This window comes from Tauraco erythrolophus, chromosome 9, assembly GCF_009769465.1.
Source record: "Tauraco erythrolophus isolate bTauEry1 chromosome 9, bTauEry1.pri, whole genome shotgun sequence".
Classification (NCBI taxonomy): domain Eukaryota; kingdom Metazoa; phylum Chordata; class Aves; order Musophagiformes; family Musophagidae; genus Tauraco; species Tauraco erythrolophus.
In genome coordinates, this window is record NC_141473.1 from 26,288,866 (window position 1) to 27,442,298 (window position 1,153,433).

General features: G+C 37.4%; 4 protein-coding genes across 8 annotated transcripts; 1 reads left to right on the plus strand and 3 right to left on the minus strand.

Moving 5' to 3' along the window:
- Positions 1-9,296: 9,296 nt before the first annotated feature.
- On the minus strand, positions 9,297-527,664 carry KCNMA1 (potassium calcium-activated channel subfamily M alpha 1). The gene is given in 41 exon segments (XM_086616846.1): positions 9,297-9,321; positions 17,208-17,432; positions 19,174-19,292; positions 20,855-21,049; positions 29,820-29,950; positions 32,385-32,468; positions 33,174-33,287; positions 57,377-57,569; positions 60,845-61,069; positions 64,029-64,152; positions 76,497-76,557; positions 76,560-76,589; positions 111,090-111,098; positions 114,563-114,585; positions 114,587-114,637; positions 118,528-118,614; positions 127,266-127,277; positions 131,404-131,472; positions 137,340-137,449; positions 152,786-152,941; positions 154,730-154,799; positions 157,111-157,182; positions 158,570-158,604; positions 158,606-158,687; positions 160,598-160,634; positions 160,637-160,706; positions 161,216-161,223; positions 176,150-176,215; positions 176,218-176,240; positions 176,341-176,354; positions 176,356-176,433; positions 178,058-178,170; positions 178,173-178,242; positions 179,960-180,035; positions 185,543-185,618; positions 213,384-213,495; positions 217,237-217,330; positions 286,730-286,791; positions 388,136-388,300; positions 526,740-527,044; positions 527,649-527,664. Coding segments are annotated over 40 exon segments (3,618 nt in total). The 5' UTR covers positions 526,992-527,044; positions 527,649-527,664.
- Positions 527,665-600,762: 73,098 nt separating this feature from the next.
- DLG5 (discs large MAGUK scaffold protein 5) lies at positions 600,763-714,137 on the minus strand. Of its 4 annotated transcripts, none has more exons than XM_086616584.1 (34): positions 713,843-714,137; positions 670,942-671,010; positions 657,801-657,966; positions 652,626-652,769; positions 649,947-650,130; positions 646,159-646,418; positions 642,193-642,505; positions 637,524-637,754; positions 635,298-635,482; positions 634,481-634,606; positions 633,615-633,747; positions 630,609-630,736; positions 629,745-629,920; positions 629,118-629,221; positions 628,301-628,393; positions 626,392-627,411; positions 623,343-623,481; positions 619,807-619,951; positions 619,181-619,302; positions 618,040-618,129; positions 616,620-616,788; positions 613,371-613,448; positions 612,552-612,714; positions 611,481-611,614; positions 610,729-610,893; positions 610,164-610,347; positions 609,121-609,269; positions 608,640-608,810; positions 607,297-607,493; positions 606,418-606,561; positions 606,105-606,232; positions 605,198-605,307; positions 603,244-603,353; positions 600,763-600,866 (listed from the first exon to the last, which is right to left on the minus strand). In XM_086616584.1, exons 1-34 carry the CDS (start codon positions 714,135-714,137, stop codon positions 600,763-600,765), a joined length of 6,129 nt encoding a protein of 2,042 aa, XP_086472710.1. The 4 variants fall into 4 exon arrangements, with proteins under 4 accessions (XP_086472710.1, XP_086472709.1, XP_086472711.1 ...); XM_086616583.1 differs by having other exon boundaries at positions 619,807-619,954; XM_086616585.1 differs by lacking the exon at positions 613,371-613,448 and having other exon boundaries at positions 619,807-619,954.
- Positions 714,138-730,727: 16,590 nt separating this feature from the next.
- On the minus strand, positions 730,728-770,911 carry POLR3A (RNA polymerase III subunit A). 2 transcript variants are annotated; one of them, XM_086616393.1, is made up of 32 exons: positions 770,810-770,911; positions 770,156-770,291; positions 769,487-769,624; positions 768,768-768,939; positions 767,462-767,616; positions 766,301-766,540; positions 764,230-764,392; positions 763,912-764,048; positions 763,271-763,374; positions 762,430-762,571; positions 761,781-761,921; positions 760,442-760,511; positions 758,997-759,124; positions 757,363-757,501; positions 755,233-755,397; positions 754,768-754,940; positions 753,430-753,541; positions 752,207-752,325; positions 750,626-750,763; positions 748,827-748,997; positions 748,253-748,366; positions 746,986-747,021; positions 743,451-743,537; positions 743,283-743,365; positions 740,903-741,073; positions 739,615-739,708; positions 739,406-739,498; positions 738,799-738,963; positions 737,993-738,157; positions 737,538-737,669; positions 736,031-736,163; positions 730,728-732,333 (listed from the first exon to the last, which is right to left on the minus strand). In XM_086616393.1, the coding sequence occupies exons 1-32, from the start codon at positions 770,851-770,853 to the stop codon at positions 732,185-732,187; spliced, it is 4,209 nt and encodes a 1,402-aa protein (XP_086472519.1). In that variant the 5' UTR covers positions 770,854-770,911; the 3' UTR covers positions 730,728-732,184. The 2 variants fall into 2 exon arrangements, with proteins under 2 accessions (XP_086472519.1, XP_086472518.1); XM_086616392.1 differs by lacking the exon at positions 746,986-747,021.
- A 588-nt stretch (positions 770,912-771,499) lies between these two features.
- RPS24 (ribosomal protein S24) lies at positions 771,500-777,577 on the plus strand. The gene is made up of 6 exons (XM_086616725.1): positions 771,500-771,556; positions 772,317-772,382; positions 772,739-772,948; positions 773,444-773,554; positions 776,609-776,644; positions 777,485-777,577. The coding sequence occupies exons 1-5, from the start codon at positions 771,554-771,556 to the stop codon at positions 776,609-776,611; spliced, it is 393 nt and encodes a 130-aa protein (XP_086472851.1). The 5' UTR covers positions 771,500-771,553; the 3' UTR covers positions 776,612-776,644; positions 777,485-777,577.
- Positions 777,578-1,153,433: the final 375,856 nt, after the last annotated feature.

Sequence of the window (1,153,433 nt, forward strand, 5' to 3'; positions counted from 1 at the left end):
TGGTGTAACTGCATTGTGATTGGCTCTGGTTTAGTGCTGTTTAGCAAGCTGTACTATAATGGCAGGATGTGCTGTCTGCTAATCCCTGCAGCTGCATGGTCATGCATGACGAAAGGGGAGGTTAAAGGCTATAATCCAGTACGTACACTGCCCACACCAGTTTGATTGTCATGTTTAGAAAATATTGTACAATCACAGAAAGGTGACAAGAGACACATTTTTCTATTTTAAATGTTAGCCATGTCTAAAGATTGTTAAGGTTCGGGGGGCGAGAGAGAGAGAGAGAGAATCAAATGTTAGCCTTCATGGTTTTGCCTTTAAACCATAAGATCTAGGAAGAAAGCAGAGTTCTTCCATGGTCTAGGAAAAAAAAAAAGTTGGTAACTTTTTGAAAGCAGTGCATCATGTCACAAAATTTTCATCTCTACTTCCGTCATTAACAGTACTATTTGTTGCTGGCAAAACTTGGGACCTTGCAAAGACAAAAGCTGGAATAGCCATAATGCACAATAACTCTTAACTGGCTAAGGACTCAATAAGGTCTTTGATTGCCTTTCTCTTAATACTGATAAACAGACGTGAACATCCTCTACTTTTTAAGCGAGAGAAGATTTACAGTTTTTGTTAAAAATAGCTTTTTTTTTTTTTCTAGGGACTGCAGGTGAGGCAAAGGATGGGATGGTGGTAAATGAGAAAGGACTGGGAAGGGGGGGGTGGGGTGGGGTGTGTGTGTGGGGAGGGTGTGCGTGGGGGGATGTGTGTGTGTGTTTGTTTGTTTGTTTGTTTTCAGGGTTTGTATGGCTAGAGATGATTATGGCAAATGTTTGACCTTGCCTTTGGGCTGCCAGACTGAGGTCTGTCTCACAGTTCCGCTGCCCCTCAATGGCAGTCCTTCAATACACAAAGCTATGCTTAGAAAATTACCTTCCTAGCTTGAACTGTATTTTTACAATTAAAATAAATAACAAAAAATATATTTATCATTATATATAGCAAAAGGCAATTGCTTCCTAATTAAAGTATTGTAAGAAGGGTTGGAGGACTGTCTCATAGTTTAGAAAAGGTGTGAGCAGCCTGTTAATCCATTGCACACACTTGCTGACTAGGACTATTATATCATTTCAGGGAAACTGCATAGGGTGCTGCTCAATCTAACCTTTGTACCAATGAGTAACTGGACTGCAGATACACAACAAAACAGCTTCTTACTTTAGATATTCTATGGCCAGGCTTGATTTAAGTGTTTTCAACAGCAAGCTGTGTCTCCTAGGAGTCAAGATCCTAAAAAAATTAGTATGTAGTATATGTCACTAACATATACATGTCCAAATACACACATCTATTCATGGATGACTATGTATGGATAAATACCTCTTTTGTGATACGGATGCTTATGTGGGAAGGAGACACTTGATTAAACCTGTGATGAAAATGTTATCTTCGTATCTTAAAAGGGGTACCTGATCATGCTGACTTTTATGGCTGTCCCTTACTTTCTTGTTATCATTCTCCTTCAGTAACTAGAAGTCAAGCTTACTGGTTAGTGCCTGAAACCATGAAGGGATGAGGTTGAGGGATAATGTCTAAAGTAGACCTAGTATATGTCTTTGTGCAGATTTACCAAGTGGGCTTTCATTGAACTGTTCTAGACAGACACCAAGGTTTTTATAGCACATAGACTCTTTTCCCCAGTGAGAGTAATCTAGGATGGTTTCGACAGGTGTACTCAGTGAGAGTTGGACCAATTTGCTTCACTTAACAGTGATGCTGAGCCAGTTTGTTACACAGTTGTCCGTAGTTCTGCACAAATACTGTTGTGCATCAATTTTTTCTGCCCTGAAACACTCTATTTGCATAGAAAATACTAGTGTAGCCATTTTATACCAGCTTCTTTATGTTATTTACCTCCAAGTTAGGACTAAATTAACTGTATGTACTTTTTTGGTTTTCTGTATGCTTAAGTGCCTTTTGCAGTGCTCTGCTCTTCTTTCCTCTCCATGATTCAGAATCAAATAAGATTTATCATACTGTGATTGATTACATAGCACTGTGGTATGCTGCTGAACAGAAGATTAATAATGTAAACTTTAATGACAAGGTTATTTTAAATACCAGAATACCAGGCACATGTACACAATCTTAGAGACACCAAAAGGAGACTTTTTCTTAAACTTAAAAACATAGTTGCATGTAGGATTATGCCTAGTTCCTGCACTGCAATAGAAGAGGCATAGTCCAAATCTTATAAATAACTTCCAAAAGTATTCATCATGCGGGATTAGAAAATCTTTGCACTGCTTATCAAAATTATCATTCCATTATAACCTGACCTATCAGAGGTAAAGGTGCCATGGGCTGCTCTGTTCAACAGTGTAAAGTGGTTAAATTATGCCAGATTATAATTGTGTTTGACTACATAACTGGTGTTAGGGTGATTGTAGTTACTGCAGAATTAGCCACTTGCAGTCCTCACAGTATCTGCCACAGCAGCTGATATCAGTTATTATTAGGAAGGGGCTGATTCTGGAGAGTGAGTAAGAGAGCCGGGTTAGTCGTAGTTCAACGAATTAATAGCATTTGTTTTGTGAATAAAATGTTATTCATGACTTGGTGATACATGTTGCATACATGTATGGGGGACAGCCTGTCTTGAAGAGAAAAAAGAAAACACAGCAAGCTCTCCTTCTTTTAGAACACAACTACATAAATTTTAATCTGAGAAAAATACAAATGAAACCATGTACAAGTTATGTACAAACCCTTTTTACAGGGACAATATATTTACCACTGGATATTACATATGACAAAGTCAGGTAGATCATCTCTGAGCACCAGCATTTGTTCTCTCTCACCAATCCATAATGGTTAAAAGTAAAATGATGAAGTCAAACTCCTTTTTCTTTATGAACTTTTAAGTCAAGATGATATCTGGTTTCAGTGTACCCCCCCCCCCATCCCCACTCCCAAATTATAACTAAACAGGCACATGTAGTCATCAAAATATATTCTACATATATGTTTGCATTTGTGTGGGTTTTTTTTCTGAAAGAAGAAAAAATCCATTAGCCTTGAATTTTACAAAAAAACAGAAGTTAAAAGTTGTATCAACTTTTTTTTTTTTTTTTTTGACAGACGTTAGATTAATTGCATTGGCTAAGCGTGTGTGTCCCAAGCTATACCATGGCAGAAGCGGCATTTTTAAACTGCGACTTAAGGAAAACTTGAGCTAACTTCTGCTGACTTTCTTGTGTGGTTCCTGTTAGTTATTGTCCAGTCAACAAGGTACTCATATGCCAAATTTGTGAGTTTGAAAAATCCATGTTTTCTATTACATGTATTCAACTGCTTATATGTTGTGTTTTGGGTTTGGTGGTGTTTTTTTTGTGTTATCAAGTTCTCCTCTAAAATGCACGGACTGAAGCAGTAAGAAGCTTTCTCTCAACCTCACTAAGGTTCTAATTAGATGCAGCTTTACTGTTTAGCTTAAGTTTTGGGTTTTTTTCTTACTTAGACACAAAGTAGTAAAAAAGTATGTTATATTTTCTTCTTTCCCCCACCCTTTCTCATTTTGACAGTTAACAGTAGTACACCATTATATAAAACAGATACACTAGACCAGTAGTCCTACCTATTAACTTGAGTGGCATTTACTTGATTATATAGACTACTGCACATTATAGGCTATAGTTTCAAAGTGGCTGCATGTTCTATAGCAGAGAATGTCTGTGCAGAATAGATACATTATTTATATAAATATAGCTTTGATAAATGCTGGGGCAGAGCTGTCAATACTATAGGCCTATTTACCATCCTAGGCAGTGGCCACAGCTGAACAGCTACTCTGTTCCTTTCATTATTTCAGATGAGGACTGTATCCACACCTACTAGTATTGCTCAGCACAAAAGTACTAAAAATATTATGCCTGCTGACTGAATATTAGGAGACCTGGTGTGCATATATAATGAATTTAAAAAAAAACAAAAAAACTATATCTCCTATAGATTGGGATTGTTCAAAAACTGTTAGAATTTAAAAATAAAATTAAAAAAAAAGTGCAAATGTTGGGGATATTGGTGGTTCAGATGGCAGGGAGAGAAAAACAAAATAAAAGGAATACAAAAAGAACCTTCTTTTCCCCTGAATTTTTCTAAGCATCTGCCATTGACTTTGATAGATATTCCCAGGGCAATCACAGGGAAAGGATTTCTGTTTTCACATTGTCCTGTTCATCACCTTTCACACACTTGGTTATTTTGTTTAAACACATTTAAAACTAGAAATGAAAGGTGAGACACACACTTCTTTTGGTGCTAAAGAAACTCACAATGATAACAGCTTGAAAAACAAAATGCTACACACCCCCCCAGATGCCAATATGTGTTCATTTCAAATACATTGGGGTCTAGAAGCCCTTACGAGCATGCTTCATAAAACATTTAAGCACCTGCTCTGTGTTTAACTTTGAGGCCATGTGAGTCAGCCTAGCTGACTTCCCTGAACAGGGAAGTTCTTAACATGGTTATGGATTTGCAGGTGAGTGTCCGAGCAGTGAAAACATGCATGATTACCCATTTGTAAATTATTGCTTTTTTGTCATGCATTAGTTTATGCATCCAATTATTGCAGTAGTTGTTAGATGTCGTTTACAGACACTCACACACACAAAAAACCCCAACAAAAAACAGTCTTCTCGGCATGAGAACATGCTATTACACTTTCCCCTTCTTCTCCTACTCTGTGAAGTGTTCAAGAAATACAAATATGTTCCTTACATTGGCCAAAAAAATCCCACTTCACCCGCTACCACCCAACAACTTCTAATAAAAGGCTATAGACAATACTTTTGTAGTGCATCTTGCATATTACATGTAAATTACCTTTCCCCTTTTCCACATTTGACTGAGGCCAATAAAGTCTTTTCACACCCATGCTGCCTGAGTCATTAGTCATTAGATGGCCTTTTTCTTTAAAATGCAAAACTTTGGGGGGGCGGGGCAGAATTTTAGTGTGGCCAAATCTGGCTTCCTGTACAGCCCCAGCTGCTACAGCAACTTGTAAGCTGCTGAAGACTCATTAGCTCTTTTTAGACGTGTTGCTTTAATAAGGTTACAGGGGATCCTCATTATCCTGAAGCTCATGGTTCACCTTGTATAAGCAGCATGGGCTTTCGCTTCAAAAATGAATTGGAAATAGCCCCGTGCTTAAATTGACTTGAGGACCTCTCACCGCGTGCTTTCTCTGTCTCTACACTCCTGGCTGTGGGGCTAGCAGGATTTGCAGGGTCCCTTTGGGTTATAAGTGGAATAACAGCATTGTCCATGAACCTGTATAACTGATCATGCCCCAGATCAAGGGGTTTGTACTTTTCACCACATACACTTCCTACTGTTTAGCCATTGATGCTGATTTGAAAGAGGAAGAGTTGTTAAGACGGAGGTGACAGCTTCAGAAAGTTTTTGAAAAGTACCAGGGAATGTTTGCAGCTTTTTTCCTTTTAATAAATACATCGTACACTTGTCATCTTACAAGTAACAGTGAGACAGTCATGTTGAGGCCTTAAAAAATTGCATTTAGACTCTGAACATCTTTTTTTCTTTACACCTTAACTTTTGCTATGCTTGGCCCTTGCTACTGAAACAACAACCCTGGAGACCAGTTTTAGTTTTTCAGCTTAATGCTCATGGGCTTCAGGGGGCAAAATAAAATAATAGCCACAAGACAGCAGCCTTTCTGACAATGTGGGAAGGGATGTGAGGAGGGTCCAGGAGCACATGCTGGCTTCAGCAGCAAGGAAGGTTTCTGCAGAGCACTGTCAGTGCACCGCTAATATAACTGACAGGAACAGCTACTTTTTGGTCAAACCAGGAGGAAACAGTAGGAACAATTCTTCCATGTGCTAGCCTTTAAGTCATAAATCTTTTTCTTTGTGTCTTTCTTCACTCTATCCTCTCCAAAAAAAAAAAAAAGACCACTTTCTTGTGATTATTCTCTGTCAAATACATAGACATCCCCATAAATATGTGTGTGGACATGCGTATATGTGGACATATATACACACAGACAGACACACTCTCTATTCAATTCATTAGTTTAGCCTGTATTAATTGTGCATGCAATTAATGAAAAAGCTGAAATGCCTTTTTTTATTTTTCCCCTTTTGTTGTGTTTTGAGAAAGGAGTATGAATTATTAATAAAGATCAAAAACTTATTTCTACATCAGTCATCGTGATCCATCAGCTGTCACTTAGGCCACTTGCTTTGAAGTAACTTCATATAGCCAAATATTGGTGCTGGCCTTGTTGTAGTCTTTAATAGCTCAACGTCAAAGATCTCCAACAGGTTTTTCTACATTTTCCTCCATCTAATTGCCAAAATTCAATCCTGCATCTTTGGTCATCAAAGAGAAGAGGAAGAAAAGATTATTGATTGCTCTTAGCTTTTCTATAAATGGGAAACACAAAACCATAACTATACCTGTTTCTCTTCATCTCGCTCTCTGCAGGTGGTGTTCTGTCTCTCTATCCTTACATAGGGAACTATCTGTGCTGGGAAAGTGTGTGAGTGTATTCAGATCTTGTCCTTTATTTATGTGCAGTTGGAGGCATGATATTTTTGGGTGTGACAGTTAGACTGGACAGAGACACACACAAACCTCAGCTATGTAGAAGTGTTGTATTTGATTCATTAGTATGTTTTTTCCAGTGAATGATCACTTCTGAAGGAAGGACACTCAGAAATGGCACTGTATATGATGAAGTATAAGATATAATGTTCTATGCCCTTACAGTGAACACCAGTCTTCTAAGAAAAAAAAAAATTAATCACATGGGTGAAGTTGAACACAAATTAAAAAAATTCTCCTGTACTCAGGACCAGCTTTTTTCACTCATATTATAAATGAATGTAGTTCATAAATGAAAAAGGAGCACTGACTTCAAAGTAAAGGCTTAACACGACCCAATGCAGAAACTGGATGTAGATTATAACATGTCACTAGCTGAAGCAGCATAGATTGGAAGAACTCACCAGAATCATCTTCTGTTTTCGGGACTGTGAAATGGGTTAAACATAGTCTAATGGTAATGAAAAACTGCTTAAATTGTTTTGTTACTTTGTAGGAGAGTGAAATATTTTAAACAATCGAATTTTACAGATACTGTAGTAACAAATCTTGTTATTGTCTTTAAATAGCTATTCTACAAAATGCAACAACAAAGTAGTCACAGTCCAAGAAGTCACTCCAGAATAAAGCCTATTAGGTGTTAGAATGGTTATATTTGTACTGCAGCCAGTGGACAAACATTAAAGCTGAGATAGTTTATCTTAAATGTTGGATTATATAGTGGACATCATTGTTTTCACAATAAATTCATCTGCTTTGCTTTGTATTTGTTTGATTCACTGATATTTCTCTAATGATAAAAGTACCACAGTATGTTTTATTGTGGTGTTTAACAATTCCGCAAAATTACAAAGCCTAAAGTTAACTTGCACAATGAAAATCTGCCTTTCCTGATGATTGGGTCCTATGTTTTTGTTTTAATCCTTATTAACACAGCCTTTTCATTACTATATTTTTTTTTTCTTTACACAGTTGTGTCAGATGTCGCTAATTTGAGATCGAGAGAGTTACTAGATCATTTAAAATATCAAATGCTTGGGTGGATAGATACTGCAGCACAGATATGAAACATCACATTTTTCTCTGATGGCTATAAAGCTTGTTGGCAACTTTGTGAAACAACTGACACAAAAGGCACCCATCAAAGGCCTTTTGTAAGTTATCATAATAAATACATTCATTACTTTCATTTTGATTTGGTTATTACTGTACTTTTATGTGTGGTGTCCCAGCAAAGTGAAAATACATTAAAGAGAAAAAAAAAAAAAAGCAATTCCTAAAATAGGATGTTGCTCAGTGCAGGAATTAACTGAGAAAAGCATGTTGTGGGATTATAAAGCTGAGGCTAAACCAGTTTTTCTCCTGATCTGATCTCATGAAAAGGAGATTCAGTGTGCCTTTCACCAAGGTATGAGCTGTCATCAAAGTGCAAAGATCTGGAGCTAAACCGCTATACATATCAGGAAGAGTTTGAACCAAATAAACAAGACCGATGCCAGGCCATCAGCACTTTTAAGTAAGGAACCCACCAACAAAATATGGTAGATGAGAAGGTTTATAACTGATCATTTCATGCACTATTTATGCATTCTGGATTAAAACACTGTAATGTGTGGCAAAAGAAGAGGAATTGCCAAACTTGCCTTCCTGAAGTTGGCAACTGTTGGGGTGGTATTTCCAGATTTGCCATTAACAAGTGCTGCCTATGAGCACCTTATCTACATGGCCCTCTGTTCAGGGTAGTGATGTTCACTACGCTAGCATCACAGAAAGTTATTGAGGATGCTGGGCTTCTCTGGGGGTGTGTGTGTGTGTGGCTGGGGGGACAGTGTGTGTGTGTGGGGGGGGGGGGGTGGTTGGACCATAACATAACTGGCAATTAAGATGAGCTGTATATGGTAATAAAACAAAGAATATTTCAGAAGAATGTTACATGTATAAAAATATGACTTTCAACTTTGAAAATAAATAAGTTCCATTTATTAAGAGCTGGTGTCAATGCTGAACAAAATACACATCCTTCAGTAAAGAAACATTTTGGTGAACTGTTTTTTTTTCTTTTTTTTGATTTATTAAAATACAAGTTGGACCTTTTTTCCTTTTTGTAAATATGTCATTTGTCTCCCTTAATTACATGTCCTTATAACTGTGACCATCATTCTCCTTTAAGCCAAAGACTGAGGTTTGTTTTTTTAAAATTCTTAGGAGTCTGGCCACATATGCATTTTTTTTTTAAGGGAAAATACTTGACAATGAAAAAAAAAAAAGAAAAATATATTTTTTCTAATAAATAAAAATAATTTAAAACGCTAGAGGCTATACATGACTAGTTTTGATTATGTTCATTTATAAATGAAATAGTTTCCAAAATACGTGGAAGCAATATTAAAGGCAGACAAACAAAGATGTCTACTTTATTTTCCATTAAGCTTGCCCTTCTTAACTTCTCCATCAGTGGTTCAGCATGTAAGAGGAATAAATGTCACATCACCATTCATGAAGTTTGTCAGGCTTTAAAAAAATAGTTCTGGTCTCGAAGGAGTCAACATTCATCTTCGACTTCTCTGATTGGTGGTATCAAGCTGCTTGTCGATTTATATTGATTGATCTGATTGGCCATGTGAGTGCTCATGGGCTTGATTTGAATGTTTCTGGGATAGGCATTATCCGGCTCATCTGTAAACCATTTCTTTTCTGCTAAGGAGCAAAATGGGTAGAGACAGAATAAGGAGGGAAAATAAGAGTTTTAATTAGTGAAGCACATATACACATAAACAGTAAAAAAAAAAAAAAAAAGGAGAGGGGAAGCAGTCAGTAAAGTATATAGAGAAAAAGCAATCAATAGAAGGTGACTTTGACTAATTACTAGCAGTACAGTGCGTTAGATTAATACCTCTGAAAATACTCTTCATGAAAGCAGGATGACATGTTTGCAGATTTGATAGTAGAAGCTAAAGAAAATTGTCAATATGCTAGTTTGCTTGTTGAATGTAAGAGAGATCTTTTTTTTTCATGCTCAAGTGAGCACCTTCTGATTCATTTCTTGAAAAAATGATACAAACAAAAGGCTAACCCGAGAAGCCAGGGAGAGCAGATGAGATAAGGATAATGTGGAAAAGAGCATGTGAGTCCATACACAGAGGAGCGCCTAGAGAATCAGAGTCTTCTCTGAACCAGTTCAGCCTTGAGGTGTTTGCTACCGCTGGCTTGGAAATCATGTAGGAGAACGTACAGATGAACTTTCTGTCATTGGTGCTAAAATAATTGGGCTTGCATTCATGCTGCCAGTTGGCTGTGTTCCTGCAAGGGACAGCCACTATATTGCTACTCAGCAACCTGGCTGCTTGGGCACCACTGAACTCCCCAGTTTGAGAAGTGGTGTGGAACATACCTGATGATGCAGATGACTGTAGTAGGGGCTCAAGTTAATCCTGAATGGATCGGTAGCGCCACGTGGCAGCAAGACAAAGGAAGCAAGACTTAAAGGAAGAGGGGAAGCTGTTCCTTTTATATCTTTGGCCAGTGTCTGTTTCCATGAACATAGGAAGAATTCTATGGTATGGATTTAGGGTGGGCTGCGAGCAATGTGGGGGGGAGTGAGGATGCTGAGAGGCTGCAGCACTGCAGCCTTTCCCTAGGTGCTTATGATTGTAACCACTTCATTGTATTGTTCATATGCAGATGTGGGTAAAAACTTCTTAAAATTCACAAAAGAAAGGAAAATTAAAAGCATTTTCTTAAGCCTTTAGAGAGCAATAACTGCTGTCATTTCTTCATTACAGGTGTGCAACTTTACAAGATAGCTCTATTCAAAGAATTAGAAACTCCTGGTCTTTTAGTGGCTTATGGCCATTAGGTGCTTGTGCTTTGACAAGCATTTGTGAACAGGGGTCTCCATTCTCACTCTCCTTCCCCAAATTCCAGAGGTGGTTGTACAGAGCAGTGGGCTCAAATGGTTCTGGGGATGGGTTTCCACGACTAGGACATTTTCATTATTACATGTGAAGTTTAACGTGTGCCACGTCAGAACTGCTGCTCTTACATGTATGTACTAATTCTCATTCCAATGGGGAACCCAAAACACTTCAGAAGCTTTAGTGTCTCCCTGCATTATACAAACTGTCACTTTTGCTTACCACTGAAATGCTGCTGTATGTGGGCTGGAATCAGGGCTGGAGTGGAAGGAGTGCTCATTTTAAATAAATAAAAATAAGCAAAACAAAATCTGCCTCAGAAACTCAAGGACTGAGCACAAAAGCTTAGGAGGTGAAGTAGAAAATTGAAACTGGAAGACCAGAAAGAATAAAGGACAAATATCTGGGCATAAATATATGAAAAATAAGCAACTAGCTTTGAAGTTAGGTCCTTTAAAGCAGTGGATTGATTTCGAGAATTACTTCTCAGCCATTTTTATGAATATGAAATTTAAAGACTTTTACTTGATATGGATCATGAGCATCTACATGCAATACCCCCACCCTCCAACAACAAATCCCAAATTCATGAGGGTTTAACCCATCTTTTTTTTTTTTTTTGAGGGGGGGGGCTGTTTCAGATATATTTCTTACCTATGCTTATGCTTTTCAAAAAATTTAAATTGAAGAAAAGGAATTGTATTAATCATTAGTGGCTTATTCCTGAAGGTAACAGAACTACTGTATTGCTTTTCTTGCCATTTTCTAAAAGGTATTTTTCTTCTTTTTAAAATATCCTACTCATTTGAGATCAGGGTAACTAGTTCCCTGCCCCCTTTAAAGTTGCCTGAGTCTGAACAATGTTCAATCTCCCATCTCTCTCTCTCTCTCTTACCTATTATAATTAAGTTCCCTTTGATTTGAACAGATTGGACGATAGGAATTCATAATGTTACATCCTGCACACTGAAGCTAACTGATTAAGTGCTTTAAATTATTCTTCCTGACAGAATGATAAAGTTACAATCTGTTCAGAGATGATCTACAGCTTGCCAGACTCCTACTGCTTCTTTCTACATTCATTTATCTTTTTGTCAAGCAGTTAAAAAAAAAAAAAAAAGCCTCAATTCCATAGATCTTTTAAAGTCATCAGAACATCTGAATTATTAATGAGACTTTAAGGGAATGGTTCCTGATGGGGGCTGGTTTAAGAAAGGTTGTAGGAAAAAAAATCTGGAAATGTGTACACATCAAAATAATTTCAGCTCCATTTAAAAAACCATTTAGTTCAAGTGTGACACATGAACCATTATGCATTTGTGGAAACCAATTTTATGTGATCTACGATTAAACTAACCTTTCAGAGAGGTGTAAAGTGTGATGGTTATCATGTTTAAAAGCCTTGCAAGATCACATAAACAATTTCAAACTAACAGTTTTCTAATGGTTTGTGTTTAAGATGATTTTGAGGCAAGTTAAGCACTGTGAACTTTTATCTCTACCTTCTTTCTTAACATATGGTGCACAAACTTTCCTTACAAACAGAACTTGGTGCAAGTTAATGCAATCTCGTAGTAAGAAAAGGGAGAACTACGTGAGTGCTAAGGATCAGGGATGAACTGCACTGTGTTTCTCAGCAGCCAGTGAAAGCACTTTCATCTCCCCTGCTTTCCCTGGAATTTTCAAAACAAGGCAATATGTTAATCTTTACAATAAAACTCATATCCAGAGAGCTGTTCTTTAAAAAGACACCATCAAGTCTCTTTTTGCCTTTACCTGGCAAGTAATAAATACAGAAAATAAATAATAAATGCAGAAACTGGTAGATTCTAATTTCTTTTGCTGTTTAAATTTCTTTTGCCAGAGCTGAAACCTTGATCTAAGCATTATTATCTCTAGCATCAAATGCTTGGACCCAGCTTTATACCTTTCCTGTTCCTTTTCTGCTGTTAAAATTGTCTTTGATCACATAATGATGAATCTCCTGTGAAAGTCCATCAACCTCTACACTTACCTTTGAAATGTGAGCTTGACACTCCTCATCTTTACTCTTGGCCTCTAAGATATTCTGCTCCTAGTTACTAAATGTCCTTCTTGAATCCCTTATATACTTTTCAATAGTTTTTGTTATGCTCACAATCTGACTTTGATATGTCTTCCAAAGTCTTAGTACAGATTTTTACGTATCTCAAACAAACTACTTACTCTTTCCTTTAAATCAGTCCCGAAAACTCTTTTTTAAGTCTTTATACATTTTTATATTCACCAACTTTTTTCTATTCTCTGTCATGTTCTGTCTGTTTCTCTCCCTTTTGGCATATGCATGTTGATCCTTACCATATGTGTTTCTATGTTACAAACATAGAACAGGTATAGTTTTCTATTTATTTAAGAGCTGTAAGAGCTGTTCAAGAGAGTCCCCGATTTTTCTATGCTATTTGACAGGTTTGTTTTTGACAGCATCACCTGAGAGATGTTGGAACACTTAAGTAACTTCATGCATGGGAAAGAAGAAAACATTTACTTTCCTCTCAAACACCTGTCTTTGCAATGGGCTATCAGCATCCCAGTGTGTCTGTGAAGGTTCTAAAGGCTTCATGCTCTTATTACCAACAAATAAAAATTAACACCTTGTGTAAGACTGTTCCCAGAAGCATAAAAAGATATAAATAATTAATTTAAAATTATCAAAATACTGATTTCTTCAACTTGTGTAAGACTTGTAGAGAATTGTGTAAGCAATTCTCTTTAACAGATTTATTGTTCTGGTGCTTTAAAATTTGTATCATTAATTGTGGACTGAGTAATCACATTTGAATAAATGTGTCTGTGAAATACCCTCTCTTCTGAGCAGAGGCAAAGAAAGTACTAGCTAAACATGAGAAAAAGATTCACTAAATCTGTATGCTCATCATAATCCCAGGTTACTTTACAATTGTTTTAAACATGCTTTTTTTTTTTCTTTGCGACACTTGCAGTTCCAACTGGTCTGTATGTATGTGTGTGTGTGTCTCCCCCCCACCCCACACAGGCAGCTTGTTCATAGCTAAGTTGAAAATTCTCCCATGCAGTTTCTTCTTGTATGAAAAAAAAAGTCATGAATGTTTCTCCACCCACCTGCTCAGCAATTCTTTGTTTGGTAGATGAATATTTTGCATGTAGCAGGCAGTAAGTATTTTGCAGGAAGAGAGAGAAGAACTATTCTTACTTTCTGTGAAGGTCTTTATTTTGCTCCAAGGCAATTAAAGTTTTGGGGCAAAATGCTATTCTGAACTCGCTCTTGTTGATTTTTTATTTTTTAAACCAGCAAAATTATTTCTTTGGACAATGGGAATTTCACTGGAAAATGCCTGAGTCTGCCAGTTTAGGTCAGTGGGAACCCGTGGCAAGAACCTGCAGGTTTGCTAGATGTGATTTTATGTCAACACTCAGATCAACAAAGTTACTGAGAACCTAGTTTCCATTGTCGAAATCATGCTGAGACTGATAGAAGTGGCAGGACCCCCATTTAAGGCTCTAAAATGTCATCTCTTGACATTGGTGCTGCTTTTCCACTATCAAAAACTAACAAGCATAGTTACTAAGAATATTTGACTTGGGATAGGTTTCTGAACAAACAGGAGATTTCCTTTTACTTTTCAATACAGAAAAAAAATTGTCAATACAATACAGCTGATTTAAAGATTCCTCTGCTTGTAATGACTAACCTCTCAATTTCATTAGTATATCCATTTCAGAAAATCTTCACCACTGTAATAAACTATTTGATCAATTTGACTATAGTTAGCAGTGAAAATTGCACATGATATAACTGAAAGTCAAAACTTTAAGACTTCCAACTTCAGGACACAAGATGGAGCAGAATTAGACTTCGATATGATTTGAAGAATTCAGATTTGCATCCATATTAGATATTCCTCTTCCGTTGCTCACAAAGTAGACAAGTTGCTTCTCTAATGTACACTGTATTTTTTCTATTTGAGCTGCACAGGTATACAAACACTATTTTTTTTGGATAAAATCAATATGTAGTATGTGACAAGTGGCTTCATATTAACACCCTTCCTTCCTCTGCTAAATGGAAAACAGATAAAACATTAATGGAAAAGCATTTTGGTGTCAAAGCCATTAACATTCTTCCAAAATGCATAACTTCTCTCAACTATCTTCAGTCAATATTGCCAACATAAAAAGATGCTTGTGAACATACACGGGGGACAAGGGAGTAGGGAGGGGAAGGAAGGAATTGGAATTGGAATGAGGAATGGGAAATTAAAGTAATGTCTGCACCAGGGTAGGTATCTTCATTGAGCAGGAACCTGGGTGTTTACAAAAGAACACGTGCAATTAGAAAGGCAAGCAGATGAGAGGATAAAAAATAAAGCAGGGTTGAGCAACAGCAGCAGCAGCAGCAGCCAGTTTTACTTCTGGTTTGGAGGGAAAAAAAAGGCAAAAGAAAACCAACAAAACAACCAACCAAACAAACAAACCAATAACTGAATAAAGTTTGTAACTATTGCTTTTTTTAATTTCACAAATTTTCACAAGGACAAAGTTATAGAAGGAAACCCACAGCAGTTGCTAGGTCATGCAGAACCATTAATTGTCATACCTTGGCCCATTCTATTCATCCTTGTTGCACTTTAGAAAAAGAAGTAAGCTATGTAAGTTTTACAATGCTTTTAAACTGTCATTTTTCCTGTTGAGCACTTTAACTGGCACATCCTTGTAGTAATAAATATTCTTAGGGCAAAACATGGTAACTTTCTTTGCAAAAAGAAACATATGAATTTGTCTTTATGATGAAGAGCAACTGTAATCCACTCATTTGTAGAGCAGCATCCATAATTTGCAATGTATTTCACTGATAGGACTTACAGCTGCATTTGAATGCACACACATATATATATATACTGTATTCCAATCGTTATGCTTAACACTGCACAGTGGTACTCTCTGTAGCCCACTTAGATGGTTCCAGGTTTTGTCAGTAAAAGTGCTTGGCTTCATTGTCAATTCACACAGCAAGCAACTCTTCAAAATTATCATGCTTGGGGAAGGGGAAGGTAGAAAACAACACTAACCATAAAAGCACCTTGTCTGGGTTGGCAGTTACAATGCTAATCACTTCCACATCCAAATATTTATTTTCTGTCTGCATATCTTCTTGCTGGGTAGCCAGGAACCTACCCTGGGACACTCTTCATACCACCTAGAACTTGTTCTATATTTCAAAAGGTTGGCATTTGAAATTAAAAAAAAAAAACTCACAAGCTTGAAGAATAATTTCTATGACTGTCTAGGATAGGTTCCTTTCCACTAGTTTATTTAATTCCCTGTCACAATTTCTGTTTGGCTAGGTGTGTTATCGGTGAGAGTCTGCAAGTACCTAGAACATGATGCTTGAATACAATGAGTATTTCCACCCCAGCCCTCTTGTTCTGCTCATTAGCTGTCTAGGGCACAGCACCTTTTCCTCCCAAATGGGAAAGACCTTAAAGGCACTCAGCTGTCTTCCTCTATATTCCTGCATACTGCAGAATGGCATGTATCTGTTGAAAAGAACGAGCTAGAACATGGAAATTTCTGGAGGATCTTCACATACTAGGACTCTTGTTAGAAGATTTATACCACCACTCTAACTTGGAAAAGTTAAACTACCATTTGGGGAAAGGAAAAAAGTCCCTCGAGATCTGATACTTAAGCATAGAAAAATGCTTGCTCTTTTCTGAACATTATTTATTCTGTACATAAGGTGACTAATTCACCTTTTAAAGACGTAAAAGTCCCAGGAAGGCAGTTTTTAATGACTTACATCCAATATTTATGATACATATGGCTTTTTATCCCAAATGTCAAAAGTGAAAGAAAATATAGCTATTCATGTGGCAGTATAAATAGACAGAATAATAATTTAATATGCAATTAGACTTTTTCTAAACTTAAATTCAACCATTGGAGTTTTACAACTCCATGCCCAGACAATTTCAGTGTTAAAGGGAAAAGACAGTATCTCCAAAAGGCTAGTATTTTAGAGAAAGTCCTTAAACAAGCAGGAAAGTCCCTGATGTTGCTTTGGTATAAAGCAGGTGCGTAGCAATAATCTATACAAAGAGTGTAAGCCCTATACAATATAAGCTTTGAGAGTGAAAAATCAGTAGAGATGTTTTTTCCCAATGAGTTAGTTTTATAAGCTTCAAATAAATGTAGCAACTCCTGTAAATATGAATACAAAAATACCTACTGCAACATACATCAACTCTTCTGCACTAAATGACTTTCTTTGTGTAACTCTGACATCAAGAGCAAGTGTTCATGTTAAATATACTCTGTTTTCTGATATGTAGAATAACTGCAGTGAGTTATTTATGTTTTCAGTGTGCCTATGGATTTAGAATTTTTTTTTCTCCCCTAACATCATAAATAACTTTTGGTCCGTCTGCTTTGTTGCTGTTGTGCTTAAGGGTTTTATGGTGGTGAAATAAAAATGACAATCACATGCACACTGTCATACATATGCAAAATATGTGTACAAAAAGGGAGAACTCCATGGGAAAACAGGGAACATTACTTCTGGAAACATTAACCAGGGGAAAATGGGTGGTGAATGCAAGTTTCACACACAGTGGGAGCAGGTACACATATCAAAGTCTATCTTCCTGCACATACTTCTGTTTTTCCCGGGAGTCCCTGGTCTTGGTGCGGTTCGGTCGGTTTGCTGTTGATGGGATGGAGTGAACTGATGAGCTCTTCTTGCTGGAAGAATAGGAGGAATGGGAGGAATGAGAAAGACTGGCCCGTGACTGGCCAGCATTGTGGTCAAATTGCATCAAACAGAAGATCAAGTCTGTCGGCACAAGCTCAAATTCATATGGTGGGTTTGTGATAACATAACTGGAAAGAAAGGAAGAAAGAAAAGAAAGAAAGAAAATAGGTTTAGATTTGTATAAAAAAAAAAAATCTTCTAGAGTTGTTATGAACGTTTACCCAGATTTTTGCATTTCTGTTTCCTTCAGTGTGTACCTAATTCTAGCTCACATAATACCCAGTATGATTTAGGATCTTCTTATGTCAGATATTACTTTTTGTATGTTTTCTGTTGCACAGACATACTGTCTGAGTAAGATGTTATGCAAGTGAATCACATAATGATTTTTCATAAAAGACACCATACAAATCACCCTCCTTTCTTTTGCTACACCGTAATGCAATGACTCTAGCAAACATTTACATATTGACAAAACCCAGTAACATACCCACCAGCAATGGTATTTAAAAGAAGGGCTGTAAAGCAGGGAGAGGAGGATTTTGGGTGCAGTTTTAATTAAATACATATTTACTATACATTTATTAAATATTTAAATACTGTCAATAGACCAAGGGATATAATTATTTTTTTGGATTGTGACTGTATATGAAACAAGTTAAGGAAAATAAGTCAGCAAATTTGCAGTGAGGTTATTTTTTTTTTATTCGTTCTTTCCACATGTACATTCATGGCCTCAAAGAGTATTTCTAAAGAGAAATCTGCATATCCGAGAATCCAGTATCGCTAAGTATACATCCCAGTCCTGAAATAAAAACTCTATTACATGAATCCCCATTCTTCAACTAACCCCCTTTAAGGGTAGGAAGGGCTTCTAGACCCTGCTGCTAAATTTTTTCGTGCATATGAAAAACATATTTGAGCAAGGCAATGGGCATTTTCTGTACAAGCAACAAATGAGTAAAAATTGATCACGAAGCTCACAACTTCATTTCCAATTAATTCAGTGCTCATAAGAAATCTGGCTTAGCCGTCTCAGGGACAGTCACTTATTAATCCAATGAATAATCCCAAGTATAGTAAGTATAGTTTAAATCTAAACTTAAAATCATTTTTTCTACCCAATTTGTCCAAATCCTTACAGAAGAAACCACTTTGGTGGGCTGCAGGGTTGTTTATCACCCTGTTCACCCAATAATGATGCTTTTTGTAGAAAATGAGACAGTAACAGATGGTAGATTTGTGATAGTTCTGGTATGGGTCTGTGTGTAGGCACTTAATTAAGACACATTTAAAGTAAGCTGCTAAATGGCTTTCAGTTTGCAAAAATGGAAATGTGTCTGCTCTATTTAAAGCACTGAGGTCAGTCTTGGTGCTACTGAAGTAAAAATGCAGCCTATCAAGAGAAGGGTTTCCATTTACTGGAAGAAATGATGATTAGATACAAATAGTACCAACAGGAAGCCCACAGTAGTATTTTTTGAGCATTCAGAAAAAAAGAAAGTCTAGCTACTATGATCTAAATTATCATCCAGTAACTTACAGATGATTAATATAAGAAGACTGAATTCCTTTCCTTGTATGCAAGCAGTGCATCATCATAAATCAAACAAGATAAAGATGTGTTCTGAAAATTTGCTTTAAAATTTTTTTATTAAAATTAGCAGAAAACTTATGCTATAATGTCCAGCCTATGATTTAAACTCAGCTAAAGAGTCATCATGAAGTCCTCAAAGAGTTAGCTTTGGTGGCAAAGTTGTGTGAGAAACGAAGACAGCTCTTTTTTAGATTTATTACAGGCATTGGATCTTCCTCACGGAGAAGACTGAAGAACAGTGACACAGAGATATTCTAAACGATTGGACTTACCGTTTAGTGCATTGACTGGGGGTACTTAGGTGTGCATCTCTTAATCGATAAATTCCAAAACAAAGCATATTGTATGTTTTCAGTGCTTTACAAAATAGATCTCCGTAACAACCTCCATCCTAGGAGAAAGAAGGGGGAGGGGGCGGGGAGGGAAGAGAGAGAACAGCACTTTTTTTTCCTTTCTTTTCTGTTAACACAACAGAGAACAGGATTTTCAAACAGACAATGTATAGACAGTCTGTTGTTTGTCACAACTGAGAATCTTTTACCCAAGGAAATTCATAATCTAAATGTTTTATTTCAAATAAGTAATTATGTAAAATGATCATTATTTTGGAAAGCCTTGGTCCATGAAATGATGGTAAATTGGAAAGAGTGAGTGATTTGCTTTAAGCTGGAAATATAAATTTTAGTATCAAACAATGCCTATTCCACAGATTACATTGCCTGCGGTATTGAAACTGTTAGTATTTTTGATCCTTTTTTTGGCAGTAGCCATACTGTCATCTAGATGAATAAATTCACTGGGGAGCACAACAAAAATTAGAGTTCTGAGGGGTTAAAAGGATGATAAAATATCTCCCACTTTAAAATAATGATGAAATGTATGCCATTTTTCATAAATAACATAAAATGTTTTGATAATCAAAAAAAGTTTAGATTTGATAATTTGTATATCTAAAATATTGATTCTGAAGTAATGCTGACTGTCAATGCATTCTGCCTTCACTGATGTAGTGCAATTGAGGCTCTGGGGAAATAGCATTCGAAGGATTGGCATTTCTTGTTTTATTTGTGAAAATGTTACTCCGCGTGCCCAAGTGCTCTGATGAGTTGTTAGTCTCAGCTATGAATGGACTTCTATGTGAATTGATAGGCTGTTTATTTCTCTCTGTGTACTCTCATCACCCTTAATCCTTAACCTGGGATTCTCTGTCACTTTTGTGAAGAAGGTCACTCTATTCTCTTTGAACAGAGGTGGTGAACACAAGGTTAATTTAAGAAATATCAAATCCTACATCATCATCAAAGCGAAGTGGGAGCTTTGGGATACACCCCAAGAAGATTACAAGATTTGGTCCAGAAAACATTTCTAGATACTTCTTTATCCAAATGCACAATTTTCCAAAGATGGTTTATTTGGTTTTGGTTTTGTGGAGTTTTTTACTTCATTCTTAGGACAGTGGAGTCAAATGTTAGAAAATTAGGATTTCACATGAATTTTAGTTCATCCAGAAACAGCAGAAACCAAACCTTATAGCTTTGTTTTCAAGCTAATAAGCATATTTTAACCAAGAACTGGGAGCTCCGTGGAAAGACTAAATAAGCTTATCAAAACCCAACAAAGGTATAGATATTGCTGGTGTTCACAATGGATTATTGTTAGAATCATTGTATCATCCAAGTCAGCTCATCCTTCTCTTTAGGTGACAACTAAGAAGAGCCACAGGATTTTCTGTATGAAATATCCAGGCAAGGAGTATGGGAAGTCATATAGCTTCTTAAAAAAGGTAAGAGCAAACCTGGCACCCCGTGCTGTAAATTTTCAAGTGATCCAAAAGCTCTATTAAATTAAATAATAGAATTTATATGCTAATTAGGATTGATTTTTACTTCAATCTGAGAGAAAACAAATAAATTGCAGACCAGCCTTGGTCCTACGTTTCCCTTATGATCTTACCCCTAGGTCTGCAAACGGCCCATCATACAAAGCCAACTGAGCAACTCGACACCTGTCCCTGTTTGCAAGTGTCTGGGGCGTGCTGTAACCTCCTCTCAACGCGTTTTCCTCAGCAATCAGTGCTTCCAGCTCTGGTGTGGCTCCTCCTGTTACCAATGTCCGTATCAGTGTGAGGATATTGTCATTGAAGTATGTCTGCAGAGATAAAAGAAAGCTCTTTAAGCAAACACCATTAAAGTCACAACTGAAGACATCCAAATTACAACTTTTCTGGGTTTCTGCTGTTTAAAGTTCTTGGCTGTCTCTTCAAATAATTTTATATAGAAAGTGAAAAGACAGCAGCCTCCAATTACTCTATTTTCTTCTATCCCATTAGGCTCCTATACTAGATCCTTCCTCTCAAACACCGATTCAGGCTGATTTTTATTAAAGTACAAAAATTTGAATGATTTATGTTTCCTATAATTGGTGTTAGTAGTGATGCAATGACTGCTTTCCTTCTCATTGCCTTCATGTCTAATAATGGGCTTTAGGACATGTAATTGTAAAATTCAGACCACATTTAAAGCTTACACAGGCTAGATTGCCTTTTTACTCTTGTCACCAACTCGTTGGGGAGCTGCCTTTGTGCTGCAAATGTCATTACTTATTACTGTGGCTGGACTCTAGCAGTCTAACCGATGTATTGTACTAAACATCTTATTACGAGACTTGACAGTGTTCAGACATAAGCATGTATCAATTAAACATCTTGAGTTCATTCCAGATAAATGTATGATGAGTTTGGGATCCTGGTGGTCCTTTTAAAAAACTCTAGGGTATAGGGTAAGTGTGGTTTATTAGGGAAGATTTACTCCGCACTGACGTTTTGCCAGCATCTGTAGCAGCGCTGGTCTGTCAGGCAAACAATGGGTACTTTAAATATTAATTTAATGCCAGCTGAATGACTTTCAAGTTCACTTAAAAGTATACCGGTATAGTTCAGAGATACTCAGTTAAATATCTGCAATGTAACGTACTGGCAAAAAATAATGTACAACAGAAGAAGGAGACACCATCACTTACAATGTCACTAATGTCTGTGTTTTCGAAAGCCCTGCAAGTGTGGGGGACATAGAAAAAGAGAACGAGCTCACTGTAGAGTACACAGGATTGACATTACAGGATTTGTGGATTCACATTACTAGATTTGTGACTTGTTGAACTTAGGACTTGGAACAAATGTCTGAAATCCAACCTAGTAAAAATGAACGCTGAATTCTGAAACAGTGCTTGTGGTCCAAAAATAATACTTTTTTCTACAATACTTTTTGATTAAATTCATTACTCTATCCATATAATGTAATTGTACTTAATACATGGGTAAACTGAGGTACAGGTTGAAATATTTTATCCTGAGATCAAAAAGCAGAACTGGCTTCCTATCCATGTTACTTTGATATTCTTTCTTTGTAGAACGAAACTTTGGTTTCATTGTTCACTTGACATGTCAGATAAAACAGGAGAAAATGAATTCTATGTGGCAATGTTTTTCACTGTTACACTGAAGTTTCATAACTTCAAGCTTCTCTGCTTATCTACATAGGCATATATGCCATTCACCTGTTGACTAAATTAAAATGAGAGGAACATATTGTTATTGTTATACATGCCCTAAAGCAAATATTTGCATCTCATCAATTCCAATTATTTTAAATCAGCCCGGGTATGGCACTACGTATTTTAAATACAAAGCGTACAGTAAAGAGTTGTCTGACATTCGCAGGGGTTCAGGAAGATTCAGGTAGTCTAAACCAACAGCTAATCTCGTATGTGTATGCACTGTGCGACAATTCAAGTGTGATACTCAAACCTTTCTTAACATATAGAAAAATTAGTGACCCCTTGAAGAAATGTAAGTCTGGAGTGATTACATGATGTTTAATAAGAATTGCAGTGGTGAGAGAGAGAAGACATTGAGGCATGATTGTTTATTCTTCAATTACTTCTTCCTTGTCCCTGAGGTGAGAATCGCAGTTGCCCTCTTTGGTAACTCTTCTCATTATGCTATATTTTTCCAACATGGAAGTACTCTGAATAAAAAAATCAGTATTAGGTTTAGTCTCTTTTCTTGGCCTTTGTCAGTGTATATACTAAAGTAATTAGCATAATTCCTTTGCTTTTGCAGTTAGGCAACGATGTTACTTGACACCAGTTCCATGGATATAAAGACAAATTCTTCTAGATCTAGAGGTTGGAGGCACTGCAGTTGTAGAAGCTGGAAAAGCCCTTTCAGTAAAAACATGCTTCAGCATATTCTATATGGCACTTTAAGCACATGTCTTCACCAAAGCATACCATTTTCCGCAATAGTATCTTTTCTCATGCCTTCCCCACTATTTTATTCAGTATTTTTGATTCCTTTCCTTCTCTAAGTAGTGATATTTAATATTCAAAAAATGCTATTCTCAGTTTTACATCTATAAATCAAGAGAAGAACATGAAACAAAAGTAAAGCATATCTTTACTGGTAGATTTTTCCAGTCTGGTTTACAATAAGGATAACCATGGTAAGAAATTTTCAGTTGCTCTAAGCCTGATAGATGTTGGTTTGTGTAAAATAGCTTGGTTTTATAGACTGCTGTGATTGGTAAAACATGCAAAAGTCTAAAATTGTACTAATAACTTTATTCTGTAATTCAAATTATAGCAACTATAGCCAGAATCCAAGATTTAAACACATATACTCTTAGCTCATCTGAACTTTGCATTGTGCAAGTACACAATTACTCCTTACTGTAAATTCAGTTGTAGCTCACTACAACATGATCTACTAAGAAAGTATATTCTGGCCATACTGATCATTTTACTACAGATCTCATATTAAGCCAAGAAATGAAAGCAGTAATAAAATAATGTATCAAGTCAGGCACTTGTCACAAATTTATTAATACAAATAAAATAAAATAAAATAAAATAAAATAAAATAAAATAAAATAAAATAAAATAAAAAAAATACACCACTCCACCCCAATTAAGACATAATGGTCCCGATTCTGACTTATGTCATATGCCAAACAGGAGTAACTCTGAGAGCCATACACTGCTATGAAACTGATGCAAATGGGAAAAGAAACAGGTCTATTGTTGACAGCACAGAATGCTGTCACCGGAGAAAGGCCTCCCACTGCTAGACAAATGTTAAGGCAAAGCTAAGACACTTATTGGCAAAGAAGCCAACATTTATCTTGGAACAATGGCTTAATTTGGGTTTCACACCATGACTGATGTGGATGTCACCATTTACTCAGATGGATGAGTGCAGCCAAATGATGGGTTTTGTTTATTTGCCATCAATGAGTGAAAAGATTCCAACTTTCAGGACAGGCTGCTCTGGCATTTCAACTGATCAGAAAATGCCCAACCACAAGCAAGAAAGGATGGGTGAACAGGAAGCTGTAACTTGTCACCTTCTGCTAAATAGAGTTGCTTCCTCCTTTACTAATATATTTAATGCTCCTCAGGAAAGACTCATCTGTTCATGCTTTCAATTGTCACAAAAATCAGACTCATCTCATTACCTCTTGCCAGTTTGGAACTGGGGGACACTGAAAAGCTGAATTAGCTGATATCCATTTCCTTTGGAATAATAATACACTGAAATCAATCTGAGAGTGATCTTCTACTTGCTCTGTGGGAGGGTACATGGCCTGGATATGCCAGTACTTATAAGAAACTGATCTACAGAATGTCTTTGGAAAGGTGCTGCTGCACTTAAAGTAACAAGACACTTTCCAGTGATGGTAGTGAATTCCTTTTGTTGGCTGTAAAATCATAACTGAAGAAATAGTTGTTTGCTGCTGCCATTAACTGAACCCCACACTGGATATCTGTACAACATTGCTATAATCGGCATCTGGAATAAGAATAGGAAATAGGTGTAATCTAAATACAGAAAAAAAGGAAATGCATCATAGACACCGAAACTGGGTTAATAGCAAGGAAATTCTGACACAGATATCTGAGCTAGCAGTGCCACCTAGCCTACGCTCCGGAATCATAGTGCAGCTCAAACGTTTCGGGGACACTTTCCCATTTGTTCAATCATTTTTTAAAGTATAATTACTGAAGTGCTTATGTTTTGCAGTTAATGCTGTCAAGCCTTTTAAACTAATTGGTCTTTTACAGAAAATTTAACTGAAAATTAGCACATCTTTTAATAACATTGCTTTAACTTTAATAGCACTTTGCCTTACATTTATAATTACTCTAAAATTGTCATTTTCCAAGTCATATCTGCCATTTTGTGTGTTTCCTAGTGGTTTTTTATGGATTTCTTTTAAGACTCCTCCTCCACTGCATGCAGTTTCTATCACTTTCAAACAAGTATTTTAACTTGTTTTTTTTTTTTTCATTTGGAGGAATTCTGTTGAATGAATCGTGTATCTGAACCTGGGGAATGTCTGAGCTAACATCAGTTACTTATAGCAATAACAAAAAGGCCTTTGAGAGAGAATCAACAGCAGAAAAGGAACAACAGGGTTTTGCAGTGTTTGAAAAATCTATTGATTCTCAAAATATTGTCCAGACTTTAAAGAAGCTTGCGACAATTTAGGTTAAAAGATGCTGCTTGCTAATCCTCTGAACAGATTTGCACAAAAAAATAGTCTTGTGTTTCAAAATGTCCATATTATAGATTAGAACAGTTTCTTTTCTGTATGAATAAGACTGTGAGGATCACTGAGGGAGAACTCTTGAGTAAGGGATGTACTAAAAAGTTGGTTTTAACTGTTTTGACTATTGTATTCCATTCTGTGCTTTCACTTATATGAAGAAGTAGAATTTAGTATTATAGAACAAAAATCAAGACTTAAAGTTCTGGCACAAGGAAATAAATTCTAGGACATCGAATGTTAAATTGTATATTCTGTTTCTGTGTGTCTTTGCTTCTAACAGCACCACCCAGACAGTTTACCAAGTCTATTGTCAGGGGTATGTATGGGAGGGATGCCAACCTGCCAGAACTTCTGTGGTTCTCGTAGCTTTGGAAAAAAAGCCTAGGTTCGGGGGATGTATCCAGTGGCTGTCAGACAGTGCTGCAGCTACCCAATTTCCATACTGGTTTGGATCATCACAGAGACCTTTGGCAATCTGCACACTCCCAACTGGGAGAGCTTAATTGTATCTGTGATTTTTAGCAGCTGAGTTACAACTGGTTTTGATCATCTGATCCCAAGATTCAGTCTATCAAGCAGTCCTAGAATAGTGTTAGGGATATCTTGTATTAAAGGTTGTCTCTGAGGAAGTGGAGAATAACAGCCATTTCACGGGAGCCATTTTACAAGGACAGTTGTGGTAAGACAGTTTCAAATAGTCATTCCTAAAAAAGCAATTCTCAATATAGTGAATTATTTTTTTTTCCGAAAGGAATAACAGAGAAGCTTTGGCTCTCAGGCCAACTTTTCAAACCTTTGGAAGTACTGTGTGTTGATAAAACTGGTTTCCTCACATGCACAGGATTTTCTGGAATAATTAACAAGATCCAGAAAAGGAAAAAGTACTTCTCCTCAAAAAAATTTGTTTCTCTTAAGTTACCCTATGTCAAGTAACTTTTTTATAGCTGAAGATAATCTTTTTACAAAAACATTCACACTATCTAAAAGATGCTTCCAATCCCATGTTTTTTAATCGTGTTCAATTTGGTGATGAGAATGTGCTTTGCTTTTCAGGAGCGGTACCACCTTGAGACTGACAGACTACGTATATTTTTTCCCTGGGTTTGCATATGTTATGACAAAACAAATATTAATATATCATTCAAGTCTCTGATGACAGTAGATGCCTCTTCAAAGACATAGTAATGATTAGCTGGTGCGATTTAACAATAGCCACTGCCACACTTAAAACATGAACTACGCCTACAGTCTTCACACCAAGTACAACAATGCACTATCACCAAAGCCTGGAGAGACCACTATTACCAACTCATCAAAAAGACAATGCAGTTTTTGAGCTCCTTAAACTCGCTAAGCAATGATCCTCAAACTACCACAGTGTGAATCATAGGCTCGTGGAATTTATCCTCTTCGCTGTAGAGGACAAACTGTGTGTAGATAGCCTGTAGATAGCATTTTGAAAAGTAAATGTCATTAAGCCTTTTATCTTTGAAATAAGAAAATAACAATTTCAAATTTGAAATATCTAATACTGTCGTCTTAAATTTAGGAAATAAGATTAACTAGCAGAAAGTAATGATCTTCAGAATTCAGATTTGAATCAGAAAATGACAACACATTTTCTAATCTGAGATTCATGAGTAGGGTTTAGTCCACTACCTCTAAATTAATAAAATTATTTAAAATAAAATAATATTTCAACACTGATTAATACTGTTATTATTATTATTCAATAACTGAATACTTCAGCAAATTATTTTAAATATTTTTTTTACATCTTTTTCTATATATACATCTATATGCATGTTTCAAATTACCTGCATGTCGGAAAGAATATTACATTTATGGGAGTTATTCTACTTTCTAATCTTTCTTACACCTGTTTTACTAGAAAACCTCACTGATGTGAGAAGAGAATCATCCTTAATGGAGAGGTTCATGCATTGTACATTTGTATTGCAGCCCACATGAGGAATTTGCATTCCAAAGATTTCAACAAAGACCATAAGTTGGAATTTTTCTATAAAAAATAAGCGAAAAAAACCCTGAATTACTAACAAGATTGAATAATGAACTATATCTTTGTCTCAAAATGAACTGACACAGGCCAGCACAGCGTGAATTATTTCCTTCTTATAGAATTCCTGTGCATTTAATAGGATGAAAGCATGACTGCAGATCTCACAATTTAGTTAGGATTTGGGGTTCAGTTTGCCAGCAGTGGGTTGTAGTTAGGCAGAATAAATAGAAGCTGGTCCCTGAAAACAAGTTTACTCAAGAAAAAAAAAGAAGAGATAACAGAGCACAAATAGATTAGTTTGTGTGAGAAACGCTCTGCTCTTCGGAGAAGTGAAAGGATCATGCATCCATCCCATGAGAATAGGGATAGTAAAGGGAAAACATCTCACACATCTTACACTTTCTGAAGGGTCAAGAAGAATTGTACTTTTCCAACTCTTTACTAGGCCTTTGAGGAATAAAAGAGAAAATAACACTGCCACTGATCAGCAAAGTAGTGAAAGAAAAGACAGGATGGCGAACAATTCTAACTGACTGAACCCTTGGCTTGTCTTTTTGATTAGTACTTTTTCTAAGTTAGAATTTTCTACTCTTGTTATCACATTTACTTCTCTGGCTTCAGGCTGCACTGTCCCTGACATATAATATGACCACTTAGATGTGAAAATGTTTGAAAAAAAGACTCTGATGAAGAAAGGAATTGCAGAAATGGAGGGGCAAGTTGTCAAAAACTGAAAGTCACTAAAAGCTAGCGATAACTAAAAATAGTGCGAGGATTATATGAGTTCCAAGCAAAAATTTCTCAATAGTCATGTTCCACATGTATCTTATTGCCTCACTATTATCTATGTCATGTAACTTTGCACTAGAAAGCAATGGTGTCTACAGTATATCACTCTCTTTTTGTGGCAATGCCAGTGGCAATCAGAAGGATTAACCCTACTTTTCCCAAGATTCTGGAAGTGCCCTACTGAACAATTCATTCTGGGACATTGATTTAGATAATAATGTGAGTAGATAAACAGCTCTCCGTATAACAATTTGGAACCTTCATGTTAAATTATTCCCATTTACAATGTGAATATGCTAAATATTTTATACATAGAAATTTTAATTAGAGAAGGTACAGAATTTAAGTGTGCTTGCTTAGGTTTTCTGAATTTGTCACATCCGCAAAATATGGCAAATAACTTTCAAAAAAAGTGTTTTCTGAGTTTATTGCAAACCCCTAGGCTGCATCAGAATAAAATTCTATCAGTGTAGACTGATATTATTCATCTGTGGATGGAGCGTATGAGGAATACAGCAGGGAAAAAAAGTATGAAATACAGGTACATAAATATGAAATATGAATAAAATATTAAATAATAAATATCACTGTGAATTTTTCTTAAAAGCAAAAAGCTTCATTCTGAATTTCAGTGAAGGTCATACTTGGCTCCTTTAAGGAAATTTGTTTGCTCGTTTCTAGAATTATGTGCAGTTTACAACAGATGATTCCCATGGAACTATGGAACTTTATTCAATGGGGAGCTCAAAAAGCCTACGCTCAGAGTTTAAAAAGACTATGTCCTTGCAACACCTAGCAGAGCTTAAGGTCCCTCTGAAAGAAGTGTAGCTCACACAGAGTAAGACTGGTCTGAAAATCCAGCCAATATGAAGCAAGGGAGGATGAAAAGGACTATAACTGAGGTGTTTGCTCCAAAATTGTACTAAGGCTGCGAACAAAAAAAACCTAATGTAAACATAACTAAAGGCTAAAATTTCTGGCATGCACTTACGTTTTGATTCACAAGACAACTCGTGAAAAAGAGATCATCTCTCTTCATACAAGTAGAGTTCACTTGATGAGTACAATGGCTTTCGCATAGTTCTACCAGCATTCCTCAGCGCTCATAGTCAGAGAATTGTTCAAGGCTGCAGCAAGTTAAAAGCTTAAAACACAGTTGATGCTCTCTGGCGGGAATGGTGAGCATAGGGATTGACACACTGATTTTGTGTCTGGGTTTCAGGAGGCAGATACAATTTTTTTTTTTTTTAAATATTATCCTTAAAATCTGACATGATAGTCTTTGCTTTTAAAATTGTGGACTCATGGTAGTCCTAGACATCTCAGTTGTTTTAAGGTCTCTGTGTCAGACTGAAGAATAACCTAGTTTAGGCTCTGAAATTCTCTTGACATCTGAGACATAAGTGTCTTCTCCTGACTACCTGTGGAAAAGGGACTATGCTTTCATACTCTTTCACAGTAAGTCTGGTGGAAGGGAATGAAAAAGGTTTTGTTTGCTTACTGCGCTCATGAGAGAGTCCAGCACGCTGACAGCAAATGCGGTTCCACATGCAAAGGGCTGTGTGAGATACAGTTCTGTGTCTGGATCATCATCATCATCTTGGTCCAAGAACTGAACATTTGAATCATTTACTGAAAACAATAATAATAATAAAATCATAAGGTGTTTTTGGGTCACCAGCAAGTGACTTTACACATTACACAATCAGAAAGAAAAAAGAAACGGCATATGTCTGGAAACACAGACTTGTCTTTGACGTCACTGAAAATGAAATCAAGATGGATGTGAAAATGTGCATTTAAAAATCTGTTGATCATTATCTTGCTCGTAAGAGGTGACTCTCTTGCTCTTGCGTGACTATCTCTTTGCTGTAAAAGTAGCTTCGTGGCACCAGCTGCCTGTGCTCAAAATGAGATGCATGAAGCTCTTTTATATATTGAGACAATCTTGGTATTGGTCAAGTACAGTGGCTAAGGCTGTATGCATGTACAGTGAAATGCTACCACAAGACACCAAGTCAAAATCCCATTGTAAAATAAAGACTGTCCACAAAAATCTGATATAGCCCACAGGCATCTGTTAGATGTGCTGCTGTGATTCTTACTGGAGTGGTGTTAATGCACTTACAGCTCAGAAGAGGATAAACTATCCCTTTAACATGCATCTATCTGAATGAATGAGCAACACTCTAGCTACCCTCTTACAGCACTACCTTTTGTTCAAATATTTGTCTCCATAACTTCACTTCCTTAGCCACAAATTCTATATTAGCCAGTGTGAAAAAGAACCTCCATCAAGCTGTTTTAAAGAAAAAGCCCCAATAAAGTAATATTTGTCATTTAGACTTTCTCTAGCATTTCATTGTCACAGTTAAGCTCTCTGCCTCCACCTCATTCTACCAAAACCAGTTGTTTCCTTGAGATCAGCACATCAAGTGGATCATATTTCATGAAATATTTCATTTCCATATTAGCCCTCCTCAAGCATGAAAGCAGACTGCTTAGTTATGCCACTGAAACACTCTAACCTACTAAATGACAAATTAATTTCAGTTCCTATGCATGGAAGGGAAATTAAAAATTTTTTCAGCATTTGAAACTGCACATATTGACTATGTCCCTGTTCCGTATGGTATGACATCTCCTGAGCTAACCCAGTAAGACTGGAAACCAACTGCTGTTAACTTGATCAGGTTTTGGCTCTGGACTTTTTAGGTTAGAAAGTTCCGTTCTATATAATTTCATTTTCTATTCACTCCTTTTCCAACCCGTATATACTACTGTGCTTGCCATGCTTAGCTTATAAAACATGAATAACTACAGATAAAGCCTCAAAATAGCTGTCTAAAAGAGATGAGAATAGTTATCCTCCTTTCAGAGAGCCTTGTTGAGCCAGTTCTTGGCCGTGACCATTCAGTCTGGACCTGAGCTGAAGTGGACTGAAAATTCCTGCCTTCCCACTCCCTGATGCAACCACGAAAACATAACACCTCAGCGTTGTAAAAAGAAGAGTTCTGCCCTGGGAGGAAGGAGAATTTCATGCTAGCAAACACCAATATCCAAAATACTCCTCTCTTTGTACAATCGCTATCAATTTATTCTCCAGATTCTTGAGCAAAACATTTGAAAGCCTGACGTATCATTTCAAAATGTACCTTTTGAAGAGCTTGTGCCTTAGTTTAATTTGCTAGTTGAGAGTAGGCACTATTGACAGCAGCATTCTTTTTCCACTTACATCTGGCAGACTAATACCTGACTTTGACACCAGCGTGCTAGCCGTGTGCGGTGTCAGTTTTCACGGTACTACAAATCTAACGTGAATCCTGCAAGTGCGGTTTTATCCTCAATATCTTCATCTTCCTGATGCAAGCTAGCACACTAGGATTTCTACGAAAGGTCTCCGGGCTAGGTGAGGTAGGCTCAAACACGTAGTGCTGCTGCACCATAGGAAACACTCATCAAACACTGCTCGCAGAAGCTGGCAAGAGCTCTCTTTATCGAGAGGGACCAACACAGAAGCTTGGCTGTGTTTTTACCACTTCAAAACCCAAGCTTCTGAGAAAAGGCGTACTTCCTAAAATAAACAAACAAATAGCTTAAGGGAAAGTATGATGCTGAGGTTTCTTTTTTGATATCTTTTACTTCTTCTTGGACTTCCTGTGAGCACTGCTAAGGCATGTCCACCAAATTGACAATAGGCTGAAATAACAAAAAGAGAAAGAGAGAGAGAAGGAGAGAAAAATTGGTGGGGGGGAAGGAGGGCCCGGGAGGTGGGGACCCAGGCCAAAGAAAATGAATTGGTGAGAAGGTGCTATGAAAACAGCCGGCAGGTCAGACGAGTGTGATCAAAGGTTTACTGATGCTGCGTGAAAAAAAAATCATTAAGAAAGGCCAGAACAAGACAGTCAATTTCAACCAGAACCACAAATAAAACACATTCAAAGCAGTGCCATGAGGGTAGCCCCTCTGATACAGCCAGATAAATAAAGGAAAAGCTGATGACAGTAAGAAAAACAACAACAACAGAAAATAAGACAGTGATGTGAAGGAAAAAGGCACTTCTTACCCAGTTCAGTTATCATTAGAATGTGGGTTCCACTGTTTTTTTCCTGACTGATTGAAACCAAAGGCAGAAGTTTGCCAGGCTTAGCTAATAAGTAAAGTATTTAGGGGGAAAAGAAAGTACAGAAAGAGAATAAAGTAAGGGAAAAAGACAGGTAAGGCTCTAAAAAATAAAACTGAAAAGGAAAATAAGAGGACAAAGGACCACAAATCAAGTTTGTATTTGCCATGAAAAAAACAGAACAGCTTCTGCACTTCACATCACACCACTTGACAACATAAATACCCACAGCTAGAGTGGAAATCAGAGCCTGGTTACCTACCATCATTGTATTCTCAGGAGTAAAATGTCTCATACTATTATACAGAGTTTGGTTACACATGATTAAACGGTTCTGGACCATGAAGAAATAAACAAATGGCCTCTTACTATTGATTAAATGCACAGGAAATGTCTGCTCATACTTACTGTGTTTTTTTCTTTTCTAACCTTAGCCCAAAGACCCCTGCTTATTTGTTACACTATGTAAAAAGCATCTTGTCTGATAGAGTGTTTATTTAAGAAAATGGAGAAAGCCCAAAGGAAAGAGAGAAATATATTTCAGTTATTCAAATAAAGAGAAACAACTGTTACTAATCTTTCTTTAGAGACAGTAATGCAGAACAGTTTTCAGAAGAGAAAACATAGCTGTGTAAGATACAGTACAGGTAATTTTCCTGAGACTGCATAACAAGGGAAGAGAGAAAAAGATATGGGAATGTACATGGAAGGATAAATGTTATCTTTTCTTACCTAGCTCTGTTATAATAGGGATGTTGGCTCCTGTTGTAATGGAGGGTTGACGCAACAGGCCATGGACTGGACTATTGTCCGGAGATGACCTATCCATCCCAGGGGGTGTAAAGCCTAAAAGAAAAAAAAAGGGAAAAAAAGAGAAAGTTTACACAGGACAAACTATATAATGAAAAATTCCCCACCGACTACTTTATTTTTTTCACCAGAAAAGTACAGTAAAATAATTGTCATTTTTTTTAAAAAAAATTACTTAATTTTCAACAGTTATTTCTTAAAAGCATAATCCTTCACAAATATTCAGGTCATTTCTACTGTAATACATTTGGTAGCTAATACAGAAGCAGAATTTTATTTTGTTATCCTAGGTAGTCTTTGCATCAAAACGTGCAAAATGGAAAAAGTAATGCTTACTTAAATATAAATAAAAAAATAAAGACTTCAGTGTTGGAGGAGTTTAATTTTGTCCTATTAGTATTTCAAATAATCCAGAAACGAACACCTTTTGTTAAACCTTTTAAAGAGTATTGTTTGTAAACAGTAGTACAACCTTGAGGAACAAATTGCTTCCGTTAGCAGGTTTTAGGTTTGATCAACATGAAAGACAAAATTTTCTGTTTTCCAGGAGCAACACAACCCACACAATTTTTTTTTTATCTTTTCAGGTGTAGCATTCATAATATGTATTTTTATGAGGATTACAATAATAGGAAAATTAGGATGGAAGGGCCCATTCTAATGGAAAAAAAAAGATAGGATGGAAGGAAAAAGACACAGGTTTTCAAACCATATGTAAGAGGAGTGCTTGAAAAGAAACTAGAAAGAGTTTTATGCCTTTGGGGATGTAAAGGAAACAAAGGTGGGAGAAGAAACATATTGGCAGGCACTCAAAGAAAAAAAAATATCTGGAGAGCAGCAAAGTTCACCTCTAAAAAAGATTGTGTTTTCAGCCTGATTCTCTACACAGTTTGAAATGGAGCTCTTGACACTGAACATTTTTTAATTTTTTTTTTTTTTTAAATAAAAATACCAGGCAAAGCCTCTTAGGGATTGATTGTAAGTACTGAAAATAGGCAGTTAGAGAAAAGCCCATGCAACGGTTGGACTGGAAATTCACAGCTGAGACTAATGCATTCCATCTCCCTTGTCCATTAAAGCTGTGGAAAGCATGGGAATGTTCCTTTAATGTCATTATGACAGAAGCGACGGTGAAGTCAGAGTTTGACTTTCGGGTTTCTTGTAGACCAATGTCAAGGCAGCACTTTTAAGCAAATATTTTTCTGCTAGGAATAGGACTGAGCCAAGCTTACTTTAATACACACATTTCTGAGAAAACATTCTTTTTTTTTTGCCACATTACGCCCAAGTTCTTTGACTTCACACCTGACATCCAGGAACGGACTTTTGATCTTCTGTCATTACAGGTCTAAATTAGTTTTGGAATCTCCATATACCAATTCTAAATTAATCACAGTCAAATCTTCTTGCAGTGTGGAAACTGTTTCACCGCATTAAATTCACGGATACATTCATCTGTTACTGAATTCAGAAGAAGACGATATGATATTATGTACTTTATCTTTCTTCAGTTTGAGAACTAATTTACAAACCAGGAAATCTCTAAACTAAACTGTAGTTGTTAACACGTGGTACTGGTTTTACATTGTCTTTCTGAGGGATTTATTGTTCCTTTCCAGCGATAATTACCATCACTCTTAAACTGTCTCTAAACAAGGCAAACTACAAAGACCACCAGATCTGGATGTCTTGATTTAATGAGATTTAAATTTTTATTTGATATTGTTAATTTTTCCCTATGTTTTGTCTATATCACATACAGAATATACAAGTAATAAAACTAGAATCACTGAGAAGAGAGACTTAGCCCTCCAGAAGATACCAGTATGAATTTCCTTCTGACTATCATATGAAAGTTAGAGATAACATGAGGATTGTAAGGACAGGATAAGTAAAAAGGGAGTGAAAAGCCTGTGAAAAAATTCCTTAGGAGTAAAAGAAGTGATGTGGTGGTATCTTCAACAGGCTTGCAAGACAAAAATACCGCCATAGGCAAACCTAAGACAGCAAAGCAATTCTATTTAATATTACCAGTGCATGGAAAATCTTTAGAAAGTAGATTTCTTAGAGACAATCGGAAATGTTGGCAATGCTAACAGTTGGTCATTTAATACTACTTGTTGTGCTGAAACTAATTCAATAAGACCAGCACAGTGACAGTGACAACTGGGACCGGTTTGCAGGTGTTTCCTTGTGTCTGGCACTGTGACTGATAGCCATATTGGCTCTTTGAATGCTTACTTCTGCATGGCAGAGCCTAGGATTTCTCAAACTCACAAAGTGAGCCTAATGGAGTTCCTCATGAGTCAGAGGTAACCCTGACACTCTTACAACTGCAGGAAAATTAAAGTGGGACTCCAAAGGGATGGCATGCCATCTGAGGTTAAGTGAGTATCAGTGTGACACCTCCTCCTGCAGCAAGCTCCAGTGTTTAAGTTTTTCATTCTGTTACGCTACAAGAAAGGCAAGACACGGCTTCTGTCACACTACATTAAAAAAAAAGCTCAAGTAGCTGTAGAGTTCTTGAGCAGTTAAAGTGGCAGGCCCAGTTGAGTCCTCTGCAGAATTACAAGTCGAAATGGCAACAGCAAGACTTTTTACACTCGCTTATGTGAGATCAGAGAAAACGAATCTTGTTCCCATGCACTCTAGGGGTTGTACTGCTGGGAGTATTCCTAGATGCTCTGGTTCTCCCTTTTCCTGAAGGCTTTTCTCTTCCCATTTCAGGATGCACTCCCTAAAACATCTTTCAGTGAATCAGGATCTTCAGATGGTAAGAGCACATCAGTATCTCCCTACCAGCTAAAAGCAAATTGAAGAAGGTTGGCATAACTGTGTCTAAACATGTAAGTCCTTCTTGCCCTCCCTCTAGTGCAATGTGCACACGCACAGAGGCACGCACACCCACACTCTCCATTGAAAGTTATTTGTAGCCACCTCTCTAACCCTTCAAATAGTTGTTTTCCTAGCATGGTGTTAGAAGATTGAAGTAAATGTGTCATTTCTTTTAGACATGGACTGTCAAGAGCTCTGTAATTGCACACTGCACACATAGTGCATTCAGTCTGAAATGCAGGAAGCATGTTAAAGGGATTTTGTTTTCTCCTTGAATGAAAAATACATTCATGCCTTAATATTTTTCATCCTATGGTCTTAGAAGATGTGAGAAATATCTGCTATCTTAATTTAATTTCCTTGTTTGTGCTTAATTCAGACACTTCTAAAAATCGACTTTTTAAGAATACAAAAATATTGGAATATTTTCAGGAAAGGAAAATTGGAGTACTTGGGGATTTTTGGAGTCACAAGGCATTGTACACCTTCAGGCCACATTCCTGCTCTCAAGTCACAAGGTAAATTCTATAGATAGGCTCTCTATTTTTTACCTCCAGAAGAGACAAAAAAAAAAAAAAAAAGCGCAGGAAAACTAACCTGCTTTATCAGAACTTTCATTTAAAGGCATGAAAAACTACAAGTGACAGCTGTGCAGATTCAGTGAATGTGACATTTCTGAATTTCTTCAACTTGACAAGTAAACACCTTAAATCGGTAATGCTATATGCATAATACATGACCTGTATTTTGACATCCATCATCAAATGCTGACTTGAGAAAATACAGGTTTGTACGTCAAGGAATAGCACCCATAAAGCAGGGAGAAATTCAGGTCACAGGGTATTAGGAAAATTCTATTTCATTGCAGAAGCTGAAACAAGCTAAGGCATCAGATTTAAGATCCATTTTCAGCTGTGAAAAGATTCAATTCCTCTGCACAGAGCATTCATTTAGAAATGACATGCTTTCCTCACAGCCTCTTTTCATTTTCCTTTTCATATTCCATTTTCTCCTTCAGTCCCTAAACCTTGTTCCATTAATGCTCATAAAAATCGTAAAACAAGGCTGATAGTTGCGATCTTCTTATAACCACAGTGTCCTCTTGTTCAACAAACAACTGAGGGACTTGTGGCTACAATTGCTTAACAGGATCAAACTCTACAGCAAAATTTGTAAGACCGGTGCAAGCCTGAGCACAGTCCCTGCATAAGAAACACAGGTACGGTGGAGGACTTCTGGAGAAGGAAATTCTCTTTGCCCAACAATTAGGAGGTAAGGTGCAGCACAGTCATCCACTGCATCTGACACTAAATTGCTGTACTGGGTGAATGATTGCATCACTCCGGTTTTGGTTTTTTTTTGTGGTTTGTTTGGTCTGGGTTTTTTCTCCTCTCTAATTAAACTGTCTTTACCTCAACTCATGAGGTTTTTTTCTCACTTTCATCCTTCTCCTTCTCTCTCCCATTCCACTGGGGGGAAGCAAGCAAGAAACTGAGTAGAGGCTTAGCTGCCAGCCAGGTCCAACCCACCACCGTTGGTGATAGTGATAACCACCACAACATGAGTGGCTTTGACTTCAACAGGAGGTAGCAAGCCCTTGTCCCTCTCTGAAACAAGATGCTGCCAAACAGTGGATTAAATATATCATGCCTCTGAGAGGAACAAAGGCTCTGGGCTCCTGACATGCTCAAAATCAGTGAGGACTGGCAGCTGGGACTCACTGTGTCCCTCCCAGCAGGAGGAAGGGACAGGTGAAAGAAAAAAAAAGATTGTATTAGAGGCGAGATCCTACCTCTTTAAGATATTCTCATCTCTGTGGAAGGAAAATCTTTGGGAAAACTACGTCCCCAGAAGAAGGCGAGCACTTTTTCCTAAGAGCTACTGGGGGTCCAGGTTCTGCTCAGCTCAGAGCTCAGCAGGGCTGGTTGGCTGCAAGCCCCCCTTGTCTCTTACAGAACACCACCTACACAGCGATGAGCAGTACTGGGCTTCTGTGAGAGCTGTGCCTCCTGAGCCAGGCTCATCCATGGTCATCTCAGGAACTCGGAGGCACTGACTGCAGCTCAGCAGTAACATGCAGATGTTCTGGGAGCCACAGTGGCACCACGATGAAATTCAAAGTAAAGGAACGCTGGCATTGTTTAACAGTGGCTTCTGCCCACTGAAAGCACCAGCAATAATTAGTGTTTGACCTGCTTACGTGTTGTTTGGAGCAATTGGCCTGATGGCCAAGTGATCTGCTGATTGTGCTGGCCATACACTGCTGGTTTTTGTTCCTGTGCTGTTCACTTGACTGAGTGATGCCTCATGAAATGCAGGCCATCGATGCTCTTTACATAGCAGTAAATATATACTTTTAGCTTTCTGATGAGCCAGTAAAGGTTTACTGGGGTTTTAATGTAGAAGCACATTTGGCTCTTCGATGTGTGCTGCTTTGTGTCCACTGACTTCACTGAGACCCAGATGGCCGTATTCTCAAACTGTTACATTTATAAAATATCTTTCATTCTAAAGGATCATAATAGATCTTTTCTGATCCTCTTCCCCTTTACCTCTGCTCCTTTCCTCTTTGCCTTCCTTCCCTTTCAAAGATGTATTTTTTACTAAACTGGAACTCTATGCAGGCAGAATGCAGCTTCCCAAACTGAAATTCCACTTGGCAGACCTAAAGGTTGTAGCCTTGTCGTTAAAGAGCCATGAAAATTGATAATGCCCTTTAAATAACACTATTCTAGGGAGAGGTGCTGTGGCGTTGACTAGGTAACATATGCACTAAAGTTCTCAAAAATATAATTTTAAAAGCATACACATTATTAACTCACTCTGGCTCATCTAAGAAGCATGAAACAACCGTCATATTTTGAGCATATATGAATAACACACAGATGGTGAAATGCCAAACACGCCCCTGACAAGTTATCATGCAGGAATATGGGACAAGGATTTTCATTAAGCAGAGCCAGTCAAAAAGAAATAATTCTTTTACAAAAGGATCTCACAGCTTTGCTACTGTTTGCTGACAATGTCCATTAATATTCCAATGAATTCAATTGAATGATAGACTATACCTGTTATTCTCCAAAGTACAGCCATTTGGGTATACCTGGAAAGTTCAGCAGCAGTCATGCAGCTAAAGAGCTGCTGACATTCATGGGAATCTGTTACCGCCATTCAAATTAGAAACAATTTTAGCTTCAATGTCCCATGTGGTCCGAGACAGAGAGTTGTAGTTTGGCCTCAGAACCTAGAAATCCTAAATTCTGGTTTCAGCTCTGACTTTTACTGTAATTTGTGCCTGAAGATCTAACAATCTCTTGGAGATTATCTCTAAAGCTCTGGAAAAGGAGAGGAATGTGGGAGAGCAGATGTCACTGTGTAGGTTCTCAGCTCTCTCAGAGACTGCAGCATCTTCAGAGATGCTCCAGGCCCAAACATAGACCAAGCTATATCTACAGAGAGTGGAGGGTGAAGAAGGATACCCTTTTCAATTCTAACAATCCCCCAGTGCTCTGGAACTGGAACAACCACTGGAGCACTGAGCTGAGAAACTGAGAACAAGATGCCATCTTCCTCCCAAGTAAGCTCTCTTCTCTACCATATGTTCGTTTCAATACTGTTGAATTACAGAAACTTATAGTGAAAATGTCCAAATCAAAGCTCTAATGAAAGCACGAGGCAGTGGGATCAATGCTAATTTCCACTCCCCAAAGTGTGAGAATCGTTCCTGGGTGAATTAGCAGTCCTACATGCTGAAAATGTAAAAGATTCATAGGTCTACTCATTCTCGTGCTGCTGTAAAAATAAAGATCAAGAGAAGGATCGGAGTTACATCATTTTGAGGTCTAGCATTGAATGATACCACTTTGTTTTCATTTTCAATTGTGAACAGCATCATACGTTAGAAATAGTGTTACGTTTTAAGAATAGTGCAGAATCATATATAACTTAGTTTATTCACAGGTACTTAGATGAGTCTTTTCCCGGTTTAAGCCTTATGTTGAGTTTCACTATTGAACGCACACAAAAAAGTCAAGAGGAAGTTCATCTGAAACTGCCTGATTTTTTCACAAAATCTCATGTAGTAATTACCCAAACCATAGCTCTGCTAAGGTTCACAACAAGCTTACACAACCTAAATCTAACAAAACAAATGGGGTTTCTTTACTAATGCTTTCAAGAGGATAGCCCTGATATTCTCTCCTTGCTGTTTTCCTCACTTTTAAGTGAGACAATATGTAGTTACTAGTCGTAGCACTTGTCTTATGTCTGCTAGAATGGAAACTAGATTTCTATATACAGTAAATATTCCTAGCCAGTATTCCTTTTATAAGAACTTCTTGCTCGCAATGGAATCAAGCACAATTTTAATGAATTTATTTTTATATTGGGTAAAAGGAAAACAAAGTGAAATTTTCTTTTTTTGAGTCTCCATCCTTATGTTTTCAGTGCTATAGCAGTTTTATAAAGCTCTAAGCGATTTTTTGTCTAGGTTACTGATTTCTTTGGCCTGACATATCCTATCTGGGTTTTTTCAGCCAATAAAGCCAAGGTTGAACTAAAACTCCTGTTATGCAATGCAGCCATCTTGTTTTATACATATATGTCTCATAAGCATAAAACGTACTCCAGGAGTACATCAGTGACTTCTTATTCAGTCTTTAGAGCATAAGCAAACAATTCTGGAAGTGTAAAACTTAAGAAAATAATTTCTTATTTTTCAAAGCATTGCGTGGCACAGAGAAGAGCAAATCACAGAAACCTATAAGGGCCATGAAGACAGGTATAATGGTTACAGTCAAGCAAACTAGGATAATTGCTCTGGACTTTTAGGCTATGAAGGGATATTAAATATTAAACTGAAACATTGCAGGTTCTCTATTGTGCAACAGGAAAAAGAGACAGCCCATCAGGAGTTTATTGCCTCATACTTGGCACCATCTTGCAGCTGTCTAAGCACTTATTTTCTAGCCACCTCCAGAAAGAGAGAAATGACTGGGTAATTCTCTAATAGAAAACACCCAGGACAACACACAGCAAAATACAAAAGACATCTAGAATGCAGAGTATAATGGTTTCCAAACTACTTTGCACTTACCCTATTGTTTGGGATGTATTCACATTAATTTATGCTATGTTTTTACAGCTAACTGGTCAGAGACTATTTTAACTCTTCGCACTATACTATGTGCTTTGGATTTGTTAATTTCTCATTTTGTTTTGTAATATCATCTTTGGTTTTCCATTTACCTTTCCCCTCTTTTCTCTGTTGTCACGAACCTGCTTTTCCAAAGCCTACCCCTGTTGGGAAATAATTTAGTTCTCTCACATTGTTCATCTAGTGGAAATTTATCTCTTGGTGGCAAGCGACTATTCATTCTTTCTGGTGGATTGCACCTTTAGGTATAGCACCTACTCCTAATGCTACTGTCTTGGTGCTAGAGAGTAGTTTGGCTACTTCTCACAGACATTTTTTTCTTTGCTTTTTCTTATGTTGTTCAGAAAGAACCACAAGAACTACAGAAATATTTGGAAAGAGAGCAAATAAATAGTAGCACGTGTTCATTCAGCCATTTGTGGATCAGCAACTCTCCAAGACACTCCAGATTTATAGAATACATTTAAATCCATAACAACATCAGAAATTATAATTCCTGTGCTTTTTAGCCATTTTCATTCCAAATTTAATTTTTGAATTGTCCATCTCTCCATTCACTATTTAATAGTTTTCTACACTAGGTACTTCTAGGGCACAAAGTTGGTAGCATCTAAGTGTAGCACAGGTTTGCAGATAAAACAATTTAGGATAAAATGATGCAAAATTCAGTTTAATCATTAATCAACCTTGCATATTAGACTTCAGGCAAAAAAAAAAATGCTGAATAAAACTTCTCAAATAAATTAAGCTACATTATCTAGTTCACAGAGACAGGTATTCAATAACTACAAATAAAATGTAAAGCTCACTGTTAAAAATGCTATATAGGCACGCTAGGCAAGACTCTATATTATGTCATTATATCCTACATTATATTTAATAAAGTAAATTTTTCCTTTGTTAAAAAGGAAGAGCAAAGCCAGATGTTATAGCAAGTAATCAATAAAAATATTTTATAAATAAAAGTAACAATGCAGTCCAACACATGATTGGCAACTATTGAAATATAAATTAAACAAATTTCCCATTGCTGCTTATGGGAAAATTATGCAGATTAGAATTTGATTAGGTTTATATCATGAGACTCAATTTGGACTTTTAATCTATTAAGCTCCAATAAATGAGGTATCTGAATAGCTCCCCTGAGCAGCAACAGTAATAACCACAGCAGTCATTTTTTGCAATATGTATTCCGACAATTTCTTCAGCAGATGATTCCACATTTTGAGTACAATTACTTTGTAACTTCTGCAAAAATTTCAGGTGTATGCAGTAAGGAAATGGAGCTATACAAAACGCTTAAACAGACATTTTGTGATAATCAACATCTGTCACTCTGTTCTAGCAATATTGTTTTTCCATCAACTTGGACTTACTTACGGTCGACTTCATGGTCTGTGTGGGCTAAATAGTGCCAGCAGACTTGTAAATTACTCAAGCTGGAACTAAGCTGGAAACCTATGGTAAAATGTCGTTAAATTCTCTATAAGGCTAGGTCAAAACTAAAATCCCACATTCAAGGCTGTCTTGGGGATCAAAGATTTAACTGTGAAGGCTAAGGTCTCATTTTATCAAAGAAATCTGAGTTGGATTCCCAGAGCTGAGCTCTGAGACAGGTTGGATTCAGATCAAGACCACCTCTAATTTATCTGGCAGGTATGCTCCATAGGCCTCCTGCACATTTCCTGCAGTCTAATCTATTTGCAAGTATCCAAAAATCTCTTCTCCTCTCTTACTCCTATTGTAAAAAAGCAACTCTCGGCAAAGCCTGTCGACTAGAGAGGATGTTGGGCCCATGGCCATCCTGCCAGATTTCACCAAATCCTGTCACAACATTTTAGTGGACAGGTTGTCATAAAAGCACGTAGTCAAGTGACAATATGCAGGTGATTCTCAAAGACTAAATTTGTAGTTTGAAAACTTCAGGGTTTGATTAAATGCTCAGAGTAAAGGAACATGGATTTTGTGTTCATGTGTGAATATATTTTTGAGAGAGAGGCTTAACAGATAATTTCCTCTGGCATTCCTGCTTTCATCATACTACTACAAAGGTTTTCTGCAAGCCATAATTTTTTACCAGACCTCCAAACTGAACACCACAGATAAGGGGAAAAAAAAAAATCATTCATGCTCTTTGTTACTCAAATACTACCTTCTGTAACACACACAATTGAGTAGCACATCTGTTAAAGACATTTTAGTAGCTATCGTGTGAAAATGAGTATCAAGTTGTTTTGAACTGTGCCAGTCTGCATAACACTAACTCAACCAACTTTCCCATAGAAAGCACAACAAATCATTCGCCCCCAGGTGCAGTTACTAATGTGGGGAATAATAATTGCCTAAGGAATATCTGTATATTTCTTCTAACAAAACCCTCTTGATCCAAAAACGTAGCTTAATACACCTCTGCTGCAGTTTAATCTGAACCTCGCAAACAACACATGGTGCCCAATTTGAAATAGGAACAAGGAAACACCATCCTTGGGTTTGGAGTATAATTTCAAAACACATACGTCAATTCCATCAGCACAATTACTTGCACTTTAGAATTATTGGTATTACTGGCCAGTATGAAAACCATCCCATCACACACGATAAAATAACAGGAAGGTAAGTACCTCAGGCAAGTACTTCCATGAAAAGAAATGCCAACCCTCTGATACGGAAGTTCACAGAATGGCTAACACATCAAACCACCCTTATACTCTGTACAGCTCAGTATATTATCCCTGTTTTATATGTCACATATATATTATGCCACTTTCTATTCCAGTTTCAGTATAGGTCTACAAAATACTAAAATTGGCTAATTTATTGCAATTACTTTTGACTCTGACTGAAAAAAAAAAAACAGGACAATGAGATTTCCTTTTGTTTCTACTCCTCTGTTTTCACATTAAAAAAAAAAAATAGAAATTGCAGTTACTGAATCAGGATGAATCTGAAGTAGCTCTCTAATTGGGTATTCTTGAATGATGTACCAGTAGCTATATATTAGCTACTAATAATATTTAAGGTTGTGTAGACACAACTGCCTGAAGAACAGCAGTGATACTACTGGTAGTACTCAATTTGTAAAATTTGGGAACCTCTGCTTCAGTCAGTACAGGACCCAGAATCAAGAAGCCGGAAAAAAACTTGTCTCTGATTGCCATTTTAGAGGGAAGAATATCCAAGGCATACAGTCACCAGTGTAAATAAACAGATAATGTTCTCAAATTATGAAGATAAAAGGAAAACTATACACAAAACAGTGAGGTATTGCCTGCTCTTAAGATGAACTTTCCATTGCTAAGTTTGCGCAATTTTGGCTCACAGTTTTTCCCCTCTTAATGAATATTAATCTTAGAAAGGAAAGTAACTCATAAACATGATACAATGACTCATATTATTTTATTAGAGTTTTTGCTAAAATCTTTAAGAGTTTTGTCTGCCTCTCACAGTTCAAATGTCTTTTTATATTTAAAGAAGTACCAGCAGAAGTGTCTCTACACCAGCTCTGTATTTATTTTATTTATATGGGATCCAAAACCCATTACACTAGCAACCAAGCTGGTAAAGACAATGATAAGAGTAAAATGTAATGTGGTATGCTTTAAGTAGTGAAAATTAAGTGGCAACCATAAAATATATGCATGGTATCCAGTGCACCGTACTGAAAACTTCCAGCAAGCAGGTGTGGGGTTTTTTTTTATTTTTCAGCATTATATTGACTATTTACTGTCATTCATGGATCTAAATACTACTGTTGGATTTAAAACCAGCATAATCTCTATAAACAATTAAACAACACATTAACTTCCTATCCATTATTATTTACCAGAGAGTTAAGTGGGTTCATAAAAAATAAAATGTTTACTTTCTTGTTTGAATTTTGTTAGTACCAATACCAGTGGAAATAGCTGTGTTTTTAACTAGGGGTTTTCAATATTTCTGAGTCTTCAGTCTATTTCCTGTTATTTGATAGGATTCTAAGAATAAATATTCAAGTTGCAATGTGGATTTTTGTAGCTAGTGAGGTAGTTTAAGAAGTTTGAATCTGTTGTTTTGGGCAGGGCCAATCTGAAATATAAATCTGCAGATAAATTTTAAGGCCTGTTTTCATTTGGCACCACAAAGCACATTGCTATAAAATAAAACAAACAAACAAACAAAATCTATTCCAAATTTTAAGAATCACCCTCTTTGTCTATCTAATTTAGTCTACAGCTCTCTCACTCAAAATGGAAAACCTGTCCAGACAGACAGAGCTTATATTGCCACTCAAGAACTGAATTGAAGATTTAATTGAAGAGCTAATAATCAAATTCTCAAAAGTTGAGAAGCCTGGGAGACACAAAGGTAAGGCTGCACTTCTTGAGCAAGTACGTGGAATCACTTCCCTCTCTTGCAGGTTGAATATTTTGAAATGTGCATCACAAGATACTTGGCTTACACACTTCCCCACCTTTTTCTCCGAGAGAGTTCCCATTGCTTATCAAAGGTTAACTCCTGTTTTGACTCACATGAAGGAAGTCCTATGGAGAAACGAGTCAAGAGAGTACTAGTCTTGGAGGAACAGCTCAGGAAGGCACTGCTGTCCCCTGCCTCCCTTCACTCAGGAGCAAGTGAGAGCAGAGAGATCTTCAATCTTCAGTCCATCTTCTCGTGAACACCTGGAAGGGAACACTCTAGGTCCTTTCTACTTTTTGTCAAGAAAAAAGATGAGGACGTTTTTTTTCCTTTCATGAACTTTAGGACTCACACTAGGCCCATCAACACCTAATAATGAAATTGAAAAACAAAAAGCCTGCAATTTTCATTACTTTGTAGTAAAATTACCGTAGGTCCTAGACACTAAAATTAACAAGCCGAGTTGAGAATGGAAACATTACTTTACATGTCACATGTCTAGCTAAGAAAATGTTGGAAATAAGACTTCAAATCTGTCTTTAAAAACTCCAAGAATGTCACACTTCAAGGCATCCTTTTCCAAGATTTGTGGCAAAATACCTTTTTTATGAACTCTTAAAAGAGTGTTTGGTAGTAAGGGGCAAGCGATGAAATCAATTAGGATATGAGATTTATCTGTTTGCTTAGGCATATTTATTAAACTAGAAATAGCAAGGTTACTAAGTTGGAGTTATAAGGAAAAATCTTTTTGATATTTGTCCTCTAAGAAAGAGTTCACCAAAACATTATTTTAAGCAGCTTGTGAAACACTAATTTCTAGTCAGGGTAGATTGGATAAATCGATTCAATAGGGATTTCTTTATATAGCTGAACTTACTTCTGAAAAGTTTGAAGTTACTGTTCTAGGAAGACATCTTGTTCATACATGAAAGGTTAGAATGAGAACAACTCATAAATTACTGAGGATTTACAATAGATATAGTTCCTAAAATACACAACTTAATATGCTAAACAAAATGGTTCAAGTACCTTTTCTGAATTTAATTTTGATTACAGCATAAACTGTTTTTAAGCAAGCTCATGTTTGTGACTAATGAAACATTTGTTCTTAAGAGTATCTCCTATAACTGTAACTTTAATAATCCTATCCATCTGTCCTCAAACAAACAAGAAACAATTCCACCAATGTTTTCTCAGTCCCCGTATAACACTTCGGGTTTCAGTGAAATGTCTCTTCCTTTTTTTTTAGAGAAGGAGTTATTTTGAAAATGTCTGGCTATCTTTGCCCTCACTTGGAGACTCATTTCTAAGTCACAGAACAAGCAGACTGACATGAATTTAGCAGAAATAGGAAATCCTGCGAGTACAGCCAATCACATTATATCCGGCCTATGTATTTAAACAAAAAGCATTTAAAATTTAAACAAACTTAAACCAGCACCCAAACCTCAAATCAATATGAAAGGTCCATCTCAATTATACTTTCATAGGATCTACTTTTAAAGCTCTAAGGACACTTTGCGAAAGATCAGGTCTTCCTGTGACATTACAGAAATTTTATATAATCTTAATCTTGCACCCCGATAAGTCAGTTATGAAAATTCCCAGCAACCATAATCTTACTGGGGCGTGTTGATAAAAATAAATTCACTAGCTAGTCAAAACCAAAGTTTAGCCTCCTTCCTTCAATAAAATTCCTAACATACACATTCCCAAATTCATAGATTTACTTTTTCAGGTTTCATTTGTTCAGATGTTGAAAAGAAAAGCTGCAAAAATACATTATTAGGAGCATAGCAATATTGATTCTGAAATGAAGGCCATGCCTCAGTTCAGCCTGCATATCCAACTCTGCAGATGCTGAAAGGTTTGGAAGGTTCTTAAATACCAGAATCCAGCAAGTTTCTCGAAACTGCCTGTTATGAAAGTCTGGGTTGCCTCAAATCTAACCATGTCCAACTTAAAAATCAACAGGTCTGTCTTGACAAAAGAATGCCAAGCATTTTGTAAGTTTTACCCTAAAGCTGTTGAAGTTCTGCAACTCACCAGCGGTGTTAGATTCTGCTCTTCTACAATGGATAGAGACTAGCATTTAAATGGAAAGAACAAAGAACTGAAATCCAGCTTTCTCCTGTAATGTTATTAAACTGGTGGTATCTGCTGGATTTTGATGCTTTGTACCTCTTCCACACTAAAGCAAAACCAGTGACATTGATCTCTGAATTCATGTATGTTCTTTAAAAAAAAAACACCATTACGCATATAAATAACTATTTATTAAACAAACAATATGTACTGAAGCAAAGAAAGATACCAGAATTACGCTCATGAGGCTGCCTGCTATGGTATATAACTTTCGAACTATCTTGTAATCCTGTAATATGTTTTCTATATGTTCCATTTCCTTGAAGTTATCTTCATAATCAAGATGCTATCACAAGTATCATGGGCATTGGAACTATTTTTAATTTTCATTTAAAGAGCAATTAAAGAAAGACAATGGATACACAAGATAATAAAGTAAGTGATTAGCAGCATGCAAATGACATAGACTTAATGATAATACCCTGTTCTATTCTCCAAAGGGCCTGTCAGAGAAACCCTTCCTACACGTGGTTGTGCAGCTAATGTGCCTCAGCCTACAATTACAACATTGCTGACACCATTAACCACTGAAACAACATCACTTCACGAAATCCTTGTTGTCTCATTAAAATGCAAAGGGTCAGGTAATTTACCAGCATTGTATGTCTACTTTTGTTGTGGGTAATTAGCAAGCATTAACCAGCACAGACTCCTACTGGGAAATAGTGAAAGTGTGAAATATTAAAAAGATTATTTTTTTATTTTTTTTTTATTTGATGGGAATTTGAAAGATTCACAGTTATAATCTCAACACACCACTGTATTCAAGGGGCCAGGAAATACAGATCTTTTATACATCAAGATTTTATGGTTGGTGATTTTGGAAACTAAATTCAAATTTAAAAAAATGTACTCTTGTATAATCAGATCTAGATATGTATGTCCTTCTGCAATTAGGAACTTTTAAAAAATGCAGAGACAGAAGAAAAACACCTTACAGTTTCTTAAAAACTCAAAACTCAAATGGTTTCTTCAAAAGGACTTTTTTTAAAGTTAAAACACAGAGATTGGGTGTAGTACACTCTAATACCCATGTTCCCTTTCTGCTTGCTAATTGAAGTCCCACATCATCATTTAAGAAACTTTGATAACATTCACTCTTGGCTCACATCTTGTCAGGGAGCAGAACGGTCTCTTATTCTTTAAATGGAAGTTTTGGAACATAAAACACATTCCAATAAAAGTGAACAGAAAATTATGAATTCATTAAACTACTTTGGTATCTTTGTGCTATATATAATATTTATATTCCAACTACTGTAAAATATGCTTTAATATCTTTAGGCAACTATAAGGACTTAAATATTTATAAAGGGCTAAAGATAAAGTATAGCTCTCTTATTCCTACATACAGATGATGTAAGGCATGCAATCAAAGACAATAACACTTTCAACCCATTTGTCATCTTAAAGGAGCCTTTCAACTTCAGATCCCTTGTGTGCAATCTACATAAGAGTTGTTGCCTACATAGGCAACTCCAGAGGAGTTTGCTCCTTAAAAACTACCAAGAGTGCTATACTTCACGTAAACAGGGTTTTCTGAAAATGGAGACAAAACACTCAAATTTGCAGACAAAACAGCTCCAGTGGGGCTTCAAATACTGCTGTATTTATCTCTGGGACATCTGGGAACAGGAAGCATTTTGATTAATATTTCATAACATAGAGGCAATTGCTTCCTTGCCTGGTGTATATTAATGCTCATACAAAGAGCAAGTTTTTTTTTACTCCTCAGCATCAGAAACACACAAAATAGTACACCTTCATAATAGCGGGTTTGCTTTCAAGATGTTGAACAGCAAATAGTAATAAAATAGAGTCACCATGAATTTATACCAGTCTTGGGATGGTTAAACATATTTATACTTTAAGTGTGAAATCACGTGCTTGATGTACTGTACTATCTACCTCTTATGCTCAGTTTTAGCTTTCTTTAGTGAAGCAGAAGGTATCTTGAAAGCAGAGGAGAAAGAGGCAGTTATGAATGCTTGAAGGTATTTGGGCTAGGACCTTACACCATTTTTCAAATACAGGGAAACTGTGTCAAAGAAACGTGTTTCTCCAGCCATTTCCCAATACATTTTTAGTTTATGAGCAACAGAACTGAAAACATCTTTTCTTAATATTTTTTCTCTCTTCCTAGGAAAACTGAGAGGGACAGGAATCTGTTCGTGTGTGTAAGTTCCCGCAGCTAATGGTAGTGTCCAGCTGCAAGAAAAATCCAGGAAATGCAAAGGGTGTTGGGTGGGAACTTTTCTGTCAAGGGTTTCTTGTGAAGGTTGGAAGGATAGCAAGGTCCTAACATAGATGGCTTCTCTAGCACAGGAAACATAGTTAGGTGAACAGCCTCTCTCCCATCCAGCCTCTTTAGTTTATTTAAGTCCAAATCTTGCAAAGACTTGCACATAATCTAACTTTACACAGGTGGATAGTTTCAATGAAGTCAGAAAGATTTATTAACCTGTATAACATCGAGCACATAACTTAAGTTTTGGAACAAGCAAGGCATCAGATTGTAAACTTGCCAGGGCAAAGGCCATATTTTATTCTTGTATATATCAGGACTATGACAACAAGCTCTTAATCCCGTCTAGAGCTGCAGTGTGCTACCATAAAATAAATAACAGCTATCAGCTTATCCATCTAGTTCAGCAGGATAAGAAATTATGTGCATGCTGCAAAAAGGTAATACTGAGTTATTTATCACAGTGACCTAATCTTCAAAAATTGGATTTTTTTTTGCGAGCAAATGGTGATGTGGGACATGTGCTGGGAAGTTAGGATACCCTTATCTCTTTTTTCACTTATTAACTTCATTACTTAGGATAGTCAGCCTTTGTTTTGAAAATCAATAACGAAACTGAACTACAACAAACATTTCAAAATTCAGTTAGTTAAATGACAATCAACCAACTAGAAAATTTTGTTAACTGGATTATTATTTTTGGTCACTTACAACAACTGATACTAGCAAAAATACAAGGAGCATTCAGAAACAGACAGCATAGAAACATCCTTAATCACAGGTAACCCTTACACTAAACTATCAAACCAATAACCCTGACAATTCAATAACCCTGATGTCAACGCAAAATACTTGCCATTTTTGCAAATATGACTGGTAGGATTGATATTGTCTAAGAGAAAATTTTTTAGAAATCTGTGTGATTTAGAAAATTATGAGCTATCTTTAGGTAAAACAAGCATTCTGCAGCCTAAATTGCATTGACTTGCAAAGACACAGAGGAATCTAAGTGCTGAAAAAATTAAAGTTAATGTCATAGCTCACATTGACGCCTAAAAAAATTACCCCAAATATTTCACTTTTTGACAGCATTATTCATTATTATTTTTAATATAAAATCTACATTTAATATTCTACATTTACTTACATGCTTTCCTAAGGATGTTAAGTAACTCCTCAAACTCTGAAATTATTTAGCTGGCTTAAATAGAGTTTGATTTTTTGTATTTCAAAGTAAGGCTCTTTATTTCTACATTTTCATGTAACATAACAAATGAAATGTAAGAAACAGTGCTGGAGTTGCCACAGAATATTGAATTCTATAACAGCCTGAAAAGTAACTGCATCTATGATTATCAAACCCTATATTCTGAAATCTTCATTTAAAAACTTTATCTTATGACTAGAAAATAAGAGAAATAAGATTCAACCTTCACCAAAGAACCGTCATTCAGAAATAAAACTATTGTTTTGAACTTATAACAAACATCTCTAACTGCATTACAATACAGCTGTCTCTGAAAGTGACACAAAATCTTTGCTAACCAAGCATTTCGGACAGTGTTTACCCTTTCCCCTTGTTCAAGAATTTTCTCTCATTTCCAATCCTGATAATACTATTGTGATTCTCTCTCTTTTGCTAACATTTTAGAGATAAAACAATCAAGAATTATTATCTGTAGAGGTGAAAAATAATGTATTACCTGCAAACACATTGGAATGTAGATCTCTAATTTTAATAGGAAATTTCTTGCAGCAGATTGTGAGATGAAGTCCATCAAAAATTGCAATAATTTAAGAATTAATCAACAGAGTGAGAAATAAAGCTAATGAAACTCAGTGACTAACTGGTTTTGTCCTTTCAATCAAAGTTTAAGTGAGCTCCAGCAAAAAACAATGATGCAGCCAAAAGTGATTTTTAAGGGAACTGGATCAAATGAAACTAAACTGTACAAGGTTATTTCAGTTTGTGCAATCTGTTACACTTGAAAGTCAGTGTGTAAAATTCTGAGTATGTTTACTTGATTTTATAGGATTTTCCCCAGAAGAATCCTGCCACAATGCATGAGATGTATTACCCAGGAGTTCATCCCCTTTTTATTTTTCTCTCTTCATTCTTTCTTGTTGGAGGATCTATTACAAGAACTGTAAATGAAGGCCCTAAAAAGATCTCTCGTGTTGAAATAGTGTTCCTAGGGAAAACTCTCATAAGTTGAAGTCATTCAGAAAACAGCTGCAATTGTTACTACACTGAAATATATCTACTCTGATGTACTGCAGTCTGTCTTGTAATGTCCATAGAAAAAATGTTAGTATACAGTCTCCCGTTTCTGTAGTTTAGACCTGCTTAGAGCCATAAGATCACTTTTCTTTATTGTTTAGTAAGTGTTTTTTAATGAAATGTACTGCTCTTGTTATATAGGACTCAAAATAAAATCTAAATCACTGTCCAATAAAAGAAAATTATTGAGTTGGATATCTAAAGTTACTACCCAGAGGCTACTCTGGTACAGTATTTATAAATCTCTAAACAGTTAAGTATAATTGTCTTTCTGGTTTTGGGGAAGAAAGCCAAATAGCAGTTTTAGTTACAACTGAAGAAAAATATTTTGTGATGTTCCCGTTCATCTAGTGGGTAAAACAACAAGTAAAATTCCCACAACCTAAGACTCTGAAAGAGAAACAAGAAAAACTAAAGGGGAACAGTCAATAGACGCTACCCAAAGAAGAAAGGATGGAAAGGTTAACAGGACGAATGAAAGGAGAATTACTGGAGCTCTCCCAACATAACTCCCACGGCAGAGTCCATCTTGGACTCAATCTCCCCAGGTGCTTTTGAAAAACATTATGGCTAGGAAGCACAAATGCTTAACATGGATCTAATATTCTTTGGCCTTCTCTCCAAAATACTTCTTGATAAAATAATCTCACTTTGTATTTGAGGGGACAGAATGAGAATCAGGAAGGATCAAGGGACAATAAAAGAATCTCCAGTACCTAAGAGTGATCTTTTTTCTCCACCACAAACATACCACTTTACAAACCTTTCTAGGAAGACAATCAGTCCACATCTATAAGAGGAACTGCAAGATAAAACAGGACTTGGCTTGTCACAAATAAGACATCTGACTGAGTTTATGAGTCATTTTGTGAAGAGGTGGGCCAAACTCCAAATTTGCAGCATTTTGTATCTCAGAAGCTGAGATACCTCAATGAAAGTGAGTGAATGCTTTCAACATGAGAACTTTCAACAATAGAGTTCCAATTTGAAAGAATTTGTTATTTTTGAGCAGAATTACGCATTCTATGGGAAGGAGACTAGCAAATCCATCCAGAACAGTTAGTAAGCTTTTACTTCTACAGAAGGCACCTTGTTTCCATTCACAGTTCTGTGTAGTCATGCATTTGGTCATATGTTTATAGACAGCTGATGATGAACATAGATTTTGCAACTTAGATAGTTTACTGTCATCAACTCTGGGTACTTCACGGTCCTTCGAAGCTCTGTCCAGAATATTTTTTTTTGTTTCTGTGCCTTGGAACTGTGAGCTATTTTTTCTTCTTCAGGAGGTCAAGCCAGAGCACTCTGCTTGGTTAAGATGCAATTATGGCAAGATCAGCTGGGACTCAATGCAGGCAGACCAGAGGATAAAAGTATTGTCTAACTACTTATAGAAGGTCCAGATAATTAACGCTACCCAGTCCAAAAGCCTGGGAATATTTTAACACTAGAAGGAGACATTAGCAAGTCTTTATTCCTGCATGAGAACGGCTGTGTGCGTATTAAGTTCATTTTGAACTAATAATGAGAAAATCCTTTGTTGATATAAACCAGATTAATTCAGTAGACTTTCATTCAGCAGTTTATCCATTGGGAACTGGTGGCCTTATTACAGAAGTTTCCCTATCAGGGAGCCTTTCTGTCATAGTACATCCTCCTTCTGTAAGGCCTTTCCTCTCAGATTGCATCTGGGTTCAGTTGTTGGTGCAATGCAATGTCCCTGGTTGGAAAGGGCATTATTGGATGGATATAGAAGGTTGGCTAGTGATTAATGTTCATATGCCTAGGACCGGAAGTGACTTTGCTGTTAAAGTAGATGATGAAGGTGAGCCTCTGGGGAAAAGAGAATGAAATCCCCAAATTTGTGGGTTCTTTTTCTGCTACCAACTTAGAACAAAGGAGTTACAGATATGGCCCTGCGCTTCAGCACTAGCCAATGATTATGGCTTATCTGATGGTTAAATAAATTTGCATCTTGCTTTTTAAGCCAGACTTGTTGTACTGGTGTCATCTTTTGTCTGACGCTGGAGTGAAATAATCACAGATGAAAACTGAAAAGATCCTTATGCATTCAATAAATTATCAATTAAATGACTGTATTTTTTTTCTTTTTCAGAGGCATAAACATAAATTACGTATCAGGTGTTCATATGAGATTCCACTGCTTAGTGACTACAAAATTAAACAAGCTTATTACTTAGAATAGCAAGAGCATGGTTACACTATATATGGTTACCCTCACCAAAAATCTCACAGCTTAGCCCATAAGTTTCTTGGGCTGCTCACATATTTTGTTTTGTTTCTTCTCTTTTTAGCACCCTGTCACAGGTCAACAGACATTCTTGCACACATCCAGATATTCTAATGTCAGTGTTTCCTATGATCATTAATAGAAGTCTCATAAAAGAACAGCACACAACACACTTTCAAAGGTGTTGGTGAGAAATGTCTTAATTCAAAATCATACATTCAGATCTAGAAAAATTCAGACTGTCAATACTTAAGGTTTGTACTAGCTAATGTGTTTAAGATAAGTAAGCATGTCAAACAATACACAAATGTTTAAACCAAAGTAATATGACAACTCGCTCTGTAAATAAAGGTATGCAATTGTTAGTAAGGAGTTGTGAGGTGGTTCCAGTATGCTGCTTGTTGGCCAGCAAAAGTTGAATCACCTGGTTTATATAACTGTCATGATAGTTGTGTCCACCATACGTTAAAGTCACATTTCATAGACAAAAATGTCACATTGGATATAATTTCCAGTAAAGTTTGTGCTATCTACAGATCTAATTGCTTCTGACAGTCTAACCATTGTATTTAAGGTCTTTCAAGAAAATGTACTGTACTGAAAGCAATGCAACCCATTCAGGAGTTATGACTAGCATAAGCAGAGAATTTCCTGGGAAGATAATTATTTTCTGAAGCAACTGGTTTTAGAAGAACCCCACCCTAGTCAGTGCTCCCAACTAAAACAGGGTGCTGGTTACCTGCCTAATGTTATGCCCCGTTTCCCCAGAAAAGCTACAGAAAGTGTCACCTTAATTTTTTTACAGGCAGACTGATATTTACCTGAAGAAATGTCCAGAATTTCTAAGTATGTGCTAATCTATTGTGCTCCTGCTTCTCTGCATTAGCACCATTGAATAGGGGCTGAAGGGATTTGGACCATGGCCCTAGTCTACATCTCCTGACAGAAGCTATGCAGCAACCTGGATATTATTGAATCATAGAACAATTCAGGCTGGAAGGGCCATCAGAGGGTCTCCAGGGTCAGCTATGAGGTCAGATCAGGTTCTTCAAGGCTTTATGCAGTCAGGTCTTGAATGCCTCCAAGGATGGAGAGTAAAAAATGACAGGTGTTCATGTGGTGCACAAGACTGTTATATTGCTAGGTTTTTCCATCCTCATTGAGGGACGGTCTAAGATCCAGTGTACTGCCAGAGGTAAAATACAAGAGCCAAGCATTGTATTTTAACTAACCTCTGAGCAAAGGCAGAAGAAGGACATTCTCTCAGACTGTCCGTGCTCAAGAACAGGAAGGAAAGGAGGAAAGGCATGAGACAAACAAATTCTATTTCTTGATGATTTTAACTATGCGTGTAATAGGAGTCTTAGAGAGACCCACTAAAGAATAGCCAATAGCCTGGTAGCAAAAATACACATCTGGTTTTGAGATACAAAATTTCAAATCCCAGCTCTAAATCAGCAAAACAAGGAAACTCCATGCCTGTCTTCCACTTCTTCAATGAGTTTCCTAATCATGACTATAAGTTATCATAGTGTGAGAAAGTCAATCTCACAAATTTTTAAGGGAAGACCTATGAAATATTTGGAGTTGTATTGCTTCCGGGCCACAGATTTGAAACTTCAAACACCCATGGGACTGAAAAAAACACTTCCTCTTCTTCTCTAAATCTACTTGTTATCCAGAGAGCTATCCAAAGTGACCTTGAAAATTTCAAACTTTTAGTCTTCCAGTACAATTTAATTCCAGTTTTATTGCCAATTCTAAGGAAGAATTTTCCACGTTCAAGAAGTTTTTGTATTTAAGAAGTTACATTGCTGCCTCTGATTTTTGGCTCATAATTCCGATTTCCTGATCAGAGAGTAAAGAGGAAAAACTGAACTTAATCTTAGTTCTCACAGTCCTTGAGGGAAAACTATCTCTAGGTCAGGCTCACGGGGAAATTGCAGAACAAAGCACTATTCTTTCTACACCTACATTATAGCAGGGCTAGATGCAAAGGGAGTATTTACTGTTTACTGCAGCACTTAAGAGGTTTATCAAAGGTTGGACTTCAGCTGCATAAGCTGGAAGACCCTTCAGGGATGGGAAGATGATTGTTTTCACACTGATGGTCTTTGCCAGGGTGCTTATGACTGCTTTGCAGCTGCTTTGCACAGGCACAGTTGGTGTAAAATAGCCTTTGGCTACCTATGAATCAGTCCCCTGCTCTCAGTAAAGACTGAAAGATTTTGTTGAATGTCCTTAAATGGGATGAGTACATGTCAAACCACGTGAAGTAATCAGCTTTGAGTTAATTCTAAGTGGCTTTTTGAGCAAGAAGGCACAGGAACTGTAAAGAGAGCCTAAAATTCTCCTTTTTATTTTACTTTTTGGCTTGTATTGCTCAGCTCTTTTTCTCTGTGGTTGCAATGTGCTTTACATAAAAAAGAAATCTTGTTAGACAGAAGCTTCAGGTATTCCGAAGTGAGTATGAGTTAGCTTTGGCTATATAACCGCAGCTGCCCTGGTAAGAAAGCCACAGAGCCACAGGGCAGGGCCGGGTGAAAAAGCAATAATTTTATATATTTTTTTTGGAAATTTTTTAAATGAGAAAAAACATCAGTTTCACGTTCATTCATTTTATCTCTGCAAGATGTGCTTTGTGATGTAGCAGAGAAACTACGTGACTGTCCCTTTAAAAGCCATCATACCAATCAGCAGGTTTAACTGTCAAGCAAGCTGATGTAGGGCTCTTTGAATTACTGAGTGAGGGATATTCTTCCTGCCAGGTCCTGTCCCCTGTAGGCACTGCAGAGAAGTATTATAGGGCAGTCCTTACCTTGGGAATTAGCCTGCAAGACCCCAATGCTGTCATCAAACTGCATAGATTTGATGTTGAGTGACGCCAAGATGCATTCCTTGTCCTGCAGCGAAGCATCATCAATATTATTCTGATTGGCTGACAGGATAACGCACATGTCGCAGAGGTTGATGTTGACAGCCCTTAAATCAGCCCGACTTAATGGCGTACCCTTCGGCACAGGGAAAAAAAGGGCGGGGGGGGCAGGAGAGGAAAAAAAGAAAAACAAATTAAAGATTGAGAAGGAGCTTTGGGAAATTATTTAACAAGTATCTTTTTTATGCTCTGACATTAAGCTGGTCTAACTATGTGCCAGGGAATAGGAGATGTGTGCTAATCTAAAGGGTAGTTGGTGCTGATGGCAGCATTTTAGGTTCAGTCTCAATACTCAGTCAAGCTATTACTAACAAACAAGAAACAGGAATAATGCCAGCATTCTACATCTCATCGGTGACTTGAAATTGTCTTGATTTAAGTTGCTATCATGTGGCAACCTCTGGCTCTCCAAATATAACAAGGAGTGTGTTTTAAATGTCTATTTATCTACCACCAAGTCGCAATGGTCTTGGGCAAAAGAACAGCAATTTAAACAGGAAAGCATTATGTGTCCTACACATTTGAAATGCAATCAGGATAAAGCTATTTTTTTTACTACCTGGAGCAATGCACAAAAAAGGTTAATCCTTTTCAATGCATGTTTTTAGTCCTTCTAGAAGGAAAAGACACTGATCTTCAAAGTTCTGTGATAAAACCCTTTGAAACAGAAACAAGACTTTATCTTAATGGGCACAACTCATGCAACATTCCCTGCTTCCACAATTTGCAATCAGAGAACAAATGCAATAACTAAAATGAAATGTTATGGTAGTCCATGGGGTTTTTTTTCATAGTCAACACAACCGAGACATGACACTTAACCCATTATGTTTTGTTTAAAGGTAACACTTGCCTTTCACATCCAACAGTCCACATCTCTAGTTACAGAATATTAAGTCTATGTCACAGGGGCTGCAAGGTCCAGGAAAAAAAAAAAAAAAAGTTTTTTTTTGTGGAAACTAGATTCTGCTCTGCTGCCTGACATGGTTTGGTACCCAAAGACCCTAATGATGATGAGGAAACTAAGATGTCCCCTTGTCACACAGCGACTTTCATAAAACCAAGTCAAAACCCTACTCTTCCACCTCCTGATGACTCATGGTGAATGTCTCCTGAACTCCACTGGGAATATTCGATACAAAATTGAATTTAAAAAGCACAAAGTGGAGGCAGAGCTCAATTCTTATGCAGTGATTGCCATCTAGTTTCAGATAACCAGCCTGACTATTCCACGTTACTTTCAATAATTTGAGGCATGAAGCCTTGTGGAAAACAGTATATATTAAACAGATATGATTTAGTTATAAAGTACTCAAAAGTTAGGATATGATTATTCCTGCCACCTTAATTTAGCCCTTTGTGTCTGTACTGTGCATCAAGTGAAGCAGGATTCCTGTGGGGAAAAATAATATGCAATCATGTGATTAATTAAAGGCTTACTCCTAATGATTTTATGCAAAGGGACAGAATTAAGGCTGCCTGAGGATATTTAAAATTGGCATTTGCCTACTTTTTAAGAGTTTACTTAGCAGCTTAACTGCCTCCTTTAATACAGATTTTAAATTAAATTTCCACTTTAAAAAAAAAACACAAACAAAACCAAAACCAGAATAAATGTTTTCACATCCAGCTGTAACCACATCCCCATCAGACAACAGCAGCAAGTTTTACCTCGTGAACCAAAGCACAGAGAAGTAGGAAATGAGTTTGAGTGGCCTCCCTTTAACACATGATTCCTACTGGTATGATTTCAGAAACTTTAGTAGACTTTTAAATTAGTATAATTAGATCAGAATAATGCTAATATTTTTAACTTTATATCACCATTTTGAACCAGATATGCTAAGAAGAAAAAAAAAAGAAAAAGCAGCAATGAAGTCTGTGAGGGTCTTCAGCACCCCTGATGTAAGCACTATGTAAGAAACAATTCCTTTACATATTCTGTATTTTTAAAGGTGCATTAACTAACTACTTAAGCTGTTTTAATTAGTCCAAAACTACTCTAACGTTGGGTGCATACTGACTGGGGAATATAAAGGTGGTGTACATTTCCTTAATGCCTCTTCAGAATTCAGAATCGAAACTTTACAAATATGCATTATAATAATGGATACACTTTACATACTTGATAGTTTAGAAGTAGGAGCTGGATTCTATTCTGCTCCACACTTCAACAGTATTATTAATTTAATTCTGATTCCTTAGTCTTTAGCCTTCACAGTGACTGGAGTTAAAAGGGATTGGCAGGAAGAGGAGGATATTAACTGACCAAATCTGATATTGACACCATTTTCGTGACAGCAGAGAATCTTGTGACACTGCCTGTTGGATCAGTTTACAAAAAAAGCCAAGGGCTAACACTAAAACTGCATTTACAGTAACAAAGATCTACAGCCTGAATTAATCAAAAAGTGAAGGCAGTCTTTCCATTCTATAGACTTATTCAGTTGAGGTTACATCCATCATTGATTTATTTATTTTTAACTGCTGAAATGTAATTATTAAGAACTGGTAAACTCATAATTTTTCATTCTGATAAAAACATCCAAACTAACTTTACTCTGTACCGTACAGAGCATTCTCTTTCATACTAACACCATGGGCTCATTTCCTTCCTGCCTACATTTCTGTGGGTCATTTACAGCTATGATCACCTAAGATCACTAGCTTGGAGGGCTTCATTTGTTTGTCCTGGAGCTCATGTTTCCACATTTTGGGCACATGAGTGAATGATAATGATTTATAAGAGAAAAAGGACCTCTGAATTGTGGTTTTAGTGGTTGTCTCTACTAAAATCAATAGGAGCTTTTCATTGATTTCAAAAGGGTCAGGGTTTTGCCATACTTCAATACAAGAGGATGGCAGGACTCTTGTTGAACTGAAATGCTATGGCAATGTTCCTTATAAAGTAGGCCAGCCTACAGAAAGGTTTTATGAATACCGATGGATATTATGTAGACAGATTAACAATAATTTGTTTTCAAAGATTTTATGGGTATAAATATATAAAAAACGTCATAAATAACTACTGTCATTCTGTCAGGGAAATCACAACATCAGAACTGGCTACATGCAGTGCACTACAGTGAATGCTCGATATATAACACAGCTAATACATTTGATAGCAGCTGAAATTCATCCGATGAGGATGACGAGGAACCAAACACAGCGGCAAATATCTTCTAATAAGGTCTCACAGGGCTCTGTTTTCATACAGACAGTAAAGGGAAAATCTAAGTCCTCAGGCCTATAAGTAGACAAAAGTAAAAAAGCCTAAGATCAAAGACAATATGAATCTGTCCAGTTGGTGTCCTAAATAACAAAGTATCAATAATATGGCTTTGGACTTACAGGCAAGATTGAAACCTTGGGGAAGTTATGCAGTGTCTCCCATTCCCTTCTCAGGTATTCAAGTGAACCCACAAACACAATATGCTTGAGTTCATGGTAGTGAAAGTTGCTGGCTCGTAATGGCATCACTAAATTTCTTAATCCAATCAAAGCAGATTTAACATCCCCAAATATGCAAACGACTACATGCCCACTTAAAACTGTCATCGCTGCTTCACTTCGAGTCTAAAAAAAAAAAAAAACAAAAACAAAAAGACAAGGGAGAAATGAAACAAAGGGAAGCTTAAATCATATATTGAGTTTTAAACCAGGAAAAACACAACTGTCAATATTTTTCATGCACAAAGACGCAGTTTGATAATAGCTGTTCATTTTACCCTTATTTATTCTTCATTAAACGTGCTCAGCAGAAGAAAATTTCATTCTTGTTTGTAAATCCTTCAGCATTCGGGAAGACATTGTACTGGACCAAATTCTGGTCCTGTATATGTTTCTACACATGTGGATTAAGACTGGTTACAACCAAAGTACTGTGGGTTTAGCTAAGAACAGAATTTGACCTACGATGCATTAAGCCATTAGAAGGATTACAGAAAAGAGATGCAAAACCAGTCTTAGCTGACAATTCACTAGTGGGTTTTTTCCAGGACCAATTTGAAAAGGAAAATGTGAGTGCCCAATGGTTTTAGTAGGGCTTTGCGGTATTACACATATCTTGTGAATTGAGGACCAAATTCTCTTAGAGTCAAAATTCTTATTTTAGGACAAGCTGCCACTACCCTGAGAAGCAAACAAAGAATGCTCTGCACTGTGCTGCTTTACAATGGATACCCACAATACTCCTCAGAGCTTCTGTCAGTAAGGAAAAACTAGTGGGCAAGATCATGACTGATACTAACTTTTCAGATCCACTGGACTTCATGAGTTGTTGAATAGATAGAAGGAAAAAAAGTTTCATGGAGAACATTTGAATGATATTCAGAATTATCTTCTTGTCTCAGTGACAAGAATAAATTTTTGCACTAATTTCATCTGTGGTAATGTCAGTTGAACAGGCAATTCAAACACCAAGATGAATAAATAAAGTCATTACCAAAAAATGACCGTAATTTCTGGAGCCAGTCTTAGCATTATTGCACTCCATCAAGTAGCTGCAGATCCACTGATATCATATTGCCAACAAGTTGTACGCTCAGTACCATTACACAGAAGTTTTGCCCATGAATAAAACTAAGACAACGGTGAACTGCAAAATTTCCCCCTTGCTTATCCATAGCATATGCCCTTTTTCTAAATTATGGAAGCACGTTATTGTGCAATGCAGACTGGAATACGCAGCAGAGGTGTTCACTATGTAAGAAGAACAGGAACTCTGATTAGAAGTTTTCTCATCTGTTAAAAAATACACAAGCTTTCAACTTCTCTGGGGCAATTACGCTGATTTTAATACAACTCTACTAAGAGAGTGGTCTCGGCCTTTCAAACAGCAGAAGGCATAAGTGAATGCTCAAATGAAGCATGCAAGCTGTCCCATGCCTCTGCCTACGGGTCTGGAATACTCAGACTTTACAAGACAGAGACTAAGTCTTGAAAGAAATTATGTAAAAAATGTCACTCTATAATAGTCATTGATCTGTACATAGTCATGTAAATTTGACTGCATGTCAAATTAAGTTCTTACTACCTGATACTGCTAGAATCTCGCAGAGCCAAAACAGACCTTGGGCAGAAAAATTAATTCTTTTCTGATTGAGGCATCATCAAGTATCAATTAGAAGACAACCTGGGAAATCCTATCATCTTCAAATTATGTACTAATTTGTACTTGTGTGGTCTCTAAGGACAGCGTTAATTTTGCATGGATATGAATGCAGACACAAATCATGGACTGTGAGGTTGAAAAGGTGCAGGGAAGCATTTTGCTGGCAGTGTCTTTTTTGGTGATGATGCATGAAGTAGAAACAACCTGGCCAGACTTGCAGATTCACAGGCTAGTAGAGGAAAAAACTGACACGGTGTCAGCAAGAGATGAAAAAAGAGGCACTCCACAGCACCATTTTTGAAGAAACACTTTACAAAGTGGGATAATATGTAAAGGTTGTCAGCTAAAATGCATTTAGAGCATGAGGGCATGTTTCTATCTCTGTCTATTACAAAGTATTGTACAGTAGGGCTGCCCCTCCTTGACGGCTGAATACATATAAATGCATATTATTTAAAGCTGTTCAGCCAAACTCCATCTCACGGCTCAGTCTCTAGAATTTGGAATTTACTTGCTTGACTGTTTAAACACCAATATTGCAATTCCAGGCAACGTCACGGTTATTACTGAAACCCCTGAGGAGAAGTCGAGACAAGCTTTTAACCCCTGACTGCTAGAATAAACCGGGGCTGTCACCATCGTCGCCTACACTGTGCCACAGTGCAGGAAAATCTAAGAGAGCAGGTTCAGGAAAACCTTTATGAAGTGCGACAAAGTGAAGATCCACCAGGGACTTCATTTCAAATATCATCAGTTTTGTGTATGAGATCTGGAGTTAGTAACTTGTTACTCTTAGGTATGAGTACATGAGCACAAGTGGCACAAACTTTCATCGAGCAAAATAGACTGTGATAGGCCTTCTAATTATTTTTAATGACTTGAGTCAGTTTGATGGTTTCCCCAGTTAAACAAATGAAACAAACATAGACTAGGCTCACTGCAACATGCTAGAGAGGCAGAGTAGTAGTACTACTTACTCTGGCCTATTTGGGCATCTCGAGATGTTGGAAATTGAAAGAGAAGTTCTAAGAGAGCAAAATTCACATCAATAAGTAAGAGATAATGCAAAGCAACACTTGCCTGTATTAGAATCATTACTGCTTTGTGTAAAGAGATAAATGGGATGTGTAAACATTTAAGTATTTCCAATCTTAATTCTCTAAAGACTTAAAGCAAATTTGCAAATTTCAGCTTATGAAAGAAACTCTCTATTGTGGACCAATTTTTATTGTTGCATGTGGCATACAGATTCATGTAATCAAAACTCTTTAACCAAAATGCCAGCTTCGATTTCACCACGCTGCATTTCCGATTTTGATTCATTGGATTTAATGATAGTAGAGATTTATTTATTTATCCATTAGACACCAGTTCACGGTTCAAATAACCTCTTTTCAAACACAGCTTATCATCAATACCTACCAAAATAACCTTTTCAATGTCCTTGGCTGGACACCAATGAAACATCCCTGTAGAGTCATATTTTTTCACATTGGCATCCATATTGTCAATCTGTTCGTTGCCAGGAATTAACAAGGGGTCATGCCTGGGGAAAAACAAGTTGAGGACAACATAAGTGGAAAATATTATGAATTATGGATGGAAAGATATCCCAAGAGCTGTGTTCAAAGAGGGATACAAGTAAAAAAATGAAATGTATTTACACTTTAACATGCTTTCAATGCTCGCACTTTTAAACAAAAGCTGAAAAGAAAAAAAAGTTAATTTTTAAATTTTGGGTGTAGTTTCGAAGATTTTCTATACTCTTTCTGCACCAATTACCATTTACTTTTAAACAAGGCTTTCTAACACCATCATATCCATAAAAGTTTTTTCTTTCCAGTCTCACCCCTCCAAAATAAATATTGGAGTTGCTATTAAGCATCTGCGATGAAGTAGAAGGGATAGGAGCAAAGCCCCATGCTGACTGACTGGCATAAGTATGGAAAGCCAATTACTTGCTTTTACCACATACAACTTCTGACGTGATGCTCTTCGCAGTAAAAGCTTTAACAGGCTGCACTTTAAATATTTTAGCAATTTGCCCAATCATATTTTGCTTTCCCAAACTGAAGCCCTTTAAAGATTCAACAGTATGTCATTTTAGAGCAGCCTGACTAACAAATGCCCACATCTGGAATACATGATTTTAATACCAAACAACAATGTCCATTTTCTCTGACAACTCTACCTGTGATAACCTTCTAAGTGTTTTTGCAGCAAGATTTTAAAGCACAAGGCTTCTCAAAGGAGAAGCAAATAAAAGACATTTTTGTAAACTTGCTCTCCAGCTATATAGTTGCATCTAAGCACAGACACATACAGTTCTTTAATTTATGTGCTAAAATCAAACATTAAGCTAAGTACTAAGTGACTCCAACACTCTCAGATGCTAGTGAGGACCCCTAAGTGATTGCATTGTACAATAGCATTAGAAGGAGGACCATGTTTACCAGGCATAGGGTAAACTGACCCTAAAATCTTAAATTCAAGGAGGGAACAGAGCTTTCTCTGGCAAAACTAGAAGTCTTTACTTCAGGTTTTTGTCATGAATGCTTGAAATATCCTGATATAGAATTGTAACATTTCAAAGATGAAAATATTTGCAATGTGGGAATATGCTAAGTACTCTCAGACAGGTAGCAAAATTTTAAAGCAGTTTGCCTTTTGAAGCCTGTTAAAGAAATGCTCATATTGGGTGAACCCTTAAAACTGGAAAGTTTACTGCTTTTAAAGCACATGAGCCAGCACACTGCAGTAAGAATCTCTCTTCTGAATTGTCTACTAAAGCGGACTTTGAACACTGTGTATGACATAGGTTCTAACATAGGAATATAGGATAAGTTACCATGCTTAAAATAGTTATGCTCGCAGGTCTAAGAAAGGTATAATCTCTAATTCCATCAGGGTGATTAATTTGTATAATTTTATAGCCACTGATTAGATATCAGTTGAAATGAGTGGAAAATTCTCATTCATTTCACTTAAACAGGGTTAACTCTATAGAAAGCGACTTAAAAGAACTTGAGAAGCTGTTCCATTTAAACCAGAATCTTTTGATGCTTTAAGAAAAAGCAATGCACTACATAGCAAGGCATAAATCAGACTCATCTGGAAAACCAAATACTACATTTTGAAGTTTTTTACATTCACTCAACAGAGATACAGCTCGGTGCATTTCACTATCAACCCTCCTTGGCAGCACAGGAATCTCTAGGGGACTTTGACTCTACTTCAGGTTGAATAGTGTAAAATAGTGTAAGGCCTTGCACAAGTGTGCATTTTATGGGAAGCAGAAGTGACTTCTTGATGCAAAAGCTGTACCAAGTAATTTATTGTTTTTTTAATTTCTAGAAAAATATCTAGACTCTGCGTTCTCTTACTCCAGCCATTAGCAAGTTGCAGCCATGGTAGTTTTGGCTGAGAGCTAACTATGATGCTGTTCATGGGGCATCCCTTGCTGCTCATGGCTGCATGTGGCACAGTATGGTCTGCAAGCATGGATTCCATTTGAAGGGTGCACACATGTTCAGACATTTAGTGGTGCTCTGTCCTAGCTAATTTTTCTGATGGAAATTGTTAGCCATGTGTTTCAAAGTAAGCACGTTTGCCAAAAGGTTGGGAATCTTCAGGAGATTCACTCAGAAATGTTTTTCTTTCAGTTGTTTTTGTGTTTTTGTTTTTTTCTCAGTCACAGAAATTATAAAAATTGAAAGGAATCTTACAACTAAGCAGGTGATAACAGATATCTGACATCAAACTATGGACAACTGCCTTGAGGTCTGAGGCAACTGGTGTTCCTCAGGGGTTGGTGCTGTTTAACATCTTTGTCAGTGACATGGACAGTGGGATCGAGTGCACCCTTAGCAAGTTTGCAGATGACACCAAGCTGTGTGGTGGTGTGGACACGCTGGCGAGAAGGGATGCCATCCAGAGGAACCTTGTCAGGCTGGAGAGGTGGGTCTGTGAGAACCTAATGAAGTTCAACAATGCCAACGCAAGGTCCTGCACATGGGTCAGGGCAATCCCAAGCACGAGTACAGGCTGGGTGGAGAATGGATTGAGAGCAGCCCTGAGGAGAAGCACTTGCGGGTGCTTGCTGAGAGAGTCGGGTTGTTCAGCCCGGGTAAGAGAAGGCTCCAGAGAGGTCTTGTAGCAGCCTTCCAGTACCTAAAGGGGGCCTACAGGAAAGCTAGAGAGGGACTTTTTATAAGGGCATGGAGTGATAGGACGAGGCAATGGCTTTAAACTGAAAGAGGGTAGATTTCAATTAGAGATAAAGAAGAAATTTTTTACAGTGAGAGTGGTGAAACACTGGAACAGTTTGTCCAGAGAAGGTGTGGATGCCCCATCCCAGAGGTGTTCAAGGCCAGGTTGGATGACGCTTTGAGCAACCTGATCTAGTGGAAGGTGCTCCTGCCCATGGCAGAGGGGTTGGAACTAGACGATATTTAAGGTCCCTTCCAATCCAAACCATTCTATGACTCTATGGTTGTTTAACTCCCTATTGACGTTTGAGGTAACAAATGTGATTTTTTTTTTGGTTTAAATTTTAAATTTTTTTAATATCAATACATGCACTTATTTGCAATATGATAAATTGTTTGGATCCTCTGCTTGACTGCTTGGAGTACAGCAAGTGGGATCCTTAAAAGAAGCAAACAGAATGGGACGCACAAGAAAGGATGCTAATAGATATTACTGTACTGCTTTTGCTCTAGGAGAATGGATTATTGCCTGAGCAGGAAACTATGATAAGACTACCACACGTTGTGTTTTAGACTATGTGGGTACTACTTTAAGTGTGTTTATTAAATTTAAATCTTCTGGGCTAAGCTATTATTTTAATCTGTCTTTAATTAATGATTTTTCATTCTCAGTAAAGCGATTCCTGAAGACATCTATGGAGGTTGAAAACTGTTTACTACTATGGTCCAACTTAGTCCTCACATGTTAGAAGATATGCTGGTTTATGTATTTAAAAACTGAATTGATCTTTGCATTTTATATTTTTTTTTAAGCCATGGTCATTTTATGAAGCAATACAGTAATAAAATAGTATTACTACTTGGACATATACATCTTGTTAATCTGATGATCTAAACCTGTTTGCAAATACTAAAAATTAATTAAGACAGACATACAGAGGCCGAGGCTGTCAAATTGCCTAAGGGGTTTGGACACCCCTCTTCCCATTTAAATTTGTATTACACAAGCATTACAGTTGTTACCCTTACAGCAAATCATGGACTGAATGGTTTTCTAGAGCCTCTCTGCCCCCTCACCCTTGAAGATGGCCCTGTCAAGCCATGCTTGAGTCACATTGGCAGGTTACTGTGGAAACGCCTGTGTAAGCGCTACAGCTATTACGTTCTCTAGGGCTGTAAAGTCATCTGCTTTGAAAAATTGAAATTATAGGAAGAACTACCTTCTGTAGATTAAAATCCATAGTGTTTGGTTTTAATTGAGATGTTGGATTTTACGACTTGCAGCAACGAAAGCATTTGGTTATTCCGGTAGGAAAAGATAGGCATATATAGCATGCATGGGAGAAAAAGGAGCAAAAGTTAAATTTCCCTCATCCATAACTCTAGTTTAAAAATAGCTTCTCTGGTTCTTATGGCAGATATTACATACGCATGACTTAAAACAAAGAGCAAAATATCATCTTTTCAAGGTTTTGAAGAGCATATAATGCCACTTATGATCAATTAAACTTGAAAACGATGCTAAATGCCATGCTACAGCTGCAACCCCAAAAGTCTGCCTGGAAGACAACAGCCTAAAGCAAAACCATAAATCTCCACTTCAGCAAACCTACTGCGAGGAAGTCAACATTATATTTTAAAGAGCACTGCTTTCCTAGCTACATTTATAAATACCTGCAAACTTACCTACTTGGAGTTTTTTGAGTCTGGAACTTCTGAGTAATGACTGGCAATGGACAGAACTGAAAAGACCATTGGGGAGAATGGCTGCCTCTTAAATGACGATTGTTTAGCACACTCTGTATTCTGTCACCTTTATCTTAACCCTCTTACTGTCATTCATATGCAACTGAGCATTAGAGCAACATACAATCATTGATCTGCAGTGGAATTGCTCCATATGTTGAGCACTGGGAACCAGATACTGTATGACCAGTAGGGACCCTGGTGTTGTCTGAAAAACTGTAATCTGTTAGTCTTTGCACATCAGTAAAACAATGACTTGGCTACTTTTCTTCTGCCCTCCAATAATTCTTCTTATATAAATCAATGGCAAAATACACCTGGGAACAACACAACTCCTCTTCAACCTGTGTTTGACAAAGTCTGCAATATGCCTTTCTCAGGTAGATTAAACATACCTTGATTTTGCCCACAAAAAGATGTTAGCAGTCTCCTGCTCAAGATTCAGGGCCTGAAACTCATCTTGTGTGTGGTCCAGGAATTTGAGTTTTCCTACCTGACTTTGTATATGGATGTATGTTTGTGAGCGTATGCACACACATTTTAGGAGGAGGAGTGGGTTTGCTGAAGGTAAGATAGAATTGAAGACACACTAGAGACTGTCTCATGCCTCTGAAATTTCTCCTACAACTACCTTAACAAATTGTGCCAATTAACATGCTGTTAGCATTAGACCATATGCAGCCAGTGCAGGTGCTAATAATTGAAAAAGCATTTAGAGCTTTTACACCTGGCTGAATATTTCATGATGTGCTGCATGTTTCACTATTTACTCAGTGGGCCTCTGTCACTTCAATCTTCTCTGACTGCTTTGACTGGTGCTATAAAGCTCAACCAAGATAGAGTGACGGCTTGTCACAGGCAAACTCCAATGACTCCAGCAGCTCGCTGGGACTAGCTGTGAAGGTTGTCCGACATTCTGATGGAATTCAGCAAATGTTTTGTGACTAATACACCCAACATTTGTCGGCTACCATTAGCCATTCCCTGTGACCCTCTGCAGTCTGTGTGGATGGTATTAAGTTGTAATGAGAATTTGTTGCCTATGTGTGTTACACTAATGACACTCCTCTTACTGATCCTTTCTTTCACAGGGTTAATCAGCAATGAAATTTGCAAGGATTCAGTGCCCAAGTGCACTGGGCTTTAAAGAAGAAACTCAATGCGACAAGAGAAAGAAATCTGCAGTTTACTTTTAAAGGTTTTCTTGTCATACTCAGAAGCTATCCTAATATTGGCTACAATCTTACGCTGTCCTGACTTTTTCCCTAAATCTACCAAGACGAATATATCTAATACATGCTTGGTACCTAGTGCCCTGTGTAAGCTTATGGCTGAATTACAGTGCTAAGAATACTAACATTCTCCTTCCTTCCCTCTTGCTCTGCCCAGATGTCGCTGAAGGGTTTTTTTATCCTCGGAAGCCTTACTGAAGACTTCACATTAATTTATCAAGACTACTAAGGACACTGATATAGAGCTGTTTACTGTAAGAATCTTGCTCATTAAAGCATCTTGATATCTCAGGATATGCTCAGAATATGCTCTGAAGTATGAATCCTCTCACATAGAAAAGTCAAAAAGTAGTTAACTTTTAGACTTTATATGAGCAATTTAATGAGGGGGAGACAAGGCACACAGCCAACGTGTCTTCTGGTTTTATATTTCCTACTTATACCTACTCAAGCTGTAGAACTAGCAATCTTTGAGAGGTAGGAGAATGTACCTGAAAAAATAATTTTTCATTTGTAAAAAAATAAACCCATAGTTCAGTGGCATCATAAAACATAGGAGTGTTTTTTGCCACTTAAATGAGTGGGTAGTCTTTATACCTTACAATAAAAGCTACTACTTTCGCAGTCAAAGTTTATAAGAATACATTATTGTCCTTAAATCTGGTGTCATGGTTTAACCCCAGCCAGTAGCTCAGCCCCACTCAGCTGCGCACTCCCTGCCCCTGGTGAGATGGGGGGAGAGAAATCAGAAGGGTAAAAGTGAGAAAACTCATGAGATGAGATAAAGACAGTTTAACAGGGAAAGTAAAAGCTGCGCACACCTGCAAAGCAGAACAAGGAATTCATTCCCTACTTCCCATCAGCAGGCAGGTGTTCAGCCATCTCCAGGAAAGCAGGGCTCCATCACGTCTAACAGATACTTGAGACAAATGCTATCACTCTGAACACTCCCCTCTTCCTTCATGTTCCCCCAGCTTTATATGCTGAACATGATGTCATATGACATGGAATATCCCTTTGGTCAGTCGGAGTCAGCTGTCCTGGCTGTGTCCCCTCCCAACTTCTTGTGCCCCCCCAGCCTACTCACTGGTGGGGCGGGGTGAGAAGCAGAGAAGACCTTAACTGTGTGAGCACTGCTCAGCAGTAACTAAAACATCCCTGTGTTATCAACACTGTTTCCAGCATAAATCCAAAACATAGGTCCCATACTAGCTGCTGTGAATAAAACTATCCCAGCAAAACCAGCACACCTGGTTTAATCTAAAGAGTTTTTCTTTCCATTGCCTTTATCCAAGTGGATCTTCTGTTACTTTGGAGCTTTACAAAAAAGTCTGCTGAGTTTTCCACTGTAAAATTATTTTCTTTTTCCTGACACTGCTCTCTCATCTCAAAAACACTTGTACAAGATTTCACAGTATTCTCAAAAAAAATCTGATACTCTTCTTATTCCCATGGTTTATACACAATTACTAATGTAGCAACAGTCAGAGGGCTAATGTATAGTACCCCTATCATTCAAACATTTCATTCTATAGCCTTGTTAAAACAGTCTAAGGTAACAGTGATTACTGAGCTACTCCTGTTGCTCATGTTGATTGTCGTGAACTTGTAAAACAGAATCAGGAAGTGAAATGTGCTATTAATACCTGCTGTGTTGCAGCTTAGTTATCATTGCATATTAGCACTGCATAAGTTAGCCTTGTAAATTGCTAACAAAGGATGTATATTTTAGAGTACAGGATGGAATTCTCCAAGACCGACATAAATATAAACCATTATTATGGTTAATCAGTGAGCTTTCACCTCATCAAACCTTGTCTTCGTGCCTGGTTTAGGGGAGTCATGGACAATGACCATATTTAAGTCTTTACCAGTTTTTGCTTGAGAAATGTTCCTTCTAGACCTCCCATCACTTTTTTTTGGCTTCTATGAGAAAGCTCACAGTTTCAGCTCATGGAAAGGCAGCACTACAACAGCAGGGGCAATACAAAATTCATCCTGAGTGGCACTAGAAGTGTGTGTGTACGTTGGAGTGTACATAGTGGGTGGGCAGATGAGGAAATAAATGTGCACATCCATTGTTCATGTATTTAGAATACTATATCCAACTTCAGGAAAAAAGACAGGAGGTTTTCCCCCCTCCACTTCAGATAAATAATCTCATTACATTTCCAGAAATGTACGCCAAAAAGCTCACTTTTTTCCGTGTCACTTAGCTGGGTCTTGACAGTCTCTGAGTAAGTTTTATGGTTTGGTTGGGAATTATTTAGATCCTTGACCAAGAAAAATCCTCAGGCTTATGAAATCTCCTTGGCAACACACTGAAAATCCAGCGTCCTCTGATGCCTCTGATTCTTATGTGATCAGGGACACTAATGATAATGACCCTTTGCTGAGTATGCTACTTGTCTAGAGGCCTATGTCAACTACACCACTACATTCAGAGTGGACAGGGACAAACTATTTGTTTGCTCTTCAGGCCCCTTGGGCCCTGTCATATGCTATTTGTTCTTGCATAAGAGGTAGTTGACTCAGCTGGGCTGACATTTCCTTCAAGTCAGTGTATTCCACTCATGCCGTAGCAGCTACCAAAGCATTAAGTGCAGACTTGAGCCTCAGCAACAATCCTTTTAAGTGGCTTTTTGATTCATATCCAGGGCTTGTTCACATTTACTGGTCATTCCGGAATCCAAAATAACACAATTTTTTTAAAACTAGATTTGATAATTTGTTATTCAGGTGACATTGACTCCTCATGTTTAATATGGCTGTTCATCAACAATATGCCTAAGATCTGTGACTGTGAGATGATGAACAGGTGACCTGATATCACTGCATGACATCAGAGGCATCAAATGTTCTACTTTACTTCTCCATCTCATGAAGGAGACTTGATATGTGATTACTGTGCTACTCACAGCTTTCCTTCCTTTTTCCTTCCACTTCATGTTTAAATTTTACTTTTCATTGTATCAGGATGTCCTTGCGTTCACATCTCCACAGAAGTATCCATCTTTTTCCTGTTGGAGTTATTTTAAATAATACTCATGTCTTGTGGGTTAGTGGGACAGACGTCTGTTTATGTAAACAGATAGAAATAACCATGACAATGTATTTTTCTAGTAATTTGCATTTTGAGATATGGTTGGAATTTGAAGGATTGTTTCTGATGGATTGCATCATTGTGATTTGCTCATGTCATTGATGCAATGCTGGACTCAGTTAGAACACTGACTTGCTAAATGTGAATCTAGACCATTTGTGATGTATACAAAGAACATTTGTATGCCTACCATCTATTTATTTCATTTACTGGCATTTAGAGACAACAACATCAAAAAGATGACATTGAAAAGATGTCTCCAATCTATCTATCCAGATCATATTTGGTAATACAGCTTTCTACTTATGTGTAAGTAAATCTGAAAAAATTCCCACTCTGACCAGGTCTAAATAAGCACCTGTCAGACCTCTTGTCACGATATCCCAGGGAATCCCTATGATATAGCTTCTGCCCTCTGCACTACTCCAGTGATAGCAGAAGTCATAAAGTTTTATCTCATGGAACAATACCCTTTTCCCTGATTTGCCATAGCCACTGCGGAAATCTAAAATCTAGGCAGCATTTTCAACATTGTATTAACTGTAGGACTGCTGAAAAAAAGTGATTCTGAAGACACAACTCTGATCACAATTTATAAATGAACTTTTCACATATTCCTCCTTTACGTGCTCTAGACGACTTGTCCTCCAGGCTCACTCTAGATCCAGGACCATATCTGAGGAAAAGTCTGCAAAGTAGCCAGCTGTTTCTGTGGGAGGGACAGGGGTGAAGCTGGTTTTGAAAAGGAGCTTTTAAAGTAAATTTAGGAAAAATATTGCAGAGATAAATATCAGCTACAGACATGACAGTGCTTTAGCTGATTTACCTCTTGTGTACTTTTAGCTGACATACACTAAAGATTTCTGGGCAGGAAAGCAAGTACCTGTCACTTTAGGCAATTTACAAGGGTACAAAACAGCAGATAATACAGCCCACCTTTGTTTATCAGAAAGGAGAAAAGCGTTTGGCCATTACACACAAAGCTGAACAGAGCTCTCTTCTGATTCAATCCACTTTGTCTTATTTAGCACCTTGAACCAAAATTAAGTCAGTGTAGATAAAGGGCGAGACAAAGAGATGGCTGGGTCTGGGGAGAGGCTGAGGGTGCCAACACTGCCCTGGTGAATAAATTTAGCAGCGAGGGAGAAGAGGAAGAAAACAATGTCTGGATTTGGAAGCCTGGCAAGTTCTCCACTGGCTGCTCGACCTGCGTTTAGCAATTCTGATGTGCTACTGAGCAGACAGCTCAGGCTCAGGACGACTACTCTCCCTCAGTCCCTCTTCAGCAGGCAATGAAAGTAGGCTCCACTTTGAAAATCTTCCCCCATCATGCAAACTGACACAGGCATGCTTTTCAAAAACCCACAGCCAATCTGTTGATCATTACTTATTTACAAAGGCCTTCGGGCAGAAAGTCCTGTAAAAACCATACTTGATACGGTATACACTAGCTTTTCTGCTTGTGGAAAAAAGTACCCTAAGGCTACCTCAAACCATCACTTTCTATTGCACATAAAATGTACCGTGTAACACTAAAGTATTTAATATATATGGTATAATATATCTACAGGAAAGGCATTTGTGTAGAAGTATGTTACCCTGTATTTGGTAATTTGATGTTTTGCTGAAGGCTATGACTTGAAAAAGCCTGCACCTAGTACAGAGGACCTGTCATCTCAGTACCCAGAGCCAATAGAATAAAGAAGTACCCTTAAGCAGCAAACTTGACACAGCTTTGAAGCATATGAAAACAGTATAACTTCCCCAGAATTATTATTACTCAAGATCAAAAGAATGAGGCATACTTTACATAGCAAACAGGGACAGTGTGCTCAGCTCCAAGTGTTGCAGCTTTCTCTCTCCCCCGCCGCCCCCCGCCCCTTCTTTTACTTCTACTTGCCCAAATTAGGATTTGGTGAGGGGCAGAATCTCCACACATTTAAAACTTCAAGTGGTTAAAACTATTAGGACCAGATAAGAAGACTGTCCAAAGGTAAGCAAATTGAAAACGATCCTAGCACGACAACTGGCACTATAAAAGAGAAGCTTGCCAGTATGTTCATTTTATTCTTCCTCATAAAACTGTAAACAAGCAGGTAAATCAGTGTCATATGGGCAAGGCTGAGCTAACAAGGAAGGCAGAGAACTTCTAATGATACATTTAACAGAAATAGATGGTCAATAGAAAAAAAAAAAAGCCACAGCTGGCGTGCATTTCCCTCTGTGAATCAATCCTCACTTTTGTTTCTGTAGTCTAAACAGAGATGAAGACGACTTGTAGATGTTATGTCCTTGAATATGCCCTATATTGCAGTAACAATAAACAAATATGGATTCTTCTGTAACTGACCAAAGAAAATTCCTGTCTACTGACTGAAATATAAAAGGAATATTATCTAGCTGTATCTAAAATCATTAAAGGAACAAAATCATTGTCAACAATAGAAGTAATGAGTGATTTTATATACGGAAAAAACTATATATTCATATTAATTTTTTCACTTATCCTCTGCAATTGCAGAGCAGTTACAGTTATACATACACACAAATCCCAAACTGCACAAATGCGTTTGTTTATATATGAAAATAAGTTTACATTTTTCTGTGTGTGTATATATATGCAGTGGAAAATCTCTGCTATGGTATTTAGTTCTGGACCCAATTATGGACTGAGGTTCTAGCTTGGCTGCTTTAGATATGCAAAACCAGAGCAGAAGCAGCTTCTATGTAGAAAACTTCATGTCTGCTATCTGATTCTCTTCTGACTGACTTGAGTCGGCACAAGGTGAAACACAGTGAGACAGAACACAACTGCCTTGTTATTTTAACAGATTCCAATTTCTTGTTGCAGTTCTAGTTTTAACAAATCTCTTAGAGGTAATTCGTCCTATGGAAGGAAACTACATAGTTATACAAAGGCGTACTGGTGTAAAATAATGTACACATAGCAACAGGGGAAAAATATCCTCAACATGACGATGTTTTCATCACCCACTTTCAGAGTATATACTCCAAAAAATCCCTGTATTTCATAATTAATGTGCTTTTAGCCTGAGTAAAACTGCATTAGTTTTGAACTTTGCTTTGGCAAGTACATAGATTATTAGGCTTTTTTATCAGTCTAAATCAATTAACAGAAATTTGATTTCAATCGACAGGATAAAAGGAAGGTAATATTCAGGTTCATTTTTGATTGTGATGATACATCTCACATATGGCCTTAAGTACAGAAAACGTACTCAGAGGGATCCAACAAAAGAGAATCGCTGAGGCAAACTAACCACATGAGTTCCCCTGATTGGTTAGTGCTATCATTAGTGCCACTGCTGTTTAAGAACTACACACGGACAGGACAGGGTGACAGCTAAGACTTTAAAGCCTATGTATTTTTCAAACAGCTTTTCAAACTGTTTTTCATGACAGAATTTTTTTCAGCTCTATCATTAACTGCTGACAAGCTGACAGAATAAATACTTCAGCCTTTCAGAAACCATCTAACAATCTTTTTTTTCCATCCCGTCCCCTTATTTTTGATGTGGGGGGAGGAGAAGAGGAAGGAAGGAAGAAAGGAGATGAAGATATGAGTTTCTTACAGTCTTACCTCATCAGCTTGGGTGAGGAGTTGGGTGAATTTCGCATGCCTCCGTTTCGCTGCTTTTTTTGGGTGATAGTGTCGACGGCTGCTCATCTTCGACTGGAAATACAAGGAACTCATGAGAATCAGTACTGCTCTAAGTGCAATATGAAATACAAGTGAAGTAGCAAAGAACACACACTATGTCCATTCACGCACTGATACTTCATTGCTAACATAGGCCCAACAGTAATAAAAATGAAATACATGTTAGTCAAAGAGATTTGTTTGAAGAAGAAGCAGGGAAGAATACCAGGATTTTGAACACAGGCGTTCAAATTGGTTTCATACTTCAAAAAAAAAAGGGGGGGAACCACATTCGGGTTATTCTTAGAGTTATTTTCAGTTAATCTGTGCTACAGAAAAGTAGAATTAGTGCTCTGCTATATTCCCAGAAAGACAAAGTACTATTTGCGATACCAACATAACAGCTGCCAGCCTGCTTTTGCTAATGAACTAGACACCAGTTGGTTCTTGCTCCTCACATGCCAAACAACAGAGTCTTCATGAAGAGATGTAAAATATTCAAGCCTTGATGTTCAATGATTCAGTTAGTCGGGGAATGTGAACGCAGCCTGCCATTGTGCACAGATCTGCAGCCACGAGTCAGACCTCATCGCTCTACTCTTCTCACAAAAGGGAGTTTTTAACAGGAGCGAACAGAATGAGGTTGAATGGAAGGGGGGAGACAATACCTGGATAACAGAGGATGCATGTGTTATGCAATCTTTTAATGAGGAGGAGGTGTGTTTTTCAATGACAGATCAATTCCAGGTGTAAAATCACTTGCAGTTTTGCCAATCATAAACTACTCTTGGATAACCTATGTCACAATATGTATTGCTTAACCAGTGAAGCTTCCTAATAACTCATCTATAAAACTAACCATCATCTTTATGGTTTCAAGATTGTTACTGCACTTGATAATTTGTGCATAAGGTTTCCACATGCTATCAAAAAGAGTTATCTTATGCCTGCTTTCTCAAATTCACACTAATTATGAATATTCTAATATAAAGAAGGGAAAATACACTTTTTTCCCCCACCCCTATTGTTAACTGAAAAAATGAACTAAAGATAATATAACTGATGCCTAAGAAGCTGCTGCTGTTAAAGCTAAAAGGAAAGAGATTAGTGGTAGTAGTAGCTATATTACACATTAGCAGTGCAACAAGCAGAGGCTGGAAAGAAAATTCTATTTGCAACAAGCTATGGAGAAAACAAAGCAAAACCTATACATCACCCGCCCCAGACTTATCTGGGAAGAATTAAGCAATATCCTTCTGCTATAACCCTCTTCTGATACTATTTTATTACAGATTGCATTCTAGCCTGTCATGTCTGCCTGTCTGCCCAAGTCTGCTATGGTACTTCATTTTGCCTTGGTCGAGGCTGAAGGACTGGGCCCTGAAAAGACAGATGTGCTGTCTTTTTACATGACCTGGCATCACTAATTCAGCAAGGGAATCAAAACAAAAGAAAGGATTGCAAAAGAAAAACAAAACAAAATAAAAGCTCACCCCACAATAAATGCGCCCACATGTGGTGCAAAAGGTAATACTTAGAATCAGAGCAACGATGTATAATAATGATTTATTTCACTAACTTAACTTTCTTTTCCTCTTGGGTGGCGTCCCCAAAGACAAAGCTGTTTCCTTCTCATTTGACTGCTTTTTTCCCCCCAAGTCTGAGTCCTATAGTGGAAATGCTCACTGATGATTTGTCAAGTACCATTCTTTGTTTGGCTGACAGATAAATAACCCCACAGAAAAAGTCTCAAAAATATACTATTGAAATTTTCTTTCCTGTGACAGTTTGTTTGAACTAAACTAGATACTTCAGTAGTTAACTATTTGTAACCTGAAGTGAATATGCATAGAACTATTTTGTTAGTGCTGTATTTCTATTTCTGATTATAACAAGCGCAAGTATTTGTGCAATTTCAGAACACCCTCTGCAAATTATTCTCTTGGAAATGACCTAGTCTGTTTTAAAACTTGTCTATCAAAAAGTTTATTGCATGCTATTCCACATAGAGAATAATTGCTTTCAAGATACACACTGTGCTCTCTTGTTCTTTATAGGATATATTCAGTTCCATTCTGATGAATCCACCACTTAAAAGATCAAAGGAAGAAGAACCATGCAAAATGTTCTTTCCAGAAACTATCTACAACTGCTGTGTTTTGCTCTCTTGGTAGTAAAAATTCTAAATTTAACTTAATTTAATGTGCTACCATGGTGTTACAGACTGTTTGTCAAGATTCAGTACCTCACCAGAAGTGTATTGTTAGACTATTTTAACAGTTTAAGGAAGATATATAGCCATCAAGACCATGTGCAAACTTTTACATTAACACAAGTCAACTGTAGATGACATTAGAGCCAGAAATATTTCTATGAACAACAGAAAACACTGTTAAAAAAGAGCACTTTTCCAAGTTTTCAGCTAGCTAATAAGACTGCTGTCTGATCTTTTCAAATACTGACAGTTAGTACAATAAGGACCATTTGTACTATATGTTCCAACACTTGTGTTCTCCAGTGCTGCCAGGTGATGCTACTCTGCCATCCAATTAAAAATCAGTCTACTTATCATCCAGAATAACCATTTCTAGACTAGATTTCTAGAAATCTGCACATATTTTTGGTACAGCATCTACAGTGAATAAGCTCCTTCTTTTGATTTGTGCTTGTCATGTTCAAACTATGTTACTGTCACCAATTGCCTGGAAAGTCCAAGGTTAATGCAGCTCACTAGTTAACACCTTTTAGCAGAGTCTTCTGAGGGATTTCAATTTGTTGCTAAAGTAATGCTTTGCTTAAGCAAGGAAGCCATTTATTCTCATTGCAGCAATGAAAGCTGATCTATCTTAATCATATCACATCCAAACAAGATTTTGTTTTTCAAACAAAATCTGTGTGCAAAGTTGACAGGGCGTCTGCAGTTTAGAAACAGCTCCATAAGAATGAGAGAAGGGAATTCATGAAGCTGAAATATGTGAATGGTATATAATGGACACCATCACCTATGGCTTGGTTCCTAAAAGTGTTGCAATGATAACTCACAAGTGGCTTCTTAGTAGTAAGTAGGATATAAAACATATGTAATTACTTCAGATACTCTTATCAATTTCCTGCATATTTAAAGAAATAGATCTAGCAAAATTTTTAGTAAAGTCATAAAAATATCATTTTAGTTTCATGGTTCCTGTGTCTGCATTAATTTAGAAGGGAGTCTTAAATTGGCTTGTTCTTATGAAAGACCATATTTGAATAATGGCCTGTGATATATGACAACTCAACTCTGATGTTGTAAGTTTGACCTAGTGTTTTTGTTGAGAATGAGTTCCCATTTTTAGTATTTTTTATGTCTTTATGCTATGGGGTTTGTACTAAAATACAGTAAGATAACATTATGCAGATTTTCTTGACCAGCTTTTATGAAAGTTGCAAATAAATTCAAGAATTGAACACAGACTTTTATAGAATTGGAACTCAATCCAGCCTCTGAGTTCTAATAAAACTCAAGAGCTTGCTTCCACATCCCTAAGTATAATACTTACTGGACTATTGTAACAACCCAGTGCTCACTTGTCTAACAGGCAGAGAATCTGTTTTGCAGTACTGGAAGACTCAATGCTAGAAAAGTGTCAGGCGAGTCTAATGAGGCTTCTGATGCTCCAGTTTATGGTGGAGTTTAATTTAAAGTTCCACTGATGTTTTAGCATATTTGCTTATTCTTGAGCAAAGAGGATTCATTATTTCAATGACATAACCTCCAGACAATGTTCCATGAATTGATTTAAGATGTGCTGGTAATTTTAACAGCCTTAATGTGGAGCTGAACATCTGTAACAACATATTACTTGACTTTTATCCTCATTTCATTTTTTAAGCAAAATAAAGGGAATGTCTTTCAGAAACAGCAGACAAGTTCGCAACTTTTTTTCTTTCTTATTTTTTTGTTGCTATTTTTTAAATAAATCTGTCTTCTTCACTGCCTCTCCCAGATCACTAGCAGAATAGTTTACAGACACTGTTTTTCAGACCCCAAAAAGAGCTGGAAATTGAAATAACATCTATGTTACTGAACATCACACAAACTGGAATATCCGGTAAACTTGTTCTGCCCAGCATGTAAATGCTTCAGAGCAAATAAACCATATGAAAGGTAAAGCACAAACCACCCAGAAACATTAGTTGACTAGCTATCTCAATTAACTTATTAATCACCACATCTGGAGAAACTCACATCTGTAAGCACTTAACAGAGCATTAGTAATGTCATAGGCACACCGAAAACAGATTGAAAAACCATGCACAAACCAATCTGTATTGCTTTATGCATCCAACTACAGGGCTACCTACGGAGATCTTGGTTCAACCCAGGCTTTTGGGAGTGGTAGCGATATTTTACAGGCAAGCTGAGTGCCCGTTGCAATCTACAGTACGTAGATTTTCCTTGTTCAACAGAACTCAATAAGTTAAGGTGCAGCAGCGAGGGGTTGTTGGGTAGGAAGAGGCTCCCTTTACGGTTATTAACAAGTGGAACAGGTTCCGGGATTCCTTCAGTGGACTTGGCACCAACCAATGCATTAGTAGTTGCATTCTTGAATTGATATGAACATTTTGGGTAACTTGATCTAGCTGCATTCTTTACTTCTAAATAATAAGAAAAAATGTAAATTAATGTCTTTGTATTAAAAATTATTTCAAACCACAGGCATGAATCCATTTTGATATTATGTGGAATTACAGACTTTAAAGCTTAAAGTATCAGTTTCTACAGCTGAAATAAAGGTTTATACTTGCAGCTTTCTTAAGTGTTTTTTTTTCTAAAAATGGCTTTTTATAAAAGAATACTTACAAAAGGATTATTCCACAATATTATAATCTTTAAGCAATAATCCCATCCTAGGGTAAGTGTGTCTGAGGCAACAGTTATTTCCCACATGTTGATAAAGGCTTTCAGATTTACTAGCTGTGGAAGATGTTTATTCCTTTGAATCTACTGAAAATGACAGGGGAGGTAAAGCACTCTGCTGCTATTAAAATAAATAAGGCATAATAGAAAAAAGTAAGGTCAACACTTCTAAATTGTGCAAGCATACTTATGGAATCAAACTGATGTTTAGGAACCTACATAAAAGTCATTGGGTATTCGGAAGTGCTGAATACTGTAAATTTCAGAAGGTCATACATAGCACCTCTGAAAAGAAAGCTAATTAATTTAATTTCCTAAATATGAATTTATCTTGAAATTGTGATTTTTAGTCTTCCTTTTCTAATATATCACAGATAATTAAACAAAAAATCTATACTAATATCTCCAATAAATGCCATTCTCTGTAAAAGACAATAATAAAATACTATTCTGGTAAAAATACACAGTAATGATCTCCTCCTAATTCTTGTTTCATTCTGAATGAGTATATTATAGAGAAGACGGTATATTACTGAGCCACTAAGATCTTATAGAATCATAGAATCGTTAGGGCTGGAAGGGACCTTCAAAGGCCATTTAGTCCAACCCCCCTGCAAGGAACAGGGATATCTCCAACTAGATCAGGTTGCTCAGGGCCCCATCCAACCGGGCCTTGAACGTCTCCAGGGATGGAGCATCCACCACCTCTCTGGGCAACCTGTTCCAGTGTTCTACAACTCTCATGGTAGAAAATTTTTTCCTAATATCCAACCTGAATCTACCTCCCTCTATTTTAAAACCATTACCCCTTGTCCTATCACAACTGGTCCTCCTGAACAGCCTCTCCCCATCTTTCTTGTAGGCCCCCTTGAGGTACTGGAAGACCGCTATAAGGTCACCCCGGAGCCTCCTCTTCTCCAGGCTGAACAGCCCCAACTCTTTCAGCCTGTCCTCATAGGAAAGGTGCTCCAGCCCTCTTATCATCTTCGTGGCCCTCCTCTGGACCCTCTCCAACTGGTCCATGTCCTTCTTATGCTGGGGACTCCAGAACTGGATGCAGTACTCCAAGTGAGGTCTCACGAGGGCAGAGTAGAGGAGGAGAATCACCTCCCTCGACCTGCTGGCCACGCTCCTCTTGATGCAGCCCAGGACGCGGTTGGCCTTCTGGGCCGCAAGAGCACATTGCCGGCTCATATTGAGCTTCTCGTCCACCAGTACTCCCAAGTATTCTGTTATGTATTATGAGGTGAGGAGGTTAGGTAGGGAGTAGTTTATGGACTGATAATCCTGCAGCATTATTTCTGTATGTTTCAATTGCCTGAAAGTTTCCATGGAGAACTTCAAGCAGACAGCACCTCCGAATTATTTGAGGAGGTCAGCATGTCTTTTGGCATCTTTGTCTAGATTACCATCAGATAGAAACACTATCTGGCAACAGGAAAGCTAAGTAAATAGCATCCACGTTTGCCATTTTTGTTCAAGCACAAAATCTGTCTCTCACAAAAAGGTGATTATATGTGAATTACAATGTCACTTGAATGCACTTTTTAACAAGGTTCAACTATTTGGTGACAAAGTATTCATTTCCATTCAACAATCTCTGAATTGATGGCTTGCGACTACTCTGACTGAGGTGGATAGAAAAATCAGGGAAAACAGAACTAGAGTCTAACTCACAATGTTGTTCTCTCTTCTAATAGTAGTAACATTTAAAGTATAATGATAATAATGCATACTCATGAGACTTCACATAGATTTTAAATCACTGGAGGATGGCATATATCTTTGATTAGCAATACTGCCACAAAAAATGCTGGTCAAGCATATATTTGAATACTTTGAAATGTATCAATTCAGTTCTATTTTTAAACTACCAAGAGTAATATTGGAAATAATGTTTATAAATCTACATGCTTGCATCAAAGTATCTTCACATGCAATGGAAGAAGACCAAAATCTATTAATAATGCTTATCCACCCTCCAATCAAGTTGTTTAAGAAACATGACAATCTTTTTACAGCCTCTTCTGGAGTTCAATAAGCGATGGTTTCAGATACCAGACCTGACAATTAATCCCTAAACTTTCATAACAGTGTATGTCTCATGGCATATTGCATGCAGACATAAGCACGCTTCCCCAAGATTTTGTGCTTGCAGTGGCACAGCATGAGCCAGAACTAAAATACCTTGGTTTTTTGGTACAGCTTAATAGCTTGAGCTTGGCATCATATTTAATAGCATCACATGATTTTGTTCAGCATGAAGGCAGACTGAGCTGCTTAAAACATATCCTACACCTCCCCTTATTTCTAACAGTGGGGATACGTAGTACCACTGAAAAGCAAAACATTAGACAATGGGGATAACAGAGTTGCCATTTTTTGTCAAATTACTCCAGATTTAAAAGTCCTAACTATCAGTTTCATCCCATGACATCTAACCTGCTGCCTCTGACAAGAGCTCAGCTGCTTCAGCTGAAAATGGAAAAAGCCCTATAGTGGATGACTATGAAATACCTTGTTCATAGGACAAGCTTCTTTCTGACTCCAAGAGTTTATGGCTCATGTCTTTTTACCCAATCTTGAAAAGCAAAGATTACAGTATAATATCTGAACGACCTATCTTTGGTAGAGACAATTATCTCTTTCTCCATTCCTCTAAAAACAATTACTTATTTTTTACACTAGAAGAGTAAAACTGGTTATTTTTAGTCTCAATAGCCTGTCAAGTTCTACATGCACCCTGTGCCACTAAGACAAGCATGTCAGAATATACATGGAACTACAGGTGAAAGCACAGAGGTGCAACTTTGAACACAAGACACTACTGTGGTTTCTAATTAAGCAGAGAAATACAGGCCAACACTGTCACTTCTGCAGATACATACTACAGTGTGCAGAACCTAAACACTTCTGGTTTTTATAGCACCCTGTTGTTCAGCAAAGGCAGTTTCTTTTTATTAATAATTTCTTTAAAATCTGAATGGGTGCTTGCACCACCATGTGGGCTGATTTACATAGAAAATACATTTGGGAAACAAAGACTGCTGTAATTATATGGAACTAAATACATTCTTACATATTGTCAGTGCCTGACTAGGTTTGGCAACCACAATGTCTGGACTGGGGTAATTTGTTTTACCACTCTGCAATGTCAAACTGCAACCTCCAAATCCCCAAGAGTTCTCTTTTAAGTATGTGATGAGTTTAGCACCAGTGAGTCTACTAAGAGAGAACTGTTTTCTAGTCATAGTTTGACTCGCTTCTCTTTAACTAATATGACATATGCCTTTATTTTCAACGCAAATGGTCACAGGATGGGTGTGCGGCCTGCATTGTTTATTCTGCCAGAGATTATTAGAACTATTCAGGATACTTGTCATCTATCCATAAGGCATTACTATGGTTAACTAAGAACAGAAACACTTACGGGTCATTTTGAGAGCAAATTTTGAATAGCTTTTTGAGAATGGCAAACCACAAGGAAGCAGATAAGAGGAGAGTATATGTAAGAAATCCCATGTTTTCTGTATTATTTCCTAATTGTTCCCTGGGTGTAGACTACCTACTTTTGGTAAATGCTGTACAGAACTTGCCCAAGAAACCTGTCAACACTAGACAGAAAAAAAATAATGTCTACAAAATGTGAGATATTAATGCAATTTATGTAAAGGTATTTTGAAGCTGCATACATTCCCATTCCTTTCCCCACCCTCAAGAAATCCTTTTAAAGCTCAATGAATATACACTTGCCTACAGACTGCATTAGAGAATCATGCCTGTTTCTGGTTTTATACATTTTATTTATTATAATGAAGATAATTTGAAATGCAATCGGCAATTCCCTGAACATTTTTAAAACAACCAATGTAGTTACTCTAATGCCTATGGCAATCTGTTTGTTCTTTGTGAGCGTGCGCTTGCCATAACTTAAAACTGGGCTGAGCTTTAATTTAAATGTAACAAGGCAGAATACCAGTACAGTGCTTTCAACAAAATGGCTGAAACTGGCTTCAGCATGATTTGCCTGGAAGGGAAGATGAAAATGTGTTTTAAAGGAGAAAAAATATCCTGACCAAAACCAGACATTCTAAACAACCACCACCGATACCCACTGCTCCTTTCCTCCCCCATCTCTATCAGCTGCCAGGCTTTCAGCACCGTTTTTCGCCAGACACTAGCGCAGTGTTTTCCTTCATAGTCAGCCATCAGCCAGAGCTGTCACTTGCAGATACTTCATTTTTGTTTCAGTCTAATTCATACTGCACCCCCTTAATCTCTGCAGTGAGTAATGCCATGTCACTGTGCAGACACGCCAGCTCCAGCACTGGAACTATAGAGAGTGTTTTCAACAGTTAAACTACCTTGGTTTGAAAAAATATTTTATTTCTCCCTCCAACTAAACTGTTCTCATTCTCCTAAGCATCTTCCCAGCTGACCTCCAAAGGAGCAATCACCATTCTGCAATCTGGCATGTCTTCCATAAAGCTCAGCTTTCACATGGTGGGTGAAGACAAGCTGCAGCTCTGAATTACTAAATGCAAATAATCAATATGTTGATCGAGCTTTTGACTATCGGAGTTCTTTTGATGGGAGTGACAGTGAGCATGACTTCCCTCTTTCAATGATAAGCCTGTTTAGACTTTGCTACCTACCACTTTGTGAATCAGGCAACTGAAAATACCCACAGCAATTCCTCCAAACTGTCAGCTATTGCTGTGATTCCACCCCGCACCCCCTGTACAAGACAACAGATTAACCATTAGGCTAGATATGTTGAAAATATACAGCTTCAACCTTTCCCCAGTTAGCTCAGAGCGATGTATAGATGATTATTTCAACCGTCAGCTGCCGCATAGACTTAAACCCCTGCACAATAACTCCTGGATTCATCTGCCCCTTGTCAAACTCGCACAGCTTTAGTTTGAGCATACATAGTGTGGCAGTTTCACTGCGGATCTAGAATAATCCAGACGGCTGCTGTCTCTTTGTTAACAGGAAGCTAAACTGATGAGTTTGTAACGTATTTCTTATCAAAGGTAGTTTCAGAAAAGAAAATGTGCCCAATGAGTCGGGGTTGGAATTTAGCATTGTATCGAAAATGGTTTTATCAGAACATTTGTTGTTTTCTGGGGAAAAAAAAAAATTATTCATCTCCTTTAAAAATCACTTTATGACAATGAACTATTTATTTTACAAATTTACTTTATTTTTTGGTAGTAACAGATGTAATGAAATCATTGACTACAAACTATAACACAATGGTGCTTGATGAGATAGAAGAATGTTAATTTTAGAAACCGCAGAGCGGTGTGTGTTTGGTATGTGTAACGATAATTCAAATGAAACAGGACTGCTGTTTTGGTTTATACGTGCATTACAAACTCAGGGAAATGCACTTCATCACTCTTTATTTTTGTACAAACAGATACACTATGTATCTCTACATACTACCACCTTAGAAAAGCAGATGAGTCTCACTGGCTTTTAGTTGCATGTGTGCCATCTGAAGCAGATAAGAAAACATCAAGATCCAAGAATGTCAAGAACACATCATCTCAGAACATTTTACAAATACTGAATGGTGCTTACACGAGACATTCTCTTTGAAACAGTGCAGCCCAAGAAATATCTTTTTTTTTCTATTTTTTTTTTCTATTTTTGTCTCAGGCTTGCATCTTTTGGCTAAAGGTACATAAAATAGAAAGATGCATTGCTCTTTTTTTTTTTTTTTTCTATTGGCAGCCAATGCTTAAATTTTATATTAATGATACATGGTCTTTCAGTCTTAATTCTCCTCACACATAAAGGATTGAAACTCAGCTACAGATATATTCCTTATCTTTGTTTTTCTCTGAATGTTGTAAAAAGACAGTTAATAGAAAATGTAGAATGTTGTTAGGCTGGATCCTGTTACATATTCTAGATGGCTGCTTTGATATTCTGTGTAACCACGATAAACTTTAAGTTCCTGAGCTTTTAGGGTTACATGTGTATATGGAATGAAAGACAGAAAGGTGTTTGGAAACCCAGCAAACTTTTAACTTGAATCATTTGGTGAAAAAGGTCCAGGGTATGATTTTATGCTAGTTTAATTTATTTTCAGGGATACAATAACCCCCTAAGGTTACTGTAGAACTTGGATATTTTTCTTTGCTCCTCCAGTTTAATTCAGGAGCATAATTATTACAAATGCTTTACAGAGATACCAGTTGTTATCACTTCTCTTACTACGATTTCAGCAAGAAAAGAAGTGGTTTAAGGCTGTTCAAATTGTGGTTGATCTAACTTTAGATCAAGAGCTGTTCATATCTCATGCTTCAGGGTGTGAACTGATAAAATGGGACAGGAAGAAAGCCTTTCCCATATATACAGCATTTTACAATTGGCTTCAGCAATTTAGAGTAGAAAGGCTCCAGATTTCATGGACCTGGTTTCTTGTTCCTATATAGATGTATATACACAATGTGACACTATTTGTACATAACAATCATCTTCCCTTTCCCCTGAAAAATGTGCACAGTAGGAAAAAAGAGACTTCATTTAATTCCTAATCAAATTCTAATTTATATTTAGACTCATAGGTCCATTGAACCTTGAACATCTTTTCTGATTCAGAATTTAGCATTCCCTCATGCATTTTTCTTCATTTTTAGCGTCCATTCTCCATTGCCTTTTCAATTTATGATTCACTCTGTAATTGTTTATTCAAGTCATTATACTGTTATTGGAAAACTGTCAAATGAAAATTTACAAAAAAAAGCATCAGTGGGCTTTTTTTACCCTGTCTATGTAACTGTCCCATTAACTTCTCCACATGTTGCACACATAGAGAATACTATTTGGGTAGAGTTAAGTTTATTTTGGGAAGGAGTGAAGAAAGGGAGATGTGTCTAAATTGTAGAACTTAAAACAGAGCATGGTCTATGTTCACGGGGGTCTGTTCCCCAGACAAACATCAAAGTGAAGGGAATTGACTTTGTCTTTTGAGAGTGCACTTTGGAGAATAAGGAAACTCAAAGTCTCTCATCGTATATGGCAAGTGTAAATATTCTCTGAGTTAAATTTTAAATTCTGTTATTTCATTATGACAAGCTGTTCTGCTATCTGAACACTGAGGGGGAGCAACAACAACATGTTACCCCTGTGTGTCAGAAAAGAGCTGTTCAGACCCTGTGTGTCCTACTGTGTCTCAAGCAGCTACGAACTCCAATTTTAGAGCTCCAGCTGCTGTCTGGAAGAACCAAAGTACAAAAGGATTGCTCAAAGCCACATGTTAACTTTTTAATAGAGTACCTGATGATCCCATGGCTACAAACAGTGGAATGAGAATCTCTTGACTGGGATTTAGTTCAACCACTGATCTGTTACACAGCTTTGGGTTGCTCTCTTGCAGTCAATTCCCTTTTAATGGAGTTCCTCACTTACGGCTCTTGCTAAGACTCGAGTGACCAAATTATCTGAAAATGTGGCTGCTAATCACTAATTTTCTCAGATCTACTAGGTATAAGATGGTGAGGCTGCTCTTGCTGTTTGGAAAGTACATTTGGAATACATTCCATAAAAGCATACCACATGTATATGTGATAAAAGTAAATTGTTATTACAGCGTTTTGTGTTTGTTTTCGTTTTTTTTTTTCTTTGTTTGTCTGGGTTTTTTTTACTAACATCAAATAACTGTAACATCTTTTTTATTTCTATGCTTTTTTTTTCTTTCTGTAAAAAAAAAATACAGTATCAATTAAAGGATACTGATTTCCTTATGAGTGGTCCTCTGACAGTTCCCCGAGGCATGTTACGTAAAGCCAAAAGGCATGTCTTTGGGAGGTTCTTTAAAAGTAGCAACACACAGCAATCTGTAGTATCTCCACACCCACAGTTCTAAATTCAGTGCATTGTCATAGACTATCCTTGTCTCAATACATAGCAATCCAAAGCCTATTGTCCTTTGTCCTATTGCCTCAGAGAGGATTTTGACACCAACTGTAAGGGACACGGAGGGACAAGTTGCAGCACTAGTGAGGGTAGACTGCAGTTATGTAGTTCTGCCAAACCATAGGCGAAATCTGTCTTGTTTTTACAAAGCAAAGGAAGTTTCTCCTCTGTGACTGAATACAGTCACAATGTGATCAGTTGCTGCTAAAACCAGTGACATTCTCTATGTGGACAAAAAAAAAGCTCCTATTAAAGAAAAAACAAAACAAAACCCTGAAAGGCCACTCACCATTGTGCCTATGAACACTTTGCTTTTTACACCACCTCAGTTCCACTAAATTCAGTGGGAAAATACACAATGCCTAGAAGCAACTAAGGCAAAAAATAAGCACACGAGTCCTTGGTGATTGCTCTGCTCCTTGGGATTAGAAATCTTGTATTTACTGCATACATTGTGTTCCTCAGCAAGAGAGAGTATTTCAGTGCATAGGAAAGGGATAGTTACATGCTGACTGCTTTGGAGCAAGAGTCCACAAATTTCAACTAGGTCTGCTGCAACTGTTTCCTTCCTGCGAACACTGGGAAGTATAGATTTTGTCCTGCAGAAATCTAATTAGAATTATTACTTTGTTTTCCAATTTAAAGTTGGAAGCATCTTTTGATGTCCAATTTAAAGTTATCTCAACATCTTAAAAATACATATTTCCAGTGTAAATCCAACTTGCATATCCTGAAATTCTAAACTGAAATAACTTTTCTCTACTCTGCTCATGACAAGTCTAAAAATAAATTTGTGATGAAGGTGTTCTCATTAACACATTTCCTGAAGACTAGGTCCCCGTGCCCATTTCCCTGCCAATAAAGCATTGTTGATTAAAAAAGAGATTTTCATAAACTTTTTATAAATTTAGGGAACTATATTCTTAACTTATAAGATTTTTTTTTTTTAATTCTTCCTCTGCTTCCCAGTGAATTGTCTTACTTCTGAAAGACACAATTTAGAGGACATTGCTCAGGTTTGTTTTTTTTTTTTTAATTAGGTGGTTAATATGCCACCAATAAAGTGGAAATTTTTTTATTTTTTTTTACTTTTTAAACTTTGCTGCCATTGAATTTATTTTCCCTTTTGGCTGTTGTCTACCCTTGTACAAAAGGGTGCAGAAGTGTCTGCGTCTCTGAACAGGAGGAACTGAAATCTTGACATTTAACTCTGGCTTTCTTATCATCAGTCTTATCTGGCTTTCATCCACATCAGTGGAAAAACTTCCATTTATTAAATGTTAATAGGATCAGGCTCGGTGATCCCCAACATTTTTCAGGTTCAGCTATAATATTCCTCTGGGATGGAGGTCTTCACACAACTGTTACCTGTGAGGTCATAATATCATTTTCATATGTAAACTAACTAAAAAATGCTGCGCATGCTTACTTACACACTGGTTTTATATATAAGCACTTATACTGTATATACGTATTTGGAAACACGTCTATAGAATTAAAACGAGCCACCTGAAATATTAGAAATACACAGGTTTTTTTAAAAAAAACTGTTTCATTGGAGGCTTTTCAGTCACTACTTATTTCTAAGCCAGCACCACCACCTGCTGGTTACATGGAGTTTCAAACCCCAGTGCTGTTACTTCTGTCTTCTACACATAAGCATAGAACAATATTTCTAAGCTGCTCTCATACATAGTAATGTTATTGCCAGAAGACAGACTTTTAGTACATTGGTTGCAGTCTAACAATACTCTATTACCTGAAGTACACCTTTCATAAAAGGGGTGAACGTTAATTTTTGACAAACTAATTCTCTTATGCAAAGTACTGTAAGTCACAGGGTAAACATCCAAATTAATCAAATAGATGGAACTTGTTGTATTAAAAAGCCTATTGTTACATATACTGGTTTTACCACTTACAGATATACCGTTAAATACCCTTCCTGACACTTAAGAATCAGTATATATTTTTCTAAGTGCTTCCTACTTGAGTGAGTTCTACAATGTACTCCATTCTTTTAAAGATCCGTTTTTCTCTGAACAAATGTATCAAAAAAACCCCAGTATCACATATATTAATATAAAAAACAACCAAGATATAAATAACTAAGATTAAATCTATAAAATAATAGCAAAAATGGCGATAGCAAAGTGAAGATAGAGTATAATTCATTGCTATGTAAAACCAGGAAAGTATAGCACATAATTTCTAGGCAAACAGTAGCAAAACAAAGGAAGTAAACCAACACAATTATAATAATAATTAATAAAAAATGAAATGTGATGTCTACCTCTGACTGTATCTGCAAAAGAACCCACAAAAGAATTAATACTCACATCTCTGCCAAAGCATACAGTAGTTTGGCCAAAATCAATGGCTATAGGGAAGCAAGGGCTGGCACTTTCATAACGATTGAAAATAAAGCACAAGCTAAGAAATTCAGTGGTGATAACTAATAACAATGCTACTTACAACAATGTTTTGGTCTCTAACAGAGACAGTACTCAAAAGGATGGATATATTTAGCAAGGATCATATTTTTCAAATAAAACCTAAATAGGATCAAAATACCTCCATACAAAGTAAAAAAAAAAAAAAAAAAGACTAACAAATTCCCTCAGATTATTTCTCTAATACTCAGAATTACTGCACTGAGAACACTGAAACACATGCAGAAGTTAGGGTTGAACTATTCAGAATTATTGTAAGAGGGAAATTTATGCCATCTCACATTTGCTTCATGTAGGACAAACTATAATGGTATAAAAGTATGCAGACTAACAATCGAGAAAGCAAGCAAATAATACTGAATCTACCAAACTACGCTGATACTTAGCTTAAAAAAAAAAAAATTAAATGCGTTTTGTCCTTTTCACTTTTTTACTAAAGCTACACAGAGACATCAAGCTTGCTTAGTTCGCAACAAGGACCAGGCAGCTCATGCAAAGAGATCACACCCATGACGAGGAACGGCTTTAGAAAGAAAACTTCATCAAGGTAAGCAGATTGTGCTACGTACTTCTGGTTTCATTAACCAAACCCTGATGAGCATATGGGCATTTCAGAGAAAACGAAGGTAGCTTAATGGCTGCACTTTCACTGTCAGTACACAATGCACTGATAAAAGAGGAGAGGAAAGAAGGCAATGGAGAATTTTTGAGAGAGGATTGTCAAAGTGTTGAATTAGCCACTCAGGTTGCTTAGCTATGTCCTGCAGAACACTTGCTGTGGTCAGTGTTATACCAGGGATATCACTTATACTCTGTGAGAGTAAAATTAAATACAGATGATGCTCATTTTCAAAGCAGGTAGCATAAAGAGGAAAGATGACCGATAAAAGAAAAAAAAAAAGAAAATTCTGCAGGAAACCACTGAACTGCCAGCATTTCTGTTATAATTATCACACTAGTTTCACAATAAAGTCCACAACCACCTGGAGGAGGATGAACTCTCTCCAATAAAGAGAAAATTGATATATAAGATTTCATGTGATTTACAGGTCAGTTACTGCCCTGAAGGTAACTACATCAACCACAAATGCCACAGGATGTCAATATATTTGGAAATAGTGTTGCTGCCAGATGTTTTGAGAGTCAGATACTGAAAGCATCCAGAAATCCAGTGCTCAGGGGACACTGACAGCTGTCAAGAAAGTCATCTTCCACAAGCGAATTGCTTGGAGCTCTACCTCTAAGGATTTTATTTTGTCCTGCTTGAGGAGAAAGAAGAGGGCAGACAAAAGACTCATATGCTAAAGGCAGATTAAAAACAAATGCATATTTTGACATATTTTATATTCCTCATGAGTAGAACTCAAGGATACTGCTGAGGAAATCTGTGGGACCCAAGGGACAACTTCAGGATATTTCTTGAGGAGTATGTCGGGCTTGAATGTTGAGGCTGAATATATAAGCCTAACTATATAATTCTTGCATTCCCTCAAGCTACAATTTTAGATGCAAAACAAGACCTTAGCTATCCATTTAGCAGGAGAAATCCCGTAAACTGTGGTTCAATGAGTTGCATCACTGAAAGATTCAATCAGTCAGTCAAAAAGACCATTAAAGCTTGGTCAGCTACTAGATATGATAACACTAGAAATCCTGAATCCCACAACAGAGTACGCATTTTTGTTCAAGCAGAAGATAGTATTTCCAAGCGATTATTCAGAAAAGAAAGAAATAAAAATTTAGACAGATCATCCTATAATAAAAAATAACAAGTGCTAGTGAGCACAGGGGAGATCTGAAACAAAAATTAAAATAATCCCATGCTTGAAAAGAGGTCAATTTAGGTGTAGGGAGTTCTAAAAACCAGCAGAATTATACAATAATGGTGCACTGAAGTGCACAGATCTGGCATACTACATAAATCAACGCGTAGAAGGATCTAGTGCCAACGGGTTAAAAGAATGCCAGTTTCTGCTCTTACAGAATTTCAGACTGATGTAATATCAGACAAATCTAGGCTACGCAATCACAGATCCTTGGCTTGAGTCTTCCCTGACACTGCAAATTGTGTGTTCATTTACTTCTCTTCCAAACGTAATCAAAGGTTTTTACTGAGTCATGTAACTCTCCAAAGTGTAAGATGCGTGTAAATTGGGCTCCTTGTATGGAACAATCTTCTCAAATAGCTAGAATTACATTACTGATTTCGTTCTTTGCAGATCCTTGCATTATGATTATATCACAGAATCTGTGCTGAGACTGACATCTGTCCCAGGTCTACTGTTCTCTCATCTTTTCTCCTTTGTCTGAACTAAGAAATCAATAAGGAATATCTTGTTACCCAGGTCAGTGAGATTCTTGACTAGAAACAATCAAAATACATACAATGAAATGCTTTCTTATATATATATACATATACATACACACACATTCATTTTTCCTGGACAATTCTCCTATGGAACACAAGCTCTTGGTGCAAAAGTCCAGCTTTTAGGAACTATGGAAAAATTTAGATCTTTACCAAATGAAAACTAATTTAATTTTGAGTAGATTTTTTTTACGTAAAATTTTAAAAAAAATTACTTTGTCATATAATTCATATAATTTCCATTTATGCAAAATGTAATTTGTTAACAATTAAAATTTAATTTGAATAGCACTGAAAACGTGCAACCTCACGAAATAGGATATTTTTCTGTGGAAAAGCAGTTCTTAGCATGCAAGAGTTGGTAAAACATATTTTGCTATTTTGTTGCTTGCCCTGACATTGGAAAGCTCATTGGCTTTGTTCAGAACCAAGTAAAAAAAGCAGTATTTCACGTCAAAAACAAGACAAGAGACAAGAATGGCTATGAGTCCAACTCCATTATTAGTGAGAAATATTAGCACATCATCTGAGAATTTGGGATATGTTTCTCATATCTTGTAAAGGACAGTATGTAGTGGAAGCCAGAAAAGTACATTCTGCCCTATTCAGCGGTGCGTATCACTTCTTTTCACCCTTCTGCTGCCTCATCATGTGAATTACATTCATTTTCACACCCTGCAATTCTAAATAAATACTGTATCACTTCTTTGCTGCCAGCCATCTTGTGATTGACTGATCACAGAGAACTTGACAGTCCTTACATGTTTTGATAGAACAGGAATAATTTTAATAGAGATAAAGCATGGAAAAAAAACCCAACACTGGACAAAAGTCTGTTAATGAACTGTTAACGAAACTGTTAATGAAACATGCTATCAGCTTGCAACCATGGATTTTACCTCATGTTACTCATGGAACAGGAATAAGCATCATTTCTACATTAGGCTCACAACTTGTAATTTTTATTCTTTGCTAGAAGAATCTTAGTTTTATTAGCTGATTCAACATTATCAGCAAGGCAAATGTTTATCTTGACTTCTAAGTTGTTGTCTGTATGTCACAACTTCTATTTTTACTATAAGTCCGAGCAATATGTCTCACACAGGTTCATGTAAATACTATAGAAGAGGGGCTAGTTGAAGAATAAACCATCTACACTGCTAGATGGCACACCTGCTAGTCCATTCTGGCAAGAGTTTGCTCAAGAACAGAACCTGCACTTCTTGTTGCCAGTTTTCCTTCACAGCATAGCTATGGCAATGCAAAATCTCTCTCTATAGCATAGTGCCATGTCAGACAAGATGTAACACCACTGAGTTAGAGGGTGAAGATAATAACGTCAGGAACATGGGAATAGAGAAAGCAACATGCTTAGTGCAAGAAAAATCTTTTACGTAAGAACAAACAAAGGAAATTGCACAACAAAGATCAAAGACGCTATAATGATTTTTTGCATTTCCTTTAGCAGTTCTTCACAGTAAATAAGTTCTGCATTCCAATTAAAGTTCAGAAGCAGCTAAAAACTACAGATAATGTCTTTTTTTTTTTTCCCAGAAATCTAAAAAGAGATTCTTCTCTGTTGATGCAGATAAACAGAAGCTATTCAAGCCCTCTTAGACAGTATCTCCTTTCAAAACCTCCCTAAATTAAGACAGCAGCAAGGCAGTACTGATAATTTCCCCACTCCTCCTTTCTGTCATGTACCCCATTTCACTTCCCTCTCCTCCTTGCCTTGTATCTATGACCTCCTTCAGCAAAGATCAGATGACATGAAAATTGGCCTCTGCAGAGGAATCACTATGTCAGAAGGACATCCAGGCTTATAGTCAGTACTTCAAAACATAAGAATCTCAAAGCACTTCTCAGCACAAAATGTAATTTAATATATTGAGAATACAATATTCTCAGTCTCTGGGGGGAAAAAGAACTACAGTCATGTAATAAGTCAGTGGCATGGGTAAGACTGGGATCTTTGCCTTGTGTCATTTTTGTTTCACATTTGCCTAGGTAGAATTTCCTATCAAACTAAAACGTCCACATGAATGTTTAACCAGATGACACTGGCCACATCTTACACAGTAATCAGGCTTTTTCCACTCTTCTTTTTCAGAATAATTGCACTGTGCTAACAAGATATGATCAGTATTAGTGAAGCATACATTTGTGTGAGGTAGCACACAGTATGTTTCCTGAAAAAGTGAATCACAGAATTATAGCATTAAGTAATATGTAAAACATCACAAGGAAAGCTACATCATTGTATTATCAAAAGGCATGCTAACAAAAGCTGGTGAATAGTCTCAAACAGTAAAAGTACACTGAACTTTAACCTATTTTAAAGTATATTATCAATATATTGAAGAACTTACATACTAAAATAAATATATCTATGATTTCTTAAAAAGAAATCAAAACTTTTCCTCATCTGTTCAACTACCTCCTGCCTGTTATAGCCTCAATCAAAGCAATGATAACAGGATGAGTGCTTGTTTTGTGGCACTTCAAGAACCACATATGGAGTTATGTGACAACGATCTCTTTTCATATAGCACATGAAAAAATCATGAGGTTATGTAGACTGGCATATACAAATACCTGGAAAGGTTCTAGGTACTCAGTAGAAAATATGATGATCCAGAAAAAATTGTCTTGCAAGTTGCTTTTGGCTTCCAGGCTGAGGGCTTGACCACACTGCTGCACCCACACTGAACTGGATAAATTCTGAAGATCTTTGATTCTAATTCAATGGACTCGCCTAGCTTAGGTAAGCAGTAGGTTGGTTCCCTCTGGCTGTAGTTCTAGAAGTATGAATCATGTAGTATCTAAATTAGTGCTCACACTATAGCTAATGTAACTACTTACTTAATTAAAGTTTGCATTTATTAAATAAGTTAGGGGTGTCAATAGAATAATCAGATGGTGGAAACCCTGTGCTTGATTTTTTCCTTCTTTCTCCTCTTTTAACACCAAAATTCACCAAAAGCAGTAACACTCCCACACATAATGCAAGCCAAGCACATCTTAACTTGGTTTGGAGGGCTTTTATTCTAGTTTTTTTTATAATAAACTGTATTCCACTTTATATGTTGCTACTATATCGTGGTCTGTTTTATATTTCAATGGGCACCTGCTGTATGTTATGATAACTTCAGATCACATGAAATGTAGAAAGCCTAGGCCAGAGGATGGACTGACTTTTTCTATGAATCTGAAGGAAAATATTCCAAGTCAGTGAACATATTTTTTCCCTGAATTGTAAAAGAAGCCAACCAATAAGGATATCAAATGAAAAAAGATATTATAATACAAGAGTACGAGAAGTATACAGGCTTTATGAATCGACTATTCATTTTAGTTTGGAAGCAATTTGAATAGAACACGAATTACACATCAAAGTATATCTGTGATTAGCATGAGCTGATAGCTTTCTGATGTTATTGGTTCAATATTAATTTGAGACCTTGCCCAATAACATCAACACAAATTAGCTAAGACTCAAAGTGGCAATCAACTTGGGGGACCTATCCTGAAAAGTGGTACTAACAACTTCCCAGCATCAATGAGCTTCTCAATCCTGCAGCTGTTTTTAAAAGCTTCCTCCCAAAGGCACATTTAGAACTGAATTAAATGCAACTTTGACTTAATTAACGTTTTAAATGATAATGAATACAATGTAGATTCATAGAAGGCATTTACATTGTGTTGTAAAACTGATAAAAATTTAATAACTCTTTGTTAATAAGTTATGTCTCTCTAGACCCATAAAGCCTAAGGCAGTTGGTGCTGTAGTCTAGGGTCTAATCCAGGTTCCTAATGCAGGTGGCATAAGGAGGCATGAGACTGACTTGACATTTGACATTTGCTCTAAGCCTGCTCTGGATCAAGCCACTGCTTGTTCATAAATACTTTATTTCATACAGTAAAGGTCAGAATTTGGGCTCAAGGCAGGGCTATGACAGAAATGCTCAAGCTGAAACCAAGCCAGCTCTGGCATCTGTCGCTTGAAATAGCTTGGAAACAGTAGAGAAGGAGACCTAACTGGCTAGCATCTGTCCCACACCAAGGAGGTAACAGGAAGAATCTGCTGCCTGGTGGTAAGAAACTGTCATGGTGAGTTTCATGACAACCAGCCACACTCAGGAACTAAAAATGCAAACATAATTTCCATGTCACCTTGCATAAGACCCTCTGCTAAATTCACTCCACAGGATGCAGACAGCATCTTTTCTAGCTTGTCCACATCAAAACACGCAACCCACTACTCTCTTCCCTGTGACCCTGGTAAGAATCACTACTCAACATAAAGGCCTAAAGGAATTAAATACAGACTTCTTGATCTCTCCCTCCCCCTGCTTCCCAATTCTTCAAAAGATTTGCTGCTAAAATTAGCAGTGCCTCCATCCCATGGTGATGTGAGTTCATCTCCTTGTTACAGACATCACGAATTGGGCAGAGCTCCTTCTCATCAGCCTAGTGTATACGCTGCATCACAAAACTCACCTGAAAAGACATGTGGTCTGTTATTTATATTTTCTGGTCATAAGTAATGAGTCAGATTGCCTCACTTCTACCACTCTACCGTCTGAAAAGGAACAGCTTGATTTGGGAGGGTTGCTTTGGGTTTTTTCTACTTTTGTATTTCGACATCTCAGTATTCATCTGTATGCTTGTATTATGTCCAAAAGAACGTTAAGTAATTTGGCAGCACTCAGGTTCTATTAAAAAATAGAACAAAATAGATTAATTTTTTGAGTGTTAGAGTCAAACTACATACTAGAAGTCACCTACTGTAAAATACCTATTCTTTCATGTTACTTTTTCCCCCTCTCTGTAACTAATGTCGTCTATTCAGTGTTTGAAAAGGAAATACAAAAGTCCCAGTGCATTCATACACATTAAAAAAAATTGACAGAATAGATACCTGGAGTCGCAGGAGGGCATATACCAGCCCATTCTGATCACTAATTCTATCTCTATGTTAGCAATGCAGAAAAACATACACTTGGATCAAGAAGATCACTTGAAGGTCTGCACATCAACAGTGATGGTGAGGCAGACAAATCAAAGGGTTGGTTCAGCGAAACCACTGTTCCAGTAAGCACTTCTTGAATGCTAGTTAAGACTGTGACTGCATATATTGAGTGAATTCATCCTATCTTCTTTAGTGGAAACACCCGCATGCATCTTAGTATGAGAGCTACAAGGAGAAGATGGAAAGAAAGTAGGTAAGGCAGAATTGCAAATATAAACTAAGTTTGAAAGCAGAAGAGTAATTAGGAGGTTTTCATCTCCACAAAGTAGATCTCATGGTGTTTGGCTTCTGATTTGCCAGTACCAGAGGCTATGAGCTGGCTGCAAATATGGCAAATCACTAGCATGTACAAGCATTGACTTCATGTCAGCGGCTACACCATAAGAACCTCTACAGAACAGCACAGGAAACTCCCACATTGGTACTTTTTCAATTGTTCCATTGTCTGGTTTTATATGCCTCAAAACCCCATTTACCAGTTTTGGTAACAGAAGCTTTCTTGACAGTAGTACATTCTGAGAAGGTGTCTAAGGAAGGTAAGTTGGTTTTCTTCATTACCCAGTAGCAACACAGACTACATTAAGATGCGTATGTCTGATTTTTTTTCCAGCTGTATTGAACTTGTGTCTTAACTATCTAAAAGAGTATTTTCTCTGCAAAATTGAACACTAAAATACACACAGGTGTCCATTTTTACATTATTTCCAGTATTTAAAAGAGGACACTTGCAATCTTGTAGAGGTATTTAGAAGAAACCTCATAGCCATTTCAGGGCTCAGGAACTCAACCCTGAATACATGGGAACTGATGTAACTGAAGTAAAAATGTGTCACCCTAAAAGAGAACAATATTTGCAAATAGTTTTACATAAATCAGTATATCACCCACAGTGTTTCACAGGCTTATTATTTAAATTCTCTGTGGCTTTGAATTAACAGGAATTTATCTGGCACTATGTCTCATTCTAATGTCCCATTTTCATTAACTTCATTTAAAAAAAAACAAACAAACAAAAAAAAAAAAACAACAACAGGCTACACAACATAATGCTATATCATTCTCCAGTATACAGAGGTAGGGTCATTCCATAGAAGTGAGCTGTAAAAAACCATAACAATCTGATTATAATCACTTGCTTATGACCTTATGCCACCCCGGAGGGGCAACATCTGTCTGTCTTTTCCAAGCAGATCTGATCACTTATATACTCCTTCAATTTCTTCCTCCTAGAAACATTAAAGGTGTGCTATTGGCTTTTTTGTGCAGGACAAAGATGAGACTGTATGACCACAAAGGGATCAGAGGGTTATATTAAGGAGAAAGGTGCTGTGTAGCATATATAAAAGGAAGAATTTCAGAGCAAATGAGTCTCCATCCCTCCTGTGGCCACAACAGAATTCTCACAACTCAGAAAAGGTATGTAGTGTGAGAGAGCAGTGGTAGCACCCCACCTTTGCCTATTCATATTTATAGCTAGTTTGAGAATCCCAAAGTCTCTAGCTACCACGAGGTGGTATACACATCCTGTAAAAGGGAAACCATTATTGCTAAAGGGTGAAAAGAAAATTCTAGCACTGGAAGTTGTCCTTTGACAGGGCACATATAGGCGCTTCCTATATCTTAGCTCATGCTTATATCAAGTATTTCTCATTGTCTTCCTGTCCTACTTCAGCAGGACTAGAGAAATGGTAGGTTAGTTTCGTTCTGTAGAAAAGCTCTTGCATTCTAGGAGAAATGAAGACCATGCTGTCTTTTCAGCCAGTAATTTAGAAATCCAGGACTTAATAGCCAACTCATTTAGAAAAGCCCAAGCATAGTTATATAATGGACAAGTTTTAGATATACTGACTGATGTGTGTGTGTTATGCATTCTTCTCTCTGGCTAAATCAGTGACATATCATTTTAACTCTCATTATTGAATTTGGTTTTTTAAGTTGTAAAGACATACAGGCAGCATCTACATTGTCCTAAGTAGCACACGTCAGTAACAAAGCTAGAGTTTTCTTTGACCTAACTTGTTAAACCCCATTGCCAGAACATAGCTTCAGCACAGTGTACCAATCTTGGTTCAAACAGCCACCCTTATTCAAGCTACCCAAAATGTTCAGCTAATCTTGCAGAAGTCAATTTAGGTCCTTTGAGAAGGGACTCCAGCAGCTTAACTTGTCGGTTCAGCATAAACCACGTGATGGCACTAGAAGACCAGATGAAATATATAGTTCTAAACTGGCTTGGCCACAGGTAGGTACATGCTTTGGCTACTTTCAAAATTTAAGCTTTCTCCGGCTTGTCTATTATGGCCTTTCTTTCCACATAAGATGGCTAGGAGTTTGGGCTGAACCCGGAATTCAAAATACCGTGATAATCAGTCTTGTCTTTTGTCTCCAGAGATCCCTGGTATTCACTGAAGGCAAAGTCTTCACACAAGCTTCTCAGAACTATCAGAGCATGCCAAAGCATGTTTTATCACAAGCTGAATTAGATATGCCTAAGCCTAGTTTCAAGAATGTCCTTGGAAATTTAGATTCCCATGGCAGTGGGCAACAGCAACAAGTTTAGAAAAGGTTTCCTCTTGGAACATGAACTTTTGAAGTTCTTAAAAAGCACAGCCATACGGTGACACAGAAACACAGAAATTAAACAATTCAGGTTAAGATTCTGTCTGTATCAACCATATGAATGGCACTCCTCAAGACTTGGCACAGACCTAAGTGGAAACATCACACTTATTAGTGACATAATTGCATTGTATAAAACACTCTAGTTTTCCAGTAGCTAAGTGCCTCTCTTCACTCCAATTCACTTGAGTCTCCACTGTAAAAAATGCTTGGACCATTTGACTGCTGTTCATGTAACAATCTACCAAAAGCAGCTAACCTGAAAAAATGGAGACACAAAAAAAAATCTAAAATTCTATTTCCTTATGTTTAGAAAGATAATATCAATTTTTTTTCCAGACAACTGCCTATAAAAACAAAAGCTATTTAATGTAATTATATTTAATCAAAACATGATTTTCTTTTGCTGGAAGTCCAGGCAACAAAATAATAACAGAGAAATCCATTCACAGTGGAAAATGCACTGCAAGTGTTACTTTCTCTACATATTATACAATAAGTACACTAAATTCTGTGTACATCATTGAATACATAAATCTATATCTTCTACAAAAAGCTACTCATTGTTTCAAGAAGTTTCATACAATGGTATGTGGTTTATTTACCTTAGAAAAAAAGCCTGCTTTTATACTCAAAGGTGAGGGAAACAAAAAAAAAAAAAGGAAAGAAAGAAAGAAAAAAATGCATTAAGCAATTGTAGAAGCCAACCAACCCAACTGGGGCACCACGACCAAAGCAAGCCCTGTAATAGTATAATGACCTTTAATGAGTGTCTGGGAAACAATACAGTCCTAGCATAAAAGACAAAGGGCAAAACCCATCATGGCTCCACTGACACTAATTCAAAATGATTTTCAGAACAACTAAAGAATGTAAGAGAGGTAATCTGATCCACCAATCTGACCTCACTTTGATTCTGGGGCCCTGCTGCTGCCATTTCTAATTGTCAAACACTCTACATTTCACATCTGCTCATATTTAATGAAAGCTGACTCTCACCACCATTCTTCGAGTTAACTAGCTCTGTCAAGATGGGCATCATTCGACCCCTGTGCACTGCAAAGAAAACACACTGATTTCTATTGAAGCCTGCCAGTGAAACGTTGCATGTGTACATATATATATTTTAATGGAAAAGAAAGGCTTATGCCACTTTGCAAAGAGTGTGAATTGGTATTGATTTTTGTACTTATTATTAACAGTCAAAGGTGACTAGTCTCACAAGGGGAAGAGTGAAATCTCTTTTGATTTGATGGAGTGATGAAGGGGGAAAAGGCCCTTGAAAGATAGGATGCTAAAAAACCTCAGAGCTGTCAATACCACTTATCCTTCAAATACAAGACAGATCTAAAGTGTTTCCCAAAAGCATTGTTTTTTTGGTGGAAATAATACCATCATTGTGGAGGTTTTGGCTCAGCAGACAACTCAATCAAAAATGTTTACTTTATCTGCCTCTGTACAGTCTTAAGTGAACTTGAAGCTATGGTAAACCTACAAATTATGGTTTTTCTTCCCTGCCAAACAGTGCTAATGGCAGAAATTTTACCTATTGTAGGGACATATTCATTTAGGCTAGTCTGGTTGCTGTTACACCAGTGCTGGGACCCAACGACATACTCTCTGCACTAGTCTGTACCAGGCACTGTGTTACTGAGGCTGTTAGGCTGTGTAAGTAACACTGCCTGCAGTAATTCTCAATCCAGGAAGGTTTCTTGTTCACTTTTCTTAGAAAATCTGCTTTGCTATGTTTTACTCTGATAAAGGTCTCTCTAAAGGATAAAAAACTCCTGTAACTTAGAATAGGAATTAAAAATGGGAACCATCTCCCCTGAGGTGATGCATGAAATTGCAACCAAGTAGATAAAAAGGACATTCAGAATGCTTATACACTATACAGAGAGATTATTTCTGTTAAAATCTCTAAAAAATCTTATTAGAATCAGTTTAATTGACAAAAATCTTCAGAGAAAAAATGCTAATGAAATTGTAGTATTGTTATATGCTCCACATTTGTGTCTGGAAGAATAGTTCAAATGTCAAAATAGTTAAAGGAAAGGTATTCACCACTTGGACTATATACTGCATATACCTGTGGTATGAAAAAGCAACCAAATGCATATCTACTACATTATACTCTTAGTAGTGGAAGGCATTTATATCCTTGATGACTTACAATGTAAAGCGGACATGCTTCCTGATCAAAACTCCTAATACTCCTTATAGTATGTATCTGAATAATTTTATAGTTTTTATTTGCCATTTGGGTAGGGAAAGGAAAATAGTTCCTGTCTTAAGACTAGTTTTGCCTGTTATGAATGTCTAAAGAGATATGAAAAAAAATTACCATTTTATTTAAGAAACTTCCTCAATTTTTAACATCACACTGATTAAAGCAAGCTTGGAATCTTTACTCTTTGCCCAAAGAATTAATGGCTACACAGAATTGTTCTAAGTTCTCTGTCTTCTCCCACTCAACTCTAATCTTTCAAAAAACAGCTTTAGGAGCATATTCCAGAATGGTTCTGTCCTATGGGACAGATTCTACAGTTAATTTCCAAAAGCTTGCATCCGGAAGTTTGCATCAAGCTAGCCCTTCTAAAAGGCACTACAAAAAGTACAACCATTTTTACTATGATTTTTGCAGTTTCAGCAATTAGATGGAAGGTCCTACCTTTTTGAGAATGAAGAGTTACAAACAAAATTAAAGATAATGGTAGCAGTATAGAATAGAATTCCAGCTACTCGGTTCAGCTACTAAGTTGTATCCTGTATATTTATTCACTGCCTATTGAAAGATGCTCTAGTACCAGCATATTAAAGCTGTCCACTTAGCACTAGTCATAGATTTAAACACAGGCTTATTGCTCCACTGAAGCACTTATTGCTTAATTAATGACTGGTTATATTGTATGAATTAAATAAAAAAGATGTCACCAAACTGCACTACTAAGGTCCTGCATGCTATTGCACGAGCATGCTTCATAAAGAGCACATAAAGCAAAATAACAAAATACATTTTTCATATTAAAAATAAATTGAAACAGAAATATAAATACAGAGCTGTATTAAATTTGGGTTGATTTTTTTGAAAAGCATCAGCCCAGTAAAACTCACAGAACTACAATGTACGACACAAGACGGGGATGATACCACAGACACCACAGACATGGAAACAGCATGTGTTGGCGTTAAAACTTACAGGCACGTAAACTGGTGGAGCAATCATTAACAGAGACAGAAGAAAGTGGGAAGGCTCTCTCAAGGGTGTCCATGTACTATGTACACTGCCTGACATGCAAGAGCAGTCACGCTCAGAGCGTCCGCAATCAAACAACATGCCAGTTTCATTCTCTTGTAGATGGACATCTTGGCTATAACCATGTGTTGGATGGGAGGAGAGGAAGAGCAGCAGGTTAATGGCAAGGTTATATATAACAAGGCAGCTGGAGGTAATTTAAGGGATTTAATACAGGCCTTAGTTTATGTTAACAGTCTTGACCCAGGGGAAAAAAATGCAATAAGATTATTGATAACACTTTGGCTGTACATTAAAGTAGGGCAAAAGATAAATTGCTTTTTATTTCTGTTCAGTCTTATAGGGTGACCGCAGACATGGGGAAGAATCACTGTTTACAGTCAAGTGTAAGAACAGTAAAAGCAAAGAATCCTAAGAATATATTTTTCCCATGGCACAATTAATACTGCTGGGCTAAAACGAAATATCTAAGTTGTTATCCTTTAGATATTTTTGGCCTATCCTGCTTCCTGTAAAAATCGAAGACATATATCTATATATATGTATGTATACACACACAAAACCACACATACACGTATATTCTTACATACACACACACGTATACATTATACAAATACATATATACATATATAAATATACTTAACATATGCTAATCATTTCTCTGTATTAAACTGTGCCAGGGAACTCCTTATTGCAACAAATTACACATTACTAAAGAGTTACAAGATGTTAATAAAATTTTCTGAAAAATTTACTTCGTTTACATTGTATCTTCAGGAATTCAAATTAACTCTTGACAATACCAAAATTTGCCCATATAAAAGACACAACTAATAATGATAAATATGCTGACATTAAAATCAGTTCACAAATAAGGCATCACCAAAAGCACACAGAGCCTTGGTCCTTTGAAACATGCTGAACCAATCATTGGCACGTTTTCTGCTCTAGATTCAAAGGCAGATCAAGAACCAAATAACTGATTGTAGAATTAGAGGCTAATTCCAAAAGGAGGTGCCAGATTAGAACAGAATGTTTATATCCTTCAGTCATCCAAATGTCTTTGTTATATATTTCTAGAAAACTACAGCATCTGATTTTACAAATGCATGTGTAATTACTATCGTGCAATTTAGTATGTTACCTGAATCGCAGGATATGTTTAAGTCTGAAGCAATGCAAAGGCCACTTAGATTGTTTCACATGTTGCACTGAACCAACACTTTTGGTAATGGTTTAGATTGAACTGACTCAATTATACTAAAAACAAACAGAACACTGACAGGCAAAAACAAAACCTTGAAAGCAAATGCAGAAAAAAGGTAATGTTTCTCTGGCCTGTACCTTCAGTTTAGGATGTCTTTTTTGCCTTATGGTGATGACATTAAATTTAAAATAATTCTTTTTTTTTCTTTTTTTTCTTTTTTTTCCCAGTTTTTTAATGCCACAGTCACCAGGGAAGAGGGATTGAAATCGCTCAAATGGGTCAAGTCCTGTTCTAAGGCCTTGATGACTTGCCATACAGTATACTTGTCAAGCAAGGGTAACATGATTGTGGAAAACAGGCATTGAGGGAGATGAATGAGTGATCTCTTCAGCAGCGACTCCATTCCTCTAAACTTTGCTCACATGACTAATGCCATGTTCTTTTAGCATCCTAGTAGAGTTATCTTACAGCTGTTCAGAAAGTCATCATGCAGCATCAGGCTTGTTCATTGCACGGTACATCATTCCTCAGAGCTTGGCTTTTAGTAAGAAGTTACCACTGCAGCTTTTGATGCACACACATTCAAACTACACAGAAAATTCAAAACAGCGTTTGTTTTCCCATGGTTTCCCTCTGTCTAACTCTTCCCAACACATTCTTTAAAATTGAAAAGTTGGGCAGAAAAAGAGAAGTGAAATATGTTACCAAAAATGTGGAAGTCTTTCCATTGTGCCTAGTTTATTATTTTCACTTCAAGGAAATGAAAGAAAAATAAGGGGCATTTGTGAGACACACTAACAGTAGGTGAGGTAAAAGGCAGGCCCATTTTGTTTTAATTATAGCTGTTTTGAAGGACTTTTTCTAATCAAATGCTGTAGCAAAACACATCGCTCAGAAATTCTCAACTGCTATGTCATTGGTTAGTAACAGTCCCTGGTTTTCATTTACTTGTAGCCATATCTTGTCAACAGTCAATAATAAGATAGGACACATTTATGGAAATTAAAAGAAATCATCCTTAAGGGCAAAGAGGTTTGGGAAGGAAAACTTTTTGTACCATTTTCATTAGACTTAAACCAATGAAGTGGGAAATTTAAGCCCTTCTGTTCAATAGAGGAAGGACTCCACGGCGCTTCTCAAAAGCAATACCCTTTCAGGGACTGTTTTTAACTACTATTATCAATGTTCTGGAGATCATGCATCATTTTAATATTTCACATCATTAACATGCAGGAAACAGGCTTGGACTGAAATACAATTAGCAGAAAGGACTTGCTATAAGGGTTTCAACCAGTATATAAGCAACTGCATATCAGAGCAATACATTTCAAAAATAAAACATGCTTGTTACTCTCATTCCTTTGTATACAGTCATTGTTACATTCATACCAAATACAATAATTATTTTCTTTTCAATAAAACAAAATATGGATTATTAGTAGAGAGATGGCCAGTGACAAGATCAAGACAAGACAGAAATGATTTTAAATGGTTCAGCCACACACATACCATTTCCTATAAAACTTCCATAAACATTAACAAAAAATGGGAATCATCAGAGAGACAGGGGACCTTAAGAACAGCCTCTGGGTGGGTGTTAAATTCATTTGACACCTTTGGCACCTGCATAAGAATCAACTCATTTCTATTAATAGAAATGTTATGGATGTTGAATAGAAACTGTTATTTGCAAGTAGTGAAAATTTAAGTTGGGATATAAAGGAAATTACTTCCCTATTTTCAATTGAATAATAAATAGACAAAAAGGAAGAACAGATCCTTCTACTTAGTATGATGACAATCCCACAGTATTTTTAAAAATGAATTAGCAAAAATATCAGGGACATGGAAATCAGACTACTTAAATAATTTACTGCAAAACAAGGCATATGTGAACTAGTCATTTTCTGATTTACTAAGAGAAAAGGAAAGCAAAATTTCTGTCAATTATTTATAAAGTAAATAAATACTTTCAAAAACTTTTTTTGTTGCAATTTTTCTCAAAAGGCAATAGCTTTCTATTGCGATAAGGAAGGAATGTGCCTTAGATGTCTAAGCTTCTAGCAGTACCTTGCTTTTTTATCTCAAAACCCAAAAAGTCCCGTTAAAACTTCTAGATTGTCTGGATCTGAGATGTTACTTAGAGTTCACAAACAGTAATGGGAAATATCTCAGCTGCAAAAATAAGCAAAGGAAACTGCAGATTATTCTCTATCTAAGATGTCAAGGAACAGCTCCTTTTTTTTTTTTTTAAGCAAGTAGAACAAAGTATCCCTTCATCTTTGCAGATTTTTTTTTATTTTCTATATTTTTTTAAAACCATACAGTCTACCGAGTCCTCGTGTTCCACCCATGACTACAAGCAGTTTTCCTTGTGACTGCCACTGTAACAAAAAGTGGTCTACGAGGACATCTAGTGGGTCTCTATGAGATAACGCTGGTTAAGATGAACTGGAGGTTTCTTGACCGGCAAATGGTAAAAAAGGTCTCACTACACTTAAGAATTGAAATGCATACGGTGTCATTTCAATTCATCAAGTTCTCATGATCCACACTATGAGTAAATAACGGCAAGCATTAAAGGACGACCGGGTTGATTTGATCGTCATTTAGCAATGCTGGTTATAGCATCATGAGACTGAAATATTGAAAGGACTTCCTCCAGCACAATTTCAGTTTCCTGAAAAATACAGCAGTATATCTTAAACTGTTTGTTTATTTCTCTTAACACAACAGGCAAAGCTATCTCTTCATTATTTAATTTTACAGAACAACTTCAAGACCATCAAGTCAGCTTGTCTCTATCTTGCAATTTTTGCAATCAAAGGGAATTGGTTAGTTGTTCACTACAATTCATATGGTGCTGTTCTTTGTCAAAACTGTAGAAACAGCAGGTGACCTGAGTGGACATTTTTGTCCTATTTTAGTAGCTACAAGAATAACTCACAGGTTCTGAAATAATGGCACATTTATAGACCAATTCATTTTAATTTTCAAATCTGATTAGGACCTTTCCTTCATTACCTTAAGAAGACTCTCAGCCAGTGTACTCTCAAAGCTAACTGAATTTCTGAATGCACTGAAGCTACTGGGGAAATGGAAAAAAAAAAAAAAAACAAGTCGAAAAACATGACTCTTCTTTTTTAATACTCTCTTAGCATGAATGAGCTCTTTTATTTGTTTATTTATTACTATTGAAACAAATTTCTCTGGTCCAGAAAGACCTCAACATATAAACATATTTTAATTAAATACATTGCTTCAGATTTTTCCTCAAAGTCAATAGGATTCATCATTTTATCCATAGAAATTAGTTTCTTTCTGGTTATTATTGATTCTATCATGCTGACCTGTTTCACAATCTGCTTTTCTGTATGCCCCATCTTTCTGCTCTGTCATTCTATTGGCTGAAAATAGATCTTTGGAGAAATTTCTGATCTCTATTTGAATGCTTTCTACCACAACAGGATCTCAATCCCTTAATGTAGCTTGCAGGCATCACAATGAGATAAATAGTAGAAAATCATAATCATAATGAAGGCCATCACAATTCCAAATGGCTAGCACTTTATCATGCAATCCAGGAGCGCCAACTCTTCCTTGATTCTTTGCAAGATGCTATGGTGTGTACAACCAAGAGGGGAAAAAATATCTCAGTCCTGATTAACACCTGAAGTGTTAACACACAATAAATTTAAAGTATCTGGTGAAATGTTGAAAACTTTCATAGCCTCACTTATTTAGAATAGCTGCAGTTCTATGTTATGATTAGATGCCTCAATCTGGTACAGTAATGCCTCATTGCAGCTATGAAATATTTGATCCCTCTTGCTGTTCGAGAGAACAAGCCAATGTAATCCCAACTCTGCTTTATAACCAGTACATTTCTTTGCAATGCTTGCATTTCCAAGCAGCATATTCTTCTATGTCCCAAATACTGTGTTTACTTAAACTATCATGACGTACACACTAAGAGTGGCTGTCAAGAGCCTTCATAGATTTTGTACACTTCAAAGTAGTATGACTTTGATTGAAATGAAGTGGTCTATAAAGTTCATATTCGATATATAATAATAATAATATAAAATTTCTCAGCTTAGGTCCTGAAAAGTCAGTGTACCTCCTACTCATGTAATTTATTTCAAAACAAGCAAGCTGGGGAAATAATCACTGTAGCTTGTTTCCTGTTGAAGATATCTGTAGGTTTTTACATTGTTAGCCACATATTTAATTCATTGTCTGGCTTTCCCCCCATCTCCTTTTTTCTTTTTTTTGGCTGATGGGAAAAAAAGAGTTAGATAAGGACAGTAAAAGACTGCTGTGTTGCTCTTTGTGTCAGCTACGAAATGGAAAATACAAAGTACAAAGAAATTGAGCATGCGTCTGACAATGAATTGCACTTAACCAGGCAACAGTGCTATAGTGGTAATTACCCCAGCCTAACAATGTCCCTAAAAATTCATGAGATATCTCTGGAATCACTTGAAGGAATACTATTGCCAAGATCTCATTTTCAAATAGGAATAAAAGATAAGGTGTGGAAAAAAAAGGGGCAAAAAATGTAGGAGAGGGAAAAACTGCGGTATTTTCTTCAACGTCACCCTAATCTCCATGGGTGTAAACGATGAGAAACTTGTGGGTATGACGTCACTGCTACATGCAACATAAATAAGAAAAGAACCAAATACTGAACAAAAATACTCTCTGCTAGAGAAAGACAGGTTGGACGCACTCTGGGCTACAGGGAACCCATTTTTACTCACAATAGATCACTATCAGTGTGCAGTTAAAATATAGTAGGGGCCGTGTTCCAAGGCAGCAAGAGGAAAATAATCAAAAGTTTGTCAATTGTCATAGAGTACAAGAAATTCCTTCAAACACATCAACGTACACATGATATGTCCCCTCTGGGGTTCAACCCCCACCGTTCACAGCAGGCACTGTCACTGGAAAAAATATATAGAGAATTAGACCATAGCTGTTGCACAAAATGAAAGAAACAGGAGGAGTAGGTCATCCAGTTTAGAGATTTCATTCCAACGTGGCTGCATTTATATAATATACACATGTATTTGGCCTCTTGCTGAAAAAACTACATTTAAATGGAATAGGAAAGAGATTGAAAACATTTAAAAAATATAAACAATCTGTGAATAAAATTTCCACACAAGCATTTCTCTGGACAATGTGACATCAGCATTCATATGTATTCAGGGAGTGGGATGGGTAAGGAGAAAGGGATGGCAAGAAACTGCGAAAGGAAGCGAGGTACTTTAATTATCCCTGATCTTGTGGAAAGTACTGATCTGCCCTGAATTATTAATATTAGGCCTAACAAGTTTGGACAATGGCTATGTAGGTCAGACTCACGTTTAGACCCCAACAATACCACAAGCTAATGTTCAGACCGTATCCAAATTGATGTGCAACCCTAGATGCATTATTAAAGAATGGGTTTCCAGTGTCACAGGAAGCTGCATTAATTAATGCCACCATAATTAAGTTTCCATGTAAAGATATTTTCACATTTACTTCACCTGAATAAGTCAAACATTTTACATTCAGCCTTCATTTCATCTTACAACACTTTTCCACATTCAGTTGCTCTAATCGCTATATTACTCACTAATTAAAATATATATTTAAATATAGGACTACTATACGCATGTGTGACTATTTGCAGTGTCTTTGAAAACCAAATTGACATATTAGCTGTTGACAGATCAGTTGACAGTTTCCTAATTCAACAGGGAGTTTCTTAATTTACGCTTTGTTTTGGTTAGACCGCATTTTTAAGACCAATGCTTTGTGTAGTTTACAGATGGATAACACAGTTAAGATTTTTCAAAGTGATTAGTGATTTGAAAGCTAAAGATAAGACATTTTATGTGAATAATAGACTGTGCAAAAGACTTACCTTTAAAAAAAAAAAAAAACAATCAGGTCCCAATAAAGGGATCTCAAGATTGTCATCAAAATTTGAGAGACCAAAAAATCACTAATTACTGTTGAAATTTTTCTTCTTTTTTTTCTGATTGACAGAACTTTTAAAAGCAAAGCAATTGTATTATTCCTAATAGTTGTGAGCATGCTTCTAAGTGGAAGCTGTTCTTAGGTGTACTGAGATCTGCCAGCTATCATGGTATCTGTAACCATATGTGGGTATGCAGGAAAGGAGCAGGGAGAGGGAGAGGGGAGACAATGACAGGGAAATTGAAAGATTTACTCTTACTGACGACTTTTTTTTTTTTTTACTTGACTCAGAGGATTCCCTCATTGTTCAGTGCTCCACTGCAGCAGCTTGCTAGTCACCTCCTCCTTCTGCCTCACTAACTCCATCGTTTTGTTTCTTGATCTGTCCAACATCCTTTTATTTACCAGACTGATATGTGGACCATGCCATTTCCAACATTTCTAGTACTACACACAGAAGTTGTCACTCTGACCTCTCCATGGCCCTACTGCTGCTAATACATTCATTGGGTTGGCTGGGTCACAGGATACTCTGTTTTCTCCCTAGTTTCCTAGAACTTAGGAACCTGCTATGTTGATTTTCATTAAGGTACACTAAAGGGCTCTTGCCCTTTATGCTGTGATTTCCCAATTCTATCTTCTAGCAGATTTCAATGAAAAGCGTAGATCTTACATTAAAATGACAGATCTTTGGGAACTATTTTTTTTCATCAGCACATGTGTAAAAAAGCATACACTACGTGGAAGAGGAGTAGAGAAGAAAACACAAATAAAAAGGTCTTTTTTGACAGAATCAGATAAAATTAAACAGGTAACATATTTCTCTTTTACTGTTGGGTAATTTGGAAAAAGATTGGGTTCCAGAGTTACAGGCACCTCGAGGCATCTGTAACTGGCTTTACCAGAACTTACTCAGCAGCCTCATTGGCTTTGGCAGCAGTTCAAAGGTCACATTCTCACATGGATAAACTGTTCTTGAACAATTTTTTTCCAATATGTTAGGCAATGCTAACATTCCTTCCACATCAGACACGCATTCCATGTGCTTTGCCCTCCTTGTGGCTACTGGGAGGGTAAATACCATCTTCTGTCAGTGTTTCATCTGCTTTCTCTCAATTCTACTACTTTGTGCCACACTCCTGTTTTCTGAGGGAGAGGAGTTTCTTCAAAAACTCCAGTGATTTTTTTTTTTTTTCCTTTTTAAAATCTTCTTCAAGAACTCATAAATTCAGGCACCCCTTAAAGGCAGAGAATGTCCAGTTTAGGCTTTCTTCCATCCTCTAAGACAGTGCAGTGGTAACACTATGACTGGACCTACAAGTTTTTTTCCCTTTTAAAAGTAATGGTGAAATAGACATGATCAACTCATCTGAGATCTTTCAGTTTACCTAATCAGTACTTTTGCACTGAATGGTCTTTTTCATGGCAGAATACCATGGAATCCACATAAATATATTCAGATATCATTGAGGAATGGATCCCCAAATCCTTTTGATATCAGTATTACAAATATGCATGGACCAAACACATCTTTGGCCAAACGTGGTTGTCATAGTTCCTGCAAAAAGTCCTTTCAAAGTATATATAGACAAATGCTAATTTCTCTATGTTTATAAAATACAAGTGCAAAGTCTGATCTCAATTCCAAAACTCAATCATTTCTTCATGCAAAATTTTCCAAACAATTTAAAGATCAGGACCTAAGAACCTAAACTAACCAAATATCAGCATTACAGCTATGGAATCTTCTAAAAGGATATGTGTAAGAGGCACCAATATTTAATGTATTCCAGACACAGTAAAACTCATTGTTTATTTCCATAACAATTTACTTCAATAATTATATGATGGATATTATTCCCTAGTTTCTTCTTTACAGAGTCATGCTCGGCAAGATAGACGAAAGTTCTTTACTTAACAGAAAACTATTGAAATTACTGGATTTCTGCATGGTATGAATGAGAGCAGAATTTCACTGTTAGTTTCACATCTTAACTCAGAGACTTCCACAATTGGATCTAGCTTGATTTAATTCTTCAGGTTTTGTTAATTTTGGACCCTAATGAACTTTTTAATGAAGAACAGGTGTGAGTGGTGCAAAATGTAATAAAATAAACGGACTTCAGAAATGCAAATGACACTTACTATGTTGCTGGGCGTTTATTTCTTAGCTTTTCAGTACTACTGTGTAACATTTAAACGCATGTACAAGGCTGAACAGTTCATGAAAAGGAGAGGAAGGGAATGATAGAATATTACTTACGCCGTTTGCAGCCACATTTTTTATCCTTTGGGATCTGTGATGTCATCATGACAGGCCTTGCAGTAAAAAAATGCCCTAGAGAGACAGAATGGAAAAACTGACACATTCTTAAGCTATATAAATGAAATTAATCCTACATTTCCTCTCGTTGCAGTGTCAAATTAATGAAACATGCCAGCACTATTTCCTTTAATCTTTGAACAGGTTGGACACTTAAAGTAGGAATATTTGCTGCAAGACCATTAATGTCAAACATAAGTTTTGAACATTCCAAATTAGTGTTTCTTTTAATATACTTTTATTTCAAAAGTAATTGGGGGAAAGGATGATAATTATGACAGGTATATCAGTTCACTTATTTTTTATCTTAGAAAAAAGAGCATCTAATGAATTTGTCATTAAACATATCTATAACGAATCTCTGTTCTTATATATATATTGTTTTAAAGACCGTCTAGCACTCTGGGCCAATCTTTCAGCCTAGTCACAAGTAGGACATCATTTTGGATATAATGAGAGACTGCACTGAGATCAATGCGACAGTAACATCAGATACGCCATTTACAAAAAAAAACCCAACAAAACCAGAAAGGGAAAATCCACATCAAAATAATCCTAAAGGAACATATAAGTGAAAGAACTGAAATAATCTTGATTCGAACTCTTTTTTTTGGTCCTCCATATCTGAATAAAGCAGGAACCATTTTGTTTTTGAACAGACAAAAGCCAAAATTTCAAACAAAAATACGCAATTAACAAGGTGAACCATCTAGGGTTCATTTAATATTTTTACTTATAAACTCTATTCCTGCATCAAATGGCTCACCACTAGGTGAAGCAGGAGAACTAAAGAATTGAGAAAGGGTAAACATTTAACTTTATATAAGATTGAAAAAAAATCAGTTTAATAATATGCATCAGACTGCCACAGGAGAGTTTAATCATGCGTGTCAAGTCAGCATGTCAGTAAGGCTGCTGTGACACATTTCATGAGGATCATGCAGTTGGCCTCTCACTGGACAGTTACAGTTACCAGGATTTTTTGCTGGTATCACAATTAAACACACTTTTAACCTGCTGAATTTCCCTGTACTTATCCATATTCAGGATATTCAGCTCCATGCCTATCTTCCCAAACCCTTCTCATTTCATACTCCTCAATACAAATTGGCAGAAAGAACCAAAGCTGCTGTTTTTGCAACCCACACCCATGGATTTTGTCGACAGTACTGTTCATAGATTTAGGATGGTGGATTGCTACAACAGTAGGGAGGTCACTGGAACAGAACAATCTACAGTCCAAATATAAAAGAAAAATAAACAATATTAATACACAGCCTCTGAATAAGCATAGCCTTGGCAGTTCAGCTAGGATGATCACAATCAATTCTTTTCAGCTTAATTAGACAGTTTCCACCACAGGTGGAACCTATATTAAAGGAATTGTTCAGAAATATGAACTAGATACTCAATTCAAATAGTTATGCATCTGTCTAAGTTTATTTTACACCTCTGAATAATGGCGCTGGTAGTTCAGTGGCCCATCAGAAGAAAGTTAGCAGGTCTAGAATATGAGATATGGACTAGAGAATACAAATTTAAATTTGTAGTAATTAAATGTTATTAAATTTCTAAGATCAAGATAGCATGCAAGCTACTGATGGAAGATGTAAGTCCTAAATGTAGCAGATTTAATATCTTTAAGAAACTTCCAGGATGTTTACTCTTTCAGACTGTGAAATTGTCTTACTATTTCCAAGAAGCAAAATGTAAACTGAAAAAGCCTTCTTTGAGCATTTGTATACTTTGCTGCAGAAAGCTTCTGGTCTTTCAAAATATTCACCTTCCGCCAAAAAGAAACAAACTGCCTCCAAGGAGATGAGAATAAAGTATTTTCAATCCTTGAGTCAAGACATAAGCAAGGAGAAAACTGCCTCCAATTTTTACAATTTCTCCCCCAATCCAGCCATAAGCCCCTGTATTTAAATAGAAGCCACTATCACAACATTCCTCACAAAACTTCATGACATGAATTGGACATAGGTCATTTCTACAGATCATGTTTCTAAAGCCCACTGCAGGACAGCCCATCCTATAGAGTACCTTCCATCCTATATGCAAAGTCAAGAGCAACACCTGAAGTGTTCCTGTAATAAACTACTATTCTTCCATATAATTGGGTTGAATTAAGTGGATTTGAAGCATTGATTTCTGATGTTAACATGTAAATGAAAAGAATAATAAAGATGCAATTCACAAGTTGCATTATATTAAAACACTCACATTTTAATGAAGGTATTACCTAAGCATAATTGTTCCTAGGTATAATGTTTCTAATGTGAAACTATTGTTCTAAAAATGCAAAAGTAATTCTAGCAAGAAGACTAATTGAACATTGCATGTTATATTTCTTTGTGGAATATATATTGATAAATATGAATAGCTTTAATATGAATAGCTTTTGCTTAAAGGAGCACAAATTAATTAGCATGCAACATAAAACTAGAAAACTTTAATCTGAATTTCAGGTATATAATGTAATATATAATATATAATATAATAATAATAAAAAATTCTCCTCTCCAAAAGACCTCAATCTAGAATATTTTTCTGACACTGATTCATAGCTTAAAAGGGTGAAATCAACATTTTACATTGGCTTTGTTAGTTGAAACACATCTGATAATCATTTGCTTTGCACAGAACAGCTAAGAAATGTGGTAAGGCAGGGATAGTATGGTTCTAAATAAAGCCTTCTGCAAAAAGCAAGACAGAATTGCGAAATTTGTTTCAGCTTGCTACTAGATAAAACATGCTAGATGAATGATGTGTAAATTTCTCTAAACACATTAATAAGAGTCAACTTCTCCCTGTTAAAAAATCCTATGCCAGGTGATTTTTACTTACAGTCTGAAATAATTTCATACGAGAGTGTAACATGCCTTACAAACGAAAAAAAGCTAGCACCTCAGTAAAGAATGTGACGATAGTTCTGTATATTCAACTGGAGAGAAGCACCAGGCAGGAGAAGAACTATACACTGAAAGACAGCATACCTGAGGCAGTGCTGGAAGCAAATACTCCAAAGATGGTGCTAGAAATATGAGAGGACAGGAGCGCTGCTGCACTGTTCTGAATGCTTCACCTAGCCAAAAACTATCATAGCTCTTCAACGAAAACAGATTTCAAGGTCTCGGGGATTTCACTGGTTTTATGTTTTGACCTCGCTTAAATATTGGTGGCAAACATGCATTGCATAAATATTATTTTCACTGTAATTTAATCATAAAAAATTATTTATTTTAAAAATTATTTTCACACATTGCTCTTTTATACCTTCCAAGCATATTATAATCCTAACAACAAGAGTACACATGTTTGGTCCTAAATGCAATACCATAAACCCTTTTCATTCAACCCAAATCTAATACAGCCAAGTACAACGAACCCATGAAGTTGTCTACAATGGTTACGATATACTGCACTGCTGTAGTTTGATCTATTATTGTGAAGCCATAGAGTATGTAGTTCCAGTAAAGAAGAACGAAAAGAACATAAATATTATTCTGCTAATGCAATTACTGAATGACTACAGTAGCTTACTCACATCAAATATTTGCTAAAGTCTACGTAAATACGAATTACTCTAAACCTGAAACTCGGACAAAACTGTAATCCTAATTATTGAGAAATCAGATCAAAATATTTTACATTTTCTACTATGACTTAGAAGAAAATCCTCTTCTTTTCACATCTGCTGTAAAATTATTTCATTTTCTTGATATTTAGGACTGTAGTTAAGAAAATGGTACACACACATGGTTGGGTCACTAGAGTACCAACTCAATTTCCCCTGAGAATCTTTAAACAGATAATAAGGAAAATTAGGTGAGCTGTTTACATGTGAAGAAAAAAAAAGAAATTAATGTATATGCTTAAATTTAAGATAAAAATATGTGAATTACCTTTTTACTTCTTTGGCATCACTTGCAATGAAAAATCCTAAAGTACCTTCTTGAATCTTGACATGGTTTCCAGGATTGATTAATATACTGCTCAATGAAATGAGAAAAAAAAAAAAAACATAAGTTAAATTACTTTTAACTGAATGTTCCAAAACAGCTTTATTTGGTTCTGTTATAGGGGACCCACTAGTTAGGAAAGGCTGCAAGGAAATTTTAAGCCATTCTTCCTTGTAATTTCCAATCAAATAACAGTTTTCACATGCTTTTTACAAACACTTAAGTTTGAGACAGTCACATGCCTCTGCCTATAATCACATCATTTAAGTGTTTACATGTTTTCTTATGTTCTGCATTAAATACAGACTATATAAAATAACAAGCCTCTCAGAAATGTGATGTATTAAGCTGAGCATTTCAGCTTTCTTGAAATATCATGCAAAGTGATGAAAAATTCACAATATGGTGAAAAAGGGAAGAACCAGCAACCATCACTCAATAACAATACAAAGTACCATTTATGAAGCTAAACCCTTATATGCAAATTTTTGCCAATTTCTACCAAAATAGAATGTTAATGGGACCCCTATCTAGACATATAATGTTAATTTTTAAAATAATAAATACACACATACACTTAAGGGGAATGGTACAAGACAACCAGTCACGACAGCTGAAAAAAACATAAAATGAACAGAAAATTTTTAAAACACTGCTATGCAGCCATGGAAGAACAAAATAACCCAACCACACTGACAGAATAGCCTCAGCTAAATTTGATGAAGAAAATTATTACTGCTATCAAGAAGTGAGGTACTTCACGTCTCTCTACAATTTTTTTTTTTTTATTTTCATAATAATTTAACACTAGATTTTAGATAAGGAAATTTGCAAAGTACCAAGGTAAATATGAACATACAGGTAGAGACAGATGTAATATATTCTCCAGTAAGTTTCATTAATGTGCGATACAACTAAAATTTGACTTGCAGCTTAATAAAGCTTGTCAAAAGTCCCTCTCTTTTTTGTCTTTTATTAAAGCCTAGCCTTTAAAGTTAAAATGTAGTAATGGCATATATATGCACTTCACAGTAAACAAAGATTACCAGCAATTTAAACGCTTGTGGATTTAGCAAAAAAAATATTTTTGTAAGTATACATATATATATATGTGTGTGTATATATGCAAAAATAAATAAAGCACATTTCTGAACAGACATATGTTACAAAAAACCTGAAGACCAAGAATCTTTCATGTTATTTTTAGGAGGAAAACGGGTCTCAGCAGATCTCTTATTCAAGTTGTTATTTATTATCTATCCATTAGTAATATTTAGTGTGAAAAAAAATACACCTGAAAGCTTTATAATGAGCACATTGTTTTGTGTGATTACACATGCCCACAAGGCCCTACAAAAAGAATATGCAGGCTGCAAAATAAAGTGCTCATGAGTTAAGAATTAAAAGGTTGGTCATGCAACCATAACTCAGCTCCATTATGTAGATGTTATGAGACAATTCTTAATTGAATAGCCACAAAACTACTTTTTTCTCACAATCTGGAACTTCATTCAATGGTCATTTACTGCCATTGCTCCAGGCATGGCTTCATGTAGTTTATTTTTAAAATCAGCATCATATTTTCTTCTGTGTTTTTCTGCAGCATTCATTGCTATAGCATGCAAAAGATTCACAAATACATGACTTATTTTACAAGAAGAATGAAGATATAGTATTATCTCATTTTACGATGAGAGATTAAGTCATTATGAGATACAGTAGCTATTAATTTGGGATACTACAGGCCATTTTTTCCTAAGTATTTAGCATTGCATATCTCCATATAAACCTTCTAGGGACTCTTGCTGTAAGAATGCTCAGCATTTCCAAAAGCCCAACCTCTGGTTCCCAAAATAATAAAACACTTATCAGAGGTCATCTGTAAAAGGTTTGGTTTAAATTATTAGCTCACTCTCACACAGACATTCTGTGGCAGAGGCTGCAACAGAAATTAAATCTCAAAGAAAGCATTTACCCAGATATCCCTCCTTTTCCTTCATTCACAGTTTCAAGCTTTGCAACAAAAAGGAGATGAGAACTACAGAAAATGGAAGTCATCACCACAGAAAGCAGGTTCATCTCCACAGCACACTTCAGTAGTATTGCAAAAAAACGAAATGTGATGGTGTAAATAATGCCTACATTATGCACGTAGATAAATGGGATGAATTAAAGTTGCACAGCTAAACTTCACATCTGGTATTTCTTTCGTTAGTGTATCAGGCTTAATGCTTATGCTTGCAATGAAGACATTTACCTAATGCAGGTTTTAAAATGGAATAAAAACAGACAGCAAAAAAATCCAAACAACCCACAAGATTTCTTCATGTGAAACCAGTCACTCAAGTCACAAACAGGTTGGAAAATTAGATTCCCTGCACAAACTTTTGTCGCTTGAGCCAACAAAGCACTTAGTAGCTGTACCATAGATACCTTACAGACCATCACTAAGGGAGATGAGACATGCACTTTACCAGCACACTTACACAAAAAGTTGAGAAAGGCCTATCTTGAGCCTGTGAGCCTAAGTGAGTCTAGATACGTCACTTCTAAAGAATCAGGAGAGAATCTTTCTGCTACTAACTCTCCAGAGTCTTTCTGTCAAAACTATCATGTCTATAACTGCGCCCAAGTTTCAGTCTCCACCTCTCTTCTTCCCTGTCTGCTAGTCCTTAATCTGTCATTATGCTGAAAATTTAGCTGTTAAACTTAAAATCTTATACAGATGCTAGTCTCATTTATTTCTACTATATTGCTCCTTCTAAAATACCCAGACTTCTAATATGGTTAGGGTTGGCTATTTTTCTTAGGTACAAATGGATACTGCTCTGTCAGACAAATACTTTTCTTGCCCTTATTTCATTCTTTGCCTTAATCACAGAAGTATTACAGCTTTTCAGTGAAAACAGATGAATACATTCCTTTACATAGACCCACCTTTTTTTTTTTCCTCATCCCATTCTTGGTGAGATAAACCATACTTGAAACAGTAAAAAATCCTACCAAAGCTCAACAACCTGAATTTCCTAAGCTGAGGTAACAACTAGATATGTAAATATTCACTTCACCTCAATGAACTCAAGATTTGACAAAGGAATAAGAAAATGAAGCAGTTCTTTTAAGAGGCAGTGAACTTATACTGAAATAAGAAGTAACTGTCGTCATTTAGGATGTAATATATTGTGAGTGTGATTTTTGTATTTTTGGGTCAGTGTATAGACTTTATTTTTGTCAAATCTTATATCTCATTCACATAAACTTATGTTCACAAATATCATGTATTTAATAGCCCAAAATATAGATGTGATCACAGTTAATGCAGTATAATCCCAGCAAAAAAAAACTGCAGCTGGGAATAAAGCTAATTTGCCACATCACTGCTATTGGCAAAGAATTACAGCAAAGGCTGATAAAGTTTTGGGTTTATGTACACACTGAAATCTAACCAGAGCAAAATCATGACCAATTTCTACTGAGTCTATATGGATTTATTAAATATGCTGCTTATTAAAGCACAAATTGAATTATTTCTTGTGAGACCTTTAGTGTCATTAGCTAAAGTTATGCTTTGATAAGCACTACACTCTAGTATGTACAGCAAGGGAAATGAAAGAAGAGAATATAGGGAAAAAAAGAGGATAGAGAAAAATAAAACAGGTTTATGAGCATACCAAGAACAATGCATCCATCAGTTATTAGAGATGCGTGTATCTGTCTAAGCAGTCTATGAAAAATATGCATATATATGTCCCCACAGTTGAGAAGATAAGTACATGGCAAAGTAAATTGGAGTTTTAAGAGAAAAAGTTTCAGCTAATGTCTCATTTTTATGTATATCCAAGGCTGGGGAGTTTTGCAGATATAGGAAGACGTAGGAAAAGGGAAAATAGGACCGAAACTCATTATGTTTAATATCAATATATACAGCTAATCCATATGCATTGTGCCACACATTGAAAAAAATGCTGTTGAAAATTACATCCTTGGTTTTTCCAAATATATGTTTTTATCTTAAAATATAATTTGATTTTTAATCTCTTAAATCAGCTCATGAAATCAAGCAAGGAACGTCAAAACATTTAAAAGCTTCTAAAATCTTGATCAAATTTTGTAATTTTGTAACATTTCTAGTTAGGCTACCTCAGAACTAATCAAGCATAGAAAGCTCAAAAAACTTCTAGTCATTATTTCCTTGACAATTCCAGTTCCAGAAATACATTCTTCAAGACAAAGCTTATAATGACAGGGGTCACATGTCACAGGAAAAAGAAAAATAAACTCTTTTGACTTCCTGCTCCTTCACCATGAACATTTAGAACACATGGCAATTACAGCCGTGTAAATTGAATATGTGTAAATTAAATATGATTCAATGTGTTTAAAGGGAATTGAATGTACTTTACCAGCATAAACTTAGGAGAAACCAGTTCCATTTACTCTATGATAACACAACAATTGTCAGCCACTTATGGAACAGAGTATGCAGTGTGGAAATCTCTGTGTTACACTTACAGACACCTAGCAAAAGTTAGTCCATTTGTCAAACAAGATTCACTTGGTGACTAGATGTAAGATCATTCATCTAAGAGCAATGGATATGTCACACACATCGAAAATGGCAGAAAACACCCTTGAATTTAGTTGTACTCTCAGCAATCATAGAATGAAACCTAGGTGGTTTGGGTTGGAAGAGACCTTTAAAGATAATCTAGTTCCAATCCCCTTGTCATGGTCAGGGATATTTGTCACTAGAATAGATTGCTCAAAGCCCCATCCAACCTGACATTGCACACTTAAACCTCAGAAAAGAATCAGGAACACTATTACCTATACAGTTGAAACTGAGTTCTCAGACTGACTGGAATATAGCAGGTGAAGCACAATGGGAATTAGTGCACATTTGATATGCACAGTTATAAAAAAAATGAAAAATTCAAATGTGGTCAGAAAAATTCTAGACGAACGCTTATGGATCTCTCTACATAGATTGTTCAATGAAAGTTAAGATTGGACATGATGACTTTTTCATGTCAGTGGAGGACAGATATCTGTTAGTAAATCTGACACTGTGTTAATTTTGATCAACTCACTTGGTGGATTATATATTTCTGATGTTTTAAGTATACATGCTACCTTCAGTAAAATACAGATACATGTAAATATCTGTTCATCCATTCTTGTTCACCTGAAACTATAATATGAGCATTGCTCAATACCTTTTTGGCAGTGCATGGATGATTAGCTGCACAATACAACACTGTGTATTGATCTAGATACAGAATACCATATTACGTCTTCCCTTAAAGCATTAAAAGTGAGCTAAGGTTTTGATTACTAATTGCAGGTCTTCCATGTTTGCTGAACTTAAAGATATTTGATGGAGAGCCTGATATTTGGAGGTTTGAACTGTAGGACAATTTGTGAACTGACACTAATTCCCTCCAACTACTTATTTTTTACTCATTTCTGCTGTTCAGCAATTTTATTTCTCTCCCGCTTTCAAGGATCATACATGTTGGACCCAAATTATGTTTCTTGGGTTGAAACAGCATTAGAAAGTTTAATGACTGTTATGTTTTAATGTTATTAGAATATATAAAACATTATTTTTAATAAATTTTCAGTATATAAAAATTCCAGTAGGAGATGAAAATATTCATGTAGCTTTCTATAATATTCAGCTATCTTCTATGTGAACCACATGGAAAAAAACAATCAGCTTTAGAGTCTAAACATCATTACACTGTATGAATTTATTGGTAGGCCACTTGCTAAGTGGCATGGCTTCACAATTTGCTTTGCACAGTTTGAAACTGAGTAGGCTTCCATTACCACTGAAGTAGTAAATGTATATAACTTTGAACTCTTAATCTAGACATAGCACTTATACAGTAGATGACTCTCAGATTTGTGTAGCTGTCGGTCTTCTTTGAGAAAAAAAGAGCGATCTTATAAGATGGAAGAGGTGCAGTAAAGGTCTTAAAACCGAGCTGAAAAAGGCATGTGCAGATGCCCAGCAAGTGCAGCACAGAAATAGGCAAGGGTAACAACATTTAGCACACTATATGAAGACTAAAAAACTGGAAGATAAAGGTCAATCAAAAGAGACATACACAGGAAGTGTTCTTTTAAGAATTTCCTTGTCGGCAGCCTCAGTTATGTACTATTCTTGTTTGTTCTTACTTTCATGGTTATGTTTTAGACAGCCCTAAAGGTGGGATTCATCTCATCTGTCTTAGAATGGAAGTTGCTTTCAAGAAACTGTCTCTCTCTTCCCTTGTAATCATAGACTAAGTCTGGATAAATACAAAAAGGACATTAGACATCTAACATTTAGATTGACGAAGTTAGGTGAGATGAATCCCATTATCAGTGATCAATTGAACAGTTCCTCCCTGCATTCACGGAAACTTGTTTGATTCAGTAACACTGTTATTTTTTTTTCAGATTTATGGCTACCCTTGTAACTGCCATCATCCTTGTCTAAAAAAGAAAAGATCAATTGTTGAATTAAATGAAACACAAACAGTAAAATTTGACTAAACAAATGACAAAAGCTGTAACACTCTGTTTAAACCTTGTGGTAGATGTACTGTACCATTCCCCATGAGACTGAAACAGTAGTAATATCATCTAGCAATCAGGAAGATTAATATTGTTTATGTACTATTAATACATCATCTAAAACAAGACTATGTGGTATTACTGACTATAGCTACCACATTTTTAAATAAAATCAGCTGTTTTTCTTGATTGTTTCATGCCATGCCCAGATGAAATGCACTACTATTAGCACAACGATCTTTCAAAATGTGCCATGTCATTCATATAACTATAGAATTACAAAAATAGTTTGAGACAATATTTTTTGTTTCAGGGTATGTTTTGAAGTGGAGTGTGAGGGTAGGTTCACAAATCCCACAGTGGAGTTGCATGCATACCAGCTTCACACTGATTGTAACTCTTAAGTATTGCTTCTTTCTTCTGGGCTCTATCATTGACATTAATTCAGATCCATATTACTCTACACAGAAAAAGTCAGTAAGACACTAAAAGAATACAAGGCAAAAGACACAGTGCACATTACATGCTACAGTATAATAAAGCTTAATTACTACAAGCATATAAAAGGTTGCTCCCAGGAGTTAAGTTCTTACAATAGCCACTACTAAGTCATGGTCTACAGAATATGCATGAGGTATTTTATTGGGGCACTAGTTCAACAGTGCTGGTGAATTCAATACACTTTATAAACAATTAAATTATTCCTTCTGATTCCAGAAGTGATTGATTATCAGTACAATGAAGCAGCACAATATACTTTATTCTGGGAGCAAGCAACTTCACTTGATACAACACTTCTTCATATTGCTTATCATGCCAGCATTAACATGCCTTCACCACAAGATAATATATACTTAAAAGCAAGAAGCGAAGTAGAGGTGCAACAACTGCAGATCCTTGAAGATGCTAAGTGTTGCAGTAACTTCTCTGCAGTTGGATCATATCAATAATGCCAAACTGACAGGAAGCCACCTCTCTTTTCACACATCTACTCAGAAACCACAGGAGAATAAGACTAAAAATTAAATAATATAACACATACAATACACGCAACAGAACAAGACATGGAAAGCAAAGTTTGTAAAGTATGAAGAAGGGAATTGACATGTCTGGACAATGAGAATGGGTATCCAAAGAACACCACTGAGAGTCAGACAGACTGCTATAAGCAATTAGAAAAATGAAGCTGGAGGGGGAAAAGAGATGAGGAGAGGAGATGATATGGAAGAGCATGCCTTATTCATCCAAATCAATAGCAGCAAGACAGAATGTAGACTAGAGAGGGGCTCACAGCATGGTATACCAAAAGAAAATGCAAAACATGCCATCCCAAGAAAAACAAAACTGAGAAACAAATACATTCTGTAACATCTTCATACATGAGCTTAATAAATGTCATTAAGATGAATGCGACATATAGCAAACTATCCATGGCACTTTCACTGGAACAGTACAACAGTTTTAATGAGTACTGTATTATGAATAACTGGGCTCAAAACAGGACCAGCAATGCAAAGAATCAGGTATTTGGTTGTTGTTAATGGAAGATGAGACTACAAGGGAACATGAACTACGGTATTGTAAGACGTGTTTTGAAGGAAGACTCCGGGGAAAGAAGGACATCAATGAAGGTGTGAATATGGAGACAATATGGCAGCACAAAGGCTGGTAAAGACGAAATACATCGTCACGATACAGTACAAATGAAAAAAAGAGGAGGGGAGATATTAACAGTAAAGTCTGCTTTTCAAATGCAACAATCTGATATATCAATGACTCCACAAGGGGAAAAAAAAAAAAAAAAGCCTAAAACACTTACCTGTTTATTTTGTATTTCCTGCAAAGAAGTTAGTGCATGAGTTACAAGAACCAGTGAGAGACAAAATGCTATTCTCTCTCCTCTTTGAGACTGGGGCTCATATATAAATATACACAGAGATATATATATACACACACACATAGACAGATTAATATATATATGTATATATGTGTGTGTATATACAGAGAAGATAGACAAAGATGTTATCTTCCTGTGTTCTTGGCAAGGAATTAGTCCTGAAGTTAGAAGAGTGGAGGTAGGATTGAGGTTGGAAGGAAAGGTAACGAAGAGGGCATACCGCTTTCGGCTTCTGCAAACGACAAGAAAAAAATTGCAAATCAACACTTGATAAGAAATTCAACTGACACCAAGCAAAAGCCAAAAAACCCTTTATTTAAAAGTGTTCAAGGCTCAAAGGTTTTTCTGCTGAGAATGAGAACAAATATATGGATAGACAAAGAGAAAATTTAACAAGAGGAGTAAACATGGGGTGCAGGAGGGAAGAATCCTGGTTAGGCTATCGTTCTTGCTTACTCATGTAGAAAAAACAAAAACAAACAACAAATACAACGGGAAAAGAAAGGCAAAAATATCTCTAAAAGGGATTTTCAGATGAGGAGTTTTGAATGTCTACATTCTGAACTGGTATTTTTTGCTATCTATTCAGCAAGCTCTGCTGGGATATTTTCAAGTTGACGTTCTCCATGTTCCTTTAGCATTTTTTCTACAGAAGAAACAAAATCTCTCTACAAATGAAATACGAAAGACCATTTTTTAAGCTAAAATATTTGGCTTGCATCAGGGACACAAAAACTTATTTAAAGAAGTGCTTCCTGCTCTTAATAACAGATTGTAATATTCCAAGATACTAATTAGAGATGAGGGAATGGATCATACTGTGTCTTGGAACTACTAAATTGCATACCTTAGTAGCTGTTCAGAACCCACTAAATTCAATCATGTTTTGTAAATTTACAGGTTTCTTTGATAACTGAGCAGTAATTTAAACATTATTAAAACATAAAAAATGTAGAGGTAAAAGAGTCTAATCATGGCTATTTTGATAATCTTCAAGATACCTTGATCAGAAACAGTTGCCTAAAAGATTAACATACTATAGATACTTTATCCACTGTTTGAAAATGAGTTTGTATTATATCTATGACTATTTACCTATATTTAGGCTTGTAAACTTTTAACCTCTACTTTCAAGCCATCTTGCAAAATCATAGATTGTTTATAATTAACAATCTAATACTGTCAAAACTTGTTATCAAGGTGTGCTTACTCTTTTGTGTAACTTTATTAGGAGTCAGGAGAAAGGAGAAAAACCCAACTTCAAGCAGGAAGCTTTAGCTGAGGTCGAGCTTGTACATAAATATTTGCTTAGTTAGAGTTCTCATGATTTATAATTACTATTGATCTCGAATTCCCTATGGTAGAGTTAACAGAATTTGGCTGTAAATCAGAAAAGTTTAGAAAACGGCATCTAGGAGAATGCCTGGGGAAAAAAAAAAGGTGCATAGGTAAATGAGCATTTATGTCATTCTATATGTAACAAAGGCATTAACAAAGTCAATGAAAATTCTGTCATTGACTAAAATGGTACTAGGATTTATCCTTAACACTGAAGTGAACATTTAGAGGGGAGATTAGGAAAACCAGAATGCCCTCACATTACAACTTTTGAGAGCTGCACATGCTTCTCAATCCTCTTTGCGCTGCTTTAGCTCTGAGTGATGAAGGCAGATGAAACTAATCTTAAAAGGAAACTTCCTGCCTAAGTAAAAAAATCAGACATGTAATTTACTTATATTGATATTCTATTATGACTAGTAATAAAAATTAAACTGTTGAGTAAGATCTTCTCATTCCTTAGGCAGAGAAAATGCTTTGAAAATTTCCTCTGCTCCTGAAAATACTGGTCCTAGACCTGTCTCAGCTATGGCAGGAAATATTAGCTCTTAATAAAAGGGTGCCGTCCAGATAATATTCTATTTTTTAATTTATATTTACCATTGTTGCTCTAAAATCTGGACTATGTAAAACACCTCAACAGTTTCACAAAAATATGAATCTAAACTATAATCATAAAATAAATCAGCACATATCTACTGTTGTTCACTCTCATAAAGAGCAAAAGCTAAAAGGGTACCAAAATCAGTTCCCCCTTCACTTTTACAAAGAATTACCGATGAAGAACTTAAGATATGAAGTAGAACAAAACATTTCCAAAGTCAACATCAAGAAATTCAATTGGCAAATTTTTCTTGTTGAAAGACAGCCTGCACATGTAAACCACGTTAGTCTAATTTTTATCTTAATTTTTCATCTTTTCATTTAATAAGATGCAAGGAAATGTAAGTACACCTAAGAAGGGAGAAACTGAAGTTTTGTTCCATTACCTTTCTGATTAGACTAAAAGGTTCCAGCTTAGAAAACCACAAATATGTACTTAACATATTTGGGTTGAAAAGCACAGGAACAAGTAGAACAGTAAAGATATGCTCCATGTAGCTCTGTGATTCACTGCACAGCGACTATAAAATTATCATTGGTGAATAACGTCAGCAGATATTACCGTGGATCAGGTTATAAGAAAATGTGAACATCTAGCTTACATGCTGTCCTCTTTCACATTTGTATTCAGAACATCTAGTTGCATAATATCCCTTTATGAGTATTGCATCCTGCAATTTTTTGGCTCTTTTTTCCTACCAAAGTAATTAATTGTGAACTGTTACCTGCGTGGCTTTAAATAAGAAGGAATATATTATTTTATCACATTGTGTTACTTTTTGAGGGATCCTCTGCATCACCTTGTGATTAAGAACTCAATCCAACTCCCACTGAAGTTAGTGCAAAGAACGATATGGAAGCCATGAATTATCTGTTATTACTGAAAAAGACTGTAATATTAGCATTTACGTAAGTAAATGATAACTGAAGTAATGACAACTTAAAGTTGGGCAATAATTCTTAGGAGAACCAACAGAAACCAAATATTGCCTAATATTGGAAATACAAAATCTGGTAAATAGTTCCACTGCTGTTACTAAAGTATTTTTCTTTTTTTTCTAGGAAGATATTAAACTGTTCAGAGACAAAAGAATAATAAATCATTTGCTTTACATCGGCTAGTGCAGAATGAGATCATTCGGTGGAAAAGTATTTTAAAAGCCCATGGAAGCTAGAAACATTTAAAAAATCTCAGATATTTCAATTTCTTAATCAGCATAGTGCGGACAAAAATAATACCCAACAGCACATACACCACTTCACATATCAATTTATAACATAGGAAAGAGTCAAGCAAAACCAACTGTAGGGCACGGAAATATTCTTATAAACAGTTGTAACATTGCATTTTCTATGTCAAATGTCCCACGTAAGTTTTATAGAAATTTTTCATAAAGAAATATGACAACATTTAATAATAAACATTAAAATGAACTTTCAAAACCTCAGAAACTGTGGTATGACCTCAAATGGCAGAACTGGTTCTCCTGTGAGGAGAAACAATCACCCTTAAAAGTTTTAGGTAATTAGTGGCCAAAAATAAGATGAACTAATATGTATCATTCCAGATTTACTACAGTAATATAGAGGAAAATAAAATTCAGCTCAGAGTCAGTATTGTCATATTTTTATCATATGTCTCCCCACATGTTGCAGAATAGATTTATAACATTTTTGTTATACAAAAATGAACGTTGTGTAAAGCACTGATGGATAAGTTGATAGATTGACCCCAATATTCACTCAGATTTTTACAAATTTTTGTACCAAAAAAATGCATGAAACAGTTTTCTTGTCTGTGAATCTATACTACTAATAATGATTTTTTTTTTTCTTTTTGATCATCCAGTTGGCTATTTTAAGACTAAATTAACCTTTTCCAGTTTTATGATGCTATTTGTATATGCAAGTTTTGTCAGAACAGACACCACATGAATACTATGTTTATCCTGTATCATATCTAAATTGGTTCTTCCAAACTCATTTAAATGAAATTATTATTTTGAGAACAGACATAGCCATAATGAGTTTTGGTACCACATCTGTTTTCCACTTTTCCATTTTCAGTAAAATAAGTTGGACCTCCAATTAAAACATATAGACTATGAACAAAACCAATGTAAGTTTTTTTTTAAGTAAAAATGAATTGCACTTCTAAATACGGGATATACGTATCACTGCCCCCCAACTTCCACTAAACGTTCTGACTTGAATTCATTTCAGGGAAGAAGAATAGAGGAGAAATAAAAGCCTTCTAGCACTATGTGAAATGGTGTAATGTGATGGCATGCTAATTATACTTCGAAATTTCAGTTTCAAAATTATAAGAACAGCTATGTTCATTCTGAAAAAAAAAAAGAGGCAAAATTCTTGACAGTGCTTTCCAGAACTTCAAAATTTGTAGGCATTGGACATACCTGCTTTCTCGTTTTTCCGACTTGTATTCTATGGCTATCATCAAGAGCTTTAGTTTCGCAAACACCAGTCTGCAGGAAAAGAAGAGGCCAAGAGTCAGTCCTTTTTCACAACTGAAATCACATATGTAGAGATGGCTATGGGGTATTTTCTTTGAGAACTTACACTAAGATCTTTTCCATTTTTTTTTCAGTTAGGTATACATAGAACATGCATTAACATCTTTCTATTTTGAAGAAAATGAACACATATTTTCCTAAAAATATAAACAAGTTGAGAACAGTGGCATAAGCACCAACACACTATGTTACTCAGTCTACTTAAGAAAAAACAGCAAAGGTTGCATTTGTCTACGGTTGTGGATGTCTTGAGGAAATCTTTCAAATCTGTGCTTGAATTCAGCCATGTATTGATTGTAGTGTGCATTCCTTAGAAAATATGTATGTACTAAACTAAAATGACAATAATGACGCTTATTAATAAGTCAGTATTTGCCAACTACTGTCACAGAGGAACAGCAGGACTGGAAGCAATTTCTGATCAATATATGGGAAGTACATTTTTATACTGTAATACAGATTTTTTTCACTTTGAAAACTCTGTACAAGTGGCTATTTATTAAAACAACTCAAGGGTGATATTCCTAGACTTGCAGAACTGTGAATTAGCATACCATCATTTGCTTCAAGCAATAGGCTCCGTGAAAATAAACCAAGAAACAGCATTTTTTTTTTAAAAAAAACAAACTAGAAAGCATTTTCCACTTTTGTCATTGAAGTATATGCAAATTCAATGCTACCTGCTTCCTGTTCTAAGAATTCGTCACAAATTATTCTAGGGTTCTCCTTTCAATTAGATGGCTGCCATATACTAACTTTTCCAGTGCTCAGTGCTTCTCTACAAACTTGCTTACTTCTGTGTTACTAATATTTTTGTATATCTTTCAATAATATTGAAACAATAAAAAATATTGAAACAGACAAACAGATGGGGCAAGATTTTTTTCAGAATCCATTAAAAGTCTTATTTGACCTGCAGAACTCCAACCAGTGTCAGAAACAGGCAGACAAAATCCTGATAGTTACTGAATTCTCAAATAGCCCATCACCTCCCACAATATTAACAGATAAATGAAGACTATCAGCGTCAAAAAGGAAAAATTTTAAAAAATAGATTTTCAAACATATCAACACTAGAGTACCCTCTATGTTATATTAAGGCTGTTATGCATCTATTTTACAAAAGATGATACAAAATACAACTTTATGAGCCATACATGTCAAAATCACTAAACCTATGGGTTTTTTTATTTTGATCATCTACATTCCTACATATTTAATTGGTTTCCTTTGTTTCAGTTTTGTGCAGTACTTGATAATCTATGTCTATATATATCTGCTTAAAAGACAAAAAGAAAACAAAACCAACATAAAAAGATAATTCTAATGCTACCCTAATATTTGGCATCAGTATCTCATTCTTATCTACGCATTTACTAAAATTATTTAAGTGGTAAAATAAATAGGTTTACATGCACATGGCCATGCAATTAAACATTAGGATTAGTAAGTCTCATGATTTAACTGTATTGTGCAAATATAAGTTTGATATGATTATAATAAGAAAGATCTTATACCTGCTTTTTTTCCCCAGATACATAAGGAACCTTGCAATTAGAAGTTACAAAACTTTTTGATCTCTTTTCTTTTGCTTTGTTAAATCATGATATGAGGCTATTTTATCTTTGAAGGCTCATCATGGGAAGTATCTGGAAAAGGTTCTTACCCCTCAGTCTTTAAATGATCCTCCGGTTGAAGGTTACAATAGACCAGCTTCCTGTCTCCAAGAGGGTAACAGACAGGGACAGGGGATACCTATCAGCCCCATCTTGTGAAGAAGCTGAGCATTTGTTATGAGTCTTTTATGCATCTATTCTATAGGCCTAACAAAGTTTTTACCAATAATTTTGTTGAATATCACTCATGTATGGCTGTGAGCAAGGCCTTTTTTCTTTTCTTTAGGAGATCAAGAACTTATGGGGTCATTCAAAGACCAAAAGAAAAAACCTTCCATTAAATTCTATAAGATTGAATTGTAAACTATCAATGTAAGTTAAAATAATAAAAATCACACTGAAGTTCACCAAGGTTTGCATAAATCAATTGAAAAAGCCAAAGTACTCTTTAAATCTAGCACAGTGGAAAAAGACCTCCAAGACCAGAACACCACTAGGATAATGAGGAATTCATGGTGGCAGGAAAAGTAGACATCCAGTGGGGGAACAGAATACCAAATGTACATTTTAATACAAAAGTACATAGAGAATATGGGTGAACCTTGACAAAGATCAGGCTCTTTTCTAGTGGGTTCTTGAGTCATTACATAAATAATAGGGTGTGTGTAGAGTGACTTATGTCACTCATGATAACATGGCATACATCACTCCTAATGACATACATTACTCTCTCTATATATGCATATATACACACAGAAACACTTAATACAAACCAAATTTTTGTATCAGTTCCAGCCATCAGGTGCTGACAACACCAAGAGCAGGTGAGAAAATAAATTTGCTGCTTATAGCAGAGGATACCACTATCATTGTCAGGATGGTAGTGAATGCATGAGCTGAATATTTAACAGTTCTGATTGCTGACCTGTCAGTTTATGAAAAAATGGAATGTAAGAAACATCAATACAGAACTCTACATCGATTTTTCTCTGTATTTCCCACATCAAATATTATCTCAGTTCCTGATTTGAAATGCAATGGAAGTGCTGAGAAGTGTTGTGGAATACATCCTACTCCAATTCACACGTGGCTAAGGAGTTTCATAAATATTTATCTTTCATTAATCTGGTGTACTCTTATCCTACTAAACTATAATTCCACTGTTCTTTCTTGGTCCCATTAAAGCTGATCATGTTGGAATAAGATTGCTAAGTAAGGATATTGTTCCTGTAAGAGCTCTACTTAAGGTTTTAAGTACAAAGAAACCAAGCTTGCTTTATAAAAGCGGGTATTAGTTTTCTAGGTATTAGCAGGAAACCCACATATAGAGTTTTGAATTAATAAACCAAAATTTGTCCAGCAATTACTAACCCACTCATTATTGCTTGTACCAAGTGTAGTAAAATCCAGGTTATCCAAAATCATGGTAAAGGCAATACAGGCCTCCATAACTTTAAATGCATTAAATAAGAAAGAATTGTGGGAAGCTGTAAGGCCTCTGTGATGATCTATGGATACTTTTCTATTGAAGAAGCCTTTTTATACTTGTGAAAAGGTTGCTGGACATTGAGATGAAATTAGAGAGCACAACGGGACCTTAAAACATCTGTTTTAATGTGTCTAAGATTTACCTCATCCTTTGAGTCAAGTCAGAAATCTAGCTGAAGAGAACGATTCAAAGATAAAAGGAAGAACTTAACAGTTACACGTAGCCCATGCTGTCCTTGCTCTGTGAAGGACTGGCTTAATTTTGAGTCACTCTCAGACTACAAAGTGGTACTACTATGAATATATCCAGAAGAGAAATAATCTGTTGTGGAGTTGAGAGAGAATGCAGACCAGCGCTGGGTGTCACCTGTTCACCTAACTCAGTTCTCTTTTGTCAAGACAGTGACAGGTGAAGGTTAGCCTTGCATTAGTAAATATTAGAAGGCCCTCTAGAAGACACTGCACTAGTAGGGGACAGTTTGGTTAGTTTATTCTTCAATTAGCATTATCCACACCTGGTCCAACAATATCCAAGAGCACAGAATGACAGGAATTACATTCACGTACTGAAAATATATTGGTAGGAATATGTTCACACAGTACATAAACATATACTCAAGAGTTATAAATAAAACTTGCAGACTGATATTAACTTCTATTTCCATCTAATTCTTCATCCTGTTGTTGACATAAAAAGCTCGAAATTTGTCAGTATTAAGCGTCTTGTCCCCATTGAAAGAGGAGATGTTTCTGTACTTCCTGTTATCCAAACTGTATGGCAGCCTATTTACCAAAGAATCACATTCCTAGACTGGCAATCAAGACCAATAACCTAAGGAAGCAGTATACATCCTTTAGTTTCAGGGTTTTAAAATGTCATTGACTGCACACATTTTAAAAGCTAAATTACAAAAACTATTCTCAAAGGCTGTATATTTTGTGAGTGGTTGACCACCCTAAGCCTGTTCTCTGATTTTATTTCCTCTTCACAAACCAATGCAACGGACGTTTTGCTGTCCTTCAGTTCTTCTGGAAATTAAATAGCCAACTCTTACAGTAATACAAATACCCATGCACCAAACTCATTAATATGTAAAACTACATCTTAATTTTCAAGATGCTTTAGTTAACCTGAATTTAATAGAGTTACTAAACTGTTGGAAAATTTGAGATAAATCTTTGTCTTTAATTTAAACTAGGAAACACAGTTAATTAAGCCTCCAGATAATCAAATGCTTGAGAGAGCTCCAAAATTTAGACATGTTTCTAAATTTCAATACATGCCCTTTCTTTATTGATTATTTTAGATCACCTCTACCAGCACAGTAAAATGAATGTCAGCTTTATGTCAAATACAGTATCAGTCACATGTTTCTAAACTCATACAGAAACTCAACTATTTGACAATCGTTTGGTGTGGAGATTTAGTTTTCATTATTGTAGTTAGGGTAAACAGCACGAATTACTATTCATTCTGAATATAATCCAGATTTCTAGAATATGTTATGAGATTTTCTATTTCAAGATATCCAGGCAAAGTTTTGTGCTTATAGTAATACACATTTTCCCTCAATAACCTAGTCACGGTCTGGTTAACACTGTGGAGCGGTGGATTGTGAGCCCCTTCATTTTACTAGAAAATTGAAGACTAGGCTCTGTCACAGCTACATCACAGAAAAAGACAGATTTTTAATTAGATAACATCTATCTAACAGTTGTTTCTCTCTCATTCTTATGCCATTACCTATGTCTCCACTACTGTAGAAATCAGAAAAGGTGGGAAAACAGAGAGTTTAAAGAAAATCATTCTCCTTTACATAAAAGATGATATCCTCTATTTCCTCCTCTAAGAATGGGGTCTGCAGAAGTTTTTCTGTGTTATGTAGTTAGACCTCAAACTCTTCAGTTTCTGTTTCTTTTCAAGCATTTGAACTGTGCCTAGCAAAAGCTACCCACAGTCTTTGTTGTGACGTTTTAGTACAGCTGTAAAGAAGAACAATGCCAACAGAAGAGGAAATATGACTTCTAAACTATCCTGACTATGTTTGTGGCCACAGTATTTATCATAGAAACCTTGTGCATACAAATCTCTCATTCACAGAAACATTCCAGGACAAATATAAGGATTTCCAGTCTCTAGAAATAAAGCTGTAGCATGGCTTATGCTATGGTTATATGCTATATGTTTCAGACAGTCCTTTCTCAATACAGAAGATTTTTCTGACGTATTTCACTTGTTGAAAGTGGTTTGCAACCAGTTCCACAGAATTCTGGATGCCACATTGCTTATGTGACTCCACTACATCTGTTTCAATTAATTAATAGTTTCCCTGGAATGGGACAGAAGCCAAGACGGTGACAATGACAATCACTATTCAAAGAATGGAAATCACTAGGAGAAACAATAGGACAGCACTTACAAGTAAATAACTCAATTTAAATGGATTGCTGATGAATTTGTTCAACACTGAAAACATTTATGTTTTCATTTACAATCACTTCATTCCAATTCTCTGTGAAAACAGGCATCACAATGTTTGGAATACTTCCATGCACTGATTGCTTTAATGTTTATGTTGTTGGATCCCATCTGATGTGGCAACGTTAGGACTGTAGCAGAGTAAAATGGTCTTCTGCAGAAACCTTAGATTTTTGCAGCAATATTTCTTTAGAAAAGGCAAATACTTATGTATATTAGTGCGTATTTCTACTTACTCACAAACTGCAGGGAAGGACAAACCCACAAAGGCACTAGACAGATATTCTGTATACATTTCATTTGCAACTCCTTCCAGGTAGTATTTCTGCCACGTATCCTCCTCAATCTATAACAAAGAAGTACAGATGAAGAGTTCTGAGTATAACCAAAAGCTTCCCTTAAAATTCACAAACTGCTTAAACTTGAATCAGATTTTAAAAAATAAGTCAGTAGACATTTATGGCAATTAATACTGCTTATTTTTACAGATTCACTGGAACGCTGAAAAAAAAGTCCATACAGTCAGTAAATCGAATAACCTATGTAAAAATAGTACACTCAATTCTTGGCAAGCATGTTCAGCATGTGGTGAAATAAGGCTGTAGAGAGCTTGAGGAAAAAAACTTTCTCAATTTTCTCTTTCTGAAAATTTTCTAGTGAAATAGTTGTATTATATTGTTATTTGAGTCACTCTAACAATGTTTCAATTATTTTCACCTTTTTTAGAAGCTGATCAGCAGTCAAAACTCATTGTTTAATTTTTTTTTCTTCTCTGCATCTATAACTAACAAGGGAATATGAGAATCATATATTGAAGCAATTTCTTCAATGGTCATCATTGCCTTAAGACAAAACTGAAGAAAATCTTTACTGCTAAATTCAGAGATCTTTTACTGTTGAAGGTATGAAGGAAAACAAGTCAGAGGAGCTACAGGACTGCTCTCAAAAGCTCCATATATTTGCCTAGGCAGAGGTTTCTAGTGATATTTGAGATGCGTGTGCAATCTCACTTAGGTTCCAGCTGCTGCTCTGAGGTCCACGGATGCCATGTCATGTATATAAAGCTCATGTCTCAGATTACATGTCTCAACTACATCAGACTAGCAAAAATAATGTAATATATTTATTTTTTTTACTTTTTACATTACCACATTTTCATTAACCAAAGTCTATCTGACTAGATAGCAAACAGGAAACAAGCAAAAGAGAGAGACTGAAAGATCAGATATTTTAATTTTCTAAAATAAGACACATGATTTTACAGATCATGGAAACACTTATCTTGTAATTTATTTCAAGTGTAAAAGTTATATTTTATTCTTTGCAAAAAAATAAAGAAACTCTCAGTTCCACTTTTTAGGCAGCCCCACTGTGGTCTTCACCTTACAGAGCAGAAACTATTGAGTTTAGATGTGAATGCCAAAAAACTGACACAATGAAAAATTATTTTTTTCAAAACTGTTGCTAGAGATTTGCAAAGCTACCTGAAAGGTTGAGGTACTAAATACCAACTGATTTGAGAAAGACTTGGATAACTATATACCTCTTAAACATTTCACAGTTTGTCTCTTTCGGATATCCCCAGCTTTTCCCAAAGCTCAGTCTACATTGTGTAAATGATACTAATCCTGCAGGAAACAGAGCTGTAGCCAGGCCCAATGAAGTGGTAAAAGGGATGCTTCAGGAACATCCATCCTCATAAATGACTGCACGTAAGGCTCAAGTACTTTAATCTACACTGCTGATCTTGCTTGCCTAAAGTCCCAGAGTCAATTTAACAGCAACCAGCTACGTATGAGCCAGATCTTTTTTTTCCCCATTACATAAAGAACTGTCAGCATTTCAGAAATTCTTTCAGAATTCATTCAGAAACTCAGAATCAAAGAATTCAGTCCAATATGATAAACATCTTATTGCTGATTTAAAATTTTGCACAGCTACATTACTGCTCACTACATCAAATGCCTTGGATAATATCCAGTCAATTATTTTAATGGTATGAAATGCCTTATGGCAGCAAAACATCGACCTGTATATTCTTTATTGTGAAAGCATTATGGTATGTTAGGAGGAATGTGAGGTTTTTATGAACGTATATTTCCAACAGCAATATGAATGTACATCTCTGTCAGTATTCAAGAAAAGAAATTAATACATGGGATGTGACTTAGGTAAAGATGTCTAAATTAATTTTTCAGCTATTCAATAATAAATCAAATTGAGAAAAGTATCTTTAAGCAACAATTTATCTTTGTCCGTTGTGTCAAACTACAGCAGGTTTAAAACAGCATTAAAGCAAGAGGTTCTTGCACAACATACGAGGCGCTTAAAGGAAATCTCACCATGTAAATTCAAAAAAGGAAAAAAAATTTAAGATGTGAAAATTAAAGCACATACTCTAATCACCAGACAGTTCAGGTCTGTGACCAGCAACATACCCTATGCATTTATAATGCATCCAGCAACGGGCTTTCTGCCTCTTAAACTTAAAAACGAACTCATGCCTACATAGATATAATTCAAGACTTTTTTCTGGATATTAATTCGATTTTTCATTAACTGGTTTGTTTATATTGTTGTTTTATTAGCTGTACTACTTATTTTTCTACTTTAAATTATGCTTCTAAACAAGATATAATCAGATAAAAATGTTAAGTATTTAACAAAATGTTTAAGCTAAGTAATTGATATTTTTAAATTTTAAATTAAAACTTTAGGAACTTTAAAAATCTTATATGCTTTAGAAAATAAAATTATATGCGCACAAGCTGCAAAAGTAAACTATTTTAAAAACAAAAGCTATAATGGTTAAGGAGTTCTATTCATTCCCCAAGAGTCTAGAGCAGATTTTTCTTGTTCCTTGTTAGTCATTTTTATTAAACACTTTATATTTCTAAAAGTTTTAAGTTATAGCTCTGTATTCCATATTCTTACTCCAGGTACAAATCATGAAGCTCACAAAAGCCCATAAAATAAGAATTCTGTAGAAATGCAGTGATGTTCCTCTTCCTACTTCTTTTTTTGCTCTTTTGCAACAAATCCTTTCAATGCCCTGCCTGCAGTTCCATAAGTCTCTGTCCTTGATTCTGTCTCTTTGTTTCTCTTCTCTACCATATCATCACCTAACATCACCCACCATACCAACAGAACTGTTTCTGTAGGCTAATGTGTATATTTTGCTTTGCCTTTCCTTCTTTTCCTTCTTAACTCCTTTATCCAAATGAAAACACCAGCCTGCCTAACTGACATGTACTAGAGGATACAGAGGCAACTGACTGCTTTCACTGATAGAGTTCTTTATCTTACTTCCCCGTCAACAGTGTTTCCACGTACTCTTTCAAATTCCTCTTTTATGCTCATAATACAGTTAACTTCGTCTGCTTCAACCCAGTCACTTATTCTTATGCCTACATCATACAGACCTCTTGTTTTTCCATTAATCAGGATAATCTGTGAAAAAATGTCTAAATTATGCTACAAAAAAAATTTCACCTTTAAAAGCTTAAGAATCAGCAAGACCCATTCCATGCCAAACTAGCACTTATGGATAGCTGGTACCAAAAAAGCAAGGGATTGCAAGTACTGTCATACATACTAATTTCAGTGATCAAAACAAGTATTATATTATTCACTACCAGGAAATAATGCAACAGACACATTAAAGGGCTTCAGAAAGGGAATTACAGCTGAGCCTCTATGGTTGCAGCAAGCACATGTCAGGAGTACAGTGTCCTAGCAGCATATATAAGAGCTACAGCTCTGCTATTGTGTAATTTAAAGAAACATTTTCATACCATTTCCACACATGGCTTGCATTGAAATGCTATAATCTAAACAATACTGAGCTGTTTCAAACTCGTTTCCGATTTAAAAGCACCTCTTCCCTGTAACAGCCTGATCCACAGCTCGTTTCAATCACTCATATTTCTCTGATTCTGATCATCATCTAACACCACAAAGCAGAAACAACAGTGTGTTTTTGACATGCTTTGATTTAGTTAGAAAAAAAAATTCAGATTATAACATTATGATATTATGTCGTTAATAAAATGTATTATATTGTTACGTTACATTATTAAAGATTAGTTTTATATTATATTCTTATATATTATTTTATAATACAACATAACTTTCATTGCAATTGTTGTGACACAAATCCTTCTTGGACAGTTTTCCAATATTTTAAAAAATCTGAATTCCACAGCTATTTGGACAGGACTTGTACGTATTTCATATAAGTTCGCATTTTTATCCTACAAGCTGAGTACTAATTTGGGATTCACCAACTTTTTTCCCGATGTTAAACTAGTCAAAAGCACTCTTTCAAAAAGAACGTTCTAAAGAACCAAAGTATTGGAAACTTTTTGAAAAACCAGTGAAATAGAAATTACAATTAAGTTATTTCATTTAAATTTTCTTCTCCTGTTGATAGGCTGCCAGGTAAACAGTTACTTTAGTTCTGAGAAGCAAACAACTGCAAAAATGAATTGCAACATGGAGATGTTCCAAATCATACACTTCCCGACAAGTGGGCTGCAAACAATAAAGAGAAATTATCTTCCATAGAAATTGTTTCACCATTCAGAGACCATGTGGGATGCTAAAAGGGATTTGTGTTGTGTTATTCTCTACCACAAACACAGAAGTCATATCACGTTTTTTTATAAACTTTTATATATATGAAGCTTGCAAATGCTGGTCAGCACTCATTATATACAGAAAACAGATAAAGTGCAGGCTTGGTAAAAAATAAGAGTAATGATAGCAAAGACATATTTGTTAACTTATGGTTTATTTGTGGCTTTTTATAGATTGACACCACCTGGGGTTGGAAAAAATATGCAAATACATTATGCGTTTCTACTTTCTTCCCTTGCTTTTTTTTTTTAGGCAGATGGTTTTGATTTGGAGGAAGGAACTTCAGATCAAGCCTATAGTTAAGCACTCAACCTTAGTCAAGGGGCCAAAGAAAGACTGGAAAAAATCAACCTCATTCAAAAAGCAGTTATCAAGCTCCATAGATAACTGGTTAGTGTTAAATTAACCTTCATGAACTGATTTGAATGTTTAAGATTTGTTCTGTTAGGATACCATGAAATGTTAATTAATGAAGTTAAAGATTGCTGATATTTGGCATGCTATAAAAGTTATATAATAATGGACTAAAGATAATCTTTGCATTTTATGTTCTCCTGAACCATGATGTTTTCCCTGTCATTTCAAAGACAGAGATGGTCACCTGGCCTAGTATTTTTTGAAAGGCAGTACCTGCTGGTCTGCTAGAAACAAAATGATTATTAAGAACCTCCAGTGTTCAATATTTCTTTCCTAATTCCTTGAGTCTTGCAGTTACCCTGAATTCTGATACAGTTAGGTTTCACAGATAAACATAATCAGTTTCTCACATAATCCATGTCTGTAAGGTACTAGTTTAAAAATCAAAGTGAGAAAAAATACTTTAGGACTCAATGCGTTAATTAACTGATTTAAGCCTTAGTGATGATATTTTAAAGTCTGCTGCTGCAGTCAACCTCAAAAACTGAATTCCTGAACAAATCTGATTCTTTATAACGTGTGTTTCTTTTCCTTTAAAATTCTTAACCATAACTTGAGTGATTGTCACCCAGTCTATCTATACTTACCCATACTTATCTATACACTAAGAGTAAGTTGACACAACCTAACCACTCATGTAGAGATGAAATAATCCGTCCCATATGCACTTACAAAATGGTTGTTTCACAGGTCAGTTGCCTAAAAACAATGGGGAATAGTTAAATGTTATGTTAAATTCATAGAAGCAAAAAGAGCTGGATTTGGGCTGAGTTTGGTTCAAGATGCTACTAAATCAAGGTTTCCACAAATATCCTTTAGTAAAACTATGAAAGTTATTTATCTGGCTAGTGAAATTTATACCTTGATTTTAGCCTACCTGAAAACATTATGGTGCTTACAAAGGCAAAACCAACCTTGATTTTAACTTGAAAAACAGAGAAAAACCTACAGTACTTTCAATTTTATGGTTATAATTTTGTTACAGCAAATAATTACTGGTCTCTCCTATTTCAGCTCCTGACAGCAGAATCTGGATAGATATATTTTCTGCCTTTGTACAGTACGGACTAATACAGTTGAGACAAAGAGAACAGATTTCATTTCCATGAAAACTTTTCTGTGGTAAAGCTTTGCTTGTTGTCCAAACAAACAGATTCCAGCAGAAAGCATAAATCTATCTTTATTAAGTATTGTGGGTTCCAGGAAGTAAAATGCGCAAGTTTAGTTCTAGTATTAGAAAGTGACACCAGGCTTTATCTCCTGTTCACTGTTATCTCTGTGGAAAAGCGCCAGTTTGAGAAGCTAGGAATTTAGCTCATAGAATCACAGAATGGCTGCCATGGGCAGGGACACCTTCCACTAGATCAGGTTGCTCAAAGCCTCATCCAACCTGACCTTGAACACTTCCAGGGATAGGGCTTGCCATCCTCAAATAAAAACTTCAGTACTTACTGGAAAGTACTTCGTAACAAAACTGTGAATAATTAAGCAGACAAATATTGCTTTGGAATGAGAAGATGTGTCTTTGCTGGCAGAGTAATTAAAGCAGATGTTAACGTCACCCAATAGAATAGAATAAAATGTAGCAGAAAAGCTGCAGTAAGGAAAACACGAGAACTCCAGAAGGCATGAAGTACACAAACACAACTGCAGTGAATCACTTCAGTGCAGGAAAAATAACCAACAAAAACCTTGATATTATTTGGTCCTTCTATCATTTATTCTTTTCCCTTTTACCTCCTTGCATTTCTTGCATGTTATTTCTGTTTTCATTTAGCCTCATAAATAGGCCTCTACGGATCTTATATCAGGTATAACTTACCTTATATATAATGAAGACAGAATAATAGATCAAGGACAATTCTATTCTTTTTTTTTTTTTTTTATAATTTGGACCTCCTCTACTCATCAAATATTGCACACTTCAAGCATATCACCAAGCAATGACAAAAGGCACTTCTACATGCCTTTCCTTAAAAAAAAATGAGCATATGTCTTTACGAAACGTCTTTCCTTGCATGATCTTAAGGTGAAGGCTTTGCAGGTCATTCTGTTATTTTTATCCTTGAAGTTAAATATCTAACATACTTCAAGCTGATGCTGCAGCAATATGAATAAATGTAACATTCTAGAAAGATAACAAGCCAGTACAATTAGAGATTGATGCAGCAACAAGGAATCATTCACTATCTTCTACTAGTGACCATATAATAAATTATTAAGAATAGTATTTTCTTCTGGCCTCAATGTTAAATCACAGCCAAATATTATCACAGTATGCTGTGTTAGTAAAAACAGTAAGAAGTCTTTTTCTTCCTCAGAGATCTTACAAACTCAGGAGGAAATTTTAACGAATAGCAAAAAAATTTTAAATTATTCTAGTCAAAGCCAGGAAGAAAGGTAAAGAGAGTTTAGGTAACTGTTGGATCTCACACAGAACGTGCCATAACACCACAGTGACTTGAAACTGTATCTTTCAAGTTCCTCTCTAGGACTGTAAGCACGATTTACTTTCCCTGATTACGTTGCACTCCAATTCTGTCTCCTCTATAATCATAAAACAAACTACCCACTGATTCAACAGCCTGTATGAGGAATAGCTGGAAAAGACATATTCTATCCCAAGAGAAGAAATCTAATTTTCATCTGTATCTTTTAAGTTGCAATGCTCTCCTCTATCTGTATATAGATACAATGTTGTTATCAGAATATATATTTACATAATACAGCCGTTTCCTAGAGAGATATAGTGACAGAGATATGAAAAAAACGATGCACATCTTGCAAGCACAACCATTAGTATTGTCAGGAAAAAGTATAAATCCTTAATACACCTAGTCCTACCCCCTGCAGTGTAATTATCAGGAGCTCCCAAATGATCTATCTTGTTCATAGCATTTGCTTCTCAGTGTAATGACATAACTAGTTACATGAAAGTGATTGAGCATATCTAAACCTGATAACGCTACATAATCTCTTCGGTCAAGATCTGAGTCTCACTATCAAGACAGAACTTATGCGAGACTTGTAGTGTGACCTAGGATCTTTTCTTGCATTTTGCAAGGAAAAACAGGGAAAGGATGATGGAGTATCTTTATAAATATTAAGGAAGTGACAAAATAAAAATTCCTTTATAGCACAATGATATCAGCTGCAAAGTCTGCTCCTGAGGATTGAATAAGTTCAGCTCACTACCACCAAGGAAAGGGCACAAACCAGTACAAAGTCTTTGAGAACAGTTTCTAATGTTTGGAAGAAGATAATCCATTTGATATTTTAGACATATACTTAATTTGATAAATAACCATATCTAAATAATAAAAAAATCCACAAAAAGTACAGTAAATTAATAAGTTGATTATATTCATTAACTCTCTAAAATAGAATCATAGAATGGTTAGGGCTGGAAGGGACCTCAAAGATCATCTAGTTCCAACCCCCCGCCATGGGCAGGGAAAACTTCCACTACACCAGGTTGCCCAAAGCCTCATCCAGCCTGGCCTTGAACAGGGATGGGGCATCTACAACTTCTCTGGGCAACCTGTTCCAGTGCCCCACCACCCTCAGAGCGAAGAATTTCTTCCTTAGGTCTAATCTAAATCTGACCTCTTTCAGTTTAAAGCCATTGCCCCTTGTCCTATCACTATATACCCTTGTAAAAAGTCCCTCTCCAGCTTTCTTGTAGGCCCCCTTTAGGTCCTGGAAGGCTACTAGAATGTCTCCCCAGAGCCTTCTCTTCTCCAGACTGAACAATCCCAACTCTCTCAGCCTGTCTTCAGAGGACAGAGGTGCTCCAGCCCTCGGAGCATCTTTCTGGCCCTCCTCCAGACCTGCTCTAACAGCTCCATGTCCTCCTTATATTGGGGACTTCAGAACTGAATGCAGTACTCCAGATAGGGCCTCATAAGAGCAGAGTAGAGGGGCAGAATCCCCTCCCTTGACCTTCTGGCCATGCTTCTTTGGATGCAGCCCAGGATACAGTTGGCTTTCTGGGCTGCCAGTGCATATTGCCAGCTCACGTCGAGCTTCTTTCTTATCAACTAACACCCCCATGTCCTTCTTCTCAGGGCTGCTCTCAATCCATTCTCTGCCCAGTCTGTACTTGTGCTTGGGATTGTCCCGACCCACGTGCAGGACCTTGCACTTGGCCTTGTTGAACTTCATTAGGTTCTCACAGGCCCACCCTTGGGATGGCATCCCTTCTCTCCAGCATGTTAACATCATCACACAGCTTGGTGTCATCAGCAAACTTGCTGAGGGTGCACTCAATTCTACTGTCCATGTCACAGACAAAGACGTTAAACAGTGCTGGTGCCAATACTGACCCTCATGGAACACCACTCTTGACTGCTCTCTACGTGGGCATCAAGTCGTTGACCACAACTCTTTGAGCGCAACCATACAGCCAATTCCTTATCCACCGAGTGGTCCATCCGTCAAATCCATGTCTCTCCAATTTTGAGACAAGAATGTCACGCAGGACAGTGTCAAATGCTTTGGTGGATTATGGATTAAGTCCAGGTGGATTATGTCAGTTGCTCATCCCTTATTCACCAATGCTGTGACCACATCATAAGAAGCCACCAAATTTGTCAGGCACAATTTGCCCTTAGTGAAGTCATGTTGGCTGTCAACAATCACCTCCTTTTTTTCCCCCACGTGCCTTAGCATAGTTTCCAGGAGCATCTGTTCCATGATCTTGCCAGGCACAGTGATGAGACTGACTGCCCTGTAGTTCCCTGACTCTTCCTTTTTTCCCTTTTTAAAAAGGGAGGTTATGTCTTCCCTTTTCCTGTCAGTAGGAACTTCACCAGACTGTCATGACTTCTCAAATATGATAGATAAGTGGCTTAGCAACTCCATCTGCCAGTTCCCTCAGGACCCACAGATACATCACATCAGGTCCCATAGACTTGTGCACCTTTGGGTTACTTAGATGATCTTCAATTTGATCTTCTCCTACAGTAGATGATTCTTAATTTTCCCACTCCCTGTCTTTGCCTTCTACGACTTGGGCAGTCTGGATAGAGCATTTGCCAGTGAAGACTGAGGCAAAAATGTCATTGAGCACCTCAACCTTCTCCATATCCCATGTAGCCAGGTCTCCCGTTTCCTTCTGGAGAGGGACCACATTTTCCCTAGTCCTCTTTTTATCACTTACATACCTATAGAAGCTTTTCTTGTCATCCTTGATGTCCTTGGCCAGATTTAATTCTATCAGGGCTTTAGCTTTTCTAACTTGATCGCTGGCTGCTCAGACAATTTCTCTGTATTACTCCCAGGCTACCTGTGCTTGTTTCCACCCACTGTAGGCTTCCTTTTTGTGCTTGAGTTTGTCCAGGAGTAACTTATTCATCCATGCAGGTCTCCTGGAGTTTTTGCCCAGCTTCCTCTTTTTTGGGATGATTCAAGGCAATCCTTGAATATTAAACCAGTTTTCTTGGGCCCCTCTTCCCTCAAGGGCTTCATTCCATGGTACTCTACCAAGCATATCCCTGAAGAGGTCAAAGTCTGCTCTCCTGAAGTGCAGGGTAGTGAGCTTGCTGTGATCCCTCCTGGCCACCCTAAGGATCTTGAACTCCACCATTTCAAGGTCACTACTGCCAAGGCTGCCCTTGAGCTCCACATTCCCCACCAGCTCCTCCCTTGTTGGTGAGATCAAGGTCTAGCACAGCACCTGTCCTCATTGGTTGCTCTATCACTTGGAGAAGGAAGTTATCATCAATGCGTTCCAGGAACCTCCTGCATTGCTTATGCCCTGCTGTGTTGTCCCTCCAACAGATATCAGGATGGCTGAAGTCCTCTATGAGGCCCAGGGCTCGGTGAATGTGAGGCTGCTCTTATCTGTCTATAGAGGGTCTCATCTGCTCAGTCTTCCAAGTCAGGTGGCCTGTAGCAGACCTCCACTATAATATAACCTGTTCCTAACCTCCCTTTAATCCTGACCCATAAGTTCTCAGTTGGCTCCTCATCCATCCCCATGCAGAGCTCCATGCACTCCAGCTGGTCTTTGACATAGAGGGTGACACCACCTCCTTGTTGTGGAAAAGAAGTTTTCCATTGAAAATAATATATTTCAAACATTTTCTCACATTCACCTATAATGCCCTTTCAGTCCACTCAAATTGCTTGTGTGAATGTCTGGTTTTATTATGCCTTTAGATATGGCTATCAAAATCTGACAGAGAAGTAATTGGCTGAAAGCAGTTCATACATTCCTAGCATAGAGTGAAGCTTCTCAGATTTACAGTCTCATAATTGAATTTCCTGAAGTATTATAAATTACCAACTACCTCTTTACTCAAGTCCATTGTCTGCTTAAATCAAAGCTAACAAGTATCCTTAGTGGTATAAAAATTTCACAATCTCAGTCAACTATTCCCGCAGTTCTTTCTGTATGCGACAATGTGTTTTTTTAAACTGGAATTTAAAAGAGTATGCTTTATAAAACATCAAATATGCTACTTAAGATTAGCTCTAATTTCAAATGAGAGATATATGCACTTTTTCACTATTCATACTAATGTAGAGTCTTGTAGTAGGCTCTACTTTTTATAGTTCCAAAATTACAAAACAGGGCAGTATTTCTATCCAATCATAATGCAAAAGATAGATTGGTGTTGATCTATTCAAATGATTGACTGAAAAATGCAGTAGAGTTCAGTCCAGGACAAATATACTCTTATCACAATTTGTAAATAGCAAACAGTTTTTGTCATAGTAGTTTTTAATTTCTAGACTCGATGATTAAAAATACTACATTCAGGCACATCTTTTAGACAGTAAATGTCTTTGGTAACAGGCTACATTAATATTTGGTCTAAATCCTGTGAGGAGGATCAGGTAATCAGTTTATTATGCAGCCTCCTGAAGAACCTCACAATACATTGAGAAGTTGCATTTCCTCCCCACGCCGCTTTTAAAGTTCTCCTTCATTTGAAAGATTCACTGTGCATACCCTAGTTTCATACTTTAAAACTGTCCAAGGCTGCCAAGGTGGTCAAAAATAAGTAACAAACCAGTTGATATGTTCCATTCGCGTAGGTAAGCACCTGACTGATGTAAATCTGTGCGGCTTTATTAAGTCTCTCTTTCAGCCTGGACTAGAAAGGAATGTAGAAGAAGGCATTGCATATGTGTGGGTGTGAGCAACAGCTGCCAAAAGAGCCCACAGAACATCCTGCTCTCAAAACAGTTTAGAGGAGAATTGAGACTGCTCTAGATCATTTTTCATATCTGGAATGAGGTTTACCATCTTACCAATGACAAAACTTAAAAAACAAAAACATACAAAGACAAAACTAATTCTTTTGTGGACTTGTGTTTACAGTCAAAGGCCACATTTCACATTTTACTAATTTACACAACAATACTAACTCAGATTGGTTTGCATAGTTGTACACAGGAACAAAATTTGACCACCTCTGACTTTTATTCCATTTACTTACTTTTTTGCAATGTTTTTCATATGGGTAGACTTCTGGTATACATTTGCTAGTCCAAACAACACAGAAATTGCAGTACAGTATAGTATTTCCATCTTTTTCTGAGACTGTGCAAGTAGTAAAGAGTCCCAATTCCTCTATTAATACAACAATAACAGTCTGTGCTATAAAAAGACTGGACTATTGAAATATAGTTTACAGGTGTAAAGTGTGGGTTTTTTTTCCTTAACATATCATTTGTTGTGCAATCTATCTTTCTTCCTTTAAGTGTTTAGAGAACCTTAATCTTTTTGAACTGATTTCCTTTTTGTTCAGTTTGGTGCCAAAGAGAACATAAAAGATTCCAGATGAGACTACATCTCTAAAGCCAAAAGGAAAATATTAGGAACAAAAATAATATTTTGAGGTTTCTTAGTTTGTTTTACTGCTAAAACTGGGCAGACTGTTTACACAAATCATTTTGCTGTAAAGTAACACGTAATGAGTTAAATGTGTGCAATGTCACCATCAATCATGTTCATTTGTGTTTGACAGACCAAACATTTATGGCACATTAAATCACTTTCTAATCACGTTATGAAGGAGGAGGAACAAACATACGTTTCAAGCTTTCTTTAAAAAATACAGAAGTTTCAGTACATTTTCCTGGCAATCTCCTAACTTGTGGAAGACTCCATTAATAACATTTGCCCAAGCAACTTATGAAGGTCTGGCAGTACTTAAATTCAGTGCTCTAAATGAAAAGGGGTTGAGATTCTTTTAGGGAATGGACATATTACTTTTCAATAGAGTTGTCTTTAACAATTCCAAGCAATGTAGCTGCTCTTCTACAATACAATGTTGATTCACAGCCACCACTCAGTAATGGTTTTCTCTTTCAAACACAGTTTTTAAAGTGAGACAGCTTGGAGAAAAAACATTCTTTCAGCTAAACAAAGAAATCTTTTGTTGTGGCCAATAGAGTTAGATTCTCAAGGGGAAACACCTATCAGTTCTTGTATGTTTATTTTGCTTTAGATTTTAATATAGTCAGAGATCTTTGGAAATAATGATAAGCATTTTACTTGCCTTGAAAATTCATTCTATTTAAGTGGCATCTTTTTAACCAGTACTAACAGAGTCTTGTAGCCTCTAAATGCACTATTTTATGGCATTTTTTTCTCTCAGTGCCGTCAGAAGATGACATCTGAAATAACACAAGCTAAGGTATGTCTGCACACTATTCTGTTTATAACTGTATATAATCACAGATATAAGAGCAAACCTGACATTGATAGCTTCCTCCAAATCAAATTCATTGCTATTTTTATGCTTATTCTGTGTATATACTCAGATGTAATCTGAGTAGTGCCTAGCAAAGCTGAGTCTTCAGCTTAAAACTGTTCATCAGTGAGATAGTCCAATCTGTCACTGTACTGAAATGCTTGTAAGAATATCTTACAAAATAAGAAAATATAGAATTGAAGGTGGGTCAGATACTGCCATAAGTGGTTGGATATATTTTTTGGAAAGATGTTACCTTTACATTCGCAGTTTTCAACTTGTCTAAATGTTTTAACTACAAATCCAGGCCATAAACGTATGTCTAGTACAGTTCCTCCATAGTCAGAAATTTGAATGTTTCATCACTTTCTGAATCTCTCCTTTTTCTCACTGCAAGTTTAAATTCAGTATTAAAACAACTTCAATTAAGACTGGGGCTTCTGAAGATACCCATATATTTGGATCTCCTTGAAAGAAAACTGATCCCTTCTGATTTTGCAAAGGCGGAAGTTGAGCAAAAGTTTCGTGCCCACTTCTGAAGTCAAGAGCAAGTTTACAGAACTGGTTGTCTCAGTAATTTGGATACCTTAGTGTGACTGTTACAAATGTTTGAGACTCCTGAGAATCTTGGGTTACCACACCAGGCAAGAGTGAGGGAGACCAAAATGACTGGCAAGAAGAATGAAGTTCATAAAAGATATAGTTTTCTTTTGGGAATATAAGTCGAAGAATTAATATTGAAGTGACCATATGTAGATGAGTCTTAGACAGTTCCAGAGTTTGGATTTACTGAAGTAAAACAGCTTGTTCTTTTCTGTTTGTTTTTTTTTGTTTGTTTGGTGTTTGGTTTTTTTTTGTTTTTTTGTTTTTTTTTAATATGAATAAAGATGCAAACATCATAACTGCAGACAGTAAAGTTCAGAGCCCAGGCTTGTTTCCATATTGAGAACTGGACTTTTTGACTACATGTAATAGTCTGGAATATTTTGACACACAGGAGTCCACTGTCTCCAAAGGATACCTTAATCAGAATTTCAGGGCTTCGTAAGAAGTAAATAGAGACTACTGTCCTGCACTTACATGTGTACCTCTATGAGAATAGTCCTGCTTTCTCGTCTGAGGACATTAGACTTTTGAGGTTTCTTTGCTTACTTGCACAATGGACTTGAAGGGACCATGGCCTACCTTGTACTCCAGTGTTTCTCATCCCGTCAATAACACTTATGGGATTGGAAACTGACCATCCTCTATGATTGGAATCAGTGTCCCAGAAAGGTATAAGGAAGGAAGCACTGATTGCTGCCATCAAGGCTTTGGTCTTGGTGAACTAGTATAGCTGTCATAGAAGTCTAGGAATAATCAGGTTAAAATTTCGTCATCTAAGTACAAAAGAGCTCTTTGAGGAGAAAAGTACACAAAAGATGTTGTAGGAAGTTCAGGCTTCAGTTCCAACACATGTTCCTTATTTATTCTCACAGTCAGAGGTCCACTAGCCACTCGATGTAAAAGATCAAAATGATCAGTCCTTTTTTCTGGGCACTTTGTTGGTATATGGGACATAGATAAATCATATTTTGTTTTAGCAGCAGGGGCTTTTTCTCATAGATAAACATGTGGTTTGTCTAAAACAAAGCAAAACACAAAACATGAGAAATACCTCCCTAGAAACGGATGATGCTTTGAAAAATCATTTAAAGGCCAAACACTTGCTGAAGAAAAATAAAAACATAACTTGACAGAACCTGGCTCATTGCCTAATTTGCAGAGGAGAATTTCTGTATGGAAGTGCGCGCAGGTTTTTTTTGTCTTACAAAATCTGTTAATGTGTTCCTATCTGTTTCACATTTGAGTCATGTTCTCTACTCAACTCTGACAAAATGAATTGCAGAATAATACATTCTAATGAGACAAGACACTACCTTTATGAATGACCTCATAGAGAAGAGGTTAGCTAACATTGTTGAAAGGCCCGGTGCCAGGCAGCTCTGGGCTATGAAACCCAGCTTGAGCTCAGCAAGACAGATTGCATCATCCCCTTCTTTCCAGTTCCAACTTGGGATATTTAGCAGATGGGCCTGAAAAACAAACGAACAAAATACCCCATAGGTGAAGAACCAGAAATACTTCCTCATATACAGTAGAGTATTGAAGAAGATAGCAGTGAATTATTTGCTTCATACTGGCTTGACTTTTTCTGAGTAGGCAGAAGCACTTCAAGTATTTTAGAGTTTAATTCTATGCTAAGAAACTTTCTGATCTTACTTATTATAGACAAAATCTTACAGTTCTCAAGCCATATTCTGGCTGTGACACTCTGCCAGGCTCATCCTCACACCTTAATAAACCACAGAATGTTGTCAAGTTTTCCTTCACTTCTGTATATTCCTTTTAAAGCTACTCTTTGACTGATAAGGCATATATATAATATACAAGAATCTACTGTGACTTAGATTACAACTAAGTGAAGCTGCAACGTTTATAGGACATTGTCATTTAATAAGGTACACAATATCTTCTATCTTTTCTATTTCATTCCTTCCACCCTGAAGGATAGCACTTGACTTGCGAAAATACAAACTTTTCCCTAAGACTGCTATTTATATGGGTAAAGAAAATAGCTGATCAAGATACACCTCCGGTATTGACACTGGTCGGTTAGGTATTAAAGTCGTTCTATTATTGGCATAACTCTATTGGATTCTCTCTTGCATCTACCTCGTACATTTGCATAAACATAATGAAACACAGAGGGCTTCATGCCTGTTTCCCTTCATAAGTTAATATGACAGTTTAGTGCTTTGATAACGGCTATTCTTGAAGACACATTCATTGGAAATAAAAGGAAAAACACATTATTTAAAAGATCTTTCCCTTGAACCTATTTAAAGCAGAGAACACCTTGCTTTTATTCTACAAAAGACAGGCTCCTTCCACTCACATACAGGATGAGGACATGATAAGCAACAGTAATTGCTCTTGTTTCAGGCAAAGGGCTACAGGTATAAGGAGCTGTTAGCAATCAGACCTTCTAAGTCTCAGGATTATTATTTATTTCATTGAACAAAGATCTACCAGTTGAGCTTTTTCTCCAAAGCAGGGCAAGTGGTTGATGCTTTCAGATTTAATTAAAGAAGCAAGTCACGTATGAGTAGCCTGTCCTCTAATATGTTCTTTCCTAGCCCTGTTAATCAGCAGTTTCATTGGACTTCCATATCTCAGGATTGAATGAATTGACTTCATTGTGTTTAAAGGCCACAGAATTTACCATCAAAAATTTTGCAAATACCGTTCCGAAGTAGATTATAATTTTGATCTCACAATATTTTAGCAACAAATTCCATGACTGAAGTATGTTTTATATGGAAACAAATTTAATTTTATTTATTTTGTACCTGCTACTTGGCAATTTCAGGTCTATATTGTCATGTAAGAAACAACAAAAAAAGATCACAACAAATCTCCAATAAGACAATAATTCTATGAATTGTTTTTCATGTATCCACAAGAACTGACTTCAGATGAATAGTTTAGAGGCCACCAATTGATCTTAGGTAGCTCTAGAGTAATAAGCTGAGCAAAACTTTGAGCAGTTAAAAGTTCATCTGGAATCAATAGCAACTATGGGACACTGTGGCTTTGAGAATTAGACTCTAGGCGATTAATAAATGTCGAGAAGTTGATAAAGTCTCTTGCATATATAATAAAACTGAATTACCTTGTAACTGGATTACATGACTAGGCTTATAGGATGTTTTTGTTTGGAAAGAAAATGCTTACTATTAGTGGACCTGGAAAAATTGTGTATGAGTGAATGCAACATAGCAAAAAACTTTGGGGAGAGACACTGTTGGTCGTTATGTTACCTTATTGTGATACTGCAACATCTGAGTGATAATTCTTATCTTCGGATGATAATTCTTTATTGAAATAACTCTAAAAAGAAAAGAAAAACAATGACAATAACTTTAGCTGGTGGGATATTTGGCTAATGTATCCCATACCTCTACTTTACTGTGCTGTCAAGTCCCACAATTAAAAACTGTACCCTCTTATCATCTGGCTGTAAAGCATACTGATTGAAGTCAGATCTATGCAATATTACACCTAGTCTAATTCACTTAATAAACATCAGTTAATACTAGGAGAACATCAGGTTTCAGGAATTATTCAGTTTAATGGTTTGGTCTTATAGAATTTGAGAGAGACTTTTTTTTAGCAGCTCTGTTCAGATACTGCACTTTTCTGTTAAGTAAATAATACACTTCGTATGTCATCTTCAGTGATTATCTTCCATGTCTTTGAATCAATGTAATTGATCAAGTTTTCCAATTATAAATGTCTGAAAGAGTCCCTTTTCTTTTTGCCCCACCCCATTATTTTTTACTTACAGTTGCCAGGCATTCATCATATTTAAATACCTTGAATAATTATTTTGTTCGACATAAATCCACATGAAATTCATCTTAATTTTTACAGATTATTCCAAAACTCAATATTGAAGCTGATATCTGAACGGTGAATTTACAAAATATGGCCTACTTCCATAATCTGCAGCTTGCCTGCATAATTATTAATGAGCCTAAGATATACTCAACTGTATACAGATTAAAGTAGCTGAAGAGAAAAATGCTTGAGAAATGAGTGTATTAATAACATGTTATGAAGAGAGGAATACACAATTTTAAATGAAAAGAGCATTGAGCAAATTAAAGAAGAGAAACAGTCAAAAATTCAGTTCTCCATATACAAACTAAAGGTAGAAAAACAAGATAAACCATCAAAATGAAAAATAATCTGAATTATTATGGAATCATCAGTCTCATAAGACTGTTTACAGTCTCATAACTGTTTACACTGGTGTTTGTAGGAAGCATCTTGCACACTGCTAGTCTGGCTTGCGCTTTGAAGCACATCAAACTAGAGGATGAAAACAGATAAAAAAAGTATGCATGATTTTAATTTATGTTATCTTTTGGAAGGAGAAAACAAGTCTTCCCTTTAATTTTCCATTTCTTGCTGAATTATTTAATTAAACATTCAATTTTGTTGAATTAAATTAACTTAAATGTGAGAAAACACAAGAGAATTCCACTCTCAAAATAACACTTTAGAATTTTATTATATTAAATGTATAATATCTATTAAGAATATACTAATCTACAACTGGAATATTTTAATGTATTTATGCAATTAATGTCAAAATAAATTTCTCACATTGCAACTCAAAAGCATGTTCAGAAAATGTAATTAGGCATATTTAAGCCCTGCACCTTCCAGACAGCCAGATGTCTTACGCACAGTTAACTTTTTCCAGAGGAGCAATTTATTTAATTAATTAATTAATTAATTAATTTCTCCCCTTCTTTCAATTCACAGCATGTAAACACCGGACAGGCCAGTAAAATTGCTTTGTAACACTGGCCTATTCTATATTAAAGAATTTTTAACAAATCATTGACATTTTAATTTTAAAAGGAGAGACTGGTCTCATTGAAACTAGGTTGTATGAAAAAAAAACAGAAAAAGAATGGTTTAGGTTTGTTGTAACTCTAGCTACCATCTACTAATTGACTTGTTCATCTCCTTCCTTCAGAGGATATAAGGAGGAAAGCAGGACAAAAATCTCATGGTCCCTAATGCAGAAGTGCCTTATCAATCAAAATAAGCAATGTTTGTTCTTCAGCATAAAAAAAGGAGGATGGAACTATAAGACCACTGTGTCGTTACCATCATGAAGTGTATACCTTGCTTTCCCCGAGTAGGGCAACTGCTTGTAGGAGCAGGTATTGCCAAGGAGTAGCGAGGTATGAAGTGATTAAGGGTCCTTCTGTCCCATCATTAACAGCAGCCCACGCAGTACATGCACTCATGTAAAATACTGTTGCAACAACACAACTGCATTCCCTTTCCCCTCGTTTCTACTGGGACTGTGTTCAGCTGTGAATATTTAAACCCTAAGTCCTGCAAAATGACTAAGAGTACCAAAGCTTGTGCTCCAAGTGTCTCTTCTGACTCACTCTTTCTAAAGCAGCTAAATTAAAACAGTTTAGGTAGGAATTTAGGGTAACCTCATCTCGAACTTCTGAAACAATCTTGTCATTTGTCCCCTAAAAAGTATCCTGCAACGTTCTTCAAGTGCAACAGATGACCAGCAAAGCCGTGTGTGGCTATAGCCTATCTGGACACCAGAAGTTACCTAATCAGAGTTAAGAACCAAAAACCTATTAAAAACTAATGATTTTACCTCATAATATTGGAGGCATCTTCAGCATCTGGGTCAGCGCAGTATTTATTGGCAAGGATTTAGGCACGCTGTCTGCTGACTCTATCTGAGACACCAAAGAAAAGCAAACATAAATAGCAATATCTCTTTCCAGATCTTCTTTCATCATAAAGCATTAGTGAATCCAACACTGCCATCATGAGTGTGAATGTCAGTTCTTAATACTGCTAATCAAAAATATACAAGGCTAATGTGACAATGTGAGTGATTATAACAGCTCTCATATACACAGCAATTTCTTGAAACTTGCTTATGATGCGCAGACCATGACGGTAGTTCAATTATTGACTCTCACTTTGTATCAACTGAGGCATGACTGGTGTTAATGGACATATCTTTTGTAACCAGATACTGAAATTTAGACCCCTGAATTCATAGGAAGATCCTATTACATCACAAGTCCTGAAGTTTTGTTGGGGAATTAAAGTCCTTCTTATAGAGACAGGAAGAGACAGCTCAACTAATGCTTTAGAATCTGAGCACCAGTTTCAGAAAGCATGAGGAGAACTGATCTGCTCACAGGAACTCTATGTTCACACAAACCTAAGCTCTACTTAAATCAAAGCAGATGACAAAGTATTTTTCAGTGTATAAAACCAAATACCAACACAAAGAGGGGTGGAATACAGAACAAAAATACCAACACACAACTTTATGATCATAATTAGAACATTTTGTTCTGATGAACTAAACCAGTGTTTTGGGCTACAAAAGATTAAGAATTTTCTGCTGCCAAAATCGACAAAAGACATGATTAGTACTCCAGAAAATGTTAACATTGCACTAAAATATTTTTGGCTTAATTAGTCATTTTACATTCCATTCAAAAACCAAAACAAAACAAAATCAAAACCCAAAACCATAAAGAGTTAATGCTGTATCTGGACAGCTTGCCATCTTTTTTTAGTTAAGATTTATGCTTTGCTCTAAGAGTACAAAATAATTTACTATAGAGAATTCTAGACAATAAAATCATCTCGTTTTTTACCTACAAAAAATCTTAAATTTTAATTTTTTTTTCTACGATTCCAGACAATAGAAAAAGGGTCTGACAGATGAAAAATTATTTTCTAATAGCTCTGATGAACGTAAGACAATAGTATTTTAAGCAATTACTGTAGACAATGTTCTATTATATCAAACATAATGTAAAATAGACTCTTGAACTAGACCCAATGAAAAATTCATAAAGAGTTCAACGGAATGGCAGACAATGTATCTTAAGTCATAGTGTTACTGTAGCTTTGAAGATCTAAAGATACAGGGAAACAAGTTAATAAGGACAAATATTACAATTTATTAGGCAAGTTAATAGAGATGGAGAACAACCTTTTGAGATTATAGGAAGAGAATTACTGTTTTTTTCCAAGATTGTAAGATGCACTTTAAAAAAAGTCAATTAGCAGGAGAACAGAACAACAGAGCAGTTACCTTCACTCTCGCCAGGTCATGGGGGATTAAGGACTGAACCCTGATAAAATTCCACCTGAGTGAAGTGTCGTTTAAAAAGAGCTTCCAGCTCAAGGTTAGGGGAGATACTGGATTGGGAAGAGGAAGAAAACACAAGAGGTAAATGACAAGTCAGTTTCCATACCTGCCCCACTTCCTTCATTTATAAACCATCTCATTTATTTATTTTAGGTATTCAGACTTCTGCTGATGCGGATGCTCCATGGTGTGGAAACAGTGTGCAGTACTTAAAAGATAAATACTATACTGCTTTCACTTCTGTACTTCTGTCTACAACACTTCTGGCCCATTTAATTTTGCATCTCTGCATGTTCATCATTTGCCAGTTTCTCACAAATGTGAATTCAGATGATTGGTGTAAACATTTGAAACACCCGCGTACAGCATTCTCCACAGAAATTGTCTAGTGAGACAATCATCCTCAGCACATCCCATCATTCTCAAAAGAGCCAATTGCATCACATAAGAAAGCTCAAAGCAAAATCACAAAAAGCCAGAAATTGAACCCTACAGGGATCCTGCCGTCTCTATGAGCTACAATTAAACCAAACATAATTATGCTGTGACTTTCTGTCTCATTTCATTGTGCCATAAACAAAGAAAAAGTAATGGATCCCAATCTATATATAATGTGGCACCAATCTCATAATACCTTTTCTGATGACACTCATTAAAACAGAAGGGATTTAATAGCTACATAGTAAGTGCATGAGATCTTTGTCAAGCCAGATGCTAAATTTCATAAGAAATAAAACAGATACATGCAAATATTTGTCTGTGAAGGTACAGAAGAAAGCAGGCACAAACAAGTAGCCAGGTGCTAAACACCCTTCATGTGCAACACGCAGTTTCCTAATTCCTATCACCATGTATTTTCACTGTGGAAATCTGCATCTCTGCTTTCTTCTCACAGTCAATTCTTGGTATTACTTACAGAGGGGAAACCAGCAATGTAGTTACTTGAGGATATCATTGCTAGTTCAATTTGAAAGGACTAGACAAAAAAAAATGTGCAATTGCTGATGATTCTTAGTTTTTCAGCTTTCTTTGTTGAATCATCACAAACGATTCTTTAACTTTTAATAATTTTCTTTTATGAGGAGAAAAGGGCAGAACTTGCTGCTACAGGAAAACATTACTCATTCATAGCTTGCAACACTTCAAAACAGATGCCATTCCAGAGCAGAAAGACTTTTCCTCCTGTCTCTCTCTCTCTACCACATGGCTATTTCTAGCAGCTTCTCCCATAGGCACGCCACTTTGCTGCTGTATTACATGTAATGCAGAGCCTGCAACAAACAGCAACGACCTTAAGGCACCTTTCCAAATCCCACATCAGAAAAATGCAAAAAACCCACGTGTGTGTAGGCATGTATATATGGGTAAAAGAGCAGTACTAATTATCGTGAAAAGAATTTCTCTTCTACTATATCTGTAACGTATCTCATTTTCATTAAAACTAAATCTGTACTTAGTTTTTTCTTTTTATAAATGTTTGGCAATATGAAATAGGCATTTTTTCCTAGCAAAATCAAAGGTGAAATGTGTTTTTAGATAGCATAAGCTCCTATGACATACAGTATTTTTCACTATTTTTACTGATTTTACCCATTTTGGTAGTTTCATTAGAAATATTTGCCACTAAGAAAATTCTCACATCTATTTATTAGTATTTTAATATTTTTTATTTCATAATTCCATTCCCACTTCAGCTATGCATTTAGCTATGTACCTCACAACTGACACGATTGGGTCTAAAGTCTGTCTGCTTGAAACATCTGTACTTAGCAATGGGTTATAAAAAAAACTGCAGAAAACAACACTTTTTCAAAATACATTGTTGACAAAAAGTAATTGCAAACATCAATAATATCGTTATTTAGAGCTTGAAAGATCTTCTGTCTTCCCCAAAAAAGATATAGCTTAGTTAATGAGTTTTAGTAACAGATGAGAAGACTAATCTTGAAAGATTACTCACTTATGCAGAAAGACGATTTCTACGTTGACATCGTCCTATCCTTGTGCAGGAAGTCCTTCAGGAAGTTGGACACGCTTTCTAGTGTTATGTGACCACAGACACTATGTGCCTGTTACAGAAAAAACAGAGTTAATCTTTCAAAGGTCAAACAAGAAAGCAAGAAAGCAGAGAAGGAAATGGTAATTTATAGTCTCTTCTTGATGTTTCTCTAGATCCTATTCATGAAGTCAGAGAAGGAAAACATCAGTTCCAAAAGGTGCTTTGTAACTGCAAATACATACACACTCACCTGCAAAGACTACTATTAACAAACCATTTGGCCAAGTTGTATTACATATTTAACAGTAAGTGGCATTAATTATATATATGTTATACACTGTATTAACTCGTCCCTTTCAAAGTCATATTTATTATATTACACATCTTTTCCACATCTTTACCTCCTCTACTGAGATTTACTGCTTAAATATGGTGTTTTTTTAATGACATAATGAGACAGCAAAATCTCCCTAAAATGATTCAATATTTTACCATGGTTGAAAGCAAACACGCCAATGAAGGCAGTGCAAAGCTTGCCAATTATAGGCCATAAGCAATAAAAAGAAATCTTTTGCCTACCGTAACTCCTATAAGGAGAGTACTTTACAATAAGAAATCATTATTTATTGCACCATTGCAACAGATTGCTTAGAAAATCAAAGTTTGCACAGACTGTGACATCACAAGGTTTCTACTGTTTAACGTTTCCATTAATAGATGTATCCGAGCACAATATATACATACGTACACGTTCTTGAACTCTACATCTAACCTCTGAGAGGCTGAAGAAAAGGCCTAGGAATGGCACTCTTCCTGACTTAAGGGATCTTTGATCCTTTAATATTGTGAAGCAAGTCCAAAAATTTGTGATTAGGACTATCCTACATTGATTCACAATTTCCTTCATGGAACAAACTCAGTGCCAGCTTCCATTATTGTCATGGGTTTCAGAGAGATGGTGATTTTCATATGCCTGTTGCTAACACTTCCAATAAACACATTGCTCACAGAAGTCAGGATGAGGGACAAGGGGGTATAGATTCAATTCCTGAACTAACAGAAAGCCAACTTCATTACAGTCACATAGTCTATGAACAAACGCTACAAACACAATTTCACAAACTTATTTAGCACTTTAACTGCCAAATGTGAAGCAAGTAATTCCAAGGGTAAGAAGTAGACCATCCAAGCCTCACCTACTTCATAACTGTTCTGTGGAAAACTCAGTAAGGCAGAAATCTCATTGGCTGGATAAAACAAAAAATAGGTGGCAGCAATGATTACTTATGTAATGGGCATAATAGGAGTCTGCTCTTGCTCCATAATTTGATGCTTGATGAACGTGTGTGAAAAGTGCATAGAACTCCTTGGAAAAGGGATAATTATGCAGAACAAAGAATAAATCAGCAATATGCATCATGAATAATATCACCATCATGTACCGTTAATTTTGCAACTGGTTCAGATGGTGACTAGAAAAGCAAAACACAACACATTATTACACCAGTCCAGCACACCTTATGATACTGTTCTACTATTACCACTTCTATAAACAGTTGTCTGGTTTCAGCTGGGACAGAGTCAGTTTTTCTTTTTAGCAACTAGAAGAGCTCTATGTTTTGGTTTTTAGTCTGGGACTTGCTCTGAGAAGAACGCTGATAGCACACTGATGTTTATAGTTGGCACTGAGGTCTCAAGGACTTTTCGGCTGCCATGTTCTTGCCAGCGTGCAGGAGCACAACAGGATAGGGGGAGCACAGCTGGGACAAAAGGTCCCATGACTCCCCTTATGGTTTGATTTTAAGTTAGACTTAGGATTGAGGGCCAAACTGGCCAATAAGTATTCCATATCATGCAGCGTCATGCCCAGTATAAAACGAGCGTCAGCCAGAAAGAAGGGTCTTTGCTCTTCCAGGGCTCTCACTCTCGGAGTGCTCTGTCTCGCTCTGTTTTCGGGCCTCTCACTTGTCCGGGATTGCGGTGTTGGGACTTATCTGTTCGGGATTGTTAGTTCGGGACAGGAAGGGCTTTTATCAAGGGGTGGTGAGCAATTACACTGTACATCACTTTTTTGTATATATATTTATCATTATACATATATATATGTATATATTCATATATTAGTAGTAGTAGGATTAAATTGTTCTTATCTCAACCCCCAGGTCTCATTCCGAATCTCCTCTGCCAGCTTCTTGTCATCCGTGATGAGGAAATTATCAAAGATGGTGTCAGGACTTCACCTGCCAGAGGTCCAGGCCGATGACAATAGCATAGATAGAGTTATAAAGCTTTATTTAGAGATGTGATGAACTGTCACACTCCTTTTGCATGAGTGCTTAGTGACATCAACAGGACTCAGATGTAATTTTAGAAATAGCAGCAGTCAAAAACTTCATTAGTTCCATTCTTTTTAAACAGACAAGGAATATATGTTTATATGAGACTCTGATTATGCTGTTTTGTAGTTAACATCGGACTCAGTACTCAAACTTTTGTTGCTAAACTAGCTATCCAGAGTGTCTGCTTTGACTTCAGTATGATTTGCTCAATTTACCTTAAGTTTTTGGTGCCGTAAGTGTACAGAGCACTGAGTTCTCAGACTGTAAACACTTAAACCCACAAAAATTCCCAAGTTAAAGCTTTCCTGTTGTATGAGGTAGTAAGCACATATCAAAAAAAAAAAAAAAAAATTAGCTCATCCTTTTTTGGTGCAAGGCGTCCTTAAGAGGTTTCCTCTGGGATCTTTGCAGCTTGGCAGAGTTGCAGCAGCCTCTGTACTGGATAAAACCATGCCTATATCCCTTCTCAGAAACCACTCTCCTCAGTTTTCCCTAGCAGTCAATTTCCTGAGCTGCCAGCACCGTGTGCGCGTGTGTTATTGCACTCACAGTTAGGTCAGGATACACAGAAGGGTAAAGTATGATCTCAAGCACTAAGATTCACTCCCACTAAACGGATGAATCTGCATCCAATATATCAATGTAAATGGAAAACCTCAAGAAAATTCAGACTCCAAAGAGATGTTTAAAACCTTAGTAGTTGACTACATCTAAATCTGAACAGACTGTGATACATTACATTACACTAACATATTGGGAAATTCCAGGTGTCTAGTGGTATTCAGCACTTTTCCTAAGTGTAAATCCATCTAGCATCAAAACCAAAAAGGCCCAAGAAAATTAAAAATAGCATGGAAAAATATTCATTTGTATTCCTTATACTGTCTGCACACATTTTCTAAGATAACTAATTTTAAATCATGGGTATTATTTTCTTCAAATGTTTCCATTACTGATCAAGAAACTGAACTTTCCGTTTGCATAGATGAATGCATTATTTCTAGTAATAGAAATAATTTCTTCTTGTAAGCAACTGCTGTGTACAGATCCTGTGCTGTTAGCTTTAGCAGGGTCTCTTCCTCAACACTCCTGTGCTACACTGCACACCTGGGACATTTTCATTCCATATGGGTTCTTTTATGTCATTAATTAGAGTCTACATTTAAAAAATATGAGTAAACTGAAGAGAAAAACTGCAAGTCAGGTAGTGTGCACAATCCAAATCACTCTATTGCAGAAGAAATTTGCATAGGATCATAAGATTAGAAGATAATTCAAGTTGGAAAAGACCTCCAGAGGTATCTACTCCAAAAACCTCCTGCTAAAAGCAGATGTATTTGGTACAATAATTCAATCCTGTTATGATTCTCATTCAGTAGGGGTTACCTAGCAATCTGCTCTAGTGAAAATAAAACATTTGGCTGTCAAATACTTTTGCATTTGAGTGTCAGGACTGATTCTTTTGAAACTGTCAGAAAGCATCTGCACCATGGTTTCACATTAGCACTCTGATTTGGGGCTGGACATGGTCTATTATTCTCTTCTTTGCTGTTCTTACATAGCGCAAGTCAGTGTTCTAAGAAGTGAATGCAACAAAACCACCTGGTTTCAAACAATGTTTTCTGATGAGATACTTGCATTATTTTTTGGTTGAAAACTCCCACAGAAAATCTCTGTTTAACATAAATTATATTTTTGCTTAGAGAAATAGAAAACAGATTTCCTACTTGCCCAGAGAGAGTTATTATGTACATTATTTAAGAAAAATTGGAGAGCTTATATTGTTCCAATTAATTCTGTATATGATTTGAAGATTTATAACTTCCTCTGTTTCAATACCATTCCCTTCCCATATACCATTCATTTTTTTTCCATGCATGAAAAGTTAAGTAAAAGCCACCATACTGGATATCTTTTGCTTTCAGCTAGAGTTGGTTGGTAGGAAAATATTGTATTAATAATTTTGTGTCAACAGAAATGTCTAATCTCTGCATTAAGCTTTTGTTTATGAAAAACCTCAAAAGTAATACAGCTAAATTACTATGATTTCCATTTATTATTTTTTTATTATTTAAAAATAAAATTTAGAACTTCTCTTACATACTGAAAACATGATTCAGGAATCTAGATATTTTTACTGCTGATAAGTATTCAGGAGGGACTAAGATTTCTTGTTAAGTAATAGTTGTCATTGGTATCACTCATGAGAGGTGAAACTGGCTAAGATACAATGAGAATCCACATGACACAACTTTGATGCTGCAAAAAGAATCTTTTACAGAGAATCTAAAGCTTTTCAGGAGCCATATCCTGTCAATCAATAAAGCCATACTAATCCATTCTCTCCTATGTACTTCTCATTCTCAAAACATATTACAGTGACTAAATATGTAAAATGACTGCAGTTCTATGCAGTGATTTCAACTGTGATTCTACCACAGTTGAAATTCTCTACAGTACCTAATTTTTTCCACTCAAGTATTGACATAATGATATAAGAAGCTAGTGTATTTCTAGCAAATGTAAACAAAATGGTGATAAAAGGTCCAAAGCTACCACAGATACAGTTTCAGGAAAGAAAAAACAAACAACAAAAAACCCCAACAAAATAAAAGTTAAAATATCTAGAGGTCTGACATGAGACATGAGAACTACACTTAATCCATGTAAATAGCACTGCAAATGGAAACAGATCCACTGAGAACAGGATTCTTCAAAAAGGATCTTTGCATGGTTCTTCCTCAGAGGACACAATACAAAAGGCAAAACTTTTGCCTTTTTTTTTTTTTTTAACTATATCCATTTTATTGAACAAGTATAAAGAACCTGAAAAACTCTAACTAGTCTGTCATAATAAATCAAAGATAATAAATACAAAATTCTGTTCAGCATTCAGTTAAATACTGGTGTTCACCTTGTCAAGTAACTAATGAAGTGTGGCGCATATTGATCTAGATGTCTCTATAAAATTGTAATATTTATATCAAATACATATGCTCAAATCTCTTCATAGTCTTTCTGCCTAGTGTTCTGATCATGCTTTCCTCTTTCAATCATCTAAATTATTTCCTTGTATATCAGTAGCAGGCTGCTGTGGTGTATTGGGTCTTGCTGAGATGGAGTTTCCCCATAGCAGCCCTCCTAGTGCTGTGCTTTGCACTGGAAGTTAGAAAGGTGTTGATAACACACCAATGTTTTGGCTACTGATGAGCAGTGCTTGCACAGCAACAAGGCCGTCTCTCCAATGTTACCCCCTCACCAGTAGGCTGGGGGGTGGGCTAGATCTTGGGAGGCGAGAGGACAGTTGACTCAAACTGACCAAAGGGATATTCCATATCATAATGAGGTCTGCTTAGAGAAGCTAAGACAAAGGAGGAGGAGAAGGGGGCATTAGTTATTACAAAGTTGTCTTCCAGAGCAACCGCTATGTATACTGAAGCCCTACTTCCAGGAAGTGGCTGGGACATCATCTGCTGATGGTAAATAGAGGAAAAAAAAAAAAATCTCTTATTTTCCTTTGCTTCCGCACACGGTCTTTGCTTTTGCTTTATTAAACTGCTTTTATCTTGACACATGAGGATTTTTTTTCCATCTTTTTTTATCCCTCCCTGTCTCGCTGAGGAAAGGAGTGATAGAGTGGCTTGATGAGCACCTGGCATCCAGCCAAGGTCAACCTACCACATGTGGCTGAAGTAAAGAGGTTCTTTTAAGACTAACTGGTTTTCCTCAATAAAGGATGGGTCTCAGTCACTTTTTTCTTATTAAGAAAAGTCAGTAAATGTCAATAGAGACTGTATGTATGGCCGCCTTGTTTAGCTATTAGTGATATGCATCCTTTAAATATACCAGTTTACAATACATTTCTACCTGCTTGTGCTTTTCGTGATTTACCTAACATTACTCAAGATTCTATTAATTCAGTACAATTAAGTGAAACTTTATGCATGTGCTTATGTGGTGGTCTCCCTCAGTTAAACACAGGCCTTATTTTGATATAAACTCCCTTCTAGAATTAACACAGATAGAGTAATAGGTGCTATACAGTTGTGATTTCATGTTTTTCTCTTTTTTCACAGAAGACTTGAACCCAAGGATGGTCCTCTAAGGACCACTCATTTAGCCAATGTGTATAGTGAGCCAGAACAATATGCTATAATATTTAACCATTAAAAAAAGCTTGCCTATGTATGCATACACAACAAAAGCAAAGAATGAGAATTGCTCATGTAGAACAGACACTTCCGGACCAAAAGACGACACACCAGGTTGGTTTCTAAAACAAACTCTAGCAGGTACAAAACTAAAAAGCATTGCTCCCAAACCTGCCTTTTTACATTAGTTATTCCTATCTGTGAAGACAGAGCATAAAACACTCTGAAATCAAGACATGATATTTTAAAAAAAAAATTAACTGTAAGCTATTTTCTCACTCTGATACTCAAATTAGGCTCTAGGAATCTTCTAGGACAAAGAAGACAAGTCAAAAATATTCAAAAGATATAGTAAATAGTCTGTCAAGTGTGTAATATCTCAGCAACTTTATTTAACACTCATTCTCCTTCAGCTGTTTGTTAGAAAGTAGATTTTCATTATTCTTTTTACTCCTGAAGGATTAAAAATTTCAAAAGTGTTGAAGTTACTGAGAAGCCAAAAGCACTGACTTTCAAATATGCATCAAAATTAAATGTATAAAGAATATGACAAAGAATATGGCTGCATATTGTGATTGGAGATGAGATTGCAGTATCTGAGAACATGTCTGAGGTACCTTTAATTTCTGTAAATTGGACCTGATAGCTTCAGCTGCCAACCATTTAGGAACCAGAGCGACTCATACAACTTGTCTGAAGCTGCAGTGATTAATTCTGACAAATATCTATTCTTTCCGACAGGTTCTATGTCCTTTGAAATCTCTCTTATATTGTGAATAAAACAAAGGAATAGTTAATACCAGAAAACACTCAAAGAACTACATTCATTATATGGTATACAGTACAGATCAGTGTAACAGCACTGCATCATGCATCAGATTAACAGAAATAGGAAATCATTAATGTCAGACATTTGAAAGTTACCTCCGATGCAAATATGAACTTACTTTGTGACTAATATAAGCATGCAAAATTAAGAATCAAGAAGGAATAATTTCAAACTCTCTTAAACAATAAATTGTTAATGTGTGAAAAACATACAGTCACACACAATACCCTAATTAGGGGTGAATTATTACAGCTACGAAACTATATCAAGTGCACTTATATAGACACAGGTTCCAGTCTTGCTTAGTGAATATTGGTGGTGTGTCACTGGCAACCTTTAAATATTAGAATTTTTTTTCTGATTCACATAGAAATAGTACAGAAGAATTCCCTTACACAGGTCCTCAAATATTTTATGCTTGTCTAAGTGAGATTCTACTAGAGACAGGCCAACAGAATGCATTTCAACGCTTTAATCCTGAATAAACAGCATACTCCTTTGTTTAAACTTCTTACTAGAGCTTGCATCTAAGACTGTTTGCGAGAGCATGCTATTGTAAGTGATTCACTGTGAGCTGCTTTATTTCAACTTCCTGGCTCAGTTACAGCTAAATGAGTCTATCTTACATTTTTATGATCTAAGGAACTGCACAAAGACGTCTATAAAGTAAGTTAAGAAATAAAACTCAGTATTCTTGGCTTGATGCATACCTCTGAAACTGCAATAATAATAAGCAAGCACAGTGATTTGTTTCTTCCACAGTCAGGATTAGTTAGAGGCTTTCACTGTAGCTTAAAGTAAAGGATTCATCCTTTCATTCGCTCTTCATGGTATCTAGAGTATTTCTGCTTTCATAAAACATACCACAACATTTAGACACAACACACCTGTATCACCATAAGAAATAAGAGAATAATTTAGTATAAATAGAAGTATAAAGTGTGAAATGCCTATGGTATGCACAAGGAGTCCATACTACAAAGTTTTGCAGTAAAATGCAGGAGTAAACCACACCTCCAGTTGTTAGCATATCAGTTGCAAACCAGACCTTAATCTACTGTTCGAATCCCTCCAAATCGTGGGCTTCCTTCTTGTAATGTTGTGCAGCAGAAATCACACACACAAGACATCCTGTTATTACTTTTGATGTCAATTGAAAATATTTTCCCTTAAATAAATTGCTTTCTATCTTCCCACCATTACTCATTTTCAAATGGCCTTGGGCATTTTTTTAAATGCTCAATGAGTCCAAAAATAACAATTGTAAGCAATGCAGGGGTTAGCAAAGGATTTTGGAGCATTTCATTCATGACCAGAGCCAATGCATTTCTTTCCATAGAAATCACCCCCAAAACGTCATGACTAATTTTCTGCAACAGAATCCACGTGAAAACAAAAAGTCGTAGTTCCACTAAACTTGATGATCAATTCAGCACTGCTGCCACCTCACATTGCACTCCCTGGAATGCCCACACTTAAAGTTATGGCCTCTATATTTTGTAGAATATGGTAGATCAGCAGTTTTATAAACCAGGTTCAGTCTCTCTAGGGTCAAAATCAGACAGCAACAACTGCTATTTTGATGTCAAATGCAAAAAGCTTTTTTTTAAAGTTTAGGCAGAGAGAAGGAAAAGTTGAAATTTTTACAATTTTTAACTAGAAATATAAAATTAGTGCCATTAGTGGATGCTCCATCCCTGGAAGTGTCAAGGCCAAGTTAGATGAGGCTTTAGGCAACCTGTGTAGTGGAGGATTTCTCTGCCCATGGCAGGGGGGTTGGAACTAGATGATCTTTTAAGGTCCCTTCCCACCCTAACCATTCTATGATCTCATGATTATTGTAGGAATGGAACATGATTTGAGACCTAGAATACTCTTTTTTTTTAAGTCTTAATATTGTTATATATGATTTCTCACACTTTCCTTTCTTGCTTTTTGTAAGAGTGGATATAGTTAAATAAGCATGCAAAATTGAAAAAAAAAGTTTGTCCTATTAGTTCTATCTGTCAGTCTATTTAACACTCATCAGATTTTCTTATCACTAAGTAAGACTTCATTTGCAACAGTAGGATTACAAGCAATGGCTTGCAGATGGGAAATAGAGACACCCTTGGGGATCATAATGCAATTCATGTCACATTCTCTTATTACATTCTCATCTCACTGGAAAATAATATCTTACATATTGTATCAAATTATTTAATATATTAATCGAATGCCACTTTCTTTGGAGCTATGCCTCTCATTACTGCCGCAATGGACCTTTGCAAAGTATTCGGATAAGCCTTAATTATTTTTTTTTTTTAATTTTTTAATCAAATTCAAATGTCTAATGAGTCCAAGATGGCCTGTCAACTTAAATTATCTGTTTGTCTTTCTGTTTACCATATCATCTGTCTACAGTTTTTATTTTTCTCTATGAAGTTTAGCTATTGAATCGTATGGTTCCTCTGGAAGGAATCTCAAACAGATGATTACTCTCGTTGATATGTTGATGATTTGCTAATTTATGGCTTGTAAATTTAAGAAATCTGAAGAAATCTCTGGGAAGCAAAGCAGATCATGAGAGAAGAGGAACTAGAGGTTTTAATAGCTTAAACAGTGAAGAAACTCTGATTTCATTAAAATACAATTTTAAATCTTATATGTTAACTATGTTAATGCCTCTGGATCTTTTTTTAAAAATCTTTTGAAAATTTAATAATATTTTAGCATAAATATTTACTATAGGGACAAGATAAGCAGTTACATATACACATACATGTATATAAAATAATCCCTTTCTCTGCCAATATTTATTCATGTGAAGTTATGTACTGCTTGCTGCTCTCATAAAGACTTTCCATTGGATTTTATAGCAATTTTGCATGAAAAAGGCAAAAAGAATTTAGTCCATGGAATTAAATGTCAATATTCCATGCAAAGACTGAAGAAAAATCATTACGTTATCCAGTCTCCCTTTCAGTCCATCAGTTTACAAATGTTCTTTCCATATGCGCTCTAAAGCTTTGTGCAGGCTGATTTTCAATAAGCTAATGTCTTCAACTGGAAATATTTCACAGAATTAAAATCCAGTCTGATCATATGAACATATGAATACAGAAATTAAACTAAATAAGAACAATCTCGATTCTCAAGAAAGTTAGTAAATGCAGAACAAAAGATTAATTATAAATTAGTAGAGGTCAAACAAATCTGAATCTTTAACCAAATCTCAGAACAGACCTGAGTAACATGAATATTATAAATAAATAAACAAACTTTGATTTTTTTTTTTTTTGTCTTAAATAACACAGATAATCTTGTAAATCTTATTTTGGCTAGGGCTGAATGTGTAAGTTCCAAGTATCACAAAGAGAGTGCAACAGCAGAATTCTAGTTATCCTAATCAAGAATTTCGTGAAGAAAACCCTGTCTCATAAGATTTACAGCCTGAACTGTATAGTTAAGAGGTTAGTTGGAGCACTTCAGGAAAATCTTCCAAGGCCAGTGATCACTGCTCCTTCCAGCCTTCCAAAGGTATGCATGCATGAACTAAACTGTAGGCTTATTGCTACATTCTAAAAACATTAGTCTATCAGCTATGGTGATAGAGTGGCAGATACCTTTTCATTCTTCTACGGTACTTCACTTAAAAATGTCACTTAAAACGAGTCCCTGAATATTAACTCAAGAGTTCCACAGAGAGGTTACAGAAAGAGCCTAAACACAGTAAATCAAATCAAAAGCCTTAAAAAGAAAGAGCCTATATAAATAGGGTGCAGGGAACCAGCTGCTGGTCTCAAAATTATTAAGAAAAATGGCTAAGAGTTAATATCATTAATACTCAAGCTATATATATCATTTCGGTTTGTAACTGATGAAAAACGTTCAAACGAACAAAGTAAGTATAAAAATTTCCCTGCTTTTACATAAAAAATTATATATTATTTTCCTAAAATGAAGTCCTAATCTAATATTTTTTATAATACTGTTATTAATAGGTCAGACATTTTCCCTTCTCCAGTCAACTACATGTTAATCTAGCTGTTATCTCCAGTATTTGTATCCAGTATTTTGTATGACAAATACTTTACCTGTTCAGAATGATACTAGTTTGTCACTAATTACTTTATGAAATGACCCGAACATAACTTCTGTCAAGCATACGCTTTCATTACTTATTCGAGATCTAGTAAGTTTAACAATGTTTTAGTGAGATATGTCCTATCAATATTGCAGATGTTTTTTCAGTGTGATGACATAATGCTTGGTGATGAAGCCATAACAATTAACTTTCATTATAAATTTGTCTACTTGCATTTTAAAAGCATTTCTCATCTTCAGAAAGGATAAACTTGACTCCATTAAACCTCATAAAATCTCTGTCAGGTAGATACTAGTCTACTAATAACAAAAATATGGCAACTGTTGGAAAGAAAATTACGTTGTCATCTACTTCTATAGAAATCAGCAGAATGTGCTTTGCAAAAAGTACTTCTCAAAACATCAAATCATCTACTACAGAATTCATTCAGGGAAATGCACAGGAAGGAGAAACAGGAGTGGCTGGATTGCTCATGTGAAAGAACAGAAAAACTATGTACGACTCGATGCGGAAAATATCGGAAGCCACATCACTGTTATCCTAAGATACTTCTTTGCGGTATTAGGAAAATCATATTTTTTTTCAGTTCTGATTGCTTCTCATGTCTGATTTCCCCGTTACATCTTCGTTTATATATGTATTTAATATCAACTATCTTCTTTGTAACTGCTATATTATCTGTATTAGTGGTGACTATAGCAAGGAGCAATTGTTGTCTGTTCTAAGTATAACTAAAGTAAGGTCAGTTTTCTTGTCTAATAACCATCTGGTGTATCTGGTGTATCAAGCACATAGTAAAAACATCACAGAGTCTTCTCATGAGCTGATATGTAACAATTGCAAAACAGTTGTTTAGCAGTAATCTCATTACCTATAGAGCAGATCCCAGTGCTTACAAATATGAAATTCAAGACAAGGATTGTTACATTTTTCGGTAACTACTTAATTTTTTTCACACTAGGTTGTAATTGTGCCAAAGTCAGTACCCTACTCGTCATTAAATGTGTATGTTTAGCCTTGGTCATGTTTGTATAGATTATATTGGTATGCATTTTGCTATACATGCAACAGTAAGTACTGTTGTTTATTTACCAGGTGAAATCAATGAAAGATTATAATAAATTCCTGCTTTGTGTTCTATGAGATCTTAGAAGTCTCATTACAGGAATATATTACAAGCAGAGATTATAATTAAATTTAAAATTCCCTATGGACTTTTGTAAAAAAACTACCTAGTATCTAGTAAATTGAACCCAGTGATAATTGCATACTGCCTACAAACTACTTCTGTTTCCAAATTCTGTATGTATATGTCTAATCTAAGAGAGAAGTAAGCCTCTTTATTGCGTAAAATGATTGCTATTATAGTTTATGAGTCCTTTGAGGACTTTATTGGCTAAAAAGCAAATTGAAATGTGAGAGCAAACTTGCTGGTGTGTTGGTTGTTTCTCTTTTCAGTAAGTGGAGTTGCAGAAATAATTTTTATGCATACATTCTTAGCTGCTTCAATAGTTACAATTCTATAGCAAGGCTTTCCTTAGCATTAAGGCAATGTAGCGCAATCCTCAAAAAATACATAATCATATGTTAATTTTAACTTCCCACTTAAATGTTTAATAATAATATAGAAGCATGTTATTCCACAGACATAGTTCATGAGGCAACATGTATAAACATATATATAAATGCTACAAACCGGATTCCGTGTATTTATGTATTTGGAGAAAGTTAAAAAGTATACACATTTGCTATTTTAAAAACTGAAACTACATCTTTCAACAAAATTTAGCTGCTTTCATTTTATACATGTATGTAATTTTATCTGGAATCTTTCTGACATTAGGAATAGAACAACTGTAGTTTCTCATTATGTTTGCTGCCAGAATCTATGCTTGGTTGCTCAACTAAAGACCTTATACTGCTAATTACTCCCACATGCCCATATCCCAAGAAAGGAAAACTTATTGGTTCTGACAACCCATTCTCTCAACACTGAATTCCAAATAAAAGCTTAAATTTTGGCCAAACATAACATTTCATCAATCTTGTTCTACTGACTGCAAAGCAACATCAAACAAGGAGTGCTAATGGCTTTTTACTGTGCAGTTCCCAAGCTTAGATTCTCTGATGAAAGACCCATGTAAGCAAAGGACATCTTTAAACTACTTTGTAATTAATAATTGAACCAGAAAACAATGCATAAAGTAAATCAAACACTTTGTACGCTGATGACAGAGCTGAGTTTCAAACAGCAAGTTATATGGGCAGCAGAGATCAGCAGAGAAAGCACTGACAACAGTGTGAGCTAAAAACAAACAAATAGTGCATATAAAGAAAGGCAAAAAGAAAAGATGAAAAAAAAAATTAAGCACGCCCCAAAGCTAGCAGAAGCCAGTAATCTGGAGTTCAGCTTTTCAGGATGTGGGGTTCTGACTGAAGATCAGGTCTAAGCTTAGAGATATCTGAGCAATGCTGGGTACTAGTGACAATGTAGAAGGAGATAGACTAAAACTCTGTATGTAAACCAGTTTTTAACCATATTCGCCTTTGCTATAACTCCTTTGGAGCCTCAAACCAGAGTGTAAGTTCTGTGCTTGAAAAACATCTCTCTTTAGAAACCAAGTATGAATACAAATATGTAACTGAGTGGTCCTCTGTAACAAATAACATTTTGAGAAATTAATGATACTACTCTATCTCACAAGTAAATTAAGGCATTCTGTTCATCTGGATAAGCGAATTATGATGCAAATTTCCAACATCAGTGTTTACAGAAAAAAACCCCACAATTTTAGACATTTGAGAGTATCTCAAAAAATGAATGTATTGGAGTTTCAATTGTGTCATCTAATTGCTTGAGTATTATTCAACATTGAATAGTATAAGCTATAACTAAAGAAAAAACTTTGATGTATTTATCCAGTGATGTAAAACAGTCCTCTAGAATTAGCTCTATGGGACATTTACAGTCTTCTTGCTCCACAGAGAGGAGAAATAACTTGATAAAATCATAATCTGCATTTATAAAATGATACATGGGTGATGATTTGAAAGGAATAAAGAAAAAACAATCTTCTTATAATTAGATGCATTAGATGCAATTAATTAGACGCATTGCTTGCAGTACCTTCTTTATGTTGTATTGAAAGGATTCTATATGACTAGTCTTTTAGGGTAAATATATCTCTACCAGTGAATGTCACAAGGATATGTAATGAAATAAAAGATGGCAGCACTAAAGGTGATATAGAGGAGAAACTACTAAAACACCAAGTACATCAGTTAATGAAAAGCTATATCCAGCAGGTCTAGATACTGGGAACGCCAGAAAGAGCCGAGTTTAACTTATCAAGAAAACAAGCAGGCTTCAATAGAAATGTAATGAGTTAATATGGTCCAATAAAATTTAACTCTTGCTATCAGTAAAACCAGTATTTTAATGGATTTGGTTTTTTCCCTATACTATATTGATAATAAGGCAAACCGTTTGCTTTTCTTAGGATAGGCTTTATACCGTGTGTGGAAGAGAATCACTTTAAAATCCCTGGTCATAGATCCTAAATTGTGATTGCTTGCAATATTCATATGAATTCAAAAGGAGCTGCATGAGACCTGAATCTGCTGTTTGAAAAATGAGAAACAGCCACTATCAGACTTCTGACATAGTCAATCTAATAGAATAACCCAATCAACATAAATCTCCTATTTTGCACTCAGTAAACTCGTTTTTTAAAGAATGAGTTGTTTGAAAATCATGTGAAGCTACATTGTCACTTTAGTTCAGAGATACCACATGAAAATCTGATGCTCCAAACTGCGAAGTGACAAGCCAACCTTGTTCCAGAAGCCAACTGCGTATGCAATAGTAGTATTTTTTAAAAAGATATTGCCACTGTAGCCTTAGTGGTATCCAGGTTCTCTAGAAGTAGAGACAAAATGCTGTGACTTGTACCATAGCATAGCCCAGGTCTCTAATTATAGTGTGACAACTCTCCAGTGGTAACATCTGATGTCAAGGAATACAGCCTTATAAGCTGTGAGTCAGTGATTACCACCTTCAGGGGCTCTTTAAAGTCACACAACCACACCTGGTCTTTTTTGACTTACTTTCTGCCTCGGGTTGAGTTAAAAGTCCCGCCGTATTTCTTCCGATTAAGGATGAGAGCAGCAATTCTGGCACGTAGCGAGCAAACATTGCCTACATGCATGAAACAAAAACACAAAAAAAAAAAAAAAGAAATGGCATGCAGAGAGTGTTCTACTGCAGCAGAGGCAGCAGAGCCTCTTGGGATACTTACTTTCTTCCACTAACCCGCACTATAGGAACCACCATATTTCTTGCGGTTTCCTATTAACTCTATGATTTCAGGGACGTAGCTGGCAAACATGGCCTAAGAAGAAGATAGGAGACAGAAGAAAAGACTAAAAGAGAGGCCAAAGAAAGGGGGATGATGAATATTTTCAGAAGATATATATCTTTAAGATCTGAAAATGCAAAAGAATTAGATCTATGAAGTTGTTCAAAAAGAAAATTTAAAAAATGTAAAAGTTCTTATCAAACAAAACAAGAAGGCGCAATGTAAAAGCTGGTCTTGGAAAAGGTTCACACTTTGTAAATTAAGAAAATTGGTCAAAAGAGGAAAAATAGGCACACAAAACAAAACAAGAACAAAATTAATTCAAAATTATATGTTATCATAAAATACAGTTATGTCTAATTCTTCCTGAAGAGTGGGAGGGGAAAAAAACCCAAAACTATCCAAGCTCCACTGCAAAAAACCACAACAAGTAGTATTACTGTTACATTTCTATTTTAAAAGACAGACTTTCCCCCCCCCCCCCATTATTAGGATTCAAAGAACACAAAATGAAGACAGAATCAGGGATTATTCCCCCGGTCAAGAAACAAAAAGCTCACCCCCCCCGCCCCAAAAAAAGAAAAAAAAAGTTCAAAAGTTTATGTTTTTAAAAGGATTAGAATAATGTGACAGAAAAAAGGGTTTGAGGAGAAAATAAAAATTATTCTGCCATGTTTTGTCCAACAAACATCCTCCTTGTGGCTGGATACTTCGAAGAGCTACTGCCAGTGACATGGTCTTTGTCTTCATATGCCAATAAACATAGATGAGAATATATATATTTATGCTCATATATATACTCATATATATGTATCTGTGTGTGTCTCAGGGCATTCATAAGATTAGTTATATACATATCACCTCTAAGATGTATGTATATGTGAAATCAATACATGAGAGTAAAGTAACAATATACATATGTATGTACGCAATATATATTGTGAATCATCCACAAATCACTTACCTTGCACAGTGTGAATATTAAAATAAACCTTGTTGTTTCAGAGAATAACATTGCAACAGTTCCTATAATATTACTACCACTGATAAAAGTAGGAAAGTTGACATAAGACAATGAGTAACTTTGGTGCTATGTACATACAGGACAAAGAAATAAAAGGATGTGGTTATGGCCATGTGCTAAATTGTGAGTTAAAATTGGGCTATGTGACATGAAAGAAATGCTTGAAATTAAAGAGAATGTGGTTTGCTATCATCTGGATCAGGCAAGCTGCTCTTTAAGGCAGTCCAAAGCCACAGTGTTTGTTGGAATTCTGGGAAGGAAACACAGAAGGGTGGGTAGGACTTCTGAAACCGCAAAGTGCCTTTAAGTATCAATAGCAGCCTTAAACAAATGCACTACAGTCAGTCACTAAAAGTAAAGGACTACAATTAACATTTTAAGTTGAAATATTAAGGCACTTTATGTATTCACATGCATTATCTATTTAAATGGATTAGAAAAATTCTGACTACTAAACTAATTTGACAAGCTCAGTCAAAATATGTATCTATAGAAAAAAAAGGGCTGTATTAAACACATTTAAAAGTTTTACAACTAATTTTAATTCGCTAAATCAGATATTATAATTTCTTTAATTACAGCATTGAGATATACAGGATCAAGCATTAAGGTAGCTGGAATAATAATATTAACAAAAAAGAGTTTTTACCAATCCCCAAGGATGAAGAAGACCATGAAAAGGCGACCAAGGGTTGTTTTTGCATAAACATCTCCATAGCCAACAGTGGACATTGTAACCATCAGTAATAAACACATTCCCAATATGTTAGCGGTTGATTATTTTGGAAATTTTCCCATGGATCCCCTGAGTTCTCCACCTAAAATGTACAAGACAACATATAATGCATTAATAGAGTTGTACCACAAACTACTGATAGATGTGTGTGCATGCGTGTGTGTGTATATATGTAATTTGGCATATAATATAAAACTCTGGCTCCTTACCTGTGATTTATTTTGAACAAATACAGAATCTAACCCCGCCCCAATTATAGGGTTACAGTTCTTTTGCCAATATGTAGAGCCTCGTCACTCATACTGCTTATGGAAAGTATTGTTTTCATTCACCACGAAATAATATAACATTAATGCAGGTAGGTAAGTTCATTTTATAGCAATTTGTTCAGAACTTTTTCAGAGTGAATTGTTCTTGTAATGCAATTATACTTCTCAATGTTTTTGTTTTAAAGCATTACATAGCTATTAAAGGCACTAGTGACATGTTTAGTGATACGTTATTTCTTTTCCATAAGCCAGCTACTGTGTGTGAAAAAATTTTAAGTTTAGCAGTAGGAAAGGCACATGCTCTCTAAATTGTTCTCCAGTAAAAAGTTTGAAGTTCAAGGATTCCTACACTAAAATAGAGAAACTTATGCTGAAAAACAACCCAAATCCAAGCCCTATAAAATAGCATTCCTTCCTTCCTGATGTAATTTTTAAAAGTTTTATTGTTTTTTGTTGTTGTTCTAAAGTAGAAAAAGCTAATGTTTCTATGACAGGAATGCTATATTTGTTCAGAGGAGTGTAAAAATATGGTCATCTGCAAATGAGAAGCATATCAGAAACAAAAACATCCAAAACTTTGATGCATCTTTATACGAGTGAAAATTAAATTACTATCTAGTATATCAAGAACGCAAACATTCTGGACTTAATTTATATAGCTGGTTGCAGCTCAAGGTAATTTGAGTGAAGTCAACTAAATTCCTCTGGACTAACATCAATATCATTAAATTATAAATTTAGTCCAAAATCATCCCTGAAAAACTTACTACAACTAGCACCTTGAAATTTTCCTGATTCTAAGTTGATTATAAAATGTATTTAAAGGACAAATACTTGACCATATTTGATTATATTTACCAAACAAATAAGTAAAAGCTATTAGTTTAAAATGCTTAAAATACTCTAATTGATATATACCTATATACATATATGCGCATATTCACAGTTATGAACTCATACATACTTCTATACTATCTTTCATTTTTCAGGCATCAAGTGCAGAATACAACAACAACAAAAAAATGTATTACAAAAATCTACATTATCAGTGACCGAAAACTGCACCAAAAAATTTTAAATTTGAAAGATGAGGAAATAATCTCTTAAAATTGCTACTCCGAACGTTAGCAATCCCATTACTTCTCATGGAAACACAGAACAGCTCCTTTCTGGCAAAACTTTGATTTCGCGGGACCTCAGTACCATTTAATCTCTGTCAAACCCTTCCAGAAGGCACTCCGGGGAGTTCTTTAGGAAACACTGCCACCTACTGCTAATTGTAATAATTCAGAAAGTTGCATCAGTTCAAATCTCCTATTTTATTCTTGAGGTTAATGATGTATTACTTAACTATTCAGAATTAGTTTTGAGTAGAAGCCTAAAGTTTGGGAAGCTGTGATGGCTTTTTTTTATTCTACCCTATAGATGTGTTAAGGGATTATCCAGAGCAAGGCAATTTCAGGTAATAAGTAGCTCAGAGAGCAGATGATCCATAGAAAAAGTCAACGAAGTATTTTCAAATATACTTACCAAATGTATGAACCCAGCTGCTGTCAGCCACGTGCTGATAAATATAGAGCAGAGATTCACTAGCTTGATGGAATTACTGAAAATAAAAAAAAAAAAAAACAACAAAAACCACAACAACAAATAGGAACTTAGACTGGATTTTATCACGTATTTTTAAGACGTACTTGTATACAATGGCATACTTCAGACTGAAGAGTCTGGTGATGATTTCTGAAGAGAAGTAAGCTCCATAAAAACTTAATCGACAGCCTATGCAAATACATATTATTTTGTCTTTGCAGAGTTCACATTTGCATAATTTAGATAGCTTGAAAGAAAAATTTCAATGCATTTGAGAGCAGTAGATAAATAGAAATCTTAGCTACGTCTTCACTCATAATCAAACAAATAGAAATAAATAATGCTTTTTCATAAGTAATTTGGTTGCCTCTCAGTAGAGTTACCTTCTCATTTTTCATTGCTATACACCTCAGCAAATACCCTGAGTACATGTAAATGTTCTGGTACGCTGGAATACACCCATGAAGGTCCAATTAAATAAACTGTGCAATGTCAATTAACATGAGCTGTTGAACTGGCATTTATACAGACAATTGACTGATTTTTCTGAATTATTTCATTTTTCGTATGCCTTCCTCTATATTCATTGTGCTTTTGACCCCAACCCATGGAGGTTTAAAAATTAACAGTAAGAGCATGTTTTTGTGCATATTCATCACATGTTAACATTTGCATACATGACCACAGGACAAGACTATTTTCCTAAGCTATGGCAAAGAATTAATGAACTATTGCAGCCAATCCATAAATGTCATGCTGCTTTTGTGAGGAAAAAAAAAAAAAAAAGGAAAGTTTCCCAAATTAAAAAACTTCGGTATTTTACAGTTCCTGTGTAAAGTCCTAAGTAATTTTCATATTACTCTGCTTGTATGAATTCCTACAGACCTTGCTCCTAAGGAGCAAGTTCAGCTCTAAGGAGCTCAGTACAGCAGGAATATATCATACTTAAAAGCTTGTGGAAGAAATATAAGTAAAGCTCGTTCCTCTCTTCTTACAAAAATCACTATGATTTCAAAAGCTAAGAAGGATATTCAACAAACACACAAGGAACTGAAGTCCATGTATTACTATGCCTAAATAATCTTACTCATTCACAGAACTGTATTGAAAATAGCTCTCCTTGGTTTTGAAAAAGTTTATTAGAAAGAACAATGCCTCAAAAAAATCACTATTATTCCTAAAGGAATACATTCCAAAAGAATAAAAATTAGGAAAAATTCACTATCAGTGTTCGCAGTAGTAGTTTTGCAGCAGAATTAATTAATATTTCTAACTACTTTAAGGACAATAGAAATGTATTATTTCTAAACAAAGTTGAGAAATGAACCTGGAAATAGATCAGACCAGCTCCACTAAAATATTTGAGAGTTACAGTTAGCAAAGTGGTCATCTGTGGGTACTAGGAAATACAAATGGGTAATATGACAGATGCTATAAGGGACACTGTACTCAAAAATAAGATACATACCAGCAGTTCTGCAAAGAATTAGTGTCCACCTACATCAACACATATTCCCCATTTCTCCTCTTTCTTAAGACATAGAATCATAGAATGGTTAGGGTTGGAAGGGACCTCAAAGATCATCTAGTTCCAACCCCCCTGCCATGGGCAGAGAAATCCTCCACTACACCAAGTTGGCCCAAAGCCTCATCCAACCTGACCTTGAAACACTGCCAGGGATGGGGCATCCACAACTTCTCTGGGCAACCTGTTCCAGTGCCTCACCACCCTCCATGTAAAAATTTCTTCCTTATCTAATCAAAATCTGCCCTCTTTCAGTTTAAATCCATTGCCCCTTGTCCTATCACTACACGCCCTTGTCAAAAGTCCCTCTCCAGCTTTCCTGTAGGCCCCCTTTAGGTACTGGAAGCTGCTATAAGATCACCCCGGAGCCTTCTCTTCTCCAGGCTGAACAGCCCCAACTCTCTCAGCCTGTCATCAGCAAACTCGCAGAGGGTGCACTTGATCTCACTGTCCATGTCGTTAACAAGGATGTTAAACATATGGTTGATTAAGGTTCATATTTTGTTGGTGATAACATTCAATCATACCACAGGACCTTAATCAATAGGTTCCTAGATTAAACAAATCATAGAAATCATCCTGATGCAAAGCTCCATTATGAAATGCTAAATATCATCCTTCACCTGAACTTAGAATAGGAGAGGGTCAGGTGGTCTCTACATTTTATTGTAATAGAAGTAAATGACAGGAGCCATTAAGAGTAACTATTTACATGACTTTTTTTTGTACGTTTTACTTTGCAAATTATTAAACATTGTACCTTACCTCTCCTCTATAAAGTACTCCCTGTGTTTCTGCAGTCTAAATATAGACAAAGGATTAGTCATAAACATTTTCCTCCTCTTTAAGCTCCTTCCAACATCTGTGCAAAATCCCTTACTGTGAGCCCTGCCTAAGCCTCTGTAGTTTTGTTGAAAAATATTAGAAAATAAGGGAGAGAAATTTTCAGCTGAACATCACACAATTCATTCTATTTCATAAAACACAGCAACAAAAAATATGAAGTAAAATACTTTCAAATTTTACTTTCAAATTAGGGAAACAATAGATTCTTAGCAGAGTCCATATGGTCTTTAATACTGCTGGTAAATCTTGCTTTGCCTTGCTGATTCTTTTCAAATATAATTAAAATATTTTTCTGATATTCTAATAATTATTGAACACTTACACGACTTTGCTAGTCTTCTCACTGCCTCTATTTTTACATTGTTTAGCTTCTTCCTTTGGATTCCAGTGTTTGGAATGGCTCTTCTGCCCATTGTGTAAATAATATATGCTCCTTTAATCCTCATATCTCAGTCACTAATTCCAGGAGTAATTTTAATTTGAGGTTACAGTAACGTTTTTTCTTTACTGGGAGAAAGGGGAAAAGGACAGAATCTCTCCTCTAATTGCACCAAATATTAAAAACACAGCAGTACCCTTTATACCCTATCAGGTTTCATCTTGTCCATAGTTACTTGTTATGAATGATAAGCACACTGAATGTCTCTAGTCAAATTAGTTCCTTTTTTTTCATATAAACACATATCACCTCAAACAGAGAGCACTTTTATCATTTGCAGAATTTTTAAATAATAAAAAATGTTAGTGCTTTTTTTTCCTATACTATCATTTCAGAGCTAATAATGATATACTGAATTTGCTATCTTTCTTCAACATTCACATTCTGTCATTAATCCTCGGTCTTTACATTCACAAACAAACAACTATGTTGAAAATTCATTAAAAGCAGACTACAAGAAATACTACAAATATCTTAATTCTACAAGTAATTTTTAACAATCCCTGAGCACAACATTGTTGCAGTAGCTGGTCAAAAGCACACAATACAGCTTAGAGTTTAAGGTAATAATAACAGTTTAAAGGCCACTGTACGTAATTGAAATCACTGCTTGAATTTAGGAAAGTAAATTTTATTTAATTAAAAATAGATTTATTAAGACTACTACTTTAACTGCTCTAACTCTTGCAAAATTACTAAAGATTGTTCATTAACCACAAGTGCTGAGCATGCTGCTTTTTTTTTTTTCTGAGAAAGATTGATAATGCAGAAATAGAAACTTTCAATTACAAAGTATTGCGGTACTATAACAGAAAAAGCATACCCACCACATAGAATCATAGTCCTTATTTGTGATGGTACTTAACAACACGCTGAAAATACGAACATTTCTCATTGACTTAGCAGTAACAGTAATAAATGAATTTTCTAAATTTTTGCTTTTTAAATGCTAAATTCATGTACGACAATAAATAAAACCCAAGGCACTCACATGGTCAAATTTATGTTGGGTGTAACTAAAAACTTTTCTAAATAAACTACATTCTCTTCATTTGTTTTAATTTGATTCATTCATTTACAAAATGATGTTTTGTGAACAATGACAGTATTCCAAATTATTTAGTTAATTTCAGGTTATTTTAGTAAGATACAAAAGAGAGCAGACTTGTCTGTCTCTTGAAGAAACCAGGAACAGGGAGAGACAAAAAATTGTTTTGAGGCACTGACAATTTTAAGTTAAATAAATGTGCTAGTGATGAACTGCTGGGGATTAGTCAACTGAGTAAACTGAAACAGTCATACAAGGAAGCTTTGGTTTACAAACGTTCTAATAATCAGCACTTGAGGTGTAGAGATATTTAGATATTTGTATAAACAATGACAGAGATTACAATATCTAATCTAAGAGTAAATTTTGCATCAGAGGAATGCTATTTAAATGAACAGGTCAATATTGAATAAGCCAGCTCTGAATACACTGAATGTGATTATGCAGTATCCCTTCATTTATAGATCTGGAGGTTTACAAATCCACCACTCCTGAAGGAGCTTTTAGCCTTTATTCAAAATCCTTTGAGATTATGGGGCTTCTCCATTGACTGCCATTTCTCTTGGTGAGGTTGTTCTGTGTGTTAACTGCAAAACTCACTGGATATTCTGAGCTCCTGCACAAATTATTCTCCTCTACCACAATGGTCATATGCTAAGCTACTGGACTACATCTTCACTATGCATTCTTTGATTTCTTTACAATTACACAGTTAAAGACAGACAAGACAGCAAATAGTTTTACAGCAAAGAGAGTAGTTTCAAGGTTAAGGGTGGAACAACAGTTGTTTACTATGAGTGTGTACAAATCTTGAAGCTCTATTTCCCCATCTCTACTAATTAACACAGCAAGTAAATCGAGTTATACTTGCATATAAAGCCCTCACACATGCACCATCAACTGGTGGAGACAGCACAGGATTTCAGAATGAAACTGAGTTACAGTAATTATTGGAAGCTGGGTTCAATATTTCATCTGCGGTATTTTAGGGAATGATGAAAAGAAGTATGTCTTTAACCAGGAGGAATGGGAAGGTTCCTTTTTATTTCCTTCAAAGTGATCTTTTATTCAAAGCTGTGCTTCTTCCATACGACTTTGATGTATTAATAGCCCAAAGAATCAGTGAAATACAGAAGGTTACCTGGAGTATTTTAATTATTCTTTGAACAAATGCTAATGACAGTGAATATAATCTAAAGAAAGCTCAGTGTAAAATTATTTTTTAATATGTTTTTGATGTGAAGAAGGATGCTCAGTTCAAAAAAACTGAAATAGAGTCACAATGATTATTTCTCAAAATACTTTTTAACTGTATTCTTTTGAATGAATTTTGATTCCACTTTTCTGAGGCAGCAGAATATGAACTGATTACATGGAAAAGCAGCAATGTTTAGTCAGTAGAAAACTCTGTAATTCATTCTACTTTTAATTTATCACCACAGTCTTGCTCAGATATTTCAAAAGTAACAATACATCAAGTAAAAATCTACTGATCACATAGCAAAGATGCTGATGCTGATAAATCACTCATCAGCAGAAAAAGGTTTAAAGAACAGATAAGTAGTTTTTTCCAGAAAAGAAAATCATATTACTAGGACCACAAACCTAAGCCATTTATGTTCTGTCACCAACACAACTAACTCAGTACGTAAGAAAAGGTCTTACCTTGTTTTAAGGATATTCAGAAACTGCAAAAATTTCTGAAACTGTATCAGTCTAAGAGCTCTTAAAAATCTTAAACCTGCAGTAAAGAAAAAAAAACACACCTCTAATAAGATAATTCAAATGATAACATTTCACTTACAACAACAGTGATCAATTAAATCAACATAGGTAGCATACAAATATGTCAAATACCTTTGAAGTGTTCTTCCATGTTAATGGTTCCAAGATCCTTACAGGTCTTTTTCAAATTGTTTTAAACTTATTTCCTTAATAGCTGAAGTATCCTACCAGAAAAACCTTAGTTTATGTAGGGAAGCCATGGAGGAGACATACAGGCTGAAAGCTAAGGGGAAAAAACCTCACTGAGGTTCTGTTGATAATTCTAGTGCACATGTCCTCTTCCAGGCAAGACACACACAGATCTGAAACTCCTCAGTCCTCAAGCTCCCACGTTGCTTAGTGAAAAATACGAGATTATGGACAAGAGATCTGATAACCTGGATAAAGTAGACTGTGTATATGCCTGATTAAATTGGTAAATCTTAATGACGTAAAATCTTTATTATAATAATGCTCCCTATCTCCACCCTAATTTCAAAAATCTCAGGCAGACGAACAGAGAATCGACAGATTCTCTTTCAAAAATGACAAATTCTTTCAATCAGACAGTAACTATAGGAATAGATTACAATTTGGGCCATTAAAGAAGTAACTATTTTACAAAGAAATAGCATTTTTGCGGTGAAATCAGATTGTTTGAATAGCAATTCCCAGACAACTACAAAGCCAGCGAGACATACACAAAGAGAGTGTGAGCAAGATAAAATACTATAGAAGATTAAGAGCTTAAATTATTAAGAGACTTATTGCTGATAGTAAATAATGTGACTGCAGATCTTTGGCATATGAAGAACAGTACATTGTGCATTATACATATGCACAGCTTATAAAATTAAAATAAAGCTTTGAGGATAATTTTTAATAGACAGTACAGCCAGGAGTTATATAAAAGTTGTGTAACACGGTATTGCAACTGCTAGAGTTAACGTCCAGAACAGCTTCTTCTCATACATCCTCTTTTCTGGCATTTATTTTATAAATAACATAAATGCCAGTAAAGTGCCCATTTCAGTGCTATAAATCACTTTTTTTTTCTAGCAGCTTAAGGAAAGACTGGTCCTAGAGAATACATAAACCTGGTCACAACTTTCATCATCTCAGTGGAGTCGAGAGTTCCCCTCAGGCCCAAAGATGTATGTGGCGAGATGCGTTTAAATCAAGGCTTTATTTCTGCAATATTCTTGGAGTGTTTGTTAAATAATATTCTTACTCTTGCTAAGGCTCATAAGTAGTCTTATAAGGCTCATAAGTAACCTTAAAGTAGAAAATCACTCCTGTCTATTACATGGATATAAAATTTCTTTTGAAAACTGGACTAGAAGAAAAGCAATAAAATGATGGTTTAATAATTATAAATTTCAGTTCAATTTACAATTAGAGGATGATCATTTGGATCATAGTGCTGAACTGAGGACAGACATGTCCCTCTACTCCACTTGCAGTGGTTACCACAGTTGCTTCTCTTATCCAAAGAGATGTGGCTGGTCAGGGATGGAGACGACCTTTACTAGCAACCCCTAAACTTTCTCAGCTCTGTTCCTTCCAGCTACCTCCCTCACTCTGCTCCCCAGGACCTTTCTGGAAAACGGCTGGTGGGAGAAAAATCCTTCCTTTCAAATGCTTTGCATTGCATCCGAAGTTAATGATATAGCCAAGTTACCCACTGCAATGTTTTAAAAAGAAGCCTGAGAAACATCAAAATTAGCAATAACCCTCTATCTCCAAACCCTTACAACGCTTCAGATATATTTTAGTTGCTGAGATATCCAATGATAAAACAAAAGACTATGCTTAGAAAGTATTTTTTGTGAAAGAAGAATATCATTATGGATTAAGTTCTGCATTTGCTACAGCCTGCATTATTTTAAAGAATTCCCTTCAGATAATAGAATAAAAAAAAAAAAAAAAGAGTGGAGAGTGCTTGAACAGCTTACATGAAATACAAATTACAACTGACTCGTAATAGTGGAAGTTTACAATCACCTTGTAACTTCTGTATCTTGTCTAGGACATTACTGGTGGGGCTGTGTTTTATAGCTAAAGGAATTATTATATAGAAAAGATCAAATTTTGATCTCCAGAAACCTCAGTGCAATACCTGCTATGTGTGGTTCAAATATGAAGAACAAAAATGAAATGAGAATCAGTTTTGCTTACCATGATGGGCAAATAATTTTTTCGAGTATTCTACACTTCTGAAGAACCAAACAGACCTGTTATTAGATTCCTATATACATATAATTTGATATGATTTTCATAGAATCACAGAATAGCATCGGTTGGGAATGGAACTTTAAAGATCACCTAGTTCAACGCCTCTGCAATGAGCAGGGACACCTTCCCCTAAATCAGGTTACTCAAAGCCCCGTTCAACCTAGCCTTGACACTTCCAGGGATGAGGTACCCACAGCTTCTCTGGGAAACCTGTTCCAGTGCCTCACCACCCTCTGAGTGAAGAACTTCTTCCTTAGTCAGTTTAAAGCCATTTCCCCTTGTCCTATCACTACATGCCCTTGTAAAAAAGTCCCTCTCCAGTTTTCCTGTAGGGCCCCTTTAGGTACTGGAAGGCTGCTATAAGATCACCCCGGAGCCTTCTCTTCTCCAGCTGAACAGCCCCAACTCTCTCAGCCTGTTTTCATAGCAGAGGTGCTCCATCCCTCAGATCATCTTCGTGGCCCTCCTCTGGACTTGGTCCAGCAGCTCCATGTCCTTCTTGTGTTGGGGACTCCAGAGCTGAATGCAGTATTCCAGGTGGGGTTTCACAAGAATAGAATAAAGGGGAAGAATCACCTCCCTCGACATGCTGGCCACGCTTCTTTGGATGCAGCCCAGGATGCGGTTGGCTTTCTGGGCTGCAAGCGCACATTGCCGGCTCATGTTCCCCTTTTAATCCACCATAGCCCCAAATCCTCCTCAGGGTTGCTCTCAATCCTTTCACCTCCCCATTTGCATTGGGACTGCTTCGACCCAGGTGCAGGACCTTGCACTTGCATTTTCTGTACTTCCTGTCTTGCAAATAATCTGTGAGTTCCATCATCCCAGCAAGAAAGTGGCATTTAAGAAGCATTTTTTCCTATGTTCCTAGTATCAGGATATAATAAGGCATAAGCCTTATTAAAAGGCACCAAGAAAAGGTAAGTTTTCCAGATCAAATATTGAAAACCTCATAGACAAAGTACTGTGATCCTGTATGATGCTATCTCTTCATAATTTATAGACAAATTGTTTATATTTATTTAGCTTTTGTAGAAACATCAGTCATATTAGAAAATTGAATTTTTGTATTTATTATAAAATATATTCTATATTAGTAAAAAAAAAGTCCTCTGGTAATCAATAGGAATAGGAAATAGAGAACAGGAAAACCCTTCATGACAATACACCTTTTTAAAGCCCATACAAATTATGTATTTCAAATATTTTCAATGCCTATTAAAATTATATTCTCAGTTTTGCTTCAAAGGACCTCTAAAAGTCTTTTTTATGAAAACCTAATTGCAATATAATATTCTTTCCAGCTATTTAGAGACATCATCTCATACAAATTTCATCAGCAGAATGAACATTGCAGGAAAACACTTTTGTTCGCCCTGACAGTCACTGTTTCTGACCAGGTGCTGAACAAGGAGTACAATCTGTCTCAGTGGGTACTGCATTTAGTAATGAATCTACTGGTTCACTTCTGAGTTTTATAATCCCCTTCAGCAGAAAATCTAGCCAACTGAGGGCTTTAAAATCCATTTGACATTAACTGTCAGAGTCAAGGAGAACCCGGCTCAGGAGGAATTAATAATAAATTATTCAGTAGCTACCTTATGAGTCCACATAAGATTAAATTAAAACAAGTTCAATAGAAAATATTTTGCTGGGTCTAACTCGAGTAATTATTGAGAAAACATCTGTAAAAAATAGCCTGTCTGAAAAATAATTGCATGTGATCAGTAACACAATGCCCTATGCTGTGCTCTCTCACTGTTTTCAAACCAAATTTGACTTACAAGTAAGAAGATGGTCACTCTTTCGGTCCACCAACTCATGAAAGAATGGACATTTTTGATGTTTGTTTATGCATCGAGAATAGTAAGCAAAATTCTGTAATAGGAGCACTAACAAAAATTCCCATTTTCTCAAAGCTGACTCAGCTACATATACAAATGAGTACACGTCTCTTTCCTTAGCAATATTTGGTAATGTATTTTATTCATGAGGAAGAATAATTTCTTTTAATATGAAATAACTACAAAACTGTTTTACATTTAAATGGTATAATCAATAGTTCAAATAGGGTAAGTTTCTAATGAATTACAGTAAAGTACATTCTAATTTTGCACATTTTCATAGGATCTTGGCTGCTAAAGTTAACTGTAAAATACTGAATGGAATGGTCAGAAAGTACTTGCTGGTTTTTCTCCATCATGTCACCCACCTTTCTCTTGACTAGAGGTTTTGTATCAGAATTTTCTTACAGGATCTTACTGGAATAGGATATAATATTCTATACAACTTATACCAAAAAAAAGTAAGTATCAAAAGATTTAATTCACCTAGAAAATCTCTCTAATCACGGGAAAAATATACAGATAAAACGAAGGGCCTCTTCAGTTTGTCAGTCTTCTGCTTCTAAATGGATGACTAAAGTATGCTTCTGAGCTGAAGTTTATTTCAGCTGCAATACCCAGGATAAAGCTAAGAGATTCATAGATTTCTAGCCCAGAAAAAACCTTAATGATTATCAAACCAGATTCTTTTAACAGCATGAGACAAAGAATTTTAGTTAATAGTTTCTGTCTCTAGTACAATAATTTTAGTTGTAGATATGACGATTCAAATGAACGTCCAAGAATACCACAGGATTATTTTCTTAGTGCGAAAATATTTGTTTAGCTGTGTTGCCTGTACAGCTAACAGACCATTTTCAAAGTACACTGAAAATGTAAAATATGTGTGTAATATGTTCTATTATTTCTACTAGGTAATTTCCTGGATAATGTGTGGTGCAATTTTATTTCCAATTTTGAGTGTTCAACCTGGAAACCGTTAAAACGAAACTAACATACAAAAAAATCCAAACAAACAAAAAAATCAAAATAAAACTGTCACACCACCACCAAAAAAACCCCAGGAACCACACCTGTCTCCCAGAGATCAAATGCCTACCTCCTCAAATTTTAGACACTGAATTTAGATATGAAAATTTGACACATCCGCATCTTTCAGGCTGAATTTGAAGAGTCGCTAAGAGAGGCCAAATATCACCCCAAAAACTGCAATCAGTCTTAAATATTACAGAAATCAATGATCTGTACAATAAGAAACAATACAGTATGTTGAAATACTGGGCTAGATCTAGAATACGACAGGAATAATTTTATTCATTTCACTACATACTTGTTCAGTTCTGTGAGGTGAGGTGCAAATACTTTCCAGCTATTGCTTTCTGACACTTTACTAAGGACCCAGGTAAAATGGATGCTTTAGACTAGAATAGTGATATAAACATGACCAATAAACTATGTGCCAGTAGCAATGCAATTACAGTAGAAAATTATTTTCTCTATAAAGTTTACAGCAAAACAAACATCATTATTTTAAGCTCTATTTGAATTTACAGTCTTAAAGGTGCTGAAATATGGTATTTTCCTGTCTAATGTTAGACAGTTTTGCAGTCTCACTGCTTAACTGATGCTTTCCACTAGATTAATATGCAGCAGCAATCAGGATTACCCATAGGTCACAAACCCCTCAAAAAAAGGAAATTTATGATTCTACACCAATAAACGGGAAAAGGAAGCAATAACAAGTAAACTTATTTGTCTTTTATGAGATTTAAAAAACAAAAAAGAATTGGGATACTTCTTCAGTCAACATGAGAGGTCAATCTACCAGAACAGCATCAAGCATTACATTATTTCTCATCAATGAGATACATAATTCCATTTCTTATTGCCATATGTTGCTTTTTCCTCCTTTTTGACAATAGCATATCCAAAATATTGGTATAAGGATCCAATACACAGAGATTCCATATACCATTTCTATCCCTGACGAACCATTTACCCATTCATCAGAATGGTATCTTCATCAAATCTATCAATGGCTACTTCTATCCTATGTATCATTAAGACCATATGGTTCACTGAAGACTGAACAAACAAGAATCTATATTTAGGAAATCAGAACCTTTTATGAGACAGATGTAATAGAGGGGTAATTTTTAGGATGCAAAATAATCCAATCCTGAATGTCTTCACACAGTGCAGCAGAACAACCTCAAATTCCAATCCCTGTAGACAGGCTTGAAAATGAAAGTTCAAAGAACAAGAAGAAATAACATGGGAGGAAAAGAATCTGCTATTCCATGGAAGCAACACAGACAAAAACATTTTTATACATTTCCCTACCTCTGTTATGCAAGTGTAAAAGCAGGGAAAACAGCCTACAGCATGAAAAAATGAACACTCTATGAATCAGGACAGTAAAACTGCTTCAAGTTCAGAATCTAACACAGGTTGGATATTAATTGCTTTCAAACAATGCAGTATCAAAGACTTGTTAATAAACTTCTCTGCTGCACATCTCTTTAATTTGCTTTTACATCTGTTAAAATAACGACAGCAGTTTTAAAAATAATTTTTTATTAACTCCACCATTGCAGAACATTACATTCCATCCTACAGTAAAGACTGAATTACTTGATTCTAGGTGAACACAGAACTCCTTTGATGAGGGAGACACGGGCACATTACAGCATGAGAGTTTGGAAAGGAATTTTTCCTATAAAGCACTGAATACTGTAGCATTATTTTCAAGTTGAAAATTAAATGTAATATCTTTTTAGAAGAGAATAACACTAGCACCAAAGACAGAATCACAAACTATAGTTCTGAAGGAAAAGTTTAGAGTTGGACCTTACCCCAGTACGAGCCGACCCTATAACAAGACACCAAGGAGTTTCGAAAAGTATGTTGTTCTTCCTTTTCAGGGACATTATGTCCAGCTTTGACACGATATCCATTTTGGAACAATTCTCCAAGAGATTTTTACGCCTTCTAGTACTTTTATAAGTTTCTGTACGCGTGCCCCCAGAAGGGTTGTGGTAGACTAAAATCTTGCTGGAAATCATGGCTATGTATCTTCAGCTTCAGGAGCACTGCACATAAGTATTGTGGTCCAGTCTTCAAACACAGCATCCACTAACAGCGAAGATAGTCACATATTTATCCTTCTTTTTGCTAATTCAGTATCAACATGGAGAGACAGCTCAGAGTTCTTTCTTTAACGGAACTTCTTTGGAAGCAGATTTATTTAACTGGACACAGGATAATGGCAAGTTCACCTTTACATGTTGTACCAAAAGATAATTCAGTATAATCTAGTCCATTTCTGTTAGCATGAAACAAGTAGAATTAATTCAAATACAAAACTCAGCCTCACAAAACAGAATAAGAGTATCACAAACTGGATGGACAAAACAAATCACAGAAGCAGGCAGGCAGTGCAGATGCTCCTCTGATCCGTGATGTATTAGAGCTTAAAAGCCATCTTCTATCCGGATATTACCACATAAGCTTCTTTCAGATACACCAAAGAACCACACCCATTGATCCAAAACCCACAAATGTGATGCTGTTCACTTGAAATGAACAGGTATTCTCATAAAGAATATAGGTTTTGCAGTTCATGTACATAAAGGGAATTGTTTACTGTGTATTATTTTCTTTGGTAACTTTACATATCTATTTTCCAGTTAAAGTTAGTATGCAGAAGGCAGAGGTCGCATAATCAGCCAACTCTGACAGGATTTATCCCAGATGAAATAAAAAAAATCCAAAAAACAACAAATAAACACAACAATCCTTCATCTAATCCCAGTTAATGACAGTTATATTACTGAAGGGAAAAAAAACCCAAACAAATAAAGTTAGCCATTAAGCAAGAGCACAAGGAACAGAGCGCATTAGTTTCTCTCAAGCAGACTCACTCTGTGAACATGCATGAAACTGGATTTTGATCAGTCAGCTATCATTTCATTTGATTAGAAAAAGGTCTTTAAAATAAAATGTAGATGCGAGATATTGACATGCTTTCTTAGTCAACTTTCCTACTTTGAGCATAACATACAAACTTCATCTTGAAAAGCTATCTTCATTTCGAGGAATATGCTTATCATTCCTATTTTTTGTTCCAGAGGAGCCGCTAAGATATATATGCCAAAAATATATCAATGCCATCTGGAGTACAATGCAAAGCGGACACAAAAATAGACTGCACCATGTGCTTATAGGAAATGCACAGGATCTCAAAGCATTTGGAAATGTTATTGAAGAGTGACAAAGCCAAATATAGACATGGAGAGAACAGTATACACAAATTTCAAGTAATACGCAGGGAGTGACTCAGAAGCAAACCCCTTCTGTGACTCTTTTACATTGTAACCTTTACACTACGTTCTTACAAATAACCTGGTCATGTTCCCACTGGTCACAATAGTAAAGTTCCACTGAGTCTAGTGGGAATAGTTTATGATTCTTTCCATATGCATGCATGCATATATGTAATATCTCTGTGAGCACTTGAATCATTCCTCTCAAATCGGAAAGATTTAAACAAGGTAGTACTTATCTGTGTTACTAATCACATTTTGCACAGCTCAAACGAAAAAACATCCCACTTCTTACCACATAAGGTAAATTATTTTTCTTTATTTTTGTATTTCATCTTGAATAGTATTATAATCGTGTTATTATCCAATTTTAAACCTATCATTAGTGTACTTTGTGCTCAGTACAGCCAACGTTTGGGTATAGAAGCTATTTACCTTGTGAGCCTAGAACACCTCTAAAGGAAAAAAGTAGCCAAGTAATAAATAGTAAGAATCAGGCTGTTTAGTTTATATAATCTATATTTTTGTTTTAGTAATTTGACAGTGTTCCTTTAACTCTCTCAGCTCCTTGGCATAGCCAAATTTTTAACAATTTTCTCCCTTCTTCTGTCAGTGCACTGCTAAATCCATTGTTTACATCAAAATCTGAAAGAATGAATTAAATGACAGAAACGGGAAATAAATCTAAAATACACCTGTTCCACAAGTTAAAAAAATATGAACCTAAATTTTAGCAACAGCAGGATGATGAAATATTGTGCTGAGAAGCACTATTCGGCATCACAGACAATGCCACACAAACATGTTTGTATTATTTTCCTGCGCAGACATTTCCGCTTTCCAATGGAATGTTTTTTAGTATTTTGTTCTACAGTCTGATTAGAATCACAGAATGGTCAGGGTTGGAAGGGACCTCAAAGATCATCTAGTTCCAACCTCCCTGCCATTACATAAGACAGCTGATTGTTTTCAGTGAGGGTACAGTTCTCTACCATCTATATTGTCTATCTATTACTTGGCCACATTTTTCATACTAAATGTAAAATTAGATTACAGAAAACTTTTCTCTGTAGGCTAAATCACTTTTTTCTTCAGTTGTCAGGAAAACTACCTTTTAGATATCCCATTATCTAGGTCAGATGAGCATCTGAGTGACAGTCTGAAGTCAAATTAAGCAGACAAACTGGAAAAATAGCACTGTTTCCAGTGTTTCTGTACCTTTTCCTACCCCTGTGAAGGGGACAGTTGACAGTCTCCTTGTCTGAGGTACACTTAAAACTCCTAAACTCTGTGTTACAAGAAACGCTGGTGATGGTTGGATGAGGCTTTGAGCAATCTGCTGTAGTGGAGGGTGTCCCTGCCCATGGCAGGGGGGTTGGAACTAGATGATCTTTGAGGTACCTTCCAACCCAAACCATTCTGTGATTCTATGTGTGCAGTCTGCTCTGAAGTATTTAATCCAAACTAATCAACATTCATTCTGTTCTAAAGAGCTCTAGGATGACTTGTTAAAAAAAACTGTACTTTCAATGAGCCCAAGCTATTTAAAGTATGTTATGAGTGAAGTTTTCCGTATTTTCAACAGAAGCATGTTCTTAGAGCGCATCACTCCATTACCCTCCCTGAACTTGCCATAAAAATGGATTGATATGAAGCATTGCTACAATTAAGTGACAACTTGCTTTCAAAGTCCATCCGAATGTGAAACTATTAATCTCAATTATGCAGGAGAAGAAAGCAAGACTTCTCAGTAGCTGAGCTCCACTTTACCTTTGGAAATACAGGAACTAGGTGCTTGCTATACCATCTTGCAAAAGGGCAAGGGTAGAATCGATTGTTGGCATAGACAATCAATGCATTGGATAGAAACAGGTGTCAAATTACTGTCCTCTAAAGCACAAGTTAGACAGGGATGACTGACTAGCTGTGCTTTTGCAGGATACTCTCTGCTTACAGTTGTGCCCTGTACAAAAGGGCCCTAGAAAAAAACATGAAGCATGAGGAAACTTGCCATTGAGAAAAATAACTTTGTTATATCCAGTGACCATTCTCTCCTTGAAAATTACTTTTTAATTTATTTTACAGTAAGGCAACACAGAATGTTCCACATATTATTTTTCCTCTCTTTCAGGTTGCTACTTCTGAAATTACAGTGTAAAAGTCATTGTTCTATAGAAACGGCCCATAAAATTTTCATTGGTCCTATTTCAAAAAGGGTGAAAGTATTCCTCATTAAAAAACAAAACACAAAAAAAACCCAACAAAAACAACTGGTGTGTTTGAATATAAAAATTACACAGGTTGTCCAACAACTATTTTTTGGCGCAGCTTTGTAGCATTGTCTATAGGCTATAACAAAACTAGAACAATCTAACGTCCATTCTGCCAAGCACTCACTGCTCATTAATCTCACGAAATGATTTAGACGGTAAATTTACAGTCCAACCTTGAGTTCTGGAAGAAATGCATGTAGTTGCATTATTTATTTTTTTAATCTCTCAGTCTAAAAGTCTTAAGATTATTAAAACATTTTCAGAAAGCTTGGGACCAGCAATAAGAAAAACAGTCACTAGATACATAAACAGTAACTTTGATGCTTTATACCACTTCAGGCAATGACTATGTTGTATTGCATAAGACAAGCAAAGATGTACTCAGCAGTGAATGAATAGCAAATCTTTACATAAAATCAGAGTGTATTATCTTGTAAGCATCATATTTTATAGAGGAAGTATTATGTCACCAAACTGATGGTGGTGCCATTTTTAATGAAAGGCTGAAAGCAGGAAGGGATAGATAAATACTCATCTCGTGGAAAATAAGAGGCTAGGGAAAAAAAGGAATTTTCATTCTCTTGGGTGTTTGTGGGTTTTTTGGGTTTTTTTTTTTTTTTTATAATCTTGTAGTTGTGTAATCCTTTCTCGCTACTGAAGTCCATATTCAAAAAGAATGCAAAATATACTTTTAATTCTTTGATTTTCAAAAAATAAATTAATGAGACACTTTACTGATGATACTATTAAAATCAAGATGATCCTTGAAATAAGATGTTACACCTCAGCAAGCTAACCTTGCAGAGAGGTGGCACTGAAGGTTGGAAACTTGGTTTTTTTTTTAAAGTGCCCATTACAACTCAATATAAAGTAGTTTCACTTTCTGAAGAATGACAAGCTAGCATCTTGCATAATTTTCCCTGGCATTCATCAGGAACAAATTGCACTAAAATCAGGAATAGCAATTCTGGGAGGCTGTAACCATGGGGCAGGACAAGCGATAAGAACAAAGGCAAAGGAAGGACAAAGGCCAGATCTAAAACCTGACTCATGCTGCAGGACGTTGGTTTAAAAAAAGACTTGCAATTCTGCCTGTATGAGTCACAAGGCACGGGCCATAACTGCCAAAGAAACAATGAGCATACTATGAAATAAGACTTGAAAAGGAGTCAAATGTTTCAGTTCCAATCAACTGGTACGACATAATGCATTCCAGTCATTGAACCTTCTTTAGCCTTTGAATTGCACGAAGAATTTAAATAATAGATATGAGCAGAAACATACAGATATATTAATTACCAAAATAGCTTTTAAATGATACACCAAAAAAATTATATATGTGATTGTGGTCCAAGTGCAAAAAAAAAAATTAAAAATTACATTTTCTGACGAGACGGTGCCAAACTGCATAAAATATTTATGCCTGTCCAAGAGAAGTGATGCCCTTTTACTCAGTGTAGAGAATGATTCCTTGCACATGGTATAAATTTATATTGTAATAACAACAAACAGATTTTTTTCGTACCAGTTGTGAGATTAAGAATTTAGGCATAAAATTTCATAGAAATCAAAGATTATGGTGTTTTAACTGCTTTTTGGAAATACAGCTGTCATGTAGACCCATACACAACTTATTAGTATCTCGTATTTAACCCTGTGCCATTACTAAAAGAATAGTTTTCATTATTCAGTCTTGTATCACATTTAAATACAAAGTCTGAGAACTGCAAGCATCAATTCAGCACTAAGGCTGAATCAAGAATAAATCCAGTAAAGGAAGCAGCATTTAAAACTCCTCTAATTCATGTCAGACAGAAAACCTCTCTGTGACCTGCCTACTGAGAACCAAATTCTCGTGGAGTTTCAAGCACACACAAATGCGTGCGCAATGTTGCCAAATCACAGGCCAGTGTTACCAAATCACTAAGAACAGATAGGGAAAATTTCTATGCGCTATCAGAATAGATTAGAACTAGTGCCTAGAAAAGTAGGTGTCTGATATTTTCCTAGAAGATGCCGTTTCCTCCAAATCTATGTATTATTTCCTATTTTCCACTGAATGCAATGTATTTCTTATACAATTGCATGCATGGTGGATCATATATAATTTTCTTTAGATGAATTTCCAAAGTAAGAGCGAGCGTTACAGAATCCAGATGAACCTATCTTGGTTTGGTTTTATTTTCTAGATGTCTCTGCTTTTACCGTGTTGATATCTACACTTTGCCCACAACAGGAAGTAAAGTGAAAAAATGCAGAAGAATCCAAACTCAGTATTAATATGGAATTTAATAGAAAATAAAAGCTCAGATCACACTATTTTCTTTACAAACTTATCCCATCTCATTTGAATTATAATGCAATATTGACATATCGACACTCAGATGTTCATTGACTGCCACATCATCGTGATATATTGCCTGCCAACTAACCACTATAAAAATAACTTTTTTACGGGTAGCGCTGTCCTAACCACATATCTAACCATTACTAAACACTTCATTAACTATGCTTTAGTAATAAATATCTAAATTTTATAAAATTAAATTATATAGAATTATATAACTTGTATATCTACAATATACATTTTAATACTTAATAACAATTACCTTATTTTATTAACTGCATAATTAATCTCTTAAGTACATAATTAAAAAGTGAACTTCTAAATATCATATCTATTACCTACAGCAGCCTTTACCTAATAGAACATTGGTAAGAACCCCTAAAAGATTTAGAATTTCAATAATAGCTATGGAAGTCAGATGCTGAATAGAAAAGCGTCACAAAGGTTGAATTTTGAAAAAAATAATAAATATGAAGGTTGTGAAAGGCATTCAAATCTATTAGGATTTTATATTTATCCCACTGTGATTATTTCTTCTTCTGTCACAAGGCTGAAGAGACATTACATCCTTGAACTTCACTGACTCACTTGACTTACCTCAGATTAAAGCATCCCAGATCAGAATTAAGTAAAAGTGAGTGAACTGATATAATGTGAAAATAATATTCACTCCGACAGCACAGTGTCAATCCCATACTTGGCCACTAACATTATAGTTAACTCATAGCAATAAAAGATCTTTCCGCTAGGCTACCAAGGTATGTATCCACAACCTCTAAGTCTAGCATCAGCTGAAATTACTCTACATCTTAAAGCACATGACACTTTGAACGACTGAGGGGCTGCAGTGTGGATGAATGAGATTGGCACTAACTGCTGGATGTACAGTGGTTGGAAAGGAATCACTGTCTCTCTGTAGTACAGCATGAGCACACTCCTACACAAAAACTACAGTTCTGAAGGAAAATGTTCCACGCAGTAAGGCAAATAAAGAAAAACACAACCAACAATTAGAAAGACAATAAAGCTGATAGGTAATATACACTGAGCAGCAGAGTAACTAGGTGATAATGGGGAAATAACCACTGGAGAGTTTTGAGTACCTCGGAAATCTCATAATGCCGTAGACTAAACCGTTTTGCTCTTGGTCATTGTTTATGAGGGACTATAACATTTTCCTTTTGATTATGCAGATTATAGTCTCCAGATATTTTGACTTGAATGCAAAACCTCTTGAAATTGAACTTGAGATATAAGATATTTCATGGCCAGTTCTTTTCAGCTAAACGTCCACATTGATGCTACAGTATTATTATTTTTAATAAAAACAGCACTTCTTACAGGATAATGCTGAATAAAATGTGGTGTACTAGACCTGCCTCTGTACAGCACACTTCTATCTACCTTACTTTATAGAAGCCGATTTAAAAAAAAGGAAAAATTATTTCCCTGTATAAATCACCTATAACTGAAACAAGAAAATCGCTTTAGAAAAAAAAGCTATATACTAGAAGTTTTGCTTATGTAGAAAAAAACATTTTTTGAAGTTTAAATGCTATTTTTATATTAAAAGATGCATTATTATGGTTTTGATCTTTATCTACCATCTGCTAAATATTTTTATTAGCAACAAACAAAAGAGCTGATAAGGTCAAATAGGCTGCTTTTTCAATATTTCAGCTTATGACCTGAAGTAGCAGCCAGGGAGATTTCATAAGAAAGCCTACTTCTGGCAAATGTCTGTGCAATTTTGAAGACAAGATAAGCTTAGATATTTGGAACATAAAATACCAAGAAAATTCAAACTCTTTAGCTTCATATCCCTTTATACATATCAGATCAGAGAAGTCAGATTGGCAGAGGATTTAGAGCAAAATGTTTCATAACTAACATAAGCCTATATAAAATTTGCTAACACAATGCACTGTTTTTTTTCAAAAATAATTAAAAACTAAATGCTTGAATAAAAAAAGTGCACTCTAAAGTTTAGTAGCAGCTTATTTAACACTGCTCCATATTACAAAGCTCCCTGAATAGAAGAAACCGGGAAAAGCAGTAGAAAGATCCAAAAGCATGTACTTATGGAGAACAAGCAAATATTGCCCTCTGAGCATCACTAGCTTTATGGGCAAAGACTTTCCGTCAATCCATCAGGTACACCACTGCAGTGCAAGTAGTTATGGAGGAGTCGATAACTTCAGAGATGCTTTTGTGATGCAGAGAAATTTCCTTCCATTTATGGACTGGATTTTCTCTGCTGTGTTTCTATTTTTATTTTATTATTTAGAAATTGAGATAGTATAATACTAAACACTGCTGAAGGTGACAACAAGGTCAATGAATGCTAAACGTTTGGGCGTCAGCAGTGAATCAAGAATAAACTGCATAATGTAAGCATGGACACTATAAATACAGAAGTACTAGAGAACCTTAGGCATTCAGAAAATTGATGTGAAGCAAGTGGCAAACTAAGAAAGACACTGTTTTCTTGACTTAAGTCAACATTGTATGAAATTCTGCAAGATGGTATAAGTATCCTGCTGTCCAAAACCTCAGAAAAAGTCTTAAATACCTTAGCTGGAAGAAAACTTATCTCTATATCCCAAATTTTCCTTCTCTACATGTCACTTGACTTTGTATGGCAAATGATTGCAATTGCAAAAAGTGAATAGTGGATCAAGGAACATATTGAGGAAGAATGTAGCATTGTTACAAACTGTCCCTTCTGAAACGTCACATAAGCAGGAAGGTCAGAATTCTGCTCATTGATATCTGAAGCACGAGAAGTAATCTTACCTAATCCCAATGGGTTTTTGGTCTATCAGGTGATGGCCAAGCAGTGCATCTAAACAAACATATTAATGAAATTTCCACTTCTGAGTTTGGAATTATAAGAGTGAAAATCTTAATCAAATCCTCTCTTGACATTTCTTAGATTCATATATATAAAGTTGAGTGAAGAAATAGCCAAAAATGATTGTTGAAAGGATATGAATGATCTGGTTTATATAACCCTCCAGTCTTAGTCAAGTACAGAAGTTAATTCAGAGCTCTCTGATATTCAGTAAGAACAGCCACTGTTATGAACTTTCTAAAGTACTGTACGGAATTTCTAACTTCTAATCTTTCTAGTGAGATCTCAACTATCTTTGCATCAGTTTATATTAATTCCCTTCTCAGCAGGATTTGCTTCTGACTAATTCAGTCTTGCAAAAAGGTCAGGAGGAACATGGCTAGGTTGTGGGGGTTTTTAAAATTACTTAAACTGCATAATGCATCTTTTCTTAATTCCACATAAATCAAGCCTCATGCACCGCAGAGCAGAGTAGAAAACTGGTGCTGAGTTAATGAGAGCTATATGGACATCTCAATACATTCAGTCAGGGCTCAGAAGATGAAAGACATTCTTTAAGCAGTGTTACTGAAGTTAGACGTTAAGAAATAAAAAAATTAGCTGAAGCTCAAAAATGGTCAGCAGAAATCATAAGATTTATGTTTAAAATTACCAGAATATAAACTCTCATGTTCCAGATATAAGGACTTTCTGGTTTGAGACTTATGCAGAGACTAATTGCATTACTTTTAAAGTGAAAAATAGTGTGAACAATAAGCATTGAAAATTAACAGTTGAGATGACCACACTCTGTACCAACATTACTCGGATTCAATGTATTAAAAAAACAAAACAAAAAAAAAACAGTTACCAAGAAATCGGCAAAAGAAGATATCAGAGGGAAAAATGACTGGATAATGTATAATGAATAGATTGAATGCCAAAACCAGAAGATACTGTATAAGTTAACACACTATCCTAGAGCCAAGCCATGAAATTTTATTTTCAACTTGTCTTTCATCTGACTTTTAAAGATAGGAAACAATTGGTCAAATAAAAAAAAAATTAATCTTATCTCTCATATTACCATTCAGGAAAGTGTGCAGGTTAGTTACATGTTGTAGGTAGCTCAAGAAAATTTGGAAAACAACTAATTAATGATAATGCAATGATCTTTTTTGACACTACAGGTAACATTTTTAAATGCCCTTCATGCAAAGGAATACAAATTTCAGAAGACAGCATAAGTGAATTATGGGTTTTCTAAGCAGTTTGAGGAAAAGGGTTTTCTTCTTTTAGCACATTATTTCACATTCTATTAAAGATAAACTGTATGATTTGGGTAGCCTTCATTTGAGCAGAAGGGACTTAATCACAGAGTCTGAAAGACCATTGAAACCATTAGAGAATACAACAGCAGTCAAAGTAATTAAACTGATAATAAAGAGTAGGATAAAAAGAACATTAGAGTATTTTTTCACATAATATCTGGATGTTGAGAATATATTTTGATTAGATATGAATGGATATGAAGAGAAGAAAATTGCATAATATCTTACCAAAAAATGAAAAATGTGTGGCTATTAAGAGGAATTGTAGTGATTTATTTTTCAGCATAAATCCCATATACTTGATATTATCATCCTATTACTATTCCACAGCAAATGACTGAATGAAATATGAGTGAAAAAGGTAAAATCATTATTTATAAACTACTTGGAATTTACCAGTCCATCTATAACAACATGGACATTCCGTGTTTCTAAAACACTAAATTTGGCAGGACTATGATCATGAATGTTATGGACTGATGTCCAGAAAAAACATGAAATAAAACAGTAAGTAATGATGACAATGGACAATTTGAGTATATAGGATAATGTAAAGTCTAGCTGCTTATGGTTGCTTGTATAATACATGTGGGGGGTAAAAATAAAGTTTAGTTTACACCACAGAAATGTCTATCTGAAGAACAGATGCTGAAGAATATTAATATACTTTGAGAAGTTCTAAATATTTTAAACACAAAAGAATACTAAGTGTTGCATTGAAGGGAGGGTTGCCTATATGACTTCATCTTGAAAGACAAGGAAAAACTGATTATGGAATTCAAATTTAGGCTGTTTAAATGAAAATACTGATTATATTTACAGTTCATGAAAAAAACACCAACAAACATAAGTCCAAAATAGTAATATATATTTTGTATTTTAAAACATCTGATTTTGAAAATTATAGTTTATGAACTATATTAACCAACCTTGCACTTACTGCATTGCAATTAAAAGACATTTTAAACATAGCATTATATTATTAGCAGCAGTATGGTGGACTTTTCGGTAAAGATGGAGAAAAGGCGGAAGCATCCCATATATATTTTATTTTATTTTATAACTGAGAAAAAAACCAAGGATGTAATGATGCCTTCCTAATCATAGAATGGTTAGGGTTGGAAGGGACCTCAAAGATCATCTAGTTCCAACCCCCCTGCCATGGGCAGAGAAATCCTCCACTACACCAAGTTGGCCCAAAGCCTCATCCAACCTGACCTTGAAACACTGCCAGGGATGGGGCATCCACAACTTCTCTGGGCAACCTGTTCCAGTGCCTCACCACCCTCAAGGTAAAAAATTTCTTCCTTATATCTAATCTAAATCTGCCCTCTTTCAGTTTAAATCCATTGCCCCTTGTCCTATCACTACACGCCCTTGTCAGAAGTCCCTCTCCAGCTTTCCTGTAGGGCCCCTTTAGGTACTGGAAGGCTGCTATAAGATCACCCCGGAGCCTTCTCTTCTCCAGGCTGAACAGTCCCAACTCTCTCAGCCTGTCTTCATAGCAGAAGTGCTCCATCCCTCAGATCATCTTCGTGGCCCTCCTCTGGACTTGGTCCAGTAGGTCCATGTCCTCCTTATGTCCAGACTCCAGACACAGTATTCTAGGTGGGGTCTCACGAGAGCAGAGTAGAGGGGCAGAATCACTTCCCTCGACCTGCTGGCCACACTTCTTTTGATACAGCCCAGGATACAATTTGCTTTCTGGGCTGCCAGCGCACATTGCCGGCTCATGTTGAGCTTCTCATCCACCAGCACTCCCAAGTCCTTTTCCTCAGACCTGCTCTCAATCCGTTCTCCGCCCAGCCTGTACTTGTGCTTGGGATTGCCCCGACCCACGTGCAGGACCTTGCACTTGGCCTTGTTGAACTTCATGAGGTTCACACAGGCCCATCTCTCAAGCCTGTCAAGGTCCCTCTGGATGGCATCCCTTCCCTCCAGCGTGTCCACACCACCACACAACTTGGTGTCATCTGCAAACTTGCTGAGGGTGCACTCGATCCCACTGTCCATGACTCCAACAAAGATGTTAAATAGCACTGGTCCCAGTACCGACTCCTGAGGAACGCCACTCGTCACTGGCCTCCACGTGGACATTGAACCGTTGACCGCAACTCTTTGAGTGCGACCATCCTTATCCACCGAGTGGTCCATCCATCAAAACCATGTCTTTCCAGTTTAAAGACAAGGATGTCGTGTGGGACAGTATCAAATGCTTTGGATAAGTCCAGGTAGATGATGTCACTTGCTCTTCCCCTATCCACCAACACTGTAACCCCATCATAGAAAGCCACCAAATTAGTCAGGCAGGATTCGCCCTTAGTGAAGCCATGTTGGCTGTCACCAATCACCTCCTTATTTTCTATGTGCCTTAGCACAGTCACTTTAATGTGACTAAAGAGAATGCTAATAGACACATTTGTTAAAGCAGACATTTTTAAGTCATCATGTCTAGGTAATTTGCATCCAACAGTTTTAAAAACTCACTCTGGACTACTTAATGTTGATTTTCAATGAGTCTGGCACATATTCATAGATTCATACATTTCTAGGTTGGAAAAGACCTTAGAGATCATCAAGTCCAACCATCCCTAATCCCCATTAAACCATATCGCTAAGTAGATCATCCACCCTATTCTTAAACACATCCAGGGATGGGGACTCAACCACCTCCCTGGGCAGCCTATTCCAGTGGCTGACAACCCTTTCAGAGAAGAAATACTTCCTAACATCCAGCCTGAATCTCCCCTGACTAAGCTTATACCCATTTCCTCTTGTTCTATCACCCAACACTAATGTAAAGAGCCCTTCCCCTACCTCCCCACCATCCTTTCTCAAGTATTTGTAGGCTGTAATCAGATCTCCCCTCAGCCTGCTCTTCTCCAGGCTAAACAGCCCAACTCCCTCAGCCACTCCTCATAAGTTTTATTTTCCAGCCCCTTGACCAGTTTAGTCGCCCTTCTTTGGACTCGCTCCAGGAGCTCAATATCTCTCTTAAAGCGAGGGGCCCAAAACTGGACACAATATTCCAGGTGCGGCCTCACCAGTGCCGAGTACAGGGGCAGGATCACTTCCCTATTCCTGCTGGTTACACTATTCTTGATACACGCCAGTATCCCATTGGCCTTTTTGGCCACCTGGGCACACTGCTGGCTCATATCAAGCCGGTAGTCAACCAACACTCCCAGGTCCTTCTCCGCCAGGCAGCTCTCCAGCCACTCTTCCCCGAGCCTATAGTGATGCTTGGGGTTTTTATACCCCAAGTGAAGGACTCTGCACTTGGCCTTATTAAAGCTCATGCCATTGGCCTCAGCCCAACGATCCAGTCTGTTCAAATCCCTCTGAAGGGCCTCCCTACCCTCGAGCAGATCGACACAGCCTCCCAGCTTGGTGTCGTATGTTATGTCAACTATATTGTCTATAGGAGTGTCAGAAATATCCAAGAAAGTTCATGTTACGTTATTTCCATATGTTTAAAAGAACTAATAATCAATCTCAGACAAAGCAAAGAATTCTACTGCAAAGTGATTAAGTGGTCAAGATAAAGAATTCTATTTACGTATACATTTAGAAAAGCATCCTATCTCATTAGCTTTTCCATTAAATGTCATGTTTGAGTGATAAAGCTATAAATACTAATGTAATTTACTCAGCATTGCCATGGCACTCATTAAATACACCCAGAATCAAGCCTTGAAATGAATTTGGCATGTCTTCCCTGAAAGTTTTATCAGGGAATGACCTGAAGTCATTTAATACTTCTCCTTATACTCCGGACAAAAAGTAAAATCCACGCTAATGAAGATAACCAATGATACTAGAGGATGTAATGCTTGATAACCAACAGAACAAGCTAGTGACAAGCAGGACTTGGGATCACATGTAAAGCAGGATGGCAACAAACTATATGCATTTGTTTATAGGTAACTTAAGTCTGGAATTTTTTTTCCATTAAAGATGCATTCCTTCTCAAGTTTTTCATCTGAGAAGGAGACAGGGCAGAAAAGATATAAGAGGTCAAAGTAGGCCAGTCAGCCAGATAAAGTAGGAAGCACTTTTATTTAAAGCAACATAACTTGTATCAGCTATGATATTAACTTGCAATAGCTCCTCAGCATTCAGAGTACAATTACTTTTGGACCAAGCCTGCCACTAATTCATATAGGAGAAAATCAAGGTGCCCCCCTACCTATGGCCCCCCCCCAATCACAGCAGAATAGAAATAAAATTAATTTAGGGTCAATTTTCTATGCAGTATTACATACCATTCGCAGACAGTGATAGACTGGGAACAGGAGATTATTTAAATTATCCAGTTTACTTTGAATTCACAGTTGTAGGGAAGCAAGCACACAGTTTCTATGAGTGTCAGCTAGATGACGACAGGAACTAATGACACTTGAGACTAAAACTGTCCTTGTGTTTCTCCTCTTTTCCAATATCTTCTAACTTGTTTGACTTCTCATCAATGGAAGGGAGAGAGAGAAGCATATTTTCACAATTGCATGCAAAAATATTCATAAGAATTCATCATGAATGTTATGACAAATACATATTTGTCAAAAGATTACCTTTTGCTATTAATATTGTAACAACTCAGAAGCTCGTTGTTAAGTATCACTTTAACTGGTACCCTGTATATACCAAAATGTACATGCCCTGTGAAAACTAATCTGATCAAGGTATCTAGAAGAAAGCAAAACATTGTTGTCTTCAATACAACACAAATGTGATACAGACCATTTAATGATATATTATTGACAAATCACCAAGCAGATTGAGTATTCAGAATTATTTTCATCAAATTCATTCTGATACCTGTTCAAAGGCACTTGAAGTGTATAAAGAAATGTTGTAGCACAGAAAAGTAGCACATATACATAAAATAAAATTCTCCTAGGAAATTTTACAGAATTTAGCTTTTTTTATATATAGAAAAACTTAAAATATATGTAAAATCATAGAATCATAGAATGGCATAGGCTGGAAGGGACCTTAGAGATCATCTAATCCAACCTCCCTGTCATGGGCAGGGACGCCTCTCAACTAGACCAGGCTACTCAAGGCTCCGTCCAACCGGGCCTTGAACACCTGCAGGGAGGGGGCATCCACAACTTCTCTGGGCAATTTATTCCAAAGTCTTACCACCCTCGTACTGAAGAATTTCTTCCTAAGATCTAATTTAAATTTGTTCTCCTTCAACTTAAACCCATTTCAAAATGACACAAAATGCTTTAAAGCTGTATAAAATACATCAGCTTTGTAAGAAATATTGTAGAATTTGGATGTGTATTCAAATCTTTTGCCAATAGATGGCAGAAATGTACAATCCTTAACCAACAAAATCATTGCAAATGATTGCAAATTTAGAGTGCTAAGAAAGGGACACTCTTGACACCTGTGGATGCATCAGAAGACAGTAAACTATTACAAAGTTTTGGAGCTCATAATTCCTCTCTCACACTGGTATCCCTATAATTTAGTTACCAGAGCACTCATTTATGTCAGTATAACTAAGGTACAGCTCTAAGTTCCATGAAAATATATATGTTTTCCAAAAGGAATAAGCGTTTTGCAGATTCGAATATGATTTCAGACTGAGCTGTCTTGTAGAGGTTATGTCAAAAAATTCTACAGGGTATTAAAACAAATGTTTTCATGTCACAGATCTTTAACTAAAACTTCGTGTTGAAGCACACTTGCTGGATGGCCAGGAGGTGTTCAGCTTAACTATCTTAATAAGACACACTGCTTTTTCTTCAAAACCATCTATCTCTTTCCACAGAGGGAAATTAATTCTATTTTCCAACTCACAAAATAACTGAATGTCTACCAGAGATGCTGGAAACAGTCTTCTCAGACCAGGAATTGATACTGAGACTACAAGCCTCAAAGAAAATTGAGATGTCTGTAACAGGGCAGAATTTGAGCAAGGACTGGAAAATCACCACACAAAGAGATTTGTTCTCTATGCTGTGCATGTGTTCACATTTGCATCTGTTGTCTGTCTTCTTTTCCTCATTGTAAATCACGAATTATTTTCTGAAAAGCATGGCATCAGCAGCAGCCTAGACTCAAAGCGATGTCAGGGAGGAAGGATGATGAAAAAATATTCCTGATATTATAATCTGTTAGAAATTAAAGAATTTTCTATGGCTTGAAATCTTGTACAGTAAAATAGATGAAGCACATGGTCAGGGAAAGGAAATAGATGGTTTAATAGATCTTTTCTATCTTTAAATTCTGTGATTCAATAATATGAGACACTATCAAATCCATATATTAGGCTTTCTTTAAATTGCCATAGTTCTAAGGTTGATTGTTACTCATTCACATGCCCTTGTAAATGTGAACCTAAGACCGTATTTTACATGTTTAATCTTCCTCTAACAATACCATCCTGTCAAGGCAATCTACTACAATACAGTCTGCTCATAAAATCAATATTTCTTTTTCATAAGCATACAAGTACATGATAAAAGGCATTTCAGTTACTTGAAGTGCCTTTGCTATTATAGAAGATAGAATAGCAGTTCTAAGTGGTGTGGAGAGCGTTTGTAAGTCACTACTGAATACAACTGGAAGATGTTCATTTGCTGCAGGGCTCTCCAACTTGGCAGACTGCAAGCTAGCCAAAGAAACGAAGAACTGAATCTGAAATTTAGCTATGATACTCAGATCATGATGACTTTCTGTTAAAAAAAAAGTTTTAAAACAGTATTACTTCTCCCGTTGCAATTTCTTTATTTTCATCCAACAGCCCAGCCCATCCAGTCTGCTTTCACTTAGACTGTAAAGACAGTATCTAGCCTACACAATGCACTGAAATCATTCGGTTGAAATTAACTGTCAAAATTACCTGTAAAATCTCAAGAGCCAGAAATTCCACCCTTTCTGTTATCATTCTTCCCTTGGGAAGATTCTCTCCAGCCCACAGATACCTGGACTTGAAGTGGAGAACTGTCCTTCTAATAACTATCAGGAAGTTTCTTATGCAGTATTGTGCAAGAAATATTTATGATTTTATAAAGCCTAGCTTTAGTTTATGTGTATCTACACAAATGTTTTTGTTTGCAAAATAGCGTTGGAGAAATGTCAAGGGGATCTAGATGCAAATGAACATCAGGAAACACACTGATGTTTGTATTTACATAGTTTGAAATCAGAGCATAAGAAATTTTTATACCAACTCTCAAAGCAATGTATATTACTGAATTACAGATTCATTAAAATTTTCTTCCTTTTCTCTACTGTCCCTTCTATTCTTTCAATAATATGCAGATCATTCCATTTGCCAGCTGTATTCTGCTCATGTATTTCCTTTTCTTATGCTACCCTATGCTAGCAAAAATGATACCCTAGGAATCCTTTCTAAAGGATTTATCGAATCTAAAAATTTGACATTTTGCAGGTTTAAAATGCTGTTGTGCCTTCAGCTGTATATTAAACAGTGAACAGTCTACCATTCCTAGAAATCTTTTAATGGAAAAGCATAATCTGATTTGTCTTGCATATTGAATTTTGTCTGCATACTGGAAACCAGGTAGAAGATTTGAAACAACATCCTTTATGAATACTGATTCAAAATTTCATTCACATACAGCATTTTGAGATACAAAAATATATTTTATGAACAACTGAACACAAAAGAGTAGTGGGGAAAGTGGAAAGCTTCACATACTAAGAATTACATAATAGGTGAATGGTGGCATTTCTGAACTAGCATAAGAAAAGGAAAAAAAACCACTGGCTTTCCAATAGTATACATTAAAAGATGATACACTCAGACCACATGTCCTCTGCTATACTTCACATCCTTCTAGGAGCATTTAGTGCTCCGAAGGTAAAGTTTACTTTTGATTTAGGATGGTCTGGGGTTTTTACATTCTGTTTAAACTGTGTGTTCATACTTTACTGTCAGTTAGCTATACCAGGATAGTTCTTATGAAATCAGGAATTCGAGGAGCCGCGTTCTCGTGACTTCCATTCTGTATACTACTTCGATGAACTCATCACATCTGACTGACATCAATCAATAGGGAAATAACTGGAAAGACCCTGAGGTACAGTACATTCCAGACAATATATTGTATTTGGGCTCCTAAATGATCTTGAAATTTAAGGCACATAAAGGAATCCTGCTTATTCAGTAACCAGTTTTTAAAACATGAGAAGAATTATAAGGATACACTGAAATTTGAATGTTAAATGATTTTCACATTGCCTAACATTAAACACTAGCTATTTATTTGCCTTGCTAAAAGGCTAACCTCCCTGCAATTCCTATTTCCACAGGGATGCTTGGTGCAGAAACCAGAATTTACATGTTCTGAATCACCCTCTGCACAAGGATATCTCTCTCATTTACTAAAATTATATAAAAGGAAAAGGAAAAGCAGGCATCTAACCTGAAACTGTAAATAATATGGTCCAAACACCCTCCCTTCCCCTCCACTCATATGCCCAGTCCTGCCACTGTATTATGTACAAGAATGTCTGAAGCATTTGAGCTCTGTCGGTAGAGTAAATTTTGCCATCTCTTTAAAAGGTGTAAAGGAATAGACAATCTTCATTAATATACTTCAGTGTATTTGCATAAAAACTCTTTCATCACAGCATCTCAAAATAGTAACTTGCTGATCTAAATTACAGCTATGTCAGGGACCCCAGTAATTCACATTTTTGAATTATTTCACTAAAGTGAAAATCCCTTTGGAATAAACACAGTGGAAGCAGGTGCAAAGCTCAAACATTGTACATATGTCACTCCTAAGATGACTACATTAATAACAGTAAAATTAAAAAAAAATAAATCTGTCTCAGCAGGTGATAAATGTTTCAGGAGGATTCTGTGAGAAAACAGGCAAAATGGGACTATAAACAAGAAACCAAGAAAAAATTACATTGGTGTAAAGAAGAGAGATAGAAATCCTTTCAATCCTATGAGTAAATAGAAGCACAATGCTTTACTCCGCCTGCAAAGTGACATAAATCATGTAAAAACTATCCACCAGAAACTGCTAAATGGGCAAACTCTCTCATTATTCCTGTTGGTGCTGTTAGATTGCTATGTCATCATGAGTCAGTCAATTACGCAGTCACTTTCACAAAGGGTATTAATCTTAAATAATTATCTCCCTGCCTTGTTTCTCAAATTTTGTGGTTTTGCTATTTTCTTATTTCATATTCCTTTTCTATGGATCTTGTGATTCTAGGTTTTGCTCTTAGATTGAAATGATTGGTGATGAAGGCTATCTCAAAGTTCTGAGAAACTTTGACATGCCACATTCAAGTGCAAAAACACATCCCTTTAATTCACATAATGCAAAGAATCTGGAATTGAGTTATAGTGAGTCAAATCAGCAATTTTCTTTTAAGTATAAGCTTCATTTTTGTTTATATACCTTCTTTTTTATTTGATTTCCTATCATGATATGGAACTGTATGATATTTTCTTCTTCAAAAAGCATTACTTAGTTTTACATACATGACAGAAGTGTGTGATGAGGACATCAATCATACGAGATCTTTAGTGATCTTTTCTAGCTGTTTTACTGCTTTCTTCTTTGGCGTACTAATAACCACTGAGGTATACAGTATGAACTTTAATGTGGTTATATATTTATTAATCTCTTTTCATACAAGAGTAATTCATCAATGATTTTTGCATCTTCGTACTTCTGTATCAAGTTGAAAATATTATAATACTATAAAATGTACTCTGGTTTATTTTCCTTTCCATGTGAAACATTTAAGATTACCACTCTCTTCAGTTTTCAGGTACAATTAGTACCTGTCTTTCTGGAGAAATGGATTGTCAAATTGTGGTGTTTCATGCACTGTCTAATGACATGGTATTCACAAACTACACCATTTTTAAGAAGATTTCTCTGAATAAAAACTCTGAATTTTAACCTTCATTTTACTTAACTAGAAAGAATATGCAATTTGTACACGAACCTTCATATGCCACATTATGGGTGTTCTTTAATTGATTTATTTTGCCTGCTCTGCTTCATTTTGTATTCTTTTTCACATGTGGCATGTTCTTTTCTAATGCATTCATAGCAGTCCTACACAAATGTTCAGGCCAGAAAGTGTCTAAAACAATCTTCTATATCTGTTGTTTCTATGAATTTAAAATTTAGCTATATTGGCTCAAAACGTGAAGAAAATTTGTAGATTTCATTGTTGACAACAATTCATGGCAATCCAGTTCAGTGAATGAATTGTCTGGATTCAACTGTACAGGTTGTATGTAAACTGAGACAATTACATCAAATTCAATGGCCTCATGTTACACAGTACTTCCAAGCTGGAGTTCACCACCACTTAGAGTAGGAAATTAATGAATCAAGAATAAAATGGACTTAGTAAGTGCTTTTTCTGACATAACTCACTTGTCTGCTGAAATGGTAAATTCACTGCAAAAACAACTTTGGTAACATTCTTCTGCTTACACGATGCCAAAAGATAAAGAAATTCTCCATCAAAATGTGCAAAGTTTAAGTATTTTCTATAACAGCTATTAAAAGGAAAAACTATTTTACTTACCAAGCCAACTTCTGTTTAAATACACTGACACAAACACTGGAGGGACCGTGAAGAAATCTACTACTGAGTTAACTTCTAGCCAAAACCATAGCTTGTCGTTGGCTGCTATGAACTGAAAAAAAAGAGAGGGAGGGATGAAAGAATCAGACTACACTCATGGTGGTTGCAAGTATGTGCAATATTTTCCATTCTAAAATATTAAACTTCAAAGTTAGGAGGAGAAGTAACTGATATTTTAGGTCAGTACAGACAAAACAACATGTCTCACTGGAAAGAAGCCTGTATTGTGCATTGCTTCATAACCACACAGATTAAAACGAAAGGTCTAACTAAAGAGACATTATTTATATAATGAATTGCAAAATGTGTACTAAAAACCACTTTCTCCACATTTATTAAGAATGTAGAAGTAATATTAGAAAAGTGTAGGTACGTATAAAATATTCCAAAGTATATCTTCCTGGTAGTAGTCGCATCACGTATTTGCATTTCACGGATTTCTAAATACATGATAGCTTACAAAGAGTCCCATTATGATCCTATCCAAAGGTAACCACCAGGACGAGTCCTACAAAGCATAATTCAGGACTGCAGCAGGACTTCAGTCCTTCGAATTGTGCCATGGATGAGGTAATTTCTCTCTCTCCTGACTACAAAATCAGCCTAGGGAAAATGGGAAATTTAGATGCCAAGGACATCACAGTTTGATCTTCTTTAAACACACAGGTGAATAGGCAAGTTCAAACTACTATTGATATTCAAGAGGTAATTAAAACATATACTTTATATAAATATGAATTAAAATATACAAATAAATATACAATTTTAGTGCATTACGAAGGTATTTAATGGAGTAGTTACTTACTCATGTAAGTCTTAAAACCTGGACTAGTATATTTCAAAACAGTGCTTGTATTTGTTGAATTACAGACAATATCCATTGTCTTTCTTCCAAAGCAAATACTGGCATTGTCTAACTACTTCAGCCACTTAATGTTTTAGAATTACTTTATAACTTCAACAGAAAACGTTTATGGTGCATACCAACTTTTCTGGGATCCTAGAAAAGAATATTAGAAAGTGGACTATACTGATGCCAAGAATTTTGAAATCATACTTGAAAAAAAGACAGAGAACATGAGCAGCATTTGCCCTAGAGAAGAGTCAAAACCAAAATAAATTGACATTTTGTTACTCTGTATCAATATCAATGCTCCAGCATGAAAACTGAAAAAAAATAACCAGTTTCATTAGAAGCTTTTGATTCCCTTCAGTTGAATTTAGAAGTAGTGAGAATATTTGGAACTAAAAGCTTTTTATTATATCAATCAATATTTTCATAACCTGAAATATATGTTCTAATCAGCCTTTTTTCTTTCCATAAGGCATAACCTTTAGGCATTCAAAAACATTAAAGTGTGTTATTCAAAAATTAAAACAAAGTCTGTTGTCTATAAAGGTGTCTCATACTTTTCTATGGAAGTATGTCAACAGTTATTCACTTAAGTGATTAGTGACTAATAAAAGCCCATTCATCACAGAAGCAGTCCTACCATGCTTGAAGAGATATCATGTTCTCCTAGAAGCACTAGCAGAATTCTGTTGCTTCCAAAGAAGGATTACTTCCATACTTGCCATATGTCTCCCAGACCCTATCGCTTGATTACGGGCTAACCCCTGTAATTTGGACTTAGTCTTCATCAGCAGTTTGCAGACTTCACTTCTGAGCTCTCACATAGTTGAATACTAGCCAACAAAGATTTTAAAATGGATATATGTGTGTTTGAACACAAACCTCTTCTAGAAATGAAAATATGGCAATATTTAAAAGATTTTGAGTTGCAACATCATTTTGGAGAGAACAGATGGAGAAGGATGAGATTTTAAAATACTTCTTCAAATACTTTAATTTACCAGTAAGTCCTCACAGGACATATTTATCAGAAAAAAAACCAAAACACAAACAAACAAAACAAACAAATAAACAAAAAAAACCCACAACACAAAAAAAACCAAACAAACAAAAAAAAACAAACAACAAACAACAAACCACAACCAAAACCAAGCAAACAAAAATACCCAAACCCCAAAACTAAAATAACTAAAGTTACGGGATGCTTGTTACATAACTAGCAAATTCATTATTGATCCAACTCTTGCATCCACACAAACCAGTATCACCTTTTCCTTAGGAATTCCTGTTTAGTTCAGCAGGGCTTCTTGGAGAACTGAAGTAACACTTACATTAGCGTTTTAACTTAAATAAGGAGTACTAATCTGAAGTGAATCCTTATCATCTCCACTTATCATACCTGAGTTTGCATCACAAAGCAGTTTTGGGTAACAGATTTGTTTTGGTTGAAACTAAAAGTGAAAAAGGTGTTTTAGCAGTGCATCTTACATACAGTAACTGCTAAAGTGCATTCAGTCCACAGGACTAGAGTAGACTCTACAGTACTCACTATCCCTTTCAAAAAACAGAGTGTAGATATGAAAGTATTAGCATCAACTCTCAATATATTCTCTCTTATTGCGCTCTGCTTCTTGACAACATAGTCTAAGTTATTGCTTTCAGTAAGTAAGAGCAGCAAATACATAATTTTAATTCTCTTGGTAAGACCATACAACTTCATCATTAGCACAAAATTTACAAAGCATTTGCATACTTCTAAAAAAAATGGTTCTTGGAAGTTCGCAAGTAACATGCATTGAATCTGTTATTATAAAGTTAACATATAATGCATGCCTGGTGGACATCTACAAAAGCCCCTCAAATCCTTAAGAATGAGAGACTTTTACACTATGTGCTTTAAAAATATATCTTAGAAGGCATACACAGTAGTGTAAATACTGAAGGATTTTATCTGTTTAGCTAAAGTATAGCCACTGCACCTATATTAGGTAATGAAATAATCTAGATTTGCAACAAAATTCCGTATTGGATCATCAGAAGAAGTTGGCTTACGTCAGTTGCGAGTGAAATAGGAGGAACTCAAGTACCATTGTGACACAGGAGCTCCTGTGATTTGGGAGAAAAATGGACAAAGGAAGAGCAGGAGGTAATACTTGTATGAAATTTAAAGACCAATGTGGCAGGCTTTCTGCTTACAGGAGGTTTTCCTTGTAGCTCTGCTTGAGGTGTTTTTACCCTGATTTTCCAATTAACATGAAGTAAAGTTAGTTTTCAAAGCATATTTTTAAAAAAAAAAACCCAAACAACAAAACAAACCAAAAAACTCCAACAGTTTGAACTGCAAGCACTACTGTCTCAAACTTTTAAAAGTGTCTTCCTGGTTCAGATGTCTCAACTTTCAGATCCTGAAACAGCATTACTGAATTATCACAAAGTGATAAGAATATTCTAAGGTTATACATTTCAGCATGTTCAATTGTATTTACAGCTTCTGTAAAGCATTCATTAGCAGTCTAGGAAAGTGGATGTGCATAAAACTGAATACAGCAGCTCTACCAGCTGTTATCTCAACCTTCAACTGCCAAAGACATATCTAGAAGCAGAGGAACAAATCAAGTATCTGCTAGCCTTTCTGAGGTAGTTACCACTCCACTGAGAACACTGAAACTAGACTCAATGTCACTGACTGGCACTGAACTACAATCATTTTCACTTTCTACCAGACGAGAACATTCTGGAACAGATGGCTTCGCTTATAAACTATTAGTCTCCTTAGTGATTTATTACCTAAATGTTCTCAATCAAATGCTTTTCTCATGTATTTTAGAAATTAGTTTAATTTCATCCAGCCATTGTAAAATCAGGCTATATCCAAAGACCCTCCCTACCTAATAGCTATATTCCCTCCCTAACTCCTGCTATCAAAGACACACTACTTACACGCAAGCCGAAGTAGAGTAGGAAGAACACATTGAAAGCCATGTCGATCTGTAATGTGAAATCTTTGTAGAAATTCTGGCAGGATTCTATTGGGCTATTTGAAAGAAAAAAAAAAATCAGAGTAAATTGTCAGCATATGAGTTTCTATTCTGGTTAGATTTTTATGCATTTCATTAAAGACCTTGACTCAGAAATCCCATTTCTGTTTTCCAGTCGTTTACAAGATACAAGCAAGCATTTCAAATGAATTATTTCATTCATTCAGTTAGTCATTCATACAGTCTTTATATTCACCTGTTCAGGTAATATCTGAGAATTAACATGCAGGTACCTTTAAGAGAGGACAAGCAGGAGAATACCTCAGGATTCCTTAACCCCACATTAACCCTTAAAGAACTGACTTCTTTCTATAGGAGACATACCTATGATACTTTAGGAACAAACCTAACAAGCACACAGCTACATGAAACAGTACATGTTTTTAATTCATGTCATAATATAAAACCTTAAAAAAAAAAGTAGTTGCTTAGGAATACATTACCCATTAGCAACCTGGGGTACTTAGTCTTGTAGAATCCTTTGTTTATAAGAAATTGGTTTTGGTTTGTGTTTGGTTTTGGTGTTTTTTTTTTCTTTTTCTCACTTCTTTTTAGTGTATAGCTATTTAATGTACTTTATGTACAGTACTATGAGCTGAGTAGAAAAGCAGCATAGCCCACTGGTAAAATTAAATAACAAAACAAATTAAGGAACTTGAAGCAGTACTCTAAGGGTTAATTTCTGCATGCAGGTTAATTAAAATACCTTTGTGTGTGTCAGGCAGCCATTGCAAGTTCTAGCTTATTATATTATGCTTTATTTAACAGAGGGACAGATCCAAAGCATACTCTATACAAACTGGTACTTCATAGATACACTTTTATCTAAGGAAGGAGATAACTTCCACGAGTACGAGTAGTGATTTATTTGTGAAGTTTCTAAACTAGGTTGGTGAAGCCACAGAAAACGTTGAAGTCACAGACCAAAGTGAAAGTCAGTCCCAATATATGCTGATGTATATACTATATATACATAATATTCCACCATATATACATATATATACATACATATATTGCAAATGATCATGTATTCATCACAAATGTAATAAAGTGGAAAATTAGAACGTAGATCATTTGATCATTTGGAACCCTAGAAAACATTGTTTTAGGAAAAAAGAAATTATTTGGCTTCCCAGGTCAAATAAATCACTGAATGTGAACATAATACCAGTTAGTATAGCTGTAGCTCTGCAAATATAATGCTAGACTGCTCAACAAGCAAGATTCTATGCATTATGAATGTCAGTTATCTAATTTGAGGCATAAAGGAAATTACCTGGGCTACCAGGTCATTACACATGCAGCCATATTTTCCATTCCTTGTATACATTACAGGTCAAACAAGTTAAGTACAGCATGCCCTCTCCTGTCTTTAGATGCATGAATGTATACAGTAAAGTTCTCCTTGATGTACAATAGCTTTATATTTTAAGAAGCTTCAGTGCTATAGGAAATCATATTAAATGTTTTTAAAAAAAAACTATTTGCAAAGACATTGACGTTATTAAACATTTCTGTTATAGTTCAAATAAAACTGATTTACAAAAGCAGGCAGAAGGGAAGAGAAGCCAAATGTTGCATATAGGACAGAAGACAGCGCCTCATATTTCACAAATATAGCTTTAGCTACAAAACAGTGGGTGTAATCTGAGAATCCAACAGGATCATTTCCTGTATGGCATTATTGAGAGCAAAGGATTTTGTCAAAAAAGGTAGGCTACACACGGAGTCACTGTGCACCCTACCAACAGAAATCACAGGAAGAACAGCAGAAGCAGAATGAACAACCCTGCAAAAACGGAGAGGCTTAGACCCTTAATTCCATGTTAGGCTCCTGTAAAAGCTACAGAAATTCACTGAAGCTAATGGAATTGCACAGATTTATAACTAGGATAGAGAGAGCTTCATTATCTTCCTTTCCACAGTTATGTGGTAGCTGATTGTTAGATAAGGTCAGCTAAGGCTGCAGCTAACAGCTGTACTTTCGTACCATTGTCCTTTACAAAAACCTGCAAGATCTGACAAATTAGCTAAAGCATAATACATCCTCTTTTTTTTTTTTTGCAAAACACTTAGCAAAGTGGACTACAATCCTCATTTAAGACTTTTGTTTACCTAATACCAGAACTACTACTTCTGCTAGTCATATCCCTAATGCATCCTTCCTTTCAGAGATGTCTCTCTCTTTCAATTTCAAAGTTATCCATTTAACAGACAAACACAGTGACCTTTCCTTTTTATTTTAAACAATGATTTTGTCAGAAAGGCACACCAGTATGGCTAAAGAAATTATTATTTATACTCATAGGATAGATTATACAACACTACATTTTCCAAATTAAATTTTGGTGATATTCTTCAGTTTGGATTTTTTGTTTTCATCAGTAGCTCACATTTTAGCTGAGAGAAAAATAGAGCCACTAATTTTTATCGTTGCCCTATTCAGTCTGCTGCAGAAAGGAAGTCAATTTGAAACTCCTCTTTACATCAAGATTCCTAAAATCAGAAGTGCTTTAGTTAGAGTTCGAGACAGTAGTATGCCAGGGTCTCCAGGACTAATAATATACTCCCTGTTTCAAGATAAAATCAGATAGCATCTCCTATGGGATTTCACCCCTTTAGGTCAGCAAAGGTTTCACCTTTGAAGGAGGCAACAGACCATTAGAAATGTTTTTATTACTCTTCCATGTAACCATGCTTCATTGTAAGTGTGGTTTAATGCATTTATAACACTAAAAACCAGGAGAAACTACACTGAAATCAAAGGAATAACATTAAACTAACAATGATATAAAAGTTTTAACATAACTGGATAAAAACTACAATAATGGTGTAACTCTAAATGCAGCATTTATGTGTACTTTGAAAAAGCCTCTTTAATTTACCGCACAAAAACTGAAAAACATCCACTGTAGCCATGATTTCCTGTGTTTTGAAAAGAAAAAAATCAATAACATCAATTTTATTTAACTTAACATAGGGATATCCTGCTGATGATCTATCAAAGACTACAATTCCCCTTTCCCCTGTCATCTTTTTATGTAACAAAATAACTGCCACACGAGTAAGATTTGAGAGACTGACAGTTTTCTTCAGGTCAATGTTTATATCAAGTTACCATTTGCTGCAACTGCATGCTCTGTGCTACAATTTAATATAAAATCGTATCTAGAGAAATAACAGTAGGTTCAGTTTGTCTAATCTGCAGTAAAGACAGAACCTGATTTGATTTTTCAGGTATGGACTACACTCTGTTAAGCTTCTTCTTTCCTCTCTTCCTCTTTAAACATTGCTATTGATTTCAGTTTCACATTACCTCTGTTTACTTGTTTTGTTTATTATTACAGCATAAAGCTCAGTTATATAGGTATCATAGGCACAAACTAGGTTCAGTGCGCAAGAGTGACTACAAAAGTAAAAAAATACTCTAGTTTAACTGTATAGATATGGGACAAAATTCTGACAAGGTGTTCCCAGCATCCTTGAATTGCAATCAACACTGAAGCCAACACTTTACATGACACTTTTACCACTGCTGAACAAACGAACTTCATCATCACTTCAATTCAAAAGAAGTGACTGCTGTTGAAATAACTACTTTTGTCACAAGTTTATTTCATGTATTTACTATTCTCACTTACTTCTGGTTCATTTGAAATACTTCTAATGATTTTGAAATGGTTCTACTAGGATTATTCCTTGAATAGTCATAGAACAAGTGGGAGAGGGCAAAAAATAGTATGTATTTAACATTTTCTGAAATAATTTGTTTCTGTGAGTTATTCTGTTTATTCATATAAAACTCCCCACAGAAGAAGTCTTCATATAATATTTCCAGGATTCTGCAATTGCAAGAGTTGAAAATAATCTTGAGTGTTTTTTCCTGTATCATTTCATCTCTTCGTAGGAGCTGTAAAGCCCATTTCCAACTTCAGATCAAAGCCTTGGCATGATATGTCAATCTATGTCACAGTGCAATCACTACCATTATGACCACAGAGAAGTAAGGGGAAGAAATTCTACATTAATTCAGACTTTAGGCCAGCTTTGCAATCATAGTGATATCTATCTGGATGATTTTACATAAAACGTTCCCTATGATAAAGGGAAAAGTTGTGCACACCCAATATGGTACTTGAAACAACTATCCAGTATGCTATTTACAGTTCTCCGTTCTTTCTGTGTAAGGAAGCGTATTGTATTTTTGGCACGTGTCACGTCAGTCTGCTCCTAATGTTCTTTGCATATTTTTTTTTTCTTTTTAATGACAAGGTCTATCAAAGACTAAGATGGATGCCAATTTTTATCTATGTATAATTTTATAACAAAATGCAAAATGTTAATTTTAAGACATATTAATCTAGCTATATTTTGCCAAGTGTTTTGAAGATAAGATCTATATAAAACATTCATAAACCACTACAAAAGAAAATTACTTCTACTGTAACTTCAGGAAAGTACTGATGTTAATATTGTACTACAGCTGCTACATCTTTGGAACTTTAAGTTATTAGAAACTTTCAGAAATTCAGAGCATTGTCTTAATTTACAATTTTAATTTTTGGAAATAAAGTTGGCTTCTGAATGGTGGAGGAAAAGCTAAATCCATTATGGAAATTAGATTAAATATATTTTAATTCTCAATTAAATACAATGTAAAATTGAAAAAGTTGGAACTAAAAAATATTATTACAAACTTACTGTGCCTGAGAAAGAAATATAACAACCTGAGAATATGAAAATTAGGAAGTTTTTCATTTTCGTTGTGAATGACAATTTTTAGATTGCACAATAGTATATTATATGAAAAAAAAAAAAACCCACAGTAAAATGTGCAGTTTCTATCAGAAGAAATGTCCACTGATGAAAATGAATTTTAAAATCAAATTATAACTACATAAATATTGGTAGAGGCTGCTAAAACATAACCAACACAAATGAATAATGACTGAGAGAAATCAAGCTCTTTAGTATCTCATAATTTGAAGACATTTCATTCACTTCTCACTTTCAAAAGGTATTTGAATGCAATATGTATTAATTTGGGCATGTAAATTTTCTTTGTTCATAAAACTGTCTATAATGGTCTTTTTTTCAAACCATTTTGGATTACTGGATTCTCTGTAATACTGAATTCCCGCAAATTTATTTATAGAACAAACCCAATTTTACAAAGTTTAGAGTAAAATAAGTTTAGCACAAATTCGGTATGACAGTGTCCATTTATACTCCTGTAATACACATTTTACAGAGAGAAGAAAAAGGAGGGGTTATGGTTAGGCTTTTTAGCTGTGTTTCAGTGACACAGTAATAAAGTGAAACTAAGGGAAAAGCTTATTTGGTAAAAGCAACTTTCATTCAATGCAGAATAGTTTTTGTTCCTTTAACTCTAGTTTAGTTGCACAGATCAGAAGGTAATAAGCAATTAAAATCATCGTTACTGAAACAGACATGAACATATAGCAAAATTATAAACACGGATGCCTATCAAGTGCCAACCTAAAGAAACAAATACCACAATTAAAATAAAACAGCAAGACTAAATAAGAATCAAAGGTGTCCAACATCTCTCTGAGTGATAGAGAGTATAACATTTCTTTCTTACTTGAAATGGTTTTCATTTATTAACCAAGTCAGTCCCACAGTAAGACAACAAAATAAATTTTATTGCAGTATGTGTACTGGTCTTCTAAATGCATGATGGCTTGGTAAATGACTCAATTTAGAAGGCCTGCCTTTGAGTCATAACATCAATAAGCTCATTAATTTTTTGATGGCAAATGTCTTCTAAATTACTTCACCCTCCCTTGATGCGATATGGTTTGCCACTGAGGAAGTTTTGCTACTGGAATTCTCAGTTAGCACTGCAGGATATGCAGGAAGAGTTAAGTTAGCTTCCTTCTGAAAAAGGAAGAGCAGCCAGCTGGATCAAAACAATGCTTTAGTGAAGACAAGGGGAAGACTAACTTTGCCCATAGCAGAAGTGCAGTGTAATCTGCTGTCACAGGCCTATGTCTTGGGACTCATAAAATTTGAAGGGATCATTACATCCCTGGTTACAGATATTTTCTAAGAGGTTTTGTGAACCTGGAGCTAGTGACTGAAGAGGAATAATCCCTTTCCTACTAAATTTTGCAGATAGTTATGACTGGATAGCCAAGGATGATGCTGTGATCACTTCCTGTATCTTCGTATCATTAATAAAAGATACATTTAAATCCTTTTTGACCACTCAACCCCCGCTATGTCTAAATCCTTAGCTAACTGTTTCTCTTATGCACACACACATACACACCCAGAGAATCCTGCTCCCAACATGTTTCAGTGTCAAATCCTGGAGCTTCTTTTTTATACTCATAGCTAAGATGCTGACACCACGCTTGGTTGTCTCTCTCACCTTTTTTTACTGTATCTTCTTCCTGTCTGGACTCCATATCGCCTATTACTTTATCCTCATCTCCCTTCAGAAAGCTTCAGATAAATATTTCTGTATAACTCCTTGGAACTTTGCCAAGTACCTTTTTAAAATTCTCTATTCTGACTCTCCTTTGCTTAATGAATTAAACTGTATTTATCTTTCCAGTCACTAAAAATCCCCAACTTCATCATGTGATGAATTTATTTTTGATTACTCTATCTTACTGTTTTTGTTTCCATCTCCATTCCTGCCTTGTCTACATGCGGAGTGGCCTCCCTTCTTTGCCTTGATATGCATCTTTCTCTTTCATATTGCTTCTGAAAATGCATTGCTGACCTTAGGCTCATATATACTAAGCCATCTTTGAATTACATCAACAATCAGTGTTCTCTTTGTTTAATTTTAAAGTAAATAAGCAAAATATAAATCTGATCAATATAAAAGATGAACTGCCAAATAATGTGAAATAAATCTATCTTCCAAGATTTCTTAGACTACTGCTTAATCTACACCTTATAAATAGCAAGCACCTTAAGGGAGCTGCTCTTCAGAAAAAAAGCAGGAACAATGCAAGTGCTTGTCCTTATTTCCATTTCCTAATTTCCATCACAACATCTTCTGTTATTGTTTAAAGTCTGACGGATCACAAGATGGCACTAGAATATTACCCTTCTATTTCTAACCTAATTAAAAAATGCATCATGACTCATCTGTTCTGCAGATGCTTTCTGCAACTAAGTATTTCTATATTATCTCCCTAGCACACTGGGGAAACTCGATAATCTTTTAGATTAATTTGGGGTAAAATTAACAGGTTTCCTCATCCTCCTTCAGAAAAAAATCCATTATAAGAAGAAATAAGCAACAACAAAATCAGATCAATCAGTAATAAATTGGTACGACAGCAGTAAAGATCTTTCTAAGAATCGGATCCAGAGAGATATTGTTTTTCCTTATGATTCTTTCACTTTTCTGGATCATGTGATAGAGAATGAAGCATAAAATTGGTGTTTTCCCTTTTTTTTTTTATTTGAATGTTAACTTATTTTAAATTTAAAGATATATTTAAAAGCTGTGACTTGACAGTTTTTAATGCAAAATTAATGCAGTTTAGAAACTGAGATAGAGAAGGACTTCCAGTGAGGAAAGAAAGAGAGGTTCTTAGTTTTAATTTCTGTCACATCCATGTACAAAATTAAGAGCCAAATTAAGTTGCTACAACCGCGGAACAAAAGCATACTTTCCTGATGTCCACCTCAGATGCACAAGATGTTGCTTGGCATAACTCTACTGACTTTTACAGAGTTATTGGCGACTGACAACATACCATGTGACAGAGTCAAGTAACATTGCTAGTACTTATTTTACCTAATACGACCAAGTAATACAACTTGGTAAAACTCAGTATAATGTTGCCAGCTTACATCTTTCTTTTTCAAGTTTTCCATGTATTTTAAGTACATCTTGCTTCTTCATAGACTGCCCTAGTAAAACATGAGCCAACTTTCAACAGAACTCAAGCAAAACTAAATTCTTATCTTCCTCAGCCCAAACATACAATTGTATACAAGTATGATAAAAAGAAACTTTTACTTACACTTTTTACATTAAATTGCTGAGATATACAGAAAATCTGCACATTAAAATTGCTCACTTTAAAACCAGCATATTTCTTAATTTCATCAGGATGCATGTACATTCACTACTGCCTGAAGCATATGTCTTCTCCAATTACTGACTTTCACAAACAAAAGTTAAAGATTCCTGCAGAACAGTGAAACAACCAGGAACTGAGCGCTAAAACAGGCATAAGTAAACAGCCCAGAGTCAATCTCCACGACTCTTTTAAATTCTTTCAGTAGTGTACAGAAGACCGATCGCGTGCTTTCTTGCAAAATACACCATTAAGAACTTCATCCTACCTAAGATAACTGCATTTGAAAAGGTTTGCTGAAGTAAGTAGAAAGAGATTATTCTTTTATTTTGCATTAGATTTGTTAATCGCTTACCATAAACTGAGAACACTGGCAACTGCAAATAGTATTACATTACCTTGACAAAACAATCTCCCTGATGACAAGCCAATTCTAAGAGAACAATAGAGCAACAGTACCAGGGATCACATTTTTAATCAAAGATTATTATGTGAGACTAATAACATATTAAAGAGAAATACATCGGTATGCTCTTTCAACTAACATTATATTACCTTTTTTGGCAAAATTTAATGTGACTTCAGTTATATCTATTATGCTGGCTGCATTACAGAAAGATTCTGTTAAACTGCATACTTTATTTACTAAAATTGACAATCTTGCATGTTTCTACTTTGTATAAGAACCCTTTCTATTACTTCTTGTCTGTTATTAAATACAATTGTTCTTTAAAATTCTTTATCAAAATGTATCAAAGAGTAATAAGTTGTTGTAGATGTTTACTCCAGAAAACTGAAAATAATTGGTGCCAAGAAAATGCAAACGTGTCATAAGATGCTGCAAAAAGAATGCTAATCCCTTTTCCATGTTCACATTGAATTGAACAAACGGAAATGGACGCAGTTAGTGAGAAGCAAATCAGAAGCATAAAACTTTTCCAATTAAAGCATATAGTTAAACTCTGGAATAGGTTCTTTGGGAGAATGGTGAATCTCAGATTTTTTTTTTAAATAGTGGTAAATATTCTTCAGCCTGGAATATATGGATCACTTACAGTCCTTGAATTTGCATATGTCAATAGAATGATCTATACATGCGATATTTCTAAAATTTCCTCCTTCTTTAGGAGAGGGCCTACAAATCATTGATACCTTAAGATAAGCGTCAGTTTGAATAAATGTATGTATAGCCGCTCTCATCTTGCAACAGAAAGAAGAGTGATATCCCGAGATTCCTTCTTGCTTTATTTTATGTGATTCTATTTTGAAGCTGCTGTCTTTTAAAATTACCCAAAGGTGCTTTTCACATTTGCTATCCACTTTACTCGAACTCAAAGTTTTCAACAGCCCACCATCATCAATGGTTTCCATCTCCAACTAGTCCTCCAGTTCAGTGCCTTTTATTATCCTTCTATTTTGTTGATACTGTCGTCTAACTTTTAAAAGTCTCCCTCATCTGACTGCACTCTGAAAAAAACACGTACAATCTTCAAAAATAAGAATGTCCTCTATCTATCCTATTTGACTCCAAATTAAGATTATTTGTAATTTTTCTTTTGCATATCATCATAAAACTGCACTCTGATTTTCTGCTTGATACGTGTAACAGATTCCTCCAGATGATCTGCTGTATTCTTTCCATATGTTTCTTGCTTGCCTACACACTGTAATTAAAAAAAAAAACCCACCTTCATCTTGTCTTATGGAAGTTAGTCTAAATTATCCTAACTGAAAAATGACAAGAGTACCAGACAAATTGGAGAGTTAAAATATTTCCAGTTCATTCAGCTCACCGTCTTTTCTGAAATTCCATCCTGTAATACTTTAATGAAAATATCTGGCTACTATCTAGTTTTTATTGAGCAGTAATAAACTTGAACCTAAGGTATATTATCTGAATTTAATGTCAGTGAATAATGTAATTGATCAATGAAAGTCAGTATTGCAAAGTGGTAGAAACTTGACAATGCGTTACTGGATCAGCTTTTTTGACCATGCTTTTTAGTGCATGTACCCAAATCTATTATTATCCATAAAAAGCTATCCATATTGTATTAATGATAATTCTAAAGCAGTCTATTAGGACTGCTAATGTCCATTAGGACACAGTTACATCAGGCAGGATATACTGTTTCATATTTCAAAAGAATGCATAACTGTAAACATGAGCCACGTACATTTCTTCAAAAAAATCTGCATAAAACTAGAAAATATATTAGACCCAAACAAATTTTCATAATTTCAGATTCTCTCTCTCACTCCTCATGAGGACCTTTTTAACCTTATCTATCCCATCAGCATAATGGTCCTTTTAATCACCTATAGTCTTTTAATCCCTAAAATACACTTAGGATGCCATAGGTCATGCAACTCAACACATGTACACAGTCTCTCGATCCTTATGCTCCTCCGCTGTGGTTTACTTTCCATATGCATATAACTGCAATCCAGTAAGTTCACAAATTTTCACATCACAGCAGCTCCAGCTGTGGGACCTGATTATTTACCAGGACTGTCTTAATAGCAAATTACCATCATTCTAAGGCTGATTCTATCAAAGACTCACTAAATAGCCACATTTATTTTGCAAAAGCACAGAAACAGTTTAAATGAACAAAGACGACTGAAAAAAAAAAAAATACTTCAACTCTTTCCTAGTTCAACTTTTCAGACAAGAAAACTAGCCTGCAGCCTGAGTGATGGTCTCAATCAGAGCAGCTTTTCTAAATAGGAAAGGCAAAGTTCTTTTTAGGCAGATTAGTAAAACAATGCCTTTCTTTTTTAGCAGTCACTTTACTTCCATTAACAAATGGAATAAAGTATTGCCAACACCTGTTAGCAGTTGCTCAAATCAATTATCACAAGTCTGATATAAAATTACTTTACATCAATGTCAAAAGAAGATTATAATGATATTAAAAATTACTACATAGCAGCCCTTTTTTCTAATATCATCTCAAAATGGCTTGCACTGTATCATCCAACATCTTTTTATCCTGGCTGCTGTGCATGGTAAAACAGATGTGTAGCTAGTCTTACAGACTGAGCTACTGGAAAGTCAAAATGACTGGTGTAATAATCTGTTTTGCACAAATTTCAGGATGAAGAACTTCATGTTGCCATATAGATATATGTCTGATCAGTTTTACAGTCTTAAAATCATTTTCCTTCATTATAAGAAAAAAATAGCAACTGCTATTATGTGGAATATAGGAATAACATTTAAAAAAAATCCTAAGTAATCTTAAATAATAAAGACTCTCAAAGCAGCATAGTATCAGCATGTGAGTGAGATGACAATAGTTTCAAAAATTACTTCCCTTTTTTATTGTTTTGAAAATATTGCATGTTTTCAGTTACCTGCTTAACAATACACACTAAGAGATATATATCTGTTCACAATTACCATTTTTCAAACATTGTAACATTTTATATTATAGGTCCTAAAAGTTAAATGTATGGGATAATGTTTATTCACCAAGCTGAATACTAATTTGCAATTTGCGAATTAATTTTGAACCCAAAAAAGCACAAAATATAACCTGTGAATACATACATTCATTCGCACTGATTGACTGCGCTACAAAATTGTGTCCAGCCACAATGTCTCAAGTCACTTTCCAAAATGCTGTTTATCAGGAAATAACGGGATTGACATCAAATCATATGCTCTACTGTGCTGATGAAATATTTATTTGCATACATTTAAGAACATAAGAATAACAGGTTGTTTAGGATGGTCACAATGTTGTTTGTAAAAGAAACTTAGAGCAGTGTTACAATTCTTCATGTGAAATTTCATTTTAGTGGTATCTTGTAAATCAATACATTTTAAATTAGTTTTCAGGCTACTTTATATTACAGAAAAAAAATCCTCACTATTGTACTTCAAAATTCTTCCCAAATTCTAACTTTTAATAAATTATGTATAATCTTACCTCTTTTCACTGTCACCTGCTGCTAAAGTTGACAGCAGGGAAAGGTTTATCTTTCTCAACACTACTGGCATCGTTCAGCCGTTGTCACAACAGAACAGTTAGTACACTCTTTCTTTCCCACATCTTGACCACACTGCAATTGTCTATCTAGTCAATAAACTACTGTAATATGTTGAAAATTTGAAATATATAGACTTGATACATATTATGTCCTATTAATTCTATAGAAGTGTAACTAAAGATATTAATAAGAATAATTTACATTTGCTCAAACTTTCTAATTTTATAGGTTTTTTTTAATTCCAGTTCATGCACTTAATGCTCTAGACTGCATTCAGTGTATACACCATTATGGTAAGCACATTGGCATGCACAGGCAATACAAGAATAGATTATAATTAATCCCATAGACAACCAAAAAAGATGAAGTTGCATCATGCAATGAAACCACAGCTTGGCCTGGGCTGCCATGCAGAAAAAAACCTACATCAATGAGTCTGCTGTACGGCTCCTAGGTAAGAGTTGATATGAGAGAGGTGAAGTTATTTCAGCAATGAAGTCACAGGCTGAAAATGTTTATACTACTGTAAACAAAATACTGTACATAGCACCAGTATTACTCTGGGGGGGGGGGAAAGATGCTTGTAGAGGAGGACAAAAAGGATGAGAAAGAAGAAGGGAGAGGAGAAATTATAAATTACAGTAACAAGTCTGAAATCCAATCGGTCCTTTTTAACAAGCATTTTGTTATTTAGTTCAAAATAATCTCATTTGAGCTTTCAAAGCAAACCTGAATTTTCAATGTATTTTGCAAAAAAACAGTGGATGAAATAACGAAATACAGAGTAAAACATCCATAGTGTTTATCAACTGATGAATAACTGAAGATAATGAACACACAGATATGTAGAGGTGAATTTTTCAATACAGTGCACAGGATCTAAACCATACAACTTCCACTGATTTGAACGTAGAATGTATTAGACTGAATGAATATGGGTAATATAAGGGATGCACTCATATGCATTATGAGTGATTTATTCAGTCACCTTCTGCAGCTTTTCTAATAAAAGACATCTTTCTGCTGAATAAAGCAGTTTTGTTTTTGTTTTCAGAAATTGTGGTAATTTTGAACTGCCTTTACCTTACTCACCTTCATAGTTGTTCTGAATGTAAAAATGTGACCTGAATAATAGGATGACTACTGAGCCTGTTTTAAGGCATGCACATTAGGCCCAGTACTTCATAGCCTGATTCCGGTAAGCTTTGAAAGAAATACTTGACCATGTAATTTATTTTAATGCGACATTCACATAAGGGATCCTACCCTGTGATGAAAAAAGTATGATTCTGTAACACTATAACATGTTATTATGTGTGTTCCATTACAAAAAGATTTGTTTCATGTTTTTCAATAGGTATGCTGTTTTCAAGCAATTTTTCTTAATTTCCCTTAATTGTAGGTGGTCACTCTATTTTTATCACAATTCTCAGATATATGATCTAATTATATAGGGCAGCGATTCAGGGAATGCCAAAAATAGTTTTATCAAGAAAACTAAAATTTCACTTACTTCATAAAGTTTTTAACAGAATCTACTGTTGTTGCAGTTACAATTGCTTTTGGTATCTCTTTTTATATGCTGATGAATTTTTCAAATATTAATCTTTTTATCTAGCAAAATGCCACGAAATTTAGATCAAAATAAAATTGACAATAGAAGTTATTTTCTGTCCTCCTGAAATTGCTGAGAAGATTTGCAGAAAAACCTGCTGAGAAGATTTGCAGAAAAATCTTTTCAATTTGACAGGTAAAAAAATTACATATTCTAGTTACAAAACCTGCAATTGTGCTATTCTTCAATAGTGAAATACATGTTCTTTTTCCAGCCAAACACTTTCATCCTTTTCACAGGGACAGCACTTACAGTCATGACTCATATCACTTCTGGTCACTATGTTCTATTTAACAAGGCTAGTAGGATGTTTCATTAATTGTATATTAAAGATGTGAGCATTTTCCTAGGTGTACAGGTATGCACTTACAAACTGTTGCACTGTGCATGCAAATGTTATCAACTAGGAAAAAGGTTATAGAGTCAAGATAAATGTAAGCACTGCTGACAAAGCCAGCAAACTAGTAAATTGTTTAAGGCAAGCAGATGAAGAGCCCAAAACTTTAGAAACTGAACTTGCAGACTTCCAAAGTGTATCATCCAAATAGGTAATGTACAGTCAGTAACAGGAATTATGGCATACACAGCATGTACTATAACATATATGTATGCATCACAACATAAATGACACATATTATGTATGCATACTTTCCCATTGTTGTGGAAATAAAATAATCTATCTTTCCTTACTTGACAAACATTGATTAAGCAAAAGATGAAAAACAGTCCTTACATTTTCTTAATAAAAATAATACGCAGATAATTTTTCATCTAGTCATGATAGAAAAGTCCTCAAAATGCAGACAGAAGACAGAGCTGGCCTTCATTCTGCAATCTCATTAGTCTGAATAGGAACACAACAATGTAAAAACGAAATGAGAAGAATCATATCCTTGGTATCTGCTACTAAGGCAGTAGAGGATGATATAAGGCACAAATGTAAGGATCTCTGAGAATCAGGTTAAATTACAGTTTACCATACATCTTCACAACAGTTTATTGTCCGATGAACAGTGATTTTTGCTATAAAAACAGCTAGTGTTCAGAGATCAAATTATTAGCTTCAAGAAGAGAGTCAGTCTTCTATTTTCAGATTGTTGCTATGAACCAATCTCACATTAGAAAAGTTTCTCTGCTTCAGCTAGAGACAAGCTATCAAACTCATTAATTTCCAAAAAAGCTAAAACGGCAGGAGTTTCACCCTTTTGGTATAGCCAAAAACCATAGCAAACTTTATGTAGTTCATAAAAGTCTGTTGCAAATTATAAACTCTAACCACTATACAGTTATATACATACTGTTGAAACTACACTGTGCTGTTGAAACTAAATGACTAGAGAGATTAAATTTAACTAAATTGCTGGGATATTTTGCCCTGGAGTTCAATTCTTTCCTATCCCTGAATATGAAATTCCTTTTAATAAACCAACTACTGGCAAAACAGGGCATCTGATACCAGATTTCTGTTTTCTCCTAGGCATACTATGATGCACAGCAAAGAAATCAGATGGGTCAAACTACAGTCTCAACATTCTAAATATTTCTGCTTATATACTGCATGGATTTCACCTAGATTATCCACCTACAGAGTTAAGCACATTGGATGGAGCCTTGCATAAATGGTGACCAAAGATACCATAAATGTCTTCAACCAGTAGGAATATCATAAAATTAACTGATAAAACCCACTCACTAAAGCAAGCTCTGATGTATTCAGATCCTTTTTGTCTAACCTATTGTGAATACTTGCATGAATAGAGATTTCAAATCTCTAGATAGCTTGTTTTAATGCTTCACAGCTCTCACAAATACAGAAAAATCTCATCATTATTAGCATCAATAATTAATAGCAAGCTTTATTCTTTATTATTCTTATTGCTTGTCTGTATCGAAGAAAACATTTACAGCAACAAGAATTTTTTCCTCTGACTTCAGAGAGACTTTCTAACATGTTGTGTCCTGGCCTTCACTTAATTTCAGTACATTTAAGCTTCCAGATTTTAAAGAGAACACTGCATTAACAAGCTGTTGTCATTTTTTTTGCTTAAGTTTACTAAAACTAAAAGTTGATATTTTTAAAAAATCTAATGATTGAAGCTCCTGAGTGTTTTTGAAAAATTTAATTCATTACATATCTCATACTCTAGGGAACATATATGAATATGTTCATTTTTCTATCTATTGCCTTTTCCTTTGTACATTGTATTGATGTTTCATAAATTCAGTTGCTTGTTCTCAGTCCAATATGCTCTTAAAGTGAAATCACAATTCAAAAAAAGGTACAATAAAGACATAATTAAACATTCATCTTTGTTTTTCTAAACCTAAAAAAACCACAAAGACAAAATATTAAAGTTCCCTGCATTTAAAATTAAAGACTTACATTGATGAGATAGATAAATATTTACTATGTAAGGTGGCACCTACTGCTTCAAGAAAGAATTATTGCTTCAAGAAAGAATTCAACAACACACCCCTATACTTTTAATAAAAAGTATAACTTGCTAGGAAAAATAGTCAAGAGAATTTCGTTGATATTTCACTAGTATTCACTGAAAATTAACTTTGTCATAAAATGATGCTGGGAAAAATATCAGACTATGGATAATCTATTTTCCCTATGGTAGAAGCACTTAAGCCTGACAATTAAACTGAAGATTTGCAACAATGGTGAAATAAGCAAACTGTACTCTTAACATCCATCAACCACTATTATTGCATTTTCATTATATCATGTGGTGTAATAGAAATAAAATGACTGTAAAACATCATTGTCACAGGAGATTTTGCTTTGGAAAATAAGAAGCCAGCAAAGGAGGTCATTATCTGTTATCTCTATATTACATAACACAGAATTATGCTTACTCTTCAATTAGAATCTACCAAATTATTTTAACTGTTTAATGGAAAGCTAAAATGATTTAAAAATTATTATTATTTGCTCCATCCCTGGAGACGTTCAAGGCCAGGTTGGACGAGGCCCTGAGCAACCTGATCTAGTTGGAGATATCCCTGTTCCTTGCAGGGGGGTTGGACTAGATGACCTTTGAAGGTCCCTTCCAGCCCTAACCATTCTATGATTCTATGATTCTAACATAAAACAACTGAGACTTACTCCCTAGTTCCTTTTCCAAAACATGAAGATACAATTTTTATCTTATATTGTATACTATCAGAATAAAATTCTATATTATAGAACTCTGTATCTGTTATAAATCTCTATATCTCTATAATCCAGTTCTGAGGCTGTAGAAATCATAATATGAAATTAATAAAAGAATTTACCCTTCAACCATATAGGAACTACTATTTAACAGTAGAGCCAGAGGAATTAGTTACAATTATATACACTAGGCTGAAGCTGGGAATGAAGTAAAATGAAAAAAGAGCAGATATGAACCTACAGATGTAGAAATTCCACATCACAGATCATGCACTAAAAAGATTACTGAGAACAATCAAATCTCTACCTCTCCAGATAGAAAAATGATGGCAAATACCACAAAATTAAAAAGAAATCAAGTGTAAAAACAAAGAGGCTGATTTAAGTTGAAATGCTTAGTTATCTAACTTTGAAGCACAATGTACACTGAAGAGAATAATTGCAAAAAATGAGAATAAACTACCTAAGAAGCCTTGATGACATGTATTTAATGTAATAAATATCACATTGCAAAAATGTTATGTCAAATCAGTAAATAAAAGTGACACGAAAAATATTCTGCAAAGCTGTGTGCTAACATAACTGTTACTGTCTGTATGACCCCTTTAAGTCTTCGGACTTGGTTTCCCTTAGCCAGGCAGCTGAGTTAAGTTTCCGAATTACTTGACTGAAGGTGGCCATAAGCAAGTCACTGCAACTACAGGATGACTGGATTCATATTCATATCCATTAAACCATGGTGATTCGAACAATGACATTACCACTGCATTCTAGCTACAAAAATTCAAATGCACTGGAGTTTCAAATTCTCCCTAGGCAGCCAAGCTTATTCAATAGACATCAGGCATCCATGTTTACCACAGAGAGCTGTTCTAGACAAAAAGCCAGTCTCACACACAGTGGAGGGTGGGGGGGAATGCGGCGGGAATCAAAAAATGTCTCCCTAATTCTCCCTATAAACATAATTTAAGGTCTGCCCAGAATTCTCTCTGTAACGTGCTTCTACAGTCTTTTGTAATTGTTTCTGACAGGGCTTGCTTTTCCTCACAACAGTAGAAGGCGAAAGGATTGACAGGTAGGTTAATTAATGACAGACATTGAGAGCAGGCACAACCTAGCTGTCTTCTGACCAGGAAGCTGCAGTTGCCTCTGATCTACTAAAATGAGTTACACCTGGTAAAGAGCACAGGTCTCTGATGAAAAGGCAGACTGTTCATCTTTGCTTCCTACAGGACAACTTAGTCTTTCTTCCCTGCATTCAATACTTAGCCTCATTCCTGCTCCTGTTGCCAAGTCAAACTGGAGGGAAAAATACATTATGTTTTTTCTTGTACTAAAAATTGGAAAAAAACTTTAACTCCCAATTTGTAACACTTGCATCAGTGTTTCCATGTAAGTGAATTAGCACAACAAACATTATCAGCTGTTAAGTTAAAGCAAGGGCAGAAACCTCTGGCTCTGCGGAATGTGTGTTTGGAACAATATGCATAACCACTGCACAGGTGTTCAATTTTTAATTTATGAAAGACGATAGAGAAAGAAATAAAGGTGAATAATTTTCTCAAAGTCACCGTTGCAAAAGAGAATTTAAAAAATAAGTAAAATTATTTTACATCCTCTTGAAGGAGCATATCTGCATAAACACACTTGGCAAGGTAGAGCACTGATGTAACCTGGAAGCTCAGGGATACCAAGGGGAAGAGAATGACACAGCAAGTGACATCAGAACCTAACGGCTGAGCTTCCAAATTCTTTTCTAGTCAAGGTCTTAGGGTCAGGAAAAAGAACAGATGAGAACTGTAAAGTACAACTTACTCATAGAAATAACGTTAGTTTCTATTAGAATGTGTTTTACTAGGGTTATACATTCCTGACTGGAAATAACATAAAGACTATTTCTACAATAACCAAAACATCTTTAATCTCAAAGGACTTTTTAGACAGAAACAAGAATAAACTAAGCCAAATCTATCGGAGAACTAGAAGGAGCAGTGTTCCAGGACTTCTGGGAAAAGCAAGTGTAACATAGTAGTAGATAATGAAGCAAGGACCAAAACAGACACTAAACTACCTCTGATGATGGCTGTAAAGAATATGTTTCTATTCAATAACTACTTATCTACAAAAATGCACTGTAATGATCATTAGCTATTAAATGGACTATTATGATGGAAGATTTATCAGGAATCTGCTTTTTGGAAGAGTTGGATCCTTGAACATTCTTTCTAATATAAGGCATTTGGTCACAGACTAAGTTACAAACTATGTATGACAAACTTTTGAGCAGTATTATCGATTATCACATTAGCACACCCACCATTCCATCACTATTGCAAAATCCTAGACTGACTGGTCTATGTGTAAAGCAGCTTTATAAAAATTTGTGTGAGTACATGTATTTTCCTGATGACACTGCCCAAGGGTGCTTTTTAACAAATGCATCAGACTGACAGACCTAAAATTCTGAGTTAAATAAGAGCTAGGGAGGAGTTGCAGCTAATTGAAAAACATTTTCACAATAGTTTTATTAAGAAAAAAATATGCCTGACAGACATGCTTTTACGCTCACACTAAGTCTGATTGTGAATTATGGCCTTAGGAAAAACAAGGAGTTGAAAGACATATTCCCGACTGATTGTGACACCACTTCAGCTCCATACTTGTAAATAAACATATACAAATGGAATAACCTCTGTGCTTCCATAAGTATCAAAGTTTGGAGTTTCATACACTTTGAAAAGCTATACTAGCTCTATTCAAGCAATGTTTTCGTTTTACGCATATTTCTTCCCTTTCCCAAAATGCCTTAGTATTACTAACGTAGTTATGGACCAAAAAAGGTAAAAAAAAAAAGTGTCTTAAACTCCCTCCCTCTGATCGATTTTTGAAAAAAACTGAGAAAAGTTTTCATGCCAGCATTACTATTTGGTATGTGCATCAAGGAATGCTGCAGTTAAAAACATCTAAGAATTTAATACTATGGAAATGCATAACTGAAGAGTGACAGATACTGAAATACATGCACAACTAAAACAATCTGTGCACCTGCAAAGTATGAAAATTTTTTCGTTTACTAGAGTGGCATAATGATTTTGTTTATATAAAGACTGGCCATATGCCATAATTGTTTATGCCTTTCTCTCTTACTGATAACATAAGCAGTTATAACGAGCAGCATAACAATTTTGTTATGTTAAAGTGTATACTGTACAGTAATTAAGAATCAAAATATTTTTGAGTTTTCATACAAATGTGTTACACTACTTTCATTCTGGATGAACAGGAAAGACTAAATACTCCATAAGAAAGAAATCACTATTTTTTCACTGTAAAAGGGTCTGTGTCTAGGCTCATGCATATTTAAAAATCTAATCCTTTTCTGTCATTTTTCACTGCATATTGTGACTGTAAAGGGACAGATATAAACTTCATTTTAAGAGAAACAAATGGAAGACTTAAAGCCAATGTAGTTGGCAGGAAAATAAAAGAGCATATGAAGTACTTAAAATTACTTAAAATATATTTCAACTTTTTTTTTACATTAACTACATTTCAAGTTCATTATGTTCCTATAAATCACATTATAGAGATGTACATCACTCATGCTCTAAATCCCGTGTTGCTTTCCAACTTATTGTAAGAAACTCTACAAAATGTTTCTGATGTACTAATGGACTATTATTTTTGCTACTATGTTAATATAACATTATGAGATTATTAGTCAACATGACTGACAACATTCATGGTCAGTAATTTCTATGAGCGTTTTCTCTTATTAATTTCTTCAATTCACTTGACAAAGTTCAAATCTGTTGAGCTGAAGGTACACACTGCCACTCATTTTCCTCATTTCTATTTCCTTTGTGAGGAGGCAGATGGAAGTGTATAAAAGGTGGCATGACAGTCTGTTGCAGTTTTTAGTGATGAGTACACTCCATCTAGATTGACTTGCATGGAAATTTCACACATGTTAATAAGATAGTAAATATAGATGTTAGTATTTCTGAAAACAGAAATGTATGAACAGTAAACACTTTATGCATCTGAAGACATGGATGTAAAATAAAAATTCTACACATGATTAAAAATGGTCATTGTTTTAACCTGAAATACATACTGAAATAAATTTAAGCTACATTAGAACAGTGCCTATATGCACCATCCTTGCACGATAGATACTTGCCATACCACTTGAGAGACTAAACAAGAGGAAAAGCATTTTAGAAGCTAAATCAAAACAAGAAACAAAACATTATTTTTATTCTAGCTCTACACTTATTAGGTTACCCTAGATACGCAAATGAGCAGGGCAGATTGGGAGGCAGTGTTCCCAATTTTTACTAGTGGAGTAAAAAAAAAAATCTTTTTTAGAAGGTACAAGATCCACTTGTGTACAGTTCCTCCCTTAAATACTCTATCCTAAGAAGGAATGGATCTTAGGTATTTAAGTTCCGCAGAGATTTTTCCATGACATACAGATTATCATTATTCTTTACACAGGTACATCAAGAAAAGATAGTAGGATCTCAAGATAAACATTCATAGGACTTAAGACTGGAAACTCTTAATGAATTTAGCTGGATGTCTTATACACCACAAGTCATCCAGTTTCATGAGCTTACTTCTGAAGAGAGTAAAGTATTGGCATTATAACTGAAGTATAATTTATGTTTAGATAAAGCGTATACTTCAGGGAAAAAAAAAAATATCATTCCCAACATGAACAAACACAGAGATGAAAAGTCCTTATTTTCTCGTGACAGAATTTTTCAGTGGGCAGGCACTCACACTATTAATATTTCATGCCTTATTTTTCATTTGAGTTTGTCCAGTACTAGCTTCAACACATTGATTTTTGTCAAGCCTTTATTAAAAAAGCCTTTTACTTTCTTCCACAAAGATACCTACTACAGTAACACTAAATCACACATCAATTCTCTTCTCAGTAAACCAAAGTGATTATGCTCTTTAAATCAGTTACTCTAAGGAATTTTCTCCATGCAACAAATTTCCTATGGTCTCCACTGCTCACTTTTTATGTCCCTACAGAGTATTTGCAAGCTCCAGTATATGCTTCCACAGAATGGAGATAATAAACTGAGCCTCACAGAGCTTTGGGTATTTAGAAGTAGAAAGCACTACAAACCCTCCTCTTTGGAAGTTACTTTTTCAGTGGAAGACTGCTATAAACACTGATGCCAACAGCATGCTTCGGCAGTGTGCATTTCATCTTCTCATACAGTTCAGGAAGCTCTAAACATTAGCAAACACTGTTGCAGAACCTCAGACATACATTTTGAATCACATGCTCCCAAATCTTTTAAAAAGCCTTCCAGATACCTATGAAGCTTGAAGCATTGCAAATTTCACACCCTGAACCTTTCCTTTTCTTAAAGAAAGGAAGATAGGCTTTAAAAAAAGAATGCACACATTCAATTATCTAGTATAGATGTACTCAGGATCATGACAGCTTCACATTTGATAGAATCCTGCACACAATAAATCTTTTACAATTAGACTGCTTACCTGGCAGACCTACATTAATCTCTGAGGTACAAATTAGACTGAAACCATTCTCTGCATTTTCTCCTTTTATGTCAGTAATGATATAACTAACTACAAATACCATAATTTGATCTGAGAAAAAGCCTTATCTTTTCCCTGTTCAGATCAACTGTTCTTTTCCATAATAAAGTATAGGTGAAAAACTGCCTTTAATACTTTGTTATATGCAGGCAGCACTTCCTTTTAGAGGCGTATGAAAGTCCTCTGTGGGAGCATGACTAGCACCTCAGTAGCAGAATAGAGCTTATTCTATTTTAGTCCTTGATTCCATAAACCTGACTGTCGTGTTTTCTTTTAGAGTTAATTCTAAGCTTACAGGTAAATAATACCCACATGGTACCAAGACTTAAAAATATAGGAAGGCGCTTAATCACTTGTCTTGCAATAAGAAATTTGTATCTGATATTGTACTTTCTGAACTTTGAAACTAATAATAAAGGTTTTCCTCCTTCCTCAATAAAGCTAAATAAAGGAATAATAAATAAAGGAAGACCGAATGGGTTTTATAACTGGTAACTGATTTGAAAACAGTTATCCTGGCAAATTGTAGTCAATACAACTTCAGAAAGGAAAAAAAAAAGTCAAGAGGAGAATCAGTGATGTAGATCAGGATGTTGCAGTAGTTTGCTGCCATGATCATGCCGTCTTAACCTAGAACTTATTATATAAAGGCTGATTCCCAGCATGAACTAGGCACCTACAAGTTGACTCTAACTTTTACCTGGTTGTCAATTTCTCAGAAACTTAATATCCACAAGAAAATCTGATAACAAGTTGCCATGTTTCATTTCTGAATACAACACTGGTATAAAAACTAATATGGAAATTCCATCACCCACATTTGCTTTTCTGCTTTCTCTGAGCAATCTAAATGATGCAAAGGAACAGAAATGGATAGAGTTCATCAAGAGATAGTCTGCATTCACTGAATAATATTTAAAACCTTTGAAAAACACATGAGTAAAACATACCAAAAATTTATTTACTTTTATATATTTTTATAATGAAGAGACTCTTTGGTCATTTTTTCTGAAAAGGTAGAAAGCTTTCATCACAGGCTAATGCTCCTCCCTTATTTTCCCATCATCATGTCAATTTGTTACAGTTGCAACAACTTCAGTTGAAGATTAGGTCTTTCGTTTCTAAGCTGTCTCTCTTCACTTCGAGTTCCTTCTTTATGGAGTTAAGGGACACAATTTTGTCAATCATTCACACGTTGCAAATCACTAGTAGATTTATTTCATTCTAAGCTAGATTATGTGACTCCTTGGAGGGAAAATGAGTGGCAAGAATTTAGAGAGAAAATTAGGCTGTACAAAAAGTCCAGATAGCTTTAAGGTCCTTAAAGATGTACTTATTAAAGTTAGTAAAAACCTAGAGATTGTTGAAACCAATATTAAATCTTGTAATATCTGAAGATTTAGATGCCTTTTTTTTTTTTCCATTTGCCATTGAAGATAGCATGAAGAAATTTGCTTGAACCGTCTTTCCAGATGGTTTAAACATTTCCTGTGAACCTTAAATTCTTTTCTCTGATTTTTTGCTCTGCCAGTTACAAATAGATAAGGCTGGCTGATAGTCACAAGAAGTCCTATAGAGGCCCAAACATAAAGCAGACTTTAATCTTAGATGACTCTTCAATTTAACATGAACCTCATTTCCAAGAACAGAAATGAAAGTGAACAAGAAAGTTTAGAAAGACTTATAACAAAGGTACTAAGGACACCCTCAAATCCTATACTTTCATTGCCACAATCCCCACACTCTTTGCTTCCTTCCCTTCACATATGCGTGTTTCAGCCAGCAAACGGTTTGACAAATTCTCAGCTGGAGTGCCACTTGCCTTCTATCTGTTGAGAATTGAGACCTAGCTGCTTGTGAACTTCATATAACTACTAGCTGTATTCAGATGGCAGTGCAGACAGTGAGAAAAATTAGAGTTCTGTGTTCTCTTCAGCAGAAAGCTGCTTTCCTCATCACTCAAACCAAATTTCTGGAAAATGCCTAAGTTATCTTAAGTCAGAAGAGGTAGAAGATGAACCCAAGTAAATGAGAGAAGTACTACAGATCTCTTCCTACTTTGAAAAATGTTTTCAAGGAATGATAAGAGTAGAGGGTAGACTGGCTGCATAGCTCTCCCTAAATGCAAGAGCACCCAACTCCGTTCCCCATTTTGTCAGACAAGATCCTACTCAGAACCTGTGTCATGCTCTCCACAGTGACAGCATGCTACTGCAAGGATAACCTTTCCCTTACTCCCCTCAGCAGAGCAATAACTCTTTAGAAAGTGAGGAGCTGCAGAGAGGGGAAAGTCTGTCTATTAATAGTTCTGGTTGAGCTAGGATGACACTGGGTTTTCAAAACTTGCCATGTGAAACTGATACCCTGATCAAGGATAAGAAGGACATGGACCAGTTGGAGAGGGTCCAGAGGAGGGCCACGAAGATGATAAGAGGGCTGGAGCACCTTTCCTATGAGGACAGGCTGAAAGAGTTGGGGCTGTTCAGCCTGGAGAAGAGGAGGCTCCGGGGTGACCTTATAGCGGTCTTCCAGTACCTCAAGGGGGCCTACAGGAAAGATGGGGAGAGGCTGTTCAGGAGGGCCAGTTATGATAGGACAAGGGGTAACGGTTTTAAAATAGAGGGAGGTAGATTCAGGTTGGATATTAGGAAAAAATTTTTTACCATGAGAGTGGTAGAACACTGGAACAGGTTGCCCAGAGAGGTGGTGGATGCTCCATCCCTGGAGACGTTCAAGGCCAGGTTGGACAAGGCCCTGAGCAACCTGATCTAGTTGGAGATATCCCTGTTCCTTGCAGGGGGGTTGGACTAGATGACCTTTGAAGGTCCCTTCCAGCCCTAACCATTCTATGATTCTATGATTCTATGATCAATGTATCAGGGCATTGGTGCCAGCAATTAGTATTTCCCAACGCCAGGTTCCCACTTGCTGTTTTTTATTTGGTTATGAGCTTCAGTTCTTTGCCCAAATCAGTAGTTTGACAAAGGAATAAAGTTTATTTTATTTATTTTTACAAACCACCATTGAACCTCTCTCTTCCTCTACTAAAATATCTTTTCAATAATTTATTATGGTCATGACAAACATTTATATAAATAGCTATGCACGTGCATGGAATTTTACTAGTCACATGCTGTGAAGCTAATGCTCAGAATATTAATTTGCTTAGCAGGTCTGCTGTCATGCTAAGCTCTGTTTTCATTGTGTGTTTCCACATTTTGTTGCATGGAAACATTTCCTTGAATAATTTTGTTTCCATGCAAGTAACTGTTCCTTTGGGAAAAGCTTTTTTAAGTACTATACATGCATTTGTATGTACTTCAAACTTTTCTTCATACTGTATCACCTACGTGCTACCCTCTGTGAATGCCAAAAAGAATTTAACTCCAAAGACTGCTTTTCAAAATGTTGAGAAAAAGCAATCTTCAGTGCAATGTCTGCCAATTTTAAGACCTAAAACTCAGAGAATGAAAAATCTGTCAGCCTGTCAAATACATTATAATATTTTTTCCTATTCTTCTGCTATTTCTTTACCACTAACCTGTAGCTGTCTGCTTGTTTACTAAAATTTTAGACTTAATTTTCTGTTCTCTTATCTCTGTCCTGGAGGCATTCAACCTTGGGATTTTTGGATTTTTTTGTTTGCACATGGAGAAAGGAAAGCTCCAAATGTTCGTTGGGTCCAGCCTTTGAGTGAGACACTTATGATATTAGACTAGTCTCAACAGTCTTTGTTCTTGAGCAGGCAAGTAATTTATTTTCATTTATCTCTTGCCTCAGAGGTATTCCACTGATTAATCTACACAGGCAGGTTCATTCCCATCTCTCCAAACCTGATAAAACTGTTGGTGACACTCCTAATCAATACAAAAATTCTGGTTTACTTTTCACTGTTAGTCACTTACATGCAAAAACTCCCTTTCTCCATAAACTCAAGTTTTATCTGTGTAGCAACCAGAGTCAGAAAACTTTTCTGGAGTATTAAAATCAAGTTCACCCACATATCAACCATTATTGAGCTTTGGCACAAAACTCGCAGAAGGCTACCAGTATCCTGGTCACTTTGTACTCCGTTGTGTGGCATCTTTGCCCACAACTGGAGGGATAGAGGAGAACACGACCTGTGCTCCTGATCCCTTGACCAGGCGCCCCAAGGCTCTGAAGTCCTTCTTCATTGTCCTTGGAGTGGTTCTTCCTAATTCCTCACTGCCTACCTGAAACAACAAAAGGGGGTAATAGTCTGAGGGCCGTACTGGGGAAGGAAGCTTCTTCCTGACATCTTTAACTCTGACCCCTGGGAGGCAACAGACCTCCCTGTGCAGCAGGTCCGGTCTGCATATCGGGCCTTCTGTTCCCTTAAGCAGCGAGTCACCAATGACAATGATCCGTCTTTTATTCCTTACTGATGAGGTTTTAATGCCGACGGCAGTCCCACTAGGCTTTGGTGACACCTCCAAGCAGGGAGAACCATCATCCTCACTGTTATCCAGTTCCCCTTGCAGAGCACTGTACCTGTTATGCAAGGACAGCTGGGGGGGCGGGGGAATTACCAGGCAGTTGCACTTGCCACGCCGAGCAGGGACCTTGTGCCATTGCCCCCTGTTCCCTAATTCCTCACTTTCCCTGATCCCCTTTATCGTCTCCACTTCTTTCAGCTCTGCCACAAGCAGATTATGAAAGCTGTCAATTTCCTTCTCACTTTCCCTAATTTTTCTTAACCTACTCACCTCCTCCCTGAGCTCCAACACTTCATCCTGGAGCTTCGCCACCCGGCTTAGCAGGTCCTCAACCTGCTCCCACCTCACACAGCCATCCTCAGGATTGCTCCCAGCTACCAGGGAAAAGCTATGACATTCCTCACAGCCTGTGACCTGAACACCAATATCCCTTTGAGTGGGTGCTGAAAGCACAATTCTCCTTCTCCGAGACACCATCATGACTCCTTGATAAGGTGAAGCACTTCAAATCCTGTCCAACGAGCTGTAAGCAGCAGCAGTTGCCTCCTCGTTAGGCAGGAACAATAGGCTTGCTCGTCTCCTTCTCGGTGGGCAATGACTAGTCCGCAACGACTCCCTGAGGCTGTTTATGTCAGTTACAAGGTACTAACATCTAAGAGTTAGGAGGGGCTTAGCCAAGTTAAACATAAAAATTTTCTTTAAATATACTATAAACATGTTTAAATGCCATTTATGGAACCAATTACAAATTTTTTGAGGGAACATGTCTATGTGGTGAAACAACCTGTTGACCAGTCAGCTGTCAAATTTGTTCATATTTCTATCCCACAACATCACTCCTTCTCCTCCCCAAATAATAGAAGATTATTGTTTTCACTGAGTACCACACAGCCATGATAGTGCTCTATTGGCAGAGAAAAATCACTGTTCTTGTGACAGCTCCCAGAACAGCATGCTCATTAGTGATGGCTTTGTAAACTCTCTCACATACAATATCTAAACAACTTGAGAAGAAATTCCCAGATTTCTCACTGCAAGCATCCACTACAAGCTGCACTTTAAAATACTAACACTTAATACACAGATAAAAAAATATAATCTCCTAATGGTACACGAAAAAAGCAAGCTACAGATTCTTGCAAAAGTAATATTCCTAATGTCATAAACTATAAACTCACAGGGATTCAGTTCTGCCTACATTTCCACCTGTCAAGATCCAAAATCTTGGAGAAGTCTGATGTTGAGTACACAGAAAACATACTCTAAGAACATTTAATCTTCATACTTTTGCACTTACAAGAACCCAGAGAATTTTATCCTTCACTGATTAACTAGCAGGTACTATTAACATACCTCTTAAAAACTGAACTGTAAACTGGGGTGTTATAGCTATAACTGCCTACCGAGAAATGCACACCAAGTTAGTGGACACCATAACTATCCTATCTTTCAGATATAACTCCCATTGTATTCATCATTTCCCTATCATTCCCCTGCATCACAGAAATTTTTCACTTTTGTTGCTGAAAGGTGATCTTTGGGAAGTTATCAGTCACATGGCCACAGACATGCCCAACTGGCACAGTTTCTTCATAGTCAAGACTCACAGATCACATCTTGCTGTCTAATGGGCTTACCTTCTGAGCAAGACTCTTAAGCTCATATGGACCAATGAAAATAACATTTTTTCTTGCATATCCAAAATATTAATATGAATGTGAAGGAATAATTTTCTATCATCATCTAAAGTAATTAATGTATCACTATTTCTTTATACTGATTTTCAGCTAGGTATGAAGAACATCAGAAGGAAAAGCAAAAGCAGAACAAGAGCACCACCAGAGGATGCCCTTAAAAATCAAAGGGTGATCCTCCTCAGTCTGTTTACAAACTTCTCATTCAAAAACTGACACTCATACCTTTGTCAACATAAGTCATGCATACTATCTTCTTCTACCCTGTTCATCTGTCCTTCCCAACTCTACTATTGGCAGAAGTAGATGAAAAGAGTAAAGAGAAGAATGAACCAAGAACTCCTCAATTTTGGGGAAAGATGACCAGTGATATCACTCCATTGTTTGATGGTCCCTTCTGCCTTTGCTAGTAATAACTCTAATTTGTTCTCTTGGCGAACTCCAGTTTGCCTTTCCTTTCTGCACAAAAACAGGAAACTGAGTGAGTTTCCATCAGAAAATATACAATCTGAGAACAGAAGCTTCTGTTGGTGGTAGGTGAAGCCTGCAACCCACAATTACCAGCTGGAGCTGCAACTGCAATCTCCCAAGAAAATCAGCCAGAAATTCCTGAGCTAACAGCAGCTGTTGAAGAGATTGTGAGCAGCTGCCAAAAAGTGACAGAAAGTCATGGGAGTCCCAAATATTTTGAGAGATCTGGCAAGTAAGACAATAATCATTACATGTTAAGCCAGAGCACTTGATCCAAAAAGAAGGTGTGGCATATTGCCCAGAATGAATAAACTTAGTGATCTTAATTTATTTTGTGTATGTCACATGATCACATTATTCAGGGAAGTGGTGAAGAGACATATTTCTTTCAACTTTTTTTCTTTCCCTTTTCTGCTTCTCTTTCTGTCTGATCAGTACACCCATATTATTTGACTCTACTTCGGCTTACCACTAACAATAACAACAGCAACTTAAAAAAAATCCATTCAATACATTTTTTTTATTCTCACCAACTGTTGCTGGAATGATCAACATGCTGCACGGACACTGAAAATTTACTGTCTTTTCTAAGAAGAGATTGTTTTTCCAAATATCACTAGGAAAAATTAGCTTGCAGTACTGCTGCTCTATTGCTATTATCTTACAAAAGATTACATTTCTTATGTTTGTCATTCAAAAGCCTAACACATACATAATCAAAATTTGAACTATGAAGAATTATCTGATCTACAATATTCAACCAAAACTGTAGTTTTGCTATAAGACAGATCAAACCACCAGGGATAATCCACTTGAGTTTGCCTAGTATTAAACAAACGAACAAAAAGATTGAGGATAAGAAATCCTAAAATGGAGCACTGATTCTGTAGGTAAGGCAAATGACTAGAATGCAGATGAATATATTGGGTTCTCCTCTGCTCAAATCATTCTGCCTGCACCTCTTCCTCCAACTGTAAAATTGGGTTTATAGGTTTGTGGCTGTTATTTTTTTTTCCCCCCTTCCATTTGTTATTCATCTTCCCCTATGCTCATATCATATTCTGTATTTTACCTTGCATTTTCTCAAAAGCCAATCAATTAAAACCTTGATCTTGTGGACTACAGTAACATAAACAAGGCACAGCAGGAAAACTACCAGTCTCCCTGGATGCCCTAGAAAACTTTGGGGTTACATGAAATCCCTGCTGTGTTTTGGAGTACAAGCTCACAATTTCCCGAGTTCAGAATCTCAGCTTTTCCAATATAAACACTGCCTCAGTGCTGAAGTAAACTGTAAATAACTACAGTTACAATTAATTGTAACTGAACCACATCTGTGAAAGTCTGTGTTATTATACATTAGCAGGTACTCTACTTGCCAGAAATCACATTATTACGACATAGAAAAGTACAACTATGTAATAATGTGGTAAAAAAATGACTTGAGAGATTTGTGGGTGATAAAAAAAAAAACCAACCAAAGAAACAAACAGTATTCTGTGTCTGCTTGGTAGCCCACATAAGACACTGCCCAGGAAACTTAACATTTTTACCTACATCTTAAAAGTATGCTTAAAAGAAGAACTAGAAGAGCAAACTGGAGAGGAAGAAAGACTATAGAATTTAATACAAAGTTTAGATTAACTATTTCAAAGAAAGTAAGCAATTATTTTAAGATCTCCTTCACTTACGAATACTCTGAAAATTAATTTTTAACTGCTTTCAGCAACCAAGGCTCCATAGATTCTCTAGCAAATTTCAGGCAGAGCACTCTGGTACCTCTTTGCATGCTCAGCTTTAAACTGATCACCAGATTTTGAAACAGAAGGCTTTTTTTTTTCCCTCTTCTCTCAGCTAAAATGACTCGGAATTGCTGCCAAGCTCTCCAGTTATCTCCTGGGATTAGCTGGGAACTTAATCTAATTTTTATTTTATTTATTTTAATTATCCTTGAAAAGTGTCTAAACATTCAAAGAGAATGTTTGTGTCACTGCCACGTCTCACAAAAGTGGATGAATGGCTTATCTTAATAGTGTTGTGTGAAACACCAGGGCGCTGAGGGCAAGAGTAGGAGCTCATGGCCTGGGCCAGCCTCCAGGGACCACTTGCCCGGGTGCCCCAGGAGCCAGTGTGGACCAAGGACCAGGCCAGTGCAGCAAGCTGCTGCCAGAAATGGGTCCTGCCAAGGGTCTTAATCCTCAGGGGAAGGGCAAGGCCAGGGAGGAGGTCTGGGCGGACCCAGGAAATCCCAGCTAAAGCTGGGGAACCGGGCTGGGGCAGCACCCCTACAGCCTGGCCAGGGATGAGAGAGTAAGTGGTCTCCTGGCCACGTGCTGGGGGAAGGTCCCTGGGCAGCTTGTCAGGGCCATTAAGATCTATTGATGCCAGAAAGACATTTCCTCTAGGCCAAAATCTAACAAGTGAATATTTAACCCAGTGGAAAATGTTAATGATTGAGATGCAAAGGAATTTTTTTGATGGAAATATTATCACAGGCTTATGTATAGGAGGCTGGCCAGAAGCTGCAAGATTATAAATTGCTGCTTTTACTTCTAAGTAAAAGCTGCAAAGTCTTTTTTGTGAAATTGATATCTTAATCTGTCTTCCCCAGTAAGTGCTCTCATAATTGACTTCTGCACTAAAAATTAATTTACAGTGCTTTAAGCAGTAGAAAAAAAAAATGAAAAATACAATCTTATGGCTGTTGTGCTAAGGACATAAATGAGATGGAAGAAACTCAAAATGTGCATTTATCTGCACTATTTTGTAATCACTACCTAGTGTTATTTTCCATTAAAGGAAAAAAGTAATTACAAAAATGTTTATCATTAAGAAAATGCCATTCCTACAATATATCAAATGCATTCTGAAGGCACTGGCAAAGATACAGCTGTACTTTGATCACACATAAAAACAAATAGAAAAGAGGGATTGCATTTTCCTGCTCCATTTTGTAATATAAAACTATCTTGCTCTGTTTCAGACGAAGTTCATGAATAAAGCAATGCAATTCTCCTGTGGTTTAGATATGAGTTCATTTTTTGCAAAACATATTTGTACAAATATTAGTAAAAGTTATTCTAATATTAAAAGACAACAATAATATGAAAGAAAGGAAAGTCAAGGGGAAGTGCTAAATTGTACCTTGATAACAGAGAAAAGCAAAAGCAACATGAATACACATAGGAATAAAATATTCTTATCTCAGTTTACAAAAGTCCTGGAATGACTACTAGGCTGCAGAAATTATGTTATAGTTTTCTTGGGAAAATACTGACAAAAGGTCATAGGTCTACTGTTTGCTACACAGAAAAGAATGATATTTCATAGCACTGCTGGCTCTACACTAGAGTTAAACTTAAGAAAATTAAAATTTAACAGCAATATTAACATAGATGAAGAAGAACATACAGATTTTTAGCTTTTTATTTTTAAACATCTTAATTTATGTATCTTGGTAGAATCTTATCTAGGTTTAACCTGCAAATGTCAAGCACTGAAATGAAACCTACAGAAACCAACTCCTTGGTGGTGTTTCCTGAAGCACCTACAGCTTTCAGCCTCCCAAGCAGTCTGTCTTTTAACTACCAATTTTTAGTAGTATACTCCTACTTTTAGGGTCAAACACATCATTATTAACATACTTTAACAGAAATCAATTACAAAGAGATTAGCTGATAGTTGAGGAATCTTTCCTTTTCTGTCAACTTTTTCCCTTATTAACATTTTACACATTGGGATTGCTTGAAAGCACAGAGAATGATACACCATCACAGTGACAGCTTAGTGAAGTTGGGGAATAACTGACTTCTCTTGACAACAATGTTCTTCGTGCCAGCCAGTGAGCTAATGGAAGCCTGAAAGGTTCCCTGAGAACAAAAGAATGCACGTCACCATTATTACAGTAGACAGCTTTGCTGTAAGTCCGTAGCTTTCAAGTTCTCACTGTAAAACATCCACCCTTAATTCAGCAGTCAAAAATCCTTCAGCTTTCTACCCACAAACTCCTCAGTCAGCCTTGTCAAGTTACCTATATTTTGACACCCTAGAGTCTAATGGAGATATCCAAGCCTGCCGTGTAATACAATCTGAGTGCTGGCAGCCACAACTGCCTTCACATGCTATGTCTTTCTGATTTCTGATGTTAACAATATTTTAAGTGTCAACAGATGTCATCACGTGTAACGTGTCATGAAGAGCCAACACGTGTTCCACAGCTGACAGATTTCCTTCCAAAGATACATAGCATGTATATTATGCAGGTGGGTCCACTACAGCCATTCTGACACTTAAGTGCACTAGCTGCTTCAGAGGTAAACTGATCCAATTTGCTTTTTGAAAGAGGTTTGATTGGGGGGGGGGGGGGGGGGGGGGGAGGGGGAAGAAAAAGAGAAAGAAAAAAAAAAGCTCTTTAAACAGATCACTGACAGTTCCTTCCTATCTGCCCGTGAATATATCACAGTTCTTTGGCAGCTGGAGATGGTGACCTCTCACATCCCTGGCTAAACTCTTTGGCAGTTTAACTGCAGCATTAATGTTAAACCACCAAAGCTCATGGCAAACTGTGAAATCTATCATGTGCTAAACTACAGCACTTGCACACATATAAGAAAATGTTCCAGTATGACTTCCAGACCACATACATTGAGCTTCAAAAGATAGTGGGTGCTGGCAGATTAGAAACATCTGTGTGCCCTATCCATACATCTATCAAATCCCTGGAAACTCTGTTTCATTTAAACCAATGTGTTCATCTAATCCTGTTATGAACAGAATCCGTAATTCCTAATCTATTTAATAATTTTCTGAATATACTTAGTACTAAATTTGCATATATGTCAGACCACAAGTGATCAACAAAACACTAACAGAAGTGATCACAGCCTGAGACACTCAAGTCAGGAAGCTAGTACGTTGAAAAAAATCAAAAAATTATAAGAGGCCTTAGCCAGTATTGTTTTGAAATGTACACACCTATTTGGTCAGCTGCATTCAGATCATTTAATATGGTCAGCTCTTTTTTCTTTTCTTTTCAGAAAGTAGTAGCTCTCTGAAAACATTCTATTCACATAAAAGATATTCCCGCCAGAGCAGAATTATTCAGTATTCTCTTAGTTTAGAATGATTCCACTCCCCAATACAATTAAGTTTTTAGAGGCTACATCATCCAAAAAGAACAGTTCACAAATAAACTCTAGCCTACAGTGTGATACATAATCAATTACTTGCCAGTTCTCTGATGTAATTTGTCAAAGGCTAACAGTTTTGAGAAACTGAAAAATGGTGCTTAGTTTAAAATGGTAACCTTTTGACAAGTACTTACATGAGCAAAGAGTTTTCAGTCTTGACGTTACTGATCAATATTTTTATGATTATTTAACAATAGATGTTGATCTTATTTAAATTATATGCACTTTACATACAAAGAATGGCACTGCGCCACACTCAAATAAGTAGACTTACGGAAATTATTAGCATGTTAATGCTAATCATGATGATTAGCACACATGATTGTTTATGTAATAAATCACAATGATTTATTAGTGCAGTTTAAGGGATTCATGTTTCCACTAGCGTTGCTTAAAGCAGTGAAGCAAGCATGAAAACTCTAAGAAAATACAGATTTTTTTTTTTTTTAACATACTGGAATAAATTGTAAAACTTTACAGTTCAATCAACCTGTAAGGTACTTCAAGGGATAAAACATATTCTTCACTGAAAATAATTATTACAAATTAACATTACCCAAAAAAGAGTCATAATAAACATATGGAGCACCACTGTGAATGAAAAATATGAAAGAACATGCACTTGACTGAACATATAGGAGATCAGCATTTGGCCAAATGCTGTTAACATTTGGACGCCACTTCTTGATCTCTTTGAAGATAATCAAGAAACACCAGTGATTCTAAGGAAAATAAACCCAGCAAGTTTGCAGTCCCTTTGGCAGTGTTGTAAATAAAATAAATGACTGGCTAGGTCATTATGATGCTTCTACCTTACACTAGAGAGAGTCCATTAAGGTATGCATAGAAACAGGTGGATCTGCCTATATAAGCTGGAATGCATAATGCACATCTGTAATATTAATTCTGGTACTTTTCATAAGCGACAAACAGACCCAAGTATTTTCAATGACTAAAATTACTACACAATAACTGGATAAATGCACAGATATAATTCAATCTCTCTTTGAAGGATTAAACACAGAAAATTGAAACATTTAGACAAAGTCCTATAAAAATGAGATTTAGTTGCCAAATATGTATGAGAATTCTTATTTCATGCATTCATAAAATTAATGTCATTCCAATACTTTTGAAAAAAGGCACATTTAGCTGAGTCAGACAGCTACCATCTCAGAAAGAATAAGAAAGAGGCATTATAATTAGAAGAACACTTGAAAATACATAGCCTGTAAAACAACATAAAAAAATAAAAAAAACTCACATAATTATTTCAGCCAGCAAACAAATCTGCAGTACAATGTTCTCAGTATGAATCCGTTCATTGATTACATACATATAATTCCCCATGCTGACAGCCGCTATAAAAATTCTCATAAAAAAGCACCTAATTATAGCGGATTTAACTTCCAACTATATTGTTACACTGCTTATATTAGGAAGGGAGAGATAGACAGTACTGCCGTGAACTTTGAGGTCTTACAGCTCTGAAGAATTTAGTTTCTATTCTTGCTACGCATGGCTTCACTTAAATCGTAACTGCCAAAGTGATTACATGTTTTTACTGAATTACTTTAAAGCAGGAATCATAGAAAAATCTTACACAGGTGCCACAGTCCCCTTGAGGTTCCCATCCTTTTTGCAAGTGACCACTTCGAAGCTTTTGTCTAAAACCAGGTTTTGATACTCTGAAATAGTAAATGTTCTTCAATATTAAAATGAGCTTTACAGAACTGATTTGATTACTGATACATGTATATATTCCAGTCACTAATTAAGTATCTTTCTACCACTTCATACTTTTCTTTGCAAAGCTCCAGTCAACTTCAAATTAAACTCAACTGGGAGAAATGGATCACTTTCTTCAGTTGGGAAGCAGTTGAGAATGGTAGGAAACGTTGGGAAAACCAAAAGAAAAGTCAGAGCATAAGATCAGCGCAGTGGTCTGGGAAAGACAGTTCGGGAATGGGAACACTGTATTGGAAAACACTGGGAGATGCTGGACATTTTGGGCCATTTAACATCCAACCTTGGCCACTACAGCCTGCTTTTCTTATAAAGTAGTCTGACTGGAGCTCAACAACAAGGATTTTATCTGATTTCTCCACTCTTTTTTTTCCCCCACTTTTTCCTGTTAAAAAAGATGTAGCCCTAGATAACAAGATACAACTGAAAGGTAAAAATCCAGAAGAAAAATAGCGCATTTCTGCTAAAGCCCTTTTTACCTCGCTCACACCCTGACAGCAAATCTTTCATAGCTTTAATAAAGTCAGTGAACATTATGTATCATTTAGTATGTTTTTTTGAAGGTAACAAGGCCTACCACATCAAAGAGAGGAAAAAAGATCATCTTTAGGTAAGAAACAGGTCAAGTTTATTGAAATGTGAGAGTTAAACTTAATAATTTGAATTGGCAAACACCTGCAAATCCTCGTTAACAGCCTAACAGCTAAGCAAAAATAATATCACATGCTTCAACTGTTTTTTGCTATAAAGCCTCAAAGGAAATCGAAGGTTAAGTACCGTCAATCTCACGTAAGACCAGAACAAAATCAAATTTTTTAATAACTCTCCATTCTCGTCACAAACTGCCAGTTAATTCTTTTTCTATACCATGTTTTGAAAGGTCTAACCTAACCTTGTATTTAATGGCGGCTACCAACTAAGCTATCGATCAAGCACTTCTGCAAATTTTGTGCAAAGATCTTGTGAAAAACAAAGGAATCAATTAATTAAATCATGAAGCAAAACAGTTTATAACAAACATCTTTAGAAATTCTAGTCTGTATTATACCTATACAGGCTAAGCTTTCCAGTAAGGAGAGAAATCTCTGCATTTTGGGAGGTTTTCAACCATATCATGTATCATCTAGGAAAACCAACCAACCAAAAAAAAAAAAACAACCACAAAATTTTACTCTAAAATACCTGCAGATCCTCAGGGTCTGAACAGTCTTAGCTTCTAAAGACTGCAGATCAGACTTTTCCCTTCCTTTTGGTGTTTTCCTAGCACAATTTCTTTCCTTTAGATTGCCACTGATCCTATCTTGCCTGATGTCATAGAATCATAGAATGGTTTGGGTTGGAAGGGACCTCAAAGATCATCTAGTTCCAATCTCCCTGCCATGGGCAGGGAAATCCTCCACTACACCAGGTTGCCCAAAGCCTCATCCAACCTGGCCTTGAACACTTCCAGAGATGGGGCACCTACAACTTCTCTGGTCAACCTGTTCCAGAGCCTCACCACCCTCTGAGAGAAGAATTTCTTCCTTATATCTAATCTAAATCTGCCCTCTTTCAGTTTAAAGCCATTACCCCTTGTCCTATCACTACACGCCCTTGGAAAAAGTCCCTCTCCAGCTTTCCTGTAGGCCCCCTTTAGGTACTGGAAGGCTGCTATAAGATCACCCCGGAGCCTTCTCTTTTCCAGGCTGAACAGCCCCAACTCTCTCAGCCTGTCTTCATAGCAGAGGTGTTCCAGCCCTTGGATCATCTTCGTGGCCCTCCTCTGGACCTGCTCCAGTAGCTCCATGTCCTTCTTGTGTTGGGGACTCCAGAGCTGAATGCAGTATTCTAGGTGGGGTCTCACGAGAGCAGAGTAGAGGGGCAGAATCACCTCCCTCGACCTGCTGGCCATGCTTCTTTGGATGCAGCCCAGGATACGGTTGGCTTTCTGGGCTGCCAGTGCACATTGCCGGCTCATGTTGAGCTTCTCATCCACCAGCGCTCCCAAGTCCTTTTCCTCAGGGCTGCTCCCAATCCATTCGCCACCTAGCCTGTACTTGTGCTTGGGATTGCCCCGACCCACGTGCAGGACCTTGCACACTTGGCCTTGTTGAACTTCACAGGTCCACCTCTTCGGCCTGTCAAGGTCAGTCTGGATGGCATCCCTTCCCTTCAGCGCGTCCACAACACCACACAACTTGGTGTCATCTGCAAACTTGCTGAGGGTGCACTCGATCCCACTGTCCATGTCTCCAACAAAGATGTTAAATAGCACCAGCCCCAGTACTGACCCCTCAGGAACACCACTCATCACTGGCCTCCACTTGGACATCGAACTGTTGACCACAACTCTTTGAGTGCGACCATCCAGCCAATTCCTTATCCACTGAGTGGTCCATCCATCAAATCCATGTCTCTCCAGTTTAGAGACAAGGATGTCATGTGGTACAGTATCAAATGCTTTGGATAAGTCCAGGTAGATGATGTCACTTGCTCTTCCCCTATCCATCAATGCTGTAACCTCACCCTAGAAGGCCACCAAATTAGTCAGGCAGGATTTGCCCTTAGTGAAGCCATGTTGGCTGTCACCAACCACCTCCTTATTTTCTATGTGCCTTAGCATAGTCGCCAGGAAGATCTGCTCCATGATCTTGCTGGGCACAGAGGTGAGATTGACTGGCCTGTAGTTCCCTGGGTCTTCTTTTTTCCCCTTTTTAAAGATGGGGGCTATGTTTCCCCTTTTCCAGTCAGTGGGAACTTCACCAGACTGCCACGACTTCTGAAATATGATGGATAGTAGCTTAGCAACTTCATCTGCCAGTTCCCTCAGGACTCGTAGATGCACCTCATCAGGTCCCATGGACTTGTCCACCTTCAGGTTCTTTAGATTATCTTGAATCTGATCTTCTCCTACAGTGGCCAGTTCTTCATTCTCCCAGTCCCTGCCCTTGCCTTCTGTGACTTGGGCTGTGCAGCTGGAGCTCTTGCCAGTGAAGACTGAGGCAAAGAAGTCATTGAGAACCTCAGTCTTCTCAATATCCCGGGTAGCCAGGTTCCCCGTTTCCTTCCGGAGAGGGCCTACATTTTCCCTAGATCTCTTTTTATCACTGACATATCTATAGAAGTTTTTCTTGTTGCCCTCGATGTCCCTGGCCAGATTTAACTCTATTAGGGCTTTATCTTAATGTCAAGTTCCATTAGTTTGGCAAGAGCACTCAACCAAAGATGAGCCATAATCACAACTCTGGATTTGGATACTCCAAATCTATCACATGTATGTATTGAGATCTATGAAGATGACAAATTAATTACTATTACACTTTTATAAATATATATCTGGCATTTCTACAGGAGCAGCAGCACACTGTGGTGCACTAAGTAGTCCCAAGGGACCTGGTAACAACTCTGGGTAGTAAAAGAAAATTCCCCTAGCTCACTTGTCAGAGCCTACAAAAATGTTCTAGGTCTGGCTAGATTTTTTTTCATCTTCTGATGCTACTACTAACATAGATGTGTCGTTTTAGTTGTAAATTCAGTTTAGTAAAGATGAGAATAATACTGAAAAGAATAATACAAAATTGCTTACATTAAATATTTTTACCTCTATTTAAAATCACTTGGGTTAGGAAAATAAACAGCATGGATGATGGCTTTATACAGAAGTCAACTGACGAGGAAAGAAATAAAAATGCTGGTTTACATCCTTAATCAGTATAACTTTGAGAAAATAGTTTAAAAAATGTTTCTAAACATCTGTTGAGATAAACCATAGCTATAACTTCTTGAAAAGCTCCTTTTTTCTGTTCATAGAGTTTAAGAAAAGTACTTGGTTGTTAGATTGAGCCAAGTCCTCCAATGCTTTAACATGTAGAACAGGTACAGTATGACTGTAACATCAACAGTGTCTATGAGACCTGAAGTCAAAGGACTCTCTAGAGAATTGTGGTAACTGTAACAAATACTAAAATTGTACCACAGAAAATATTCTTTAGGAAAAAGCATATAGAAATGTATCTAATGAACCCATTTTATACATTAGCATGCCAAATAACACTGACTTCCTCTCCAGTCATTATAACGACTTTCAAGTTGTAGGTTGCCCTCTTTGCTTATATATAAAATTCAAATACCCAGTGGAAAGACTAAGAACTAGTGAGGAGCGGTTGCTATTCTTTCCTAGGCTAGTGAAAAGAGTTAAAAGGATCCCCTTCTCCCACTGGCAATATATAAATTAACAGGCAATATACAATCAACAATAGATCACCACTTTCTCTTAAACTGGGGGATTAATGTTATACCTATGAATCTCCTTTTGAAACATCTTTTCTTCTCTTTCTGCTTAAATTGTGGATCTACGTATTCGTCTGACTACAGTGGCCTGGATTTCTGCTTTTCCTCTCCCTGCTTTTGTTGGCCTCTGATAAATTCTGTATGAGACGTGCAAAGCTACCAGGGCTTATCTTGTTTCTGTTGCATCTACCATACAATCTTTCCCTCCTGCCTTCACCTTTCCTTGTAATGACTTTTCAGACACATGGATTTAAAGAATTTACTTCTGTCTTTAATGTGTTTCTACACTAGTTCCTTTGAATTGACTCTGAATTTACGTTAGAGAATCTCTTGAGTTACATCACGATCACATCATGATTCCTTCCTCATGTTCAATGGGATGTATTTCAGATTCCACAATTTCAGGTGATCTCCCTTTGTTTTAAAAGATATTGGTCTCCTGAATCAGATTAAGTTCTACATAGAGTATATTCCATTCTATCAGCATTTAATGTGAAAACCTACATCAGATGCTGAGTGGGGGTTGGAAGAAATCTGGCAGCTGGCATGAGTGGGAGTAAGTGGCCTAAGGACAATGTGCAAAATGCAGCAATGAAAGACATTTCCATTTTTATCAGGAACTGAGCCTGGGCTCGCTAAAGAATCAGATCTGCTGCTTAAAATTATATTCCTAACCTGTAATTCTTTCTTATTGCTACTTCCAGCACTGTGTGCATTGAAATTCAGTACAAATGCAGCACATTAGTATCTGAAAAAGGAGGACAGGCTTTCACCCCAAACAGTTTTATGGTTCCTCCCTTTTTTGATTGAGGCCTGAACCTGATTTAGAGCTGAGTGGCTGAGAGTCTCCTTTGCTTTACTTCTGTTCAGTAGTTATCTACAGAATGCATAAGATTTTAAACATAAACACATGTATGTGTACACACACATATATAGAGAAAAGAAAACATGACAGAATATCTCTATGTACTACCTGCTGAAAAGCTTAGTTTAATATAAATCCTCAATGGAAAAACATAATAGAGACACTAATATATATTTTATACTTCAGACAGTGACACTTTGGGTAGTATAAGATATATATTGATATTAAAGACCAATTAGATGAACTTGTTGTAGGTGAAAAAGTTGCTAGTAAGCAAAGATTTGTTCAGGCAGTATATAGCACCTGAGTCTTAGGTGCCAATATTCTTAAATTCCTATTGATCTGAATAAAACCAGAACTGTAAGATATTCCTTTTGTATCATTTGAGGGAGTGTTTGCAGATAAAATACTTGGTTATGTGTCTGTGATTAATACAGATAACTAATTAAGAGAATGCTATTTTATAATTCAAAACATTAACAATGTATTATGATAACCAGCCAGCAAAATTATTTGTCTATTACTATAAGGCCCTTCTGGTGCTATTTTATTTTACTTTTAAATGATCTTTAGTTAAACTCTGTAACATCTGAAGAAACAAATACATTTGTGAACGTCTAAACATAATTGAGTGCAGATCTTGTTTTTGTACACATTGATCTCATCTGAACAATTTCCAGCTATATTTATCGTCTTCTCATTATCTTCTGTATGCAGCAGTCTCTTTAGCTGTTAAAATACACATTTCGGGACAGATTCGTTGAAATTTCACATTGAAATTAATTTCTTAGTATGAAAATCATTTATCAAGGGTGCCTCATCTAAAATAATTCCATTCCTATCACTGTTAGAAGGATAAGTGTTAACTGACAGCAGGTAATGTACAACATGACCACTGGGGGTCATTCATTTTACACAAATATTCTAGTACAGTAAAGCACTGTTTTTATCAAGTAGAAATAATATTTGTAATAGAATTATTTCTAAAGAGAAGAACACACAGAGGTTAATATCCAGAGATATTAACCACCTATGTTGTCTAATTTTAAATATTAAGTTGAAAAATGAATACTACACTGTTATAGGCACTAGCCAAAATAACATCAAGAAAATGAAAAAAGACACATCATTTAGTATCCACATAGAACCACACACACACCTTTTCCAGGCTTTTTATTATGTTTTTAAGGGTACAATCAGGAAATTGTAACTGCTCTGACATGGATCATGAAAAATTAAACACTGTGAACACTGATTTACCTTGTATGACTTACTTGCGCTTTTATCAAATTGGCTGCAGTCCTAAGCACTATATAGAATTCTCAACAAAAAGAGCTGAATGTTAACGTTCAGAGAAAAACAAGCATTTGATTCATTGTTTATGCTAAATAAAAAACAATATAGTCCTCAGAAGTATAAATCCTATATACTTGTTTGCCAGTCAACTGTACATATGACTTAAAATCAAACTGCACTTTAAAATTAAAAAAAAGTAACTTTTACCAAAGGTTCAAAAAATTTCAAGTAAGAAAATAAACAGTAGGTACCTGCATCTAACATCTCACATCCAAACTTTTTAGAACTTCAGAAAGTAGCTCGTTTTATCTTGCATATAATCATTAAATATATAACTGTTTATATGTACTCATAGTGAAGAAAATGAAGCACAAAAAAACCTGAGTCATTTTCAGGAAGAAAATACCAATCATACAATGACAATGAATGATGTCAATGTCATTTTTCCAGTAAAACACTAGAGTCAATTCTTTACCTACTTGACTAAACAGTATCTGTACAAGAAAACAGATCACTAGACATATATTAAAATTTTAATTTTAAAACTTTAAAATTCTGTCCAGCATAATATTGACACTAGATATTTTGGCTGCTAATTTCTGATTAAAAAATCATATACTTACAGCAAAAGACCAGGCCTTTACTTCAATTTATATTCTGACTCATTACTGGCTCCAATTTATTACTCCTCATTCTCTCCCAGGCATACCTACTCTATTTTCTATAGGCACACTCTTATTACTACTAAGAGGACACAAACAAATTCACCATTAAGACAATATACTCAGAAAAGTTTCATATGTATAAAATGATAAGGCTTATAAACTATTGTAACAGATTTATTACCACTTAAGCACAATAAACCTAATCAATAGGGACACAAACCCCAGCCCAATTAACTATACACATTCCACAGCTTTAAGACTACTCCTCTCTCCCATCTTCAGCATTCCAAAGTGACTTTTGCTACAGATTTTTTTTTGAGTAATTTGCAAGCCTTGAAGTCTCATCAGGCATTTTAGACTTGGCAAGATAACTTTTTTCTTTACCAGAAGAGGAGGAAGTTTATACAGTAATACATTCAGTAATCAAACATGAATATTGTACAGTGACAAGAATCACTCCCTTTCTTTCTTTGCATCGACTGGTGTGTTCATTTTCATTGTTTTTAGTCAATTGAGTTGCTCATTTCAGAAGCAAATCTCTCTTGCTTTAGGAGCAAGTAATTTCCACCAAGGAAAAAAAAAAAACAAACTTAAAAAAATAATCAACCTATACCTGTATAAGGTGTCCTCAGCAAGAGAAATCAACACTTTGTTTAGTGATAACAATGGATGTCTCAGCAACATTAACTTTCAATATTTTTATGAGAATGCACTAGAATTTCATAGTAAAACATGATGTACATCTTTGTGTGCATCAAGTTATTGCTAAGTCTTCTAAATAATTTGAATTCTTGTCCTTAAACAGTATGATGGTCTGCCAATTTATTTAATTTTTGAAAAATCAAGGTCATGAAGGACATGAGTATTAACTGCACAGAGAACAAAGAAATTATATCTACCAGAACATTCTTTATAAAGTAAAAACTACCTGAAGTGAAGTTTGATAAATAAATTAGAAAGGAATAGTGCCAGGCTGTTTACTCTATTTTAAAATTAAATACACAACTTATCCCCAAGGTTTATCACAGTGCAAATCCGGCTACATTTACAGTGCTTCAGAAAGAAATGAAGCAATCTCAGAGTTCAGACAACTTCTGAATATTTTGCTCTGTGTAGTGCCAGCTTATCACAGTTTAGAATTAAAAACTGAGTGGCAAAACATGGCATGCAATAAGAATCTTACTAAATGCTGTTGAGTAGCTAGTTAAATGAGGCTTACTATTCTGGGACCCACTCAGTACACTGAACTGGCCTGGCCCCTTTAATTTGTCAACTATCCTAGAAACTGACCTTCAGTAAATGGCATCATCTTTCCTCTTTTGCACAGACCAACACGTCAGTCAAGTGACAACAGAAGAAATTTCATTGCAAAAGTTTTGAGTTTTATAAACTTACAAGAAAAAAAAAAAGCTGAGTTCTATCACTTAACGAGCATAGAGTTTAGATCAAAAATTAATAATCCAACTCTTACAAACACCAATTTTGACATGATGGTAATCATCAGCACAGATCACAGTTAAAGACAACTTATCCGAGAGGCCACCTCGATGCTACCTTGTAGCCAGCTCAAACAAGAATTTCTATTTCAGAGAAAAAGGACAAGCAAGAATCACATCAAGTCAATAAAAGAAATTAACTTGCTATGATCTTTCTGAATTCTGTATCAAAAATATGTAGTTTCTTATAGAACAGCAGGCCAGGGTGGCCCATGCCTGCTCCTCCTCTCCACTGCAGGTTCCTCCCAGTAGCTGTTTTTTTTCTTCCCCTCCCAAGTATGTTATCCCAGAGACGCTACCACCATTGCCATCGCTGACGGGCTCAGTTTTGGCCAGAGGCGGGTCCAACTTGGAGCCAGGGAAGCTTCTGGCAGGAGCCACCCCTTTAGCCCCTTCCCTCCTACCAAAACCCCACTACACGAACCTGATACATCAAGCAAAGCTCATATGATGCCTGATATGGCAGGAATCCTGGATCCTGGACTGTTGGAGCCACAAAGGAGCACTACCATGAGCAGAGGCTAGCTAAGTTACTAATGAGTTAGTGTATGCCTCTACAACAGTCCCAACGGGGTTCCTATGCCATCCTTACTAAAACTTAAATCTGGCTTTCCACAGGAAAATCTCCTGGGAAACACAGATGTGTAAATAACATATGTCCCACCTTTGGAGTGAATCCAACCTACTGCAGGCTCTCTTGGTGCCATGAATCTCCAACTAACACCATAGGGATGTAAAGAGCAAATCAAACAAATTTTATTTAATCATTTGGATGATTACATATCTCGTTTCAAATGCAATGTATTGCGGAGCAAAACATTTTATCTTAACTAAGCATTAATTTTTTTATTTTTTTTTTTCCCCACTTTTCAACCTGAACTTCCTAGCGTCCCCATAGGAGAGAAACTGTACATTACACTTAGGCTTAAGCACACAGAGGAAAAACAGCACAATAAAAATATGATATAAAGCACACTGCAGGTTTTGTTGCACATTGGCATAGTATTAAAAATTATGCATTCTTTGTAAATGAATAATCTTTCAGGTTTTAAACCACACAGAGATGAAGTTTCACATCTCTAAAATCAGCCATGACGAATTCAGTGTGGTAAAGTCTCCTCTTAAGCTGATCTAACAGATGTGGTTAATTTCTTAATTTCTAATAAAGAATTCATCATGAATGTAAGATGTTTTAGATAACTTGTAAATACTTCATTTTCATGTCTTCACAGAGAAGATATGAACACTTATCAGCATACTACATATGTCTGTAAATGAGATGTAAAAGCTATATTTAAATATCTAAATGATAGCCATATTTGGAATAGATAAAATTTTGATGAATTTTTATTCACTCTACTCATAAACGTACCTCATATAAATTATACCTGTAAAGTCAGTCTGTTGTAGATTAATTACTTGAATTTTGACTTTATCTAAATGAATTTTGCAGGTGACATGACTGGCACCACTGGACCCTGGAAAACTTAAGTCCTTTGTTACTTTACAGAAAAAAAAAGAGCAGCCATTACTCATATTCCAAAAACCAAACAGCTTTGGATAATCAAGGTGACATACCTATTTGATTAATTCTAAAGTATCAAGTGAGGCAAAGAGTAGAGAGTGATTAAGAGAAAGAATATATCAGAACGTAGAAAAAAGTTCCTATAAAAATTATGTCTAAATTCCTATTTTTGACAAGGAAATACAAAATGCAACCATATGGTTGAATAAAGAGTAAGAAGGGGGACATAGAACAACATCTAGCAGAGACCAATCAACATCTCAGTTTTTGAAGAAATGTACATGTTTGTCACAGACATTTCTCTCAAATCAGTCTTCAAGAGATCAGAGAATCTTTTTTATGTTCTACTTCCTACCATATCATTATTCTTTTGTAACATAATATCTCAGGTGACAACACAGCACTAGCAGCAACTAGTGCCGGCTGGTGTTATGTTACTGCACAGTACTTGCAGCAAGATCTTAAACTTTCATACTTTTTTATACTAATTGTCTTTGAGATTGAAATCAAATGAAGTTTTGTATCACTTAAAAACAGGAAAGGAAGCAACCACAGATATGCATGCAGAGTCATGATGAGGAATATAAAATAGATTCCCTTGAGTTCTTTGGGAAGTCCCAGCATTATTAGGTGCCTGAGTAATCAGAAGAAAGGGAACTTTGGCTTCAATGACTCACATTAAAACGTTCCAGTGATTTTTTTTTTTTCTTTTCCTTTGGTCCTATTTTTAATCTGAACATTATAAAAAAATCCAAACACAATTATTTCTATATTGATATCAATTGATTTCTAACTGCAATTACCTAATTGCTGCATACCTTTTTCCGTGTTGTGTCTTTCATTCAGCAACACCAAACTACAGGAATGAGCCAGTCTCACTTTAAGCTCTCACTGTGCTACAGAAACTAAGACATAGAAATCTGGTTTTCTTCAGCTCTCAGATTGCACATCAGGACTGAGGTATAGAACTTAGATATCACACATTGAAGTCTAACAGTCTTATCCTATTTACTTTATCTCTCAATTACAACATGAATCATATATATCACAAAAATCCAGGAAAAAAAATAAACAGAACAAACAAAACAAAAAACCCCATAAACCGGGGCTGAAAGATAGATTTTTCTAGCATAATTTTTCCAATAGAGTCAGTAGAAGCTACAGATATTTGGCACGTCTGAAAAACAGGCTGTAAGCAGTTTGTACATGGTAATAACAAAAGTTTGTAACAGAACTAAAATACAGTCTAGATCTCTGGGCTTTCTGTGATTCGCTACTAGGCTGGGAATTATTAAAAAGGATCAATAACATACCACAAGTAATTCTACAACACCTTGCTAAGTGCATTCAACTAAGATGCAAAAATAATTTTGGCAAAGGTGGGCTTAATTTCAAATAATATAGTATGGATTTCCAGCTCTGTGTTGAAACTATGTTGTGTGGTCTTCAAGTGAAAAAAAAAAAAAAAAAGAAAAGCTGTGAATTTAGTCTATGAAGTAAAACCAGATGAGATTCTTAAAAAATATTATCAAAATTAATTATATACTTTATTAAGAGAAATTATGGCATTTCGTAACAGTGAGGAATAGTTGTTTTTCCTACTGTCAAAGCTATAATTGTGAGAGTCAACAAGGTGTGGAAATTCTGAGTTCTGTCATGTTTAAAGGGAAAACGGTGGCAACAAAACACACGAATTTTCACCATGCTAACAAGGTATTAAAAACTACTCCCTGTATCCGGCCAATATTTGTTCATTATTCAGTAGTTTCTGCTCACCTTCAAATAGAAGAGGTCTGGAATTTCCTAGAGCTAGCATTTTAGTTTGGATCAAAATCATGTTTTTCAAGTTAATCTCCAAACTGCGCCTGCCTACTGAATTTTAGTTTCTATTGCAGAATAGTGTCAGAGCACACACAGCAGATTCCTTTATGATGAAACTAGGTAGGAGGATGTGCTCCAGGGACACACCTAATAGCCCTCAACTGCTAAGAAATCTTCGATCCCTCAGAGCCAGCTAGATCCAGTCTGAAGCAAACTCTCTTCAAGGTACAGTGTGGACATAGGCTCCTTAGCATCAACTATTCTAGTCAAACAACAAGTACTACTTTTCGAAAACTACTTGCTAACATAGACACAGTTTTTGGTTTTATGTTTGTAATTTTGATTTGATTTTTTTTTTTTAAATACTGACGTGATTTCTTGTTCTGAGAAGCATCGCTTAAAAGGTCAAGCATTAGAATCTAATACATTTGCCACTTATTCCAGTTGTACACTATGCAACATTTTTGGCTTAAATTGCTCCAGACTTGCATAGGTATGAGAGAAGAACTAAAAAGACTTTCTCCTAAATTCCTTGCTACCTTTAAAATCCCTCTAATCCCTATGATGCTTACCCAGTACCCCTGTTCTCCTTTGTGCTGATGAATCTACCATATGCTCTTGTCTCTGAAGTGGATAATGTAAAGACTCTTTGACTGAAAGTGATAGGACAAGGGGAAATGGCTTTAAACTGAAAGAGGATAGATTTAGATTGGATATAAGGAAGAAATTTTTCACTCTGAGGGCGGTGAGGCACTGGAACAGATTGCCCAGAGAAGTTGTGGATGCCCCATCCCTGGAAGCGTCCAAGGCCAGATTGGATGAGGCTTTGGGCAACCTGGTGTAGTGGAGGGTGTCCCTGCCCATGGCAGGGGGGTTGGAACTAGATGATCTTTGAGGTCCCTTCCAACCCAAACCATTCTATGATTCGCAGTTAATATAGTCCTGGCTATCCTTACACAGATGCTACCAGATCCACTGACACAGAATATAGAGCTGCTATGATGAGCCAGAGAGGCAGGGGTGTGTGGGGGGTGCTTAAAAATAAAAAAAACCAAACAACCAAAATCTTTTTTTTTCTTTTCTCTAAAAAAAAAAAAGCTTCAAAAACTTCTCTTGTTAAAAAGCTGGGAAAGTTCATTGCCAAATCATTTGAAACTGAAAAGAAATAATCGACTTCAGAAAATCAACTTCATCCCTTGTTGATTGTCACCGAGTTCCTTAAGTTAAATCAAAAAAATGAATGTTTTGTGGGCAATTCACTTGCAATGTGACAAATAAAAAACTACACTACTAAATTACTAATGGAAAAGACATTATGCAAAGACAGAACCTTTTCTTCCTCAGCATGTTTTCCAATATATGGTCTCACTACATGATGTGTATTTCATGAACAAAGTCACCAATACATATTTAGGAGAATAAGTTTTCTTATTCTACAGTTCTGGCAGCATACCTCATCAAAATATAATTTAGAAATCATCTGTAAAAGCTTTAATGTTAATGACAACTGCAAGAAAGATAGAATGCAGACTGATCTGCAACTCTTAGTTTCTGAATGGTCAGACAAAGAATGTCCACATTGTCTTTGGAAAATAAAATAAATGAATTTTAGGGTTGAAGTCCATTACAGAAATACATATGACATCAAATTTCCTGAATAATTGCACTTCATAATCTATCTTGAGAAATATTTATTCTATCTGCGTTTTATTAGTGTGTTTCCATGCTACCAATACCTATTAACAGCATCATTGCATTAAAAAAAAAAGCCTTCAACTTTGTTTCAAAGCCAGCTAATTCTACACATCTTTGTTTAAAATATTAGGTTGACAGAAAACAGAAACAAGTGCCTCCCTGCTGCTTAAGCAATTCCGTAGTTTAAGTGGAATATAGACTCATTTCCATTTATGTCCTGGAAAATATATCCTGTCAGTGTTCACAACCCTGTGACTTAGCAACAGTGCTTGGAGAAAAACAACCCACACATATTCCAAACAATACTGTTTATATTCACTGGTTTACATCCCATATTATATCCAGTGATGACTTGTATGAAATTATCTTTCTGAAGTTTAATAAAAAGATGATTTACAGATTATACAGTCAAGCTTTATAAAACATCCTGAATTTACTGATTGTGTTTTATGATTATATGACTATGAATTTATTCTAAAAAAGAAAATCCATATCCAAGAAGAATAATCCTTCTTTCTAATGGTTTACAAAGTGTGTACTACTATTCTGTTCCTCTCTCTTTCATGGATTTTTACAAGCAGTCACAAACTAATGCTACTGCACTGAAACTGTCCAGGAAAAATAGAAACACAAAGTTTTTATTCTATTCGTTAAAGTCTTTGTATTTTTTTCTTCATATTCATCACAGGAGTTGAGAGACAGACGAGGAGAACAAAGAAAATATATAAGCAGCTATCGCCAAGTACTGTGTTGATCTATGCACACAGACTATCCAGATCAATTCAAGTTTTAGGCTACGATTTCAGAAATGGAATTTCCATACATACACACAAAAATAAAGTATTACATAATATGTGCTAACCTACACATATAATATGTGAGCATGCATATAGCTATCACTGAAGACAGGTTTCATCAGTTTGAAAGAAACTGAATCCTGTGCTTCAGTTCCAATAATAAACAGCTTCTACAATGTGAACTAAAGGAAAAGCCTTCTTCACAACTGATAGCATGATTTTGGTTTTTTGTTTCTTTTGGCTAAATGGGCAGCAGTAAAAACAGAGAGCACTACATTAACTTTGCCTTTCATAAATAGCTATCATGCTTTTCATAAATAACCAGAGGAGAATAAGAAAACACAGAGTTTTCATTGAAATGAAGTACTCAAAATCACTGAAATATTAATGTCCAGTAGCATCCAATTTGAACTGTAAAATGCTTGAACTGAAATGTTAGAAATATAACGGAAATGTCAAAGAGTTCAGAAAAAAAAAAGCTGCTACAATGATTCAGTCTAAAATTTTCACTATTTTAAGAAACTGAAATGAGCTTAGTAAGTTCAGCTAATATAAATTAAAAAAAGGGGGGGGAGGAGGTTTAAAATGCTGTTTGCACATGCCTAGAGATAATTCTACAAAATATTATAGTTGAAAGATTGCTAACAGGAAAAAAGGAGGTAAGCGAAAGATGAAGCCAAGTGTTGAGATTGAATGTTAACATACATTTTTAACAGTATGATCAGTTAACCACTGCAATTAGTTCTCTAGGTATATGGAAGACTTTGTATTACATCATCTCTTTAAAATGACGTCTGAATATCTTTCTGATCAACAGATACTTGTTTAAATCAAAATCCTGTAGGAACTCCTATAGTAAAAGATGTGACAAAATGATCACAATAGGCCCTTTGTCTTAAATTCCAAAACCACTGGTATTTCATTGTCTCATTTAGCCTTTTTCCCAGCCTGCAACCCCAGTATAAAAAAAAAAAACAAACAACAAAACACCACCAAAAAAAAGAAACAGACCACAAAAAAACCCACACAAACAAGAAAACATACCAGAAACCAACCTACTTAAGATATCACAATATCTTCATATGCTTTTAAACATGAAATGAAAATTGTGGAATATGTTATAATTTTATAATGGCAAATGCCAATAGTGGTCAGAAGGAATTTAATTTTTAGCTTTATTTCTTCTTTATAAGATTTTCAAAATCAGTAAACAATAAAATTCGCTTCAATTGACGTTTCCTCCCATTAGAATTCACATATCAAAGAATTTCCCCAGCACTCTGTTGCAAATCAATTTTAACCAAGGCAAGCTAAGATAACCCCAAAGTTACTTTCACTCTTTCCTACCCACTTTTTATTCCATTCTCTTATTTTTACACAAAAGGTTTGTCGCGTTTCAGATCTACAGTAAAAGTGTAACACTGTACAAGTGTTATAGGGCTTTATACAGAGTGACTGATAATCTAACTTACTCAGAATAGGCAATTTGCATTTATTTTCTTTTTTGCTCTAATACAAGTTTATGTATAGCAATTATTTCTCACTTGAATTTTATGATGATAAATGATGCATGAATCCAAACACAAATTTCAAATATAAGGTGAGAAAAATCAAGGTTAACATTAAGTTATCAAAGAGATTTACAAGAATTCTTTTAAATATTAGTATTACTCAGAAAGATTATGTGCAGTGAAGAATGGACTTTCTGTAAATAATAGTATACCAACTGTTGACTTCAGTACGGTCTTCTATTTTTAAAATCTAAGTCACCTAAGAGTGTTTTGACTAATATGCTTACTTATATCTAGAGCTAGTTATCTGAGTTCAGTTACATTAAGCGGACTTTTACTCAGAATTAATACTGTTTAGTAATATAAATATGAAAATATACTTCATTTACTCAATATAATTTTATTCTTATAATTCTATTTTCTCATCAGAATAGATAGAAATTGAGCCATCTTTCTTGAAAAATAATCTTTTTCAGTAGAGATGAAGTATAAATAATAGAAATGTAAATCATTACATCTGGATAGAAAATTCCTTTGTTTTGGGAAAACATTAAATTTAAAAGGGTAACAAGAACACCACATATGGCTGATGCAATATCTTTTAGTGTTATTAGCATTAGACTGTTAAAGTCACTTGTCTGATGAATCTTACAGGTATCACACTGTCTCTAGCAAATTTCTGAATTATAAGAATTAATTATTTTATGAATGTTGCAAAGAAACCAGCTTGTATAGAATCCACTATTTCTAATGCTTATGAAGGTGCAGATTCTGTGAGAAAAAAAGTCTGCAAATCTCCAGAAAAAACATTGCATTGATACAGTTTTATGTGCAATCAAATTGTTCCACACAAGTGGCTGGCTGTCATTTTTGAGGCCAAATAATTCCCATCAGTACCAGATGAATAAATATGCCACAAGCTAACAATTTTGCTAAAGAACAGAGTCTGCCGACTCCTTCTAATTGCACTAGGTCTGATAAGAGTAATAAAAACTTTATGAGTGTTAAAGCTAGCAAAGCCTACTACAAAGCAACAAATTGTCATTTTTAATATTAATCACACTTGTATTTTATGCTTTCTATCGTATTGAGGCTTGTATATGGTACCCTATCATATGTACCTTATGCTGAATATAGCTGATCATTTGATCACTGTTGTCTTACAGCACTCTTCCTGTGTGTATTTTAAGTGCCCCTCAAATAAAAGAATAGCAATATTGTAATGCTCCATTACAGCTTTTCTTCTTTACACATTATTCAGATCCTACAATTCCCTTCATGAAGCTCTGTCAGGTCTCAGAGCTTTTTAAAAAGGAGGAGAGAAAAAAGAGACAAAAAAAAAAAGAGGAAAGAAAGAAAGGTGGATACTTTTGTTCATTAAATTGCACCAGCTATCTAAGAACGGCTCAAAATGTCAGCAAAGTACGGGGAAAGGGAAGCACGCAGGTGTTCATGTTCACATACATGGGATTTCCTTTTTCTTTTGGTGTTGGATTCCAGCTCTGGTATTTACTAAAGAGAGAGCTTTTTTTTTTCCTAGTTGCTTAATTAACATGGCATAGTTGGCCCTGTGACTCTGTCAGAAATGACACGAGTCAAAAGTGGAATAGGTGTCCTTGCTGCAAGGAATTCTATTTTTAAGCAGAAATGACTCATCAACTACTGGGGTGTCCCAAAAGCTACAATTTGTCAAGCTGTCAGGAGAAAAGGGAGGAAAAAAAGGAAAAGAGGTCACGTCTTTATTTGTATCTGTAGCTTGAAAAGCAGAGGGTAAGGCAGTGATTGTATGTTGAACTCAATTCTGAAAGGCAATCTTCTATGCAAGTCATGTTTTGATAACAGCTACATGATATTCAAAATTTTTAAAACCTCTTCTGAGTTATCTCCTCTTCTATATTAGATAGATTTGTAAATTTGTCCAGTGGTAAGGAAGAATGCTGTTAATTCAGTGTGCATAACTAATCTGTCCACAGGGAAAGAAAGCACAGGATGAAATATTTGCAGATGCATTGTCAGATACTTTGGGATGAAACAAAAAACAGAGATTCATTAGAAAGGAGAAAAAGGATGAAAGAAATATTTTAACCTGTATATCAATTATATACCAGTGTGGTTTTTTTAAAGAATTTAAAACGTAATTGAAGAATATGTTCTCACAGCAATACTGGAAACACATCAAGCAGCACGGTATGAGTTTGTAAAAACAGAAAAGTGAAACTGAACATGCCATAAATGTGATCTATACAGTTTCATTACACACACTGACTTCCAAATTATTGCATAAAGTGGTGAAAATAAATACAGCACAGATTTCCTGAGAACTTGTTCCTAGTAAAAGCTACCAGAATCCAAGGTGCAATTAAATGCTAGTCTAAACTTTTTTAATCCGTATTTCATAAATTCAGATCCAAGTCATTATCAAAAGAATGTGTATATAAGTAGAATGGTGTTGATAAAATTATTATTTTATTGCTGCCATATTGACAGTAAATTATTATTCAGAGAGAGAACCATGATTAGTAAATTGTAACTTCAGCCACCAAGTAACAGTTTGCTCTTCAGCTGCAGCATAACATGTAGCGCTGTAACACAAACATGAAATATAATTTTCTAAATAAATATAAATTTACAAGACTAGCAAACTATAGGAATGAGAAACCAAGAAGATCTATTGCAATCATTTTTTCATCCTATGGAAACACCATATGATTATTCCCTGAAGCACATTCTTCAGACTAATTTCAAGTGTCCAAGGGAGGAATATTTCATGTTACTATCTATGGAAGACAAGGAAAATACTAGCAGTAGACTTAGTCTCTGCCTTGGATCAGAAAAGTAACAACTAGACATGGATAGAAATTTTGAAAGGACATTGCTTCTGGTGTTTTGAGATCGAGAGATACTTTTCTCACTCTCGTTTCACTGGCATCACAGACCTTCGAGTTCATGCAGCGATACATTTGAGTATACTATCAAAACTAATGCAAGATTTATGCAAGCAGGGCAGCAGAGGATAAACTACAGAACTTAAAACATATTTTAGAAGTACAGTTTTCTAGACATGTCTGATTATGCCTGTCGTCTGCACTGAACCTTAAGGTAAGTGAAAGACTTTTCTCACTCTTGCACAAATCAAACTTTGAGATCCTGCCCTACAAAAACTGATGGAATTTAGAGCAGATGGGGATAATCTTCCCAAAATAGAGCTAGAAAGCAATGAAGACTGTCAGGAATCAACTAGAAGCAGCTGCCAATTTGCAGTCCTTTTTCACCCTGGTGTTTAACCTGATGCCTTTTGATTTCTCAGTACACAAAAGCAGAAGCAATTCATTGTGAAAAGAAAGATGCGGTTTGGCACACAGGAGGGTTGGATACCAGCCAGTAGTATTCAAATGCCCTTTGTCAATGGGCACTTGCTTGGAGAAAAATTGCCAGGTGAGGCAACAATCTGCTATAGCCTTTTTCAAGTCACAGCCTTCCCCCAGCCCTTTAAGGAGCTCAGGTATCCCACATAAAGCATAACCAAACCAAAACAAAGAACAACAAAAAAGTTCTTTTTTTTCTTAAATACAACAGAGACAAAGAATGTGACCCAAAAGAAGATCAAAACATAGATGTGCAAGCCTATGCTTTTAAATCTACTTATTATAAACAGCTCCAGAACCACCAATATAAACTTTCTTGCCATGAACGCCATTTGTCATGAGATGACAGAACTGACTTGCAATACCGTAAGGAAAAAAAAAAAATTTCTAGCTGTTTGTACTACATACCTGTTGGATCTGTTACTCATTTTCAGACGAGCTATAAAATGCTAACATCTAACATCAAATCCTCAGAAGCATTCCTGTATGCCTACACACAGTCTCTGGATTAAAATAAAAAAAATAAAAAAAAAAAATATTTCTCACTGATCAGCTACACTAAAAGACCAAACTCTTATCCAAGTAATTGTTACCTTGAACTGCAGAGCAACATGTTATCAGAAGAGAGTCTGCCCTGGGCCAGAAAGGATGTCTTGCTTGTGCTTGGATCCATTTCAGTTTTTTGAGTCTCTGAGTATCATCGTAAATAATAAAATGTGTTATGAAAGGTGAGGGTGTTAAACGTTAACTTTTTATCAATAGTATTTTTTAGGCAAAAATATTTTTGCAAGATTGAAATCCTACAGATACCCTTCCTGATCTGCAGGCTTATACCCTCAGAGCAACAAAGTAGTCTTCATTTCCTTTTAGTGTCCCAGACCATACAGTCACCTTTACATTACAGAACACATAATAATCAGATAGTCGAACATGCTACCAGTCAGAGTATCATCAAGCATAAATACAACTGAGATACCAGGTATTTTATTTTCTTCCAAGCTCCTTTTGCAGGAATGGTATTTCCATTATAGGTTATCTTTTCCAGTATTTCACCACTGCTACAGCTATCAAACTTTCTTTAAGATCCCAACTAAATCTGCAAAATTGTAAATTATATAGATTTTATAGTTTCTCCAGACACCATGGAGATGACCCTTGCATTTACATATTGGAATGGTGCCATGTCTGCCCTCACTGCATCACAAGGTTGAAGTATTTTTTCTTCCCTAGGCTGAACAAATCCTTTTTCAACAACCACTCCTCATTCCTTTAACTTACCTGCCATAAGAAGTTTCCTAAACTTTTCATCATTCCTGTTTTTCTCTAGACTCTCTCATTAGTTTGTCTACGTATTTCTGATTCAATGGTGTAGAAAAAGCAGCATGTTTTGAGGCCTTACCAAGGCTTAAGATATTCTACTGCTGTTAGTCTAGAAATTTCACTGCTGTGAAATTTTTCCTTTCCTCTCCACAAAAAATATGAAGCCAAATTTTAGTGTAAAAACCTGCTCCTTTGAACAATCTTTGTTATGTAAATACAGCTAACAGGCTATTCAAATTAGACAACACTTGATTCAGAGTTGAATTTCCTCCACTCATCTTTAAAAGAGATAATCTAGAGAGAGAACATATTGTGCCCTCCTGCAAACATCCCAGCAATACAAATTTTTGTCCATATCAAATCCACATTTCTGGCTATTCAATACAAACTGCAGAAGAAGAAACTAATGGCAAAATGCTTCAAAAAACCACTAGTAATTTCCATCTAGCCCTTAAAAAAAAAAGTGATTCTTGAAATGAAATACTCTAATTTGTCCAGCTAATATTCTAAGAGATGTTGAAAATTTAAACCATGTAAGAATGCACTCATGAAAAATGAGGTCTTCTTGAAGATCAAACTCTTAAGCCTGCTATGTTCAGTATAAACACTGTTAATTCGAGTGACAGATATTTACATATAACCCTATCTGGCAACATTTTCATACAAATAAAGTCACTAAATACCACTGCATGTATAAAGTTTATAAAATTATAAAAATAAAGTATGTTTAAAATTTCTGACTTATTTTTGGAATAACAAAATGATCCCAACTTGAACTTCAGCAATTCCTTAGTGTGCATCTGGCTGCAGCTTGAAAGTAGTTTTCCAGAAACGGAACTGAAGGTATTGATGTACAACTTGAATATAAGCTAGGAATGTGCCCTTGTAGTAAAGAAGGTCAGCAGCATCCTAGACTGCATTAGAAAATTTGTCTCCAGCATAGAGACATAGACCAGTGAAGGGTCACAAAGATGATGAAGGGACTGGAGTACTGTCATATGAGGAGGGCTGAGAGAGCTGAAACTGTTTTGTCTAGAAAAGAGAAGGCTCAGCAGAATCTTATCAATGTTTATAAATGCCTGATGGAGCCTCCTTTAGGAGTAAAGAAAACAGAGCCAGACTCTTCTCAATGATACCAAATGACACATAAAATTCCAATTAAACATAAGAAAAAAACACCATACTTGACTGTGAGGGTGATCAAACACCAGAACAGGTTTGCCCAGAGAGACTGTGGAATCTCTGTCCTCGAAGATATTCAAACCCCTACTGGACATAGTCCTGAAACCTGCTCTAGGTAACCCTGCTTGAAGGAGGAGGGTTGGACTGAACAATCTCTTGAGGTCCTTTCCAAGCTCAACAATTTAGAGATTCTGCATGAAGACAGCTGAAATAAAGTTACATGTTGAGATATAAGATGGTTAGTAAAATAATGAAGACAAACCAAATAAAAGATGGTGATTTCTTGTTTCCAGAACTGCATATAGAAAACAGATGTGATTTATGCCCCAAATTAATTTATTCATTTCTCATTTTTTAGAGTCTTTCCAGAAATTTCAACCTTACTGAAATTTGCAATGCCTAACACTTCAGAAAAGCTATCCCATTGCAATTTATCACATCATCAAGGTTGTGTATCATGATTAATAAGAATTTCTGTATAACACCAAGGAGTAAAAACAGTAACCAAAAATTTCCCCAGAGCTTGATTTGCCAATTATTACAGAAGGAAATTTTTTGTTTGTTTGTTTTACTATTTTATCTGAAACTCATTCACAGAATTTCTCACGTAATTCATTTGCAACAATGAATTTTGACCATTGAGCAAAGACAATCTACTGGCATTGATTATTAGAAACTTCATTGCATTGTTTGGTCTGGAGAAAACAGTGTATTTCCATATTGCCTAGACAGTGATTATCTACAACTAGTAAAAATCATTGTAATTCAACGTTGATTCATCAATATGATAAACACATACAGAGGAATTGTCTTTATTTATTATTATAATCTAGCCAAACAATACTAGAAAGTTTTATGAAGGAGCTAAACAATTTTCCTCAACTACTAAGTAGATTGAGTTTTTCAGGTAGTGTTTTACAAATTTCATCTGCATATAATTTGCCAAACTCCAGCTCTCTAAGCACGTCAGAGAACAAATGCAAACACTGGGATAAGAGACGGATAGCACATAAAGTATACATCTAATTTCCACAGTTATGCCTCACTATATTCAACTTTAATAATTCAAGATAACACCTATAATGACTGGTTGCTGTATCTCAAGGGACAGATGTCTACCAACAAACCTAGAAAACATAAAATCATAGCTAAGCCTTTGTCCTAGACAGCTAAATGCATACAAACGCATAGAGGATAATTATCTGGATCCCCCCAACCTCCATATAGTGACTTTTTTCTTTTGCTTTTTGCCTTATAAAAACGTTGTTGCTGGATTTCACTCTTAATTAACACTATCTGTAGCAAACAAAGGCCTTCAATCTTTCTGGTATTCAATTGCCCAAAGAGGCCATGCATTGCATTGCATACCCACCTGGCTTCAACTGTAGTGCATCATTATGAAAGCAATGAATCTTAGCTATGGACATTTTTCCCATGAAACTTACAACAAAATAACATTCATTGTCACAAATAAGGCTTTCTTCTTCAAATCACTTTTCAATTAAGCCAAGAATGGTGTACGCTCAGTTATCTGTTAGAAGCACAGTGAAGTTAAAATTAGCCCATATATACGACTGAAAATCTTATTTAATGCTGTATCAGTTTAAAGGGTGTTGGCAGAGTCTTTATAAACCATGCATTTTGTTATTTGCTAAGAATCAGCAGTAGGAACAGCTGAAGTTATATTTCTGTTACAATAGTAAAATAAAAACCAAGTGGCTTGAAAGTAATGACTCAAGAGAAACTAATTTACATATTTAATATAAATTTTATTTACATCAAAAAATGACACCTATCACTCCTTTTTACTATTAAGCAATTAATAGAATTAAGAGTTGGTTTTAGAAATTACCTATTTTTCACTCTTTTTGTAAAGGAGAGGTGGGGAGAACAAATCCAACTAGATTTACTTCAGCACGGGACAAAATTTATCAGCTCACAGAAACTGCCAGAAATTGCTGCACTATTAACAAAATTAAAATGAACAACAACAAAAAAAAATCAAAATTGAAAGTGTGACTGGCTGCAGGGTACCATGGGGGATTTGGATAGTCTGTATGAGACTGTATTATTTCTCAAGAATTCTCATTATGGAGGGAATAATACTGTTTTAATCTACTTACCAAGATACAGACCATTGTAATTTTAGCAATTTGAGCAATGTGAAATATTATCTAAAAACATTTCCTTGAACCAAATCCCAGAATTTAAAGTCAGCTTCTTCATCTCTAGTCATGCATCATGAAAAAGTGTAACGTATTAACTCTAACGTGTACTTTAAGTATGAAGGAATGCTCCAGTGACCACTTAGTGTGGGTTAATGAGGGGAGTAAGACAGAGAAGAGTTTTATAAATATAATTAAAATATTTTTGCATTAGTAAATTTCACTATAAGTAGGGAGGGTTGACACAAAGCTTAGCGTTATTTAAGCCTCTTTAATTCCTCAAACATGAAGACTGAAATGCTGTGTGAATCTGTATGCACTCCAAATACCTAAGAGCATAAGAGCCTGAACTGTAAGGGATGTCCTCAGCAAAATAAACAGCATAGCTCTAAAACTATTTACCGAAGCAAAAGACAGAATTCTTTTAAAACTGCAAGATATATAAACGTAAAAGAAAAATACATTCACAGTACCTTAAAAAAAAAAAAATCAAACTGCAACCTGAAGCTTACAATAAAATCTATTAGAATATTTTGTGAAATAACAAAGATCAAAACATCGAACTTTCTTTAAGAACTGTGTTTCTGATCATCTTAGATACATCTTAATTTTTTTGTACATCAGGCCACTAGGATTCACTCAAAATTCAGTTGTAGCAGCAATGAATTGAATACAGGAGCTCACTACCCTATTCTTTTGGACAGCAGACTTCGGCCTCTTCAGGGACCTGCTTGGTAGAGTACAATGGGATAAAGTTCTGGAGGGAAGAGGGGCCCAAGCAAGCTGGTTAATATTCAAGGATCAGCTCCTCCAAGCTCAGGAGCAGTGCATCCCAACAAAGAGGAAGTCAGGCAAAAACACGAGGAGGCCTGCATGGGTGAACAACCCCCTCCTGGACAAACTCTAACACAGAGGGTGGAAGCAAGGACAAGTAGCCTGGGATGAATACAGAATAATTGTTGAAGGAACCAGGGGTCAAGTTAGGAAAGCTAAAGAACTGACAGAATTAAATCTGACCAGGGACATCAAGGGCAACAAGAAAAGCTTCTACAGGTACATTGGCAGTAAGAGGAGAACTAAGGAAAACAGGGGCCCTCTCCAGAAGGAAACAAAAGACATGGCTACCTGAGATATGGAGAAGGCTGAGGTACTCAACGACTTCTTTGCCTCAGTCTTCACTGGCAAGTGCTGCAGCTGCACAGCCTAAGTCACAGAAGGCAAAGGCAGGGACTGGGAGAATGAAGAACCGCCCACTGTAGGAGAAGATCAGGTTCGAGACCATCTAAAGAACCTGATGGTGCACAAATTTATGGGACCTGATGAGATGCATCCAAAGGTCCCAAGGGAACTGGCAGATGAAGTTGCTAAGCCACTATCCATCTTATTTGAGAATTTATGGCATTCTGGTGAAGTTCCCACTGACTGGAAAAGGAGAAATATAGCGCCTGTCTTTAAAGAGGGAAAAAAGGAAGAGCCAGGGAACTACAGGCCAGTCAATCTCACCTCTGTGTCTGGCAAGATCATGGAGCACATCCTCCTGGAAACTATGCTAAGTAACATGGGCAAAAAGGAGGTGATTGGTGACAGCCAGCACGGCTTCACTAATAGCAAATCCTGCCTGACTAATCTGGTGGCCTTCTACAACAGGGTCACAGTGTTGGAGGATAAGGGACAAGCAACTGATATCAACTACCTTGACTTGTGCAAAGCATTTGACACTATCCCACATGACACCCTTGTCTCAAAATTGGACAGATATGGATTAAAAGGATGGACCACTCAGTGGATAAGGAATTGGCTCGATGGTCACACTCAGAAAGTTGTGGTCAACAGTTCCATGTGTAAGTGTAGACTAGTGACGAGCGGTGTTCCTCAGGGGTCAGTATTCAGGCCAGCATGTTTAACATTTCTGTTGGTAACATGGACAGTGGGATCAAGTGCACCCTCAGCAAGTTTGCTGACGACACCAAGCTATGCGGTGTGGTCAACATGCTGGAGGGAAGGGATGCTATCCAGAGGGATCTTGACAGGCTTGAGGGAGGAATGGGTCCATGAAAATCTCATGAAGTTCAGCAAGGCCAAGGGCAAGGTCGAGGTGGCACATGGGTTGGGGCAATCTCAAGCACAAATACAGGCTGGGTGGAGAATTGATTGAGAACAGCCCTGAGGAGGAGGACTTGATGATGTTGGTTGATAAGAAGCTCAACATGAGCCAGCAATGTGCGCTGGCAGCCCAGAAAGCCAACAGTGTCCTGGGCTGCATCCAAAGAAGCGTGGCCAGCAGGTCAAGGGTGGTGATTCTGCCCCTCTACTCTGCTCTTGTGAGACCCAACGTGGAGTACTGCATTCAGCTCTGGGGTCTGCAACATAAGAAGGACATGGACCTGTTGGAGCGAGTCCAGAGGAGGGTCACGAAGATGATCCGAGGGCTGGAGCACCTCTGCTATGAAGACAGGCTGACAGAACTGGGGTTGTTCAGCTTGGAGAAGAGAAGACTCCAGGCAGACCTTCTAGCAGCCTTCCAGTATTTAAAGGGGGCCTACAGGAAAGCTGGAGAGGGACGTTTTACAAGGGCATGGAGTGATAGGACAAGGGGCAATGGCTTTAAATTGAAAGAGGGTAGATTTAGATTAGATCTAAGGTAGAAATTCTTCTCTCTGAGGGTGGTGAGACACTGGAACAGGATTCCCAGAAAAGTTGTGGATGCCCCATCCCTGGAAGTGTTTAAGGTAAAGTTGGACGAGGCTTTGAGCAACCTGATCTAGTGGAATGTATCGCTGCCCATGGCAGAGGGGTTGGAACTAGATGATCTTTGAGGTCCCTTCCAACCCAAACCATTCCGTAATTCTGTGGTTTACAATTAAAATTTCAATTGCTTTTTTTCCCCAAGAGACATGAAATTGAGAGTCATGAAAATATTCTGCAGATTAGTCCAGGTGATGTGGAAAAGCCAACTGATTTGTAAAGAAAATATGAGATTGATTTTTGCTGTTTACACAAACTTACTAAATTACTCAGGTAAACTTTATACCTTAGACATATCTGTGAAAGGGATAACACAGTCTAAACAAATTAGATGATGTGAATTCTCTTGGGCAGTGACAGTCTGTATCTGTAACAGATTTAAATAAATAATCCTCATCAGACTTGTAGTACTTCTATAGAACGTTTTGCAGCACTAAATCAAATGTCTTTCACAGGACGAAATGGCAGCAGTAGCAAACAAGCAGCGAAGTCAAACACGGTACACAATCACAGCTTATCCTTAAATATTCCTACAGAATCACAGAATTCATGAGGACTCAAAACAAAATTTCACTTAGGAAAAAAATATTTTGCTAGTAAAACATTCCCAGAGAACTTGCTAATGACACTTTTCTCCTTGTGCTGACACACAGGAAATTCCTCAAGAGTATTTATTTCCAATGCATCCTTCGTAATCTATTCCCACACAATGGCAAAAAACTGTGCATCTTCCAAAACAAGAAACCAGACTTTTCATTTTGCATTGTTTTGTTAAGCAATTTCTAGTATTGCATCTGACACCTGTTTCCAGCTAATACTGCTACTAAGCAAGTAGGGAACGAAGACTTGCTTCACTCTAAATAACAAAGACCAGGCCAAAACACTGAACTGAAAGGCACCACAGGAGACAGAGGAAGCTCAAGAAAACTGTATTCCAGGAAGGAACGGTAATCATTTCTACAAGTCATCCACATATAGAATACAATTGATACGTCACTAAGTGAAAGTGCATTTTCATGCAGACAAATACGTATGTGGATACTTTTTATACATATATTTAATAAAGACGGACAAAAAAAATTAATAATGATGTACTACTCAATGTCAGCAGTTAAGCTGCAGACATGACAAACTAGCTTAACAATTAAAGACGTTTTCTTTTTTCTTCTGAAAGTATTTTATCAATGTTTGAAGTTAGCTTTGTTGGTTAATTGTCAAAGAACACTACCTCAATAAAATATATCCTAGAAAAGCTGTAAAGATAATTAATCTGATCAATTAAAACTGTGTTTTAAATCGCATTATCCCATACTCTTCAAGGATTAATTCACAACTAATGCAATATCAAATAGGCCAAGTTCTCACACTCCCACTGAGTAGAGGATGATCAAGGTCAATCGAACCTTAGTTTGTGGTGTCTAAAAGTACATCCCTGCACTATCTGTCCTGTCACAGCATTGATGAAAGATATATGGAGATGAGGAGGATATGAAGGGTATTTTCTGATTTTAGAAACTTGGAAAGCTTTAAAGAAAGTCTAGAAGAGAAATATTTGCAAAAAGCTCATTTAAAAAAATTAGAAGTCAAGCTCAGAATCAGAATAAGGGCATTTTCTGTATGGTATACTTAAGACAAACTTGATAGTTTTACATGTGGGCAGTATTCAGGTTCCCTGGATATCGTATCTAGACAAATCGGATTTTATACAATCAGTATGCAAAAGGAGCAATTACCTCTGAAATCTTCTCAGATACACAAAGTTATATAGAACATTAAAAAAAAGTAGAGTTGTCTATAAGTTTAACTTATTTTCCACGTACGAAAAGAAATAAAGCTGTCTGATTAAGAATGCAACAGTTGAGAACAAGCTCAGGGCTCAGCATGAACCTATATGTCTGTGTGTACATTTGTATAAATCTTCCTATTCACAGTGCTGCTGTTATTCTTAGATCCAGCTGTTTTACACTCATTGCCAGATGGCACTTTAACATACAATTCTAATCAAGTACAATATGTGACACACTATTGGAAAAAATTAGCTATTTAGGAAAATATACACCGGTGCCTCTGAAAATACAAACATCTCCACAAGTCTAATCTGAAAGACACGTGAGTAGAACGTATAAAGCAAGTTGTGACAGCTTTTATGTTTTCACCTTACCATTGATGGGCTCTTATTTCTACATCAATGTCAGTTTTTAGTGAAGGGACATGAAGAGACTCCAGTAAATGATGTAAACTTCAAGAGGCAGGACAGTAATTACTGGTCATTAGAAAGCAAGCTCTTTGGCCAAAAAAAAATAATTCTGGCCTGAAAAGCACAGCTTCTATCTATGGTTGCATATTATGTTCTATTGCACTCCAGAAGAGAAAACAGAACCAGAGTAGAAAAGGATATTCACATCATAAACAGTTTTGTTGCTACTGCTATTACAAGAATGAAAAAATGAGAGCCGAGTTAGTAGTTTAGTGGGAAATTGTGTTCTCCACTAGTGCTTTTACTGACCATGCCTAAAGATGATCATGGCAAGCAAATGTTATTCTCTACTCTATTCGAGTAACTAATTCAGTACAATATGCAGAGGTCAGGAAGGCAAATGGAAATGGAAATAGACAGTTAATCTTTGAGGCTGATGTAAATAAAACTCAGAGAAGTACTTCTATATGCTATCGGCAGAAAAATTAACAGAAGTGGACACACGAACGTTGTGAAAACTACTTATAAAAAAGTATGAAAAAAGAAAAAGTATTGGCAGACATCAAGCTCTCTATTCTACTGCAGCACATTCAGCAGACTCTACAGAACCATCTAAAAAGTGCACATCAAGTCAGATTTTCCTCTTAAGAACGAAAGATAATTCCATTATTTCCTTACCTTGAAGATTAAATGACGAAAAATTTTAAAAGAAACATGAACTGGAAAAGAACAGTCATTAGGATATACAACGCTATTCTGTACTAAAGCAGATCACTTTCTTAATCAAAACTCCTAAGTAACTGCTTATGACTTTTTGTTTGAAAGTTCTGCTTTTATCCAAACTAAAACCAAAGACAGACATTAAAGTGAAGGACTCTCTAAAAATAAAAATAAAATTATTTGGTTATTTGTTACCTAAATATTAAAATAATTATGTGGATATTTATAATATCTCTTTGGCAAATGTTTCATGTTTAACTGCTATTTCAAGTATTGAAAAATATCATTGCCCAAGAAAACAGTATTTTATGAATGAGATTCTGCAAATAGAGGAAGGAAGGAGTCTAGTCCTTAGAAACATTTCCTACCAGGATGTGACAATTTAATTGACAGGGATGCCAAGATAGTAATTTCTCTGCTAAATAAATTCCTTGTTTAAAGACTGAAATCTTCCATTAGTTGGTACCAAGCATCACTGAAAATCTACCTATTCACTTTAAAAAAAAATTGTTTATATACATCTTGTGGCATTAGGAGACAACAATTCAAGCCAGTGGTTTGTAAAAAGTAGCAGCATTGAATAAACAACAGAATAATCTTAATGAAGTGTATTAGAATAATCCTTATAATTTTCAAAATTAATAACCTTCATACTTTCCACCAAGAATTATTATTTTTGTGATTTTGTTTAGAACCTTTCTTAAAAGGTACATTAAGTACTGTTTTTTACTAAGAAAAATTAATCCAGATTAAAGCAGATATATTGGATTCACCATTGTGCTCCCATTTTGTAAAGGAGTATGGTGCAGAGATCCCTAAGTTTGTGTCAGAACTAGAATTAGTACAGACATATTGTATAGCAACACAAAGCTGCTTAATTGACTCTGCTGAGAAGTAGGACTAACTGGTATGGAAAATACTATTGATAAAGCTGGACTATTTTCTGACCTCAGATCTCTCCAAACAGCAGTGCACTGGACATACCATTTCATGTGGTACCAGTCTGGGACAGTGTCTGTTAGAGTGATGAACTGGGTAGCTTAGAAATGCTCTTAGTTTACGTTCCTCTCACAGCTGTGACCAGTATTCATTTTGCCTCCAGACACCTTCCCTATACCATGAATAGAGCAGAGGAAGCAAATAGGTAGTATCTTCAGTATAAGCCTTATTGACTTCCTCAGTGTCTTCCACTAGAACCGATCACGACACCATCCTTGCCTGACAAAACTCAGTGGTCTTTCCACTCCTTCCCCTTCCCTCACTACCTATGAAAGGAGTGGTGTTTCTTCCATCTTTCTTGATGCCTCTTATGTATGAAGTCATGTACGATTCCGTTGTGGACATATCTACCATTGCGTCTGCAAAGCTGTCCTGGATGGCGAGATCACTGGAAATCTGCTTCAGACAGACAGTTAACACTAGTACTCTCCAGCTTTGGAATGAAGACATGATTTTTGTCACTCTACATGTAAGATCAAATGACAACTAAGTGTCCATGGCACAGGCAGAATGCAACAGTTATAGAATGCACTGTCAAGGGAAAGCACACAATGGTATATGCTATGGTCCGTTGTGTGCACTAGATCCTGTTTGACCCCACTGCTTCTGGCAAAGTTGTAGTCTCTGTTGATCAGTTGTTTTGTTGAGGATGTCACAAGCCTTCCTCTCGCACTATCTTAATTATTTCCTGTTTGACCAAATGCTAAAAGCAATTAATTTTACTAATCATGCACTTCAGGATCTCAAACACATGGATACTTCATTATGTTTGATTCTACATTGCTGAAATGGGGGTCAGGTCAGCTGCTAATGCAGAATAAAGCAAATTTTTTCAACTTAGGGATATATCTGGGTAGTTTCTAACCTCAATTAAACTACTAAGGAGTATTTACCAAAAAAAAAAAAAGACAAATACATATGTGTGGGAAGAAAGTAGGGTAAGAGAGAAGGAAGAGAAAACAAAGTAAAAGTGTGCAAGCAGAGTACATTAAATTGAGGTTGCTGAATTTAAACTGCAGCCGGGAGTTAAAACGTTGTCTGAAAAATCCAGAGAAACCTATAGTTAAAACACTCTTCTATCCCCATTGACAGAGCAGTCAATAAGCTGGAAGCAGTACATAGATTAGGTGGCCCACAGAAAGCTTAAGCATCCCAGAGAAGTCTCCTATTTGTCAGTTTTGCTCTCTCTAAGCAAAACAATCGAATAAAGGCTTCTAGAATGCAGTGCCCAAAAATCATTATACAATTCATTCGTTTCACAGAAGACAATTGCCCAACAAATAACTGTATTTTGTTGGTCTGAAATTGAAACATAAGTGGATATCAGGTTTTATTCTATTTGACACTTTTGACCTGGATATGTTGGGCATCCAGAAGCTTTGCCATTGTACTTTAAAAAGTTTTTTAAAAGATCTTCAGAAAAGCACCACCTTATGTGCTTCAGTGGTGACATATTAAAGAAAAACTTGTTAAAATTAATGAGAACACTCACCACAATGTTAAGAAGGAAAAGGTATTGTCCTCACTTCAAGGGAGCTCAAAGTAGAACTTGAGTTTTCACACCACTTGGCTCCTCTCCACAAAGAAAATCTCTGCCTTAGTTATTTGTGTTATGCTTGACACATTTAAGCTACAAAGGTATGGCTTGAAACTCACGCAATATAGAGCTGACATCCTTGTATTCAAGAATGCCTTTTGGTGGTGCTACCACCTACCTGAACATCAATATGTACAGATGTCAACAGTGAAACATCTGATTTTGAGTCACGTAGGGTTTGTTTTAGAACATACATTTCAGACATTACAGACAGCTAGGCTGGCTCACATGGAGTTACTCCAGCATAATATCTCAACCGTTGCAGTAATGGCAAACCTAAAATTAGTTTGGCGAAAAGCAGCAAATATGTAGTCCTAGAGCTTTAAAATGCTATTGATACTTCAGAATATCATCCTCCCAAAATAACTGAATTCAACAGAATAATATTCTATTACGTCTCTTTCTATTGGTTTCTTCTGTACTAGGCTACCAATTTGCCTGTTACAGCACTGACAGTGTCCAGCTTGATATGAAAACAAGGGTGGAGTATGAATGATATCAAAGAGAGGATATTCCTAGTTACACCAGTTTGTATCAAACCATCACATACCTCAAAAGGTCAGGATGAAACTTCCTACTGCCTCGCCAAAACTACAACACTATAGGATAATATTGGTGTAAATCTAAAAAAATATTGAGATGCGTTGCAGATTTTTACTGGCTCACCCTATCTTGGGAGAAATCTATCAAACTCAGGAACCGGAAATCTGAACAGACATGCAAGATATAATGGTCATACTAATTCATTCACAGTTGTTCAGAAGTGTTCCTGTCAGTCTCCTAAGACACGTTTTTTTCCTCCTGCAAACTATATTTATTTTGGCAAATATTCTTCCCCTACTATTTCTTATCCTAGTCTTGAACTTGAAAGATTCTACATATGCCAAATGAACATAAAAACTACAATTTTGCAACAGCATGTATAATCTCAACACAGAAGAGCAGTTTTTTTTTTCTCTATACATTCTACAGATCCAATGTGACTGTGTTCAATCTAGTTTACATAAGATCTTTTTCTCATTATTCAGTTATTTTGGTAGACCATGCACTATTATAAGTTCTTCGCGCTCAGGCAATGAACCAAGCACTGATTTGAAGTAGATGAATGGAGTAATTTAAAGATGTATAATTGCTGCAGGAAGGAGAGAAAGGATAATTTACTAGAATACTCACTTTGATGAATCTATGAAGTATATTACAAGAGCACCAATACTAAGAGCGAAGACTAAGACAACCTAAAAAAGAAAAGAAAAGTCATTATTTAACAGTGTTAAAGTGAAACATCCATTCTTTTACACACAAAAAAAAAGACAAGAAAAATAAATCATAAACTAGTAACATTTTATTTCAGTTGTCATTTTCATTAGAAAGCTACTCCTACTTGAATTTCAAAAACTACATATTATCATAGAATGCTTTCTTGCATTGAAAAAGAGACATCAACAAGTTAAATTGTAGCTCAAGGAAACCTAGTATACAATCAGATCCTAGACCCTAACCTCTGCTAAACTATAGTCTTTAATTTCAAATGGCAAGCAATCCTAATGCACAGCATTCAAATCACACTGTATCAGACCCATCCTTCAGAACTGCAGTAAGTTTTTGCTCATTGGTAGGTAAACAAAGAGTGATGACAGATTAGGCTGAATTTCCATTTATATGCATGGCTGTGAAATCCACAGGATAACTGTAAGGCTGTGTAAAAAAATACATATTTACTCTGCACTCTTGTCCACTGAGACTATAGTTTCAAACAGGTTCAAATATCATCTTGATGCAGCATGTCCTGATACAATAAACACATACTCCAGCCACCTTGTAGTGCCAACGTTTCCCTCTCTTTTGATCTGTTGAAGTTTTTGAACCAAATCATTCTGTTAAGTCTAGCATCCAGCCCTTATTAAAAAGGTAGATCTTGCTTTTCTAGGTAGTGCAGCAGAAGCTGATATAATCACATCTCCACCTCTCTCATTTTTTTTTTCCCCCTGAACATAAAAGCCAATATAATTATCTGTTTTTCTGGCTCCCAAAGATTCTCCAACATTGTAGGAATATTTAGTTTAACATCCTACTAAAGAAGGTCTGCATGTACACAGGACAGCATAACTGAAATTTCAGCATTCAAATTTTGGCTTGAAGAATCAAGAAGCGCACAATAGTTTGCATACTCATTGTGATGTAGCTATCTGATATCCTTACTCCAGGTTTCTGTCTCTTGAAAAATGCCATCCACTGGGTAATTGGAATCTGAAAACATTAACCCAATAAGCTATTTTTTTTATATCTTAGAATGCAATTCTTCTGGAAGAAATCAGAAAAGATTCCTGTCTGCTGTACTGAGGATGGGGAACAGATGGAAAATTATGTCTCCTGCAGCTCATCTTATCTGCTGGTCTACAGAATCAAAACAAAATGTCCCTTAGTCTTCTAGCAGGCACGTCTCCAGTAGTTGCTTAGAAGTAATGTCACTTAAAATAAACCCAGAGAATTGATCGCTTGGGATTGGGTAAACCAGGGTAATAACTAAGGGGACACACAGCTCCTCAAACTGCCAGTTAAATACTACTTCTGCCTGAAGTTTAAGACACTATCTAAACAACTGCATGAAATAAACTAGTGGTGTCATTCCAATTCTGACTGAGCAGGCTTATTAATCCGTATGAATACCATAACTAATGCATGCTACCATCACTATTGCTACTTTTGTTGACAGTCTCAACTGTTCAAGCAACAGATGGGCCCTGAAACAAAAATTTCTTCATTCAATACAGGCTTCAGACTTTTTTCTGAAGCTGCGTATTAGAAAGGAGCCTGACAGTCATAGCGCAAACAATACAAGGGAACGTGTAATGTGTCAATTCTAAGCAGGCTTACTGAAACAGCAATGTAGAAGCTGCTCTACTCTCAGCTATCACTCAATGCTGTAATGGCAGTATCTGAAACAAGGTATAATTATATAACCAAACTCTGGAGCTCTGCAGGGCCAAACTCAAGCAGGCACATATTTTCCAATAAAAGACAGACTAATTTTAAACACACGTTTTCAATCTTCCATAGTTTTAAAGTCAAGTATTAATGGTGATGTTTTACCCTACATTCTGTGGAATCATTTATATACTAATAGCATCATCAAGACCACTATTCAATACAAGTAACTCCTTAGATAAAAGCCAAACCAAACAAACACAAACCAAAACAAAACACAATCACTAAGTCAAAAAACACACACACACACCCCCCCCAAAAAAAACCCCAAATCGAAACAACAGATTCACCCTATAGCGGGAGTTTTGAGATGAAGAATGCCAAAAAGACCATTTCATGCTGAAAATAAAATTTGAGAAACTAAACTTGTAACCTGTTTAGGACTATGACACTTTTCTCGTTCTTTCAAGTTTTGCAAATCACGCAAGTAAAGCTGGACTTTCATTTTCCATTTCACACAGCAAGTCTTAGATTACGACATTCAGTCATTGCCCACTAGTCAAAGGAGTCATCTAGAAGAAAACCAGCATAACTGCATACCAGTCTTGCTTTTTTTTTTTTTTTTATATCCAATCTCTTAATAATCATCACTGTGCTGCTTATATAATGTTATCTAGATTCTGGGTAAGATATTCCAAGACACTTATAAGGAATTTAAATGTTCTATGACAATTCATACAACTGCCACTAAAATGCAAATATCTACATTTTGCAAGAAGGTCCAGATTCCCATGCTACACCAAACATTGAGATACGTATGCAAAACTACACCATTCCTCTACTGTAATATATAACTGATTTTAGATCTAGGCTTGTTTTCTCTCCTGTGCCTAAAAACACATACCTAACATTGCAATTCAGAACATCCTGAAAATCAACGAAAAGGCATCAGAAGATAATAGAATCTTAAACTTTATTTTATCCTGCTAGCAGAAAAACATATTTTTCCTTTGCTAAGCAACAGAGGTATTGAGCTAAACTTGAATACATCAAGTGTGTAGAAAAAGCAGGGCCTGAACCAATCAAGTCAGAGTTCTATCAAAATACCAAAAAAAAAAAAAATAATACCCTTCCATACTACATAAGTACATTTGATAGACTCAGGTGCAAATTTTTCTCTATATTTCCATCTGAAAAAGCTGAATGCAACCAGGTTATTCAGACCAAGGGAGACAATTATTGAGTTAAGATCTAGATGCATATAAGAGTCTTTGCTAGATTGTCATGGGAGAGAATACGTATTTTGGGGAACTTGCTACACTCGAAGAGAGGTACGAACTTGGAGAGATACCTCAAACTCATAGCAATTTGAATCTAAGGGAGGAAAAAAGCATATATGTGTGTAAATTATTGCCTTTTTTGTTAACCAGGCCATGGGGAGAAGCTTGCTTGTTCTGTTTATTATTCCAATACATTTGGCACAACTTTGCGATTGCCACATATCTACTGTAACTTCTTTGTGTCTGGAAGAGAATCTTTTAATTTATAATAACTTACTGTTTGTTTAAGATTGAGTAATGTGAAGTCACACACTAGCAGCTACACTGACTAAGCACTTAGTATCACGGTAAAAATAAGCACCAATCTGATTAAAGGAAAGAAGGGGAAAAACATGGAATAGTTGCTGCATATCCTTAAATCTTTCCTTACTAAAAAAAAAAAAAAAAATCCAGCCACAGAGTTCAACAAAAGCATGCAATGCCTTTTTGAGGCAGGAGTCAGAGAAATTGCAGATAAAATCCACTTGAAGAAAACTGTAAAAAATAATGTTTTGCTCTCCACTGCTAGCAAGATGCTCCAGAAGAGCTTTGGCTGCTCTGTTGCAGTCAAACTTTACACATTCACGTTAAGGACAGAAAAGAAAAAAAAGACAAAAAACCAAAACAAAACCTTGGAAATTTTAATAAGGGTACAGCGACATAATAAAACCGCAGGGAAAGTACAGGCATGGAGAAAACACGCCCAGAACTGAGCCCTGCTAAGGGTACAGGGGATCAGGCCGGGAACAAACGGGCGCTCCCGGTTATCCACCAGGTGGCGCCGTTTCCCCTCCCAGCGCACGGAGCCGCCGGCCGGGCTCCCCGGGGCGCGGCGTTTTTCAACCCTCAGCCTACCGCACTGCTTAGAATATATCAGCTTGCTCGTTATTAGTATTTTTAGAATTTCATTTAATTTTAATGTCTACATCCACACAGTAAATTCTGTTAACGAGCTACTGAGCTTTTTCATATGATCCTTTAAAATAAAGCTCCATTTAGCTTTTGTACTTCAAATTACTTGGGGAGAACACAAATTATTTCTTATGACCATAAAAGCCACATCCTCAAGGATCCACTAACTTTGGAACACTAAAGTTTGCATAAGTAAGATGTCAATAGCCTGAGGGTTCCACCAGATTTTAATGAAAAGTTACATACTTTAACTATAAACACCAAACCTCCTTTAACCATAAAAATGGAAATTGATTAGATTTCTTCTGCAGACGAATGGAATTTACTTTTCTGGATTTGTTAGGAATGAAAATCTGCATTTCTAAGGACATACCAGCTGCAAATTACATTTCAGAAAGCAGGAATTACTTATTCCTTGTTTGGCAATCCCAGCATTAATTTGCAGACTCTAGGATATGCACCAGCATCTGTGCAATTATTGCGGTTTGACAAAAGTAAGACTTGAGTAAGTCTAGATCACAGAAGAGCCAAATGCCTTACTTAAACTGGGGTCTCATTAACTGATACCCTATATCCAAACAACAAAATTCAGAAAGCATTCCATGTAGGCAAAGCCGTAAGTTGTAAGAAAGTATGCATTGCAGCTGATATAAACAGCGGTATAATTAATATCTCTTAGGTTACTATATACATAAATTAAGTGCTGTTTACCACAATGCAATATGAATTCTTTCTCTACAAGTCCCTTTTTTTTTTGATAGCACTTCATTAAGATGTTTTATTATCGTTGGACATATCACAGTGAACTAAAGCAGCTGCATGATGTTAAATTATACAATTCATACTAGTTCATCCAACAAAATGGTCTTCAGAACTTTGTGATTTGTCAAGACAAATAAAATGTCATATATTTTTATAGAAATCAATAGTAAACTTCTGTTTAGAGACTTTTTTCCCACTATATCCTGATACCCAGGAGTGAAGATCTCTAAAATCAATCCGCAGGACCTAGTATCATGCTCTGGATGGAGCTGTACACTGACTTTTCTCTGGGCTTAAACACATCGCCCCGTCTCCAGTCTTTCTGTCTCTGCTTCTTTTACTGGTCCCTCCCAGGCTGATGTATAACTGACTAAATTGACAAAAGCAAAAGTACAAAATATCCACTATCTACTCTATGAGGTCATGAATTCCCAGAGGCTCTTAGAAGGCCATTCTACCTCATTCAGGTTTGCAAGATCATACCTCTTCTTCATGAAAAGCTCTCTTAAAATCTTCCAGAACAACTGCATATGATGCCAGCTTCTCTTTAAAGAAAACTAACCATGCACCAGTAGCTGCAAGCCACCTTACAAGACCAAATCAGCAAATGCAAGCAAATGAGGGCTGAAGTGGTTGAACAGGAGAAAGATAAAGGGATAAAATAATGAAAAGACAAAATAAGATTACATCTTGTTTCTACCAGCAATACATAATAAAAGTTCAAATAAGGATTCTAAGAAACTGGGAAATTTCCTGTCATTTACCTTTTATTCACAATATAGGGAAATAGATTTTGCAGTTAATGTACTCCCTGTGTAAGAGCTGTACTTGATAGAACATAATACTATGAAGAAGCAGCAGTGATATATGCACTGGCTCTCATGTGAGTACAAGCAAAGTGCCAATTCTACAGTCAGCACCTGATGTTGACGACAGGATGCATGCTAACAGCTATGAATCTTAAGGGATGTGTGTACTAGGCAGTGTGCTAGCTAGCAAATCTGTCTCAGTGACTTATTGATCCTGCCATTTTGCATGCAGAAAAGGCAGGTGGTGCAGGGGGAAAAAAAAACGACAAAAAAACTTACACAAAAAAAAAAAAACAACCCACATTTCTACTATTTCTTTCATGCTTTGAATACCAGATAGGATTTAGCATCCAATTCTAGAAGGAACTAAGCACCTCCAAGCTAGACATTGAGCAACCCCATATTTCAGGAAAGTCAGAAAAGGCTTGAGAAGACACAACTCTGAAGAGCCTTTACTAACTCTTAGTTTTGAGCCTGAAGCAATTAAATTAATAAATCCAAACTTTACAACTTTGATAGCCACATTAAAAACTTCTCAGAAACCCAAAGACTTGAAAACAAATGCAGGTTACTTCCTTTCAATTACATTTTCTGCTTTTTGATTTTGTTTACCTTTATTACAGAAGGAGTTAACTAAAAAGTTAATTAGCCATTGAATTCTACAGTAATAAAATTAGTCACCAACATGTATTTAAAAGGGTACTGAAAACTTTGGCAGCTTTATGAGGTTCTTTGCGATATAAATTTTCCTTTTCAGCAAAGCTCACATAGACTTACCATTTACCAAGAAAAGTCAAAGTTTATCTGAAAGAGGAGGCGAAGGGGAGTAAGAAATGGCTATTTGATAAACCAATAGACAATAAGGCCTCAGTGAACTTCTCTAGAAAAATTCATAGCAAGGATTTCATTTTAAAAATAAAAGGCAGCAGTAAAGTAGGTCAACATGAGCTCTGGATGATGATCATGGGCAATCAGAAGACTTGATTATTATCCCTAGTTCTGCTACTCATGTCGTGTGTGACCTAAAGCATATTACTTGACCTCTCCAGGCTTCCAGTTCTCTCTCTTGCTTTCATTTGGCAAGGATACTGCATGTCAACTCATTAGAGCAACAGCTGTCTTTCATTATAGGTGTTTGCAATGGATCTAGCACAGCTGAGACCACTACTGCTGCCACAATACTAATAAAAAGCCTGAGTAGGACACTCTGTTCAGCACTATATATGAGAGCAAAGGGACTTTATTTATTCAAGTGTTTTATTTAAATAGAAAGGTGTCAATATCTCTAAGATAAACTTCTTGTTTCTCTTTCTGGAGTTATTTTTTTGGTCCCATTAAGCCACTACCAGTATAGTAGGGTTTTAATTTATTACTGAAATGAAAATTATGTAAATTATTGTAAATATATCTTTTAAAATACAGTTCATATTTAACGCATCTCTTTACAGACTTGTGTAACTGTGATAAGAAATATATTACTGGGGAGAGAAAACGGACACAACAGATACAGAAGAGTTATTAAGAAAAAAAAAATAGCAACATATTCAGTTTCCACATATTGAACTTATGCATCAAAACAGCAATTTGAGTATTATCTGAGAGGTACAGGTAAGATACATGGTAATGGCTTGAATCACTGTGATTCATCGCTATTCATAACTGTAGTAAATAAGTAAGGTAACAGGTCACTAGGAGTAGAATATGCAACATCTCTGAATAAAAACTACACGTAACAGAATTAGCAAATCCAGCCTGTCTGCCAGCAGCTGCATTTTATTCACCCTCCAATAAAGATTCAACTTTCTTACATACAGTTTCACAGACTATCTCTCATTTGAGCAGACTGCTTGAAATTAAGAAGAATCTTCCTTATTAAAGTGATGCTGTAGGATCAAAATTCAAAAATCGTTAGGATAGACATCAGACTCAAGAATATGAAAAACTAATGCAGGAAATAAACCAAAGAAAATTAGTATCTTAATGCTGTTTTGTCTTCCACACCATTCCCAATCTCTTTTGAGGAAAAATTTTTTAAAAGAAGAAATATCTTTGCTACGTCCTGTTCTGTACGTGCTTCTAATACGTGTTAATATTTCAGCCTTATTTTTCTTTCTTTATAAAAAGTGATTTTTTTCTTGACTTTCCACTGACATATTGACAATAAAATGAAAATTTCTGTTCAATCCATAAATTTGAGAAGACTGAGATTTTCTCATTAGTGAAAAAATACAAGACAAAGTCCCATCTGTTAATGGTGCTCTGTAGCTTGAAATTAATTAAGTTTGCTGGGAGAGTGCCTGGCAATATGACTAATTAGAGTGCATGCAACTTTTCCAATTCAGTATTTAATTCAGTCAAAAAAATAGCAGTACCTTCTATCACAACGTGCCATTTTCTAGAGTTAAATGCATGGCATTATATGCATGTAAATATGTGTGTAAGCACGCATATATGTATTTTTTTTTCCCCTCCAACCTGAAAGATCCTTTCTCCTGATTACTTAGCAGTCATCCAGATCACCTCCCATTAATGTCAACAAAAATAAAATTCACTTTTTGTATATTGGTAAAATCATAACTCACAGTGATTTCCAGTGGATGTATGTCTGGCTCTACAGTGACACTGAGCAAAAAGATTTGTATTGGTTATAGTTACCTGGAAACTCTTCCAGTTGTCAACATTCTCATTTCCACTGCCTCACAGTCTGACTGTAGCTAAGGGCCATCAGTTATGTCATTTTAGAGAAATGAGGACTGACCTGTCAAACAATCAAATCGTGCTAACTGAAAAACAAACAAGCTCAATTTCGAAACTACTCACAGGCAAAAGAATCCAGCCCTAGAGCACGGTCCTCCTACTACACATAACACAGCAGGAGAGTAGCACTCGTAATGGTGGTTGTTTATTCACAGTCCCATCCCCAGTGCTAGGCCTCTGCTTATTCTGTCATGCCCTGAAATGCAGTATATAGTAATTAATTTTTTTTTGTTTGTTTCTATGTTCCTACATTGTAACAGGAGGCTTTTTATCTCCAGATGAAGAACTGGAACCAAATAACTTCAGATGGAAATCTTTGTTCTAATAATACCTCATTCCACCTCTGGATAAAGAAATTGATCAAAGTGAGATGAAGAAGCAAGAAAAGACTCTTTGCACTTTCTGGTATAGCACCTACACAAAAAATTCTCCACCTGTGCATGGAACATCTCAAAAAGCACAGAAGTGTACTAACTTATGGAAAAAATCAAAAAAGACAAGATATGGCCCCAAAAACATAACCGGAATCTCTATAATAATTTAGAAAATAATCTACAATGGTTCAACATCAGGGAAATTAATCATCTGAAACAAACAGGAAATAAAGTCTATACCAGTAAAAAGTAATCATTTGCCAACAGTTAACCCAGACCCGTATCTGAAATATCCCAATACAGAACTGAAAATTAGTAAACTAAAAAAAAATTTTTTATATATATATAGGCAAATACTATCTTTTTTTAAATGAAGCAATTTTCAATTACTTAATTGGTATTTGTTTAAAAAAAAATAAAATCAAACAAACAAACCAAAAAAGCCACCCAAGCAAACAAATTTTACTGCTGCTCTTCTCTTTACTTCAATATACTGTACTCCTCACCAGTTGTTATCAGCAATTTGTTAACTGAACAATAACATAACAGAACGTCCAAGAAATTGTCAAGGAAAAAACAAGGTGAAAAACAAAGAACGGTGGTAAAAATGCCAAGAAAGAATAATATAATAGGGTAAAGAAAATGCTGTGTCTTTTAAATGTTTAAATCAGAAATACTCTTCTGGAGATAAGGGTTTGGGGTAAAAAAACACACTAGCAAGTGCTCTCAGGAATGAATGAAGTTGCAAATGTGGACCTTCTGAGAATTTAAGTCCGATCCTGCAATCTACAGTGTGTTGTTACAGTATTATATATATTAACACTGCTGCTAAAAGAACTTTAAGATTTATTGCCATGTCATAAGAGTTTACTAAAAGGAACTACATTTCTTTGTGAATGGATGACTTCAAGGATTATATTTAATGAAATTATTTATGTTACACATTCAAATTAACATCAGATTGCATGTCAAACAAAAGGAATCCTCATATTCTTCAGTTATTTGGACATTAGAGTCTGACATGCAACCTATACAACAGACAGTCATGTCAAGAAATGTTGAAAGAGGAATTAGAGAAGGACTCATTAAAAGAGGTTACTTCCTTTTGCTAAGGTTTTATAATTGGATGGGTTGGGTAAATTCATTTACTCAGATTTCCTGTTATCATTCCTGAATTTTCAAATAAGCAGAACTCCACAAACACAGAAACAATTACTTGCCTTTTCAATTGTTTAGGTTCTTAGTCACAAGAACTCACACATACAGCAAAGGGGAATGTAGCTGCGAAAGCAAGCTCTGAAAAAATGGAAAGCTCTTGGCTTCAGTAAAGCCTAGTGAAAAGTAAAGCCTTTCATTCAAGAAAAAGACTGAATGAAGAAGAAATGGTCACATCATTCAGTATGCAAAAAAAGCCTTTGAATTCTTGTCAAGGAAGGTACTTAAAAGCAGGAAAACAAGACACAGTCTTCAGAAGGGAAAAGAATGACTGCTAAATGCATCCGATTAACAGCAAACAGTTTTCTGCTGCAGTACTCAACATTACAGCTCTCATCTTCCCTTTATTATTACCTAATGTGGTGGGTTTTTTCTTAAATCTTCTGTAACATAAAGATCGTTCCCAAAATTGTAATATTTCCACTTCCGTTTCCAGAACAAACAGTAAAACAGTTGCTGATACTTGCAAATGAACAAAGTCTTGTACTCATTGGTCAAGTTCTCCTGTAAGTCTAGGAAAATCCATAGCTGCTTCATAGACTTCTAAAGAGAGGTAGCCACCAACAACATGACTTTTTAATAGGGACCACTATACCTTCAGGGATTTGCAAGAGCTTGTTATACCTCAATTCACATTGCCTACTCAGTGATTAGGCACAGCTTACTGTCAACTTCATCAGAAGTTTTCTTATAGCAATTAAATGAAATATGAAACACTGGACATAAACGAACAAAATCAATGCGAGGAAACCACGCTAAATAGGGAGGTGCAAAACTATTGTTGATAGAGTTAAACACCACAGTATTTTTGAAAGTCACCTTCATAAGCCTGTTCTCCCTCCTTTTTCTGTGGCATTGTTTGTCCTTCAGTCATTTGTCGAAATTGATAGCTTTGACTGATAGCCACAGGAAAACATCTCTCATATCAATCTGCTTCGAAGACTGAAAAATTGACTTTTTCAATCATTATGAATAAATCTAAACCTATGTAATCACCTAGCTTTATATGAGAATTTGTGAATACGAAAACCTGCTACTAATTAGCCTACAAACTAAAACTATAGAGAGAGCAAGTCTGAGCAGCAACTGTAAATTGTAGCACTGACTAAATTTTAGTCATTGTGCAGATTTAAGATGTCTGATAATTCTGTGCAAGAGCATAAACCTCAACTTATTTGAAAACAGAAAATAAACCCAGCATAATACTTTTCCAGGGGCTATTTCAAAATATAATTCTAATCAGAACTCTCAATTTCCCATGGCAACATAAATATAAACAATGTGAGCTCTTTTGTTTTTAGACTAATTTAAACTGAAAAGCCTGACAATTAATTCTTTGTCACAGTCATTAATCATGAGATGTAAGATCTCTACGTAATTGGATAATAAAATTTAGCAATTTCACTGGAGCAGTTAAACCTAAAGTAGACAAATGTTCAGGGTTGTGGTGATCTTGAATTATGGGGAAGCATTCACTCATGTAAGAAAGCCATTTTCAACAGGCTTTGGAAGTAAACTGAACACGTTCATATAGTGGTTTCTGCTCCTTTAAAACATGAGCATAAATTTTCCTTTTATCTAATGTAAAATGTGCACAGAGTTATATGCTATTATAGTGAAATCTTGATTCACTATTTGGTGCAAGGCTGCACTGCTGCATGGAGGTTTCTTCACACCAGTATTTCAGAGAAAGGTACAGAAGCCTTTAATACCATCAGTTACAGGCACTGGTGATTTCCATACTGTCATCATCAAGGAAATGCGGATGGTATGTTACGAGTATTGTTAATCTGGAACTATGATTCAACATCATGTACCAAATGATGAAAAATTCACATGAGGTATGAAAGGGAATCAATGATTTGCAACTATAACTAAAGATCAAGGCAGCAGAGAAACAATATAGCAAGTGCTGATGTAGATAATGATCTAGCAAGCAAAGGTAGAAAGCTATTTTTACATAACAAATCTTTACTTGTGGCAAACATTTTTTCTATTTTTTGAGGGGTAAGATGGAAAGAGCAGTTGCTCTGTAAGGATGCAAAGACTGATTTATTCAGCAAACTTGTTTCCTGGACATGAGTTTTCCCGTGTTGCTATGTGGCTATAATTCTAAAACTGAAAGCTTTTTTATTAGCCTTTTTAATGTGGTTTAAAGATAAAAATCATATAATCATATGATTAAAGGCTTGCAGAACCAACTTCCAGTGTAACTCTCTCTAATAGTCTTGTTTACTACCCTTGCTTTTAAAAAACATACAGCAATGACCACTAAATCTGGCCTTGAAACCAACTGTTACCTCAACTGACCCTTTGTCTTGCTAGTGACAACACTATGTCAGGTCCTTTAACTTTCACCCTCCGGTGTTGTGGCTTTTGTTGTTCTTTTTACATAACATGAAGAGTTTAATTCCAAGATAAACTTTCAGAGTCATCTCTTCCTCTAGGTCCATAGTATTTGCATATTTACCTGGCTTTGCTAGCCTGTGGTACCCCCCATCAGCATCCTTATTCTTACAGATGCCCTCTTGAGGGTGGAGAGCTATAAAATTGCTTGTCTTCCTGCATGCTTTATACTTGTGAAGGTCTAAGACTGTGTGACTACTGAGTTTCATTCTGGAGTGGTCTTAATCACAGACATAAAAAACAGTGGAGAAAGAGGAACATACAACTTCAGATTATGTTCTTTCTCATAACTGTCAGTTGGTATATAATTTTTCCCCTTTTCTCCATGCTTGCTTCAGCCTGGCTACATTCTCTTTCTGAGGAGCTTCACGAGTGTTTATTCTGAAACACACTAAAAAACAAAATTGGACAAACCACCAGGTAATCACAGAATCATAGAAATGTTTGCGTTGGAAGGGACCTTAAAGATAATCTAGTTCCAACCCCCCTGCTGCGGGCAGGGACACCTTCCTCTAGATCAAGCTGCTCAAAGCCTCATCCAACGTGTCCTTGAACACCTACAGGGATGGCGCATCCACAACGTTTTTGGGAAACCTGTTCCAGTGTTTCACTACCCTCATTGTAAAAAATTTCTTCCTTGAGTCTAACCAAAATCTCCCCTCTTTCAGTTTAAAGCCATTACCTCTTGGCCTATCACTACATGCCCTTGCAAAACACCCCTCTCCAGCTTTCTTGTAGGCCCCCTTTAGGTACTGAAAGGCCCGGGGTCTTCTCTTCTACAAGCCAAACAATCCCAACTTTCTCAGCCTGTCTTCAGAGGAGAGATGCTCCACTCTGGATCATTTTCGTGGCCCTCCTCTGCACCCGCTCCAACAGCTCCGTGTCCTTCGTATGTTGTGGACCCCAGAGCTGAACACACACAGTACTCCACATTGGGTCTCACGAGAGCAGAGTAGAGGGAAAGAATCACCTCCCTCGACCTGCTGACCACGCTTCTTTGGATGCAGCCCGGGACATTACATACCTATTCTTGCCAAAGAGATCTCTAAGAGGTATTGCTGCAACCTCATGTCTTTATGTTAGTATGCGTTTTAGTTCATGTTTTAAAATATTATGGAATAGGCAGAAGTTGAAAGTACATATTGGGTTTTAAAGATTTTTTTTTTAAGTGTTTCAAGAAAAAAAGATTATATCTTGCATGAACTACACAAAATCTAGCAGCAAACTTTGTGAAAGACAAAGGTTTTTCTCTGAATCTGTAGTGCAGAGTCTGGTTGAGATTCTGGCCAGATAAATTATGCCATTGAAATATAAACTCCCTTCTCTTTTTTTTTTTTATATGCTTTTCTTCCTTCCCTCCTGAAAATCTACTTACTGTTGATCTCCTAAACAAATTCAGTCCTATGTTGCTTTATTTAAAAAATGTTCTATTTTAAAATAAGTCACCTTTCCAGAATCCATTCTAGAGCAGAAATTTTGAAAGCCAGATATGGGGACATTACCTTTTTAACACATGCTTTTTAGATGTAACAACAGTTCAAGTCTTTAGTGTGGGAAGAGAAGTTTTCTCTCTCAGCTGTAAGCCCAGCTCCTGTCCTCCATTGTGCTGAATCACCAGACCCACCTGCCCGATGCTCAGCCTCCCCTGCAGACATTGCTGCTCCTCCCTTTCAGTGAAGAGTGAAGGAAAACATGGCAGGTGAAAGAGAAGGAGCACCAGCAGTGGGTGGGCTACTTGTTTTTGTATCAAACCAGAATCCTATCAACCCCTGGGCTCTGGCAGTGACCTCCCCTCTCCACTGAACCAGCTCACTGTACATACATCCCCCTGCACAAGACCAAAAGGCAGAAAAAAAAGAGAACCAAATGTAGATAGGACAAGGGGTAATGGTTTTAAAATAGAGGGAGGTAGATTCAGGTTGGATATTAGGAAAAAATTTTTTACCATGAGAGTGGTAGAACACTGGAACAGGTTGCCCAGAGAGGTGGTGGATGCTCCATCCCTGGAGACATTCAAGGCCAGGTTGGATGAGGCCCTGAGCAACCTGATCTAGTTGGAGATATCCCTGTTCCTTGCAGGGGGCTTGGACTAGATGACCTTTGAAGGTCCCTTCCAGCCCTAACCATTCTATGATTCTATGATTCTAGTACAATGACACTTATAAAATGCTTATACCAAATCTGCAGATGAGAAATATTTATAATACAGTGATGATACTGCACAAGAACAAACACTATTAAGTCCTGATACTAACAAATAATTTGTTTTCTCAATAGCTTGTTGGACACGCTTCCTCTCTGACTCCCAGAGCTAGAAGAAAGGGCTTTCAGCATTCATAATTTCAAACATTAAATTAAATTAAAATTCCTTTTGCTGATTGCCTAAAACCTCAGAATCCCTCTCTGATCAAACCATCTTTTGACAAAGACCTGTGTAAAAGTGTGCCAAAGCAACTGAACATTGCTGACTCAGAAGGGAAGTCCACCTACTGATTCATTAACATGACTGCCAGTAGCACTGATGTATTCCTTGGAGATCTCTTGTTTAAGCAGTTTCTCAATTCGTAGTTTGGTTTCTTATCATGGTTCCAGGTATATTAAACACCTTGAACACCAAACACATCTGTATCTGCTTACATACCTGACTGCAGCTTTTTCTTAACTACAACAGCTACGGTAGGATGCCACTAGTAACAAGAACATGCTGCAGGGCTATTCCACTATGTAAAACATGGCAGGAGAACAGGCTTCTGTGCATGAATGGACAACACACACAGTTTGCACTGAAAAGGCAACCCTGAGACAGGCACTCTGCCACTGACAGTGGGGTAATAAGCTGCAGATTTACGGAGCAAGTTGCCTTATTTTTTATTCTAGTTCCTTGGTGGATTAGAAGCAAATGACCACTGTACTGAACATACAGAGCACCTGTTTAGATTGTGTTAACTCTGATTGCTTTACATATTTTCCAAAACAAAGCCTTTTGTGTGATTCAGCAGAACTTAAGCACAGCCCCTGTATTTGCAAAAACAGTAGTCCATAACCCACCTTCTCAAGTCTGCCAACCAAGTCTGAAAAAAGGCAAGTCTGTGCAGCAAATATTTTTAATAACTGCACAGGCATGTTTGAACTATATGGAGCTAATTAATTATATGAAAAAATAAAACATTAAACTAAACTAGTTGAATAATAGCTTGTTGATAATTTTAATTTCTTAAATATTTTATGGGAAAAGTAGAATAACAATTACATAGATGCATAAAGATAACATAAGCAAAACTCTTCCTCCTTTCACCTATATCCAAAAAAAATTGAGGCTGAAAGAAAAAGAAAATCAAGTTCTCCAGTGCCCTTCAAAACCTTGGCATTTTATATAAAAATCTTACACTTTTAAAGCAAATACTTTCTTATATAGAAATGTAACAGGTATCAGATCAAAACTTCCTCCCAATTGTCCCAGAACTCTAAATTTATATCTAACTCTCCATTTAAGAGTGTAACAATTTAACTTCTCATTAAAAGTTTTTTGACTCCCTGTAAACAATAGGTGTCAGTACATTCACTTATGCTCAGTTCATGTTTGAAAGGTTTCTTAAGGACCATAGAAGCTACAAACTTACTGTGTTAAAATTAGAGTTTAAGGAAGGTATTCTGACACTCAAGGAAACAAACAAACCACAACACAAATTGACCGTGCCCATTTTAAGAAGGAGCTTTTTCCTCTGTGATTTTATGGAAAAAGTCCTGCATTTTTCTGTATCTGTAATCTAAGAGGTACTGAGTAATCAAAGTTCAAATACTGTTTCGGATGACAAAATTGTCAGTCCGTTAGCTTGAGAAAATTACTTTTTATATTAAGGCCCCGAGACTCCTGAAGGAGCCCTTCTAGCACTTTTAAAAGCAGCTGAGTGTGCTTAAGTTACTATTTTTGAGTGCGCCATAAATTGTTCACAAACAGAGATGTCTTGGAGCTACTACATTTACATGCCTTTTCAAAAAGGATTAAATGCAGATTAGAAGCATTTGAGCTTTAAGAGGTTTGATGAAGCTGCAGAAACATTGCCCTCCTCCATAAACTCCTAGGAATGGTACAGTGGACCAATAGCATCATAATTATGTTCAGTGAAACATGTATTATTATTATTATTATTAAAGAAAACCAAACAAATCTAACTAAAAGAAAACCAAACAAATCTAACTAAAAGAAAACCAAACAAATCTAACTAAAAGAAAACCAAACACATCTAACTAAAAGAAAACCAAACACATCTAACTAAAAGAAAACCAAACACATCTAACTAATCTCTTCATTATCTGCAGCCCACTCTTGACAGTACCACTTAACAGTAGTTTATCATGAGCTTTGCCAAATTGTATCGGTTTGGTCTGTCATCTCAGTTTATGTCACTGTTTCCAGAGAAATGATAATATGAACATTTCAGATTTCATTTAAAACAAAACCAAAAAAACCACCCCACTACAACCACCACGACAATTTTTTTTAAACCCACCGAGTTATAAATTAGAAGGTAATAAAATTTAACCACAGTGAATCATTTTAATGATTGAAATATGTGAGTTTAACATGGAGAAATCTCACTGGTTTTAAAAGAGGGGTTTTTTTGTTTGTTTTGTTTGGGTGTTTTGATTTTGTTTGTTAAGATAATTTGAATATAGATTTAGGCATAGTAAATGCTTTGGAATCTGTGTTACTGACAATATTGTTTATGACATCTTACAAAGGTGGTGATCTTGAACACCATCACCTACTTCCACAGGATTGTTTAGTTTTCATAGTCAGTTTATGCAATAATTTTAAAACAAAAAAAAAAAAAAAGAAATTTTACAACTATGAAATCCTCTGGAAAAGTTACCACATTCAAAATTTACCACCAGGTGCACTGTGTGCTAAACTTATAGTAACAGCTTAAGTCCTCCCACCACATTAAATTATTGGCAAATGGCCGTAGTTTTTTGGAACACTTGAATAAAGAATAACTGTATATACACTATAACAGTAAGGTACAATGAAATTTAGAATATCTAAAAACTAACAATAAACACCAAACTCTTCAGGAGAAAAACAACTGCCAAAATATATTGCTTCACATGACCCATATACTTCTAAAGAGGTAGATGACCTCAAAAATGGAAAAGAATGAGCACAGAGATACGTCAGGTTGCAATAATAAAATTGTATTTTCTTCTCATAAATACCAAGAAATTAAGAATGCTTTAATACATATAATTATATTTGATGACTGAATCAACTTGTCATCCTGGAAATTTTCAGACAAAACAGGTTTGTTTATATTTAATAGCATTATATCTTAATGGAAAAATAAATAAATTAATTAATCAAACAACACTTTAGTGGAAGCATACATAGGGATAAGAATTACATCAGAGGTGGGAAGTCCATCCACCTCAGAACAGCCAACGGTCATTTGAAGGGATATTTACCTAAGATGCATGAGATTTTTTGGTTCGTTTGTTTTTAAGTCAGATAAGGGTGTTAAATCTCAGTCTTTGAACACAAGAACCTCCAATGTATCTCTCAGTTCCTCTTGTCTGAGATGTTCTATTTTGCGTAAATAATTAAATATCTTTCAAAAGAGGAACATGTTACATCTTCCACAACCAAGTTAAGTGCTATAATTACTCTGCTCCTGAGAATTCTTTTTACAGTCTCCTTTCTCCCAGTCTCTCCTCCTTTTAATTTTGAATGATTATTTTCAAGTAATATGGTTTATGCCAAAGCCTATTGAAAATTTTGCAAAACCGGTCAACTCTTTATTACTGCGATTCTAGCTTCTTACCTTTTAGTTTTTGGATGGTTTTTTGCTTACAACTATATAGACAACATTTAGATTAGGATATTTTTTACTTTCCTACTGTTTAGAGTTACTATGAAACTGACCTGTGGAAAGATATACCCCTAGGGACAGTGCAGAGGTACCTCATTACAGTTAATGTCTCTATTATTAGATAGTAGGAGTTGCATAATTCAGGTGTTAATGTAAGTAAGGACTCCTGAGAGTTTTATATGTTGAAGTCTTGTGCAAGATATGAGGCATATCAAGTCATTTATATCTTTTGTCAAAAACGTCTGAACATATTTGAGTATACCTGCTTCAAGGACTCAAGATGCACTACAGGACCATTTTGTATCAGGGAAGCTAGCACTGAGCCTTAAGTGTCCTGACTTTCAGGCCAGATCCTGCATTTCAAAACATCTCTGTCCACATCCATGAAAAGAAAGATTATATTTTGCTTCTCTGATAAATCTCTAAACTAACATTACTAGTTTGTTTAAATTCAATTTTGAAATATATGTGAACGTGTACCTATTTAATACTTTCATTAATGTAGATCTTTATGAAAACACTTGTTTTGATGAAGTTAGGTAACAACTAGCACAGAGTAACTTGTGGGCACTACGTAAAAAGTGATAGGAAGAAATAGGTTTGTTCTGGGTTTGATTTTTTTTTTTTAATAGTTGCCAGTTCTGCTCATTTATCTGTTTTTGGCAATAGATCCTATTAATTTTTGCCAAAGAAAATATAAGCACTGACCTTGTGCTGAGTCTAACAAATTATGTAGGACTTCATTTCATCAAAGCAAATTGCAACAAAACTGCCAAAAAGCCAACAGTGATCCATTAGACATCAAAAGACAGGCAGCTTAAGTCCAGCTCCATTTACTATGTAACAAATTGAGGAGTCTCATGCCTTCAGCATAAAGCTTTGATAAGTAGTTGCCCATTTTAATCAGATTTGTACAAACTATTATTTGGCTGGTTACAGAGTTTGAATTTTTGTGTTTTCTTTACACGGTCAAATTTATTTTATGATGTATCTCTTCTATCAAAAAAGATTTATTAAATAAATCCAATTGCTCTAGAAAAAATTCTAGGAGTTAATCGTTGAAGAAGTGATATAGAATTTCATGATTCATAGCATAACAGCATAGTTCCTTCACCACTAGATAACCTCCTTTTCTGACAGTCTAAAAGTTTCTACAAGGGGGCAAGGAGAGGGAAGAAGAAGAAGAAGAAAAAAGCAGTTTCACACCACACAAAAACATAATTAAAGGGAAAAAGGGGCTTGTAGCGCTATGATAAGGGGTAAAGGCTTTAAACTGAAAGATGACAGATTTCTATTAGATCTAAGGAAGAAATTCTTCACTCTGAGGGTGGTGAAACACTGGAAGAGATTGCCCAGAGAAGTTGTAGATGCTCCATCCCTGGAAGTCTTCAAGGCCAGGTTGGATGAGGCTTTGGACAACCTGATCTAGGGGAAGGTATGTCCCTGCCCGTGGCAGGGGGGTTGAACTAGATGATCTTTAAAGTTTGCTTCCAGCCCAAACCATTGTGAGATTCTATGATTCTAAATGTTCATTATTTTCCATTAGTTATAAAACCATAGCAATAAAAAGAAGCTTTACTATTCCAGTTAGCTACTAAATCTGTTCGAAGAAGCAAGAAAAAAGCACAGCAAGCAGAGCTGTAAAATCAGTGGGGTTATCATAATCACTTTAAATAACAGTTATCATAATAACTTGAAATAGTTTTCATTTGGTCGGGTTTTTTTTTTATTATTATTATTATTATTATTATTCAAGGACAGTGAATATGCCTTTTTATATAGAAGCAGGGCTGCATGACAGAATTTATGCCGCTCTGCTTTTTCTTTATCTGTATCCAGCCAACTACGCCTTGGGTGTTTGTCAGCCTCAGTGGAATCTAGATCTCTGAGCTTTACTATACTGTATTATTGACATTAAAGGATTTTTCCAGAATGCAATAAAACACATTGATAATAAATACTTGCATTATAAATAAACTAAGTAAACAATAGAGTATAAAAATAAGCAAAGGAAAACAAAAGCTGACTATCAGCTCAACAATCTCTACTGATTTGCACATAGAATCTAAAGGGAAGCAATGCTACTCCCACCCACAAGTAACTTCAGTTTGAAATAAACTTTGGCATATGTAAACCAGATGCTGGCAGTCTAAATATTTTAAAGAAGTTATATCAGGGAGTCAAAGAACATGTATATGTGGGAGTAGCAATGTGATAAGCAAGAGTACGACTGAGACCTGGCTGAAAGTTTTCCTTCGATGGTGCAACAAATTAAAGGTACACCAAACTATTGCTCTTTAATTCATGTGTCCTACAGTAGCACTGAATTTTACATAGAGCTCATGCTTTCTATTATATTTGGTTTTGTTTTTCATTCAATTCATGAAAATGTTATGGATGTTTTTATCTAGGAAGTATATTTAACAGAGTATAAGCTGTATTTTAAAATATATATATACACAATTAAAACTGGCTCAACAAAGTACCTTAAAATAACATGCTACAGCTAGTGGTTCTGCAGTAATAGAAAGGTAGACTAGAAGGACCAAACTCCATCTTCTCTCTGATGCTATAAGGCCAGCTATTTAAGATTAGTAACATCAATCTAGGCTTTTTAAAAAGGGGGCAAGATTCTCATAGAATCATCTCCCATCTCAATAAGCTTGACACTAAAAAGTGCTTGGCAAAGTTAGTATCTGAGCACTTTTTAAAATCCAGTCTTTAACAAAAATGATTCAGTTATAAGATTTTCTCATTTTGTCCAGAAGCTTTTAAACCCTGTGGTCAGATCAATGTACATATATTTGATGCTCACTCTGTAGTCTCCTGATGCATGTACAAACTAGAAAAGAGAATGTACATTACACAAGTGCAGTGCTATCCCTTTGATACAGCAAAAAAATGAGGAATTATTACTACTCTGTGACATCAAAATGCTTTCAGTATATGAATAGCATTTTCTCACGTTGACGTAGACTGAAACTATGAGGATTTTATACTCTTAGTTTTGTTTATTCTGTGCTTGTTCATGTCCTCAAAATACCGTCTCTAGCAGACTGATGAAAAGCCCAGGCTTTCATCTTTTTTACTATGATAGAAAACATGTTAATGGACAAAAGTTCTTGCCTTCAACTAAAGCAACTGAAGCTGCTTGACTGTGATACAAAATTCAAAGGAGAATCTGAAATACTACTTTCAAGAATGCTCTGATACAGTAGTGGAAAACACAAGAAATCAGGAATTTTGCAGATTTCCAAGGTTAGACTATACATAGCAGTTTAGGATCTAGACTGCTATAAAACAGTATTGGGCTCATGTGGCAAGGTTTTGGTAGGAGGGAGGCTACAGGGATGGCTTCTGTGAGAAGCTGCTAGAACGTTCCTCTATGCGTGACAGAGTCACTGGCCGAGGCTGAGCCCATCAGTGATGGCGGTAGTGCCTCTGGGATAAGATATTTAAGAAGGGGGAAAAGCTGCTGCACAACAGCACCTGGAAGGGAGGAGTGAGAAGATGTGACAGAGAACTGTGACGACACCAAGGCTTGCAAAGAAGGAGGGGGAGGAGGTGCTCCAGGTGTGGCCTGCAGCCTGTGGTGAAGACCATGGTGAGGTAGGCTGTACCCTCTGCAGCCCATGGAGGTCAACATTGGAGCAGAGACACACCTGCAGCCATGGAGGACCCCACACTGGAGCAGGTGGATGTACCTGAAGGAGGCTGTGACTCCATGAGAAGCCCACACTGGAGCAGGCTCCTGGCAGAACCTGTGGACCCACAGAGAGAGGAGCCCATGCTGGAGCAGGTTTGCTGGCAGGACTTGTGACCTCACAAGGCACTCACGCTGGAGCAGTTTGTTCCTGATGGACTACACTCCATGGGAAGGGCCCACACTGGAGCAGTTTGCGAAGAACAGCAGTCCATGGGAAGGACTCACATTGGAGAAGCTGATGGAGGACAGTCTCCCATGCAAGGGACCCCACACTGGAGCAAGGGAAGAGTGCAAGGAGCCCTCCCTCAGAGGAGGACGGAGCAGCAGAGACAACGTGTGATCAACTGACTTCAACCTCATTCCCCATCACCCTTGTGCTGCTGTGAGGGAGGAGGTAGAGAGTTAAGGACTAAAGTTAAGCCCAGGAAGAAAGGAGAAGTGGGGGCAAGGTGTTTTAAGATTTAGTTTTTATTTTTCATTATCCTACTCTGATTTGATTAGTAATAAATTTATTTCCCCAAATTGAGTCTGTTTTGCCTATGACCACACTTAGTGAATTACCCCTCCCTGTCCTTCACTCAAACCACGAGCCTTTTGTTCTATTTTCTCTCCCCTGTACAGTTGAGGAGGGGGATTGATAGAGCAGCTAGATGGGCACCTGGCATGCAGCAAAGGTCAACCCACCACAAAAACATGAAACAACTCCATTCCCTTGCATTTACCTTCATTTCTGTCACAGTATGATCTTCCAGTATCTAGATCTCAGAATTCTCTAAGATGCTTTCTTATACTTTAATTCTAGATGTCTTTCTCTAGCACAAGACAGAACATCCTCCCTAACGTATTATTCAGTTCTCCATAAATAACAACTCCATTTAAATGTTATAGGTAGTAGAGGTTCAGTATCAGAAGTAATTCCGCAGTTTTGAGGCTAAATTTCTAACTGCACAGTTGGGTGGCCCTATTGAAAGGAGATGGATAACTCTGTAGTCAGATCCACTTCCCTCTTTGTGGCACAGAAGGAAGAAGGCTGTGTCTAGGCAAAGGCAGGAAGCAAAGCACATACAGAGCTAAACAAGAAGTAATGGAATATGCCCAGTGTATATATTAACTTCTATTTAGCTTTAAAATCCCACACCTCTTAAATTTTTCTGTTTATAGCATGCACATTTTCTTCACACTATTTCTTTCACACCATGTGGGCTGACACAGTTGAAAAGTAGGCCATAGAAGTTCTGCATGAACAGTGTACTTCAAAAAATTGTTCTGGCACTTGGTTTAAAGAGGCAGGTTGCTCTCTGCTGGTCCTTGTGCAGCAAGATGTGTTTTGAATCTGTTATCTATTACATTTGAACTTCCTATTGGAAGACAACAATGAACTTTGATTATGTGAAAAAACAAGCTTGTTTTACAGACATACAAACATTTCCAGAAATTATTAGCTTCATGCTTATTTTTAATTTCTTGTGCTTATTGTATGCTTGGCTAAAATTTACTTCCATTTCTACTTCAGTTAATGAACTTGAAACAACCTGGATTATTTTTTTCCCTGTACCAAATCAAACTCCAGTTTGAACCAACAACTTACGCTCATCCAGCTTCACCATCCTATTTTTCAGTGGTATGACAACTTCAAGCTCTTTAGTTTGAATGATCAACAGCAATGCAGCATGCATTAGCCATCTTTTTAATGTCGCTGCAATAAAGTTGCATTAGTCGTGAGCTTGAGAGCTCCCTTAGTTGCAATTCCATGGACTGCAGTTTATAATACATCAATGTATATTTTTCTACACAATATGGAAGCAACTTGTCCCTCATTACCAATTAGCTAAAAGCGAACATCTTTATCAAATCCCTTCTTTTTTTTGGTTAAATTATATATCATGCTTTCATTGAGAGTTTTGTATGATTTCTTGAAGTTATAATTTGGAGAGGGCTGTAAAGCTGAGTGATATGACAATAATAAATACAAAACAATAATTATGTAATAAATATATAACAAAGTTTCAAGTTTGAATGCTGAAGATGATGGAAATTGTGAGTGGTTCAGCATAGTCAAAATGAGACACTTGCTCAGATATCTTAACAGATTAAGCTCCCAAATATCTAAAAAAAATGGTGTAGTCAAAGAGAGAGCACAAAAAAACATTCAACAACACCTAAAACACTTGAAAAATGAATGAAAATATAGTAATATTTATATACTATTTTTTCCACCTAAGAACAAAGACAGAGAGACTTATCATTCAGTCCAGAAAGCTTATTTAAACCACGGTTAAACATAAATCTTACAGCATAAAGTATTGCCTTTTTGCATTCATCAACTGGATAAATCTGTTTTGTCCAATATTTTTTCTTTTAAAAAATACATATTTGGTGCAACCAAAATTATGAAAACCTGTATGTATTTTCTATATTATTTGGAGTAGAAAAAAAAGTTAAAGTATTATTTCAACAATTTAAAAAATATATTTGTGGTTCTCTTATTTCAGAAATGGTTGTATGCTAATAGATAAATGTTATTTAAGCAAGAAAATTATTTATTGCTTTGTGCAAAATCTAAAATAGTATCAAAAGCAACTTTAATTGCACCAGCACATCAGATGCCACAAAACCAACATGGCCTGATGTCCATTTCCATCACTTTAATTATTCTTTTACAGCCTCTACTTTGTTTCTAAGTGCAGCTGCTCATTACTGTTAAAATATTATCTACCTGGAAATACATCTTCCTCTCAAGGGCCTTGCTGATTTACTAACTAGCAACAGCTAACTTCCGCAGTGAGATTCCAGTTTGCAAAGGCACTCATTAAAGTCACTTTTTGAGTGTTTACTGCTTTGTTCCCAAAGCAAACACTGGAAAGTGCTGGTGAGGGAAGGAAAATAAGTAAACCTTCCAAAGAAACTTATGAATAAGTAACAAAACAGAAAGTACATTACCAGGTTTGGCTAGTTGTTAGCTCCAATATGGTGTCACAGCATAACAACACAATTAATGTATAATGCATCAGTAGTAAAAGGATCACTTTCCATTATGCGAATGAAACCATATCTACATTCTTGTCTCAGTGTATGCCTTTTTATGAACTCTGCATAGTTAGTACAGGGGCAAAGAGAAACTAATTTTATTTGATTTTGTGATGTTTGGAGTGACATTAAAGTTTCAATTCCTCTGAGAGATCCAACTTGAATTTAGAATGAATAGTCAACTGTATCTTTATCCTAAAGGTAATGCCCCTGTCAAGTAGTATCTAAACTAATGATACACTAGCAAATATCTTCTAAGTCTTTATGAAACTTCATAAAGCAAGAATATTTACAGAATTTTACCCCATACAAATATAATTCACTTTTAGCAACTTTCTTGTCACCTTATACTACATTCCACAAGCTAGAAAGGAGTAGCCTATTCTCTATTGTCATTTCCATTGATTTTTTTTAATCAGATTCTGTTCTCCTTTCTTTAATTGCCTTACATTCTCCCACAGTTTTTCCTTTTTCCACAGACATTTTCTTCTTTATGGAAGATGTTCTTCAGACTTTTAGGTAAGAAAGTTTTGTGCTCCATGTATATAGATCACTCTAAACAGGTATGCCTGGGCTGTTCGGTGACTAGGGACGGCATCTGAGTCTGCCAGTAGAATCTTACCCAGCTCCCTGCTTCCCCATTGCCTGTTAACTTGCCATAACTGCTTGGGGCAAATGTGCTTGCTCTGCCTTTCACAAAAGAGCTTCCACACAGGAAACACCTCCTATCTACAGTCATTATTTGGGCAGACATACTTATCTGAGCCATAGATCAGTGATTGCACACAGATAGATACTAGCCCTGGACCGAGAAGTGGTAAATTCCTGGAGCAAATGCATGGCTATGTCAAGTCTGCCTTTCTATGGTCCACAGGGCTAGCAGAAACACAGTTAGTAGGACCTGAAAACATACATATAAGTGATATAGGAAAAGTAAAGAAGAAAATCCAAGCGTGCTTTGGGTGGAAGACTAGTATAGGGTCTTTAAAATGTGGAGATGTGCAGTAAGATGATGAGAAAAATAGGTGACTCCACAAGTAGTTTGTGGGAGAAGAGCGTGGGTAAGAGTGAGATGTTCCCTACAAATGACATTTGATCATCCTGATTTGAAACTATTCTGAAATTCAGCAAGTCAAGCTGCCAAGTCTCCTGCTCTTCAGCCATCATTAGCTACACTAAAATGACCTTCTCAGATTAACTGCTCTCTTCTCCGTTACAATGCTTCCCAATAAAACTTCATAGCAGAGAGTCTGCAAAATTTATGACAAAAGCAACAGCCCAAGGAAGCAAACAAGCTAAAAGTGAATGGAATGACTAATAAACAGGTTTTGAGAGAGAAATGACAGGTATCTGGGATAGGACATATGACACTAGAGTTTGAGATCTGAATGCAGTTATTCACCCTTAAAACATTTGGATTACCATAGATTATTCCCTGACCTCCGAATAGTAAAAGAACTTCCCATTTTCAAAAAGTCAACGGCTGACAACCTACTCAAGAGTCTTTGTAACAATCTCAGAACAATCTCTTCTACTTCATTCTAATGCAAATGATCTAAGCACTACTCGGTTTCAGTCTCTGCAGGGCTGGCTGAATACATAGGTCTCGGAATTCCGCTATTATTCAAAATATTGTAGGATGAGGATTATTTTGTTGAACATACTCAAGATACAAAGCCAAGTTTAAACGAAAGCAGTATGTTTCCATTCACTTTAAAAAAAGGTAAAACAGGCTGTGGACTTTGACAGACAAATACCTGTTTTGCAAGGTATTAAAGCCCAGACTAGTTTAAGACTTATGAGATAAAACTGTGTTTTGAATTTTAATCAATCTGTTTATCACATGCTTTACTCCTTCAAGGACAGATATATTCATTCTTACAGGCTCTCAGTCTTCACAAAACACTGGAGGAAGCTTATCACTAATAAAACCTGGCACTTGGTATGTGCTAATTGTGGGTTTTCCCACAAAATAATTTATTTGTTAGCCTTAGCAAGAACAAAATTACTTCAGCTAGGTATCAACCACACATTCCCTTCCAGTTTCAGTAAACACCCTGCTCTGGAAGATTTTAATCTCTAACGTCTCCTGACAGACAGCAAAGTGTCACTTGACAAACACTGGCAAATAGACATGGTGATAGATACAAGATCAAATCTTCTAGTTAGAGCAGGCACAACCCACATGATTTAGCAGTAACGACAACACAATTTCTTTAGGGAAAATTTTACTGGGAGACCTGGTTTAATTGATTATGGAGCAGTAAGGAGGAATTCCAATTTCTTTTACATTGGATGCTGCAGAAGAACTTGATTAAATGCAAGCTGGTTTTCTGTTTTGGCACACACAGATCCAGTTGCTTTAAAAGAAACTTAATGTAAGTGACAGTATTGGCATAATCTCCTTGCAGCATGTCTGAACAAGCTCCCCGATATTTCCACCTGCAAACTGGAGGAAACAAAAACCTTACCATCATCTTTGTGTCAAAACATCTTCTAGCACTTTGCCAAATCAGGTGTTTCTTTGACTAGTCTGAAATTACTGGCAAAGACAACTATAATATTAGTATGGGGTTTTTTTTATTACTGTTAATTAACAGTAGACAGAAGTTTATTTCAGATATGCTCTAATATCAGCCTTTATAAAAATAAGATCCTAATTAATAACGATTGAGTAGGACATGTCAATTTTCAGGATATATCAATAATCTAGACCCTATCCAATATCATATCCAAGCCAATTTCATACAGCTATTGATTTAGATGACAGCAGCTCCATGGCAACATGGTAGACAGCACAAAAACTTCCCAAGAAACTAGGTAAACAGTCACACATCTAACATATATTAAGCTCCATCTGCCTTTTCTATACTTCCAGAAGTACCTGTCGTGGTTTTATAATAAAAGGAACTGAGGGTCGAGACAAGAACCGAGAGGGAGCACTCACCAACCATGGTCCCGGGCAAAACATAACTTGGCAAAACATGACTCAGGCTTTTTCTTAAAACAAAACAATTATTAACAGTTGCTTAAACAAAGACAAAAGGAAACAAAACCGGTTACTTAAGAGGATAAAGAGTAAACAAGGCCAGATCTTAAAACACCTTCCCACTCTTTTCTTTCCTTTTGTTCCTGGCTCTACCTCCCCCCCCAGGGGCGAAGGGGGACAGGGACTGGGGGAGTGCAGGTCAGCTCATCCATGTTGTTACTGCCGCTCCTTTCTGAAAGGAGGAGGAGTCCTTACACCATTTTTCCCTTGCTCCAGTGGATCCCCTACTCACAAGAAAAATCCACAAACTTCTCTCAGGCTGAGTCCTACCCACAGGATGCAATCCTTCCCCATCGGTTTACTCCAATGTGGGCTTCGCCACAGTCTCGGCCTCTTAGGGAGCTGTTGCCACTCGCTTCGGCATGGGTCGTCCCACAGACTCTAGATGCCTCACGACCTCGTTGTGCATCCCACGCCCCATTATTAACAGTACCTGGTCGCGCATCCCCTGCTCCACGACCTCTCCTAGGCTCAGGCATCTCTTTCCCCGACATGGGCTTCTCCATGGGCTGCGAGTGGGTCTCTGCTCCGCCGAGTCTATCTTGGTTGCAGGGAGGCCACCTGCCAGCTCACCACCGATTGCAAGGGAAACCTCAGCTCCAGCACACCTCCTTCCCACTCCATCTTGACTGACCTGGTGTCGGTGTGGCCGTTTCCCTTAGATCTTAGTCTTCTCTGGGTGAACTCGGCCCGGCGAGCACCCCGGGAGCGGGGCGCTTCCCGAGTTCCCCATGCGGCTCCGCCGGCTCGGCCCGGGCAGCCGCCCGGCCGGGGGCCAGGGAGCGGGGGAAGCGCCCTCCTCCCCTCTCCTCGCTCCTGGGCAGAAGACCTTTTCCCGTCCCTTTGTCTCAACTTAAATAGGGCAATTCGCAGAGGCGCCGATTTGGCTCAACCCCCCGGGGGGACGGGACTCAGATCTGGTGGCGCAGGGAGCAAATCCCCTCTCCTGCCACCAGAACACCCCCACACACACATCAAACTATCACAGTACCTCATCTGGTTTTCATAAAACTAGCTTTGATACCCCAAATACTACCTATTACACTTTAAAGAACAGATCTGATTTGTTCTGCCTTGAAAATAACATCTGTGCTGTGCTAATGGACATGTAACATAGATGTACAGGTCACATTCTACTGGTGTTACCCGAACTGAATAACGGCAATGCGTCTCAGTCTGTTGCTTTTAATTTACCCTGTGAACAAAGAGCATTATTCAAACAACTGCCGAAGACTGTCATCCTTCTTATTAAATACTACTTTATATACCAAATTCCTCATTGAAACAGAATTATTTGGAAGATACTGTGTAATACTTGAATGGGGATAGGTGTTTATGTGCGTTTTTTTTCCCAACACACATATGCATGAGTATTCTACACGTATGTTCACTGCAAAGTCATACAGTTTTGTCACCTAAAACATTAAAGAATAATAATATAACAGTATGTTATGGTTTGATGGGGGGGGAGGTTCTGGTGGCAGAGCTGCCCATCAGACCGGACTCCCTTCCCCTTTGCTGAAACTTTTGAGAAGCAAAATATGAGGATGGGGACTGAAATGTCTCTCTTGAAAAGCGTTTCTCCTGTATATCCAGAGAAGCGGACAATCACATATCCTCAGTTAGCTCCTCAGTTTCCACGTGGTTCAATCTATTTCAATTTATGGGCCTTAAAAGAACAATTGATAAAACAAACTTCCAAAATACTTACAAGTATTGCATTTTAAATATATTCTAAACAAAACTGTAAAATTTATTTGTGCATGTATTTCAAGAAAAATGTACTCTTGCAGATTGTTACAGATTGGTGAAACCAATTTGACTTTCTAAGTCTTGGCTTCTCACCCCTTTATTGCTTTATTTTTACAATTAGAAATGTGCTTCTTTAATTGAGATGAAGCTTGTATTTCTATTGCTTTTCAGAGGAGCAGAAGAATCCTTGTAGAAGAAGTGTAAAAAGTATGTCCCTATGGACAATATGACATTGATTCTGTGCTCACTTTAATCAGCATCTCTTTCCCTCTGTGTTTTCTTCAAAACCTCCTGTGGCTTTTTTCCATTCACCCTATGTTTTTCACTGATTTTTTTTTTTCATCTGCCTCCAACCCACTCCTTCAACTTCTGCCAAGAGAATTTTAAGCCATTAATTGCTGAGTCAGATTTCCATACTCACAAGATTTAACTGAATTCAACAACTCATTCATCTATATTACAGTAAAATAAACAAAGAAAAAAACATAGAACAACTACTTAAAAATAGCGGAGCACCTTAGCTTTCTAGAGTTTGACCATCTCACTTGGTACATAAACATACTGTAGGCATAAACATGCATTAATCAAGATTGGACTTACCATTTAATCATGACTTTTTTTTGTTGTAGTTTTTCAGACATTTACATTAAGAATATCAGAACACATACAAGAAGAATGACACAAGAGCGATTAGGCACTTATTGCATCGTGCTTATGTTCCAAACACTGAAATATTGTTTGAAATGCAAAATTTCACCAAAAGGCTGAATACCATCCTAACATGTCCACTGCCAGTCATTAAGAAAAAAAATTACCATAAGAGGTCAGTGCAACACTGAAGCAGTTTCCCCAGAGAGATTATGGATCTCTGTCCTTGGAGGCTTTCAAGACTCAGTTAAACAAAAGCACAGCTGACCTAATCACTTTGGTAGCTCACCACTGCAAGGATTCAATCATGCAAAAGCTTCACAAAGTTTTGGAAGTTATATGTAAAAATAATCTGTTGAGGAGTCTCTAACTGATGGGGTATGAACAGTTCACACAGTCAAGTTAACCTGGAGAGTAAACTAAAGTTTATTTTATTATGCAGTTGCACTCTGTGTCTCTTTTATATCAGAAATATGACATTGTTGTATTTTATCCAAATTGCAAAATAAAAAGACATGATAAACTAGATCGAATAGTCACTTAACTGCACAGTGGAATACTCTTATTTTAGATAAGATGATGGGGAAAAAAAGTTAAAAAAACACAAAAAGAAAAGAATTACTTATATGAAAGAGTAAACAAAAACAGCATATATTTTACAACATAAATTTGAAATTGAGACCAAGAGAACTATCAGTAAGATACATGTAGGAACTGAAATGATTGGAAAATTAAATAGAGCAAGTTCCATTCACTACCCTACAGATGAACTATAAAATGAAAAGAAAATATAATGACTGAATTTTTTTTTTTTTTTTGTAACTGAAGTATTTATTTTGCTCTTTCAAGGTAATGATAGTAATGTGGGTGGTTTGATATTTTCAAATTGTATGATACTTCTTCTCATAGTAATGTTGCCTTAAAATAAAGGGTTTTGGTAGTTACAAATGGTCACAAACATAAATCTATTTTAATTTTAAATAGTCTTTTCAGATGGAAGCCCTAAGGTCTTTGTTGCAGTTCTTATAAATAGACCTTGACCTAAATATCCTGAGATTAGGGAAGCCCTTAAAGAGCTACAGTTAAAAGCATTACCTGCAGAGGATTACAGTAGACAAGCAGTCACACTTCATAGCAAACTATGACCTTCATCTAACACAAATGTCACATTCATTTAGGAGAGGTATCTGTACGAGGAAAACAGCACCCCTCTCAACCAGTTTTCTCTAAACCATGGGGCTCAGCATATTTGATTTAATTCAGTGTCATACATAATAGGGACCTGTATTACCAAACATTGCAATGCTCCATTCCACTAAATGGAAAGCTAGACAAACACTCAGGACTGTATTCTCCCCTTAATGCACATGTAACTTCTGTCATCGCTAATGAAGCCTAATTACACTCATTAGTCCTATTCAACACTTCCTATTCAACTTATTGATTGCAACGGACTTGTGCTTTAGTGTGCAGCACCAACTAAAACCCACACAGACGAAAACAATCGCCTTATCTCCATATTATTAGATTTTTATTCATCTTCCAAACATCACTTTTTATTTAGAGGTTGGAGGATGGTGAATATAATCTGATCAAAAGAAATTAGAAAATAGATTTAAATTTAATAATATTTATTTAAATTTAATAATTTTGCCTCCTCTTCATTTCCTATCGTATCCCGGTAAATGGAGTCAGGAAAATACCACACGTATTTTTCCATGGATTAAATTCATCATTTTAGAGCATTAGTCTTCTGCTGGAAATGCATACAGAAGAGAAGCTGCATAATCACCTTGCTTCAAACCAAGTTAATTTATCGTGAAAAGGTGCAGAAACCAAAGAAAACCTTTGATGAAGAGTAAGTTAAATAGGGCACAGGGATAAATAAATAATAATGCCAAGAATTGGTAAAATACGGAGGAAAAGGAGAAAATACTTTATGATGAGAAATTGCTAAGCTTCAGTCAGGCTACAGGTTCTCTGATTGTATTACAGAAAGAAAAGCTACTACCACTTTGAAATCACTTAAAACGAAACAATTTTTTAAAATAAGGCTGTTGAGGACTTGGCAATTTAAATCCACCAGACTAAGTTAAATCTATTTTTTCACTTGTTGGTCATTCTACTTTACATAAATGAGACCATAGCATTGAAAATACTTGCAAATTTATCAACTATAAGTAGGGCCTGAGCATTCTGTGGCTTCCTAGCATCATCATTTGTTGCTGAACTGGGATCCAAAATCTGAACTTTGATTTGTTTGACTGTCACTGTCATTTACTCTGGAAAGGCAAAGTAGTACAGTGTTATCTACCTCACGCTGCAGACAACATCAAACAATAGTACAAGCTGTCAAAACTATCTCAGAGCTTGTAAATGCTTTTATTCCATAAATATAGGATTATGCATATGCTTTTTTAATCAGAAGTCAGTAATTCACATTATGCTGAAGCCAAATCCATCAACAGTTTGTTTTCTGCTTCTTCTCTCTATTTTGTCTAACTCTAACTTCCCAATAATTGCAAACCAGTTCACACTTCTGGCATCAGCCCTCAGAGGTCAGCAGGGGGTTATCAAGGAGACAAAGCAACAGTGATGAGAGCCAAAAGAATAATCTGAAATAATCTAAAAAAATAAAATTAGTCGTTTAGGAAATAATGTGGTCACTGAAGAGGAGACAAAGTGGAGTAACAGAATGTCCCTGTGAATTCCCTTCCTTCTCTTTTTGTTCTACGTAGAGATAAGGATACCACTGCAAGAACTGAGGAATGGCAGAACGATGATGAGAGCTGAGATTCTCTGAAACTGTTTTCCTGGGTACATTTTTATTATAACATGCACTACAGAGAAGGACACTGTAACACAATAAAATAAGCTAAAATAACTAGTCAGAAATTAGGGGTAACTGAGCCTTGTTAAATATCAGAGTTACTATTTGTATATTGTAAGATCATAGAAAATATTTGAGATTTCAACATTTTCATAAAGTTACAAAGAAAAATGTTTAATCATTCAACAGGTTTTTCTGACAAAAGTTCTGTCCATCTTCAAACTCTCTACACTTAAGAAACATTTTCTATGCTTGTTAAAGCTTTTACCACAGTGCCATGGTTATGGTAAATCATCTAACTAAATAGGAGTATACATGCCAAACCTCGAGCTGGCACAAGCAGAAGCACTTCCATTAACGCCAGTTAAACTGTGCCTACTTTCACTATAGTGCTTTGGGCCTTGAAAGTCCAAAGCTTTAGGGATCATATAATGAAAAGCTCCTACAACATTTTGGTAAATCACCAGCATATTCTAATATTTAAATAGCAAGCAGTGCTACAACTAACCATTTATCTTTTCCTCAAAACTCCAGGGACAGCACAGTCAAGATGTTCTAGGCAAGAATGTGCTCTCCATGTATTGCACATACACATCAGCATCGTCAGTATTTGTTCATTCCTTGCTTTGTCAGGTGGACTTGCTGCTGAGATTTCCACAATTGCCTGAATTTAGAATACTACTAGGAAACAAATATTTTTTTGTATTAATATATATTTTAGGTATAATGCATATATTTTGTAATAATATAGGGATGACATAAAACTAATATTTAACTTAGTTCTGTAACAGATTAAAGCTAAAATATCACATACAGATTTGCAGAATTTTTGAAAAAGCGCTTGGTGCGAGAGCTTTCTCAACCAGTTATCACAAATGGCAGATGATTCTCAGTCCTGCTCCAGGAATGCGAATTAAAGGAGTATTGCCTGAGCAGCTGAATATTACATACACCTTACATACATACATACTCCTTCATCTCTGCATTTTTTTGCAGACTCAGACAATTTGAGTTCGAAAATTCATATCATTAACTTCAGAATGACGGTTGTTTTGGAACACATTCATTAAGGAAAAAGCACCAATTATTATAATTGGCCTAAGGGAAAAGATAAATGTAAAGTAATGCCTGATTCTATAATCTGATTCCATCAAAATAACAAAATTAATTTGGAGTTTTGGTTTATTTGCCTTTTTTTGGTGTGTGTTTTGTTGTGGGGTGGTTTTGGTTGTTTTGGGTTTTTTTTCCAACAGGAGGAGTATCATTATTTTCTAGTAGAGCGAACTTTATTTGTTTTCTTGAAAAATCAGGCTCATTTTTACTGTGGCCTCCAGAAACTCTACTCATGCATTAGACTCCTAGGCTGTTGAAGACCATATCATTAACCTATTAGGTTAAGGACAGCAAAACTTTAGTTAAGGTTGTACTGCATTTTCTGTAATTCTTTTCATGCCAAATGCACATACTCCACTGTGGTCTTTGCTTGTACCTTATGGACCCAGACCCTGATCTTGACCCAGAGACCTGACTTTTAAAAGCTTCACCCCAGACCTGCTTCACAGCTTGTCGGGGAATCTATACTGTTTGCTAAACATGGTTACGGTTGCCAAACTTATTCTGTTGCTCTTGTTGAGGTACTGTAGGATGATGTTCCAGTTTGTGAAGGCATGGCCCTACCTGCCTGCCACCCTCAGCTCACTTTCCCTATGAAGCAGCTGGCCCTGTTGCTCCCTGACACAAGCTATTGAGGTAAAACAGACAAAATGGAAGGGAAAAGTTCTCCAATTAATGGGCATGTACAGGGGAAAAAAATAACTGATATATGCCTCTAATAATCCACAGCCCAACTCTGATTCTGACAACAAAGCATCTAATTTGACTTATAACACACTAGAAAGTCCTATCTATGATTTCCAACTTCATTGATCAGGTAAATTGTGGGTATGAAGGTATTTGTTCCTTCCTATAAGGCATATCACTGAAGGCTTTCTAGATTAACAATACTTTTCTTGATTAATAGATATGATTCTAACCTGCAAAAAGAGTTATGATGCATGGGCCTTCAAATTATTCATTTTTTAAGCAGATTTTTTTTGAAATAAACTTTGCATGTTCCCAGCCCCAAGAATAGGCTTGACAATGCAACTCAACCACAGAGCAGGAAAAACGTCAAAAAAAAACAAAAGAAACAGTCTACAGACTCTGCCTGAGATGCTGAGAAACTTGACTGATTTCAAGCTGTACTTCTAGGAACTTAACTCAGAAAGGCAACTGAAATCTGTGCGTACACAAAAATTTAGGAAACCTTTCTATTGGTAATGTCTTATGGGATGTTGTACATGTAAGCACTCTGTCATTTACACAGAGCATAGGGAAGGCTTTTGTTTGCCTCTCAATCTATTTTGCTCTCTTTTATACAAGTTAAGTACTTAAGTGACAAACAAAAACGCTTCAAAAATTTTAACAAAAAATAGCTGAATTTTACACAGTACAAAGCTATTATTAATTTTCTCCAGAACATATCCCCTAGAGGACAGATATCTTTTTCTTTGCTTCTTCTATATTTCCTCTTACCTTTGAGCTATTGAACATGTAATTTCAATTTTAAAAATGTCACGAACTAGCCTATGAGTTCATTACATGATCACGTGACACCGTCATCACTGCAAAATATACTCACTTTACAAATGTACCATATGGCAAACAAAATTGAGTATTTCGAGATTACCCTTCCCAAACATGCAAGGTTCACAAGTCAGGTATCAATTATTGAAGGATTTTGTAAAATTCAGTGTTCTTTTCAGTCATCATCAAGATGACTCTTTTTTAGTCATCTTCTGGTGTGAATTATCTAGAGATTATGTTTTTAGGCTTGGCCCTGAAATTCTTTAATATATCTTTAGTTACCTTTAATGTTTTAAGAAGAAAAAAATATTCTTAGGCACATGACAAAATTGTCATATTTGTAACAGTTGTGGATGGCCTTTCCACAAATACGTATATAAGTAAAGTCTTCTTCAGTAAAGCACTCTGAGATGAAAACAATCCATCATTCATACATCCTAAAAGATCAGGTGTTGAAAGGTGAATACAACTCTTTGTTCTCAAGGATGATTTAAGACTGGCTTGTAAGACTTTACAAGCTCTAAAATGTAGGGAGATTATTAGAGACCAATAAAGATAGATGAACTGACACATTCAATTTTTGGAGGCAACAAGAAGAACCAGAAACAGCAGAGCTATTTTAATATTAGTTAATAACAAGAATTGAATAGTCTTTAGTTTTGCACCAGCAGTCAGCAAAACCCTTACGACATCATTTTTCTAATTTATTCCACAGTAAACTATTTAAAAGATACGTGATATGTCCTATATTTTTAAAGGGTATATTTTATAATATTATTTTTATTTCAAGACAAAACTTACAAAGTCATTAGCCCCACTTCATTGTGTAATTTACCTTCTTTCACTGTATCTGTTTATAGACACATAGAGGTCAAAGACATGGTTTATAAAAGAAATCACATCAAAACAAAGTCTAACCAGCTAGCCAAAGTGTTGTGCTCCCAATACTGCAAATTACAAGACTGTAGAAAAATATTTCAAGGGAAACATACTTAACAGATAATTAGTTTTATGTGTAGAAAAACAAACCACAACAGAGTGTAGACAAAACCAGATTTTTTTTTCAGTAGATAATTCTAAATATTTAAAAACTATTCAGTTAATTCACAAGTATCCATAAAACTTTTTGAAATCTCGATATCTAGACTGAAAAAAAGGATTCTTGTGATGGTATCTATTCCCTCATCTAATCTTCTTAGCTGCAATCAGAGACAATAAGTTCTGCAGATAAAGGATCAATTTTTTATAGTATGTTTATATATCATCTTTTGCAAAACGCGCAAAGCATACACTATTACTGTATTTTACATAATAAAAAATAGCGACAGTTAAGAGACTTGACAGCAATGTGTGCATTTGCTCCCCATAACATTGCTGCCTTACAACATGCTTGGGCGTCTGGCAAGGTATTTTCCACTACACTGCATATTTGTGATGAAATACTATCTTATTTTTTTTTCCATTGCTAACGCTTCTTTCCCCAGTGAACCTAGGCTCATTACAATCCACTCAGCACTTCTTCTGTAACATTCATAGGTGATTTGTCAACACTATGACACGACCATATAAAAGAAACAGATGCAAGGTCCCAGACACCAGCCTGATTAATGAGGAGAATGAAGTGTAATGAGAATTTCTAGTGGCTAACGTAGGAGCAAGAAAGACTCAAAAATAAACAGAGACTCTTCTGGTACAGACTACTACATATCAGAACCATGCAAGATATGACGATACTTATCTAAATCTGTGAACCTATCTAAACCAACAACAGCGAAATATCATGTCAAAATGACAGGATTAAAAAAAAAACAAACACGAAACCAAGCAAAAACCACAAACCAAAACTTAAACATATACTTTGAAGTGTGCTAAAACAGTGTCAAATGTTTCCAACTGTCCACCCAGAGTTTACACAGATGCTTGGGTTTTTTATTGGCAAAATTTGGCCTTTCCTTCTCAGTAGAATGAAGTTAGGACCAGAAAAGTCATTAAGCAGTGGACATAGTTGAATGAGGGAAGCTAATTGGAGATTTTCTACTGTGAGGAAACTTAGGATACATGTGGTCTAATTTTAAGAGGTGACGAACCACGATGCATGCTCAACATGATGGTATGAAACAAAACACTCAGAAGTGGAAACAAATTCATTGCTTCTGTCTTTGGTTTCTTTGTTTCCCTTCTGTCAGAATAGCAGCTATTACCTTGCATATCCAGAAAACAAGAACAAGAAAATTCTTAACCTATATTCCTGCATCTAGTGGGGGGAACTAAGCACTGAAAATTGAGGACTATTTTGGGAAATGTGCACGCTGCATATGTAGTCACAGAAGGCTGAAAGCAAAAGTATAGAAGAAATTAGAGTTAAAAGGCAAGTCGTTCAATAGTAAAAGTGTACTTTAATCCTCAGTAGAGGCCACTGATAATCACATGGGAGTTAACCTATACTGAGTGAGCTACTGGACTGTCAAGAGATTCTGACCTTCAAATTGCTTCTTCATAAAAGGTTATATTGTTCCTGAAAAATGCAGTGCCTTGCTAGCTCACTATTTCGAAGAAAAAAGGTAATGATCTGCAACACACATTAATTTTAGTAAAGTATCTTTTTTTCTTTTATCACTTGACTTACTGGCTAAGTTAAATGTTCAAGTTACTGGCCTAGTTCAATGTTCTGAACTGGGACAAAAAAAGCATTATAAAATCATATATAGATCAAAGATAAACATTTCTATCTGTTACTAAGATGGTATATCCCCACTGATTATGGCCAAAAGGTAAGCATTTGATGCCATTCTCTCTTTGAACTAAAATTTTCAGAACTTTGACCTTAGGAATATCTTTAATAGTTAATAATATATTTATGTTTTTCAAATACTTTCAGTTATTTAAGGCTCATATTTTTAAGATGTCTCAGGTGACATATCAGAACACGTAAACCAGTCTTTTGCTCTTAAAAGACCACTGGAGTGAGAAACTTATTCTAGCTTTCTACCTGTTTTTCTTATCCTCTCCCCAGTGTTATGGTATTAGGAGCAGTTTACCTGTCCACTGAAGGTTTCTATTAGATTTAAATGAGCTACACATTGCCTTACCTATTTCCTTCAAAATTCCATCCAAGAATATTACACATCCATTAGGACTACAGCCTTATTCATTGTTTTGGAAATTCTGGATAATGAGCATAACCCAAGCTTACGTTCCCTTCCAATCTGACTTTTAGTCCTGTTACCATTGGAATAAGACATTACGTTGACCATTGTATGGCCAATCTATATGCCTCCAAAACTTTTTCTTCTGTTTCTAAGTTCAACCAAATTTGACAAAGCAATTAAGATCTCAAAGTTATGACTATCTTGTATGCTTGATAATCAGCACCTGGAGAGAGTGTAGCAATCCTATTCATGCTCTTTCTGAGGAAATAGCAGAGAGCTGACCCTTTACCTGCTTTTATCCATAGGGCAATAGGCAGTGGCAAACTGAGCCATTAAGACACACCTAATTCCAGACCACTACAGTATGTCATCTATGATCATTCTGATAGGCCACACAACTGAACGACACAAATTTAAGAAGGATTTTAGGATGTGGGGGAAAGAGGGATGCGATGAGATAGCACTGAGACTATTATACGGAATAGGAAATATATGGAAGAGAGAGCTGCTGGGAAAGTTTCACTGACATGGCAAAAAATAAGTTGAGTGTAAGTTTTGGGTCGAAAGGGGAGCAGGGAGGTCTTGAGGATACTGAGTGAGAAGGGTATTACAGATGCACCACAGGAATTTGTTTCACTAGATCCATTAGTTGCACAATGAATAATAATGAAATATTACTTTGTACGAATAACAGCAAACCTTACATATGCACACACACTGTACATTAGCCATAACAACTGAGGTCTCACAGGCATTGGTTAATTAGATGGATGAGAGGAGCTGAGGGGTCTTTCTAGAGTGAAGTTCGTGCTAAATTTTTATAGGGGAAACCAAAGAAGACGACGACTTTAGCATTCTCAAACTGTGACTACACAGAGATACACAAAAGGTATTTCAGACTACATCTCCTTCAGGATTGAGAAAGCAAATAGAAAATTAGATGGGGTCATTGTGTCAGTGGCAGAGAAAACAAACAGCTGATCTTGAGAGGCACTGGTAATCTGGAAATTATGCCTGTGCTTTAAACTGGAATGGAAGTCTCCACACCAAGTCAACTGTAATTTTTTAAGCTTAATATTATTGAATAGTATAAACATGGACATTTTGGCTTATCATCTTACTTAAAAAACAAATGGGGATAGCTGCAGAAATCTGTCTTGATATTGTGCCTAACATCACATTTCACAGAGATTCCTCAAGGCAAAAAAGAACAGGTTGCCCTACTATGACTCAGACATCTTTTGAATCATACCTGCTACTATAAATTGGTTTGGAGAATAACAGTTGGGTGAGTTTTTTGGTGCTTTTGGAATTAACAGTCATTGCTGGTTTCAAATTCCAGCTCTCTGTCTCAAAAACTAAATCAAAGTATGTTAAACAGTTACACTGTTCCATACAGATGGATATATGTGCTCTCTATGCATACATAGATATATTTTCAATGTACAATGAGATAAACTCCTGGAAGGAAGAGGGGCCCAAGCAAGCTGGTTAATATTCAAGGATCAGCTCCTCCAAGCTCACGAGCAGTGCATCTCAACAAAGAGGAAGTCAGGCAAAAACATCAGGAGGCCTGCATGGGTGAACAAGTCCCTCCTGGACAAACTCTTAACACAGAGGGTGAAAGCAAGGACAAGTAGCCTGGGAGGAATACAGAGTAATTGATCAAGGAACCAGGGATCAAGTTAGGAAAGCTAAAGAACTGACAGAATTTAATCTGGCCAGGGACATCAAGAGCAACAACAAAAACTTCTACAGGTACATCAGTAATAAAAGGAGAACTAAGGAAAACATGGACCCTCTCCAGAAGGAAATGGAAGACCTGGCTACTCAAGATATGTAGAAGGCTGAGGTAGCCAACAACTTCTATGCCTCAGTCTTCACTGGCGAGTGCTCTAGCCACACTGCCCAAGTCGCAGAAGGCAAAGGCAGGGACTGAGAGAATGAAGAACCACCCACTGTAGGAGAAGATCAGGTTCAAGACCATCTAAGGAACCTGAAGGTGCACAAGTTCATGGGACCTGATGAGATGCCTCCACAGGTCTCGAGGGAACTGTCAGAAAAAGTTGCTAAGCCACTATCTATCATATTTGAGAAGTCATGGCAGTCTGGTGAAGTTCCCACCAACTAGATAAGGGGAAATATAGCCCCCATCTTTAAAAAGGGAAAACAGGAAGAGCCAGGGAACTACAGGCCAGTCAGTCTCACCTCTGTGCCTAGCAAAATCATGGAGCAGACGCTCCTGGAAACTATGCTAAAGCACATGGGAAAAAAAGGAGGTGATTGGTGACAGCCAACATGGCTTCACTAGGAGCAATCATGGCTGACAAATTTGGTGGCCTTCTACAACAGAGTCACAGTGTTGGTGGATAAGAGAAGAGCAACTGACATCATCTACCTGGACTTGTGCAAAAGCATTTGACACTGTCACACATGACATCCTAATCTCAAAATCAGAGAGACATGGATCTGATGGATGGACCACATGCTGGAGAAGGAATTGGCTGGATGGTCGCACTCAAAAGAGTTGTGGTCAACGGCTCCATGTTTAAGCACAGACTAGTGATGAATGGCTTTCATCAAGGGTCAGTATTGGGGCTGGCCCCTGTTTTAACATCTTCGTTGGCAACACAGACAGTAGGATTGAGCAAATCCTCAGCAAGTTTGCTGATGATATCCAGCTGTGATGTGGTTGACACACTAGAGGGAAGGGATGCCTGAAGAAGACAAGACTCCAGGAAGAACTTCTAGCAGCCTTCCAGTACCTAAAGGGGGCCTACAGGAAAGCCAGAGAGACTTTTTACAAGGGTGAGTAGTGACAGGACAAGGGGCAATGGCTTTAAATTGAAAGAGGACAGATTTAGATTTTAGGAAGAAAATTCTTCTCTGAGGGTGGTGAAGCGCTGGAACAGGTTGCCCAGAGAAGTTGTGGATGCTTCAGTCATGGAAGTGTTCAAGGTGAGGTTAGATGAGGCTTTGAGCAGCCTGATCTAGGGGAAGGTGTCCCTGCCCATGGCAGGGGGGTTGGAACTACATGATCTTTAAGATCCTTTCCAACCCAAATCATTCTATGATTCTATGCTTCTAAGGTAAAATCCCTCCTGAAATACAGTCCTTCTCATATTTCTTTGCTATACAACCAGAATTTGCACTAGTGAAAGCGATGTGGGTGCCAGAAACATGCTTTAATTTTTTTCAGTGCTCGTCTGTCTTATCGTGCTTTGTTTTGAAACAACCTTAGTTCCATAAAATTCTTACTGCCTCTCAAAATTCAATGCAGTCTATGTATAACCCTCTCTTCTATCTTCCTCATCTGTCTTAGAAGTTCTGAGGTACAGTAAAGACAACGTGTGAGAAACACAGCAAGAACTTAAAGCCTGAAAATACAGCCTAAAGTACACTCCCCCATCCCCATAGCTTCTTCTTGTACCATGCAACACTTGAGTTGGCTAACACACTGTTTACATTTAAGAAATAAAGACTTGACTTGGAGCCCAATGAACTCAATGAAAGTCTTTCCACTGATGTCATTTGGCTTTGGATCAGGTCCTAAACCGACAGAGGTCATTAAATTGTTCTCTTGTTTCTTGTTTTTTCTCTGCCAGTCACTCCAATTCCACTGATGCCGTATGACCCATCATAGAAAATGGATTGACTTTTTACATAATCACATTAACAAACTCTGATAGCCAACAGAAATTCAAGTGTACAGCCAACATAAATATTCAAGTGTATAGATATTCATTTTTCAGAACATTCTAGTTAGTGCCACATTTTGGTTTAGTCAGCTAGCCCCAGTGAGATCATTTTTGGCTCTTCATTACCAATTTAGTGTTTGGAAATTAACAGTTTTAAACTCCATCAAAAATTTCAAGTCTAGAACGAGCCAGTTTGCAACATCCCTCATCCATTCCAAACCTTTCTGAAGTCCTAGCTTATAAATGTCAAGTTTTATAATGCATAGTTATATTTATATGGAAATTATAACAGAGAAAAGGGTGAATTCTTGAATTTTATTTACTTTCCTCTAAAGGATTTCCTTCTTTTATGCTTTTGTTCTTATCTTTATGCAGTGGTTTTCTTTTTGCCTATCACACCCCATTTATCTGGGTGCTCAAGAACAAAGCAATAGCAACAAAGTACTTCAGAGAATTTGGGAACATTGAATGCAAACTGCACTCTCATCGACCCTCAGGGAAAAAGGTACCTTTAAAATCTATTTTATCTGGGAATAGAAATTATATAATGCCTTTAAATGACAGTAGTGATGTCTAAAAAGTTTCTAAAATCTATTCTACAAAAAAGCAACTCAGTGATCGTGGAGGTTTGAATAAATCACAATCAATTAAAACTGGGTGTGAGGCAGACTGTAGATCAGTCTTCATTTCAAATGCCTGTAAATTCAGCATTGGTCCTTCCGACGCTCTTTACATGATCCAGAAATAAACTCTGCTATATAGGTTAGAGTGAAACATGAGAGTCACTGGAAAAGAAATACTACTTTGTGGGAAAACGATGCCCAGAAGAGCTTCAGGCTTTAAACAACTAATGAATGTGGCCTCCTGCAGATGCTATTTTACTAACGTACCATTTCTTCCCTTAGTGCATCTGTCTGGTTCACTATATACCAAGAAATGTGTTAGGGAGTTCGTTATGTCTGGTTAGCTAAGCTAGTGCTGAGTGGGAAAAATTACCAGCTAAAAATGAGTAAAGGTTGGGGGGAAGCTCCCTGATTCTTTTGAAAGCATCCTCCAATTCTGCTCTTTTTAGATTTTATTTCTAACTTCATTAGAGGTAGTACGAAATGAAGGTAGTTATTGATTATCAGGATACTTTCAACATTTCTAAGAATTAAGTATGTGATTAGACTCTAGCACAACAATAGGCATTAGAGAAGACAGCAATAACCTGCCTGATGTTTCTGAGTGACTGTGCGGTCATTACACTGGATGCTCAATTCGCTAAGAAAGTAGTGAGGCTACTTTAAAACAAAAAGAAAAAATATTTAAGTCTTTCAGGAAGACACGTGGGGCACCACTGCAAAGTAAATCAGTCAACAAACAATTTAGTCACAAAACAACGAAGATATTACCTCATGTGCATGCTCATACAACACTGGCCCGAGGCTTATCTTGCAAGCACAGAAATACGGAGTCTTATTTTTGGGAAGCTATTATACTAAAGAACGTGCATCTTTAGAAAGCACATTTACTTTACTAAGAATATTGATTACAGACCAGTGAGTTCCCTAAACTTCACTAAATAAATAAATCATTTTGGCTAGGCTTCATTTTACAGCTAGAACACATAAATCCAAGGCTGATTCTCCTTCCAGTCAGTTGTGTTTTCCAGGCTCCATGCAGTAAGACAATGCTGCTATAATGAGCAGTGCAAGAAAACTAAAATGACTTTTAAACCAAACCTTCCTATTACAAATTACTGTACTGTATTTCTAGTGAATTAATGAACGTGCATTTTAGTAAATTCATCCCAATTAAAAAAAAAAAAGGACCCAATGCTATCCTTACTCTGACAAGCTGCCAGTAGTTCCTATTAAAAAACCTCTTCTCTTCTTAATGGTAATGAAAATATAGTACTTTGAATGATACATGCTCTCTTCATCAATGCTGGTGTTATGTTCCACTCTGACAGGTTACTTTTAATAAGAAAAAACACAAATGACTAAAGTAATCTCCACTGTACTTAGGAAGCATCTGATTTGAATGTTTTTAACATGATGTGGTGAGGTGGGAGCAGGCTGGCAAGGGGGAATACTTCACAGCATCTTAATTCATGTTTTCGCACCTTATAAAGAAAAATTAATGCAAAATAAATAATCGTTTTCTTATTCACAACAGCTAACTTCCTGAAAGCAAAACATGGAATGTTTCAAAATAAAACTGATAAAGGCTGCCTCTGAATTTTAAGCCTACAAAAATTACTGAAATATCACTTCATTTAGAGACTATTAGCCAATGCACAGATTGTCAAAACGACAAAGGATACGTAAGTTTAATTATTAACTGATCATCAAACATTTATACACACACAAAAGTCCACACACATACATGTGTACATATGAAATTGAAGTTCAGTAGGAAAAGGATGAGATTTTTCAGAAGCATTTAACTTAAATCTGATAGAAATAAATAGTTCTCAAACACCTAAATATTTTTAAAAAAATAAAAGACATTTTACCTTTCTTTCCACCTACTAGCTCATACAGGACTTTTACCACTAATAAATGTATAAACATTAATCGACAATTTATTTTTCCAAAATAAACCTGCAAAAAATTTCATTGAAGGATCTAATTCACTGTGCTAGTAGATTTTTTCAAAGTCCAAGCAGACTGACTTTTATAATTAGATTATCCCCATCATTTATTAAGCCTCACAGCAAAATTCATAGGAAAAACAAGGAAAAAGGCCGAGTCTCAAAGTACTAAATTCTACAGATAGTGCTTGATGGGTCTGTTCATGAAAACAGCACTAGCAGAATCTGAAAAGAAACTGAGGGAGAGCTGCAAATGCTAATCATGTACATACTTGGATAAGAAAGAACTTCAGTATTTCAACAAGATAACCATAAATAAAGGTAGAAATAAAGACTCTTTAATTAGTATTTTCATGTTTAAAGACTTGAAAAATTTCTTAGTTGTTTTTTTTTCTAATATCTATGAGGAGGCTGGCCCTGCCAAAGGTGGTAACACCACTGTTGCCAGCTCAAGGATTTTTAAAGCTCAAGGCAAGCTCAAATCTGTCTGTATAGCACAGCCTAAAAGTCATTCCTACAATAAGAAGCCCAATAAATGTTTCATTGCCTCTAGCAATCATCTGTTCTGCCCATATGTGGTCACTGAAAATCTAACATAAACTCTACCTTCTTCACTAGTCATTATTCATAGGTGAAAGACACGTGCTCTGTTGGGATGCAGCTCCACAACTGAAGTACGGACTGCAACCATCTTTGATTTTTAAATTGCATGGCTAGTATATGGAGAAAGCAAATTATATTATATCTCATTCACTAAACTCATATCCCTGCCTTCACCTGAAGCAGTGCTTTACCCTTTGGAGCATATTGTACAAATATTAGTATTCATTTGGATATATCTTTATTCTATACTCTGGATTAAAAAATGGATTAAAAAATTGCAGAAACCTATTGTCGGTTTCTAGCAGAATGGAAGAACGGAGGGCAGAGAATGGAGGAAACAGAGAGGCATGTTTCTTCACTTTCAATACATTACAACATCAAGGAGAATTTACTCTATAGTGTTGGCTCAAGCGTCAATGAGGGCTTTAAGAGCTGTCCATGGATAATTCAAATTACTTGCATTCAGTGGACACCTAATCCCTTAAATATCTCCTTAAATTTCTAATTTTATATTAGTCCACAGAACATATCCAATTACAAAGTTTATTTTCACCAAGTTTCTGCCTCTTTATCCCAGGCAGTATAATTCATTTTATGGCTTGTTATCTTCATTGGTCTATCACTGTGGCATACAGTTCATAGAGTATTTTAGGTTTCCCATTATATTAAGATGGCTTTTCAAGCATCAACAACTTGGATGTAATTAAAAGTTTGCTAGAATATAACAGACTCAATCCTTAAGTGTAATAAAATCCAAGAAACAAGAGGAAGACAAAGGGGAGAGAAAGAAGTAAGCCTAAATCCTAGCAGTAAATGTTCAAGGTTTTGGAATTTGCAATCAATGCAACAAGTGAATTGATCCAGTAAAGTCATGTTTAAAGACACTGATCATTCACAAAAGTTAAGAGGCATATAGAACAGGATTAAATGAAGAAATTGATTAACCTGATATTGTAAAAGGAGTTTTGCCTCTACCACCAATTGAACAGCTCTGCAAAAAAATAAAATTGGGAAACTTCCCACTTAGTATTCCACCCTCAAAATTTTCACTCAGTTCTTAAAAATGAAGCAAACAAATGACGACAAATGAAGCTTTTCTGGTAGAACGTAGTGATCATCTGCAGCTAACTTTTGATAAAGTATTAGTGTTCAATCTTTTTCTTAGATCTCATAAATAATGAAAATTAGCCAGAGCTGGTTGGAAACAGTTACTGAGCAGCATACACTGCCAGTGTTCTTATTACATTTGTACTGTGATTTGAGGCCTTTAGTCTTGTCTCAGCTGTCCATCTCATGCCCTCCTCTAGAATTACATTCATTTTACAAGGAAGAAAAAGGATGCAAAATAGTATGATGTCTGCATCTAAGTTTCCTGACATCAAATATGTACGTAATTATATACATCACTAAAGATCTTTGTCAATACAACACTGTGATTCAAAATAAATCTGTGAATAAATCCTTTGAATAAATCCTTCATCACAAATTGAAATAAAATGTCCATACTGTCCATGTGCAGAACAGAACAAGAAGCCCAGACTTATTCATGAGTTTTGAATGCCAAGTATCTCTTTGAACATCATGCAAAGAACTTCAGACCTATATAATGAAATGCTTGATGTCAGCTGCTGTGTCTGGATGCTGTAAAAGGATGCAAAACACCCTGATGCTGTATTTAAATTGACAGGGCTTACTATATTGGGAGTTTTTGCTGTCTCAGTGGGAGCCTGGAGACATTGCTGTCAAATCAAAAAGCAAAGATTGCCCTGTAAAGGGAGCCCTGTCAACTTCTTTTGCATCTTCCACAGTAAATTTTTCTCCGTTCTTCATACTTGGAGACTCCATGTGCTTACTTCAGTTTCAGATCCACATCTTTAAGTTGTCAGTCATTTGAAACAAATCCCCCCTACCATTCCTTTCCATCAAATCAAAGTGGAGCTAAGTAGTAATGGAATCACCTCAGCAATATGTTTTCTGGTCAGAGTCAGCACCTTCAGTCTGACTAATTCCTATTTAATGAAAAACAAAACAAAAGGAGTAGTCTCTGCCACCTCAGCATCAGGGAAACTACTGACCAATCCTCCTTACATGTAGCTGCACATTTATACTTAGTATATACCTTCTGCTTATCAAAAGCTTGCTGATCTCATGCAAATCAGACTAAATTACACTGTACAAGAAAAGCTAGATATTCAGTACAGCAAACAAACCCATTCTGACTCAGAAAAAATAATGCTGCTTGTGGCATATCTCTAGAACAGTAAAATCCACTTGCCAGCTTAGTTTGACTCAAATAGACAGGGAAGGAAGGGAAATCAACATGGAAATCAAGATTTCTGTGAGGCTGGTCTTCAGGCATACGATTTTACAACTATGCGTTAAGCTGCCTTATCTGAACCCAGCAGAAATGGAAAGGTAGGCTGCCCTCCAGATTCACATGAATCAAATACAAAAAATGGCATAGATAAAAATTATTAACTTCAATTGTATCCTTAGTCTCTTCGAGCATCATGTTATTCATACATAAAAAAGAACACCATACAAATTTTTAGTAGTTTGCTATTCTAACAAGTCTTTTTAGATTTTTGGATAAACAGGTATTTTTCAGTCATACATATTTTGTTGGGGGAGTTTGTTGCATGCATTGGAATCCCAGTTCTTACTAGTTTTTACAGACCAATAAACTAATTATATCAAAGTTTTTTTCTGAATAAGAATTTCAGGCCCAGATCCATTAGGAAAGACAAGTACTATTCTGTATAAATATTCCTACCATTGGTCTCTAATAGTCAGATCTCAATTTTCTGTTCTTATTATTCTTAAATATTGGTTGTACTGCAGTACAAACATGAAAATGGAAGGATATTTTCTCTTGTAAACATAATGCAATCTGAATACTCATAAGTGGATTTAGAAATTACTGTAACATTCAAATGACTTATTTTTATATGAAGAAAACAGGTTTGTCAATGGGCTGCAGTTAGAGCTTTGCGTCACTAACACCTAACAAGAAAAAAAATGAAATTTATATTGCTACTGTCAATCAGAACGAGAAAAAAGCTGAAGCTTTTCGGTTGGGAGTTCTGGAAAAATCAAGCCCCTGAGACTAAGATGAGTAAAGAAAAACTAGGGTACTGGGCACTATCAGGTGCTTTTAGTCTTTTTCATGATTTATATACCAGAAAAACAGAAATACAGCTCACTGCATTGCATTTAATTCCCATTGTTGAGAGTTTCAAGTTAGGTGCTGAAAGCCATGCTACCAGTAAAAGTTGGTCTTTGGGGAAAGTTTCTGACAGGAACAGTCCTCTATCAGCTTCTCTTTGGCATGCTTAAGGCTTGTAAATCACTTTCAATGGAGCTGTCTAGCATTATTTACCAAATAGCTGGGAGTTCATTTCCTTTTTTAAAATAATACCAAATACCATAATTTTCCATTTCTCATCCACTTTTAAGTTAAAAGAATTAGATATTTAATCAAGCTTCATTAACAATGATACACATGAAAAATACTCATTCCAGGCAATATAAAATTCATAGCTAGCCAGCTTTCAAAGTATACATGAAACTCAGGACAGCTCTGATTAATTGACTTCTAACAACATGAATTTGTCTGACCGATGGACAGGTGACACTATAATGTTGCCTTCCCTTGCAGTATTGTGACAAGGTGAAAAGAACTTCAGTTTATTGTAATGAATGTTGATGCCAGATAGTGAAGCTGAAAAATTAAGACAGACATACTCATCACTGCAGCTCAATTCCTACAGAGGTATTCATTTGGAAACCCTAGAAAACCCCATTACAGAGAGCTTAGTTATGCTTAATTTCTTAAGCAATATTAGTTCAAAGATTAGACTTCACATTAATCAATACTTGTAGACACAGCTTGCTTATGCACCAAGTATATTTCCAGGCACAATCATATGCTTTGTGATAAACTCTTCTTCCCACTCTTTCGGGGAAGAGTGGCTGGACAGCTGCCTGGTGGAGAAGGACCTGGGGATGTTGGTTGACTACCGGCTTGATATGAGCCAGCAGTGTGCCCAGGTGGCCCAAAAGGCCAATGGGATACTGGCGTGTATCAAGAACAGTGTGACCAGCAGGAGCAGGGAAGTGATCCTGCCCCTGTACTCGGCACTGGTGAGGCCGCACCTGGAATATTGTGTCCAGTTTTGGGCCCCTCGCTTTAAGAGAGATATTGAGCTCCTGGAGCAAGTCCAAAGAAGGGCGACTAAACTGGTCAAGGGGCTGGAAAATAAAACTTATGAGGAACAGCTGAGGGAGTTAGGGCTGTTTAGCCTGGAGAAGAGGAGGTTGAGGGGAGACCTGATTACAGCCTACAAATACTTGAGAAGGGATGGTGGGGGGGTGGGGGAAGAGCTCTTTACGTTAGTGATGGGTGATAGGACAAGAGGAAATGGGTATAAGCTTAGTCAGGGGAGATTCAGGCTGGATGTTAGGAAGTATTTCTTCTCTGAAAGGGTTGTCAGCCACTGGAATAGGCTGCCCAGGGAGGTGGTTGAGTCCCCATCCCTGGATGTGTTTAAGAAAAGGGTGGATGATCTACTTAGCCATATAGTTTAATGGGGATTAGGGATGGTTGGACTGGATGATCTTTAAGGTCTTTTCCAACCTAGAAATCTATGAAATCTATGAATCTATGAAAAAAAAAAGAGTAGGGCGACACCGGTTTTCAGTGGAACAAAAGCTGCATTAGAGAAAAGCTAAAAGTTACAGGGAAAGAAAAGTGACCATAAAAGTATCTAAAGTCCCAAATCATGCTAAGTAGTGGAAAATCACCTGATATAACATATTGCAGAAAAGAAAGATGCTTTATTTGCCTGGAAAGGCTGTGAGAGTATTCTTCTCATGCTAAAACCACCTATTGATGACAAAAAACACAGCTTGATTTTGACAGTAAGGTTTTGTAAATAGAAACTGTCAGAACAGGCTATTTAGAAAAATCTTTAGTATGTTTAAGATGAGAATATACTAAATATGGAATTGCCAGGACATCACAGTACCACAGAATATCTCAAGGTGGAAGGGACCCTTAAGGAATATTGAGACCAACTCCCTGCTCCTCGCAAGACTACCTTAACCTAAACCACACGTCTAAGTGCATCATCCAGAAGCTCTTTGAACTCTGACAGGCTTAGTGCTATGACCACTTCCCTGGGGACCCTGTTCCAGAAACTGACCACCCTCTCAGTGAAAAACCTTTTTGTTCTAATGGCCAATCTGAACTTGTCATGCAATGTGATGCAGCTTCATTCCATTTCCTTGTGTCCTATCACTGGTCACCAGAGAGATGGCACCCTTCCCCTCTCCTCTGCTGTCCCCCTTGAGGAAGTTGTAGAGTGCAATAGAGTCAGTGCTCAGATCTTTTCTTCTCCAAGCTGAACAAACCAAGTGACCTCAGCCACTCCTCATAAGTCTTGCCCTCAAGACCTTTCAGTCTCCCTCTTGGCCGCCCTCCTCTGAACACACTTTAATAGTTTGATGTCCTTATTGTACTGATGTGCCCAAACTGCATACAATATTCGAGGTGGGGCTGCACCAGTGCAATGTAGAGCAGAACAATCACTTCCCTCAACCAGCTGGCTATGCTGTCCTTGATGCATCCCAGGGCACGTTTGGTCCTTTTGTGTGCCAGGAAAAACACTGTTGACTCATATTCAACTTGTCATCAACCCAAATAACCCGATTTTCTTCCTGTAGGGCTGCACTCTACCCTCTCATCCTCCAATTTGTACTTATAATCAGGATTGCCCCATCCCAGGCAGGAATCCAGCACTTGCTCTTGTTAAATTTCATACAGCTGGTGATCGCCCAGCTCTCTAGTCTATCCAGATCTCTCTGTAAGGCTTCTCTTCCCTTGAGGGAGTCCGCAGTGCCTCCCGGTTTAGTATCATGGGAAAGCTTGCTTAATGTACATTCAATTTATGCGTCCAGATCATTTATAAAACATTAAAGAGCGCTGGCCCTAAAACTAAGACCTAGGGAACCCCATTGGTGACTGGCCACCAGCCTGATATAACTCCCTTTACTGTAACTCTTTCAGCCTGACTCATCAGCCAGTTGTTCACTCAACATATTATGGACTTGTCTAGCTGTATGTTGGACATTTTATCTAGAAGAATACTGTGAGAGACGGCATCAAGTCTTTGCTAAAATCCAAAAATCAACATCAATTTTACTAAACCATTCATCTAACTAAAATCACCTCCACAACACTTCTTCCACATTTCAAGCTATGGTATTATTCTTCAAACAGGATAACAAGAACAAGCCTATCAAGGAATTCTGAGAGCTTTATGTAAGTGCCTTCTTCACGGGACATGGAAAGCAAATCATGAACTTAGAAGTTATGACAGTGTTGGCTTCCCCATCCAAGTGAAAATCAGCTCTGAGTAAAAAACGAGCTTGAGACCACAGCTCTAATTACAGAGCTAGTTAAACACACTAGTAAAATCCATCTGCAAGGAGATCCAAGAAGAAGATACTGTCAAAGTAATTTAATGTATTAAACATTTAAAGCACTTCTCATATAATATTCGATAAATAGAAAGATGAAATGTATTTTCTTTTTATGCAGTCCTTTGTTTCTCAGTAGATTAACTCTACTTTTCAATGCAAACAAAACAAGAAAAAAATAGACAACTCATTTGTGTGTGAATCACTACACACCAAAAACTCAAAGAATGAAAGTAACTGCATAAAGACTGTTACAATTCAAAGGCCTTATTAACACTTGCAAAACAACCGATGATGATAATAGATTTTAATTTCTAAAGCTACACATACTGTCATGAAAAAGTTTTGAAATGGAGATAGAAAAAAAAAAAGACCCTAAGGAATTTTAACAATTCTGAAATATATCTCAGACTTTAAATTAAGACTTTAAGTAAATAATCATAATAAAAATCTTTTAGGAGTGCTTTTCAAATGTATTTAAATGCCATTTTGAAAATCTAAACTGAAAGAGAAGTATAGATTTCAAGAAGATTCTTATTGAATTGTGTTACCTATCAAAAACAGTATAGTTCTAAGCTTCTAAGAAAGAGTATTTTTTTAACAACTACAGAACATATGGACAACAGCAGCAGAACTACCCATATGTAGTTGTAACGTCTATGCAATGAAAAAATAACAGTATAAAATTGACAAAAGGTAAATCATGGCTAATTAGCTATGTGAAATTATTTCCTAATATTGAGTCCTATTAAGGCTGTAGAAACCTGGCAAATTCTTGATCTCTTACAGAGAAGTACTAAAACATGAAAGATGATGAACCCTTCTTAGTATTTACAAGGCTGCATCTCTTCCAGTTGTAGACACAAAGCTTATGAGAATAATCAGGGAACTGAATTTATGATACACAGTTGTGTGTGGAAAACGGTCTTGTTCCCCAAAACTTCATAAAGTGCAAAATCACGAAAAATCACTTTTGTCATATCAGTATGGCACTGATGGCCCATTAGGACATGATCTGGATGTTTTCTACACACAGAACGGACAACCAACCTCTACTAAAATTCGGGTATGTTGATATGGATTAATTAACAGATTATCTGAAAAAGTCATTTAATACATCAATGACATACATCATGTTGATATGTAGGTGCCAGAAAGAAAATGTTATCAAGTAAAGTCCCTCACCAAGTTGGATAACTTGAGGCTGCAGATTACCCACATCCCTACTTTTAGGGCACAAAATTTATTTCCCAAAGCTTTCTGGGTTTATTACATTTTAACAACAGGAAATACAATATACTAAAGGTTAGCAAAATATTATTCTCAATGCAATGCCAGACTAAAACCAAAACACTCTTCTGACTGCTAAAAAGAAAAACTGACTCTGTCCCAGTCAAAACCAGGACAAACGTACAGTGCAGAGCTAATTAATCATTCTCTAAAAAGTGAATGTACTCTTAACAGCTGCCTAATTCAGCAAATTCATTGTATATAGCCACTCCATCATGATTAATAAGTGGTGTTTTTTCATTTATTTTTAATAATTCAATGCAAAACTACTCTTTTTGAAAATATCGTTACTCTTTTTTCCCTGCATTTGTAGGCAGAAGCATTTACTCCCTGAATGTTAAGGAAGCAGGAATTAAGTTTAGTACAGGATATTTTAATAACTGTTTCTGGAGTTCTTCATAGGATATGTCACTGAAGTACAAATAACTTCTTCATTTGAAGGAGAATTCCTTCATGCTTCTAAACATTTAAGGTAGGTCCCTTCTTTCTAGAAAATATCATATAAAATAAGGTTTCCTTAGAAAATTACACAAAAACTATATGCTAGCTGATTAACTAAATAACATTAATACGCAAAAAAAGCCCTGTAATTCAATAAAGACTCAAACTGATATTTGTGTTTGTGATGGAGGGAGCACACTTGCAAACCTGAACTCAGCCAACCAGTCCTCCGCAGCATGGGAAGCATTATTATATTGAAATTCCTATTGAAGAACTTTTTGGTTTGAATTTAACATGACCTTCACTGTTGGTTGTCATGAAAGAGGTAATGTCATTTTCCATGTAAATCAGGGTGTTGACAGGGATGTCTTGACAAGCTTCCAGTGTGAATAACTATATTCTTTCTCTTCTCATCCTTGACAGATACTTAGTATTGCCTTGTGGACTTACTAGCTGCCAGAGGGGGCTGCAAATCATTGACAACTCGAACATTTAATGGGAAGCTGCATGCACATGTTATAATATTCACAAAACTGAAACATCAAGATATTTTTTCAGAATAAAATGATTATTCACAATCGTAGATCAATTAAAACACTGTAAATTACATTTTGCAATGGCTTCCTAGTTAACTTTATTTTAGTATCTTCTTTTGGAAGACCTTCTTTATTTCACTTTTTGCAAAGATTTTTTTCCTTTAAGAAGATCAAAGTAGAAGAAAGTATTTTTTGGCAATGTAGAACTTTGAATTGAACTTTTAGCTTCAAAACTATTTTATTAACAGAGGAGTGGCTTTTCTCTCCACAAACAGGGAAAAAGATATTCTTCAAATATGGCCACCATTTTCCAAGAGTGTCATTTAAGTCTGCCAGGTAAATTATTGTTTAGAAGTCACTTAGTCGTGTAAAGTTCCAAACCAATTGAAGCATCAAATAAGCAATAGGGTCGCCATTATATAACTCTTCAGACTCGAGTGAAACAACAGCGTAAGTGTAGGAAGTGAGCTAATACCTTCCAGACTAGTGAATTCACTTAACTGTTTTACAGGGGCTACATCAACACTTAAGACACTGAGTACAATCTTATCTTGATTTTATTGCATTGCTGCTTACAGAACAGACTTGAATTTAACTAGCACATGCCACTGAAACTATATGAGAAAATTTAAGTGAATGACACAAAGACAGATGATGAACTTTCTGAATTTATAATACAAAACTTCTTTAAACTTGATATCCTCCTTTCCAAGCAAATTTTGATACTGTAATTTAGCAAATTCAAAGATATTTATGTTTAATTTGAATAAAAAACTAGAACAATAAGATATAGGGCTGAAACCAGTATCTAGACGAGATGAAAATTAACTGGACATTTTTAGAGTGCAAATGTTATTGGAATTCCAGACAACTTCAAAAGAGTCTTGTTGGTTTTCACCAGTAAAATTGACTGAGACTGAGGACAGATGTAAGTGAAACTGTACAAAGTCATTCCAGCTAGGCTTATCATACAATCAAATATTCCTAAGTGTGTGTAGGTTTTCCATCCAACGCTTATATGGGGGTGGATTTTCTTGTATTTGATCGTTTGTCTGTTATTTCAGATGTGCAGATAAAACAGAAAGAACCTACTTTGTCCACTCCTACTACATGATCAGATCAATGCTTTGCATTGGGCTTGGAGCATGAGCAGGAACAAAAAGTGAGTCACACAAAAAGGTGTGGGCTTGGAGCACAGCAGGCTGCCAGCCTGCAGTGAGCTCTGCCTCCACCAGCTGCATTAGCTCCTTGAATTCGCAACACATTTCTCCAGATTGCCACCACTGAAAAAGCTTTTTTCTACAAACCAAGTTACTAGAGCGAATGTTCAGTTGTTACTCAGTTCCAAAATAGCACACCATCTGCTGAAACAAGCGTATAATTGAAAGATTTACTGTTACATAAGCTATATATTCCATACTGTTCCCCTGTCAATTTTGGAAGGTGTTAAGCCAAATTCTCTTCTGGGGCTTCCCTTCAGTATAATTTAGATCAACTCATGATTCAGCCTATTGTTTGGCTATTAACAAGCATAAGATACTGAGAGGTTGTGTCTAAATTATCACAGAGAAACAATACAGGTGCAAAAGGGCCCACTGATCATTCTTTCCTGAACCATTCAATTTCAGCCAAGTCATCCTTGTACAATTCCAGCCTCACTGCAAGTCATAGCTTCTGTCTTTACATCTTCAACAAGAATCTGAGGTTAAGGACAGGGCTAGTTCACAAGGCTACAACCCTCAGTCCAGATGCCAAACTCCCCTCTGTTTGGCAAGTAAGGCTTCCTCCCCACTATTTTTAGCTTCCCCATTCTTGAGTTTTTCCTCCATTTTTTTTTTTCCCTAGCAGAAATATGGTAGTCTAAACCACGGTGATAGAAGTACTGAGACTATATGGTTTCACACAGTCCTTGCTTAGAACCTTTAAACTCACTTGATTGTTTACACTTAAATTTCAAGTCCATTATATGATTTTTCACAATTCAACTGGAGGGTTGGTACCCTGGTATCATTATGCCTCCCTAGCACCAGTTCAAAATACAGATTCATAGAATGCTGCTTGTCCTCTTTCCAGTTCGTAGTAGTTTGCTGAAGTAATCACACAACTCAGTCATGCTCTGCTGGCTCCAAATCAGATACTAATGCAGTATGAAGCCACCAGAAACTCCTGAGAGAAGCCACCTTGGACCTGAGAAACAAAATAATTCAAATGAGTGGATGCTTATAGTTTTATCAAATTCCAGACACATATAATGATGTTGTCTTCATACACAATCTTGTACTGCTGCACAAGTCAAGTAAATATTAACCAGAAGCAAAAAAAAAAGTGCGCTACTTGGTTTAATGGTAATAGAAACTGTAATCCAGGATCCAGAAAAAGTTCAAGATATAAACTTGTCTATTACAGAATCGTGAAAAAAGCCTTATTGCAAAGTTTTTCATATTCTAAAAAAGTACAGACTATAGAAAAGAGATAATAATGTGTATTTTTTAAATAAAATTATATATTTTAACTACCAAATGCTCATTGCATCAATAACATTAACCAATGTCTTATTTCATCTGCAATTTTAAATAGTCTACTTCGAGCAAGGAGTTGGTTCAGAAAAATGACCTTGTAGAAGTTTCTAGGATCCATACTGTCGTGGGTTAGGCTGAACCCCCCCACACACAGCTGGTCACTCCCCCTCTCCCACCCCCAGGAATGAGGGAGAGAATTAAAGGATAAATGGGAAACCCGTGGGTTGAGATAAGAACAATTTAATACAGATGATTTAATACACAGTGTAGATGCTCACCACCCCCTCTTATCCACAGCCCGTCTCGTCCCGAAGCTGCAATCCTGGATGAACACGAGGCCCCGAAATAGGGGCAGAGAGAGAGAGAGAGAGAGTACTCCGAGAGTGGGAGTACTGGGAGAGAGAGAAAAAGAAAGAAAAACAATAGAGCAAAAGCGCAGCAAGCGCAAAAGAGGCGAAAGAGCCAAAGCGAAAAAGCCCTTCTTCCCGGCTGACCCTCACTTTTATACTGGGCATGACGCTGCGTGATATGGAATACTAATTGGCCAGTTTGGCCCTCAGTCTTAAGTTCCACCACAAATCACAAGGGGAATCGTGTCCCCCTTGTCCCAGCTATGCTCCCCCCTTATCCCGCCGTGTTTCTGCACTCCGGCACACTGAAAAGTCCTTGGCAACTTGCTATCAGCATTCTTCTCAGAGCGAGCCTCTGAGTAAAACCAAAACACGGAGCTCTTCTAGCTGCTAAAAAGAAGAGCTAACTGTCCCATCTAAAACTTGGACACATACTAAGACTTCAATATCTGACTAGGCAACCAGAGTTTGTTCTGATGACATGAAGCTATTAACTTGGGCTTTCACTGGCTCACAGAGTTGAGCCTTAATAGCCTGGAAGACACCTATATTAACTCTGCAAGAGCACATCCAATGCAACACTTATTGAGGCCTTATTCTATTTTTCTAAGCCATCTCAGAACGCTGGATACTTTTGAAACACAAAGAATTTATAACCTAAAAAAACCCCATGAATATTAAAATTAATAATAATGAAATACAATGCAATGCTTATATCTTTACCAACAATAGACAATAACAACACATGCAGTAATTTTACCTGTTATCACTGATCATTAGAAAAACCTCTATTCAAACATTTTTTTGTCATTTTTATATTTATGTTGGCCACAGTGTAAAAGTTACTACCTTTGAACTAAAATTGATTTTAGAGAATAAGAGTTATGCTATTACTTAATAAAATTTATAGTTGCTTATGTTTCAGGAATAGCTGCACATTTAGAAGAGCAGCTACAAATTTAACATAGAAGACTATACTGACTAAAGTCTGCTAAACAGTGGAATAGTTCACATGCTATTTCTTCAAGACTATGTATTTGCCTGAGGGTTATCAAGTAATGGCAATCACTGAAGTATCTACTAAAGCAAAATTGTAAAAATCAGAAGAGAAGTCTATCATTCTTCCTTCCTATCAAAACAAATGCATTACCATTTGACATCTTTAAAGAATTCCACTATGCTTTACAAGCTAAGGTAAACTTAGTCTTGCATCTAAACTTAGCAAGGGCAAAAGCAGAAATCCGTATGCAAGCATATTCCTTCCCCCCAGGTAAAACAAGTATTCCTATGACATTTGACAGAAGTAACATTTCTTTATATTGCTCATAAAACTACATATTACTAATCAGCTTTTCACAGCCAAAATCCTGTGCCTTACATACAAGTGATGCATAACACTTTCTCTAAAGAAGCCACTGTTCTCAGTAAACAAAGAATCCAGGGAAATCTGTAGCATTTTATAAATATAAAATAATACTCTAAAATATATGTAAATATATTGATACTCTGAGGTACAGTCACCAGATTAGGGTAGTTTTATTGACATAACTAAATTTAATAGAAAAAAATCTGTAGGTCATCAACTCAGTAATTTTTTCTTTATTATTTGGCTGAGAAATGGTTAGCAATTTTTTGGTACTAACTCCTTGATTGAAATAATGGCTGGTGTAATAATTTCATGTATCACTTCACAGCATATTAAAGGATATTAACATGCTAGCATAGCATAACTGAAGTGGGAGGGCAGAAATGAAAATGTTGTCTTAATGATATTTTCCCCTCTAAAGTGAAACAATAGGATATGCTATGGATTTTAATTGTTTAACTCAACTCCCTCATTCTGAAATGAGAAGATACAAGTATTTTTTTTTTTTTTTCTACTGTCAGGCAGTGAGTATCATGTTAATTCTCTTGGTAATTGAGGCATTCATTACACACACAGCTCTTACACATTTTGCAGCCATTGCAAAAACCATCTCTCTTTCCAAATAAAAATACACTCTTCTCATTAAAATCACTTTTTATCCCTACCTATACTTTTTCAGTGGAATCCTGTTGCAAAAGGGTTAAATCACAGTTCCTGTATATAATTCAAAAGCTTTTATGCAAGTATATATGCTGCAAATCCAAAAGCATCAGGATAATCCATGCAAGCTTCATCCATAACACACTCCTGTATATAACTTGTAGTTGCATTATAAAGAGTAACTATGGACTACAGGACTAATCCTGTATAGAATCCCAAGATATCTACAGTGAATGCCTTAAACACTTAAGTAAAACTGACCTAAAATGTTGAAATATTTGTGTTTCTTAGCTTCAAACACTCTGGAGTCTCATTTATTATTAAGACTCTACAGTCTCAACAGCGTTTCTACTCTATATAAGCAAAGAACCAAAATGCATCAGGTAATTATATAAAAATACATATGTTATGAAGGTATCACTCCTCTTGTGTTTAACAACAAAAGCAGGTAAGAAGAAAATGCCTTCGTTTTTGCGTAGCATGGACATTAACTATATCAGAGGCATGGTGTCATTATTTTAAACCTAAAACTGAAAAATTCTTAATTTTTCTAACACTCATCACAATGATGCCGAGATGGGGGGGAGCTGGCGGTGTCCATAATTAAGTAAATCTTTCAATGAAAGAGTATATTTAATTTTTAGGATTCTTCTATCAGTTAAGATTATGGAAGAACAAAGGAATCCTAGAGCACAAAGTCGGGCTAAATAGTATGAAACCAGAGAAATATTTCTGGACAGATACTAAATTACACTCTAGTCTTGGATTAATAGAAAAAATAATAGTAAAGCCTCTGAGGAAATTTAAGTAATCAACACAAATAGTTCGTCAAGTAAAAAAAAAAAAAAACAAACCAAAAAACTATTAGGTAAGTGAGGAATCACCTACAGTCTTTCTGACACATTTTTCTGTCAGTCCTACAGCTTTGTCTTTGCACCAGCCCTTCCATATTAAGCTTAAGTATCCTACTTACTTTATATAGACCCTGTTACCATAGTATCTAACCACCAGTTACATGAAACACCACATTCCACAAGGTAAGAAAATGTCTTAACACGTTTGGGAGAGGGAAGACACAGAGTGTCTGTTAAGAGTCTTGCCCAAGGTCACTTATGATGCCCACTGCAAAAGAATAAAATAAATGTCTCACAAATTTCATACTATTGTATTAAGTGTTGGACCATCTCTCCATTTTAAATAGAAAGGGATGATCAGTGAACAATACTACAGATAGTAACAGCTTTTGCTCAATCTTTTTGTTAGAGTCGTCCCTTCCATTAAAATAAAATCAAAATCTCAAGAGTATCAGATTGTCAGGGGGAATCAGATAATGGTGAGGAGGGTGGGATTCGTTAAAAACAGAAACTCTATTTCTTGCTGGAGAACCCAACAAAAGTCCATTTACAACGCAAGTAATGTTGTTTTGAGAAATACAATGCATTGCCATTGCCTGCCAGTAATATTCCATTTCAGAAGAAACATCTTCTTGATAACAGCTGATTTTTCACTTCTCAGGAGACTTGGGATTTTTACAGAAGACTGAAGTACAAAAGAGCCAATTTATGGTGGAAGGTGTACATACAGACATCTGCTTAGGAGGAATTTTAGGCTGGCTTTCCTGTATACAGGCTATCAAGATGCCATCAGTCAAAAAAAAGGGGAGAGTCTTCTTTTCTGAACTTATGCAAAGGTTGATCAGAGATTATATAGCAAAATATATCATTTCTTCCTTGAAAAAATCCACATATTTTCCAAATAGAACACTGAGGTGTTGGTCAAAGTTCAGACATTTAATAGGTAAATAAATGGAAGCAATTAATTAGAAAAAAAAATATCCAAAGCCCGATACTAACCATAAATTCATTCAGTAGCTCACCAACAAATAAAAAATGATATTTGGCAGATCTCACTTAAGCAAGAATGTAGCTTGGGTCACAAAGGAAAGATTTCAGCCTTGTTTCTTGAAAATGGAAGAACAGTGAAAAGAGGAAGCATCTCCTACCAGCTCAGCACAGATATCTTTCAATTGGTTTCAGAAAAATATCAGGAAGGACTGAATTATTGATCTGTCTGTACTTGCTGCAAGACTCTTATCAGCAAAGCACTTCAGCTTTCTGCATTTGTATTTCCTTCAAAATTTTCAACTGTCTTGTCTATTTAGACATAGGCTTTTCAGAGGAGAGATTGTTCCCTATTATGGTATTTTTCTGAAGTTTCTACCAGGTATCAGTCTCAGGTGGGGCTTCTGAGCAGTAACGTAGTGTCAATGCAGGAGTTAAGTGTATCCCAGCAATGGTTATTTAAACATGACAGTGATATGCCCTCAAAATTGTGCCAGTTTTGGCTGGGATAAAGTTAATTTTCTTCACAGTAGCTAGTATGGACTATGTCTTGAATTTGTGCTGGAAACAGTGTTGATAACACAGGGATATTTTAGCTACTGCTGAGCAGTGCTCACACAGTAAAAGGCTTCTCTGCTTCTCATCCCACCCCACAAGTGAGCAGGGTAGGGGGGCACAAGGAGTTGGGAGGGGACATAGCTGGGACAGTTGACTAAAGGGATATTCCATACCATGGTCATGTTCAGCATATAAAGCTGGAAGAAGGAGGGAAGTTCAGAATGATGCCGTTTGTCTCCCCAAGTAACCGTTAGGCAATAATGGAGCTCTGCTTTCCTGGAGATTGCTGAACATTGGCCTGCCACTGGGAAGTAGGGAATGAATTCCTTGTTTTGCTTTGCTTGCATGAGCAGCTTTGGCTTTACTACTTATTAAACTGTCTTTATCTCAATCCATGAGTTTTCTCATGTTCACTCTTCTGATTCTCTCTCCCATCTCACTGAGGGGGAGTGAGTGAGCAGCTGAGTGGGGCTGAGTTGCCGGCTGGGGTTAAACCGGAACAAAACCAGATATTTATCACCAAATGAATCAACACGGAATCAATACGATATGACCAGCAATACAACCCATAAGGTCTCTCTGTCCATATTTGATGCACGGCAGCATTCGTTTCTTGACATGCACTGATCAGAATGATTTGATTTTTTTTCCCTTTAGGTAAAGTTTCCCCCAGCACTTACAAAGTCTACTCATACGAGTGAAGCTTTGAGAAACAGATCTGGACAAACTCTTCTGACTAGGCAAAGGTAATTAAAAAAAAGCTACAGCAGCAGGTGCTGGAGCAGACAGAAGTACAAAATAATTTGCTTGCTCTATTCACAGGCAGATCTTGCCATTGGAGTCTGCTGCTATGTCCTAACAGCTTGAAATGGCATGAATGAGAAGCAAACCGAAATTAATATAGAAATGACTGAAATATCCATAATTAAAGTTAGTAAAGGAAGGACACTGTGGCAGGAATAGGAATAGCAGGCAATAGCACTGATAAGGCTCAAATAAAAGTTTTTTGTGTTTGGATATGGATGTGCCAATGACAGTAGATCTGGTAGAAGCACCTAAATAAACAGAACTCCTCTTGGCTCCCAGCTGACTTTTTTTTTTTTTTTACGTGCTTCCCTAATGGTAAAAATATTGCCATCATATCCCTGACTCATGATTTCTCATGATGGAGAACAGACAGATCTAAGACTAATCGAATTTATAAGGTAAGCTGAGAAAACTGACAATGCAGATCACATTTACATTAAAATAAAGAGCATCCATATAAAATATCCAGAGAAAGTGCTACTGTAAACCTTAAGAATTTAGCAAGCCAATAAAACATTAATCCTTGATGAACTTGAATATCTTCTATTTTTAAGAATTCATTTGGCTGCAAATGGCTGTCATCCCTAATCCAAGTACTGTGTTTGTAACAGATGTTACTTTAATAAAGTGATCTGTGCTGGAGACGCTTATTAAACTGTACACAACAGCACAGGATTTACTGCTCCAGTGCTCCTCCTCTTCGATTTTAGCTTCTGCTCCTCTCAATGGAAACTTTCTATTAGGCTGGTAGTGCAACAGGCTTTATCAGACCATTAAGGGAGCAGTTTGAAGGATGAAGTAGTGAAAGGCATGGACTAAAGGTAGTTGAAATATCGTGTCAATTACTGAGGACTAGCAGACCTGTTTTGGAGCACTGCATATGCTTTTTGGGCAACCTGGTGTAGTGGAGGGTGTCCCTGCCCATGGCAGGGGGGTTGGAACTAGATTATCTTTAAGGTCCCTTCCAACCCTAACCATTCTATGATTCTATATAAATATATTCCAAATAACAGAAATAAATCAATAATTCTAGTGACATAGTGGATGGGAGGACACCTTTATTCTCTTCAACCACCAGTTGTGATTACTTGACAATTAATAGCAGGGGTGGAAAAGCATGTTTCACAGCTGCAAGAAACACAAGTACACAGCAGGATTAAGTAGTTAGACTGTACACAAGGAAAACGTCGTGTCTGTTCCTGGACCTCTGATCTGATCCTGAATCTCTGTTCTGATTCTCTGAAATGGCTTTATTTTTAATGGAATTTGAAAGTTAAGTAAAATATACCTTTACAAAAAGAGCACAGTACTTACTGTTAGATCATGAGGCAATTCACAGATTCAACTCCTGATCATGCTGCTATCTCCTAACATGACCCTGTAAATACTTAGTTTGGTGGATTACACTTTGCATATTCTACCTCCATTGTAGAGAGAGGTTCAATATTCTGTGCAGATACAAGTTCTGAAACAGAAGCTTATTCTAGTGGGTTTTTTGGTTAAACACTGTAAAACACATTCTCAGAAACCTACACAACTGAAAACTTCCCAAAATTTTATAAACAAATACCAGAAAAGATATCACACTTATATCTGCTTGCCATCTAAAGTAGTTTACATTTTGATCTGAGGTGTACAAATCCTAACACTGAAGGAACAACAGATAACTACCAACATTAAAAAACCACAACATACTTTCTGCTGAGATATCTTTTAATAGTTGAAGCAGGACTTGTATAACACCAAAAAGATTGGGATTTTTTGGTTTAGATTTGGTCTCCCCTAATCACTGTCACCACTTAAAGGATCAGGAAAGCTGAGGTGAGGAATTTTTTTTTTCCTTTAGTGTATAAAAATAATACACACAAACACACTAAAACAGAAAGCATGACTAGAGAATTTTTAAGTTAATTTAGAGATGCTAAAGTTATTATTTATTTGGAATTCCTACATACTGTCTTTGCTTTCCAACTGTTGTTGCTGTCCTGCTCACAAAATTAAGGTACAAATGAAAATTTCTTTTTCTCTTAAAAACAGGCCTAGGTAAACAAACAGAACATTTTGGTATCATTCGTATGAACCAACATTTGCGTCTCCTTTACTTAGTCCCACTATCACACTTTTTTGTTTTGTTTTCGTGTGTTTTCTTTGGGTTTTTTTTGTTGTTTTGTTGGTGGTTTTGGGGGGTTTGTTTGTTTGATTTTTTAGTCTGAACATTTTTTAAAATCTATAATCAAGGTATAACCAAGTTATAAAATAATTAGCAAATTGGAAAATTGTAAGTTACTGGAATTTAATCTAAGAAAAAATTGAAATATACCTATTTTTTTTTCCTTGCTAATTATTTCCAGCTAATCATCCTGTATGCTGTTTTTCACATTTAGTTCCATGGCTATTTGGAAACTATTTAAAAAAAAAAAAACTGAAACAAAATAGAAAAAAAAAAAGCACATTTTTCCTTTTAGTTTGGTCACTGTCACTGACACACACTGGTGAAATATTGTCTCAACCTTCTGACAGTTCAGTTAATCAGTCAGAAAAAAAAAAATCAGTTTTGGTATAAACCTGCACAGGGTACACTTAAATCCATATAGAAAATACATCATCTTACCCAGTTTTATAGTTGTCGTATCAATTACTTCAGAGGTAAAATGCTTTTTTTATGATAGACTGACTTGCATCCCAGATATAGATATAAGTGGAGAATCCAAAGACATTAAAAAGATCTTTCTCCACTTCTAACGGGCTATTCAGCACAATATACACATGGCAAACACCTGTTTGATAGGTTGCCTTTTTTTTTTTAAGTAAGCATTGCTGAGTTACCACTTCAAACTTAAATTTCATCCCCAATAAACTTCAGCGTGCAACTTTTTTTTTTTTTTTTTACTTTTTTGTTGCGGTTTTGGTGGTTTGTTTGTTTAGAGTTTTTTGTGTGGTTTTGGTGGTTTCTTTCTTTTTTCAAAAAACCCAACTTTTTTTAAGCAACTCCAGTGTTTGTACGCTTTAACTAGAGGGCAGACTATCACAAGCACCACTTGTTGCAAAATTTGGGCACCTTCCCACCCAGATCAAATCTGGTCACATTTGAATAGACACTGAAGCAACAGACTATGTAAACTCTGAAATATTTTCTTAATCTGGATATTGCCAGGAAGAATGAAACAATAGTCAAGGCTTCATGTTTCCAAACACTGGCCATTGTAACAAGACTAATGATTTCTGCAATTTTTAATGGCATTTTGACTTCACATTTGAAAACAGAATTGAAACTACTAGATCTATTCTATATAGATTTGAGAACTATCAGGAGACAGGACACATACTGAGAAGAGTGAAAAGGAGAACGTGGCAAACTGCCTCTGCGAGTTTCCTAGGTTATGTAGTCTGACTGTCTGATCAAACAATGTAACCTGCTTTAAAAACCAAACACTTGTACTTCCTAAATCTGTTACACATTCTGGAAAGGCATTCATGCATTTAGCAAAGATAGGATTAGGCAACATTTTTACTGGTTGAAGTCTAAGCTATCTATTCAGAGAACATTCTGGAAGAGCTCTGAAATTGGGATGCTTACATAGAAACTAAAATAAATTTATAATTTTTGCAATATAGCATCTTTATAACCCAACACAAATATAAACTGCATAAATAGCCATGTTTGCATAAATATCTAAATTCCGCTCAACTTTCTACAGAACCTTGGAAAAATTGAAGAACTGAAAAGTATTCTACCTCACAATTAGTTAGGAAGAATGTTGGCAATTAATACTGAAAATTCGTCTCAGCTGACATTTAAATTGAATTTCTGAGAGCACAACCCACAATTCACAGTAAAAATTGAAGCTATTAAAAGTGTATGCACAAGATTAATTTAGAATACCATTTTAATAATAAAAAATTCTGAAATTTCAGAGAGCTGTCTTTTTTTAAGCTCAACAATTTAAAAACATTTAACGGATTATACAGAATTCACACCAATTGCAGCTATAGTGTCCCTTTAACACAGTATTGCCGCAAGAGAGAAAAGAGATAGCAAGGATATGAATTGGCAGACAGGAAACAAATTAACTCTCAAAACCACAAATTTCTTCCTTATAAATACCACCTACTTCCTAGGAATATAATAATTTAATGCAACAGCTCAGGTTGTTTGCTGTTGGGTTGCTTTTTTTTTTTTATTACTTGGAGTTTTGTCTTGGTTTTAACTTGAGAGTTCCCTGGTCAACATTTCAGTTGAGAAAGCTAATAAAAAATATAAACATACTGCAATAGTTCAATTAGTACATTGTTATTAATAACAAAAGAAACTTAAGGTCTTCTTAAAAGACTCTTCTCTACAGCTGTGACACAGAACTGAATGAAAGGCAGGATAAGTGTTAAACTGGCATCTTCTTTTTCTAGACTTCACAAAATGTTTCATACATAACACATCATAATGAGATTTAAGTACAAATTAGTTTTTCTTTTATTTTAAATAAACATTACTACTTTTATTCCTAAAGTTGAAAACATCAAAACTGCCTGGATCAAGTGAACATTCAAAGTTAATAGGAACTGCCCATGCAAATCAATTAAGTAGCTATGCAAATTCTATCCCAGTTCATATTTGCATATGGTTTTCAACCTCTCTTTCTCTAGGTTACAGGGATGACACTGTCCTCATCCTCTCTGATGAAAGAGCATGCAAGTATTATCAGATCTCTTAAGATGAGAGTTTCTCCACTCCTAAATAAAAATGTATACATACATAACTGTTTTCACACTATTTTTGCTGTTGCTTTATATGATTTATGCTAATTGGATTATAAAGTTAAAATATTACAAAATCTTTATGAGATGGTTGTGGTGCTTATTAGTGCACAGAAATATAAAATGAGACTTCAAATAAAAATCAGTGTGTACCTAATTCTTGGCAGCCCAACTGGAAATTATTTTGTATTTTAAAATTATAAACAGAGAAAGCAAAAAGCAAAAAAAAAAGCCCATTTTATTTGACACAATTTGCAGGCCAACATCTGTGATGCCGGAATCAAACAGATACCAGCATTTGAATTTCTAATCATTTTAGGATGGAGACATATCAATAGAGGAACAAATATTTTTGCTTTTGCCAATATTATTTTACATGGTGAATACAGCTCATTTTTTCCTCCTTAAAATTTAAAATTGTTTTCCTGAAAGTAAATAAAGTTGAAATCACAGAAATACGTAGGAGCTGACAAAGAGGCTTTCAGTTTACATGGTTTAATACTGATATACATTATCTCAATAGATACTACCCTAAACAAACTTCCAAAATCAACGACCGTCTCCTAACACATAAGGCTGACCACAAAGAGCCTGAACATACAAACAAGATGGCAAGCCAATCTCATGGTAGTCTTGTCAGTAGAATTACAACATTGTGACGCTTTTTCCTTCACTCAAAATATCATGGATTGAGTTGTTTGATAGATGGTAGTAACACTCCAGGGGTAAGTATCATTTACTAGCACCCAAAAGGCTTCCAACTCCATCAAGCCAGATTTCCAATTGTCAAGCATAATCAAATCACAAGACCCAAAAATTGTATGCAATCATTTAATTCTGTTTAGTTCTGTCTATGGAAATAGTCTCTCCATCAACTAACTGTTAGAAAAGAAATAAAAGCCCTTACTTTTTCTTCTGTCTACAGTTAAAATGACTTTTCTCTGGTGAGAGATCCTCATCATTTTTTTATCCAAATATGCTCATAGGCACCTTCTAGCAGAAATATTATATCTCAGCAAAGCATCCAGAACTCCTTTCTCTATTAGAAGCTACCACAGCGTATCTGAAGTAAACTACATGCAAATAAGAAAGAGTATTATCATGACTGACTCAGATGGCACTTATTGTTTACAAGTCTCCATTTTAACTCAAAAATAATCTAATGAATTAGTTTTAAATATGTACGCATTTAGCCATTCACAAAAAATACTAGTGAGAAATACATTATTTCCTGTCGGCTGACTGAAAATCTCAAATTTTCAGAATTTGTTTTGAGAAGGAGGCTGAAGCAGCAAATTTACAATTAAATACTAAAAATCATGTCGGCAACCTTTTTTCTACAGGGATACCAAAATTTGTAATTTACTCTTTCTATTGGAACACTGAATTTACAATTTAGAAAGCAAAGCATATTAACAAATATATTAAAAACTCCCACTTTTAGTCCTTGTCTTCCGTGCATTGTTGAGGAAAGTTGTAATGTTTTTAGCATTAAAATGCCCAAATAAGTTATTTATTTGCTTCTTTCTTTCCACTATATTTTTCCAGTTTTCCCACCCTGATGTGTGATGAATTACAGTTTTTCAGTAACCAGTAATATAAGACATTATTATAAAGACTGATACAACAGGACTTCCGAGATGCCCTGCAAAAACTGCACTGAATTGTCAAAAATTTCTGTTATAACCAATGTTTCTTCTTCCATGCAAGTAACATCTTTCAGAGAGCAGTAGATCTTCCTTTACCTTTCTTTCATCAACAGCTTCTCAAGAATGTCAGATTTATTCAATAACACATAATAACTGTAGAAGTAGAGATTAAAAGGTATAGGTAAAACTGATACTTAAGATCTCTTCTGTTTATGTAACGTATGTTATGGTTAATAAGGTTACTCTTCATGTGTTTTCTCAAAAACGCATAGAAGTGATATAACCTCCCTTGCCAAGTAGTCTGTTATTCTGAATCTCTCCATGACAGACACTGGTTCTCATGATTTTCCTCCTCCTCCTGTCAATATCTGAGGCTTTTATCCTTTCACTATTGTTCTCTGTCTTAACTTCTAAGATCATCCTTGGCTTTTCCCTTTACATCTCCAGGTGCTCAACCACATTAGGGTTCAATAATGCTTTCCACCTCTCAAAAGTATACACTGTCACATATATTCACTTGATTAAGAGTCAGCAATGTCCACGCAGGATATTCAGGAAGAACTGCAATCAGAATTCAGACATATGTACTAAAACTAAAAAAAAAAGCAATAAGAAAAATATCCATGCTTGTATGCCAGTACATTAAAAAATAATTTAAAAAAAATTTAAAAAAACACGTCTAAGTTACATCATGTTGAACGTATAAAGCAGTGTCTAGTTCATGGTGGTATGAGGCGGGGGGGCGGGGAAATTGATTTCAAGGGTCAAATATGTTTCCAGTTTAAGAAGTCTCAACATAATGGATTTTCAATAGGAATTCACTACAGTTTGTAAATGAATTCATCTATTCACTATCTTTTCAGTGAAAAAAGGTTCTTGATAGATAGCTTAAACTCTCAATTCAACTGCAGTTCCATCACCTTGTACTCTCACCTCTCCTCAAATTGAAAGATTCATTCATTTAAAAAAAAAAGTCTAATAGTACCCTATTAATAGAATAACGACCTTCTAGTCAAATGACTGCCTTCCTACAAAGTAACATTTTTTGTTCACTTGAATTTACAATAGAGAATTGCCACAGTTAACTCTTCACTGACATGTTAATTATTATTAAACTACAGCAACCTTACATTTGCGCCACACAATTCACATACACTGTTACATTGATTTAACTAGCAGGTAAAATTGGAGATATATTAAATAAGGTAAGGACCATGCCATTCATCAGATTAGGTTAATGGTCAGTTTCATATCTCCCTCAGTTATTATTTTATGTCTGACAACATCAAAGACTTCAGGAGAAATTTTAAAAACAAGAAAGGAATATCTAACCTTTAAAAAAATTTCTTTTTTACCAAAGGCAGCTGGTAGTTGTTTTCTGTGACTGTTTTTTTGTTTCCACGTGCTTTAGAGTTTTGCTATATTTTTTTTCAGGTGATGCAATCAGAACTATTCATAGTACACTGAGAGCACACCACCAATATGTACAGTATCCAGTCTGGCACAGTTTAACTAAGCTTTGGAAGAAGCTTTCACTTGTCTTACACACAGAATAGTTGTTCTGAGGGCTTCTTGATGGAATTGTTGTATTTTAAACTTACTTCATGCCTTCTATGTTGAAATCAGTGCAGAAGGAGTCACATAAGTCAAAACAGGCTTACTCACTCCATGGGCTCTTATCTTCATGTGACTAGAGACAGGAGTTCAAAACCCAGCCCAGTTTCTGAAAACTTCTATACACAAAAGCCTTCTTATCAAGGGTGGTTCTAAATTGTATGTGTCACTATTCATTTTACTTTTTTGACATTTTTGTATGCTTCTTAAGTAGTTCTATCTAAAATTTGCAGTTCTTATTAACTGGACATTGCCCTGATTGACACTAATGTTAATAACAAGGGTAAGGAAATGCTGTCCTGTAGCTAGGTAATAATTCTTTACCATGTTACATAATACTGAGATGCTTGTTAGTATGCAGCTTAACAAAGATACCTGGCTTATCTGGCCCTCAGCAAGGAATACTACTCTTGCTTTAAATTAATGATGAAGATAGAAGTGAAAGAGAGAATATTTGAGGAAACTTGCTTTATTATCACAGTTTTTCATAAACCTTGTCTTACCAGTATGTTCAATACAGTCCAGTACAGTCCTAAAGCATTCCCTCCTAACAAGACTTTCCAGCAATTAACATTTTCTTCCCTTGCCTGAGATCTTCAGAAAGAGCAGCAATATTATCACTGCTTAACCTTTCCCAAGTTAACAGTTATGTCTGGTGATTTGCACATGTATACCAATGTGTCAAGAGAGTGGAGCACTCCTCCCTTACCAATTATATAGCCACAGTGCTAGATTAAATAAAAATACTTTTTGATACCACAATTACAAGACAAACATTTGGAAAGTGAGTTAACGTTCTGAAAAGATGATTAACTTTACTCTGAAACACACATAATGACCTCCAAATGCATTTCCCAAATTTACACATGCTTTAACGTTCTGGTGAAACATGCATGACAACCTCTTTGCATTGAGCCAAATCATTGTGACCAGTGCCAGTGACTGACAACTAATGAGGTAGGGACCAAATTACGTCACTCACTCAATAACAAGTAGCAATACCAAATTGAAATTGTGCTAAAATACTGAAATACTGCTAATTGAGGATGAATACTGCTTCTAATTACCATTTATGCTATGACTTTTTAATGCAATATTTAGTGCATTACCCTATGGACTCTAACATGCTCCTGGTGGGATGATGTTAGAAGACATCCTCACGTTAACCAATAACGATGGAAGTTTTCAGATCATACAGAAGCAATTAATTTATTTTGAAGAATATGCAAAGTGCTGGTGCTTTATGTCATCAAAACAAAATAAGTAATCAACAGTACTCCATAATACAAACCGAAGAAATCCTGAAATAGCAGCAATAGGGAATTTCTTCTTTTGTAAGCAATCTGAAAACAAAAACTGAATGGCTTTTGAGTTGTTAGGAACACTTACACCAGTTGCAAACCAGTAATTCCTGGTATTTATTCCTAGGAATTAGATATTTTCAGCTATTAGGGCTAGATGCTTCTTGGTTTAAAATATAAGACTGCAAAACACAGTAAAATACAGAGTTGGCAACACTATTGGCTAGTCCCCAAAAACTGTTTTGTATCAGTTTTGAAAGGAATCTTTTTAAGCTCTCCCCTTCTCAGAGATCATTCTTTTTAGTAGTAATCTCAGCTGCGAACTAATCACAAAATCATCCCCCTGTAAAAAGCAGTAGGAAATGATCATACATATGTATTCAGACTGTCTGTGGGCAAGAAGTAATCTGGATTAGTCCTCCTAACCTGACCATGTTTTTTGCTAGTTTCTTCCATATGTTTTTTGTTATGCCTGCTTTATCTTTCTTTGGGCAGGTTTCACATAGATTTAATCTTTCTCTCCACAAAAACCATGAAGACCTACCACAGTAGTGATTTACATTGCTAACTGCTCAGAGCCTTAAAATTTTAAATGTTGGGCTTTTTTCTGTTTTGTTGTTGGTGTGGGGTTTTTTTTTTATTTGTTTGGAGTTTATTATTTATTTTTAAATTACTGAAAGGGACACCTCTTGAGAGCTGATCAGGTTGTTATAGTTTAAATCATATGTTATGAATTCCTTGTCAGTATCTTTACTTTCTCCACTAATAAAAACTGAACACTGTTAATAAAAATGCAATTTTAGATGAGACATCTGTCAAAATATCCCTCTCAGTCAGAGGCTATCGTGCTCTTCTAGTCTTAGATATGCCAAGGCAAAAGTTATAGTATGAGTAGAAAGGTCTATAAAAACCCATGTACAAGTAAAACAGAGCACTACTTGCCCTGAACTTTTTTTTATTTTTTCTTTAAGGGTTGGCCAACGGTGGGGCCAATAAGCCATCATAAGTTCCTTAACATTGCTGTCTGTTTTCATCTTTCTAATAGGAACAAAGGATTGACAAAAATTATTTACAGTCCCTACATCTAAGTTTTCCACATGACTCAACTTATGTTAATGCATTCAAAGTTCAGGTGTATAGGTATAAGGAAGAACTTTACTCATCCCTTACAAGAACGCTTATTTGTGTACATATAAAGCAAGCTCTCTTCTGACAAAAGGAGTTGCATACATATGATTCCACATGGAGTTTATCAACAATATTAAGTACTGTACAGTATATTCCTATACTCAAATTCATCAGAAAACATCAAAATGTTTTTATTTTCTAGAAAAACAGGGCTAAAACATGCTATGGATGTCCTGCATCAGAGGAAGGCGGGGAGGGGAGTGAGAAAGATTGCTGACTTGAATTATGACATAAACCAAGGCTTTACAAAATGATGCTAGTTTACCTGTTTCTCTTTTTTTCTTTAATTGAAAATTTGTAAAAGAAAATTCACTCCCTTTCCAATACACTTAATTTGCTTCTAACTTTTTCTTCCAAGCTTATACAAATACACATCATGAATATAAACACATACCTAGCAATGGAGAAAAAAATTATTGTAAGACTTCTGTAGATATGAGAGAAAGTATGTATTTTCGGGCAGTGCAAATGTATAATGTGATTAAATTCTCCCTGTGATGCTGACCTATTGGAAACAATATTCCTTTCAGGTGAAAAACGATATTGTTGTAGAGAAAAGAATTAATTTTGTCAAGATCAGTTGCACACGCTTTCTCCCTTACAGTGTCGTCAAATTTATATTACACTCTTGCAAAGTTTACATAAGTCAATAGCATACAGTTATATTCAGGCATTTTCAAGCTTAGAGATAGTAATTATTAAGTACTGGCACCATTTCTCTGATGTATAAATCATGAAATATTGTGAGGGTTAGAAGATGGTGGTTGAAGCACATAACTCAAGAGTTTAATGCTCTTAGATCTCAAGCATACCATTTATTTCTGTTTTGTTATCCACCACACTATGGATCTGCATTACTTATCTGGCATTTTCTCTAATGAAAGATTGCTTTGAGGCTGTATTTATAGAAGCAAGGGATTTTGCATCTCCAAAGCAAGCTACCAAAGAGGCTCTTGAAGTTTCTGAAAATAAATGAAAATGTTTAACAGAACTAAAGAGATTTAGTTATTGTTCTTAAAAGGACTGAAATTCTAGCACTTAGTTTTGGAATAATTATATAAGAATAAAAGCACAACTATGCAAACTAAATTATATCTGATTATGAGAAAGCGATTAACAGTTAAAAATTTCAGATTTTTGGAAGACAGATACATTTTTTTGTACTCTTAAATAATACCCAGGCAATGCATTTTCCTCATTATACTAATGTAGGACTGAAAAGAGCTAGTAAGATTAGAAATGTAGTTACTGTACATATCCTATCTGGTTACTCTTTGCAGTATCACTTGCTGTTCTTCCCATAACTGAGAGCTTAAAATGACCAAAAAGCAGCTATAAAATTCAGACATTTTAAAACTTTTATATTGTTTCCACACGAGGGATGGGAATTAGAATTACAACAAATTTTAATTTCTGTATCTTCTAGATTAATATCAACTTATTGCTCTTAACTCTACAAACACTAACACTAAGAAGCAGTGGGGAAATTCAGGATGTCTCTATCAGCCTGAAATGAAACAGCATTTACTGGGATAATGCATTATACTAGTGATAAACTTTAACTGGAAATATTGAGAAAAGCTTTTTGTCAAAAATCATTTTTTGCAGCTCGCCATAGGAAGTGTCGCAGGGTACAGTGATGCATGAGAAAGCAATAAGTATTATTTAAGGATGTTGAAAGCAAGAGAAGAACTATGAAACTCTCTTTAATTTCCTGACCTCCCACAGCTGCCAGAAACAGACAGGATGCAGTGCTTTTAAGGACCACAAAAATGCCACAAAGCTCCATCCTGTGACCATCATTGCTCACATATATTCATCTACAGTGTAGTCTATATGTACGTTTTAGATCAACATGAAAGAAATTAGGCAAGATCTAGGACTTCCTATCTTTTCAAATATTGTACATTATAATGACTAATGCTAATGTAAAACAACAAGGAAATTGTTTGAGTTTTGTTTTGGGTGTGTTAGTAACTTTTTGGGAGGGAGGGGAAAGAGTGTCATATTAAATAGAATTCCTATTATGGGAACATGTATGAAAAAAATGTGTTCTGTTTCCCTACAAAGATTATAGCAAGCTATAGCAGAACAAATGCATCCTTACTTTTACAGGTTAAAAACAAAAAAACCCCAAACCAACCTCCCTAAAACTCCACTAAAAGTCTCTGGGAGACATATTAATTTTCTGTCCTGATTTGCTAGAAAGGTCGGTCTCATCTCTTGCACTAATTTGCAACGTTTATAAGTTTTTTTTATTTTCTCTTCCACCACCTATTCCCTCATTTACTGGGCAAGTGTAATAGGGTTACGTATCTTAAGACTACAAAAACGATGACTGACACAATGATCTCTATACATGACTATCTGTAACAGATGTTCCAATCATCCGCACTAAACTCCAAACTGGTCTCTAGCTGCATCATTACATTTCTTATTCAATTATTACAAAAAGTATTCAATGAAAACCACAATACTAGCAATTCTATCCAAGCATTCAGTCTTCGCTCCCAAATGAAAATTAACGTTATCATCTGCCAAATTTCTTGGTCTGCCTCTAAATCACATTCTCATACAAGATGACTACTGTAGATCAAGCCTGGTTCAATATATTCAAGAAAGGGCTAAACCAAGTGAGCCACATGCGAGATTCTGGTCAGCAAAGTAAGAAGCTTCAGTTCCTCTAAAGCAAACTGCTAAACATGCTTGGTTTTCTAAATTTCATATGTGAATTCAAGCCACATCTTTTTATTCAGATGTGCTGCTTACATTGAACTTTTAATATATATACATGGATGTTTTATTTATTGTTTCAGTCATATTCTAATATTGGCTCATTTTTACACAGCTAGAACTCCACTGAAATCAATTAAATTAATTCAGATTTATAGAGCCACAAGATGCAAGGAAGAGTAGATCCTCAGCTCTTGAAAGGATCATGAAATTAAAATATCCATCTTAATCCAGTAAATATATTCCGTGAGATATAGATATGTGTGTAGCAACTGCTGAAGTTTATAGAACAATTAGAGGCACTTAATGATGTGGTACTACTCACTTGAAACCAGAAGATTCTTTAACCCATGTCATTTACATCATAAGACTGATGTGAATTTTAGCTGCAATAACTGCAAACCTAAATTATCAGATCAGCAGAAGAGCCCTCTCTACATCTGTTTCTTCAATTTGAGTCACCTTGGAATATCAGACAACCATCTTCCACTTGTCGAAATGTTTTGTTCTGTGCTGCAACCAACAGAAATTACAGTAGGCTAATAGCAACTTACAGAGGTACACAGGTACAGATTTCTCATACGGGGACTAATGCAGCATTAGCTTTTTCATTAGCTATAGCTTCTGTTCCCACATCATGTCACTCACACATGGCTGCCACACATTGCTGCAGCTTCCCCATGGAACTCTAAAGCACCATGATTACTGACTTCCAAAAAAAATTCAAATGCTGTTTTATATATCATATGAAAATATCAATTTCTAGGACGTTATTTCTAGAAATCCTTGTTTCTAAAAAACTTAAGGTGGGATTTCCAAATCAAATCCAAACCAATATATTCCAACTATGCTGAAGTCATACTGTAAAGTAGCTCAGTTTCACTGGCTTTTGTCAGCATTGAAAACAGGAAAACATTTAGATTTTTCTTGCTTCTGGAAAACTGACTGCAGAATTATTTAATATAGTTTTCCCTGAGGGCCATGAGTAAAGCATCTAGCATCAAGAGAATGAGCAAACAGAAATAATACAACAGCCACATGCTATCCAGCAACATAATGAGGCAACCATGTGCACTCTTTGACAGTTACCAAGAGAGACTTCCCATAATTAAATTAAACTAAATGTCAAGTAAGTTAAAAGCAACATCAATTTCTTACATCGAGGCACATACACAATTAAGATTTACTTCTATTTCATATCATTTATAATGTTTTGTGGAAAGGTAAGGGGTGAATATGGCCTTAGAGATATAAACAAGACTAATCAGACTACAGTCAAAACGAATTCAATAGGACTCCTGTATAAATCCCAGTAAAAGTTGTATGGGTGGGCTATACTTTCCCATGCATCTTGTTTTGTCTCATAAGGGTGGCAAAGGATAGTGCTGTTTTCTTGTAACATTTTTCAGAAGAACTGGACAAAAATAGAATTTTTATTGCAAAGGAAAAACTTGGGGGTTTTCCTCTTTCTTCATTTCCCAGCTACCTCTGAAATTTTAAATAAAACATTGTAGCTGTTGAAGAAGGCTAGTTTATCAAAACAACATCTCTCTCCACACTAAAACTAGATTACCAGGACCAAGTCCAGAAGCTGAAGTTTCCTGTTTTGGAATTCCAGGTAAGTGCAGAGTCAGGACCACAGCCTCCACATTCGCATACATACAATACAGAAGGTGACAGCTATTTCTCTCCACTTCCACTGTGTTTAATTCAGCATTAAAATATAAACTCTAAAAGTAACAATACAGTAAGATAAATATAGTACTGTTACCATAATAAAAACTAGAGGAACAGAACCAAGCTGAAGAGTATTGCAAAGCAACATTACAAAAAAATCACATCATGGCACTCAAACTCATAGTACAAACACCCCTGTCCATCCTATCATTGGCTTTTCACAACACAGCACAAAAATTAATTGTGCAATGGTAGGTTTGAAAATCTGACAGATAATCTTGGAACTTCTACACTTCATGCTCATGACTACTGCTTAAAACCCTTACCAAACAGCAAATTATCTACAAGCAGTACTATGGTCACTTCAAATTGTTGAGGATGTAGGCATAGGAGGACAATACAAATCAAACTATTCAGTAGGATGATGTAGAAAGGTCAGCTATGAAAATATATTCATACGGATTTGCTTTAATGGCTCATATTAAAAAAAAAAAATTAAAAGTTTTTTTGGTTTGGTGTTGGGGGTTGTGGGAGCTGCTTATTTTTTGTTATTGTATTTGGGGCTTTTTTTACAACATCTTAGGATACAATTCATTGTATATTTCAAAGCTAAGAAATTACTTCAGTACTTGAAATACAGTATTTTTTGCTTATTCTAATCTACCTTATTAGGTTTCTTCCCACACACAAAAAAGGAACTATGTCTACTGTTATGCAATATCCTTCTTCTATTCCAAACAAAGGTAAAACAAGAGCTTCTTGATACAAACTGACAGAACCGGCCAGGCATACTGTTTAGAGGTAACACTATTTGAAGGCAGGTTACCTTTTCTGAAAAGGCTAAGGAAAATAAAAACACTTTATGATAACGTGTCTGGGCTATAGATCCTGAGATATTTCCCCTCATCCAAGTCAGCTTCATGCCATGTCAATCATAACATGAAAACTGAGACAATACTAATTATTCCTGAGTTATCCAGTTGACATGCAAAGCTAGAAAGGGAGTACCACAGATTTTATTTTTCAGTGCTAGTTATCCTTCGAAATGAAAGAAACTCATAACACCCTTTCCTTAATACTACAAGACAAACTACCAGAAGCAGAGATTTCCAATTAGCACAACTTGGCCAAGTAGTTTTACCAACTGACTCTGACCCTTAGTAGGGGCTAAATGACTAAATGCAGAGTCATGAAATTCTGAAACTACTGTAGTACAAGATCATAAGAAGGGGGAATTTAATTTTCTTTAATGATCGGGTAGAGTATTGAATTAATATTCACTTCTGATTTTGGTATTGACTTCTGAGTAAACTTTCACTATAGAATTTAAATTTGGGTCTCATACCCTCTTTCAAACTTTATTGAACTGAAAGCTCTCTAGGAAAATCTGTTTGTGTGCTTGTGTCTTTGCAGTGGCTAGCAAAGCATAGCTCCGATTTACGAGACATCATGAAAATCTTGTAATTTTTATATATGTTTTCTAAACCTAGAGAAGGTTTCTTTACTGACCTTTTTTGCCCACAGGGCATTAGTAAAACACTAAGAGCTTACAACTCTCTGTTGTATTTGAAAAGCAATCCCATTCAACATTTTTTAAGTAAGACTGATATGACAAATGAGAAGCTATGTAAATAATAATAAATATATAGAAAAGCATAAGTAATATATAAAGCCTTTTAATTCCAAGCACATATTAGAAGAAAGATATACAGGAGAATAATTGATATTATTGAGAACCTTTAGTCTTGGCATTTTTTTTTCTTTCTTTCTTCTGCTGGTAGATATTCTGCCTCTTATATGAGCTTTCAACCTGTGTATCATGATTCTGACACTACCTCTGTCTTTCAGAAAAAAGAAAAGAATGCAACACAACTTTATCACTTGTTCCATGTTAATATCCAGAAGCTATAATGACTCATTCTTATCATAATGAACGAGTCTTATGTTAGCGTATCTTGCTGGTAAAAAAAAGTGTTGTACCTAGGTAACTGGTTTTGCTATTAAAAATAGACTCTCCTGGGAAGGCAACTTTTGTCAAAGTAACTGCACCTGTAGTAGGACATCTGTAAGCACAAACATTTTAGCCATCATTCTCTTGACTACTGCACTGAGGTATGGGGGAGCAAATAATAAAGTCGTGATTCTAAAGTGATGGCTCAGTGCTCCGTGGTCATCATCGAACTGAATAAGCTACTTGATTACTGTGTTCCATAAATGGTGTCATATAACCACATAAAATGTTGCTTTGAAAAGTCAAATGTTGCTGGCTCCATCTAGAAGCAATTTTCCAGGTTGTTTCTTATATGCAATATAACTTTGATGAAGCAGTGTTACATATCTGTCAGAATGTTAAGTTATGTCACTTCTCTTCTGTGGCATTTTACATCAGTGCAATTAAATTTCCAATCACGGTTAATGAAATCTTATGTTGTCAAGATATTTCATAATATAACAGTGGATTGATAGTCTTTTCGTGCTACTATTTCAAAATTCTCAGCAAAAGAACATGTTTTGCAATTTACTATGTTAATTAATGCATTACCAGATCTATTGATTTTAAAGGAAAATGTTGACACTAATACAATGCTTTCTTAAAATCTATTACTCTTCCAGAAGACTGGTTTAACCTGGTTAAATACGTGGGACTCCAGCACAGTAGAAAAGAAACAAAACATAATTTTCATTTTGCTTTTCCAACTACCATTAATAGAAGCTGAAATATGCCTCCCACGCAAGAAAGTCTTTTACTTCTAACTGATGTCTCTATTCAGAGAAATACTATAAGACTTCATTTTCTGCGATGGTCACATTAAAAACATAATTTTGAATGACTACAAAAGAAAATGTTTTGAGGAAAGAAAAAAACTCAAGCGTAAGCTTTGCATTATAACTTCTCTTGACCTAGCAGTACAAAAGTCTCTACATGGCTGTTAAAAAGTTCTCTGAAAAATCTTATCTATAGACTGATAGATAATACTCCACGCAGTAGTATGAATGTAGGTAATCTTTGTACAAAACTTGCTTTTTTTTTTTTTAAAGTTCTTATAGAACACTGGATCTGTCAACAGACCTAATAATTTTTTGTCACTTAAGTTGCAAGACTAAAATTCATCTTTGTTTATTATCTATCTTATACAGATTCAATTTGCAAGAGCATGGCATTCCAAAACTGAAAAGATGTCTAGAAAAACCTGGAAGTGTTATAGATAACCATATAAAAACCAGAATGTCTTTAAACATATAAGAAGTTGCTTCAATCAAATTTTGCTCAACCTAGAACTGTTACTACCATTAAATATGAATTATATGTGCATACCTGGTCTTGACAAAGGGAAAGCTTAACGGGGGAGTTTTTACAGGACTTCATAGAATCATTGAATATTTGGGTTGGAAGGGACCTTAAAGATCATCTAGTTCCAATCTCCCTGCCATAGGCAGGGACACTTTCCACTAGATCAGGTTGCTCAAAGCCTCATCCACCTAGCCTTGAACACTTCCAGAGACAGGGCATCCACAACTTCTTTGGGCAACCTGTTTCAGGGCCTCATCACCCTCAGAGTGAAAAATTTCTTCCTTAGGTCTAATCTATATGTTCTTTCATTTAAAGCCATTGCCCCTTGTGCTGTCACTTCACACCCTTGTAAAAAGTCCCTCTCCAGCTTTCTTGTAAACTCCCTTTAAGTACTGGAAGGCTGTTAGAAGGTATCCCCAGAGCCTTCTCTTCTCCAGGCTGAACAACCCCCACTCTCTGAGACTGTCTTCAGAGGAGAAGTGCTCCAGCCCTCAGATAATTTTGTGGCCCTCCTCTCGACTCCCCCAACAGCTCCATGTCCTTCTTATGTTGAGGGCCCTAGAGCTGAATGCAATACTGGAGGTGGGGTCTCACAGGAGCAGAATAGAGGGGCAGAATCACCTCCCTCGACCTGCTGGCCACGCTTCTTTGGACACAGTCCAGGATACGGTTGCTTTCTGGCTGCCAGTGCACATTGCCAGCTCCTGTTGAGCTTCTCATCAACCAACATCATCAAGTTCCTCCTCCTCAGGGCTGCTCTCAATTCATTCTTCACCTGCCTGTATTTGTGCTTGGGATTGCATTTCTATTCAATAGCATCTGACCTTGAGCCCAGAAAATTCCCTGAAGGATTGTGGCCGGCAAGTTTTTCTGCTTTATTTGTTTTAAATCTAAAGCCTTTTCATCTTCCTTTTGGAAACATCTCACAATTAGTTTTACATTAACAACATGCCTGCACATCTACTAGTCTTTACATTTCTTGTAAGGCGGCAGGTGTCTAGTTCTGATAAAAGTTTCATTTGGCTCTCTGACAGGAACAGGCACTTCCAAATATGTTATTTTCATCCCTGAAAATAGCCAGACTATATGTGTCTTCAATTCAAGTGGTGTAAATGTGGATTGACTGCACTAACTTCAATTACATTACACTGATACGGATGAGACCAAAATTTGACCAGAATTAAAAACAAATCTAACTTGTTGTTTTAAAAACGCTTTCAGAAAGTCTTTCCATTCCTTAGGGTTTGTTTTTTTTTTTTTTTCCCTTCTGACCTACTTTGTTACATTTCATAATGACCACACTACACATTTTTAACCCAATGCAGTAAGCAGGGAAAAGTAATTCAAATAACATGTTTTGTCAACAATTCTGTAAGTTACATTTGGCTTTTTAGAACTTTTTCTTTTTGCCAGTAAATAAAGACATGTATTTGTTTTACAATACTTGGACTGCGTTTCAACGGCACTTTGAACTAACTCCTTATCATAGCCCCCATAGTCCTGTCACATTTTTCTACATGGGGAGTTTAAAAATAAAATGTATTACTTCAAAATAAAAACCCACACAAGCACCAAACACTTCTAAATTTTTTATTACATTGAGCAAAATAGCTTTTCCTCTATTTTCAAAACACTTGTCCTTTAGTCTAAAAAGTAGAAAACAAAAAAACCCTGAGAAAATAGTCAACACTTTGCTCCTAGTACAAGATGAAAGATAAAGCAGTAGAACTACTTTATATATACATATTCATGTTTAATGAAGGTTTCTCAAGTGAAACTCATGTTTTAGTTGAATTCTTTCTAGTCAGTTGTTCATTTTTATGCAGTGTTAAACCATCTTTTCACCTCTCTTGAGCTGAAATTAATCCAGCATCCAAGACCCATAAAAGAAGGTCAGGAGGAAATTACTGTCTTCCTTTGTTACCACTTCATTTAATGTCTAAATCAGAATTTTGAGACATAACTTTGTTAGAGAAATTGAAGAACTTACATCATCCACAAGAATTAAATATTAAGTCCTCACACAGTTCAGGATGCTATTATTTGCTGAAGAAAACTTGGGAATGTTGAAATCTGAATCCAATACTATCAAATAGTGATGTCTAATTTACTGCAAAGATATCACTCAATATAAAACAAACAAACAAAAAAAACCCACACAAAAGAACCACACACAATAAAATAACAAACCCTAACACGCCTACCCCCCCAAGGAAAAAAAAAAAACCACCAACCAAAAAACACCACGAAATCAAAACTCACACCACTTGGAACTGACTACAGTATATATTTTAAAATACTTCCCCTCAGTTTTCCTTCTAGGCAAGCAAGACAGCATGAACACACTTCAGTGTAATAGATTACAGTATGGAAAGTGTACAAAACTGCTAAGTTTAACCTCTCAATGATCTCAAAATTCTGTTGGTCAAACAAACCTGCATTTCAGCAACATCTTAAAATGTTTCCCTATGTTTTCTGTGTTACTGATGAAATCAGCAGAACTTCCTGACAAATGATATCAGCAGAACTTCCTGACAATAATGGAATTGCAATGAAGTCACAAAAGAATGAATGAGGTTCCTGAATTCTAAAACAAGTTTGAGGAGTTAAAAAAGTTCTTTCACATCAACAAACAAAAATGGAAACATTATTTAAACCTTCTAGTGGCTAGATGTAGCACATTAACTTCACCTGTTTTTAGAATCATTTTCCTATCTAACAGGTTACTAACAAACTCATTTTTATCAAAGTCACAAGGGTTTACCCAATGGGAATCTGAACACATTATCAGTAAAATGAAAACATGAACTATCTGATCTCTTTATATATAGCTCTATATAATATATTGTATTTTATTTCACACTGATATTACTTGTTTAAAAAAAGCTTGGTATTCTTGGTATCCTAACCTTGTAAACCATATTAAATTGTGATACCTAATTTGCAGTGAAGACACTTTATGCTAATTATAGTTTATGTTTTCAAAGTATTTGTATTCTGTATAAAGGTAAGTTTATACAAACACCTAAATAACACTTAAATGCCAATATTCATGCTAAATCAGATGTTGCTGTAATAGTAAACCGTATTCAAAACAAAACGGGAAAGAGGAATCCTACATACACATCATTATACCTGTAAATAAGACCTAATACCAGGTAATACAACTGTTTACAATTAGCATGCTAATTCTGAAAGCACAGCAAAAATGAAGATTTATTTTCCAAGCTTTTCCACGTATTTCTATTCTCCAAATAACCAGAAGGACAATAAAGTAGAGAATTTCCTTATAAATGCAAGCAGCTAACATCAGTATTCTTAACTACACTGGATAAGACAAAGCTGAAGTTTCTCTCAATCCAATGCTTATTTTGTGGAAAACCAAAAGTTCTTAAACTTCAGCTTCTGCTTATTCCTGTAATTCCGTAACAGTGAATTAACTCATGTGATTAATTCTAAACTAGTAACATAACTTAAGTGTTATGAAATCATATTTAACATTATTTTACCTCAAGATACGTTCTTTTAAGGGAATAAGAAAATATCTCACACAGGCAGACTTTTCATTTGTAGAAGGTTAAGAGTGGGTTTGGATCTGCAACAAAACTGCATCATTAAAAAAATAGGTCTTTCATATCAAGAGCCATCAGTTATAAAGACACCATGAGCAACTAGTGTTGATGCTCAAGGCTCTTTCCAAAAGAGAATACATAATGAATTCAATTGAGTGAATGGCAGGAAAAATTCAGATTGTTTCTCTGCACCTATCAGGCCCAAAAGAGATAAAAAAGCAGAAGTACAGAACAAAACACTAAGAAAAAAGTGCCTGTAGGGTAAACCAATATTTTGATACATGAATATGCACTCAAATCCAAAACACGCAAGTAAAAATAATTCATATATATTGAAATATAATATGTGTGTATAGATATACATACCTATATAAAGAGAACATAATATATACTTCATAATACTAGATGGATTTAACTATATAGGACAGAAATGTATTTTGGACCTGAAACTGTGCAGTGGAAGAGTTAAAAAAATTTTCACTAATAGCAAATTCCTGATGTCAGTACTTTTAAAAAGGTGATTTCGATACTTTTTGCAAGCTTGAGTAATTATTTTTAACCCTAGTCTGCAGAGAAACAAAAGGAGAATAGCAAATTTAATTACATGTTCAAAATCACCCCTGTTACTGTTCTAGCTGAGAACAGAAACCATGTCAAACTTTCAGTCCTGCACTATGTTTACTGAATCACACTGCTCACATTATTTTTCCAAGGTGACAGAAAATGCTTAGGAAATTCAGAGTTACTGTTACGGACTGTACCACCTACTGTACATCCTCTAGCTGATACTTCAAAGAGAGGAGTTTTCTGCCCAGGTAACTCCTCCAATGGATTTAAGCCAGCAGTTGATAATCTTTTTCAGTCTGGAGACTCCTAAAGCTTTCTATTGTACTTCCAAACACCAAACAGCAACTGTAAACCTATAAACTGCTGGCTTGGTTTTCTTAGTAACTTTTCACAGCCTTCTACAACAGCAAATTGAAAACCATCAAACAACTCACCCAAAACAACTTTGCAATATTTACCATGAGAGAAAACAAGAGAAATCTGAAAAAAGCAGAACTTTACTATAACGATTTTCTAGAGTTTGATAGAAAAAAATCTACAGGTTTCTCAAACAAATTTCTGTTAGTGTGACATGCAAGCCTTTTATGTTCAACATGCTGATTTACATTGCTGTTTTGTAATATAGAAGAACTTATGATTTTCATGCACTTCATTATTTCCGATAATATTTTACAAGCCTTTATGTATAGCAGAAAAGAACTTCAAAATCTAGTCTGACAGAGTAAAGCTTGATCACATTCATTGAAACAAATCCTTAGGTATAAGCATCAATGACGAAATTTGCTAGGGTCTTCATGGAACACACAAAAAACCACAGTCTTGAAAAAATACAAAGTAAGCAAACTACTATCACATTCAAGCAAGATCCTACTGAACTGATCTTTTCATACCTGTGTTGGTATGAAAATATTATGTATTTTCCATACATAATACTATGCCAGGCTTTTGAGGGGTAGGAGAATATGACAGTTCAGCTTTTTTTTGCATCACTTGGAGCAGAAAACAGAATTCTCTGATTTAGCTAAAACAAGAACTAATTGTGCCAGGTTCTGTTTACATATGCATGACTGCTAAACAGTAGCATCGAGTAAGAGGGGTAGCATGCAACACTGTTCAGACAGTCTAATGACACCCAAAACACATACAGATCAATGCCCTAATGGCATGCTCTGTTGATCCTTTTACTTCAAAATTCTGCATGTAAGGTTTAACCTTACAGTATTTGGGCAGGATAGATTCAAAAATCAAACCCAAGATATGCTAGGTTTATGTGGTGGGGTTTTGGTAGTGGAAGGGCTATGGAGATAAGGTCTGTAAGTTGCTCCTAGAAGCTTCTCTGACTCCAAGTTGGACCCACCTCTGGCAAGGGCCAAGCCCATCTGTCAATGAGCGTATTGAAGAAGGGGACAAAGAAATCTGCACCACGCAGGACCTGCAGGAAAGAGGGGGAAGGCGGGGGTCCTGGCTTCTCAGCTGCCTGCCCGGGGCCACCACCACTCAGCTGCTGACAGCTGTGGCAGCACAGCTGGGAGCATTCCCAAGGGCCCCACTCCTTGGGAGCTGGTGGGCAAAGGTCATCCTGCTGGGACCACAGAGGTTCATTGGGCTCATCAGGCCCAAGGAAGCTGCAGTAGAGAGAGAAGTGAGATCTGAGAGAAACAACTATGCAGACACCAAGATCAGAGAAGATGGAGGAGGTGTGCTGGAGCTGAGACTCCCCTGCAGCCCGTGGGGAGACAGCAGGCTGCCCCTCTGCAGATTAACAATGGAGCCGAGACCCACCTGCAGCCTGTACAGGACCTCATGCAAGGGTGGATGGCTGTGTCTGAAGGAATTCATAGAGGACTGTGTCCTTTGAGAAAGGACCCCGTACTGCTGGAGACTGAAGGTAGAGCAGAGATGCATCTGCAGTCTATGGAGCACCCCACAATGGAGCAGATGGCTGCACTCTAAGAAGCTGCGACTACATGGGAAAAGCCCGTGCTGGAGTGGTCTGATAGGTAAGGACTGGATTCTGCCGGAAGGACTCACACCAGAGAAATTCGTGAAGAACTTTCTCCCGTGGGAAGGGATCCCATGTTGGAGCAGGGGAGGAGTATAAGGAGTCCTTCCCCTAAAGAGGAAGGAGGGGCAGAAACGGGTGATGAAGTGACCACAACCACCACTCTCCATCCCCCTGCATCACTGCGGGGAGGAGGTAGAGTCGGGAAGAGGGGAGGGATGGAGGGGAAGGTGTTTTCAAGATCCGGCTTTATTTCTCACTATCCTCTTTGAATGTAATCGGTAACTAATTTAACTGCTTTGTCTCCAGGTCGAGCTGTTTTGCTTACAGCCATGGATGGTGAGTGATTCCTCCCTGTTCTTATCTTGACCCAAAAGTCCTTCGTCATATTTTCTCCTCTCCATCCCAACTGGGGCAGGGGGAGGAGTGAGCAAGCAGCTGCATGGTGCTCAGTTGCCACCTGGGGCTAAACCATGACAGACAGCAAAGTCAGAAGGCCAGACTTCCTTCCTTTTTCTGAGGAACAGATGAAAAAAGGACAAATTATAAAATTAAACAGCTTACAAACATGTTGCAAACATTTTGCATTGACACTAAAACACAGACAACTTACTCTTGCTTGTTACCAGGATACATGGGCTATACTTTCTGGAGGTACATTCAGTACCTTCAGAATGCATGTTATGGGATTAAATATATGGTTGACAATAACAAAGAGAATAGTGCATCTCCATGCAAAAGCTTAGCATTCATTCTGCTATCCCTTGCAGCAGGCTCATGATGGTATCGCATTTTGTATACCACAACTATCAGATAGTTCAGTAAATCTACTCATCTTTACACAAGTAATTTTTGCAAGATTTTACCCTGACAAACATAAATTGTTTTTTTAACAGTACGTAGGAGTCGCACGTTTTTCAATGAGAGGATTGTGGGCATCTTACAGAACTGGATGTTCTGAAGCAGTGAAGAGTGTCTATGCAGGATCAGGTTCCACATTTCACCTTCGTTCCTAATATGGTATCCCCATTCTAAGCAGTAACAATTACACTGTGTTGAAATCAAATTTTTTTAAGTATGAACCAGAAATAGAGGAAAAATCAGATTATGTTTCCTCTTCCATTCTATACCTGCCCTGCCTCAATTAAGTTAATTTTATGAGCCCCTCTCCATTACCACAGTAAGTGGTTCTATAGCTCATTAGAAGGCACAGAACTACATAGCAGAAATTGCCTTTTCACCCATCTATCTAGCTAGCTATGCTGAATAGAAGCGATCCTCACAAGAGGGAAAGAAGCAGCAGGACTGGTTCAAACTTCTGAAAAGTCCCCATCCCTTCCCCTTTTCATAAAATATTATTAGCTCTTTCCTTTTCCCCCCCACCTTCCCTACTTAAACATTTCTCCTATCTTCATACTGAGACGAAGGAAAGTGTCTGCAGGATGAAGGCTCTCTTACTAGGAAGGAAGGTGCCAAGACCAGTCAGAGTAGACATGCAAGTTTCCCCCTTGAACTCATGGCATTTTTCTGTAGACTTCTAGAAGACCCTGAGAACTTTCAGCTTCTAGGTGAAACACATGGAACAGGCACTTAGTATTGCTTGATTTTTTTGAATTCACAACTTGTTCATCCTAGTTTCTACCATTTCCTGCTTCCTTCTCAGAAAGACAAGTAGCTTGTGTACTATTACTTAAGACTGAACCAAGCCTTCTGAACTTTAACAATAAGGGGAAATCATTAAAAAAATAATACATACACATATTATCTAGAGAACACATCAACTCAGGCTTGTGAGTCCTGCATGTCTATAGTCGGCATTTCAACTGATTCTGACTGAAAGACATACTACTCTTCCAGCAGTAGGACAGACATCAGACTTCACAGGAAAAGTGGGACTTTCAGCAGATTTACTGGTAAGCTGTGAAGTTGTCTCTGATCCAGGATTTGAAAGTGATATGAAGCATTAATTGAAACAGAGAGGACCTCCTGCGCGAAAGCAAAGCACATATAAGGTGCCACATAAAACTACTGAAGCCAAGTAGAATATGGCGAAAACTTTCTCAGGAAACTTGTACATATTCAGCTAACTATCAAACAGTTTAAAAAAAATAAAATTAAAAAAAATTAAAAAAGCCACTGAATATTTAAGAAGCAAAAGGAAACTGATAAACAATATTTGTATGTGAATTAACTATTAGTTTTTACTAAACACCAAAACAGATATTTTACATTATTTTTATTTTAACTCTGAGCTTAGCAGTTTATTCCATTTACCCCACACTTCAGAACAAATCATTGATGGTAGAGCTGCACAAAAACATATGCAGATAAAAATGTGCATTATCACATCAGTGTTTTGGTTACAAGCACAATTTTATCAAATATACCAAATGCAAAGAGAAAAAAATATTAACCAACAATATTATCAACTGCATCATCTGAACAGCCGTTTGCATGGAACAGCTTAAATGCCTTAAGGGGAAGCCACCTGTCTCCTCTGGTGAGCTTGGCAAATACGGTTCATATGCAACAGTTGTATCCCTATCTCGTTTGACATCTGGTTATCATCAATGGCCCATAGGTGGAAGGTAATTTCCTCTGTACCACACTCTTATGAGGATGCAACACAGCATTATCAGAAGGCACACTTCTGTATTTATGTACTTTCCTTCTAGCTGTATCTAAGAAAGAATTAGCAAGGACTATTCCCAATTTATGTTTACATTAATATAGTGATACAGTCTTAGAAATATTTTTCAACAACACTGGTATAACAGAAGTCACTCTCTACAAAAGTAGTTTCCCTAAACCAGTTCTGCTATAACTGTCTGAATATTAACCACGTTCTTGACTTTCTCCAGATAATGACACCATTCAAAACGTGACATATCATGATTTTTAAATGTGTTTGCTCTTCTTTGTTTTAGTGATAGAATGCCACAGATACTTTCATATAGAGAAAGAAAGTGGTAGACGTCAAAGATCTCAGAAGAGTATATTTATTCCCACTGTAGGAAAAGTCACATGCTTTTTCATAATATCTGAATAGATTTTACAAGCATGGCCATCTATCTAGAGACCATGGAAGCCACTGCAGCACAGCAGAAAGTTCTGGATAACATTACAGTAGGTACTCGTATAGCAGCAGCTATAAGCTGACTGAAACCCACAAACACAGGGTAGATGAGACTACGCTGAGATCTGGCTTACAAAAAGAAGGCTTTTAAAATTTGTAAGTTTAATTAAAATAAATATTTATGAGTTGTATGTGTGATTTATACACTTAATTTCTATTTCTCCATTTTCTGAGCTAAGAATTCAAATGCAAGCTTTCAAGTCCAATTAAGTCCAGTTTTCACTATAGTTCATGTCATTCTTTTATGAAGCATACTGTTTAACTTTTATTTGATTTTAGCATGTACATCTACCTTACACTCACCTAACCCATCTCGACATAGCATTATCTAAAACTGGTAAAATTGAGGAGAAAAAATACTATCTATGTTTGATTAGTCACACATTTCATGAGAGACTTAACAGAAAAGAAAGTTTAAGGTTGGCATATATTAACATTAAAAGCAAGCTCATGGAGAAAGACTTGAAGTCAGTCACGTTTCTTCCATATTACAATGTCATAGCTGATAATAAAATAACTTCTTGGTCCTAGATAGGGCCTCATAATGAGAAACTAGCATGTCCTTACTATTTTAGTTTAATCACTAAATATTTTTTCAGGGTTTTTTTTTTTTTAATAAGACAAGAACCACTGAAATTACAGCAGTTTCACAAACACAAGGTAGCTATCTTAAAGGTGTAGTGACGACCAGAAATGCCACATTGCAGAATAGAAAGTCCAACGCTAAGGAAATACATACACTAAAAGAACTTCCTCTCCCACAAGACAGTGGGCAGAAGCCCACTTTTTGATCTAAAGCAAAATCCTGCAAAACCATCCTTGTATTGTCATAATAATATTCAAAAAAAGAGAACACAAACTGAACTTAAACTAGCTGCAGTTACCATAGAAACCAGAAAGACTTACTCAACACTTCCTACTCTATTCTGTTATCACTCAGTATCTCATGAACTCAAATGGAGAAGCATTGTTCCTATTCCTATGGAAACCCTGGAAATAACCCACGTCATTGTCACAGGAGATTAAAGCAATCTAGAACACATCTCATGGATTCATTTATGTGCCACCAAGGCCTATGAAAGATTAAAAATAACTAAACTAAACAGACAAAGTCTATTTTTCAAGAGAGGAGCAGAATCAAAACTATTCCTATAAACACTAGGTAACAAACATTGGCAAGCAGTTTATAATCTGTGAATAATTGCAATGAATAGATCTGTATAGTTACCCTAACAGACTGAAAGGTACATTCTCAGCAGCTTGTCTATGGTCTTTATACAAATGCCTACTTGATAAGACTATGCCCTTTAGTTCTATGACATTTCTCTTATTTGTTGACCAGGATGAGGAAAGAGGAATTTTTAAACAGATTTAATAGTAATGTAATCTAAAATGCATACATAACTCTCTCATTCTCAGAACATCTAAAAAAAAAGTGTTTTACAAAGATTCAGAGTACACGTATCATTAAATAAACCAAGATTTATGAATATTGAATGACTGTGCATTCAAGGTCAGATGCTTTCCTATCACTTCATTCTGAATAGATAAAAAACTTGTTTTCTACTCTATTAATCTAAATACGTAGAGTGAGTAAACTTTTGACCTGGCAATAGAAGGTATTGACTGCAACCTGTAAAAAATGCCCCCCAGTTGCTATTCAGCATAGAGATGAATCTATTCCACTCACACAGTCTTCGGAACGGGTATGGTGGAAGCTTACCCCCTTCCCATACTCTGTAATAGCTGTTTGGTATTTGCTGCCCTTTGTCCAATACGCTTTTTGGAACCTGTTGACACTGTCTACACACTATCTCTTTGCAAAAATTAAAAAAAAAAAAATCCAGAAGTTCACTGAATCTCAGTGAACCCACTCTAAAAAACTCTAAGTTGCTCTCTAATGACTTTCATAAATAGCCCTTGTTTTTTGGCATCTGGTTAATAACAGTTTGGCATAGCTTGTCCACCAACTTCCTTTGTGAGTGCTGACTATATCCCATACCAGCCTTTTCTCCAAACTGAAAACACCTAGCAATTTTTACCTTACAAAACAGCTGTTCTGCATCCTTATTGCTTTTGTTGCCTCTGTCCTTTGTTCTGTCACACTTAAGAAAAAAAAAAAAGGCTTCACACAGTACTTAAGATGAGGGTATATGAAGATTTTTTTTTAAATTGTCATCTGTCTTGTCTTAACAATGCCCAGAGTCAGTCAATTATTTCAGAGAACTATCCATGATAATGCCAAAATCTTTCCTCAGCTACATCTAGCAGTTCTAGCTTCAGAATCATGCAAGTGTGGGTTAGAGTTTTTTCCCCTAAACACATGGCCCTGACATATGTAAACACTGAAGTTCATCTGCCACATACTTGCTTCCATGGGTATGGAGTGGGATATTAATTTCTACACTTTGAGGTCATCATCATGAGTGGGATATTAATTTCTACACTTCGAGTCATCATCAGTTCCGTTGTGTTTTACTTTCTTTATCCATAAAATAAAAATAACCATCTGCCTTAAGACAGACAGCTATATACTTAATTTATTACCAGTTACTTATTGTTCTGTCATTCCTCAGGGATATGTAGAAAGGCAAGTTAACAGTTAATGTGGCTAGACAACTTATAACCATTATGTCTCCGAAATGTTTAGCAGTCACAAATGATCAGGTAAAATCTCATTTTTATGCTAGGATTTGGAAGCAGAGTAAAAAAACAACAACAACAAAAAGAGTATGCTCTCTCTCCTGAAAGAGGATGACAGTAAAGGTTGTTCTGAAACTTTAGTGTATCTGTTGAAATCTTCAAACCACATTTTGAGAAACTCCAATTTTGCTTTAACTTTTGCGAACTACTTTACTTTCTAATGAAAACAAGTCCTTGATATAGGTCTTGGTTCAATAACATATTAAAAAATACCAAACAAACCCAAATCACTGAGGACATGGAACATCCTGTGGTTCCTGCCTGTGCAGTCAGACCTGGAGGCTGAGAAAGGCTTCCTCCTCCTCTAGTTCAGAAATGTACAGCACAATATAAAGGAAGAGATGGCATCAGCTATGATTTTAGAGGAGTTCATAGGTTGCACCAAACTTTAACTACCTAAGAAAAATTGTAATGTCATAACCAATAGACTGAAAAACATATCCTGTTATCCAAGAATGCATGCACTTCACTACTGAAAAACTGTGAGGTTTGGATTTCTAAAAGGCTTGGGATATTGTGCATATTAAAGACTAAATCACTGAAGAATAAAATCAATTTCTAGTGTCAAGTCATTAATCCATTCATTCTAAATTAAGTTCTATTCAGATTAACTGTATCCTAAGAACATTACAGGTGCTCAGAAAAAAAAATGTATGTTAATTTCCACAAGAAGATTGGTTGCAAGACATCTCCAGGATGACAAGGTCCCACAATAGAAAGAAAAAAAAATTATGAGTTTTGTTTATCCTTGAGAAAGCTTGTTAAACTCCATATTCAAATTCCTGAGATATTGCATACTCAAGGTTACTCAAGGTTTCTCTTGCTTGCTTTGCAAATCTAGTAAAATAGCTGGTATTGTCAAGAAACAGTCAAAAATCCTGCATGTATACCAAATGTACCTGCCCTCTCCAAATTCATATCTGTCAGGGATACCAAATTATCCTCTGAATATCTATTGTCATTGAAGTCATGAGAGAAGCATTACTGCCTTTGGAAGCAGGGAGAAACCCCACATAATTTTTCTGTGCTGCTAAATTTCACTTTGGCTGCTAAGCAACTGTAACTTACTCCAAGAGATGGTGGTTTTTCTGCCCACCCCTCTTTCAATGTTAAAAGAATTTTGAGTCCTCTCCTTCAGCCCCAAAAAGAACAAAACACGCAGCAAGAGCAAAGTAACTGTGAAAATATCCTGCAAAAAAACAAACACACAACATACAGCGTATTTAATTTTTTCAAAAAAAAATCTACTATAATTACTTATATACTTAAAAATCCACTGGTTTTCCTTACTTGTATTTTTCAAAACACTCCATCAACTCTCAGCAATTCATCTGAATAGAAACTTAAAAAACCATAAACTTAAAGCCCACAACAAAATAAGATCCCCCCCCAAAAAAAAGCAACCAACCATCTGTACTTTTAACTCCACTGCTTTACGTCTGGTTCCCCCCTCCTACTCCTTCCCCCCATCCCCCGTCCAGTACTCTGCTATACTTTTTTAATTATCTCCTCTTTATGACATATGTTTAAACAAAACCTATGCCCTATCTAAGCAAAAATAACTTGACTTAGACTTAATAAAGTTTGCTTGACTAAGAGTATTGCAAATTAGTTTGCATTTCAGTATCACACGTTTATAATCAAACTGTGATCATTATAAAGAAATTTAAAAACCTGAAGGCTGACATTTTTATAGTCACAGAAAGATGCAACTTATTTTTCCCTGAATGAGCAGTAAGGCCTTCTAGCAGTGTTTAACAGTTCTTCAGAAGGCCAGTCAAGGGACTCCATCTTTCCATAGTAAACATTTAGAGCACTCTCTAATCATTGGATAGTCTTTGATTCAGACTTTTAGTTATGCGCTAAAGTTTTTACACTAACTTTTCAGAAACTGCAATATGCAGGCCCTTGCAGAAGGAACCCTCCGCCAAGTAGAGTCCCAGGTCCCAGCTAGTCCCAAATTTTATTACTAGCCTCAAAACTTCGTTCTATCTTGACAAAGCATTTGTAAGATTTGAGATTTGCATTTTTCAACCTTTGAACATGTAGGACAGTCAGAGCTGGGATAAAAGAACAACTGTGGGATTTTTTGGATAGATGAAGGGAATGTAGCAACAATTATACATTCCAACCAAACTATGTTACAGAAAATTTCTATTTAATTTTAAGGTATATCGGGGAACATATAGTCACTTTTAATTTAAGAAATCACATTCATATACCACTTCTTCATCTTAGGTTTTTAAAATGTAGTTAATAAGTTTTAAGAACATTAAGAAAGCAACCTAATAATCTTCTAATTATTTAACTTAGTAATAAACAACTTAGTTAATATACTACTGACAATAATTGCTGTCCCCTGTTTTCTCCCCTGACCTCCTCCCACCACAAGCCTTTTCTTCTCCTCTTTCTTTCAATGCTGTCAATCTAAAAAGACATTTTTGTCACGGCAGTGTTTAAAAAGCAAAGCCTTATACACTCCATTTTAACAAAATTTGCCAGGTTCTTGACTGACTCTGTTTCCTTTAGGTACTGTAAGGAGTCAAGGGCAGTAGGCAAAAACCCGCATGGCGTTAGCACAAGCTAAGTAAAGCTCGTATTTCTGGTATGCATTTGCAGGTCAGGTGTTAAACATGGAACAAAACAATTATTTGCTCCACCATTTTATCTCCTGGATTCGTAATTGAAATAATGATTACTACTTCCTTTGTCAGTTTAAAGGAGAATCCACATTCAATAGCATCCTAGATTGAATCATGGTAACTTCAACAATATACCTGTGACTTTCCCTCGTATATCAAGCACTTTACCTAAATAAGGAAGTCTTTTTTTCTTACTCAAATTATTTTAAAAAATTAATTTCAGGAAGCAAAATCAGTTCATAAACACCTTTAATTTCCTGCTTCTTCAGATTAATTATGAATGTGTCTGATTCTTCTTTGAGACACCCACCTTCAGAATTTTTATCTGTTACTTCCGTCATCTACAGCATTATATAGTACTTCAAGTAAATCAGTATTTCCCTAAGCAGATTTTAAGTAAACAAACTTATTGTCATTTATATTTATGCAACTAAACATCAACTGCAAACAGAACTGCATAGATTCAATTAGCATGTTCTTAAATCATGTGCTTATGCAATTTAATACAGAAGCATTTTTAAACAGTATATAAAATTCTCATCTACATTATTTAAGAACAAAAATCACATTTTCAAAGATTGTGCCACCAAGAACATTAAGTTCCAGTCGTGTTTTTAAAGCCTAAAGAATGAGGACAAAAGGACATTCTGACCACACAACTGCAGGCACCATACCTAGCCAGCTCAGTCTTCTGCACTACTTCAGAAAACAAAAGGGGTTCTAACTGAAGGACATTCTAAATCACCCTCTACCATCTTCCTCCGAAGCCTGCTCTTGCAATGCAACTGGGTAGTCTGAATATTGCTTAGTGCATAAACTACTTCTGAAACATCCAGTGTAGAATTGAGCTCCTAAAACAGTTAAGAATGACTAGTTCTATTTCTTTACTTTACAATATTCACATAAACTACTGAATCAACTGCAATCCTATATACATGCCACTTTTACATCTACTCCATCTGATTTTGCTGTCATTAAACAGACAAGAATTACATGCTATGAGATACGAAGTTGACATAATGATAAATAAGTGATGGCCAAACATTTTGAAAATTTGATAGTTTAATTACTTAGCAAGTAAATCTCACAGTCCAATTTCTCAAGTTGCTTCTCCCCCTCAACAAAAACACAAAATTCTCTTTTCAACAAAATAAAAACTACTTCTAGAGACTGAGAGAACAGAAATCTGTTTCCTAACGGTTCTCTGCTGGGATTGATAAAAAACATTCTTGGGAGCAGGAAACAGGGGCAACTCCTGCCTAATGTAACCAAGAGCTAAGGATACAAATGGAGATAGTAGCACGATATTTGTGATATATTTCCAATAAACCTGCTCTTAGATACTCATGCGATGAGGGAGTTGCATATTAAGAAATGAGACAAGGTGAGCATTTTGTATTGACTAACCAGACACAATTGACCACTTTCGTGGAGCAATACATGAAGCCAGCAGCACCAATTCTTTCGTGTTCCAAAAAAGTAAGAAAGAGTAGGTGCAAAAATACCAACTGCGTTTACATAACAGCACCAGTATAGGAAGCTTTTGTGCCAATGAGACAGTCAATTCTGCCAGTGTTCAGAATCACTTCCACAGATAATGTGTGAAAGTTTTTCTGTATACAGAGATTAATTTGCACAATACCCATATCTTTGGCTTCACCTAGTTGGCTCTAACATGTACATGTAAAAAATACTGCCAGAATTTAAATGACAAGCCTGTTTTTTTTTTTCTTCCCACAACTCACAACAACTGCTGGCAGGCCCGGACATCCATCACAAATAGGTTTTACAGAAAATTTCAGATACTTAAAGGTTGATTTATTTTTATTTGAAACAACATTTAATTGAAGTCAAAAGCAAAATATTTCAAGGTTTGAGAAGGTTTTAATTTCTCCTCCCTTTGTTTAGTCTTTAAATGTAATTCTTCCTCTTTATCAATGGAATGGGAATGAAGGAGAAGATTTATTTATTTTTTTAAATTTTAGTTACAGAACTCCCTCCTCCACAACTAACAATGAATTAAATGTTTTAAGAAAACCTAGTGTGGAGGGGCATCATCTGTTTCAATGATTTCAGAACTACGTTTTTGTCAAGAATGGATTAAATTATTTCACTGTCTCTTGTCTCAACAAGGACCCAGATCATGAATAACAAACAATATCTCTTACTTTCCAGTAGGATGCACTGAAACATATGATTTGGAAAATGTTTTTTTCAAAACTTTTTTTTTGTTTGAAAATTATTTAAGTTTTCAACTGGTTCTACAGCTACAATGTTGAAAGAAGGCCTTCTATTCTGTATTTTAAAGGTTGCCTACTGATTTGTAGGCAAAACATTTAAACATTTCTGTTTAGACAACAGATGCGAGCTGTGACCTTTAAAAACAAATTTTGTCCTCTATTTTCCATACTGTTGGCCTTTATTTTCTTCACCTGTGGGTAACTATGAAGTTTAAATATTAAAGAGGTAATTATAGGAGCAGTCACTATATAAATATGTTCCAACACTCACAAGCACTTGGACAAACTGATCTGATAAATTAGGAAGTTGTTTTGTAAGGTTACCGAAGAAGAAATAAAAGCTAGACCAGACACATCGAAGACATGGTGACAGACTCTAGTAGAGACATCAAAAAAAATACTCAGTTTTGGTTCCACAAACATCCACTAAGATGCACTTTGGAAAAAATGACTGTCCAGGTAAGAATAATGATGATAGTTTTTTCCATGAACAGAAAACCCAAATAAGATTCTACTTTACACTGATTTGTGTTCAACACTTTGCTAACTTCTCCATCACTTGTAAAATAAACCCAGGCAGCAGTTACACAATGGCCTTCAGGTGATCATAGAATTTCTAGGTTGGAAAAGACCTTAGAGATCATCAAGTCCAACCATCCGTAATCCCCCATTAAACCATATCCCTAAGCAGTACATCCACCCTTTTCTTAAACACATCCAGGGATGGGGACTCAACCACCTCCCTGGGCAGCCTATTCCAGTGGCTGACAACCATTGCAGAGAAGAAATACTTCCTAACATCCAACCTGAATCTCCCCTGACTAAGCTTATACCCATTTTCTCTTGTCCTATCACCCATCACTAATGTAAAGAGCCCTTCCCCCACTTCCCCACCATCCTTTCTCAAGTATTTGTAGGCTGTAATCAGGTCTCCCCTCAGCCTCCTCTTCTCCAGGCTAAACAGCCCCAACTCCCTCAGCTGTTCCTCATAAGTTTTATTTTCCAGCCCCTTGACCAGTTTAGTCGCCCTTCTTTGGACTCGCTCCAGGAGCTCAATATCTCTCTTAAAGCGAGGGGCCCAAAACTGGACACAATATTCCAGGTGCGGCCTCACCAGTGCCGAGTACAGGGGCAGGATCACTTTCCTGTTCCTGCTGGTCACACTATTTCTGATACATGCTAGTATCCCATTGGCCTTTTTGGCCACCTGGGCACTCTGCTGGCTCATATCAAGCCAGTAGTCAACCAACACCCCCAGGTCCTTCTCCACCAGGCAGGTCTCCAGCCACTCTTCCCCGAGCCTATAGCGATGCTTGGGGTTTTTACACCCAAGTGAAGGACTGAAGATCGATTATAACTCTTTTCCCAAGTCCATTTTCAGTGGACCACTTTTAAAAACACTAGATGTATAAGATTGATTTTAAAAGTGTAAAAAGTACTAGAATTTCTTTAGCTGCAAATATCTCATACAATTTCAATTTTATAGCACTGTAAAGCCACCAGTTCTTTCTTCAGCTAAAAAAAAAAAAAAAACCACAACATACACAAAAAATCCAGACTTCTATTCAGAAATATAATAGCCAGCAGGAACAGGTTGTGTTAAGTTAACAATAATTCATGAGTAAATCATAATGTTTTCAAGTAATATACTTTGATAAAAATTTTGACTTAGCTACAGCCTATATCTACAAATAACATGAATATTCTCTCTAGCATAAATGTTCATTGAAGCAGTTAACCTTTAGCAAATATAATCACAAAGTAAAATTTAAATGAACAGTCAATGTTCATACTGGAAACGGTCCTCCAGAAATTACACCCTATCAATTCAAACCCTGAAACTGATGAGTGCTGTATTAAAATAAATGCATCTTGTTTCCTAAACTGAACAACATTAACCAACAGACTCCATACATCGCTACTTATTTGTCAGATGGTTAGTCATAAGCCCTGATGTGTACAATACCCACCGCTATACCTTGACAAGAATATAAATATACTCTCAGAAATCATTTGACCCAATGATGCTGGCCAGCTGTCTAAAAAAAAACTCTGCAAATAAACTAGTCCCTTATAAGATGCAATGGTAAACTGTAAGTACAAAAAAAATACCACAAAGGAAATACACAAAGTCATCAAATGAAATTGAATAAATTCCCAGAGTATCTTGAATAAAAATATATAGTTAAATGTGGTTTATATTTTAGGTATTGTCTTGATTGTTGGTTTGTATTTGTGCTCACATAACCCCAGTAAAAAAACAAACATGCAAGAAAAAACCCACAAAAAAAACACCAACACACACACCACACAGGTCAATCTGATTGCATAGCTAGTAGCATAGGACTCTTGTTCTGAGTTATTTCTAGCCCTGATACTTAAATCAGAACAAGAAGTATGGCTCTAAGATTGGTCATTTTTAATGCTGAAGATGTCAGGAAAACATGCAAGAGATCAATATGCTGCTTTTCATAAGACAATTTATCGGTTTCACATAGAAGACACGTAATGCTAAACGTAGCCAATGGAACATGCTTTCAAGCTATCGTGATAAAGGTCAGCATTTAACATTAGCAAATGGGAAAAAGATGTTTTAGGAAAAAAATATTCAAAACAATATTACTGTAGAACTAAACAAGACAGTAGCAATTGAGCCATCTCAACTTTCCACTGTAAAAGGCTTAATTGAGAAATGCAATTTCTTTCTTTCCCTTCCCTGGCCCCGTCCAAATAACTACTCCATAGACCAGAACTGACTCACAGTAAAATATCTCTCAACCAACATAAACAATCAAGGACATAAATTGTTTTCAGTTTAATCCAAACTAGTTCCAAAATCTCATTGGGATTTTCAAAAGTTTTAGATGAGATTTAAAGCACTTTAGCTGTTAGTTTATAAGTACATGCATTCTAACAAGGAAACTATCAAAATGACACAGGAGACACCTTTTACTGTAGTGAACTCCCCAGAAAACCCTTGGCAATTAAGTATGATTTGACAAGGCTACAAAATAATTCAAATATCCAAAATAGTATTCTAAATAAGTGAAAACTATAGTTTTTTCATTGGAACTTTAAACCACATATTATCAATATCCAACTCGTGGCTCTATTTGATACATAACTTTCCACATGTTTGAAGGATTTCCTAAGTTAATACAGGAAATGATGAAGAGAACATAAAATCATTACTAGTCCACTGAAAGTATCACAAATTCCATTGCATGGCCAATTGAAACTTGTCTTTGCTTTACAGTTGTGACCACTATCTACATTTGTAATACTGTGTTTATTTTCCAAGTTGGCTTCCATTTTTGCTAGCACAATTTTACTTCCAGACAAAACCAGTCTACAGTTTTACCACATAATATGAAACTACTAAACTCAGTGTTTGTAGCACAGTTCAAAATCATGATGCCAGACTACTGAAATAGGCTTGGAGGTGGGCTGGAAGTCAGTTTTTCTTACTTGCTGTCTCTGCTTCTCTCTTGAGTGGGAATTGGTCTGCTATTTTACTTTCAAAAGACAAAACTGAGATTGACTCAGGGCGGATGCAACAAATCAATCAAAAATCATCTGCTAAAGCTGGGACATAGTGTTTGTTAAAAAGCATTCTTTAAAATAAGAATATAGAAAATCATAGAAAACTTACGAGTACTCTGCCAGTTAATGTCTGGGCAGATATCATGACTCCTGCCCAATCCTTCACAGAGGTCATCCATCCCACTTCTGCTGCCACATTCTCCTCTTTTTCATCTGTTGGTTTGCAGGCCCCATCTGTCTGTGTATCTCCACCACCATTGATCTTCTGGGCCTCCTGCAAATTAAGTATTTGGGTTGGTTAATGTTTAGCAATTTGACAGTGAAAGTCAGCATACAGTTGTAGCTAAGAAATGCTATGAAAAAAAGCATATCAGTCTTTCTGGATTGCTACTAGATGAAATTAAGCATCTAACTGGCCATATCTCTTTAGAAACAATAGAAATAGAAACGTTGTGTGAGGTACCAGGCAATACTACTCTCCTTGATAGTAAGTGTTAAACACATACATTTGACATCAAATATGCTCTATGTTCCTTCCTTATAAGCAGCACAATTGCCAAGAGCCATGTATGCAATTATAGAGCTACGTATAAACGAGTTTCAGACATCCACTGAAGGAACTTTTGATATATTAGTTCAAAACAATGTAATACGTGTGAACGTAATTGATGTACAATTTTAATTTACTATCACTAGAATTAATTATCTGAGTAAACCTTCACTGAGAAGCATGATGTAACAAGACAATAATTATCAAGTGTGAGGGGAGCAAAATACACCACAGAGAATCTGCAGGGAGCTGTCATGCTATCAGTGAACCAGTGTTTCAATGAAAGCATTTAATATATCAGAGGAATTCTTCTGTCACTAAGTGGCTCTCGTAGAATGGAGAACTAGAATTTAAAGAGCGGCCTCAGCTGCACTAAGCTGACTGATGAGTCACATGCATTGGAATTCATGTCAGTCTCTCCTGAACGCTGCAGCAAGGATGTCATCTCTGTAACTTCACGCTATGTGCTACAGTCACGGATGCTGCACAAAAAACAAGGAAAATGATAAGAAAAGCCAACCTGGATTGCACAGCGTTTAAAAAATATCATATGCAAAGTATCAGACTGTGCTGTGAGCATGCCTTTGGTGACAACATAAAACTAATGACTTCCTGAATACTTGACAAGTTATGCTAAACAGGCATAGAGAAGGCAGCAAAATCCAGTGCTGAGGCAAGCACTGAGCACTTGAACTGCACCCACATAATTACATTGGTGCTTCAAGCACTCTGCACTGACCAATAGCTTCAAAGATCTTGTTTATAGATGACTTGCTTATAGGCCACTAAACACGAAATCAATTGCCATTAATCTCCTTTGGGATATCCATTATACAAGCAAAGATGTTTGACGCCAGTTCAGTGATTATTATTGCAGTAGGAATGATAACACGAACATGGTCAAAACGCACAGCCGTGAGATGGCCTTGAGGACACAGCTGGACATAAAGGTTAGAGCACTTCCCGAGAGTAGTACTCAACTAATAACACAATTTGGATACAGATGAATCTGTCAGCAAAGGACAGCAGAGCAACACTAGAAACGCAATATGGAGACCAACAGTTGTTTTTAGATAATCACAGAATTGCAACTTAATGAGCTAATCAGATTCTTTTATTGTTAGCACCCCTTCTGAAATACAGGCTCTACCTTCTTACTAGCAATTACAGCACAGTGCATGATGTGGCTATATTGATAACAACAAAATTCAGAATTACAGCTGTAATTCAGTACTTCGTAAGCAAATAACCAGACAGAAGATAAAAGCTACTTAGTATTTGCATAACTGGACCTCATTCCCTGACAAATTTGGATACAGTGAATCAGATGTTTTGCACTCAGCATCGAAAAACATACACTGCATTGCGCACGCACAGAGCACAACTTACAGAAACGAGCTCACTGCTTAGATCAGTGACGTATGATACAGCACAAGGCATTTCCAGGAGAGTAACACTTGGCTGGTGACAATTTGTGACACATATCATCACCAAGCCACATAAATCAGTCCTAAAAAGATGTCTTGACCACCATCAGCGTTTTAATTATAAACCAGGAAAGAGAAACTTAGCTTTTTGCTTTTTTCTTTAGTGGATGGTGTGGCTGTATATATCAGCCATAATAAAACCAAAAATTGAGGTTTAGGCAACCTAGACACATCCCCCGGCCTTCAGGGAGCCCCCAGCCCCAGAGCGCCCGACAGCTACTGACTTTTTAAAAAGTACACATCATTTATTTCCCTCTTCCCACCAGCGTGGCTGCCTTTCGTAACTAGAGTTTTCTTTCAGATTGTGAACTCTACACGTCAGATCTTACTGCATGGTCCTCCTCTGCATAGCACAGTGGGCTTTTGTATTCCATACAAGTTTACACTGAATAGAAGTATTAATGTGATTTTCACAGTAAAGGAGATATAATTATCTCTTTCTCTCAGATAAGAAACTGAGACAGTGATTAAGTGCCTAACTCAGTCACCAGCGAAATCGTCGGCAGATCATGGGTGAAACTGCACACTTTCTTGGTTTTTCCACCCAGTGCCCCTCACCCCTATTTAAAAATCTCAGGGATGCATACCTTGCTAAAAACATTCATAATTATGGATTTTAGTATAGGAAGTCTCAGAATTACAGATCATTAAGCAAAAAGAGCTGAATAGAAAAGTTTATTTTATAGTAATGAAAATACTAAAGTCAGAAAATTCTGTTACTGTTTACATACTCCTCCTTTACCCCCAACCTTTTTTTCAATATATCAAACTGAACTTTAAAGACGTGATTAGTCAGAAGATAATAATAATAAAATTTCCTAACACTCAACATAAAATAGTAGAAAATTTACTTCATTGAAAGAGAAAGGTGGCTTTTGTATTTTCAAAAGGTTCTAATACCCTACGGTTCTTTTTGCTGTACTGACTTTTGGTTGCAAATAGAATAGAGCAGAAAGGTGTGACAGACCTATTCAGCATTTGATTCTCTAAAGGTATTAAAAAGTGAGTATTACGTTTGAACGGTTGTATTTCTGCATTTATATCACTTATTACCTCTATTAAAGTCTCCCACCCATATTATTTCTTAATTGAAATATAAGTAAAACAATCATCCCCTGCGAAGTATCATTTGGAGCAGAGTCTCATGATCAGCTACATACCAAGCCTAACACTTGCCATTACCGTAGCTATAATTAATATGCAGATTAGTTGCTGTTATGTAACATAAAATATCCTAACTGAATACAAATATTTTCATATACATAGCTAGCTTCTTTGCTTACATAATTGACAGTTAAGTACTAAGGAAAGTTTATTCCCAAGTGATTATGCAATTGTGCATTGATCACTAAGGGAGCTTTAAAGGCTGCTTTCATTTACACTGTGCACAAATGAGTCCTGTTATGAACCGTATAGTCCTGTTGCACTGCTATTTCTTCACCTCAAAGCACTGAGTAACCAATACCACAACCTGAAAGAGGTGCTTATAAAAAAAACCTTGACAGTGATAGCAATTTAATTATTTACAAGCTCAGTAGCTACAAGTAAGATAATACTACCTATCCAATCTGCTTACCTGTTGTTTCACAAAGCGTTCGTTATTTTAATTACTGGATGACAGAAACATTCAGGTAGACTAAGTGAGAAGCAACATATTTTGTGAAATATATATTTCCTGAACTTAATTTCCTGACAAAATGGAAAAGAATGCATGATGAGGAGGGGTGTACAGGAATCAGGACTCACTGTTCTACCAATGGTTTGACATGGACCTGGACCAGAAACGTCAATGCTTTGTCTTATGTTTTTAACAATAAATATTGATTTAGCTTACACAAGTGCTGGAATCCTTAAAGACATTCTTAAGAAAGCAAACTTCAAAACAGGAAAAGATACTCAAAAAGTTTTCATTTTTGAAAATATAATCCCGTCTGTTTCACTTTCTCTCCCTAGAATGTCTGTACAAACATAGTACTAATGCACAGACACCCCATTCGACCCAGAGCTGCATGAAATAAAACTCAGTAAGTGATTATGAAACCTTAAGACATCATCTGAAAATAATCTGCCTTTTTACAAGTCCTAAAAAGACAGGACACTATGAAGACAACCTGGTAAGCATCCTCTGAAGTATTCGTACTGAAAAAGACTTGGTTTCTTGTTTATATATGTTAGAAAACACAGGAGAGCGGCAGGTAACGTGAGGAAAAAGAACTAGATTAAAGTCTGGTGAAACAAAGAAAAGGACTTCTGATATTCCTGCTTATCTAACATTTAACTAGTACGAATAGCACACAAAAACCATGAAGTATCAACTGTAATGAGAATAGGAGGCATCAAGTCATGCCCACATCACACAAGAGGAAGCAGTATGCTTGATTTAAGTAGATGTTTAGAACAGTAATAGCAATAGGACAAGCCCAGTTCTGGCCTTGGAATTCCATCCTAGAGAATATGCAATGAGAAAGGGCCTGCCAGAATGGCAGTTGCACCTGGTTTGAAGCAAGCAGTACTAGTAGAGCAATAAAATATAGTTTTGGGAAGTTAGGGAAGGCTGCTTCAGATACTGATGACAGCCACATGCAATTTTATGTCTATTAACTTTCCCTCAGTTAACAGCAGTGCATATCTAGAGCCTGCATTTTAACAAATGTTTTATATAAGATCAACAACACTTTCATACTGGCCACATTATACATTGAAAAATCTATGCCTATGTTCCTTTCCTTTTCATTCATCTGTTTCCCCAAAGCCACCAAGAGGTACTATGTGAAGAGGAATAGTTTTGCATATAAAACTTTCTCCTTTCTGTTAGGCAGACCTCTAAAACACTGAGTTTAAAATTATTAGACTTCTATCAGTAATTCAATTACATGCCCTTAGATACATTCTCTCATTTTAATAACTCTGAACAGGGGTCTTAAATTTATATAAAACCGTTAATATTACGCTGCATTCTCAGCAGCTGGGGAATGTACAGTGTATGTCAAGACATCAGGTACCTGCTGAATAACATTTCCATGGCAGATGTTCGCCATCAGATAGAGTTACCATCTGTAGTCTTCACCTTAAATAGTTACTAAATACTAGTTCATCCAGTGTTAAAAACAACCAAAGACAAAAAAAACCCTGAAGCAGTTAACCTGTTCCACTGCAGTTTAGCAAACATGGGATTTCACTGGAATATTAATAAATAAATCAGATGGCATATGAGAAAAAATAGTTGCATGGAGACTTACAAACTTCTCTGAAAGAGGTCAATCTTGTAGGAGAGAGAAGCAACACTGAACTGACTAATGTGAGCTAAGAGGTATTCCCTATAAACTGGCCTATCCACAGCAATTTATTTGAATATTACGTTGTCAGTCAATATTAGGTTACGTTGACGTCAGTTATCACACTGTAGCTATGGTTTGGCTAGTTTCAAAGGATTAATATTGATATGAAAAAAAACATTACTCCTTTCAGCAGCGAATAAAAGGAAACAGAATGATCTGTGGAAAACATGGCTGATGAGATAGCCAAAGCATTTTTCTTTCATAAAATATTCACAAGCTGTGTAAGTTGGTGATTGCAAATCGGGCGGTTAGAAAAATTAAATCCAAACATCCCTGCAGAAATTCTTAGAAGCTTCTTGCCAATCCTTCCTTACAACCAGAAACTTACTTTCTGTGTTGACCAAAAAAAAAAAAAAAAAAAAAAAAATCCTTCACTGTGAAGAGTCTAGATTGAAAGAACAAATACATTTTTCTTTTTTTTTTTCAGTGACCAGCTTCTCTATTGCATTTGTAATCCTGATAGATTTTTTTTATTCTCTGCTCTTCATATTTCCGGTATGGGTGTTCAAGCCATGATACCACAAACAGCATAACAAGTCCGTCGAATGAAGGGTTCCTGAGCCTGGTTTTCACATAAAACAAGAGACAGTTACATGATCTGAAATCTCAAGAAAATACAAAAAGACTCATTTCAAAGTCTAAAAATGTCTAAGCTATTGATGTAAAACAGTATTTCTGAATAACCGGAAAGCTGGCTAAGTGGTTTCCATACAGGTGTAAGAATCAGAAGACATGCTGAAGTCCCTGTCCTGGGTTTTTTTAATTGGAAATGATGATTCAGAAAAATGTAGAGTTTTGGGGTGGTGGTTGAAACAATAATGTGAGGGGAAAGCTTTGATAAAATAGTCTTCTCTAAAATCTCCTAAACTCCATGATGGATGTTACTTGGTTGTGGTTGGAGGAGAGAAAAAATATCCAACTATTCTTCAACAGCAAAGACATAAATTGTGGTAGTAAGGGGTGTGGTTAGTAGGTCAAGAGAGGTTCTCCTCCCCCTCTACTCTGCCCTGGTGAGGCTGCATCTGGAATATGTGTCCAGTTCTGGGCCCCTCAGTTCAAGAAAGACAAGGAACTGCTTGAGAGTCCAGCACAGGGCCACAGAGATGATTAAGGGAGTGGGGCATCTCCCTTATGAGGAAAGGCTGAGGGAGCTGAGTCTCTTTAGCTTGGAGAAGAGGAGACTGAGGGGGGACCTCATTAATGTTTATAATTACGTAAAGGCTGACTGTCATGAGGATGGAGCCAGGCTCTTCTCACTAGCATCCAACGATAGGACAAGAGGAAATGGACATAAACTGGAACATAGGAGGTTCCGCTTAAACATGAGGAAGAACAACTTCCCTGTAAGAGTAACAGAACACTGGAACAGGCTGCCCAGAGAGGTTGTGGAGTCTCCTTCTCTGGAGATGTTCAAAACCCACCTGGACACATTCTGGTGGTGATCTGATCTAAGTGGTCCTGCTCAGGCAGGGGGATTAGACTAGATGATCCTTTGAGGTCCCTTCAAATCCTAACATTCTGTGATACTGTAATTCTGTATGTCAGACCACATCCGTAGAAACAAATAACTAGTGAACTTTTCATAAAACTACATAACAAGTTCACTTACTGTCTGCAATACGTAAATAAATAAAAACAGGACCAGTAAACAATGTAGAGATTAGAAGTATTCACTGAAAATGTCACAAATTTTCAAACTAACATCTAGCCCATATCTATTAATTTATTTTTCTTTTCTATAGTCAACAGAACATTTCTTACTAATTTCCTTTATGAAGACTGAATTATTATCACATTAAAATATTCCCTAAAGACTCTGTTCAATTATAAAGTAGCAGACAGAAAAAGCAAAACAAGCATTTCATTTTATTAATGAGGACACTAAGTTTAAATCAAAGGAGACATATCGTTATTCTTTGGTTCCTACATAGAAATAGGTACATTATGCAGATTAGACAATTACTATGTAAGATAGAATATTAGTCTCTAACAGTCTTTTCTGTGGTTCAAGCATTATACTGAGACCATTCTTTCAAAAATTATTTTAAAAAGAACTTTAGAGTTCATGCCATGATCATGCTCTGATCATGCCAGATCAGAGACCTTAAATATGATGGAAACAAAACTTGCAAAAGTATATCAAGCAATATCGGATAGGACTGAGTTATCAAGACTATAGAAAGGGAAGGGCTCCTTAATGGATAAGCACAGAGAAGGGTAGAGAAGTGAATGGATTTTCAGATATCCTCCCATTTTGTTTCCTGCTACCTAATAGAAGGCAAACCAAAGAAAGCAAAGAATTGAAAATAAAATCGACAAAAACATTATGATGAAATGAAGATAGTCAAATTACCTACATCCTATCAACTGATTAATCCAGGAGAAATTTCAGTCACAGATGATAAAACAATTAAATTATCAATAATTCAAACAGAACTTGTTTCAAGCAATGAAAAGCACATTTCACTTACTGTCTTCATACTTAACTCATTTTTATGATACTATATGATTCATTTTAATCCAAAAGACTCAGAGTGCTTCATGAATATGAGAAATTTCCTTAAACCATTAAAAAAAAAATAAACAGTGGGGAAACTATCTAACTAGTTTATCTTGATTACAGGAAGTACTTTAGCTGATTGCTTATAATTTTGTTGTTGTTGTCAACTCCAATCAAGTTTTTCAATAATCACCTCTTCACACTTTTTTACTACTGTGAAAGGATGAAAAATACATTGAATGCATTTGATTTTGCTGAATTTTAAGACAATAATTACCAGTAAGTTTTTTTATGATCTATATAATCTAAATTATGAGTAGCTTTTACAAAACAATTATGCGTTAGAAGCCGAAAGAGAAATTGCTGCAAAAACTATTCTCTGCCAGGAATATTCAACATGAAAATAGGACATTAAAAAACTCCAATAGCAGAAGGTTTATTTCAGTAAAAGATATACACAAATACCATGTACAAAATAAGTATCAGACTGCTTTGTCACTGAAATTAAACTTTGCAATACTTTTCCAGTTGTGTGCTTTTCTCCATCCTGCTCATTACAGAAGAGGAGGTTTTAATTTATTAGCAAACAGTACACTTGCTTTCATTATATTAACTTCATAATATTTTCTTGCTTGTGCTATCAGAGGTATCAAAGAGAAAGGGATGCAGACTGGATTGCAGAAGGAAATTCTTCCCCACTCGCGTATTACAGATGAAGAAACTAGTGCAGCTAACACCAGTGACTAAAGCTGGTGCTCAAAACTACCTCTCTAATGCTCCAAAATCATAAAGACTTCGTGGATTAGGAAAGGCATTACACAGCTTAAGGGACGGAGTCTTAAAGCACAAGGTACCATAAGTATTCCAAAACTGGGATTTTTAGTCCTTGTGTAAAGGAATTAACTGCTCACTTCCGTGAACTGCAAAACTCCCTAGAAAACTTGGTGATAGGGATTCTAGGTCTTCATTTGATTCAAATCAAACATTCCCACATGTCAGGAGTGGACTTAAACACTTGTGGTTTCTATTTCACATGAAATAGCAAATTATTAATATTATGTGGGAGTACAGGCAACCTTCCTCAATGCTGAGCCTGTCAAACAGAATTTATTTGTGTTTACATTTTTACAAAGAGATTTATGATTTTTCAGAAGGTTTTAGAGGTAACAGGACAAAAGATGGAGGGAGACAGTGGGACAAAAATAAATGAAAGACTCACAAATATAACTATTTGGTAATATCATAAACACATGGATCAAAGATGATTTGAAGAATGCTGGAGAATCATTCTATTATCTGCCAAATCAGACAAACCAGTCATCTCTAAGACCTTTTTTCATTCAAGTGTAGTAGATAATATTTATACTTATTGTATTAAAATTATAAAGGGAATCACAATGAAGAAAAGGCAGCTCTCTGCAGGATATAAAGCCATATCTAAGCCTTTACTGATGTAGGAAAGTAAGATCCAGCGTGCAGCACATAAATATTTGAAGAGCAGCAAGTCAGCCAATAAGCAATTAAAAATATTTAATAGCACACAACACTTCTCACTTCAGAAATACAGAGTGTAATGCAGCATTTAGATTGCAAGAATTTTGGGGGACCAGGGGAGAGAGTCAGAGAACACACAAATGTGCAGGAATGTGGTTAAAAGATATACAGCTCTCATTTTTAAAAATATCGAAAACGTAGATTTAGTTGTAAAGTAACAGTTTTAATGATTGCTTTGAAATATTTTTATTAAATTAAACATTTCCCCCTAAATAACCAGTTGTCACATCGTAAGAAATGTACAAGTGCTATTATTAAGTAGCTATGACATCGTTCATTATCCACTGTTATGGAAATAATTTTGTGTAATCGGAATCTCTTGACTCCTTTGCATAAATGATTAAGTACACAAAAGCTTTTAAACTTAAAAGAAGAAAAATTCCTCATAAATAAATTTCTTTTAGGTAGTTCACGTTATTTTGGTTCACTTCCCAAATACTAAATATCAGCATTCAAATTATCCAAAAATCAGTTCTTGTAGACTACAAATACACCAGTTAGTACATTTACGATGGAAAGAAACATACACGGTGCCTTCAAATTCATAGATACTGACTGAAATCCAAGGCAGAGCAAAGAGGGAAGCTGTATTTTTCTTTGACTTTCATACTATAGCTCCATTAATTTTTATTTACACTATATAGAATGAGAACGAGCTCAGTGAATTCTCTTTGATTTGCTTAACCTCATCGTTTTAAGTAACAGGAATAATCTTAACTGGCACAGAGATCATTTCCTCCTTTTGTGGGTGTACCAGTGGTACACTGCTAGGAACTGATGCATGACTGTGACACCAAACATAGCCTCTGTAAGCCATCAGAAGTTGGACTACTGGAAAATAAAGATACATTGTGCCCATTCTTGGCTCTTGTAACACAAAGAATTACATCTAAGTCGTCTTTGTCATAGCAGGATTAAATTTACCTGTACCAAAAATTGCAGATGAAGCTCCTACTCTGACAAGTCATTTCCTAAATGAGAACAGCACCTCTGAAGTTCCCCAGGGCCTGAATTGTTAGAAGCAGTCCTGGCAGAGTTGCATTGGTAGAAAAGGGCAGGCGAGGTTCTTGAAGGCAGACATTGTTCTGTCTCATGAATCTGTAGTTTTTGGCTTCAAACCAGCAATGTGCATATGTCACAAAAACATGTTACCTCTGAATACTCACTCTGTCTATAAATTATGCATGAAACAGCAAGCAGTTATTGTCCACTGATCAGGACAGGTAAGAAACAGAGATGAGAGGCGAGACCAATTCAGTTTTTAGCAATTTTTTTAAGATTAAATAATAGTAAGAAAGAAATTAAAGGATAACAATTGTTAAATCATCACTTAAATCAGAGTATTGACGTTTAATTTGCTCAGCCTTCAGGCGTGCAGAAGAAGTTGACAATGATAAGTAATAAAGTTAATGCTATTACTAAAATTTCAATCTTGAGAAGAGGTGGAAATCAGCCATGCCTTTTGTTTAGACCTTGCAACTTTGTGTTAATCTAGTAACTTTATTGCAAGGCCTAGAACTCATTTTTTTTCTTTTAGATTTTACATAAATTATTCTGGTAAAGAGTTTGCAGCAGCACAAAGATCAAACAGCTCATCAAAGCAAGCTGCCACACTTCATACTATTCACAAGCTATCTTTAACAGAACCTACTCATTGGTTTGAAGCTTTAGAGTCATTCTTCATTTACAGTGCTGCATAATTACCTCACACAGCTTCCCAAGATGCAGGTGCCCCCCATAATTTATTTGTGAATGAGATTCATCGACAATCCTATCCAAGTATCACATGAAGTTAAAAATTTCACCTTTATTACTTCTTTAAAAAAAGGTTTAATTAAGCCTTAGTAAAAAAAAAAAATAAGTAATGATGTGTATATCAGTAATTCAAATCTTCTAAATATCAAATACTCAGTAACAAGACATTGAAATAAAACATATAACTAGAGGATGCATTTGAAAATTGCACTTTGAGAAATAAACATATCTCTATTTCAGATTCAGCTCATGGAAACCAGGAAAAAGGCATGAACTATAATTCTATAACTAACATCATAGAATCATAGAATGGTTAGGGTTGGAAGGGACCTCAAAGGTCATCTAGTTCCAACCCCCCTGCCATGGGCAGGGAAATCCTCCACTACACCAGGTTGCCCAAATCCTCATCCAACCTGGCCTTGAACACCTCCAGGGATGGGGCATCCACAACTTCTCTGGGCAACCTGTTTCAGTACCTCACCACCCTCAATGTAAAGAATTTCTTTCTTATACCTAACCTAAATCTGCTCTCTTTCAGTTTAAAGCCATTTACCCTTGTCCTATCACTACACGCCCTTGTAAAAAGTCCCTCTCCAGCTTTCCTGTAGCCCCCCTTTAGGTACTGAAAAGCTGCTATAAGATCATCATCTTTATTTTCTAGTTTAGAAGTATGATTAGCAAGGGAAATGGAATCTACAGGTTACAAAGGCAGAAAACATACATATTATGATTCCCATTTTGTCTGCAGATACACAGCTCTAACAAGAGTATTCAAGGGTATTTCTTCCTGGTCACTCTCTAAATCCTCACTGTCACCATGGGATGCACTGTGCATAATTCAAATGCTTAATTTATTAACGCTTGTAAAGTGCTCAATATTCTCAAGGAAGACCTTCTAAGCGGCCTTCCAGTACCTAAAGGGGGCCTACAAGAAAGCTAGAGAGGGACTTTTTACAAGGGCATGGAGTGACAGGACAAGGGGCAATGGCTTTCAACTGAAAGAGGGGAGATTTAGATTAGATATAAGGAAGAAATTTTTTACAGTGAGGATGGTGAGGCACTGGAACAGGTTGCCCAGAGAAGTTGTGGATGCCCCATCCCTGGAAGTGTTCAAGGCCAGGTTGGACGGGGGTTTGAGCAACCTGATCTAGTGGAAGGTGTCCCTGCCCATGGCAGGGAGGTTGGAACTAGATGATCTTTAAGGTCCCTTCCAACCCAAACCATTCTATGATTCTATAATGTGTCATACCTAAGTAGTTTTACTTTGAATTACTGATCATACAGGTATTGTCAACCATTACTGCCTTGTTCTACTAGCTAAAAGCATCTAGTGGTCCTCAACCTAGGTTGCAAAATATTTCCACTGAATAAAATTAAGTTCCTGTGAAGAATGAAGCTTATTCCTTAAGACTAAGTCATATATCAGATGTTTGTACTGTGCTGGTTTAATAAAACTTTATTTCAAATCTATTTTACAGGGCAGTCTGTGGAAACAAAGTCTGCTTATTATTGATTGGATCAAGAGAAAGCTGTAAAAATTCAAATGAAAAAATGTTACCTTAATTCAGTTTTCATTTTTTTCAGGATTCAAAAATGATAAAACAATTTCATTTCCTATAAAAACCTACCAGTATTGCCATATGAATTTAAGTTAGAATCACTCCGTTCCACAGAAGTCTTTTCCTGTACTGATTTCACTCATGCAGATAATCACAGGAGTAGCAGAAAGCTACAGAGTAAGCAAGTCTTCCCAACTCTGCGTCCATTTTTATAACATACTGTGTTACACAGAGTTCCAAACTATTACCCAAAGTAGAGGCTAGTGTAAAAAAAAAAAAAGAAAAACACACACACCAAGAATAAAAACCCACACCCACCCAACAAATCAGTAATTGAGCTACTTTCCTTTCTATTAGCTATTTTTCCTAAAGCTATTAGCTTTGTCCATGCACCAACAAACCTACAAATCTTTAGTGCCTCTACAGGTCAGAAAGGGGCCGTTGTGAGCTGCTATTTAAGCACACACCACCTTATTAATTCACCTGCTCTATGATCTTCAGTAACATCTTTGCAGGTATAGTGCTAAATGCAGTTTCTCTCCTGTCTCTTAAATTTTGGAAAACAGATACAATTCCAACAGAAAGGAGGAGACAATGATTGTGCTCTTGCACTCTCACCTCTCAGAACTCTATATGATCAGCTGTAACAACTGTTACCATGTGAAAGCAAATCCTCTGAAAGTCTGTAACCTCTCTTTTTAAACATAATATCAGTCAGAAAAGGAAAAAAAGGAGCCTGAATTTTGCTACTAGCCATCTCTCTGGATGCTACCATCTCTGTAGGGATTCTAACCGAGAAAAAGAGATTGTAAATGCTGTGAAGCACCATGTGAAATTAAGTGATACCACTTTGTCCAGAACTATGGAAGTACAGAGATAAAGCTAGTAGTTCCTCTTCCTGGGTTTGGGTTGATGGCAAGTTGAATATGAGTCAACAGTGTTCCCTGGCACACAAAAGGGCCAAACATGCCCTGGGATGCATCAAGGACAGCATAGCCAGCTTGTTGAGGGAAGTGATTGTCCCGCTCTACACTGCACTGGTGCAGCCTCACCTCAAATACTGTGTGCAGTTTTGGGCATCTCAGTACAATAAGGACATCAAACTATTAAAGTGTGTTCAGAGGAGGGCGGCCAAGAGGAAGACTGAAAGGTCTCCAGGGCAAGACTTATGAGAAGTGGCTGAGGTCACTTGGTTTGTTCAGCTTGGAGAAGAGAAGACCTGAGCACTGACTCCATTGTACTCTACAAATTCTTCAAGGGGGACAGCAGAGGAGAGGGGGAGGGTGCCCTCTCTCTGGTGACCAGTGATAGGACACAAGGAAATGGAATGAAGCTGCATCACAGGAAGTTCAGATTGGCCATTAGAATGAAGAGGTTCTTCAGTGAGAGAGTGGTCAGTCTCTGGAACAGGGTCCACAGGGAAGTGGTCATAGCACTAAGCCTGTCAGAGTTCAAGGAGCTTCTGGACAATGCTCTTAGTCACGTGATCTAGTTTTAGTTAGTCCTGCGAGAAGCAAGGAGAGTTGGACTCGATAATCCTTAAGGGTCCCTTCCACCTTGAGATATTCTATGACTAATCTCCTAACCTTCAGTCTAAATCTGCCTTTTTCTAAGCCTAACCTTTCTTAAACCTTTCTGATCCTGCTCTCCTTATACACCCATGACCTCCAACCTTGTTAAGATGCTTATCCTAACACAGTAGTGATTGGGAAAGATGCCTCTGAGCTTCCAATTAGTTCAGAAAGTGTCTAGTGTCAAAGAAAAACATGCTAAGAGACAAGATTTATGATCTAAGCCATTTATTCAGGAGATAGGGAAGTATCATCCTTCTTAATTTTGAACTTCCTATTTGCTTGATTTGGTGGTGGGTTTTTTGAGGTTTTTCTCCCCCTCCTATTCAATATATAAGTTTGTCATTTGGTGACTGTAAGTTTGACTCAGAGCCTCCACTTCCTTTCTGAGCATCTTCCACTATTGCCATTGATTGTGGCGGCACTGAGTACTGAAAAGATGATCAACAGCAGCACACATCCTTCTGGATGAAACTCAGCCAGCCTCCTGGGGTGACAGCAGATGTTTTTGTTATTCCTTGCGTCTTGTAGGAGCCAATACTAACTCAGGGAAGCAGCCAAAAATTGAAAGCAAGACTGACAGCAGGAGTAATATTATGGTCCAATGGGGACTGAGGTCACCATTTAACTAAATAAGGCATTCATTCATGGGAGGATACAAACCAAATTACCAAACGGTTACACAGCCTTTAAACTTGCTGGACAGATTTTAAATCTTTTTTTTTTTTTTTGCTAGAACAAAATAAAAATGTATTTGTAAGAAAAAAATAACATTAGGCAGGGTCTAAACCCAGCAGTCTGTTTGGCAAGTCTACTGCAGCTGAGACACTGGAGTTATAAAAGCTACCAGGTACAGTAATCAGACTCCAAAAAAAGGATGAAAGTTGCATTGTTTTGACTGTTTAACTGTAAAAGCAAGCATATGGGAATTGCTGCAATGAATACGCAGACAGTTTGCTGATGTACAGTTTATAAGAATTAGGCAGAAAACAGAATTTCTAAAAGTTATATAAACTCAAATTTAGATTTTCATCAATATGGAATTTGCTTGGAGTCTGCTTCATTATTACTTCTGAAAAAAATTGTTTTGCATAGTAAATTTAGATATAAAATTTAAGAATTTCATAGTAGACTCAGACCTCATATTGACATGCAAGATATCCTCTCAGTTAATGAGGCCAGAACTCAAATTCTGTCATAAAAGGAAATTTGAATGGTACAGGGATTCTCACAGCTTAGTAGTCACATGCTTTACATGAGTTGAAGTTATCTTTCTGTGAAGATACATTTAATATCAGTATTGAACTTTTTTTAAGAAAATACATTTTCAAATAACAATTCCAGGAAGAAATTAAATTTAAACCTGAAATCTTTTATGTACACTCAATATAGCGACTATTTTAAATTACACAGAAAAAAAGTTACACGTCATTTTTTTATTGGTCCTAAGGGACAAGTTGAAGAAAATCTCATTCACTGAGACATTTTTTTCAAGCTACAAACAATTATATGCTTGTAAGTTTAACAGATAATCAAACAATTTTATTCTAACACTGAAGCATAGTCTACTTCAAAAAAAGGCCACATACAGCTTTCATTTTCATATAGTGCTTTCCAAATATTCTATTCAGTTCAGCTTAATCTTCATTTTCAAAAGTACTTATAGGAACCTTTAAGACAGGCTCAAATACATCTAGAAAAATAGAGTGAGACAGAATTAATCAATCCACAAAAATTTAAGTTAGAAGTAGGGTGAGCTTCCTATCACAAGTGAGATTCCTAACTACATCACATGACTCACTTCACACCTTGTAGGAAAAGTACTATCAGAGGTGTGGATAGAAATCTTGTTCCTGGCTAGAAAATTAGTGCAAAGGCCATACTAACAAGTAACTCACATGAAGAGAAGGGCCAATTTCTCACAAAGGGTTTACAGACCTTTTAAGAATTAATTCTAGGTTATTAGAATACAGCTTTGAGTTTTCTTCCTGATATCTTAGACACCCAGCATCCCAGTGATGGTGGTATCACTGGCTTGCTGTGCTCCAGACTCCAGAGCTCAGAAGAATGCTTTCCTCACTCAGAGTCCTAGCAACAGTGATGTTTATTAAAATGACCATCAGTCACTAAACAGAAATTTTTAAAAATGTATGATTTTCTGCTGTGCTCTGCACTCCCTGTAAACAGCGAGTCTGGAATTCTGCTGGAATCCAAGTGGGGGAAATTTTTCATCAACACCTTCATATCAATTATGAGAATGTCAGCCCTGTTGGAAGCCAGACTCACACTGTTGTTAGGCAGGCTGTTTATGAGACGGCTGGAGCAAACCAGTAGAAAAGCATAAAGCTAAACTGAATACTTAAGAGAAAAATTGAAGTTAGAACTGTACATAACTTGCATCCAAGTCCTGGGTCACTGTAACAAAACTGTTCCCTTCCTCATTCCTTCAGTGGGAGTTTGGGGTTATGTCTTTGTTTTCACAATTAACTTATTCTCTCACATACACACACACTCTCTCCAGGTATTTTTGAAAAATCCTGATACATGAAGTACATTTGACAACACTCATCCACTGAAATACAATCAGCTTGGCTGCTAACCACAGACATAGTGCACAAAACTGACAAAAGAGAATCAAGTTGATGCCATTGCCAGTTGTTCAGATCATCAAAAACTGTTACATCAACAAAATTAAAACACTTCTACACAAATTGCCTTTTGACTTCTATTAAGCGTGAAGTTAGTAAAATACCTTCTGCATTTGATAACTGATGACTAAAGAAACATGAAGTGATGGATTTTGAAAAGGTATTTCTCCTGAATCAACATGGCTTGCTAAGAGTGCTTATATCAAAGAACTGCCTCCCCAAAACATCATGATACTCTCTAGGATGAAGAGAGATTTTAGCATAGATTACTTGCACACATATTCTAGAACTGAGCTCCTTGGGACACCCTAAAGCTGTTTGAGGGTCTCTCCAATCACTGGCATACATTAATATCCATGTTGTGACAAAACTATCTCAGAAAACAGATTTGTTCATGTTATCAATACTTCTGTTCAAATACAATCAGACATATAAACAATGTTACCTCTAATAACTCTGAAACTTTCACAAAGTCCTCTGAATCTATAAAATCTTCAGAGGTCCCTGAAGAACTGAGTACAGCTTCCTGATAAAAAGGAATGCTTTAACTTTTACAAAGCTGCGTACACATCTCTAGAGCATAGTGTCAATGCTTCCTCCTCTTCCTATATCTCTTTGCAGTGAAAATTTAGCTTGTTAAAATATTGGCTTTCTTTGCAATGTGATGACCATCAGATGACTTCTCCAAGTGGTCTAATCAAAGCTGAAATCCTGATTATTAGAATATACAGGGTAGTAACCTAATTATTAGCACAACAAAACCAAGACCTTTATGGTTAGCTGGCTTGGTTTCATTTTTTTTAAACTAAAGAAATTCCAAGTCAGTCACCTAGGCAATAAAGGTATATTGATTCACTAGAACTAAGGATCTGGGCCAGCAAGTATAAAGACACATTCCCTCCAGGACAGGACAAAACATATGACTCTATAAATGACTCCATATGACTTCCATACGGCTTTATAAATTATTTTTTCCTTACCAATGTTGTATTTGATCCAGCATCTGCTATATTTCTTTTTACCATGCACATTTTGTTATATTCCAAAACCACTCATAACTAATGTTTAACAGTACTATATAAGCAAAACCTGAAAAGGATTTTCCTATGGGCTACATATAAAATGAGTAAAATTGTAGTCAGTCTCCAGTAGCGAAAAGAGGTATTGTATGATCTCACATGATTCATCCCAAGAGGTTCACTAGATATATAGATATACTAAGGGTAAAATATACACCCAAGCTCTACCACAGGAAAAATCAGTAGTGCTCTGATTTACCTGCTTCCTTGAACAGAAGCCATTATAAAAATAGTTGAATTTTTACTTCTTCCACAGTGCTGTGAAGAGCAACTCGGAACTATTTAATCTGCTGACTGCTTAGCTCTTTTCACTGGATAAAAGGAGCTGTCATCAAACCATATAGAAAGTTTGCATTGTTTAGTTTGTTCAGTTTTAATATTTCACGAGGAAATTGGCATATTCTTTCTCTAGTGTCTTTCAGAGTCAAAATAATTCAAATTAGTAAGTACTCACTGCTTTATGGCCACAAATTAGTCATTAAGTTCACTTAGTTCTATGAATTCAGCCTGGAAACGTAAACTGCACTCCCTTCAGGTCAAGTCCATTTGTTGTAAAGGCAGAAAAATATGAAATTCATATTTGTAATTTAAGCCTGATTTTCAGTCAAATTTATTCTTTTGCTAAGGGTCAAAACAGTCTTGGCAACCAATTAAAAACTTTATGAAAGCATAAGGGCTAAAAAGTGTTGCACTCAATTAAGCACTGAGTGAGTTGCATGACTTCACTTCTGCCTGCGAACCCACCTTTACTCTACTTCACCCATCATGCATCAAGTTAGCCTCAGGAGAGAAACAATGGAATCAATGCAAAGAAAATTCTCAGTTTTTCTGCCCTTGAATTTTGCTGCCTACATCAGTCTTCGAACATGTAGTGCTTGTCCTGGGAATAAACCAAGAGCTTTACTCCACAAGGATGTTAATTCAGCATTTCTTATAAGTACTAAAAGGAAACCTAAAAATAATAGGAAGTCTTTATAAACAATAACTTGCTTGACTCTCTCAGAATTCCTTGGAACATGGATTAATAGTGAAAATTACTTTTTGTACACTATGTTCGCATGTACCAAGAAATAGTTTTGAGAAGTCAGTATTGTTCTTCTACACATCGAGCTTAGATTGCAAGGAATCTATTAAACTTGCTTCAGCAAATATAAAGATTCCTCCCGCCGTGTTACCTCCTTTCAACTAGAGTTTGGATCAGTTCAAATACAGGTTAATGCATATGGAAGAAGCTGTTCATCCAAGTGGGTAGCGCTACCTGTTTAAAACATTACTCAAGTTTGCAAAATTTGTCTTGTAACAGAATTCTAAGAGGTCATATAAAAAGACCAAATTCAGCTACTTATAATTATTAAAAAACCCCATGGTTTTGCAGGTGTAAGGAAGTTAAGCATGCTACTATAGTCAAATTCAAATGCAGAAATTTTTATTTTGCCTATTAATATCCACTCCACAATAAAATGAATTCTCTAGTCTCCAGACCTATTTTGTGTTAGAAATATAAATGTAGCTGTGTCTTCTGGTGTAGGCTTCAAGTCACTGTGGCTATTCTTTTATTTAAGTAAAACATTGTCTTTCTCTACTAGATTTTACAGATTATTGCAAGTCTGAAAATATTTAACAGATAAATGTCTACTGCTATAGCGAAAGCAAAAGTCTGTACACTGCAACAATAGTATAAATTGGAGGTTATTTTCTGATTTTAGCACATTTTAACAATCACCATTCCCCTTCTCTCATCTCCAACACAATCATTTCTAATGCAAGTACTAGAGACTACATCAATAATTTTCACTTTTATCAGTATGCTCCATTTGCTGCTGGGTGCAAGTTAAAAACATTATAGTACATATGCCAATAATACCTGATTACTACTACCTCTGAATTTCACAATATTACTTTTTTTTTTTGAAGTTAGCAAAGTACAGTGAAAGAATTAGGCTTACTTTATAGCATGCTTTCCAGGTACAAATGAACTGACAAGATAATATCAGCTTCATTAAGAGTCAAAGGAAAGATGAGTTAAGGATGGATATACCTCCTCTTCCTCTAGCAGAAGTAAAAGGAAACCTTTTCAGTAGCTTGAGTAAATCTATTCCCTTCTCAACTCCAGTTCCCATGGCTCCTCTTATATTCTTATTATTGTGCTGTGACTTCTCCTCCACTTTCCAATAATTTAAAACTACAAGATATGGTACATTTACTATACCAACTGTATTGCTAATTCATACTTCAGAGCCTTACAGATATTTTTACCATGCAATATTAATGTGAAATGATCAATTATGTGAGCAAGACTTTAAATGTAAGACTCTATGATCATTCAATACAAAAATTTAAATCTTACTTTACCACAATTACATATATATTAATTTTAAAATTAAAAGAATAAAGAACATATTCCAAAACCTCCCTATAAGCTTCTAATTAGTTATGAACCATTATTGTTATGTCTTGTTTCACTCAAAAGTTTCTACTCATGTTAGCAAGGCACAAATAGGATAACTAGTTTTACCATAACTTTTGTTTTCCACAATTAGAAAATTACAATAGGTTTGCCTATTTTTTTCTGGAATGAAAATACTGCTGGTTTGTGTTTAAGAAGCCATAAACAAATTACTTTAAAAGAGAAATGATGTTGTAGTCAAAACAGATAACAATTTTAGACCTATGTTTCATTCAACCAGTCATGAGCAGAGCAAGCAAATCAGCCAGCACTCAGCTAAAGAAACTAATCCAAAGAAAAAGTTACTAGGAGCCAAAAGCAAAATTTACTTACAATAGTCAACAATATCAAATCAAGCATCTCTGGGCTTGGGCAACTGTAAAATTTCTCCTCTTATTAGTGTGCAGATATGTAAAAAATGAATTGCCACACTCTCAGATGCTTTCATGTGTCAGTGAAAGTGAGCAAATAAAGTTAACTAGCTAGTAGAAATCCATCATATCGTAATCAGAAGCACTATTCATTATCCAGTTGCTAAATATTCTCGTAAGATTGATAACATATACCATACCAGCACCTAAAAACAAAAACGCCAAAAAACATGCCTCCAACGAACATGTACAAAACCACTCAAAGATAGATCAGGAACTTTTTTTTTTTCCTCAAATTGTGCGTGCTGTATTTCTTTCTTAATTCAAGGACAAATTCAAAACAATGTCAGTGATGGCTACTTGTGACCTAAAACATATCCACAGAATCAGTCAGCTGACTTTGGTTTTATTCATTGAGTAAGGCTGGGGTTTGTTTTGTTAAAAATTAAAAGGAAGAGCTTTGAAAAAGTTGTATCAAAATAAAGAAGTTTTTAGCATGATAGATGCAACTGGGAAACAAAAATAACGATTTTAGTACATGCTATCATCTAATTCTGTTTTTAAAGCCTATCTGAGAATAGAGAAGCCTTTTCATAGTTTTCAGTAGTCTTTCAATTAACTTTCTACTATGTATTATTCCCTTTCCTAGCCAGGAACAGGTAAACCAGAACAACTGGACGCTTCACTGTGATAGGTCTGATCTTCTGTTTGACTTTGAAACATGAGAAATTAAAACACTCATCCTTTCAGAATGCAATTTTATGCCAACTAAGGGTGTGTTCTGCTGGAAGCATCAACGGACACTCAAAGTGTTAACTAAATATCAATACTATATATTGTTACAGTACCAGTCACCTGGCCACTACTGGTTGCCATTAGCTAATGTATGATCAATTCCAGAAAAAGCATTTTATGTCCAGGGTAAGCAGCTGCCAAGAAGCTGGCACTTTTGCAGTAGTCACAATAAACTAAAATCTGCCTAAGCAAGTAGTATGATCTTTTGTGCAAGATAGATGAGGAAAAAACATGATTCTGTAGATTCAGTAATTTTATTAACAGGAATGGGAACAGTAGCCTTGGGATCCAGACAACATACGTATTAACCAATGTGCAGTCTACTTTCTCTGACCTCGAGACAGTTCATTCTGTTCTGAGCTGCCCAATTTTCTATGTGTTCAATTCATTTAACTTCTCTAAAAATAGAAGACAGAGTACATGTGGAGACAAAATAAGCTTAAAGACATACTGTTGTGTTTCAACTAAACATTAGTTTTCTGTATGTGGAAAGTTGTATCCAGTCTGTCAAGAGACCAAATAAAAGTAGTGAAGTTTGCTTCATACTTTTCATCATAGGTCTCACACCTCCACAAAAGAAGTAACAATACAATTTAGATTTTTTTTTTTTCCTCCTAAAAAGGAAAAAACAACAAAAGATGATATGATAAATACTTTGGAGCCTGGTTTTATTTTCTAGGTAAACATGTGCATACACAAGCTTACCCTTACCTAAGAATAAAAACGTATTACAAATATTTCCTTGACATGCAAAAAATCCAAATTATAACATCATATTGTGAAGCGGTAGAACACACAACAGAAAAGACCACATAAATAGAAATAAACCTGACAATTTCCTCATACATGAACAAAAGCAAAGATATAGTATCATATAAGAAAAAAAAAGAGTTAGATTTCTTAAAAATAAATGTTTTACTTGTGCTACTAGGTATTCACCAAACTATTCTAAACTAGAACTAGAAACATTCTTTAATGCCTAGCCACAATGCCCAGTAACTAATGAGAGTTCACTCAGAATTGGATTTGAGTGCTGTTAGAAAGTAATAAACATAAAAGTATCTACACATTACAGTATTCTTCCTTCAACAGAAATCACTACACTAATCCTGTGAGTAAAGGCTACCTACGTTAACATCATTAATATCAATTGAATACCAAAAATAATTTATTTTCACACAGTTGCTTCTCCCAAAGGACTGGCTCTGTAAGACTGGAACGGCTTTTTGCACACAGCAATTTACTAACACAATATGGGAGCTTCACTCTAACCTACTACCAAGAGACTTTTGGAGAATAGAAAGCTAAACAGCTAAGGGACAGGATGGGGACTCCGAGGCCTGACAAACTGCCTTCACTAATGGTGGAGCAGAATTTTGGGGAGAATTTGAGAAATATGGTAATTTGCCAACCAATATAACTAATCAGTCTCAAGTGTGCAAATTATGTAACTGAGGCTGGAAGTGAAGAGTTTTCATACTATTATCATCAACAATGTTTATAAAATATTTTGAGCAACTAGGACTGAAGACATAAGCAAAAAACAGGTATTTATATTATCTCCCTATTATTAAAATAACATCAAAACATCTCACAGACTTCAGGACTTACTCAGAACACTGACAGCCTTGAAATATTTGCCTTCTGATTATTCAGACAAAGCAGGGAAGGTGTTATTTGACCTGTTTTTCCAATGTAAAAAAGCAGGTACAGAGAAATTGAAAGGCATGCAGGAAGCCTGTAATGAAATACAGATCTGAATTCAGGTGATATGTTTTAAGCTATAGCACTAACAAATGGAATAACCTTCCTCTTTCACACAGCATATGTAAGCAGAGCTCTTTGCCTTGCTAAATCAATCATAGAGAGACTTGAACTTCTGAGAAATCTTTTGCGAGTCCTTGAGGTCATCTTTTTGAAACAACCTCATGTTACTGGGTGTATACATAAAATGCACCCCTTATAGTCTGGGTCCTTGGACAGTTTCCTTTTCTAATTAGTTTCCACTGTGCTAGAAAACACAGTACTTCTCAGGACTGTATATTTAGCCCATGTCCTCATTTTTTTTTCCCCTTCCTTAAAAGAAAGGGGCATCATAAATTCAAGCTAGTAGCTAACCAAGTTTTGGCAGTGTTTTTGTAAGACATTATCTCATCATAAGACTCTCTGTAGCAAAGTCGCCATTTAAAAAAATGGATTACCAATTCTTTGATTAATTCCTTGTGCCTGCTACCAGTAGCTCAATACTAAGAGCAGATGGACAGCTCCCAGACACAGCAAAACTGCACAAGCCACAACAGTAGCTTCATCCACACACTAATTCCAAGAAAAAGCTGTCCTTGCTATGAGGAGATTCATTTTCACAGCAATAATTATTAGGATAAACGTATCTTGAAAGTATTCTCAGCCTTGAAAAGAGAAGACTTCGGAGGGACCTAATAGCTGCCTTCCAATACCTGAAGGGAACCTACAAGAAGGCTGGGGAGGGACTTTTTACAAGAGTGTCCACTGATAGGACAAGGGGAAATGGGTTTAAGTTGAAGGAGAAGAGATTTAGATTAGATCTTAGGAAGAAATTCTTCAGTACCATGGTGGTAAGACTTTGGAATACATTGCCCAGAGAGGTTGTGGATGCCCCCTCCCTGGAGGTGTTCAAGGCCAGGTTGGACGGAGCCTTGAGTAGCCTGATCTAGTTGAGGGGTGTCCCTGCCCATGACAGGGAGGTTGGATTAGATGATCTCTAAGGTCCCTTCCAGCCTATGCCATTCTATGTTTCTCAGTCAAAAAATGGAACTGCTAGTTCAGTTCATGTTTAAAACTCCTGCATACAGTGGTTGAAATCAATCTGGATTCCTGCCTGCCATGTCAAAAACTATACATTATTCTTTTTCTATCCAAAGAACTGTTACTACAGTCTGTGAAGAAAATAAATTCAGTCTCACGGATGAGAGAAAAAAATAACTTTGCATTCCAAACATGAATTTATTTCCCCATGTAGAGTTCTTAAAAAGCAGGAGCTAATAATGAATTAAATGCAGAGTACTGCAACACTTACCAGACTTGTGGTGTGTGCAAAAATAGCACCTCCTCTTAGTTTAAGGAAACCAACTCACTGGCTGGTAACTATATAAATGCAGTTTGTATTTTATTCTTCTTGGTAGCCCAGAGAGTAAGAGGTAAACATTAGACTAAAGATAATTAGAAGCAATAAACTGCTTCCATCTGCTATGATTTCTGAATATTAAGATCCCACCTTATGCCTCAGCTTTGCTAATATCCAGCATTCAATAAGCTGAACCATCGCTCTATTAACCAGTACGGTAAACAGAGAAGCATGTTAATGACTGGATTGCAAGCAGAAAGGTGATATGCCCAATCCTTAACACATGCCAAGGAAAGCACCATTTAACCATGGAAATCAAAATCCTTCTTGAGCACTCTTGAAGTATTACTCTAGAGTTCAAACAGTGACAGGAGATACTTTAACAGCTACTAAGTTAACAGGAATAAATAAAAGGCTACATGGAAATTTCCAAACAGTCCTTTGATAGCAATTCATTTAATATTTAGCAGCAGCACTTTTGAAAGGTATGTTTATAAAACAAGGAAGGCTGCTCAGAGAAGCTCTACTACCAAGTACTTTTCATATTTCTTAAATCAACATACCTTGGAGAATAGCTCTATGAACACCAGATTACACGCACCTTTAAATTCTTATTGTGCCGATTAACTTTTTCATTACATTCAAATATTCTTTATATTTCTCAGATTTTTTTTTCTGATGCTGAATTAAATTAAGACTACAATGCATCTACGTCAGATTGAATTACAGACAATGAGATCTGGTTCACTGAACTCAAATAGTACTCATTCAATATTTAGAAACTTAATGAGCAAAAGGATTTTATTTGGGGTTTTTTGGTGGTTTTGTTGTTTGATTTTTTTTCCTTTGCAGCTAGAATTGCTGTTCCGCTTGATAGCTACTTTGTTGTTATAAAAAAAAAAAAACACACCAAAAAACCCACAACCCCAACCTAGGGTTTGTGAGGGTGCAATAAAGAATATCTTAATAATATGGAAAAACACTGAGAAGCCATTTCAATACATTTTTTGAGTCAAACAACTTGTTTAAATTGCATTCTGTAAAATGTAAAATGACACTAGAGATTTCCACAGTATAGAGAATTCTCTCCCAAATTAGTGCTGTAATCTTTTAGTATTTTCCAAAAACACTTCTGAGTTGTACTTCATATCCATATTCATTGGCTATAAAGGCAACAATGTATGGCTCAGATCATAATAAAAAAAATAAAAATCAAGAAATATTAATCCTTCAGCCTTTTTCTTTTTTCCTCCTTTTTGTTTAATTAGAAAAAGAAATTATGCTATTTGGAACCTATGAAACAGAGCAGTGACAGGGATGCTACTTCATTTTCTCTCCGATGAACAATTCAATGACCTATTATGAAACAAACAAGACCCAACCCCACCCAAGTGCACGTATTCTTGCAAGTTCCCTCTTCTAGAATTAGCTGCACCTTGACTTCTTTCTGAATATATTTCCACATCAAGGATCATTTTTATAATAAAATACATACATATAAAACTCCTGTTAACAGTTTTAAACTGCCCCAATCACTGTGATAAATTACTACATAAAGCAACGTAGTTATGGTTGTCAAGACAGCACTGAAGTGCTTAAAAATTTACTAGAACAATTCTAATCTCCATTATCCAAGTATGTTCATAATTGATATCAAAAGGAACATAATCTAAAGGTCATAAGAAGAACTTCCACCTGAAAAACAGGAACATGAAACAAAAGTATATCACATTGATGTGACAAATGCATTGATACATACTTATCTACCAGAAGAAAAATATTTCATTATTTAGTTTTACATAAAGAAAACATGAAATAGCCCTTCATGTAGGATGAGCAAAAACTTGAAGACTAGAGCAATTAGATTTTATTGATCAAGCAATACCATGTCTTCCGTCCAGTTTCAATTTGCTTAGATAGCAGATGTTTTGTGATAACCAAATATAGATACGTGTGTAGAAAAGGGCAGGAAGGAAACAGTTTCCTACTCTGTCCCATTGCACCCTTGGGGACTCGGTTTATGTAGTGAAGAAAATATTGATCTGAAAGTCTTAAGCAGTTGCATATCACTGACAAAGCTTCTGTATCTTCCCAGTCTAAGCAATAGAAAAGCAAATATTTCTCCTTTCACAAATGGAAATGCAAGTTTCTACTAATCACCTATAAAACAGAAGTTTTTTAAAACAACCTTAACTTCACAATGTTTAAATTTTGTTGTCAGAAATGTTAATAGCAGTTATCTTTCCCCTGAACTTTATTTTGGATAATTTTTTTGATTTATATCAAACTTTACACTTATATAGTAAATTAGTTAAGAATTAACTGATTTTGGTAACAGCACTCCATTCACAGTTGAAAAAACTGAAGCTTGATGCTGTAGGTGCTATGAATTTGTTCGCATTCAATAAGAAACTGAACAAACATATGGAAGAGAAATCAACCATGAGTTGTTAAATGTACATCTACTGTATCAGCTCAAAAATCACTCCATTGCAAGCAGCTGAAGTTTGGAGGGGAACAGGAAGGATTATTATATACATCAGTCTTGCTTAAATAGTCTTCTATTAGCATCCTTTTTTGGCTATTTGCTAAATAATATTTGGCTATATAGGTCTGATATAAACGTGTTCATTACATTCTTAATGGATAAAGGGAATTGTTAGATTATTGAAAATAGTGTTCTGTGTCGGTTTAGCTAAATTCGAAAGGAAGAAAGCAGGGCAAACAAATTCTCACAAAGAAATTAAATGCTTGGGAATACCAAAGTAAAGGATTACAGTAACTCACTGCAACATATACACACAAGGTTTGTTCTAAAAATTGCAACTTGCACACACAGCTGTGTCAAGGAATATGCTCCTTTTTTTAGTCAGCTTACAGATAGAAGCAAAAAGAGCTAAACGAAAGAAGACAGACAAAACTTCAAAGAAATCCTGTGACTTAAAGTCTATGAATAAAACCTAGCCTGTACACACTTGTGTTTTCATTGTCTTAACACGTGCTTCATTGTTACATCTTGGGAAAAAAAGACACAGAATGGAAATACTCACACCTGACTACTTTAAAAAGACACGTGGAACATGTGCATTGAATCTGCTGCTCATCCTTTGCATTTGTCATTCTTCGCATTCTCCTTTTTAAAACTGTCCTTCAACAAACATTAGGGGAAATACTCTAATTAACTGTTTCAGAATGGCTGAAATTGAAAAGTGTCATTCTGTAATTGAGGGACAGCTGGCTGTTACTCTGGCAATGATACATCAAATGAAGATCTTTTCCACTGGAATATGTTGCTACTCCTGATTACAGGTTAAAATCCCAGATTTAAAATCCCATTCATAAGGATTTGAAAGCCTGAGCTTAAGATTTGTCTTCCATATGTGCCTGTTCTCACAGAACAGTAGAGCTATTCCACAACTGCCCACAAGAGCAAACAAACAGAACAAAAACATGGCTACAGGGAACATCTTTAAACTATAAATGGTTATGAAGTGAAATACACTGCACGCTGTGCACCTTATTATAGTCTAGCAATATGACTGTAACTGGGAAAATGCCAAAAGCCTTAAGATTTCCTTACTTAATATATAACATTTGAGCAATATAATGATTTCTTACACAATTTTTATGCCACTGTCCATGAGTTATTTATTTTTGTAAGTATCACTGTATAATAGTGTTTCCACAATAAAAAAAAATAAGCATTTTCTTTACCCATCACTGCAATTTTCTAACGATTTAATTTTAACAGGAAGCATAGAAAGGAGAATGGACTCAAACTGGATTTTTTTTAACATATTTGATACTTTATAAAACCCAACAGTGCATAAGAAGAGTATATTTATAGTTAGTTCACAGCGTGAACAATCATAAACTGTAAGTCTAAAAGGCAGCAAACTCCAATCCTGACCTAAATGCAGTTCACATTGAATAACTGCAGACCACAAGATACTGCTCATGAGCTTTGGTCTCAAATGTAGAATCACATTTCTGAACAGCTTTCTGTAACACACATACACAGATCCATGCTGGAGTACAAATTCCAACTGACTTTAACAGGAATTAATGTGGTTTAGTCTGCAGTACACAAACACCACGTTTACCACTCACTACACATGCTACATGCATCATATTGCCCAGTAAAGCTACAAGGCTGAGTTGCTGCTGCAGGCTAGAATAATACTTACTTTTCAGCAAGTGAATTTTGTTTACTGTCTTTGCTTCTCAGTGTGTGAAAAACCATCAAGTTTGGAGTTGAAAACGCGATAGAATCAGTAGATAAACTCTGCGGATCTGTACAGCTAATTGTTTTGCTTTTGGCTATGGCATATGTACTACTTGACTGTTAATTTCATGCTCTGATACTGCATCTTTATAGTAGATGAAACTGAAGCTCTAGTAACCCGTTCAAACCGAATTTATATATACTCCTGACTTATTCAATATGCAACAAGGAATTCTAATTTTTCTGTTTACAGAAATAGTCTTACAAATTTGTTTTGTCTTTAGAGTATTTAGGTTTGAGGTGGGGGTACACACTGCTGTACACCTGTAAAAAACTTCAGAGAATAACAGCAGCATTCTCTGCAGATGGACAAATAAACACTGAAGAAATCATACAGTTCCACATGCACAACAAATGAACTTTCCAATTCAAACTGAGATTCAGATTCCTTCTAGGAACAGCAAGTTTTGCTAGTGTATTTAATCCAGACCTGGCTCTAAGGACTGCATGAGAAGGAGACAAAGCATTGCAGAATGGCTTAAGAGAAAGGCTGAAAAACCAGAATTTTTGGTTGGTCCCAGAACTATTGGAACACTGTGAAGTGAAAGCAATGTTTCCAATGTTACCTTTAAAAGTAAATGGAGACTAAGAATATTGAAATCTATGAAATTCATGACAATTACATTATAGCGGATGATACATGGAAGATAATAAAAACAACTAGTTGTGAGATCAAGAACCAATGGGCTGAAAACGAAAAGCAGGTCTAACGAGACAAATCCTGCTGGTCTAATTCAAACACATTTATTTCTACTGAAACACTCTGGTACGATTGTATGTTCTTATACCATTGATATACCAGAACTATCTGTAATATTTTAGCTGTGAAAGAACCTATAACTGTTGCATTATCATAGGTTTTAAGTGAAACATCTGTCTTTTTTTTCTTTTTTTGTTTGTTTGTTTGCTAAGGAGGAGGGGTTTTTGCATTATTAAGGAGAGGATCTAAAAGCCAGATAGTAAATAGGAGAGAGAAAATGAGAAACAAAAATTAGGAGAACTGAGGCACTCCAGACACGTCAAGTAAGTCTTTCGTATACTCAGGTATGAAATTTAAGAAATGCAAAAAAAACCCACATCCTAGTGTATGCAAACTTTCAAGTTCATACTTATTTATGAATTTAGCAAATATATATATACACACATTTATATACACAAAAATAAACACATACACAACAGGCACACAATTTTAGATCCTGGGCAACTCAAATCTGGTTTCCTATAGAACAAATCTTAATCACTGCCTAGCAACCAGAGCTATTTTTATGTCAAACTGTAATAATTCAACATTTTAGCTGTCTTTTCTGAGATTTGGGAGTGAGGAAGACAACTTAAATCCCATCTCTTCCCATTTGCCCCTACAATACTCTGAACATTTGAATTTTTCAGAACCCATATTCAGTCCCACACAGAAACCAAGTTAGGATAATTTCAGCATATAAAGAAAGCTCTGCAAGTCTGAGGAAAACACTGAGTGACAGAAGAAGACAGTATTCAAGCAAACACTCATTCCATGTACGGGTAGGGCTTACTGTAATCCATATTTCCTATTTTCAGAACCCTCTGTAGGTTCTGGTGCAATAATAAAAGGTCTGTGCAGTTAGTGCTGTATAATGATGTGTAGCACAACTGGTTCTTGTTTTAAGGACCAAGTCATAACAGTACAGTTTGGGACACAAAAGGCATTTTACTGAACACTATAAACTATATTACATTTTAATCACAAAATTCACTAGAAGAAATCAATTAATACCATTATCCTGAGATTCCGTACAGACAAGTTAACTGAAATGGAAATTCCCTCACAAGAATTATAACACAAAGATGAGAAAGGACAGGATGAGAGTTGAAAGCAAAAAAAAAAATAGGTATAATGCTTTCCGAAATTCAAAGACCATTTCTGCCAATAAAAAAGGCTAGCTATATTATGTGAGAACATCATTCCTGCAAGCATATAAGGAAGATATAAGAAATGAGATATTAAAAAACTTGGTCCTGCATATTCAAACTGCTTGGGCTATCTTGAAGATCATCTTCCATATCTTCTTGCACATCTCAACTCAGATTTTTTTTTTAACATGTTCTACAGTTTATTTTTTGAAAACTCGGAATCAAAAAGACTAGAAACACTCATTTTCATTTTAAGTGAAAGATGAAATTCTGATGTATCCACGTAACACCAGAAAGTAAAAAGATGTCTCTATGGCAATGCTCATGATGAAAAATTCTAAGAGCTGTTACTATCACATAATCTGAAAATGCACAAGATTCAAATCCTTGAGGGAAAGATGAATCAAAATACAGTCTTTACCTGCAATTTTCCACAAATAATAGACATAGGCAAGAAATCTATAGTAACTTATATCAAAGCATTCTCCTGGCAAAATTACCACTTACAATTAAATAATATGCTTTGGCAACAATGTACAATCATGTTGTATACTGTCTTCAGGTAAGAATATGAAAACTAGCAAAATAAAAACTCAGAGGTTCCTCTCAGATAAGCATTATTCCTGTTTTAGAAACACGGAATCTAGAATACAAGTTCAGAGACTTCCCAATGACACTGACTCCAAGGTAACTGAGTTTCAGTGCTGGGTTCCAAGACTGGAAAGTGCCTAATTGCTTTAAGATGTGCTATATTTGAAAAATGTGATTAGAAGATCGGTAAATTAATTCCTTTCTGCACAATTATTTTTTTCCTTTTCTTTTTTTTGGTAAGTAATTCCCACATGTTTGGAAATAAATCAAAAGGCAGTTCCAATTGTTTCTCAACTAAGAGATGCACAAAGCATTCACTATACAGAAACTGTCAAAATGCAGATCTCTTCTTTTTTAAATACTATAAAAGTCTGTAAAGCTGCTTTACTCTGTAGGAGTTTTCCCAGAAACAGTTTTAGGTAAGGTAGCTTTTCTCAGTTGCTCCTTTTGGAATTTTAGTTCTTTTTATGGCACTTCCAGGAAAGTGCTGTTTGATGAAAAACACTGTTGAAGCCTAAGAACCATGTTCAGTCACATGACAGGAAATAAATAATAATTCCTTCAGAAAAAAAAAGTAAAAAATAAAAGTATAATTTGATCCTTTAAATATTTATTTTTGTCCTACAATACAGCAGATCAGTGCTAGCCTCAGTGCTTTTACTGAATATTAACACAGCATTCTCTAAAATAAGTAAAGTTTATTAAGGTAACATATTCCTCATCTGTAAAAAACATCACAGAAATATAATTCAGAAACTAGGGCAAGGAGCCAAAGAAGACACAGACAAAATAAATTCTAATTACAATTTCAGCTGACATGGGCAAGACGAATTTCCTATGCTAAACAGCAGACAGTATTTGATTTTTTTCCCTAAATGTATCAGACATTACACGTACCAACTGTGTTTGGGATCTCCAAGCATGATCAGGGCTTCTGAAAACCGAGACAACGTAAAAAGTACATATTACATATAATATTTGTTCCTTAAGAACTTAAGAGTTTTAAAAACACAAAACAGAAAAAAGTGAGAGCCTCAGAAAGCGTAAATGCTCTCAGAGAAGAAAACTATCACAGTTAACAAATAATTTGCATCCAAACATTCTTAATTCACTAGCCTATGTTATTTCTTCCAGTTTTTGCTTTTCTATACTGCTTATTAGAAAAATTATGGTGGAAAGCTGGAACAACTTTTTCTTAATTGGGCTATTATTATACCACTTGCTTTTTTTTTAAGATTCAATGTAAAAGTCATATTAAAAAGTTCAGATCTCTAAAACATGCCATCCTTGCAGGTGCACAGCTATGTGCTCAGATGATCAGTGGTTACTTGTTAAATTGTAAGAATTACATTGAATATCTCCTAATGTAAAATGTCCACTTTAGGATCTTTGAGTATTATTATAATTGCAAATTATCATCTTTTTTTGCCTCTGTTCTTCCAATAGTCATCAAAAAAGATAATATGTCCTCAAACTACGTAATTATTTGCCTAAAATATATCCTAGTTTTCAGTTTATTCAAGTCTAGGTTTCCACCATTACATATATTGTCTAGAACAATATTGTGTGACTGGTAATGGCAGTGTAAATGACGAGTAATGCTAATAAAATTCTAGAAGAAGTAAAGCATAAGCACATGCAGCAGCAGTAGTCCAGTGTCTTTACAAGTCAAGCAGGCAAAATAACTTTTAACAGGTCTATAAACCTTCTGGTCTCAGTAATCTTTATTTTTAAAAAAATAATCTTGCAATATCAGTAACAAGGAATAACTGCATTGTTTGGGGTGGTTGTTTGGTTTTTTTATTGTACTCCTCTTATTCCCCCTCTTTGGAACACTGAACATTCCAGTCTAGCTAGGCAATGAAGTGATAATTTCACTCTTCACTGGCAATATCCTTGGTAAAGTCCTTGGCCAATAGATATAGTTGTATATCATCCTAAAATCTAGTTATACAAAGAACACAGAGATGTTCTTCAATGAAGCAAGAGAGGACTGCTTCATAAATAGGATATTAAAAATTAATAGCTTCAACATATAACGAACAAACTTAACATTATTTCATTATTGTATCTGATACCTTTAAAATAAAAAAAAATAAAAAATCAAAGAACATGCACATTTTAACGTAATTTTTTTAAATGCTGTTACCTCAGTCATTCAAGCTTGTACAGTCTATGAAAACTAGGTCAGGCCATGTAATTTCATTCATAGAATTCTGTTTTTCTCTTCCCATTCAGTTTTCACTCTTTCGTGGCATCAACCAAAGGAAATATTACTTGAAAGAATAAATAAAAACTGTGCAGTTTGATTTTTTTCAATTAACTCTGTATGACTGTCTTAAAAATAAGACAACTTAAGCCCAACAGACACAAGATGAGCTTCATAGTAAGTAGGGGTTTCTGAATGAGAAGAATAAAAATATAAGGTTCTACTTACTTGCATTCTCCTCATGAAAAAAAAAAAGGATGCTAAAAAAGATTAGAGTACTCGTCTCAACTGTGCAGCTAACGTTACAGTTGCAGGGGCAAATTCTCACATCTTCAGAGTCAGAACTTTCCATTAGGACTTGTAATGAATAAGACCCGTCAATAAGAGTTTCAGGATTTGCTCCTAGGAAATTTAAGAAAACAAAACAAAAACACACATACACCCCACCCAATTTTCCTATGATGGACAGTTATAGCATAGCATCATCTTTTGCAGTTAACTTTGCCCATGTTCTTGCTATTATCATGATTTCTGTCTAGTAACCAAAAAATCATCCTTTAGGTATGAAATAAATGCAAACTATTATGTCCCTTTCACTGTAAGCGCAATCTATTTCACAGAACACAGCAGAAGTGAAAATTTTTATTGTTGCTAGTCATAGTTCAGATAGATTTAAATTACCACTCAATTCAGAAATGCAACATGTAAACCTCTTATTTCACAAGGCTTAATTAATGAACATTTACTGCATCTTTAAATAAATGTTACAACTAGAAACAAACTACACAATGTTATATGGGTCATGCATCACAACATAAAAGCTGCATTGAACACTTACTTGCTTTTCAAATTTGGTAGCTTACGAAATGTTTTCTGAAATTATTTATGAACAAAATCCTCTGAAAAGTGTTTAAATGCTGATGCTAGACTGAACCAAAAAAAGCCTACCAAAAAAACCCCACTTGCTTCACACACCCAGCTTCCACCATGTGTTTTCTCAGACTAATATTTTATTTAGAATACATTTGCTTTTGACAATTGCCCTCCTCAAAAGGATCAATATGGCATGCATTTTTCATAATACTCCACAAAAAAAAAAAAAGAAAAAAACAGAAAGCTTTCCATTTCGGATCAGAAGTCCTGCGCAAAGTGTACAATATTTTAAAAGCGGAGTGTTATAACAATTCTTTCATGAGATTGTTGGTTATCTGCCTTTTGGGTTTCCTTCTGTTTCCCTTCTTATCTTTCTAACATAAGCTTCCTCTCTAGTGGAAGAAAAATAAATCCTTATTTCAGGATTTCTAACAATCAATAGAACCTCCTCAAACAAAGCCTTTTTTAATTTTAAAAAGAATTACCACGAAAAGATTCAACACAATCTTTGCCTTAAACTGTTAACACATTTAAATCCTACCAACTGCACTATCTTCATTAGAATGTTACTCCCTGTGTGTTAACACAGCGGCTTACGTAAGTCAAGAACACACGTTTTTCTCAACAAAACTATGTCTAAGGAGTCTTCCAGTTTCAAGGCAATCACCATTTATTGCTGTAACAAAGCAATCTGTTTCCAAGCTGTGGGGCGTTTCACAGCCATTTCTACTGGAACTGCACCAAAGACCGATCTTCAATGGTGTAGTTATTTTATTGCCAAGTAAAACTAACACACTGTAAAGCATGAATCTAACTCATCAGAAGCTCAGAGCTAATGCTGGATGAAATACATCAAGTGTTTTACAGTCAGCATTCATTAGTGCTTTGTCACTTTCAAAGGAACAAAAATATTCATTTTCTTTAGCTAACTAAGATTACCTTGTTATCAGACAAAACCTGAAGATAACAGAACTAAACTTCAGATTATTTCAGAGATGACAGACTTGGTCACTTAGAGATTTCTGCTATTATAATGCCGTAAAAGCAATATTAGTTAAGATTTTTTTACATGCTTACCATTAGAGCTCCACTAAAGTTTTTGAGTTTTCTATCTGTAATGCCTTAAATGTTTTAGTTTTCCAGAAACGGAAATAGATAAGTCTATATGTTCTGGGGAAAAAAAAAAGTTCAAGCAGCTTAGAAAACTGCTTTTAATTTCCATTAAGTTGCAGATGTTTTACTTCTCTTGGGTGTTTCCTAAACAGAGACAAAAGAAAAAAGACCTTCAGAGAAAAACATTCAAAACCACCAACTGGTTGACAGAATTCTTTAAGAAGCAAGATGAAAAAGACCACCAATTTGTATTTGTAGCTGATTACTAAAAAAAGATCAAGGTATTTGCCTGAACTATCTAAAGACTGATTCTTACACAAAGAGAAGTAAGAAGGCAAAATTAAGACAGAATAGTCACCTGGCTATTGGGGCAGACTTTCTGACAGCATGATACAGGGATTGAGACAAAACAATCTTCTTAATGACTGAGTGGAAAATTAGTCTTTCAAAACTAGCCCAACAAAATGTTAAAAATCAAGATACAGAAGGAAACTTTCCTACATTTTTTCAGGATAGTTGTATAGGTTTTTGTGGCAAGGTTTTGGTAGGAGGAGTGCTACAGGGGTGGTTTCAGTGAGAAGTTGCTAGAAGCTTCCCCTATGTCCGATAGAGCCAATGCCAGCCAGCTCCAAAATGGACTTGACCTTGGCCAAGGCCAAGCTCATCAGCAATGGTGGTAGTGCCTCTGGGATAACATATTTAAGAAAGAGGAAAAAGTTGCTGCACAATAGCAATTGCAGCTGAAGAGGCAAGTGAAAAGATGAGAGAGCAACAACTGTGCAGACACCAAGGTCAGCGAAGAAGAAGGGGGAGGAGGTGCTCCAGGTGCCAGAGCAGAGATTCACCTGCAGCCTGTGAAGACCATGGTGAGGCAAGCTGTACCCTCTGCAGCCCATGGAGGTCAACAGTGGAGCAGAGATCCACCTGCAGCCCATGGAAGACCCCACGCTGGAGCAGGTGGATGCACCTGAAGGAGGCTGTGACCCTGTGGGATGCCCATGCTGGAACGAGTTGGCTGGCAGGAACCGTGGACCCATGGAGAGAGCAGCAGAGAAAACATGTGATGAACTGACCACAACCCCTATTGCTCATCTCCCCGTGCTGCTGTGGGGAGAGGAGGGAGAGAAAACAGGAGTAAAGCTAAGCCTGGGAAGAAGAGAGGGGTGGGAGAGAAGGTGTGCTAAGATTTAGGTTTATTTCTCATTCCCCAAGTTGAGTCTGTTTTCCTTGTGACTGTACAATTGCTGAGTCATATCACTGTCCTCATCTTGACCCATGAGCATTTAGTTACATTTTCTCTCCCCTGTCAAGCTGAGGAGTGGGAGTGATAGAGCAGCTTTGGTGGGCACCTGGTGTACAGCCTCAAATGACAGAGGGGGAAAGTTTATTCTTGGCTCCACCACAAAGAAGAAAATTCTGCAACACTTGTGCAGAATAAACATGCACCATAGCAGATAAATAGTTAGAAATGTAATTGAGCTTTCTAAAATCTTGAAGCAGTATGCAAGCTTATAAAGTGAAAAATGAAACGTACAGCTGAATTTCTAAGCATGGGCATTAACCTACAACCATAGGTTAATTTCAAGTATTAGAAGTCACAGAAGAAATTGTTATTAGCAGCAGTGAGAATGTACTCAGGTTGAACAATGCAATCACAAATTGTATGGAAGCTAATTTCTGGTCACCTTACTCTGATACTTCTAACTACAGAATAAATTATATATGTTTCACAATAAATAAAGTAACAGTGCTTATTCACCAAGCAGCATGTGTATTTGCATTGTCCACATAAACAAGGGCAAATGGCAAACAGGAAAGCAAGTCAGGAGAGATTTAATTGGCATCCCACTGAGATCTTAGCTTCTGTGATTCAGAAGCTCTAAAAAACATCTTTTCTTCCATATAAATATTTCAAGGGAGGCAGGATCAAAGCCCCTTCCATTTTGCAGGTACCTCGTAGCTTTCATCCTAACTATAGTTAGAAATCATATTCTGAAATGGCAGCCAGAATAAGTCTTCCTCAGAAAAAGGCTAAGAGTGGAATCGTCTAAACCAATTAGAGGCAACTGGTGATACGACTGGCAAGCTCTAGAGAATCAAATCCCAAGTGGCAAACATCCAGCAGAGACAAATTAGCATGCAAGACAGGGAAATGTGACTTTTTAGAGACTCAGATGTTGAAGACAAACCTCAAATGGAAAATACTCAAGATCTCAGTGTTTTCTTCCTCCCTGCACCCCCAGCCTAAACACCTAATCTAGGAGTTTCATGAAAACAGGTTCTTGCAGAATTCCTGTCCTTCTTGCAGAGGAAGAAAGGATATCGAATATTGCCCTTCTAGTGAGTGTACCGTATAGATATATCCCTTTTTTGCATTCCTCAGTTCATTAGTAACTCACATATTCTATTTGCAGGTAATTCTTAGCCATAGATGGACTGCTTCTGTGATATACCGTGGGCCTACTTCGCAAGTAGCTTCACTTGCTAATCAGAGCTCTAGTACAAGATCTTTTTCAGAAAGTTAATTGGGAATCGATAATACAACCGGATGAGTACACAGACTTCCTAATATACCATGCATGCATTTTATTCATTCAACATCAGTTAAAACAGCAAACTCCCTGCAGAAGTGTTAGAACAAGTTGTTTTTTGTTGAACCAAACATGATGGGAAACCTACCAGATTATAACCAAATTTTATTTTTAAAAAATAAAAATAAGAAAAGGAAAAAGAATTTGCCCTCAGCCACAGAAAAACAGATGGCCTAACTGGTTATGAGGACTGAAATTTTCTGTGCATAGCTAAGTGGTCAGGATCACGCATATTTGAGCAGATACATTTGTGTTTCACTTTTAAATGAGAAGCCAAAATCTAGGTCTATAAAACAGAACGATACAGGGTTTCTTGCTTTTTCTCAGTTGTTTGATTTTGAAGTTTGTTTTTTTTACATTGGAATAATCGTTTGTTTTTTAATTGAAATAAACTGTGTAAGGCAAGAGGTGCTTTGATTTTTTTAACTCACAGTAAAATTCACACAGAGCTGAGAACAACTCACTAAAACTGAACTAAATTAATAGTAGGGATAATTTAGTACTACAGAAAGGGGTAAATGCAGGCATTAAACTCTCAGTGGTTTTCATGTTTTATCCTATCACTGTTCGCATGATAAGCATCATTTACTTACACAGATTAGCCGTATCTAATTAAAAATAATAATTATACATTGATTTTTGAAAATTACTTTTCAAGACAGTGAGCAGAGAGGTAGTATACAACAGTATAGACTTTATGACGGTTGAAAGAAGCAATGAAAGCTATCAACAAGACAGACAAAAAGTATCTAGAACAGGATTGAGCATCCCTGCTGAGTCTCTCTAGACAAAATATTTGAAATTAAAGCTGCTGTAAATAAGTACTGTTACATTTATAATTTTAATTTACATTGCCACAACACTGTCATTTTTCATTAAAAAAATTATTTTATAGCATCTCCAAGCAGGAACCAAAATGCTATATAACTTCCTAATAGCTTATGTTTCTAAAACAATTTCCTAGAGAGATCCAAATCCCTCTAATTACATACATACGTGTTCAGATCTCTTCTTAATACTGAGCCATTTATGGTCAGTAGAAGGCTAAAGAGTTCTCCAGCAACAGTTAATATTTTCGGGAATAGCACTTAAATTAGGTGATGCTTAATATCTTCAAATAAACTCTAGTAATTTTGACTTGCAGGAGAACAATCATAAAAGTCACAGAACCAAGGCTACTCTTAGTGTTCAGAAATCACTTTCATTACCAAATTGAAAAGCATATGAAAATAATCTTGTTCAAAAAGTTTAGTTGTATCAAAGATGTCAAGGTGTTGAAGGTTAAGCACCGACAATCCCTTACAGTGGAAACCTTAAACCACCAAGTTCAGCTTATCTCATCTATTGGCCTGTGTCCCATAAGACATCGAAAAAATGTCCAGAGACAGAGAGATTAAAGGCAAATCTGACTGGGAATTTTGCAATTGAGCATATAGAAAAAGAAGAGATAATCTATTCTTTTGCCCAAGAGCCCAACCATTGCTATATTGAAGGAGGCTGTTAAGAGAAACTCTGTCAGGAAGGCTTTTAACCAGCCTGGAAAAAAAGAAAAGCTGCATCTCCTAAAAGGGATGACAGTGTTTTAAGATAGATAATTCTCAAAACCTTTAAAAGTAAAATGTCCATAGATAAGTTATTTTGTGTCTCTTGATTTCTTCTCATGCTGCCCACGACGCGATCAGATTAGAAACCAAGTTCTAATAGATGGTGCAGAGGAAGTGTGTTTATGCTAAACATACCACAAAATAGTGATGCTATTAATAAGTTTAGTTTGGCTAATGCTAAAAGTGAGACATTTCCCTCACTAAAAATCTGCTCCATTTTGCCAGTCTTCCTTTCTTGTTATTACCCTTTCTGTTCTCTTAGTATCGCTACAAATGCAATTGCTTAAGTTTAATACATCAGCTCTTTAAGGATTGTAATAATTCTTTACACTTACTTACTACTTGTTTTTTAGTAAAACTGTTTTAAACTACTTTTCCTTAAGTTCCTTTGATTTTCCACCAGGAAAAAATCAAAGCATTTCAGTATGGCTTTATGTAATTTCACTTGGAATATTTAAAAATTTATAACTGACTAAATCATTGCTTCTACTTCATAAATAAAAAGAATAACAATTCATTTTTAAGAGTATTTCATGAGACAAAATTGTAACACATATCCTGAGAAATGTATACTTAACATTGTATGTTTGATCCAAAAAGAGCATTTTGATCCAAAAAGAGAATCAGAGTAAGAAAATGAAGTTAACTTGAAATACTAATTTGGAAGATATAAAATAACTTATTTTTCATACATGAAGGTTTCACATTCTCTTATGCAAAAGAGAGGTTTAATAAGTACTTCTTAAGGTTATTGATACCAAGAAAAGCAATTGCTTTAGTATTGACTCAGTAGTAAATCACAGACTTGCTGAACAAGAAAATACTCTGATTCTTTGCCCCCACTTCACTTTGGAGACCTGGCACAGCATGAATGGCCACTGACTTGCTCCTGCACTGATCTTCCTAAAATTATCCTTCACAAAACTCATCACACTGTCATCATTATAGTACAGAGGCAGAAGAAAAAAAAAACACAACATTGGGAAAGGAAAGGAGACAAGAAAAGAGCAGGGCAATCAAAATATATTGGCAGCGGCCCCAGAAGAGAGTGGTGGTATGTTGTTAACACCTGGAAATACCTGGAGAGGAACAGCCATTGGCAGCTTGCCCAGCTACTGACAGCCATCATCACCCCTGTCAGAAACGCAGTTCCTTCCTATAGTAACATCACAAAGCAACTCAATGTTTTCTGAAACCACACAGTGGAGATGCAGAAAATGGTTTCCCTTAGAGGTTAAGAAACTGTTCAGATATTGGATCACTTTAACATGGTATTTGCCCTCTTGTAGAGCACTTAGTTAAAACCATGTATTAACAGAAAAAAAAAAACAAAACAAAAACCCACACAGATTATGAAATAGAAAAAAACACTGCTGTTGCCTATACATTTTAGTGAAGACAAGACATAGTTACCCGTAATAAAATGAGAATATGGCTTTTGATTCTTAGGCCAAGCCTAAGATTTTTTTTTTCTTTTCTGTAGTATATGAAATTAAATGTAGACACAAAATAACATATATTGACAGATCAATATTTGCCCTCTCCAGGCAAGGATCTAGTTTTCAGAAACTTCTCTGCATTTCAGGATTTCAGAAACACTCATCATACTAGTTCTTGATTACAGTAAAGAAATTTAAAAAAGGAAGGAAAATAAATTAACCTTAATCTATACATTATTTGCAATGTTTCCATTATTTTCAGGATTATTAGGAACGAAATCTACCACCACCACCATCCTCCTTTTTTTAAAATGAATTCAGCTATGTTCAGATTTGGTCACAGTGAATCAGTGAGTGAATTCGGTTCCTTTCTCAGTTCTGGCTTCTGACAACCTCAGCAATCATAACATCTCCACTGCCAGCCAGTCAGTATCTCTCTCAATCTTATCTTTAACTGCCTATCAGGAGAAAATGGGAACACAAAGCATCACTATGTAGAAATCCAGATAAAAATGATCAGTGACTTAAGGTGGTTGTTTGTGTTTTTTTTTTTAAAAAAAAAAAAAGAAAAAAACACACACAGTGAGGTAAATCTACCTCAAAAGGTCTATTGGTGGTAATTAACATGTTATTTTAAACTTACCAAAAATCATTCTACAAAGATTTCCAAAGAACAGTCTATTGCTACAAACAGATAAAGAGCTTTATTCAAATCTACATTTTACATCAGGGGTAGAAAAATTCTCCTTCACACAGGCCATTCATGTAGTCTTATTAACTACAGTATATGCAAATTAACTTGTTTTAACAAGCTGTTATCAGATAACTATTCGCAGGAGCAAACTGGAAGCAATGTTTCCATGATCAATTACTCACCTGAATATCTGATAAATCCTATTCATTTTGGACTATTTATTTTGGACATTAGGAAGGCCTCTATTATGGTATGACACTACAGTACTTCATAAACGTTTCTTTACAAAACAGAAAAAAAATGAGTATCACTGAATTGCTAATGAGCCACCAATCTGTAGAGATTTCCCCAGCATCAACCAAGAAGCTGGTGACACGACAGAGCTTTTAAACGTCTCTCATGTCCAATACTGTACACTATAACTACTAGACTTGCTCTTCTTTCATGTTTTGCTTTCAACAAGAACAAATAAAATGAAGTAATACTAAGTGCAGAATAACCACTTAGGTTGTTTCAGTAAGAGAGATACACAATTAGGGAAAAAGAACACTTTCTGGCTCCAGAGATACTAAGCAACAGGGACCATTTCAAACACAATTCTCCCTCAAACTGCATAGACTTTTCAAGTGTGCCCATTTTGCAAGCTCTACCAAGTAGCAAAATCAAACAAGCAGGAAACACTGTGATCATGTTTCAGTCAAATAATTATGCAGGTTGCATAAAGACATTAGTGTTTTTCTAGGGAAAATGCTGCCCAGCATGAGCTAACTTCCTCGTTCTAGAGTTCCATGTATTTTTACCTCTTTGCTCCATAGCCTCAAAGGTTTTTAAGGAATTCAGCACGAGTTGCTAGAACTACTAAAAATTAGCTTAACTCAGTAAATACAGAATTTCATGTCTGCTTTATTGCTGACACTAATTTGACTTAAACCAAGAATAGGCTGTTCTGAAAATTCAGTTTCCTGCAGGTAACACAGGTAAAACTCTCACCCTTATCCTTTAAGATTGCTATGTGCAGGTCTTTAGCAGTTTGTTTGTTTGTTTTCTAACAGAACAAGAAAAGAAGCTTTCATCCTCCTGTACTAATTTTGCTCAATGATCCACTTAGGGAAAAGCTCCAGAGCGCGGAGTTCAGCCAATGAGCTCTTTTACTGCTTCTCTGCAGAAACTACACGGCACAAGAGGTTTGATGACAATAACTGTTTTCAAATACAAACCAGAATGCAACTGCTGGCTATCCTTCATCCTTCCATGTATTCCTGTATTTATACATATACACACCCCAAAGACTTCCACATTTCATGTGTTGAAAGCTCTTCTTTATAGGCATTACACAAAACAAGTGTTTAATCTTACACAAGATGCAAACAGAACTCCAAAATCTGAACTGTAAGTACCCTGTGGGAAATATTGCTGGAGCACGAGCATTCATTCATTATAAAAACTGATTACAATTTTCCTTCTTAAAGCCTTAAGGTTATTTTCAGATTCTCCCTTCCCAGAATTGGGTCACCTTCACTTTCCACCCCCCACCCTGAACACATCATTTACCAGCATTAATTATCTTATTTTAAAATGCATTCAAATAAGCAGAGCATGAGGAAAAGGATTCCTGCAATACAAGGACTGCCTCTAGAAACATCAAGGGGATCGGAATCAAGCAGGAGACAAACTACATCCTCTCTTCTTAAACACCAAACAGAAACCCATGTGGACTTTCAGAACAGAAAATACATGCTGACCGTTATCTATACTCACGACTTCCTTGCTGATGGCTTTTATTAATAAACACTGACAGAAACAATTTACAAAATCAAATGTCTCTGAGCTTCCAGGAGGGAATTTCCTTTTGGTCCATTTTGCATCCCAATCTCCCATCAGATACGTGACATTTCATATACACAAGTCAGGATAAAGTATCTTTGTAGATGCAGGTTTTGATACAGTCCTTGTCCTGAAGTACATATCTTCTAACAACGATGAGCACTGGCAGCATAGCTGTTCGGCACAGAAGGGCACAGCCTAATAACTAACACTGCTCCTCAGTCTAACAGCTATGCAGCTGCCACTTCTAAAAGGCAGCACACAACCCATTTAGATGATATATTTTGTTTGGACACAGTTTGACAGTACACAAGGCAATAATAGACTGAACAAAAGATACCGTAGAAATTAAGCCATTATTGTAGACACAGTTCTTCAGGGGGTGAACAGCAGCCCATCCTATGGCCTCTCCCAGGATAACCAAGAATTACAAAGGGAAGGCACATGAGGCAGGCTCACCTGAAGAGAAGTAACATAGGTTTGGGGCATGGGGAGGAAGCTTATTTTGACTTTCCTTTTTGTAAATGTGCATCAAGAAGAATTAAGTCTGTCCCAGTCGAAACCAGGATATAGTAACCAAAATTGGGAACACAGCAGAGAATGATGAAGGATTAAGAAGTTGGTAAGAAAGAAACCAGCAGCTGAAAATTCACTGTTATGAGAGAGAAAAAAAAAATCACGACATTAAAAAAAAAAAACAAAACCAAAAAAACCCCAACAAGAAAACCCACCAATCTATGCAGCCAACATGGTAAGAGGTTTCAACATTTCCATTTGCCTGCAACTTCTGAGAAGGTAGCTGATGGAGATGGAGAGGGAAAGAGAAAAGTAGAAAAGTGATAGTATTAAGGACTACGGAAAAATAGAGTCAGTTCAGTTGATGAGCAATTAATAGAACAAGGGAGTGCAATCATACTAAAACTATTTCCTAATTAAAATAGTTATATTAGCTGGCCTTTAAGGAGATATATTTATAGCAAGTGTGACAAGCTATTAAGGATTCAATTTAGACCAGAGGTCTCAAATTATGTCTTTAGGTATGAGGGGGGAGCGAGCTGCTGGCAAGAACAATAACTCATCTCACATTAATTTGTCTCTGGCAAAGGACATAACTGGAATTGTTTTGCTGAGATCAGAATTCAAATAACTTCTGTGCACGTGGAAATGTAGATTACAAAGCATGATACAGTCAAACTACTGAAGTAGTTGTCGTGTGGCACTTGATTTGTAGTATTTCTGTCATAAGCTTTCTTATATAAATAACATCTTTTAAATTTCTTAGGTTTGGTTTTGTTTGTTCATTTTTTAGTACATTTCTATCCAGTATATACTAAAGCCTACAAGGTTCTCATGGTTGCATTTTTACCTATATTTAAATATTGCTGAAGACATCTAGAGTTTCAGAAGCCAGTGAGGAATACAGGCAGGAACAAACAACAAAAAAAAAATCATTTCCAATTTATTTTCATCACCAAACATAGCAGAACTGTTGTTTAGAGTGGAAAGTCAAGATCAAACAACAGGCATCCTGAAGGTCAGAGTGTGAAATCAGTAGTTTGGACTTGCTCTTTCTAAACACAAGTATTCTCTTACTATAAAATCCTTTTCCTGCCATGCAGATTGCTCATTGGGTTAGTCTTACAAGATATATACACTCTGTACTGTCCACTTTGTATTGGAACTAGCTTAAAAGGTACTGAAGTACACCAAGAGCTTATGGCCAGCAACATTCAGCAGAAAAGCCAGTTTATGTCACTCAAACCTGGTAGACTATACGTGCATGTTGTAATTCCTGAAATCCATACAAGTCTTTTTTTAATTATTAATTTAATCACATGTCAAGATGTACATCAATATGCAGAAGAAATAATGTATTCTATGAATTCAAGGAAAAGTAACTTGACTGGTATTTTTAAATTCAGCCGTTGTCATCAGCATTTCTCATGCAGCAAAGGCTTTTTCTCCTTAGACTTCCAATGCTTGTCTGCTCTATAATCCTAAACCCTTGCCTCTAGACTACTGAAGACCATTTGATTCACTTTTTTGATCCCATTTCGTTCCCCATATACTGCTATTTCCCAGGAGCAAGCTTTTCCTCTGTAAGCTCTGATTGCTATCCTTCTCCAGCTGCTGATGTACATTTTTCTTCTGCCTCATCATTATTATCTACAGTGATTTATTGATGAAATTAATTTTGTCCCCTGAGCACAGTAGCATATTAATAATCCAGAGATTGCTTTAGTATGTCAGGGTTCCCTGTAGCAACGTGGGAAACTCATTTACTACCATAGACAACAAAATAGAGTTCTGCGGAGAGCAGGACTAAATAGGATAATCTAGAATTCTGAACATGTTGGTATCAACTGGAGTGCAACACAGTGCTTAGTAAACTTGCAATTAATAGACATCATCCTCCTAAGACAACCAGCACCCTAGGCCACTAAAACATCAAGAATCTACTTTGAAGTTCAGCATGGAAAGGCCATATCATGCTGTAGAAGGTTTTCCTTCCTTTTTCTTTCATTAGAAGAAATGAGCATCCAGAAATCCTCATATTTATAACGGAAAAATACAATGGACAGAGATGGCAATACCCCAGGATGGCAAAACTTTTATTCTAATGTGTCTTTGTGATCTTCAAAGAACAATAAAAAAACAAAACATCATTTCATTTAACTACTACGTGGATGGAATCGATAACTAGACGTATCTGACAAATTCACCAGTGAATCAGGCAGTAGGAAAGATGCAGCAGTGCTGCTTCAAAAAGCCCAAAGTTTCCTGTTCTTTTAATGTCCTGCATCACCTGTTCTTAAAACACTACCATCTGAATATCACCCACTATCTCCTTTTAAAGCAATTTTTATGTTACCTTAGCTTGATCTCCCAGGCATTTGCTTCCTATGCCTTTATGATGTAGATAATTTCATAGCAATGAAACATGCCAGACAACGTAACAGTCTTGTTCTGATTTATGTCAGTATCAATAAGCAAGCACTAACTTTCAGTCTACTTTGATCATATTATCAACAGTTATCTAATAAGCCTATGGGTAACTTAGGTTTAGCTTTCAGCAGTTTTCAAACACGCCTTACCCTACAAAAATACATATAGGAGCGAGAGAGAAAATAATTTCTACTTCATCCCATTTTAGTGACTTTTTTTTGGAGAACACAAAGACTACAGACAGTTGCAACTCTGCTGGCTTTAATTTGGAAGTTCGTATACTAAGAACTCAATGGACAGCACCAAATCATTCCATGCAAGTCATATCAAAAACATTGACAGGTTACATAGTCTTTGAAGGTATATCTGCTAAATTTAAATCAATGATGAAAGCATTAAACATTCTTTCAAAATATGTATATTTAACTGTTTAAATTCATTATAAAGCAATGATCCTTTTTAATTGTATGTGCACATATAGTCTGCTTTATCATTCCACAGCACTTAAGCTTTAAAGGTTTCACTATGCACTTAATTCAGCTATCAGTGCACAACTGTCACGAAATTAACTCCACTTAAACCAGCAGTCTGCTAATGTTATAGTAAATACCCATGCAGTAGTATAAGAAGCAATCGCATCATGGGTCCTTGAATTGAAGTATTGCATACATATTCTAAAACTAAAATAATTTTAAATTGTAAGTAATATCCCCTCCTCAAATAATGTTATTGAAACATTTTCCATATTACTTTTTGAATACTACGCTGAAAACAAGAACAGTAATGCAATGACCTCTACTGACAGTATTTCAGCTCTACTTTAGACAGATCTGATCTAAGAAAGAAAGGAAGAACATATTCCTCCATACACTTACATCAGAAAGACAGAGCTCTGAGGTGATCATGATAATCCAAAAGCACTTTATTCTACAGTACTGGAATGAATTCTTAAGGCTTTCCATTTTATTTAATCAAAGCAAAAAATTCATTTTAGATTTGCACAGTTCATTCATCAGACTGAATTAAATTTTTGATAAGCCGTAGTTAAATTTTTCATAACATAATGATGTGCAATATAACAGTCTTTTCACTTGCTTCTCCTATGCCTTCCCTATTTCCATGCCATCAGCCAGACAAGAAGGGCCTAGGCACTGGAGAAAAAGAAGTATCAGCTACTTTAAAATACTGAATATCAGAAAGTTGACAAGGCTTCAGGTTGAGCGTTAATATTTACAAAATAAAGTCAGAACATACTATGTTCTTAATAGAACCGAAACAGTGGAATCCAGGGATCAAGCTTCCTTAATAGTATACCCAGATTTAATTTTGAGAGTCTATCCCTCAAAATTTCTCATTTTCCAGATGCAAAAAATTATTCTCTTACCTAGAATCCTACCAAAGATAGTCCCAGAAGATCAAGAGAGCCCCTTTTTATAGACATTTTTGGTCATACATTTTTGCATTAAATGTTATTTCATCAAGACTAAACATTTAGGAAAAGTATCTTGGTTTTTCTGAGCTTTCTCTACAAAACAAGCTTCTAACCTTAGTCTTCTACTCTTTCAGATGTTTATCTTCTGACAAGTCCTGCAGTCTTTGTTCCTGAGACACCCAAGGTCACACAGACTGCATTGGAACTAAGGGTTCCTGCTACACAGTTTGTGACTCCTGGTAGCCCTGTCTACCAAATCTCTACCACAAAGCCAACTCTGCTTTAATTTATTACAAATAAGTTTACATAGTATGCAAAAATGCAAGTCTACTGAAGGAACAGATATGGAGAACAAAAAAAATAAATAAAAAGCAAATAGTCTCTCAACTCAGACAAATTTATTTTCTTAAACACGGTATTTGTTGCAGCTGCTCCCAAAATAGACTTCTTATTTGGCAGCAAGAAGAGGAAGCAGAGGTAAGCGTGTCTGATTTTTTCTGATGAGCTTCCAGTTTCACTAGTCTCCATTCAGCATTTATCTAATTAATTTGCACAAGAGCTCAAAAAGTCCTTTTTAAAAAAATGTAATTAATATAATCAGCAGAGATTTATATTTATTTTCTTTTAAACTGAATGCTGTGTTAATGATGCATCAAAACCAACTTTTAAATCTCAACTCCCCCAAAATCTTTCGTAGAATCATTCAGCCTGGCAGGGACTTCAGAAGGTCACCTCTTCCAAACTCCTGTTCAAAACAGGGACAATACTAAATTCAAAACAGGTTGATTTGGACTTTGTCCAATCAGGTCTTCAAGCATAGCTCCCTGGCCTGGATGGTGCTCCCTTCTCTCTATTTCTGCAGAAATTCTCACCAGAATATACAGTAGAATATGCAGTAGTTGCTGTCTGCTTTAGGGAGCAGGCAAGTTAACACAATCATTTTTTTCATTCTGTCTCCATGTATGACGAAGCTAATAAGAGGATTCACTTACATCTCAAGTTCATACATTTCTGGATTCATTTTAGAAATTAATAGGAAGAAAAACAGTATTTCATTGGCTTGTGCTGTTAATGGCACTTAAAATGTAGCCCCCTCAGTCTCCTCACTAAACTATCAACTGGTTTTTCTATTTTCTTTAGTCCATAATAAAGCTAAAGGAAAAGAACGAAACAATTTTATGTGTCTGAATTTGTGAACAATTAGGACAATGTGCCAGGTTTCCCAATACAATAAAGATATACCATGCTAGTCTGCAATACACAAGCCCTGCCATACTGAAGCAATATTTATATCTGAATATAGATAAACTATGTTCTATAGAAATAAAATAGAACCTTTACTACAGACAACTAAAAAGTAACTTTGGCACTGCTAGTTCCTCAGTACCACCAGCAAAATACTACACAGAAAACTAGTACTCTCAAAAAAGATTCAGTCTATCTTCTATTAAGTCAATACACATATTTCACATATAAACATTTTTGCACCACCTTTCAAAAAGGCAATGTTTACATACAGCAGAATTAATTCCTACTGTCTCCAATTTTCTAATAAATCATGTTACACATTATACCTTCAAAAATAGTTGAGCACACTTGTCGTTATTATCTAATCCAGCCCAACGCTTTAAAAAACACAATGGTGAATGACATTTGAAACATCTGAAAAGCATAGTATGCCATATCACCACTTTTTGTCTTCTACTCAGAATTTAAATACTTTATAGAAGTCACCACAGAATTACAGGAGCAAACTTCACTCAAAACATGAAAATCCAGATCTGAAAACCATCTTCTCTTAAATTCGAAGTGTTGGACTATAACTTTTTGATGCCAGCAACCTTTTTGAACTTGACCAAAGAAAGAGATATTTTCATGTATTCCAAGCTAGATAGATTTTAAACTTATATATTTTGTGTTTGGGGCAATGAGGAAAAATTAGGCTGCTGACTTACTTAAAAGACAAAAGAGGCCTTTAAAAAAACTGAGGAAAAATCTTTTAAAATAAAACACTCTGTCCAGATACAAGTATAACACCATGCTTTCCCACCGGCGAGTAAATTTGTATCAAAAAAACTGAAGTTATTTTAGAACTTTTCTGCATAAATTTGTTAATTCCAGCAGGGGTATTGGGATTTAATTCAATATAAATCCATTTGAGAAAAAACATCATCCGGAAGGAAGGAATACTTTGAGACAAAAGCAAATAGAGTTGCTCAGGTACAATGTCAGAACTGTTAGGTTTGATTGGTTTTGAACCTATACCAACTGAATCTATACATCTTATTTGGGCTAGGATAGAAAATTAACAAGGTCATACAGAAGGAATAAGAGGTGCTATTTCTTCGGGCTCAAAAGGGAGAAATCTTTTCCTTGTGGGAATCACTGTATTTGAGTACCCACTGGAAAAGTGTGTATCTACAAAGCAGGCAAGTTTTTGTGACAGTCACCAGGAGATATTAAGACATCAGATAAGATAAATGCACATTCCTTTAAAAATAATTAATCTTTAAAGGATTTGTTTCTAGTACCAAGAATACTTGAGGAACATCTTATCACTAAATATCGGTAAACATACACCTAAGAGAAAAGAATTGCAGATGCTCAAATTCACTCAGGTCAGGAAGGCAAGGTGATCCATCCACAGAGGGAAAACTGCAAAAATTATATGCCAGACTAAAGCACACCGTGCACTAAGATATTTTCCTTACATTTAAAATAGGGGATGATGGTATTTTTCCCTCATTGACATAGCAACAACAAAAAAGTCTCCTAAAAACCAAAACCAAAAGACAAACCCTCCTAATAAAACAAAAGAAAAAATTCAAATGCAACAACAACAGAAAACAAAAAAAAGCAAAACAAATCCACCCACAGTTCAGCTATTCCTCCAAACTTCTTGCACCTTATAACAAAGTACACAGAAAGACCTGTCTTGTAATTTACTTATCTAAGCCTCAAGAACAGAACCACAGAGTAAAGTAAAATAGATTTTCTTACTACTTTTTTTTCCAAAAGATATCCTGCAAAGGAACCTTACCATTTACTACACACAGAATATTTCCTGAATATACTATTTCAACAGCAAGGCATACATCCAAACAACGTCCTTTGTAACACTGCCTTCATCCATTGAAAGTGTCCCAGCAAATCTGTGCCCAGAGTCCCAAGGTGTGATGTAGAAAAACATCCTAAGATGCTGATGGAGCAGTTAAGCCTTGGAAGAGTGGATGAAACGACACTCTAAGACTCGGTAGCATTTTCACTGGGGCAGTACAGTCTGTGGTTTGCCTATCAGTGTCAGATAAGACTGTCATCGTTTGGTACATCCAGAAAAAAAAACCCACAACACAGAAGAGCATAGCAATGGCTCACATTGACACAGTTTTAATCCCATATAATTCCTCAATAGGCCTCATGCCTTTTGGTTCCTATTGGTTGGCTCTGGGCTTCCAAAGGCATGTAGCCAGTAGGAAACATTAGACAAAAGTATTTAGGTGGAATTATGTGGCATTTAGGCTGGGTGAATCTGGGCCATACTATGCTATCCCATTTCTTAAAGCCCTGAACAGTGCCAGTATATTTTGACCAACAAATAAGTAACAGATGGATTCCTGGAAAACAACTGCATCTGAGTAATACTTCATACCAAGATCTTAGCGCATACAATCAATGTCTAGCTTCAATATATATATCTTCAATTCTCCAACAGCACTGGGTTTATAGAACTTCAAGACCTGTAATCCAGTGGACTATGGGGGAAACATCAAGTTCAAACTGATTTTTTTTTTTCTTATTGACTTAGCACATGAGTAACAACACTAAAAAGTGCTGATCTGTGACATGCTCTGCTTGAGTTTCTGCCCTCTCCTTTTGCTTAAAGGATTAAAACTACCTGAACTAGTATCATACAATTATTATAACAAAAGCATTAAATAGATATATCAGTAATTTTCTGTGACTCTATCTCGAAGAATGCCTAGAGTAAAAATTATGTGCAATCCCGTATCACTATAACCAAACTTTTATCCTGCCTCTATTTAAACCACTTAATATAAATAATGTTTAATATATATGTCCAAATAAATTAGAAGAGATGTGAACTGTTCAAAGGAATTTAATTAAGTTTCATTATAATCGTTATATTACACTCCCTTCTACTTTTTCTTCTCTGCTTCCTAGTCAGGTTATGATCTGTAGTGATACACAGAGATACCAATTCATTTCAGATATGTCCAGGAATAAACCCAACTCCTAGTCATGAAATTGATTTTTCTGTAATATTAAAGATAATCAGAGCTGGAAAAAGAGTCAAAAGACTCCTTCCAAACTAACTCAAAGCCATCTGTTTCTCTGGTCATTCACACAAAGTGTGATAAACCTGTCTTTTAGAAACTTGCATGAAGAGAGGCTGGAGATCCAACAGTAGCATTGTAGCTCAGTGGTCTCCAAAGTTGGGTGTGCAAGACAATGCACTGGGCCGCAGGAAAAAATATCAGAAGTTCATTAGTACATGTATATAATTTACAAATAAATATGCATATATTAAGATATACAGTCAGAATTTTTTTTACTGATAGAGATGCAGAAAGAAGTTTGGAGACCATTACCCTAGCTGATTCTTCAAGCCATATGGGGGCATGTTATTCAGATGCTCTTCCCCAAGTACCTCAGGTGGCAAATTGAGTATTAAGAAAGAATCTGCCTTGATGCCAGGTGTGGGCAGATCTCCTAAGCTTTCTGGGCAAAACATTTCACTGAAAGAGGAGATGAGTATTCTTAATCTTCTAACTGATGTTAACGTGATAAAGTTCTACTGGAGACAAGCAGCTTCCAGCTTACATACAAGTGATTAGGACAGTTTAGACACAGGCTTCTCTGCTACCTTCTGCTTCCATACAAATGCTGGAAGTCTGCCTCAGGAAAGGGTAGTTATTGGGGGTTTTTTGTTTGTTGATTGGGGCAGCTCTACATTAAGGACTTGGTAGAAGGTCACCTTGTGAACCACAAAGAGTTTGTCCACTATGGCCTCCAGTCTCGCCATCTTTTCTAACCAAAGGAAACATTTCATTAGCGGCTCCAACTTCCACATCAGCTTCTTGGCCACACTCCTCAGGCCAAGCACTCTGAAGGGGAGACTACCTGCATGTAATGTCAGAGCTAACAGATCAGCTTCCAGCTCTATCTGGATATAAACCTATTTTGTAGACTTACACACAAAATCTACATATTGCCTAGCTTACATTAGCTAATTGACATTAAAAGTATAGCTCTTTTAGGAGTACAAGGACATAGGATAAGATAGACCACACCTGGTCCTAATTAAAGCCTAGTTTATGTTTTAAAAACTATGCCTAGTGGAGATGAAAGGAGAATGCACCTATCCTCTCCTAGGCATTTACCAATTTATTCAAAGTAATCAGGGTTTCCTCTCAGAACTATAGAGAGAAGACAATCTCCTTACACTATTTTTGAATAGTTCTGCTAGCATTTATAGGCACTAAAAATAAAGGTGTGAAACCTATCCTGTCTATAGCAACTTTACTTGTTCCATGTATCGTTCTCATAGGCTTCATTATAGAATGAACATATGCCATTCATATGTTGAGCTATGAGCTACACATATAAAAACTGATTGAGATTATAAGCAAATTTCCATTAAAATGCTTTCCATTACTACTAAGCAGTTAACAATTCAAGCACTCACACTACCTTTTACAAAAAAAAAAATAATCTTCTTCTAAGGTAAGACTTCTATTTGGCTTTACCAAATTTGAAACTCATTCAGGTTTACCACATTCAATAACTAACGTATTTTGACCTTATATTTCGGTCAAAAATACATTTAGGATTTCTTCCTAAATCAAATCAGGTCTTTGAGAAAAATACCACAAATCTCGAAATTTTCTTAAGTATAATCAAAATCTCAATAACACTGTACATGATTCTTAATCTAATTGGAAGCTTCCATCATTTAGGTTAATACTTCTTATATTTTAAGGCAATTCAGTCAAAGGCAATTAAGTATTGCCTTAAGGTCAATTAATAAACGACCAAATCTGAACAACCAATGTGTACAAGGAGTGATGTTGAAGTCTATGTATTAAGACAGATGACCACTGACAGTAACAAGACTTTGAAAGACTTAGCAGAGAGACCATTGAGAAATGTAAGTTCTTATTTTCAGAAAATGTCTACCAGCACTCCACAGGAAAGATGCTGTTGTTCTGTATAGCATTTTATACCAATTGAAACAGGAAAGGGTTTAGAATGGTAAGACTGAGAAGCCCCATTACAGGCAGCTGAAATATTTTTGTGACGATTTTATTGTGTTACTTGCAGAGAAAGCATTGGCAGCCTTTCTTAATCTACTGCAACTCTGTTCAGGATTAAACTATTTAAATCAGAGCATCTATTAAGAGGCAGTGTTACCACTATGTCTGTACCATTTTGTGCTTTTGCAGAGATTTATTCTCAAGTCAGAGAGAAGTTAGCTGTTATTTCCCCCTATGCAGATTGTCCAATTTAAAAGACAAGAATAGAAGCAGCTTAAATTCCTATAAGAGACATTAAAACTACTCTAAAAAAACCTCATATGGCTCTGAATAGACCGTACAATTATAAGAATTTTTCAGTAATTTACCTGTCTTTCATGCCCTGACAGAAACATCAAAGCAGCATTAAGGATTTAATTGAATAATCCCTTTAACTACTCCTTACATATCGATACCATACTTAAACCACCAAATTATACAGCTACAAACAGAAAAACTTTACTCCTCAAGATAAAATAAAACAAATTCAGAAAGAAGAAATCTTACCATATGACAAAACTCCATAACCTCAACATTAATCTTCAGGTCTTAAAACTAGAGCATGCTGAAATACAGTGCATTAAAAACCAGGAAATACGATTAAAGTAAAAATACTTTTTGAAGATATCTCAGCTGATCTCCCTGCTACTTATTTCTTCAAAGTAATTCTACTTTTACAAATTCAGAATTATAATCTCTCCTTTACCCAAACTCCCCGTATAATGGAAACGAAGATGAAGCTTCCAAAACCCATAGTTTACTTGAAAGATTAGCAAATGAAAGAACACAGGCCATGTGTGAGAAAACTCATCAAAAACCTAGGGATTTAGAGAAGAGTTAGAATTATAAATGAAGGGAAGGGGAACAGAGCAACTTCTGTATTTGACTGCTTTTAAGTTCAGATACACAGTTTCTCTGTATCTTCCACAACAGACTGAACACAAGAGTCATTTGAAGGACACACTAGAAACTGGTAGACACTGTAACCCTTGACTCATCAGTGTGAGTCAACTTGGCATCATCATCTGTTACTTACCGAGTGGCTTGAGATACATTATAAATCTCCATAGCTAATCAGTCTAGGCCACAGAAAACTATACACACTTTTGCTGTAAACCACAGTGGAAATGCCAAGAACCAGAGGAACACAGAAACGTAGAACATCAGGAGGAACCTGCAGTATGGCTCGGCATGCATAGCAACATCTTCTCACAAAGGACAGGTTATGTGTCTTTGCAACAAATATTTTTGGAGTCAAACGGAAGCCATTCCTTTTAACGCTAAGTCAGACACCTTTCATGACAAACAGGCCATTTAAACAAGAAAAGAACATTTAAAGACTGAAGTGCAGGGGCATAGAGCATTACTCTGACTTCCCGTTGGCTAAGCAGGCTTGTTGGTCTTACCCTGCCCAACTCTGCCAGCTAATTACGCCTTATGATAACAGCCAGCAATTTCCAGAGTCACATATTCACAAGCCATAATCTCCATAGCAAATGACTGGTAGATAGCATTCATAAGAAACAACCACGAAACTTTCGAGCTAAAGTAGAATCCAAAATATCATTTGGAACACTATTAACAACTATTTCTTTGAACGAGTTAACATAAGTAGACACTAACCCAATAGGTATAAGTGATGATACTGTTTAATTTTCTAGGTTCAAGGTAGGACATAGAGCATGGCAGGCTCTGCACTTTGCACTTATCGAGAAATGGATATCAATCAATAACAGCTACATGTTTCATTTTAATCAGTTCAAGTAGCCAGTATGTTAGACATGATGCAAAATGAAAGAGTAACAGGTGGGAGAAGGATCACATTATCACTCACACTGTTGAAAACTTCAGCTTTTTGTTTTAACAAAAGACTTGGTGTCTTCAGCTCTCGTATCCAATGATGGTTGCCAGAGTTCACAGTGCCTGCAATAGTGACATCACATGGCTTGCAAGACTTTATTTTTGATTACTGACAAAAGGAAACATTCAGACTGTACTTCGATCCTTCTGCCTTTGTCTCATTAGTTTAACAGTTCCCTTAAAGAGCATAAAATGGATCATGCACCAACATGCACAACTGTTAAATGACTTAAAAATTCAAAAAGTGACAAATTAACCTTAAGATTCCAGTCAAATATTTAAACATGGCTACGACCTGAGTTTTAGTACTCTGACAATCCTTCAGCTACAAGTAGAAGTATAGGCAGAAAGTATTTTCCAGTTAGCAATATAGCACATTGACCTTCTCTAACGCATGGTGTGTATCTCACACACGCACCCCAGCAGCACCATTTCCATTAAGACTATCTAAACAAAAACACCCGCAGATGAGAACTATGTTTTCTATCTTTGCTTCTCACTGAAATTCATGTAACGTCTCTATATAAACCTGAAACATCTTGAAAAATAACACAAGTGCAAAGATGAGAGCCTTCACAGCCCTAGAGATTTAGCTACAGAGTGAACAAACGGGTCATTGAATTTTAACTCTGGCTAGACTTGCTGTATTGTCTCAAGCTACACTTTAACCTCTCTTACCTCAGCATAAGAAACACTTTGAAAAAGCACCGATGTAAATACAGCTACGATGCTATTAGTTACACCAGGAACTGCAGCTTGTACAGGTCCTGCAATACTGAACCTTGCAACTGATGGCGAACCTTGCAAAGAAAAGTTTGTAAGTTTGTTTTCTCATAGAAGGTTGTTCAGTTGCAGATAAATTGCCTTTCTTAATAATTTCTAAATTGTTATTTTTGAGCAAAAAACACCTTCTAAAGAAAAGCATGCTATAACTAAACATCATTTCAAGTCTGGAGACTGGATTTTCAAACAGATTTCTGTTTTACCATTCTCTTACTACACAGAACAGCATTGCTCATACTAAATACTCAAATTTACCACGATCTGCAGAAATACCATTTCACAAAAAGCATGGTAGTAGTCTATAAGAAATATTTTAAATGCCATTTAAAAAGGTGGTATTATACTGAAAAATTGTGCCTGATGGCACTCTAGAACATGATCAACATTTTACAGGGCTGCGGTTCTCTGCAGACAGCTAGATAGATAGAACTCTGACAAATGTTCACTCAGTCTTAGACATACTGCCTCTGGCTAAAACAGATATAGGTTAACGCACAGCAAACGTAAGCAGCCAAGCAGAAATCATTCCAGAAGTTAAAATAAATCAGTAATTAAATGACCCTTTTCAGAAATATAATTTTAGTTCTCATTTCCTTTTTTCTAAATACTTTGCTGGCTGTTATTTTGAGACAGCTATTAACCGCTAGGTTATTTTTGATGTCCTGCATGTGACAGATGTCTCTGAAATAAAAGGCAGCTGAAGGACAACAAACTCATTCTCCAGGATGGTTTTTATGCCCATTGTTACAGTGAGGATTGACTCCAAATAACCTCTAATAAACTCGGAAATCACACTGACACCTTTCATACAATTAGCTATTTAAGACCACTACTCTTTCTCTTACCAAAGCAAGCCTGAATTTACACAACATTTAATCTTAGAGAAGGAAATGGGGTTAACTAGGCTGGAAATGCACTACAAGTGGGGTCTTAGTTGAAACTGAGAAGGATAAGGAAACTGTAGTTAAAGGGTATCCTACAGACAAATATCTGTAATTGCTTTTGCTGCCAATGTCATTAAAATGACAAGAGGGACCACCATACAAGCTCTCAAGTCAGCAGTTCCTGATCAAGATGCCAGATACCAAGTAATTGCTATGGAAAAAAGTAAGGAAAAGGGATAAGAGAGAAAAGCAGATATAGAAAAGTCTCTGTACTAGAAGATATCCTTAAAACAGTAGTAAATGAGTTACTCAGTCTTGGTTATTGTAAGAATTAAAAATTCCTCCATAATACAGTATCAAACTGGGTCTGCAAGACGTACACATTTCTGAAGACAGCAGATAAATTTAGCACTGAAATGATGTGATCAGACAAGAACAACACAGCTCCTGTCTCTGATCCAGGGAAAAAAAAAAAAAAAAACCAAACCACACTTCAGACCACTCAAGATTCAATAGTGGATTCTTTACTGAAATGCTTAAAAGCGAAGTAATAACCAGCCTTGTGGCATTGAGACAGAAGATCCCTTTCTCTGAGTCAACATTTGGGCCTGGTATTAACTGAAGTTTGAAATCTTCCATTACATAATAAGGACTATGTTTGCACAACTGTGCAGAAGTTTATCCTTCTCTGAAGGGCTCTTCCCTGCATTGACACTGTTACACTGGGACCACAGCCTTAGTCACATTTGGGTTGCAATGAAAGGATAGCTAAGATGTGATGAAAAACACAGTCCATCATTACTTTTTTTTCAAGTAGGTTACATCAGTCTTCTCAGATGTTGCTAAGGCAGAACGTATAACAACAGGTGCCAGAGAAATCCATCTGTACTCCCTGAAAGTGCCAAAACACACAGAGCTGGAAAATGTTGCTGCAGACATTCTCAGGTCAAAAATTACTCCAGAAGACAAAGTAAATCACCAGCCAAGGAATCTAGTCATTTATGGCAGCAGTTCTGTTCTTGTCCCAATTAGAAATAAAAGGCAAAGTTTCGTGATATCAGTATTTAGTTGCCTGGCATTTGTTATTATACCAATGTTTAAGAGATACAGTTAGATATCACTACAGTAGTTTTACCTATGGATCTAGCACACAATGTCACAGTAGAGGAGAGACAGACAAAAGTTTCAAATTTCACTTGGATTCACATACGTTAAAGAGATCAGAGACTTCTTATCAACATAAACATGAATGTGCAAATGCCACCTTAGAAACTGCTGCTGCTTTTGATTCTGATCAGAGAAAATTAATTCAACACCTGTTTCCTGTGGATCACTTTCATTTATTTGACTGTGACATCACATGGACTTCAAAATCAGAACATGTATATATATATATATATCTGGAACCCAAAGGATCAGAAATCTTCCCACTACATATGCTGAAGATAATGGAAGGAGGAGAGGAGCAGTTTACTGAGTTGTTGTGGTTTAACCCCAGCCAGCAACTAAGCATCACTCAGCTGCTCACCTCACTATCCCCTGGTGGGATGGGAGAGGGGATCAGAAGAATAAACATGAGAAAATTCATGGGCTGAGATAAAGACAGCTTAATAGGTAAAGCAAAAGCCCTGCAAAGCAAAACAAGGAATTCATTCCCTACTTCCCATCGGCAGGCAGGTGTTCAGCCATCTCGAGGAAAGCAGGGCTCCATCACACCTAACGGTTACTTGGGGAGACAAACACCATCATTCTGAACATCCTTCCCCCCTTCCTCCTTCCCCCAGCTTTATATGTTGAACATCATGTCATATGGTACAGAATATCCCTTCCGTCAGCTGGGGTCAGCTGTCCCAGTCATGCCCCCTCCCCTGCTCACTGATGGGGTGGGGTGAGAGCCTTGACTCTGTGTGAGCACTGCTCAGCAGTAACTAGAACGTCCCTGTGTTATCAACATTGTTTCCAGCACAAATCCAAAATGTAGTCCCATACTAGCTACTGCGATGAAAATTAACTCTATCCCAGCCAAAAGCAGCACAAGAGCCTTCAAGATAGACTTGCCATTGGTCTAAACAGACTAGTGATTACTAAAAATTTAAACCACTTATTCAGAGTTCAGCAACTAATTTTACCATTCACTATGGGCCTTGATTCTTGGGGACTTGGCACAGTTATCTTAATTTTTTTTTATGTGTTCATCTTTAACTGTCTTTTGTTCATTCATAATAAAAAGCCAAATAAGAGCTGCTTAACTGCAGCAAATCAGCTCACATGCCAATAGGAGTACAGCTGCCGCACTCAAAGTGCCCTCAACTTCCAGAAAAAACAGTAAAAACAGAAACGTGTTAACACAGAGGCATTCCTAATTTCAAGAAATGACAGTAAGGACTTCCTGTTGTTCAATAAGAAAACCACTTTTATTTACTCAATGGGTTATAAAACTTGGCAAATACAAAACCAGAACTACAAGTCTTCTCAGTCAGAGATTAAGAACACTCAAATTTTGCAGCTGTGTACAGTACCCTAGAAAAGTATTTTTGTCTGTATTAATATGAAAACTTGAAGGTGGCAGCCTGTACATATTTCATCAACACACCACATAAGCAATCTTACATGAATCCTAATATATAAAAAGACAAATCGAAGGCTGAGAAGTGTTGAATATCATTGTGGACAAAATTAGAATTTTATTTTTTGCCTCGAGCAGACTACCTTATTTTTTCAGCACTTAAATACTCCTTCTACTTCCTTCTAGTGATGATTAAATTATGAAGTCTATGTGCAATTCACCTCAGTTTTGGAACCTCTAATTAGAACGTCAGTCACAGATGGAAGAACATGATCTAAATCCTAATGAATCTTCAGGTCAGTTTAGGCTTTAGTTAAAAACAATACTTCAGATTTATAAGGCTCAAAACCCCTTTTATTCAGGGAGGACAAAACATAAATAATGCTTTTCTACATCATTTTCTCATTTGAAGTGGAAGAGAGAAATGAACACATGACAACCACACATCAAGAATTTCTGAATTCCACTCCAGTCTGACATGATATCCTTTAGTAAACTTCTACATCTCAGTAGTCAAGACACTATTTGCTTACTACCTAATTTTATTTTGGTTTGGGTTTTGTTTTTTTTTTTGTAAAGCAGTTTGACTCAGTTGAACTAAAAGAAAACAAATCCTGGGTAAGCAAGCATAAATCCTCCATTTATACGATGCTTTGAAGACAGAAACAGCCACATAATGTGTCCTCAGATAAAAGTTTTAATACAACAGGGAAATAGTTTTCTCTGTAAGGATGTTCACACGATGTAAAACTGTATGAAAGTCACAATGGCCAATGACTTACATTCCACCTTTTTTATTTTGGGACAACCTCAAAGATATGGCAATTAAGCAATTAGTTGCTTCTACTTTACTTCCTCATGTACCTATTCTCTCCTCCTTGCAGTGCAAAAATACAAAGTTAATTGCTGTCACAATTTTGATCTAGCAGAATTTGTATCTTTAGTTCAGCAGGACCTAAATATTATCTTCAGATCTTAGAAGACTATAAATAGTTCTTGCTATTTCGTAACTGCCATGCAAAACCACAGAGGACTCTCGGAAGGTTTGTACGGCCCTGGCTCCAGAATCACTTCTCACTCTTCACTGAAGTTCAGACCCACAGTAATGGCTGTTCATACAGCAAAGCTTAGGACAGTCTGAAGTTTCACATTTTCTTCTGTAGCAGAGTTTCCCCCCATCCCCACAAAAAAAACCCACACAACTGATTTTTGCTTTTTGTCATTTCAGAAACACTTTGGGCCATTCCTTCTTTAATTCTGCCCGTTATATTTTGTTTGGCTCTCTGTAGATAGGTAGATCCACACAGAAGTTTTCCACTATTGCCAAAACTCAATAAAATCTATGATTATTCCCAACGTTCTGAAGCTGAAATTTCCTTGAAGTTCCTTTTTTAACTTTAGAAACGAGACAGAGACATACCAAGTTAGTAAAAAAAAAAATATTTTTCCTGTGTACATTCTTGTTGATTTCCTTCACATAACTACCATTACAATAATTGTTCTATTTTTAAAATCAACTTGGTGCAAGAGAAGTCTGCTTTATGATGCTTTTGCTAATATGAAGAAACTCAGTATATTTCTCCAGGAGATCTGAAGATGCCAATAACATACAGAACACTTAAATAGAGGAGCAAGGTGTATGCTCTTCAGAAAAGGATAATACGCCAAGAAAGCCCTGAAAGGATTTTGTCTTAGAATTTCTATCCATTAGCAGGCACCTTCATTTTTCACTTTCAAACCATGCTCTTGGTTTTGGGGTCAGGAGAGTGTTGATTTTATGGCACAAGGCAAATAAGAGAAATGTAAAATTATCTAAGGCGTTAAGGCAACTAAAGCAGCTTAAAAGCACCTAATGCCATACGCTGCTTTCAATGCCTTGGATCTGTTTCAAAGGAGGAGAAAAAAGGAAAAAAAAAAAAACAGGAAAAATGTTGTGAAAGAAAACAAGAAGCCTTGGTGATACAGTGAGTCAGGAGGTGTATTTGATATAAGTTTTCAAAGGGGACATTTGTAACATTTGGGGAAAAAGATAGACAAACTCAAGATTAGCTTTCATGAATATACATGTACTGGTGATTTGGAGTTGAAGTTATCAAGTGTGTAATTTACTCTTGGCTGTAACCATCCATCACCCTGGCCTAGCTTTGGACAGTTGTTTCTAATAGTGTAGCTGAAAAAGGAGAGGCAGAGGGAAGTAGAATAGGCAACCAAACACGATAACAGAACAGCTGCAAGCACAGCCATGTACAGCAAGGTACCTCAAAGCACAAACACAAAAATAAGGCCGACCCATGGACCTTCCAATGTAAGACCTTTCCAAACTGGTATAAATCAATCTTTGACCATAATGTTACTGAGCTTCCAAAGGTAGTACTAAGCAAGACATAACTGCCCCTGGAAAGCTATTTGCATGACTTATCATATTTATATTAAACTATATTCGCCAACATTCTCCATTGTTCTGTTCTAGTTATTTTTCTGGTATCTAGATATACCTGGTTAATCTTCGCAAAAATATTAAACCATATCAATACCTGTAAGAGGTGATTTAAGATTAGGAATAAATGCATCTTGTGGTTATCATTTTCTAAACAATAAAGAGACTCCAGCCTTAGCAATCTACTGAAGAGGAGCTTGTATTGCACACCCTGCATATTATAACAGAACTGCATTAAGAGCCTCTACTTTATTTCTCCTCTCTCAGGGAAACACTGGAAGATTAAAACATTGCAGAAATACTGTTGAGGTTTCACAGAATGTGTTTTCTTTAGTACTTAGTAAAGGAAAATAAAAATCTCACTTTTACTGACATTTTTAATTATACTTATTTCACATTCTGTTGCATTGGTAGACCTGAGAAGAGATTAATTCCTACACAAGAATGCTACTCTCTGATTCAGTCTAGCACTATATTCCATGTCGGAGATCATTGGACCTGCATGCACCAAGATGAATGCTGGGAATCTTCTACTAGGAATCTAGATTGAAGGGCTCTGGACGGCTTTTGAAGTTGGGCCTTTAACTCTCTCAAATATCTCTTCACTACTCATCACCCATCTTGCATTACTGACAAGATTCTGGAGCCCAAGCATCCCAGTTCTCCGTACTGCCTACAGATTTATCAAATAAACCACATCATGTCTAAGGAATAGAGTTTGAAGCAAATTTCAGGTGCTTGTAACTGAATAATTGATGGGGACATTAGTTAGCATAGATGCTTATGAACACAAATTACCTAGCACAAGGGACAAAACAGAAGCTTGATATACCAGGGGAACAAAGGCAATGGTCTGGGTTATGTAGTGTCCTTAAATGGCTTGAAATTAATATTAAGCCAAAACTACAAGAGATGTTTTGAAGACCCTCCGCAAGGTTAGAATCAATATAATTGACTGAAGTAGAGGAAACATTCCCTTGTTCTCGGTGCACTATTACTTTACAATCACTTAAAGTGAACGTCATTGCTATTTCCACTGGATTTCAGAACTGAAATCTACACTTCCCCTGTTCCAACTCCGCTCACGAGGATTTGTGTACTTCTTATTGACTACGTAAAAGCCAAATAACCTATAACACTTCAGATATAAGACCACAGCAACTGAATATTGTCCAACATACAGCTCAGCTGCAGAAGACAGCCATATTTCAGAACAAAACTTAAACTTAAGTTTTTTAGGTCTCCAAGTTCAGTGGAAACAAAAATAGCACTTCAGATTGTTTAGACTAACTGTGACACAGAAAAACAAGTCAAAATGGTACTGGACAATTCCCATCAGTAAGCAACATCAAAGCGATGCAGGACTGATAAGTCTACTGTCCACTTAGCAGCCAATATCTATCCTACTCTTACAGAATTTCACAAGAAAATAAGACAATTTCATTAAATCTTTTTATAATTTCAGCACAATTAGCCCAGAAGGAGTTAGTTCCTTTTTTTAAAAAAAAAAAAATACTGCCCAACTTTTAAGCTATGCTGGAATGTTTTTCTAGCTAAGTACATCATCTTCTTTTCCCTGACACTTCTGCAGTTATTGCATATTGCTAATTGACTAGCTCCTCAGTGACCTTTTTAACTTATTACATTTCCAGAGTCAAAGTACTTCAGGATTATTTCAAAGTCAAACCAGTGAAATGTAAAGTTATTTTTACGCCTGTATTGAATTGTTCATTATCTATCTGACATTCTGAGAATAATTAAGGACACACAGTCAAGGTAATTTTTCCTAATTAGAACAATATCTGTACAATTTGTGATGATTTCTCATAAGCTTGAAACCAAAAACTACTTCATCAGTGAGAAAGTTGTTTTCTCTACCTGAAACTAACAGATAAAATATAGTACTTGGCTAGACTGCTTGAATTTAATGTGCTTAGATTGATTAAAACAGCATGAAAACATTTCTACGTTAAAAGGAGAAGTGAAAAGGTATTTTGATGACTCAGAAAAAATGCTAGAAAAAAGAGTAAGCACAAATTAGATGAGGTTAATGTTAGGTAGTCTTTTTAATTCTCTTGGACACCAATACTTACATATCTCAACAATCAGAAGCGAAGTCATTATTCATTATGGTAAAATTATTACTATAAAGAATTGTTGTTATTACCACAATTAAACATTTCCTTTCAAGAAGGGTAGTTCCAACTCAACTAAACTCTTTCAACTCATCTTTGAATTGAGGAACATGGAAAAATATCTGTTTATAGGGATATAGAAATCCTTGTTGAAATTGATGTCAGCAACACAACCTTCACCACATAGGTCTAAAGCTACAGAAGTAAACAAATTTTATCCTTTTAAAACACCATCACAGCTTTACCTTTTTTTTTCAGGTGAAAAACATGGAAAGAAAGATATCACCACCTTATTTATCCACTTCCCATTTCCAACACCATTAAAACACCGAAGTTTCTAAACTGTATTTTTCTTTTCCAGTAATTCTTAGTTTTCCTTTGGTTAGGCACTACTACTATCCAATGCTACCCACTGATAAGAAGTGTAGTAACATGGAAAACAATAGGCAACACTCACTGAAGTAGTGGGGGTTCAGATAGACTTTACCATTGATAAACATTGTGCCCTAGATAAGAGAAACCCTACCCTTACACCACCCTCACCTGCAACCGTTCAACAATTTCTACCAAAACATGTAGGTATTAACCATTCCTGGAATTATTAATCATCGTGAGGGCCTGGTTCACAACAACGCTGAAGGCTCACACCACCAGTCATCTGGATGCCGTCTTCTCAGGCAGTAACTTCTGGTTTGTGTGGTATCATCTCACCCATTGTTTGGAAAGCTCTGCTTCAGAAGACCAAAGAAACATTTGAGAAAATGGCTGCAATCACAACACAAGATTATTATAAAACCTATTCAAAAAAAGAGAAAAGTCCCGGAGCTTTCAGCTTCATGTTTTTTCCCCACTCTGTACTGCTCAATCATTAGCATATTCATTTTTTCTGGATCGTGCTATCAAAATCTACATAACAGAGATGAACTCCCTCACACAGCAAATACGTGTGAACATCTCTTAGCAACAACCGGTCATGAGCAAGCAAGGAAACTTAACAGTGATCCCACTTAAAACATCCCACTTATGCATACCAAATGATAATGCCATCAGTAAAAATCCAAACTAAAGCAGTGTACTCTTGAATGCTTGAAATTATATCTTCCCCACAGAAGCCAGACACCAGAAGGAGCTGTGCTTTGTCCTTGACAGCTATTCCAAGAACACTTGCAAGGGAACAGTAACGTGTGCTCCTGTCCCCAACTGTTTCAGTTCCAAAATCTTTCACATTCAGGCACTGCTTAAGATTCACTGTGCACATACTGTGCCTGCATTACCACCGTCAGAGAAATAAAGGAAGAAAAAGAGGGAAACCATTAACAGTTCTCTGTGTTACTCAATCACATGGAAAAGTAATTTTGTGAGACTAATATAGGAATCAACCACTGCAGCATTAAAAAACAACTTCCCAACTATCCTCTACAAAGATGCCTGAAAAATAAGACCAAGCTTGATGTCAGTGGCCAATTATTTGCATGTGTAACAACAAGGGTAACTACCATAATGATTTTGAGATTTTTAAGTCAGGTCAACTTCATGCATTCCTCCAACTGAATGGAGGGCTCCAGAAAAAAAAAATCTCCCAGTAAGTACGGTCTTCTCTTTCTTCTCTCACCCTTTTCTCCCTAATAAGGCCTTTATGGGTAATCAGAGAAATACTTATAGATGTAACTAACTTTTCTTTTGACATCATGAAGAGTTCATTACTACGATGGACACTCATGCTTCAAGGAAGGTGATCCTTTCAAAAGTTAAGTCACATTCATATGCCTACAGATTTGGTGAATTATCTTATGCACACACTTTGTTTTCTGGTATATATCCTGGCCAAAAGAGTCAGCTGCTCACGGCATTGAATTTCACTTACTGAAACGTCTGGCAAGATCATGGAACAGATCCTCCTGGTGACTAAGGCACATGGAAAATAAGAGAGTGACTGGTGAAAGGCAGCATGGCTTCACCATGGGCAAATCCTGCCTAATTTAGTGGCCTTCTATGATGAGGTTACAGAATTGGTGGATAAGGGAAAAGCAACTGACATTGCCTACCTGAACTTGTCCAAAGCATTTGATACTGTCCCACACGACATCCTTGTCTCTAAACCGAAGAGAGACACATGGATTTGATGGATGGACCACTTGGTGGATAAGGAATTGGCTGGATGGTCGCACTCAGAGTTGCGGACAACAGTTTGATGTCCAAGTGGAGGCCAGTGACAAGTAGTGTTCCTCAAGCGTCAGTACTGGGGCCAGTGCTAGTTAACATCTTTGTTGGTGACATGGACAGCGGGATCCAGTGCACCCTCAGCAAGTTTGCAGATGACACCAAGCTGGAGGGAAGGGATGTCATCCAGAGGGACCTTGACAGGCTGGAAAGGTGGGCCTGTACAAACCTCATGAAGTTCAACAAGGCCAAGTGTAAAGTCCCACACATGGGTCAGGGCAATCCCAAGCACAAGTACAGCCTGGGTGGAGAATGGACTGAAAGAACTCCTGAGAAGAAGGGCTTGGGACTGCTGGTGGATGAGAAGCTCAACATGAGCCAGCAATGTGCGCTTGCAGCCGAGAAAGCCAACCGTATCCTGGGCTGCATCCAAAGAAGCGTGGCCAGCAGGTCGAGGGAGGTGATTCTGCCCATCTACTCTGCTCTCGTGAGACCCCACCTGCAGTATCACATCCAGTTCTGAGGCCTCCAATAGAGGAGAACATGGAGATGTTGGAGAGGGTCCTGAGAAGGGCCACTAAAATGATCCGAGGGCTGGAGCACCTCTCCTCTGAAGACAGGCTGAGAGAGTTGGGGCTGTTCAGCCTGGAGAAGAGAAGGCTCCGGGGTGATCTTATTGCAGCCTTCCAGTACTTAAAGGGGACCTACAGGAAAGCTGGAGAGGGACTTTTTACAAGGGCATGTAGTGACAGGACAAGGGGCAATGGCTTTAAACTGGAAGTGGGTAGATTTAGATTAGATCTAAGGAAGAAATTCTTTACATTGAGGGTGGTGAGGCACTGGAACAGGTTGCCCAGAGAAGCTGTAGATGCCCCATTCCTGGAAGTGTTCAAGGCCAGGTTGGATGAGGCTTTGGGCAACCTGGTGTAGTGGAGGGTGTCCCTGCCCATGGCGGGGTGGTTGGAACTAAATGATCTTTGAGGTCCCTTCCAACCCAAACCATTCTATGATTTTATAAGTTACACTGAATTTAAAAACAAACAAAACCACAAAAAACCCGACTACGCAAACTTTTTTCATTTTACTGTAGGCTATAGAACCTTTAGCTTTATGGAGCATAGTTCTCAAACGGCTGCTATATAATAGGTCAAAGGCAATTAAGTAGTCACAAATCTATTTGGGTAGGTGGGAAGAGAACACTGCCATTTAAAGGCTAAATCAATAAGAGATGACTGAACTAGTTCAGAAAGCTGGATAAAAATAAAGCCTGACCTGACTCTGTGCAATATGCAGACCACACAAGAGAGGAGAGGGACCAGAATTAACTTTACAGGAGTGAACTTTCCCCAAACAAGGTAATAAATAAGAAAAATGCCACACATGCTTTGCTGAGGTGAGGAAGGGAAAGATGCAAATGCAATGGGAAATACATCAAAAAGGCAATGCCTTCATTAAATTCTGTCCCTTTTCTTGAAATAATTCTTTAACACAGGCAGTGAGTTTCAGTTGACTGGAATGTGTGAAAGAGGAATACTAACCGCTAGTTACTAAACTAAGTGCTTTTTAGTAAAAACAAAAAAGAGGCATAGAGAAAGATGCTGAAAAATATTTTCAAAGTACTTTTTGAAGAGAACTTTCAAGTCAAAGAAACGTAGCTACACTGTCTCAGAAAGAAAAACATCTTTACTCCAAATCACACATTACGATTTTTAGGAAAATGCACTACCTACTCCCTTTAACACAGCAGTTAGTGCCTACATTAAGTGGAAAAACTAAAACCATCTCAGCTCATTGCATTTTCTATAACATCTAACATCTTCTGAAGTATTCCCCTCTCCTGTGTTTTTGTCATCTTTTTTTTATTTGACCTTATGTCAAAAAAATATGCATTTTTCATCTTCAATACACAGATTCGTTTGAATTCCAATAGTTTCACTGAAAATTATATTGCCATTCAGCTAGCTGTGACAGAATAACTGTCTGAATTACTATCTAGGGAAACCAGCTCCCCACTAAACTTAAGACCATTATCGCTGCCAGAGACTTTATTCAAAATCATCCAGCTTCGGTGTGGGTTGTATAGCTTCATCACTTTTTTTATACTAGGATATCTCGCATTGAGTAAAAAGGAAATTATTCTTAAATATTCAGCACAAAATGATCAAAATGTTTAGTAGCTCTTCAGTTCAATCCTTTCATATTCATTTTAAGCATAGACCACTAAAAAGTCTCTGAAATAGTAAATACTTGCTTTAAAACTATTACTTGGTAGGTTTTGTTACTTGTTATCAGGCACTGAACTATTCAGAGAAGTTATAAGCCATTCTCCTGCATATATTGAAAGGCCAATTGTATATTACCCATACCTCAGGAACTCAGAAGTCATTAGCTGATTTCTCATTGGTGGCTTAAGCTAAATTAATTGTTCACCAGCTAGTTGAAGAGGGCAATTATTGTCCAGATGTGATCCTATCAAGTCATATATCAATAAGCTGGGAGTAGCTTCAATGAAGTGCTCTAAGTAATAAACTTACAGGTATTAATGAGCTATGTGCTGTCTCTGAATAACTCAAGATAAACAATAACTGTGTGTTGAATAGCAAGAACGTACAACGTATGGCTGCATATAAGATACAAGAACTACTTCAACCACCTTAATCATCTTTTAAAATATTTTATAAGGAAAAACAAATTAAAACATGTTTCTTTCTGATCCGATTTTAAGATTTAGTTCTCAGAAGCAGCATTTTGCTGTCAGGTCATTCTACCAGTTTGCAAGAATCCTAACAGATAATTATGAAAACAAGCTGAGATGAAGTATAGCATGAGGCTGCATTTTACTGCAATCCCCATTTCAACTTCATACATCTTGCATGAAACTTCGCAAATTAAGTCTTTTGCTTTCCCCTAAAACAAGATTATATTTTTACCTTTAAGCATGTCTCAGACAGAGCGACTTAAGTGAAGTCAACATACAAACTGTACTACCAATGTTTCCCAGTAACAATGAAACCAGTTGAACTGTCATGTTGCACAATACCTTGGGGGACCAAAAACTCAAATCAAGTTTTAAACATTCAGGATGTATAAGCTTTCTGCCTAGCTACAAGAGCAAGTTAGAGGCTCAGTGTCACTAGGTGCTGGCTTCTGGGATAAGAATGCCCCTGACAAGGACTCAGCAGTGCACAGAGTTCATAGTTTCAAACACCTCCCAGAGCATCCCACAGTCAAACCAGGACATTTGTTTTAAGAGAGGTCAGCACTAAATAAACAAGAGGAATTAGTATCCCTCAAATAAATAAGTAAATAAAAATAACAAACACTGACAGAATGGCACTAGGAATTCTCCATCTATATCGTATCTTATGATCCATTTTGTGTCCACACAAAATGGAGAAAATAGACGTTTGTATATAAGCCTGAGAGAGAATTTACTAACAGTGACTTATTTATCTGCTGATCAGGTATTTTGGGGACTACTGGAAACTAAAGGTGGGAAAGACCACAGACTGAGGTTGGCTTCCACCAGTACAGCGTTCTACAAGACTTCAAAGAGCTTCTCACCTAACTTCTGGTGTGATACCAAGAGCACTAAACGTTCACAAATTGGAAGAGAAAGTATACAGAAGGAAATTGGGTTAAATCCAAAGGGATACTTGCAGATTAAAAAAATCCCTTACCAATATTCTACACAAATAAAATTTTGCACTTAATTTATTTTGTCCTAGACAAGTAAAAACATTCAAGATGCATAATCTAATAGAATGCAGTCAGAGAGTAAGGCAGAAGCCCCTCTTTTCTGACACAACTAGCAATTCTGTATGCCATTTGTTGTTATGCAGCTGAAGTGACTCAAAGCTCTGCATTAGCCCTCATGCTGCAGCCCCTCTTACATAGGCAATTGCCAGCTTGAGTACACTCCCACATTGCAATGAGCATGCCATGAAATGGCTGTGAATCACAGACGGTGCCAGCAGAGATTTATCCATTCTCATCTTTAGTCATTCTGCAGGCAGGGAAATGCAGCGGCTGCGGAGCACCCACCTCCGGGAGCTTCAGCAGCAGCTCTGCTCTGTTCTGCCACAGAAAATTGGCATACCTGCCACCTTAGTCCAAGGATGCCTTCTGCATTCACTGCACGCAAAATCCCTCGTGCGTAGCTGACACTGCAGCACTTTCAAACACCTATGCATTAAGTCACTTATTCCCTGCCTTGGTCCGCAAGCTGGTTCTCCCTCACAGGCAAGCTCTGCGCCGGCGTCAAAGGCACAGTATGACCCTAATACTGCTACAAATCTGGTAAAACTCCAGGTTTTCTACCATGTAACTATTTCTGTAGGTGGTATCTTTGTTGAACACAAACCCCTGTATACAAAACAGAAACAGAAGTTTCATTTTCTCAAAGTTGTAGAATGAAACATTTCAGCGTATCTAACATCCAACATTCTTAAAGTAGCCATCTCACAATAAGGAAGCAGAAACTACTGACCACATTTGATACCATTCACATATAGTTCCATCTCCATTTAAAAAGTTTAATATCTCTCAAAGTTTAAAATTAATTCTATATTATGCTGAAGAAACACAATTTATTGGTCTCGGCTGGCACCATTGTAGTAAATGTCCTGTCCTTCCTTCCTTCTCATGACTGAATCCATACTTTCTAAAGGAAGTCAGCAGCATTAGCCTAGCCAACTAGAAATACCAGGTATCTTTAACACAGATCAAGACAAATACTCCCATGGGACTGAGCAAATGGAAAGCACCGGGTTAATGCAGTGGCTAAACAGAGGAGAAACAGAAAAAGCTCCACTTAACACTTACACTCAGTGTAAAAGAGGCCTGGGACACATTGCTGAGACAACAACAAAATCTGTGTTACAGACCTTGGGCCACTAAAATCAACATTGTGATGTGAAAAAGTAGAGTCCCTAACACAGGGACTTCACTTGCACAAAATCACTGTTAGCCCACATTAAAAGCTATCAAGGGGCTGGTACATATCCTCACAGAAGTGATTGTTTAACAAATCAAATTTAGTACAAGCATAAGCCAGTTCTGCTATGCTTATCATTTAACAATACAGAAATAACACTGGTTGCTCCAAGGAGAAAACAACATGTTTGCTCATAAATTCTGCTTGCCTTCCTTGAAAGTGGGACAAATCACCCACCATTACCCTGTTTCCACTCCTTATCTGCCAGTGCTGTCACGTGGCTACGATCCTCAGCAGTGACAGGCAATGGTTAGCCAAATTGTGTATCTGAATGCAGTATGATTTTTGTCTAAGTTGAGACTCCATATTTTGAATTTCACTTCATACATAGAACATAGAGATGCACAGTACACACACACAAAATATGGCATGTATAAGTATATGCATACAAATATGGTAGAGTGCTTGCTCTGAACAGTTGCTTGTGACTGCATACAGTAATATGAGGTTATGCATTTATAAGATTTAAACAGCTTAAGGATCATCTCCACAAACAAATAAGAAAGAGGAAGTATTTTTATTATCTTCTCAACATCAGAAAAAGCAGGGAAAACAACTATATGATACTAAGTTACTAGCTCGTGAAAGTTTGTCTACTAACACTTACCACTACTAATCATTTTTCATCCTTTCCATAATTCTAACAGACACAGGTTTTAACATTTATGATCCGAGAGCCATACAACTAAAACTGTACTGCATCAAAGACAAATACTCATAAATCAGCTGACAAATGCAAAATAATTCTCTTCTATCTGCACTTACCTGAAGTAGTCTAGGGAGATCCTGTTTTTCCTTATTAATTATGTTCAAACTCAACAGCTTTTTTATTTCTGTATAAACTAAAATACTTGCCATTGTTACTGAGCAGTGTTTTGTTAGCTGAAAACCTAAAAGCTACATGAAAATAACAGAAAACTCTATAGAGCTACATGAAGAAAGGAGTCCACAGAAAAGGCTCTTCAACATGAGGTTTTTATTAGGGGCACTCACATTTATCACTTGTAAAACAGACATACATTTGACAGTATCAAATTGAGGATCGGTAACATTACAGTATTTTCAGTATTCACATTATAAATTAATTATCTGAATCCAAATCAGACAGGAATGTGTATGCTCACCTGAGCACCACAGGTGACTGCTGTTTTCTAAAAGACCATATATTGCCCTCTGCAAGCCAAAAGCAGCTTAGCACTCCAACTGTTTTAGTATAGCATAAGGGAATATCTGGGTTCAAACCCTACTTCTCACACACAAAAAAAATCAACTCATTTACAGTGGTACAAATTTTGTGTGATACTTTCTTGTGCGTGTATGTGTGTAGAGTTGACTTTTTCTGACTAAGAAATGTTTTCCTTTGCAATTATCTGCAAAAGCATTTTTTTTCTACTAAAAGACTAGGGGTAAATCTAGAAGCCATCCTTCTGCAAGTTTTGTTTATAGTACAATGATTGTGTAGTTTGCATTTATAAACAAATCACTAACTCTAAACAGGAAGCAAAACTCCTGCTTATTGCAGGCACGAACCTCAAGTTCAAATTTCACGTACAAAGGTTTTGTTGTGCAACATGCAGTATCCATACTTGAAAGCATTGTGTCCCTAACTACCTTCCCAAAGGCAAGCTGTAAATAGGAATTCACTTATAAATTCTACCTGCATATAACATGGTCCAATTAGTCTTTCTTGAAAGCCAGCAACCATAAAATAAAATAAACTTGAAAACAAAGGTAGAACATAAGTAAATATTTGTCTGTTTTTCCCTTGTCCCAGAGAGAAACTGTGGGACAATTTCCTCCCACACACAATTGTGAGACTGAAATTGGAGCAACTTCACTTTTTTCTAACTAGCATGCATATCACATAATACTGCTCACGCAGATCATGAAGCCTAAAACTGAGTTAAAAATGACCTCTTGTTTTTGCTTTCAGTCTCTTTAACCACAACCTACACTGAATAAGGTGAATTCATCAGCATACAGTATCTCACCTTCAGCATCCCCTAAGCAGCTTGTTCTGCAGTGTACAAACAGATACAGGAAAAGAAAGGTAAGAGAAAGCAAAAAGAATAGGGAGGTAGCAACTCAACATTAAGAGATCTGTACTATGGTGCCATAAAAACAAGACAATATTTATGTCTGGAAGAGGCTCATGATGTAATCTGCTGTCCACGACCACTGTCTGCAGAGCTTGCAGACAGCTTATAATTAACATCTATTCTCAGTCGCAAAGTAAACACCAAGTTATTTTGAGATAGTTAAAAGAAAAAGTAACTGAAAGACTTCCTTCCACAATTTAACATTTTCCTATATAATTTGGGATAATAAAACCATTTGTAACTTTTCTCTCCCTATTTATTTCTCTCCCTTTACTAAATATTTTAATAAGTCTCAGAAGAGGTCTGTACCTATTAAGATAATAGACATGCAGGCTGTTCCTTGTACTCTTTCCTGCTCTGTGGCCTAGAGTGAGAAACACTTTTCATGCTGTTCTCCCTAAAGCCAACAAAAGCACTACTGGAGGCAGAAATACACCATCAGTTGAGGCAGCTGGTGTATACACGAGATCTAGACACGATCTTCCCTGAGCTACTAAAACGTTTGGAAAAAAACACTACCAAAAGGTTTTGGAGAGAATTTGGTATTTACTAGTGACCTAGTAATTCAAAATATTTTGCCATTTATTTAATTATTTTAAATAAAGCAAGGGATGAAAAGTGAAATATTATCTCACTCACTATTGTCTAATTACAGGGCAAGCCAGGGCAAAATCCCTCCCTTCAACAGAATCAAAAAAGAACTTTTCACTCTTCTTAAATCAAAATCAGGCCTTTTATCTGGGATCTTCTACATTCTTAACCAGTATCTTAAGAGTTTTGCTGTATCACAAAAAGGAATACAAACACAATATAGAAGAAAAAAAAAAGAAAAAATAGAAGATATCATAAAAACTCTGTACACTCAGTTTGTAACTAACAAGATGTTAAGAAAAAAAAAGTGGTTCATACAAGTTTCAGTCTTCAAGCTACCAGTGAAGAATAACCGAGATCAAACAAATAAAGAAAAATTCAGAGTAGACTTTACATCTGAGCAGCATGCAAGTTATGCAGCCCAACAGTCCACATCATTCATTTGGATGTGTGAAATACTCCGTGGAGAGGTTTGAATCTTATAGTTCTCAAAGTAAAGGATGAAATAGTGAATGATAAACCAACTTGTCAGGAATCCTTTTACAGCTATTTCAACTGGAAATAAGCCACATTCTCCAGGAACAGCAAAAGAAAAACAGTAGTGTCTGATACGCTTTCCTCTAAGCCACAAGACACTAGTCTGAAAAGTACATTTACAATCTCTAAGAGATGTATTAATAAAAGGGGACAGGGAAAGATTCCTGTAACTGCTGGGAACTAACTACACAGAAGAGAAAAACGGATTATTACCAGAGAAAGAAGAAAGGCCAACAGCAAGAACTGATAAAATTGGCACTCTTAATTGCCCAAAGGGGGATGATATTACACCTTTTCCTGAAGGGGTTTCAGAGCATGCTATATAATAAAACAGAAATAAGAATTCTGACACACTTAATGGAACAAATACACTCTAAATTTAATATGAACCTGAGAAGATTTTTTTGTATAGACCATAGTCTATTTTTTCTGTTATGTGAATAATCCACAGTTCAGCATCTTACACATAATTAGCTTTTGCTGCAAGATACAACATTTTGATATGATGTTTCCCGTTTCAGTTAAATTCAGTGGAACTACCCAGGGTGAGGAATGATGGCTTAGTCAATGACTAAGCTTTTGACAAATAGTTTCTGTCGATAACGGCAACAAAAGAATAAGTACTAGCAAGAAGCTGAACACGTCAGCAAATTACTATACTTGCTAAACACAAGAGAAGGCAAAAAGCCAACTCTTGGCCTTGTGTATGCATAGGTCTCCTCCTGAAATCAGTATCAGTCACTTCTACGTATTTAAGGTAGAATATGGTTCTGACAAAACCCATCCTTTAAACTATCATCCATTTCTCTGAAATCTGCACCTAAGAAAACTCTAGGTTAGTGCAGTTTTATAAATTAGAATACACCTTGTAACCAACAGTAAAAACTTTTTTTTTTTTCCAAGTAACATCATGATTGTATTTGATGATGAAGTTAACTCCAGTCTGCCCTCTCAAGATTCATTTAATTGGCAGAGTTGAGGGCGCACGAGAAGAGGAAGCCAAGCACCAAACCCAGGCGCTGGATCTTGTCCTGTCGCCCCCAGACTGCGAGCCTGATGCTCACACAAGGCACAAGCCACAAACCCAGCTGTGCCCCTGCCACAGGGAGCACAGGCAGTTCTGTTAGAGCATGCTAGATTTACTCTCACCTCTGAAATCTATAACCACCCCTTTCCATCCTTCTCTGAACATTCAGCAGAAGTTTCAATTTGGAGAAGAATTAAGGCTTTTTCCCTTTTTTATTTTGAGCTAACTTCTGCCTGCTTGATAACAAGATGACTGGTTATACTAAACCATGCTGGATTTCCAACTACCAAACATGTTATAACTTCCCATGCTGAGGGCTGTCCCTCAGACAACCTGGGTATCTTTAAACATTTTCTAAATCCTTTAGTTTTGCAGAGTACTTTTGTTACACATTAAACATGCATCACATCTTATCAGCAGTACCTTCCACAGCCAGCTCTTGTTTCCAGAGGACGAGACAGAAGAAAAATATCAAACATCAGTTAAAGCTGTGCCAACACAGCACAAATCCAAGTTGTTTCTTTTTTTTTTCCTTCTTACCAACTAAAAGTGATTAAACAACAGATGCTTACTACATTAAGAAAGCTTTTCTTCCACCAAGACATTGACAAGCTAGGTACATAACTCTTGTAAATGCTAAGCAAAAGGCTTCCTCAGAAAAAGCAGTAGTTACTAAATGTGATGGAGCTGCTGTCTATAGACAAGACAGCGTGCAGGAAACTATATGGTATAGCAATGATACATATTAAAAGCATTCATCATGGTTAAAAACTGAGAAACAAGTACTTCAAATATGAAAGCTAATGAGGATTTCATCTTTATTCTTAGAAGCTTTGTTTTCAGTATTAGTTCAGTAAAGAACTAGATATCCTAATTGGTGCAAATTAAAATCTGAGCTTATATGGATACACACAATATAAAGGAAGAAATCTTGCTATGTTAGTTTCTACTGTTCGATACTAAACAGGTCAGTATTAACTAACTCAAAACTTCCTCTGTTAGCCAACAATCCTGAAGTTCTGTAGACACAAAGCATTTTTTAAGCTTTACTATTAACAGGTTTTTCTTCATTGTGCTCTTCACAACTCAGAAGATCAGAAAGTTTTCCAAACAGTCATACAGCCCAAGGTGAGGAAGAGACGTCTGAAGTAACCAGGGCTCGCAACACAACCCACTGAAACGGTCCTCCCCGGTTTTTAACGCAGCCTTTTATCTACGTGTAGGAAGCCAAACAAAGAACTCTGTTTTCTCCATCAATTGAAAAAGGACCTTTCTTTACAAATATCCCTACTTCCACCTGCCTAGATTTTCTTCCAGCCCATTTGTTACTCCATCCTATTTCTTCCCTTTCTGCATCATCCCCTTTCCCTTCCAGTAATTTATCTTTTGGAGCGCCACTGTAGCAGCTGTATTTTTCAGTCTCTTCCCCTCCTCCCTCTCATCTTTCTGACAGCAACACTACATTTGACTAATACAATTTAATGTCTGGACTGCTACAGCATGATTTACTGAAACACAACTATAATTTTACTATAATTTAGTCGTAAAGCATACTGAAGCCTCTAACTTAGAACCCATACCTCCAGAGATATATAATGTGCCACTCAAACCTGGTCTATAAGCTGTATGGCCAAAGAAAAAGAGGGAGTGCAAAGAAGAGCATAAAATAATTTCATGCAGACATTTGCAAGATATCTTGAAGCACACAACAGATAACACCACCTGTTACTGAAGACTTACAGAAACAAAAGAGATTCTACAAGAATTTCTCTAGTAATACAAGCATCCAAAAACAAATGAGACGCTGTATTTAAAAGAAATTTAATTTAAAAATCAGTCATTTGATTGCCGACTTCGACTTCACATTCACACAGACACACAGGTTGTGTGGAAGACATCAGAATGACCTACAATGTGAAACAATTATTTTTTTCAGTTCAATTATAGTGTTCATCCAGCATATAAAAATAGGTCAGCCTCTGCCACCTGGATATGTCAACCAACAAGCCAGAAAAAGTGTAACTCAGTCCAATTTGATAGTCTTCAGCATTTTTTTTATGTCACAAAATAGTTACAGCAGGAGATAAATTCAAGATTCCCAGCAGCATCCTCTCTGTCAGACATTTTGAGATTCAAACAATTCCTTTTTTACCTAATTTTTAAAAAACTTCCCTGTATCTCTCAACACTTGTCCTAACATAGCCTGTTACCAGAGACTTCTGGCAGCAGAGTCAAACTGGCATAAATTTATTTCTCTGTGCCAAACCTGCAATTTACTACAGGGGCATGCTAAGTCTCCAGCAGGTTTGAAAGGACAAGACCACACCTCTTATTCCCCAGAAGGCATTACTAGACAGCTGTGTCCTCACCGTTTGCCTCATTTCTTAAATTGCAAAGTCTACAAAATCTTTCTTGGTAATTTTCTAGTTAGCTAGTAATAACTAGTGAGTTTTAGCAATGGCTGAAAACACAGATGAAAATAAGATCAAAGATGAAAATTGATATGCCATAGCACAGCAACAGATAGGCAGAAAACAAAATATCAAAGATAACTGGTACACTGACTCCTAAGGAGAGAAGCTACCTCAAGGATTTAGAAATGGTTCAGTGTATGCTCCCTGAAATTCATCAGTACAAATTCAGACCAGGTAATAAAAGCAGCTCAAAATTAGTTTTTTTCTGAATAAGTGAAACAGTGCTGAAACTGCAATCATAGCTGAAGACTTTTATTAATGCCATTTTCAGATAGATCCAGGTTTGGATAAGCACAGAAATTGTTCAGATTATTAAAATATGAACTTTGAAGAGCCTAAAGACATGTATGAGTATGAGGGAGGATTACAACTGAATAGACCTGAAGAGTCAGGTCTCCAAGACTGCCAAAACTGATCCACTGCCAAAGTAATAAATTGACTTTAAAAACAGATAAAATAGACTCAGTCTATCAGCATTTAACGTAACTTGCAGCACCAAAACCGTACACCACATCAAAGATGAAACAGGTCATAAAGGCCTGTTGAGAAACACCGGCTATAGCTCAGCAGCAGAAGGAGAGCCTTCCTTCTTTTATGAGGAAAAACAAAAGACATTTAACTGGGACATATTTAAACACTACCTTTTCTGCAGCAATAGCAACAGGGGTTTTCAAAATAATTCCTTGCTTATTAATTGGAAGCCAACTGACGATACACCCTTCAAAATTGCACATACCCAACAAGAAACTGGAGACAGAAAGGAAGGAAGCAGAGTAACAACCTCATGAGTCTGCATTAACATGCAAGCACATAGACATTTATGACACAAGCTTTTTCCTCAGATAGCAATGAAAACACAAATGAAAAATGGATTTCCCAGGAAGGTTCTGAATAGTAGCAAGTGAAAGTACATTAAATCTAAAAATAAGTATACCAGCAACTTTTCTTGTCGTTTTTAAATGCAGGAAACAATACACTGAAAGATCTGGTTTTATGCTAAAGAAAATCTGATATTTTTAAGAAAACTTCAACATAAACATTAATCCTAAAATACTTATTTTTAGCAAAAACAGATACATTAATACGATTTAAATAAAAAAGTAGTTTTAACTTTTAAATTTTGAAGATCTCTTCAGAAAAAAATCTATTTTTTGGACTGAATTCCAACAACAAATAATGTTTTGTGTCTGCCAAATAGGACGTTATTTGTATCTTTTGTTGTTTAACAGCATAATTCTTGACACAATCATAAGATTTCATTGCAATTACTAATTTCATTTTATAGCAAATCATTTCTACTATTTTAATTGAAGTTTCAAAGTCAGACCAACATTTACAGAACAAGCTCCCAAGCTTGACTGACTCGTTGACAACGTTCATGACTAGTGCCATTTAATTATTGTACAATTCCTTTCCAAATATTTTAAACAAAAGCCATTTTGTGGTTTTGCTAATGTTGTTTACCTGTTATATAGGCTTCTGTTGCTACCACTACACCTGTCAAAGTCTTAAAATGTGTAACTTCTGATTTTTTTTATAACAGAGGACTTCTGAATTACTGATGTTTATATTTGTAATTCTCTTGTAATGCACACAATATACAATAAGTGCTTATTGTGCTGGATTATTCTGAATTTTTTTCTTCTTTTTTGAAACTCTTTCACCTTTTAAAAATTAAGTTTCTACAAGACACTGGCAAGTTCCACACCTTTCTGTACGTGGAAACAACTCTTTGTGAAAACAAGCCAGCCTTCTCTCCGTTTTGCAAATAGACACAATGAAACACAGGGATCAAAGCAGTTCTCACAGTAATACTCTGGAATAAAATAAAAAAGCACAAGTAATGTTGTTTTAAATTGCTTCTAACATTTTCCCAGTATCTGCTTCAAAACTTCATACAAAAAGTTTATTAATAATAAAGTTCCAGTGAAAAATGTTGCTGCTTCCCAGGATTCTTAAGATGTGTTGCTCAAATAGAGAAGCTTAGAGAAGTATTTTACCTCTTTTGGATTCTCTCTTTCCATATATACCCATACAAATAATAATTTTTTTTAAAAAAAAACTTATTTTCCTCTTACAGATGTTCAGTATATTTTACCAACCCATCCCAAAAAATCACTACTCTATTTTACACTTCTCCTTTTGCAGAACTCAAACTAGTATCAAATATGTCTTTGCATAACACAAGCTTTCATTTTCATTAAGTTTATTACACTAATCAGAAGATGCAATGGATTTGTTCTCAGAAGGAAATATTTAGGCAGTTTCAAAGCATTTCTGGAAGAAAGCTTGTTTGTTGGGGGAGGTTTGTGGTCATCTTTTTTATTGTTGGGTTTTTTAAGTTTCAATCACACTATTTAATGAAATAACAGTAAAAAGACAGAAAAGCAAAGCTCAAAAGTATACTGGTTAGATATGCAGGCTTCAAAGTCAATTCTGTTCTATTATCCAGGTAACATGTGGTTTGTTTACACATGTGTGCATGCCTAGGAATACATAAATATGGTTAATGTACACCAGCCAAAAATTGAAATTTGACATCTAACAAGTCTGAATAATAGCTGCTGTCACTATGAACTTCAGACACAACTCTTCTCACTTTTTTTTTTTAAATACATCTTAGGATCCCTTCTTAAGCTCTTAAATGGCGTTTAAAACATCAGTCAAATGTGTTGAGGACAAGCGTATATAATATTTTTGCTGGAGTAAAACATCATCTGCACAAACTTCTGGAAACAGCTGTCCCACTTAACTACGGGAACTGATTTTCTTCTTACAGAAAAGCCAAGTGTGTTTTACGTACCATTGTTATCATAGTTTTAAAAAGAGAAAACTACTAACACCTCACACACATCCCCAACATACAACAAAAACACACCACCAACACCCCTCATCAAATCCACAGAAAGGCATAGTGCATTTTAATGATCACGCTGTACTACTAAACAATAGTATGTATTTATTGCCAGCATAATCACACTATAATACTAAAATAGTATGTATTTATTGCCAGCATCCTATTACCTTCTAGAAAAATAAGGTTGCCTCTAAAGAAAAAGTCATCTTTAACTGAAGGGTCAACACTAATACCTTTATAATGTGTGCACTGAAATCTGTATGTAGCAGTTCTGTGATTACACCATAGAAACCTTGATAGCATTTTAAACCTTTTTAACAATAAAGAAAACACATTATAAAATCTTCGAAAACTTATCGTGTACCACAGAACTAGAGTAAAAGCTGTGTTTACTGCCACATCGGTCATGGATCTATCAGACAGACTAGGGAAGCCTCTGCCCTGTATAGCTAATCTCCAAACTCTCTTTTCTCCCCCATACCAGAACAAGAGGGATCCTCTAAGAGGGACAAATCTATTATTTCATTGTTAGCCAGATTTCATCTTCCTTTGCCTTTAAGACTCGCACATTTGTGGTCTCAACCAAACTAAGACAGTGCCTTCTACTAAACAGATACCATAAAAATCAGGATTGGGAACAAAAATGAAAAGTAGTAAAACTAGAGACTACTTGAAATGAAATTCCTGCAGAAGTGAGACTCTCAAAGGACTGAGCTTTGGCCCAACTCTGTTGCCTTTTACCACTGACTTCAGGAAAATGCAAGTTAGGTCGATTTCATGGACATACCTTTTACTAAACTTGCCTTCATCTTTTACTAGCTCCTATTATTTCCGTACTTTAAAAGTTTTCTCTATACTCCTGACGTATTGCTGCTACTTCCTTCTTTTAGTAGATTACTGTAATTCTAGTGATCACAGAACAAGTTATCTGGGGAGTTGCAGCACACATTCTCAACATCTATCAAATATTGACACAAGTCAGACCCTTCCCACATTATACACAAATGCAGTTAACAATCCACTTTTGTTCTGCCGTCACACTATGAACATCAGTAACTTTCCAGTCTTGTCTATCATACTTGCTTTTTCAACTTCTAACATCTGAGAAGCAAGCACTTCAGAAGTGAAAATGAAAGAACATGCAATACACCCTCATCATTTTGCAGTGGGTTATACTAAAGCCAGCACAAAACTGAGAGACTGGACTCCTTGCAGCTACCAGGAATGCTCCTGGAGCCTGGCCACAGACATCTACTGCAGCGTTTGGTCTCCGATGGCAGCAGCAGTGAGAACCACATTTCATTAACATCAGGGCACCGCTGAGGTATCAGCTGATGCATGGTCTGTTCTTTAGTCCCAATATGTATGTGTTTTCAGTTCTAACACAGTATTTATAACAGAATGAGAATTTTTTTTCTTCAGTTGACATTATTTGCCTCTTGCGAGATCTCCTTGATGACATTTACTCATTTTTAATTAGATACTTAAATGTTTGTCTACAGTCTGTCTGGCACCACCGCTGATGAGCAGTGGAAGAAAAAGCAGAGTAGTAAAGACAGTCCTTGTTTTTTCTTAACCTCATTTCAATTTTGTTTCCATAGTAGTTTTCAATTAAAAAGTCAAACAGGAGCTCTAACCCTGAGCCACCTCACTGTACAGGTCCAAGTGTTACTCCTCACAGTGACATTTAGAAACGTGAAGGGAATTATATCTTCTAAAAAGTATCTTCTACTGGCCTAACACAGAATATTTTTATTTTTTTTTTAAACCAACATGGTGAGACCAAAGACAGCTAGGGCCTGCTTCACTAGACAGGACCTCATCTTACCACTGCATTAGTTTGTCCAATTTTCTCAGGTTTGTAAATTACATAAAATGATGGTCTACATCCCTTCATGCAAACCTACATCTCAGTTTGCATTCATTAATGCTGGTCTTCCTTGGAAATGAAACTGGAACATGCTGCATAAATTGTTATTGCTCTTCATTTGTTTTAAGTAACAGATGTTGAACATTCGACAGTAGGCTCTTTATTCACATGTAACTTAAAAACTCTAATCTTGAACAAAACAGATTTTTACAGTACACAAAAGTTGGTTTCAGTAGGATTCTTGAAAACATACAACATAGGATATTACAGAGATTATGAAAGAAAAATTATGAATATTAAATAAATATCAGGATTGTACTTTGAGGATACAAATAGTAAGAGGGGTAGCAGCAATTCCAAATCATAGTGATGTCCATCAGAAATACCCTGTTAATATCTAGTAAGTTAAAACGTGGATGAACAACATGCACAAAAAATGCATCTTATGCCTGCTGTTTTGTCACTGAATTAGTCACCAGCAACTCCTCCTGCAACGCTTCTGAAGTTCCCACACTGTGGTATATTTTCAGAGCTTTCTGAGTCATTGGGCCAGGAAGGAGACACTCCTGGGTACATTATCTCCCTGAAAAAATGTCAAGTCACACTAAACAGTATTTACCATTATAAAGTGCATGCTTCCCACTGGAAGCCAAATACAGTTTCAGAGGGAGAAGCCAAGAGGAGGAAGAAAAAAGGGAAAAAGCAGCCCCTCAACTCAAACCACAGCAAATTTAAATATGAAAGCACAGATATTTGTGTTACTATTTTGAACGCAATTCAATCCATCCCCTCTAACATTTTCAGTAAATCCCAAAAGTACCAATTAAGTTATTTCATTTTTGTTATTGTTCAGCTGATATAAACTGGAAACTGGCACTTGGGATAGATTATGCTGCTTTTGGCCTTACTAGGTAATATCTCACTCCCTGAACAGTTCATTTAATATAATTTGACTTAACAAGGGCTTAATGAACATTAAGGTATCATTCAATGAAACCAAGAGTATGAAAATGAAATTTCTAATTCTTATTTATGCTATTTTTGTGTGGCATTTGTAAATCTGCTGCAAGACACTTGAAAGTAGTTTCATTCTTCTTGAGGAAATCAAGTGCTCCAGTAAGACAGCTTATTAAGTAAAGGTGAAACTTCAAGAGGAGAGAAACAATGACCACTGTAAGAGTGAAGTAAAAGAAGCACAGAGAGCTTCCACCACTTGATATCACATTCCCTTTATTCACTACAGGCCCTAGACACCTGACAAGATATTGTCTAGAATTCTGAAAACAGGTAAGAAACTGAAGTAAGTTGGAGTCAATCACATAGGCTGCAGATCCCAACCACGGATTCACACTGGAATAGTCAGAGAAAGCATTCTCTGCATCCACATCTGGACAACATCTTACCATATATACACACAAAGTTCAGAAATGCATGTCTGCAAAGTTGTCCATTCAAACCTTGAATTATTACTCATCTATCCCTAACCAAATAAAATTCTGGAAGTTCAGTTGCAATATAACTTTTTACTGTTTTATTTTTTTATTTCATCTTGCTTATAGACACCATTTTTTTTTATTTACCATGTTTGAAAACATCAGCCTTTTGTTCTCAGGAAGAAATTGTGAGCTGATTTCTTTACAGAAGTGGAATATGTTAGTGTCTAAGACAGAGGTAAGTCAATATTCTTGTTTTCTCAAATATTAACTTTGTATACTAACAGAGAAAACATAATTCAGGTAATATTCAAGATCACAGTTAAGTTTTAGTACTCTCACATAAGGCAAAATATCATCTTCTCCTCAAAGATCAGCGTTAATTTTTCCTGCAGCACCTCCATTCCCACCGGTCTACCATTCAAATACCAAATCAGGTCTAAAAGCAAAGACCTTTATAGAAGAACCATGGATCACTATAAACATATCTCGGAAGCACATCATTTAATTCCATAGGAAAAAAAAACAAAGAATATCTCCATTCACTGCTTTTCAGAGAGAAGGTGTCATAGCAGTGATGAGTCACGCTGGTTTATCAAAGATGTTCCAGATCAGGTGATATCATTTTTGGTAGGGCTTAAAGGATTTTGAGTAGGTATTGGAACACTTTATAGCAAATACATTAATCTAAACTAGCTTAAATTGATGTAAGTAAACCTGAGCTGTCACACTACTGGAAAACAGAACAGTAAAGAGTGATAAATAATGTGAAAAAGCTTTCTATCAGTAGGCCAGCAAGACTAAAGAATAGAAAAACATATATATGTATCAGCAGCATGTGTACTAGTATACTTTATGATAACAGAAGAAAAGTTCTCTGGGCTTTTAAACTTAATTAAAAGATTCAGAAGAATTATACTGTATAACTATGTTTTCTTTATACATTATTTATTTTGAATTACTTTTCTTATATAATTTTTAATTAACAAGCTTTTACACTTAATTATTAGAAGGGGTGTGGGGGTAGGTAAGTTGCCTGAATTTTTTCTTTGTGTTTGAGGATCAAAACTAGAAATGAAAATATGATCTTCCTTATGACATAAGGACAAAGTAAAACAAAACTAAGAAGTTGCCTAAGAAGTTTCCAAGGTTAAAAAAAAAAAAAAATCACCAACACAAAACCAAACAAAAGCTCAATCAGCAAGTCCAGCTCAGTAAGAGTTAGGATGACTCCAGGTCCCTTTCCACGACTAATTTCCTTTGACTATGATTCTTGTTTTCCTTTCCTGCTTATGATTCATTTACCTGGATGAGTCTATGTACTAAATAAGACTTTGCTACTGTATGAATGTGTTCATCTCCTCCTTTCTAGAACTCTGCATATATTGTTACGGTTTCTGCTCTACATCGCATAGTTACTTGAACCACACGTTTCTAGCACTAGTTCTTGGGCAATACCACATAAAGCCTCAGTAGGATTCTGGACAGAGACAAAAATCTTCTAGTATGTACTAAAGAAGTAGACTACCCAAAATTTTATGGTAAGATAGACTCCAGTAAAATAACAGCTATTTTCTCTGTTGTGTACAACAATCCCTTTGTTAAAATAAACTGCTCAAACCACATGAAGAGGAAAGGAAGCCTGGCTTTGTGCATTGCTGTGTAGTCAGGGGGACAGTGGCTTTAACAACCAGGAAATTAGAACATGCACGGCTGACAGCTTCTCACCTCAAGAAAACAAGCACTGACCTTCAAGATGCTTTGAGTTATCAGTTATACCTGTGCAGTTATTGTAACACTCTGAAAAGCTCCATAAAGTTTATATTATAAGCTATTTGAAAAGGAGTAAACTCATATTCATATTATTGGAAGCGCAAACACACGCGCAGCTGAGATGCTTCCTAGCAAAGTGTTACAAGTTGACCTGTAGATCCATTAGCCAAATAATTTAGACTTGAACATCTCCTGTTCATCAACACCAGTTATTGATGTCTCCCTGCAACATACGTATCAGTGAGAAAAAAAAAGTCAGCTCCTGATGCCATGATGAATAACAACTGGCACACAAAGCGCACCAGATCTTTTCAAACCATATTCCGTAAGCTATATCTAGATACGGAAAACACGGCAAAACAGATAACAAGATCTTGGTTATTTTTAAGTACCACCTTCTTTGCCTTCTAACCATGATTTATTGCACAAGCTGTGTATTTTTTATATTAACATAAACTACTTAAACCAATAATGTTTTGATAAGGAAAGGAATACAGCTGTAGATCACAAGGGGAACAGTAGACGAACACAGGTAAATGAGGAAAATACACTTCAGTGATAAATTTGCACAGACAGTGGGAGTAAAACCCTCATTATTGTATTCACAGCAGCTGTCAATCCTTGTCAGTGATACAGTTTAACCTTATAAAAGAGATTTCAAAACAATGTATTCTGCTGACTATCACAGCATTAATCAAGCAGAGACATTACAGCTCTAAACATACGTATTGTTATTAAAGAGGGATAAAAAGTGGTAAAACCAAAATAAGACAATGGCTTCTGGGCTAGATAGGCAAAACTGACCCCAGAAGCTAGAATGAAATCATTCCAGGTCACATAGATTCTATAAAGGGTATTAGACTAACTGACAATTTGATACTTAGATATTCTTTAGCCCTATCATTAAAAGCACTCTTCTCCAGACACATTTTGACAGCATTATCTGCATTACTGATCTTTTTTATACCTATTTTTATTATTAACTGTAATCCTAAGTTACCTTGGGCTGTAAACTTTGTTTAATGCACAAGTATATTAATATAAACAAAAGCAAATAAAAAAGAAAAAAAAAAAAAATCACACACTGTGTGGAATACCAGTCTTCTTTCCATTGCAGTATGGCAGAACCTCTTCTTCTGAACTGCATCCTAGAGTTTCATTTAAATATCATTATACTACAAGATGTTCACAGAATAATCCCTGTTCTCTTGATGCTTATATAAACTAAGTGCAACACAGAAACAGCAAAAGGTTGCTTCAGAAAATAAGCCTCTATTAATACACACATCAAGTTCAAAAAGACAGCAACAGAGTAAATACTTTTCCACATAAGAGCCTAATAAAAGGTCTTTGCCCTGAATCAGAGGGAACAACTGTCCTGATGCCATATTAGTATTTGATTTGCTTTCCTTCCCATGTCTACACACCGCCTTTGTAGCAACTAAATTGCATTAGGTCACAACTTGTTTAAATTGTTCCTGAAAGCAAAATATTTAAAGTAAAATATCAAGTCTTCAACACAAGCCTAAACACACACTCTTCAAAGCAGGCAGCTTTGTGGTACACTATAATTTCTTTAAGCACTATATATTCTGTATTGACCAAAGACTTACTAGACACAGGTATCTCGAAAATCAGAATTTCTATTCTGTGGAAAGTTATACATACATATTTCTTTTTTTAAACAAGATTTTGTCTTTTTTTAAAAGATTATTTAGTTTCATATCAAGCGTAGGACAGAAGCTAATGTAAAGCTGGAAAGCAAGACCTTGAGGCAGACCTTAGAGCCTGGCAGTTTCTGGGGTTGCCAGCGCTGCAACAGGGAGACCAGCAGTACTGCATCTCTCAGCCCAAGGTAGCAGGTGCTGGAAACTTGAAATAGTTCAGAGCCCTGACAAGCTGACAAAAAAAAAAAAAGTTTTTTTTTTACCAAAAGTCATCCTGTCTTCCAGGGAACATTTGTCAAGACAGACAGGTTTCAGTTTTGACAAAACGGTGTTTTGTGACAAAAAACACATTTCATTGGAGCACTCCCGCAAGCTTTGTTCAAGGTAAAATAAGAGAATCATCAGAAGCAGCTTAAAAATAAAAACACACAAGTACCATATTAATTGCACAGAGCCAGGCTAGCATCTTGCTCATTCCAGTCCAGAAACACCAGTCATGTGGGCTTACTCTTAGCAAACAGTACAAGAAGGTCGGAAAATGCTCGTGCATGACAGTCACTTCACAGAAACATCATGCATTGTGTGAGGAACATGACTAATCTCATTGGAGTCACCATCACGCTCCTGTGAAATGACCAGGTCCTTCACTGGCCCACAGGAAACCACGCTGTGCAAGGGTACCCACAGCCTTCCATCCGTCATGTTCGCTACACTTCACACAAATGCCACCGTGTAAGTCACCAGGGAGGCTGACCACCCCCATCACTGCACCTCCACCACTCAGATCATCAGGCACAGGACTTGCAAGGACAAAAAAAAAATAAATTTATTTTTGTTCTGGGTTGGTTGGGATTCTTTTTCCCCCCCAAGATGAAGGGTTAATATAGTGTACATGAGGTATCATTTACCATGGTTCTATATTCCTGTAGGTCAGTAAATTTCAGCAAATTATTCCTGACTTTATACTAAAATTAGGTTTACACCAGAACCTAGTATATGCCCTTGTCAAGTCTGCCAGACACTGAATAAACATCTCTGACAGTTTTTCCACAAATTTTCCCACAGCAATGGCCTGCAGATGTCAAATCATTTTAAGTTATTACTAATCGATTTAAAAACATGTTGCAAAATAAAGCAACTATCTTATCTAATGATTTCCATAAATTCCAGATGACTCCTTGACCTTTTCTTTCCTTTCAAACCAATGACTTTTTCGTTTGTCAGTCAAGATTTTAACCTGGGACAAATAGCAATAAATATTATTCTAAATAAATAAAAATATATTTATTATTATAAAACATATTGTTATACGCTTTAATATTTCCCATTCTGATTACTTTGTATGTCCTATTGTCAACCTCATCTTTCCCTTCTTGTTGCAGCTTTATAAGAAAAAAAAATAAGTTCTCATATCAAATTTGCCATTTTTTTGATCCCCATTCTAAGTAAGCCCTCACATATTTCTCACCTGAAATGTAAGGTGTTATGTTCTATCTCTTCGCTTTTCCACCTGGCACTTTAGCTGGCAATCTATTTATGTTATTTCTCACACTCAAAAATTTTCCTTACGGCAACACAAGTAATTAAACTTCTCTCCAATTTGTAAGAGTTGACACCTACTGGGTTCTGAAATTTTAATGACAGTAAATAAACAGGTCTTTTTACGATGCTAAAAAAATATCAATAGCAAGATACTGCATATCCCTTACACAAGGCAACAAGAAAAAACAAGAGCTGCCCAGAAGTGCGACCCCACTATTTGGGCGTTACCAGAGCAGGGCAACTCTGCCTCTTCATGTCATCAATCTCACCTTCACCTGCCCTTGTTCCACCTCAGGCACAGGCAGAATCCAGCAGAGCCCTCTAATTTCATTGCTGCCCAAATTCTTTGTCAACTAGATATGAAAATTGAGTTTAACTGATTTCAAATCCCACAGGCTGCTATGGATAGAGGAAAAAAAGAATCAATACAGAGTATTACATATTCAGGTCATAACTACAGTCAGGCACTTGTTAGATAGCAGGAAGACTAAGAATTTTACAGAAGTGGAAGGGATATCATACTAATTCTCTTTATTAGTGAAAACTATTTAGTTCACAGTACCTAAACAGTTACAATTTCTAACTGTTGCACAAGATGTGAATTCCATGATTGATTTTTCAGAAAATTCAAATGCATTATTTTTAGAATTTGCTTGGTTGTTAGGGCATTATCTTTTTCCTGTTTGGGGTTTTTTAAAATCAGGTTTTAGTGCCTGTTCTCTGCAGAACCAGCTCTTTGAATTTCTCTGTTGAAATGAACTTAGACTTCTGTGATAAACCCCTCTTTTTTTAAATCTGATCAGATAAGAGACTGAAATATCTACACATACACAGTTTGTGAACAGAAGCTTCTCTTAAGTGAAAAAAAAAAAAATCTAGGTTCATTTTCATGACTTTGCCTTCATTAGGACAGACAATACAAAGGCTAACCTAACTTCTTCTGACCTGTTAACGAGACCTCCTTTTTTCCACACGCATTATGTATTCCACGCTAATTAAGAAAGAAAGTTAAGCTGCACTCTGTGTAAGGCAGTCTGCTTGGCTTGAGAATAGGAGCTGCACTTCATCTCCTCTCCAATCAATAATCCATAAACTGGGCTTGAATGTGCAGGCTGTTTGCCAGTCAACTGTAGCTGAGATCGCATCTTTTCTAAGCCTTTCCTTTTCTTTCATGCTTCAGTCAACTCTGCCTGAAGGAAACATTTCAAATGAATAAAGCAAAACCCCATGTCTTTTAGTACTCTAGTTTGGCATTTATTCCTCTGCAGGCCAATATTTTTCACATGTAGTGAATCCAGATTTCAATGAAGCCCAGAAAAAACTTGCATCACAAAGGGTGTTGTTCAACCTCCCACTAGAAACGAACAGGTCCACTGTGAAACGTAGTAATACACGTAGCACTTTGTATGAAGTTTTAGGTTTGTAGTTTCAAAACTATTAAATCTATGAAGGTTTATGTATTTGCAAGTTTTCAACTTCACAGGTATTCATTTAGGTATACAATGCACACACAAGATTGTTGTATACAAATTTCTGTGCCTTCTACATTAAGATTTATTTTTATTCACTTTAATTTACCACTGTATAGGTAAATTTTGAAAGTTTTCTTTTAAAGCATCACTTCAGCATGCTTGACTTTTAAACCCAGGTATCCCTGAAGCTATTATAGCTGGCTTTCATTAACCACTCAGGCTAGTCAAACCTTTTCCACTGACCTCAGAATTTAAAGACAGGTATGCAGAAGCAGGATTTCATTTTTTAATAAAGTCAGTAGAAAAAAAACCACAAAAAGCAGTAGAATGGTATCATAATGATGATGCCTACTGGCAAGAACAGAAGAGCAAGCTATTGGTCTGGCAGGTTATCCAATATCAAGTATATAACATTTTGTTTCATGTAAATGAGTTAATTCTTTCTTGTGCTTATTCTACTGCTGCATTACGATCGTCTGAGTTAACATATTTATGTACTTAAATTACGGACACATATTGCCATGTACTTATTCTAAATTTTGCAAGAATTCTGATTTTTCTCCCCTAGGAAGGTGAAAAAAAAAAATCACAATCTTTAATAAAGATGATACCTAGAACAGATTTTTGTTCTCTCCCTGCTGTTTCATACAGATCTAACTGGAAAGAAACCAGAATACTATACTAATAAAAGTGTAAAGACACCAAAGTGAATACGTATATCTATAGCTCATATATAAGCAAATCTCTTCAATACAAGATTTCTTTGGGAGATGGAAGTGTTGTGTGTGTATGCACAATGCATTAGCTAGTGATAGCCTGAATTGTAATTGATACTTGATCTTTTCAATTTACACTAAGATAAGGAGAGATGGGGATGAGGAGCCATCTTACAAGTCTTAGTTTTAAATTTTTAATTTCAAAAAGTGTTATTTCAGCTGCAGTGACAAAACTAAAGTTACCTTCGAATTTAAATTATTTGTCAGCTCCTGTATTATGGTAAACATTACATCTGAAAAAGAAAAGATTCATTTCAGAGTTATAAATGTCCTCAGAGCATGTCAGTGAATAGCATTTCCATTGAAAAGCTGTTTTTTGGAAATTCTTGCTTTCAGGTTTACCTATGCACTCCAGTTAAGTAAAAATATATAAACAAAGGTGGCTTCCAGGTTTATGATCCACCTTAATAAGATATGCACTTCAAGCAACTAGCAGAGCAGCAACATGGTATAATTTAAAATTTTTAAACATATCATAGTACTAAGTATCAAATTAAATTTTAAAAGAAAATACAAAAAGGACATGAAACGGGAAGCATGACTATTCTTGGGCTTTTGGGCTTGTGAAGTACCATCTAGATCTAGGAAACTTATCTTCTGCATGTAACTAATCCACCTACTGGTCTAACATTCCTGCCTCTTAACAATAATTTTAGCTTTTCTGTCATTACTCAAATTGTAACTTTGGAAGTAAACTGTCATTTAGTAAATAACCATAGATTATCATGCTTGTTTCTGTAAAAGTCCTGCCCTGGGTTGTTGTTTGTTTGTTTTCCCTCTCCAGCCATGACCTGAAACATGGTACTCCAAAGGAAGACTGTTTCTCAATAACTGACACTTTCTACAGAGGTTTTGACTCATTCAATCTAATGAGGAACACAGAGGATGTCATACAATTGAAGGGCAGCATTATTGCCTCTCTATCCATATTGAGTCAGATGACTTCCAAAATAGCATTAAAGGTATATGTGTAGTTGGTTTTTTGAGAGTTTTTTATTTGGTGTGTGTGTTTGTTTGTTTTAAATAAGAGGCCAATTCCTGCTGTAATCGTGAAAAAAATGTTTAAAAAACGTTTATCATATAAGGAAAAAAGGAAAATAAAATTTTGAAATCAAATAAATTTCATACAAGAAGTGATTTATACAAAAACACTTTTTTTTTTTTGCAAAGAAACATTTTTAAGAGAAAGCCACACATTCCCCATCACTTTCAGTCTCCTCACAAGCTCAATCTGTGATAGAGAGTTTTCGTTTTCAATTGAAATACTGGTGGGGTCAGGGAAACTAGGGATCTCCCAATTTTCTCAGATCTCAAGCTGCTGATGTTTAAAGCTGGACTCAGGATAATATACAAAAGGGATGTTATGGATTGTAATATAGACATATAGCAGGATGCATATCTCCGTGGGTCAAACAGCTCAGTCTGTCAACATCTGCTGCAGACTGCCTGACTGTGGGGTAAGAAGCTCCACAGATGCACTTGCCACAGGATGCATATTAAAAACTATTAAAATTCATAGGGCAAACATAAGAAGGAAAATAAAGGAAGAGGGAGAGTATTAAACCTAGGAGAAGAGATCAGGTTTTATATTTTTCCAATTGAGTTCATGCTCACAATTCTAAAACACTTGCCACCAAACAAGTCATACGTACTGCTGGCAGACAGACGTTGCCTTTGGGACACTACTTCTATTTTTAATTTCTAGGGCATTGTTCTAGCCAGTGTGCAGGCAAGGAGGGGGAAATTCCTTAAATGAAAATCTACTGAAGATTAATGCCATTCAGCATTGAAGCTACTTCTGCTTGTAGCAAGGAGACCATACATTTTGTTAAGAAACAATTCAATCACCTGCATAACAGCTGGAAGTCATCATCTGCTTTTACAAATCATCATCTTTTTTACCCATCGCACTAAACTTAACTTGCTATATTTTACATAATGACATCACAATGCAATTTTGCTACAGTGGTTACATGGTGCAGAATGATATCTGGACTGTAATTATACACAATGAAGCATCTATTTGTGTAATATGGCCACTGTACTGGATGGTGAAGTATTGCACTACCTCCTCAAGATTACTCAAAATATACTTGGCACAAGCATACCTGGCAGGAGGGAGATCAACTCCCCTTTCAACTGGGGCTGCCCAAAGGAGAATATTTGGAAGACTTCATTCAGTGTTCAACAACTCATTTCAAAAGTAATCATTAAAGGGACGCTGTGCTGGGACAGCAAGACAAATGCTCTTCTTCCCTTCCCTGGTTGCTCAACCCCTATTGCTGTCCCTGTTACCATTTGTACTTTAGAAGAGATGCTGAAATCCAGTGCAAAGGGAAAAAAACTTCCTAAATAACATAGTTCTGTTGAAAAATAAATGTCTAGCCTCTCATCAAACGATACCTTATGCACACAGAGAACATTCTCCTGCTCTTCCCTTCAGCCCTACGATTTGAAAACCTCATATATTGAGAAGTGCTTCTCACCACAAGAAAGGTGTGAAGTATTTTTGAAAGTTTCCAGTTCCAAGTGGCATTTCTGGAACAGCCAGCTACTGGGAGCATCTATTTTGCTAGAGGAAAGCAACTACACTTGTGACAGATACACCTGGAGTCCAATGCCACTCCAGGGAAATCTGAAGTTCAAGCAAGCACTTGGTCATTCTGTTTTTACATTTAAAGTACTTCTACAAAAATAAAAATCTTAATTCCTTTACAAAGTAGATAGAGCTTCTTTTAACTTCACATTTATGTATTAATTTATTGGGAGAGTATTTTTCCTCTATCAAAGCCTTTATGTAACAAAGCTTCAAGTAAAATCAGAGTGATGTTTCATTACCTGCTGCAAATAACAAATGAACTACTACCTCAGAGCCTTCGCTGAACACTGGTCTACTTAAAGTCTTGGGCAAAGAGCCAAATTCTGGATTTGTGAATATGCATGTGCCTCTCACTAACTTCACTGTGAGTCACGTGAATGAATTTTAAGGCTGAAGTTGGCTCTAATTCATGTTTTAAGCCTAATAAACTGGTAATAATTAAATGACTTGCTCCATTTTTGCCTTGTATTTTTAATAAAATATATTAACAGCAAGATTAGGTAAAAGAAATAGAGCACAAGACACAGCTCCTCACCGATCTTAAGTATCTCTGGCAAAGTCAAAGGAGTAGACAAATTTTGAACAAAAAAAAATAGGACTTAAGTTATTGATTTTTTTCTTTTATATTTTCTACTCTGTGTGAGACTTAATTTAAAACGTGTATTTATTGCACATAAAAATAAGGTAAGTTATACAAGTCAGGTCACTTGGCTTCAGTTGAGTTAAGTTTTACTTCTCACATAGAAACATCTATTAGTGTCCCATCAGTCAAAAGAACAGCAGCAGAACAGTGAGAGTGATCAACAGACAGAAAAATAGTAGGGAAGAGCAGAAAAAAAAGGCATATGAGGGTCAGATGGAGCAAGAGCAACCTGACCAGTGCAAGGGAAAGGTAAAATAGCAGGTACAAGATGCAACTCAATTGTCTGAACCAAGGACATGAAACTGGATTTCTCATGTTGTTGCTACATCACAATTTGACTCCTTTAAGTGTGCTTTAGGTTTTTTATGTATGTGTATACACACACTCAAGAGAACTCACTGCTAGAAACTATCACAGAAACTATCTATAAGCATGTGATTGAGATTCCTGTGATAGAGACTGTGGTCTGAATTATGATTGCATGCTCTGTGTCTTGGAAGGACAAAAAAAACACCTTTCTTCATTTTAATGCAAATATCTCTGTTTCATTAAATTGTTTCATCAAAAGTCAATATTGTGCCTCAAACCTACCATGCTTGTTATTTGCTAAACTAAATTAATAACATTTCTTTGATTTTGTCAGATTTATTATGAAAGTCGCAATAAATCTGACAAAGTGCTGCACAACTGCCATCCATATTCATCTCAACGGGTAGCTTGAAATCACTACCATTGATTTCTAAATAAATATATTTTAAATCATTCACCATTTAATGTTCCCTTGAGGAAGTTTTGGCCCATATAAACACAATTATTCCTGATTAATTTATAGAAACTAATTTAATTGAATAAGTAATGGGAGTTTCTTTTCCCAGTTGAGCAGGAAAAGTAAAACAAAACATGCATGTGTCCCTTGAGAAGATGCAATAAAACAAAAATATTTATAAGCTAAGGCTTCCCATTTTGGTATATACAACGGAAAGGAATATTTCAAAGACTACTGCACCTTTGCATTTCTCATGTAAAACTAGAGCAACTCTGCAGATTACACTATTACCAAAAAATATATTTGAATAAAGACCAGTAGGACAAGATCCAGATCAATCCAACCTTTGAGACAGAATGGCATCACCTTTTCTTGACCAAATGGCACATTCCTTTCTGACCAACACTAAAGGCAGTTGTGTTTCCTATCTCTGACCCAAAGCTCCCAAGAAGTTACAAAGGGCTTTTACAATTCTGATCATAAGCAGTTTCTTCCTTGCTTTTAACAGTACTTCACAGCCAAACTAAATATAACTGAAGTGAGATTTGGCTGCTTCCATGGATTCTTCGTCATGACTAAATTCACAAATGTGAACTTGCTGGAAGTTGTTAAAAAGATTAAAACCACTAAAGCAACATTTCAATATAACGAAAATAAACTGGAAGAAGATAGTCCTTTAAAATGATAACTTGACATCTGCTGCACCAGATGGGAAAAAGGAAAGGACACGAGCCATTTGCCAACCTTGTTTTCTAATTGATCCATTTCTGATTATTTCTCAAGTTTAAACAAGCCTCCACATTCCCATTAAAGTGTCTTATCATCAGCACCAAGTCTGCTCCTTATAGGAAGGCAAGGTACCTCTTTACCACAATTTTTCCTGATCAGTCTTCCTGCTGTCAGCAACCCTAATCCCTACCTCTTCAGATGTGTCCCTGCCCCACCTTGTTCTCCTGAAGCTTCTTCTATCTGAACAAGCTCACACTCCCAGGGAAGAGGAGCCTCCCCTTCCCTCAAAGGGGGGGGGGTCTTTAATCTGACCCAGACTAACACAGCCTGGACTGCATAAAATAGCTGTCGGTCTTTTTGCCAGCCATATCCTCTCCAACAATTCATAAAATACATGTAGTAAATTGTAAACAGAAATAACCAATGCTTGTACTATTTATTACCAAAGATATTTACTTTTCTACAGTCAACTGCCCTATTTAACTCAGAATGACCTACTTAGCTCCAACTATTTTTAACTCTTCAATGTGTTGAGTAACAGCAATTATTGAGAAACTACTCCTCGTTCCCAATAAGAACATTTTTCTTCCTTTGATTTTTGCATTTTTACAGAAAATATGTTTTCCAATAACTAAGGCCAAATATTTTAGCCTGAAAAATAAAATATTAATTTTGAAGGAAATGTTGAATAAATATATCCAGAAATAACTGTATGTCCTGTTTCCCTCCATCTTTTCACTCCTCCAGCCTGGGAACAGTTTTAACAGTGGTAGATCCTATGTGTTTTTATCAGCTTTACTACACAGTCCCAACATTTTTTCCCCTCCTATCTCTTAGTAAAGCTCTTCACCTTCCTAACTGAATGATGACCCATCACCCTCCTCCTACCACCAGGAGCCATGCCCTCCTGCATTCTCCTTCCTGCTCCAAGGCTGTAAGACTGGTTCCTGCCTTGAGGGCTTGACTGAAGGCACCAGCATCACACAGCTCTTCCTGAGCAAGTCTGACCACTCCCAAACAGGGAGGACCTACATCCCCTCCCCACCTCAGGTTTTGGCTGCTCCTCAGGTAGATATCCATCTAGTTAGCTTAAAATCATCTCTGCTGAGTACTGATGGGGGTATAACTGTGACAGCCCTGAGTTGAACACGGGCTCCAAAACTTACCTGAAGGATGTGGTTAGCCCAAGCAGAGGTGTGTTGCCATAGCTACATTTTGTTATTACTCAAACTACCTAGTTTAAAGTTAGCAACACTCCATCCCCACCAGCTCCAGTCCCACCTATGACTGCTATGGAGACACGCAGTCTAATTACTCAAAACACACAAGGACTTATTTCCACAGGGTCTACAGAAATACATAGTTCAGTTCCTCTTTTCCTCCCCACCCAACTGCCAAAGTAGCAGGCATTTCCTTAAAAACACCCTGCTGAATTTCTAAAGATGGTGTGCATGTATAAATAGAAGTGGTTTGGCACGATGAAATCCCAGGGAGTAAACCGACACACTTCAACTTGCAACACAGAACAATAGTCAAACTGAAAAGGAGGACAGAGATCTATATTCTAAATTATTTCCAAACTATGGAGGGGAGATACTCAAGAATGACAGACTTTCAAAATAATTAGTAATCATGACAGATTTTTTCCAAAAACAGAGTGAGCCTATTTGTTCCAAAGGCTCAAAAGAAATTAGCTGCCTATCTTCCATAACGGAAAATTACTTGATCAGGCCCAGGGCTATTTTTATAACCTGTAACCTCTATTTAAAGTAATTACCTGGTCCATAGGTCTAGCTCCCTTTTATTAATTCTACCCATCTTCAAAAATTCCATTTAAATTCTTATATAAGAAAAAAAGAGAAAGAACTTGTCTGCAAGTGTTAGTGATATCAAAGGACTTTCCTTGTTTTGAAGCACTCTCTATTTACACAGAATCTTCAGGCTAAAGATTACTAGCATCAACTTTACAAACAGTTATGTAGTGGCACAAACAGAATCCATCAGATCCATGCGTTCAAAGGAATCACCTTCTGTACCATTACAATGCTTGATCTGCAGAGACCCAGACAGCAACTAGCACTGCTCAGAAACACTATCTCAAACACAGCAAAAAATCTATTAGGAGATCCAAATAGGGGCTAGGCCACTGCTGAAACATTAACTTCCCAGTTCACCGACTAGTAATTTTATCTTTGATCCAACAGCTCAAGCCCTCCCTGCAAGCTCCATTATGGAGAAAAAAAAAAAATCATACTCTAAATAATAATATTGGGGGATGCTAATATTTTAAAGAGTTAAGAAGTGAGAAGGGAATTATTTCTGAAAACAAAGCTAGACCTGCTGATCATTAGGAAGGTCAGAACCTACATAAAAAACCCGCACATTGCGAACAGTACAGGCTGAAGAGCAGATGCCATGTCGCGCTAGTGGGGACGGGCGCACCTCCCAGCTGGTACTCTTGCACAGCTGCGCCTCTCCCCTCAGCCCTTTTGTGTTTAAATGTACAATCCCCTATTGATTTTTCCCTGTATACTTTTGTATGACACGTTTTGTAATACAGGATGCTGAAACATAGCCAATATTTACACAGTTTTTACTTATGCCTCTGCAGAACAGGAGCTGATAAGTTACTTTTTGTTTCAGGTTTTGTTACTTTTAATTTCACAGTGCAGATAAAACTAATCTATATGCCATGCAAGGAGTTAGGTCAGATAACAAGAAAAAAACCCTTAGCTATTACAGTGGTAGCATTATGTAAGTACTCGATGATGCATTTTATTGCCTCAGCTGGTCTCCTGCCAGACTGGTAATATTCCTATTTCAAGTGACCTGAGTAAAGGCACCAAAGATTTAGGGATAGATGTGCATAAGAAAGTATCAACTAATCACTGCAGTGGATTTGCTGTACAAAGTGCCAGTTACTTGTTACTCAAGGGCACTTCTTCCTCAACAAGCAAGCATGATGCAGCTGAGACACTAGGTGTCAAAAAGGCAATACAATCTCTTATCCAGAATCTCACACAAATTCAAGTGAAAGAAGGTACAGTCACCATGTTCTCAGCTCAAGTTCACTGTGTCACACTCAGTATCACAGGGCAGGTCTTAAGACAGCAGAAAATAAGCTGCTGCTTTTCATTCACCAAGCCTGGATATTCTAGCTTCGCCTCAAGATAATTTCCTAGCTTGTCATAAAAGTCTGAAAGCAGCATACTATCAGAGAGTTTGATAGCAATCCCATTTCTGCCTTTTAAAAACCTTCCTACTTTGACCTCAAGACGTTTGCACTTACAAGTCATATCTTTAACTTTTTTTAATTCTTTTTAAATACTCGTGTCTTTTTAGTCACACTATCATCAGAACTCTGCTAAATTCCAACAATACATTAGCCATTCTATACACTCCCACTGTTTTTGAAAACAGAAGATTTCCCATTTTTCTTGTTTTACAGCTTCTAACAAAGGAGGGTCGTCATTCTTTCAAAACAGACTTCAATCTTTTATTATCAATGGGCCTCTGGTAGTGTTCAAGTTAATTTGGACAGCAACCTCCTCCACCAGAGAGCCAATTCTAGACATGGACAAAGCGACAAACTGCACTGCACAGAAAACACACATGGGAGCAAGGAAAACAGGACTGACTGCCTGCTCAACCCTGCAAAGCCAGGCTGCTCCTGCCACCTGTCAACATGACAAAGGGGTTCAAGCACTAAGCGCAGCAGCTATTCCTGCGAAGAGCCATGAAGCAGGAGCCACTGCTTAATCCTGCTCTTTCACCACCACCAGCAGCGCTAGCCCACTTTTACCTGTCCTCTCCACTTATTTGCTCTCCTCATCCCCAGTGCAAACCACCCAGCCCTGGCTCATCTCTGGCCTTTCATCCCTGGGACAGGAAGCAAAAGCCCTGAATCACAGCATCCTAATGCCAGGATTCAGGTACTGTCCCTCAGACCTTTTGTCATTTTTTTTTTTTGCCCCTTAGTTTATTCTCTTCTGAGCAAGTCCACTCCAAAACTCAAAGTGGCAGTAGCACGCTTGCCTGCCATCCCACTGTCCCTTCTGCTGATCCATTCTATCTTTTCCTTTAGGTGGTATCTGCCTATTCCAATTGGTCTGTAAGCCACTCGGGGAAGACTGACATGCAATATTAAGTGTCTGTGCACTGACTGGACCATTACTTTCTAACTCTCATAAAAATGCTGCTGCTATTAGATTTCAAGACGTACTTACATACATCTACATGTATATTTATTTAACCTTAAAAAGAATAAGACAATATAAGCAGAGATGTTTTTAAACCTATTTTCTTAATAGTAGCAGTTTTGGTTTTCCAAATTACCTTCCATCTTTTTTCATTCAGATCAGCCTTTCCCATTTACCCATAAATATGATCTTACTTTTGAGTTCAAGTGGCAACAACTCATAAGATGTACAAAGAATAGAGCCCTGGAAGTGATCTTCTCAATAACAGTATTTCTGACTTTGTCAACAGTCTCCTGATATTCAGACATTAGCATTTATTTAAGTGTTCTTGTGCTAGAGGTTGCCAGTGGTTGTCAGCTCTTGAGAAGGCTGGCACTGCTGCTATGATAGGGTTACATTAGAGCTGGCTGCATTTTTCAAGAACTTTCTGTTATTTCAAGCACTTCAATTACAATATATTAGCTAAAGCCAAGCCAGAGTAGTATTCTAACACATACTAAATATTCTTTGATGAGGTACATTTCTGTAACAATATAATCTCAGATTATTTATGTGTCTGTCTTGCTGTACAATATATATTTATATAAATATATAATATAAATATATAAAAATATACTATAATATAAATACATATAAATCTATATAATATATATTATCATGCCAGCTGAATTCCTCAGTGGTCAGGAAAGGGCAAAGGCTGCCACGGCAGTTTTTGACTGGCAGACAGCTATGTGAGGGACCTGAGCTCAAAGTAAGCACCAATTACTGCAATGGAGGCTTTAACTCTCAGAACACAATGAAACAGGACAAGCTTGACAGACAATTTGGGATCCTGCTCTTCTAATCAAGCCTGATCTTCTAATCAATGCAAGAGCTGGGCCAAATCCATTGTCAAAATATGCCTGCTATCAACAGCTATATAAAAGAAACCAGCTTCAGACAGATAATCTATCTTATTCTCAATAAAATGAAGTGCTTTACAAATAACCCACAATGACAACTCAGAAACTCACTGTACGCCTCATGCTAACTACTCAGGCATAGTCTTTCAGAAATTACCTAGTTAGCGTTTTGCTGATCAGAGATAATCCACTTCAAGCAATCACGCACATAAAGAAACGTTGTATTCTTGAGAACAAACTGAAGGCAGCCAGGACAGCACAAAGATTCTTCTATAGTCACTATCCTCGAGAGTAACTTCACTTCCACAGCCACTCCATCCGTGATACTGGACATAACACTCCTTTCCAATAACTGGAGAAGTTTCAGAACTTGTGAGGCATTCACTTTAGTTTTTTCTACTTGAACATTGTATTCTAGAGGAGTTTAGTGATCTAGAGCATCCAGCCTGGTCATCTCACCTTGCTGCACTGGTGACATCTGGGTAATTTTCTTCAGTTTCCTTAAAGTCAGGATGACATGAGAGTCTCTGGTTTCATCAAATACATTTTAAAAAAAAAAAAAAAAAGGAAAAAATCTAATCACTTCTACATCTTTATGACTTCAGGGGAAAAAACCTAAAAGGTTTAAATGCATGAAACATTAGCAAAAAAAACAAACTAGAACATATTTTGGATCTTGGTATTTCGGTTAAGGAGCTGTCAGCATTTCCACACTCTGCTTCTCAAGGTAACCTGCGGAAAGTCAGTCAAGTAATATTAGCAGAGCCTGATTGAAAACTTCAAACAAATCAACCAGCACATTTTAGATGCTCTTGTTCAAGGGTTGACAGTGATCAGTGCTGCACACACACAGCATTACGCTTATCCACAACCAGTCCTTTGACAGCACAGCCATTAAATCAACAGCACTTGACCTTCCCTAAAGCTGCAACCTGCTTTTCCCTGATTAATATTTAGATAATTCATTTCAAGGTGATGAAAGTTGATCAAGTCTTTGTTTTACAAGCATGCCTTCTCTTTTCTCACATTAACATCTGGTTCTTCATAAGCATCCCACAAGTACAAATTATTTGTGTATTTTGTACTTCACAATGTTATGAATCTACTACAAGGCATGTTCTTGACAACAGGGATGACAGGGATACAGATTGTTGCATCACACTGTTTATATCATTTTAAGTGCATTTAACACAGCCAGCTTCTTAGATATATTAATTTTTAGATCTTGAAAGGACATATTGTACGCATGAGACAGTTATACTGTGTAATTTCCTCCTCCTTCAATAAAACCACATGTCAGTGTGGCTATAGACTTCATTTTGTGTTTTCGTTGTTGGGTTAGTGCAGGGTTTACTCATTCTGAATCATTATTTTATTCTTTTTTCACTGTTTTCATTACATCCCATACTGAAATACTAGCTGGACTAACATCAATGGCCTGCAAATACCCAAATATCTCCAAAAGCATTCTTAAAGTAGCTTGAATAAGTATTGTTACATTACATCTAAGGATGAAGAGATGACACTTCACAGCAGCATCAGTAAATAAACTTAGATTTCTGACTTGCACTCCAGTGCCAACATGTACCCAGAGAAAAAGCATCACAAGTAAAACTGAAGGGCTGGACTGCAGACTTCTGTAGCCTCAAAGCTGTATCCAAAAGACAACCAATTGGATCTGATATGTGAACTCAAAGCGACTTAAAAATGAAATTAAATCAATTTATTTGTTAATTCAGCTCTTCCAGTGAGGGCATACTGAACTATTTAAGTAGTTTCTTTTAAAAAGGGCATTTTTTAGACATGCTTTTACTCAAACCTTTGGCCAGATTTAGAATTACTGATCCTCAGTCACCATCAGGAAACAGAAAACAAGGACCATGGAGAAGCTTCTGTGTCCCAGCTTACACTGTACCCTCAAGAACTAAGTCAAGGGAGTGAAAAGATGGGGATGGCATTTGCACTGATGGCAAGCATCTACTTAGAGCATCCTAAATTGGGATATTGGGGATAATTAGGTAAGTTGCCCTTTGAATAAAACTAAAATAAACAAAACTGAACATTACTGATTGAGATAAAATTCAAATCAACATTAAAATATAAATTTACCTGAAACTTAACTAAATTTGCTTTTTCTTCTTTTAAATTTATAAAATCCTTCCAGTCCCTTGCATCATCCACTTTTTCAGACCTGTAACACTAATGAAAAAGCATTCATTGTCTAGAAAAGTATTATTTGTCATTTTGTAAATATGATCCAGATTAAATTATCAGTTCAAATCTATCAGCAACAAATGAGAATAATTATCTGGCATCTGCCACTTAGTAGCCTGTGATATATACCAGTAGTTTTACTGCGGTCCTAGTAACCAGTGGTTTTACTGGGGAAATGGGCCCACAAAGAAAACACATCACAAATGGTAATACTTCTTGTCTTCTAATACTCTGGTCTTGTTCCTGAAACAAACAACTCTCATTACTTCTCTTAAAAATAAATAAATTTCAGTGAAGAGTTGCAAGCATCACTGAAAATGACCACATGCCAGAGTTGTTAAAAAGCATATGTCAGTATTTCACCCTTTCCCCACCTTTTTTAAAGAGCTTTTCATTTGACCTTTGTTTATATGCATATACATATAAATAAAAATATGCATCTCATGGTTTGGGTTTTTTTTTGAAGTAGAGTTTAAACAACAAGAATATAAATTTGAACTCAGCAGTTCCTCATGATGAGTTACAGCCTGCACTAACACTTTCAAAAAAGCTTTCTTATCAGCTTACCTGGGCACAGAAACAAAGCTAAAAGTTTTTATGCTGCAATCCTAAGTCACCACAAAGTAGTGAAAAAAAAAATAAATCACTAAAATTTAATGTTCTATGTCATTGAAAATGTAAAAAAAAATACCTCCATTCTTCCATTCGCTATCTTGTCTGTTTTCAAATACAGTTTTATCAGAAATATTTCCGCTCCAACTATACATATATATACACACAAGATAGATATATGGTGATGTCTCTCTCACACATACCCCTTCTGTGATTTCTTCCTTCCATTTCCATAAAAAAATAGTTCTTCTGATATATACAGCTGGAGATTTATTATGCTAGTCACTCAAAAAGGCAGCAGGTATTTTAAACATGTTCTTTAAAATTCAAAAAAGTTGAGCTGTGATCATCAAAAAGTAGGATTAAAGTAGTATTTGTAACTTTGCCCATTTGTTTGGTGAGTTTGTTTCTTTTTTAATGAAAAAGCACAAATTGTCTTTAATCTGTACAGTAATGCTTAAAAAAGCAAATAGAAAGAGTCTTAGTTTTTCTTCAGCTTTCTGTTGCCAAAAGCATTCAAAGGATGTTGAAGCATGGTGTCGCTCAACTCCTTTTAAGAAGAAACTAAGCAAGCTTAATGGCTCTTGACTGTATAAAAAGGAATACCTCGTATATTATGTAAATAAAGCATATATGTAAGCTTGCACACATACATTTTATATATATAAAGTCAGCATATATACATGAACATAGATAAAGTGAATATCTATGCATATACATATGCATGCTATGATACATGCTATGCTCATAGCACTACCCTCATAAAAGCACTTAAGTGTCACTACTCAAATATTACGAGCAGCAGAAACAGAAGCTCCACACATGCAGAACCACCTTCAGGAAGCATACACTAAAGGATTTCTGCTCATCGCCCGTTCCCTCATATTGCCACAAATAGTTGCTGCCGCAGGGAGAGGAGCACACTTGTTCTAAAGTGTAATCCACTTGCCAGACACAAGAAGAGCCAGAAACTCAACTAGTTATTTTGGCTAAATTTTTCAAACCAGAATCAGCTTACACAAGCTCACTGGTGCTGAAAGAGTTGGAAGCGTTATCCAGCTGCCTCTGAAACAGGTTACTTCCAAGATGAAAGGGGCTTCCATCCAAGTGATGCAAAGCAGTATTTGGCACATTGCACACATACAAGAGAATCACCACTACTCATCACCTAGATATTGAGCTCACTTGTATTAGAACATATGCTATAGGTCCAGTTAAGGTGCAGCATACTTCATGAATGCATCTTCTCCGTTCCCCACAGCTAAAAATCCAACAACCTGCACTCATGACTGCCTTGACAGAAAAGCTAAAGCCCAAAGATCATCACATTGATGTTTCCTTTGAACAGGGCAGGACATAGATGCTAATTGTGCAAACACCACACTACAAAGCCCCTAAAATTATCAGAAAACCTTCTGTGCAACAACACTAACTCCTCCCTACCAGAGCCACTTGTCTTAAAATGAGTGTTGGCGAGTTTTCTCCTTCATAATCCTTCATTCCTGATTTTCTAGATACTCCTGAAGTCCTTGCATCTTCCACTGTACTCCAAGAGCACCCCAAGAACAATCAGAAAAACTAATCTTTCATAATGAGCACACTGCTCTTGAAAAAAGATTCATTTTGTTCATGCTGCAGCTGTTCTTTTTCTTGTTTGGTTGGTTTTGTTTTCAAAACCAGTATACAGACATGTAAGCACAGCTTTATTAGAAGTCATTTACTGCTAGATTAGTTCTGATAGTTAAAAATTCCTTATTTTAAAGACTACTCCAATTTCTCCTCATGAAATAAGTTTTGTACGGCATGTACAGGTTTTCTAGTAATTTCTAGTCATATAATCATTTAATTTCATAAGGCCTATTCAATTTTAACAATAATTCATAGATACACTGATGTTTTATACATCTCAGACCTTCCATCTCATCATTAAGGAAAACCCCAAAACTCTATTAGTTTCTTTTACCCTAAAGGGACTAATTTCCATCAGCATCCCATTTAACAAACTATAGGAAAGCTCCCTTGGAAACTGAAAAATGCGTCAGTGTTGCCACTCATTAAGAAGCAAGTCCAGTACACACTTCAGACAACTCTCCTAGAAGCGTATCAAGAGAATGTCATTATAGATTTTAGATATGTCTGCAAATTAAGAATTTGGAAACCACCATGAAGAAAGATTGCAAAGAGACAGGAAAAAAAAAATCCTCTTACGGATCGAGCCCTTGTTAAGGATGGAAGATTCTCACTGAACAGGACAGGGGAGAAGGGAAGCAACACTGCTGCCCTGTGAAGTAGAAAGGACAGATGAGTAAGTTGGGGGCATATATTTATCTGCCCAATCCTATCTTTACTTAGGAAATTCTTGTACCCAAGTCTGTTGTTGATTTTTGATACAGATTTATGTGAGCATTTTATCATCCTTTGATAAAAATAATATAAATGGTGATAAATATAATCTTACACAGAAATTTCTTAGAGCAAAAATTTAGAACACCACCTTTATTTATTGCACTAAATGAACATATAAAACAGAACTTGGCTTTTTTCCTCCTCTTCAAAAGGTCAACAAGTCAGTCTTACATTTCCACAGCACCTTAAAAACCAAGATCTCAAATTACTTTACAAGCTTCAAGTGTCATCCACCTTGCAAAAAAAGCCTTCTATAGGCAGAAACCTGGCCAGATAGATACTATACTTCTTAAAAAAAAAGAAAACCACAAACATTTTAAGAATTAAAGAGCAAAACTCCATGCCTCTTACAAGTACATTTTTTTTGTAGCTTGGACAGAACACTGTCAGGTTTAAAACACTGGCCCAGAACCTTACAGTCTATTCTATAGAGAGGTGATGACTATTACTAGCTGAGGTTTTCATTACCAATACTCATCATCCCACAAACATTAAGACAGGCACACACAGACTTTTGGTGGAGCTCTTGGTGATTCACTACCACATACATACTTTCCACTCAGGAATGTTTGTTGGTGGGGCTCTTGTGACTCACCTCCAACGTACTTTCTTCCCCATCATCACAGTCCCTTGATGGAGTGTTAGTGATTCATTAATGCACAGCCAGTCATCTTAACTTGAGCAGCTTGCCAAATGACTACATTGTCACTTCGGCTTGCTAAGTGAATTAAAAGTGTTCTTCCACAACAGTTCATATCTCTAGTAGTTGAGCTTTGGAAGACAGAGCTGTTCCACTATTCCGATGAGTCCAGCCCTTCCTAGTTTTGCCTTGTCCAACTATTTCTGGGGGCCAGTGGAACACCCTTCCTTGGTATTTAATGCCTCGTTTTCCATATGGTCAGGTAACTACAGATAACTAATCAAAGGAACACTTCAGAAAACTAACAGCACTATGAAGCCGCTTCCAGATAGCCCATTAGGCTGAATCCCAGCACCAGGAACAGAATATCTTAGCTATAACGTTACAAAGTTAACGATGCTAACCAGCAGTATACATTTTGTGCTCAGTAACTATAGACTTATCCCTAGCACAAATTATTCTTATTTGTATACTAAGAAATAACTCTATTGATAAACAATAGGAAGGAATCTTAAAGCAGAGACTAGGATTTTATTTTTTTACTTCAAAAACAAAACAACGCCAAATACAAACAGAGCAACTCCCTGGACAGTAATGCAAAAACTTGTTCTGGAAGAAAATCAGAAATAACTATGAAGCGGCAGAAGCACAGGGCATACATACAGAGTACTTGAAAATGTTCAAATCCAGGAAGTACTGCCCATACATTACACCTACATATTGTCATATAACAAGAATATATCCTACACTCATGATCATAAATATTTTGGCCAACCATATGAAAATATAAAAGCCACTGAAAACTCCAGAATAGAAAACAAAATAGGCCTATAGCCAGAGTTATCAATATGTGCAGGGAAGATTTTTTTAGGACTCCAAATCATTAGTAGAGATCACTTCCTTCCCCCTCTCCCCTTGGTTTTCTGTCACAACAAGCTTTCCCCTTGCCCTGTGTTTCCAAATGGCCTTCATATACGATAAATAATTTAAACACATAGGCACTAGCTATTTAAGTCCTTTCAAAAAAATGCCTTGATTATGATTATCTATGACATACTGTTTTGGGTTTTTTTCCTCAGTTGTAAAAGTGAGACTATAGGTCAAATCTCTTAATAGCCTTGTTCTACATTCTGCTGTACTGGAGGTTATAACCATCAGTCATCAATGCTCTCCTTGTTCCTTGCTCATTTATTCAATGAAAAACAAGTCTAAACAGGTAGCACATTCTGTGCTGCTGTTAGTGGTGAAGACTTACAGCCCAGGTACAGATTTAATAAAATCCCCCAAAAAATAAACAGTTATGTCATATGACTTTGGTTGTGGTCCTCCCTATGTTCTTTAGTGACAAATTGATGCTACTGAAGTATCTTAAGAATACTGTTTACTTTCCATCATCTGTCAATCACTCACAGCTTAGACTAGCAATTACTTCTACACATACTTATACAACCCGATCTCCTCTACAGGTCTGAAATGCTACTTACTCTTTCTCTTAAAAACTTTCAGTTTGTTTCAAAAAACTAGGCCAGCCTACAAAAGCAGATAGAAGATCATGCTGTCGGCAAAAAGATTCCCAGATCTGTTACTTCCATAACTTTTGGAAAGATAATTTATTTAGAAATAGTTTGCATTTTTCCTATTACTGTTTATTTATTTTCTCATCAAGTTTGCACCTATATATTCAAAATTACTGATCTACAAAGAAAAAAGAGACAGCAATAGCAAAATGATTACGCTGTATGCCGCAAATTACACTATCACTTTGAAACAGGAAAACATGTAGGCATATAGGGAGAGAGGACTTTTGTGTGTGTTTTGCGTCTTGCGATCATGGTGGTTTCTACAGTGTAAAGGTTTATATCCAGATTAGCATCCCTGTAACCAAAGCACTCTTCCAAATCACTGGAACGATTATACCTAGGAGGATGAATGAATCGGTGACTGCAGACAGTAGAATTGCCAGAAGTATGACCGCAGAGACATACGACTTTTTTAAAAAACTCCACCTCACACACCTCTCTAGCTACAATAGGCTGCAACAGGAAAAAATATTGAAAAACAAATGGTCCATAGTATATAAAGAGCAAGAACTTGTACAGCACACTGTCTCCAAAAAAAGATCATCGCTAGTATTTCTGTGCACACCCTCTGACTCAAACTGGGATCTAATGGAAAAGGATGAATAGCAGTATCCACCTCAAGCATCCTAAGGAAGCAAGCTATGAATTCTTGATCAATTACTCAGACATCACCAGGATGTGAGCCCATAGCCTCCTCAAACTCATGACAGAGCAGAAGTGGTTTTCCAGTTGCATAGACAAGTAAACTCTCAATGCTGCATCCCATACATTTCATTTACATTTAAATCCAATGGATAAGACTCAAGAGGCTGCATTCATACAGAAAACGTTTCTGACCATTTAATCCAGACCGAGTCAGAGGCAGCACAGCTCTACCTTCAAGCCTGTTGAGAGGACTCCCTCCCACACTCCGGCAACTAACAGGCACACTAACTATCCACAGCAAGAGAAAGCAAGTGGAGCCTTCTAACACAACAGTGGGTGCTCACAACTCAGTGGGGCAACACTGACGGTGCATCCAAACCCTGGCTGCTAGTGCCATTTTAGTTGCTTTAGGTTACGCTTTCCAGCGTGCAACCGCTGCCTGATCATCCAAAGATTTTACATACCAAGCTCCAGATATGTGCAACATGCTATATAATCAAATGGAAAAGCACAACAGAAAAACAAGAACACCTTCAGAACACCACAAATTTCTCCCTAGATGGTACTAAGCAAGCTGTGTTTCATCCACATACATTGTAGTGCCAGATATGCACAAAAAAACCCAAAAAAGTCTGTAATACCTGTATAATTACAGAAAAAAGCTTTTTGACAGACACGACTGTATACTGTAGCACATGCATATATCAAAGCAACAAGTCAAAGATCATATAACATCTTTCTTCTTTTTTCCCTGCTACCCTATTTCCAGTCACAGCTCATATATGAAACAGTAAATTTAGACCGACATTTAAAAATAAAGTTCCTAATTATGATTTCTGCACCTTTTATGAGACTACATTCTGAAAGGAGAAATCAGACACAAATAAGAACATATTCAAGGAAAGATAGAACTATTGTCATGCTTTAATAACCAAATGCAGCTAAATAGTCTAACTGGTGATTTATTGCATATAAATTGGAGTTCTACACAATTTTGACTTTTTCCTGAACACATAATTAAAAAAGCTTGAACGATTGAAGTATAAAATGCATTTATATCCTCTTTAAATGCCCCTTGCACTCGATAAAATAGTAAATATTTTAAAATTAGTTTTATTCAATTTCCATCTACTTATTTCATAGTTTGTACCTAGGGAAACATTTTGGGCCAGAATTCCTTAGCCTGAATTACACAAGAACCTCCATGAAGCATATGAGAATTTACCATTTAGTACATGTACAACCAGACTATACAGACACTACAAAAAAAGCAGCCCTGTACCACCCATTACTTTGTTTTCATAGTTTTACTCAGCATATCTTTTGTTATGACAGCTGCAAGATCATCCCATTACTCAGCCCTCTCCTCCCTGCTCAGCATTACATCCCTGTTTGCCTTTTGCACACATCCATTCACACGTGCCCTGCTACAGTGGCAAACTCTGAAGGTCTGTATTAGCTGTGGTGCTAGCATTTATTTATCCCTCCACTACCTCAGAATCAGGCTCATGTCAGCCCATCACTTTTCTCTTCAGTATTAACAGTACTAGCCCACATCCTCAATATCACTCTTGTTTCAGCTACAGCACTTGCCTCTTGGCTGCCTTTCATCATAGAACCATAGAATCATCATCGTGTCTACCCCATGTCACTAAAAACTCTTATCTTGAACTAGTAAAAGTCTGGGGTTGATCATGCTCCCCTTATAGTATGTCCATATATTGCCTTCATACAGGTCTGGCCCTCCTGCAATTGCCTTTAGATGTCGGGTAGTTTAGGTCATTAGAAGCCAGTAAAAGACCTGGCAACAACACCTGATATACCTCCTCATGACACTGCACAATCAGTGGTAGTATCTTTTCTGAGTCCGAGATTTAGCAATAGAAGAAACTAAATCATTTCAAAAGGTGAAAGGATAAAATGAGAAGGATTTAATGAGAAGGATTTTAGAGAAGAAAACAATAACTAAAAAAGGGGACAGAGTGAGGAGAGAAGCCTTCGCATAAACAGCAATTACTCACTCCCTTTATGCAGAGGCTCAGAGAGTAACGAACTAATACCATCGGGTGATGCAACATTCAGTATTGTTTAACCTGCATTGTAGGCAGTTACATTTATTTCCTCACAACTGCACCAGCTAAATGGGGAAATTCAGAACCACATTTTAAAATAACTCACAATGTTTTAGAATACTCATTAGCATTTGTGTAAATCCCACCTCCTGCCATTCTTCTGATCACTCCAACAGGAAACGCCACTCTGTTAACTGACACTTCTGCAAAACAAATGTGAAATTGTATCGACAGCAGATTAGCCGCTGCAAACCTCTGACTCGAGGCTCTTTTGCAGTTTCAACAGTTGCCTCAGGAGCAGGGCAGCAAGGAACCAAACCAGAGGTAAAAATATCCTTATTTACTCTCCCTGCTGTTATGAAACTCCAACTCAAAAAAACAGGACTTCATCCTGAAGGTTTTCAAAGGTGGTCTGACATACTTTGGTGCCTACAAAATTAAGATCTTCAAATGGATGCAAACACATCCAACACCATCGTAAATGCAAGAACAGGGGAAGAATTCTCTTACAAAACACAAACATCCACACCTAATTTTTTTCCTGCAAGAATTTCATGATTCTTGAGAAAAATATTTTGAATTATGTATAATTGAAGGTTTCTCTAAAATTTGATGGTTTACATTCTTCTTTCCATGCCATTAGATTTTTTATTCTTTAGATCTGCTTGAGTTATTCCTTATTTGTCATATTACACAATTTTGTTTGCCTCTAACATAACTAAAAAAGTGTTTGATCCTCAAGATGTACAGCATGCCAGACGAAATGTAATTTAGTATTTACCTTTATATTGCACTGATTAAGTTCAGTCCTATTGGGAAATACAAATGTTCACTGCACCCGTCCTGTAGATTGAGTCTCTATGGTCATAAGCATCTTTCTTGAATGTAAGAGACAGTGAGACATACAGCAATCCTTAAACTTGCCCATCCGTTGTACTTCACTTAGTGTACTTAAAATTTCTCTAAAACATCTCCCTAAGAGTCACTTTCAGTTTACTTAAGTAATACTAAACAATATATAAAATATTTAAGTGAAAAGATAAAACCAGAATGGTTATGCACTACAGTCTATTATGCAGTCAAAACATGCTGTAGCAGCTTTGCCAACGTTAAAAGACAAACTATTCACAATGGCCCTGTGCAAGCACACAACATTTAGATAAACAGAAAAGTATTTCACTTATTTATAGTAAGTCTTTTCAAGAAATCTTGGGAAAGATGCGCTCTGTGAGCCATATCCCAGTGCTGGATAGACATTCTAAATATGGCTAATTCGCTACATACTAACAGAGGCAGCTTGTAAAACATATCTAACAAAATCCACAAAGCAAAGTTGAAAAGCTTTTACTTCACTCTAAACAATTTGTACTTAAGAAGTAAAATTTAGTAGACAAGTTAAGTACTCGTACAGCATTTAAACATCTAGAAGATACGGAAGCAGAAAGACTGGTGAATCTGCAAGCTGCAAGTGTTTCGCACTGAAATTGATATGAACTTAAAACACGGCATTAAGTCATTATGTCGAAATCAGAATTGCAAACAAGCCAGCTTTTCATATCCCTGCTCTTGATGTTCACCAACTGCACTTCATCCCTGTAGTTAGTTACAATAAGTACAGAATGTGGTTCAGAGCCAAGGAACTCCTCCTAGATTCCTGCAGGGAAATCGTAAGCATGGGTTTCTGAGATCATAAAAAGGTAAGGAATAGGAACATCACCGCAGTTCATTTATTAGATATTGTCTGTCAAATTGATATCTTTCTACATAAAGCTGGCAAAAAGTCCAATTAAGATGCTATTAAAAATACTGAAAGGAATATTGAACAATGCCAATAAGAGATCAGACTTCACAGACCTTGGGGTTTTTTTCAGTCTTGCTTGTGAAAAGTTACACTTCTACATCTCTTAAAAGCCAGAAAGAAGCTATCTTTCATAGCCAGGTTTATCAGAATAAAATGACAATATTTAATGTATTTTATAGAACTTTGTTAGGAAATTTAAAGACATCTCCCTCAGAAAGCAGAAACTCTGAAGAAGTTAGAAAACTGGTCAAAAAAAACAAAGACAACAAAATAAACACAATGGCAATGATAGTGTCAAAATAGTTTGGATTCCATTTCAAAACCAGAAAGAAATCAACATATGATCAGTAAACAATACAATCCATTCTTATCTTAGATCACTAAGCATGATCTCAAATAGATGACCTTTTTTGGCTAAAGTTTATACTACCAAACATCCTTCTGCACAATAAACCAGAAAATCCAGGAGTTTCTGCATTATAGCTGCACCTACATATTGCAAGTCTTCATCATTGAGACTGCACTTTCCCAGGTGCGGGTCCAACCTGTTTTCACTTCATCCATGCTGGACCACATGGGATCTTACAGCAGAGCCCACGCTTCATTTAGGCAGTGCCAGTTGTCACACAGGTAGCATTAAAGGACAACTCCCCAAGTTGGACACAGCTACAGCAGAACCTCAATGCATCACATTCACAGAGGGGGTGAACAACAACAAACTCCCCTACCTGTACCTTTAGGCTTTTTATTGTTAAGATTTTCCTGCAGGAGTGGAAATTTCCTGCAATGATGAATGTCGGTCAGTAGTAGACTGTGGTCAAAACATGCTTACCATCTTGAATGAGATTCATATTTGAGGTAGTTGTGTTTTGAACAAATTAAAGATCAGTCCAGACTGTAAGACCTCAGATTTCTTGTTTTCTCAATATAACTATGTGTGGTCTCAGAGCTTCACCCTAATTTGAATGAACCTCTTATTAAGTCAGAAGAGAGGATAAGAAAAGGCCAAATATCTCAAGACAGGTTCTCAAATTGAACATATTCAGCTACTAAGCACTACACCTCCTGTAATTAAGACTGCATTTTCCCCTTACTTAAGAAACTTCAGTTTCCCACTGCACTATTATCTCAGCCTGACTGAATGCAGAAAAATCCATTTGAAGTTTTCTCAGTAGAAATAGTTTGAGTTACACTGAGAGTCACAACTTAACTTTGCCTCAGTCTTGATATGGGTTTTGCACAACTCGATAAATGAACTATTAGAGATAACAACTATAAATTTATAAGCTGATAATATCTAACACATTAATAACGAATGAAACAATAACATGCTATTTTACTGTCCCACTAAAACCAGTGCTAAAAGCTGTAACTGTTCATCCATGAAGGCACATTGTGCTGTGAAGAATCTTGACAGAAGCACACATTCTCATGTTCTTTCATACAAAGACTTTGTTATGTGGGGCTACAGATGTCAGAAGCACCAATATTTTATCTTTTTGTCTCCACAGAACAGCAGATGCCACCACACTAGAAGTATTACTATGGGAAACAGGGAAGGAATTAACTTTAGTCAGTTGTTTTGGGTGCATAGGTATGCTCAATAGCCCAATTTCTAGAGGCTCATGACACTTGCACATCTACTGTTAAGGCTTCTGTTTTCATGCTCCATCTTAAACAGACTGGAGAGTGCTTCTGCCATCTCTGATTTACTCAGAAGTGCTCAAGACTATTAAGGTGTAAATCTCACCTGTGTATTTTACATTCTTCTACAGCTGCAGTGTCTACCTCCACATTGTGACCCAAGAATTTCCACATATTAAGACTCTACAAGGCAAGTTTTGTTAACTGCCACTTCTTTACTTAAGATTTTTCTATGGCATTAGATTTATTTATTAAAAAAATACATATCATGTACCTTTTGTCTCTTATACCACAATGCTTTAAAGACTTAACGTCTGTGCCTAAGAGTCAAGGCTTGATTTTCATTCACTCTGCTTATTTTGTCTAAGTGATACTGGTGGTAGATTGACAGAAATAGATAGCAATCTCACACAGAAAATTCTTTAACTTATGCAGCTCTCCAACTCAGTTCCCAGAAAATGTGGTATTTGAATCAAAAGGCATACCAGGCTTCCCAATTACCTTACTTCAAAGTAAAAGCAAGTAATACATTGACATTTGTGATAAATAGAAGAAAAAAGATACTGTGATGCTGTATCGCGTTTGCACAGCAAGGTTTTGGTAGCAGGAGGGCTACAGGGGTGGCTTCTGTAAGAAGCTTTCTCTGTGTCCGACAGAACCAATGCCAGCCAGCTCCAAGACAGACCTGTCACTGGGCAAGGTCAAGCCCATCAACAATAGCAGTAGTGCCTCTGAGATAACATATTTAAGAAGGGGGAAAAAAACTACTGTGACAGGAGAGAAGTGAGATGACAGCAACAACTGTGCAGACACCGAGGTCAGTGAAGAAGGAGGGGGAGGAAGTGCTCCAGGTGCCCAGGCAGAGATTCCCCTGCAGCCTGTGGTGAAGACCACGGTGAGACAGGCTCTACCCTCTGCAGCCCATGGAGGTCAACACTGGAGCAGAGACACACCTGCAGCCATGGAGGACCCCACACTGGAGCAGGTGGATGTACCTGAAAAGGAGGCTGTGACTCCATGGGAAGCCCACACTGGAGCAGGTTTCAGGCAGGACCTGTGGACCCATGGATAGAGGAGCCCACGCTGCAGCAGGTTTGCTGGCAGGACTTGTGATCCCACGGGGCACCCACATTGGAGCAATCTATTCCTGAAGGACTGCACCCCATGGAAAGGGCCCATACTGGAGCAGTTTGTGAAGAATAGCAGCCTATGTGAAGGACTCACATTGGAGAAGTTGATGGAGGACTGTCTTCCATGTGTGGGACCCCACACTAGAGCAAGGGAAGAGTGCAAGGAGTTCTCCTCCTGAGGAGGAAGGAGCAGCAGAGACAACACATGATGAACTGACCACAGCCCCCATTCCCCATCCACCTGCACTGCTGGGGAAGAAGCGGTAAAGAAATCAGGAGTACAAGTTAAGCCTGGGAAGAAAAGAGGGGTGGGGGGAAGGTTGTCTTTTTTTAAGATTTACTTTTTATTTCTCATTATCCTACACTGATTGGTAACAAGTTACATTAATCTATTTTTCCCCAAGTTGAGTCTGTTTTGCCCATGACAGTAATTGGTGAGTGATCTCCCTGTCCTTATCTCAATCCAGGAGCCTTTCATTGTATTTTCTCTCTCCTGTCCAGCTGAGGAGAGGGAGTGATAGAGCAGCTTTTGTGGGCACCTGGCATCCAGTCATGGTCAACCCACCACAGATGCTTGTATTTCAGTGTGGGATCACAGCTCTGCCAAGCCTATCTGCTTCTATTCAAACTCCAATCGTCTAGTAAAGCCGAAATAGCTGCAAGGAGGGGCATCAGTGTACTCTGGCATCATGCGGCTTTCTCTTCTTTCTATGACATACTATATTCTTACCTTCTTTCCTAAAGCTTGAATAAAACCAAGCAATTTTCTTCATGCTTTTATCTTGCAATTTACATAGGTCATTTGCATTTAGGAATCCCTTTGATGAAAAGCAGTCTAAAAAAGTATCCTCCTTGTACAGCTGTCCTTTCAAAGGTTATAAAAGTGTCATTTAAAAAGCTGTGTTTCCAAGAGACATGCGATGATTACCTTCGTAATAATTTCACCTTCCATTTTTACAAAATAAACTTCTGGTTCCTGTGGTGGACTTGAATTATCCTCATTTTACTCACATAATATTTGTTTCCTTCAGTATCCCAGGCCTGTCTTAAAAAGTGGAACTTTCACAGCAGTCCACTGGCCTTCAAATGCTTTATAGAAACATAAATGACAATCTATTTAAGGAACTGTTTTTCTAACACCAGAGTATTATTTTGACTTTGGATACAGTGCAAAATTCCCACTAAAGTGAGTGAAAGAAGTGTTTGGATGATAAACCAAGACCAACAGTGACATACCACAATCTTTTCCTATTTACACTGGATAAAAAGAGGGCACTGGACACTGACCAAGCAAATGTAAAAAGTGTTCTTTTTTTTCTAGCAACAAGCTTCCTACAGTCTATCCAAGTCTCCCACCCTCTTTACTGCAATTAATCACCCTGAACGATGTGGTACCTGCTGTTTTTTTTCCTCTGTCCACTCCTCATCTTTTAGGACAAACTTCTCTAATGAAAACACTCCACCCCATGAAGCTGCTATTCTTCATTCCTTTTCTATTGAAGCTTCAATCTCTTCCTTGCACAGGCAGCAAGAAAAAAAGTTGCTTAATTTCTCTGTATATTGCAGTTTATCCTTCTATAAATCAGGCCTGTAACTAATATTATTTCTGATATTGTTGGGTTTACTGAAGCCTAAAGAATCTTTTCAGGTCATTCCTTGTGCCCATTCAGTAGTCTACTTTTGCTTTCAAGCTAGAGCATTCTCCACCCTCCCACACAACTGCTGAATCCCTCCATTTTCTGGGGTGTGGGATATGCACATTCTTTGCCTGGGTGACACTCATACCCTGCTCCTAAAAAATAACCCCCTGGATCTTGGTTTCCTACATACAGGTGTTTGTTGTTCTCTCTCCTCTTGAGCAAAGTTGAGCTATATACACATTCAGAAGAGCAGATACAGGAATAGTAAAGAAGAAAAATGATCTTACTCCTGCAATATAGACAAAGGAAGCCTCTATAAAAGCTGAAGGGGCAGAGTTCATGGGATACAAAAGAGGACAAGAAATAGATACAAGTGTAGAGAAGTTAAGAACATTTTGTAGGCTCTTATGTGGTCCAACATTTCTCATCTTTTTACTCTCTGAAACTCAACTTTCTATCAAAATACAGAACTGGCTTATTTTCTAGGTTCATTCACAACTCAGCAATTATTTACACGCATTTACGTTTGAGATTATTTTAATTTTGAGCTTCTTGCCAAATTTCATTTTGGGTAAACACCTTTGAGTACCTGAAGCCAAATTTGCATTAAGTCTAATATTCCTCACGTCTCTTTCTTTCCTGGAGTGCTTCCATGTGCTCTTATACAGCTGCTATGCTCCACTTAACTGATGACTGATGTTTTTCACACCCCTACGCAGTTTTCCTGAGATCTATTGTCACCCAGCTCTAACTTCCTATCCCTATGTAACACACTGGAATTTTAGCAACTGCTGTTATATTGCACATGCATGTTTTATAGCTATATTTTACAGTAATCCTAGAACAACTAATTAAGCATGTACTGTTTGGCATTTGTTGGCAGGGACTCTCCCAAACTAAAAACAAAAAAGGAATAAAAATATAGATACTCAAAATTTGAGACATCTCTCCTAAACTTATGGGACATAGTTTCTTGCTTCAATAAGAATGTTCTTTAAAGGAAAGTAAAGAAAACCAGGAAATTATCAGAGCTCATTATGATATGAATAAAAACATGATTTCAGCATCATATAATCTTCCGTTACCCTCTGGGATCTGTATGTAGCTAAAAATAAAACAGTGAGTTACAGTATTTCTGGTACTATAGAATGCCAGTCCCTGTAAGGCATATTTAGTACTTTTGTTTGTGGTTTGGTGTTGGTGTTTTTTTCTTTCCTTCTTTAATTATTCATCTCAGTGGAAAATTTCAGTTAGTACAACATTCTCTTTAAAATAAAGAGAAGATTTCATCTCTGGAAACAGACTACTCAGGGGATCACAAGATCCCTGGCATTCCAGGGTTTATACTCGTTAACCTCCTTACAACTGTTATCAGGGGACTTTCCATGCTTAAAGAACTAAACAGCTAACACTTTCAAATGCTGGAATGTCACTGATGACAATGAATGGCTTTGGACCTGGAGTGCTGGAAAGCTGCCAGTTCTCGCCAAAGATTTGCTGAGTTTACCTTGAATTCTTGGACTGGATTCTACATCCTTGTATTCGGATTTCAGGATTTGGCACTGGCCCATTTGTATTCCTAACAGTAACAAATTATGCAGTTAAGAATTTCATACTGATTTAAGAACCTCAACTGACAGTGGCTTCATATGACCCGAGAGTTCTCAGAACATCATGGAACAAGTTTTTCAGTCCTAAGCAGATAAAAGTTACTTAAATGCAAGTTCATATTTGATTTGACTACTTGCTGGATGCATAGAAAAAAATAATGAACCAGATAACACTTCTGAACCTACAGACTATTACTTGTTTCCAGGAATGAGGAAGATAACTCCATTAACCTTTAGCACCTTTGGTTCCCAGGAAAGCCAGCATGGCCATCACAGAGGGCCTGTGTAGGACTCTCCTACTGAAACCTGCACGGAGCTGAAATTCAACTCAAGAACTGTTGGGGAAATTATTGTTATAATAATGAGACTTAAATTTTAAGTTTGTATTATCATAAGACTTCATACCAAAGTATCTGGAGGACCCCTACTGAGTACTGATTGAAGAAATAAAAAAATTAGAAACCTACAACTCTTGAGACAAATTAATATATAGGCTGCCAAGGAAGATGCACCCAAGGCTAGATGGAACTCCATAACCATACACTACAGTCCTGCAGGCAGGTATCACTTTATTCCAATTCCTATACAACCCATTCATTATCTGGAACTTACTAGTTACCCCCAAGGTCTCAACATCATTAGATGAAAACCAGAAGGACTTGTACACAAACTTATGCTGGCACTAAGTAGCATATTACAATACATTACTTTCAGAATGCACCACCTCTGTGAGATATTTATTCAAAATAACCCAAAGACAACATACTCGAAGAAAGGATTTGCACAAAGCCACGGAATATCTCTTAGCAAAAGGAACAGAGCACAGGGTAAAGAGAGGAAAAGGATGGGTAACCTTTGAATATATGTTTGGCTGCACAGATAGTGGGGACTAGGTCTACAATTATGTAAGTATTTCATTGGAAAATGACTCAGACAAAAAGAAAGATGTGTTTAGCCACTAAAGGACAAAAATAAAATTGCTAAGAAGTAGTGAACAAAAGCAATACAGCTCAGCTTTTTACATGGCATCTCTTAATGCACTGTATCACAGTACTGTGATTTAGATTAAGGATAAAAGCAAACAAAAACATATTAAATCAGCACTAGTAGAGTCCTCTGAATGGTTTTGGCTGTACATTTACCAGTTATATTTGTATAAATGCCAACACAAAGATCTCAGAGCACTAGGCTCTGTGGATAAAATATCAAAGAGTATCGAAGAATAAAAGTCCCTCCAGGTAATGCTACCAAAAGTTATATTTTTCAGTGGCATCTATGTGGATATCTTGTAAAATTTCACTCTGGATTGACAGAAATTGCAGTTTCCAAGAAGCACTTACACAGTACATAGTTATGAAGTGTCATCAGCAGGCTGTGATAACATGTGATAAAATAGCACACTACTATTTCTTTCACACAACAACATGTAGGTATTTCAAGAAACTACCTTGCTGTTTTATTTGAAATAACCAAAACCTATTTGTTGATACCTTAAAATCAATTTATACCAGTTACCTACACACAGAGAGAAAGCATTAGCTTTTTTCATCTCTTTGCTGCTACTATCAGTGTGTAAATTGAGAATTTTGTTAGCCTAAAATTTTTACCAGGAAAGGATAAAGTAGAAAATTTCTGTTTTAACCATCATCCAGTCACTGAGCTATATTTTAAGTACCTACACAATGAATGTTTACTTCTTAAGTTCTATAGTAACAGGGTTTTTTTTCCAAACAGAATAAAAGGATCACATTGTACAGCACTAAGGTAACCAGAAAGCCATCTGGATAAAATAAATAACAGTTAAGGTGTAATTTCTCACTAAAACTGAGCACTCACAGATCCATCTGAAGTCAGACTTCAGATATCTCAGCACGCTTAGAAGTCCGAGACTTCAGAGCTCCTTTAACCTGCAGGGTACTGCCTATTTCTGCTACACTGATCAACCAGTTCCAACCTGGACACTTCCTTCCTGGTCTAAATCTATTTGTGGTCTAGCTCAGCTCAGACCAAGATGCTGTGAGAGGCTTATAAAGGGGGAAATAAAATAAGAATGTGAACAATTTATTCTTCTTGTGGACAAACGACCTGAAGGCACATATCTTAGAAGATGATTACACTACATCATGATTTAATGTACCATGCATGCCCAACTCAATTGGCCAACACCAGAGTAGCAAAGTTTTGAGTAACATTAAGCATTAGCCTGCCATATACATTGCAAATAACTGTCTCAGACTCTCTTTGCAAAGTAGAATAGCCTGAAATATCATCAATCTATTTCTCATGTAAACATAGATAAACAGCATCAAATCTTCTCTGACTTCTGGTAACCAGTCTTGCCAAAATTCTGCTACTAATCAGGAACTATGAATTACACTCAATATAACAACAGGCCTCCACATTTTGATGCTCACTTCTAGGGAAAAAGAAAACAAACAAAACCCCAAAACCAAACAAAAAAAAGCACATACACAAAACAATTTCCAAACATGGAATGATAGTCTCTATGTAATTTATTGCCATGAATACCTCATTCTGCATTGGGATCATAAACTTCAGACAAGATGAAAGAAAACAGCATTAAACACCTAAGTTCAAAAACATTGCACTGAAGAATTAAGTGAACTCTATAACACATCAACAGGCACATTGATTAAAGAAAAAAATCACAGCATAGGAATGGCCTAGAAAGGCATGAATGCACCAAGCACTGAAAAAAAAATTATGTAATATTCAACATTTTCTTTTCACTATCTTCTCACAGACCAGCTACTTCTGTGATGTATACTGCTCTCATCTTGCCACTTCTTTATTTCATTCCAGTCTTGAAAAGCTGTGTTAAATTTCCCAAGGGCTCATCATTCAGTAAGTATGCCTGTTACAACGTACTTACATGTCTCTGCTATAATAGCTATCTCTACAAATAAACCACATAAAATTCTTAACAAATCTACAATTATATGAAAACAGAAAAAATTATTAAAAGCCAATGAAATACATTAAATGACTGACCACAGCTTTTATAGTCATTTAGCTGCCAAATTCTTCCTTACTGACATCTAATCAATTGATTTGAGAGGTTTCTAGAATTCATCCTATCTCCACAAGTGAGAAACATATTTAATTGCCTATTCTTGTATGCTCTCCACAATCTAGTATAGACATCAAACTCATTGTAACACTTACTCTGATGGAACAGCACCTCACTAGAACACCTAACTTTGGTATAACTGTTCATAAAAGATTTGGTCACCTTTTTTAATCTATATAAACATGTATTTTACACATGCATATTTATATAGACAATGGAAACATTCAGAGAATATAGTTGGGCAGAGAGCAGAATTGTATTGCATAGAATTTTAAGATAAACATATTTACTTCTAAGGTGAAAAGAACTGAAAACTATAAAAACTTGTCAAAAGAAGTTTCCTCAAAGTAGAATGTGAATCAAGCTATTAACTGGCTTCAGTTTGACTTTACAATATGAAATAAAAATAAGACTAAAAAGTCAAATAATTTATTTCCTGGCAAAAAAAAAAAAGAAAAAAAGGAAAAGTTCCAGCATCATCTCTTCCCCTCCCCCAGTTAATAAATCCAGTTAAACAGATAGTTTTGTAAATATTCCAGTTTGGCAGAACTATATTTTCTGAAAATTTGTTTATTAAAAATAGATTTCAAATTTCTCCACTATGAAAAGACAACCAAGATTTATGTAATCTTACAATTCACCTAGAATCTTTCACTTGAGGGTTGGAAATTCAAGTGAGACAAATGAGACAAGCTCCTTCCAATCTTCATGTGAAATATTCTTGTCATGGTTTGTTGGGGTTTTTTTAACCTACAAGAAAAGTGAAACTTAATCAGCAAAAATTAAAAGCACAGAGGATGCGGAAAAAATTCATAGACAAGGATGGAATTTGACTTAAAGGTATGTAATGAGATGGTTTTTTTTTTTTAATTTTTTCTAAGCTGGATAAGGATCTAGCTACTAAGCTCCTAAATTCACAAAAAGCTCTACGGCCTACTTTCACCATTTCTTTTAAAGTCATGCCAAAAGGCCCAGGCACCTGCCCTGCTCTCATGAAATACGTTTCCCCAAAGATCATGCATTACAAGTGTTCTGTCAGATACATACTCCGTAACACAGGCAAGGACACAGAAATCATGTCTAACTGGTGCCATAATAAAAATGGAATGTGTGCTAAGGAGCCTGCCAAACTACAAACCCTGCACTGCAAATAGGCACCATCCTTTAATCTCTTCAGTGCCATTTCTTTTCTAATCTAATTCACTTCTTCCAGCATTTATAGTATTTACTTTTTGCATGCCTCCCAAATCAGGTAATACAATTCAATTTTTACAATCATTTTTACATTCCTATCCCAGTGATGCAATGACTACATTGAAAGTATTGCAGAGAAGGTAAAGAACAAGATAATTTTGGCAACAAAAATGTCTGCATAGAGATTTTGTATCCTTCTTAAACATAAATTTGGGGGCAAAACTGAGTTGACAGCACACCTTTCACAATTTTTAGTTCTGATAGAATTTTTCCAAGTTTAGAATAGATATACTATTTTTCTGAAATAGTGACTTTGTTTCATTTTGTTCAAACATCGTCAAACAATGTATTTTCAAGAAAAAACATAGAGCGAATTGTACCTTGTCTATAGGATGGATTACTAATGTCCTTACAACATTAATAATTGTCTTACTAATAATGAAAAAAGTTAGCTTTTTAGCAAAGCAACAGAAACAAGCATTTCAAACTATCATGTTAACCCTTTGACTTAAAAACAACACTACAGAAAAAGTAAATAATCTGACACCAAGATTAGTCTTCTTCTTGGGATGCGTCACAAATTACATTACGGGTTATATAATGCATTATATGTTTATAGGCTCAGATTCTTTCACCTGTTCTTCTCCCCTGTCATTGCTAGCACTACCAGATGGGTCCATTTTAGATTTCATTAATTTACCCCATCTCCTAGGATTTCAAAGAAATAAAGTACTGACAAGAACCTTGGTTCTTTCCTTTCTTGGATACAGAAAAAAAGTCTAGACACAGAGATATTTTCCTTTTAAGAACAGAATACAACATTCACAAATAAATATCAAGGGAGAACACGTGCTGTTCAAAGCAGCTAAAATAGTACAATCAACAAGCATATGTTTAGCTAGGAACCTTCCTAGATTCTAAAAGTAAATTATTCTTTAAATCCAGTGTAGATACAGGTACTCAAAAACTGGGGTTATTTTAATGGCAATGGAGCAAGCATATTCAAAGCATCTGCATATAGATAAAGTGAATACCGTACACTGCATGTGAACCTCACAGATTCCCTTCTTGTCGTCAGTCGTCATTCCCTCTACCATGTTATTTTTCTGTTCTTAAAAATTCCTCAACACACTAAAGCTAAAGTTTCATTTCACTTTTTTCTATTGTTACTAGTTTTATTCTCTGCTGATGTAAAAATAAATCTTCAAGAAGGGAACTTAGTATGGTGCAGCAAGTTTTTAACCATCTATAGTTCTTTAAAAATAGTAACTGCTCTAATGGACTCACAAACCATATTCCCTTCATAAATCTAAAGGATGGCATGAGTGATGTACATCAAGGAAATTATCTGCTTATCTTGATCACCAGGTTGCTTTATATGGACTGGGGCAAGCAAGTTTTTTCACAACCCTCCTCCTCTCCTGGCTTTCTCCTTATTATCTGCTTTCAGATCATAAGATGTATGAGGCAGAGGCTCTCCTCCTTGTCAAAGCTGGTAATAGGATCTGGCATAACTAAGCCTGCAAAACCGCGTGGCCTTTGAATACTACAATAATAAAAATAGTTCAGATAGGCCTTTTAAGTTGCCTAAGTCCACTTCTGAATACACAACGCTCCTTGTATAGAGTGGAACATTTTAAAACAATATCCTAGAGCTCTAGTAATGAGTTTTCCCACTTGCAGAAAATACTACCAAAAACCACAAGTCTTTCAGCCCTCTAAACGGAGCTTAAATGGTGCAGAAGCAATGATACGCAGTGCAGGAACAAACTTTACTTCAACCATACCAATATGAAGTACAAGCCAGCTTACAAGAGTGCTCCCACCTCTCCAAGTCTATCTCCATAACAGACACAGTGCACCTCTCCTGATACTAAAACATTTTCATAAGGTTTTAGCTCCAAGTGTCACACAACTACACAAGAATCTCAGGTTTTTCACCTTCAGAAGCCTCGTCATATGCTTAAGGAGTGTTGAATCAAGACTATGTAACCAAATCAGAAGCCTGAAGTCAGAAGACAAATAGAAAAAACTTTAAATCCTGAAGAATCTGTGTTGAGTTTTTTTAATACTTACATCAACGGAGCATTTTCTACGGGATCTGCATCGAATTAAACTAGCATTTTAATTTAAAAGCATTGATTTTTGTTGTAAGAAAAGAACAATCTGATATTTTAGTTTAATATAATATTCTTTTAAGTTATTAGAAATGAGCCCAAATAAACCAAAATAAGCTGATCATGTAAAAGCTGATATCCAGGAATCAACACTAATATAATTACAGGAGTGAAAAAAAACTCTACTTTCACTGGTATTAATGGCCAAAACACTGCTATAGTCTTAAAACACATAATCTGTTCTGAGATTAAGTGAACTGTCATTTCCATCAGCTCTCAGAGCACATTCTCCTTTACCTACAACGTTACAGCCAGCAATTTTAAAAGTCATGGGCATTATGTTTCTTCTATAGAAGTTAACACAATAGCCTACAGTTACATACCATTTAAAATCCAAAGAATATTTTACAAACAAACAGAAACTACAATCTTACATTCACTGCTGAAAACAATCCATTCCCAGGACCGAAACTATTCATCCCAAGGAAAAGACAATTCAGTCTGAGAAACAGTTATAGAAAAAGCTCACATTTAAAATGGTTCCTCTACTTGTTCATAAACACTTTGTACTAAGCTGAGAGAATATAAATACAGCGAGACGCAATCTTTAGAAGTCTATTTATCTTGCCAGAAGCTTTTCTGAAACTTTTACCTTTAATTGAGCTATCATTACTTTTCTCTCCACTTCTAATAAGTGTTTTGAAAATAAAAGCTCTGGAGCTCAAGTTCGCAGTGATAGGAAAAGCACTCTGAAACAATCTGGGCACCAAGCTCCATCACCTGTTGTCTCAGGCTAGATCAAATAGACAAAAACTACTTTAACAACCTGTCTCAAATGCATTTTCTTCCCCCTCAGTCAAGACAAGTAATAATATCTTTATTCATACAGACTCCATATACTTGCCAAAATTCTCAGAAGATCAATAAAAAAGAAGTGATTTTGGAATACTTACACTGAAATTAATCAATAGTTCTGTCACAGCCCAACATCTGTAACATTTTATGGCAGTAAGATGCCATCCAAAGTCACAGTCTTACCGTCATTGCCAGCCTGCTGGTTCATGGTCCCATCCTCAGCAGCCAGCCCACCAGCCCAGGGCAGCCTGCCAGGGCAGCACAGCTGGGGCACAAACAGAACACCCGCAAGCACAAGCTGAACACTGGAGTCAGAGTTAAGGCATAAAAAAATAAAGAGATCTTTGGAAAAGCAGTTATACAAAGCTGTACGTTGTATGCTGGCTTAAAGAAAAAAAAAAAAAAGCCAGAAGCATAACAAAAAGCTCATCTGGCATTCACCCTAAAAAACATCACTAACTTTACCTTTACAAGGAGCAAGACACAATAGAAAAGCCTAGGAGCTCCACAGGCTCTGTACTTCGGCATTTATACCCTCAAGACTAATCTAGCCCAGCTGTGGGGACTGAAGCCATTAACAGGTGGAGCAGATAGGCGTGCTCCTGGAGCTCATCTTCCTCAGAAGTTTCACCTGACGGGAATCAGCTGAACCAGACTGGAAAGCTAGAGTTTACGTTCGAAAGTGCATTCCTCATCCAGCTAATATGTTAAAGGGAACAAAACTATATCCCCCAAAGGACATAATGAAATTAATTATTTAGCATGCTAAAAATGAAACAACCTCACTTGGAAAACTTTCCAGTATTCAACTTCTATCTATGAAACCCTTTCTTGCCCAGTAAAATGCCTAAAACCACTAAAGATGTTTAGGATCTGGAGTACTACCACAGTGACAGTCACAGCCTGTCCTCAACATAGCTCAGGTACCTCACAGCGAGTCTCTTCTCAGACTTTAAAGTCTGGATTTATTAGCACTGTCAAACCACCACCTCAGGATGGTTAAGTCCAGTCTTAGAAGACTAAATCAAAAATACTGTTGCCCCACAACTTGCTCTGATGGATTAAATTTGTTTTTTTAAAAAGTGGTTAGCTTCAACAGGCATTAGGTCAGACCAGGTATGGTTTACATCACCTTCGCTTCATACCAATCATAAAGTAGCTGTAAACACAGCATAACACGGCTCAGACCCTCCACAGCAACAATTCTGCAATCAGGCATGCTCTAAAATGAATCAGTACTCCCCTGCCGCTCAAGAGCAGACAGGTGCAGCATAGTTAAGGGCTGAATGACAGCCTGGAGCTCTATCCACCATGGTCCCATCCCCATCCCCTCCAACATACCCACCCACTCACCTGCACCCCTTAAAACAGTTCCTTATGTAACACTACCCACCTCTTAACCAATACTCAGCAATAACCCTGACTGATCATTAGTGAAGGATTTTAACAATTAGTAACTCAGCAGGTTACTGCACCCGATGCAAGTCTGGCATCTTTCTATAGTAGCTTGAGCTGTTGCAGGCAGAAAAGTTAGGTATTCAAAAGTGGATATTGTATTTTCTGTGTATAAAAGCAAACAGACAAGCCTAGAAATTTTGGTTTTGCTTTGTTGTTTAAAAAAATAAGTAAATGTTCACCCTAGAGGTTGAACTATTTTCCCCTCTACAATTGTGAGCACAATTCTCTTACTCGACCACTCTGTATAAGAAAGAAAAGTCTCTAAATCACATTTCTGCAATTAATTGTAAGGATACGTTTTCTTAGGTATGCAGCTGGCATAAGAACAAGATTAAGACCTAGGCACTTTAAGGCCATTAGCATTTCTCACTTTAAGTACACAAACCCAACGCAATAATTGTATGGACAGTCATAAAAGGCAAAAGTTTATACACAGAGCCTTTATTAAAGCACTGTAGCCTGGAAACAGCAACGTGTTCTGATGACCCCCACACTTTCAACATGGGTGCATGAAAATATTTTTTTTAACTTATTAGTTACTAAATTCATTTCTACAAGCAATCACCTTGAAATAAATATTTTTTATTAGAGGGCTTGTATCAACCTCTAAGGTAAAAGAAAATCAAAATTAGAGTATTCAATGTTAAAGCAAGAGACGCTGCTGCTTTAAAGAGCTTTTAAAACAGTGTGTAACTTTACACTGAAATACGTTCTCCTATGTTTATATATACAAGAAAAGAAGCCAGGAGATTAGGTAAACCTACTCAAGTCCAGAATACGATGTGTAAGGTCAACATTAAAAAGAAAAAGGCACCTGGATTTAGCTATTACGTTCATTGACAAATATCTAAAGAAGGAAATGAGTTTTTCAAGAGCAATACCTATTTCAGAAACCATCTGAAATTATCACTGACTCTAAAATCAAACTCCTTATTCAGATCTTAAATACAAATTTTGTTGTCTAAAAATTTGTTTTGTGCAAGTGTTGACTTAAGTTCCACATTAACCTAAACAACTGCTGTGTGTTTTCTCTAAAAATTACGCACAACTTAATAACAAGCATAATGCCATCAACTGGAAATCAGAAAAAATCAAATGTTTTTTTCTTCTGCTCCTGGAATCACATCTTATCATTCAGCTAGCAACTCAAAGATACCGAGGTTTTCCTGTAGTACATATCATTTTAAGTTAAGATTAAAATTTCATCATTTAAGTCATATAGGTAGAGTCAAAGCTTCACACTTTGGACAGCATTTTCTATTTTTAGTAAATTAAAACTTTATTATATCCTGAGGACGCATTCAGCAAAGCAACTAAAATTATTTTCGCAACTGTCAAAACTGTGAAGTTTTAGTGTTGTTTTCTTTCAGGAACGACAGATCTATAAAATGAATTTTGCTCTTCTGACTCCTGAAAGACATCACCATAACTTACAGATATAAGGCAGAGTCAGAGGAGGAAAAACAGCATTTAGTCAGGTAAAATTTTGTATGGCCTTAAACCAAAACCCAGACCCTCTCTCAATCGAAAACATCATTCCTTAAGCATATAATCCTTGTCCTTCTAAAAAAAGCCCAACAAATGGTGACAATAAACTTGTCCTGCAGACAGCAGAAAAATAACATTACAGCAAAGGAGGCAAGGAAACAAGTTTGCGTTACTGCTGAAAGCCTTAAGTGATATGAAAATAATGTGAACAGAAAACCAGCAGTCCACTGTTTCTGATGCTGAAAGGAATCAGAAGCCTTTGGATATAAATGTATTGAGAACAGAAGAAAACTAACACAAAAAGCTGGTAAAAACTTCCTGCATAAAATCAATTTATCAGAAGTGTATAATTAAAGCATTAAAAAAAATCCCCTCATGGGAAAAATGTCTGCACTGCACATAGACAGATCCTGCAATATTTTCTCCTAACTAGGCTGGTCTTGTGATGAAAAGGAAAAGTAAAAAGGACTTTTTTTTCCTTCAGCCCTTAAAACCCAAGTAGAGTTTATCAGCTTCCTTATGAAACAATATTTATAGTATGATAATCTAGAAAATGTAAAAACATCACACAACATCTGCCTGTTGATCAGCAAACTCCCTTTTCAAGAAAATGATGTCAAATCACTTGTAGCCAAAGGATTCTTCATGATATCTGAAAGCAGCTGAAGTGCTCTACACCAGCTATGACCATTATAGGTCAAAGAAGCTTGTAACCTGTTTCAAGTAATTTCTGTCCAGCAGAATACCTGTGTATAATCACAACTAAAATGACTATAATAGAGTTCATACTAGAAAAAAAATAGAAGATGCTTAAACAAAGAATCATAATGTAATCTATTTCACTTTATTTTTGTAACATTAAGGTCACCATAAGTATCTCTAATAATGTTTCCCCTGTACTTAAAATAGATAATTAATCCAACACCAGTAGTGCTAATCTCATTAATAATAGCAAATTTAGAGTGAGTCACCTTTTTAGTTAACAAATAAGAGATAAACCGTTACGTAAAAATGCAAAAGATAACAAGAAAAATGAAAGAAAAATAACAAGAAAGAAAACGCCAAATATTTAGTCAGCATTTGCTTGGACAAAGGGGAACAAAACTGTATTGTAAATTTATTCCTGGGCATACAACAAGTAATAAAAATACAACCAGCAGATCTGTATCTAACAGTTACAGTGACAAGTCACTCAAATTCTGGCCCAGTTGTTGTGCTATGCTACAGTTGTTTATGATGTTACACTACTTCTCAACACTCCTCTGGCTGGTGATGAGATTTGTCCACTATAGGTTAGCAGTTCTGACACTTAAATGAGGTAGTGAAGTTAAGGACGTGCAAAGGGATTCCTAGGATGCAGGGCTGCAGGTGCACACGTGTCCCTGTCCTGCAGGAGATCCATGGGTCAAGGAACTTTTGCCACTTCCACTACAGGTGCACTTACTGCGGTTCTAAAAAAGAGCCAATATTTGCCGTTGCACATCAGCTTGCAGGAGAGATACTTGATTGGATATTGTTTGTAGTTCAAGCATCCAAATTTTGATTTCCAAGGGGCCTGGCAGAAGGTGTAAGTCTTAACTGGAATGGAAACATATCTTGTGTGATTTTTAAATATTATGTTTTCTAATGTTGAAATCCCAGACATAATGGCCAGAAGTCAAGCAAATACACCTCGCTACAATAAAAGAAAAAAGCTTTAAAAGCTTAAAATGTTAACACAAGAATCATTTGAAAAAAAGGTCTGATTCACCTAGAACACTATGAACATCTAGGCCTGAGTCCAAACCATTGAAGTTATGATGAAGGCCTCCCTCTATTTCAACAGGCTTTGGATAATGCTCTCCGTTCTGTAACTCTCACACAGACAAATACATGCAATATATCATCTCAAAGCAAACTGAACTCAACACATTTCAGCGGCAGCACATTCATTTAAGCAGAGCCACGCATACTATATATGGGAATAAAGTGTTCCTCTCAAGATGCAAACCCAGTGCAGTCTCAGGCTATAAATACCATCGGGATTCAAAATGGGCCTTTCCTGACCAATACATCTCTGACAGGCACGGAAGATAGGTATCTTGTTTTCTTATCTATTCATCCAGCTATATCATTGGCAAAAGCACTAAACAAACTTCCACTGGATATCCTCCTTCCCTTGTCACCCAAGATGACCTATGTGCCATAAACAGAGTACTCACAGACCATGAGGTCCAATCTGGAATTTGTGCATTAAGCCCAGTGTAAAGTTGGTACAAACGCCAGCCTAGCCTTGTGATCTAATACCATTTTGCACTCACTTCACAGGGCGGGTGCAAGAGTCGGGCATTGAGCCTTCAACCACGTAACAGCATATGAACTCGTTAGAGAAACACAGCATTATATGATCATTTTTTAAAGTGTAGTCCCTTTCCTTTCGTCACTGAAATGATATGTGGGGGAGAAAAATATTTTTTAACCATTAACACCCATACATAACATTTCAGCAATCTTTCCTGTAGAAAAAGAGTTTTATCCACTGTGTCCTTCTCAGACTTCCAGTAATTTGGTAGTTTTCTTACATGTAAAATCATAATCTTATGCACTGTGACTAGGCATGTTTAATAGAACCAAATGGAATACCCCATCCCCTAATTTTCTCCAGAGTCATTTATGTTTACATCTCAGTAGGTTCTCTGGAAGGTCTGTCCTACAATCTCACCCTAAAGAATGCCTCACTGCTTCTGAGTTACAGCCCAATCTTGCGAGGAATTACTACCAGCCAACCCTGAAATTCACATAAATTTTTTGTCAATCTGAGTTGCATTCCACAGAATAGCAGAGCCAATCTCTGAAGGAACAATGACCATGCTCTGTATTTTGCCTGCTGCCTAGAGATTACTGCTTCTTTTTAAGATTTGTCCCAGGAAGGGCACTCAATGACTAAGATTCACAATCCATTTTCTTGCAGTTAGTACTGGACAGATATGGAACATCATTGCTTTTTTAATTATAATCATTAGATCCTGTCCCTGCAGAGATTATACTTAGGACTAGCATGCTCTAAATTTTCAGTATTTCTATCTCTGGGGCTGTAAACTGTCCTCGTTCTGCATTCAGAAAACTCACCGCATCAAAACTGAATATATAGATCATTGTATTTAAAAGCTTTTTGTTCCCTATTACAGGCATTTCTTCTATTGAGCTAAACCGGAAAAAATTGTGAAATCAATGGTTCCAACCAGCACTTGCAGATTTGCAACGTGCGAGGGTTGCAAATTCCTTCTAAGCACAGATTTTCTCCTTAAATGTATGTGTTGCAAAGCCTTGAAAATAAGTATGATAATGCATCAAATAACATTTCGGGGTCGAGATTGTTGGTTTACAGCTTAAATCCTTGTCCATACATTTTCTTTTCTGCATGCATAACCAGTTTTAGCATGTGTTTATAAATGTGAAATCCACTATGAGCTCCAGAGAGCTGAAAGCGTGTACTCTTGTCCACAGCGCGGGAAACAGCAGCGCACACCTCTCCATATCGGTGCCTTTTTCACTTGTAGAAACGCCATCTGCAAAGAGCTGTGCGTACCTTTCCCTTCAGTCCTTGACCTCTCCACCACGTCCATCTCTCAATTGGCAACCTGTCCGGTGGGACGGTCACGGAATAATTACGCACAGACCACCTGACGGCCATGAGACAGGAAAGATTCAATGCCTGGAGCCAGGATGCGCATGTGACTAACAAGCAAAATGCATTACAGTCCGCTGCTAATCCCTTGAGCCTTCCAGTTGTTCATACGCTTCTGCTTGATACATCTTCGAGAGAGTCAAGGTGAGGTTTCCACACACAGACTTAAATGAAGGGATCTCCTGCGTTCCGTGTCCACACGCACCTTCCAATCTACTCTCGTACTTTATCAATATATAGTGCCTTGTTTTGAGTTTGTTTAATTCTATTTGGAGAGGAGGTTTATGCAGGTATTGCTAGGAAATCAGCGAACCCAGGTGTATGAGAACCAGTTTGTAGAAACACTTCTTCTTTTAGGGAAAACTTAAATTTTTCCACTTAGAAATTTTCTCAGGCCTTAGAGGTCTGGGTGAAAATTCTTAACTTCTCAAAGAAGACTTCCGCAAATATTGTACTTTCAGCAAATATTTCTATTTTTCTATTCAAAACAAATGGGCATGTTGACGGTTTCTACTGACCAAATCTACCACTGCACACTTTATTAAGCTTCCAAAATATGTAGATCAATATCAAAGAAGGCTATTATGGCTTGTCATTTCACGCTAGCAACTTCTGTCTATAATCATAATGTAATACCATTTTATATGTATACGAGTCCAGAGGGAACTCACGGGGAGGAAAAGCTCTTTAAAATACTGAAATAATTCCAATAGGAACATAGCACTCAAGATACATTCTACCAGCAAGAGCCTTGAAGGCATCAGGTACATAAGGGGAACCAAAGGAGCAGTGAGCATCATGCTCTTCAAAAGAGTACAAATTTCAGTTCATTCTGCACTGGTCAGCTTCAGGAGCCAGCTGTGCCCCAAGCTTGTGCTCCCTCTTTCTACTACTGCTCCTTCTTCTTGTTAGAGTTTGTTCGAAGCCAAAATATACCATCAGGTAATGTCAGTAGAAAATGCAAAAAATAAAAATGCAAAAGAACTACAGATTGTATAATGCACATTTAGCCACTATGTGTACTTCACCATGCACATTTATTTATTTTTCTGCTGTTCTCAGAAACAAGAGCAATGAATGGTGTCAGAGTCCAGCCCACTGAATTTCAATCTCACATTCTACTTTTCATATACAAAGAGATTCCTCTTTGGTCAAGGGACAAAGAAAAAGCAAAGAGAAGACAAGTTCTTTAACAAGATCTAAGCATTCATTAAAATGTAGAAGTAAACACTGAGGAGAAAAACAGCATTTCTTGAGTCTTTACAATATGACTGTAGCTAATTTGGAAGAATTACATCTAAAATCACATACCATATTAAATATAGGAATATAAGGGCTTCAATTGTATTGACTCTCACATTATATGAAACACTGACAACATTGGTCAAGATTTACATTCTTCTTTTTGGCAGATTTTTAAAAATGTCATCTCACAAAGTAAGCACGGAGTATAAAAATCCTAAACTTCAGCAATCACTTTTAATACATGATTAATATTAATGTTCTATTCATATACAATGACATAAATTGGATATGGAAAAATGAAGGGGTAACGTTTATCATTCTGTTACCAGAAGTTTTCATATTCTTGACTTAGAGAATCTTGACTTTCTTATCTCCAAGAAAAAAGAAACTGTAGCAAAATTCATTCCACAAAGTGTTGAACTGTTTATATCAGATTTTAAATTCCAACCTTAAATTTAATGAGAAAAGGAGAGAAAAAAAAAATCAAACAACTGACATTCTAAACCCTTCTATAGAGATATTAAAAAGTGTTACATTCCAAAATCAAGTCGGCAATCACTGACAAATCTGAGGAATACAATGTTGCACTTAGAGCAGGAAATAAATGAAACTTTTTTTAGTTCCTTACAATAACATATACGGACAAGAGTGTTAGCACAGTAACTCTGTGAATTATTCACTATATGTAATTCACATATATACATGAATTATTCAGTAAAAAGCCACAGAAAGCAGAAACCAGAAAGATTTCTCCTAGCACACTCACTGGACCACTCTTCACATGGATGGAGAGACAATGTTGGATAACCCAACTCTGCTACAACCTGCGGAGCAGCGCGAGAGGCAGCAGAGGGAAGGAAAGGTCCTAACATGCAGAAAACTTCTTCAGTCCTGCAGCAGGAGGAGCTGCTTCTTGTAAAATTGCTTTTGCTGGCAGGTCCAATAGAGTCGACATAGCGTATATATGCATTCACATTTTTCACCTGCAGCCTCAGCAGCCTTTCCCAAGTTACCACTCAGCACAAAGCATGTTTTTGATAACAGCAAAGTTTAAGACATTTCCAGTTGTTACTTCAGTTAGCCTTTATACCCTAAATACCAGAAAAGCATTTTGCAATAACTAGTTACTCCTTCCACACACGGAATTCCCTCCAGTTCCCTGTTTTAGCATGGGAGGAATGCAGGATCAGCCCTTTAAAGTTCTTCTTCACTAAAAGCTTGAAAACCCTTACAAGTGGAACACACACAACCTAAAAGAGATGTCTATCTCCCCCTTACCTGCAGAGTCCTTAATCCTCCTGCCCCAGGGAATGATACCGAAGGGCCTAGCTACTTCAGGTTTCAGACATGAAATAAATTTTACAACCTGACATAGCCACAGTACATCCAATCATTCTGACCAGAAGTGTTGGAACCTCTCAATGATACCTGTTATTTAGTAAGCTGATACAATTAGCCTACGAGGTTTTAAAGACAATTTGGATATGGCTTTCTGTACTGGTTAAGAAATGAATGATCTGTTTTAACTGACTATGTCCCAACAATGGACTATCAGACCAATAATACCCACCAATACATTATGTGTAAGAATTCTGTGTACAAGTCTCTAACTTTTCATTCTCTCGAGGAAAGCAGCATGAGGTGATAACCTGTAGGATTTTCTTTTTCATCAAGATCCCTGAGAGCCCTTGCCAATTTGTTTCATCACGTGGAAAGGAAAATGCTAAACATATACAGAAGAAATTGAAGGTAAGTCTTAACTACCCATTCATTCTTGAAAATCACCTTTTAATGTTATAGGAAATGGTGTTTTACATGACGCACTTCTTGTCACAAATTCATTTGAGCTTTGTCATCATATCCGGCTAACATCTCTCTAAGAAAGTTCAGGTTTGGTTTTGAACAAAACAAAAAATGCCTATGGAGAAGTGATACTGCCTAGTAGGTTTCCTGAAGCTTAAGGTTGAGTTAAAAGCTTTTATTTATCCTTATCTCTAGCAATCACTTCTTCCATAGATAGGCCAAGTTCACGGTAACTCATGTTCTACTTCCAACTGCAACATAGCGGTTCGTTTCTGCAATCCGAACCGGACGCCTACCTTACTAAATCCAAACAAACAAACAAGTACTGTAACTTCTCACACTCTAACTTTGTTTCTGGTTTCCCCTAAGTGTTAGATCCTTCGTACAGCTGGGTTATGTGCTGTATCAAGTGTGTTTAAGGGGGAGGGGAGAGGAGAAGGGGGAAGACAGCTCACTGTACGTCAAAGCAAGCCAGCAACCTAGCAACCATATATTAAAAGGTGTGTGTGTTTTTGTGGGTGTCTGTGTGCCAGGAATAACTGAAGCAGATATTATTCCATTTGTAATCCAAAAAATGTGAAAAGGGAAGGGGAGAAACTCCAGCTGCTGGTCTATTTTGGGGTCTGTCAAATCCACTTTCACAAATACAGAGTCTTAACACTTTCTATTCCATTTGTTCTTAAACAAAACTGAAAGTCTGGACCTGAGCAAGTTCTTAGCTTTGGTTTGAAAGAGACCCTTCAAACCAGGAGCCGACCTTACTTCACGTACTACGCTTTCTTCCCGCTGGTAATACACAAAAATCAAAGCGGCAGAGAGGTGCCTCAAAGATTTTGCACTTAGGTTAAAAGAATATTGATCTATTCTGTTACTTATGAATGCACTAAATACTTTTGATAGCTACACTTATCAAACAGAATTGTCAAAGATTCTTGGGGAGCGGAACTAGCTTTAAAAAGGTTTACCTGAGTGGGAAGTTTGCCTTTTAATTTTGCCAACGTTTCTCATTCCACAAGAGAACTGAGAGTTTAGATCGATAAGTAAGCACTCCCACCCCGCCATCATATGTGGTCCTGAGGGTGCGTATCAAGTTCAGAACAACACGGTCCCACGTGCCAGCGTGTGCCTCGCCGAGAGGGTGAGCCCACACCAGATGTAACTTTCGTGCCACCAGATGAAAGTGCAGGGTGGAAGGGAGAGAGGGGGACAGAGGGGCACGTCTCAGGGCTGCACCCAACACTTCACTCCTCCAGCCACGCTCCCCACGTTGCGGCTCCCAACAGCCCGTGGCAACCCTACCACAACAGCACTCTGCCATGCAACAACAGCCCTACGGCGTCTCCTCCAGTTCCACCTCGCCCAGGTGTCTTGTCTACGAGGCTGGGCTCCCACTGCTCCTCACCACCACCAGCACCGCACCAAACCATAACGGGCACCAGGACGGGAAGGGGAGGGGGAGTTACCTTGTTTTTGACTCCGCAGTGGCAGCAGACAGTCCACAGGTACTTGAGGGTCCTCCACAGCAGGATGATAAACAGTCCCCCAAAGAAAGTGACCATGGATGAGGCGAGGAAAGCCCACCACATGCGCTGTCCGCGGCTATCGCAGGGCACCTCCATGGTCACCGGGATGATGAGCGCATCCATCTTGGGCACATTGACGGGGGAGGAGGACGAGTCTGTGTTGAGATTGTTGGCGTTGATATTGTTACTCATTCTAATGCCGCCGCCGCTGCCGCCCGGGTAGGAGCCGCCGCCGCCGCCCGCCGCTGCCATTTGCCATAGCTAACAGCGAGCCGGGCGCGCAGGGGCTTCCGAGAGCTCCTCCCGCCGCCAGCGCCCCCCAAAAAACCCATCACCAGCCATATTGCTGCTGCTGCTGCCGCCGCTGCTGCTCAGCGGAAAAAGAAAAATAACAAAAATAATAATAAAAAAAAACCAACCCGAATCAAAACAAAGCAACCAAACAACCAAACAACCAAACAAAAAAAAAGAAGATGAAGAAAAGCGACCGTACAATCCCCGGGTCCCTCTCGGGAGCCGACAGGCCGGTGAATTCCGAGCGTTCTCCTCGTACGGCGAAAATAATGCAAAAAAAATTAAAAATAATAATAAAAAGGTCGTCTCCTCCTCAGATTCCCACCCCTTCCTTCTCCCGCATACACAGCCCCCACCCCGCCCACCCCCAAAAAAATCATCCACCACCACCACAAACTGATGCCTCGGAGCGTCTCTCCAAGATACCCAGCGCTGCAACCCCGCTGGCCTCAGCGGGGATCTCTCAGCCTCCGCCGCGGATCTTCCCGGAGGTGCTCTGTTATTATTGTTATTAGTCTTTAACTTGTTATTAGCGACACTCGGTCCCCCCCGCGCACCCTCCTCCTCCTCCTCCTCCTCCTCCTCCTCTTCCAAGTCCAGCCCTTCCTCTCTTCTTCCCCCTCGGTGCCGGCAGCAGCCTCCTGTGGCTCCTAATTCATCCTCCGCTGGCCCATCTGCGTGCGCGCTGCCGCCGCCGCCTCCTCGCCCATCCTTCAGGAGCTCCCTCCAGGGCCCAGGCTGTCGCTCAGGCTGTTGCTCCCACACGCGCAGAGGCGCCGCTGCCGCCGGCTCCCCGCCCCTCCCTATCTGCCGCCGGGGGACGCGACGGCCCCGCGCCCCGCGGGGAGAGGGTGCCGCTCCGGCCCGGGACTCCGCGCTGCCGCCGCCGCCGCTGCCGCCGCCGCCGCTGCCGCCGCCGCCGGGGGTGGGGGCGCCGGCTCAGGCGGGCTCCGGCTCCCGGCCCCCCATGGGCAGCGCCGTGCGGCGGCGCCGCGCTCCCCGCCCCGCGGCTGCTCGGTCCCGCTCGCGGGGCTGCCGAGGCACCGAGCGACGGCTCCGGAGGACGGCGGGGGGGGGGAGCGAGATTGGAGGCGGGGGGGGGCGGGGGGGGGGTCGAGGCGCTTCACAGGTGGCGGCGAGGCGGCGTTCGGCCGCGCCGGGGAGCTGCCGATCCAACAAGTCCTGCCGGCCCAAGCGGGTCCATCGCCGCCGCGCAGCGCTCTCCGCAGCCGCGGTGGGGCGGGGGCGGGCGGCGGCGGCCCCCCCGCGCGCCACCGTGCGCGGGGCTGGTTTGGCGGATGTCATGACGCAGCGGCTAACGCACGGCGCTGTCACGGCCCCGGCCCCCGCAGCCCCGCCGGTCCCCCCCCCCCACCCCCCGGTGCCCATCTTCCCCATCATCCCTCCCCCGCCGCCGAGCGCGACGCGGCGAGTGCGGCCCCTCCGCAGCGCGGCTTTGGGGGCGGCCGGGCTGGGGCTCGGGGACGGGGAGCAGAAGGGAGGGAGGGGGCGCGCTGCGGGCTCGCAGGAGGCGCTTGAGTTGCAGCAGCAGGTGCCCGGGATGCGAGGGCGGGGGGGAGTGTGTGTGTGAGGGGGGTGTGCTGGTTTGGGAACGCGTTAAGGCAGCGTGAAATAAATATCGGGGGGCCATGGCGTGGGTCTTTCCGCTGAAGGCGTTCTTGGGTTGTCTTTAATTGGCACAGGGAAATAATTGCAAACGCACCGTAAATTGCTGCACATCCCAAGAACATTCCTGAAATTAACCCTTAGAAATATAAATAGCAATTATAAATGAAACACTGGGAGGGAGGTGGGGGGGCAATCCAGCAAGAAAATCTGGATAGATGTCTTCCGCTTTTTTTTCAGATTCCCACTGACAAGCAGAGGAATTCATATCTAGATATTTATATATTTATTTTTGTTTATATAAAAATCAAAATCTCCATTTGGCACATGGTCTGCTCACTGGGTTGTCTGTGCGAAGTATTAAGCAGATCCTCTTGACATCTTTCCAAGGGTAGAATACAACAGGCTATGTGTGTGTGATGTTTCCCCATCTGATCTAGTCGCTACACATACACAGAGCCACCATTATGAAATGGTAATCTCTTAACCTTTACTAGTAGTAGTTCCTGTTTCTGCGTCTGCCACGGGTTGGTTTGTTTTTGTTTTCTACTAAAGTGATGGTAATGAGATTTTGTGAGTTCTCAAAGCTTTTTATGGGGCTCTCTAACCCTCTCACCCCCACTTTTTTGTGCGATAACACCATTGTCTAACTTTGTGAGTTATCATGATGTCTCACAGCAGTCTGTTCCTTCAAGCCAGGGCTTCCTTTTCAATAAGGGATTAATAGAGGCCTCTTGAGTAGAGAAAGCATTAGACAATAGTACGGAGGTATGTACAAGTGAGAAAATACTACATTACAGTATCCCAGAGGAAAATGGTTAGTTACGTAGTCCACCTGAAGCAGCCTATTCCCAGGAGGCTGTTATAAGAGGGAATTAAGTGGAGGATTTCCAGATGCAGAAAAGTTGTAAAGAAACTGCATGTTGCAGCTGACACATGCAACCCCAGACTGCATTGCCACAGCTGCTGCCCCTTCCCATGTCTTTTTGCTACCAGCTCTCCCCACAGCTAGAAAGCCACCTGGGCCACAAAGTGTTGTCGTGACAGAATTACACACCTTGGGACCTGGGCTCAGAACCTGGTCCTGATGGTCATTTGCTCTGCATCCCTGGGTTGGTGTTCAAGGAGCACCCTTTTCACAGCCGCACACATACCTACAGATCCTTTTATCCTTCAGCAAACACCAGGAGTGGAGCAAGGGCAGGAGTATCGTAACATAGCCACTCGATGTCTGATCTTCAAAAATGCCAGATACTTACAGATGCTCTTACAGCTAATGGAAACCACATGCCCTGTGCACCTCAAAAGACCAGGGCAATGAACAGCAGCAGCACAGCATATCCCAGGGAAGGCTTTTGCACAGTGGAGTTTCTTCTGTATTCTGGTCTGGTAGATAACAAGGGCTGGATCTCTGAAGCCACAGGTACAGCATACATCTTCTCTTGCTGTTGTTGGAGAGGGCCCAGAAGATTTGACAGAGAGGCTGCAGTCTGAAAATTATACGTTCAGAAGGTATGAGTTTAAAAGTATTTATCTGACCCGGGGTACTGTTGCAGCGGTTTCATGACCACTCCAGATGCAAACAAGATCATTAGGCACTTCTAAAATAGCACCCCCATAATACCATACCCACAAATACAAACGATGATCCTAAAGAAAAATTCAGACTAAAGCAAACCAAGTGCACAGGATATAGACTGTACTTTAAAATAATTTGATTTGAATATGTTTACACAACATTTACACACAGATTTGGATAGGAGTAGGAGATTTATTGTGGTCACTTGTAAAAAGCCGATTTTAAGTTCTGTTGCTCAAAACCTATTCATAAACCAATCAACACATGGATTAGGAGTTCTGGGTTATAAACTTCACACTATATAGCCAGGGAAACACCTTTCCTGTTATCTGTATAAACAAAACTCCTCCTATTTATACAAACAGCTCTCAGTTCTACAAATATTTATGATGAAACTCACGTACAAAGGTAAACTTATTGATATCAACTGGTGAGACTTACATTACCAGTGAAAAGTTTGCCTAATAGGAATTGCCTGCTAAGACAAAGCATATATAAAGTAGACAGCTTTGTATTTTGTTCACTGATTCGTAGACAGAGATACAAAAGATACTCGAAGGAGTATCATTTGAGCTTGCTCCTTTATGAATAAGGAAAGGCCTGCTTTCTAGTACAGGTTTTATAAAGTGCAGTTTGAAAAAGCCCAGCGGGGCTGCATGCTTCATTTACTGAAGCAACAACTGCATTTCACGTTGCCTTCAAACCAAACAGGGTTTTCCAGCTCCATTTCCTGGAGAGATCTATTCTGAGCAAACACAAAACTTAAGCAAGTTAGTTTTTAGATTAGTTCTCTATTTAATATTTCAACACAAGAGCTCAACATTTACTTATTTAACTGAATACTATTTACAGAACATAATGAACAACGTATTTACTGGTATTTTTCCTATTGCTACCACATAGCATAGCCCGGGACACAGTCATGCCAGCTCAACATAAATCTGGAGAGTTTGGTTCCAGAAAGCAGTATTTTAGCAGCAAGGAAATGACTCCTCTTTATGTAAAACAGTTCCCTCTTGTGGATATTTTGTGTACACAATCATAGTTTAAATATTCATCAAACCTGGATCTTTGCAATTAAAAAAAACCCTCCATTCAGCAATGATCTCAACACACAGGACAATCTTGGTTTTAGCAATTAAAACACAAGTAAGGAAGAATGACCTACTGCATTTAATCAGACATAATTTACCTGCAAAATTACTCATTATCAATAACAAATTATTTAAGTTCAATAAACACAACAAAGCTAAATAAAGCTGCATAAGTATAACTGTATGAGTCAAGTATAAATCACAGTGTGTTTTTTATTTTGCTTATATGAGAAAATCTTCTGCACATTCCAGTAAAGAAAACCATGATTAAAGAGAAGGCAAAAATATGCTATATAAAGAAAACACAATAACAGCAAAGCAGTCAGGTGTGTCCATGTACTAAGTACTTAGTACAAGTGTCCATGTACTAAGTACTGAAGACAGATAAACTCTTTGGAATGATAAATCTTTCAATTAAAGCTAAAGAGTCCAAGCAAGTAAGTGGCACGCCCCTTCACTGGTGACACAGTATTGCACCAGGCATTAATTTAGCATGGCAGTTTAAAAAAAAAAACCACAACAACGTATGAATGGAGTAGCAGTGTTAAGATTTATATGTTTTCTAAATGATGAATATCTTATAAAAATAATCTTTTTTTTTTTTCTTAAGAAATGAAGTGTGAGAGAAGAAACGTGTACTCCCCAGTTTTGCCAAAAGGCATTTGGTCTAACTGAGTCTAGGGAAATGATAGAAAACAATTGCATGTTATTATCTTGAGGGAAATTATATTTTAAAAGGCTAAAAGCTTTTATATACCACATATACACCATAAACTTGTTTGCTACAACTTACTTCTTTAATGGTTGTATGCAAAACCTGCCCATTTGTAAACAGAGTAAATGTTGAACAGCAGCTTAAGGTTCTCTAAAGAAATACTTTTCCAAGGTAAAAAATCAAACTTCCAACAATTGGTATGTACTTATTCTCTGCAGCACCCAGCTTCAGGTGGCTACGTGAACAATTCCTTATAGGATGCAGTGTTGTTACCTTATGTGATAGTTAACCAGCATAAATAATTACTCTTTGTGACCAACAGCCTCCTCCTTTACATTTTTCTTGTCCCCATAGAATGTGCTGTTGGCTTTTATGTAACATCAGTAGCTGTGGCAGAGCAAGAACTTACACAAAGAAGTAAAATAATAATAATAATAATAATAATAATAATAATAATAATAATAATAATAATAATAATAATAGTAGTTTACTGGTCAAAGGGCTAGATCTGTATTCCTGAGGTCAGGGAGGCATTCGATCTTGACTTCAAATGATGGAGACACAAGATTAGCCAGACTTTACATATAATCGATCACAAATATCTTGTGTAATTAACTCTGACCCTCACTTTAATACTATTGTTCACTATTCTTACTTTATCCTGGGAGAAGGATTGAAAAATAATATATTTTTAGTGATTAGATGCATACTGGCAACAAAATCATATCATGAAATAATTCTGTGAGGTTTTGTTGTAATGCAAAACGTTTGCTCTCTGAGATGCTGAGGAAGATCCTGTGCTGATGTAAAACACACGTAAGCATAGATCAGCTGTCCTTGTCTTAAAGGCTCTAAAGAGGAAATATATGCAGAAGGTGATATTGGTACGCATGTAAGAGTAGCATGGCTGCATCTAACTACATATTTGCATATGACATGATTATCTTTAACATTTGTTCTTTTCATAGATTTGGTCAAACTATTTTAGTGCATATTAATTGAAAATCCTGTTTAGCTTATTTTGTGTCTACCCAATACCTCTTCAAAGACTGAAGTGTGGTAATATATTGCACTCTATAGCACCTTCTTATCAAAGCACTTTGCAAATACGAATACATTCAACTTCATCACATCTCTCTGTAAACGGTATACGTGAACGCTATTCTTGGCAGCGAGGTTATGTAACGATTTCCTTGAATTAGTTAAAACTTTAGTATTGAGATCTATTTTGGCACTTAACCCTGGCAAAATCCTCCAGCTGGCAGGACAAAGACATACCTCAGCAGAATGCTTTAATGGGTCACCCAGTCATTCAGAGTGATCATCTCCAGAGTACTGTAACCCTTGCACTCAGTCCAGCCAAATAAATATTTAAGAAATCCCTTGTTCATGTTAATCCATACGGTATGAATAGAAATTTAATACAAATTAGTATTGCAAACATAGAGTATTTTTCTTGGACTTTTTTTTTTTTAATAAGGCAATTCTTGGATATCCTTGTATTTTGTTTAATAGTTAGACCTAAGCATCCTTCCTTGTACTCATTTTCCTCTTACCAAGTCTCCTGAATCACACAGTGTTTGGTTGGATATGATATTTCTTGCAAGTAGGACCACTTCTTAAGCGAAAATGAGTATGGTTTATGCCTTAATGGAATGAATTTGAAAACAGGTGACAACAGAAATGATGACTTCAGAAGCAATATTAATTAAGTCATATTGTATCCTCTGAGATCTGTAAGTGCACTTAATAAATATCAATCCACACACTTAAAAGCACTCTTGACTCCTGTGAATCAGAGCCTGTTTATTACTGTTTGCACTAATGATTTTCCCTTACAGTCAGGGATTTTGCCATAGGAGAGGAGAAAATAGGAAGATACAAGGGGATATTCTGAAGACAGAATAGTAGCAGCCACTGTTAAAACACAGGTAGGCTAACAAAGGAGATACAGAAATAGCAGTTAAACAATGCATCAAAACAATACCCAAACAAATCGAATAAGAAAAAGACCTTTAAAGGTCTCTCTTAAACTATTAATAAGAAAATAAGAAAAAGACCTTTAAGGTCTCTCTTAAACCATTAGTTCCCCTTTTCCTGAGCAGGCCTTGATGTCCATCCAAACCACAGAGAGAAGCAGCAAACTCTTCACCCTGTACTGACTGATATTGACAGAACAACAGAGAAATAAGTTACGTAAAGTGGTGCGCAAAGAGCCACTCCAGAAGCAGGGTGAAAATTCTCTAGCTTTGCTTTGTGTTGATTTTGTTGGATTGTATCAAATCAGGACAGCAACATCACCCTGCAGACATATCTGTGCAATGCCAGGACTCCCTTCTGCATCAACTTGGTGACTGTTTTGTGGAAGCAGCTCTCCAGTTCTTTGTATAAGTGTTGGCAGGCTTTGGTCCTTCCGATAGGCCCAGAAACTTCTAATGGAGTAATACAGCAAATATTATAGCAATACAGCAAATATTTAAGTCCTGTATGTGCCACCATTGTGAAAACACAAAGTAATGTGTGTGCCTCCCACACCTTGTGCAGTTTCCACCAGTGGTGTTCCCGCTGTGGCTATGACTACTAGCTCCAAACAAAGCATTCCAGAACTACTTGGGTATTGTCATAGTGATCGCAAAGACCAATACATGTTTTTTTAAATGTAATTAATTTGGAAGACCAAATGGTTATTGTCTCATTATTTAACATTTTTCCATTCAGTTTACTTGTTATCTTTCATACTGGAAGTGCATAGGCCAGGTAGCTTTATTTAATTGCTTCTAAGAACCATTTAGCTTTGACTCCAGACACTCCTAAGACATGACTAAAAGGGAGGGGAAGGAAAAAAGTTTCCTTGTAAAGTACAATACATCTAAAGATGCCTGTTTGCATTGGGCATTCTCTTTTAAGTCCAGCAGCCAACTATGCCACATGGCACTTTCAGAGAGATATTGCTGTCAGAACGGAAGTCCCTATGATGGAAGCACTGTCATCATTCCGGAAACCAGCCACCAGCCTTAACATACTCTAGGGCTCCAATCTGTGGTGTACAACTTAAAAAAATTACTTGACCAGCAAAGTAATAGGAGCAGGACTGTACTGCTGCTCTCCAATTAGGCCAATGGAAGTTTTCATGAACGTCAGCTAATTGTGAAAAACAAAGAAAATGCAAGATGTATGTGTACTGAAAACCCCTCACTGTGAAAAACAGCTCGGAACACTACTTAATTTAATGTCCAACAGGTGAAATTTGCTTAATGCTGAGAAATCAGACATCAGGCATACTAAACCATTAAAGGGGAGATCATACATTTACAAGCACTACTCTGTTTATTTGCAGCGTATTGTGACACTTACACTCTGTCCTCCCCAGGATATATTCTCATTTAGGAGCTCATTTATTTTGACAATAACCTCAACATAATTTCAGGAAGAGCAGTATTTGCAATGATCTGCCTTTCTTTCTTGCCTTTCATGCTTGTCTGGAACTTAGTAGCTGAGAACTGGAAATTTGCAACTGAAAATAAATTAGAACAGACTAATCAGGACCACTTTCATTATCAAACATCAGCCCATATAGTAAGGTTTGAAAAGCTGAATCTCAACATACTCAGAAGACGCTCTTTCTCATCCCAGTATGTAAGCATATATCCACCAAAGTTTTTCCAGTAGGGGGAAGAGATAAAATCCAGTTACGTGCAATCCTGCAAAATGCTGAGCATTCCTGCTTTGATCCAGCAAAGCATTTCAACAGGTGTCTAACGTTATGCACAAGTAATCTCACAGAATCTTGTAACCGAGTCACATGTTTAAAATTAAGCATGTGTTTTAGGCCCAGGGTGACAAAGCTCAGCACCTTGTATGATTAAGTGACTGGTAAGCTGAAGAGGCTGTGTAGGAGTCATGTCCTTAATTGCTTGCTGACTTCATCAGCGCTTATATCTTACTGAGGCTGTATTAGCTAGTGTGCAATATAAAGGTGACCTTTAGTTCTATAATGAATATAGCTTTAGGGTTCCCTTTCCTATTTGGAACTGTATGTTCTGTAATTAACAAAATAATGAAAAAAATACCCGTTTGGTCACAATTTGGAAGGATCGGTGATTAACCGACATTATTTTTTGTATTCCTGATAAAAGATGAACCTCTGTAGTACTATTCTAAAGACATAATATTCTGTTTTCCTCACTGGTAGATCCAAATATGGCTTCTCACAAGTCAATGGTGCTGCTAAGGATCAAATATATGCCAGTAGTCACAGATAGGTGTCAAATGTCGGAGCTCTGCTAATGCAGCAGTCATATGCGGTACTAAGCCTGCAGCAGGCTATAAACCGAAATACCCTCAGGCTGAATTCAACTAATTGAAGTCAAGGCCAAAATGAATGGCTGCCTTAAAAGAAGGCAGTATTTTCCACAGAGTTTGTACATTTTTTTCCAATGCTAATTCAGTGGAATGTTGGGATACTTAATGGCAACCAACAAAATGAAACTCGAGCTATGACCTTCCGCTGCAGCCTCTGGGCAATATAATAGTGGTGGAATGAAGCTTTACTAAGTGAATAGTCTCATATGCTGCATCTACTCATATTCATGGCTTTAATTTAATCTGATCTGCAGGCAGATGTTAATTTCTGTTTCCTGACATAAGCTGATTGTATACAACCGATGGTCAGATCTTAGATGGGAAGAGGCATGGATTGTTTGTGTCTTATGCAGTGGCTGCCATTTTGCCCTCAAACACTGTAGCTGCATTGATGAAAGGATACATGTGACTATCTAATAATATAATTTACATATGCATATCTAATAATGGTTAGACACAGGCTAATTTGTAACCAGGTAGCAATATCTTTGGGGAAAAAGCATAACAGAGCATCTATTTTCATAAATGTTCACAGGTGGATATCCTGCAGATAAATTTAATTATTAATTAACATGCAGTTTTAGGGCAATGGAATACTAAATTGTATTTAAATATAAGACATTAATCACAAGACTTCCACCCTCGTCACCATCTCAGTCAAGTCTCATTCAAAGTCTCTCTGACAATAGCCTATTGTGTATTATCATACCTTATCTCACACAACAGGTTTTCCCAGCGTCTCCTTTACTAGAAGGAAGCTCACTGCTGTACGTGTGATAATACGTATTGCTCATCTAATCTCGGCATGCGAGAAAAAATATATATAGTCTATTGACAGCTGTGGTAGTTAGAATACTTTTAATTTTTACAAGTTTTAGAAATTTTGCAAGTTTTATGGTAGATGAACATGATCTGTTTTCATAAAGTATGACTATTGCTAAATGTGTATTTTAAAGTATTACTTAGTATTATCAACATTTACTAAGCTTGTAATCAAGACTTTTTTTTACTCCTCTGAATTTCCACAATGTCATATTTCAAGTGTTTTCTTTTTGCACCAAGAAATGAGTAATCTAGAACTTTTTAAGGCCTTAAACTGATGAAGCTCTATAAACAGCTATGTCTTTTAGGATCGAGACAGGTGAAATGCAAAGATTAGTAAGGTGCTTATCCCCCACAATTAAAAAGACAACATTTTAAGTGCTAGACAACCCTAGAGCCATATTAAGATTCTATAATATAGAATCATCAGTACTTCAGTGGTCTGAGTGTGGTCCTGGAGGAGCTCTAGCAGTGTGATATGCATTCTAATTTAAAACAAGAAAAATTAAATTAGAATTTCAGGGATGCTTATACCTACTCCCATAGATAAAACAGGGTCACTACTTGCTTTCCTAGACGGAAAACTCACCTTCCTTATCTAAAAAAAAGCTCAGTAAACAGTTCCTCTTTTGTTTGCGGAAAGATTCAGCTCTTTAGAGACAGGTGATTCATGAGCAAATTATTTACTAACTGCAACAGAGCAATAGGACAATGAAAGTTTGTCAAGGGCAGGTTAACATTAATATAAATAAATACTGATTTAGTAGGCAGTATTTAGACAATACACTTCGTTCATTGTGCATTAGGTTAGCGCCCTGTCGGTGACAGGCACTGTCAACTAATTAAGCTGTGTTTAAATCCTGATTGATGTGTCAATGCAACACACTCTGTGTGCATTGCAAGAATCACAAAGTAATAGATTTAACCATTTTTTTAATCACTATCAATAAAGTGAAAGACATAATCTAGGTTATGTTAAATTTTCTTTTTAAAAAAAAGAGAGTTTCCACTCCCTTTTTTTCCCAGATGGTACAGTAATTGCTGTCTAACACTCCTAAAACAGGTAACCCAGCCTTCTTCAGTGGTTTACCTTTCCTTTTGCAAAAGGATTCCTGCCTTCCAGGCTCTAATAAATTAGCCATTTTGAAACATGGAGTGTCATCTCTCCAGTCTTCTCTGGATTAATATAAGGTTTCAGAAATACTAAAAAGTAGAGCTATTTCTTCTTTAGACAATAAGATCAGATTTGCTTTATCTTCTTCAGCTTGCTCCAACTTCTTCAAAACTCCTATAGTTACCTCATTCTCACCTTAGACGATACTTCTGCAGTACAGAAACATCTTTTCTTACCTTCCTAGTCTAAGTATAATAAAATAACACAGTTCTGTAGCTTGTTAAACCCTCCTACATGAAGGATGAGATCCTTATGAACTCGAGATACTGAGGATAAAATGTCCCATATTGAGGATAAGCTGTATGTTAGGGGTCATGCTTTTCAATGCTTCTACAGTGTGACAGAAGACAGTTCTACGCTTGGCCCTTCTGAGTGGGAACACATCAGGCAACATCCAAACATCGGCTCCATGATGGTACGAGAGATTGAAGGCCAAAAGATGTTCAAGTCTGAGATAAGTTTTTCGGGAAGCGGGTTACAAAGGATGTGTGATGCAGGTTCAGTTATCTCCAGATGTTTTTTTTTCTAGTTAACGATTTGAATATTCAGACTGGGCTTCCTATTAAACTTAGATCCGTTGGATGTGGGTCAATGCACACACATTTCCTGGTATATTTTGCTGATGATGCCCAATATCTCTTGTATAATGTGTACATGTTCTTGAAAACTAGACAGAGACGTTTAGATGTCTTCTAAACCAGGCAATGTAACTATTACTAGAAAGTACTACAGATGGCTGACTAATTGAACCATGGAAGGCATTATCACACCATTTCTCAATTTAGAGCTCATTATTCATTTGAGTTCAATCTCATTTCGTTACTGTTGTAATTCCGTATGAAATTAAAACGAGTTTCAAGTGACACACCTGCATGAGGTTATTTTGCAGTCTTCTGAACTACACCTCATTTCCAGCCAGTCCTACCAGACCACTGAAAATGATTACTTATTTATCTAGTTGCTTATTTCCTGAGGGTTTGGGATTGTAGCTTAATTATTAGAGCAGAAGCCCTAAAGCCAAGATGTGCATGCAGCCTTGTCTCTGTGACCTTGAGCAAGTCACATGTACTCCGTGGGTTTCATGTTTACTTCTGTGCAAAGGGTACTGTGGGGGTTAATATTTCTACAGTGCTTTTAGAGCTTTAGATGAAAGGTACTGTAAAAGCTCAAAGCATGACTTATTAATAATCCATATACACTTATCTTTCCAGTTTGTCTCAGGTATCCAGCATGGGGTTCTGTATTTGTACAAAGCTGCGGGTTTTCTCCAATAAAACAGACTGTAGCAGCTACTTATTTAAAGTTCTTTTACACAAGATTAACTGAATGCCTGAGAGAATCATACTAGGTCACCTTCTTAAAAGGGCCTGAATACCAGCAGAAGATTAAGAAATGGTGGGAGCAACTATATTTTGTTACACTGAAAGCATTACAAGTAAAGTGTATATGAGCAAAGTGACATTCAGTGACAGATTGAATTGCATTATGATAAACTAAAAATGGCAGAGACACTCAGTCCTTGGAATAATAACTCTTGAAGATTTTCCATTTTGATAATCAGTTGATTGACGGGGGGGGGTGTGTTACAATAAGGAAACAGCTATGACTTTATTTTGGAAAAAGGCCACCTTGTGATCTATCAGGGTTTCACCCGTACAGCAATAGTGTTGCGATCTGCAGCTCTGCTGTTTTTCATGAATCCTGGATCATTCTTGAAAAAATTACCTAATCCCTAACTTTCCCAGCAGTGGCACAACAGCAACTGTAACCAAAATACTCATCATACTAGATCATACGTGATCCAGGAACACGAGCTACCTTTCATCTGGCCAGGATACTTACAGTGCGCCCTATAATTAACTGTCGCTGTATCTTTATTTAAGATCATGTGTGTTAAAATACAACTGGAGTTCCAAGGTTCTCAAGGCCTTAATAACCATCCATTTATTGCAGCTCGTCTTTCCTCCTGGAGTATCGTAATGCAGAATCTGAGTATGTGGGTTACTTTAATAGCATTTATAGAAACATGCATCAGAGAGCAGTCTTTTGTGCTGTATTAGTATAGGTGAATCAAACAGAGGAATAGAAAATACCCAGGAACAAAGCTGCTAGTGACAACTTTAGAAGTAGAGAAACAAACATGAGAGAGTATAGTCCAAAGAAGGACAGGCTGAGTATTTATGTTTGTACAGCAGATTACTTTTCCATATTTTCCTACATGAACGAAAATGTTTGCAAAGTATAATCTCATGAGTTTCTCTAGTCAAGGTTAAGCAAGTACCAGTTTGTTGATAATCTATCATTATATTTGAGTGATGTGTCTAACTGATATAACATAAATGATATTACTGGACTATTAAGCATTAAAATTTGCACTTTATATTACATTTCTAATATGACTATATGTGTCTATTTTATGGACTTTTTTAATTAAAGACGTGAATGTAATTCAATCTTCACTTAATGTGTTGTAGTTTTAATATATTACAGGATCAATTTCCAGCATTGTATTTCACACTGAATGGCAGCTTTAAAAAAAACAAAACAAAACAAAACTGGCTTTTATGAAAGAAAAGTGAGAGGTGAGAATAAACTTCCTAACTGGCCAATATCAACATAGAAAGGGAAATATTTTTTCTCCAGGCCTAGTAACATCCAGCCGAGAAGGAAATCTACTTTGTCAGTACACCATGAGCCAAGTCAGTCAGTCCCTGGCAGCTAGAAACCAGGTCACAGTGGTCTGCAGCGATCCTGCTGCTGGATCATATTCCCTAATGGAGAACGTACATGGACAAAGGTACCGATTGCATCAGCAGCAACAGCTGGGAAAAATAAGATTTAAGTGCTTATTGGAACCAGATGGTGGGCTATTAGAAATAGTCTAAAGCTGCCCTGGAGAAGCAGGAAGAGGCTTGGGAGATGCTGCAGCAGGCAGGAACTGAAAGGCGTTCGTGTAAAGACTTTGTAGGATGAACATGTTGAAGCACTCATTCCTAATATCTCCCTACCTCTATTATAAATTTTAAGGGCTGTGAGCAGAGGAGAAAATACAAATTATAGAAACAGATGGAGAGTCAGCGAGGCATAGACATACAGGTGCTATGTGAACAGATGGAGTGAGGGGAAAAAAAGGAAAGGAAGAGTGCTAATTCTGAGAGTCAGTGGACTCTGCCTGTCTCTGGATGAACAAAATTCTGCAGGTGTATAACAGTTCAATCTTGGAGGGAGATTCAGAAATTAATTACATTACTTTTTCTTCAGATAGCTCAATCCTTCCCACTAGGGACGCTATTTTTTTTTCCTCCTCCACATGCATTAAAACAAGTTGACCTGTCCTTGAATACATCTGACTGCTGGAAGTTTTTTAAAAAGTTATCTTGTGGCGGGGCAGAGCTAAATCAATATCACTAACTAGGAGCCCTTATCTCCTTAATATCATAGCAATGCCTTTTTCCCAACTCTAGACCACATTAGTTTACAGATTGATGTTAAACACAATGGCAAAGCTGGAATGCTCTTGCTTCCAATCCCAAGGCTGATAGAATCACTGTCCTAAAAAATGGTGCCAGTAGACATGTTCAATTTGGTTAAACCATCTGATAAACTGCATTCACCAAATGCCAAATCCAACATCACCTTCCCATTACATAGTAAAGCACAATCTCAGTGTCTGACATTAATTTCCTCAATTTCCCTTTTGTAGCAAAAGGACAAAAGACAACTGTTATTTATCCCCAAAAGAGTAGTTTGATGACTTGGAAAACTGTGAGTGAGGTGACTCTTAAATTCAAAATTACCATGCATTTCCTCTCTACCTTTGCCAATTCAGCACAGGGAAATGTCATGATGAATGACAACATTCTGTAGCAGAACTGGCTCTGTGAAACCTGCAAGGTTTAGCCTAACAGGAGTCCTCACTGGTAACAGTCAGGGGTTGTGAACCAGGTTGGCTGGAAATCTTCTGATGGACAGATTCAAAAGTTACACTCACCATGCCGAAGCTTGGCAGCCTCTCATCAGCAGCTGGATGCAGGGTTGAGGCCTTTAACATCTGAGAAACCGTTCTGTGGTCCACCCTTCGACTCTGATTAAAATGCACACATGCCTGCTGTCCTGAGGGCTCACTTTTGAAATACTCTGTTTGGAGGAATTTACATTTGTAAGCAAGGCGTGGCATTTCCTTCCATTTATCATTATGCTTTCTTCCATTACCTTTTGGAAAACAAGGACTTAGTATTCCAAGCGTTACTTGCTGGATATTATTGATCACAAAACTCTCAGCTTCTCTATTTTCAAAGACAGTCTCTGTTTTTTTCCTGCAGCAGCATGGCTGTTTGAAAAACAGGATTGCTAGGAAAAAAATGTTTATCATTTTCTCATAAAATGCAGAAGTTAGAAGGAAAGATATCTGTTAGGTCAACTAGTCTTTTCTCTTTCAAGAGCAAGTCTTCTCCCTTTCACACGTTTTACAATGTAAGCTTACAGGACATACATATTTTGGCTTGGTTGAGAGCATCCTCTGTGGGAGGAATGGGTTCCATTTTGAAAGGTTACTTTTAGAGCTCCAACAGAGACATTGGAGTCCGAGTCTGTAAGTTCAACTTCCATGTCTTCTCCACAACAACACTTTCATGCAAACCCCAGATACCACCCTAAACACTGACATTAAACAATGTCAATGCTCAAGCCTTTTCTGCTATATGATCAAAATGAACGTGAATGTACAAAAACAGTAGAATAGACTGGGATCCCAAAGTGGCATCCTCGTGGGTGCCATCACGCTCATTTACTGTGTGGTTTTTGAGTCATTCTGTATAACCTTTTGCTTGGCCTTTGATTCTTTGTTTGTGTTTTGTTATCTCAGTTTAGTTAGCTTTAGTTATCGCTAATTTACATCAGTGTTTCATCATAAAATCAGAATGATATCACAAAGGTCTGCCAGCTGGCTGAGGAATAAAGTTGAATGCTTATTAGAATTTGAAGGCAATATGAATAAACTACCATTTTAGTAGATTTATGCAAGTCATGTAGCCCCACTACAATAAGATGTCTCATAAACTATTAGCTTTGGGAACAATGCAGGATAAGGCATACATTAAGCAGATTAAAAACAAATAGGAGGTGGCAAAAGACTACAGCAGCCATTAGAGGACGGATCACAAGATCTGTTGGACAGAGTCAACACTCTTAATGTGGAATCACTCTTGCGCAAAATTGAGCGTTTGAGCCTGCTGCAGTGATACTCAGAGCAGTAGCAAGAAAACTGTCACTGACTACCTTGAGAACCAGTGAATAATTCAATGCAAGCAACCACCAGCACCACAGAGCACTCCTGTCCTGAAGAAGCCTGTCTGGCAAAGTATCTGAAAGGCATTTGTATACAGACATAGAAGAAAAACAGGTCCTGACAATCCACACAATTATTGTTTTTACAGTTACAAAATCTTTTTTTTTTTTTTGCTTGGCTAATATATTTAAAGGAATTTAATCTTTGACATATCCAATACATACAAGAGATGAAATCTTAGACAAAAAATTAACTTTCAATATTAACTCAATTATCAGAAAAGGTTCCTGTAAATAGGAGAAAAGAGACTTTACCATTTAACCTGTTTTTACAAAGTGTTTTGGCCTGATTCCAGATGCTTGTTCTTACATGATCTAAGAAGCAAAGGGAGTAAACTCACAGGAACAAAATTTTTCAGAATTTTTTGCAGTCATGCACAAATACACACAAGAAAATGTATCGAGCCTACAGTCACTAACATGACAGATGCACCCAAGGTCTTGCTGACATTGGCAGCCTTACAGGGGCAATCTGTATATAAGGACAACACGTTCTTGAGCAATTCCTCCTAATGAGGTAGTTGTACAGATTAGTTCCTTTAATATCTCTGGCATAAAGTCTTGTCTAAGTCAGTCTTTTTTGCTTATGAACTGAGCACTGCAGAATCATTGGAGGACAATACTGGATAATAATAATAATAATATAACTTGATAACAGGTTCATGACATGCCCTGAAACAGATCTCTGGAATCTTCCTATCCATATAATACATTTTTTCCTTTTTTTTTTCCGTAACTGGAGACGAAGCAGCTTAATAAAAGCCTCAAAAAAGCCAATATCATTTTACCATTTTCCACAAGCATGAAATTGCAAAGAGGAAATCATACAGACTGTGAAAAGTAGTCTAAAAACTATTACAATTTAAGCATGTGATATAAATATATATACACGATATAAAACATTGAAACGTGCATCTACTACTGTTAGGAAGAGACATTCTCTTGAAAAATTCATTTAATTCCAGGCCTGCTCATTCTTTACATGTTTAATCCAAGGAAACGGTGGTTTTATTTCAGTAGGTAAAATTGATAATATATTGTAATATGTGAAAAGAAGGACACATTGAACGTTCTTCATTTACTTGGGAACTGGCCTCATCAAAGCTGATCAGAATGTCATCAGAAATGTCATCAGAAACAATGCAATCCTATATTAAAGGATGTGGGACAAATAGCCCCTTTTGTGATAATTTGACGAACTGCTGTGGGAACTGCATCCTGTTGAATAACACCAAGAGGAAGAGCCATACAATATGAAAGAAATTACTTTCGAGTATCTCCTATCCTGCTTACAGTGGTAGAATGAAGCAGGCTCATGGGAACTCCTGACTACAAATTCAAGGAATGCTGGGGCATTTTTTTTCCCTATAAAAGACTTACAGTGCTTTCTGGGTCATGATTAACACATCCTTCAGCCCTAGGATTCTCAGACATGCTTCTTATCTCCGCTTTTGTAAATGGAACAATTACCCAAGACAATGACACCTACTTCTCTTCCTTTCCCTTGCCCTCAAAAGCTCCTGTTAACTTTAGCAATTCTTTATCCTATCAATGTGTAGCTGAAACCTTTCCAGATCAAACACTGCATTCTTCTAGCACTACTCTTTTTTTTTGCCCAAGTGAACCCATGAAGCGTGAATTGCTGGCATAGAAGGTGCTGTTTCATGCTTAATTGTAGTAATATTCTTTAAAACAAAAATATTTTTTTTAAGAAAATTTATTTAATACTTCCCTTATGGCCTTTCTCTGAGCGTGTACATCCCTGATACACAAGGATATAGGTGAGGATTTCTTCCTAGAATCTTGATCAAAAAGATGCATTAAACATATCTATAGAGAGAATATGTCTAGATATGTTATCTATTTGTATTATTATGGGACTTGAATGTCCTAATCAGGATTAGTCTCATTGAACTCTGTGTTGTAGTTTGCTTCTCCTTTTATTTTTACAAGATTACTTAATAAAGTGGGTACCTTGAAACTAACGCTTGGTGGAAGTGATGAAGTAGAGAAAAGTCTCATAGGTTTGTAACTGTTTGGAACATTTTCTATGATGTTTAGATACTAATCTGAGTCTTTCATAAACAGTTAAGGTACAAGCTCTAATTTGTCTGCAGTGTTTGTAGTCATTTATATACCGACAAGGCATTTAAAATGAACCTGATTCAGTAGCATTATTTTCACTAGTGGCAATAAAAGTGACACCTGAAAAGGTAGTTTTGCTTCATCTAGCCTTCTAAATAATTAATTAAATAAGGAAGAATAACCATTCCCACTGTACAGACCGAGAACTCAGCCAGAGAGATGACGTTATATGTCCAAAACCTCTCTGCAAGACAAAATTAAAACCAGAAACAGAACAAATGAGCCTATGTACAACTGCAATGACTGTGCAATTCTATTCAAACAGAGTCTAGAGTCTGGAGATCAACCGTAGATCAAAAGACTGGCAGGACTGTGCTTGCTCAAAAACTTTCTGAAACTTGGTTCCACCTAACAAATACATACTGTAGTAATGCAGTGCATCTTCTATATTTTGGCACCAAAACAGGATGTGGCAACCTCAGAACAGCCTTTTCATTTTCAAGTGTCCTGTTTAGACCTTGAAAAGCACAACTCAATTATGAGTGAACTGATGGACAAGCTTTATTCTTTTTTATTTTGGTAATTTTACTTGCTAATAATAGTAAAGACAATGGTTATCTTGCAGCAGTAGAGAGTAAAACTTGGCATTTCTTTTCATAATGTGAAGCAGAATCAGCTCATCTGTACTAAGGTTGTTCTTTCCCCAGCTCATGAGTCAGTGATTCGTATTTTCATAATGTCATACTAATTTAAAAGATCATAATTTTAGTCATTATTTTTAGCAGTTATTTCTTTTTCAATAGCCTTTTCATCCAGTTCAAAACTTCACTATGTTACAGTTTCTTTGAAGACAATTCTTCCACTTGATTATAGTCATAGGTTTAGTTCAATCCTTCAACCACATTTCTGATGAATGAGAGAGCCCCCATTGGGACTATCCATGTTAACACTACAATGTCTTAAATTGTGTAATTCATACACTTCTGCACATTAAGAGAGGCATTACCGTGCGCTTGGGGCAGTCATACAGGGAATGAGATCAGCTAGGTATTTCAATTCTATGTGACTTGAATAGGCTTTACCAAAATGAGAGAAATGCCAGAGTTATAAAAGGCAGAGGATAGATGTCATGTTTATTTTATGCTTCAGGCTCATTAGCACTAATTAGCTGTCAAGCCAATTAGCCTGAACAGACAGGCCAAAATCCTCCCTGTAAGACCAACCAGCTCAAGTATGTGAGCCAGGGACTGGGGAGCTCCACGGCCGCCCGGTGCTGCCAGTCCCTTTCACCTCCTTAGTGCAGCAGCAGGAACAGTAGCCTGAACACCCATTTTGCAAATGGATGAGGAAAGGATACAGCCTATAGCAATGACAACTTGAACTTCATGTAATACAGAGAGAGCCCTTGCTGAGTCAGCCTCAACGATCTGCAAATTGCTATATATTGCATTTCCTTTTATTACCTCCTATTTATTGCAAGACATGTCCGTAGCTAAAGGGAAGGGACAGAACTTGCCATGCATTTATTCTTCAGCTGAGAACGAGCACAGGGTTTATGTTTCCCTTAAACGCTCAAAACAAGGATTAAGTGTGACTTGACTGCTGTTGGCCTGGCCAGTTCTTTTACGGAGAGGTGTGAAATTCATCTAGTCTGATCACAGCAAAAATATTTTAGTCTTTTTTTCCAACTGGTATTAAAACTAACTTCTGCAGAATGAACCTTTTGCAGGAACAGCTGCAGCAGCAGTAGGTGGGGAGATAGAAGGAGAACTCTTGAATTTTACAAGCTGTTTTAAGCTCCCTCAAGGCCTAGGACTGTTTTAGGGTGATTGCATTTGCCTCATTTTTAAAGCTGCTCTGATTTTTGTCCTTTAATAGATTTTTGTATTGTGCATTTTGTTATATTTATATGCTTTATGACTATATTTATATTATCTTCCCTTTCCTGAAAAAGTAGAATTCTAAAATAGAAATTATTAACTCTCTACTTTTATGCTAAGTATAACATCTTTCTACATAAGACAGTTGTACTCAGTTATTTATCATATCGTAGTAGAAGCAGCGAGTTGAATCTTTTGCAGGGTATAAGCATACAAATATGCTGGTTTAGGTGGTGTTTGTTTATTCCCTAAAGCTAAGAAAACAAAGTTGAAGGCTAAGTCTTGAAGTCCTCATGTAATATTTCAGGTAAAATCAGAACAGTAACATAGATAGCCCTGAAGATGAAAAGTTACCACCTAAAGAAAACTCAAGGGGAAATTGCTATGACAATGGCTTCTGAACAGAGTGAAAAACAAAAAACCCACTTGCTTATCAGAAGGAAAGTATGACACAGGAGTTGAGGTCATTCTGAAATTAGAGCCCCTGCATCAAAGCTTTCAATCGGACCCCTTGCACTAGAGCTTTCAGTGAAGCTTGAACAGAGCTTTTGTGAATCCGAGCCTGTGACCCCCAACATCTGTAGAAAAGTATGAGAAATATTCTCTCTCGCTCACAGTTTGAAAATAATGAGACAGACAGCTAACCTACACAAAACGACAGAATCAAGCACAAGCTGAGCAGTTAAGAACGCTGATTCTAGATTTCTTTTGTAGATACTCAATTTGAACATTTTTCTGTGTGCTGCATCGGCATATTTTACTACACAGAAGAGGTATGTGCGTGCTGTTCTACACCCGTTACCGAAGCAAGTCAACTTTCCATGTCCGGGTGTCTCTAACTTCTCAACAGTGTGACATGCCTGGTATGCATCACTCCGAACATGAGAGCTGTTAATTGCCACAGAGCAAGATTTCCCTCAGAGGAGAATTCCCATGGTGAGATTTCTCTGCAGGGCCTATTTTGTGCTACTTAAGAGACAGCTGTTACAGCAGATGACAAAATCTGAAAACAAATTGAGACAAGCATGGCTTTGATACGTGGAACTGCTGTTTTAGAAATGCCGAGAGGTTTACATTACAACATGGCTGTAGAGGGGGAGTTCCTATGAGACTTCAAGGTCTGCATTTGGCACACACAGTGTACACTAATTCAAGGAGATAAAGCTGGGAGGAAGTGATTGTTTGGACATACAACGTATACAACACGTATGTTTTTAATGAAGGTAAGTTTTGTCACCAAACATAGCAGTTTCTGGAGGTAAACAACAAGCTATCTTTGGTCACCAAATGAAATCGGGACAGAGACTCTGCAGATTAAACATTAAAGATTACCATAGGGTTTCCCAGAGTGACTTTGGATGCCTTCAGTTCAGGATGCCAAATCTGAGACACTGTTAGAGAGGACTGCTCTTCCAGTAAATTCCTCTGAAATCAATTCAAGGAGTCTTGCACTAAATGCCAAAAGTAAGAAGCAGCCCAATTGATTGGTTATTTCTAGTTTTATTGACTTTTATCGTTACTGATTTGTGCATTTTCATTTTGGGGTAAAGAGAAGTCAACACATTTCTACTAGAAAGAATACCCAATTGAGGCACTGGGCCATCAACACATTCCCTACCAGTAAGATCTTCTGTTTGCTTCAGCCATGCAGGATTAAATTTTGTAATAATAAGCATAAAGATGGTAATATATCTTAGTTGATTGAGTTTTCTTTTTTTTTAAAAAAAAAGGTTCTGAAATGACAACATATTTTTCCAAGAAAGTGAGAGTATGAAATTACAACCTGTCTGCTAAAAATAAAAAAATCATAAATAAAAATGATGTATAACACCACATGAAAGCCATTTAAAACTATTAAGCTATGACACGGGGTTTTTAATAAGAGTTATGGTTCTGCTAAGTTTGTAATCAATTCTTTGTTGCAACTTAGCTTTGAAATTTGATATAGAAAATCAGATTAAGCTTAATATCAGATTAGTATTCATATATTTTGAATACGTAATGAAATAACTAAAAATTGTATTCAGCTACTAAAAGGCTCTTAACATTAACATCATTTTTACCACTTTTTCAATAAATTAAAAGTGGCATATGGTGAATATTCACCTCTGTACCAAGTACCTTCTAAAAACTGGTTAATTTTTTTTAGACTTTTTAGTAAGAAAATATAACATTTTCTATTGTAATTTCTATAGATAGATTGATTTTTGACAGCAAATTTGTTGTTCACTAAGTGTCACTTAGCTAAAACGATATGTACTGATATGATGGAAATGTTGAATATTGCCAACAATATTAATTTCTCTTTCATCTGAGAAAAGAAATAGAGGCTTAGTTGTAAAGAGTGTATTTTTCTCTGCGGTTACCTATGCTTTAGCCTATGGAAACACTGTAATATTTCAAATAGCCATTTATCGCTATGGAGTCGAACCACAAATAATGTCTGTTAGTCTTTATTATAAAGCACACTAGTATCTTAAATTAGAAAAAACAATAATGATTTTATGTATGTTTTGCTCTTTCTTTTTAGTAAAAAAAAAACACAAACCAAAACCTAAACCTAAACAGACAAAAAACCAACCCCACAATTATCCTATGGCTGAATTTTACATCATATATAGTTTTTCTACACTGAATAATTTTTACACTGAAGAAAATTTTTCACAGAAACACGTAATCTCAGTACAACCTTTTCAGGAAACAGATTATTTTTCTGTAGAGTTATATGTAATACTATAATATAATAAATATAATATAATATATAAAACCATTATATATAATTTATAACATATATAACATATTTCTATAAAACAAATTCTGTGAGGTTTTCTCAAATTTCTTTTTTTTTCTGATCAATAGTGGAAAAGCCATACCTGATATTAACCTTTTAAGTGGGGAATATCTAAAAAGAATTCTAACTTCTTAGTTGATAGCATCAGAAAATAGAAATGTTTCTCTAAGCAGCATATTATTGCCCTGCTACCTTTTAAACAACATTTCCTCATACTTGGTTGTCTTTGGATCTCCTGCTCCTCCCAGAGTAGGCTCCAAATTGAAGTGAAGCTTTGAAATCACACTTCTAAATGGAGACAAATGCTTCATGAGGAAAACAGGAATCGATGCTTCTTGCAAGCAGGATATTAGAGTTGCCGTTTTTTCACTAGTGATTTCTTTAAGAAAAAGTGACTGTGAACCATTTTCATCACAACTTTTCGAAAGTCCAACCATGATAGTTGTTGTGGGTTAGGTTGAACCCCCCCCCAACACACAGCTGGTCACTCTCCCTCCCCCACCCCCAGGAATGAGGGAGAGAATTAAAGGATAAACGGGAAACCCGTGGGTTAAGAATGATTTAATACAGACGATTTAATACAGTGTAGGTGCTCACCACCCCCTCGTATGCGAAGCCCGTCTCGTCCTGAAGCTGCAATCCCGGATGAACGCGAGGCCCTGAAATAGAGAGAGGCAGAGAGAGAGAGAGAGAGAGAGAGAGAGAGAACAGAGCAACAGCGCAGCAAGCGCAAAAGAGCAAAAGCGCCAAAGCACAAAAGCCCTTCTTCCTGGCTGACCCTCACTTTTATGCTGGGCATGATGTTGCATGATATGGAATACTAATTGGCCAGTTTGGCCTCAATCTTAAGTTCCACCACAAATCACAGGGGAATCGTGTCCCCCTTGTCCCAGCTATGCTCCCCCCTTATCCCGCCGTGCTTCTGCACTCCGGCACACTGAAAAGTCCTTGGAGTTTCACATCCAACCACAAACATCAACTTGCCATCAGCATTCTTCTCAGAGCGAGCCTCTGAGTAAAACCAAAACACGGAGCTCTTCTAGCTGCTAAAAACTCTGTCCCAGCTAAAACTAGGACAATAGTATAGTAGAGTCCACCTTCCCACAGGAACCACCTTTGATTTAGTGACAAAATTTTCAACAGAACTCAAACTCCAGCATTTCCCACTGAAAACAAGTCTAGTGCCAATTCTACAAGTGCTATTCTTTTACATTTTCCCAAAATAAATTAATAATTCATATGAATGAGATACCTTGAGCTCAATACACAATCAATAGTAATATCAAGTTGCAAAAATGAAGTTTTGTATTTAATATATTCTATAATTGTCAGTTAATTTGTATAGTGGTATAATGATTTTAAACCCTTATGGTGAGGGATTGTCTCTCTTGCAGTGTCTAGCGTGTTTTACTCACAAATGCAACCAAGTAAATAACAGTCAGTAATGATAACACAAGAGAGAAGATAAACTTTTTTAGCTCTTATTTCTTTAAGCCCTGCAAAACTGTCTCATCTTTTTCAGAAGAGGGAATATTTTTCATCACTCATAACTATACATAATGCTGAAAAGTGAAGCACATTTTAAACTTTTTATTTGTTTTTAAACATTTAGTTTTGAAAGTGTTTTGCCTCAAAACTAAAAAATTTACAGAGAACCTCAGAAAAACTCTTAGCCTAATACAAATTTTAACATTGTTTTAGATTGAAATAAACTAAAAAAAAAAGTACTTTATATTTAAAAGATAACTGTCTTTATGGAACCATCCATCAGACTAGAATCAACTTGTGCCAAATGAAATGCTGAACAAGATTTGCAATATCCAGAGAATAAGATAAAATGCAGTCCAAACCAGAGTCACAGAATTACAGAATTGTATAATAGTTTGGGTTGGAAGGGACCTTAATGATCATCTAGCTCCATCTGCTTATTTAAGACAGTTTTCAGATACTGATCCATTGATTTAATCTCCTTTAAACACTTATTAGTTTCATTGCTTAATAGGAATGGAAATCACATCCCAGATTCTTCTTCTGGCCTTTGAATTTCACTGGCGTAATGCTCCAGATCTCTGCTAAAAGATAGGTTTCACTGTTGACTCAGCCTGTGCAGTTTCACAGCCAAGACAAAAAAAGCTTTTGATGAATTATACCTGGTGTATAACTTAAATATAATCTGTGCAGGTTCAGGGATCGCGTTTCCCTGCTGGTCCTTGTGTGTTAAGTAGTAGGTGATAGATTGGCTGTTGACATGCGGCGTAGGCAGTGGTGACAGGTCTGTTCATAACAGAGAAGGGGGATGGCCCTCAAACTTTTGGTCCCTTCCTCTCCCCTCGTGCATCGCTCTGCCCTGTGAGCATGGCTCTGAGCAGGAGCAGCGGGACTCCGCACACGCCGCCATCCTTTCTTCTCCCTTCAGCTGCTGCGCTGAGGAGAAACCATTGTTCTAGCACTGGCACATAGTACAACCATGCGGGACAAAGAAAAGGCAGACCCAGCCTGGCTTCGGCTGGCCAGAGTCACCCTGAGCTCTCAGGCAAAGATCTTGCCCCTGGCTACTTTATCTCTGACTCTTTGCAGTCTGCTTCTTCCTCCCCGCGTGCCTCTAACCAAAGGAGAGACAATATTTCTTTGCCAGGCAAGCAATTACTGCTTTCAGCCACATGGCTTTCTCCCAGCTATCGACTGCATTACCTTCAAAACAGAATAGTGTCAGAAAATTTATGTACTGAGTTTAGGCTCAGTCTTCCGTTCGCACCATAAGCCGTAACAACCGTGTTGAGAGCGTGTCTCAGGTTAATGACCAAGAGCTGCACTTAGAGCAATTGCTCAAAATATGCTCCCAAGGACTTTATTTGACAGCCTGTATCACAAAATTAGAGTATTTATCTTAATCACTGCCTAGAAGGAATAGTTCCTTATTGTTAACATAAAGCATTTCCCTATTTCTTCAAGACAATTTGTGAATTAATCCTCCCTTACCTCCATTCCTTCTGTAAGCAACATTAGAAATAGTATCCGAAGCAGACAAATTTGCATTATTTTGCTCAACTGATTGTCAAGAAAAGTTGTTCTCAGCTGGTAGTGTAAGGAAAATATTACTGTATCTAGAAGACAGAAAATATGACCAGATCACAGACAGAGGTATTGCAAAGTTATTTCAACAGTTTAACACTTTAAAAACCTGACTAATGCAGTGACGTCTGACCTATGTGGTTCCCACTACTTGACATACCACAGCATAAAATATAACAGCAAATGATGGAGTGCTGAGTAGAAAAGACAACCCATGTGTGTAGGAAGAGTTTGGAGCATTTTGGCTGACTCAATTAACTCCATCCTATTACAAGATTTTTAATCAAGGACCAGTTGTTACTAAGGCAAAACGTGCTGGAGTCTGATGGCCGCTTTCTACTAACCGACCAAAACTCCAAATTTACAAGCTTGAAGTGGTTTCATGTATAACTTCTTATACTGATCTCAGTATTGATGACACTGTCCAGCCGCACAGATTTTTGTAAGAAAAACTTGGAAGTTATTAGCATTATTGGTATGAATGTATTAATTTCTGCCTTCCTTGTTACTTTAAATATTAATGTAGTATAGAAAAAATTTCTGAAATACAGTTTTCAAGCAAATTTCTTTCTAAAGTGACTTGCAACAATTGCAAGCGTGCTGTTTGATATCTGTAGTAAATGAGCTCTTTTGTTTAACTACTGGAAAGATGCAGCACTGGTAGCCCTGGAGAGATATTCCCTAGAAAAGAGACAGTCCTCTAAGACCATTTCACTCAAGGTCCTCTTTTGACATAGGCAACAAAGATACGGGGTTTTTTATTTGTGGTTTTTTTTTTTTTTTTCATTAGGAAATAAACTTTAACCACAGCATCATCTCACTGAGCACCTCAGACCTTAAGCTGCTAAGTTGGTGATGTCAAATCTTCAGAAATAATGGTTAGACCAAAGTTGAAGCAATGATTGAGAGTGGCAGTTTCTACATACCATCGTCAAATCCCTTCAGGTCAGCAATGCAAGCTTATGTCCCAAACCATCTGCTGTAAGAGAAAAGCCGACTCAACAGGCCTCACTTATTCTCCTGCTCCAAAGGAAGGGGACACCTGAAGATGGGTCTTGGCAGCCGGCACTGCACTTCTATGGAAAAGCCACGAAAAACTCCATGTTCATGTCAAAGATGACGACAGAGCAGAACTGCCTGTTCAACTGCAGCAGCAGAACTGCGTGCCACGGCCATAGCCATTCTTGAATTTTTACTGCATGCTTGCAGAGGACAGTTCAGCTCTGGTGCACTGCCTGCTCTTCCAGAAGGGAAGGCTTTAATCCTATTATCCTATGGAGCTGACTACTTTCTGGCAAGTCATTACAGTGTTATCTGTGATTAGCAATTTCCTTCTCCACTGAGCCTGCATACCCTCCCTAAGGCAAAACAAAGACTTTCTCTCTCAGGGTTTCTCGTGTCATAAAAAGCAGAGCTGAACCCACCCTACTCAGTCATTTTATACATTCAGGTGGTGTTCTGTGCAGCGTGTTTCAGCTCTTTACGCAATGCTATTTCAAACTCTAAGGCATCTGTTCCTCAAGTAATGGATCTAATTGAAAAAAAAATCTTTCTCCTTTAATCTTTACGAGGACGGATGAGTGCATTCCTCTTCTAGAAAATAAAAGTTAATAGTTCTCTCTTTTCAGAGGTACATTTGATTATTCATTTTATATGTTTGAAAACGGTTGTGTGCATAGTCTGAAATGTAATATTTGATTTCTAAGCCCCTGTCAGAAACAGCAGTTAAGATCATTAGACATTTTCATTCAATAAAGAAGGCTAAAACGGAATAGCCCTAATGGACAACCCATCATATCCTATCCATCTTAAAAAACATACGTCTCTCGTAGTCAACACAGAGCCTCTAAAATACACCAAGATGCCTCACTGCCCTTAGCTTTCCTTTCAGCTGAGCAAACTGAAGTAATTCAGATTCTACAGACACCATTCACTATACCTTAAAAAGTGAAATCTCAGCCTTGGAACACCTGCCAAGAGAAGAGAACAAAATAATACGAGGGAAGACTGTGTGAAAGGATTCAAAAGCCTCAAATCCCTGAGAGAGCTATTATTAGCTGACAGATTTAGATTTCATTTCTGCTAGAAAAATTTCAGACATTAGGGACACTTCATCATTAGCAACAGAGCAGAAAATAAAATGTAGTGACTTTTACTATATATCCTGTTTGAAACAAAACAGATACTTTAACCAAAAACTGTTCTCGAATTAGAAGTACAAATCAATATAGTCAAGACAGATTACTGGAGAGTTTGCCAATTTGTGTCTCAGAGGAAAAGCAAAAATTTTAACCTTTGCTAATAATAGTTGTTTCTCACGAAGAAGCTAGGTTGGCCAAGCAGGTCTCCCAAAATTAAATGGGTCGAACCATGAAAGGAGACAGACCATGATATGACTAAAGGTTCTTCTATAAATGACTGGAACATTTTTTGGGGGAACATTTCAGTGAAAATGGCAGAAATTAAGAAACTAATTTTGCAGGTTTTTTTTCTCTTTCTTTTCACTTTTTATATTTATTTAATCTTTCCCCTCATAGAAAAGAAGCATAGAGAAAAAGAAAGCAAATAGCTTTAAAAACCTGTATGTCAAAAATGTTTAAGTTCTAAAAATAGTTTCATGAAAAAAAAAAAAATCAGAGTTTGAGAAAAATTGTGTCCCCTCTGTAGCTCTATTTACATGGAATCTGGCAATATTTTCGAACAATTACAGTGACTGCTCATGTGAAAAGCACCTACATCGTGGGATTCCTTTCTTACTGTTAAGACATCTGAAGGGGGTTCATGGGAATAACAGGAGGGTGGTGATGATAGGGGAGTAGTTCCATGGGTAGCAGGACTAGCAAAGTTTTATCCTGCAGTCTCTCCTTCACTGCGAGCACTAGCGGGATCTCCCCTCTCTTTCTAGCCCTATATTTTTGCTTGATCTGTAGAAATTACATTTTCTTAAAGATTTTTTTCACTTCTGTCAAATGAGGGTGAAATCAGACAACTGTTTAAAAAGTGATTTGAGAGAGCCAGCAATTGCAGGAAATAGACACATCTTACTAAGTCTTCTTTCTTTAGGGAACCAGACTATAAAAAACTAAGTGAACGGTGAGTGACAGTACATTTTCTGCAAACCAGAAGGCTGTGAGACACCAATAACTGCTTATATGTGGAGCTTTGAAATGAAAATGCAAAAGGAAAAGTTTGAAGGCTAATGAAATATTTTCCAAAATACATATGAAGAGTTTTATAAAAGAGTTGACAATATTCTCACACTCAATCTTGCTGACAGCAACTTTAAATTGAATAGGAGGGAAAAAAGTAATTTCATTGTTTAATGTCAACTATTCAGTAACCTGAATCAAGGAGGACACACATGTAAGGGGCTGAGCTACAAGGATCATAGGCTCAAGCTTCTGTTCTTTTTGTGGCCTTGACGTTGTCCTGTAACAAGATCTTCAACAAACGGCACTTTTCATGCCTCTTTCTCTGTCCCCTTAACCTTCTTGGCCATTTAGACTGCAAAGTACCATGATGCTAAAGTTACAGGCATACTTCAGGATTTTTGCTCTATTTGCTGCTCTCATACTTCTTTCTAATTAGGCAAGGTTTTTAACAGAGGTATATTTTGGTAAATCTTAAAGTCCTCCTTAGATTTCCATGTTTTAGTGAAAAAAAATAAATTAAGAGGCTTAAAGACTTTACAAATAGTTATTTTACATGAAAGCAAAAGTGGTGAATAACTCAAAAGCAGAATTCAAGCAGTGGTCATAATCTGGTTACACTTAGTAGTAGCTAGAAGTAACAGTAATCAGCAAGGATCTTTGAAAATGCCTGTAGGGTTTTTCTCCTTCAATCCTATAAAACTTACATTCATATTTTATTTTCTGTTCCCTGCATTATACTTCATTTTTCACATGCATCATTATACAACAAAGAAACATAAGAGACTTCTTCCACTTTTCTTCAACTAAAAAATGTGATGAAACAGGGAGAAGGAAGGTTTTTTTATTTACTTTGAGGTTAGACCAGAACATGTTTCTCTGGCCTTCTGCTTGTCCTTTTTCTTCATGTTTTCATTTGTAAGGTATTCCTCAAGCTGTACCTGCTATTTCCTTTCTTCTGTCTAGTGCTTTCTTCCATTCTCTGCTCTTCTCACAGAGAGAAGGAAAGATGCTGATTTATTCTGGAACAGTTTTCAAACAGGCCCAAACCTAGGCATCAGTGTGGTGAAGCTGAATAAAAAAAGCCATAGTGTACTTTAAAAGGGAGACATTAGCTGAAAGGTAATGAAGGATACTTCATTGGTAATAAGAAACCCACTCCTGGGATCTCACACATATAACAAAAGAACAGCTAAAGGATAGAGTGCCCTATAATGGATGGATAAATAGGACAGGACTACAGCACAGCAGTCTCTGATGTTTCACTTTAATCAAACTTGACTTAAGGAAATAAAGTGCTTAAATGCCTGCACAAATGTTGCTAGCATCATGGAATAAAGAGAGGAGGAAGTCTGGAAGGAGCTGGTTGAATAAAACAGCCAGGCCACAGGAATTCAAGGCAGCATGCCAAGCTGGGATAAGACCCTTCCTACAAGGCTTTATACCAGTCAAATCACCAGCTGTTAATTAAAAAAAAAAGAGAGAAAGGGACAGTTTCCACAATATAGGCCACTGCTGTGCCTAAAATCCTCTATAACATAAGGCTTTTCCTCTCCCTTTTGACTTGATTTGCTAAATAAATGAATAATTGGACTGTGAAACATGGCAGACGGATATTAAAGGCTATTAGCATGTGAAATGAGCTGTCTGGTGGTGTAGTTCTAACCCTGTGCGGTGAAAATCTATGTAATTCATATGGGACTGATGGATAATTAGTCCTCAGCACTGCTGAAAGTCTCTTATGTGTGAGAAATTAGACAAACTTTCCATAAGCTTTCCTTCCTAGTCACATCAATATGTTCCAGTTATACACATATAGATATATGTTGCAAGGCTAAAACCTGGTCCAAATTCGACATGAGTAAGGCAGCAACCCAAAGAGCTTCCTGTACTGCTGGTTGTTAGCCTGGCTCTGGCCTGAGCTCCACTTTCCACGTTCTGCTGAGAAAAGCTCTGGAGACCTGCTGACAGATTGTGCTGCACGCAGCTTATCCAGATCAAACACGGAAAAGTTAAAGTTCTCCCAAAGACACCAAACATGAATGAACTTTGCCATAGAGAGCTCTTTGCTGCTTGGCAGAAGTCTAGCACAGCTTACCCTTTCACACTGCCACTGCGGCTGAGTTTAGTTTTGATCAAGCTAAGACTCACACAATTAAGTAGAAGGACCATAATGGTAGATCTCTGTGCTTCCCCTTTCACAGCCCTGAATGTGGGGAGCCATGGGAGCCGAGCCGTGCCTGGACACAACGGTATCCAAACTCGAAATCTCCTACCTGACTCAGTTCCTGGTTACCAGGTTCCCCTTTTCTTCCTTTCGTTCTGAGGCCAAGGCAGGCAGGAAGCCAGCCATGATCCACAAAATCTGGACAGTGCTTCGCACTTTTTTGGAACAACCGTTTTAGTGCTTCATAACCTTCTGTACAGGTTAAAAAGAAAACCTGAAATGAGATTAGTTAATAAAATGGCATTTTTTTCTGCAGCATTATTATTTTCTTTCTAGCTTCTTTAGTCTGGAGAGTTGGTCTTTCCCAGAGCAAATCTCTCTTCAACTCCAGTTCTGAACTGTCAGAATAATACTCATTCAGACTGAAATAAAAGTTTACGTTTTTCAGACTATGGCAAAATCTATGTGAGAAATATTCCTGCCGATGGATTCTGTTGCTATGCCAGCAAAGGAGACCACACCGCAGCTCTTCGCATTCTACCATCTACCAACAATACTTCACTCTACGGCCTTATTGCAACAGATGAAGCCTTGGGTCTCTACAGTCGAGTCAATAAGAAGCCATCTAGCTGTACGTGCTCCCAAAACTCCATTTGCCCTGCAGTCCAAACATATAAACTAGCACTCCCTGAAGCCTCTTGGAATCTATAACTACTCATTGTATAGACAGCGCTCTTTTACCTTTTTCTGGGTAGTATTTTGCATTCTACTTAAGTGTTTGAGAATTCAGTGTGCAAAAGCATCAAAACGTAAACTGCTTACAGGGAAAACAGGGTGATAAATTCAAATAGAATACAGGTACAGATTTATGCGAACTAAAACCACCTTACAAAATATTAATTGAGCAAGGAGACCATGGTGAATTACAAAGGTTCCAGAAAAACTGAAAATCAAAGACGAAGGCAGTTTACTCTGTGAAGTCAAGTAAAAAGCTACCAATACAGCTTGTTTCACTAACCTCTCTGGTTTCCATTTCACATTCTTATTGTTGATATACGTGTGTGTGCTTATACATATATACACATACACACATTGGTGAAGCAGCTGAGATTTTCCAGATTCAATTGGACAATGTTTATTTATTTTATCATTTTCGTCTCTTCCACTGTGTATACATTTTCTGTTGGAATATCTGAAAGGAAAATTTCCAAAAAGACAGTAATGTGTCAGAGCGACACGTGTCAACAAAACTTTGATATACATTGTGAAGTATATCTAAGCAACAAAAGGTATCAGAAAGGGTTCTTGCTCATCTTACATGAACTTTTTACTTACCTGAGTTTGAAGAAAATGAGAAGAAATAAGAGCACAACTGAGGAAAGAAGATTTCAACTGAATTTGCAGCCCATTGGAGATCCTAATTGCCCGAAGGGCTGCTTTACCCTTTCCTCTTCTCATCAGTAATCAAATGTCTGCATGGGTCAGGTCTTGCCTTCTATAATTTGTAACATGGTGTATCTGATAGCTACCCAGCACTGTGCTGCTACCATGCTGTTAAGATTTACAAAGTTTACCATCATCTACAAGTTGCCCATTCATCTCTCTTGCTTATTCCTCTCCTTGTTATTAGGATGCACTGGACTTTTTTTCATTAGAGATGATATATTTTAACACTTGTAATAGTAGTAGGTAATTATATATTTCTTTCTTCTCCTCTCCCAGAATACAGCTGCTTTGGTAGATAGTTCCGTTGCCTGAAGTTCCAAGATTTAATGTAATTGACATTCTCGACATTTTTGTTGGGGATATAAGCTGTCAATGTTACCCTGTACATGACAGAAATACAGATTTGCTGAGCTATAGAATCATCAGAGTAAATCGAAAATTGCACCGTTCCACCATCTATCATATTGCTTTAGTCCCTTTACTTTGGTTGAAAGTTAATCCTTGCAGCTTTTAACTCATAAGGCTAGTGTACACAGTAAGTTACTGGAGAACACCTTACCGGAGGCATCATTCAAGAGCATCCAACACTCTTGTGTTCATGCCAGTCATCTCTGTTCTGCATTCCCTGCAGCTCAGTTGCAAGCGTTAAGCTCGTACTGCAGGTTAATGCAAGCATTCACCCAGCCAAGTTGAGATTCTGCTAGCCATGTGGCTGCTGCGGACCAATTCAGTAGAAAACTTGCCCAGGAAGCCAAATAAATATTCAGGCATCGAGCCCACACTGAGCTCCAGTCTGCCACACCTGTGTTGATAGTAGTATTTCATTTGTCTAGTTTAATGCTCGTTTCTTCATCTGTGGGTTACATGCAGTCACGGCACTGTTGACAATGTTCTCAGGAACATACAGAGCATAGAAATACAGGACTGCAGGGTAGCATGGGCATGACCCAAACCAGGACTCCCAGTTTCAGGCAACCAGGCAATAGATGTCTGTCTAGTTCAGAAAGAGTCACACAACATCGATTCCACACCACGCACAGGTCACAGAACAGTGACATAAAGGTACCAGAGTACAAGACTGAGTCTCAATCATGATGTGCCTCATGAAGAGAACAGGAGGGATCAAGGGAAATCACACCTAGAATTTAATAAATAAAACTCATAAATGCCTTTAGCTACTGACTGCAGAGAGGGAGGTGGAAACTTACAGTGAAACTTGGCAGCCTGATCTGGGCCCTCCCCACCTTGATTGAAGAAAATTACTCAAAATAAAGAATGGTTCTTCCCTACAAACAAGAGTACAGGTTACTATGAAAGAAATTTGATTTTGATATCTAGCTGCTTAGTTCCTGGGGCTGAAAGTGTTTGACAATTTTCTGGGAAATTGAATCCAAGTCTCTCTGCCAAGATGATCTGGGATGGAGTAAAACCTTAGTGAGTCTCAGGACCCCCATTTACTTCAGTTTTGAGTGCAGTTATATTTTGCATTGAGACACTATGTTAAAAAGAATAAATAAAAAAATCTCTAAACTACTTACTAAAGAAAGTTTGTGCCCGTATATGTGATCATCAGGCTCTACTCTGAGGCTTAATGAAGCTCATGTGATATCAGTTATAAATGGGAACCATACAGAGCAAGTAACATAGTGTATCTGAGAAGGAGTTATAAAAAAAATATGCTAATTCTGAAAATAAGATTCTTGGAAGGAAATGTGAATACATTGATGGAACTCTACAGAAAGCATTTTCCTCCACAAAGACCTCGCTGTTGCCAAGAACCTCTTTTTACCCATCTTAAATGATTACTTTATATAAATGCAGAACTGGTATGTGTTTTTACAAAAGAAAGAAGATTCTCTGTTAGCACTGTTCTCATGCTCTTGGGGATGCAGAATCTTTAACGTCATTATGTTACACAGCTTTTCAGATGTCTCTTTATCTCCCAAATTCTGATGACTGAAACATGTTTAGAACAAGAACAGCTATGATTGTAGACTTGTGCCTTTTTGAAAAGTCATGGCTAATGATAGTTTTTTAAAATGAGCTTCTCAGTACTCTGTATCCTCTAGAGGGCTGGTGGGAGGAAGGGATTACACACGTTCCTGGTTGCTCCCTTTAGTTCCTCATTCTACTTCTGAAATTTCTCTATACCTTTCTGAACTTCTCTACCTTGATCTCAAATAGAAGAGTGGCTGAAATTTTTCAATTCAAACAATTTTGTTTAGGAAATTTTAGATAATCAGTTAAACACAATTTTTCAATAATGCTGATTTTATACAGGCTGGTTTGGGTTTTATATGCAACATGGTATACCTTTTATTAGTCATTTGAATGTCTTTCTAAAGCATTGCTCTAGTGTTCCATACTACCTACAGTTTGTGTCCTTCAACTTATTTTCTCCCACATAAGCTAGGATTCCTCACAGAACTATGTATCTATGCAATGGACAAGACTCCATATCAACAGGAGACTATGGTGTGCAAGTATGATTTCATTTATCCAATACAGGCTGTAGAAAAAGAGCACCAATCCATTTCAAGATTGAAATAGAGCTATTTTCATTCAAAATATTACATGGGTTATTTCCTGTGGGCTTCTTTAACCCTTGCAATGCAAATTTTCTCATTGTTCATATGCCAAGTAAGATGCAGTATAGTAAAATTATTCAGTATGGATGCTATGATATGTAACCTAATTCATGTAATATGATTTTGGCTCTTTGATAAACAAGTACAACCTTTAAACACACTAAAGACCAATGACTACTAACTGCCAATGAATTAACACACAGGCCTAATTCATATAGTTGTTAAAATTATGGTAGCAGCTTATATCTCTATTCTAGGGCTTCCAAATTTGCAGAATTGAACAAGGGTCAGTACTGTTGCCCCCAGAGACATTACGCCATACAGTGCCGAGAAAGTGGAATATAAAATCATGAAAAAAATCCAGAAATCAATACAAAACCCAACAACAGTCTCGTTAATTTCTTTACTTGCTTTAGCAGCTAACATATTTCTGCCAGAAATGAAGCCTCCCCCGCTTTTTCCCGATGAAGATACTGATAATTAATGTCAGAGAGACACAGAGAATGTGCATTTCTATTACCTCAAATATTTGACCAGAAATACTTCCTGTTCCTTTTTAACTTGATAAACATCAGAAAAAATGTATTGGATTTATTTCCTTTACACTATTGAAAGGAAGATGAAGAATAACATAAAATGCAAACACAGAGTGGGGAATAATCCCACCGTGTCAATTACATTGACAGCATATGGAAAAATGCTAGTGAATTCACTATGTATTTCATCTTACAACCATTTCAGCTTGAGCAGCATATCTGGGAAAGCTTCTTATGTCTACAAGAGGTTTTTTCAGAAGAGAACATTTATTATAGTTGTCTTGGCAACATGAGCTCTGTGGAAATATAAATCAGACCTTAAGAAGGTTTTGTTTTTAAACTCTGAAATAAAACAGAGGAAAAAATAAGACAACTAGGTGAGTAGAACTTTATGATCCGGTCTCTGTTAACTGCATGAAATTATCAGATCCATTACACATTACAGTATTCCACTTTGCTTTGTGCTGATGAAGCTTTGAGCGGAGTATAGTCTTAAATAGGAGCCAGGAGCAATGCTCTGAGAAAGATGTAAGCAAGCTGCACGGAGCCCACATTAAAACATCAAACAGGGTAACAGGCTGAGAGGAACAGGACCCTTCACAAAGTTAGAAGGAATTCAGAGTAGAAAATAGAAGACTGAAGGGACACATGATTGCGATTTTTCAAAACCTTAAATGTTTTTATAACAAGAACTGTTATTGTTCCACATGGCTATCGGGATCCCAGCCTACAGAAGCAATGCAGAGAAAGACTAAAAAATTCAGCTTAAATGAAGCAAAATTTTAAGCTGTTAGTGAATGAAAGAATGTCTTTAAACAATGTAATGAGTTACCTAGACCTCTCTATACCATTAGTAATTTTTAAGCACAGACTAAACAAGTGTGTTTGATTATTTGTTCTTGTACAGTTGTAAAGAAATTGCCTCAAAAGTTTGCAAAAATATTGAATATTCTATCCCACCTTATTCTTTTTACTGGAAAAAAACAGCAATCCCTCCCTCTTTTACACTGCTGAGCCTAGCACAAAGCTGAGTGTTCACAGTGCTGTCACCCATGTGACAGATGGGGCTGGACACAGCTCCACCTGAGCTGGCACACAGACTGTCCTAGAGAAGTTGCTGCTGCCATCATTGCCTTAATGTTTATTGAGAATCATGAACTTCAAATTGGGAATCAAAGTCTAATAACCTTTCTTCTTCTGTTGTTTTAACTAAAAGGCTCAATTGCAAAGGGAGAGCAGAGATGATGCGAGACCCTGAGGAAATAGCTTAGCCTTCAAGAGCTGCCCCTGCTGCCGTCACTAGTTTTGGTCCAATACCACACAGGAAATATGTTGTGAAATTCAAAGAGGCAGCTGAAACATTTCTAGCTAAACAGCATGCAAACTTAATTTCAAGGAGACAGAGGAGAACACATTGAACTAGCCAAAAGATAAATTCACTAATCAGTGATTTCAGCCTGGATCCAGATTTCAAGTCTATTTTGTCTGCACTTTCCCAAGACCCCAGCTGTGGCATGTCATGCAAAGATCTTATTCTCTGTTCATCTTTCTGGACGGTAACTGTAGTACATTTCTAGCTTGGCATCAGTCTAGCAAAATCATGTATGTTTCTTTCTTCAGTCCACAATAGCTAGTAAAATGATACAGAAAATAATCAATTAAAACTAACCTGACACCAACCAGAAATCAACCAGATTGGACGAGATAAATACCATTTTTGTGATCTTACTGATGCTGTTACATTTTAAAATAAACTGTGATCTAAAAGGAACAAAAAGGGGTAGTCAAAGACTGAAGTTACTCTAACTCAGTGTGAATTTAAAAAAATTCACTAGCACTTTTTTCAGAACTTTTTTCCTTTCTTAATCTCATAAACTAATCTCATTATAGCTAATGTTCTCAAAACACTCCCAAGGACACTGATAAATGAAACTTAACACAGAAGCAGCATGTCTGGATAGAAATTGCTCCATGTCCCAGTAAGACATTTCCATTCTATTTCAAGGAAAGGCTCAAAACCTTCTGATCTTCAGAAGCTCTTAACTTATTTCTGTAAACCTTAAAAAAAAAAAATAAAATCAGTGTCTCCCTGGACTTTTCTTTATTGTTCTTTCTGCTTTACCACATGTTAACCTCAGATGTAATAAATCACCTCTGTGCAGTAGGGCAGACATGCAATGCACACCTGTGATCTTGAAACTTGCTCTTATCTTCATTTCAGATGTAGCGAGGGGTGGTAACACCAGCTACAGGAAATGTTTTGAGTTTTCTCTTGTGCTATGTATCACACCGTACCACTGTGTAAAGAGAAAACTGCTCCCCAGTACAACACACTCAACAGAACAAAGTCAAAGTATAAAGATGCAAATGGCATAAGGGCACTTACTGAAGCTCTACAAGGCAAGAAAGAGTTCTTCTACTTCAAGATATCTTTTTCAGAAAGCTGGTATACTTCAAGATCATCCACCAATATAAATCTGTCTTCTGCTCACTGGTGAAGAATTTGTCTTGGCTAAACTTCTTAAATTTCATCTTTCTTGAGATAGCTCTTAGCTTGGATTCTTCCATGCTGCCCATTACTAAAGAATCTGTGGAACTTCAAATCTGAGATGCACTTATCTTCAATGCATTCCAGTGAAATAAAAAAGTACTATTTTGCCATTTTCTTGATAGGTAACAGACAAAAGGCACTTAAGGCTGTACCTAGAACCTCAGAACAACTGGCAGAGTGAAGAAAAGAGTCCCACTCTTCCAAATTTCAATCTGGAGTGTGAAGCCTCACTATGTAAAAAGCTTTTTCTCTCTTTTTCCCTACTTACTATGCCTATATACTATGTGACTCTTGATAAGAACAACAAAAGAGCAGGAGAAATGAAACCTGAGTTACATTTATAGCTTCTCGATATACAAGAACCTTCCTTCTTACTTGTACAGGGATGGTTTGCAGTGCCAGTAGTTTTGTAATGTTGAACCAAATTGAACTGTAGCAGATGTTTTGACAAACTTCAGTACCTTACCCAGTGTGATTCTGTGCATTGCTGGAGTGATCCTATTTGACTCCAAACTAAGATGAGCAAGTTGGCTACTTGTGGCTGGATCACGCAGATGTTCTTGAACAGGCTGCAAGGCTTTGTTTTGTTTCTCATTTGAAAGGTGGAAGAGTGTACACTTACGTGACAGAAGTAAGAAGGAAAATGATATTTAACTTGTAGTCGGAGAAGACAGATGCTGAATTTTCACAATTGCCTGCAATTATGTGTTTTCAGAAGATTCTAGTCTAAAAACTGCTCTTTCACTTACCATATTGTCCTCAGAGACAGGTTTTGCTCATGTCAAGGTTGAGTGATCTCAATATCTGAAATGGCAGCATGATGACAAGCGCAGGAGAAATGAGAAATAAAAGTACTTGCTCTCTATTTCAATCCCTTTTCATTTGATGGCTGCTGATGATGCCACTGCAGCTGAAAGCATTATATTTCTGGTGCAGAACCTCTGGCTGGAGACTCAGAGACAGTAAATTTAAGAAACAAAGTGATGTTGTTCACTATTCTGATTTTCAAGAGATACTTTTGCTTTACTAATAGAATCCAGTGCAAGCTTGTTGGAGGATTTTCCATGCATGGGAGAATACAGCAGCTATCAAAGGAACTTGAACTTTGTTCCAAAACTGGTTTCCTGGCCTATAGCTGTTAAAAAACTGTGCAGAATGTGTATGCGTTCTGGAGGATCAAAACAGCTGCAGGGGTACGAGACCAGATCCTATATTGATATTAAGACTGTGAAGTAAGCATCAGCTAGCTATGAAAACATCTAAGAGGCAGAAGAAGAAACCAGTTGTAACAAAATTGTTACAAATACTCTCTTCTTTGGCTGGCTGGGGTGTCTTTCCAATTATTATACATCAGTTAATATTTTTTTGTTTCAAAACCCATTTAAACATCACACTATAATACATGACATAAAAACTCAGGTCTCACAGCTAGAAAATGTCATTGGAAGTGCTGCTTTCATAACTCTCATTCTTATAATCTGAAGCAAAACAAAGGCTGTATTAGTTACCACTTGGGGTTAGTGCAGACACATTAGTTTTGTAATTAAAGTAGTGTTTTCTCATTGCTTTGTGCTTTTACCAAGTAGCAACTTATTCTTGAAGGCATTAGCAAAGTATAGCATGGTGTGGCAGTCATAATCTGCTGGAATTAAAATGTAAAAGTATGGTGCTATGCTCCAGCTGAGCAAATAGGCATTTAAGTGATTTCTCCATTCTTTCTTTTTCTGATTTTACAAAGTTCTTTCCTTTGGTTTTAGAGACTCTATAAACTCACTGATAACATTTCCGAGTGTAGGTATATCGAGAGACCTTTTTAATTCTTTACATCTGCTGAGTGACCTCCTCTCCAAGTGACTGCTCTAAAAGCAGGCGATATTTTCATCTAGAATTTCACATATTGTGGTGTAAAGTTCAGATTTTAATTGTCTGCTATATCAACACATGAAGTGCTACATAATATTAAGTGCTCTGAACAAAAATCTCTATTCCTGTATATATAAAATAGATTGTCAGAACTAGAAAACGGCTGCATTTCTCAGGGCTTCATCTGTAAATTATGACGAATAGCATTCATTTTACCTCACAGAAACAGTAGTAAGACAAATTAACACATCGTTGATACATTTTAAGGATGAGTCCATAGGATGATCATGGATACATTGCTACTTTGTCATCGGAATACAGTCATGTCAAACGATGTTCTTCAAATCTGTTTACTAGTAGTAGGTACTACTTCTCAGTGTGGTTAATTAACAGTAGGGGGAGAGGGAGCAGTCTAACTTTGCATCCTCTGCAAATAAAATAATTAATAAAAAATATCACAGAAATTGTTTTTTTAATTATCAGATACTCCTCTCCCCCTTCCAACCAAATCCTATCAGAATTAGACTTGCTCCACCTAGCTTACAGAGTTCGTGTTCATACAGACTGCTGTCCTGGAAAACAGCTCAACAGTTTAATATTTGAGCCAATTATGAAAAATTGAAAAACTTCAACTATCATTGCTCTGGATCCTTCAGTAGCGGCATCTGATTATGCCACAACAAGACTTTCTCTTGATTTCCAAAGAATGCAGGATCACACCTACTGGGAATAACACTTTCCTGTTCATTATACTACGATTTAAGTAGCATTAAATGATGAATTAGAGGGCTTGTTAATGCTCTGTAAAGCAAAGGCATCTTTGAATATGAAATGAACTCAAAATCAAAAAAGAAATATTAAAATAGAATCATAGAATGGTTTGGGTTGGAAGGGAACTTAAAGATCATCTAGTTCCAACCCCTCTGCCACAGGCAGGGACACCTTCTGCTAGATTAGGTTGCTCAAAGCCCTGTCCAACCTGGCCTTAAACACTTCCAGGGATGGGGCATCTCTAGGCAACCTGTTCCAGTGCCACACCACCCTCAGAGTAAAGAATTTCTTCCTTAGATCTAATCTAAATCTACCCACTTTCAGTTTAAAGCCGTTACCCCTTGTCCTATCACTACACGCCCTTGTAAAATATCCCTCCCCAGCTTTCCTGTAGGCCCCCTTTAAGTACTGGAAGGCTGCTATAAGATCATCCCGGAGCCTTCTCTTCTACAGGCTGAACAGCCCCAAATCTCCCAGCCTGTCTTCAAAGGAGAGGTGCTCCAGCTCTTAAATCATCTTCATGGCCCTCCTCTGGACCCGTTCCAACATCTCCATGTCCTCCTTCTGTTGGGGGCCTCAGAGCTGGATACAATACTGCAGAACTGCAGGTGGGGTCTCACGAGAGCAGAGTAGAAGGGCAGAATCACCTCCCTCGACCTGCTGGCCACACTTCTTTGGATGCAGCCCAGGACACAGTTGCCTTTCTGGGCTGCCAGTGCACATTGCTGGCTCATGTTGAGCTTCTCATCAACCAGCATTCCGAAGTCCTTCTCCTCAGGGCTGCTCTTAATCCATTCTCTGCCCAGTCTGCACTTATGCTTGGGATTGCCCTGACCCAGGTGCAGGAAGTTGCACTTGGCCTTGTTGAACTTCATGAGGTTCATACAGGCCCACCTCTCCAGCCTGTCCAGGTCCCTCTGGATGGCATCCCAGACATGGTTGGCTTTCTGGGCTGCAAGTGCACATTGCCAGCTCATGTTGAGCTTCTCATCAATTTTGCTCATCAAATATGACTGTCTTAATAAAAACACATGCTGCTACGTGTAGAAACCTCTTTTTAAAATACTGTTGTAATAATAATGTACACAAAATCCCATTAACATTAGTGCTTTTCTCATTATAGCTAATGGCAAAACCCCATTGATTACAACAGGAGCTCTTTCCAGTGAGCGTTTCTGCTTACTTTCACTGCAGGCCAAATTATACCTCTGTAATCTCTGGAACCCTTAGTATTTTCCATTGCCACATCAACAGCTGCTAGCAAGTGCTCAGCGTTTTTTCAAGTACGTGAGTCTCTGCTGATGTCCTCAGCCGGCTTGCTCCATGAGGTCACATCTGAAACACACACGTTCTGCTGTTTGAATTGTCAGTTCTCTCCCATCTAATAACTCATCTCAGCACAGATTTATACCAACTCAAATGAAATATGCATATAACAGATATTTAGGTGTAAATCTCTGCATATACTTATTTTTGGAGTAGTAGATCAATTTAATAAAGATCAGCGACAAGTCTAGTTTAGCTAAATCAAGATTAATTACTGAAATACAAAGTAATAACATAGTCACCAGTTTAAACAAGACAATATTTGTTTTAAAACATGCTTTCTGTTAATTTGATTCCAATCTGTTTTGGTTAGGTATCATGTAAGGGCATGGAAGGACAGCAGATTGCTTTTCTACATGTTGATAAACAATCCACATTGTTTGCCATTTGTCATATTTTTTAATGTAAAGATGCTTAAACTATTGCTCATTATTTTTGCTTTCTATGAGTATGAAGAATGGGACTTTGGGTTGGTTCACATGTAGATATTTAAATCTAAAACCTTTTCTCTGTCAGCACCAGTTCCTTTTAAAATGTGCAAACTTCTCCCTTTTCATGGTCAGTCACTCGAGAAAGATACCCACAATATTATAGTTCATGTAACCAAACACAGCTGTACACAAAATAGCACGTATTTTTAAAATTGTAATAGATCCTGGAGTGAAAAAAAGCAAAAACATTTTTAAAATAATTTCCTTTAAGGTGTTCCTGAATTAAAGGCTCCTAAGCTTATAAATAAAAACAAGCAATAAAGATTTACATAAGTTTACAGGGGAACTGTCATTTGAGTTCCATCCAAACTGCCATCTGATGCATATAGATGCATACAGATGTCCCGTTTCAGATTGTGGCCTGAGTTTACTGCTTTAAAGGAAGATGCAAAGAGCTATCTACATACATGGGAAGCTGTGAAGAAAAAAAAAAAAAAAGCCAATTACTATCCAGGCTTTGACAAACTCTTGGTCATGAAGAGCAGTATTTCTCATTTAGTTAGTCCTGTCACAGGAAGACACTGATTGTGGCAAATTTCTCCTGTCCTCAAGTATTTTCTCCATTTCTGTGTTAAAGTTTCTGTACTTTTTTCATTTGTTATACTCAGTGAAATAGTGAGAATTTTGCCTTTTGCTGGCCCTTCAGCTTCTTCAATTTCTCTGTTGACAAAGACAATGTGTTCATTATTATAGCGAAGTGATAAAGTGTATGGTCCTTCTTCAGCCCATGCCATCTGCAGATAGGGAGGAACACTTACAAGTTGCCAGATGCAGATGCCGAAGGTACCATTAACCAAAGAGAGGAAAAACTCAGCAAAGCTGTAAAACACAACCATATATATACATTTATTATTATTATTCAGTCTCTTTTAATAAGATGTGTTCAGTGTGCCAAGCCTGAATGAGTAACATCAACAAACTTCAGTTACCTTGGAAAGAATCTGTTATCATTAATAAAGACATTCACAGCTTTACCAATGAAATCTGTAATGACAATGTACATTGTACAAAGATTTTTTTACTTTTTTTTAATGTTGTAACTGGATAAAGACTTGAAGCTATTATCAAATTGACAAGGCTGCTGACATAAAGTATGCAGGCAGTTATTTTAGTACATTGATGGCTATATTTCTCACACATAGTATTTAAACATGGTAGCTGCTCTTTTCTTTGATGTCCAGGTGTAATTCTAATGAGTGTTATCATTAACCACGCAGAGCAGCATATAAATTTATTGGATTCACTTTGCCAAAGGGCTGGGCTCACAGTGTTCTGTTATTATTAAGGGATATACTTCATACAAATTCATATTTACCTGCCTTGTTTGCTTCCCATTCCATTAGGCGTTTCTGCAGAACCTGGAAAACTGTGCTCAGTTATCTGCTGTCTCATGGAAATAAGAGCAAGAAGCCTCGGGGATACATGATACAGGAAGCCCACTTGTGAAGTTTACTAGTTCCACAGGGATGGCAGTAATGTTAGCACGTACTGATGAGTATGTGTATGAAATAGGAAGAAGAACTCTGTGACCAGAACCAAAGTGGGATGAAAGTTTATCACAGAAGCAGTTTTCCTGTCACAAGTGTTGCTTTGAGAAGTGATTAATGAGATAAATCCACATTACTTCCTGAGAAAGAAAGTTTAAGAACTAAGTTACTCCAGGAAAAAATGATTAATGTCGTCCTTCACAGTGGAATGTATATTTTATTTTTTAACGTGTTCTACTATTTTATGATATTTGATTACATTTATTGTGGATATATTAACCTGAGAATGGCTATACTGGATGAGAGCAGCAGCCAGACTCTCTAGGCAGTATCCTCCCTTCCATAGTGGGTGCTTATGAAAGAACACTACCCAGAAAGGAGACTCCTTCCCCATAAATATCTTGCCAAGAATCAACAACTTAAGAGCTGCTTGATTTGGAGGTGCATGCAGTTCACATTCAACAACCACTGATGGACTCCTACTCCAAAGATCCATTTGCAAAACCAAGCATGCTCTTTGCCCCCACAAATCCTGTAGCCATGAACACATAAACGCAATCTTTTTGCTATATAAAAATTTTTCTTTTATTTGCTTGAAACACAAAAATCTCTTAAGATGGCTCTTATCTCTTTTATTTTGAGACATAAGATGATTTATTTCTATTCACGTTTTCTACATCATTCATGAATTCAGGGATCTCAGTATTCCCCTACAGATTTCTTTTGTCCGTTTTATGTCTCAGTAGTTACACACTTCTGATCATCCTTATTAGAGCTAGAAAACTTTTATATATCCTTTCATGAGGTTGAGGGGCTCTGACAAAGCACACAGTACTGAAGACTCTGTTCATTGGATTTGCACAGTAAAAGCTTTCTATTTTATTTCCTATTTCTTTTCTGAGAATTACCAACAACTTATTTACCTTTTTAACTACAATAACCATTACACTGACTGTTCAAAAAGTATTCAGAAAGGTGGTGGTAGCTAATAAAGAGTCTATACACACAGTTAAACTATTAGCTATTATCACATTAGCTACATACACATATATTTCTTTTCCTTTTTTATATTGCTTTGCTTTTGCCATCCTACAATTCCTCATTGTCAGCTTTTGATTCGATCACCTTTAATAACTTCGGTCACTCCACTTTTTCTCCCTTTTATAGGTAACAAAATAATATGCTACTGGCAACCTTCTTCCAGTGGAAAACCAAGCATTTAGTCCTCCCCCTTGTTTTCTGTTATTTGGCTCTTAATTCATAAGTGGACTACTGCTCTCATCCCAGTGTTACTAAGGTGCGCTCATACATCCCTCAAAGAACCTTTTTCAGTGCTTTCTGAAAACCCTAGTATGCCCTAATAATTTAGCATCCTTACCTCATAAGGTCTTTGACAGTATTAACAAACACAGCGGCGTGAGGTATTGACATCCCTTTTTCAAAAGTTCTCTCACCTCTTCTCTAGTATATTATAGCTACCTGTGTGTGTACTAATTGTACTCTTTGTTTATTACAGTTTCTACTGATTTGCCTTAGTATGCAAGTCAGACTTGCAGTCAATATGCAGTCAGCCCTTGATCCAAGTTGCAGACATTCCAGCCTCTGTGCCTCTTGGTAACATTCTGAGGAACAGGTAACATACCACATTACTGCATAAGCAATTTCATATTTAATGTCTTTTTGAATATGACGGTAAATAATCTCAGATTAATGCCTGGTTTAAAAAAAAAAAAGTACTGCTGGAGGAACTTTGATCACCTTCTCCCTGAACACTGATGCAACCAACACATTTAGCTTTTTGGCCATGTTTTTTACCTTCCCTGTCTGTTTTATACCTGCATCAACAGTCTGCTCCAAACAATTCAAAAGCTTCCTAGGTTCTGTTAACAGATTTTGTTACTAGTTTTCATTTCTCTAACAGGATGCTCCAGTTTTATCTTTAACTAGCAAAAGGTTAGGCTTATTCATAGTTGCTTGCTTGGAAAGAATTTTTACTTTGAAAGACTTTTTTTAAAAAAAAAAATTCTTAATTACTTCCTTCACACTGCTGTGCAGTTATGTTGGCTTTTGAAGGTCATTGAAACAAAATAAAATGCTATTGCGGTGGATTTGTTTCAACATTTCTCCTTAAAAGAAACGCTCTTCTTTATAGAGCATCTCTGCTACCCTTAGATCTTGACTAGTATGTCTCACTTCAATATGGCAAGTCACAGCATAGTATGGAATGACATATCCTGCATTATGCTCATCATGCCATTTATGTATAATGTCATAATATGGCATGAAATAGTGCATTGTGGGTTTTTTTAATACATAAAACATTGTATTTTATTAAGAAGTCTAAGACTAGCCATTATGTGATACAGGTTGACATCTCTTCTCTGGTTTAGCGGATAGCTTGTGATACAAATGAACACCAAATACAATAAAATTGTTTAATACTTGGAAGAAAAAAAACAGATAAGCATTCAGAGTGCTAGTTAGAGGAGCAGCTTTTTTCTGGATACGTCTCTTAGCCTAGAATCATTTTTCTAGGATGTTGAAAACAGATGCTCTTTTAATTAGAAGCAGAAAATCAGAGTTTCAGCTAGCAACACCCAAGAGTACGCTTGACTGTATTGGAGATAAAACACAAACTTTACATGAGTTCTGCCACCTTCTGTTATGTAAATGTCTGCTTATGTATACATCTGCTAGATGGCATCAGATCTGTTAAAGTATGTGCATTTCCATGTGGCTGTAACAGTCTCCCCTTCATGGAGAAGGGACTACGGGTCCATAAAATGGCATGAGCTGTTCTTTAATATCAGTGGTTGAGACCTGTAGCTTTTTAAGCACAAGATTCTGGATTCTAGCCTCAGTGCTGTCTATATGCAATTTAGTTGGCTGTTGCCGTCTATGACTATATATAGAGCCAGATTTATTACTATGGGTGTGTTACCAAGAGAGCAGATCCAGCCTGATAGAAGGAAAAATATTAATTCCCTTGAGTTCAAAAACATCTCCAGTAGTCTGCTTATCCTTCTCTCTCTATTACAGCCATGACAGCAGTGATACATGCCTAAAGACTACCTAAGCCAGAATAAATCTCAGCAGAGAACACAAAATGAAGAGTCACCTCTCAAAAATTTTAATTTTACAAAAATAAAAATACAATAGCACCACATTGCAAATGACAACTTCGGACTCACAAAGAAACCAAACCCGTACGTTCACAACAGGTCATTCCATGTCTAACTGCGGATAGCAAGAATGAGAAGGGAAAAGCTCAGCCTTGCTTACAACACTGTCTGCTGAGGTTCAGGCAGCCATCCCAAAAATAATAGCCAGCAAGTCACAAGAAACAGCATGACCTGGACCTTAACTCCTTTGGATCTAGATAAGGTAAAATATAACTATAGCATTTTTATTCCTTCACAGTGCAGGGCTGTCCATGACAACACAGTTGAGACCATTCTTATTTTCTAAATTGTTTTTGCTGCCCGGAGTTGCATCCTGTTCACTGAGCATTTCTAAAGGCAGAAATATCCTAATGTTTTAACTTTTCCCTGGTTAAAGTCTCTGTTGGGAGCTGAGAGATAAGTGCACAAGAGGTACCCTGTTGGCTTAAGAAGATGTAATCGATCATGAGATTTGCCTAAGCTGAGACAACAAGCTAGTATCTTAAATACTGTAAAAGCCCTAGAACTACTGATGTCTGTCAAAGACTGGTTAGCTCTGCTAAAAGGGAAAGACAACCTCTTCTTAAGCTCTTTCAGGTACTTTAAAGAATGAGAAGAGGAAAAAGAACTAATGGAATAGGGCTTTAATCAGTCCACCAGTACTAATGACACTTCTGGTAATTAGCTTGCTCAAACACTCTCTCTGGATTTGAATAAAAAAAGTTGGGGCGTTTAGATTGCACTACCATGTTGAACATATGAACAATATCCAGGCTATCTTGCAGACCTTGGCCCAAAGCAGATCACAGGACATCTGAATGCAGCCTGTAGCTGCTTGTTACTATAGAGAGGACAATGTGGGAGGCAAGCAGCAGAGTTTTAAATAGGCTTTAAGACCTAGAAAAAAGCCTGAGTCAACTGCAGAGAATAGCGAGAGTGAAGGGAAGGAAAACTGATATAGTGAGACGCATAAGGAGATTGGCAAGATTTGTGACAGTTGGTGTTTTCCTTAGAGCCTCAGCTTTTAGAATTAAGGGACTGAAGAGAGAGACTGATTTAATTTAATATTACAGTATTTCCAGCTCTTGACCAGGTCATTTCAACATTAAATTTGCAACAGTCTCTCTGAATTTATACATCAAGTTTAATGAAAATAATGAATTCTCTAGAGGGGGAAAAACGTTCAGGAGATCTGACATTTACACAGTTTAGCTATTGAAAGCTTAAACTTTCTTATTGTAAATAAGGTCGCCTTCTGAGAGTCAGTACTGCTTTGACAGAATCACACGGAAGTATAGAGGGAACCAGCAAAGTTGTGGAGAGCAGAAGGCTAAATGGGAATAAGATAAGAAAATACTGCATTTTCCTTCCATTGCAGGTGCCTCAGTACACAGTATTTAAAAGCCAGCTTCAAAATACATAGAGTCATCCAAAGTGAATTTAAAAATCATGGTAACTGGGGCTAGAGACTGGAGGTGCATCGTAGCCATGCCTTGATCTTGTATGCCAAGACAAAGATGTGTTCTTCCCAAGGAATGATTTGAACTTTTCTATTGTAAAAATCTTTTTCTTTCAGAATTCAGAGAAATGAGTACCGAATATACCTGTGGTCTCCTGCTGATCACTGCTACAGCTCTAAGGATCCTCAAGCACTCTGCAAATATGAATTCTGTCATTCACACCCAAGAATTGCAAAACCAGCCTTATACCTTCATTACAGAAGAATGTAGTGGTTTGGGAATACCATGTGACAAGCTCAAGGTCACACAGCAAAGGAGGAATAGATCTTGGAATAAACCAGGACAAGCCTATAATTCCTGGTCCCTCTTGGCTGGCATTCTTTCCTATTCCTATGCTCGAGTCTGATGACTGTACAGCACTGTAAATACCAGCCAGTCCTTCAGCACAGAAGGACAGGGTTTGCTTTAATGCTATTTTTAGTTAAGCAGATCCCACTTTTAAATCTGCAACGCCTTCATTTTCAATATCGTGATTATGTTTAATGTTCCATAGGAAGATGAGGGGATTAGTATGAATCAGAAAGCACAACGCAGCGTAGGCAGCACCACGCTGCCTTCTGAAACACCAGCACGGAGCAAGCAGGAGCTTCAGCGGGGGCTTTACATGGGGAGGAGGCATTGGGCAGCTGGACGTGTCAGCTGGGTGCCTCATCAGGCAGCTGGTGTGAGTGGAAGGTCAAGAGCGCGTTTACTGTTTACTGAATTTGTAAATTACTAATTATTCAGCTCACTAAGCAAGGCAGCCTCATTGCCTGCGCGTGATATTCCCCCTCCCATCAGATCTAAGCGCATATGGAAGAGTAGGAATTCTCAGCTATATTTTGATAGATGGAAGTCATTATAGTGCCATAATAAAGGGCATAGAGCGCTATAATGGGTAGGTCACTAGCAAGTCTAAGCACACTTCCACGTTTGTCAGAGAACAGGTGTAGAAACTAAAAGTCCTGCTGTGCACTGAAAAAAGCAGTGTTCTGTCTTGGCAGAGAGCTTGGGAAGATGGGATATCTGTGTCCAGGGAAAACAGTGGCCAAGGAGAAGTTAAAAAAGTGCCTTCAGAGCTTTTAGCTGTGGGTGACAGAGACAGCAGCTGGAAAGACCATCTCTGAGCTGGGGAGATTTCAGAGGTACTAGCCAACAGAAGCTGTGGGTGCCATAACATAAGAGAAGAAACTGCCAAGACAGGAAGCAAGGAAATGGTCTGCAACATGAGGGGCAGAAAAAAAAATAGCAGGCCTTGAACCAAGCCCAAAAGAAAGGAAAACCTAGGAGGAATACATCCAGTCTTAGTTCGAAGTCACTTACAGTAGCTAAGTGGCATCATCTCCAAAAGCGTATCCCTGTACAGAAAAATCTCTGCTACAAGAAGAATCAAAACATAATACTTCTAGAATGAAGATGGTTAAAGGATGCAGTTAGACTCTTTACAAAGTCTTTGGTTGCTGCAATATCTACAGAAAGCTTTTAGGATTGTCCTAGACTGAAAAAAAGATTAACTCCTCTCTTGTACTTGACTGCTCAGACAAGAACATGAGTGAAGATTAGCAAATTAGCAGATCTTCCCAGCATAAAGACAAGGATGGCAGTACAAAAAAATAAAGAAAAGAGGAATTTCAGGTAAAGTTAATGTTTGGCATGGAGGCATGGAAATAAGGGTAGACTGTAGCAGTTGAATAAGGCATTGCGTTTTCCAGAATATTGGAAAAACAGAAGCAAGCAATCCAGGTGGGAGGAATGGACTTAATGGGATATGGAGAAGGCTGAAGTACTCGATTACTTTTTTTGCCTCAGTCTTCGCTGGCAAGTGCTCTAGCCACACTGCCCAAGTCACAGAAGGCAAAGGCAGGAACTGGGACAATGAAGAACCACCCTCTGTAAGAGAAGATCCGGTTTGAGACCATCTAAGAAACCTGAAAGTGCCCAAGTCCATGGGACCTGATGAGCTGTGTCCATGGGTCCTGAGGGAACTGGTAGATAAAGTCTCCAAGCCACTACCCATTGTATTTGACAAGTCATGGCAGTCTGGTGAAGTTCCCACCAACTGGAAAAGGGGAAACATTGCCCCCATTTTAAAAAGGGAAGAAAGAGAGTCAGGGAATACAGGCCAGTCAGTCTCACCTCTGTGCCTGGCAAGATGATGGGTAGATCCTCCTGGAAACTATGCTAAGGCATATGGAAAATAAAGAGGTGATTGGTGATTCTCTTGGATAAGGGAAGAGCAACTGACATCACCTACCTTGACTTGTGCAAAGCATTTGACACTGTCCTGCACAACGTCCTTGTTACTAAATTAGAGAGACAGGGATCTGATGGATGGGCAGCTTGGTGGATAAGCAATTGGCTGGATGGTCGCACTCAAAAGTTGTGGTCAGCGGCTCCAAGTTCACGTGGAGGCCTGTGACAAGTGGACTTCCTCAGGGGTCAGTATCAGCATCAGCACTCTTTAACATATTTTTCAGTGACATGGACAGTGGGATCGAGTGTACCCTCAGCAAGTTTGCAGATGACACCAAGTTGTGTGGTGTGGTCAATATGTTGGAGGGAAGAGATGCCATCCAGAGGGACCTTGACAGGCTGGAGAGGTGGGCCTGTATGAACCTCATGAAGTTCAACAAGGCCAAGTGCAACTTCCTTCACCTGGGTCAGGGCAATCCCAAGCATAAGTGCAAGCTGGGCAGAGAATGGATTAAGAGCAGCCCTGAGGAGAAGGACTTCGGAATGCTGGTTGATGAGAAGCTCAACATGAGCCAGCAATGTGCACTGGCAGCCCAGAAAGGCAACTGTGTCCTGGGCTGCATCCAAAGAAGTGTGGTCAGCAGGTCGAGGGAGGTGATTCTGCCCCTCTACTCTGCTCTCGTAAGACCCCACCTGCAGTATTGCATCCAGCTCTGAGGCCCTCAACAGAAGGAGAACATGGAGATGTTGGAGCAGGTCCAGAAGAGGGCTACAAAGATGATCTGAGGGTTGGAGCACCTCTCCTTTGAAGACAGGCTGAGAGTTGGGGTTGTTCAGCCTGTAGAAGAGAAGGCTCTGGGGTGATCTTATTGCAGCCTTCCAGTACCTAAAGGGGCCTACAGGAAAGCTGGGGAGGGACTTTTTACAAGGGTAGGTAGTGATAAAACAAGGGGCAATGGCTTTAAACTGAAAGTGGGTAGATTTTTTTAGATCTAAGGAAAAACTTCTTCACTCTGAGGGTTGTGAGGCTCTGGAACAGATTTCCCAGAGAAGCTGGAGATGCCCCATCCCTGGAAGTGTTCAAGGCCAAGTTGGACGAGGCTTTGAGCAACCTAATCTAGGGGAAGGTGTCTCTGCCCATGGCAGGGGGGCTGGAACTAGATGATCTTTAAGGTCTCTTCCAATTCTTTAAGATCTCTTCTAACTCAAACCATTCTATGAGTCTTTGATACTAAAATGCTTCAGAGGAAGAAATAACACAGTAAATTAAAAGCAGCCATTAAATCCAGCAGAGAGACTGTGAATAAACAAATAAATTGTATTGTTTCAGAAAAAGTTCTACACTAAGACACCTCCAAGCAAATCACTCAGTCTATACCTATCACCAGAAGCCAGGCTTTATAGACCGTGTTCAGACCCTTGTAGCAGGGAAGTGAAACAATGCATTGGTGAGAGAGAGGTAAAGAGTATTCTGCTAGACAGGGCAAAAACAGTTGGGTTTTGTGATGGCAACGTTCATTTTTTGATTCTGGCTATGGATCAGAAAAGGGGTATACATCTAAGATGAGGTGCCTTTGAAATTACAAGGCTATGTCACTTTTTCCTCTTCCCTCCCTACCCGCCCCTTATTTTCAGTTAGACTACTTTAATACAGGCTTCCATGGAAAGAGGTAGTTCAAGACTTTTTCAATCAGTTTGATTTACAGTCCCTGCATTACTCTAAAATGCATAAAATTGCACCTGACGTTTCGGAAGATCTGTTTCAAAAGTAAGAGGCACTATCAGTTTCTCAAAGCATTTCATCAGCTCAGGACTCAGTGGATAGATCCTTACGCCAAGGCTTTGCCAAAGAGTATTTCAGTCTTGCTGCATATATGTATATAACGCATCTATAGGAACTGTTTTAGAGTATATGTGAAGCTGTTCCTCCAAGCCTTCTCAAAATTATTGATGACATTCATGTGCACCTCTGATATTTCATAGATGCTGTTGTAGGTTATGCCGTCATATGAATACCTGGTTTCCTACTGTGGCTAGGTAGGTAATCTCAGTGAAGTCTGAACAGCTCTGGAGGACTGAAGCTTTTAAGAACACTTGAAAAACTCCATCAGTCATGATGACACGCTGGGTAGCATATACACAGTACTTTGAAACTGTTGTTGGTAGTAAATGATAGTATACTCCAGGGGTAGCTGCACACAGGTCAGTGGGGCATTAACTCAGTATGGGAGCTGACTTTCAAGTCACTTGAAGAAAGAGGAGGAAAGGCAGTGGCTTGCATTCTGTCTAATTAGAGAAAAGTTTTCTTTTAACCGTTACTTTAAAAGCTGTCAGGTTATAAAAGACATAACATTGCCATGAAATGACTAGAGACACCTATGGGACAAATTAAACTGGCAGAATCACTATGGAATATAATGCAAACAGCAGAGGCAGAAAGGCAGGAAACTGTATCCTATATGCAAGTATGGCTAGAAACTGCTTCTCCCTTGTTTTCATCTTCTCCCAACCAGAAAAGGGCCATACAGAGAGACAAGGAAAATCTAGACAGAGATAAACATCACATTACCATGCAATTTCAATATATCCCCTGAGTTTTACCAGTATCTTGACTCCCTTGTGCATTTCCCCTTTGTTGCTTTCTGAAAAAAAATTCACCTCAGTTGGCCTTTTGAGCTTAATAGAATAATCAAGGAGCGACACTTAAAAGTGAAAAGCAGATTTAGAGATCTTCCGGCTATTGAATAATGTGATTATGGATCTTCAGTTGTCAGAAGGAACAGCAAAATGTGATAGAGTAAAGTTGCAATGATTTCAGCAACCTATATATATAATATATATATGCTATAGCTTTGCTCTGTTTTCTACAGAGGAACATCAGTCACTTTCATCAGACTGGGAACTTCTTTTGGAAAAGAAGGACAACAGTGAGGTTTGGAGTTTGCACGAACTGCTAGTGATCCCCCTTGCCATTTTGTCAGTGCTTCTGCTGCACTGCCTCTGAGCCTCACCCATCCCCAAGCTGAGCTTTCAAAGATCCATTTGAAATCAACTGCAAAATAATTACTGCAGTGCTTAGCTCCAGATCTAACTCGGAAAGTGCTAAGTCATCAGCTCTACAAGCCATAAATTATCAGTTCTGGTCAGTCTCAGTGAAAAAATATGAAAACCGCAGCTTCTTGAATGCACATGTAGACATAGCATAAATCCAGTCCAATTAAAATAAAAACACATGATGAAAATGTGTAATGCTCTCTCCAGTAGTTTGTGGTGCTTTTAGCGCAAAGAGGGAAGCAGGGAAGGATGGCTGAGACTGAGCGGTGCTCATGCAGTCCTGGGTATGTTGGTTATGGTCTGAAACGCAGGGAAGACCGTTATAGAGGAACTTTTCCATATTCTTATAAAGATAATTTCACACACACTTTCCTTCTCGGAGTTCCATTCCACCTCTTTTTGTGCCTGACTACAATGAAAAAGTAACATTTAGACATGGGACTAATGATCCAGGAGATAAACATACGAGAAAAAACATTTTGTTTATGAATTGCCATTGAACATTTTCCCATTCTCACATTTACTAATAATCAATAATTTCTGCAATGTTTTTGGCATAAAGACTCTGAGCAGTTTAAATTTTTTTGAAACCTTAGCCTTGCAGAGCACTTGATAAATAGCTCACATGAGCTGTTGAGCTGTTTCCATTACTTTGAGTGAAACCAGGCTCCTTCTGCAAATAGTTGTGTCTTAGAGTTCAACATTTGCCTTCTTTAAATACTTTACTTTTATTTGTCTAAGATTAGCTGTTTCACAAACATTCTTTACCACAGATTTCTTCAAACCGCTTTGCTAAAATACTGTGTTAAGATGAGAATACTGCTCATAGACAGAATTCTCCATTTTCTTAAACAGAGACAAAATTTCAGTTATTTGTCCAGCTGTGTTAATAGGATATTAATCACACAACTATGAAACATGTAACCAGTTATTGTGCAGACCCTGGTACTGTTCCATTTAAGTATCTCGCAGTCTTATCCAGAAAATGTTTCCATGAGGAAAGGATGTACCTATACTTACAGTATAAGAGTAAGGCCTGGAGAGGCTATACAGCCTTCTAGGGATACCCAGAGCTTCCGACAGAAAGGAAAACACAACCATGGACTGTACTGGAATATCTTTTCTTTCCTGAGAAAACAGGAAAACTATTTTACTGATTGATCCTCTCCAACTAGCACCACTCAACTATTTCTTTTTTCTTTTCTTTTTTTTTTTTGTCAAAAAATAACCATATAAGCTGAATGCAAATGCTAAACTACCAGTAGTGAGGTGTGGTATTTCAAAAATCACAGACTAACAGGAAACACACAATTCAGGTACTAAACTGGGACCCAGTCAGACCAAAATCTTGAGTCAAAATCATCAAAATGGAAGTGACTGGGAAAAAAACCAACAACAACAACAAAAAAATAGATTACTACATCCATAAATACTCCATATTTTAAAGTTGGGTCAAAACTGTTAAACATAAACTATAGTGTCCTACATTCAATATTTACGAATACTTGAACGGACTAATAGGAGGAGCCAGGAACACTCTTCTGACACTGTAGAAGCCTGATGGCTAATCAGGCACAGATGCTGTGGGCCTCTGGGTGACAACTGCCCAGAGTGGAAAACAAAACCTGGATAGGACAGAGTGCTTTAGGAAAGGCAGATGCTTCAAAAGGAGTGTTCAAACCTGAGAAAGGGAGCTATTTAAAGCTAGTCAGTAAAAAAAAACACTACTAAGTGTATGGGTGACTCCTTAAACTAAACTCCCTGTTGGAGTTGAGTCCTCCTGTTCTGCAGAGTCCTGCTGCCTCAGCTTCAGCGCAAGCTTAAAGTATTGTCATCTCCCCCACGCCAGAGTAAATTCTTTAACTGTCCTTTGAAAGAACTGAGCAGGCCTTGCTGTTTTCCCATTAAAACAAGGCTGCTAAGGTAGAAGAGGAAGTCATGTTTCCTGTGCCACAGCAATTAAGGATTCTCATCCTTAAAACAGGAAGCCACATCCTGTAAGGATCCAAGGGGAGGTGGGGGGTGGGGGGGTGTCGAAGCTGCATCTCCCATTTCCTAGAATGTTACAGGATAATAGTCAAGAAGGGTCTAACAAAAGCATTTTGAATGGCACTTTGCGAGTGCACTGAGGCTGTCAGTGTCTTAGGAATATTCCAGGCAGGAGCCTTTGGTTTAGTCTCTCTGACACTTCATCTCATTTCTGTATCCCAGTGGTACTGAGGTAGGATCTATTTTGGCACACCATGAAAAGCCTCAAACTATGGTGAAAGATTTACGTGGATAACTTTCCATAAAAAAAACCCACAAGAGACTTTACAAAGTCCATTTACTTCTAACTTTGAAGTTAAAAAATCACAAATGCTTTAACTAGCTAAATATTTATAATAGCTTGTCTTATGCATGCAATGCATAACGCCTTCCAAGTACTTTAACAAGCTAGAAATAGAGCAACATTCAAAGCTGAAAGAGCCATATTTGGGGTGAAAAATGGAAATTGTTTAAAAACACCACCATCAGAAGAGAAATGACATATTTTAATGTATAGTCTATTTTAAGTCAAGCAGGCTGTAAGGATTATAGTTAGAATTTGGCTAGAACATCAGGCCAGGATATCATACTTGCAGAAGAGAACAGCTGTCAGTAACACAAGTAAATAAGCAATAGGAGCCCTCCAAAGAGACATCTGCACCTATGGCCAGCCTGGAGCCTGAGCTCAGCAGCGTCCTGTCTACAGCACTTCTGGTGCTCCTTCCTGCAATGTCCTGGGTTTCCTGGTGACACGGCATCCCCTGAAACAAATACTGGTTGTCCAAAATCTCACACAAGTTGCCCAAGACATGCGATGTAATTGTATTGATTTGTCTTCCAAAGTTCTTGTACCATGGATGGTCCTCATTTACTCATTTTCCTCACTCAGGCAGCAACACTCACTTTTCTACCACTTGGATTTCTTCCCTGAACACCACAGCCCTTTGATAGCCACACTTCCACAGGCAAAATGCCAGCACAACAGCGATGTCAACAGGTGAAAGCCCTGGGCTCTTTCCAGTGCATGTCTACATCTGCAGATATAAAACATCTTTGTGAGAAGTTCATGATGCTGGCAGAAACAGCCAGAATATGTGTATTCCGGTGATGCTACAGTTGTCAATATTGTCACTTGACAGCAGCTGGCAGGAAAGCTTACCTCTGCAGACCTGACCTCAGCCTTCACTGCTTTGGGTACTCCGAAAAAATCAACTCCCACTTTCTCCCACGTCACAAAATGCTATTTTCTTTGCTGGAAAAGACTGAAGAGGAACACATTTGCTCTGCAATCAATAAATTTCTCTTTACAGTCAAAACTTTGGGTAGATAGACACGCAGCTAATTGCCCTAAGTGCTAGAAAATCTGCACTAAATACTTTTACATATATTCCATTAGCCAATTTTCTGCAGCTTAGTGATCCAAACTCGTTATATATCTGCAAAATGCAAAGTTTTATTCCCTATAAAGCAGAAACTGCATCGTGGTGTTTACGCCTTTTGTTTTCCCCTGCTTTTAAAGTCTGTTTGCCAAATGCAGCATTTTTATTTGCTAAAATTTCATGACAGATGGTGGGCACAGACTGATAGTAAGGCATTTTCACAAGTGATGGAAATGCATTTGACCGTTCTTATAGGGTCCCAAAGAACTCAAACTAGCAAGGCAGGGTGGGGAGGAGAGCAGGGGGAACGGCTGCTCCTCTCCTGTCCATTGGCCATTGAGACTCAGCTGGGTGCTGCAAGGCACCGAAAGTTCTGTGACCAACAAAGAACGCTCTCTATTTTGTGTCTCAATTGCTGTTTTGGCGGCTCCAGATCACCCCCTTTCCCCAGACAGACATGTTATCTGAAAATTGTTACATTCGCATTTCCTTCCTTGTACAGCAGTTGTATAAATTTTCCTATTTGGGCTGCACAAGGGCCACAGATCACAGCCTCTTTCTACAAGGTGTTATACAAAATTATAGATGAAGTTACAGCCTGAAGTCAACAAGACTGGCAAGGAGATGTAAGTGGTACTATTATTCACCCAAGAGAGACAGAGAACGGTAACTCCTTTGGGGTGAGTCTACATAGTCTAGATGGCCCAGGAAGAAAATGCGTTAAAGATAAAAGAAAATTTATACAACTTGGGGTAAAGTTTCTCAAGTTAGGGTAGATTTATACTAGTTCAAGGCTATTATGACTGTAATATTTTCCTCTTTTCCATTCAAGTTTGTTGACTTTTTCAGGGGATATCTAATGTCAAACCAGACTAACTTGCCTAGGAGTATAAAAGAAAGTCACCATTTCCCAGAAATAGGAGAAAATTTTGAGTCTCCACCTAGTAGCTTATCACCGTTTCCTTCCTTATTTCTGCATCTTCCACCACCACAGTACATTGAATGTAACCATTGCTTTGAATAGAAATATATCAGTTATATACAGAGGGAAGAGTAGTCTTCTCTTCTCCATTAGCCAAGGTAAGCTACTGTCCTGCCTCCTTCTAGCCATGATACACATCAAGAGCTTCAAGGGTGGAAGAAAAGTAACTATTTCAAAACCACCCGGCTGATAGGAGAATCTCTCGTTACATAAATATGATATATATGTACAGCTATAGGTGTGCATTTCTTTGGAAGCATATACCTGACATCCCTTGTAAACTTCATCCTAACCTACTGTAGCTTCAGATGTACTTGTTCATATAAGTCTCAGCACATTCGCTGAATCTCACTTAGATAAAACAGAAAAGCAGCTTCTATGCCAAAAGGAGATGTTCTGAACTGCTCTCAGCTGGGAGTCTCATTTTATGCAGCTTACTGAAAGGCTTCTGAAAAGCAGCACATTAGCACAAAACACACGATAACTGAACAGGATACAATGAGACTGTTCTCAGAAATGTCTCATCAATAAACATCATAAAAGACTTGCGTCAAGAAATAGTACTCCATCCACAAGTATACGCAAGCCATAGTAAACAATGAAAACATAAATAGGAGAGCAATAAGGAAGGCAAGCAGGGAGTACAAACGATATCACTGAAACACAAATAAAGCAGCAAGGTTGCTGGTGAAAACAGAGGGTATTTGCTATAAGGCAAATTGTTCATCCTTTTCTTCTACAAGAGAAATTAATACTGGAGTGAAGAGTAAAGTGCATGGATTCATTCTTTTATCGAGATGCTAGAGTTAAGACAATTGAGTCCTTTGTGTTTGCAGAGTGACTTGGGAAAAATAATTTATTTTTAACTGAAGTACTTGCACGTCTCACATTGCAATGTGAATGCTCTCATCAGAATTCAAGGAGCTTTTGTTTCTGCAGTGCAAGTCAGTTCAAAACGCCTCTGTTCTTGAACGAGTGTATCCATACTGTCCATTTCGGTTTGAGTAATCAACGTTAAATTCACCTGACCAGATTAACTGTCTGAAGCACCTCCGTACAGACAGGCAGTAAATGAGAAAGGAAAAAGAGATGCACCAAAGATGAAGAAAAAAATAAGACGATAAGGTTCATGTTATCTTGTGCTGCAGGCAACAGTTGCCTCTAAAGGTGTCAGGTACGTACAAATGCAGTCTTGAATTCATCCAACAAATGCACAAACCACATTTGCACCGAAAATGAATAAGTCAGCATTCACATGATAAAGGTATTAAGATATTAAGTAAAAGGTAAAAATTGGAATCTATTTACACTTGAGTTCTGAATGCACACGCATTTTCTTTAATTAGAAGCAAGTATCCATATAAGAAATGCAACCTTGTAACTTTTAATAGCTGAAGCATAAGCGTAATCAGTTGTGATGGAAACTCCAGGCTACACACGCTCATCTCTTGACCTTGTAGTCACCGTGTTTCTCTCTAGCTGTAATTAATACTCTTATATTAGGGGGGCAATGACTGTGTAGGGAACGTCAGTAAATGCAGGCACTCCAACATCCTTCACGTTATCACAAGTGCCACGGGGTCGAGTCTGTGTTTAAGGCTGCTGCACACCAGGAGCTGGGCAGCCGGTGCTTCTTTCCAGACACAAAGGATCGACCACTGAAGTTCAGCGGGGTGCGCACCCTATTTTCAAGCACAGTGAGGAGAGCACTGGAGAGTTGACCTTATAGTGGTGTGCATAGGGTCATGCAGCTCCTAGTCAGGGACTCCCTTCCCTCCTTAATGAAAAGGGTGGGATATTGCAACTTAGTACTTGTTAGAAATCAAGGTTGTAATTTCACTGTATTTCAGCTCTCCTGGATGTAAACTAGAGCTACCAAGAGGCTGCATAACAAAGACTAATCTTCTACTACCAAGATCAAAACAAACTCCATTAACAAACTAAGCACTCGTGGATCCAGACCTTTCTACTTCAAATCGCTCCCTTTGTTCTACAAGTTTCACAACAGGAAAAAGCAAGCAGCCTGAAAGAAAAATGCTTACATCTTGTTGGAGATGGGCATTTATGTCCATCTCTGCCCTTAATCAGGTTAAAACTGACTGACAAGGACTCCAACTCTGGCTGGAGGCCATAGCAATATCCATTATGTGGACTGCCCAGCTTCATACTTGTACAAACTCAGGTTTACCTCAAAAAAAAAAGGAAAAAAACACCCCAACAAACCACAAACCTGAGAGCACCAAATTTATTTTTCATCAGTCCGTCTGCATTAAAAAAATAAAAATTCATGTTTGTGCCCCTATCCCCCTATTCCTCAAAGGTGAGAGCTGTTGGGCTGCCAAACAATGACAAAAGGCAGCAACAAGTTTTACCTTTGAGCTGCAGGAGAAACTCTCTTGCCTTCAGCGGCACTAGAGCGAGAGCTCAAAGTCTGTTCTAGAAGCCTAGAAGAAATAGGAACAGAAAAATGTGAGGAGTAAACTAGAGAAATGCTGATTGTGAGATACTGAAATGTTATTTCCTGGAGTAATTATCTGCCTCAGTGAGTGCACTGAAATCAGCTGCACTAAGGTAGCTTGACACTTTATGCAGCATTGCATAACACAGTTTTCCTGGTAAGCTACGTTTCTACAGTAACATGCCTATGCTCTAAACAGCATCATTTGGAGTATTGTATTATTAATTTTTTTTAAATCCCTTATGATTTCTTAAAAATTAGTGTCTCCTCCTTTGCCTCTCAGTTATCTATCTGTAAAACAAGATACCATTTCCTATCCGTAAAACGTCTATAAAAAGATGCTAAGCTGCATAAAAAAAAAAAGACTCTATAATCTTCTGGGATAAAACACAGGCTCTTTCAAGAGTCAAAGGCACTAAGAAAAAAATTGCCTCTGCAATCACATCTAGTAACGTGGTGCTCTGCCTCTCACAGATCACTTCACTGTTGAAGGGTTTGTTTTAATTCTGTTCCTGTTCGAAGTAACAGCTAACCATTCTCTGACCTTCCTGCCCCATCCCCTCTCTGTATTACTAGATTTTGTACAAACAGGTAAGGTATCTGTAAAATCCAGGTAATTAAAAATTTTACATGTCTCAAAGCAAATGAAAAAAATCAGGGTTAGCAAAAAGGGGCTCTGGGACCTCCAGCAGAGTGAGGAGAGAAGCAAGAAACACAGCCAGCGTCTCAGTCCCTTAAAAACAGCAACCTGAACCGTGCGGAGCGAGCAGAGAGCAGGCAGAGCTGGACCGCGGCCACCCTCCTGCTTGCGCCAGGGCGAGACTGCTTCTTGTGCCCTTTGATGGTAGAGGTTAGCACCGGCACCAGGGCACAGATCACATCAAAACCTGTACATGGAAGTGTCTGTAACTTGAATAAAGAAATTCAGAAGAGAAAGGTCATGGCCCAACACATGGATTGCAAAAGGAAAGACTCATAGCAACTTCTCGTGAGGCACCAGGACAATCTGCCTGTGCTGCATACAAGACAGCAACACATGGCAGAGGAGTCTGTTGGCAAGTTAGTGACTGTATGACTGACTTTAGTGCCTAAACAAAAGAAAGATGCAAATCTATTTTTTTCAAGAAAGAGGAAGTTCTGTATGCCTAACTTTGGAAGCTGGTACCTAAAAACATGCATCTTTCAGTGGGGAAAAAAATGCTGTTAGCACTGAATTCTGGACCTGTACGATTTAAAATTCAAAGTCAACATAACCAGACACTGGTAGTTCAGATATTTGTGTCTTAAAGAGTGCTTCCTCCACAAATTTGTATGAATGTATCTTACAGGACTGTAGAGAGCTCTGAATATGTCATAAAAGGGAAATGCTACTCAGGTTGTACATATGTTTCCTTAATGAGAAAGGCGTTGTATCTGTGAAAGCTTATACAACAGTGACTTCTGCTGTGAAAGCCTTGTCAAATCAGCATATTAAGGTTAAAACTTCCTGATATGGCTCCGATTACTCAAAATACTTAATATGCTCTAAATAGAGCTTAACAACACGCTTCTGGCAGGAGCATTTTTAATGTGAGACCTCAGTTCCTGTTATTGTTCCTACAGCAAGAGCTAAAGTGTCTATTTTAGAGGGACAAGGATGGAGACATAAAAAAATCAAACTGTTCACTAGTCCCAAAACAAGAATAAAACTTTTTCATTATCAGGAAATTCTGAGCACTTAATTTTGAACACAAGTGGATTCAAAAGAGTTTTCAGAACTTACATTTGACATCTCCATCTGGTGCCATTGCATCTTACCTGAGTTAGAAGCAGAGGCAGTTTTAGTGAACTTCCATTATGCCTGCATCCTATAAACACTTAAGGATTTTCCTTCCAGGGAAGAGTGTGACAACACATTTAACAGCCTTTGCCTCTAAGGAAAAAACAGAATATGATAAAGTAATAGGCTTTGCAGGTTTGAGGAAGTCACTTTGTTTTTTCAGTTTAAATAAAATAAGTGGTTTTGAGAAAGAGCTTTACCTGGGATAAAAGAATCCATGAATCCTACCAATTTTTAATGCAGAATTATCTTCTGGAAAAACAATTACTAATGAAGAAAAACCATCTGTTGCCCATAAATTAGAACGAGTTAAATGTCCATCGGAAAATATTTATTTGACTAAAGAAAAGAACTGTCTGCACCCCTTTGTGTTTAAAGCCAATTTCCTTGCTTGTGTATTCACAAATAGGTGGAAAATAACTCTCTGCACAGGCTATACACATTGAGTTAGTTAGCATAAACTGTCACCAAGGCTTTCCATTTTAAGTCATACCTTTTATAAGTATGACTTGACACTGAGCCAGTCAGCCTGATGCACTCTCATGCTTTTTGCATACTTTAGAGACTAGATTATTATTGTCTGGTCTCAACTAAAGGTCTGTGGCCATACAAGGCTTAGTATGCCTTCATCAATTTAGAGTGATTGTTACAAAATAGCCCATAATACGTGTTTGGATTTAACACACTAGAAATGCTGGATTTGCAGATAAGAAATATGCAATACGTCTCCATCTCTTCAGAACCATCGTTATTTAAACTCCCATTAATTGTGCATTATAGACTGAAGCATACATTATTTTAAGATCCAGCCACCGGTTTTTCATGCCTTGCATGTCAGCCGTTCATTTATAGTCATCACTAAGGCTGCAAATTCTCACCATTGATTTTGCTAATGCTTTCTGTCTTATGGAAGGAATTGTCATGGAATACATATTCTTTTATTTTCTTAAACCTAAGCATGACTGTCTGGTTTGTTTTTTCGGTTATTGAAGTACTTTATGATTTACAAAAAACAAGAGAAGAATTTTCTGCCAGGCTTGTGACCTTGAGGATGACAGTTTAAAACTCTGCTCTTAATCTTGCAAGAAAAAACAATCAGTGCTATACACAGCATAAAATGACTGTAAACGAGATGTTGTAACTATAAAAATAAATAGAGTGTCAGAGATAATATGTTTGATGTGTCAGTTTGAATCAAGGGAGAGTTTCTCGAATCTTAAAAAAAACACATTTGATAAATGCAAGTCATCTTCCATGTATTATTGTTTCTGCTAAAAAATAATCATATTTAACCTATCTTGTTCATCTGTTGTAGTTTTTGTACTGGCCATATTAACATATTGGGAAAAGAAGGATTTAGTCTCTTTCACATACCAGAAATATTTGGTGTTTGCTCTAATCATTACATTCTGTATTACGCACAGTAAAAATCACCAAACAAAACTTTTAATGATGAGTAATTATACAGTATAACTCCTGTTTTGAGTAGCTGGCTTGAGACATCTTTTAAAATGTCCTTTCTTTTTCAGAAATTACTTAACATTTCCTGAAAATAGTGAATATCAAGAAATTGGATGAAATAGAGCCTTCCTTCTGCTGACACGTAATGCCTCATTTCAACATTTATCAAACAAAGTATTCCGTTCCAATTCATTTACATTTTCCAAATATAACTTTCAGGCTCAAAACACCTTTTTAAGGTAAGATTATTAAAAATTAAGCACAAGGCTAAATAATTGAAAATCAGAACATCAGGGTTGGTTTGTTTGGCTTTTTTATGTAACCTATCAGCTTCATTCTGAACAATTTTGTCATTTTTCTGTTTCATATTGACTAACAAACCACATATTAGTCATTTACTTATCTGTAGTACCACTCATTTTCAAGAAGCCTTCTTGGTCTGTGTAGTAGCTATAGAATTAGATTTAAAAAAACAGACCAACAAAAAAAAATAAAATGAAACACCATACTCAGAAAGCACAGGAATATAAACTTGGAGGGGAATCTCACGCTGAATACGTTAGCTGACCTAACTTCCTCTCCCTTCATTGAGGGGTAGGACATTTCCATTTGGAGTGACTATAGAACCATGAATTCACACCATCAAGCAAGACAACTCAATGGGTTAATGATGGAACAAACCCTTATTTGAATAAAGAACACATCTGGTAAGTAGCAGGGGATATAAAAAAGCCACAAACCCAAAATCATTGAAATAGATCAGGCTTACATCTGGCATAATTGAAAGTTGTCTCTAGATTAAAGACCTCTTAAGAATTCAATGGAAAAATAACAAATCACCTCTGGTTTCAAAGGGTGAGATAAAATTGTGGCAGTGCTAGGAACTTTCTGTAAATACTCTTCCTTGTCCCAGTAAATTTCATTCTTCTGTGCTAGGAGAAAGAAGCTCTGTTCCTTTATCAACGCTATTTTTAATGCCTGGAAAGCAACATTTCCATTAATTCATGTGGCAGTAAATTTTGGCTATTCAAATTACCTCATTCAATCTAGAAAAGGTGCAGAGACAAGGTAGCAGGAATGAAGAACCTACCATTTAAGAGTCTAAGAGGTAAGCTTGCTTAGCCTAGTTAGACAAAAGCTGAAAGTGCTCTGCATCATGAAGTACATATACTGAGAAAGAAGTTTTCCACAGTATTTCCACAAAAACAAGTATTAAGGTGCCACAGATACATTTGTTCCGGACATCAGACAATGTCTAAAAATAAGGGAGTTAGATTTTGAAAGTCTCATTATCAGAGCACTGAGAGCAAGAAAGAAAATTACTCTGGCTTAATTGTTTCACAAAGGGATTTCTGTCTCTGAGTAGCTCTTGCTGCAGGCTAAGAGAACTGAAAAGGATTTCAAGGGCCCATGACTTCCCACATCCAACACTGGTTAGTTGCTGTTCTTTCCACCACATTGTGTATTACAGACTGCCTATATCTTCAAATGACTGACGGTACAGAGGATGCAAAATAAAAACTGGGCTTTATTGCAAGAGTAGGGTGGGAAGGAAAAAAGAGAAATATGGCTACTTCTGGTGAATTTTCCCATATCAGAACTCTTTTTGTAAACTGATCTCTTGTAACTTCAGTAACAACCTAAGTGACAGCAAAAAAGGTTAAAATTAAAATAACAGTAGTTTATTTCTAGTGAAGGTCAAGCACCATTTGTGTATCTCAATAATTTCTAGCAAGTCAGTTCAGCTATACTTCTGCATACCTTACCAGTGCTGTGCTATCACAGAATCAGAACAGTGTAGAAGGAAATCTAAATTAATTCAAAGATTGCAGCCTCTGTAAGCCAGCAGAGGTCATAAAATCCTAAGGCAGGTGTACAGACTTTCTCAAGGCGTCTTCTGTTGCTTACCAAGTAGGTTCTTTTACGAATGTACTGCTGACACTGCTGGAAACATAGTAAGGCACCACTTTCAGAAACTGCTGACGTGGAGTTCTTGCTAAAACATTATCTAAAATTGCAGGCTGCTGAATGCTGGAGTGGATCAGCCACTGCTGTTCACAAGATCATCAACACGGAGTATAACAAGCGTCTAGAATCAAATCAGTAATTAATACGCAACCACATAGTATGCTTTATGAAACAAACAGACTTGACATAATGTCCCAAAATACTTCAGCATTAGATAACAGGGCGAGGAAGAGAGAGATTAGGTTGCATCAGCAATAGAAAAAATATCTTTGAGAGTTTAGATGTACAAGTTGAGGAGCAACGACACAAGTGAAGCATGAAGCAAGCAAATGGGACAAACATGAAGGCTGCACTGGATGGGACACACACCTTGAAAGAAGATTTATATACTAATGGTAGCGAGACTATAAAGCAAATGGAAACTAAAGATGCACATAACAATAAAAGAACAGGAAGGCTTGTTATGTATCTATAACATAGTTCTCAGATAAACTAGAAGCTCATTCCTATTCTGGGAAAAATTTAATGGAGCACTTGCCAAAACTACACATCTATGTATGGTTACATAGCAGAAAAAGGACAACTGAAAGGAAAAATGCAGCAGCAACTGCTGGTCAGAAACTCCGCTTCAGCTTCGGAAAGCACAGAGCTTCCAATGTGGAGCCAGGGCTGGAAGCATCTCGCTAGGGTTAACTGATGCAAAGACTAAAGCTTTATGAAGCCAGCGCAGTCCCAACACTTCCTTACTCCACAGTCAGCAGGCAGCTCTGATCATGTCCTGTGCAGGACAGCAGAGCAATGTCAGCATCAGGGAGGAGTTCAAGAGTCTCTTGGGAGTTCAAATCTCACAGCTCTGAAGGAAACTGCAGTGTAAGGCCAGGAGGTGGGGGAGGATACGGGATTGATTTTTACAACTTCATTTGAATTAGTTTGCAGCTGTAAAATAGTCACTCTGGCACAAAATATGTGGTACCACCCTGAAAAATGAATTCTAAATAATTGAACTGCAAATCAGTCAGAGCAGGTCTCAACAGATGAAACCATAATTGCAGCTATTAAACACACATTTTTTTACTACAAGTACAAGTCAGGGTATAAAAGTATGAGCATTCATTTGAATGTTAGAATCACATTTGCAGCCAGAAGCTCTGCAAGGCCACAGAGTTCAGCCAACCCCAGATAAAAGTGATACACATTTGCCTCCATGGGACCAACCTTAAGGGTTGCTTGTATCACCATCCTGGAATTCAGCTCCATGTGTTTGGTTTCTTCAGTAATTGCACTCAAATATACCTGTTACTAAAACGATGCGAGCAATTGCTAAAACTCTCAAATCATATCTTTGCAGTAGAACACAAGTTTCTATCCTTTACCTCAGGAACTTCTGGCTGACTCCTCTGGAATTATCCTCTAAAAGTGCTATAACTAACTTATTTTCATGGCAGAACTGTAAGACTTACAATCACATTTAGACCCCTTGCACGTATTTAGATGAAGCAATGCATTTTCAGCCTTTTATTGCTTACACTAGTCAAACATCAGACAAGCTGCACACCTAAACACTTCAGTTTGCCACAGGTGGGCCACAAATACTGTCTTAATTAGGTTAAACAATTAGATGATTTGAGCATCTAAATGTTAAGCTCTAATGCTAAACATTTGTGGAGCAGGCAGATTTGGCAAATGAAGGAATGACAAGGATTTTAATTGATTGGCATTGCTAACGAGGTAAGATGAATCTGCAATAAAACCAGATGCAAAAGTTGTGGGAAAACAGTCACTTCCTCTGAAGCTCAAAGTCACCATCTTCAGAAAGCTGATCATCCCCTGACTTCAGAGGAAGTGCACAGGGAAGATTACATAAGAAGTGTCATTCATGTTTGCACTGAAAAAACTTTAAGAGAAAAAAAGCCATTGTAAATATAAGTGAAATTTTATCAAGAAACAGATTTTTTTTCAAGCTATTTAGATTGTTTAACTTTTGACAGACTTTTTTCCAAGCTATTTAGATTGTTTAACTTTTGACAGACTTTTTTCCAATTTTGGAGACATCAGTGTATTTTTAAATATGCAATATGTATGTGAATTAAGTTAAGAGTAAACTGCTGTCTTTGTTTTCTGAACTTTTAATAGATCTTTAGGAAGATGGGAAGGACCCAAAATTGTAAGAAAGGCCAAACTGGACACTTAGGAAGTGGAGTTTGACAAAGAGTGGGTTGTTTAGTTCTGTGCATTGGGGTGGGGGTGTGTAGTTTGGGTTGTTTTTTTTCAACTAACAAAAGTAGTATTCTAGCTCTTGGATGTTCTCTTTATATTGTGAACAAGAAAAGGAAAGGGTCATAAATCAAGATACCATATGTCTGAAAGCTTCCTCAGCCACAGGTGTTATTCTCTTCGATATGACAGACACAGAAAATAACCCAGTGAACACACACATTTAGCATATAATGCACTGTCAATAAAACATTGCAATGACAGATAATTCACCATAATACGAAGTGACGAAGTTACATAGTACAAAGATTTTAGTGACTTAAAACAATTATTAGGTCTCTGCCATTTTTCCTCCTACATTTTTAGAAAAAAGATTCATATTTTAAAAACTCGTGTGTGTTAAAAAAGAAGAAAAATCATCTGGAATTTCCTACTTTACAAATAGGGAAAAAAACTCACTGCAACTTTAATAGGCACGTTTTGTAGCGGCAAATTAATTACAAATGCTTACTTGAATAAGATTTACTGAAATTATTAACACTCTTGGCACTGTTTTTAAGTTACTAGATGAAACAACTATAAAATGTAAAAAAATAATCAAAATGTTTTCTGTACTAGAAGTCTACAAGATAACTTCCAGTACTGAAAATGGTTTGAATTTTATAGTCACAATATGCACAGTTTACTTCAAGAAAAGGATCCATCTAGACAACTTTTAAATATAAACAACATGAATCAAAAATTTTGTATAAACAAACACTCTTACGAAAGCTTCTAAGGAATTGTTTTTTAAAACAGAGTTGAACAATCCCAACTTCAGCTAGTATGTTTACACTTAAGTAATAGGATCCCCTATTCACCTGCTTTTTGGATTCACAGTCTCATCATTTGGGTTGTATTAGCAAAAGCATCTCTTTGAATACTAAAAGAGAAAGAAGTCATATTGAACAGTTAAAATGTTTGCTACCAAGAGTTCATCAAAAACGTTCTTTTTCCGTGAAGAACACCCACAAGTTTTCCATGCAAAACAACAGAGAATTAAGGCTGGGGCAGGGGGAAGTCTCTTTAAAAGCAACTGAATGAATAAGAAACCCTTACACCCGCTGACGCAGCAGCCATTAGAAAATTTACAGGAAGGGGCCAAGCACCTATTTTATACTCTTCATTTCCTATGGCAGGTCTGTGACCTTCACTAGTTGTTGCACAAGACCAAAGTCTGCCTTGTCGGGCATCTCTATTTTTCACAGCAGCCTGTTTAGTTTCCAAGCCACTGCATGTTTTTTCAATGTCAGTGTATTTTAAAAGAAACTGTCCATTGTGAAAGGGAGGCGTAGAATCTTAGAAAATACATGAAGCCTTAAACACGTCTAGAAAAGACTACAAGACTATACCTCAACCATGAATACATACATCTAGGAAAGCTGTTCAAGACTGCTTAAGGCAATGTTTGCTTTCATTGACACGTATTATCATACGGCCTTCAAATTTATCAGACGCTGAAAAAGGATCTTTGTCTGAGGCGGAGAGGTTGGCAGCTGTCGGAGCGTAATTCTGGTTCCGGCAAACACTTGCCCTGCAATTCAAGTCAATGTGAACAGAACACAAAGGTTTGAAAGCAAGTAGCTTCTTGTCAACTTATTAATGACAGATCATGCACATAGGCGGCAGCATCTTCAGTCATTTTATGCCAGTTTAGCTATGGAGAAATTAAGTTAAAAGATGCTGATTTCTAGCTAACTCCTTACCTGCAGTCATACATGCTGCATGGTGGCTTATGAGCAGGAGGGTGAAGTTTTCAGACTTTTGTTGTCTAGCTACATTACTTTTAAACTATTTTTAAAATATGCACAGAACAATATTCTTTATTTAAACACCTGGACAAAGTTACTCTTTTCAGAACGATGCCCAAATCTTGGGCATGTATTATTAAAAAATAAAATTGTTTGACAGGAAACTCTTAATCCGAGCTAAAGGAATCTTCTAGTGTTTAACCAAGACTTCAGTTCTACTTCCTGTGATCAGAAGACATGCAAGGTATGGCTGTTACTGACCTGCTAGAACCTGCCTACTCTCATTTTTTCATCCTCTATTAGAAGATGGCACCATGGTGTTTTTTTTTTTTTCATGAAAAGCAGATCAGGTGCAAGTCCTTTTTTATAACTGGAGACTATTACTAGGTATGCAGATTACAAGAAGACTGACCATCCTCCAACCTGGTTCATGCTGAAGTTGACTATTTGGTATCTGAGAACAAAGTAATTGATGAAGAAAAAAAGCTAACACAGAATAATTACCTTTCCTAAGCTTTCAGGTAACTCAAAGAACACAACAGGCTGGCTGGTCTGAAGCGTAAAAACTGAGACACAGAATTTTACAATGTGCCTTTAAGCTAATGATTCATGTTTTTGTCTGTTAGGTTTTCCTTGGTTTCTAGTGACACTCTCTTGAAAATAACAATGATAGACTTGTTCTCTCATTAAAGCCTCTACTGAATCAATTGCATTTCTGCTTGAAATGCTTAACACCACTGGGCCAGAAGGTTAAAAATGCTTGAACACAAACCAACATCTCACTTCTTGCGTCCTTCAGTTTTCGAACATCTTTGGTATTTATGTATGTAAGGCTACGCAAAAATACAAAACCAAAACTTGTTTCTCTCAAGGTGGGCACTTGAATATATGCACCAATTTTAAGCAGAAAATAAAACCTTATATGAGGACTCAACAAAAAAAAAATTCAACAAGAACAAGAGCTATAAGCACCTTTTACACACAAGTCAAGTTATAGAAATTGACCTTTATTTAGTAATCAGTTTCTTTAACTTTTTTTTTGATACAAAGTGACATTTTTATTTTAGTACAGAAAATCCATGTCAGAACAGTACCTGTCTGTTTCAGTTGTACCACTGGAGTCTACTCTGACCTCAAATTTTAAAAAACGAACAAACAAAAAATGAGATAAACAAAAAACAACTGCTGTCCCTCACCATGAGAAGCACTTTGACTAGTAATTCATCCATACCATTTCCTATTTTTTAATTTATATATATACAGTATTATAATAGTATAATACTATATAAAATACTATATATATATTTTATATGTATTATAGTTCAAAATACTCATTCTATATAGTATATAACTATATAGATACTATATAAAGTATTTTGAACTATAAAACAGCATCTGTAAAATAGAATTTAAATTTAGGACCAGATCTTTCTTTGAAGAACTGTGAAGAAGAATCCCTTTTTTTAATTAAAAAAGCAGCAAACAGAAGCAAAACTACAGCCTGTAGTGTAAAACTAGAAACCCTACATAATGAAATGTTAGGAACAGTGACCAAGAGCAGTTCTACTCCGAATAATATTTTAAAAACCATTAAAATACAGTACCCAAGAAACATGACAAAAGAGACAGGTACAAAACCTGTGTTAGGAACACAGAGTCAGAAGTGCAAAAAAACCAAAAAGGGAACCAATACAGCGGAGTTTGGTACAATAGGTAAATAAGTACTGCAACCAAAACTAAACGATCACTTATTTTTTGACAGTGAAAACACTAACAATTTAGTACCTTTCTAAAGGCTTTTAATCAAAGCCCTAAAACTGTGGCTGCACTTAAATAAAAACAACCTATGTGAATGCTACACACTGAAGTACAAAGCTTAAGAATTACCCTGCAAAATTGCACTGACATAAGCTTTCCGTATTTACAGTATCTAAAAGTGACAGAACACAGCATGCCAGGCCTAGCTTACGACTCTTCCCCACCAGGACTTAATCCAGGCCCAACAACCAAAAATTATTATTTCTCAACACACGTTAAGCTTGAATTGTTCAGATATATTATGACGTTTAAATATTAGATCCATGCATAAAACAAGAAACAATATTGTTTGACAGACAAGTGTTGACAGGATACAAAGAGTGGTCTGCCCTGTAGAGGAGTGTACTTCCTTCCGAGCTTACTCCCTAGACGTACCGATTCCATCCCATGTTATCACCTGGTTGTCAAGTCAACAATGTGCTTAGAAATGGTCAAGATAACAACTAAGAGTCACATTGTGCATAAAACCATTTGCTCATATTCAGAAATTTCACTCCATTTTGGAGAGTTACCTCATTAAGTGAAAGGACACAGAGCTAAAAAACAAAACAAAAACCCAAAAAACAAGAAAGACATTCAAGTAAACAGCAACAATCAAATACTTTGAAAAGGTTTTTGTAAACTTGTCATTCTACAGGGTTTTGCAGCATTGTTAAATTCATTACTCATCGACAAGTACACGCAGGTCGCAACCCTTTGTGACAACCTGTCCTGCGCACACGTACGATGCAAGAGACAAGCTTGGTGAAGCGATCTATCCCTTCCCACATGCCTCGTCAGGTCTTTTTGTGTTCAGTGTTATCATTCCCCTTCATGAAACAGAAATCACTTACGAATATCTTTATAAAGACAGAAACAGAGTCCATTGGATAGAAAGTTAGTTGGTTATTTACATCTGCAAAGTAGTTTCACAGCGAAATAAATCTACAGCGGGCCAGCTGGGATCCACAGGACTTTGTTTTGCTCTTGATCGACAGTTGTCATAATCTGAGTGCAAATGCTTGAAAGAGCTCCTCCCTGGACAATGCCTGGAGAAAAAGAACCCCCCACATGAATGAGATTGGAACAAATAGTTATGACTAATTACAAAGAGCAGTCTTCTGCGTTTTTCTGCAAAGTGTTTATCAACAGAACAGAATTAATCTACCCAATTCAATATTTGCCAGATGCATGACTCTATTAAAATAAGAAAAAGAATAAACAGAGCAAAGAGGTCAAGCATTCAATATAAAGTTTCTTCTGCTAGCTCTTAAAACAGTCCAGGGAAGTCACAGAACTGATGGCTATAATCAACTAAGACAACTGTTTGATTAGAGGCCTCCATGAACTATTTTCAGAGGCATCAGGTGGCAAAGTTTAAGTCTAAAGATGGCCAGAACCTACTATAATAAACTCTGTTCAGCATGTGGCGCTAAGCATTTTATATTTATGTGATAATATACATAGAGACTACAGCTGTAGCAACTAGACAATATTTACAAACATTAGAAACAAATTGTGAGGTAGCTTACAGGTCCTTTAGCTAAACAAAACAGCAGTGGCTGCTACTCCAATTCTTACTGTCAACTATATTCAAGGATCGAAAGGCCAACAGCCAGCAACTCCATCAAATCAATTCAAAACACCTTGCATTCTTCCCTTGCTAAACCTAAAAGTCACAAAAAGTAAAAATGCCAACACTGACTCAGAAGAGGAGACTGTGTTGGCTCTAAGACTTAAAAAGTGAGGAACTTCACAACTTGACAAATATGTTAGCAAAGCCTCAGGCCTCAGCTACCCCTAACACTGGAAATACATGGAAAGTCTTATAATGTTCAAAGTATAATTTCTAAATGTTTCTGAAAAGAGAGAATTTGATCTCACGTCAAGCGTTATCTGACTCTGCAGTACATACTACACTTAACGATATCAGCTGAGTTTGGATACGGAACACAGTCACTGACCAGCTCTATGAAAGGTGACAAATGGCAGTGAGGAAGTGATTCAGATTACACACCATGCCCACAACTTGGTACAGGTAACAAAGCCAACTTGAAAGGGTCATTAGTCAAAAAATGTCCTTCATTAAGTAGTCATAAAGCTCAGGTTGAGAGAGTGTGTCACATGGCTTCATGAGGAAGCTATAGTATCCACATGCCTACAGGCTTATTTTATGCACAACATTATAATTTCAACAAGCTTAAATGTCAATGCAGTTTGAACACCAATCCTCTCTGGCTACCAGCATCTGGAAACGTTGATGACAGCTGGAGTCCACTGTACCTGGCACTAACAGAGGGAGGCCCTCCCCATCGGGCATGTCAGAAGATGCATATAGGACTGTCTCGGACTGAGCGCTACTTCCACTATCAGGGTGAAATTAAGATGCAACAAATGACTTAACAAGGACCAGAAGATAACATGTGGTGAAGCAATCTGGCCATGCACACGTAAAGTTGTGTGAAGGTTCAGTATGTATCGTTTAAATGAACATTTGCATGGCTATTACATACCAGATAACTGATTTTGTTGAGAACGTGCAGCTTCTCTCAAGATGCACTAAGACAGTTCTGTACTAAATGCATCCCCCCTCCCTCCCCTGCACTTGGCAGGTATGCCTCTAGATTTTTTTGTATGAACCCCATTGTTCAGAGCATAAAAAGCTGGGGTTTGGCTGCTTTAGTGGTGTTTTTTTGGTTTGGTTTGTTTTTTTCTTTTTACATTTTGTTGCCATCCACATCAAGATGGCTTGAATTTTATCCCCACTCTTTTGAATGTATGTGGAACCACACAGAAATATACTGTAAAACAAGCAAAGGCCGTCTTCAAACAGTTTTCTTTCTCTGGTAAAAATATGGTATTAATAACAATCCAAGATTCATATAATATACTTTATGGTGTTAGAAAGGCTTATAAAGTTGAATTTAATTATTTCATACTACAACACATGCTCAAGGAAACTTTGACAATTTTTTTCATTACTTAAAAGATTTAAAGTATGTCTCAAATCATTCATTAATTTACACTAAAGCATTTTTTTTGCTGTTTTGTTTGGTTTCGATTGATTTTTACAATTACAAAACAACTTACATACCTTACATGGTATAAAGCTGACAACACTATATCAAATCATCTTCACAATACTTGCAATACTCCTGACTTGTAATAAAACATTCTCAGAATCTCTTTAAGTCGTAAGATTCATAACATGCCAAAAAGAAAAATGTATAAAAAGCAAGGGATAGCACTTATATCTTGAGATTTCCTCTCCCGGTAAAATAAAACACCATAGCATGAGTTTGCCAAAACGGAAGGCAGAATGGGAAAGAAAAGTGCTCTTTGAAGGAACATAGGATCTTTTGAATTACAGTGTAAATGGATTAAAGTGCCACTGTATTCCTAGTGAAATGGCGATTAAATACTAACCTGTAAAGTACTTGCTATATTCTTGTTCTATTTTTTGAGCTGTCTCAAACTGTTCTTTGGAATGTTTTTGTGTAACTTTGTCCCTCAGGAAGATTGGGTCTTTTTGCTCTCTGCAAAAAAAAAGAAAGAAAAACGAAAAATCTTGTGTAAGAGTAATTTTTTTCTTTTTTTTTTTTTTTTTTAATAGAGTTGAAATGATTACCTCCAGTCGGGTGAATGGGAAAGGCTAGTTAATTTGCAAGCATAATCCTGTGCACAGAGTGCCATCTACAGTGTTTCAGCAGTATCAGCATAGTCATCAGGATCATTTCAGTGTTAACAAATTTATTTGCTATCAAACCAAGACAGTATTCCTTGGAAGTCTCAGAGAATGGGAGGGGCTTCAGGGAGAAGGAATGTAATTTTTTTTCCATTTCATGTAAATTGGATCATCATCTCATATACACTCCAGAACTCCCTACACAAAACTAGGCTCAAGTACTGGTCTTTCAAAGGCTTGAAAGTATCACACATTGAGCAAACAATATTTCTGTGCCTCCTTATTTATGATACATTTTTGAGATTACTGTTTTTATATTATAAAAGCTGTTGGAAAGAAAATAAGAGAAAATATAGAGAAATACAAATGGTAAAAAAAAAAAAATATTCTCATTCCAATCAAGGCTTGTAATGCTCTCCTCCAAATCTGACTTGGGGTTCCCAGTAGGGAATTGTGTTTAAAAGAAAGCAGAATTTATGATCAACTAGTAAGGTAATATAGATAGGTAACTGAAACAATATAAGCATAGTTTCTTATAGCAATGAAAAAAGCAGCACAATGTTATTTTATAAATAAAAATAAAATCACTACTCAACTAACCTATCACTGCTGTGTAGTATTTCAGAAAATGCCAAAAGAACCTGTGCTATATAAAAAGGCTGTTTGGAAAAACCTTTGGTGCTCATAACAGGCAGAGACAATGCACCACTGCATCTTATTTTGACGAGTGCTATAAATCCTTGCTTGTCTAGTTCGATTGCTCTCTGCCACTTTCCAAAAAAAAGGAAATAGCTTTAATGGTCACCCATTTCCAAAGGGCTTCAAGACATGACAGTTCCATTTATCGTTCAAGTGCATGATCCTACAGTGGTAATGAAATACACCACATTGCTTTATGTCTTTCTTCTACTTGAAAGTGGTGATACTTATCTTCTTTATTAAATAGATAGCAATCAAATTTACCTAAAGATCAAGAATATAAGTCTTCAACTTTCAAAACAAAGACAGCAAAAGTATTAGATCTCTCAACAAAACTGTTTATTAACACTTATGTTGGGAGATTATGTCACTTCTTGCCAAATAAATCTGTCAAAACGTGTGAAGGCTTACTCAAACATTAGGGAAAAAAGGGACTCCGGTTTGTAACTCCCATGTTCTCTTTCTTGCTATATTTGAGCAGGAAATTCCCAATTACTGAAAGAGCACTTCCTGAAAAGACCTCAGTACATACACTCCACGGCAAAAGTGGACTTCCCTTGCCGTTTTCACTGGAGAATGAAGGTTAAAATGAGCCTACGAATCAGCTGGCACTGCATCCACACACTTGACCCCACTGAGAAGATGAAGAATAGGTCTTTCTTTCGGTCACTATTTATTCCTCAATGGATCTCACCCACATCTGTCTTACAGTTTAATACAAAAGTGAGCAGGAAAGATCTGAGTGCCTCCTAGAGTACTTAAAGTACTCTACAGTACAGTACTTAGTCTACATTGTTTGATTTCTTTGAAAGATTCATTTAATTGTCATGCAAACAAAATGAAGTTAAGACCATTTACCTCACAGCAATTTTTATGAGGATTAATTTCCACATTTTAAAGAGATTTAAGATGACTAGGATGAAAGAAACAATAAAGATAACAAGCTTATTTTAAGCTAAAATCAACATCCCTGAACTATACCCCTCACAGACTTACTTGATTTGTTTAGCATTTTTGTAGCGAATAAAAATTACAATAGGGTAGATATGAACACTGTGGAGCCGTTCGATGGCATGAGGAGCGATGTCAAGCAGACAATGACAATCCTAAGATCAAATGTAAATGCAAAACACTCATTCAGTTAAAGAGCACAAGCACACATGCAAATCCCCCATTTCTTCCCCTACTTAAATCATAGCAACCCAACAAAATTTTGCTACACATTTAGCATTTTGGGGCTACTGAGAAATTCGTACCCAAAGGATTTATAACAAAAGAGACAAGATGAAAAACTGCAAGAAATTCCACTCATAGTACCAAAAGCATGCATTGATAGAAATAAAAGTATTTGAAAAACTAATGAAATGAAAACTCAGATTGAAATATATGCAATACATTTTTTCCAAACTTAAATATTCATATTAATTTTCTCTTTCCAAAGTCATAAGCAAACACAAGCATTAAAGTAATAAGACCACTTGTGTGGTCTGGCAGAAAACTACAAGCAATGTATAGATTTTAATTAACACCTGTTTCCAGCATTAATATGATGTTTATGTTCTATATGACTGCATTAAATGGAGTAGTCAAAAAAAAAAAATCCTTGTTGAGGGGGTAGGGGATGGAATCTATGGAATCTAAGAAAATAATTCCTAAGTTTACTTAATAATACTGTAAAAGAATGTAGACATTCCTAGTTTCTACAAAGGTGAGGTTAGATCAAGTAATCTTGAAACAGTTGCCTGCCAAAGTGAGGTAGCTTTTATTTTAACTCAGCGGCCTGGGGAACAATTCTTTGAATGCCCTCAAGGAGGACAACAATAACATGGCTTCCACTCCCCCAACATAGTATGATCATATATTGCAAATTGTATGAAGAACTAAAACACTACAAGTGACTCACCTTTTCTGTTATCTCTTTTATTGAAGCTACAGTTGTCACATCGAAGTGTCCACTCCTCCGTTTATAATCAATAAACAAGCAATCCTTCACACCCCGTTCAATGGCTTGTTGGGAAGCTTTCATAACCTCTGTTTCATAGAACCAGAAGAGATCCACTTTCACTACCATTTGTCAGGCACAGAACAAGGCTAACGGAACAGTGTCTACAAATTCAGAATTTTTTCCATGGTTGTGCTACCATTTAGTTCACTTGCATAGATGTTACTATGGTGTACCCTAAGCAAGAATAAATTGGTCATATTTGCATACTTACCAAGAGGACATCTGCAAAATTTTCCAGGGGATTCTTTGACCAACATGTCTTTCACAGCGTCAAGTAAAGGTCCTAGAATAAGGACAGGCCTAGGAGAGGTACAGTCCACTTTCTGTACTCGCTGATACGCCAGACTTGCAGAATCTACATACACAGAAGATGTACTTATTAAAGCATAAATTATTTTCCTAGCATTGGTTAGACAAGCAGAAGTACCCTAACACTAATTATGAAAACAATCCCCTTGCAAGGAATAAGGGCCTTGACAAGTAAAAAAAACACTCACTAGCCATTATTGCAATTTTCTCTGCTTAACAGCTTAAAATAGATGTTTTTCTAACAACCTAGTGCTTCTCCCCTACACCGTTATCCAAACTTTAAACCAAATCATTCCTATGTTTTCCTAAAAGCGTAAACTAGATACGATATTTGGTTTTTCTGGTTTGGTTGTTGAGCTCTTCCAAGGAAGTAAACATTGTAACCAACATGATTTTTGTAGAGGAGCAAAGAAATAAGAGTGAAGATTTCTGAGCAGTGCCCAGGATTTCTGCCCAGACTAAGCAACCTGGACAGAAATTAAATAGTTGAAAGTAAAATCAAAACCACGTACCAATAAGCAATCTCTCTCTACACATGAAACATTAATGTCAACAGATCTAGGAATAAACTACCAAAAAAAAATAAAATTAAACACTCTGGCTTGTTATTTAATGCAAAAAAAAAAAGTTATTAAAAGTAATGCATGCGATGGGACATATGCTCACTGTTTGTATTCAGACCAACCAGACAGCAACATTATTCATTGTGTCAGGCTGGAGGTGTTTAAAAATGAGATAGAAGGAAAAGCAATCCCCTCCCAAGCATAACAAAGGTACTTGCCATCCAAGAAAGGAATTGAGTCTGTACTGATTGTATCAAGGGCCAGTAAATCCTTTCCATCTTTGGAACCACTTCGCTTGTGTTTATGCTTTCTTCTGAAGAATGACCTCCGTGCTGCTGCTGACAATGTCTTAGACGAGCTGTTTTCATCTTTAGCCTCAGACATGCTGTGTCTCCTGTAGAATTCCTGATCCATCCTATAATGGAACAGACTAACAGGTTGGTATTTCAACTTATCTTTTAAAATTTTTTTGACAAACAATATCACCACTGCTTCTGGATCACACTGGAAAAGCTCATCTCAAGCCTTAGCCCAAGAGTTTTCACCACAGAAAATTAACCAGAAACAAATGCTAACATAAATCAAACAATAAGCATCTGAAAACCTCACAGTACCACCATTTCCTCAGGATTCTTATAATATAAACCACAGCATGGCACAGCGGGTGACCACTCTGACAGGAAGGGCAAAACTCCCCAAGGCGGAAGCAGCAGTACACACCTAATTGCCAGTAAAGTCAGCCTCGCACAGAAGTGAAGATCCCATTCTTTTTATGAAGCTGCACGTTATACCCATCCTTACAAATAACTTATTAGCAACCCAAAGTAATAGTGTCATTTGTCACATGAGCACAAATATTTTGGTCACATAACACATGTAAGATGTAGTTGGTTTTACCATCCATCTTCCAGTAACAAGCCTATCAATGATGTGTATGGGTCTGTATGTATATATTGTACTTCCATGCATTCCACGTAATGCTGTTGCTCTCACTGTCAGCATGAATTTTGAATTATGACATGGAGAGAAGACTATTAGAAGAAAAGACTACCAGAAAACCAGTAATCTTAAAATGGAAAAAAAAAATCTTTACTCATCGAGTGATGACTAACGTGAATTCAATAACAATGTAAAAATTTTAGTTCCTGCATACTCCTCTTAACTGCTCTACCAACATTCTGAGATTGTGGTGGAGACATAGTCTTATAACAACACTGTTGACTACAGATATCTAAAACCACTGAAGCTTTCCAAGAATGACTGTGATAACATTGGATTCGAGGATATTTTTGCTCTGGTTACTCTCACTTTTGTTATTATCTATCACAACACTGGTCTACGTATCATTTCTGTTTCTAGTTTGCTATTTAGTAGCATTAAAAACAATTTGATAGAGCAATACGTTTAATTCAATGTTATTAAAATGGGCCATCCCTAAAATGACACATCTAAGAATTAGTATCTCCCAGAAAGAATAGAAGCAAACAAGTCTTTTGTATCACATCTCACTAGTCAGACTTTTTAAGAGTGTAAGATAAATACTGTGACTGAGGCCACTCACATATATTTACTTGGAATCTGTCCTCTTTCCAGCTTCTGAGCATTCTCGTCTAGCTGCCAAGCCATCCAGCAACCAAAGTTTCCCTGCGGTAGAGTGTCATCGACATATAAAATGTCATCCTTCTTAAAGCTTAAATCCTGTTCCACCTCTGCCAGACGGTCATAAAGTGCTCTGGAAAGGAAGAGATAAATAGGCTCTGCAATTGATCTCCATCAACTCAAGGGAAGAACATGCATACTTATTTCAAAAAAAGTTAACTGATTAGTGGTGCATACTACATTTCAAAAGCACACAAAATTACTGTGAAACGTGAACCTACTGTGTTACACATTGTGTACTCACTGTCAGAGACTAGCTGGGATAAAGTTAGCAAACTTTGAATTTAAAAAACATCGTAAAAACTGATGTACTCTCTCTTTCATGATGGTCAGCATATTATCCTAACAGCCTTATACTGTCATTAGCAGTCATGCTCAAATACCTTATATAGAATCCATCTCCAGGAAGCTCTTTAATCTTATTAAATTCTTCTATTCTGTATTGAGTCTTTATTTTGATATTTTCTCCAGGCTTCAACATTTCAAGATAAGCTTCCTCAGCTGTTTTATTTCGCATATCAATGGACCCATACTGCGAAACACAGAAACCCTTAAGTGTGAAATTGTATCTTAACAGGCAATAGAATTAGGTGAGCTTGAAAAACATGCAAAATGAGTTTGTTTTTCCCACTGGCAGGCTCTATATACAAGTAAATCTTGCCACTAAATTCCAGTACAGTTTGCACCTTAAGACGTCTAGCAGCAGCAGACGTGCACTGTGCGAGTCTGCACTTGCATTTTCAAAGTTTAAGCTGAGAATCATAAAAGTCACACTGCAAAGAATTTAAGATTTTGAGGGAAAGCAAGTGGTCTGAGGGAAGTCAGAAACACAATTACAAAGCAAAATCTCCATCTAGATACTAGAGGTGCAATGGGAGAGCCTCAGTCAGAGGCTCAGACAGTCTCAATGCTCAGCTGTCTTTGAAACACTCAAAAACACGTACATGTTTATCACCTTAACAGTCCTGCCAAGTAGATAAATATTCTCGTTTCAGAACTGCATGGTTTTATCTAAATTCTCATTGGAATTTTGTAGTGGTAAGATCAATATTCTTCTCTGTTTTGCAATATCTTTCATATCCTTGCCTTTCTCCTATGCACAGCAATTGGATTCAAGGCTTCCTATTTAGATCAAGTGAGCAGGTGTTCATAATTCCAAGTGGACACAGATTAGCCCTTCAAACTTGTGTGCAACTTGTGCTCTCAACAGTGGTAGTTCTCCAGGTCCACATCATCCAACTCTTCACATGTCAAAGCCAGAAAGGAGATTATGCATTCTCACCATTCTTACTTGGCTTTTGGGGCGGGAACTCAAGATTCATAGAACACCTCCCATTGCAAGACAACACAATTCTTGGTAAAACTCCCTCTTTATACCATCCTAGACATTTTGTCAGTATGCTGCAGACTTTTCTTAATAGCTTACCTCAAGTATCATGTCACCTAAGACTAGTCCATCAGGTCCTTTTGCTGGGCTATCATCATCTACATCCGAGACAAATATTCCATACAGGTTTCCACCACATATTTGGATCCCAAGATCCACTTGGGATTTTTTAACAACAACAGTTCTAGGTTCAGGGGTCCTTTTGTTTGTGTCCACAGGGCCTCTTTTGACAGGGAGACATAATACACATACTTCAATTTAAAAACTTGCATTATGTACAGTCAACTAGCCATCTGAAGAATCTACATCTACCTAATGATTATTCAAAATAAGCCACCTAGATCCAGTCTTAGGAGACAAACATCATGTTCCTTGCAGACCTTCATAACTAAACAAATCTTGTAGTAAACTTTATTCACTCCTTTCAGACTCCAGCTTTCAAAAACAGTCTGAAAACACGTACTTTTATCCTAGGGTCCACTTAACTTGTCTGCTGACTTATTTCAACCAGATACACCATTCATAGAAGTATACTCTCTTTTTTAATATCCTTCACATCCACCCTGACCATTTCTTTCCTTAAGGCAAAAATTTTACTATCTACCTTAAGGAATTCCGGGGACTTGTAGTTGGTGTGGTTTGTTTGGATGGGGGTGTCATTGTTCCTTCTTCCTGTTCACTCACAGTATCAATTACGGAATGATTGTCAGGCGTTGCAGCTCCACTGCCTTGAGGGGTGGAATGATTACTCACAGGTTCTAGGCGAGAACTAAGAGGGGGAAAAAAAAGAACAAAAAACTGGTGGTTAGTTTTTCACCAACACCAAATATTTTTCATGCAGACAAAGTTTTTAATTTGGCCATAAATCAAGTATAAGGTAAGGGGAAAAAAAATAAATCCCCAAACAGCGTGCCAAATAACATATGTTCACCATAAGTCTAAGAGAAAGATAAAACTTAGTTTTGAAATGTGATCACACATCAAAATGGGATGGACAATTTCATTATGTCATATACATTTTCTAATTAGTTTTTGGAAACTCCCAACTATAAAAAAAATCAAAAGCAATTTGAAGTACTAGTATCTCATAATCCCAGGAAGAAGCTATCTTTGATTTTAATTTAATGTATTTGAGGATTATGCCCAAATAAGAAAGAAAATATAGTAGGTGCATCAAGCATTTTTCTTTTTTCTTTGACAAGCATGTATTCACACATCACTCTTCTAAGCAATGAGGTTTCTTACCAGCACAAATGTGCTGATGTTTGCAAACACATTACCTGTACAGAAGACATCTACTAGCTAAATAACTGTGTGGAACAGAAAGTAGTTTTCTCAAAGTCTAGCCAGCCTTACCTTGATCGTGAATGATTGCCAAGCTGATACATATGTGGGTTATACTGAGCCAGAATTGTAATGGTGTCACATTGCTGCCCAATGATTAGTCGAGCCTGTTGCTCTGTAGCATTTCTCAAATTTATTCCATTAAACTAGGGAAGAAAATGCACAAATTAGGATGTCAAGTTTTCAGACGGAAAACTAGCAAAATCATTCTTTCAGTCTCCTAGTTAGTTTACTGTCTAAATACTGACTTATTTCCACTGGAGTAAATAGGAGGATGGAAGTGCTGTTACACAATGATTCCTAGCATTTACTCTTTGGAAGGAATCACCATGATTTTAAAATATTTGGTAACCTGACCATGAGTTTAAAATCTTTTTAGTATCGAAAGATATATCTATCTGAGCTGTGTTATGATTTGATAGCACTGATTAAATGAAAGTTGGTTCAGATCACCAATCTGAATAAATTCAGCATTTAAAGATAAATTCAGATCCATGATCCATTCAGGTCCATTGTAGTATCATCAACACACTGTGCAACAAAAGATGCTTTGACATACACAAGTATAAACAGATATAACATTTACAAAGCAGCTCTGTACTTTATAAAATGCTCCTCCACATGTTTATTTAATATTGAGGTAGAAATATGACTGTAGCTAATCTAAAGCCTACCCGAGTATTTTTTAAACCAGGCATCTCAAGTAAGGATACGGCACAGCAACAGCAGCATGAAACACGGTAAAAGCCAGCTGCTTGAATATTTACTCACCTTATCAGGCTGAGTATGGTGTTGGGACTATATTTTTTTAAGTACTAAAACTAACTAGTTTATAATTGAATTTTATCTATGCAATACGCAACGCAGATCTAATCTACCATCAAAAGCCATTGTTTTATGAAAAAGCCTGGCATTATTTTGTGAAAAACCCACAACAATCACAATTACTGAAATGTTACAATACAGAGTAAGTACCCTTTGCCATTTGCCACAGCACAAGATAATTCTTTTGGGGAAGGTAGTTATGGCTGGAGTCACAGGAACTGATTCATTAAGCCATAGGAATAGTAAGCAAACAATTACCTCTAGTAACTGATCACCATACTCAAGGCCAGCTTGATGGGCAATGCTCCCACCTGTTACTTTAGAGACAAATATTCCACCGTTTTCTCCGCTCACAATGGAAATCCCTAGTGGCTCAGAACCCTTCTGCACTTTAACATGACGTGGCTCTTCCATGTAGGGCCTTTTAGAGGAGATAGTTAAAACTGATTTGGACAAAATTGCACTTGGACCATCACAATGTGAAATTTACATGCAATACTTTATGGCTGTCTGAATCGTAATAATAAAATCGGTTTAAACAGTTACTTTAAAAAAAAAATTACTGTCAACTGTCTTAAATGCATTCCTTTAACACCATGCAACGTACAGTGGCAGAAGTAAATGTATACCAAGTACATGACTGCTCTAAAATGTTATGGTAAACATGAATTATAAATAGTATGGTGGTGAAGTTGATAGGAAAAGCTTCCAGATGCATATTATATAAAAGTAATTGAACCACTGTACATAACATGTAACTTACAAAGCATATTTTAGAAAGGTATGTTACAAATATAAATGCCAGGAGTCTTTATCGCCAGTGAAAATAAACATCATAAATGATAAGGTGGTAAACCAAAGAACAATGCACAAATATCAGATTTCATATTTATATGCAGGGAAACATAAATTAGTAATGAAAATTAAGCAGTTGCAAACTCAAGCCATTAAGACAGCAGTTTGCATGGTAGCATTACAATTACCATGCAAATTTTCCTCAGGGCAATTATCCAAACATGTAAAATAGCACGAAGTGCGCAATACTGCTCGAGAAGGACAACCTTATATCAGGCCAACCTCAAACTCCTTAGTGATGAGAACCTAGGCCTAGGAGCCACAGGGATTCTCAGAAAAGACCTATTACGGAACAGATATCTGAAAGATGTAGAAGATTCGAGAAGAAAAGAACACTTAGAAAAGACACACAGTAGTAAGACACTAGTAAGTATAACAAGAGAATAGCTTATACAAAAGAAAACCCTAACACGTCCCCTTTCCTCCCCCACAGTTAGGAAGTATCCACCTGTACAAACAGGGATGGTCCCTTCATGGTGTGTATAAACAAACAGTAGCCTCCTGAAAAATGCTGGTTTGTATTACTATGAACTTAATGATGTCTACACAGCAAAAGGCATCACCAGATATTAACAGCAGAGCCCGTTCTGAATGAAACAGCTTGGGTACTAGGTGTGGTGTATTTTTTATTTTAATAGCAGTATACTACTTTTGACATGCATCAATTTGAATGTTTTCTTTCCTAAAACTTCATTATATCATAGAAACATTCTCTAAATTGAGCCAACTGCTTAAACTATTTCCGTCGTGCTGTTCAGAGACCAGATGAGTGAACTGGGCTTCGCTCACTGCTACTAACGTGAGCCAGGCTGAGGAAAGGTATTCTTGGAAAGAGCAGGATTTGGGGCTGGAGGTAGAAGGAAGAAGACTTCATTTCATAAATTATGCTTACTGCCACAGTCTTTGAAGGTAACTATTTGGTAGCCTTGTGCAGGGGCATAATAGTTAGACAGCTTATTGATGTATAAAAGATAAAAACTGGCTGGTAATAGGAATGCAACTCTGGAACTCAATAACTTTATTAATATCACTGCTAGATGTAATGCCCTCAGAGCTCGTCTATCCACGTAATGAAGACAAGGTAGGTTTACTACTAGCAAACTTAATCTGAAACCCACGGTTTTTGTATGTAGCATATCTTAAACTATGCTAACTCACAGAAAACTGCAATTTATTAACTTTTTTTTATTCATTATGAGCATGCAAACCATTATGTTATATGAAGCTATTTACTTAATATCACAACATTTATCAAGGCATACTACCTCATTAAAGACTAAAATTATATCTTTCTGATCTTTATTTATTGTACCCTTCTGCTTTTCCATCTACCACATGCATTTTTAAATTTGATTTGTTTGTTTGTTTTGGATCAGAATAAGAAAGAATCAAACCCACACAAATTGCACAGGATCCCATCTTAGAATTCTAGTAAATACAAAATGAAAGATAACTAGTAATGCATGTAGTAGAGAATCAATAAAAAAGTAAAACAGAATGATAACACTAAAAAGATGTCTACCTTGATAAGCACTGTTATTAAAATCAAGTGAAGCATACTATTCTATAACATTCAGACTGCCTGCCAGAATCACTAAACACTGATTTGAAAGAAGTTGTAATTGATGAGATCTTTTAATTTTCATTGAAATTAAAATCAACAGAACAAACAGAAACATTGTGGGTTTTTTTCCCAATTCGCATCATTATTATTTTTATTTGGGGAAAGGTCAAGCAAATTACTTGTATTTTGTGGGGAACATAAAGCTTTATAATCCCAAATAACCATTTAAAATGCTATCTAGGCATCTTCAAACATTTTCTTAGGGTAGTCTTAATTTAGGAAAGCAGCTAATTTAAGAAATGTTTGTGTTTGTTAGGTTTTTGGTTTGCTTTAAAAAAAAAACAACAAAAAAACCCAAAACAAAACCAAAACCAAACTCAAAAAACTTAAAATTATATTGTTTTGAAAGGCAATTCAGCCTACGGTTTATATATATGCACGGCAAGAGTGAAGGGGCTAGAACCCGACTGTACTTCAATCTTCTGATCAACATTAACAGAAATTGTTATTTCCCAGAGATCAGAAGATGTATCTTTTACTCAGAGATAGAAAGTTACATAATGTCAAAAACCTAGCTTTTTCAGCTGAACATCATACATCATTAGTCATGTGAAAGAGAAAAGAAATTCTGACTTTGAATTTGCAAGTGACAAGTAGAGGAACATTTATATGAGAACACAAATCGAGTACACATAGTACAAAAGTCACACTGAAGTAAGAAAGTATAAAAATTCAAAGACCTCTTTATGTTCCCTTTCAAAGTAACACTGTCCTTTGTACACAATATATGTTCTACAATATACTACAATAACTTAGTTATCGATTCTTTAAACGAGACAAGAGTTTCATATACCATTTTATGAATAACTTTTTATTACTACCAAAAAACTTAGAAAACAGAATATCCTTATTACTTTATCATTCACATTTTTTATGGTTAGTTCTTTTATATAAATCAAGCAATACAAAGGGGTCTTGAAGTCCAGATAAAGGTAATCTATTCCAACACATCAAAGCTCCTTTACACTGCCAGAATGGCAATCAGCTGCCTTACTGTAAATAAAAGCCTGATTCACATTTGTGTCTTACTGTTCAACGCTTTGAATTCATGCAAACTTTTTCATATATTCAGTCTAGCCAGATCACGGCAAAATGAAATCACATGTCCAAGACTGATACCATAAGCAACATGTCTTGAAAAGATTCATCATAGAATCATAGAAAGTCATTAAAACACAAAGCTCATGTTTTTAAAAAAGCTATCGTCTCAGGTTCAAATTCTGCAAGCAGCTACAAATACACTTAATGCTACTGTTAGTAGCAGTCCAGGTACAGCCAATGCATCAGTCCCAGTAGTAAAATTGCATCTGTACATACAGATACGTTCTTGCACAGTTACACCCTCAAATTTTTATGTTATCTGGCTAAAACGAATCAAGGCACAGTAGTTAGCGCACATATTCTACAATGCTAAGGCACCTGATATTTAGCTATCAGATGTTATTAGGTCTTCATTTTATTTAGTTTTCCAAAGCACAGAACAAGTCTAGCATAAACAAGCATCTGAGGTAGTTCAGTTGAAGGCGTATGTTGCAATTTAGATGCTCTTATTTGGTGTGACCATTAATCTAACAAGGAAGAAATAAAACCCTTAGTAAATTCCTTAAATTTCTAAACTTAAGAATCCACCTATCCGTTTTGAAGAAAAAAATCCACACAAAGATTTCTTATGTACTTTGTAAAGAAAATAAAAACATCAAGTTTTAAAAACAGGACCTGAGATGCACCTCTGCACCTACATATTTGTCATTTAAATTAAACGTTCATATTCCTTCAGTCCAATAAACTCATGTACAAAATTTCCTCAGGCACATTTGTATTAAAAGCAAATAACGTGGGGACCTTACCTATCTTTTCTACGTTCTCCAACAGATACTGGGCTAATGGAAATCCTAGGCAATGTAGAAAGGGAGTTCTGAGACTGGCTGCTGGCGAAGGAAGACGTTTCCAAGTTAAGAGGTGACTGTGGAGGAGTTATCAAGCTGGGACTGCTGCATTCAGAGTGTGACAAGGAGCCTATGGAAAATCAACAGCTGAGTTTTAGTATCCTGCATCTGTTATAGTTTGGAGATCTACACAGACATAGTGAAAGACACCATACACATCTGAGACAAAAAAGACGACCAACTGCTCACTAGCACTCTATTAACAATGCAAGAAGCTTACGGAGTCTAGGTAACTAATTTTAGACAGTGGGAACTTACTGTCCTTAATGTCACATCTGTCCACTGCAAGTATGCACACAACTATGGCCCTTCTCAACAAGGAGAGCAGGTTACAGACAAGCTACACCATATGCATGTCTGATAAACACTTAGCAATGCAAAGTTAAAGAAAAAAATATAAAAATGAGGAAAGGAGAAGTAAAATAAAAATTTAATAATATGTAGGTTAATTTCCAGATAAAATATTTACAGCTTTTTCTTTTGGGTACAAGATGCATTATGAAACATGTGAAAAGACCAACAAAACCCCAGCATGAATCATACACAGAGACAGGAAAGCTCTGCAATTTCAAATAAGCTTGACACGACTTTGTTTGCGTCTCTTCCCTGGTTGTACCCTCCCTGAGTAATTTACTGAACAAGTGCCCTGACAGGAACATTCAGTTTGCTTCCTCTGAAAAAGCTACGAAAAATAAATCTCAAACGACTAATCATAAGTTCAAGTTATTTGTAAGAACTGCATTTGTCCAGTTCGGAAAACTGCTACATAAAACTCATTCAGGCTACAGCAATGATGGCAGTGAAGAGCTGCCGTTTACTGTCATCAAACTCTAAATTCTACAGCTCTCTAACACTCCAAATGGTATTTCTATCAAGTCTTTAAATATCCTCCACCAAGCAATTTGAGTGAAGTACTAAAATATTTTCACTGCATTTCAAAATATAATTTACAATCAGTAATACAATAATATGCAAAATAATATATTTGAAGAATCAAAAAAATAATGCAGGTCATCTCACTGTTAAAACTTTTAAGACATCATTCTAGAAGAAAACTACAGCTGTAAAACATACAGCAATGCTTATTCTTACTTTTCATTCACACTTTTTCTTAGTGCCACGTCTTGGAGTCAACTAACAGTAAAATCGACTTTCATTAGAAAGTTTCTTTTTTTGCCTTTCTGTAGCAAAATATAAATTTTGCAAGCCTAATAAAATTGTCATATTTAGATTTTGTTACAACTTGACTTAACAAATGCAAAGGCTTTGGACTGGTAATATTGCAAATAGTACAACTAAAATCACTTATGAAATAATTCACCTCTGTCAGAGCCCATGATGGACCTTGGATATCTTGGTGTTAAAGGGATCTTAATTCGTTCTGTTCTGTATTGCAAGTTACTTGAAGAACCTATTTTTACAACAAAAAAACATTACAATGACAAAAGTAAAACTACATTGAACAAACAAATAAACCAAAACTTAGATTCTGCTTCTTCAATGAGCATTAAAATGACCTCTGAATTTACAGAGAAGCCTTGACGATTACCCTCGTATATATTGCATATATCATGTTTCTACTAAATTGTCCTGGTTACACAGTCAGTATAGACACGGTACAATGCAGCTATACAGTATATACGTACTCTTCACTCATACGAAAAACATTTTGAATATTTTTCAATCAAATGAAACTTAACCTGAAGCCTGAGTGAGAATCTAACATCTCTCTTTACAAGGAATTCAAAGGACTTTCTAAAAGGCATTTAATATATCTGATTACATTCTGCTTGGATGAATACATAATTTTTGACACTGGTTACAAACTGTTACGAGATTTTTTTTTCTGTGGTTACAAAGCTGCCACGCTCTATTCACGTGCAACTGTCAATCATTGATTGAACACAGAACACATAGGTAGACAAAAAAGTTACTACATGATTTAAAATTTTAAAAATGCCAAAATGTTAAAATGTCATTGCTACAAAGCATGCATTTGTTTTGGTATTACTAGGATATGCATAAACAATCTTAAATGTCAATCAAGTAAACATAGGTGTAACATCTTCCAACAACACAATTTACATTAGGCCATTAGTCATCCTTGATTTTTTTGTTCTGGGGGCTCTCTCATTTCCTTTTCTTCTCTCCACCTCACTGAACCTCCAAAATACTTTGGCTGGGTCTCCCACCATTATAAGGGTACTTTCAAACAGTAACAGGCACAGAAAGGAGAATCACTCACACACACAGAGCATTTTAAAGAGACTGTAAAGCTACACAGCTACTTCCAGGGAACATCTTTAGTCATAAACCCACAAAATATGAAGTAAACACGGGAAGCCTTTTAGGCTTTTCTAGCTATGACAATCCCATAACACATGTACTTAAGGAACTTTGCATTTATTATTTGTCTCAATACATAGGAGTCACTCAGGAAATAAATCAGAAAAGCTAGTTACCAAGTCTTGCACTGGACGGTAATGAATTTGAGCCATGAGATGCTCTTGTACGTGAATTTTCAGAGTAGTCATTGGAGTGTTTATGACTTAGGTCCAAACTCAGGCGACCCTGATGCTGAGAACTACATCAAAAGAGAAGGAGAATAAGACAACAGTTAGAACCGGGCAAAGCATCTCAGCAAATCGCAAGTTGGCCAAAAAATTTTGGTTATTCCTGATTTACTGAATAAAATGAACATTCCTCTCCTTCCCACTTCCTAATTGTCCCATCATTTCATGAATTAAGAGAAGTCTGAGGAAAGATAGTCTTAAGTGCTATTAAAAACAGAGAAGGCTTTATTTGTGTTGGCAAAGACACAAAAAAACATTATGAACTAGTTCATTAAAAAAATAAATTTGTCAATATCAGCCAGTGGAGCAAAAGAAACCTAATCCATTGGGTACTGAAAAACATGAAAGCAACTGGCACATCACTTCTATGCAAAAATGGTTCTGAGAACTCTGGGTCAAAACAACAGACAACAGCAGCGTTTCACTCTGCACTGTATAAAACAACTACCAGAAGCAATTTCATCCTAAAAAATAAAATAAAACAGAAATTTAAGGAGATAAACATTTCAAAACACCTGGGATGCAGATGCTGATGGCATATTTGGCTGGCGACTGATGGGCAATTACTAGTGTGAACTCTATGGCTCCAGGCAGTATAGATTGGATTTCTCATAACAGCAGTTACTGCAGGGCACGGTGCTAAGCTTCGTGGGACAGTACCTGCTTGAGACAATAAAAACACATTCTTATCAACATCAATAGCATACGAACTACAGATTTTAAATATATTTAAATATCTATATAATTACGTACTATAACATTTGAATGTATGAACAAGTATTTATGAATAAAAATTATTAGTCTACAAACATACATTATTAAGCGCCATGTGACACCTTCTAAGTAATACATGCATATTTAAAATCTGGATTATAATTTTTTAACGAGTCAGTAATAAAGTGGATTAGATTATCAAAAAGGAAGTAATTCACAGTATATCATTTTAATATGAACTGGTAACTACGATTTTATCCGTTTTCAAGTATCAAACTTTTTTATACAACAACAAAAATTCTGCATTTCTCTCTGAGTAGTCATCTGACAGGAACACAAGTTTTTATTTGGTACTTGAACTGACCGGAGATAAAAATGTTTCTTGTTCCTATTCTGTTGCCTCAAAGACTCACTTCTAGTGTGTCACAGAATCATAGAATGGTTAGGGTTGGAAGGGACCTCAAAGATCATCTAGTTCCAACCCCCCTGCCATGGGCGGGGAAACCCTCCACTACACCAGGTTGCCTAAAGCCTCATCCAACTTGGCCTTGAACACTTCCAGAGATGGGGCATCTACAACTTCTCTGGACAACCTGTTCCAGTGCCTCACCACCCTCTGAGTGAAAACCTTCTTCCTTATATCTAATCCAAATCTGCCCTCTTTCAATTTAAAGCCATTGTTCCTTGTCCTATCACTACATGCCCTTGTAAAAAGTCCCTCTCCAGCTTTCCTGGAGGCCCCTTTTAAGTACTGGAAAGCTGCTATAAGATCACCCTGGAGCCTTCTCTTTTCCAGGCTGAACAGCCCCAACTCTCTCAGCCTGTCCCTATAGCAGAGGTGTTGCTGCCCTCGGATCATCTTCGTGGCCCTCCTCTGGACCTGCTCCAGTAGCTCCATGTCCTTCTTGTGCTGGGGACTCCAGAGCTGAACACAGTATTCCAGGTGGGGTCTCACGAGAGCAGAGTAGAGGGGCAGAATCACCTCCCTTGACCTGCTGGCCACGCTCCTATTGATGCAGCCCAGGACATTGCTGGCTTTCTGGGCTGCCAGCACGTATTGCCGGCTCCTGTTGAGTTTCTCATCCACCAGCACTCCCAAGTCCTTTTCCTCCGTGCTGCTCTCAATCCATTCTCCGCCCAGCCTGTACTTGTGCTTGGGATTGCCCCGACCCACGTGCAGGACCTTGCACTTGGTCTTGTTGAACTTCATGAGGTTTGTACAGGCCCACCTCTCCAGCGGTCGAGGTCCCTCTGGATGGCATCCCTTCCCTCCAGTGTGTCCACAACACCACACAACTTGATGTCATCTGCAAACTTGCTGAGGGTGCACTCAATCCCACTGTCCATGTCTCCAACAAAGATGTTAAATAGCACCGGCCCCAGTACTGACCCCTCAGGAACACCACTCGTCACTGGTCTCCACTTGGACATTGAACTGTTGACCACAACTCTTTGAGTGCGACCATCCAGCCAATTCCATATCCACCGAGTGGTCCATCCATCAAAACCATGTCTCTCCAGTTTAGAGACCAGAATGTCGTGTGGGACAGTATCAAATGCTTTGGATAAGTCCAGGCAGACTATGTCAGTTGCTCTTTCCCTATCTATCAATGCTGTAACCTCATCATAGAAGGCCACCAAATTAGTCAGACATGATTTGCCCTCAGTGAAGCCATGTTGGCCGTCACCAATCACCTCCTTATTTTCTATGTGCCTTAGCATAGTTGCCAGGAGGATCTGCTCCATGATCTTGCCAGGCACAGAGGTGAGACTGACTGGCCTGTAGTTCCCTGGGTCTTCTTTTTTCCCCTTTTTAAATATGGGGGCTATGTTTCCCCTTTTCCAGTCATTGGGAACTTCACCAGACTGCCACGACTTCTGAAATATGACGTATAGTGGCTTAGCAACTTCATCTGCCAGTTCCCTCAGGACCCGCAGATGCACCTCATCAGGTCCCATCAGTGTCCTATGACTTTAAATCATAGTATTTATTTATGAAACTTATTCAAGTTGTTTCTTTAAATACACTCAATCTTCAGTGCTCAAAGTTTATCTGACCCTCTTAAATGAGATGGTAGCATAGAATACAATACAAAAATTTGTTCACATTTCAAGACATACAATCACACTCTCTAATACAGGTTTGACTTGATTTGGTTATCAGCAAAGGTATCAATGATAAGATCAAGCTTTTAGTTAGGAATAATATCTTGTAATACTTTTTCTACTATCATTAGAGAGAAAGATAGATAAGAGAGTAAAATAAATCAAAGAAGAGGAAAAGTTTCTTTGATCCGAGCTATTCTTGAACACATCTTTACATTCTGAAAATTGATTAGGACAACAGAGTTTGAAGCTGTCTATTGTTCCAGATAGACAAGTCATTACCTCTTTCATGGTCTCCAGTAAGAAGAAAGTCTTCCATAATTTCTAGAACATGCAGGAGTTTGGGACTTTCCAAAGAATTGAGGGTAAACTCAAAAATCAATACTTTTTTGATTTGAAAAATCAAGTTTTGTATGCAACTGTCGAAGGTAGGTACAATAAGACTGAACAATCCATCTGGCAACAAGTTTACCAGGTCTAAGTAAATGCTTCTCAACTAGTTCAAAGCAACTAGCCTACGATACGCTAGTTAGATCCTGAAGCACTCCATTAAGTCTGTGACAATTTAAAACCTGCTAACACGAATTTCAATATCAACAACTGTGTGATAACTGAGAGCATGCTAACTGTTTTCTGTTCTACCTCATTATATTGATTTCTGTGTGAGTTGCTTGTGAGTCTCCTCTTTAGCAGCTTAGTATCTCAAATACTGGCATTTCATCTTTAATTTAGATTATGATCACAACCAATTCGGGCATTCAACTTAAGATACTCCAAGTATTTGATTTCCAATAGGCAGAACTTGATATGTTGCACTTTCTGAACTTCAGATCTTTCTCCTTGTAAGTATTTCAGAAGTTAAGCATCTAAACCTTGAGATGCCTCCATTTACTGTTCACTTTCAAAAATATTGAAAATCTCACTTGTCTCTCTAATGTACAGGCTATACCTTATTCACTGTTAATGTATTGAAAACTCCTCTGCGCAGAAACTGATGAAACAACAAATCCTTCAGCCAGGAGTTGATCAGATTCCTTAGCGGTTCTTAAACAGGTTTCACTTCTTTACAGTCCAAAAGCTGAGCAGACCATGCTCAGATTACAACAGACCATGGAAATGTTTTGTGTGTCATGTTTGTTCCACACTTATCACAACTAATCCCCAATATTGTCCAATATGGACAAATTCCTTGCGACATTCCCAGAAAGCAACTACAAATTCTGTCACTCACCTGCTGACATGCCACCAGCATATAAAGCGGCAGGCACAAAGCCATCGCTGTGCCTAGCAGACCGTTTTGGTGAATATGGTGCCCATTCCTGTAGCTCTGGAGACAAATGCTCCTCACTAGCTGGAGCATACTTCTGCACCTACAAAAATACAGAAATTTGATTACAGGAAGTTGGAGATTCAAAAGAAAAAAATAACACCAGTCCAAGTTTGTAGGCAGAAAGCAACTTCAAACATTCTAATATCTATTCCAGAATATGCTTGCCATCACAGTGCTTATTACGCCTTTATCTTTCAATGATGCTACTTGCGTCTGTATCCTCCATCCTGTTCCATTATTTCTTTTTATTATTTGGTAATCTTTTTAGACCAATGTTTGCAACTTAACTAGTATACTTTCCTTCACAATAAAACACTCAGGATTCAGTTACATTTCTCCTTAAAAACACTGCTTTCACAGTGCATTTCAACTGTTATTTCAGCCCCTGTTGAAAGTGTTTCCTAAAGATGGACCTGATTAACAAGCCAGAAAGTGTTTTCCTCTAAGGTCTGTATTTTCAGATATGTGTGGAGCAATCCCTCTTCAACAGAGCAATTCAGGTTTTGGAACCATCACAACTTCTGTCCTGTACATAATGAGTAGACACTGGTGAGTTAAGAAACAAGAATAGCTCAGATAATGACGATGCTAGAGTTCCAAGTTCAGGGCTCAGCATGCAGACTTTACACCCTTGAAATACACAACACAAAATATGAGATTGAAGTATGTAATAAGTGAAAAATAATTAGTGAAAAGGTACTTACAGTTTTTATGGTAGCAGTATTTTAATTAAATGAAGAATTACTGAGAGCACAAAGACTCTAAAATGCAGAGGTACCTTCTTAGAAGCAATACTTAATCCCTGCCACAGGTGTATTAGTAATTGTACTACCTACTACTCAGGGATGAAAGTTCTCTTAAATTTATCAACTAATCAAAGTACATGAATTTAACTGTGTATATACACAGCTAAGGAAACCGATACCATCCAATACGGCTGCAAATTCAACTACACTACATGTTCTATATACATAGTTTTGATATTATAAACACTACTTCAGCAATGAATACATGCAGACTGGACACTACTGTTACACAATCTGATGTAGTTGTACCGCACAAAGGCAATTCCACCAGAGAGAAGTTTTCAGAGTGAATGGCGTCCACTTTTTGAGAACCAATATCACTTCTGCTCTCTAACAACAGAGAACAACTTTCAAGTTACAAAGTAGTTCTATTCTGGAAGGATAGGGCAGAAATTAAGGAAGGAAAAAAAAAAAAGAATCACAGAACTTAGTCCTAATTTAACCCTAGAAATGTAAATTAACTAATACATCAAGAAACCTTAAAACCCCAAAATTATGACTTCAAAATTCTACTATACAATTTTCTTCACCTTGAATCAACACCTATATTGTATCTGCAATATCACTTGGGCAGTATGTAGAACCAACTGTAAAACGTGCTTGACAGTTCTTTCTGGTCATCTATTTGTGCCCTTGTCACAGTTGGAAACTCTTCACCTGCTATAGTAATATTACAACGGTTATAACCAGGACAACATACATGCTCAAGACAATACACTGTAACGAAGCATGGGAACATCAGTGCTAATGGATCAACTTGATATTATACGTAAAGCAAACATCCTGTATACCAATGTGTTCAATTGCTTGATCTTGTTTTTGTTGTTACATATGTGCCAAGAGATCACATTAGAATATGCCTCCTTTCGCTTCCCGTGGAGCAATTCTTGATGAAAAATTGTGACCTCTGTCTTAGTCAAACTGCTCTTCAGACCTGTTCAGAATAAACCTGCTGATTTCAGCTACAAAATTCAACTCTTACGCTTTTTTGTCTTTGATAATGCAGAATTTGCTGGACACTTTTATAAAAAAGGCTTAAAGCTCTCCATAACTATTTTTCCCCAAAACTTTAGGGAATGCAGAAGGAATACAATGGAAGCAGTCAAAAAGAAAGACATAGAAAGTTGCCAGTTGTTCTTTTATCCCACTGTTTTTGCAGAATATGACTCCAAAACTTGCACTACTTCAAATTCAGCTCTGCTGCCTGTATTGCTTCTAAAACTCCATGAAAAGGGTGGGATTACCCAGGTACAAACAGATACAGGCAAATAATATAGCATTCCAAGTCATTATGGTGTGATTACATAGAAACAAAAATAACACTTTTTGAAACTTCTCATTTCATTTGGGGAAAAAAAAAAACCAAAACCAACTGTATCTGCCACCTGGGAAAATCTGAGGTGATGGACCTGAAACTACATTATTGATTATGCCACTTCATATAATGTAGTCACCTAAATAGGTTTATCTTCCTAGACCACATAAAGTACTTTTTCCACCTACTCTGGTAAGACATGACCCATAATCTTCACAGTGGGGTTGTTGATTCTATCAAATGATATTCTCATTTTCAACTGTATTATTAAACCCTATTCTCATAAACAGTCCATCTTTACAGTGTTATGTTCCTAATACTCTATGAATTTCAGATTAGATTTACACACCGAAAGACTTATAAAAAACAACACTGTGAATACTTTTTTCTATCAGTTTGTACAGTGAACTGGGCAACCAGCCTGACTTATAAAACTTAGGAGGCTCCATTTTCAGCTTTTCTAAAGCTGCCTATCTGCATTTTTAGTTGTTGGAGGGGTGTGGGGTTTGAGGTTGTCAGAAACATACAGGAAAGAGCCCTAATATTCCATTACGCAGCATTAAAACCCAAGATGCAGCTACTAAGCCGAACCCTATCAATCTGCTTGGTGGCCACCACTGCCTGTTAAACACTGCAACTCCATGAATTGGTTTTGTGTTCTGTGACACTGTAAAATGACAGCTGAGTGTGGGGCAGCTTCTCAGGGGACCTGAGTTTTGAGAACAGGCTATGCTTCTCCTGTTACGGCATGTAACTGAGCACCCAAACCCACACTGAAAATAAACTTTAAAGGTTTCTAGTTTTGTGCTTCAATATACCAAGCTTCTACCTGAAGTGCAGGATTAGGAATGGGCATAGGGGTCATTTTATGCCTCAGAGCAGGAGCTGATTTTGGCCTTGGTCTTTTAATCTCTGGCTCTTCAACTCTTTGAAAGCCAATGTCATCTTCACAGGATTTCCTCGAAGACAGCCGAGTGCAGTCAACTCCCTCCTCCCGATAATAATGCCCAGCGTTCCTGCTGCGCCCCTTGAGAGTAGCAGAGTCTTGTTTAAGTGCCAAGGAAACCGGAGCTTGGGCAGTGGCTGGGCTGGTGGGTGGTGATCCAGTTGTTACCGTAGACTCTGACGCAGAGCTTGCCTGCTGTTTATGTTTAAATTTGATAGAGTCACTTCTCTTAGGAGGAGTTGGAGGAGTTGAAGCCACTTCAGCTTTTGATGGCTGAGGTGAATGGGCTGTCACCTGATTAGGGGAAAGGTATTCCAGCTTGGGAGGAGTTGGTGGTCTTTTGAAAGTATCAGGATCAAAGATAGATTTCCTTTGTTTTGGCTTTTTGTACACAGAGAACTTTTCTGTTTCTGTTGCTGAGATATTAACCATAACTTTTGGCCAGGTACCACCACTATGCTTTGTTCCATGTCCTTTGTCAAACGTGGTCTCAACCATCATACAGTCAGCTCCTGTAGGTTCATAAGGCAGCCTCCTGTTGTCCAAGTCAACAGTTCCATAGCCTCGGTCCCCGTATGTCTCTGGGCTGAAGGAGCTGAGACTGTGTTCTGAATTACTGTGGCAACTGTGCACTGTATTCCTATGAGAGTCTACTCGTAACGTGTTATTGGGGAAAGGTTTGTGATCGCAAAATGAACCGCTGCCCTGATCACGCTGGTCCTTCTTGCCATCCATGATGTCTGGATTGAAAATGTCAGTCTGCGTTGAGCTGTTGAGTTTCAGATTTCTTTTATTTTGGGCTTGTATCTCTGATGCATGAACCCTGCAGTTTGATATTTTTTCTGAATCCTTCAGATTTTCAAATATATTTTGACCACTCCAAGATGAACTCTGAGGAAAAACCTAAAACAAACAAACAGGTTATCATCTTACTATAACGGCTGATTTCTATGAGGCATATTCTAGCCTCCTTGATTTACCTATACCTGAATATACACTAAAACATGTATAGATATGGTTGAGAGAGATTTAATAAAATCTTGCAAATTCAAAGCACAGAACATGAGCTAAAACAAAGCTAGAAAATTTTCTGAAACATTTTCACAACAATTCCAGAAGGGCAACTCCACAACGTGGCAGAAGCACTGTACTGACAGTGAAGGGACCTGAATTCTACTTCTACCTCACAAAGTCATCTTTCATTGCCCATTTTCCCCTCAAACATTTCATCTTTTTACTTTCTTAAACCTCAAGATCTCTGGAGCTGGAATTATCACTCACAAAGCCCATGTGACAGGCCCAGCATAATGGGATTCTCATCTCAATAAGTAAAACAGAGCAGTATTTTTATAGCAACAAGCCCCAAAAAAGAAAGCCTCGTATTTAATCCTCACAATAGCCAGAGTTCAGTTTTCTGTGCAACTCCCTCCTGACCAAAAGCAAACCTTTCTGTAGACAGGAGGCAGTTTATAACTTTCATGTACAAAACTGCTGCAGGTCTGAAGCAGAAACCAAAAAGAGAAAAGCAATTGTGCCAGGAGTCATTTCATGTGACCAGCAAACAAATGGGAAAAAAGCAAGAGTAATAAATAAGTTTAATTTCCTACCTGATGCTACAATAGCCTTACTTTAAAAACAACTATTAAGCGTACCACCATGCATCCAGATGGTCCTACTTTCAGCAGACTTTCCCATGATTATATATTCATTTTTCACACACTCTTCCCAAAACAACTAAAATAATTCTGTATAAGTTCAAGAAAATATTGCAAAAGCAGCTTCTCCTACTCACCTTCATCAGTGACAAGGTAAGGGAATCCCTACAGTTTCGTAGCAAAGCTTCACATTCAGTAAGTGACTTATTATCTAGTGCAATGCCATTGATCTACATGCACAAAGAAAAAAACAGAGATCCATAAATCAAAGGCGGGGAGCATCTTAAGGTAGCATTTCTAAGGCAGGGAAAACACTAGTTTTATATGTATACATCACTGAAGTCTGGCTGACCTTGTCCTCACTTTTTCCATTCTCCATTAAAAAAATTGCCTCTTAACTGCAGTTTTGCTATTCCTACTAGATATGCAGTGCAACAACACTTGTTTCACTACAGTAGCCCCTATGCATTTGTACACTGACAGCAATAACCACCTGTTTCACAGCAGTTCATAAATCAAATAGGTCATTTCAGGCTGCAAACACACACAGGGGAAAACTTCCCCTTAGAAGGATGAGATCTGTGATATTGTAATTAAAAAGACAAGCAATCTTTCATCCAATCAATAGATGTCTTTTTGGAACTAACCTCTCTTACTTAGTATAAAAATCACAAGTATCATTATACATAAGCCAAATGTGAAGAGTAAGTCAGTGTCTCTGTCAGAAATTCTCACATGAACTAACTGCTGCAAACAACCTGCACATTATATTAATCACTCAGCCTACAAACACATTACCTTATAATAACTATTTAGTGAATATACAAACAATGTATAATACAGTGAAAGTAAAAAATTAATTGGAAATTTTGGGATCTAAAAGAGTATCATCAATGATGACTCTCTAAAATAAACAAAAAAAAATTAAAAGGAGAATGCATTCTTAAGACTTACAGCAATTATTCTATCTCCTACAGTAAGGGAACCCTCTTTGGCAGCTGGGCTTCCAGGCACAACAGCAGCAACAAAGACTCCATTTTCTAGGCTGACCCCACTATCTGAAATAGACCAAAGAAACATGAATTTACTCTTGCAATTCAAATACTTTGCTTAAACAGCATGTTTAAACCTGCCTGTACAAGAAAGAAACATAACTACCACAACAACTGAATTTCAATTTCTGAAAATCCTTTTAAAGAAATAAGAAAACAATGGGGGAAAAAACAGATTTTGGATATCCAAAATGTAATATAATCATACAAAGCTGGAGTGACCAATGGGTTTAAGAGACTTGTTTAGGCTCCCAGTAACACTCTAGATGGGCAGCTAACTATAACTAAGTACTAAAACCAACCAAACAAAAAAAAACATCCAAGAACAAAAAAACTCTGTACTTAGAGAATAAAGCTATTATCAATATGAGCATTTTTAGTTTGCTAAAAATTAATGAAAATCCCTATCCAGGAGGCAATAACAGTTTAAGTGGGATTTAAGCAGAGGCTCAGAATATGTGCCTTTTTGTCAAGCCATTTTTGGCTGAACAAACAAATAACATTTAGATACACCCGTTACAGCCATTACCTTTATGTCCAGAAACATTGATGTGAAGAGGTGTTACCACTCGCCCACCTAAGGACTTCCTTCTTCGAACCACCATGTTAATAACACCTCCTCCATTTAGAACAGCTTTTATAACTTGCTTTTTATCCTTATTAGTAAGATCTATATCATTTATCTTCAGCAACCAATCATTCACTCTGGCAAATAAACACAAATATGCAGGTCATTTTTATAAGTATACTTTGCTAGACTCAGTACCTGAATAACGTTCATGAAAAGCGATGCAACAGAGTTGATCTCAGTATGCTAATCTTTAATTATCTGGAGTTCTCCCTTACTGAAAAAGCATTACATAGCAGCTAAATGAAAACCAGGACTTCTAGCTTGTACTTCACTAGCAAAAGTATACCCTCAAATCACTAATGACTGCTCCTTATTTAAAAGCAACTCTTTGGACCAAGAAGAGTTATTGAAAACCTCCTATTGACTCCAAGAACAGGAACAGGTTTCATATTATCCCTTGCTCTACTCTCCTTTCCTCCTGCCCTCCCCCCAATAGCTCACCTTCATGCCTTTCTCAAAATTTAAATAAATAGATCAAAGTCTGAGGAGATAATAAACAGAGTAGGTGAGACACAGAAACAAAAGAACATTTCAAATCCTGATAAGTTTTAAGGGATGAGTCAAACAATGTCTAATTTCTGTAATGCTTTTAGGCATTGGTCTTCTCAGTACAATTTCCCAATCAATATTAATAACACACAGATGACCAATGATAAAAAAGGGCTTTAAAAAATGGTAAAAACTGAAGACAATTTACAATATGCTCATATTTAGTTTATTATGATCAACAAAAGACAAGTATCTTTCAAAGTCAAACCCTACCTTAATCGACCATCAGCAATACTTCCTTTGTCTACTTTGGTAACAAAGATCCCACAGTCTCCAGGGAGGTATGGTTCATTCACGCCTTCTGCCACATCAAAGCCAAGTGCTTTCAAGTCCATATCGTCCTAACAAATATTATTAACAAGTAACTCAACTGCACTATCAACCATTGTGCCACTGTCCTTTAGCAAAAGGCATTCCTGCATTTCTGCAGTATGCACTTACATTTACAAGGGTACCTATTCTAGGCAAGTTTTTATATTTTGTACTTCAACATTTAAGCTTCCAATTCCATTAGTTATTGGGCATCCTTTGGCATTAGAACAATTTTTCTCTCTCCCAGAATAAAGCTGAAATAATGCAGAAGGTGTACTTCACCAAAGAGGAATAGGACAGTAGATAAGCATTTGCGAAAGCACATTCAGACACATATAACCTGTTTTAAAGTATGATGCTGGATGTGTAATAAGAGAACAAGGACATGTTCCCCAAGAATGGGTATTACTTGGGGAAAAAACAATTGTAAAGGCAAGGAAACAGCATTGTGTCTCAGTGATAAACTCAAAAAGACATCTGCTTTGATATGGCTAGAGACCAGAATTAAACAGGAAAGAAAGCTCTAAGATGATGGATCACCGATTCTAAATAAAGATTAGAGGTGAGATTCTGGCCCAAAACAGATCATCCTCAATGTAAGAAGTGATAAACATCTTTAACAAATCAGTCTTTGAACCAAACAGGGAAATTTTAATTTAGTGTTTGCTTTGGTAAATGGCAAGGTCACTGAAAAAAAAAAAAACAAAACACAAACAAAAAAACCCAAACACCTGGTTAAAGAAAATAAACTGGGACCAACTGATCACAAACTGATTTATTATTGCTATTTACAGTGTTAAATAGTACACTTATAAAAATTGGAGAACTCTACCTGAAATCAATTGGACCAACCATCTCAGCACACTGAAGGGATATGGCACTTGAAATTTAAAATCTAACTTGCAAAAATTAAGTAGAGCTTAAAACAGACGTGTAAGGAATGGTTCTAGACATGATTTGATGACTAATCCCCTTAAAATTGGAAGAGCAGAAAGTCTTCAGGGTGTGCAAAAAAAGCCTGATAAAAACTGAAGATAAACCACGCAAAAATATGAATATTTACCAGAAATTAAATCGAGCTAAACCTGCAAAAAACATACTAAAATCCTTATGATTCTTCCAAATGTTCTATGCAAGAGAGAAAGTTCATAGGGAAGAGCATGTAGAGATCACAGTATTGTTGCACAGCCTCGGAGCTGAAAAGTGAGTATTACTTCTCTCGGTTTTGAGCTGAGCGATTATCTAGAACATGAGCTTTAGCAGACAGGTGAAGCTGAAGCAAAAATAAAAAGGGTTCATATTTAGTCAACTCTATAACCTCCATCCTGGAATTCAAATGCTGGTAGGTCAGCAAGTATTTTCCCATATATCTAATTGAGGTCGTCACAATATTATTACTATAATTTGATAGCAGCAAGTGTAATTCCCTATGTTTAGAAGAGGGAAACGTATATTTAAATGACAAAGCCTATGCGTTTGATCTCAGTAATGCGAGTGTTTAGAACAGTCTTTGAAGTAAAGAATAGCTAAATAACTGCACATGAATGGAAAATTCATCAGGCTGCAACATTGTATACCACAGGTACAGCATATGCTAGACTTGCTAACTAATTTTCCAAACAATGGAAAAGCACAAAATCCAATGATGAAGGAGCTGGTGAAAAGAGATCAAAAAGCATAGTGAAAGAGGAATTGTAATCCCAGAAAGAGTTTACAGACGGTGGTCCTGATAGATCAGCATTGGTATCTGTTCACATAGTCTCTGCATTTTATGTATTTCAACATATAATAAAGCTAATATTGTTAGTGTCAAAAAAGGAATGTGCTAGCGATTCTGTTGGGATGCACTGTCAGAACACAGACAGATTGGAAGAGCATAAAAAAAGATAACTCTAAATACTGCAGTAAAATAAAAGGGATTTAATCTGACAGCATTAAAACACAAACTTTGTCATTCAGAAATGAGAAAGAAATTCTAGTATATGCAGAAGCTGTTATAAATGAAACACAATCTGGAAGACCACCTGTGTGTTCTATGTGGTCAAAAAAAATTACTATTAGCAAACAATATGATGTGCCAGCCAAGAATTTCAAGTAGAACAGCATACAAGACTTGCATACAAAGCAGTGAAATAAAAATTCTAGACTGCGATGAAGATGAAAAAGAATTAAATGAAGAAAAGTACTCCTAGGGTAATGAAAGTATGTAGAGGTTATCTGGAAAGTTAAACATAGGAACTTTATTTAATATGTCAAAATGGAAAAGGGATTTAATTTCCACTACAGACAAGGAGGGGAGATTAGCATTTCCTTTCATCCTAGGTTTTTAAGCTGAAGAGCAATGTTGCCCTAAGGTACATATTCATAATGAAGAAATGCTTTTAATATTTTAAAATTTCTAATCATCAAACCTGAGCAAAAGTAGGAGAAAACTTCATGTAAAAGCTTAACTATACTGTGCATAGATTATAAGTGATGTTGCCTGTAAGAGCAGACTGGGCTCTCTGATGTTAGTGTTTCCATCACATCGTAAGTTTCAGTTGCTTTAGCACTGCCATTTCTGCAATGAATCGCTAACTTTAAGAACATTAAATGTTTAACTTCAAACATTTTTTACAATACATGGATGTGGGTAGCCTGCAGGATCAGAAGGAGGAACTATTTTTATTTATAATTATTATTATAATAAAAGCCTTGTGTATAACAGCTTGGTTTTGTCAACTACTTTCGTCTAGACATTACCACACTTGCTGCATATATGTGTGTGGTTCCTAGCACAACAATAATAAAGAACTAAAAAAAATACAGATTAGAGTTATTTTTAATCATACGTAGTATCAAGATGCTATAAGTGACTCCAAAGCTATCCAATATATAAGACAACGCAGTTTGTGTTTTTTGACTTACTCTGTCTTTTTCAAATTCTACCACTTCTGTTTCCCATTCCAGAGAATCTGTGTCTATGGCTGAGTCATGGGAACTATGGGCCATCAGTTGTCGGAATCTGGCCTCCTTTTCCAACTGATTCTCCATCTTCTCCCTAGGCAAAGAAAATAATTATTTATAGACACAGACAACACTTTCAAATGAACTGATACATAATGTTACCATCATGAGATATATTTTGTTTCCAAATCAAAAAATCAAAGCTGTGCCAGAAATTTGCCCCATGCTTTCATCTTCCCAATATCCTTGGGCTGCTAGCAAATCGACTTGCCTTTTCTATATCATCCTAACACAGTCTTACATTTTTTGCAGGTTTCTTTTTACATGACTGAAGTGCACAACTAGGTTTCTAAAGTCTCCCAAAATGGATTTAATTTACCCTCAGATGAGCTGCATCAGTATGCTCACGACAAGCTGGGCATGATAAATACTGACAGTAAAACCTCTTTCCGAACCTATTGAGATGATGTATGATGCACATCTTTCTCGCATTCATAAACCAGTAAGACTACAGCTGGGAGGAACTAAATTGCAGTTAATCCGACTTCAGTGACAGCATCCCACATTGCTTAAGTGTATCTCCACAGTACAAAGCTCAGAAAGTGTGTCTCGATGAGATAAAAGGGTTAAGACAGCAAGACTTACGATCCTGCTTGTCACCATAATTTCCACAATAACTAAAAATATAGGAAGTGTTTACACATACAACTATCATGAATATGTGCTGCCCACAGCTATAACAACATATGGTTCACTTGCAAACACAGCTAACAAACCAAAGTTATCATCAGAAACTTCCATGTAGTTTGATGATTTCTCTAACATACTTCAGTTCCTTCAGTTCACGCACAGCATCGTTTTTCTGCTTTCTCATGTCATCCAGATTGCGAAGAGCTTCAGCCAAGTCACTGACAGCCCGGTCTCTCTCCCTCCTTAAGTTGTCACACAATGTCCTTCAAAAGCAAAGAAGTTTCAATTTAGTTACTTAAAACCCTAAGTAACAAACGAGTTTTACCTCGTTGTATAGTTAATGCAAAATTTAAAAAGCAGTTTCAATAAATCTATCTCTCTCTCTCTCAAAAAAAGAAATTACAAGGTTGAAAAAAATTACATATGCTAGGTCTGAAGGAAAAGCTTGACAAGATAACAGAGACTTTCTTCATCCCTTTCAAAATTTATTTCTACTTATCTTCTTTAAACTAGCAGAAAAAAAACCTGATTAAAGTATTTTTCCTTAGTAAGCTACATATGGGAGTTCTCTTAGTTAGCTATATACGTTTAGTAGCAACCATGTTGGGTACTTGTGAAACGTCCCCACAGGTAAAGAATTATTTGCAGGACTATAGCTATAGCAGGATTAGGTGTATCATGCCTAAAAGAATGCATTATTTGTTGTTCCTACACAGCAGTGCTGTTAGGCTCTATGGTATTTACTAGAGACATATTATGAGTATGAAACCACAGACAAAGCAAAGCATTATGTAAGGTGCCCTCCACTTTTTTTTTTAAAAAAAAAAGTTACCCTGTGATAGCTAATACAGAAGTTGCAGAAAGTGCTAACAAAATCCCACAAATCATAGATATGCATCAACTGCACACAAGGCGTTACAAAGATCACTCATGTACCATCTGGAATTCATTTACCGTATACTTTCTCTTTCTGCAACAATCTTATCCCGCTCTTGAAAGGCCCAATCTCTCCTACACTTGGCTACTTCTGCTTCCTGGACAGCTTCCTTTAGCTCTTGCGACATTGCCTCATATTGTTTCCGAAGCATTTCAATTTCTTTGTTTGCTCTTTCTATGTCTAGGGTAGCAGAATCTTGTATCTAGGAATTAAGAAACACAGACAAGAATTTTAGGCACAATCTCTAGGTAAGTATGCATGAACAGCTTTTACTATATGCATATTACCTGATGTATTCAGTTCTCATGTTTTCATGAAAAATGAACGTTCATTTATCTTAATGGGAACTTTGGGGATAAAAAGACAAAAACTGCTGAAATATATTTCATGCAGTGGCACACAAATTTGTGCAAATACAATCTACATGAGTGTACCATGAACCCACGATCCTGAGATTAAGAGTCTCATGCTCTGTCGACTGAGCTAGCCGGGCGTGTGGAGTTTAGTTGCCGGAGCGGCCTAAACCCTGACAATGAGTAATTCAGAATAACATCAGTGAACATTTTGCATTTCAGAGATGATATTCCATGCTTCTATCTTGTTCTGCTTAGCAGACAGGAAAAAAAAATTAAAGGATATATAGAAATCAGATACACTATTAAAAGCAGTTGCAATACATATCTCCTGCAGTAATGTCTGTTATTCACCCTGGAACAACCAGATGTACACATTCACAACAGACATGTGATTCACACAGGGTCTTCAACTCCAAAGCAGAGGAATGGATTTCCAAAACATTTTGTTTGAATGTTTCTTGTTTTATACAAGAATTACTTACTTCTTAAATCTACTTGTACCTTTAACATTCTCTATTTTGAGCAAACGAGATGGTGACAATAGTAAGACAGATACACAGACAATACTCCAAGCTTGCAGCACAACACACACAAGCCAACTACAATGGTACAGTCCACCACAAACAGTGAAGACCATGGGCTTGCACACAACTGTGTGTGGTTTATTTCAAGAGTATCAATAAATCTAATGAATCTAACTAGACTTGTCACTTGATTAAAGATTAAATTTTAGAGAAATGTTTTTAAGACCTGAATGCATGTGCATCAAAGAGAGACTATTAAATCACGATTAACAGACTTAAAAGGTTCTTTTTTTTCCCGCAAAATAAGTTACAATTATATTCAAAAATGAGAGCACTGAACCTTAAAGTCCAGGTTTAATAATAATAATCCACTCAGATCCACAAATAGACCTTTGTATTTGATATGTCAATTCCGACTTGGAATTTGTCAAAGGTGAGCATCTGAGCAGGTCCTTTGCTAAGTCACAGCAAAGCTTACCCAAGTTAACTCAGCTTCCTGAAGAAAAACACAAGTTTCCAAAATTCCACTGGTTTGGCCATGAAGAACCAAATGCAATGAAATATTTATTTCCAGTACAACTGAAAACATAGTTTAATTGCTTCCTCACACACTCATTCAAATTGGCAAATCCATGTGACAGGCAACACTAAAAACTTTTTTTTGTACTGGTAAAAGGGTTGGTTTTCAATGAAAAGAAATACAAGTTAGATGAAGAAAATTCAAAATATCTAGTTTAATATTTAATAATTTCATATTCTTTAGTTATTTCATAAGCATAAAAGTTGTGATACTACGCATTTTCATACTGCATTACATGCAAGCATTTACAGCTATACATGGATTGATGTTTAGTTTTGCACACAAGACAAGAGCATCAGTAAGTGTGAAGAATTTTAAGAATGTTACTACCCACATGGGTATAAATCATCAGAACAGCATATTTATACTGAGAACATATACAGATTAGAAAATTTACAATCATACTCCAATTAACTTCCTTTATGAAGCATTAGAAATACCTAAAATCCTGAGCAGGTCACAGGCATGAATAACACATGTTATAGATGGCAACAAGCCTGCCAGCAGGTGATAAACTGCCTAGCCACCCGGTGGATTACAATATTTCATTTGTCGTTTACTTTTACAAACAGAAACTTAATATGAAGCGTGACTGTATTTCTTTCAAACAAGAAGTTCTGTCACTATGTCTTAAAGAACATACGTGTGTTTATACGTAGTTATTTCAGAGTGACTCAAGGTAAAGGGGGAAGACACATGATGTGCCTAGACCTTTAACTAATCTCTTCAAAATTAATGACCTTTTGAAGCTAAGAAAAAGTAATCTGTGAAGACTTGCAATACCTGACGGGCTTGGTAGTATTCTCTTAGTAGATGGTCTCTCTGGATGATAGCTTCTGTTCTCTCTTTCCTGGCAACATCTCTTTCTTCTTTCACTGTCTCTATATCCTTGCAAGCTTGATCAAGTTCCTTCTGGGCTTCAGCTTTGTCCTTCACTTCATGACAGTATTTTTCCAGCAACTCATTCCTCTCACAAATTGCTCGATCTCTTTCTACTAGAGCTGAGTTTAGCTCCTAAAACAAGATCCATTGTTTGCAGTACGTTAAGTACGGAAGGCAATAGTTCATCTTTCCAACCAGATACTCACTGACACCTTAAAAGCCTAGACAGTTCACTACTAACGTTCTGAAAAATGAGAGCAGGACTGTGTTCACATTACATACAAGTAAGTATGTAATATGAGAGAACATTAAATATGGTATTAAAGATATCAGAATATCACATTAGCACAGCGCTATGTCAAAAGTAAGCAAGAATCTGGGAGCGCTCATGGTTTTGAGGAACCTAAATGAGGGAAGGTTATTAACCAGACTTGGCGTTTTAAAAAAGGCTTCAAATATGGCAAAAGTTAAGAATATACTGTGAATATTTTTAAGCAACTACCTTTATTTTATAGGGCCGAAATAACTTAGACAACCAAGCTACACAAGTACCTTATAGCTTCCTCATAAGTTTTAAAGGGACATTAAAGTCACATGCAAGTACAATACCAATGTGCAAACTATCGAACATTCAAAGATAAAACTATAGTATGCTGTAAAGCAGAATGACATTTTATTAAATATGGAATTCAACTGCATTATAGTAAGAAAGATGAGGCAAGCGTACCTCTAAAATACAATCTGCTCTTTTAAAATAGTTTAAATTAGACTTCCTATCAGAAGGAGGAAACATGGAAACAATTCAATTTCATGCCATTAAACTTTCAGATGGTCCAACTCACTAGAAGCATTCAGCTACAAAGAAGTCCTTCTACATACAGGCACTCTTAGCTGGAAACTAGTGAAGTTTTCAGCTCAAAAAGATTACCCAAGACAGATGACATTTGAAAAGCAAAAGAAGGAAAGGGTCCAAATACTTAAAGACAGAAAGACACCATGTCACATCATATACTGACTTCCATTCTGTTTTCCTGTACAATTTCCAAGGAATAAGACTGAGTATTTAAAGCACAGAAGATGATTGTGTTTTGCTGTACTAACATAATTGTTTTTGAGATATGGCATCTAATTAAGGCTAGTCAGGCTGTTAACACAGTTCTACGACAGTATTAAAATCATTATTTTTGATGTAGAGTAACAGACAAGTACCAGAATTAATGACTCACTCTGTGAATTTTAAACACATCAGTGCATTGCAATTACCAGAGCACTCGAGTTTTTTCAGCATCAGTAAGAGCTTGCGTTGCTCAGTACCTCTGAAAAGAGAAATCTCTAACTTATCTGGTGGTGCAGACAAGTTTTAGTACTGGAAAGAACGTTTTGAACAGTTTAACTATAGTCTGTAAAAAACGTACATTCAAATGTGCATATAAAACTTACACAAAAACATGAAGTCTTTTCCAGCATTCAGCAGAGATGCAAGTCACTACAGTATCAAGGCAGAGCAAAAGCTCTCAGAAGGCCCTTCATTAAGTGAGAATTTATAGTACTTTAAGGTGACTGGAAAAAATACACATTGTCATGGTTTATTCCAGCATGCTCGATATACAGCAGCCATTACCTCCAGTGGTCAGTAGTAAAATTCCATCTTTTTCCTGTGACATTTGCACAAAATTGCAACATGACAGCACACATCAAAGTGCCATTTGGCACTGATTAGAACAGCTTCTGTTTGGAAACATTAGAGTGGTTTAGTTTGAAGCACAGTTCTGAATTTGTGAAGAATTCATATGTTTGAAGGAAGTTCTTGCATCTGAAGGAGGTGATTCTCCCCTTCTACTCTGCTCTTGCGAGACCCCACCTACAATACTACAGTCAGCTCTGGGGACCGCAACAGGAGGAAGACATAGACCTGTTGGAGCAAGTCCAGAGGAAGGCCACAAAGATGATACGAGGGCTGGAGCACCTCTGCTATGAAGACAGGGCGAGAAAGTTGGGGTTATTCAGCCTGGAGAACGGAAGGCTCCAGGGAGACCTTCTAGCAGCCTTCCAGTACTTAAAGGGGGCCTACAGGAAAGCAGGAGAGGGACTTTTTGCGAGGGCATGGAGTGATAGGACAAGGGGCAATGGATTTAAGCTGAAAGAGGGTAGATTTAGATTAAAACTATGTAAGAAATTTTTCTCTCTGAGGGTGGTGAGGCAGTGGAACAGGTTTCCCAGAGAAGTTGTAGATGTCCCATCCCTGGAAGTGTTCAGCGTCAGGTTGGAGGGGGCTTTGAGCAACCTGATCTAGGAGAAGGTGTCCCTGCTCGTGGCAGGGGGGTTGGAACCAGATCATCTTGAACGTCTCTTCTGACCTAAACCATTCTATGATTCTATGATATGAACATAGTGCAAAAACCTCATACAGGATAAAATACAACAAGTCTATTACACAGAGAGGAAAGCTAACTACCACTGAGATGAAACACAACATTCTAAGTACTTGCTGGAGCAAAACATTATGCCAAACAAAAACACCACTGGGGAAGTAGAGAGGGACATCTTCAACATCTAATCACTAGCTTTGAGTGGCCAAACTTACTAGAACTTAAGATAAAACTGTTCATTAGTGGAAAATTCAGAGGTTTCTTCTATTGCCTATAAATACCAGACAATGATTACATTTTGGATATAATTTATCCCATTATGTTTGGGCATGTGGGACCACACGGAATTTACATATCTGACTAGGAAATTGACTGACTCATCAGTAACTGCTCACGATATAATGCTTAAAAATCAACCTCTTCTCTATTTCAGTTGTTTTTGCTTTTCTTGGGGTCACAAAAGCAAAGACAAGCTTCATGGAAGAAGCTACATTGTAAATTACCTAAATGGAATCAGTGCTGTTTCAATCAGTATTTGGGTGGTATGTAATAGGGCACTTAAAGCTGCTATACATCACAAGGAAAGTGAAGTCCATTTTGTTACATTTTGGCAAGCACCAGACCAGCTATTCACTGACAGGATTAATCCCACTTATGCAGGGGCATCTGTCAGGGTACTATTCACGTGAATGTGTCACTTGATCAATTTTTTTTTCAAATGTTCGCCTTGCCAGGACTAGAAAACCCCTTATGCACTGAAAGCAGCTGCAGCAAGCCAGTACTATGTGACACAGGAAAACACCCTGCTCACAAGCAGAAGAGTCATGGCTACAGGAAAGCAAAACAGGAACAAAAAGAAAACTTACAGTACTGCTATTTTACACCTTTTAGTACATTGTAGAAGCAGTTCTTTCTGCTTTCTGACGGGTCAGCTCTAGGGGTGAAGAAAAATGCATGTCTGAGCCCAGCCAGCATCTCACTCGCCAGTTCTAGGTTCTTTCTGACTCTTACTCAAACACCTCTTCAAGTCATCTAGGTAGGATGGAACACCCATGGATTTAAAATTTTTATTTCCTGCCCCTAAAAGCACTTTAACAAACTACTTACAGCGTCACAATGACAGATAAAACAAACCAGAGCAGGACAATCGACTGTCGTTATCTCCATCGGTATTCCTTACTACTACCCTGATTCCACTGAAATCAACAACAGACACTTCTATTGGCTTAAGGTCTTTGAACAAAGTAGAACAGGTATGAAACATGTATTAAAACCTCCCTCACTGTAGAAGCTAAACTACTTAGCTGTCAAATACACAGGGTTGAAAACGATGAATTCTTAAATCAGAGGTTAATTATTTTTAAAACCTCTGATGCCATATGTCACAATCCACACTACATTTCTCAACAAGGATGTGATTTTTAAAAAGCTCCACACCTTAATTTTTGAGAAAGGCCATTTTGTTCATATGTAATGCTGTGAAAAAAAGTAAGATGTGATTTACAGGCAATTGCTTGTATCTATTTCATGCTAAATTAAGTATTTGTAAACCAAAAGGTCAAGTGACTTCATGTCAGCTGAAATGAAACCGAGCAGCAAATTATGTTTTGGAAGTCTTAACAGGATCATTATAACATAGTTGTGATATAAGCATTTCAATAACACATTGCTGCAAAACACAAAGTTCTGGCTTCAGGCACTTTAAAGCATGCCTGAGTTCTAGTGATAAAAATCTTTAAAATATCCCTCTTTAAAGCAGAAGGAGGGCAAATGAGTAAGTACATGCATGTCAGCAAAGGCTTTGCATAAATATTTGAGACTAGTTTATCAGGGACTGTCCTAAGTCATAGATAGCATCTGGTGGTTCCCACAGAGGTTAGAAGTTAAAAAGAATTAATATTTAGAACTACATGGTTACAAAGACCATTACTTGAAAAGGCACAGAAGACTAACACTGTAAAGGAAGGATCTGTAATCGGTAGGAGAATTAAGTCCAGTGAATAGCAAATTTCAGCTGACGGGTATTCTATTCAAACATGTAAGCTTGGCAGTAGTAAAAAGTACTGCTGTAGGAAAACATCAACATGGAATTTCCACTTTGCAGTGCTTTCCTATTTTCCATCAACTGGTCATACGTTTCTGATTCCAGCATCAACAATGCACACTAATTTCTCTTCCCTGTTGAAACAATAGGTTAGTACCTGTCTTAAAGCTTCCATTTCTTCACTAGCCACTCGCTTCTCAGAAGAAGTGTTCTTCAGTTTGGACTCTGCAAGCTCCAGCTCTGTTTGAAGCTTATCTACCTCTTTAATTACTTGATCTCTCTCACTCATTATGAGGCGATATTCATTGAAAACGGAATCCCTTTCTTCCTTGTATTTTTCTGCATCCTTTGTTGCTTTCAGCTGCATTGTTTTGAATCTTGTCACCTCCGACTGTAATCGCTCCATCTCTCTCTGCAACTCTTTGTTCTGTGCTGTAGCGTTGCTTAGTTCTTGTTGTACTGATTCAAATCTAAAAACAACCAGAAACTCTAGTAAGATACTTGTTCCTCATTTTCATTTTTCATATATTAAGGATGTGGTGGATAACTAAATGTATCCATTGGTAAAACACAACCGCAGAGGACTTCTTAGACAATGTACTCTTAGTGCTGCAAAGTAAAAGTCAGACTAATTATTGCTTTAGGAATATTAGTGAACCTTTAGGAACATTAGAGAACTTTGTTAAGGAACTGAAACATTTAAATTGTTAGAAACAATTTAGAATTAGTTTAATTACTAAAAGTAAATTTCTATCAAATTATTCTAAAAGGAATGCAAAACATTGTTGCTATTTAATAGCATACATTTAATCTTACTTATTGCGTTGAGCTCTGCTCATCTTAGAATTCCTTCTCCCAACACACACTCTTGGGCATATGGGAAAAAGGGAAACAAATGCAGAAACTGGAATAAACAGAACAACTTCCACATGCCCAAATATGCCACAAGATTGGTAATGGATTGGTTAGAGGAGGGACAAAAAAGTGAGTTTACAGTAAAAATGCAAACAATGGAACTAAACCCAGCTAATAGAAACATTACTGTTTGTTTTCCTCAGCAGGCCATCCAGTAAGACTGAAACGCAAATTATCTTACAATGTTTTGGAAATTACTTTTGACAGTTAACACAGACAAAAATACACATGCTTTATCACTACAGCCTACTGAAGTATGGCACAATCAAAAAAGGACACAAAATGTTTAATGTAATTTAACTAGTAACTTTTGTGTTTATATTAACAAAGCATTCTTAAAAGTGGGAATATAATTCCACACAAAAATTGACAATTAGGTTGGAAAAGGAACTTCTCCTGAAAGCACTATTTTACTAGAACTGGTCACTAAGATTTCCTTGCACATTTCCTCCACAACTCACAGGTAAGTGCCATTGACAGAAGCACTGTACCTAACTCGATGGACTTTTAGGGTTATCCAAATTTCAGGTGCCCACAAGCCTCTGGCAGATTTTGTTCTCTCTTTCTCACACATACCCAACCCCTCACACTGTTTAAAAGCACAATTTCTTGTCTAATCCAGCATGTTGCCTGACCTTTCCCAAGAGAGAGCTGCAAACCCTATTTCAAATATTTCCTTGGAAGCCCCAATGTATTCAAAGCATTGCCATAGCATTACTGAGGCATGTACCAGTAATTTCAAAACCACTGCCCTGCTCCTTTCGGGAAATTCTTCAGTTTAAGAGATCACTGGGCTGGCAGTACAGAAGACCTAACATATTATAATTTCTTTTTTCTTTTCAGGACCGAGAGTATGAAGTTAAGAAAAACATACTATAAAAGTACAGGGATGTATCAGAAATCTAAGGTAGAGACTATGCCAAACAATCGCACTGCCATGTAAGAACCCACAATACATTTGAAAACTATTAGGGAGTCAAATCAAGGACAACACTGGGAAGATACAGGGGAGAGGAGAAAAGATTTAAGGCAATGTTTGCCAAACAAAAAAAAAAAAATGTCATCAGTAAGGAAGAACAACAAACCACACACAAAAAAATAACCAACCACTAGACAAAACAAAACAACCAAACCACAACAAGCATACTAGCATGGGGAAGTGATCAGAGAGTCTCTGCTGTAGAAGGACATTCATATTAAACAGCAATTATTGAGGAAACCTGAAAGCAAGTTAAAGCATGACCTTGCACTGCCCCCTAAGGATGAAATACGGGCAGCTGGATCTCATTCTCACAGATGCCTTCTGCAGAGAAAGCCCATTTCTAAATACTGTTGCAAATGGGTTGCAAGTACCAGGGTCAGATGGGTCAGTAGCAGCCAGCATGGGTTTATAAGGAGCAACCAATACTGAAAAGAACCCTCACCAGGACTACCTGCTTTGTCTTCAATGCAATTGGAAACTACAGGCAGATCTGTCTGAGTGCCACAGCCCACATTCAAAATGCAGAGACACGCAGGTTGGGTAAGGTTTAGCACATAGAAATTACATAGCCAGTATACCTAATTTGTAATCTGCAAACTACTCGCTAACTAAATCACCTTGGTAGCATTCATATGCTGTGTATCACTGTGATGACATTACAGATAAAAGACAAAAGGCTGAACAATTCTTTGATTTCTTTTTTTAAGGCCAAAGATTCATTCAAAATGAGACCTGCGCCATCATTGGAGTCTTACTCTTCCTGCTCTCTTTAAAGGCTATTTTGACAGCGTTTACACTTGGTATTAATAAAAAAAATTAGGGCTGCAATTTATGACCCATTCATCCTCAAATTCCAAGTTTTTTAAGTCTTATATTCTGAAAACTATACACACCTGAAACGCATTTTAAAAATTTTTCATCAGTCACCCAGAGAAATATGGGTTTGGTTATGAAGAGTATAAACATAAGACAAAGTTTTTTTTAAAATAGAAACAAGTAAAAAAAGAAGTCCAGACCCAAAGTCAACCAAATAACAGGCAAAAATTCCTGAAGTTCAGTTTCATTAATTTAGCTGGATTACTGTTTCACAGGAACATGTATATCTTCCATGAAATTCTTAAAAACAACCTCTGCTCAGCATCAAACCACACCTTCCTCTCAATAAGGAGACATAAATTACAAGGCTGTAGTAGAAATATGTTGAGCTTCTGCATGTATCAGCATGGTTGCAGCATTTCTTGTAGTATCTCTGTATGGCTTTCCCTCACTTTCAGGAATCCATGGCAGTCTAAGTTACATAACTTATTCTCTTATTACTCGTATCCTCCTCTAACTTAATTAGATGTATCACAACTATGTGCATGCTATTTATGTGTACATTATTATCTATGCTCAAGTTCACCTTTATGAAACACTAAAAGCCTATGAATGTAGAAAATAACATTTTTTTGGCTTTGGTGTCTGGGAGTTGTGCATTATCCCTAACTTATGTTAGTGAAAACATTCTCAACACACCCATGGATTCTCTTTGGAGTCATTATGTGTATTAGCATTCTTCCTACTCCATGCAGGTATCTATGTAGGCTTAGTATCAAGAAGGAGCAGAGAGGGCTTAAGTGCGACGTGGCGCAGTGTCTGTCTGCATGCAGCGAGTTCTGCTGCCAGCCTGAAGCTCTGTCTCCGAGTCCCACATAGTATGCACTTCTAACTACAATGAAAAGTTAACTTATGCTTGATAGTGTCTTCATCTGTTAAACACCTTTTAGAAACTATATTCTCTTTCTGACCTTTTTTTTTTGTATTTAAATAAAGATATATATGTTGATGGACTCACGACCCATTCAGGATTTTGTTGGGAACACTACGTCTAAGGTTTAACAAAACTTTGGCTATTGGCACACTTAGCTTGAAACACAGAACGTACCTTTCTCACATGAGCTAAACAAGGGTTAAAATTCCTCACACAAATCCAAAACCCTAACTGGAAAATCCTTTTCTCAAGAAAAAACATCATTTCTCCAAATAAACGTCCCTATCACATCTTCTAGGATCTTTCAGAAAATCTTATATAGAAATGCATACTTATTCATCACACCAAGATAACACACCCTAGAGAAAAAAAGTTAGAAAAGTATTTGTGATTCTTCTACATAGAAAATCACATGCTACATTAGAATTATTACTGCCTTCACAGCATATCTGAAAGGTATCAAAATCTGATTATACCTTCTAAGAGAGGACGAATATTGCTGCTGAAAGTGTATTGCGGTGTCCCTTTGCTTCATTAACATGTCAATCTGTTTCTGAAGACGTCTGTTCTCCTCCTCTGCCTGTTCTAAGCGGCTCAGATCTGTATTGTGACTTGCAATCTTCTCATTGTACCGTTTCCTTAGGGCATCATAATCCTTCTTTACACCCTCTAGTTTGTCCATTGCTGTATCATAAAGTTTATTTAATATCTCTGATGACCCGTTTTGCTTCATAACCTAAAAAAATGCCAGAAACTGTATTAATAAACTCAGGTTTTAATCAGTTCAATAAATTTGTTTTTTTTTAAAGAAATATATATATATGAGAAACACTAGAAAATAAAAACATATTAACCAATTTTAATAATCATTCCTTTTAATAACTATGGAAACACTGAGTCTCTTCTAATCAGCACTGTTACTCTAAGCATTACTACATCTGCTTAATGTTAACTGGGTAAAAAAAAAATGTGCTTTATCACAACTTAGAGTGCACAAGTTTATGAGAATCTCTCTCTAATGGTAATTACTACCAACAGCTATTAAACTCACGTTGTTTTCCAAGTACTTTGTAGTTTCAACCGCTATTTGAGGACTAAGACGATAGTTGTAATTTATGAAATAACCACGAGGTGGCATTCATGACAGGTTGCCTGTATCCTCCATGAACAAATTGAACAATTTAAAAACTCAAGTGAACAAAACCTACCTTAAATCTGTTATACACGCAGGCATATATATTTATATTCGTACAATATTTCATCTGAAAACTACCCACAGAGGTTCGTGTTTCAAAAGCTATCCATCAAATATAAACAGGAAGAGAAAAATCCATTTAACAACAAATAGAATCTGACCTGAATCTCAGTTTCAAATTAATTTCCACTGACATAAGAATCTTGTTGTAAATACCAACGTTGATAATAAATGACCAGCAACAACAACAGAAAGCCCCTAATGAGCTGCAGCAAATCTACTCCTTCATCCTTCTCAAAAGGCAAAAAAATGTGCCCGAAACAAGGCCTTACCTTTTTTCCCCACCACCCTCCTTTTTTTTTTTTCTTTTTTTAATGTTATACTCATTTCTTCTGATTTCATCATTTAAATTGAAATTTGGCCTTAATGGAGTAGTTGGAAGAAACAGAAATGCTCTATACAGAGAGGTGCCAGGAACTGATACAATCCGAACACTAGCCTACAAAGATATGTCCCTAACCATCTGAAAATAAAAAGTATTTTAAAATTAGAAGGAAAAAAAGTCAGAAAACTTGAGTTCTAGAAAAAGTCGCAAACAAATACACAGCAACGACCCTACATGCACACATTGGCTCCTCATCTTCTTCTATGTCTTATATTCAGAGTAAGGACCAGTTCCTGAACATGGCAGAACTTGGATGTCTGCAGACCAAAAGCAAAGGAGACCAAGAGAGACTGTCCTGTCTTCGCCCACTGCTCACTGCCCACAGGTAGCAGGTAACAACCGTCGCTGTCAGGAAACCACTTCTCTACACAAGCATGACAAGAGAGACAAAGTTTTTCAGCTTGACAATGGTCTCCTTTAACTAATAACAAGATATGCAAAAGCAGCGAGTTACTCGTTATAAAGCAGCGCTGGAACACAGCTGCACTTCAGTGGAAGTCTCATCGACATGATTATTTCCACATACATCCCTATCCTCAGTGGATTCAGAAGCGTAACTTGCACAGAGTCGGACCCATGATTAGCTAGCGCGATTTACTGAACCATTTCAGATATGCTAAACGTGGGATAAACTGCAGGCATATGTAAAGTGTAAATGCATGCTGATTTAAAGCCACTCAAGAGAGCCACTTTCCTAAAGACTACTTCCCAAAGCACTCTGAGAACAGCTATGAAGAACCAAATATTTGAGAATCCAAACAGAAACAAACCACTTCTCACTGTCTAAAGCATATACGGAGTATCTTTTTGCTGCAAACACGCTAAATAATTAAAGAAAAGAAGGATGAACATACTAGAAATTGGATGGAATTCAGCATAAACTTGCTAACAGAGATTCGACGGAGGAAGACAGAAACGCCATCAACAGGAAGCAGTGTAGTAAGGAAGGTCTCCCATTCAAAATCCCAGTCTGAGAAAAAGTAAATAGTCCCAGCTGGACCGAGGAAGACAGCCATGGCAACAAGAAACTTCATACGCGAGCAGCAGAAACTTAAGCTGGTCAGCTGCTACACAGCAAATCCATGACAATCCCACACGAAGAGTAACTCGATCAAAAGTTTTTGCTCCCTGAGGCCACCGAGATGTTGTGTTTTGCTACGGCCTGACGATTAAACCACACGTCAGAGGGATCTACACAGAGCTAGACTAATTCAGATGAGAAATGACACAGACAAGATAAGACTCTTGGCGCCCCTTCAAGACACCATGACTCACTCTGACACTGAGAAATGGACTTACACAACTTTCTCACTGAGAGTCACATACATAGTTTTCTTTTAAGGTTTAATCGTGATGTTGACACGAGACTGAATTTCTTTAAATACTGACAATGGCAGTTAAGCCTCCTCCTGTGCTGCCAGATAATTTCAAACTTCAGGACAGAACCTCAAAATACAACAGCCTTCCCTCGGAAGTTTTATATCCTTGATTTGCAGACTGGGAAACTGAGGCACAGAACAATTAAGCGATTTGCCCGGGTTTGCACAGCAAACCATTTCTGCTAGACGGAACACCCAGCCATCTTCTGAACCAAGCCACTACACGATTTCACAGCAGAACACTCAAGATAACGTTAGAGGAAGGGATGAAAAGGAAATACAAATCTTCACTCCTCTGTGCACTTGCCCTCCAGCACCTCCTAAAGCACCATTCAGCACATCCAGCTTGCTTTGACCTTTGCCCCTCCTACCCTAGCAAATAATTATTTTTGTTTGCATAGGTTTTGCTTCTGAAGCCTAATGTTTGACTTGCAAGTTTGCCCTGTGAATCAGCCTACACAGAGTTAACCGAGATATTGTTTAACCATTCCACATGTTACTGTAACTATTCTAACTAAAGGATCAGACTTTTCCATAGGTGAACAGTGGACCAGTTGCTCCTTACTACTACTTACTTTACTTTCTTCAGAATGTGTGAACAACGTTGGCTTAGAGACAGCCTGTTATGAAATGTCTCCCTTTTCCTGAAAAACTTGTCTTTCTTTAAGTTCAAAAGCATTAATCAACCTGTAGCTTTTTATTCTAACTGAATAGTGTCTGCAAATCTAAATAACCAAACCTAGCTCAATCATTCCCCAAGTCATTAGAGTGTCACTAGGATAATTAAAAAAAAAAACAAAACCACACCGCACACAAAAAAGAAAACAACAAACCTTCAGAACACCAAACCATATCCATCGCTCATTTTTTTTGTGATACTTTCCAAAAATTCCTAGGAAAACAGTCATCTTTTTAACCACTTTGCAACTTCAAGGTAGGACTTCGATGCCTCTCCACCCACTTAAAAAAAAACAAACATGCATATACAATCCTCCTCATGCATTTTTTTCATCTCAGCATCAAAATTTCTTAATACCACCTAACAGTCTATATCTTTCAATCTTTTTTCCAGCTAAACAGAGAAAATCAATTAGCACCTAAGAGCTTGTTTTCTGCCCTAGTGCTATAAAATGTAAGATGGATGTTTTAGAATGAGTAAGACATAAAAGGCAGCAACGCTGGCATTGTTTTATTGACTCATTTATCAAAGGAACAACTCACGATCTCATCTAGCACGTAGCTTACCTGCTGCTGCTGGCTGCGCAAGTCTGTTATCTCTTTCTGATCCTCATCGTGAAGTCTCTTCATTTCCTCACATGACTGCTGGAGATGGTTATGTTCTCGCACCAACTGTGTGTTTTTCCTCTTCAAGGTATCCATGTCCTCCTTCAGCTGTGACTGGTCACTCAGCAGCCGACTGTGCAATGTGCTGTCACGGCACACGAAAAACACTCTTAGAGGCCAACTTGCCCTTACAAGGGCATGGAGTGAGAGGGCAAGGAATAATGGATTTAAACTGAAAGAGGGTAGATTTAGATTAGATATAAGAAAATAATTCTACACTCTGAGGGTGGAGAAGCACTGGAAGAGGTTGCCCAGAGAAGTTGTGGGATGCCCCATCCCTGGAAGTGTTCAAGATCAGATTGGATGAGGCTTTGAGCAACCTGATCTAGAGGCAGGTATCCCTGCCCATGGCAAGGGAGTTGGAACTAGATGATCTTTAAGGTTCCTTCCAACCCAAATCATTCTACGATTCTGTGACTCCATTCAAGCACGTAAAAAGCTATCAAAATTTACTTCAAACTTCATTATGTGAACCATAAATTATTGAAAGAAATATATTCTTAAATACTTAAAAATTAAACAACTGAGATGAGGCTATCATTCATATTATAATTCCAGGTAGCAGCCCAAAATAAGATCAGACCACTACTGAAAAAGAGAAAAAAAAAAAAATCAATTGAATGCGTTTTACTACAGCAGATGAAAGAGAGTGACATTTGGATATTGACAAGTTCTGTTCTTGAAACAGAATGATTCAAACGGAAACTTCACATCTGCTAGTAAAGTCTTCAAAAGACTATTTATTAAAAAAACCCACCACTACATAACACACAGACAGCAATGAAGATAATCAATTTACATTTGAAGATACTTTGTATTCCCTCCTTATGAAGAAATATCAACATTACCTGCACAGAATGACCCAAAGCATTTAAAATATAAAAGTCTTCCTTAAAATTAGGACAACCTGCTAAATAAAAGCTGTTGACAAATTATATTTACACAATTAAACACACATAATGTTTGCATGTAGGTTATTAATGTGTTACCTATTATTCAGATTTTGTTGGAAATTACAAATTCTTCAAAATGGTAACCTTTTTTGTTTTTTTTTTTTCAAGCATGGGGTTTTAAGAATTACTGCAGGATAAAATAACATTTGAATAGCCTATTCTACTTAATTCCTTTCTTTACCCTGAGAATTACTCACAAGACAAACAGGAACTGCATGCATGGATTTCAACAGTTGTTGTCATGTTTTGAGCACCTAAACTCCAACAGTGAGTTTGAGCCTCCCTAAAGTTTTAAGTAGGAAACCAAATTATGCAACTTCAAGTAAATAAGTTTTTATAATAAAATTCCTTCTGAATCAATTAAAGTTTGCTACACTTTCTTCTGACCAGATAATCTTAGTCTGTAGTAAGTGTAAACGCAAAAGCTTGTAGGTGTATATATGCATCATTTTGCAGAAATGTTGGTGTCTGAGGAATATGCCTATATTCTTGGTATACTTGCGTATTTCAATCAATTACTGTATCTTTTAAAACTCAGTTTTTCTCCTGATATGAGAGGGTAAATCCTTTTAAACTATCATGAAAATGCTGAAATAAACAGTGTAACACACTATGGTTTAAGGGACTACAAAACTTCTAAATAAGGTGAGCAAATCACTCATTTTTTAGGATAAAGAATTCAAGTGTTTCACATCAGCATTAGATGGACATGAGTAATTCAGCTCTGAAAAAATATCCATCTACAATGTACAGAACACCAATACTTTGCACAGAATTCAATAGCAAATTAAAGTACTTGAAAATCCTCAAATTAAACTAGGAATAAAGCTCTTCATAAAGACGCCACAGAAATTGCTACATCTGTAGCTGTTGACAACTTTTAATACTATTTTCAGGTTTTGGAAGAAGAACATAAGGAAATGACACTTATCTTTAAAGGCTTGAAGAGTTGAGGGTGGAAGTGCTACGTAAGAACTAGCAGCCCCCAAGGAAGACAAATGCTGTCATTAAATAGGAGTCATATTTTGCAGTGCAGATTTAAGTGAAACCAACTTCAAACCAAGAATTTATCTACATTTCTACTTCTGAGCTGTCTGCCTTTCAAGTGAAGAAAACATGTTCCTACTTGCATCAATGACTGATTTTTAAACAGAGACACATGCTAGAAAGATTTATCAATTTCTCCCTATTTTACTGCATTTTCATAAATGCTTACTATTAGTCTAAGCCCATGTTAAAACTTAGACAGTCAGCGTGAGAGCTATCGCAATCTATTAAAAAAAACAGGAACAAAATGACATTCTCTCAAATTCTATTCTGCTCTCCAGCCTGAAAATAAGTTTATGGGATTATAACTGCAAGTCAGTAACTAGGCTTTCCTTACCAGTGTCCCATCAAGACATCAGGGATTTCTATCTCAAATTCTTCAAAATAAAACAAACAATCCATACCTTAACATTCCAAATAAGCCAGAAATGTTTTATATGATGCATGCAAACATTTATCTTTCAATTAAAGTGGAAAAACAGAATTAAAAAAACCTGATCACCATGTTCTAATACTTTATATCTAATATTTTATGATCTAGCATAGACTGGTATACTCTCACCTTATGCAGCTTACTTACTGATAAAAATCCGCCTCTTTTGCTGCTTCTTCACACCTTTTTAGTGTCTTGGTGTGTTGATTCTGCAGAGACTGTAGGTCTGACATGGCCTTCATGCACTGAATCTTCAGTCTTTCATAATCATGATTTGGTTTTGGACTAGGCCTAGCATGGAAAGAGAATATGAAGTCAAATATCAGCTACTAAAGAGAATGAAAAGTCCTGGAAATTACTATCCAATAAATTAATAGTATCGCACAACTGTCGATGACCTCTCTTCTGAGCAGCAGAAATATCGCAGACGGTACGAGAGTAAGTCAATCACGGCACACTCAGCTGTCCTGTGCTACCGCGTCAAAACGCTCGAAGGAAAAGCACAGACCTGCACTGAGAGTGGGGCTGAAAAGAGGCTGTCAAAGTCAGGTTGGGACTGCACGGAGACCTGGGCTAGGAAAAACTTCCCATCTAGGCAGTGGCTGGACGACCCTGTCTACAGCTCCCTATGAAAATCAGCGTTAGGGTTGTGAGAAAGACTTCCAACGGGACACCGAACACATGCACCTGCGCTGCCAGAATTTTAATGCCAAATTAGGCATTAATAATGCCAAATTAGGCATTAAAATTTAACTAACTTGATGAAGTCATTCTGCTGAATTACATATCTGACTTTTACGTTTTTTAAACTACTATAAATTAATGAGAAAACATCTCAGAATTTCCATAAGATAACCCAAATTCTGTTCAAATAATTATTAGGAGTCTCCAATATAATCTCTAATAAACAATTTTCAGTAAGCTGAACAAAATAAAAGCCTAAGTCACTCAAAAGAAAACTTTTGACTGAATTCTTTTTCAGTATATCCGAATGATTGAGAGGGAACAAGTCTTCTAAAATAACCTACTTTGTCAAGCAATTGAGAAACATAGATCATGTCTAGAATGTGTGGTCATTGCATATAATACCTTTATTTATTTATTAGAAAAACCATAAATCATGCTAGAAACTAAATTAGTAGGATTATGCCTTCTTGTTTTGAAACATTAAGCTTTTAAAGAGAATCTAAATTGAACCGTTCCTCCTCTGTAGTCACAAAATTTTTGCACCACTGAATTCTCTGGTTTCAAAATGAAGCTTCTGATAGCTGTCCCCATGTCATCTCCCGGGCCTCTTACAGCTCCACAGGCAATGAAAAAAACCCAAACACCACCAGTACCAAAAGAAAACAATTGCTTTCTAATTTAACTCTGTTTATTCGCATATCAGATTTGCTCCATTTCTGCACAGATCACCCTTTCTCCCTCCCACCTCACCATCTCCCAAATGGCTTCACTGTAAGCGCAGCCTGAAAAGCAATCAGAATTCTCTTCGCTTTGTATAAAAAAAGCAACATGGATTCTTAAACTGAAATGCAGCTGGCAATCGAATCAAAATGAAAATGGTTTCACACTACTGCAGTGGTAAGAGTTGTTTAAATAAAAAAAAAAAAAAAGCATGCTAGTCACATCTGATTCACAGACTTCTATTCAGTGCCTGTATGATATGAAGGTGCTTTTTAGCAACACAGATGCATTTGGGTTGATGAGTAGTAAGGCCTTCAATTGTAATTCCTCTTTTTCTCCTTTCTCCACAGAACTGCTCCTGGGGAAAACAAAACCAAAAAATCCCTTCCTTGACTGACAAGACTTTAGGAACAATTGAAATTCAAATTCATATAAAGTAATCAAATATTCAAGTCACATCTACAGGGAAGTCTTTAAGGCTTTTTTTTTTTTTTTAATTCCCTGTTTAGGGGTGCCAAAAGAAGTAGTATATTATTCATATAGTGTTACAGATATATTACTGCAACCACTGCAGTATTATTTTTTTTCAAATATAACCCTAGTTGGCGTAAGTAAAACTCAATTTGAAACGTTCACACTCTTGACAGTATCATTAAAAACCAAGTATTGATTTAAATTAGACTTTAGGGTGAAATTATTGAAAGTAGACACCATCTGTCCACCACAGTTACTGAAATGACAACACTAATTGAAGCACAGTTTAACTCTCAGTTGAAGTGTTAAACTTAGTGAGACCCATTAACACATGTCCATATTAAGCTTGCAATCATAAATTCATATTCATACAATATTTCAGTGTATGAATTTTACGAAAGGATAACTATTCAGTCAGTCTCAAATCTATGGTGAGAACTTGTCCTACCAGTCTAACATCAATCACATGTATTTCATTTATTGCTGAAGTAACACTAGCATTATGCTAAAATAAAAAATAAATAAAAATCCTACAAACATATGGATATCATGTAGGTAACTACAGAATTTAGCCTACCTACACAATAAGAAGTGAACAACAATGCACCCAGTAACATCCTGCATTCTAGCTCATCTACATGAAATGAAAAACATCTGGATAGCCAACGCCATATGTTCCACAGTGCTGTTCCAAGGGTTTATGCTTCCGCAAGAAAAACAGGAATATGCACAGAAGGAACATTGGTCAGAAGTCAAAAATCAAAACTGTTTCAACAAATTGCCCATTCAAATGCATGTAGTGCACTCTTGTTTAAGTAAGACCACCACAGTTTTATGCTAAAATGCCTCACAAAATACAGAGAACTATGATTTCAATAAAGGAGAGGTGTCACTTAATATTTTGGAAGCATTGGTTCATATGATAACAAAATTTAAAACGTTAGTGTCAAAGGTCCAACTGTTTTTCTGATATTCATATAACAACTCTAAAAATCCTTTGTATTCCAGTGGAATTACCCTAAGCCTAAATCGAGGCCACAGTGAGAATGACATTTACATGTATCTGATGCTGACATAAAAGCTAATGCCAACAGCAGATCCAATTTTGAGAGCAGTGCCTACCCAACAACTTGAAAATGTATTCACTTACTACTGAAATTCCAACAGCAACTACAGATTACACATAAAACAGTCTATTCTCAAAGGCAGTTTACAGAGGTTTTATTCTCTTCTGCTACTATGTAAGTAGTAAGAATAGCAATAAAGTGCACCTTAAGTACACTGAATTGTTTGGTCAAATCTTTGCTTAACCCCCGCAACACGTGCACGCATACAGTCACTGTCAAGTGACAAGCACAGCATGAGCAATCCTACTCCTGACCAGCAGGATGACACATGTTCATCTGATTCAGCACATCATAATCCACTTCTGTGGCTCCTCTTCCACTGCCCTAGACTTAGTCAACACTTGCTTTGGAAAACAGCTCTGGGTTTTGCAACTGCCAGCCTCCCCAGCCAGCGCAGCCCAGCCTACAAACGTGTTGCGAGCGGCAACTGTTTTGAAGCACGCTGTCATGACGTGTCAAAACGTGCCTCTACACCACCTGTGTTTGGTATAGCCAGTTAAAGTGGCACACTCAGCCAGGAAAGCAAAAGCCCTTTTCAGGTCATAAAAGTCACCACCTAAACAATGATCTTTCAGCTTTCACACTTCAGCCTAACAGTTTGCAATATCTGGGCTTAGACTCCTGGAAGGCTCAAGATTATTTTTGTGTGAGAAAAGAATGTAAAATAAAGTGGGAAAAAAAAACCCAGCAAGCTTTCAAAACCCATAGATGTGTATGCGGATGAGAGGAGAGGTTGCTTTTATACTGAAGAAAAAAAAGTAAACAAATAATCTTCGGTCATTTCCCACTCTTCAAATATTTAATTCTTTGGATAGCAGCATCCTCCATCTAACATACACTGTCCAAGCATTGCTCAAACGCAATGTTTATTTTGATGAGTTGTTCTTTACGATGTAAATGTTTATATTCTCCACAACATACAAACCCCACAGTGGCAGCAGAAGATTGATTTGACAATTAAAGAGAAAAAAGTAAGGCGGTCTAGAGGACAGCTCATCAGAACTTTATTAATAGCATTCTGGATTATAGAGTACATAATTGTAAACTGCGAAATCCTCGATGTCTAAGTTCTAATGGCTTCAAATAAGAAATTTCTCTGTATAAATAAGTAACTGGAAGCTATGTAAAGATGTTGACATTTGACCACCTTTTCCTCTCCCATCACCACAACACTTGGAAACCCTTAGATGAAACACAATGTTCCTAAAGTAGCTCTCAGAACTCATGGGAGGAGGAAGAGGGGAATTAAAGATGGGGAGTTAAGGAGTGAATAAAATGCCCAGATTCTCTCAATTCCAGTTCACTGGTTCAAATCTTGACTTTATCTCGTAAGGACAAAAAGTTTAATTAATGACCAGACCATGTACAGATATAGCTGATGAAGTAACAAATACAAACAACATCATTGCAACACCTCCCAGAAAATCTGTTCTTTGCTGATTTCAGATTCAGTGACAGACAGTTTTTTTCAAGGTTCAAAAAATTTCTCTTACATGTGCTTACTGTAGACAAAAAGTACCTGCTCAGTGTGCCCAAAATCACATTTACAAACATTAGCAGATCTTTAACCCTCTAAAATAAGCCAATTCTGTTTCCTACCCAATAAAACCCTTACCTACAATTAACTAACTTATACACTCCCTGAGTACTATCTTCCTCATAACATACCAACCCTCATATTAGAATGAGCTGCATAAGGCTCTTGGCCATTAACTGACTTGAAACACATGTTATTTTAATTTGGCAGCATCCATAACTTCTCACAAGAGGAGAGTTACTTACTCTCAACATGTTAATGATACACAGTCCCTAAACATAGGTATACCAGAAAGCATACCTCCTAAAAAACACTTACTGCCCTTGACAGAAGTCTCAACCTCTCTCTCCCTGCAGAAGCATAGGAATAGCTAAGATTTTTTTTTCTTCTCCTAATGTCTATCCTCCAGTCAATTATTCAGAGATATTTCCCTTTCTTCTCTCTTGCTTCGAAAACCACAACTACTTCTGCCACTGTCTTCTTTCTCTGCCCACAATACAACCCAGGAAGCCTAAACAACTTGTTTGCTTTCTTCTCTCAACATAGAGATGAGACGACAGTAAAATTGCCGGAGAAAGCCAGAATAGACATTTAACAGGCAGCTCTGAAACCTGGATGTGGTCACCTACACACATACACATCACCAGGATGCAGGTAGGTTACAAGCAATGTATATACATTGCAATTTCATTGCTGTTTTATAGGCAAGCAGGTGTCAAGACACTTGTAACATTGTAATTTAGTCCTCAGTATTGTTTTTATTTCCTTTATTTTTACCTGCAGTCATCAAAAGTTGATCCAGGAGACGAAAGTGCAAGTCGCTTGCGCAGCTCATCCCTCTCACGAGTTACCTGACGGAGCTGATATAATATCGTCTCCAGCTTCTCACTCATCTGTCTCGTGTCTATTACAGGTGGTGGAGACGATGCTTTACCAGTCGTACCTGACCAAGAGATAAGTAATATACAGTCAGAGAACTCCTCAAAAGAATAATGTAACTTCACTTAGTTAATACTAATTTTAAAAAATCCTCTATTTTTGGTTGCAGAATTCTGTTCAAAAATGAAGCAAGTCATGGAAGTTTTCATCAGTCAGTTGATGCAAGAATAACTCCAATTCAATCAAACCCCATGCTAGCAGAAAGGCCTTATCTGTGTTGCAAGTTAAGTTTGCATGAGTAGGTTCCTTGCTTACTCATGAACTTACAAGTCGCCTAAAAGGCAAGGTAAGTTTGTAGCCACAATTGCGAAGACCTCAGAAAATACTACAGATATAGAAGTCATAGGTACAAAGTTATTTCAAATAAAGCACCATGTTCTTGCTTCTACAAAAAAAAAAAAAAAAAAAAAATCCAAGCACATCAACTTACCCCAGCAACAACAGAGAAACTGTTACAGCACAGGGGCTCTTTTCCTATTCATTTACCTAGCAGCACAGACACACTATATTCTGCTATGTGTTAACTGCCAACATTTATTTTTAACATCATTGCATGCTTGCACATGTCACAGTTTATCAGTCCAGTACGCGAAGTTCAAGATTTGACTTGCCAACAAATAATGAGAAATAAGCTTCATTTTAAACCATGTTTGCTAAAACGAGCACATCACAATCACTGCAACAGGACTACACATCCAATTTCCTCTAAGGGGCAGTCATACATTAAAGAGTTTCATGGGATCTAATTCTCAGCTTTCTTAATATTAGAGATGAACAATGATGCCTGCTGTCTTCTCAGACAGCTATACGAATACAAAGAGGTCCTCGTCCACCTGAGCGATGAGTGTGGTACGTTATGTTTCACAATATGGTGACAATCAATTCAATTGTAATTTTAGTTTTGCCCATTTTAATCCCAGACACATGAGAGCAAACTCAAATATATATGTCACAGATGTGAAAGTTAAAGTCCTAAATGTATACAGGAGATGACTATTTTCTTCCTAAAAGAGAAATTCTACAAATAGTTTGCATCATTATACACTTGAAACAAGTTGCTGACATATGTATTAACTTGTTAGGACGTACCTTTATTACATCTTTTTTTAAAATGAAGAAACAAAAGATACAACAGTAAAATAATCACTGTCTTTTCAAACAGAGAATTTCAAACAAAGTAATTCCAGCTGATCTAATGCTAATGAGTTGCAAGGATTGGCTTTTTATCTTTAAACCCAGTTCTGGAAGGTACTGCAAAACGCGGAAACCCCCTCCAACTTCTAAGTAGAACTACCTGTGCTTTAAAGTTCCCACACCAAAATAACTGCAGATTCAGGGCTATAACACATACAGCATCTAGAATAATAGGATCCTTGTTCTTACTCCTTTCAGCTGTTACTGTAATTCTATAATGAGAATTTATGAGCACACACTGTTCTTTTAATCTAACTATTGCATAATTATTTATGTAAATGCTCTAATAGCTAACTGAAGAAATAAAAAATTGCAGGAACAAGCTGCATTCTGTAGAAAGACACAAAGTCACACTGCTCAAAAGAATTCTCAACGGAGGCCGCATTTGGGCTTTCTCCTCCTAATTTTTTTCACTCCTCCATTCAGATGGAATCCGTTCTTCAATAAGGACTAAGGAGATCACATTTTTAAAATGCAGTTATCTTTTCTTTTTCTAAAATAAGTACCATTCTACATAATTTTTAAGGCAAGATAATACGGAAACCAGCAATAATATATGTCCACCATGCTAGACTTATTATATAGGGAACAAATAGGGAAAAAACCAAATGGGCAGATAAAAGAAAGGTCAAAATATGTATTCATTTGAAGTAGTTAGGTCACATTAATGAGCAGGGAATTTCATAAACAAATGAGAAGATAAAAGCAGATAAACCTAATTCAGGTACTAACAGGCTGCATCGTCTTGGGTAAATTCAGTGCCAACATGCATAACCTCTCACTCGAGCTGACACATCAGAACACGCATAACACTGAAAAAGTCCCCTTCTCATCCTTACACAGAAGCTCAAAAGCTTCTCTGTCATCCTGGGACTGCTTGTGAGCAAAACAGATGAACAGGATGCACGGGGCACAAGAGGAAGGAAGAGATAAATCAAGAAGGCTGGTGTGCTTTATATGGAGGAAAGGGCATTGGATTAACAATAGTCCATCACTAATATCAGTGTTAACCCCAGCAGCAGTCTCATGAGCAACGCCCGCTACACAAGTCTTACACAAGCATGCAATGGCTGGTCTGGGAATCTAAAACATAGTAAAAGGAAGTAAGAGTTATATCTCTGCTCCTCCACCTCCTTGCTCCCCAGCTTTGACAACATCCCAGTGACAATCTTCAGGTGAGGAGAACACTTGTGCAAACAGTGCCACAACCATGCCAAGCAAGACAATAGTGCTTTAAATAAAGACAGGCTAATTAGCCTTAGGAAAGAAGCTTTCTTGACTAATGTGAAGCCATTTGTCTTAGTACCAGAAAAGGTTATTTTTCACTAACTTGTCAATTTTTACAAGTACATCAATGAATACTTTCATCTCAAAAGCAATGCTATTGCTGTCAACACACAGTACCAGTAAAGAGATGTACACCTTTTAAGTGCTGTAAAACCACAGACCAATATGATCCAAATATTCCCTCCCTTAAGTCCAAAAGTTTATCTTTGCTTGATTTCATAAAATCATAGAATCATAAGAATGGCATAGGCTGGAAGGGACCTCAGAGATCATCTAATCCAACCTCCCTGTCATGGGCAGGGATGCCTCTCAACTAGATCACAGGCTACTCAAGGCTCTGTCCAACCTGGCCTTGATTTACTAACAACCTTACGTTTTCAATAGCTGTACAACAGATCTCATAAACATAAAATCAGATTTGAGGATGCTCAGGAAAAAAAAAAAACACAACAAAACAACAAGAAACTTCAGTAAACTCTTTCATCAGAAAAAATCAATAGTCTATTTCCTTTAAATGGGCTTTTATAGCTGAATGCTAAAAGCCTTTTATTGCATCTGACATCCTGATGCAGTAGAAGAAAAGTGACCTGTGCTTCCAGCTTTATATTCTTTTTCCATCTGACCACATATTTTACACAATAGGACTTCCTTTCTGCCCTTTCACCAGTCGAACTGGTCTTAAAATGTATAAGCCTAAAGGTTAAATCTCCATTATCCAAATTTGCCACTTCTAAGTAACTCACTGGCTTTCTCAGACAACCTGGATTTGGGAAAATGTATTTACTGCATGTCCTGCCAAGTGCAGCTCATTCACCAGCTTCCATAATCACAGAATGTTAGGGATGGGAAGGGACCTCAAAGGATCATCTAGTCCAATCCTTCTGCCGGAGCAGGACCACCTAGATCAGATCACACCAGAACGCGTCCAGGCGGGTTTTGAACATCTCCAGAGAAGGAGACTCCACAACCTCTCTGGGCAGCCTGTTCCAGTGTTCTGTTACCCTTACTGTGAAGAAGGTCTTCCTCATGTTTAAGCGGAACCTCCTATGTTCCAGCTTATATCCATTTCCCCATGTCCTATCATTGGATGCCAGTGAGAAGAGCCTGGCTCCATCCTCATGACAGTCACCCTTTACATATTTATAAACATTAATGAGGTCTTCCCTCAGTCTCCTCTTCTACAAGCTCATGACTCATAAGCCTCATGACTTGTTTTTCACATGAGCTGCACTTGGGCTATGAGAAGCCAACCATATGGAAGTCACCTCTCTGGTGCCTCCAGGTGAGTTGCACTCCCCCAACTCCTGAAATAGCAGGGATGCATCATGGGAGCAAAATGCATTTTGCCCATAATGCCATACATGCACGAAGTCCTGAGAATGCACTGACTGTATCTAAACTAAGATTTTGCAGGACTTCCATCATACGTTGTATAAAAGAAAAGCATTAAAAACAGAAGCTGGAGCAATCATATATTCCACAATTATAGTCCAAATGTCAGACTTCGCGGAAATGACAAAGATCCATTATTGTAGTACATACCAAATACAATTCTTGGTTACTCTAATTATCACCGATTGAAGAGATAACGCAGCCACACAGAAGCCACTGCTCAGTTAGATTCATGTTATTTGGGGATGGAGTAGCATACTTTTTGAATAAAATAACATTTTAAGAGAAATAGGGCTGGGAAACTTGTTAAACTGACCAAGGTGTACCACAAAGCTGAATCAATATAATGTTGAGGTGGGAAAATGGGTATGAATGTGTAAACAATTACTTTTAAGAAGTACCAATAACATTTTTTGAATTATAATAAACTCATTACTCTCTCAGAAACACACTTTTATGACAGGTTCAACAAATTCAAAAGGCAATCTGTCACAAGCTAAAAGAATGCCTGAATTTAATGATTTTATTTTTTTAAAATCATCTTACAAATTTGTGCCAATTCTTGCTTGCAAACAAACAGGAGGCTATTCATTGTACTGTCAAGCCTTTTTCACTGCTTTCTTTCAAAAAAAAAAATCAACAGAGATGTTCAGAATATTATTTCTTTATGGCCATGTAAATCATGACAGCAAACACTAAAAAAGACTTGCAAGATGTATTGCTAAGAATGATCAACAGGGTTTCTCCTCAAGCTCAGGAAGGGGTGAGGAATAAAGACTTATTCCTGCTGTAGGAAAACGTGTGCTAAAATATTTACTTTCTTTCAACAATTTATGAGGACTAGAACAGGATTACATATCAGAAGTTATCTTTTAGATATTTCTTCAGATATATCTTCTGAAGTGGTCTTAAAATAGCAGAGGGCACAGAACAGAATTGCACATAGGTGAAACAAAACATTAGTAAAACCAAGTAGCAGTCCAGTGAGGAAAGGAAACTGAAAGGTAAAATAATGAACTGTGGAAACAAGTTTCATCTGACAAACAGAAAACCTAACAGGTTATGAAAGCAATGAGGCTCATGTAGCATGCAAGGACAAAAGAAAGCATAGCACTTCAGTATTTATTTTAGCACAGAGTATAACAAACTAAACAAACCCACCAGCATGTAAAACAAACTTTCAACTTCAGTAAGTTTCAGACTTTAGAAAGAACTGAACAGTGGTTCCAGAAAGATCAATATGAAAATAAAATCTACAACCTAATGCTAAAAAATAAAAAGAGGAAAAAAGGGCAGATATGTCAATTTAAAAAGTGCTTGCAGAACTTTGCTAAGCTAAAATACAACAGAGAGTAAAATGTGTTACCATGACCAAGGAAAAGACAGCTGAAGCTTCTGGGTTTGAATATTTGGGAGCTCCCTGGTGAGAAAGCTCAAACCCTGCATTTGTCAGGCTTACAACTGCCCACTGAAAACACAACCTAGACAAGAGTGTCCAATCTGAACCCAAGGGGGACAATGACTCGGGTCAACCACTGCACACCCACCAAAGGAATAAGGCTCCACCAGCACTCATTCCTTCACATCTTCTGCAGGGGAGTTGTGACCACCGTCTCACCATACTGTTTTATAAGCCCAAAAGAAACTGCTGACACCAAAATTATTTCCTGAATGCAGAATGATAAAGGGCCTCAGAGAGTAATGAAAGACATCATGCTATCTGGAGTGCAGGAGACAGGTATTCAAACACACTGTATTTCCATTCAAATCATTATGGACTGACCACATCTTCAGAAATTGCTCTAGGGAGCTGCCAAATGCTAAGAAGATATTATAGCAAACAAAATACCATGAAGTGGTCAGCTATTCATTGGTGGTTCTCAAGTCTTATATCTATGCAGAACCTTTAAGAGACCAAGAAGTAACTTAAATTGATTTGTTGCAGGAAATGTTAAAAAAAAAAAACAAAAAACAAAAAACACAACCAACCAAAACACCCAAAAAAAAACCCCAAACAAACAAACAAAAAATCAACCCAAACAAAAGAACAACAACAAAAAATAATCTAACACCCCTCATCCAAGACTGCATCAGTATACATGAGCACAGTTAACTCTTTTTGTTACTTACTATTGTTTTTTTAAAACAGGACATCACATCCAATGAGTAATTACTGGGTACCTCTGAAGTGACCGAAGTTGAGAGAACGCTGTGCATGACTATATGTCAACCCATAGCTGCCTGGAAATGGATGCCATAGAAGTCAGTGATAACACATTAAAGCTAGTCAGAGTGCTTATTACTTAAGAGACAACAGTTATTAACAAACACACTGAAAAATAGGTAAAGAGATTAAGGATCAGTCTTAGAAACATCTACATGATTCATGGACAGAGTAAAATAGAAGGAAAGTAAACGTATTTAAAGCTTGTGGAAGAGAGACTTTTAACTTTCCTAAGTTAAAAGTCTTGTTTCCAGTAAACTAAACAGGTACTATTCAGATCAAAGGACAAGAAAATCACATAGGAAATGAATCTCTAAAAGAGAGGTTTATTCGATCATTGAGGCTAAATTTTACAGAAATATTACTTCTGAATAGAGAGACTGATTGGTGAAGAGGTGGAATGTCAAATACAATCACTGCAGTACAGAAAAGGATTCTGATGTGGTGTACCAGTAGTGTTCCTAGTACATTTTCTCATTCATTTGTGGCCTTTCAGCAGGTATAATGTTGTCACTTGCTCCCTTGTCAGTATGTGTTAACTGTTGAGGTGTCTTTACCAAATATGAATTTTTTGTTTGTGGTAGTAAAAAAAGCAAGAAATACAATGAGAGATTCCTATAAGCTGACGGGGGGAAATAAATAATTATTTTTTTCAGACAAGAAACAAGTGTTTATCTTTGACTGAAAGAGTATCATAAATCACACCTGCAATTGAACACTTCCTATGAACAGTGAAAACAATTACTTTGTTACATACAGCTGTAAAAAGTGTGAAGCAATAAACTGAAACCACAACAACATAAAAGGACAGTTGTCAAAACGGCCAACATGAAAATACAGAATGAAAGACTACACATTGTTAGGAAGCAATTACCATCTGATGGGAGAGGGGTAATGTTGCTTTGGAGTAAGAATTAAGGCCCTCAGATTAAGTAACTTGAATTGCAATTAGGGAAAAACTATCTGTAAATAGCCTGTCAGTCTGATAAGCTAACAAAGCCTAAAGCAAGGAAATACCGTCAGTTGAAGTCAAACTTGGACAAGCCTAGTGTGGACAGACATATGACTATCTGATGGCTGCAAGAAAAAGTTGTAAAATTATAGTGCCAATAGTGGTATTTGTTACAGACTGATACGTAAATTCCCACAGGAAAATGTAGTACCGTGCTATGAACAGTGAAGAGCAAGAAAAAACACGACTAAAAAAGTGATACCATTTGCAAAGAACTGAACAGCTGAAACAGTAATAGTCTGTTCCAAATTAAAAGATAAAGGCAATAATATGTGATGTGAATGAAGAGGATACAAGATGGACTGCTGTAATCAAAACAATGCAAAGGGATCTGGCTGCATGTCCTGGTTTCGGTTGGGACAGAGTTAGTTTTCCTCTTCCATAGCTAATGTTTTGGATTTAGTATGGGATTTGTTATGAGAAGAATGTTGATAGTGCACTGATGTTTATAGCTGGTACTGAGACATCAAGGACTGTTCAGCTTCCGATGTTTTTCCAGAGTGCAAGAGCACAACAGGCTGGAGGAGAGCATGGCCAGGACAAAGGACCCAGATCAAGTTTATGATTTGAACTTAGACTTAGGACTGAGGGGTAAATTGGCCAACAGAGTATTCCATATCATGCAATGTCATGCCCAGTATATAGATAAGGGTTGACTGGGAAGTCTACGGTAAGCAAGCGACTGCGTGGTGTGTAGTTGCCAGTCAGGTTAAACCACACACTATGGAAAGAAGGAAATCAGACATGTGGAAAGACAGGAGGCCTTTTCCATTCCAAAAATCCTCTCATTAGAATCTCAGTATATTTTCAAAGAATGGAAGAGTATGCAATGCCTTTCTGTTACAAACTCATCACAAACAAGCTGCCCTTCTCAGAGCCACAGTCCGACTCCTGCATGCAAGCTGCTGGTCTCTATTAAACAACGTTTCTTTAAAAAAAATACAAAGAACACTGCACATGGAGGAGAGGAGGAAGAATCACATTTTTAAAGCACTACACAAACACTCTGAAGTTTCACTATGGTACTAATATGGTAGTACCATGGTTTCACTATGGTACTAAGGTAGGTTAAAAAATGGCTTAAGTCTAGAAACTCTAATCTTGTCATGGCATCATATTGCTTAGGTCAGTAGTGTGTTACTGCAGGCTGCAAAAGTTGTATTGGGTATCAAAACTCTTGAAACATAACCTTGAAACATAACATTTACAGAGGCCTTTTTAAGCGACATGGGCCAGAACAAGAACTTACCTGGCTACCATAAAAAGGAAGAAAGGACTCAGATTTTGGAAGAAAAGAGCAAGGAAATGAAAAAAATGAAAAAGATGGAAACTAAAAGTAGAGTAGATAATTGAAAGATGAACAGAAACTAGTAAGGACACTGTGTTATTACTTCCCATAGCAGACACATTTGGTAATTTCAGGCTAAAGTATCGTGTATATAGGGTGATATCTGGCTGATACTAGATCATCTACAGATAATCTTTCAGAATACAGGCCTTCCTTCCATCTTTCCTTATAGGTCCAGAAAATAATCTGCTGGATACAGAAAGAACATCTGGTCCAACCCTCCTGTTCAAGCAGGACCACCTAGAGCCAGTTGTCCAGGACTATGTCATTTAAGTTCAATTCAGTGCTTGGTGAGCATTGATCTTCAAAATTACAGATGTCAAATGAATGAATGCACTATACAAACTAGCACCTTCTTTTTTTTTTTTTTTTTAAAAAGGGGGTCTTGATTCTGTGTTCTTTTCCTCTCTGTTATCATGACCAGTCAAGTGGGAGACTAGCCAGCGACTGTCATGTATAGCTATGTTACTGGTTTCTACCCAATGCCTAAGTGACACTGTTGTTCTGTGCTTGGCACACCAGGCACTGAATCTCCATAAATAATTATTCTGATGTCAGAGACGCAGAATTGTAGCTCCATTCAGATAGCCTGCCAGGCACGGGGAGTGGGCAGAAGGATGCTTCTATTTACACACAAAAATCTTTTTCATTAGCCAAGAGCAAAGAGAAAGGCAATGCAGAGAGAGCATGACAACTTAATTAAGATTTGTTCCTTTAGGAGGAAGAAGGTGGGGCTGAAGCACAATGGTGGAATGCAGGGATTACAGCAGTTTATATCATATCTTTTTTTAGAAATTAACAGTGACTATTTGCCTTCAGTACCATCAAAACTACCTATTTTACATGCACAGCATGAACTTTATTAATACATGGGAAAGAAAATGAAGGAAGTATAAGGGAAAAAAAGAAAATACTGTCATTTAAATCGATTTCGAATGGTGAGGAAAATACACAAGAAAAACCTGTACAGAGCAATGACCTGTCACTCTGTATTTTTATTTACATATAGATACAACAGAAAAAAGGCAGACACAGATATGGTCAAGGCAGATAAACCTAGGAAGAGGAGTTTCTTCTCCAAAGCTGCTACCCAGCTGGGAAAACCGGCTTCTACTCAACTCCTTATTCTCCCACATGCATGTGAGGCTGCAAGTTCATTCCTGTTGCATCCCTCATGCCCTGTAAGCCTATCTAGGCAGGGAAAGCGAAAAAAAAGCTTGGATGACAACACAGTACTCAGGATAGACTGATTAGCCCTAAACTCTTCTGAGTCACATTATACAAGTTACATCACTCCTTGCTCTCCTCTTACTTTAGGACTATGACATCACTGAAGACTGAGAGAACCCCAGCGTATCCAGCTGTTCCCTGCACAGAAGCTGCTCCATAACTCTTTATCCATGCTGCCACTCTCCATGTTTGCTGCCCTCTTTGCTTTCAATGAGAGAATCAGAACTGTAAACATACCCAAACACTCGGACACACCATGGGTTTACACAGTGATAAAATTACCTTCTTTCATCTTTCCTTCTTTCTTTCCAAATCCCAACACCATGTTTACTTATTTGACTGAGTCTGAGCCCATTTTTCTTAGAAATACCTTTTAAGAACAGTCGTGTTAGTATTATTTAAGCTTAGTGCTTAGATTAGGGTCTTTTTCTGGAAAATACGCCCTTATTTATACACATCGGCTTCGTAAATTAACTCAGAAACCGAGGATAGCTGTAAAACATATAGAGGCATCTCAATTTCACAACATCCTGGCTTACTTGGAAGTATTTCAGAAAAAAATTGTTTAATTAAGAAAGCTGGCACCAGAAGCCACCCCCAATAATAGCTAGAGTGATTAAGGTTGGGAAGAAAAGACGAAGCACATAGACACAGCCTTCTCTAGTTACTTTTATGAAGTATGGAGTACAAAGACTAAAAATGAAAGATTGCATTATCTCTCCTAATTAGAAGGCACTAAGATTCACACTGCTTCTTTATCTGGGCGTAACTAGTGGCCCCAATACCTTTCTCATTTCTTCTGAAAGGTCAAATGTGTTTGTTTCTGAGCTGCTTGACCAACAGAAGCAAGGTAGACCACACATAAAAATTCATTAAAGATTAATAAAAAACAGTGTTTTGAACTCAGGAATAATAAAATAGATCCCATTTCTGTCCCATGAGGAAAGTTCATGTAAGCAAGAAAATAAAAATATTCCTTTATATACATGTGTGTGCACACATAACTATCAATGTCAAACTGAACATACTCCAAAGCTTACATCGTCTATAAACCATGAGCTATTTAGTTTTTCACTGATGCATTCATTTACAGGCTAAACTTCTAATTTCTGCTGCACAGAACTACCCTTGTGAATAAGTATTCCAGTGATATGGGGACAGAGCAGGGGGAAGATGTATGTGAAATTCCTGAAACGCTATAGCAACTCAGTATTTGTTGGGATTCCATTCAAAGAAGTCATATGAAGCCTTCAGGAAGCTGACATGCAAACAGTTTCAGTTATGATGGTTTGTCATTCGACAAATCAGTCAGTATTAAAATGATCTGACTGCAGCTTTGAAGTGACTTGCAAGCATGTCTATTAGGATATGTTGGTTATTAAGAAAATAAATTTTGCTATTGATATTAGATCACATTATTATTTCTTGCAGAACAAGATGTGAGGGAGAGAAAATGGTTGGGGAAAAAAGTGATACTTATTAACAAGCAGTCTATAACCAGACTATAAAACAAACATGCCAGCTTCAAACAAAGAATTCCCCTGGCTGTTCATGTACTAAAAATTAAATACTTAACTCACTTCAATCATTTGAATAAAACAAAATTATGGAGAATACTAGATCATAAGTTTTGTTTAATAGCAGGTCACTTCATTTTTAGGTTATAAATAACTTTGATCACTGCACACACCAAAGGCATGAAACACTTAGAAGGATAGCCCTCTAGGTAAAACACACAGATCAGGATTCAGTATGAACTTCTATATTTTAAAACATGAACAAACCATAGTTCGGAAAGAATTCAGTTCTGACTCATATACGAGAGTAATGGATGTCTCAGAAATAACACGCTAAATTCTAAATAACTCTTCAGAAACAGGAATCCTGCACTTGCGTAAGGTATTATGCCACAGAAAATCAATAAAATAGAAAATGGAGGCCCTGTATCTGTACCTTGTAAGTGGTCACTGTTAAAGCAAAAGTTAACTTTGTAATGGCAAACTCTCGCTGTTCATCTACCTATCTTTACTTCCAAAATTACAAAAGGTCAGATACAGTGCATTCACAAAATTACAAAAATTGGAGGAAAAAAAAAAAAAAGAGGGTTAAACATACCTTTCCTTTACAAAATCAGGAACATACAACTAGAAAGGACCATCTGCATCTTTTCCTATCTCAGGCATCACTTCATTCAATTATGCCATAAACTTACTTCACCTTAGAAGAACTTCCTTCTTTGGAAGGCTGCTTTTTGAGTCTGGTTGTCCTAAAAATTTAGAAACTTTTTTCTTCTTATTTCCAGCCCAAATTTATTCATAGCAAATTAAATTACCCCCTTCCTTCAGGTGATAGCATACAAGTGTCATCTTGATAAAAACTAACATGTCACGCTTCCTGTATTTTCAGCAAACAGTACAGTCAAACCTAAAATCTTGTTCCTGCATGCTGGAGTTAAAAGTTCAACTCAATGACCGCAACAGATGTCTACCCACATCCTTAAACAGACAACTGACTTGCCTGGTGCTGTCAGGGAAGTCTACAAATGCCTGACAACATTGGAACTTTAAATATGTAAGAGTGTACGTTCCCTATCCAAGGCAAATGACTTTTACATCGATTTCACAATAGAAGTTATCTGTATAAGTAAAGAAGAGGGAAACGGACAGCTAATACATATATTCCAAGATCATCATCTTGTTAGAGGTGTTTTGTCCACATTTCTTTTAACTCTATTTTTTTTTTTTAATATTTTGTCTTTCACAAGAAGTTTAAGAACAGAGAAAATGAAACAATTCATTGCATGCAGGGAAAAGGTTTAAAGCTTGCAGCCACTTCCAAAAGTTTAAAAGACTATCACCTTGGCTAATAATATTTTTAATTTCTATGATGTTTTTTACTCTGACTACAACTTTCACATCTACGTAAATACATATACACACATATATGCATGCATATATATATTTTTTATATGTACAGACTTGTATAAGCCTAATATTATCATTTCTGCATCATTTTACTAAGTAATTCAAAGCATAGTTACATAATTTGATGTATTAAAACATAATGGATTTTATTGTCAACAACTGCATACAGCTATGAAAAAGCTTGACTTGCGCTACACAGAATGGGTATACTTTTTCCTGATGAAGATGCATGGTTACATCTTTTAGTTCAACTTCTTTGATATTACAACTGGAATCCCTCTCTCCTTCCCAAAGGCAACCTTAACAACTTGTTCTCCCAGCTCCCAAAAGACACGGTCATCAAGTTGTTAGACGAATACTTTACTCACCAATGCTACTCAGAGAACTGCTGCTTTCAGAGTCAGAAGGCATTATGGACAGCACACTGTAAGTAGACCCTAAAATTAGAAAAATAAAGACAGTATTACTTTTTTTTTTTCCTTTTCCTTCCCCTCAAACCAAGCTAACCATTCATTTTCTTGATACTGCAGATGCCAAACACTAAATTAGAGAGAACATATGTCACTAAGACATAAAAATTTCACAGGAAAAGTGTAATTTGTAAACGAACATTGCACTGTGTGCTGAATAGAAAATAACTTTCAATGAAATGATAAAATTTCATTGATTTCAGCAAAATATGTAATGCAATGGTTATTTCAGATACAGTGAAAACACAGAGTTTCATCTCTACATTATGAAGATTATGAGTGATACCTGTGGCAATATTCAGTTATCTGTTTTGGTTTCTTATCCTTTTACATGTACCAGCTCCTACTTCATTGTGTAACCAATTTGCATTCTCATCCTCAAACTTCCTTCAGGCTTAGAAATTTCATTTCATTGGTTCATAAATTTTGCTTACATCCATTTGCAACTTTCAGTATCTGACCTTAAAAGCAATAACCTTCAAAGCTATCTGCTGTTACTGATGATAGCAACAGCAAGTTTATTCATGTATTAATAGATCAATAGACATAGGCGCCTTTTAGTTATTTTAGAAGTATGCTAGATTTTACTTACCAGAAGAACTAGAAAAACAGGTCCTACTTCAAAACCTTACAAACTAAACAGCTCCACCATCCCTCACAAACAGGATAAGCACGTCGCAGTAAAGAAAGGGAGTGATTATGTGCAAAAGCGATTTGAAATCTGGTCCATTTTCAGCACTAGCGAGGATGCAAGACTTGTCTTCCCAGCAGCCAAGCTCAAAGACAGTTTCAATAATTTCAAGAGTTGCCTTTCCTATAGTCTTCCTTCGTATATTTCAATATTTGCTTCTTCCAGTCTCTTCAAAATTAAGAAATAAAAGCTGAGAACTAGCATGAGATTAAACACATAGGTCTACCTTTGAAATAGATTAAAGAAAGGACAGGCTGGAAATTAAGAAAGAAATCCTAGTTTTCGCTTATCTCCTCTGCTTCTTGCTAGGAAAAGACATGTAACTACCACAATGTTAGATGAAGGAAGGATAAGATGTGATAAAAAAAAGAGAATTTTACTAACACCACAAGCAATAACAGCGAAGTGAACACGCTTAGGGCCAGATCTTCAGCTAGCAAAACTGACACAGAGCCCAACTTTAATGGGGTGTGTTTGTTTATCTTGACAAAGAATGAGGCTCCCAAATTTGATAAAAGGAGTGATGTCTAGGCAAAAGCAAACTTGAACCAATATTTTTACTTAAGGAAAACTCCCTCCCACCAAATCCTCTGTTTTTATTAGCAGACATGGCGGAAAGTAAGTACCAGAAAAGGAACTGGATCTTGAAGTAGACTGTTTAACCTGACAAATTCCTGTGAAAAAATATTCAAAATACATTGGTTATGAATAATTCTAGTTGATTGTACAAGATGTAAGTTGGGAGTTTTGTCCTGATTTTTAAATAAAACACATGACAAGCATGTCACTGACACACTGGCTTCAGAAAAAAAAAGAAAATATCTGCTGCGTATTTTTGCTTCCATTTCAAAGTTTTCACATAACTTAAGCTGTGTTCCTATTTCACTAGTGCTTATTAAAAGAAAATAATTTCTGCATTAATTAAGATCAATCTCTCTATATATTCTAAACTCGTACGACTTGCAGTATTCCTTGTAGTCCGGACTATAAGGGTTACAATCATAGCGGAAGCTTAAAAAAGCAGATCAATACATTAAACAAAGTAAAACATCTTTATGACAGAAAAGACCTACCAAGTTGGTATCAAAACTATGAGAATCAGGCACAATAAAATTGTGTGCCAAGAAGTGAGAATTTTTTATACTTGGCAATTTAAAGCAAAATGGCCCAGTTCCTTTAAAAATCACACAGGAGTCCCATTGCTAAACGAATCGTAACTGATTGTTAGCTGCTTCCACTTCTTTTTTAAGAGCGGAAAAATACAAGACTCAAAATGTCATCATTTTAGCTGATCTTGCTAAATCTGAAAGCACTGATCCTCTCTGTCTTCCATCCTTGCATTAAAACCCAGAGCCAGGACTTAAAAATGAGTTAAATTCTGCTCTCTGGAACAGACAGAAAAGTTCTGTGAAGCTGATTTCATCAATGGAGACATATGACTCTCCCTAGTGATGTTCTTAAAACATTAGCTCAGATTTGTAAATGCAAGATCTGGTATGCATGGCATGTTATCACAAGAAAATGTACAATTGTGAAGAGAGGAAGAATCATCTGACCCATTCATAATTCCTCACTTTAACAAAAGCAAAAAAAAATATCTAGAAACATTTGTTTGGCTTCCAAGGCTGTTTGTGGGTATGTTTGGGTTTGGTTTGTTTTTAAACTACACAGGATGTGAGTTCATTGCTTGTAACATGTGCCACCTCAGTCACCAGCAGCAGTATTTGTAAGCATCAGAAACAATAACCAGAGGACTCTACATGGCTTTCACAATATTAAAATTCATCTTTAGGTACTGAACTGATATATATTCAATTCAGGCTGAAGTTGCATTGTACTTGATGAATTCTGCTTGATCAAGCTAGCAATACCTCAGTAGTACCTGAAAATGCTCCAAACAGCATTTCCCCATTCTATAGGATACCTCCCTACATAAATGAAAACTCTCTAAATCACCCCCAACAGGAATTCAGATACAGGAAAAAGGCAAGGAAAAAGGCAAGGAAAAAGGCACGGAAAAAGGCACGGAAAAAGGCACGGAAAAAGGCACGGAAAAAGGCACGGAAAAAGGCACAAGCTAACTTCTAAAACCAAAGGCACTTGAACACTCTGTTTATTAATGAGCTATACAATCATGGCATTTTAAGAAATTTGTTGCAAAACCATCCCCTCTCCCTTGCTAAGCAACTTCCCACTTTATTTCAAATTCTTAAAACTTTGTCCATCTTGTCAAATTGCACAATAAGTAAGATCAGAATGTAAGACTCAACAAGAAGTCATGACTACTTTTTCAGATTAATGTTGAAAGTGCTTCACACCTAGGAGTTTACATGCCTTTCACCATACTTGTCCATACTTGCCTTCCATTTTTTTGTTCTAGTATTCATCTTACATGCCAAAGTCCCCTAGTATAAAAACTTGCTACATTTAGTTCACTAATAACAATTGCTGACATAATTCCTTAAATTCAAAATTACAGCTTGAAATGACAGTGTTCTGAGAAACACAGTAGATACTACTCATACTTAATTGAAGAAAAAAAAAAGTGACCTGTCTTTAACAGATACATATTCATATAGAGAAAAGAAAGAATATAAGCATCCTGTCTTTGCATGGCAGACCTGCTTTTGAGGCATTGCTTTTTTGCTCATCTAGATTTGAGCTTTGGCAGAGCAAAGGGATTTAGAAGCTGCTACAGCATATACTTGAGAATCTTAAGAATCTCATTTCCTTGTATTTTCAACAATTAGAGCAAGACAAATTTCCTTAAGTTATTACTGTCTTTATTAGGCAGATGACAGGAAGGCCACTTAAAAACCTCACAAATTCAGGAAAGGAACTAGTTGCTTTACTCTGGAAGCCACCTCCAGGGACAGTAGAGGAACTGGATTCTAGTTTGCCTCCATCTTTCACTCAGCGTCCACACAGAAGCAGTGATATATATTTTCCTTGTTAAGAAAGACAATGACGGTGGAGGCAAAAAAGTTACATGTCCTAAGAAGACACCAGCTGTCTAACCAAGACATTTCCTCATCAGCAACGCCAAATCTAGACTGATGGAATTAAACTATTAGCACAAAATTAAAACAAAACATTTCCGTTCTCTGTCTTTCTAACCTTTGAATTGTCAAACTCCACGTAACACTGGGCATCGCCTGTACTTCAAGGAAAGACTAAAAAAGACAAGCCAGCTAATCTCAAAGTAAACCCTCCAAAACAAGCTTGCACTTGGCACCTTCTGTAAGAAAGCAGCACCAGGGATGAAGTAAAATTTCTTCTAGGACTAAATGCTAAGTTATTGAATGACTTCTGAGAAAACACACCACCTCCAAAATTTATTATGTGCAGATAAGCTGAATGTCAGGATTACTGTGACTGCTTAAAACCTTTCTCATCCTCCTCCATACAAATACACATATGTATGCAGGCTCTGCTCATAGCTCTAAACCATAGTGTATCCAAGAGGACTGTAGTGGCAAAACAATACACAAGGAGAGTCAGTTTTTCAAAATCCATTGCACATAGGCTTTCAATTTATTATTTTTATTTTTTCAAAATCTGTATTTTGCTCTCAAATATTTACAAAATTACATTTCTATTTCAACTGAAAGAAGGCTATTTTACCTTCTAAAATTTACTGCATTAACTAAATGACTGGGTAAGAATAAGACTAATTACTCCCTCAGATACACACCTTCAGCACAGGGTCAAAGAGGCAGGTATACTGAACCTGTTTCAGTGTGTGAAGAATCAAGGTTTGATTCAAGGAGCATTAGGTGTGTCATCTCAGAAGATGGAGAGTGCTCCGGTCTTAGCTGCACAGCTCTTGGCACATCACCCATCTTTAAGGACTGCATTAAGATCTGCAGTATGGCTGACTCCTAAATTAAGCATGTTTCCTAACTAAGAACACTTATCTCACTGTAGGATTAAGCCTAAAAGGAGAGCTTTGCCTGCACAAATTTCCCTTGCTACACCTCTGCTTTTAAGGATGACATTAACCAACTCTCCATGCTCCTCTACTGCAAATTTCCATTGTTAATTAAACTCTGCTCTTCCTCCCCCATCCTTTCCCAGCACAGTGACTGCCAGCTGATTCGACTTCTTGTCAGCAAATGATTTTTCTGATGGAGGTCCAACGTACCGGATGAGAGGGCAGCGTGACAAACATTTGTTTATCCACATCTCTATACACCAAACCAAACTGACTTTGGCAGGACTCCTACTTGCTGCGGGGGAGTGAAGAAGTTTGATTAAAACTGGAAATGACCCAGATTACAATGTTCCCATTGCCTTTACAACTAACAAAACTGCGTAAGGAGCTTAAGATCATATGGATCTGCCATGCCCTATCTCTGAGGTTATTCTTTTCTTGGCCACCTGTGCAGTCAGGTGTGTCAGAAACCATAAGACACAGTCATTTTTTGCAAGTTGCGTGACGTTCAGATGTTAAATCCTGACCTCATCCAAAACCTTCAATTGGGTATTTGCTTCCATTCTTACCATCTTTATTTCTGATGTTTCAGTCATTTACCCTCAAGGATAAGAGTAACTCCAAGAACAAAGGTACAAATCTACCAGTAAAACAGTAGTAAAGGTCATATCTGCAAAAGTTTGCTGTCTCTTCCCCCATCTGTGTCCTCATCCCTGGATGTGTTTAAGAATAGGGTGGATGATCTACTTAGCAATATGGTTTAATGGGGATTAGGGATGGTTGGACTCGATCTCTAAGGTCTTTTCCAACCTAGAAATCTATGAAATATATGAATCTGCTTCTAAACATGACTTCATTACTTATTCTGCACATCTACAGTTCCTTAATACTGTGGTCTGCAGCATAAAATTCTCTTATTTTTAGGACATTGTGAAAAGTAAACAAACATTAAATGGCTTTTAAAATAATCAAGCAGCTAAAAATGTATAATTTCTACTTCCCAAATGTCTCACTCTACAACAGTTTCACAGAGACAGTGAGAGTCAAAAAGTTTATTTTCCTTTTAAAATTAAGAAAGCATCTCACAAAACACATTTATGAAATACTAAGATATTAACATTAAAAGTGTGAGTTTGGAAAAGATAGATTCTTTAGTGCTTAAGCTATCTTTCAATTCTAAGCAATTAAGAATAAACTCTTGTTAAGGACAGAATACTTCACACATGAACAAGAACTTTGGTGCCTTTCTCTGAAACTTTTAGTAAAAAACAGCACTGGTGACAGAATAACAGGTCAGGCTGATTCTGATTTAATATGACAATTTCTGTGTAGGTTTAGATTCAGAAAAGTTAAGTAAGTTGCCGGAGGCCAAAGACATCAGTAAAGAAGCCCTGAGTTCAGATGCTTAAGTTCCTAACTGTCAGTCATATAGTCAAGTACAGCATTTGTTCTTCAGCTGTTAAAAATAACACTAGACAAATATCTGCAAAACTCCTATTTTCTTAGCAACATCTGTTCAAAACACTTCATAGTAGCATAAACTCACAGACTGATACTTCTAAATATGCATTCCTAAGTGTACCGTCTCTAGCAACATCTACACTCCTTGCTTATAGATACTTTTCTTCCTTAGTCAGGAAGCAATACATTGAGTTTTACTGAAAAGAACTTACAACCTATCTCTAAAAGATATCCAAGTCACTGAGGTATTGCTGTGCCTCTTACTACAACACAAATTATGAAAGGAAGCAGATGTTGGTGCCTCCAACAAAAAAAGCAGAAGAGCAGCAGCGAGAAAGAGAAGAGGAAAGAGCAAAAGACAAGAAAACAAGGTAGATCATTTTTCTACATTATCACTTCATCATTAGGATACACTTGTGGCTGTTCACATGCTTTATTAGTGTCATTTGTTCTTGTTTACTGCATTCTGAGCATCGAGTTAAATCATCCTCTTTTCACACAAAGAAGCACAGAAAAGATTAAAAAGCTTTACAGATCTCAATTTGCATAGCTTGACTCACAAAACACACATGATGACAGTGTTTCAGGTGACAGCATTCAAGCTATTTTGCCATGGACATGATGCTCTAATAATGCCCTACAGAATCATACAATCATAGAATGGTTAGGGTTGGAAGGGACCTTAAAGATCATCTAGTTCCAGCCCCCCTGCCATAGGCAGAGAAATCCTCCACTACACCAGGTTGCCCAAAGCCTCATCTAACCTGGCCTTGAACACTTCCAGGGATGGGGCATCCACAATTTTTCTGGGCAACCTGTTCCAGTGCCACACCACCCTCAATGTAAAAAATTTCTTCCTTATATCTAACCTAAAACTGCCCTCTTTCAGTTTAAAGCCATTTCCCCTTGTCCTATCACTACACGCCCTTATAAAAAGTCCCTCTCCAGCTTTCCTGTAGGCCTCCTTTAGGTACTGGAAAGCTGCTATAAGATCATCCCGGAGCCTTCTCTTCTTCAGGCTGAACAGTCCCAACTCTCTCAGCCTGTCTTCAGAGGAGAGGTGCTCCAGCCCTCGGATCATCTTCGTGGCCCTCCTCTGGACTCGTTCCAGCAGGTCCATGTCCTTCTTATGTTGGGGACTCCAGAGCTGAACACAGTATTCCAGATGGGGTCTCACGAGAGCTGAGTAGAGGGGCAGAATCGCCTCCCTCGACCTGCTGGCCACACTTCTTTTGATACAGCCCAGGATACGATTTGCTTTCTGGGCTGCCAGTGCACATTGCCAGCTCATGTTGAGCTTCTCATCCACCAGCACTCCCAAGTCCTTTTCCTCAGGGCTGTTCTCAATCCATTCTCCGCCCAGCCTGTACTTTTGCTTGGGATTGCCCCGACCCACGTGCAGAACCTTGCACTTGGCCTTGTTGAACTTCATGAGGTTCTCACAGGCCCACCTCTCCGGCCTGTCAAGGTCCCTCTGGATGGCATCCCTTCCCTCCAGCGTGTCCACAACACCACACAACTTGATGTCATCTGCACCAGAAGCGGGACAGAAGCAATTTTTAAGAGTCAAATTACCATGAAGTTTTATTAGCAAGATAGCAGCTATTACCAACTGGTAATTGGAAGTAAAGAGGTACAAAAACCTAGGATTGCTTAAAAACCAAATAAAACCACACCCATGTATATCAGGTCAGCTAGAAATAATGTCCCTTGCTACCTGCCAATCTTTCATTTCTTTCTTTGCAATTTATTTACAATGACTAATCTAATCTCTTGCACTCTGTGAAACCACATCAGAAGTGACTAAATATATCTGCTGGAGCAGTAGGGCCAAAGATGCAATCCTAATTGCTACTGCTATTACTTATTCAAGAAGTCCTGCAGCAATTCAGGTTCTGAACCAGAAACAACTGCTTTAACCTTTGTCGTCTTGCTTTTTGACTGGGATGGGTTTTAACTCTAATAAGTGCATTTTGCCTTGACAAGTCATGTGTCTCCAACACTCCATTTCAGCTGAGGAGAACTGCAACAGCAAATGACCATGCCTTCCTCTTTCAGCCCCGAATTTCCATTAGGTAGTGTAGCAAGATGGGTGATGATTTCTCAACAGTTACTTTAAGGCTAACAGCAACATACGTAGCTACCACGAAAATACCGGCATGCAAGCTTGTATTACTCAGATTCTGGCAAAATAATTTTGAGTTTGTAGAGCTGCACGCACTGCCTTCACTACAAACTTTCTTACAAGCGAAATGTCTATTTTTATAAACTGATGCTCAAAAAGCTGAGAAAACAGCAACTGGCTCCAGATTCTTTAACCTCAGCGTTTAGTACAGACAGGAAAAAGTTGCATTTAAAGTCAAGTCTTAGTAAAACAGCAATGCAGGCAGGTGAAACAAATTATAACATATTTCAGTACAGACCATCCTTGCATTATTATCAATGCAGCAGTGCTGTTTTCTGTTCTACAAACACGATGTGCTATTACAGCCAACTACCTTATCAAATACAGAAATCATTCTTATGAATTATTTTTAATAAGCTCCTTTAACAATGCCAGTTAACCTATTCTAGGAAAACGTATCTCTGTTTCACTGGTAAAAAGCCCAGTGTATACATTAACTTTTTTCTCCCCTCTAGCCATCAGGAACATTACATTTGTTTGCTGGATTATGTATGATAAGCCAAAGGCAAGAAAAAGAAAAAGATAAAACATAATTGCCTTTTACCTTCTCAAAAAGCTTCCTGCAATTTCAAACTCTGTTTCTCTTAAAGTTATCTTCTTAATCTAAATTACTCACTAAATTATGTATAAGAGGATATAATTAATTTTGTTTATTAAGGTAGAGAGATGTAAATTTTCATTAAACCTCCCAGATGACTAAAATGCAGTACAGGACATTTACCAATCCCTTTCCCTCCGAGAAAGGAAATTGGATAACCTAGAGCCTAAATCCATTTGGCAAGCACGTGCTCCTTCAGTACTCCATCTGCACTGCGTCCAGCAAAATGGCATTCTGAGCATTTGCTGAATACTACAGGTATCTCTGAAGGGCCTAAGGCTTCTTCAGCTGGGCAGTGCATTGATGGCAGTCACCAGAAAGCAACAGCTCTTGGACCCACACCATCTTTAGCACAGTGCTCTTTGTCCCTACAGCAATCGATGAGATGCCATCTCCAACAGGGAGCACCTACAGATTCCTCTTCCTGTACACACACATCGCAGTGAGAAGGCACCAACATACCACCCATCTACCCCATTCAGAGAGCATCTACAAACTTCTTTTTTTTGTTCTCTGTATCAGTGATCAAAGCACATATCAGTTCTGCCTACCCTTACACCTAGCCTCATCCCATTTGGTCCCAGCTGCCTGTTCCTCAACATTGTCCGAATAGACTGAGGTAACTCAAGACCCATCTATTTCTAAAAAGTTTCTCACCTGCCCTGTAGCTGGATAATGATCAGCTTTCATCTGTCAGACATTTAGAAAATGTCATTTCACTACTCAGCCTTTCTGGTCCATTTTCTGAGTTTTATTGCCAAGTATAGGGCAGATAAGAAGTTAAAGCATTTCGGCAAGTAAGTTGTTAAGGAATTGTCCCAGTACATTGCTCTTGCTATGAACGGTCTCTATCCACAGGAACTCACACTCCAAACCTGCTGAACCTGATACTGACTACTAGAGCTCTTCTGGGCTGTAAATACACAGTATGTGAAGAGCTACCTGGGCAGCTCCAGACACCAACACTGAAGAAGCAAAGATGCAATCTGGATTCCTCCTAGGCCATGACTCAAGGGTGTTATTGCTCAATACAACTGGAGGAAAAAAGGTGAATCGGAAAATATGACAAGTCATCCAGGAAAGTCCAACCCAACTCCCTTTGATGCTAGAGTAGAAAATTTTTAAGAACATCAAGCTGAGAGTTGAGTGACAATTCTTAAAAATAAGGAAATATTATATATCTATTTTTATTCTTTAGGAAAAAGGGATAGACAGATGATGCACCAAATCATATGTCATTATTTGGGCTGGGAACAGACACCTCTTAGAATACCCTTCCCTTTCATTAAGCTCTGACAGAAATAGTATTCTTGAATACCTTCAAATTTCCTTGCTAGCTTCTTTTAACTCTAGATAATAATACGTTCACATTTATTTTTCCTAGCACACTAACCAGTTCTTAAGGTTTGAAGAAAGACTTGTTGGTTGTCTGTTTTGTTATGCAGCACTCCTTCCGGGGAAAGCTCACTTGGCAAAGTTATTTCCATATCTGGAGGCAATTCGTTACATCAAGCTATATTCCAGAAGCTTTGCAAGTAATCTGACAGATTTCTGGAGGATGACACCATCTGCCATTTGCAACTGACCCTAGAAGATTTAAGTAAAAGGAAATTATGTTCAGAAAATACCCACAAGCTACACAGTCAAAAGCAAGAAACTGTTGTGGGATGAAGGTCGTAAATACTAGAATCCTACAAGTGCATTCTCAATCAGCAACAGTTGCCTTACTAAATTTGCAATGGTGACAATTGAGAAATTCAAACTTCATTTAGTTTGCACAGATATACACAGAGCTTTGTAGCATATTATTTCATCAAATAACTGTACAGTCAGGTAATATGAATGGCAAAATAAAATTTAAAAAATAGCATTATTAGCTCTATAACTAAATGCTATATTTAAAATTTAATTTAAATTTTGGAATTAAATCAAAGTAACCACCTAATTAACGACGCCATGCCATAAAAACACCTACACGGAAGAACAAAGGAAAAAGTAACTACAGGTATTTAAAACTGCAGACATTGACATTCAAAAGACTAGAAATCTACCACGTAACAAGGAAAGCAAGCTTTAATTCGTCATAGCACATCCAGTCCTTTCATTAACTCACTGTATCTTGTAACCGGGTATTTCCTCTGCAGGAGCAGCTGGGGGCATGCCTGGAACCACAGGTGACAAGAGCATCCATCACGTGCCTTACCTGAGCTTTTCTCTAGCAATTCAAACTTCACCCACAACAAACAAGCAAGGATTGAACTGTTTTTTTTAAGGACAAGTCATCAAGAACACACATATACCTACACCCATCCATAAACATAGTCTAAATATAAGAAGGGATCTGCTTCAATGATAATGATACAGTTAAAGCCACATAGCTTTCCTACTCTGCAGACGCTTCTAAACAAGGACAAAGGGCTTTAACATAGTTCTAGTTTACTCATGTACAGCAGGAGAATTAGGCACACAAGGAAGAAAGCACCTCAACACAAACATAACCACAATCACACAAAGGGGTTGTGCTATTTACAGCTCAGGAAAAAAAGAGGCAGTGTTCAGTCCAGTCCTTTGTGATTCCAAGCAGAGGAGTAACATACCAAAGTCCAAAGGCTTTTTTCCCTCTCCCTATACTACCTTATCTAAACTCATCTGTGTACAATTTAAGCTCATAAAGCTATCTTCTCTGAATATCCTTCTGATTTCTACAGCCCTAGCATACTGACAGGGATCAAACTTTCCTTTCTCACAAGAAATGGAACAAAGTAGTTGGAATGCTCTTCTCGAAAAGCAGCCCCTGTTACTATTCAAGAAATAAACCAGCCACTGATTGAAGAAGTCATGGTTACACAGTATCTCCTCATACGCTATAAATAAAAACTAATTAGGAAAACTTACGAGCCCGTTGTTTCTAGCCTGAATTCCCCATTTTCCTACAACTTAAAAAGGAGCTCATGTCTACTATTCAAAGATTGCAAGAGATGTATCAATATAATCCAAACCGGGGACCATGTCAGAGTCAATACTTGGCATACCTCCTTTGAAATTCAAGTGGTATTATGAGATTTGACTTTTTCAAATCATGCACACTTCTAGAAAAAGTGATTCATGTTACATGGTATGAGACCTGGCAAAATGCTCAAGTAACCGCCTTTCAACCTTGAAAGGAGATGCATAATCCCCAAACAAGCCCTAAAAAACTGAATTCTCCTTATGTTGCTCTTCATAGTGTGTTAGTTAATTCTTCAGCCTCTAACTAACCCTCCTTCAGGGAAAAATAACAGAAAAAAAGTCCTGAGATAGTTTCATTAAGGTATGTCAGAGAAGGGCTTTAAATTCAAATTTGTCGTGTTGTTACAATGAAAAAACTACACGCACTTTCATACAGAAGGCAGCTCATATCCAAGCTTTTTCTGTCTTTCTGTTTACAGTGATTGTTAATTGAAATGGTAATAAAAAAAGATACATCTAAGCTAAATCACTTAATCTAAGACTTCTTGTCCCCTCAGCAAGTTTATTTTTTTCCCCAATACTCTACCTCATTTAAGAAAACAAAAGTAAGAAAGAATAAAACATACAGCTTTTTTTTTCCCCCTCCCAGTGCTGTAGAGCAGGAAATCTTGCTGCCAGCAGTAATTCTATATTAAATAGATATATATTTATCCTGTAGGCACAGAGTTCAAGGCTCTGCTCAGTAAGAGAGACGTAAGTCCCTGTTACCTATGGACTTCAGATCTAAGTCCTCTTCAAGACATCTGCAACTACAGCAAGCTCATCAGAACTGTGTGAATGCTACTAGCACACAGCAAGTGCTGCAGAAAAAAGAAATATCAAATTCACAGCAAAGTGACTGAGATCAGACCCCTCTCTTAACCTGAACAAATTGGAGCAAGTATTCTGTGTGAGTCTATACAGGACCTTTCCAGTAATGTACAAGTTTTCACAAAGGCAATAGCTTAACCAGACAACTTGTGAAAGTGCCAAGCACTGATATGACCTCAGAAGAGTGGGTGGAAAAGGTAACAATATAAATTAAGAATACTTGAACCATAGACCGTACTTTTTTAGAAAAAAACCACACAGATATAAAAAAGAAACCACACCTATGCCCTCATTTAAACGATGCAATTAAGTATGTCCTTAAGTGCTCTGCTGTACTGGGTGATTACTACAGAAGTCTATTACCTATGAACTATTTACAAATATAATTTGTTGCAGAAATCCCCAGGGGTAAACTTCATGTCTCTTCTAGTTACAGCTGCACCACCCACAGGAACTTTTCATCCCTCACCAGAGGTAACCTTTGGCTGTGATGATGGCAGCAACAGGCTGATAACCTCCTCCACTGGCACAGGCACTGCCAGAGCATGTGTGAGCAGACCTCTTCCTGACACACACAGGAAATAACACGGGAAAATGTTGCTTAAGCTTCCTAATGGCAAGAGTAACACGTGTAACTAAATATGACAAAGAGCTGTCTTCCCTCACGTATAAGGGTGATCATGCATCCAAATGCTCGCTCCACCTGGAAGCTAAGAGCAGAGAATGCTGGAAAAAAAGGAAATCATCTGGAAGCAGTTATGGCACGCATTCCTCTCTCCCCCTTTTTGCCTCTTCTCTGCAGGACATGAGTGTTGCTACTTTTCCTTCTCTCATGGTCCTGGCAGGGCAAGGAGGAGACAGTGTCCTCAGCCTCTGCTGTGGCTCGACAGAGCAGTGAGAAAGCCCTGCATGGCCACATGGTGCTTGGCAGCACTGAAGGAGTTTGCTTGCTCAGACATGGATACTCCTAGGGGCTCCTTCTTCCAGCTTCATCTTTTTCGTAATTCATTGATGACAAATCCTGTTTAGAGACTAAATCAATTTTAGAGTTTAGAGAGGATTTTTGCTACATAGCAAGAGTACCAACATGCTCAATGGGACTTTTAGCCTTCTTGGGATATTATTTTGGGAGAAAGCAACTGCAACTGCTGCAACTTTACCAAGTCACAGAGTGGCTAACGACTTTAAAATGGCTTAGCTGTGACCTTTTAATCCAATAGATCTGTGTTACCAAGCAAGCAACTGCAGTCAGCATACAAAGAATAACTGGGAACTTGAGGTACCAGTGACAGCCAGGCAGATCTCAGTAATGGGAGGAGTTTTATAAGCCAAATGTTCACTGTAAGATCAATTATAAGGAGGAAAAGAATGTCTGCAATACAGGCAGCCAAATTCTATCAGCTCCATCAATTCTGGAAAAAGTTTTTAAAGCTTACTGCACTGATGATGATGTATCTACAAAAGACCAAAATGACATTCTTACCAGGAAGCAGTAGCATTACATGACAGCGCACGCTGAGCTAAATGAAATGCAATAGACTTCCCTGGAGTTACTGTGGAAGAGACACAGCCTAAAAATTCAGCAAATGCACTCAATGTCCAGCCTGCTACTCCAAATGCAAATACAATGGCCTGGTCTACTAAGACAGTGACAGGAGAGAAGACAAAAGAATACAAGACTACAACACTGAACAAGCAGAACATGGCATACTAGGCAGCACAAGTCAGAGCTGCTGAGAGGAGAAAGAAGCCTCCCACCTAAAAGGGTGACTGAGCTAATAAACAAGGCAAGACCACCCTGCTTGGAAAGTCACCTGCCTGTCACCTGAGGGGAAACCCGAAAGTTGAAAGCTGTAGTTTCCCCTCAATGTTCTCTCACCTCCATCTCCCAGAGCAGAGGAGCAGATGAGGATGCTGCCTCCCCATCAGCACCACTTGTCAGGCATGAAGGCTGAGCGAGGACAGCTTTGACACTCAGGTTCAGCTACTGGTGCCAGCACAGACATGCCTTAAGTAAGTGTGCCAGGTAGTCTGGAGTAGCAGATAGACTGCGTGACACTTTGCAGTCTCTTCATTTAACCATATAAACATCCACATTTTACTGTTCCCATATAAGCAACAGAAGAGGCAGTAAAAATTGTGCCACCATAGGAAGCCTTGAAGCAGGCTTTGCTGCGTAGGCTTGATGGCAGGCTTTGACACTTCTCCACTTTAAGGCTCCAGTGAACCAGCCTTCTTTACATCTTCCTCCTTGAACACGTTCTGCAGATGCTGGGGATGTTCCTAAAGGAGATGGTGTCACTGACAGCAGCTGCCATCAGGATCAAGCATTTCATTTTGTTCGCATTTCAGCAGTAGCCATGAAAGCAGCAGCAAGGTCAAGGGTGTGCAGAGGATAGAAACAAAAAAAGACCCCGCAACCCACATCCATTGCATTCAGTGTTTTCCTCACAGACACCCTACTTTCAGTATGCACTGACAAACAGTTAAGCACTGATTAAATCATAATCAAAAGCGTGCAATTCCTATACAGTAAGAAAAGGCTTCTCCCCCCAAAAATCCCAAAAGATCCAAATTGAGATGAATTAGCATGCTACTGTACCCATAACCAACAAATGTTTGAAACACATCACAATGAAGACCAAATTCAACTACTCTGTAATACGAAAGAGTGCTTAGGAAATGACTGCATAAACACAGGTTGCAACGGATCACTGTTTAGAAGGACAGGATTAAAATCTACCCTGTCATGATTTACAGCAGTCTTTCATACTACAACTCTCTACATTTTCATATTTTTTTAAATTTATTCTGACATAGTACTGCATCATCTCCTGTTGTTACAGAAGTATTTTTATTCTGTATTTCCATTAGATAAATCCAGAATATTCAATATATTTAAATTACAAACAACTGAGTTATATTCAATTACAAGTTTTCCACACCCATCTGCTCGTACATTGTTGCAAGATTTTAATGTTAACAACACATGGTTGAAAAAAAAAATAGGAAGTTTAAGCATGTAAACTGAAGTATGTAAAACCAAATAGATGACTGGAGCTCAAGTCAACAGTTCCAACTTTTTTAATTGTGCTGTAAACCACAAGCTCCTCAACAGAAATACTGTATCTTCTCTCTGCTTGGGTAATGGCTTCCACAAATTGACATTTTGAGTACATTTTATCAGTAACAAGTGTGAATATTAGTTTTCATCCATTAGAAAATGGTTCACATTTCAAAATCCACAATGTAACAAATCTCAAAATCGTTTTAATTTGTATGAAAGCATATAACCTTCTCTTTTTTTTTCCTTCCCCATAAATAACATCAGTGGAAAACCTCAGATAAAATTTTACAACAACAAATTCCTGTACTGAAAAAGAAGGTTGATAGCATGTAGCTTTTTAAATCATTGCTTTCACTTCCTGTGCTACACTTCATCTTGCTGGGAAAACAACAACTGCAACTTTTCGCTTGAAGGGCTAAATTTGCTGTATAATTACTGATGCTTATGCTGATTCTGTTATATTTAAAAATGCAGAGAATCTTCCAGAAAATATTTAATAAATCAGTACTTTAAAAAAATAAATAGTAAATGTACAGAATGGAGATAATTGAAAAAAAGGTAAAAGAAATCCAAGCTACTGTAGAGATCCTCAATGCAAAAAACCAAAAACTTATTAACCAGAAGATTATTTAAATCTTTATAGACTAAGATAGGTCCAGATTTTCTTCGATCAAGGGCAAAGTCAGATAACCTATATGCTACTATCCTCCGTATGAGGACAATGGGATAAACCAGCAAGATATAATCCAGAGAGCACTCATTTTTTAGCATATTCTCTGTTTGCATCCAATAATGTATCCTGACAGATGCGCGTTTGGAGGTTGGTCACATTCCTTTATTTTTCAGTTTCATAAAGTACGCTTTTCTCCACTTCCTAGACAAATTATCAGAGGGAAGGGACTTGATACACAATAACATTTGGGAAAACAAACAAAGAAAAACCTACACCAACTCTCCCCACCCACCTAGAGTTGCCTATCACAGTCCTCTGCACAATAAAGCACAAGCATCAGAGTCCTACATTACAACAAATAATACAATAAAGTTACCACCTCAGGTAGACTATTAGGAGAAAGATGAGAGTAAAATGAGAGAGAACTGCTAATGTCTCTGCCTTCTCTATGCAAACTCCCTGTGCTACCCACGCATGTCACCAGAAAATGCAGTTGGTGACTTACCACCAGCTCCACACATACAAAACACAGGAGACAATTGTTCAGTCTTTGCAACTATCCAAGACAAATTGAGCAGAAGCATCCTCCCAGGCATACAGGACAGGCTTTACAATTCAAAACTGAGCTAAAGTTACATCCAAGAAGATTTGGAATCTGCTTCATTTAAAAACATCAGAAGCTTCCCCATCAAAAATGGCAGCCTCAAGTGCTTTTTTGTGATGCCACTCCGAAGCAAATAGCACATGGAAAAGGAAGCCTTGAATATCTGAGCTATCGCAGCCCTTTGGATACGTGAGCAACATCCCTGCACTGGAAACCTGTATTAGGCAAGACAAAGAAAGTGTCCTGCCTGGCTACAGCATTTACCTCCTCCCTGCTATTTTTAGGCTGAATCCCTGTGAGCATTCCTAATACAAAGTGCAAATACTAAGCACCACTATTAATCACTTCACGTTTGGACACAGTAGATCAGCATTATCTAGTTTTCAAGTTGAGAGAAGTCTAGTCACAACTTACATGCTTTTAAAAAGTAATCTCCCCGGTTCCTCAGCTCACCATAGGAAGGGAGAACACACGCACAGATTAAACGATCACCCACTGATTCACGCCTGCATGGCAAGTACGTGCCCTCTGGCCAGCAAGGTCCAAAATTAATCAGAAACAACATGTTGGCAGATTTGGACTTAGGATGATTTCTCACATACACATACGTAATTGAACATTTATCACCTACACAAATTAACAGCAGATACAAATAAAAGCAATATCCAGTAAATAAGTAGTCATGATAATGAGCAACTAAAGAGAACAGAAGACTCAGTACTTCAAAGAAATGCTGAAGATAAACATTCAAACAGAAACACTATAGATCAAACAGCCAGGCCGTCATGTTTTACTGGCATATGTAGAGAGACACTGGAATTTGCTTTGTGTTTTCAAAAGTACAGTGGATCTTATAAACCATTCCCCTCCTATCAGATAGGGAAGAAAAACAACTAGTAGAACTAGAAGAAACAGGATAAGGAAATCCACGCTGGCATCAGCAAAGTTATTCTTGGTTCATTAGGACACTGGAATACAATGGTAAATGGCTACCATGCTCTGTCATGTTCCCTCACTAGTAAAAATCAAAGTCCTAACAAACCTGCCGGTCCTGTATTATTCTCATCCCTCCTAAGTGGAGGTGGCTCCTGTCTTCTCCTTCTATCTCTGTAGAAACAGATCTAGTCCTAGATCTTCATCATCATCTTTCATCTGCTGAGACATTGCTTATCTTCTTAATGAAGGCAATCTCTAATTTTCCTACTTTTTAATTTTTGTCTGTCTTAGCAAGAAAAATGTAAAAATTTTCATCACTGTGGGGAGGGGGAGCTCTTATGATTAGTATTTTTGGAGAAAAGAAAGAAGAGCTGTGTTCTGAAAGCAAACAGAACAATTTTTACAGGACCAAAAAGCTCCTGCCATGGTCCTTAGCTCCAAATATACACATGATAATCTTTCAAAACATCTATCATATCATCAATATTCCCAGCTGCTTCCTACCCAGAAATCTAGTATTCTATTTTCAAAACTAGAGACCACACCTGTGTCTTCTACTTCCCTGGAAACAAGGGAAGGAAAACACTTGCACGCTTTACTTTCTTTTTCAATATAATACTGTATCTGGAGAATGTATGTTCATAAAGTCGAAAAAATGAAGTCTTAAATGATGACAAGTGGCAACTTGTTATTAGCAAGACAGGTGGATTGCTTATTTGATTCAATTTACCAAGGTGGTTTATCTGTTATGAGTTAAACAGATGTTCAGCCTGGAGAAGAGAAGGCTCTGAGGAGCCCTTATAGCAGCCTTCCAGTACCTAAAGGGGGCCTACAAAAAAGATGGAGAGAGACTATTCACAAGGGCATGTAGTGATAGGACAAGGGGCAATGGATTTAAACTGAAAGAGAGTAGATTTCGATTAGAGATAAGGAAGAAATTCTTCACTCTGAGGGTGGTGAGGCACTGGAACAGGTTGCTCAGAGAAGTCGTGGATGTCCCATCCCTGGAGGTGTTCAAGGCCAGGTTGGATGGGGCTTTTAGTAACCTGACCTAGTGGAAGGTGTCCCTGCCCATGGCAGGGAGGTTGGAACTAAATGATCTTTAAAGGTTCCTTCCAACCCAAACCATTCTATGATTGTATGATTCTGTGACATTTGGAGCAAATAACATCATTTTTCTGTTGCAAGTCTTAGCATAAGACAATAAGAATGGCTGGATTAATTTCTTAAAAAATTTAAAAAATAGACTGTCATCTCTGGCACACAGAAGCAAGACTTTCCCAAAATTATAAACTATCAAAAACCTGTAATCTCCCTATTCCAAACCTCTGCAGTTGCAAGATCAACAGTATCTTAAGCCAAGTGCAGCAGCCTACAGTTCGAAGAACACAAATACGTGTCTAGTGATGACTGAAAGCACTGTTTTTAAAACTTCAGATGAAAATTTCTGTTAGAACACAGTATGTCCATTCATTGTACACTATACATCAATTGTTCTTCCCACAAACAATGAAAATAAAGAGTAAAAATAATTGATGGTTTTAGACAGTCAGAAGTTTTAGCCAGCAATATTCAACATGAAAAAAAAGCTGAAATCAACCTTAAGAACTGTTAAATTACTGGGCATTTTCCCCAAAATTAATGGGAAGCAGAAAGCTTTTCAAGAAACTGCCAGCACAGTAATATCACTCACAGTGGCTCAGAGTTTATTCTCCAATGGTAAAAATATGAAAGACCAGAAAGATCCGTAAAATGTTGTGCTGTTGTGAGCAGTGCAGGCTTGGAAAAAGGATAAGAAAAGAATGGGGAATAGACTATTTACAATGCAGTTGCTAATCAGGAGCAGGAGTAGGTCTGGAGAAGATCCTGTGGTGCGATAGGAAATGCTCACCTATCGAGGAGCAGTATCAACGGTAACATGTTCTTCAGTGTTGTGCTCTCTATGCCAAACTTCCAGGGTACTTGAAGGAACTTCTTGTGTCCATGTGACTTGAAGGTATGAGCACAGATAGCCTCAAGTGTCACAAAACTAGTGCAAAGAACAAGGGTAGGAGGGATAAACAGGGAAGTTCTCAACTGTGCACTCTGAACTGTGTTATGGCACAAGAACGCTCCTGCCACTGTGATCACTGACCTCATTGTGACAGCTCAGCCTGAAACACAGATCTCTAACTTCACATATCCACAACAAGCAGCAGGTAAAATAGAAGAAAAATCCAGAAAATAAGTTGCAGCCATGTAAGGTACAACAAATCTCCAAATGGGTGACAAGTTCTGTTGCCTCTGCATTTAGCTGTGAACGGCAGGAAAGCTGTCAGCATGGTTTATACACACGCACAGAAAAGACAACTGGAATGATAAAACCCACTCTGCTTCTAAAACAGAAGTCCCAATATGGCACTACTGTGGTTATTCAAAAGGCCTAGAAGATAGTGCTTGTTTGTCTAAATGAAAATGCTACAGAGGCACAGATGTAGCAAAAGTCTTATAAGAGTTTTGAGATTGCTTTTAGACTGAGAAAGAGATGAAATTAAGAACCTGGAGAAACCAGAGCTACAGCCAGAGACAGTGTTCGTTTGCCTTGACATTCCTACATCTGCTGAGACAGCAAACAGCGGCACTGGAGGGGATGCCAATTGCCATTTACCAGACTAAAAGACAAACATATGTAAGAGACAAACATGTATGCTAATATTTCATCCTTTACCAAATTCATGAACATGAATTGTTCACAGCAGAAGCAAAGTTTATTTCTCCCATAAGAGGCCTGTTTCATATAATTTAAGTGCTATGTCAGTGAAGTGAACAGTAAAGCCCAGTGTTCTTCACACTATCCCAGGACTCTATCCACACATTTTCCTGTGGGCTGAAAAAGAAGCTGCTGACTGTTCAAATCTCAGTCTTCACACAAAGGTGACTGTGGTCCCCATTCTGCTTATTTTTCCTCAAAACAGCCAGCTCTCTTTATGACCTTCAGGAGGCATACCACCATCTCAGCACAATCCCAGCAGAAGACAACTGCTATGTACCACCTAACTCTTGTTTTCATCCTTCATGACTTCTTGTTTTGTGTGGAATAAGGAGCCGATATGTAGGATGCAATGCTATTAGTCTTCTCAAAACTTAGAATCATATTAAAATGATTAAAATTGCAGTTTTCTCATTGTGAAATCTGTTCTCACTACTGAAATATTACACTAACTATTGCACAAATAAAAGGATTGAGAAGAGGTATTATTTAGGTTTCGTACCTTCAGTAAATACTGCTTAAACATAATTTCCTTCATCTGAATGTCTTGCAGTGGTATAGATTACAGATGTGCCTCACAACGGGGCTGTGTGTAGGTACAAAAGGCTCTGGAAAACATTTTGGTATCATCTACACATCTCACTTTTCACATTAAAAGTATTTTTTAAAATAAGCTCAATTATGAACAAGAGTTTCATAAAAATCAACAGCTCCAAACTACAGCCCCACTTATGCCTTCAATCAACAGGGTCTTCTAGAACAGCCTGGCAAGCCTCGGAATTGACGCTTTCAGCCACGCCCCATTTGACACACACTGTGCAGAACCAACACTGTAACGATAAATTAACTTTTACACGAAAAGGTACGCATTAATGCTCCTAGCTCCATCCAAAATACAGGCTTCAACATGTCCAAAACACCGTAATTTCCATTTGATTCCACAGCTGCAAACTCAAGACTTCATTACCAACACCAATAAAAACCCTCCTGTGGGATTTCCAGGAAAAGTTCTGCAAGACCTTTAAAACAAAGAATGAAAAAAATCTGGAGAGGATACAGAAATGAAAACACCATGTCTGAGGATGGTGACTAGTAAGACTTCGCTTTACACAGAAGTCATTTGTAGAAAGCCCTGGTTGCCAAAAGCCAGGTTTGTAATGCCTTGGTTTTTCAGTTTCAGCTGCTACTAAGACTATATCCTCTCTATATAATTATAAATGAGGGAAGGTATAAATTGATATATCACATTTGCACATCCAGAACTTCAAGATCACACTTAGAAGGACCCTTCCTTTCTGTCAAACTATGATTTTGGTATGAGACACATGCAGATCCATGACATTCTTGAAAATTTTTCAACAAGCCATTTCAGATATTGCCAAACTGTCACCAGAAATAATTCCACAGTTCATCTCTAGATAAGTTGACTGTGTCAGAACCAACATAAGATCTGAAAAGATATGTAACAAGACTGCCTGATACAGGTTCTGTACAAAGCTAAAGAGGTAACGCATCTCAAGAAGAAATTACTCCAAAGCACATATACGGCTATAACACACATATCTTATGTGTGGGGGGAAAAGAAACAAATACTTTTCTTTGAAGGAAAAAAAAATTCTCTTCCCCCATGTGTGACTTTTAATCAGTCTCAAAACAACCACAGGAAGCTCAAGTGGTTGAGACTCCAGCTGAAGAGCTTCCTATGTTACTGAACACTGAAAGAGAGAAGTGGGTTATGACACTACCACAATCAAACCACCAGAAAAGCCTAATTTAATCTCAATGTTTCACTTCTTCACGCCAGGCAATTCTTATCAGGAACCGTATAAGGTAATGGCTGGATTGGATATCAGACTGTTTGATCTGCCAGTAAAAATGTTTCTCCTTCCTTAAATGAATTTTGGCCATTTACTTCAATTAGTTTTTGCTTGTAAACAGTAGCTTTCAGTATTTTACAGCCAAACTACTGCAAAGACTGGCTGAAATACATCAATCTGCTGTTCCAGATGCAGATCAATGCTATAATCAAATCCCTCAGAAAGACAGAAAGGTAGCATAAAGGAATTATAAAAGAAAAAGAAACGTTACTCCAAATTCATGTCCTTTTCCCATTTCCTTTCCAAAATCAAATAGAATGCCAAAAGAACAGCCAACAAAGAGCCCACTCAGCACCAATGCAACCACTCAACCTTCCAATACCTTTCAGCACAGCTTTACAGTAACGCATTTCTGGTTCTTCTCTCTTCCAACTCATCTTCCATCTCAACTCCAAAGATTACACGTTGATCATACAGACAGTGTCTCATATATGCTGCTCCGAAGTCCTCCCAATCCAGCAAGGCTTTGTCATTACCATGTTGCTATTGTTTTCCTCATCAAGTCTGTGTTCCACAAACAGGTCTCTGATTAAAGCCAGAGGAGTTTGCTTAATAACCAGTCATTATCACCTGTTTTCAGATGCTGCCTGCATAACGCTTGATTTTCATTGTTTTTACTATGCTACGGCAATAATGTATTTGTTGCACTCTTCGGCATTGCTTTTGGGATACAGCCGACAAGCAAGTGCTCATAAAATTAAATAAGCCTTAAGCTTGAGTTAATGCAAGCTTGAAAAAAAAAAAACAAACAGAATAACAAACTATCAAAAATAAGTACAAGGGAAGTTCTAGTAGAAGCAGCCATACTACTTTTCCAAGCATTGTACATGGACTAACATACATTCTGTGCATATGTATCAAAAAAACTATTCAGCCTATTCCCTGTGACTTAAAAATATAAGTTAACGCTGAGGGAGGGAAGCTAAACAAACTATAGTTATTCACCCTGAACAACCAAGTATTACTGGTACTCTATTAGTCAAGCTGCAGAATGTATTTGTATTAAAATGGCAAGAAGATATAAAATCAGCACTAACAATACTAGGAGCAATGTCTGAATAAATGGAACACAAATTCATGTCTTGCATGCAAATCAGTTTAGATACAGTTTCAAAATACTTTATATGCTTCTTGATGTGGCAATATTATTATAAAATAACATCTCCCAAACAACTCAAATTACTGGTTTTCCAAATCCTTGCAATCATAAGACATTGTGCATGTATCAACATTTTCTGTTTGAAATTTTTCTCTCGATACCAGGACATTTACCCACACAGGTCTGGAGAGGGTATCCTAAAATCAGTTTTAACTATAAGTAAGTAGAAGTCTTTGTCCAAGTGTTGCTGAACAGAAGCAGTTAAAATAAAATAAAATACCAAAACAAAACAAACAAAAAAAACCCACCTCCTATTAAGTTTTTACAGGAAACATCACTGGTATAAGCTAAAACATAAGCAGAATACCTGCGAGAACACAGACTGAAAAGTCTAAGTCTTCTAAGCCACCCAGGAAACAGTGTCACACTTCAGACAGTGCAAGCTGCACCTGTAGCACAGAGCAGACACCTTCACAGCCAAAACCAAACAGAACACACTGTAGATGTCCCCTGGACTTTGTGCTGCCAGCAGAAACGTAAGCCAAACTGTACGTTTTACTGAAGCAGACGTCAAGAGGAGGCCAGCCCTGGCCGGCAGGTTCCCCAGTCCTCAGGCAGCCCAACCAGCCTCATGCACAACACAGGGCTACTCTGAGCCAGCACCAGGACGGCAGCTGAACCAGTTGGCCCAGTACCCTGCACTGGCCTGTGGGACAACAAAGGCTGGCTGTGACCTAAGCAGATGATTAGGATGTGCTGGAACCAAGTTACAAAGTTCTAAGAGGTCTCTCGCAGATGAAATTCAATACTGCAGTATAATCCCTTTATAAAGCACTATTATTGGCTTCTTTGCAAAACTAGCTTTCAGATTTCCCCAAATCTAGAGAAATAACTACAAGACTGTTTTTTCCCTGTATAAATTTTACTGCAAAATTAAAACGCAATTCGTGAGTTGAATAAAGTAGATTTAACATACATACAACGTAATTTTATTTTGTAAAGGATAGATAACATGGTTCTTTCCCTTAAATATCCAGGTAACCATGTTAGCTGAGATGTTGATGAGGAAGGGAGCGAGTAGCTAAGGAGTAATTAGCCAAGGCAAAAATCGCATCCAATTGCCATCAAAGCTACTTAAGCCACAGCAATAAAGGACAATATTCTCTTCAGAAAGTATAATCAGGACAAACTTTTGCATAGAGAGGAGGAAAAAAAAAAAAGGTGTTAACAAGTTAAGTAAAGCTTCTCAGGTTTGTATATATGCTATAAACAACAATCCAAGACATACCTCCTTACAAAAAAACCCAGTTGTGCTTCCTTCTCTGTTAAAGACACTGCCAGCGTCAACACGATCTATCCCACCACATGGCACTACCCTTCTCATCAGCTCAAATCCCATGGCATTGTCCTAGAAGGACTATTTCCTCTCTTGGTAATGCCGCTCCCCAAGACACACTTCCTCTTTTAACCACCAGTTCCAAGTATGTGTACAAAACTATTAAAGACCTAAAACAAGCAAAAATAGGGCCAAGAGGTCAAGAACCCTTTATACCATACCAGTCTTTTAATCAAATAAAGAGAAAAGGTTCTTAGATGATCCAGTAGTAAAAAAAAACAAACACACACAACAGATCAGACACCTGTAGTCTTCGCTAACTCTTAGCATGGCTCCAGTAAGGCTAAAGATCACTCGCTAATCAGAGATTAGCTTGAGTCAGCCACTCTGAACAGTCTCATCAAGTCACAGTTTTATGGCAGGCTTTCCCGCAATCCCGTGCTAGGGGGTTCACAGAGACCACCTCCGTCCAGCTGTAAACGCTCTGAACATCAGAGTTACTTGGCTTTATTTTCCTTCTGTAGTAAAACACAGATCTTACACAGAGTTTACTATATAATAGCAAAATGCATCAGAACTTGATGTTATGAATGGCACTTTAAAAAAAAAGGAAAATAAAGTTGTTAATACTTAAAATTGGAATACAAACCTGCATATTTTCAAAATCTACATGATGTCCTGGGTAAAAAGCAACTTAATTTTCCTAATTTTTAAGGAAACTTTAAAAAGGGATATAATCCCACGATTTAGGTGCTTAATGTAAAATTTCAAACAAAAATACAGAAACCCTGAGATGTATAAAACATTGTGGATGCTTCTCCTTCAGCCCAGCATCTTCCTTCACATGCAAGATCATTCTGCTGTAGGATCTTCAACAGGACCAAGGAAGCACCAAGCCAGGGCATTTAACTTCCAAACAAACCAGAACGCAACTGACACTATGAGAAAGCAAGTTGTGTTTGCAAATTATCAAGAACTCTGGCACTGGTTTAACAACATTAGAGTCATACTTAATCATCTCTACTCATGCAAGCAATAATATCATCATAAATCCCAAGAGAGGAAGTGTTCTCTTGCTTAAGAGAAATGTATCCTTATGCACCTTGTTAAAATGAACTGAACTTTTTAAGTGGTCCTGTTTAAGGAGCAACTTTAGAATACCCTCCCCACCTACTGCTTCTCTTTTCCCCCCCCTCTGCCAACATATGAGGTCGTTTTACTGAAACTCGTTTCACCTGAAAAAAAAACAATACCACAAACCCAAAACAACAACTCGGGCTCAAAACCCTGTTTTTGCAGTTTGCTGGGAGGGTGGGGGGGGTGGATCAGTTCTAAAGTTACATTGCAGCACTTGAGATTAAAGGAACCCAAATAAAAGATAAGCGTATATTTTCCTTCTTTTTCTCCCTTTACCCAAATTATCAGTATAGATAGAATTTCTCTATCAGTCTTTACAAGGTTGCTCCCTGAAAGATCCCAGGATACAGTAAATGTAAACTCCTGTACATTTAATTAAATACTTACAAATCACAGCTTCTAGAAACAGCTCCATTTCAGGACACCACCAGAACACAAGAGTTAAACTCAACAACCTTACCATCAGAGGTCAATCTTGCTACTGTAGTTCACGAACTGAACTACTTAGTTCTCAAAAATGTGATCTTTTTCAGAAAAAGAGTGATTAGCTACACTAAGTAAAATATTATACACCTTACTCTTCTAAGGGACTTAGTATATTCAATATACTTAGTATATTCAATATCAAAGCAATGTTCAACAGCAGTAAATCTCAAAACATCGGAAAGCACTGTATTTCATAGCATTCAGTAATCTTCGAAATGTTACTGTGATCACAGTAAAGTAATTTTTACTTGCTTTTTCCTCCTAATTAAAAAGGCAAAGAGTCATGAGCAAGATGACAGAAGCCCAGAGCAAGATGAAAAGAGAACTAAACCAGATGGCATGGGAATATATTTATATATACTTAAGTTATTCCCAAATTATGAAAAAGACGAGATCAAAATGTTTTCATTTGCCCTATAATCAGTGTTCTTTTAGAAAAGAGTTTTCAGATATTTTTATGCAAAGTGGATTTTGAATTCTAATTAAGATGTAGCTGTAAGCCAGGATCCTCCATCATACAATTAATCTTAAATCCGGCCTCTAGCCGAGCAGGGTACAGATGGAGTCAGAGAGATGTAATTACAAAGTCCATCAGCAGTAAGCCACTGGGAGAGGTTGCAGGCTTTCCTGTATTTCTTCTTTGTACTGGGTGGTAGGCTATTTTTGTCAAAATATACCAGGAAGACAAAGCTACTGTGATACAGTCACAGCACTTTACTATTAGCTGTAGCTTGCATCATGTATTTCAAGGCACTATTTTTAAAAATAATGACAATTGCACTCCTGTTTCTGTGGGCTGCACTGTGTAACAGACCGCTGGAGCAGGTACTGCATTCTCAGCTTCGTTTCGGTCCTTTGGGATGAACTTCTCTCTTCTTTGCTTCAAACCTCTCTAACTGTAAAACTGCATTTCACCACCATTCTGAACCTGTAAATTGAGATTAATTGTTGAAAAAACAATTTTGAACAAAAATTCTAAGAAAAGTGAAATGTAACTTTCCAAGTCATTTACATTCTCCTAACACATAATCTGCTTTGCCACAGCATTCATATTCACATATTAGTTTCCTTCAAATGACAGAAACCCTCTCCTCATGTCCTTAATTCATTACTGCTTTTATAATACACACATTCCTGGAAATTAGCAATTTTTGCCAATTTTGAGAAAAGAGACAAAAATACCCTGTTTCGTCTGAGAATAAACTTTTCACATGGAAGTGAACTGATATCTTTACTCAGTTTCAGAGGACAAATTTTGCATTCCCATGTCCAAACACGACACAGTAACTTGAACTACAATATGACTATACTTCTGTAATTTCCTATTTTCTTACTGCATCAGCATTGGAGAGGAACATCCAATAGCAAGGCATATGATATCTAGTTTGCCATTTTCCACTAACTGCAAACCCATGAACATGCTTTCTGCTTAGTGTCTGAAAACAATATAAGATCGCGCATTTTAAATGTTAATGTTTTCATTTCAGATCTGCAAGTAGCATTTGAGCACAGCAAAAAAAGAATATCATGTCTTTGTATAATGCAGTCAATTCTCATTCTACCATCTTATGTGAACCATTTGCATATCTGTAAGCAGCAAAGATGATCAGTACATTTGCACTAACCACTTGACCACAGTTATCCCACCCAAGCTGGGGAAATAACTACATCTGCCATGAACTGCAAAGGGCTTTTTGTACAAGTTGTATACAGTTATTGAAAAAGTAACCACAAAATAGACTTATGTAATGGAAGTCAAATCTGTTAAAACATTCAGAGGCAAATTCTTAACTTTAGGGTCATGAACTGACTAATTTCAGAACAGACTTACGGGTATTCATATACATTTTCAATTATGTATCACTGCATATCTGGTCATGCCCAAGCCCTGGACTTCAGCTCAACAAGCATCCTGATCTTTAATTTTCATGACAGGCCAAAACCACATGTATTTTACTAAAGCAGCAAGAACTACAACAGTACAGATAAAAAAAGCTTTTTTTTTTTTTAGCGCATTTCTTACATGTGGCAGGTAATTCTTCAAGCAAACTCTAACTACTAGTGAGGATAATCTCAGCTAACTTAATTGACTTTGTATCAAAGCAAACAAGGAATGCTTGAAATCGCCACTGTGGATGTAGTTCAAGATGTTTGCTCTCCCTTCTCTCAGCCACCCACTTCACCCCTCGGCCCTAAAACTCTGTGAAGCTCATGATCACTCCACCCATGCTACAAAGCTGAGAGACCCCAAGCCCAGACTGATGCTCTCTCCTCTGACCCAGAGCTCCCAGAACACCCAAGTTGCAGGGCAGGTTGAAAACAGAGTTAAATCCTACCCCTAACTCAAGCCTACAAGAGGTCATCTAGCTCTACAAACAATCTCAGGGCTTAAGCAAGCTCATATAACTACCCATGATCTATTTTTCTCCTTACAGAACTCCACCTGATTTTCATCACAAAGAGAAGCCCTTGCAATGAGTTGTTTCACACTTTATTAACAATACATTATCCACATCCTGCTCTGAATACATGTTCTTCTCCCTCTTCTCCACAGCACAAGTCCCCAAGTCCTTCAGATGTGGTCATTCCCTTAACTGTATTCTCACACTTACCTCCAAGATGTTTATACCCAATTTTTGCACTAGGAAACCACAGCAGAGCAATTAACACCAGTAACGCTGGATGTTCAGCACAGACATCTACAAAATGTCTGAAATTAAATTATACAGAAGGTGGTTGGCAAAAAGAAACTGCGCTCTGAAAAGCCATTTTTAGGAGCATTATTTGAAGCTGAAATTATGTTTTATACTAGCATGAAATGAGCATTCTTAGCTTAAGCATTAGCAGGTTCACTCTTAATGAAGCTCTTAATGAACACAGAGCTGTCTAGAAGACTCAGAATAATAGCTTTTCCCTGTGATGCCACTTCCAGCCAAAATTGAAGATATGTGCTATATCTGATAGAGACAATAGAACGAAACTTTCAATGACTCAAAAGTTACTTTATTTAAACTCTATTCTTCATCTGAGAAAACAACAACAAAAAAATTTCCCTATAACTTATTTTCATCATGATAATTAATCCATGCTTAATGAAAACTAGTCTTTGGGCAATTCCTGTTTATAAAGAATTCTGTAAATTTCCCCAGGTCAATACAATATTAAGACAAAAACCCACAAAGCATTTGCTTTGAAATAAGTTTGGGTTTTTTTTTTAAAAAAATCCTAAGTTCAGTAAGACCTACAATATAAATATGCATTTTGATAAACCCAAATTTTATGTTCAAAAGGCTGCAGATATACATATTTAAGATGCATTTACTAAAACACCCCAAAACGACAAAAAAACTGTTGGAGTAGGAAAACTAACTTCCCTAAATCACTTTTGTCCAGTCTAACAGAAGAACTCGAGAACAATTTTATTTCTTTAAGAACTTTCAAAAATGCTTTTGTAAAATGTCTAGCCACTGGTGCACCTTGCAATCCAACAGCTAGTCACAGAAAATTTGTTATAACTCCCCAACATGCCACACTTATTTATTACCTTTATTTACAAATGCTCAGAACAACTTTGTTATTCAGAATAAGTTCAGAACATAAACATTGGACATAGCATTTTACGTAATTCCTTCAAATCAGATTTAATTTTGAAAAAAGTATATACATAGCAGATCCCTTAACATCACCATCACAAAAGGATACCGAGTGCTCAGTCGGGAAAGCCGAGAAGCCTATCTGCACAATACACTGAAAAACACATGAGGACAGCAGAAAATCGAGAACAGAGATTAGCCAGCCAAATGAGACTCCCCTCTATAACCTAACAAAGTTCTGCTGAAATCATTAAGAAAATTAAGCACATTTTTAACGATTTTCTGGAAAGGATCTAGAAAATAAAGTATTTTTAATACTAAAAATTCCACATAAAAAGCAGATACTATCCAATGTCTGATATGAGTTAGAATTAAATCAAAGGCCAAGGTCTCTAATCTACAAGGTCAGAAGTCCTAAAGCCCCAGTGATACACAGTGACCTCCTCTCACTGTCATAATACCAAAGAATTATTCCCCAAAATTGTAAAGCTCTAACCGTGGCACATTTATAATCTTTCACAAGCTATTATTTCACCACAATGTACTATAAAACGGTTTTAATGATTACTGTGGGTTCATGTCTTACACAATAATGATAACGTACGCAATCATACTTCAGCAAAACCTTAATTTTGGGTTGTTTTTTTTTTCCTTTGTTGTTTTCTAAAACACACTGTAGGAACGAGTCAAATTACTTTGATAACAGAGAACTGGTCTTTGAAAGTCTCATCTACTCTCAATATAAAGACTTTTTTTTTTTAAAAAAAGTGTTTTCTCATTACAAAAGTAGCATGTATTAAAAATTTCCATACATAAATGTACACTTATAAATGCATTTGGTGAGATGAATTCACAGGATATATTATGTGGATTCCCTACATCATCTCCTACAACCCTCAGATACGATCTGGCTCATGTATCCGTGAGAAAGCTAAACAGATTCAGAGCAAAGCCAATAAAGTCGACACTGTATTGTTACAACGCAGACTCGTAGAAGAAGAAAAAAGAAATTAACTTTCCAGAGATGCTGAGCAACATGCAGTGCAGCACCCTGAAATTCCTTACATGGGAGCACACTGTATAGCACAGTACGTGCAGTGAACCTCTCATCACTGCAGAGAGGTAGTAGTCGTGCTGCGACCCTTCCAGTTTCACCAGTCTGCCTTTACCTTCTGATTATCACTGGAAAGGAGGAAATCAGGGGCCACAAAAGAGTAAAAAGTTCAGTACCAAAATCATATTAACAACCTGGCTTTTTGCAGCACTTAATGAATTTGCTATAGTTGGCTCTAAAATTAAATTGAGATTTGACATTCTAGACAATATAATGGGATACTCCCTGGCAAATGAAATTTTATGCAAGTCATGTATGCACAGCGTATCACCGAAGATCAACTCAGCCAGAGACAGAAAAACAGCTTAATATTTACACATTGTGTTTTCTTCCAGTCCAGCACACATCACACACAAGTTTCAGCTGAACAATGTTGTACAGAACAGGACTGTCACCAGCCTTGCCAGATGAACATTTCCTTCATCTATTTACTGATTTTCATATTAATACCAATAACCTTGATATCCTACCAAGTCCTAAAAACCCCAAGGCAGAAAGTATCTCTGACCTCAGTATCTGAAACTGCTTCTCAGTGTTATCAAGGCACATTCTCCCGCTCAGTCAAAACACTGCTCTGCCACTTGCAGCAATGCAGCCTGCAAAACACTCTTGACTACTGCAAAGATGTCAGAAAAACAAGAAAGGTTCATGAACCAGGGTAAGAGACAAATATATTCCAATTATGAGCTAGTGCAGCGTACCTTAAAGTGCTGGCCTACATGTTTTCAAGGCCAACAATTTAGAAAAATAACTCGTTAAATACCTCAAAGTTCATGTCTGCAGTCAACACCTAAGTCAGCCTCCTGTTACTCAGTGGGGTTTTTTGATTAATCACAACCTAAAGAAGTAGTCAATGCATCTTACAGAAAATAGTCTTTCCTAATATGCCCTAAAGGCAACTAGAATCATAGAACCATAGAATAGTTTGGGTTGGAAAGGACCTTACAGATCATCTAGTTCCCATTCCTCTGCCACAGGCAGGGACACCTTCCACTACACCAGGTTGCTCAAAGCCTCATCCAACCCGGCCTTGAACACTTCCAGGGATGGAGCATCCACAACTCCTCTGGGCAACCTGTTTCAGTGTTTCACCACCCTCATTGTAAAAAACTTCCTCCTTGTATCTAATCTAAATCTACCCAACAATTAGGTAGAAGCCTTGGAAACTTACATTTCTCCACCAAAAAAAAAAAAAAAGCATGGGCTGCCTGTGCACTGGCAGAGCAGCAAAGGAAAGCTGTTGCAGTGCACCTACAGAGAGAGGAAACAAACAGGCAGCCTAAGCATCCCAAAGGCCATTACTACAGAAAGTGGAAGGGGACTGACTCCTTTCTGTTAAAAAGAAGAAAAAAAACCAAACCAAAACAAAACAAAAACCAAGACTTAAATTGAAAGCAAATTCCCTCTTGAGAATACCTGTTCTGTGATGTTAAGGGGGTTTAGCATTGCTTTTTATGACTTCATTATTTCTAAAATTCAGGTTGTACTCCAACTCAAGAATTACATGATGGAGCAGCTGATGACTACAGCAAGCCAGTTGATCAATTACAAGGGAAAGCCTACTGTTGTTAAAAGCTTGTTTGTTTTTTTGGAGGTTTTGTTTTTGTTTAAGACTTAAGCTTATATTATTTTTAACCACACCTGTTTAAGCCAAATGATCTTCAACAAACTGAAAGACCAAATCTGTTAAAAAACACAACACAACCCATCTTTAAATTAAAGGTAAAGTGAGTTCTCAAACAACATCACTCTTTCTCATAAAAGCATTCAGAAGGGAAAAATCAGACTGGACATTCATAATTATTTTAAAGATTAAGAAGTGAAGTTAATATCTGAATATTTTCATTGTAGTGATGCATATAGCCTCAAAGAAAATCTTTATATAATCGGATTTCACCACCATTAAACACACCCTCACTTACACACCATCTGAAAAACAAATCATCATCATGATTTAAGTGCAAAGAAGACCTTCTTAAAAATCATTGCAAATGTTCACAAGATCATGCACGAAGTGTTTAAGAAAAGTTTAAAACTGCATAACAAGAAGCTTTCCTGAAAGAAAGAAGTCAGTAAAACCACATCTGTCAATCTCCTGTCAACTTCTAGCTGAAGTACTCCCAACAACTCAGTCAACTCCTCCTTCTGCAAGAAGATCATAAGTGAGGAAGAAGATCTGAAATTACATAAGTGCTTCAAAAGAGCAGGATCACATGGTCACCTAAATCTCAAAATCATCTCTTCCTAGAGTTATTTTTCCACAAAAGCATGCAGCTGGAAAAAGCTATCCCCAAGAAAAACAAATAAAAACAAGAAACAGAAACAGTAAAGGAGAGAAGCATAATATTATGCTTATTAAAATAACACACCAACATCTATGTAGCAATTTAGCAGCTGTATTTGGTAATTTTGTTATGGATATTTACCACAACAGCTTTATTTCCCCAATCCAAAAGTTCTGATGTTTTTAAAAAAACCTACCCATACACACAACTAGCAGCCTGTCTTGTCTCGGAAAGAAAGAATATACTTGAAAAGCAAGGATTTTTGTGCAGCAGCAACAGGACATAGCTCACCTGCACCGAGTCCAGAATTCCAACTACATTTTACACCAGTCCTCAAGGCAAATGCATCGACCTATACTACAGCTATGTTTTCCTACACAAACTCCATATTGAGCAGTACTGAGAAGCAAACAGCCATCAGTCTCACTTTCTGAGGCCCAAGCGTACAAGTGGTACTTTAGTGAAGACATGGTCTAATCCAAAGAATTTAGGATGCAGGGCCTGGATCCTGCCAACACTTGCACATGCCTAACCTGATTTATATAAGTGGGGATTACTCACATGCTGGAAGGTAAGTCCATGAATAATAACCATGTTAATTAATCAGCAATTATGTTCAGGTAGAATAAAAAGCCAAGGTGAAAGGACAGGGGGCACAAGAGGCAAGAAAGTTGTCACAAGGCATATTAATAATTATAAGAATGAATGCTCCCAACTGGATTTTTAGGAAAGCTAACCTAGAAATAAGTTTAAAGAATGTCGGCTTTGAGGGTTCGAACGTGGGGAAGAGGAGAGTTTTTTGGCTTATCATCCAAATACACAATGAATTTTCAACTATTTAAGAAGTCTGCCAAAAAAACATCCTTAGAGTGTCCCTTTTTACCCAACCCTCTCAACTCTCCAGCTGAAACCCTCAATGGTTTTACACTCTCGCTTGCTTTCTTTCTCCAGCAACAGGTCAGCTGCATGCCTGGAAAGCTTCTGAATCAGGGGAATATGGCCTATTTAAAAATTCAATTCCTTTATCAACCAACTCAAAAAAAAAAATTCTTTTCAAAAATACAAACGGCAGCTCTCCAGAACAAACTAATTAATGCTGTGAACAAGCAAACTGCTGAGCAACTCAATCCAGGAATTGTGAAATTACAGGTGTCAGAAGTTGTGAAGAAGGTGGGGGCTATATATCATAGAATGGTTAGGGTTGGAATGGACCTTAAAGATCATCTAGTTCCAAACCCCCTGCCATGGGCAGGGAAACCCTCCACTACACCAGGTTGCCCAAAGCCTCATCTAACCTGGCCTTGAACACTTCCAGGGATGGGGCATCCACAACTTCTCTGGGCAACCTGTTCCAGTGCCTCACCACCCTCTGAGTGAAAAATTTCTTTCTTATATCTAACCTAAAACTGCCCTCTTTCAGTTTAAAGCCATTTCCCCTTGTCCTATCACTACACGCCCTTGGAAAAAGTCCCTCTCCAGCTTTCCTGTAGGCCCCCTTTAGGTACTGGAAAGCTGCTATAAGATCACCCCGGAGCCTTCTCTTCTCCAGGCTGAACAGCCCCAACTCTCTCAGCCTGTCTTCATAGCAGAGGTGCTCCAGCCCTCGGATCATCTTCGTGGCCCTCCTCTGGACTCGTTCCAGTAGCTCTATGTCCTTCTTGTGTTGGGGACTCCAGAGCTGAACACAGTATTCCAGGTGGGGTCTCACAAGAATTGAGTAGAGGGGCAGAATCACTTCCCTCGACCTGCTGGCCACACTCCTTTTGATACAGCCCAGGATACGATTTGCTTTCTGGGCTGCCACATATAAAAAAATAGCCTGCTCTTAACCTCTTCTGACACCAGTTTGGGTAAGAAGGGCCTTCCAGTTGTAGCAAGTTGTTCTGTATTGCCCAGTAATCATACATTGTCAAGAAAAATATCCTTAAGTGTTCATCGCAAGTGGCCAAGTGCTTCTATCAGCTTCTTCCAAGATCCATCAACTCTAGGTACGCTGTCTGCTATCACCAGCTTCTCAAGCCTGCAAAGGGTGTCCTGTGGAGGTCAGACTCCTCTTGCACAAGAGCTTACAACAGAAGTTCCCAAATTCAATCTTACTTGTTAGCTACAACAGCAAGGAACACTGGTATTACCATCTGTCACCACCACTACAACCTATGGAAAGCATACAAATACACCAACTATACAGCAAACACCGTATGCTAGGTATTTTGAACTGGTTTCTAAGCCTACAGTACTATGGGCCTCCTTCAACATTTTAGTAATTCTGTCTTGCGTTGACAAGAGTTAACATACCAGAGTAACACTGAGAACCCCAAAATATGGCCCTTTCAGAAGAGCCGGGCTCCAACATTTGAGATGTGCTAAAACCCCACATCTCTTTAGGGTACAGAATCCTCTTTTTATGCTTTCATTAGAAAAGTATTGGTTAACCTCAAGCCAAAGCTCAGTCAGTGTGATGCTTCCGGCTCCTAAATCGGAATAATTCAGATCTAAACTATCACCATTCACAATAAAGCAGCCAATGGCTTGCATCTTGATGGTCACAAATAATGTTTCAGCATCGAGCACTCAATATAATTTGGAAAGTCAGAGAAACCTAGATGCCTCGACCTTATTATTACAGCTTTTTTTCATACAATATTACACCCACTAACAAGTTTTGCCATTTCAGTCAGTACTGTGAACACTTTACATTAGGCAATGTTTTAGCTTTATTACATGTACAGCATTTTAAGATTGTCTATATTAAAAAAAAAAAAGAAAAGGAACTAATTGCCTCACACCATAATACCCAAAACGTGCTGGGAACTGAACAGCTCTGAAAGATGAAACCTCTGTCCAGGAGATTTTACAACATAAGAATTGTTAGAAATAAGTGAAAAGTAGAAGGGATTAATCAAGACTTACTGTTAACTTTCTAACGAATAAGGAATTGTAATGCTATGAAATAATAACTGAAAAAAACAATTAGAACTAAAGGAAGAAATATAAAGAAAGTTAACAGAAGCAAGGGAAGCTAAGAAGGAAATTGAAAGACACAAAAGAAAATAGAAAGTGGTAAAAGCAAGCAGCAAAGGGGGGGGGGGGGGGGGGGGGGGCCGGGGGGAAGAAAACAACTTAGCTCAAATTGCAAGCTGCTAACAAAACTGGAAAGCCCAAAGTCATTATCCATGTGGTGGCTGAGGTCTTCACTATGTAGACCAAAGGTCAAAAAAAGTCACAGCAACCAACACTGGTTAAAGCTACAAGACAACAATGAGACTGAAAATGGTATTTAAAGGAAGCTAAAGATCTGAAACGTCTGAGACAGGCAAGGTCTAGCTTTTAACAAATAAACAAGGAGCTAGTTATGGAAAGTCATTGGCTTTTCTTATTGATCATGTCTGCAAGTGAAATTTCTGCTTCTATTTCAGGAGACTCATAGAAGTAACAAGCTAAAAGAACTATTCAAAAATGTACATCTCTTCTCTTTTTCTGTAATTTTGTAAGACACCAAGTCCCATATGTGTCCAAAGCAGCTCGATAGCTGTATGCACTGGTACCATGAAAAAAAAATTATTATTCATTTTACACTGATGAAAACCGTGTCCCCATGAGTCTACTGTGGCCAACTTGCTTTCCACCCCCTCCCTGAGCACAGCAAAAATTTAATTGAGAACTACCACCCTTGGGATCTGTGTACTACTACAATACACATTTCCTTCTTTGGGACTGAGAGCCTGCTTCCATTCACTTACTATTAGACATTTCACTGGGAATACCCCTCCAGACACTTGCCAGAAACTTCAAGCATTTTTTTTAGCCTGGCAATTTCAAGAGATACCACAAATCTGAGATCATCAGAAGACACAGGTACTGTAAAACCAGCACTAGGTATTTTATCAAGTGTAATTACTGCTCAGCACTGCCGAAGACCTGTACTTCTCCTAATGTGACTTCTGAATGCTGTCTGCTTTTTCATCTGCTCAATTTAAGAAATCCTGTAACAAGGCTTGCTAAGCTACCCTGGGAACTAATAACAGGTCTGGAAAAACACAGACATACTGCTCTACTTCTCCCACTCTTCAATTTTCAGCGACGGAAGGGAGTGTAAATTGTACTTAATTGCAAAATTGTCAGTTCGGTCCTTGAGTCAGTAAATTATGCTTTTACAAATTCTCCTCCTTCTCCCCTCTCTCCTTTCCCAGGGAACGCACACTTCCAGCATCATTTCTCATCTCTGAGCACTTCTACTGTCTTCTTGCCTATCTCACCCCAAAGCCTCCCGAGCCCCCCTTTCCTCTCACTTGCTCCTACAGAACATCACATCTCGCACCCTTCCTCCATACAGTCCTGGAGATCCTCACTAGCTCAAGTTCTCACTCCTGCTCATGTGCTCCTCTCACCAGTCAACGTTTTGTGGGGTCTGTTCAACGTTTTGTGGGGGACAGGGAAGAGGGGGCACAACACAAAGACCCCAGCACCAGTTGCGAGCAGTCACACTCCCAGCTCCTCAGGGACAACCCTGAATTACTGTGTTTCTTGTGGATCTCCTCAGTGCTGCCAGCAAGAGAAGTGGGTCCCAGCTCTCTATCTCCTACATACAGAGCTTGCCTTTTGTTTTTAAACATGCTGAAAGACTTCACAATATTTAAAAGAGAACTTTGTGACTTCAAATATGACATTGTCTGAAACAACTTACTCTTTTTTTTATAAAGCAGAGAGAGGAAGCTGATACGATCCCTCCAAAAAGCCATAAAAGTCTAAATTATAACTTTTTCCTACTCCTATAAATGCCCATATTTACTTTTTGGACTGGAAATCAACACTTGATCTCTGATTAAACACAGTTAGAAAAATAAGTCTTATTAAAAAACATAAGGAAAACTTTCAAACTCAATCTACAACCATCTTCTTTCCTTGTCCCCTTAGAGACCTTTTTAAAAATGCAATCAATTTGGAGTTTTAAAACTTAAAATTCTGATCTTGAAATTGTTAAATAGAACACCTCTGAAGCCTAACATGCTCTGCTTTTAAAATCCAAAATGGCACTCAATCCTTACAGTTAAAAAGCCATTATGTTGTGTTTAAGCTTACAGACGCACGTTCACTGATTGCAACTGTACGGGTACAGAAAAACAGGAGACCAACTACTAATATAAAAGGAAATCTTGAACCTAAAAGTTTAGTAGTTGTGAAAGCAGCAACGAAACTTTTTAAGTGCTCAGCTTGAGGATAAAGTGCTAGGAGAACCTCTGTAGCCCCACAAGTTCATCTCAAAAACAAATTCCAAGCTTGACAAACTTGCCCCGTTCCCACTTTTTTAATATCGCAAAAACGTAAATACAAAGCTCTACATTATCTGAAGCAGTTTAAAGCCCACAGAGTCTCATTAGATTTCTGGTTTAGCCCTTTAATGACATTTAAAAGAAAATATATGTTTAATAGTATTTGTCACAATGAAGTATCTCCCACTGCATTCTTGTCTTGGATATGCACTGTCACAAAATTCACATTATATCAACTATAAGAATGAAATAGTATCTGCCTAGCAAGATATCTAAGAGATAACTGAATGCACAGAAGTCATTTATTTCCACATTAGAAGGGATATGTTATTCTGTCAGCATACAGGATTTCTCACATGCATGATGGAGGTAATTTGCCAAATCAAGTATTTAATAATAATCCACCAGTTCACCCCAAAATAAATAAATAAAAGCACCTGGCACACTACTTAAAGAATTAGTCCCTGTGCAAAGTACTGGGAGATTTTAAATCAGCCAAACAGTCACTTTCACATGGACAGAGTCAATTTCTCACAGAAACATTCACACAAAAGTGTAATGTAGTAACCAAAGGTCTCACTCAAGGAAGGACTGGTGTCTCTAAACACGACCGAGTGAAACAGAGCAAATCGCACTTCATTCAGCCTCTGCTTTGACAGAAGGTAGCTTCCTGTTAGATTTTGCACTGTTTACTAACATTTAGGCATACTACTCTCCAATAAGAAAAAAAACAAGCTTAAAAATATACATTTCGTTGGAGGAACTGTCATCCACAAGCCACTACACAGTTTTAGGTGTAAAACAAGCCATTAGAAGCTGCTATGGAAGACAAATACATTTAAATGGGGACTGAACTGGAGGAAACTCTACATAGAAAAGCAAGCTCCTTCTAACATAGGACCCCAGTTCCTTCCCTCTAGCAGTCAGACCAGCTGTTTACTTCCCTCCGTGTTGTGCAGATAAATACTTATAAAAGTGTCAGCTCTACATTGTCCAGCCAGCCACAAGAACTGTTGGTATAAATAACTGCCTGAGTTTCCATCTCAGTTCACATATCACCTTTAAGTCCAATAGGAAGTGATATTTAATATGAGAAGGAAGAAAACACAAAGTAAAAACACACAGCAATGATACACGTCATGTACATTAAAATGGAAGGAGAATAATTTGTGCGCTAGTGTAGCGAGCAGATCGTATGCTGAATTCTGCAACTTTGAACAAAATTACATTGCTGATTACCTTTCCATTTCCCTCACAACACCACCACACTGGAAAAAGAACACAGAAAACATTTCTACAAGACCTTATTGCTTATAAATGATTTTCACCTCCAACAGGCATTAAGGAGAGGTACATTATATTAGCCTGCCTCTTCCAAATAATGCTAAAATTAAGTGTTCCACTGTAAACTGTCATTTTTTATACACTAATGGTAATTTTAAAAATTAATTCGGCTGGATACGTTAAATTAAAGAGATATTTGAGAAATAATTTTTTTGCCTTTAAGAATAGAGGCATTTTACGCAATATATGCTGAGGACGGTTTCACTTAAGTATTTTAAACACAGAATCCAACAGTTCTCCTTGCTACCATGTTTAGAGTTTGCTACTACACCCAAAGAACAAAAAGTAGCTTGACTCATCTGCTTTCAACATCTCTAGTGAAAAGGAGTAAAACTCCTAAATGGCACGACAAGACCAAATGGGTGGCCAGACTTCCTACAGGGAGATATTAGAGTAAAACTCAATTACATCTGAGTACAGGTTCAAACAAGAACCCCCAGTTCAAACGCAGTTACCCTCAAACATTAACTCTTTGCATAAAGTGTTCAGGACAAACACATAGACCAGCATTTTTCAGAGGCATTCAGTGGGCACACAAGCAGCCTCACGAGTAGTTACCATGAGACCTCCTCAGGGGAATAAAGTCAAAATATATACAAAAGTGTTTGAAGGCCCAGGTCCTTAACCTTCCTATGTGCATGATGGTTTATTCTTAAACTTACCCTTAGCAATCTCCTATGTACTAATTCGTAAACATGTTTATCACAAGCGAAACATAGCCATAATTCTCAAAGTTAGCTCTTTATTACTACTGATAAATGAAAGCAATAAAATTTTAAAACCCATCATGGCAGTGGAACATCCTTCCCCACAGAGATGTTAACTTAACTCAGATTAGCCTCATGAACGCACTCAGTCAAGGAGGACATAGTTCATTTCACCAATCCAACTACTTTTCCCTTGAGAGCTCAGTGTTGCGTGATGTTTTGCAATTCTGACTAGTATTTTAAAAATAAAGAGTACTACTATACCCAACGTCTCCTTCGTTTCTTCCTGCCATTCAAATTTTACACCTTTTTTTTTTAAGGCTGGGGAATGTTAGAAACCCAGCACCATTAATGCATCTTCTCAACAAGACCAGACCGAGCATTAACCTAACCATACAAAAACATCACGGGTCTCATTCTGAAAGGCAGCGAGTGCCCTCATCTCCCATTGATGTCAGACCACATAATGTTAGAAGTGTTGAGGTCTATTGTTCAGTCCATTTTTCCCCATCCTGTGAGGTCCTGCCATATACTCATTAGAAAGGCCATACACTGTAATACACTGATACAAAACAAAACCTAAGACCCTCACACATTTTTTTGTGTTTACCAAACTCCTAGCATCAACAGCATAACTCAAATAAGGGTAGAGTACACAGTGCAACGGCACGTGCAAGCACTGTTTTCCAGACGGAAGCAGCTCTTAAAGGGTTTTATTTTGTTAAAGAAAAGGAGTAGTTTGTAAGAACCAGGAAGCCCTCCCAATGCAGTTCCTTAAGTAAACAGGTAGTCACTCTGCAATTCCCAAATCTGGAAACGAAACCAAAAAGCGACACCACATTTCTGAATTTGTCAACTTGAACACACACTGGAAGAGCATACCCACACATCACTTGGACAACTGCACATTCTTTATCCATAATCTGTAAACCAGAATTATCGTTTACTTCAATTGAAGCATTTCTTATTTAGAAACACAACTGCATTTACAAGGCTTTATATATTAACACCAAATCTTTTATTATTATTATTTCAAAGCCTAGTATTGTCCATATAAAAGTAGGCTATGACTTGTTTTGGGAGGAGGTAGAATAGGGGAAGACCTGAGGGTCGAAGCCCAACTTTGTTAATAGAGGTTTACACTCAAATTCTTCTCGTCTGGATTTGCAGTTACGTCAATTGTTTTCCTGTTCTAACCACCAACAAGTTACAATAATACAGCCTCAAACAAACCTATGTTTGTCCGGAGAAAAATAGTTACAATATTTATTCAAACGCACATCTGCTGGCGTCCTGCCAACCAGCCTATTCCAGCAGACCGGCTGCAGGGGGGAGTTTCACGGTTTCGCCCGGTCAAGAAGCGACTGTGGAACACCACCGGCGGCCCCAGAGGAGCTCAGGGGAGGCAAACCCCTCCGGGTACGGTTCGCCCTAGCCCCTACCGGCACCCGGCTTCAGGGAGTGGGAGCAGCTACAAGAACCAGGCTGGGGTGGTTTCTCCTTAAGGGCACCGTACAGCATCCGCGGTACCTCCCGGGGAGCAGTACCAGCGCGCCCGCCAGAAGAAAAAAGAAAAAGGGTCGGGAACACAAAACAACAATCGAGAGACCAAGTGCAAACACGGGAGAGTCTTTCCCTGGAAAGGCAGGACTCGCGCCCGCAGCCGCCCCACTCCCTTCCCACCTTCACGAGGGGTAGCCCCGACGGGCCCGCGCTGCCCAGCCGCTCCCCTGCCCCCTGCCCCGGCGGCGATGGGCGGGGGCAGCCGCTGCCCTCCCTCCTCCTCCGCACCTTCCCCGCGCCCCGTCGGGCTCCGCGCCCCCGCCCCACTCACCGGCCGTCTCGGCCGGCGCCCCCGCTACGCCGTTCAGGTAGAGGATGGAGAGCAGGTGGGGCTGCGTCTTCTCTAAGGCTACTCGCAGGTCCTGGAAGTGGTCCCGCTCCTTGGCCAGCAGCAGGGAGATGAGCAGCTCGGCCTTCCCGCCGCCCGCCGCCTCCAGGTCGCGCAGGTCGCGGGGACCGAGGGCGCCGGCGGCCTCCAGCAGCTCCACCACCTTGTTCACCTCGGTCATGGCTTGCGCCAGGCTCTGGCGGCACTGGGCGAGCAGCTCCTTGTGCTTCGGCTCCATGGCTGCGGCAGGCCGCCGCCAGCCAAACTTCGCCCGCCGGGGCCGCGCACCGCCGCCGCCTCCCGGCCCCGCCGCTCCGCCACCGCCGCCCCCGGGGAGGCGCGGGCCGAGGCGGGGCGCCGCCGGCCACCCTCCTCCGGCAGCCGGCGCCCCAGCAGCGGCCCCCGGCGAAACTTCGTCCCGGGGAAGAGGCGCGGAGCTCGGGCAGTTCCTGGGCCGAGGGTGGCTTTGCCTCTTGCTCCTCCGCGCCGGGAGCCGCCGCGCTCCCCCTCGGGCAGACAGGGGGGGATCGAGCCGCCGCCAGCGGCTGCCGCTCTTCTTCCTCCTCCGGCCGGCGCGCCTCTCGCCTTCTTTCCGCCCCCCCAGGCGGTGAAACAACTTCTCCTCCTTCTCCTCTCCGCTGCCCCCGGGTGGGAGACAGCCGGGTGCAAGAGCTGCGGGAAGAGCCGCCGCCTCCCGGGCACCCGCACCCCCCCGCGGGGCAGCCCAGACAACTTCTTTCCGCCGCTCGCTACAGGCCACACGGCCGCGGGGCGAGGAGGGGTGGGGGGGGAGACGGCTTCAGCTCCAAGCGCCTCCTTTCATTCGCGGGCGCACGCAGCCATATTGGTTGCACAAGGCTGCCGCCTGCGCCGAGACGGAGCTGCGGCAGCGCATTGCCCGCCCGCTCCTCGCCTCGCCTCGCCTGCCGCCGACGCGCCGCGGCGGCAGCCTCTCCCCCGGCCCGGCCCCGGCAGTCGCCCGCCTCCCGGCCGTCAGTCAGGCGCTCCCCGCCGGCCCCCGTGGGGCGCGGAGGCGGGGCGCCGGCACCGGGTTAGGCACGGCCCGCGTCCCCTTCCCCGTCGTGTCGTCTACCCCCCGCGGCGCGGAGCGGCCTGCGGGAGGTTTCCCTCGGTTCTCCGTCCGGGAAAGCGAGGCTTCGGCGGGGCAGGAGCGGGTGGGCTGCCCCGGGTGTCTCGGCGGTGAGACAAAGGCTGCGCTGCGGCGGGGCGGCGCTCCGCTCCTCCCCGGCGGGTCCGGGGCTGCCGCCCCCCGCGCTCCGGCGGCCCGGAGCCGGGCGGGCGGCCGCGGGCTGTGCCGCTGCCCTGCTGCAGGGTGGGAGCCCCGCGGCGGCGGCCGCCTGTTGGTGATGGTCGCAGTGCAGCCGGAGGGGCCGGGGTGTTCATCGGGCGGCAGCTTCAAGCGTCAGGAGTTATGTCATCCTCGGCCGGAAAAAAAAAAAAGAAAAAAACACGTCGAAATAATAACCTGGTAATTTACCAGGTTATAAATAACCAGAGACCAGGTAATTTACCAGTAGAGCACACATGTGTCTGTACTCAGCAGCAGCAGCTGGATGTAATTGTTTAGCAAAGAAAAAGGAAAACAACTTTTCTGTCTGTAGGTAAACAGTCTGCCGGCATCACTTGCACCGAATGGTACTTGAATTTGCAAACAGCTAGGGGAACAGACTAATGATGGCAAGCAATTATAATCTGAAATTCACATTTTATATGAAAGACTTGTAGGTATGTTTCTGATAATCCTGCCAAAATGATGGTGGCTATAATGCCATGGAAAGAGCGTTACCTGTGTCGGCTTTAACCTCGTTACATCTACTAGCAACCAAAATTATCTGAAAGCCTCCTGTCCAAACGCTTGTATGCCTTATTTAGTGTCCAGAGAGCTAGACTCAGTGAGGTACAAGGGGAAGCAATTGTTCCCTAACATTTTCTTTTAACACACCCACTTGAAGAATTCAGGTTCTGAGTTGCATTTCAAGTCACATTATGTAGTTGATGATGACATCTCTCATATGTGAAACCAGCCCGGAGTTATGTGCACAATCATAGTGTGCATTCTACTGCTATTAGTGGAGACAGATACAGAATAAAGGGGCTTAGAGATTTTTTTTCAACCTCGAAAGTCAATATTTAAAACAACCCTTGAAAACATGGCATGATTTTGAAACAATTTTTTTTCTCATTTGGTCTGCTGTTACTCATGTAGATTCATTTCTTTTAGTTCTGCACCCATGGTTCTCCTAGCAACTTTCTTTACTAGACAAAATACACAGAGATTAGCTTTGTTGGCTAATGACTAATGTTGTAAATTTCAGCAAACTGTGTTCTTTCTAGACTATTTACATTTATCAGAACATCTGCCTGTTTCTCTCCAATAATTTGGGCAAAGTTTAGCCAGTAAAGTGATCGTACGTTCCAGAAATACTAGTTGACACCAGTATGCATTAATTGTTGTCTTCAACTCAGCAAAACGATGTTGAAACAGAAGAGTGAAAAATTACTGGTAAGAAGTGAAATCTGCCTCGTGTCTTCTGGTGCCCAGCCACTCTCAGCTGGCACCAGGGCACTCCCCTTCTGTGCCTGCAACAGAACGTAGGGCAAGCCATCGTGCAGCTGAAAGACAAGTGCACAAAAAGGCTGAACAAAGGTTGGACAAATTATTCAAGTATTTACTAGTTTTTAAGACTTTCTAAACTCAGCAGTCCTTTAACAAACTTTGTTTTATTGTGTGTGTGCTTACATACTTTTCCTGTTAAGAAAGGAAACAAACTACCAAATTTCATTACGGGGTATTATGCTAAGAGCCATACTTTAGATCTATGCAGCAGTCCTCAGCTACTTGAAATAATAAAGAACAATCTTGATTTTTGTCCTTTGCCTGACTCAGCACTGTGGTAAGTTCTCTTCACAGCAACATGGTTTCCTAAATACGGAAATAAATACTGCCTTTCCTAAATACCTGTCTTGGTCCTTTGCCTTCTCTTCCAAATAAAACATCAGCCTTCTGATCCTGCAATGCCTGCCTCGCCTTTTGTTTGCAGATCCACATCTCCGTTGCCGTTGCTCAGGTAGCAGGTAAATCCCTGTCATGGCAGGTTTCCTTCTTTCTGACAATGCAGTTTTTGACTTTTTGTCATATCTGAGTCTCTCACCCTCCATTTTTCTTGCAAATGGCAAGTCTTCTTTTCTCTCAGATAAATTTCTCATTGCATGGATAAATTTCTCTCTTTCATGAGTCCAGCCAGCTGGCAATTGCTCGTACAAGAGAGGGACCTTGGTGTTACCTCAATTGCTTGACTCAGTATAGACCTTGCCCAGCAAAGTGCAGGGAAAGTCCTCATGAGACTTAGGCATGTATATCACCTTTGAAGACTCAAACTATGAAATGTGCAAATTTATTATGCCAAAAGTTTATGAAGTGACCAAAATTCAGATCATCATGGTACCCAGAATCTATAACCCTACTGCCAAAATAAGAAGTAAACCCAATTTCAACAAATTCCTTCCTCCACCCCTCAAAAAGAAAAAAAAAAAAAAAAAAAATCAAAATAGGCAAACTCTTTGGTTCCCATGCCAAGTTTTCAGAAAAAGAATATATCTATGGAATAAATTTTCAGAACTAAAATGTAAGTTAATCAAAGATACATCCCTGAAATGAATTATAGTTTATAACTTGCACAGACTTTGCAAGAATCAACCAGGTGTTTATCAGAGTACCAAAAAAAAGGCTTTTTTTTGTTTGTTTGTATAAACCAAATAAAAGCAAGGATTTAAAAAAATGTAATGAGATATGGAGCCCTGGCATAGGATGTCAGAGATGCTTGTGTAAAATTGGATTCAAACTGCAATTTGACAGTTTAACAGAAAAAGAAGATCAGTAGATTTTTCTAAGCTTTGAAAAAGCTTTCCAAATCTTTATTTTTTTAGATTTTGGAAACTGGGCTACTGACAATGTAAGCTTTGGGCATTAGAAAAAAAAAATGGACTTTTTGAGAGAGCATATCAGGCTAGCGATCCCTATGCCTATGATGTCCGAGAAGCATCTGGGTAACAAGTGGGGACATGGAAGCAGAAATTCAGGTTTATTTTTATTCCATTTGTTTCTCCTTTTCTTTCAGAAAAGGAGAAACACTGGTGTTGCCATGCAGAAATGAAGTCTTTGAAATACAGATAAAACATGCAAGGCTTAAGGAGGTATCAAAGCTTGGGAATTATTTTCAAAAGCAGAAACTGGAATCTGAAAAATCAAGTTGGATATCTGCTTGGTGTATCTGCCTCTGAAAAACCTCCCTCTGCAGATTTAAGATGGGGGCAGCAAAGTACTTTTAAATCCTTGTCTTGCAGAATTTTCTATTGGGAGGACGTGATCATCCTCAGCACAAGCATTAGGTTTCAGCAAGCTGCAGTGCTGCACCTGAAGACCGTTTTTGTTATAGGTCCATATAACTCTACGCAGTATATGAAATCCCAGCAAATTCCACTGCATTAACTACAGTAAATTAAAAAAAGAAAAAAGCAAACATACAAGCCTTTTAAAATATTAAGATCAGAATCACGAGCAAAAGCAGGATTCAACCTTTAGTACAAGAAGATTTTGTTCCCCTAATTGCTGTTACACCTTTTTAGTATGCAATAATCATCATGCTTGTGTATGCAAACTCAGCACATTTCCTGAAATACAATGCTGTGTCATACATACACATTAGGAACTAAAGAGATTCAGATTCATGTAATCCAGCACATAGTTCTCACTGTGATAGTCTATCTTCCTTACAGATTAGAGAACTTTAGGCTGAAACCAAGACGACTCTGAACATCATGACAATCAAGCTGGAAAGGGACAGCAGAGGAAAGAGAAAGAAGAGAAAACGAAAGTAGAGAAAGAAAAACAGAAAAGAAAAGCCTACCTGCTTTCAAGATGGAATTCAGTAAGAGTATAAAACGTTGCACCCGCAATGGCAGAGTCTGCACCCAGTGACTGTTCTTCTGTCTTGCAAAATCTTTGCTTCCAAAAACTGTTAGGTGGTGAGATTTATATTCTACATCAGTCTTCCACATACTGAGCGACACTATCATATTATTTTAGCTTTGTATTTTCTGATAAGGCACCCTTTAGAAACATCTGGGCTTTAAAACAGATTTCTTACACGGGCTTCGATAGGACTTTTAATAAGACGATAGTCTTCTGTGCAAAAAATACCTGTCGCTCCTTCTCATGTACTTCCTCCTTCTCCGCACCTACCTGCTTACTGCTGCCCGAGTCACAGCACAGCTCTGCTGCTGTGGTTTGGCTGGTAAATCCCCTACTCAGTATCATCAATCTGAACCAGTCAGAAACAGCCCAAAGGAGAGGATTTCCTTCAAGATTAGCAGTTTTTTCAATTCTTTTTAAATACATGGAAGACATTTTATTCACTTCTTAGTTTCGGAGCTCTTAAGGTACAGGTCTTCAAGTTTCATTGGCAGCCATGTACGCTAGAAGCGGTTTTGTAATGAAAGCTAAGCTTCTCATGTAATCATATGATTCAAGCAACTAAGTGTTTAGAGAAAAATATTGAGAGATTTACAGTAAGTTAATAGAAGCTGACAGCACTGTGTGGATCCTGGGAAGGAAGATTATACAATCTCCGAGACAGGTATATGAAAAATACAAGTAATCATCAAGTTAACATTAGAGCTGTCAAGATACAAAGTAAACACCATAGAGATTGTGTAATAGGGGTTATATGAAACACTAGCAGCTAAGCAGTTCTCAACAGAAGCTTATTTTTTCAGATTGATGTAACTGATGGACTATTAATTAGCGTTTTCAGGATAGGAAGGTGCTAGTCTGATGGACCTGCACATCAGAAGATCTCATTTACCCATAAAAAGTAAAAACCAAACAAACCTAATGTGAGCAGTCTCAGCACTGTCCAGGCAAAATATTTCACCTGGCAGTATCGCCTCCAGGAATGGGCTGTGCCCATAAATCCTGAGGTCCTCAGTGCTCCAGCTGAAGCTGCGGCCTGACGGAGCTGCTGTCGGACTCTCACAGAAGCACAAGGATCATTTATCTTCCTAAAAATGTGTAAATGTGAACTCCAGGAAATGGTTTAGCTCTCTCTTAAGAGAGCTCCTGTGACATACAGCATGAAGGAAAGCAGACTAGAGGATTATATTGGTTTTATTTTTTTGTGGGTTTTTTTCCTGTTTTTTTTTTTTTTTTTTTCCTGTAGTCTTAAAACCTATCAGTCATTTCATCTTGCACTGTACTAGGCAGTTTTTGGATGACAATGATTTTGGCCCATTCCCACTCTGGGCAGGGGCTGAACTGGTAATTCAAATTAAAATGAAGAAGATCAGACAGTTATTTCAGTCAACTTCAATAGAAAGAAAACACTCTGTCTGCTGAGGGGTTTAAATTTCCAGGGGCTGCTGAAAAAGCAAACTAAAAAAAAACCCCAAATTGTTTCACTTAAGTAACCAAGAGGAAGAAAAGTCCTTCCTGTAGGTCAGAATACCTGGCAGGAAGGGTGTTTGGTGCGGGGGAGAGAAGAAAAGGGTAGATAAATTGGCTCCTCCTGGAGCTCTGAATGCATATACCACTTCTATTTCTCAGACAACTACTTCTAAAAACAGGCAGCAAAAGAGAACCAGCAATACTACAGAGGCACATTAGTGGTGATCCTACAGGGCTGTAGGAATTTCAGGTTTTGGAGGGAAGGCACTCCGAAAGCACATTCCAAGTACCCGCCTGTTTAGAGCAGAACTGGGGGGGCAATTTAATTTTCTTTGGGGAGACTGGGCTGACTTGTGATGTGGTTAACTTCTGTAAGCGAGCAGATGTTAAACAGCCCCTTTAAAAGCCGTTGCTTGCAGTTTGTTATTGGTTTTAATTTCTAGGTCAGTTTTCAAGTCAAGCCAAGAGAGGCTATTTATAACAATCATTTGCTTTTACTTCTTTCAGCGCTAATGGGGAGATAAAAGCAAATGGGTGCCCTAAGCATCCCTGGGTAACTTTTACAAACAAGCCATGCACAAGCTGGGAATTTGTAAGAAGAAAACCCAAAGTGCAGTTGAAGGCAATAGACAGACATAACTGTAAGGACTCCAGAGTAATCCTGGGCACAGTTTCACCACCTTCATTGTTTTTCTGTCAGCAAGGAGCATTTTCAAACTGCATTTGAATCTAAAGGCTCTTGAAGAAGAAAAGGTATTTTCTTATGTTCCATTCCATATTTGAAGCTCCAGCTCTGTGAAGAATTACATGTGTACTTTTAATAGCAAGCAGTTCCACGGCTCACTGACATGCAAGGGTTTAAAAGCTGAATATATCTTGGTTACAATCTAAGTTTTTTGAGGGTCTCCAAGTCAATGAAAGGATCTAGGGATTAATCCAAGACTCTTTGCAGATAACAATGATCCTCCCATTGATTTTAAAGGGCTTTGGTTCGGATGTCTTGTTCATTATCTACCAAAATGTAGACACTTTATTCTACCATTAGAAAATGTAGTATGTTGTGTGTGTTTTTTTTTTAAAAAAAAAAAGCAGCCAGAGAGAAAGGGAAGTTGTTTTGATAGAATATCATTCCTGTCAGACATTAGCCCGATGGGTATAGAAAGAGTAAAAAAACATCTCATCATGCCTAGCAGGCAGAAATGACAAAGCAGAGCTTTAGACAGACTTACAGGCAGAATGCTTGCAGAGCCACAGGAAACCCTGCCTGAGACACAAAAATGCACACTTTTACAGATGGTGAGCATGGGCCAGTGCTTAAATTGTGGGACAGCTGGACTTGAAGAAAAAGGCTCCTGATGCTAAATAGAATCCAGTAATCCTTGAAAGTTCAAAGGCAGTCCAGATATCTCTAATCCAAGCCTGAAGCGCTCCCTGAGGAAATGGAGACAGGTATGCATGCAACTGGGGTTCTCTGAGTTTCTCTAGAAATGGTGCAACACCTGTCTTTTCACACACACCTGAAGAGCTAGTCCCACTGCTCATCTGTTTTGCAGTGCTTAAGCTAAGGGGAGAACAGCAGTGGCAGCCCAGCTCCTGAAAAAAATAGTACCCAGCAGATCTGGCCCCTGAGAATAGACTAACACTCAGATTTGGTTGGACTCCAAAAGCTTATCATGCATGGAAGCAGATGAGCAGGATTGTGAGGAGCATCCAGCTACAGGAGATTATTATTTCTTCATAATGAAATGCTCTAGTATTCTGAATTCATCTGTTTTATGATATAGGAGAAGCATTTCTAGTGTACTTTCAAGAACTGTGTACAGTTTTACAAGTCTTTGTGAAAACCAAACAAATGTAGATGGTCAGGAAGCTGAAAAATACACTGGTCTTTAAGCTGATCCTTTGTGTCATACCCGTTGCTAAGTCTTAAACTGCTATTTGACAGTGAGACATTAATTTCTGTTTACATTAATACTGCATAAATTCCATATGCTTCTGATTTCAGAAGAAATTTTTACTTTTAACATTGCAGGATATTCCTTGGGTGGGAGGGGGAAATTATTTTTGAAGGAGGTAAACACAAGACTGGGATTACAGTGAGAATAAAGTCAGAGAGAAACCCTTGTACAACTTGCTGTAGTCAATCTGCTCAGGCAGAGCAGACTAGGGACCAAGATACAACTAAAGACTGAGGAGCATTTAACATGACAAAAAAAACTTCAGTAAAATCAGTTCTGAAAACAGTAACTAACATGAAATGAAGTAACTCATAAGTTGCACTCTAATTTTGAAGGCAAAAGGAATACAGTCTCTGTGCCAGTCTACACAGCTTGGCAGGGATGGGAAAGCCATCAGAGACTTCCAGAATGAAATAACGTCTCAGCTTGGCACAGTGGCAGCTGTATTACCAGCTTCCACAAGGTTTGGTCATCCAGTTTAAACTGAGCTGCAAATCTTCAACATATCTGTACTTTTTCCCCTATAATACAAATGTAAAAATTAAACATTCAATAGTTCTATTTGAGTAGTACTTTCTAAGGAAAAATGCCATAAAAGTAATTTAGAACTTAAATTATTATGAATGCCAGAGTTTGTCAGAATTGAACAACAAACAAAAAAAAACAACTCCCAAAACAAACAGGAAATCCCCACCTCGATACTAAATGGAAAAGAACATATACAACATGGCCCAGAATAAGCAGAAACATCTGAGAAAGTCCTGAGCAGCATGGAAGCCTTAAAAGAGATTTAGGTTAAAATGATTCTTTCTGGATCAAGCCTGCAGCAATGATGTTCAGAGAAGCGTTGTGCAACTGTTTGAAACTTACAAAGATGCATTAACTGGTGGGAGTTTGATGGATAGAAATATTTAATATAATGCATATATCAAAGCTCATCCAGTTCTGCCGAGTTACAGTTCTCTAATTGGTTTCCAGGGGACTTGGATTAAGCCTCAATTCGGTAATAAAAATACTGTGTGAAAGAATAACTGAAATAAAAACTCTCCAAGTCTGCTAGGGATATTCCATGAAGGATGAACACACTTCATCAGCAAGGCAAGCCAAATATTATCTTTTTTACCATGGGCTATTTGTACTGTTAGAATTTTTTTCCCTTAACTCATCTTCAGAACTGCCACCCTCCCCCTCCAAGAATATTAATGGCAGCAAAGAACTGTGCTGCTTTGCCCTCTCCTTTTCCTGCTGTAGCCAGTGTCTGCCTTGCAGCTGATTTAAAGAGCACTCACTTCTAGCATTTTTCTGCTTTCTCGGAAAGATGAAAGAATAAAAAGAACTATACATGGCAGATGCTAATCGCATTGTTTACTCCACACACCCTGGCAATAAAAACTTAGTAAAAGGCATGTACTTGTCTTCCTAAGTCTTCTATATAGCTTGTAACTTTTCACAAGTGCAGCCCCTTTACTCACTTTGGTGATTCTATCATCTCCTCTCACAAATATGTTGCTAAGGAGAGACTATTTATCATTTAATCATCTTTACTAGGCTGAATCTAAAGTACAGAGAGCCTAAAGATTTCCCCAGGTCATACAAGTGTGTGGCAGCAACAGTTAACTGATTCTACATGTGCCAACTACCTGCGCCGATCATCCCTTCTCCTTATTTTAATTCTCAGCAGAATATATACAAACACAAGGAAGGGAAACAACATTTCAGGTTATATCAGGTAAGTGGGAAGGACCAGAAGCAGGCTAAAGAGAAAAGTAAGTAGAGAATTAAACAGCTAATACAGTTTTCAGTACTGACAAAGAGCCACATGAAGCAGGGATGCCTTTGATTTCAGTTTGGAGTACAAATATATTCTCTTATATAATAAGGTCATTTTTGTCAAAAGTTATCTGACCATAACTGTAATTTTGATGGCAGTAAACTTCCACATCCAGATGTGCTGAGGAGATGTTTTTAACTGGAGTGGTTTAATTATCCTTTAGGCAAAGGCTGACAGTAACCTTGCATGGCTGAGCTGAAGCCAGCCAGTGGCACAGTATGGTCGACATAGCAGGGCTGTGGGCAAGCAGTGTCACCAGCAGTGACAGTCACTACAGCCCCAGAAGGGAGGAATTGGTGTGAGAAACAAGGACAAGGAGAAAGAAATAAATGTAAAGGGGAACTAAAAAATGCACAGCAGTGGCGTTAGTCAGAAGAACTAAGTATCTTCTTAAAAATGGAATTTTCAAGGAAGCCTCTGATGTAACCGGAAAATATCTGCACAAGCTGAAAATCTGGAAGAATGACATACGGGAAAGGGAATGAGTTGTTGTGTGGGCTTGTCAAGGTCCCTACACATGCAGTAAACATTTTAGCATCATTGCATTGGAAAAGTGCAGGGGTCAGGGTAGAGTAAGGAGCGAGGCATGTCCTTCCTTCTATGCGTGCATGACAGAGATCCCCTGCCCACTGAGCCCTTCAACAGCAAGTCCCATAATGTCACTGCTGGTGCTTCATGCCTGCACCAAGACACAGCCAAGGCCATCCTTGTCACTCCAAAGACAATCAGCAGTTTACAATAGAGATGCTGTGAATCAGCCTGAGTCAAAGAATCCCCCATCTGTGACTGTGTATTGCTCAGGCTGAGGGCTTCCTTCTGTAGAAAAGGGGACTTCAGGAAGCAACTCCAGTATGAAATAACAGAAGAGAAGATAATATCACAGGATTATAAACAGGGATGAACCACATCACACTGCTAACCACTTCTTCTCAGAAACCAACAAAAACCTGAATAATAAGTCAAATAAATCATAAGTCTCATTTACACCTATTACTGGCATTTTCTGAGACTCCTAAGTTTACTGAGTCTCACTATCACTTTTGCATTTCTTGGCAATTCATTTTCTTTATTTTTTCTTTTAAAAATCTGCACAATGTAACATTTAAAAGGGGTGCGCGCAGAGAAAATTGTGATACATATTGAAAGATTAGCCAAACAACACCCACTTGCACAAAGAGAGAGAATAAAATGCCTGTGGTTAATAATCCAGATACCTGTTGCTTCCGTAACAGCTTCGCTTCTGGTCAACAGCGTCTCCAACTGACAAAACATAGTATCACGGAAGAGAAAGGAACTTGGTATGAAACCTTGTGGGGTACTCCCCGACTTTCTGTGGACCACAAAAGCCACAGTCACAGAGGCACCTGCATGACCTCTTTTATCCATGGACTAAAACTCCTCTGCACTATCTGGCTCTGAAATCAAGAAGATCACAGCACTGTGATGGCAGACATTCATGGCAAGTAGTCACAGATTTTTAGCAACAAAAACAACGTTCTATAGAACAGCTTTCTTTTTCAAACTTTAGTGAATTATCCATCTGATTTTCATAGACGTTGTAGCCTCTCTTCTAGTTGAAGACACAAGACTAGGTATTTAATTCATGTAATTTCTGTATCTTGGCCCAGTAGCAGGACTTACATACTATTAACAACTCCTCAAATAAGGATTTTTCAGGAATGCTTCTGATCTAGTTGCAGGTGTCAACGCTAAAAGACAGATTCCTATTTACCTCTCAATTATAGATATGATCCCACATGGACTGTACCAGAACCCAGCATGCACAGCAGTTTTTTACACTTAATTGTAGCATAATCACTGTAGTTAAGGAGCTGCAATTGTGTACAGTTGGTTGAAAGTGTATCATAACCCAACAGATACAATAACTGAAGGAAATAATTCAGTTATTACTCATTATTAATAATAATCTAATGAATGAATGATGATTTAACTATCGGTTGTCACAATCAGTGACAGTAATCTCCAGTACCAATGACGAAATCTTAGATCTCAGGAACACACATAATTTTTCCAGCCATTTCCATTGCTTCACTGGGACTCCTTGTACAGATTACTAATATCTGCATGTCACTTTACCTAGCTGGCACCTTTCTTTTTCTCTCTCAAACAGATATGAACTTCAGCTCTACTTAGCGTACACATCCCCTTGCTTATCTCTACATTCCCTCTTTTCAGCTTTCTTCCCTTTATCCTCAACACCTGCAGAAACCACCATATTCCTGTGCAATGTCAGTCACACCTACCATCATGACTTCCAAAAGGAACATGCAGTTGTTACTGATCTTGCAGGTTTGAACTCACAAGACAGACTCTTTGGCTTAAGAAAGACCTTTTATCACCTGATGCACACAGGAGCTTTACATGTAACTAGAAGAAATTACGGCAGTTAAGGCAACACCGTATTTGAAGAAGCTCATGGTCAACAGAACCACTAAGTCTTGCTCAAAAGACCACTGTAAACTGAGTTTCACATGATAGAAAATAACAAAGCTACAGGCACCCCTGTAGCTTTCAGACATTAAAGTGGAAGTAATCTTTCATAAATCTTGCTGTTTTCAGCTGTCCATACAGAGAGACCACCTGTTTCACATTATTTTCAGTCCTAAACGTTGGTCTCTTGCATCTCTCAGCATCACCTCCAAATGTTTTTAACCCAACCTTGCTTTGGGGTTCTGCAGCAGCTACAGACTGTGAGATGCTACCCAGTGAGCTGCCAGAACTTCACGCATCAGAGCAGCTCTTGGAGCTGTATTTAAGTACTCACTACAGAGAACGAACACAGATTGTAACAGTCACTGCCACATGGAAAACGCTGCAACAAAAGACACGTGTCCTCCTTCACCATACAGACAAGCTGTTCTCGCACAGCCAGAAGCAACTCACTATGTTCATTCAGGAATGGCTGCAGCCCTCTACTTCAGTGCTACTTTTGTTTATCTAAGCCAGATGAAGCAAAAGATAAGCAAGTCCTTACCAATTCCTGAAAAAAAACATGTCTGGACTCTGTTTTCTCCTTCTAAGAAAAAATAAATCCCTTAAACTCCTTCCTCATGTATATGACTTTAACCTCCTTCTCATAGTTGTATTTCAGCTCTGATATTGTAAAACTCATTTTTAATAGAAAAACAAAGAATTACTACCCAAAACACTTCTCTTTGCAAAACAAAATGCTGCTCTCTAGTGGAAGATGATGATATGATCTAATTACCTTAGAAGAAATGTTTTGAAATTTTCATTTTATCTGATAGAGGAAACTTGAATTCATTTTCACAAGCACTGACACACAAGAGTAGTAGGGCTGGTTTGTTTTATTTCAGTCTTCCAGATTGTCCTATGAGATTTTGGAATTTATTCCTCAAGATAAAATTGCTATGCATTTATATCGATACTGTAATCACATCCAAATAACCTGCTAAGTGCTTGTGCATTAAAATATGAATACATTCTCTAATTTGATTCCTTTTAGTTCTTCTGTTCTTAGACAATATAAAAAACACAGGCAAATTTTTCTTATTTTCTTATGTTTTTCTACATTTAATTACTGACAGACTTTTCTAGGTCTGAATACATAGCTTTAGCTAACCATTTTGAAGATACAACATTCTTCAGTTACACTCACAGAAAAATTTAAGCAAATATGCAGACACTATGAAAATCTTGATCCTGTTTGCTATGGATTTCTAAGACATTCCTGTCTACAGTGATATAAAACTGAGGAATTACCTGTCACAGAGGTTCCTTCAGCTTGTACTGAAACAGTGACAAGTGCTCAGACATCAAGGAGTATTTGTCCTGAAGGAACTAAGTTTTATCCCACTTAATATTAAATATAGCATTCATTATAAAATAAAATATAAAATATAGCATTCATTTGCTTTCCTTTTTTAGATAAAGTAAAAAAAAAAGGAACAGCCCTCTATGCTGAATTTCTTGAAGTTATAGACCAAAGCAGCACAGTTCTATTTATTCCCAGCTTCCCATATTCACAACAGGAAACCTATATAGCACGTGTTTCTGTTTTCTTATCTCTCTGCAGATAAGAGACATTTGTATAGTAGTTTCCTGATAAAAAGTACTTTTTTTTTTTAAATGAAGTGCCTTTTCAAAAAAAATTGTTCTCTGCTTACTAGTTTACAAATTATCTACAATAAAAAAGAATATAGGTTAAACAGTCAGATTGCTTATTAATGTAAACATCATCTGTAAAAATTATAATTCTGTCAGGTCTATATTTCGTCTTCTGTCAAAATTATGTAGGCTACATACATTGTAGAATAACATTATATAGGTTTGCAAAAGCACTTCAGCTACCAGCAACTGAAGCTGCACGCTCTACCCAGACAGCCCAGTCCAGCTCCACAGCAGATGGCTGCAGCCCCTGGACACATCTTTCCTGAACGTTCTTAGTTGCATCTCATCATCTGTACAGCTGTCACAGAAATCTATTTCATAGCAAATACCTAATCCTCCTGCAACACTCTCAAGAAGTAGATAGAGCCTTACTGAGCTTCTCCATTTGATTTCTTCATGGTCCTGTCCCCTTTCACTTTGGCTCACGTTCTGCTCTGCTCTCATCACTGAAAAGATGCTGCCGTCACTGCAGAGCTCAGCCAATCCCTTGAACTTAACAGTGCACCTCAGCAGTTACTGCAGCCTTCTACCTACTGCCAGGCCTCCGGTCATTCCCATCCGAGCTGTCACCAGACTGCCAGGTCATTTTCTGAGTTTTGATCACAGGGACCAAGGGCGGTTTTTCACTTTAGGGCAGAGACACATACAGAAGCTCCCCTCATCTCCAATTATCAACAGAAATATCTTTAGAAGTAACTATTCGGCTATTCATGTTGTTAGAAGGAAAAAGTAGAGATGGAAGGGTTTTTTTTTGACTCACTACACAAAATCCAGAACTACCAATGCTGAAAGAACACAAATAAACAATTTATCTGCTTTGCCATTTACCTGAGATTAAGTGAGAAAACTGTTTTCACAAGTTTTAGTGCAAGTCACACAGTAAAGCAGTATTTTCAGTAAGCCTCGCTGAGAAGAAAAAAAAAGTGACCAAGGATCAGTTTATAAATCAGAGTTTCCAAGTCTGACAATTAAGGATAAATATACATTTGTTTTAAAAATATGGAGACAATTAGAAATCAGATATGGATATTCGTAACTAACCAAATGAATTTTGGTAGCTAATTCTCGCTTTCTCAAAAGCATGCCATCAGCGGTACTGGTATGAATCGGGGTTCCCAACTCAGCTCAGTTCCCACTCGCAGCTGGCCTTGCTGCCTGACTGCTGCATCACTGGCAACGCGGCTCATCCTTGACGTTCTTCAGCGATCCTACTATTCTGAGGCTGAGGTCTATCTTCCACAGGAGCTGGACAGCGTTTAAAATTTTAAGGGTATCTGGTGATCAAATTTGAGTGATAACACCTAATTGCTCCCATAACCTATCGGCTAGAGATTTTAGCATTAACTTCACAAGTGTTTTTACTGTAGTACATACACAATCCATTCTGAGACATCACAAATGAATCAGTGATGCTTCTCCATGCAAAGGCATGTTGGCTGTCTGGGGTGTTCTGTTTTAGGGCTTCTACCAGTTATCTAGTAATTTTTCAGAAATAAAAGTATTTCTTGAAAAGTAACATTTAACTTGGTATTTAATTTCAATTAGCACACTAATCAGACAATAGAGGGAAATGTGCAAAATAGTATTTATTTTTTAAAAACAAAACTTGTAAAGATACAAAAATTAATAAAAACATAAATTTTAAGAAATATCCCAAAGTTTCATTTCTTTGATCATTAAAACTGACCCTTAAAAAAAAGCTGCTTATGAGTGAAATCCAACAGCTAATTTGTTTACTGACTGTATAGAAAGCCCAAACAATAATTACTGATTTAGAGTGCTCTTGTAAACAATCTATTTTTGGCTGAAATACTTATGAAATGCATAGCCTGTTTGGAGGGCAAGGTGTGTTTATATTTACTTCAAGTAAGATAGGCTTTATATTACATATTCGTTTATGTTGTAAATATCTGAGATTTAAGCTTAATAATTCTCAGCTGTCTTAATAACTAAGCAAATGAGGGAGATGGAGGTTAGGTCATCCATAAATTAACTATGCATAAATATAATGCATCAATAAACAAACACAAGGTTTACATTTTCTTTCTCTCTGCCTCTTTTTATTGTTATATTAAAGACAATGATAACAGATGTAATTTACTAAATACTTTTAACACATACAAGAGAGTAAAACCACCATTTAAAAGCCGCATTATATTTACCAAAAAAAAGAAAAAAAAATCTACAGTGATCACTCATTCCAATACAAACTCCACCCATTTACACCTTCAGAAGAATCTTTATTCTCAAAAATACTAAGCATTTTCGGTAGAATTTCTCATGATAAAATGAAGTACTTATCCACAGGAAAGGTTTATGGGCTTTCTTTCCATTTGGCCCCTACCTGTCTTATACTTACATTTTAAAAAGAAATAGAGGTAAACTTCTATACAGACACATCATTAAGTGGCAATCTCACTGAGATCACAAATAAAATTTTAATTTATTCTGAAATTTCTGTTGTTAAAAGGGAGCTAGCAAAATACATACGGCTTTTAGAGCAGATAATAAATGCATTGCATTACATTCTCAATCTTTACTGTGCCAAAATCTAGGCAGAAGTGTATCTTAGTATCACATTGAAAATACAAAATAATTTGAGGATAGCTATGTTGAATTTCACATCAGGTCTTCTCTGCATGGAGGATGATTTAAAAAATAAACACAGTGGCACCTTAAGACTTAAACCAAGAGATTTACATTCCCTGAATATAGCCTTACACTTTTCTTTTGGTTGCTACATAAAGACTAACTGCAGCACAAACTGACTCATTTTCAAATGCTAGACCATCCAGCAGCCTGCTTTTCCTTTGTGAGCGCACAACTTCAGCTCTTTTATATTGTTTCTCTCCAACTTTGACCCATATTATGAGCACACTGAATATCCAAACACTGCTGACAAGAAAACACTGATACTTTCCCTGCATAGCACCACAGTAAATTTAAGCATAGTACACTGAAATAATTTAAAATCTATATTCATTCTGAAAACTGCTCTAATGGGCTAAAGATTAAAATACTTTCAAATTATTTCATGCCAATGCATGAAAACAGCTTCCCTTTCTATTCATACTTTATATATTAAAATAAGAATAGGTTGTTCAGACGATCCTGTTCAATTATGAAACTTTCCCAAAACTAAGACTGCTGTAAATCACAGATTCCAGCAGTTTAACAGCTGCTATAACATGAAAAGTTATCTCTAATTTGTAACGCTTTTTGAACAGTCTTCTCAGAGTTTAGTAGCTGCTTTACAATCTGCACCTTCTTGCAGGTGCGTACCAAAGCAGAATCCTGGGGAGGAAAACCATTTACTGGATAAAAACTCGAGATAAAAGAAAAACTAAAAAACACAAGCAAAGAGCAAATATTTCAAACGCTTTCAACAGCACTCTTGAAGTTTAACTCAGTATGAATCAATCAGAGACTCAGTTCTAGCTTTCCAAAGGCTCTGTTCCTAACAGCTATGGATTGACCCCTGCAGCTCCTGTTAAAAGGCCATTTCCAAACGCACTCTGTGCAAGCTCACAGAGCTCTCGCAGTTTTGGGGTTTTTTTAATCAAATATGGATACGTGTCTAATACTGAGTTGCTAACAACTTGCACCCATTAACATTAACACAAAGACCTAATTCTAGCACATGAAAATTTTATCAGCTGAAATCCATTTTAAATTTGTTTTCACTCTCTGGTGCAGAAAAGCCTCTATTTCAACCGCCTGTACTAACAACACGTGGCAAACAACTGGGCAATTCTTTTGATAGTATTTCACTTACCAAATCAAAGTTATTGAGACATACAGAACTGAGAATACACATTTCTTAATTTAAACGATGTTTTCTTGCTATTTCTTGTTTCGCTAACTTGCATTATGTCCAAGTGCTACGTAACAATGGGAATATGAAATTCGTTATTATCAAATATCAGAGGCCTCCTAGGAGGGGTTGATTCTTTGTCCGCTTTGTGCAACAGTTTAAAAAGTCCTGTTCCAATATTCATCGGAATTCCCATGATGATGCACTCAGAAACACCTAGGAAAAAACCAAACATGTTGAACACCTGAAGAGTAAGGATTTACAAAACTACTTTCATTCGCCCATTCTACATGCTTTGCCTATCAAATCTCCTTGAACCTCACACGTAAAGACCAAGCTCTCTTCACTAGATAAAGTTAAATGTTATGGTCATCAGATCAGTATGTTATTTAATCTGTGTTATTTAAATTCTAGACAGGAAAAATTCAACTTAACCTCAACAACTTCTCCAGCAATCAAAGAGCTTCAGGTTTGTTTTGGGGAAGGCATGTTCCACCCAGTGCCAACAGCAGAAAATGAAAGGCAAAGTTACTTCATGTTCGTTATCTGACACAGTACTGACTTCAGTCAAATCTGGCCCAGTTCCCTCGAAACCCCCTCAGTGAAAGAGGCATACTATTACTTTAGCTACGCGACTTTTTGCATTTTCACAATTCAAAAAGTGCTTGCTTTGAGTTTAAAGATTTAGTCTCTCTCAGCTTTTTTTGATACCTGTAACACTTGCACAGCAATGTACTGACACATTTATATTGCAAATCTAGCAATGTATACAACTGTTCCAAAAAACATTCCATATTAAAAACAAGCTATCAGATACCAGTGGCTTTTTTTAAACTCAAACTGTTATGATCCCAATTACTTTTGCACGTTCTCAGGAGTATTAGAATATTGTCCTTTACATAAATGTTTATGAAAACAACAATAAATAACTGTACCTTTCAATGTACAAAAGATGAATATCAATTTGCTTAAAATTCTGGCAAGATTTGATTGCTAATTTAAATGTATATGAATGAAGATTCTGTATTTTTGCTCTTAGGCCATCGCTGCATTTCTGCTATGTATTTGCTAACATTATGCACCTAAAAATCTTGTTCAAAATAGAATTCTTAGAGTTACTGCATATTTAGGCCCACTACTTTGTACAGCCCCTATAGCACGCAGATTACAACGGATAAAGGAAAAACCTTTCTAATACCTAGCAGAAGAAAACTTACCTGTTTTTGCACAATGACCTTTCAACCTGAGCCAACCACCAAACCATGGAAACTGCATTTAGATTTTGAGAATCCTTCTTCCCTTGCAATAATTCCATGTATACAACCAGAAGCCTTCCTCTCCACCTCCCTTTTGCCTCATGGACAAAGTATAGTTTGCAGCATCTGACAGCAGTCATGTACAGCAGGAAACGTTTGGACAGAACATGCTGCTGTAACAACCAAGTGTATGTTATATATCCGCTCAGACTAACGTACACTAGAGGCCAATGGCAATCCTATCAGACAGGTGAAGATAATGATGATGTTGATGTCAGAAGAACTGCCAGGATGGCACACTCACTCTAATGACCATCCAAGCCTCCTCCAGTGGAATGCCTGGTAACACTACCAGTTATAATTTATTGCAGATCTAAGCATCTGGCTGACAGCTATGAACTGCTGCTCTCACTTTCAGCTGGAAGAAGCTAGGTAGAGATGAAGCCAGTCATGCTGCTCTTGCTGCAGTTTATTTTTGACACTTCCCTTCCAGACCACCTCCTCATAAATTAACGGCACAGCAGTGATCTGTAGCTCCCAGTTCCCACTCTTAAGTTAGAAATCAGAGTGCTGTTGGCTACTCTTTGTGAAGAGGACAGAACGATAAACTGACTATATCTTTAAGCAGTGGCTTGCAGACAGTAGCACTTCCTGCTGGTCCTGCTTCCAGCATCCAGTGGATGCTGCTGGAACTGTATGTACTCTCCTCTGCTCTAGTTTCAACCTGCTTTGCCCACTGAAAGGTGGCATCTGCAATTCGCAGAAGAAAACGCTTGTCTTCCATGTAGGTAAAGCAAGAATCAGCTGTCCCCCATTTTCTTGGGGGAAATAAAAGCATCTTACAAGACTAAAGGGATTCAAAGGCCACATGGTCTAAAACTACACCCACACATTCAGGAGAAATGCTGATTTTAGATGACATTCAGTTCAGCACCTATAGTTGATTTTGGACACATACTAATTTTTCTTGGCAACATTTATAATTTTTTCCTACTCTGGAGTTGCAAAACCATGAGTGTGCAAGAGTCTTTTCATAGCAATTTGAAGAGATAAACTAGTGATGGCCCAGTCAGGCAGCTGCACAGCACTTTTTCATACAAGTAAGCCAGTATCATCTCTTCAGTTTTGAAAGACAGACAACAATTTTCTCTTTTCTCTATTCTATTTCCTTATTAGAACTAAAACATTTATATAGGAGGCAATAGAAGGCAACATGAAAAGATCTTTGGTTTCCACATTATTCAAAACAAGATTTTACCAGCTCAGAGGGGACTTGGAGAAAACATTTTCTTTTCCTTACTGTCCAGGATGGAATTAGTCTCTCATAGAATCTTTGCTTTAATCATGGGCAAACAATAATTTTAAAAAATAAGAAAATCTCACACATGTGGAATGCTGGATAGGCAGAAAGTGGCAGAGCTCTTAGAATACGAACTAAGTAATAAAAAGGTTTCTAACAGATTACAGCGATTCAGAAAATATACTGTCCACAAAACACTGTTTGAAATTGACTACACTTTCTGAGACCACCTAGAAATACATACAAACTAGTAAACCTTAACATAATATGTTCATATTTTTAGACTTCATTAGCATCCAGAAACTCCAAATGAGTGGTTACAGCCTTATATAAGCAGATGATGAAGAGGCTGAAACCTGCTGGACTTCTCCTTTTCTCTGCTTAACCTACTAAATAGAGACTACTTAACAAATCATTCCAAAATTTATGTATCTTAAAGGAGAAGGAAATCTGGGAGGAATAAGGGTGAACGAGTTTAACAAAAGAATTTCAATTCCAAGTATTAGCATACATGGCAGAAATGCAAAATTAAGAGACAAACAGAAGGATAAAATTTATCTATTTGACTTTTCTGTTTGGCTGTACATATGCATGCACTTGTGTGCATGTACACGTATTTTTAACTCTTATCAGATTTTTTCATGAATTCAGTGAGAATATGATTCAGAAGATGTTAATGTGCTCAACTTTAAAACTGAAGAATAGATACATTTGAAAAGAAATTTCTCAGGACAGAGACTGAATGGAGGACTGATAAACAAGGTTTCCAAATTAAAAAACAAAAAACCATATAATTTTTATCTATTTAGATCAGAACTAACTGAAGAAGACAAGAACTTGGCCTTTTTCTTTATTTCTAGGTACAGGACAAATCACATAAGCGATCATTATGCATATTATGATATTCATCTATGCTGAGATATATGTCTTCCCACTTCTTAATAGGAATGAAAATGAAATCTCAATACTGACTGAGGTACTAGATTCCTTAATGAGCTCTAGGTGTTGAAGATACACAAACTTCCACAACTGAAAAAACAGAACTACTGATAGTGAGACAAATTTCCTGGTATTTCACCGAGGTATGTGGTGAGAAGTAAAACCAAATTACTAAAAGTCTACTTTAAGAAACATCCAACAAATGTCCAACTGACTTCAACATCTCCAATTGAGATTAGAAGTAAACAAGCATGTACCAAACTTCTATGATCGAGAATTATGGATCAGCCTCAGATCCAACATGTTTTACATGTAGAGTTGAACAGTAAGTTTAACAAGGGCAAAAATCCAATGCTTTCAAGAGATTTACAGATACTGGGTAAGGACCACAAACTACAACAGAATTTGCAATACCTACCACAAACAGAATCCTTCTGTCCAAAATAGGCAGCATCAAAGAGATGGTCTGCAGTCTTTTCAAAAGAAGCCAGCATCAACACACTTTCCTTCATTTTTGCCAGTCCAAACCTAGTAATGCCCAGCACTTCACCCTTGATTGATGGAAGAACCCAAAGAAAAACTTTCACAATAATGTCTCGAAGTCAGTCATGTTTGCTAAAGAAGCTAATCAAGTGAACAACTCGAATGTAGTTTTTATTCTAACAAACACACGAAACAAGCAGTAAGTAAAAAGGTTACTATCTACAATATAGCACTATCACAATATGCTGCTTCACAGATAAACATCCTGAAGGTTAAATGTTTGGTAGTAATCAATATTTAAATAAAACAAAAGTGATTATTTATACACAACAGAAGCTGTTATAAATGGTTAATAGAACATTTTTTTAAAGCAAGAATATTGAAAAGATAGAAAGAAACATTGCCATGAGAAGAAACATAAAATTACAAACTAGTTGCTGAGCTACAAACTTTAGTGGGGTCTGAGAGTACTATGCTGAAGCTACTGCCTATTGTCTACTGATAAATCTGATTTCAGCTGCCAGAAGATAACAGAAGATGTTGAATCTTCATTTTTTCACTCTCCAGAAAAAAAAAGTAATTAGCTTTTTAAACTAACTTGGTTTATTTCTGCCTCGGTTTCTAACAAACATCCCAATTATAACAGACTGCACAAAAGCACAAGTCAGAAGTACAGACAAAAGAATGCATGCTAGGAGCCCAACAAGGGTTAAACAGTGCACTTTGATGCCCCTTTCCACTATTGTGTTGCAGCTCCACACGGCCAGCCCTGAGGACCGCTGCAGCTCAGTACAAAAGCCCTACAGTTTTGAGAGAGGTCAGAACTGCTTCATACATTTTACCCAAATTAAACCCTTGCACTCTGGCAGGCAAAGTGGAAAATCTTACTTCACAAAGTGTACTCAAATCTAAAAAACATACGAGATGTGAGGGAAAGTCAGTCAATCAATAAAGAACAGACACAATTTTCTACTAACAAGTTCTAGAAGATTGCTCATACTTCTACATGTAATCTGATTCTATTTGCAATGTCTGTATCCTTTGACTTTTATATACAGTGCAGCTGCTATGAACCACACCCCATGTGGTTTTCTCCACAGTAAGCCTTAAATTGTTACCCAAACAGTTGATTTTCATACCACAATTTTTAGGATTCTTATTTCCAGTATGAAATTACAATTCAGAAATTACGATTCTCTAATCATTGTATCAACTTGTTTTCAGTCAAAATAGACCTTCTCCTCCCCCCCACCATTGTAAGAACTAGGTTAATTAAGCATTTTGTTTAATATACAAACAACAGTATTTGGTCAGTACAATTTACAATTCTTTAAACCTATAACAGATTTCCATCTCCCTAGCTCACCCGTCCTTCTCAAACAAGGTAAAATTGATTTGTATAAACAGGCCACTTGAACATTTAGAAAAAGTATAGTACAAACCTTGTAAGTCATTAGATCAGACAGCAACATAACATGTCTCCTGTCAATGCTCATACCATGGTTCACCATTGTATACTGAATCTCATTGATAATGGTCGTCCGAGCAGCTTCAATTCCTAGTGTCTTCTCCACCTACACAAGAGATTATGTTCGATTAATGAAGAACCAAATGCTTGCAGCATGTATATTCCTGTAACAAATACCATCTGATGTCAGATAATACCTCATTTCCATTACTACTCTTTTGCATTTTTCCATTTTAAAAATATTTATAGAAAAAATTTCTTTGAAGTGAACAGTGCTGCCAGTCGAACTATTCTCTTGTGTTAACGCATTCTGACAACTACTAGTGAAATCAGGCTTGATTAGACATCAACTGCTCCATCTGAGCACAAACAAGCACTTGTAATAAAGATGCTATGGGGAAAAATCCACAGTACTCATTTGAACATTACCTCGTAAGTGTTGTTAGAGGATGTCTTTGTTCCTTTCACTCCATGAGTAGCCATAACAGCTCGCAGATTATCACCTTCAACTAGAAGTTTATATTTTTCCTTTCCACTTTGTTCATCAATATGAATGACAGCTCGGGAAACCTCTGGTATACCTTGCACTACAACCTTCACAAACAAAACAAAACTAGTAACGTTGATGCGTACAGTAATGCAGTATAGAAGCGTAACCCTTATCAGCATTCAAACCTATTTAGAAGCTCCAGTCTGTGGAGGAAATGATCAATTAAAACACACTAGTGCAGCAAATGCGACATTCACACTGTACTACAAAACTTACTACCTACATTTTATATTTTATGCCAGATATCCTCACACTCAGATCCGAGTCTCTGAATGGTGGTAGATCACACAAATGAAAGGGCATTGTGCGAATAACAAGGTTCACTTATCACTATTTTTAAAAGTAGACAGTTTCCTCACAGAAAGCTGCAAAAATGCCAGATACTGCCATGTGGTTCAACTCCAGATGCAGCTGTAAGATATAACTATTTCATAGAACTGCTGCACTCAGAATGATTCAGTAAATGTTGTAAGGCACATATCAAGGCTTTGATTTTATCTGTAAAGATTAATAATGGAGGCTTAGTTTCAGCTGTAAAGCAGTAATATCACAATGTAAGTGTTACAGACTCAGGCTATTTTCATTGTTAGTACTGACAAGAACTATTTCATCTTCCCACCATAGAACTCCAAATTATTATTACTGATTACCTCCCACAAAAGCATGAGACAGCCTTGTTTTTTACCTTTGGTAGTTCTTCCTTCAGGGACTGCAATACATAATACATTGAACTCTTGCTGTTTTCACGAGGGGTCACACATACAACTGCTTCTCCATGGACAGCAACATCCCCAGGCTTTACTCTGAGTTTAGATATGCAAATAGAGTAACGCACAGTCTCTGCATTCACCTGTGGCAAAAGTCAGCCAGCAAACATCAGGGTATCTCTTAACATACACAAATCTGCTTATGCAGCAGTTTTTCAACAGAATACAAAAAAAGCAGAATATATAAAAAGAAATAAAAATTGTTACTCTCATAAATTGCATGAAATACTATCCTATGCTGAGGGTACTGGCCTATATGTTAACTCATGGACAGATTACAACCTTGTACTTAACAAGACACCAAGAAATGAATTTATGTTCTCTCAGTTCCAAACAAAGGAAAAATTATCCACTTTACAAGGGGAAAAAAAAAGGGGAAAAAACAATCCAGGTGTAACATAGCCACAGAACATCCTTCGTTCACTTTCTAAGTTCCACTGGTCTGATTTCTGTCTCTGAGATAGGATTAAGAGACCCTTTGGAACTTACCCAAGGCACAGTCTGCGTAAGAACTGAACAACTCACCTCTAATCTCAGTAGTCTAATGCGCTCCAAAGACAGCTTCACTAGGATGAAACAATCATCTGGAAGAAACACTTCCTCAATATATTCTGAAATCTTTAAGAGGTAAGGACAAAATAGTTAGCATGTGAAAATGGTTAAAATGCCCCATTGCCATAACAATTGGCTAATATTTACATTTAAAGCATTAGCAATAATAACATTTTTCCTACCTCTCCTAACAAAGTCTTCTCAATTCTTCCTTTAACCAGACGGGCAAAATCGGGATCATCATCTTTGTCCAACTGTGCTGTTATAATAGGGGTGCTACAAAGAATAACCACATACACAGAAAAAACCACAAACAGTTAGGAAATTTCTCAGCTAGATTACAGATGGCAGTTTGAATTACAGCTTGCCTTATGGATCTCATATCTAGACAAGTATTTAATAAGATAAAGAGACCTTCAGCTTCCTCAAGTAACATTTAAGAAAATTATTGTTCATGTACTTCAGGCTGGTAAAAACAAGCAAACACACAAGAGATTATAATACAGCAATTAGTGACTATTTTCATGATGTACACTATTCTAGTACTATTTAAGCACGGCTTCATGGATACCTAGAAATAGATATGTGTGCTGGTTTTGGCTGGGATAGTTTTCTTCACAGCAGCTAGTATGGGGCTATGTTTTGGATTTGTGCTGGAAACAGTGTTGATAACACAGGGATGTTTTAATTATTGCTGAGCAGTGCTCACACAGAGTCAAGGCCTTTTCTGCTTCTCACCTCACCCCACCAATGAGTAGGCTGGGGGGGGCACAAGGATTTGGGAGAGGACAAAGCTGGGACAGCTGATGCCAGCAGACCAAAGGGATATTCCATGCCATATGATGTGATGTTCAGCATATAAAGCTGGGGGAAGAAGGAAGGGGGAATGTTTGGAGTGATGGCATTTGTCTTCCCAAGTAACCATTAGGCATGATGGAGCCCTGGTTTCCTGGAGATGTCTGAACACCTCCCTGCCAATGGGAAAGAGGAAATGAATTCCTTGTTTTGCTTTGTTTGTTCGTGTGGCTTTTGCTTTACCTGTTCAACTGGTTTTGTCCCAATCCATGAGTTTTATCACTTTTACCCTTCTCATTCTCTCCCTTATCCCATGGGGGCGGGGAGTGAGCAAGCGGCTGTGTGGGGCAGAGCTGCTGGCTAGGGTTAAACCACAACAGCATGCTTCAACTACTGCTAAACACCAGGAAGTTTCACAATAGATGAGACACACCTAATGGACTATTAAACTTAGTAAGCAACCCCTTTACCTCATTTGCTTTTCAGAAAAATACTACTTGTCTCTTCTCAGGCCTTAAGTATCACTTAGATTTTGCTTGTTTGGGTATTCCATGCATTCAATGTTGTCTAGTATACTGCTGAGAACAGGGAAACGCTGTCGCGTATTGGAAATTTATCCATCAGGTTTCACTTAGGCAAAGGGAAAAAAAACCCAAACCAAAACAACGTGAGTACCTAATAGCCTTTGAAGCATTAATGATTTCTTTGATTCTTGGCACACCCAAAGTAATGTTCATTGAAGCAACGCCAGCAAAATGGAAAGTCTTCAGAGTCATCTGTGTGCCAGGCTCACCAATACTCTGTGCACAAAGAGCTCCTACTGCAGAACCAGGCTCCATCTGTGCCCTGATAAAATTACAGAGAGAGACATAGAACTCAATAAGGTATCAAATCCTAAGCAACCAAAGACAGAAACTATTCTGGCAGGTATATGAGAAGCTCGTTAATTTTTATTTTTTAATAAACGAACAGGAAAGAGGTTAAAGGGTCATCAATACTCAAGACTGATTCTCATGAAAGGCAAGATGATGCTCTATCATACAGGCATTCCACAGATCCAGTGTAACATCCGTAACAAGCAACAAAATGCTTGTCCTCCTCCTGCACATCAAGGAGTAGACTCAAGACTTGCCATTCAGGGAAATCCCATACATTAACATTTCCAAAACTCCTCTTTATGTCTTTAAGCACAAGAGAGACATTTATTAAGTGTTCTTTAAGAAAATACTGTGCAGCTTACTTTTTAATCAGAGCAAAAACCACATATTAATGCCTTCCTGATTTCATCTTATTCAAAAGTCCTATAACGATGAGCTACTTTCCCTTCAAGTTATGCATGTAACGGGCTCACACCCACATTTGTCCTTTTCTAAAATTTATATACTTAGAAAACTGGTTGTCCTTTCAGGTCAAAAAATGAAGACCAGTACGCTACACTATGCCATCTCAAAGTGAGACATGAGGCATGGTTTACATTCTCCTCTACCATCTCGTTCAGATCCTGCAGTTAGCATTCTTAAGCTCGCACAGAGTGCAATGCCATCTGCTTTTCCAGGGCAAACATAACCTCTGAACTTAAGGCACAATACCACTTTCTAAATCAGTCTAACTTGTAGCAGCTTCTTGAACTCTCCTTGATGAACTCTTAACAATTAAAATTGCTGTCTAATAGTGATTTGGCTTGTAACATCTAAAGGAATTAATTCTGGCTGACTGTAAAACAAAATTACTTAAGTAGAATGGTTTTCACTATTATTTGGAGATCTCTTTACATTCATGTCATATTTACTAAAAAAAAAAAATCACTGAAATCTCAGCAGAGCGATTTCTCCTGGTAAAATAACAATAGTCTCTAAAACACAAACAATCATCATAGCAATCAGATCCTTTCCAAGGGTACCATCTTTCAGTTATCAAATCAGCATAATACAGTATGATAAATCAACTTACTACATTAAGGTGGCAATTAACATTTAAGAGCACTCAAGACAAACGTAAGCAAGTAATCCTAGTAACAGAAAGCAGAACACTGGTAACTGCTTTAAAATAGTTAAGAATTTAACATATAAATGAATTTTCTAGAAAAAGAAAAAATAGTAGTAAAATTGATGTAGGTGAGCAGGAGGCCACAAAGCAGATGTCACCAAAGGCTGCATGCCAGTGACCAAATCCAAAGAGTCTAAGTAAATGAAACAACTCTCAATGGATAAAGAAATGAAAACATCCACACTATATCTTGTTAAGAGACCAAGAAAAACAAACAAAAAGCTCCTACAAGTGCAGAACAAATGAGCGTGAAGTGTGGCACAAGTCTACAGACTGTGTAGATCAAGAATAACCATCAAGATTCACATGGATTTGAAACTGATCTGTTCAGGTATTATTTTGCAGGACTCTTTGGAGGTTTGGAACAATCTCCGGCAAGAGAGGGAGGAAGGGAACACGTCTGCCAGTGGGTGTATAAATGTTAGTGTTTAAACAATATCCTCTCTCACTCAGAATCCTATTACTTTGGGCTTTCACCAGAATCTGCTGTCAAAACACAATCTGTGGATACAAGCAGTAAGCAGCTATAGAAGAAAACTGTTACTGGTGTGATTACTACCATCTCAGAAGTAAGGTTCCTAAAAACAACCAGACAGCTTTCCATGTTCAAGAAATACAAAATTAAAATAAAGCATTTTTTCTGCAATGTAAAAGGAATCCAAACAAATCAGTAAGATTCTGCTTATAAAAGAATCTGATTATGATTCAAGACAGAAAGGTAAAAACCTCAGCTCTGTCAGACCTCTAGAACTGTTGTACAAGACTCAACTCTGCCTTAACAAGCCCACCCGTAGATGATGTTTTCCCCCCCCGGCATTCTACCTTTGTCTTGCAACGTTTATGTCATTGGAGCCAACTGTTTCTTACTCTTTATTTGTATCGCATTCACAACAGAAGCAATATTCATACAGTAAAAATAGCAAAATACACTCCTAGACTACAGACACAGCAACAAATGCTGAACTGGGAAGGGCGAATAGATTGAGACAACAACAGGCTAAACACTTACCTCATGTATTTGTCCCTACAAGTCTCTAGAAACTTCTCTAGTTGTGTTGGAGTAATCCTATCCAACTGATATAAAACTCGTGGCTGAAAAGAAAATAGAACACTTAGAAAAGCAATAGCTTATGAAGATTTAAAATAATTACATAATTACTCGTGTGAAACTATTTACCTCTGTTGTGCCATTGTCATTAATGCCATACTTGTCCCTAGTTTTTTTTATCTTCTCAGAAACACCTTTGATGAATTTTTTAATTTCCTGAAATTACATTGAAATGACAGTTAAGCAAAGACATGGTCCTCCTATCGAAGTCTTCAGCATAAGTTATTTGCTTAAAGTTCCAAATGTAATGTTTACAATAATTAAATTAACAATGCACAATATGAAGAAAAAACATCAAAACTTAGACATGCACATACAATAGAATTTACCAAACCAGATTCACTCTTGTGTAACCACAAGTTAGTAGCAGTACATAAGGAATATGGTCCACGCTGGAAAAAAGCATCCTTCCTGAGCACACACTGACAACTTAGAGATTTGAGTTTGGTTGATCCTTCCTTCCTAGCCACCACTTCTGAAACTGATTCTACCATCAAAAAAAGAAACCAACAAAAATCCCTCAAAATTCTTATTTTCTGAGTATACTGACACAATCACATTCTCACTCGTTTCTCAGTATTCAAAATAAGTCAAAGTGGAAAGGCTGTGGCAAGAGAGAAGTATATAAAGGACACCTGCTGGATAAATTTCAAAGACTTAAGATGTGCTTCATTTGAGGGGAAAAAAAATCCTCAAAATTTATATAGACACATCAGTCTCTACCTAACATAGTTCAAACTTCTCTGTGCTGCAGAGAGGTCTTGCTGACAGTTGTATATAACACGTAGCAGTACATAAAGCCTTTCACTCTCTTACCAGGTTTACCCAAAAGTAGTTCTAGCAGACTTTACTTGAACATGAATTGAAACAATACTGTTTGAAAAACATGCAATGTTTGTATAAATCATCATTTAGGCATTATGCTTTGGATATAGATACATACACTAGAAGTCATGAAATATGAGGTTCACGATTAAACTCTCCCATAAAAGTGGACTCAGTGCAAGTCAGTTCCATAACACACGGTCATCAAAACCAAAATATCAACAAAGCAAGAGGAAATCCTTCCCATCTACTTCAACAATGACTTAAAAAAGCCTCTGTGGAGAAGTGAGTGGTTTCATTTTTAGAGTCCTTTTAAACCCTTTTCAACTCATTAGTCCTGCCTGACAACCAAGATGATGATTATATAATACCACCTCTTCTTCACTCAGCACTGGACTCCTTCCAACCGCCCTCATAGCTGGGTACTGAAAATTACTTGCAAAATTGACTAAAATATTTGACTGACTGCTTTTTTTTTTTCTAATAACTGAATTCCTAAATCATTATCAAAACACTTCTATTACATCCTACACAGTATCCTCAGATTCTCAAAATAACAACATTATTACTGGTATTCAAGGTATTTTCTGTGAATACTACAATAAAGTTCAAATTCAAATGAAAGAACCAACAACAGAAGTGTGCTGCTGGAATGGATGCTTCAAGTTGTTTCCCCAGTTAGATGACAACAGGATGCATTCATACATTTCTGCCCCTTTTGCCCTTCAGTAAATCATATTAACGAATGAAATACTTGGCCATTTTAAAGGTTTCTGACCTTGAAATCTTGACATAAAATTGATCATTTGATTTATTTACTAAGTGTTAAGCTATAATGTGGTATTAGAAAAATTAATCTTTCTACTACCAGTGCATAAAAAAAAAAAGGAGTATTGCAGGACTTGCAGAAGATCATCCAGAACATTTGATCTATAGAGAAAAAAAACACTAAGGAGAGACTTTAAAAGTAATCGTATCTTGAAAGATGCTTCTTTTGTGGAGGGGCAAAAAGGGAGGAGTGGAAGGGGAAGAAAGCAGAAAGAATAACACTAACTTCTCCCTCTAGAACACTGAAGACTAAGTTATTCTACATTTTCACCTACTCACATAAAACCAGGGGACAGTAATAATAACCACATCACCATGAACTTCTCAAAATTTGTTGTCATACTGGCTGAATAATTGGTCATATGGAGTAAGTCCACAATAGGACAGACTTAAGACCAAAACAGCATAGGATTGCAAATAGAATTATGGCCAACAATTTATTGTCAACTTTTCCTCTTCGACACTCTGAGTTTCAAAATACGTTTTTTTCTAAAAAAAAACCAAACATCTCCAACATAGTAAATGAATTGTTGTCTCTCATTCTGAACTGTAAAAATAATGTACTCAAACGACATTATTTCCACACACTAGAGCCAAAAACATGAGACATAAAAGATAGATCTCTAAAGCAATTTCTTTTTCATCATCAAAGCTTTTATTTATGCACAAAAACTAAAAGAGGAAATGACCTATTCCCCTCAACTTTCAAGTATGTGTTGGCAGTTTATCCAAACTATGGATTAATTTATGCTACAAATAGAATGAAAATGTAGCTCACTCTTTGCTGAGCCTGTCTGTCTCTATGGACTTATCTTCAGTGCAAGACTGTCCTCTATGAACACAGCTATGTAATTTCCAAAGCGAGCTCAAAACACCATCAATTCTTTCACATTGTCTAAACCTATCAAGTCTGATAAGCTGGACCTGTTTAGTAAAAAGGCACCAAACTGACTCAGTAAGCTCTGGCTCAACGTGGGCCTTGCCAGCTCCTACAGAGCTGACGTTTAGTCAAAAGAGCAGTTCAAGGAATAAAGCCTAGTCAGCCAGGTGTTTGCATCACGTTTCCTGGCACTTAAGCTAGTGACATGAAGCACTGCTAATATAAGAATCCTCATAGTTAAACCTACTGAAACACAGAGTGATACACACAATCCCCCAAGATTGAGCAACAATCCATTCAAGTCCAAGCCAGACCCATTAGGTCAGCTCTACGTACGCCAGGATCGACTGGCTGTGTGCTGAGCCTTTTCCCGGTTTGCACCACACTCTACAGTATGCATATTATATCATCTCAAAAAAACCCACAGTAAAAAGATTGATTTGTTAAAAAAATTTGAAAAGCTTTTGGAAACCCTCACAATTTCAATAAGAAAACAAAAACTTCCCTTCATCTGTACCTTAATATACCCAAATACATGAAAATATTAACACAATTGAAACTGTGCCAGCCAATAATCTGCTTTTTCATCAGTTGAATTCCCTCTGGTGAGGGCAGAGAGCAGGCAGAATGAACGCTAGTCTCTTTGAAAAAGGTTACTTAGACAAGCTGTATTCTGGACAAGAGTGGAGAAGCCCATTATAGGAACCTCCTGGTAAAATAACAGCAACAAGAAATTTCCCTGTTCTGCAAGGGAAAAGTGGAGGAAGGGATAGGAACGTATCAGAAAAAACATGCTAATATCCCTAAAGGTTGAAAGAATAAGTTTCAGACAATAAAGTCACATATTAAGCTTCTTCAAATCCTCAAATTTAACTATAGGGATTAATTCATGTGTCACGGTTTTCACCATTAAAAAGGAACTGGGCAAATTATTGTGATGAACACCTAAATTATAATTTAGCAAGCAGTAATGTATATATGCTAATCAGTTACTTGAGCACTATACACACATCTGTAGCTAAAAAGCACTAACATTAATGCTCACACAGTGCACACACATGCTACAATTACCTCTTTATATTTTTCATAACCTGTCTCAGTTAATGTCTTCAAGGATGAACAGAAAAGAAACAAGAGGAAAGAAGAAAAAGTAAAAGCATCTAAAACTTAAAGATCTTAAGTTAAATAATTATCATTAAGGAGATGTAGCCATATCTGTGCTTCTGAAATCATCAGCAATTATTTAGATTTTCTTGATAAGATTAAAAAGATGTACATCTCAAAGAGCAGCTTCATCTCCAAACTCTGATATTAGTATATAGCATTTTTTTTCCTTCAGAGATGTAATTAAGATTTACAGCACGTTTCAAGTATGGATAGAACTATTTTTTCAACTCTAGCAACACAGTTGCAAGTCAGGTTTATAAACAACTGCTTACTAGTTTTGTCACCTCTGCTCTGAAGCACTCTGATCTATTAAAAAGAAACCCTTTAAAAGCAATTCATGAAATTGATATTCTCATCACTGCCAGTAATCAGAAAGTTCAGCAAGGTAATAGCTTTACATGTTCACAGGCAGGTTAATTCTACCATTTTTATCACTATCTCTGAAAGTAGTCTTAAGTGTGGCTGCTCTCAAAAATACTAAAATTGCTTAATGCTCTTTCAAACAAACTGACTTCTACAATTTAAAGTGCAAGCAGTCATGTGAACACTCACTCATACTTAGAAGACAAGTAAGTACTCCCCAGAAGATAAGCCCTGTCCAGAACATATAATACAAGTTTTTTTGATGGGTTAGTATCACAAGAAAGCAAGGTAAATAGGTGTAAGTGTATAGCTGGTGTTTCTATCACAGGAAAACAAGTAAATTATTAAGAAGTTATTCAGAAAGTCGATAATATCAAAGCATATGCATAATAAGGGAGTATGAGATTCAGTCCTAGTAGCTTCTTACTTAGAGTCAGTAAGTAGTATTTCATTTCTGACGGCCCAGGGGAAGCACATAATTTCTGTACCATCTTGCTATGAAGAGAAATTCCAGCAAGATCTCTCAGATCAGCAGCACGCTGTACTCAAAAATCACTAAATTTTTCTCTCATTCCTAATGTTCTTGTGGTGAACATGAAGAACTACCACAGTAAGAATTAAAATTACTAGTCCTACCTCCCCACCTCCTAAATGTACAGAAATATATTATTGAACAAACTACTACTCCATCTACCAATGCATAAAAATCAGCCATTGCTCCTACAGATTGATAAGATCATTTTATTTAATTTCCTCTAATTTATAAGGAAAAGTTAATCACAGTATGATAAGGAAGTGAGATAATTACCTGCAGGAAACTGTCTCGGCAGCAAAGAAATTCATTCTTCTTCATGATGGACTCAGATGTTAACACCAACTCATTTTTACTAAGTGCTGGTTCACTTCGGCATGGATACACAGCCTTCAGAGGGAAAAAAATAATCACTTCACATGAAACATATACACAAAAACTTCATTGTAAAGACACAGAATATAGATACATACAATTGATTAACAGTATTCTTTACTTTTGGTTGAAGTTTTTGGGTGTTTTTTTCTTTGGTTTTTGTTGTTGTTTTTTTTCTCCTCACTATATAATACCAGACTACTGTTAAGAGAAGGTACATATACACTTGTACTTACTTATGTAAATCTGAAGGTATACTCACACGTATTTCTAATTCCATTTATTTTTTACACTCACATTACAGAAATCTAAACAGTTTTTCAGAAAAAAAAATAATGTTCTGGGTGGGGAGAACAAGCAACCAACAAATAAACCACAAAACCAAAACCAAACAGTTCTCCCCATAATTTACTACTTCCTCCTACATGCTTAATAGCCTTTTCACACTTCCAACAAAGATTTCAGTAATCCTTACCCTGATATTGTCTAGAACTCGCTTGAATTCCAGCGGTTCATCCTTCCCTTCCATGGCTGCAGGATCCAAGCCATCTCCTCCATAAATAAATTGTATAATGTCACCAGTAGAACTTCTGACTGTCAAATCATACTGTGAGCAAAGATCTTCAAGTGATTTTACCAGCCGCCTCTGAAGGAAAAAAAAAAGTGCAAGGAAAGTAAACAGAATTTTTAAAAATAGCTATTGATTTGGATTCCAAATAGTACAGGATCAGGAAATAAATCTGCCACAGTGATTAGCAGGCATGAAAACCTATTTCAAGTCATACATTATCCCGAGGGCTTTTCTGTATACTCCCCAGGACATGAAAGCCAACAATAAAAAAATTTAAGGCAACAACACAATTCTCCGCATTTAGAGATGGCATCATATAGGAAACTTAATCCTAAAACACAAGAACCTATTATAGTCTGAGGAATCTGCCTTTTTTTTGACATAATATTAATATTCTTTCAATCAGGTTTATTTCTCAAGAGATACAACGCTTTTTATGATGGAAGCAAAACTTGTCAACTATTATTTTCACTGACAGAAACCAAAGAGCTCATCTGTCAAAGATAGTAGGTGCTGTTTTTCTACCAGTGTTAGCTACTTCTTTTATGTTAATTGCTTGTACTGGGAAATCCCTTTACTACCATCTTCCTTCCTCCACCTCCCAAAAAGACGACATGCTATGAAGCATTAGTGGTTAAAAAAATATATACTTGAAAAATAGACTTCATTGATCTATGAAAGTAAATTAGCTCACTAAAGAATATGAATTGGTCATTCTTTTTTCACTGAGGAGGAAAACAGTAAGATGAAATAAATTTTCAGATTTAGTTTTCTTTAAATTCCATAGTTCAAGCGCTACAATTTATTCATGTAGGGTGAAAGTTGATGAGGAAAAATATTTTGCAGGTTGCTTATTACATTTATATATACACTCACACGCATGCAAATATTATTCTGGTTAGTACAGGAGACAAATGGTCTAATTAGTCACCCACCCCAAAAGGAACTGACTTCAGTCTTTGTAGAGTTACTTGCGTATCTCTGAACATGTGCCCAGCTCCAAACTATTTTGGCTTTTCTACTGCCTGGTACACTGGGAAGAGGACTATAAATAAAATGCTACTTAAATATTTTCACCAAAGTCTTTAAGACTACTCCTAATAGCAAGAAGCTTAGTTGGAGGGACATTTATTTTCAGAGGAGATACAGCCAAAGACACTAACATCTTACAGAACTTTAAGTTCAAGTCTCTGTGGCCAAGCTGCCCATTACCTAAAGAGGAGAGATACTAAAAGGGAGCTTTAGCCATATTTCTGTCATCCAGACAGTCTTTTTTTAAATAAACCAAACCAAGGATTTGTTTTCTATTTCTTGTTGTTCAAATACCATATCTGAAAAAGCACTCACAACTCAAATCTATGTTATATTGTATGGATAAAACTTCCATCACTCACCTGAGTTTTAAGAATACACACTACATAGAAAGTAGTCCTCAATATCTCTGTAGAACAAGGGCTTTTATCACCCATATTCAAGTGAAAACAGCTTAATACAAGCATGTTACTGCACCGTTCCTGAGCTCTGGTTTATAAACCTCATGTCTACTGGAGAACAGAGCCAAGTCATGTATTTCACGGTATAAATTACTCTGTTACATTAAAAACACACACATGCATAATGTATGCACTCCTCCCTTCAACATGCACATAAGAAACATCCTCCTTTTGCAAGGCTGATAAAACCCCAACTCCACTGACAGTTACCTGCATATATCCAGTTTCGGCTGTTTTTACAGCTGTGTCAACCAGACCTTCTCGACCAGCCATTGTATGAAAAAAAAATTCAGTGGGAGTCAACCCAGAATAGAAGCTATTAGCGACAAAGCCTTTTGCTGCTGGGAGCTACAGAGAAGAGTAAGAAAAAACAGTTGAAGTGCAAAGTACGTTGTGTATGCATGTTACAGAAAAACACCTTGTATGTAAATGAAATTATTTCAGATAGCTAGCCAATACATACACAAACACAGAGCAATCGTCTCAGCTGCATTTAGCTTTGAAGTTCAATGTTTGTATCTTAGATCTAAATAGAGGCTTCAAAAACCCTTGCCTAATTCTTCCAAACTAATCTAATAGACTTCTTTCTCCTCCTATAAGCCTTGTCATGCTTCTAGCTGTTCCTTGCAAACACTACACTAACACTTCAGCCTTCCTTAAAATTGCAAAAATCGAAAAGGTGGTAAGAAGGTGCATTTTGCAATAGTACAGCAAAGGTAGCTGCAGTGCCGAAGACTAAGGAATCCAGAAAAAAATATGACTGGAGGTATGTACATAACTAATTCTTTCAAATGGTTTGCTCTCACCTCTGAGAAGAGTTCTTGCCAATGAACTTTATGCAGGCATCCCTTTAAGCCAAGTAACACCAAACTGCCTCCATGATCACACAGAATAATGTAAAGACTACAAAGACATTCATCTTAGATCACTTTTTGTTCTTATTTAACAGGTAATGCTTTCTAAATCAGTAAAAAAATCTAGAGTTAAATTTTAACTTTTACCTTCTGACCTAACCTATGAAGTATTTTTTTCTTCTTTAATTTATTCAGAAAATAAAAGATTTTACGTTACAGAACTCTGAAGTTGAAATTTGTATGTTTAGTCACAAATGCAAGTGTCATGGCTACAATCTGACACTTGAGTTACCTGATTAACCACTTACAAGATTGATGGCTGGTATCTACAACCTTCTCTACTGATCACTAGATTTCAGATAGTGGTTGTTTGTTTTTTTTAAAAAAAATCTCACTGAATTGCATTAAACTCATGAGACTCATGGCTTCACATAGTACGGAACTCAAACGTGGAACATTCAGAGTAGCCCATGACACCTATCCTAATGGAAAAAGAAAAAACAAACAAACAAACAAAAACCCAACAGACTTTAGAATGGTTTATTTGGCTTGTTTCACCTGTCTGAAGATACCAACACACACCTAGCAGTTATTCTGAGAAGTCTTATACAGTGAAACATAATGCAAGACAGAAACTTGAACAAATTATTTTTAGGACTCTCAAGAGAACCAAAAATCTATCATCAGGTTTACTTCAATTTTACTGAATTAGAAAGGTCTAAGCAAGGCTTAGCTGTAAAAATTCAAGCTAACTAGACATCCTATGGCAATTCACAACTCCCAGATCACATTCAAAACCTTTTACATTCACCGCATGCGATACTTTTCCTTCACCATGTCATGACAACATAATCTGTCATGTGTCCTTCTTAAAATGTTTTAAGGCAACTTGTTTCACTTTTTGTTACAATTCTGTATTGTAAACATACAGAATTACCTTAGAATGTTTCTCAAAGTGAGGCAAAGATCTGTTCTCAAACCCATCAGGAACTCTGGACCCACTGATAGCCTGCTGACCTACACAAGCAATCATCTGAGATATATTAATGAAGGAGCCTGAAAAGAAAGAAAGAAAAAAGAAACATATCACAGATGAATATCACTGCTCCTCTGATCAACTATCTTCACTTCTATGAAGATCTATTATTTAACCTTCATAATCCATCAAAAATGCACTTAGAATTTCAACAGTTAAAGAAACTTTGCTGTCACTTGCACTGTCCATTTCAGCACTTATGCAGAGACTGACAACTAAGTCTACAATACAGTGAGCAACTCCTTTCAATTATTTTTTCTGTCCATAATAGACATTCATTCATACCACGATTATTGGACTACAGTCCTTATATTATCCTGTTTTCTATTAATGGATTATGTTTTATACAATCCATGATCCTAACTGACGTATTTTGCTTCACAATTTCTTCAATAAACATATTTTAACACTATTTTCCATGAAGGGTTCAGTATCTACCAAGATTCCTAGAACAAATTAAGTCCCAGAGAATAAGTCACTAACTCAGAAGTTTTATTTGCTGAACATGTTTGCAAACAATGCCTCCTCCCCACTCCAAATTATACACTTAATATATCCTTCTTAGATTCCAGTATTTCTTTAGAACTACAAAACGTCACCCTGAGGCTTTCCACAATTTATTAGAGACAGATAAATAGAGGCAGAGTTAAATGATATCTTCAAATTCTCATAGGAAACAAAGGAAAGCTCAGATAATCAATAGAGTATAAAACGAATATTTACTACACAGTTGGTCCTTCAGAAACAAAGCAGTGAAGATGGCTGAAATATTAGTTCCAATTCTTAACACATTATTTCTAGTTGACTTATGTGATATAGATACTTGAGTCAGAAACGCAACTGAAAATTTTTTACTGATGAATTGCTAAAGAACATCTAAAGTTCCAATAGTATGTTTTTCGACTTGTAATAAAAATTTAAAGATGTAAAAACCAGCACATCAGCTTGATTTTAATTAACTATACCCAACGTGCACTTACTGAGAAGAATCGCTTCAAAGCAATATGACATGAATTTAACACTTGCACAACTGACTGTATAGAACAAGCTATAAAGACAGAACAAGTACGTTTGATAACAGTGATAGAGCAAGCAATCTACTTTGAAAGTTTAGGTATCCCTACCTTTAGAACCACAGAGCGCCATGATAAGGGGACTGTTGCTCTTGTCCAGTTCTCTGAGACAGGCACTGCCAGCATGATCTCTGATAACAGAGAGCTCTTTAAGGATTAAAGCCTGAAATCCAAGATTTCAGAGATTCAGTATCATTAAAACAAGATTTCAGAGATTCAGTATCATTAAAAATACCATATGCAAACAGTACTGTCTCACTTGCCAGCAATACCTTCCGCTGTCAAAGGGAATTCAAAATACAATAAGAAGAAAGAAATCTAGACATTGCTTTGGGTAAAACGATTTTAACTTTTATCTTGCATAACTTCCCACTTTGCTGCACAAAAAGCCTTTGTTGGGATAAGACGGGGTAGCCAGGGACAGGACAACCTCTTTTGTCAGCAGCACAAACTTAAGCTAAACTGAGCATTGAGCTAAGTTCTAACTCTTGCTGAACTATGTGGAAGATCATCATCAAAAGAAAAGTATTTTGGGACTGCTTTCAAATAGTACAACACTGCTATATCCAATTCTTAAGAACGTAACAACTGTATCAAAAAAACATTCTAGGATATACACAGGTGTCTGAAAAGAGGAAGAGAGAAAAAGACTGCAAGACACTTGTTTCAGGCAGAGTGCGACTTCAGACTGGACAACTGTGGTAGTGCTTCATCATACGGTGGGGTTTTCTGGTTGCTTGGTGGTGGTGGTTGTTTGTTTGTTTTTTTCTTTTTTTCTTTATTTTTTAAAGGTAAAAAACTAGGCATTACCTAGTCAAGACGACAAACGTATAAAACCATTAAAGACAATGAAAAGAGTGCTCTTCAGCTGACTGCATTACATCACTGCCTGTAAGCTTTTAGGCAACCATCATTGCTCTTCATCAAAATTACTACAGAAAAAAAAAAAAACCAGCATAACCAAGGTCCACTTAACTTCTGCCTCAATGAGGGGCAAGAAAACACTTGTATATAAATAGATCTGTAAATAAGACATGTTTTGCTTCTTGGATTAGGTTCTTTACTGTTACTGTTATTAACTTAGCAAATACTAATAAATATAATAAACTCAGTTCTAACTGTCTATGTAATTTTATTCTCTTGCATGTCACCCCAATACATCCAGCCAGGCGGGAGGAGGGATCTCAGTCATTTAGTATTTAGTTGACATTTTTAGATGCATACAAACATCTAAACATTAAGCCTAGGCAGACTCAGTTAAAGCTGCGTACCTACGGACCCTATTTGGTCGTATTTTTACATTTCAGAAGACAACTTTGAACTTCACAATTTACATGAATATATTCATGAAGTCTCTAAATACATAGTGATTTCAATTAAAAATTTTACCTCTAGTGTCTCTTCTGCAGTACAACCAGGCTGCTGCTGTAGCTTGCCAGTGTTCAGAGCTTCAATATACTCATCACATTTCTTATAGCCAGCATTCAGGAGCTCATACTTAGCTTTGAGCAGGCCCTGCCCAGGGGTTACATCACCAATTCCAATTGAAAAGCCACGATTAGCTATTATTTAAAAAAAAAAAAAAACAAACACAAAAATAATTATATTGATAGCTCAATCTCATATGGAGAAAACAAAATAAAACCAGGAAGTATTATCATTGGGAACTTTATTTCTTCCTCCCATCATGTGACCATCATAAACACTTCGTAAGCACAATCAGGTGTTTCACTGTTTGTCAGCTTCATTAGCTTATTTTTTTTAAACACATCACACCATATTTGAAGTAAAAATCTTACTTGATTGCTCTGTATTTCTGCCTTAAGATACTATTTTACAAGGAAACGTACTTACAAAGATAGACAGGAGCAAGTCTGGCTAGTCGTGACATGGCATCCGCAGCTTCTACCTGTCCCCAGTCTCTCAGCAAGATGTAGAAGATGTTGTTCTTGGATCCTGAACCTAAGGTTCCTTTGTCCATACTGCCACTCATTAACTCACTGTTTTGAATTGTGACATCTAGAAATAGAAAGGCAGAAAGAATTCATTGGTTTTCTAAAACATTACCTAAACTCTTGTAGCAGGTTTTTCAGTAAAAGCTGTTCATTAACAGAACAAAACCCAAAAGGTCAACATTTAATGTACCTGTAGAAGTGCATGAATGAGTACCTAAGAGGAACAGCCTACAATCTGACCTTACCAACTTAAGTTAAAACTTACTTCCCTTCCTCCTTAGAAAGGTAACTGTAAGCAATTTAAGACCTCTGAGAAACATTGTAAATCCTTTTCGTTAAAAACCTAAACATAAACTTGGGTTCATTAATCAGAATCAAGTCTTCGATCAGTCTTATCTGTCCAGAAATAAAGCCCTCAATCATGCATAATAAACCAATGCTATTTACTTATTTATAAAGTAGAGCAAGAAAATTTCAGAAGTGAAGTTACAGTTCTCTTATTCAAAGATTCTGACATTCAGCTCAACTCAATCACATCTGGAGGCACATCTTGAATTTAAAAGACACAGCACACTCAGATGTCTCTTTAATTACAGATCATAATGACACCCGTCTTACCTGTACACACTGCCTGTTTTAGATTACCTCCTATCGCTTCATCAGGAACCTTCCATTTCAGGCACTCAATCTTCCTTATAAGCTTTAGTCTTTAACCAATTAAAAAGTATCTTCTTTGATATTTTCTATGAGAGCAGTACCAATATATGTTCATTCTCAACTTCATCATGCATATTTCAAAGAAGAACTGGCATATGTAGATGGATACAATTTAAATCATTTTATGCAGAACGCTGTAGATGTTTGCACACTGTACTCTATGCTTGGCATTTCCAATGTGAATTTAGGTAATCATTATCATCTTCAACCAGAAGTCACTGCTCTATCACTTATTATATACAACCAAAACATGATACCAGGATTTCTTGAGGCTCTGAAGAATTTGCAGAGAACTTTCTGAAGAGAATTAGTGTTGCTTCAGAAATGAAGTTTTTTCAGAGAACTGAACAGAGCCACCAATAAAATCCCAAAATTTTCCTCATGATCTGCTACTGTCCAACTCAGAAAATGAAAATTCTTTCCATACTTCCTAAAATGAAAAGACTCTGGAGCAAAGAAGATGGCCTATGTTCACACAAGTGTGAATAGGATTGCTTTGTTGCCTTTCACCCCCTATTCCTTGGGGGCTGAAAAAAGTTCTACCACCATGTTTACAACCAACTTCACAATCCCAGAATGGTCTTGTCTTCTAAAGAAATCCCTCAGAGTCTGGTGTAGAGTGGATTTGAGTCCTAATTGGTAAATTCTTTCTGACATGAACATTGCATGACAGAATTACTGTAAAGCAATGGTTCCTCCACTCACACTTTTAAGCAGCAAAGAACCAAGCAAATCCTGCCTGCTCAAGTTCTTTTCCAGCTGTTACCATATGAATGTTAAATTAATAACACACAAAGCCTTGCTCTTCTCCTACAGCCTCTTCAACTCTGATGCTTTGTATTCCATCTGCCACTCTGACTTCCCTAACTGGAAGGACACAGACAGCTTCATATCCTAAGGATTGCTGTCTTCCCTATATTTCCTAACATCTTTCACTGTTTGACTTCTAATCCCTATAAGACTACTCTCACTTAAGATATTAAATTCTTCCATTGGCCCTCTGCACAACCACTTCCTAAGCTTCTTGGCTTTTCTCTCTCTCTCACCTTCAAATACCACATTAGTATCACGAGAAGCCTAACATCATACAAAAGAAATTTTATTACAAGAAAACATCCAAGTCTTTTCTTTGGTGTTCAGCATGACTTCAACGTTTAAGAAAAACTCCATAATTTTATTTTTTATTTCAAGAATACTTATGTGAAATACTGCTTTAACTCCTACAGTGAGCTCAACAGCAACAAACTCAACAAAACAGTAGTTAAAATTTCTTTGAAGACTTCCAAAACACAGCTTTAGAAGCATCACTCACAAGAATCATTGTAACACAGGTCTTCCCCTTTGCCACAATACTGTTTGCCCTTGGTTCGTAGATTGGCTTTTACAGGACAATCATCACTGGGTTTGAGAATGAGGCTGAAAACCTGTTTTCCTGTCCAAAGTGTTACAGGCTTAGAGAAACAAAAGGACAAGAATTAGGATTACAGAGTTTATGCTACAACCACAGTAAAACAGTAAGCGAGAGTTGAATTGTAAAATTGTTTTCTGTACCAAACCTTTCTATACTGAGCTATACTTGTAGAAGTGCATAGTAGCATTCCTTTGAATAGGAATATTATGCACTTTTATAGACATAAAAACACTGACTGATGAATGGTTATCCTTTACATAAGGATATCTGCAACCATTTAGAGCAACATGCTCTATTGCTCCCTCTCACTGTCATGTTTCCCTTTCCGATTAGAAAAGGAGGAAAAAAAAAAAAAGATGCTGCTGCTGGCATTTCCCTTCTCAAAGGGGTTGCAACATTTATAATTCCTTCTTTATAGAGTGCCTTTGGTTTAAATTTTAAGGAGATTAAAGATTCATATAATTACGTAATCCCCTCAGATGTATTTAAACATAAGTAACTGTCACAGTCAGTGCTAAAATTATTTATTTGGAGAGACAGAAGCAGACAAAGAATCACTGCTTTTGGCCAGGAGCAAAAGTTCTTAAGAATGTATAAAATTCACATTAGATACTGCACACAAATGCTCTGACTTTGCTTGAAATCAGTATTAACCACTGGTACTTCAATTGCACTTTCTGAATTTCCCTAATACTACTTTTACTATTTTGAAATTAAATAAAGGGTATAAAAAAACCGTACACACCAATACTTAGCAAGTATTCAACAACTTTAAAAATGTACCAAAGTCTCTCAAAACAACAGTTTGCCTCACATACAAAATTAATCAAATACAGACACTCTTAAGCCTTAATTCACATGCATTTAACAGACCCTTACCTAATAAACGATACTATAGCTGTGTTCAAAGTTTGTTACAAATACACAAATACACTGCCCTTCATAATAAATACTTTGCGTACATGATGTTGCAAACAAAAAAAAACAACCAAGCAAAAAAACAACCAAACAAACTGCAACAAATCACATAGCACTTATCCTCTAACATGCTGCCAGGTCAGGATAACAACTAAAGCATTTCCAAGGTTTAATATCTCCTAAATTTGGGATACTGAAACCTTGAACTGTTGAGCATTTCAGGACATGAGTTGAGGGCATCCAAGGAAGAACATAGTTTCTCCACTGAGCCCCATATTAGCCTGCACAGCTAGTAACAGTGCAGCTACTAAGAACAATGTATCTTCTCCCAATCAAGTGGTCTGTCTCAGCAGCAGGGAAGTAGCAAAACTATATTTGAACCCTGAAGGAACCCTACATCTGGACTGCATCATGCAAAGTTGACTCTCTTCAGCATCATGAACCACCAAACAACTTCTGCATAGATTTGACCCTGAATTCTGATCCTTCCACTTTACAAATATGGTATCTCATACAAAACTCATGAGAAAGCAGGAACTGCATCTGCTGAGAACATCATTATAGGTCAAGAACGCACAACAAACTCTTAGTAACACAAAAAAAATAGTTTGACACACCTTCAGAATTGCTGGAGGTGGAAGACGAACTTTAATCTTTTCATCCTTGCCAACCAGGATAGAAGCAATAATTTGACAGGCTTTGGCTCGATCAAAGAAGGTATCTTTTAATGTAAGAAGATAGGCACCTAGAACATAAAAATAATCAATGTGACAGACTAAAATGAGATTAAATTTAAAAGCTATTGCATATTCAGTATCAATTATTTCATTCTAATATTAGTTACCTACTTACTAAGCAAAATAACAGTAGTTTAGACAGCTTCAGTTGTAAATCCCTTCCAGAGTTTTTTTTAATTGCTCCACACTCAAGTTTCTAAATATTACAATCAGTGCATTTCTATAATCTATTTGTCTCTCACAACTCTATCCCATAGGTAAAAATAAGGCCTTGGCACTAATTTTTGTACACTTCCTTTCTTATATTCATTGGATATTTCCCAAAGAATTAAGGAAATCTGAAGGAACTTGTCGCTCACCAGAAGGCAGCTTCAGGCTACAGCTCTAAAGCAGGTTGTCACTTCTCCCACAGCCAGGAAGAAATGGCCCGCCTTTTGTAGGAAGGGCCTTAACTTCAAGGTGATTGATTAATTGATTACAAATTCAAGGTAGCTGATTAATTGATCACAATTTCCACAATTCCTAGCAGCTGGATCCACAATTCCCCCTTTTTTGTTTACTAGTTTTTCAAACTTCATGGTGAGCAGAGACCCAGTTAAATAGAATTCTCTACGAATCTCCTAGTCTCAAGTGTAGCTTTCCAATGTTCGGGGCAGGAGCAGGAGGTGTCCTTAATCTTCTTTGTTGAAGGAATTCTCGCTCTGACAGGATCTCTTTTAGGGTCTCTTTATTGTTCTCTTTATTATCATGTCTGGGTCACCAGATGTCCCTCACCAGAAGAAGGCTTCAGGCTGCGACTCTAAAGCAGGTTGTCACTTCTCCTGCAGCCAAGAGGAAATGGCCCGCCTTTTGTAGGAAGGGCCTTAACTTCAAGGTGATTGATTAATTGATTACAAATTCAAGGTAGCTGATTAATTGATCACAATTTCCACAATTCCTAGCAGCTGGATCAGCTGGATCCACAGGTACTTACTGTAGGTTAAAAATAACTTTTGACTAACAAATTCAATTCCTCTACTATAATCATAAGCAGTTTACCATTTCTACCTAATGCATACAAAGATCCCAAACATTAATTTTCTGTCAGAGAAACACTGCAAAACATATGCAAAGGTAATAATAATTTCAGCTACAAAGGTATCAGAAGAGACTCCAAGGACATCATCATATTTCAGACTAACAATGGCCTTATTTTCATAATGTCACTTTGACTTGTGAAAGGAGATATTTTTCAAGTAAGACAGAAAAATTCTGGAAAAGAGGGAAGTGATTCTGAAGGAACAATTATTAAGTCACAGAACTCTAAAATAAGCTTATATACACACCTGTGAGAAAATCTTGAATAGCAGCGATAAGAGGTTCTCCGTTTCTTGGTGTCACCAAGTTTGCTTTAGTCTATATGATACAGGAAACAAAAAATCACACATTCGACGACACTGGTATTCCATTTTGTTTCTCAGAAAGAAACTTACCATTTAAGACAGTTATTTTAGCAAAAATGGTAAAAGCTTATTTTAAACCAAAGTACAGCTTTCTTCAAAAAGATAGAAAAAATGAACTAGAAGATTCAGTTCACTACAGTCCATGCAAATCTATTGACAGTTAAGGAATAATTTGAAAATAGTTAATGGAAATCACATATTCTGTGCCCAAAGCAGAAGTTGTAATCAACATGACATGTTTGGTAGGTTACTGTTCACGTGGGACAGAGAAAGGAAACAAAGCTAGGTTTGAGAACCTGAGAAGGGACAAAAGAGGTTACGCTCACTACAGGGAGCTGCTGAAATACTGCAGGTTGTGTGGTCCCCACTGATATGTAATAACCAAGCTGGCTACTTCCACTAGCCCCATTTTCTGATGTCTTAACTACGACTCCAGTTAATCACCCCGCATATGCAGTACAGTTTTACCCAAACTGTTCATGAGACCCCACAAACCCGAATCACACATTTGGGTGGGGGTGTGCGTGCTCTTTTTAAGCTCACAAATCAGTTCAGCAAGTCAATACCTGCTGCAGCCAACAGCTGTGTCAGTACATCTGAAATAGCAGTAGCATTCAGTCAACCTTAAGGAGCAAGTCACCCACCCTAAGGGAGCAAAGTACTGAAAAATCCTCAGATTGATGCTACTGACTGATGCTACTTTCACATCACAGATCAGTGCCTGCAACCATCAGATCTCTACCTACCCCCCCTTCTCCTTTTTCCCCTCGCCCTAAGAGCCTACCATCTTCTGCCTTCTCTGGTAAACTGCCTTCTCCAATGTAAGTACACTATCACTGCCTCATTTCCAGTTGGTCTGATTGCCCACAAGTGCTGTGCTGTCAGGCCAGAAAGCAAAGTATGTAGCTGTTTGTTAACAGAGCCACCCTATTTTGGCAGCAATCACTAAGAATAGTCAGGCAGAAACATAGTAATGACATTTACTTAATTAAAACCATTGAATTTTCCACAGATGCTAAATATAAGTCGATTAGACTACCATTACACAACAATCCTAATTAATTCAAAATCCTACTTTGCAGTTTTCAGGCAGCTTCACAGTGGCACATTATCCATATCCAGGAATCTTGATAATATTTCAGATTTCACATGCAAGTTATGGAATACAGGTCTCAGCCCATCTGTCGCTAGCAAAATCCCAACCCCAACATTATCTACCTACCCCCATTAAAACAAGTGCTTCTGCTTTTGCTTCTTCTGTCTGAGGAAGGTGAAGGTTCATCTCATCTCCATCAAAGTCTGCATTGTATGGTGTACAGACACATTCATTAAATCTGAATGTCCTATGAGGTTTTACTCTAGCCTGAAAAAAAAAAAAAAGCACATGCAGTCAAGCACACTAAAAGATGAAAAGCCATGGCCCAATGCTTCCTTGTAGGCTTTATCTTTTCTTTTTATTACAGACATGAGTCAAAACTTCTGATTATAGGATTTAACTCAACCAGGAACTCACTGACACGGTACTCAGGATACGTTACACAAATGTAACGAATAACTTCCACTATGAAGAATTTATACAAAGCACAGAGCACAGCATGCTTTGTAGAGATCACATCAACTCTACAAAAATGAAATGCTTGATTCAAGAAGAGATACCAAGGTCAACTACAGCTATTAACAGAACTGTCCAGACAGCTTACTGCCCAGTTACATATCAATTCCTAAGCAAAAGCACAACTGCACTCGTCCCCACGCAATGTTTCAGAAGAAACTGTTAATTTTTGTGCGTGTCAGAGAGAAACACCAGCAAAGGTGAACCACGTAACATTCAGGGATGCACCACCTGCATGTTAGGCTGTGTATGCACTTACAATGTGAGCCATGATGCTCAGCTTATGAAGAGAGGGTTGTCGGTTAAACAGGACTATGTCACCATCTATAAGATGTCGCTCCACAATATCACCGAACTTCAGCTCCTGGGCCATCTTTTCTCGGTTTCCATACTTCAAAAATCTTATAGTAACACATAACAATGGAGTCAGAAGAAAGTCAGAAAGATGTAAACATAACTGAACATAAATTCTGTGTTTATAAGGCAAATTTTTCCATTAAATGTTGGACTATTTGTATTACAATAAATAGAAGACAAAAGTGGTGAGGACTGCATCATTAAACATCAGCCCTGCTGCTATTTTAAATAACAAATGTATCTGTGACATTAGTTAACAAAGCTACAATTATTAGTACAACAAATAAGAAAAAAGTCTATTTATAAAACCAACAAATTTGGTTGAATTGTATCAGGGAGTATAGGAGTTTCCCTCATATACTATCACTTCTTACTACCCATAAACTGACTGTAGATTAACTCTCCCATGCACACAGCTAGTACAATGTGCCGAAAACTGCCTGTTTTCATTTATCTCTGTACTCCACCCTCTATTTCAAATAAGAGAGACTCAATCCTTAAAAAAAATAAATAATCTAACTGCAGTTAACTATCATTAGTACGTACATTTAAATCCAACAGATTATCTAAAAAGAAATTGTAGACTAAACTTGAGGAAATAATGACAATTCTTCTGTTACCGCCCTTTATGAAAGATTCTAAAAATAAATTTTAATCCCTGTAGATTAACTGTTTTCAAAGAGCAGTAAGAACAAGTTGATGGTGAGAAATAAGAAGTGACTCATTACAGATAAGCATGATACCTTTTCATCTGTGTGTGCCTTTGCTGTATGAAGTTGGCTCCAGGATGAACATCAGGACCATTACGGACAAGTTTCCTCATAAAATTGATATTTGCTTTGTTCACCTGTTGCACAAAGACTTCAATCAGAAACAAATGAAACATGTTTCAGGATCTCTTGTTTTTGCTGGTGGCTTTCGCATTTTCAAATTTTAGGCTCAACTGACAATTGCCCTCCCAGCCTCCAGCTGCTAAAGGGAACAGGCAAGGGGGAATAGAGGAGGAAAATGTAAGCCAATCTTAGAGCAGAACACCAGAGGGAAATTAAATTAAAAATCTGGGAAGTAAATTCAGAAATCACTGACAACACCAACAAACATATGACACTATGCACGAGTTCAAAAAATATCAAGCAAAACTCTTCTCTCTTGATATGTGACTCCTTACACCATATGCCTTCACACTACTTGCGTGTATCTGATAGTACAATTTTCATTTACCAGCAGCAGCAGAAATGGCAAAGCGTTACTGAAAGATATTTTGAACATAAAGCAATACACTGACTCCCTTTTATAATAACACTATAAAAAAAGGACGACACTGAGGTCTGGTAAAAAAAAAAAAAAAAAGGCTCAGAAAAAGTTTTGGTTCTACACTACTTACCTTTTCAGGAAATGTTAGTATTTTAGCAACATGAATAGGCACTGCTACTTCATCTATTCTTAAGTTAGGGTCAGGTGAGATCACTGTTCTGCCAGAGAAGTCTACTCGCTTTCCAGACAGATTGCCTCTAAACCGACCTAAAAAATAAGCAAGTGAAAACTTTTTTATAAAAAATTGTTTCCAAAATGTTAAGAGAGCATATCAGAACATCTTTCAAGGCGCATCACTGAAGTGCAACAAAATAGTAGCAGAAAGATGCTTTGGAATAGCACATATTTAATTTAAAAAAAAATATTAAAAACAACTTTCTAGACAGACCTTGCTTTCCCTTAAGTCTCTGAACAAAACCTCTGGTCCATTTCTTAGGTGCCATGTTGAGAGGAATTCCCGAGAGCTCACTATTAATGTATAGAGCACACTGCAGCTGAAGAAAATCCCAGTCTTCCATAATCATCTGTGTTTTGGCTCCTGATATCCTGTGCTAAACAAAAGAGTCATCCAGTTCAGAACGATAAATACAACAACACATATTAAACTACCAAAGAATTCTTCTAAGTATAACCCTTCTTTGGAAAATAATGTTATAAAACCCTCATACATTGGAATGAAAAAGGCGAGAGAACTTCATAAATAGGATGTAAAATGGTACAGCATAAGGCCATTCACAAGACAACTAGGCAAAAACTTCTTTTGACTAGCATCAGCTTTGGATAAATGCTCAGAAAACTATGTATTTGTTTAAATTATACTTTCCCCACGCCACTGAAGTTAAGTCAATATAACTTCACAGCCAGGAAAATCATCACTAGTTAATTTCTAAATCACAGAAGATTTAGTGCTCACTTGTTTTTGTTTGCCTGACAAAAGACCAGTCTTGAAAAGCCTGAAAATTATTAGTGTGGTAGAACTGTTCTTCTAATCAAATTTGTTATCCACACTAATGGAAACTTGATTTCCTAAGAATAGATGGTGGAATAAAGAAAGGACAGAGATGTAGTAAAAAAGAGGGTTTCCATTGGAAGTGACCACTCAAAATGTGCCATAGTCAGCAGTAGGAGGGAAGAAAAAAGAGGGGGGGGAAAAGCGAAAAGGCAAGAAAGAGGGGGGGGAAAGCAAAAAGGCAAGAAAGAGGGGGGGGAAAGCAAAAAGGCAAGAAAGAGGGGGGGGAAAGCAAAAAGGCAAGAAAGAGGGGGGGGAAAGCAAAAAGGCAAGAAAGAGGGGGGGGAAAGCAAAAAGGCAAGAAAGAGGGGGGGGAAAGCAAAAAGGCAAGAAAGAGGGGGGGGAAAGCAAAAAGGCAAGAAAGAGGGGGGGGAAAGCAAAAAGGCAAGAAAGAGGGGGGGGAAAGCAAAAAGGCAAGAAAGAGGGGGGGGAAAGCAAAAAGGCAAGAAAGAGGGGGGGGAAAGCAAAAAGGCAAGAAAGAGGGGGGGGAAGCAAAAAGGCAAGAAAGAGGGGGGGGAAAGCAAAAAGGCAAGAAAGAGGGGGGGGAAAGCAAAAAGGCAAGAAAGAGGGGGGGGAAAGCAAAAAGGCAAGAAAGAGGGGGGGGAAAGCAAAAAGGCAAGAAAGAGGGGGGGGAAAGCAAAAAGGCAAGAAAGAGGGGGGGGAAAGCAAAAAGGCAAGAAAGAGGGGGGGGAAAGCAAAAAGGCAAGAAAGAGGGGGGGGAAAGCAAAAAGGCAAGAAAGAGGGGGGGGAAAGCAAAAAGGCAAGAAAGAGGGGGGGGAAAGCAAAAAGGCAAGAAAGAGGGGGGGGAAAGCAAAAAGGCAAGAAAGAGGGGGGGGAAAGCAAAAAGGCAAGAAAGAGGGGGGGGAAAGCAAAAAGGCAAGAAAGAGGGGGGGGAAAGCAAAAAGGCAAGAAAGAGGGGGGGGGAAAGCAAAAAGGCAAGAAAGAGGGGGGGGAAAGCAAAAAGGCAAGAAAGAGGGGGGGGAAAGCAAAAAGGCAAGAAAGAGGGGGGGGAAAGCAAAAAGGCAAGAAAGAGGGGGGGGAAAGCAAAAAGGCAAGAAAGAGGGGGGGGAAAGCAAAAAGGCAAGAAAGAGGGGGGGGAAAGCGAAAAGGCAAGAAAGAGGGGGGGAAAAGCGAAAAGGCAAGAAAGAGGAGAAAAGAAAAGGCAGGGGAAGCAGAAGAGTTTATAGACCAGAAGTGAAATGAAAAAATACGTCCCATGATCCACCAGCAAATCTTCAACACGTCCTATACTGCAAGCAGCCAGTCAGCCAGCTCCATTTGAAGCAAATTTCTCTTATTTCTTTCAATAAAACGCCAAACAATATAGTAGTCCAGTCCAGGCTGCTTGCTAGATTGTAAGCAGTAAGCCAAGTAAAACCACTTGCTATATTCAATTCTATCCAAGTCTTTTTGGAGGCAACAGTCTCTGAGAGCATGAAGGATGACTCACCTTTTTTATTACATCGTTGAGAAAGATTATCTCTGTCAGTTTCATTGTCAAGTCGTCTTCGTTGGTGCCCGACTTCAAGTCACTCACGACAGAGGGTCTGATACACAGTGGAGGCACTAAGAGTCGTCTGAGGATCAAATCTGAAGGTTTACCGGCCTCTGGGTTCATTAGAAGCAGAGGGATGTCTTCTGCTGGAATTCTTTTAAAGAGGTTCAATACTATCAAAGGATTCAAGTTTTCCTACAAAATCCATTGGAGAATGGGGAGAACAAGCCATCATGTTACACTTTGAATACTTCCCTCCTTCCCTATCTACTGATTGTTGAAAAATAAAATATTTTAAAGTGACAAATAGAGAAGAACCATTCGTGCAAACAAAACTATGTTTTGGTTTATTTATTCTGAATCAATGTTCTTAGCGTTTCAGATACTAACTTGCTATATTCTCTCCTTCCTTTTTTGCCTTATGCATCAGCGTTTACTTCTCATCATGTTACTCTCTTGTCTAAAGGTTAACTTAGAGAACTTCATCATTATTTGAGAAAGCAACTCAGTAAACCTCTTAAAACGAACTTACAGAACATAGTATTCATTTTATTAGTAGAAACTCGCATGAATTACAGTACTTTCTAGACTATTTTTCAAAACTTCACTTCTCTCTCCTTAGTACAGTTCCTGCTATAGTATAAGAAACTCCAGATATTCACTACTTTTTCTCTCCAAATAGGTACCCCGAGATCATCCTAGCTTGCAAAGAGCAGAAAGAAACAAAACTGCACACAACGGAAAGCTCAATGAAGCCAAAAGGTTAGATAATTAAGTCTTCTCTCTTCCTCAACATTAAGTTCTTCTGAAGAAAGAAAAAAAAAATCTGTGTATCATAATCATCTTGGAGTGATAGCAATTCTACAAGTACATGCAAAGTTTATATAGACCTATACTACTTCTACAGACAGAAAGCTATGTATCAGAACATACCAATAAACTAAATTTCTCATTTCAGCAAAGTTAGTATTATTGCAATACATACTTCTTCAAGTGTCTTTTGTATATGAAAATCTTCGGCTACCGCAAAGCTTAAGATGCTACTCTGAAAAGCTTTGAGGAGTTTTATTTCACATATAAAAACTAGCAGAAAATTTAAGTCATAATAAAATTCACCTGAGCTCTTCCCAGTAAGGGTTCTACTTCTTTGTTATGTTCTATGGCAGTTTCAAAGGACTGAAGAAAAGTAGATACTACTGGATCTACAACTTTCTTATTGGTCTTGTATTTTTCATGTATTATTTTCAACAAACCACACTTCTTCACAGTTCCTGCAAGCAAATAAATGTGGGTTGTTTTGGTTTGGTTTTGTTTTTTTAAACAAAAATAAAAACATTGAACAAAAAAAAGCAGGTGGTTTAGCTCACACTTTAATTCAGCTTCACCTCAATCACAGCAGATACTTTCCACTTTTCCAAGTAGAAGTTCCCACATTAAAAACGGACTAAGAAGTGCCACTTACAGATCATCCCATTATCTTCTAAAGGAATTCTGGGAGTGAATGGTCAGAAAAATCCGAGAAATATTTTCATGTAACTCAGGTAACATTATTCACAAAACTTTCACAGACTAGCACAAGTGCTTTCCAAACTCAATTGTTTTTACTCAAGTATGCTGACCTACCACTTAATTTTGCAAACATCTGTTGCTTGGGCCCACTATATGTATACATGACACTTACAGCGAAGCACCTCTCTTCTCTATTTATTCAGGCCATTAATCATTACAACAACGCACCCACCATTTTCATGAGTTAAAAACATAGTTTCATTTATGAATTCACCATCCACTATGAATCTGTAACACTGCAAGTCACAAGCAGTATCACTCGATCAGTGTAGGTGGAGAAAAAAAAAAAAGTATTTTGAAAAACAAATGTGAAACCTTATTAAGATCCTCTGCCCTGGAGAACAAACTCCAGTGTAACCCAAGATCATCACAGCTTAAATATGGCCAAACTGCAGAACGTACCCTCCTGGAGGATGACAAGCACGTCTAATCTTAAGAAAGATAATTTAATACAGTGATGAAAAATGAAGTTCAATCAAAATTACAAAGTTTAAGAATGCTTCTACATTAAGGTATTGATTACTGACAATAGCTCACAATATTTTAAAAAACATGTTAAACAAGGGTTTTTTTGCCGTTATTTAAGTATCAAATAGTGGTTACTGCCATGAAGAGATATCACATGAAACAAAACAAGCAACTAGGACAATATCTATATCCACATAAATGAGATGTGAACAAGCACGTGCTTGGCATTAAGAATGCAATTATCAGATTCTTAATAAGGGCCAGAGAGAATACTCATTAGCTGTGGAACAAACAAGGATATTCAGGATGTTGATGCCTATCACAGCTGCCAAGGTGAAAACCATGCAGTAGATAACCATCACTAACTGCTAATGTCAACACTCACCATTAAAGGCACCACAGTAAGGACAAGTGTTTTTCTTTCGACACTTTTCAGACACTTTCTTTTTCAGTCCTCTCTTCTGAAGATATGTAAGGCCAGGTCGCTTCAGGTAATCCAAAAATTGTTTTTTTTCTTCCACCGACAGCATGATATGGCAACAGGTTTTGCAGATCATCTTCAATGTAAACACACATAAACAGTTGTTTAACAGGCACATTCACAGCTGGAACCTCTTCCACTATAACTTGAGCTCTTAAACAGAATGCATTTTTTTTTTAATTAAATACAACGGCCTTGGTTGAAAGATCAATTTGTGTGCTATAACCGACAAAAAAAGAGTACATGGGAAAAAAAATACAGTCAGTGAGGCAAATGTTCATCTGAGCTGTGCAGGATCTTAAAGATCCAAGTTAAGCAAACAGAGCTTTGATTTACTGGAATGTGCTAAAAGGCAAGTTATACTGCATAAATTTAATTCAAATTACTGCAGAAAAATAAAGGATTAAATCAATCAGTCTGAGATTATTTAAAATACAACAGATGCATTTACACCACTATGACTGGTATTTAAATACATTTATTTTACAAAACACAAGATACATAAAGAAAAAATTTATAACACAACCTTATCTTCGTCCTCAGTTACTCTTTCAAGCACCATCTTTGCCGATAATTTCCTTTTTCTAGACTAGAAACTAACAACAAATTACAATTGGGCTTACCTGCAAGATGCCTATCACAGCTTTGAAGTAGCCGACATGAAAACATGGAAGTTCTAAGTCAATGTACCCATAATGTCCTAAACAATCAGCTAGATTTTTTCCACAGGTTTCACACGGACGGTCTTTTTCACTAGTTCCCTTTGGGAGAAGAGGAATATACACAAAGAAAAAAATAATTGCTATAATCAGCTGAATACATAGAAAATACAACAATTCTTAAGATAGTCAACTATCCTGACAGCAGACCCACAGCACTTGCTCCTTTTTCCCAGTACCAGAAGTGCGTCAGAGGCACTACACTCACTGCAATCCTTAAGAAAAATGTCTTTCACATACGGGCTCTACTGATACTGGTGACATGAACTCATACAGATTTTGCAACCGATCTACAACCCGGTAATCTACAATATGTTATTTTGCAGAGGGATGTCTCTGGGTCTCTCAACAACCAAGCAGAAAGAACTTATCTCCTGCCTCAAAAGAATGCTTTCCTGAACCATCCAAAAGCATGAAGAAAATAGCTGTCACTGCACCTGACAGTCTATGCAATTCAAGTAGAGTCACATTCACATGTATTTGGGATGAGCAGTAAATTTCAGTTGTCCCAACTTATTTTTAACCACTTCAAGTAATTCTACGAAAATGGTCAGAAAACAAAACAGTTCTCACCATGCGATGGTCAAGTACGCCATACTGCAGCGGAGAGTGATGGTTGTCCTGGCTATACAAGTTTTTGCTGACCACTTGAATGTGAGCTTGCTGACGCATCTCCTCTGGAGATTTCATGCCAAAACAGATGTGGCTTCTAGAATTGAAGTTTCACATGTATATACAGTAACACTTATAACTATAGGCATAAACACAAATGAGTATTTAAAAGCAACGCAAAGGCAGCTAAGTTGATTCATGATTTGGCTGAAGGAGGTTCTTTTTGGACACCTACAAACTCCAGAGGAGTTCTGCAGCGAGTTGGTCGTTTACATGCGGGGGATTTATCGATGTTCCGGGACAACCCCGCAGCCTCCCACCCGCGCAGCCACCCGCCAGCCTCGCCGGCAGCCCGGGCCGAGCCCAGCCTACACCAGCGCTTTTGGAAGTGAACCAGGCGCAACACCGCTCACTCCTCCGCACACTAAAGATCTTCCTGGGCCCTTTTATAGCGCTTGTGCCACACCCCGGGATTTCTGCCGCCCGCCACCGCAGCCACCGGCCCCCCACCAACGCCGGGTCCCTGGGCGCGGGGCGCCGCGCAGCCTCGGGCAGCGGAGCGGCGGCCCGGGAACCTCCTGCCGCACAAGGCGGCGCCCCAGCCGCCCCACTCACATTTTCTTAGCCACATCGGTCTCCCTGAACTGCTCCTTCACCATGGCGGCGGCGGGGGGGCCCGGGGCAGACCCCGAGCGTCCGGCGGCGCTGCACGCGGCGGTGCAGGGCGCCCCCACCCCGCGGCGCAGAGCGGCAGCGGCGCAGAGCGGCCCCCGCACCCCGCTGCCTGCAGCGCCCCCTGCTGGGGCGCAGCTACGGTCCTCCGGGGGCGGTCTCCCCGTTCCTCACGGCCGCCTCACAGGCCCGCGGCGCTCTCGGGGCGCGCGGGCACTCCGCTGCCGCCCATGGTACGGCTACGTTCCGAGCAGCGCTGCTCCCTGGAGTGCCAAAAACCGTGCCGCCCAGCTCACTTCGCGTTCGGTTTCCCCGCGGCAGCCCTGGCCCAGGCCCCGGTCACCAGGAGCAGGACATGGTGAAGCGGCGGCAGAACGAAGCCAGCCCCGCGCCAACGTACGGCGCGGCCTCCTGCAGCAGAAGAGTTCGCTCGTCCCGGCACACAGCCGGCCGAGGGGCCCAACCCGCCCGCGGGGAATGTGCCGCGCTTGCAGTGAAACAGCTGTGCCCGCCGCCGCCCATCAGGCACACAACAGCCACCACTGCCGCCTCTCTGCGGGCCCGGCTCTAGGAAGGACACCCCTACGCTCCGCCCCCAGCCCGAAGGACCCCTGCGCCGCCTTATGATTGGCTGCGGCGAGCGCCTCCTTCTTTTTCTTGCTCGCTGTCAGAGAGGCCGCTGCGAAGATGGTGAGTGCCGGTGCGCGGGAATCCGCCCGCTGCCGCCGCCATCCTGCCCCCCGCGGGGCCCCGAGCTGCTCGGCCCCGACGGGCCGGCCTGCTCGTAGCGGGTGGTGAGGGTATGGTGGGAGCTGACCGGGGGCTTGTCCTCCCGCTTCGAGCGGGGCTCCTGCGGCCTGGCCGTGCCGGGGCCGGCCGGGAGTGGCGAGCTCCGGGCTGGGAGCCGGGGCGTGCGCTTGGCCTGCGGCGTCGCCGGGCTGCCGGTCGGTAAGGGCAGTCCTGGGCTCTGGTCGTGGTGTAACACCGCACTTCGCTTCAGATGTTATAGGGTCGCATCTGTTGTGGGCGCGCATCAGTTAGGCGTCTGGCTGTTCTTGTCTGAAAGCATTAAGAAAGCAGTGGCACGTAGGTCTGTTAAAGAAATGTGCGTTGTACTGCTTGGGGGGAACTCCATGTATTTCACTAAAATTTCCTTTAGCTTTTCAGAATGGTGGAAGTATGTGTGTTGCTGTGTTGTTTGGAAACTGGGGATGAGTTTATTACTGGTCAATGTACTCGAAAGTATGTATCAAACTGTACTTAATGGGGGTGCCTTCTGTAGCCCAGGACCAGTCTGCTTAGATAAAAAGTTCGCTGTTAGCATCTGAGAGACTACTGTTTGTTGCTGTACTGTGTGTTAACTTATATATTTGTTAATGATTGTTACATGTTAATGTTTTGGTACATGTCATGATGGTTTTGTCTTACTACTTTGTATTTTTACTTGCAGAATGACACAGTGACCATTAGAACCAGGAAGTTCATGACAAACAGACTGCTTCAGCGCAAGCAGATGGTAAAAGAATATATGAAATTGCCTTTAATTATTTACCTGTTGGTTCTGGGCTGCAGTTGTTCATTTGCCACTATAAGTAAGGGGCCCTTAAAACCTCCAGAGCTCTTACCATAAGAGGTTTTAGGTTTAAATGTGTGTATGTATGCTGAAGGTGAATCATGATGATGAGGTAGTGAGCTGGTTTTTTTGAAGCAGAAAACAGTTATGAAGCCTTTTTTATCAAATTAATAATACTTTCTGCTACTGAAGTGGGTTAGTTCAAACGTTAAACTCATGGTGGGACTGCAGCAGCTGACTGTCGTACTGGATATTGACCCTCTTTTGCTTTTATATAACTTGTAAAAATTTCTTTTTAGGTGATTGATGTTCTTCATCCTGGGAAGGCCACAGTCCCCAAAACAGAAATCAGAGAAAAGCTGGCAAAAATGTACAAGACGACCCCTGATGTAATTTTCGTCTTCGGCTTCAGAACTCATTTTGGTGGTGGCAAGACAACAGGTTTTGGCATGATCTATGATTCTCTGGACTATGCAAAGAAAAACGAACCAAAGCACAGGCTTGCCAGGGTAAGTTGTTTTCTGGTAACTCGAAAGCTATTAGGATGGATTTGAAGTGTTTAGTGGTTCATAATTTAAGTGTTCATGATAAAAGCTAAAGTTTTGTGAAAGTACTGTTGGTGTACTCAGAGTTATCCAAGAGGTCCTGAAATAGCATAGGCTAGCTTCTGCCTTTGCAAAATGTAGTTTTTATTTAGTTTTTCATTGTTTATTATAGGGGAATTGCAAAGGCAAAATTTGTGTTACAAGTGATGTTTTAGCAGTAATAGGTAACTAACCACTATTAAAGGTTTTGAAGAAACCTGAGGGGTCAGACTGATAAAAACATGACTTTAGTGTCCGTATTCTGTGCCGAATCATTTGGTAACTAAGGCCTCGTCTCACCACTTGGCTAGTATTTTGAACTTAAAAAGTGTTTGAAGGATTCAGAAACAGTAAAACTTAAATTCAGATGTTCCTATTGGTAAAAAAAAGTTAAATGTGACTTTAACTGTTTTTAAATAGCACGGATTGTATGAGAAGAAGAAGACTTCTAGGAAGCAGCGAAAGGAGCGTAAGAACAGAATGAAGAAAGTCAGGGGCACTGCCAAGGCAAATGTTGGTGCTGGCAAGAAGGTAGGATGAGAATATCTGTAGGCTAGAGTGAGTGTGTTGCCTTTGAAACATTGATTAGAAGTTCTTCAACAGAGTAACATTGTTTTTCTTCCATTTCTTTCATCTATTCTACTGGATAACAGAAGGTAATCTGTGTGGTGTTGTATAGCTTCTTACCAGCTCAGTAGCTTAGTTTTGCTCCTCACTGCTGTAAGCTTAGCTGATATAATGTGAAACAATATTTCTTAAATGATTGTTGCCTATGTGTCACTTGAACTAAAGGTCAGCTTCTGTAAATCTAACAGTATTGCTCTAATCTTGTAACTCAGCCTTGCAATATACAAATTAGATATTTCTAACACTTGTTACTCGGACTACCTTAATATCTAATGTTTACTGCACCAAGGTACTGCGGTTTATGGTGTTATTTGTAGAGGAGACTTTAAGGATGTGTGGTAGTGTAGGTAGTGAGAACAGTGTGTAAATGGAAATGAGGTAAAATGTCTACTTTATCTTGGTTTTAAGTGACTGACTGCCAAGATAGTGGGTTTCCCCTCCTTGGTGGGAGCTTCTTAGGCTGAGGCTGGAGCTTGATACAAGCTTGTCAGATGTGCAGCTTGGAGGGAGACACAGTACCAGCATTCTTAAACAAAAAACACCAAAACTGAGGAACAGCCTGGGTATGAAGGCAGCCATCTTTACTTAGCAGCTTTTTTGTCCTCTGCTGAGTAAGTTGTGCAGCTAGGTGGGTTTTTTCAGGTGTTTTAACAAGGGAAGATAGGGGAATGGGTTTTGACACATGGCTCAGTAGCTGCTAAAGTGCTTTGACATACCAACTTTAGTAATCTTCACTTTTGCTTTTTTCTGCTTTCTTGGAATTCTCCATCAGAAATGAAGTATCTAAGCAGGTACTGAAAATGAGCATGGATGTGGTAACTGAATAATACGTCACTGAAATATGCGTCCATCCTTTTAAGCGCTGTACTGCCTTGCATGCATGCATGTTTGTTTTAAACTTGATTGTGTCCTGTGAGAGTTTGAATAACTACGTAATGAACTTTATTCCGTGTGATTTAGAAATAGAATTTGGCTAATCATGAACAAGATTTTTGAAACTAATGAAGCAACAATAAAATAAGAAGAAATCAAAAACTGAATGTTACTGATTTTAAGGCATTGGTTCAAATCAGCCCAGATTCTGAATCAAAGTAGTACAGTGCAGTTGCATGTGTGACTTGAGCTTTGTGTGAAAGTAACTGTGTATCTTCATGAAAACTAAGTCACATCACAGCTTTGTGCATTTGAGATGGTGGTTGGAAAAGACATTTGTCACCTTTAAACTGTATTTAACTATTGCTCTGCAGTGTTTCAAGTTAAGACACAAACCACAGTGATTGATCTGTGAAATTAGATTCTTCACTTACTGTGTAAGTGGAGCTTGTTGTCATTGGATGGAAACAAATCCATGTTGCTGTGATTCGGAGCCCTTTCGCTTTCTGCTTTAATGCTGTTTTAATAATGAAGTCCTACAATTGTTTAACAGTACAAATTAGCATTTGGTGTAGTAGTAACACTAATACGCCCCCTCTTGTGAATGCGAAGGGAGTCATTTAGTGTTGCACTTGTACCAGTAGTATGGGTGAACTTCTTAACTTCAAGAATTTTGCACTTGAAGGTAGCTGTTCTTGAGTGTTAATACAAAGTGGTTAAATAACTGTCACTTCAATTACTAAAGCTGTCCAGTTCCTAGAAATTATCTTAAAGTGTATGAACACTTTAGAAATCAAGACCAGGATCATATGCTGTGAGAATTATGTAGCAGATGTGACTTCTGTATTTTGTGCTGCTCAAATTAGCATGCAATCTCGGTAGTTGGCAAACTGTATTTTGGAGTAGAGATTTTTTTTAATGTCTTTTTAAAATTATCTTTAGTCGATAAATAGTATGCATGGGTTAGACCTTACTTGTTCACCAGTTTTGTTAATCTTTGTGTCCTCACATTAGATTTAAACTAAAGACTAATTTACGTGCTTTCTGGAAAACTTGGTTGAGAAGAGTTCTGTGCCGCATCACAGAAAAAAAAACCTTGGGGAATACACTTGTGTCTTAAAGCTTTGCCTTGAAAAACGCATGTTTGAACATAATGGTATGGCATGGTTCAACATTCTTTATTTATCACGGCCATGTGGAGGAATCTTTAATAGGAGTCCTGGAATATGTTTTGGAGTCTGCCTTCACAATCTGCAGTCTGAAAACACTGTATCTCAGAAATGTGTAGGCACTTGATTCTGAGACATCTTCAGGCAAGTCTGTATTGTTCTAAGAGTTATGTACTATGTAATCATGAAAACTACTGAAATGGTGAATCATTCTTGAATATTTTTTATTAAACTTAAGTCAGATATCGACTGTGCTGATGTTTGACTGTTAAGAGATTTTTCTTTAATTTTTTTTCACTTCACACTCCTTCAGAATTCCCATTCTGTTTTCCTTGCAGTTTCAAGAGAAGTAATTTAAAGTAGTTAGTGTTATTTAATATATTCTGTAGCTCTATAGTTAATTGAGCTCACATAAAAGTTTGCAACAAGTAGATGTGAAGGCCCCTCACCTAGAAATTGCATTCGGAGCAAATGCAAAAAAAAACCCCACTCTACCTTTTAATGTCACAACTGTGATTGTGGCAGCCTTTGACATGTGAGCCTTCCAAATAGTAAAAAAAAAAAAAAAAAACAAACTTGATCAAAACCAAGCATAGATGCATAGGGACTCTAAACCATTGTAGCCTGTAGGTATAATTGAAAATGTAATTGCATTCTGAGTATTACCTAAGCTCTGAACAGCTATTGTGAAGTCCCATTTCACTTTGAGGGAATGTATGAAATGTAAGTCTTCAGCCTCTACAAAACTATGTAGTTTTGTAGAGTCAAAACTATGAAATTTTCCTATCACATTTCACTGTGGTAATTCAAAAAAGCATATTGTGAGTGTCAGCAAAAAGCCTTAAAGCTCCATTTTCTGTGGTAGTAGAACTTTGATAAAACTGTTCTCTTATTAATTAATGCTCTTTCTTTTTAGTAAATGAACCTACTTCAGATGGAAAATGGATAACAGGTACGACTTGGGAATGGTTTGCAAGGGTGGACATTCAGTAGCCTGTAGTCATTAAAATGACATAGGTCTAATGTGATTTATGCAAAGGCCATGGTACTATGCTGATACAGGGCCCAGTGCAAGAGTTTAAGACTAAAAAAGACTGTTCTGCTTACTACCAAGTTGCTAATTTATGTTATAGTATAAAGACTGAAATAATAAATCATACAGATCAGATGTACTGTTGCTAAAACTATTGCTTATTCAGTGTTACCATAAGCAAGGCTTAAATTTTTCCTTTGTAGGTACCCCAAGGAGAGGATAGTACACCTTGTTTTTTGTTGTCTTAAATAGATTGAAGTAGTATGAGTTCTATTTTGAGGATGAATGTCTGTTTTCCTATGTTTTCAGTAAATTCTGTATAAAAAACCAACCTGATAGTAGTTTAAACAAATCCTAGACTATGTTTTTATATCTGGGCTGCAGAAATGTATGTGGGATGGATGTACTGTGGGCAATAACTATTAAAGGCAAAACTCTGGTTTTATTACAAATGGTCTGAATGACGCATTTTACAGTAACTTAAACAGTCTGTCTGGGAGCTGATGTAGTGAGTGTAATGTCTTAAACAGTAAGCTGGTAAAGCAATTGTAGCTTTTTGAGCTCTTCTACAGAAATGGTGTAATCTAGGCTCTCGCTTATTCCCATGACAGTAGTGTGAAATTTTGAACTGTGTGTTCTTCCAAGCGAGTCAGTGTGGTTCACCTGAGTTGTTTGGGAACCAATTTTCCAGGCTCTATAAAAGTATGAGTATAAAAATTGTTTTAACCATGTGACACTGATCTGTCTCTTCCTTTACAGACTATGTTATTCTATGAAGAAGTATAGAAAGAATTATTCTGGAAAGCAGCTGCTCATCTGGCTTTAACATCAAATAAACTGTGTCAAGAAAACGCTGGTGTGTCCTTCAGTTTTGGTTTGAAAGCTACCATTTTGTAAAGTTTGAGAAATTCAAGATTGGTGCACTGTGCACTGAATTAAAATCTTTTCATAACTAAACAACTCTTGTTTTGAGTATCAATATGAAGTGAATCGGAGCTTTCTACGGGTGGTGGTACAACCTAATTCCAAGCAGGCAGCATTAGTTCCTGTTGTCATCTGGTGTTCAAACTGGTTTGGAAAGTCTCTTTAAGATGTATGTGTTTGACTGCCTGTATTGTGTAGACCTGTAGAATATAGCTGAAGGTAGAATAAACACGTAGGCAAGAGATACTGAGAGCTGCATACTTCCACAGTTGAGATTTTTGCTAATGGCGGAGTCAGGCATGACTTGTCTTTTGTTCCTGAGTTGTCAAGGCAGGCTCTGGCGTATGACTCTGGTCTGCAAACCGTGCAGTACACCCCTGATTTTTCACCTTGTAGTGTTAAAGGAGCCATTTAAGATGGGGTTAGTGGCTGGGTGAGGCTAAGCATGGGCATTCTGGTGCAGGTGTTTGGAGTAGCAAGCAAAATCAAGTTTTATACTTTCAATAGGACTGACTGAAAGAGACTGGACAGCTCTAGCAACCATGCTGATGAAATTTCTGACTTGATTCTTTTCTAAGTACAGTATTTTGAAATTGTGCTACCTTTGTACTGGGTAGCACAGGTGTGGCATTTTTCATGTTTGGAGGGGAAACCAACAACCGTATAGTAAGAGTTGTTAAAGTGATTGGAAGGGGACAGTGGTGTCCTAATGACTTCCATACAAGATTTGGTAAGTATAGATAAAGTACTTAATGCCTCTTCCATTACCTTCAGTTGTAGTTTTGAACTAGCGAGGTTGCTGTTGTCTGTGTCCAGCAGCGTTGCACGCTTGGCTGTACAGTAAATTTTCTGTACCTCACACTACAGTGTTTCTGCCTTTATTGAGGTTAGTAACTGGGATTAGTAGGCAGTTGACCTGGGGAAAGAAGAGGTACTCCAGTTTATTCTACATATAGATGAACTAGTGATGTTAGACTAGGGATGCTCAAATGGGAGTAACTCCTTTTAAAACAATAGTTTTGGTTCTGAAGTTCTGGGGAAGTTAAAAGGCTTTTTTACTTGGCAGACAGACCTTCAAAGATGAGTACCTGTTGTATGTTCTTCCGAAAGGCTGTGGATTTGTGTTGCTATTTAGATATAGTATGTGCACTAAACTCTTGAGTCTGTAGATATATTTTGAATAGGTAACAGCAAATTTCTGGCAACCGGAAAGATTCAGGGGTATGGAGCAAATGTTATGCACATAAGGCTTAGAGCTAGAACCTAAACCTGTTTTAAAGGTAATGCTTGCTGTAAACTCTCTCCATACATAATTTTCAACATCAAAGGAGAGAAGAGCTATGCTATTAAATATAATTGGACAATCACTAGGGGGTAGTGTGAACACAGCGATATAATAAAAGGAAGACTTGTGTAGCAATTTTTCATGAAGTAGGCTGAATGGAAGCCAAATTGTCCCCTGCCTAAGAGGTCAACTCCTTTGAAAAGATGCATTAAAAATAATTGTGTTTAGAATCTGAGGCTAGTTATATCTAGTTTATCAAAGTTATATCTTTGTTTCACTAGTTCTTTTTTGAATTGAATGGAAACCATCTGTTTCAGTGAAGACCATACAGTTAGTGTTTTCCAAATGTTTACTACTTCAAAGCTTCAGAGTACTGGCACAAGTTCTAGTTGCCCTTTTCAGAAGGCTCCTTAGCTTAGTTCTAAGCAATCAACAAAGGATCTATAAATAAGTGCTGGCATAAAGGTACATATGTCTTGCATAGTCCTGATGTTTTGACTTCACATAAACAGTACTGTTCCAGGGGTGTGTAGCTCTTGCAGCAGAACTTAGTTCTGAAGTTGGAATATTAAAGGTTCTGCTCTCCAGTTTGTAGTGTCTTAAGTGCTTTTCATTACAGGTATATCTATGAGGTACAGTAGCTCTTCAAAACACTTGGATTGAAATGGGCTGTCTTACTGCTCGATACCAAAATTTGGTATTTGATTTAAGCCTGACAGCAAAAAGTACCTAGTGATTCCATGGAACAATTGACTCTTTCCATGTTGCATGGTTAGATTATAACCACGTACCCATAAGCTGTACTCCTGTCTTGCAATATGAGGCATGAGGTCCAAAAAATGGGGAACAGGACAGAATTACATTAAGTGATCTAGAATTAACTGATCAAATTGGATCACCGTATTTGAGGTTTTCCTGCTATTCTGCAACATTCTGTGTTAATGGGGCTGTCCGTTTCTCCTATTTGCACATGGAAAAGGGCAGGCAACTGAATAGCTGTCATCTGAAATCTTGGTGCTTCCGTAGTCTGGAGAGATAAGCAGCTCTTCATGCGAGTTCTGTTCTGCCAGCATTATGCCTTCGTACACTAGAGTCTAAGAAGTGCATAGCAGATGTTCTGTGATTCAGAAGTTTAATGCACATGTCATGCTGTGAAGAGACTCTAGGTTAATCCCCTTCCCTGTGGGAGGTAGAACAATTAAGAGGAAAGCATTGATGAGAAGGAATCTTCGCTTCTTTCCCTACTGTGTACTGAACGTACTCTTTTATTTCCTGCTGATATTGGCACATCCCATCATCTATTGGTAGTAGTTTTTGTCACTGTTGCCCACTTTTAGACTTTGGCCTGACAGTTGTATTTCAGTATTTCAAGTATTTTATCTATTTGATGAGCAGTCTGGAGCCCAAATTAGACTATGAAGAGTTTTGGAGAAGGAACTTTGAAGTTAAATTGTTGATGAGTCATCTTAGATTGATACACAGAAAGGCTTTAACTCTTTACCATTTTTAATGGCTAGGCTTGTTTGAGTTGGGTTTTTTTTGTGAGGGATATAATTACCACAGAAATGGTTTGGGTTTTTTTGTAGGAAGGACTCAAAATTGTGCAATTGGACTAGTAGGAGTAAATGAAGTTGTCTTGTGAATACTTCAAAAGCTGTGCAGAACCCTGAGGGCTTGACTTAATTGAAACTGAATCAAGTAGTCCAACTTCTTGCTGAGGTTCCACCTCTGTAGTCAGTGAGATAAGTAAGGCACGGGGCAGATAATGGTCTCTTCTGTCTGAAAGCGATTGTAGTCTGGAAGGCGGAAGACAACCTACAGTGAATCAAAGAATGATTTGCCAGGGAAGCAGAGTCTTTGGAGGAGCAGAGATTAGTATCTTGGTGTCGTAGAAAAGTATAACAACTGTGATACAGATAAAAAATGTTAAAATTTGCATCACCTGGGCAATGGGGTTGTTTGTCTAGGGAGCAGCTTGTAATGGGCTTCAGAACAAATGTTGAAGGAAAGAAATGAAGCTGATCTTGTCAGTGGCTTGGAATAAATAAGGCATAATATGCAATGAGAAGACTGCAGTACCAATAGACAGAGGGGATAAAAGGGTGATGTGGGTTTGAAAAGATCATTAAGGAATAAATGACATATAATGTATTTAAGGTTCTAGAAAATGATTTTAAGGAATAAAGTATGCAGGTTACTAGCAAATCTATTGTCAACAATCAGAAGAAATTAACTTTTCCATATTACTTTGGTCAGTTCCTGTACAAAATTAATTTTGATGTCATTAGTTTCCTACACAAAGGGAACAAACATTGTTCTGTAGCAGCTGCTGATACTAGATTAATACAGTCAGTTTGAAATTCTAGTTGAGCACTCCTTGCTTACGTGCTTCTGCTTGAGCAAAACTAAATATATAGAGCCTGTTGGATGGATGTTTTTGGTGGTGCTAAGACCAGAAGAGAGTAGTTACATTTTTTTCTCTGAATGCTAGAGAAGTTTCATCTGAGCAGGAGAACTTTCCAATATGGGTGGCAAATTTTTCTTTTGTTCATCATGTTCCTAATACCATAGCAATAAGACAAAGTTATTTCTATGAACAAGTTTGTTATAATGCCTCTAAGAGGTAACATGAAAAGGTTTAAGTTAGCTTTAACAAGTCAGTATCAGGAGCAGACGCATCCTAGTACGTTAATGCTTTTGGACTCCTTGCATTCAAGGGATTAAATGGAAACTTAGCCTTACATTTGTTGCTAACGTTCATGAACTCTAGTTATGACTTTAAAAAAAAAAAAAGTCCCCTGTGGAGTTTTATCCTCATCTGGAATTCGGTAAGTTTTCTCTTAATTTTAGTCTTTGCTCTTTGTAAAGGCTGTGGCTAATGAGTCAGCTGTGAAAGTGGCTAAAAGGCATCCTGTGTGCTAGAAGATACTTGTGCTTTTTCCAAGAGCTGGCCGTTGGCAACCAGTCCCACTAATAAAAAAAGCTCCATCTTCCTTTGCAGTTACTGCTGCTCATCGACAGAGATCCGAAGTGAGGTCAAGGAGTGTGCTGAGGCAGAAGGACGTTTGGAGCATCTGTGGCTTCTCTTAACACAATAGATGTTTTACAACCAGTGAAAGATGTGCGAGTTCAGTCCTTCGCTGGGGTAGAAGATAACAGTCTGTACTTGTGTTCATTGGGTTAAGATACAGCTTGTTGTCTAATGAAGCTGGCCAGGCTGCAGACTGACCTGTGTTAGGAGAAACATGCTTCACTGCCTTTCATGATAATCTGATTTGATTGCACTGAATCTACTACCCTGCTATAATTTTCTGTCAGTTTTTGCTAGCCTGTTCAAGCCAGGCATAGTTTTGTTGATTCACTAACAGGTTTCAATCACTGATAATAAAACTTTTCTGCAACAATGACCTCAGATCCATATCTCCTGCACAATGTTGACTGTAAGTAGAAAATTGGGACTGACACTTTCCTTGTTGAGTGTTTTTTGTCTGGATTAACAGCCAATGTAAAAAATTGCAATGGAAGTGGTTTAATATTTTTAAATTAAAAGGGGGAAAGGTTGATTTCTTTTTTTTAGTTTCATTGTTTCCTTTATAGTTTGGATCCTGCTACAGGCAGAAGTGAAATGAAGCCTTTATTTTTTCTTTAAAGGCAAGTAGAGGAGTATCATAAAACTCGGGAACTGTCAGAATTAATGTTTTAAGTGTTTATTTTAATTGATCAGTTCTGGTTATTGGAGAAAGGTTGATCTAGGTCCTGCTTCAGGGCTTTACAGAAGTAAACACTAATGGGAGAAACTAGAATTAGGAGAAATTGCTGTGTGTTCACGCACAAATATTAAACTTTTATGTTTTAGAGGAGTTAAAGTGGTAGTATATTTTGCCTAGTATTGAACTCCCTAGTATTTAAATAAGCACTGAAGCGCTGTCCTAATGCATAAACCAGAAAAGACCACGGTGAAATTGAATTGTCCAGAGTCAGAGAAATGTTGAAAAGTAAACATCTGGCATTAAACATAGAATAAGTAAAATAGGCGTCATTTTTTTTCTTATTTTGTTAAGTCTTCACAGGCATAAATGTCTGCTAGTTGTCTGTTGTGACTGTGACTTGTGCTTTTGGGGAAAAAAGATAATCCTTCAGTTTATTTTAAAACTAAAATTCTTTAGTTTAACAGTATTATTTTGACTGATACTTCATTGTTCTGGCATGTCAGGTGGCCTGGGGGAAAGTCTCAGTGTAGGATACTTTCACAGAAGCTCTAACGCATTGCTTCGCAGACCAAACCTTGAAGTGTCTCCGTAGAAAAACCTATGCCAGAAATGAAGACAGGTGCAGGCACTTGGATGGTGCTGTCAGGATCTTAGCAGACAATCTAACAAATCCCTATAAGGCTGGAATGTTCCAGTATTCCCACTTCACAGACAAAGCACAGAAGGACAAAGTACAAAGATTTATTTTTTTTTTTTAAGTACCTGAGTGTTTGAAAAGCATAAGTACACATGTACTTGTGTATGAATAAATGAACCTCCTATTACTACAAAAATATCTCCTGTGGTGGCTGGCCCCAGGGGAGAGAGCAACCAAATGTGCTGGGGATTTGGACCTCAGTGTGAAGGTAATGCTCCAGCTAGCTGCTGGACTGGCTCTCTTCTCAGCAAACCGGAGATGGGACCTGCTTCTGTGGCAGTACTCTCTGCTGGAGGCTCAATGTACATGAAGCACCAAATGCAACCAAGGCTCAACCAGCTTCGCTCAGCATCAGTGGTTTTCTACAGTGCAGTCTTTGGGTGGATAGCTGTGGGACACTTGCACTTCAGTCCAGCGACTAATCCATGTTTGATGTTTTGACCAGTACTACCAGCCTGATGAAGTGCCCCTACCTATGTGTGCTGGTTTGGCTGGGATAGAGTTAATTTTCTTCACAGCACAGGAGCTGTGTTTTGGATTTATGCTGGAAACAGTGTTGATAACACAGGGATGTTTTAATTATTGCTGAGCAGTGCTCACACAGAGTCAAGGTCTTTTCTGCTTCTCACCTCACCCCACCAGTGAGCAGGGTAGGGGGGCACAAGGAGTTGGGAGGGGACACAGCCAGAACAGCTGATGCCAGCTGACCAAAGGGATATTCCATGCCATATGATGTCATGCTCAGCATATAAAGCTGGAGGAAGAAGGGAGGGGGAACGTTTGGAGTGATGGTGTTGTCTCCTCAAGTAAGCTTAGGTGTGATGGAGCCCTGGTTTCCTGGAGATGGCTGAACACCTGCCTGCCGATGAGAAGTAGGGAATGAATTCCTTGTTTTGTTTTGCTTGTGTGCATGGCTTTTGCTTTACCTGTTAAACTGTCTTGGTCTCAACCCATGAGTTTTCTCACTTTTATGCCTTTGATTTTCTCTCCATCCCACCCAGGGGCAGTGAGCAAGTGGCTGAGTGGGACTGAGCTGCCGGCTGGGGTTAAACCATGGCACTAGGAACAGTTAATTATTGCTGGGTTTAGGTAGTTCATGAGATTACTTTTTTTCTCCTCCTTCAAAAGCTCTCCTTAGAGAGCTAGTTGGCAGTATTTTAACCATTTCTACTACAGAAAAACCTGTGTGTATCGGCTAACTTGAAAACAGGTTTCTATGTCTCAGAAATATAATCCCCACACCAGCCACTGGAAATGACTCTTACTTTGTCAGTGATGATAGGCCAAAGTAATTTTGTAGTGTTTTAGTCTCACAACTGAGCCGTACCCATAACTAGCTGCTTAACCAGGGTTACCCTTCTCTGTGGTTTACAGCTCATTCAGATGTATGTCCCTATGTTCATTAGCAAAGTTCATTACTCCCTGACATAAACAGCTTATACTTTAAAGTAAATACTTTGTGTGATCACTACTGATTTTAATATTTTAAGAGGTGAGGGAAGGCAGTTCTTCAATCTTCCATCTTTTGCTGTCCCCTTAAAGAAACCTGAGGTTCGTTTCACCCACAAGTCTCTGCTTGGCCAAGAGAATATTCTGTCTTCATTCAAGCTGCCTGTTGCATACGGACCATACTTTTTTCTGAAACCTTGGGTCAGTTTCTTTCTACTCACTTTCAGGAAACGCTACCTCTGTATGGCTGTTCCACTGATACATGCCTCAAGGCATATAACCTTAGTAATATATCCGCCCTTTTCTTCTATTCTATTTTGCATCCCCTCTCATTCCATCCTAATGGTCTTTTTTCTTAGATTTGTTCTGCTTGCAGATGCTTTTTGTAGCTTTACTTTCCCATGAACTGTCGGAATAATAATAGTCCTATAGCTTATATAAGGCAATTTATTTATCAGTCTTTTTCTAGAGGTTGATCAATGCTTCACTGGCACCTTTCTGGGTAAAAGTACCAAAAACCTGAAGTTGTTTTCTCTGGAATTGAGGCAAGATTGTAGAGCATTTTGAATTGCTGCTGTTCTGTGAATGAGAGGAAATACATTTCCGAGGCATATCAAGGTGCCATACTTCTTCAGTCCTGTATTAATACTCTTTATTTAGTGAAGATAAATAATTTCCAGTGGGTTTCTCAACTAAAAAAATGCCAAACAAACAAAACCCAAAAAAACCCAACAAAACAAGCCTTTCAGTGCCTCACTTTTATTACAATTAGTAATTGGAAACAGAAGAATACTACAGCAGACGCCTACCAAGTAAACACTATGCACAAGGTACTTCTGAGGTCTGTTCTTCAGTACTTCTCAATAACATTAGTGACATTTACAGCAACACTACAGAGAGAACAGATCCTCCACTCTCAGATGTAGTGATGCTTATTCGTTGCTTTTCAGCTTAGTTCTTCAAGTACTTGTTACCCTCAGATTCTTTTTTTGTTGTTTGTTTTACCACTTAAATAGCTGTATTGGGATGTAAAGTGCAGGACCTTGTGGAAAATACTTTTCATGGAGCTTGCTGAGTAATCAGAATGTTTTTATCTAGCCATTTCTAATCTAAACAAACTTCAAAAGCAAATATCTTGCTTTTCAGTGAAGACCCATGCAGGAAAACAGCATAGATTCTCAGAGATTGTGCGAAGTAATAGTTTAGCCAGCAGAGGACTGTAGAACCACATATCACGCTGTTATTGATGCGGAACTGTTCAATCACAAAGAGTAAGGGGAAAACTCATGGAGCAAACTACGTGGCCGAGATTGTCTCTTAAACATGGTAAAATACTGAAAAGGGAGGGATCTTTTCTTTGTTTGTTTCTCATTAAAGAATTTAATTTGCCCCAGGTTCCTTTTGTCAATGAAGATCTATGGAAATTTTGTTTACATTTTGAAGTGCATTATCAAGAAGAGTGCTTGATATGGCAAGTATACTGAACCTTTTGGGGAAATGACAGCACTACAGAAATGGTGGCGTGTTCCCTAAAGGAAAACATACTTCATTTGTAATGAACATTATGTCTGCAGAAACTAATGGCACAACCTCCTATTCAGTTTATGTAAAATAAAACAGGCCCATATGTTGCTGCTTTTAGAGTTTGGTTGTTTAAATTAAATGTTGTTTAATGAATATTCAAGCCCATTTGCTCAAAAGTTGTGCTCAGTATAGCATCTTTTTCCTCTGTCTTCCATCTTACCTAGAGGATTAAGCCATTACAAGAGGGTGGCTAAAGCTGAGGCATCTGTTTCTAACTAAAACTTGGATATTAAAGTGCCAGAGCAGATGAGAGGGTAAATAAAGACATACAGTAAGTAGATCATATTATTTTTTGTTTTGTAATTAAGACTGAGAAAGCTTCAATATGTGTGACACGCTTTAAGAAACGGGAACATCCACTGTGCTATTACAGCAGCTGCAGTTTGGGTAAGTTACGACAGCATGTTCGCTCCACTCCCCATTTCCCTATAGGAGTTAATTCAGCTTTTCAGTATGTGTGGGCCAGATGCCTGTGCTGGGAAGCCTCAGCAGGCAGCTTTCTAGAGACACATGCGTCTGTGTGGGTTATAGGCAGCTTCCAGATCTTCATGGCTGGGCGTGGGCAGGTTGGCTAGAGGCACCCCATAAACCTGGGATTTGCATACTGCTGGTTATAAGGATTTACTTTTTATCACCTGTCCCCAGCACAAAGTCAAGTAGAAATATTAGTAGGCTGGGAGAAATCCTCTGGAAGCCAGATCTCACCTATTGACTGCCCTATTGAAATTATCTAAACTGTTCAGACCTGAAATACATTGGGCGTTTGTCATCAAAGGTCAGTAACTGCACTGAGAGGTTACTTTGAGTTGGGAAAGAACCCAGAGCCACAAAACAGATGGTTGAATTCAGTCTCACTGTGCATTTACTTGCATCTATTAAATCAAGGTTTTAATTCATGAAGGCGCTTCGCTGTGTGTTTAAACTCATACATTTTCACAAAAATCTCTCAACTTTTAAGACAAAACCTGAAATATGTGCTTAAATGTTTCATGAACTTGATCTCTGAGTTCAGAATTGACAGCACTATCCTCTTTTTAATGGCATGGAAAAAAAATCTCATCAGAAGACAGCTGGAATGTAAACACAAATCACAGTAATTGGCTTTTACGTGTTTTCATGAGGGTTCTTCAGATGCTTGTTTGCTGCATAAGTGCAATATTGTAGATATACAGTGAAGCCCTCTTCAGAGAACAATTGATACATGGATAAAATACTTAAAAACATTCCCTAATGCTGTAAATCTAAATGGATGCCAGACTATTACATGAGAAAAACAATTATACAAGCCCTCAAATTCTTTAAAATTCTGTTATGTGCTAGAGCTCCCCTGGCCTAACTAATTCCACCTGAGCTGGGTTGTTAAGCATCCAGTAGTGCAAGCACAGGACAAGAAATTGCCTTCCCAACAAGTGTCACCTGAAGATCATTAACCTGTTCTGGGCATGTCTGTAGGCATAAAAATTCACGGTTTATCTTTTTCCTTGTTAGAACATTTGTTAGGTATCTCCAATTAGGAAAATACATCTCTATACAGGTAAAAAATTAATGAAGTTAACATTATCATCACTTACCTGCAATGTGAACTTCTGAGATGAACCATACTTGAATTTCATCTTGCACTTCGACAGAGATTACACTGTTCTGGCTACTGTACAATAAGCAGTGAGAGGCAATCCTACCCTGAGATACTGATTTAGTTTGCATCTCAATTCCAAGCTTCTAAAATGTGCAATACATAGGAAAACTATTTTTCTTTTAAGAACTGATATGATTGAGAAAGACTTAGTGGGAAAATAATTTTACTTTTAAAGTGTAGCTCTATGTTAAACTTATTTCTTATGCAAGAAATATATATATACTGTGTATATTCAGTGAGTATATCTACTTACTTTAGCAAAACAATTCTTTCTGATTTGAGTGTTTATTATTTCTATGAGCCAACCCAGACGACAAAGGGAAATGAACTGCCCCTTGTTCGTCATTAGTGGGACTGCTCGGTGGTTGCCAGCAGCTACGATGTTCTAAACCTTCAGTGTGTACAGGGGTAACAGCAAAAAATCCACAAAATGTTGGGGATATTTTTGGAGTCAGACTGCACTGCAAGTCAGTATATGTGTTTGTGCTGGATTTGCAGATAATTTGCTCCTTTTAGCTACAGGGTAAATACAGTCTGAGCATAGGATGATAAAAATATAGGTGGCTTGAAGTCACTAGTAAATGTCTTTCCAAGTTGCCTATGTCTGTCTGATCTCAACTTTCTAGAGCCTGCTATCAGACTGCATCCTGGCCAGTTGAGCATTCAGAATTTAGCCCATAATTCCCATTTTGTTTCCATATGTCCTTCATAGAATCATAGAATGGCATAGGCAGGAGAGACCTTAGAGATCATCTAATCCAACCTCCCTGTCATGGGCAGGGACGCCTCTCAACTAGATCAGGCTACTCAGGGCTCTGTCCAACCTGGCCTTGAACACCTCCAGGGAGAGGGCATCCACAACTTCTCTGGGCAATGTATTCCAAAGTCTTACCACCCTGGTACTGAAGAATTTCTTCCTAAAATCTAATCTAATCTGTTCTCCTTCAACTTAACCCATTTCCCCTTGTCCTATCAGCGGACACTCTTGTAAAAAGTCCCTCCCCAGCCTTCCTGTAGGTTCCCTTCAGGTATTGGAAGGCAACTATTAGGGCCCCCCCGAAGTCTTCTCTTTTCAAGGCTGAACATCCCAGCTCCCGCAACCTGTCCTCGTAGCAGAGGTGCTCTAGCCCCTGGGTCATCTTTGTGGCCCTCCTCTGAACACGCTCCAACAGATCTAAAGGTCCTTGCTTTTGAAAGACTTGCACCCTTCACTGGTTACAATCTGTTTAAGTTGCAGAGAGCAAACTGTTCTCCAAACACCAGGAAAACATAAAAGACTGGGTTTTTTGTTCCTATCATGCTTTAAAGCACACTAGCTCTTCTTCCTCACCTTGGTCTTGTCAGCTATAACAAACACAAACTGTCCCTAAGGAGAAAACAAACACTTGCTGCAGTATGCAAACACACTATGAATTCATGACATCAGTGCTAACATGGCTTGTTTCAGCACTAATTTAAAACCTATTCTCCTGCACCTTATGTCATCTCTTCACGGCTATCTATCCAGCTTCTTCCAGGTTTGTCATATTAATCTGGCATCCACCCTTTTGAATGCTAAAATGTGTTACACCCCCTTTGTAGAGCAGCGTGCATGTTAAAACATTGAAATATTTTTGCATCATCCTTAATGCTATATAGCAAAGATGAAAGAGGCTGTGGAGAACAATTGTACATCATGGATCTAGCCCTCAGGATAGGAATGATACCGATGACAACCTGTCGAAATGCTGAACTTGTGTTGTTGTTTGGATGAAAGAAGGAATGCAAATGAGGCATAAGGAGAAAATAAAAGCTTCAGGATGGGCAAGAGGGATTTTCCGGCGACAGAATAGCAAACATTGTCAGAGCACTTGTGATTACAAGTCATATAGCCTTCCACTGTTGGAGCCAGAAACGTCTCTACATCATTTACACTCCTTCTCAAAGACATTATAATACCCAAAAGAAAATAAATCTAGACAGATTCCACAAGCTACTGAAGGAAGATTTGCTGTATTAAAGTTTTAGAAAAGACTCTTGGACTCTGCTTGTGTACAACCTGCCAGGAGCTGAGTGCAGACTACGAAAGTTAATGTATTTCCACATCATTTGGGTTTGTATAGATGGCAAATTCACATGATTAAAACATTTGTAAATTAGTTAAGAGGCATAACCCCTTCATGTAGATGTTCTCACCTGATATCGGTTCATCTTCTAACAAGTTATCTTAGCTTGATTAGACAGTTAAATCAATGCTGTTTTCTGTTATAACTGAGACCTTGAGGACTATATCTAACTACTGACATTAGTAGTAAGGCCGCAGTTCACTCCTTTGGGGGAATAAGAGATGTAGTAATGTCTAAGTTCATGGGATGTATTTCCATACCTTACTGTAGACAAAGAACCAATACACTGTAAAACCTATACTTTTTTCCTAGAAGACAGCCAGTAACTATGCTATGTATAAAGAAAACCCATTCCCAGAGTTCACACAGGTATTTTTAGGGAGGACAGGATTTTGTTTTTCACCCAGCTTTTAGGAAACATAGTGCAAATACAATCAAAAAAAGGGTAAGCTGCACTAGGGAGAATTACTACAAAGAGCAAAGCTGATTCTTTGCAGTCCAGCCTTTTTCTGTGCCACCCCTCCCTTTTACTTCCCCCCATTGCCTTGCAGGTAGGACATTAGAAGAAGTTGTATACGAGGAACTGAGAGTAATCGGAGCACAGCAGTCTTTCTTGATTTATTACTTCATTCATTAATCCATATATAAAATGCAATTTAGGACAAGGCTCAGAAATCCTCACTCTGACATGTTCTCACATATTTGATAAATGATTCCACTGGAAAGAGGCTTGAAGGGCATCTGCAGTAAATTCTGCCGAGATCTATTCTCAAAACATTTTTGCACTTTCATATCAAATTAGAGGATATCTCGTAGCTAAGGGTAAGTGATGGGACTTCTATCACTTGGGTGCATGTCTCATAACTCACGAGGGAGGAAGAGTACAAGCAACCACCACTATAAGAAAGCCACAGCTTTAGGACAGTCCCCTTGAAAATAATTCTCAGAATTATTTCCTTTCAGCCTAAAGTTGTTAATAGTCATTGAGAGGTTTGAAGACATTGATATAAATATTGTTTTCTCTAACTGTCCAAAAGAAGAAGCACTGTGATATATGGATTCCATGGGAGTTATTCCAGGCAGAAAGTGAATTCTTAATATTAATTGGGGGAGCTGAACAAAGTTTTAATATGGCAGTCACGCAGTCTTCACATACAGAACCAGGACACCAACACACTCTGTAAACTTAGAAACTTCATTCCTTTGATTAGGGGTAGTGAAACAGTGTTTCAGTCTTGGAGAAGCTTCCTCTCTTTCCAAACAGACTCCAGAAAACATACCCATCCCTGCACTATCTTTAGGCTTTCCTCTCCCCCTTCCACTCTATTTTTAGTACTCTTCTTTACTCTTTCTTATTTCTACACATAATATTCCCTTCTCCTTCTTCCCTAAGGCTTTTGTCAGGCTATCCCTCCAGTTCGTGCCATGTAGGAACAGTAAGGAAAAAGAATGTCACTAGCAGGAATCTGGGGAAGCAACTAGTGGGAAGATGTTTACTTCTTGCATGGCTGCATGTCAGAAGCACATGCTCTGAGTCAAGGTAGCCATAGTTGTCTTCCAGCTTGCTTTATCACACAAGGATGCAATGTGGGAAAAAAACCTTTGTGGACCTTGCTTTTTCTGACACTTCGCTGTGATTTGTGTGCTCACTGAATGTAACACGCACATACACGTAGAGGCGTGTGTACAAACGCACACCCGTGTTCCTGCTGTTTGAATGGCAAACAGGTCAGACAATTCTCCAGCTCCCCCTGATATATCAGAAAAAAGGGGTATAAAGCTGGCACTCTCCCCTTCTGTGCTCTGCTAAACTACTCCCACAAATTAGAGAACAGAAACAGTTTAGAGAAAAAGACTGTACTCAGAAACTGTTCGTTTACAGCTACAGTAGAGACCTACCGTCAGCAATGGACTTTGTGACAGGGTGAACAAAGCTTCAGTGCTTTATTTTTAGAGAAAGAAAGAATTCTAAACTAGCAAGATTTGGTCTTAACAAACAATTTTAGCTCAGAGCTAAGGAGCTGAATTGATATTTTTTTAAAATCTCAACTTTATAAAACAGGATTACATTCATTTTCTAAGTATATAAGACTTAGAAGATCAATTTTCTCTTTTTTTAAGATTATATTTTGTTGAGATAGTAGCAAATAAGTTCGATTCTGAATTCTAATAGATGCTTCTTTCTCTCATTTTTGCCAACCCTTTAGTTCAAGCACCTTTTGTCCATTTCTCAAAAAATTTAGTACAAAACGTCTTCATGAAGACCAGACATGAATTCAGGGGATGCTGTTTCTAATAGAAACTTACCTACAACATTACCTCTACATCTGCAGTGAACATAGTGTGCTGCAGACCTCAATCATTTATTTAAATTCTCTGTGGATATATAGATTATTACTGCCGTGCAAAGGAAATCTTTCTACTATCCTTGAGTAATATCCTCTGGCCTTATTCAGCCTGAAAGTATTTATCAGAAAGTCATTACAGCTGTTTTGTTTGCATATAGCTTTCATTCCTCATATTTTAATGTCTGGACAGCATTAGCTCAATTAGTCTAATGAACGAGTAGGTCTTCTAATATTTACTATCTAATTAGTTTATTGGCCTAGATGTATGTGTTAGGTCTAACTGTACAATGTGTCTAGCCAAGATTGTTCTGAAGAACTTTGTGGTCTACTTATTTGATGTTTTGCTTTTTGGAAGAAAAAGAATGGGCTAATTCTCTATCTGTTTTTCCTAAAGACTGTCAAAGCAATAAAGCACCCTAGAAAAGGCGATAACTCCTGCCCTACTAACTTCCTAACCAGAGAAACCCTGAATTCCTTCTATTTAGGGTCATTTGGGTAGACTGGGTAGCACCTGAGAGAGAAACTGAAATAAGAGCCATCTTTTGATTTCTAGCTGACAATGTAGCATGCAACAACAGAAATGCAGGACAACATGGTGGAATATGTACCAAGGATCATACAATGCTCTATTATATGCTCTTCTCTCTCCAAAGAGAATAAAAGAACAAATGCACAGCAGATGTTAGTTGTATTACTTATTAAGCTACTTGAAAGTGTTGAGATCTTACCAAGAGGAGCTCATGTCAAAACATACAGATGTACTACGAATGGAAAGAATTAGAACAAACAGTGTTATATATAATTAAAGTAGCTGAGACTGTTTCTTAAAAAGTAGAGCAACAAATTAAATCATACCTTTTTTCCTCCCTGCTTGTTCTATGAAAAAGAGATAGGTAGTTTATCAAGAGACTCCTTCTAGCAAGCTGGGCAGCCTTACAGGCTGATGAGAGTAAGCCCTAACATGAAGGGTTGTAGCTAAACCAGCTGCAGGTGCAGATGCTCTAAGAGGCCCAGCTGATGCTCATTTTCTGTGCAGCAGGGTTAGCAGGTCAGTGGTGTAACACAGCTGGTTTTCCATCAGAGGCAGGTGAAGAAGGGGGCTTTTTCTACTCCCAGAGTGAGGGCCTGGGTTTCTTACAGTGCTCAGAATCTGGAAGCCCAGAGAAAGGAGGATCAGGAGTGGAGGGCTGAACATTCACTGACTTGCTTCTTCTGGATAAGAAGGTGGAAGAGTAACTGCTTAACTGAGATATGTCGGAATGCTTTGGGGATTGTCAGCTTAATCTGAAATTTAAGGAGAGCAGCTTTAAGAAGTCTTGAACTCCGATCAAGGTAGGAAAACTCTAGGATCTATGTTTAAAACTGAGAGAGCTTTACTACTTTTATTCAGCAATTGGAAATGCTTAAAAGAAAGAGCAAAGAGTTGAATGTGAGTGAAATAGTGTCTAACTGTTTTTTAAATAAAGAAAAAAAGCGGTTTGACTTGGCTCTAAACTTGAAATTGTCCTTTGCTGTGTCAGAAACTAGTAAAAGCGAATATAGGAAAGTAAAAAGAGCATGCTGTTAAATCAATAAAAAAAGTATGTCAGAAATAAGTATCTAGAAATAAGGTCCCTTTTTGTAATTACTTTCACTTGTTAGCCCCTTAAGTTTTGACCCAAAAGGTGGCTTTATAAAAAGATGTTCTTTAGCTCAGTTAGTATTTCTAGCTAGTCTAGAAACCAAAAATGAAAATGTGCAACCAAAATCACTTGCTATTTACCTAGTCTGTGTTTATTCCTTATGGCATATCCCACAATTTAGAGCCTGTGTAGCTTTGTTTCCTGTAAGTTGTGCTTTAACTTTGTGATGCAAGCATAGCTGTGGAGCATAAAATGAAGACATATAAGGATATATAGCTTGGTGAATATGTGATGACAAAGTTGCTGGTTGCATCTCCTTTTCAGTTGTGTTCCTCAGTGTTACAAGGAGTGTTGTGAATTCCAAGGCATTTTCAAGGTTGCTACAACTTATCTGTACTTCTTCTGGTTGTAAGGAGTTTTCCTCAAAGGAAATTATGCTACCTTCTAGTCCCAATTTACTTAGATGATAAGATATCAAAAGCTTCCCACAGTGGTTATTAGATCATATCTTTAATGTAATTTTGTTGTTATAGGGGCTAAAGTTATGGTTAGGAGCTATAATGAATACAGGAGTCTGTTTGCAGAGCTTGAAAGCGTGGTCTGAAAGGTGACCTGAGCATGGGATGCACCAGGTATTTTTCTTCTTGGGATACTTGCTGAGGTAATTCAGTGATCCAACCTCAAGATGAAAAGGGCACAGTGAGCTATTTTAGCCTTAGGGCCTTTTTCTTCTGTACACCATCATCACTGCGAATGACGCTGATGGAACATCCCAAATAATTAACTACTGGAAGCTAAAACAGTTTGTGAAGCATCTTAGAAATGTTGTAGAAGCCTTGAGTAGATGTGGAAATACATATGAAAAAAGCAACCTCTTGCTATTTCATATATTATTTACGTTTGTAGTATATGAAATTGATTAGTGTGGTGTCGCAATTACTTTTGTGCACTATGTGTTAACTGAAAAAATGCCTAACTGCAATGCAAGGATGTGAGGTGGTCCTTAAGTGGCAATTTTGCCTTCTGGCTTTCAGGAAGCTATTTATATTTGGGCAGGAGAAAGGAGATAGACTTGGTCTTTCATATTACTGGGTTAGTGAAGTCTTAACACTTAATTATTTTAGAGTAAGTCAGTTCTCTGATTCTCTGCCTAGCTAGTTGCTGCTGTATTTCTCGAAGATGCTAATATGTAGTGGATGCCCCTGCTGCCATGGGCAGTAGTAGAACACTTGCCAGTAATGACATTCAAATAATCATCACGATGTTTCAGGATTAACAAACCATATTATGTAAATGTTTGGTTGGGGTTTTTATTAAAAAAACCCCAAACAACAAAATGACCTTTTATAGCATTTCAGGGAACCATTCTATCCTGATTCGCTGTTGGAAGGTTCAAACAGTGAACTGAATCTTTGTATACAATTACATATCAGAGGGAAAGTTTAGTCATCGGGACAAACTTTGTCCCGATGACAAAACTTTGTTGAAAGTGTATGATTTTCGAAAGATGCCAGTTTCTATCGTTAAGCACTTCCAATACCTTTGAAAGACTAGTGCGATATTTTATTGTTGTGAAATTTCTGCTTGTATGGTATATCAGAGTGTCAGCATATCAGAAGCTGTTCTGAGTGCTGTATGGGTAATATTGATTGATTGTGATCAATAACAGCACAATCCAAAATAGCACAAGCGCTGTTTACTCTTCAGCTTTCAATCTGGCTTTCTGTAAATGGAAATAATTAACTTTCTGAAACTGCCTTTCATTCTTGTCCAATGCTGCTACTTTCCTCCTCAGTGGAGTTGTATGTAAGCTATGATAATGCACCTCTAAAACAAGTTTGAACCCTGCTTTGCAAACATTTATCTATGTTTATAAATTGGTCCCAACATATCCTGTTACCTTATCTCTGAGCTCTGAGTGTTGATAGAGTAATTTCTGATCCTTTCTGCTTCATCAATATACGTTCACATAAATTCATGTGGCAGTTTAGAGCCAATTAAAATTTATAAGCCACAAGTAGTGAGTGAAATGCTGAGGATTAATTTACTCACTGGAGTATTAATCTGTGTAATGTAGTAGGTTATCCTTCAGTAAACTTGGCTATATGGAGATAGGGAGATAACGTTTCCCTTGCATGTTTTACTGTAAATGCAGTAATTAGTCCCACTGGGCTGTTGAGCTTGAATGGTTACAGACAGCAGTACTACTGCAGCCTTGGTATGAACCCTCGGAAAAAAGAACCGAATCAGCAAAATGAAATCCAGTCGTGTTTCTCTAGCAGGATCCATCTTGCTCAGAGTTTGAGATCAGGAAAGAAAAAAATGAAATTAATAAAATCAATTAAAATGGAAACCAAAGACAACCGTTGCTATGAATATCAGAAAGTATAAACTATTCGCTCTACCTCTCCCAAACCTCTCAATTAAAGAAGCGATTTAGAAGGAAAAGGAGGCAGGGATCATAAATTACTTAATACCTTCAGCAGAAGGAGCTTCCTCCTTAAGGCTTGAGTGTTAGATCTTTTACACTTGGAAAACCTAATTGATCAAGCCTAGTAAATCTGACTTTTGTTAATGGGTTTTTAACTATCATTTATTCAGCTAATGATCTCACTGATAGGGAGCAGGGACAGAAAGAGATTGTGGCTTATGAAGGGCCACAGGAGAAGTTGCTGCCTGATCCAATGTTTTAATTTAGGATATTTTCCTCTCTGCTTTAAGGTGTGCTTACTTTCATCAATTCTGCCTTCTTCCTAAGCTCCTAACTGTGACCTTGCTATGGTAAACCCACTAGAATTCACATGTGTTTTTTTTAAAAAAATTAAGTAATAAAGCTGGAGGAGAAAATAGGTGTCAAAGGAGCCTGGAAAGAAAAATTATTTTTAGCGTTTTCTCTGAAAAAAAAACCGACCCAGTCATGACAAACAAATGAATAAATAAATATACTGGAGAAACTTGTGTCTTGGGAGCACTGAGGTTTCTGGATGAAAAGTAGTTGCAGTAAAAATTCCTTTCCTAAAAGAGACTAAACCTGTTATTCAGCTCTGGTTTTCCACTGCTGTTGCTGGCTGTGAGTTGGAAAGCCAGCATCCCTGTTGTTATCTCACATTATTGGATTTATCTATCATATTTCCTCGGACAAGGATGATACTGAAAGGCTACAACGTGCTGAATTACCTTTATCTGAACGGTGTGTGAATTATCCCTGTCCAACGTCCTAGTTGTAATTCTTGTGTTTGTAAATCAATGTGGATCAGAAATTGAGGTTTTTAAAAAGGTAAAATGGCCTTCTGCAGGTAATTCCATGTCAGCTGGGAGCAAAAGGCAAGTTGTCCTTGGCAAGCACTGCACCTGTCTCCCAGACTGTATATTCTTCCAAATCCTCCTTCTCAGCCCCAAAATATCGGGCTCTTGGTGAACTTGGAAGTTGTCCGTTGGACAACTTTAATACCAAAGCAGGTTGTGACCTTGCAGGCTGCTACATGGCAGTGAAAGTAGGCAGAAATGACAGTATCGCTGATGGTGTTACCAGGCACTGCTTGCCAGCTGCATGTTACGCTAGGCTGTGTGTGAAGAAGTCATGTTAGCTCTGCACTGCAAGAAGGAACTGACTGCGTTCTTACCTCTTTATAGGACCAGCACTGCAAAAGAGCCCGGAGTAAAGGCATGGGATTTAAAGGTTTTTTTAAACTGGAAATCATGCCAGTGCACTCAGGTATGCAATTAAACTAGAAGACCCTTATTAAGGCTGTCAAATTCTAAATCTTTTAAAAATTATGGAAATAGGGTCATATGTAACACAGGTGCTTTAGGGGAAAAAAATACTGCAAAACAGCTTGAAAAGGTACATCTGCTGTTAGGAGTAGAAATGACCTTTCAGATGTCATATATCTGACAGAAGTAACTTCTGTCTCAATCAAATTCAAATGTGTATTATCTGGTTTGAAATGGTACATTATTTCATAACAGTTATGTACTCTGAAGAAAACAAAACAAAAAACTGTGGTACGTTTTGAACTAATTCATGAGGGAATGCTACCTTGTTTCATACCGTATTATTTCTAAACTGCTAGCACTAATTCTTTCTTCTACCTTCTCTCTCTCCAATTATTGAAGCTTGCATATGTTCTCTTTTGTGTGCACTGTTTTCTAATTATCTTCTATGAGATATTACTACTATATCCTTACAGAGAGTGATAGAAGTTTGTAGAGACTCATAAAATGCATTTAAAAACCCTCTAATAGGTATGTGAATGTGGGGAAAACCAGTGATATTTTTTTTTTTTTTTTTTTTGGTTCTAGCTTTTTAGATGCCAACCTCAATTCAAACAGTGACATTCAGGACACAGATTTGATTAGTATAGCTTTTCTATGGCATTATTTTCTAGGGGGCAGTCTGGTAAGAGTTGTCTTCCATAAAAGTCCCCATCATAAACACTAATGCTTGTCACTTGTTTTCACAATTCTTGATAATTTCTTTGCCCTGCCCCCCCCCTTTTTTTTCCCCCGAACTCAGTCACTTTTATAGGTTTTGGGTTTTTTTAATACTAGGTATCCGAAAAGAATCCTCACCTATTGAAATAAAAATTGAATTAAATTGCAAGTAACGAAGTGTAATTGTGAATATTGTGGACTGCAGTTACTATGGTCGCTTTGTATTTGAATGAATCATATTTTTTTCTCCATGACCTTAACTGAAATATTCCCTTGCCCAGGACTTCCCAAGACTTTACTCTATATAAACAGATCTAGAAAATAAACTACTGTGGAATGAGGATTCTTGCACTCCTAACATTAAGCCTGAATGACTGGTAGGACTTTACATTGGGCAGTAACTTATTTTTTGTTGGGCTTAGGCTTGAGAGGCTTTCATTCAGGTGAAGCAAGGCCAGCTCTTGGATAGGGGAGTATAATTTTGAAAGCCTTGGTGGGCCTTAAAGCCCCTTAAAGGGGCTGAACGGGGCAGTCAGAGCTGTAGCTGTGTCTCGTGTGTAGCCTGTACCTCACCGGTACGAGTCTGTCCCTGTTCCCAGGGGGATACCCAGGGCTGGGGCTGCCCCGTGCCCTGGCTGGGGTGGTGGGACAGACCTGTGCTGGGAGCCCCAGCAGTGCCTGGGTTGTGCCTGAGGGTGTGAACCTAGACCCAGTGTGTCTTTGTTTGGTAGCTGTAATAAGAATGGATAAAACAATAGGAAGCTTTTAACTGAAGGGAAAGAACTGCAGTGGCTTAACTGGGCTTTGGATCAGCACTTCAGAGAGTTGATTCTCTTTTTAACACACAAAAGCTGAAGCCTTCACCCTGTTTGCCTGAATGCTTAGTGGTGCGAACTGCTGTAGCGTAAGAAGCTGTCAGTACTGGCTATGAAATGTGGCCACGTCGGCTGTGCTCCGGTCTGACGTAAACAGCCTCTAGAAAGATGCATGCCCTCGCCTGGGAGGGCAGATTTAAAACTTGTTCGAAGCTTTGGGAGGATAAAGCAGTTTGTGATTTATTTCAAATCTGGATCTATATCAAGGAGAGTGATAAGATTGCAGACAGATGGGGTGTTTTAAGCAGATCAGTTAGAATTGCAGGATTACTGGTTTTTCTTTTTTTTTTTTTGATTTCTCAGTATCGTGGGTGTGGTCTTTCTAGAGATATAATGGCAAAATTACAATTTGAGTTATTTGGTCTTTTTTTGGTCCTTAAGTGACCTGTATACATCTACATAAAACTGATTTAACTTCCCGTAATGTATGTGAACTATGCATTTGGGTAAATTAGCTTTGAGACTACTGTGAATCAGCACTCTTTCTCTCACATCCCAATGCCATCAATGTGTGACTATCTTTTTGCTACTGTACCGCTGCACATCCTACAATGTGCCCTGCTATTTTATGGAGAAAATATCGAGTTCATCCATCTACAGCTGTATCTTACTGAACTTCTGCAGTGTCTGTTTTCTGCAGGTCTCTGGTTTGATCTTTCTCTCCCTCTGTTATAAGTTATAGCTGAAAAAGCTATTATCTACTGATAAAAATGCAGGATGACCTGGCTGGCATTGCTCTTGGCAAACATTGCCCTACTCGCCAGGGTGGGGAACACATGGAATATTGAGCTTTAATCCTTGTTAATGATACATATGAAACATGCAGGCCAGCCGGTCCTGGTTGTCAGAAGACCCTGATTTACCTCTTTGGAAGGAAGTGATGAAGACTGACCACTGCTTTTTGTCCACCAATGCTTACTTCCCATCTGTTCTGTTCTTGACCTTTTTGTTCCTCATGAGCTTTATCACGTTAGCAGACCCTCCTGTGGTCTCTTGCATGTCAAAGAACTTACTTGTCAGGCAATATTTTTATTTTTCCTTTTTTTTTTTATTTTTAAGGTCTCAATTCTGCTTTGTGCATCAGCATTAAGTCTGTGCTTAAATTTGCCCAGGTGACACTTGGTACTCGTGTCAGTCTGGGTGCTTGTGTGACCACGTGTTGAGCTAGGTGACCCAGCTCGTGCCCGTATTGTGAGCAGTGTACACACTTGATGTATGGAAAACCCTGTGGAGATGGCACTGCTGTGCTCCTGAGGTGCAGGGGCTTGCTTATAGTGGTTGGCCTGTGGAAGCTGTTATCCCAGGCTGGAAAGCCCTGGATGGTTGGTGGAAGAAAGGTCATAATTTACAGATTTCATACACTTGTCTTATGACAACAGGGATGCTATAGGTGATGTGAGGCCCCTTCACCTTGCCCCAAGTCTCATCCCAGCTGGCTCGTACCTGCCAGCCTCCCAGCTGTGGGCTGGCGTTTGTGTAGCAGAGGGGGAACATACCGATGTCTGAAGCTGCAGCAGTGAATTATTATCATGATGCTTTTGCCACTGTGTCCTCTGTTGTCCTGGGGGGGAGAAGGTGCTGCATTAACCAGCTGTTTGGGCTCCTGTGCTGTCCCCTGGCTCTGCCTTGCTCAGCTGCCGCAGGGTTGCTGTGGGGTGGGGGAGAGGAAGCCTTTGCTGTGCTGTTGGCTCTGCATTCCTGCAGTTTGGCTCTTCAGCTGTCCTGTGTAGGGCACAAATGAAGAGGATCATAAAGCTCTTTGCACTGTGATAACCAATGGCCTCCAGTGTTTCACCTCTACCAAATGAATTAAAGTGTGTGCACAGGGGAAAATGTATTTTACTGGAGTTTTCCAGACAGTATTCATATCATTATTTTGATAAAAATGTCCAGTTGGCTCAGGAGAAACTAAATGTTAAGTAAGAAGAATATGTGTTTGCTGTGAAGAGACCACAAACACAAACAGTGTAGTCTCTGGGACAGTTTGAGCTGGTGTTTTCCAGCAGCATTAAACACTGCCAGTCAATAATTTCTATATTTGCATGACTACTATGAAATGACTAACATCATATGAACTAACATCACCGCTTTTGGTCAGGTCTCAGTCTTCACTGCTTAGTACTGAATGTGCTGACGATACATGATGAATATGCGTGAGCTATGCTGGTGGGGAAAGGTATGAAGGATGCAGTTTCACAGAACTATGAACCTTGTGCTTTTGACATGTTCTCCACAAATATCAATACCTTTTGGTAACGTACAAAACGTCATCTTGTTTATTGGTTACCACACGGGACCCTCAAGGAGTCGCACGTGCAACACAGCAATACCGTACCGCTCCGGGTCCCTGCATCTGAACCCTCAGTTGAGAAAAGGTCACAAAGATAATCTGGAATTCAGCTCTCATTGACTCCTTAAACACTGGAAGTTTACGTCCTACCTGTCAAAATTGCTGTTCCCTGTGCATTGTAGTAATTGGTGAAGCTTGGGTGCAGTTTGAGCTAGGAAAATTGGGTATGGCCCTTCCTGTGCTGCCTGTTGTATCTCCCAGTGCTAGTTAGGATTTTTTTTGCTAGATCCTTTATGGATAGAATCACAACTCCATCTGCTCTTCAAGCTGTTTCTTTAAGTTTCTGCTGTACTTGGGCCCCTTTCCCGGCAGGAGCAACACACTTTGCCTCTGACAGAGGCTTAAAAAGTAGGAATGGTGATACTCATTCGGATCAGGAAGGTTTAGTTTTTGCTTTAACTTTTAAAAACCCCTGTTGTGAGCCGACATCAGTGGGCAACTTGCAATCTATTAGAAAATGAATTAATATGTTTTGGGTTTTTACTCTTGATATACTGCCAAATCCCAGGACCATATTGGTCTGCCTGCTTAATTTGCTTTTGTAATCAGTGAGCACAGTACACTGTTTTGATGCTCAGGCTGTAGACAGTGTTACATAAGGAAATGCATATGAATATTTTGAAGCATAAGGATTTGTCATCTTTAGGCGAGAAGCAATTGTCCAGACTCTGTGTGTGTACATGTATGTATGAAGATGTATAAAAAGTCGTATTTCTTGTGTTTATTATTGGCATTATTAGAAAGAGGGCTAACATTTTTTGGAACAACCTTAAGGAAAATGTGGTTTAAATGTTAACAAATCACAATATGGAGTTAAAATCAGTTAACGTTAATATTTAATAGAGTCAAAACTTTAATGCCGGTGTTTATTTCTTAAAAAAAGGCAAAGATGCTGCAGGACAGCATTTAGCTTTGCTGTGCTTTAGAAAATATTCCTGAGGAAAATATTCATGCTGCAATTGCACAAATATTCTTTTCCTTTCCTTCCCTTTGCCCCTCCCAAAATATTTCCATTCTCTCATTCCTTATTCCTAAAAATAAGCCATAGGATTCTAATGGGGACACTGATTAAATATTCTGCTCTGTAATTTATGCAAAAGTGAATCCCAACAGGAATCAGGGACTCTGAAAATCTGTTGTGAAATAATTATCCTGAATGACATTGTAGAAATGGTCCATGAGGATGTTGTCAATAATACATTACATAAAATCTGTTTGAAATAAACCTTGAAAATTACATGATATTCATGGGAACCTGAAAGAATTATCAGTAAACAAATTTAATCAGCTTGATGTTATGCATACCACTCAACCTCCTATTATCTGATCATCTAGGTTTTAGAATGCTATGGGGAATTGAATGACAATTAATACTAAGATAGAGCTGTAAGAGCTCATGTGGAGGCTGCAGGACTACCTGATTCTCTTAATTTTTGCTCATATCTCTTCATTTGCATTCATTTCTTGTTGCCACAGAGTCTTCAGTGACATCCACTGACAGTGACCTGGCTGTTTGTTGCTGCAGCCATTCCCTTAACAAGAAGGTACTTGTTAACAAAGAATGAACCTGCTTGCCAATGAAATAATTCTAATTCTTCCCACATACTGTGAAATGGTTACACCAATGTCTAGACATTTCTTCTTGTGATATCCAAAGTGCATTGTGACAATGGAAGCCAAACCACAAAATCAAGTGCAGCATAAACTGCACACTTAAATCATGTACAGATTTACTGATGTTTCTTGTAGTAAAAGGCAAGACCATGGTCAACTTTACTGCAAGTAAGTTCAGAAGAGGTGGGACCTACTTCTGCTTCACTGAAGTCAGTCGAAATTTGCCACTGACTTCACAAGGAGAAAAAGGATTGGGATTTCTTTCACCTGAAATCCCTCTTTCCAGGCTGTTGGTTACTAGATACCCACTGAGAGCACCTTATAAAAGACAAAAATATGCAGGAGGACTTGAAGGGAGCTTCAAAACTTCCTTTTAGTAAATAGGAAAACAGTGCAGATTTCCTTTTATGAGGTGATTGGTCACACATATGCTAACATCAAGGGCTTAACCTTAGTAAACACTTTCACAGTTGTATGTGTGCACTGCTTACAGGGATTTTATGCTTTGTGAATGTATTTGGATGAAATCACATGATATTAGAACTGTGCTATGATGTCCCTGTTCAAGATAGTGCTTCACTTCATTCACTAGTTTTGAATACTCAAGTGATAATGCCAAGAAAAGCAACATCCTTTCCCAGAGAAGCTGCAAGTTTCATTAAAAATGATTGCTTCAGGCTGGTTTATGTAAAGATGGCAGAAATGCAGCCAGATGTGTTTTAAAAAAGATCCCATCGGGGGCAGGGGGGAAGGAAATCAGCTGATAGGCAATAAGTTTATAGCTTTGCCCAAAGACTGTCTAATCTTTAGGCAAGTCACAATAGAAATGACTTTTGCAACTGTAAATGATGGATATATAATCATTTCTGAAACAAAGGACAAGTACTTTATTCCTGATATTAGCAAGATGTATCCTACTAATGTTTTGGGATCTTGTAATGATTTTTCCCCTGTGATTAAGATCACCACAAAATCTACAGACTATCTTGTATTTAGAGGAAGAGTGATATAAACTTTTGAAAGAATATTTTTCTTGATGACAGGGTTGTGAAGGAACATGGAATGGGAAGAGAAATACCATTTTCTGTAATATTCAGCTGTGCTGAAGCAGGATAGTATACATTGAATGGAGCCATATTACATTAATACATATTACGTTTGAATGTGTACCAGTCTGGATAAATATTGATTGGAACAGTATCTGCTTCATGAACTCTTACTTTTCTTCCAGATCTCTTATCCAGTTCTATTTTCTCATTTTCCAAGTTCAATGGTTTTACCTTTGCATCACCTTAGCTAAGCCATGGAACCTTAAAATGAAAATTAACTACTCAAGCAGAGTATCTATTTTCCTGCCCTTACTATAGAACACTAAAAAAACTAATGGCATTTTTTAAATTTTAAAAATACTACTTCAGGCTGGAAAGAAATGAAATTGTGAGGCAGAAGATATCTTTTATTACCAAGATAAAATGCCTTAACCCTTCTCTCTGAGGGAAGATGACAGAGGCCAACCAGCCGGTATCAGGAGGAGAGATGATTTAGGTCTACTATAGTTTTATCTAGTTAAAGCGATGTCTTTGCTGAACTGAGTCAGATTGATATTAACAGAGACAGTATTTAGTGTAGTCCACTAACATTCTTGCTAATAAAATGTTCAAGTTGGTTAGCGAGGGTGAGGAGGGACGGAATGGGACTGCAAGAATTTAGGACTAGTCTAGTAATGAACTACTATCAGAATAACTTGCTAGGTTTTAATGAATTATTTTTAGTGTGGGGAAGGGAGTGAAAACACATTTAGAATCAAGAATGCTCTATGTCACTAAAGCTGGAAAAACACAAATCTGAAGAAAAAAGTCCTGGCTTGCCTTATGATGACTTTCTTTTACTTAAATCTGTACCTAAATCAAGCAGCAAATTATTGCTTGATTGTTTTTATTCTGAACTTTGGATGGTCCATGTGCAAGGAGTTAACTAAATTTCCTGGCAATAGTTAAGAATTATCAACTTCTTTGAATTGTTGCATGTATGCTTGCAGTAAGAAGTTGCATGGAACTTGCCCACAATTGATGCTTGAACTGCACCATCAAAGGCTATACAAGAAGGAGAATCTCTAACAACCTCCTTTATTTGGGTGCTTCACTGAAACAATTGATCTAAGACCTTTCTATGGTGATTGGTGTTTAATTGTAAGTCAGTACCTATGCAGACAAGGACAAAGTTTGCCAAGTAATTTGTATGACTTGGAATATCTCTTCTCTTATTTTTATTTTTTCTTTCTGACTGTGCTGAAGTACTGCCTACTGAAATAACGTGAAATAAGGTGCTCCTATCTTGCCACTGTTCAGCTGTTTTGGTGTGCTGTTAAAATCTGAGCAGTTTCCTTGTTTAGGAGGTAACAAAATATAGATTCATAAAGATAGATCTATAGTAAAAGACAAAACAGACACCTTCTGACTCCTTTTACTGAGTACTTTGTTAAAGCTTACTTTGAATCACTTTGTCTTTTCTTAGCCTGTATCTTGCTTGATGAGCTTAATTGAGGGGCATCTGCTCGCATTGATTCATCTATTTAAATCCTAAAGTTGCTTATGGTTTTTGTAGAAACTGTGGTCTTCCTATGTTCCCTTTGCAAGCTTGGTGAGCTCAATTCACCTTGCATCTGAAAGTTTATGAAGAAAATGGTACTTGCCAAAGAACTGACATGTCTCACGTCGTATTCTGTAGTAAATGTGTATCTTTCTGATGTCAGCTTACATATTTTTCCCATTAGTGTGAAGTATAAAGGATAGATCATTAATGACCTGCTTCCACATCCCCCTGCACTAATGCTTCCATTTATCCAAAGAACATTGAGTACATAATGACTACAGGAGAACAGTATTATGCCTTTGAAAAGGTTTCTGCACACAAGTAAGAAGTCTCTTTCCATATTTTTTGTAATATTGGTCGCTAGAGGTGTTTCAGTCAGCTGGGTAGCTGGTGTTCAATACTCTTTCTGTTGCTTACTGTGTTTCTCCTTGATTTGACTAACAGAAACCTTTTGGTGTAGGGTTGTTAGTGGAATAATTTTCTGAAATCAATAGTTTTAGTAGATGTACACTTGAGCGTAGTTTCATCCTTTAAGTATGTACTTTGATACAAAACAAATCTTATAGCTCTGTGTATTGTCAGATTTCTTATGCTACTTCCAGAATGTTTTGTTCAACACAATGCAATACAAACCAAGACTGGAATACATCTAGCTAAGAAAGTGTGGGGGGAGATAAAGGCAGTAGGATGGCACTGCATGTTAATGGTGCAACTGCCCTGCTAAATGGGCAGATCAAATCTTGCTCTTCTGTGTGGTTTGATATTATCTGACCCTGGTGCTTGTTTCTTTCAGCTCTTGACAAAATAGTGGTTAAAAGGAAAATGTTTTGATGTATTTACTAATGGTTCTGTTCATAGGTAGCCCTGAGCAGTTGGGCAAGGAAAGACTTAACCTTTATTGAAACTGATAGACAGAAAAACAAGTGAACAAAAGACTGGAAAAATGACATACCACAGAAAACACAGATCCCAACCTCTGTCTCCTGACATAGGCAGTAGTATAAATACAGATTCGATGTCCTCTTTGTACTTCCACAACAAACTCAAACTAGACTATTAAATTGTTCCTGTTTCCTGTTCTGACAGTTCAAAATCTTAATATGAATCCAAAAGCTTCCATATCTGACAGTTAAAGTACGGCTTTGCTCCTGGTTTTCCCACATGGCTGATGTTCTAACAAGGCTAATGCAACTCCAGAGATCCTTTTGATTATTTCATGTCCTGTAGAAGAAGTGTATCCCACTTGAGAATGCTTTCATGTAACTTTAGTAGAATAAAAATAACAAAATATGTTTGAGAAAAGATGACCAATTTAGATAAATATAAACTAGTGAAGTCTTGAAATAATATAAGTCAGCGAAGAATGGTTAATCTGGTCAATGATCTCTTTGTAGCATATCTAAATTAACTATGCTGTTTCATGTATACCAAAGAAATGTAAAAAACTATGATCTTGACAGAAAAAATAGATGAGGCTTCTTACTTTTTCAAATGAATAAGGCAAACTGATTTTAATCTCAGTAAGATCTGAGAAGGGTTGTTTAAACCAACCCATGTAAAGTGCTCAAAACTGAAACCCTACATGTTAGATACTGTTTATACTTGACTTGTCCTGTGATTAGCCTTTGTCTTGCCTAGAACTGTCAGAACACACCAGTCTTAGACTATGTATCCTAGAACTGTCAGAACACGCAGGTCTTAGACTAGGTATTCAGACTTCTTTCTCTGACATGATGTTACTTGTCAGAGACACTTTTTGTTGCCTGATCAGCTTCATGAAGTTAATAAGACTTGGTGGCTCTGGCAAAAGGGTGAATCAGCAGAACTTTGCAAGATCATGGTTTGCTATTACATGAAACCTGAGGATGTGACATCCTATTGCGGATGCATGTTAAACATACCTTAAAAGTTTGGTTTTATATGGGAGGGATGTGAAAATACTGTACTGGGCAGAACCATGTCATCTTCTAGTTTTAAAAGTTAAACTTTTATTTCCTGATTATTTTTTTCCTTTTTGTTAGGAATGCTACCTTCCTTATCCACTTTTATGCATGCTTCCTACACATGTGTTTTGACATGCATTGAAAAGGGAGCAGAAGAAATTGACATACTCACAGGTATTCAGGTATTCCGTTCTTCATTTTTTTGGGCTTGGCGAAGTCCTTTTGTCTCAGTCTTTGATGCCACTGTCAATTGGCCTTCCTGCTCTCTTAACTGCTATTTGACATCCTGAAGCTTCCTCCTGCCTTCAAAGTGTCATTAGTCTTTCCTGTAATTTCTCTCATCTTCCCTTTGGGATATAACTGAATCCAGTAATATTTCTTCTGAGTCAATATATCAGTTTTTCAAGACATGTCTGTCACTACCTTCAGTATCATTCAAGTACAAGGCCTTTGGTCATCCTGGATTTTTTCTTCTCTCTTCTGTGACTTTTCTAATCACCATTGTCAGGATTGGACTCAGCTGAATAACTTGTAACCAGGTTTTGGGTGTCCTGGCTTGCCTTAACCTCAGAAGGGCTGTTAGCTTGGTGTGCTCTGCCCACCGGTTACCAGCCTGTGCAACTCACCACAGACAAGCTCTGCTCGTCTTTGGATCTGAAAGCTCACCAAAGCATCAAGTGAGGTCCTGTCCCGTAGGCTTTTGAGGGCAAGCTTCTGTTATGGCTGAGGTCAGATTGCAAGCCAAGAATATAAGGGGTGAATCAATCCGCCTTTTGAAAAGTCAAGCTTACAGGCTGCGAGGTAGTGCTATGACTTGGGGATATGATTGAAGCTCATCTAGTGATGCAGACTTGATTGTTGCTTATCTAGTTCTACATGTTTGTCCATATGTGTTTGTTCTTGTTTTAATCTCATAAAATAATATATAAAATTGGAACTGGCTTCATGCTTTACACCTGTATAAGACCTATTTTATAACAATATTTCAGTAACCAGCTGAAACCTATTGCTTTCGCCATGGCATTGCCAGGGAAAGCATTGTCCTTTTCACACAATTTACTTGAGAGTCCAAAGTAAAAGTAATAATCAGGCAATCATAACTCGTTCATTCCAGGCAAGTTGTGGTGATCAAGCTTATTGATAGAGACCCAAACTCTTCAGTGAAACCTTCTTATTAGTAGACTTTTTTAATAGAATGGCAAAGAAAAATATACATAAATTTGTTGAAAACGTATCCACAATTACTCAACCGCTTCTACAGCAGCCTGTAATGTTTCTCAAGCAATTGTTGGTTGTTGTTTACTCTGCTTGCTGAGCCAAATGGCTTAAGTCATGTTGTTTTCTATCTGCTTTAAAATAACTACTGCAGTTCAGCTATGAGGTGACTACATCTAAGCAGTGGGTAAAAAAAAAACAAACCACTATATATATGCATATATGTGTGTGTGTGTGTGTAAACATACTGAATATCTGCAGTAAGCTTGTATGTCTGGATGTTATTCTATGTTCACTTGTGTAGTTAACATATATATGAATATACACGCACTTGGACATACTGACATAGAACCTAGCTCTATAAGCACTTACTAATGCTTCAGTTTATCAGTGAAATTAACGTGAGGAAAGATCTCAAGGTAGTAAAAAAAATAAATGTTTTTCTAAGAAGGCTTCCAGCATCAGTTCATGAGTTTCCAGAAAATCCTCAAATGTTTTTAGGGATGTTTGTGCTGAACAAGGGCAAGCCAACACAACCTGTAGTAGTAAGTGTAACAATTGGCCGTAGTCTCCATTATCTTTGGAACAAGGTTGTTCATTCTTCTCATAGATATGTATCTCTAATTAAAAGCAGCCACAGATAGAATGACAATTAGCATCCGACTTCGTCCGCTTTATTTTGTGGTGATTGTTGTCTGATAAATCAGTAGTTGCTTTGATTATGACATCATCTGAATTTGTGGACTGCAGGCAGAATTAATAAAGCAAAGCTTGTATGTTTGACTCCTAGTTAACTTGGATCTTTTTATAAAAACAATGTTCACTGTGTCAGTTATACCATTTTGCGTTTTGATAAGACGTGACTAAAACACATAAGAGCTGCAACTAAATACAGAGAATCTTTAGCATGTTCATACGGACACTGGCAGCAACTCTGAGAGCACTTCAGGAATGAGAGGTAAGTTCTCATTCAAAACTGAACTACTGTATATGGATTTATAGTCCTGTGTCAGAATGGAATGGAGACAATGTTTTGTTCTGGGAGAAGAGAATTTACTAGCAGATTCAAGTGTTACTTCAGCAAAATATGATGGTATTGGATGTGGCAATATCACGGTATTGTTTTATTGGCAATTAGATTCCAAACTGGCAGGGATGTTTGAATATAAGCCTCAATTATGGGACCATGGTGTTTTAATGCCATCTGTCAACAGTTTTGCTCCTTATGCCACAACATGTGTACCTTTTGGAGAAAGAAATGATTGAATAAAAGGAGTGAAGAGGTAAAGCACATTGAACTGTATTCCCACTTCTAACAAATGTTGTCATTTATGGAGTTTGATGCGGTACAAACAAATTGATATTTGCAAAACCACACAAGCTTCCAGGTTTCTTGGTTCATGTGATATACTGTGAAGATAAGCAATGTATATACTGCTTAAGGTCTTTTTGATCCAAGAGTGCTTGTGAAACCATGCATAAAAACGTGTCCATAATTCATCTGAATTATTAGCTGCTGTAAATATTGCCTTGTAAATGAAGCAATCCTAGCAGTATAGCGATTTTGCATATGACTGTGGAACTTCTTGCAAGAATTTGGCCAGTTGCCAGGTTAGATGATTGTATTATGGTTATCTGTAATTACTTTATTATATCCTTGATGATTATTTTTTAAGTACTTGAGAAATTTGCTACCAACTGAACTTTTGGAAATAGTTATTTTCCCACTAACGGGTAGTACTTGGATTCCTGAACAACTGTAGGATGCTCTTGGGCTACCGACTATACGAATACAATAGTGAACTCACTAAGATGAGGCAAAACAGATAGAAGCAGATACAACAGCTGAGACTGTGGGTGCAGACATGCAGCATGTCTTGCCTCTAATTCTAGATCCCAGCACTGAGGTGAAATTTCTGGAGAGAGAAACCTTAGCATCAATGCTTTTTGTAAATAGCATTTATGTAAGGTGTGTTTAGGTATGACACAATTAATATTGCCTGAAAACTAGGGCTTTCTAGGTTATGGACACAATAAATGGAAGAGTGTTGGAAGAGTAGTGATTAGAGATGGTATCTGTCTGGTTCTCATCTGCAACTCAGTTCTTAAACTAATAGTTTCCAAATCCTTTTTCAAGCTTGTTTTTTCTTCTACAGATCCTTACACCCCAAAAAGCTGAGATTCCAATGTCTGATGGTGGTGATGAAGTTTTTGCCTTATCCATGTTCTAATTCTCATTTCTCTCTTAAAGGAGTAAAGAAAAACTTAGTTGCGTGCTTGAGAAAGATGTAATATAAGGAAGTAATCGCTAACATACTTTGAGGTACTACTGAAGTAATCGCTAACATACTTTGAGGTACTACTATCTCTAAAGCACTGAGTCATTGTAAAAGTATATGATTAGAGGGTGTTTTTGTCTAGTTTGCTGTTCTGTATGAAAGATGTCTCTGTATATAATATGTATTATGTATTCAGATATACACAGGCACACATGATGATTGAACATAGATTTATATGAATTCATTTAAGCTGTTAGTAATGGTAAATGCTTTTTAATTAAATGAAAAATAGGATGTATAATTAGTATGTTTTGCCAAGGTTTTGCCCAGGACGGGGTCAGGATTGAGAAATGTTGGAGGTGAAATGTTCATAATGATTTAAATCTTTCTTTGAATTCCCATATATTATAGCTTTTCCAGACTGTTTCTCTCTTCCTGAACATGAACTGTAATTTAGATTCCCTGGCTGTGCCTTTGGTGGAACATTCTCTTATGTTAGAATAGATGCTACTATTTTAAAATAGAGTAAATCAAGAATAATTCTGAAGACCTTCAAATGAAATGCGCTTTAGTGAAAACAGTGGCTGGATGGAAGAAGAACTAGATACCTTAGTGTTTGCTGTTCAGTTGTTTGTACTTGAACAATAATCCCAGTCATCTGGGTGGCTTTTTTTTCTTTCTCTGCCAGGTAGTGCTAAGTGTGATTTCTATTTGTTTTAAGAAGCAGTCTAGAGACTGCAGAACAGAGCTGGAAATGCTACAGCTTCAGTCACAAGCCTTGTAGGGAAAGAATCCACTGTCAAGCTAAAGCAAGCTGAGATCAAAGTTGGGTCAGGTCTCATGTGAAGTGAGGTAAAGCTAGCATGTTAAAATAAGGAAATAGGATGGGGGAAGAGAAATGGACACCAACAAGACAGCCCAACAGAGAGAATATAGGAAGTGCAGGAGAATGGTATCAATGAAAGGATAAGAACGGTGGTGAGGCAGAAAAAAACGAGGAAAGTTAGTTATAACTAAAGAAGTCTATTTAGGAAAGGCAGGAGGGTATGTGAATAAAAGATTAATAATAATTGGATTGATTTTTCTGGTTTGAAATTCAAAATATAAATTCATTCATTGATGGGGGGGGAGGGGTGAAGAACAGAAATGGTGAGTGCTATCTTTGACTTCCGAAATAGCTTTTCAAGTAACTCTGTTTGTTTAGCCTTGATATTACCCACAATGTATCAAGGTCCTGACTAGTAAGTAGACTGGTGCTAAAAAATACTTGAAGATATCTTCTATTTCCTACTAGTTTTAAGAGTTTATTATGTTTTTGCCTTTAGAATTGCTTAGAAATATTTGCTTTGGAAATCATGGAATTGTAGAATGGGTTGGTTTGGAAGGGACATTTAAGATCATGTAGTTCCAACCCTCCTGCTTTGGTCAGGGACACTTTTCCCTAGGTCAGGTTGCCCAAAGCCTCATCCAACCTGGCCTTGAACACCTCCAGGGATGGGGCATCTACAACTTCTCTGGGCAACCTGTTCCAGTGCCTCACCACTTTGAGAGTAGAGAATTTTTTCCTTATAGCCAATCTAAATCTACCCTGTATAATAACAATATTGTCTGCTTTTCATGATTGGCTCTAGAGGAAAGCTATTTGAGTCTAGCAGTGCTTTTGGAATCATGTGGGCCTCAGCATAACGCATTCACATTTCCATGGGCTTGGATGATCTCACTGAATTTGACGAGACTATTCTGATGCTTAAAACTGAGCGTTTCAGTATTTTGTTCAGCATCTTGCTGACCTGGTGTCCTGATATGTTCCCACAGATGGTTCTGGTTCACTGAACAAAGAAAACTATAAGGTGAATAGTAGGGCCAAGTAGAGAGGTGTCTCGTATCTGGGAGTTGTTGTTGTATACAACAATGCTACGGGAGGAATAAATTCCTTATGAAAAGGATAGTAACGTTGCTAAAGGGCCATAAGCCTATAATATCTGAGAAAATGAGCTGGTTAAATAAGAAATGACAAAATATTTGATAGTTGAAGTCCACTCTTGCCTCTGAAAGGTCAGGTTTGATGCTTACTAATACTAACTGCTCTGGCTTATTTTATTATAAAATCTATGCTTAGATATATTTCTTCAGACTTGATTAAAAAGGCTGTCTGAACTTTTCAGGTAAACATAGGCTTTCCAATCCTAACATTTGAGAATAAAAGTGCCAAAAATGAGCATCTTAAAAGCTGAAGTGTAAGCCGACAAAGTGAACCATAAAGTTGTACTTAAAAATCTGTCTTGGATATTTTTTATTTTTATGTGCATTTATGGTTTTGAGCTGTGGGACTTTACTGAATATCTTTTCTGGCATTATAGGAAGATGAATGTGAATTTGACTCCAGAATAGGTGTGTACTACACCTTAATGGAAAACTCTTCAGTTGCTTGTCTACCAGTTATCCACAGATGGATCTATCTGTCGCCATTTCTATTCTGCTTGCATTAAAATTTCAAAAGATCCTGGAGTTGACTGAAGACTGAAGAAATCAAGTGAAAAAGGCCTAGAATTATTTGACAAAACACACTTTCTCTTTTCCCAGCCAGCCCTTTTGGCAATACTGAATTTCCTGGTTTAGAACCGTACTGGACAGCTTGTCCCCGTTGCTGCTGACAAATACGTTGTTCCTTAGGGCCAAGAAATTGTGATCTCTCATGGTTTATTACATTCTCCGTATATTTTTCAAAGAAAATTTAGATATGGTGTATAAATACTAGCAGGTCATTAATCTAAATCTTTGCATTTCACTGTAAATTTTCTACGTAAACTTGCAGTAAGAAGCTTTGAAGGTCATGCTGCTCGTTTATAAGTTATGAAACATCCTCCTGTTGAAGTCTTTGTCACTAAAATGCTATGAGTGAGAAGTCAGAAAATGTACAGATGTAAATAAAATAGGAAAAGGTGTTAAAATGTTATGATGGTGCAGAAGAAGCTCGCTTTTGTTTCCTCCATTTTGCTACTGTATTGCTGCGGAGGGTGGTTGGGTGCTGCCGCCCACCAGCTGGATGGGACAGGAACGGTGGCTGAGCTGCCAGCCCAATCCACGTTTGCAGAGCAAACCTCAAATTCGTTTGCTCTCTTGAAACTTGTACTCTAGCAGTGCTGCAAGAAGCTATAAATTGATAATCACAGACAAAGTGTCCTCTACATCCAAGCCACACCTAATAGGAGCCTAATGCTGACTTTCACCATAGTTCAGTCTGTCCCAAAGTTACGTTTTTGGCACTCGAGTGATCAAAGGCCAAGTGGTTTTTCTGTGAGCTCTAGAGGTTTTTGCCACTTGGTATAGCAAGTGAGATGGTAAAACCTGGGGGAGGGTATTAAGATGGAGAAAGAAAGAGAAAGCTCCAAGTAGCTCTTGACAGATGGTGCTTGAAAATGAGTATCTCTTTGGCACCATGAGCACTCCCTGAGGGGTTCTTCATTCTCCGACTCTTTCTCTTTATTTTTTTCCCTTCACTTGCTCCTTGACACTTCCCTTCATTTGCTGTAATTTAAATGAAAGCGCAGAAAAGGCATGTTTGGTTTTAATATGTAAAGAGCTACTCCTGGGTTTGCAGCAGCCATTTAACATGCAGGATGAGTGAAAAGAGGAATGGAGGCTGGGGCTGCTGGCTGTCAGTTCCTGCCACAGCAGTCGCTGCCGTTGCTTGGCTGCTATCAAAGATTCATCAGGGGGGAAGTCGCTGCTTTGCAGACAAAAATAACAGATGGTCGTTCATGTTTGCCTTACTCCGGGGGCCTTGCCACAATGCACGAGGTCCAAGAGAATTTGCATTACTGGGGATGGCTGCTTTTTGTGTGTGTGTTCATGCATATTTGAACAGATTTTTTTGTTTTGGATTTTATAAACTTGCTAATGAATTTAATGATGAACCTATAGATTTCCTGAGATGCTTACAGGATGTGTTGGTTTTGAAGTGAGTTTTAATTAAATTTTCCAGTGCTCATCCACAATTTAGCACTGTTCTGTTGAAAAACAAGCTTCTTACCACAGGTGGCGGGGCATGGATGTGACTCAGAAAAAAGCTCTCCCTGCTGCCAACCCAAATAAACATGGTTCGTTTTGGAAAAATACTGATCACGTTTTTGTCTTCAGCAGACTAAATACTGTGTAGGCAAAATAAATGTGTTTCAGTTGAAGATAAATAGAGCAGAAGAAAATAATTGGATTTTGAAATATTTTATTTTTATATCTTTAAACCTCCAACATTTTTTTTTTTCTTCCTTAAAACTAACTGACTTTGTCTTTGCAATGAAGTTGTTATGTAAAGCTTAACATTAAGCTCCTCAAAATCAGGTACCTCTTGAATACTGTGTATGGCCAGAAATGTGACCTTTAGTCTTTTTGTCTTCTTTTTTTTTAATATTATGATTTCCTGATAAGTGTCTCATTTGATATTCAGACTTATTATATAACTTAAAGTCATTGTCAGCTATCATTGGATGTATGTCTGAAGAACTGGCACTGCAAAGAACTAAAGCTGCTAATGTTACCCTCTCTACTTGTCTCACTCTATTAACAGCTTTCTCTTAGATACATTCAATTACTTTTTGTGTCACGGGAGAGTTACTGTTTTAACTAGCAACTTGTATTTCTTGAATCAAGAAAACTTCCACGTACTAGAATGGTCTGTGAACTCTTGTTAGAGCACATGGCTAGATCTTCCCCATGCTGGCAGTGAAATCCTTTCCATAGATTGATCTCAGGAAATGGACAACAGCTCTGTAAAGCCATTTTACTCCTTTTGTCCTTTGGGCTCTTGTTTTGAAAGCAGGTTTGAAGATGGTTTGGGTTGATGTTTGCTTCTGTTATATTTACATTCTATGAATATTGCCTTTATGGTTCAGGAAAGTGTTGTTTGTTTTGTAATGTGATATTTGTCTTCCAGTGATTTTTTTTTTTTTTTTTTTCCTGTTCCTTGGCCGCAACTACAGGGACATGATCTAAGCTGGTAGTTCTAGCAGTATTTAATTATCTGAGTTACCTGGCTGCTCTGTCCTGCTTTGGTATGCAGGTGAACTGTCTGTCCTTGTTCAGGTTGGGTCAGGAAAGACTTAGTTAGGAGGACAAACTGCTGTTGAGGGTTGGTTTATAGTTTCTAGGTGTTTGATTCTTGCAGCTGTTTGAAACTGTTTCCTTCTCTTTCAGGGATACAAAGTATTTTGCAATGCCCTCTGATTTTGTTCTTTCCTTTGTGATACTACAGACTTAATTTCTGCTATAAAAATAGTGATGATTTGTGTTCAGTGGGATATGAAGTATTTGTGGATTGTTCCACACTAGCAATGAAGTTCATAATTCTTAGCAATTGTTTTCAGCAATATTATTAGTTTGGCTTCACTCTTTCCTTGGATCTGCCTGTATGTGACTTCAGCAGACAAAGAAACCATGAAACCTGTAAGAAAATAAAAAACATGAAAATTGTAATGCTTGGTCTTAATTTTTTTTATGCTGTTGATAATAGATTAGATTAGTACATAAACATGCCATATTAAGGATATTTTATATATAAAAAAACCCCAACTGTTTTCCCTGGGGTAAAAAAAAAAACTAAAAAGAAGGCAAGACTGAGTCTCTCAAGTGGAAAACTTCAGGGTGAGAACTTTCTGATTCCTAGTTCATTGAACTTATTTCTTCTGGTAAGAATAGTTTCATGGAGATATTTTTCCCTCCATTATGAGGAGTCATGTGATGGGATTGCTGAAATGTGTGAAGCATGCATTATTTTGATCATACAGGCAGACTGTAGTTCTGAGAATTTTCATACAACTCTGGTAGGTGAATTATAGTTAGGAATGCTTCATACTTTTAAGGCAAGAGAAGGATAATAAAACAGGATCTTCGAACCACTGAGCAGGTGTTTCCTGGACTTATTAGTAGACACTTAATTTTTATTGTAGGTCTTAGTTTTAACTTGCTATTTTCCTTTGGCCATGGAAAAAAGACATTCATAGGGTGCAGCTGCACTAAATTTACACTCTACTATAAGTGCTGATCTTCATTTAGTAACAAACTGTAACTATGGCTTGAAAACAGTTGTGTGTGGTGGTTTTTTTTAAATCTCTGGCACAATCATAGAATCATGAAATGACATAGGCTGGAAGGGACCTCAGAGATCATCTAATCCAACCTCCCTGTCATGGGCAGGGACGCCTCTCAACTACATGAGGCTACTCAAGGCTCTGTCCAACCTGGCCTTGAACACCTCCAGAGAGGGGGGCATCCACAACTTCTCTGGGCAATTTATTCCGAAGTCTTTCCACCCTTGTACTGAAGAATTTCTTCCAAAGATCTAATCTAAATCTGTTCTCCTTCAACTTAAACCCATTTCCCCTTGTCCTATCAGTGGACACTCTTGTAAAAAGTCCCTCCCCAGCCTTCCTGTAGGTTCCCTTCAGGTACTGGAAGGCAGCTATTAGGTCCTCTCAAAGTCTTCTTTTTCCAAGGCTGAACAATCCCAGCTCCCGCAACCTGTCCTCGTAGCAGAGGTGCTCCAGCCCCTGGATCGTCTTTGTGGCCCTCCTCTGAACACGCTCCAGCAAATCTGTCTCTCTTATGGTGGGGACACCAGAACTGGACACAGTATTCGAGGTGGGGTCTCACAAGAGCAGAGTAGAGGGGGAGAATGGCCTCTCTTGACCTGCTGACCACGCTTCTCTTGATACATCCCAGGATGCAGTTGGCTTTCTGGGCTGCGTGAGCTCACTGCTGGCTCATGTAGAGCTTCTCATCTGTAAACACTCCCAAATCCTTCTCTTCAAGGCTACTCTCAACCCACTCTGTGCCCAGTTTGTATTTGTGCCTAGGATTGGCCCTACACAGGTGAAGGACCTTGCATTTTGACTTGTTGAAGCTCATGCAGTTTGCACTGGCCCAATTCTCAAGCCTATCAAGGTCCCTCTGGATGGCATCTCTTCCCTCAAGTGAGTCCACGGCACCACACAACTTGGTGTCATCGGCAAACTTACTGAGGGTGCACTCAATGCTGACAAAGATGTTGAACAGCACTGGACCCAGAACAGACCCCTGAGGGACACCGCTTGACACTGGTCTCCATGTAAGCATCGCACCATCGACCACAACTCTTTGAGTGCAACTTGAGTGAATACTACTTTTTTGGGGAATGTTCCATGAGATCTGTACCATGATGTGTTACTCTGCCTCTGGAAACAGTCTTCTCAAATACCTTTTTTTGAAAAAAATATTTTAGAATATATATGAGTGTGCAGTTACTGTGGACTGTGTTTATATTCATAAACTGCAAAGCGTACCCTATTGCAGGAGCAATGATGAGTAAAGCATAGATTTAGACCCAGTCTGTTCTTTGCCCTAGGGGAGTCCTGTCTGTGACAGAACAGTTAGAGATGTGTATTCGGTGAACTTGTGCACACTATGCTGGTGATGCCTGTTTGGTGTCCACACACAGGTGGACATGGTAGCCTTGCAAGATACACATTTCATGCTGAGATTGTGTATGCCAAGGCAGTGGTTCTTCTCAGTTGCCTTAGACTTGGAAGAATACTGAGCAAAAGTTGATAACAAAACTCTATGCTAAAAACTTTGATTTGTTTTTATCAAACAGCAGCAATGAGATTCAGTAGGCTGTCAGGAGCCTGTGGGTCCTGACTCCTGTCAGTTTTCTGCTTTTAGAAACAATCACCTGGGTCTGGGACTCACTCCAAGAAAGCTGTAAAGTTAACTGAGTCTAAAATACTATACCTGCATCTGACTGGGAACTTTTTTCTTCTCTTGAATGGCCAGTATGGCCTTAACTGACCACCACTTGCTTCCTACATGGCAGAAGAGAAGGAGATAAGATGTGCATTAATAACTTGGTGGTGGTTGGCTTTCTTCAGTTTTGGAGTGAATTTCATGCTAATACAGTGGCTATTCAAGCATGACTGAAAATGCATGTAAATTAGGTTAGATTCTTTAGTATGGCTGGTTGATTCTCAGGTGAATTTTGCTAGGTGGACTGTGCAGTCAAGTCGTATTCTAAAGCTACAAGACGTGTACACCATGTATAGATGTTCAGTGAATGAAAATTGTTACTGTAATTTTGAGCTCAGTAGACCTTTTAATGTTAGAAGGAGAAACAAGATGGCTCTCTGTGGTGGTCTTTGTGATGAAGACCAAGACCATGTAAGAGCAATTGGTCAACTAGTAAAATGTATTTTGGTCTCTACAAAAAGATAGATTAGTTTACAACACAAAATAACATAGTTGGAGGCTTGTTTGCCCAGTGATGAAATTGTAGCTCTTCCTAATGATGCTGATATACTTAGGATTTTCTCATTAATGTTTCTTTAAATGCTGCTTCTTGCTCATAGATAGCTATGAGCAAACTTGAAAACTAATATAAATACAACTACTAGTCAGACTGATGCTTTGTAGCATCAGTGAGGGGCCGCTGAGTATGTATTGGAGCAGAGATTTCAACTCTGTTACTCTTTATTACATGCAATTGGTATTGTTACATGTCAAGTATATATCCACAACTTAAACACTTCAGATTCTAAACCACTAGAATCAGTGGTGCTTGGTTAAATACGTTAGAAGGAAAGACTGTTTGAGAGCACTGTTTAAAAGCTTGATATTTCGGGAAGAATTTCCTGGAAAAACATGGTTTTAATTTTTATATGACTATTTACAAACTTCCCAAACTCTTACACTGAAAAAACAAATTTACTCATATCTTGAATCCCAGGAAAATTCAAGTGATCTTGTAGTCATTTGATCCAAATATGAAAACACTTAAAAAAATACACTCGAAAGCAGACTTACCAACCTTTTTGCTTTTTGACAACTTCAGCTCCCTTCGCTTCACAGCACACAAACACATGGGCTTAGTTTAGAATTCAGACACTCAGATTTCGTGCCTCTCTCAAAATGAAGCAAATTTTTGCTCCCTTATGTGGAAACTTTCCAAGGAAATGCCTAGGTTTTGGAGGTGGTTTTGTCCCTGAAATATTTAATTTTTTTTTCCACTCCAAGTGGAAGAAATACTAAAACCATCTGCACACAGATTATTGTTTGTGCATCTTGTCTTCCATATCAAAGTAGTGTCAGCTGTCTTAGTGGTTTGAATGCTTGTAGAGTGTTTTGTGACCGTGAGCTGACAGGGTATTAAGTGTAGTTTGGTGTAACTTTGCCATTTACAGTGTGGTCAGAGAATATTGCTTTGCAATGTTCTCCAAGAGTCTATAGCCATTTTTTTAAAAAATCTTTTTTTTCCCCTACCTTATGTAGAAGGAATTCTTCTAAAAAAAGACCAAAGAAAACCCCAAACAAACCATCTGTGTAGAGTTATCAGTCATGCAGATAACAATGTTGTGAGAAGAATGTGTGCCTCCCAAGTCTCCAGAGACTGAAGGTCATAACCAGTCTTTGTCGTTCAGCAATAGTGTGGCAGAACCATTTTTAGTTGCGTTATAGTTTCTATAGGGACCCATGTTTGACCAAAACTGCTATTTGAGGAAAAAAGAGCTTTTCTTAAATGACAGGCCAGTTTAGAGTACAATTTATGACTGTTGTGAGATGGACTTTCTCTGTTACCCGCAATGCCTATATTCGCATACTAATTGGGAGTCCAAGCCTATCCCAGGACACCCTGGAAGGCACTGCTTGGGTACAGTATCTCTTCCCAAATGAATCTACAATCTAAGCTGTGACTCTGAACCAGTTTTGGTGAATTTAACCAGCTTGCCATAACCAGTAACTGGTAAGATGGGAGGAATTCGAATTTTTTCAATAACTCATCATAAAGAAGGACTGTTTTCTTGAAACATAGTATGTTCCGTGCAAGATATCTTCTCCTCTATTCTTCAAGTTTTCTGACTTTCTCTGGATGGTGTCTCATCTTTTTGTTTCATCTCTGTAACTACTGTGTTTGATCTAGCTGGAATCAGTAACTTGGAAATTTTTACTTAATGGCAGATGCTTCATAGGAATGAGAAGCTCTCCAAAAGGCAGAGAAGAGAGTAACTTCCCAGGTAGTAAAATGAACTTCAGTGGTTGTGATGCGAAGGAAAGCTGTTGTATGTATGGCAGAAGTTGCATGTATGTCTCTCACTAGTCTGGGTTTGACAAAACCACGGCCAATTCAAACTGGGGAGCTTTTCAGAGATATTGAAGACTTTCAAATAACTCCTGGACAAAAATTATCTGTAGATACAGTTATCTTAAGATAAGTTTGCATCTTGGTGCGTTAAAGCTACACTGTAAAGTCTCAGGTGACAGCAGTGAGAAGAAGCAGGAATTTTTCCCCTTTAAAGTGTTAGTAGCTTTTGCATCTAGATTGTGGGGTTTTTATAGGGTGTGAAAGATAAGACCAAGTTGAAGGTTACATTGTAAGCACATGCAAATAATATAATACAAATAATTAAGCTACCAGCTATGTATATTTACCTTCACCAGTCCTGAAGCAGATCTGAGATCCTTAATATAATTTAAATATGAAAAAAAATTGATACATAAAGTATGAACCAAGACAGGTATGCTCTGGGAAGAGGTGGGGACAGTTTGAGAAGGAGCTGTAGAAGATACATATACTTGCACTCAGGTTTACCTGCAGCTGACCACACATCTGCCTAGTCAGTCTTTCAAGAATGTTTGAATTGCCACCTATTCATTGGGTGAATGAGACTGCACTGTGTACCAACATCACTTTGCTAGGTTTGTTATCAACAAAGCAATACCAGCTCATGGGAAAACAAACCCTGCTGCTTCTTCCTTGCCCCGAACTACTTCAGATCCTCAGGTAGAAGCTGTTGTCTGGAAATTTGGAGTCACAAATGAGTGGGTGAACTGCAATCAACTATAGAATGCTCTAGGAGCAAACCTATTTACCACAGGAATAAAGTATCTCTGTTTTGTGATGAGTGGTCGAAATTACTTTGAAGTAGATGTATGTTGCCTAGTGGGTTGTCACAAGACTGTGCTGAAGCTACTAGAAAACCCAAATTAGAAAATCTATGACAACAGGTAAATTCTGAAGTGTCTATTAAATGCTGGAGATCACTCCCACAAATTCTGTGCAATATCAAAGCATCAAATTCTTGTCAAACTGTCTTGATAAAATGGTTTTATCAAATCATTTTATGTTCACAGTTGAACCTTGTAATAAAAGCTCCAGACTGGTGCTTGTCATCTTGTTTACTTCTTGACTGTGCCATAAACTTCCTGCATGTCCTTGTGGGAGTTGCTCAAAATAATGCTCTCATTTCTCTAGTGGTGAAAATATGACTATCTTTCTCTCTCTGTTCCCTGTTTTGTCTGAGAATTTTCAGCTTCTTGAGTGGTCACTATTTCCATAATTCTCTAATGCTTTTCTCATTCCACCTATAGCCTGTATGAAATGATGTAAAGTAACTTGAAAAAAATCATGTCATGAAATTACTTTATTCACTAATTTGTTTTTATAAGGATTCTTTAAAAATATGCAAGTTTTCTATACCTCCTTAAGCTTTGTATACCACAGTTTGAATAAAAAAATGAAGTACTTATTTGTCACAATTGTGTCTTGTTGCAAGGATTTGATTGTGTTTGGTTGAGCTCTTTGGATAAATTGAAGATGTGTAATTGTCTCTGCTTTCTTGAAGTGCTGCAGCTAGCAGACCATAGGAGTATATGAATAGGTTGTAGAGAGAGTAAACAAGTTGACCTGTTCACAGAACTCAAATTGGGGAAAACTAAATGTTTGGGTGTAGAAAAGACCTTTAGTCTCCTAGCATTCATGTTTTCCAGCTCTACACTGCAATTGTTTATCTCTCTTGAGGCAGAGGTGTTCAAGTGTTAGTTATAAAGTGCTCCAGGTTCAGGTACCACCGAACACTGTGTGTTCATTCATATGTATGATTTTGAGACGGTACTTGAGACAATATATTGTGAGAAGTTCACTTCAATTTATAACCTGAATGCATGGTGGTGTACGGATCTGGCAGAGATAGAGTTAAAGGCTTTAACTTCTAGACCAGCAGATGCTTTTCAATGTGCTAACAAGGATGGGTGGATGAGCAGGTGCTTCATGCAGGAAGGCTAATGAGGTTCATTGGCAATTGGGGATGTGAAACAGCAGGGTAGGAGTAGGAGAGATTGGGGTCTGGAAGAGAGGGATGGTGGGGTTTCTGGCTGAATAAGACTGCCCAACCTATGCTGCAGCTGCCTTTTTTGTTATATTACTAATAGAAACTCTTTAAATATCTATTACATTTGTATGCCACTGGTGATGAATACTGTGGAGCTCTTTCTCCTTGCTTGTGAACACTGGTGTCTGTGGATTAATTGTTTAGTCATCTCTGGCCTGCAATTCTTACTGTCTCACTGCAGTTTTGTGTAATTGTATTGCCTATGCTTGTTCTGTGCATACTCAGTTAGTAGCTTTGTCCTGAGAGAGATTGTGCCCTACGCTGTCAATGACTTGCCTTAATGGGCTGGACTGCAGATGGTGTGAGTTTCCCTTCCAAAGTTCCTCTGCTCTAGCTGGGCTGTCAGGGTGATTTAACCAAATTAATTTGGTCAGTGCAGCTGAGTCGATTGTGATGATACCAAAGTCAGTGAAAGGCACTAAACAGTATAGCTCTGCCAAATTCCTAACTGTTCAGGATCTGTCCATCTTTTCCCTCAAGGAAAGTTTTAAAACCTCTTTGGTTTTTCAGAGGTTTCTTTTTTTGTTTTCTTCTGGAATCAAAGGAAACTTTTTCACTCTAATCCCTACCCATGTTAAAGCAGAAGGTCTTGCAAAGCCTACACTTGTAGGCAGTAAGAAAATTTAGGAGTTGTGACAGGGTCATAAGATGTGCTCTTCTATCAAGCTGAAATGCAAACAGAAACATCTGACATCAAGAAAGATCCCCTGTCTCCTTGCTTTCTAGAATAAGTCTGATATAGTTATGCTTGTCTAGATTACAAGAAATACTGTCTTGAAAATCCTCTGAATCCCTGATGTGTAAGAGGAAGTATATGTTTTCATAAAGACAATGGTAAAAGCTGCACAGTTTTTCTTCCAACTCAGCCATGCATACTGTTCTTTGAATTAGCCTCAGTTTGCCATATTGAGACTAAATCAGTTATAGCTTTCTACCTCTTTTAACCAATAATGTCAAACCTACTGTATCCAAATGGTCATATTTGGTTAAAAAATGAATGGCACTTTACTGAATTTTTGGGGCTTGGAAAATAGGAAAGATTAAATGGTCATTGCTAAAAGATGAAGAAAATGGATAGTAGATAAATCCAAGAGCAGGACTGGCCACAGCTTTGTCTGTAAAACATTAGCAGTCTAAGCAGCTGATATGTGTATGTGTTCTCTTATTTTTTGTGTGTGCATATATTCCCTCTATGGCTAAAAACCTGCCTGGTGGTTCTGCATTGCTCTGTTCAAGTGTTGTGCAAATTGAATAAATCTTGAGTGGCAGTGGGCCAATTAGCAAGGCTGTAGTATTCAATACTACTTTTGCAGTTTGGGATGTGTCAAATGATTTGGCTTTTTTTTGATTCAGATAGACATTTAAGAAGTCTTCTAGCAAAAATGCTACATCAGATTTGACTTTCAAATGATTCCTCAGGCCCAGGTCTAGGGATGAGAAGCCTTATTCAGCTTCTTGGATACTGCTGAGAACCAGAAGGTCCTCAGTTTCGTCTGAAGTATCGTTTATTTTTCTAGGGCATTCTGGTCCAGTGATAGAGTTGGAGTGGGCAGAGTTATCTAGGCTAGGATTTGATCTAATGTAGGTAGATGTTTCTGGGCTAGAGTTCATCTCGGGTTGCTGAGATTCCCGTGGTGACCCAAGAAGATGGGAGTTAACAATATGAGGGGAATAAAGATGACACATGTGACCCAGCTGGTTCATGTGACTTGTGCTTCTGTGCTGCATGACAAGAAATGTATGAATATAGAAACTATGTCGACAGATGAGGCTGATGATGCTAACGAAAAGCGGCAGTTCTGCATCTCTGGTGCCAAGTGCATTACTGAATAATTCAGTCCCTTCTACTGTACACTTTACTTCAATTTCTTTTGGAAAGAGATTTATTAGTTGGCACAGTAGTCCTACTGCTGTCCTTCTCACAGGCTTGGCCTTAGGAATGCAACAGGGTGTGCTTGGGAGCAAGAAAGATGTATAGGAGACAAAAGCTACCCTGCGTTCCATCTACTGTAGATTCTATGATAGATCCTGGGAGCTACTCTAGTTTACAGCTGAGAAGAGAAATAGTGAGAATGCTTTTTCAAATCAACACCTCACACAGCAGTCCTTCTTAATGCGTGTTACTCAGAACATTATTGTAAAGAGAAGTGTGCGTGTTGGTGTGTGGTTTTTTTTTTTAGACTGTGGATAATCGTCTATCCCCAGGAGTTTTTCTTGGCATTATATATTGTCATGAGCTCAAAACTACACCCAACCAACTCTTCCTGTAATCTTCAGACTTTGCAGTAAATTTGGACCATTTAACCTGAGAACTCAGATGTCTGAATGCACAAAAAATTAAAAATCAAAACAAATTTCTACTAATTGTTTTGAAACATAATTGACAATTGAAATATACTGGGCTTCAACTTTGGAAGAAGTACAATAGCTCCCACAATGGAGACGTCTCTCATGTAGGAACTCTTAAGGCCTATCAAGCCCTTCTTGAAGATGTTGAATGTCAATTGGAAGTACACTGGCTTTTTTTTTTCTTGTTCAAGGCAGTTACTGAGATCCTTTGGTATCAAAGAAAGCAGAATTTGTGTTAAAGGTCACAGCTTGAGTTCTTCCTCTGCTTCTGCTACAGACTCTTTAATGTGCAGCAAATCATGGGATGCTTTTTGTGCTATCTTGCACTTGACAGAGGGCTTTTGCAAGGAGCATGTTCACTTGACTGTATTACAAAAGTACAGTCTGTTTCTTAAGATGACGTTGGTGTATTGATGTTTTGCGAAGTAATCTCAAACTATAGTGGAAAGTTGTGGGAGGAGACTGGTCACAAGCACTGAGCAGCTTCCTTGATCATACTGAGATAATATAGTCTCGCAGTATTTCTGTAGATTTACCAAAAGTTATTCAAGTTAGAGATGTGTCTTGATGCTTCAATACTTGATAACATGGGAGAAGCAATATTTCCTTCCCATTGTGAAGCTCTGATTAACGTTTTCAAAGCATTTTGAGAGCCACAGAATGATGATGTGGTTTAACCTGGCTGGCCACTAAGCACCATGCAGTTGTTCACTCACCCTCACCCATCCCTGGGGAATAGGGAAGAGAATTAAGGGGAAAAGGGAAGGAGACACATGAGTTAAGAACAGTGTAATAATTGAAATAAAGTAAATGTAAAAGTAATAATGATAAAAATAATTAAAATGATAATATATATTACAATATATGTACATTATAAGAATATATGCAAACAAGTGATGCACAGTGTAATTGTTCACCATCCACTGACCAACTCGTGTCCTAGCTAGTGATTGCAAAGAAAAGAGATCCCAGACCCACAATCTCAGAAGAGTGAGAGCCCCAAAGAGTGATCTGCAGAGATCCTGGCCACCCTTCATCTACATACTGAGCATGGTGTCACATGATCTGGAATATTCCATTGACTGATTTGGGCCTCAATCGTAAACCTAAATTCAAATCCTAAACTAGGAGTTGTGGGTTCTTTGTTCTAGCTATGCTCCCTCCCAGCTTGTTGTGCTTCTGCACACCAGCAAAGCATGGGAAGCTGAGAAATCTGTGATGTCTTAGCAACAACTACAAACATCATTGTCATCAACATTGTTCTCATACCAAATTACATACTAAATCCAAAACACAGTGCTGTTCTAGCTACTAAGAAGAAAACCACCTATATCCCAGTCAAAAACAGGATAACAATGAGTAGCTGCTATGTTTCCTTGCTGGTTTATCTCATTAAAAATAATACTCATCACTTCTCTTTTCATCCAGAAGTAATTTTTTTGTGTGGAATATTTTTTTTTCTATTATGCTTTAATTTTCTTCAGTAAAAGAAGAATGAGAGCCTAGGCTGTATATAGTTGCTGTTTCCCTAGAAGAGAAAGAGGAGTGTGTGGGTGAACCTGAATTTATGATGATTATACTGTTGATGTTGAAGAAAAGGGATAGACTTGATAAGTTATAAAGGAGGGTGTTTTGTGTTTTTTTTCTCTTCAGGCTGCATTTGCAAGTATACGCGTTCTTCTTAAACAAGACATTCAAGTCTTGCAGACTATTTGCAGAGCAGAAGTAATAGTAGGAACAGTAGGTGGATTTTTACCCTAGGTGACAATAGCCTGTAGGCTTATATAGTCTGGTGGATAACCCAACAGGAGCTCCTATTGCAAGCTCTTCTAACTGGTTTAGTAAGCCTACTGTTTTCTTTGCTAAGAGTGATAGGCTGTTATATGCAAGATATAGCCTTATGTTCTGCTAATGGCAGCGTTTTATATATAAGTAAGTATATAAGAATCCATCAAAGTAATGGAAGAAAAACATCAGTGCCCAGATCTCCTCCAGCATTTCTTACTATTCTTGCCTCTTCAGCTGGCTTTTTGCATCCAACATGAAGGGTGTCCCTTTCTGACATTGTTCAGTAAACAAGTAAGGAGATGAAATTGAGTTACCCAGGGGTTGCATTCAGCCATCTGCTCAAGTGAATCCCTGGTTTACTGAGATACTCTTTGATTATGCAGGTTTTGTTTTGTGTGGTGGCTTTTTTCTTTTTTTTTTTTTTTTTTTTTTTTACTTACAGATAACCTTTTTTTCTCCTAATGGGAGCTTTTTAGACCAGGCATCCTCATATCTTTCCATGTTGTTACAGAACTTGAAGGGAAGTGTATGGTAACAAATAAAAGTGAGCTGAGGCAGCACATGAAATTGTTGTAAGAACTTAAGAGATGCAGGAATGTGGGGAAAAGTGAACAAGATTTCCCCACAGGTAGATGGAAAATGACTGGGGATTTGGGAGGAGGGTTATATTCCTCAGCTATAATCCTCAGCTGGACTCCTTAGAGCCAAGATGAGAGTAGTGCCCTTTATGCAGGAAAGCACTTCAGTTTAAGTCTCATTGTATTCAATTGCTTCTGGCTGGAGAGGAGAGCAGAGGTAACCTGCTAGCTTTGAATGAGAGAGCTCAGGTATTAGAAGCAATTGAGGCAGAGAACCACAGAGCTTTATCTGACCTGCTGAGAGCAACCTTGTTTCTGGTACTAAACTGGTACATAGCCTTTTAAATGCAAGCTCATGTGATGCCTCACTTTAGGACAGTTGGCAGTTTAGACTGATCCTCAAGCACATGCTTAAGTACTTATCTACTTGAGGGACAAGCAGCATGATAAACTGTAAGGAAGAAAGGATAGCACTCCAGAGCAGTTGACATCATGTGGTGATCTACGTCTGTTCAAATAACTGTGGTTTTTATGCTGCCAGCAAGGTCAGACATGTAGGGTTAACTAATCAATGGTTTCCGAATTGGGAGCTGTATCTGGTACGGCAGAGATTCTGTGGTCTCTGTAGTGGATTAGCAACTTGATGTGAGCTCCAAGTGTGCTGCAATGGCAAAATGTCTAAATGGGAACCTAGGGCAGGTGAACAGCAATTAGGGATGACATGGTGTCTTTGTGTACAGTTTGGTACAAAATTCCAGACCAGTACCGGAATGCTTTGTGCTTGATCCACACTTTGAATAGGAGACTGGGCAGGGGAAAAAGATGTAGAAAAGAACCACAATGTAATTGAAGTCTGGTCTTCAGCGATGGATTTAAGGAGCACATTATGTTTTGGGTGGTCAGGAGGATTAAGCAGCTTTTTGTGGCTATGTTGTGCTACCTTCACGTGGAGGAAATTCTAGAATAGTAAATACCTTTTTTGTCTAACAGGGAAAACATAATAACCACAGATGCCTGCAAGATGAACACAGGAAAATTGCAATTTGATGTGAAGTACAAATTTTTGCTAGGTGAAGTTGATTAACTGTTGGATCAAAGTGTCAGGAGAATTGTGGAGTCCATTTCCCTTAATTCCCTGAGGTTAAGACTAGAAAGTATAATTTCATCAAATAGTTTCTGCCTTAAACGTATAGGTAATTGGTTAAAATTTTAAGAGCTATTTCAAGCAGGAAATTATATTACTCTGTAATGGTATTTTTTGGTTTTGATATGTTTGATCAGTTGAGGGGGGGAAGAACAGAATATATTTATCTGTCACTGAAAAATTGCATTTCATTCGAGTTTGATCTGGAGGAAAAAAAAAAGTTTGGTTTTATTTAGCTTTTGCTGTTAAAGAAAATCTGAATTTCTTCATGCAAAGACATTCCAAGTTCATGAAAAGGTAACGTCAAGAGAACATGTCTTGTGTGCTCATGCATACTGTTTATTTTATTTTGAAAATGCATTTCAAGAAGCTGTATTGTAGCAGTGGATTGTTGCATATCTGATAGCTCAGGATCAGGAAGAGAGGATTGGAGCTCCATAGAGAAAGGTGTATGATGTTTACCACCTACTGCTGTTCTTTAGAAACACATCTGTGAGCAGAATATTCTCAAGGGATGTTTATAAAATAAGCCAGGAGCCTGTCAGCCACTCAGCCTTTTTTCTGTGTTCTGGTGAATAAATTACGTTTCTTCTGTGTTTTCCTATCCCTCTTGTAAGATATAAAAAATCTGAAATCCACAGCAATGCAGACAATTATCTGGCAGCTGGGAAACTGGCAGCCAAAGTGTATTTTTTTATGAAGAGAATTGGCTGTGGCAAAAATCTTCACATGCTGGGGAACTCTGTTCATGCTGTCTTGCTGAAGTACTGGGAGCCTCTTGCATGCTTTCATCATGCAACTTCTAGTATAATGTTTGCTCATTATTAGAGACTCCTTCCTTAAGTCTTCAGATTTGTGCAGAGTGTTGTAAAATGTTTCACCATACTGGCCTTAGAGGGTTTTATTGACTCTGATTTTGCGGAAGCATGCAACAAGTAAACTACTGTTTGGATTATGATTCGTTATTTGCCGGTGCTTCTTTTGGGACCTTTTCTGTTGCTGCTCCAAGAATAGTCTCTATTCTAAAGATCAATGGTGATATTTGTTAATCAGAAGTGAAAAAACTGTATCTAAAAAAAAAATAATTTTTTTTTTACTTTATAAAATCAACCATGTGTTACCAATAGTCAACTTTGATGACCTTTGGCACCTCCTCCTGCCTGACTGAAAGAACATGAACACGGGGCAGAGCATTTGAGCTTTGAAATACAAATCTAGACAGCCTTTTTCAACTCTAGGCTTAGTTACATGTAGGTTTTATACTGGATTTAATTTGAATTTGATTTTGTTAGTAAACTTGTAATTGAAAATTAAACATTATTCAGTTAATAAAAGTGCTTTTGTAAAACTTGGATCTGACCTTCTGAATGACTTAGTTTAAAACATAGTTTGTCTGCCTTACTGTAACTCGTGTTATTGACTGGTAACAGCACAGGAACTGTGTCCTTTGTGCTAAATAAAATAGAAGTAGGTACAACTATTTACATTTAGTGTTGTCTTTAAGCAAATGACAAATTTCGTCTGCCCATATTGCACTTCAGTGATATTCTGTAACTCACTGGGTGTTTTCTATGTGTTGTCCTAGGCTTCAAGGCTGTTAAAGAAAAAAGGAAAAACAAAACGGACAACTCCAAAACAAACAAACAGAAACCTGTACAAAACTAAAAAACCCAACTACACCACCCACAAAACAACACACCACAAAAACCTCACTAAAAAAAAAAAAACAACAACAAACCACCAAAACTAAAAACCCCAAACAGAACTTAGTTTCAAGTAGAAACACTGAAACTCTCACAAAGTGATGGTGGTGAGGCAGCAAAGGACCCAAGCCAAAAGGAGGGCAACTTCAGCTATTTGATGTCTCAGTCAGTAAAAGGTAAATGTTCTCCAAATAACTACCCCCACACCCCAAGAAGCAAACAAAACCAAACAAACCCAAAAACCCTGAAGCAAACCAGCATAAACTCTATCACGCCACATCCCCTGCCTGCCTTTTTGGGTGTGCATGTGGGGTGGACTTGACTTCAGCTAGTCCCAGCGTTGCAGGGATCCGTGTAAAAGGGAGCCCAGTCGGCTGTGCTGCTGTAGAAGAGGCAAAAGGAGATGGGGAAACTGGCCTCTTCACAAGTTGGGGAGACAGTGAGTAGGCTGTGCTTGCCTGGCGATGCTTCACCCTGTGCTGGAGCTGTGCCTGGCCTCACCCGCTCCCTGCTGAAACAGATTGGATCGGTCCCTTGGCTTTTGTTGACTTTTGTGGTGCAAACAGCAGTTAGTTGATAGGAATACCAAGTGGACAATGAGAAAACATGGTCCTTGGCTGTGTAAGTTTGTTTGATCATACTTTCATGCTATGTGTTCAAGTTCTATGGAGTAAGTTGTTATGAAAACTTCCGTTTTGTTTTGGTTTAGGAAACAGACATGACATGAGTTGGTAGTTTGCCCAAATCCTGTGTTACGATGCGCAATGTCCCACTACTGTTTTCGAATCTGCTGGGCGAATGATGACTGTAAAGGCTGCAGGCTGCTGTCCTTCCTACATGTGTGGTGAGAACATGTGTCACTGCCAGACCTTGTTAGCACAGAAATGGTTCATGAAGTGTACACAAAGAAGGAGGTTTCAACTTTGCTGACGTAAAGCTAGTCTTTGCAGTCAGAAAACTAAGGCAAATGGGAGTCACGATATTGTGGGTACGGGAATGTTTTGAACTGATTTCTGAGGGTTTCTGTGAGGATATTGCTGCAAGGGTTTGTGATACCACATGCGTCAAGGCAGCTGTTGTGTGAAGCTTCATCCCACACTTGCCCATGTGAATTTGTGTGTGGTATTTAATGCCACAAGTGCCAACTAGACGCCTATTGGACAATCAACTGTACCAGCCACTTACGATGTAATGCTTCATGAAGCAGTTAATAAATGCATTGGTATCATAGGTTTGCCCTACGTTTGGTTTGTGATAATGCATCAGCAGCAAAAACTCAAATGTAGTATTTAGAAATGTCAACCTTTGCAAAAGTTCTGGGACAAAACAACAGTAACACATTATCTTAATCCTGTCACAAAAATGACACAATATTAAGCACTTGCTGTATTGAAGGATGGAATATCAGAAATTTGACTGAAGGGTCATGAAAAACAGTCGATGAGAGGTTTTGCAATACTTGTTGGGTGTAGTGACACATAACCAGTGGCCTTTGGCTTTACTGCTTCTCAGTTCTCTCATTTAGTCACCTGAGATCTTGACTTTGTGCAACTAAATAAGAACTTTAGAGCTGTATTAAGATGGTGTATCTAAATTATATGTGCTGAACATGACCTTAACTTTTTTTGTAAGTCTACTGATTTTTACTGAGGGGAGACATGGAATTTTATTGGAAGGAAGCAGCGCATCAGCCCCAGCTTTGCCACATTAACCAGACTCTGATGCTACTTTGCAGATAAGAACCACATCAATATCCTGTAGCTAGCCTGTGATACGGTGGATAACTGCATGTTAGAGGTTTTCTCATTGGAGTACAAGGGAACGTTTCTGGGACGTTAAAGAGACTTGGGCAAAATATACTTGTACTCCAGGCTTGGAACAATGAGACTTTGATTTATTGTCTGTATGTGTACCTGCTTGCAGGTCCTATTCATCTACAGAAAAGCTCCAGAGTTCTTACATAGATGTATACAGATGGTGATTTGTGAGAAAACCGAAGATCACAGACAGATTTTTCCAGGAGAAAATTTGGTGCTTAAATTGCTAAATTAAATACTAACTTAGCATTAGGAGTTTTCTCATGTGTAGGATTGAAAGAAAGATTTGGTGTTATTTGTAAGCAAAAGAGCATATGGTATTTCTTCTTTTTGAAGATGCTACCTGAACTGATGAATGAAGTCAGTTGCATCGTCTATTCCTTGTGCTTTGAACTCAAGGGTGCTATGCAGTCTAAAAATATTCTGGTGACTCATTTTCTAGGGATCAATCACCGTTCTAGTATGTAGTGGCAGCCTATTGTGTTGCTTCAGATTGTTAAAAATGCTTTACGTTATACCGAATATTTAAAGTTGCAGCTGGTTGTCAGTAATTTCCTTTAGTTTGAAACGTTTGTAGAAGTTTTCGATTTTGTGTAGGTTTATTTGACTGATGGTGTATGAACTTCTAATTTACTGTATGGGGAAAACTGTATCAAAACAGCAAAAAGTAAAAGAAGGCAAGCTCTTTCAGGAGTTAACTTTTCTTTCTGTATTTTGACTGTAGTATATCTAAATTGTTAGCAGTTAAATATAGTGATCTTCATGAACCTTAAGACTGTGGTATTTTTTTCCTGTACCTCATCTATCCTCCTAAACCACAGTGGTAATGGAAAACGTTACTCTTCAACCTCAGTCTTTGTCAAAAATGTCTTCTTTTTGTAAGACAGGTGCAACTGTTATTACTATTTGGGCAACAGTGTCTGTATCTAATGACAGAGTTTGCCTGGCATACCTAAGAAATGATTGTGAGAGAATCTGCAGCAGCTGAAGTTCCCAGTACTTTTAAGTCTTACAATCTCAAAACAAGTCCAGTGACAGTTTGGATCTAAAGGATTAACAGAAAGGAAAAGTGGATCTGGCTGCCCTTTGTTGACAGTAGTGAACATCGGGAGGATGGCAGACACCAAGAGCACCATATTCCCCTCCCCAGGCCAAAAGGATGGCAATAGTACCTTCCTGTCACATTGTTCCTACTGTACGTGTAGCTGGCATCCATTTAATCTTTGCCCCTTCGCCTAAAAGTCTGTTCAAGGTATGTGTATGTAACTTGCATTTTTATTCCCAAAGAATCCAAGTACTTGGTGAAATGAGATAAATAAGAACTTTTAGCTGCCTCCAGAGATATGAGAGGGGGTAAATCTTCTGTGTTTGGAACAAAGTGTTATGTGATAACTAGTAAATGTTCCAAGTCTTTCTTTGGTGAGAGAGGGAAGACTGTGTGTATTTAAATAGGCAGAATTTCATCTTGCCTAGAAACCCTGTATCTTTAACAGTGCTCCTGGCTACAGCGCTGCAAGGCCACCAACTTTGAGGTTATCTGATTGTTCTGTTGGCTGGCAGAGAATAACATTTGAGTCTCATGTACGAAATAGGTTTGTAAATCAGAGAGCAGATTTTCTTGCTTCGAATTGTTGCTCCTGCACACAATGGCAGTCCCCAGGGTTCTCTAGGGCAGGACCTCCTCTGTATGTTCTTGCTGGTTGCAAAAGCCTGCACTGCAGTGAGGGGGCTGGACTTGGTGACTGGAGACCCAGAGGGAGGGCTGAGAGGCAGAAGCAGACAGTGTCAGTTGAGATGGGAAGAACTTGGGTCAATGGGTTTCCTGTTTTAAGACAACTCCAGCTAGTCATTTATTGTAAATAAAAGTTCTAGGAACCTTAGGAGTACAAAAATCAAGCCTTTTGGAGTAACAGCAGTGATGATATGGAAGAGAGTGGGCAGTGTGCTAATAGTAGACCAAGAACCTTCACACAAAGTTTATGGTATCATGGAGCTATTTTAACAGCTCATTTGATTTAAGGAAGTGTGAAATACTGTCTCGAATTGGCTTCTGTTTGGATAAGTGTTTCTATTGAGTACAGCAGAGATGGAAGCTGATTCCAGGAGATGGAGCTAGGAAGAGGGGGTCATTCTCTGCATCATAATTTCTGAGATAAAGACATGTTTCTACACTTCTGAATCAGAGTGACTTCTGAGAAACTTGATACATACAAAAGTGTTTGGTGTTTTTTTTCTGACTTGGCAGCATTCCTCAGTGGTGTCTGCATACCATACAGATCAATCTGTGTGAGTGAATCAAAATAAGCAAACCAACCTCTGTAATGCATCACCACCTGTGTTTTGAAATATTGCTGTATAATCTATGATTATTTTATTAAGTATCTTAAAACTTAATGTGGTATAGGAATCTAAAATCACACTTAATTTACAGTTGGACAAGTTGAGCTGGAGAGCACAGCTATTTCAAGTCTGATGTGATCTAGAGGCTTACCTCTCATTTTTAAACAATAATGGAGGTATTTAACTCTTGTTGATTTGTAACTGGATAAACTTCAACTTTGAAAGAAACTTGAATAAAAAATATTACCTCTTCATTCACTGTTTAATAGTAGTTAAGCAGTTCATGCTTCCCCGAGAAACCTGAAGTCGCTAAAGTCACTTCAAAGTCATGTTTGTGGTGGCCTTGCTTCACTGAATTTTTCAGGAAGGAATCCCTCACTTCTCACTCTTACTCTCATGCTCTAATCACTTTGCGGTATACGTTGAGCTAGGCATGTTTGATATTATCAGAACTTGGATTATATTCTAATTGGTTATAGACTTCTTGCTGTGTCCCTCATCTAGACTATTTTCACGTCTTGCATAAAGGGAGGAATCTTTCGATGTGCAGTAGTGCCTTTGGCTGAGGGGAGAGAAAGAATTACTGTACTGAGAAGTGATTTGTTACTACAACATGTAAATGCAGTTTTGCTGATTTTTTTTTTTTCTTGATGAAACTTTTTCATCATTGCTTTTATTTCCTGCTGATCCTTGAAAGCATCAAGTAAAACTGTGATGTGTGAATGCAGGCTGTGAATTGGCTTCTGACAACAGTGGCTTCATTAAGTAAACAGCTTCTTAAGTGTCAGTAACATGGTGTAACTGGGAGGATGCATATGAAAAGTGTTTTTCAACTATTTTGACCACCACTGCATGTGTAAAAGCAGGGAGCTTAGTAATTCTGTGTGTCTCAAGTTTATTTCTACTGTCCTTGGCATGGTGATTAGGTTATGTGAAAGATTGATCATCTACAACATTTAAAAATAAATTGTCCTTCTTGCAGAAGCAGATACAAAATAGATCTTGGATTACCCTTCTGCTTTGCAGCTGTTTCTTGACTGAAGGTACAAGGGTATGCAGAACCAGCCCTGTGTGATCCTTTGCAAACACGTTCGCAGAACAGACTCCCAGGTGCCAAACTGGGAAACTGGATAGTTCAGTCAATGAAGTCTGTCATTATGTCGAAGTCCTCAAGCATATAGGTTTGGAAAAGAAATACAGTCCTACTCTGTGTAAAGGCAGGCTGAAGTCTGAAAATAAGAGTTTTATTTATCTTTCTTTTGATAGTTTTGTGTGGATAAAACTTTGGCTTTTGAACTTGAATCATCAGCAAGCCACTGTCAGAGCCAGTTGTGTGTGCCTGTTAATCTCGATGCTCTGCAGTCTGCATGGCCTCTCATCTTAGAAACGGAAACCAGTGAAGCATCTTTACTGGTTTACCAGAGTGGTGGAAGATCTGCTGTAAAGGGATCTCTGACATAAGTTTAAAAAAAAATTATTCTCCCTGTAAAGAAAACTTTTCCCTCTGAGGAGCAGTATTTTGTCCAGCAGGCTTCTACGGGATTACCAAAGTAAATAGATTTCAAGTCTATTTTCTATAGAAGGGTGCTCGTGGGGGTGGAGAATGGTGAGTGAGTGGCTGTGTTGTGTTTAGTTGCCAGCCGACTTAAAATATAACATTATCTAATATTGTCTGGTATAACATGCTGGACTGAGAATGCCTGGGAGTCAGAACTCCACCATGCTCTATGCTCACCAATCCTATTTATTGCATGGTGGTCGTAGGCTAATTGTTTGACCAAGAGGATTGATGTGATAACTCCCTTGATGTCAGTGCCTGTCCTCCAGTGTCTGTGCTGGGTTTTCTGCTGTGATTCAGGAATATTCATTTTAAAGTTTTATCATTTCAGTTAAAATACTTATTTGTGATTAACATCTTGCCCCTTAGAACTTTAAGTGGAAAAAAAATTAACTCTTACAGAGGTCTATTGTCCATCTTTACCTTATGAGATGTATTTTGATCCCATGCAACTGCTGTGTTGGGGGGTTCCTGTTAGAGACTTGTGAATCAAATGTGTTAGAATCTTTTTTCTTTTATAAACTACCAGTGCATAGATTTTTATCCCAAATTGTGTGAAAGAAATCTGGGAAAAATAAAATAAGATAGGACGGGGAAAAATAAATTGTTGCTTTCTCCTTCTCAGTATTTTTAGTTAAATGCAGCTTGACAATACCTTAGGTTGCTGCTGCTTCAATACGTTGTTTGTTCTGCTGAGGATTTTGAAGGTGTACATCCTCCCATAGAACAATCCTGAAGCTGTCTGACACTAATTATTTTGTTGTGGTACTGATAAATAAATAAGTATCATAGGTAAACTTAGAATTAGTATTGTCATGGTTTTAACTGTTTATTGTATTCACAAGTTACACACATAGTTATATGTAAAATCTCCATAAAATTACGTAGTGAGACAAACAGGAAAAAAAACCCACCTAAAAATGCCTGCTTAACATAATAGAAAGTTATTTATTAGATTAGTAATCAGTTTCAGAACGTCTGACTAACCTTTTCTTTATATTCAGTGCTCCGATGCTATTAGACAAGTTTTCACCCGGTGGCAAAGATGATGGGAAAATACATCACTTAAAGCAAAAAATAGTGCCACAGCACTGAAAAGACAGTAGCACCTTAGTGATTAAGTTGTATTTGTTTCCCCAGCCCCCACTTCACAGCACTTTTTAATTTTTTTTAATGTGTTACACAATGCCATTGCTCAGCCAGAGGCTAAGAGAGGGAATGTAGGTACACTGCATGCTTGCAAGAGACTGGAATGTTCCACCTCGAAAACAGCATCTGTATTATAAAGACAAGATCCTACATCTTCTGGCCTTGGTGTCGTTGTTATTTGCATCAAGGCACCAGCATGAATCAGTTCACTGCGGCAGCAGTCCAGATGATGTGACTTGCATTATTATCAGGTACCTGATTGCAGTCTCTGGCTGGATGGAGGGTTGGATGTGACTAGCATATCGATATGTGTGATGCTGCTGCTGCTGTGTGATAGTAATCTGTGATGAGGACAGAAGCCTGCTCAGCCCTGCAGAGAAGTTCTTTAAGGACACAATAAAACTCTGTTCTGTGAAATTCTGATCATCACTCTGATTTTGTACTCTTTGGTGGACTACTGGCTTGTCCAGAAGATGCTTTGACAAACACCTTTAGGCTATGTAGAATCAAAAAGGTACGGAGTTTCAGTTCTGAAATTGCAAATATTTTCTTCTGAGAGAGAATTAATTTGGAATTTGAGACATATCTGTGTGATTCCAAGACTAAACTAGTTCAAGTGTTGGATTACAACATGGTATAACATGATTTTTCTTCTCCAAACTTTTTTTACTTTTCTGTTAAAGTAACTGTGTCACTTAATAAAACTTTGGGATAATGTTTGTGACTTTTTATATACTGTGATAAATGGTTCAAACACAGGGTCTTGACTTTCTGTTTATAGATTATAAACCTCTGTGGTCTTACTGTCTTCAGCAGAGCAATTCTTGACCTATCCTGGCTTCACATTGTACAATGTGATATTCAAAAAATACATTTTCAAATTGAATCTGATTACCAAAATGAGAACAACTTTTTTTTTAATTTATGTGAGGGATTAGTTGAATAAAAAGCCCAACAAGGTCTTTCCCTTGATATTCCTTTTGGAAATGAAGACTACTTGATAACAAAAAGAAACTAGCAATGTGGAAAAGAGATGGAAAAAATATTCTACTCTGAATATGAAGATAAGAAGCTTTTTAGATACGTACAGCAACAGAGGAATGACTCAAACTCAGAAGTATGGAGATCCTCAGTGTAATGGAGTGTGCACTTACTCTGTTGGCCCTGGGGAGCCAGTTAGTGAAGGATATTTCTGACTTCTAAATCAGTTCTGAAATCATTTATTTAAATAAGAAAAATCTCACTGAGCAGAGGGAGGACAAGGCAAAAAAACTTGTATTTACAAACTGCTTGAAGACTTTGTGATCTGGTCATTTAGTATTGCAAAAACCACTTGTATTTTTTTGTATGAGCACATCTAAGAAATTATATTAGACATTCAGTATGTAGAACAGTCATCTGGTAGAAGGAAATATTTTTTTTTTGCTTTTTATTTTACTGTCTTAGACGTCTGCAAGCTATTGAAATACATCTTTCATAATGATAAGATCTAAGGTAGATTGTATTGCTTTTTGAGTGCAACAAAAGATTGTTTGGTTGCAAGTTTTCTGTCCTCTTTGACTTGTGATTTTATTTGTTCCCCCCACCTCTTGCATTTCATTACTGTCTTGGGACAGTGTACCAGAGCGCAGTGCCTCACCTGCTATCTTGAACATGACAAGGAGAAACAAAATTGCTAATGAGGAGAATGTGCAACCTGACATGGATTGTTTGTTTTGAATGGTGGTAGGCAGCTCTCTAGCAGAGGCTAAGTGTTGCAAGTAGCATCCGGTAATGAAAAGGATTGAGTCATAGGCCATGTAATGTATTAAGCTGAAAAGATTGAACTGGAAGTGGGAAGGTAACATAGCAGTCATGCTACTAGTGTTCCTTATTGGGTCAAGAAAAATTTCTTAATGTTGTAAACAAGTTTTTTTTCTAAGGACTCTGCTATGCTGTCAAATGTTTTCAGTTCCATCACTTTCATGAAGGCTTAGTAGTTGCCACTTGACGAATGTGACAGTGTTTGGCCTGCATTACATCAGAAAAAGGAGAAAGCAGTGGTGCGAAGTTGTTTCTGGCATTGTTACTGAGGTCAAAGTAGTCTGTCATACCTAAATTACTGTGCTTTGGTCTGCAATCTAAAGTTTGCAGATCCCTTTGAAGGTGTGTGTTTAATGTGTTGTGTGTTTTGTTGTTTGGTTTTTTTTTTTTTCTGATACAACTAGCTTTTTTACATAATTTGAGAGCTGGAGCAGAAGTGAGCATATCCAAAAGCTTTAGAGAAGAAGCTTTTCTCTAAGACTTGTAGCATGTTTTCGCAGAATTGTGTAGGCTGTAGATTTGAGCCTGAACAGAACCCCACTTAATTGTGGGGGCCTTAATTTTCAGTTCTGTCTTTAAGTGCAAGTTCTGTAAGATCATGATGGCTATGTTTTTGAACTCTTCCAATTATTATTCATACTCTATTTTGAATAGCTTGGAGAAAATCTAAAGTTATGTTCTTTTGAAAAGAAGCAGAACAATTGCACCTTTTCCACTGATGAAAGTATACTATATTGTAGTGAGCTCCCCATATCATCCATTTTGTGGACTATCCTTTGTTAGCTGGTTTTTGACCCTTTGCTGAATTATTTATATCTTTATTTCAGCATCATCCTTAGATGAAGCACTGGAAACTCCAGGATTTCTGCTATCACATTCACGGTAATAAAGTGCAGGATAACACAAAGTGAAGCTTTCATAGTAAAATCCTAATTTATAGTCCAGCAGGGAGAATAGAAATGCATATCCACCAGGGATATGAAGGAGAAAATCATGTTCAGATGGAAGAAGTTGTTAATTCCTATGTGTTGGACAGGACCTTATCGTATCTATAAAAATTATCTAGTTTCTGAAGATAAGGAAAGTATTTCAGCAGAATATCATATTCAAAAGTAGGCTTGGGCATTCAGACACTCAAAATTTACCAGTACTTGCTCTTTATTTTCTGTTTTTTTGCCTAATAGATTATTTGTGATGACTCTCAATGTGTCCCTCTAGGCTCATAAGGCAGCATTTAAAAAATAAAAACAATAATTTAAAAATCTCTGTCTTCAAGTTGGGTGAAAATATGACCAGGCTAAGTGAAGTTTCCAAAATAGATGGTCCCAAGCTTAGGCATGGACTTAATCTTGAATCTAAATGAAACCAGTAATATTAGGGGCTAGAAAGACAAAATAGGTTGCTACAATTCAACAGTAAAGAATACTAAATTACATTAAAGCATCTGAGAGTGTCTGTACTCAAATAAGAGTATGAATCTATGACAATAACAAACCAGCCTCTCAAAGCTCAAATTAATTGCTAGTTAAGTTTAATGGCAATACAAATGTATTTGTACATGTTTATCTAGAAACAGAATGCTGAAAAACTTGAGATGTGCTAGAGGGGGGAAGTAGGAGAAATAACTTGAGGTATAGAAAAGTTCACTAACAGTGAGGAGCAACAGGACTTCTAAACCGCTTAGTAGAAGGAAGGTTTAGTAACAACTTTATGACATTCTGTAACTGTCTGCACAGCAAGAAAAGGTGGGAGGCTGAACTTAGAGAAAAGCACGCGACTAGTTTGTAGCAAGGCGCTGGAAGCTCATGAGGTTCAAGCCATGAAAAAGACATAAATTTTTAACCATAGGGAATTGTCATGGTTTTAGGCTGATCCAGCAACTAAAACTCACACAGTCTCTCCTTCTCCAGTAAAGTGGAGAGGAGAAAAATATAGTAAAGGGACTGAGGGTTGAGACGAGAACAGAGGGAGCACCCACCAACCATGGTCCTGGGCAAAACAGACTTGGCTTTGTTAAAAGCAAAACAATTTACTGACGGTTACTTAAAAGGACAAAGGGAAACAAAACCGGTTACGTGAGAGGATAAAAAGAAACAAAGCCAGATCTTAAAAAAACGACACCTTCCTCCTCCCCCACCGCCCCCCCCCCAGGGGCACAGGGAGCAGGGACTGGGGGAGTGCAGGTCAGTTCATTCCGTGCTGTTACTGCTGCTTCTCTCTTTAAGGAGGAGGAGTCCTTACTCTCTTTTACCCTGCTCCAGTGGATCCCCTACTCACGAGGAAAAATCCACAAACTTCTCCAGCGTGAGTCCAGCCCACAGGAAGCAATCCTTCCCCATCGGATTTGCCCCACTGTGGGCTTTACCACAGTCTTGGATACTTACGGAGTTGTAGCCACTTGCTCCGGCGTGGGTCGTCACGCAGACTCCAGATGCCTCTCTGCCTTGTCGTGCACCCCAACACGACCATCCTCAGGCTCAGGCATCTCCTCTCCACGGGCTGCAAGTAGGTCTCTACTCCACCGAGGCCGTCCTGGTTGCAGGGGGGGCCGCCTGCCATCTCACCACCAGCTGCAGGGGAAACTCAGCTCCGGCACACCTCCTCCTGCTCCATCCTCACTGACCTGGTGTCAATGCAGCTGTTTCTCTCGGATCTCAGTCCTCTCCAGGTGAACTCAGCCCAGTGGGCACCCCGGGAGTGGGGTGTCCCAGAGTTCCCCAGCTGGCTTGGCCGCTGCCATTCCTCATGGGCGGCGCCGGCCCGACGCAGGCAGCCGCCCGGCCGGGAGCCAGGGAGCGGGGGCAGTGCCCTCCTCCCTTCTCTCCTCACTCCTGGGCAAAGCACCTTTTCTGGTTCCTTTGTCCTGACTTAAATAGGGCAATTCGCAGAGGCGCCCTATTGGCTCAACACCGAGGGGGATGGGAGTCTGATCTGGTGGCCAGAACCAAGTCTAACCCGGTTCCAAAACCGGGGAGGTCACAGGGAGCAAAGCCCCTCTCCTGCCACCAGAACCCCCACCCCCTCCACATCAAACCATGACAGGTATAAATAATTAGAACGGACTTCTGTGGGCATGGTAAACTTTATATTATTTGAAATGAGTATAAAAATCAAAATAGTATACCTTGGTAAAAGAGACAATCCCTTCTGACGTCCATTAGGCAGGAATGATTTCAGGAAATCATAGGAAGCGCAGGTTAGTGTAAGAGACTGTAGTTGTCTCTTATCACTTTCAATATTTCAGCTGTTTATGAATAAACTGTTTTTTGACAGTGCAAATAATTACTGCAAAATTATATTCTCTTCTCAAGTCTCAAAGGACTCAAAATGTATTCACTATAAAGTACATAGTCATATTACTCTTTTCTGATTTAAAGAGGAAGAGGAGAACCTTTCTGGAGTGCCTTGGTATTGCCATAGGTGAATTGTCATCAGCAGATAAATTACGCTGACAGCTAATGAGAAATCAGGAACAATTGATGATTTTGACTTGCCAGTGTACATAGACTTAACACCCTCTGTACTTATGTTGCATGTAAAGGGAATTTCCATCTACAGTTAGAAAAATCTTATGTTTGGACTACCCAAATGTCCTGGTAAGAGTAAAGCTCTGATCTTTCAGGAATCCATATTGTGCTTGATCAGTGATGGATAGAAGTTTTTGAGTGTGATTCTCCTAATGTTGCAATGTAGTACTGTTATTTGTGCAACTTCTAACTGCATATATTTGTCCTTTATCATCCTACGTTTTTAAAAAATAAGTTACTGAAATTAATATGATTAGATAAATTCCTTTTTATCTAGGTAGCATGTTAAAAATACCTTCCTATACCTCAATACTCTGGTTGACAGTCAAAGAGCAAGAATTCACAGTTTCCAGTTGCAAAGTCATTTTCAATGATATAAATTCTGTCTGCTAGGAACAGGAGCAAAGAAAAATTAGTAGTGCAGTATACAAAAGGATCTTTGTGTTCCTAATACTGGCTGATATGAGAAGTTTGCAAAACCAAACCAAATCTTGTCCAATGGAAATGAAGTGCATATACAAAGAATACAATCAAGGATGAAATGGAAAGCAAATGAAGTCAATCATGTAGAATCATAGAATCATAGAATGGTTAGGGCTGGAAGGGACCTTCAAAGGTCATCTAGTCCAACCCCCCTGCAAGGAACAGGGATATCTCCAACTAGATCAGGTTGCTCAGGGCCTTGTCCAACCTGGCCTTGAACGTCTCCAGGGATGGAGCATCCACCACCTCTCTGGGCAACCTGTTCCAGTGTTCTACCACTCTCATAGTAAAAAATTTTTTCCTAATATCCAACCTGAACCTACCTCCCTCTATTTTAAAACCATTACCCCTTGTCCTATCATAACTGGCCCTCCTGAACAGCCTCTCCCCATCTTTCCTGTAGGCCCCCTTGAGGTACTGGAAGACCGCTATAAGGTCACCCCGGAGCCTCCTCTTCTCCAGGCTGAACAGCCCCAACTCTTTCAGCCTGTCCTCATAGGAAAGGTGCTCCAGCCCTCTTATCATCTTCGTGGCCCTCCTCTGGACCCTCTCCAACTGGTCCATGTCCTTCTTATGTTGGGGGCTCCAGAACTGGACGCAGTACTCCAAGTGAGGTCTCACAAGGGCAGAGTAGAGGGGGAGAATCACCTCCCTCGACCTGCTGGCCACGCTCCTCTTGATGCAGCCCAGGACGCGGTTGGCCTTCTGGGCCGCAAGAGCACATTGCCGGCTCATATTGAGCTTCTCGTCCACCAGTACTCCCAAGTCCTTCTCCTCAGGGCTGCTCTCGATCCAATCACCACCCAGTCTGTATTTATGCCTGGGATTGCCACGACCCAGATGTAGGACCTGGCATTTGGCCTGGTTAAACTTCATGAGGTTGGTACGGGCCCACCTCTCCAGCCTGTCAGGTCCCTCTGGATGGCATCCCTCCCATTCCAGCGTGTCGACGGCACCACACAGCTTGGTGTCATCGGCGACTGCTGAGGGTGCACTCCATGCCACTGTCCACGTCACCGACAAAGATGTTGAAGAGGGTCGGGCCCAACACGGACCCTGAGGACGCCACTCGTGACCGGTCTCCACTTGGACATTGACCGTTGACCACTACTCCTGAGTGCGGCCATTGAGCCAATTCCTTATCCACCGAGTGTCCATCCATCAAACCCAGATCTCTAATGTAGAGAGAAGAATGTCGTGCGGGACAGTGTCAAAAGCTTTGCACAAGTCCAGGTAGATGACCATCCATGGTCGAGCCCTTGTCCACCGATGCTGTCACCCCATCGTAAAGGCCACCAAGTGGTCAGGCACGATCTGCCTTTGGTGAAGCCATGTGTGCTGTTCACCCACCACCTCCTTGCTCTCCATGTGCCTTAGCATGGTTCCCAGGAGAATCTGCTCCATGACCTTGCCAGGCACAGAGGTGAGCTGACCGGTCTGTAGTTGCCCGGGTCCTCCTTGTTCCCCTTTTTAAAAATGGGGGTTATGTTCCCTCTCTTCAGTCATCGGGGACCTCGCCAGACCGCCACGACTTCTCGAATACAATAGCCAGTGGCTTGCAACTTCATCCGCCAGTTCCTTCAGGACCCGCGGATGGATCTCATCAGGTCCCATGGACTTGTGCACCTTCAAGTTCCTCAGATGTTCTCGAACCTGGTCTTCAAGTACAGTGGGCGGTGGTTCATCCTCACAGTCCCTGCTAGTTCTTTCCACAGCTTGGGTGGTAAGACAAGAGGCTTTACCATTGAAGACTGAGGCAAAAAATTCATTAAGTACCTCAGCCTTCTCTATGTCCCGGGTAACCAGAGCACCAGTATCCTTCCGGAGGGGGCCTACATTCTCTTTGGACTTCCTTTTGTCCCCTACATACCTATAGAAGCATTTCTTGTTGCTTTTTATATCCCTTGCCAAATTCAATTCCTTCAGGGCTTTAGCCTTCCTCACTTGATCCCTGGTCACTCTTACAGCTTCTCTGTATTCCTCCCAGGCTATCTGTCTCCGCTTCCACCCTCTGTATGCTAACCTCTTCATTTTCAGTTGGTCCAGGAGCTCCTTGCTCATCCACGCCGGCCTCCTGTCTTTTTGCCCGACTTGTTCTTCGTCGGGATGCACCTCTGCTGAGCTTGGAGAAGGTGCTCCTTGAATGTGGACCAACTTTCCTGGGCCCCTTGTCCCTCCAGGGCCACCTCCCATGGCACTTTTGCCCATCAGGTGCTTCAAGAGGCCGAAGTCCGCCTTCTTGAAGTCTAGGGTACAGAGCTTGCTGAATGGTTTCCTTGCTGCCCCATGGATCTTGACTCCACTGTGTCGTGGTCACTGCAGTAGTTTGGTTTGTGCTTGTTAAAAACAAATCCCTTTACTTCAGAATAAGGACCAGGTATAATCATGTTGTATGCTTAAAGAATTAAGACTAAAATTATGTGATTTGTTTGTATCTGGAAAGGAAAGAGTGGAAAAGCCTTCTTCTCAGTACTCTTCTGAAAGTCGATGTGTTGGTTGAGATGCCCTTAGTATGCAGGGCAAGCAAAGTTGCAGTAAAGCAAGCAATGGAAGACGAGTGGAGCTGGCTCCTCACAGTAATTCTGACAGACTTCTGTCTGCCATCACACTGTAAATACTCTTTAAGCAGCGGCAATGTTGCTAAGCTGTGGACAGTTCTCTGCTGCCTTTATGATGTTCCTAACAGCAGCAAACAGGGGCTGTTCAGTGATTCTGTGCTTTACAGTTTCTGTGGCTAGAGTTGAGGATAAGAATGTGTGAGCTTTGTTTGAAAAAACAGGTTCAAACTTCTGCAAACAAAGGCTGTTGAAGTATTCGATTCATAGCACTTGCTTTTAGATAGCGTATTACAGATAGACAACTACTGAGTATAGTCTTATATTTCCTACTGAATTGTGCAGGCCTTATTTCTGCAATAGTTAATTTTGGGCAAGTATTTTGTCTTCCTGTATATGTCTATCATTCATGCTTTCTTTGGGCTTTTAGATATTACTAATCTTGATAGCAAATTTGTGTGACAGCATACACATTCTGTTTTATAAAGAAATAAGTCTGTTAAATTTGACTGTATCAGATTTAAAAATTGTTTTCATTTCTTTTGGTAGGATAAAAATGATTGGGTCAATTAAAATACTTATCTGTGGCCTAGATATTTTTTTACAAGTGCTTTTCTTTTAATAAAACAGGTTTTTGAAACAACCATAATGCAGTCAAGCAGTATCTACATAATCTGTTTATGTATTTCAGGTCTTCTGAGTCCCAGTTTTCTTGTGTAATAATTCTGACAGTACTGACAAAACTCAGAGTGTTGTCTTATTTTGACATAACTATATTTTCTTGAAATCTCTTGACGCTAAATAGTAGTAACATGGCTATTTCTATAGCATAAATAGACAGAGTCAGTACAGAACGATCTCTTCGGAATGCTATATCCCTTTTTTGTGTATTGTTTTGGATGCTTTGGCTGCAGCTGCTAGCCTTTCCTTGAATCATGCATTTTAATTCCTCTTTGTGTCACACAATGAACCACAAGGCAGCCAGCCCTAGTTTCTTTAGCCAAGTCACAGGATTTTTTGACAATTTTACTCATACGCTTAACAGAAACTAAGTATGTTGTGTTTGCCTTTTATCTCTCTTCTCTTTCTCATTTTGCACTTGCTTCAGTGATGCTGGATTGTTCTGGTGTGTGGAGTGGTTTTAGGTTTTTTGTGTTTTCTAAAACTTTTTCTACTGGGCAATAGCTGCAGCCCTGAGTGAGAACTAAAGCTGGATAGTCTCTTGTACTTGCTGTATTTGTAGTGATTAATTTTTACAAATGGCTTTGTCCAGAGGAAAGCAGCAGGTTGCTGTGTCTCAGAACCTTGGAGTCTGACTGCTGAGCTCAATTCAATAGGAATATTAAGCTTTCTGCAGCTGACTTTGGACTGTGAAATACACTTTGCAGATAAGCATTTAGTAGGAATCCCGAGGGTAAAACTGGCTAGTAATGAATACTTGTGATCAATAAGAAAAATGAAAAAATGGATTAAAAATGTTACCTTCTGTAGCCCAGTGTATTAAGCTAGGATATTTCATGATATGGATTAGTACTCAAAACAAAAGTTATCTTTTATGCTTCCATTTCTGTTATGGTGCTCCAGGCCTCAACTGTCTTCACAGTGTTGTTACACTGCCTTTTAAGACCTACCTGCACTTGTGATCCAGGCTCTTCAACCCTGTGCCTTATGTTATAACACAGGGTTCCTGAGACGTGAGTCGATACTCGATAACCAATACTTTGTGTTACCTTACAAGAGGATATTGAGACCTACTTCCATCTTGTAGCTGGCCAGTTAACAAAAAATAAGTGTAGTACCTGCTTTGAAAAACTTTAGATTGTTGCAGGCAGTTTTGGACAGTGAGCTGATATGGCAGCTGGACTCTTACTTACAAGGGATATGAGAGAATCTTCTAGATATTACTTAGAGCTTCTGGACAGTGCAAAATAAATTGCACACAAATGGGGAAAAAAAACCTGATGCTTTCTGATTTTGGTATAGATTAAATCTTGATGCTATTAGCTGTGGTCCATCAATTCTACTCTGCTATACCGAGTTCCTTTTCATGAACTAACTGCGGATCGTTAGCTCAGAGAGCAGCATTTCATAGCAAGTAGATTTAATGTCTCTGGGAGTAGATATGAGCCAAACTAGTGTGGTAAATGCAGAATTGTGAATGCATAAAAATGAATAGCCAACACAGTGGAAGATCTTGGAGCGCATTGAGGAAGTTATATGAGGTAATATGTTAGAACAGGGATGGTGTAAGGTTGCATTAAGAAGTATTGCCTAAACTCTGTGATATGTTCGAAGAAACTGCCACTAAGTCTTTCCAGCAAACATCTTATTCAGATTTTCCTTCTAATAATCTTAATTAGATTATTTTTAGTGTTCTTATTTTGAAGAGAAGGAGTTATCTTTCATGTCTTAGTGATGGACAGAAATTTTGTCTGAGACTTGGGCATCTTACAGTAGGTGGTAGACATAGCTTAAAGAAGAGATAAATAACCCTCAATATAATGTAGATGAGAGCAAATGGTGCTTTTGTTGAGTGTCAGTCCCGTGCCTTCGCCACAAGACCACAAAAATTCATCTTGAATGGTGTAGTTAAAACAGTGGAGCAATAAGCTAGGCTGTTTTGGACACACACCCCCTAGGCTGGACTGGAACCAAAGAATACCTCAGAGTTGTTTTATAATTTATCTTAGGGAACAAATAGTTCATTGCAGAATAGAATGAACTTCAGATAAGATCCCTGACAGTGATGTAGTATGATATAGTGTATTACTGCTTTATTTTTACACTATCTTTTATGGAAATGATATCTGGAAGACTTTATGTGGATAGATAATACAGATAAAAAGTTAAATGATAGCTAGGAGAGAGAAATTAAGACTTCTAAGGAGAGAGGAGACAATTTGTTTCCAGGTGACATTTGAAAGATGGTAGATCAGTATGGCAGATATGTTTTTTAAAAAAAAGCCTTTTCTAGATGGCAGGAAGTGTGGGCAAGTATCTGTTTAAAGAAAGGTGGGTAGAGAAGCGCATGTGTCAAATTACAACTGCATTGAAGTTTCCTCTTGCTTTCTAGCACCTACTTTGCACTGCAGAAGCTGATTTTGTGACAGTTGTTTACACAAATGCATTTCATTGGGTTATGTTTGTACGGATTATAGTTAAATTATTCCTGACTTGTGCTGATTTAAATGAGTAAAAGTAAACTGTTATAAGCTTTTTTCATATGCATCACTGTTCATGGTGAGTTTTACCTTTTGCCTCCCTTTGTAATCTTTTTGTGGATTTTCCTACAAGACTGTTCTGGACAAAACAGTCTTCACTTGCAGGTTTTACTTAATTTGCTGCTGGTTAACACAAACTGCAGTTTACACTTGACACAGACTAATCTATTACTTACTTATAGATTTTTTTTCCCCAGAAGCTTGTGTTCAGTATAAAATTGCACTGAATGTGGAGAGCCTCTTCAAAACTGAAGCTGGATTGAGATATAGGATCTGACTTGGAGAAAAGTGCAAACAGGTTAGAGGAAGGAATTTTTTTACACTACTGTTTTTTTGTGCATTCGATTGATCCCAATTGATCTGAGTATTCACGATGTCAAGGCTATTGCAAACAGGATAATAGTCTTTGAAGTTGCACAAAGGTGCAAAGTACGTGCAATCTGCATGTTTAGGATGTGCACAGTATTGCCTTGCATGGTGTTGCCGACTGATGAGCAGCTGCAACTGTCCAGAGGTCCATTGCTAAGCTTGCTACAGAGATGAGGTTGCGCACAGGACCCTCAGTGTCTTATGCCTGTGCAAGAAGTCCACTTCCTTTTTGTACTGGGTAGGAGCTTCCCAAAGTGTTTCTGTTCAGAAACTCTCACCTGTAGATTGCTGTAGGTTTCAAACAGCTTCTGAGCAAGATTATGGTGGTTTATATACATTCTTCCAGATTAAGAGATTGTAATAGACTAGTCAGTATAGGATATGTCTGAGTACCAGGCCTCAATCACTGACAAATTGCTGGGTAACTGCAGGGAGTCCTGGTTGCAATGACTCTGAATAGTGATACTATGAGCAAATATTGTGGTTTTTTAACCTTCAGAAATGGATACATTTACTTTCTGTGTTCATCACACTTGCAAACTATATGTATGTATACTTCATATTATATTTTATATATATATACACACACACACTTGACTCTTATTTTTCTGCATTAGTTAAGAAAGAACACATTTTTAGGTGTAGAATCACCAGACTAAGGCTATTATGTTGTAATTCCTTGTGGAGAAAAACCAAGACCTAACCAAGGAAAAATATTTAAATGCCATAATATTTTATAGATCTGGTCGTTATCTGCTTCCTTACTTATTCATTACAATTGCTGTGTCTGTTTGACAGATACACTCTCAAAGATTTTAAGTAATTGTGTATTTTTTTGTTTATCGTGTTACTGCATTCTTTAGATGACCAGGAATATAAACTGGTTATGTATTTCTCAGGCAGGCATGCATGCAATGTAGACCAAGCACAAGAATTCTGATTGGAAGATGATTTTTATGGCTGTATTTTCTGGTCATTTAAAAGATAATCATAAGTTTTAACACAGGCTGATTTACTTGAAAATGATTCCATTAGAGGAATGGAAGAAGTAATATACACTACCAAAAGCTACAAGAAAGTGTTAAGGGATGTAGATGAATGCAAGCTAAAATCATGGATAAAATTGAGAAATACTTATAAGTTCAATTTCTATTTCCAGAGTATCTCTGACTTTTCTTCCATGTTTTTAGCAATAACAAGTATTGTCTTGTCAGATGAGGGACACAAGTTTTGGGTCTTTCGAATGTAGTCTTTCCAGTTTTTCATCGTTTATAGAGAAGTATTGTTCTCTTCAAAATATGCTCTCCCTTAATTAAAATATTTTAGGGTTTTCCAGCAGTGTAATAAACATGTAAGTCACACTCATCTTATTGCTTTCCAATACACTATCTTTGAAAAACATATCTGTGTTTACTTTCAAGATATGTTTATTTTGTTGTTCACTTACAAGGAGTACAGTAACATTTTCTGTCACTACTAGCTGGAGAATCACAGCTACCTTGTAAAATGCCTTCATATTCAAAAATAATTTTTGACAAAGTGGACCATGGAAGAATTAGAATACGCAAGGAATCTTTTTATTTTAAAGAAACTATTTCAGAGCATTTTATTATAGTTTCCGTTGCTCAATTTTCCCTCGCTCTGTCTGTATAGGAACAAGATTGAATTTTCTAGCTTTGGTTACTAAGCTTTCAGCTCTGCTACTGCAGTTATTAATCAGCTGTCATGGCATGCTGAAAAAGTGGTTTTAAAAACCATGTTTGCTTTTATGCTAATAGTACTAGAAAGTAAAGCTGAGAGCGGTGCGTAATGCATATCTTTCAATGCGTCTGTGATAATGTTGCAGTGTTTAGTTTGAATGACTTGTATTAATTCTCAAATAAATGTCCAAGACAATTTGCCAACAAAGCTGATTCTTCCCTCTCTCTTTAGTGACTTAATTTGTGTGCCATAGCCTAATAGATTTGCCATGGTCTCATTCAAAGGTTTCTTTTATGCCCTTTGATCACTTGCTAATAACTATTACAAAGTAATAGATAAGGACTCAAGGATTTGCTAGACTTGAAAGAGTAACTTGGACAAAAATCCAAATGGGGAAAAAATCCACAGAAACTCCTGAAGTGCTGTCTGCACAGGGTTTTTTTGTCTGCCTAAGCGTTTCTGCTGGTATGATGTCTCTAAGTGCATACAGGGAAAACTGCTGTCTCTCATGCTTTACATCAGTGGAGCTTCCCCCCTGCTTGAAGTTTATGATATGCCCCAGTGCCTTCTATTTTAAGTACTAAGGTGACTTAAACCAGGACAAGCCTTCAGTATAATCAAGACCTTAACATTATAATACTATTGCTTTCCCTTGACACTGAATTTATGACTCAGGTCAGGAGTCATAGAAATCTGAGAAATGAACAACAGAAATAAAATACTCTGTTGATCCAAAGAGTAGTTTCTGCAACATGTGTAGTAGTCAGGCCCTTATGTTGTGCCTCATTTGTCTTGCAACCAAAACCAGTCCTGAACACCTGTGCCTCGCATTTATGAAGTCAAAATTAGTTTGGTTATACTTTTTCACCAATTTATCTGAAGTATTTTTTTGATTTAACTTTAGACTGCAACAGAGATGAGTAAACACACTTTACTTACGACATGCTAGTTATTTGGAAACCCCACTTGCATGAGCAGCACTCTGTTAACACAAGACTTTGGAATAGATGCTTAATTGAAATAAATCTCTTGGGAAAAGCTTTTCTACTCTGTACCTTACTGTCCCAGCTGCTCACTTCTTCAATATGTGTTTATGAGAATAATGGGACTCTGTGTACTTGAACATTCTAAGAGATCTCATATGATTTAGTGGTAGGAAAAGTGAAGCACACTTAAAGCAAGGATGTAGGAAAGAAAATTATGGTCTCTGTGCTATTTTAAGCAGTAGAACTATGATGTATGTGTATGCATTGTGTATGTAAATCACTGTTAAATAGTCATGGACTCAAGTTACTTGATATGTAGTGATTTCTTGGTCATTGAAGGCTCATTTTGAACAGTGAGGGGTCAAAAGATTCAGTGCGTTGCTAATATAGAAATACAGTTCCTAAAATAAGAGCACTGTGTTACTCTTGAATCACAATGTTCTAATTTCTTTATTAGCTATATACTTCACACCTCTTAAAATATTTGTTCATTTTCCTATATCTCCTCAATCCAATTCTTAGTGAACAATCATGAAATTTACTATCATGTCCATCTTGGCATTAAAACCTATTAACAGGTTGTCTGTGTTCAAAAATGAATATCCCATTCATTCAAATTCAGATAGTATACTGTTGCTGCTTCAAAATGAATCCAGGAGCCCAGCTGGCCAGGGATACCTAGAAGAGATTAAGTCAGGGTTAAGTCTGGCTGATCTAACCACATCTTTAGTCAATGACTGACTCAGTTTCCCAGTCCTTGGGAGATATGAACAAGAGGCTGACCATAGCACATTTTGTGCTGGTGACTAAATCAAACCTTTCAGTGATGGTCTTAGCAAACTAATAGTGAGAGATAAAAGTGTCCTTTTCCTTCTACCTCTAATGTTATTTTTCAATAAGATTCTCTAGATTGGAAAGCAGTGTATTGTAAAAAAATTAAATTATTAAAATATTTTTCTCCTGCAATTTATTTCTAAGAATAAAAGCTTAGAATAGAGGTGAGAATAATCTTTAATGACAAACGGATAGAAATAACCTCGAGGTCTTCTCATCATTAAAAAAAAAAAATCTATTCGGGGTTTAACTATAGATCTTCAGTGCTCCTAGGCTCTTCTTAGGAATTCAACTGTTAATGTAATCTAAGCATTAGTGTTTTAGCAATCAGAAATGTAGATCCAGGCTTTAGAAATGAAAGTGTCAAATGATTCTCGGGGCGGGGGGGGGGGGGGGGGGGGGGGGGTTGGGGGGGGAAGGAAAAAAAACCACAACAACTTGGTGACTGAGAAACCATTAATGAACCATAACACCACCAGATTACTGCATATATTCTGTTGAGTATTTTCTAATTTGATTAACACAAGAAATGGAGGTTTTGAGTGTTCTACCAAAAAATGAGTGGACGGTTGAGGAGTGATAGAACTTGCTTTGCTAATGTCTGATTAATATACTTTGACTATGTGATTGCTTTTATACTTCTTCGTATATTAGCAATATTGATACCTTGCAGTCTGGATCATGTCAAAAATTTTAAGACAATCTGACACTGTTGCGCCATCTCTACTGTAGTTCTGCTGATGCTGTGATCAGCATAAGAACTTAGACATATGAGCTATTGGAACTATATTTGACTATCATGTTTCTTAGTTCTATCTCCAAGTTTCAGTGTGACACTGGAATTATCTTAGCTAATGTACGTTGCTTTATTGCTACAACTGCAGAGTTCATAAAGCCATCACAGCCTCAGGAAGTTTTTCTAGAAAATGTCAGAGATGGAGCATGTGTGGTTTCATGAAGGCTACAGTAAGGGATGCTTTTTGTAAGTTCTGCCCACAGTGAAATTTGCTATTGTTAATGCAGTTAACTATAATCTAATTAATATAGAAGAAATTCAAATGCTGCTTAGAGCAAAAGATCTAGAGAAGATTAAAACTTTTTCTTTGTTGTTCATGTACTTTCAAAGAGTTTATTTGAGGATTTTCAAAAGCCTACGCAAACTGAAGAATTCTGTGTTTAATTAGTCCGTTGCTCTAGACATATAGATGTCATACTTCTAGTTTCAGAAAATGTACTTCTGTTAGCCAGCTGTTTATCATCAGTTTACTCCAAGTTATTGGGAGTTTGGGTACAGAGTATTAAATAGGCTAATCTTAGCATAGCTTATAAATATAAGCTACTTTAAATGTCCATCATACTAATAAAACCATGTTGAGGTTATGTCTGAAATGACTAACATGTCTAATTTAGCAACTGTTGTTTTGAGATGATGACACCTGTGCTCTGGAGAACACTCAAACTTATTATGTACGTGGTATCCTTGTGCTGGGATTAACATCCTGTACAAAAACTGTTCTTAGAGCTAATTGCAATGTGATGATCAGATATTTCAGATGGCAAAGTAGGATCTAGATCAGAAAGTAATTACTGAACACTCTCATTCTGGAGCCCTCTGAAGAGGGTGTCTAAAATGCTCAATGGTTTGAATTAGTGGAGTATGACAATTGAAAAACAGCCCGAAGTTGGTGTGTTGTAGATAAGTGATGAAATACAGCATACTTAGGTGGCAGAGTGGTTCATATATATTCCTAAATTTGTTTAGCACTCTTACTCCTAAATGTTAAATAAATATTGCTATTAAAACTTGTCTCTATAAATTCAGAATGAAAAAAGGACAGTGAAGGCAAAAGTCAAAGGGCAGTATTGATAAGGATAGCTGGAAAGGTAGTGAAAGTTAAAATGGTTATTGTGTGTGTTACTATGCATCATTTGGAGGGGTCTGTTCTTCTGACTCTCTTAAAGTGGAAATATATAATTAACACAATTATTTTTAAGGCTTATCAATTTTTTGTAATGTATAGACTTAACTGTTGGTTCCCTGATAATCTTCATTGACTTAGTGTTTAAAGAGTAAGTAAAGGATACCAGAAAAAGTGTATTGTCCAGCTTGATGAACCATCATGAAAACTCCAGAAATAGTGTTCTTGTGATGTTGACTCTATTGGTAACAAGTCTTAGAATCAGATGCAAGATCGAGATGGAAAAACAGCTGTTAAAATACTATGATCTCCAGTGTTGGGAAGGATGCAAACTCTACTTCAGTCTTGCGTTGGGGGCATATTCTTTCTCTTTTTAAATTTAACTTTATTTCAGATCTCATTCAAGCTAAAGAATTTAACTCCTACAGGCTGGAGAAGTACTAAATTCCCTCGAGGATGCAGAGTGGAAAAGAAGAAAAAAGGCTGAGGGGAGATACCTTGGAACCAAATGCAGAGGGAGATTTGCTAGGAGAAGAGAATAGCAAGTTTTGATCACAGCAAAGATCAGAAATACAAAAAAATAACTACATCTTAAGTGATCCCAGAGGGAAAGATGGGCTTCCAGTATACAGGCACTGACTAGAACAGGTTTGCCTATAATAAGCAGGTAGGGCATTGTCAGAGTAGTTTGGCTATACGTTATTTCAATTGTATCATTCACTGTTTCCCCTAATAAATGAAATTAATGATGGTTGGCTGACATAAGCCTTGCAGCCATTAAACTCAAGATCCACCCTTAATAGGCAGATGAGGGACTGGCAAGCAGCATGCAGCTCATCTCCATTTTTGACCTTGTGCCTAAACAGAGACATGCTAAAAGAAGGAGGGGAGTCGGCACTTTGGGGCACTAATTCAACTTAATGCTGAGTATGATTGAAGTTGTCTCTGTAGGCAGTAAAGTATACACTCCATAAGGTCTAGGAATAATGATATGTTGTAAATTCATTTAATTTTAATTTTAAAACCTTGCTCAAAGGTAGAAATACTAGAAGCACTTAAGCTTTAGCGTGGATCTTGAGTCTGGATTTTTATGCATGCGTGGGTTTGGTTTTTTTTTTTAAACCTACAGCCTTAGCAGGCAGCAGTTGCTTAATGACAGCTCTAGCTTTAAACATCCAATAACCTGGATAAAGATTATGTTATTATTATGGGCTTACTCAGAGCAGAAAGCATGTGAATAGTTTGTGATTTGTCATTTCCTTTGTAGCAAGCTTGGTTTAAAAAAATAGTTATTTCTTAAAAAAAATGTAAACTATCTTGTGTACTTGCATCTCTGTAGTGTGTGGTCCAAATTCTGACCATACAATGTGTGTGCAGGGCAGTAGTAGAAAAATGAAATGTGACCCATTGTCAGAGCAGGTATGTGCTCGCAGCCCATGTAATTACCCATCTCTAGCTAGGCTGTAAAAATCTGTAACCTCAGAGTGAACTCTAGCCCCAGACCTCTACACTAAGAGTAGAGAAATGGCATGCTCCTGCAGTCACTTAGAGCAGCACAACATCAGAATATACTCTCATAGGCTGATTTCCTCCTGAAGGCATGGATGTTGCCTCTTAATTTGCATTGGAAATGCAGTTTTCTACAGATTAATTGTCTTAAAGGGTTCCTCTAGGCTTTACAGGGCATTAACATGCTATTTTATTTTAAAACCATAAAAGTATGATTTACTATTATAGGCAATTATGATCTGTGCTTTCTGAAAGCAGTCATTCTTAGAGCGTGCTAGCACCTTAGATGTTGCTAATAATGCTGCATTTCAACTAACAGAACTCTCACTCATCCCGTTTCTGCTTCACTCCTGTCTTATGTAAGTCCCTCTATAGTGTTGTGACTTGGATACTTTAAAATATTTGCTAATAACTGCTTTGGTGTTGGGAAGACCCTTGTACATATTCATTATCTACCAGACTAAAGCGGTCATTTACTTCAACTAGTGACAAAATCCACTTTCCTCTATAGGTGATTAAAATTTTCTATTTTTTGCAATGTTCCTGAGGTAGGAGTGAAGGGCTGAAGGTGTAGCAGTACAAAAATACTACTTTGGATTTTCTAATGTGATCAGATGTGTGAAAAGACACTTTTGTTGCACAACGCAGGCAGTGGCCTCGCAGCTATATAGAAAAATTCATGTAGCCTGGGCCAAAAGGGGCAGAGCTGCCCTCCTTCCATCAGGGGCAGGTTTGTTTCTTTCTTCCCTGTGCCAGCAATAACGCTGGTGAGGCTATGAATCTGCTTTTATTGGTTCTTCTCTGCAATTCAATTGAGTATTTGCCCAAGAGAGGTGATGGGATCCTTCAGCTTAAGGGCAGAGGGATTTTGGATGGCTCCTCCTGGGGTCTGCCTGCACTTGGACCTGAACTTCAGTGAGCTACCTTTGCTTGGACTTCCGTATTGCATCTGGGAGATGCAATTATCTGCTGAAGTTCCATGATTTTGTTGTGAAGCAACATTGTGTTAATTTGTTGCAAGCAATAATAGAATGCTATGGGGAACTATTTATTATTACCTGATTTACTTCTGATTAGGCTTTTAATTAGCACTTACAGAAGTTATTTTTTTTCTAGGATATTTGCAGAAAAACATTGCATGAATTTCATTGCAGTCCTACACAAGCAGACTGTTTGCACTAAATCTGATGAACAGCTGTGATTACAGTTCATTGTGAACTCTGTTTAAAAGAGTGAGCTGTATAGTCCTAAGTGCTATTGACTGATAAATACTGAAAGTAAAAATCATTGCAGAAAATTCATGGGCAAGTGATAGGTAACTACTTCCTGTGTTGAGAAGCTGTGAGGGTTAGATAACTCAAAATTAGTACTTTTGTGCTTAACATGTTTTTTTCTGAACAGAGATGAACTTATTCATATACTTTTGCTTTATAAACATTCCAAGGGAGTGGTATTTTACAACGAATGCAGTTTTAATGTTGGTGTATAAAACTTTCTGTTAAGGAAGAAGCAGGAGGCAGCTGTCTTTGAAATGTATGAGTCTCTGCAGTAAGGAAATCTATCTGAATGTAATTCAATAGTGCTTTCACTTCTAGCACCAATCCCTGACAGAAATGCACTGCAGGGAGGTTAAGAGGCTACTTATTTATTTATTTACTTTATTTTTTTATAAAATAGTCATTAAAATACTGCTTTACACTAGAGTCTTGATGTTGTTATACTGATAGATCTTTCTTTAATTTATTCCAAATGTGAGATAATTTTGCATGCATTAAGTCATAGAATTTACAAGCTAGTATAGAATATGTTCTGTTAGTCCCCTAAAAACCACTTCATTGGGAAGGTATTCAGTCCAAACTTGCATTTAAATGGGAGCTATGCCCCTACTCTGACTCATTAGTCTACCCCCTGCCAGGAAATAACAGTATATTGGCTGCTTCCTGGGGAAGGCACTTCTCACCTATGGAGACAGAGAAGCAATAATAGATAGGTCGGGAGCGGGGAGTTGGTCTCTGTGTCACTCCGTGTGCCAAGAAGTAGTTCTGTTTTTCATTAAAGGGTATTTGGAGATTTGTAAAACTCTATTCTCAATTTCACAAAAAGAGGAAAAAAAAAATATCTTCTGTAAGACAAGGTTAACCTAATGATTAGCACTCTACCATACCTGCTTTGTCCTAAATACCATAACTAATTGTGTGAATATTATTGGGAAGATCTTTGAATATGTTTTGTTTCTTAAGCAGAAAATGCTTATTTATTTGTTAAAAATGGTATCAGTCCCTCTTATTGAGGCCTAAGAAGAGTCAATATTGAGCAATTCTTTTTTTTGCTGCCCTGCTCTTCTTTGGTGGTTTTTTTTTGGGGTTTTTTTGGTCCCATCTCAATAGCCATGAAGAGTAAGTACACCTACACCATTCCACAGATGTCTTTGATAGAAGTGACTCAGCAGGGATGTTCAATTCTCTCTGACCTCTGACAATCCCTTAAACTTGTGTAAAGGCAGAAAAATCTCCTGATATGAACATTCTCGTGGTGTATTTTTATAGTTGCTACTCTACATGTTTCAAAATGGTAAGTTCAGTTCTTAATTCTAAGGAGAGGATCAAGTGACAAGAGAAGTAAACTCTGTACTTACCTCACAGCTACCTCCTGGAATAGTTTTTCCACAGCTTGACATTTCCCTTATTGTGAAGTATATCACTCCCCATGCGTTAGGCTCTCTTAATTTCAGAAGCCTGCCGGGATTGATGTTTCATAAATCCATCTACATGTGTAATCCTTTCCTATTACTCAGATAAATACATTGACTCTCCTGCTCCAAACCAGAGAAAAACGGATCAGTTCTTTCACAGGGAAGGAAAAATTCTGGCTACAGCCAGAGTCAGTCATCTCTTTCTAATCTTTTGAAACTATATGACTGAGTAATAAGCATTTTTAAGTTATTTTTTTTAGCAGAACTTAGAAGGAATTGGGAAATTATTTCTTGAAAAAAACACCCAACCTAAAAAGTTATAACAAAAGTATTTTCTCCAGCTTAAAGGACATTTAGATCAGGCCTGTAATGCAATTTTAACATGCAGACTTTCTGGTCCAGTCATTTATTTCATTGTTCCTACTGGAGAAAGAGCTGACATTGTTTGAACTTCAGAGTGACATTGGTGTAACTAAGTATATGCAAGTTGCAAACTGGTGTACCAAATCTGTGTGGTAAGCCAAGTCCTTTCTGTCAGCACTTACTAATTCATGTTTATGTAAATATAAATGAAAAACAGTCCAGTAGTGAGCTGGAGTATGTCTGTAAGACCACTTTGTTCACCTGTGCTTTATGCTTTGCATAAATTTATAATGTCAAATATCATAATAACAGTTGTAATACTAAGAATCTTGTTTTTCTCAGTATTGCTTTCTACAGGGCACATGCTTAAATGAACACTATTCTAAGCTAAAAATTGCAGAGACCAAGTAGACTGCTCCATCACCTTTACATCACGGTAACACTGTTAAAATTTGTTTTCAGATAACTTTTTGAGTAGGACATAACAGAATAAAATCTAACTACTTAACATTATAGTCTTCTAATTCATGGCTAGAGTTCCTAGTGGCTACAATGATATATAAAATAAAGTGGCTATCTGTACAAGGCTTCGGTTGTTAGCCATGTTAGTCGTGATGTCGACATCAGAGGGACAAATTCTCAATTAAGGTTAGCAGATTGTAAAAATACTTTTTTTTTTGGTGGTGAGGGTTTTGTTTTAAGGCTTATTTATCAATGTATGTCCAGATGAGGTTTATCCCAGGAACAGTTATTTATTTTATTATTTGAGTAGTAGTAGGTGGGTGGCTGGAACTTCACTATGCTAGACTCTGGATAAGCCTATATTAGAAGATAATTGGTGCCACAGCTGAAGAAATCCACAATCAGACTGTCAATCTCACTTTTTGACTATAAGATTGTTAGCCCCTTTCTCCTTGCTGGGTGGCACCAATACCTCATGTACTTGCTGTGTGGCACCAATACTTCATGTATTTGCAGTGTGACCTGTAGGATGCTAGTTGGGGAGAAGTACAAGAATGTTGCAGGCCAGCTAAATTAGAGCTTTCTAGAGAACGCTAAAATGAAAAGGATCTCATTGCAGGACTGTTTGCTGGCAGCAATCTGCCACTGTGGTACCTGTGCTGCCTGGTGACCTCATTCAATCAGGTGTGTCTGCTTCCAGTTGTTTGGCCTTAGGTGTAAAGTCTTTTGTGCTGGAATTCAGATATGCAGGGAAGACAGCAAGGCAAGACAAGGAGTGATTCAGGTTTGGAAATCATAATCTAGCACATATGATAATGGATGAAAATCCTTGTGCTGTCACGTCTTTCGTATAGCAAAGCTATTAAGAATGTCTTTTGAGCCACTGGACTTCAGGCTGTTAATGTCTCAGTTCCTCTGCTTGCAGTGTTAGCAATGCCTTACTTAAATGGTTAGAGTGAAGTTAAGCAAATTATATGGATCATGTGCTTCAGATGTGCTTATGAGGACCATATAAATAACATAAAAATGATGTGCCAAACATCTATGGAAGAAAGAGACAATATATTCTGCAATTGCCAACATCTCGTATCCTATACACTTGAAAAAGTCAGCCTGTAGCATGTAGTCTTCCCAGAACTTGCTTATGTGCTGGCTTATCTGAACACACAGCTCTGAAAATACAGTTGTTGTGTATTTTTTTTTTCTTTCTTTTCTCCTAGATTCATGATTTTACCTGTATAAATGTCTTAAGAAACAACATTTAAAAAAAAAACACGTTAGTTTGAGGCGGGGGGATGTAATGTTTTTCTAGAGGATGAAAAGTTTTATTTCTTCTTAGGAGATGTTATAAACCAAATAAAACATGAGATAAATGAAGATATAATTTCATATTTACAGTGTACAACACTCTTGTCAAAAGGTGCCGCTTCTTTAGTCAACCTCCTATGCCTCAAACTGACAGTAATTAGGATTAATGTAATAAAGGGGACCCTGAAGAATATTAGAATGAAGCTTGTGCTAAAATATGCCTAAGCTTTATAGATCAGAGCTAGCACTTTGACTATCCTTTCAGAATGAGAAGAGTCCTGTAATATATAAAACATCAGCTTAAAAAAAAATACCCTTTGGGGAGAGAAGATGCTTGGATGTTTTGATTTTGATTTCTCTAAGGCAAAATACTGTGGACAAACATGAAATCTGAACTGCTGTTCTGGTAGATAAAACTGTACTTCTCTGTCAAAAACTGGTTTTGCTTTTTGTCTGCCCCCCCCCCCCCATTACATTTTTTAAGAGTCTGGTGACAAGGTACTCCTGAAACTACTCTTGACTTACAAAACAGGATGTATAGATTTCACAATCAAGGTGTAGCTTTGTCACAAAAGAGTTATTTAACTCAAGGTTGCAGATGTTATTCCCTTACAAGCAAGGGGTTAAACTGTATAGTAAATTTGGCTGTGAATTTGGGCACTGTAGTCTAATGGGATGCCATTTCATGTACACAGTTACACAGGCTGAAAGTGGGTCTGAAGCAGCCTAGCTGATAGATGAATTTTCTTCCTAAGATGGCATGTTGTCACTGGTGCCAGATCCTCCTTAGTGCAGTAGAGGAGATGTGGCAGGTGCAAGGTTCTTGCCGAAGGCCTTGGCATACCTTCTTTGTCTGGCTGAAGAAGGATGGATGTGTCCATGTTGTCAAGTCTTGCAATTTCTAGTGAGAGTCTCATTACAGTTATGTTCTTTTTAAACTGTAATTTATACAGTAAAAATTTTCTTTTTAGCAAGTGCTGAATTTACTTTTAAAGTACAACTAATATCTGGAGCCTTTTATTTCTCTGCATGTTTTATTTGTAATTAGGATTATCCAGCTGGCTGGCTTGGTCACAAAACAGGCAGGAAGATGAAGGAAAAAAAGGAAATGGTAGACAAATTTGCAATAACTGAATGCTACTGCTTGTATCTTTTAAGACTGCCTTGAACTTGCATGGCATCAAAAGGTATATGTACATTTTCTGAAAAATTATGCCGTTTTTCCAGGAAGATTTTATTTTTTCCTTTAATTTGTTGGAAAGAGTGTGCTTCTAAAAGGTTCTTGGGTGCTACTTAAGATACCATTGCACTTAAACACATGCGCACACACACACACACTCTCCTCCCCAAAACCAACCAGGCAGAAAAAGTCCAAGATGTCCTGCCTTTTTTGCTAATTTAGACATATTTATATGGGATATTTATATGTATGTATTTATATTTTATATTTATATTACAAATATTTATTTATATTTATATGGGATGTTTTCCCCTATAATAGCTATGATTGCTTGTATTTTCTGGGATAGCCTTCCTGGGATAGGGAGGTAAAACTGTAAAAATTGTCAATGGCTTACTACAGCAGGCAAATTTCAGCTTGCTGTCTCTAACACTAGCTACTGATAGCTGGACTTCCAGTTGTGGTAGTTCAAATAGGTTTGGCTTTTTATTAAAAGAGTGAGGCCCCAGATTTCATGGTATGTTGGAGTAAACCTCTATCTAAATATACAAAACATTATCCTATACTCATGTTCACATCCTGCTCTGTATTGAACACGAGGTTAACATCATTTTCCTTGTTGCTAACTATTGAACAGAAAGGAAGAATATCAAACAACCTGGTTACTAAATCAAAGCTTATGTAGATGTGTTACAATCATAACTTCTAATATGTGTATCTGTACACTTTTTGGCTTGAAGGTGTTCTAATATTTTTCCAGAGAGTGAGAATCTCTGCCCAGTTGCTGATGTATTGGATTTGAGCCTTATGACATTCCGATGTGTTTTCTTGGGTGCTCTGCTGAGTAGAGGATTGTGATCTTTTACTTGCAGAGGATACTCAAACCTTGTTGCATAGAAAATGTGAAGAAAATATGGAGGAAAAAAAGGAGTTGACATGATTGAGAGGAGAAGAACTGGAGTAAATGTTGAGATAAGTGTTCTGTGAGAAAGCTCGGTATAGGGAAAGGTGAAAGGTGAGAAAATGAAAAAGGGAAGAGAAAGAAAAGAATTGAGATAAGAGTACCAAAGGGACGAGGAGGATAGAGGGGGGGAAAAAGTATGGTAGAGAGCGAATATCTGAAAGACAAAAAGATTATGTTTGTGCCCAGCATTACTGTTCACAGCCTTGGACAAAGAGCAGGGCAGCAGCGTGGCAACATGAATTTGGTTGCAATATTTAAAAACTTGAGCCTCTAATTTTCTGGTGAGGGATCTGATAGCCTCATATGCAATTTTTAAAAATTTGCATACCAATAGTCTGAAGACATATTAAGCAGAAAAAAACAGGCTTTAGAACTTTCAAGTTTTACTGTTCCAGTTCATAATGTTTTAAGTTGCTTTCTGAGTGTAGTTTGGAGAAGCATAGAGTCAGGCAAACTATACGTAAATCTTCAGATTTGTAAAAGATTGTGTTTTTTTTTTTTTTAAGAAAACTGACTTCCTGCTTTGCTCCTATTCTTTTGCCTTTCAGAAAAGCAACTGTTTGAGTATGCCTTCTCAAGCTGCTTTGTAAAGGCTCAGGAATCAAGCTAGTTACTTCTATTTGTTAAAATGAGCTCCTTTGACATACGTAAAAGCATTCATCAATGTTCAGTAAGTGTCGCTGTTGGAACAGAAAAGTGAAAATAAACAGTTCATTTGTGGTTTTGAGCACACCAAGATATTAATCTGTAGCAACTGAGTATGAGTTTGCAATTAAAATCAACTATTCTCACACTATATTTCTAGCTGGAAACAATCTGTCATTATTAAATTGATTTCTTTGAACTGCTATTTACTGTTAAGATGAACATTTTTAACAATTACACTTATAGTGCAAATCATAAATGTGATTTATGGCTTAAATGGTTAATTTACTGCAGTTGATGATGCACCTTTGCTGCCAATTACCCAACTGTAAATTTACAGGATTTCAAATTTATTTCTTACATAGCATCTCAGCATTGAGAGAAGAAAGCTCAGCCAGAAACAAATCAAATGGGCAGATCTTGGGACAAAGACCGTGTTTTCTGCCATGAGAAATCTGGAAGTAGCTCACTAATTTTGAAGGCTTCAATTATTTCAGCTTGCTATTTGCCTTTGATATTACCTGCAAGGTGACTTCCCTATTAGATTGTGGACATCTTGTAGCAGTGAGCGCTCAAAAAAAGCAGTATGCTCTATAACCATTCTGTTCTCATAAGCAGCCTACTGAATAAGGAAGAACATGAAATTGGGAAGGATTTTCTGATTGCCCCACTAAATAGCTGTCTAGTAATTTCAAGCAATTGTTCAGTGGATAGTTAGTTGGGAGGAATTGACAGAACATCTTCTGCATGCGTATATATACCTATGTATATATACATATATGTATAAAATATACAGTTTCCATATGATGCAACATTAAAAAATATTTTCTAAATACTTTGAATATGTATATGTTTATATAAGACATAGAAAGCCAACCAGATAGATCAGTGACTCCGTAGTGACAATGAATGTGTTGATGAACTTATTAGATGATTCTCTGGATTGTAGCACTACAGAAGTAAGAACAAGCAAAAAAAAAAAAAATACCCCAACAAGCATACAAAAAAACCACCCCAAACCAAAAAACTCTAATACCAAAACCCCTACTAACAACTCTCCTCAAACCTTCACAAACTACCTCTGCAGCAGTCTGTGCAAACATCATCTGCATGAAGAATGTTTCAGCCAGAAACCTAATGATAAGTTTAATTATAGCAAGAAGAGAAATATGCATCTGCAGCATGTTACTTTCATTAAAAGCACCGGTACCCAAATTCTTTCTTGAGCTGTACGCTATTTCCATTTGTTCAGAGGAAGATGTTTTCTTCGTCTTTTCTTTTTTTTTTACACATAATCGAAACTGTGCTTTGACTGGGAAAAGTATATCCTCTTAAGGTTTTGGTAGGTAGCCAGTAATGCTCTGATGTGCAGAAGCTCAACTTGAGCCAGCAATGTGCACTTGCAGCCCAGAAAGCCAACTGTATCCTGGGCTGCATCCAAAGAAGCGTGGCCCAGCAGGTCGAGGGAGGTGATTCTGCCCCTCTATCTGCTCTCATGAGACCCCACCTGGAATACTGCTTTCAGCTCTGGGGCCTCCAACATAATAAGGACACGGAGCTGCTGGAGCGAGTCCAGAGGAGGGCCAGGAAGATGATCCAAGGGCTGGAGCACCTCTCCTATGAAGACAGGCTGAAAGAGTTGGGGGCTGTTCAGCCTGGAGAAGAGAAGGCTACAGGAAGTACTGGCAGCTTTCCAGTACTTAAAGGAAAGCTGGAGGGGAACTTTTTACAAGGGTATATAGTGATAAGACGAGGGGTAGTGGCTTTAAACTGAAAGAGGGTGGATTTAGATTGGATAAAAGGAAGAGATTTTTCACCCTGAGGGTGGTGAGACACTGGAACAGGTTGCCCGGAGAAGTTGTGGCTGCTCCATCCCTGGAAGTGTTCAAGGCCAGGTTGGATGAGGCTTTGGGCAACCTGGTGTAGTGGAGGGTTTCCCTGCCCATGGCAGGGGGGTTGGAACTGGATCATCTTTGAGGTCCCTTCCAACCCCAACCATTCTATAATTCTATGATACGTAAGTGCAATTATAGTGAAAAGAAACTGGGATCTAGTTTGATTTTAGGCCCTCTCTATTAGAGGCCACATCAGATGCACATGGATTCAAATATCAAGATTAAGATTCAGTCTATGAAATTTTCCTGCACTATCATTTGGTCTCTCATAAATCTATTGAGCTCCAGCTTAAAAGCAATGGTAAGGTTTCTTGTACTAGCTGCTCTGCAAGTGTCCCTCTTGCAGGGCTAGTTGGAATAATATTCATGACCAAAGTATATCTGTTGATACTTTAATCTATTTTAAGCAGTTTTTTCCTCTCTTTGGTATTTATATCTATACATACTTCTGAAGTCAGATATTCTTTCTCAGTATTTATTTTTCTAACAAAATAAAGCTGTCCTCTTCTTAATATTTCTTTGCAAACACTCAATATTTCATATCACTCTAATTGGTCCTCTTAGAATTTGTTCCTGCTTAAACTCATTGTTCTTGCATACATGACAAGAACTCTATTACAGCATTTTAAATGATATCTTACCGAAGGTGTGTAAATTGGCACTCGTTTGATAGATCCTTAAGTCAGAGTATCAACACGCATATCTCAGCCAACTTTATTCCTAGGTTGCAGATAAGTATATGAGATGGGATCAATCCAAAGTCTTTCTTACATAGCATCTAATAGTCTGTTGTATTTAATTGTTGAATATCAATGGATTTTCTTGTAAGTGGTGCAGAGATGGTGGTAATATGGATTACATGCAGCAGTATAGTTTTTAGGTGTCTGTTCTCTGCACTGATAAAGAACTTAAGAGTGTGGTTTATGCTGTGATAGATAGTGGCTTAGTGAAAATATTCAGAAATTTCAGAAGAGGTTTTTAATGTTCTCAGTCTTGGATGTATATGGCACAATTTATAAGAACAGTGGATGGAGGTGACTTTGTGAAAATGAAGGTACCAATAAACTTTTATCCCTAGGGGTGAGAAACTGAGCAAAAGTTTTAAGAAGCACAGTTCTGTTTGTTCTATCAAGTAGGGATGCAGGATTTAGGCACCCATATCCATTTCAACCCTGTTGGTGCACACACTAAGGGGGAGGAGTACACTGTTTCTCTGCTGGGTTTGTACACACACAGTTGTGTACAGGTGTACATAATCAGCTATTATATGCTCCTGTACAGCTAGTGGTCTATCTTGGGAACTTTTATTAATTGCATTATTAGCAATTAATTACCCTTTAGCACTCATCAGAAAGTGATAGGCTGTGATAATTGTCAAGTGAGGCCTCTTTGGCTACAACAGTGTGAGATTCATGGGTCATTGGTGCGGTTAAAAATAAAAACAAAACTTGATGTTTGTCTTTTCAAGACAAACTGAAAGCTAGTGTTTTGGAACTCTGTTTTCTTCAGCTGTTTCTTATGATTTATTTAATTAGGACTTCAGATGGTTCAAATGTTAGTTTTTAATTGGCAATTCCTAACAGCACTGGGTTTATCAACTTTTGTCAGTTCCTGAACTGTAAAACCACGTGCTCAGTCCCTTTCTAAAGGCAGCTGTTTTCTCAGACACATGAATTTGAATTTGCAGACTTCATATTACTCAAGCAAGGACAAGAATGCTGCCATTAACGTTTCAGTGCCTCAGTTTGTCCATTGGTAATAAGATTAAAAATTTGATTTCCCAAGATTGTTGTCAGTTTTGATTCATTAATGTCTACAAAATATTTTTATCATCTTAAATGCAAGGAGCTAATCAGTATTAAGTGTTAGCAGGCATGAGTGCTCTAGAGCTGTCAAGTACTGAACTCCAAGTATTTGCAATGCAGCCTTTTTATCACATGAATTTGTAAGGCAATGATTTACCTGGAATTACAACATATTGGCATTTTAGAATGTTAGTGGAAAGGCTAATTTCTCTGCAAACACAAACTTTTGTGTTGTGACAGCATGAAGTTTTATACTCAGCCAGGGGAGCAGGGTTTGAAAGAGTGCAAAGACACAGAAAGCCTGAAGGCTTAGATCTCATCTAGTGAAAAGATACAAGAGCTTAGAGCTTAGATATTCAGAATATGAATAACTGTGCAGGGGATATTCTAACAGATTTCAGTTCAGTAGCTACTTGATTTAAAGTTCCTTTACACAGCTAGGCAGTGTGAAGGGCTCCTTAGGGATATATGAGAATCTGGTCCTCCAGTACTTTGAGCTGATCTACCTTTTGAATGAAGTGAGTCCAAAATACAGAAAAGTAGTGCCTTTATTAAGGAAGCAGGGTGGGGTTGGGAGGGAAAGGAAAAAAGCTACATGATAAACATAAAAGTAGTTAATATGGATACTTTTTCATTGCTGTCATTGCTGCTGTGGCTTTTAGCAGTTTTAGCTGTGACATGACACTTTAAACTATAATTTCATCATGATTTAGAAAATACAAATCAATCAGCACTTAATCTGTTTTTACGAAATTAAAAGTCATGTAGAAATGTGAGTGAAAAATTAGCAATGGAAGTAGCACAGAAATATCCCCAGTTCTGTTAATAACAATAATTTACATTTATATAGCATTTTTTCATTCATTTTCACTCATTTCATTTGCAAGGCATTTTGTTAGCTGCAAGGCTGGCATGCTTGCAATGAGGAACGTCAGTCACATCTGAAGTACAGGTAGTAATCAAATGTTATGCAGCATGCTGCAAAGTTTCGTGGAGATTAAATGTTTGGCCCCAGGTAACGGACCGAAATGGTGAATGGTGTTGAGGGCTCCTCTGTTTGTAATTAGATGGGATCTTAACCTGATCTATTTGGTCTACTTAGAGTCTGTCATTTATAAAAGAATAGAAAGCTAATTCTATCCAGCTTTCCCATGCAGGATGAAAGTGTAGTTTCAATATGTTTAGCTCATTTCAGTTGTATCACGGTGAAATGGATTGTATCAGCATGGGTGTGAAGAAACCTGGCTTTGTCTTTGTCTCAGCGCGTGACTTTAAACTACACTGCCTCGTGTTTTGGTGAACGGGCTGTTAAACCTGTTGCTCAGGATCATATGACAATACTAAAGAGACTTTTTCAAAACAATTACTTTGAAAATATCCTGCTGTCTCTCATCTGGGCTGTGGCTACTTTAAAAAAAAAATTGTATTGTCTTTGGGGTACACTGTAGGTATGTTCTGCAGATGTTTTAAAATGCTTCAGCTATTTATTTGTCTTATTCACATCACCACAAAATGCGAACGCTCAAATTAAAGTGCTCTACCACTCTGGTTATTTTAGGGTTTATGGTGGACTTTTATCTTAGTTGTTTTTAAGTCCTGTAGAAGCATCTTGGGAGTTTTGCTGTTGATTTCTGTGATACATGGATTGTGGCTGTACAATTTGTTTAATTTCTTTGATTGCAAAACCTTTAATCTGGAACCTGTAGGAGGTTCTTGTTAGAGTCTCAGTAGTAACATATCACCCTTTTTAACGAGCTGTTGGTAAATTACACCCCTAAAGGCATTCCATGTGACTGTATGTATCAGTGTTTGTACGAGGATTTTCTTACGCAGATTGCTGCCTCTTCAGTGATCCAGGAGGCACTACAAAAGCAGATGGACACTGGAACAACGGACTATTTATATCCCTCTGGTTCTAGCGGAGCTCTGTTAAATAATGTTTGTTTCTTTGTTCCTTTCTTCTTTCTATAGCTCTTCAGTCTCTCATTTGAATGAAGGGGTTTGGCTGTATAATGTTTCATTCTGTGAATTTCAGGTAATGGAGAACAGGGACCGGTGGCTGGCTGGCAGTATTAAACGGTTTACAGCAGGTGGCACTATTTGGTGACTTTTGCTTAAAACTGTTTATTATTTCAATATGCATGAATATGTTGATATATGATCACTTTTATACTGGCTTTTCATGGAAACATGAAATAAGGTACACAATCCGAAGAAGTATATACATATATGTCCTTTCTACTAATGAATAGTCACAACTCTAGCGTACTTTTCTAAGCAGATCAAATGTGTCTGTTAAAGACTATTTTGTGTTGCGTTATTAAAAATGAATGAGACCTATCCTACTAATTTTTGGAGTGACGCTTGGACTAGGTATCATTCACTTCTGTGACACATTCTGAAGGAGTAGTAGTGTTTAACTTCGACATAGCGAGGGCTAAATATTTTTAAAGGGCTTAAAGTTATCTAAGAAAAAAAAAAATATTTTCTAACATGCAGCTTTGTTTTAATGTCCTCTTTACTTTTGTCATCATGAGGCAAAGCAAAACCCAGTTTTGCTTAGATGATACCTCTGTTTATGATGGGAGGGAGACTTGTTGTTGCATTGCTTTTCCAGTGTTACATGATAAAGGCTTGTTTCATTAAACATGCTGATGAATAAACGTGGCTAGGTGCATGCACATATGTATGTATTTTGAAAGTCACAGTCTACTCTCACACTATATTTGCAGCGGGGAGATTTCTTTGATCCACTTAACTAACATGGGTGTCAGTGAAACCAGAAATGAGATTATTAGAATTATACAAGAAAAATATGAATACCATTCTCAGCTTATTTCATATTTAGTGTGACTGCTTAACAGATATAGTTAAGCTAAACGTATCTGAAATGCTACAGATAAATTGTTGTGTTTTTTTTAAAGTGTAGAAGGAAAGCAAGCTGTTCGCCAGCAAGCACTGGTTTCTGCCACTGCTCTTTTTCTAATGCAACAGAGTTATTTTTAGCAGTAGAAAGTGCAAAACATGTTTAAGAGAAATAGGCTGGAAAATGCGACATGCATAACCCATCTTTGTGGGTGGATGAGGTTTCTCTATCAGGGTTGCTCTGTTTGGTTTCATTTGCATCCTCTTGCTGAGTGCTATTCTCTTTTGAATTACAGATGCGTTTTGTGGCTTAGGAACCCTGTCCAAGCCTATCTCTACATGACTGGAAAATATATTTGAATTATATAACATACAAGCTAGTGATGTTCTTATAATCAATTCTGGGAAAAAACAACTCTTGATTTTTTGACTCAATATTTGTACTTTATGTTTATCAACCTTGGACTAATAGTAGAGTTAGAGTGAGAACGATGCATTTAACAAGGTCTTAGAATATCTTTATATTTTGCAGGAGCAGGAAACAAGCAAGTATTTCATTTTTATTTCTAAGGATGAACAGCATGTTTCTGAACAGAACAGGGAAGGGGAGGGGACTTGAGATTTGTATTTTCTTCCTGCCTCTGTTCTTAGTTCTGCCACTGGCCTCCTGGGGCAAGTGTTTTCATTTCTGTATGTGTTGCTTGCCTTAACATTTAAAATAAGGATAGCATTTACGAACTTTTTGTTTAACCACTTATACATGTTTGGATGAAAAGCATTGTGCAATGCTTTGCTTATTCCCGTATGTTTTGCTTCAGCCATCTGCCTGTTTGCTGGTCTGCTTATTCAAACAAAACGACCCATGCTACACCCTGAATTTTTTTCATTTTCTCTTCAGTGTGTTCAACATTGAGAACTTGGATAATGTCACTTGATTGGTGGTTGGGTAACTTAATTTTATGTGGAAGAAAGTAGTTTTTCTAAGGACTACATATCTGCTAGTAGTCTAAAGACTGAAGAGTACAGGGAAGGTCTCTGCTTCTCCAGTCACGTAGTAAGGAGAAAGTTGAGAGGAAAGTTTCTTTTATGTATATGGGTATCTGCAGCTCCTGTAGATTTTTGGTCAGACAGGGAGAAGTTGGGTCTTACTTGCAAATATAGCTGCTTCCCTCACCAAGTTACTGATGGACACCCTAAGCAGTTGGCCTGCCTGCCAGCTAGATGGGTGTTCTTACCAAGCAGAAAATAGACTCCTTGCTCAGGTGAGACAGTGTCAGTGTTTTCTATATCCGAGCTTATGGTCACTATGATTACTTTAGGTTTGATTTTCTTTTTTTTTTTTTTCACCTTCTAAAGGTTCTTAAATTAAATATGCTTGAGCTCAGTAATGTTAATATAGTTGACCACAACAGTAAACTATTAAGTATATCCAGTCCTGCCACATCACCATCAGATGTCTTCTATACAATTATGGCAGAGAAAGTAATGCTGAAAGAAAGATTACTTTTTTCTCCTCCTCTTTTAGACTTTAGTTGCATAAAACCTTCCTTTTTTAAACTTATTTTTTGGGGAGGAGGGAAAAAGTGGTGGTCTGTCTACTGCAAAAAGAATCAGTGTATACTTAGGGTATCTTCTTAAAAACAAAAATTGTATGGTGTCATCTTAATTTCAGCCAGCTCTCAAGGTGGAGGAAAATTTGATATGAAATTTATCAAAAGCCAATATAATATTTACTTGAGACAGTTCACAAATGGGAAGGTGACACTGAGCTTTGCTTTCCTTTATCAAGAATATAGATGGTTTACCATAATGGTATTAAAAACCAACAAACCACACACATACCTGTATGCAAAAAGCTTATTTGTTCGAAGTTTTCGCTCAGGCTGTCTTTTGGCTCTGATGAATGAATGCAGGGATTTGCAAATATTTCTTTCATAATTAGAGGTGGCTGAATGGTCACACTCCAAGAGTTGCAGTCAGCAGCTTGATGTCCAAGTGGAGACCAGTGATGAGTGGAGTTTCTTGGGTTGGTATTAGGGCTGGTGCAGTTTAACATCTCTGACAGCGACATCGACAGTCAGATGGAGTGCATCCTCAGCAAGTTTGCCGACTTGCTGATGACACCAAGCTGTGTGGTGTGGTTGACACACCAGAATGAAGGGATGCCATCCAGAGGGACCTTGATAGGCTGGAGAGGTAGGCCTGTGCAAACCTCCTGAAGTTCAACAAGGTCAAGTGCAAGGTCCTGCACATGGGTCACATCAATCCCAAGCACAAATGCAGGCTGGGCAGAGAACGGGTTGAGAGCAGCCCTAAGGAGAAGGACTTGAGAATGTTGGTTGATGAGAAGCTCGACTTGAGCCAGCAATGTGCACTTGCAGCCCAGAAAACCAATGGTGTCCGGGGCTGCATCCAGACAAGCATGGCCAGCAGGTTGAGGGAGGTGATTCTGCCCCTCTACTCTGCTCTCATGAGACCCCACCCAGAATACTTCGTTCAGCTCTGGAGCCCCCAACAGAAGGAGGACATGGATCTGTTTGAGCAGATCCAGAGGAGGTCCAGAAAGATAATCCAAGAGCTGCAACCTCTCTCCTGTGGAGACAGGTTGAAAAAGTTGGGATTGTTCAGCCTGGAGAAAAGAAGGCTCGTAATAGGGTCACATTCTCATAATTTTCCAGTACTTAAAGGGGGCCTATGAGAAATCTGGAGAGGGACTTTCTACAAGGGCGTGTAGTGATAGGACAAGGGACAATGACTTCAAACTGAAAGAGGGTGGGTTTCAATTAGATCTAAGGAAGTGATTCTTCACCCTGAGGATGGTGAGGAAGAGATTGCCCAGAGAAGTTGTGGATGCCCTGTCTCTGGAAGTGTTCAAGGCCAGGTTGGATGAGGCTTTGGGCAATTTGTGATCTTGTGAAAGGTATTCTTGCCCACAGCAGGAGGGCTGGAACTAGATGATCTTTAAGGTCCCTTCCAACCCAAACCACTTTACGATACTAAAATAAGCTCTGACATTCACACCACACTGCACTAAAAAGCCTGTTGCTGTTTTGCTTTTTACCTCTAATAGAGCTCAAACTAGAATATAAAGAGACACAAACAATGTAAGGTGTACTACATCTGTGTAAACCATTGCTTCATGTCCTATACTGTGACACTAGAGTCAGCAGTTAAGACAAAACCGTATTCTGGTTTGTGTGTGTTAGCATTTTCATTGGTTGTACTATAAGCTAAGCAGGCTGGTATCAGTGCTGAGGCAGACAACTTACAGAATTAGAAAACCAACATGTAAGGTTTTCCAGTAGAGATAATATTGAGTTAAGAATAATTATAGAAAACATTAGGAGCTGTTTTCCACTTGTTTTTATTTTTCTGGGAGTCTCATCTTTGGAACTAAGAATAAGAATGAAGTACAATTGTTTATTTGGAATGTTAGAAATCACTACTCACACTGAAGATGTTTCATAAATAGTTCTTGTCCTTAAAAAGTACTAAGAAAAAGCATCTATTTTATTGGCTTTTTTAAATTTGCGTGGCATTTTGGAGCCCAGTTTGCCTGTTAACCAGTGCGAGAACTAATATGCACACATATCCTGTTACATATGAAGTCTTACACAGTTATATAAACTCAATCTATTGTATTCCTTTAAGTGCAACTTTTAGTATAAAGCTGTTGAAAGCATTAGATTTTTATTCCAAGATGATCATAGGGTCTGTAGAGAAAGGAGGACTAATCTAAATTTTTGTGTGTGTACAGAATAATTCTGTTTACTTGAACCTTAATTATTTCAAACTGTGTTTATAAAACATCCATCTGTTAGGAAGCCATCCTTGGGTACCTAAAATCCTGATTATCTAAATGTGTTCATTGGTCCCAATGACTTAGAGATAATCAAGGTTGTAAGCTTTGTGCAAATTTGACACCTAGCATTTGGCATAATTCTTTGCTATCTCAAGGTCTTCATCATAGAAAAAGTGTCTAGGGTGTTGAAAGAGACTATGACAATGAGCATATACAGCACTAATTAGCAAGAGTCTGGTTTTGAATGTGCAAGTTGACAAAGTTATCTGAGATGGTAAGGGTCTCTGGAGGAAGGACCACAGTGTGTCTTGCAGGCTGACCAGGTACCATTATAAGCTGTTCATGTTTTCAGGGAAGCAATGTTTTTGTTGCCTTTCCAGTAAGTAGTTGTGTCCAGACATTACCTTGCATTTAGTGCAGTTAAACAACTGAAAAACCAGAAGGGAAGTATCTGTGAGGGAGAGGGTAAAAAAAACCCCTCAAACAAAACCCAAACCGTGGAAATAATATATATATTTAAAATTCATACCATAGCTTTTGTTCTTATTAGTGTTTTATTTTATCAGTTTTGGATGCCTTGATGCACACCTTTTGCCTGTTTATCAGGGACAGATGTTTACATCTTAGTGCAAAGTTGGTGTCTTCAGTTGGGTGCTCAGAGACACTTTTAAAAGCATAGACTACGCAATGTTGACGTAATACTGCATTGTTCACTGTCCTGTATTCTGTTTCCTATTTTTACTGCTTTTATGAGAATATAAATGATTAAAGTTCAAAGAGATATACACAAGGCAAATTAAATGATAAAGGTTCATTATCTTAGAGCCGTTTGTAAAGTAACCACTTTGAGGTGGTTTACAGTTTACATAGTGTTGTGAATATTGGTATGAATTTCTCTCTGCTTCTCCAGGTGCCGGTTTCTAGAGACAAATATAACCTCCAATTCCCAGCACACTGATCTGTCTAAACACAATTTGACATGCGTTGCTATTAGCTTAGCACCTTATCAAATAATGTGCCCTGATAGAGATAAAAGGTTTTACAACCTTACCGCCTTTGTTTCTGTGTGCGTTCACCCACAGAGACAGCTCTGCAGCAGCTAATAATTAACACAAAAGACAAAGACAAATCTATATGGCTCAGTGTTGGAGGTTTCAACATGCATGTTAAGCAGTCAGGGCAGTGAAATCTACAGCAAGAGGGTCTAAAATGGGATCTTCAAAAAGGCTTAAAAATGAACTGAAGTTGGGCTTGGTAAAGTCTCGTTTTTACATGATGGAGCAGATGTCAAACCATTGTCTGGAAATCAGTGCAGTTCTGTGTCAGGGCATTTACTCAAATCTTCAGAGAAGCTCTTGCTGCTTTGTTAGCACTAACCCTGTGTCACTTTGCGTGCCGAGTGTAAGCAAAGTGTCTGAAAAAGGAATTAAATGTGTTGAGAAAATCGACCAGGGAGATGATATAAAATATTCACTGAACTGAAGCCTTCCTTTCTTGCTTCCTAACTTAAGTTTTGTGTCTTTGTGGGTGTATACAGTTTTAAATGGTAGCTTGGGGGTCTAAGTCCAAGGCTGTGCTGACTTTCTCTGACTGTTTTATTTCCATAACACTTCAAAGGCCAGTAAGAGTCATCCAGCATCTTTAACCTACCTAGCATTTTAAATGTGACTTTAGCCAGACTAGATAATCCAAAAGGGAACTTGTTCTGGCACATATGGCTATGTGGTACAGCATTATACAGGACTGTAAAGCCATTTACTTCCCTTCTCCTCCCTCCAAAAGCTAGTCGAGTACTTCAGAAGTAAAAATCTTACTTTTAGACTGCTAAGGCGTTATTTTGTTTTCTGAATAAATCTACAGTCCCAGTTATTTGAGAGCAGCAAGCCACTTAGTTTTAAAAATTGCTCAAAATTCTAGTTAGATGTAAACATGTTCTATTTGCCATTTAAATGAATTAAAGCCAGGCTTGTAGAAATATTTGACAACCTGTGTAGGAGTAGATGCCAAGGAGAGGGGATTTTTAAGAATTGAATGTCTGCAGATGCTTTTAAAACTCTCTGGCCATCTGTGTTTTAAAGCTTATGAATGTCTCTCCACAGTCTGAATTTGGATTCCTCGGAAAAATTTCTTGAGTATTAATTTATGGTCATGGTTTTCTTGTTTCTATTTTTAAATGTGACCTCACATTAAAAAAAGTGAACCTTATTATAGCTGAAAGGTGTCCATAACACTGAAGTGAAAGTATTTAGGGACAAGAGAAACACTGAAAAATGTCACTTTTTTCTAACACAATGAGTAGGAGATACTTCAGTTCATTATCATTTCTACTGCTACACTGCCTTTTAATTCATCACCCTATCAAAATAATGAAATGAAGCTGGAAGATCTGAATGAGTTAAAGGTCCAAATATCCACAGAAACAGTAGATAGAGAAAGCTGGAGAGAAAAACAGTGATACTTTTTGAGATTGTCTATAGAATGGATATTTCACTTTGAAACATTATGGTGTCATGCTGATCTGAACATCCACATCAAATTTGTATAATTATAATTTAGCTGAAATTTTTAATGGGTGCCTAAGGAATTTTGATACCTAATTCCCACTGAGTTTCAGCAAGACTTTGTAGTTCTTTGTGAGTCTTTCCTATTAGTGGTATTTTTTCCTTTAAGTTTTTCTTGAATGCATCTCAAAATATTGCTAAGGTAAATTTGCATGCTGTTACTTTGTGCTCTGACATAGCTTTCCAAAGGGATATTTCCTGCCTTGCATTTAGTGTCTGATATCTTACGGTGAGAGATGTCTCACGTTATGTTCTGACTTCACTGGCAGTGGTAACAATTGATTTTAATGCCATGAACCAGCACAGTTTTAAGCACGTTTTGTGTGCTGTAGGAGTGTAATGACAGGCCAAAAACCTATTCTCTTCTGTGAGACTGTCAAATGTGTGATGGAAGAAGGTTGTGCTATTGCTTACGGCCTGATTAAATATTTGATTTTTGGGGGGTATGCGTGTTACTTGATAGCCTTATTGTACAGCAAATCTGCCAAGCACCGTAAATTTGCTGTCCCACCAAGGGCAGTGGTCTGTGTTTATCAGCAGGACAAGATAAAATGGTGAAAAAAATCCTTGGTAACAAGTTCTTTGTATCCTTCTGAAGTAAAACTGTTTGTCCTCTCTGTTTGCTTTCTAAACCACAGAATGAGATTCAAGAGACTACCCAGCTACCAAAACTGACATATTAGTCTTGCCTGAGTTGAAAAGAAAAATGGTAGAAGACCATATGGTCATGAGTAGCTGCTTTCCTTATGATGTCTGTGATTTGTGCATTCAGCAGCTGTTTTTTCTCAAGTGCTGAACTTGCTAGAGTAGCCTTCTCTAGTTTTTGAAACAAATTTGAGTCTCAGCCTCCCAGGATCTCTGTATTTTGCTCCTGCCTTTCCGTCACCTTTTCTCTTCTACTATTGTGGTCTTTGGAAATGATAAGTTCTTATCCAGTGCCTTGCTTGTGTTCTATTTCCTGAAAATATTTCTTTATTATTTTCTACTAGCTACGCTTTCTTTCAGTTTTTTGTCACGCTTTTTGTGATGCATTAGTCTGATTATTTGTTAGTATCCAGCGAAATACTATATCCAGTGAAATCAAAACCAAAGAGCAAGTAATAGGAACTAAAGTGCAGAACAGAAAGCCGCCTTAAGGTCCTGTATTCCAAGGAAAAGTAACATTGAGAAGAAGGCACAAAGGTTGCTTGGAGAAAAACTCATAAGTGCAGGATCCCCAAGGACAGATTTGGGCAAGGTAGCTACTTCATAATGCTGTTCACTGAGACTGAAGCTTGCACTTGGTGTTTGTGACAGAAGATGTAGTTATAAAAGGCAAGATGACTGTAATAGGGAAAGCCCTAAAGAAAACATACCATATTTTACAATCTCTTTCCATAGACTGATGTCTGTCTGTCTTACAGAATCTGGGGACCTTGTATCCCTTCACAAAACTGTGCAGCTCGTTGTTACTTTCCAGTAAAAGTTGTAAAGACAACAGTGTAGGCATGAGTGAAAGTAGTACTCCAATTTTGGGTGTGATTCTGCTGCAAGGTGGTCATGAAACTACGTGGTCACACAGAGATGTATATTCCCAGAAATACTGTTGTCAGTATTGATCTTTGGATCAATGGCTCTTCAGAAGTAGTTGGTTTGGTGGTATCTGGTATGTTATCAGTTAGTGAACTATCAAATAGTGCGGCATGATGATGGAAGCTATTTCTATATTTCTGACCCTGTAGGCACATACTCAAGCAAATAATCAGTTAAGCTTCTGCCAGTAAAGCAACTCAGTTTTCAGTATATGTCCTGTAAAGGGACAGAATAAGAGCTTTCAGACCGTGATTCCATTTATTCTGAAGACACTGGTAAAGCATTCTCATCGATGTGTTGGTTGAGAATTTGCATAGTTTATTGGTGTATTTAATAAAAAAGTGTTGTGGTCCAGTGCAACAGTGTCAGAGGAAAGGAAGATACCTCTCGTAAGGATGAGGCATAAAGCAGTCTGTGCTCCTGTTCTTCAAGTATCTTGGTAAAACAGAGTAAGGGAAGAGGATGGAAAATGGGAAAAGACCTGATAAAACTGGAGGCAGTAAGAGGCACCCGATGTGGTGGTGACACGATCTGCTTCCCTCCCTGTGGGGGAAGGTAGTAATGTACTTCTTTTACTCTATTGAATGTAGACATGTTATGTTTTTATAGCGTGTTTTAGTATCAATGAATATAACATTAATGAAATTGCAGGGAAGAAAAGTCTGTACCTGTATGTCCTACTGACAACATGAAATGGAAGAATTAGATGGGTGAATCTGAATGCTGTAAGTGAAGTGAAGCCTGAACTACTATTATTTTCAGTCAGTTTCTTTATTTGTAGAAAGAAAGCTTATAGACTAACATCCATTTCTTAAAAAATTTCATTAATATTCATTATAAAGAACGTTAAGCATCTAAAATAATCTTTTATTAATATGACATATTTGTGTTTTAATTTTTTCTTTCCTATTAGCTGGTGACAAACTGTGAGATTTACCGTTTGTGCCATGACCAGCCTGAGAACCTCCTCATCTTTCTTCCTGATTTACAGCTTGTAGAAGGAGGACAGATTAGTCACTGAGTTGTGATTTATCCTCTGACTGACCCTGCTCTGGTGACTTCGCTTTGTTTCAAGGCTTTTTATTTTGCGTGTGAGGCTCTTCGGGAAGGCTGCTAGCAAGGTCTGGCATCACATTCTTATAACTCAAGCAGTTCTCACATAGTTTCACACTGTGGAGCGAGCTGTATATTGGAAGTGTTTGATCCTGAGAAGATTAATAACATTAACTGCAATTTTTATTTGCGTTGTAGCAACTTAGAACTTCTGTTCAACTATTGGAGCCCTGTTGTGCTAGGCTCTGTACATGTTTAATAAAAGAATAACTCTGGCGTTTGATTATACACTGAGGCCACAGGTGAGTGCAAGAGCTAGAACAAAAATGAAAGATAATACTGAGATGATAATGGCTAGTGTAATAGCAATGGTTAGAAAACGCTCATTGCCCAAAGGGTAGTAGGTAGTAAGAACAAAAATAGAGCCTCATTACTCTGAAAGCTGCTAAGTGAAATCTGAATCAACAGTAGTACCTTTCTGTTGCCGTCTCTCATGAGAAGCAGAGATAAGGACTGATGCAGAGGAACATCATGTATCTTTTGACATGAAGTCTGTCTTGGTCAACAGCCAGAGCCAATATGTATGGGATTGTGTTCAGGTTCTTCAGGGACCCTGAAAACATATCCCTGGAGGATTATGTGATTTTCTTACTCTGGAAAACCAAAGGAGGAAATTGTATGTTACAGCTTTCTTCCTCTTGTCACTCTTGTTTTCTTTCTGTGGGACTTAATACGGCTTTTATCTAGTGAGCTTTATGGCAAATGCCCAGTGATGTCTTGAGCATCAAGCTTTTGGCCATGTTAAAACTATCTATATTCATCTAGTATGCAAGCAGATGTGAAATAATAAGAACTAATAGTAACTTCAACTTGGATGTTTCTGATAAGTTTTAAAAACTATTATGTTGAGAAAGGAAGCCTTTGATTAAATTATGAAATACATGATTTCTGTGCAAATTTCATGATTTCTTGCATTTTAGATCAAGTTAATTGATTCCTATGAATGCCTCTGCCTTTAGTGTGTTGCAGTTTCACAGACATAGTTTTGTGACCATTTACATAATTATCTAAATGGGCAATTCTTTGTCATCTATCATACTTTTTCCCTCAGGACCTCTTGATTCTTTTACTGCAATCTTTTGAAGTCCAGCCCGTGATTTCTGAGGCGTAGGTATTGGCTTGATTAGCTTCAAAGAAGACACACCACTAACTATCACATTAGCTTGTCAGGTGGCCTCCAGCAGACACTGTGATTGTGAACAGAATTGAGTAGCTTTACTGGAGTTATCTTCCCGCCCCTAGAGCAATGGCGAAATAATTAAAGATGAAGGTTAAACAATGTCACTCAAGTATATGTTCGTTTGCTAGTTTATAGTGTCAGCTATAGCTTTAAATAGAGAGAGGTATGAGATGCCAAAATACTTTTCATATCTGTTGTTCACTCTTTTGCTGCCCAAGAAGAATGCAGAACAAGGTGGAAACATGGCAGAGTTGTAACCAAATCCCTTTCCCAGGACTAGGAGTTTGAAATAGCATAAGATGTCGAATGATAACGACTGTTTTTTCTTTAGATTTTGTAGTTTTTCTTTTTATTAAACTAGAACTTGACTGACATTTAACAAACAACTCTTCGTGTTCCTGTTTTCCATACAGTACTAAAGATCCAAAGGTCAATCCAACATTTCTTTGTTTGATGTTGATAAAACTATAAATTGTCCTTCATATGTAACTATCAGTAATAAAATGCATCCTGTTAACTTTAGTTGTGTGATACAATTCTATTTCTTGCTGTACTAGTTTCCCTATTTTATTTTTGTAATAAGAGATCTAAAGATATCATCTAGCCCCAGTAGTAGACTACCAGAACTATTTAATCATGAAGAGATATCTGTGGGATATAAAAAAATTCTTGACATGTTGATAGAGATGGCTGAGGATTTTCAGGGAAGGAAACATTTTCTTGGTAGAGACTGTCTCAATATGCTGTTTGGAATGATATGGTTGCATCTTATTTTTCTTAACCCCCTTTTCTGCCTTTAATTTCTATATGCAAATGCTAGATAACCAAATGTAAGCTCACTTAAACACAACAAGATTCTCAGACTGTGAGAGAGGTGTGTTTTTCTGAGATCCAAAGCAGAGTGGCTAGTGGGCAGTTTTGGAATTTAGATATCTTTCTTACTGTGATTTACATAAAGACAATATGGGAAAACATATATTTAGAGCTCCAAGAAGATGCATATGTACAGTGATTGGGAGGCTGTGTGTTCATGTTGATGGTAAACACAGAAACATTTAGAAGAACTACATCTGTTGGACTAGACACATGCATAGATATTGTCAGAGATTACTTTCTTAGCAATTAGAAATGAACGACATCTGAGTGAGTTAGTTACAATAACAGGTCACAGATTACGTAACGATATGAACAAATTAGATCAATGAATTTTTATAGGGCACTACTTTATACAGAGATGATACAAATACACCATGACTGCATCTCTGTCAGCCTGTTACTCATTTGGTATATCTCAGTTGTTTTAGAAATGCCATCTTAAATTACTTAAATTATTTTCCTAAAGAATGTTTCAGTCCTGTTGGTAGGTATAAACAATTAAAACAAACCGATTTGAAACTAGATATAATTTTATGGTAAGAATTGGTAATATTTTTTGCTGACAAGGAAGGTATATTAAAAAATATATATGCAAGTAATTATACCACTTAGCAAATATTTATTCATGTTATTAATTTTTGCTTTTTGTTCTATTAGAGAATAATGAATGATATACTCATTATCTGTTTTGAGGATACTTTGTTACCTAGGAGTTTTTTCAAGAAGCATGTCTCGCTTTCTGAAATGAAAATGAAATGATTCATTAAGTTACTTAAAGAGAAAAACCTGTATTGAGATGGATACGTAATTCTCAAAGTTTGACTTTTATTTTCAATAGAGTCACTGAATAGAAGAGGTACTAGCTGTAGCAAATTATGGAAGTTCAGCACACATTGAATTTTCAAAAGTGTTTAGATACCTAAATGAAACAAAATTTCAGTGTAGTTAAGCATTGTCTACCTGGTTTTAAAATAGAACTGGGCACTTCAATCCATCTTTAGATGCCCAAGCAACATTGAATGTCTTTCCCCATGTCTTTCAGAATTCTAGAGTTTCCAGATTTTGTAGTCTTCAGCCTCTTTTTTTTATTCACAGATAGGAAGAGAACACCTTCTCTCCGTTTTGAGCTTACAATTGGGCTTCTCAATAATGAATTTACCCCAGTGAAGAAAATATTACCGTCATCTTTAGTAGATTCAAATTTTTTAAGTAAAAATGTGGCTGATAAAGGTTGAAATGATTTAACCTTCCTTATGAGAGAAAAATAAAATCAGGAACACCGAGAAAACAGGTTTTGAGAAGGATAAAGCAAAGAAAAACAAAGATTCCTTCAAGAAAACAGCTCTAACTGCTCTGTTTCTCATGGCAGTGGCTAAACGGACATGCTAAAACAGCTTCTAAGAAGCCCTTACACCATAGTAGATCAATGACCTACGAAATAAGGACTCCCGTTTGTAAGTGACATAGTTGCATCTAAAGAGTCATCATGGACAGTGTGGTAAAAATAAATATATGCTTTGCAGAAAATATTGTGATTGTGGTTTAATGAGTAAGGAATACACTCTCTGTGAAGTCTGTAATTATGTATTTATCTCATCTGTAATTAAAGAGATTTCAAAATATGTATAATGTACTGTAGAAAGTTGTAAAATAAAATACCCTATGCTCATTTAACAGTCAACATTAGATTAGCAACACTAAGGCAAAGAAATGAGTTAGATTTTAAAACCATGTTTTACTGCAGCTCACACCTTTGAAGAAAAGCAGTGGAAGAATCTGTATTATGGGCATTAGGCTATAGGCTGAGCTGTGATGCCTGCAGTGATATGGTCCATTTTAAGCTTTCTAGATGACACTAGAAGATGTAATTTCTTACTGTTTGGCTTGACCAATAATTGAGTGCCTTCTAGATATTGAGACACACTAGGTCCTGGAAAGGCTTCTGCTGAGATTACACTAAGCTTACAGGAGTTGTGTGTGCTTTCTCTGCAGTGATTCACTCTGGGAGAAGTTCCCCCTACCAGTACCCAGGAGGAAGGGTTTGCAGCAGGTTTTACTGCCGTCATGAATAATGCCTGCATCTTCTGTCTTATGTTCAGCTTATTCCTCTGCACTTTGTTGGCTAAAAGGAAGTGGATCCATGACTCATATTTAACCCTTAAAGTTCCACTCCTGCTACACAGTTCAAATTACATCCCCCAACAGTCTTATCCTTCTGTTAATCGCTAAACAGGACTGTCTGGGGTTTTTGAGTCAAGCTATGCTGCTTGACAATAAGGAATCTCTTTCCAGGTTGGTGGGATTTACCATCCCAATGGGAAGTGTACCTCTTTCCTCTAGCAATGCACTGGAGAAAAAATATAAAGTACTTTCATCCTTCCCTATAAGGGTATCTTCATGAGAAGCCGGTCCAACTGGTGCTGATGTGAACAGCCTTGTGATGTGGGGAGAAAGGCAGTCTGCAGTCACTTCAGTAAGACCCTGGGAATGATCTTGACTGTCATGTCAGATGAAAATTCATGAGTCTATGCTGTCACCATGTGAGGCAGCATAATAGAATATGGTCTCATTCGTATAAATTTGTTTTCTTCCCTTGCCACTTGTCTTTTTAGCTATTAAACAGGGTTAAGGGCCCTCTTGTCACTGTTATTAATACAGAGAATCTACATCAAGGAGACTGTTGCCCTTCTATTCCTTGGGAAGTTTCTCTCGATGCTGGAATTAGAAGTGAAGATGAAGGCTAAAAAAAGAAAAAAAGACTGAAAAAGGATAGATATTCAGCAGCTCTTCTTCAGGAAAGAAAACTCAAGGGCGATTATATATGTAATCAGATAGTTTAGAGACACTTCTCCTCTCTGTTGATACAAGAGAGGGGAAACTAGATCTAAACAATAGATCTGTAGCCTCACCATGGAGCATGTTAGAATAGGCTACAGCCTAAATCCTTATCAAATGATCTTGAATGTTAGGGGCTAGTTGTTGATTTCAGCAGCTAAATGTTTCGAGCTACTACAGAGATTTGCTCTTTAGGTTTCCTAGCTTAGGGAACTGAGCCTTTCCCTTCAGGAGGATTACCACTAGCTCCTATAGACCTAATCAACATAAACCTTCAGCCCAGCAGGCAGGTGTCACAGTAGCAGTTCGTTTACAACGTAAATACGTACAAGATGTGAGAAGTTCAGAATTAGTAATGCAAGCCTTCTGTCATTTTTATCATTGGACCCTGCAGGGAGGATCTGATTAAATGGATATTCAACTCTTTGCATTAATGTGCACCCAGTTTTAATTTGCATGTAATTAACAGCACAAAAAGTATAATTTTATTATTTGCTGTTGGAAAGCAGATCTGGGGTAGCAAGGAGCTACATGCAGTTGCTGAAGTGTGATATAAATTATGTTATCTCATACCTCTTCATTCTTTCTTTTTGTTTCCCACAGCATACGAATTTCAATATCTACTTTGTTTGGTATAAAATGTAACATCCAGGTTGTTTCCTGAACTAAGCTGTTCCATACTTTGCTTTGTCTTGTATGTCCTTTACATAAAAATAATAATCTTGCAGACCTAGCAATCTCAAAATGCCCTATATAGTTTCACTGAGACATGTTTGGAGGTAAGATGTGTGATACAAATCTCAGCCTAGGGATCTGATTTGGATTTTAGAGAGCCTTAGTTCTGTCTGCATCTTCTGACTTCCATCTGGGAAGTGACAGGGAGCAAATCACTTCACCTCTTTACATTTTCATTTCCTCTCTTACTGTTGCCTATCTAGTCAGTTGAGACTCTGGACCAGAGTTAGACTAAGAAGGGAAGAATAGGTCCGCTTACATATTCGTATTTACTTGGTGGGTCTATGGCTCTTGTTGAGCATAAATTGCCTCTGTAATAATTAAAAATTAAGTTCCCTACTAAAAGTTTTTTTTTAATTAATGTTATATTTGAATCTACATGTTAAATACACATTTATTTGATTTTTTTTTTTACTCAAAACAAGAGTTTCTGTCTCCTAGGATGAAATTTTGAACTTGTAGTTCAGGGTGTTACTGAAATACACATCATTGATACAGTGCAACTGCTGTTGGTAAACTACTAATTTTCAGTGTTTACCCGCCTCAGTCTATTAAGTGCTCCTTGCTGCAAGGTTGGTGGCTATATCCAAAAGATTATCCTGAATTTACCCTGTTTCCTATATTCTTTCGGTACAACGTATGCTACTGTGGCTGTAATAGATTAGATCTTTATTTCAATCTAGTATGGTAGTTCTCATAGCTGCATATTAACAGATGCAGATCCTGCTACCTGCTGACTTGTGAGCACGACCTTTCTGCTCAGAAATCAAGCCCAAGAAATACATGCCATTAAGACTTCTTAAACGGACGGCTATAGTAGTGGCTATAGATTATTGTATGTTCTGTTCTTCTAGTGGTCCTCGATCTATAGCAATATTGGAAATTCTGTATTTCATTAGATTGTACCATTTCATTTCAGTAATATAAAATGATTATTTGTTGCGGACTGCCTGTGTCTTCTTCCGATGGGTCGCAACCAACCGACTGTTGCGACCACAAGGTATTCTACAATCAGAAGGCTCTTCTAAACTCACTGCTACCTTAATCCAACAGAGAGCTCCAATTCACGCTCTCCCGAGGGCTCCTACCTCTCCAAACTCCAGGAGGGAAATGCCCCCCTCCCTCTTGGGAGTGCCCCACCTTTAAACTTCCCATAGGTCACGTGGTCTCCGGCCAACCAACGTGACTCAGCACCTGTCTTGATGAGGCACAGGTGCTTCTCATGTAGCAGCCGGGAAACTTCCCCGACAATTATTTAGTATAGGCTTCTATGCTGATTACATGTCAAAAGCAGAACTTCACGTATGTACTGTTGAACCAACATAAGAACCAGTACAACACTGGTTCATACAGTTAGAAGTGTTAGGAATCGAAGTGTTATCAGATTTGATATATTATTGTGAAACTGTGACTTAGAATAATTGAATTGTATAGTAGAAAACTCTTCCACCAAAGCTTATTTGAACTGATTTACACTAGAAAATTGAGTTAGTCCAAGGTTTACATGTTGAACGACATATCTACCTAGAATTGGAGAAATGCAGCTCAAAAAGTATCTTTCTATTAAACTGTATTGAAGTACACCATGATCTAGGGAGTGAAGAAATATCACAAATACATGGAATAAATACTTATTTCTAAACTACATAGCTTTGAGGTAACGTTTACACTTTTTTCTTAATCCCTAATTTGAACAATGCTCATGGATATGAGCTGGCATATACTTGAAAGTCATATGAAAGGGAGTAGATCTTAGTCCAGTAATTAACAATTACAGCAGCTTTTAGAGCCTGGAATCAGATGGTCTAATGTTTTCTCAGTTGACTCTGGATCAGAATATAGGTACGTAATGTTTCTTTACTTATCTCCAATATTTTGTGACTATTTCCCTATCAGAATAAGATAGGTACATGCCATCAGACATAGGAATGCTGTACACTGAGACTTGAATGTTTATAGTAGACAAAGCTTAAGCTTTGTAGTGTAACGGAGGCTGAAAAGCCTCAACACATCCCCAATTTCTAGGCAAAGTTAAAACTAAAGAAGTTTTTGAAGGGCTTGGAGGGTAGTTTAGCAGCTGTTGCTTATATAATTGTACCAGGAGGCTGAAGCTAATTATGGTGCTGTGGTGTGAAACTCTTCTAGTCTGGCTGTGTTGATTATTTTAAGAAACATCTGTAACATCATGCAGAATTTTGTTTTAACCTATTGAGGCAATTGAAATCTTCATTTGAGCTGTCTCTTCCCGATTTGAATACCTAGTACATCCTTCATTCATCACCATATGGTCTTTGTGTCCTGTTTAGTGTATCTTTCCTTGGGCCTGTGTGTGCCAGGAGAAAAGTTTCTGCTTTTTGTGCAGTCTATAAGCAGCAGCAGATCTCTGCTGGAAAGGAATTACAGTAATTGACTAGTGTGGTCACAAACAGTTAACTCTGTGGGAGAGGTGTTAGGGCTAAATGATGTTATAATGGCATTTCTGCTCAAATAAATGATACCAGTATAACAAGATTTAGAAGTAGTTTCCAAATGACCAGGAAATGGAAGTAAGCAAGTCATAAATTAGCATGTTTGTTCTCCTAGCAACAATCTGATTGCATCATGTGCTGCCAGTGGGGCTTCATCAGTGAGCAATAGGGATGACTTTATGTAGAGGAGGCAAGTTTCAAGCTTGTTGAGAAATGAAACAATGGGTGTAAGCTGAATTCAGGGTTTTGTCTGAACATGCATGTCAAAAGCATTTACAGAAGACAGGACTATTTCATGTGCTGTGTCCTTAAAATGGATTTGTCCTATCATAGGCATGAGAGTTTTAGTGAAGCACTAAGGCCCAGATTATCTCAAGAATTTAAGCTCTTAGTTCTTATTGAAGTGTTTCTAATCTTACTGATGAGAAATCAATAGGAGTAACACACAAGTGCTTCTTATTATCGGAATAAGGCGGCATGTTATAGACAGCGCTGGCTCTATATGTATCATAGTCTGATATATATGTGTCTTCTATCCATTGGTATAATCAACAATGAGTTGCTCTCCCATTGAAGAGAATGGAACATGACTCAAGTATGTTTCTTGCGCAGTTATGGATGCTGTCTTTTTTGGTCCAAACAATTGTCATGTACGTTTGTAAACTAAAGAAAGATTTCTATAGTCCCATTTATTGCAGCTGTATATGAAATTGAAGGTGGAATAGGCAGAGATTTTTATTTGCAGTTGCTCATTGTCTCTGCTAGTCTAATTCCTTTATCTGATGTGACTCTGGGGGGAAGTCATAACTGAACATGCTGGATGTGATAACCTTCTCTTTGTCTAGTTATGGTAGGACATCTGGAAATTCATATTACTGAGGTTTGTCTGGTTCATGATTTCATAACCATAATTTTAACTGACGTGATTAATAATTGGTAATAATTAGCATGTTAGAATAATATTCAGAACATTTATTTCCAGAGGCACCTGGAAAGCTGTAGAAGGTAATGAACACAAATTTATAATACAATAAAAAGGGTAAAAATGTAAATTTGACAAAGTAAACTGCATAATCCTCATATCCCTTTGTCCACCAAGTAGTTGGGCTGGCCAATAAGGTATGTGCTAACATACTGTTTTAATGTACCTCTGAATGAGTGATAAATAAATAATGTGAGACTATTATAGTGGCTGATGACACCAAATAAAAGCAAGATCATCATAAGCAATTTATATGGTTATATCACAGAGGTATTAACACAAATTGCATCTGAAAAATGAATTGTAAACTCTGAATCTGTTGTAGGTACCAAGAAACCTGTGTGGTCCCAGAAAGATGTGACTATGAATAGGAGTTTGTCTTTGCCTATACACATGGTGCAAAAATTGGGATTGCTGTACTTTTCAGTGATGTCCAGTTAAGTATCAACTGTATTGTTAAGATTTCCTGCTCTCCTCCTGTCACACACTGAGCTGTGATTTTTAGTCTTCTGTTACAGATCATGAATTTGTTAGCTTTTGGAAATATTTTGTGTGGCTTGTAGCACACGTGAAAAAAATGGTCTTTGGAGTCTTGTAAGCAAAATGGGGCATGCTTGCTTGTGGTGAAGGATCTTCAGAAACAGTAAAGTGATTTGGGAATATGGAAATCCTTCAGTTGAATTTGTGTTCCTGGATTTATCAGGAGATCTTTGAAAATGCTATTCATAATGGCTGCAGATACACTTTTCTCAATAACAGTTTCTACATGTACATTTATGTTGGAGAGTTATTTATTAAATTATATAAAATCTTATTTGTTTTACTTACATGTGCAGTGTATAGAATATCTGCAGTTGCAGACCATGGTGGAAAACTCAGTCTATTCAAATATGTCTACAGCTTTATTTAGGTAAGAAAAAAATGTATTGAATTTGGAAATCAATAGAAACTAAATACTACAAAAGTGCTATGTATTAGAACTTGGAGGTACATGGGATAAAGCAAGTTTAGCTTAACTGCAGAAAATCTAAGACTCTGAAAATCTCCAAATGAAATATAATAATTTATTTTCAGGATCTGACTGGGGAAAAAACATATTTTCTCCAATAGTCACTATTCTAATTTAGTAGAAGGAAGCTTTTACAAGGTTGTTGTTGCCAAGGTAACCACTTCCTTCATATCCATGTGTTCAGCATATGTGCATTACTTTATCTCTTAGCTCTCAGAGACAATATCATGCCATTGCATTTGGGAAAGGATTTTATTTTTTTTTTAAAGCATATAAAACCTCTTAACATCTAGAAAATTCATTAAATGATCTCACTCAAGAGAGACTTAAATTATTCTTTTGGGATTCTTTTATGCTTAAGTTGTGGAGATGACTGAGTTCTGTTATGTCTTCATACTTGGTGCAGAAGTAAATTTAAAAAGTAAACAAGTCAATGTCAATATTTTATTTCAAATGGATATGTACAATGATTTATAGATTATACATACACACAGGCATTTATATAAATGGATTGTGTATGCAGCATGGATTGACAAAAGGAAACCTAAAGAGGTCTTGCCATTTTTATTTTTCTCATGGCTAATATATTTTGCTGCTAAATTCTGTTAACTGTCCGACTACCTGGATCTGCTTGAAACTGGGTCACTTGAGCCATTGGTATCAAACAGAAATACTTGCAACAGGAGTATTTGCAGTACTGTAGTGACTTTGAGAATCATAAAATCATAGAATGGTTTGGGTTGGAAGTAACTTTAAAGCTCATCTACTTCCAACCCCGCTGCCACGGGCAGTGACACCTTCCCCTAGATCAGGTTGCTCTAAGCTCCATCCAACCTGGCCTTGAACACTTCCAGGGATGGGACATCCACAATGTCTCTGAACAACCTATTCCAGTGCTTCACCACCCTCAGAGTGTAGAATTTCTTCCTCATCTCTAATCTAAATCTACTGTCTTTGAGTTTAAAGGAACTATTTAAGGACTATTCCCGTGTAGCTTGCATATTGACCAGCAAAGAACTAGTGTTTTTTTGCCAATTTCAGCATTTGCTGATAATCTCCAATGTGCTTCAAACCAGAACTAATTTAGAGGTTTAAAAAAAACACAAAAAAACCACCACCAACAACAACAAAAAACAAACAAAAAAAACAACAAAGGGAGAGGGGCGGGGAACAGGCAGACTAAAAATTATGGTAAAGGTAGGTGTATTGCATATCTCATTTGAAATATCTACAGGATCATTTTTAGTGAAGCTGAGCAACTCCACTTCCTACAGACATGATGGAACCCAGGAACATGCAACTTCTGGAGTTTGTCTTTCTATTCTTAAAGTTAGCCTTGTGAAAAAACCTGATACATCTAAAAGCAGCAAACACATGGACGTTTCTTCTGTCAAGTGTTTTGCAGAAGATGTAAAATAATCCCAAAGCCACTGTGAGCTGTCTTCCTATTGGCACATGTACAAAGTTTAAATAAAAGTATAAATAAAAGAGTGTCTTCATAAATTTATGCAGATGTGTTAAATATATCTTGGATAAGATTCACCCTGGTTTTTATCACATTTGATAGTTTTGATGCTTTTAATGTTTTAAAGCTTCCAGAAAGTAGATTTTTTTCTTTATTGTCTCCTATTTTTACCTTAGAGCCTAAAATAAATTTTTGTTTATCTGTTGATTGTTAGAGAGGAAAAGATACTGATTTAACAATAATTAGATCAGATCCTTTGAGTAAGGCGTTAGTGAGAAACAAGAAGTTTGTCCATAGTAACTGAAGTGTAAAACTTGGCATCTTTCAAAGCTCACCTGTGCTCATTTTGAGACCTTGCTCTCAGCATGTGTCATCTTTATACTTAAAAATTTTGAAATGAACCCAAAAAACATGGAAACAAATGAAAATGTTCTAATTCAATCATATTTCTAAATAATTTCATTGATACCCTCTCTATGAAGAAACCATCTGCAAATACAAGTTTTATTGACTTATGTTTTCAGGCAAACAGCTTGTTCAACAGAGGCAGTGCAAATGACTTGCCTCTTGAAACTCCTTGTCTTCATAAGCCCACCAGATACAGTCCACCTTTTATGACGTAGTGCTGCAGTGTCTTAAAACTGCAGAAACTTTAAATTACTTTGACATTTTTCTTTCCACTTGCAGAATAAATCACTAGGTCTGTGGACATTATACTTTTCAGAAGTCTCATTCAAAGATCATCCACTTATGTCTTATGCTGCGGAAGTGCAGCTGGCACTTGTGAGCCTATAAAGATAAAGGGAAGAATATTAATTCTCATCATTATTTCTTGTTAACACTTGAAGTTGCCCAGTTCAGTTATGTTAGTTTAAATGAAAGAAATTGAGCACACAATTATATAAACATAATACAAAAAAAGGATTAAACCCCATATTTTTGCTATTCTTGCATATGAAGACACATTTTTTTCATTGTTTTAAGACTTCCATTATGGAATAGTATCTTTCACATAGTCTGACTTCTGTTTTTCCCTTTTTCACTGTGTTAAAGCTCTACACCTTTATACACTTCAAACTTTGTCCTCATAAATTCTTTAGTCCCTCCTTTCTTTGTGGTATGGTGCATGAGCTCATTATACTTTGTTCTGTAGAGAGATTCACCTTTCATTTAATCCATATTTGATACTCTTTACACATGATATTTTGACTATTTTTATTTGTTTATATTGTGACACACAGTACATATTTCAGTTTCACTGTCAAACTGAAATGGAGCCAAACTTGATCTTCTATATCCCTATTGGAGAGCAGATCATGCAGAAAATTGTCTTGCTAATAAGGCCAGAGTTTACTTCGGGAGAAAACTGCTTGGAGTGTTTCTAAAGGAGAGTCTCTGAGGCATGTGCACGTTGTGGAGGGCCAGGGTGCCAAACTGTTCCTATAGATACAGGCTTGTAGGTACTCTGTCTTTCAGAACCTTACTGTAAGAGTTATGTATGCCATGGTACGCTCTAGTTTGTTACAGTTATTTGAGTGACTGAGTAATACGTAATAGAGCGTCATGCTTTTTTATCAGTGACTTTCATACTCAACTTTCTTGATTTAACAATTCAAGAGCTTGGGCCAATCTTCAAAGAACATTGTTAAACATAGAAGACAAATTATATAAAAGGATTACAATTTTTCATTTATAACTCTTCTTTAACTTACTAATTATCAACATGTATGATGTTACAATTAACTAAACCTAATCAAGATGGTTGAATCAACAAAGGGCTTTTTATATCGTTTTGCTACTGTGTAGTATACTGGCAAAATCAGGCCAGAAGTGGATATAAACTTTCTCTTCTATTATGTACTTCAACCTTATTTCTGATAGTAATGTTATTTACTTCATCAATGTTCCAGAAAATTCATGCTGTCTTGAGATCTACCATGCACACCATAAGCAAATGCATGGAAAGACTATTTCAATGGTGTTTCCAATGCTGTTGTTCTGTTGCATTGATTCTTTTTTGATTTTCAGTGTAATCATCTGCACTTCCACTTTTACATTGTTATAATGTGAAGATAGTAATTTGTAACAAGCAAGTTCGCTTAAGTGAACCTGGAATGTCAACACAGTGTCTGTATTGGAAATGCTCCCTTCTAGCTGTCAGTTTTGTTACCAACTGCTACTGTGCATTAACATTAATTAGTAATGCATGGGGGCTGATAAAAGGTCCAGGTGCTGAGCAAATTAAGAAGCACTAGTTCCCTGCAGTGAAAGAAACAAGTCCCTGTAGTTTTTGTGTCCTTATGGCCAAATTCCACCCAAGTTAAATACATACATGTGTACTTTTTGTTAAACAGTGAAAGCTGGATTTGGCTGTTCTGATGCAACACTGAAAAAGATCACAAATTTTTCCTGTGTTATTCCTGAGCACTTACAGGATTTTATTTCTGCGTTCCACTTAGCTGTTTTCTTTCAGGCATAGCTCGCAGGTGTACTGTGTGGTGTGGGTTTTTTTTTTTTTGCTGCTTACTCTAAAGGCATCAGGATCTCTCAAGCATTCCTAGCTCTCCAACCATGTTAATTAGTAATGACCGTGCTTCAGACCATGCTTCAGTTGCACATCATGTTATGGTTGGATAAACAAGCCAAAGTCCAGATACACATCCTGGTGGTCTACCTGATGTCTATTAATGCCTGTGGTTTTTGCTGTTCGCCAAGTGGAGTAGCTTCGAAATAGGGAAGCTGTGTGAATTTTTGCATTGCTGAAAACACTTGTGTGAAAGGTAAGAGAAGAATGCGTATAATCTTCATACTAAATTTCCCATCCTCAACTTAAAATCATCTGTTCTATCAGTCTTTTAGTGAAGAACAACCATATTGAAATGAAGGTGGCCCACATGGCTTATAGTTTTGTATTGCGTGGGAAATCAGTAACCTCTTGCAGAGGGACAAGGGAGATAGTGTTAAATCATTTCAGGTAGGTTTGCTGGAAGATGTCTGGCAGAGCCTCAAATTCTTACAGTTCATCCTAAAGGCAAGAAGAAACATAGGATTTCAGGTCTTACTATAACCTAAGAATGCAAACCATGTCAGTGAAATGTTTGGAAGTTCTTGTTTTGAGCAGAAACAGCTCTTGGTAAATTGCAAGAAGTGTTCTTTTGCTGTTTTAAGGAAATTATTTGCTGTTTTCAGTGTAAAGTTGGGGTTTGGAAAAATAAAAAATTCCTTTTCTAGTCAGAACTTGCTGACCAACCACATATTGAAGGAAAATAATTTTACTTTCTATAAACTCTATTTCTGAATGTGCTTCAATAATCTTTTTATATTTGGAATTCGTATCATCAGAACTGTCTTTGAAGGCTGAAGAGATCAACTGGAAGGAAATTTGCATGGGATAGGGAAAGGTTAGAACTAAAGAGAAGATTATAAAAACTTTCAATTAAAAACAAATCTTGTTGCCATCTTCTGTTAAAAACAAACAGTGGAGTTCACACTTATACCAACTGTAATGTAGAAATAAGCCACTACTTTCTGAAACAACTACTACTTTGTTTTTTTCATCTGTCTGTTTAGCTATTGAAGTAGATTCAGGATCTGCTTCTGCAGACTTTCTGTACACTCCATTCAGCAGGTGCTTGACAACTTCTTGATTTGCACAGCTGGACACATTCCTGGCATCCAGAAACCCCAGCAATTCTCTTATTCTGTCATCACCCAGCTCCTGCACAACATGTCCTCTGAAATCGGAGGAGTTCTTTGCAACCTTAATGGCTGTGTGGGACTTTATTCTGCCTGCAATGTTCAGTATTTAGTCTGAGATGTATTTGTACATTAAAGTTTTGTCAGTTAAAAGAGTAAGAGATCCCCCATTCTGCCTACAGGTTCTTTGATAAAGAGAATACTCAGGGGAAGAGAATATGCTCTCTAACAGAGAGGGGAGTAAGATATCCTGGTATAAAGCAGGATTGTACTGGCATACTGCAGCTATGCTGGGGACAATGTCTGGAGAAGTGAAATAACTAAAATGGCGTTATTGGTAGAGGAATGATGTCCAGACTGCAGATATGAATTTGGATCTCAATGGAATGATCTAAAAGTCACTCACACAAACTTGTGTGTGTGTGTTTGTGTTGTGGTTTGTTTGTTTCTTGTTGTGTGTTTTTTTGTTGTTTGTTTGTTGTTTGGTTTTCTTTTTTTCCAAAATAGCTTCTGCAGGCTTTGGTTTGAGAATTTCTGCAAATCTCTGGGCATGCACACATACACACCAAAAAATGCAAAGAACAAACATAAAAAGCTGATTTCAAAAGAAAAATGAAGAAGACCATCTCCTTGTTTTTTTTCTGGGTTTTATTTTTATTTTTTCATGAGTGTGATGCTCTTTGGAGTTGCACATTTATTTCCGAAAGCAGCCTCAGCATTGTAAATCATTACATATAGATTACTTTGTTCTTTTTTTTTTGTTTTCCTTCTATGTTTCAAGATTTCTAGAACATACATATAAGAACAAAACTCCTTCTACTGGGAAATTCTAGACAAGTTCTAACACAGTTAACTCAGTAATGATCTTATAGTTTAATTACCTAAAATAATAAGTAATTATTGACTTGAAACTAATACTATGTGGGGTAAAGAATTTGAAAATGGGCATCTTTAAGGCTTATATGCAAATATATAACGCCTAGTCCCTAGCTATCTCTCCTTACCTGTCATTTCATCACTGAGAAGTCCCAAAATGATCTCCAAGAGATCCAGTTGGGTATTAGCACAGCTTTACCTACAGTACAAAGGATGATAATTAGCATTAGGCAAGTATTTTGGAAAAAACTTAATGAATGGATTACCCTTTTCTCATTCTGTTTCCCCCTTCTTTTATCACTTCTATAAAAACAGGCTGATTTTCATAACATTTTGTAATTAGGAACGTTTTGCTCTGTATTCCTGTGGATCGGTTTTAGAATATTGTTAGAAGGCAAACTGTATTGAGTATTCATTTGAATATTTTTAATTGGCAATTTAGCACTTTGGATGAAATATCTGCTACTTCTGATTACTGTAGTGGTGGCCTCTGATTTAATTTTTGTTCACCACTGGGAATCTGGGAACTAGGAGACTTGTAACTGAGAAGAATCATTTAATTTTCAGCCTTGGGAAGGAAGGGCATTTCAAGATAGATATAGATTTGCTTGTGCAGTGACTCTTTGTAGAGTAAATATTAATGAAACTTTAGGTTTTCAATAACACTATAAAAAATGAGAACAGGTGTGTTGAGATGGCTACAGTATTTGGAATACTGTCAGATTAGATTTGAGTGAGGAGATCTCTCCAGTTTTTCAGTTCCTGTAAGGAGTGATATGAATTTCCTTTTTTTTTTTTTGGCTGTGAACTTAAGTCGGAGTATGTAAGGAAAAGGTTTCTGTAATTACAACCTGAGACTGCAACAGTGTTGAAGCAAATCAAAGGACAATTTAGCAGCAAAGCAGCTGGGTAGAATGTGATGAAAATGGTGACTATGCTCTGATTTTACTATGGTCTCCTGTTACACAGGAGTTTTTCTCTCTCAAATTAAGTTTTCCAAGCTACATATGCAATAATTTTTCCAATATTTAATTATACAATCAACCAACCATTAACAGTTGTTGTTCCAGATTTACATTATTGTATATATTCAGTATCTTGCCTTGTTCATTTGTTAAGAAAGGATGCATCAGTTTCATGAAAGTAATAGCAGGCTTTCAGTTTGCATAAGCTGAGAAAAAAAGTAAGGTTTTAGTACAAGCATGTTCTACATTTGATAGAGGCTGATATCTCTGGGTTTGGAAGAAATAATGATCTCAGCAACAAAAATGTTGACCTCTGAATGCGTTGTTTTTTCTTATTTTTTACTTAACAGCTTTCCTTTGCATATTTGTTGAATCTAAGAATCTCATGCATTAATTGAAGAGGTTAGGTTTGTACCTGCTCACTTCATTAACAGCTGTTACTAATTAGTGGAGCTTAGTCATTAAGGAACCTGCTGGGGTTTGAGGAGAACAACTTATATTTTTTCATGGCACTTGTGAGTGGAAGTGTTTCATTTGGGACCACTCAGGTTTAGCAACATTAGCGTATCTATGGTGGACTAGACTGGAGCTGTAAACGAAGAACTGCAGGAAAGAAGGCTCAGAAGAGATCTGGTACTTGAGCAGCTTCTATAGGAGGGGTGGTTCAGAGCAGCCTTTTGGGCTGTAGCTGTGCCTGCAGCAGGAGGAGCAGTGAGTGGCCTGCTCTGTTTGTGATTGGCCAAGTTGCATCGTTGCAAGCTCTAGCCTCAGACAGTCTTTGGACAACCATTTTCTTTAAGTGTCAGTATAAAAACAATATGATGTCTCATAAGAGTATGAGGGAAGAGAATTGCTTCTTCATGGGTTGTTTAGAGCACGTCAGGCCAGGTACATGTGGTGTAATCCACTTGAAAGGAGCTGGCTGGTTTCACTGATTCATTATTTTTACTCTGTGGAACAGATCCATTTTCTCAATCTAGCCCCTGCTTCCTGTAGATGACGGGATACTTTGTGTCTACTTCTGGAGTGTGTTATTTAGTAAATTCCAGTATTAATTCCAGAGGCTAGGAGGGTTTTTTTGTATATGGCTCTGTCACGCTCTCTCGTACAAGCTCTGATGCATGTTGCCCTGTGAAGTGTGAGGACAGCAGTTTTGATAAGTTTATCTGTTGGGGAGAGATGAAAAAGGAACCCTCCTGCTCCCTCTTCCCCTTGAGCAGCTGTGTAGGATAAGTCACACACTGTTGGACTGACTTTGATATTAATGTTGGCCTCTTAGAAGGTTAGCCTTTCTAATAGCATCTTATCTTAATGTACTAGGTCACATTATTGGGTCAGTCTTCAAACTTCTTTTGCATGTGGACTTCCAGATCTATCTTGCAATGTTGGATTTAAACTTTAAACACATTTCTAATGTATGCTGTAGTGTAGTTCTTTGATGGTATGTGTAATAAGTTGGTTGAGTTCTTCCTCAGAACAGTTTTGTGCGTTAGCTGCCTATGCTTTAAAAAATAAAGTATTTAAATACCATAGAATAAAAGTGTACTGCAGTGTAGTATGGCTGCTGGAGGAAAAGTGACATTATTCATAGGTAGAGGCAGTATCCATGTATCCAGTTGACATAGTTATACTTTAAACCACAAAAAAAAAAGTTCTAAACGACCAGAGGTGATCTAGGGATTGAACTCTCTCAGCAACAGTAAAGTAAATGAAAATTGAGAAATTAGCGTTTCATGCTTATGTCACTAATACTAACAACACGACCACAGATTTCCCTATTGAGCTACAAAAAAAACATATTTGAAGAGATATGCCTACAGATGGGATAGCTGAAATAGAAGTATCTAGTAATTTATTTCAATGATGAACCAATGTATTTTCTATTCCTTCAGCTCTTGCAATAACACAATAGCAATCTGCAGACACTTCATGCAAAGGACATTCTTAGAGTGATTTATTTGTGTTTTGTTGCTGAGAGCTATACTTAGTATACTAACAGTACAGTGTAGTTTTGAATTTATGTAATTACCGGTTGAAAGACGAGGAGTTCCTCCTCATGGGAAATAGCTGAAGCATAACACACATTTGATGGAAGCAGTTTTTCTCCAAAAGCAACCTCCTATCTCCCTAAAATTATTTCTTGGCATCTTCAACAGGGATGCTTCTTAGCACTATCAAGAAGATGTCTAAGCTGCATCGGAAGCAGAGAAAACATTCCCAATACCTCATCAAGACTGTGCCAATAATAATTAACAATACTGCAATTCCCTTTTGGTGGCAGAATTTTAACAAATAACTCCTGGGAGTCCCTGAGAGGCCTTTCCAGCATATTGCTGATGACAGCCTGGTGCTATGCTGGGATAGCTGATTAAAATGGCCATTGGTGTGGTAGAACAGAGAAGTGACAGCAATGAAAACAAAAAATGGAAATAGGAGGGGGGAATTTTCTTGCCTATAATGTGTCCAGTATAGAAGTCATCTTTCAAACTATGCATTTCATTTTGCTTGCCATTTGTTCCACAAATAGTTTGGGTGTAGCACAATTACAGCAGTGCATATCAGGTGCCTAGGTGTTTAACTGATTTTGGCTTTTTGAGGTACTTCAGCCAGTTATTTGTGGATCAAGAACAGATTATTTTATAGCATGTGTAATAAGATATTCTATAAGTAATGTGTAATAAGACATGGGATCAAACTCTCTTTCTTGTTCCAGTCCCTTTACAAGCCAGAAGGAGCTGAAAAGCTCCTGATTCTCCACCAATGGTGATTGGCCAGACAGAAGCCCTCCCCCCCATATGACTTAGAATGAGAGTAATCTCTTTCTAGATAAGCGTCTGTAGTGTGTGGGCATGTGTGAGTGTTGTGGGAAGTGACAGAACTTGCTGCTGTTTCTTGGCTGGCATAGGGACTGCTGGAGGCCACAACAAGCAGGATTAGTCCAGTGACATCCCATAAGCTGCAGAAGGACAGAACTGGACAGTGGAGAGCACTTCTGTTTAAAGAAGCATTGGAAGGCAAATTCTGCAGCTGAAAATAGAAGGTTGTTGCTAACTGAAAAAATGACCTATTTTAATCTGGAAAATGTCAAAATATTTTGACAGTATGGGAAAAATCCCCTTCCCCCTTCTCCTAAATGTGTTCAAAAAACGCCTTCTGGCTGAAGGGAATTGGCTTTCCTGATTATTTAATTTTTTATGGGGTATCACAGAGGCTGTTTGAACTTCTGAAATCAGGTCTTCTGGGGAAGCAAGTTGTGGCAGTGAAGCAAAAGGCTCAGGATAATAGGATTTACCAATGGCAAGGAGAAAATACGTGACTGCCCTCATTTGTTCATGTTTCTGAGTGTGCACCCTGTCACATGAAACCCCAGCCCCTCGTCTCCAGCTACATAGCTGCTGCTTGGGCTGGATACGGGAGTGACATGTAATTTATTTGCTGGGAGTGGGGCTCGTGGCCTTATCTTCCATGACTACCCTCTCTTGCATCTCCTGATGGATTACCTCATATGTCTCGTAGAGAACCTTCATCTGTCAGGAGTTTCAGATTTACTACAAACTGCGCGTTGGTCATTTTGATGAGGATGCCTTGGCATGAGCTTTTTCCTTGGGCATTTAACTCCCATGAGCATTAGAGTAAGGACTGAATTGGTTTCGTTGGCTGTTACACCTGGCTGTCGGCTTGTTTTAGAAATGAAATACGGAAAGGAACTATATTTGTCTGTGCCATTGTTATGTCTTTTTCACTCTTTCTCCCACGTCTTTAATCTTATCTAGAGGGAAAGTCAAGTAAACTGTAGTGCTTTCGAGAATATTTTTTTCTTTTTCTTTTCCTTTTCTTTTCTTTTTTTTTTCAAGATGCATTTCAAAATTAAGGTTAAAGGAAAGAATGAACTGCTGACATCATTGAAATCATTGGAAACTTTGCCTTTATGGGCAAACTTTTCCAGAAAGACTTTACTATCAAATAATATCTTTAGTACTCAAACATTTAGCTCTGGAGGCTTTTGTTAGGTTGCAAAGTACACTTCTCTTGTATTAAATTAAAAAAAAAAAAATCAAGCAAAGAAAAAAAAAACTCAAAAAAACTTTCATCAGAGCTATCAACAACATCCAACATGTGAATCCTTAAATGAAGTATAGTAGTACTTCCCCTGGTCTTTGTAGACTCACTGCAGATACAGCAGCAGCTTGAGTTAACGCAGTGGATAAGAATGATGCACTTAGAGATGAGAGGTTCTTCACATGCTGTATAGCACTTTAAAATGCTAAGTACTTCCAAATATGGAAGTACTCATCGTTTTGTTTCTACAATATCTTTATTTTTTTAAAAAAAAAGCCCCAGAAATCATATTAGGTTCTTGTAAGTGTTTGCTTTTATATTAATAAATCTTCAGGGAAAACACATAATTTTTCTAATTGATTTATAATTTGACACCTGCTTCTTAAGAAGATATTGAAAACATTTAAAAACAGTGTTAAGCCATCTCATTTCTGTTGGATGATATCATGTGATGGTAACAGATACACCACTGCTTGCCAGTAATTTCATTAACATTTCAAGTCAAAGAACACTAGAGAATTAGGACACACAGTTTGTAATAGTACGTTATTTTTGATATTTCTTTCTTTTTCTTTTTCAGAGTACTGTAAAAATAATTGAAAAGTTATAATGTTGCTAATCTTCCAGCCATGAGGGTGAACTTCCTTTTCAGGATTTTTGAAAGGAAGTAAGTGCTTGCAAAATGTGTAAGATAGACAGAAATGTAAAACAAACAATGGCACTGGATGGCAGAATAGACAAACCAGAGGCATCATAACCACAGCAGTCCTTTTTAACCCTGACAAATATGCCTTAGTCTGACCCAGTGGGGAAAAGGAGACAGCTGAGCCTCCACCCTGGTTCAGATTCTTGGCTTCTTGTTGAAGTCGACAGTAGAAAAATTATTTCATAGTGGATTTGACAGTGTTTTGTATGCAGAGTGACTTATGCTCGCGTCAGTTGAAGTCCTACACCAGCAGCCTTACAGGGTCATCAATCTGAGATCTGAAGTAATCACTCGTAAATCTCATCACTGTTTCTTTGTAGCTAAGCAATGGTGTAGTAGTATATGTTACGCATTACAGACATGATTTCATTGAGATTTAGGAATTACCAGGTATGTGATGCTGAACTTTGAGAAATCAGTTAAACAATTAAAATTTACTTAAACTGAATGAGCAGTTAGATTTGAATATCTGACCCACACAGTTCAGTTCTGGAATTAATTGAGCTCTGCTGTCAACTTCAGTGCTCCAGGGGTTGTTACACAGTGATGTAGACATGAAGGATTTAAAATGTTTGAGTCTTACAGTTCTCCATGTTCAGCATGTAGAACTGGTGATGGATGGCAATGAATGGCAGGTGACAAAGATGAGTGTCATCTAATCAGTCTAATGCCAGAGAGCAGTTCTGCCTACTATTTTGAGTAAGACACTGTAGGCATTCACTCTAGAAGAACAATGCAAAAATATATGCCTTATAAATACCCCATGACTTGAATTACAGATACTGAATGATAAAAGAAATATTGCTTTTGTGGTGTTTGTGTTTTCTTTGTCAACTGGGTCTTGTTTTGTTCTGCAATATTAATGTAGCAGGCAAGACGACAGAAATAGACAGTGTGGTAAGTGGAAAGAAAATATCCATTAGGATAGCACTACGATATCATGTAAGAAATTTTGAATAGTTTCTTTGAGTTTAAGAAGTGGGGTTTTTTTTTTAATTTTCCATGTATGATGCTATTTATTAGCTGGGCAAAATTTTCATAGTTTATTGCCACCCCCTAATGTGTTGCTTCATATTTTAATAAGATCCTTCTGCTAATAAAATAAATGTTAGCTGAGTAAATGGATAAGGGGGCAATTGAAGAATGAGATGGTTTTAATTTCTTACTGTTTTCACATGCCTCAAAAAAAAAAACCCCAAACAACAAAAACACAGAAACAGCAAGAGTTGACAGACTAACAGTTTGGTGAATGACTCTGGACACATGAATATTTTGAACTTGAAATGCAAGTATATGGGACACTGCAAAGATTGTGCACTCAGGAGGTACCTATCTCAGATGAAGTCACATTGAAAATACTTATCCCTTGTAGTGGTTTCATCTGTTCTAAAGGCAATGATTTTTGGTAGCCAGCTTTTTTTTTTTATTTCTTTTACTTGGAAGCTGATAAAAATCAGTATAGTATCTGAGATTGCAGGAGCTGTACTGGTTTGAATCAGCTGAGAGTTGACTTGTTTATTAACTTTAAAGTGAGCAAAGTTCTTCAAGTTCAGATTTTGAGCTCTCCTTTTCTTAGACCCAGGGTTTTGTGCTGTCTTTACTCAAAGAAATTTGAGTAAAAAGTTGCAAAATAAAAATATGTGTATTCTACATTTGGTTTTCTCAGACTTTATACATCAAGCTTGCAAATTACTTTGGCAGGTTTTTAAAAAAAAAAATCAAGTCACTTTAAACATAGAATCATAGAATGGTTAGAGTTGGAAGGGACCTCAAAGATCATCTAGTTTCAACCCCCCTGCCATGGGCAGGGAAACCCTCCACTACACCAGGTTGCCCAAAGCCTCATCCAACCTGGCCTTGAACACTTCCAGGGATGAGGCATCTACAACTTCTCTGGGCAACCTGTTCCAGTGCCTCACCACCCTCTGAGTGAAAAATTTCTTCCTTATATCTAATCTAAATCTGCCCTCTTTCAGTTTAAAGCCGTTTCCCCTTGTCCTATCACTACACGCCCTTGTAAAAAGTCCCTCTCCAGCTTTCCTGTAAGCCCCCTTTAGGTACTGGAAAGCTGCTATAAGATCACCCCAGAGCCTTCTCTTCTCCAGGCTAAACAGCCCCAACTCTCTCAGCCTGTCTTCAGAGGAGAGGTGCTCCAGCCCTCGGATCATCTTTGTGGCCCTCCTCTGGACCCGCTCCAGCAGCTCCATGTCCTTCTTGTCCTGGGGACTCCAGAGCTGCACACGGTATTCCAGGTGGGGTCTCACGAGAGCTGAGTAGAGGGGCAGAATCACCTCCCTCGACATGCTGGCCACACTCCTTTTGATACAGCCCAGGATACGGTTGGCTTTCTGGGCTGCCAGTGCACATTGCCGGCTCATGTTGAGCTTCTCATCCACCAGCACTCCCAAGTCCTTTTCCTCAGGCTGCTCTCAATCCATTCTCCCCCAGCCTGTACTTGTGCTTGGGATTGCCCCAACCCACGTGCAGGACCTTGCACTTGGCCTTGTTGAACTTTCAGGTTCTCACAGGCCCACCTCTCCAGCCTGTCAAGGTCCCTTTGGCAACTGCACTAAACATCACTGCTACAGAAAAGGCACATATGCTTTAGTGACTGTCTCACTGCAATCAGTATGTAGGAAAAGCCAAGGAGAAAAAAGGTAGGATTAGTGTAATGCAGTTGTTCTATTAATTTATTGGACAAAGGTTTGTTTAAAAATAGACTCCTTTTTTTAAAAAGAACGATGATTTTTAAAGGGTTGCAGTATCATAAAGATCTTATTAACCAAATATAAATCACTCTTACGATGTCTTAAGCTGAGTGGGGAGGCAAAGAAAACAAAAACCAGATGCAGTCAAATTTCATGCCAAATATTTGTCTTCAAAACAAATTTTATCAAGTGTTTATTCTTTTTCATTTTGATAAAAGTATCCTTACAATCATAGCCCAGTGAATACTCATTTATTCCAGCAGAACTGCAGATTTTTCTGAATTTCCTCTTGAAAAGTTTTGTATAAGATGAATTTCTTTAAATGGTACACAGCTCCCCAGGTTTCCATAACTTTGAAGATGACATGTATTTTCTAGTTAAGAAAGAAAACTTCTGGATTTAGCTGAACAGTTATCAGCTTCTAATTAATCCATTAAAAAGGAGTGAGATAATTCTGAGTTCAGACCACCATTATGATTGTAATTAACCCGGACTACGGTGTTTAACTAGAAGGTGAATGAATTTTTAAAGGGAAATTCCTTGCTTTCTTGCTAAACAAGGCCATGTTTATGCAATAGTTTTAAATAAATAATTTTGATAGAATGAATTATTCTTTTATCATTAAGGTTCTTACATGATTTTGTAAGATTGCAAACTAAGATATCTTAGAAACATGTAATGAGATATTACATCAGTTTACCAAGTGACGCCACTCGGATCCCGCTCTTCCTACCTTTATGTTTAGTCCTGCCTAAATTCTTTAAATTAAATGGTATCCGTGTGCTGTGACTAACACTCACAACCTTGGAAAAAACACTGGTGTCCCAGCAGCGCCAAGCAAGAGGAGAAGCTGTATAATGTTTCCTTTGACACAAATGGATAAAGACTCCCGGGAGATGGTTTCCTTGTGTTCTCGATCTGGGTTTTCATTTCTGAGGCATTTACTGAAATAAGCTAAGAATGAAATACCACCTGCTCTGACCAGATGGTAAGTTTGTGGGACTTTATCAGATGCTGAAGATGCATGAGTGTTTTGTACAAACAGGAATAGAGATCATCGCTTTTACTCATTCCTTTGGCTTAAATATTGCATAGTGGTTCAGGAGCTTATTAAGCATATGTAAAGCTTATTAAATTATTTGGCTTTCATTCACCGAATCTAGTCAATTATACATTAACATTGCTATTGGTCTATGTGGTCTGGTCTCTGTGTTACAAGTACTTTGTAGAATTCCTGTATAAGAGGATTTCATTCTGCTGAGATACATTAACTTTAGAACGTCATAATGGTTTTGACTAATGGGGTGTTTAGCCAGTCTATCTCATCTCTGACAGTGACCAAAAGCGGATGCCCAAGGATGAGTAAGAATAAGACAGGTGGATGTGGTACTTCCCTTATACTTTCTGGTCATTCAGCTGGTTCGAACACTAATGTTTGGATGTTCATTTTGTATTGATAGATTTTGTTGTTGTGGTGTGGTGTTTTTTTTTTTTTCCTCTTTGAGCTTATGCAGTTTTCCCCTGAGCTGAATATCCCTGGCTCCTCTTCGTCTAGAAGTCACAATTGCTACTGACTAGTCTTCAGACATTATAACAGTTTTGAGCAAAAGTGTTAGATGCTGTTGTTGATGATTAAACTGTTTCCTCCCTGAATTCCTTTTGAATTCTTGGCTGAGTATAAGCAAGTCCTGGGAATTTGATAGTTTGTCCAATTTTCACTTGAGTTCCTTAGAAAAGCTTTAGTTTGAGAGAGATTATTCGGGTTCCTTCAAAAAGAAGGGCATGATAATGTCTCTAGTCTTTACCACAATCATCACTGGCACAACGATTTTGGCTTTCTGCTGCATTTTCAAGAGCTTTGTTTGTGATCTTATCATTAGCTGGCCTGCAGATCATCTGATAGTATTTGTGTTCCTACAGTTTATCTGACAATATTCATATTCCTTATGTCTTTGAAGAAAGATTTATGAGTCCTCTTGATAATTTTGCCTTGAGGCTGTTCATTGGTAAGATTCTGAACCACACTCAGCATGTCAGTCTGTTGCAATGTGAGGTTGTAACTCTCTATGTGGGACCTCTAATTAGCGGGCCCATGAGATGTTTCTTGACAATACTTAAATTTTATCTCTGAATTCTGTCCTGATAGGTCATTTCCCTGATGTATTTTCCTGGTTTCCACAAAATGGATCGATAGTATTCCGAGACCAAAGAAATTTGATCTTATGCTGTTCCATTAGTGTGTAACTACTGTGAAGATATCTAGGAGACGGTTAGCAATTAATTTCCCCTGCTGATTTAGACCTTAAATTCTCTGTCACAAAGTTTCCATTAACTGTGCTTTCTATGAGGAAGACATGGTGCGTTTGGTGAGAGATGAACTTCACTATCCAAACCACCTAATAGTCGTAGGATGCAGCCTTCTTTGGTCTTTAGTTTGTTTCTTTGTGGACTGCCAATTGTAAAGGGTTGCTACAACCAGTCCTCTGCTGTGCCGTGTTCTGCATTGCCTGTTATTTCTGTTCAGAGGGAAGAAAAGAAAACAACATGAGAAGAGATATAGCTGCAAGATGTAGAAGTGCCCAGCATTTAAATAGGAATAATTTGCCTGTTAGATGGTTATTCTTGTATTTGTTTAATTTTATAAATAAAAGATCATTTTAATATGTTTTTGTTTTTTTTACTGGAATTCTCAGAAAAGGTATGTAACTCATTTCATACTCTTTCAAGACATGATAGTCTCCCCCTCTTTATCCTCAAGGAATTCCTTAAACCTTCAAAACTAGAAGTAAAATTACCTCATGGTGATCTAATATTTTTTTCCTAGGCATGATGTTATAAAGTTGCTAATCCAGTCTTTTATCTTGTATTCACAATTATAATGTCAAGATTGAATAATCTGCCTTTATCTCCAGGGTGACAGCTATGTAGAAACTTCAAAAGGGACAATTTTGCCTACATCTAAAGACTGTTGTTAATTGCTATATCTTGAACTAAAGTGAAATAAAGCAGGATGAAAAATGATATTTCTCTTTGACAACCTTGTAAAAATATCAGTGATGAAGCAGTACATTTTAAGTACTTTAAGACTGCATTTAACTGAGATCAAGACCATTCTGATGATGGTGCAGGTTAATCTCTACAAGATACATTATAGAAAGACAAGTGTGTTCAGTGCTGATGATTTATAAAACTCATCATTGAAAATTAAAAATTTTACTTCTATTTTCCTATTGATATTGACTGAGGAGATTTAGTAATGGTGTAGATTTGCAGTGTGCAGAAGAGCTTGTGTTGTTTTGTCTTCCAAATATAAACTAACTGGTTTTCTTCTGTTTTCAAGAACTTTTTGTATTTCATAGTCCAGTTTTACTCTGTTTTCAGTAATGCTGGCCTTAAATAATCTAATTATTTTAAAGCTAGATAGTATATATTAATATGACCTGTAGCAAGTTCTATGTTATCAGCAGGGAATACTAATAGTGTCTTAACTGCATGTTTCCGCAGGATTGAGGTTTGAAGTGGTAGTTCTGCATTGAGCGTAGGTTTGTCTAGATGCTACCTCTGGAGAGTCAGAGGCTAAGTGAAGCCGTTCAGACCAATGAATGGAATAATATTTGCTCCATAGGTTATGAGTGCCATATGAAAGAAGTCCTTAGATCAAATCCACAGAACTTACACCAGTCAGTAAAAGCTGTGGATCTGTTCTTGTCTTTTAAAGGTCTGTTACATTAGTTGCCTCTGAAAATCTGAGGAAGGTTAATGCAAGTAAGCAACAAATTAATCCCTTGTTAATACCGAGTTGAAGGTATAGACTTATAAGTAAAATCAGGTTCGGGTTTTCAGAAAATATATAGCATTTTCCATTTTGATCTAGTTTAATATTATAGGCAACTATTTATATCATGACATAATATAAGAGACAGTGGATAACTGAGTAGGCTGAACTGATGTTGGTGTTAGAATACAATTTGTATCATTACTTTTAATTACTTGTGGAATCATGGTTTTGAGTTTATAATATTTTGGCAAAGGCTTTGAGTGGTATATAAATAACTGTTACACCAGACTACTGGCCATCACTCTGATATCCTTGCGTCAGTAGTAACCAATAGATGATGTTCCTAAGGAAGCAGATCTTAGTAGTATGAAGGGCTTAAGCAATTGTAGAAACTGGCTGGGTAAGGGGAAGAAACCCTCCCTCTTGGTCACCTCAGCTCACATCTCAAAAATAGTTTCCCTGTATAACATAACTGTACAGGAGATGAGATTTGTCATGATAAGAGCCAATCGTTCCTGCTAACACTCAATCTCAGCAGTGCTGTTCAACACAAGTATTTGCCTATTTGTGTTGTATTCATTCATTGTGATATTTTTAAAAACAACAGAAGTCTTAAAAAAAAAAAAACTAAAATATGAAAGTGAGATTATACTTTCTTCTGACAATGCAAAATCAACAAATGCAACATTCCTGTTCTTAGCATAACCGTCTAATGGTCTCCTCCATAAGAGAACTACACTTAAAAAATCTCTAGTCCAGGCTTCCAGTCTGAGTCTTTCTCCATATAACAGAGGGGAATGCAAGGTGTGCGGCTTTCCCTGTGTGTATAACTTTCCTTATTTCTTTTACTTACATAAGAAAATGACATCTCAAGTGGAAGTCCAGTAACTGGATAATTGTGGTTAAATGAGGGGCCCTAGGGCTTCTAGCAAAGGGACAGTTTTAAGGAATTTCCAAAATGCCATCAAGAAGTCACCATGGTTAAAACTAGCCAAGTGTGGTAACGGAGACATGGCAGTGCTTGTGCCTTTCAGAAAGAAAAGGCGCCTGTTAGTGTGAAAGCTCATAAAATATATAAAGTTAGATTCCCTGTTGAATATAATGTGATCTGTGGGGTATCTTTTGGTAACATCCAAAACTGAGCATCTCGTGTATTGCTGTGGGTTGGGATGAAGTCATTGTTTCAGCTTAAGTTGTCTCTACCAGGTTCTGTTTTAAAAATGCTGAGAAAGTTTAAATAAGGTACTAAAGCCCAGAGTTTTTAAAGATAATTCGAGTACCCGAGTAGCTTTCAAAAGTGAAACCTTGTACCTGCAGGACATCAGCTTTGAGGTGTAAATGTCCTTTCTGAAAGTAGCTGTGGAAAATTAAATTACTTGATAAGTCACAGTGGTGTCATTACACTGAGACCTTTGTAAAGCTCGTCCTCAGACTAACTTGTATGAAGTGTGAGTATGTCTGTGCTACCCTGGAGTCAAAGCAGTGCCTGCAGTACTTGCAAGCATGTTCATAGTTGGAAGCATTCTAAGGGACACATTTGAAGTTTTCTGTTATTAAAATTGTAATGTGCACAGTAACATACCAGTGAGAAATCTAAAAAGACTGATTTGTGAAATTTAGTGCATCCCAAACTCATCAAGCCAGAAGTTACTACTCTTCAGTGGAACTGGCAGGAAAAGAACTCAGCATTAGAAGAAGCGGGCACCACAGCAGGGGGACATGGGTTCTGTCCCAGGAGTGGAGATGCAGTAGTGTTCTTGTATAGCTCTTTGTATTGCTGTGTTAAAAGTCAAAATCAAAATACATTGCCGAGTTCTTGTATAATAGTGGACAGAAAGTACAGTGCTGGCTTAATTGTTTTAAAATAGCTAAGCCAAGTCATGTTCTGACTTGGCTGCTTTTGATAAATAATGAAAACCATGTTATATACATTTGTGCTCTTTGAAATATCATATGATTTCTTATTATGAGTACATCTAGTTTGGATTTCCAAAATAACTTCAGTTTGTGGTTAGAAACAAGTGAAAATGTCTCCCAGTGGCAGTGACTGAGGTTACTATATTACAGCAATGTTCTTGGTAGCAAAAGAAAAAACATTCTGTTCATAGTGACTGAATTACACAAGCAAGGAGTATGATGGTTATTATACAGACAGTTAACATTTCTCTGTGTGAATGTGTTTTAATAGCAAAAAGTATCTTTAAGATGTCTTCAATTAGTTCAACATTTTTAAATGTTTGATATGCTGTACTTGCCTGAACTGGAATACAGTCTAGTTGTTGCTGAATGCTTCAGTGTGTTACTGCTGTGAAACTTGAAATAGTTACTTAACCAGATTTCTCTGCACCCAACTTTTCTGGTATTTTTGAAACTATTTTATCTAATTCTAGAGAGAAAGAAAAAATATTCCAGCATCTTTTCTTGAATTTCCTTCAGACCTTAAATTAATGAGCAGAAGACAACTGATTTCTGAGCATAAGTCTGAGAAGGGATAGTGAGTGAAGCAGGAAAAACAATCAAATAATATGAATTGAAGTAGTTCTCAGAGTATGCATAAATATTAGCAGCTATTCTGCATTTCAAAAAAAAAAAAATCTGAGTTTTCAGTAGCTTTTTGTTCAGCTTATCTGAAATAGGAGGCTAGTAACAGCACTGAACTGTCACTTCCCAGTCTGGGGTGGCTCAGCTGAAGTTTTGAGGCATGTATCTGCATGTTGTGTGGTCCTGTGTAAAATTATATCTGCTATAAATATCCAGACATCTAATAAATGCAAAGAACAAGACTGCTTTTTTGTTTTCTTTTCCATTCCTTCATTTGTGGGAATTGATTCGTAGTTTTAATTTAATAAAGTTTAAGTTAATGAATTAATTTAATTAATTTTATTTATCAAAATATTGATGAAATCATCAATATTTTAGAAGATAATTTTTTTGCTAGGTACATCCTTTGGTTTCTAAATTTGTACTTGTAACATTTTTTAGAAATGTTATTTCCTAGCTCATTGAGAACTTTCAAATGTAAAATTAGTGAGAGAGTCTGTCTCTACATTATCAGGATGTGTGTGTACACTCTGTTAGGGAAGCCCAGATTGTTTCAAAATCACTGCATTTTCCTCTTTTTAAACATCTCAGGAAAAGGTCTGTGTCTTTCGGTCTCTAAATGCATAGTAAACAGTTGTCAACTCATTCCTGCTCATCTGTTATCAGAAAGTCTGTTCCAGGATGATTGTCACTCTTAAACAGTTGAGCAAAATTATCGTACCAGCAAGCACTAACCTGAATATTTTAATGCTGAAATGTTTGTCATAGTAATTAACACACAATAATTAGATCAATTCAACAATCCTGGCTATATATTAATTTAGTCCATGGATACCCAAATCCAGAAAAAGTTACATGTAATCCTATCGAAGTCAATATAATTGAAGTTATATATATCCTTAAGTGCTTTTTTGGATTAGGGTCTAAATACTTATTCTTTTCAAAGAAAACGCTGTTCAGCTCCTGGCTTTTAGATGCTCTTGCTTATAAGAATAAATGTTTCAACCTGAATATGTGAATAATGAGGAGGTCACTACTCCCAGCTCTTTGTGAAACTGAGTCTTTCCATTCTTTGCTTGCCTAAGCATGTATGACTTGGATCAAGAAATGCATGATGATACAGAGCTGAGAGGCTGGGGAGAAGTTGGCTCCATGAGACAGGTGCTTGTGGGAGAATAGACTGCATTACTTCACAGAAAGAGAAGAATAGATGAACTGTGTGAACACAAGTTTTAGGTAAATAGAAGTTATTATAAAGTAACTGTAGTAATGTAAATACTTTTTTTTTTCTAATGCCTTGTTGCAGTTAAGTGTCAACAAACCTTTCTTTTAAATGCTTACATTTCCTGAAAGAAAACACTTTGAACTTGCTGAGGAAGGATTATTCTAGAAACTGCCCTGAAAATGTAAAATCATAGAATCATAGAATGGTCTTGGTTCCAGAGAGAGAGACACAGGGCATCCACTACTTCTTTGGGCAACCTGTTCCAGTGCCTCACCACCCTCAGAGTGAAGAATTTCTTCCTTATCACTAATCTAAATCTATTCTTTCAGTTTAAAGCCATTGCCCCTTGTTCTGTCACTCCATACCATTGTAAAAAGTCTCTCTCCAGCTTTCTTGTTAGGCCTCTTTTAGGTACTAGAAGGTTGCTAGGTCTCCTTGGAGCCTTGTCTTTTCCAGGCTGAACAAGCTCAACTCTTTCAGCTTTTCTTCTTAGGGGAGGTGCTCCAGCCCACAGATCAGCTTCATGGCCCTCCTCTGGGACCTGGTCCACCAGCTCCATGTCCTCCTCATTTTGGGGGTCCCAGAGCTGAATGCAGTTACTGTAGGTGGGATCTCATGAGAGCAGACAGAGGAGCAGAATCATCTCCCTCAACATGCTGGCCACGCTTCTTTGGATGCAGCCCAGGATATGGTTGGTTTTCTGGGCTACAAGCGCGTGTTGCCAGCTCATGGTGAGCTTCTCATCAACCAACACCCCCAAGTCCTCCTCCTCAGGGCTGCTCTCAATTCATTCTTTGTCCATCCTGTATTTGTGCTTGGGATTGCTTTGACTCATGTACAGAACCTTGCACTTGGCCTTGTTGAGCTTCAGGAGGTTTGCACGGGCCCACCTCTCGAGCCTGTCAAGGTCCCTATGGATGGCATCCCTTCCCTCCAGCATGTTGACCAAACCACACAGCTTGGTGTTGTCAGCAAACTTGCTGAGGGTGCACTTAATCCCACTGTCCATGTCACAGACAAATATGTTAAACAGTGCTGGTCCCAATACTGACCTTTGCGGAATGCCACTTGTCACTGGCCTCAACCTGGGCATGGAGCCAGTGACCACAACTCTGAGTGTTATCATCCAGCGAATTACTTATCCACTGAGTGGTCCATCTGTCAAATCCTTGTCTCTCCAATTTAGATCTGAGGATTTCATGTAGGGCAGTGTCAAATGATTTGCACAAGTCCAGGTAGATGATGTCAGTTGCTCTTCACTTATCCACCAGCGCTGTAACCCTATTGTAGAAGGCTACCAAATTTGTCAGGCATGATTTGGCCTTAGTGAAGCCATGTTGGCTATAAACACTAATCTCTTTATTTTCCATGTGCTCTTGTAGAGTTTCCAGGAACATCTGCTCCATGATCTTGCCAGGCATAGAGATGAGACTGATGGGCCTGTAGTTCCCTGGGTCTTCCTTTTTTCCCTTTTCAAAAATGGGGCAATGTTTCCCCTTTTCCAGTTGGTGGGAAGTTCACCAGACTGCCATGACTTTCATGGGACCTGATGAGATACATCTGCAGGTCCTGAGGACTTGCGCACCTTCAGGTTCCTTAGATGATCTTGAACCTGATCTTCTCCTGCAGTGGGTGATTCTTCATTCTCCCACTCCCTGCCTTTGCCTTCTGTGACTTGAGCAGTCCATCTAGAGCACTTGCCAGTGAAGGCTGAGGGAAAAATGTCGTTGAGCCTTCTCCATATCCTGGGTACCCAGGTCTCCCGTTTCCTTCTGGAGAAGGCCCACGCTTTCCCTAGTCCTCTATTTATCACCTATAAACCTGTAGAAGCTTTTCTTGTTGCCCTTGATGTCCCTGGCCAGATTTAATTCTACGAGGGCTTTAGCTTTCCTAACCTGATCCGTGGTTTGTCGGATAATTTCCCTGTATTCCTCCCAGGCTACCTGTCCTTTCTTCTACCCTCTGTAGGCTTCCCCTTTGTGCTTGAGTTTGTCCAGGAGCAACTTGTTCATCAGTGCAGCCATCCTGCCATTTTGTCCAACGACTTCTTTGTTGGGATGTACCACTCCTGAGCATGGAGGATGTGATCCTTGAATATTAACCAGCCTTCTCGGGCCTTTCTTTCCACCAGGTATTTATCCTATAGTAGTGTACCTCAAGCAGATCTCTGAAGAGGCTGAAGTCTGCTCTCCTGAAGACTAGGATAGCGAGCTTGATGTGCTCTCTTAATTAAACCCCACTCTCTTTCTTGAAATCAGTACTGCAGAGGTGATGCTGTCAGAGGTAGGGGTCAATGTCCTACTCTGGAAAGGGGCTCCTGAATAAGGAAAGGATTGAAAAGGCAGTATCTGAGGAGAGAATGTTGTTGTTAGATGGATTACAGAGATCAGACAGCTGACAAACTTGAGATTTCTTTTGTGTTCTTACAGGTGTTATTCTTGGTGTTTTTCTCCTTCTCCTCCTAAACATCTCCTTTTTTATGTAAATGACATGAGAATTTAATGTGGAGTCTAAAAAGGATGTACTTGGGAAATCTGGAAATTTAGTTTTATAGGACGATGTTGTGAAACCTTCTGGTTGGTATGTACAAGGGCCGCTACCTAAATTATTGTCGTTGTAGTTCACAGCACTTTGCAGGAGGATTAAATTATAAGGAAGACATATAAGGAAGGTATAGCGAATACCGTTGACTGTCTCCAAGGTGTACTTCAGCTCAAGCATTTTCCATGTAATTCATTAAATGTAACTGCTTTGAAGCCTGCAAGACAGTGTATGCAACGTTTCTCTCTTGTTTCCTCCAGCTTTTTCAGACTTAACACTTTGGTTAAAGCTAGGCATATCTTCTACCTGCACAACATTTTCTTAAGCCGTTCTGTTAGTCTGTCAGCTCTGTTCTGGTCCTTGTCCCTTCTTTCATCTGTGCCTTATACGCAAGCAGCTTTATTATGAAGCTCTTATGTATGGTTACTACTTGGCTCTCGGACTGCTGCATGACACAGCACCCTGCTCCAAGGGCAGGGATTTTGTCATCTTTAATATGGTCTTTGTGTGTATCATACCTTAAAATTCCCAAATGTAGAAGCAGGAACATCACAATTTTCTGCTAAAACTTAGGATGAAATGTAATGCAAAACTCTTGTTATTGAGGAACTGCTAACATGGGTAAATGCAGATTTAAAAGCATTGTGCAGCAGCACTGGAAGAAAAACTAATGGCTGTACTCAGCTTGGACTGGAGGCACAGTGCTGTCAGGATGTTGCTCCTGTATTCGTGATTCAGACAGCAAAGCCTATCCTAAAGAGCTGGCACTACTGGATCTATGGCAGCTGTTGCAATGCATAATTAATGCAGCCCTGGGATACAGTTTCAAATACTCTGTGTCAGTGCATGCAGGAAGCCTGAAAAATGGGTAGTATTTTCAATAGTCAAATATTTATGATTATCTTCATAATGGTGTACACATTTCTGCAAAATTGGGTGAAGAGAGGGAGGATTCCCAAACAGGTTGTAATTGAGAAATTCCAGTGGAAATTAATGTCATTTCCATTCTCTACAAACAGCAAGGAAAAGATGAATTAATGTTTGCTTAAGCAGTTTTGGGCAATGTATAGCATAAACAACAAATTAAGTAGGGAAAGAAACTTCTAATTGACTATTTCAGATCTAAGTAGGTCAAAAAAAAAGATACAGGAGGAAACAGACATTGTATCAATGTTTGGGCAGTGTGATTAGAGAGATTATTTTGAAGCAAGCTGCTAGGTGAAGTAGGTTTCTCACGGAAACATTTTAGTCAGCAAGGTACCTAGTATTTATATTGAGAACAGCTTTCCTGGCAGGTTGAGGAAAACCAAAAAGTCTCTTTGATACAGCTTTCTCCTCTATGTCCTGGTAGCTTTTGCTGTATAACAGAAAGAGGGTCTTGTCCTTTAGTTACGAGTTTGACTCCCACAAAGCGAGGATGTTACTGGAGTGCGTGCTTGGTGTCTGGTCATAACCTAACCCATGTGTGTTTGATGAGCTGAAAACAAACTGCCATAATAAGAAATTGTCAAGGAGAAATTTTTGAAAAATGTTACGTAGAAGGAGAAAAGCTGATCTAAACCATGTTGTCTGTTGTGTTGTGTATTTGGCTTTCTGTAGCAGTAGTAGAGAATCTCTGGGCAGGGTAGTAATTATGCTATGTATATTTCTTTCTAGTTTTGTTTGTTTCTGTTTTTGTTGAAGTGTCTAGGAAAAATATAAAACATAGCTATAGGAAAGATCCAAATTTTAAAATGTTCTCTCTCTGATCTTAAACTTCATTCCTGCAGTGCATGTGTTTTTACAAAACTATCCTTTGTTGTGTATGAATTATGTAAATTATTTGAATTGTATTCCCAATGCCCCCAGTGGAAAGACCTGTTTTATGTGTGAAATTAACAGATGAGAAGTAGAAATTGATTTTGAAACTTAAATCCTACTCCACCAGTTTTAGCACTTGGATTAAATTGGTGAAGTTTTATGATTTTCAAGCAGCTGAAAACTTTAAGTAGTATCTCTAGCTGTATGTATAAAGATATCTAAATGTCCTCCTAAGTATAACGTAATTTCAGGACCTGTTTCTAGAAATGCTTTGAATTTAATTCAAATATGAAAACAAATCACCACTAGTCTGAAAAACAAAAAAAGATCTTTTGACTGTGTCTGAAATGTATGCATTAAAAAAAAAAAAATAGCGGCCTTTGAGAGATGTTAAGACTACTAAGCTGTATTTCATTCATTCTTTGACTTGGCAGACCATAGACTAGGGTGAGCAGCCCAAGGTTAAGTTAAATGACTTTCCACAAAAGATGCTCTACTTGACAGTACTACTATAGGACTTTTTCTTTCCTTAAGTCAACTCTGTGCCGCCTTACCTTTAAAACACAAAACTATATCTGAAAACTTGAGTGAGTAGCCGTAGAATGAAATCAGCTGAGAAAACTAGTATGTGTGTTGCAGTGAATTTATGTTCTTCCTGATGGTAATAATTCTTTCTTCATTTTTGTAGTTGGATTGCTTGCTTCTTCAAAAGGCAGGCAGCCCACTTCTGAAAGAATCTTTTCTGCACCGGTATTTGTAACTTGTGGAACTAATAACCAGGCCTGTCAGGGAACTCTTTGGTGCTACATTTAATTCAGCAAGCTCTGAAAGATTTGGAACAATGAAGTATGAAGACTGGCTTTTCTAGCAGGTATCTTTCGAATAATGGTTATGAAAAGCCTGCAGAATTATTGTGAGGACCACAGAGGCTCTGGCAAACATTGCCCCCTCCCCTTCCTCCCCCTCTTCCCCCGTCAGGGAATGATAGCTAATGGGCTTACACTGAAATGTGCTATTCTGAATCTAGCTAATGATTGCTGCTGTTTAACTCCCTCTGGATTGTGAAACAAAGAAATTATGCATCAAATGGAATAGCTGCAATTTTGCCACACAAAAAGACAAATGTGTATTACATGTCTGCTATAACTAATTTATGTATACATATATAATTTGTTTATTAGTAGATTGACATTTACACATTTAAACAAAAACTAATTTGATATGGAAAGAATCAGAAAGGAGATGATGGACTGCATTTAAAGCACAACTACTCTCTCCAAACAAACGAAAATCGAAAAGAGGGGAGACCCGGGTTGAAGTTTTTTTTCCTCCCTTAGTTTTACAAGGCAGTTTTTAGTAATTCTTTACACTTTTCCGTAACTCTTATTGACAAGTGTATTAGTTCCTTTGCTTACAGAGACTGCACACTGTTAAGCAATATCTACCCCATTTATATGAGTAGGCTTAATTGATTATACTTGAACTGGGTGTGTAACAGATAACTTAGAGTGAAAAGAGAATGGTGCTTCTGCAGACAATATTTCCCAGTTAATAGATGGAATTTTATTAATAGCTATGAATGAATAATAATATGCTTTTTTTGAGCAATGGCCATACATTACCTAGCCTAAGATGGACTTAAAATAAGTAAGGCATTCCCCACCACAGGGGAAAAGTAAAGGCTTCTTGTCATGTTATAGGCTTGAGCAATGCTTAAATGAGCCAGAACAAAAGATCTATTTGGAAAGAATTTACATTAGGATTTGGTCCAGCTACTTTATACGTGTCCCCTTTTGTTTGCAACTGCAGAATGCTATCCCATATAGGGTGGCCCTGTCAAAGACCATTTAGGTATAACAGAAAGAGTCTCCTGGTAAAAATGCAAGTAAATTTTTCATCTACCTACAACCATAAGCTGAATTGCTTGCAGAGGGGAAAACCAGAGCAGTTTATTTTATTTATTTATTTTGTATGAAAGGCTTGGAACAATTCTGCAGCATAGTTCTGACCTTTTCATATACAGAACTAAGTAGTAAGAGAAAATGGGTTTCCTGTCAGCTCTTACAATCCACTATTTCTCTCCTTTTTCTTGTGGTCAATACTTGGCTTTTCTTTAAAGCTTTGCTGGGGATATTGTTATTTCAGTTAGACCATAAAGACCCTCCCCTGCCACTGCCAACATGTTTCCTAGCAGAAATAGATTAGCTCAAACGACAGGATCCAGGCAAAAGTTCAACTTTAATGTCTGATGCCTTATAGAAAACTAGCAGCGTGCAATACGTGGCTTAGCTGCGCTTTACTGTCAATATGTGCTTTACTCGAGGTTTGCTTTCTCCTTTTCTTAGAAACCATTTTAAATGCGGAGATAATGATAGAATATAGCTTCTTTTCTTGTAAAGAAAATATGTTTCTGGCTTGTAAGACAAGATGACAGGAAAGGGCAGAAGAAAAGTATAGGATGATAACAGAAGATATCAGAAGTGAAAAAGCTCAATTAAGCTCATCAGTCTGATTTGTGAAATTGATTAAGTTAGGCAAATTTCTAAGCCAAAAGGGAATACTGTTTATTTGGAGTGATTCTTGGGGGCTCAGGTAATGAGTAAGCTCCTCTGTGCCACCTTTTCCTAACTGGTAAAATTCTTACGAGTTGAAATTTCAAAAGTAGAATTAGTTTAAAATTCTGAGGGAAAGCGACTGTGTTGTGTAAAATGCTTTACAGGTCTGGTGGTCATTCCTTGGGGTGAAAACACAGGCTTAGCTTCAAAACTTTGATTAAACCTGTTTTGTGAGGAAATAAAATGAATATATACACAAAGATGAACCCTTAAAAGTGCTGATTGTTTCTGTGACTGTTGTGATCTGTAGCTCTCCATCCCTGCATCTGTGACACTGTAATTAAGGAGAATTAATTACCATGGAGGCCTTGTTAAGACTAATCCTGGTAAGAAAAGGGACTAAAATGGATAGTCTCCCACATCCTGAGCTTATCCATGAAGAACCTTGTGGAAAATAAACAAGAGGAAAGATTTATGGGAGGCTGGAGTGTCAGGGTATCGGAAGACTTCACATGAAGAGGTAGAGAATTCTGGCATGATTTGGGAAAAACGAAATCTGTGGGACCAAAGATTGATTACTTCTTTCTGTCCCTATAACTTCTTGTTTTGGGAAGAATGTAACATTTTGTTATTTCTGGGAAAGGTGCTTTAAGGAATCCTAACTTGAGAAATGTGAAATTGTGGAAGATTCTACGCAGATAAATTGTGAAGAAAATTTATTTTCTATAGAACATACTCAGCCCATGGATTATGACAGGTAGAAGAGGATAAGAGATGGTGTTAGAAAAAGTGATTGTATAAAAACTGTCATAGTATGCTATTCCATGCAGAACTGCTACATTTAGTGCAAATCAAAAAAGCAGAGGTCAGAATGTAGAGGACAATGCATCTCTATGGAAGCTGTGTTTTCGTAAAGCCAAAGCCTTGGTTCCGTGGACAAATGACTGAGAAGCTCTGCCAGTTTTAGTGAATAAACACAAGCCATGCAATTTTAGTGGATCAGGGAACGAGTGTGAGAAGCAGAAGAAATAGCTTTGAGTGTAATTGCATCAGGGACCTGCCTAAACTGTCTGTGCTGCTGGGGGAGGGGGTGTTCAAGTGACATTATTTTGTGATTATCGGACAACATGACTTTGGCTTCTCATTTGGATGGGTTTGATATTTGAGGCTTTTTTCCTGAAAAACTGATTTAGATTAGAAGAGTAAAAGGTTAAATAAAATGACAGAACTCCAGATAAAAACAGACATCAACTTGTGGTTAATTAAATATTTCTCATCAATCCAAAATAAATATTTGAAGACTTGAACTGACCTAGCTCTCTTATACCTCACCAGCTGATGTTTTAAATTATATTTTTTTTTCTGCAAAGCCAGAAACCCCTCTGTTCGCCCAACTGTATAAATGACTTAAGATGTGTCAATAGTCCATTTCTGGTTCCATGTGATTTTTCTTCTTTATTTCATGAATGAGTGGCGCAGACAGGTGGAAGCAAAGGCCTGTTGTTTTGCAACATTTGTTTTTATGAATGGAGGCTCCATTTACAGTTGACAACATCCCCTTTAATAAAACCTTGAATTCAATTAGGCTTTTGCTATTATTTTTGACAGATTTCAACTGGAAAATCATAAGTTCAGTGAGGACAAGTAAGTCTGAAGCACCCCATGACATCACAAGTGTTCCTGTAAGCATACTGATGAGTTGGGATGGAGGAAACATGGTTCTGATGATTACTGTGTATATATGTGTGTGTTTATGAGTATATATGTATGCGTATATTTTTGTCATGTATATATATGCAAAAAACAGGAGCCCAAACAGAAGAGACTGTAGTCTCCTAGGCTGTCGGTCAGGCACAGATCATTAGTAATCTGTACACATAAAACATGAGTGGAAAGCAGCTGGGAAGTTTCAGAGCAATGGAAGTTTTATGGCCCCTAATGCAGAAGAGGTGCAGCTTTTTGGTAGGGAGAAGGGTCAGAGGAGTTGCACCTTTACAAATGCTGCTGCCTTTTGTCTGGTGGAGACTTGACTGGTGGTTTCATTGTGTTTCCCCTCCCTGTTTTCTTATTGCACTACTATAGTCATTAGTCACTGACAATATCCTGCAAGCTAGGAGGATCGGCAAGAGGCCAGGTCAAGGATGTGAGTAACAGACAACTCCACTGAGAGTATAGGACAAAGCAGCTGAAAAGACCTGAGCACTTAGTGTGGAAAGATGTCGGAATGGAAAGTGATGCAGCAGCTAAGTACTCCATAGTGAGTTTCAATTAAAAGTAAAGACACAGCTTGTATTGTCCTGCATAAATTCCCCCAGACTGAATGGCTGGACTGCTTTTTCTAGAGTGAGCTGTCCTGTGAAGAAAATTTCTTAAGAGAAAGAGTTGGATCACAGTGTTTGTTACACCAAAAAGCAAGCACAAGATTGTGGTACTGAATGCCTTCTTTGCCCTGGTTTTTACTGGTGAGACCAAAGTTCAGGAATTGCAGGCTGCTGAAACCAGTGGGGAAGTCTGGAGCAAGGAAGACTTTCCCTTGGTGGTGGATAATCATGTTATGGAACTCTTAAATAAACTGGACTTACATAAATCTATTTGACTTGATGGGATACAGCCAAAATTGCTGAGGAAGCCGGCTTATGTCACTCTTGACCGTATTCAAAAGGTTGTGGCAATCACAGGAGGTTTTTGAGAACTGCAAGAAAGAATACGTCACTGCCTTGAGCAGGACATGCTTGGACTAGACAATATTCAGAGGTCCCCTCCAACCTCAACCATTCTGTGATTCAATTGTATTGAGCCTTTCCTGAAAGTTAATGAAACCACTTCTACCACACCAGTACTTGAAGTCTTTACTGTGAGATAGATGTATGAAGCAACCCTTACTGGAATGATAAGGCTCTTACTGACAAGGACATACAAGCTTTTTGTTTGAAAACCTGTATACAGGGCTTCTTTTTAAATTCTGTATAGATGAGATGCTCTGTGGCTGATCCTGTACTTTATAAAATCAGTGATTAAATTTCCACTGGGAATAGGATGTAACTGGTGAGCTCAGGGAGGGCTACAATGTCATAAATATAGTTGTTGTCTTCACAGGAGTGCCTCAGGGTATTTAAAGTAAAAATTTGTTTCCTGCTTGACCTCTGTGTTGTAGCTCCACCTGAAAGCTGCTGGACTTTGTTGAACCTTGGAGGTCAGCTGCTGAAATTGCAGTGGAAAGCCCACAGATGAGAGACGCTCTCATGGCAAAAAGAGAAGGTTGATCCAAATTCCTGCATTCTTTTCTTTTTTTTTTTTTCGTACTGAGTCACTTGAATACACAGGGATACCTTGTGCTGTCTGTCAGATATTCTGTTCACATTGTTTTGTGTTTATGTTGGCTAAATAGATGTGTCCTTCGAAGTTTCACTTGTTCTGGTACAGATATTCAAGAAATCTCTAGACCCTTACTGTGTGGTTGAAAAGATTTCCTTGTGACCTTTCACTTGTCTAGCTCAGTTAAATTGTAAGTTATTGAAGACAATAGCTTTCTCAGGTATGCATGTGGATTCCTACAAACTCATTGTGGCCTCTACTTGCTGTTATAAGAGAATAAAGGAATAACATGAAGATTTCAATAATGCCTGTTAGTTCATGTATAGCGGATGAAACGTCCATAAGATGCAATTGAGTGAAATGCTATGGAATGGCACCAAATCAGTCTACTGGGTTGCAATTAGTTACTCTCTTAGTGGAACTACACTTCGATAAGCCACTTACGCATGCTTCTTCGTTCTGGCTTATATTTTACCTCATATGCTGAGTTAACTCATGCTACCTCTGGTAAAAAATGTACAGGGAGTGGACAAAGACTTTTTCAGGGAGTTAAAAATTAGTGAGACTGTGGTTTTTTTTCACTGATTATGGCAGGATTTTGTAGAAGTTCATGTTCTGGTTTTAATATGTAAAGGAGATAACTCAAAGTGTCCATTGCTGAGTGTGTGTTTGGTTAAATTAATTTGTTCTAATTCAATTTGATTTCTCCCTCATTTTTATGAGTTTAGTTGTGGAAAAATGACAGCATCATTTTGATATATCAGTGACACAAAATTGATATTAGAAGGCTTTTTAACAAGACAGCACTCTATGTATTAGCTGACTTCTGTATTTTGTCTGATACCACCGTTATTATAAAAAGACAAATCATCTGTTCTTGAGTAGTTGTCAGAGTGACAAGGTCTCTAGACAGAAGGAGTTCTTGTAGCAAAGACATCACGTTCATGCTCAGACCTTATTTACTATTCCTAATGAGAATGAATGTTTGTATTCCTGTTCTTAGTCAGTTTGCTCATCCTTAATTTGTTTATGAAGAAGCAGGACTGAATGTTCTGCAGCATCTATGAAATATTAACAATTATTTCCCAATTACATTACTACTAAATAGCATGCAGGTTTTATTGTTGAGATATCTGTGAATTGCTGATAAAAGGAAAAGTTTTTTCTCAGAGATTACATTTTTAACAAATCACAATTAGCTGTCTTTACATGCAGACAGATTTAATATTCTTCATAATAATTCTAAATAATTGCTTTATCTTTTCAAAATCTCTACAACTGCATATTCTCACTTAATTTGTGTAGTAGTTTCCTAGCTTTGTTTGGGTGTACAAAAAGATGTCTGGATAGGCCAGAAACAAATCGCATGAGTACAGAGAGGCACTGAGAAGTATTGTTTGGCTGTGAACTTTAGAACAGCCCACCAGCTAAATTTTCTATTTGACATAAAGGGGATGAGTTGTTACCATGCAATCTCACGCTGGCCACAGCGGTAGTACCCAAGGAGTGCAGGAAATCAATGGTGACTGACAGATGGTAGTTGTGGGTACAATTTGCTGCTTGTTTCATTCATTGCTCTAAGATGAAAGGAACCTGCATAGTTCTTCTGCTAGGATAAAATTGCTTTTCTCTGTGTCAGTTCTGGTGCTTGATTTAGCTCACAAAGGACACCCAAAAATGCTATTTCCCCCTAACTGCCCATGCCCCACATACTTTCAGAGGGAGGAGTGTGACAATTCAGTGGTAGTTTTTTCCTGCAGTTATTTTAAGTAATATAGGTAGTCTGTGTAGGGAAATTAGGCTTGAGTTGATTGCAGGTTATGTAGCCAAGCTCAAGACTACAAATAATGACAAATACCTCCTGAGGTGTATGAGCAACAAACATGCTTTGGGAGGAACACTGACACTGGTGGATTATTTTGCTGGATAAAACGTCTGTGACAGTGCTGCTAATTGAGTAGCTGCATTTAGGCAAGTGGGTGATGGAAATAGATAACAAGAAACCTACTACTTCTCTTTCAGAGCTGTAATATTGCCAGGAACAAATTTTCAGAAAATTAGGTGGTTCTAATCAAGGACTCTATTGTGTCATTGTTGGCAGTGAAATGGGCATGTCATTTTCATTACTTAGTTGATAGTTAAATACAAAAGAAAATGCGGGTTACAGAATCAAGACACCAGTTTAGTGATTTGTGGTTTTTTTACTAAGACACCGAAGCATTCAAGTTGGTTGGAAAGTAAAATCTTCTAAGCCTTAGACTCTTTGCGTTCTGATACTGGAAGTATGAATATATTCATTTACTATTATGTATGTGTGGCTAGTGAATCTCAGGCAGTGAATGTACCAAGAGTTTGACTATTAACATCACGTTTGTCTTTTTTGTTTTGACTGTTACTGGTTTCTAAGAGAACACAGTGAAGGTCTAATAACAAAATAACAGAGAGATTTTGTAGAGGCTTTATTCTCCCTATTTTCTGTTTATAGAGATTTTATTTTCTATTGCTGAGTCCATGAGCTGGAAATGGCAGAGGAAGAGAAAGACTTGCATGTTAGTCAATTGCTTCAGAATATGACCAGCTGTGGGAAGTGGCAAGCACACAGTCTTGGAGTTTGGTAAATGAAGTATATCCACTTGATACTGAATAGTGTTAGTTCAGTAGGGCAACATAATGGTCAGACTTGGTCTCAAACATGAGGTACAAGTTTGAGTTCGTATTTCTTGAACATGACGAACAAACTGAAACAGGTACACAGAATTGCTATGAGGTTAATGAAAAGCCAGTTTTATGAGAAGAGACTGAAAAGAGATTGCTCATTTAACTTAGGAAAATGAAGCTGAGTGGGATCTGAGTCCATGAATACATCAAAGAACATGGAGGCACGTAAAACAGGGAGGGAAAAGAAATGAGCTACTCAATCTAAAGGACAGGCAAAAGAACAAATGGGTATAAACTGGTCATGAATAAATTTTAGGTTGGAAATTAGAAGAAGGTTCCTTGCCATTAAAGTAGTCAGACTTTGAAATAGCCTTTTAGAGTAGCAGGGGCAAGAAATTACCAAGGAGATAATATGGTATGGTGCTACTGATAGCAGGGAACTGGACTCGGTGAATAAGTAGGTCTGTTTCAGGCTCACTTCCTGCTTACTCTGTGTTCTTTTCGGGGAAGATAGTTTCCCTTTCAAAAGATGGAAGTGAAAATCATGGCATTTTACTCAAATAAATCCAGCTCACAGTACTTCGATACACAGTAACCGCAAAAGGTATTTTGAGGAAACCAATCACATCTATCACTATTAGGCTGTTGGCATCATGGTATAGCTCAATTCAAGACATAGAAAAGAACTGGATACAGAGCAAGAACATATCTTTGCTTTGGACTAAAGAGATTTTTCAGCAAAAATTGTAAAGATAAAGCCAGTATGCTTTAACATGGCCAAAACTTAAAAATCAGTAGTAAGCGTTTCCAAACTACAGGGTTCAAAGGGTAAGGTGGGGAAAAAGAGATTGTTTAGATTATTTGCTAATATCTCAGAGGATATATTAAAAGGAGTAATGATACCTCACCATTCTGTTTTCTCTAGCCTTTTATAGGAGATGTAGCAAAATATAATGGGTTTGAGACGTACCATAGAGAAAGCAGACTGGTCTTAGCGATAAGAGTGATACTTAATTATCTTATTGCCAGCCTGTGTCCTTTTACATCTAAATCAATGCTATGCTATCCCAAACGGATACTTCAGTTGTACTTTGGTTTATGAGAACTAACAAGAGAGCTGCAAAAAAGAAACATTGAGTGAATTTATATGATGTCACTAATTAAAACTAGTTCATGCTTATATTTTAAATATTGATTCTGTTGCTTTATCAGATATAAAGACTATGCTACTCAGTCTATTAATGGAGGCTGCATAAGTGTTCGGGTAGGACGGGTTTGTAAAGTACTAAACACTTATACTGTTCTTCAGGGCTTACTGTTAGACTGGTCTGGTGTGAGCTCAATCTTTGACCTTTTGTGACCCAGTGAGGCTCCAGAGCCCTCAGTCTCTGTCATCAGACCCTTCTGATGTTAGTTACAAAGCTATGATAGGTGATGTGAGCAAAGTCATGCAGCACAACTGAGGAATTCAGAAAACTCCTTCTGACCACCACCTAGTTACTGCTTTTCAAATGAGACTGCAATTCCAACCACATGAGTGCTCACCTCTGTTCTTGGGAGGTGGGAGCAAAAGCTGCTCATTACAAGCTGAAATCACTGTCTGCCTCCTCCTTGAAATAAAAGTCAAAGAAAGAAAACTTGCACATTGGGCTCCAGTCTCAGCTGGAAGGAGACTTAACTGCTGCCTTTCAGCTGAGAATGACTTTGAGTGAGTCTTTGCCAGCTCTACTTCCTATGTGCATCAGTATAAACAAGTAGTACAGACCATAAGTGCACATTTTGTCTACGTTTAGCTATATCAGGACCTGATCCCTAAAATTAGTTTGAATCACAAGGTAAGAAAATATGGTAAAACTTTGGCTGTGAGTTCTTTCAGGTTGTAAATAGTACCACTGGGACCTGGACAACTGAAATTGGAGCATTTCTGCTGAAAGTCTTCCATAAGGCACACACACAAAAATACAATTATATGATAAATATTTAGCTTTTAATAGAACTAATGACCTTGATGGAAGGTAGTTCTAGAGTTTAATGAGCACCTGAGGTTAATGGAATCAGCTCCACCCAACCAATCATTAATTCAGAGCCAGTGCCCTAGACTTTGATCATTAGTGCTTAAAAACAAAATCAATTTTACATGGTTTGGGGCACCTTTTGACCAGCAACATCAACAATACAGATTCTTAATTTTGAAAATGACCTTCCTGCTAGATTGTTCTCTTTTTTCTTTACATTGACCACTGTTCAGTAACATGTAAGCACAAAATGAGAAGGCCAAATTTCAGGATGCTGTGTTTTGAAATTCCAGGTTTATTAAGTCCTGAGGTGTATTGATAATAGAAGCATAACAGCTTTTTACATTTCAGGTTCTGAAGTCTTACAAATGGCAGTTCTTAATGGTTTGAAAGTATTTTCTGAGTACTTTGGATACTGTTTAAATTTAATAATGTTTGAGTTCGACATACTATGTAAAATGTGTTGGTTTTGTGTATGATCTGTACCTATAGGTAGGTACGTGATGGTTAAGGAGCTGTGTCCATAAACGCTGGTGCTGATAGCTGCTTTTAGAAACAAATCTTGAATTTTTATGATTTTAGAAATACTAAGGTAAATTTCAGAAAGATTGCAGTAACTTCAGGTATTTCCCTGCTAACCATAGAGGCCTAATTTTTCTGACATACTGCATATGCTTACTGCATATGCCTCCTTTTGAGCTGAATACTAAAAACGTAGTATACATTGTAATGAAGTATTACTACTGCTGTTCATGTTTTATAAAATACAGCCTGAGGCTGAGCAGACAAAAGTGATGCCACAGTGTTGCTCTGGTATGGGATAACATGCACGGGAAACAAACATCGATAACCTCCTGAACCATGTACACTGAATACTCTCCCATCTATGTTAGAATATGTCATGTATAAACTTAAATGCAGCACTCCACTTCTATGATGCTGTGGATACTGTTTCCCTGGGAAAAAAAAAAAGCTCTATAATTAAACTTCTTGCTACATGCAGATCTGATTATGAAGTATGGAAAGGAAATTATTCTCGACAAGGAAACTGGCTCAAACACAAGGTTTTAATAAGAACAGTCCCATTTTTAAAGTGGAGCATTTTAATAGGGAAACTCCCACCTTTTGTGTCACAGTGCCACAAAGTATCTCATCTTACATGCAGCAGCAACAGAAATCTCACAGGATGCCTAAATCTAAAAATTGTTATTTAGACCATAATGTAATATGTTATGCAGATAAAGTATATTTATTTTTATGTATATATATACACACACATACACATAGTCAAAAATGCAGGAAAGATTCTCAAGAATCAACGTCTTGCAAAAATGGCATTACTAAAAGGCATTATTTATAATCGCTATCTGTCTCTGTTTTAAAATACTCTGTTTTCCTTTATTGTGGCATAAAGTTTTGCTTAACTCCTTATATATGTTATTAAAAGTCTAGGATTGGAGTCCTAGCCCATTGAATACAGAGGCAAAATAACTTTTATTTTCTGTAGAATCATAATTAAATGAGGACTTGTTTTTTATCAGATTAAAAAAAAAAATCACCATAATCCCAAAACATAAAGAAAGGAGACCAGAGGAAATTAATTTACTTGAAAATTCATTAAAAAGACATCTAGCTTTTTCAGAGTCAAGGCATATGTTCTAAGAAATTAAAAATCTTTCTTTCTGATGTTTTGAAAATATTTCAGTTTTATTCGGTGTTATTTCAATTGTATGTAAAAACTTGTGCCTCACGTGGGTTTTTTGTTTGCTTGGAAACTGTAATTCTCACACCTCTCCTCTAAATTTAATCTTAAGTATGAATCTTAATTGATAATACAGCACTGTTTCTGCTTGGTATAATCAGAACCACCTAATATTTCAACTGAAATCTGTTTTGTTTGGATTTTTTCGTTGTTTGTTTTACCTTAGAAGTAGGCAAACAACTGCTCAGATATAGTGCCACTATTGTCTGTTGCACTGTGAGTAAATTTTTAAATATTTTTTGATTGTAGAGTAAAACACTCGCACAATCCCGTGAAAACACTCCTCCATTTAACTCAGCAGAGCTTTATTAAAGTTATTTTTTATATCACTGTAGGCTTTCATAGATTTTTTTTTTTCTCTCTATGGGATTTTATTGGCTGTTTAAAAAACCCACTGAAAATCGTGCTCTAGTAGCTGCTTGGCCCTTCGTAGCGAAGTGATGGGGAGCTCGGTGAGGCTGTAAAAGACACGGTTACGGCAGAGGAGGAGGTGCCTTCTACCCTGTGCTCTGCGGCCCCATAAACAACCTGCTAACGAGCACCAGGTAACGGCCGCCGATGCGAAAGAATTTTTCCCTGCAATTGAGCTGGAATGTTTCAAATACGGTAGTGTTTTTTTTTTTTTTTAAAAAAAGTCTTTCTAGGACAAAACAAATAATTTTCTGTTTGATCTACACCACCTTTTGAATAACGCTTTATGGTATCGCACAGAGGAGAAACCAAAATAAATTCGGCAATTGTAGAAATCGATAGAGAAGCCGGTATTTTCTCCGGTGAATGAAATCAATTACGTCTTTAGGAGAGAGGTGTTTCCTTAAAAAAAAAAAAAAAAAAACAGACAACGGGGCGGGGGGAGCGACAGACGCGCGCACACACACACACGCGCGCACCCGCGCACCGCCCCCTCGCGCCGTTCCCGCCGCCGGCCCGCGCGCGTGGCGCCGGCTGTAGGTGTCACTGTGCCCCCGGCGGTGGGGTCAGGGGCCGGGGCGGGCGGTGGAGGCCGCGGAGCTGCCGGCGCTCGGGTGTTCAGCATGCACGGGACGTGGTCTGCCGGGCGGTCGGAGGCACCGGCAGCAGAAGGTGACATCTGGTGACTAATGGGCTCAGAGGCGGGAGCCGTTCCCGCAGTTCCGCGGGCGGCAGCTGCTCTGCCGCCGCGCGAGGCGCAGGAAGCGTGGCGGGGGGGAGAGAATGTCGCCAGAAAAAAAATCAATACCCTCTGATTTCGGAGGAAGTGTAACATGGCCCCGGCTGCAGACATTTTCGCAGCCCAGGACTTCTGATAAATGAGAAGACGGCAGAGCCGAGCACAGCACTTTGCTGCGTCTCCTCTTTTGCTTGTCTAAACCGATCAACTTTTAACGAAATGGCTTCACCTTATGAAACAAAGATGGACCCTTTCCAGGCACAGCCCAGACTCTGCTCCGTTTCTCTTGTCAGAGTCAAAGCGCTCTGGTTGCAGTGTAACCCTGGCTCTCCATCATCGCCCCGTAACGCTTTCAAAACTGAACCAGAGCTCTCGCTGCTTCCTCCTGCGCAGGTACGTGCGAGGAGAAACTCATCTGTCTTCTCAGCTTCCTGAAACAAAGACTAAGCCGGAGTGCGGTGCCCGTGTATTTCATGTTTGATCCACTGATCAAGTGTGATTTATTTGTCAAATTCTTAGAAACGGCAGAGAGAAACCACAGGAAGAGCTCAGTGCTGCAGATGGTGGTAAAAACTCTGTTATTAGGAGACAACAGCGCAAACCACAGAGTGGAAAGCACAGATAAATTCATGGCTGAAAGTTAGTGTTTACAGCAGAAGAAGGATTTTAAAAGGTGTTTTCTGCTGTGCGCAGGGGAGGAACAGGGGAAGGGAGCTGAGAGGTGGGAAAGGAGCATTGCTTAGTGCTTGTGCCCTTCCACTACAAGAAAATCAGTGCCTTTCATGTTAGGGAGCCTCTGAAAAGAGCTGATGGGAGAAAGGAAAAACAAGGACCTGAGAAGAGAGGTACGTTTTGCTGTGCATGCACACATACTTGCACAGATAATCACATGATTTTCCCTCATCCAAGCTTCTAGTGTGACAGAGGGAGGGAGGGAGGATAGTCACATGCGTCAGCCTCATGAAATCTGCAAAAGCGCTGTTCTTAATTCAGCCATCGGCTGCTCCCAGACCTCACGCAGGGAATTACAACGAAATTCTATTTGCAGACTGACATCCCTAATGCTGCCGTGTCCTTATGTTTACTTCGGTTAACTGTCAGCCCTTATAAAGTGCACTGTACCACAGCCACTGCTGCGGGAAAGAAAACACTCAGACTAGCTGCTTTGGGAGAGGTATTTGAGAGAAACATAAATAGAAGAAGCAGGGTGGGGGGGAAAGGAAGGAAAATCTACTTGTGTATCTGCACAATGTGAGACTCAAAACAGGGATCATTCAACCTTCGTTTTCAGTGCACTTCTTGGTTTTAGTCTTGGCTGATAAAATATTTAACAGCCATCTTAGCACTCAGCATAGCAATAACCAAAGAACATCCAAGCTCTCAACCCCCACTGAGACAGAATTCCAGCGATGTGAAGTTTTCTTTCCCCCTTCCCCTACAATATGCCATCTAGCCTAACTCCAGGTTTAATCTTAACTAAAAAAAACCAACTCCATTACAGCATGCCCTGTTACAGCTTACATGGTTTTCTGGAAATTATGAATTGAAGAGTGCCACTGGCACTGCTACATTTATTGGTCAGGTTAATGTATTTGCCTGCTTTTAAAAACACAAATAAGACAAACATTACTTAATTGGGGTCCCTGGTTAGGATGGAAGTCTATGATTAGGATAGAATTACATTTTTCCATGTGGATATAAACTAAAATGCAATCTTTGTTCCCAGAAGTGTGCTTTGTAAATAAAAAAGAATAACAAAAAAAAGTTGGTGAAGCAAATTGACATGGGAACTCTAGCAAACAGAATTAAGTACCATGTAGAAGATTCCCACTGTTACTGGTCTCAAGTCAGGAACTGAATAAGGAATAGCTACAGTACAGCCTGTGCAAAACTACTGCTAATTGTGAGGTCACTGAAAATTGTTTTTCCAGGTAGGAAATTGGGAAAACACTAATTAAAAAAAAAGACTTTTAACATCAGCTTTCCCTGTGGCATTTCATACAGAAATACAGAATATCAATTGCTAGATCATGATGTAGTGATGGGAGTTGGGTGGGTTTATTTTTACTTTAGAATTGCTAAATATTGACAACACCCGTTCTAATTGAACAGTATCTTTTTCAACATCTTTGGACCTCACAGGCTTTTTGTAGGGGGGGCAGTTATTGAGATTTGATTAGAGCTGTCATGGATTTTGGTGGTTTTTCTTTATGTGCCAGCTGCCAGAATCAGGAAATTGCACCATCCATTTATCTACTGTTGCTAAATAAGTAAATAAGCCTAACCCTTTCTGATGGGAAACTTGTGATTTGGTGAGGCTCAGAAACTGCTGATCAAGTGCCAAGAGTCTATAGCTTGTAATTTAGAAATTATATATCCTTACGAGTTTTGCACATCCAAGTTCCCATACCGAATAGATCCCTGTTGCTTTCAGAAAAGGTAGAACGAAGTGTTATGCTTTTATTTTTCCTAGATGCTGTTATACGTGGCATATAGTGTCCACAAACTTCAGCTTTTCAGAGTGAATTTTCTCACGCTAGGTTATCTGTATTGAGATGATTACTTTGTTTCCTTCTCTTAATTCTAAATTTTAGCTTTTACTCTGAAATGACATCAGAACAGGACTTAATTCTGATTCACTAAATCTTTAGCACTTGTGTGTTCTGGAGCAGAGGCTTGAAATAAAGGGGACAGGTTGTTGAAGACCACTAGTAGAAGGAACAGATGAACATATAGGGAGAGCATTATGAGATGTAGGATGGACAGCGTGAAGTGGTAGCCATTAGAGAAACCCTTTAGGAAAAGGAACACAACTGTGAACTGGTGGGGTAGTACAAGCAAGGCTTTTTATGGTACGGCGTTATTTAGGTAGTGACTTTTAATGTCTCAGGGAGTTTCATGATAAATCTGACATTCTGAAGATTTTATAATTAGCTAAAAGTACCCTTTTCTTTTGACTTTCAGAAGGCATTTTCTTTTTATTATTGACTGGGATAATTATTTTTAATATTTATTTAATAAATTCCTAACACTCGAATGATGATGAAACTTATTTTCTCATTAAAACTAATAAATCAAGCTCTAAAATTAATTTCCATGTTTATAAATTACTTGGGTTTTATTGATACATGAAGTAGTGTTACAACAGAGTTCTTTTCGATAACACTGATACATGAAGGGAACTTAAATTAGTTGTTCAGCTTCCCGAGGCCGCTGTTTTTCCATCTGTAATGTGGTGACAAGTTTTGTCAGTTTTCATACTCTGAATGAAATCACAAAGAACATATTTTAATAGAACGTTTAAAACGATTTTCTTTCCAAAATGTTCTTTAGAAAACTCTTTTGCTCTAGATGGTTTGGGAAGGTACAACAGATCTGTACATGTATTGCTGTTGGCCTTTTAGGAACTCTGTAGTGTATTAATAGTAGTCTTTCTAAAATTTTCTGAAAGGCTTGTTGTAATATATTATAGTAATCTTCAAAGCTTCATGCTCTGATTAAGTGTGCGTATGCGCATGTGTGTGTTTGCAAGGACTTGGACTGGCCAGTGGATTGAGAGCAGCCATGCGGAGAAGGACTTGGGGCTGCTGGTGGATGAGAAGCTCAACATGAGCGGGCAATGTGCGCTTGCAGCCCAGAAAGCCAACCATATCCTGGGCTGTATCAAAAGGAGCATGGCCAGCAGGTCGAGGGAGGTGATTCTGCCTCTCTATTCTGCTCTAGGGAGACCCCACCTACAGTACTGTGTTCAGTTCTGGGGCCCCCAACAGAAGGAGGACGTGGAGATGTTGGAGCGGGTCTAGAGCAGGGCCACAAAGATGATCTGAGGGCTGGAGCACTTCTGCTATGAAGACAGGCTGAGAGAGTTGGGGCTGTTCAGCCTGGAGAAGAGAAGACTCTGAGGTGATGTTGTAGCAGTCTAGCAGTAGTTAAAGGCTGGAGAGGGACTTTTTGCAAGGATGTGTAGTGATAGAGCAAGGGACAATGGCTTTAAACTGAAAGAGAGTAGATTTTAATTAGATATAAGAAATTTTTTACATTGAGGGTGGTGAAACACTGGAAGAGGTTGCCCAGATTTGTGGGTGCCCCATCCCTGCAGGTGTTTGAGGCCAAGTTGCTTTGAGCAACTAGATCAAGGGGAAGGTGTCCCTGCCATGGCAGGAGGGTTGAAATTACATGATCTTTAAGGTCTCTTCCAACCCAAACCATTCTATGATTTTATGATTCATGAAGCTATTATTCCTAGCTATGAGATCTGGGAAATGGATCTGTCAGCCCCATGCCGTGCTTTTAAGTACTTGATGCTTGGGTTTTCTGTTACTTTCGTAAGTAATCAAGGACTAAGGCAGAGTTGTTGTGGCCATGGAAGTCAGTGGAGGAGGCGTTTAGGGGACAGTCTGATCTTCTGTGTCCATTAGTAACAGCTGGAGAGAGATGGAAGAAAACATGTTCCTTCTCTTGTAAAACAACTGCCCTTCCCTGCAAGGTTAAGAAACACATTAAAGGTTGCTAAACTACTTGGAGTTGAGATTTTTTGTTGATAAAATGATAAAATGGGCTGACAGGATTAGGAATCAAGAAGCATTTGTACTGTTCCCGGCACAAACCTGGGTCTATAGTGTGTGCTTGGGCACTTAAAAACTTCTCGGTGCTCAGCATTTTCAGTTACATGCTGCAGTATTATTTCCATGTCTATATTGCTAGTAGTAACCTACGCTACTAAACATGAAGGAAGGGTAAAAATCCAATTTGGTTATCATTAGATTTCTCATAGCAGAGGCTTTGCTAAAGGCACTGCTGTTAGTAGCACAACTGACATCTGTGCTAGTAGGGTGGGAACAACAAGGACAGGGTGGAGGCAGAGCTACTGTTTTTCTCCAGCAAGCAACTCAGTTTGAGGCCCACCTCAAATAAATATCTGGGAAACTTTGTACCATCTTGAGAATTTGTTGTGGAAGTGGAAGCTTTTATTTACTTTGGATGGACATATGCTTATTTACTAAGAGATTTTCAGAATTTCCTGTTGCTTCCTGGGTCATGATTGCTGAGATATCTATGTAGTTAGGTGATGCTTTGAACTCTTTCACTGAACTGTGCTCTTCCCTGTGAAAGAAAATATTTGCTAAACTAAAGGCAGCATCGAGTTAGAATGAAGGTACTTTTTTTTTTTTTAGCTGATTTCATTTTCTTTCTTTCTGAAGAGTGTTACCATCCTTTATAGAGTTTCACCACCGTTGCTACTGCTACAATTATAGATGTATGTACGTAAGCATACAAACTCTAAAGTTTGGTACCCTCATGTTTATTGGAGATGACGTGTAAATATATATTTGCTCTGAGAGGTACCCTTCAATTTCTTAACTGAAGTCTCGTTTTTAATTCTCGTAAGGAGATAGCTATAAACTATTACAATGACCAATTCAACTTATTGTTGGAAACGTTTAGGTTATTCTGCAGTTATGAATGCTGCATGGTGTTTTTCTAGACAAATGAACACAGTTAATAACATTACAATGATAAGGCATTTACTATTTACCAAAAAAACATTTAGCTCTGGTGTCTCTGGGGATTTATTTGGAATATCTGTATTTTCACAGCTGCAAAATACAGGTGGCATGGGCTGTTGTTGAATGAGTATGACATGTTTTTCAAAGGCAGAAAAATGAAGTCAACAGTCACACGACTAATTGACAATCATTAGTGAGTTGATCTTTTGCACCAATTGTTAGTTTAAGGCTTGAAAAATCTATCATTATCCCTGACAGCAAAAATTAGCCTAGTGAGATTCCAGCTCTCAGTTGACTAATTAACTTCTCTAATGCTGATAGACTTCCACAAGGTACACCTAGGAAATATAGCCACGTTAAGAATCCTCAGATACATCCTGTGATTCATTTGAGTGCAGTCTCTCTTGGGAAATGCAGTGTCAGGAGACAGTCTATCAGTGTTGAAGGTGTTAAGAAAGCACTGTCTTGGTTGCCTTAGAGAAGAGGTGGTCATGCCTAAGCTAAAATATCTTATCAGAATTTCAAAAACTGACTTCCAGATTAGGGAGCTAGCAAACGCTATCTTACAAGTTATGTACAGCATTGTAGATGCTTCAGATTTGAATTTTTCTTGCAGGAGCTGCCAAGTTCATGGTACTGATGGAGCAAAATCCTTTTTTAAAAAAATGAGGCAAACCTGCAGTATCTGTGTCTCTGCAATAGCTGAAAGTGGGTTTGTAATCTTGTACTGTTTGACTAATTTTGAAAATTACATTTCAAATTCTGTAACAACAAAGTTATCAATGAAAAAATACTATAATTAATAGAGTTGAATTGAGGTAACATAGGTAGAAAAACTAAAAATGACAATGTGTCTATTCTTTTGTTTCTTTAAATTGGTTGACCAATTGACTGATATTTCATAGCAAGAGTGTAAAGGTCTTTCAGGCAAGAAACTGACATTTACTGTCTTGACTGAGGATGATCCAGCACAAATGGCATGTTAATAATGGTAAATAGCAAAATTTTAGATGAAAGGCAGCGTATGACACAATATGAAGATATGAGGCACGTCCATTTTATTTCTTAAGTTTTTTTTTTTGCTTTATCTAGTTGTAGTTCACTAAGCTGAGACAGAAATGATTGCATATTTTTGAATATTATGAAGTTATAGGGCTTGTACTCTGTATCCTGATGTCTTTCATATCATTTGAGCACTCACATGGCTTTGTATTCTAATCTGTTACTATCACAGACTTTCTCTGACAACCTAATGAGTTACTGTCATTAGTTTTATCTTTAATTTGACCACATCTGGGTGTTCTGTAGGGATGTTAAATTAATAATATGCAAGCTCTTTGACATAGCACTTTCACATAACTTATCACCCTCTTACACTGTATTTTTAAGGACTTTTTGTTGCAATGGAAACATTGGTGTCTAGTGGTGTTCAAACATGTTGGTACCAGCTTTTAATGTTGGTTGACTGCAAACATTCAATTGACAGAGCAACTTAATAAATGCCTGCTTGTGTTTGTATACTAAGAGAGATTACTGCCAGGCTGAAGTTCTGGGATATTTTTCTATTTCATAGAATCGTAGAATCATAGAATGGTTAGGGCTGGAAGGGACCTTCAAAGGTCATCTAGTCCAACCCCCCTGCAAGGAACAGGGATATCTCCAACTAGATCAGGTTGCTCAGGGCCTCATCCAACCGGGCCTTGAACGTCTCCAGGGATGGAGCATCCACCACCTCTCTGGGCAACCTGTTCCAGTGTTCTACAACTCTCATGGTAAAAAATTTTTTCCTAATATCCAACCTGAATCTACCTCCCTCTATTTTAAAACCATTACCCCTTGTCCTGTCACAACTGGCCCTCTTGAACAGCCTCTCCCCATCTTTCTTGTAGGCCCCCTTGAGGTACTGGAAGACCGCTATAAGGTCACCCCGGAGCCTCCTCTTCTCCAGGCTGAACAGCCCCAACTCTTTCAGCCTGTCCTCATAGGAAAGGTGCTCCAGCCCTCTTATCATCTTCGTGGCCCTCCTCTGGACCCTCTCCAACTGGTCCATGTCCTTCTTATGTTGGGGACTCCAGAACTGGACGCAATACTCCAAGTGAGGTCTCACGAGGGCAGAGTAGAGGGGGAGAATCACCTCCCTTGACCTGCTGGCCACGCTCCTCTTGATGCAGCCCAGGACGCGGTTGGCCTTCTGGGCCGCAAGAGCACATTGCCGGCTCATATTGAGCTTCTCGTCCACCAGTACTCCCAAGTCCTTCTCCTCAGGGCTGCTCACGATCCATTCTCCGCCCAGTCTGTATTTGTGCCTGGGATTGCCATGACCCAGATGTAGGACCTTGCACTTGGCCTGGTTAAACTTCATGAGGTTGGTACGGGCCCACCTCTCCAGCCTGTCGAGGTCCCTCTGGATGGCATCCCTCCCTTCCAGCGTGTCAACGGCACCACACAGCTTGGTGTCATCGGCGAACTTGCTGAGGGTGCACTCCATGCCACTGTCCACGTCACCGACAAAGATGTTGAAGAGGGCCGGGCCCAACACGGACCCCTGAGGGACGCCACTCGTGACCGGTCTCCACATGGACATCGAGCTGTTGACCACTACTCTCTGAGTACGGCCATTGAGCCAATTCCTTATCCACCGAGTGGTCCATCCATCAAACCCATGCCTCTCTAGTTTAGAGAGAAGAATGTCGTGCGGGACAGTGTCAAAAGCTTTGCACAAGTCCAGGTAGATGACATCCGTTGGTCGACCCTTGTCCACCGATGTTGTCACCCCATCATAAAAGGCCACCAAGTTGGTCAGGCACGATCTGCCTTTGGTGAAGCCATGTTGGCTGTCACCCACCACCTCCTTGCTCTCCATGTGCCTTAGCATGGTTCCCAGGAGAATCTGCTCCATGACCTTGCCAGGCACAGAGGTGAGGCTGACCGGCCTGTAGTTGCCCGGGTCCTCCTTGTTCCCCTTTTTAAAAATGGGGGTTATGTTCCCTCTCTTCCAGTCATCGGGGACCTCGCCAGACCGCCACGACTTCTCAAATACAATGGCCAGTGGCTTGGCAACTTCATCCGCCAGTTCCTTCAGGACCTGCGGATGGATCTCATCAGGTCCCATGGACTTGTGCACCTTCAAGTTCCTCAGATGTTCCCGAACCTGCTCTTCAAGTACAGTGGGCGGTGGTTCATCCTCACAGTCCCTGCTAGTTCTTTCCACAGCTTGGGTGGTAAGACAAGAGGCTTACACAATTTTCTTAATCACAATTTTCTTGTGATTAGCCCCCACCCCAAAAGGAAAAAGAAAAACCAGCAAAAGCTACAACACAAAAAACCCAGGATGTGATGATTCTAGCTTTAGGAGTTACCTTTAACTGATCAGGAGTTGCTGGTATTACACACCAGAGTCAGTACGATTACTTAGTGCGTAAGTCAAACATGCCCCATGATCTTGGTGGATGAAGCATGTGTTCTTCTACCTCAGAGCCTGAGGCAGCTTGCAGTGAATAAAAGGGATTTCCCTTGAAGGACTGCAGTGACGGGCATCTGAGAATATTTGTTTATACTTTGACCTACAAAGCATATTAATGAAAGGAATATTCAGGCCCAGTTTAGCAAGATTAAAGAAAAGATGAGAAATGGGAAGGGTCTGGACCCAATTGCACAGCCACCCCCGTGCCAGGCAGGTCCTTCTCTCAGCTGTGATGTTGCAACAAGCTGCAGCAAAGAGAGCAGGGCTGGACTAGTCTCTCTGTTTGAACACCAAAGTATTTAAACCTATATCACCTTTAAGTGTACACGTAAGTTTTTCATGAATAAGGACTGGCATGTGTGTGCACTTATGGTTAAGCACATGGTTAAGTGCTTTCTGAATTGGATTTAAAGAGCTAAAGGAATGTGGTCTTCGTGCAATCTGAATTGATCTGCCTGCTCATGAGTATGTAAATGGTTGGTCTGTTACCATGGAATAATTTTAGTCCTTTATCTCAGAAAAGCGTAAAAGTGTTTTTAGTTTGCTCAATATTTTCAGCTCAGTGATTTGTCCGTGTGTTTCATGTATTTGCAGAAATCCTTACTGCACAAGTGCTTTTTGCTTGCAATTGGTTCTCTCAATTTGTCCTGCTGCACTCAGTGTGTTTATTCCTTAGCACGTATTGAAGTAGCTGATTTATTTAATTTGTAAGTTGCGGGTAAGAACAAAGTCTTGTGTTGAATCCTACTTCAGTGATTTAGGTGATACCAGGATCAGGCCCTCATACGTTATGTATACTCTTAATTTGCTACATGATAAGCATCAGTAAGTCACATATCAAAGGCTTTTTAGAGAAACACAATGTGCCACATTAGAACTAGTCCCTTAGATAATTGAAGATGCTAAAATGCATCTCGCTTCAGTAGCAGGAGTTTCTGTGTTCCAGCTTTGGATGTACCACTGACTCATTACATTCTGTTTTATAAACATACCTGAAATGTCTCTGGGAGAATCTTACAATCTGTCCATTTGCTCGTTTGTAAAACAAGATGTAAATGGTTTGCTTTGCAGGAAAGCTAGTTAATGCCTTGCAAAATTCTAACATTTAAAATTCTCTGTACTTTGCATACTATTATTTAACTGAAATACATGAAGAAACACAATGTGCCTTTTAATAGTTACGCAGGCAATCAGTTCCTCTCTAGTCTCTCCCCCCACAATTAATTAATTTCTTTCTCTGTGTGCTGTTTTAAAATTACCTAATTACCTGTAAACAAAAGGAAACATGTTTCTGTTTTTTTTTAATGGCGGAGTTTAATTTTTACTAATCTTATTAAATAATAATATTAGTAAGACTTAACAGTTCTCATACAAAGAGAAGAGAGTGTGCTATAGAAAACATGAATACATTTAACCAGTGTAAAACAGCTTGAGCCATTTTCATTTCCACTGTGTATTATGTATTTTTTTAAGAAGAAAATTAGACACAGGAGAATTAATTTTAACATCATTGCTTATGAATTATTAATTCCTTATGACTGGGGTTATTTACATACTGAATAGTAGTTAGGTAAAGAGCAATTAGAAAGGTGTAACTTTCTGAAACTTTACAAAGCTAAAATAATGGGCTGGTGCCTTTTTTTTAAAGGCTTATTTGGTTTGATGGTCACATTTCCATCAGTTTTCCCATGCAGATATGTACACCCTTACATGTGTTCTTGCAAAGGTAGTATTGTAACTTCGATATTCTCTGCTTTTATATCTACTTGACCTCTCAGTCATACTTTGGCAGTTTTGTGTTTTAACTAGATATTGAATATTTCTTTTTGGACCACCAATGTCTCAAATTAAACATCTCAAATTCAATTGCTTTCTTGCAGCTCTGCTTCCCTTTCTGTTCCTCAGAGTGACTTCCGTGCTGCTGTAACCATCTTCTGCTCATTCTTTTAGCCCTCCATTGATTGCCTGTTTGTTTTTCCATAAGATTCGGCTCCATTTGTTACTTTTTAGATTCTCAAATATCTGTTTCCTAACTTGTTCTCTACTGGTTTGTGGTTTGTTGTTTGTTTGTTTGTTTTTATTTTCTTATTCTAGTCTGGACTGTCCCCTTGAGACTGTTCCTGATATTTCTTTACCCACCTCCTTCCTCTTCTTGGCCCTTGGCCATGCCTGTCTGGGGAGGTTTACCCTTCTCAGATTGCTTCCATGGCTCGGTCAGTCTTTACGGGAAGCAGACATATGTATAGATCTTTGATCTGAAACCCCTTTTTTTCATAATTCTTTGTTTATACTGCTAAAAGAAATGTATCTGTTTAATATATACCTCTGATCACTGTTAGAGCTAGGTTTGTCACAACTTGTGCCTTAAAATTACAACTTCCTACATCAGTCTATCTTTCACATATTTCCTGATGAGAACTGTCAATTACTTTTCGCTTTTATTTGCTTTTCTCTAGCTTTGCAAACATTTGTGATTGCCAAGGAATTTTGGTTCTGTTTCTAGAGCCAATGAGAAGTAATGGTGTTACCAATTGCCAATACTGTAGGAAGGTGCAGAAAGGCCAGGTCTTATCTGCTGGACTTTATGCCATAATCTTCAAATCAAGTTGTAAAAATGCTGAAACATTAGTGACTCTGTAATATTGTACTATTTTATGTGCCATGAAAGTACCTGGGGATCTCTGATAAAAAGATCTCAAGAGCTGTTCTAGACTTGTAACAAATGGCAGAAGAAAGACTACAGACTTGAGTATTATTCCTTCCTTAATGCCAGATGGATTAGTGTTATGATAATGAATATCGAAGGAATTAAGCATGATTTGTCACTGGTTGCAAAGTGTTGCCAAGAATAGTAATCCATCATTGCTTTTTCACAAAAGAAGCTTGATCTGTGAATGAGATCTCAGAGATATTACTATCTTCATAAAAATGCCTATTGCCTCTATTAACATAAAGCAGGCTAAGCTCTGGCAGTTTAACTGGCGTCGAGACAGGACCCAACTAAGGCTTTTAATGAGATTACATGGGTTTACAGTAATGGGTTAACTTTCCTCCTAGTTACCGTCATGCATGACTATTCTGTTCTTCCCCGCAGTGTGCAACAAGCAGATGGAATGGTCAGCAAGTCAAAATATGAAATGTTGGAAAGGTCATGATACTGCAGGATGCTGCTGTCTTTCTCATCTGTCTTACAATTAGGATAGCTTGTTCTTGTAGCAAGAGTCATAATGAGGACTGTAATGAATACAACTTAGATCTGTTCCTCTCACCCAGAAGCTGAAATCAAAGGACAGGTGGATTTCTACTAATGAGGGACCAGGCAAAGCAGCTTTTATTTATGTGAGCAAATGTTTCTCGTTCATACGGTAGTACTTATATTGGGAATTATTCAAGAAAGAAGAATTGCTAAATGGGTTCCTAAATAAAGGGGCATTACTCAAAGACTATTTTGAGTTTTATACTTTATAAGGTTAATAAAATCTTGGTGAATTTTTGTTATTTTGAAAAAAGTTTGTTCAGGATGTCTATGATTAAGATAATGGGCTTACGTTTGGGAGACCCAAGTTCTGGCCACAAAACTCATGTAGAATTTGGTGAAGATGATTCCAAGACCACTGACATTGGTGGAAGATTTGAGAAAGATCTGTATTACTTCAGAGTTCTTCTGGATATTACAAAGCAGTTGCTGAGAGAATTACTCTGTTAGTGAACGTCTGTGGGATGACAGGGTTGAATTATGTGCCTCTGCCAGCCTGGGACAATAGTGGGTTATTAGAATTAAAAAAGTACCTATTCAAGGAGAACCACCTCAACCAGTTACTCTTAAAGAAATAGGAGATGCAAGGGTAGAACAAACAAAGATAGTTGTCATCATATCAGGACTCAAACACTTACAGGATTCAAGTGTAGTGAGAGATGAGATTAATTCACTTGGAGCATTTTTGCCATAGCCACAGCAGTGCCCTTGGGCAATCTGAGATGGTTAGAACAGCTGACAAACCTGTAGCTAGGTCTCTGCTGAGTGGCTGCAGTTACGAATAGGGCTGTTGGAGCTGAGATTTCAAGTTGTTATATCTGTCAAGCTGGTGCATTATTTTGTTTTTCAGCCTTCTTGCAATTTATAGCAAAGTACCTCTGAAAGATGGATAAGTTTGTGTATTCAGTCTTTATGATTGCTGTAAGATACTGAAGCTCTGAAAGTTCACTCAGCAACTCTGGCAGCTAAACTAGAATCATTTGTTTGTGAAATGGAGCAACATTTCTTTCTGTCATCCACTGACACTCAGGACCAACTGTGGAAAGTGTCTTTTCTTTGGTGTGAATGGAGAATGGAAGTAATGAAATACTTCTCGTGGCTTCTTTTGGGTCTTTGTTCTCTGTTTTGTTTCAGTATCTTGATTATCTTTTAAACCATAGTTTCAGTAAGTTTGGGTGACTTGTATCAGAGCTCCATTACTACAAATCCTGATGTCCAGTATATCTGTCAATCTGTGCAGTGGTCTGGTGACTTACAGGCAACTACTGATGGTCGCACATGCCATGCTAGTAAGCATCTTTCAATCAGGTAAACAAAAGTATAGAAATCATGTCATGAAACTTAGTTTATTTTTGAAGGCCCTGTGTTATCTTTAGTGTTGTTATCTGGATTATAGTAGTGTCTACTGTCAGCAAAGTTAATAATTATTCCCTAATGCACCTAAGAAGCAATGAAGAAAAGCAGAACTGGAATTAGATAGCCATCATGATTTTCCCATGATTACTTAGAGGTGAGTGGCAGAACCAGAAATATGATCCATGTCCCATGGTTTCCTGGTGTATTCTGCTATCTGTGCTGTCAGTAAAAATATCTCACTACATTGAATTATACTATTGAAGATTTTGTTCGTGGTGTATCTGTAATAATATTTAATGATATAGTTTATTTTCTTGCTTTTTTGTCATTTATGGTAAAAGTAACATCAAAACATGTGAAAGCGTGAATTAAACTGTAACAAGTGAACAGCAAGAAATTCGTACAGCATGACCATTTTGAATAAACAGACAAAAGACAATAAACATTTTCTTTCTAGTAAAGAAAATGCTAGTATTCAGATTGCAAACTTTTTGCACATTATTCAATGCTGACTGGCTTTTACGTACAGTACTTCAGCAAACCACTTCATGCACCAAGGAATGCAGTGTACCTGTTTGAGGGGCTGATCCTCTGCCTAGAGACTGTAATGATGAAACATAAGACCTTTTCCATAGCTAGATAAACATAGGTGATGGAGAAAAGCCATGCATATTTTGTTCTGATTCATGGCACAATGATAACATGAAAAGGTTCTGAGTGACTTGAGTTGTGTAACTACTGGAGTTATGGCAATAGCAGAAATATATAGGAGTTTTGCAAATATTTTTGTGAACACTTTATTTTTGGTGAAGAGGAAAAACATCAGGAGCTTACATAGGTCAACTTTTGTTTTCTCAGGCATAAGGTGTATGTTTTTGCCTCTGCTGTTCATGGAAGGCAAAATGATGGATGATATACAAGAAAACTCTCTGCTGAGTTATGTTCTGCACTTTTTCCGAAAACTGTAGTATGCCAGAATTCATTCTTGGTCTTTATCTCCCACAGCTCACAAGCTGAATCTCCATGATTATATGTAAAGTCCTTTGCACTGCCATTAAAAATCTTGTAACCAAATCAAGATGTTCCTACAGAACATATAAAAATCGGTGGAGGCAATCTTTCCACTGACTTCAGTGGACTTGGAATCTCACTGTAATTCACTCTTTAAAGCATTACAAATGGGAGATCTGAAGACAGGAGTGTGTTTGCATATCTGCTTAACCCTCTGTAATACTAGAGGTAGTTGAATTTTTATACCTTTTGACTTTCATGATACTTTCATCCTTACCTCCTTCTTTCCTCTTATCTAATCCCCACCCCCTGCCCCGGTTCGATTTCAGCCCCCATTCCTTTTTGCCATGTTTTATATATTCTTCTCTCTCTCTGAGGGGAGGAGGAAAAGGATCTGGTTAGCTTTACAAACTATCTTTGAAAAACAGATACAGAGTGTCTAGAGCTAAATAATTTGAGTATTTTGTATGCTGTAAAGTTGTCATCCTTTGAGTGTTACAGAGTTAGGGATTATTTTTTTTTTGTTAGAACATTCTTTTTTTAATACTTTGTCAATATAAGCCCTCTAAAAATTAAGCATAAAATCAAGCCGATATTTCAGAACACTTTATGCTGATAAAATTAACGCTAAAATTTCCAAGCTCTTCAGTTTTTCAGACATACTAAGTGAGAATGGACTCCAATGCAGGATTTGACCCTAAGTTTACATAAACCCTGAATAGCAGGGTATATATTCTTAAGGTTAAATTAGATAAACTAATTTTATATCATAATTAAACTAATGAGAAGCCCTTAGAGTTGTACAGAGTCATTTACCTAGTTGGTTGACGGACTGACTCTTTGCTGTTGTATTGAGTGAAGGGGAAATACCAACATGATCTTGTTGGTCTTAGGTCACAGATGAAACAGTTTCCATAAAGCTTTTTCAGGTAATAATACTGGTAATAATACTCATTTCTCACTATTGTAGGTGTGAAAGTATTGGTGCGAAGGTATCCAGATATGAAAGGGTTGCTTTATTAGGTTACACTGTTGCTGTAAACGTTTCCTAATTATCTCTGTTATGGTAGAAATCTGAAAAAGTGTAAATTGAGTGTTTTGCATAATTTATAAAAGCTGAACGTTTCCTAATTAGTTCTGTTAGGTTAATGATACCGCAGCCTCATTTTTCCATGGCCCTGAGCAATGACCTTTACCCTCCCCATTTTTAATGCTTTCTTTTAGTTCAAAAACATGTGGTGACCTTCCTCATCTCAGATGATCTTTGGGAGACATAATGCTTTGGAAAATGTTACAAATCCCTTCTCCCCTCTCCCTTTGAAAGTAAAGAAATGGCCTGCTTTATGCAGGCAGAGTAAAAGCCTGATTTATATAGATCCTTTGAAGAATGCTGGTGAAGTGCATTCCTTCAGTGTTTTCATAGAAACTGATGTGAGCTGCATTAGCCGAAGATGTGAAAACGGTGAGGTGGGGGAGAGAAAAACCTCTCTCAAAAGGATTCTAAAATAACATTTTGCATCCTCGAGTAATTCCCAGCTCTCCCTGGCAACCATTCATTTCTTCCGAACAGCAGAAATTTGCAATATGAAAGTGGATTGGCTTGCTTTTCCCATGAGGCTCTGTATCTCTTCATCCACCGCCTAGGGTAAAAAGCAATGCATACGTTTACAATATAAATGTGATTTAATCGACCTCCCTGTCAGCGAGAAATGGCAAGCATATCAAACAAGCCCAAGATGTTAGGAAGAAAAAATCATAAATTATTCCAGTGATGAGTTTCTGAGCAGCATTTTGGACTACTAGATGATTCTGTGTAAAGCTGTTCCTTGAAACAATAATTAAGATAATTCTGTGTGACAAGGAGAAAAATGTTCAGCTTTGTATGAAGTGTGCTTTATGTTTAGAAAGCTGCATGTTCACTATATTGATCAGAATTTCCCTTAGCTGCTGCAATGCAAAGCTAAAACTAATTGAGTGATTCACTATCTGTATAGAAATACTCCTTTTTTATCTTATCCTATGCAAAATGAGTTGGCTTCTAAATCAGGAAGATGATAGATTCCTTTATGGGTGGGTCTCTGTGCATGTAAACTGTAAGGTCTTCAATAACATCTGTATGATCACAGCTCAAGAAGATACTATGTGGAAAAAAAATATTTTTTTTTTTTTTTAATTATTTTAATTTCTGCAGCTTGAAAGACTCTTGAGTTGTCCTGACAAGATAAGGTAAAGGATTCACTCGTAGAATCGTTATGCCACTTAGTTTATCTAAAAGAGCCCCTTCCAGAATCGTTTTCTATTCATAGGCACAAATGCATATTTTCTTCATATACTTTATTTCTTCAAAATATAGGAAAGGTGAGAAAAAGGATTTTTGGCAGATTGGACAGTTCCCTACATCAATATGATCACAACTGGTTCCTCCTCTGTGCCTCTCTCCCCCAGCAATGAGATTCTTTTTGTTTTACCAGATTGAAGTCTCTTATGTTTTGTTTTTTTTTTTTTAATTATTATTTTGCTTGTTTTGTTTTGTTTTAAGTTTTTTTTTAACCTTAATACAGTGTGGATCAAGCCACAGGGACCTTAGCTCAGAACTCCATACTGAGATTTTTGATCCCCTCCAGATCTCTTTCGGCAAAATATCTGGTCATATCAATGTAGGATTACTGGAAGGACCAAACTGTATTAAATTTCTGTATACCAGAAAGATACTATGACTGGATTTTCAGGCCACTTCTCCTTTCTGACTTTCACTGGTGGTTATTATTTTAAATATTATGCCATGGCATGTATCTCTTAACTAGCAACATAACACAGCAGTAGTTGGTGCAAAGCTTGATTTTTATCTCCTGTTCTTGAGAATGGAGATGTGGCCCTCTGTTATCTTCTTTTAGTCTACTTCATCATTTTAATTGTGAAAAATGCTTCCTGTTGACCTCTGCCCTCCATTGCAGTGCTTAATTTGTGCATTGTTTATTTTGGATTTTTCTCTTTTTCCCCTGTTAAGAACTTAAAACTTTTTACAGTCTCAGCCCCATCATCACTTGCTTCACATCTGCCTGTTACAACTAAAGTTTTGGTTAAAAACAATTATGATCTAGTGGATTTTTTCCAAGTCGTTTCCTACATTTTAATGTTTTGACCTGGTGTAGTATGTTTCTTTCAAACTCTTCTGACAGAATGTGTCATTTTTGAACTTTACACTTGGATTCTTGGCTTCAGCGCACTTTGAATTACTGTCTTTCTCCCTCTCTTGTGAATAAATTATAGTTCCTGCCTCTTAGAGGACTGTCATACTGTCTCCTTCACTGACCTCATGTTCTTAATTCACTCGAAAATATCTTGTTATTTAGCTTAACCTCTTGTGTAGTTTTGCTTTCTTCCTCTGCAGTGCATTTTCTTTTTGTGCTCTTGGAACTTTGGTATATAATCTTCCCAGTCTTCTTTTGTACCTGATGTTTTACCTTTTAAAGATCTTTACAGCGAGGTTGATATCTCTAGCGTCCTGGCAAGACTCCAATTTAAGTAATTACATTCTGTCTCTCTAAATTCTTCTTACCCTTTCAATTGAATGTGATGGTCCCTCTCTTCCTGCCCTTCGTTATTATGTGCATTGCTAAGCAGTCCCTGTGCTTCAGCCTGCAGCTTTGCTGCTATATTGTCCTATCTGATGTGCTTTGTGACAAAGGGGAAATTTAAGATACTGCTTATCGTTATTTTAACATGTAAGCCATACCTCCTTTATGCTTTACTTTTACTGACGTACAGGTTGCTCTTATTCAGTGTTTCTCATGTCATTCAAACAGCTTTAATGCCCTATTTGTCCTCAGGACACTTCTGCAGTACTTTGGCTCTTTTGGCCAATGCATGTTTCTCTTCCTGTCTCTCCCTTCTCCTGTCATGGATATTGATCTCTCTCCCCTTCTCCTTCCCCACGCCCCCCACCTCCCAAAATTAGCCCCAGTCTTTCTTTTGTGCTTTAATGTATTCTATTTCTAGTGAAGTTATCTCTGTTCATATAGGGCTCATTCTGCTCATGAATGAATGATATGCATATATATCCTGTTCACTTCATGATTACATGTGCATAATACCTTCTCCTACTGTTTATGCCTTAACGGGCAAACCAAGCTCTCAGGGCTCTATGCAGAGTCCAGTAAGCATAAGGTCAGGTCTGTCTTTTTTCGGTCTGTGTGTATGATGCAAGGTGATATCACTGCAGATGGATGAGGAGATTGAAATGTCTTGGATCTCCACGCATGTTGCACAATAGAGAGGAGGGGATGTATGTCACTTATGGTCCTGTTCTTTCCAATAGTGTTCCAAATTACATGTCTTAGTTCAGGAATGGATGCTGAAACAAGCTTTATTTCTTAGTGACAACCAACAATTGGTACTAACTACCTGCTCCTATAGCTAGTTGGAAACTGAGGGTAGAAGTACAGCGATGAAGATCAGAAACAGGATCCTCTGTTTTGTCAGTGAATTGGCCTCTCAGAAGGTAGCTGTGCCATGCTGCTGAGTGAGAATTGTGGCAAAAGAAATATTGTGGAAGTGCCTCTTTCCCTGAACTTTCAATCTTTTTCTTAAAGGAAAGTTTTCTTCTAAAACGTTCTGTGTCACAATGAATAGATGCTGATGGCTCCTGGTGTACAACAGTTGTGTTGACATGACATGCAGAATGAATTGGATGGTGATGATGCGTACTGGGATGAACATCCGGAGAAATCTTAAGAGCTTGGCTGTCGTGTAAGAGTTTGTCTGATTTTGTGGTATAACCTGTGTGAGTCATGTCAGTGCCAACAATGAGATAATGAGACTAGCTAGTTTTGGAGCAGCATAAACCTCTGGGACATCAGAAGGAAATTGTTTTATCCCTCCAAACAGATAGATATTTTTGTTTAAGCAAGTATAGTTTGCATAAAATGGAAGGTGTATGAGAGAAGGCAGCTGCTGCTCTGCTAGGTATATGATTATGGTACAGTGTGATGTTAAATGTAGCAAAATCAGATGGTGATTAAGTGGCTTAAAAACAGAACCACACTCATCAGAACACTTTTATCTCACAAAATCTTGCACACAGAGTAGTTTAGGGGTCATGTTATTCTGTTGTTCTTCAAATCAGTATCTGTCAGCCATCTGCGGCCATTGACATTTATGGTACAGATTCTTTAAGCCTTCAGTGTTCCTCAGCTCAGGAAAAAAGAATGATGATGACTATATTAGTTCTTCATGTTAACATCAACAGACCCTATTGCAAAGAGTCTAAGCTAGGGACTGGATCACAAAGAGTGCGCAAGAGCAAGGTGTATAATTAAGGTAAAGCAATAATATATCTGTCATAACCATAGAAACAGTGTGGTTGAACTATAGGCATGAGTATTTGTGTGAATTTGATGCAGATCCATGTGACAATCAGGGTGTACACTGTGTGACTGATTCAATGATAATAATTGAAGACTTATAGAGATGCAAAGCAGCATGGGGGAGAGCACAGCAAGTGGAAATTAAATACATGGTGACGAGATGTGTGTTTCTTTTGCTAACTGGATTATTTACATATTCAAATCTAGATGTAGAACCTTCTCTTATTTGGTGAATTAGCTGTAGCCAACAATAACGGGCTTCCCCCTGCCCTCCCCCAAACTGCGGTACAGGAAAGGAAAGGCTATGCTCTTAGAGTCATTTATAGTGTTTCCTTTCATTTTCATGGAAACAGTGCTAAAAAGAGACAGAGCTTACAAATCAGCATTAAGTAGTAACAAAACAATCTAGTTGAACAATAAATTCTGCAGCATTGCTAAAGAATACAGTTAGAAACCTGGCGCATTGTTGGTATTGCTGTGAGCAGATGGACCGTAAGCACGTTCGCTGCCAAACCTCCCTAAACCCCACACGCCAGACGTGGCTGCATGGCAGAATGTTTGAGTGAGTGGCAGCTTGCTAAGTGCCCCCTACCGTTTGATTTTTTTTTTTTTTAAATTCTGTGGGTATATACATTTCTATTTTTTAATATATATATAAAAAAAATATCCCTATGAAAAAACTAATAGTAACAGTGACCTCATACTTAGGTCATATGGATAACCTGCCACCTTACTGATATTGATTGATGATGCAAACTGTGACCCAAATTCTGACTGTCACAGCAGTGGCGGCATCCTCTGCCATGGGCACTATCTCCATCAGGGCGGGACTGAGCAGCAGACCTGAGCCCCACAGGGTGTATACAGAAGGAACTGTGTGTTCCTACCATCTGGTGGCCAGCAATTGTTTATAAAAGCAGAATAGTTTCTCTCAACTGGTGGACTGTGGCACTTGAAGCTGAATAAGGTTTATTTACATTTGGTGTCAGGAAAAATGAAAAGGACACTACTACAATTCTTTTTTATGATATAAAGCAAAACTGTACTCCTTCACACACACCACCACCCTCAAGACCAAGTAGCTGTCAGCCTGTTGCTGCATGCAAATACTATTTCAGGTTTTTCTATGCAGTATGTTTTTATTCTAACTCTTGTAGGTAATGTAAGACTGTTGTGGAAAAAATCCTTTGAATAAGGATACTTCTAAGTGGAAGCTTTGTTCTAGGATAGTAATTTTCACTGGTGACTGTTAAGAACAGCAAGACTTCCTGTGACTTGGGGACACCCCATTGAAACAAGTGCTGAAAATATGCCAGGCTCTGGCACAAAGAACGATGAGGCTTAAAAATAATTCCATTATAGTAGCAGTTCATGACCTTCGTTTTAGATGGCATCAAGCCACCTGAGCCAGTTCTAAATATCCTGTTAGACCAAGTTGTGCCAAGTCTTCTCTGGTCAGTCAAGTGATGCCAAATTTTTCCTTTTAAGCCTGATACAAAAAATGTTATTTCTAGTCCTCAGTAATGTTTGTTGTGTGGGTTTGTTCGTGTTGTTTTTTTTTTTTTTTTCCTAATAAGTACTGTGGTGTCAGCTTTCTAGGAATATTTGAATTTTTAAACACTTTTGCTTTTAATTTAGCTAGCAGTTCCTGGAAAAACACTTTCTGTATTTTCACCAGTTCACTTGGCTCTATGAAATTTTCTGGGAGATGTGAAGGCAGGACAGAATGAGAAAGAGTGAAGTACATGACATCTCAAAGGTCATGAGAGAGGTTTCAAAAAAATATGTAGGCAAGGAAGGGTGTTACAGCCATCAATATCAACAGGCCTTATTCAACTGCCAGACTAAGGGAATTTGAACATTGGCATTGGTGTGTGTCTGGGCACACATGAAATTTTACTGAAAAAGAGGGTTGCATTGGTGTGAAACAACCCATTCATTTTTAACCTCAATTAAGTTTTTTAAATGTGAAAGAAAACTAGCATATGTACTTTGATTAAACCTTTAAAAATTATTTAATGCTCTTAAGATAATTTAAAATGTTCTTACATACTTTAATAGCTGCTTGTAGCAGTTATTCTGTGTAGTAACCAAGGTAGGCATCGTTTACCGTTCTCTAACATAACAAAAATAGAAAAATTAAAAAAAATTAATAGTTGTAAATTAAGATGTATAACTTGCTAAGGTATTTATATTACCTTTCTCTAATCAAGACTTTTGTGCACACGTGCATACATACCTACACACAATATCTATGCAAGTGTGTGTCTCTTGAAATACAGAGGACATTCTTCCCATCAGAGAAGAGTTACTCCACAGCTAGTGGAAAGGCATTGCCAAACAACATGCTTCAGAGGTTAGACTACTCATCAAAAGAGAGAGGCTTTAGAAAAATAGCTGAAGTACAAATTGAGAACAAATCTCGTGTCAGTTATTTACATTCATTCACTGCTATCCCCTCTTTTCAGTCATGATCCACTTCTGTGATGGTGTTGAATCAGTCCATCTTGGTTGACTCTGCTACACTCTCTCCTTCCTACTCCCCTGCTTCCAGTTAAAGCAGATGTCTCTGGACAAAATGATACAGGGGTACTTGGCACTATTATGTCTGAACTTTTGGTATTGGTAGAAAGGGCATGTGTCTAAAGAAAGTAGCATAAACTTCAAACCATGAATCTAAGAAACACTGTCAATAGAACAGGTGCCAAAACAAAAGAAATCAAGTAAATGCTCGTCTGACCCCCTGGTGCATGCTCAAGCACTCTTTCTTCTATTAAGTGCAAGTATAGCACACAGAATTCGGTGTATCTTGGTGTATTAGTATACGTGTTTGCTCATTAGTGCATAGGTATCAAAGAAGTTAACCAGAGACACTGATGGTGTTATGTTTGCTCTTAGTTCAGAGTTGGTGTATTATATGATTCCAGATACATCTCTCTCTCTTTCAGTCAGTATTGGGAAGTATTCTCTAGATATTTGTCATTTTAAACTATCACAGTCCAGTGCATTTTCCAGGGACCAAAATCAATACTGATCTCGGTTTGAATGTTTTTCTGGTGAGGTTCTTTTTGTAGAATCACAGGTAGGAACTAATATGTGTTAAAGCTATTCAACTTGACATTTCACAGCCTCATTGACATATTAAATACAGGTGTTACCCGTGACTATTAAACTATTAAGTAATAAAAATCCTGTATACATATTTAGTAGCTTAAAGTTATACTGTAACATGCAATATTACAAAATAGGAAATAAAATACAATATGGAAAAATATGTCAACTCGGACAGATCTCCACCAACTTCCCTGAAGTACTCTTATCAAAATGCTTCACTTATGATGAACTGCTTTGATCAGAATCCGTTTCCATTCAGTTTTTGGGCCTCTTCGGAGACTTCTTGGCAGTGCACAACTGTAGGACACAAGCTGGGGCAATGCAATTAGATTTTAGGGTGATGGGTTTTGGGTTTTTTTTCAAACCATGAGGGTGGTTTAACACCTACAGTGTGTTTCACTGAGCTTACTTTCTAGAGCTCCAGCAAATGAAGATGATGCTTTGCTAAATGGAGTGAAATCTGTTTGTTACTGGGCTGTTGTCAGTCATGAAAAATATTGTATTTACGTGCAGCTCCATTCGTGGAAGCAGGCTGCCTTCTGCAGCCTCCTGCAGGGACACCTCTAGTGACGAAGGAAGTATGTTTTTTCCTCAGAGATTGTTTTTGGACTGTCTGCAGACCTCGGAAGACATTGCAATGCTTTTATCAGAATAACATGTTCTGAGTTTTTCTCTATGATCTTGATGTATTTGGGAACTTCTGCCTCTTTTAAATGATAACGCAAGGACAGGAGATTCTACATTTAAGCTACTTGCATCTTAATCACTGCTTCTTTCAGTTCCTTAGGTGGCTCTTGCTTCTTTTCTTACTTCTTTTCTCCCTTTATTATATTATCATGAAACTTTTATTGAAGCTGTTTCTCTTTGGACTGCTTGCTTTCATGAATATGGGCACCATCCTGAAAACAAGTCTTCTGATCCACAGGCACTTTAACTCACTTCTAGACTGCTCTGATCGTTGGAGACTCTATTCACAAAGGGGAAAAGTACAGCTGAAACGAAAAATTCCCCTTAGCGACTTCTAGAGGAAATGGGCCATTGAAAGGGCAAAGCAGAGATACTGCATCCCTCAGTAATCCAGCCAAGAGATTAATAGCCAAGATAAAAATAGAAAAATATAATTATTCTAACTTCATTTCCTCTCTTAGAAAATATAAGAGCAGGCAAGACCTTCACAACCCTGATTCCCAGGTTTATATCTCCCTATCAGATTTACGTGACTTGAAGCATATGGAAGCTTTACTAGTAAAACTAAGTGAATAATTCATGGTGAATAGCTTATTTGATGAATTACGAAAGCCCCTTTTTCTGTTTGTGCAGAAAGTTTATAGCAGATGACAATTTCTTTCAACTTATGTATTATTCAAATTTACTCAACCATTTTCTTTTTTTTTTTTTTTTTCTTAACACACTGATTTTCTGCAAACAGCTTTCCAGATACTGAGTGGCAACAGACTCTTGAAGCAGCAACTGGTCCTCAAAGCCACGTGGGAGAGTTTGTGTCTCCCAGTTGGCTGAATATAACCTTTACACTGAGGAAAAGTACTTGGAAAAGAGGCAGTGGTCATACTTTGATTTTCATATAGAGAAGCAGCCATGGGTTTAAAACTCCCTATGATTCCTTAATAGGAATTATTAGGAATAATTAATTCCTAATTATTTAGGAATTCCTAATTCCTAATTATTCCTATAATTCCTTAATAGGAATTTTTCCTTTCTGGGTCCCAGAGGCATTGCATGAGGTGTCATTCTTATTAGGTAAAATGCTAATGTAAGATTTATTGGTTATGGGTAGAGTTCAGATTTAAATTTCTCCTGTCACATTCATATGAAGTAATTGTCTGCCTGTTTACAGACCTACTAGGAAAGGGGGCAGTCAGACCCCTATTTGCTGCATTTAATTACTTACATGTTGGGACTACATAAAAAATGTGTTTTGTTTTTATTTCCTTGCAATTTATTTTTCTCTGCTGTGTCAAACAATGTGTCATCTCACCCCAAATCTTCATCTTCTGTGGCGCACAAGCTTTATATGCTTAAGTGATAGTGAGAAAGATTTTTAGGATTTCTAAAACCAAAATTCTTTGCAGGAGATGGTAGGCTCCCCAGAGTCTATTCTTCGACTGAACGTATGCAATAAGGAGCAGGTCGGCACTGGGCTCTGCAATGGAACCAACCTTAATGAAGAAAAACCTGGTCTTCGAAATCGAGAGTTGATAAAGCCAGTTGGCAAACTGAATAAAGGAAGAATATTTGGTAGTCTGTAAACCCGGCTTAGGGAGTAGTGCTGAAACAGGGGTTAAACATTATAGCTTTTGTTCGTAGTTAATTGTTGGGGTTTCTTTGGAGAGACTTGATGGACATTGGAGACTTAGTTCTTAGAGAGGGGCAAAGTGAGAGTTGAGGAGTTATTAACAGGTAACATCCTTTAACATTTGGGAGAGAGGGGCATTTGTAACAGTAAATCTTAACAATTCATTCTCTAAATCTTTCTCTTCTGTTTTCCTGAGTATTCTTACACTCATCATAGTGAGTTGTCTATCTGTACAGATTTTATTTATGGAAAATAAACAAACAAATTGCCTTATAATTGACATGCTGTTTTATTTTGGCCATGTTTGTTTCTTTGCTCAGCATGGGAGGTGGAAAGGTGGTGGCCTCAGGAACCTGCGTACCATCTCACCAGTTCCTAGCTGATGTGACAGATTCTTGTGTGAAGGCAGCATATCTTTTCGCAGAGATATATTCAGAGCCCATCTTAGTCTGTTCTGCATTTACTGCTGAGGTGAAGAAATTTGTACGGCATACCCAGGATATATTACTTCAATTAATGTGGGGAAAAATTAGTATTACTGGTTTCTATGTGAAACATGTAGAGCTAGGGAAGAATTGACAGAAATAGGATGCAATAAGTTAAGGGTGCAGTTTAACAACATGTCCAACCTCTGTCACAAGAAATTATTTGGGATTTTACTTGACTTATACCTCCTGATTTTCCTTAGAAAAGGAATTGTTTCCATAGTAACAGCCACATTACATGGTTCTATACTTATGATACCTCTGAGAGAGAGCAGCATTGCAAAGAAATATATTTCTCAATATGTCATGTAAAAATCCTGTACTTGTTAGTAAGAAAAATCTTATTTTCAGCAAAGTGAGACACTCGTTTGAGGTTTCTAGGCTATGGTTAATTTGTTTATACTCTCTTTCTCTGTCCCTCCCTTGTTTATTATAGGTGGTGCTTATATTGCTGCCTATTAAGATGTCTGACACTTCCCATTATAGGCTTTTGTCTTCAGCTGCTTACAGCTTTACCAAATATTAACTGTTTAGACTCATACTTTCTGTTCAGAGTCTCTGTCTTGTACAGAGTCCTTTTGTAATATCTTAAAGCTGTGCAGCTATTTCTGAGAATTATTGTGTGTGTTATCTTTTTTCCTAGGTTAATTGCTCAGTGGATCTGTTTTGAGGATTTCTATATCTTTTCTGGGCAAAAACCTAGTGTAGGTTGTGCCTTTTGCTGTGTGTCCATTTCCCACCTCTCCCTCCCATCCTGAAATTTCACTCAGTCATAAATATCTGCAATCTTTCAGTATCCATGCTGTCAATGCCTGAGTTTTGAATGCTTCCGAGAGATCTTGGTAACATGCTACTAATACATACATGTATTTATTATGTACATATAGATACATTGCATGTATTCATGCACTTAAATAGGTTTCAGTAGTTGTCTGGAGAATGACAGTGATAACAGTACTATTTCATTCGTGTTAGAGAAGTAAGAGATAAGATAAAGATAGAATAATTGGAAAATGAAGGCAGGACATAACTCTACCTCTTAACAATTCAACTAGTCAATGAAGAATCTGAAGTGGTAAGGAGCTCAGTAGTCTAAGCATGTTGATTTGCAACCTGTTCGGAAGCTGCCATGGAGACTGTTAATACCTCAGACATTTCTTAATGAATTTTAAAAACAATGTGCACTTGGTTACTGCAGTCAAATGCTGTATTGTGATTCATTCCTGTTAGAAAATGTACTGAGGCGCTGTTTCTGAGGCCAGTGCTGTTCAGTGCATGCAGAATTACTTCTCTATTCCTTGGTATAACACACCAAGGAATTTTCTTATGATACCTCAGTATTGCAGTATCATACTTTATTTCTTTATTTTGTGAATTTGCTTGCCCTTTTTTTTTTTCTTTTTCCACTATGAGCTCTGTGGGTATATTGGTATATGGGTATACCAATATGGGTATATTGGTATATGGGTATTGGTATATATACTCTATGGGTATATTGCTATGCTACTAAATGATGGGGTGTCAAGATACCTGAACTAGCTCTGGAGTACTAGTATGGCTTTTTTTTGGTGCAATACTCCATCACTGTTAAGTGTAGTTAATTTGACTGAGCCACAGCACTGCACAAATACAGATCCTGACACCTGAATTCTCTCTTTTATCCACAGCTTGGAATATTACATTGTATTGTATAGATCTAAGTCATGCATCCTTTACCAGATTCCTTCTGGATGCAGTTTTTTTCTGGCATCTGAAACTGGCAGAAGTCTGCCTGCACAGCCTGGCAGAGTCTCTCAGCTGTTTCACCTCTCTGTTTTCTGACGAGAACACACGTGGGGTTGTAAAGGTCATGTTATTTAGTACAGAAGTGAGAAGTGAACTGTTACCTCCTGCAGCCTCTTCCGTGCTCCTTTCAGGACTGCTGCTTTGATTTGTCACTGGGGTAACCTCCTCCAGTCGCCTCATTGCATGACTATAGCTAGTGCTTTGTCGTTTCACTTCCTAGTGCAGGTCTAAAGGGCTTCGTTCATATCAGTGAACTGCCATTCCTAACCTGTCAGGCAGCAAACAAATCAGACTCAGTAATGCCAGCAAGATCCCAGTAATTCATGGATCTCTGAAACACCAAAGATAGCAAAAGACATATTTGTAGATGGGCACAGGCTACGTTACGCTATCACTCTAACACTTTATTTTGACAAGCCAGCAGATTTGTGGTTGTTCTTTTCCTCAGAATTTCGATATCTCTCTAACTGTAACTCTGGCATTATTGATCAGGTTGTGTGTAATGGCAAATTTGCTGTGGGAGATTTTCAGAGCGCAGGAGTGGAGACAGAGCTGGGCACGTAAGTGTGCTTGGTCTGAACGGGGGACATGGCTTGCTGTTCCTCAAGTAGAGACTTCTCTGGGAAATGAGTGAAAGACAAGTGCACCCAGCAGCCAACGTACAGGACCAGGTGTTAGTATGTATTAGGTCACTCCGTTGGCCTAATTGAAATTTACTTCTGCTGCTCTTCTCTTCCTTGCAATTCCTCTTTTTAAGAGCTGGGAAGCAGTGTATTGGACGGGAGCAGAAATACATCAGGAATATAAACATAGTAGGAGTTCTGTCAGTAGGTTTTGAGACTGAGACAGGAAACTTGTGTGGAGGTAGCTAAGTGTGGGTAGTGTTCTTTGCAATGTATGATAATTTGGAGGAAAGCCTTGAAGTAAGAGCTGCAAAATGAAGTAAATAATATGCCTAGTTATTTGCTTTTCTAGCCAGCTCTCTTAGAATCTATCTGTGTATTGTTTTCTCCACCTAACTTGTTATTTAATCCAGTACAAAGTGGCATACTAGTGGCTAGAAGCTGAAGCAAGATAAATAAGTCTAAGAACAGATGTAAGCTTTTAAAAATGAGAGCAATTAATCAGTAGAATAGTGTACCTAGAGCTGTAGTGAGTTGTCTGTCACTTGCAATCTTCCATTCAACATTGGACGTGTTTCTGCTAGATAAACTTAGCACAGAACTTGATGCAAAGTTGACTAGACTAGAAACTATGGCCTGTGTATACTAAGTCATCCCATGAAATGAAAATCTGTGAGCCTTTTGGGAAAAGAATCTCTAACTCTTTCTCTTGGCTGATTGCTTCAGGTTCCCTAATTGACAGTTACTTTAATTTTATCAGATGTCAATACTCTTAAGTAAAACTATCTGAAAATGTAGCATCGTTCTTTGGATGAAAATAGGTAAATGTATTAAATGAATAATATCTAATATTAAAGAACCAACATATACTGTATTGTCAAAGAGGCAGTTTTTAATACTAGATCCTGAAATTAGATCAGCATAGGCATGTTTTTGTGTCCTACAGAGTTCATCACCTTCAATTCTGCAGATCTGTTTGCTGGGTCATTGCCTTGGTTTTCCTTCACAATTCTGAGAGGATTATAATTTGTGTCCAAAATGATGAAATTCACACCTCAAGTAATATTGTGTATTAGGATGAAAATGTGTGTGGGGATAGATCTGAAGGATCATAATACTGTGACTGAGCCCTAAAATGAAGGATGAAATGAATTTCACTAAGTGCAAATAAACATATTCAGGTGAAAAAATAACCTTCTCTCGGGGTGTGTATATATATATGTGTATGTAAAACAACGGCTCTAAATCGGCTGTTCAGACCCAGGGAAGTGATAGTGGAGACCTGTTTTCGTATTAATTATGGGATAGCTGTGCTCTGTATTGTGCCTAAGGCTCTGGTTCTTCAAGAGTGCAAACTATAGAACTTACTAGAGCGCAGTTTCTCTGCTTTCCTGCTTAAGCACATGTGTTTTGAGAGGCAAAGGTGCATACCTAGATCTTGTTTGTGTGTGTAGCTGAGATATGGTGAGGATTCTCACCAACACCTTGAAGCTAGGATTCTTTTGGTCCCATGTTTTAGACTTGCCTCTTATGGATGGTTTTCTGAAAACATCAGCTCATTGCTCCAAAGTTGCCAAAGGCCCAATAGAATGGTTACAATGTTATACAATGTTAATGTTATTTAGTTAAGTGCTACAAAAAAAACCCCACATTGTATTATTATAGAGTGTACGTATTTCCTAAATTTTCATTCAGTTTTGATCATCCTATGAAACAATGAATAAAGCAGAGCAAGAAACTGTACACTTTACAGAGAAGGGTTAAAAATGATGAGGCAGAAAAATTGAACAGTTTCCTGTAAGGAGAAACTGAGGCCCTTTAGCTTGAAAAGAAATGACAGAATGGAGACTACTTGAGAGCTTAGTCAAACCTTGAAGAGGTGATTAGAGAATGATTGCGCACTATTTCTCTCAGTATAAGAACCAAAGGCACCCAATGTAACCAAAAAAAAAAGGTGTTTTTTTTCACATAGCGTGTAAGAGTTATGTTGTGTGACTAAATGCACATGGTGTCAGTACCTAAAGAATTTAGGAGAAAGGTTCATAGCTACCTATTAAATGCAAAAGTCTGGATGGATTGCCTAGATTACAAAATCCCTGAGTTACTGGCCTTTGGGAAGGCAGTAGGATATGCAGAGAAGATCAAATTCTGGTTTTGGGACTCTGCATGAGCATTCACTACTGAGTGGCGAATAGATCATAGATCTTCAGCTTGCAGTATGATCGTGCTTTTCCTCTTAACCAGGTAGCTTATTTTATGAGTATTGCAATCAAAAAAGTTGTACTGATTTTTACTAAAAGATCTATCCAATACAATGTTTACATTGATTAAAACAAATATTATCATTACTTAGATATATAACTATTGTTTTCTCTTAATGCTTTTATAGTGAAATTTGTACTTAATCTTTGGTTTTAATTATGAAGTTGAGTCAGTGCCCAAAGTAAGATCTGTCACCTGGTTTTGTCTTTCAAGTTTCCATGTGAGATTTTTAGAGAGTTTACATGAGAAAAAGCACAAAATTACTTAAAATATGCATGTGCTTTCTTTAGACTGTCTGCACATGATAATAAGGACAGCACTGCAAATGTCAAATGGAAAGATCAGTTCTGTGCCTGGTATAAACTAACTCTACTACGTTGCCTTCAAGTAGCGTGATGCCATTTTTCAGAATCTATTATCAGAAAGGGAGTAATAATGAATCCCTGTGCCAATCAACTCTACAGGCTTGAATGGAAAAAAGGAAAAGAGGAGGAACAAATTACATGGGTAAATACCTCTTTGATAATTTTTTTTCCTAACCATATAAGAAAGCTCTTCCATTTATAGCCTCTGATCATCTCCATTATCATGTTACAATCCTGTAAGTGCCAACACACAATCATGCTTTGTCTCAAGAAAAAGTCAGAGAAGGACAGAGCAAAGAAATAGAGGCCAAACAGATAGAAATAATGAAGTAAATGTTTCGTGCGATGTCCTGCATCTCACCGATCTTCCTTCACCAAAGCAAAGCTTGGTTGAAGTTTGAAGTATTTAGAAGGATTGCTTCCCTCTTTTCTTTTGGAGCAACATAAATCCCCACTGTACATTTGTTCATCTGTGAGGAAAAAAGAGGTGCCATAATTTGTATTGTTCCAAATGTAAAACTCTAAACTTTGCAATGCAAATATTTTGAAAGAATCATAAGGCAAACAGGAATGCTTATTTTCCTCTAATGAAAACAATATGCCATTTTTTTCTGTGAAATGGAAATAGGATCTAAATTATATTCCAAGTGAAGAGCTGTGTTCCTTTAGTGACACATCAGAGTTACTGTGTGCAGTAAGAATAAAGTTTGTGTTTCCAAAAAACTTCTGGCATATATTCTCAAGTATCATCCTAGTTATACGTCTGCAAAATTATCCAGGATAATTTATAATCTGTTTCAAAGCCAATTGAAATCAATAGAAAAAAAAAAATTGTCTTTTAGGAACTTTTAAGATTTTTTTTTTTCTTTTGGTTGCTGATTTTGTGTGTCAATGACACTATCTAACCCTTAGAGTTTTGGTATACTATAAAGAAACAAGCTTTCAGTATCTTCCTTTCACAGTTAAGGACACGAAAGCACGGCAAGATGAAGCGGCACACTGACAGTCAGTAGGCAGTCAGTAGAAGGAACAAACCTGGTTCTGATGCTGTAAGCACTAGACCATAGTGCACCACACAGAAAATGTTAATGCAGTCTTATTTTCTAAAATATTCCTTTTCTCAATGAATGCATCTAATACAATCAATATTTGCTGGTCCCTGGCTGTATTTATAAACAGTTCCATGCCTGAAACATTTCAGCACTTCTAATATGGGTGCTGCTGGTTGCCTTGTTCCAACACACACCCATTGGCACAAATTCATAGGACAACATTCATTAAGGACATGGAGCTAAAGTCACTAGCTTGTAATGGCAGCTGCAGATAAATGAAGTGGTAGTAATCCATGAGGTGAAACACAGCAATGATCAGTGTCTGCAACCTTAGCATGTGCTGTCTGCACCAATCTTTTCAATTTCTATCATAAGTAAAAACTTGGTGCATTAACAGAAAAAAAGTTATATTTCGCTAGCTCAATAGTTCTCTTGTACCTTTAGACTTAAAAATAGAGTATGTCTGGTATTTTTCTTAGTCTTTAAAAAAACCCTAAATACAAGAAACAAAATCTCACCACATATTACAGTTTTAAAGAAGCCCTTGATGCTGGCAGCTGTTTATCTGTTGTGTTTCCTTCCTGTAGTGATGAACCTTCCTGCATTCTGCATAGCTATTGGAACTTCTTTAATACACAGCATAAAGAGGGAACCTGTATGGAGCTGGGGAAAAATGCAGAATCAAGAACTTTAGCCTATAGTGATGGTTCCTGTGGTTAGTCCTTGGAGATCTGTTTTTCCAGAGTGGAAAGTGTCTCTTTCTTCAAAACCTCCATCATCACTGTGTTGGCAGAACCAGGTCTAAGGATAAACAGTATTATATCGTAAGCAGAGCTGTTTGCCCACTTTTTGGTCAAGTAAGTTTTTTGAGAACTGAAATAAGGCCATCTGTGACCATTGTTCGCCAGTTTTGGTCTATGATTTTTTTGGTGGCTTGAGATGGGTGGCTCTTGGCCAATACTGTGGACTCTTGCTCAATATTTTCCTGCTTCTCTGTGTTATTCCACAAGCTATATCAAAAATATTCCAGTTCCATGAAAGCTGTTCCTGTAGCTATATCAGGAATACTATATACTCACCATTGGAAAGTGATCTATGATTCTGTGAACAGAAGGTCAAGTGTTTCATAAGATAGTGTGTCTATTAAGTAGTGCTTGCTGTGCAAAAAATATATAAATTTGAACCTCTGACAAAAGATGCAACTAACTACTCAAATATAGCTTGATGGTCCTATTTGCATGGACCAAGGATCTAGCCCTGCTGCGTTTGCATAGGTATTTATAGAATACTTACCTAGGAAAATTTTTACTTAATTTTTCAAAGTGACAGCCGGGGGATTTTAGCTACATAGGTCCTGTTAAAGTCAGTGAGACTGTTGCTGATAATGTCCCATTGAACATATTAGAACTACAAAATATAATTATGTATCTCTGTACTGCACAGCCTACCTTTGACTGTTTGACTATTGCTTTTAGGATGCAGCTAGCTAAAGATAATTCACAGTCATGAATTTAACGTTGTGCTGCTGTCAGGAAAACAAGCTGATGTCAATCGTTCAAGTGTGTTTGGAGGTTTGTATAAAGTAATGAAATGTTTACTGTAGAGAAGAGTCAGACCTATTTTAATTTAATATTATGCCCATAAAATTACTTGATCTGTGACAATCAATATTTATTATTTCTTTTGCAGTACTGATAGTGCTTAAATTCCGTTCTGAATTATATTTTTATACTTATATAACTTCTAAAGTTGAAAATCAATGCAGGATTTGAGCTTTGGTGCGGTTTTGAAGAACACAGCTCAGATGACTTTAATGAAATCTCCTTGTAGTTTGTAATTGTAGGTATGCCTAGATTGCTGTTAATGCCTCTTGCCACTTGAGATTTTTAAGTGTACAGAAAAATTGAATGGTAAAGGCTTGAACTATTTCAAGAGGTGATAGTGGTGTAGTGTTTGTCAATTTAATATTATAGTTGTTTCAGTTACACCTCAGGTAATGTCTTTTCATTTATACTCATTTGCTCTGAATGCTTTTTCTGTATTGAAAACTACTCTAAAATTAAGCATATCCATTATTCTTTCCTTTTTAATTCTTGTTTAGCAAATAGTAAGGAGACTAAGACTACTTATTTTCTTATTGCAGAGAGAGTATTAGTGGGAAAGAACTTGCTTACTTGCAGCAGCTTTGGTGAAAGCTTAGCATGAGCTTTCCTTATATTGTAGGCTGCAATAGGGCAGTAAGGGATTACAGAGAAACTGCTATGAAGAGAAATGTGTGAAATAAAATTATGTCAGAATTAGGCATTGTGATAGCTCCATTAACATCAAGCATCTTTTTTACAGCAAATATTGCCATTGCAGCGGACTACTGGGGAAAAGGAGTAATAAAACTGAAAACCCAGACAAGTCCTGTGCTTTTGACATCTCCCACCTCACAGCTGGCTGTACCTATGTGAAGTAGGAAATGTCTTCTGTTGCTTTGCAATGTTTGCTCATTATATTCACTAAACTAGTTTTCCTTCTTCAAAGTAAAATGAATTTGCCTCTGAGAAAATAAACTATAGAGTCTGAACTGAAAACAATTGTCATCAACTGGAGAGCTCAGGAAGTTCCTAATTTAATGAACAAGCCTAAAATCCTTAGTAAATTCTGAAACTATATATATGTGTGTGTATATATATATATACACAAACACACCCTGTCCCCACACAGGTATTTATTTGAAAAATGAGTTCCATTCTATTATCCAAAGAACATACAGTCCAAAGTGAGGCCAAGAGACAATAGACGGGTATGAAACCTAAATAGAGCACAACAGAAAGTATTTTCTAGCCTATTTGGAGTTATCTTGGTCTACCTATAGCCTTTTTCCTTTATTTATGGGTAAATTTTTAAACAGGTTTTTCAAAGAGATGGGTTGAAAACCTGTAAACATGTTCACAGCCAAGTATGGGAAGCAGCACAATGGTGACTGTTATAAAATGTTGTGAGTAGATAGACTGCCATTATTGTCTAGACAGAGATTTTGAAGTGATGTTTCCCCACCAAATGAAAAATTTTAAGTAGAGCAGAGATAAATGATGAAAGGCCTTAGATTTGAAGACAAGTAGTTGTAATTGCCTTAGGCCAAGTAAAGGCATACGTCTCCCAATGAGTGCCATATTTCTATGTGGTTGGCGTGGGCTGAAATGTATTGGAGCGAAGTATAGTTAAGTTTTCTAAATGTGATTTTTCTGTCACTTTTCAAGGGACTAGACTAGAAAATAGATTTCATATAGATAGATTGCGTTTCTCAGTTCCTGTATGCTTTCCTGTCTTTATCCATTTTTTAATAAAAATCTCCTTGTTTAGGGATATGAAAAGCAACAGCATCAGCTGATTAGATGATATTCCAAAAAAAAAAAAGGAAGAGGGAAGAAATTAAACGTCTCCATGAAAACAATATCCCCAGCTTGTACTTTCAAGGCAGGAATAGGCTGTTTAAATGATTTCGTAGTTCATAACTATGTGCCAGTATTACTACTACAAACTCTGCTAGGGTACCTTTCCACCAAAATATGAAAAGGGAACATCTACCCTTACTGGTTGGAAGTGGGTCCTCTTTACACTAGGAATGAACATAGTTGTTTTCCAGAGAGATAGAGAGGTATACAGAAAGTAAAGCTATACTTCTCAGAAGGGGCCTTTCATGTATGCCAAACTCTAAGTTTTGAGTTGTTAAAAGAGTTCAGAGTGACCCATGAAAAAAGATAGGAACATAATGGTTGATTTAATTCAATGCTGTGCTCCAGTAGTACCACTAACACCAGAGAGGGGAAAAAACTCAAATATACCCAACTTCAAACTACCAGTCCTTGGGCTACTAGCAACTTCTTGATCTGAACTTAAACTCTTTCTTTGAAAACACCTCTATAAAAATAGTATACAAAATATACAAAATAGATAAAACTTTTCACTATTTAATAAACTGTACACAGATTTTGCAGTGTGCCACAGGAGTTTTTGGTCAGAAGTCATGTCAATCTGGCAATAAAAGATGACGGAACACTATAGGCTTGTAAGTGTACACAGCATTGTTCAATAGGTCTGCCCTTTAGCTAGGCAGAGCTGCTTAAGTGTCTGCCTGTGGGGTTAATAAGTGGCAATTTTGTTACAACTTTAATGATCCTAAAAGGCTGAAGGAGGAAAAAAGAGCCCTCAGACCTTCCTGCAAGACATTTCAATTTGAGGCAAGCTTTTCAACCCTGCAGTCTGCAGCAGGAAGAGCTAATCAGATGAAAGCCTGGAGCACTGATTCACCTCACTTGCTTTCTATTCTCTTCATGCTACAAACTAATAGCCAAAGAGGTTCCTCTTTGCCCATCCTCCTTTCCAAGTAGTTGGTTACAATCAGACAGAAAATACCTGAGAGCCTGAAACTGTGGCCTAGTATTCTGGAAGCCTTAATACCTTAATGTCCATTCTTGCTGCCCAGTGACACAGCTAATGTATTTAAGCACCTGTGAGACCATTTGTGAAGTGCCACTGGGAAGGGGAACTTTCCCTATTAGCCAGTGTAGTACAATGCTGAACACTAAAATATGTAGCCCAAGCATGCAGAGAATGGGTATAGACGTAAAAGTGTCCTTATATTGTTCCAAAGGGCCATCAAGACAACCAGAAACCCCTTGCATAGATGTGCACTTCTGAAGATTAATCACTGAATCAACCAATTAGTGAGTAAAGAATTAAAGTTTTCTAGTATAAGGTGTTTGCTACACACCCCATATAATTGCTGTTAGTTGCTGGGTATTTTTTGACCTTTCTATAACTACATTTTGGAAAGCATTTGCCATTGGTCTAACTTTTCTGTTGTTAAAAAACAAGTTAGACTTTCTGTGGCAGTAGTAGGGAGAGTGGGTAATGGTAACATTCAACCTGTTGAATTGTCTTATCTGCCTCTGGTGAGATTTTGGCGTGAAAACGATGGGAAACGAATAGATTTTAAAACATAGTTCATGGATTACAGAAAGTGCAACAGACCTACCACTTTAAGCCTTTTTGCCTTACCAGCAGAGCTGCTGAGAGGCAAAACAGTAGCTGGAACAATGCTCAGGATTTGGCAACGGCTGGTGAAAGAGAGGCTTAGAGAAACAGTCTTTTTGAATGTTTAAGTAGCCTAAGCAAGTAACACAAGCCTAAATTTACTTCTAAGCACTCTTCACAGCTGCAGACAGCATCCAGGGTGGCTGTGATCCAGAAGAGGGGTCTGAGGGTGAGCTTCCCTTCTGTTGGCATTTCGCAGCTTTTGCAATAGGCTGGGAGTAGGAATCAGAAACCCACCCACCTTCTCTGTTCTTATCTCTCTCTTCAAATATCTGAATGTCATGTACTTGAAGCCAAGGCACTTGGTTCCCCTTTGCTTTGCCTCTTCCAAAGAATTGTTACTATTTTATAGCTGTGTATTTTCTGAGTAAGGTGGTTTTTTTTTTTTCCCTCTTTAAATATCTATCAGTAACCAGAAGGAGCGGCAGAAAGAAAGCTGGGAGAGGGATCGGGGAATTGCGGGAACTTAGAGGGAAGACTTGTTTAGGATCAATTCCCTCATTTCAGCATAGTCTTTTCATTTTGTAGAAGTGTGAAATAGGAAAGGGCCACTGAAGCCATCTTGTATACACTGCTGCTCCAGGCAGCATGAACTGCAGCTATGCTGTTTTTACCAGCTTTTTCTCAACCCAATTCTTGGAGGCTCCATGCTTCACAGTCCTTACTATCAGGAAGATTTTGCTCAGTATACTTACGTATTGGTTACTCCTTATTGCAATCCAGGCTTGTTCCTTTTTGTCCTGGCCATTATGATTACAGAAAACAGATCAGGACTCTTTTTGTCATAGAATTTTATTTAAAGACTGTGTTTATACTTCTACTTAATCCTCTTTTATACAAATAAACTGTTTTCTTATTTTACTCTTTCCGTGTAGACAATGTTTTCTTCATTGCTTTCTTCAGCACTCATACCAAATGGTCCATCTATTTCTTAAGATGCAATTCTCAAACTAAGATATTCTTTAGCTGAGAGTTATCAGTGCTGCTTGTACTTGTTGTTACTGAACTATTATCTTTTTGAATGGGATACTTATTTCCACCATGATTTTGAGTTTTACTGCTATTCTCCAGTATGTTTATAACTAGGTATTACTTACTTAAATAATAATAATATTCTCTATACAGTCACTTTTATTTTTTGCGATGATATTGAGCTGTACCGGGTCCAAGACAGTCACTTGAACAAACCCAGCTGATAAATTTTGGTATAAATTACTTTCACTTGAGGCAGAGGTCTAGCCAGTTTGACACATATCTTTTCATAATTTCTTTTCTAGTTCACGTTTCCCAGACATATTTATAAGAAACAGCACTGAAAGTATTGTAAAGATGAGATGCAGCATATTGTTCCTATCTTTTAGGTTTCTTCCCCTATCAGAAAAGAAATTAAGATTGGCTTGTGTTGACAGTTAAAAATCTCTTTTTGTGTTCCTGTAACAGCTTATAAATAGTGTTTCATTATTCGTTGCACTACTTCTGTGGGAACAGAAGCTAAGCCATCTAGTCTCCCTTGAACCTCACTGCAGCAGCTAATGGCTCTGTGATTGCTTCAGCCCGTATCCAAGTACAGGTTACATCTGGGCCAGATATCCTCAGCTCTTACTAATATAACTAATATTACATAAATATTATTCTTAGTGAATGAGTATCTCTAGTTTTACTTATCTTTAGCTTCAAACTGCTTGCCAAACAAATTTAACATAGTCCACTTACTGGGAGAACAGGAAAATACTCTTTTGGGTTATCTGAGCAATTAGTGTAACTATCAATAATTGTAGTTACTCTAATTACTAATACATGGTATAATTTTTAATTATAGGGTGGTAACTATCAAAACTGACAGTAGTTTAAAAAAATTGTTTTCCATAATTTTATGTGATGTCTTATTTATTTGAATGTAGTTTATTTTTGCACTTTATTGGACTGTAAAAATACAATGGCCAGCTATCATTTATTTTTACTTCTCATGCAGTGAGGGTGTTCTGTAAATCTTCATCTAAATTAGTAGACTTTTATTAAATTATAAAATAAATGTTTTTCTATATCACTAATATCAAGCATTGCAAATTTGATTTTTTTTTTTTTTTCCCCAAGCTGTAAAGATCCTCTGTATGCTTAGTTTTAGATGCTGTAACGGTAATAACATCTACTCTAGTATTCTGCTTTGCAGTAGGTTATGTTTTACGAAATATCAGTACCAGCATTAAAGTTTTGCAGCTAGAGAAACTGCGGCAAAGGAGGTTAACACCAAAGGCAGGCTCCTTGTCTGTGGTTAGTTACAGTTGTTTTTTCCTGCATCGTTGTCTGTCCTTTGGTGTAAACATCTTAACACTGAGAACTAAATATTGAAAATGATCTTTTATACCTTGTAGATGGTGGCTCATAAACAGCTTACAAAGTAATAACTGTCCTTCTGGCAAACATTCCATGACAGAGAAAAAAGCAGCTCTTGCAAATGTAACTTTATTCATGTGAATACCATCCAAGCCTTCAATTTCTCCTGAGTGCTCTCAGAACACAAATCAATGAATCCAGCTCTTGTTAATCAGCCTTAAGATTGATGTTCAAAGCAGAGGGAGAAGAAGGAATTCTGTGTTTTAAATACTTCCTCTTGTGTGGCATTTGCATGCATGTTGTAATAAAGGGGGCCTTGCAGAGACTCCCAATTAGAAATGCGGTTACTGAAAAACCACAAAACCTCATAAAATATTGTTGCTGTATATGATAATAAAAGTTAGCAAGTATAGACAGATGACAGACTGGCTGTATCAGTTCATACTAAAAGGTTTATTGATACTACGCAAAGTTATGTTGGTTTTGTGACTAGTAAATGGGAACATAATAAAATCCTGAGAAATAAGGAGAAAAAAGGAACGTAAGAAATTAGACCTCATTTGGCTAAAGAAGATAGATCCTCCTCTCCCTTGTGTCATTATGTTATGCCCTCTTATTTTTTTTTCTCTAATTTCTCTTCTTTTCCTCTCTTTTTTTTAGCTGGAATACATAGCTTTTCCTTTTGTAACAGTATTATGAATTTATTATTTGAAAAGCAGTTTCAGGCTATTGCTGGAGTTTCAACATAGGGAAATAGACATCATCACTGACAAAAGATGCTTTCTAAATCTGTAGGGTTTTTTTTCTCTCTGATTAACATGAGGTAAGCTCAGATTTTAACAGTTCCACTTCATCCTAGTTAATTTTGTATTTCCTTAGAAAGCACACTTTTCATCATGTTTAATATCACTCTGTCAAACGATAGTGAAATTACACCTTTTGAAGACAGCAGGGCTACCCTCTGCAAATCCTTCCTGGCAATAGGAATGGAATATGTTGTAAAATATTCTAGTATTTTAAATACTTCAACTGTTTCTATTCCTTTTCATTTTTATCTCCTAGAAAGATACCTTTTTAACAAAGGTTGTTTAAACAGTCCAAACTCACAGTATTTAATGGCCTGATAACAGAATGGTAAGATGATGCTAATGTCTTTGATCCTCAGAGACAGTTTGTTCTGTTGAAAAAATACATCATCATATTATATGTTGTTCATCCAAACTGCTTCACAGTCTGTTATGCTGGATGGAGTGGACTTGAGAGGCTTGGATTTTGTCCTTGTTTTTGCTGCTGCTTTTGATGAAATCTTAACCAAGTCACCCATGTGCCTCAGTTTACCAACAGCTCTGTCATTTGGTTTTGCTACATTAATGTCTGTAAAATGCTTTGAAATAGTTGAGTAAAAGACTTTTTGTGCTTAGTACTGTAAGCATTGAAAGGATATTTACTCATGACAGCTCCATATTGTAACCATAGATGTGCTTAAAAATATTGTCTCTCATAGATCAAATACCATTAAGTCTTTTTGTGAAAGAGGAGAGCACAAATTTATCAATAAGTCTGAAATTTGCTTTAAAAATGTTTTGCCCTAAAAGGGTGACAAAGGAGAAAGGAATGCTTTAGAAGTAAAGTGAGGGCATTTTGTCCAAACTCAAGCGGTAAAATTCTTCGAGATGAGCATTAGGGTGTTGAAATGTAGAAAACTCTGAAGGGAAAACAAATTGTTTCATTTGTTGTTGTGTGTGTGTTTTCATTTGTGTATTGAAACATACATATTGGATTCTTCAGAGTTAATGGAAAGCAGCAAACCAGAGCTGTTTTTGAGTCTGTGTTAAAGTATCCTCAGTCATTTGACCCAAAGAAACCAAAGTGGCACAGCCCTTTGCAGAAAGAAATTTCCAAGTCCTGGAAATATAGATTGTGCTAAAGTAAAGAGAGAGAGTCTCTCTTCTTCCAGTTGCACTGCAGCTTGCAAACAATTTCTTGGGAAAATGGTGTTTTTTCAGAAAGATTTGTTCTCATCCATTTATACCTTCTATCTGCTGCTTTGTTTTCTCTTTCACATTATGTTGCCTCCCTAAACACATTGCTTCGTCTTTCTCCTTGTGTGAGTTTTAGTTGCTGGATCAGCCTAAAACCACGACAGTCCTTTTTGGCGCCCAACGTGGGGCTCGAGGAATTTGAGATAAGAATAGTGACTGGGAGAGGTAACGGGCAAAACATGGACTTCACAGTGCTGAAAAACAGAAGGACCTTGGGAAACTTTGATTGTTGTGACTGGTGAAGGGACAAGGGGTGGATTGTTTGTAAAATGTGTGTTCTTCTTCTTCTTCGATGTTGTTGTTGATACTGTGTTCTCTTTCTGTAACTAAAGTTGTGCCTAAATATGGAATTCGCAGAGGCGAGGGGTGGAATTAATACAATGTAGGTGCTCACCACCCCTCGTATGCGAAGCCCGTCTCGTCCCGAAAACTGCAAATCCCGGACGAACGCGAGGCCCCGAAATAGAGAGGGGCAGAGAGGGAGAGAAAGAGAGAGAGAGAGAAAGAAAAAAAAAAAAAACAGCAGAGCAGCAGCGCAGCAAGCGCAAAAGAGCAAAAGTGCAAAAAGAGCAAAAGCGCAAAAGCCCCTCTTCCCGGCTGACCCTCGCTTTTATACTGGGCATGATAAGGGATGTGATATACCCACTCGATGCCATGCTCTTTGGCCCAGGTGTCTATAAGATTGTTACGGAAATGAGTCCCGTTGTCCGACTCAATTCTTTCTGGGGTGCCATGCCGCCACAAGACTTGCTTTTCAAGGCCCAAGATCGTGTTCCGGGCGGTGGCATGGGGCACAGCATAGGTTTCCAGCCATCCAGTGGTCGCTTCCACCATTGTAAGCACATAACGCTTGCCACTGCGAGTTTGTGGAAGTGTGACATAGTCAATTTGCCAAGCCTCTCCATATTGATATTTTGACCAACGCCCTCCATACCAAAGAGGTTTCAACCGCTTGGCTTGCTTGATTGTGGGCCGGCTATAGCCCAGCGGTTACTTCGGCTGCATTGTGTCCTGCCTTCATGGCGCCCCGACAGGGGATCGAACCCGCGGGCACCCCTGGCCCATTTTGTCTCTCCTTCTCCAATAAAGTAGAGAGGAGAGAAAAAAAACCAAAAGGACTGAGGGTTGAGGCAAGAACAGAGGGAGCACCCACCAACCATGGTCCTGGGCAAAACAGGCAGCGCTTTTCTCAAAGCAAAACAGTTTATTAATGATTACTTAGAAGGACAAAGGGAAATAAAAACCGATTACTTGAGAGGACAGAAAGAAACAAAACCAGATCTTAAAACCGACACCTCCCCCCCCCCCCACCTTCCTTTTCCTCCCGGCTCTACCTCCTCCCCCCAGCAGCACAGGGGGCAGGGACTGGGGGAGTGCAGGTCAGTTCATTCCGTGCTGTTACTGCTGCTTCTTTCTTAAAGGAGAAGGAGTCCTTACACCCTTTTCCCCTGCTCCAATGGATCCCCTACCCACGAGGAAAAATCCACAAATTTCTCCAACGTGAGTCCAGCCCACTGGAAACAATCCTTCCCCACAGATTGCTCCGGTGTGGGCTATACCACAGTCTCGGGTACTTAGGGAGCTGTAGCCACTCGCTCCGGCGTGGGTCGTCACGAAGACTCCAGATGCCTTTCTGCCTTGCCGTGCCCCCAACACGACCATCCTCGGGCTCAGGCATCTTCTCCCCACGGGCTGCGAGTGGGTCGCTGCTCCACCGAGGCCGTCCTGGTTGCAGGGGGGCAGCCTGCTATCTCACCATCAGCCGCAGGGGAAACTCGGCTCCGGCACACCTCCTCCCGCTCCATCCTCACTGACCTGCTGTCGATGCAGCTGTTTCTCTCAGATCTCAGTCCTCTCCAGGTGAACTCAGCCCAGTGGGCACCCTGGGAGTGGGGTGCCCCCGAGTTCCCCAGCTGGCTCCGCCGCCGCCATTCTCCGTGGGCGGTGCCGGCCCGACGCAGGCAGCCGCCCGGCCGGGAGCCAGGGAGCGGGGGCAGTGCCCTCCTCCCTTCTCTGGTCGATCCTGGGCGAAGCACACTTTTCCGGTTCCCTTGTCCTGACTTAAATAGGGCAATTCGCAGAGGCGCCCTATTGGCTCAACCCCGAGGGGGATGGCAGTCTGATCTGGTGGCCAGAACTAAGCCTAACCCGGATCCAAAACCGGGGAGGTCGCAGGGAGCAAAATCCCTCTCCTGCCACCAGAACCACCCCCCCCTCCACATCAAACCATGACACTCCTCTGCAGTGCTTTTCTGTCACTGCTCCTTCCTGGTGAAATAGTTAACAATTGGCAGCTCTGCTTGTATTAGCAGTTTTGAGACTGCTTCTTCTTATCTTCAGTTAACTATAAAATTTTTCTGGCTTTTCAGTGAAAAGATTAGCTTGTTGGGATATCTGTAAAACCAGCTAAGAACAAGGTGGAATCATCACTGTGTGAGATGCAGCCTCTCTGCACATCAGCAATTTGCCAGCCACTTGGAAAAAATACTGTTTTATAGTACTTCACAAAGTAAGAGACTGAAACTATCCTATTGCTCTTCCAGAAGGTTTGCCTGCACCTCTTGATGTAAAACTGCTTGAGCTAGAAATGGTCACAGTCTTTACAGTTCATCAGACCTCTTGACTTAGTTTAAATTACTGCTAATTGCTGGCATCTTTGTCAGCTGATCCTCAGGCTCTTCATTGCTTTTAGATCCAAACGAAAGATTAATGATCCTGTCTAAAAAAAAAAAAAAAGTCACAATGTTTTGCTGATATTTGTCTGTATGACTGAAGTCCTAAACTTCTAAAAAAGGAAATTACTTTCTTGCTCTTGACCTTTAACATTGACCTTTATAGCTCATTTGCACTATTTCCACTCTCTGACAGTTTGAAAATGCTTGCAAGAGATGTAACTCCTCCTGTGTTAATGGTTCCTGTTTGCACCTGAATGATTCTGTGTAAATACACAAAGGACAGAAGGCCTGGACTTCCTTCCATAACTCAGGCCTTTTTCCATAAATTAAGGGACTTGACCAAGAAATCTGACCACTTAGACTGCTGCCAGGATGGTTCTGAAAAGGCGTCTGAACTAGATGGTAAAACTTTAAGAAGCAAGCTGTTCATTACCGCCAAGTGTTTTCTGTTCCCCGTTTCACCATCTGCTGGAAAGTAGTTTTGGCTTGCTAGACTTGTATGTTTCCTTTTTTTTTTTTTTTTTCCTCCCAGGAAATATTAGGAGAATCTGGTCAGGGAAGCACATGAAAAGGGGAAAATACTTGAACTGTGCGTAGTCAGTAGATAGTTGTTATAACCTGAGTGAGATATTGTTATAAACTCATGGTGAGATAGAAGCTGCCGTTTTCCCTGTAAATAGAATGATGAATTTGTTAGTTAATGAGAAAGAATATATAGTTATACAAAGGAGTTATTTCTCTTCAATCCAGTTGATTTGTGTATACATAGTCTCAATCAAGTACTGACTTACCTGATTTCATGCAGCCATTTATTGGGGAAAGAAGCCCTGTAACCTTTAAGGAAGAAAGCTTATACAGTTGATATATTTTGCAGCCTACTCTTCTCTCAGTATCAGTTAAGAAACATGGTTAGCAATTTCCTCTGTCAACAAACTATTATGCCACCAGACTGCAACAAAGATGGAATAGTTAAAAAGACTAAAGGAGATTAAAGTGGTCAGGGGTATTAGTCATAGAGCCTTCTGCTCTATTCTTGTCTAAGACTGCATTCTGTGGGTCTTTTAGTCAACTGAATCATCAGTAAAACAATGACTGGTGTGGTGACTGTGGACAAGCGTGAGATAGTTTCACCAAAAGGTAAGTGGTGATAATGTACATTTTTATGTGACGTTCTCCATGCAGAGATTCCTATTGCGATTTCAGAACTGCACTTTACAGAGTTTACTACAATGTTATACAGACGATTAAAAATGTTATGAAGGAGATGGACTACTGAAAAAGAAAATAGGTAACAAGTAAAAGCACAGTGAGGAAAAGAAGTATTTTTGGTAAATAAATACAGGGGAGTAGAGGGAGTGAATGCTTCATCACAGAAATAGGAAACTCAAAAGTCAGTCCTAAGAGACCTAGCATAGGAAGAGGGAAGTGTAAGTAACAGCAATTGAAGAAATGGAAAAATAAGACTAACAGAAATGACGAGAAGGGGAGTGTGGGATTTTTTCCTTACTCTGGGTTTGAGTAATCGTTTTTTTGGACCAATTAACCTTGTACACACTAGGTACACAAGAAACTTTCCTAACTCAACTCAGAGATGGCATTTCATAACCAGTCTTCTCCTGCCTGGATGTCTGTCACCTACGCTCCTATTTTTCCATTTGGGAGTGAATCCTAACAATCTTTCAGACTTTTAAAAGCCTCTGAAAATTGCTTTCAATTTCTGCTATGCTCTCCTTACATAGATGTCAAAATCATTGTTGAGAAAATATGGTAGTTAAATGTTCATAGTTAAAATGATCTCACTTATGAAGATTACCCTGGAGAAGACAGAGAAGTTCTAATGAGCTGTGCAGGGGGGTTCTGCACTAGATACACATATGAGCTGATGGAAACAGTGTCTTAAATGGCTAATCAGAGGTCTTAGCTCTGTGAGTTGGAGGGGAGAATCTATAAAGTAGAAGCAAACTATTTGTGTCCTCTCAGGATCCCCTGATTTAATTTGCAAACAGCAGATATGTTTCCTCCAGGCAGTAACACTGAGATGGTATCCATTATCCCAGCAGGGATTTTACCAGTGTGCAGGAGACACACTGTCCCCCTGTGCCAGATGACTGTGTCAGAACAGGGAACAGTGATGTTGCAGGAGGGTCATGAAGGCTCCTTGTATGACGTTGTGACTTTGTGTCCTGTGTCCACTGTCTAGAGACCATAGCCAAAAGGGGTTAGTCAGCATCAGTAAATGAAGTTTTCTATGTAACCTTAGGAACTTTACTTTTGCAAGTAAACTAAATTTATGTACATAAAACTAAATTTAAATTTTATTCCTCTGGTTACTGGCTCTGTGATGAGCGACACGGCCTTTATTAGTTGCTTCCCTTCATTTCAGGCATTATCTGTGCTTTTCTCACTTATTTTTTATGTATTCATATATGTATTCCTTTATGTATTTAGTTTAAAAATTCATAAGCTTTAAGACCTATAACGTACATGTTGCTTTTCACTTTCAAAATGCATGGTATGCTTCTTCAATAGAATTAGAGGTGTGACATTTCATGGGTGTATGTCCACGACCTTAAGAAGACAAAAGGACTTGTAAACAAAAGAAAAAATAAGGCCTGGACTAGGAAAAGAGATAATAAAGGGAAATGCAGAGAAGCTTTGTAGTAGGTGAGTCACTATCAGTGACTCAGCAATAAAGTAGAAAGGATTAATTCTAGGTAAAATGGAAAGGGGAAACTTAGGAGGAAAATAATGCTACTCACTAAATTCTGAGTAAGGCTCTAGAGAGCAGTTTAAAATTTCTTAGTGTAATTTGAACAGAAAAAAGAAGCCAAATCTTTCTGGCCAGAGCTGGTGAGAAGTTTTCTGTGTGTAGTGTGCAAGAGCTGTTTAACACATACTATATAAAGTTTAGAGAATAGAACTAGGGCATCAGGGCACTGGAGTTGTATTCTCTGCTACTGACATACAATGTAACCTTAAACGATTCTTGTTCCCTTCAGTGTCTGAATTTCTTAGTGTAAAACAAATTGGAATTAGACTCGTCTTCTAAAACCAGTATCGTGACGATTGGTTCATAAGCGTTTGAGAACTACAGCTGCAAGAATCAACTGATGTGTGACACATGATGCACACACTAGATTGCATCTTCCTTCTCCATTTCAGATAAGCAGCAGCTTCCTCTACAATCCCACTACTGCAGTACGTGGGTGTCAGCTGGTTTGCTCACTAGCACCAGGAAAAAAACCCCACTTTCTCCGTTTTTTCAGAGACAGAAAGAATTTGGCTTGAAGTTGGCACCTGGGCAGACATGAGGAAAATTGTACGATGTTTTCTTCTCTGCTTCTGTAGTGCAACTATTTATGATTTGCCATATTCCAATCCTTGATAATTTCTTTTTTGTGAATGCACTTGGAAATTGTTCCAACATCTTCTGATGAACATAGGGTTTTGGCAAGAGTTAACTATGTTCTGAAGTGTTCGGACATGGTCACTTCTACAAAGGCATTTCTCTTTAAAGTAACTGCTTTGCAGAACTGCCCCCATCTGCTGTCTGTTTCTACTCTATTTGAAAGATCCTTTTAATTTGAGTCCAAACAGTTTTTAAACTTGAAATTGCTATGAAAAAAAGCCTTAACCTGTTGAGTTTTTAGTTCATTAGTACTAATTAGAACTCGTTGTGCATTGTTATTGCGCTTTTATGTTGCCATAAAAATCATTAAACCTCTACAGAATCACTCAACTGCACCCTAATATAAAAATTCAGCAGCAGTGCATATAAAATTAATATATTGCCGATCATATAGGAGTGCAATTGGGAGGTAGTGGTTTTATTTTACTTTTGTACCTGTTTTCAGTCCAAAGCTACTAAAACAGAACATAGGCAGAAATTAAGTATGTAGGATTTCACTCCGAAGACCTTATGCAGTTGAGCACTCCTTTTGTGTGTAGAGCAGACCTGTTTCACCTGTGCTTTTGTTCAGTATGTTTTTGTCAAACAGCCTAGCCTTTGCACTTGTGCAGTGGAGTCACTTTTCTTCAAACTTTGTGTATAGAACTTAATTTAAACATGTATGTGTTTATGGATGATCTTGTAAAATTTATGATATAGTAAGAGGATCAAGGTCCTAGATATTGTTATGAGTGTTTCAGGTCTTGATTAATATTTCCTGTCCAAAATATTTGAATCAGTCTTAACTAAAATAATCATTAAATTAGTTGCTAGAGTTACTATGTCTCTTTACGCTCAGTTATTTCTACTAAATTTGGGATTGTTAATTCTGCAGATGTTTATCCCTTTTATTCAGAGAAGATATATTGAAAGATTTATTGTGATAATCAACAGTAGTCTTGAAAACAAATCTTTTGGTTTTGTAGCACAGATCTATAACAAATACTTACTTCCTGCTACAGGAAAATCATCTTACAATTTTGACCTGTACAATATTAAGTAGTCATTTTTTAGAATTACTTCCTCTAGTGATACTATGAAGGATTTATTGTTTTGTAGATGAATTAAGGCAGATAAGAAACCTCTAGTTGGGTAGTTCACTTCAAGTCAAGAAACATAAAAAACTTGCTCATTCCTTGCCTCTTTTAGTGGTTCTGTTTATTTTTCTGTTCAGAGGCATAGACATACAATTGGGTAAAAACGGCCATAAATAACAACACAGGCAAAGAAATAGTATTGAGGGTTTTATAAGATAGGTCTTTTTTTTAAATCTGGGAATTTTATTTGGAAAGGGGAAAAAATATTTATTTATCAAGGATTTCTAGGCTGATTTGCCTAAATCCTGGTCAAAAAGTCATATTCTTGTGGGGATGAATTCAATGCAGGATGCTAAATGATTTTGAAGTATTCTGGTTCTGCTGCTTCACTTCCATGTCATACATCTGTGGAAAGTGCCTGTGTGTACTTGGCACATATTTGGTGCTTCTGTTAAGGCAGTCAGACAATCTTAGAGAGGGTATCTTCTTGCAGCAAAGAGACATTAAGATCTTTCCTCTTAGTCATGGCATGTGATTATTCTGAAATACTTTTGTCCAAATGTCTGATACTGCATATTTGTACAAAGCAATGAAACTTGAAACTAGCTTGTATTGTTCCAGTTTTTATGACCTTGTGGGCACTTTTACTATTTTTATTTTTGAAGGTGTTGTCATAAGGCAAGCAAATGAGTATTTACCTAACATTGTAAGAGCTTTTTTGCGTCTTGAGAAATGGCAACAGTTGCTGACTAATATGAAAAAATACTGTATAAAGGCCAGACCTGCAAAATATTGAAAGGTTATTAACTGTATCTTGTGTCTCTTCCTGCTGTATTGTCGTGTTTTTTTTTTTTTTCCTTTTTTTTTTTCCCCTTTTTAAAACATACTTTAAAGATTGGAACTCTGTAGAGGGTTTTTTTTTGTGAGAGGGTGTGTATTTCTTTGCTTTGGCAATTGTTGATTTTGCATGCTAACTTATTGAAGCCAACATTAAAAAAAACAAGTAGAAGTCTTAGTACGATAGAAATATCTTTCAAAATTTATTTTTCTACAGAAAAGTGGCATATGTTTTTTCCACTTCTACCCCTTATTAGCTCAACAAATATACTTTTTTAAAAAAGATATTTCTTTTTATTGTCAATCATCTGATGTGAATCTAAAATCTGAAAATTAAGCTGCGTCCTTCTCATTTCCCTCAGTGTCACCACCAGTAAAGGTGCAGGGAGTAGGGAAATAGACCTTCTTTGCAGGTGTGATCCATGAAGCACCCCTGGGAAGTTCTCCCTTCTGGGCTCTGGCATTAGTAGATGTCTGGAACTTACAGAACAAAGTGTTTGATCAGGGAATTCAACCTGTGCTCCTGGGTATGTTGATTCTGCAGTATATGAAGTAGGAAAGTGCAGTGGAAATCTATTGTTGTCCAATAAGTAAGCTTTTTGCACTTCAAATTACACTTGGAGAAGACCTTTTGAATAGAAAGCTGTTATTATAATATAATTTCTCTTTTGAATAGACTTGTTCTTTAAATAGAAAATGAAATTTTGTTCCAACATCGCTGAAAATGCAGTAGAGTACATTACAGAATTTTGGTATGTATGTGAGAAATCAGCATAGTAAATGTAATAAATTATGCATATCTTAAGGGAAATTCAGAGACAGAAGTTACAGAATTCATTTTGTACAAGTGAGATGTTGCAGTTGCTTTTTCTGGGACACTGTATCTTAGAAAATGGCATGGCTCCTAACCAGCTTTTGTGCATTATGAAAACTATAATCCTTTGTACATCAAAATTATTCCATCGAGTGATAGAAAGCTAGAAAAATGAGGGAACTAGAATCTCTGTAAAAGGTTAATAGTGTAGGAATTGATTACACTGTTCACTTCTGGCCTGCAGGTTCAGCTGCATGTTTCCTGGTTACTGCAACCTCAAAAGAGCTAATTCTCTTCAAATCCAAATATCAAGAGAGGAAAAGCATGAAACTGGTATTTCAGACAGCTGTTTGGCAGTAAGGAGGATGAAAGAGGCAAAAGAGTAGACTACAACTCCTTTCCTACTCAAGGGGGAATTCCTTTCGTGCCTGTTGGGGTTTTTGATTAGTACTGAGGTAACACTGCATTGCTGGAAAGGGTGCTTGGAAATGATGCTCAAATGTGCGGCGCTCACAGGAAAGCTCCCCATCTCCATTTCTGTTCTCTCCCCTGCTCCTGTGCCCCAGACCTGGTGGGAGAGGTTCCAGTCGCATGCTCTCAGCAACGACATCCATTAAATGTGAAGTGAATATGTACAGAAATTGTCTCACCAAGTCATTTATTTGATTTCTGATGACACCTAAGGGCAGTTAACATGCTGACTGATGTGGGGGTGATGGGTGTGGGCCTCAAATAGTAGGTAATGAACATCTTAAATTATGCTTTAATAAGCATCAAATTTCAATGTATATATAATATAATGCCTTGGAGGAGGGTTTGTTGAGTCTTGAGATGGAGCTGTAATTCCATCGATGCAGACCCAGGGAGCTGTGCTGCCTGAGCGGAGAGGCAGCTCTGTTGCCTCAGACTTGCTGTGGCGTGGCCTCGCTGCTCTCAGGAGATTTAATACTGCGTATTTTTTTACTGCTTGTCTTATATGAATTTAAATTACCTATTCCTTAATGAAAGCCCAAACAAGTGAAGCAGCCTGTGGATTTAACATCTTTTTTTAGTGTTACACAGTAGGCTACTCTTCAGCTGTATCAGGGATATATTTTGGCTTGTTGGTACTCTGTGGAATAAGGAAAAGAAAACAAACTGTGAACTCTCACCTCTGTGAATACTCCTTTTTGCTTGGTCTTTGTAGAGGATTCACAGTTGCACATCAAAAGAATTCAATTTTCAATATAAATCAAGGTGTGATGGAACAGAGAATTTTACTGGTGATGATACAACTGGCATATTGTGCTGGTGTGGGGCACCCCCTTAAGGGATTTCCTTTGGAATGGTTTTACTGAGGTGGGATGTGGGTCAACAAAGGCTGAAAGGAGGCTGGGAAACTCAGCAGTGAAATGGTGTCAGGAGGTACCGACCCAAAGAGTTGAAAGTTGAGAAGCATCATGGAAGCCAGATATGTTTCCTGACTGTTGGAGGGAAGGTGCCTTGTTCCCTATTGCTACCAGTGAATGGCAGAGCCTGTCAACAGAACCTGTGGGCTACACTTTGTCTATGAACAAATGCTGAAACACACCCTGCTTGGGCAGCAGTGTTTATATAGGCAAAGGCATTTCATGTTGTACGAGCATCCAAACTTCAGAAACCATTTGAGAGAAAAGCTGCTTCTCTTCCCCAGCACTATTGAGACTGTTTGTGTGTTCAGTGAGGAGCCCTGAGGTGCAAAAATGTTATCCTCCTTTGCCAAAAGTAAAAACATTGAGTCTTAGAAAATAATTTTGAAGCAACAGTTTTTAATTTTTAGAGGCTTTGTAAAACCTTTTTTTTTTTTTAAATATTGCATAAAAATAGTCCAGATCCTAGCTAATAGAGTGCTTTTTCCTAGTTGGGCGAGTTTCAGGCTGTAAGGAGATGAAAAAATCTGAATGTATTGCTGTATGTTTGCTTAGCACTCCTCCCTTAGGCAGCATATGGATTTGTTTTTATTTCTAACCCGTTTGCTTTTTTTTTCCTTTGTCTGGTTGATCTTGTGAAGCTGGAATCCTCAGCAGCCCTGGCTCTATGTTTGACTTCTGCTATCTGGGACACACTGGCTCATTTTGTTTATTTATTTTTTTTTTTTCCCAATGCGCAAAAATAGCAAGTGGAAAATTCTATCTGTTAAAGTTACAACAATAAGGTGCAGTGGCCAGTCCGTAAGTCTGGCTTGGCAGAATCCCTAAGCTTTCAGAGTCACAGCCTAATTTGAGCCAGATCAATGACAAGATTATTAAATAACTGAGCTCTTTCATTTGAGAAGCTTTGCCTCTGAGGCAGTTTTTACTTTCACCTCTGACTTTGGCAACACTAAAACAATCAATATTGACTCAAAATATATAGGCAGTAGGAAAATATTTCTCTTCTGGGGTATAACTGCAGAATGATCTCACTATTGTGGTGCCTTGTTAGTGAACGTGTAGAACATTCCCTGCATTCCCTTTATTTGTGCAGATCCTCTTGCAGAGAGCACGGATGAAACTTTCAGCTCTGACTTTTACCTGCCATTTTCGATCATTTAATCTTGACGTTCCTATCTCTTCATCTCTCCTCCCACCAGTAATGTTCTCCCTCCAGGTGTCTTACCCATACAAACCTCACCCCACTTGCTGGAGGACTGAGTTCTAAGGAGGAGAAGAAATTTCCTCTTGAACGCTTTTTGTCCTTGATTTATCCTTTCAAACCAACATTATCAGCAGCGTATTGTATGAACCACCATCACTGTTAACAGTTCCTGCTGCTTACTGACCTCCACTAGACTCTAACTGATGTTCAAAGTGAAAAGTTATGCTTCCAGTTAAGTCTTCCAAGTACTTTTCATGTTATTGCTAACCTAAATGAGTAAGCATTTATATTTTATTGTTTAGTAATTGTTCATGGATTTGCACATTTTTAACAGTCTTAACAGGCTTTTCTCTGGGAAAAAAATATTAGTCTCTTTCAGGCTTTCCTTGAAAGTATTGCAGTCTGTTCTAGTGCTTTTAAAAATTTCAATCACGTCCCATTTCATCCATTTTTTTAATAAGCAGGTGTGCTGTATATTTCTTGTCTATCTTTTCTTTTCTCTATTTTGACTAAAACATTCAAGTCCATCACCAGACAATAAAAAGTAAAGAACAAGGAACTGAAAAATTCAGGCTACCACCCAATCTTGATGGGACTAAGATGGACTGAAAAGGTTCAGACAGAATGAGTCAAACTTGTTTTGCTCTTCAAAACAATGAATACTTGCTATAATTTTGATGGTTTTGAATTCTATTACTGATGATGGTAATACTTTATTGGCAAATCTTGCAGCAGTCTCACCAGATGTTCAAGACCTGTAAGAAATTTGTGCTGTCAATACCTTAAGAGGTATAACATATACTTCTGGTCTTTCCCCTTACATCCTCCAAAAAACCCTTAGTATTGTTACTTTCAAACACATAGTCCCACTATATGCTTTGCTCCAAATAATGTAATAATTTTTCTGCCTTCCTAAAATCTACACTTCCAGTTTCCTCTGTTTCTTTTGCTCCAATTCCATTTTTTCAAATGACCTGTGAAGAGTACAACCAGAAAGTCTGTTGAGGTACGGGGTTTGTGGTGTTCTGAAGGTTTTTTATTTGTGTTTTTTTCTCCCTCTCATGGAGATAGAGATCCATGTGAAATGTGAATCTTAAGTTCCTGTTTTCTGAACAACTGAATCTCTTGGTGTCCTGTTCAGTGAGACAGCCACATTAGAGTAGAGCTAAGCAGGCAAGGATAAGGTAGAAGTCTAGCTGGTTGTTTTATTTTTGGATGGTTTCTTTTGCCTGTTATTCTGTCAATCACATTTACAAGGTGATCACACTAGTGTTTTTTATAGACAGAGCAAACTATTGTTCGGGGTGGGCGTCAACAAACAGCCTGGGTGGGAGCGACAGCACTTGTCAAAGTATCTCTGTCACAGGGAAAGTACCCATGTCCGTAAACTTCATTGCATGACACCACAGCCAGCTTCTACTATTGAAGATCCTGAGTGCCGGTCAGTTCCTTGCCAGCCTGCTACTACATGGGGGATTTCCTTCTACATACCTACTGTCAGCAGGAATAAATGTTTTTCAAAGCAATTATAGAGTAATATCCTGAAGTCTTTTTGGGGTTTTATGCTAGTTTTACTTTTCTTTTGTTGACGTTGTATTTTTCAGATTGGTAGATGTTTCACAGTGTAGGTGTTAAATTACCAGCCAACACCAGAATATTTGTTTTTATGCTGGTAAAATCCTTCATCTGTAAGTCTTTATTTTTTTTTATTAGTCACTGGTAACTTGACTGAATTCTTTTTTTTTTTTCCCCTGCAGTGATTTTGCTGTTGTCTTGCCTTTAACTCGAAAGAAAACAAAAAGCATAGCTGTTAAAGACAGCTGGGTAAAAAAGACTGGCTCAAAGAAAATGAGGCAGTAAAGGCTTTTAGTGTTGTGAAAATTATTCAGTGATGGTTACAAAACCAGGAGTATATCTAAGTAAGATGGAAGCAGAAAACGTAAGTTTTGCATGCACACTGTGGTGTCCCTATTTGTGTTCCTCTGTACAGGCTGCTAAATATGAAGTACAAACTGTCCCAAATGAGCATGTTTTGCTTTCTGCAGTGCAGAATGGGAAAATGCTGTAGACTCACTGCCTTCTTCGGCAAAGCACCTCCTGATTTCTGCTGAAGTATCTTTTAGCTGACATCTTCATTCTGAATTTTCAAAGGATTCTTCTATGTACTGAAAGTGAAAACAAGAGTAGAAAGAGAAAAATATTCATGAAAATAGCATTATTTTTCAGTTTTCTGATGGATAGAGGCTCTTCACTACTTTTCCGTTGATAATGCAGTATTGACTTAAAAGCACTGCAACACTGTGGCTTTGGAGCATCTCAGTAAATACAGGTCTTTTTTTGTCAGATGCTTGAGGAAATTAATGACTTAATTAACTGCATCAATTACACCAGCCATGCTGTTCTTATTCAGAAATGTGTTGCATTATATATGCAGTGGCAGTACTATAAACAGTACAGGTTATTTTGCAACCAGCCATAATTTGCAGACCTAGCCGCTTTAGGCTTGAAAGCAGTCAGGAAAATTGACATGAACAACAGATCATGGCAAACTTCTTGATGTAAATGTGCTTGATGTCAAATGGCCGAAAGATAACAAGCATGTTTACTTTCAATGTAAGTAAAAAATAATTAAGTATTTTCCATGGTAGAGTATACATCTCAGGAGATATAGAATTATGCTAAGCCTAGTATAAGGATGTGGGTTTTTTTAATGCGGTATTATCATTGGAAGAGCAGCAGAAAATTATTGGCGGATAATAATCAATATATCCTTTTACCTTCATAGTTTCTCTAAAGCTTGACATGTTTCTATACTAGAGAACAACATATGTATTTGTACAGCCAGGACATACAGTGGTGTTAATATTAGACCTTCTGAAAGTATTATGTTCACCTTGGTCTGTTGAAAGTTAATAGCAGCAGTAGTGGTGTTTTCCATCACCATGTAGCCATAATTTTTCTATGCATATAAAATATCTAACCAAAGAGGTTTTAACTGTCATTAGCACCATTTCTTAGTTGTATTTAGAAAATGTGTTATGCATGTCTCCCCTTTAATATGATTCTGATTTTAGTGCTTAATACATTTCTTAGGCAAAGAAGAAAAATTACTGTAGCTAAATAAGATATTCTAGCTAAATAAGATATTCTATAAGTTGGTGTTTAATTCTTTGAGTCATGCTCTGTAGTAAAAGAGCGATGAAACTAAAGTATTGGGTTCAAGCTGTTGAGAACAGGAGTCTCCGCTCTGTTATTGTTTGCAGTTACTTAAGTTCTGATGAGCTGCGTTTGCTTACGTATAAAAACTCTTCACATCTCTCTTTCTAGCAAAACTATTTAGAGATTTGTAGTGTGACAAAACCTCCTTTCTTAATAACAATAAATATCCAGTAAGGAGCCACACTTTGTGTGTTCACGTTAACTCTTAAGTGTTCTTTGTAGCACATAGCAATAAAAAGAACAGCCTGGCTTCCAACTTGCTGAAGGGCACTGAGAGGAAAGGAAGCAAAACCACTTCAAAATGAAAACCAGTTAGCTGTAACAATCTCGTTGATGGTTTGACTATTAGTCCTCATGTCAGTTGCAGAATGCACTTTCTGCCCTGAGCCTCCTTGCAGGCCTGGTCAACCTTTAGTTGCTGTGTACCAGACACTTCAGGAAAGTTGCTGGAAAAACAACTCCTGAAATATCTGTGCTTTGAAATTTTGTAGCAGTGTGTGTACAGAAATTCCGTATGATTCCCACTACTTGTGGTATAAGTTACAGCAGTATTTTAACAATGGTAGTGGTTTTCAGTAGCTTCAGAATTTGATTTTTTTTTTTGTCTCTTCAATTGTTAGCTATGTAAAAAGCAGAGTGTTTTTTGTGACTCTTCAAATGTCTCCTTTAATGTTTTACATTTTGATTGACACACCAAGAAAACGAAAATGTGTATTAGCTCTTCCACTTGCTAATGTTTTCTAGGGAGTGAAAAAAGATCCGTGCTTTGATGTGTTGTGAATGGGCTGATGTGAGCTTGGGGGATTAGCATCTGAGTTTCTGGGCTTACCATCTGGGAGAATAATTTAATTTATTTTCTTTTTTAAGAAAGGACTGTGAAGACCTTGAGGTCAGTGCAGCTTGAGAGAAGTATTCGTCGGGAGTCCAACTGAAGGAACGTCTGGCATTCTAGTTTTATTTACAGACTGAATTTCAAAACAAATTTAATGGAATCCAGATCCTCAGTGCATGTATATCTGCTGATAAAGTTAGCAGTATTAAAAATCTCCACAGCAAACTTTGTCCCAGAGAAGTACAAGATCTTGCCTCCCAGAGCTCCATGTGCTGGCTCATAGACAGTAGGAGACTCCAGAGAGAGGCCCCTTCTGTCTCTCCCCTTCCTTGCTTCTGAGTTTGTTTAAAGTAATGGGGCCAGCTGTCCTGTCTAAATGAATCAACACTCAGGTTCAGCTATTTTCCTTCAGTTAGACTCCAGGGAGAGGACGTCTTTGGTACTCATCAGGAGTTTTATTTCCTGAAATTCATGAAAACTGGCTCGTGTCTGGATCACAATTTAGGATAAATTCACACATCACACTAGAAGTTAGTATAGATCCCTGTGTAACTTGAAGTGGTTTTACGCAGGTGGGTTGAAGGGATCTGGCTCTTGTACCCTAAAAGCACTTCTTCATGTAACCCCAAAGGGACTACACAGCTTAACATTTTACTATAAAAATATGTATTCTGTCAGAAATGAACTTTGACTCAGCAGATGCTAATTGACATAAAATACTGTTGCTTCTTCTCTTATCTAATTTATGAACCTTAGTATTTATATTTGATTAGATTGCTATAGTAATTAATTACTGAGTTATATGACTAACTCAGCATTCCCTCCAACAAATATTCTGGTAGTGAACCCTCCTCCTGGATTCTCTAAAATACCTGGCTTGAAAGTTAAGGATTCTTCCAGGAAAGAAGCAAATCCAGGTCTCTAACATGAATTGAAGTGATGCTAAGTTTGTCTGAGCTCTTTGATGCTCTAGTCATACTGATGGGAGATTATGCATTGTTAGAAAATGGGAGTATGGGAATAGTGCTGTAGAAGAGTACTCAAACACCTCAGTGGCACTGCCTGTCCTGAGAAAGGCCCCCTGTTGTAAGATGTCTGGGTACTAGTTCCCCGTGGGTATCTCTGCTTGCCTGAAACAAAGTTTGTGGGTAAGCCGTTTAGTTTACTGACATGTAGATGAGATGCAAGTAGTCCAACCTCAACAAGTACAAAAGGAGAGCAAAATAAACAAAAATTTTAGATGAAGTGACTAGTTAGGCTGAAAATGAATTAAATACAGCTGTTGCCTTTTTAATAGCCTAGTAGACTGGGATGGGACAGGATGGTGACCGCTGGATGATCTGATCAACAAATCTGAATTTTTCCTCCTGTGATCTGTTGCCTGTTTTGTACTAGAAAATATTTCTGAAGACTGTACAATTTTGGGAAAACATAGGTCAGTGAACTTGAACAGGAAAAAGAGATGATGACATACAGCAAGTGCCTAGGAGATGGCTACTAGATTTGTGTTCTAAGACTTGTAAATGTTGAACGTGGTATGAACAGAAAAGGCAAGATGATGCTCCAGTTCTTGAAGAGCATGGAAGGTCAGTGCATGGTCTTCAGTTCTTCTCACTTCCCAGTTTCATCTCTGAAGCACTCTGCCTTTAGTAGGAGGTGGAAGACTAACTTCTGAAACAAAAGTTGTGTGTCTGTATAGATAAACAAACATACAGGGTATTGCAGGGGGTGAGGGGGGGAATAAATAAAATCTGAAAATGACTTGTGTGGCAGTTCTGCTCAACTTGTAAAATCAAGATCTGTGACTGGGAATCTGGCTTTGTGTTTTAGGAATCCACAGGAGAGCTGGAACAAACACTTTATTTTCCAAACTGAGACTGTGGCACCATACTGAAGTAATTCCCTAGAGGAGCTGGAAGTGGTGGGGAGGAGGGCAGTAATCCTAACTGTACTGTTCAGCTCACGGAGCATCCCTAGAGTGACGCCAGGTTTCTGATGTCACTCAATGCGTCCACAGCAATGCTGTCATGATGAGTCATGAGTGCAGTGATGTGATGGGAATGTCATAGTGCTGTTTTGCTTTATTCATCCTTATGTTGTGGTGGCTGTTGCTACTTTCATTTTTATTCATGGATCTCTCACATTAACACAGCTTCAACATAGTGTGGAAGACTAGGAAGTCGATAGTGCACGCTGGGCAGTGCTGTGGAGTTGCCTCTGTGTGGTTAACGGTCTGCTTAGCACACTTTGACGTACAAAAAAAACCCTTGCAATATTTACTAATTGCATTTTGGAGAAACATAGCTAATGATATTTTTACACATTTTACTGTAATTTACACTTCCATTAGTTAGTGGAATCAATGAAGAATTAGATTATACCGTTTATTACCACAAGGAAACAGTTATCAGTGAAGAGACCATTCAGTGACCTGAAATTATGGTACTGTTCTTCATTTTGTTTGTACTTATATATTTTACATACTGTCGCTATCAAAGGGAGAAGAAACATAATGTCTATCACGTCTCCCAAGGAGACTTTACTGAATATCAAGTAAATACTTCTTATCAAACAGTGGACCTGATCTAAACCTGACTTTTGTCAGTTAAATGTATTTTGTCCAGTCTGGTACAACTATTTCATTTTTTGCATCAGCCATCCATATTGAGAATTGAGGATATAATACTTTGAGGAAAATACATGGAATGTTCTGTTTGCAGATTGTCTGTTTGTGTGGTAGCTAGTGAAAAAAGCAGCAAGAGACAGGTTTGTAGAGAAGAGCTGGAGAAGAGGAATAGGGAGTGGGGAGCAATGAACAAGTGCATGCAGAGTTTAAAGGAAGGTAAGATAAGTACTAGACAGATTTACATAGATGGTGAAGCAAGCTAATAGATTCTGGGGAAGGAACAAATTAAAAATAACAAATTTAGCATCCAGAAAGAGGGAGAAAACAGAAATTTTTAACTCTTTTGGAGAAGTGCAAGAAAAGATGGGAAATTAGTAACAAGAATAAAGGAGACTGGACAAGGGGGGTGAGAGTTTCACTGGCGCTGGATAAGTAAAGAAATAACTATTTGGGAGCAATTATTGTGTGACCCCGTGTGTAACCCTAATACAACCAGGTCATAAAATATCAAGTTGTCTGTAGTAATGACTAAACTAGCTCTTAGGTTGCAAGGTCAGGTACCTCTTCTGAAATGGAAGCATTTGTGTTTATCCTGGTGGTCTTTGGGTGGTGTTGAGGTTTATGCAGCCTCTGCTACGCTATCCACGTCCCTAAAGGCTCCAAAAATCTGACCAAATGTATTATGAGAAGAAAGCGGCTTCTCTCCTTCTTCCGCAATGCCCGAGCGTGCTGGGTGAGCAGGCTTTGGGTGGGAGGCTATGCAGGGAAGGAGAGCAATATGAAGATCGCCCGCCTGCCCTCCCCTTACCAAAAGCGTGTGTCACTTCAGCTCCTGTCCGGTTCGCGGGGTGGCTGCACAAGCGCTTGCAGCAGTGTGTAAGGGTGGGGTGAGTCATGGGGTGAATGTCAGTGTTCCTAAGTGTAATGGGTTCAAGTTTACGCCAGCATGAAACATACGTGTGTCTGTAGCCTCAAAGAGTGATTTAGAAGGAAAGATTGACTTGGTGAGAGTTTTTTCAAAGTTCTGGTCAGGGTGTGTTTTTTTTCTGGAGAAAGAAGTTTGAGTTGAGTCACGGAGAAAGGCTGTGGAAATAGCTGATTTCCGTTTCAAACGCCAATGTCATGCCGTCATAAAACTGAAAACTCTGGAAAGCATTAAGAGTGGTTCTGTGCCATAATTCATTTTCTGCTCTTTTCCTGCTGTTTTTGCAAAAGACACTAGTTTTTCCAGAATGGTCCAGGAAAATTCAAGTTCTGGCCTAGAACTTTCTCGAGAGATCCATGTTTTTCTATGCTTGCTTGGATAACGACAAGAAATCAATCTGACCTGTCCAGACTACACTTCCAGTATGAAATTTAGAATAAAGAGGAAGTCTGTAAAGATTAAGGAGCACTCAATTATGTAATCTTTTAGTTAAAGTTGGTTGTTTTCTTTTATGAAACATCCCGTGTATGTGTTTTGCCCGTGGTCCTCACAAAGATTAACCTGTGATGTGCTTATCAGACTATTTTCAGATTCTAAACCTCTACTTCAGCCTTCAAAGTTCTATGTGATCATTTGGCATTAGCAATTAGTTACATGTTAACTCAATATAAACTCCAACTTAAATGAAAAGCTCCATAGAAAAAGCCAAATGCACTGTGCCACAGGGTGTTTGATCGGTCCAGGAAACTTGTGCATCTCTGGCACCATCTATGTACACTCCTTGCTTATGGCTACCAAACATACTTAAATATCTCATAAACTAACTTTGTTGCTAAAGTGCAAATTCCAGGTTTATAAAACATGCAAGAATGACAGCCTGGGAATAATGACTGTATCAAACAAAAGACATTTGTCTTTATTTCAAAGACCTTTCATGTTCAATCCCTGCTTTACCTATTCTCTCATGCTGTTGAGATTTTTAAGTCTGGCCTCTTTTGCCCTGGTTTATCATGCAGTTATTATATTTTCTGATAAGCACCTTCTAGTTTTATTCCACTATCATCTTACTTCCTTCAAATCCTTCCTTAAGTTTGCTTTGTTTTTTTCCTGTGATGTCTATAAAAATTTCACTGAGATCACCCTCTGCTGTGCTGCCAGTATTTATTTAATTTTTTTATTGTGACACAGTATTTACCATAGTTGGGGCACAAATTTATCACCTATAAGTATTCCAAGAATGCAGAGTAGCAGACTTAAAATGTATATTATTTCCAATTTTTATTTTCATTTTGGCTTGAGTATAATTACTTACATCATTCATCTTCTGAGCAAAATGCGTTGGGTCTCACCTGCAGAGTCCTGTCACAAAAGGCTGAGCCTGGGAGCCCAAGTCAGCTCAAGGCTTACTGCCTCTAAGGTGGTAAAATTCACATTTGTGGTGTCAGTGGAATAGATGGACAGAGCAAACATTGACTGAGGTTGGAGACATAAATCAGTTAGGAATGAGACTGTAGGGATTTGGGAGACAGGTAAGGAGTTGTAGAGAGAGGGTCTGTTGCTGTGGCAGCCAAGAGAAAGGGGATTTTGGAGGAGTTAGTGTAGTTTGCACAATGCTAGTAAAGAAGGGGTTGTCAGGGTTTGTCTGTGTGAGGCTGTGGGAAAGCCTATAGTAGTTTCAAGAGATTTAGAATGAGAAGAGTGAGCAGATGGTTCTGAAGACTGTATATGAGGCTGTGGGCTCCCTTGCCCACAATCTTCACCTTGCCTGCTTTCTTTCAGGCAGCAGCTGGGACAGAGAAACTTTTCTTTCCAGAAGCCTCCAACCCTTGCTTTCATAAGCCTTTCTCTCTTTCCAACATCTATAAGCTACTGCCCCATTAGTGGGGAAGGATAACTCGAGCATATTCTGACGTGGAAAGAGAAAGGACATAGACGTGAAAAGAACAGGAGAAAAACCTTGAATCTTGCTGTTCCTGATGATACCAAGAGAAGCAATTTCTAAGCAAATGGGAAGTGCTTTTGTATACCTTGAAGAACTGAAGACCTTTATGTTTTGTGCAATTCTAGATCTTTTGTTAAAAAGGATTTATTTTTTTTTTCAGTCTTGTACTCTAAGTAGAGTTCATTTTTACCTTTCCCAACCTGTCATTTTACCTTTCAGAGCAGTGTCTCCAGAATAGGACGCTGAAGTGGTAGATTATGGATTAGAATCACTGATGAACAAACTTCTTGAATATAAATCCGTGGGAAAACATCTCTTTCTGCAGTGGTAAACTCTGCTGCTGAAATCTGACTCAAACTTCTGAAGCACACTCACTTGGATGGTGAGCATGGGAAACGCTACTGCTGCGATGTTTCCCATTTACTTGCATTCTAACTAGGAATGCCTGCTGTATGTATTCTTAACATATGTTAACCTCTCTGCTGCAGTTCTTGCCAAGAAACTGTCACAAAGGTATTTAGCAAACGAAACTGTATAGGAAACATTCCTGTTGTACTGGAGTGCCTGGTGTAACTAATTGGGCATGTATAACAGGAGGGAGAAGTTAAATAAAGCTACATATGTACATGTATTTAGGTAAAGTGCATGATATTTTGCATCATAATTATAATCCTTTTAGATGTTACGGATCTCCAGAAAGGTGCAATAAAAAGAAAACAAAACAGCTAAACAAACAAATGATGGAAATGTAGTCCAGCATGAGCCTTCTGCGAGGCTCAGTGTTAACAACATGAGGCAGGACCATGCAGGGCTGTTGTTGCAAGTATCCAAAGTAGAATTCTTTCTTTTTTCATTTTTGTGTGTGTGCACACTTGTTCTCTACATAGTGTTTGTTTCTTTTCACCTTTTCCAGTTAGGCACCCTGCCTCCCACCCCCTGGCTTCGAACTGGCAGGAAAAGTTGCCATTTCATTGGAAAACAGTGCTGTATTTGCAGAGTATGCTGTTAAATGTTATTTTCTCCAAATAAAGTATTAATTCCTGCTGAAAGTGACTTGGTTTTGCCTATCCAGCTCAGCAGCAAGGTGTATTTCCTGAAAAGCGAATGGATACAGAGGAAGGGCTTTGGATATCACCTTTAAGCAGGAAGAGTGTTTCCAGGTGGGGCTGTAGGGCCTGGGGAGACCTGCACAGTGTGCAGCACCACAGCGGTGGCTTATGCAGGGAGCAGCAAGGCAGAGGGGAAATGGACTAGTTGATAGCACATCAGGTCATGTTTCAAATAGATTTTGGATATACAAAGCAGATTAGAGCAGAAAGTTTCACATCTTGTATCTATTTTTCCTTCCAGTAAATAAATTTGTACTAAATTGCAGATGATTTCCCTTTTCCTTCCTTGTCCCATGACTACGTATTCTTCCAGGCATGCAAAGGGTTTTTGTTTTCTTTAATTTGGAAAGTCTCTCAGCTCAGGAATACTACTTGGCACAGGAAGCACAGTTAACAGTCAAGAGAGACTGAACTGTTATCCCTACAAAGAGAATTAAAAAATAATACGCATGCTGTTGTATTCAACACTTTGCGGTGTCTGCCTCTTGTTTAAGTGAGATCACGAGTATGAACTAAGTGCCCAGTAAGGTAATATAAACCAGTGATTTCCCAAAAGGCAGAGCAAAGGAGTGTGTGGTCTTACAACTTTTATTGTTAAGTTTAAATTACAAAATAGATTTATAATAGTGCTGTTTTTCACTCCAGATACTAAAATGCTTCAAAATTTTAGCTTTAAAATTTTAAGTGTTGGCCAATATTGCGCTTCCAACAAGAGAATCATAAACAAGTAGAAATGAAATAGGAATTAAACTGTAGATTGAGAAAGATTTTATGCCTGATCTGTATGTATACATATACAGAGTCAGTCTCGGCTCGTCAACATTAACATAGGTTCCTCAAAATGGATATAACTACGTGCCTTTACTTACCGTTTTAATACATATCTGTAATTAATCATGCAATTTTAGAGCCATTTGAGAGAATACCGAAATAAACGTATTTCCATGAATGCTAGGTCAAAGATAAAACCAATCTCAGAAAAATAAGATAAGAAAGCAAATCCAAGACTACATAGTAATATAGACATGATTTAATTACTAATCTCAGCAGAAGAGATTTATAACTGTTCATATGCCTTAAAAGGAAGGATCTAGTGAAAAGAATAATTTACAGTGTTTTGGTTTTTTGCAGTATGATTTAGTTTATATATAAAATAAGTTATATTTTGCTGACACAACTATGTAGTGAACTAGCAGGGAGTAAGGCCACTTTGTGGCTCAGGCCGAAGTCTGACATCTATCCTGTGTTTAGATCCACAGCCAAAGCTCATGACTTAGCCCATGCAGATTTGGGTGAACTTTGGACAGGTTCTGTTCAGTGTTGCAAGCTGCTCAGCTTTAGTGCTTTGCAGGGTTCACACTTCGTAGGTGGAAGTCTGGCTGTGGCCACTGCACAGCTTGAATGGCTCCCTCATTGCGGACCACTTCGGAGTTTTGTAGGTTCTTCGTGTGTGCTGGGGCAATGCTAAAAACAGTGTGTCCGGATGTGCAGACCTATGTTCTTTTAGCGTTAGTTTTCACATCAGGAATGTTGCCTTTCAGACAAAACTTAAAATATTTGAGAAAAGCATCTTAGGTGGTGTACGTTTCGTACATGTTGCACTGTATAACAGGTTTCAAAGAGATCTTACTGTATATACGTAACAGATCAAAATGAGATTTCATTTTGAAACACTTGGACTCCTTTCATCTATTTAAAACTATTTAAAACCAAGCCCTTGGTATACAGCCTCACCCAAATCACCATGTGTGTCGTGTTACCAAACTCTTTTGTAGTTACTTAAATTAGAGTTTTCTTTGAATGCTTGGAGGTTGGCAGCACACTGCATATTACACGGATTCTGAGAAAATAAATCGCTGGATCTCCCATGGGAAGCAATGGTGCTTGCATCTTGACTCTTGTACGATGATCCTTTGAAGTAGCAGTGATTTATCTTTTCTTGGCTTCTATGGTTTGATTATAGGTCCTTAAATCCTGAGCTTTCAGCTGCGCAAGTACTAGCATGCTCCTGATGAAGCCAGTGGCAGTCAGGGTGCATCACACTCTGCTGCAGGGCTGGTCGTTCAGTTTGTCAGGGCAGGCACAAAATACTGAATAGTTCTTCCAAAGTGGATGTTAGAGATTTAATTTCTAGCCAAATTGTTTTGGCCTTCCATCCTCTGCTATCGGGCTGTATCCAACAAAAACTCCCACTAATTCCTATACTTGAACTTTGCCTGGCTCCAGCTGTATCCCAAGGATGTGCAAGACATAGAGCGTAATTTGCCCAAGGTAACCTCGTGTGTGCTTTTTGAGCATTTGCTGAACGGGTTCAGTAACAGTTGGTATTGGTTTTGATTCCTGTGGATGATTTTACCGATGTTCTCTACTCTGTGCATGGATGAAAAAAATAGGTGATTGAGAAAATCCCTCTTATCCTGTAGCTGTTCCTTTCCTTGAGATGTAGCAGCATTTTTTCTTTAGAAAAATGATGGTAAAGTTTTTTCTGGCTGTTCTTAAGTAAGCAGAGCTAGTATCCTGAAATGTAATCCTGAATTTCTTGCCATCAGGAACAGCAAAGGGGAGGTACGATTCCAGATCCACATTTGATGGCATCCAGCCTGCAGTCTGCGTCTGATGCGTCCCTGTTGTATCGTGCTGTGCACTGCAAATGCTACCTTGCAGCAGCTCCAGCTGATGCAGAGTATCTGCTTACCTTCTAGCTCTGCCGTTTCAACTCTGCTCTGGGTTTCTGAATAGTGTTTTTGTGTGTGTGTGCACGTGCAGGTATCATTTTAAAGCCGTGTTTGCTGTCTTGCGGGCACTATGTTTCCTCATTTATAAAACTGACTGGCAATTTAGGTCTGAGGCTTTAGCGTATTAACTGACGTGCCATCAGGACTTCCATGAACATTGTGCCCTAAGCTGTCCCCAAGGGGTGTGAAGACTAGTGAACTTTGCTTTTTAGTTATCCAAGCTTCTGCTGTGGTTCAAATGAACAAACCTGGTGGAACAAATGAATCAAAGTATGTGGAGGTGTTGCAAACCAGAAAAGTTTAGAGATAAAGGAAAGAAGAAAAAAATGCAGAAGTTAGCCAGAAGATGTTTTTATACGTTTGCACATATTTGCATTGATTTGTGGGGTTTTTTTTCAGAGCATGTTGCAGCAATTCTGCCTTTATTGATATTAAAAAAGAAAGCCAAGTGGAGATCAAGTTTTCCTATGATTTTTTCTTGTGCTGTAGCTTGGAGAGGAAAGGAGCATACAGGGAGCAGAAGGATGGTCAGATGTTTCCCATTTGAAAACTACTTTGGATTATTCTTATAAGCTTGTGTTTCCAATGAATAGAATGTTTGAAATTCCTTTGGAATTTTTAAATATCCAGTTGTTGTTGTTTTGGCATGGAAAATTCAGGATACAAGATGCATATGATTAGAAGGGCAGAAAACTTGGTGGGAGACCAGCAGCAGTTACCTACTAAGTTTTGCTGGACGTTGAGTCTGGCCAAGAGATGCAGTAGGTGTGATGACTTTGAAGACAGTCACATCGCATTGTTTGCAACAAATGCCTTCTAGGACCTGTGAAAATAAATTCACTATTGCAATAAAAATCTTTCATCTTAGACTGTGAAACTGCTCAGAAAGTTAAAGAGACTATGCATGGTTTTTTACAGTTCTGCTACTTGATATATGAATCTAGACAGCTCTGAATTCAGTCTCCTCTCGTATTCCTGCTACATGATGGTGCATTTTTCTCTGGGTGTTTTTAATCCCAGGGATATAGAAAGATTAATGGGGAAAGATGGGGAAATACTTCACCAATCACTTTGAATAAACCTTAGTGATGTTAGCAATCTGTTTGCAACCTCTCTTGGGCATAGATTTCTTTTTAATCTAAAGTGGTTTTTATTATTTCAGCATAGCTCTGCCCAACTCCTCCACATCTGCAGAATAGAGAAATAATTCCTAATCACTGTGTCCTTTAATTGCTGGAGTACACCAGTATCCAGGTTTTTCTCATTCATTTTGCGTGCTTTTGAGAGAGAATGGAATTTCTTTCCTTCATTTCCATTCTGTCTTCTACGTGAACTTAAGGACAGTGCTTATAGAAGGTGTGCGCTTGTGTTCTTTGTTATTAGTATAAACTGTTTAGGAAAAGATCTCATGACAAATTTAATTTTATACTTATTAATTAAGATTAAGTTCCTTTTTTACACTCAGAAAATATTTTCTTGAAACAAAAACCCTTTCTACCTTGTTTACTTAGCTGAAATCAGATTACTGTCAATGCATTTTAATGTACCAGTGTCTTTGGGTTGCTAGTGGTTTAAACTGTTACTGTTAATTCAAAGTCATCACAGGCCTGTGGAGTTGTTTTCATAATAATCAAAGATCTTGTATTTGCCCTTCCTGGCTATAATCAAGTCTGTCTTTTGGGCTTCCTGCTTTTGTTTGGGTTTTTAAACAGCAAAAAAAAATATTTTGTTTTTTTCCTTCGAAACCTAAATGCAGTTACATTGTTACAAAGTAATTTTCTGATCAGATACTATGTGTGAAGGCAAGCTTTTTGCAGACATTTTCATTAATTTGAAGTTTCGGGTTTTTTTCCAAGTCATCTAACTATAATCGTTTTGCATGTAATTTTCTGTATTTAAATTGAGGACTTGAAATATAATTACAGGCATCGATTAGTTAATTTTAAACAAATATGAATTCAGCATCTTTGTGTAGTGAATTTGTTTTGAGTGTAGCAAGACCATTGCTGAAGTAGTTGATGTGAATATCAGGGGGAGGAATTACCAAAAGGAATTCCCTAAATGGATTGCTGTCCCTGCGTAGCGTTTCAGTGGATGTGGTGGGTGCCAGGTAAGATTTATTTTTTGTTGCTTCCTGTAGTTCATCAATTAGCAATTCTTCCTCCATGCCTCTGGATAGATACCTGGCTATATCTATGCTGTAACTGGTAGTTAGCAGAACGCAGAGGCAACCTGTAGTTCATTATGGATTGTGGAACCTGTTCAAGTCACTGCAGAAATAGTCGCTAATATATATTGAGTTCTGTGCTGCCAGGTCTGTGTTAGAGCTGGCTTGTGTACATTGACTGTAGAGATCCATCCTTAATTTACCTATCATTCAGATAATGTGACTAGCCATTTGAAGAGAATACCATGAGAACTGATGGATTTTTTTGTATCAAAATTGGAAGATAAGCTTTAACAAAACACAACTGAGCAAGTAGCAGGGACGACTGGATGAAATATAATGGCCTTTCATGTAGGGGGTCAGTTCAAGACATGATACTATCTACTGGTCTTAAAAGACATAAAGCTGTAAAATATATATTATTCCATTATTCTTCCTTTCTCATAGTCCTCCTCCCTCCTCATCTCCCTTTACTTCAGTGGATCCCTAACACCTCAAAAAAATCTGGTGAGTGGTGTGCTTATCCTTTGGGAAGTGAGCTGGTTTACTCATATTGCTCCCTAGAACAGCAGCTGAGAACAGTGGGAAATCAAGTGCTGGCGTTTTTGTTGGCTTTGCATTAAGCAACAGGAGAATAGGTTATTTGCAATGGAATTCACTCCAGGTAGTCAAGATATAAAGATCAACATTACTCAGCAACAGACCACAGGAGCAGAATTGAAAGAACAGGCAAGCATTAAATAAGAAAGCACGTATGCAGTTGTGCACACTGAACGGCATCTTCACTGAGTGGCAGCAGCAAGCAGCCTGTTTGCCCTAAGTGTTGCTGTTCCTTGTAAACTGTGTGCTCAGTGTAGGATGGACACTGGGGAGCGAAGACTCTCCAAGAATTAGTAGAATACTTGTGCATACTTTTACAGGGCCCTTTTGGAATAACTGCGGTTCCCTCCTGTTTGTCTGTGGACACAATCTGAGATAATCTTTCTCCCTCCTTTCCCTTCCCTTGGCATAATTCTTGCACTGCTTTAAAGCATCTGATAACATAGAGGAAATTTCTTTCTGACTCATGCCTCTGAGACCAGAATAATCCTGACCAGCTTGGATTGAATCTCTTTATTGTCTATCAGATGTTACCGCCTATAAGACCATGAAATGCTTTTATGTAAAATTTGTTTCCACTGCTTGACTTGATGACTTTTCAGCAATGGTGACTTGATTCTGTGCATCATGCAAGTCAGAAATAATTTTATCAGGTCCTCTGTTTATTCTTTTTAACTTAAGAATGTGTTCCATTTATCTTGCATAAAGGAATAGAAATGAAAGGAGGACACTCCTCTGCCCCTATCTTTGGGATGCTGAGGGACAGTGTTTAAAAATACTAGTTGGCACTTTACATCTAGTTGTATATGTTTCCTGTTATTTAGCTGCAAAGATGAAGCGTGAAGGGCTGCAACAGGTAGAACTTGAAGTGAGATGAGTTGGGATTAAACTGCAAATAGCATGTGCCTTTATTCCTAATGTGTTTGATGTAAGATGAAATATATTCACTAAAGCGTGAATGACTGTCCAAGGACATTGTTAGAACAAATCAGGTAGATGTTTTCTAAAAGAAGATATGCAGCATCCTATGACATTGTTTTATGTGCAGCGAGTGGAATAGCCCAATTCAGCTAGAATTTTGGTCAATGGCTTTTGAAAATTAAGCTCAAATTACAATTTCAGAAAGAGCAGTCCATGAACAACTTATTTTTCCTAAGAAAATGAGAGCCTAACTGCAGACAGTTACTTCTTCATGAGGTGTAACATACTGCATTCGCCCTTAGATATCAGGTTGTTTGAAATACAGTTTCACAAAATCAGGGAAGGAAAGTTCTTCAAATGTAAATGAAAGTAGGAAACTACTGAATGGCATAACATGAGGAATAGCTGATGAGGGACAGTAGGGCAAAAAGTTCAACAGAGGAGCACAGCAAGTGAAGAACTGTGTTCCCAACTTCTGTGTCGAACATGACTGAATCTCTCTGGGGCTGTCTCTTTGGAGTTTCACTGGGATTCCTGGACATTAGTATGGAATGTATGAGGCAGTCGAGTATGATTGATTTCTTTGTACTGATCATGGTTTATTATGTGGGTTTCTATTTATCAAGTAGGTATAAACAGTACAACAGCATATAATTCAGAATTGCAACTTTATAATGTTGAACTATGTATATTGTTATGCCAGGTCCTATACAGGATACACACCATGACACAAAACGCAGAAAAGTGTCGTGAATTGTGCAATGGTGTATGATTGAGCTTTTCCTGCTTTCATGTATATTTTATACTGCAAATCACAACTTCCAGGCCTAATGCATACACAGATAATTTGTTTTGCCAACTGTCAGCCTTATTGCATCTTAACCATGTCTAAAACAATTTAGAGTGTAATATTTGAAACAATTATAGGTGATTATGGATTGATGTTTCGGTGAAAGCTGATCTTATTTAAATCGTAGATGCTTATCCATGTTCTACTAACATTTGTATAAAAGAGTGACTGGTGAATTTTAAGCATTATTAATAAGTTCAATAGTCAAACTCTGTGAGGGATTGTAAGCCTGTTACTTTTTTGTTAATTCTCTGCCTTCTCTTTTTAAACTTAACTGATAAATTAAGTTTAATTAATTCCTGCCTTCTTGAACCAATCATTTCTGATTTAGTTGCTGGTTCTTTCTTCTTCTGCTAAAATATCTGGTTTCTTGAACTTTAAAAATGGAGAAAGAGATGATGAGTTGGGTGTGGTGGGGTTTTCTGGTGTGGTTTGGTTTCCACCCTTGTTCCTCCTTCCCTTTCCCCAGAGTTTTTCCCAGGCTCAGTGCTGACTAGACCTTGGAGCTTCTAGGAGAACATAAAAAAGAAGGAATGGCTTTTGGAGTGAAGCGTAGGCAGTAAATTATTTGTAACCATAATAGCATTCTTGGCATCTGCTTGACAGTTTTAAATAATCAGATGCCTCCTTTTAGTTAGTGGTTTGTTAAATCACTGGTTTATAGTTTTTTAAACATTTTGCTCGGTCTGTGTGTAGCTCTAAGGCTCAGTCTTATTGCCCTGGAATTGAAATTGCTGATCTGGAAGCCATACTTCTTCCCCCTTCCCTCCGCATGTGTTTTAATCTTTTTTCTTTTTAAAGCTATGTCGGAAGGGGTGAACTTATGATTGGGTTTTGGTGCAAGAACAGTGAAACGGTAAACAATGTAATTCATAATGTTTGGCTGAGAAGTGCTCCGTCCCAGCTTATGCACTAATTTTTGACACTGCATGTTCCTGAGAACAATGTATTGCTCTAAAACAGAAAGTTCATCTGATAAGAGACTCTTTGGGCTAAAATTCTGTAAAGGGCACAAAAGTAGCTACCATCTAGAACGCACTATAACTAGGAAAGATATGGTGAACAAATAACTAAGCATAATGATCAAGGACTTTATGGCAGTACAGATGACTAAATTATTTGTTGATTATTTACTTGAGAAGTTATACCACCTTTTTCATTCATATTGGAGAAAATCTAATATCTATGAATGTGTTCTTGTGTGATATTCTGTAAGTGATGATATAGTATAAGCAAATTTTATTCAGCATTTTGTGTATCTACACCCTTTTTTTTTGAGCACTTTTTTGATAATTACATCAAAACATCGAGAGCCCCCATTAGGCAAGAAAATCCTGTTGTGTTAGTGTGTGCACACAAACGTAAAGCCAAGTAAGTTGTTCCAACCTTCCTTACTTTGTAACAAACTACTGTTAGAGGTGTCTCTTTTAGGGCAAAAAGTGATTTAATATCTGAAACACTAACATTTTATTTATCATATTCTCTTTATGATAGGCAATTGGTCAGTTGCATGTTTTATTTTGCATTGCTAATAGAAAAATGCAATAAAATCATTAATTTCTATCTATAGCATCTACTCTGCAAACTGTTCAAAACAGTCTGAGATTTGAAACAGGTAAACTGTAGGATAAGCAGTGTCAGTGACCTCCGTAATACTCAGAGGGCACAGTTAGGCTAAAGTTTATGGCTATCTCTCGTGATCTGGAAGTAAATCCTGTTCGATGTATGATAATTTTATGTCAGCTGCTTGTTGCTAGGAGAAAAGTCATAGATTTACTATGTTTCCACAACAAATGCCACAGAAAGATTTCACCACCTTTTAGTGCCACTGATAGAATCACGATTGTGGAGAAACATAACAAGTTACTAATGAGATTGGACTCCAAAGTGTTTGCAAAGTCCTTGACTGTCCATTGGTGGTTCAAAAGACTTTTCGAGTCTGGCAAGAATTCTCGAAGGATTTAGTAGTTTGGTTATTTCTATCTTGTCTCTTAGTATCTTTCTGCTGTTTGTTGCTGGGCTCTGCAGCATGTTTTATCCACATGTGAAGCTATCCTAGGAAACAGAAGAGCCCTGCTTTTGAGTTTATAATGAATCTGTAATCTATTTTTTTGTTAAACTTCAAATGGGTTGGCTACTAAGGCAGACCTGCTGCAGTAGGACACGGCACTGGGTGCGCTAGCTGTCTTTCAAGCTGCAGAGCCAAGCCTGTGCCCTGCAGGTGTGTGCCTAAACATGCTGCTATGGTGAAATAAGTAGTATTTGTAGCTATAGTATATGTGTGTATAGATAAATGGTAATTTTGGTCGTATTTCATTGACAACTGAGAGACAATGTAAGTTTGTATCTGCAGCAGTTACCCTCTCTCCTTCTTGATGAGTATCTTCTTTCTAAAAGCACGCTTTTTTGTCTACTAATACGCAATGCAGTGCATTCACTGCATATGTGAAATGCTTTGTCTGCCCTTTATCTACCAATACAAAAAGCATATATTCTGTAATCTTTAAACCTTTAAAAATACTTTTTTTCACTTTCTTTCCTCTTTCAAAATATTACGCATCTAGAGAAGGGCATGTGCTGAAATCCATTCTATTGAACCATCTGTGAACAAGTACAGTATGACCCACTTCTGCTGAATATCCACTCAGCTAATTATCTACAAAAATTTTCTGCATAGCCTGCTGTCCAAATTGCTACCATGCACCAGAAGTAATTCACTGTAGAGAGAAGGAAATGGTTTAGTAAACATTATTAGAGAACCAGACACTTTAAAAGATCTTCGAGTACTTGATTCTTAGCCTAGGGGAAAATATAACTTAAAACAAGGAAATTGGTGTCCATACAAGTGACGTGTGGAAGAACATAAAAAAGCGAGTAGCACATTGGGATGAGAATACAGGGAAAAGTGTTTATTTTATGGTTTCTTGTTAGAAACCTAGAGGCTGCTGATAGCCTATGTCTGAGTATGGAGTTGGCTATTGCTCTCTGAAGATGATTAACATTACATAAGATAGCAGATTTCTACGAGCTTGGTTGTAATACATAAAATTTTAGATGCTTGGCTAAGTTTAATACAAGCTTCAGTGAGTTGCACTGGGCTAAAAATCATGTGAAATATTGACTGTGAGAAATACTCAACTGAGTCTGTCCCAGCTCATCTTCGAATATACTTTTCTGGTGATATTTCAGTGAATTTGCTAACGTCACAGTGCAAGAAAAAGTGATGCATGAAAATGTGATACAATTAAAAAATCAGAATTATTAGAAGGAATTGTTTTCCATGGAAGTTGGGAAGAGTTTTAACGCTGGATTCAGTAGGACTGAAGTTTATTGGAATTCTTTTTCTAACTTCCAATCTAGTAGAATTTAAGCAGAAGTCAGATATTAGCAGATGAAGAAAATTCACTGATTATTTCTTACATGTTTAAACGTCTGTCACGTGTTTTCATGTATCCTCAACACTAAAGTTTCCACACTTGTCTCAATGGTCAGAATTTCGCACAAAAGTATATACAGTGTGAAACATCAGTTCATGGCCCCAAACGTGCATACACTGGAAACTTACAGACAGGAAAAGTACTGAATTATGACTCATGTAATGAATAAGCTTAATGTGTATTGTAAATTTGCATACCTTCCTTCTTACTCCCTTTCCTCTTGTGTAGAGAAGCAACAGCAATAACATGATTCCCTTCTCTTTTTAAAATCAAGAATATTTTAAGAGGAAGCTATTACCTTTTTTTACAGGATAACACCTGTAAAAAGGTGAGAAACTAAAACGTAGCTAATAAGTGGTCTGCTGCATATAATTTGCTCTACCAAGGGAAGGGTTTAATTTTTTCTTGTTCATCCTACACAGAATTCTACACCAAGATATTAGGTTCATAATTTTCTGCCTTGTTGAGCATTTTCTTTTGGAAATTATTTCATTTTGTATGCAGTTTTCCTTATATGTAGGAAATCCTGCATTTGCTCGTGAAACCTGATGAACTAACCCCCTTGACACTAGCTGAAAATCCAGAATTAAAGAGAGTTTGCTTAGGGCCTCTTTCCAATGGCTTTCAGACAGGAAGGTACAATGTACTTTTAATGTCTGTGTCTTCACCCAGAGCTTCCTAGAGCTTTTCTCCTGCTCCTGTTAGTAAAATGTTCTTAAGTCCAGATGCTGGGACACACTTTTGCGTCATCCTCTTATTACAATTTTGATGGTTTTCTTGGCGTCTCAGTACTATTTCATCCTCTGATGACAGGCAGCAAGGAAGTGAAGGGGAAAATCTGCCCATCACTGAGATTCGCTGGCTGATAACTGAAGTGATATCACCTCACTTTGTGAGAATTGGGTGACATGGCCAGATCTACTCCTGGAGCACTATGGCAGCAGAAAGCTCTGCTTCAGCTGTGTTCTCTAGCCTGGTGAGGATGTAATGTGCTGCAGAGCTGCGAAATTGTATAAAATGTCACATGATTTACTTTGGTAAAATTTTTTTTAAATTAATTGGGAGTTTGATCTCAGTCATAAATCTGATCATACTTTTAACACTACAGTTCCAACTAAATCCAATAATGTCTACAGCTGCTTAGCACCATTTGGAAGCAACCTGTACAATTTTTACTAATTTTCTTGCAACTAAGAGAAGGCAAAGCAGAATTAGGAATCAGAGAAACACTACCTTGTGCTTTGTTCTCAGTGAGATGCAGACATCCTCCAAATCACTGATGAAGATCGTGTTTTTTATCTTACACTAAACTTTAGTTTCCATGGGTTAGCTGAAAGTTTCCATCTTAGGGACTAGTCTGCACTTTTGAGTAATGCAAATGACCAAGAAAACAACAGGATAAGAACTGCATAGGTGAATGCTACTGAGATGGCCAATTAAAAAAATAAATAAATAAATCTAGTTTTCAAAAAGCTGCATCATTTTGGGCTATACAGAGCTCACATATGTTTAGCTATGGATAATATGTGTCTCTAAGAAGTGTATGCACTGTGTGCAGATTGAACTTGTGAGTTGGTTTCTTACACAAACTATAGATATGGTGTAATCTGAGTTGTTTTTTAAAGTTCATTTCAAGTTAATTAAAATTAATCTCAGGTTTCCTATGTAGAAGGCATCGTTCCTTATCTACAATTAATACTGTGTTTTAAAACTGAAAAGATGAAGTTAAAATTTGACATCTTAACACACAGTTGAAATACTTTGATAAAAAACTTTCCCACTGTAAATGTAGTTTTGTTGAAACTTGAACATTTAACTCAAGTTATAAACTGCTATTACTTTCTTCTGAATGGGAGAGAAGTTATTTATAATTACCTAATATGAAAATGTATATCAATATTTATATATGTTATTAGATAGGGCTGTGTATTTAATGAGTCAGGTGAAAATTAATCAAAGTTGTACGGTATATTCACTTTTTTATTAATCTTTATATGCAAATTTCAAGAATTTTTCTCATTCTGATTTCAAACACACGACCATTCTTATTTCAAACACATAACCAAAGTTGTGTCCAGAATAACAATGCAGTTTCCAGCTCATTCTTCTTTATATCAGATAGTGTAAGTACGAGGACTGGATCATAGAATGTCTTGATATTGTAATAATTCAGGATTTTTAAACTTAGCTTTTCAGTACTACTGTCACAGGCAGAAAGTTGCTTGCTACTTCGAAATGAGAACGTGCTGACTCTGAGTGCTGTGTGTGCAGCCATGAACAGGTAAATCTTCAGCTTCACCTGCTTCTTTTGCAGAGTGGCAGGTACCAGCTCAGTATTGGGCCAGGTACAGGCACAGCAGGAGGTGTTGGACTATTTCGGCAGTGCTTTCTGCCTGGTCATTTCTCATCTATTCCAGACAACGGATGGTAGGCAAAATATTATCTGTCTGATTCTGGATAAGTTTGTGTGCTAGATTTTGGGAAGTCTTGATTTGATGTCATATTCTTAGCGCCACTTTCACGGTGACGCTCTGGGTGCAATGGGTTATGTTGATACAAAGCAGCAGTGCTAAGTTGTGTTTAAAGCTTCCCATTGAGTTTAGGCATTAAAAAAATAACTGGAAACATTAAAGAAAGGACTAGAGTATTTTCATCTTGGCTGGCTAGTACATAGCATTTAATGAAGGAAAATTCTTCTCTAGTAATTCTTACAATATTAGAGAAAATGAAAGCATTGCTAAAACAATAAACCTTCTTTGCAACTCTAGTAATAGTATTGGGAATTCATGTGATTTTTATTGTGAGCCTTATGTTATGTGGTGTTTCTGGTTTGTTTTTCATTTAGATGAAATGAGTAGTAGTTTAATATAAGGTAAATATGTAAGCATCTCAGATCTTATTAAAAACACATGTTCAGGGGGCATGTGTATTTACAAAGTAAAACAGATTGAGAAAAATGACCCAAATATGTCCTAACTATTAAAAAACACTGGTTGGAAAGACGTTTTAAAATCTTTCATGATTTTAGGCAATAATCCAGAGAGACTCAGTCTTGTAGGACTGCTTCTTTCAGTGAGTTGGTCTTTTTAGAGACAGGAGGGAAAGCTAGCCTTGGAGGAGATGCTCTTGGCCAGGTGCTGGGGAGTGGCACCTGATGGGTTTGGACTGTGTGACTGTCCTTGCAGCCATATCTTCTCTTACCTGATGGGGAGGAGCTGAGGGATGAGACTGCACCTTCAGTGACTGGGAGGCATGGTGCCAAGTCGTGCATGTTGTCACAGTTTACTGTGGCATCAGGACCTTCCACATCCAGACTGGACAAGGTCTCTGCTACAAATGAGAGATGCTAGAATCATGCCTTTGAGAGTCTTTTCCTGAAAGTTTAAGACTTGATATGTCTGAAACTTACTGATCTCAGAGAGGTCTTTAGCTTGATGGTAGGTATTTGCGTAGGTTTGCATCATTTTGTTTCAAAAGAACTTTTTCATGTATTGCTCTGAACACAGATCCTACCTGCCTCTGTTTCACTGTCTTCTGTTTTTTTTTTTTTGATATCTAAATTCTATGACATCAGCTGCTGAACAGTGTTTTCATTTGGAAATCTGCACCTTTTTGCATGCATGGTGAATAGAGGCCTATCCTTTAGTTTCTTGCAGCTTGGAGTTAAGGAGACATGTTTGTGCAGAGTTCAAATCTCTTGTGAGGGTTTGTAAGACCCTCTAATTCCTTGGGTGAAGAAATTGATTATGTACCTTTTAGTTTTACTCTAAAAAAAACCAATTTCTGCTCCAATGCTAATCAAATGACCACTAAACAACATCAAAGAAGAAACAAAACAATGCATATCATGTAACTCTTTTTGTCCTTGTCCTTCCTATGCATGCATGGACACACACAAACATGCTCTGTTTTCATTTTACCTAATTCAAAGCCCTAGATCACACTTTCCTGACAGATTTGTGTTGTTCTCTCATAAGGAAGTAATAATATCAGCTCCTCAGTTTGTGTTGTAAATGAAATAGTAGTTTTAAAAAAAATGTGTTGCAGAAGCAGACATTGTGTCAGGGTGACTGCATACTGATGGAATAGCTATTTGGGGGCTGCTGCATAGTCATGCTTTTGCACTCTAAAATTTGCTCCCCTCTTTGTATGCAGAGGAATGAGCCCGCATCATTGCAGTGCAGTTCTTTGGGAGGTGATTCACCTACCCGTGAACCCAGGAAAGCTGCAGAAAGCTTTCAGGGAAAGGTGCAGCATTATAAATATTTTAAACCTTACTGTGAGCAGGGAAAAGCGTGACATATGTTTTACATTTCAGTGCCTGCTATGGTACCATTATTTTAGAACCTGTCGCCTTTCGTAGGCTATGCACTCATAGACAAATGCCATCACTTCAAAACCAATAGCTAAGCTGCCTCTTTTCATGCTGTTTCTTTCAGTTCCAACTGACAGTTAAAAAATGTTTGTTGTTCCCGACTCCACACACACACCCTGTTCTAAGTGATCTGACCTAAAAAGACTGTAGCGTACAGCTGAGCTTAAAATACAAACATTCCCTTTGAAAGTGGTAATGCTTCTGCTTGTCTGGGGCTGCAGCAAAATAAAAAAAGAATGAATCTCAGTATTCGAGTGATGCAATTCATAGATAAAGCCATTATCTGGGAAAAGGGGGAGGTGTATTTAGAGTCTGCTTGAGTGGCAAGAAGAAAAAATTCTATATTCAAGGAAAAACGCTGCTGTTTTTTCTTCCCGCCCCCCACCCCCCAACCCCCCCCGTTTGGAAATCTCTGCTTTCTGAAGCATTACAATTGCCAATGGGGAAACAAGGCACGGTAATGAGGCATATCTGAGATCCTTCTGCGGGCCAACAATGGCACAAGGGCTCAAACCCAGACCTTCTGAATTCTAGCTCAGCTTTTTCTGCATTGTTACCCACTTTCTGGGATTAAAAAGTGTGTAAAATCTCATGAAGCATATTGGGAAAAATTTTAATAATTCACAATATAAGATGACAGCTTGGTTTGGAAATAGTTTCTTTTTGTAGAGTATATTTTCAGTATCATGGAGTCATTTCAAGAATTCAATGTGGAATGATGATATTTCAGATCCTGATGGCTTTGAACTGCCTTATGAGAAATCCAGAATTGTTTATCCAGCCAGGCGCTGACTTTTAGATGATAGTTGCAACAATAAATAACTTCTCAGAGTTTTTGTGCAAAGTGGGGGGGGCAAAAATACAAAGTTTTGTCCAGTCTACCTTCAGTCTCTCCTTTTGCTTACTTAATTGATCACACTTCTTCTTCAAGTGTGATCAATTAAATATTTTAAAGATGTGTGAATAATTAAAACCAAAAGACTTAGCTCCTAAGCCCTTAAGATTTTCAGTTAAGGACATGTTCTTTTTAGATCCATAGTAAAGGAATGAGTTTGGATGCCATTGATACAGATCATGTTCAGCTGTCTGTTCAGAGCCAATCTACGTGTCTTCTAAAGTAAGTAGCTAAGATTGTGGAAATACCATCCCACAGAGAATTTAAGATCCAGCTAGATAAACATAAGCCCATTGCTGCTCAGGTAAAAGTGAATGCTGCCTTGGAGGTATTGGAATGAACTACGTGTTCTGAGGTTTGTAACAGCTCTGGTTTGATTTTGTGGTTTTGTGGTGGTTTTTTTTTTTCCTTTTACATGTGTTACTGAATTCTTTAAAGCTTGACTCTCTTGCTGAAAGAAATGCTGTTCAATTTTAAGTTTGATCATCATGTAGAAACTACTGGGTGAAATCTATAGCTTGTACAATGTGAGAAGGCAGAATAGCTAACTGAAACAGTACTTTGTGGCCTCCAGAAGTAGTTTTGCACTAGCTGCATTCACAGCACCTCCTTTAGAGCTCTGTGCACACCTAAGCTCTTGCAAGGTGAAGAAAAATAAGGCATCAAACATATCTAAGATTTTGAGTGTTTTATTCATTTTAGAATATTTTATCTCCTTTAGAATTCTGTTTTTTTTTCTTGACTGTCAATGAAATTAGGACTTGGAAGGGTTGTTTGCCTATGAGCATGAGAGTAACAGTGAGATGAATGATACACCAAATTGAGTTGTACCTCTAGCATTTTTTTTACCATGTACATGGCAATATCATAGGGAAAAAACCCACTTTTTAAAACGCTTTTCAAAACTAAGTTGTCTGTTACTAATAAGATGCATATCAAATGGTGTAACTGTAGTTAGTGCTCTATGAGGGCACACAGACCTATTTTCTTCACGTTTCTTGCAGTCTTTGTTCCTGCATTTGTTGCGTTTAGACTGACACAGGTAGGAACCCAGGCTTTTCTTAAAGGTAGGTTGGCCAAAATGTATAAAGGATAAGTGTTGTTCCAACAGTATTATGGTAAAAGAATAAGGACACAGTACAACAAATCCGGTATTCAGTGGAGCCATTTGAGAAGATTAATTTCTTTCTTCCATATGACATTCTTCTTGGAATATAGTTAGGTTTATAACTGACAATTGTTTCTTAACAGTTAATAGTAATGTGTTTTATAATCATGACAAGCATATGCACAGTGTGGATGGCAGAGTTTGTGTTCAACTGTTGTTATTGACTTTTATAAAGGTCCTTTCTTGAAACTAAAGTTCTAAGATCTGTTCAATAGGCTAATTAGAAGCAGATAATGCACAAGTGCAGGGCATTGTCAGAAATCCATAAGGATTTCCTAATAAACTTTTAAAAAAAGTCCTAAAGGTGTGATATTGAAATATTACCCCATAACAGTTTTTTCCCTAGCTGGAAGCTATAGTCTTGCACATTTTAGACACTGATATATTGACAAAACAAATAAAGGTTGGAAAGGAGATGTACTCCTGGGTCTGATAGAAATCTTGACAAGACCCTTTTTCCTCTTCTCTTCTCCCACCTCTACCAATTAATTAACAATATTTGTTGACAATTGCTACCACTGTTTGGAGGCATTTAGTGAACTGAAATGATGTAGCTTCAAACAGTATTATTTTCAGAGGCCACCACAAGAAGACTACTTACTGGAAAGGTGTTGAATCTAGCTTTGATGACAGGTTTATAGATTTTGCTCAAACATATATAGGAAAAATGCAGACCCATGATTTGTCATCTGACCCATTTAACAATGCCAGTGCTTTGGTTGAGTAATTTCTGTAATTTCACTTAAAAATTGATGTGTTACCAAAGAGGTGTACTGACATGTGGGGTTTTTGTTGGGATTTTTGGTTTTTAAAGTCAGAGGGAGAAGTTGTCTATAATGTACACGAGTATAAAAGAACAGATGATATTTTTTGAAATGCCAGAGTGACTTAGGTGTCTTTCTCCTTCGTACCTATACTTAGAGTATACTCTTTTTGAAGTTCGTAACTATAACCCTGGAGTCTGTCCCTGCAGGGAACCACTGGGCCTGTGGATAGTGGGCACAAATCAGAAAAACTCAGTGAAATCCCTATCTCACTCATATTAAAAGACTTGCTGTTCATTTTAGGCTTTCACTTGTAGTGAGAAACAGCAGTGGGAAACACCCCAAATGTGGGTGAGATTACTTAGTTGTTTAAACACAAAAGTTCAGAGATCCCCTCTGAAATCACGAGAGATGCTCCCGAGTTCAGCGTCTGAGCTGCCTATATTCCAGTGTGAAAATCTGCAGAAGAGCAAATGATGAGAACAGGCTGCTATTTAAATCTTCATTGAAAATCAATATGCTTTTTCTTATCCTGTTGAATAGTTTTTACTAAAGGAACAAGTCAGTGTTTTGTTTAAACATTGAACTCAGCATGAGTGCTCTAAGCAGAGTCCGGATGCAGGGCCGAAGCTTCCATGTACAAGTACAGCTCACTGCCATGTACACTGTCTATGTCTGTATCTCAAAGCTGTGCAAAAATGTCAAAATGAAAAGTTTTTGTTTATTTTTATTTTTCACTGTGGCAACATATAGCTGAGTTTGAGTATCTTTTTACTTGTTTTAAAAAAACAGCTTTTGACTGACAAAAATCCTGGTTTTTATTGTGGAACCTTTCATTACATAAAACATACCAGTAGTTACCGTCACAACCAAACATATCACAGTTTCTTTTGTACCTGTTAAGTGTAAAGTAAAACTAGATATTTGATGTGCATACTGAGCCCTCCAGAATCATAGAATGGTTTGGGTTGGAAAGGACCTTAAAAATTACCTACTTCCCACCCCCCTTCCATGGGCAGAAACACCTTCCACTAGATCAGGTTACTCAGAGCCTCATCCTACCTAGCCTTGAACACTTCCAGGGATGGGGCATCCACAGCTTCTCTGGGCAAACTTTTGCAGTGCCTCACCACCCTCAGAGTGAAGAATCGCTTCCTTATACCTAATCCAAATCTACTCTCTTTTGGTTTAAAGCCATTACCCTTTGTCTTACCGCTCCATGCCCTTGTAAAAAATCCCTCTCTAGCTTTCTTGTAGGCCCCCTTTAAGTGCTAGAAGGCTGCTAGAAGGTGTCTCCAGAGCCTTCACTTCTCCAGGCTGAACAACCCCAACTCTCTCAGCTTATCTTCTTAGGAGAGGTGCTCCAGCCCTTGGATCATTTTTGTGTCCCTTCTCTGGACCTGCTCCAACAGATCCATGTCCTCCTTCTGTTGGGGATCCCAGAGATGACCACAGTACTCTAGGGCGGGTCTCACAAGAGCAGAGTAGAGGGAGAGCATCACCTCCCTCGACCTGCTGGCCACGCTTCTTTGGATGCAGCCCAGGATATGGTTGGCTTTCTGGGCTGCCAGCGCACATTGTCGGCTCATCTTGAGCTTCTCATCAACTAACACTCCCAAGTCCTTCTCCTCAGGGCTGCTCTCAATCCATTCTCTGCTCATCCTGTACTTGTGCTTGGGATTGCCCTGACCCATATGCACGACCTTGCACTTGGCCTTGTTGAACTTGGTGTGGTTCACACAGGCCCACCTCTTCAGCCTGTCAAGGTCCCTCTGGATGACATCCCTTCTCTCTAGTGTGTCAACCACAGCATACAGCTTGGTGTCATCACATAAAAGATGTTAAACTGGAAACTTATAAACAGTGACAAAACAATAATTAACAAGATTATCTGAAGTATGTGGGGTGATTATTGTTGAAATTATCCTTTGTCCAACAGTACTCATGAAAGCCATCTACTTTACTTAAATAGGAAGGATTTGGACAGTCAGGCAGACTACTGTTCCTGCCCTTAGTACTGGCTCTATCTTACATGCTAATGTCTTTCAGCTGTATTGAGAAGATTAGGTCTGAAATAAAATACATAAATGATACATCCAAGAAGGCAGTGATGATAAGGTAAGAGTGAGTATGTTCTAAATTTCAATAGTCTTATCATGGATGTGTTTATCCATGGGTAAATAGAACTAAGGAAAATTGCAATTCTGGGTGGGCAATGAATGAGGTTTCCTAGTCAAAATATTATTTTTTTTTTTTAAACTTTGATTTCATGGGCCAAATGTATAGGAAAGGGTGTAGATGCTGGTATGTGACTGTGGAAGTGTATTTGTGTTTATAAGGTCTGATTTCATCTTCTAAGCTACGTCTCCAGGACTTAGAGTACTGTCTCAAGAGATTGCAGAAAATAAAAGGTAATTCTATTATTCCTGTTCATGCCTGGATGCTAGGCTGTTGCAAAGGCTGAAACACTCCCAGAAGCAGTAGAAGCATATTGTACTAGGTGTTCCACATTTCCAGCAGTCGTCTTGGGGCTGGCTGTGGCTTACTTCACAACCAATGACCTGCACAGCCTAGGGTGCTTCAGCTGTCACTTCCCCTCTCCTCCCACAACCTTCTCCCCTAGCTCTAACAAACATTTTCTGGACCTGCTGAGAGGAGCACAGCAGCGCATTTTCTGGCTTCTGTACCCAGGCAACACTGTCCTGGGAGGCTAGCCAGAAGTGTGGAAGAGGGTTTGGTCTAGTTTGTGAATTTTATCCCTCCGTGAGGGTGAAGGAAATTGCCTGTTTTGTTGCGTTAAATGCATATTAGAAAACTTAACAAATGGTATCATGAAAGACTCTTAGAAATTAAGAGCAGATAAGATTAAATAGATTGTTTTATTAATTTCACATGACATTGTAGACTGATTTGCACTATAGTAGGCACTATGTTAAAATATTGAAGCCCAGCAGAAAGATTATCAGCTTGCAAGCACTATGTGCAAAATTATGAATGCCCTGATGTTCAGGGTGGGAAAGATGAGATTGCCAGAGATGAAATCACATCTTGCGGAGAGAGAGAAGTATCAGGAGACTGTAATTTGAAGGAAAGGCAAGCAGTCATGTTTCCAGTTACTGTGTTCAGATTGTATTTTGTAGATCTCAGGTCTTTGGTACATATTCTCTCAGCGCTCTGCTACTATGTACTGCCTGTTAGAGAAATTAAAAGAAAATCTGTACTTTGCAAAGCTGTTCTGGCTAAACACACTCCGGCATGCCTATGATGAAGAGAGCATAGGTGGAGCCTTGCGTAACCTGCCATAAGGCTTGATGTGTTCCCATGTAATTAAAGTAAGAACAAACAGGATGGACTACAAATAAAAGTTAAGTAGGTTATGATATGGGTTGAATAAAACTCGTGTTGATAAATGATACTGAAAAAAAAGTCTTCAAGTCCTTCAGGTAAAACTCAACTTGGAACTAAGCCATTTAAATGGGATATGGTGCTAATATAAACCACAATGTATGGAAACTGTGGAAAGGAGAGAAGCTAATGACAAAGCATTCGTTACTTTTTCAAAGAACAGAAAAAGGTCTCTTAGAGTCTTTTCTGTAGACAAAGCTTCATGAAGCAACACCCATCTCTCTACACACTAGCCATAATTATTTGCCAGTAGATGGAGTAGTTAAATCAAATGACTATCACTCGCTATTGGATCAGTTTCTCATATGACAGTCTCTTCTTGACACTGTTAAACCCTTGAATGCCTTCTAGTATGATGATTGAGGAGTTGTTCCTGTTGTTAGTGAAGCCTCTCTGCTTTTTCTGTAATGGCAAACATTAGTTACATATCTTTCAACAAAATCTTCTTTTAATTTTTTTTTTCCACTTGGACATCAGACTTGTCTGCCAGAATTTTAAATAACATCTCCTGTATCTCTTTTTAGACACTTGTTTTCCTTTCATGTGACTTTCTGTCATAAAAAAGGGATACTTGAAGAATTTAGAAATAAACTAGTCACGATGCTAATAGCAGATCAAGAGATCTTGTTTATCGAGGGAGGGCAATATTTTAGGCTTTCTGCAGATTTTTGCCTTGTCATTAGGAGACACATGATGACTCTCTGTTCTTTCACAGTATCATGTGATAGGGAAGATGTTTAGAAGACAAAACAAATCACACACCTTGGTGGATATATGCAGCGAGTTTGCATTTGCTGAAGTTGGAGGTGTCAACATGTTACAGACATACAACTGTGAAACCTATTTCATTTCTCTTGACTTAGACTTCCCTGGCTGTCAGATCTGGGGCAGTAACTTTTACAAGCACTCAGGTTTTCGCTTTTTGCAACTGATCTTCATGGTGCCACAGTTATTAGTTACTGCATCCATAATTGTTTTCGTAGGGACAGGATGTCACATGTCTTGCCCCCTGTATGAGAAGTGAGATTTCTGGATGTAGGACTTCGAGGCTTTCCGTGCTTTTTTGGAAGGGTTTATGCTGAACAACCCAAACACATTTTAGCATAAAGTCTGTTGCAGGCTTGCTAAAATTAGTCCGAGATTGTTTTTTTACAAAGGTCGTAGTTGCAATTTCTGGACTTAAACAAGCCAGATGTAGTCTGCTGAGAGAAATTGTTTGAAAAGTTGGTAAAGAAATCTCAGTCTTTGGAAATTTTGAATTATTGCTTTATAGTATTATGAGCTTGTGGTATTTCTGTTGCTTTTTGGGCTGAGAAAATGAAATGCATGTTTAGAAAATAGATAAAATATGAAATGAGCTTCTGTTCTATAAGTAAAAGAAAAATCTCGATGTGATACAGTATTACAAATATGTAAGGTATCACAAAAAAGTCTTTGTGCTTAAATTCAAACAGGAAAAAAAAAACACATGTCTAAAACAAAGAAAGAACTCACAAGAATTTGAAGGTTTCGCGCCCCAAATCTGAAACATTCAATTGGTCCTAATAGTCCAAAACTTGAAAAATAAATCTGTTTCCTTGACTGTTTTCCTTCCGTTAGGGAAGGGAAAAAAAGTGGAAAGGGAAGTGCTCTGAAATGAAAATTCATTAGGCAGGTTTCAGTTCTGATGATTCACTTAGTGTAAAAGGGGAATACAGTATTTAAATGTAATGGAAATAATGGCAGATTTTTGTGTGTAGCTATGCAACTAGCAATTCCACAACAAGTCATGGGTATAGGGGCTACAGTGTCTATTTAGACATGTAGATTAATGAATGAATAAACAATACATCAAGTATTTAGGAACACTGGGAATTCAGGGCTAGTTCTGTACCACTGTAGTTACTTGTGCATTGGTTTCAGTGGTGATACATGAGAGATCATCTGGCTTCACGCATTTGTTCATAATTCTAAGGCAAATTTGCAATACCTGTGTTAGCTGAACTGTGACACAATCCAAAACTGGGACAAAAAAAAAGGCGGAGTTAAGGAGCATATATGAGGCTTGGGTAGTCTGCGTACCAATGAACATACATAAGACTCTGTGCTTTGCACCAAAAAAAAAAAAAATCCCCTAAACCCTATTCAGCCAATAATAGAAAATGGTTCAGTCCAAGGGCATGTGTCAGCTACCCAGTGAAAGAAAGAAGGCAGGGAACTGTATGCTAGCAAAATGAGCGCTTTTAAAAACTCCATGAAGAGCAGGTAAAGATAAAAGTGCAGGATCAAAGCTTCAGAGCCTTACTGACAGCTGAGATATGAACATCAGATGTTTTCAAACGCCCTTCGAATAGATTGCAGCATTAGAACCTCATGCTTATTGCACATGTCCTAAAATTTTGTTTGAAGATAAACTTTTCAAGCTCAAATCCATACCTTATTCACTGCATCAAGTAACTTCTAAACAGTTCTTTGCTGCCACCTTTTTACGATTTGTCTGACCTAACTCTCTTCTCTATGGCTCAGCCAGAAATGTATGTTAGCTACCTACTTATTTAATTGTCTTTCTGTGGCTCATGCTTCTTGCTTAGTCACTTTGAAATATCAAAAGGATGATCTATTCTCTCCCCACTATTCTGATGTCTCCCAGGAAAATCTGTATTTGCTTTGTTACTGAGCTGTCCCTAACTGCAAGCGCAGTAATTGTTTTTATATTCAGGTTTCCCAGAAAGAAGATATGCTGTATTTTATTTGTATATAAGAATGCATTAAAAAGCACACTATTTTTATAGAATACTATTGGCTTTGGTAATACCAGCAAGATTCAAGATCATTAAAACTCCTGGTGATTTCAGTGTAAGACAGAAGTGAGTAAAAGCCTTCTTCTATTTAAGGTTATAGGTTTGTACTTAGAAATATTGTTTTGTTCATAATGTTCTACCTTGTTCTTGCATATTTTTCAGCATTCAGAACCTTGGTTTTCTGATACAGTAATAAGCTTTCAATCTACTCCAGTGGAATCTGAAAAAATCTGTGCTAGCTTCAAAAAATTTCAAGTGAAAGGATTTTAGGTGATTGAAATGTAATTAGGAGAACACAGAGAAGTGAGCTGCTTGTTTCCAAGTGAGTTAAGCAAATAATTTCTGAAAGGGTCATCTTTCTGATCTTTTAGTAGAGCACTCTGGTGAACCATTCAAGGCTTTTCCCAGCTCAAACACCATTTAGTGCAGGCTCTCTGCAGACTTAGTCCTGCAGAAGTGTCAGAGGTAGAGGAAAAATTTTTTATCTTTCTTTCAGTAAGTGTAAAGCACAGGTGATTTTTACTTTACACCGTAACTATCTCAGTGTCATAATATTGTCACTGCTTTGTCTTAGATTTCGTATCGAGTTGATTGCTATCTTTATGAAATAAAACAACGTCCTAATATAAAAAGTACAAAGCCTCAAGGGGTTTGTCTACACTAGACTTTTTTTAAAATTTCAAGTTAATTGTCAAGTAACGTCAGGTACTCAACGTGTTCATAAAAGCTATTATGACACTCTGTATAGGTTTGCCCAGGGCTATGCATTTTTAATGATGTTACCGTTCTCTGTAGCAGTAGTCCAAAATCAACCATTTGCAGTAGCTACTGGAAACACTTCGGACAGTTGATGTATAATGTTGTAATATTTTGGTGCTCAGTTTTGCCATAGGACCCCATACATTGCTTCCCTATCTTTTACTATCAAGGGCTCGTTGTCGTAAGTCATTGGACCCCCTGTGCTCCAAGCCTGATTTCTGCTGAGTGGCAACAAATTTACAAGTCACTTTTCTGTAACAGGTCTGCCAGTTACCACCTGATATTATGAAGGTGGTGGAAAAAAACCCCTACGTTCAACCTTTGTAAATGGTGCTCCTCAGGAAAATTCCGTGTTAACATCTGCAAGTGCTGATAGTTGAGTTTTATCTGTATTGTTAAGTTCTCTTTGCTGAGAGCAGGGGACTCAATATCCACCCAGTTCCTGGGTTTCTGACATCAGAATGACCAGTCCTTGGATTTGTCCAGGTGGAGAGAATTTTGTTTTTCTTCTTGTTACTCAGAGGGCTTTTTCTCAGGGTTCTTATTCCGCTGTGGGGTAGAGAGAAATCACTGACTTTGGACCGTGCCCATCATTTGCATCTGGCTGAAATAATAGTAATAAAAGAAGTCCTCTTCTGTTAACTAGCAGGCTACATTAGTATTGTCCAGATTCTCTGTTTCTCCAGTTACCTCGGGAAATTAGATGGAACAGGTTTATGGACAGCAGACTGTAACAACCGAACAACCAAGTGAATATGAGAGTTTACGACTACGTGCTTCCTCTGCTTCTGGCCACGCTCCTCTGGTGGCTGTGGTAACTGCTCTTTTTGCCTTGGGTTAGTTAATTGCTGGATTAATGGGTTGTGTAAGTTCACAGGAGAATCTCATGTGCATTGGAGCAGGTAGAAATGAAGCAGTGAGAATGTGCTCCTCGGAGAGTTTGTCTCCCGCTTTGGCACTGGTGTGCTGTTAATCTGGCCCACAAAAGCACACGCTACGTTTCCTGCAAGGAAGCGAACAACCTTCTTTCAGGATTCCTTCAGAAAGAAGAGATAGGACTAGTGTGTTTTTTAGTGTATCTCACTTCTATATCCTGTGAACTCCCTATATTTATTTATTCTTTTGTTTTGCTTGTATTTTTGTTCTGCTTGAAGTGATTGTTTATATTTGTCTTAAATATTTTTCCAAGTATTCCATTGAGGTGGATGCTGCCTTAGCTTGAAATCAGAATCCTGAAGTTCAATAAGCAGAACTGCAGAAAGATCAGGGACCTGGATTTGGTGAAGGCTTAAGGAATGAAAACTTGAGTTGAAGGAAAGTTGAGGAAAAAAGAAAAAGTGTCAGGAATGAAAACCTCAGCACTACTTCTCTGAAGACTTGTTTCTTACAAAGTAGCCTACGTGCTTTCAGGGCACTGTCCATTTCCCAAAGGAAACCTCATTTGGAACTTTGAAAGGCAAAAAGGGATTAAATTTGATTACTTTTATCCTGTTTTTCCAGCACAGAAAATCTATGGAGCATGCATTTCTTGGAACAATTCCTGCATTTGCTATCAGTGGTCAGTTACCATAGCTCTGCCACCTGAAGGGCTGTTTGTTCAGATAGTGCGTGTCGCACATTCTGGAGTACTAATTCACTAATGAGACAAAGGGTGACTGGCCACAGAATAGCCAAATCCTTCCCAGGTTTTCATGCTCATTCCTATGTGAACTCTATCAAAGACTGCCAGCCAGCATAGAATATTGACAGCACGAAACCTTGAGGAGCATGCCTGCGTTTTGGCAAATTAGATTTACTATCTCATCCTATCTAATAGACTATTTAGAGGTCTGCCCCTGAGACATGTCTCTTTAGTTGAGCATCTACCACCTTCTTATAATGTTTTTATCTTCAATCTCAATGACCACAGCTTTATAAATATGCTTCTCTGTACTCTAATTTTCTTATTGTCAGGAAAAAAGGCTTCTGGATGGCTAGTGCTGCAGTTAATACTGTTGCTAAGAAAAGGCAAATGAGGAAATGCATTAAAATGTATTCCTGGAAAAAGCTGTCAGTTTATTTATTTTTTATGTGTATACACACACACACACTTTTATTTGGATATATATACACACTTACATTTATATACATAGATAAAAATGCACTCTCCCAAATGGGCTGATGTGTGTACAGCACTGCAAAATAGATCTGCCATCATCCCTGACAGGCTGCTGGAAATGGAGTTGATTGAATATGACTCAGACCCTCAGTCTCATTGTCCAATTCATCAGTGAATGCACTGCAGGCTCATTGATTATATGTAAGACCAGCAGGAATGCTTGGCTTGCTTCATGGGGCTGCCTGTATTGAGCTATTATAAACACCCTCTTCTCTGCTGTGTGCATGTAAATAAGTTCAGGTCACTTAAAATTGACAACTTAGCCACATTTTTTTATGAATAAAAAAAAAGAGAAAGAAATGCAGGCGCAGTTCTTTCTGTGAAGAAGTTGAATTCAGCCAGAACTGAGACCACAGACTGTAAATAATCAGCTAGGATGAACAATTTAAAAAATGTTTTTCTTCTAACAACTATGCACATGGAATGTGCACATGGAATGGGATATAAGTAAACCTCAGTTTTTCCATAATGAACTGAAATATTACTGTATTATACCTGTAGATGTGCCTATTCTCAGGAAAACAAAATTGCTTTAAAGTAGAAACAGTACATGTCATTGCACCTTTCATTTCTGTGTCCCAGTGTCCCTACAGAACTTGATACGAAGAGTGGAATGGGCTCAGTCAAGTCCCTTACTCAGGGAAGGACAACAGAAGCCTTTTGCTGGCCGCTGTTAGTCCCACAGGCTGTATGAATTACTTCATTGTGTCATATGGCCCACTGGCAAAATATACAGAAAGAATTTTCTTACTGCTTTACAGTCTGATCTTGCTATTTCCAGATGGACACCCCTAGGAAAATGACACAACTGAAGTTTATATAGTTAAGTCAAATTTGTACGAAAAACTACAGCACCCATTGTTAGGTTTTGGTTTGTTGTTGGGTTGGGTTTTTTTGTTGTTGTGTTTTTTTTTCCTATGAAAGCAAGACCTTTTACTGATATGCTGTTCCTTCTGTAGTTAGGCTGAATTTTACCAAGTTTTCTCCAGTCTTCTGGTCTTCATAAAGTATTCTGTAAAATATTTGTCAGCTGGGACAAGAGAGGATGTAATGAAACATTAGCTTTCCAGTTGGTTGCCTTCCCTAAAAGCAACTTAGATAGAAGTTTTACTGTCATCTTGCCTATCAGCCAAAGCCCTTATCATCTGCACCCCAGTTCGGAGAAAAGGAGCAGGAATGCGATGGAACACCATCTTTTTCACACGCACAAATATAAACTATGTCATAATATTTGCTTTCTAAGAATTGACAAATTTGCAGAGTGCTCTTGCAGTCATATAACATGACAGACAATTTCTAACGCTGGGATTTTTAATTTACGGGATTTACAGAGGAATTTTCTGTACCTGAAGTATTTCATCTGCTCCTGCTGCTTAGGAGCCAGAAGCCTCTTCGAGGAGGAGATGGCCAGCCGTAAGGGCAGCCTGGATATACGAAGCGGGTTACAAGCTCCTTGTAACACAGTGTGCTATTGCTGTTTGCACTGATCTCATTAGTTTGTTTACATATCCTGATTTTGCTCTCTCCCCGACCAACTCCCTGTACCTTATGTTTCCTGAGTGTTCGTTTCAGTGCTGCTCACGCAGAGAGAACAAACAATTCAGTCAGCCAGTGGAGCCTGCAGAACAGCCTGTGCACGCCCAACTCTCATGCTGCCAGGAGTCAGGCCCTGAAAAAGCCAACTGCCTTTCCACTTCTGTTTGTTTTTAAATGGCAAGTCGTTAGTCCTGGGATGTGGAGCCTTTCGCCTCTCTCTGCTGCTGAAGGAGTGTTTGTTTTTTCATGACTTTTAAAAGGAATGTTCGTGCTGCCTGATAGGGGCTTTGTAGGTTGTCTTGTTAACTCAGTAGCTCAAATATCATACTTAGGTGCAGGATCTTCTAGTTGTTGACCCTACGTTTCTAAACGAAAGTCCATATACTGAGTCTAGGTGGTCTGAAAACATTAAAGTTCTCAGAAAAAACACTTGTCTACTTGGCGCTTTATTCTAGCCAGTGGGGGGGAAAAAAGGGAAGTCGGACATGTACTGTCCTAAATATTCAAAGGACTAAACTAAGATTGCTTTTAGAAGGAAAAAAAATCTGATCTGTGTTCATGCTGATGCATCTATTCTGGCATGTTTTAAACTTTTTACCCTCTGTCGCTACTATGGATTTTTACTTCAGTGGTCCTTTCAGAAAGGTCAGGTGACTTGGTGAAACCATGTGTCAGGAAATTCTACAAGTTGAATTTGCATGTTGTGTATCAGAGAATTTCTCTTCATCTATTAGTGTCTGGTATTCTCTATTATTGTCACAGTGCAAAGCATTGCAACTGAAATTAGCACCTGCTGTGATAGTTACACTTCCTAGCTGTCAGCTTTTGCCATTTTTCTTAGTTTTACTTTCAAGCTGTTGTTTACCTGTGTTTTGGGGATCACTGTTTTTCTGTTTAAATCTGATTAAATATCTAGGATTTGAAGTGCTTGACAATTGACAAACCAGAGGACTTGAAACGCTGTTAAATAGACATGTCTACACTGTCTTCATATCCCAGAATTTAAAAATGTCAGAAATACCAATTTCTCTTGCCCAAATTGTGAACAAGGATGATTTTTTTAGGAGTTTTGGCAAACTTCAAAGAAACTTCTGAACGTTCATGTGTTTAGCTGAGCCGAACCCAAATTTCAGACACTTTGTGATTCCCTCATTAAATGAATGACATTAAAGCCAGTGCCCTATAGAGCTGAGAAGTTGCGTTATTGAGTGCATTGAACTGTTTGGCCTGGGCGATGGAGACGCCTCTGGAGTGGCCCAGAGCGGAGTCTTCAGGAAGCAAGCTGTTGTCATGGCTTCAGATTCCTCCCTAATGTTCAGCTCACAATAGCAGGAGGATTAAGTGTTTGGAGGAAAGGCTTGAAACTGTGAGTTTGTGGTGAGATGGAGAAAGGGGGTTCAGAACAATCTGTGTTGGCTGCTTGCCAGCAGGGGGATATGCATAATGGCAAATGATGTCATGTAGTGGAAATTGCAGAAAAATTTTTTACACAGCAGAAAAATAGAGGAGTTGCTGAAAAACAGAGAGAGAGGTGTTGTGAAAATGTACTCTCTCTATATGTTTGTGTGTGTGGACATGCATCCATGTTTATAACACCATGTATTTCTGGTTTTCCAGGAAAGCGGTAAGAGGCAATAATATGTTTACACAATCAATGACTGTGGCAGCAGTATGGAACGGGCAGAAACAGATGAAATGTGTTTAGCCTCTGCTTCCTTCAAGCTTTTCATTACAACATTTTAGATTACTGCAACAAAAATGCGATTCAGTTAAAAAACTGACATTAAACAAAGCCAGATGTACTTAAGTAGCAAAATATCCAGAAGAAATGACTTAACATATGAGCTATGTGTGGATTAATCTAACTCCCTGATCCTCCCCCTACCCAGCATCGCTCTCTTCCCCTTAAAGAAACTTCAAATCAAAACAAAGCAGAGGAGAAAAAAAAAAAAAATCCCAAACCATAAAACCTAAGAATCTAGGACTTGCAGCCAAGCCAATCACCGTAAGGCAATTTGCTGATGGTTTTGGCAGAAATGATCCTGTTCAGCTTGTCTTCCTGCCATGCTAGCAAGCGAGCATTTATCCATATGTGAAATGTTTTATTTCTTCTAACAATATTTGAATATGTTTTCTTCTTTTCTCTGAAATACGAGGAATGATCTTAATTTCACTGTTGTAGCAGAGAAAAAAAGTTACTTTAAAAGCAATGCAATGTTTATAGTTGATTTAGAGAAATCTGTTGTTACTTCAAGTCTTAAAAGTACAACTTGGAAGCAATTTGGATCTTTTCCAAGCTCTCAGAACACATTTCGCATATCAGATCATATGTTTTTACTATGAAACTATATGGAACTTGGTCAGAAAAATGTAATGAGAACAGTAAATATGAAAATGTCAATGATGCTAGCAGTGATAAGAGAAACTCCACTACATCGCCCTTCTGGATGTTTCTACTGTAGAAAGGAAGAGAAATAGCAAAATTTACTGTGACTTTTACTGTCTGAAGTGTTTATACACAGGTGTGTCACAATACTTGTTGCAAGGAATTGTTCAAATTGCATTTGGGCAGTGGAGAATGTGACCTCCGTTGTAACTCATTAGGCCTGCAGAGAACTTCATGTACATTTAATATCCGGAGTTTGACATGATGGCTCCCAGATGCTCAGAAGAGAAAGCCCATCAGATGATGACAGGAAGAAAGAAGGGAAGACAAAAAATGGGTTCATTTTTGGATTTGTTTTATTTTATTAAGACTTAGAACCTGTAATTTATTTAGTTAATTTAATTACATGTCAAGAAAGATAGTTCCAGGTACCTATATATCCCAAGAGCCTCCGATAAGTATACTGGACTGTTATTTAAGGGAAAAAGGGTTGGAATTCAAACCTGTTTTTGCAAATCTAATTGGTTGCAGTTTTCTGCTGACAGAATTAACTGTTTCTTTAGTACCTAGTTCTTCCGGTAAATTCAATTATTATTCTTAGTCTTGATGCTTAATTGGCTCTACTTAGGTTAATCAGACGGGGAAAAAATTACTAATTGGGCTCTTCTTCTGGCGATAATTTTCTGTGGCTTTTTTTCCCCCTTGTCTTCCATCACAGCCTACTGCTTGCTTTCATCTTCTGTGTATTCTTGCGATAAGCATATATCTACCGTTAGAGGATGATACCTCTCTAAAAGATGTAAAATGACTTGGTATAGTAACTCAGAGATTGTATTTTATTAAACTTATTCCAGGAGGTACCAGCTGTGTGCAAAGAAGAAAGTAATATGGGGAAACTACTTTAATGCTGCATCAGAGAGGAGAAGAACACTACACTGATGCAGAAAATCGCTGAAATAAGTACAGTTGTATCATTTGGTTAGTCTCTACTCACTCATTTCTTCCATGTCCTCCACTTAGACTGCGTTTCTTTTCAGTCTTCTTGCTTTTGATGCACTTGTTCACTTGAGGAACGGAAAACTTGATTAAGGAGAGCTGCTGGTGCTAGACTCCTTTTGGCAAAAATAAATAAGTAAGCAAGTCAGAGCTGTGTTTTTTCTGAATGCTCTTGAGGACTCTAGTGTTAGCAGCTGGGTTGTTGCTGTTATAACTTTCCTCCATAAATTCATTTAAAGGTACTAATTAAGAAGATAAATTTATGACATGGCTATGTGTGCAGCAAGGCAAAAGAAGGAGACTTCAAATATCAGAATACATTATTTAAATGAAATAACCAGGAAAGACGTAGTGACTGATTTAAATGTTGTGATCACTGCTGCGTCTCATTTCCCAAAACCAGGATATTCTGTTTGCTGTAACATCTAATTTTTCTATTTTCTTTGCTCAATGCAGAGATCCTATAGCTGCTTTTGATTTCTGTCAGGTATTGTGAGGTACCTTTTAAGCTTTCACTTTAGTTATTGTTTAGAATCAGAATTGTTATTATTTTGATATCTGCTTGAATGAGGAAATCCTAAACTCTGATTTTTCTTTTATAGTATCTCCATGGCCTTTGGCTTTCAAGACTAATGTGATGAAGCAGGTCAGCTTCTAAAGGTTTACTGAATTTTGTGACTTTCTAGTTAGCGTTAGAAAAAGAATTGTAAAGGTGGTCAGAAGCTGGAGTTTGTGGGCTTTTTTTTCTCCTGTAACAGACGAGAGGCAAAGCTTCTGTTCATTTCTTTAATTTAGCACTAAAATGGGAGATACTTTCGTTCCAATAACTTCTGTTTTTTGTCTTGAAGATGCTGCTACTGAACTATAGAGCAAGTATCAGGTATGCGTGGGTAAAACAAAGGAAGTTGATCTTGTAGATCTCTCTGCAAGATTCATAAACATCTCAGAAATAAAAAGGAAATTTGGAGCAAGTTTCCCTCCACAGGATCCTGTGGAGCTGTACTTTTCCTCCTTTTTGGCATCCGCAAATTTCCGTTCACAGGTCTTGTCCCTGTTTTGCAGCAGAATCTCTCCTCCTTTCCTTTCCTTCCAGTGTTTGAGCAGTCACACTCACTGCTCGCTTTTACAAGGGATTGTATAAAGAGCTCTAAGTGTTAAAAATGGTAGCAGCTCTGGAAATAGGGAAGGAAGGTCATATCAGGCCAGTATCTTGCATGTCAGCTCAACACTGTGTCTTCACGTTTTCAGTCCCACATAATCTGTGAATGTGGTTTATCTGAGTAGTTGCTTGGACAGAAGCCTTGCTTTATAGCAGTGAGCTATTGGAGGTGTGGGTCGTATCACTGAAAATAGAGAACATTTCCTATGTGAAAATGCTGCAGTAAATTTTAAGATACATGGGAAAATGAGAGAAATGAACATTTTTTGGTTTGTTTTGTTTGCTCTTCCCAGTGAGATTTTACTGCCTGCTGAGACCGTTCTTTGTTTCAAGGGCATAAGACTAATATGCCATCTAAAAGCAGTATCACCATGGTTTTTGCAAAAGTAATATTTGATGGATATGTAGGGTGAGATATCTGTCACTTCCTCTGTCACTTTTTGATTATTCTCCAGGTAGGACCTGGATTTTTAAATTTAGTTCCTATTTGATTCAAGTGATAAAAGCTAATAAATACTTATTTAAAAGTAAATGTAAGTAAGGCTAGAAAAAGATCAGAAACTTGAAGAAATAACATCTTGAAGACAAGGGCATCTTGTTCTCCATTCATATTAAACCAAAGTTATGAAAATTGAAGATTAATTCAGTCTTTCAGTGTTTCAAGCCTGATATTTTCTACGTTGACCTGTGGAACTTATAGCTACTTTAACTTGTATTTAATAAACTGCAAAATTCTTACCGTTCTAGTTAAGCTATTCTATGTTGTAGTCCTTTGCCATTTCTTAAATAAATGAGACGAAAGACAAAAGAGAAATTTTGGATTCTAGTTGGCATTTACCTATTTTATCTTGTGGGATTGAAGTTAGATGTGCTATTCTGTCCTTGCTACTACTCAAGTATCAGCATGTTACATGTTTAAAATCATAGATACTGTAGTTGCAATGTGTCTAAGACTGGTTTCTCACCTGGAGTCAAACAGAAAAGCTAGCCTCACTGATGCCTGAACACAGAGTAACAAATGATCATAATGTCCCCATTAGTGAGCTGAAATTACCCTACTGGCTTGGATTAGCAAGGTCCAGTTTCTCCAAGGCACTACTTTTCCTCAGAGAGAAATCTGTGATCCTTTTTTATTATTATTATTTTATTTTTTAAAACTATTTTTTCTTTTTCAATCAGAAGTTACTAGAATTCTCTGGGTTTTTTTCATTACACTTTTGCAGATGATTACTCTGTAATAATACAAAGATAGGACAAATAATAAACTTAAGACAATAAACAAATTATTTCCATATTATGTATTTACAAGAATGAATTGCAGTCCTGGTTTCTTAAGTTAGGCTGTTTACTTCAGTGTGTTTGAAATGAAGACAGAATTTGATTCTTTGCTAGCAACAAGCACAACTTCAGTGAAAGTGTCACCAGCATTCATACCTTAATGGGATTTGAAGGGGTTTAAAGAATCTTGAACCATTGAATCTTGGCCTGTCTTGAACAATTAGCAGGGAGAAGTAGTTATAAAAAACAATTAACATGACGAACCATTTCTGGTTTACTCCATTTTAAGCAAATGCTCTGTACTCTATTTTTTTGTCATGGTCTTAGAACTGCTGTGGTACAAACTAAAGCTTTCCAGCAATAGCAATGCAAAACTTGGTTCATGTTGAAATGTCTGAGCTCTCAGGGAAGATTTAGGATAACAAATTCCTATCTTATTTAATGTAAAATTGTACTTGATCAAGGGACCTGAAACATGAAGCTCTATCCTGAAAGAACAGAAACGGCGGCTACCTTCCCTGCTTTCCCCCTGCTCCAGCTTTTATGTCTGTATTACTGCTGTTAGCAGTAAACCACTGTTTGCTAGCCAGAAAGCAGATCCCTCCCTCTTTTGAACTGTTTACAAATGTGCAGGAAAAAATCCACAACATTTTAGTCTCAGAAGACTCTGCCTCCAGAGCTCAGGTAGATGGGCCCAAACGTGTGGATGAGAGAATGAGCAGCATAAAAATAAACAAAACACCATCAGTGACACCACTTGGCTGGAATGCTACAGTAGGCAGGGCAAGACATGGTAGTCATAAAATAGAAAAAATCATCTAGGAGATATATAGTTTTTTTTTCTTTTGTCAATGATAGAAAAGACTGACCTAACAAAAAACACTTCTTTAGTGTCACACAAATGGTTCTTTTCAGAATAGATCTCAAAGACTCAAATTGCCTGGAACTGTGGTTTATTTGCCCTCCCATTTGTTCTTCAGTACATATGAAGGGTTTTTTTATTGTGATAGTCATCTGTAAGCAGTGGATTTTCTAATGTGTGACAGCTGTAACTTGATCTAGCTATCTGGCAGTTTAAAGCATGAAAAGGTGAATCTTTGAATACACTTTAAAACAAACACCAAATACTCTATTGATTTGGACCATTAGAAAATGACCCAGATGGACAGCACGAGCTGACATATTAGAAATTTGTTAGAGGCCAGACATCAAAATCAATACATTAAAATTCTTAGCATCAAACCACATAATCTTATTTAGGTTAGATGAAGTTCATTAATAGGAAGAGGTAAAGTTGTCTTTTCAGTTTTGAATTTTCTTCTTCCATGTAGTGTTGGATGTGCAGGGTGCTAAATAAAACTTTTTGTCGTACTGGTTTTCTCTTTATAGCCTGAAAGAGGCCTTTCTATTTCTTTTCTGCTCTTTTAGGGCAAAAGAATAGTCAGTTGCTATGCTCTTCTCACTGTATTTTCTAATCTATGTGATTTTAATGATTTTAACGCACTGAAATTCACTGCCAAAGATCTGTTGCTGTCTTTTTTATGGCAGTGGTAACATGGCTTGCTTTTCTATCCTTAGGCATTCCAGATTTTTGGTGTTTATATATTCTTGTAAAGGGATCTATATAAACAGTAGATGTGTGGTTTGAGAGATTACTTAACTAGTTTTGTGGCTTCTCTCTTTTTTTCCTCTCTCTGGGGCAGAATAAGGAAATGCTTGCTTCTGGCCTTTGAAACTTTGCAGACTCAGATGGCTGTAACAGACCGGCCCACAGTGTCCCCAGCATCCCACCGCTGGGAATTTATACGACGTGGCAGGTACGAAAGGCTACATTGGAAATGATGGCAAGACCAGCCAAGTGGTTTTCACTAGAAGAGACAAAAATAATATGGAATGTTAAAAGTTTGAACATGAAGGATTAATAGGAGGGAAGAGCTTTCCTGAAAAGTTATAGGTGATGATGATGATGCAGTGCTATAGACTCACGTGTTTGTTCAGAAAAAAACATAATGCAGCCAGCAAATTACCACAGCCTATAGCAGAAATCCACATTACTTTGTTCTGAATATCCAATATTTAAAATCTCCTAACTTAAAATCTCAGGTGAGTTGGGAGGAGATCCCACTACTGAAGCAGTGTGGGACAGGAGTGTCATGTCGCAGTGGTCTCCATCACCTCTTGTGTGATCTCTTGTTGCCCCAGCCTGGCAACAGGTTGGGGGGTGAAGAGGAAGCTCCCGAAGGCTTGCACAAAATATTTGTGTCTTAAGCTTGAATCTCAATCCTGAGCAGGACTGAAGGTTGCCATTATGTCTCTCTCTGCTTTGTGGCAATAATGAACAAGACACTACTCCAAAAGTAACTCTGAGCGGAGTAGCGACGGGAAAATGTTTGGAGGGAAGTGTTGTTCGGGTATGTGGTGGTAGAATTGCACATGTTATGTCTCTCATACCTTTTAAAAATTATATGTAGGCTTATAAAATGTTTTATTTTTTCTGCATTGCAGTAGCTTACAGAATGACAGCAAACCTGGTATTTAGACTAGATACGTTGAGAGATGATGTAAATGGTCCTAGGGGATCCCACATGAATGCAACCAAGTGTATTTTGGGACAGAAAGAAAGATACAAGTTTTATTCGTGAGGCAGATCGCTCTGACCAGAAGCTCTGTGATAAATGTCATTTCGATATTATATTATGTTGGAGAACATAGGCCTAAGTTCTACTAGATCACAGACCACAACCTTAAAGGCAAGCACGAATGCACGTTGCCATTTCTTCAACAGTCATTTTCAGGGAACTTTCTCTTCACTTGTTTAATATGCAAGTTATGTCAGTGGACCCTGCAGGAGCATAAAGATAGAATTTCATGTGAAACAAAATTTAGGGATGGAAGAATTTTTTTTTCTATAGCTTTTTGTTTATCACTCTCTTATTCGTACAACAGCAAGCAATGCTGTTTCAGATTACAGATGAAGTAAATAAGGAAAGATAAAAGACTTATTTAAAAATGGTTTTAGGGGCATAGGATATGCAGTACTAAAATATAAACAGCATGCACTTCAGACGTTTAAAACTGCTGATATTTTGCAGTCGATAGCAGCAGTCCAACCAGGCCTACAGGCTTTCTCTCTGCCTTGTCACTGACAACTGTGATAAGATACCCTCAGGTTTACTCCCTGAGATTTAATTCAGAGGACAGGAATCCTGTTTACCTCTTTTTATATCACACTTTCTTGCTTTATAAGGACAGAAAGAATTAAGTGAGTTAGATCTGTCTCTTCTTTCAGGCTGGATTTGAGTTCTCAGAAGGTACCAATATCCCTCCAGTGTAATAGACTTCCTTTAATATCTCTAAACTTTCTGTGCTGTGTGACTGATAAAGAATTCTAGAATTAAATCTTGCCTAGTGTGGAAATGCAAATGTATACTTGCAATGACATTCAGATGTGTTGAGGCCTTCTATATTTCACTTTTTTAAGCTTCTTATTATATTGTGGCCTTATTCTCCTATTGGAAATCAACTAATCCTGGGTCAAAGTGGATCAAACTAACATAAATGTTTATCATCTGCCGTCCGTTTTAAAGAAAATAATAAACATAAACCACTTTGCACTTGCAAAATTTCTCTTGCAAAAAGAGATGCTGATTTTGAACTTTGAATGGATTGTCAAGGCCAGCAGTACAGGCTTCATACAGCTTCCAGAGGCAGAAGGAAATGGCAAATAGCCGAGTAGGCAGGAACAGTATGTTATGCCTGGAAAATAGCCACATCTAATTTGTGTTGCTGCTTTCTTCATTAGGCTCTGAAAGTTTCATTATCTTCTTTGCGGGAGGAAAGTATTGCATTGTCACATTTCCTCTTCTCCTTGTTCCTTTTCCTATATTCCAGAGGCACAGATGTCAGGACTTAGTTCAGTGAAAAGAAATCATTACCTTCAGATTTTCTCTGTCTGGAATGGAAAAAAATGTGTTAGAAATTAGAAGGGCAAACAGCACAAGGTTGCTTGAGCATAGCAGTAGAAAGGTTTAATTTATTCCAGTAGCTGGACATGAGTGCAGTGACAGATAATGTGTTCTTGAGGAATCTGGCTCCCAAGAAACTGGTTGAGATCTTCTCATTTTCATACTCCCTCTTCTCAAATAAAATAATAATAAAAAAATTCTTCTCTCAAGATATAGCTCAGTCAATTGTATAAGGTTTTGACCTTGTTTTGTATTATAATCTTTTCACTTTAAATTAGGCTGTAATTCAGTGTGAAAATATTCTCACCTGCTTGAGAAGAAATCTGTGAGACCTTCCAGTGATGTAAAGTGTATATAATCTAGTTTGAAAATCTAATCATGCTTTGGCAAGAGCTGTACAGTTACTGTTCACTGTAACAAAATCTGAGTTACTTGTAAAGTTTCAAATAAAGTTAAATCCATCCTAAATGCATCTCCGCAGAGTAACGGAAGAATATTCACTCACCTGTGGATTTGGGTTTGTAGTTTCATAGCTTGTACATAGAAGGCAGGCAATTTGCTCAATTCCAAGTTTGAGTTGACTTTATATTTCTGAGAAATACAAATTTGTAACAAACAAGAGCATAGAGATTTTTTGAGGGTTGTGTTGGTGGGGAATCCGTAGCATGTTGATTTTTAAGTTTTTCGAAATAGGCATATAAGAGTAGCCTGTGATAATTTCTACTTTTGAATGAATGTTCTTAGCCTTGTAAAACAAATTCGGAAGTGGGTGGATGGGTATAGTTTTGGGGTTTTATTGTTAACCTTAAGTGACCTGAGGCTCTAATGAATTGGTTGGAGGGGATCAAAATAGGTTGATTTTCCAGAAAATACGCAGTCTTTACAAACAGATGAACACTGGGAAGTACCTATCTGCAGTGCTCTGGTAGATAATCTGTTTTGCACTTTGCTGCTCAGTCAGAAGTTAAGTAACTACTTCAAGTCAGAAACTTATTGCTGTGGCTGATTAAGCTTTCTTAGTCCTTTAGAAGTGATTACACTATTCACATGAACTCAAATCTTTACATTCTTCTAATCTAGGGAACCCACTGATTATTTTTTTTTCTTTTCCATTCAGAGCACATAACTTAGATGTGACTATGTTATAATGTCTTTTATACCTCTATGACACCTCAGAATCTGCTTGTCATACCAGGATCAAAACTCAAGATCTGAGTTTCTAGTATATTTTTACATTTTATTCTTCACATGTTTCAGCTGAATTTGGGCTTCACAGGGCTCCATAACCTTGATTTGCTGAAGGTGGCACAAATGTATTGATTAGTACCAGAACCTTATAATCCTTGTATAACTTAATATGACAATAATCTTTATACGACTGCCTGTAGTCTTTGCTTTATACATGTTTTCGCTCAGCCTTCTATACAAGAATGATTTCTGTTTGTTTAGTGTGTGGATACCATAGCTATTTCTGTATGGTATGAAAACTGTGATGAGAAAGATGTTACTTGCTGTTAATTTCATATTGAGTAAATCAGTCCTGCACGCAGAACAGTAGCTCAGGCCAAATAGTTCAGAAACAAGGTGGATAAGGTCAGCTTGGGATGTTTGATCTGCACGCGAACCCAGGCGCAGATTTCTCAGGCCCTTACCAAACAGTACAGATCAGGTACCATGAAGCTTGTTTAAACAAACACACAACTGAGGCTCCCGATAAGCTAGCCCCTGTAAATCCTGACTGTTCAGAGAAATTGCCTAAGCAAATACATGCACCCTGTTCGGTGAATACCTATAACTTGCATCTACTTAAAGATGAAAGAAAGGATTCTTTGATCAAATAGGATTGCCAGCTTGCCATCTGGAGGGAAGTCAGACTCGTGTGCTTTAGTGCTAACAGGTATAAATCCATGAACTTTGATGCAGTTGTGGTTTTTCATACTGCAGCATGCTGGGAAGGCACCTTGATCTCATGAGTCTTGAGTAATATTAGGGTTCTGTGAAGCATGCAGGGCAGATAAGATAAAGTAGGAAAAGTCCCTAAATGGAGTTTATACTAGGGGGAGAATTTGGCAAGATTGCTGTGAAGAAAAAAATAATTAAAAGAAATTCTTTTATCAATTGAAAGTAATCTTTCAGTTTAGGGGTTTTGAAAAAAAAAACAAACTTCCAAGTAACTATGCAAAACATGTTCTCATACTTTTTGTGTTCAGATAAACAAAACTTGTGAAAACAGCTACTTGAAAACCTCTGAATTCAGTCTTTATAACACTGAAATTTTAAAGCCAGTATGTTAAAATTTGATGGGTTTCTTTTTGAAAATAACCTTGAGGTGTTCAACAAACAGCTTGTTGAAATATCTCAATCATTTCAACTCTCCACTCTAGGCAATATATCTTACAATGGCAGGAAAAATAGGTTGGAAAGCCGGTAAAACTGTAAAACCATTAAATAAGTAAAACTTGAAGGGAAAGAGAAAAATTACAGAGTGTGCGAGTGTGAGGAAGGATGATTAGAGAGAAAAGAGAAAACAAAGTTGAAAAGTATATGGTGGGTGAAAAAATATAAGGTGGGAAAAGAAAGTAAAGAAAAGAAAGTCATTCCATCACAGATGAAGCTCTGCCTGAAGAGGTAGGAAACGTAACTTCGTATTTTGAACAGATCACCTTTTATGTGTCTGTCTTTTCATGAGACCATATTTATTCCTTGATAATTTAGTAAAGGAAAAATGATGTAATTTTATGTCTACCGGTCGTTTACTAGAAGATTCACTTTTCTTCTAAGAGTTTTGCAAAGAGTATCTGAACTGCTCTTGTATCTAGCCAAACTTTTTTTTTTCCTGGGTTCCCTGATTCACCTTATCTTTGTAAAACATTTTAAATTATTTTTATCATGTCTTATGCATTTTCATGTAACTGTGGGATAAAAGCATGTAAAAAATGTCCATCTTATTAAAAACAAGGAAAAAGGACAAGAACTATAGGCAGATGCTTCCAAGTTAGAATGGGAATTATTTTTTCTAAGATTTACAGCTGACCCTTACATGAAATGGGTTCATCTGTGTCACTGCTTAATATGGGTGAACATGCAGACACACACACGCACTCTGCTAAGCTTTTCCTCCATTTCTTGCCTACTGTTACACAGCCATGTGATAAGAAATGTTATAGACTTGAGGGGAAGTAATTTCTTTCCCTATTCTTCTCATCTTCTACATGATGTATTTTGGAAAGGCTGTTTATAATTGTGTTAATGATCAGAAAAATGTATTTGAGAAGAGATTAGAGATACACGTTTATCTTCTGTTTAGCTGGTTTCAAACTTAACATAAAGACTCTGAAGAATAGTAAAGTCCATCTCTTTGCATCTGATGCTGGACACAGAGAACTTACACAGATTTTTGTCACAATGGTTTTGAAATAACTGACATCTTTCAGTGGAAACTGAAGATTCTGCATCTCTCCTGAGCTTTTACCTCCTTATACTTAACTAAAAGTGTCTTCATTCTGAAAACCTTGCCATGATTCTACTTACCTTAATGTCATATTGTATGTCTTTATGTGTATATATGATATTCTTCTGATTCTTTGGGTTTGTTTTTTTTTTTTTAATCCTTTATTTCAAAGTTCTGGGAAGATAACCTTTAACATTCAAGCCTGGAAAACAGAAAAACAACAAAAACCCAGGTGTGTATCTGAGCAGTTTTTTAAAAGGCAAATACATGTTTACCCTGCCAGGTAACTGTATTAGAGCAGCACTGAGATTGAGCTAATGCAGTCCGCCTCCCACCACTTGTACTGTTTCCAGATCCAACTTGCTTAATGGATGGCTATCTTAATGTGGAAGCTGTGAATGTGTGATTGTACTTGTTTGACCAGAAGTCCTCCCTTAGCTTGAGGACTGTTTTGTGAAAGTGGGCAATTGGGACAGAGGAAAAAAAAAAATTATATTTCAAGCACTTCCCTCACTCTCTGCCAAAACAGGTGTCCAGGTACACATAGGACATTTGGATTAGTTAAGGGAAAGCAGTAAATTATTGTTTTCCAAAAGCAAAGTAATGTTTAATTTGTAGTTAGTTCTCTGTGCATAAAGCCAATTAGCTTGATGGCTTCAATTCAAAAGACTGGCAGGAATTTAGCCATGTTTTATGTGGTTGGTCTTCTCTAATCTTTTTCATATAAGGTTGCTGATAAGAGTAACTCTGTTAAATACTCTTTCTCTGACATCAGAATAAATCTACTACACAGCCAAGCTAAAATCAGAAATAAGTATGCCGTATCATTTCAAGTTAGTGTCTGCTTTCTGGAAGGACCTTCTTTTGATGGCTTCTACTGTCAGTGTTTTCCTACACAATAGTAGATATTGTGTCACTGTTTTCTGATATTGACATCTCCTAGTCCTTCTTGCCTCTTCATCTGACAGTAAACTGTGAAAGTGGAGTGATGTAGAGAGAAGCATAAGCCCTTGCTCTAATACGAAGAACAGCCAGCCTGATGATCTCCAAAATTGTTTAATTACCCATCTTGAGCTAAAAGTTTCTTTATTCTTTCAGGCAATCAAACCATATTAAACCAGCACAAGTCCACCCGGGAGAATGGGAAGATAGAGTTTGCAACGTTTACTTGCTTCAAAAGAAAGGATGCCTCCTCTGCTGTGTCCTTCCACCAGATGTGTTAGTGATCTGTGCTGTGCACATTCACAAGCTGCTTTGTCTTTCTTCAGATACATAGAATGGTTCAAATAGGGAGGGACCACTGGGAGTTATCTGATCCTCCTCCCAATCCCCCTCACTCCCCTCAGGCAGGGCAATCTAGGGCCAGTTGCCCAGGCCCATGTCCACATGGCTTTCGAATATGTCCAAGGATGGAGACTCCACCGCCTCTCTGGATGACCTATGCAAGTGCTCAGTCAGCCTAACAGTAAAAAGTATTTGTTGATGTTCAGTTTGTGCCCATTGCTTCTCATCCTGTCACTGGGCACCACTGGACAGAGCCTGCCTCTGTTGTCTTTGCATCCTCCCTTTCAGATGTTTAAATATATCAATGAGATTTCCCCTAAGCCTTCTCCAGGCTGAACAGTCCCAGGTCTCTCAGCCTTTCCTCATACTAGAGGTGCTAACCAGTGCTGAGCAGAGGGGAAGAATCACCTCCCATCACCTGCTGACAATGCTCTGCCTGATGCAGTCTGGGATACCGATAGCCGCCTTTGCAGCAAGGACACATCTTTGGCTCATGTTCACCTTGGTATTTACCAGGACCCACAGGTCGGCCAAGTTGCTTTGCAGCTGGTTGGCTTGCAGCAGCTACTGGTGCCTGGGGTTGTTCCTGCCCAGGTGCAGGACTTTGCATATACCCCTGTTGAACTTCATGAGGTTTCTGTCAGACCATTTCTCCAGCCTGTCCAGGTCATTCTGAATGACAGCATAACCCTCTGGTGTTATCAGCCACTCCCTCCCTGTTTTGTGTCATCTGCACAGTTGTTGAGGGTATGCTTTTATACAGATACGTTCTTATTTTTCTGTTCTAGTACAATTTCCACAAGAAATACATATGTGACTGCATAGTAAGCATATTGTGACTAGCGGTTTCCTGTGTAAGCAGTGTTGTCTCACTCTTCCTTTCTGCTCTTCCCATCCTTGCATTTCTTCCTGTCATATTTGGCAAATTTCTGGAAGTGTCTGTCTTTTAACAGATTGTTTGCAAAATAGCCTGATGTAATGTATAGCTGGTCTATAACAGGACAACATATCAATACAAATAGCTTTTATAGCAGATAACTTGCTTGAACTTGTTTTCAGCAAGACAAAAGAATGCAGTAGATCCCTGCCAAACTGTATACTACCCTTTCAACCTCCTGGAAGACACATTAAACATGAATTACCCCAAAAATAAATTTTAAAAAAAGTATAAAAGCATATAATATTTAAAAGCATATAATATTTAAAAGCATAAAATCTTGATCTTGTGTTTTAGGTTAGGAGGAGAGTATAACTGCAACATAGCAGGAACCTAAGATGTGAAACAGTTGGCATGCTTTTCCCTGAGAACAATAACAAAAAAAAACACAACAGAAAAAAACTCAAAACTGAAAAGTAGTTAATCAAGTAAATGTCTGAAAAATTGTCCATGACCTTTTATTTTCCTAAGTAGAATTGATATTTTAGAAATTAAGACTGATGACAAATACTTCATGATTTTAAAGTGTAATTTTTTTCAAGAATTTTTTATCAATATTTTCATTAGAAACTTGTCTATACATAAAACATTTGTGTCCTTATAACTGAGTTAAAATAATAATCAAGCTATTTTTCTTTGAGAGCATTTTCTTTTCTAAGAGCTATAAAGTATATTCATAACTAATAAAATAATGCTGTTAATTAGACTCAGGCTGCTATCATGACTGTGACAAGGATACTTTGGGCAAGAAAAATCTTTCATTTAAATGAAGTAGTAAGTGGTTATTTATAGCCAAGTTTCTGGCAGCACGTTTTTGGTATTCTAGTTAAAAGAAGCACTCTTGAACTGCTCCATCAGACGTCACTTGAACCTTATGTTTGATGAAAATGCAAGCTTCCTCCAGACGTTAAAATTCTGCAGCATTAAGTGTATAATTGATGCTGAAGTTCTCCAAGTCCAAGCTAGGCTTATACCACAAATTTGAGACATTTTGTTGAGAGTTACTTCTCTTGTAATACTTACGCTGAAGTTGTTTGAATTATTTTTGTGCTGCAAGTTCATGAAAGAATTTTTTAGAAATATAGAGTATGATTTTTCAAATATGTCTGTCAAGATCATTATACTTCTTTTTAAACTTTACAGAGCAAATAATGGAGAGAAACAGAACTATGAAAATGGCACAATGACCATTGAGTGTGTCGGGCTTAGGCCCCCCAACTCCTGGTCGTTTTGGTTAACAGGGTAGAAGAAATGCAAACACCTTTCTTACTTGCAGTAAAATTCTCCAGGTGTTTTTGTGAAAAACAGACAATATGAAAATCATCTTTGAAAGAACTTGAGCAGAAGGTATATTTTTTCCTCTATATGTTCTCTTTTATTGCCAGTTTTCTTTTCCTGAACACAGTACGATATAGTCTTAATATTACTAATTTGCCAGTCTCAGCAGGACCTCTTATTACAAAACTGGAGGAAAGAAAAGAAAACCAAGATAAAAGTATGTTTTCTTTAAAAACAATCCAATCTGTTGTGGCACAGGATCTCACCTGAGTCCTTCAGGAGGCTAACATAAAGGTGGTAGCATTTCTGGGAACGCTAGAATCCTTTTTATGTTTACTTTTTTCTCTTTTTCACTAGTAATCTTTCAAATACGTTTTCTATTAGTTGACATTTCTTCTGTGCCTTATTTCAGTTCCTGCTAGTTTACTGTGTGATCTCATAGCTACAGCTGAATAAGCTTTAAAAACGTTACTTTGCCTTTAACTTCTGATTATATCTTTCAAAAGTTCCATTAAGCACTAATTCAGAAGAAGAAAAACATACAGGGGAGGAGGAATAAGCAAAAGTCTGTATAAAAACACTGTTGCAAATTCCAGAATTCAGCCAAGCAAGCTCCTGATTTGTTGCTGGCATGTAGCATACATTTTTGCAGAAAACATAAATAATCAGATATTGTGCTTAGGATGCTGTGAGCTGTAGAAAAGATAGTGTTCTACCATGCATTGTAGGCTGTGGAGCATGCAGAGTCCTCTATGGCTGGGAGATTGGGCAAATATACTTGGTGGCTCTGAACCTGCTGAGAAGGAGGCAGTGAAACCTGCTAGAGACCGTTGGTTACTTGTGGACAACAGCTGGCTCACAAGTCCTTAACTTCGAGGCCAGTAGGTATTAATGATATTTAATAAGACCAATAATGCTGCTTTTTTCGCCCTAAAACATTGATAAATTGCATTCCCTTAAAACATTGTCATGAAGCATTCTGCTGTTGTTGCTTGCAGTGCTAGTGAATACTAAGCAGAACACCCATGATTGAATTCAGGCAGACTGAATTAAAAACAACGCTGTTTTGGAGAGTTATTTTTAACCTGCGTAATTGCAGTGATTGAATTTGCCACATGGTCCCGAGGCAATTGTACCTGTAGGAGTAGGAGTCAGTGACTAAAGTGGTGGGGTGACTTGGGAAGCAGGAGAGCTTCTTAAACTAGATTAATATACTGCGAAACTTTACAGCCTCATTTCTTATAAAAGTAGTCCCTGTTCCTCTGGGTAGTCTGGTAGCGGAAATGACTGTTTCCAGGATTGGACCTTCAGTTGCATATTGTTCTGTCTTTTTTAATGTCAAGTGCTACTATTCTTATCGACCCTCATCAGGAAAAGTCCTGCCAGTCAGTTCTAATATAACATTTCTGGTTTAACTTGACACTTTTGATGCCAGGAAGATTAAGTATGAAATGTCCTGAGAATTGAGAGATTTTCCTGCTTCCAACCAATTTTTCCCTGTGAGGCCATGGTGGGAGGCTACTTATTTTCATTCACATCTCTTAATCACAAGGGAAATCAGCAATGGCAGAGATAGTTCACAGATTTTGGAAACATGAGTGACAAATCCAGCTAAGACAAGAATTTATCACTTTCCATCTTATTCTTAATACTATTCTGTGCTTCCAAAATAATGTTATGGTACTGTTAGTGCTCACTGCCTCACAGAATCTGGCTTTGCCTTCCATCTTCGCAGATTTTTACAAATACACAAAACACATGAAAGCCTTTGTTGCAGTTCTTGACAGAAGAATAGCTGTGTATTTGTTTTCAATGTATTTTAAAGTAATATAACAAAACAGCAGAGAAGACAAAAGCATGAATCTTCTATTCTCAAGGATAAGACTTGGAAATTGGAACTGGAGATGGAAATTTTTTCTGACTGTGCCATGGATCTCTTGTGTAATCCTGGGCAAATCACCTAGCTCTCTACATAGAACAGAGATTTAAATTTATAGGTAAATAGTTTTCTAAATCTTGTAAATAATCCCTTTATGCCTCTGTTTGCCTTCTTGTGAAATGGAAATAATAGTATACATTTTGCTCATCGGGTACTTGGAATACTCTTGTGATAGGCTGTATGTAAGTTTCTACATGCACTCCTTAAAATGAAGAGTACTCCTTTCGGAAATACAGAAGAATTGCAAAATCAGTGTCTCTCTCCACCTTAGGTTTTATGCCAGCTCTTTTTTTTTTTTTTTTTTCCTTTTCCTGCCAGCTTTCAGAGGCTTGCTGCTGCAATGAATGGCTCTTTCTAGGGAATGCAGCTGTTCAATCCTGGAATTAATATGTAAATGCTCTTCTCTTATTGAAGCAGGGGAGGAAGATGCAACATAGCTGCATTTTCTCTAATCAACATACTTTCTTTTTCATCTGGAACTACAAAAAAGCTGACTGTCAACCACACAAGTAATAGAATATTTAATTTTGCAGAAATAAACATATCCAGAAGCATACTTTTCTTTAAAGCTTTTACTGACCAACCCAAACAACATTTTAGTTCAATGAAAATATATATATTTAGGACTATTCATACACAAATCTCTCAAGATTTTTCAGTAAAACAAATAGAACAAACTAAGTACATTGACAGAATGCTAACTTCAGCTGCAGAAGCGTAGTACAGAACTGCAAATGTAACCACCGCTGGATTTTTGCAAAATGCAAATTCATATATCGGAGCCATCGCTATTATAAAAGTTCAGTTCTGCCCTCAGATTCACAGATAGGGGTCTCCCAGAATCAGCTCAAATCTGATTTGTGTGCCTGATTCTCTACAGAACAAAGTGAGTAAAAATGCTACCCAATGGTGGTAATAAGATTTTACAGTTTGCTCAGCACAAACGTAATTCAACAAGCAAAGTGGGAGATGGTAGAAAATTGGACCTGCTGTCTTTGATTCATCCATATAAATAGAAAACATTTCAGAGCTCTAGATATCAAAGGTCACCAAATGAGCTATGCAGAGAGGATCAGTGATTGCCTACAGAGTTTTAGTAGAGCAGAGGAAATGGTACAAGTTGTTGTTTTGAAGATTGCTTTTGATACGGTGTAATACGCACTTAGGTTGAAAAATATATATTCTGAAACTAGTGTGTGACAGGCCTTGTATACCTTTTTACTGATGCTTAATTTAGTTTCTTCCCTGTTAGCCTAGCAGATGCATCTTTACATTCAGCTGCAATTTCTTTGGACAGTTTGAGGTAACAGTAAAATAAAACTTGAGCAAAGAACACAGGACAGGGTTAAAGCTACAAGCAAGATCCTAAAGTCAAAACCAAGAACTTGAAGTCAATAAAGCAAGCTATTGGAAAACAATGTAAGGATTGAGGCTGGAATTGCAGGGTGGGCTGACCTAAACCAGCTTAATCAATAGCTTGACTGCTGAGCTGGGAAAAAACAGAACTGCTGGTATGTGAACTAAAACCTAACAACAGAACTTTAAGATATATCTAAGCTATGTAACCTTTGCATTGAAACTGTATGTTAACAGTGCAAACTGGTCAAGTCTTAAATGGCTGAACACATTAGTGAATATGAGCTATAATCTGTAATTTGAACTTTCAGTAAAATTGAAGGACAAAAATAATCCTTTAACAGTCAAGACACCCTTCAGCTAGAGAGATAAAACCACCCAGTATATCAGTCAGCATGCTGTGTATGGCACGAGTCAAATTGCATGAGATATAGCAGAAAAATTTCAGACCTGAAATTCCTGTCTTTGATTATGTCCTTTTAGAGGTCTTATTAAAAATTTTGCATAGTGGTGACACCTTAAGTGATTCCTTCTTTCTCCTTGTAGAAATGTTTTATGAAGTAATGGATAAGGCACAATAAAGAAAGATGCTGGAAAAAAAAAAAATCAAAGATACCTGAAAGGTACTAGTATAGTAAGATAAAATGAAAAGGCGCTTCCTTGAACTGCCTGGGAAGGATCATCCTGTATCATCAGGATCATAATATTCCCACTTCAGTTTTTCCCCCTAATTTTAATAAAGTCAAGGAGGTTTTGATTCACTTTTGTGATCTATAAAGCGACATTTACAAGATGTGACGCTTTTGGCTGTTGCTGTCAGGTTTATGGGATATTTGGTTACCTTTATGTTGTTGTTAAATATGTGCTGGGAAGTTAACCTATAGTCTGTTGGCAGATTAATTACATTCCTCTGTAAATCCATGGGATTCTGGCCTATTTACATCCCCTGCAAAGTACTCTCTGCAGTTTGTTACTGATCACTGGAACAGAGTAAACACACAAAAAGTGGATGATGCTGTTATCTTTCAGGGGTCAGAGAGCTCTTTAAAATCCCTAGCTTTTTAACTTGTGTGGCTGGCTCAAAGTATAATTTTCTTGAGAAGCAGACCCAACCATGAGTGTGAAATCTGTCCCGACATTCAGTGGTTAGAATTCATTTTCTTTTTTCTAGGCACTAAATCAAACCACTTTGGAAAACCTCAGTTATCTACAAAACCTTTAGCCAATCAAGATCTTTCTTCAAACACTTCCCACCGCATAGTCTCGTATGCAATCTCTAATTTGTCTTCTAAAATTCTAAACCAGCTCCTTTTTGAATTGGGTGGCTTTTATATATTTAATCAGGCTGGATGTTTCTAACTTACATGAAAATTGGTGACAGTGAGGATGATGATAAGGCTTCACCAGTTAAATCTTTCATGATACAGGCCTACCACTTGTAATACTATTTAATGTTTTAGAAGAACAACAGTGAAGTCCTTAGGAGAAATCTCTCTGAGAGTTTTGTCTCATTCTCCTACTCGTTCCCAGGCAGACAGTGCTCTGTGCACATAGCAGCAGCATCTGAACTGCCTTCCCTTGCATGTTAGCTCCCGGGGTGTTGGGCCCCCTGTTAATCCAAAACAAGTAACAGCGGTCTGTTATTCTTCTGGGAAGAAAGGGAGTGTGCGTGAAGTGCTGGGGGAGAAAGAGAAGCAGAAGTCAGGAGGGCAAGACTGTGTCCAGCCCTTTCCCTTCCTCTACTTTTGCTGGAGTGAAGATCTTGTGCATACTGTGCAGGATAGGCCTGGGCTGGGCCAGACTGTTTTGGATGACACCAAGCCAGAGTAGTGTTGAGAACGCTGTGCTGCTGTCTAAATGTGCTGGCATTGCTGGCTACTGATATGTTTAGAAACACAGTGCTGGTGTGGAGGAGTGCCTGTGTTTAATATTCTGTAAGCTTCTGCTTTTATGGGCTTTTGAGGTGTTTAGTCATCTTTTGAAGAAGGCAGCACTGGGCTGAATTCTGCACTTAGTTTGACCCAATTTCTGTTAATCTTAATGAAAATTACAGAAAATTAATTTGAACATGATGGCAAAATGGGATCAGAATATGGATGTTTTTCTATAGCATGTTGAGTGTGCTTCCTCCACACTTTCCTTGTTTCCTCTTCTTCCAATGCATTGCTCTTAAAATATTTTACTATTATATGTGGAGTGCAAAGCAGATAGTGTTAAAATTGTGGTTGAACTTTGAAACTATACAATTTTAGTTGGTATGGTTAACCAACATATCCTGTATTTAATTCATGGTTGATGTCTTTCAGAAGAGCAGAAACACTGGATATATGGTGTGTTTGAGACATTGTCTTTTCTGGAGACAGGAGTCATCTTCTGTACTGGTTAGTTGTACAGCTTCAAATCCTTCACGTGTCAGTGATAGGTTGTTAGTACCCAGTTGGAATATCTGGGACAGATGGTAGTAAGTAAGTGCCAAATTAATTTTTCACCAAAATCTCATATTGAATTTAGAATCTTCAGCAATCTCAATAGGGAATGCAATTTGTCTTTGCTAAGTTCTGCTTGCTTAACAAGCTGTCAGTCCTTTTTTTTCCTGGGTTCAGTCTGAATAAATAGCAGAATATCAAAATACCATCAGATTCTCATCTTCACCTCAGTTCCCTTACCTCTAGCTTTTGTGTTATTTTTGATGTGAGCATAGAAATCCTGTACTTATTCACAAATGAGGAGGTTCAGGCAAGCATCTGAACTTATGGATTTCTGAACCTCTGAATGAATCTTCATCACTGAAAAGAACTGTCAGAAGCTTCTCTTCAGGCAGCTGTGTGTGGTTTTTTTTTTCCTTATATCTTTAATTGTAATACCTTAGTGCCTCATATTGAGGTGAATTGGTCTTTTCAACGTCTGTGTCATAGGGTGAGGGTCTCTCATCTGTGTTTGATAGAGATAGAACTGGATGGACAGTTTGGATGTTTTGCAGTCCAAAGTTTTCAAGAGCAAAACTCTACGTACTTCTAACTCAAAGCCAGAGGTGTGATTATTAGAAATCTAGAAAGCATATTACTGTGGCTCTGGAAGTGACAACCTGTTACGACGACTTGATATGAGTTGAGCTTAGTGCTATTCTCTGGAGGAATCCAAGCTTGTCTTATCCACTAGGAAAGGGGGTAGTGTTTGTCTGTCCCTGACAGATGCTTGATACCATGATGGTTTTCAGCTGTACAAGTGTTTCATGGTAGGTATCAACTTACAGTACCAGCGTTTCATTGCACTGAACGTCCTTTCCCAAGTCCTGTTTGCAGATTCTGGATGTCTTTTGCTATTTGTCCTGCCTACTGCTTATAGTGGTTTGGATTTTATGCGGAAATGTTCTAGGATAGCTGTTTTTTGTATGTGCATATGCGCCTGTGTGTACATAAATGTCTGTAAACATACATACATATGTTTGCATACATTGATTAATGACGGCTGAGTGATGCATTTTTCGAGGTTTGTTCCTTTGCCTATTTTATTCTTAGAGAAATGGGATTCCTGTAAAATGAGTTTGTCCTGAGAAACTTCTCCATGAATGGAAGTCAAATACCTTCTCAGGATAAACATATAGAAATATAAAAACCATCATCTAGTTACTGGAACATTTTTATATGCTGAACAGCAAAAAGAACCTTTCAGTTCTGTGCAAAACTTGTATTTAAAAGGAAAATATTCAGCCCTGTTCTCTATAGTACAAGGGACTATATAGACAAAATAATAATTAGTCTGTCAGGAAACTGTTCTGGCTCAATTACAGTTGTTATGGAAGTTGTCTAAATGCACAGTAAGTCAGTGAAATGCAACAGAAGTAGTTACACTGGAAATGGTGCTGTGAAGCAAGAAGTTAATGTTGATGTGAGTGCTAAATTAGGTCCAAACAAAGAACGTTCAAGCTTGTTTCAAGAACCTTTTGAGCTCTGATCCTCTGGGTAATGAAATGATCTTTCATGGCAGACACTCAGACATAGCAGCACTCAGAACGCCAGCAGAAAGCAGTGGAAATTGCACTGATGAGGTGCTGTCACTCCTCTCTGCTTTAGATCCACAGAGACTCTGTAAAGAAAACTAAAGATGGAGCTTCTTGGGCCGTCTCGCTGCAAACTGAATCTGCTCTGTCCTTCCCCCCTCTGGAGTTCCCATCCATAATAAACTCAGGGGGACGGCTTTCAGTTCTGTAAGCACAGCCAACCAAGTCAGCTTGTGGTTAAATTATTTATGCCAAGAGCTGAATTTGAGGTTGCATGAGCAATGTGTTCTCTTTAATAAAACCTGGATTTGGGAGTGGGAGAAGAAAGAACTTTGACTACTCAAATAGGATTTTTCTGAGTGTGGTCTATTATAAATTGAATCCAAGTGGGGCAAGAGGAGGAGGGAAAGTAAAAAATAAAACAGATTTAAAAGGATGTCAAAAAGCTTGTTTTACGTATTGTTTGCCAAACCCAGGGCTGCTGGGAGGATGATGTGGCACTGACTGATATGATTACATTATCTACATAGAAGGAATTTTATGGAGTTGTTAGAGATTTTGGAATTTATAGATGAGATGATGACTTTTGTCAAGATACTTTAAAAAAATAAACATCAAAGGCTGTTTTTACTTTTTGCTGAGTAGTATATGTATTTCTCTACTATGTCATCCCTTTCCTCAATGCAATGTTAAGATATTTACAGAACAACTTTTAAACAAAATTTAATAAAAATTTAACATAAGCCCCACATCACAGATCTTGTAAATTGAGAGCTATGGTTGTTTAATGAGTTTCCTGTCAAAGTAGTCATTAATGAGTTAAAATTAAGAGGCTAACATCTCCATTTTGTTTTGCTTGAAATATTTTGTCGTGCTGGGTAAGGCCTGATGCTGCACCTGCGCAGAGGAAGATTCCTTTTTATCCTAGACTGCCCAGGTGATGAGAGCTGACAGGGAAAAAGAGAGGAAGAGGCAAGTTAATATGGACCTATAGGAAGACTTGTTTCTCTCCCATCCTTAGTGTCAGTGGCTAATACAGTTGAGTTACCTGTTTCTCTGACAAGCTTATATTCATACTAATGTACATAGATATGCCCTTAAATACCTCCATCTCGGTCATGCTCACATGCATAACTTTAAAGGAGACCTCAACCAGATAGTGTTAAGAAGGGGTGCAACCTTCCTCTGTCTGGAAACAAAAACACTGTAATACTTCTTTTTAGACCCTCAGTTGCTAGTTGCAGAAATCCCTCCAAGGGACATAGCAATGGCCCATTCTTTTTTCTTTTTGCAGCAGCTATAGCCCGCCACCTTGTCAAATCACTTCTTGGGGAAAGAAGGATTTCGTTTTACTTTAAATCAGCAGTTTCAGAAATCATAGAGAAACTTGTCTTCAAGTAGTTGTTTGGCTTAAGCATATTAAACGGTTTCAGTGGAAATCTAGAAAACAGAATTTTTCAGACAGTCTTCTCCTGTCCCTGTCAGAGATATGGCTCAATTAAAGATGGTTCTTGGGAGCACACTGTAGAGCTGTGGGCAAATGGAATTAGAGGCTTTCGAGCAGTCTGAAATAAGTTATTTTACTATAGATTCAAGGTGAACAGCTTGCCTGTCTTTTGCTTCTCTAGCCATGCAAATCACAGCGTGAGAAATATCTTCTATGCTTCTTTTATAATGTGACTTTGTTGCACCTGAAATTACATTGCAGAAATACCATTCTGAACTCTGGTCTCCCAGTGGAAAGCTTCGGTCAGGCAAAGTAGCCTGGAGGGATACATTTGCCTGACTAAATTTGATGTATTCTATGTATCTTTCCTTCTTTCTAGCCTTTTCCTAGTACATTTCTCTACAAGCTTTAAGTCAGTAATCAGCTACGGCACCCCCCTATTAGAGTGATTATTATTTTACGATATATAACATCTTACATTTGGACCTTTCTGTTCCCTTTATGTAAACATAAGATGGGAAATGATTAAATTTGTACCTTGAGGTAAACTGCACCATACATATGTAGAAAGACAGCTTTAGACTTGTGTTGCTTTGATAAATTAATGCCTGTTACAAAAGAAAAAAATCCTGTCATTGAAGCCACAAAATGTACAATTATGAATCATCAGAGGCAGCCAATTCTTTCATTTCATGCTCTCTAATGAAAAGAACTGTATAGTGGAAAAAATATTTTTGAAAAAAAAAATGCAGAACAGTTTGGAAAAAAGTCCCAGATAGTGTCTTGGGTTTTTAAAAAATATTTGAAGGTATTTTTGGCTGAAAATTGAATTAAAAAGTCAAAATTGTCACAGACCGGAAACACATCTGTGAGACAACAATAGTCTCTCAAGAAAATCTTGAGTCATTTGCTGAAAATTTTGTTTTGGTGATGTTTGATCACACTGTTGAAGCCTAGTTTGCAATATATTTGCTTTTTTACCTTTCTCTCACCTTGGCTGCCTCACAGTACCTCTATCTCCCATACTGTTCCCAGAGAGCCATCTTCATCAATGCCCTCAAGCTTTCCCAGTCCTCCCCTGGCTGGGCATCAGCTGCCCATGTCTGCAGATGGAAGAGAATGCAGATAATTTAGAACTCACCTGTAGTCTTTCTGTTAGTGGCAACAATTATTAGGTGCTCTCTCTTGTATCTCAGCTGTTAATTTTCATGGCACTTACAGGAACTACTTCTCTTTGAGATCTCACCTGTTTTAAATCAGATATATTGAAAATTTGCTAGTGGATTCAAAAGTTATTAAGCTGGAGTGTCATGACCTACTCCGATGAATCCCGTTTCCATGGAACATCTTCTTAAAAATAAGCAAGTCAAAATATTTTTTTATTTTCTAGTTTAGAAAAATATGACTATGAGTATGTTTCACAGTTAAAGCAGATACATTTCAATCTTGTAAGATTTTAGCATTGTTGATTGATCATTCATTCAATGAAAAATTGTAATCCAAAGATTTGGAAGGACAAATACTTTGCAGTAAAACGAGGTATTTGTCATGTGCTTCTCAAATTTAATTCAAATTTAGCTATTTCTCCATTTAACTATGGAGAAATATTTTTTTTTGTAAGATGAGCAAAATAATCTGATCAAGTTATACATTGAGTGTTTCATATTTTGCCAACTTTTAAAAATTTGCTCTTTATTTTGTGTTAAACTGGATTAAACTTTGCTAAAAAGCTCACTCAGTCAATGAGCAGATTTTAGCATAAAATAGTCCTTTTGCATTATCCACTGGCCACCCTGTCTCTTTACCTATTTAAAAGAAAAAAAAAATCAAATCATAGAGGAAAAACTTGTCATCTGTTTCACTTGTAAGTCTTAACATGGTCTGCAAGAAAAGTCTACAACTTGCTTAATGAGATATGCTCTTTAAGTGAGGTGATAGAAAGTAATGCACCGGGAACCAGCCTAAATAAATCAAAACTTAGCACACAGATGTTCAAAGATTATTAGAAGCCTGAAAATGCAAATAAGCATTGGCAAAATTTTTTGAGGCATCTAAGTCAGATGCCTAACTCTCACTAATTTCAGTGCGATTTAGCTGTCTAACCTGCCTAAGTGATTTTGAAAAATAACACGAGCTGCCTGTCTGCATCACTAGGTGCCTAAACACTTTTGGAAAATTTGTCTCTGAATGTTCTTAATAAAGAAAAATGACACATCAAAATGCAAGAGCGTAGTCTCAAAGTAGGATCAGAACAAAGTTTCAGAAAAATCTAACCTATTCTTCCAAAAGCTCATGACAGATGACTCTGTTGATTCCTAAGTTTGTTGTAAGCCACAGTACATGAAATATTTTTGTGCTAATTCTATTCAAATGCCCCCAGTTAATTATGCTTAACAGGCAAGGTCTAGGCAAAGACAGTGGCTAACCAAATACAATCTGAGTACAATTCCTGGTATTTACACCATTAACACATGATATTCCTTTTGCTGTAAGTTGCATCCGGTACTGAAGTGGAAATACTTCAACGATCTTAGCAATATTCTTTAATGGAGTGCCTTATTTAAGAAAATGTGTTGCACGTTAACTATCCATGTATTGCAAAATAGTGCCTATTGAAGTTTAATTAGTGTAAGTAGCATATCCAGTGGTTCATGTAATTAATTGTAGACTACATATTAAAAAAATCAATGTTTTTGTTAGTGGTGTACGCAAACTGACAATGAATATTTAAGCATCCAGCCATCAGCTGGCTAGGTACAGGAGCACTAGCAAAGTCGAGTGTCAGTTAATAAGTCAAACATTCATTCCTTTTCCAAGTTCTACACAGAAATGATATGTAAACTTGTACAAGTCATGCGGGCATATAAGTGAGATAAAATCCAGTTGTTGAAGAAAGTAAGTTTTGGGGAAATATTGCTGTTCTCTTGCCGTACCCTTTTCCACAAAATCATGTCCAGCATAAAGAAAAGCGTGAAGATTTGTAAAGATTATTTCTTTGGAAATTGCCTTTTCGTTCATCGTAGCTATCAGGTTTCGGCTTTTTGGTATGCTTTTGATTTACCATTTTCAATAATTCAGTCATTCATGTGTTCTTGCTTTTTTGTCATATAATATTTGAGAAAATGATGTTTACTATTGTCTAGTAGGAGCTTAGCTCAGAAACACCGAAGAGAAAGGCTAGTCTAGGATTTGGTTGGTTCAAATTTCTGCTTTGTCTCAGAACTGCTATTGTGTAGATTTGGGCAAGTTACTCTGCCTTGCACTTGAATTTCCATCTGCAAAGTGGGGATGACACACTGCTTTGTCTCACAGGAATATGGTTATGAATAAACACATTAGAGTTTATATTGCAGTCAAATTCTTTACTTTGGAGATACTGTTAAGATAAGTATCTTACATGGATTTGAGTGTAAAACACACTTCACTCATAATTGAATGTCATTTGTACAGCAAGATAGTTTTGGTACAGCAGAAAGTAGGATGAGCTAAAAATTAACATGCATTCGGGTGTACAGCAGTTTCTGACAATTTCCTGCTATTCATTTGGCATAATGCAATAGTGTACTTCAGTGAGACCTTTATAATGCAGATGGTGCTGTGGTGTTCTATGCAGATAGCACTGATTTACTGGTATATTCTACAAAGTATGGGAAGTCTTTCATTGTTGGTGTGGATTGACAGCTCCGAGTAGGAGTAACAAGATTCTAGACTGTCCGTCCTTCTAGCTGACTGAATGTCTTCAAAGCTGGAAACCACAGACAGCCTGAGTAAATAGTCCAAGCTCATGTTTCCATTGCAGGACTGTAATCCTACTACCAACTCATCATTTTTTTGCTCCTGAGATGTAACAATTCTTTGTCAGTTAGTTCTGAATGTCAAGGGGTCTGAAAAAAGATGGTTCTTTAATCACGATCACAAGAATGTTGAAAGTATAATTTTGCTCATTCACTTTGTTCTGTGAATAGCCAGTTACAAGCTGCAGATGTTATATATGGTCTGTAGGTAACCAAAGCACATAAGAAGGCCCTTCACTATCTGTTAAATGACAGGAACGCAGCTCAATCTCAACATGCTTGTGGCACTTCTGAAAAAAGGGTCAGGATAATAGAAACTGGCTTTTAATATTGCCAAAAAATAATGAGAATTGAGTTCTTCCCTATTTTTTTCTTCTCCTCGTTCACGTTCCCTTTTTTCCTCCATATTCATGTCAGCACACCTGAGTCCCTGACTGATGGTATCCTCCTGCTTTGTAGCCCTGGGCAGCCTCACTTTGAGCAGGGGCTGCTAGTCACATCAGACACTGCCTGAATGAGAAGCAGTTGCGTGAGGTGCACGAATCTGAGGAAGGACGAGAGCACCACACTAATTTTAACTTGTGACCTAATCAAGAGTTTGAACCCAAGTCTCCCAAGATAAAAGGCCATAGCCCTTATTTTTCATCTGAAAAGCTATTTGGACTGCATATAGGCTGTTCCTCTTGAGAGACGGTGTCAGATTGATGTACTGCAGCATGAAATGGGAGTGTAAATGTATGTGATGTTCATGGACTAGTGAATAGAGCTAGTTTACTATGAAATGAATTACTAGCAAAATAAACGGGCTACCTCTAACCCCATCTACTACTTTCTTACTTGAAGATGGTGTTAGCTCAGCTCCAAATGGGTGTTGATTCTAACACATTCTTAGTGACACTGACATATCAGGGAAAGTTTAAAACTTCTCATTTTTGTTATATTAGAAGAGAGAAAGTAGCTTAGAGGAATTAGAAGAATGGAAATTGCTTATTGCTTCATTGTCACAGTGTTAAAGATTCAGTTTTTCAGGGGCTCCTTGTCTATTATGGATATGCCTGAAATTATCCAGCCTTCATATTTAATAGCCGGGGAGACTTAGTGAGTCTCTTCCAGCCTTCTGTGAGAGTGCAGACAAACAGCCTGTTATATTGCACTAAGTATTTGTAAGGCAAAGTAGACTTTGAAATGTTTTTTACTTCACATTACTTGACAAATATAAGTAAAGACTATCAAAGGATCCTGAAATGTTGGGTTCCTACCATTTTCAAATACCTAGGCTACTAAGGAGCGATCATCAGCAGATGAACTGCACTTCTTTGCTGTACAAAGACTACATTTGATGCTTTGTGGTGAAAGGCTTGGCAATGCAGTTGAAAGACAAATTGTTGATTACTTGACTTATGATCTGAAATGAGTGTACTGTAGGTGGTTCGGAAGCCACTGGGCCACTAAAATATTTCAAAATTCTTAGAACTTCCCTAGAGTTAGGGAATAATGAGAAATAAGATGATCCTGAAGATCCTTTGAAATTCTTCACATTATCTAAGAGCTAATAGTCAGCTTGAGGGGATGGCTGGGAGGGGAACTGCCTTGTAAATTGATCATGTTTTAAGACCTGTTACTGTTTTGGAGTTATGGTAGCTCTTACTGTACTCAATATATAATTGTAGTGCCTAAGAATGAAGGCAGTTAAGCATAATAAACTTACAAATAATGGCTTTAAAATTAAATTGCTGAGGTCAAGTCAGTAATATGTCTACAACTACAGCTTTTTCAGTACTTCGTATATTCTTCAGCTGTTACAAGATACAAGGGTATTTAAAAAATAGATAGCAGTTAGGTAGTATTAGTAAATTCCCTGTTTCCCTTCTTTTATTGAAATGTAAGTGGTTTTGCCTACTATGAATCATAGAATCATAGAATGGTTAGGGTTGGAAGGGACCTCAAAGATCATCTAGTTCCAACCCCCCTGCCATGGGCAGGGAAATCCTCCACTACACCAGGTTGCCCAAAGCCTCATCCAACCTGACCTTGAACACCTCCAGGGATGGGGCATCCACAACTTCTCTGGGCAACCTGTTCCAGTGCCTCATCACCCTCAAGGTAAAGAATTTCTTTCTTATATCTAACCTAAATCTGCCCTCTTTCAGTTTAAATCAGTTGCCCCTTGTCCTATCACTACACGTCCTTGTAAAAAGTCCCTCTCCAGCTTTCCTGTAGGCCCCCTTTAAGTACTGGAAAGCTGCTATAAGATCACCCCGGAGCCTTCTCTTCTCCAGGCTGAACAGCCCCAACTCTCTCAGCCTGTCTTCATAGCAGAGGTGCTCCAGCCCTCGGATCATCTTCGTGGCCCTCCTCTGGACTCGTTCCAGTAGCTCCATGTCTTTCTTGTGTTGGGGACTCCAGAGCTGAACACAGTATTCCAGATGGGGTCTCACAAGAGCTGGGTGGAGGGGCAGAATCACTTCCCTCGACCTGCTGGCCACGCTCCTTTTGATACAGCCCAGGATACGATTTGCTTTCTGGGCTGCCAGTGCACATTGCCGGCTCATGTTGAGCTTCTCATCCACCAGCACTCCCAAGTCCTTTTCCTCAGGGCTGCTCTCAATCCATTCTCCGCCCAGCCTGTACTTGTGCATGGGATTGCCCCGACCCATGTGCAGGACCTTGCACTTGGCCTTGTTGAACTTCATGAGGTTCTCACAGGCCCACCTCTCAAGCCTGTCAAGGTCCCTCTGGATGGCATCCCTTCCCTCCAGCGTGTCCACAACACCACACAACTTGGTGTCATCTGCAAACTTGCTGAGGGTGCACTCGATCCCACTGTCCATGTCTCCAACAAAGATGTTAAATAGCAATGGTCCCAGTACCGACCCCTGAGGAACACCACTCGTCACTGGCCTCCACGTGGACATTGACCTGTTGACGACAACTCTTTGAGAGCGACCATCCAGCCAATTCCTTATCCACCAAGTGGATCTCAAATGAACAGATTGTTATGGGAGGGAGAACAGAAAAAAAAAAATATGTTAAGGAGTTCAAACCCAGTATCATGCCATTAAAGACTAGTGAGCTTTTTTGTTTGTTTGGGCTGTTGGGTTTTTTTAATGTTATGGGTGAATTTTTTGTTCACTACTGGGGATCTAAAGTGTTCTGCTCTGTAACACTGTAACTTCAGGTTCTGAGATTTAAAAATCACACAGAAAACTAGTCTGAATTATGACCATTACCTCAGGCAGTGAAAAAAAAAGTCTAGAGAGGGTGAGGTACTGGTTACTTGGAAGGTTGAGTTTTTAAAATAATAACAAAAAGGTATGACCCTATCAAAGTGGGTTACAGTCATTTTTCTGTTCTATGTAAAAGTAGCTTGAGGTATAGAAAGGTGACGTTCCCTGCCCATAAGTTCCTAACAGAGCTATATCAGGGTCAGAAATGGAAACTGGTTCTCATGAAGGTGTCTTGCCTACAGTGTTAAAATGTGAGTACATTTTCCAGAGGAAAAAGTTTTTAGAGATTTTAGAAGATCTTTGATATAAAATCTTGGCTTTCAAATATTCAAGTTTTTATTGGTTTCTTAATAGTAAAACTTCACTCTATATTTTTTTTCTTCTGATTATTTCAAAGTCCTTATGTATTTCATAGAAAATAAAGTAAACCAGTAAAGTTCTGTATTGAACAGTACCCTATCAGTACTGACTGCTGGGTTTGGGAAGTGGAAATATCTTGCATTTTCCTATTCTGGCTTGCTAATCAGAAGCTATACTAGAGTGAGACAGTCAACAGAGGTGGCAAAGGGTGAAAATGACAGTGTTCTGGAAGGCTTGTAATTCCTAAAATCGTCCCAGATGCTTTTCTTTTCATTCTCACTTCACCTATTTTGTTTATATTTAAAAACACTGTCCTCAAAATGACCTTGATTCTGTTCATTCAGAACTCTGAATCATAGCCAATAGCTGCTGAGTAACAGTTGTTATTTTCCACTGGTTTTGTGCCTTTGGATTCTTATAACACCATTGCTTATGTAAAACCTGTACAGTTGGTGTGTATTCTGTAGGACAGCTTGTATGGCTGTTCTTCTCTAGCAGAACTTTTCTGGAAAGCTGGTGATGCTGTAATATGCTTCTTTATTTATTTTTTTGCTCGATTGCAGTGAATATAGCTATTAATGAGACCAAAATCCATGTCTGTTTGGGAATGAATTTTTAATTCTGATGAATTGGTGGTCAGTTCTCTTCCAATTTTGTTTTCTTATTTAAAGTATTAGGAGAAAAGACATGAGATTGTAATCTTAGAGGGCTGAGGAGAGATTGGATCAATACTTTGTGATGTGGCTGTGATCAAAATGGTTGATGATAAATTTGATTTCTTGATGTGAATGCAGCACATTCTCTTGTCATGTATTCCTTGTTGACCTAGTTTGGGAGGGAGGGAGGCAGGCTGGAAAAGCTTCTTTTTAATCCTATCTATTGATATGGTTACTTTGTTGTATGTTTTGATAATTTGGCAATCATCTTTACAGGTTAAATTCAAATGTGTTTGCAGTGACTGAATGGAATGTTTAGAGCAGAATGTGAGATTGGTTCTCTTTTTAAGAGAGAGAGGTTTTAGGAGACATTACATAGGTGTCTTCTAACTCCTATATTTATTAAGAGCACTTTCAAAAATTAAAACTGAACCATAATATATGGATTTAATCTTTGTCTTGTCTTTTTTTTTCCCCTATGCATTTTTGTTTGTTCAAGGTTTAATTTTGAGATGGATTTGACCTAAATTTTCATGTAAGAAATGTGATAGAAAATTCCATGTGCAATAGCTGCTTCTTCAAGTCAAAGTATGTTATGCCAATCTAAATTGAGAGAAGCAGCCAACCAGAAAGCTGAGTGAAAACATAAGCGCTTTCTCTTCTACTGCCAGCTACAGCAGTCAGATCAGCTTGGCAAAAAAAGAAAGCTGGTCCAGGTGCAAACCTATTGAAGTAATCAATGAGATGAAACCTTTTTCTCATGTGGTCATGTACATGTTCTTGTTTGGCATGATCTGACCCTCTGATAGAAAGCTGCTCGTGGCTCTGAAAAGTACCGCTTCCAGCAACAAGCAGAGTTTGTTATCTATTCCAGTTCATCTGTCCCTCAGCAGAGTTTAGTAGCAGAGCTATTCTATGCCAGACCAAGCATTGCCTGGGTTCTGCAGTGACATCCAGAGAGGACTAGTCTCTGACCACCAACCTCATTTCAGTTAATAAATTAAAATCAATCTGACTTCTTATTCTTTTAGTGGTCAAAAGAATAAGTGGTTAACACTGTAAGTAACTCAGCTCTGCAATTTTATGAGGTGTGCAAACAAACGTGAGTTACAGCTACGGCCTTTCAAAGAACAAGCCCTAGAGCAGTCTTGACCAGTGTGGTGCAGACATTATATTACACACGACCAGAGTACTGCTGGGGATTTCTTCTTGCTCTGCTTTCAGTTATTTTCCACAGTGCAACATCTGCAAGAAGCGTCATCTTAGCCTTGAGCTGATTTTATTTGAGGGTTCAGGGATCTAGGAAAGTTGTGGGTAGCATTTTTTTTTTAATACACTTTGTTCATGCCACAGAACTAGAATTTTCTATTAGTGTATTCATTCATAAGGGTTACTGACAGAAGCCTGGTTAGGAGATATACAGACTAACTTCTCCTGGTTTCTTGGTTTTCGTCCAGCCACCTTGCCAGCTAGCTGCCTACTAGCTGATGTGCACCCTGACAGGCTTTCTAGCTTTCCAGAGGCCTGTCCTGTAGGTTGCTGGGCAGCTAGGCTCCCCAGCTGCCCACTTGATTGCTTGCCAGGCATCCCAAGCTTAGTCTCTGCAGGTGCAAATCCTGCTATTTCATCAAGAAAATAATTTGCTTCCATAAGCAAGTCACTGTACCCCCAGGCAATTAGCAAGGCACTGAGTTTGGCAACAGGGAGTGGAAATCTGACAACATGGGGAGATTCCTAGGGGTTTGTGGTATAAGTAATTCCTAATAGAAAATCACTTAGGATAGCTTGAAACTTGTGTTCAGAGGATAAAAGTCTTAGAATATAGAAAAGGCTTCCCATTTGATGAAATGTTTATATGGAAAAACTCCACTTCAGCTTTATCTTTAGGTAGAAAAGTTCATTTTGCAACTTTACTTCAATGATTTTTTAAAGGTATTTTAAAGAGTTTCTGACATCTTTATGTTTGTATTTTGGAGAGTTCTTAGCTGTGCAGATCTAAGTTTACATCAGAGGTCAGTTCCGAGCCCGGTCATATTTCACGAGTTTTGCAGGCATTTCTGTATTGGAAAGTCAAAATTACATGGTGCATAGGAACCATTAGAAACAAATGTTATATGTTTTCATTCTTTCCCACCTGCCAAGATGTTTCCTTGATGGCTGCAGCCAAGAAAACCATTACACATGAAGATTAGATTAAAAGAAATTGATTTAAGTCTACAGGATGCTGCCTTTGAGGAGATTTCTCTTTATTAAAAAGATTTATATTTATTTTTATGTATGTGTGTGTTTTATACATATACATGACATACAGTGCAACAGGATGCAGAATAAGATAAATAGGTCTGGAACTGCGTAGGGAGATCTGGATTTAGAAGACGGGCTATAAGGAGGCCCGTGTACCTGCTGTATATGTAGCTATTTTATTGTCTAGTTGTCTTTAGTGTATTATTAATCTGGAAAACGCAGGAAAAAGAGCTTGTGTGTTAGAGAGGTTAGTATCTGAACACACATATGCCAGAATCAAGCACATAATGTACATCTGCATCTGCAAGACCAGCTTAAGGATATGATTTCTGTGCTGTTAGAGCAGAATTATGGATGTACACATGAAAGGCAATTCTAGCAAGTTCTTCTTTGTATAATTACTATTCTTGATAGAGACTGTAAATTGTTGTCAAAGAGATTTCAGTCTCTTTGTCTTGTAGAAGACCCTGTACCAAAGTGAAACACACGTGACTCAGTCAAGTTCCTTGAAACTCATGGCTTTCCTTCACGGATCTTACCATGTACTTAGGGATGTTTCTAAAGAGGCTTCAAATTCAGAGGGCCAGCCCAGGATTTTATGGGTGTCTCCAGTCTCCTGCCTTTCCATTTTGGAGCTTGAGACTCTAGTTCCATATTCTTTGATGCTAGGCCTATGCACTGCTGAATTGATCACAGGTACAAATCTGAGTTCAGCCTGGCAAGTAGGAAGAATCACATTTCTTTCAAATTACCCAAAATGCTACCTAGATAGTGTATCTGGGCTGAGGGATGAGCTGACAATATGGATTCAAAATTTTTAAGACCTGTTAGAGCCAGCAGAGTAAGTTTGTATAAGATCAGTGATTAATTCATGTTTTGGATCAACACTTAAGTTCCATTTATCACCTTACAGAACTGGCTTCAGTTAGTAATACTTTACAGAGCTAAAATGTAGAACCAGTCATACTGATGGACTGCTAAAATAAGACCTGTCAATGCAGAAGGGTTATCTGTTACAGATAATAGTTAACTTGAATTATTTTGTGCCATAAGTGTCTTTGAATTTTGTCAGACTATTCAAACAAATAAAACCACATCTATTACACTAAAAACATCATCTGCAAACTTATATCAGCAAATTAAAAATCTGAAATATAGAATAGGAAAGAAAAGTGATAAATACAGAGGTAATGTGAATACAAGGCAAATCTCTTGATACCGATAAAAGGCAAAAATCAGTATGAAGCTATGAACTGCTGTTAAAATCCTGACCCAGCTCCTGCCTCTGCTGCCATTTCCAGAATCACAGCTTCTGCTACTGACTTCTTTGTTGTCGATCTTTTAAAACTGTAAAGACACTCTGTGGTAACAGAGGAGAGGCAAAGAGTAGTTGCTAATTTTCTTTACCTCTGACTTTTTAAAATATTTTTTTGCCGTATAGGATATCCAGCTCACACCTACCTTTTCCAATAACATCTGTGAAGAAAAATAAAATGAAACAGTGATCTATTTTTTTTCCTTCCATTTTTTAAATTGTTATGGGGGACAGTAGTATAGAAACAGAACCCATGGCATTTTTATACATATTTCTGCAATAACAAGCACCTGCTCTCTCACTGTGTACTACTTCATGCTTTGTCTACTGGTCGCAGAGCACAAAGAGGCCTCTTTTTGGCCATGGCATAAGCCTTAGTTTCTCTCTATATAAGTTGATCAGCTAATAATTCTTTGTAAACTGATTTGTCGGTGGCAGTTGAAAAATATTGTTAGTATGTTTTATTAGCAAGTATATATTTGTGATATTGGTAAAGGATGACAGTGGTAATTATGGAGAATTAGGTTATTTTAATAATCTACAGATCAAAGTACACAGAAGCATAGATTTTAAGTCCTCCATCAATATATACAGGCATCCTGTTGAACTGATCATCTCAGTTCAGTCTGTGTTTTCATCCAGTACTTGAATCTTTGCTGACCTTATCTACTGACATGGGCAGCATTCTGCTAGCTGAGACCATGAACACCCTTCGTGTGGGCCACCAAAAAGAAACCAATAGCACTAGCTTTTCCACAACTCAAAAGAAACAAATTTGAACTGGTGACTTAGAGATGAAAAGGTTTATGACTCCATATCTTTTTCTGGATCATGCATCTCCTCCCTAAAGCAACTTTTGGTTTATTGATTCAGGTTGAGAAATCATCCTATAATAGCAGCTTCCTACTTGGCTTCACATCTTTTTTTTTTTTTTTTTTTTTTTACATGAAATAATAGTACATCAGCACTTGCTTTGCATATCTGTGTAGGGCTGGGTCAAATATTCAAATTATCTGATTCTTTTGTACAGTTTACAGCATTGCTGATCTTAGATCTCTTCCTGAATAAAGCAGGTCTAGACACCTGTAATTGACTGACCTCTATCCTGTACATAAAGAACACTTAGAGGCTAGTTCAGCCGCATATAGTAAAAGTTGTTTTCAACCTTTCACTGCAGGATTAGTACAGGAAAACCATTTCCTGGATTACAGTACCTAGAAGCAGCTTGTACTAGACATCCAGACTTCATTCATGTTCTATGGATCTTTAAATACTATCATTTGGGGAGGGGGAGGGGGGGAAGAGGCTTTTTTTTTTTCTTTTTAGACAAACCTTTGAGCTTTTCTGCTTAAATCTTTTCTTTTTTTTTTTTTTTCTATTCAGTTACAAAAACAGTATTGCTGAAATGAAGCATGCTTTGCCCTGTCCTCAATAACCAGATGACTGTTATCCATTGACTCTTCTCATTCTATTCACGTGAAAATATTACTTACTTTGCATTAGGCATATCAGAAATATGAGGATGCTATTCTGACTATGGAATTTCTAGGAGTTTTTCTTCTTAAAATGCAGCCCTCATAAATCAGAAATGAACCTTCTGGAAGTTTTAAGGGGCCGTTTGGATAGGAATACTCACTTTGAGGATTAGGGCTGTTAAGTCCACAGCAAAGCAGAGATAAACTCAAGCTCTATAATGAATTAAATTCAGACCAGTATCATTTAGTCCAAATCTCGTAAACTCTCCGCAAGTTATGTGTGTCCTTCTGTATTAAAGGTTTGCTTTTGTTTGTGTTTCTGCTGCCATTTTTTTTTTTCTTTTTTTGTCTCCACCTTGGTTATTTTTTAACTACCTTGTTAAGGCGCTACAATGTATGTGACAATCTCTAAATGTGGAACATTTTGTCACTTTGTATTATATTTTAATCTCATTTAGTTGGCAAACACCCACTTCTATTTTTTTGGTCCCAGAAAATAGCTCCCATGGATGACTTTGACAAAATAATAAAGATACACCATATATATTTGGAACATTTCTAAAATTCACCTTTGGGAGATTAAATTATACTTTAAACTTTCACAATTGGTGACTTTGCTCCAATCTCTCACCTGAACTAAGTTTCAAAATGTGCTGTTTTTTCCTTTACTAAATGATTTTTTTTAAAAAAAGATGGCATCTTCCTATACAATGTTGCTGTTCTACATATATAATCTCTTCAGTCCTGCTGTGATAAGTGGCAAAACTATGGTTTTAATGTTTTTTGCCTCTGCTACTATATTATGGGAGTCTATGTACTACTGTTATATGCCAACAATATAATATTTTACTAAACTCCAATTAGTAACTGCTAGGCACAACCTATCTGTCAAAATGGGAGCATTACGCATATCACAGCATTATTTAAAGATGTTGCACAGAATTGCTTTACCCTGTCTACAGTAAGACAGAAATTTCCTCATGTTCTCAGCAGCCAACAACAACATGAGCAGTAATAAAGAACAGCTGCTGAAATAGCTGTGTTTTGAGGCCCTAATTTGATATTGCAGGACCTTTCATTACCAGCAACAACGTGAGAGTAGGACGTATATAAAACAAATTACTTGCTTAACTTGCAGATCTCTGGTTGTGTTGGTGGCATAGTTACTGGGTGAGTGGAAAAGTCTGCATTTGTACTCTGGACCTACTGATCTAGAACAGACCAGATGAGAGTTACGTAGTCATTTTTAAAGAAGCAGAGTTGCATTATGAAGATTATTACAAATTAGATGTCATAGGGCAAACCTCATCCTTTATAGATCTATCATCATTTTACTATGAGAGGCCAAATGCTGATGACAATTATCGCTAGATATTTGTAGGTTTGAAATGGTGTAACTCAGGGTGGCACTTGGCCCGCAGACTGCCTGAGAGGAGGCAACTACTATGTCCATCCTTAACATGGAAATGAAAATTACTTTGATAACATACTTTACAAATGTACAAAAGAGTCAGATCTGTCTGTTACCAAGTGGATTATCCTGTAGGCTTTTTGTAGTGTTGTATGTTCCCGTGTTCATTTACCCATTTTGGAATTATTTGCACTATAGTGATATCTTTCCTGGGTTGCTAGATGTGACCATAAAGGCTTACTTCAGTTTTGGCTGAAGTATGTTAACATCTGTTCCTTTCATTTGGCTATATTAAAGAAGGACAAAAAGGAGAAGAATTATTTTTTTAAAAAAAAGACGACTGTTGAGAGTTCCACTCTTGAGAATAATTTTACTTTGTCAGAAAAAATGTATTTACGGGTTTTGAATACTTTCCTGTTGTATAGAATTTTTGTTTGTGTCTCTGTACAAAGTAACAAATTCAAGGAGCTTATTCTGGAGGAGGATACAGGGAGAGATCAAGTGAATTCCTTGTTATGTCTACTGTGATTCAGTTGAAAAAGTTAACTTTTACTTGCATAATTTTGGTGAGAATGTAGGTCTTGCAGCAGGAATATCTCTCTTTTGCTCATTCTCAAATACCAATAATGAGTAAATCCTATGTGAAAATACAATGAAGTGTTTGGGGTTTTGTGTTTTTTGGTTTGGTTTTTTTTTTACTACAAAGCATTTTTTAAATAGTGAGAAAGTGCTGTTGTGTAGTAAAACTTTGAGACCATGGAATCAATACCTGGCAAGCTAATTTTTTTTCTTTCTTTCTTTTGGACTCTTGAGTTTAAAGAGCTCACTTTAAGTATTTGCTAATGTTACTTTAGAGCACATTTGGTCCAGGTGCACTAGGCTGCAGGCTGCCTTCAGGAGCTCAGGAGTTTTAGAGTCGGAAATACTGCTGTGCAATTCTGAAGTCCGTAGGATAAGAGGTGTGGTCCTTGGGGAGGAAATAGAAAGTGCAGTGCTTTTCCTGTGTCAGATGTCATATGCAATTTTAATACTTATTTTTTATTTACAACATTAGCAGCAGAAAAGTGAAGATGTTTTTAGAAAATCATGTTGGTCTGTAGTTCCAGGGCTTTCTGTCGACTAATATACTTTAACTTATTCTTCTGTGCAGATAAGCATGAATGGTTACTTTTGCTGAGAGATAGGCAGTACCACACAGGGGAAGACAATGCTGTAAGAGGTAATAGAGAAATACTAGCCTGCCCATTTCACTTTCTTCTGAAGAGCTTGGGGCAATAAGTCTGCAATCCAGTAACTGGTATTAAACTTACAGCTGCATGTTGTTTTCATTGGCTGCAAGAGGCAGCTGCTGAGGGTCATTATCTCAGTTCTAAAGAATTATTTTGCTTTGGAGGCTAGGTAGGCTTCCAGGAACTGCAGATTAGTTCAACAGGTGACCTGAGACTTGACCAGAAAAGTCAAGTGCTGGAAAAAAAAAGAGTGCTTTACTGGAAAAAAAAAGTTGTTTTAAGCAAAGTCTATTTGCTACAGTTTGTATGCACGCAAACCTGTGGAGGCTCTACAAATCTCTAGTACTTCCAGGATACTTTTAGGATGTCAGGAATACTGTTTTCCTGTAGGGTTTAGTAGATTTTACTTATCTCTTTTCATGGCTACCTCAAATATTTTTTTGTCTGAAAAAGTCTGTTGACTCAGAAAAAAACATAGAGTATCAAAGTAATACGTTGACCCATTTACAAGGAGTACATGAACAGGGAAGACCATCAACCTCACAAGTCAGGACCTGAAAAGTAGATCTACCTTTAAAATAACTTTTCAATGGTAAAAACCATTGAATGGAAGATGAATGTGCTGCTAAAATTCTCTCACTGTATAGTTCTAGAGAAATTGACTCTGTTGTGCCTTGTTTCTTGAACACAACCAAGTTTCTTTTCTCTCATACTAGTGAAGATTGACAGGATGTTGTTAGCACTGACTCTGCAATTTACTTATTGATATCTAGAACTCCTTGCACTTAATCCTCTCTTACTTACATTGTGATTACGTGTCGTGTTATATCAGTTTGTGCTGAGTTGGCTTATTCAGGTCATCAAAGTGACACTGGAGGTGGAACTGTACTTCCACACACTTGGAAGACCTTGTGTTAGCTGCACCAGTAACACTGTTGGCAGATGTCCCGTTACACATCATGGGACAGTGTATGTCCAGCTGGCAAAGCATGTCTACTTCTATTGGATCACAAATGTTCTTTGACATGTTATGAGTTCGGATCATGTACACAGTAGTCCTGTTGGAGTCCTAAATTTGGACATTAGTTGCATCTTCCGTATATACTTTTATTAAGTAAGAAGTAAAGAGATAGTATAGGAGTAAAAAGATATCTTGTTATGGGACCATTTTAAGGAAAATTTTCTTGTTTTGTGTAACAGGGAGTCTTACAAACCTTTTCCAGAATCAAAGCAATTATTCCTTCTCTTAAAGTGCTATCTATTTTTCCCCCAAATCTATTGAATTTGGTGCAAAGACTAGAACATACCACTGGAAAATTTTCCAGTTTCATCTTCAGAATAAAGGTTTTTACAATTAGCTACTCAGAAACCAGTAACCTGTGCTATTTACAGTCTTGCCAGAAGCATTTTAAATAATCTCAGAAGGACATGTGGCACTCTCAGAAACTGCTCTCAGTCTCAAAGGCAGGAGAAGCTAGAACTCTGCGAATTCCACTGTAATATTTTTCTAGCTAGCTTTTTCCACTTTTACATGAATTGATCAAGTGAAAACGGGCATGAGCAATAGATTAATATGAATTTTAGATGATGTTCATACAGTTGGAACATCAAATTACTTGCGTTCCACTCATATTTCTCCATCTATATTCTCTTTAAAGGCCACCACAACCAGAATATTCCCACACATTAGTGGGAATCCAGCTCAGAGAATTTTCAATTTATGGACATAGCTTATTGGTTCCCAAACTTAATCTGAATGCTACAGTTATGCACTCTGGGAACTGAAGCAATACCATGTTATCTACAAAATAAATTAAAACTGACCAACTCTAACAGATATAATGACAAACAGTGCCAAGTAGCTTCTAGAATAGAAATGATTCATGAAGATCCTTTGATAAATAAAGGAAAGATCCTTAAAGGAAATACAGAATTACTATGAGTCTGTGATGGAGTTTTCAAGCCTCACTGGTATGAATCAAGGATGGATCCCTCAGTATAAATTTTCAAGTCCAAGTAATCCACACTCTGGGTCTTCTCATGCCACCCCTAGAATTGACTTCAATTCACTCCTGAATTGAACCTGATGTTAGTGACAGCAGAATCAAGCCCACAATTCCTTTTTCTTGCTTAAGTACAAAGTAGGAAATCTGAGTGTGCATGGAGCTCAACTCTCTGAAATTTAGTCTATAGTTACTGTGGTCTTAGAGCTTTGGGGTCATTTGGAAGGCATGTTTCTGCAATTCAGTGGTTATGTTGCCTTTGAAAGAGTAATTTTGCATCCCTAAAGTAAGTTTTAAAACATCTTAAAATATGCAAGTGGTCTATGTGCATCTCTTCTTGTCTGTCCACAGGAGTCTCCGTCATGCTAATATGAAATCATTCAATGAATACACACATGTAAAGCTTAGACTTGTGTGTTTATTAATATGCATGATAATGATGACTGATAGAGTGTCATGCACAAATAAAATAATATAAATGAGCAAACCCAGAACTGGCCTCAGAAGCTTTGACAGAGCTATTATTATTGCCATATAGACAATCAGAATGTGAATCTTGTCAGCCTGCAAACAAAAATCAATCAGCTTAATTCTTGCCACATAGAGTATATTTAGACCCTGAGAAGATAAAGAAAAATCTTTAATATTTTTAAGGGATAGGGGAGTGGAGAAATTCAGCCTCTAAACCTAACCATTTAATTAAAGCAGTTAGTAGCACAACTGTTCAGCAAAGATTAGAGACTGGTGACATATCTGAAATGTCTGATTCTCCTGCAAGTCATCAGAAAGGTTTATTAGAGCAATTAGAGATCCCACATGACTTATTCTTGAATATCTTTTCCTATGTTTTTCATTATCAAAATTATCACAACATAGATTATACGTTCCTAGATGAAAATCAGTAAGATTTTTATGTTGAAATACTTCTGCTAGCTTACTAAAACATGTGATTCCAAAGCAACCTCATTTATTATGCACACTTTCTTTTACATATGTCTTTGTCTCCTTTCATTATTATGTAACTAAAGATGTGGACTAGACCAGAATTTGTGCCCTGCACACAGCTCAGATACGTGATATGTTCACTGAGAAGTTCTCCCCAAGACCTAACTACAGGCAAATAGGAGGGTAGGGTTTTTCCTCCCAAGCCAAATAGCACCTGGGGACTCATCCTGGGGCTGCATCATATTCCATACCCTGCAGGCTATACGTGTGACTATGCATAACAAGTCCTGGACCCATTAATGATGATATTTCCCTTGGTGTCCTATATCCCTTCAGTCCAAAGCCTTCAGTAATGTTAAGGATTGCAGATTTAAGCTGGTAGCATCTCCCCCCTCCCAGTCCCCAGCAGCAGTTCACTTCCTCCCCTGTTGGCCTTTGAAGCTTGGAGCAATATAACTATGGCATGAAAGACTTGAATTCTCCCTCACGTAGCCAGGAGACTTAACAGCACACCCAATGAACTAAAGGTAATTTGAAAAAATATGGAGTCTCCCTATTTTCCTTTTTTATTTGAGATAGAATTAAGTAAGCAATATTGAAGATCACTGTTATTTTGATTGTTGTATGCCTTTCTTTAGGTTTTAAGCTCATCTGTGCAGTGATGGGGCTTTAAAATATGATCACAAAGATTCATTTAAACTTACTTAATAGCATGCTCGATTTAAATACTACTTAGTGGTGCAAAATGTGCTTCCAGAGGTCATGGAAGGAGAGTAATCATAAAATAGTTACCATAGTTGGGAATAACTTATTTTTCCAGTGAAAGCTAAGGTTGTCCCTCTTATATTAGGATGGCAATGATTTTAAAGTAGGCTAGCTACCACCTGCTTGAAGGTAAAATTTGACTAGGCATAATTAAGGAAACAAAATGTTGGTTTTAATTATGATATCTTGAATAAAGTTTTAAAAGGATTTCTGAGCATCCTTTTGCCAGTATGTAGTGAAATAAATTGACATATGACTGACAAAACCTCCTCTACTGGTGATTATTAGGACAATGTGCCAATAAAGCCTCTGGCTTAGGAATTCTTCAAACTACTGAATTCCAGAAACCAAGATACTTATTTTATGCATTCTGGTTTTTAAACATTTTCTTCAAGTTTGTTGTTGACAACTGTTAGATTACTATCACTAACAGGACTATCTCTGAGGTGGGTAGTCTCATCTACTATGCGATTATTCTATTTCCACACTACCAGAGATTATAATATCATAATCAAAATCTAGAAAGACAAAAATCAAATAAATCAAGTTATTTGATTTAGAACATTTCTAGAAAGCCAAGTCTACTTGTCTTACAACAAGACTACTGGACATCTTCAAAAGAGAATACTCTCAAAAATTTGCAGAAATAATTCACAAATTATTTCTCAAATAATCACAAATTTGGAGAAATAATTCTCTGAGCTATGAAACAAATTGGTGGAGTTTGCTTTGGTTTATCCAATTGTCTTTTTCGCAAGCCTTGCTTCTTAGCTGTTGCAGGAGACCATGCTGAGCTTTGTAGGCAGAAAGCCTCTTTCTGCAGTTCACAGAAGAATGGTCTATTTGCACAGAGGGGGATAAAGGATTAGCAAAGAGTGGGGTTGTGGTGGAATAGGATCTGAATTAGATCAGATGATCTTATAAAATCTGAGACAAAGAGGTAAAAGAATGGAGATTCAGGAATAATATGTATAGATTTGCCTGTTCTATTTTTTCTCTGATTGGAAGTAAGTTGGATTTTTTGGCAATGTTTTTGCTATTATTGTGGCAGAAATTGATTCAATTCAAATAGATTTTACATCTGCAGAACCAAGGGTTTCCCAGCATATTCCTGGATAATGGCAGCTTGCATGATGTTAATTGTGGAGCACTAAAAGCTCAAAGTATGTAGCCTTTGAATTCACGCTTTCAAAAAGCATCCAAATCGATATGAATTTGCCTTTGCTCTTTTCTTTGAACACTTGTTATTTGGTTTTAATAAGCCCCTGAAAATAGAACAGGAAATAGAACATTAAAAAGCCAGAAAGGTGGAGGCTCTTATAAATTCCTGTTTGTGCATGCGTGAGTTAGGGTGGGGATGCTTAGTAAACCTTGTTACCTTTGTTGAGATTAAAATCAAACAAGCAAAAAACCCCCATCAAACTGCACAGCTCCCTAGAAACTAGTTGTTTGTTATGAAGTGTATTATGAACAAGAGCAGAGAAACAGATTCCTGTTATATCTTTTCTGCTTGTCTGAATGATAATGGTGATTTAGTGATGTTTTTTATTCTATTATACATTTTAGCACTGTACGTTAGCTGTTTGAACAGTTCTACCTGGATTAGGGGAATATACATCCATTCTCCATGCTGTCTTATAATGCATTCAGTCTCTTTATTCATGCAAAGAATCAAGATTTTTTAAAAAAATACAGATTTTTTTTTTGAAGAAGAAGTGGACCAGTTATTGAATTGCACTGTAAGAGCCACTTCCTATGCCAAAGCCTGTGATGTGTTTTCAGGTCACAAGTGATGACAGGAGAACCCCGTAAATCTCTGCAGGTCCCAGGGAGAAGCTTATGTGTTCACAGAATCGGAGAGTGCTTGAGGCTGGAAGGAACCGCTGCAGGTCATGCATTCTGACATTCACCCCCCTGCTCAAGCAAGGCCACCTAAGCTATTTGCCCAGGCTACATCCATACAAGTTTGGAACACGTCCAAGAATGGAGACTCTATAACCTCTCTGGGTGACCTGTGCCAGTGCTCAATTACCCTCATAGTAAAAAAGTGTTTCCTCATGTTCAGAGGGAATCTCCTGTGTTTCAGTTTGTGCCCATTGCTTTTTGTTCTGTCACTGGGCACCACTGAGCAGAGCCTGCCCCTGTCTTTACATCCTCTCTGCAGGTATTTATATACATCTGTGAGATTTCCTCTGAGCCTTCTCTTCTCCAGGCTGAACAGTCCCAGCTCTCTCAGCCTTTCCTCATGTGTGAGGTGCTCCAGTCCCTTAATGATTTTTGTGGCCTGTCGTTGAACTCTCTCCAGGAGGTCTGTGTCCCTCTAGTACTGTAGAGCCCAGCACTGGACGCAGCACTCCATGGCCTCACCAGTGCTGAGCAAAGGGGAAGGTTCACGTCCCGCAACCTCCTGACAATGCTCTGCCTGATGCAGTCTGGGATACTGATAGCCTTCTTTGCAGCAAGGGCACATCGTTGGCTCATGTTCACCTTGGTGTCCACCAGGACCCCCAGGTCTGCCAAGCTGTTTTGCAGGTGAATGGCCCCCAGCATCTACTGGTGCCTGGGATTGCTTCTGCCCAGGTGCAGGACTTTACACTTGCCCTTGTTGAACTTCATGAGGTTCCTGTCAGCCCGTTTATCCAGCCTGTCCAGGTCCTTCTGGATGGCAACACAACTCTCTGGTGTTATCTGCCACTCCTCCCCGTTTTATGTAATCTGCAAACTTGCTGAGGGTACACTTTTCCCCCATCATCCAGATCACTAATGAATATGTTGAACATCATTAGGGCCAGTATTGAACCCTAGGGTACACTGCTAGTTACTGGCCTCCAGCTAGGCTTTGTGCCACTGATTACCACCCTCTGGGCCCAGCTGTTCAGCCAGTATTCAATTCTCCTCACTGTCTGTACTAGATTTTTAGAATTACTATAGTATACTTATGTTAAAACATTACAGCTGCAATGTTTTCTTAAAAAAAAAAGATTCAGTTCCTGAATGATCCATATGCAACTGTCTCCAGCAAATTCTTCTCTTCAGGAAATTCATTTTTACTAGTGGTGATGGAGAGGAGAAAGTGAAAAAAACCCACCTCTAGGAACACAAATCACCTCTACTCCCTTATTTCCCTTCATTTGTTATGCAAAACCTGACAGTTCTTATTTCCCACATTTTTCCACTCCCTGTGTTCACTCTGTCTTTAAACCTGAAGGTGGAGAAATAAGCCCTGTGATAGCCAGAGAAATATGTTGTACAGAGTGATTTCCTCATTCCTGAGGGATGATCGGTTGTGCTGTTGGCAACTAACAAAGTCGAGTCTGATAGTGCTTTGCCATCCATCACATCCTTGATCAAGTTGTTAGGCTTCTCTGAGCACATAAGGCCTGGATAACAAGGCTGTAGGACATGATGCTTCCTGTGTCTTAGTTCATGATTCATGTGATACTTGTTGTTCATAATGAATCATTACTGACTTGACAGAAGTCAATGATATCTGTTCAGTTACATGTGCATGTTAAAGGAGAAGCTGCTGCCTGAGTGTTCACACACCATTCAAGGAGTCACACTTACACCACTCAAGACTTTAACTGATAGAACCGAAGTCCCTTCACAGCAGACAATTCCAGTGAGCTCTTGAATGTCCCCTTTGACTCCCCACTCACATACACACTCACTCTCGGACACTTCCTTTTCCTTTGGGCTCAACCCTAGGTTTCCAGTAGCATCTCAAGCTTTGAATCTTAGAAAAAAATAATTTTTTCAGTTGGTACAGCCAGAAAAATAACTCAAGCTGGGTGCCTCTAGAGAGAGACCCCAGACTAAGAAATCCTTAGACAATTATACCCTTCAACCTATGCACCCACCCCTCACGCACTCTTCATGCTCCCTTTTTAGTCCAATGGTGATTTCTGATCTGGAGTCTTCTAACACTTTATTGGATTCTTTCTCTGTCTCCAGGCAGGCAGGCTGTCAACAGTTCTTGCTGACTTGCAGCTTCTGCTGATGGTTATAGCCTGCCTATCTTCTGGTATGCACTTCTTGCGCACCTGCTTGCTAGTGGAACATGGGAAACAGAGAAAGTCCTACGCTTAAGATAAACACTACTTTACAACAGCCAAAACATCACTGTGTTATCAACATTATTCTCACACTAAATCCAAAACATAGCACTGTACCAGCTACTAAGAAGAGAATTAACTCTATCCCAGCCAAAAGCATATCTAAGAGAAAGTTCACAGTTTGCAGCCTAAGGCTTCAGCAAATCCAGCTACTCCTGCTAAGTTAGTAATGCTAGTAACCCTTGAGTCCTAATGCTAAATGAGTGTTTCGTTCTATTTAAAACTTACTGATTTAAGCTAAATGACTAGTATTTCTTAACATACATTTCTACCAATTGCACAGATGTCATTCACTCAAACAGTAGCCTGATTTGCATTCTATGAGCACAGTCGAAGGACTAAACGGATGTGTGAGACTGAAATCCTCTCTTTCTGCTAGCAATTGTTATACCAAGACAAGGTTAGACCTACGCTGAGACACAAAAGATAGATCTCTCTGGTACTCATGCATTGAGAACATGTCTAACTATAGGGCTGTTGATGTACATCATATTCTCAAATGAATTCAAATCAACTGTATTTCTTTGATGCAGATAATTATCAGAAGTTCCCTCTGCATTACCTTGTACATCACTTATTATGGTAAGTCACAGAAAGAAGCTGACAAGCAAGATTCAGCAGAAACTCTCAAGTCTGCCAAAATATGGGTTTGGTGATGTTAATGTGTAGAGTTTTCTGGCATGAAAAATGAAGCGAAAGTTTACTGTAGTGAGCAATGATCTCCTCATTACCTCACAAATAGTATTTGTATCTATTTGTCATCACAGTGTGTTGGGAATGAATCTTACAGATCTATGTCCACTGACCTGAGAACATGTGAGTATTGATTGGACCTCAAAAGGAGAATTTGCCAAAACTTCAGCTGGTATACGTGGATACTATTCCCTTCAAGCCAATGAAGTTGCATTTATTTACATCAGCCAACCATCTGGTCTTGTGTTTTAGGAACTGAATTTGATTTTCAAGGATCCTTAATTCAGCCAGTCTCTCTATTACTTTTACTCTTAAAGGAATTCGAGTAATCCTTTGTTCTCCCTTCAAGGTCCCCCCTTAGTTTTCTCACTCATGCCCTCCTTTCCTTTCTCATTCCAACAGCTACTTTTTTGATATGCAAGGTTGGTTTCTCCTCCCTCTAGTTCTCATAGAACGCTGGTGGTCAGAGATGCTCCACACAAAATTGCAAATTGGTACACAGCATGCAGCACCCCATTAGACATGATGGACAATCATCATCTAGGGATTCAGTAGCAACCTGGCAGTCAGCATGACACCATCTCACTGTCTTGTTTCTGACACTTGGCTTGTTTAGAAGTTGGTGAATGTTATTGAATGTTATCTGTTCCTGGTGTAGCATCTGCATTTGTGAGAGAATAACTGTTCATGCACTGTATTATCTAAAGCTGCATGTAAATATGCAGAGTGCATCCTGGCTCACTCTAAAGAGGGAAAAACAACAACCAAAGAATGCTAAACAGTAGTGGGTTTATATTTAGAGGTTTATGCAAGTGGCAACTATCTACAAGCTAATGAAATTGATTTACTTATTTATTTATCCGTGTACCTATTTCTTTTGTTATTTTGCAAAGATAGGAAATTTTATGGTTCTAGATCCTGCTTTGTATAGAAGTATCCTAGAATTCACTGGAAGCTTGATGACTTGAGCAGCAGAGAAAGGTGACAGAAATTAAGAGTTTGGGCAAGAAACTTTTATGTAATTCTGTAAAAGAATAGTGGTGATTTTGAATTTTTTCCTTTTCCACTGACATGAAATTAAGACCTTTGGAAGTTTCTCAAGGTAAAACTTGAGAAAAAGAGCTCCAAGGCACTGAGGAGTATGTTCTTACGAAAGATATGAGATCTGGGAAACCTTGGTTTGTTTCATTGCTTTCCTTTCTTCATTTTAGTTGTCTCCCACATGACCAGTGAGTGCCCAACTACCCACCTGTGATATCATTCTCCCATGACTTGTCCAGAATTTCCGTCCTGAACCCAAGAAACTAACTTGACAGTCTTTGGAGTGGAAAAATTACTAATCAATTCTCTTTAGTATTGATCAAGCTTGAGTTAGTGGAATATGATGTGGAACTGGATTCTATTTAAGACCTTTGATTTCCAGACCAACTTTGAGTTTAACATGAATAGTCAACTCCAATTCTACAGTAAAAACCTAAAAGAATTGTTCCTCTTTCCATATTGAATCTTCAGCTGCAAGAACAAAGAAATACCCAGAGGAATGGAAATATTAGCAGAACTTTCCCAAGTTGCAGAAAATATTAATTGATTTTGGTTTAAAATCTGAGAATGGGTTCCGAGTTAGTTTTGAGTTTCTCCAAATATATGTGCCTAAACTAATTATACATTAAATGGTTTTCAAAGACTGTTTTCTTTGATCTTTCTAATTTCTGAATGGTGTCTTTAAATGCTCATATCCTTATTATATGCTGTTAATTTCAGATTGTTCTGTTTACTGCTAGATGTTCTGTTTTTAAAACCTCTTTCACCTGCTTTTCGTGACTAAATATGATCTCAGATTACCTATTTTCTTCCTTTGCCTACATGCTGTTATTTAGAAGTGCAATAGAAGTGCATCTATTTATTTAGTTGGTTGCTTGCTGCTACTTTCATTTTAAATCCGAATTCTGACTGAAAATGATTTTATTTATAATGCAGCAGTGAGGACACCTGCTCTTAACATGTGAGAACATTCTGGTGACATAACCGGCTACCAATAATAGAAACAGCACTCTGGGCCTTCATTATAAGCCATGTGATGCTTCCACTGCCCTGCCAAGTCAAACTTCATCATTCCACCCGCTGAGAAGTAACTATTCCCAAGAGAAGGAGCAAGTGAGAGAGAGAGAAAGATTCATGTTGGTTTTGAGTACTGAAAGACTTCTGAATATCTCTATGTAATACACTTGGCTTTGTTGTCAGGCGTTTCTTCTGTATTGATATTTGGATCCAGGACTAACAGGAAGAATTTTAATTTGTTCTTCCTTGGTTAAAACAGAGTGGTTTGTATTTTGGAAGCATTAGAGTTGTGAAAATTAAGGGAATTACAACAGGAATAGATTAAGTATGTTAGTTATTGAAATACTTTAAGCATTACTTCATTTTTATCCACAATTTAAACCCTGTAGCAGTGAGATTGTTGACTTACATAGAGACCACTGTTGTAATTAATATCTTTGTAAAGGCTTCTGTGCCAAATTGACCCTTGCAGGGCCTGCAGTCATTTCACAATCTGCACTGTGAGATATCAGGTGTGCAGAGTATTGCATTTCTAATGGAAACAATGCTTTGCTGTCCTGAAATCTGGACTAAGACACCCTAATGTACTGGTTTGTTATCTCTTGCTAGCCTGATGCCGTCAATGTCTGTGTCACCTCTGTACATCTATACTCTGTTTGGAGATAGTCCACGATAAAGCTATGAAGCAGATCTTTGATTTTTTTTTTCCCTTTTTCTTTTTTTTCTCTTTGATGTTGTTTTTGTATCCATTAAGACCACTCTGATTTGTCAAGATCTTTATTAAGATCAAACATCCAGTTTCTCTCTTTGAATAGCAACAGTGAAAGTAATCTTCCAAGCTGCCATCATGGCTTGTCACAAATTGGTTGTCTGAGTTACGTTTGGGTTACAAGATGTATAAATCACAACAAAATTTGCCCTGCCATCCAGCTTATCAGCTCTCAGGCAGATCTGTTTTCTTCATAAAAATATCAGAGTTACTATGTCGCTTTCTGCAGGAATGATTTTCTCACCTAGACGTTATAGTTTCAACACTAACTGCATTTCCAGGTTTTTTGGAAAGTGTACAACATCCTGAACACTCTTGATTTACATACCAGGTGGCAGATATGGAAAGTTTCTGCACTCCACAGCAGGGGAGGATGAGAGAAAAGGGTTTACAAATGCATGAAGATGGAAAGAGACTGAGAAGAGGATTCTTTGAAAAGATCCCTGAGTTCTTTTGCTCTCTTCTGCTATTTGCAAATTTGCTAATTTTAAGTAATTTGTTATTCAGAATCATTCAGCAATGTTCCAAGTGAGTAAAAGCCTCTGGACCATACATAAATTATGTTCTCCCGATGTCTTTGCTATTTGTTGTTGCTATTGCTATATGTTACCATGGCAATATTTTTGTGTGATGACTGGTTAAGTGAGGCTAACAAAGAGGAGGGGGAATATGATCAATTTACTATGCTTTTGACACAGTGTGGTGAACTTAGGACTGCGCTGGGTTTTTTCTCTCTGAAAAGAAACCTGACAGATTTATGCATGTTTTAGGAGTTTTGTGAAGTAGTCAGCTGTTGGCACCAAAACGAAGTTTACTTTCCTCAAGGAATGAATACTGATGTGAGCCTCAAACACACTTTCTATAACTTTCTATTGCCATCACTCAAATCAGATAATTGTTCATACAGAGGTAAATATATGCAAGGCAAGGAAACAATAAACCAAAATAATTTTCTGACTCGTGATTTTTCTTGTGTGGTCTTGCCACCTTTCATCTAGCTGTAAATATTGTTGTTCTCTAAAATATGCCTTCACTGAGACGAATCACATAACTGAGAAACATTGGAAAGCAGTAAAAAAAAAGTTTAAGAGGTTCTCACAGTGTTTTTTGTCAGCAAAGAAAACTGCTGATCAAAAGATTTAATCATTCTGGTCTATATCTGCCAGTGGATTTCAGCTGGTACCTTTCTGTTTCCTTTCCATCATCTCCTGCTGTACGTGAAGGTTTATTCTATGCTTAGCAATTCACCTTTTTTTTTTTTTCCAATCTGGTATCTTTCTAAACCTGGTTCCAGTAGGAAGCAAAGCTAACTTGTTCTCAAAAAATATAGTTCAATTCCATCTGTCGTTGCTACTCAAATATCATTGAGATACCTGTCATGAGCCACCACTCTGCCAAGCTGCCACAGGAAACTCTAAGAAATCCAAACAAAATGTAACAATAATGTCCCCCAGAGAGATGCAGCATCCTTGTGCTGTGCATCATTTCTGTAGAGGAATCATACAAAGTTTAAATGATCAGTGATATATGATCCCAGATGACTGGCAATTTAATACTTCACATAAATGATTTCTAAGAAGAGAATGTCACTTAGTAAAAGGATTTTGGAAACGGAAAGATTTGAAGCCGTTTATTAATCTTCTTTTTCTTAATGATGACTGTTATTTTGGGGGGGGGGGGATTTTCCACTTAGCTTCAGATGCTTTTAATGTCAAATGTAGTGCTAATTCTGAAAATAGTAATCATTTTAAGGATATTTCATCTCATTTTAAGAGGGCCAGAGAACACATGCTTCTGATGGAAATTAATAGTAACTGTGAGTGCTCAGATCCATCCATGTTAGGAAATAACTAGATTTGTTGGCATGTAGATTCTGTATGTGACATTCTATCAGTCTTGATATCAATGGGATTTTTGCTTTTGAATGAAATGGGATCAGGATCCTCTTACCAAAGCTGGTAAACATAGCTTCAGCAACCTGAATGCTCCATGTCTGAATTCAATCTAAAAGAGAAAGGATGGACGATTATTCTGCTTTTTCTCTCAGCAAATTTTTTTTTTTTTAAATAAGTAAAATGCAGTGCTATATGTTGTAGTCTATTGACGCTAAGATTTGGCTTTTGAGTGCTTTCAGAGCTAGTGGAGTAGCTACAGTAGAAAGTAAAATTTTAGAGAAAATCCCTTGAACTGTGACAATGAAATTACTGTAGCAGATTTCTGTTGGAAAACATTTAGCAACTGCAGCATGGTGTTCTTTTTATACTCTAATCTAGATCTCTTCCTTGATCCTTTCTTGACAGATTTTCTTTCTGAGTAAGCATTTTGAATGGAACTAGAATATTACTGGTTTTCAGGCTAGATCTCAATGGCATTTGCGTACTAAATCAGAACTCCATATACTAACTTCAAAGGAGTTTTATAAATATGATGTGCACTCGTGTTGAGAAAAAGTAAAAGCTGCAATTTTGTTAGGGATTCCATCTGCCTATCCAGGTTTTTACTTCTGTATCATTTGTGTGAAAAATAACAGGTGTATAAAACACCTGCATAAAAAAAAGTTATATGCAATTTGGTTGACTGAAATAAGTAGCTGTGAATAGAACCAACTTTTGATTACATCCAAAGCCTCCCATGGAGAAACTTACTGGTTTCTCTTAATGAACAGGAAAAATCTAATCATCAGAGCCCAACTATTACAATAGTTTCTAGAAGGATCCAACAGAAGATACTTTGGCATATCTTTGCTACAAGGGAGTGGAATGTTGAAGGATGGCAGCTAGCCTGGTAAAATATGCAAGAAGTATGCAAAAACATGCTAAGGTCAGGACAGAAGTCGTTGGAAAGTAGGAGCATAGCAAGGGAAGAAAGAGACATTGTTGAGACACAGGTCAAAGAGCTCTGAGGAGAAATTATCTTTGTTAATGAAATCTTCAGCATGATACAGGGAACCTGTTCCTGAACGGTCACTTAATACCTCAGAATTATATTACTTTCCTGTTGTATCATTAGTTCATTATTGCTAACTTTTTTAAAGTAGATAGGTCTTTATATTAAAATATTCCATGGCACAGAACGGTCGTATTTTTGCTAATAGTTTCAATTGACTGGTAGCTTCTTTTTTGTTCCATTATTATAATGTCATAAAAATTTCTTTGGTAATATGACTTCTATCCTGGTACTAAATAGTATGTCACCAAATTTAGGAGTTCTTTTGGTTTGTTTGGTTTGGGTTTTTTTTGTCCCATTTTCATTTCGTTAAGGCTTAACTCTCCATTCCACTGTGGAACAGCGCGTGTTTTGACAGCTTTCTATGGGCATGTGTGTGTTTTTTTGGTAAATTACGTGTTCTAGTTTGAAACTGGCAATAGTTTTCCAAGTGAAAATTCGTACCAAACAGGGATGTTGTTTTGTTAATGTAATAAAATAAAAAAAAAACACTATAGTGTCAATAGTTTGTTATTATAAAAACTATCTGAATTAGGATAGAGTTGGAATATGCAACTAGTTTTTAGAGGTGTACATTTGGATGATTTCCTTGCAGTTGGTTTAACAGACCAGTGGAGAAAGTCCTGGGCATAGAAGTGTATTCCAGTTATTTAATGCCAGAACAGTTCCTCTCAGCACCACTTCTCTAGTTTCTCATGCATAGAACTGTACCAAAAAGAAAGTGGCAGACCAGGTTTTTCCCAACAGCTGGGCGAGCTTCAGTTGCTGGAACAGCCCTTTAAGGCTAGGAACAAGCTAGCCCTGATAGTGCTGCCTTTATGATGGAGTCTGCTCAGTAGCTGGATAGGTCAAGGTGGGAAACAATGTATGAAGCTCCTTCCATAGTCTTTTGATGATCCCAGCTTACCTTAAGTAGAGAAATTAGCATATAGCACATCACAGACAGCAATGATGCCTTTCTATTTGCTAGTTATGTTCAGAAGCTGCACTTAACTAGATGTGTGGACTCTTTCAATTTGTAATAAATAAGTTCAGCTCCCAATTACCCAGCACACTGTTCATTTTTATTTAGCTACATCATTTTTCATTGTGCTGCAGGGTATATTTTGTAAATTATGTCACTTCTAATTATTCTCTCGAGTCTGACTGATGTTAGAGCACTGACCTGAGATGGAAAGTCAAATACTAAAAAGCAAAATAACATTTGGTTTATCACTGTGAGACTCAAAAAAGGTATCTGCAACTGTTCCATTAGTCCTGAGCCCAGAGGGTTTTGGGGAGATGTGGGATTATGATGAATATTAGGCAGAACTACAGAGAGCTTAATAAGTAGTTTTGTTGTTTGGTTGATTTTGTCGTAGCTTTGCTAGAGTTCTTTCAAGTACTTGATTTTTTACTTTCTAAGGGCCTAACATTATCAAATATCTCAGACTAATATAAAGAAAACTTTTCTCCCTTCCCCCCAACCCTTTCCCTGGAGATTTGTTTTTTGCAGAGAGTAGAGAAGATGAAATACCTGGCTAACCATAGCAAAGCATGCACCTAGAAATACATAAGGACTCCAAATGTGCTTGTTGCTCCACTGATGATGCAAGAGGAGATGTGTCTTGTTGCTCTTCTCCCCATTCCTTTACTACAAAAGAGCAAGACACTGTGGAGCGTAAATTTTATATCTAGGTTGTAATAATTTGAAAAACATCCTGACCAAAAGCTACGCTGTCACTAGAATTACTAAGACAACTGTAAGCAGACTTCAGCTGCTACAGAGGTCAGAAAGAAAGTTTTGCTTACTGTGTAAATAGTCTGAAGTGCTTGATGTATGATGAGGTGTTTGGCTGCTGCAGGAGATGAGCTTCTGGGCTTGATGGACAAAAGAAAGGACAGTGTGACAGCTGGTGTAATTGTACAGTGTAATGGATTCCTGTATAAGAAGAAGAATGCATTTCTTTACTGGATATCGTGGTAGATTATGAACTCCACGAATCTCTGATTTGTATTAAAGAAGCAGATATAGAGTAAGCAGCTAAGTAACAAAGATCCCCACTAATCAGTCAGAACTTTTCAAAACAGAAGTTCAATGGAATCACCACATATGAATGAAGATCACTTACAAAGACAGAAGGGTCTTTTCACTGGACAATTTTGTCAAATCATCTTGTAATAGGAGCAACATACAGCTGACGATGCCATAAGGCACAGCATAAATGCATAAGTTCCACTGCGGAGACTGGAGATGAAAAAGCTATATGTTTTAATCTGGGGATTAAGGGCTATGTGGTTTACAAGGGGAAGGGGAGATCAAAGAAGAGCATGTCAGGTGGCCCCAGAGGGACTTTTAAGTTATAGCAGGGACTGGAGTAATTTGTGAGATGCTTTTAATTTCCTGTGCTACTAGTAGAAGAGAGTTTTTGAATTTCACTTGTCAGAATTGTCGGAGAAGTAGCCAATAGTTACTTTGCAAAAAAGAGATGCTGGGTAAGTGGCTAATTTTTAGAGGATTTCTTTGAGCTGATGCATGAAACTATTGAGTTTTGTGAAGATATATTTCGGATGTATGTGCAAAGTGCTTCAGGATTCTTTGAGATCAAAGACTATCTTTGTAAATGCAAGATATTAATTAACGCACTTTATGCATTTGATTTCTGAGAATACATATGATATGTCTCAGAAGGACATGGACCAGTTGGAGAGGGTCCAGAGGAGGGCCACGAAGATGATAAGAGGGCTGGAGCACCTTTCCTATGAGGACAGGCTGAAAGAGTTGGGGCTGTTCAGCCTGGAGAAGAGGAGGCTCCGGGGTGACCTTATAGCGGTCTTCCAGTACCTCAAGGGGGCCTACAGGAAAGATGGGGAGAGGCTGTTCAGGAGGGCCAGTTGTGATAGGACAAGGGGTAATGGTTTTAAAATAGAGGGAGGTAGATTCAGATTGGATATTAGGAAAAAAATTTTTACCATGAGAGTTGTAGAACACTGGAACAGGTTGCCCAGAGAGGTGGTGGATGCTCCATCCCTGGAGACGTTCAAGGCCGGGTTGGACGAGGCCCTGAGCAACCTGATCTAGTTGGAGATATCCCTGTTCCTTGCAGGGGGGTTGGACTAGATGACCTTTGAAGGTCCCTTCCAGCCCTAACCATTCTATGATTCTATGATTCTATGATTCCTGACAAAGGAGTTTGTCACAGTTCATCATGTAATCACTTCTTTTGGATTTCCCCACAGACTTGAATGCAGCAATCAGATTTTACATTTTTTATTAAAGGTTAGATAAAATTGAAATCTGTTTTCATCTTCATTGATTTTCTAAACATGTATTAGCTAATTTTAAAAAAAGTGTGCATATACATATAGAAAGAATTTGAAGATATCATAGTCTATATAATGACTATACTTGCTATAAACCATTAAAACCAGTTGCCTTTGAAAGTAATATCAACAGCAACATAGATATTCTGTCACAGTTTTCTTCAAATTAGTTTGCTTGAAGTATTAAACTAGCTATTGCTAGAGACGCTGCCTTCCCTCTGTGTGTGTGAATATTTTAGTTTTCTGGATTTTTTTTTTTCAGGTGGTTTATAATTAATTCATTGAAAATTTAAAATCCAGTTAGGACAATAGAAAAAACAATGACTTTCCCCACACATGTCTTACAATGTGTGTTTAGGAGCTAGATGTAAGGAGATGTACTGTTCCTAAAGTCCTGGAAGAATGGAAAAAATATGTTTAAATCACTAAGTGCTTAAAAATCCTTGTTACTTAAATTGCATTTGCAATTGCATTTGCACTGAAAATTAGTTTATTAATAATTTAGGTTTCTATGAATCAGAAGTATTTAAGACAACTATTTAACAAATACAATTTCAAAATGCTGGTTATGTTTATCTTTCCATGCTAATATAATTGATACCTATAAACTTTTAAAAAGTCATTATCTAAATTAAAAAGTTGACTTCTTATATATTTTCTAGGATAATAAAACTAAACATTAGAATTGAAGTAAATATGAAATAGTCATATATAACCACTAAGTTAAATATGTATGTATATATTCAAAGCAGCAGAAGGAAATACTGAATTCTATCACTCAAAATAAGTCAATCTTTCCTTAGAGACATAACTAAAATGTACAAATAAGAATCAAATTAAAATTGGTTATTTAGATCAAAGGTTTTGCTATTAATGTAATTACAGTTAAAACCAGTGATTTTTTTTTTTTTCTTCAATTTCTGTCACTGCTGTAAATATAAATCAAGTGCTGATTTGGTTTCACATAGGAAAATTGCCAACATTGTGTATCTGATATTAGAGTAAATATGTAGGGGAAATCAGTTAAACTTGTCATATTTCAATATAAAATATTCTGATATAACAGCAGAAATGGAATTGCTGACATGCATTTACTACCTTAAAAAAATTATATTTTGAAAGCAAGATAATTAAGAAATCATCTGCAGTTTTGGAAATCTACAGCTAGTACTGTTTATGTAAATACCATGCAAGGAAAAAAGTCAGCTCTCTAGGCCTACCGTCAAGAGCGCACAATCTATTGCTTTGAAGAGAATAGCTGCTAGGAGAATCGATGCAAATGTAGTTTCTTTTCTCAGTATAAAGATCCTGAACAGGGTTCAGCCTAAGTTCAAAGATTTTGTTGTGTGGAAATACAATATGGTTACACTATGCTACACTTGGAGGTTATATATTCATCACCTTAGGCGGAAGATGCATAGCTACTTGGCTGACAGGCATACGAACGTGTTGGCTTGACTCCCTTTATCTGACTTTCATGATTTTTGTATTTCCTCATTCAGGGCTGAGCCTGAGCAGTCTTAGTTACGGCATCTCCACCTTTTTATTTCCCGTTTATGTCTTTCTGGAAATAGGTAATGAATGAATTCCATTTAAAGAGAATTAGTCGTTTAGATGTGTATTAAAATGCACCTAGATTAGAATACAAGACCTTTAATTTTTCTGATCCAGAAAATCTTTTTTGATTCTAATTTGATTTGATCAAATTCTCTTTGATACAGTAAGACTCTGTCTTTCTCACAACTTAATCCACAGCTACTTCCAGTGAAACTAATGGAGCTAGACCAGCGTGAAACTGACGCCAAATTTTGACCAGCAATATCAGATGCCCAGATAGATGCATAATAAGAGATCCTGACTCAAACTGTCAATGAGCCAGCATTATATAGATTTTAGTTTGGTTTTCTATAGGAAGAAGGTTTATGTATCCATACTGCCTGTGTCTGGCTGCCTGTGATCCCCTCTTAATGTTTAACCCCCTTGTCTGTTTCCAAACCCAATCTGAAAGATGAGTAAAGATCCCTAAGATACATACCATGCTACTAGTGCTGAAACTTAGGAGCCAGAGAAAGGAGAGAGACCCTAGAAGTGCTCCAAATAAAGGAAAGGCTGCAGGATGGGCTCAGAAAACCTAGGGAGGCAAGTGATCTTGTAAAATGCTCCAGGAATAGATGGGCAGCTGAAGCTTATACCTCTACAAGCGTGCAAGCCCATCAACACGTTGCTGTGTGCACTACAATGTGTTTCATTCACTTAAATGCTCAAACAACTGTTCCTCTGGCAACTAAAATAAATGTTCAGGAAGGTGATGTTCCATGAGCAGAGTTTGGAAATTCCTATTTAAAGGGGATCTTTACATCATCTTTCTAAGATACTATTTTTCTGTACACTTCTGTCAGTGAAGGGCTCATAAAAATCAGTTTGAAAATGCTCTGGGAAAATGCTGCACATTTCTGGAAATTGATCTGTAATTTTAATGTTTTGTATGACGTTGGATGAAGGGACAACATATTTTTCTGGCTAATATATTCGATTGTTTAATTACTGATGAGGCAACAGTACTGATTTGATTCCCATTACGAGCAAGAAATATAGAGCAAACATGATACTGTCAGGTTCCAAGGGAACCTGGGTGAAGAAATATCTAATCTAATGTTGGAAATGTTACCAGCCAGGTGAAGAAAGAGAAAACCTCCCTAGAGGTAAAATTAAATGAATCAGCTTTTTAAAAATAAATATTGTGTTAAGTACTTTTTTGTTATGCATAAAATGGAAATACTTGCTCACAAAGGCAGATGGACTGAACTAAAAATGGTAACTGAGTTAGGTTGTGCTGAAAATGGTTGTTAGAGGTAAATGGTGCCCTGTTGTCGCTTGTTTCAAGGGAGGTGGGTTTCATGCTAACTTAATGAAGAAGTTTTTGACAAAAGTAATTGGTGTTTAAACATTTCAATATAAAGGCATCCTCATAATTTTGATAAATAAGAGATACAAAAGTATCATTTAAGGAAGTTAAAATTATTCTTTAATTTCTTAACTTTTAATGCAAGTAGTATTTTTATTAGAAGCTGATAGCAGGCACAAGTAAGGGAGAAGTAGGCCTTTTTAGAAACGAAGTCTATTTTGAAACCTCTGGATCCTGACAGATTCAAATTAGTCAAGTAATAGAAATATAAATGGAAGGAAGTGGCATAATGCGCATTGTCATTACATACCATCCAAACAAAGGGAATGTTTATACAACAATTACTAATAATTGCCTTGCATTTTAGAGCAGGCCTAATGGATTGCAGCACTTTATCTTCAACCAGTTGGACGTGGCATAAAATTGAGGCTTCATCCAAATTAAGTGATTAAAGATACCTGTAGATTTTAGAGGAGGCAGGGGAAACCCTAGATTTTTGCGTTTTGGCAAGACTGCACTTTGGATAGTTGTGTCAAGATGTGACTGAAAGACTAAAAACTGTCTGGACCTGTGGCAATTGTGGTATTTGATGTTGTGTTCTACACTTGGACTAGAAGTAGTTATTTAATGTGAAAGTGTAGTTGTGTGTACGTTAGTAAAACGAGGATTACAAATTAGTCTGAAGAAAATGATGGCTTTTTAATTCAGATTTTTGTAGTTGTTCGTGCATCTGTTTTCGGTTGTTTGATGAGAAATGCTAAATGCTTCTTTCAGTGTTTATTTCCCTGTTCTTAGTTTCATGTTTTTTAGTAGAAGAGTAAATAGAAACTTCTATAAATGAGGATATTCAAATCTGGCTGCGTATCAGGAATCTCCAATGCGTGTACTTTTTTAACAACAATAGTAATACTTACTATTCCTCTGTGACTGTATTTTTGTTTTATGTATATCATGCACATGAAATAGATGAAAAAATCTCAAAACAAAACTAAAATTTGTTCCAAAACTGCTTCTAAACCTACAGTTTTTTCATTGTTGAGGTGTTTAAAAATTCACTCTTAAATATTTATCTGAAAATTGAAGCTGCTGTAGATCTAGATTTCTGAAACATGCTCCAATTTTCCAAGTTCCATGAAGAACTGTCATTCGTAACCTCTCTGATAAACTTGTGTCATTATTGTTGAACTCCTTGAAGCTTATTGTCTCAAATCAAGCTGATGACTAGTGAAAGCAGTATTTTATGGTTTCATTCTCTTTAAATCCTCTCTTAATTATTCCATCCTTCAGTAGATGCTTAGCCTGACTAGAAATGACCCTTTTACCCAAAATAAATACAAATATTTACCTAGAGGCTCAGCATTTTGCTTGACTGAAAACAACATATTTGTGTCATGTCAGTTCTGGCAAGGAAGCCAGATTAGACATTCCCACCTCTCTATGCCCCTAGACATTCATTTTGGTGCCGCAGTTTATTGCTTTTTCAATTGCACTGGTTAAACAGCACTTGAGAATAAACTGCAAACCAGCCAGCTACAAGGTTCCTGGTTTTAGAAAAACAGCTAAGCAAAAAACCCAACCCTCTACAAAAATAAAGATAGTCTGCTCTTAAATAAAGATCATTTCAGCCCTGCAATGCAACCGTACAAACAGCAGGGTTAGCAGAACAGAGGCAGCAGTGACCAGTGATGCAGGACCCATTAGCTGCAGTTGGTAAGATCACAAAGGACGTTTTTCTGAAATTTTTTGAGGGTTTGTCCTCCCAGTTTGGTGCATTGTTGAAAGCTGAGACTTTCCATGTTGACTGGGAAGGGAATTTAAACTTCATGCCAATATAATTGTGAATTTTATGTAAACACAATGAAAGATTAGATGTACGTAGATGTAGCACTAAGGACAATGGAAGCAGCTGAAAGCCACTCCTGGTACAGAAATGTAGGAAATGGATGAAATTTGAGTACTCCTGGATGAAGTGAAACCTGTACTAAGGGGTGCTTATAGAAGTCTGAGACATCAAAAGACTGATTTTTTATTCACCTGAAAGTTAAAAACTTCAAAACCATAATGTTTGTTAGGGCAAATCCTAGAAGTTTAAAATTACAAAACTGCTTGTTAGGACAAAAACATAGACTTTTAAAACTGTAAAACTATAGTGTTTGTCAGGACAAAAAAAAAAAACATTCTAAAATCATTATTTCAAACAGAAGCCTACAGCGATAGGATAGTAGGTGAGATATAAGCCCTACATAAAAAAAAAAAAAATTAAAACCATAAGTATAAGTTTTATTAGATGCACTCTACAAGTGTCCTTGCAGAAAATCTAGGGAGCATTCCTCGATGGTCAGGAAAACAGAAATGCAAACAGTTGTTGTTAGTATGCTTCATCTCATCTGAATTTGTAGCATTGCTGGTATTTAAAAGTGGGTGCACCTTTATGTGACTCTTTGTTACATGTTCATTGCAATTCTGACTAAAATTAATCTATTTGGTACAGAAGGGCTCATTGAATCTGACTTTCTACCTTTGGTAGAAGGCAGAGCTTGATTCAGTGATGATTAATGAATAGAAGATTTATTTATAAACTCTGTAAACAAAGAATGACTAGATCATTTTCATTTATGAGTTTTACATACCTTTTTTGGTTTTACTCAGGTCCTGGTACAAAGTCAATTGAGGCCAATATAAGAGCAATATGATAGGAGGATGGAGCAGATGGAACAGCTACCTCGTGTTGTGAAAGTATGGGATGCCATGGGTTCTAGTTCTGGCTTAGCTGCACCCATCCTTTGATCTCGAGTAAGTCACTTACCTTCTCTGTGTCTTAGTAGCAGTTACAATTCTCCCTGTCTCACAGGACAACTTTAAGTAAATGGGAAGGTGATGAGAATATGATGATATACATAAAATTGCCTCTGATAATGACTTAGTAGTGTGATTTCTTGTTGCTGACTGTGTTGTAATTAATTGTAAAAATGTTGTATTTCACTTTCACTATTTTGGGAGTTATTGCCTGTACCATTTTCTTCAAGTGTCCCTTTCTTTCAGGGATACTTTTAAGAATAGAAAAAGTAGTCACTGCCCCAGAGCAACAGTCGGCCTACCTTATCTTTGCCATGAAAATAGGGTTCCAGTAGTACTCAGCTCAGACAGCTGATCTGTTTGCATTCCTCCTTGAGAAGCCAAGGTAGGTATGGTAGCAGCTGTTGCTGGACAAGGACTGTGCCCTCACTCATGCCTCCCTTCTCCCTTGTGGCTGCAGGGTTGACCTACTCTTTCTTCCATTTCACTCCTCCTCTGCATGAAAGCCAGCTCTAGCCTAGCTACTCCCTCACTCTGCTTACCCAGCAGCTCATGGCATGAGGAGAGAAAGGGTTACTGCAGTGGGGAAGGTAGGGAAGGGACTTCTTGAACAATAGTAGGAGTCAACAGTTAGAGGAAAGACTGAGGGCTGGCTCCTGGGAGGTGGTGGGGAGTTCTCCAGAACCCAGTATTTTGGCCAAACTTCACTGAACCTTATTTGTAGTACTCAAAGGCTCTCATCTGACTGTGAGAATTATTGGATAACCAGAATTGTTTTTCTCCTGAACATAGATTACAACCTCATCAGCAGAGAGTTTCTCTGTCCGACTTAGTTTGTGATTTGATACTTTAAAGTTGTGTCTAAACAATTTCATTTCTTTACTAACAGCTAACTAACAGAAAAATAGTGTAAATTTAATTCTTTTGGAGATAACATAAAAAGTTAATTGTTGTGCCTTTTTAAATTCTGGTTATATATTTCTACTTAGACGAGAACTTTTTGATGTTCTTTATTACTGTTTTGTTCATCTCTATCTTATCTAAACAGCCAGCTACAAAGCATCCTAGCTATTGTAGTTCATGTCCAAAAGCTGTTATCATTTAACAGCTGCTTTTGTTGGTTTTATAGCCATGTGCCACTTAAAGCTTATTTTATCCCCTTAAATGACCTTATTGTGTGCTCTTATGCAATCCTATTTTAAAGAGATTTAGATGCCTACAGCTGGAAACAGGCTCGAACTGGAATTTTCAGAACCGTTTCATGGTTTGACTTGCACCAAAATCAGTTGCTGTCAGGCTGCTGGTAAATCCCTCTAGATTCCTGTCTATCCTTTTAGAGATCTCAGTGACCTTGAGGAAAACCCGCAGAGCTCTCATGTTATCCCAGTGAAAGCGAGAACTCCCGCAGGGCTACCTGTGGTATGATACTGGTAAAGTGGGAATGCCTGGGAAGCTGAACTTCATAGCTTGTTTGAGAGATCAGGTAGAACTGAAAAGTGTTCAAATAGCAATGAAATCTCAGAAAAATAATAGATGTGGATCTAAAGGTCGTTAGCTATGCTTCTTTTTTGCTTTGTTTCCCTACTGGGTCTGCCTCAGCTCAGGCCTTAATATTAGTGACATCCTCCGAGTAGTTCTCAAGAGAAGGCTAGATATACTGTGTTCTGATACAGTCTGTGCCATGAGGAGCCAGAAGACTCACAATGATCCACTCTGAAACTTAAAGGCTGTGTAGGAATGTTACTTATGATGTGTATTTCCCATACCTGCCATCTTTCTCTTCTTGAAACGATAATTTGAGGCTGTTTCAAACAGAAAATTTGTACACTCAAAGATGCTTTGAGTACAGCGGCAGTTAAGGAGTTAATTTAAAGCAAGGAGGCAAGGATGGAGCAAGGAGATAGTTGCTTATGGCTAAAAGGTTGATCACAAGTTAAACTAGCAAGCTCTGTAAAAGTACTTCTCTGGTAGTTAGAAGAGGGTCTCTCGTGCAGTAGAACAAAACACTTTGTAACTGAAAAGCTTGCCTGTTGTGTAGCCTGAGTTAAAAATTTCCCTGTTTATGTTGTAACAACCTGTTGTTCCTTTTGATTATAGCCTGAAAGCTCTAAACTTCAGGATCAGAGTCGTAGAGGAAAACTTGCTGTCAGACTTTTGCTTCTTTGGGGCTGCTTTAATCTACTTTGGCAAACTGTAGCGCTCTTATGTTGTTTTGCTTTGCTGCAGCTTCACGCTGCAAGTTATTCCTTTCCCAGCCTTATATGTCTCACTTTTTTTTTTTTTTGACACTTACTTTGCTTTCAAGCTCACTGTTGTAAAATCTCACTACTGAAAAATAGTTGCCTCCTATCCTTTTTATGGCACTAATTTGTGTTTTTGCTGTGCGCTTCAGACAAATTTGAAATGCGTGAGACACAGAGGTCCAGATTCAAAAACAGATTCACATACCTCAGTTCCACCTGAGCTGCCACTTAGGAGTCTAGGACCAAGAGTGATTTGCATATAAACTATGCCTCATTGCTTAAGTACTTGTTAATCCATAGGCGTCTAGTTTTCTTGCCTGTAAAATTGCTTTAGCATGTGTTCATGCTGCAATGCAATGTTGTGCAGAATCCCAAGTCTGGATGAAGTAATAGTACAAAATCTTACAGGTATATGAGTCCTGAAGCAATCTGCCTGCGTTACCATGGACCTGAAACAAGCTAATACACAGCCATTTGCTCAAAGCTATGGGTTTAGCTCTCGTGTCTTAACTGAATAGAATGAGATTAGGAGTGGCAAGGAAGGACTGGTATGCAAGTGAAAGATGCCTGGTAGTTAAGAGTTATTTCCTAATGCTGCCTCCTCTTTCTCCCCTTTCACTGAAATGCGCTGGTGGCCAAGAGTGGTATCCTCTCATATATTTGGCTGGGCTTCTTGTGCTGTGCAGAGTCCATCACCAGAATGACTTCTACAACAGTTCACTTCTGCTTGGCCAGGCATTGGCACCCGGCACCCTCTCTGAAACAGGGAAGTAGTTGTCCTGATTCCTGGTGTAATTATGAAATAAGAATGGACCTTTGCATCATCTCTAAGCTGCAATAAAATACCAGAGGACAAAGCTGCTCAGAAGTAGGCATCTGTCCTACTACTGCAGTTAGATACAGTTAATTGCCTACCAAACATGATTTGACTTCAACAAAGACTCTGCATGAGTTTTCTAGACAAGATTGAATGGCAGAGAGAGATTGAAAAAGTAATGTTGAGTTACAGTTAATCAGAGCAATTCATTGAAATAGCAGACAAAAGTCTGGTTTCCATGATCTTAAACTCTTTATGAACAATTAGCAGGAAACAATGCAGAAAAGCTCTTCTTGAGCTTGAGAGGAAACCTTGCAGTTTTCAAGTCAGGCTTGTTTTATTAACCAAGGTTACAGATGAGTTAAACACTAGTCAATCTGTTCTGTAGCATTGTCGTCATCATCTTTCAAAAGCTGACAGAAACAAATTTCCAACTCCATAATATAAATTTCCTTAAAGTATATTGTAATAGTCACTGAAAACATAGATGTCTATCAATGGTGTATGGATGTTGAGAATATTACAAATAAACCCCAACAATAATTAATCCATATAGTTGTGCTGCCTTTAGCAAGTTATAAAGATTTTTCAACCTGAAATCTAAGCCTTCTCAAGGTATAAGGTATCTGTGATCCATAAAAAGAACTGAGAAAAATAAGCTCGTAGTAATAGGCTTGTATTTTCTGTGGAGCATCCACAATTGTCTCAACTGTTCCTGGCTTTGATGGCTGAAAAAGCATAAGAGCAATTGGAGCCGTTTGGCTGATATAATTTAAATGCTGTCCTAAAGCATCTAAGTGCTGTTTCCAAAGAATGAAGAGTGAGTTGAGGAGGAAGATGAACAAAAAATGTGGAAACAGAAAACATTTAGAACTTGATTAAAATAGAAATAGTTAACTGAAACTGTATTTAAAAATTATTATTCCAAAGGGATGGGGAAGAGAGTAGGAGTGGATGGTATCTTTGGAATAGGTGTAGCTGGACTTACGATCAACTGAGTAGAGTAAAAATCTCAATGCATTAAAAGATGTCATGCGGTTTGCCTAGTCTATCAAGAATAAGCGTGGATGATTCTGCTGCGAAGTGAAAAGGAGGAGAATATAAAGTGTTAATGAAGATGGTTTTATTCTGTGTGTCAGTTACAACAATCGCTATGTGCACATAGTGTGCTGGTCTTTTTTGCCCATTTAGATGTTGGGGTTTTTTTTAATGTTTCATTGAAGTAAACCATCTGGACTTTTGGGTGCTATTCAGCCTGCAGAGATTTTTGCACGTGTACTGTATTATAGCTGGTATTAATTTTCAGGAGGGGAATTTATAGGTTTTGTGTTGGGATGCTTGTAAACCTGTACCACATCTGCAGGTGTGGCCATTATATCTATTAGTTCAATTCTGTTTTCAGGTTTCTCTGGGGATGTGATCCTCAAACTGCAATAATATATAATGTTGTAATGAAAGTAATGGTTTCTATATTGTAGTGATTCCCATTTTCTAGTCCCTAAGCTCTTATTCCTGTGGAAGCAAAATTTTTCACAGGTTTAAGCATCAGTTCATTGACAAACTTAAGAATGTGCTTGATTTTAAACATGTGAATAGTTCCCCAGATATGTTATAAAAAGGATACCACTAGTAGAACTTCACATTTCATCAGTATTTAGCAAATACAAAGGATACAGGTGTACTGAAAATCAGAGTTTTTTCCGAAGCATCATTTCTAGATCATGGTGTTATTAAAAACAGCAGAATAAGAATGAAAGCGCGTACACAACAGGAACAGATTTAGCCTTAAAGTTTATAGCATTTATAAGGAAATGAGTCACAAGGGCATTTTAAAGGACTGTCACACTCCATTGTACATGACAATATTTCATCACTTGATTATCCCAGGTACATGTAAATGTAGCTAATGCAGTAGATGGAGAATAGTTGTGGCAGCAAAAAAGACAAATTCACTAAAATATCTGCATTTATACTCTAGCTGCAACCAATGCCATGAGTTATAAATGCTCTAGAATTAAGCAATTTACAAGCCATAATTGTTAAATCAGAGGTTGAACTGAAATTTTTCTGTCTACATCAAACTGAAATACAACAATGAAACAAAGTTGGCAAAATCAAATGTACAAGGTCCAATAGATTCAAAGGTACAATATCAAGGTACATTACATTCCCTAACTTTATATTATTTGAATAAAAGAAGTCCTAAAATACCTAGGAAATTTTTTTAAGTTGTTATTATTAGGATAAATACACAACAATCAGCTATCCTAACCTTGTTGAACTAAAGAATACCTTATTGTGATGCTGTTTCTGCCACTGGGAGAAATTTTTAGATGACTGACTAGGCCTTTATTTGGTAGAAAATTTGCATTCAGTAGAACTCCACTGACTTGGTTGTGAAGTTGCTTCCCTTTCTGTTTGTACACTTAGCTCCTGGTTGCTAGCAGTTTTGGTTTGGGTTTTTTTTTTATCTCTTAGCTCAGTCACAAAAAGAAAATATTCATCTCTTAGCAGTCCTAGAGAGCTGTGTTTTCTACTGAAATAAAAGTAATACAAGTATACAGACTTTAAAAGTTCCTTTCCTATGTTCTAATCTAGCATTGTGAGCAGGGAATTAGTACGACACATTTCTAAGTGAGGCTAAAATTGTTTCTAGCTCATGTCACAAATATTTTTTTATCAGATCTGAATATAACCAACAAATACATTCCACTGAATCCTACATATCTCAGACCTTTGAACTTTACACCAAATAGGATATGATCATAAAAATTTCATGGCATATTTTTCACTCCTACATTTTACAGCTGAGATTTGCAGAGATGACAGTACTTTGTTCTGGGAGAGGAAAGCTAATATATGTCTAAGGCTATGAGATCATGAATGAAGACAGTAATATAAACACATGAAAACTAGTAAAATATAAATATTCCTGTTGAGAACTATTCTGAACATGAGAAGTTTTCATTAATTCCTTAAGGGTTGGTCAACCTAGTCAGTTTATTTGTAGTCAAACACTGGAATAGATCACGCTAACAGGACATCTGCTGAGTAAACTGAGCCATCTGCTTAAAAGCTGATGGCACAATATAGAACACAATGTTTATAATCTCTACAATTTCAGCACAACTAGTTTCTCCTTTCTATAAAAATGTAATTGAACCAAGCGTGTTGTCATTGCAGAGCCAAGTTTCCACCCTTTTGCACCCTCAGCTCTCCCGATGGAGAAGGAAACATAGTAAACATTACTCCTAGCACGTGGGCCTGTAGGCCCAAGATCTAAGTAGATGATGAAGAAATAGAACTGGGAAGAATGGTCCTCCTCACTCTCTGGCACACAGTCCTGCAACCACGCTAAGCTGTGCTGGGTGGATTTTTGAAGAAAAAAAATGAATTAAAGCTCACATGCAGTATTACACTTGAGTAGATGTTAGTTTTTCCTCTTTCTTCAGCAATCATGAAGGAGGAATAAATAAATACTCAGCTATTAAGTCCACTGTCATGAAATTGATCTATGCTAAACTGGCTTTCCCCTGATTAAAGTAGCTTCACATTAAAAAGGAATTTAAATGATATCAGGCAAAGATGTGTTTCAAGTTCCTGATACTAACCATAGTAGTCTGGACCAGATCATATTCAATAGTATAGCAAAGGATGAGTTATTAATATGTTTCACCTTTTAAAAACTTTTTTTTTTTGAAACTGCATTCTATCCATGATGTTAAGGGGAAAATGCGTTTGTCTCAAACTGATTTAGTACGTGGACTCAATTTTAATGTGATGCCAAAACCATTCCACTTGAAAAGTGAATCTACTTTTTTTTAATACTTACAGTAGTGGGCTAAGGTCGGAGAGTTCTAGGGGGTTTCACTGAGAATAGTTCATCCAAATATTGCCATAATTCAGCTGATGTATTTTAAGCATTGTGGGTCAACTGTTGAATAACACCTGCCCTTCTTGCCTTTGATGGGAACCAACATTATTCAGCCGTATCATAAAAAGCCCTTTTCCTCTTCCACCTTCAGCCTGTTACCATACAACCTTTGTGAAGATACAAATTGGCTAGGATTCTGTGCAGTTCCTGAATTGTGTTTGTCCAAGGTGGATTGTGTGTGTTTGCATGGGTGGGACGCTATACATTTTGGTCCTGTCTTTCTATTTTTCACACCTATAGTGTATGCTAGATGGATCTCAGGCCTGTTCCGTAGTAAAACATTCTCAGGGGAGACATTTATATGATATTTAGGATAGGCGTTGCCAAAGTACGAATTACTCTTCCAGAGCCTTTCCAGCATATCCTGGCCTTGCCTTCGGGGAGAGTACTGTTGGAAATGGTAGGTCTCTAGGTAGCTGAGGGATTCCTCACGTTAAGGGAATTCCTCTCTGCAACTGTAAGGTACATGACCCAACAGGTTCTTGATGTTTTCACATCTTTTGATAGTTGGTCTCAGTTAATCAAGTGGGCAAAATTACTTAAGTAGGTAGAGACTTAGGTGTCAACCTTCATGTATGATGTTTTGTTAGGGCAATGTGGACAATAGATAAACTTTAACCCATTGTTCTGTCAATACCTTTGTGCCACATGTAACGTTATTTCAAAACTCTTTGATACAGTTTCAATCCACTTTATATCTAATTAATTTTGATTGGCAGACTGAATGAGAGGTCATTCCGAAGAATTTAGAATGATTTAGAAGAGAGATTTTGATAGGCACAAAGTTTAAGCTATGTGATAAGATCACACATTCTTCTGCTGCTAATGTAGGTTTTTTTATTAATTAAGAGTTTTTTTCTTCAAAACAATTTATGTAATATCCTTTCCAAACCTTCCCATGTAAGAGGTCTGGGTTTTATACTTTTATATATGTTGTCTTATATATCAGCAAATTTTGTTTTCTGTGCATGCAATCACTTAAATTAAAATAACAAATATCTCTTTTACTCAAGCTGTAAAATCAGTTAAATGTTTGAGCATTTACATGTCTTAAAGGTGTAACTAATCCTACTGAGTGCAAGCACAGTGAGAAAATGCCAAATGTGCTTTTGTGATTTCAACAGAAGTTATGTTTTAAAATTAGGCTGGAATAATTTCTAACTACAGTTGTGAACATCATGTTTTCCTCACTTTAAAAAATATCAATGTCATCTCAAATTCTTTTATCATTGATATTTTTCATATTATTTTTTTGCACTGAAACAATGATCATTATCTCTCTCAGATGCAGAGGGAACATACCTTTTGAAGCGTTTTATTTTCTTTCTCTCTACTTGCAAACTATTTTGCATGCCTAGGACCATTTTTTTTAACCTTGCACAGTCCAAATGTTCCAGACTTCAGAATTCCAAAATTCCATGAGGGATCTCTGGTTTTTAAATAAGTGCCAGAATGGGTGAGGTTAAAGTATGTCTACTGTGGAGCTCAATCCTCAAATGCTAACCAAGCAGCTGGCGTTTAGGCTGACATTGATCAAAAGACACTACTCTTGATTTTGTGAAGTCTGCCAAGATGAAAATATTTCTTTCAATCTGGCTCTGCCATTAAGGCAGTTCTCCACATATTTTAATGCTAGGGTTAAGCCAGATCCTCTTTCATGTTACATTCAAGCATGTTTTAGCCAGAGAAAACAGGCTCTCTAAAGCCATCAGAATAATGGGGTGATTTTAAAATCTCCCCTGGGTTTAATAAAAGGTGGTAGCTTTGGTGAAATTTCTCTGATAGGCCTTTCTGTTAATGCTTATCCCGATAATGCATCTTCCAAATGTTATGACCAGAGCGTTTGTGATATTAAGAAGACTTTGTCATGTAGCTCCACAGATGGTTTTTCTGCACTTTTTTTATTATGAGTTCGGCTTAGAATTTCACAGCTATGTTGAAGGGTATTTTGTATTCTCTATGTGTCTAGCTATAGTCATATTGAATTCCTTAGGAGAACGGTGGGAGAATAGGCTTTTAAAAGACAACCTTGTTGAAATGAATGCAGTGGTTACTGCCGAATGCCAGCTGAGTTATCACAGTACAACTGCTTCTTCTCCTCTTTCATATGGTGTCTCATGAACAACATAGGTTTTGAATGCCTGATGGTCGATGCAATATAGAACAAGCTACCATCAAAGGAAATGGTGTATCAAAGTGCTCCAGATGTAGATGAAATGTGTGTTTTCAACTGATTAGCATCTTTGGGAAGCAGAGAGAGAAAATATTTTCCAGCAGTGTAACCAAGCATAGACCCATTGATTTTTGGTGGCAATTTAAAGATTGCAGACGTCTTAGGGCCTGGCCTTCTAGTCAAAGGCTAACTACTAAAGCAGACTTACTTCAGATGTGCTGCAGATTGGAATTTGTCTTGCTTCTTCCAATTTCTAGTTAATCTGGGAACAGACAGGAAGAACTTTTTTTAATTATTATTTTTTAAATGTAGCCTGGTATTTAAGCTCCTATGTGAAATTTTGGCAGAATTAAAAGACAGAGAAAAAGCAAAGTAGATAAATTTTTTGATAAGCATATATATTGTTCTAGTGAAAGATTTAGGTCAGTATCTCAGTGGACAGTTCTTTCATATTAATATTTATTTACTCATTTAAACTGCAGTGAAACACTTCTTTTTATATACGTGACCATTCTTTTTTTTAAAAAAAAAAAAAAAAAACTACACATTTAAAATTGTGGCTTTTCCTTTCCAAGATCTTTCCAGTGGCCAAAAATATGTGACCCTTAAAAGAGACACCTGACTTAATACTCAAATTGTTAGTTTGATTTTATTTATTCAGGAAGCTTTATGAGTAGAGTTGCAGTTAAGTACTGTACATTCTGATCACAGAGCAATACAGTAGGGCTCGACTGTCCAGAGACTAGAAAGCAAATAGCCTTAACCGCTCTTATCTTAATACACAATACACAGCCCCACACTCTACATTCGTGGGTAGATAGCTGGCCACTAGTAGCCGGTTCATGAATTGGACATACAAATACACAGTCCTTGACATCCATAGCACATGTTTTTTGCTCTTGTCCTGCCTAGAATTTTTTTTTCAACTCTTTGAGCTGAGTACCAATGTACTCAGTATGTAGTGTTCTTCAAACCATGCTTGGTCCTGCTCACTTACAGTTCTTGTTTTCATTCCTCTGACAAAATCTGCCATTTCTAGGCCAATATGGGGCCCTGATAGTGTTTTCATAACTTCCCAGTTCTCACTTATACACATTTACAGTCAAGTAGGTGTAAGTGAAGAATCAGAATCAATTGATATGTTGGATGTATCATATGACTGTGTTCTGGTTTGTTGACTCATTTAGGGGTTTGGAAACATTTTCAGAGAATCAATTGCATTTCAGTAAAGAGTGTGTCAAACAGACCTGCCTTCTCTCTCATTTGCAATTACATGAACCGTTACTCTTCCTGTTTCTTGAGTACAAAATGAGCTTAAGCAACTACTTCAAGAGAAAAGGAGCAGATATTAGAAATGCATTGGGAAAGTTGTGTATGTATATATTTATGTATATGTGCATAAGCTCCCTGTCAACAGTAGTTACAGTAGAAGTTCCAATAAGTAGTGATGTTTCATTCAAAACTATTTTTTTTTCAAGTTTTACCTGTATTTGACTTTTGATGATGCCTTCTGTGTCTGGTCGGCTCCAGGATTCACTATCAATGTATGTTTCGCTAAAACCTGCTAAGTAAAAATTCTTATTTTCTTACTGAATGATTTAGTTCATATGTTTGCCACAGCCTTAGGGACATAGTATTCAGAAAAACAGTTAAGGCTTTGACACTGTTGACAATTCTTAGAAAAGGACTAGAAACAGTTCTGTGGGTAGACCTAGACCCAGGTATAGCCTTTTGCAACAGAGCTGGAAAAGTTTTGAAAATGCCTGGCTTTAATTAAACTCTTAGACGTTTTGAAGAGCTTTCCGTTTTCTATCTATTTCATTTTATCAGCAGATCACAAGTTCATTTCCAAGCTGCTTGCTCTCTCAGCATTCATGGTGCGCATAGCAGCAATCAGCCATCCCTGTAATTCTGTTCAGTATCCTCCCAACTCATTCTCTACACTGGATGCTACCATCTATACAGTGGTGCAGTTAGAGGCTATGTAGCAAACAGCTCCACTGACTTTACTATATGTTACCTGTGGATGAAGACTTAGAAAATATAGTTTCAGTGACTTCATGAAGAAAGTCAGAATTATTTGTGGGAGTACACAGAGAAAATATTGTGTGTCCTCTGTAGTTTATAGTTAAGCGAAGGGAATTCTGTCACCATATGGATACCTTTTTTTTTCAGTGTATAGATATTGAACAAATTCTCATTTCAAGCTTTGGGCATCTTACCCACAAATCGAAATTCTCTGATGAAATATGTGATTATTCAACTTGTTCTAGCAAACATCCACAGCAATAAAATGTTCTCTGTAGTGAACATTTGAATAGTGGTGCTTTCCCTCCAGATAAAAAAAACAAGACATGAGATCATCAATCTGAAATTACTTTTAAGTGTTGCTTTTCTCACAAATAGAGAAAAACAGGGAGACCAGCACCCATAATAATTGCACTGTGTCTTATAGATGAACTTAGGTTTTGCAATAGAAGTGTTGCTATTCCACTGTGTTCTGTAAGTAGCTCTTTCAAAGAGCTGGCTTACAACTGCGTCTGTTTCCCCATCCCCTGTTGTCAAAATGATAACATGAAATACAGCCGAATGACCTGATTTCTTAGGACAAGCTGACCTGTTTCATTGTTCAATCTTTAACCATAAGCTTCAAGTGCCAGTCCTCCGGGGATCTTTTTGGAAGTATGTAGAAACTATATTCTATAGAAGCAGCCAATGTAAGGAGAAGAAACATCACTGAATTCCAGTGTTTTTAATTTAGTCCTAAAGAATGAAAGGATTCTGAGCCTTGTAGTGTTCTTTGCTGTATTCAGCATGGGAGAAAATCTTTACAATTGTGAAAAAATTTAAACTGGGACAGATCTTCTGCTGATATAGATTGTCTATTAGCTTATCGTTTTGACTCTGTGATGCTTATAACTAAAACATAATGGGGGGGGAAACAACTAAACCAGAACACCTTAGTGTGACATGACCTGGAAGCACAAAGTGAAGATAATTGCATTGGAAAAAGTCTATGACTCAAAAAAAGAGAAAAAAAAAAAAAAAAGATGATGAATTTTACACAGGGAATTTTTGGATTTTGTCCCTGATTCTAAGGCACTGAAGAATCACCAGAGAAATCATCATGAAAGTTTAAATGTGTTCTTCTATTGAATACCCTAAGTTTTTTAACTGTTTCTTCCATCTTTGCATAGTCTAGGTTCTGCTGTATGAATATTCCTTATCCTGTCATCTTTGGTATGCTAATGATGTCTTGAGTTATTACAGAACATGTATTGAAATACTTCCACCATATCATGAAACAGCTTTCTAATCATTCTGAATGTGAGTAGCTGAAAAATGTTTTGCTAAAACTGATTTTACACTAAAATGTTGCTTTCTACAAACAAATGGCATTTAAAAGCTAAATATTAGTATAAAACCTTGATTCATTATGTTTTCTACTAAGAATGCGTTGATTATAATATTTAGTAAGGGCTTTGCGTGACAGGGATATGGGAAGCATAAGTAACATTTAAAACCAGCAAATGATATTTTGGTTTCGCATACTTTCTGTATTCAGATTCTTGTTAAATCTGTTGCTTCACAGAACTCCATTTGCTTCCTCTAAGAGACATCTCTGATTTCATCATTTCAGATTTTTGTTTCAATGAATTTAGATTTTGCTGTCAGAGAGAGATGAAAATGGTGACAATATTGTATTGTACAATCAAATCAATTTGTTGCTGAAGTCATAAACACACATACAAATACTTTGTTTCACTACAGATTCACAATAAGCTACAAGTTGAACATCAAGCAAATCCCTTTTACACTTTGTTAATGTTTGAATCTTTGCTCGTGTTGGTATTCTCAGTCTGTTTTGTGCACTTAGATTTAGAGGATGCATAACTATTCCTCATATATACAGCTAAGTAAACTCATTTGGAAGGAAAAAATTCCTTCAACTTCTTGGTCTTGAAAACAGTGATATTACCTCCCATCCAAAGCACTGAAATACAAAATATCAGAACTAAGCATATTGTTTCAATTTCTTTGATGGCATAATCATATCATTTCTGGAGTCTGTTTGCTTCAGTCTGTCTTGGATCTGGGCCTAGGTGCTAACTCATGCCTTCTGAATGCTATTGTGTGGAGACAACACTGGCAGTTAATACTCCCTCCTTATTCAATAATATTTTTATTATAACTATGTTTGTACAGATTCACTTTCTTAGCAGAGTGAATGCTTTAACTTGTATAATGGCAAAACCTGAAAACAACACAAGACTGATTTTCAGTGTCTCTAAATAGAAATTTTAGAAAATTATGTAATTTTGTGCCAGAGAAAACAGGCAATACTAGCAGAATGTCATTCATGGATATCTTCAGCCAAAACATTTTTTATTGTTCAGACAGTTCTAACTCTGGACTTCTGCTGTTCCTGTTGAGATCAATATGTGCTAGTTACTTCTGAGTGTGAGAGATATTGACATTTTAGCCATGGTGAGGTCACAGTCAGCATCACTCGAAGCTGAAAATAATGCTGTGAGCTTGTTCAACTTTCCAGTAAGCTGCTTGAGTCAAAATCTGAACCATCCTGTGGAATTTATGGTACTTAGCTGTCCTCATAGTTGCACTGACTACCTGCTAGCAGTGCAATAATTGTAATGTAGCACATCACCAAATTAGAAGTCTGCAGATCATGTTCTCTCATGTCCAGAGAATGATCAAGCGTCACCCTTTGCAATACCATGTGGCTCCTTCAAAACACTAATTCCCCTCTTACATGTATGGTTTACATATTTTCTAGTTGGCAGAACAGTGCAAGTGCTTGCACTGGATGTGAATTCCTAACTTGGAAAGTAGCATCCAGTCAATCAGTAAGTGCCTCATTGGTTTTTGGTTTGGTTTTTTTTTTTGGTGAAAATTTCAGAAAGCATGAGAAATGTGGGCCACAGGTAATTTTTCTTATTATCTAGTCAGCAGACCCTAAATCATTCCCAGCCTGGGTGAAGTTATAAAAATAAAAAACAACTGATGGCACCCACTCAGCAGCTTTCAGCATAACACCTACCTGCAGCTAGCACTAATTCCGTTCCTTTAAGGGAACTTTAAGTATTGATATAATAATTATTTCTATCCTCCATAGAAAAACAAGAAATTAGTTCAGTGTGGGTTGCCAAAGTCTGGAAATGGAGGAGTGCAGAATATGAAGCAGTGGGAGGGAGGCAGAGGATAGAGAGATGCAAGATTTCAGCATGGCTCTTGAGCTCTCACAGAACTCAGCCTGCACAAACAACCCACGTGCTTAGATCTTAAAGCCTTGCCGTGTTACACATAGCGGAAAGTGGGTGGTAGATGGGTACAAAAAACAGAAGTAATTATTTGTGATAGAGCAGATTGCTAGTGCCTTTCTTGAATGAAATTTTCTGAATTTGTTGTACAGCATATTGGTATCAATATATACATTTTGGAGAAAAGTACAGATCCTGATCCCATAAGGCTTCCACAGGTGTTTTTGCAGAATTAAGAATGCTAGTTCTGGTTGAAAATTTACTAAATATGAATGAAACAAAAATAATACGCTACCAGGAAAGCAGGTATCCTAATTTCAGCACGGCTGTTTTGTGATATGTGTGTAAATATCAAATGTCAGAATTAAAGTGGTATAATTCACGATATCTAGAGGCTTTATTTGTTCCCCAGAGTATGCTCTCAAAATCTGAAAGTCTTTAATCCACTATATAGCTAAATCCCTAGATTTTTAATTTTCTATTTGTTTTTAATGCTTTTTACATCTGTCTTCAAATTTTCCTTTTTTCAGAGGAAGTCTGGATCCTCCTATGCATTCCCAAGGTGTTAACCCATTTTTTTTAAAATACTACAGTATTTACTGTATCTAAATTCAGCAAGTGACTTTAGTTTCCTGGCAAGGAGTTATGTCAATCAACTTGAAACGTGCATTACAAATTAGTAAATGAATGCGAATTCATTCACTGTCAGATGATGTTTCTTGTCAGATTAACTTGTGCACTTCCCAATTGCAGTGATTCATGATAGTTGAATCTCTTACACTTTATTCCTTGGTTTTGTTTTTAGTGCCTCTCATGGTTCTGCAACATATGTAACATATCAGTCCCTTGATATCTGAGTTCTGTACCTTGGTGAGCAATGAAATTTTGAATTCAGTGCATTTTCAAAAAGATAATGATGTAAGCACTGAACTGACTACTACTTCTGTTTGAAAACAGTACTTGACCAGAAAAGAGAGCACTTTCAAATCTCACTGTGCATGTAAGCATACACTCGACTTTACACTTCCCAAGGAGAAAGTACTTATCCAGACTGAAGGTCGCAAGTACTCCATCCATTTAGACTCCTACAGAAAAACTTTCAGCACATACCGAATTTTAAAGAATTTTTATGAAATTCTTAATGACAGAAATAATAATGACATGACTGTATAATCCTATTTTCCAAATGAATTCAGTATATATTTTTGTCTTTTCCTATATACTACTTTAACTTGCTTCTGAGTACCACGTTATCTTTCCCTTTATCATTTACCTAGACAAATAGTTCATATAAGCAGTAAATTTGTAATCTATTTCATCATGCTTCTAATATATACTGAAAATATAATGGAACTGAGATCTACTTTGGGTTGCCTGCTATCCAGTGAACCAATTAGGTATTACATCCTTTAAGTAGATATGAGTGTATAGGTCATTCAATATTAATCATCTGCATTTCATAGAATCATAGAATCATAGAATGGTTAGGGCTGGAAGGGACCTTCAAAGGTCATCTAGTCCAACCCCCCTGCAAGGAACAGGGACATCTCCAACTAGATCAGGTTGCTCAGGGCCTCGTCCAACCTGGCCTTGAACGTCTCCAGGGATGAAGCATCCACCGCCTTGGATTGGCAACTTGTAATATTTTAAAGCAGCCCACTTACATTGAGGTATAGAATTATTCTTTTCTATGTACCTGTTTGACCTCAGCATATCATAGAATTTCATAGAATTTCTAAGTTGGAAAAGACCTTAAAGATCATCCAGTCCAACCGTCCCTAATCCCCCATTAAACTATATCCCTAAGCAGTTCATCCACCCTTTTCTTAAACACATCCGGGGATGGGGACTCAACCACCTCCCTGGGCAGCCTATTCCAGTGGTTGACAGCCCTTTCAGAGAAGTTGTTCTTTCCAACATCCAACCTGAACCTCCCCTGACTAAGCTTATACCCATTTCCTCTTGTCCTATCACCCATCACTAATGTAAAGAGCCCTTCCCGCACTTTCCCGCCATCCCTTCTCAAGTACTTGTAGGCTGTAATCAGGTCTCCCCTCAGCCTCCTCTTCTCCAGGCTAAACAGCCCCAATTCCTTCAGCCGCTCCCTGTAAGTTTTATCATGTGATTTCATTTTCTCTTACATAATTGTTCATGAACTTCCTAATTACTGAATTGCTATATGAGATTTTGTAGGTTTTAGATTTTAATTTTCCCCTTCCTTTTTGTGTGCAGAGGAGGGAGTTGAGAGCACAGGTATGAGGGTGGTGATGTAATAGCATTATCCAAAATGGTAAGTCATTGTATCTATTAGAGATGGTCACAATTTCACACGCTCAAGCCATCAATACATGACACAGTATGTCAAAGAGCCACAAGAATTTTAAAATGTTTGATGACTGTTTTGGAGGTTTTGTGTAGTAATTACTACAGGTTTACAACTCAGTAGTGAATGCATCTGAATAAATTAGTTCTTTGTATAGAAAGACTTTATTTGGTTTCTTAATGAATGAAGTAGACATCAGAAAATCTATACCAATAATATAGGTTTAAATTGCATCAAACTATTATGGTACGGCATTTTCAGCAGCTGAATCAGGCTTATATTCTGTGTCATAATTTTATATTTAGTATTATGCAAGTATTCTCATAACTCAGATTTGAGCTTTCCCTTTTTGCTGGTCTGATGCTTCCGACTATGTCCTCATTCCCCTTTTAGCCCTTGGTTGTTTCTTCTCTACCCCCACTTTTTCCTGATGGTCTTTGTATGTTCATTTTTCTCTCACTTTCCTCTCTTACTCTAGCCCAAAGCCTTCTCGCCCTCCACCAACACAAGCATAGGATCCAGGCAGTTGGTCACATGGAGGGAAAGAGATCAAACTGCTGATTGTTGTGGCAGCCCACGAGCTGCTGCCTATCAGTCAGCACTGCCTGCCCCCACGCCAGCTGATGGATTAGGTACAATTTCAGTTCAAACTACCATCTCACAGCAGGACCAGCCGATACTGACTGGCTGCAGGCCAGATGTTGCAGCTGTTACAGACTTCCTTTTCCATGACGATGTGTTCAGGAACTTTAGATAGTTCGCTAGCAGGAAATGTTTGCAGAAGATGCGTTTTCAGCTCAGAAGACTTGCATGTGCCTCGTAAGATATCTATTGTCTACAACCTGTATGAAATCAGTGTAAATTGCATTTGCATCACAAGAAATCTGTATGCGAGTTATAATCTTAACACAGATCTCCTGGGCTTCTGCTTCTGTGCTTCCTTCTCCTGTCTTCCTACCAAAAGGATTTTCGGATGATATTTTAGTAATTCCCACACTTCATTTCAAGGAAGCATAAGAGTAAAAAGGAAACAATAATTTGCAGAATTAAGAGCCTTTTTAATCCCTAGAATACTTTTCACAGAATCTTAGCTCTAAATATAGGAGAACAATTTATTTTGAGTAGATAATATTTCCACGAGGAAGCAAGATAAATTTCCAAGAAATATAAGCCATGTTATTGACTCATTTCTAACATTTTCTTCAACCTTTTCTTCTGGATGAGCTGACAGCAGCATATTGTATACATTTGCAGACTATGTTCAATTTGTCAAACACTTCATTATCAAATGTTTTCTTTTTAAGTAAAAAAAAAATGCATCTCTTATTGTTGTTCCAGAACAAATAAACATGCCAAAATACTTAAGCACTATTAGAATAAAAGAATGGTCTGAGCATTTTTTTAATTGCAGATGGATTTTAACTGCATGCAGTGAATACTGAGGCCTGCACAATACATTTCCTTCATACCACTTAGCTTTGAACAAATATAACAACTCCTCTGATAGGAATGGCTAAAGGGCTGAACTGTCACTGCAAGTCACGTAACAATGATCTATACGTAGTTCAGAATATTAAATTGTAGCATTTGACTTTAGAGCCCAAATATGCATAGTTGGTGGGGTTTGGGTGTTTTTTCTTTTTTTTCTCTTCACTTTAGAATGATTCAAACAGAAGAGGTGAGTTTGCTTTTCAGAGGTTGATATTAACATATTGTGTTTCTATGACATCTCCTCTGAAGATAGGCTGAGGGTTGGGGTTGCTCAGCCTGCAGAAGAGAAGATTCCAGGGAGACCTTTGAGCAGCCTTCCAGTACTTGAAAGGGGACTTATCAAAGAGATGGGGAAAAACTTTTTAGCAGGACCTATTGTGGTAAGACAAGGGGTAATGGTTTTAAAGTAAAAGAGGGCAGATTTAGACTAGATATAAGGAAGAAATGTTTTACAATGAGGGTGGTGAAGCACTGGCACAGGTTGCCCAGAGAAGTTGTGGATGCCCCATCCCTCGACAGGGATCTGAGAAACCTGATCTAGTCGAAAATGTCTCTGCTCACTGCAGGGGGCTTGGACTAGATGACCTTTAAAGGTCCCTTCCAGCCCAAACTATTCAATGATTCTATGAAATAGTCAAATTCTTAGAATAGTGTAAACCCTGGTTATTCTTCTACTTCCAGCTAGTGAGTCGGAAAAAGTCAGGATGATACATATCTTCCTTCTTATTTCTGATGCTCCATTTCTGTTATTGAAACATAACAATGTTAGGGATCTTCTGAGATGAAAATCCTAGGCACAGGATTTAATTTCTTGAGTCACATCAGGGATGAATGTAGTCTAACATGGAGTCAGTAGGTATCCCCAGATATAATGTGAGAACTGCCGTATTATCATAGTATACACTGCCTCTAAGTGCACTGTATTGACAGTATTAGCCTATTGCTACTGATTGAGGTCATTATTTCATTTTTGAATAGCAGATTACATTTAACTGGCACATGAACCCGTGGAATCAGACATGAGATAAGCAAGCAGACACCTAAGAACATGGCGAGCTCTTTGGAGCAAGGGCTTTGTTATTGTTACTGGATTTACTCAAACCCTGGTGAGACTGAGTCTTGATCCAAACCTGCTGCCCTATGAGTTTTCTCTGCGTTGAGAAGGAGGAACACACAAATGTGCTGCTTTGGAATTTGATAACGGTATTCAAGGCAAGCTTGAAGCTGTGTATTCAGCCTTTTTGATTTTACATTCTGTAAGATTCTGAGCTGCCAGTAGCAGAAAGCACTGTGTGGAACTGCTGTACCCAAAGACAGACCTGGCCCTATGTGCTTGGAGAAGGGGGCAGTGGGAAAGATTTGAATTCTCCAATGCAAAAACATTTTGTTGGAAAATTTCTCTTTTCATTATCATCCCCTTCAAGATTCTTTTACACAGAATATAAAAGGTGCTAAGAATGAGAGTTATTTCTGTGACATTTAACCTAGATTTTACTGAGCCTCTTATTTGCAGAGAGGATTTGTGGATCCAGGTTTGTATTTTAAATTCACCTTTCCCCAAAATCAAAGTCTGACGTCTTGGTTCAGGCCTGTCACTCTTGAAAAGTTAGTACCTGCTTTGGGCTCAAAGACCGTTTCTGGTATTTGGAAATACAAAGGCGGTAATAACTTGATAGAGTAGGAAATAGTCTTATTAAGCACTGTCTTGTTCTAGCAAGCCATACTCCAGTTGATCTAACGTTAGGCCAGCTGTTAATAATTTTACAAGCAGAGCATGAAATAGCAGCTTGATACCTGACTAAAGGGGAGCTACAACATTTCATGAGAACATTTAAATGTACTACCCTTAGTGAGCAGATATTAATGCTATTTCAAGGAGTGTCAGTGAAGAGCCTTTGATACTGTGATTGGGATACTTGCTATTACATCCATAGTGACAGCTCCAATTGACAGGATTAAAAAGGCAAAATTAAAAAAGGAATTATTTCATGCCCTCAAGTGCAGATAAGAACAGTTACATCTCTGCTACGTGTCTTGGCTTGACAGTGGATTTTTTTTCTCATGGCTTTTCATACCCTGCACAATTCTTAAATTCTCTCTGTCATTTCACTTAGTCTCCTCTCTTATATTCTCTCCTTTCCTGCCACATCTTTTTATTCTCCTTACCCTTCCCCCAAAAACCTCCATTCTTTTAAAATGTCTCTTTTTTTGTCACTTTCATACATTTTGTAGTCTGGAATTATTTTTTTGTCCTCATTATTTCTTTCTGCAATGGCTTTTCTAACTCTTGTCCCATATTTTAAGGTGTCCATCTATGAGATTATAGTGAGAGATGGTGACAAAAATCCCATCCTTACTTGCCTTACAAAAAAAAAAAAAAGCCACCACAGAAAAATCCTGATATGTTTGAACATATGGAGACTCTTATGACAGGCTAGAAAAATGCTCATTCCTTTCTGTGCATGTTTTTTGAGATGGTACAAGTTGTAGCTAACCTGAATGCTTTTTGGCATCTTAATGTGAGATTTTTTTGAATAAGAGTAAAATATGAGGTGAAGAATGAGAAATACATATTTACAGGAAATTAATATAGCAAGCAGATAATGTTATACGGCACTTTCAGTCTAAGATCTTAGACTGCTGTGTAAATGAAACTTTCATTTCCACCATTTAACAAATAGGTAAACTGAGGTGCAGTAAGGTGAAGTTTTCCAAAGCTGCTCAGCAAACTAGTGACATAGTCCAGAGCTTCTGAATCCAGATGTCCTGAGGAAGTGTGCAGACAGTCCCTCCTAAGCAAAGAGAAATAAATTACTTTGACAAGTGAAAATAGTTGGGATTTATAAGGGTGATAACTACAACTAGATAACATTTTTCAGTGAATGTTGTTTAAAGTCTACTGATGCATCTTGATTTTGGGTTCCTAAACAAAAGGGCAAAGTGGGTATGTAACGTCAGTCAGAACCATCTATTCATGCAGTTAGGATGTACACTAATGGGATCTAACCGGGGAAGGCTCGGGTAATGAGGGGAGGCTGGAGGAAAGGGCTTCAGAAATCCCAACCAGAATACCCTGCAACTGAGAGAGTACGTATTTTTACTTATTTGTTCCACTTAAGGAGCAGATCAAGTTGTTAGTTAAGACTCATACTAGACCAAGGACTCAGACAGTGGTTTTAACGTAGGGGATACCACTTCAGCTTTTGGTCTTGCCGTCACTGTTCCTGCCACTCTTCTCAAGGCTTTTGTGGTGCTTCTTTTGACAAGAAAAAAAACTCCAGCAGAAGACATTAGAGCATGTTGAACTTTGTGATCTTGGATCTGCTTCCAGTACTGATAGGTGTCAAGGTGTCCATAAAGGTAATTTTTAAACTGATGATTGTAAAACTTGTGATTGGAGGTTTCATTATGATATTAAAAGCCTTAAGAAATCGAAATTCTTCTTACAAAAGCAATTGTAAGTGCATCTCTCTTCCAGTGCATTGCAGTCATAGCTACAATCACTACAGATGTCTGAGCGGGATCATCTTTGCTATGAGGAGGTGTTAGAGAGGCTAGCTGTAAGGATATTTTTTTGTAAGGGATCTGAACCTCTGTAGCTGACTGCCCCGTTGGTACCAAGTGACCTGAATTTTCAGTCTCTGGTCAAGCATCAGCCTGTTACAGCTTTGGAAAAGAACTGAAGGATGCTTCTTAGGTCATGGACCTTACAGGTAGCTGGCTGTTTGGCTTATTTTCTGGGGGCTGATTATTTTAATAGTACTGGTATTTGATTTAATTTAATTGCAGTTATTGGATAATTAATTTTGCTGGGATGCTTAGTGGATCCCTGAGGAGACATCTTTATTATTTTATATTCAAATAGATTATTTTGTATTCCTTATTATTTATATTTGTAATTAAATCAGTAAACATGCATTATTTTTACATTTTATTGCTATAGTGTAAAAATTCCAAGAAACTTGAAAATCAGTGCATGACTTTATAGCCTGTAATATGCAATAACTTTTGCAGCTTGGTTTTTGGCTGAACTTTTTTAAAACTTGCAGATAGAAATTGATGGTGTCTCAGGCAGCAGTATTAATGATTTTTTTCAAATGAACCAAAATTTTACCAGTGTTTTATGTCATTAAATAAGCACTATGGTGCATGTTTTAAAATACTAACCAAAATACTAACCTGTCCTGTGTTTTTTGCATGCAAAGCATCAGATTAGAATGATTCACATGACAAAATTATGGAATAAAAATACATCTGGGAAGCATAACATAATCTGTGGAGTATTCCCCAAAAAGTGGAAGTCTGGTGTAGTAAGAAGCATTCCTTTTTTTTTTTTACTATTTTTTGCTTAGTTAAGGTAGTAATTCTTTCAGACTACCTTACAAAGAAAAGATGATTTCTGCCTGACTGTAGATGGAGTAATGGATTATTTTTTTCTGTGTACAAGGACATTTAACTTCGCCACAACTGCTTTCAATCGCTATTGGAAGTTTGAACAACAGGTCAGGTTCTATAATATCCCACTTCTGTATTCATGAACAAAGCAAAAGGTAAAATATGTAAAATGAGGACAGCCTTTGCATTGTATGACCTGAAGTGAGATACAAAAGAATTACATTTTGACTTAACAGAATATAGAATGTTCTGTTTAAAGTTTAACACATTTTCTAACCAAATGTGGGGGTTTATATGGAAAATAATAACATGCCTAAGACAAAACTATGGGCAGGAAAATGTGACTTAAGAGCAAATTTTCATTCTAAAAATTTGGAGAAATTTTCCCAAGTGTTTCAAAACTTTAAAATACTTGAAAGTACAGTAAAATATCTTGAAAGTAATCAAATAAGCATTTCAACTGATCTAAACTTTTTTTTTTTTTCAAATGTGGTATATTAATTTGAAAAAAATTGGAAGACATATTTACTCAAAAGACATCTATGTTAAAAATCCCAAGAAATTGTGACATAATTCTGTTCTAGTATTTTATTCTGTAATCACAGGTTCTTCGCAACCATATGATGCTCTGGTAAATTTATGAGGGCTATCAGTGTGTGAGGAAGTCTGCCTGCACTGAGGTGTGCAAAGCAGCTGTTTGGAATTGATGGTGTGCCTTTGCAGCATCTCCTCATCTGTCCACTTGCAATCCACGTGGATTCCGTGCACCCTTTTTTAACCTTAGGAAGGGAACTGGGGTAGAATTGAGAGAGATCAAACTGCCCTTTGCCATCTAATTGCAGTCTCCTACTCAAATACATTTCTGTATCAATGTGAAGGAACTTGCACTTCTGCAACTCTAGAGTGGTTCCTAGTCGACAGGGATCTAGTTTCAGCACCTTACGGCAGATTTAGCAGGAAATGTGAAGCAGTAGAGCTGCCCCCAGGAACCCTGTGAACAGAACTAACTGTGTACATGCATATTGACTGAATGAAATTAGCTGGATGACAATAGAGAGGATGCATTGCAAAGAGCTTGAGCTAACAACGTGGACTGTGAGGAAACATGCTAATTTATTTCCAGTATGTTTACTATCATATATTGGTCTCCATTAGGTTTCAACTACTTCTCTCTATTGAAATTTTTCCAAATGCAATTTGAATAGACTTTTTTCTTAATCCTGTTTTATTTTATTAAATTATTTTCTTTTCCAGTTCCTGTTTTGGTTTGGGTTGGGTTTTGGAGGGATTTTTTTAGATAGCATATTCTTTATGTTATCCTCGCTTTGGAAAAATGTTTATGCATTGCAGACTTGCTCATTTGCAAGCATTAGCTCTGCTGCATGTCTGTGTTTTACTTTATGCATTATTAAAGATTTCAGTTCAAGAGCCTGTGTAATTGGCTTATTTATGCCAAGTCTTCTCTGATTTCTTTAGTTCTATTCATACTCCTTACTTGTTCCCAAACATACTTATTCTCTTCTACGTAAATATCCCCCATTTCAGAAATAAAAGAATACCACTTCTGGGTACAGTAATGTATTTATTAAGTCTGCAGGAATTTGTTTCATTTTTTAATATATAAGTAAGATTTTAAACCCTTTTCTTTCCTTATGGTACGCAGTTTACTGTGCATGGCTGGAATTCTGGTAATACCTTAGGAATGATGGACCAGATAAGCCTGATTGTCATCTACTAGTGTATGCCTATGAGCAGGACTATGCCTATAAATTAGATAGGTGCAAGTGCAAATACCATGTTTGGCATGACAAAATAGTTAGAAGGCTGGGCCAATAACAATTATTGTTACTAGTGTTTGTATAGGACAGCATTTCCAGGAGTTATCCAGGTGTTGAAAGAATGACATTCAGATGATCAAATGATGATCAAGTAAGAAACCTGAAGTGGACCTGTCTGTACCTTTTCCTTGTGTGACTGTGCCAGATAGACCAAAAGACTTTTAAATTCAAAAATCCCAAATTTTATTGTACTATGAAAGGGATACTTAACACTAGGAAAAACCTTGAAATGGCTAGGTGAGACAGAATACAGGGTTTATAAAACAATCTTATCCTGCCTACTGTGTGTTTATATGTATCCTTACTTCTAGGCTTGGTTTCAATTGCCTGAAGCTATATCCATGTTAACAGATATTGTAGGGCAATAGGAGTGTTTTTGTAGAGCAAAATACTTGATCCTGAGGCAGCGATGTCCACCCATACATATTTCAGGGGGTTATTTTGGTCTAGCTCTAGTCTATGGACTAGTCCATAGCTTCTAGTGCTATGGACTGAATGCCCATTAGCTGTCAAAGCACATTAGAGGTGGTCCTGGAAAATAATTTCCAGTTTATTTTCATCTAAAGGGAATTAAACTTCATGTTCCAAAACAGCTTGATGATGCGAATCACAGAATAAGTGTGGAAAAATCAGGAAACTTGCTTTAAAAGTGCACTTCTGAGGTCTTAAAATGCTTCTTTCTGAATTGTGACAGACTTTCCAATCCCCGCTGAAAATTACTATCCCCGAATGCATTACTGTCTGCTCCCTGGGACTCCCAGCAAACTCTACTTCCACATGTGAGCATCAGGACCTCTGTTCCTTGTAATGATCCTCTTGTTCTTTTCTCCTGCCAGCTCTCACAGGCTGTTTCAACTTTCTGAGCTTGAGTAGGCTCTGTTCCTTTCCAGGGAGAGACAACTGTCTCCTCCTCTCCACTGTTTCACCTGACCAAGTTACTCTTCTTAAAGGGCATAATCTATTCTGAGAATAAATAAATAAAGTGTTGTCTGTGATGATCTCACAGTACAAAGATTGACCTGAAGATACAGACCATCTAGGTGTAAAGAAATAATTGTCCAGCAATGTTGTAAATAGCATTAGAATTAGTGTAAACACAGCAAAGGCAGGAGGGCCAGTGGTAACTCTTGAATTTCAAGAGAAATTCATCAATTTCAATGTTGGGCCACAAAGCTTAATAAAAGAACTATGAAGACTTCTCTCATACATTTCTCTCTTTTTTTTTTCTATTGATAAATTGTCTGTCAACTGGATGTACTTCAACAAATTTGTTGATTGCAATTACTTGGCAAATGTTTGTTGTTAATATATTTCAGGCAGTGAATTGCTGACAAACTGTTTTGTCAGTGGTCCTATGAGTATTTGCTACTTGTTGTTTACATTTGTAATTTGAATTGTTTTGACTGCATACACAGGTGATGTTTTTCCCCTGGTTGAATATAGATATTTGTAGAACCAGATGTCCACATTGGGTCATTCAAGTTTTGTTTTCCGAGAAAATATTGTTAACTTCATTTATGGTTGTCATTGTCTCTAAACTGAAGAAACCTGGCTGAAGTTCTCACAAAAGTGAATTCAAAACCAAACATATTTAAATACAGGTTAGTCCTTATAGGTGAACTTTTTTTGTTTGCTCAGCTTTTCTTTTCAGTTATGTGAACAAGTAAATAATAATTAAAAAGCAACAAATAAGCCTTCTGATTATTGTTGTAATAAGTAAGCAAATTATTCTTCTACAGTTCACTTAAAATAGTTCAGCCTTGGCAAAATCAGGCTTTCAAAAATTACGAATCCTGTGTACCACAATTTGTACACGTTTTTTAAAATATCATTATTTTAAGACTGTTAACATTAAGTAATTTTTATTTGATTTTACTATTTTGAGCTCTCAGGTTTGAATACTTAATCTACATTCTTGATGTTTTCCTCGCAAAGAGAGATAGAAATGTGCTCATGTTTCAGTGGAAAATGAAGTTCCCATGTAGCTGCTTAGTATCAGATGTTGGCAATTGCTGGAGCTGAAAACCCTGTGTACCACTTGTGAGGTCCACTTCAAACACATCTTGGAGAGAGTAGGATCAAAATTTTGTACAGAAAACTTTTCACAGCAACCACCTTTCATGCTTTTATCAGGATTTCAGCTGACAAATATCCAAAAGCCGTCTGTGTTCTTTCCGATTTCTTCTTTCATTGCTGGATAATTCCACAGTTCTTTCCATCCTGAACTAATAATCAAATCGAACTGTAATATTTCCTGTTTTCCTTAGTTTCCCAGATGTATCTTCTGTTTATTTCTATTTGCAAGTCATCAAGAACTAACATTCTTCACCCAAAACAATGAACTCCAGAATGCCTCTGGTCTGAAGAGAAAACAAGAGGAATTCAGTTATAGAGCTAGTGTCTGCCTTAAAGAAAAAAATTTTAGTGGGTTTTTTCTTCATTTTTTTTTAAACTGAAGTCAATTTTCCTAGTACTTTATTTTTATTTCAGAGATTTCTTGAAAAATACCATGCATATACTTACGCATCATGTTAGTAAATGACTCTATCAACTCATTTATGAAAGAGCTGTAATCCTAAATTTACAAGCATATTGCTAGAATTTCCCAGTTTTTTGGCTGGCAGATAAACATATTATGTAAACAAAATGCTTTGAGTGATGTCTTATAGCTGGAGAGAATATTAGAAATCGATAGCAATACAGGCTGAAAACTAAGTAATGTGGTTAAGCACCACTGAATGATACTATTTTAAATGTTGATTAGAAATAAATACGCCAATTGCGATGGAGCCTATGTTTGAAATAGAAGGATGATTATTAATTTTATATCTATGAGAATGAGTCTACCTTCAGAGTCATAGAGTATGTTGTGCATGACTTGTCAAGAGGGACAAAACAGTGGACCATTATTGACATGCAGGCAGCAATAAGATGCTGCACACAAACTCTTAAGAGAAACAAGTTAAAAAGAGGTTAAGAGGCTCAAGATCCCCACTATTCAGATCAACTGGGCTAAAGATGAATAAGGAAACACCACTAAGATGTAAAGTGGATGACCAGATAGAATTATTTGATTCTGCCGAGAGTAAGCTGCTTAACCTACTAACCCAAGGTGATCAGCCAACAAAGAAGTGAGGTGACCATTGTAGACAGTCCACTATGGTCTGTTTTGTTTGGATTACATAATTATCATAAACTCACAGCAACATTTGCAATATTGAACCAGCAGCAAATTCTGTTTGACACAGAAAACAATTCCTAACTAGCAAGGATTTGACATAAAACTAACAGGTCATGAGTAAGGATTGGTTGTTTTGTTTTATTTTGGGTTTTGGGGGTTTTGTTTGTTGGTTTTAAAGGCTCTGTTCTCTAAAATTTACACCCACAACAATCTTTCTTGTTCTAGGAGTCCTTCTGAAGTCAGTAGTATTATTTATGATTAAAAAAAAAAAAAAAATGGAGTAGAAAGAATTAATCTGATCCCCCAGGTACTGCTAATGTTAAAATAAACTCTTTCTCTGACAGTGGTTTCAGATAATCGGATGTTTATTATTATTAGGATCACCATCATGCTTAGAGAACTGAACACTGCTTTTCCTTTGCACTGCCAGAGGTTTACTTTCAGGGAGTGCATGCCCTCCCTCATTCTTCCCTACTGGAAGAACAGGGATGTCAGATTAAGCTCTACTGTGATTTACAAATGTGAAATAGGCAAGAGAAGAGATTCTTGCTCTTTTGCAGCTCCTGTTTACATCTGTGCCAATGAACAAGAGAGATAAAATGCCAATATGCCCTTAAGGAAATTTGTCCTCATTTCTATTGTATAATGATTAATTTAATTCTCTGCATGAGTCTAAATACATTGGAGTTAAATGAAAAGACCAATCCTGGAAATGTGCTGAGACACCAATATTATCACAGTAATAGTAATTTTTCCATCTTCTTTTTCTAATTTGCCTAGCACTTTTTTAGGACTTTGGAACACAGAAAATCCTCAACTCTACCTTTTAAGAAAATTGTCCTGTCTCCATTGAACTTCATATTTTTAAGGTTCTGAAGTGAGCAAGCTTTTACGTGTTCCTTCCTTACCCTCATCAAGGTCTTGGTGCAAATCAGTACCATGGATATGGAAAGTTTGCCTCACACTCAGATTTCAGAGCTAATCCAGTACTAATATGAGTATCTTTATCTCTGTCTGAATTTCCATTGAGTCATGCATTCATTTTTGTAGCTGTTTTCTGTCCATGTCATACCACTGGCATAGTAAAATATCTATTTTGAGCCAATCTCTTCAACTGAAATAAACTGATGTACTTCACTGAAATAGGACCATTCCCCACTGATGTTTTGACTGCCTGTTTCTCCTGAGTAAAAGCAAAAAGTAGAAGGAAAGTATGCAAATTTTGCTTTATAAAGTATCTAGAATTTTCACATTTTTATTTACTTCTACTACTTTATTTTTTTTCCTATGTTTAAAAAACCTGAATACTTATAATCTGTGGGTGGCAATAAAACCTTTGAGAAGCATTTCTAATAAAAGAACAGTAGCCTGTGAAATGTGCTGCTGTGGTGTGCAGTAAGTATAGTGGTTCACCTTGAACACTTCTTTTATTGAATACTTTGGGGTAAGGATGTCTGATTGTGTGTAAAAGCTTCTCATGTACGATACGGAGACCTTGTGTGTGCTCCTTCCTTCGTGCCCTTTTCCTCCTCCTCTTTTTATTCAAGGATGCAGCTGCCAGACACAGAGCCGTGCTCCTGTACAGTCTTCCCAGGAGGCCTTGTGAAATCAAGTTGCTCGCTGTGTGCCAGCATGGCTTTTGTTCCTTCGAAGACAGAGCTAGGAGCCTGCTTCCACTGCCAAGAACGCAGGCAGACTGTGCTGAAAGAAAAAAAAAAAAAAAAAGCCCTCTATTTTATTCCCTGCACTGTTTCATCTTTTTAAGTAGCTGGCATCTGCAGCTGGTTGTGGCAGGGAAAACCTACAAACATCGCACTTGATGTTAATAAATGTGTTTGCCATTAAGTGGCTGTTGTAATGCTTTGCTTGTTTGCCTTTCTGTGTGCACTTTCATCCTTCACTGTAACACTACTGCTGCCTTGTAATTTGTCTCAGGCATTTACATTGCTGGTTGCAGGTATACAAACCTCTTAGATCAAGTAACTGCTCAGACACTTGATAAAAGGATCCATTTAGGGTCTTTCCTATTCTGTCTGCAAAATTCAAGCACAGCCTTGATGCATGGAATACAAACTGCCTTATAGTCATAGGCTACATTTCACTTCTCCTTGACTCCTGACTGAATGGTGCAAACCATTAAGGAGTTTATGTGAGATCTTCAGTGCAGCCGCTGATTTTACCAGAGTCTAATGATGTCTCCTGTGACAGCTTTCTATCTCTCCAGAACAGCTGGAGCAGCTATTCCTAGAATCCTCTGAGTGAAGTCCATATTTCAAATAACTGAAAGAGGATCATATAACAGCGCTCTCAGCGGGATGGCAGCCATTATCTCCTCCGGAGCATGCCTGCCATAGAGAGAGAAGGCATCTCAAAACTACACATCTGCAGAGTTCTTTCAGCTGTTGAGGAGATGTTCTCATGTATATGGGAGGGACATCTCTCCTCCCCTCTCAAAACTACCCTCTCCTCTTTCTCCTCTCTGCAAACTGTGACAACTTTATGAAGTTAGACTTGTCTCGGAGACTGACTAATGAAAGTTCTTGCAACAATTTGGACCCAATCTGTACACAGAAGAGGATGCAGCCTGTTCTGTGATGCTCTGCTTTAGCAGCCTATCTCTTTTCAGCAAAGAATACAAACATATGCTTAACTCTCAGGGACTTTAGCAGGACTTAAGCATATATTTGATAAGATTAAGAGCCATACTGAGCTGGGATGACTTGAGCATGCAGGATTCTGAATACTATGATATGTATGAGATAAGGGGAGGGGGGATGAGAGGGAAGTCCTGCTCACCTTCTCTCTATTACTTCTGGGAAAAGGATATACACTATGAACTACTAAAAGGAGAGATGGGAAGATATAGGTCCTTTAAAGACAATCTTTCACACGAGCTCACGAATTTGACCCTGCATGTAGTAGAAGATATCACAGCAGGCAAGCATAACTGGAATCTAATGTCCTTTCTCATAAAAGCGTCTTGCTTTTATTTAACAAAGCAGAAGACAGTAATTTATGGCAGTTCCTTCAATACTATCAGTAATAAGCTTAGTGTTTTGTAACTGTGTTCCAGCTTACGGCAACAGTTATAGGAAATAAGAGCAGTTTGATAGTTGCAAAGCAACATAACCAAGAAAAATTAAATTCCTTGCACTGGAAACTGAACAGTTTCTGGCATTCCAGCCTGTGAACTATCTAACTTCCAGTATTATGATAACCTCTCTAACATATGCTATTCTGGACTGAAAGAAGATGTGTTGTTTGCAAAGGATTAAGCAGGTTTGCATTGCCCCCATGTGCATTCTTCTCTGGTAGTCCTTATTCAGTTGAAATAACTTGCTTTTTTGTCAGGCTAGCCTTGAAGGAAGGGAGAGAGACTTTCTGTGCCTTTCAATTCAGCAGCAGCAAAGAAGCTTTTCATAGCAGAATACATGTAAGATACATGCTAAAGAGTGAATGAGTAGCTAAAATACCTCTCCAAGAATTAACTTAAATTTACTTAATGACCTATGGATTAATAGTTTGGCAGTGTAGAAATAAAACAAGCAGGAAACTTCTCAGACCCATGCAATACAACACAGGAGTATAAAAAGAGAGTAGTAATAGGAGAAAACAAGGCAGAGACTACATCGTAATGTAAGGGTCTGAGGACAGATCTACAGCCTCACGGGAAATCAGGAAACAAGGTAAGGAGGGAAAGAAATCCGGAGGAAAATGACATGCTGTGTATCCAGGCTTGCCTTATGTCCAGTTTCTCAGAAAAACTCCTGAAGACTAAGACTGATTCCTCAAAACTGCTTGTCTCAGAGAACAAACCCGACAGCAAGGGATCTCTCTAACAGGTGTAGAAATGGCTGAGAGAAACCTGTTTGTCTCTCCCTACCTTTAGGATTCCTTGTAAATCCAGTCTTTCTGGGATGAGACGGAAGGGACGACTATCTACCCCCAAGCTGCAACAGCAGTAAAGGACCAAGGCGAGCTGGCAATTAGGGATGCATATGGGGTGCAAAAGACCAGTGTCCCCAGAAGAAGGAAATCATTACTTGCTTCTGTTTTGTCTGTTCATGAAGGCAAACCTGAACTGAGCTCTCTCTTGCTATTACTTTCATCCACACCTATATGTTCTTGCAGATGTTGTAGGCAGTTCAGTTTTGCTTCTGTCACCTGTCCTGATGATGGCATGGTGTGTTATTTGGGCTTATCCAAAGATCTGTAGATGGCAGCTAAATAACTAGAAGTATTCTTGTGTATTCTGAGAGAAAGGAAAGAATAATCTTGAACATTGTCCTCAGCTCTTCTCTGTACGTTAGCCAGGCTTTGCCACCTGAGATTTTCTGACTGAGAATTTTCACTGTTCTAATTCAGTGTTTCAAGACATGTGAGTGGTAGGAAGGATATGTTTTGTAAGGTGTAATTATCTCTTTTTAGCAGTGAGCTCCTCAATGCTGCTTTGATTGTGATACCTCCACATCGCCTGATTAAATCAAAGCCAGGTTAGAACATTAGGATTAAGGACATAAATTAATTGTAATTACATCAGAGCCAACCAAATTAGCAAGTCATCAGTAATATAAGCAATGCTAAATGGCATCTAATTTTGTATAATAATTAATTGGGTTCTTCCACTAAATAAGACCCGACACATTGGTCCTTTATCAATCCACTAAAGGCTGGTTAGCCTTGGGCGCTTCTGACTTGAAACAATTACAAAGGTTCTAAAAAAACAACATGTTTTTCCCCATTTTCATTTTAAGCTCTAACACCCTGCATTTGCATGCTTCTCCTAGTTTTCCATTAATTAGGTCCTTCCACTCTTGGATTTCTCTTATTCTCTGTGCCTGTCATCCTGGACAGCTGATTGCTAAAATTATGCTGCTCACAGAGCTTGGAGAGAAAGAGTCTCAACAACCTGGAGAGGGCAACCGAAAATAACCAGTGCTGGTCATTTGACTGTTCAGGGGAGGTCTGATTTCTGAGGCAGTATCAAAACTGGGTAAGCAAAGGTAAAAGGGAGACCTTTCTTTAGGAGAGTAAATATCAAGAAAGTATTTAAAGGGACATCCAGATACAGATTAAGGAACTCAAAATTTAGGCTGCATATCAGGCAATCCCTGCCTCTCCCTCTTGACAGGGAGATATGTGAAAATTAGAATAAAACCTTAAGGGAAGTGGTAGGGTCATCGATATGCAGTCTTTTGAAACCAGTCTAGAAAAAAACAATAGCAGACGTCCTGTGGAGTACAGTCTTAAATTTGCAGGTGGCTGGGCTAGCAGATCAATAGGTCTTTATCATTTCTAACAGCAGCAGTTCTGTTCCATATCTATTCTAGAGATGCTGCTGTTGGCTTCTTACCACTGGAAGCGATTTGTTTCTTGTTTGTGTGACAGATGAAATGCACTAGTTAGTGTCTCAGAACTGCATGGTTGCCCTCCTGCTGCTCCAAAAGCTTTCCAATTACAGATTCTACACAAAGGAAAACATATTGGCTGTTCTGAAACCTTGGATGTAGTCTGGCTAACCTTCGTTCAGGGCAGGACCTCAAGGGAAGCAAAGCAAACCCAAAACCACCTTTGTATTCTTCAGGTCCATCGAGTTGCTAGGAAATAGCTTGGCATTGCTCCTGACAGTCACAGAGTACTTGAACAGTGTTTATCAATTCTGGGTGCTATTGTACTGTAAATGTTATGTACCACAGATCTTCCGAAATTATTTTCTAGTTATATCATGGATAAGTTGAACTAATATGTTTCATTTTAAATTGCAACTTTTAGTATCGATGCCACATTTAGTATCAGTGTTCTAGAAAAGTGGTTTTGGATATTAAACCCAGAATCCCAACCTTCCTAGGCAGTTTTGCTCAGAAGACAGGTACCAGAGCAATCAAAACTGAGACACAGAATTGTTATCTGTTCAGTTTTTCACTTATTCATTCTTAGCCATTACAAATATAGCAAGAACTGTGCAAATTCAGGTTTGTTTACTGTTTACTTACTCTGAACAATGCATCATTTTTCTCACAGTGCTTATCTGGGTTTGGAGACAGCTGGTAGGGCGGTGTCACCTGGTGAACTCAGAACTCTGGAATGAGCTTCCTGCCCCACTGCTGTCTTGCCAAACACGGTGAAGCTCACAGTTCCCTCTGCCTGCTTGCAGAAATGCATATCTCTGACGGATGTGATGCCTAAAAGGCAACTAGACCTGCAACGCAGAGATTCAAGGAAAGTAGAAAGAGGAGGATCTGGAATCTTATAGCCTATAGGGAACTGTATCTGGAGGCGTGAGTTGGTACCTCTGAGAGAAGCAGGCTAAACAGATTTGTGACAAGTGCTGTGGAGTATAGCACATTCTTCACCAGCTCTGCAAAGACAGAGGTTTTAGATTGTCATTTTGTAAACAACGGGAATGGTTAAAGTCACTGCCTCCAAACTACAGCTTGCTTTTGTCTATCAGTCATTTAAGGTGAGTTTACCCTTTGTGTCTGACTGCACTGAAGCAGATTAGGGAGCAGTCACACATTCTTTTCTTCCAGCTAAGCAGCAAGAGAAAGGAAAAAAAACTGATTTAAACTGAGAAGTAATCAGGACAGCAAATTCAGCTCCAGAGAAGGACACTTGAGTGTACCCTTATGTGCATTTTTGAATGAGGTACTATGTCAATAGGCTTAACACAGTGTGCAAAGTTAACTATCCGTATGACTTTATGGATCAGGGACTTTGTGTTTTGCAAATGTAAAACTAAAGGCCAAAATGCTTCTGCATGGCTCTTTATTGCCATATGTGTGTCTAAGAGTGCCATCTCTAAAGATAAAAGTGATGCCTCTGACTTTTAATGTGAGTTAGACGGCCGACTATTACTATATGTTGTTCTGCTTTTCCACAGAAATTTTTCCTTACCTTTCAAAACAGTTAGATAGGCTTTGATGAAAAAAATAAATAGAACTGAAAAAAATACTTCCTATAATAATATATCCCCTTGTCCAGCATCTGACATTTTCTCTTCAATGTCTGTATTTAAAGCTAACATTCAACTGGATTTATTTTAAAATATTTCTGGTGTGTTTTATCTTTTTTCTCCTAAATTATTTTTAACATAACTCAATGTTGTTTTGCTTTTCCTGTAATATTCCCTATGGAGAGGTTCTCTTCGTGTTCACTTTATGCTATAGCAAGACAGTATATTTGTGATACATTTGCCTGATTGTCAGATATCATGAATTCAGGAAAAATGGTAGCTGAGGCTGAGACTGGCTCCTATTTGTTCTACACAATTTGCTCCAAAGATTGCTTGCTCCTAAATTCACCTAAGAGCATCCTACTTTTGAAATGTGCCAGTGCTAGTTCTGCATGAAGTAAAGCCAGTGTTATGGGATTTTTATAAATAAAATCCAGTGACATTCGTAGCCCTGTAATCAATTACTTGGCCACTTGGCCAGAGATCTGTTGTACTGTAAATGTTTATACACTCAGAGCGCCTCAAGGCCTGCATAATCATTTGGCATACACCATTTGGTCCACAAGTGTAGCGTGGCCTTGCTTACAAAATGTGTTCATGATAGCAGTTGGTAACAGCATACTGCAACATTCACGGGATAACAGAAATGGTAAATTTAGTCCTGGGTATGCAGAATAGGTGAATAATCTGAGAATCCTTCAACCAAAATGTTTTCTACTGAAATAAATATTCCCATGAAAACATATGTGAATGGATAGATATGGAAATATGTGCAGACATAGACATATCTCTACTAGAAATTATCTTTTTATGCATTTTATAAAAAATCTAAGAGCTTGATCATTGAAATTCATATTAATTGAAACACTGAATGCCCTGTGTTAAAATTTGAGAGGTATTATAGCATATATGTTGAAAGCATATGATATGAAAGGGATAAAAATATCGCTTGTTCAGCTGTGCTGCAGAGCATAAGAGTGAGAGGAAAGCAGAAAAAAAAATTATTGGTAAAGAATATTCTACCTCTAAGTCAGATTTGTTACTGCTCTTTTGGCTTTCTAGCAGCCTCCTTCATTTCCAATGTTTTGCTGCCACGAGAACTGTCTTATGACTTCTTGCAAAATGAAGAAAAAGTTTGTTATGTTCAAACTATCTTCGTGTGGCAAACCCTCAAAATTTTCTCTTTCACAGTATAAAGTTCCAAAATTCAAAGCAAAAATCTCTCTCTTGCTTTTTAAAATTCATCTCTTTTTTTTTTTTTTGACACCCAACTAATGTTTATTGATATGTGGGGTTACCAAGATTGCTCTCATCAGTCATAACAGAATCAGAACAAACAAATTAGGGACAGAAAATGAAAAGAAAATAAATTCATAAGATATACAGTTTTTCTTTGCCTAAGATAGATATGAACAGGTGAAAATCTAGATCACTTATCTGGGGATGAATTAGTAAGGTAGCCATAGATAACTTGATCAGAAAAGCTTCAAAGTGTTCTCACAGTGAAGATCTGTTCTTGTTGAAACCAATTGCAAAGCTTGTATTAGGGTTTCTGGCTCTGATCTGAGACCAGAAGACTGGAGCTGGATCCGTCTGTTCCAGATGTTCACTCGGTGGCAAAGAAGCTGTGTCTGTGAAAGGTTATTCCTTGTGGCTGATACAGTGTACAGTCAAAGGTAGTGATGCTTAGAAAGGGTTGATTGGGGCAAGATGCTGTACCAGACATGATCCCTTGTATCTGGGAAACTTCTATGCTTTTTAGATAAACTCTTATGGTTTTCATAAATTAGTTTAGGAGAGCAGGCCAACAACTTAGTGCCCCAGAATCAGAAGAAAGCAAAGGTCTCGTAATACAATTTGTTTTATACAGAAGAAAATCAGAAATGTGGACACATTACTGACTTAGGTGTGTCATCTTGGGAATGCTTTGCATCAGGTACATCCCGATGGTTCAAATAAAGTAGGTAATTTCAAACAATTGCATTATAATGAAAAGAAATCCAGAAAAATTGAAATCAGTGTGAACTCAACTGATTTGAAATATCATGCTCTTGAGAATTAGTTCATTTTGAGGTATCTTCCTGTAAGGGCCAGGTTGGAATTTAGCTGAGCTGAAGCTCAAGAGCTGATTTCACAGACTGGTGGTTGTAGAAAGTACAGAATGTTTGATTGCTTGATCAGTATTTTTAACAGGTGAAATAATCCTCCTAATAGGAATGTATTATATATATATATAGCAGCTCCTATAGCTCCTGCTAATAGGAGCAGGAACTATTGGATACAGAAAGGCCTGAAAGCCAAATTTTTAAAGGTATGACGTTTTGAAAGGCTGGATATGCAGGAGTGACTTGCATTCAGCACTCTAACTTGCAAATGACTGACATAAAGTCAAAAGCATATGCCTAGAGCCTCGAGGGACTTAAAATACCTGATACTGAACTTTGACAGAATTCACACTATTCAACCTAAGGGTAGAATCCCTTCTCTACCACAGCCCAGGTGTCTTGTTCTTCCTAGATGTGTGTAATGAACATGCATCTACTTATACCTAGAACTTGCTCCATATTTAAAGAATGGAGCTGTTAAACGTCTATCTTCCAGTTAACCTCTTCAAGATGCTTAAATGGTGCTTTTTTCTGCCTATGTTCTCAACAGGTTGTTTGCTAGAAGCACTGAGCAAAACAAACGTGCACTGCTAGAAATTAATTCTAAGCAAAACAAGGAAATCATTCTCCTTTTCGCTCAAAAACACACTGAAAGGAAGAGCTGATGGCTGTACCCTTTTATACAGTGCTTAAATTTGGTTAAAAACTACTGGGTAAAATGAGTGAAGAACTGGTGTTCTGTGTTCTGTGGGGGGCTTGTACATGTTCTGAGTATGTCAGGTGAAACAGACCGAGAAAAAACATCTGATTTGTGATTTTTTTTCTGGGACTTAGGTAGGAGCAAATTAGTTTACCTGATGGTATCTATGGTTTTTGACAGTACCGTCAAAAATTGTTTCTCTGCTTGTCCAGGGTTTACAGGAAACTTTGGTGCTTTTGAAATGTATTTGTCACCATGGTTAGATTGGAACTGAGAATTTTAAAATTTTATTTGCTTTTTACATATGCATTCAGCAGAAGCAATTGACAACCTGCCCTTAAGTGAGATTTTTATGCACTTCAGCTCTTGATTTTTGTGGGTGGCAGGCATGTATATGCTTTTCCTCCCTTTGAAAACTGCACCTAGAACCTCTAAAAACCTGTCCTTAAAAATGTCAAAATCACTTTGGGAAAGAGGATTCTAGTTTCTGGTCAAATAAATAAATATAATCCCTGAGATTTACAGCACATAAACACTTTCTACTTTACCTTTGCTAAATGTTTTATTCCTCCATCAGCACTTCCTTTTTGTACCATGCCAAGGACTATGATTTAATCATAATACTTTTGTTGTGTGAGGAGAAGAATACTCACTTGTCATTCATTGCAAAACCTAAAGAAATCATCTCTAACTTGATAATGATTCTGCAAATAATGTAAAACCACTTTATGGTGGTAAAAAGTAAAGAAATGATAGTGTCTCTGGCAAAATACCTAAATAAAATAGAGTGTATGTCCAAGTTTCATGATAATTCCAATATAAAGAAGTACAGATCAAAGCTTGAGTTTACTGTGGTTCAGTATATTTTATTACAGTGTTAAATATCTGTCCTCCTGGCAGTAGAAGCCTGTTTCTTGACATCAAACTGTGCCTAGACTAGCACAAACAACTAGTACTGGGAGGAATAACAGTAGCATCTTCTGATTCAACCTTAGGAGGGCTGGGCAAATTGCCACAGATTACATTTTAGCAAGCCAGGTAATAAAAAAATGTTTTCAGGCCTGTTGTATCTGAACTTTAGCAGTTATTGTCCTGCTCTTAACAATGAAGTGGAAAAGGCTTGTTATTCTAACACTTTCATTTCAGGTGCTTGTCTTTTCATTATCGTGGAAATTGTAGCTGTGCGTAGTACCATTAAAAAAGAAGGAAATGCATATTTCTGTGTTTCAAATGGCTCCTTAAATTACACCACTTCAAGAAATTTCTCTATTTCGTTGAACAGAATTTTATTTTATATATAAGAAAAGAGCAGTACTACATTAATGTAAATAATTATCTATGCATACCTAAGACTGCCTTACACTTATCCTCACTTTAAATCGTCATCCATCTGATTATCTTAAAATGTTTTGTAACCCTAAGTACATTTCATCTCATCTAAGATATTTAGGACATACTTTACAGAAGCTCAGGTGAAGTGACTTGCTCAGATTTATATAGGAGTTCAGTGGCAAAATAAAGAATAGAGTCCTCTAGTCCCCGCTCCTATATCTGGAGTCAAGACTTCTCCCTGTCTGGAAAAGGGGAAACAGCCCCATTTTTTAAAAAGTGAAAAAAGGAAGACCCAGGGAACTACAGGCCAATCAGTCTCATCTTTGTGCACAGCAAGATCATGGAGCACAAGCTCCTGGAAATTATGCTAAGGCACATGAAAAATAAGGAAGTGATTGGTGACAGCCAACATGACTTCACAAAGGGCAAATCAAACTTGATGGCCTTCTATGATGGAGTTACAGTGTTGATGGATAAGGGAAGAGCAACTGAGGTCATCTGCCTGGACTCGTCCAAAGAATTTGACACCGTCCCACACGACATCTTTGTCTCTAAAATGGAGAGACATGGACTCGATGGATGGAACACTAAGTGGATAAGAAATTGACTGGATGGTCGCACTCAAAGAGTTGTGGTCAATAGCTCAATGTCCAAGTGGAGACCAAGTGAAGAGTGGTGTTCCTCAGGGGTCAGTATTGGGGCAGTTACTATTTAACATCTTTGTTGGCAACATGGACAGCAGGATTGAGTGCGCTCTCAGGAAGTTTGCTGACGACACCAAGCTGTGTGGTGTGGTTGACATGCTGGAGCGAAGGGATGCCATGCAGAGGGATCTTGACCGGCTTGAGAGATGGGCCTATGTGAACCTTCTGAAGTTCAAAAAGGCCAAGTGCAAGGTCGTGCACATGAGTTGAGGCAATCCCAACCACAAGTATGGGCTGGGCAGAGAATGGATTGAGAGCAGCCCTGAAGAGAAGGACTTGGGGGTGTTGGTTGATGAGAAGCTCAACATGAGCCGGCAATGTGCACTTGAAGCCCAGAAAGCCAACCGTATCCTGGGCTGCATCCAAAGAAGCATGGTCAGCAAGTCAAAGGAGGTGATGCTCTCCCTCTGCTCTGCTCTCGTGAGACCCCACCTGGAGTACTGTGGTCAGCTCTGGGATCCCCAACAGAAGAAAGACATGGACCTGTTGGAGTGAGTCCATAGGAGGGCCACAAAGATGATCCGAGTGCTGGAGCACCTCTGCTATGAAGACAGGCTGAGAGAGTTGGGGCTGTTCAGCCTGGAGAATAGAAGGCTCCAGGGAGATCTTATAGCAGCCTTCCAGTATCTAAGTGGGGCCTACAAGAAAGCTGAAGGAGGGACTTTTTACAATGACATGGAGTGATAGGACATGGGGCAATGGCTTTCAACTGAAAGGGAGTAGATTTAGATTTGACCTAAGGAAACAATTCTTTACTCTGAGAGTGGTGAGGCACTGGAAGAGATTGCCCAGAGAAGTTATGAATGCCCCGTCCCTGGAGGTGTTCAAGGCCAGGTTAGATGAGGCCTTGAGCAATCCGATCTAGTGGAAGGTGTCCCTGCCCACGGCAGATAGTTTGGAACTAGATGAACTTTCAGGTCCCTTCCAACCCAAACCATTCTATGATGTCTTCTCCAGCCATTAAATTCTTCTTACTTTAAGGTATTTTTATTTCACAAGACAGTATACATGTGAAAACTTGAAATCCTAAGTTTTCCAAATAGATGAATGATATTTATCAAATTTATTTCTGAAATTTATCAAATTAATTTATCAAATTAATATTTGTAGTGTTGGAAGGGATGAATCATGGTTTGCAGACACTGTATTGCTGAGTTTTTTCCCCTCATTACTAACATTCTCTTGAGAAAGGCTTGCCTCATACATATTCAGATGTGCCACATCCCACATGGTCCTTCAATTTAAACCACATTTTTCTTTTCTTCTTTCTGCACCATGCTTGTTTTGTACGTAATTGTGTACAATAGCAACTTCTAGAATTGTCCCTGGCAAATTGAGATTATAAACAGAAGTGAAAGCTGCAGAGATGTGTCTTAAAATTCCTTCAATCTTTCCCTTTCTAGATAGGATATCCCTCCTAAATCATAGTAGAACCTGGTCTAGTGGGAGTCTTTTGTTCCCTACTGCAAAAGGAATTTGAAATGTTTGTTACTATGTGCTGTATGACTGTAACAAGATGAAATACAAGGAAGAGGGAATCCCACAAAAAATTCTGTTGGATGCATTTTTGTTTCCTGAACTGTTGAAGTCAATGAGATGAGAGGGGAAGCTTTTAGATTGGGGGAAAGACATTCATGTAGTGAAAGAGCTGGGATAAATCTTAGGAAATTTGCTGCCTGTTCGTGCTTCCTGTTATTGTAAACTTGGGCAAGCAACTTCGTCTGTATATGCCTCTGCTGCTAGCGTTTAAAATGGAGATAACCACTTCTTTTGTCTGTCATGCCTGTTTCGTGTCTCAGCTTTCTTGGGAAGAGACACTTATGCTACATGTTATCTGAGAGAGACTCTTCAGTAGGGTTCTAATCTCAGCCAGGTTCTCTGAGTATTTCTAGTTGTGACAAAACTAGTAAAAATTGTTCAAATTTCTGCAGGGCTACACGTCGTGTTTCATAGCTGGCTGTGTTATTCTGTTGTAAGCCAGGAATAGAGTGTGTAGTTACATTTGGAGACTGTATAAGAATCTTGACCTATTTGATGCTTAATTTCTTTCCTTTGTGACCTAAGACTTTATATTGTTTATGAAAACTAGGTGGAATCAGACAGCTGCATCCTGTGCACACGCACACAATGTCATTGCGCTCCCCAGGCAGGTTTTCCCCAGGAGTTAGGTACTTTTAGGAATCTTCCTGCTCCTCCTTATGATAAGGTGTGTAGCCACCATAAACATGAACAAGAACTATGTGCGCACATGTACGAGAGAATCTGTGCCTCTGGACATATTTAATTGCTATCAGATCAATACTTCTGCATAACATAGGGTATGCACAGAAAGAACATGGACATAAAACTGAGGGTCAAAGAACTTTTTTAGGAAGGCATGTACATTGCTCTGTGGGGAAACTCTGCAGAACTTGGAAAGCTCTGCCAATGTGGAGAGAAACATAGATGGCAGGCAGGAGGAAATATCATACTTGGGAAGCACATAGGCTATAGTACATCTGCAACTAATACTTTGAATTTCCTTTGTAGTATACAATCAAGACATGCTGCTGAGAACGATTAGCTGTAGAAGCAAGATACTAACTTTTTTCTTTAAATCTCTTTTTCTTCCTGCATGAGGCTTGGAGGTTGCTGTGCTGCCTTTTACTCTGACTTTCCAGTGACCTTGCATTACGTTGTAGTGAAGAGGAATAAACTGAGTAAAGGCAAGATTAAAAGGCATATCATTATATTTGAGGGAGTGGAAATTGAGTTCTAGGAAAGTGCAGAAGGGTCTAGTGCTTGTGCTCCAGTCCTAACTCTGACTTTCTCTGTAACTGGTTTGATTCACATTAGATTCCACTTTTCAGAATAAGGAAAAATTCTATATTTTTCTTTTTAATTTTTCTATTCCACAAAGCACTGAGTAACTTTTCCCAAATAAGGACTGAGTGTAAGCATAGGATTAGCAGCAAAAGTTCAAGCAGCTTATTGACTTCAAGTGCTGAGGGAGAAGGCTTCTTTGGGAATATTCATTTTTTAAAACATTTTTTCTGGATAAAAGGCAAAGTGTTGAACTAAAGAGTTAGAGATCATCCTTATAGATGGTTACATAATGGGACCTGTGTTCTGAGGGATGAGCATACCTTGAGGTATTGTGCAGCATACCTTGAGGTGTTGTGCCACACCAAGTTTCTCCTGAAGACATCTGGAGTTAAGGACTTCACTAGATCAAAGGACTGAACCTCATACAATAAATTTGGACACAGAAAAATGAATATAATTTGATCTAAAACACATTAAAGACTTCTCTCTGTGTCGTTAAAGAGGTTGGATCGTCTCTTATGTCACAGGTAGAAAGCTATCCTAACAGTAACATATTTACCTATAAAGAAAAACGAAGTAGCTTTCAGCCATTCCGAGTGTTTTAGTCCCAGTACACTGCCCCGAGGTCTCTGCACAAGTAGGAAGAGGAAGACACAACTGCAGCCTCTCCGCACAATTGTGACTTGCAGCCCCTCTGAAAGCTGTAGGGCCAATGGCCATTGATACCAGTTAGAGAAAGCTTTTGGAAGCTGTCATTTATACCATTTATGTTCAATGCACAGTTCATCTATGAAGTGAAGGAAAACGAAAGCAATTTAGATCCGTCCATCCATAAAATAGGTCACCAAAGAGCTGGTTTAATATGGCACTAGTAAGAGCGTAGTCATGATGAGATAATGCTGGAATGTGATCAAATGAATGTATATCATTTCATGTAAACAATGGAAGTGGCTTTTAGTGGAATTTCATAAAGAACGGCATCGGATCAACAATTAGCCAGTTTCTAGACCATTTAATGAATACATTGTGTTTAATATTGGGAATGGAAGTCTGCATATGCTTGTAGCTGATTTCTAATTAAAGAATAGATGGTTCAGCTGAAGAGCAGAACTAAGAAACGTGTGTTCAAAGCATCAGGAATAGCCTGCTCATTTAGTGATGCATTATTATACTCCTTTCTCTTGGATATCTCTTTAGTTTTCCAAAGTTAAATATGATACATATGGGAAATAGATTGAAGTACATTAATTGCCTTATTCATCACATCATTAAAATTATAGGTCTTGCTGCAGACTAGCTGCAGTGTCTTATTGTGTTTCTGGTACATATCATTAATAAAAGCGGTCCTGCTAGTGGTATGCAAAATGTACTTTCTAAATAACTGTACAGTGATTTGGGGCTCACTTATGCAACATATTGCTACAAACTATTGTAATACCCCTGGCACTCGCTTAAACTCATTGGGCTAGTGATGGAATTAATGAGGCTGGTGCTGCTGCAGTATGCTGAGCACGCTCGGCTCCTTCGCTGCTCTTTGTCTGCAGCGAGGCTCTTGTCTTTCAGAGCTGGCTGCCGCTCTGTCTCCAGGGCTGAGCCTGGGATCAGATAATGAACAGCATATCAGTGCAGCGGAGGGGGTAGGGGGTGATGGGAGAAGACTTATTATTCCTTCACTCTCAAACAAAACAAAATCGTTGAACTGTCAGGGTCATTAAGGACCCTGGGGTTGTCATGGAAACGACCTTTGGGGGTTTATGGCTGTTAATGCATGAGTGACTGTCTATATTATATGTGTGTGGAAGGGGTCACCGTTTTCTTGGTGGCTTCTAAAAAAAACTGGATTGGATGGCTAATGTTCAGAAAGGAATCTCTGTGTTCTGTGGTGTGACTAACTGTTTTGAATGTAGCAGGCTTGGAAGGGGGAGGCAGGAGTAAAAAGCTTTACTGACAAATATTTAGACAGAAACATAATTACTCTTGAATTTTGTTTCAGTAGCAATGCAACTTTATTTCCAAGTTTCAGGACGTTTAAAAAAATGTCCTGAGAGCAAATAATTTTCCTTCCGATTATTTCAGGATAGCCATACAGAGCAGTCCCCAGGAACTGGCAGTATATTTTAGAGCCATGACAGCCAGAGAGAAAAAATGTTAATCTACACAGCTAACAAAATCTTCCTCATCTTCATACAGACTTCCCGTACAACCTTGGGCAAGTCATTTAACTGTTGGTCCTGCAAAGTCAATACAAATAATCAATTGACTTCCAGTTTTATAACAGCACTCTTTGTTGAAAATGAAGGATATTTGATTTTAAGAATATGATTTTAAGGCTATAAGTACCCAGAAAGAGAAGTTATAGTAAAGTGCACCAAACATCAATTTTGCCTATTTTTTTACACTCTCAACGGGAAGTCATCCTGGCATTTTGCTTTATCAACCACTCTCTACTGGCTGATTAACCATTAGCCTTTTATACTTCAGTTTTCAGTAGAAACTACAGCACTTGTCTTTATATGAAGAGATAAGAGAAGGGGGAGGGGAAGACTAAGAGGCAGCAAAGCAGGGATAATATTAATGATTCCCTTTACAGGCAGTGAGGAAATACTAACCACTCAGAAGCCATAAATTCAAAGGATGAGGAACATTGGTTAGTCACTTATTTTAATTGCATGGCACTTAATATCTGTTCAGTTTGACTCTTCAAATCTTTATTCCTGCAAAAAGTTCTGTGTTTACAGTATATTGACAAAAGATCTGGGTTCGTCTTTCCCCTCCCCGCTCCTTAGATAAATGAGTGTGATTGCCAGGTTACAACTGGAGGTAGAATTGTACTTAACTCATGCTGGAGAGGAGAAAACCTAAGTTTGGCCATGCTGAATTCAGTACCCTTGGTTTCACAGATATTTTTTGATGAGTTGTCTCAGGAAAATCTTTCTTGACTCTCACCTATCTTCTGTAAAGTAGAAATACTCACACTTTTGTATTTCATACATGCCTCGTGTTAAAGATCATAAGCTACCTGAGTAATACATTGGAAGGCCTGCATAAATATCCCTGACAGCGCAGTCAATAACAGGATGCTAAACACAGGCACTTCGTGGCCTTATAACCCATCTTCCCTCCTATTTGTGCAGCCTCAGATTTTCTTAGAGTGGCTGGACACATCAAATACAATGACAAAATTGCTGAATTTCATAATGTTACTAGTTGTATTGGTGTGCTTGGTATATTCCAGTAATTCTGCTTTTTGGTTACAGCACATCTTTGTTAAACAGCTTAAGAAGATAAAAGAGTATCATTGAATCACGAAATCTGAGCCACCGTTGATCTGGAGTAGTTGAAAAAGGAACTGTTTTTATTTATGTTGGTGGTCGTGCTGAAAATATTTAATTAAACTAAGAGAAAAACATGTTTGAAGAGAGTTTCTTTCCCCAGACTCTTTAGAGATCTCTAGATGTCAACTGCTAGTGCGGGATTTGAAGCTTTCTGGCCAAAAGTCTCTGGTGTTGTCTTGCATTTTTATATCGTCTTGTACTGAAGGAAAAATAAATTGTGAAAGCTCAAGATTTAATTTAGTTAAGCTCAACGTCAAATTTGTTTAAATGAAAAGCTTTACATTAGCCCAAGTTCCCTTGCACTGGGGTATTTGCACATTGAAAGCTTGTAGGCTTTAAGAACTGTGGATTTGACATGCCAGACACCTGTGATACTTGTCATAACCCCTTCTTGATATCTTGTCTCCCCTCCTTGTTTTTTGTCTTCATCCCTTCTGTTTCTCAAGCATCTCCTTTCCCCTTGCACCGCACCTCACCACTGTCTGGATTTGAAAAGCTAGAGAATTAAGAGAAGTTATTTTGCTCCTCTCTAAATTAAAAATAGCACAGTAGGTAAGAAACGCATACGGAAGTCCATCTTGAGCACCTTATCATGGTTAGTTTGTTTTCTCTCATCTTGTGTTAAGTCAAAATTCTCACTGATCACCTTGATATCAAGGGTAACAGTATGTTGGGTTTTTTAAAGTCTGGAAGGTATAGTAAATGTCTGGATGTTTGTTGATCAAATATATTCCCAGCCTAAGACCAGTCTCTGAAATCAATTTTTCTGTGCTAAGTAGACAGAAAAAAGTTTGATATATACAATTTTTATTAGATAACTATTTTTTTACATTTGTTGAGAGACAGTATTCAGACGTCATCAGAAATCACTTAGAATTTAGATTCCTTCCTAATGTATTTTATTTATTATCTCTTATAAACATGTTTATAGAAATAAATATAGACATAAAGAGTTAGAGAAATATTCCTTTGTCCACTGTTTTACAAGTTGCCGTATATTTTAATGCATTAATTTTCTGCATCCTCCTCCTATTCCTACTATTTTGGGTAAATGTGGTGTCTTTCAACAGTTGAATAATTCAGAGCATAGTATATTTCAAGACTTGGTTTGCTTTTGTCAATAATGTTTTCCACTCAGATTTTAGTTCAGTAAGAGGGTTTCAGTAAAGGACTCTCCAAGGATAAAATTTGAATCAGGAGAATTTGGTTAGAGCCAGAGCTACTGCTGATGTAAACTGGGCTAGCTTCATCGATTTCTCCTGAACTGTGCTCATCTACACCAGTTTGTCTTCATTGCTATTGCACTTTCATGGCAACCCAAGGGGAACTTAGGACTGGAGTACCATACAAACCAACCAGGATGAAAAAAGTAGATGATATTCATTTTCCTACTCAGTCTACAGGGATTACTTTTGTAATTACACCAGATTCTGAAACAGCCTTAGATTTGTTCAATGCTAGGGAACCTGAATTTGCATCAAATGCTGCATAATTCATATGGCACGGACAGCAATTATGAGTTAATTGAGGGGTGTAATGTTTAAAAAAAGACACATTATGAAGAACATCAGGAATGTCGAAATGAAAAAAGGCTTTTCAGCCCATTGAGGCTAATTTCTTTTAATACTGTTTTCTTTAAACTGGTACTGATGGTCTTTTGAAGGACATGAGAGAACCATAAGTTCCCTGCCTCTGCAACATTTTTTTTTTCGTGCAGCATCTGAGACATTATTCTTTCTGGGATAAGTAATTCCAATGTCAGGTATAAAATCATTCCTTCCGATTTTACCCACTGTTTTAAAATGTGTGCTTGATTATCTCTCAGCAGCATCCATAATATTAAAATCAATTAGATTTCAATTAATACAATCCTCTTGATCCTTTCACTCCTTTCTTGTTATAGGGATTAAGTACTATAAACTATTTATACTGTCATCACTTTTGTTCCTGCGGTCGGTGGAGTCATCACTTTTCTCTGCATCTTCTCACATGTTATAGTATCTACTTTTGTACAGCTGGCTTGAATGGTTCACTGGTAATCTGAACAGTTTCTGGCCTGTTTCCATGCCTTTGAATAATGAGGACTCTTAGCACTGTTAAGAAAATGTTTGTGTTTTGCATTTCAAGTGTTACTGTGCTGACATGCACTATAGGGGAAATCCACCTCACCCACACAAAGCCAATGTCATCAGGCTTTCAAAGAGACCCTTAGTCAAGGCAGGGAGATGAAATTCAAACATCCCATCTATAGACAGGTCACAACAGGGCTATAACAAAGGATCTTGACATCTGTTATTTCATTCCTGAGGCTGAAAAAAGATTGGGGCCACTCTGTGCTACTGGGCTGGTCCCTAAGATTCCTTCCTTAAGTTGCCTCCCTACTGGCTCTGCCATGCCAATTTACTCAGGTCTGCAATGAAGTTCCCTCTTGTAGCATGCAGGATGTGTGAAATTACATAGTTTGCCAGATCATAATACCCTATGCTGCTCTATTGTCTGCACAAACTGATAGGAAGGGCTTTGTTTTCATATGGACTGAGTCCATTTTGAAAACTGCCTGTCACTTTTTTTTAAGAGAATTTTGATGTGTTTGGTTTTTTAATTTTAATTTGCATTGAAAATGTTAACTGAAAAGAATATGCATCAAAAGTATACTTTTCAAATGCTATTTTTTTTTTCAAAAGTACATTTTAAAAATGTGATTTACCAAAAGCCTGTGAAGTAAGAGTGGAAACATGATGTCATATCAACAGAGATTTTATCCATTCAACAGTGGAATACACAATTGCAAGTATTGTCTGTGGTAATTTTAATGACTTTTAATCTGAAATATGTCAGATCAACAAGTCCACACTGAAAACCAGGGGTAATTTTTTCATCTGTGTGAGAATAAATCAGTAACAAGAAAAACAGAGTGGCTAAATTGCCTGTGTGAAGTTACCTGCTATAAACCATTCCCTCCGCTGTAGCTATGCGCTGCTGCACGGGCACAGTACAGCGTGCGAGGCAGCAGAAGAACAAGTATCTATTTCTTGTCAGAAGAACTGTTGGATACACTTGGAAGACTCAGGACCTGAGGACTAAAGGAGAGAGAAGGCACCTCGATTAGCTTCATTTAGTAGTATAACCACGTCACGCAGGTGGATAATTATTTCATCACTGTTAGTGAACCATGCATTGAAAAAGGCCAGTGCTAGCTGCCTGGAGCCACAAGTGAGTCAACTCTCACTTATCATCGGACTCTGCAGTGTAATTGCCCAGGACTGTTCATGGGGAGTTTCTTTCTCACCTTATTTCTTTACTTCTCAAAATCCTCTTCACTCATATTATCCTGAAAAAAAAATTAATTTAGGATCCAATGTTTTTACTGTACTCTTCCTTTTCAGAGTCATTCATAGAAATTCTATATGCTGCCTATTTTAGTTCAAAGGCCCAAGGCATCCTGCTGCATACCCTTTTTCTCCGTAGCATGAGTGTTTTCTTTCCTGTTATTCCCTCCAGTACAGTACCTATTTCTCACCGAGATTTTTATCTAAACTCAACCCTTGGTTCCCAGATTTCTCTAATAGCTTGTTTGAAGACAAGGGAAATGTGGTAGTCCTAATCTTTCTGGCCTTCAGTACGGCATTTGATATGGTGCCACATGGGAAATTATTGGTGAAGGCAGACAAGATGGGGATTAGTGCAAGAGCTGTAAAGTGGATAAGGCACTGACTAAAAAGAACTGACAGAGGGTTGTGCTGAAAGAGGAATAAGGCTACCAGCAGGTAGCTCCTCAAGGACTGCTCTTAGGACTGATATTAATATTTCCATTAATGACATGGGCACAGAAAATAGACATGAGCTAATGACAGTTGACGAGGAGTGGATAAGGGAAGCATTGCCTACAAGTAGGAGAATAAGAACATCACCAAAGAACTGGATGCTGGTCTGTATTAATAGAGGTGGGATTTAATTTGATGTTCAAATTGTAAAGCAAGAATTCATACTATATTCTAGAAGCTATACAAATGGAAACAATGGGGGAAGGAAAAATTCTGGGCCTTTTAGTTGATCGCAGTAGAACTATGAGTCACCAGGGCAATAAAGTTGTGGAATAGGTGTGATCTGAGGGTGTGTCTGGTAAAATAATTCGTATGGGATGGGCAAGCACTGATAGCATTGCAGTAAGTTCAAGTAAGATTTCTTTCAGAATGATGAGTACATTGGTCTCTTAAGCACGAAAGATGATTTCAAGTTGTAACAGAAAAGGTAGGTTTGGATGAACAGGGCAATGTGTATCCTACTCCATAAAAGAAGGAAAAAAAACCTTTATTTTTTAAACCTGATAAAATAATTGCTCTTTCTGCTACAATGAAGGGCCAGAAAAGAAACAGGATTATTTGTCTTTAAAGATAACACTGGTACAAATACAACTGAGCATCATATGCTTTAGAAATTAGAAGGACTGTTCTGAAGCAGTTGTCCTAGAATAGTAAAGGGGTTAAGAAAATTTGGTGGCTTTTAAATTAAGCTGGATAGCTAGATTGCTTTATGATTGCTTATAGATTTATCTCTGAAACAAAGTCCCCTCCTGTTTAAGATCACCATCATAACATCATCCTACTAACAAAAAGACTAATCATATGAAGTCAATAGGAGGTTTAGTAAATCAAAACTTTGAATTTCTGTGTAATTCTAGTCTCCTTTGCTAAATGGGACTTCAGTTTGATAGGACTAAGAGTCATAATTTACAGGAATAGTTTTATATATATATCTTAAATAGATATTGTGTCTTATATGGCCTATCATATTGATAAGAAAGCAAAGGGATATGAGAGAAGGAATGAAGGTTAGATTCTGAGAAGTCATTTAGAAGAAATGTTTTAATTAGTATGTTAATTTTTTGTTATTTTTTTTTGTTCTCGCATGACTTAGAATGCCAGTGAAAACATCATACATGTGTACAGAACAAAAAAAAAATATCAAGGAAAGTATTCAGTAAGTATGAGAAAGTGGGAATTGTTTTCTTGTAATAAATCCGGTAGAGAGGTACTAGAATTTGTAAAATGGTACCTATTTTGTTCTAAATAGTGGTTTATTTCTTATACTTACAGCTTCTAACCCTTGTCAGATGCTCTCTGGTCCATTCTTGGGAGCTGACATGTTGACACTTTCAGTCTCATCTGGTACTGGAGGCCTGATGAGCCTGACTTGTTTAATAACCACATTTGTTCAGCACCAGACCATGGTTATTGCATCATAGATATTTTCCTTTTTCAGTTAATGTCAGTGAGGACATTTGAACATTTCTCTTTAATTTTCCATTTATAGACTGTAATGAAGACTGAAAATGGTGGTGAGATGTTAAGACAAACATAAGATTAGTGTCAAAAAGTAGCTAAGCATCTATCCTAATTCAGTGGCTATAATAATAGTTTGTGAGATCTCGAAGAGTGGCAAGAACGGATAAGAGCCTTGAATGTCTCTAGCAAGGAAGGACTGATGCAGGAAGCAATGATTGTAACAGACACTGATTTGGAGCTGTTACCACAGCAGTGTTTTAAGAAGTTTTGTATGTTGTTTGTTCTTATGCTAAGCCAGCATATTTTCCCAACACTTCTTCTTTCCCTCTAAAATTGTAGCATCTTTCAGCTTTGGCCCCAAAAAGCTATCAAGCAAATATGTGGAGGAAATCTAATAAAATATATTTGAATTGGTATCATTATCTAGAAATCTGCTTGCATTGAGTCCTACTTTCTATTCTGTTGTGAAGAACACAAAAGGGATTGTCCATGAGAATAGGGAGTAAAGGCTGAGTCCTATGGATTAAAACCCTTCCTGTTCCCCATGAGGATAAATAACAGATGGACTCTTTTCTTCGAATTCACTTGCTGTTTTGATTCCAGGCAGCAGGGTTATCCCTCTGGTGCAGTCCAGTAGTAGCAGCAGGTCAGCTGCAAGGGGGAAACAGGGCACATAGACAGCCACGCTTGTTCCCTCAGAGCGAGAGACCAAGAGCAGCCCTGCTGTGTATGACAAAGCACATAACCCCCTGAAGTACAGGTCTCAGGAGGAGGACAAAAATGAGATCATTGTCTTTACGAGTACCTTGGCTGAGTGCAAGTAGTGCAAGAGGACTGAAAAGGCAGAAACAGTATGAAAGGAAGAGACTAGAGAAACAACCTCTTCAGCAGGAAGATAAATGTGGAATCTCATCAGCATTCCTGAGCTCAGTCCTCTCGCTAAGGCCTACATGGGACTGCTCACAAGAAAGGAAACTGTTCAACTAACCTATTTAAACCCTTCTTCTGGGTCGTTCAGGGAAAACTGTGTGGCTAGGTGAGAAATAAAAGAGTTTTGAAAGAGTGTCTCTAGTCTTTGTGCCTGATCTGACCAATGGCCGAATGCTGAATGCATGGTGTGGGATGGACTGGAGACATTGCTGTTTAAAAAACCCTGCATTGATGATATTTTTCATATTGTATGTGCTTTCAAGGACTCAGAAAAGATACCCACACACCTGCTATGTGTAAATGACTGGGTTTAACTTAGCTGATAGAGGCAGTAGTAATTTGATCAAAGTAACTTTCATTCAAATTTATTTTGGCTGATATATTAGCTCAGAAAAAAGATAGATCAGGACATTATACATTACTAGACCAGCATGCTAATATGGCTGTACTCTTTCCAGTACCCAGGCTAACTCACACACAGCCAGCTCAGATTATTTGGCACAGCACTGTAAGATTATGTACCGTAGCGTCTTAAGGATCAGACCAGTCTTGAACTATACAGATGGTGACTTTAGTGTGCATAAAATTCAGTAATAAATTCCTATTCATATGACTTTATTAGTTGAATCATGTGCAAGACAGGCCTTTGAGCCAGATCAGGTGTCTGTTTTAGTTCTGCAGCCCCATGCTGTAAACATAAAACACAGTACGATGAAGTCAAAACTTCCCTGAGGATGATATCCAGCACCAGTGATTTGTTGACTCAGGCCTCACACTGGATGGAAACACGTTAATACAGTAAGAACAAGGGTGCCACATGTATAGCTTCTTGGCCATGTTTTAAAGTCGATGAATTACTAGACCAGAGTTAAAGGCAAAGTTTGATTTTAATTCTGTAAGTCCCAGGAAAGGACTTCTGGCTAGTTTCCTTTATGTATGGTATGATTAAGAAAGACTTATGTAATTAAAAGCATTTTACATAAAACAATTTATGCAATTACTTTATAAAGATTGAATGTTGTCCTCTTGGGACAAATAATGTAGATTTCAAGCCTTGAGGAGACTAGGCATATGCTTACCTTTGCACATGTGAACAGATATTGAGAACAAACGGAAATACCAAACACCTCTGGTGAATACTTTTCTTCAGGGCAGAAGCTGAGACGTGGTCATCTTCAACAAAAGAGTAAAGTTCTGCTTCTGAGAGCAAAGGCCAAACTTTCTATGAGGTGTGGAGCCATGGCCTGTGGGCTTGCCTTATTAATGTAGTTTCTAAAGAAGATATTTTGGAGTTGGTGGCAAGTTTGTATGCAGAGTAAATTATCATGCTCTGTTTGTCTAGCTACAGAATTCAACTCTGTTATCAAGTCTCTTCACTGAGAATTTTATTTCCTGGTTTCAGTGTGGTTCAAAATAATGTGAGCTTCAAATAACTAGGAAATAGAGTTTATGAGTAAGAATAAAGTAAATGGCTTGATACAAACATTGCTTTAATTCAAAATGCAGCAAATAAGCAAATAAACTGTGATATTGGGTTTTGTTTGTTTGTTTGTTTTGAAATCTATTTTAAAAGATACTGGCTTTTCTATATCTGAGCAGGCTGGTGGTATTGAAATCTGGTGTTTTAATATATGCCACTGTTAGTAGAGCCATAATGAATGAGCGGTTCTGGGTGCGCATCAACAAGACTTGTGGGCTGGAAGATTAGTGAGACGAGGATGCGGAAAGGTACATTGCTTCATGCTTCTGCAGTGCTCCTGAGCTCAGGCGTGGTTTGAAACTGTACAACAGTTCCAACGGTGCCCTATGAGGTCACAAGACTCACAAGAATGTTAAAATAATCCAGTAACAGGCAGACTGCTAAAGACCCACACTGCCAGCAAACAGGTGACAGGTTCATGTGTGATTTACATAGAGAATTAATTGATTAACCCTGAGAGCCCTGTGGGTGATTACTGTGCTGCCAAGTAATTTCTCATGCTGATTTGTAGGCCCTTCCTTTCCTCTGGCGCACTCCCAAGTGTCCTGAGCATTATTCCTTTGATGTTCTTCCTACAGTCTGAAGATATCTCAGTCCATTCTTGTTTTTGTGCTGCTGGTGACCTCCATGGTCCAGGCTGACTGTGGGCTTGCTCCTTGAGAGGTCAGTCAGGATGGAAGCCAAAGGTGGTGTGGCCAAGCCCCAAAGCAGCCTGGCTGCAGGTTCTCCCACCATGGGCGCTTTCGCTTGTGTGCATGAAGATCTGCAAAACAGATGGGAAGTAGATCTTCTGGTTTTGTTCTCATGACAAGTAGCAGACCTGCTCCAAAGATAGTACAAAACCTCAACAGCTTGTTCACGTGAGCAGTTGTGAGGGTCTGAAGACTTCTATGAACAGGTGCTATTTTAGTGCACAAGCCACTTTTAGGCTGGCCCTGGTACCTGTCTGGTTGTTTTCTTTCAAAATGCTACTTGGAAGTTAGACTTTTCACTAAATTCAGAGAGAATTGTTACAAGTGACTTGTTTTTCAAGTTCTTGAAAATAAAGGTGATTGAAAGATTTGCCACTTAGTATTTCTCATTTCACAGCTTGATTTTAGAATGTCTTATGTGACAAAACGAGAAAAAATTTGGAAAATGAAGGCATTATAATAGAAATAAACAGTGATTATTTTTCTTTGGATAATGTTTCCTTTAATTTCCTAAGGTATGCTGGATAACTTATTAATGTAACCAGATATTCAATAGATTCCAGATCTTGTTATTATAACTCTAATGATTTACCCTGATAATTTGCTCCCAGTATGTAATAGTGCTTATATATATGGGTGAGTTAGAACTAATTGCCACACAGTTCTTTTTATTAGGGCTATAGAGATTAGTAGCCCACACAAGTTTATGAAAAAAAAATACACATTTACAAGCATGTTGATCTGATTAAGTCTGAGAACAGTCATTCTGAACATAAATACACATAAATCTGTAAAGAAATACATGTAAAAAAAGAAGAGGGTGGCTTATTAAGGAACGTCTTCCATTGGTTTCCCTTGTGAAAAGGCAAATGTTTTTCAGTTGATAGTTTTATATAGACTTATTTGTATTTTAATTTTTATGGACTAATAGTCATCCCAAGAAGATTCAAAGTCACCAGATTTGAAGATCAGTTGTGTTTTCATGTGTATGTGTGGTTCCCTAGCAGCATGGATTGCACAGTTGTAATGCATTCCACAGATTGTGATATCATCTGTACATGAATACACCTATAAACTCCTGAATTTCTGTTGAAGACATACCTGGGAAGGCCCTACGAAGATAGTCGCATCCTTTATAAAATAGATATTTTTTTTTACAAAATGATAGTTGCTGTAAACTCCTTTGGTGGGTTACTAGCTTGCAAGCTGAAGGCCACTCAGAAGTAGCTCCTCTAAATTTCTAATAGATTTATTTTGCTGGATTTTTTACTGTCTTTAAGAACTCAGTTTGATTAAAAAAATACTTAACTTACATTTTAATATGTTTTTAGAGATGTAGTTTTTCATATTAAATGAAGACCAGAGAATGATATCTGGAATATTAATACATGGAAGTGAATGAGGAAAACTACAGTTTCTCTTGTGCCACCTATACTTTGTTCTTTTTTAAAGAAATGATTATATTTGTGTATATTTTTTAAATTTTGTATGAGGAATCTGAAAGAGAAAAAATGAAATAGACATTGGGCTTTGAATGTGGTTTTTTGTATGCTGAATTTAACTGAGATTAGTGCAGCCTTTTATTGTATATTTACAGCAATATTGAGCTGATATGTGTTGCACACTGTTGCACTCAAGTTTTACATACTCATAGACTCATAAGTTTCTAATTAGTAAAAATAAGCCCTGAGGTGAAAGATTACAATAGGAAGTGAAAAAGTACAATATTTATTCTTAGAAGTATTATTTCTTTATACTGTAATCCTTTTGCCTTGTCTCAAATTTTGACTTATACAACCCATTTGGATGTCCTTTGTTGAGCAGAATTCACTCAAGTGTTTTTATCTTTGTAGTTTGTGCTTCTTCCCATGTATTGCCTTTGTTTCTGTTTCAGACTTTATTCTGGCAAAGGCATGTATGTGTACCTTTTATGTATGGAGAGAGCTTTTCTTTCTAAAATCCTGTTAAACAGTTCACAGTTTGCCTATGAACCTGGATTCTTCTTTCAGTCATTCTGTGGAGATTACACAGTTTTAATAAGAAAAAATGACCAGCAGGTTTTAAATAATTTCCATACACTTTATGGGTGGTAGTTGTGTTCCTCTTCCAGCCTCTTCAGACTGGTTAAGAAGGCTTAACATCCATGTCTGGGAAGCAGGTGGAGTGCCCTGGTCAGAGTTGAGAGTTTCAGCCCAGTGCCTCATGGGCTGGTTGGTGTAAGCAGGACTGCCTGCATCACACCTGGGGACTATCCAGCTGGCACAGCAGCTCATTTCTGTGAAGGTGCTACTAAGGCTTAAATCCACTTTAGCTATATTCTCCCAGACTTCACAAGCTGTGAGTTTTCCATTGGTCCTCTCCTTCACCATATATTTAACACAGTTAATAAGTAAAGAAAGGATACAAGATTGAAGAAGGCATGTTGTATTCCCTTCCTGTCTCTCCTTTGGTAATTTCAGCTTGATTTCGCAGTAGTAGTTAGCTTTAGATTTTAAGTTCCTGAGGAAAAAGCATTACTGTCCTTGTAACACTGCACAGCATATCTTCAGTTTTGGTTCCTAAAGCCGCCTACATCTCTGAATCTCAATTTACTTGTTTAAACATGTTTTGGGTGCTTGTGTACAGAGTAAAACCATTTCCTGGCTGGAAGTTTGTACATCTGCCCTTCCTTGATTTTCTAACATTTGGAGCCTTTATTGATTTCTATGGGTATTCAACTGGGTCATGTTATGTCTGTCTTAAGGGCTGCAAGCTAGTGACAAGATACTACAGTCAATTTTGCCCAAAAATGTTAACTGCCACAATACATGCAAAGTTTGACTGGACATGATGCAATAGTAACTTCCAGAAGGTCTTTGATGTCAGCTGTGGCAATGGCAAGGAGTCTCTGTAAAACCCACCTCGGTAGTGCCCAACGCAATTTCTTGTTCTTATAATATAGTAATCTTTGGTTCCTGGAAGTTTCTTGTATAGCTTTAGGAGCTACAGCAATTCTCTCTGCTGAGACTGCCTGAAAATTCAGACAAACGCTATCCCGTGATGATCTGCTCACATTGTCAACTTGTTGTCACTGAAACCAACAGTGACCGGAACCTGTGAAAGTAGCTGAGATTCCCATATCCTCAAGTGGACTGTTGACCTGACTACTTGGCATTTAGTTGTTCATTTAAACGAGATTATGATTGTGAGAATATGTCTGAGGAAAAAAAAAGGCCAGAAAATACTGTCGAGATCCAGTGGGGCGGGAGATATAACTGTTAGGCAGGAGAGGAAAGATGGCTTTAGCAAAAGAGGCAGCTGTGTTTCTTACATTGCAGCACATAGCTGTCCCGCAGCCATGAAGAACTGAGTATATGTACCTGCAGCACTGCGTAATTATAAGTAGTTTCTGTTATTTTAAATACTTAGATTGAATTGTATAATTATTTGATTTATCTGCACATGTTCTCTCTGGAGAAAGTACCCAAACAATTGCTGTTGCTATTAATATTATTAAGATAAATCCTCAGGAATACTGAACATCTGCATCTTCTTGGGGGAACACCTGAGTCTGCAGGTGTTCAGCATAGTAAAGGCTTCTGAATAACTTAGACTGTATCCTGGAATTAACCCTTTCATATTGTCAGGATTCAAAGACATAGTTCTCCCCTGAGTGCCATCTCACATTTGGAAAGAACAATTTTATAACATGGGTTATATTGGCACTTCAGTTCCCAGGAAAATATGCTGCACATGTTTAAACCATGTACTGGTTACAGCATCACCAGGTATCTTTCCTCTTTCTAAGTCACCAGGTAAGAACTGGATCCTGAGGATCTCTTCACATTCAGAAGTGTTTTTTTTCTCAGGAGGACATTTAAGATGGTCAGAAGAGCTTTATCAGAGGAAGAAGCACAATAGCATTGATCTGAACTGCTTGATTAGTCATATTAGGTACTTAACATTAAATAGAGGCAGCCTATGGTTTTTATTATTGTTTTGAAAAGCTGCACTCTGGGAGGTACTAGCCAGTAATTGGGGATGTGTACAAACAAAACATACATCCAACTTGAGTTATTTGTGTGATAGCAGTAGAAAGATTATCATCATAACATCTTTCAGAGAATATTTCATATCAGGCAGCCTTCCACAGCTGTAGTTCTTAATCTTTATTAGATCTATTATGCAAACACAGGCGGTTTCTTGAGTCAGCAGAAACTCAGCAAGCTGATATGTGTTGTTCGTGCTGCCTTGCAAATCACTTGCCCTAATCACCTAAGAGTTGATTAAAGTGGAGGTTGATTGGTTAATTTGCTCTCAACCTTGGAGATCCCATGAAATTGATTATTATAGTAGTTATTTAAAATATGCGGTACGTCATTCTTTCTTAGGGTTTAGCTGTATTCTAAAGACAAACAAGAATTTATGGATCATTATCCAAAAAAAAAAAAAAAAAAGAGAACAAGAACTTCCCTGCTAGGCATTTGTCTATGTTGCTTTTAAACCAAACAATTTTCATTAATGTCCCTACTTGTACACTGCATAACTGAGTTCCTCTGACTGATTCACAGGAGCCATGGAAAGTGTGGACGTGAAGAGAACAAAGAACAAAAAATTATTATATCTGTCTCGTGTACCTCAGTTTATCTTTCTAACGTGTTCCTCTCTGTAAAGAGTTAAAAGCAATGAACATTATTGGGAAAATCTCCCTCCTCCCCCACATAGAGTAATACCAAAGATAATCTAGAAAATACCTGATGTCCTGAGGGAAACGATGGGAAAGCTATTAATGGGGTGGAGTACTGCTATCCTGGTTCCAACTTTCTAGAAAAATTTTACAGTTCCCAGCCCTGCCCTGTGATTAAAAGGGAGAAAGGGATCTGAGTAGTTTCCCAGCACTGCCCGGAAAACGTCTGTGAATGCTGACAGAACTTCATGGTCTCACACGATATACCATATGTTTCTCCTAGCCAAGGATGGGAGTAGCCATAATGAAAAGAGGGTAATAATGCTTAAAAGATCAAGCATTTGGTAAAGGAAAAAATATTTATAGTCCTGCGTGTTGTTTTATCCTTTTGCTCTAAGTGCTTTGGCTGAATGAATAAATGATGCTTTGCTTATAAGGCAGCTCTTTTTGAATTATTTTAATAAAGCATTGACGGTCTCCCAGAGGAAAAAAGCTTAAAGATAGTAACACAGATGAGCTTATAAGCCAGAGATGCAGGACAAAGATTTATCTGCTCGCAGAGTGACTGGTCAAGGCAGCAGCACCACTCAGGAGAAAGGGTCAAGGGACAGCTAACATGGATAAGGAGAGTGTCGAAAGCACAGGTTGCCCGGTCATATCAGTAAGTTTCTCTCCTTTTTTTTGCAGAAAATAAAGCATTATGTATAAATGTTTGGTCTCCACATGTAAAATTACTGTGGTTTCTTCTTGGCCAAGACATCTGAGTAGAACTTAGTAGAATTTATGGTCTACTTCTATAGGCAGGAATAATCAGATTTCAGTATTTATGCTGAGTGGGCCCAGTACATAGTGTGGACAGCTAGCTTTCTCCTTTGTGTTTCATCAGTTCCTCACTGACTTGCAGGAGTAGGGCCAGAAGGTTGAGACCTTCCCCGCAGTTCCCCAAAGCACTACCTCACATCTGAATGAAAGTCATGGATTGGGTCTTTGTCCCTTCTCCTTTGCTTTTTCACCACAGCATGATTGTGGTGTTGTGGTCTAATCACAGCTGATGGGGTTTGGTTTGGTTTTTAGGGTTTTTTAACTGTATCGACTATATTGATGCAAATCCTCATCTTGTGGCTGCAGGGCTCTTACCTGCTGGCTGCTGTAGTGTCTTATATACAGTTTCACCTGTCTTCACCGGTTTCCTGGGTGCATTTATTGAGGCAACCTCTCTTATCTGGCAGCACTCATTGCAGTTGCTAAGAGCCATAAAAATGTAAGAACTGCATGTGAGTGCCTTGTTTTTGTAGTTACTGTCTGCATCTTTCTGCATACAGTTGATTAATTCTTCTGTACAATGCCTTGAGGAATTAGTGTGTGAAATATCCCATCTGATAGATCTGCTAAGTGCATTTATGAAGACATCTTCAGGCAACAGTGTTGTCATACACTGCAGTTACAGAGAGTATGTCTTGAGTCCCGTCCTTACTGGTAAACAATCATGTCTGCGTATTTCCTAGTGACTAATTTCTGCCTGAGAAGAGATGTTTGTGGGAGACTGCCAACAACTGTTGTGCTAAAATTAAACACAAAAAAATGTTTGCATGCTTTACATCTTCTGCTCATTTCTTTGTCTGCTAAAAAGGGTGCCATTCAGAAGTGTATTTTTTTTCTTTTAATGAATTATTCCAAAGAATAGAGGGGAAAAAAAGGACTGTTGCATGCAAATCTTTGGTCATTTTAGTCGACTTCTTGCAAACACTGACACCTTCAAAGAGCTGCACATTCTTAGAACCTCAGTTTTCTAAAGATCAAATCCAATCTGACTAACCTGCAAGAAGTGGTGATTTGCTGCCTGCATCTTTAAGCAAGTATGGCAGTACATTTTCATTCTGAACAGGTACCATCTTCACTACTGTATACAGCATTTTCCAGCTGGGGTCCCCACTACCAGTTGATTAGAGGCTTTTCATGCTGCTAAAGGACAGTGAATTGCTGTAGATCAAATGCTAGCAATAAAGGCAGATGACCTCCTCTACTAACTGGGAGGAATTTGGAAGAGGAAAGCATGTATATTCCATAAACTTCCACATTCGACTGCCAGAGAAAAAATACAAACGTGTAATCAATTGTATATTTCTGAGCAGATATTTTTAATCACCTATTTTTGCAGGTGGCATTTTTTTATTCAATACAACACATGAGCACAACTCACATTTTTTTTCATACTCTGCCACCTGAATCTCAATTAATGCAGATAACAGAGCAGGAGGAGAAGAGACAGGACTTTAAAACACCTGTGTCTTGGCACAGATGGAGTCTTGTGCTTTCTGTATGTGAATTTACTTTCTGTTGTCCCTGGGCAAATACAGAAGGAAAGATTAAACTTCCAGTTTGCAGGAGTTTCCCAATGGCGGTATGACCTGTGTGCTGAGGATTGAAGCTTGACAAAACGCATATTCTCTTTCTATAACTTTAGCAGGTTGCCTGGAATAATGTATAGTCCACAGGTTGAAATCGCTTGAGTCCCCAGTTTTGCCCATATTTGGGCTCTGGAAGCAATGCTTCTGTAAAACCTCTGAGCCTTTTTGACGCTGTGCAGGGGAGGTAGGAAAAGGGCTCCCCATAGAAAGTGCATTTTCAGGGAATAGTTTACATCTACTCTAAGTGCATTCATGCTGTCAAAGCATTATTATCATAACTGAGAAGCAGAGCCATAGTCTACCTTGGTGCACAGTAAGTGAGCTAAAGAACAGAAAAAAGTGGATACCGAAGTGCTGGCAATTTGCTGTATTTCTTCTCTTAACACACAGCAGCAACTTTGTCTTCCAAAAATTGTACTGGAGCTACAGATTTGTTAAAAGATTTTCATGGTTGCTGACAGAGAGCGGCACCTGATGGTGCTGGGCACTGCATAGAGAGAAGCAGACAGACCCAGCTCTCATTTATAAAATAAATAGACAAAAATGTACAGAAGGAAGATACATAACCAGCAAGTAGTGCACAGGTTAGTGCAAGCAAATCTCAGGTGAGATCCATGGCCTAGGGCTCAGTTTGGTTTTTGAGAAGTAGTTAGGCAAAATGGAAAGACAAGTGGATAGAGCGTTTAAAAGGAGACATCACTCTAGATATTCAGTCGTTGTGTATGAGTGTGAAAGAGAAATGCATGGAAAGTAATTCAGTTATGTTTCTTTCTTTCCTGTGTGTTCTGGGTGATTGCTTCAGCTTCAGAATGGAGGATGTGAACACTTCTCATTCGCTTCAAGTACAAAGTCCAGCAACTATGGATGGATACTAACTAGCCCTATGCTAGATGTATATAAATATGAATTAATTAAAATACTTCACTTTTAATCATCGTTTAAAAAAGGATGTAGGTTAAATTATCAAAGAGTATCTATCACAAGAAAGTCATCCTATTTTATCTTCATTCATGTATGAAACAGAAGGATGCTTATCTGGTTGTTTACAATTTTTAAATCAGTGATGTTTGTGTCATGCTTTGAGGATACAAGATGAATGAGTTCTGCTCACAATTTTTTAATACTCTATTACTGTATGGAACCATAAAGCATGATTAACAGAAATGGGTTCATCTTACAACTCTGGAACAGAATTTCCCTAATGCGAAGATTCAGAAATTCTTACCTCGGACCTGTCATTGCTGTTGGAGCACAGCAACATCCAGAGACCATTTGGGTGCCACCAGCTTTCTGCTTCATATGGAAAGCACTTGCAGGTCTTGGAGAAACATTCAGGTCCTACTGTTACAGCATTTGCTGAGAATTTTGAACTCTCAGAAATCAGAATGAAAACATGTATTGTCGACATCCTCAAAAAAAAAAAAAGAAATACAGAACAAGGGCTTCAGGAAAAAAGTTTAATTTTTCATTACTTCCATGTGTATTAGTTACATTTTTCTTCACATTCTTTAATAACGCCTTGCATTCTGAGATATTTTTGAACTTTGCCAAAAAAGAAAGTTTATTCAAAACAGTCTGCAGTGAAGAACTGCTTTAGTGACATTTTTCTATTTTTCATATGCTGATCATTTGTAGCATATTATCACACTGTTTAATAACTGGCCAGCTTGCGCTGTCTCTAAACTCTGTAATTTGTTTATGTGAAGTGCAGTCCAATCTCAGTTGGAGATACTATCCTCCATATTTTACAGAGCCAACCCTCATGGCTACCGACCTTTGAGGTTTTTCTTAATGCATAATATTTTCTCAGATCAATATCCAGAACAAAATTATTCTTGATATCACACAGAGAGTAGCTGGTCAAAAATTGTTTGACATAATACATTTTTATATAGGAAAATGTCAGCTCATTTAAACATTTTGCTGAAACACGTCAATTTTGATGACATTTCTTTAAAAGTTGATAAACATGTATTTCACTTAGACTTTTAAAAAAGCATGTTTCACTTTGAAATGTGTATTTCAATCACGTGTGTATAGACTAAGATATATAATTTTATCAGGTGATAATGAGAATGAAGCATATTGAGTTTTTCAACACAAGCATTTTGCTTATGTTTCTAAGATCTAAATATGATGATATTTCCTATGAAATGAAGCCCTAATAAGTTATTTTAGGAAATCAAAGCAAAAATTCTCATAAAATGGGAAATCCAGATTTCACAGAGCCCTACTAGTGAACTTTGTAGGCAACTCAGTGTGAGACTATACGCTTAGACAGCAATAATCAGCTTCACAGACAGGCACTGGAGAATAATTTGTTGTGTGGCAATTTTGTAGAGAAGAATCCATGCCTTCTAATAGATCTTAAGTGACTATGAATCAGTACTATGTCCATTTCCTACATTGGAAAAATGCAGATCTTGCACTGGAATGTGTAAGAGGAGCATTTTCTGTAAAATACATGAAATAAACCTTGCATTTCACACTGTGCCAATAAAGGCTGGGCACCCCACCTCTAGGAAGGTGCTGAGTACGTAGAGCAGCTCTGGGTGAAAGCAAGGAGAAGTCTTGCAAAAGTGAAAGATTAGGTTGTGATGTCTGTAGAAGACTGAATGAAAACATGAATACAGTGTTCTGGTATGTAAGTGTTATTTTAAAAAAGGGAATTGTTTTTCAGATAACAATTTGTTTTACTGTCTAGGAGGAGTAGTAATGGGCCTAAATTAAAGCAAAAGGGTTTTAGGCTGTAACTACATTAGCAGGTAATTAGGCACAATAGGAGCTTGTCAGTAGATCTAAACAGTTGGTACTAATACCTTTATGTCTACACTAACGAACTTTGGTGTTTTCCTTTAGACCAAATTTAGTCTGGTCCCCTAGAGTGAACATCCCAACTACCCATGAAGTTAGAAACTGCATGAAGAATGAACCATTGGTTCAAACTCTCATTTTCCCTGTACTACCCACGAAGTTAGAAACTGCATGAAGAATGAACCATTGGTTCAAACTCTCATTTTCCCTGTAGCTGTTGGTGCACATTTGATGTGCACCTGTAGCAGATCTTTCAGATTAGCGTTCTCTGAATGGATTCTAGCTTATGAGCACCAAAAATGCTCTGACGACTGAGATAACATGTGATATTAACTTCAAAGCTGTACTACTGCTCTGAACCAAACCACTAACATAAACAGCTTGCATTATGTTATGTACATAACGCAAACTTCTTGCTCGTGCTAGAGGCTCTGAATCAATGAATGAGATCAATGCCTTATAAGAAGTTAGATGTATTTGTCAGGTATTACGTAAGTATAGCACTTTTTCCCAAGGTCCTTTCCACTACTGTTTTTGTGCTTCCATTGTATAGACTGCCTGTTTTCTACCCGGAAAGGGAGAAACTAGGATAGATAAACACTATAACTGAAATGTGTAGGGGTCACTGGCTTGAGTGCAGAATGAGATATATTTAGCTCTTGGAGATATGAATAAATAAACCTACTGTAGATTATACAGCGTTGGTGTACCGTTAGTATTTCTAACCCAGTTTCATAACTTTCTCTTTTCAAAAATTGACATTTTAAAAGTTTTGTTGAAATACTTTTTCCTTTTTATTCCTAACATCAAAATAGAAAATGGATTTTAGTTATACAAAAAAAAAGTTTAAGCTAAAAATTGCAAGAAAATTCAGCCTACAGCAAGTATTTATGATAGCTTTATAAACCTATAAAAATGGTCTGCTGATTTCTAAACTCGCTCTTTAATTGAGTGACATGAACTTTAATTAATTAAATGGTTGCTTTTATTTTTAGCTGAATTAGGATATTAAATCTATGTTTCCTTTTTCAAGAAAATGAAACCAAATGGGGCACTATAAAACGCTAAAATCGATATATTATTATACTCATGTTGCTTTTTATTTTTTGAAAGTTTTCAATTACTATTAAATGCTCAAAGAGTAGCTACTTCCGAACAGTCTGTGATAACAGGTGCACTGCAACCAAAATGAGACATAACTTGCAGAATATCCTGTGTTTACAGTAGCTGGTCCAAAAATAATATGATTCTCGTCCAGAGGCCGGGAATGTCCTCTTGGATTTACATGGTACAATGTTCCGATTTTAAAACATTATGTCCCCCAAATTTTAGTTGCATTTACTTCTCAGGCTTTACTGGCTTCCTTCAATACATTGCACTGTTTTAATTTCATCTTCCTCTCCTAACTTCTCCCCATTTCCCACTCATACTTACCTAGACCAGGTTCTTTTTCCAATGAAGATACAATTCTGCAAACATTTATTCATATATTTTAATCAGTTAGCCATGATTAATTTAATTCTGTTAACCGTTATTTAATCTGATTCAATGATACTATGACTGAATAATCATTTTGTATTAAGATTTTCTCAGTTTGGGTGTATTTTCACTCAAATTAGTTGAATCCTTCCCAGTGGTGCCAGGATATAGTTTTGAAAATCGGGAAATTACTGGATTTTAATTTCTAATAGTGATTGTGTGATGTGCAGTAAAAAAGGCAAATGCCATTAAATTTAGTAGCTGGCTTTATTTGTCTTTCCCAATGCCTTTCCAGAAGGAAAATGCTAGACTCTTCACATCTCTGTGTTGACATTGCTTTTAGTGTTTTTTAGTTTCTGACCCAGTTGCTATTTGTTCCTTTTGGGTGGGGAACTATCGTTCTGTGCACCACTTCCTTGCATTCTCCTTTCCAGCTACATGAAGCGCAGACGCACATCTTAATCTTCAGTGGGTTACAGCCATTTGATTTCAAGTTAATGTCTACTTATAATACAAAAGTCAGTAATATATGCATCTATGCTGACCTAACATGACCTCACTACAGCAAGAACAGTTTTTAATGGCCAATGGGACCTTCCAGGTTATGTTTCTGGCTGCACTGGTATGTAAAAGAAAGTCCTATCATGATTTCTCATTGCCGTGCAGCTGATTACATTTCTCTGCAATAAGTGCCATCTGGGCTAAGTATTATCAATTATATGCCCTGAGGCATACAATAAAGACTTGATTCTCAGGTAGCTGTGGATTTTTTTTTTAAATTGATTCTTTGTAGAGACTTCTAGAAGTATGAAAGAAGTGTTACTGATCACATTTCTATTTCACATAACTATATCAGAAGTGATATAGTTAAAATATTACGAGGTCTTAATCTGGCAATGCAAAGATGACAGTGGAAAGTGAGTTTGTGTCAAATACCAAGTTCTCATTTTGGTATACTGAGAGTGAAACTGAACTCAGATAGCTTTGTTTGTCAACACAACTCTCTGTTTAGAGAGACGTGTCAAACTGGTAGAAATGTTCTTTTGCATCACTCATCTTCCCTAATTTTCCCCCGAATCTTCGTATAATCACCATAACCCTGATGTTACCACAGCTTTTGATTTATGGCTGGATTTATTTATGGGTGTTCATTTCTTACTAGAGGTTCTCCGCAAAGTAAAGAAAACCAAAAATTTGTTTATTACAAGCTTGGAAAACTTTTTCTCTGAATGAAATAGCTATATGCAAGCTTTGTTATAAAAAGAGAAAATTTTGCTTAACTTTATGAATTATATTTGAAACTTTTGGGACTACTTACTGTTTCATATCTTAAGTGACTAATGCAGATGCTGTGAATTCTCATTTAGAAGTGCAGATATATTGCACAGGTAATTTAGGGTCAAAATTTTACGTTCTTAAAAGCACCTAAATAATCAAAAGTAGACAGTCTGTGTCCCCATTGTCACCATCTATGAAAACAAAGGCCAGACAGGAGCTACTCTGAAGTGGAAAAGAGAGTA

Excerpts from the sequence above, each read along its gene's own strand:
- DLG5 (XM_086616583.1), bottom strand. The coding sequence starts at position 714,137 with ATGGAGCCGAAGCACAAGGAGCTGCTCGCCCAGTGCCGCCAGAGCCTG. Across the intron at positions 619,955-623,342 it reads TGCTGGTGGCATGTCAGCAG|CAGGTACTGTCCCACGAAGC; the intron begins GTGAGTGACAGA and ends TATTGTCTCAAG. Across the intron at positions 607,494-608,639 it reads CAGATTCCAAGTAAATATAT|GATGGATCAGGAATTCTACA; the intron begins GTGAGTGGCCTC and ends GTTCCATTATAG.
- POLR3A (XM_086616393.1), bottom strand. The coding sequence starts at position 770,853 with ATGGTGAAGGAGCAGTTCAGGGAGACCGATGTGGCTAAGAAAAT. Across the intron at positions 766,541-767,461 it reads CCTTACTGGGAAGAGCTCAG|GAAAACTTGAATCCTTTGAT; the intron begins GTGAATTTTATT and ends TGGATTTTGTAG. Across the intron at positions 736,164-737,537 it reads CTGATCTAATGACTTACAAG|GGTGAAGTGCTGGGCATTAC; the intron begins GTTTGTACTATA and ends CCATCAATCAAG.
- RPS24 (XM_086616725.1), top strand. Across the intron at positions 772,383-772,738 it reads TGCTTCAGCGCAAGCAGATG|GTGATTGATGTTCTTCATCC; the intron begins GTAAAAGAATAT and ends ATTTCTTTTTAG. Across the intron at positions 772,949-773,443 it reads CAAAGCACAGGCTTGCCAGG|CACGGATTGTATGAGAAGAA; the intron begins GTAAGTTGTTTT and ends GTTTTTAAATAG.